At 29.9% G+C, this 972,580-nt stretch overlaps 19 protein-coding genes, 1 long non-coding RNA gene and 2 other non-coding genes across 28 annotated transcripts; 10 read left to right on the forward strand and 12 right to left on the reverse strand.

Moving 5' to 3' along the window:
- Nucleotides 1-6,917: 6,917 nt before the first annotated feature.
- On the reverse strand, nt 6,918-14,051 carry LOC126735486 (zinc transporter 7). The gene is made up of 4 exons (XM_050439489.1): nt 13,608-14,051; nt 10,653-10,870; nt 10,340-10,592; nt 6,918-7,737 (listed from the first exon to the last, which is right to left on the reverse strand). The coding sequence occupies exons 1-4, from the start codon at nt 13,792-13,794 to the stop codon at nt 7,346-7,348; spliced, it is 1,050 nt and encodes a 349-aa protein (XP_050295446.1). The 5' UTR covers nt 13,795-14,051; the 3' UTR covers nt 6,918-7,345.
- A 2,340-nt stretch (nt 14,052-16,391) lies between these two features.
- LOC126735434 (squamous cell carcinoma antigen recognized by T-cells 3) lies at nt 16,392-39,192 on the forward strand. Its single transcript, XM_050439418.1, has 13 exons — nt 16,392-16,517; nt 16,683-17,038; nt 17,090-17,357; nt 20,509-20,708; nt 20,766-20,891; nt 20,945-21,134; nt 21,189-21,362; nt 21,421-21,530; nt 22,151-22,289; nt 26,253-26,449; nt 26,510-26,839; nt 26,894-27,136; nt 38,816-39,192. Exons 2-13 carry the CDS (start codon nt 16,940-16,942, stop codon nt 39,134-39,136), a joined length of 2,397 nt encoding a protein of 798 aa, XP_050295375.1. The 5' UTR covers nt 16,392-16,517; nt 16,683-16,939; the 3' UTR covers nt 39,137-39,192.
- Nucleotides 39,193-39,390: 198 nt separating this feature from the next.
- LOC126735525 (RNA-binding protein 8A) lies at nt 39,391-54,499 on the reverse strand. Its single transcript, XM_050439565.1, has 3 exons — nt 54,158-54,499; nt 42,894-43,043; nt 39,391-39,653 (listed from the first exon to the last, which is right to left on the reverse strand). Exons 1-3 carry the CDS (start codon nt 54,354-54,356, stop codon nt 39,502-39,504), a joined length of 501 nt encoding a protein of 166 aa, XP_050295522.1. The 5' UTR covers nt 54,357-54,499; the 3' UTR covers nt 39,391-39,501.
- An 8,696-nt stretch (nt 54,500-63,195) lies between these two features.
- LOC126735248 (ras-related protein Rab-1A) lies at nt 63,196-76,719 on the reverse strand. Its single transcript, XM_050439198.1, has 6 exons — nt 76,529-76,719; nt 69,989-70,109; nt 69,886-69,933; nt 69,604-69,831; nt 69,271-69,549; nt 63,196-63,707 (listed from the first exon to the last, which is right to left on the reverse strand). The coding sequence occupies exons 1-5, from the start codon at nt 76,540-76,542 to the stop codon at nt 69,352-69,354; spliced, it is 609 nt and encodes a 202-aa protein (XP_050295155.1). The 5' UTR covers nt 76,543-76,719; the 3' UTR covers nt 63,196-63,707; nt 69,271-69,351.
- Nucleotides 76,720-77,811: 1,092 nt separating this feature from the next.
- Trnai-aau (transfer RNA isoleucine (anticodon AAU)) lies at nt 77,812-77,885 on the reverse strand. Its single transcript has one exon. It is a non-coding gene; the product is annotated as a tRNA-Ile (tRNA).
- Nucleotides 77,886-81,876: 3,991 nt separating this feature from the next.
- LOC126735217 (DNA repair protein XRCC4-like) lies at nt 81,877-83,493 on the reverse strand. Of its 2 annotated transcripts, none has more exons than XM_050439169.1 (4): nt 83,247-83,492; nt 83,001-83,195; nt 82,831-82,942; nt 81,877-82,544 (listed from the first exon to the last, which is right to left on the reverse strand). In XM_050439169.1, exons 1-4 carry the CDS (start codon nt 83,367-83,369, stop codon nt 81,982-81,984), a joined length of 993 nt encoding a protein of 330 aa, XP_050295126.1. In that variant the 5' UTR covers nt 83,370-83,492; the 3' UTR covers nt 81,877-81,981. The 2 variants fall into 2 exon arrangements, with proteins under 2 accessions (XP_050295126.1, XP_050295127.1); XM_050439170.1 differs by having other exon boundaries at nt 82,427-82,577; nt 83,247-83,493.
- Nucleotides 83,494-88,321: 4,828 nt separating this feature from the next.
- On the reverse strand, nt 88,322-89,787 carry LOC126735223 (metallophosphoesterase 1-like). Its single transcript, XM_050439175.1, has 2 exons — nt 88,469-89,787; nt 88,322-88,398 (listed from the first exon to the last, which is right to left on the reverse strand). The coding sequence occupies exons 1-2, from the start codon at nt 89,601-89,603 to the stop codon at nt 88,322-88,324; spliced, it is 1,212 nt and encodes a 403-aa protein (XP_050295132.1). The 5' UTR covers nt 89,604-89,787.
- Nucleotides 89,788-93,061: 3,274 nt separating this feature from the next.
- LOC126735595 (mediator of RNA polymerase II transcription subunit 11) lies at nt 93,062-97,560 on the forward strand. Its single transcript, XM_050439638.1, has 3 exons — nt 93,062-93,268; nt 93,331-93,594; nt 97,225-97,560. Exons 1-3 carry the CDS (start codon nt 93,193-93,195, stop codon nt 97,332-97,334), a joined length of 450 nt encoding a protein of 149 aa, XP_050295595.1. The 5' UTR covers nt 93,062-93,192; the 3' UTR covers nt 97,335-97,560.
- Nucleotides 97,561-104,988: 7,428 nt separating this feature from the next.
- Nucleotides 104,989-118,455, reverse strand: LOC126734806 (uncharacterized). 3 transcript variants are annotated; one of them, XM_050438549.1, is made up of 6 exons: nt 118,260-118,455; nt 109,736-109,956; nt 109,509-109,670; nt 109,194-109,456; nt 108,927-109,141; nt 104,989-107,015 (listed from the first exon to the last, which is right to left on the reverse strand). In XM_050438549.1, exons 2-6 carry the CDS (start codon nt 109,941-109,943, stop codon nt 106,823-106,825), a joined length of 1,041 nt encoding a protein of 346 aa, XP_050294506.1. In that variant the 5' UTR covers nt 109,944-109,956; nt 118,260-118,455; the 3' UTR covers nt 104,989-106,822. The 3 variants fall into 3 exon arrangements, with proteins under 3 accessions (XP_050294506.1, XP_050294505.1, XP_050294507.1); XM_050438548.1 differs by lacking the exon at nt 118,260-118,455 and adding an exon at nt 115,770-115,947; XM_050438550.1 differs by lacking the exon at nt 118,260-118,455 and adding an exon at nt 115,770-115,946 and having other exon boundaries at nt 104,989-106,994.
- A 685-nt stretch (nt 118,456-119,140) lies between these two features.
- Nucleotides 119,141-144,685, forward strand: LOC126734805 (protein bicaudal D). Its single transcript, XM_050438547.1, has 9 exons — nt 119,141-119,470; nt 125,190-125,555; nt 125,628-125,910; nt 125,971-126,199; nt 126,264-126,541; nt 126,601-126,780; nt 133,124-133,348; nt 133,409-133,660; nt 134,557-144,685. Exons 1-9 carry the CDS (start codon nt 119,267-119,269, stop codon nt 134,811-134,813), a joined length of 2,274 nt encoding a protein of 757 aa, XP_050294504.1. The 5' UTR covers nt 119,141-119,266; the 3' UTR covers nt 134,814-144,685.
- A 1,137-nt stretch (nt 144,686-145,822) lies between these two features.
- Nucleotides 145,823-146,468, forward strand: LOC126735422 (uncharacterized). Its single transcript, XR_007660398.1, has 2 exons — nt 145,823-146,162; nt 146,216-146,468. It is a non-coding gene; the product is annotated as an uncharacterized LOC126735422 (long non-coding RNA).
- Nucleotides 146,469-149,898: 3,430 nt separating this feature from the next.
- Nucleotides 149,899-150,420, reverse strand: LOC126735225 (uncharacterized). The gene has a single exon (XM_050439176.1). It carries the CDS (start codon nt 150,418-150,420, stop codon nt 149,899-149,901), a length of 522 nt encoding a protein of 173 aa, XP_050295133.1.
- Nucleotides 150,421-152,764: 2,344 nt separating this feature from the next.
- Nucleotides 152,765-158,318, forward strand: LOC126735411 (stromal cell-derived factor 2). The gene is made up of 4 exons (XM_050439380.1): nt 152,765-152,992; nt 157,259-157,484; nt 157,541-157,677; nt 157,763-158,318. Exons 1-4 carry the CDS (start codon nt 152,920-152,922, stop codon nt 157,981-157,983), a joined length of 657 nt encoding a protein of 218 aa, XP_050295337.1. The 5' UTR covers nt 152,765-152,919; the 3' UTR covers nt 157,984-158,318.
- Nucleotides 158,319-165,847: 7,529 nt separating this feature from the next.
- Nucleotides 165,848-175,287, forward strand: LOC126735454 (uncharacterized). 4 transcript variants are annotated; one of them, XM_050439442.1, is made up of 8 exons: nt 165,848-165,929; nt 165,988-166,072; nt 166,754-166,924; nt 170,027-170,102; nt 171,357-171,500; nt 172,311-172,427; nt 174,478-174,585; nt 174,848-175,287. In XM_050439442.1, the coding sequence occupies exons 3-8, from the start codon at nt 166,799-166,801 to the stop codon at nt 175,000-175,002; spliced, it is 726 nt and encodes a 241-aa protein (XP_050295399.1). In that variant the 5' UTR covers nt 165,848-165,929; nt 165,988-166,072; nt 166,754-166,798; the 3' UTR covers nt 175,003-175,287. The 4 variants fall into 4 exon arrangements, with proteins under 4 accessions (XP_050295399.1, XP_050295402.1, XP_050295400.1 ...); XM_050439443.1 differs by lacking the exons at nt 165,848-165,929; nt 165,988-166,072 and adding an exon at nt 166,525-166,689; XM_050439444.1 differs by lacking the exons at nt 165,848-165,929; nt 165,988-166,072 and adding an exon at nt 166,538-166,693.
- A 6,206-nt stretch (nt 175,288-181,493) lies between these two features.
- On the forward strand, nt 181,494-190,299 carry LOC126735573 (porphobilinogen deaminase). The gene is made up of 9 exons (XM_050439603.1): nt 181,494-181,511; nt 181,589-181,764; nt 185,155-185,227; nt 185,280-185,466; nt 185,520-185,784; nt 185,843-186,064; nt 186,144-186,285; nt 186,341-186,513; nt 189,679-190,299. Exons 2-9 carry the CDS (start codon nt 181,720-181,722, stop codon nt 190,024-190,026), a joined length of 1,455 nt encoding a protein of 484 aa, XP_050295560.1. The 5' UTR covers nt 181,494-181,511; nt 181,589-181,719; the 3' UTR covers nt 190,027-190,299.
- Nucleotides 190,300-198,444: 8,145 nt separating this feature from the next.
- Nucleotides 198,445-206,014, reverse strand: LOC126735227 (U2 small nuclear ribonucleoprotein auxiliary factor 35 kDa subunit-related protein 2; the record flags this gene model as incomplete). Its single annotated transcript, XM_050439178.1, has 9 exons — nt 198,445-198,792; nt 198,849-199,017; nt 199,076-199,251; nt 199,308-199,436; nt 199,488-199,735; nt 199,797-199,959; nt 205,418-205,523; nt 205,738-205,835; nt 205,959-206,014. Coding segments are annotated over 9 exons (1,425 nt in total), but the record flags the coding sequence as incomplete, so codon positions are not given.
- A 425-nt stretch (nt 206,015-206,439) lies between these two features.
- Nucleotides 206,440-212,250, forward strand: LOC126735274 (uncharacterized protein C1orf198 homolog). The gene is made up of 2 exons (XM_050439222.1): nt 206,440-206,949; nt 212,076-212,250. The coding sequence occupies exons 1-2, from the start codon at nt 206,566-206,568 to the stop codon at nt 212,208-212,210; spliced, it is 519 nt and encodes a 172-aa protein (XP_050295179.1). The 5' UTR covers nt 206,440-206,565; the 3' UTR covers nt 212,211-212,250.
- A 16,103-nt stretch (nt 212,251-228,353) lies between these two features.
- LOC126735135 (uncharacterized) lies at nt 228,354-250,004 on the forward strand. The gene is made up of 6 exons (XM_050439067.1): nt 228,354-228,490; nt 236,373-236,694; nt 236,746-238,486; nt 238,752-238,969; nt 239,023-239,313; nt 244,235-250,004. Exons 1-5 carry the CDS (start codon nt 228,414-228,416, stop codon nt 239,311-239,313), a joined length of 2,649 nt encoding a protein of 882 aa, XP_050295024.1. The 5' UTR covers nt 228,354-228,413; the 3' UTR covers nt 244,235-250,004.
- Nucleotides 246,079-255,488, reverse strand: LOC126735228 (piggyBac transposable element-derived protein 4-like). Its single transcript, XM_050439179.1, has 5 exons — nt 255,396-255,488; nt 247,428-247,544; nt 246,772-247,334; nt 246,392-246,681; nt 246,079-246,350 (listed from the first exon to the last, which is right to left on the reverse strand). Exons 1-5 carry the CDS (start codon nt 255,486-255,488, stop codon nt 246,079-246,081), a joined length of 1,335 nt encoding a protein of 444 aa, XP_050295136.1.
- A 133,926-nt stretch (nt 255,489-389,414) lies between these two features.
- On the forward strand, nt 389,415-934,768 carry LOC126735075 (neuroligin-1-like). Its single transcript, XM_050438970.1, has 16 exons — nt 389,415-389,632; nt 450,753-450,792; nt 595,726-595,778; nt 728,350-728,523; nt 738,946-739,258; nt 742,640-742,904; nt 765,932-766,084; nt 822,136-822,336; nt 840,478-840,643; nt 848,924-849,410; nt 857,972-858,248; nt 896,266-896,412; nt 924,256-924,423; nt 932,705-932,850; nt 932,906-933,103; nt 933,157-934,768. The coding sequence occupies exons 5-16, from the start codon at nt 739,031-739,033 to the stop codon at nt 933,331-933,333; spliced, it is 2,613 nt and encodes an 870-aa protein (XP_050294927.1). The 5' UTR covers nt 389,415-389,632; nt 450,753-450,792; nt 595,726-595,778; nt 728,350-728,523; nt 738,946-739,030; the 3' UTR covers nt 933,334-934,768.
- LOC126735232 (uncharacterized) lies at nt 591,022-599,437 on the reverse strand. Its single transcript, XM_050439182.1, has 4 exons — nt 599,433-599,437; nt 591,714-591,922; nt 591,396-591,658; nt 591,022-591,340 (listed from the first exon to the last, which is right to left on the reverse strand). Exons 1-4 carry the CDS (start codon nt 599,435-599,437, stop codon nt 591,158-591,160), a joined length of 660 nt encoding a protein of 219 aa, XP_050295139.1. The 3' UTR covers nt 591,022-591,157.
- On the reverse strand, nt 606,555-606,628 carry Trnat-agu (transfer RNA threonine (anticodon AGU)). Its single transcript has one exon. It is a non-coding gene; the product is annotated as a tRNA-Thr (tRNA).
- Nucleotides 934,769-972,580: the final 37,812 nt, after the last annotated feature.

Genomic DNA, 972,580 nt, shown 5'->3' on the forward strand with positions numbered 1-972,580 from the left:
GACATCAGTTTAATTTCTTCAGAAAATCCAATGTATGTCCATAGTATGATACAAATGTCACAAAAGAAGCGACCGCCATAGGATCCCTAAATAAAATTGTCGACTAGACTCAAGTGAACTAATTATGTTTTGCAAAGCATTTTTTTGGAAGGTCAATGAAATTTCATTGAACAATGTTACTTTAAAGTTCATTGGATTGCCCAAAAATTACTATCCCCAGGCTGTCCATTATAAATACAAGGACATTTCGACTTAGTTTAGACAAATACTGGACATCCGTTGGAGGTTGTCCTAGGCTATCTAGAACAGGCACTTGTTCTGCTAATGGCAATAGACGATTTAGTAATATATTACCAACGATGGAGACAATAATATACCATGATACCTGCCACAATGGGCTTTTTCCATTGCATCGGTACCAGAAGCTTTGTTATTCTTTAATGAAGAATAAAAAATCTTATGGCGAGAATGGCATTTCTTCACTAAGGATGTTTTGGAAGCATATTTCCACTATGTCTAAAGTCAGCTGTGGTAATACCCTTATCTAAGGGTGGTGAGCGTTACAAACCTTTATAGTTATCATCCAATTTCACTCTAGTCAATTTTTTCAAATATAATTGAACGCCCCGTTAAATAATATGGAATTACCTCCATTACATTAAGACAATAACTCCATGTCAATTTGGCAATCAAGAGGGGGAGCCTATGATGATGTTTATACTTTTCTGGAGGAAGAATACTTGACCTGTCAAAAGCCTTTGACTCTGTTGATCACATAATATTGCTTGCGAATCTTGAATATTATTGAACTCGTGGTGTTGCTCTTCATTGGTTGCTATCCTAGCTGTAAAAGCAGACTGAGAAGATTGTGTCTTGTCAATTAAAATGCAGTCAGATCGGATGTTCCTCAGGGACAAATGGCTTGAACATGGAATTCTAAAACTTCTATATCAGCTGCCCTAGTAAACTAATAACTTGTGTGATGTAAATAAATTGGTATTTAATGCAAGAAAGGCACAACTTGTGTTGGATTTGTTGGTAATCTGGACGATATATCTGTTTGGAGGCTAATTTTGTGCAGACCTCTGAGTTGTGTAGGTTTCTGGAAAGCAGCTTAGTGGAGCATTTGCCAGAATAGTATATATCTCTTTGTTTATTTCATATTCTTTTGCAAAAGAAGGTCCTTCGATTCATTGCTAATATTGATAAAAGAATTTCTAATAGGCAGTATCAGAGACTTCAATTTCTCACCATACTTATATTTTAGAAAACCGGATCACATTTTAAGTTTAGGCACATGGATTGCAATAAAACTTGTCGAAACGTCAATATAAATACAAAAACAGACTTCAAGGCTTTTATTTCTTCCTACAAAGACGTAAGAAAACTATAAGTGTTGGATAAAAGATTATATCTGTTCAATTAAAATCATTTATCTTGACAGTCAGATCGGGTTTGCCTCAGCAGCAAGCCAGTAGATGTTTCACACTATTTGCTGATGGTGTTACTCTGTTATGGCAAGAACACGGAATTTCAAGACTTCTATCAGCTGCCCTAGTAAATTAAGAACTGAAGTGATGTAAGTTTGTCAATAATGTTTACTGCACTGCGCAGTTGTGGTGGGCTTTTATTTCTTCCTACAGACATCCATCAGGTGAACACGTAAAACTATAAGTGTCATGAAGAATAATTGGATGGATAGGATAATAGTATTTTCGCAGAAGTATTTTTAACGTTACCTGATTGTGCTTTCGAGATTCTAGTATTCTCCATAAATAAATATTTGAATAGACGCATGTCTGCTCAATTAATATCCAGTCAGATCGGATGCGCCTAAGAGGAAAGTGAGCTGATGTGGAGTTCTACATCAGCTCAGCTGATGTGGGGTACTACTGTGGAGTTCCAACACTTCTATCTCAACTGCTCTAGTAAATTAATAGTTAATATTTAATGATATAAAGAAACTTGCGTTTAATGCAGAAAAGACACGCCTCTCCCTTCGCTCGTCATCCAGCCCAACGAATCAACGAGAGAGAAAACGTCAAGCAACCCCCTGATTTCTTCAAGGGATGAGTGAGATACAAATTCCGCTGCGTATTAACGAGAAAGCAGGGCAACCGTAAAGTATGTGCTCCCTTATCTCGTGTTAGTTGCATGCTCTACATAATGGACTCCTACTTAGTTTAATTTTGAAAAGGTGGCCAGTTACTTGACAGTGACCAGTAAAGAGACAGACAGTTGACGTAGTTTCCCTTTAGTCGGTCAAAGACAATTGGACAATGGATTGCCTCCAGTTTGTCCAGGTAGCTGAGAAGCTCCTTATACCAATTGCAGCCATATCATCCCACCGCTTTTTGAAAAGCGTGTGAGAATGTGAATTTATTAGTTCTTTTATATTCGCCATGGTAAAACCCTCGAAGGGTGTCAGAAGGGATGTTATTTAATTTCTCTTATTAGTGAATATGTAATGGATAGGGCATATTCCGCACACTATTTTTTTATAATTTGGAAAGTCGCTTTCCATTCGTTCACAAAGCGATTGCTCAAATTTATCCGTTTGCACAATGACTGTAACCTGCATAGGCTATTTTGTGGTGGTAACCATTATTCAGGCGGATGATGGGACTATCCAAAACCATATTCCACAGTAGAGGTGATAGAACCTCCCTGCGGACAGTGCTTGGTTACCATTTCCCTAATTTTGTCTCCGAAAGCATGTTAAAAATTTAACCGATCAACGTGTTCCACAAACACGCCAGATTTCTAGTTTTAAGCACCGAACATAAACTAGTTTGTTTTTTATACTGTGTTTTAAGCGACTGGTAAATTTTACGGAAAGTTGTTTTCTCAAACGCACCGGCGATGTCAATAAATACATGTAGGGTGAATTCTTTGTGGCATCTCTTCACCTGCCCTATACCTGAGTATAGGGATGAGTCTGTTGATCTCCTTGGAGTGAATATGCGTATTGGTTAGAATGAAACGGGTTAGACATCAGGATTTCATCGAAAATTTTCCATGGATTTCAAGCGAAAGGATGATAGGATAATAGAGCGATAAGCTTTGAGAGTTGTATAGTCCAGCCTCCCGGGTTTCGAACACGTCACTAAGGATTACTGGCAAATTTATATCATTTGCTGACGATACCACTATTCTTTGGCACTGTACGGATCTTCTGACTCTGAATGGAGCTATTCTCGTTCATCTTCAAATGCTCAGATCTTGCTGTGATTCTAATGCCCTTTTGTTAAACCTATTAAAGACAACTATTTTATCCTTTAGGGGTGACTTGTGGCTTTCTGATATATCTGACACCAATTTTCTTGGAGTAATTGTTAACTCTGAACTGAACTTTAAATCCGACATTTTTGCTGTTTCAAATAAAATTTCATCTGGTTGCTTTGCAGTTCAAATGGTGGCCATTGAACTTAGATGTTCCTTATATCCAGATTAGTTTATTTTGCCCTTATCGAGTCCCGATTAATAAGTATTATCATACCTATTTTCTGATTAATCATACCTTATTGGATTCTATTTTTGTCCTTAAGAACCGTGCTGTATATTAGGCCGCAAAGAATGGGGACCACTGCAGACCATTTTTGAAAAAGGAACAAAATTTAACTCTTTTTAGTTTATTTACCATAGAAACTGTTGCTCTGATTCATAATAATCGCCAAAAAATGAGGTATGGTAATACTAACTACAATAGTTCTTAGTTGCATGCTCTACATTACAATACTCGAAATGTTTCGGACTTAATGCTACCAATTCTTCACACAACATTGGTTAAGAAGAACTCATAGGCTAAGAAGTTATATTTTACGAGAGCATTAAGATTTATAAACATTTTCCGTTTTATTTCAAAGATTTACCTCCCTAAAACTGTTATGAAGAAAGATAAAGCAGTTTTTAGCTGATAAGACTTATATAGCGTAAACGAGTATTACTGTGTTTCTATTTCCCTATTTTATTTCTTTGTGTATTTTTATTAATTTAATTTTTTAGTCCTATCTTCAATTTTTAATCACTTTATTTTGTTTAGCCAGACACTAAGTATAAGATTTATTTGTTAAAACTTTTTGTTTGTGTGATACTTTTTTATGTACAGTGAAGTCTCGATAATCCGGATCAATAAAAACAACGCTGATCCGGATTAGCAAAAAATCCGGATTATCGAAACACTATGTTAAAATTGAGGATATTGCCCTAACCTATTATAATTATTAAATTAAAAACATGGAAATGGTGTTTTATCAAATTTTCTTTATTTAAAACAAAACAAACACATTCTTTATAACGAATAGAAAATTATTGGGTAATATACATATAAATACATATGTATGTATGTACATAATGACTTAAATGCAGCCATAACACATACAGTAGGTCAATTGTTTTATGACAATAACATTAGTTTGGGTTAGTAAAAAAATGTGTAATTTGGGTCTGCCTACAGGTTTTTAAATTTTTTATCACTGCTGTTTCTCTCAGCCTCCTTAAGGTAACAAGTTCTGGCAGTTCCACGTCATTTTCTTCCGCCCATTGCAGACACACATTGAAACTCTTAACTGCATCCTGATGCTTCACAGTATTTTTAAGTTCAGGAACAATTTCCACCTCTTCTTCTGAATTCTCACCACTTGCTAAGTCTGGAACTAGCTCCTCATCTGCATCAATCCACTGATTTACATCCAAATGTGTAAATGAAGTTTCTTTTCCTCCTAGTTGATTAAGCATGCCAGATATATTATCTTGAATGTTATAGGATAAGTTTTGTTGGCCAATTTTTTCCTTCAATACACTTAGTGGCATCAAATCGTCGGAATCATACTCTGTATCAGATGAAACAGCTTGGGTGGTTTTTGATAAAATACTGCGCCAGCATTTTTCTATGGTCTTTGAAGAAATTTTGCTCCACGCATCATTTAAAATAAACATAGCATCTTTAAGAGTCACTGACTTTAAGCTTTTGGTAATGTATTGTTCGTCTGAAGAAATAATGGTAGCCAAAATACTATTGCGGTAATGCATCTTTGTTAAACGGATAACATTTTGATCCATTGGTTGGATTAATGCTGTGCAGTTGCGTAGCAAAAACATTGTCACTATATTTCCATCTTCACTAACTAATTCTTCTTTTGTTGCATGAGACGGCGCATTATCAACAATCAACAAAGCCCTTTCTTCCAGGTTTCGACTTCTTAGAAAAGTTTTCACTTGCTTTACAAACGATTCGTGAAACCATTGTTTAAATAAAGCAGATGTCATCCAAGAGTTCTTAGTTCACTTGTATTCAAGTGGAATCTGAACATTCTTAAATGATCTAGGGTTCTTAGCCTTTCCAATAACTAACAAGTTTAGTTTGTGGCTACCATCTCCATTGGTACATACCAAAAAAGTTATTCTTTCTTTACAAATTTTTCGGCCTGGGGCAGATTTTTCTTTAATATGTGCCAACGTTCGGTCAGGCAACATTTTCCAAAATAGTGCTGATTCATCAGCATTGTAAATTTGCCGGGGCGATAAATTAAGTTCTTTAATCTTATCTTGGAGCTCTACTAAAAATGGCTCAACGGCTTCTGGGTTATTGCTTAGTTTTTCGCCACTCACTTTTAGACAACGCAAGCCATGTCGCTTTTTAAAATTTGTTAAATTTGTTAGCCACCCTCTACTTGCAAGAAATTTGTTATCACCATAATGTTTTTGATAAAGCTGTTTAGCCTTTTCGGATAGTATATCTGAGGTTATAACAGCATGCCTCTGCCTTTGAATTAAAAATAAATTCCGTAAATACACCTCCATTTCGGGATATTCCGCTTTGCGTAAGCTTTTCTTGGTGCCTGGTCCAGTAACACAATGTCCAATAAACCTAGAAACAATAAAAACAACTTGAAAAACCCCCCACATATACACATTCATGCAATTTATCTTTTATCATGAAAACTCGTCCATGCAAGTCAAAACTTTTAAAATAAAATGTCATGCGTCCACATTTTTATCTGTCACACAACTTTATCTCTCAGAAAAAAAACAATAAAAACTTACTCTTCTATCTTATCAGAATGCTTCTTGATGGCTGATATTGTCGATGTTCCAACGTTATATTCCATAGCTAAATTTTTAACCATATATTATAGTTAAAGCCACGTGTTTCCGTTTTGGAGCCATCCCTACACTGTCCTACACACGTAATGGTCAAGCGATTAATAACAAGTAATAAGCTGGAATAAAGCGTTCTTTGCTACAATCATACGAGCAAAATTATCCAATCACAGCCGCTGAAAAAGCATCGTTCGCGATCCTGATAACCAAATCATATAAAATCCGGATTACAAAGTACATAATTGGAAAAATTCTTGATTCGGATAACCGAGGAATCCGGATTATCGCAATTCGGTTTATCGAAACCTCACTGTATTTATGTTGATTCATTGACTTGCTATTTTTATTTTAAAATTTATTTTTATTATTTTTGAAATTCTTAGTCTAGGTTCGTAAGTAGCATAAAAAAAAATATTGACTAGTATACTATGCTTTATCAGAAAGATGTAACAAAGGCAATAAAGCTTATTTTGACTTTGAATAACCTTGCCCTTAACAATACCTAGAACCGTGTAAGATACCTATCCTGTTATCCTGAGTGCCTGTTATTTTATTTTATTGCCTATTGTAAGTTTAATGTTGAACTATACATATAAACAATTTATTTATTTGTACTGGTTTGTTAGATTTTTAATTTGTATGTATTTTATTTTCCTATTTGTCACACTTCTATTCAGAAATAGCTTAATTTTAAGATATACCTGTTTAATTTATACATTGTTAAAAACATACCTAGGTGTAATTTAATTAGCTTACCATGTTTCTTTACAATATTTTTTTTTTACTTTGATAAGTATTTTATAATAAAAAATACCTTTAAAATAAATATACTATATTTCCCCAATTAAATCAGCTTATACAATATTACAAACATCATTTAGACTTATTCATTTAAAAAGTAGAAAAACGTTTTTATACAAGGTGGCAATCGTCCCTAGCAATCAACACAAAAAAAATCAACTGGAAGCCATATATAATAAATGTAATTTCTATTACTAGAAACTTCGTTAAAAAGAATCTTTCCAACAGGAAAAAGTCTACTTATTTTTGTTTCAATACATGCACATGCCAAGGTATTTGCAATTCAAAGAAGTCGGAAAGCAACAAAAAAAAACGACAATACCGAACGGGATATCGCCGTTTACATATCACTCGTGGCGTAAAAACGCAATCTTGAGGCGATGTATACAGTCGCCAATAAAAAAAAATTGTTGATTTAAAATTTGCACTAAAACTACCACCATCACATGGGGGTATAATCGAGCTGCACGTACAGCTGTTTCACGCCTACCGATGCAAAAATCATTTGAGTATGTTGCACTACGTATTTCGGATCGACGTTTTTCGACACTTCCAATTTGATTGCACCGACGTACACTTCACTGCACAGGGTCCAGAAATGGGGCTCCTGCACCGAATAAACCCCCGGTAAACTAATTACTTTTTGGTAACACTGAGGCAGGACGTTGTCCAGGCTGAAGGGTTGACGCTGCATTAAAATGGCGACAGAGTCTTTTATTAATGCCAGAACGCTGAGCGCTATGAGGATCGCTATAAACATCGAGCAGATGGGGTCTGCGATCATCCAGCCGAACATTTGCATGAGGACTGCGGATATTATTACCCCTACACTTCCTAAAATAGATGGGTAAAGTCTTGTGCTACTAGAAATATTTTCAGGGTTTACTTATAATAGGACAGTCAATCTGGCATCAAAATAGGTCTGTAAGTTTGTCAGTCTCTAAATTTTTTAATTTGTTTTCAAGGATAAGCTGTAAGGCGTAAAAACTTGTAGAACAAAAAATTAAGATTCTCCATAATGGAACTTCACCTTATGGAAGGGAAGCTTCTTGGTTGTATATACTTTAAAACGAACCAGCCTTGAGAACCATGTCAGTAAGTGTTCTTTCACAGGAATTTGAATCCGCTGCGTCTATTACATTTTTTAGGTTTTACATTGACCAAAATCTTAACTGAGAAGAACAAGTACAAAATCACAAATAAATAATGCGATATTTTCGCTGAGGGTGTTAAGAGCATTCATTGACCAGAAGGTATTGTTGTCAGTCTATTAAATAAATTTCTACTCAATACTGCGTTATGGAATAATTTTTTGGCAGTCGAGGTAAATTCAACTTCTTCAACCTTTTCAGGTATCCATTTAGGATGTTTTTTTCATATTGCGACAAAATTCAGGAGAAGTTCCTTGGACGAAATCAAGCAAAAAAGTTAGGACGTTTAGATTTTACACTATAGGATGGTAAAGTTGAATGAAAAAACTTACTTTTTTCTATAAATTTTATACCTGTAGACATTTTTGAACACTGAAAGCATCCGGCATTATTTCCCCAAAAGTTAATTCTATATCCCAAATGGGAATCTTAAGCTATTTTTTTTCAGTATGTTCATTAAGTTGTATGTTAACAAACCCGTTTGCAAAGCATCAAAATGCCAGTTTAAAGATAATTGCTTAATGTGTTTATGAAATTTCAATCTATCATCTATTACAATACTGCAACGGACTAATACAATAAGGAGTTCTGAATTTAATGGCAGGTTGTCAAGTGTATATGTAAAGTTTGAAATACTGGTTTTATTTACATAAGACAAATAATTACAGTTCATTAAAAATGCATTGTATCGTCTGCACAAGAAGTACTGTGGCTTTTTACCGATAATGGATTTTCACTTAGTTAAGAAAAAATAGTGAAATTAAGCACTAGCCTGAGCCAAACTCACAAGAAATATCATAGTTTTCATGTCATCGATTTAAATTACACCATAATATTCCGTATCAAAAACTCAAAGGCTTTTGTTAAATCATAAAACATACATCTATTTAACTGAAAATATTTTAAGAAATTCTAACTTTAAAGTATTAAGTACTTCATCAAGAATAAAAATATATCCAGAACCATGTTTTGTTTTGTGTAATTAATTTTGACAATGAAGGAGAATAACTGTCAGTAGAAACTTCTGTTATGTCCTCCTCTTGCTTAAAAATAGGAACTAAAATAGCCCTCTTTAAATAGTAAGGAAAATCGCTGATTTAAGACTGAGATGCTAATGCAATCTGCCAGTAATTACAGAGCCACAAAGGAAAGGTTTAAGAATAGTTTCATTCATATATAAAGGTTCAAAAATACTTTCATACTTATATGAACATGTCACAGAGTTACTGTGCTGCAAAATGTTGTCTACAAAACCCTGTTAATAAAGTTTGTTGTGTAGAAATTGCTCACTTCACAACTTTCAATAAACCATAGTTATTTAACACCCCAAAAGATAAATATGCAATATAGCAGATACCCCTTTATCATCTACAAATTGCACAGGAGAATATGAAATATGTTTATAATTGTGTGTTTAAATATTAGCAATTACTTACAGATTTCTTATTAATAGAAGTAATATTTACAGATAGAAAAGTTATGATATAATTTTTTTTATGTAATGATACATTGGATTGTCATGACTAAGTGTCCTTTAAATTTATGAAATTTGACTATGATGATGCTTTCAGGTTCAGTTTTTTTTATTTTTAGAGAAAATATAATCCCAAAAATTAGTTTTCTGAGACTTCTTCATGCCAATTTCATGCAGTAAACGAGTCTGCATGAAATTGGCGAATTTGAACATGAAATTGAAATTAGTGAAACGAGTCTGTGTTATCGATTTCACAGGATTATCTTATAAGTATACATGTGTGTATATTTTGTAGTGTCCGATATATGTGAAGCAAAGTCTGGATCTATATCCCACATATACCTAAACATTCCTATGAGATATATACCCTTCTTAATCCTTAACTTAATTCCAAACTTTTGCCTTTTAAAACAAGACTGATGATATTCCTTTATTTTCTATACTTTTTATTCCTTAAATGAATATTTTAGTTTCAACAGTAACATTTTCATATTGGCAAATATGATTAATGCCTGTTGTCTGTTAAGAATGTTGTCTGACTAATTGAGTTTTATTAAAATTTTAATTAAAATATTATAATGTAGTATAGGATTTCATATATTTGTAATTTATATAGGAAACTTTCTAGTCTGTTTTTGAAGTATGTGAATGTGTATGATTTTACATGAATTTCATAAAATATATTTATAGGTTTTTTTATGAAAAGAAATGCTGCATGAATTTTCCAAAATTTCAAATGCCAGATTGACCATACTATAAATTCAAATTGAAAGTTTTAAACAATTACAAATGAAAATTAATGTATACTTACCTAAAGTATCTGCCAAAATGTGCAAGTAAACTCCTTTCATGATCTGAGAGTTCCCACCACCTGCATCTATGTCAATATTAAAATCGTGAGAATGGTTATTGTGACTGTGTCCATGTCCATGACCTCCATGGGAGTGCCCATGTGAGGAGCCTCCACCATGAGAATGACCATGCCCATGTTGAAAGGCATAGATTCCTACCAAGTTCACTATGAGCCCCAGTACTGAGACAACGAACAGCCTTTCATGTTTTACCTAAAATTTAATGAAAACTTGTTAATTTGTGAAGAAAAATGAAGGTGTTTGGAAATTTACCTCTGGAGGTTCAATGAGCCTCTCCACAGCTTCAGACATAAGGAAAAATGAAATAAAAAGTAAAAAAAGACCATTTACAAAGCCGGCCAAGATCTCTGCCCTTACATAACCATAAGAATACTTGTCATTGGCTTTCCATTTTGTAATTACTGATGCTACAAGTCCAGCTATTAGGCCTGTGCAGTCAAAGAACATATGGAAGGAGTCAGATATTAAACCTAAAAAAAAAATAATAATTTGAAGCTTTTATACAGGTTAATTATTAGTAGTTGAGTAATATAGTAAAATGAATCATCTTGATCAGCTTTACCACTAAACAAAACTTTATTTTAGTAATTCTATAAAAAAGGCACTTATTGCAAAGGTATGTGACTTCACAAGTAACTTGGAATAAAGAGGTGCTGGAAATAAATAAAGAGTTGTATTTTAACTTATTTAATAAGGAACAATATTTAATTTGGGTTATGAACAAACCAAATTAAATTTTTTTAAAGAAACATGAACTACAATCTGCTCTTGACCTGAGCATTAGGTTAAATAGGAGAGTCATCTATCACAATTTAATATACCAATCTCATCAATTTATGATTGTTCAAACTATTCAACCTTAATCTTACAAGAACACAGGCACTTCAGGACCACATGCCTTTCCAGTAATCTTTCAGTCAAAATTTCGCTTTTTTTGCTTCTAAGACCCTCTTTACATATTTTTACTTCAATTAGATTACTGGAAAACAAGCTCTTTGCATCTATTTGCAAATCAGAAGAGAATTTGAAGCTCAGCAATTATTGGTCATTTGAGACCATTGATTAAGACTGTTGGTCTTTAAATTTAAAGGGCTGTTTTATTTACTAACAATGTGAATCCTCCCAGTCTTCCACAGAACCTAATTTTCCTTATTATAATATTTACAGATATTAAAATGTTTTAGTATCATTGGGGAAAAATCATCAAGTTCATATACATAGATCCTATAGTTTATATACATTTCAGTAAGGTGTTTGATAAACAAATTGCAGTATCTGGCAAAACATGCAGTGCTTGATATCCTCATCCCTTTGGATCAAACTGCCATGATTTTCCCCAAGGTTTGAACTTGGTCTATTGCTATTTATTATGCCAATCATATTTTATTTATTTATTTAAATATGCAGCAGAACCAATTTACAAAAATAATGTTAGATAATACAAAATACTAGATAATATAACAATACAAATATAATACTCACATTTCCCAAAAAAATTAAGATAAATCCTCAGGCCTAAATCAGATCAAAATAATTGTTAACAAAGCTAAAAACTTCACACAAAAGTAACTTAAAACTATGCAAGGAACATAGGTGAAAGCTTAAGATTGACTGATTTTTGATTTGAATGACCATAAAGTACTGCAAAATGGATCCAATCTGAATGAAAAGGTAAATAAAACATAGGGAAGTTAACCCTTTTTTAATAGGTGTTAAAAGGAATTGCTTCCAAGAAATTAGGAGAATGATATAATACATTTAAGATCTTATAAAATGTTAAGGCCTAAGTTATTAAAATAATGCTGGTTTTTGAATGATGCGGATTTCAAGATTAGGGATATCAAACTTGATACTAATAGCAACAGCCTATGTAATAATTATAAAAAAATACTAACTTCAGCTTTATAAGCAAGGGATCTTAAGAATCTTCTTTGTACAGTCTCAATGCATTTAATATGACAGATTCATCAGAAAACCGAATTACAGCCACATACTTAAGGAAGGAACAAACCAAAGAGACCAATTTTTATTGTCCTTTATTTTTAGTCTTTTCCTAATGTTTGCTGACAACCTCAAGATATATTTCAATCTCAATGTTTGAAATTACAAGTCAGTGGTGTGATCTCAATGGAATAGAACTGAATAATAAAAGTGAATTCAAATGGTCATAATAGAAATCTAAAGATTTATATCAAACAGCCATGCAAAGATTTTAAAAATGTATTTGCTTTAAAACAATTGTATAATTGCATATGTGAGGTCTTTACTGGAATTTTCTAACATTATTTGGTGTCCCTATTTTCAAATTCATATTGACAGAATTGATGCAATTCAAAATAAATTTCTAAGATATGCTAGCTATACACTCTTTAACTCTGGGATAATATTAAACAGTGAACTTACTATATCATACCTAAACCTAAGTCTATTTTCTACTAGAAGGGAGTATTATGATGTTTGTTTCGCATACAAAGTGTTAAATAACTATATAACTAGCCCAGAGTGTTTAGCCACCTTTAAAATTCATGTACCATCAAACCAAACACCTAATAGATCCCTCTTGCATGTGCCATATTGCAGAACATTTTACTTGCTTCTCAGCCCAGTAAACCGAATCTCAAATAAGGTTAACAAATATTGCAATGTGTTACATTAGTTTAGTTGTACTTCCCCAAATAAATTTAAGTGTGAAGCAAAGAAAGCTATTCTGCACAATTAAGCAATAAAATAATTGGATGTTTCTTTTTTTTTCTCTTTATAGGTGTTTTATGTAGTTCTTTTGATATTCTATTGTAAACTGTAACATTCATCAAATGTAATTTATGTTAATAAATAAATAAATATAGGTATATACTGGAAATACCAGAATTAACACAAAAATAATTGTGAACTGAAATCATGAATTTATTATTACTAATATTATTGTTATGCTTTATGATTTCGATTTGATTGTGTATTTTCTGTGATGTTTCTCTTATTTTATTACAGCCATACTTATTAAATAGAGGTGTACTTTAGGCACAAACCACATTAATATGTATATTTTCAACAATATTCTTCTTTAACTATTGATATACCCTGTATTACCCTTTAACCATAATTGGAAATTCTGTCATATTATAAAATTTAATTGGGCACTATTTGCCCATTGATAAGTAGATAAATAAAATAAATTGCAATATCAAAAGGTTGTTCTAAAAGACTTACCTAAACTATTACTCCATACCCCATAAAGCAGCTCCACAAAGGCAAATGAGAAGTTCAACAGAAGGAACAGAAACAGATTTCTAGAGTTTCGGTCTGAGAATATGATCCTTATGTAGCCATTTAATTTTTCTTTTATTCTAGAACCGAACCCTCGGGGATAGGTATCCTTGTGGGACAGGGGCAACATATTGCTGAGCCCAAATTTGACTATAAATTACTTATAAAACATATTTCTTACACCCTGTTTTAGAGTAGGATCGCCTTAAGTCGCAGTTTTACGAGGTTATTTATAGTTAAACTTGGAAACTTTATAACGGCATGCGAGAAGAGACCAAGGGGAAAAATTACCGAAAAGATATCGACCCAGAAAAGAGATTTTAATTTATAAAAATTTAAATTTTCTTTTACACCAGCCGGGACCGGCTGACAAATAAATTTGCCATGTTGTCATTATGTCAAAAAAACAGTGATAAGTGACATTTGACATCTGACTTTGACATTTAACACGTCATGATAATGTTAAGGCTCTAGACTTACGGGTATTCTCATCCGCCATATTAGTCCATGCGAGATGGGGAGCGTGTAACAACACCGTCTGCAGTGGGGAAAATCGCTCTGCGAATTTCGCAATTTTTTTAGGAAATTATTTACTCTGAATTGAAATTATTTATGAGGGATTTATGCCTTCGTCCGTTGATCACAGATACGACGTAAATGCGTTTCGTGGTGCCTGCGGTAACACACATTGTTGTCGACGATTTCCAATATCCAGCATTGACTGTAAACATTGAGGCTGGCAAGTTTCAAAGGCTGTTTATTGCACGTTTACTGCATAGTACTGAGTACTGTTAGTGTTTATAAATCCTAGGGTATCAACGAGTAACCAATGTGACCAGTGGCGAAGCGTGAACTTTTTTTTTTTGGATAAACAATAAAAATCGTTAATTAGAAAAAAATGTGTATTAAATATTATTCACTTTAATGAAATAGAAAATTAAAGCGCATGAAATATTAACTCAAAGAGAAAATGTGATATAAAAAAGAAAAAAATAATTACTACTAGCATAAAAAGATAGATAGATAAAAATAAATACTACTTACAAAAAAACACAACATAGGTATAACCATAACTTATAAATCCATAATATCCATTATTTTAAAATTAATTAAAGACAAATAAAAACACAACTAAAATAGAATTGCCAATATCGAACAGTCGTTCATAAATAACCACTTAAAAAACCTTTTCTATACACCCAAAAATAAAAATACTAATTATTAAATTACTATAGCACGCGCCCGTACCAAATGCCAAATGCAGATTCATCAAAATAAAACTGAAGATGTATTGCGGCCGACCAGATCAGGCGTGTCCATAAACAATAACCCTCAACAGCATAATAAAATAGCTGGTCGACTTCGATAGACAAAAGCTCGAATGATAGAAACGTATCATCCATTTTTCTCTAAGAGACCAAACGAAAACAAAAACAAATGGTAAGGACACAAAGTCACGGTCTCATCAAATCCATATAATTTCTTAAAAAAGCTTAAAAGCTTCACGTGTTTCGCTCCTGTCTGAGCATCATCAAGCCTAAAAAATACATTAAGATATTTTTCAAAAAGAACGCTTATAAAACTCATTACCTAGACCTACACAGATCACATTACAACTAACAACAAAAGAAAAGCTAGGTTAAGTTAACAATTCCCTTTTAATTCCCAATTTAACCCATAGGCCACCAAGTAACACGATAAAACATGGGGAACACTCCGAACTATACTATTAAGTGTGAATATAAGTAAGCATCTTAACAATAAAAACTAAAAATATCTAAAATCGAAAAAGAAAAGACTTTTAAAAAAAAAAGACAGGTTGTTATAAATGAGGTGAGGTTCAAACGTGAAAATATCGTTCACATACACAAGGACAGGGCTCTTCTTAGCTTTAGTTATTTCCATTTTTTCTAACAAGTCCAGTTTTTTGCCTTTTGAGCACTCATGCAAAATATCCGCTCCCTGACTTAAAGAAAAACCATGTGAGGAGGTCAATAAATGATTTGCAAACGCCGATTTAGTTTCGATCATGTCGGTATCCCTATACCTGTCCACCAAACTTGTATGTTCCTTTATTCTGGTGGAAAATTTTCTCCCCGATTCTTTTTCTCTCCGCGAATGTCTTTCCCGCGAGTAAATTTTGCATACGCTGATGCGGCCGGACCTCTGTCACCTGCTTGATGCGTATTTGGTTCGATTAGATGCTCCAAATTTCGGAAGACAAATATCAATGTGTCTTCCTGGGCCTCGTATACATTAATTGGGTGTCAGCTCTGCATTTTTATTTTTTTTGTGCGTCAGGCGGGGCGCGCCTTAGATATTATAGATAGATAGATATTATAGCCGTTTTAATAATACTTAGGAGAACGACTACGTTCTGTGGTAATTTTTTTTTAATTTTAATTCAACAATGAAATAATTACGTGATAAATTAATGACAAATAACTGGATAATTTCGGGTAGACAGTGTCTACCTTGTCTACTCTACTGTATGCTTCGCCACTGAATGTGACATGCGTTTCGAATTACAGGGACATAACCTGAGTTAGTTGCACCTGTATCTTGAATACACGTACTGCTCAAATTGACGTAGGCTCATTTGCAAATAATACATTAATCTTCAATAAACTGACCTTAATAAAGATCACACTGAATTTTTTCCGTCAAAATTGAATATGTGAAATCGTCGATAACTAGGTCACTTACGCGCCATGCTTTACCTAGTCAACACGTGGTAGTTCTTTGTCCTTTCCAATTCCTCGTAACCCTTTGAATCCCCTCGAATCACTCGAATGAGCTGGCAAATTGCACCAATTGGAAGCAGAAGCCAATAACCCAAACAAGGAAGGAAAAGTAAGTGATAACGCAGTCACGACCAAACTGATAAAAAAAAATGTTTCTCCGAACTGCTATTAATGGACGTGGTCGCACAAACCCCGCACAACACTATTAGACCTTCGAAAACTTTTACAATAAACAATTTCTTTCCAATTTTCAAAAAAAATTTGAAATTTGCAGAGCAGTTTTTCCCACCGCAGACCGTGTTGCTGTTACACGCTCGCCACCTCGCATGGACCAATAGGGCGGATGAGAATACTCGTATATCTAGAGCCTTAACGAAACGTTCCGTTCAACGGACTATATACTGTAGGATAGTCACTACTGCCTTTAAATGTCAATATTCTAACCTTAAAACAATTTTCTGTTATTCTGTTATAAACAAACAATAACATTTTTTCTTGGTACACATATAGTATACCAAAACTTTTGAAAGTATGTCTGAAAAATCTTTAGAAATGGATACAAAGGCAGACAATAAATCCGACGATAGTGATTCCAGTGAAAGCAGTGATGGAGAAGACGGAGAAGAACAAGTAAGTAGAAATCTTTTATAATCATTTCAGCTAAAAAAACAACTATTTTAGACCCTTCTGGACCGAGCCCGACAACTCGAAAAGGACCTAGCAGACTCAAAGTACCTGTATGATAGTCATGTGGAACTTGTGGGCTTATATAAAAAGCTTGGTGATTTGATCTCTTTGCGAGAAGCTTATCAAAGATTTCATGAGTATTTTCCTTTAACTCCCACATTGTGGATGGACTGGATTAATGTGGAGAAGAGTGTAGCATCCACACATGGTCAGAAAGAGTTTGTTTTTGGTTTATTTGATAAAGCAGTTGAGGATTATTTGTGTAAGTGTTTTCAGAATTCTTTAGGTGATTTGAGAGGGTATCTTTTTAACGGGTGCACTCATGGTGTATAGGAAATTTACTAATAGTTTTTTTTCAAATCTTTTTTATGTGTTCTTTAGTTTATTTCTTTAATTTATCTATTATGGGATATTCATCAACTGTAGCTCTGGGTCAATGACCCAAATATATAAAAATGTTTTGTATAATAATAATAATAATATGCCATTTATTATGCTAGCTACAGTGCACAAAGACTTATAGTTACTTACACTCTGGGTTGGAAGAAATCAAGTCTTTTGAAAAAAATAAATAAATCAGATTTTTTAATTAAAGTTTCTCTTAAAATTATATGATATTATTTTTATTGTTAGTTACAAATAAAGCTACTTTGTGATTAACTTTGATGTTTTCAGGCAAATTATTAAAAGCTTTCATTATGTCCACAATCAGATTAATTAAGCCTATGTTTGTTCTTGTTTGTACTTGATAGCTATTATTTTGGAATCTAGTTTGGTACCCATGTAGATTACAATAAAAGCTTACATTTTTGTTGAATATTTAAGATCTTACAAACCAATTTGCACTGTTCTATGCTAAAAATTTCCCTTAAGTTAGCACTTGTTACTCTGAGTAAATTATATTCATATGAGTAAGACAGTCTAATTTAAATACAATTATTGTAAGAATTTTGTTTTGTAGTATTGTAGCCTTGCCAATCTGAACTTCAGCATATCTAAAATATGTTAGTATAAAAGCATAATATACCTAAAATTTATGTTTTTAGAAAGCTAATCTCAACTTTTAATCAAATATTTCTTAATAATAATTGTTAATTAGATTATTAAGAAGTATTTAATTGCTATTTTAATTTTACTTTATTTTCCATATTTATAACTATTTGCTATTTATGCCTTGAATTCTATTAATTAAATAAGTTCGAGCTAAATTATACACTGCATTCCTAAATCTACACTAACTAAAACAAAAGCCTTTTTTAAGTCAAGAAACGGTGCTACCACTACTTGTTTTTTATTTAGACCCTTTGAGATAATCAATGTACTACTGTTCTTCACGAAACTGTACAGAAATTTTTCGGTTAATATATGTATAACAATATCAATTTACTTCTGACTAGGTACAACAATGGAATAACTTTTGAAGTGTACAGAAAACCATCCGCTACGGATAATATTATCCGATTATCCGATCCCTTTCTCCTGGCCAACACAAGTTTGCTGCTCTTAACTCATTCTTCTATAGATTATTTAATTTACCTCTCTCCAATGTAGCCTTTAAAAAAGAGTACAATATAATATAATCTATTGCAATCACCAATAACTTCCCTCTATCAAGTTTCAAAAAACTATATTTTAAGGTTCTTAATAAGTACAAACTTTTGTACCACATTGTACATCAGGAGGAAAGGGAACATAATAATACAAATTTTAGATGTTTAACTTACTTTGGAGGTATTTCCCAGGGGGTGGCGAAATTCTTTAAACCTTTTAACATCTCAATCGCTTTTAAGACTTCTAATTCCGTAAAGCGAAATCTGGTTAAACCATTGGATAAGCCAGATCCGCATTCGAAATCGGGAGTTTATAGTTTGCATTGTGCCGATTGCCCTACGATTTATGTCGGACAGTCCGGGAGGAAAATTTCAACAAGGGTACAAGAACATCTAGGTCTGGTGAAAAAGTTCAAAGCCACCGATATTGTCGAGACCAAGTCAGCGTTTGCCAATCATTTATTGTCAACAGGTCATAATTTTTCCTACCCCAATAATGTGGCAGTGGTTCATGACTGCCAGAAGGGCAAAAAGCTGGATCTTCTAGAGAAGCTAGAGATTACAAGAGCGAAGAAGAGTCCAGTTTCAACTTGCGTTAACGACGTGTTTAATTTTGAGCCGGGACTCATTTTTAATAACATCTTGTAGTCCCCTCGTTTCTTCTCAAGCTATCGCATGAACGATGTGGCCTAGCGGCCAACGCAGCAAACGGTAGCAGTCTTGTTGCAAGGTTGTAGGTTCAAATCTCGACAGTTCCTTTTTACTTTTTATTATTTTCTTGTATTCAAGTTCTATGTTATTGTTTTTTTATATATTTGTGAGGGCAGTTTTTTTAAACTTATATTTTACCGTTCAGTGTGTGTGTGTATATTTTACCCAGTCGGGCGTGTTTTTAACCTTCTTGAGGTATACTTTTTTGTTTTACTTTAAGGTCTTTTTGTAATTTTATTAGGTTTTGTTTACATTCTTTATTAGGTCTGATGATGCTCTTAGGAGCGAAACACGTGTCACCACTCTAACAAATTAAAGAATTTTTTTGAGACCGAGACTTTGTGTTCTTCTCCTTTGATTTAGGGAATCATTTGTTACATTTTCTCTTTTTTTTTTTAAAGATTTTTAATAAACGCCTATGGTGTTTTAACATTCTTACCAGCTAAATTTCATTTTGTTTGGAAGAAGCGATTTGTTAAAGATTTAATTTTATTATTTATATGATATTTTAAAGTTTTAAACTCAAAGGCTACACAGACATTGTGTCAGCATAGTGAACTAAGCAGAATCAGTTTGTTTTTCTTTTTAAAGCTTGTATCTAACATAAGTATTTTTTGTTACATATTTACTATTTGAGGTAAGAGTTTGTCTTTCTATATTTACATCGTGCATTTTAGTTTCGTTACAAAACCTATCAAGTAAATATAGTGTAGTTTCACACGTGTGTATTTTATTTATTTATTTAATACAATTAAGATGCACCACTTATTAATTCTATAAATATAACCATTCTGCATCTCGTAGCATGTGAGAAATTTGCCTTCTTTCCTTATACGAAATAACAGCCTAAAACAATAATGTTGAATTTGAATAGAAGTACCTTTTTGTGAAAATATATTCTTTAAGGCAAAATATCCATATAAATGAAGCAAGGAGCCAAAATATGTAAAGTTATCAGATCTTGAGTTAATAGCTATGTTTCATGAAATTTAAAATGCAAAAATTAAGATACGATAGTATAATAGTCTGGTATGAAATGAATTATTCATTTTTATGACCTTATTATTATTTTGCAAATGTTAAAGCCTGAAGGGCAAATTAGAACCTTTTGGATATGGAATGGAATAATAATTAATTTTTTTTTTAAATTAGCTGTAGAACTATGGTCAGAATATGCTCAATATGCCATTGGAGCCTCTTCCTTAGAAAGAACAAGAACAATCTTAGAGAGGGCTGTAAACAGTGCAGGTTTGGTGTGCAATAGTGGAGCTCTAATATGGGCCACCTACAGAGAAATTGAAAATTTACATATCTCAATGCATGAAGAGGGTTCAGAACCCTGGAAGATGCAGGTAATTAATAATTCATTCGATATAATTGCTCTTAAATGTACGGATTTTTGTTTGTAGATTTTACGTTTGGCAGACATTTTCAAAAGAGAACTGTCAATTCCATTATTAGAAATGGAAAACACTTATGGGGAGTGGCAGGCGTGGATGAAGTCTTTGCCTGAGGGACTTGTGGATCCCAAACCAGTAAAAAATGTGTGTATAGTGTAAAAAAGGAATATCACAAATCCAATTTTTAGGTTGAATATGGATATGGAAAAGCTATTAAGACTTTAGAGGCCTACAAGCCTTTTGAGGAAGAACTGTTGGGGGCAAAATCAAATGAAGAATTTCTTGTGATTTACAAAAACTACATTAAAACAGTTTCGGATCCGTCTACTATCATTTGCTTGTATGAGAGAGCTGTGGCACAACATTGTCTTGTTCCAGGTAAAAGATATCTTTGAAATTTAAAAAACTTATCCAATTTATAATATTTTTTAGATATTTGGCTTGAATATTGCTCCTATGCTTTTAAACTAACCGATCAAGCGTTGTTAGTATGTAAAAAATCACTGAGGAATTGTCCGTGGAGTGAAGACCTATGGGTTTTCAAAATTCGAGTGTTGGAAAACTTACAGAAAAAAGAAAGCACTGTTATGGAATGTTTTGAAGAAGGTTTAGTTGTCATTTCTAGTTTGAAATTTTAATCGTGATTTTTTTTTTAATTTTTTAGGGATATCTAGTATCGCACCATCTCCAGGCTTGGAGTTATGGCTCACTTATTTGGAGTATAATCACAGATGTGTGGGTTCCCCGGAAAAGCTCGACAGACTTTTCAATCAGGTAAGAATGTTTAAGTTAAATTTGAACTGGAGTTTAAATTATTCTTATTAATAACAATCAATTTTATCCTCTGCAGTATAATAACTAAAAAACAGAAATTTTAAAATTCTAATCATATCACAGGTAATTTAGGTACTTGAATTTATTTATTTAACTTTCAACGACCAAAGGCCCAATGTAAATACAAATAGGCTTCAATTTGTATTTTTAATTTGATTATATTTTTAAAGACTCTTAAAGTTAAATCAAAAACACAAGTAATTGTACATAATACTAAACCTAAAATGGCTTTAAGAACTGTTTTAAATACAACATAAGTAACCTAAATTATATTATTTTTCTACCTAGAGGTTCATTATGAGTTTTTACTTTAAAAAAGAAGTATTTAAATGTATTTGTTAGGGTTCTAAAAACATCAAAGTCCTAGTTAAACGACGAATAAAGACACTATAAAGATGTTTTTAAGTAGACGTGGAAAGGACATTGAGATATAACATCCTACAACATTATTTTAATCATAAAACTCGTTTTCCGGCTAACTTTTAGACATTACTTTGCTAACTTTTTATTAAATTTGATTGAAACTGAATTGGAATTGAAAATGGTTTTATTGTTTGTAGGCTATTCAACAGTTGGGTTTTGAAAATGACCCTCAAGCTAAAATCGGAAGGCTTTTTAGTAGGATTTTGGCTCATAGAGGAAACATGAAAGAGGCCAGGAAGGTTTGGAATCAAATTATCGTTAAAAGTGCCAATAAAGGTAAACAAGCGCCAATATGTAATACTTCAATAGCACTAACCAATGTTAATCAGTATTTTGATGCTCCTAGATGTTTCTAAAGCATTTGATACTATAATATCATGCTCTTTTAATTTCAAGTTGACATTTTACAGCTTTTCATCAACGTCTTGTCAACTTATTCAGTCTTACCTAAAGACAATAGACTTCAAATTATTCGTTTAAATAATACTCAGTCCAAACTAGCGGACATATTATTGGAAGTGTCGCAGGGTTCCGTTTTGGGTTCTTTTTTATTTTTAATTGATATGATTTTTATGATTATGATTTTTGGAAATATTAATAAAGTAAAAAATATATAAAAAATAATATTAATGTCCACATAAATAATACAAGACTTGAATTTGTTGATACTGCAAACAATTTGGGAATTTTATTTTATCAGCTAAGTACATATTAAACATTAATTCAAAAGTTATTTGTGGCTTTACGATTGTTATATAGTAATAGGTCACATATATTATAGGTTATATAGTAATAGTATATAGATCAATCACCTAAACGTAATCTATATGATAGTTTTGTATTAAGTAATTATTGTGATTTTTGGTATGGATTTTGTTTTCGCAATAAATGTAAACAAACAATTTAAAGATTGGAAAATGCTTGTGTCACGTTTCACCTTTTTATACGAAAATAAAGTGGCTTAAAATGGATAAGTGTGGAATACTTCATTTAAGCACTTTTCTTGGAAAAACTATTAGTAATCTATGAAAATTAGGAAAAGATTACTGTTTGGCAACTCTGTACATAATGTTGATATTTGACACTAAAAAAGTTAATGATGTCTCACCATTATTTCAACGTGGTTTTTCGTACAGCGCTGTATATTTTTATTGCCCTTATAACTTGGTTTAGTGGAGTACCTATTGCAAGCTAGATTGCGCCAACTTTAAGGGTCTATTGTATTTTTTTATATATATAAGGTGCCTCAAAAGAAATTTTATATTCTTTATTAATATTCTTGATTCTGTGACTATTGCGCGAAGAAATTTCTGCAATGTTCGAGGTTTACGTTACTTAAATCATTCCTCTCTTTCGGAATTGGGACCACTAAGATTATCGAGAACGTGGAACGGATTAGTGATGTGCAGTAGATACTTTCATTAGTATCGAAAGCTATTTATGAAATATTTTGCAAGTATCTGAACTTGATACTTTTTTCTAATGACTAGACTTTTCTAGTATATCACTGCATAATATTAATAGAGGCTATAAATTACTATCAGTATTATGAGGTTCGAGATTTATCGTATACAATAAGCTTTATATATTTTTTTTACATTTATTCTAAATGTATATAATATTTTTATAAAATATGCATTTTAGTATATTAAAAAAAATACACCAAGCCAAATTCTTTTTTTTTATGTAATGTTTTAATAAATATTTAAGCTGAAAGTGTTCGACGCATTTTTGGAAATATTATCTGACTAGATACTGAGATACTTGCTAGACTTAGATATTTATTTGCTAGTTTTACTAGACTTGGACAAATTATTTCCATTGACTTTCACCATTCTATACAATCTTCGGGGCACACTATATTTGGTTCTTCACGGTGCTATCGTATGTCTATTATAAATGTAGGTAAATTTGTGGTCGTTGATTTAATACTACTTTTTTTTCAAATTTTCGTCACAGTAAATTATTTTCTTTCGAATCCTTTTTTTTTCTTGTCGTTTATCAGATGCTTTAGACGGGTTAATTTCTTTACTTTGATTTTTGTTTAATATTTATTTTATTTATTTATCAATTCCTTCGGTTTGGCTACAGCATGGCTGTCTGTGAAACCATGTCTCTTATATCTTGGGTCTAGAAATGTAGCTTTTGACAACGCAGGATTATATTGTATATTGTGAAGTCTTGTTTTGAGCCCTCTTAACAATTAAGGTTGTAAGTTTTTGCAGTATGCCTTTCCGAAAAATTTAAAAACAATGTAGTAAAACGGAATTAATTTTGCAATCACAAATAAAATGAGCGTGCAGTAAAATGCCATGTAACTTTATGTAGCCGTTGAAGTTCAGGTATCTGTAATATCTCTTGACTCACGAATTTTTATTTTTGTGAAAACCTCTGCCGATTTCTGTAAAAGTAAAAAATTTCTACTATAAACGTAGTTCAACTGGGCAAATAATAGGAAGGATCACCACAGAAAACGGCTAAAGATCTAGGGCAATTATACTAAACACTTTGTCATTAAGTTGCTTAGTACAGATACGGGTCGAACTTGGGTTGTGAACATTCATCAATGGTCTGAGTCGTAAGTCTTTTGCCTGTATCTAATTCCTGATTGTGGTTCATCATTTACTGACACTTCAAAAGCTTGACGAGCCTTAAAGCTTTTTGAGTCACTTATTACTGGAATTATTTGAATTTTTAATGTTATTTTTTTAGTTAGATATTTTTACATATATTACATTTGACTTTTTTTATCATTAATTTCAACAAAATACTGTCAAACACCACTTTTTTTTCTGCCATATTTACTACTCTCACACTAATAATATAAAATCCAAGAATCTAAACATGCACCTCGCTTACAGTTAGCGATATACTAAAAAGTACGAGATATTAAACATCATCTAAAGAACACAGATCTAAAATTCTTTACCAGTGCCCCAGAAATGTAACGACCCGTCAATCATCAGCTGCTTCCCTATATGCAAAAGGTCTCCCGGTATTTGGTATATTTTTCGATCGATATCCGTTACTCGCGTTAACTTACTCGTTTGTAAGTATTAGATAGAAAGTATCAAATAAATAGTATCGTGCACATCTCTAGAACGGATTAATCAATCTGTTCGTGATTCTCCCGACCTCTATTCGAAAGCATGAAAGTGCTCTGAACGTGCATAGATCATCGCTACACCGAATTTTGAACAAAGTTGTAAAGCTTTATCCCTGTAAAATTTAATGAGTGCAAGATGAAAAGAGACGTGCTCTTACAGTGAGTAAATTCAGAGTGTTATGTGAGGATGTTAGATGAGTTTTCGTTGTCAGAATTTACCTGACTATAACCAAAGAACATGGTTCCAGCAGGATGAAACAACGTCCAATGCGTCTCTGCTTATCATCTCTGCTACGAGTTCGTGAAATCTTTCCACACAGATTAATCTTGAGATGTGAGATATATTGGCTCCCACGCAGTCCTATGGAGTTTTTGCTGAGGTTTCCTCAAATCTAAAGTCTGCTTTAATAAACAAACTTGGCGCAGTTAAAACATTAATTTAAACGAAATAGAAGCCATTACGGATTGGCAGGTATCCGTCATCAGAAAATGTATTGTTTTGAAATTTTTTTTTTAAATAAATTTCCAAAAAGTGTACTTTAATAATAAATACATATTTTTTCGGTACTTTTATTTTTTATGAATTTTTGAGATATAACATTTTTTTTGAGACACCTTGTATTTATTATTAATAATAAATACTTACGAAGTCTTGCACCGTAACTCAATTGAACGTCATTTAATTATGGTTAAAATGTGTATTTCATTCAACTGCAGTAGTTTATGCTGGAATTCTTTACATAAAGACATATAGTAAGTTGCCAATATAAAACAATCTCGGTCCCGCAGTACACGTAAATTTATATAAAAAAAGATCAGGCGGAGGACTGAACGGTCAATTTTCTTATGGTGGGCAGGGCCAAAAACCTGGTCTCGTGTTAGACCTATCAGTCAACTCTTTCCCTTCTCTGATATTCTTTTAGAGTTAAAACAAGTACAAGGAAACACATTTACTACTGTTACAGAGTGGAAATACAATAAATATATCACTTTTTCTGTGTTATTTCTAATTTTAAATTTCGGATATTTATTTATATGTATAAAGATTTTTAAATTAAGGAGCCAGACGCTATTAGGTAAATAATAAAAAGCTTTCAAAAATATTCATTAAGTATTATGCCCTTTATTTATAGGTTCATACTGCCTATGGTTGGAGTACATCAATATAGAAAAACAGTATGGAGAGGCAAACACCTTAAGATCTCTCTTCCAGAAAGCTTTAAACTCTGTCGAAGACTGGCCGCAAGGAATCATAGACGAGTGGCTCATGTACGAGAGACATTTTGGCACCTTAGAAGATGTTATGAAGTGTGTGACAAAATGTCGAGAAGTAAGTCTGATAATTTTGCATAAAAATGCTACCTTTATTAACAAACATTGTTTCTAATAGCTTAACATCCCTTTGAACTATCAAGAAACGTCTCAGGAACAATCAAATTCAAATGCCTCACCTTTGGGCAAAGGCAAGAAGCGGAAAATGGAGCCCCAGGTTAATAGAAGAGGGGATGCAGTCAAAACGGCGGAGCCCCCGGTGAAGAAAACCAAAGCCCCCGTGGAAAAAAACCCTGAAACCACCGTTTTTATTAGCAATTTGCATCCGAACGTTGACGAGGAGCGTCTAAAGGAAATGTTCCCCAATGCGGCCAACTTAGAAGTAGTGATGGACAAAAAAGGGAAGAGCAGATGCTTTGGTTATGCCCAGTTTAAAACCCCTGAAGAAGTAAACAAATATTTTAATAATAAAATTGAAAACAACAGTTAATTCATTTTTTAGGCCATGGTAGCACTGTCGAGAGACCGTGAACCTTTGGACGGCAGGCCGGTGTTTATATCGGAAATTAAAACCGAAAAAACAGAGAAGAAACCGACGTTTAAGTACGCCACTCGGGAAGAGAAGAATAAACTGTTCGTTCGAGGTTTACCAATTAAGAAAACGAAACAGGAAATCGAAGAAATATTTAAGAAGTACGGAGCTAAAGATGTCAGGCTCGTGCTGCATAAAAGTGGACAACCAAAGGTACTTTTTAGTTATTTATTTCTTTATTATATTCTATTACTAATAAGGCCGGTCCCAGGAATTGCTGAATTAACCGCAAAGTATATATTATTATACGGGGTGTTCGAAAAATAAACGGAGATATTTCAATGGGTGATTTCTTGTAAAAAAATATGAGAAAAAGTTCTATAAACATGGGTCCGGAAATGCAGTTTTCAACATACAGGGTAACGAACATCCTGTATAAGTATAAATTTTTTACAGTCGACTTCATCAGTCCGCGAATTCCCTTTAACGTCCTCAATCGACTGAAAACAGGTGCCTCGAAGTGGTTTTAATTTTTGAAAAAAGAATTAAGTCAGCCGGAGGCATTGCGGTAAGTGCGATGGCTGTTCGGTAATATTTGTCGACCTTACCGAGAAACTCGTTCATAATTCGCCACCATCGCCTTGTGAGATGGTGCGTTATTATGTTACAAATTCATGCCTTTTCTTTCCACATATCTGGTCTTCTCCGACTATAATGCTTAGATAATATTATTCTTTATTTATAGTAATAATATCCATTTATTGCCAATCAAATCATATGCAATGACAAATCAACGTCACAAAGACGAAAGAAAGACTGTCTCGAAAGATTTAAAAACTGTCTCGCCTTCTGGCAAGGAAAAAAAACTTAGTCACCTTCGGTTTAGATCGACCTTAACGACCTTTTTTCTCATGGAACAACGAACTTTAATTGATTTTTGACAGAAAATTTAGGTCTTCTGGCAATAGCAGTAGAGTGGTAACACGTTTCATATTAAATTAATTGTTGAAAATGCCACGAACAGATTCTCGCTCAGACGTCTTAAGCCATAAGTCTTATGCAACATGTTCAGCGTTTGCACGCATACATAATCCCATTTGCCAAATTTAAGATAACTTGATCCATTATAAAAATTGCAGAACACGTTTAGGGCTAATTAAGTACTGTAATCGAATTAAATGAGTTATGACGTTCATACTCCGCATGAGTATAGCGGACAGTTCTGCCAACTTAATTAAAAAAGTAATTTCGAATATTCCTTTACGCCTATTCAATGTTCGATTCCAGGTATTTTTTTGATAGATTGTATAATGTCTCAGGCGTATGAAATCAAATCAAACTTCTTTATTTGCCCAATATATGCATATACAAATTATACACAATCAATTTTACAACTATATACTATATAACCCGAGAACTACAGCGCGACCATAGTGGCCGATAACACAAAATACACAAATCATGTGAATTTGTGCGCGGTAACCCTGTATCACCTAAACTATACATAAATAAGTAAATAAATCAATAAGATTTTCAATGGAACAGCAAATGACAGAAAAAAAAGGGCGAAAGGCGTGCGCGAGACAAAACAAGGGCAGCTAACAGTAAATATATTAATTTTACAGGATATCCTATTTTATTTTTGCGGGAAAATCTGACAACAGCACAGCACGCATGGTTTGGAAGAAATGTAGGTTATTTTTGCTCATTAATAAGAAATTGCTTAGCATATTTTAGGAATCTTTTATAAGTAAATTCCTTTACTTCATCTGGTAAATCATTCCACAATATAATCCCTATAAATGTAAAAGATTTCTGAAAAGCTGCAGTGCAATGTTGAGGTACCCTGTATTTATTAACAAATCTTGTATGATGCTGATGTAAAAATGGATTAAATAACGCTGCAAGGTATGAGGGTTGTCCAGTTTTTAAGATTCTATGTAAAAAAGTATAAAAATGAAGTTTTCTGCGATAACTCATATTAAGGATATTTTTATTATTTAAATGAGGTTTAATATGTTCTCTAAATGGAATATTGTAAGAAAAACGCATACAGCTGTTTTGTATTTTTTGTATTTGGTGTGCTAATTGTTTTTAAAATAATTAAGTTTAGTTTTTAATTGGTTTTAAAATAATTAAGTTTTTTCAATCTTATATAAGCAATTTTTAATTTATTATGAATATGTGCTTGAAATGTTAGCGAATCATCAAAAAGTATACCCAAATTTTTCACCTCTGAAACTGAGGCCAAAGGCATATTATCTATTTGTGGAACAAATAATTGCCTAATTCTCTCAATCTGATATTTAGCATTAAAAAATAGCGTACAGGATTTAGAGGAGTTTAGTTTTAAATTATGATCATCGGAGATATTTTTTTTAATTATTCAAGTCCGTATTAAATTTGTCAATATTTTCGTTTACATAACCTAAAGAAAATGAAGTGTATATTTGAGAATCGTCAGCATATTGTTGAATTTTCGAGTTTTCAATAGAATTGCTCATATCTGCAACATATATGGAAAACAACAGAGGGCCCAAAATTGAGCCTTGAGGCACACTTGTGGCAATTGGTACAAATTCAGATCGAACGCTTTGAAAATCTCTCACAATTTCCACACAAAAGGATCTATCTATTAAATATTGTTCGAAAAATTTTACAGAATTATCAGAAAGTCCATAGTAATGAAGCTTGGCTAAAAGCATATTGTGGCTAATCGTATCGAATGCTTTGATGAAATCGAGAAATGCCAGGCAAGTTATTAGTTTCTTATCTTCACTGAGACGAACATCATTTATTTACAAGATTAACTAAACAAGTAGAGGTACTGTAACCAGATCGGAATCCTGACTGGCACGATGGGATAAAATTTGACATGTTGACGTGTTTAGGTCTACCATCTTCCATTTTTATGCCGAATATGCGTATATTTTGATTGCGCAGCAACTGTTCTTGATTAGCGATGAGACCCTTTAGATGCTTGTTTTCATTCTCCAAACTTATAACCTTAGTATTTATGGAGTCGATTATTTTTCGCTGATTTTCCAGTTGCTGTTCAAACTGTTTTTTTATTACGTATGATACCTTTTCTACTATTTCATTTAGAAATTTGTCATTGAAAGTGCTAACGATGGTTGATTTAATTTCACGCATATAGAGACCAATCGAGAACTCTACAATGTCCTACTTAACTATTCCTGGAATGATCCCATTAGAGTATTTTGGGATTTTAATAAAATTTGTATACACAATAAGAATTGAATTTGTTCTTTTATCATCCAAGCTAATTTAGACAGCAATCGGTATAATGTTGGGGTTTGGGATCGATAAAATAAAAAGCCTACTGTAGTTTTAAATGGGCAACGTTTTTCGGGGCACTGAAACGTACTAACTAAACACAATGACTTAATATTACTAGAAACCTCTATTTACACTGTATTTATTTCCTACTCTGTATTGCGATTTTTTTTGAAATTTTTTTTTCTGGATCTTCGGTCCTTAAATTAACCCCTTCAGACCTGACTTTTTTTTAATGGCAAAAAAAAATATTTTTCGAAGATTTAGCTAATATGACACTATCTGAATTCATTTATATAATTTTTTTGATTTTTTTTTTATTTTTTTGTATATTTGTTTGATTGTACATACCCATGTACATAAGGTACGGAATTAAAAAAAAAGTTAAGTAAATACATATTTTTTATTTAGGCATAAAAGAAAGAAAATGATATAATCCTATTTGGAAGAACGGTGGAAAGTTAAAAAGCAGTTTCGATTTTTAATAAGACACAAATGCACACGACACTTGTCACAAAATACATGTGACCTTCCTTTACATCCAGCCACCTTGCATCTAGTAGCTTCTTTTTTATCAACAAATTGGGGCATATGATCTACCCTATCCAACTGAACTTCAACGAGTGGGCGAGTTTCCACTTTTCTTCTTACTGGATGAGGAGACGCGGGTGGGGTAGCACTAAAGGATGATGATGGTCGACCCCGTTTATTTGAACCTTCTGACCCATTTTTATTAGACTTTCAGCAATCGTCATCCTGAAATCGAGTAAGTCCAAAATTTTTATTTTGGAACATTACAAGGTCATCTAGGGGGGGGGTTTTAAGGGGTTCAATCTTATAACGTTAAATAAAATTGAAACGACTGGTAACTATAACTCTTTTTTTTTAATTTACTTTTTAAAGTTTTAAAGGTGTCCAGGCTATAATTAGAGAAAAATATCCAGCAGCAATATATGTGCACTGTAGTGCTCATTCTTTAAATTTAGCTCTTGCCCATTCCTGTAAGGTTCAGAGTATCAGAAATTGTATTGGAACAATAAAATCTATTGCAAATTTTATAAAAATATCAGCTATGCGTACTGAGATATTAAAAAATAAAATTAAAGAACATGTTCCAAATGGAGTAAGTTAACATCCATGTGTGAAACTCGGTGGGTGGAAAATCATGATGGACTAATTAGGTTTACTGAAGTTTTTAAACCCATTTTTGAAACATTAGAAGAACTAAAACAAGTAAGAGACATCGAAACTTCTTCAAAAGCTTTGCAGTTCCTTCGAGCTATTATGACCAGTGAGTTTATTCAATAACACCTCTACAAAAGGACAAAGCGCTCCAAAAAATTTTGCTCGTGACGTCACGCATTTGGGCCATGCACTTCGGGTTGATTTTCGGGTGAATTCAGCTGTTGACGCTGCCGTTGTTCGTCCACGGAAGGCTGCCTGCAACGCTGCCAGACTTTGCAGATTGCCGTGAACGTTAGGATGACCTATTACTATCTTAAAATAATCAAATCTATATCTTTAACGGCTCTTACTTTACAATTTAGTTAAAAAAAAGAGTGCATCCTTATTTCTCTTTTTATAATTTAAACTTCCATTTTTTCAAATTTTATCATTTATCTAATACCTTGCTACTTGCCAATAGGAGTTCTTTCTATATAAATCTGACAACGGCGCATCTACTAGTTGTGCCACCTGATGAAACGAGAGGTTAGGTTGTTTATATTTATGTTCTGTGGTTGCCGGTGTTTCTGACGAGATCCGCAGTAAACATAAGCTAATTTTTGTGTTTTTTTCTAAAATCGGAACTGTTTATTTCCGCGAAACGTGTATGTTATATTTATGTAAACTCTTCGCGTACTTTGAAATCGCAAAATCATATTTTCGGACTAGAAAAATCCTCGGAGAAACCGGTTCTCCGGCGCACCGGCCGGGCGACGCTGCGGTTTTATTTGTTTATATCAGATTTTAATACTTTAGTTCGTGTTTAATTTAATGTTTTTCTCCTATCTCTCCCTCGGCTTGTAGTTAATACCAGAGTTTAAATATGCCTCAAAAGTGCTGTGTTATGGGTTGTAACGGAAACTATAAAAACGGACCTAAAGTGCATGTCTTCGGTTTTCTTAAGGATATAAATCTAAGGCAAAAATGGGTAAAAGCCATACACAGAGATGACTTTGAGCCCACAATCAACACCAAAGTATGTGAAGCTCATTTTCCTGAAGGTAGTATAATAAAGAGTACTTAAGTTCAAGATTCCAACACAGGTGAAATTTGTACAAAATAATTACTAAAACCACGGCTAAAAGAAGACTGTACACCATCTATTTTTTTAAATTGCCCTAGTTATTTTTCAAAAACTATAAAAATACTGCCAAGTAAAGATGAAAGGTTTAAAAATATTGACGAGTTGAATTTAGCAAAAGCCCTTGAATTAAGCAAAATTGACTTTGGCGAGCATGAGAAACAAAATAATTTTGACAGTTTTGAAGAGTTTATTGAAAAATGTTCTGCTTTTAAACTACCGAAAGATACTGCTCACAGTGAGTCTCAAGACAGCAAAAAGCTAACAATTTTTAAAATTGAATACACACCTGGTCTATGCATTAATTGGGCAATTGTTTTTAATTTAAATGTTATTAGGATATGAATATTATATGAAACTTTTTTATATAGCGAGCCAGTTTGTGGTTTAACATCAAAATTTAAAACTCCATATACTTCCCATAGTTTAGATGATTTGTATGCAATACTTGAAGCAATAGACCTTACTATTATTACCCTGCCTTTGGAGGAAAATGTTACCAATAATGACAACCCCGACTGTAACTTAAATCCAAATACTGCTACCGAGACTGCTACCAATACCCTTGGCAATACTATTCTCAATCATGTCAAACCATCAAATGACATAAATAAAATGAAATGTGTGTTCGATTTTGTGTCAAACATACTAAAAAGTTTTAAAAACATTGGAGACAACAAAATAGTGCATGCTTTAGATTTTATTTGTGAACAATTAGCTTTGCTTATAACTGCAAAGGAAAGGTACAGATATTCAAGTAGTACAATAATTTTGACTTCTATAATCTATACTATTAGTCTTCATGCATACAAGTATTTAAGAGGTTATGGATACCTAATTTTACCACATCGTCAAACTATAATGGGTATTTGTAACAAACACATGACCGATCCCCACATAGATGAAAAAAAATGTTTTTAACTTATGCCCCAAATGTGTTTAGTTTACTAAAGGATCATGAGAGATTTGTGACACTACTTTTTGATGAAATTCATATTGACCCTTACATATGTAAGGGTCAATATGAATTGGACTATAAAGGCGGTAATATCACTGGAACATCAGTCAATAATAAGTCTCTAGCTTCCTCAGCATTTACTTTTATGATTACCAGTGTGTGTTCCAGCTTTTTAGGAAGTAGTTCACATAGCTCCCATCTCCAAAATTACATCAGACATACTTCATAATTTTATTAAGACAATTATTGAAAATTTAGAGGAGATTGGGTACATAGTTTTTTGTGTTACAAGTGATAATAATGCCATTAACGGGAAAGCCATGAGTCATTTTTCAACTTCAGACCAACTTAGCATTGTTTATTCTCATCCCATAGATAATCAGAGACCATTATTTTACCTATTTGACACAGTTCACTTACTTAAATGTGTATTTAATAATTGGCTTAACTCTAAACCAGACCAAAAATTTTATTTTCCTGATTTTGACACTTTGAAAAAAAAATGTGCTTCTTTTTCTGCAATTAAAGAATTACATGAACTGGAGTATGATAAGCTTTTTAAGCTTTTAAAGTCAATATATGTATTTATGTGTATATAATAACATTTTTTATTACTTGATGGTATAAAAAAAGTATTATAAATACCTAAATACATATGTTGAATTTTGGTGCAGATGTAGGGGAGTTGGGAGTCTGCATTTAATATTACACCATAATATTTAATCTGACATTCAACCAGAACTAAAACATACCTTTGAATGTTTCCTGAACTCTATTCTATTCCTAGCATTTTTTAAAATAAGCCAAATATTGAGATATTAGCATATGAAATCTCTTGGTTTTTAAAAATCGGTGGCCCACATCGATGACGTCACGCGCCAAGCACTAAGGCCTTGTCTTTGAGTGGGTGTTGGTTTATTATCAGTATGTTAACAGCGTCCACTTTATTTGCTTTTACTCTACCGTTATGCAGAATTCTCCAGACTGTGGATTTTGATCTATTTAGCGCTGTTGAGCATGTGAATACTCTTATTAGCGAGGTCAGGAATATGAGACTGAATATAGATCAAGAATTCAAAAATATTTGTAAAAAATCTGAAGCTATTATAAAGTCTATAGATGATCAAGAATGCATAAAAATACCTAGAATAGTTTCACGACAGCAGAATCGTTCTAATGCCATGGTAGCTACTGCAGAAGAATAATTTTCGAAACACAGTTGCAATTCCTTTTTTTGATCAATTTATAGAAGAACTGATAAAAATCTGCAAGATTTGCAAATCCCGAAAAATCACTTTCATTGTTATATTGTCTAGTACCAAATATGTGCGAAGCACACATAGTAAAAATGGAAGACTTGTTACCATATGAGGAATTTTTGGACCTAGATACGTTATCTACAGAACTACAGTTGTGGAAACAAAAATGGATTAAGCTGCCTCAAGCAGAAAGGCCAAAAAATGCTCTTGATGCATTATCAGCATGTAATCCATCTTTGTTTCCCAATATTCATACTCTGTTGCAAATTCTGGCTACGTTACCTGTTTCTACAGCCTCATCAGAACGATAATTTTCATCGCTAAGGCGTTTAAAAGACTATTTGCGCAATTCAACTGGTCGAGGAGCGGCTAACAGGACTTGCCCTTTTAAGCGTGCATAGAAATATTATAATTGATACCGCAGAGGTCTTAAATCGTTTTGCGAGGGAAAAGCAAAGAAATATTCAGTTGTTATTATAATTACTATTTTTAAAATTTTAACGTTGTTAAATGTGTTTTTTAGTTTAAACTGGTATCTTATTTTAGTAAAACCTATTTATAAATTAAAGTTTTTTTTATCCCTAATTATCTCAAATGTCACTGGCCTAACCCCCCCTCCAAAATTTTGGTTCAGATACGGCCCTGACAAGGTTGGCAGTCTTTTTTATACTCCAGCCAGCTGTTAACTAAAGCAAAGTCAATCATATGCATCGTAACTCGCAGTGTCTACTTTTTTGATCTGATGAATATTCTGTGTAAACTTACTAGTTGATATAAAAGATCGACTCCTCCCATGCTGTGATTATATTTTTTTAACACTTCTGGCCTGCTAATTTGTACATATTGTGAGTTTGTTTTATCCCACCGCTTTGCTTGATCTTCTAAACCTTTACCTACGCAATTCGATGTGAGGCCAACAGTTCTATTATCTAACCATTTTACGACAACTACGCCATCCTCGCTTACAACTTCTTCGGAAAATCCTCTTGCTTCTTTTTTCATATCTCTATCGCTCATAACGGGAGGTTGAAAAAATCTGTTTATTCTTATAGTCCCAGCAGCAAGTATCTCTTTCTTTTTTAACTCAACAAGAAGCAAATAGGAATTGAAGAAGTTATCAAAAAACAATTGATGGCCTGGTTGAGAAATCCTGTTTGCAAAGTGAAGAATTACACTAGCTTCCTGTCCAAATTTTTGAAGATTGTTTTCATTTAAACCAGTTGTCTTTCCTTGATAAAACACAAAGTCATAAGCTTGTCCACTTTTTCCACATAACACGAAGACCTTTATTCCCCATGGACATGGTTTGCCTTTTATATACTGTTTTATGTTTATAGATCCAGTGAAAGGAATCATTTGCTCATCAGCACAAAGTTGACGTTCGAGGTTTAATTGCAAACATCTTTTTCTGACAGATTCTATAACTGGCCTAACTTTAAAGAGTCTATCTTTTGATTCAGTTGGCTTTTCCAAATTATTTACGAAATGAAGACAGCTGCGTAACTGAAAAAACCTATCCCTTGACATGTTTTCCAAAAAAGCATAAATTCTTAGGGTACGATCCCAATACATTCTAATTCGAGGAAATTTATTCAGGCATCCAATCATGATATGGAGAGCTATTAAAACTTTTATTTCAGATTCGGTTGTTGGTCTAAAGTTTTTGACGTTATTTTGCAATGCATAAATATTTGTATACATTGACATTTCCTCAAATAGTTTTTCCGGAATAAACGAAAAATAAGAATGAAACTTTGTCAGAGTGTCAGGTCCTACTCTTGGCTCACCGGGGACGGTCACGCTTTCTAAAATATCGTCTTCGTCTTCATTTTCTTCAATTTCTTAATTTGTTCAATATCCGACAAATCGCCATTTTCAACTAAGTCGATAAGTTCTTGTATATCTTCTGGGTTTTCAAGACTATACTTCTTTTTATATGCACTCATTTTTAAAATCAGCTTACTAATATCTAAAAGGAAATACAATTTACAACTTACAACACTTCATACCATGTGTACATCTACATGGACAAGTCTTTATACCAATAAAGACCGTTTGTACATACAGGTGTACATGAACTTTTAGACAATAATAATCATAGAAAAAGTTGTCAAGTATTTTATATAAAATAGTAATATGAACTTTATAAACCTCTATAAACTTTTCACACTCATTTTTTTTCAAAAAAAATACAAAAATCAACATAAACCACAGAGCTTACCTTGAATCGATAATGCGCAATAAAACTAGGTCATGTTTTTGTTTACTACTTCACATTTTGTCTCATAAATGGCACTAGAAAATGGTTTTTGTGGTAAATATGTACATAAAGAAGTACAATTGGTATAAACTATGAATGTTTGCAGGTTGATTAAAAAAATAATCAATTAAGTCAGTGTACATACCCATGTACAGCGTGTCTGAAGGGGTTAAGGATTTTCACCAAGTCACCAAAGGGTTCGTTTTAAATTGATCTCCAAACATACAAGAACGGTTTTGATTCTGTACCTAATGTGATAAATTATATTTATGGTTTCCAAATACTCGAATGCGAAGTGTTTGTTTTTATTTGTCAAATTGTGACCCGTAAAGCGAAGATTTGTCAAATAATAGCTAGCCGTTAAGGCCATTTCATCAAAAAGCATCAAATCACCACTGCGTTACATCGCTTTTTCGACTGATTACGGCTTTGATACGTTTTGACATAGTATCAACTAATGTTTGGCAGTTATCTGGTGTAAAACTGTTCCAAATTTCTTGGATACGGGTTCGCTAATCTAGAACGATTCCTTCGGGATTCGATCTGAGCTTTTTCTTCATGATATGTCACAAGGATTCAATTGGCGATAGATCTGGACTACTCGATGTCCATTTTAAAGCTGGAATATTGGTTTCGAACATCAATCTTTTACTTTTCTGGCCGTATGGCAAGCAACACCATCTTGTTGGAAGATACATTCGATATTGTTTAAACGCATTTAATCAATTTGGGGCATTAAGTTATTTTGAAGCACATTAATGTACTTCTCAGCATTTATAATACTTTCCACAAGTGTAAGTTTCCCACTCCACTTGCTGACATGTATCCCCAAATCATAACAAAAGCCGGAAACTTAACTTTTTTTTACGACAATTATTCTGAAACACTTCTTCTTTAGTTCTTATAACGCGACTCTTCATCCACGTATACTTCAAATCTGGATTAAATCACTCCAAATAATGGAGTTCCATTGGTTCGAAGACCATAATTTGTGTTCTTTGGCCCATGCCCACGTTTTTCTTCTGAATTCTTCATCGGTAAGAATTTCTCTTTTGCCTAGAAATACTTAAAAAATTAAAATTAATTAAAAACGAATAATAAAAAAAATTGTTTACGCTACCTTTAAGTTATAAATTCCAGTTTTTGGCCAGCTCAGTGACAAGTTGCTTTCGATAACTCTTTTGTGGTTGCCGGATTCCACAATATTGTCAATTCATTACAATTAGCACAGCAATTTCCCTTGATAATCCATTTTAAGGCTCTTAAGTTGATATTGGAATAATGCGGTCGGCTTCTAACTCTGGGTTTTTGAGCAGTAGATCCCGTTGTTTTGTACAATTTAATAATATTTCAAACTGTATATCTCGATTTGTTTTTACTGTCAGCGATTTGAGAAGCATTTCGATCTTTTAAATGCTTTTCTTATTTCGTCAGAAACACGCTTTACGACGAGCTATTTTATTTTAAATTATTATTAACAACACCAATGCATTAAAAGCTGATTGATTTAAAAGTCAAACTCGGCTTCTTAGTAACGTAAAATGTTATCATTTGTTTTACAAAGCCTCCCTCTTTTTTATTGAACCGCATAAACATGGTCCGTTTCAACTTAAGTTGTCTCCACCACGTATTTTGCAATACACAAATCATTTTGCAAAGAAGACTGTTTCAAAATAAAAAAAGCTTTAAACGAGACAAGGCGCGTATATTAATTGAATTACTTTTCAAAATGAAACCCTTTTATTTATAGGGGTTTAAATATCAGATATATACCATAGACCTATATAATTATAATAACCATTGACATTTTCAGGGCCTGGCCTACATAGAATTCGAATCGGAATCCCACGCCCAAAACGCACTAAAACAAACCGATCAAATGACCATAGACGATCATGTAATTACGGTGGCCATAAGTGCGCCTCCCCCGAAAAAAGACAAAACTCATAAGAGTTTCGAGAAAAACGATGAGGACCCGATCAGACATGCGCGCAGCCGCCTACAAACGTCACTGTTGCCTAGGTCCCTGCAAGTGACGTCCTTGGTACCCAGCCAGGTGAAAAAGAATGGGTCTGAGCAAGGGGGAAAGATGAAAAGTAACAGCGATTTTAGGGCGATGCTTTTGAAAAAGTAGTGATTAGTCTTTATTATTTTTGTATGTGTGTCAATATACATGTTTTTAACCTTAAAGCATTAGTTACTTATTTTTAACTGTACCTTTATGCCCTTAGATGATTGTGAGAAGAAAAGTTGGTACGAACATATTCTCCTATACCTCTTAATTTTCAATTTTAATTTCAAATTTTAATTACTTATCCAAAATATAGGCAGTCTCCATAAAGATCTCATTCAGGAAGCCTTTGGAAAATTTAAATACATACACCCGAGTCAGATTAAATCAATATTGTTTATTTTTCCTATAAAATATAATTAGAAACTTGCATTCTCATATTTGCCTTTCAAACCCGGATGAACTTAAAAAGCTAATTAAATATTATCCTAGTGTCTCCTACTCTTCCTCTTTGATTTCTTTGGCCCCTTGACAAAACACCAGTCCACCCCTATTGTTTGGCCCAAAAGGGATGAACCATTGAGTGCTTCTCTGGCTGCTGCTGCTTCATCATATGACCCGTACTCAATTAAGGCATAACCTAAAATATTGCAAAAGTTAGTTTATATAGATGTATTACAAATGTTTGTAAAATTCGTCAAAAAAAAACAAAAGTTCACCATTCCTTTTTAAAAAACGATCAACATTTCAATCCGATTGGTCACAGTTTATGGAATAAAAGCAATTTACAGCTTAAAAAATCAAAAGTTCTGCTTCTTTATAGAAGCAGAACTTCAGAATGCAGCAGCGGTACTCTCTAACTAGAATAAACATAGAAATAGACAAGAAAAAACATAGAAAGAAAATATCTTTCTATGAGCGATTAGCACTAGCTAACCTTTTCTCTATGTCACTCGGCATCGTTGGGCTTTGGACATTCTTATACTACCCAATCTACAATTTTTATAGCTAATGGGATTTTTCACAGCCCACAATGTCAATTACTGAAATGTCATTCGACATTATCGATCTTTTAAGCAATAAGTATGCTTTGTTATAAGTATGCTAGGTAGAAAAGTTTATAAAGAACCGGCTGCTCAATATGCGCACAATCCCATTTTTCAACACAAAATCGATAGAAAATCTGGTGGCAGAGAGAAAAGACGACCGCAATATATTTTCTCTCGCTTGTTATTAAAGAAACCGCAATAACAAAGCAGCCGCCGTACTTTGTTTCTTTGTACCTGCCGGGGATTTAAAGCCTATGACGTAGCCTGAAGGCCTACTCAGTGTCGTCTCGTACGGGAAGTGAGTTAATCGTGTTATAAGGCATTTAAAATCTGTTGTGTGTTTTTTTTTTAAAGTATAATAGTGAAATAGACTATAGTTTTTTTAGTTAGACTATCCGATTTTTATTGTAAAAGGTAAGTAAAATTGGTTTAAATTATTCAATTGTCTAATAATTTAAAAAAATAAATGAAAATTAATTACTGTTAAAAATTATATTATTTAAAATATACTTTGATTTTAAGTGACAAAATAATAGTAAATACCTATTACTTGTAGGTATATATGTACAGCCTAGAGTGTGCATGTGTATATTAATTTTTTTACTTTCTATTTTTTTTTAGATGTCACCTAAGAAAGTAGGCAAACAAGGACAAATAATTCACTGCCAAGGGAGAGAGATTATTTCTAACGTGGCAGCTTTTCTGAAAAAAGAAGCAGAGCAAGGAATTACTATTCCTTTGAAAAATGTTACGTAAGTGAACAATATAAATTCATATATTATATTAGAATGTTTTTAAATTTTAATTTTTATTTTATTGATAACTTACAATAATAGTATATAATTATTTTAGACAACGTACGTTAGCTGCCACTCGAGTATCCCAGTCAACTTACAGAAGAGTGGTCCAAGAGTCAGAAGATATAGAAAATATACCTTACTGTTCCAGCAGGCATACAGGCTCATCTGATGAAGAGATCGAATGGTCTTCATCGGATGAATCTGATTTAGGTTGTAATACACTATCTGATAGTGAATAAAAATATTATAATATGTAAAATAATGAAATAAAACTTTAAGCTTATACCAATTTGTTTCTTTACACAAGTCGTTTAAAATACCTAATCGTTAAAAAAAAATGCGAATAAAGAATAATTTTCAGCTACCTATTAATAAGTTGTTGTAATGTTTTAAAAATAATTAGCGAACTGCATCCTCCTGTAAGTAAAACTATTTTTTATGGGCATATCACAATGCTAAAAAATATAATTTTAATTTATCTACATTTTTTTAAACGAATCTCGGAGTAATTAAATTCAAATATATGCATTCTTTGTTGGCATTTCAACTAAATCAAACGCACTTATAATATCGCTAGCTATACCTACTAAAAATCTAGGGCTATTTAAACTCTAGTACAAATAAATATTAATAATTTGAACAAGTGTGCCGCCTCCACTGTCTTCAGACCTCGACATAGTCATCTGACCCGATCGATAGAATAACGAGATGCGCGGATTTTGCCGCCTGTTGATGTCACTGGTTCTTTATAAACTTTTCTAACTAATTGTTTCTGTTTTCATCCTATATCCATAAGGGAAAAGTTTTCTTATATATTTTTGAAGTAATTTTAGGTATCAATAAGACGGCAAATTTTATGATGGATCCTCTTAATTTTGTCTTATCTCTTTCCTAGTGTGTATTTATAATAGCTTAATATATTTTCTTTTTTTTATTTAAATATATTTACTATTAAATTTATATTTTAATATTTGTCTTAAAATATAGATTTAAGATAATAATATTATTAATTTTGCCTGAAAGAGAAAGAACAAACGATTGAATTAAGGATAAAAGGATTATATATATATCTAGTATTTTTAAAATTTGTGAAGAGTAATAAAACCCATTTTATTTCCTTCTGTGGAATCACTGGGAATTTCCCAATTTCGGGGCATAAATAAGCGTGGATAAACTATATAACCTTATAAACCTAATGATCGTTTTAAACCTGGAAAAAGTAGTTAACAAATTATAGTCCACTCAAAGATATACCCGTGATCTTTTGACCGCAATAAAACCCTAATTATCTGTTGTAACCAAGTGATTTAAGTAAGTTATTTTTTTGTGGACTTTTATGGTTTAACATTTTCTAATAAAATACTATTCTTTATTTAAATAGTAAGTTTCATTGAGAATCACTTTCAAGCCGACCCTATTTCCTTTATCACTTCTTAAAAACGTTGGTCCTTGCACAATGGGGCTTAATGGTCTAATATAAGAATATGAGAATTCATTGATTTTCAAATCTGCTACAAAAACATCCCCACAACAAAGATAAATACATCTTTTTTTCAATGTACTAAAAAGAGACGAAAGTAATAGCAAGACCATACAACCTCTTTCTATATTTCTATTCTGAACCCAATCGAAGCCAGTTGAGATTGAAAGTAGAGTTTAGACTTTTTTTCTATAATAGAAAAAATTTTTCGTTCTATCTAGTTCGAGAGTTCGCTCGCAGACTTCCTGGCAGTTTTTTGAAAAGGCATGCTAAAGTTTTAATAGGTTACTTTAGTTATACAGTTAATTGTTTTTAGAATATAGAGCCAAATAAAACTTTACAAGCCTTTTAAATTTGTCTTAATGTCAACGTTTTTGCCTATATTAGTCCTTCTTCAGGGCTCTACAACAATTATAAAATTCAAATATCTATAGTATTAGTCCTACTATGCAGAAGTTTTTCTGACACATTTTACAAGCCCCCAATTTAAAAGGATAACTACTAATTTATAAAGATGTATTCTCTTGTGTGTGAAATAATAAAAGACATACCTTTAAGGAAGCCTGTTCTTCTGTCCAAGTTTATGTTGATGTTTTTGATCGGGCCAAATTCGGAGAACTTTTCAACAAGATCGTCTTCAGATGCCTCTTCATGAACTGATGTTATAAAGAGAATCCAGCCTTCAACTGATTTTTGAGGACCTAGAAGAAATTTTAGTGATATGACCTGTTGTGAATACATAAAAAATAAATAAAAAAGTTGTCAAAGAAAATTGTAGACAGATTGTTTTACGATAAAAACAAAACTAAGCAGTCTTTTGCCCAGAAAATTGTCTAGGTTCTATTAAAGTTTTTGCATGAAAGGGACATGTATCATGCATTATATTCAGTGGCAATACTTGGAATAAAAACCCAAAAACTAAAAAGAAATAATTGAGGGTTTCAAGGTAAAAAACTGCCTGAATATGTATAATTATAATTATTTATCCTTTGTAACCATAAGGACAGATAATAACTTATATTTTCTTTCGGCCTCAGTGAACAAGGGTAATCAAAAGCAGTCAAAATTAATTTAAGATACTTAATCTTTCTTATCCTTTATCAATTAACTACAATAAAAAAACACACAAATAGAATAAACAGGGTGTGTTATTATTCCCTATATTTATATTTGTGCCCTATAATAAATATAGGGCACAATGTTATTGTATTCCAAAAATTACCTGATTCACAGAAAAAAAAATTGAAAATGGCTAGAAATATATATATAAAAAATTAAATTTTTATCTATTATAATCTAAACAAAATGTTAAGAAAACAAACTTTCATACAAAATTAGCAGATAAATATAGTAACAAATAAGTAATAAGTAACAAAGTAAGTTTCAAAATCTAAAAATGTATATTTGGTTTGAGAAGTAATTTGGATAAAAATGATCCATAGAATAAAATGATTCTCTGATTAAGAATTCCTTAATTTAATCTGCAAACAACTTAGGTGGCAGCTGTCTCACAAAACTGGGTATGGCTTTTGATTAGTGCATGTCAGCTTTTGCAACCCCTAAAAACTTAACCGAGGAAGGATCTGTAGCTAGCTGAGTTGATTTTGGTGCTTAAAGAAAATACAATGATTGCAGTTTTAGATTTGTTTAAGCTAAAGCTGTTTTCAGAGAACCAATGAATGGCCCTTGACCATGTTTCACCAATGGCATTAGTCAATGGCAATGTTTTCTTCAGATTCCATTAAAGAATGATTGTCAGGTGTTGCAAGATGAATTTTGTAATGTTGCAAGCTGGTGTGACTTAAATACCTTCAAATTAAATATGTCATTAGTTATGCTTATATATTATTCAGCTTGAATGGGAATCAAATAATTTTTAATTACATGTTAAATGGTGAACAACTTTAACAGAAGGATTTAAGAGTAATTTTTTACATCACTCTTTCATTTTTTAAACACATTTTAACTTTCATTTCATTTCTTCCTTTATCTTCCAAACAATCTCTCTTTTATTACCAAAACCACCAAGGAGCTAAAGAGTGTTGAAGTAAGGCTTCATCTTTTTTAATTAGCAGGTTTTGACAATCTTGGAATATGGGTCTATTATTTGGTCCAGCAGTGCGGTGCTTGGATAGCAATGATTGAAGGGATTCAAAAGAGAGCATGACTTGAAAATTTGTATATTTCCCTACAGAGGCTGTGATGATGATCTTTGTTGGGAATTTTTGATAGAACACTTTTGAGTAAAAGAAGAATTAAAATACTTTTGCCAACTCTTTTTAAAATACTCCAAAATAAAACAGATTGTTCTGAGATTCTTAGTCAGTTACCTTTTGTTTTAAAATAGAATAAACACTCACCATCTAAAACTATTTTATCAAGTTTATCTATTTAAAAGTTCTCCCATCTATAAACTTTGTATTAATATTTTAACCTATCTGCTTCTGATATTGACATTGATTCAGCTAGTCTGAAGACAATAATAGTAAATAAACCAAAACAGAACTGAACAGTAATCTTGGGTACTATTGTATTTTTTGATACAGCTAATTTCTGCATTATCTATATTCAGTGTTTTTATGTTTCTTTTGTTATTTATTTCATAAGTAGATTTTATGGTACCTTTATTTTCATTATTATATATCTTATATATATTTATTTATCAAGTTAGTATCTCTAAGCAGCTTGGTGGCTGTTGATACTTGTAACAACTAAGAAAATAAATAAATAAAAATTATTACTAATATTGTTTTAAAATTTTATATAAATTGTCAATCCAAAAGTGATCCAAACACAACAATAAATTCAGATTATTAGATCTATTCTAAAAAAAACATTTATTTACAGATGTTTTTTTTATACATTTCTTACATTTATTGCAATAGAATTATTATATTCAAATTCAAAATATGATTTATTGTTCTAAACATTTGTTGTTGTGAACAAAGCTGCATAAAACAAAAAAAAAGTAGGTGAGAACAAACAACAAAAAATATATAAAATATACACACAAATAAAAATAAAATAAAATGAAATAAAATAGTGGTGATAAAACCTAAAGCTAAAAAAAAACACAATCAAACTTATACCAGTAGGAACTAAATACATATAATATTCTTCAATATCATAATAGGGTCTTACAACAAGCAATTTCCTGACTTCCTTTTTAAATCTATGAGAAATCTGTCCTTTTCTAATAAGCAAATGGTTAAAAAGTTGACGGCTATTATAAGCAACAGAGTGATGTACCAGGGCTGATCTGGGAATGGGCAAAGGCACTCTATGTGTCTGCCTTAAGGAGTGATAAGACAAATCCTGACTCAAACTGCCACCATATTTCTTGTATATTAAATATGCTGTTTTAAGTATAAAGAGACAGGGCAATGTTAAAATTTTGTCTGCAACAAAGAGAGTCTTACATGAATCTGTACCTTTGGCTTTATTTATGTATTTAATGGCCCTTTTTTGCAACACAAATATATGCATGAAATGTTTAGAGCAAGAAGTCCAAAAACATATGCCATACCATAAATGGGATCTAATTAATGCAAAATATGCCTGTTAACTCATTGGAGATTATCCTAATTGCAAAGCAGTTTGATGCAACTTTTCTACCCAGTTGTTCAATATGTTGTCAAAATTTCAGTTTATTATTTATTTGAATGCCTAAGAATTTAGTGATTAACAATTGGTTTTCTAAGTAAACTGGTCCCAAGTCACATTTAAGTTGCCAGCATTGGAGTATGGTAGCATTATATGGTCACCACAATATGAGGTGTGGACTAAAACTATAGAATGTGTACAATGTAAATTTCTGAAATACATGTTTCTTAAAAAGTATGGATATTATTCAAGTCAGGGTTATAACCATTTATTGTTATTGCAGGAATTTAATAGGCTCTCTCTGGAAAATAGACACCAAAAAATTTGCCTTATGTGTATATGTATAAAATCTTAACAAATAAAATTAACTCTCCAGAAATACTTTCAATGCTTCCATTTTTTGCCAATGCTGGGAACACTAGTCAAAGAAAGACTTTCAATTTAGATTTTCCAAGGACAAATATATTTAAAACTACCTATCTGCTTCTGATATTGACATTGATTCAGCTAGTCTGAAGACAATAATAGTAAATAAACCAAAACAGAACTGAACAGTAATCTTAGGTACTATTGTATTTTTTGATACAGCTAATTTCTGCATTATCTATATTCAGTGTTTTTGTGTTTCTTTTGTTATTTATTTCATAAGTAGATTTTATGGTACCTTTATTTTCATTATTATATATCTTATATATATTTATTTATCAAGTTAGTATCTCTAAGCAGCTTGGTGGCTGTTGATACTTGTAACAACTAAGAAAATAAATAAATAAAAATTATTACTAATATTGTTTTAAAATTTTATATAAATTGTCAATCCAAAAGTGATCCAAACACAACAATAAATTCAGATTATTAGATCTATTCTAAAAAAAACATTTATTTACAGATGTTTTTTTTATACATTTCTTACATTTATTGCAATAGAATTATTATATTCAAATTCAAAATATGATTTATTGTTCTAAACATTTGTTGTTGTGAACAAAGCTGCATAAAACAAAAAAAAAGTAGGTGAGAACAAACAACAAAAAATATATAAAATATACACACAAATAAAAATAAAATAAAATGAAATAAAATAGTGGTGATAAAACCTAAAGCTAAAAAAAAACACAATCAAACTTATACCAGTAGGAACTAAATACATATAATATTCTTCAATATCATAATAGGGTCTTACAACAAGCAATTTCCTGACTTCCTTTTTAAATCTATGAGAAATCTGTCCTTTTCTAATAAGCAAATGGTTAAAAAGTTGACGGCTATTATAAGCAACAGAGTGATGTACCAGGGCTGATCTGGGAATGGGCAAAGGCACTCTATGTGTCTGCCTTAAGGAGTGATAAGACAAATCCTGACTCAAACTGCCACCATATTTCTTGTATATTAAATATGCTGTTTTAAGTATAAAGAGACAGGGCAATGTTAAAATTTTGTCTGCAACAAAGAGAGTCTTACATGAATCTGTACCTTTGGCTTTATTTATGTATTTAATGGCCCTTTTTTGCAACACAAATATATGCATGAAATGTTTAGAGCAAGAAGTCCAAAAACATATGCCATACCATAAATGGGATCTAATTAATGCAAAATATGCCTGTTAACTCATTGGAGATTATCCTAATTGCAAAGCAGTTTGATGCAACTTTTCTACCCAGTTGTTCAATATGTTGTCAAAATTTCAGTTTATTATTTATTTGAATGCCTAAGAATTTAGTGATTAACAATTGGTTTTCTAAGTAAACTGGTCCCAAGTCACATTTAAGTTGCCAGCATTGGAGTATGGTAGCATTATATGGTCACCACAATATGAGGTGTGGACTAAAACTATAGAATGTGTACAATGTAAATTTCTGAAATACATGTTTCTTAAAAAGTATGGATATTATTCAAGTCAGGGTTATAACCATTTATTGTTATTGCAGGAATTTAATAGGCTCTCTCTGGAAAATAGACACCAAAAAATTTGCCTTATGTGTATATGTATAAAATCTTAACAAATAAAATTAACTCTCCAGAAATACTTTCAATGCTTCCATTTTTTGCCAATGCTGGGAACACTAGTCAAAGAAAGACTTTCAATTTAGATTTTCCAAGGACAAATATATTTAAAACTACCTATCTGCTTCTGATATTGACATTGATTCAGCTAGTCTGAAGACAATAATAGTAAATAAACCAAAACAGAACTGAACAGTAATCTTAGGTACTATTGTATTTTTTGATACAGCTAATTTCTGCATTATCTATATTCAGTGTTTTTGTGTTTCTTTTGTTATTTATTTCATAAGTAGATTTTATGGTACCTTTATTTTCATTATTATATATCTTATATATATTTATTTATCAAGTTAGTATCTCTAAGCAGCTTGGTGGCTGGTGATACTTGTAACAACTAAGAAAATAAATAAATAAAAATTATTACTAATATTGTTTTAAAATTTTATATAAATTGTCAATCCAAAAGTGATCCAAACACAACAATAAATTCAGATTATTAGATCTATTCTAAAAAAAACATTTATTTACAGATGTTTTTTTTATACATTTCTTACATTTATTGCAATAGAATTATTATATTCAAATTCAAAATATGATTTATTGTTCTAAACATTTGTTGTTGTGAACAAAGCTGCATAAAACAAAAAAAAAGTAGGTGAGAACAAACAACAAAAAATATATAAAATATACACACAAATAAAAATAAAATAAAATGAAATAAAATAGTGGTGATAAAACCTACAGCTAAAAAAAAACACAATCAAACTTATACCAGTAGGAACTAAATACATATAATATTCTTCAATATCATAATAGGGTCTTACAACAAGCAATTTCCTGACTTCCTTTTTAAATCTATGAGAAATCTGTCCTTTTCTAATAAGCAAATGGTTAAAAAGTTGACGGCTATTATAAGTAACAGAGTGATGTACCAGGGCTGATCTGGGAATGGGCAAAGGCACTCTATGTGTCTGCCTTAAGGAGTGATAAGACAAATCCTGACTCAAACTGCCACCATATTTCTTGTATATTAAATATGCTGTTTTAAGTATAAAGAGACAGGGGAATGTTAAAATTTTGTCTGCAACAAAGAGAGTCTTACATGAATCTGTACTTTTGGCTTTATTCATGTACTTAATGGCCCTTTTTTGCAACACAAATATATGCATGAAATGTTTAGAGCAAGAAGTCCAAAAAACATATGCCATACCATAAATGGGATCTAATTAATGCAAAATATGCCTGTTAACTCGTTGGAGATTATCCTAATTGCAAAGCAGTTTGATGCAACTTTTCTACCCAGTTGTTCAATATGTTGTCAAAATTTCAGTTTATTATTTATTTGAATGCCTAAGAATTTAGTGATTAACAATTGGTTTTGTAAGTAAACTGGTCCCAAGTCACATTTAAGTTGCCAGTATTGGAGTATGGTAGCATTATAAGGTCACCAAAATATGAGGTGTGGACTAAAACTATAGAATGTGTACAATGTAAATTTCTGAAATACATGTTTTTTAAAAAGTATGGATATTATTCAAGTCAGGGTTATAACCATTTATTGTTATTGCAGGAATTTAATAGGCTCTCTCTGGAAAATAGACACCAAAAAATTTGCCTTATGTGTATATGTATAAAATCTTAACAAATAAAATTAACTCTCCAGAAATACTTTCAATGCTTCCATTTTTTGCCAATGCTGGGAACACTAGTCAAAGAAAGACTTTCAATTTAGATTTTTCAAGAACAAATATTTTTAAAAGCTCACCAATATATAAAATGCACAATTCTTTTAATATTCATGCTAGTGACTTGGACATAGATTTGATAAGCTTGGAAAGTTTTACTAGAATTATAAATGATAGGTTGTATGCTTCTCAGATACAGGATTTAAATAGTTTATAATGTTAAACTAGGAGATGGAAATAATAGTCAGTAACGTATTTTCAGCTTTGAGGTGCGCCGAGTGAAGCAAGGGAAGAGGGAAATAAATTCAGTGGCGGCAACAATTTCTCTTTAGTTATTATTTATAATGTATATTATAATGGGATAGTAATAAATAGGTAAATATGTACTTCCTATCTTCAGCTTATTTCATAGAAAGAATTTCTAGTTTTAAAAGATAAAATGATTTGAATTTCACATATGGACTTAGTACCTATTATTCTGTTTTTGAAGGTGGTAGACATTGGTAGAGTAGTAATAAATAGATTTAGTTTACATAAATTAATAGATACAGTTTACACTTGATAACGGTTGGGGATACTACCAACCGAAACGTTGTGTTAAATGTTAAAATAAAGGCATTGCAAGTTTGAGAACCTATTTATTACTTTCCTATTATTCTAATTACGGATAGAATTTTTAGTAAATAATCAGCGTCGCAAACCCTAAAACTCTTTCAGGTAGGTCAGGTACCTATAGTCTGCAGTACTAGCTCGATCCTTGAAGCTGACTGGTCTACTGTGTATTTATCCTCTAACGTTAATGACGCATGTGGAGCCTTATATGATATATTGAATGGCATATTTGCCGTACACATTCCTCTTAAGCAGCAACGTAAAAGAAGATTTCCAAATTATTATTCTCGAGAATTGATTAGGAACATTTATAGGAAAGAAAAGGCTTTCAAGGACTTTAAAATGTACAATTCTCCATTCTTTCAAAATAAATTCCATTCTCTTAGACGCCTTATCAAACTACAAATACGCAATGAATATAAGTTGTATATATCAAACACCGAAAGGAATATTTCTTTGGACCCATCTAGCTTTTGGAATTTTATTGGTTCTAAGAAGGCTGGCACCAGGATTCCTGGTATGATCAGGCTACCCGATGACGTGGTAATTAAAGACCCACAAGACATAGTTGATGCTTTTGCACTGTTCTTTGGTGAGGCATTTATACAATCAAATTTCATTAACCATTCGTCGACGTCTGATAATGTGCCCCACTTTGACATTGCCAACGTTGATGCCTCCCAGATTATTTTGGCCAGTAAAAAACTCAAAAATAAGTTAACATCTGGTGTAGACGGTGTGCCTAGCTTCTTGGTTAAAGATTGCATTGGTGTCCTGGCAGATCCGCTGACCTACATTTTCAACTTAATACTGTCAACAGAACAAATCCCTGAAATTTGGAAGACTGCCAAAATAATACCTATTTTAAAAGCTGGGGACTCTGATTTAATCGTGAACTACAGGCCAATCTCATTACTCTGTAACTTCTCAAAACTTTTCGAAATTATCCTGAATCGGTCGCTATTTAGTCACGCAAAAGAACTCATCTCTGTAGACCAGCATGGATTTTTTAGTGGGCGATCTTGTGTTACTAACTTATCCTGTCTGTCTAGTCACATCTGTGAATCACTTGATGTTAATACTCAAGTCGATGTTATTTATACCGACTTCCAAAAAGCCTTTGATCGGATAGATCACTATATTCTGCTGCATAAATTAACTCAGTATGGTTTTTCAGGGAGATTATTTAATTTATTTCATTCCTACTTGATTGGTAGATCTCAATATGTCGAATATGAGGGCTTTAAATCGAAACTTTTTAACGTAACGTCGGGTGTGCCACAGGGCTCGAACCTGGGTCCGCTCCTGTTTAGTTTTTTTATAAATGACTTGATTGAGTCACTCACTTGTCATAGGCTGGCTTTTGCCGATGATTTGAAGCTATATTTAAATGTATATGGTTTGGAGGATTGTGTTTTTCTTCAGAACTGTCTAAATACATTGGAGGTATGGTGCGCTGTTAACAGGTTAGGCTTGAATGCGGCTAAGTGTAGTGTCGTCAGTTACTCTAGATCAAAAACACCCTTAAATTTTAATTACTTTATTAATGATACTATTTTGAGTAGATTAGAGCAAATTACTGATCTTGGTATAACCTTTGACTCTGAATTTATATTCGTTCCACACTTCAATAACATAGTCAAGTCAGCCCTGAGAAGGCTTGGGTTCATAATTAGAAGTTCTCAGAGTTTTACTTTGGAGTCTACATTAAAACTGCTTTTCTGCTGCTTTGTGAGATCAAAACTGGAGTTTGGCTGCATTATATGGAACCCGCTCTATCAGAATCATGTTGGTCTCCTTGAATCTGTTCAGCGTAGATTTGCTAAGTTTTTGGCCTTCAGGCAGGATGGCATATATCCGGTAAGAGGGTTTGATCATCGGCAACTATTGGAACGCTTCAATCTACATCCATTACAACTCAGAAGAATGATCTTCTCTGTAAAATTCCTGCATGGGTTACTGAATGGATTCATTGATAGTCCTGTACTTCTTTCCGGTGTACGTTTCATGGTGCCTAGGCTTAATGCTAGACATCCCCTAACATTCTTTGTGCCAAGGCCTCATACTAACATCCTGTTGAAATCGCCATTATATACAATATGCGCTATATTTAATCGGATCTGTCACATGTGCAATATAAATTTCTCTCCGGTTCATGTGATTGTCGATATCTTGGTGGATCATTACTCTTGGGATTAAGACCCATGTGTTTAAGTTATAGTTAGTAGGTATATTGCAGTTAATTTAATTTAATTTAATTTTGTTGAATATGTGATTATCTTGTTAAACTTTTATAATTGGGTTTTTATATCATATTAATAGTTATTTGTTCTAATTCTTTGGATAACTTTTGAGAATGTGACTTTACTTTACTCTTTTTCTTTTCTTTTCATTCTTTTAGGTTTGTTTGTGTGTTTTTTTTTTTTTTTAACTATATTTTTCATTGTTTTGCAACTGTTTCCTGTTATTGGGCAAGTTGCCTGTTGGAAATAAAGGCTTATTATTATTATTATTATTATTATTATAAAGGGTTGTATCCCTAAAATATCCGTTACGCAGGTATACACACTTTAATTCTCAGGTAGGTTATAAGTTGCAGGATAGAGAACTATAATAAAAGGTTTGTTATTATATTTCTCTAAAATAAAGGCCTTTTATTATATTTCTCTATGAGTTGCAGTGCTAGGTTACCTATAGTTGGCAGTACTAGGTACAAGGGTTGCATCCCTAAGATATCCCTTATGAAGGTATACCCACTTTAATATTCAGGTAGGTTATAGGTTATTAAAACACTTACTTAAACATTAATTTGGATTAATTCAAAAACTGCGCAAGCACGCCTATGTACCAGGTCTCGGCACGACGACGATAATGAAGGAAATGAATCGATCGTTCAGTGTTGTGCCTCTGCTCCTTCGTCGATCAATATCAGTACAAAAAATTGCGCCGTCTAGGTACTTTCTTTAAACTAGGGGCTGCTTCAAATATTCGTAAGCTGCAAGACACGGCCCGAAATAAATTTGGCACCAGTGCGCGTTTTCTTACAAAATTCTCTGGCTTTATTTAACCGAGCGGCAATTTGTATGTGTATATGCAATTAAAAATTTAAAAACATAAATTTAAGCCGCTCCTGTTTTCTCGTTTCTGAACTGACTGACGTCACTGACTATTATTTCTGACTTCTAGTATAGTTCCTGTGTTAGTAGGTATTAAGATAATTTTCTAAGAGCTATGTAGGATTTTGTGTTGTTTACTTAGTGCATTATTTTAGCGCATTATTAGCAATTAGCGATTATTTTGAATTTATTAGTTATAGGTAATTTTGGTATCTGTAATTGGCTATTTGGCTGTTGATGCTGTAATAATGAGATGAGATAAAGGCTAAATGAGATAATTTTGCTTTTTGAGAGATTAAAACAAAGTTTATTTGAGTTGCGCCAAGTTTTAATTAGAGGCAGGTCATTATTAGGAATTTTTTGCCTGGATGTGCTCATCCATATCACTCCACAGAACAGTAGCATCATCCAAGAACAAAGTAAACATCCCCGAAATCTTTAGGCTCAAACCATTAACATAAAGCAAAAATAAAATTGGGCCAAGAACTGAACCCTGAGGTACACCATTATTAAAGATTTGCTGAGCAGACGAAACACCATCAAAACACACAGACTGAGTTCTATCACTCAAATATGAATGGAACCACTAACTCCTATTGGTTTGAGGACACCAATATTGATGAATATTCATTTTATTTATTTTTATATAGGTTGCCAGATGACAAACCTCAGAAAACTGATAATTTATATTTTAATTAGGGATAAGAGGAAAAGAAAAAAGTAGAACTAATTCTACAAAACCAACAATTGCACACTTTTTTGACCTGTATTAGGTTAAAGAAAAACACAAATTACCTGGCTCATCGCCATCACCGTGATCGACACTTTCATATCCCCGAACCTTTTCGTGTTCCCGAGACTCCCCGGCCCCAAATCCGCGACCTTTCCTCTTCACCACTTTGTCTTTTAACCTGATCACGCTCTGGTCCCCTTCGTCTTCCACATCGATATCGCCCGTATCTCCGACATCGTTTATGTCCAGTACGTCGGCCATTGTCAATTGGTGCCGCGGAGGCTTCGAAATAAAGGCACTCGAGTGATAAAATTATAAAATTAATGAAATAACTGGACTTTTGGGGCCCCTCACCTCGTCAACAAAACAAACGCCGCTAAGAAAAAAAAGTTACTAAATGTCACCGTTTGGGGGAAAGGAAAAATGAAAGTCAGTAAAGCTGGATTCTCACGAGTGGTGTATTTGACAATTATACCAATACTGGTGTCACAGACTTTACTCAAGCCGCAAAATAACAGTTGGCAACGTCGCACACGTGGGAGATTCGGATCCGTTTAGGCTTTGAATTTTGAAAGCGCAGATCTGCCGAGATGGACGTTAAATTTTGATTTTGCTTTATTTAAAAATGAGAATATTTTATTATGTGATTGATTTATTGTTTCAAATATGTCGATGGCGTTACGACAAAAAGGCATAAGCGCCAAAATCACGAATTTTATTTTTTTGCATCAAAATAATATACTTCTTAAGCCCTATTTACCTATTAAAAGGACGTAAGGCATAAAAAATTCTAAGCGAACAAAACCGAGCGTCAAACTTTCTAACAGCCAATTTAATTTCTTGGGAGTTTCGACACGGAAATCAGTAAGCGACAGTCATCCGTACGTGAAGGTGTATACGCCCAGGGCCTGGAAAAACTGTTTTTTGTTGCAAAGTAAGTAATTTTTAAATAAGTAAATAATAAATATATTATTATTGTTTTGTTGTTAGTTGAACGTGTGTATAGTTTAATTAACATAATAAATTATAAAACATTAAAAAAATCACTTTTAATTACGTTGACGGTTACGCCTTTTTAATTTTTTTTTATTTGATTGGTCTAACCACCATTTGGCCATATAAATTACATTGCAATTTAAGTTCTAAGGTAAAAATGAAGCTATTAAATAAAGGATGTTTGGTATAATATTATTTAAAGTATTTCCCTATACTTAGATATTGTTTTCTATGCGTAATTGTTGTTTAAAAATTAAATTATTGTATGTCGCTTACGATTTTTTTATAATTATTTTCAGAATAATTTCTCGTTGGCAAAAGATAAGAAATTTGACCCTACAAAACATGAGGGAAGATCAGACGAGTAATCAAAATTATAATAATATTTCTGAAACAGACCTACATGAAGCACTACAACATGACATTCTTTTACAATCTGAAAGTCTAAACGAAGAACAAGAACTGCATAACTCTGTTATTGATAATTTGGATTTTAGTCTTAATGTCAGCTCAATTTTTAATATTGATAGTAGTTTATTTTCAAACATTTTCGATGAAACAATTGAGACCGCCGCTATTGCCAGCGAAGAGACTGATAATCTGCAATCAATCTGTGATACCAAACTCGTGCCTTATTCAGATAGTGACAGTAGTGATAATCTTATAGTATTTAATAAAACAGATAGGGAAGAAGATCATAATAATGTTGAACTTCACAATGAATCTTTGTATTCCGAATCCGAATCGAACTCTATAGAATTCCATGAGAGTGAAACCGAAAGTGTTAGTTCTAGTCTTAGCTCACAAAAGGGTTCAGTTTCTAGTAAAACGTCTGTTACCTCAACTCAGAGCACTGAATCCTCGACTGAAACATTTGGTAGAGGACAAAAGAGAAAAAAAAAGAAAGAAAGATATTGCGTCAACGAAAATTGCGTAACTTGGGGCAAAGTTATCTAAATTACAAAAACAAACGCGTACCTGAAAAAAAAATTCTTCCTAATCCATGTTTTGGTAAAAATTGTGTAAGTCAATGTAATAAATTAACCCCTGAAGACAGATAAACTATTTTTAGGAATTTCTGGAGTCTCGGTAATAGCTTAGACAAAAAAAACTTTATAAATGGTTGTATTAACGTTATACCCGTAAAGCGAAAAAGAATAGTTGAAGACTCGCGCCGTAATCTAACTTACCAGTACTTTCTCATAAATAATAGTGTACAAAAACTCTTCCAGCTGTTTCCTCGCACTACTGTAGAGGGTCAAGTACTAAGTTATATTTACCAGCAGACGCTAAAAGCATTTCAAATCTTTATAACATTTGCACTTTTAAAAAAAAACTTTAAAAAACTTAATATTGGTATACATGTACCAAGAAAAGATAAATGTTCTACATGCGTTAGATATGAAAATATTCCAGAAGCTGAAAGAACAGATGATGAAACAAATAAATATATTGAACATCAAAAAAATAAAAATACCGCCAAAGAATTATTTTTGACGGAACAGGGTAATTCTAATAAGGATGAGTTTATTGTTGTTTCTTTTGATTTGCAAAAGGTTCTTGCAACACCTCATGGACCTAGCATGATGTTTGGATTTAGCAGAAAATATGCTCTATACAATTTCACGATATACGAAAGTAAGTCAAAAAATACTTTTTGCTATATCTGGGGGAAAAAGGATGGGAAAAGAGGGGTCAACGAAATATGTTCAAATTTATTTTCATATTTTACAAAACTGGATAACGATGGCCAGTATAAAAAAAAGATCTCTTTTTTGTGACAATTGTCCTGGACAAAACAAAAATAAATTTGTTTTTTCAATGTTACAGTATTTTGTGTCGAATTCTAAGTCAATAAAAGAAATAACAATAACTTATCTGGTTGCAGGCCATACTTATATGCCCGTTGATAGCGTACATGCGGTCATTGAACGCTATGCATCAAAAATGAATATTGAGGCACCTTCAGAATGGACGACTGTCATTCGAAATGCTAGACGTCGCCCAAAGCCTAACGAAGTAGTTTCAATGCACTACGGGGACTTTTTAGATTGGAAATCTGTATCTACCCCTAAAAAACTTAAGACACTCAGTGGCATGGAGATTAAGGTTTCTAATATAACCAGTGCTAAATTTGTAAGTAAGAACAATAAAAACAAATTTTTTGATAGACATAATTCTCAGAATTATGGCCTCTTTTGTGCGGCAGGTCATATAAACAAAACTTATTAGACTGAGACCTCTCATAAGCCTAAACTAAGCATTAGAGCACCGATTGTGGCGTTATTTTAGGTTTTAATGTTAAATAAAACACAATTTTGTTTAAACTATTTATTGTTCATGTTTAAAATGCAATCCATTATTTCTAATACGGGCACGAGCCATTTTTGTTACTTCGGTGGTGGTTACTCTTATGGTCATATCTTCTTTCATCCTGTCAAATGCTTTATTTATTTTGCGAATCAACTCTTCTCTTGTTCTTATTTCGGTGGTGTATTTTGCTTTTCAAGTTTAAAGTATAGAAATATAGTTTTATATCCCCAACAATTCTTACATTCCACAGGTCAGATATTACAATTTTTTGGGAATAATTATTCATAAGATTTTGAAAATTTGAATGAAATCAAGTTGCTCAGAGGCTTCATTGGCAAGTTCATTAGCAATGTTTTTGTTTTTTGTTTTTCACTATTTCTTTCGTCTGAACTTTTTCTAGGAAGAGGCACTGTTTTTGTTAAACATGCAGGTAAATTTGGAAAAATTTGAGGCAATGCTGAGCAAACTAATCTCGCTGTAACTCTAATCTTAGTGAGTGTGCCATCAGGTAAAATATAATCATCTTCACGGATAATATTATTTGGGTCAAAATGCTTGGCAAAAAGCACAAAATATTGAGTAGGAGCCCAATTATCTCTAGGTATGGCTTTTAGCATTTTAGGTTGTTCATCTTTGGGGAAGACAAAAATAGAAATACTTGCCTCCCTTGCTCTTAAGCTACTTTTGTAATTAGATTTATATTATCCGGGAACACAGCAGGGCGTGTTTCAAAAGGCAAAAAATTCTTCAATTAATTCCTATATTTAAATAAAGCTAAAAGATTTACCTATACTTACTAATACTATCGGTATTCCTTACCAGATTTTCTAAAAATATGTTTATAAATAAAACAAAATTTAAATTTGTTGATGTGAATAAAGCATTAACATTGGCTCTTAGGCATAAGTTTCTAGTTTTAGTGAAACACAAGATATTCACAAAAAATCCGAAATCACACATATAAGAGCACAATACAAAAATCGTCTCCACCTGTTTCTGTTTACAAGCAAGTTGTTTATCTTTAACCATTTATCACTGTTTTTATAGTATATAACACACCGACACTTGCTGGCAGATGTTACTAAGGCTTAGTAAGTTCTTAATAATAACTACATTCACTTTCCTTTTCAAAATTTCACTAGGACACTGGTTTATTGAACATTCCAGTGTAACCACGATGGATAGCGGCCGTAATATCGTCGCGGCTTCTGCAGCTTTTGTTGTAATGAGTGCCTGTTATTTAAAATTAAGGAGAAAAAAATATATGAGAAAAGAAGATGATGGGTGGTTTCTTTAAATAGAAGTCGACAGGGGTAAATATGTATTCCTATATATTTACCTAGATAATTCCCTATTTTAATTTTATTTTATTCTGGCAAACTCTACCTATATTCGTTTTTTTGTCAAAAATATTCTAACACGTACCTATTCTATCGGCTTCTAAATACGGAATGAATAGTAGTTACGAACTAAATGAATAATGTTTGGACGTATCGTATGAATGCGCCAGAAATATAGACCAGTAAAGACTTGTGAAGTGTACGCCCCACTGGCGATTTCTTTTACTTGCCGCGATTTTACCGTCAAACAACGGGAAAATGGCCAGCACTCGCCAGTGACAAATAATTGCACAAGTAAAGCATTCACACGATATCACAAGTGTATGCAATCGACAAATATTGGCCAAGTACACCACTCGTGAGAATCCGGCTTAAGACAAGATTTTGGTAAAACTGATTGACAGATCCGGCGCTTTCACCAATATCTGAGTGTAGTGTCCGATTAAGTCTGGAGGGAGGAGAGATATCTACTGGAGTTCGGTTTTAATGTAGCTATATTTAACCGATTGCAAGCGGTTATAGTTATAACCGTGTTGAGATACGTGACGTTACCAATTAACGCTTTATACGTCATCAATTTGGAACAGTAATTACCCACGTCCGGAGCTGTTTCCTAAACGTCAAATATGAAAGATATTGAAATAAGTGCAGGAAAAAATAAAAACAAACAACAAATTATTTACTTTTTAAAGATGACACAAAATTTATTATGGCTAATAAGTCTTCCTTTTTGATATTTATATGAAGTAATTACATATAACGTTACTGGCGTCTGGGGTATTATTTACAAACAAAGAAAATGATGACAGGGACAGCTGACAAGTTACGAAGTTACTTCAACCAAACACGTCCAAGCGGACACGATTGGTTATGTTATAAAGGGACTGTTCAAGGTCAACCATGGGCTTGAACGCGGTTAAAACCGACAGATCGCTTGGAATCAGTTTTTGTGTTCTGTGGTTTTAACATCGTGGCTTGGTTAGCTCCTTCTTGGTGGGAATAGGCGTGGAAACTCTGACTGTAGAAAACGAATTCCACTAGCCAGTCGGAAAAGTCGTTGCTGCAACCGGAACTAGGCGCTTTGAGCGAAGATTCCTATTAGTCCAGACTTTCTTAGGTGACGAAAGACACGAGGGGAATGGTATGTGGCTGCCATATTTAATTAGTGAAGTAAAGACCTCAGCAGGAAATAATTCATATTTGGATACCCAAAACAGAACAGAGATATCTTACTAGATACCCGCACTGGAGCCGATCTACGAGAACCAGCTCGTTTCCTCCACACTCGCGCACGTTTTATTTTTTGTCTTTTATTCTCTCTTGTTTCTCTGTCACTTTCAACACTCTGGTATCCAAACTATACTGTTCACGTTGTTAGACTTGAATCTGTTCAACGTAAATTTCTGAAACATATGGCTTTTAAAACTAATGGGATTTATCCCCAACAGGGATACGATCAGCACTTGTTACTCAGCAGATTCAATATGTTTTCCTTTCATCAGGAAACCATTTGTGCAGGTTTGCTTTTTCTTTTTAAATTATGTAATGGTCATATTAACTGCCCGGAATTGCTAGCAGCTCTACACTTTGTTGTGCCTTACATTAATGCTAGAAAAAAAAACAATTTTTATTTACAAACATATAGCACAAATTTAGAAAAGAAAGAGCCTTTATACAGAGCAAGCGCTTGGTTTAACTTGGTCCATTTGAGTCTGGATGTCGATCTCTTTAATATGTCTTGTCGTCATTTTAAAAAATTATTGTCAAATAATATTGTACACCTATTTAGTTAATATGCCTCTTACATTTTTTTTTCTTGAACATATTTTATGATTACCTATTAGATATGTTTTTCTATATGATTATTATTATTTTTCATGATATATGCATTGTTATTACTTATATTTTCATATATTGTCTTAGTAATTAGGATTAGATTCCTGTTAGACAATAAATATATTTGAATTTGAACTTTCGTTAGTGTTATTATTTGTCCGTGCGTTGCGCACTACGCTACTGCGCAAACGACAGTCCAAGAATAGCATGTGGGGAAAGCGATCTTACGGTACAGGATTTGGCCCACCAAGCATAGGCGAAATATCTCTCCTTCCTCCAGTCTTCTTGCTCCGATCGGTTGTCAGCAACCAAAATCGAGATAGCATAATTACATGTGGTTTATCAGCAACCTATGTGTAATCCGTTCCCGCTGTTATTTAATTGTTACAATGTCCGTATCTTTTGAAATTCCCAAGGAATTTTAATAACATTTTTTGTCCAGATTAAATCCATTTATGAAGTTTATAAACTAAGGATTATTAATCTATTTCCAAGAAAAGTTTGCTGAAATTAATAGCTCTTTATTTAGTTAATTATTCTTTGTTTTTTATTATTATTTGTTTTTCAAAAGCGTCTTGCCACACAGCTTGGCACCTGTCCTAACGGTTTCGTAACCGACGCATGGCCCTAATTATAATGGCTTATTTATTGTAAATTATTTATTATGTTTTTTATGTTAATGATAAATAGATTTATTTTGAATTGCAGTAGTTCTTCTACAAATATTATAATCTTAGGTCATTTCAAAAACAATTTGGAATTTATCCTAAACAACAGATTCAGGGAAATGGTTACCAGATAGAGTTCTACATATTCTATATTATATTGCAAGGATTGTAGAACTAGAAAATCTTGATAGATCTGTTTGTTTTGAGGCTTTTGGACGAACGTTTGCCGAACATTAAAATTTGAATTAAAAAAAAATCAACATTTCTACTCTCAAGTTCAGATTTAAAACAAGGCAAAAAGAATTTCAAAAAGTAGAAAAAACCGATTCCTGTCCATCAGTTTGATCGCAATAAGCAGTACCTAGACTAGAATAGGTAACCTTAATGGACCTCCGCGGCGTTCCGCCAATGTAAATTTGGTTTTCGTAGTGTTGGTATACCGTATTATTGATAATTCTCATCAAGTTGGAGAAAAATCAGTCCACTTTGAAGAAAACCACCTATTTTTAAATTATAGGCGTAGTATTTTTTATTCGTTTGGATTTGGGATTCAGCATGTCGCGTCGTCTGAAAAATCTTTTTAATTTTTTTATTGCATAACGACAGCCCTATTCATGCGCCGAGGATTGTTTGTGTTAGATTTCTGGGCGTTGCTTTCCGGAGATGTTTCGGTCGCGTGGTGAGGGAACGGCAGAAGGTAAAACCCAGCCATCGAGGGTACTACTTTAAAAAATTTATTGATTTAATTTGTGTTGAAGTGTTTTTCTGAAGATTTTCTACAGGTTATAAATTAATATTTTACGTAAATAGGAGGAAAAAACTTATGCCTTATGCATGTATTTATCTAAAATTGTTTCATACTGAAGAGAAAATTAATATTTAAAGTGATCGACTGAGATAATTTATTTACTGAATTTTTAGGTATATTTTCGAAATTAGTTTTTTTCTTTTTAAATTGTTTGTGTGTTTCAAAAGTAAGCTAGAGCCTTGTTGAATCTAACTAACATTTCGACCCTGACTGGGTGAATATTCAGACGTAAATCATACCACAGATAAATAAATATATGTTTCGCGAATTTGCCGTCTATCTGTGATAATACCTAGAATATTGACTCAACTATTCAACTCATAGCTAGGTGGCCTCCCGTATGGGACCTCAGTACCTTCTAGTGATGGCTGGAAACTAACCCAACTCTCTTCAGTTTTAAATGAATAGTATGTATGAGGAATTAGAAAGGAACAGTAAATAAATTATCTATTTTTTTTTGTAACCGAAGGCAGAACTTATTACTCAGCATGATTCGATTTTTAGGGAATTGAGATCGAGGGTTTCTCTGCCGTGCTCTTTCCCCTCGTGAATTCCAGGCTGAGTACGGCATTGTTTTTTTTTACTTAAATAAACTAAGTAGGTGTATTATCAAGACTGCATTTTCTTTAATACCATCCTAATAATTCAAATTTCCCTAATTTTGTCTTATCAAGCGCATCCGAGGTAAGTAAAAGAGAGAGTGATTCTGTTACAAAACACAACGTAGGGAGGGTATTAGTTTCTTATTTATTTATTTTTTCTCGTTCGATCTCTTCTTATTTATGAAAAAAAACTTATCTCATCCATTCTTTATGGACGAACCTGGGTTTGTTATACTACAACTTTCAATCTTGAACTCGTGTTTCCAATTTTAAAGATCAGTTTTTTATTCCTAGCGCTAAGCATGTCCGATCGGGATAGAGACCGTTATAAAATATATTTGAAACTGACTCTATCCCGATCGATTGCTTAAAAAGAAACCTTCGAATAGATAGCGCCACTGTTTTGTAATCAAAATTGTTTAGTTTCGGAGAATCTCGTTGGCGCCACTAGGGCGGACGTAGCGGGTACAAAATTTAATATCGAATGGCCTTATTACTTCTCAACTCTCAATAAATGTACGAAATAAAACCCAAAAATGTACTAATACATAAGGTGAAATATATTTTTAATTAACATAAAAACTACAAATTAACAAAAAAAAAAATGAGTTCGCATTTTTAAAAACAAAGACCGATCAGCGAAAACAACATATTGGAATTAATACGATCACAAAGAAAATAATAAAAATACATTATGCTAACCTCGCTACTAATAATTATTGAAGTCCCTTTGTTCCTAAAAATCCGCTACGATATTATTATACACAGTAGTTTTACCTTTTAAGAGTTAATTAATAAATAAGTGTAATAATTATTATTATAAAAAAATTATCAATTAGGCTATAATCAGATTTTTAATGTATTTTTTTTATATTACAAATCTTACGAAATTTAGATGAGAACTTGAAAAACAAATTCTATACATACATATAATAATTACTTTAGACGGATAATTCACTAAAATAGAAGAAGAATTGTGTTGTGGTGGAACGTTTCCCTGCTGTAGTACAAAAAATGTTCGATAATTCTGATAGTTTAATCACCAAAACCTGAAATAAAATAACGTATAAGGAAGGTACATTTATGATATCAAACAGGTAATATATAATTCAAAGTAAACAAATAGCTTTATTTGTAGCTGTAAAAAAAATATTGTGTACAAAGCATTAATTCTTAATCTAAAGAAAGAAATAAATAATAAATAGGCTATGTTCATCTCTTCACGTACGGGTACATTACAGAATTAAAAAACTTAACATTCAACCTTAAATTTAGAATAACTAAAATCAATCAATCAAAAATCTTGGTATGTCCTAAAATTATAGATATACTCAGTTGACATAATAATAATAGATCATACAACTAAATATATCTAAAAAAACCGAATATAGGTTGTAGGACATGTTATAGGTTGTAATAACAGTCTAACATCAATTTGAAATCTATATCAACGTTGAAATCTATATACTTTGGTAATAACTTTGTGTGACCTTAGCAAGGTCTTCAACTGCATCTGCCATGAGTTACTTTTATGATTAAATAACATGAGCAGTTATGGTATAAGAAACTGTCCTTGGATTATGTTATCATCTTATATGTAGTCGAGAGATTTTGTTGGAATGTGACTGCAATAGCTTTACAAGCGGCATGCCTCAAGGCTCAATATTGTGGTTGTTATTGTGCATCATATACAGATATGATTATTCTAACTTCGCCTATAGGAATTATATATCGCGGTAGGTCTGGCAACGTTGTGACAACATACTCAAAGCAGCGGATCCCGCCGAAGCCCGAAACGGCCGAAACCGAAACCTTTCAGTATTCTTAAGGCGTTCAAGTGGGGGTGCACTGCTCTGTGGCAAATTAAAAAAAAAATTTGTTTCGTTTGAGTCTTTGCTGCTGCCTGTCCTAACAGCAAAAAATAAACTAAAAACCGACTGCAATAATGTTGTAAACATAAATTAACTAAATAATGGACAGGAAATAAAAAAAATAATTCAAAATAAAGCAAAAAATTAAGTTAATTTGATAATATTAAATTAAAATTATCTTATGTCAGGTTCAAAAAGGTCACTCTGTTTAGCAGTGCAGTACGTCAATCGATCATAAAACGACCTTCTCGTGTTCGACAACATTTCAATGGAGATACTATTAAATGCTTGCCTAATTTTAAGACAAAGCTCTTCTAAATAAGTAGCCCGTGTTCTAAATTGATATTGAGCCCTCGAATAGCAGGAAGAACTTCATCCTCAAAAGATTAAGGTTTCCATCGATAAAACAAGAGCCTATAAGTGAATCACCTAAAATGCCAGCCCATACATTAACCTTTTGAGGGTATTGTGTACGTGTTGGTATGCTTATGTGCTTATTTTCCCTCGAATAACCCACTGTAATGGACGGATTATGTTTACCACAAATAGAGAAAGAGGACTCATCTGAAAATAAAATGTTACTAATAAACATTTCGTCCCGATTTGCCCTTTCCAATACTTCATGGCAAAATTCCATCCGTCTCTCATGGTCCTGTGGGAAAATTTTGCAAGCACCCAAAGGTCTCAAACCTATGGATAATTGGAAAAGTTGCGCTGCGGACGGGAATGGGCCGATTTTCGAACGTGAATGCAATTCTGCCTGATATTTCATCGACAGAACTGCCGGCATAATACTACTTAATAATTTGCTTTTTTCCTCAAGAGAACACATTTTAACAAGAAAATAGCAAGCGGTTTTAAATTTAATCTTTGCTGATTAAGCAGGAAGCTAGGAATAAAAATGACGTTAAACTTTTAAAATGCAATCTCATATTGGCGGTGCAGTGTGGTGGGGATAAGAATTGTCTCGTTTTTCGATAAACGAGCGGAGAGCCGGGCGGCAGAAATATCAGTGTTGCCAAACGTATTAATTTGTAGCGTATTGGAAACGGCATGTATTGTGCCCTCTGTCTGTCTCATGCGGACTCCTTATGTCCTCTCTCGCTTACGCTCATAGACTATTTCCTATAGGCGAGGTTTGAATGATTATATTTGTATGTAAATGAGTTGTATAATTTCATTTATTCAGATAAATGCATGCAATTTGCAGATAATACAATACTTAAAAAGAAAAACAAGGACCTGAATACTTTAAAACCTGATAGTGAAAAAATACTACAGACCACTGAATCGTGGTTTACAAACAATATTTTAAAATTTAACCTTGGTAAAACTCAACAACTTATATTGCCAAGTGACATCTGAAAAATCTTCCAAGCTTCTTGGGATAACTTTGGATGACTGATTGAGTTAGCACATATACAACTATTTTGAAGAGAAAACTCTCTAAGGGTATGTTATTTTTGACTCTCACATGTAGTTGAACTGGAATTCTCATCAGATATCTTAATATTGCAAAAAAAGGTGGTTGCAGAATAGTGTGCAGGTAGGCTACAGAGATTACATTGTGATAAAATGTGATATCTTAGTAAGTGTAAGTGTAAATTGCAGCTCTATGTTAATCATTTACCGATAAGCACAATGATTTGCACACTTTTGACCTGCTAAAATTGTAACAATTTGGAATGTAAAAAAACTACTTGCAGTGGTCAAGCACACAACAGAAGAACACAGCAAAACTACCCAATCAGATACAAAAAAAAAAGGTGTTAAAAGGGTATTAAAGTATAGTAAGCTTTTGTTCATAACAGCATCAAAACTCTGTAGAGAGTTGTTCCCGTAAAGATAACGGAGGATAATTAAAATATTTTTATTCTTTCTGGAAAGGATAACATAAAAAATTTAACAAGTGTTGTATGCCAATGCCAATGCATGAAATATAATTCTCTCTATTCTCTAAAGTTTGTGTGATCAACAATTAAACGACAGTCGACGCGAGTCAGGTGAAAGTTTTGAATGTTTTGAAATATACTTTCAATGCCTCTAATAGGAATGATCGGGTCGACAATCTACACCCTTCTAGGTGAAAACACTCAGCAATTGCCTAAAAAAAGTCCTGGTAAAACAATAAAGAATATAATCAGAAGGGCGTAATTATTTTACAACAATCGGAGAGAATAAAAATGTACCAATAATGAGAAGGAACAAAATTTAGAAAATAGATTAGATTTTATGTCGCAAATTCAAAATAGAAAATTGAACAAAATCGTCTGATAAAGAAGACTAGGGAGTGCATGAGCGAATATAGAAACTTTTATTAGTTGGACCAATTGTAGATCAATAAGGGGCACACTTTGACCAAATTTTGACAAGATAATAATTTTCAAAGCGGTCAGCCGGCTTTTCCAGAAGGATTTAACGTTCCTTCTGGCAAGGGTTGCAGATTATAAGAAACGTATCTGGAGCATGATTTTTAAATGTCAGTTTAGTTGATTTTGAATCAAAATCCACCCAAGATTTTAACTGGCATTTATTTCTATGAAAATAATAAAGGAAAACAAGCTTTTGAAAATTGGAAAAATAAAAGACGCTTTATGAATAAAATAGCTAGGTAACGTCAAATAATAGTAATTTGATTACCGCACCATCATTGTAAATTGAATCCAATTGAACTAATACACCAATAATACCAGAATCCTTTTATGAGGGATGATGCTGGCAAACGAATTATCTTAAAGCATCATTTGTCCCTATTGAGTTGAATTTTATGACCCTACTTTATTTGATATGGTACTGGGTTGGGTTGGGTTTACGAAATAAGTCTGGTTTGGCCAAATAACAATACATACCCATTCTCATAAGAAAGCATGTTGAACAACATATAAAATGGAGAGAAATTGTAACAGGTTTGAGACCTTTAGGATAAAACTGGTTTGGATCCAGAAGAACTGCCGAGGTTTCATTTATTTACAGTTTACAATTGCACAAAAAAATTGACAATTAAGCGTACATAATTACAGTTAATTTTTTTTTAAAACAGAAATAGGTATGTACACTTTAGACTTTGTCTAGCTAAGGAAAGGTACAGCACGTGTTGTTCGGCTCGGTTGCGCAGTAAATTTGTTTACGCCGCTGCCAAAGCAACGGTATCGATCGCCCCGATTTGCATATAAACAGTGCCGTTGCGTTAATTCTTATATTTGTGTTCTGTGCATTTTACTTTTCTAAAATTAAAATTAAAAAAAGGCGCGCTACTGTCGCTAATCGCGCGTTATTAGGGGACAAAACTTGGCGCAGCTTTGAAACAGATGGTGTACCTTTCCTTAGCTAGACAAACTCTAACACTATCCTTTTGCTGTAAATATTCGGGATAACGTTATAAGAAATAATGCTGCCTGTTTCTTAATAGTGTTTTTTTACTTACCAATTTAATTTAAATAAATATATTAATGAACTTAGGTTAAATTTTCTTAGTCCGAAAGTCAAAGACAACCAAGATACAGGCTGATAAACTTAATGTAATAGTTTTGAATGTTGGCCTTAAAGTTAGCATTAAGGTTTCGATTTTAACAAAATTTGGAATTGTTTTCAATGCACTCAAAAAAAATTACATTCATAAACTATTTAAATTGCGTTATTACACTTCAAATGTTTGATAAAATACAAAAGATAAATAAAAAATAAAAATTATGAATATTTGCCAGTACATTATCAACCTTTGACCTTTATTTGTCTCGATACATTTTAAAATTCTTTTACTGAAAGATCGCCGATCTTAAAAAATAATTGCTCATTTTCAAGTGACTCAGCAGCAGTTAATAATTATCTTTAATTAAAAATAAATATTAATTTAAAATTGAGGGATACATGATGAGAGCATATATGCAAAAATCTAATGGGTTAAAGTCTGGACTTCCTGCAAGGTCTTCGACTTTTACATCATATGCAATAAGTAACAATAAATAACAATTACTAACAGAACTAACAATAAGAACCCAATAAAAGGTAATAGATAATGTTACTAAATGTGTGAGTTTTGATTTTTACAACCACTCATCAAAGTAACTGACAGGGTTAATCATATGGAGACCTTTGAAGTATACTTTTTTTAACCAAAACTGTTTGCACATGCCCATTTTAAAATAAACAATTTAATTATCCGAAGCCTACAAAGGTTGTAGAGTTTAGAAAAAAATCGAAATGTTGTTGTCGCGCTCTACGACATAATTCGAAAAAAGAGTTAAATTTAAGATTTGCAATATTAAAAAAACCCATTTTTTAATTAAATTTTGCTTAAAAACAAATAATAAATGGTAAATTTATGGCCAAAATCCAAAGAAATTACATTAAGTTTATCATCCTATCTATGACTGTCAGACTACAAAAATTTAACTGAACCTCATTTTTTTTTAAAAGGAATCTGCTGAAAAATTCATTGTCATTATTTATGGGATACCCTGTATAAGCTTAATTGTTCCTAAAGTAAATCTCAGAATCTTAAATTTTGATATTTATAAGCAGTGTAGATCCAGGCAGTATATCACCAATAAACAGGATGTTAACAAGTTGCAGTTAAATGTTTACAAAAATTTACATAATTGAATACAACCAACACTATTACTAGAAATATGTACGAATTTGTAGTATAGCTCAGATTAGGTTTGGTTTCAGTATTTTTTTAAGCTTTATTTGGTGTTTAACATTAAAAAATAAAAATTGTTTAAAACAAACTTGAACTTACCATACATGAAACGAACCACTGAATAGAAAAGAAAACCTGGTTAAAGGGGATTGAATGAGAGAGGAGCTGGGCGGGGGCGTTTCAGCAACAACCCGACTTGGTATTCTCGACAGGGCGGCCAGTATCGAACTTGACCTTGCCGCCCTGCTCACCCGCCGAAGAGGGCGGTCCCACCCTGTTTTTAATCTCCGCCGCCATCGTCAGGAAAGCCTGTTCTACGTTCGTCGCGTTTTTCGCCGACGTTTCCAGGAACGGAATCCCTAATTGGTCTGCGTATTCCTGAGCCAAATAGAAGAATTACAGTTAAACCAAAGAAAAGACACAAAATCTTACCTTTGCAGTTTGAAAATCAACAACTTTCTTAGTGGTAAGATCGCTCTTGTTTCCTACAAGTAGCTTATTCACGTTGTCACACGCGTATCTTTCAATTTCTTCGAGCCACTGCTTAACGTTATTGAAAGAATCCTGATCTGTGCAATCATAAACTACAATTATACCGTGTGCTCCTCTGTAATAACTTGATGTGATCGTTCTAAATCTCTCTTGACCTGCAGTGTCCCACTAAAGCAGACAATTGTAGAAAAACAAGGATTTTACTGAAAAAATAATACTTACAATTTGTAGCTTAATAGTTTTACCATCTAAGTCAATAGTCCTGATTTTCTGTGAATCAAACAATTATTTAATAATGTAACGTAAGGATCGCAAGTGTACTTACAAAATCTACTCCTATGGTGCTGATGTAACTTTCTGTGTAAGTATCATCAGCGAATCTGAGTAAAAGACATGATTTTCCTACACCAGAATCACCAATCAGTAGGAGTTTGAATAAGTAGTCACTGAAAAAAATTAAATATGATATAGTTATCCAAAGTCTAGATTTTGCACTATTAAGGGCCAAATTACAGACCTGCTGGTAAAGTTCTTGTGTGTTATCATGCAGATAAATTTTATCCTATCGGTAAACCTACCGGTAGCTCTAGGAGGGATTATGAACCAAATTTTAACCTGTTGATGAGTAACAGAAGGTTTACAGTTTGGCAACAACATAATTGTTGTGGCCGGTACAATAATCTTTCTTTCTGTTAGTACTACTATTAATAGGTATTTGCATTTTTGCTAATTGTTTGTAAGTATCCCACCAGACATTTGCCAGTGAATCACAGTACACAGCTTTTTAGAAACTGGATACTGTGCAATTTGGTAGAATTTTAATAAATTTTTTATTATATTATTTTTTTAGAGGATGTCTCAACAACCTGATAAGAAAAAGAGGTTAGTAAACTTTTCTGAAAAAAAAGTTATTTTGCTCAAACAAGACTGATGCAACATCTTGGAAAGAAAAAGATCAGGACTGGGAAAATTGACAGCAGAGTTTAATGTAAAAAACCCTGGGTCAGGGGTGGTTCATGAGGAAATAATTTATAATTTAATAACACTGCGTGTTATTAATTTAATAACACTGAGTGTGGAGGAACTGCCTTAAAGAATATGATAATGATAGTAAGTGACAGAATATGGTGGCTCAAATTTGATGTTCACCTATATCGGATTTCTTAGATGTATGTTTTCCTTTCATTTATCAGTCACATAACAAAGGCATAGCCAGCAAAGAGGGGCAGGTGAGGGAAGGGTCAAACCTTAAGTTGGGCATAATCATATTAAATTATCATTATGAAAAATCACAAAATACTCATACAGATTAAGCACAAAATTTAGAATATTATATAGAAACTTCTTGGAAAACTATGCAAGCTCCAACTCTTTGAAAAATTTGAAGTTATAAATTTCCTGGTAAATCTTTTATACACTGCTTTTTGCTGTTGTTAACTTATTCTACTGGTAAGCAAGAATTATCCCGCTGGTAAGATAAACAAGAAGTTCATAATTACATTTTTAATGTTACCAGCCGGATAACTTTTCCAGACACTTTACCAGCCAGTCCATAATTTGGCCCTTAACCAATTTTGATTTCATAAACATTATGGAAATCTAGAAAACAATTAACATACAACTAACAAATAATGTATGGATAATAAAATATTTCAATATTAATATAAGTGTCTACCTTTATTTTGCAATGCAGATGCATTTGCAATCAACTCCAAATTCAATTACCAACAGTCAATTCAACACCAAGAGGTAAAGAACTAGTTTTCAACCAAATAATTATCTTTTATCATAACATTCGCTTTCACTCATTATCAGTTAATCCATAAAAAAGCATATTAGGAGGAGCTTTACAGATTATTAAGAAGCTTTAAAGTAAAACATAAAATTACAAACTAATGGTGTGATCATCAATGATTTCCACTTGAACTATCATAATGAATAGTTTGATAAAATTGTATCATGGGAGTTAGGGATGGAACTAATGTATGTAAAAAGTATAAGAAAGAAAATTAAAATTAATAGTCTAAGCATATTGTATTTGTATATAAGAGATAGTACTTGTAAAACTACTTAAAATATTCCTTTCTATACTATACAATATTCCTAACACAATTGGTAAGATTTAAATGGTATATTTATGTGCTATTGATATTCTGGCTTATTTTATAGGACAGGTTTTTTTTTAAATAACTCATTGAGTCATTCACATTCAATCAGAAAATGATTTTCAGGCATTGCAAGATGAATTTTGTATTTTTTGCAAGCTATTGCAAATTAAATTTGCATTCACTCTAAATGGTAATCCTTTAATTTTTAATTACATCTTAAATGGTGAACAACTTCAAAGAGTACCCCAGTAGAAGGATCTAAACTAAAAACTTTGTGCATATTTTAACTGGTCCAGTCTGTCTAGTTTAAAACAACAATACTAAATAAACTGAAACAGAACTTAACTGACCACATTATATGGTATCCTACAATTATAGCTGTTGATATACAGTATTGTGCATAAATATAGCAACAAGAGATGTTTTCAAAAATATTATTTGCTCCTTTACTTATTCCATATTATTTCTTAACTTTTAAGTACATGCCCCTGTATTATTTATAAATATACCGAGATATCATAAGAATGCCAATGCAGAGTAAGGAACTTCATGTTTGTTTATTTAGACAATGTGCATAGATATAGCAACATTCATGTTTCCCATTTATTTTATCAGTTAAATATCGATTTACCTGCTGTAAAGTTGTTATTTTTTAATCTCAGAATTAACTTAAAATGGGTCACTCAAAAACCGTCTCTGGTGATGAAAGATAAATTATTGTGGAGCATTACGAAAATGGTGTTAGGCAGAGTGACATTGCAAGAAGCTTACAGCTTCACAGGTCAATCGTATCCAGAGTTTGCAATAAATTTGGCTTTACTGGAACAGCTGCACCGGCGCCCATTCCTGGTAGACCCAGAAAAACAAATTTGAGGATGGATAGGCAGCTGCTACGGATTTCCAAAGAAAATCCTTTTTTGTCTTCTTCCCAAATTTTCGCAAAATTAAAAGAGGGTGGAGGAATTAACCTCAGTTCCAGTACCGTAAGGAGAAGATTACTTGATGCCAACTCACCTGCTCGTCGCCCCGCCAAAAAACCGTTACTCTCAAAGACGAACGTCAAGGCTCGTTTTCACTTTGCCCAATCTCATGTCCACCGGTCTGTAGCTAATTGGAAGAAAGTCGTATTTAGTGATGAACCTAAATATAATTTATTTAGGACTGATGGAGTAATGTACGTCAGACGCCCCAGTGAAGAAAGATTAAACAAAAAGTACATTTGCCCCACAGTTAAACATGGAGGGGGAAATATTCTTGTATGGGGATGTTTCTCGGCTCGTGGCATGGGACCCATAGTAAAAATAGTGGGCAAAATGGATCGTTTTATGTACAAAGACATTCTGCAAACACATTTAGTGCCATATATGGATGAAGTCATGCCAGTAACAGCCATATTTCAGCATGACAACAATCCAAAACATGCTTCTCAATTTGTTAAGAGGTGGCTATCCGATGAAAAAATAAATGTAATGGTCTGGCCATCTCAATCGCCTGACCTAAACCCTATAGAGAATTTATGGCATTACATTGACACCAAAATCAGGCACCTAACATGCTCTAATACAAATATTCTCTTTGAAATAGTGGAAAAGGCTTGGAAAGAAGTGAACAATGACTATATTATGAAATTAATTGAGTTCATGCCAAGATGATGTGCAGATGTTATAAAGGAGAAGGGGTACTACACTAATATTGTATTGATTTTAATTTAGTTGGGTTATATATTTTTTAGAATCAAAACTATTTTTTGTTGCTATATTTTTGAATAATAAATTTTCATAAAACAATTTGGTGTTTTATTTATTATGATACAAAAAATATAATAATATGAAAATATAAACAGGCTCTAACTATTCTTGTAAATAATATATAAACCTTACTTTGTTGCTATCTTTTTGCACAATACTGTATGTACAAAATAAATTAATGGCTCTAACTTCCTAAAGAAATCCTGAGATATGCCAACACATAATAAAAGGGGATAAATGTTTTTTTTAGCCTTAGGGGAACTATGGGTCCAGTAAAAGACATGATTTTTCTATATCTAATAATAATTATCATTTATCAAAATACACATTATCTTTTTCAATATTGTGAAGAGCCTTTACATTTTTATCCTTATCTAAGACAAGACATACTTGACACTAATGTTGTTTAAAAATGAGCCCCAGTCATTCAGTGTGATCATAAATGACTTCCACTTGAATTACTTTGCTGAATAGTTCGACAATATTGTATTGTTGGAACTTATGTAACAAAATGTAGGCATTAAAGACCATGAAATTAAGAAAACTGGAAAGAACATAGAATATCAAAGAATATGAGAGATTGTTCCTATAATTCTGGTTAAAATATACCAACCTAACCCATTCCAGGTATAAAGTTAAAACCTATGTAAATGCTTCAACATTATGCCTAATATAGTATAATGGATTGTTAATTATTTTATAATTATTGTATAGATAATATGTTGTACTTATTAATTTGAAATTTTCATGGAAAAATGATAGGATTTTTTTGGAAATTTCAATACATTTTCTGGTTTTTTCAAGAACTTATATAAAGATTTACCTAATAATTAAATCATGAATAAAATTCCATTTGCTTTCTTTTAATGTGTTTGAGTATGGATACTAAGAAAGTATGAAGACACATTTTAACCGATTATGTTATGAGGTTTGCCTAGAGAAATTGCAGTAACTTTTCAATTGATGTATTTGAAAACTGTATTTTTTTCTTTTGTTAAGTCCCAACTCGAATATGCTACAATTGTAGGCAAGTAATATTTGATCCATTAAACTTGATATAACTTCAAGTTAGTTAGGCAAATCAACTCTGATCTAGTTTTTGTTTTTAAACTGTTGCACTGTCAAATTAATTATTCTACAATGGTCAGTGTGATCAGTTCTTATGTAAGTTTTTGTAGTATGTTAGTTTATTTCTTTGATTGTGCATTTAAATTTCTGTACAATCATACTGATATTTATATTAAGGATGGTATAAATGTGAATTATTCTAATACCATAGTTTTGATTTATTATGGTGATTATTACTATTATATTTTAATATTAATATCTTTAAAGCATTTAATGTTTTTTTTTTCTATTTCTGCATAAAGGATGTAAAAAAAAGACTGTTTATATTATGCTTTTCTAAATTAATCAATAATCATTATTACAATTTAAGTAAGCATTAATGCAGTGACTCTAAATAAAATGTGTAATTTTAAACAGGAAGGGTGCCAAATAGTCATTGTTGGTGAAGAAGCTGGAGATACTGAACAGTTCTAAACAGAAATATTTTTTATTTTAATAACCACCTGTCAAACAAATTTATTATAACTTCATAAATTGAACAAACATAAACAAAGAGAACAGAGCAAATATACCATACAGATTTACACCCATACAACATTACTATCACTCATAATATTCCTTACATTATTTTTAAAAGCAAATATCCCTAGTTCCTTAACATTTGCAGGTATGCTATTATATACACTTGCTTAGCTGTATTTACAAATGAACCCTTGAGAAATTCTGTTCTATATTGGCAGTGTATTTTTAACATGTAAATTCACACTATGTGTATCACCTCTTAGAATAAGAAATTCAGAAAGGTAGATTGGTTCATAAAAATGTTGTAATTTATGTAAAATACAATTTATACCCATAAACCTTGCTTGAGACATATTGAAACCATAGACTTTTACATGGTAACTAACATGTTCTCTCCATGACAGGTCTTCAGGCAAATACTCTTTGGGAAATATTATTTACATGTGAATCAAATGACACCTCTTTATTCATGTTAATACCCAAGTTTTTAACTTGCTATACTGACTCTAACTTTACATTATTAAAATTTATCTTATTTTTTATTATATTATTCAATTGGATATCACTTTTGTGAATAGAATTGTCTGAGTTTTACTAGGATTTATAGAAAGTGAATTCGTATCAACTCTACCCTTAAATACTCCTTTAATACCCCAATCTCTACCCTTAAATATATTTTATTGCACAATTTTAGTCAATACCTTCTGGAGCAATATAAATGGTTGCCGCGACAATTAACCAATGATCTGAATTTGATCGAGGTTGGTTTATTAGGTACCCAATTATACATTTTGCTGTTAACTTTATTATTAATTTAAAGTAATATTTAGACTTGTAGAACATGAGTTAGGAACCATATAGTAACTTTTCACTCTTTTTCACAGTTGATTGTTGAACAAGGAAATTCTGCTTAAAATAAAATAAAACAAATAATAAATATTTAGGTCACAAAAAACATAAAATCAAGGTCCAATGCCTATGACACATTTAATCATCCAAAAAAAGTGATAGTATAAAATCTAAATATGGAGACAAAGGGACAAGTGCAGGAAAACAAAGAATAAAGATCTGTGGGGTCAAGGGTTTAGTATCATTAGTAATATCTCTTGATAAATATTGCTTTAATAAGCAGGTGAATATGAATCAACATACAATCATTTTAACATGGAAATTAACGTGAAAACAATGCATGACGTGCCTAGTCCCTTTCATATTTTAATGGTGGGTGGATCCTATATTAGTAATACTAATTTCCTCCCCCAATAATGCCTTGGGGGGTTTTTATGAAATTTAAGAAATCGCAATCATCTGTTATCAATTTGCAACGAAAACAGGCAGAACTGCGCATTTTATAGATGAAAAAAATAAAATGTCAGACATTGAACACAAAGCAGAACGGACACAGAAATCGATACTTACTATTCGGGATTCATATTTCTAAAAGTTTAGTTAAGCACTGGATAGATTGACGATTGCCGCGGGTTTGATATTGCACACACTCTGGATGGTCTTATGGTAAAATTTGGGGAAAAACAATGGGAAATTTTACACAAATTTGGGACGACTGCCCTTCCAGAAACGTACGACTTTCGACAAATGATGACTGACGTGTGTGACGTAACGCACTGCGATGTGGCACGCGCATGTCAATTTCGGCAGCTGATCGAGTGACAATGACAAGTGGTTTCCGATAGCGACAACTTTCAAGTAGGAAAAAAAATTATCAGTAGTTGTTTTTGGGACTTTATGGGGATTTTCGTAATTTTGTTTTAACTCAATCGAGATAAACGTGAAAAATAAAAGGAGCCCTACTAAATTTCTCCAAGGAAAATATTTAAAAGGCCCCTTTTTATCAAAGAGATATTGGCCAATCAGATCGCACTAGTTTGTAGAAGGCGTGGTTACATCACGCGCCAAATTTGAATTTCATTAATCACGGGATACTATACTATATACTACGGAATAAAATCTATTCTTCTTTATAAACCTATTATTATAGTATATCGTATATCACACAATTTACTAAGCAAATCATCCTTACTTAAAGAAACAGTGAAAAGAGGTTTATTTGTTATAAATTAGAGAAAACTTGGTTTAGATTTAGCAAAAAATTTTAATAAAAAAAAACTGAGCCACTTTTTTATACTTAGAACATTGAAAGGCCTTTTAATGTTCTAAGTTTTTATAGCAAAGAGGGTTTCACAGAACTATATTTATAGTGTAAGCAATGTATCCGGCAGAGATGGGAAGATTTTATATAAATGTTATTTTGTTTAATAGACTAAAATTGATAAATTTGGTGATAAAAAAAAGTGCAGGCACGTAGTTAAAAAAAATAAAGTTAATGGATATGTTTTTTGAAAAACGAAACATCGTATTTTAAATTTAAAAGCATCATATATTATATTGTAAAGGGCGAAAAGTGATATCGTTGATTGAATAATAGGTATTATTATTCAATCAACGGTGATATCGATTAAAATGCTGTTTATGTTGATGTCTTTGCAAATAACTTCAAAAGGAAAAGCAAAAATGTTATCTATCAAGGTTTTTGCAATTTTAAAAATTACCGTCATTTATATGCCACAAGTATTATAAAAATAATTTTCAAAAATTTATTCTTCTATTATTAATACACCCCTAAGATCTAGATAGAAACAATTATAATAAAAATATGCTAATAAAATTTTAAAAAAAGTTACTGGCCCATGAGGGGATCGAACCCGCGACCTTCGCGTTATTAGCACGACGCTCTAACCAACTGAGCTAATGGGCCGTGATATTCTAAATTTTAATAGAATTATCTATACAACAGGTGTTATTGTATAAACAATACCTCTAGAATTCAAAATGTATAAGTATTTACATATAATAATTATGATATACCCGATATATGTTATTAGTCTCTTTTTTTCCCTTAAATATCTCTATAGTTTTAGCGGCCAAATTTTGGAAAACTAAAATCGGTTTTGTATAGTAGGTATTGAGAAATCCATTCCATTCAGCTATTATTATTAAACTTTTTATATATCTGGTATTTTATAGTAAATTGATTCCATTTTAAATGAAATTTTAAACTAGGGTGACTTTGCTAGTAGTCGGCCGTTTTTGATCACAATCAATTTGATTTATACATTACTCAGGTGATTTCCAACTTAGGGTGATAATTTAAAAAAAAAAACAAGTAGAATTCTTATATAAAAATAGAAAGGTTCTTATGTGAAAAAAAAATTAATCATAAGAATTACTTTTGACTAATCGGGTAAAAAATTAATAACAAAATTATTAGGAACTATTCATCACGAAAATCACAAAAAAAATCCATCAGTCACCAAATCGTATTTATCCCCAGACATTTTGGTACAATTAAGATGAAACCACCTAGGGCAATTATCACATCCTACATTCTTCTCCCCTTCTTCTTCCGCATCGCTTTCCAGTTTATCCAAACAGAGTGCACATTTTACTTTTCTTTTAATTAAATTTTTCTGTTTCCCATTTTCATCTTTTGACTTTATCTTCTTTGTATTTTTTGTCACTTTTTCCAATTTTCGTTTTTCTATTTCTCCTCTTTTTCTTTTTCTTATGTTTTCTTTCTCTATCTTTTCGTTATCTTTGGCAATATAATAATCTCTCCAAGCTTTTGATGATATTGCGCTTGATGAAGATCCAGCTTTTGCACTTATGGTCTTTTCTATTGGCTTTGGAATATTTATTAATTGTACTTGTAGATAACGTTTTTGTTTTCTCGCTGACGGCGTCAATACTTTTTAAAACTTTATCAGTTTCCTCCTTTACATCTTTAGTATAATTATTTTGATCAACAGATACATCCTGAATTGTTTCAATATTGGATTTTTGGTTAAAGCTAATTGTCTCGTTATCTTTTTCTATTGCACTAATTTCAGTTAATATTGTTGTATTTGCTTCGATAGTATCTTCCACTTCAATAATTATAGGTTTTATATCATTTATGCTGTCATAATTTGGTCTATTATCTTCACCGGAATCTTCAAATATTATTTGAGCTTGTTCGACTTCTGGTTGCGGAATAATATCAACGCTTATAATATTAATTTTATTTGTTCTAACTAATGACAGAGTTCCATCAGCATTAACTTCATAATCATCAATTTCATTTTCGTTCAAATTATTGTCTACATCAAACTTTTTCTTCTCATACATTTTTAAATCCTGTACTAATAAATCTATATCATTAACCTTGTGGACCATTTCATTTTTAAGACTGCTTAAAACTTTGTAAGTAGTCTGGAAGTCTTCTGAAGATAAAATTTGTGTTGTATTAATCTCTGGATCAGTCGGCTGGATATTTTCTAAAGCGTTCTGAACACATTTGGTATAATCTACGGCATTACAGTCAAAGGGAAATAGTCTACAGCGCCGAAATCCTTTTCTTATATGTTCAGGTAGATTTGGGTTTTCCACAGCAATTTTAAAAATTGGTGCAAAATCAAACTTTAGTTAAACATTTGTTTACATTTTCATTTTGCCAATGTCTTACAGCTTGCCGCCAGTATTCTTTTAAGGGTTTAAATACTGCGACATCGGCTGACTGCATTAAATGGGTTGCATTTGGGGGTAATGAATATAATATAATATCGTTATCGTCACAAAATTTGCTCAGTTCGATTGACATGTGAGATCGATGTCCATCTACGAGAAATAAAATAGGTTTTTGAATTTTTTCATTTGACAACCATTCATTAGTCCATTTTTTACGAAATCACTGAATACCTCGGATCTCATCCACCCAGATTCCGATTTGCCGAGAATCCAGTCATCCGGCAAACTTTCCACAATAGCTCTTGGAGGCTTTTTATAGGGATAAACTACGCACACAGGACAAATACGGCCATCCGTAGAGATAGTCACAAGGACAGTAAGGTTTTCTTTCTCATTCCCCCTTTTTACTTCGTACAAATTTTTAAACCCTTTTGGTCCAAGCACCCTACCAGTTTTTGGACATATACTAAACCCGCTCTCATCCGCATTAAAAATTCTAACTTACGAAACCAGGATTTTATATATTCTTCAGTTAATTTTGCCCGTGATTTATCGATTGACTCAGCAGCTCGGGCCGAAATTTGATGATACCTTTGAAGAAATGGTGAGTACCATCTTTGCCCTGGCCTGCCATCTTTAAATGCAGTCTTGATGTTTTCTTCGAGAACTATTTTTTGCACAGTATCAGGAAGTTCCTGCTTTTTAAGAGGTAAGCCACACTTAGCCAACTGAATTAACCAGTCAACTATTTGTTTCTCATTTTCTACAGATAAATAGGGGTCGGGTCCCATCTTCATAGTTTTCTCAGCAACGCGTCCCTTAATCTGGTCCCGCGGTACTGTTGCCCGCGGAACTCCATATTCACGGCATGCTTGCCTTATTTTAGCGCCATTTTTTTACTGCATCCACTGCCTTTTTCAGGCTTTCCTTTGAGTAAGCGTGTATCTTTCTCTTTGGTTGATAAGGCATGGTCTGGAATAGAAAAAAAAGGCAATTTTTAGTCTAAAATGGGAAGAAAAACTGAAAAAAATGTTGGTGGCCGACTACTAGCAAAACCTTTATTTAGATACTCTTCTAGTAGTCGACCAACAAATTAAAGTGTTAATACCTTTTTTGTACCTTAATTTAACCCCGGCCGACTACTAGTAGAATATATCACTTGAGATTATTCTAAACATAGCCAACAAAGAAAAATGTATACTAATTTCCATAAAAACAAAAAAGAGAAAAATAAAAAAAGTGATGAATAAAATACAATTTTTAAACTCTGACCTTGCAACTTTCACTAGTTTCAATAACCGTTAAGGGAGCTGAACTCGTAAACATGGGGATTTTTGGAGGGAATTATAATTCTCAAACTTGATACAAGAGGGAGCGTTTTGACTTTTTAAGGTCAAATAAGGATAGAAATTGTTTGGTAAAGAAGAGTTCTTTTTATTTATCGGCAAACTTAAGTTATTATTAAAAAACCACTTAAGTGGCCGACTATTAGTGGGGGCCGGCTTACTAGCTAAACCACCCTATTAGCAATTGAAAAATTAGTTATTTAGGAGTTATGTCTGTTCATCATTTATTGAGACGGATGACGAATGTGTTATTGTACAACATACTGCCAAATGTCTTAAAATTTGGATTTTTGATTTAAAATTCATTAATAACTATGTATCAACACCACGACTCTCAGACTGCGAACTAGTAAGTCCTTCATCGTTAAATAAAAAAGTCTTTTAAATACTTTGGGCTGAACCGAGAAGTCCGAAATTTAACATTTATTAATATATGTATGTCGACACATTATATGAAAACGATCTTTTGAATATTTCTTTAGTATCTGTTCTATAAACAATTTTTTATTAGTTAATTAGGGTGCAGTTTCGTATTTTAAATAAGTCACAATCATGAATTCTTTGATTATCCGAAAACTCCAAACAGAATTCATACATATTATCACAGAAATTCATAGGAGAAAGCACTAAGCTTTCGCATAAAATTTTTGTTTGTATCTTGATTTGGATAGTTACTATGTGGATATAACAGTCTTAATGCTAAATAACTGATTCTAAGTTTAGACGTTACATGCTCTTTATACCTCATTTTACTGTCCATAATTAGGCCTACCTTTTCAGCAGTTTTTTATTGACCTGCAATCACATTAAGATGATTCCTGTTGATTGTAAACACTCTTAATATTACACTAATAGCTGACATGATGTATGCTAATTTACCAAAACCAAAACTACATATTTCAAAAATATTAAATAGTAAATTTATTATCAAATAATATAAAGCATTATAACTTAACAATTTTCCATATAATTAAACGAAAAATTAAAATATAAAATACTTTTTTAAAGTTCCTTAAGATCATCAAGTAAATCTTGCGTATCATAATCCATCATAGAAGGTTTTTTTTCTATCTTAGGCTTTTTCATTTTCAACTCCCCATTTTGCTCATCCTGATTCTCCCTTTTAGGTGACAGTCTCTCAATTTTAAAATTAGTCTCACTATTAGTCCTTCTTGGAAATGTAAATGGTTTTACAGGGTTTGAACTGTCTTTAGATGTTCCTGGTACTGGACTTTTACAATGTTTTTCTTCATCAGTAGAATAATTACTGTCATCTGTTTCATTATTTTCAATCTCATCGTCAGACGCATTTGAACTGCTAGGAGGCTCAGTTTTAACATCTTTATTAGGCCCCTTAGTTTTCTGTTTGGAATTTTTTTGCTTCACCTCTACAGTGGGATTTAGAGTGGGCCTCCCATTTTTAAATGCCTGTAAGAGGTGATTTAAATGCTGAATATGTCGCTTTTTTTCATTTAAAATGCTAACAAACTTGTTGTAAAGGCTTAGCTCTTCAGTTTTTCTACGTTCTGCAAGCTCTGTTAGTTTTCTATTAAGGGTGTCATAGTCTACAGAAAAAATTTGTAGTACAGGCTATTTTGCTGTAAAATATACAAGTTGAGTCAATGACAACAATAGTCTAGAAGCACATTATTAACAACTATTATGTTCAGGCTAATAATTGAATTGCATCTATTGACTCACCCTGTATATAGAAAACTATATAAAATGTATTTTTAATTCTAATACAAAATAAAATTTAACACAGAACATTCCCAGAACCACTTTTTTGATAATTTTTGTGTTTTTAATTAGTATGAAATACATTTGAAATTTGTCAAATATTGTACTAACCTGCTGTCACTTTAATATTCTTATTTTGTTCCTCTGTAAGACTTTCAAAATAAGTTATTCTCGCCTTATTCAGGTTATCAAGCATGTTTAACACTGTATCTTCATAACTCACCTAAAAAGAAGTCATTGAAAGGCTTATTTGTGTTATAAAGAAGCAAATTTTAATTTACCAAATTTAAACTAGCCTGAAAATAGATCTTTTTCATTTTATTGTCCAATAGAACATTAACACTAAACCTTGCATCTTTAAAAAGAATCTCTATTTTATCTGGACGGGTTTCAAAGTAGTTTTTTAACCTGGGGAAGTATTCAGCAAAGTTCATGCCTTGATTTTTACCAAGGGTTATTAAAAGCTCTTGTGGTACCTACATATATATGTTTTATATACATTGCAAACGAAAATCTTATTCACATACCTCTAAATAATAGGCAGCACCATCTTTCAAAACTGTTAATTCCAAGCAATCTGCTTTAAAAATTGCATTTATCCTGAAAGGGGAACTATGGTCAGTCTCCACTTTATAGTAAATATGATTCATAGTTCCATGCAGCTTTAAAAAAATTAATAATAGAGCTAAGTTTGATAGAAACAACAACAACGGTGTCTTCAGGGCTTCTGTTATTTTTTTCCGGTTTTGTTATGGTTTGATACCTTTGATATGACAGAAAATGTTAGGTTAGGTTAGTAATGGGCTCCGAAATCGACGTAACACAGAAACACAAAAAACAATTTTGGTCTAGATTAGACCAGCTTCAGAGTTAAAAGGGTTCTATTTATTCCATTGCTTATTCAGAAAAGAGCGTTCTGTGATTAATGATGACCCACTTGTCAGCTAAAATATATAGCACATTATATATAAAGTTGCCTTAACAATATATTGGAGTGAGACCTTGGTATGAAGAAGGTTTGTGAGCAATATATCTAGTATTAAGCCTAAGGACCTAGAAAAAATACAAGAAAGCGAAGAAACAACTGTCTATAAAGCCATTAATTAACCTATATAAAAACTTAACAAAAAAAAAGAAGCTTCTCAGACGCAATGGATGAAGAGTAAAGAAGTGGCCTTATAGTTGACGGTGGTCAAAATATTATACCATCAAGTCTATAGGCTAAGTACTTAGCAAACCTGCGCTGATCAGACTTAATGAAATAAAACGAAATCAATTTGGCACTGCTAAATTGGATTCCATACTATGAATCTATATTGCAATTTTGATCTGACAAAGCAGCTTAGACGTAGACTTCGCAGTAAAACTATGACAGTTTCTAATTATGAGAAAATTAGCCATGAGAAACTCAAGTTTCTTCATGGCTGACGAACACTATTAAAATGTGATATAAACGTAAATTCGGAATTGAAGCGATAATACCGATGGTATATATTGCTGATAGAGTAGCTGTAAGTAATATGGATCTTTGATCTTGAATAACGGACTACACTACACCTCGTACCATTAAGCCCCAGCCTGTTATCATCAGTACACCAAGTCTCCAAGAAATCCAAAAAAATCTCAAGAAATAAGCAGTCATTAATTATGTTTATGTTAAAGAATAAATTATCGGTAACAGCCAGTCAATGGCAATTAAGTGAGCTAACTAAATCGAGAATAAACAAAATAAATAACAACGGATCCAAGTTTGAACCTTGAGGTACACCCAAGGTAGCATTAAAGATTTGGGACCTAAAGCCCTCATACTCCACAAACTGCAATCTACTAAGTAGGTAAGAATGAAACAAATTAATTAGCCTTGATATTTAAAATGTAAAAACTGATGCAAACAACACAATCTTCAAAACATCAAAATTAGTGACGTCGTGGTTTATGTCGTAACTAGGAACCATTTAACTGAGCTCTAAAATAGTTTTTGCTTTCATTTAATCTCAACCAGAAGCGTATTATAGATCTCCAGGCCAAACGCAGCTGCTGATTCTTTTGCTACATTTAGTCTACGAAAAGGTACTCTAAAATTCTTACAACTTCGAATCTCATAGTCATGAATATCCGAGTTTCTGAGCTGCTTCTTGCTTTCAATCAAGCAGGAATATTCCTGGTGGTGTAAACAATATTAAGATTTTTGAAAATATCTTTGCACGATGTTCGTTGAGAGGCTCTCACAATATACCTTACTCACTTTTTTGCTAACATATGAATACATCTGAAGCCAGATTACTGAGTTACCCGAGAACATGAACCCCATATTTAAGGCAAGAGTGAACCTCCGCATATAGTACATCGAGAGCATTTGCAGTGTAATAAAACTTTGATTGAGTTTTATTATTATCATTATTTTATTATTATTATTATCATGTTGACAATAGCAGGCGGTAAGACCGATGAAGCTATTGTTTCTTCCGTATGTTTCAGGCTTGAGTAGGTGGACCTGCTCACATGCAGTAGTGGATCATTCTCTCTGAATTTTGTTACAGCTCAACATCAACGCGATTCTTGAAGATATTCGTATTTGGGGCCGTCACCGTTTTCTGATTTAACGAGTTCCACAAGTGCACTGCATGATTTGTTACAAAGTTTTTTCTGGGAAGTTTTGCCGTTCTTTCTTTTTCAAGCTTCCTTGTATGTCCTCGGAGATGATGGTTTTGGCTATAGTGTAAAAGGTTCGCCAAATTGCACTGGTAATAACCACTGGTAATCTTGTAGGTTTCGATGAGATCGCCTCTATGTCTTCGCTCTCTGAGAGAACTGGTCAAACCAAACTCGCTTAATTCGTAAGGAATTTTTGTTACTTTGCGCTGTAATTTCTCCAATTGGTCTCTGTCTTTAACATAATATGGGTTCCATACAACAAAGGCATATTCTATTTTTGGTCTTATGTAACTTTTGTTTAGAGTGGATATCATTTCAATAGAATGGTCCCTAAAAGCTTGTTTTATCAGATAGACTAGCGAGTTTGCTTTTTTACAAATTCTGGTTATATGACGTTCCCATTTTAGGTCTGATGTTATTAGGACTCCTAGATCATTTTGTTCGTTCACTGGTTTTAAGGCACATCCATCCAGAAAATATTCATTATCAGGATTATCTGGACCGATCCTCAACACTGTGCATTTGGATGTGTTTAGTTTCATACCCCATTGCCTTGACCACATCTCAACATTTTGCAGCGCTGCGCTGGTTAGAGGATTAGCATATATTTTGCCGTCATCTGCAAACAGACTTGTGTCCATCTTTATAAGTCCAACTAGATCAAACAAATATGATGTAAAAAGCACTGGGCCAACTACCGATCCCTGGATAACGTCGCTGCTCACTCGATGTGGACTGGACAGCTCCCCATTGACTATAACCTGGTAGAATTTCTCATTCAGTAATGCCTTGATCAGATCAAGCAGCTTTCCTCTGACTCCAAAATGCTCCAGCTTTGCCATTAAGAGCTTGTGTGGGACTTTATCAAATGCCTTTTCATAGTCAAGATATATTATGTCTGTTGGCTGGCCATTGTCGTGATTTTTTATCCAGTCATTCAAACACTCTAAAAGGTTCGTTGTTGTTGAACGTTTAGGCAAAAATCCATGCTGAGAGGCAGGTATCAAACTATTCTCCAGAAAGAATGCTATGAGCTCCTTAACTATTACTTTCTCCATACATTTCAGTGCAGTTGAATGTGAGGCTGATTTGAGTTTAAGTTGCGATTTACATATTTAAATAGTTTCTTTGGCGAGGCCGAGTTTGCAAGACCATTTTCATATTTCTTTCTGGCGTCGACCAACTTATGTTTGGTAATTTTATTTTGGCACATCTATTATTGATATTTGTCCTGAGTTTTGTTTGTTATATACTTTTCCCATAGTTTCCGTTTTTTGTTAATTTCTTTAAAAATTTTCATTTATCCATGGTTTTTGAAGGTTTCTTTTCACACGTCTTGTAGGAATGTATTGCTCGATAGCACCATTCACAACATTTTGAAAGTTTTCGAAGATCGATTTGTTCGCATGCGTTGGTTGTAGTTGAATGAAGGTAGATTTCTTCACAGTTTGCAGTGTAAAAGTTCCTTCTTACAATTGTTTGTGTTTGTTTGGGTGGAATTTTTAGTTGTGTTTTTGCTTTTATTACGACATAGTCGCTGCGGCCAATGGGCGGTTCTGAGCAAAGATCAAAGATGCTTTTAGGATCGTTGGTTATGAAGAGGTCCAAAAGGGAAACTTTGGTCTTTTCTGTATCTTGTTGGGAAATCAATCAACTGCTGGGCTCCTATTTCCTGATACATGTGCTCTACATATAGCTCTCTTTGGTGCTGTGCAAGTATGAAATTGAATAAAATATTGGTTCCCAATCTTGCTATCGGCCTGTACATTTACAGTACAGATATCTAAATCGGTTAGTAGAACCTTAACCTGGGTAGCTCCCTTAGGATGTCCACATCATTCAATGCAGAGGGAGCTGATGTAAGGGAAGTAGCACCTGCAGCGCCGGTAGTCAAACCACTTAGGGTTTGTTTAAGTACAATAATGCGTTGCTCCAATCAAACACCTCTCTTAAAAGGCTCTGAAGTCTCCACATCAGCTTAGGAATATTGAATAAGTCCTCCCTATGAGGCTGGCAAGCAAAGAGCATCAATCTGGAAACAATGACAAATAGTCTGATCTTACTAGCTAAAATATTAACACAGTCCAAACGTATCCGGTATCCAAATAGCTTTTCTTTCCTTGAACGAGGAGTCTTTGCTGTACATATGATAAACCCTACAACTAAATATTTTATTAGCAAAAATGTTCCTGATGCAGCTCTACTCATATGGTTAAATGCACATCTTCAACATGGCGACCAACTGATGCTGTAGAATCTAGATCTATCAGTAACAAAGCAGTGATGCCATTTTTAGAGTTAGAAGTTCTTCCTAGTTCTAGGGAGAATTTACAGTATTTTCTAGCTCTATAGATTTTTACGGAAATAGGGAAATTCTATTATTTTATTAAAAAAATAGTACCTTTGTTAAGCCTTGTTTTGTGAATATGGTTACACATAAAAGTTGTGTAATATTATGTTAGGTAACTAATAACTAATTTACATTTTCTTTAAACGCGGTGATCAACCCTCTACGTCGCGGGATACGACTCCTATAGAAAAAGTAAGATTAGACATGAAATAAAACAAAAATCTCATGAAAGTTTAAGATCCTAAATTTGCAAATTGGTGAAAGAGACATGCTGACAATGACACAATCTTTATAAATTATATATGCGAAACAAATTTAAAATGTGGAAAATCCGAGTTAGAGAAACATGTCTAGGGAAAAAATAGATTGTTAGGGATTTTTAAGGGGAACACTGTAATAATATTGACAGTACTTGGCGGGAAGGCCAACCGAAAATCTATTAAAAAATATATAATGAATAAATGAGACTGGGGCTTTTAAAACATTGTTTTTTTTTTTATAATTAAAAATCTGACCTTTCACTTGGCCATCCTCAATTTTATATTTTTAAACGAAGCCGTCTTTTTATTTTAATTTAATGTTTTATCATTTCAAACCTTAAAATTTCTCTAGAAAATGAGGTGAAAACGTTTTCAAATATTGCTTTCTTTGTTGGATTCCTCTCTTTATATACCCTAAATTGAAAAAAAAGTTTAAATAACATTGTCACATTTTGATATAAAATTAAATAAAAAACAATAATACAAAAAGGCAATTTTTTATTTAAAAGTTTATTATATGAAATTTTCCTTCTGTTTTTTAACCAATTAATGAAAACTACCCATAAGACAATCCCAAATATGTAAATAGCAATAATGGTACTTTCTTTAGGCATTTCACACTTGGTCAGCTCATAATTATTTGCTGCAAAGACACCCAATAAGTAATTTGGGTTATTTTTGTTTCTCAAGTTGAAACTTGGTATTGTAATTTCTACACCATCTTTAACTGGATGGGGGAGTTTCCTCGTACATCCATGATGGGTATGACCACTAAGAGCCAAACGGGGATTTATTTGTTCCATTAACTGGGTTGTAGCTTCTTTACTAAGGCACTCACGTTTTTCTTTAAAAGGCTCCATGATTTCAGGATATGGGGCTGCATCAAAGTCTGTACATTCCTCATCTGATTTACGATACAATGGGTAATGTTGCATAAGAATTGGTCTACTGTAATTTGACTTTTGACAGGTAATGTTTTGTAAGCATTTTAATTCTTTTTCAACTCTCACTAGTTCTGCTTCGGCAGGTTTACATAAGAAACAGTCATCACCTTCTAGTGCAATACTGTTCACCAGTACAAAATTGTTGCCTCTGATATTTATCAGTTGTACTGCAGTAGCATTAAAAGCCTTATTAAACCTTTCATTTAAGTGTGTAGTCACCCTATAATGAAACCCAATGTCATGATTTCCCACTATAATATACATATCAATATCCTCAGGTAATTTAAACAAATCATAAAATCTCTTTGTATTGTAATCAAACTCTTCTTCACTACAATACTGACCTTCATCCAGGAGATCCCCCAAAACAAATACCACTTCTGGTTTATGTAGTTTTATAGCGGTTTGAAATGCCATGTACATTTGCCATTCTCTTCTTACTTTATCTACCCAATAGCCATCAATTGAGCCCAACAAGTGAGTATCAGTAATTACCATTATGCGGAGTGGTTCCTCAATGGGTTTGGCAATGGTTTTATCTTCATTTAAAGGGTTCAAAGTGGGCCACGCACAGTTCATTTGAGTAACATAATACACAAGAACTTCACAATAAGTCATCAACAGGGCGACTCCCACTAATATTTTTATGCAAGAGAATATGAAAGTCCTTTTCATTATTACCAGTGAATGAAATGCGTTATATAGTAGAGTATATTGTAATTATGTGTTCATTAGATTTGTTTCAGAAATAAGATACAATGGGATTTGTTTGTTGATTATTTAAATATTTATTTAACCCGTTTCGGGGAGGAGGGAGTCCTCAGGAATTCCCAAGAATGTAAACACATAACCTCAAATTGACTCATTCTTATGGTGTGTTTACAAGAGCAACTTTTACGAGGATATGCGATTAGCTCATTCCGCAACGGACGCGATTGTCATAGTGAACCGAATAATAAACAAACGATATTCTAAAAGGTTACAAATTACAATTGCATATAAGTCAAATTAAAATATGCCTTATTATTTTTCAATATTGATATTACATATAATAATCTAGATTGCCAGGTAAGAAGGAAATGTCACGGATACCGTTAAAAAGAAACAAATGTGGTTCGTTTTGAAATGAAAGCACTGTATAAAATATTGTGTAAGGGTTTCAAGTTAATGTGAGTATTACGACCCTAACAAAAAGCATACAAAGGCATAAATAGGACCATAACATAACTTGTTTGATAAATAACATTGATAAAGTCTTTTTAGAAAGATCAACATTGTTGATTCCTGTCAAAATCACTTAAAAATCTGACATAGTCAATTTTGCATCAACATCATCAATACCGGAGACTACCTCATTTAATTTCATAGCATTCGGATTAGAAATTACTTTATGGTGTAAGTGCGTTTAAAACAAAAACTTAAAAAGGGATAGTTTAGAAATCATTAGAAAAAGATGTCAAACATTAACCAACTCCACCTGTTTCACATGGCACAGAGCTGCTGAAGGGCTGTTGTATTTTGAGCTTAACATTCCTTAGGCAAGCTATCAGTAGTGTATAGGAATGATTATCCGCTTCCAGAGATTTGAAGAAACCATACACACGTTTGGCGACTTGGCGAGTTGAATCTTTGATTCCTGAACGGATTGAGTCTTAATGTATTAGACTTAATAGATAGAGAGTAGACAGAGAAAGACTGCATCGGTAACCTCCCACCGATAGCGACGCCGATTCTCCGTACCGCTCGCAACAATGTGAATTTAATTTCAGCTTGCTCGCAGTGATGTTTAGCAAGCGCTTGGAGGTGGGTAGGTTAGCCTCGAATCAAGTATTGGAATTTTACGCGCATACGAAAGATAAAAATTTATGTTAAAATAATATCAAGTTCTTCAGAAATTTGGGAGCTAGAACAAGGTTGACTTACTTCCATAAAAGCACACACCTTGACCTCCTTTTCAATCCTAGCGTCATGTGTTCGACGAGGTTCGTGATCGCCATTAGAATATTTTCCACACCGATTTACACATCCCGACTGCTCAAACTTATGCCAGATATTATAAATTGTTTTAGCAGTAGGGACTTGCTCATCAGGATATGCAAATATAAAACAGCCGACAACTTCTTCTGCACTATCCGCATGACAATACCATTTAATGATATTAATCTTTTGATCAACAGTGAAAACCGTTTTTATTTTATTACTGTATCTGTCTTCGTACCAAAGATTGAAATAAATTGTAAACATGATCGGCTAACACGTACATAGGTATGCGACGAATTGCAACCGAACTTTAACCGGACTGATAAGCGCAACGACGACGCGATAGCCGCCCAGGGTGGAGCCAAGTTTGTTCTCGCTCTACTTCGTCTCCTTCTTACACATTACGCAAAAATCATATTCGAAATTTTTCCAACCGCCGAACGTGTATAGGCTTATAGAGCTAATAGTATAGAAGTCCATACTTAGCAGGTGGAGTGGAACTATAAAGGTTACAAAAGGTTGTCGTTATCCCCCAATAAAATGCAAAATATTTCTATGTATTATGCTTTTCGGCTATTGTAATAACCATCATCTAATAAAAAACTTAGAAATCTACCAGATCTACTAGAACTATATAAAATATATCACAAAAGTCTAAAAATTCAGATAAACACTGATTTTATGGTACTGAAAAAAATTATAAAATATTACAAAAAATACATCTAGAGGCATCGATGCAAAAAGTTAACGCTTCAGTGCCAGTCAGATTTACTAGTTTAGAAAATAAATAATTAATTCACTGAATAGCCTAGTCCATGACGAATCAAAGCTACATATCAAAAACTAGAAAATACGCTAATTGTAATAGTGATAATACACTGTCCTTCATACTTATTAGAACTTTCAAGAAGATTTGAGTATCATATTGGTTTATCATACATTCTTCATAATTTATCTAAGGGGGAAACCTATAAATAATAAAAAAGCAAATAAGTGTTTTCCATTTTCATGTATAATAGACGCGATTGTCGTTCGCACGTTTCTGAAAATGCAACTTATCGCCGAGATTTGTTGTGTCGAGATTTTGTAAGCTCAAGAAGTTTCAACTAAATTAGAGCTTTTTATAAGTAGTACCAAGTAAAAACTGCAAAAGTTAAAAAGAATCACTTAAAAAAAGCTATAGAAATGCCTAAGGTTCAGAATTAATCAAATCTTATGTTTTGCATTATCAGTCTCTTTTTATTTTTCGATCATTAATTTAATAACTAGAAAGACCCTAAAAGTAACTAAGACGATTTCACTTTATTACATGAAACCTGAACATTAGCGCTAGATTAGTAAATTAATTGCATTGTGCGAATGTGAAAACACGTTAAGGTTGCATTTTCAATCATAACATTTAGCAAATTAAACACTTAAATATTAATCTCAAATTGGAACAATTTACACCATAATTGCTTCTAATTATCCCCCTGAACAGACCGTGGTGGCAAATAGATTAAGTTCGGCGAGAGTCGCAAGTAACACAATACAAAAGCTCGTCTTTAGACTAAATATGTGGTATAAGTTCATGCCATGCTAGGCGATTCACATCAAGCAGTTGCGCTACTCCAGAGTAGAGCGATTCATTCATTCTCGCGAGCGATTTATTTGGAAAACCATTAAAGTCGCGCATTTTTATTTTATTGGATGCCCAGTTTTTGATTTTTAAAATTTGACTATAGTTGGCAACAGTCGCAGTCGACTCTAGTGGCGAATAATCGCTTAATGAGGGGTCTCAAATTATAGATTTCTATGATAAATCTTCCTGTATAAAACGCAATTTTTCCAAAATGCGTTTTATACAGAATGAATTGACAAAACGTTAAAATATAATTTACAATACTTGGCTGTCGGCAACTAATCGCCGCATGTGACAAGGTCCATTTAAAAGCATTCATTCATTATGACCCGTGGCAACCAGATTTGAGGGCAGCCAGGTGTAACAGGTTCCATATAGCTGCAAGTCCAGAACTAGTCGCGCAACTAATCGATCGATCGAAATCGCCCATTGTGCAAATGGCCTTAAGTTGAGCAGCCCATTTGCAATTCTCATTTCAGTGTACATACATCCTAATCATATGCTAGACATATGCTAATGTCAAATTTTAATCAGCAATCGGCGTTTTGTCAGTCTTGTTTTGTTTGAGATCTGTTTGCACTAACGTTTGTAGTACTTTGGAGTTGTACGGTTGATTTTAGTGTATTGGAGCCCATTTGGAGTCTTTTTTAACAATACTGAACGATGACTGCTCCAATGGAACGTATTCACGTCTTAGATTCAATTGAAAAAGACATCATAACATGCTTAAACAGCGCCGGTAAGTAATACTCTCAATTTAATTTTACCTACAACCTTTAAACTCCTGTTTCTCCACTTCAGGCCAAGTCTTTCTGGAGCTAAGCAAAGAAAAGTCTAGTTTAAAGCAAGCAGAAAACCATACACAGACATTCCTTAAAACACTTTCTTCAGTTGAGAACAGGCTAACTGACCAAATCAACTATTTAACTCAAGTTTCCACTGGTCAGCCTCACGAAGGATCTGGATATGCCTCACAGAAAGTGTTACAAATGGCTTGGCACAGATTAGAACATGCCAGGTCCAGAGTCAATGAATTGGAGAAGATTAAATTGAAACATATACAAGGTACATATTATGATTATGAATTCGAGTAGAAATGTTATAGGATCAAGAATTTAGTCTTGTTTATTTATAAGAGCAGAGTTATGATAATTAATTTATAGTTATGTACTGAATTATTCATTTAAATAAAGTTACAAATTGCTATAAGGTTCTATGTTAAATAATACATTAAAAAAAATAATTTTTTGAGACTACTTTTTATATATATATTTCTTTTTAATAGCAGGCAATTTGATTAGTGATGCAATTACCTATTGACAATCTTTCATTTTCTTTGCCCAACAGTATTGTTATAAAACCATATAGCTTATACCATATAGTATAGTTTTATTTATAGTATTTAGGAATTAATAAATACCTATCAACAGTTTTGCTTGAGCTACAATATATATATGTATTATTCATATTGATGGTTCACATTCCTAAATAGAAGAAGTATACAGTACACCCTGCATTCCTATCACAATTATATCATATAATTTGTTTTGTAAATGTTATGCTACAAAAATAACAACAAATCTCTTTATAGCACCTGAAAGTACAGGTGCCTGTACTCTCAGGTGTTATTCTATAATGTAAAATTACTTTCACATAGTAAAGTCAGATTTTATCCATATGCAATATTACATTTAATATTGGTCTAATTTTTCTATAGTCTAATTTAGCATAATTTCAAATTTCTCTACATAGTCCTGATACATATATCTTAACTATACATATATTTTACATTTTGGATTTCTTAAACACATATTATGTTTATTTAAATATAAAAATATTTGAATTTACCCTGGTGTGTAATTTTTGTTATTATAAATTCTGTGGCAATTGATTGATTTACTTAACACTAGTGTAATAGTCCTATGGTTGAAACTTTACCTTTTGAAGTTATTGAGTGTTTATTTAACAGGTAAAATACTTAGATAAATATAATAACTTTTTTAATAAAAATGTATAAAATTATGAAACTGTATAATCAGCTGTTGTATAATAATTCTTTTTCATAAATTGAGGATCTGGTCCATAATTGAAGTTTTTATATGCCTTTAGTGAGACTATTATTTGATTTAAACCGGTTACTGGTTGGTTTATTTTTCATCACTACCACCTAATGTTAAATTCTGAGTCAAATACTATTTCCCCAAGTACATAAAGTGACCTTAAAACTAATGATTCAGTACAGGCCACTAATGTTTTTTATCTGTTGCAGTATTTTAGAGAGTATTTTTAGTCAATTAAAACATGTAAAAACCTAAAAAAGTAACATTATATTAAATAATAATAAACATAACAAAGCAGTATTTAAAGTATATAGAAATTGTCATGAAAGTAATTCCAAAATGCAAGCATAATTAATATTAAGTGGAAATCACATTCTTTAAAAAATATATCAAAGTATATTTAAAGCTACTTACTGGTAGTATGAGTAGTACTTACAGTGACTTCTTCTTCCCGAGATTACTGAAAACCTGTAGACAGCTCTGATGCCAGATGTTGCTGGTTCTTTGGATTACGCTACCAGTGTTTAAAGACTCCCAGAGCTTTTTTTCGATGTTGAAGCTGCTTTTGGGGCACAACCGAGTGCGCCAATTATAAACGTTATGCGACACTATGACTTTTTAACAAGTAATTTACTTATAAAGTTTAGCTGACAGAGTAACAAGTATATTTAAAGCTACTTACTGGTAGTATGAGTAGTACAAATTGTACATTTTACATCTAAGTTACTAATAAAGAAGATACGCATTTTATTGAGACTAAAGACTTGGCGAATTTTTGCACTTAATTTTTTATTAATGTGGGATACAAAATATATAAAAAAATTGCATTCCCAGAGAGTCACACAAATTAGGGTTCATATCTCTAATGTTTCACTATAAATGTTTCTGTGGCTCATGAATAACCAGGAAATCATCAGACAAATTAATTAGCAGACAAATTTTAGAAAAAAGAGAACTGAAGAAGAACCTGCTAGAGGAGTTAAAGAAATACCTGCTTGCTTGGTATAGATTATGATTTTTTAACACAAAGTTTTTATTGGTACATATACCCCTAAATTTCTTAGCTCATCTTTCTATTCTTCATTATGCTCACAAGCTTTTCTCTTTAACTCATTTTTGTAAAAAAACTCTTGTTTGTATATGTTGATTAATTTTTCAAGACTTCCTGACAAAGGTATGGAATACCGCATCGATCTCTGGCATCTCACATATTTTTGTGAGCATTTCCTGTAAGTAGGTGACTGTTGGAAATAAAGTGCTATTTATTTATATGCAGCATTTTTTCAGTTAAGTGATGTTATCCATGATATGGTTAAACCTTCTTTTAGGGATTTTTTGCCATTTTTAAGGGAAACTAAAATACTTAGGACAAATAAACATTGTTACTTAACTGTTGGTAAAAAAAAAGTTATTTTCACCCAATTAGGGTGAAAATAACTTTTTGGTGGTTGCATCTGGATTTTCGTCAGGGATAACACATCTTAAATGTTAATGACTTAAGCTCTCTATCACTGCATGGACTAGTGGTTCAGTTTGCCGATGATACTACAATTCTGTGGCATAACAAAGTTTAAAAAGTAGTCAAATCTCTCATAGTAGAGGACCTTCACAAAATTAAAGAGTGGTGCATCTGCAATCAGCTTGTATTCAATATCGATAAGACTTTTATTTTGGGCTTTAAGTGTAATGTAGAGGGTTTTTTGTTTGATGAGCAGAGCCCACTACATGGTAGGGATTATTGTCGATTTCTCGGCCTCTTCATTGATGAGAGTTTAAGGTTTGACAACCACGTTTTGGGCCTCGCTGCTAAACTTTCTTCTGGTTGTTTTGCAGTCAGGGTTGGCAGGCATGAGTTGGTGGTGGATGTTTGCTGGTTCAGTTTATTTCGCCTTAATAGACTCTCATATCCGTTATGGGTTGCCATTTTGGGGTTTGTGCTCCAAGGGACTCCTTAACATAATTTTTACTATTCAGAAAAAAGCATTAAGGTATCTGTGTGGTGTTGGTCTGAGAGTCTCTTGTAAACCTCTTTTTGTAGCTGAAAGAATTTTAACAGTTTTCTCACTCTTTATATTGGAAACTGCAACACTCATGTCCGTAAGTCCACCATCCTGCACCAGTCATAATAATCGTCAAGTGGGCAACTTATCTCTTCCAATACCCACCTCCTCACTTACGAGAAACTCTATTATATTTATTAGTGGTAAAATATTTAATCATGTTCCTTTTTTGATTAGGACTGTTACAGACCTTAAAAAGTTTAGGAGAGAACTAAAGAAATTAATCTTACCAAAAGCTTACTACAGCATTGAAGAGTATTTTAACGACTCATTTTAATATTTAAAATTAATTATATATCTGTTGATCAGATTTATTTTATTATTATTTTTTTTTTATTATTCTTGTTTTATGTTGGTTCTCGCCTTTTCTTTTCTTCTTTTTTGGTTTTTTCTTTGATTATATAAAATATGCCTTTATGTACAATCAAAATCGATTCTGTATTCTGTTTTTGTCCTGTATCCTGTATAACTAAATAAATACTTGTATTATAAATTCTAGGATTAGAAAGCTTTTAGCACAAGTTTGTAAACTTAGCAAATAAAGTATATTTTGACTTTGACTTGGTTTCTCACAGGAAGGACAGCAGCCCAACCACAACGACAAATCCAACCACAGATTCAAGCAGGACAAAACTTGCCTACCTCAGCTATGAGTGTCCCCCAGCTACAATCCCAATCCACTTGACAGTTGACAGAAATGTACAGAGAACTGATATTTCGGATGCTAGAGTACCAGATGTACAGTGACGAACCTGTCAGGGGTCAAAATCTTGGGTCTAATCAGTAATTATTTTAGTATATATATAATATTTTAATAATTTGTAGCATATATATAATTCAATACTTATTAGCTTTATTAATGTATTATAGATAAAAGGGGACAATATAGGCATTAGATCACGTTTTTAAAATGGTTTAAATACCTGTATGAGACTCTTCTTTTTTCAATTCAATATCATTATCACAAGGTGTTATGAAATAGTAGGTGATTTGTTAATTCGTATTTTTGAATCAAGATATGACAAGAAGATATGTTTTTTATTATGTCACTGATTTAATATTGACTTTCTTTTTTCAATATATTGGTCATCAAAGTTAACTGTCAAAATTTGCTATATCTGCAAAACTTGTTGAAATCTGTAATTGTCATTTCACTCTCATCTAATCACACTTTGAGTGAATGCTGAGGTCAGGAGAATAAGGAGGCACGTAAAAAACCCTATTTAAATAAAAAGTTACATACTTAAAGTTAACTTTCACACTGTATATGTTACGGCTAAAACACGAATATTGGATAATACTAGAATTAATTGGATAAAATCCGAACTATCTAAGCAAAGTGGATAAAGTCCGAAATATCGTTGTATTCTAGGTTAATACTAGTATTTCTCAATGTTTCTTGGATAAAACTGCACGATGCAATATTTACGCAGTTCAGTTCCAGAAAGCGCAAGAAAATGAGTGACTTAGAAGTATCTTCGCATTTTAAGACGCGATTTAATGAAATGCTATTTAAATTGACGTCACATAAATACATCTTGTATGAATTCTATGCAGTCTAGTGAGTTTTTGGAGTCTGTAAAAGTGGCGAAGGAAGCGAAATGTAAATCGGCTTCACAGAATCTTCGATTGAAAAAATTTGACGTTTGTGTAATTGGTGAAGTTGAAAGACTTATTGCTCTGGTTGCGGAGGGTGAAATAAATATAAAGTATTTTGTCAAATCCGAAGATATTTTTGATATTCTAAATGTGACTCACGTGGCTATCGGACATATACGAAAAGCACCGTATGTAAAATAAAAAGTAGAAAAATATAACGCAGGAAATAATCAAGATGTTCAAACTGTGTGTGGCATGTCAAAAAAAAACTTAAATCTATTAAAAAAGGTTTTGTTGTCAAGTCAGTTTCATGTTGACATGCAGTCAAATCGAGACAAAGAGTGAAAGTTTAGTATGGTCTACCAAGACCACTTGACAAAATTCCTCCACATTACAGTCAAAGATGGCTCAAGAAGGTGCAAAAAATGTACTAGATATTTTTTGTATATGTATTTGAAGCACCGTCCATTTTACAGTCAGATAACGGTAAGTAGAGTCATTTTTATACGGGTAGTTTGATAATAATATAATAATAATAATAATAATACATATTTATTATTTTATGCAAATAAAAGGCCGACAAATTCAGAATTCTGCCAAAGCAGATTCTGGTCTTTAGCATTGTGTCCAAAACTTAAAAAAACTTTAGAAACTAGAAAAAAAAAATTTAGAAACGCTTGTAATAGACTAAGTTTAATTATACACACCTACCCAAAAAATTTAGAACATTAACATTAACATAGTACCTCTCACAAAAAAAAAAGAATAACACGCACATTAGTACATACCCACACTAAACACAAATTTTCAGTCTCCACCCATACCCAAACTAACAATATTGACCCTTCAATATTTTACGCAGACAGCTGCTGACTCATCAGACGCACCATCATTCCCCTGCAAAAAGTCTGAACAGACACCAAACCCAACTCAAAATTTATGCCCAAAGAGTTCATCTGATATGCAAAATTATAGGAAAAGGACCTTTTAAATAATTGAGTCTTATGTCTTGGAATATGAATTGTGTTTCTTCTTAAGCCCAAATGGTGAACATCATTTATAAAAGTAATCTTAAGGTATAGGTAAGGTGGACTACGGTATTTAAGAATTTTATAAAAAAAAGTAAGTGAATGAGCAACCCTACGATTTTGCATATTTAACCACCCCAGCTCGGTAAGTCTATGGGAAACGCGATTATGTCTGCGTATTCCAAAAATTAGGCGAATACATGAGTTCTGAAGCTTTTGCAATCGGCACCTGTCATTATAGTCTAGGCACCAACCGTAAACAACATCGCAATAATTGCATTGTGACAGCACTAAAGAGTCACATAACATTTCTTTAATATCTTCACTTAGATCATGCCTATGCAAGTAAATTAATTTTAAAGCAAAATACCCTTTTTTTAGAACATTAGAAACGTGTTGATGAAATCGCAAATCACTATCCACTATTAAGCCCAAACTTTTGCAATTATCTACAACAGGAATATTAGCATCACCCATCTTAATATTAATAGTGTTGCTGTTTAAAATATGGTTAATTTTTTGCTTATTACCAATAAACATTACAGACGACTTAGAAGGATTTAATTTTAGAAAATTTTTTGAAGGAATATCACATATGGCTTGTAAGTCTTGATTAATTTTGGCTTCCGCATTTTTAGCATCTTCTGGCAGAAAAGAGTAATACAACTGAGCATCGTCGGCATAAAAATGGTAAAGGCAGTTTTTTAAATAAAAATAAAATCTAAAAGTATAAATAATAAAAAATAATATAAAAATAATTCTTCTATTTATCTTATATACTTTAAACATTGCGATGTTGCCACTTATACAAAAGAGTATTAGTCATTTTGATTTTAGTCACTTTGCTTTTTTACTATAAGATGTATAAGGGTGAGGTCTTTTACCATAGTAAGCAAATTTGAAAAAAAACCTTCATGTACCGTTCTGGATAAATCCATCACTGATCATCAGTCACCCTAAATGTTATTTTGTTTAATTAGGTCAGGAATTTGCTAATCGTATTATTGAAGTTCTGCTTAATGTGGGACGGGCTGAAAATTGTTCATGGTAAGCCTAGACACAGCCAATCTCAAGAAAGTGTGGAGTAAGCGAACCAGGACGTCCAAAATATGCTTATGACTTGGATGAGTGACCAAAAAACTACTAACTGGTCAGAAGGACTAAAATTCGTTCAAATAATGAAAAATCGGGCATGTGATAAAGGAATTAAACTTTCACCGTATGAGGCATTGTTCGGAACTGAAATTAAAGTTGGACTTAAGTCTTCCTCGCTACCTCACGAGGTAAAACGTTAATATTGAAATATATAATAATAAATATATTTGTATAATTGAGGAGCGATCAAGCAAAACCAGATAAATCCACTTTATAACATTCGGAGATATTTGCAAAAAACGTGCCAATAGCGTGTCCGTGAACTTATCAAAATAAATTATGGTGTACGTGAAAGGTTTAATATTATAGATCTCGTAGACCATATTTTGGACCTTATTAATTAATTAACAAAAGAATAATTGCTAATTAAAAAATGGATTTATCTGTTTTTGCTTGAGTTAAATATATATTGGATATTTTATAATGTAAAAGTGCTTGTTTTATTGTGGGTATGTAGTTATTCACATTTATTAGGCTAAATATAATGTATTTATTAATTTATTTATTTAAAAAAAATTAAAAGAATAATAAAATATAGGGTTTTTAAATTTACTTGTCTTCGTAATGATATAAAAGTTAGCATCAGCGACTGGTTCAAGCAATATATTTTTGTACCACACTAGACTTCCAAACTGTTCTGTCCAAACTGTTCTGTCATCAGGTGAGCTAGGGATTTTTTCTTTTTTTCAGGTAAAGATCGCGATAAACGAATTTCTTCCAATACACTTGGAACTTCATGTTTTGCCTTCAGAATCTGATGGGGCGTTTCATCTAAAAATGCCATTTTAAAATTCTTATGACATTGTACCTTTACAGTATTTTTTCCTTGTTTGTTTTGAGACTTCAGGATTAAAATTCGCTTGTAGTCGGAAATACCTGTGATCTTCTTTAGAGAATGTTGCAAATCTTTAATGTCGTACAGAAACCATTCAACGCCAAGTTGTTTCACTGTTCCAAATTGAGAATAAATTTCTAAATATTCGTCTTTGCTTATTATTGTTGTGTTTCTTCGTAAACGTTTTTCAACACGACCGAAAACCCTATCCGCAGGGAGAAAACTATGACCTCGAACAAAACATTATTTTGTGGATTTATCTGGTTTTGCTTGATTGATCTGACTTTGGGCTCCAATTTAAAGGGAATTTAACCGGTTTTGCTCGAATCTGAGTTTACCATTGGATTTATCTGGCGAAATGAAATAGGAATTCATGATAAAATAATTTGTTAAAAAATGGATTTATCTGGTTTTGCTTGATCGCTCCTCAATTATCAGAATTTATTTGGGAAAATTAAATATATTTTCAAATCGGGTTGAGTCAAATATTTTAGCCTAAAATAATTTTATCTTCCCAGCCTACCAGTGAAAAAGTGTATTAAAATTGTAAAAAAAAATTTATAAGATAACGCCGACAATGTGTTGTTTTTTTTAACGTATTTTGACGTTAAACGAAATGTTATTGATGGTGTCTCTATTTTTGTATATATGTCTGTGCTACGATTGCGCCGAAAATGCTTGACCGATTTTATTGGAATCTTTAGGATAATTAGTTTCTTACCTAAAAAGAAGCTGAAAAGGGTCTCATGATCATCAATCATGTCCAAACGTTGTTTTCTAGAGGTTCAAATTTAAAAAAAAAATTATAATTTCTAAACCGTTTACACTAAAAATTTTCTGAATTCATATTTTGATAGCCTAATTCTTCTCGAACTTTTCTTGATATATCCAATTTCAAAGCTTTTATTTTTGATTTATTTAAAAAAAGAAACTGAAGTTATAATATTATTTTAATATGTACCTAGAGCCAAACCTACTGCGTTGGCTGGAAATGTGTACGTTTCGGTATGGAACTATTCATTTACTTTTTGTACGATTCCTTATAAAATGAATAAAAAAACTACTTGAAATTAACATTTTTGGATATTAATGGCAAGATTATGTTTCATACTGTAATGGTATATTTAAACAGGTTATAGAGAGTCTCGAAACAAAAGAAGAAATTATTAATGCAATTCGTCATGAAAAAGAAACCAGTATGGAAAATTAAACTGCCCAAATTTCAACAAATCATGATACTGAAGATAATACTTGCTCGGCTTGTAGTGAAAAGAGTTCCTAGGTAAACGGAATTTGTGAATTTTGTGAAAGAAAACAACAGATTTTTTTAATTAGAGATGAAGCTTATAGCAACTTAGAAAACCAAGCTAAGAAAATGAAGCAGATATCGAGTGTTACATTCCCTCCATGTAATATAGGAGACAGTGTCCGATTAAAAATTTCTGATGTTGATAGAGGAAGAGGTGAATTTAGAAATGTTTTAATGTCAGTAGTGCAAGTAAATGGAGATGACATGTATTGTTTGAGTTAGCTGTAACTTATTAATTAATCACATATCTTTTTACCTAAATCCTCAAATGCAAATTTGACAGATTTTTAGTACAAAATCTGTCATCGAGAGACTCTAAACTATTAAAATTTTTCCTAAATCTGTCTTTTTAAAATTTTCTTTTTTAAATCCCTTTAAGTATGTTAATAAGAAAGATATGACTCACTTGTCACCATGCTTAATAAATATCAATATCCTATCAATATTTTAAATATGCACCTCTAGTAAACCCTAAATACTACATTTTAGTAGTATTTGGGGTTCATTTTCAATACTACATCAACGCATTTTTAATAGCTTACATATATATAGATATTCTGACTTTTTCAAATAAGACTGTTTTTAGGTAACGATAGTGGAACAATCGAAGAAATCTTCTCTAGAAACCAGTTCACATATGTGAGAACAATCTCCTGGACATTGATAAAGTGTTATCACTTAAAAAAACATTTACGCCATATTGCTACCAGCCAGTCTATGTCCGGTAGGAATGGATATAAAAGATGCCATTGTAAAGCAAAATTCATAACACTAAAATGTCTGTGTAAATCCTCAGGAGTACCATATAACTTAAAATGTCATTCGAGCTTATCTTACTCAAATAAGTAATATTTTATTATTATTTTGATTAAACATTCATATTTCTAACCTTTTTTTTATCGAAAATTCCAATTTTTTATATCAAAATTAAGCACAGGTAATAGTTATAGTGTTTTTGTACCTACATTAAATTGTACCGTTGTATGCAATGGTCACTGGATAGATCTAGAATTATCCGTATAAGACACAAAGTCATTAAACTTATTCGCGTTTTACCCAGCTAAATTGGACAATACGCAATCTAAACGGATAAAACTAGGTTTATCCAATTTCGAGTTCTAACCGTAACATATATATTAATGATAAAAAAAAAATGATATTGAAAGTGTCTAATTTTGATACAAAAACTTAGGGTTAACAAATTGGCTTATTAATATGTAACATTCTTTATTATTACTAAAATCATTCAATAATTAGTTTTCATATCTCCTGGCATGGAACTATTTTTTTCGTCATTATTAAACGCATTAGAAAGGCCATATGTTTCATATGAACTTTTAGAAAAATTCTTGGCTTAAGTGCTCATTGAAATTGAACGAACATAAGATGAGATACAATAAGTTGCATTAATGACAATTTACATACCTGAGGAAAGCTGTTTTTCTTTGAAATAAAGAGCTTTTCCGCCATATTGTTTGAGTTAAGCTGTTAGATCCTGTACTTTTAATATAAGACACAAAAAAGGCAACAGAAAAAACAGTTTTTGGTAAGTTTAAACAGAAAGTTTGCATCTGCTTGGTATATCCTATTTATGATACTGTTTGTAAGAGATTTATAATAAATAACCTTAACTTATTTAATATATTAGTAACAACAGTTGATAAAGGTAATAAAACTGGTTTGATTGATAAACCGATTACTTATCAAAGGCATATACCATTTCCAAAAATGTATTGTCTATCTAAAATACATAAACCCCATTAGACCTGTAGTGGGTTTTATTGGTTCTCCTATTTATAATATCTCTAAATGGGTTTCTGAGATTTTAAACAATGCCTTTCAAAGAGAACCACTATTTTGCGCGCAACTCTTTTGGATTCTCTAACTTTATTCAGTTTATAATACTCCCTAAAAATGATATATTGCTATCTCTGGACGTAATGTCTCTATTGATCTAACTAGAGATATTATTATTAAACGATGGTCAATGATTTCACCTAATATCACATTATGCTAGAGTGGTTTTAAGAATGTTTGATTTTTGTATTGAGAGCAGTTATTTCGAATTCAACGGAAACTACTATTAACTTTTGGACTTGTATATCATTGATTTACTAATTTTACGAGTAAACTGTCTTTTTCTGTGACATTTTTTAAATGTCCTGACTTTTGTGCCTAAGGGGGTGATACTGAGATTCTTCAAGTTTTTAGTTTGTCTCATCCATTAATAGAATTTAATTTAATTTTTGGATACTAGAGTCATACACCTCATAGATTGGTATCATAAACCCAAATTTTCAGAGAGATTCATAAACTAATTGTCAAACCATTAACTCCAACAAAAAATTAACAGTCAAGAAATATTCCATACTTGACAGTGGAGTCGTAGATTAAGGTAAAATGAAAAACACTGTCTTTTTCCACTCATTTATTCTACATATAGCTTAGAATTCCCAAGATGTTTCGGACACAGCAGTGTCCATCATTAAGTGGATTCTAAAAGGCATTGGTCGAGAACAAAGAAACAACAGACAAAAAAAGACAGAATAGATTTTAAAATTATATAAGTCGCACTTACAACTGTTTAAAATTAGCACAAATCACATACTTCAGGGTTTGAGTTTATATCAATAATTATTTTGTTTTTAATTTTATTATTGAGAAAGATGAATTGAGAAATCAAAGTGGTGACATTTGACAAAACTGATTTTCATGTATAGTGGGAAAATTATTTTGTTGTAATAAGGGAAGTTTCGGAGAAGTTTTATTCAGGAGTTTATCAGATAGGATGCTTGAGTGAGAACATAAACAGCAAATGTTTGATATATAAGCATCGTGAAACTTTTTCAGGCATGTTTTTTTTTTAACAATTACAGTTTTAACTCAGCTACTGACCCAAAGTTTTTATATTTCTGCCATAACGGCAATATATTTATTTAAAAATAATGTTGGCAATTAGTGTGAAAATATTTTGAACTAAAATGCATTTATTACATTAAATAATAAACTATGTTTTATTCTGTTCAAATCTATATACCAGTTTAATATAGAGTGCCAAATAAATTTAAGTCAAGCTTGAACTGAGAAGAAGTCCAAACATTAAGGTATAAATATTAAAAATAAATTACAAGGCAAGCAGGTTATTATCTACATCAATTTTTTTAATGCTTGTAGTTTTTAAACAAAATTGACAGTTTATTAAACGTGATTAAAATTAAACGTCCTGTCATCCGTCAGAGTTCATTTTAGAACGTATAAAACAACCTGTATTTCAATTGATACATATTTCTTTCACATTAATACATAGACACATTTCTTACTTACTAATAGGATATTATTTATCCTTACTTATAAAAAAGGGGGACACACTAGCAGTTAAAATGATAATATTTTGATATATGGGTAAAGAACTACAGAGTGTTTATTAATTGAGTGCCGATAATACAGAAACTCTTGAGTGATTTTAAAAAGAAATATTAATAAATACATATTTCTTATTATTAATTCTTCAGCTACAGAGTGTTAAGTTTCAAGAAATAAATCACTTTTTATCAGAATGCATTTTTTTTTAATCATTAAAAAAGATTTAAAAAAAATTACTGTATTGGGTTTGAACTGAATGGCTTTGAGGAAAAATCAACAATATTTTTCAAATCCTCCTATTTGAAGTAATTTGGGTCAAAAAGTGTATATTGGGTGTGTACGCATAATTATAATATTTTATAATATATACCTAGCCACAAATTAAATTTACAACCTAAAGAAGGAACCATAATTTATAGAGTAAGCAGATAGAACATTACAGTGATTTTTGTTGACAAAATTCGTTAATTTAATATCACATTTTTTGCAATACACTATTTAATTTTACTTCTCTATGACTAATATTTCACAAATATTTGACGCACTATAACGTGGTCCGATACATCAGATATTATTAAAATGAGCTAGAAATGTCCGAATTATCCGATCTTAATTAGACTACTGATCGTACCCCAAGAAAGTTTTTTTTTCAATAAACTCTTAAAATATATATGCTAGATAAGTCACGCACATCTAATAGATTCTGTATGGATACAACACTAAGCTCCTCATATAGTGTGTAAAAATTTGTACAAAATATCTAAAAGGTCGAAGACATTTGTTAATATTAACTTTTCATTAACACCCTACACTATAGGCACTCAATTAATAACACCCTGTAGTTGTTTAGGTCAGAGGAGTCTTCAAACATAAAAAACACAATTTTATTCCATCTCACTCGTCGTCTGGGCCCGTTTCCATTTCTCCACCTCCCTTCGTATGCGGCCCACATCCACCGCGTACGTCCTGCAACATCCGCCCACCCAGGTCACCCCCAAGTCCAGCCATTTGGGTACGTAGGACTCCACTGGTTCGCATTTGTTCCGGTTTATCCAACTGTAGGTTTTCCAATCGGGACTTTTTAGTTCATCCATTAAAAGAGCGCATGCAAAAACCGAAAAATTATTATTTGTTAATGTTGTGCAGATGAACTGACATTTGATTGTTATCTATGAGGAATTTTATTTATTTTTGTTTTATATTGGGTGGTTACAGCTCTTTAAGGAAAAAGTGCTTTAAAATGGTTTAATCGATTGGTGCTAATGTGATGATATAAAAACCCAAAAACCTTGAAATTAAAAAAAATTGAATTGTGCTAAGCGGTTTTGGTCTAGCATTTTTTGCTTTTTTTTGCATTTACCGATACAACGGCCTCAACCTTTACATTTTACTGTTTTTTCTCTATCTGACAATTTCCGAGATTTTTTATATATCTTTATAGTCTTATCACTTATATCAAATGGTATCCTCAATAGTGTGACCACCAAACACATTGTTACCCACCCGTACCAAAAAACTTGAAATTAGTTTACTTATATTGCGCGTTCCGTAATACTTCTGCATTTTAGTGAACTTCCATCTTTAAGTTCTTGCATTAGTGGAGTTTTATAAATTTTAAATAATGCCAGAGGATTTTGATATGGTGCATTTGATTGCACCTCACCCGCCAATACATTTGTCCAGTGGAAACGGTTCATTGAGCCACTCCCGAACTGTTAAACTGTAGTTAGCAAGATCTCCGTCTTTCTGGAAATTCAAATTATCTGCATTGAATTCATTTTCATCCACTTGATTTTCCAAGTTCGAAGAGGATATCTCATTTTTCTCATTTGGTAATTCAAGGTTCTCATTTGCCAAGTTACTTTCTCTTCCAGAAAGAATTAAGCCCAAACGTTGATCTTCTCTAGAAATTGAATATGAACTTCCATGAAATAGGTGCGGAACGCAGTCAAGAAGGAAGTTGGGTTGTTGAAATCTTTCTTCTACTTTCATCAATAAATTTTACATTTTATCAAGAAATCCATTGAAATTATGGTTTTTACAAAAGTTGATGAACGATAGGATTATCACTCTCTATCTCTAACTCTATAAACCTTGTTTTAACATTATTTCAATTACACTTAACAAATAGCAAATTGAATGCCTTTTGCAACAATGGGTCACACTATCGGGGGTTACCATTCAACATATTACAGTTATCTGGAGGTGAATGAGTGAAAACTTAAATATAAAATTTATGATTCAACGATTTTGTAGACCGAATGCGCTTAATTACAATTAAATTAAAAAATATAGAAAAATAAAATAAAATGTACGCTTAGAAACCCCTGGTTATATTTTTGAGGTGATGATATGTTTGCCTCGATTGACATTTTTTTTTTATTATTAACTTACAGGCTTTTAAAGTAAAATGTTTAAACCGGTACCCTGCAATTGAATTTATCTTATTTTGCATGCCTACCGTGAAATTATTAATATTAATAAAAATATGGTTCATATCCTGGTTATTAGTAAAGTTTAAGGAGATTTAAAAAAAAATATTGACAGAGAAAACTCTGTGACCAAAGAGTGTTCACCCCCTTGCCTTCCAGGAGCTTCTCTAAATTTTGTGGTTGAGGAGTGGAAACAGCAGACTTAAAATGACCAAAAAAATAAAGTCCAATGGGTTCAAATCAGGCGATCCAGTTGGCCACTTTATAGGTCGTCTTAGCCCTAAGCGTGAGAATCTACTTGGGCAGAACATAAGAAAGAGAAGCTCCATCTTGTTACAAATTTACTCTCATCCTTATCCAGTTTATTTTCAACAACAAACCTTTTCCAACATATCCAAATTAATAACCAATGAGAAGTAGTTAAATGAACAACCTCTTTAAGCATATGAACCATACAGTCTTTAAGCACACCCTATTCAATTCATGCCCATGCCAATTGTCCATGTTTCAATAAGTTAATTTTTGATTTTAATAATAGTTTATAAATTGTGCTCACCCAAGTTCCACGCTATAACTCTCACCACTATTGGGATAAACAATAAGCGGAATAGGTACAGATCTTTTATTATTAATGCCCGCAATAAGCGGTTCTATCAATCTGGGAGCGGTACAGTTAACCCCAACTGCGACAAGTTGTTCTGGATTCAAATCGTAACAGGCTCTGGCCGTCTCTTGGAAAGGTTCGCCAAAAGCGGTCGTTTTGCCGTCTCCCTGAATATCGTTTTTTAAATATATTATCTATATAGCAGCTATCCACACTTACCCCAACGCTAAAAGAAAGCCAGGCTTTCATCTGTGGATATTTTTCTTTTAGCAGTTTCACCAGCATTTCCGCTTCCACTCTACAAGGAATAGTCTCTATGGCTAACATATCCACACCAGCTTCAACCAGAGCATCAATTCTGGGTATATGCCACTCCCTCATTGTTTCTGCTGATACTTTATTGGCGTATGAGCCGTTGTATTCGGAGCCGTCGTGAAGAGATGCTCCGTAAGGACCGACAGAACCCACGACAAGCGGTTTTTCTATAAGAAATATATTACATGATGGTTTTTATCATAAAAAAGGCTTACTTACTGTCATCCGGAAAGTCTTCCAAATACCTTCTGACAGCCTCCTTAGCCAGTTCAACCGCCTTCTTGATTAGATTATATGATTCTTCTTTTGATAGTTTCAAGTGTTCCGAAAACAAATCTACACTCGCTTGGTATGTGTTGGTGATTATAAGGTCGGCTCCGGCTGAAATATTCGTAAATTTGTATTATGTTAAATGTAGAATAGGGTAAACCAATAAAATATCCAACCTCTCAAGAAATCCATATGGGCATAGATCACAGCTTCGGGGTTCGAAGCCAAGTATCTGGCACTCCATAGGACATCCCCGTCGATGGGCTGAGATACGTGGCAACTTAACTGAGTGGCAAATCCGCCATCCAGGATGACAATTTCTTGATTTTTTTTTGTTGGAGGCCTGGATTGTTGCGAAGAAGTGCCTATTCCTGGTGGAGCCATTTTTTTTTAAATCCTGGAAGAAGCAAATTTGGGATGTTACAGTTGTGGTGAGGATGATACAAAGCTACTAATACTACTAGTACTTTGGGCCTGGATTTATCTCGTGACTTTTAAAATGATACTATATGATCATAAACATAAACTATACCGGGACTTTCAGAATTCTGCATGTAAATACTCATCAAAGCTATAAAAAAGCCAGCTGTTTTTTTACAGAGGAAGCCCAAAATTTCTTCGTTCAAAAGTTCATTTGAAATTTTATAGAAAAAGCTTGGGGCATAGTATGTAGTTGAGATACGGGATTTATTGAGTTTCAGACATTAAATCTCTAGAAGATTTACTTGTCGTGTGTTATAGTTATGAACTTCTGATCTTTAGTTATATTTTTTTAGAATATTTTTTTGCATATATTAGACATTCAAAGATAACATGATGGCAGTTTAAGGAGGTTAAGGCTTTTAAGAAAATCTCTGACATCATTCCTGAAACCCAGATCTTCCACAACCCTCAGAGCCCTTCTTTGCAATCTCCTAGCCTGAGATGCATGACCCCAAAACAAAAGACTGTAGTTGCAGGTAGACTGTATTAAAACATGGTAGCAAGTTTTCAAAGAGATACCTATGTTTTAGCAGTCCTCCCGCAACACAATCCAATCCAAAGATCCCTACGGACCTCACCACATCTGAAGCCTCAATATTGCGCCATGAAAAAAGCATTTCTTCTGTTCTGTTTATTTGCATTGAACCATCTGCTTAAATTGAACTTCACTTCAAATAGTTTCAGCTCTATCTCCTGCAAACTTTTATTTCTGTAAAGAGATGGTAGTGTCCCCTGCAAACAGCCGCACTCTACAGTCAACTGACCGTCTATATCGTTGACATAATGCATAGGTGTGGTCCTATCATTATTTATATCAATGAGATATTTGGTACTCTTCAGATGAAGTTCCGACCAAATAAGTTTTTTTTTATGTCTTGTCTTGGGTATTATCTTCTGTCTTGCTTTGTGTTTTCTCTTGTGACGATACCTTATTTTTTATTGAAGGTCTTTCGTGACAATTGCTCCCAAAACCTGTGACCATCTCTTTTTTCGACTCCTGTGAAAGCAAATTAAGGACTTTTGTTAAAATGCACAATAAAGCATTTAAAGTAGTTCCATTTTATTTTTAAATTGACCGCCTGGACTGTTTTGATAAGTTTTCAATCTACACAGGTATAAGTAAGTTTGTTGTTTTGTCTTGCTTTTGTGTGCATTCTGAATTTCCCCAAGTGATCCTTTATGTATAAGAAATTCTTACGTAAATATTGCCAACAAGTAAAAAACGCCCCTATACCAGGATACCATTAGTGCTGAGTGGAACATATATAGCACATAGTTACTACATTTTCTGAGACACATTTGGTAAGATTCAGTAGAAGAAACAAGGCTTCAATCCTCTTAAGACCTAATGTATGTGAGCAACCTATTTGAGTATTATCAGTGTTCACATACCACATTCTCTAAGAGAAAAATCACTTCTTTTATTTATTTGGGTTTATCAAGAAATAGATCCCGCCGACAGGGAGTCCGATGGCATCCGTAAAATTGGTGTAGTTTTCCTTATTGGAGTCAAAAGAGTTAAGAGAGATCATTATTATAGATGAAGAACTGTATTCTGCAAAAGACACATCCTGACCACTTGGGTTCTCTCCCTCAAATAAGTAATGACAAGCGTTGTTGGTAAAGTGAGTAATATATTAATTTCCTCAGCAAATCATCGTCAGTGACACAGTCGAATGCAGTGGGCAAAAAGGAGCAGAATAATGATGGAGATTTACAAATGAGTTACGGATATTATCACCTAGACTCAATATATCCAATGTGGTGCTCAAAACTAAGACACCAACAATATTCGAAGAAATTATAATAAGCTTCAGTGCTAAGCAGTTTTCAACAATTTTGAAATTGCAGGGATCAATGCAATGGACCTGCCATTTGAGGTTTTCATTATCCTGTTTAAAGATAGGTACAATAAGAGCCTTTTTTAGTATATCAGGTAAAGGATTCTTTTTAGAGTAGCTGTGTTGTGCATGGTCATATAATTTTTAGTTCCTTTAATTAAGACCAAAAATATAATTACCTGATTGTTATGGAATTTTTGATATCTTACACATCATCCAATGATGATTGTGAAAAATTTAAGCTAATAGGTGGTGGTCCGAGGCAAGATAGGAGAGTCACCAAGATTTTTAGGGACTATATTTCTTGATTATAATCCTCCACATTGCTTTGATTTGATTTTTAGCTGATCTAATTATGTTATCTTTATTTCATATTTTTAAATTTTTTAAAGAGTTTTTGTATATAATTTTTTTTTAACAATTTTACTCAGGATTATCCACCAGAACATTGGTATTGCCTGCTAACTTCCCCAAGCAGTCTCAAATACTCAGGCATTAATTCAAACCGGGCACTATTCCCGGGCTTATTATAAATTGAACATTAATTAATAAGTATCAAGTAGAAAACATTCGTCATATGATCGATCTCTCCCCATAAGCTTTTCCATTTTATGTGTTACATCCGAGGAATCATCGTCAATAAAATTAATAGAGACATTTTAATAAGAGCTAAGATTTGTAGTCTGAAAATTGAAAATCAACTGAGTGAGCAGTCAAGGAATTTGATACAAAACTGTTAAATGAATACATAAATTAATTCTTGTCGATCCCTTAAACACAAAACCAGAGAGAGTATAAAAAGATATCAGGATTAGAATTAGATATTCGTATTTTTCGAAAACACAATACATTAGAAAATTTGAAACATCACTTAAGATACCTCAAATGAATTAAAAAATTTTAATTGAAATCAATTCGGAATAATAGCTAAAGTCTTTAGTTATCGTATTTTCTTAACACTCATTGTTGTCCTATATAAGCTCTTAGCAATAAACTTAAATTACATTCGAATAATAGGAAACCCTAATAAAATGAGATATTCGTATTTTTTTAAAACACACTACATCAAAAAATTTGAAAAATCATTTAAGATATATGAAATGAACTCTAAAAATTGAAATGAAATTAAGTGGGAACAATGGCTAAACAGTTTATTTGTAGTATTTTCTTATCACTAGTTATGTCCAAACCACAAAACGAATCATATAAGTTGTCCTATATAAGTTCTTAATACTAAGTTTAAATTACATTCGAATCGTAGGTATCAGTAATAGAGTTAGATGTTCGTATTTTTTGAAAACACAATACATTAAATCACGTTACGAGTTCACGTTAAAGTCGTCAGGGTTTAATAATTAGTTTGGTTTAATGTGAAACATTAATAAAGCCTAAAACCTTAATATTGCTGACGTCTCTGCTTATATTAAGGCATTCTCAGGGCGCTACAATATTATTAAATTGCATATTCAGTTCTAATACTAGCAACCTCTTCTATGGGTATATATTTTGATCTCATGTTTTTGTCTGTCAACTGGTTATGTGGAAATATTGTAAACGAGTTGAATTGAGAACATTTTGTATAGCAATAATTCTTACAAATGCAAGCTAGTTGAGTTTGTGGCCAAGCTTTATGATGAATAGGGATCAAGAATCATCTGAATCATGTTAAAGAGTAATACTTTATATGTTTGATCAAAGAATAGAACCATACTCGACCCCGAAACATTTTATTTTTGAAATATCAATTTGTAGGTATGGAGCCCAGTACTAACTGAAATAAATGCTCAAGTAGAAAAAGTGTAAACTTACCTAACTATGATATATACTTTACATCTTTAGATCATAATTCCATTTAATTTTAAATGCGTTATATAAAATTTTTATATACAACACACTATATACACCCATATCTCAATAGAAACTTTTGTATGATTTCCTAGACTAGCCTTTCCTAGACCAAACATGATCAAAAATGATTATTTATTGATTTATTTATCAGGAAGTAATCCCAGAAATGAAACAAAAATACACTGCAGGTAGAAATATAAAATTAGGTAAATATATAACATAAAAATAGTTCTACAAGCAGTCACATTTGTAGGTAACATCTTCACTTGTATGCACTAAAAAGTTAATACAAAGCTAAAAATGAGAATCCCTGCAAATGTTAAATGATGGAAGATAAAATTGGCTTAGAGGAGTCAACCTGGTTGCTTAAAAGCTTATGCAGAAAAATCAGAATTACTTGGATAGTGTAATCCTAAAGTAAAAGGAGGTTAAATCTGAGGTGTACCTCTTTGGGGATAAAACCCATCCAGTTTGACGTGGGACGCTAGATACTCTCAAAGATGGATCTATCATGAAGCTGGATCTGTCAATGTGCACCTGATAAATAGGAAATCACACTGTTGAGCATTATTGAAGCTTATAAGTTTCACTAAATGGTTGTAAAGTGTAAGTAAACTCTCTGGGTTTGTAAATGCTTCCTTATAAAAACCAAGGGTTTCGAGTGCAGAGTTTGTAATAGAATCAATTGATACAAGAAAAAATTGATTAAATGTAAGTTTTTTTAGTGAATCAACAACATTAAGATCCTTGACATACTGGAAGTTTGATAACTGAGAGCAGCATCAAATATAGTTGGATATATTTTTCATAAATTTGGACATATTGAGGTCCGAATTATTGCATATGACCAATTTGAAATAGTCTACAAATCATCCTGCAACCGTCATTTTGACAATGAACGGACTATATATTTTCATGTCATCTGCGAAGAGAAGGCATTCACTATGTCATTAATAGATAAGGGAAATATTAGAGGTACTTCACTACAGGCTGGCTACTCTTGATTGAAATACATTATCTTCAACAAAATGCACTCTGCCACTTAAATAGCAGATAAAAAAGTTTACCAGATTAACATGAAAGGCAACAGATTACATGCAACAATAGCATTATCGAACCTGTCAAAGGCCCTCGACAAATCTGTGTATATCACATCTATCTTATGGCAAACTTCAGGATCCTTGTAAGATGAAAGACAGTTGTTATCACTCTTTCAACTGTACTGTGATTATGCAATTTTTGCCTGGGCATATGTCTCTCAAGCGAAAATAATATTTGCTCCTCGTAGAACCATCCTTGGACTGTGTTACAGGCACCATATAAGTAGGTTCTTTAATGACCTTAAACTTTTAATATTACCTTCTCTATATATGCTAGGATGTTTAGTTTACAGTTTACACCATTAAAAATTAGATAAATATGCTGTACAGTGTATATCACATAATACTAGGTTCAAACATAGGTAGATTTTCTGAGATTAAATAAATCTTGGATAAGTTCAAATGATTTCAGATCAAAATTTGATAGTAAACTACTTAGGCAATTTAGGAATGTGAATGTGACATAATATTCGAATTCTGTAAAAAAATACCGTGTAAATAATGAGCTTGAAGGTTTTCTTGTAAATATGTGAGAATATCTGCATAAATATCATAAGTTATAGCAAATTAATTTCATTGCGTACTAACACTCATTATTTCATTGTATACCTAGTCGTGTGTAGAATAATTTTTTGTACTTTGACACATGAATAAATGAGTTTAGGGAAATAACTTTATTTACTTTAGTTAGAGTGTTGTGGAATAATATTTGTTTTTTTTTGTATGTAATTGTGAAGAAAAACCATAAAATCCCAGTTTCTAGATGATGCAGGGAGGTAAATCAGTATACTTATTTCTATATCTGAAATTGTACCGGAAAAACACAATTGCACCCAACAGATGATCCAGACAACAAAATTCAAATGATTATATAAACATATATTTTTAATTACAATCAGCAGATAAGACAAAATTCTTTTTTTACCCTTAAAACTTACCTAACACTACACAACAAAACACAATTTATATATTCCGCAGTTGTAGCTAAACTGACTAAATACCATAAAACTTTCAAGATATTTAACCTTTTATGACTTTTAAAGAATTACTATCGAGTAGTCGTTTTTTTTTATCTTATCGCTATTGTACAAATAAATAAATTAACTTGTAAAGAATAGACACAATAACACATAATAATGGTCGAATATGTAGGCGAATTTATAATTTATATATAAGTTCACGCCATTATCAACAATAATAACATAAACAGATAGCAAAACTAATAATACAGAGTGAACTTCAAGGCATTAGATGAGAGAAAGAAAACAATCAATTTATTTAGCAAATTATTTTTATAAATAATCAATGAATGGTTTTTTTCCTGTCTTTTTAGTGTGGGTCATTGTCTTTGAAAATAAACACTATCTTTATATTTGTTAAATATAGCTATACTTAAAAGTTTAAATGTTTGTTTTATACAGGATGTCTGAGTTTTGATAAATCCTTTGCAAATAAAGGTATGAAAGAAGTCAACAAACCTTAAGATAATAAGAGATAACGATGATGAATATTAGAGGAAAAGATGACCAAAAATTCCTGCAGCAGTATTGGATTTTTAGGAAAGTTTCCTGGTGAATAAAGTTGGTGTCTTAAAATATAAGTTGGTAATAAGGTTGGTATATTTGTGTATTTTCGACTGCGAAATCTCAACGAGAATATCAAAAGAATTTGTTTGTGACCCAATAAGTTTCTCATTTAAGCTTCCCTGTATTGATGAAGAATCAATCATGTATGAATTTGGTCGTCAAAAAATGTTTTCATTTTGAGTAAAAACCTCCTAAACTGGACTGGATAATCTTTAAATCATCATGGAAGAAGCTAAATTATCCCAAACAGACCTAATTTGTCAGGAATTCCAGTTTTAGCCTCGCTTAAATGGACAACACGAGAATCTTAAGCAAAACAAGAATAGAAGAATTATGGACGAAATTCTAAAGAAAACAATAAATTTAGTTGCAAGTTATTTTTATATATGGCTGATTACCTTATATGCGAGTTTAAAAAAAAAGATAATTTACAGTCATAACAACTTAATTACTGTTTATCGTTTGCTTTGCACGTGCAGGTCATCAGCAAATGAATACTTACATGTTTTAGAGTCGTTGTCTCTTTTATTTTGAACATTACCGTCGTATCTATAAACTTTAATTATATTATATTTGTTTTGTATATAGGATATGACTACTTGTGAAATTCCCTTTAATATTATTCAGGCGTTTAAAATACCTTACCGATATTCGCGTAGCGTATATTTATCTGTGATAATACCTAAAAAATTTGTATAATTAAATATGTAAAAAATTAATAATTTTTTAGTTGTTAAAAATGTTGTTTTTTCTAATCATTGTTTTTTTTTTCACCCAAAATACATTTCTACTCAATAATATTTTTTTTGAGTAAATGTTCCTTTTACAAGGGTTTCGTCCGTAAGTTTCCATATGCATTACAAAGGCGGTCTATATCTGTCCTTTTGTTTATAGAATTAGGTTCTTCTTTTTTACATAACATATTATTTCTGTATTTTAATTTTTGTGGCAAACGACAGGTCAAGTAAAAAAAAAATTAGAGGCGATTTGTTGTTGTAAACTTAGTAAGGATTTTAGAAATAATTTTTGTTGCAGACAAACCAGTGGCGCAACATTAGTTTCGTTAAAATTGTGCGAAGTGTATCTGTACTGCTGCGTCCGCTACTGGTTGAAGTCAAATAATATTTTTTCATAAAAAGATGTATCTTTGCGGTACCCAAACGTACCAAATTTCAATAAAATATCTAAAGTATGACACCGTTTATCTTTGCAACGAAGCAATTTATTTTTTTCGAATATAGTTTACTTTTTCTTGCTGCCATTTAAATTTCCGCATTCGAAATTGTACCACCCTGTATATTTATATAAAATTGTTTAAATTTTTAATTAGTATAATTATGAAAAGTACATTTTCAGCTTTTCTGGTGTGCACTTTTAAATTTACATTTTTGCCTTGGCTTTTATTCTTTTTAAATAAAAAAAAAAAATTTTTTTTTCAAAAGAAAACATAAAATAAAAATTTAACAAAAAGTTTAATTTTTATTAAGATATATTTTTATAATAAACATTACTTTTTTCAAGTCTTTGAGAAATAAATGCTGGCTTTTCCACTTTTAGATTTCCAAAATCAGGGTCTTTTTTATTTAAAAAGCACAAAGAAATTTTTGTTTTCTTTGAACATCGCTGAGATGTCGAATTCCAGTCAGAATAAATGGTACATAAAAAGGACATTTTTGGCATAGTAGATCTGTCGAAAGTTAATCTATTATCACTCTTAATACATGTTCAAAAACAATTATTCTCAGCCTAATTTGAAATTCCTAAAATAATCTATGCTACTAAATATCCAGAAATAGACACTCTGGACGTTGTATTTATTATTAACGTAACGGTCTTTCTTACCTTTGTGTTGTCTGGAATCACTTAAAAATAAAAGTAAATTTTTGTTATAACATCAATAATAAAGGTCTTAATATAAAATTAATTTTATGGTATAACATTAAATGTTACTATACGCAATAGAGGTTTAAAATAACTATTTTTCTTTAGATGCTTTTATATGCTAAATGGGAACACGTGGCACGACGAGCGTAAACAAATCTACAAGTGGAATTGTAAGGACTGGACGATCTGTGTATTTTATGAGACTATACATACATTTAATACATTAATGATCTGTTGGTATTTTTTATATTTACATAGTAGACATAATAAAATTACGTTTTATATTCAGGTCAAATTCAGTATAATTATGATGCCTGGTAGTAAAGAATAAATTAAAAATCATACGGATAAACTATAAGCGTGACTTGCCAAGAATATTGTGTATTTATTCTATTTACAAAATAAGCTAAAAAGAATTTTCTGCTTATTATAGTTTTAATACTAAAATCACAAAAATGTTGTCCTGAAAATTTGAAACTAGCGCGCTTTGTTCTTACTGTGTGACGTCATCACATAAAAGCCATGGAAGACAAATCACAATCACGAACCAGGGGGAGTCGTGCAGACAGCATTACGTACTGTATGGTCTTGCCACTGGTACATACTTACTGGAATTTATTTTACAGCCACCCCAACCTACACTTTCCTTAAACTAACAAAAAAAATAATAAAAATTCTTACTATTGCCGAGAACGGAATTCACGATACATCATGAACAAAAAAAATCTCGTAACACCGTAAATTATTAAGAACTTGACAATGTCGCGGTATGTGATGCTGCCTGCACTCCTTTCAACGTCAGCAGTTCGACAGTGACAGTTCTACGTCTGTTGACAGTGACAGGCTTAGTGGCTGTCAGATCGAAGAGTAGAGGGTGCGAGACGAAAATAAATGGTGGTAAAAATGTTTTGATTTTAATTTGAATACCCTCTTCGCCCTTTTAAATTGATAAAAAGACCACCGCGATGGCATCACAGGACGAGAAGGAGCTACTGAAAATTGAAATTCAAAGACTGACCAGGGAGCTCGATCAGGCGAGCAGCGAAAAAGTCCAGTCTGCCCAGTATGGACTTGAGCTGTTGGAGCAAAAAAAGGAATTACAGCAAAAGTGTGAGGAATTGGAAGTTTTATACGAGAATTCTAAGCACGACTTGCAAATAACTCAAGAGGTGAGCTTTAAATTTCGTATTTCTAGCCAATTTCACTTAATATGTTTGTTTGTGTCCCTGAATGAAATTTCACTGTTTTGCTCTATATACTACTGGTTTTTTTGAGTAGAATTATATCATTCACATATTAAATAATCTATTAGAAAGCTATTTATTCATGCTTATCAGAATACCCAGTAAGTAATTGAAATTTTCAACAAACTCATTAAACCAAATTAGTATTATTTAAATAGAATTTACTTGTGTTGAAATAAAAGCTACTTAACCCCCTTGCTAATAAGTTTTATATTTTATTTAAGACTTACAAAGTTTAAAACTCTGAAAGTCTTAATAAATTAATGGAAACTTTCGAAGCTATCTAGCCCTAACAAAGTCACCATCTTTAACAATGTTTCTAATGCTTCAAATATATTGATAGAAGTTAGAGTCTTAGATCTCACTATTATTATGTCTCAGGTGAATTAAAGTTACCAGTAAAATTCATCATAAAAGTTAGTTTTTCTATGATTAAGTATTGTGCCTGGGAAATGAAAATCCCTTATAAATGAGGAAATAAAATAAAAGTCACTTGAATATGATTTTGAGATATAAAATGTTTTACTGGATAATTAAATCTCAATATAAATAACAAAATGCATTTTGGATATTTTGGTGTACTAAGAATCTGTGTACCTATTCTAATCTTTCTAAATTAAAAATTAAATTTTAGTAAAAAAATACTATTATGGTTGTTTTTTGCCTTTAATTTACTTTTGCCACCATATATTAGCCTGTAGCAGGAGTTATGACATATACTACTTCTTTGTCTTATGAATTTGAATATGTGGATTTTACAGACTTAACTTTAATACCATTTTTATTATAGTGACTTACACCACTTTTTCTTTCAATGCCCATATACAGGGTGTTTCTTAACCTATACGCATAAACTTGGGAAATTATTGCTGACGGCAAATAATGACTAATAGTGAAAAAAAAAATTCAGTAAAATAGTTTTAGTTGCGGAGATAAGCGATTTATTAATTAAAATTTAAAAAAAACGTAAATTCAAAAAATAAATGTTTATTTAACTATTATAGTAACTGTTCGAAGTTATTTCCATGATGTGATGTAAAAACAATTCCATGATGATGTAAAAAAATGACAATTTCCATTCTTCATGAAGAGATTTTATACCCATATATATTGAGTGGTTCTCACTTGCTAGACTGTTCTTCAGTGAAGGATTTGGGCATTGAAGTAGATAAGAGGCTCACATTCAACCAGCATGTAGGACAGGTCACTGGTTCAGCCTTAAAATCCCTCGGGTTTATAGTAAGGTCCACTTCTCAATTTAAGAATATATCCAGCTTGACTGTATTGTACAATTCATTAGTAGTCTAAATTAATGTATGGCTCTATGTTGTGGTTCCCCATCTATGATGTTCATGTTAACAGACTGGAGTATGTAGAGCACAGATTCTTAAAGTTACTTTCTGTTAAGTTGGATGGAGTATATCCAGTAAGAGGTGTGGAACAGGAGTACCTGCTGAATAGATTCCACTATTTGTCACTAAAGCAAAATACTATTCTCTCTAGTCAGATATTTTTATATAAACTTTGCAATAATAAAATTGATTGTTCTGAGCTCTTAGAGAGGCTACCTCTATTTGTTCCTCCTGCCAATACAAGGAGGCACCATATATTTTATCCCTCTCTTGACTTAACAAATCTGTCCAGCAAAGCTCCACTGTGCCGTGCTTGTACATGGTATAATCAGATGAATGCTATAGATGTCGACATCTTTAGCAGCACTGAATGTGTTTTTAAAAAAAGGATGTGTTCCTCTCTTAATTTGAATGATACCTGATTATTTTTCTGTGATTGTTATCATTTGGTTAGTGTGTCTTATATTCCTACAATTATGCTATTGTTTTAAATTTTAAATTTTGTTATCACTCTATATTGGATCTTATATTATTTTTTTTGTACTACTTATTTAAGGTGCTTATAACTTGTACTGTTTGAATTTTAATTATTTCGATTGTCTTGTAATTGGGAATTTTCCTGTTGGACAATAAACTTTTTGAATTTGAAATTTGAATTTTAGTACCTAATTGAGCACGCCTAATCCAAGAGTTGCAGACAGCAGCTAATCCAGGTTGTAGTCGAATTTCCTCGGCGGCAGCAAATATCCGATTTCTTAATTCCTGTTCATTGTCAACTTCGGTTACATACACCAGAGATTTTAGGTGGCCCCAAAAATAAAAGTCAAGCGGATTAAGGTCGGGTGATCGAGGAGGCCCTCCAATTGGACCACCTCGGCCTATCTATCGTTCGGGGCACATTCGATCCAAATGCCGTCGCACTGGTCGCGCAAAATGTGGTGGAGCACCATTGTGAAGAAACCACAAATTCTGCCTAATGTGAAGAGGGACTTCTTCAAGGAGTACCGGCAAATTTTGTTGCAAGAATTGTAAATAAAGAGCACCAGTTAGACGATTATCCAAAATGAAAGGGCCAATAAGTATTCCGTTTACAATTCCAGCCCACACATTTACTGAAAATCGTTGTTGAAAGTTTGTTCGCCGAATGGCATGCGGATTTTCAACTGCCCAAAAATGTGTGTTGCGAAAATTGTGAATGCCATTGCGTGTGAAAATTGCTTCATCCGTAGCTAAAATGTTCCTGGTAAAGTTTGGGTTTAACTGCTGCTGATGTAACAACCACTCGCAAAACTTTACTTGAGGCGCATGATCCCTTGGAAGTAAAGCTTGTACCCTTTGGACATGAAATGGATACAGTAATTCATGCCTTAAAATTCGCCAAACTGTGACTGGTGATAATCCAAATTGCGTTGCAATTGTTCTAGTGCTTATGTCAGGATGCTCTTCGATGATATCTAAAATCAAATTCTCCAAATTTAAAATTCGCCTAGGTCTAATGGCTCCACCATGTTGCCCTCATCCTGACTTGTTTACTTCTTAATTTGAAAACAAAATTTCACCTGATAAAGTTATTACATTTTTGTGAAAAAAAAAAGAATTATCTCAGAAACTAAAAATATTTTACTTAAATTTTTTTTCACTATTAGTCGTTATTTATCATTAGCAATAATTTCCCAAGTTTATGTGTATAGGCTAAGAAACACCCTGTATTGATACCAGTACTGGTTGATATAGGCTCAAGGCATTTGTAAAAGCTTGTTCATTTGAAAAAAAAATTGTAATAACTAATGTTTTGCTGCTTATAAGTAATAAGAAAAGATTCATGATTATTTGTATAATATAGAAATCTTATAAGTTGTTTTTCATATATATTATATTTATAGTTAAAAATTTCTTGAACTGAGGCAATTTTCTTGTTAATCTTAAAAGCTCATACAATAACATATATAATTAATAAATATAGAAAGAGTTTTATTTACTAACACCAACCATTATCAATTGTAAACCAGTGTTACTTACAGTTTACATTTAATAGCTGTTGAAGAATTGTACCAACCTAAATAAATGTTGCATTTTTTTTTAAATGAATAGAGACTTTGTAAGTCATTGGTAGGAGAATTTCACTAATTTACCAGAACTAGCAATACAGGTTAGTGACAGAAAAATTTAAATATAATTTTTCATCAAAACTATACATTTGCATATCATAATTGACCTTCCTTGATATATAGCACATGTAATCCGAAAGTGTCACTACAAAATTTTTGACGATTGCACTATTTATAATAAAATGCTCGCAGAAGTAATATGTAAAATAAGTAAAACCTTCTATTTTGTGCTAAGTGAAATTTTTTGTTAGTTATATATGTAATATCTGTATATGTTACTTGTTTTTATTAAGAAATTATTTTGCTACAAATTCAATTAATTGCAATATGTCTGGAATTGTTGACTTTTTTTTATCTTAATGAAGTTGGAACAAAACAAGATAATTCCACGAAATAGTCCATCTTTTCTCACTTAAATAGTAATGAAACAAACTCCAAGTCACAGGTCTCAAATTTATTAAAATAAAGTCAGAGGATTACACTTGTTTCGCCCATACTAAGCATCATCAGATCCACTTGTGTACTAATAAAAAGAACAAAAAAGAAGCAGAGAACAGCACTACATGATACAAATCAAGGGTAGAAATTAAGTTCAAATTGGTAAAATCGGACGAAGACTAGTTACTACATATTAAAATTATATAAAAAAAATTATTTAGTATATAATATATAGTATATAATTTATTATATAGTATATAATATAGTATAGTATCCTCTGACTTTAATTTAATAAATTTAAGACCTGTGACTTGGAGTTGTATGACTTGTTTCATTACTATTTAAAACAAGGGAAGCTGTCATAAATAAATATAAATTATATTAGGATAAATTCCTGTTTTTCACAAAATATTTTTTTCCAATATTTGACTGTGTGTCTTATGATTTTCTGCTAAGTTAACTGGCATCCTACAACTTTAGTCATGATACTATTGCATTTATTGATTCCCTCTTAAGAGACAGATGTGAGATGTGCTCAGCTGAAAGTATTGTAAACATATAGGAGTGCCTCAAGGATCTGTTCTGTGTCGAATCTTATTTTTAATCTTTATTAATGATCTTCCTTTAAACAGAGAGGAAGAAAATTATACCCTTTTGGCAGATAACACCACAGTCTCATTGTCAGTGCTATCAGTTCACTAGGTGACTACAGGGCTTGGGGACATTCAGGCAAAGTTGAAGGTCTGATTTGATGTGCCAGTGAGCTACTCATGAATGAGGGAAAAACAGGGAAAGTTTTTTTTATGAGAGACTCTGAAAATGTAAATAATGAGAGTGTAGTGTCTTGAAGTGTACATTGATCAGGCAGATGATGGACAGATTTTCACTAATCTTAGAGGTTTGCCTTCACAACATTTCACAGTGTGTTTCAGAAAAGGTCTTAATAACATCTTACTACTCTGTTTGTTATTTGTTCTTACCTATGGGATTTAGGTTTGGGGTCTCTGCATTGGAATCCAGTATTTTTGAGCTTCAGAGAAGTGCTAACAGAGTCATGTAGGAATAGTTACAAAAGTTATAACATACTCTTCCCTGTCTCTATATTCTTGAGAATTTAATGGTGAAATACAAAACAATGAAATCTTATTTGAGAAGCACAGTGGGGTTCATAGCTATGATACTAGACATAAAAGCTTGTTCATTCCTGCATATCACAAGTTAAAAAGGTGTGAAGATGGCACAGGCTATCTAGCTGCTATATTTTACAATGTTCTTTGAAATCAGATTAGGAGTCTGGGGAGAGAGCAGTTAAAAAAAACTCAAACCAATCTTGTGTCCAAACTGTTTTTCTATGTTTGTTGAGATTTTTAAGTACACATTTATGAGTATTGTATGTGTTTAATTCCAGCTGGTATTTTTCTAATAGAGGTAGTTTTAAATTTTAATAATACATATGTACATATATGTATAACTTTCTTTTTTTTATATAAGCCTAGGCTTTTAAAATGTAATACATGTTCTTATATGCAAAAATTCAGTTCTATTTTATTGTTCTCCTATTGGCAAGGGTGAATATGTTAAGTATATTGAAATAAATTGAATAGTTCAGTAACAACTAAAGTTTTAATTCAACCTTCTGAACATTTTTTATTGAAATATAATTTTTTTACTGTTTGGTACTCCTCCAAAATAATGATAAAAAGCAATTTAATTAATGAGTCTTCAATCTTCAATTATTTTTTTTAGGCCCTAGCCAAATTCCAATCAACTCACAAAGTAACTACAAAAACAGGCATAGAAACTGAAGAGTCCCTCCTAAACGAATCGGCAGCTCGTGAAACGTCCCTATATTCCCAAATTGTAGAGTTAGAAAATGACAACAAGCAATTACGCCATGAACTTGACAGAGTCACTGCTGAGAGAGATAGAATGCTGCAAGAGAATAATGATATGGGCAAGGATAAGGAGGACAGAAGCATGGAGTGCAAAAAACTTAGAACCGAACTGAGAGAAATTAAATTTAGGGAAAATAGGTTGATTAGTGACTATTCTGAGCTGGAGGAGGAGAATATTGCTCTGCAGAAGCAGGTTTCTGTTTTGAAGAGTTCACAGGTAAGTGTGATGCTTTATATGAACATATTTTTTGTTATGTGTTTTTTTTACTAAAATATTTTATAACCCCAGGTTGAGTTTGAAAGTCTTAAACATGAAATCCGACGTCTGCACGAGGAAATGGATCTCCTTAATCTCCAAGTGGAGGAGCTTACAAATCTTAAAAAAATCGCAGAGAATCATATGGAAGAAGCGCTCGAATCACTTCAAAACGAACGTGAGGCCAAATATGCCCTCAAAAAAGAACTAGATCAGCAGATTAACCGAGAATCTTTCTACAATATTAATAATTTGGCTTACAGCATTAGGGGTATCACTGAGGAAACGGTTTTGGGCAGTGACGGCGAAGAAGAAGGTAATTTTTGGCAATTTTTAACTATGAAACTAGGATAAAATGTGTGAATTTGAATTCCAGGTCTCAAACATATAGAAGCGAGTCTGTCCAGTGGAACAGGTTCAGAATTAACATCTCCAGACGACAAACATGTTGATCTATTTTCTGAGGTACATCTGAATGAGCTGAAGAAGCTTGAAAAGCAGCTCGAGCTCATTGAAAAGGAGAAACTCAGCCTTAACCAGACCTTAAGAGAAAACCAAAGTTTGGTGGAAAAAAGCCAAGGAGAGCTGCAAGTTTTCTTAGCAAGGTTAGCATTAATAAAATGATGCGTTTTTAAATGATATATATATATGTGGTTATATTCCTCACAGGTTAACTCAGCTGGCCGCTCACGTGGACTCTTTGCAACATCTCTCTCAGAATTATGACAAGATAATGCAAAAACCCTCAGAAGAGGCCAGCAAAATGCTCGGACAGTATCAGAACTGGTTTAGATTGTCTTCCAAGGAAGTGGATCAGCTCAGGGAGGACATCAAGCAACTGGAGAAGCTTAGCAACATTTCAGATGCCACCCTAATGCTTAGAACTGAAATTACCAATTTAAAGAACCGGTTGCTGGACACTGAACAGAAACAAATGGAGGTGGAAGGTGAGACATTAAAAAAAAAAAGCTATTTCAGATTTTAAGAACAACTGTATGATTTCCAGCCGATTTTAAGCTTCTGAAAGATTTCGCTACAGAAGCAGGAGCCTCTTTGGATGAAACTCAAAATAATTTACAAACAGTGACAGAAGAACTGGCGCAGCTTTACCATCATGTTTGCACTGTTAATGGCCAGACGCCCACTAGGGTGGTGCTGGACCATGAAAAAGAAGGAATGACGCCTAGTAAGTGTTATAAATTACCAAATAATTTTACTTTAATTAGATCTTTAAAGGATGTCTTGAAACTTATGTTACCTTTAAGACTGTTTTAGGTATAGTCTGGATTTAAAAGCATAAAAACAACTTATTGAAAAAAACATCTTAATATGCAAAAAACATAAGTTTTGATTTTAGAGAGTTTATTTTTTTAGTTTTAATTCTTACAACTATGTCAAAAAAATGAGCTCCTAAATATAGTTTTTTTTAGTTCAATATGGTTTTTTATAAGTTGGATAAAAAAACACAAATAAATTAAGTGACACAGATAAAGTTATCGAAGAATACTGCAATAATTGTAAGTCACTGTCTCCATCAAAAATTAATGATTTTTGTGATTGATTAATTTGGAACCTTAAGAGGCCGTTGCTTGCATTCGATGCAGGCAGCCTTTTTTGGGGGGGTCGGGCGGTATACAAATTCAATCTATTAGTGGGCGGTGGCCATAACTAGTGTCACGTGTTTTCAATGCCAATCGGAAGATGATTTCGTTTCGTTGACGCTTGACCTTGATGTTACCGGACTCAGGAATATTTTGTGGCGCTGTGATTATTTAAATAGGTTTAAGCAATATTCAGTTTATGCATTTGGGGTAATTTAGATTTTAGTCAATGTTTGTAGGATTGCCGCGTGTCGGTTATACCTAGTTCTCATATTTTTTTTTCGGCTTTAGCATAATATTTTTAATTTTAATAATAAATTGGTAATTGGCGTACCAAGGTTTTAAGGTTTAGGGTTAGGTATTACGTATTCAATATTACATGGGTTGTTAAAATATCCAAGACTTGCTATGAGTTGTGGTAGATGTTAATTTGGAACATTTTTTTTTAAGGTTTTAGGGTGCCGTAAAGTGCAATGTACATTGCAATATTTTAAGATTCTTTTTCTAGATTTGCTAGATTTTTTTACGGAATAATATTTAGATTATAGCAAGCTAGAGTTTCCGTATAAAGGCCGCGGTTCTTACGTCTTAAATTAATTAACAAGAAAATCAATAAAGATTAAACTGAAAAAGGTGAGCAGCATTAAATATTAATTATTACTCGTATATAGTACTTTTTTAAAACTTATTACTTTTTGACTGAGATAATAAAAATATTGAAATCAAATATGCCTTAATTAAAGGTAAAATAAACAATATACAGTATGAGCATTGAAAAAATGGTACTCAATAATTATATATCAATAATTATACTCAATAATTTCGTTAATCTAAGTTTTAAAAAAATATGAAAAAAGGTATATACCGTTTTGTTTTCATCAATTTGTTTTTTATATTATAAATCCTTTATATAAAAAAAAAAACAAAATCCTATATGTTGTTAATATTATAGTGATGAAAATGATATCTAAGCGTAAAAAACCTAAAGAGTTACAGATATAAGGTACTTTTTCAGAGATGTATTCCTTGAATGAAATAAAAGAAATTAGGCAAAAAAGTTTTCACTAATATGTGTCTTAAACGTCTTAGATTTTGAACTACAAGGTGGTAAAGCTGTAGGAAAAAGACTTTTTTTAGTAAGTTTGATATTTATTTACTCCTGAGAATCTTAAATTAAAAAGAATTATTTTTCACTAAAATAAAAAATAGAATAACTATATTAATACATTACATTGTAGAAATAGGGCAATGCAGACAAAATAATTTAGTTTACCGCGTACCGTTTTCTTTTCCAAAAATAGTTGGTTAAAAGCTCAGAAGGAAAAACTTGCAGTAAAGAAATACAAGGAATATGTTACGGAATTCTGTCGCAATATTAAAAAACCACGCAGTATTAAAAATGATAAAAACCAATTTATTTTACCTATAGAATATATATTTTATTAACAAATATATTAAAAAAGATATACAGTATCGGACAAAATTGGAGAGACTCGACTACTTACGTCTTTTATGTAAGATAAAAATGATTAAATTCCTCTTTTTGTGCTGAAGGATGTTATGTTTTGAAGTAGTTTAAAAAGGCACTAAAATAAATTTAAAAAAAAAAAACATTTCTCAAGATTTATTAGGAAAAATAAAAAAATTCTGTGCGACAAAATTAGAGAGACTTATCCTTAAAGTACATTTGTACCCTATACTAATGAAACTAACCTAATACTTTGTCCAGTACCCTTTATTCTGGATAACTTTTTCACATCTATTCGGCATCGATCCAATGAGATTCGAAATTACAGCCGGATCCATTGATTTCCAGGCATTCTCGATTTCTTCAAATAATTGAGCACGATTCCCGATGTTTTTAGTGCGAATCTTTTTCTCTATAATCTCCCAAAGATTTTCAATTGGGTTCAAGTCCGGCGATTGCGGAGGCCATTTTAAAACTTGAATTTTGTTAGCCAAAAACCATTCCTTCACAAGTTTGGCCGTATGTTTGGGGTCGTTATCGTGTTGGAACGTGAATCTTAGCGGCATTTCCCATTCGGCGTAAGGCAACATTACATCTTCCAGTATAGTCCGATACATAAATCTATCCATAGTGCCCTCAATTTTGTGGATAGGACCCATTCCATAACCCGAAAAACAACCCCAAACCATTAAATTGCCACCTCCGTGCTTCACAGTACCAAAAACATATTTTGGATCAAGCCTTTTGTTTGCTGGGCGATGTACGAACTGCGCTCCATCACTTCCAAAAATATTATATTTAGACTCGTCACTAAACAAAACCTTATTCCAGTCCTTAGCTGTCCAGTAACGGTGTTGCAAATAACATTCTAGCAGCTACATTTTTTCTGATAGATGGGGTTTTTTTGCTGGTCTCCTTCCAGGAAGCCCCGCCTCCACTAATCGCCGCTGCACAGTCCTGGATGAAACCCCAGGCGCCTCCAATTCAGCCAAAATCTGTGTTGAAGATAGACGCGGATTATTCTGACTTAGTCGTTTAATTCTCCTGTCCAGCAGTACTGAGGTTTTTACACTGCTTAACAAATATTAATATTATTTCAAGTACAAAAAATTGGAGTTGCCAAATAGAGAAGTCTCTCTAATTTTGTCCGATACTGTAAATATATATAGTTTTTTTTCTACTTTTAACACAGCTTTGCGTTTTTTTCTATATCTTATTCTTATATCTTAAATTAGATAAAAATTATATCCTAATTAATAAAATATTATCCTACATTAATAAAATTAATATCAATATTTAAAACCATTTTCTACCAGTAGGGCGTTATATCCAATAAGTTTTAAAATAATGAAAAAGTTCAGGATAATAACTAATTTTTTTAGAAACAGTAAGTTTTTTTTAGAAAGAATTATAGTTTGGTCTCACGACGACAATACCTTTTTGACCTAATGTCTGGCGTTTGACCTGACGAGTTGCGTAAATAATTTTTAAATTTCTTCAGTTGGAACTGGAATGATGAAAAATGAAAGTAAACAAATTGTTGTATCTTCTAAAAAGTTACTTTCTATATATTATTTTTGAATGATATTAATAAATTCTGTAATGGATATAGATTCAGGATCATTTTTCCATATAGTGTTTACAGCATTTACAAATTGTAATAAATAATGCTTGTCCTTTCATTGGAACTTGCTTCAATATCATTGTGATATAAAAAACTTTTAGGTTGTAAATAATAAAATAATTTTGGGGGCTCTTGTCATGTCAAAAGTCAATAATTTAAGTATAAGATCGATTTTTTGAAATTTTTAAATTAACTTTTGAATTCTTTAATTCAGTCAAAATCCGAAATGTAAGTGGGTCATGGTGGGCCCCTAGCGTGAGCCCCTAGCGAAAAGTATTGGCCGTATGGTATGCAAAAAAATATTACCAAAGGAGACATGAGAAATTTCTGGAAATTATTTTCAAGTTGCTAGAACCATTTTTTACAAGCTTTTGCCTAAATAAGAGGTATCATAAATAATGGCACCATAATTGGAAAATGTTGATTATTATTATTTCTTAAACTGTTACTTAAAAATCACTTTTTTCCAAATCCTATTATAACTGACGCACATTTTTTGTTCACTGTCCTAACATCTTAATTACTACTTATTATTCAATCTGGAATTATGGTATCAAATTTAATTATTCGTTTATTTCTCATATTTTATTAAAATGGCTATAATTAAAATTTGTCTTCTTCTGCTTTATTTATAAGCTCGCGTCATTTTAGACGGCCGCCCAAATTTAATCTAATGGACCTATAGTTTAACGTAGGTTCGGATCCACGAACTAATTTTTTGTAAAGACAAACACCAACAATCATGTCTATGCCAGGATTTAAACTTGAGACCACACGATCGCATCGTGAACTTTTGCCCACTGCGCCACCGAGGTCGGTTAAGATTTTGTAAAAATACCATTTTCTTATTCGCCATAGTTTGAGATAGAGATCGTTCTAAAAACTGGAAAATAATTTCCAGTAATTTCTTATAGACTTTTTGCCAGAGGTAATTTGCAATATTTTTTTTCCTGAGGACAAGGCTAATTCTTCTCGATAATCCGAAGCACTTCTTAGCGGGACACCCGGTACCCCGGTACATGTAAGTCGATGATAGGTTAGACGTTCATGGAATACGAATATTGATCCTCATAAAACTCCAAACAACTTTGGTTTTTAAGTGTATATCATTATAATATTATAATTTTGCTTATATGACTTAGAATTTATTTTTATCATAATTTTTATTTTAAGATTTTATAAAAATAATGCGTAATAACATTTCATAAATTTATATTATAATTTATTAAATTATTAAAGACATATCATTCAATTATTTTTTGTTTTTAAATGTAAGCCTAAAGTAATTAACTTTAATTTTTTTTTAATAACTTTTGATATAGGAATTTTACTTCACTATTTTATATTTATTTTTGTAGAAGTTGCATAATTACAAGTCCATAGAGTAAAGGCCCATAGGTTTAAGGTGAAACAGTTTATGTTGCTAAATTTTCAGCAAAGGTTAACCTTTCATTTACCACAAATTTCCAACCTACCATCAACCTGTACCTGAAACCGGTATTACAAATGTGCAAAATGAATATATGAATTTCAAAATTGAATTTCGCAATGTTATTAAGCCTTTTCCTGGGAGCAGAAGGGGGAGCAACCTGCCTTTAGCTCCATTTCTCTGGGTGGGCTTCATGATAATAAAGTTCAATACACAATATAAGTAGTCGAAAAAAATATTATTCAAAATAACAAATTTCAAAAAGCTAAGCTTTTAAACACTAACGTCAACTAAAAACAAACAAACGAGTAAAAGACGTAAAGACTTCACCGTAACCTCAAGATCGAGCTAAAGTTGTCGTACGACTGACATTTGCAGTTCGCGACCTAATAGCATATTAGGTCATATCAGGCAAATGGGGATATAGCTATTTTTTCCAGCTCAGCGCCGCATGCTTTGAGGCTTACAAAAAATATAAATTCATTGATATTAAAATTAGATATACGTCCGACAGTATACAAAATACTTCCACAAAAAACACTTACCAAATAAATACTAATAACTAAATGAAAATAGTATACCAAATTATATAAAATACGTAATATAAAGAAGAAAATACAGCTAGATCGAAAGCCGGCTCTGGTCGCCCCACCATAAGGCAAGGAGGCGGGCGCCGAGAAAATGCACGTGGATCGGCGACACTAAATTCGTAAATTCCAAATATATTCGAATTAAATAATTTCAGGAAGGGCTCAGTAGTTCCGTAATTTCATTGTCTAAATTTCATAAAAATAGGTAGTGTTTGGTACCAATGTAAAGATAAAACATAAAGCTATGTCACTATTGAAGACGTTTTTGGATTTAGGCCTTCAACATTACAGAATTAATTTTTGAAAATAGGGTTCAAATTAAATTATTTTACCAGCCGATTTCTCAAATTCAAAAACAAAAATCAAAATTCTGATTCATCAGAGATATGACAAATATGTCTTTGTGTTGAATAGTTTTTAAATTATACTTTTAGCTTAAACCGTTCAGAAAATATACCGGATATTCAAAGCATTATAAAGCCCATATATATTTTGGCGAGTGGTGGCCTCTTAATAAGACTATTAACTCTTATCATTCCGTTAATACAATAGAATGAATTATAAATGTTAACCAAGAGTTCCTTATCTCTAAATCGTTTTTTAAGTAAATTTACATTACACAGGTGTACAAAAATTGCACTTAAATGGCTTATAATATTTAGTCGACCTTTGGACCTTTCTGATATGACTTTATAAATTATGAGTCTGTTATAAGCTGTTTATTTATAGTCCTGAGAATGATCTAACCATTTAAGTGCGACTATTAACCTCAGATCACAAAAACTATTGATGTACAATATAAATTGTGTAATTTTAGTGACCGAGACAGCTCCAATGATGATAGGAGAAATGAGCAAACTAGAATTATTACGCAGCAGATTAAAGAGTGACGTACCATTGCACGATTTAGAAAGTTTAAATGACACAGCCACTTTAGCAAGAAACGTTTGCACGATAGTGGACCAGATAAAACATTTAAGGGCGGCCATTGAGAGCACCATAGAAAAATCTAAGAGGGAAAAGACCAACGGAACGTACGAATGTAAGCTTAAACACAATTATAACGATAAAAGGTTTTCCAATTTTTTACGTGATCTTACAGCCAAAGAAGAATCTAATGAAGAAATCCAAGAGTTACAAGAGCAAGTAATCAGACTGAAGAGTTTATTGTCGACCAAGAGAGAACAAATCGCCACTTTGCGTACCGTCCTCAAGTCCAATAAAAACACGGCGGAAGTCGCGCTGACCAATTTGAAGAGCAAATACGAAAACGAAAAGACGATCGTGTCCGAGACTATGATGAAGTTGAGGAACGAGTTGAGGCTGTTGAAGGAGGACGCCGCTACTTTCTCTAGTAAGTTTTTTATTCATTTTTAAGAATCATTAAGTAGTGAAAGCCGCATTATATTTAATTATTATTATTTGGTATTTTTTATTTAAAAAAAAATGTCCTTAGTTTCAATATTAAATGAAATGGAACAGCCTCCAAATCCTCTTGAAAGTTGTTTAGGTTTATATCTTTTAAGGATCTATAAGATACAATGTGGGGTTATACAATAGACTCCGTCACATAAAATTCACAAAAAACGCCAAAATGGTCAGAAAATGTAGAGCTTATTATGCCAGATTTCAAAATGCCAACATGATTTGTAAAAATAAGATCTATAATTGAACTAGTGTTGTTGGTCATACGAGTAGGCTCGGTTATAAGCTGCTTCAAATCGAAAGTTTCACACAAAGAAATAAGCTGAGTTGCATGACTGTAATTTAATTTAGATATATCAATGTTAAAATCACCTAGACACATTGTATTATTAAAATTTGAAAAAATGTCAATTAGTGTTTCCTCTAAAGTTAAAAAAAAACTCTGAATATTTGAACTTGGAGGCCTATAGACTATGCCGAAAATGTATTGCTCCTTACTAATAAAAATTTTTACCCATAAACTTTCCAAAAAAATCATGACTTTCAGGTAAAATAATTTCATATGATAAACCATTCCGGACATGGCAACAGTACCACCACCCCTAAGATTTTTACGATCATTTCTTATCAATTGATAATTACTGATCTGTATTGCACTACTATCAATATTAAGACTAAGCCAACTTTCGGTGACTGCAATCAGGCTAAAGTCATTTTTACAATAATCATTTTTAAAATCCTCAAAATGAGCCAGCAGGGATCTACAGTTAATATAGCTTAATTTTTCTCTTCGCAAGCCTTACATCCGTTATTTTCTTCCCAAAGGTCTTCGGGCGATGTTCGCAGCTCGTTGTGAAGAATACGTCACCCAAGTGGACGAGCTTCAGCAGCAACTGAACGCGGCCGAAGACGAAAAGAAAACGTTAAATCAACTGTTACGATTGGCGGTCCAACAAAAACTATCGCTCACCCAACGGCTGGAAGAGCTCGAGGTCGACCGGGAGATGCGTAACGTGCGCAGACAAACGAACCGTAACTTCAACCAGCGACCGGGCCGGTCGAATAGGGATAACCAGTTTTAGCCGAGACGGCCCAGACCCAGGCCCGTTTTTTACGCCATGGCGTTTTTAACGTCTTTCTTTAAAGTGTGAGTATATGAATCTATGGAGGTTTCGTTTTGTTGTTCATGTGGAAGGGGCTTAATGATGCGAATTTTAAGCAATATTGTGCCTAAACCTAGTAAAAAATTACTATTTGTTCGCAAAAACAAAAATCCATGATAACAAAGTCAGGTGATCTTGCTGGCCTTTTTCAAAATGCTTTCTAAATAAATACTGTGTTAAAAAAAACAGACAAAAATTATGACAAGGAAGAAATGATTGCTCGATTTCTTTGATTTCTAAACATGGTAAAAAACGTTATTTATCCAACGTTTCTCAAAATAAAAATTGATTAAAACAAAATCAGGTTATATTTAGAGCAAAATAAATACTATATTAACATTTCAAATGAATATTTTTGACTTATATTTAAAAAATAGACAAACGCAGGACATCATAAGCACCCTCTACAATTAGCTAATCAATATTAATTTGTATTATATTTATGTTTTTAGCCGGGTAGGTCTGAGGTGTTATCTAGATAAATTTTAGGAATAAATTCGGTGGTTGGGTAAATACGTACGTAAATTTATAGCGCCATTTTATCGTCTTATAATTGGCCGAATTTGTGTAAAAAAAAGACATACATATTTGGCCTATAATTTTTTTTTTGTCCATAAATTTCAAAATTATTGTGATATACGGAAAATGTTTCAACTATGCTGCGCGATGTCATTAACTGGAGTGTTGCAATATTATTAGTCCTTTTATTAATTTATATTTTTTTATATTTATTGATTGTTATATGTATTATCTTTATTTTGTGTTTTTCTTTTTAAGACTTATATTGGGGCGTGCCGAACGTTTAGTTCCACTGTCCAAGGTCACAGGGTAGACGTTTTTTCTTGCATTTCTCGATGTTCGGCGCGCCCTATAAATTACTAATTTTAAGATGTGTATTTATAATGTTTTATTATGAAAAAGAAAATCAAACAAAAAAAAAACAACTTATTGTGTCACATTCATGATGATATTATTATTATTATCATTTATTAGCGCATTATGATTATGAGTAGAGAAGTATAAGTAGCGTTACTAGTTAAAAGTAATAATTACTTTTTTTATATATATATTTATTAACCGATTAACTCAATTTAAAGTAGATTTTTTTCTCAATTAAGTTTGAAGTAAGAAATCATTGATAGCTCATAATCATTTATTATATTTAATAAGCTCACGTTTTAAATGATTTATTTTAAAACTTTAATATGGCTAACACGCTTTAGTTAACGAGTCAAAGGGGCTCTTGAATCTGCGTTAATCAGAAGGCTATTGAATATGTACGTAAGAAAACGACTAAAACGTTAAACCGGCCCCAGTATAATGGAAAAATTACAATATCTTTGGTATGGTGAGATTATATTTATTATATTTTTTATATATTTTTATTTAAAGAAACAGACCACTCAATAGACAGGCGCAGCTGTCTAATTACCGAATGGTAGAAAGTATACGAAAAAAAATTAATAGTCAAACGAGTATTACATTTCTAATAAGACACGCCTAAAGTAATACGCAACGAATAAGCGGTGAATGCAGAAAATAGTTTTATTGTGATCTTGATTGCCTCTCTCTCTAAAAGTTACCCTTGTAAGTAGGATGTAAGGGTTGACGTTTATGTGAATATGATGTAGCCAGAAATCATAATCAAGTAAATTGTTTACAGTTTTGTAGATAATTATTACATCAAGGTATCTAAATTTCAAATTATCATTGTAGGGGAGAAGGGCGCACGTTGTTACAAAATTCATTCCCGTAACTTATTTTTTCAATAGTGTATCTTTCAGACAAAGCTAATTACTTAGTTGAGTTAGTATACATATTTGCTCGTATGATATCAATAATAATATATTAAAAACATATCAAATGGGTTTGTAATTATGATTTTAATTTATTTTGCAAATTGTAAGAACTTGCCCCTCCACAGGGTAAATTGTTACAGTCAATGGGGTAAGATGTTACAGGACAAACTAAGGGAAAGGAATAACTAAATGACGTGGAATTAACATTTATTCTCAAGGAACATTTCAAAAAACAGTTACACAAAAGAAATAAAAGTGTTGCTCAAAATATAATAAAATCAAACAGCTTAAACTAGTCCGTATCGGAGCAACAGTAAATACAAACATAAAAATTATTATCGTCGCCACAAGCAATATGTGCCCATCTTTTACAAGCAGTGCATTGGATCCACTGTTCGTTTCTCGATTCGGAAAATGGAGTTAAACAAATTGAACACGTCGACGCCTCTTCCGAGCCCTCAGAGTCTGATTTTTCTTTCGTTAAAATATTTTTTTCCTTAGATTGTCCTTTTTTCTTTTTTCCACTTGTTGACTCACCTCCTATTGTTCTTTTAGTTGCTCCCACATTTTTTTTCTTTGTCTTGCTTTTTCTTCCTCCTCTAAAGCCGATTTAATCGGCGTGTCTGTCAAAATTGCAGAAACTCTTTTCTTCCGACCTCCTTTCAATTTTCTTGCCATTGCTTCTGGGTAAGGTTTGAGTTCTTCGGGCGTTAAATGAGCTATTTCTGCGTCAAAAGGTCTATGTATCACTGGGTTACAGGCGGAGCTTGTAGAAGGCTGTGGAGATGGCGTCCTGTGTTTTTCGATTTGAGTTTCTGCAGTTGTTGTAGGTTCCAATTCCACTGTTGTGTTATTAATTTCCGGCAATGGCCTGTTTGTTACTTCTGCTGGCAAGAATTCATCATCTTGAAATATGTCTCTGTTGTAGGGCCAAATTCCAGTTACATTAAACCCCTTCTGTATGTTGTGAGGTGAAACACCAAGGGAAAACGAGTCTTTTAAAACGGTAGGTATATCATAGATGCTCATGACTTTACCTGGGTTAGATCTTAACCATCCATCTGCAGCACTATTAAAGTATCTTTTAAGTGGGCCAAACACAGTCCTATCAAGGGGCTGAAGCTTATGGGATGTATGTGGCGGGAAACTGACAAGGATGACCCCATTTGCTTTGCAAAAATTCAATACGGGGATCGACAAATGGGAGTCATGATTATCTAAGACCATCAATACAGGTTTCTCTTTGCTGCATCGGACAAACTGGACGAAATGTTTCATAAACAATAAAAAAATTTCGCAAGTCATCCATCCGGAGGAATGTGATGCGCCAACGCAACCTGGGGGCCCATTTGCTACCATAAAATCCTTGAATTTCTTCCGTGGGAATATTAAAAACGGAGGAGCAAAGTTGCCATTTGCGTTGACTGCTAATGCCATGGTTACAAGTTGACCTCTTTCCCCAGAAGTGATGGCCCCTACTTGCTTAGTTCCTTTTTTTGCTATGATTTTTGTAGGCCTTTGGACAGTAGTAAGTCCAGTCTCGTCCATATTATAGACATCTTGAAGCAGGAATTTATATTTATCGTAAACTTGGTCGAGGTTATTGAAAAATTGTAACACATTATGGCGATTAAAGGCAGTAGCACGGCCTATGCTAGTAGCCTCAGGTGTCCTGACTGACAAGGTCTGGTGCCTTTTTAAAAACCCAAATAGCCAGTCCTTTGACGCTATATTCTTTTCCTTCCAGTTATCGGGAATAGATATATTATTTGCCGTTGCAAACTGGAAAGCAAGCTTCCGTAAATCAGATGTAGTGAGCCCATAATAAATTTTAGCAGAATGCTCGGTGTATTTCGCAAGTTCTTTTTCCTCTGCATCGTTGAATATTTTTCTGTGTTTAGCGTAACCGACTAAGCGTTTATTAGTGTCGGTATTAATGGTAGTTTTTAGTAGACTTTCTTTTAATATAACGATGTAAAGTCATAAAATTTACTGCATATCGAGCGGCGGCGTCCCTAATTGACACTTTTTCCTGTAACACCAATTGTGCCGCCCTCTCAAATTGTTCGGTTGGAATATCCCCTCTCGTGGGTTTCTTGATATACGTGCGCACCATATTTACATATCTGAAAACAACAAAAAACCATTTATAGAGAAGTGTAAATATTTAATTCCCCTTTAAAAATAAATGGGGCAAGTTGTTACAGTAACAACCTGCCCCTCGGTAATTGTAACAACTATCCCCACGAGAACAAAATGACGTTAGATCCACAATTTTTGGTAAATATCGGGAATAAGTTAAAATTGGGAGAAATATATAGGCTTTGAATCTGTATAATAATCATATTTATACTACTTACCAATTTTGCACAATTAAGCACAAAAGTAGGCACACACCGGTACAATTTTGCATCGAAAACACATTAAACACAATATCAACGTAAAGCATGTGACGCCCTAGTATCCACGTTGGCACATAGATGACGGGTCGGTAGGGCCAAGATCCAGCAAAATATAGGCTAGCTGTGTTAGTTGCCTACCTTGTAAAATTTTACCGTAACAACTTGTCCCCTTAACAACGTGCCTCCTTCTCCCCTATGTATAAATATGTCTGGGTCTATTAAAGCGTTAACTAATAATAAAGAAAATGTATGAATTTTGTATAGTCTCTATACGTGTAATTTATACTTGATAAAAAGGAGTCCAAATAGCAGTGGCATACTCTAATCCATACTAAAATTATTAACGAAGATGCTTTGGTAAATCCCTTAGTAGCTCACATAATAAATCATAAGTTTTTATAGCACTTAGACAAATTATTTTTACGTGGTGTTTAAACGTTAATTTGCTATAAAGGGTTACACCTAGATCTTTGATAGTATGAGCACCTTTTAGGGATGAGAACCCAAGTTTAGGAGTTCGAGATTACATAGAGGTGTCTTTTCACAGTTTTTCTTGAAAAAATGTTTACTTTTAAATTTATCTAGGTTAATAAAGAGCTGCAATATTCAGGAAATGTATTTAAGTCGTTGTCTTTGTTTTTGCAACTTGACAAAATCCGAAGTATTACGAATAGTTATCTAAACTTTTAAATTATTTATGTATAAAGGAGTGTTGCCAGGTCTTAAGCTCGGAATATTAGTACTCCCTTGGTTTTAGAAAGGGTTTTTATCCGCATGAAGAAATTTCCTATTTTATAACATAAGGTCAAATTGCAAAAATGTATAGGTCTGCCGCTAGATTTTTTTATTAGAAGATTAAATGTTGATGTCCCGAGACATAGCGCGCGCGATTTGAAAATACAATTAACCTGAAAATTCGCTTCTTCAATTTGGATATAATAATATGCATATAATTTAATAAAACACTTTCACACCAAAAAAACCTACATTTTGAAAATAAGTCAAACATTAATTTTTTTAAATATATATGTACAAAAAAGCAGTCGCACAGCTGAAGTTTCATATCATCCAAGAAGACTTAATGATATCAAAATTCTTTCGTTATGAATCTCCTGATTCAGATATGGAGAAAGAGGTGTGATATCTATCTTAGATAACGGTTTAGCTCTCTCAAAATCTTTGCCGTGTAAGATCAAACTGTACCGTAAACAAGTCATTGTCTGTCCTGCTTCGTAAACGAAAAAATTCGACCCATATTTCAGATGCATTTTTTGTCCAAAATGTAAGTACGTCCGTATCACACTTTAACAGAATGTGTCTTTCAATTTTCTGAATTCAGCATGGACAGCAACTTTGGCATGTCAGCAACAAAATGAAGTTTTTTTTTGTATCTTCTGGCAAAAACATCCTGTATCTCTGGATGGCAAAAGCATCGATAAATCCGAGTTGACGTGTTAATTTCACGCTCTGAATGTAAAATTGTTCCAAAAAAAACAACCCTAACATTACGGCAATTTTTTTTCCGAAATTTATCTATTTTCAAAACCGAAGCTGTCGATAATTTCATATGTTCTGTGGTAGCAATTGGGTCCAAGTCCAAATTTCAGAGTGGTTCAATATTCGCTTTATTTTCCTTGCCCAGAGAAAAGTCTATGTCTTCTATATCAACTCGATCAACGTATTCTTCTTTCAACATGCAAGCTATAGCGTTGAATAAGCTTTCCATCTTGCCGTGGAGTTGGTGAATTCTTGGTTGTTCCAATTGAAACAAAAGATATTGCTGATTTATGATTGGCAAAAAGAAATCGAGGTTTTTTTATATAATTTAGTCCACAATATTTTTATTCAGTAGAAAATGGATTTTGCATTTGCACTTCTCTTTTTTTCGTCAGCTTTGGCGTTTTTCAGGAATGACTCTTGCACAAAACATTTGTATATAACGTCATATTCTAAGCAGCGGAAGGCAGGGAAAGCCATCTAACTTTTTTATATTGAAGTAACATATGCTGGGAAAGGACATGTTCAATTTGAATGTAATACAGAGCTTGTCACTTGCTACAGTTTTTTTGGTGGCCACAAACGTTGGTTATAGATTCCTCGATTTCTTAGGGTATTTCTTTTACGGCATGTGCTACTCTCAGGGCCAAAGAATGGTCAATGCATTTTAACATAAACAAATTCTTGACGGTTTGACACAGAGTTGTCTTTTCCAACAGTCTTTATATTTTTAATTCCATAAAATTTATTTTTCTTTGAATAAATTATGTTCTTGTAAACTAAGTTTGATTAATCGAATATTTTGTTTTTATTTTTTGAATTTTGTGATTGAATTATATAATATACCTCTAAACAAGTCAAAAATTGGTCGCGAATCTTTCCTTCTGTTGGTCTGAAACGCACACATAAAACAAGCGGTTTCTTCACAGCAACATCTGTTGATTCATCTATGGTAAGCGAAAAGTAGGATTCTTGTAGGACTTTGATAAGTTGTTCTAAAGTATAACACCGATTACATTTTTCACTATATTAATACATTTTGTGCGGGAATATGCAAGTTATTTTTGTACGGTTTTGTCAATCTCTACTGTCTTTATTCACTCAATCAAATCATTAACGTCGGCCATTGGGAGATTTTTTTTACTCAAAAACAACGGTAACTTACTTAGTTGATTTAATTAAAAAATTAAGAAATAATAAAAGTCAATGGTTAACTAAAGATACTTCGATCACCTTCCACTAAATTTATTATTAAAAAAAATTGTAAACCATTTACAAAACAATAGCTGTATTATTATTAACCTATTGTCGTAATGTTGTAATTTTAAAGTTTTTGTAAATCCATGTTTGTCCCATTCTCATGTATTACTTAATTCGTCGTAAAAATTTCAAGTAAAATGTATATAGTTTTGATGATTTTGTTTCGTAATCAATAACGTTCAAACAGAAAGTCATATACTTAGTCACTGATTGTGTACAATTTTGTCAGATTTTGTGGTTTGGTTTAACATAACCATAACCACAATATGTTATATACCGTTACGAGAATAGAATGAAATTCTAGTAAGTAGCGAAATAGTTACAGTGTTCTAACATAGTTTGTCTTCTTCATTTTCAGTAAATAAATTTCAGTAAACTATTACCATATAAATGCTTTTATTACCGATTTTTAAACATGAAATTCATATTTTTTTAAAAGTATCAAAACGCTGATATAAAGTATCTTAAATATATGAAAAGCTTTGGCCTACGTCGTTTAAAGAAATAATTTACAGTAAGGGACCCAAGTGTCAGCCTTGAAGTAGTCCTTCAAGGTTCTGTCCTTAAAATAGCTTCTCAAAAGCCGGAGTGCTCCATGCACACTAAAATTCTCGAGCTTAGTTATCAGAATCAGATGATAAACCATATCAAAGGCTTTGAAAAAGTTAGTGTACACATAGCCCCGTTAACCTGTTAAATATACGGCACCATATTGGTAAGAACAGAACGGCCTCTGAAAAAGCTATGTTGATTATGATCTATTGTAAGTTTAACATCAAAGAAAATTTGTTCAAAAATTAGCAGTTTTACCAAAGCTTAGCAGTGATATGGGTCTGTACTGTTCAGCAGATTTATGTACTGGAACGATTTGAGCAATTTTCAATAGTTTTTTATATATGCCTGTCAAAATACATTTATTATATTTGAAAAAAAAGGACGACTATAGCGTGGACATTTTGAAAAAGGGGCAGTTACCGTCAGGACCAGGATCTTTACATGAGTCTAGTTGAAATTAAGTCTTTCTTATGCTGATTTCTGTACAATTTTATATGGTGAAACTATATTTATAAAATTACTTGAATTAGCATATTGTTTATATTATTAAAACAAATCCAATGAAAGGGCATTTATTATTACAAAACATATCTGTCAAGCATCTTGTTTCCGAGGTTAGCTTTTTTTGAGAGCATTAGGTTACTGAACTCACTCTTGGTCATGTAAAACCTTATAACATTAAAAGGTCTTTCTAAGTGTAAAACAATTGATTTCTATCCTACTAGATTAAATATCGTGCAAAACAGTGTTGAGAGCCAGGGCGAGTTCAAAAAACCAAGAGGCACGTTTCTTATTTACTTATTTGAAAATTAAAATTGAAACTCTAACAATGGCATCTTCAGTAATTCATACTATTGTCAATTTGAGTTTATTATGTAATTGGCATTTATAAAACCTTGGTAATATTACTAGAACTATTGGGAAATAATTTCCCATTTTCTTTTTAGAGCCTCCCTTGTGTAGTTCCAATATAATTAAGTATTTCCACTGGTAGAATACGGGTTTAATTAAACGTTTTTGTGTACTTTTTAGGAATTAAAAAGATATACTGTTATCGTCTTGATTAGAATTTTTATCAATAATATTTCTTGTTTAAGGAAAAAAGTAAATAATGAAATTTCTTTCTGAAATGTCACCTTGGCAATCCAAAAAAAATGTTTTCTATTTTTTGCCCATAAAGTGAATTTAGGCCTATGAATTTCTATATTTTAGAAAAAAAACTGAAATATAATTATTTTTGTCATTAAATGCCCCAAGCAGTTAATAAATGTTCAATTTGTTCATTGTATACAGAATATGAGGGCAAAAAGTTGTAAAAATTGTAAAAAGTGGCTAATCTACATCTTGTTGGTGTCGTTTTAACGGGAAAACCCCAAGCTGTTTTTTTTTTGCAAGGTCTACCTGAATTTACTTGAAAAAGAGAAAAAGAAGAATTAACTTTTGTAACTTTCTGGTGACATGCATACACACTTACTGAGTAAAACTGAAAACTGGACAAATTGCATTTTAAAATACACCTCTGAATTTTAAAGCACTTTACAATTTTATAATTTTTTAGGCATTTATTGAACATATAAAACAAAGAAATCACTTAAACATAATTTCTTACATCCCTGTTTTCTTACATACATATATTCAATAGCCTATTTAAGGTATTTCGTGTTGTGTTAGCCGACAAACGTTGTCTTCTTGGAAAGCCATTAAAAAAACAAAATTTTTTCCGTCGGTTCTCAGTCCAACTACTTGTTTTACCCCGAGTCTCTGTCCAGCGGACCACGGAAAAAGTCCCGTCCCTCTAACGAGAATAATTCGAACAATATACCGGGGAAGTGAAAATTGTCTTTCGATCATTATCGCTTTGCTTTTTGTATGATTTTTTCGTGTCACATTTTTTACATATCGTTCTAAAACATGTACCAATAAGAAGAAACTTCGACCAAACTTATTATTAAAAAGACAATGTGATTAGGCGACTTTCACTTCCTCCACTTCAAAAATATAACTCATACGTTTTTAAATATGAAATGTAAATTCATCCATCCATTTATTTATTAAGTGTGAAGCATTTTTTACTAATAAAATAATTAAGGGACAGTTGACGAGTGAAGGTCTCTGCTGTCCGGTCTGTGTTTCTCATTTTATAGTTTTTATTGATATTTAATATTGTTACGACTATTATCTTCCACAGGCTGCTTAAATGTGGTTAATGTTACTTAATTGTACCTAATATTTTTAATAAATTCAATATTATCCAAATAAAAATTATTATGTCTATGGATTTTGTTGTTTTATTTGTATTTTTGCGCTTTGAAAGACGTTTTCTGTTTTGTATAAGCTAATACGTTCATGTTTTCTAACTTCATATTTATCACGAAGTATAAGACATGGACAATATATAAAATCATCGTAATTAAAATGTGATACCACCAAAGTATAGACTTTTGATTACCATTTTGTTAGGTGATAATCCTGCCAGTCGGAAATATATTCAGAGCAAAATAATTGCAGCAATGGAAATAGGTAAGTCAGAAAAATTTCTTGAATCTATATTATTTTTTATGTTTATTTGTCAATAAGATGATAAGGGAAAAAGTTCCATATGAAAGCATGTGCATAGATTTCAGACTTCTATTTTAGACTTAAGATCTCTCTATTCTTATTTAATAGACTTTTATCCCTTTCTTAACTTAGGAAAATTTAATTTTTTAAAATTAAAATAAAAGAATAATACATTTTGAGCACTCCATTTTCATTGACACTCAGAGGTGCCTTTCTATGAATAGATTCACAAGATTTACTTGACCAAGTAATTATAACATTAAAACAATGTGTCACACTCATGGGGTACCCTTATCAAAATGCGCTTTTAGTCAAATAATATGTGTTTTTAAGAAAGAGCATTTTGAAAGTCAAGGAGAACATCCTCAGATTTTTTAAAAATTTTCCAAAGAAAGATTCAATAAATCATATTCAAATCTAAACAATAAGGCATTAATTTAAGCAGATTTCTGACACGTTTGAGTAATAAATAATAAAAGTGAAACGTCTATAGTCATGCTCAATCAACGAAGGTCTTGGGTGCCGAAATGAACAGGTTAATTTGCAATAATAGGTCACAAGTTAAATAACAAACAAATAGCGTTTATCCTACTCCTTCTCTACTACCTACAGTCACACGTCTAACTTCCTTCCCTTTTCTCGCGATGTCACCAAATTTAAATTGTATTTAACTTATCAACATTTTTATTTCAGAATATTTACAAATAAGTAATATACAAATTGTCTGGAAAATAAAGTAAAACACGTATTCAGCAGAAGAAAGAATGTACTAACATCTGCCTTTCGACCGGACGTTGACGTTGTCAAATATACATTAGGTAAGTATATTAGTTTTACAGAAAAAACAGATACTAGATTATTACTTCAATTGTGTGCACTATCCATTACCTACTGAGTATTGTAAGAAAGTAATTACCATAGTAATAAATATACTTATAAATGATGATTGTCGTGTGGGAAATCTAAGGGTCCTCCCTAATGCTGTAAAAATCATATTTTACTAAATCCTCACTCTGTATACCTGAATATCTTCTGCAGGTATTCAACTTGTTTTTAGATACCTACTAAAGGTAGTATTTCCCTATCATGTCTATTTGAAGTCTATCAAATCATTTGTGTCATCCATAAAAATTTCAAATTTTCAGTAAAGAATTACCATTTTTCACAACTCCGCTACCATATTAACAAAACAATGTGTAAGTATTACTAAATATTTCCCAATTGAAGCTATAATTTAACCCTTATGTAGATGTCACTGGAATAAAATAACCAAAGCATGCCCCTATCAGCTTTTGAGTCCATGGTCGTCACATTTGCTATAGTGGGTGGTGTCCATTTGCTCGTTACCCTCCTCACAGCATTGGAAAATGACGAGATGGACCATCGAATATTTATGAAGGACCTGGCGAAATATAAGTTTTTACATGAGAATAAGATTATTTTAAACCCGAATGTGCCATTTTTTCATTAATGGATGTTACGACAATAAAGTGTTAAATGTACCAGTGTGTCTCCAGTTATTTAAATTGAGTTAAGAAAGAACGAGCATTTAATTCTTAATAAGATTTTGAAATTCAAATTCAAAAGACTTATATTACCACTTAAACATTGTACATAGAAAATTACATTTTTTTTATTACAAGAATTTACACAATGCTACTAAGAGTAATGCGGACTGAACTGCGATTATAAAAACAACACATACACGAGCTAGCGCGCATGTGCTGCTCAGACCGTTAAAACATACTAACCTAATTACAACTAAAAGAAGAATAAAGACTGCATCAAGGATGTATTGGGCATAAGTTGATGATGGTCACACAAAGCTGATCTATCTAAAACTATCTTGCTTAAAAGAAAACTCGTTACACCCTGTATCGTTTTATTGTTTGATCTATCTTTATTAGTCTTAAGAGATGGAGACGGACCACGAGGATTTCATTTTCTACTAAACTTTTATATCAATATGTATTTATTTAATTTTTGATTCTTCAGTCTAATAGCCATGAAATTTCGTAAAGTTTAAGAGAAAAACACAAAAGTGTTATTTGGAAGAAGATATGCTGACACACCTTGTATAGAGGCTTAATCCTTCCTAGCCCAGCCCTATAATGGATGAGGACTTGACTTCTATATTTATTGCGGCTATATAACCCAACTTTTTTTTACATTTTCATCTGTTTAAATAGAATCATTTGTTATAGCGTTCTACATTAATAAAGGCATGATTTTTATAAGATAAAGAGTAAAAGAAAGACAGACTTATGTGAGTACTACAAACTGCTGGCCAAAGACGACCACGGAACTTATGTCAAAATATTTTTGTTTCTCGTAATATAAAAAAAATTAACTAAAAAGTACTACCATATTTAAAAAACTAAAAATGGATGATTGCCACTTAAAGTCGAAAGGTCGGATTATAAGTATTTCAAAAAGTCATCTTAGATTAGAAAAAATACCCTAAGAGATTCTGTAGCAAACAAAAAGCTAAGAAAGTTTATACCGTCTTATATAGCTTCATCTTTTATCTCGGATCTTCGCAGTTTCAATTGAACGCACTGTCTATAAAACTTAAAGAGAAATGGTCATATTATTCGCTTAAAACGCATTCAATTGATTTTGAATATACAGGGTGATTCAAAATTGAGTGCAAATATTTCAAAGGCGTATTTACCAGCCAAAAATAAGAACTTTTTTTCATATAAACGTCTGTCCTAATTTGCTTCGTTTTCTAGATACAGAGTGTAAAAGTTTTTTGATAAAATCGGTTTTTTTATCAATCATTCAAAATGCTTTCAGTCGATTTAAATAGAATTTAATAGGCTTATTTGTCGTCATAAAGGCCCTCCTTTGATGGGAATAAAATAAATTTATTAATTAGAGTAGCGTTACAGGGGGATACCTACTTGATACTTATAGGTAAAATTATGGTATGCCACCGCTTTTTTGACAATTTGAAATTTTTTTTGATTAAGCGGTCAATAATGTAACTTTCTTGCCTCCTGAGCCTTACTCGTATCAAGCTTTGTTGCCGAGAAAAAAATCAAAATCTGGCCCTATTAAAACAAATAATAAATTCGCATCGATTATTGAGATTCATTTAATTTCTTTTCAAAATTTAACAGCTACATATAAAAGCAGATTTTCATAACAAAAAAAAAACTTACACTCTGTATCTAGAAAACGAAACAAATTAGGACATACGTTTTTATGAAAAAACTTCTTATTTTTGGCTGGTAAATACGCCCTTGAAATCTTTGCACTCAATTTTGAATCACCCTGTATAGCAAACGATATAGGCACCGATCAAAAAATTACACTTAAACTAACTAATAAGAAACTTTATAAACCTTTATTGATATCCTATCTAAAGGAATTGTATCAATTATCGCTTCTCTTGCAAAAAATTTTACAAAGAGCGATATTGTTATTATCTCTTGTGGATCAGCACCTTTCATGAAGGGTAAATCGGCGGAGGGTCAAAATATTTGACAAGCTCTTCTGGATTGCTGTAAAAACACGTAATAATGAATCTACAGATACGATAAACCTGTACTAAATAGTTTTCGGCAAAAGCAAAATAGCAAAATCAAATGATAAACTCATCCATAACGAGGAATCCTTCAAGACATTAATTTGTCCTATAACATATCGATGAGGAATGGAATTTAGAATATCACGGATAAACAAAATGTTCGTATGTTAAGCATACAATCTGCCAATCAAGAAACCTTCTGGAGGTGCTAAGTAGTGACGGCGTTTTTTCCGTGGCAAAAGGGCTCGACAACTTTTTCAGCGGACTTCAAATCATCAAATAAAAGGATAACATCGCTTATTTGTGAATCAGATAATACCGTCGCAAGAAATCGTTGGCATTTTGCTACTCAAATGTTCGAGGCCTTCGCACCAAAATTCTAGAATGTTTAGCTGCAAGCAACTAATTTCGACTATATATAGCTTTTACTGAGACTTAGGGCTTAATGACAGTATTTCGAGCAGTGAACTATTTGATACGCAGAAGTACTTGGTGTTTAGAAGGTATATAAACTGCCAAGCCCTTAATTGTGGCTGTCAATTCTGATATCCAGAGGACACTTCTACAAATTCGTTCGAGGATCTGTGGATACATTGTTCATGTCGCGGAAGTAACTTGATAATCGGTGTTGTCTCCATCCGACCCCAATCTTGTCTTAATGCTTAGAAGACTTTTTGTGGGACTCTATAAAAGGGATACGGTGAAATAACCAGTAAGTGTGGTACCAAAAAATTTTAATTCTGCAGAGGATGAGCTACTTTTGAACACCACTCTATACTTAGAAAAGGTACAGGTTAACACCATAAAAATCATGTGAATAGGCTTTGGATGTAATCTTTACAATCATCCCTGACAATATTAAGATGTCTCTTTGCTGAAGTTTTTATTCAAGCTCGATTTGTATCACCCTGCTGTAGAGGTAGAATTTATAACAATAGAAGTTCCTGTTTGTAAAAATAGCACTACAAGTTAACTACTTGAACGTGAAAATTATAGACAGCTTCTTAAATATCTTGCATTCATTGATTGGGACCAAGTTTATCTGTGCAGATTTTATGATCATATTTCCCTTGTGATTAGTAAGTTTATAGAGTACGAATCAACCTAGTTTGGTACACCTACGTCACAGCCTACGTCAGCGCTGCAGCGAGACGTATTTCGCATATCAAGCGGTAAAAGAGAGGGAACGGGTTTTATTCGGGGTGTTCCAGTGGTATAGTTGATTTTATAAATATGGATTTTATAAAATCGTGAGATTTAATTGTTATATTTTTATAATATTCAGGCGGATTCTAATAATTTCTGAAATTTTGCATTTGCATTTGTATTTACAATTTACAAAGTAGGTACATAAGTACAAAAAAGTTTAGTGAAATATTTACTAAAATATTACATATTTACACCACATCGTCATTCTGTTCAGAGCTGTCCGATTCAAGGATTGAACACCCTAGTTCATCCTCTGATGCCGTCTCATCGTCATCCCAACCCTCTTCACTCTCCTCAGATGAGCCTGTATTAACAGTGAACACTAAATTTTCCACTGCTTCATCTAAAAGGTGTTCTTTTTCTATTAGTTCATTCTCATACTTTCTTACATGTTGGCAAATATTGAACCACTCTTGTTCTGTCACCTCCTCAAATTTTTGTCTTGCTAGCGCCTCAGTATCAGGCAATCTAAACGTGGTATTCCGCGCTGCAACCCAATTCTTTACCAAAGCCCATATTTTTTCAATGGGGTTTAGTTCGGGATGGTACGGAGGTAAACGGAGCACACAATAACCATCTTTTTCTAAAAGCTCATCTAACTTATATTTTATGGGAAAACGAAATTTATTTTCAGAAATTATTTTGTATAACTCTGGTTTGGTTAATTTTGGGTCTGCTGGAATACCGTTTGTTTCCAACCAATTAATCATTTCCGCTTTCCTAGTAGCCGTCGTAATATTTTTTTTATAGGCACGTTATGGTACGATGCATTATCTACAACTAAAACAGACCTCTCGGGTAAGTTTGGTAATAGTTGTCTCTCGACCCATGTCATAAAATTTTTTGAATTCATTTCGTTGTGATAGTCGCCAGTTTTCGTTCCTAAAATAAAAATATATGTATTTTAAAAATATATTCTTAAACAGATTAAGTAAACTATATTACCAGATTTAAAAATAAGTAATCCATTTTGAACAAAACCTTTTTCGCCTCCAGCGTGCACTATTATCAGGCGTTGTCCTTTGGAAATTGGTTTTTTCAGATTTTTATCGCTATCATCATACCACCCTTTGTCCTTTACATGGCTGCTATGTATATAGGTTTCGTCAGTGTAGACGATGTTGCGGCCCTCTTTACGATACTCAATAATTTTTTTTAAGAATTTTATACGCTTAGCGCGTATGTCATAGGATTCGCATAAAACTTTTCGTTTATCTTGCATTTTTTGCCATTTAAATCCAATTTTTTTCAAAAGTCGGCCTAGGGTGCTTATGCTTAATTCAGCGACGTCTTCTGATAATAAACCTCGATCGAGGATTTTTTGTCTAATACCTAAAATAAAATTAAAGCTTATTTCAGAAGATATTTTAATAGACAAAAATTCTATGCAATCTACAGGGTGAATATATATTAGAAAATATAGTTCAGAAACTCTGACATGGAGAAAAAGGGTGGCTAAGGTACCAGACACAATCTTTCAATTTTAATGCTTACCCTTTAATGTCGGTAATTTTTTTCCATCATGTAAAAATTGTAGATTATTTCTCTAATAGTTTTAATCTGGTGAGGTGTGAAAGAATCCAATTTCCATTTCTTCATATTTTTTCTTTTTTCTGGGCTTTGAAAAGAGGTACCTAGTCCTTGCAAATCATTTTTCTTAGATTCCTTGCAAATTCTCTGGTAGGTATTCTTTGATACCCCGGTAGCAGCCAATACTCTATCCCTAAAATTAATTTCCTTCTAAATATTATATTAAAATATAATATGATTATTTCGTAGATAAATTATTTTAAATTTAATTCTCGACACGGAATTTTACTTAATTATTATTTACAAAAAAAAAAGAATACAATTTTAACCTTCTAAAAACTATCTATAAGTAAAGGTAGAAACTATCTACCTTTACTTTCGGTAGAAAAGTTAATAATAATAATTACATAGATTTGAGACACCCTGTATGTATCATGTAAATAAACGAATTCTACATCGTATAATTCTTCTAAAAAATTGTTTTCTAAATAATTCGTACCTATAAAGATAATTTAATAGATACAATAATTTTGTTTTATTTAAAGTGGGTTCCTGCTCTAAATAACATACCTATACCTAATATTAAATAAAATAAGAAATATAATATGAAAGTTCAGTGTGTTTTTTCCTTATGGTATAATTCATGCACCAAATTAAAATAGGAAATAAAACAAAAGTTGGTTGAAAAGACTTTTAACTTTTTGACTTATTTTATGTGAAAATCGATTTGAGAATCAATTTAATCAATTTCAGCCTATAACCCTTCTTTTTTTAAACAGGTTTTTGTTTTCTTCTTTTTCTTGAAAATTTTCAAAATACTGGAATTGTGTGTTCTTATTGATTTACCGTACATACCTGTAATTTGTTAAAGGAATTCTACTAAATAAGAAGATCCAGCATGGTACAGTTTGGAATATAATTATTATTCTGCGGTTGGGCTAGAGACGAAATACCAACTAACTAACATAAATATATATTTATGTGAATAATGTTTGTCACAAATACAGAGCAAATAATACCAATAAATATAAAGTATTTTTGTTTAGTTTTAAAAATAAGATTTTAAAGGGAAGATAAGTATCCAATAATGATTATGTAGGAGTGTAGACTACTCTGCTCTGTTTCTTTATTTTTTATGTTTGGTATGTGTGTCTCTCTGTCTGCTGCACGATAAAGGAACATCTGAAAATATTCTGTCAGAAAGTTGTAGCACCTTGTATAAGAAGAGGTTCACCCTTTACCGACGGGGACAGCTTGCATGATTTTACTTTTGACTTGTACTCTTGTTTATTACGTTTATTTTGTCTTTTTTTATCTTTATTTCGTTTACTCTATCTTTATTATCGGATTTCTATCAAGATCAACTTAGGCATGGGGACGGAAAATTAAATCGTGCGTAATTTTCTACTAGACTCTTGTATCAATATTTATTTATTGAATTATAATATAGTTTAAGAAATCCGGTCCTGGCGGTTATACGTCATAGATTATCCACGTGGTTGTCAGATGTCACCTGGGTCTGACAGCACGGCATGCGCAAAGCACGTCAACATAAAAATAAACACGTCAACTTTAGAAAATTATAAATTTTTCATTGTAGTTTCAGAATTAGTTGAACATTTTTGTTAAAAACCGGATTAAGATAATCACAATTCCTCCAGTAAGTCTACGTTATCAACATGAAGGCGTGTTACTCTTTAAAAAACCTTTTTTCGGTGAATTTTCTGTTACCATTCTTGATAAGTATAGTAGGTAAGTTTGAACATTGATTTTCCAGTTTTATACCCAGAAAGGGACGGTTAAAATGATTACTCTGCACATACACTTGTAGCTTTAGTCTCTGCTATACACTTTATCCTCTGCTAGACCATTTACACTTATAATGTACATAAATATACATTTATAACAGGTGAAGTTTACTAACCCAAGCCTGCAAGCTTATGGTGGTTTGATATGTGCCACAACCACAAGTAATTGCTTCCAGAGGAATATTTTATGATTCAAAGCAAATTACTTTTTCAGAAAATCCAATGACAATTACATTTTACATTCTTATAAGAGCTGGTAGAAAATTATAGCACAGAATGGATTTGTTGATATCTGAAATATTTTCTGCTTTACCTCTTGTTGCTTTGCAGGCCTTGGCCGAGTCTATTAACTTTTCATTTATGTCTGGAGTTTTCCCAGAGTGCTTAAAAAGAGCAATGATTGTTCCTCTTTACAAGGGTGGCGATCGCGACTGTCCTTCTAACTTTAGACCTATAGATTTATTGCTTACTTTAGCCAAGATAAAGGAACGGTTCATTAAGGTGAGGATGGTTTCATTTTTAAATAGGTTTGGCCTATTGAGTCTTCAGCAGTTCGGCTTTCGTGAGTCTGTGAGCACAAATGATGCTATCTTTAGCTTTCAAGAGCACCTGTACAACCGACTAAATGTTGGTGAAGATGCAGCAGTGGTATTCTGTGACTTGTCCAAGGCATTTGACTGTGTGAGTTACAGAGTGCTGTTGATAAAACTGGAGCTCTATGGTTTCAGAGGAACTGCCCTTGAGTGGTTTCGTTCCATTATCAAATTGTGTCCAGGCTGTCAAATTTAATGGTGGTATCTCTAAGGAACTTAATATAAATGTGGGTGTTCCGCAAGGATCAGTACTTGGTCTTTTACTTTTTCTCATTTATGTGAATGATCTGCCACAACTGCAGGTAACTGGCAAATTTACATTGTTTGCCAATGATACCACCATCCTCTGGCATGACTCTGATGTTTCTCAAATGGAGGCCAATAGACGTGCAGATTTGTTAAAAATAAAAGACTGGTGTGATGCAAATTTTTTGACATTTAATATTTCCAAAACAAATATCCTTAATTTTAAATGTAATACAAATGATATATGTTTAAATAATGAAGCCATCACCATGCCACCGTTCAGTAAGTTTTTGGGTCTTTCCATAGACAAGTTCCTTAAATTTGAAGACCATATTGTGAATGTATGTAGAAAAGTCTCATCAGGCTGCTACGCCCTAAGGGTTATTGCCACCAGTCTTAATTTCTCCATTGCCAGATCTGCATACTTCGCGATTATCAAGTCGCACCTTCGATATGGAATTTGCTTTTGGGGTTCATGTTCAAATTCACTTTTTAGTTCAGTGTTTGTACTCCAGGAAAGGGCCATTAGATATCTATGTGGGGCCAAGCCTCGTGACTCATGTCGCCCACTTTTTGTAAGTCATAATATTTTAACCCTGTGTTGTATTTTTAGTTTGGAAACAGTTTGCTTAGTTTTTAGAAAATATAAATAAGAACTCCACTTAAAAAGCCACTATAATATGTGACAAAATTATTTGTTGAGGCTACCCATTCCTCATTTTGAGCTTGTCCGTAGCTCTATCATATATGGAGGTAGAAAGCTGTTTAATAAACTTCCACTAGAAATAAAACAACTTAAGACTGAAAAAAGCCTACGTACAAGGACGAAAATATTTCTTGCTAGTAAAGCATACTATAGTTTAGGTGAATTTTTTAATGATTAGCATTTAAGTATTTTTTAAAGTCTTATATAATTTTATTTAATTTTATTTTAAATTAATTTCTCGTTTTTATTCCTTTAATGTACAGTCTATTGGCTTTGTCTACAACTTCTATGTTTATATTGACAATAAAGCGTTTTTGAGTTTGAGTTTTGTGTTAAGGCAGGGTAGGTCATATTTTTCAGGAGAAATTGACATTGTGCAAAGAGTGTTCCAGGGCTCAATTCTGGAACTATTGCTCTTCTTTTTGCATGCTTATGATTGGGAACTGAAACACAAAAATAGTTTAGTGTGGTAATATGCCAATGATACTTCTGTGATACATCACTTTCGGTGAAGCTAAACCTTAAATCTCTTCCTACAACTGACCTTTTATAGTTCTTGAGAATAAACCTAGATTTATGTAAACTTGAGAAATTAATTTAAAATCAGCTACATGCAAAACTAAGTGCATATGCTGTTACAAGGGGATTGCAACATTGATTATCCATGGATTGCCTCCAAATTTATTGCTTTGGTTTGCTTTAATCTAACTTATTATAAATGGTATTGCCTTTTGGGGATCTTCAAAGGATGCAATGCTGATAGACTAAAATAATGTTGCACATATTCCTAGAACATGCAGAGAGGAAATGAACACCCACCACCGGCATTTGATATAGAGGGGTCCTAGGAGAGGAACATTAAAGTATGAAGTTTCTTGCAAGACTGTCAGTCTCGTCCAAACATATGCTTATAGATTATTATATATCAGAAATAAACAGATTTCAAATTCAATATTTTATGGCAATTTATTTAGTTGATTTTTTATCATAAAAGATACATACTTATGTAATTTTTTGCAGGTTAGATTGTGTTAAATTAGGGATTGCTTTGTCTAGGAATGTAAATTATCAATTTGTAGCCTAATGCACTCTTAGTCAACTCAATGATATATAATAAAATTATTTCAATACCAGGAATTTATAGCTACATCATATTTCAAGCACATGAATAGAACTTGCTTTTAATTATACTACCATAGCTACAAAAGCTATAATACTTATAATATTTCAGATAATTTACAATATTAGCTGTTAAATACAATAATCAAACTATAACGCATTACAATTTGAGCCTTTTAAACAAATTCTTGCACCTAGATTACATGCAGTCTGTATCTATACTATTGAGATATTCTGAAAATATTTACTGAAAAACACACAAAGTTTAAATACACTTTGAACCTGAACAGAAAATATTTATTTAATTCTAATAGCTTCATCATCATATAATATATTCCTGTACTATAATCAAACTATTTATCTACCACACAAAAATGTATATTTGTCTAAAAAGACTCTTGAAATAACATTTTTGGTAATGATCCTCAATTTAGTTGTGCAGGAGACAAAGAACTTTTTTAAGGGCCTCTCTCCTTTTATTAACCAGTATTTAAAACACAATCAACAAAGATTGACTTAAATGAGTTACATATTCTTTCAAATATTCAAATTCTTGTGCTGTGCTAATGAATCAAAAGCGCATCGTACGTACGATGTCTAGACTTTCCTTCAGAGAAATTTGCCGTTACTTTTAAAAAAGAAAAAAAATCTGACTATAATTAACATCTATATCTTGGAGTGTGCATGTCACGTACATAAAAATCTTTCCAACCACATGAGATCTGGAGAATTTTTATAAAACTCGAAATGCAGATAAATTATGGTCTGGAAATTACATCTCTCAAAATTTTTAATCATCTCCTATGTAGAATAAAGAGAGCTAAGACTTTTCCAACTTTTAAGAAAGCTCTTAGGACCATGTTAGCTGACTGTCCTTTTTACTTGTTGACAGAGTTCTTTATCTGTAGATTTATTGATTAAATTTAGTTAAGTTTGTTACCTTTCATATCTTGTAATTTTATACTATTTTTATTAGCATTGTAGTTTTTTATTGACAATTCCTATACATTGTTATGATGTCGATGGAAATTATTGATTGGAATGAAAAAAAAATGATTTTCTCATAATATGTAGATATTTGGAAGAGTTCAAATTCTATACTATTTTAATTAAAATTAAGTTTTTATTCTCAAATGTAGTACACATTTAAGCAAAATAATGGACTGAACACAAAATTAATATGGGGTAATAATTCCTTTTCAGACTCGGACCCCAACTATTTCTCATTAAATTTGGCTATAAAACTTATTTTTCCCATTTCTACATTTTACTTTAATAATTTTCCATAAAGTCTAAAAAAATATTAACAACCAAGGTTGGAAAAGTGTTTTTCCTACAAAAAAAAAGTTTATTGTGCAGTACTTAAGCCACATTTGCAATAAGACCTAAAAAAAATAAAAAAAGGTTTAATCGTCTTCATAAGTACCTTCTTCAGTCAATCATCAAGTTTCCTACAATTTCACACAAATGTCATGCAATTTCATTACCATTCTAAAAATCATTAATTATAATCCGCATAACCTGATTAAAAATTATAATGGTTTAGATGCTAGACAGCAATTTGTAACATGCGGCTCCGTAATAAAACTCATGAACACTGACTACAAAGTAAGACTACATTCCCATGATGTCAAATATGGTACGGGCAGCGGACAACAGTCGGTTACAGGAACAGAGCTACAGGAGGATATCAACAGTCATTGGCAGGTGAGAGGGCAAACTGGAAAAATGTGTTTGAGAGGAGATCCAATACCATGTGGCTCTGTAATAAGGTAATAATTAACATGTTTTGGCAGGGTATTATAATTTTAACACAAATACACACTAGGTTATTCCATGTTGAGACTAAGAAGAACTTACACTCCCACTTGTTCTCTAGTCCACTTAGTGGAAACCAAGAGATCAGTGCTTATGGTAATGATGGTGAGGGTGATTCAGGAGATCACTGGACTGTTGTTTGTTCAGGTATAGTTAAATAAATTTGTCCTAAAAACTTACTTCTTAACTCACTCCAATAACTAAACTTGGATTGTGAATTGTTTTTTTTCAGGTGATTCCTGGCATAGGGACGAAAGCGTGATGTTGCGTCACGTGGACACTCAAATGTACCTTGCAGTATCTGGACATTCATTCGGAAGGCCCATCAATGGACAGATGGAAGTGGTGGGACTCCGGAGTTCCTCTGGAGCCGTCCACTGGCAAAGCATGGAAGGGGTTTATCTTCATGCACCCGATGTAAAGCACACAGCGCATGTTCATACTGAACTTTAAGTTTATTTTTTTGTTTCAACAAAAACTTTTATGTGATCCTAGTGACTGGAGATAAAAAAGAAATATTCGGTCAAATGCACAACTGCTCTAAAAGTGTGTATAGTGTTGTGTCATATAAGTGTATGTATGTGTGAAAAATGGCTTATCTTATTTATTGGTTCTCTTATGCAAAGTTTTAGTTAATGGTTACAAAAACATTTATTTATTTATTATATTTTTTTCTTCATGTAGATAACTTTAACGGGAAATACCTCAGCAACTGAGTTCATGGAAATTTATAATATTAATTTATCTGTTTGAAGTTTTTAAGGCTGTAATAAATTGGTGGAACACTATATGTGGTATTGTTGATTTGTTTATTTATATAAATGAAGTTTGTATTTAAAAATGCTTATAAGGTTTTATCACATGATATCAATGACTACTCTAAAAACACTTGGGGGTAAAGAAATTGAAGAAATTTTCATCCATACAGTGGATAAACTAGCGAGGTGATATATTTCATAGAAAAGAACTTAAACAAAGTTCCGCACTAGAGATTTCTGAACGAAACTGCCTTAACTAACAATATTTTTAAATTAGAATCACGTTTTTAAGAAGATCCTTAGTTTTGCCCAAAAATTTCTGATAAAAAACAGTAAAAAGATTGCAAAAGATAGAGGGCGCCAAAGACACTAAAAGTTCATTACAAATTTTTATAGTAGCACAATGATTTTTGGAACTTACTTGACATATGTTTAATGTCTATATTTGATAAAGTGCAGATTAGTTACTTTTACTTTTTGTTAATAATCTATGACATTACATACTTACCTGTAAACGAATTTAAAGGTTTAGAAGGATGAATTTAAAAAGCCAATGATTAATAATGCATTAGAGATTTTTTATTTTCTTGCACATACAAATGATATATAGTGATTACTTCTTGTTTAGATATTTGAAAATCCTACGATTAAGGTGCCGGATTGCATAACGTCCTGAGTAATGTAAATGACGCTTAGAACGTTATGGAATCCGGCTTTTTAGTTCTTGGAGCAGTGGATTATTGAAAAATTTATAGAATAAATTCATCAATTGTGAATAATCATCGAATTTTCATTATTATTTAATAGTTTCTGAAAGGAAAGTGCGATACGTTTGTCAAAAAGTAATGAAACCAGATCAAAAGTCACTCATTATTCTTATATATTTATAAAATGATTGTAAATGTGTATATTAGTTTGACGTCGTAGACAAAATGTGAGTTCCAAAAAGTCTCTTATATGACGGCGAATTGAACGGTATTGGGTGGTTTTTGATGAAAAAAATAATTTGGTTCAGCGAAAAAAGGTCGTGTCATGACTTTTGATTTTCTTGGTCTTCTTCTCGTTTTGCTTTTTTTAATCGGTGGTTCTTCACATGTTTCTTTTTCCGTCCTAGAGACTGATGCACTTTCAGTTACTTCGACATCTTGGTCATTACTCCCATTAGTAATTGTAGGGGAGAGGGGGCACATTCGGCATAGGGGCAGCTTCGGCCATTGCTAATAACTTTCAAAATATTTCGAATTTCACGTTGGTTTTTACTAAATAAGTGGCAACATAGCTCATAGCTTTATTACATCATTGTTGTTGTTTGGCGGCACCACACAGCGTGCATAAAATTTTGGTGAAAAAAAGTGTATTTTTCTGACAAAAAGGTTTTAAGATTTTGTAAAAAAATATTTTTAGTTATTGTTCTTGCAATACAGTTTTGTAAAAATGTGTACATTTAAGCTTGATAGTCTTTAATTTTAGTATTCAAAGTAATATAACCTCAAAATACAACCACGTGTTGGCCGCACATTTTTATTGTCTTTGATACCCAAAGGGGCACATTCAACCACATGATTCTGTTTGGATTTCTTAAATAGCTAGTTTATAATATAAAAAAATTACATTGATTATTATTATATTAGCTTATTATTATATTAGCTAATTATTATTTTGTTATCCTTTAGATGGTAAGAAATTACATTAAGAAGACAGACAGAGCTGGTTTAAGCGAAGATAGGATACGGAAGGCTTTAAAAAATATTTTTTCGAAAAATATGTCACAAAGAGAGGCTGCAAGAGTCTTTAACCTAAAAAGGCAGACATTACAATCTCGTATGAAAAAGATTGCCGCAACCATGACACCGGAAGAATATTTGCAAAAGTTTGGAGATGATGGATATGAGAGTGAAAATAAAGAGAAAGGAATAGATATTTTGGTAGAGTTTTTTTCATATTTTACACTTTGGATGTGCTGGAGAAAATAATTTACAATTAGTTTTATTTAATTGTAGGTAAATATGCTACGAGAATGGTGTTCTCTAAAGCTCAAGAGGACATGTTGCAGGACTATATCAAGCAATGTTCGAATATGAACTATGGATTAACATATAGTCAACTAAGACTTTTAGTTTATGATTATGCAAAGGTATTACCAAATTGCAAATATCCATCTACTTGGGATGTAAACAAAAAAGCAGGAATTGGCTGGTTAAAAGGTTTTATGAAAAGACATCCTGCATTATCCCTACGTAAACCTGAAAGTACAAGTTTGGCAAGAGGTCTTGGGTTTAATAAAACTAATGTGCAAGAATTTTTTAACAATTATAAATATGTTTTGGAAAAATATAACTTTGGTCCTGATAAAATTTATAACTTAGACAAAACTGGAGTGACAACCGTTTTAAATCCTCCAAAAATTATTGCGCAAAAAGGGAAAAAGCAAATAGGCTGTGTCGCTTAGAGAGGGGAGAGCTGGTTACGTTTGTTGGCATAATAAGCGCTACAGGTAATAGTCTACCTCCTGTATATGTGTTTCCCAGGATAAGAAATATTGAAGAATATTTATCTGATGCACCACCCTTAAGCCTAGCACTTGGAAATAAGTCTGGATGGATGACTAAAGACTTATTTGTAAAAGCACTAGAACATATGGTTACACACACTAAGTGCAATAAAGAAAATAAAGTGCTATTACTGCTTGATAATCATGAGTCACATACAACCTTAGCTGCCATAATGTATGCACGAGAGCACGGTATAGTTATGCTTTCGTTCCCACCCCACACTTCCCATAGGCTACAACCGCTAGATGTCGCAGTTTACAGTCCATTTAAAACTAAATGTGCTGTGTCCATGAACAAATGGATGATAAGTAACCCTGGCAAAACTGTCACCGTCAAACATATCCCAAGGATTACCAAGCAACCATTTTTGCATGCTTTTTCTCCTCAAAACATAACCAGCGGATTTTCGAAACCAGGAATATGGCCTGTTAACTCCCAGTCTTTTACCGATGGGGATTTTGACGGTTCTAGACTTTATGAGAATGAAGGAAAAGCTCAAGAAAAAAATATTTTAGATTCAGAGATGGATAAAAATTTACCTTCAACATCAAAAGGGATATCAAACGCTAGTAATCGTTCTCCTCTCAAAGAAATTGCAGAATATGAAGCTACATCAGATGTGGTAAAGGTCCAAAAAATACAGCCAGAATTTGTTAGACCCCTTCCCAAAGTTATAAAGAGTCAAGAGAAAAAAGAAAAGTAAAAGCCAATCAAGGAAAATCAAGAATATATACCGAAACACCTGAAAAAGAAAGAGTAGAGGATATAGAAAATGAAAAAATGATAAAAGTACAAATAAAATCGGAGAAGCAACAAAATAAATTAAAAAGGATTAATCAGAATTCAAGTAGCACTGAACAGATCAAAAAAAGAAAAATTAATAATGTTAAAAAAAGGATTTTTTGAAGATACTTCTAGTGAGGAAGATGACGCCGAAAGTTTTGAATCTTTACAAGAAAACGATGAAATTAAAACTGATAATTTTATATTAGTAAAGTTTGCACTAAAAACCTCAATCATTTATTATGTTGGTTGTGTAATAAATAAGGCAGCTGATGAAGAATACAACGTCAAATTTTTAAGGCGAAGAGGAAATAGCAAAATATTTTATTATCCTCAAATCGACGATATCGCGTCTTGTAAACAGGGAAACATTTATGCAAAACTTTCAAAAATTTCAAAATCTCGTAGGGATCTAAGTGTAACTTTTTTTTATAACTTTGAAGGAATAACAGTTAAGTAAAAGAAATTTTTTTATATTAAAATGTTTAAATAAACCATATTAAAAAAATAGGGACCGTTTTTTTGGGTAAATTTATGTAAGGCTGAATGTACCCCTTTGCCTGGCCGATTGTACCCCGCAATGGGGCAGATTCAGCCCTTATAGAGATTTGTTTTGGATTTATAACAAAAAAAATATAAGTTAAATTAAACAATACTTCGATGCTAACATTAAGAAAAAGTGTAAATATTGTGACTACACTGAAAAATGGTAAAAAATGTGGACTTTTCAGAATTTTGTAAATCAAAAGGCCGAATGTGCCCTCCTCTCCCCTAGACAATTATATTCTAAACTTTTTTTGTCTTAGAAATTTTTCTTTAAATTGAGTAGTTTTCTTCAGCAATAGAAGTCGCAAAATCTTTGAGTAAACCAAAAATCATCCCCTCTTCTTGGATGACACACAATTTTTTGGTACATGCTCCGGGAACGTTAACTGAAATAGAACAGCGCCAGTAAATTATTACGTGCCATTCACATTGATATAATACGATTTTTGAAAAAAAAAATAAACGCGCTGTATCCCGATAACGACATATTGAAAAAAAAGTATACATCATTTTTGTAGGTTTTACAGAAAAGATCCTGAAATTAAAATTGTAGGCAATTAAAGGCTAAAACCCACGGTTTTCGCAAAAAATCAATTACACAAAATTTTTTAGTTTTCCAAAAAAGTATGGGGGAAGGGAACGCAACTTTTTGTTTTAGGGCTTTTTATCAGGAACACTAACTGTTGTCAAAGTATCAAGATTTCGCCGATTTTTGCCGAAATTGACACTTTTCAGATGACAGATTGACTGTACTATAAATTCTTTTGGGAAAAATCTTATTATTTATTAAAAATGTTCTCAAGAATAGTGGAAATTTGCTCAGAAAACCACAAAAAAAACTCACAAACAAAACTGCCTTGACTATCCAAATACTTAATAAAAAGAATCACTTTTTCTCCTTGACGCTATTGTCAAAAAATTATGAAAATATTTTAAATGGTTTCTTATAGTTATCGCAGGTCAATTTGAATACTTTCAATGCGAGTCTCTGTGAAAGCAAAAAGTTAGGAAAACTAATTTGGTACAAATGATATAATATAGGTAGGCGAAGAATTTTTGAGTGGTATTCATTTGGACACATTTTTTTCGATTTCATACAGGGTCAAAAAAAAGTACAAATTAAATATAGGCTTTAATGAATAAAGGAAACATTTCTATTATTAAGTACTGTTCCAAGATATTTGGTGCTCAAATTGCATTCCTTTTTGGGTACAAAACATATTTTTGCTTCAAATATTTTAAGTATAGTGGGTCAGGTTTTGGTTCTATTAGATAAACATTACCTATTTCAGTTTCTTGAATTGTATTTCAAATATATTACAAACGGTTAATTCAACATAATTTCAAACGAGAAGTTTAAAATTCCTTTTTATTAGTTTGATATCAGAGATGGTACAGTTTAGCTGGGAAATTTCAATGAGTTTTTATTTATGGGTCTGAAAAACGTTGTCCATTTAGCACTGCGCTGCTGTATTTAATGAGCGAAATCCGGAAAAAAATGTAATTGGAAAAGGGCTTAGCCTAGAGTACTTGATGGAGCGGCACAAGCAGAAGTATTAGGACATTTTGCTATAGATCTTACAATTTCTTGAAAAAATAAATTTATGGGCGAAAACATCCGATGATAGTATTGTTGGGCCTTTATTCATTAAAATGGTAACCTTAATAATGGCGAAGCATATATCCTCTTATAGTTGAAGAAATAGAAAATCAGTTTAATCCTAATGGAAATAGGTACCTAAACGAAGATCTAATAAATTTTCAATAAGATGGAGCACGTCCTCACTATGTTCTTCCTGTGAGAATATTTAAAAGATTCATTTTTAGATCAGTGGAATGAATGATCGCCGCAAGATCACCATATCTAATATCCCTTTATTTTTTTCTCTGCAGTCACTGAAAACTGTTGTGTTTCAAACACAGCTGGATTCCCTTGATGATCTTCGGCAACGAATTAAAGAATATGGATCTATTCCAAGTGCAGTATTTCAAAATGTAAGAAATTTGTTATAATATAGATTATATTTTTGTTTAACTCAAAATAGAATGCATTTTGAGCATCTTATTTACCTAATAAAATAGCATTTTACAAAAATTATTATTTTTTTATGAATATAAAAAAAAATGCAAATGAATACTACTGAAAAACACCTTAAATTTGAGGTATCACAAATGGGGTAGTGCCGTTTAAGATTTAGGGGTTGGAGAGTATGGACCCCAAGGGGTTGGTCATCTCATGACTTAAATATGGTAGTTCTTCTCCCTATCTATAAAACATTTGATCCAAATTTGGTTTTTCTGAAATGTTTTAAATTGGGAGATAATCATATTGAAAATTTCAATATGACTCCTTGTAGATATTCAATGCTTGAAATTTAAAGGCTCTCTGACCTTGATTGACAAAATTCTCTCTGACAGAACGTTTTTAAGGTACAAAAATGTACTTATATCAAACCTATTGGATAACATTTTTATTCTTGTACTAAAATCCTTTTAAGAATATTCTTTTTATTTGCCGAAAATGTTCTCAAGAATATTGAGAAGTTGTTAAAAAATCTCCAAAAATAGGCCACAAGCAGAACTGACCTAATGTTGAAAAACTGGTGTGGAAAATTATGGAAATATTATAAGAAGATCCTAAGTAAGGCCCAAAAATGGCTGCTAATAAACAAAAATCTAGATGTTACAGATTGCTTTTGAGTTTAACGGCTCTTACTGAACCTTGATTGATAGACAACTGTCTGTAACTCTCTAAATGTTTGAAGTAAAAAAAACGTTCTTATGAAACTATTGGTTAAAAAATGCTCCTTTTTTTAACTTGAATCCTTTCAAATCTCAAGAATTAAGCAAATTTTCTCAAAAATATTGAAATTAGTTAAGAAAATGTTTGAACTAAAACTGACCCAACTATCCAAAATTTTAACTTAGAATCACATTTTTAACCTCAAAAAAATCCTCAGGAACCCCTTTATATTTCTGTAAAAAAGTAAAGAAATCTTTGAAGATCTTAAGTGACCTAAGTAATTCTCAAGAAATTCTCTTAACTATCCAAATTTTAAAATAACGATTTTACCGTCAAATCAATTTTCAGAGTGTCCCTATATAAACCTATTTTAAGTATAAACATATTCTATTATATGTAAGTACAAACATTATGTATATTCTCAAAAATAATTTATTTTTTCATTAACTTTTCAATTCTAAATCGAATTTATTTATTTATAATTACCAGAGGCGATATAAACCGGCAGATAACGACATTATATAATTTTAAACTTCTAAATTTGTAATCTAATGAATTAGTCTAAGTTTTCAAGGATGTAAAAATCAGCGGAACATATGGGAGTGGTATATCTATCAATTTTAAATAATATTGTTTTTTTAAATAAACAAAATGTGCCATTTTATTAGCAGAAAACGAAATAGAATAATTATAATTTTAGTTGTTGAAAAGGTCTTATACATGTTAAAATGTTACACAAAATATATTTTTTAATGCAGGTCTGAAGTTCAAAAATACATTTTTTTATGCGATTTGTTGTTTCGGGCATTTGAGATAACGGAATTTTTTCCTTAGAATTAAGTCATGAAAACAAAAACAGAGACTGCAGAAGACCGCCGGCGTTTATTTTCGATTTCTAAAAATAGAGGAAGGTCTGCTGAATATTTTTTAGCGGTGGTAACAGATTAAATATTGCATGTAGTATATATCAAGTTGTGCGGTATACTTTTATATACATATTAGCCTTCAGTAAATAAAGTACTTTTTATTTGATATTATTCGTTTTTGAATATTTAGTAGATTACATTTTTTTTAGTTGTGAAAAGTTAATGCTGTTTGCTATTATCTATAACGGATTATTCGCGGCGTCCACAGAGGAATAAAATAGAGACTCATTAGAGGTAATAAATCTTAATATTGGTTTATAACCGTACGATCTAAAGTTAGGAAACAGCAAAGTTAGGTTTTTTTATTACTTTATTTCTTTTAACTTAACCGCTAAGACGTTTAAGGTCACTTTAAAGGTGATAAGGAAAAAACAATATTTTACTGGTTTTAGGTCGATGAATCTCAAAAATCACTTGAACCTAATTAAAAATCACTGTAAAACATGTCCATTACTCTTTTCATATATTAAGAAAATTACATAAAATGTTTTCATCATATTCATAGAACCATGTATGTATTTACATACTTCATCGTTGCGCTGCTACATCTCACATACTAAGCATATACTTATAGGTTCTTGCCCTTTCTTGCAGATATTTGCATATATACTGATTAGTAAATATACTCAGTCGCAACATCGATGCGGTTATCTGAGATCAAGTTTTCGAGGTCACAATAATCGATTCGCTTTTTAGCCGGACTTTTACATCTGTTAAAATTTTTTTCAATAAATTCTCCTTACTATAAATAAAATTCTTCACATTTTTGATGAACAATAAATGTCGAAGTTTCGATCTTATATTTAGTTCATCTTCATAGCTGGAAAAATAAGTTACAATAAACTTTGCGCGTGTGTAATATATCCTAATTAATTTATACAACAATGATAAGTTATTATATAAATTTTATTGCAGATTTAATAGATCTAGTCGACCAGTGATGCCGTACACAAACAAAAAATGGATGTAGGATTTGCGACATTTTTAATATGTCTTCTTTATGGAGTAATTTTATTGTTAATGTTTCTGTGTTTTAAGTGTGTGAAGAAGTTACATGAGAAGGATGATTATAAATATAACAGACCTGTAAGTATGTTTATGGCATAAAACCTCATATCTATATATAGAGGTATTCCTTGATATCAAACAAAGAGTCCCGGGAACATATATCATCAAACAAACTTTTACCAATTTTTAAATGTTTCTAACTGTAAGGAAATTATTCTTAAAATTTGTGGTAAAAACGTGAATTTGGGTAGTTAGGGCAGTTTGGTATAGACATTTTTCTAATTTCTCTTTGATATATTTACGATATAATTGGAATAACCTTAGAAAGATTTTAGTGAAAGAAAAAGCAGTTTTTTTATCCAAATATTTTGAACGTTTCCTGTACCTCAAAAAGTATTGAGTTTATTTAGTTAGCATAATTTTATTGGTTGAATAATGGGCTCTAATCAGTTACTTTTACACAAGAATACTGAAAACTGTGTAGGCCCCAACCTAAATAGAAATATTGTCTACTTGACAAAATCTTGCTTTTAACTGCTTGTCCTTATTCCACTAGAAAACCATATATACACATATTATGCACTAATTTATATTTATACACAAGTAAAGAGCAAATGTTTTCAAAACCATGAGCAGGCATATAGCACATTTGTATGTTCTATTTAATCGACACTATAAACCTTAACATTAAAAAATTGAGAGAAATGAAAAACGAAAATATTGATGCCGTGGGGCTAGAGGAGGAAAAACAAGTTAGTAGATAACTCTCTAAAGACCTCTTTGACAATACATTTTATTGAAAACCAAAGACATATAAATGTAGTTATTAGCTGAAGTTTTAAATAATTTGGCCAAATTATAGCAGACTGGTCTTTTAAAGAGTTCTTTGCGATGTTTGGGTACTGTCAGAGAAACTCTTTGTCCTATATTTAAGCTACCCTTCTAAATCGCAATTTGCATAAAGGTAACGCGGCATTTTTTCTATAATGATAAAACCTTAACAATACAAATAAAAGTTTGTACCAATTATTTATATTTTGCCAATTAGATCTTCGAAGATATGGCGTAATTCTAGTTTTTCTATTTAGATGATAAATAAATTTGATACATGAATTTTGCACTTTTTATATTGTGTAAATCAAAACTATTAAGGCATGAGTGGTAAACACTAAACACACGTTGAAATGAGTACTAAAGATTTTACCAGTACAGATGTGATAGAAAGTTTCTGTAACCGTAAATAAGTTTTAGATTCGAGTAGGCTAATCCAAGTTTTGATGTCATATCTTCTTATAATTCTTAGTTTAGAATCCATGAATAGGCTTAAACACTTACCGGAGTCAGAGGCCGGTAAAGCGAGATTATTTAGCACAATGTGTAAATTTTCCTGAGGAAAACTTGGTTATCGTTGCCATATTTAAAACAGATGATTTATCGGGATTAAGTTCAAGTACACGATGATTAAAGGTAATTAAAAAAATTGACAAATCAGAATTTAGACAGTTTACAGCTACTTCAGCATCTTTTACAGGAAAAGGAAAATATTACTGCGTATCGTCCGCGTAACACTGAGATTTAAAATTTTTAATAGATGAAAAACATAGTGCAAAAAACAGTACAAAGAAAAGGGCCAATTTTATTAAGCTACCTTACGGTACACCATTAGTAATCATACTGGATTCAAAAGAACGATTTAATGAACAACAAGCATTTACCTCAAACGGTATATATATATATAATATAAAATTGAGATTAAAAGTCTATGATTTAGCATATTATACGCCTACTAAAATGGAAAAAAACTGGAGCAGTTATAGATAGAAGATAATTTTTTCAAGTACCTTTGAAAGTGTATGCTGTGTGTGTATGCTAATAGAGGGATAGCATAGGCCTGTTTCCACTGAAAAATAGGATTTAATATGGATTCGTTTATATTATATGTAATAAAAGATATAAATGGACAGCAAACTTGGATTGTATATACATATATTAAGGGAGTCTGCACCAGTAGCTTTGAATTTTATTATTTTGAAAGTTTCATTTGTTTAATGTTTTTTTAGTGCTTTATTCATTAGTTTTTACATAAGATGAATATTCTCCGTAATCCACGGATATTGATTGTATTTTTGCATTTTTTTATTGGAGCGTGCAAATTAAAAAGTTCAATGATAGTAAAGTTAAAGCACTCTATTTTCTCATCAATATTGTGTTTATAAAATATTTGTTCCAAACCACAGCTACGTAAAATATTTAGTTTGAATTGCTCCAAATTGATAGTTTTAATAGATCTATCTGAAAATTATTTCTCCAAATTATTTTAGACTTTTTCGAATTTAAATTCTAAATAAATAAAAAAGTGATTTGCTATTCTTGCATCGACTACCCCTACGTTTATTATGCTTTCTATACTTGTAAATACTAAGTTAATAAGAGACATACTAAATCTAGATACACGCGAGTGGGTTATGAATTGAGACATGTTAAAATAGCAGAAAATGCACTCTTCACTTATTTAATTGTCAGAACTTGATTCAGTCATTTTGACGTGTCCTATATATATAATATTGTTATATATTCTAAATATATACATATTTGACAATATATCCAAGAGAGTTTAAAAAATGAGAAAAAATTGAATTTAGAGGTCGATCTATAACACTTAATTCTGCTATATTTTTATATCATTCTACCTCCAAAGGTCCAAAACGCTCAAATTAGTTTTTTTTTATTTAAATTTTATTTTTTTAAACCATATTAGGACTATGGAGAGGGTTAAAGAAAAATATGTACGGTTTAAGTTAATTTACTTTTTTACTCTTTATAACAAGCGCAAAAATTAAACTATGTCTTAAAAAAAAATAAGCACATCCAGATTGCGCCACTATTAATAAAAAAAGCTAACCAAAAAATTAAAAAAAAAATCAACTTTATCAACAATCAATCACAAATTTAAAGAAATATCATAACACTTCGTCATCACACATAATGATACTATAAGTCTATGGCTCACATCAGACATTTCAGAACTTTCATAGAATGTTTATTAAGTTCCAGATGAATATTGATTTAATTTATTCTGCTATTAATATTATATTTTATTTTTAAGCAAGACTTTTCGCACAGTTTGTTATATTTCAATATTCTTTCTAACTAACTTTTAGAAATTTTATTTAATTAAAGACCATTGCCACTAACCAGCAACAACCGCAGAGCAACCAAAGCAGTCAAGGGTACTACCCGAGGACTACCTATTATAGTAAGTATGCTATATATAAGAATATTAAGTCAGTAGAGTATGTGTGTATTAAAATATTTTAGTGTAAATAAGTCAAAAATCATAAAAGCAGTATGAAGAGAATTAATTTGTCCGTAAATTGAAAAAACTCTAGATATACATAACACAATAGTTTGATATTTTCCTACAGAATTTTTGGTCATTTCACGTCTCTTTTTATGAAGACTTCTTACTATTACCTTTAGTTTAGTATTATTATTGTTATGCAGCTATACGCCACCGCACTAAAAATGTTTCGCTGCAATATCTGATTCTTCCTCGTCACATTTATTCTAATTTATGTTAAACAAAAGCCAGCATCTTATACATTACTCATAACTGACGCTGTCGAAAGCTTTTGTAAAGTCTAAAATCTGCAGATTCCTTCAGTCTTATTGCCTTCTTTTAACTAAAAATCATGGTATTATTTGTATATAGGTTCAGAGTTTCATTCGCAGGTGCCGTCATTTTGATATCAGGTATTATTCAAGAAGCCGAACTAAAGCTAGAAAGGCTAAGCAAGATTAGGATGAAAATAAATCAAACACACGAGAGACACGAAGTCCAAGCTGCCAATACTCGTATATCTTAAGAGAAAAGTTCTCAACCAGTGTGTCTTTCCTGTATTAACCTATGATGGCGCGATAAAGCCAACGTTAATGAATAAGAATGATCACGAACGAAAAATGCTAGGAAACCTTCTGACAAAATCCCTAATCGAACCATACGAAATAAAACAGGAGTATGAAACGCCGTTGAGACTATATATTCTACATCTGAAAGGATAGATGGACGAAAACGAAAAAAATTATAGAATGGCGATCAAGATATGAAGCTTTTAAATTAGAGGCAGACTACCCTCTTGCTGGACAGATAACATAAAACGGATTGCAGGAAACGATCCAATCTGTATAATATCGAAATAAGTGGTAAAATTTGAGAGGCTTTTGTTCAACAGTGGACAGTATAAGCTCGATATGATGATGAATTTGAACAGGTTAATAGATAGATCAAACACAACTAATTTCATGATTTATTCATCCATTTGAGGAGAAGCAATAATAGTTTTGAAGCCAGGACAAAGACAATTTGATGAATATAAACATGTTTTTTTTTCTTATTACTGTGACATGCTTAGCCCTATAAAAACATCATCAGATTGAAATTTGTCTGAATTTTTTTCTCATATACCATTCGAATTATTTTATTCAATTTATCTTTATTGTTTTTTTTCAGATTATGGACCAAGTCATCATCGAGGGGGATACCACCATCCGGAAGTAACATACCATTCATCAACTACTAACGTCAATATTAACTCTCCAGATCCCAATTTTCCTGCTTTATACACACCGCCACCGGAACTCTTATCTTCCTTAGGTAAGAAATGTTCAAGCAGGATTGGATAATTTTTTAAAATACCTATACATTTTAGTATATAAATGAAAAAAATCCCCTTGACAGTTTAATTTTAATGTAAGTTAAAAGTTTTTTTCAAATCCGTTCCCAGAGAAACATACTGGGATTATACTAGGGATGTTACAACTGGGAGAACATCCATAGGATATCTGGAGAATTATCACATGTTACTACTTAGCAAGTCCCTAAACCGTACGTAATAAATCTCTCGGGCCAAGTTTTTTTATCGAAACTAAATCAGACAGTCATACAAGATGTTTCTTTTAATATTTTAATGTCTCCAATTTTTTGTTAAAATGTTATTTAATATAATGAATGTATCTCTATGGCCTTAAACACATTCCAAAACATCCAAAAAATGAAATCAACTAGAAGAATGTACACTAGAGTTGCATTAAAGCGATGACACGAGGACAATACGAATATCTCCTAGATGTTCCAATAAAATGTCTTTCTAAGGTAATTGCGTTATTGTCATAGAGACTACACTGAAGGTTTTTTTTTCATTAGCATTATTTTATATCCGATCGGCCTTATCCATCATATTTTTATGTATACTTACAAGTACATCTGATACCGATTAATCTTACGAACCCCACTATTACGTGTTCAAAAGTACCTATGTAGTTGCTCTGTATTTAATATAGGGTTCATGTTTAAGCTTAGCCACTCTAAAGTTTTCCTCTTAACTCCTGAGGTAATCTTCAAATAACTTATGGCATAAATTATGAAGTGAAACAAAAATCAGTAAAATAGTTTGTTAATTTGTAGATAATGCATCAAGAAATAACGATGTTAACCGGCCAGAGCCCTCACTATATCCTTGGCCACCCGGTTTTATCAGTTCATACGTTCCGGGGCAGGTTGTTCCGCCTTTTCCTCCTCCAGGTAGATGATGAATAATAACTAACATTTGCATATACCTAGACTCGCTCAGAGCAATAATATATACTGCACATACATAATCAGCAAGCTATATTTACAGTTGATAAACACTTAATAAAAGTTGAAGCAGAATCCCTAAAACACTAAAAGTACACAAAAAGTAAAATTATATTTAAGAGAAAAATTATTTGTCTTTTTCTTTTATCACTTAAAAATTTCAATTTCCCATAAAGTTACTCATAAGAGATCGTGTCAAAAGCTTTACTAAAATCTAATAAAGCTAGAAGTGTACTGTGATTTTTATCTTGAGCAGATCTTATTTCATTTGTGAGATTTTCTAATGTGGTTATTGTTCTACGAAAACCTGATTGGGAGCTACGAATTATTCCAAATCAATCTATGTGTTTCGAGATTTGACAATATATGTATTTTTTTATCTTAGAGAGAACTGATGAAATACTTATAGGACGAAGATCTTGTATTTCTTTAAGATTATATTTTTCCACTCATTCGGAAATGAGCTTTCTAACAGACAAGAGTTTAGAATATTTGTTAAATGGTTACTATTTGTTTAATGGTTATTACTTTTATCTATTACTATGCAGGCTGTCCCGAATTCGAGAATGACTATCGGGTCGGTGATTGATAATATGATGTTTTGTCTTTTAAAGATCATTCTCTTTTCTTCAACGAATTATCTTTTTAGCTCTTCAACGAATGATCACATACTTCCAAATCCGATAATTATTTCGGATACTTTATTATAAACTCCATGAGAAAGGAATAGATGGGTTGATAACTTTTCCATTAATTAAAGTTAATTATCACACTCGGAATCTTTTTAATATGCATTTTCGAATTTTTTTGACATGAATATTAGAAGAAAAGTCAAATGGAACACCGTAAGAAATATATTACTATCAGCCTAGTGCTTTGCGCCATAGGGCTAAGGATGTTAAAGGATAACTCTACTAGAACAAACGTAGACGAAAACCGAAGATCATCGTTCTACAAATGTCTTCTTATTTTAAAAAATTACACACTAACCAGAAGGTAGTTCGTCCACTAAGTAATAAGATGCGAATGCATTCCTATGCAATGTTCTGGTTAGTAAGTTTTTTAAAATAAGAAGACATTTATAGAACTATGGTCTTTGGTTTTCGTCTATGTTCGTTCTAGTAAGTCATGCTTTAACGAAGTCATAGCCCTGGGCTGATATTAATATATCTCTTACGCTGAATATGTGTGGCTGTCCTATTTGACTTTCCTGATGGTGAATTGCAGCATTCAACAGACAAAAAAATAAATGAATTTAGAAGAATTGAACGAACTTTAGATTCTTAAAGCGATTTTTTCACTGTCTTTTACATACTTGAAATAAATTAAGCCTAAATTTTCAAACGTTTAGAGTAACTTTTTATGTTTTCCAGGTATTGGAAATAAATTGTCATATAATTTTAAGTTCTTGACATCATTTTATGTATTTTCCAAGAACTTAGAAATAATTGTTCACATAGCTTTTTAATGTTTTGAAGAACTAAAAAAAATATAACTTTTCAAGGCTTTGAACTATATTTAATATTTGCTAGCAAATCGTAGCAATCGTAGTTCCGAAATTTTACGGCATTTCTTGTGTATGGCAGTCTGTGTGCTTTCCAGTAATTCGATGACATTTTTGGTGTATTCCAACAGTTCGTAAATTATTTTTCATCAACATAGTTTCTTACGTATTCGAGGAATTTAAAAATTGTTGGTATTCAAGATTTTCAAGTCATTTTGTATGTTTTTTAGGAATTAAAAAAACCGTTTACCACATCATTTTTCCTTATTTTCACGTTTGCCACTTTTTAAGGAAAAAATCATTTTAATAATTTAATAAACTCTCGAATTTAAAACACACGACTATGTGGGTACAGACTCTTTTTAATAACTTGGCGTTTCCTAAGCACTGCCGCAATTTAAAAGCATTAACTTGTGTGTTATTCTGCCTGTGTGTATTTTAGAATAATTTTGAAAATTACTGAAATAAATATTGTTTTTTAATTTTTATTAGCTTACGGTGAAGACGCAAGCAATAACCGCGAGTGCCCTCCATCAGGAATAGACTCATCAACAGCGGTAGTGGAATGCTACGAGTTTTCGACATCGTGTTCATATCGAGGTACAACATCTAAAAAAATCATTTGAGACCACTCAGATTTTACTTCTCTGTAGATTAAATCAATAATTTCACATCACCATCAAATCTAGACTAAAAAATCATTAATCATCCAATTTTCTGTTGTTTCAAATTCTTTACTTCCTTATTGGCATACAGACATAAGAATTATCATGAAAAATTTAGTTTTTTGTTGGTATTAAAACCATCCCTATAAGTTTTATTAATTTTCTTCTATTTAATCCTAATGAATCTATATTTTTAGATAATGATAGATATGATAGTGGTACCCGTAACAATGACGATAATTGCTATACTACTACGGATTCTTGCATTCCTTCGTCAACAGTTGACTATTCGGATAACCAGGATAGTTGTCAGGCGGATAATTCTTGTGATTACTCGTGTTGTGATGATTAATTTATGTTTTAGCTTAAATAAGAAAATATTTTGCAATATGCTGGTTTATGTGCGGAATTGCTGAAAATAATTAAAGAAAATCCATATTTTCACGGCTTTTAAAATATGATAGACGTAATTTTAAAAAATTGCTTATATTTCTTTGTTTTTCTGAATATATCTTTGCTATTTCAGCCTCTAAATATTCAATAAAATATTTTATTTATTTGTTTTTATGTAATATGTAGATAAAGTTTTTTACACTTAAAATGTATTTTTCTGTAATAAAAGGTTTTTTTATTGTCAGTATATTTATGTATTTGCAGGGAAAAACTTGAATGAAATATTTGTCTTTTTTTCACTTACATTTATATTTCAATGTGCTAAAAATTATTAACGAACCAACTCTTTTTACCTTTCATGAAACTAGTCTTATCAACTATATTGTTTTTTCCAAACAGACTAAAATTTTAGTGTGGTACTATGTCGGTTTTCTTTTCAGATCATGAATTATAGTTTTTGTAGCTACTTCAATAGCTTAAGCTATAAATTAGCAGTATTTTGGACCTTTGATTCATCATTGATCATTTGCAATCCATTCCTGGGAATAATATATTTTTTGTAGAGAAAATCAATGATAATGGTTTCAATTCTTTAACCGTTTGGGACCCAATTTTATTTTTAATGATTTTAAGGATATTTTTGCGAGTTATGGTATTTTAAGAGATCATTTTACAATATATACTAGTTAAAATTAAAAAAATATATATAGGGAGAGCAAAAAAATTGTGGGACAAATATATCCCAGCGGGATTTTTGTATTCAAAATTTTGTGTGGCGGGAGCCAATTTTTGTATTTCAAAATTTTTTATTTTTTTTTATTCACAAAAACACAACCCGCAAAGGTAAGTATTTTAGGACGAATGATAAAGCGCAAAACAATGCTTACACAACCCTACATCGCACATTGCACAAATGGTAGTGGTTCTACGTTCTTTTTTCTGAAGAGCGCAACGAGCACATCTTTGCCGTTTCGATGTTTCTATTGGAAGCTGATCACCCACATTTTTCATTACTTTTGATCTCTTTGATGGCCTTCCACAACTGTTTCTTCGAAGTTTGACAGAAGTTTGCTGTTGTCCTTCTGCGGTTAGGTTCTCTGATAAGGTAAATAAAAATTCCAGTAAGGTTATCTTTTTTTGGGTACGACGTAAGTCATTATATATTACCCTGCTGTTAACAGCAATCATCAAAAGCCGATAAAATACTTTTTTCCACCATTTGCATGATTTTCTGCCAAAGTCCACCACTCATCTGATCAGCCAGATCCACACCACCCATGATTTCATTGTAGTATGCAATAGCAGTGGGACATGGTACGTCAACTCTCTGCCCAGTCTTGTCTTTTCTCTTCACACAGGTCATATCAGGAGTATGGCAGTTACTCAAAAGAATAACCTGCTTTGTATCTTGCCATTTGATCGCAATATATCAAATCAAACTTGCCGTTTGATTTGATAAAAACTCGCATTCAGCTCTAGACATTTTTCGTTTTTCGATGAATTTTTTTGGCATGTCTTTTCTTGTAATAATGGCTGTTCCCACAGCTGGGTATTGGAGGGAATCCATCAAACGGACTGATGTAAAAAATCGATCAAAGGCCAGAACTACGTTTGGATTTAGTATAGTTTCACATAATTTTTTTACAACAGTTTCGCCCAAAGTTCCGCTCCTTTCAACGTCGTCCTTGCCGCAATATACATTTGCATCGTATGTATATTCTGTTTTGGCATCATATCTAGACCATAATTTTATGCCTCTTTTCACAGGTTTTTGTGGCCTATATTGTTTTAGTGAAGATCTTCCTTTGAAGCCCACCATGCTCTCGTCAATACTTGACTTACAGACTTGTACTGTCGGATCGATATTTCTGAAACGTATATTAGAAGCAAGATAGAAGCTCTTGTACATAGTAAATCTTACTGGCTTCTTCTGGCTTGACTGGATTATTGAAATAAAGCTTGGATAGTAAAAACAAACACCTGTTTTTGGATATGGCCGATTTGATGGCCTTGTTTCCCAAAGATGGATGCGATGACCAGTAATGGCGAAGTTTTGGCACCTTATTGAAACACATAACTAATGTGCAGCTAATAGTACTCATAATCTCCCCTGCATCAGTGAAAGTCGCCTGCTTTTTTTATTTTCTTTGTAAATTTTGATTCGCTGGTTTGTAGACTCAGCAATAAAAGTAAATAAACTTCGAGGACAAATTTTAGTGAATATGTCCAGCGGGGAGGCATTTGCAGTAATTGAAGGATGTATGATACATTGACTTTCATTTGGAATGCTCAGTCTTGGGACATAGGTATTTGTAGGTAATGACCAAATTATATTACCAGTTGTAACAGGAGTTTCAGCCTCTTGATCTGAATTTTCAGCAGAAATAACGCCGTCGTTGGGTTGGGTTAGGTTCTCGTTTGCATCACTTTCAATGTCTCCACTATCTTCGCCCGAAGTATCCGAGGGCTGATACAACTCGTTGGACTCTTCACTATTATGGAATGGGTCTTCTTCTGAGGAAAAGTCTTTATATGGGAATTGCACCTCTTCTCCGGATGACAACTCTTCTAAATTGTCAGCAAGATCTTGAAGCTCTGCCCTAATCAACTTCTTTCTTGACATACTGTAAAATCCCATTGGGATATAAATCACCCTATCAGAAAACCCACTGGGACACATATATCCCATGGCCAAATATTACACCCAAAATGCAAAAACCAAAACAAAAAAACCATCAAAATAAACGTCTCAATTTTATCGGTTTACATCATTGGGTGACACAGCTTGGAAAATCACTTCTTAAGTTTGAATCATTTGATAAAGGAGCATTTTGGGGATAATGGGCAAAACTGGGCAGATTCTTTGTGGTACAAAAACCTGTTAGATAGTAACAATACCGGAGCCAATGTGGATACTTCAGTAAATTTTGAAACCCAAGAAGAAAATGAGCTATGCGATTGCCTGCACGAAGAAAATGCAATACATATTTAATTTTATTACTTTTTTTCCTTTTATTACTTCTGTCAAATACTACTTGATCCAGTTTGTTTAAAGAGAAATAAATATATATTTGATTACTATGTCTCATTTGTGTGCAAAAACGGATATATACAAACTTCTATTGCTAATAATGGCGAATTGTTAATTTTTTTGTTTCTTTTTATGTTAATAAATTGATCAACCCCGCTTAATTAAAGCTATTTTCTTAAAATATTACTATTTTTAAATATAAACACACAGGGTGTTTTTCGTGTTTCCTGAAAATTTTCTGAAAGTGGATATATCTGGTTATACACGCCAACTCCTCAATGAGCAAAAATTCTATATTGAATATACAATATGCTCTTCTTAGAACATTGAAAGGCTAGAATTAGTAAACAAAAATTTTGTTTGAGTTCAACATGTCCCCTGTACACAAGGGGGTGTTTTGTTTACAAATATATTCATCGATTCTCTGTTGTCAAGTTCACAGTTATTTTCAAAAGAGGGAATTTTAAGCTTTATATCAACACATATAATAATGTTAATTTAACTTATTGATGTTAGATTTTGGATTAAAAATGCAGTATGAGTTGAAAACTGCCATAAACTTCTTTTTGTGGTAATAACTACCCTTAAGTATTTCTTTGTAGCTAATTAAAACTAATTATTGTTGTTAGTGTCAGATAAACCAATTTATTATTATTATTATTAAAGTAGAAATCGGTATATGTTATTCTAAACGCAAAAATAACATCTTCAAAGCAAAAAAAATTACTAACACTCTTATTCCTAAAAACGCTTTTTTCTTTAGTTTTTAGTTGAAAAAGAGAAAAGGTTGAGTCATTTCAGTGTTTTTGTGAACTGTTAGGACAGTAAAAACTTATGCCGCACCATGGGAAAAAAGCGATAAGCCGATCTTTTCACAAGTAAATACCGATATTGTCAAAACATCATATCAAGGAACAACCGTCGTCATAAACGTAGAATAATAAAAACTTATTAAGAAATTATAATAATTATAAAATATTTAATTCCCATAAAAATGCTTTTTATGGATAAGTACCTTTACTCTAATGAAGTACGTTAAAAAAACGCAAAAAGATTTCATACATTGTAATATTGTTTAATTATTTAGTTTTATTTATAATTTAAAGCATAATCTATTAATAATAAATACTTATCATGTAAATATTTTTTGTGACGTCACTGGTAAAGATTACTTGTGTAGGTGCATAGAGTAATTAAAAGTAGGTGGAATCAACAATGCAATCCAGCGATGTTGCGATGTTGTTGCCTTTTTCTCTAATATACGTTATCTACATTCATTTTTACGTTCAGTGTACTTTTCTCTTATTGAGTCCCATCTTCGTTATGGCTTGCTTTTTGGGGTTTAAGCACCAAGGGATTATTAAACATAATTTTTGTGATTCAAAAAAAAGCAGTCAACCTATGTTCCGCTGGGTTAAGAGATTCTTTATAATCTCTTTGAAACCTCTCTTTATATCTCAAAAAATCCTAACTCTTTTTATCTTAGAAACAGCTGCTCTTATTCATAAATGTCCTAAACCTCCCTCTAACATTGGTCATATGACTCGCCAGGTTAACGATTTTCCCTTACCAATCCCTACATCCTCCCTCACCAAGAACTTACTTATATACCTTAGCTAAAAAATTTACAACCATGTTCCTCTATGTATCAGACAAATTTTAGAAGTTAAGAAATTCAAAAAGAAATTAAAATCACTTTTATTATCCAGGACATATTATAGCCTTGACGATTTTTTTAACGATACCTTTTGACCTGTGCTCTGACATCATTTTAGTGTTTTAGTTTTGTTTCCTATTAAATATTTTAATTTACTTCCTCTAAATTCTGTTTTATTGACAGCTTTACTTATTTTTTAATCAAATTTATCAAAAAGATGCTTTTTTTAATTTTTTCAATCTGTTTTGTCATAATTAATTTTGGTAATGTGTGTAAATTTTATGGTAAAATGTTTTAGATGTTATGTTTGTTTGAAATTTGAAATTTAAAGTGAATTTGGAATTTTTAAGTTTCTAGGATGCTTGTACACAAAATTTTGTTTTGTCTTACGTAATATAGCACATTTTCTTTCTTTCTTAACTTTGAATGTTGACTTCTTTACAGGTATCTTATAATATTTTATGGAAAAAAATGCTTCATATTTTATTAATGGTGTGTTTTTTGCAATTTCTACATAAGCATTTGAGATTATTGTATCAGAGATGTTGCAAGCAAACAAACTGCCCATAGTTCCACGGCTAATACTAGCCTTTCAATGTTCTAAGATGCTTTTCTAATAGCACAGATTTACAGAATACAGATGCGAAACTGATCGAAAATACGCGTGCGAGCGCGTGCGAGACACGCCTCCTGGGTGATGGATTTCCATCACCCGCCTAGTACGGTGGCAAGGGGTTTAATTTGCTGCAAGCCTCCGCGCCGCGTGCTTCTAATTTTCTTTACGTAGTACGCGTGTTTATGATTAATAATTAAATTGAAATAATATATTTGTATTTTTTTTAAATATTTTTTTAGTATTATTTTTGTTGAAATGGGGGGGGGGGGGTGTGTATATCTTTATTGTTCCAGCCACAGTGGTGGAGGAACGACGGTATTTAGATTTCCAAAAGATGAGTTAATAAGTTAATATTTCGAGATAATGAAAAGCATTAATTTTACTCACCTATGTGATAACTTTCCTTTCCAGTATTTAATAAAATTATTTATACGACTTAAAATATTTTATACTTTAAAATGCGCCAACAGAGATTTATCATCTGCCAAAAAAATCAGATGAAACTAAAAGAAAATTAAAAATTTAGTTTCATCTTTAATGTTTTATTAAATAAGATCCTTAAATCTGTTAAATGAAATAAAAATGTACTCAAGAACCCTTACATTCTGTTTTATTTAAGCCTATTTCTATTTTGACATTATAAATGCATTATAATATCCCAGCGAAATTATAGTGCAGAACATTTATCCCTACAAAAAAAAACTTAAAAATGCATTGGTGCGGCCAGTCCAAACCATCCTTTTCAAGGGCATCGAATATCTGTGTTAATGTAAATCTGTGCTAATAGTGTAATCACAGATGTAAATAGCTCCGCTAGTGTGTTAATGTAAATCTGTGCTAATAGTGTAATCACAGATGTAAATAGCTCCGCACTAGCGGAGCTATTTACATCTGTGGTGTAATATTTAAATAATTCATGTAATTTTTTTCTCAGTGTAAGTTATACCAGGAGTGCGCACGTCACAACAACCGTCAAAAATCAGCTGCTTTTTGACAACCTGAAAAAGGAAAAGGTCATTAGATTTAGGTTATGTTTGCTTCCGATATTTTCATTCATAATTTATTTTCACTTTCTAAATTAAACTTTACTTAGGAACATTAAAATGATGTAATACATTAACTATTAAATCGGTAGGGAAAGTACAAAATCTAATTTATGTGAACGTATGTACTTGAACTCCTAACCTAGTAGTAAATTGATCTTTATCATCAAAAAAAAAAGCTTTTTAATCATGTTCTAGGCTGATTTACAGCTAAGTGATAATTTATTATATTAAATTATAAGGAAGTTTATATCAGTTCCTGATACCTAAGCGAGGAGTCGTGTTTAATACAAAGAAAATAGGTATTTTTTTATAAAGTAGAAGCCAAAATGAGTGGCGACTCCAAAATACATGTTGGATCTAGAAAAAGTGAAGTAAGTATATATTTAACTTGCATTGTCATTATGTTTAGAGTGTTCCTAGTGTACTTGTGTTTAAAATCTAATAAAAAGTTAGTAATAATTATCTAATATTATCATTTTAACAAAATATATAACTTATTACTTTTTGCCCCTTTACTAAGTAAGTGAATCAACCATTAATGTGTTTATGCAAATGATATTAAGCTGTGCAATTTAAACAAACTAGGATATCTTGCAGCCTATTAAGGTTTAAATATTTATTTTTCATAATAAATTATTTCATATAAGGAGCTGACTGTTCACTGGAAACTAAATTAGACAGTCAAACTATATGCATGTTAGTTTTATACTAAATCACTCCATTTTTCTCTAACCTTCTTATAATTGTTTCCAATAAACTGGAATAGGCAAATCTGTGAACTGTATGAAATCCAAAAATATTGCTAGATAGAAAAAATACATTTGTACCTCTATACCAGAAGGCCTCAAATTCCCAAATGAATAAAATAATACCACTTAACTTGATTTTCAATGTCAATAGGCCAAATTCATAATATAATATATATTAATCCTTTATATTTTTGCATGCCCTTGCCTAAATCTCTCGGAGATGTATTTGTATAATGTCAGTATACTTCTTAATATTATTTTTAAATTTCAAATAAAATAAATCAAGTGATTCAAGAGATATTTGTTTGCCAATGAAATCCATTTACATTGTAGTTAAAAAATTTATTAAGACTTAGGTATGTTTAGTAAAAATAAAAAATAAAACAAAATCTTAGTAAAAAAACTAAATCATTTAACACAGCCACAAACTACTAACAGGGCTACAATTGAAGACAGAATAATTTACAAAATTGGTTTTAGTTTTTGCTTAAAAGTGCAACAATTGATTCAATCATACTGTATTTAGTGGGGTGAAATGGTATTCCAATGGTTTAAGACTGTCTGATATTTCACGAAAATTTAAAGTTTAAAATGTGACAATAACTGAGCACAGTCTAAGTCTATAGCTCAGTGATGTGGCTCTCAAATTATAATTTTAAATCCAGATTTCTAAGTCCAAAACTGCTGTTTTAGAGCTAATTGGAAGGATATTTATTGAGTAAATACAATTTATAGGTTCTCTTTGCTTTGAAAGAGTAATTTAAGGCATTTATTAAGATTAAGTGACATCTTGTTTAAATCACACCAATTTAAGAATAATTGAAGATCCGCTCGTAGAAAAGCAACATTCAGAGACTCAATACTTCTAAAGAGTTTGACACTAAACATTAGAATATTGCACTTTTTAAATTTTTTTACCAAATCAATTAAAGAGAAGCAAAACAAGACAGGGCTACAATGGGAACCTTGTGGTAATTCTGATGGCATAAATATTTCATCAAATAATGAGCCTGCAACATTGACTACTTGAGTTTCACTAAAGAAGAGGATCTGCAATACCTAAAGCCTTTAGTTTGCCCAAGAGTTTAGTTTGCCCAAGAGGACCCCACAATGGGATGTACTTATGCATAACGCGACCAAGCGTATATAACAATTGTGGTAAAACACAATTAAGTTTCGAATGCCCTTAAAAATTGATAAAATCTAATACAGATCTAATTTTTGCAAGCTATATCCAAGACACTATTTCAAATTATACTATGTAAGCTTTTAGCAAAAAATAATACATTTTAGAAGTTAAGATAAAAAATGTCACCTAGTCTGGTTATGCTTTTTTTACTTATTATTAGGTTTTTATTTTACGAAATTGAACCACACGCCAAACTTGTCGCATAGCGCGTTTATGCATTGCCACGTATTTTCTTTTTAGACTGTATATTTCGACTATTTTTCATTAAGGTAGTTTATGAACAGATGAAATTTTGTTAGGAACACCGACTTAAAATGAAAAGTGACTATTTAAAACCCTTACAGATCTTTTAGAAAATCCTGTAAAAGCAATTTTTATTTTAAAGTAAAAAAAAAAACAGTAAAACTAAACCACTTTATTTACTAACATAATAAGCTAAGCAAATTACAATTGCATAGGTATATCATACCTTGAAATACTTCAAATAAAACTAGAGTTTCTTTGTAACAACTAACGATTACCAAAAAAATTTTATTACTGCCCCATTTCATAGTATCACTAGTTTGGTATATACTTACCTCTAAATTTATTTCATATGCGAGATTTAGTATAATAGCAGTCCACTTCAGCATTTTTTTTAAAATTTGAATTAAATCACTCAAAAAACGTCAGTTGATATTTCCTAGCTAAGTTCGGTAAATGCATCTGCGAGAAAAATGATCAAAATTTGACAAATATCACGTGATATATAAACTATTTTTCGGTGCCAGATCACGTGACCGAACTTAACTGCTATTTGCATTACTAAACCAAGCGTCCAGTATCATCGCGTTTAATTGACCTATGCAATTTCGTGGCATTTAGTCGTTTTATGCAAAATGCAACTAGTGTTATAAACCGTTTGGCGCTTAGTTTAATTTAAAATATATCCTTAACTATAGATTTCTAACGCTCGAGACTTTTTTCGTAGATAATTATGGTATTTGGCCGTCAGATGACACAATAATACCAAAAAAAACGAATTTGGCGCTTGGTCGCATTATGCATAACTATGTTCAATTGATCTGATCAAAAACGAGAAGAAATCTGTATACATTGAGTCATACTGGGACTCCCCTCCAAACTTGTATATTTGATGAATATACATAGCCAAATTGACATCAGTAGACAATAATAATAATAAACATTATTTTCACCATTTAACAAGTTAGATTTACAAATTATTGTATCCTACACAAGATCTATAGATCTTCCCTTTATAAATCCAATTTTTTTGAAAAATTGAAAACAGTTCTAAGACTCCATCCATAGCTTATACTCTTACTAACAAGACAATCTAGTAATTTTGATAACTCTAATTGGTTACATACAGTACAAGAGTTATTTATAACACTTCCCAGTTTAAAAATAACAATTAAAAATAATCCATATTGGTCTTGTAATTGTACACTTGTTTAAAAAAAATAGTAAAGTAAATTCAACAAAGTATAGATTTTCTTGAGTTTCTTAAGTATATTTCGTTATTAAAAAAATCTTAATATTCAAAAGGGGAATCTATATTGTATTAATTTTGTTTGGTTTTATTAGGCAAACAAATGTCATGCTTCAAAGAAATTTTAAATTATAAGTGCCTTGCATAAATAATATGTAGTTTATTAATTGATTGCCAAAAATGGATAAATTAATTGGACAAGTACTATTTTAATATCTCTACGGCCAAAAATATCTTTTCTTAGCTAGCTATAACATGATTCACAATCTTCTGATCTTATTATATTGAACTGTAAATTGAAGAATATATTAAAAGTATAATTTCTTTCCAGCTTGCTCTCATACAAACAAAACATGTAATTTCTTTATTAAAGCAGTTTCATCCTGACAAGGAGTTCGAGATTGGTAACTATAACCTATTTTGTCCTAAACCTCTAATAACCAATTTTCTTTAAAGTTACCATGACAACTTTGGGGGACCAAATCTTGGACATCCCATTGCCAAAAATAGGGGAAAAATCTTTATTTACTAAGGAACTTGAAACGGCCCTTGCCACTGGTCATGTTGATTTTATTGTGCATTCATTAAAAGATTTACCTACAAGCTTACCTAAAGGAATGGCTATTGGTGCGGTTTTAAGCAGGTAGGTTTATTAGGGTAAATACAATTTTTGTTTCTATTTAATTAAATTTTAAGAGAAAATCCAAGGGATGCATTAGTTTTGCAAAAAGACATTAAAAGACATACACTCTCTACCCTTCCTGAGGGCTCAGTTATTGGAACGTCAAGTCTAAGGAGAACCGCTCAGTTATCTAAAAAGTTTCCTCACCTAAAAGTTGAAAATATTCGTGGAAACCTGAATACCAGACTTAAGAAACTTGATGATTTAGGAAAATATCAAGCTATCATTTTAGCTTCTGCTGGATTAATCAGGATTGGTTGGAGAAATCGGATCTCTAGGGTATTTAGCTTTTTTTTAGTATACCTATTGAAATATCTCAATATGTTTATATTTTTAGCTCTTAGATGCAGATGAATTTTTATATGCAGTGGGCCAGGGTGCGATAGCAGTAGAATGTAGATCAAATGACAAAAAAATTATTGACCTACTAGAGCCCCTTTATGACCTACAAACAGCCTTAAGGGTTGTTGCCGAAAGGAGTTTTCTAAAGACACTAGGAGGTGGCTGTAGTGCTCCCGTTGCAGTCACTTCAGATTTAAAATTATTGAAGGAAAAAGAGGTAAATTTCTTGACAAATGATTCCTAATTATGCCATCAAGATTTAAAAATACATATTTTTTTCAATAATAATCTTTTAGGTAGAAGTAAAGTTAAAAGGTGCTGTATGGTCTTTAGACGGCGCCGATGAAATAATAGACCAGGAGCATGCAATCTTTGATGTTCTGAGTAGTGTCAGATGTACCGAATGTCCTTATACAAATGGGGAAATGGAAGATATTGGTAGGGCTTAAGTATGATTACCTTACTTTTTATTTTTCAATTTGAATTTGTGCAGAATGTTGCGGTGTGTGCCCTATGAACAGCTCAATTGAGCCAATTCCAAAAAGGAAAAAGCTTGATGTTCCCACAGATCTGTTGGCGAATGACCCTCACGAGAAATGCCCCGTTCCTATGCCCATTGGGTCAGATTTTATGGGTCAGTGTCCCTTTTTAGAAGGAGATGTTCAGGTAAACATGTTTTTTCTTTTAAGACTGAATTTTTAATTTTAATTTACCCTATTATAATAATAGCAAGAGGTTAAATTAGGCTACAAGTACAGAACAGGGTTGATGAGGGATCCTTGTGTAAATTAAAATGTTGTTATCTTTTAAATGTTGTTAAAATCTTTTGTTGGAGTGGATCAGTTCGAAAAATAATTTATGAATCTCTATGGAAATGTAGGTTTATTACGCAATTGAGGAGTCTTATTTATCATGTTTGACATTGGTGTCCGAAAATGAGATTCAGTTTTACAGTGAACCGCAGTCTTAACTAAAACCAATTTAAGAATAAGAAGATAATAATATAAGATTCTCACTCTCACTTGTATCGTTTCCTATATGTAACCAGAGCTATACTGTATAATATCTATGATATCTTTGCTTTTTGTATTGTTTCGATTCCATTCTATCCTTTGTGCGATTGTGCACATACAGACTTAAGTCAATCGTGCTCCAGAATTAAGGATAAGATATTATGTAAAAAGAGGGAAATTATGTAAAAAAAGAGACAGATCTCAAATAGTCGATATCAATAGCCTTCAATCTAAATTTTGTAAACTACAATTTGGGGTGCCTCAGGAGTCGTTGCGCGAAACACTGCTATTCCTGATCTATATCAATGATCTGGAGTGCAGTGATGCTAGAATTGCAAAATAATATAAACTTGATGTAATCTACACAAATTTTGCTAAGGCCTTCAATAGGTTGGACCATTTCCAAAAAACTTATAAAATTCATTAAACACTTAGAACATTGAAAGGTTCCAGGAACATTGAAATTGCCTTTCAATGTTCTAAGATTAAACATCTAGTAGAGTTTTTTAGTTACTACTTATTAGATAGACCGCAATTTGTGGAGTTCAATGGGTTCAGATTATCTCCCTACAGGGGAGCAATCTTTCCCAATTTTTATTTTTGATTTTTATCAATAACATTTCCGCTTACTCTTCATGACTGCAGCATGCAGCTGCAAGCAGATCTTGGTTGGGTTTATAAATGATATGGAGTTAACACACTATCGCTTAACCTTGATTTTGGTTATTTATTTATTTTATTTATTACACTCTCACAAACACATTGGAAATGTAATTACATGTTAAGAGTGCTTACTAAGCCAGTAAAGGCGAGAAAAAGAAAGACTACAACTAAAATATACTAACTAAACAAATTAACAATATAAAAAAAATATAAAAAACATAAAAATACATATAGCAGGTTCTAAAACAAATATGTGTACTACTTATACTTTGAACTACCTAAAATCGCAGATCTAATTTGTCCTACAGAACTATTAAAGAAATCTATATCACATTTTTGTATATATTCATTACTTTGGTACATCATTCGATTTATAGGTGAACTACTTGGAGTTAAACATTGGAACAGCTTTTTATTTCTTATTCTTAAGTTTACTTTAGGAACCACAAAAGTTATGTTGTTAATTAAGGAACATTTCTTATACTTTAAATTGTTGACAATATTATATATAAATAGTACATCATTTAAACTTCGTCTAATACTTAATCTAACCATACTAAATTCAGTCAGCATACTTTCATGAGAAATCATATAGGGACAGGTATTATGAGTTCTTAAATATAGATACCTTAAAAACCTGTTTTGCACTTTTTCAATCATATCAATATGCACCAATGACTGTGGTGACCAAATAACAGAGGCATATTCTAAATGGGGTCTAACCAATGTATTGTATAACATTATGATTGATTTTATTTGTTTAAAGTTTTTAGTGTTTCTAATTATAAATCCAAGAACTTTATATGCTTTATTGACAATAGCTTCATAGTGCTGGTTAAATTAAAGTTTGACTGCATGTACTGCATGAATGTAGGGTAAGGTCCCTACATTCACTTTTCCTGCTTAGTGACAAATTATCAATCATGTAATTAAACTTGGTACATTCCACTTTTCGTGTAAAAGTTAAAATATGACATTTACCAACATTCTATTGACCTTAAACCACTCAGACACTGAGTCTAAATCACTCTGCAACTCATCACAATCTTTAATAGATGATATATGTTTAAATAACTTAAAGTCATCTGCAAACGTGACACACTCAGAACATTCTACGGAATCTGGCAAGTCATTAATAAAAATCACAAACAGTAATGGACCAAGGTTACTGCCCTGTGGCACTCCAGACACTGCCATGTACTGCACAGATAATTCTCTACCCATCTTAACCCGTTGAATTCTTTTCTTTAGATAGGAAGCTATAAATTTACATGCGGACAGTTATGTAATAAATGCTACCACACTTCCAAATTATAAATCTGTTCTTGACCTGGTAGTCTGTGTTGATAAAAAGTTTATCTTAAATGCTCATATTGATATCATCATAAGATCTTCTTTAAAGACCCTAAAGGCTTCATTATAAGGTCAACAGAACAATTTTCTATTACTTCAAGAAGAAAAATTTTGTTTGATTTAGTAGGCAGTTATTGCTTTTCAAGGTTTAACGCACTTCTTTATCAATTTGCTGTTTGTAGGAGTTTAGTGATTTTATTTAAAATGTGCTACTATCAAGTTGATGCTTCAGATCTTTTACCAGATTTTAATTTTGCTGTTCTCTGCAGACGGTACAAAAAGACACAATAGGAACTGGTTCAATGATGTTCACTTACAGTTTAATGTTTATCTGTTTGGCATGACTTAATAACTTCAAATCTGTTATTTCAGTATTTAAGGATTTATTGTACTACCTACTATTAGTTTTATTTTGTTCCAATTAGTGAATTTAAACTTGTTATTTGGATTACGGAATTTATTGTTTTATCTGTCGATATTCCAATAATTGTCTTATTATTAGGATTTGCTTCCTGTTGTATAATAAAACTTTGAATTTCGCTGCGCAATTTCTCATCCACAAGCGCGATTCGGCTACAATTTTGAGAACTTGCCAAATTTAGTCAGGAAATTAAAACTAAAAAAAAAACTGCTACAAATTAAAGAGAGTTTATGAAGAATATTTGTTTTTATCCAATATTAGTTATATATCCCTTGTATTTTAATTAACGAGAAAACTTCCAATAGGTCTGTGATATTTTACAGTAACTATTTACTTTTTTAACTTTCCATCTTTAAGCCTAAAATATATCCTTCATTTCAGGCCATTCATAATCATGTTGAACTAACCGGTCCAATCGAGGGTAGCAAAGACGCACTAAACGTTTGTCCATTCTTAAAGGCAACTAAATCAGGCATTCAAGCCGGCTCGAAAGAGCCAAAACAAGTAACCAAAGCAACCGAAGAGACTGAACAGGAGACTGAAGCAGATGATAATTTATTTGTCGGTTTAGTTCCTCATAACGGCATTTCTATTGAAAATATGGCCAAGGCGAAACAACTGGGGGAGAACTTGGCTAAAAAATTGGCGGATAAAGGTGCTTTAACGGTGATGGCGAAGGCTCAAGCAGTGATACACGGACAAATTAATGAGGTAGCCGTTAGCAATTAAAGTTTTTAAAAGGCAATATAGGTTTTTTTTTTAATAGGAAGTAAATAGTTTTGTAAAACTTTCTCTCAAATTCAGCTATTGGGTGTCTTTAGAGTGGCATTAAGAGTTTTTGATTTCCAATAGTTGGGATTGACAAGTAGAAGGTTCTTTATTATTGTATTGGTGATTGTTATTATGTATAACTTTTTGTTTTACATATAATTACAATTTTTATGTCTTATGAAATGTTATAATTTTTTAATATAAAATCTGTTTAAGATATTTAAAAAAATATATTTTCTCCTAAGATCCCTTGTTGTAGAAATCAGCTTTATTAAAATAAGGACAGCCTGGAGGTTTTCCTAAATTAAATGTAACAAATATTAATAATTTTTGGCAAAATATGCCTCGCACTTTAACAGCAAATGGCTCCGGAATTCCCATCACTTGGAATTTCAAATTTACTTTTCTGTTATTTACCTCAACCAAACCTTGTTAACTCACTTCATAGATTTGAGTACACTGAATAAGTAAGGTCGACGAACTCATTAAGCCAAAAAAGTATTCGGGAATTAAATGTTCCTCTGCTTTAAATGGTAAATTTTGATCATTTAAACATGATTTAAGGGGTTATTTATTTATATGGTTTAAAGGATACCCAGGATTGGTAGAAAATTAATTGAAAGATAAAGAGTTAGATACTTTAGAGAGATAAATACTTTAAATATACATTCATAAAATATCCCTTAGCAGTTATAGTAGGGCTTCCAAACGTGACTTTCTAAGATATTTGACATCTTTTTTAAAATTTCCAGTGGGTTATGGCAATTTTAATAAATATCTACAAAAGCGTAAACCACGTTTTGTTTCAGTGTTAACATAATTTTGATGCAATGATTTTTTGCATAATGAAAGGGCTTGGCTTACTTCCTATGTGTCATACTTCACTTATGGCGTGCTTAATTGCAAATGATGAGATGGAGTCTATTTTTTTGAAATTGTCCCAAAATATAACTAGAAAGTCTGTTAACTGTTCAACTTTTGTTCTTTTATTATTGTTTACCTATCCGAGCTCTCCTGTGCTTTGTCATAAAAAAATATTCAAGAAAAGCGTGTGACCCTGTGTAAGATCCCTTGTATTAATTCAACAGTGACTAACATACAACCCTGGAAAGTGAAAATAGCCTTGTTAATAGAAAAAGTTCAAAACCGATAAGACATCAAAGAACAAGATACATTTATGTACAGCTTACGGCTTAACCAGCAAATCAATTCAAAGTCCGATAAAAAACGTAAAGATAGAGAAAGACACATTTTCATTATATTCGAGCCACAACAATATTGCTTTACTAACTTTAATGTAACGTGAATAGTAATCGTCCATCACTGAATAAGAGAGATCTACCTTTCTAATATCAACATTAGCTATACATGAGTCTAGATTTATCTGATATTTATCCATGATTCGATAGCATACCATAGACCCATTGGGAAAGGGGTCACTTTCGATGGTCACCTCGAAAGGTCGACTAACTCATTAAGCCAAAAAAGTAAAATTTGCTCTTTCCATATGAGCTGACGAATGTGTAAAATAAATACTGAGATTTGTACAATTAACTTATTAATGGTACAAAGCCCTAAAGCGTACGTAATATACTTTGGAATGACAAAGTTCTTCGTCCAAAAAGTAAGAAAACTTCAAAAATTAACGTCTTCTGAAAAATAATAAACAACGGTCGAGACAAAACTGCATATCAAAATTCAAATTCAAAATATGCTTTAATGTCAAAACAAAATATGCATTCTTGTTAACAAAGCAGTAAGTAAAAAAAACAGGTAAAACCATTACCAGAGTGAAGGGTCATAAACTATACTAAAGATATTAAAATTGAAAGATGTGAATTGCAAACCTATTTAATAATTTGTATTAAAATACTTCAGAAAAATATTCTGTAAGGCTATAGTAGCCCGCTTTTAACAAAAAATCTTTGGTAGAGAGCCTAAATTCCAAGCTGTTGTTACTTTGGCGTATGGATAAGGGTAGATGATTGAACATTCTTTCTATTATACATTCTTTCCATTATACACCACTGATTTTTTTACTTGTTCAGACCGGGGGATTGGCAATCTGATATATGGGGCATGCCGGGTATAGGAAAACCCATGTAAATTTAAGGGGGTCAATTATTGGCTTTCCTGTACATTTTGTAGAAAAAATGTAAGATAACTTTTTGAAGAGACCAATCTGGCAAACCCTTGTGCAAAGTTTCAAAAAATTTTAATTAGCGAATCTTGAATTATTCAATTAAATGTAATTTCAAAATCAGCAAATTTTCAGTTCAGGTGAAACCAAACGGGCACCAGTAAAATGAATATTGTCACTGCCGTGAGGAAAAGTGTCAATGAATCAGTGACAGTCGATATTTGAAAACAAGTACGAATTATTCAATCGACAGAAATAAATGAATGAATTATTCAATCGAAAAAAATAGCCATAATTAAGTGGCATTATGCGGGAAAAAAGAAATGTTAACGTGTCTTACTTTGAATGTATGGTTGTCAGATTGATAAAACGAAAAAAAAAATATTTCTTGTACGTTAGATTTGACAAAGCCTTATACCAAATTGTTTGCTGGTGGCTGGTGTCTGGTTTTACCTCAACCGAAAATTTGGTAATTTTGCAATTACATTTAATTGAATAATTCAAGATTCGCTTATTACAATTTTTTGAAACTTTGCACGAGGGTTTGACAGATTGTTCTCTTCAAAAAGTTATCTTACATTTTTTCTGTAAAATGTACAGGGAAGCCAATAATTGACCCCCTTAAAATTTACATGGGATTTCCTATGTTCCGCTCGGCGACGCACCACCCGGTATATTCTCCACATTTAGTTTACCCATGGGATTCAATTAAAGAAAAATATGAAGCTCTAGCCACTGAGCTGTTTAAATTATTCCACAATGACACGAAGAGCATAACAGCCAGAGGAAATTTTATTACATAATGTGCTTATATGATTTTCAAATTTTAACCCAGAATCAATATACAGCCCAAGAAATTTGTTTACATTAGCAGACAATACTATATTATTACTTAAAAAGACATCATTAACTCATAAGCGTCACACCATCTTTTTACCTTACGTAAGTCCGTCCGAATATTTGCCTTAAGCTGCTCACAATTCTTATTTTGCCACAGAATGGTGGTATAGTCTGCAAAGATGGTAAAATCGCCATTTATTGAAATATGAAGCAAATCATTAACATAGATTAAGAATAAGAGAGGTTCCAAAAGTGACCCTTGAGGGACACCTATGCTAGTCTTCATTTCATTGGAGCTTTGACCCTGAAAGTTAACAGTCTGCACTCTTCCCGTCAAATATGAGTGGAACCACTCCAAGATCATTCTCCTGTATCCATAAGCCTCCAATTTACTCAACAGTATATCGTGGATGACGCAGTCAAAGGCTTTAGACAAGTCACAGAAAACTGCGGCAGCACAATTACCATTGTTTAGTCCAAGATATAATTAATCCAAAAAATTGAAAATAGCATCAGTCGTGCTTAGGGATGCCTGGAAGCCAAACTGCTGTACACTTATAAGGTTGTGCATATTTAAAAATGAAAAGACCCTATTTTTTAATAAGTTTTTCCACAATTTTTGACAAAGTTGGTAGAAGAGGTATTTATCGACAGTTTGAAGGATTAATTGCATCTCCACCTTTGTATAAAGGGATAACACAAGATTTTTTTAAACAATAAGGAAAAGTACCTGTTAAATATGAAGAATTAATAGCTTCGGCCAACACTTCCAAAGCTGTGTCTGGGAGAGGTAACAGCACTCTCAATGAGATAGCATCATACCCAAAGAATTTTTATTTTTAATTTGTCCAAATAATTCCTGAATTTCTAATGATGAAACTGGAGCAAAAAAGAAAGCATCCGAAACAGACAAATGATCCAAGTATTCCCGAAATTCCACATGATCAGTGCAAGCATCATAATTCATGTTATGTCCAATATTGCAGTAGAACTCATTTATCTGGCTAGCATCAAGGATTGAAGTCCGAGATGATGAGAAAAAATAAATAAAAACTCTACGTCTCAGTCTCAAAATATCTTTTTATGTATTAATCAGGTTTTAATATGTTTCGCTAATAAAGCATCATCAGACCTACAATAAACAGAAAAACACACGTAACTACAATAAAATAAAATCAACTATTAAAATTAGTTAAAATTACCTTTGAGCTAGATGACCTGCTAAGTACTCACAAATAAAATTTAAATCTGAGAATACCCACATATTTTATAATAAAAAAACAATAACATGGCACAAAAATTCAACAAAAAATATTAAAAAAATTAGAATGAAAAAAAGTGACAAACGCTCTAAAGTTTATGTTGACAATAAAGCATTTTTTGAGTTTGAGTTTGAAAGTTGATTTCGGTGAAACACCAGACCGTTAACCACTCGGCCAGCCCTGCTTATGAATATTAGAGTCAAAGGCATATATGCGTATCGTGAGCAGAAACAAGGAGTTAGATAAAATTATTAAAGATAAGTCCTGGCTCAAAGGTGAAAGCATCATTAATGCATGCCAAAATTGGACTCTTTTTGGCTTTGGTGATTTCCATTTTCTCCAAGAGATCCATCTTTCTACCCTTAAGGCACTCGTGAACGATGAGATGATGAGTTGGTTTTGCCTCTTAATTTGTTGACTATTCTCCAGGGCTCCTTTAATCTATTTTTTGAATTTAAAATACTCTGTTGATAGTAATTATATTTGGCAGATTTTATGACTTTCCTATAAATTTTCCGATATTTATTATAAAATGATAAACTGTAAGATGTAAGATGAATAAACTGTACATTTTGAAAGAAATATTTTCTTATATAATGTAATGCCTTCTGGATGTTTTTATTCCTCTTGTAATCCAAGGTTTCTTTCCTTTATTTCTCATAACTGTTATGGGCAGATCTCGGACTTCAAATGTAAACTCGGGGAGGTGTTGACTCAAAACGAAACCCTTACCATTAAAAATTCCGAACTCAAAGAGAAACTGACGGCACAGAGGGGTCTGGCTAGAGATGAAAATCAAAAGCAGCGTAAAAATAAAAGAACCAGGGAAGACGCGGGCCTGTCTCCGCCCTCACAAGACGGAGATGAGCCGGCCTCGAAACTGGTTCACCCTGAAATAACAATATACAGGGAGCCAGTCCCCTCAACAACGTCAGCCTTAGATCCCATCCAAAACTCCACCGAAAATCCTACACCAAAATTAAAAAAAAATCCACTGTACATGACCTTAAACGACCTTTCCCTAGCGGGCAAAGGGAGAAGTACCGATCCCATCACAAATATTAACAAAGTCCCAAAAGTAGTGTTAAGAGACACAAAAAACTGGGACGCAAAATACAAGTTATTTTGTGAAAAAAAAAACATTGTAAAAGTGCAGAAAGACAGATTGGGATTAGCACTCTTCCCCAAAACTCGAAACAACCACTGGGCACTAACAGGTCTTCTCAAGGCGGAGGGAATGGAATTCCATTCCTTCTTCCTTGAGGAGGACAGGAAACTGAACGTGATATTGAGAGGACTTGACGAAAACTTCAAGCTAGAAGAGGTCGAGGAGGAGCTGAGAGCGAAGAGGTTTGAGCCGGAGGAACTGGGCTGGTTTAAAACCGGCCCAGGCCGACGAAGATCCACATACCTCATCAGATTCCTCGTCCCCAAAGAACAGGAGAATGTGTTTCAAATTGACAACATTTTAAAGATTAGGTTCCGCGTTGAGCGCTTAAGGACTCAGACTATTGAAAACAGGAAGCAAATTAGGCAGTGTCATCGCTGCCAGGAATATGGTCATGTCCTGAGTAATTGCAACGCAAAGCCGCGTTGCCACAAGTGCAAGGGCGAACATTTCTATTCAGAATGTCAAAAAAACAGAGCAACCCCGGCTGAGTGTTGCAATTGCGGCGGTGACCATCCGGCGAGCTATTGGCGCTGCCCAAAAAACCCAAATATAAAAAACACAAACAATAAAAAAAAAAGCTTCGCTGAGACCTTGAGAACGACCAACTCGGGCTCTAATAACAGGAGGGCGGAGCCAAAGGATGGCAATACATCATCGTACATGAAACGGCCCGATTTGTCAATTAAAAAACACAAATCTCCTAAATCTCTTAAGTTTGCCCGACGGGATCCTGGAAAAAGAATCGATAACTTAATGGCAAAACTGGAGAAATTAAACTCTAACCCGGCGATCAAACTATTGCTGGGAGTCGAGGTCTAGGTTCAGTGTCCGTTCGTTTCCTTCCTAACATGTCCAAATCCCAATTCCTATCCTTAATACCCACACAAAAATAAACCTCATACAAAACCCAATCCAACCGCCAAAAACCTAATCTATCACCAAAAAACACCGTAAAGGACCGGTTACGTTCACACCTCCGTCCGACCTTTTCTCGCTAGCCAAAAGTTCCGCAATCTCAGGGGGCGTGGTCTGTTCCACAGGCTCGCGTCCAATACCATCACACCCAGACCTTATAAATACATGCAACCAAACGTATCCCGACCAGTCGGTTCCTATCCTCCGAGCAAGTCGAATGTCCAAGCACGAGCTTTGTTTATATAGTTTATAAAAACGTTACATTTTCATTGTAAAATTAGATTTAATCTTATAAATATCTAAAGATAAAAGTATCTCCCTGGCAGCTTCAAAGCCAAGCTCTATATAAGCTATTTAGATAGAAAAATAGGGTTACTAAGGCTAAAGTACCTAAACAAATAAATAAAAGAATTTTCAAATGATTTTTTGAAAATAATTGGGAAATTTTAGTTAAAGATTTTAATCTAGAAAATAAAAAAATAAATGCTTTCTACCGTAATACTCTAATCAACCTGAATCAAAAGTTTTAAAATATAATTTTCCTATACTTAGAAAATAGGGATTTACTGAAAAAGTAGATAAAATGGGTAAATTTCATATATTAGCTCAAAAATGAGACACTAAGGTATATTTTATAGATTTAGAACTATAAAAATATTTTATCCGGGATACTTCTGGGATACCATGCGACCCAGAATCATAAAAAGATGGCGCCTAATCTCGACGAAAGGATCAATCAAAAGACCGGCAAGAGCCATTCGTTGCTAGACCGGAAGTACCAGTGCAAAGATGCATGCATGTAACTGTTATGGGAAAAGGATCATTAAATAATACACATAGAGTATTGTGGAATTCCTGAAGTGGATCATCAAAGCTTAGGGCATTTTACCAATGGGTCTATGGTATGGTATCGAATCATGGATGAATATCAGATAAATCTAGACTCATTGTGATAGCTAATATTGATATTAGAAAAGTAGATCTCTCTTATTCAGTGATGGACGATTACTATTCACGTTACATTAAACTTACTAAAGCAATTTTGTTGTGGCTCGAATATAATGAAATGAGTGTGAAAATTTCTCTATCTTTACGTTTTTTTCAATTGATTTGCTGGTTAAACCGTAAGTTGTACATAAATGGATCTTGTTCTTTGATGCCTTGTCCGTTTCGGAGTTTTTCTATTAACAAGGCTATTTTCACTTCACAGGGTTGTATGTTGGTGACTGTTGAATTAATACAAGGGATCTTACACAGGGTCACATGCTTTTCTTGAATATATATATTTTTTAAGACAAAGCACAGGAGAGCTCGGATAGGTAAACAATAAGAAAAGAACAAAAGGATCACGAGGTGACTAAAATTATTAACAGCTAATATACTTTCAAGTTATATATTGCTTTGGGACAATTTCAAAAAAATAGACTCCATCTCATTATTTGCAATTACGCACGCCATAAGTGAAGTATGACACAAATGAAGTGAGCCAAACTCTTTTAATTCATTATGCAAAAACATCATTTCATCAAAATTATGTTAACGCTGAAACAAAACGTGGTTTATGTAGATATTTATTAAAATTGCCATAACCCACTAGAAATTTTAAAAAAGATGTCAAATATCTTAGAAAGTCACGTTTGGAAGCCCTAAGCCCATAACTTCTAAGGGATATTTTATGAGTGTATATTTAAAGTATTGGGTTTATATTCTTGATATTTTCTTTCCCAAATTCCTCGGCCTCTTTATCTTACAATTAATTTCCTACCATATAAATAAATAACCCCTTAAATCATGTTTAAATGATCAAAATTTACCATTTAAAGCAGAGGAACATTTAATTCTCGAATAAATTGGCCATAAATTTTGGTGCTACATTTCAGAACCCCTAATAAACTTTTAAGAAGAAATTAACTAATTCATAAAAGAAAATCGGTGCAAATAACTGTGATTATAAGATTCCCATCTATATTAAAAAAAAAATTAACTTTTATTTACCTGTTGCCGAGAACACTGGGAGGTGGAAACTGAGTTTAAATGACAAAAACATATTGCAAATAAATAAAATTATATATACTGTGATAATATTGAAATTTAATTTACATTAACTACTTAAGTTTCAACTAGACTTGGAACTTTTACTGCTAGCGCTCCGTGATCTTTTGCTAGATCTTCTACCATTACTTCTCGATCTTCTTCTACTTCTCCTTACTCGGCTTCTGGACCTTGATCTCTTGTACTTGTCTGACTTTCTTGACCTCGAATATCGCTCTTTATGTACATGCCGTCTTTTTGTTGTCGATTCACGAACTCCATTTTTACGTTCTTCTCTTTGATATGGTTCTGGAGACTCTGACCACCTCCAGTTTCTTCTACTGTTAGGGCTATCGCGATCCCAGCTAAATTTTAGAAAGATATATCTTCATACAGATATTTGGCATTAAAATAATTTTACCTTTTTTCCAAATCTTGTGGATTCCGCCTGCGGCTGCTACCTTCTCTTTTACTTTTTTGTCTGTACGTCCGATTCCTAAATGTATTCGTATAAAGCCCTTCAGGATTATGGAAAACGTGTAAAAAATTACAACCGTCACCCTTTGGACATTTTTTCTTAAAAAATACGCCTAAAATATGAATCCATCACTGTAAAATCTCTCTGTACTGAGAATATGTTAGACTTACCACAAATAGCATTTTTCCAGCAGGTAATATTACAAAACTCCACATTTAACTGCCTTCCTGCATACCATCTTCCATTAAATTTATGGTAACAAACTAGGGCTTCTCTAGTAGTATCAAATTCCACATACACATTACCTCTTAGGTGAAGGGAGTGATTGCAACATGTAACCAATTTACTGTAAATTGTAAAATGATTTCACAAATAAGTACCTACTTAATAGAAAACACATACATAATTTTCCCATATTTCTCCAACTCCAATACAATATCATAAAAAAACTCTTTATATCTTTCATACACTTCCTCTTTTTCGAATTCCAAGTTGGAGTCACTGCCGTGCTCTGTTTCTCTTACCTCTAAGCTAAAATTGTATTATGTCATATGAAATACTTAACTTTTAAATCTATATTACCTGAGATCGCTAAAAAAATTCCTGATTAATATCATATTGCTAACCCCAGGCCTAATGTGGTTTCTGCTGCAATGATCGAAAAAACGACAAGCAAACACTTTGGCAAAGAAGGGACATGTCATTTTTCCTGGGTTAGACTCCATGTTGGTTCTAAGGTGTTCTGGTGTATCTCCACCTAGTTCTAGAAAATCTAAGAGTTCCTTTTCATGTTTTAGTTGTTGAATGCGTTTCTCCTCTAGTTCTTTTTCCTGTTATTTAATATTGTTTTATATATAAGCTGGTTTTGAAATAAGATATATTAGAAATTACCTTGGCTAATTTAATCTCCTTTAACTTTTCTTGCTCCTTTTCCCATTCTAGCTTTATTTTCATATTTTGTTTGATTTTTTCTTCTCTCGCAAGGGCGATTTTTTTTTGGATTTCTTGCCATTGTTCTTGAGCTTCTTTTTCTACCCTTTTCCATTGTTCTTCCCTGAATTGAAGACGTAAATTGAATCAAGCTTTTGTCTCTTAAGTTGACATGTTATATTATGAAATTTTAGTCTTAAAAATTATATTTTCACATGGTGAGCCACAATGACCTGGCCCACTGCGGCTGAAATGCTGTTACTAGTCTTATTAGATGGCGGGGAGCCTTTCACCAGGATATTTGGGTTAAACGGGAGAGTACAGTATTTTTTTGAATAGGTAGTCATTGTTTTGCACTTATTGTCGGAGGTTTAAATACATATGGCTTCTGAATATTCGAAAACCATGTATAAACAAGCTTTGATATTTCCTTGCATAGTTGATTCTTATATTACACTATTTTATTATAGGAATAGTGCAAAGCCTTGTGGGTTCAAATTGTTATACAAAGAATAAAAAGTTCTAAAAGAACTATAGAATGATATGATGAACCAAGTGATGAACTATAAAATAATGAGTCATTGTTGAAAGATCCAATTGATCTGGTTCAGAAATGACAAAAAAGAAATATTAATGGTTCACATATTAAGAGGATACATAAAAAAACAAGCTTATGCTGACTGCTTACAACAAAATGAAAAAACACAGTGTCTTGAATTTATTTAAATTAAATAACAAGCATTTTAAAACATTTTTTTGTTTTGCTGTAAATTACATCAAAGTATCTTTGAGCATAATGGACGAATTCTTTCAACTAATGCTGATTATTATAACTATAACATAGATAAGTTTGCTAAAAAATGTGAAAAATCAAACTCCAAAGATGGTTTTTTGAATTGCATCAAGCAAATTTTTAAAGTAACATTCTCAGTATAATGTAATATAATAAAATAATAAGCAATACTCAAATTATTTGATTGTCTGGTAAGTAAACAACTCTCATATTGAAAATAATAAACAAATAGATGTCATATATTCAGATTTCTTGAAGGCATTCAACCTAGTACACCATCAAATACTACTCGAAGAACTATTAGAATTTGGTTTTTATCCATAGTTTTATAACAGAATTAATAAATTATTTCTAAAATAAATCCACTGACAGGCCAAACACTTCAAAGTTGCAACTAATTATGAGTTTATAATAACAACTTATGAGTGAATTTTGACTATAATTAGTACTGGGAAATGGAATATGAAAAGATTGAAAAGCCCCTCTTCTAATCCTAGTTGGTAAATCTATGTTAACCCATTAGCGCCCAGCGATCTATTTATAGATCACAACATGAAACAGGTGTTCAAAATGTGTCTGGTGAATTTTAAGCCGCGCCTACCACCAATATCGTTACTTTGATTATAAATCGGTCCTATTTAGTGCCTTATTTCATTGTACGACCGAAAGTGTTTATTTTATTAGACCTTCGTTGGAGACATTTTTTTTATCAAGTGCATCGGCTATTATATTTTGAGATAGCTTTAAAAATTGTTAAGGTAAGTTAAATTATGTATTATATTTCTATTAGGAGGGGTTCAATAAATGTAGCTAAATGGTTATTGTTGCATGTTTCTATTTTTTTCACTTTTTATAACACTGATTTTTATGGTGATCTATAAATAGATCGCTGGGATAAACAGAGATTTTTTTAAATTTAATTTCTAAAAAATACTTATAACTTATACTATATATAAAAAAATGTTTTTCTGTAAGATTTTTTTTTTATTTCAGATATAAAAATGAGCAAACCTAATATATTTAAAAATCTAGATGATGCAGTGCAGTACCTGTACTCAGAGCAAATAGATGCGGACATACTAGCGTTGCCACCCGATGTTGATGAGCTAACCGATGAGGAAGTATTTAACGATGAAGAAACTGGAATCCCTATCTTAGAAGATATTGCTGGTTATGTAGAAATACAGACAAATGAAGATGACGAAAGCGAGGAAGAAGATAACTTACCATTGGCACGTCTACTCCCTGAGAAAAAAAAGCAAAAATTGAAAAACCACAAAAACTTGAAACTAAATGGATCAAAACTGACCCTAAATATAATCTTCAAACAGCCGAACAGGATTTTTTACAAGCTGAGAATGATATGAAAGCTACATTGAAAGACTCCTCTGCGGTAAACATATTTGAACACTTTTTCGATGATGATATTTACAGCATGATAAGGGAACAAACTACTAACTATGCAGTTATCCAAAAGAATCGACATGGATTTACAATATCAAAAGATGATAAAAGGATTTTTATTGGTTTTTTGATATTTAGTGGCTATCATACTTTACCATCTGAAAGAGATTACTGGTCCGATGAAGACGATTTGGGCCAATCAATCGTGAAAAATGCTATGAGTAGAAATACCTACTTGGAAATAAAATCATGTATTCATTTTGTCGACAATACTAAAGCTACACAAGACAACACAAATGATAAATATTTTAAAATACAACCATATTTGAGAAAGTTAATAATAATTTTAAAAAATTCGGAATTTTTCAAGGAAATCTGTCCATTAATGAAATGATTGTTAGGTATTATAGTCGGCACTCGTTAAAACAATTCATTAAAGCCAAGCCAATCCGTTTTGGCTATAAACTATGGACAATGTGTGGCGAAGACGGATATTGCTTTTCTTTTTCACTTTATGCTGGAAAAGAAGAAAATCAACAAAAAGAGCCTTTGGGTACCAGGCTAGTTGTAGAAATGCTATCAATTGTGGAAAATCCGAAAAGCTACTCTGTCTACTTTGATAATTTTTTTAGTAGTCATAGGCTATTTCACAAGCTAAAAGAATTTAAATTTAGAGCTACTGGCACGATAAGGGAAAATCGGACTGCCCAGTGCCCATTACAATCAACCAAGGAACTGGAAAAAATGCCTCGTGGATATGACTTTAGATTCGACATCAAAAATGAAATACTAATTGTTAAATGAAATGGCAATAAGTGTGTTTCAATGGCCAGTAATTTTGATCACGTAGAGCCAGTAACCTCAGTTCCACGCTGGAATAGGAAGGAAAAAGCTTGCATGCCAGTTTCCCAACCTAGAATGATATACAACTACAATAAATACATGGGAGGAGTGGATCACCATGACTGGCTTTTGGAGAAGCATAGCATCACCATCCGAGGCAAAAAGTGGTACTGGTGTTTATTCACAAGGATGATAGATATGGCAGTAATAAATTCGTTGCAGCTTTACCGAAGAATCAATGGGAAGAAATCAATAAATTCCAAAGATTTTAGGCGTGAGATTGCAGTAACCTACCTCAAGCTTGGTCATTTTTTATTTATTTATTTATTTATTTATTTATTCATCAACGTATATAACATTTCAAGTACTTATTAATAATTAACAGTAGTCTTAAGTAAAAACTATAATACTAATAAACAATACTGTGCTAAACATAATCCAAAGAGTGGGAGTAGGGCACTATCCCAAGATAGTTGCCCTAGCTGACGACTTAAATTTATTTAAAGATGTACTGAAAAAATCAAGATCTTTTGCAAATCTATTCACTGTAGAAGCTATTCTATTTATAGGACTGTTTAGTAGATAGGATGTTTTGCAAAAGGGAATGTGGAGAAGCGCCTGACCTCGTGTTGTGTAAGAAGATACATGCAAAGAGAAAAGGCACAGACATTCCGGACTTCTAACAATACCATTCAGAACCTTAAACGCAAAGCAAACATCAAAGAACTGCCTTCTACTTGATAAGGAGTTTATGCTCAGGTAGGACATGGTCTCTGAACAGGTAAGATCCAGGCCTGACTTCATAAGAGTATATCTGGCAAACCTGATAAACTTGTGCTGGATATTTTCAAGCCTCTCAATGTGAATCAGAAAATGAGGTGACCAAACAATATTGGAGAATTCGAGAAGAGATCTCACCAGGCAAATATATAGTGTCTTCAATGCTGACACATTAGTAAAGTCTTTGCAAGATCTTTTGATAAAACCAAGCAGTTTATTAGCTCTATTTACAGTATTTTCGAAGTGGTGGGAGAAAGTAAGACTCGGGTCCAGAAAGACACCCAAATCCTTGACTGAGTCAAGCTCCTTTAAGGGGATACCATCAATAACATATTGACAAGGAGGGGAGACCCTTAAACGAGTAAACCTCATAAACCCACATTTCCCAACATTCAATGACATTTCATTCGACTTACACCAGCAAAACACTCTGTTTATATCTCTCTGAAGCACCAACTGATCCTGAGAGGAGGAAATCCGCCGAAAAATTTTCAAATCATCAGCGAAGAGCAAAAACTCAGACTCCAGTAGGGAGCCGACGTGATTGATAAAGAGACTGAATAACAATGGTCCCAAATGGGAGCCCTGAGGGACCCCTGAAGTTGTCAAAAATGGGTTGGACAAAAAACGACGAATGGACGAAGTATTATGAAAGGTAGACCCCTGAGCTTACCATCAACCTCCAAATCACGCGTACCTGATGAAGTTAGACTTGATGAAAAGAGGCATCTTTTGGAAAAGAGAACCAATCAAAGAAGATGCCAATACATTTCTTGTAAAAGTCGCCCACTTACTTACTGCAAAAAATGTAACATTACGCTTTGCACCACTTGTTTTGTAAAATATCACCGCAAAAATTAGATATTGTACAATTTTACAGTAATAAAAAACATATTTTTTTATAAAAAAAAAATCAATTATTTGCCCAGCGATCTATTTATAGATCATCTTTTTTTGAAAAAACTAAAAAACAAAAAAATTTCTTTAATTTTTTTTTGGCTAAGAATTATCCAAAATAACATAGCAAGACTATTTTTTCAACGATTTTCAAAAAAAAAATAATTTGGGCGTTAATGGGTTAATGCACTTCAAAAAACTGCTATAATCTATATAGCCATTCATTAGCTTATGTACAAACATTATACCCGCCATATTCTTTCAATTTCAACTACTCTCAATTAATACATAATCATGATCGGCAATAAACAAACAATTTATTTATAAACTTAAAAATATAAACTAGTGGATTAAAAATAAAAAACATATGGTCTTTAGTACTAGATTTAGAAAAGAACAAAGGAAATTAATTGAAGTATAATGTAGTTATAGGCAGGTTCAGAAAATAAAACTCTACTGTGATTATTAGGTTCAAGAGAGAGTGATACAAAAGTAAATGATAAGGAGTTCTGTTGTGTTTTTGAAGGTGGTAGACAATGGTACAGTGAAAACATCTTGTCGGACTTGCATTGTCTTATTTATTTATTGTAACACGACGTTTCGGTTGGTAAGTATCTCCAACCGTTATCAAGTGTAAACTGACAGTGTCTGACAGTAAACTGACGTCAGTTTACACTTGATAACGGTTGGAGATACTTACCAACCGAAACGTCGTGTTACAATAAATAAATAAGACAATGCAAGTCCGACAAGATGTTTTCAAGGAGTTCTGTTGTTTTACTTTAGGTTTTATCAATTTTTTTTTTGTGTAAAACTCCTTTAAACTTTAACATAAAATGGTAACATTTAAAGTCTTTGAATTTACCTTATAGTTGATTGTATTTGCTCCTCTTTCTCCCTCTCGAGTTCCAATATCTCCTGCTCTTGGAGCCATTTTTGATATTCAGGTAAAGCCTCAAGACATTTTTGCTCTACAAAAATTTATTTATTTATTTATTCATAAAGATATCAACAGCTAATGTCAATTTCAGAGCAATACTGGTCAAAGATACAACTCATTTTATATATGGAAGTCTTGTAAAGATTTGTTCCAGGTAATTTTGGATAAAATATTTTCAAAAACAAACAAAAATTTAAACCAAAGGCTAAAATTTTTGCCTGATATTCAGTTACTTATTCTGTTACCTTCTAAAAGTTTATTATCCCTCTCCTTGGCTTTGGTTTGTCTAATGCGCTTTCTTCTTTCTTTTTTGACATGTTTTCTCCATTCTCTATGGGTAAGTCTAGATGCTTTATTAAGAAAAATTGTATTTTCAGGTAAATTCATGATAACAATAAGGGAGTTTTCATGAATTTTTCAAAAATTATAATACAAATTCCTTAGCAATTTTAAGAAAAAAGGATACCCTAATCCGGTAGTCAGTTGATAATTCGCCCAAGATTTTAAGTTATCGTTACGTTTTTAGTCATATTTCTTCACTGCTATATACTTTCTGATTTTAATCAATTTTAACCCTGAATTTTACTAAAATTATAAAAAAATATTGAAAAATAAACAAAACAAATCCTTATATGACAGTATTGACAGATGACAATAATAAACGTCACACATTTGATTTGACATTGACAGTTGAAAATTAAAGCTTAAAGGTGTGTCCTCACGTAACGCAAGTTAAAGCTTTTTCAATGACTTTTATTCTTAATGCACAAAATAATCTTCAACTTAAGCCAACTTTGAAATATTAAACTTAGTGAAAACAGAAAGTTTTTTAGACTCAAGTTTTAAATTTAGCCATCAACCAACTTGAGCTTATTGCAGTACGTTCCAATTTTTCTCTCGAAACTTGTCGCTATTTTTGAAACGATATTTGTCATTTAATGTCTCTCATATGTCAATGTCATATGGCTGGGCGAGGTTTGTTTACAAAACAATGTAAAATAAAATAAACAACCGTTATAAAACTGTAAAAATTTAATTAGTAAATTAGCACAGTAGTCACAACACCAAAAAATATGGATCTGAAAAGTACCGCGGCGGAATATTTCAGCAAACTCAACCCAATCGCTTCAAGGATCTACGCCGACTTACAAGAAACCAAAGGGGCATACGAAGACTTATGGAATCACCTATCTCAAGACGAACAAGATCAGATATTAACCGAAAGTATTATTAAACCCGAAGTATCCGTTAAGTATAGCTCACCAGATGTCACAATAAGCAAGGAGTATGCCGTTAAGGTAGTTGTAGATGACCATTGCTCATATCGGGATGAACACTCGGGGCCATTCAGTTTTCGTACCAGAAGCCAAAGAAATTTGACAGTTTTTCAAGGAGAGCCACTCAAGACTAAAGTTAGAGAAAATAAGGTTAAACCTAAACCCAAAACAATACCAAAGGTTAGTCAAAGTCAAAATATGCTTTATTGTATATCATAAAATGCTGTTTACAAAGCAATATTACTTTTATTAAACTAAAACTAAAACTAGAAATACAAAACTCATAATATCAAAAACTACCCCAATCAGCTTATAAAACATTTAAGTAATGTTGCCTTTCTAATATAAAGATACTTGCTATTCAGATATTTGTGCATTAAAGGAACAGCAAAACTTATCTAAATTTGTTAATATAAATTCTCCAACACAGTTACCATGTAGGCCAATAGTTTGTTCCAATTCACCCGTTGATAATCAACCTAAGCTTCTTTTTGTGGGTGGAAATTGTAGTAGAGTGTTCCTGAAGAAATTGCTTCTGAAGTTTGAAGCTAACTACAAAGTCCAATGTTTCCTGAAGCCAGGAAGTACAAACAATGAACTGATTTATACTGCATCATCTATGGTTAAGGAATTTACAGAAAATGATAGGTTAATTTTAATGTAAATAATATTTGCTCATCATTCAATATTTAAAAAATTTTTATACATTTAGATAGCAATAGTTTAGTGATGACAAGCCCTTACATGTATCCAAACCATAATGTAATTTATAATAGCAATAAGGCTCTCTATAGAATATTTCATGCAAATAATATTAATCTAAGTAGAATTTTAGAGTCTAATCATGCCAGCAACTTTGGATCAGATTTGGCATCATGACTGTATACCCATATTTTAAAACATTTCAAAAGTAGCATTTCATCAAAAAATGTGTCCACAATAAAACCAAGTAATCGACCTGGACTTCTAGATACTGACTGTGATAGGGATTCTTTTTTATAGATAAATACACAGAAGATGAAGCTCACTTACACTCTATAAATAACATTGCAAATAAGCATGCGAAAAGTTTCAGTAGTTATATTTTAAATATACAGTCTCTAAGAAATAAAATGGACGAGCTTCATCTTTTACTTGATTTATGTGATTTTCCTGATATTGTATTACTAACTGAGCACTGGTTAAAGCCTAACAAATGTTTCTTAATATCTGATTATATTCCTATATCAATTTTTTGTCGGCAACAGTCCATACATGAAGGAACAGCTATTTTAGTTAAACAAACAATTGAAGCTTTTTTCTGTAAAATTAATAGCTCTGTTGGAGAAGGTTTTTGAATTCTCCCTTTGTTTTTGTAAGCGATTTAATTTATATGTTCTTTGTGTTTATGGACCACCCACAGGAGATATTGGTATGTTCCTGGAGAAACTTGATTCTCTATTATCCCAATTGTCTCTACACTCCATAGTTATATTGGCTGGTGACTTTAATATTAACTTCACTGATGTAAGCTTGCCATGATAGTATACATCCCTTTTAAGTATATTGGAATCTTATGACTTAAAGATGCATGTTCTTTCACCCACATGTATAACATCCTCATCTGCAACTACTATTGAATATTTGTGTACAAATTTAAATGATGTGTCATGTAGAGTACTCTCATCTGGTATTTCGGACCATGAAGCCATTCTCGCTAGGATTCCATGCAACACTGTATTTCCTTCATCTCATTATATAGGAAGAATTTTCAGCAGAGCAAATTTCAATGCTTTTTCTTCAACTACAGCTTTGGTTAATTGGAATGCAGTTGAAATGGCTCCTGACCCGTTTACTTTGTTATTTCATGTGCTATGTGGCAAGATCAATCAGTGTTTTCCTAAAAAGAGGCTTAAAATGAAAAATAGAAAACCATGGGTCACAGCAGGCCTCAGAACTTCAGCTAAAAACCTCCGTTTTTTTGCTAAGTTGTGCAAGTATACAACTAATGCAAACATTATTCTTTATCATCAGAAATATCATAGTCTATACAGAAAGACTATAAAAGCAGCAAAGGTTAAATATTATAGTGACCTCTTGAATGTGTCCTCAAATAGGCAGAGAGAATGGTCAATTATAAATGAGTTCAGGCATTCTCACAAGAAAGTTTCAGAACCAGAAGTAAGACCAAATAGTTTAAATGATTATTACTGTAATATTCCTCATTTATTTCTCAAGGATGTGAATACTAATATTGATCCTTTGCATTATATTCAACAAGTGTCAGTTTAAAATTATTTTATCTTTTATGCTGTTAGCCTTACTGAAGTTAAAGATGCGATTAAAAGCTTAAAAAACCATAAATCAGCTGGAGCTGATAGAATATCATCAAAATTACTACTCCTTTTGCCTGACTCAGCATTGAAGCCTTAGCTTCTGCCATAAACAATTCCTTTCATAATGACATCTTTCCAGCATGTTTGAAAGAGGCAGTGGTTATCCCTCTTTATAAGGGTGGAGATTTGAGTGAGCCTTGTAATTTCCGTCCAATTTCTATATTGTCTACCCTCTCCAAGATAATTGAAAAACTTGCAAAAATCAGAATTTTGTCTTTTTTGCAAGATAATTGCATTTTATCTGCACATCAGTTTGGATTTCAAACAGGAAAAGGGCTAAGACGCTGTTTTCGGCTTTTTGGAGAGGGTCTATGTGTCCTTAAATTCTGGAGAGTCCGCGGCGGCTGTGTTTTGCGATTTATCCAAGGCATTTGATTGTGTAGATCATGGAATACTGATGCCTAAGCTCAATAATTATGGCTTTAGAGGTGTGGCATTGCAATGTCTGGAATCGTATCTGTCTAATCGTACCCAAAGAGTTACAGTATCTGGATGTTTATCCGATTCCAGATCTCTTAAAACTGGAGTACCTCAGGGTTCAGTGTTAGGACCACTATTATTTTTGTTCTATGTAAATGATTTGGGTTCATTAAAACTGCAGGGCAAAGTGGTTCAGTTTATGGAATCATAGAGATTCTGATAATGTTAGAGCCCAGGTTTTGAAGGATCTTAAGATTTTATCGGAGTCGTTTGCTACAAACAGGCTTGTATTTAATGTGGGCAAAACCTTTATTATGGGATTTAAGTGTGACGTTCAGGGCCTTATGTTTAGTGAAAACTCCCCCTTGTAAAACAGAGCAAGCTGTAAGTTCCTTGGTATTACCATTGATGGTCGCCTTTGCTTCGAAGATCATATCCTAAATCTTGCATCAAAATTATCCTCTGGATGCTTTGCAGTAAGAATGACGGGGCATGAGCTGATTGAGGGAGGGGTAGTTGCATGTTCAGTGTACTTTTCTCTTATTGAGTCCCATCTTCGTTATGGCTTGCCTTTTTGGGGTTTGAGCAACAAGGGATTATTAAACATAATTTTTGTGATTCAAAAAAAAAGCAGTTAGATACCTATGTTCCGCTGGGTTAAGAGATTCTTGTAAACCTCTCTTTATATCTCAAAAAATCCTAACTCTTTTTTCTCTTTTTATCTTAGAAACAGCTACTCTTATTCATAAATGTCCTAAACCTCCCTCTAACACTGGTCATATGACTCGCCAGGTTAACGATTTTCCCTGACCAATCCCTACATCCTCCCTCACCAAGAACTCACTTATATACCTTAGCAAAAAAATTTACAACCATGTTCCTCTATGTATCAGACAAGTTTTAGAAGTTAAGAAATTCAAATCACTTTTATTATCCAGGGCATATTATAGCCTTGATTTTTTTAATGATACCTTTTGACCTGTGCTCTGACATCATTTTAGTATTTTAGTTTTGTTTCCTATTAAATATTTTAATTTACTTCCTCTAAATTCTGTTTTATTGACAGCTTTACTTATTTTTTAATCAAATTTATCAAAAAGATGTTTTTTTTTTAAATTTTTCAATCTGTTTTGTTATAATTAATTTTGGTAATGTGTGTAAATTTTATGATAAAATGTTTTAGATGTTATGTTTGTTTCAAATTTGAAATTTCAAGCGAATTTGGAATTTTTTAGTTTTTAGGATGCTTGTACACAAGATTTTGTTTTGTTTTACGTAATATAGCACATTTTCTTTCTTTCTTTCTTTCTAATATTGTTCAGAAGGTGGTTAAATGTTTTGGTTTTGACTTACATCATTTACCTGTTCAATCAAATATTTATTGTTTTCAATATCAAATCTTTATTATATCAAAAATATGTAAAATTATTAATAAAATTTCCATGTGCTTGCTTACATAGGCACATTAAATCAGTCAGCTATTAAAAAACTTAACTTTTTTTTCATTCTTTTTGGTTTTTTTATTTTTGACCAAGAAAAATATATTAGTTTGTATTAAAATACTAATTTAGTTGGGATTTTATTAGGGTTGGTAGAAAAGAACTTTTAGGCCTAACAAGCCTGGACACTGTCTCCCACCATTAATGCTACTACTACCACAAATTTAGTTAAAATTTAATTCTTTTGACAATGGATTACAATATTAATGCTGTCATAAATTGTAATATTGCTAGGAGTTCATAGTTTTTTTTGTGAAACTTTAAGAATATTTTAATTATGCTTAATCAATATGTAATGCCACTATATCCAATGTCTTTTCACATTTTGATGAAGTAGATCTGAAGATTGGCGATTAAATATATTACAGATTATAATTGAAATCCTTAAAATTAAATATTACATCAATATAATCTTAGTCTTTTAGCTTTATTCATTCTTTTTCATTATTATTGAATTAGGTTCATGAATCAAATGATTTTTTTTGTTTATTGTATCTCCTTTACACTAGATCAGAGTACGGCTCCGCCAGCAGTCATAAATAAATGAATGCATGTATTAAAGTGGACCTGTATCTCTCTTTTTTTGTATGATTATTAATAAACAATTCACATATAACTGCTTTTGCTTTTACTTTAGAGTTTAGGCTTCCATTAAAAATTTAGTTTTTTAAAAGGGTTTCGTCATGAAAAAAGTTTAAAAAAGAACAGAGTAACGCTGAACTAGATGATTCATTAGTGTAGTCACAATTACAAGAATTTCTTTTGTGTGTGTTATCAATCTTAATGCAAATTATAGCTATGGCAAACAGTCATTGTACGACCATATATTATATAGAGGTATGCAGGAAAAAATGTGTACATATATAAAATGATATGTATTTTGATTTAGCCTGATTCAACCACAAAGGTATTTAGACTTTTACTTAATCTGAAAAAAGGAGCATATGAGACTAAATTTATGTTAATTCTTTAATTTTCATTTAAAATCTAAACACATTACTGTTTATTTCAGAATACTGAAGTACCTACATCTCGATCTCTATATGCTCAAGAAATAGTTCTGGAAGATATTGATGTAGAAGATGGTGTGAAGTCAAACACAAGTACTCTGCCAAAGACTGGACTAGACTTTTTAGATAATTGGTAGTACATATATATGTTGTAATATAAATGTTTGTCATATCTTTTTTCATATCTTAATTTCTCATTAGAAATTTTATTTTAAAGGACTTTCAAAGCCTTTTCATGAGAGTTAAATTTTAATTTAAAATGTGCGAATTTAATTTTAATTCTAGCATTTAATCAGTTGAGTAATTTTTATATATTTAAAAAGTATTTATCAAGTATGTCAGCTAATTAAAAAGTTATCATTATGAAATAATGATAATGACAGTATCTGTTTATTTTTGAATGTATGCCCTTAAGCACTGATGCTCAAATGAATAATTAATTTATTCAATGGATATTATACAACAATTTGTTTAAAAATTATATATTAAAATTACTTTGTGCATTAGGACAGTGTAGGGCTTAGAATTAATGATTGGAACATTTGTGAGTATTGTACTGTTTATTTCCTGCTAATAATTTCATATAAAGGCAGTATATCACCTAACCAAGTGTTTTTTTGTATTTAAACTGACCAATGAAGCCTCTAATATTTCTAAAACATTCGAATAATGTTAGTATTTCCCTTGTGCTAGTGGTTTATTATGTAAAATTCAGTTAGTAGTATAACTGGCCCCAATGAAATTTAAATTGCCAAGTTTCCCCTGGACCCTAACTTTAAGGTTGAGTGCTAAATTCTATATTATACAATGTATCAAAACGGGTCTAATAAATATATGTTCCATATTACATTTATAATTATGTGTGATGCCCCTAAGGATATATATGAACATATACGGTACAAAATGAAGATTGATCACGGTTTCTGTTAATTAAACTTTAGTATAATGTAAAGCGCTCTGCGTTTTACGATTTGGGGCACGGAATTCTCGCATGAAGACTTTTAATGGAACAAACTTTATGGTTTTGGTTGATGTGAGACTTAAGTGAAAAGTCTTAAAGTATCCTATAAACATGTTTATATTTATTTTAGTTGCTATTATGGGAGTTTAGGGTAATTACTTTATGATGCGATTTTAGGATGAATTGCCTCCTTTAACATTACACTTTATATTTTTTATTATAACAAAAACAACATTTAAAATTTTCCTGAATAGGTACTAAGTTTATGGAAATAATTAATAATCTGACTGATTAGTTTAATTGTAAAACGGGGTTTTGTTTATAATATTTTTTATTTGTCATAAAATGCAATATAAGTAGAAGCCAAATAGTTTTTCTTATGTTGTCTGAACTCAGCACGTAAAGAATATCGCTCTTCTTTAATTAAGCATCTTCTGTAAGAGTTCATTAAAGTTAACTCAACTGCACGGAGAAGAGCTCCCTAGTTTTGTGGATCCAGGAACAAGGAAAAACTCAAATGCCTGGAAGAGGATACAAATATGTCAACTGTGTGGAAGAAGAACAACATAGGTCTGAGGAACTTGGAACAAAATAAAACAACATTTACCTATAAAAAGATAAAAGTTACTCCAACTTCATAGAATAATAATTGCATTTGGAATCCAGGAACAAGAACAAAATTATCTGCAGGAAGATTACACATTATTTATACTCCTTAGAACATGAAATATTAGGCCTTGAAGAGCCTGGAACAAGGAAACACTGTCTTAAATTACTCGAAAAAATAAGAACAGTTCATTCATCCTGTCCTATTATTAATTTATATGCAAAAAAACGATCTTTCAATTATCAGTTTAATCCGGTTTATTATTATCTGGTTATAATTATCAGTGAATTAAAGTTTTGGAGCTTTTGCCTAAAGCAATATTTATTAAATCCACGATTTAAATAGAAAGCACGTCTCAAACCCTATGAATATGTCAGCTTACCCAACAATTTCATTTTGAATGGAAAGTGTTTTATGTGGAATACAAATCTCTTTGCAATGACACTTTGGATCTAGTGACAGTTTTATTGCTGAATAAGGGTAACCTAGAGTGTTATAAATATTCTGAAAATCTATAAATTTATTAAAGGCCTAATAGAAAGAAAGAAAATGTGCTATATTACGTAAGACAACAAAATCTTGTGTACAAGCATCCTAAAAACTAAAAAATTCCAAATTTATTTTAAATTTCAAATTTCAAACAAACATAACATCTAAAACACTTTACCATAACATTTACACACATTACCAAAATTAATCATAACAAAACAGATTGAGAAAAAAAAAAGCATCTTTTTGATAAATTTCATTAAAAAATAAGAAAAGCTGTCAATAAAACAGAATTTAGAAGAAGTAAATTAAATTATTTAACAGGAAACAAAACTAAAACACTAAAATGATTGAGCACAGGTTAAAAGGTATCATTGAAAAAATCGTCAAGGCTATAATATGCCCTGGATAATAAAAGTGATTTTAATTCCTTTTTGAATCTCTTAACTTCTAAAATTTGTCTGATACATAGAGGAACATGGTTGTAAATTTTTTTGCTAAGGTATATAAGTGAGTTCTTGGTGAGGGAGGATGTAGGGATTGGTAAGGGAAAATCGTTAACCTGGCGAGTCATATGACCAGTGTTAGAGGGAGGTTTAGGACATTTATGAATAAGAGTAGCTGTTTCTAAGATAAAAAGATAAAAAGAGAAAAAAGAGTTAGGATTTTTTGAGATATAAAGAGAGGTTTACAAGAATCTCTTAACCCAGCGGAACATAGGTATCTAACTGCCTTTTTTTGAATCACAAAAATTATGTTTAATAATCCCTTGTTGCTTAAACCCCAAAAAGGCAAGCCATAACGAAGGTGGGACTCAATAAGAGAAAAGTACACTGAACGTGCAACTACCCCTCCCAGCTCATGCCCCGCCATTCTTACTGCAAAGCATCCAGAGGATAATTTTGATGCAAGATTTAGGATATGATCTTCGAAGCGAAAGCGACCATCAATGGTAATACCAAGGAACTTACAGCTTTCTTTGTTTTGCAAGGGGGAGTTTTCACTAAACATAAGGCCCTGAACGTCACACTTAAATCCCATAATAAAGGTTTTGCCCACATTAAATACAAGCCTGTTTGCAGCACACGACTCCGATAAAATCTTAAGATCCTTAAAAACCTGGGCTCTAACATTATCAGAATCTCTATGATTCCATAAAATGGTGGTATCATCAGCAAACTGAACCACTTTGCCCTGCAGTTTTAATTAATATACATCGCATGCATGGATATCTTCCACTCGACTGAAGAAGATTTTTATGTTCATTTGGAATGAAGAATACAAGAACATTCTCTCTTCTTTTGGAGTACTATCTCACATTAATGAAATTACAAGACCTATATCAGGAACATGTATCGATCATTATTTTTTGTTAAATTGCGCAAAAACCTTTTTTTTTTAAATGTCAAATTTTACATACTTAATTATGATATCACTGATCTCTACCCAATAGTATTGATATTGGAGTACAATAAATAAGTAAAAACTCAAATACCAGATCATAGAATTAAAAAAATTATAAATTATGGCCAGTTGAAAATGGATTTAGAGCAAGAATTATTATAATAATTAATTTTACATAGAAAAAAATACGCATACAATAAAACGAACAAGGAAAAATTGTGGCAAGCAAGTTTGGGTTGATAAGAAGTTACTTAAGGCGATAAATAATAAAAACGATCTTTTTAAAAAATGTATACAACAGCTCAATAATAAGCAGCTAAAAGCAAAATATAAAAGGTGTAATAATTTGGTTAATCGCGACATAAAAAAGCAAAAAAAGAATATATATCTTCACGAATATATAAAAGTAAAAATAATAGTAAGATCCTATGGAAAAATGTCGATCGTTTCTATCAAATTTAAAAAGCGAGAATGGCGAAATTATTTCTGAAAATAAGGCACTGTCAAAATATTTTAATGAAATCTTTAGTAACATAGGACCAACATTAGCCTCAAAGTTTAATTGTCAAGAGAGTTTAGTTGAGGGTACGTTTGTGGAAGAGTATGTTTCTGTTTTTGACCGATCAGCAAGAAGTTGAAAAAACTATAAACCAACTAAAAAAATAATAAAGCACCAGGGCATGACAATCTTCAATCAGAGACTTTCCAAATATATTTCACAGCCTTTATGTCTAATAACAAATTTATGCTATAGTACAGGTGTTTTTCCGGATGTTCCAAAAATGGGAACTGTTATACCACATCATAAATCGGGGTCTTTGGATGATGTAAATAATTTTAGACCAGTTTCCCTTATTTCGAATGTATCTAAGATAATTTAAATGATTTTGAAACAAAGTAAAGGTAAATAACTTTTTAAAAAACGCATTGGATGCAAATAAACCAATCTTAGGTATATTTGTAGACCTAACAAAAGCATTTGACACGGTTAACCACTCAATACTTTTAAAAAAATTAAGAAGCTGCGGCATTTGGGGATTAGCCAATAAAATTATCGAAAGTTATTTGACAGGTAGGAAGCAAGTGGTAAAAGTTAACAACACTTATAGTGAAATGAGAGATATCAAATGTGGAGTACCCCAAGGCACTGTAATGGGACCACTTTTATTTATTATATATTTATTTATTTATTTATTTAGCAGTTTATTTCCAACAGGCAAAGCCCAGTTACAGGAAAATCTACAATTAATGTTTTGAAAGTGTAAACAAGTATTAAATTACTATAAATTAAATAACAAAAAGAAAGAAAAATAAGGAAAACTGAAATGACTATAGTAACATCATGTATATTTCAAAATTAAAGGAGATGTAAATTAACAGTAGAATGAACAAAGAAAGCGATTCATGGGACAAGGGAAAAAAGGAAGAGAAAAGGAATTATGGTAACTGTTGGTTTGTCAGAGACAAAACTAGATCCTTTATGGAGCATACAAATATGTCACAGGTTGATGATACTGAATTAAAAATTCTGCATATTTGATATACAGGATCCTGAAACCTAATGTTAGTTCTGGCGCGATCTAAAGCAAAAGTGATATTTGATCTAGAAGCAAATCGTGGTACATGAAATAGAATATCGTTTAAGAGAGGAGGAGAATTTATTTGATTATTGACCAACTTCCATAAGAATGTTACAAAATGAATTGTTCTCCTCATGGCCAGAGATTGCAGATTAAATCTACCTAACCACAGATCATGATCATGTCCCCTAACAGGATATATTCCATCCTCACGAAACATAAGAAACTTTAAAACCCTTCTCGGAACACTCTCGATGTAGCCAACATGGCATTCATAGAAAGGACACCACACCAAGGAACCGTATTCCAGTCTTGATCTAACAAAAGAAAAGTACTAAAGTTTTATTGAGTTTGAGTTGTTAAAGAGTCGGCTATTTCGAATGACAAAACCCAGAAGTTTCAACGAGGAGGCCACTGTCTGTTCAATATGTGGCACAAATGTGAGCCTATCGTCGAATACAACCCCTAGATCTTTAATAGAAGTAGTTCTACAGAGGATTTGATTGTCTATATTGTAATTAAACAAAACAGGATCCTTGGTTCGGTGAAAGGAGATCATACAGCATTTCGAGATGTTAAGACATAACTGATTTCGACTGCACCACCCCCTAATTAGATCCAAGTTACTCTGTAAGAAGCAGTCCAAGATACTATTGATACACCATCATAAGCTAGTCTAAGGCAGGAAATCAATTCTATAAGATCATTAATATAAAAGATAAAAAGAAGTGGGCCGAGATTGGATCCCTGTGGGACTCCAGAAGTTGAAACAAAGGTATTAGATCTGCAACTTTCCACCTCAACAAACTGTAGACGGTCAATAAGGTATGACGAAAGCAACGAAATTAGCCTTTCTGTATAATATATATAAATAGTATTTTTTCTATAAGAACTGTGGGAAGGATTATAAGTTTCGCCGACGACACAGTTGTTGTCTACACAGGACTGACTGGCAAGCCCTAAAACAAACAGCCGAAAATGATTTTCAATTAATTGCAGATTGGTTTAAGAAAAGCAAACTAACATTAAATGGGCAAAAAACAAAATATATTAGTTTTACTTCTTACACCAGAAATCTTCCCCAAATAGGTGCTTTAGAAATTAGTCAATCGTTGTCAATTCCTGCATCACCGACCATAAAATATTTGGGTATTATTGTAGACCAACATCTTAAATGGGATTTACAATTAAAGCAGTTGACCAATAAAATTAGAGGTTTAGTTTTAACTTTTAAATATTTAAAACAATACCTAAGTATCAAGAACCTTACCATAATATACTATTCGTTGGTTCAATCTCATTTGACATATGGATTGATCGGGTGGGGTGGTGTCTGGGATTGCCACTTACAGCAATTAACCATAATTCAAAAATGGATACTAAAAATTATATTTGAAAAAAAATCGACTATTTCCAACAAATTTACTTTATAAGGAAACAAAAATAATAAACATGAGGAAACTTTACTGTTTTAATTTAAGTATGAATATATATAGGAAAAAAATTATTCTTGAAACTTTATTACACACATACCCCACAAGAAATAGGCTTAATCAAAATGCGCGTGTTGGTAGGAACAAAAAAAGTATTGGTCAGCGTCATTTCGAATATTTAGCACCGAAACTTTATAATATTATACTAAGACCCATACAGGAAAAAATGTCTACAGCAACGTTTAAAGTTTATGTAAGGCAATGGATTGAACAGATAGATGCGGCTATATTTCATCATTATTGTTTTAATAACAGAGCGATAACTTTTATTAAACGTTTGATAATCCCCATGTTCTTTTGTTGATTCCTATGTGCTACTGCGAGTATTTGAATTTAAATAATCTTGTCTGTTCTTATGTATGTGTTGTGCAAGATGTCGTTGTCCTTATTTTTAATGTTGTTTTAAAACCGGCATTAAGAATAATTAAACGTGGACACATAAATTATGAGTGATGTATTGAAATACCATTGATGGAATATTTTCTCGGACTTGACAAGAAAAACCCGATATTGACCTTTAAACCCGAATTGGAGTATATATATCCCTAAAGAAAAAGTACCAACAAGCTTCTAAATAGAACAGCTTTGGTACTAATCGTTTATTTCTTCCTTGTACTTGTACGTAAAGTAGAATAAGTATTTTGTATTTAAATTTTGTAATTTTGGAAATAAACGTATTATTATTATTGTTATTTTTGTTATTATTATTGTTGTTCTTTAAGTGATATGTTCCCTGAATTTGTGGCTCATGTGAAACTTTACTGCTGGTACATAGACAAGAAAATCTGTTTCGTTCAAAGTTCTGAATATAATTTTATTGTACAATAATATTTCGATTGGATATTGTTTAACAAACTAATTTACAATTTGACTATATGATCATAACTTTTCTAATTTTTCTGGAAATTCAACATGAGTTACTTTGAGTAGGAAAAAAACACGATTATTTATGAAATGTTTTGAATTAAAATACTTCATAACTTAATTTAACTTGCCTCTCTGCGTATATGAATACTTGATTGCATATGTCAGATTTGCACAAAAATTGATAATAAAAATTGTTGTGTGCTATAAAACGAGCTTTAATGTAGTAAAATGAAAGTAATTTTTGAATTCAGTTGGCTCAAAATAATTAAAAAACACTTAAGGGTTTGCACCAAAACTCTGAACCCATTTAAACGACATTCTGTATAGTAAATATTCTGTCTAGTAAAGCTTTATATAAAGTGTAACCATGTGAAAATGATTTCCTCCTTTTGAAAAGATCCATTATCCTAAATGATTAAGGCTTAATCAAACAAAAGTCCCGTATATTCCGTTAAACTTGAAGAAAACTAATCAAACAAAAGAAAATGATAAAAATAAATCAAAGGGAGCCATATTTTCCAATAACATCAGGGGCTGGAGTTGCCTGTTATTTGCTCGGGCAAAACTCGAAATCGTACAAAAGCTGCACGAAATACTGCAGAGCGATTATTCATTTACAACTGGCGCAAGCAGGAATAGTTAATTTCTAAGAGCGGCCGGCAGGGCCGCCTCTATTTACTTCACCATATTTCATTTAGCCTTAATACGTGAAAGCTTAATGAAAAGTGTACTCAAGTCTGCAGGGCAGGCCGAAATTCAAAAGCCGCCGAATTGCGGAAATGCGGTTTGGGTGGCTCATTGCACTCCCTTTACTCATATTATTCCATAATTCAAATTAGTATCTTTCGTATCAATTGTTATGATTTCTTGTAGATATTTAATGGGCCTGGATCACCCCTCTCGTGAAGATATTCCACATGATATTGAAACTATTGAAAATACCAATAATTACTTATTGGTAATTTTGGGGGTGAATTTTGAAGACCCATCTCTTTAGTAGTCTTCATCAATTTCCAATTTATGAGTATGAAGCTTATTATAGTGAAAGAAAATCAACACGTATTATGGCACACTTATTAAGTATGTAAAAAAAGTAAATATCACAAATTTTTTACGAGTTGTGCTAGAAACACTGTAAAGTTTGGTGTACTTGCTACAGATTACTATTTATTTCGCAAGAAAATTATATACCGGCCTTATACCCAGACGGCATGAATATTCTAATGTTTTTTTAGAAATAGTAATACTCTTGAAAGCCAGCTCTAAGAAAAATAAAACAAATAGATACCAAAAAAATATGACTAAAGGTTCTTTATTCTTAGATTTAAATATTTATTGCTTTTAGTTTTTACCTGTATTTGTTTTGTTATTCTCTTTAATCTAATAACCTTTTAAAACCTTTTAGGAAGAAATAATAAAGCATAATATTTGTTACATAGTAGTTTGTTTCTAAATCCCTTTATGTATACCAATGTTCTCAACTTAAAGTAAGTAACTTTTATTTTTTTTTATTGTAAAAGAATCTTTACCCGAACTCATCTTTAGGAAAAGAATAAGAGTCTCAATAACTTTAAAAAAATTAAAAGAAAGTCAATGGCTTATAATAGCCATACAGGGTGTCACAGGGTGTCAATTTAACAACTTTTAATTCAGAAAATATTTGAGTTCAAAAAATTCTGTTTGGAATAAGTCTTAGAGAGATTAGCCTATACTAACTAACTTGAATATAAAACCACCATATATTTATTGCAACTCCTTTTCAAACCTTCAATTGAAGGTCTCATTGAGAAGTAAATGGGAAAATTTTCTTGTGTAGATGAATACTACTCAAAAAGACCCTTAATTTAATTTACCACTGAAGGGGGTGGTTCCATTTGAATGTTGGAGAAATGAGAAAATGTAATCAAAAACATAATGTTTTAAACCTTCGATTTCTATTGGACTTGTTACATCTTTTAGAAAAAGGGATAAGCAAGAAATAAGTAACATTAAATCCAAATAATAACACACTATTAAATAAGTTCAGAGAATATAAAAATATGTTATCAAATATAATAAACAATGCTGTGTAAATTATGTGTAAAAAAGGTCTTTTACATAACGTTATAAGAGTCTAAGAAAGATTTGACATTCAATAAATGAGCTATAATTAAAGAAAGTGGAATCGCAATTTCTGATCCAAAGCTGATGGCAGATGAATTTAATAAATATTTTAGTATTCATTAAGGTTAGAAAATTAAGGTATCAACAGAAAAAATGGAGAATGTACAGAGCAGAGATTACATGTTCTTACTCCAATCAGGGCAAATGATTTGATAGTCACATAAAATCAAATAATCCTTAAAAATGGTTTCACGGAGAGGAGGATGGAATTCTGTTCAAATTGTTAAAAGCAATCATATTTTCCTATTAAAACCACTGAAACACTTGTTAAATTCTATATTTGGAAGTGGTATATATACCAACATTTTAAAAATATCTACTGTGATTTGTCAAGGGCTTTTGATCCTTGAAACATGTCACTCTATTTAAAAAACTTAAAATTGTTATTACATACAGTGTATTAAGTATTTTTAATTAATTGCTTACCAACCGTAGGCAAACTGTAAGAACTAATAACTCCAACTTTAATAGTGGAGTGTGGTATTCCACAGGGCACAGTGTTGGGTCTAATTCTTTTTCTTGTATATGTCTTCATATATTCGCCTTTCATCAAAAGTGGAAAAACAGTGTGCTTTGCAGATGACACTGCTATTTTAGTGCGAGATTAGACATGGGCTGGTGCTCCTGATAGGGGTGAAGTGGCCTTAGCAAAAGTTAAATACTGTATTGATTCCATTTTTCTCTTAATACTGAACAATCTAAATTTATCTTTGATAGGGCAGAATGTTCCACAATCAGACAAAGCATGTAATTTTGAAATTCCCGCCGCAAGTTTGACGTTTTTCGTTTGGATAGTGCGGTTATCGGCGTGTATCCGATGTGGTAAATAAAGTTTGAACGCTGTTCTCATCGTTTTGTGCATTTTTTAATAAAAAATCGTTTTTCAAGGTATAAGTTTTTTCTATCGTTGATATGATATTATATGCTCTAATTTTTCTCTTGAAACTAGTATTACAAAAACAAACTTTACATCAGATTTTGGGCTATTTTGTCGACATTTTATAAGTACGTTTACTTTTGTAGGTTATGTATGAAGGTCACAGTTAAATTTAATTTTGTATTGTAGGTTGTGTTCCACCTTGCGCATGTTTGTTCCACAATCAGACAGTGTCTGATTGTGGAACAAACATGCTAACAATTTAATGCAAACAATTTAAAATTTCAAACGGTTTGTGAATATGTAAAAAGGCAAAAACAGAATCCTACCAAAGAGATTAAAATGGCTCCAAATTATGCTTGTAGAAAAGTTTTTTCTGAAAATCAAGAAAAAGCACTAGCCGATTACGTATTAACTTGCTCAAAAATGTGTTACGGATAAACGGTCATTAATATCAGAAAACTGGCTTATGAAATGCCAACTATTAATAATTGTAAAATTCCGGAAAATTGGCAAACAAACAAGCTGGACGCGACTGGTTCCTTGGATTTATGTCCAGACATGCAGAATTAAGTCTTCGCCAGCCCGAAGGATGTAGCCTCTCCAGAGTGACATCATTCAACAAACACAATGTTGGACTTTTTTTCAAAAATTTGGAAAAAGTGTTTTAGAACCATGGAAATTTTTACAGCGGTATTAGAATTTATAGTTTAGATGAAACTGCCACCACAACCGTCCAAAAACCGAAAAAGATTGTTGCTCAGAGAGGGATCAAGCAGGTCTCTTCCTGCACGAGCGCCGAACGAGGTTTACTGGTCACCACTTGTTGTATTATATCAGCATCCGGGAATACAATACCATGACTCATGATTTTTCCACGAAAAAAGTTTAATCCTCGAATGACTTATGGAGCACCGCATGGTATTTTGGGATTGATTTCCGATTCTGGATGGATGACTGATGAATTGTTTCCAAGCGTTGTAAGGCACTTCATTAAACATACGTCCAGCACAAAAGAAAACCCTTCTCTCCTAATTTTTGACAATCACGAGAGTCATCTAACGATAGAAGGAATAAATCTAGCCAAGGAAAATGGAGTGATCATTTTGACCTTACCGCCACATATTTCCAATAAGCTGCAACCATTAGATGTCTCGGTGTTTTTTTCGTTTAAATCATTCTACAATACTGCCTTACAAACATGGCTTTTAGAGCACCCTGGCATACCTGTTTCTATTTTTGATATCGCTGGCTGTGTTGCTTATGCATTTGAAAAATCGATGACTCCCGCTAATATCAAATCCCGATTTCGAAAAACTGGGATTTATCCCTTCGATAAATTCATATTTACAGATGACGACTTTGCAATTAGCAGCGTAACTGATAGGAATGTAGATCAAAACAATGAAGAAGCTCAACGACTTATGGATCCAAATCAACCATCAACATCAAAATGCATTGAAGAAAATATAATGTCAGACTGCTTAGTTTCAGTATCAGTTAGTTTAAACACAACACCTACACGAAATCACAAAGAAACTGTCGTAAGTCCACAACAATTTAAAGGATACTCAAAAGCTGAAGAACGAAAAAATCAGAGAAAGAAGAGAGAAAAAGCTAAAAGTATTATCGTTACGGACACTCCAGAAAAGATCGCCCTACAAGCTAAATAAATGGAGCGAGAAAGAAAAAAAAGTGTTAAGAAGAATAAGGTCGTGAAAAGAAAAGTAATGACTCAAAGGACGAAGAAAATGAAGACGCGGCGACGCTTGTAACCGAAAGTTCCGATGATGATATTGATTTTGTAGGAGAAATCGATCCACCACCACTTCTAGATAAGCTTAATAAAGAGTCAGAGGTTGGCGATTTTATTTTGATAGAATTTATGGACAAATAGAAAAAAAAACTATTACATAGCTGAAGTGTTCTGTAAAAAGGATAAGGAATGCGAGGTCAAATTTTTGAGAAAGTCCGTTAAGTATAATAACAGCTTCATTTATCCCGAAATAGAAGACGTCTCATTGGTATGTTTGGAAAACATTAAGATGGTGTTATTAAAACCAGCACATGTGGGAACAACAAAGCGACAACAATCTTATTTGAAGTTTGAAGTAAATTTTTCAGGTTTAGAAGTTCGTTAAAACATTATTACCTTTTGTCTTATTGTGGAACATGCAGTGTCTGGATGTGGAACATGTGTGTTCCACTAACAGGCAACTGTCCTTCCTTTGTTAAACAAACTTTTTTAAAATTAGTTTTTGGTTTATGATGTTTGTTCTACCATAAAAACTTATGTTTAGCCTTAATTTATTTTAGTGATAATCATATTTTGGTTGGTTCAATAAACAAGGTCAATACTTAGAAAAAATCTATCTTGTGTCTGATTGTGGAACACTCTCCCCTATGTCAAATAGAGACCTACCAGATGGGAAAAGTTTTGCTATGCGTATTGCACTGAAAAAAATCAATACAATTGATAATATTAAATATATGATAATATTTTTCCTGCATAACTTATTTTACATTAAGGGACTTATTTGGAAACATTTTTCGAATTGAGACACATGGTTGAAAATATTTACGCGTTGTTAATGATGTTATATCAGGCTCTTTTAGAATCAATATTATTATGGAATTGTTGCTTGGGGCGCTGTAAATATAAATTATTTATCTTCTCCACTTGTTACACGATAATATGCCATCAAAATAATTTTGTTTAAGAGTAGAATGTATCCTAATGATTGAGAGGCCAATCCCGCATTATTCTATTGGTACAAGAGCAAATATAAACAATACGCTTATAATTCCTAGACCTAAAATATTTAATTTACTATGGAATGATCTAAAGAATGCATCTAGTTTAAAAAAAATTAAAAACCTCATTGTTACATTATGGCTGATAAGCAGTTTCAGGAACATATATGCCAGGATCTGTGTATTTTAAGAATTTATCTGCCTAGTGCTATTGTGACATTTTTCTAATTTTTACACTCTGTCGGTATAATTTCAGAACTTATTTTCTGTATATATCTTAGGAAATAATTGATTTAATTTCATTTGATTTGGTAAACCTGGCTTCTCTAAGATATTTAAAAAAAAAATACAAGGGGTTCGTAAGTCATGGTACGTTATTCCAAGGAGTTAAAGAAATTGTTATATTTTCCCAGGCAGTTAAACACAGTTTTTTTCTTTATTCAGTTCAAGATAATTTTTTATTGTTACTACTATTTTTTCTCGTTCCAAATAGTTAAACTAACTTTTAGCTTCTTCCAGGCACTTAAAGTCAATTATAAGTGAATTCTCAAAACTCTATGTTAATCTTATCCCATCTAGTGTGATTTTTTCCTTTTTCTAAGCAATATTAAACTTGTTTAATTACTTAGTAGTAATTAAATAGTAATAATAAAAGTAGTAAGTAATTAAACAAGACAGTTTATTCCATGTTCCATGATTCAGATTCTCCAGAAACAAATTGTTATCATTTTTCAAGCAGTTCAAATAATTGTTTCCTTGTTACAACTATATTCTTCTCGTTTCAAACAGTTTAAGTCATTTTTAGCTTCTTCCATGCACTTTAAGTAAGTTATTTCTGGATTCTTAAAACTGACGCAGTTAAAGTAATTTGTATCTTTCTTAGAGGTAATTAAAGGCAGATTTTCCTTGTTCCAGGCCCCTTGAAGTAATTTTTACATGTCCGAAGTAATTAAAATATTCTTTAAGTTCTTCCAGATACAGTTTTTCCTTGATTCACGATTCTCCAGAAACACATTTTTATCGTTTTCCAAGCAGTTTAAGTCATTTTCAGTTTCTTTCAGGTTTTTGAAGTCAGTTATTTCTGGATTACTAAAACTATACGTTTCTCTTATTCCACGCAGTTAAAGTAATTTTACTTTTTTCCAAGTGATAGAGTTTATTCCTGGTTCCTCGATCCCCAAAGTAACACAAATAGTTAATGTAATTTTTAGCTTCTTTTAGGGACTTGAAGTTAGTTTTTCCATGCTTGTGGATTTTTTATTCTTCTCCAAGGAAGAAAAAACAGTGGTGTTTCCATTTTCCAGGCTTATTAAAGTCCTTTTTTCAAGTGACAAGCATTTGAAATAACCTTTAACTTCTTCGAGACAAATTTAGAGGGCAATATTTTTTATTGCTGTTGATAATTAGGGTTTATAAATTTATTATTATAAGATACGAGCCCCTACATTTTTTTCTTCAACATAGCAGTTTCTGTGATGTTGGAAAGTTATACCTGCGTTTAATTCCATTTTTTCAAACAAAGTTAAAGAAATTTTTTTTTAAATAGCCATTTTGTTTTTTTTTTTTAAATGAATCTTTATTTTATTGCAACCCCCGATAATAACATTAAAAAATCTATTACAATTTTAATTCTATGTTGTAATATTTGTTTTTAAGTTATCGGCTCTTTAAAATACAATACATAAATTTATGATATACTACTGGAAAATGTACATCATATAAAAAATTCTATTTAAAAAATTTATATCAGCTGGAATTTAAAAATCACTACACCTATTATAATAAAATTAACCCATTAGGAATGCAGACTTTTTGGCTCCAATCGGGCATCCATTTCCGGGAACTCTTATCAATTACGGCCATAGATGGCTGATTCGCAATACAGAAGCAATAAAATTTAAAACTGCAACGATAAGAAAAATCATTATCTTTGGACATTTAAAAATTCAGTGCCGTAGAATAAGGTGGATTTGCTAAATGTAGAATAATACTAAACATTAGTAAAAGACTGAATAATTAATTAAATTGTAATTAGAAGTTTATAAAAATACTGGTTTAAGGTTATTTATATATCAAATAAAATATTTTTTTTTCTTGTAAATATTCCTGATTGGTCAATTTATATCAAAATTTCAATACTTTAACCATAGTTAAAGATACCTAGAAAAATCTGCTTTTTTAAATATCGCATCCATGATAGTTTAATTGTTAGTATATTCTGAGTAAGTTTTAGTTAAACATTCCTGGGATATCTGACTCAAATGTTATACGAAACTCGGTTTATAAAAAATTAATTTTCTGGTGGTTATTGGCTTATCATTTCAATTTACGATATTAGAATTTTTATATAAATAATTGAATAAAATAGTGGAAAACTTTTAAAGGGTCTTTGAATTAAAAATTCAAAATTATTTTTAGAGGAGATTGACAAGAAACCCCAGTCATAAAAAAATATTTTTGGAAAAACAGTGTACCTAATTAGAAAAGAAGGCTTTTTGAAGCAACATTTTTTTGAAACGTGATGACGCACTTATTTTACACACGAGATATTTTAATGCTAATTATAAATATCAATATTACGATTTCTCTTTAAATTAGGTGAATTGAAAAAAGGTTAAGAGAAAATCAATTTTGAATGAAAGTCTGTAGGAGAAAGAAAAACTATTTTTGAAAAAATAAAATGACTAAAAAAACAATGGCAAGCCTAAAGCATTTTTGTGTTAATAAATTATATACAAAAATACAATATTTTTTAGAACAATACAATTCTATAAAATGATTTATTTTTTATTTTACTTTTTAAATTCTTGAGAATAGTCTTGAAATATCGGGATGACCCAGAGAATATATACTATATCCTACATAATGCATTAAAATTAATTAATAAAATATTTAGTACGACAATGGCACTGCTAAAATGGTACCATACAGCCAGCAAATTCCATGGATGGACTTTTACCCCAAGTTTCGCACGTAGCAACCGATTTCAAGTGAACATGTTCACTTGTTTAAAGCCCGAAGAAAATTGCCGTGATTTTAACAAGGATAGCCACAGTATTCCTAGTAAAGATAAAAAGAGAGACAATAATAATCTAGGTGTAAATGAAAAATTTTATAGAATTTTTCTATATAAGAGCGACTGCCGATGGTAGCACCGTCAAAGTTCAAAATGAAGTTGGTACTTTGTGCATTGGTGTTTGTGATACTGTGGCATTGGACAACGTGAGTAGAAAATTTATTAAATAAGAATAATATTTTAAAAAAAAAAATTAATTGATTAAATTGAAATTTAATAATATTGTTAAAAGTAGATAATTTTTTTTAAAAGGAAGTTGAATATAAATACTATAAATTTATTTTAAAAATATTCTATTATATAACATTAAGCGATTGATTTAAATTTATTTAGCAGAATATCTAAAAAAAACAAAACATAAAAACCAAACCCTTTAAATATACCTTTGAAATCTTTAAAAATTAATTTATAATTTTTTAATTGCTTATATGATAGTATTTAAATATTTTTTGTAGTTATCATTTACTATATGAATGAAAAGTTATTGGTCTTATATTTATTTATTTTGTACAGATTCCATTCATAAAACTAATATTTTTAATAAATGTATTAATCAATTTAAATGATTCTTTAGTACTTAAATTAATATTTAAATTGATTAATTAATTTAATTTTTAAACCCAAAGAAAATTTTTACTCTTTTTAGTAAAGTAATGAGAAGTGAATCATATCCATTTAGGTTATGCCTAATTATAAATGTACTATCTACAACCTTTGAACTTACTATATAATTTGTATATTTGAAGGTAAATTAATATAAATAGAACTTGAATAAAATATAACAATGTAAGTGAAAATGAACTAAGATAATATAAACAAATAACTTTATGTAAAAATCAAATAAAAATGTATTGGTTTATTGCCTATTATAAATATTTTCTTAATATATGATAATTTAAGAAAACTAAATAAAAAAACTGACAGGAAAAAACACTATTTTTGAAAAGATAAATTGATTAAAAAAAACAACAAATTTAAATTCATTTGGCAGGATATATATTATAAAAAAAATTAAAAAATCCTTTTAATTGTTTAAATATTTAAAAAAAAATATTTTTTTAATGACATTATGATGTTCTTTAAATATTTTTTTTTAGTAATCATTAATTATGTGATTGAAAAATAATTTTTTCTACATTTATTTTTTTCGTGTAAATTACATTCACAAATCTACTATTTTTGATAAATGTATTTATTTTTTATAGTTTTATTTAAATGATTCTTTATATTTTAGATTAATATTTAAGTTTTTAATTAATTTTAACCCCATAAAAAGCTTTTTATTTTATTTAGTAAATTTGGAAAAAAGTGAATTATGTTCATTTAACTTATGCCTAGTTGTCAATGTACTATCTATAACTTTTGAATTTATTATAAAATTTGTATATTTGAAAGTAAATTTAATTAAAAATATGTTTAGATTTTAATAAAATAACTAAGTTAATAATATTAATAATAAATACAAATACATACATATAATATATGCATACAAAAAATAATATTGATTTCATGAATTATTAAGTTAATAAAAGTTATTACAAAACAAATATTTAAAAAAAACAATGTTTAAGATTATAATGATAATTATAAATATTGTGATAATAAATATAGCAAGTAAAAATAATTAAGAAAATACAATAACAAACTATGAGCAAATGAACATTTTTCTTAAAAAAGTTTGATTTTAAGTTATTAAATCTTTATGAAAATTTAAATATTTTATTGTTTATATAATTAAGTTTAAACATTTTTATTAGTAATTCTTTACTACTATAGTTGTCATTTATTGCTAATTAATAATTAAAATTCTTTTTATAAAATTATTTTATTGATTCGTTAACATATCAGTATATTTCAAATTAGGTTAGAAAAATTATGTTAAAAGGCTTTTTATTACGAATATTATTTAAAAATTTTTTTTTTGTAGTTTTAATTTACAATAATTTCTTATTAATATTATTAATATATTGTCTTTCTCAATTAATATTTAAATTTGCATCTCGAAAAAACTTTGACTTAGTTTACATTTCCTTTCAATATACCTACTTGCTTCCCTTATTAAATAAGTCTATAGATGTTGTAAAAAAATTGTGGAGAATTTTTTCTTTTGTCTTGTTATATTTTACTGAAAACTGATTTTTTTGAGGCTACTCTGGGTCCACCCTGTATAGAGAGTTTTACTATGACTTACTCGCAAAATATAAAAATAATTTCTAATGTTACGTTATATGCTTTATATCGTTAAAAAAGTTTACGTTATATCAATTTAAGTTTTACATAAATATGTTTTATTTATATTTTATTTTAAATACAATACATTGTAGACTGCAAGATAGTTTTGGTTATCATTTATAATACTTTATTTCACTACCAACGAAGATTGTCGAATTTTTGTGTCGTAACATCATACAGGGGAGATTTGCTAGAACAAGTGAGATATCTGCAGAAGTATTAGATTTAGAACTTCAATATTTGGTTAATCTTTTGAAATAAATAATTTTTAATCAGGTAGAGATAATATTATATTTATAGCTTCAGTACAAGGTGGAATAAGTAAAGTTTCCGAAAATAAATAAATTTAATTTATTATACGGGTTTAATAGGCTAGATCCACAAAGTTAAAAACTTGTCTATACCTCTCAGCTTTATTTAATAAAAACATATTAAGTGCTAAATTATACCAATATATTATATCATCCTAAATAAAAAAAGTATCATTTGTTTGTCAAAAAAAAATTAAAATTTCAAAAAATATATATTTTTTAAAGAATTTTTTTTTATTTACTTTTTTTTAATTAAGATTATTTATATTCTTTGTAAAGTTTTTCTCTTATCTGGTATGCTTTAATTCCAATAATAGTTTACTAAATATTTTTTGTCCTATATATGTAAATGAACACTGACTTTTTGTTTTAGACATCGTTCGGGGAACAGTTTGATTTTGTGCAACAAATCTTGTTTGGTAGTTTTATGTGTAGGTTCGGTTGTTTATTTTTCGTAACATAAATCAGTACTTTTTTATAGTATAGTTATCTTATTGGTAACACCTTAATATAGTCAAAAAGTTCGTTGGAAGGAATTTACAGATGATTTTGAGGATGTTTTTGTGTACTGTTTTAAAAGTTTAAGGCAAGTTTTTTTATGACAAAAATGGATCATAATAGCCCATACTACACCGTTTTTGTTATATGAAAGTTTATTATTCTTGCGCTTTGCTTAAACAAGTATAATAATGATCTCAGCTTTAATCTCATTTCAGATGAGAGTCTTTCTAGGTAATTAGTTGGACTAACACCTTTGATTACATTAAATTCGAGAGTAATAGTCATTTGGATATTAGCAGAGAATGGAATATACACTGTTTTTTCTGTATTAATCGATAATAGATTTGTGTATAATTTTTATAATGTTTTGTTTAACCCCTATCCATGTCTCACCCTTTGTGTGGTAAACAGTGTCCTCTGTAAATGACTCAATTTTGCTATTTACTACTTTATACTGTACTTTATTTTGTCGTAACCTGAGATCGCATCAATTTTTAAGATAAGAATTTCTTTATTATCTAATACTATTTCGATGCTCATTTTTTATTTCTGTTGGTTTTCGATTACTAGATTTTTGATATTTGTTGTTGTAGTATTCATTTATTATTTGCCACATCTTTTTGTAAATATTTTATTTTTTTTATTGGATATTGGTCAAAAATACTTTAGACGATCGATATATATAGCTTGATCGTTGTTTCGATTTCAATGAGATCATCCTCAGGACTATTTTTGTGGTTTACAGTTTGTTAATTTTTTAACCATCTACCTTGGAAGATGAATTGGGACAATAGAAAGAGATGAATAGAAACATCAACCAAAATATATATAAATCAATCGTCTGATTTTGTTTTGATCTATAAGTATCTAACAAAAATAAATTAACCGAGCTTACAAACTGAGGACACGAGAAGGTTATTTATAATATTTTAATAATAAAAATAATAATCTTTATTTAGCAAATTGCTACATATAAAATACATACAGGTTAAAACGACAAAAATTTAAAATAAAAAACAAAACATGGGTCTAATAATACAATTTAAAAATATGTACTCTTAATAATCGTTTAAAACTATTTATATTATTACAGATTTTTAAGTCATTAGGCAATTTATTAAATTCGAGCAAACCTTTATAGAGCACGGAATTAAGCATTTGAACGGTATTACACTTATGAGCTAAAATAAAATCATTACAATTTCTAGTATTATAATTATGGACATCACGAAATAGCACTAACTTATCACATATATATAATTAGGTAAAAGGCCTTTCTTCAACTTAAATATAAATACATTAACATTAAACATAATTCGTTGATGGACGGTCAACATATTTAAGACATTTAACATTATTTTAATAGAAGTATAGCGGTTACATCTCAATATTATTCTCATTGCCCTATTTTGAATTTTTTCCAATTGAGAGATTTTATATTGCGGTAAATTATATAAAAGAGTTGAACAAAATTGTAAATGCGAAAGAGCTATAGCATTAAATAACGTTATTTTTGTGTCTATTGATAAGTTTTGTCCCACTCTATTATTGAATCCTACCTTTTTAGCAAACTTTTTCATGATATAATCGGCATGAGCCTGAAAAGTTAGGTTTGAGTCTAAAATTACTCCGAGATATTTAATTTGATCCTCGTAAACTAATTTCTGTCCATCCACACAAACATTTACACTTTCAATGTCAATAGAAGATGTCTTCGACCGTCTACCAAATATACAAAATTTTGATTTTGTGGTATTTAAGCTTAACTTATTGTTACAAAGCCAGTCAAACATATTGCCAAGTTCTATGTTCATGTCGCAAACCATTTGCTGTAGATTTTGACCAACTATATAGAGCATAGTATCATCAGCAAATAAAATAATATTTGATCTTTGAGCCGCCCTAACTTATCATTAATGTAAAATAAAAATAATAATGGACCCAGAACAGTACCTTCGGACACACCAACATCGATATTTACAGTTTCAGACATAGCATTATTAAACTTCACACTTTGTAACCTATTACACAAATAAGACTTTAACCACTTTAAAACGTTCAGCTTAATTCCTATGTGCTCTAACTTACCCAACAATATATCTCTATCAACAAACGCCCTTTTAAAATCCAAAAACACAGCCAACACACAATTACCTAAGTCAATTGCCTTTAAAAAATTATCACAGATATTCAGAAGTACAGATTCACATGAATGACGCTCACGAAAGCCAGACTGGTTAGGAATTATAATTTGGTTGCTATCACAGAACTGCAGTAATTGCTCTTTTACACATACTTCTAAGACCTTTTCATATATAGGAACAGTATTGATAGGACGAAACTCATTAGACAACTTGGTATTTGGCACCTTTGGGACAGGAATAACTGTTGATATCTTCCAGGACTCCGGGAAGACGCCATTTGAAAGTGAGGTGTTTACGACGTCCAACAGTCTATTTGCAGCAACATGAAAGACATCACAAAGAATCTGTTTGGAGATGCCATCTTCACCCCAGCCTACATTTTTTAGATTATTAACGATTTGTCTCAATTTAGCCATTGATATTGGTTCAAAATTGTGGAGAATATTAGTTGAGGTGAGACTTCTTGGGGCATCGCTACCTATATTTTGTTGCGGTATATTTTGAATAATCTCAGTGATACTATCTATAAAAAATGATTAAATTGATGTGCTATTGCGATTTTCATCTATGGTTGCAGCAAAATAATTGTCTTTCTCATTCCTAATTTTACTCACGATAGCATTTCGTCTTGATTTATACTCTGCCCGTATGTCTTCACTTTTATGTAAAATGGCTCTTTTATACAGACTATCCCTCTCACGTATTAGATTTTTAATTTCCGAGTTAATCCACTTCTGATCTTGATATTTATGTTCCGTGACAGCTGGGATCATGGGACACATTTCGTTGAGGCTTGATGTAATAGAGAAGATGAAGGCTTCTGCTTATAAATTAACATCTGAAATGCTGGTGTTCTAAGGTGTACTAATAATATCATGTTGCAATTGATCTGAGTTATAATGTTTAGTAGATCTTTTTAAAGTAGTTATATTCGGAGTCACTATATTTTGATAATCAACATTAATCGAGATAATGGAATGGTCACTGATTTTCGGTGTTAAATGAACTTCAAGAGGTAAATTTTTATCGTTAGTTACTACATAATCAATAAGCGTCTGGCTCGTAGGTACTATTCTTGTAGGCGATTTTACAATTTGTGTAAGTCCACTGGAAAATATTACATCCTTTATTTTGTCAGCATAAAATGAGTTTTTAAGTAAATCCAGATTAAAATCTCCCAAAATAATAATAGTGCCATTAAAATCGCTTACCTCGTCTAGGTAGTTTTCAAAAAACTCAATAAAGGCAGCATCCTGTCTTTGTGGAGCATGGTACAATACAGAACACAAATACTTTACACCAGACGAGGACAGTTTTATAGTATTGAGCTTATATTTTAAGTTGATTTCTATGTTGTTTATATTGTTCGTAATATTGTAGATAATTATTTTTTAGTTAAATTAATATATGTAGTTAAATTTGTCTTTATTATGCATTGTATATGCAGTTCCAGCTGATATCTACGGTTTCTTCTTAATATTTTTTTTTTGTGATCATCTTATTTCATGAAAATCCCAAAAACTGTTTATAACTCAAAAACTACTTACTTAACTTATTCGTATACTGATTCTTCACTTAAACTTATTGGACTACTACTTCAAAAAAAAAAAAAATTAAATTGGAAATTTTGAAAAACAATTTTTTTTGGGGTGATTTTATTTTATCATAATTCCAGAAAGAGTCCATAAGTCAAAAACTACTGCAATTAATGGAACACTTACCTTAACGTTTTTCAAAAAAGAAATAAAAATTCCTGGGATTTTATTTTTTTCAAAATTTCAAAAACAATCCATAATACAGATATACAGCTTCTCCATTTAAATTGATTGGGATGCCTGTTCAAGGGTTTTCAAAAAAAATCAAAATTTTGAAAAAAGTTATTTTCTTTAGGATGATTTTATCTCTTGAAAATTCCGAAAACTGTCCATAACTCAAAAAGTACTCAACTTACACATTTCAAAATTCGTACACATATTCTCCATTTAAATTAATTGGACACTTGCTCCGGGGTTTTAAAAAAAAAGAAATAAAAATTTTGACAAAAAATCGTCTTTCCTTTAGGATTATTTTATTTTTTGTATATATGAAAAACTGGCCATAACTCAAAAACTACTCAATTAATATATTTTAATTTTTTATACAGATGCTCCATTTAAATTGATTGGACTTTTGCTTCAAGGGTTTTCAAAAAAATTCAAAATTTAAAAAAAAGTAATTTTCTTCAGGACAAATCGTCTTTTCTTTAGGAAATTTTTGTAAATTCGAAAAACTGTCCATAACTCAAAAACTACTTAATTTGTTTTATATTTTTTATGAGCAATTTTTGAGTTACCCAAAAAAAATTATTTTTTTCAAAATTTAATTTTTTTTTGCTTTTTATCCAGTTTAACAGTGTTTCAGTGGAATGATCTATATTTTGTGATATCAGTATTATATTATAATTATTTTCTACTATTTTGGTTTTAAATATGTCGTAGTTAATATATGTTTTGCTAAAAGTTTTTTATTCTCTTAGTTTATATTTTCTATTGATATTTTCAGTATTTTGGAGTACTAGAAAAACTATTGAAATAATTTCTTTGGTTGTGATACTCATGACCTAAATCAGCTACAAGAGAAAATACTAATAGTTTTATTTTCTAGTTTTTCTGGATATTTCTACCAAAAACTCCCAGCTCCCAAGTAATATTGATTTGGACCTATCAATGTTTGCATTTAATAATTTTTTGATTTAGACCTGATTAGTTGGATTTTGAATTTTAGAAAACATCTATCAACAGAACATTAATGTCTAAAAGATAACACTTGCAACCTTCTTAAAAATATTTCATATTTCTCAGGTCCTTTTGTCCCAGCTATATCCGTGGTAAAGGCCCGTTAAAACTTACTGCCAGAGTAGCACCTGTTACTGCAGCAGCTACGATAGAAGACGAATATAAATATGCTGAACCGGTTAAAAACCTCTCGAAAAGAAATGTATTGCACGACTTTGCAAATGCTATGAAAAATGCTACCAACTACGTCGCAAGAAAACTCCATATTATCCATAAACGAGACAATAGTAATAAGACACTGGAATGCTCAAAATGTAAAGTGGACAAAGCTGATGTTAATGAAAATACATTGAACATCCCGGAGGGATCTATAGGAGATGTTAATAATGTAAGTAACTTTTTTATTTTTTAGTCCTTATACAGTGTCATTGTTCTGTAGGTCGCAAGTAACTTAAATTTGGGAGAAACTTACTCGGTCAGAGCAAAAAGAGATGTCAACAAGCAAAAAAGTTTAACAACTGGAACCCAAAAAGGAGCAAAAGTCAAACCAAATCAAATCAAAGATGCGATTGATTTATCTAATAATAAATTAGATCCTGAAACTTCTTCTAACGAATCTACATTACCAGAACCAGAAGCTGTAAAAACAAGATCTGCTATAAAGAGACATACTACAAAAAATGAAGTTACAGAACGAAGCAAGGTCCATAATCCACAAAGTTCTACTAAAGAAAAAAAAGTAAATAAAGCTACAGGCAGTACAGAAAAAAGTGTACATAACAATAAAACAAGATCCAGAACATCTACTCCCAAAGACACCAAAGCAAGGGTACATAAAGCAAACAAGGACGCTAAGCCTAATATTCCTCATAAATCCCCTCTCAAATCAAATGAACATAAGCATGTCCACAATATTCATAAACCTCATCCTCAAAGGACTCTAAGAAGAAACGACAATCAAGCCAGGCATAAATACAGATCTTCAGGACCTAGGCATAAAAGACAGATAATAGATACTAAATATCTTAAAGCAGTACAAAATCTAACAAGGGACCTGATATCTGCAGTTACTAATGCCATCAAAATAGAAGTTCAGGCCACAGTTAATGAAACCAGCATTATACCTATCGTTGAAGTTCCAAGAAGTACTCCCACAGATATTTTAAACGAAACCATATCTGAAGTAACAGCAACTATTAAAGCAGCCAATCATGCTAACACACCTTCAACTATAGTAGATGCAACCATTACTACAGTAAAAGAACCTCAGGATGCTAAAAAAAATGAGGCTTTGGCAACGCAGATGGTCAAAGATACTCTAAAGGCTTCTAAAGTAAATTCTAAAGTAAAAGATCCAAGTTTGGCTAGAGAAGTTCAAGACAGTTCTAAAAATTCTGCTACAGAACTTATAAAAAATGAAACAGCGGCTACTGCAGTAGCTGATATAGTAACTGCAAATCCATCAAAATCGGTAACTACAGATATTTTAAACGAAACCATATCTGAAGTAACAGCAACTATTGAAGCAGCCAAGCATGTTAACACATCTTCAACAACAGTAGATACATCCATTAATACAGTAAAAGAACCTCAGGATGCTAAAAAAAATGAGGCTTCGGCAACACAGATGGTCAAAGATACTGTAAAGGCTTCTAAAGTAAATTCTAAAATAAAAGATCAAAGTTTAGCTAGAGAAGTTCTAGACAGTTCTAAAAATTCTGCTACAGAACTTATAAAAATTAAAACAGCTGCTACAGTAGTAACTGATACAGCACCTGCAAATCCAGCAAAATCGGTAACTGAAGATAGTACCCTTATTAAAGTATATCAAGATGGTAACGAAAGGACCAAAAGAGATACCAACAGACGTAGAAGAGCAAGGAAACCCACAAGAAATTCTCATAAAACTAGACCTACTATGCACCATCATCACAAGAGAGATACTAGAGATCTGCTTGATGAATTTATTGAAGAATCCCAAAATGGTTTACGAACGGCAACTGGAAGAAAACTTTTAACGATGCTAACACCTTCAAATGATAAGGGCGAACAAAACGTTGGTGATCCGAAAATTAATGTTGAAACAAGAGAACCATGTATGCCAAAGATTAACATTAATGGTGCTCCACATCATATCAAATTTGAGGATTTGCCTAGTAATAAATCGACTGATAATGATCGTAAGTATATTCATGTTGGTTATTTTGTACGTTTTATGAAGATTTCACGAATTCGCTTTTTTGGTACCAAAGATTCTAAAATTATTATTGAATATTTTTTCATAGAATTTCCAAGCTATTAAAAATATTTTTGCAATTATATCAAACAATCAAATGTAAGTCAAAAGTTGAATGGCCAGCATGAGTCATCGTAAAACGTACGAGTACGAGTACCCATATATTTTTTTTTATATAAATTATTAATAAATTATATTTTTTTATTTAGACATTAGATGTGCTTGTGCCCTATTCTTTGAAGATACCGCAGAACATAAGAGTCCCATGATCTCAGAATTTATGCTAGAACCAATTAACTTAAGAGATGCTGTTAATTATAAAGAAATGTTATGTTCCAAAGTGTGTTCTAGAGTTTCTGACGTGTATTTCAGAGAAAATAAGGTGGTTTTGTGTAGTCAGATAAAGAACTTTCACCATAAGCTTCAGGTGAGTTATTTTAAGATAATCTTAAAGAACTTTTAAATTTTTTAAAATTTTAGGCCATCATGCCTATAAAACACCACTGCAAAGAGGATGATGGTAAGGAAACGATTCTTTGTCAAGTTCTCCCGAAGGAGTCGTCCTCAGAACATCCACCATGGGAGTATATTATATCTTATATGCATATCATTTTCATCGACGTGTTGGTATGCATGACTTCCATAGGTGTAGTTTGTCTGTACCTGATTTGCTTTGTTGGGAATAAAAAGCCGAAATGTGAAAATAGGTTAACTATTCCTTTTTATACAAGGACGTCTACTACTTCTCCTACTTACTCACTTCAGAAATAGGTAAGTATTTTTTTTTTACTTCTTGAGGCTGTAGAACTTGAAAAATCTGCAGAAAAATAAGGCAGTTTTCTGTAAAACTCTTACTGGTAGATAAATGTTTATTGATCAAATTTGGTGAAAAAAGCGGTTTATATAGAAGTGATTTGGTCAGTTCTAATATCAGTTCTAAAGACGTTTCGTTCGTTGTGTACTTTTGTCAGAAGGTGCATAATATGGTATCAAAATTATTTCTTTTTAATTTTTATCAGTTTTCTGAAAATTATGTTTTTTTTCCCAATACAATGGAAGGTAAAAATAACTACGAATTTTGATTTTTCTAATAAATTTGCTTAACTGCCTGGAATAAGGACAAAATTATTCTTTAAATATCTGAGAGAAACCCAAAATAAGTCTTCAACTGCCAGTAAAAGAAGAAAAGTGAAAAAACATCTAAAAAATGAAGTATCTAATTAGGAAAGAGAGAGATAAGAAGAGCCTGGAGGAAAAAGAGACAGAGAGAAAAAATTGCCTTCCAAGTGTGGAAGGTGAACAGAAAAAAACCTTAACTTCAGAAGCAACATCGTCAGAACACTTGAAGAGAAAAAGAGGGAGAGGCAAATAGTGCCTGGGAGAGAAAAAAAGAGTGACTTTAGTATCCTCAGCTCCAACATCCTCAAAAGAATTGAATTGAGAGTACGAGAGAGAGAGCGAGAGATAAAGAGTTCATGGGAGAGAGACTAAATATGCAAATGCCTGGAAGAAGGACAAAATGATTCTTGAAGCATCTGAGAGAAAGACAAAATAAACCATTAATTGCCAGGAGAAAAAAGAGAAATCCTAAAAGAATAATCAAGGATTAAATAGGGAGAGAGACAAAGAAAGCTTAGAAGAGAGAGAGAGAGAGAAAAAATTACTCTTCAACTGCCTGAAAGAAGGAAAGAGTGACACTAATATCTTCAGTTGTAATATCTTCGGAAGAGTTATAGACAAAATGAGTCTTCAACTACTAGGAAAAAAGAAAGGTGACCCTAATATCCTGAAAAAAATAAAAGAGGATTGCATAAGGAGAGAAACAAAGAAAGCCTAGTAGAAAGAGAGAAAATGGCTCTTTAACTATCTAGAAAACGGATAGAAAGAAACTCTAACTTCCTGGCGGAAGGAAAAAATGAATCTAATATATACAGTTGCAACTTCCATAGAAGAAAAATGAGAGAGGGGAAGAGCATGAGAGACAAATAGAACATAAAGAAACAATTTCTTTTAGTACCTCTAGAATTTTCAAAAGTAATGAAAAATTGAACACTAAAAAGGGAAAGAAATATTTTTTTTATAAATAAATATCCTTAATGATACACTAAGCCCATAGGTCTCTAAAATACTTAAAATTTAGAAAAACAACTTATGCTATTATTGAAGTAATTTAAATTTTCAATTTTAATCAAAAAAATCTCTAATGACATAGTAGATCTCTTTGATGTGCTGTTAACGTTGTTTAATGTCTCGTGTTTTTTACTTTTATGGAACGTTGCTGAGATATTTCTATTTGTCCTTGGCAAAATTTTCAAAAATTATTAAAATTTGGGCATATATAGTTTATTCATGTTTTTGAAAAAAAAATCGATTTCAATGTAAAAAAACTTACAAAATCGATGTTTTAACTTACAATAAGTCATCTTTAGGATACTACAAAGGCATTTTTTGCTTGGTCAGAGTTTAAAAATTTTTTCCTTATTTATTAATATTTATTTAAATTTTATACATAGTTATTCATTTATTTATTCTACCAGGCAGTTAAATACTTTTTTCAGGCAATTTCTTGATATTTTTGAGAAGTTCTAGTAATTTTTTAATTTCTACGAGATAAAGTGTTTTTTTTCCTGGCATCCTGGAGTTTTCGTTCATTTATTACAGACCTTTAACGTATATTCTTTTCTATATTTTAAAGATAATTAAAATTTTCTGTATTGTTAATTTGTTTTTTACATCTTTCATTTTAGAGTTATATTTAAAAACCTGCAGTAATTTAGTAAATTTTTTAAAGTTAGGATTTTTTTTTACAAGTAAAAGTATGCCTATATGTTCAAAATATTCGTAATATAATTGAAAAAATTGATGAAATTTAATTATATTTAACAAAATTATATAAATGTTCATCCTGTCGATTTAAGTTATGCTCATGTTTACAAAATAAAACTCATAATTTATATATTTTGTATTCAAGGCAGTTGGGTTGGGTTGGGTTGGGTTGGTCTCCTCCCACAAACTCCACCTATTTTTTAACCAATTTCTTGCAATTGGCAATGACTGAAAATTTATTTACTACAAGAAAATAAAAACGAATCGCAGCAATTTAAGTTGGCAATATAAATGGAAAATTTATTAAAATTTTATTATCATGAAATAAATTATAACATAAAAATTAATGTAGTTTTTAGCAGTTTTTCAGGTAACGAAGGAACTCTTGGCTATACATTTCCAGTTAGTGTCTTCAAAAGATAGTTGCAAAAGTTCAAATTTTCGATTTTGATCTGATAAAAAAATTCAAAATTATATTTCTTTACTTCTATCAAGCACTATTTTGTAAAACAATTAAGAATTTGCTTAATAAAAACCTTAAATTGAATCCATTGTGTTGGGAAATCTTTATGGAAAATCAAAAAAAAACTTTAGCACCAATGTTAGGGAATATTTGAATAATACTTACCCTAATCGGTGGAGTGGTCGTCGAGGGCCTACCGAGTGGCCAGCTAGATCGCCCGATCTTACACCTCTGGACTTTTTTTTTATGGGGCTACTTAAAAGTCAACGTCACCAAGCCAGAATCTATTTTCGATCTACGTCATAGAATAATTGATGCATGTCGCAATATTGATGTCGCCACTTTCCAAAATGTTCGTGAAGAGTTCTCCAATAGATTATTTTACTGTCTTGAAGTTAATGGTGCATATTTTCAACATCTTTTTTAGTGAAATAGTTTCATTTCTGTGTGACTTAAAGTTTTTTTTTTAAATGGTATGAAAAATGCGAAAAATTAGATTTTGCAACCCTGCCATTTTGCTATGGGTAGAAGTAATGACTTAATATTCTAGGACTATAAAGCGTTCAGTAAAAGCTTTCAAACGATGTATCGTATGGCGTCCGCCGCCATTTTGAAGTTTTGCGAAATGAGCTTGGGATCAAAAAGTAGTATTACAGTAGGTTGCTAATCATGTGTGCCAAATTTCAAATGTTTATGTAAACGCATTTAAAAGATAAGAGAAGGGGGTGGGGAAAATTAGGAGCCGCACTGTGTATAGTTTTGTTATAAGACGAAGTATACTGTAGATAAGAAAAATTATTAAGATTATCCAATGTCGGAAAATGAGTTCTTACCACTATGAAAGTGTATGGTGCCTGGACAAAAATACTATATGCTCAAGAAGAGTTTATTTATTTTTATGTAATAGTTTATTTTTATATTTATATATCAATTTTTGTTTTCTTTTTAAAGGTCTGTAGCTTACTTTATTATGAAGAAATACATTAGAAGAAAAAAATAATTGCCAAGGTTTCATTAGCCCCAAATGTTGGGCACCCATATTACTTCATTTACGTTTATCTGTCAATATTTTTTTAATAATAACCTCTCATTATTTTGTTAATGAAAATAAAAATGTGGATTTTTTGGTCTCCAAATGTAATGAGTTAACGTCCAAAAATTTAAATTTAAAACAATCGAAAACGTCAAAGAATTTCATCACAAGAAACTAAAATTATTAGTTATTCGATATTTAAATTTTATATGAACATTCACCATTTTTACTTACTTTTTTTAACTTTGATACTAAGGTATGTTAAGGTATAAATAATGTATAAAAATTCACATATTTTGGTTTGTAGTATTTCCAGTTTCGGGATTTCCCAACCTCTCGCGCACTAAAAGATATTCTATATTAAAAAAAATGTTTTATTTTTTAAATATTTTATAATAATAATAATAATAATAAAGTTTATTTGTCATCCGTTTCAGTGAAAACATCACAATTGTCGAATAATTAAAGCAGAAGTTTACAATATATCATATAATACTATTACAACTACCCATCTCCATCAATTAATCAAATAAATAGACAAGAAACACAATACATACAAAGAATCATAACAATAGTTGACTCCAAACAGGCATGAGTTTAGTGTCTGCGATATGTGGTTATAAAATTCATCAAGTGAATAAAAGGGATATTCACACAATAATTGTTTAAGTCTAGATTTAAATACTTTATCAGTTTTTTGACAAATTTTTAAAACTCAATCTAATCTCTCAACTAATCAGGTAAAGCATTATACACCCTAATGCAATTATAGTAGAGACATTTTTTAAACGTTGCCATTCGGTGTGAGGGAGTTTTAAGACTATTGCATTGCCTTGTCGTCATTACATTATAGACATCTGAATTTTTTTGAAAGGGCGTAAAATGATTTCCTGCTATCATGGAAATATTCAAAATGTACAAGCATGGCACTGTCAATATTTTAAGAAAGTGATGTATTTAAGAAATAGTCAATATTTAAGAAAGTCAATATTTTTTGAAAGTGTGATCTACAAGATTCGGTATTTTTCAGTCCTATCATGCATCTTATTACCCTTTTTTGGGCTAATATGACTTTGTCTGACCTACTTTGGAAAAAAATATAATTCTACTAAATTAACTACCTTAGTAGCTAAAACGGCAAAAAAGTTTAAAAGCATTAATGTTAAAAATTTACTTTTCCAGTTTTTTTGTGAAAATTAAGAAAAAACATCCAGACTACTTTATTTGGATTAAAACTGACTAAAGTAATAATATCCACCCTCATTAAGAAAAATTAATAAAAAGTCCACCCCGCAAAAAAAGCATTATTTGCCAGGCGAGAGTAAAACTTTTTCCGCTTAATTATTTTGGATTTTTTTTTTACTTTACAGGCCCGCACCTGTACGAGCAAGGCAAGAGCTAATTTAGTACTTACATGCTCTGTGGCAGTCAGCTAAATGGATTATACGGTTAATTGCAGCTTGCCGGGAATTTTAACCATAAATTCTTCCGTAAATAAAATGAAAACAGAAATTAAATTTTTAGCGCATTTCTAAAGGGAAACAAAACCACTCTTGCCCGAGTGAGTTTTGGTCGTGGGAATTGTTATTCTGGACGCGCAATTTTCTTTCTATTTTCTATTTTCATAAACGTTCTCGGTTAGGTTTAGGATTATTATAGTGTGTTATAAACAGTTGCAGTGCATTTATACATTAAACGTCCAAATGTTCGTCAAAAAAAATTATAAATATCTTGGAATGGTCAAGATAAAATGTTTTTTTTTTGCTTCTATTTTTTATAATAAAATGTTTTCTTTCAAAAGTGTTTTAAAATTACAAAAAAAAATTATCATTTAACTAGATTTTAGACGCGACACTATCCATATCAATATTTCTCTAAATCAAGTATTTTTTTATCATGCAATTGGTATTTTGCTATGTTTTTTAGAAGTATTATTTTACGTAAATATACTTTATAGTCATTTAAAGTTATTTTACAAGTAATTTTTTTAGTCCATAAAATTTGTTTGTTTCTTCCAGGCAGTTTAGTTTTTTTTTCGATATTTTCAAAAATAATGAAGATTCAAATACTAAATCAAAGTAAATTATAAATAGTCTAGAGAAAACTTTCCTAAAATGGGTACTGCTTTTATACTTTCTTCCAGGGATTAAGGTACTTTTTGAAAACTCTTCAAGGAGCTCAGAAAATTAGTTTATTCCTTCCATGTAGTTGAGTTTTCTTCACCATCCTTTAGTCATTTCGAATTTTTCCAATTATTTAGGTTTTCTGTTATATCTTTTAATAGTAAGTTTTAAGTTAAGTTTTAATTTCTCAGATAGATCACGCTTTACCAAAAACCTAATAAGGCTTTTATGTAAACCAAAACATTTTTCAGATATTTACAGTCAAAGCACTTCTCAGTCAATAGCAAGTTTCACGCCTGAACAGTTCTCATACTTCTTCATATTTACCTCTTAAAATATATGAAAGTCATCTATTATATGTAGAATGCTTCGTTTTCAAGTTCACATAATATGTGATCAACAACTAATAAAATCCAAAGAAGTGACAAGATCCATCATTGATTTTATCTTAAACATTTATTTGATATACACTCGTCTGGTACTTAATATCTCAAAGGCTTGGTATGTCTTCTTCCAGATTGCTGGATGTTCCAAGGAAATGTAACTCCAAAGTTCTATAACTCACTTTATTTTTTCCAGGTAGTTAAATTGCTTCTTCTAAGGTTAAGGTCAATTTTTACCAGGAAGTTAAATTGTCTTTTCTATAGTTTTTTTTATTCCAGGCATTTAGGTTTTCTTTTCTTATAGTTTTTTTATACCTATTTTTAATTTTTCCAAGTAGCTGAGTTGTTTTTCCTAATTTCTAAAAGAGGCTAAGGCAATTTTTTAAATTTTCCAAGCAGTTTAGTCCTCTTTTCCATTTTTTAACCCTTTCACTGCGCGGTGCTAAATTGAAGTGGTCGCCCAAAATTATCATTAACATCGTTTTGTAGTGGACTTCTTTTGGGCAGTGGATGGAATGAAATTTGCAAAGTGTCTTTTAGTTAAACGTAATTCCGAGTTTTCATCTAAAACTCCTACCGTACGAGTGGAAACTGGTGTGTGAAATTTCGCGATAATTTGTTTAATCAGCATTAGATGAAAATCTTCAATTGACACATAATGCACGGTATTGCATTTATATAATTGGTAGGCATTTAAAACCGTGCAATCTAATTTTTGTACCATTTCATTGATTTTCGAACGCACTCTACAGAAGAAAGGAGCATATCTGATTTATCGACGGGACCCATGTGTTGATTATAATTAACAATGCAGCTGGGTTTCATGATCCTTCTTCCTGTTTGATGGTCTGTCTTTCCTGTCTCCTCGACGTCAGGTTTATGGCAACTTGACAACATGTTAACTTCCCTTTTATCTTGCCATCTTACTGCAAGCAGGTTTTCAGTAGATCTATAAGTAAACTCACCCTTTTGTAACTTCTCTGTGAATTTGGCATGTTTTTCCTATTATTCGTCACAGTACCACAAGCGGTTGTCTTGCTTTTATACAACGACTCAAACAAATTGGGGCTAGTGTACCAATTATCCACGAATAAGGTGTGACCCTTTTCTAGGTAAGACTCAAGTAAAGTCATTACTATGCTGCCAGATTTTCCAATATCAGCTCCATCAAATTCCTTTACATTTGTCGAGGCACCAGTGTAGACAATAAAATCAAGTATATCACCCGTGTCAGTATCGCATAATAAAAAAAAATTTACTCCAAACCGGTGTCTTTTCGATGGCATATATTGTCGAAAAAAAACTCTAGCTCTAAAAAGTAACAAACTTTCGTCAATACAAATATTCTTGAATGGACAAAATGCTTCTTTGAATTTATTTTTTAGATGGTCGACAACTAACCTTACTTTCTGCAAGGAATCTTTTTCTTCAGGTAAGGGACCATTATTATCAGTGAAGTGAAGTAATTTCGTTATTAGTAATAATCTGTCTCTTTTCATAAGTCTGCTAAAAATTGGGGTTTTGATAAATTCATCATTTGACCAATAATAGTTTAATTTGTTTTTCTTTACATGTGGCATTAGTAATGCTACAGCAAAGTAAGAGTACATCTCCTTATATTCCACTGGCCGCCACCTCTTGATACGTGAATGTTCAGATTGGTCTTGCAATAATAAATAGTCGTAATATTTATTAGTTTCGGCCGCTATTTGTTCCACTAACTCTTGGGTAAAAAAAAATTCAAAATATTTTAGAGCTGGATGTACCTTTGGGTCAAAAGCCTTAGTTGTCCATAAAAAGCTTCTCTCACTTTGAAACGCTGCAGCGTGCACTGGTTGATCACTACTGCTGTCTGAATCTTCACTTGACTCCACTAAGTTTGTTCTATTCGAAAAAAACTCCTCAATATTATTTTCTTCAGCGGGCGTTATAATGATGTCATCGTCTGGCCAATTGTCTTCATTCTAGAAGATAAAAAACCAATGTAGAAACAAGTAGATCGCGTACATCTCATAATTACAAAATATAAATTAATAAACCTTTTTTTCTGTACTTACGTCAAGCTCCATCGGCTCATCAATCTCGTCATATTCACTATCACTCCGAGCTAATATCTCTTCCAACTCCCTATCTGTTAAATCGTTTTTAGACATAATTATCTCACTAACTAAAAGCTAGAAAAACCGATGAAAATGCCAAATAAACAAACAAACGTACTGGTAAATAGCGGAACACTACACTAGATTATTACGCCACAAGACCTGTTACATCATATCCCTATCCTTCGGATACTTTGCGCAAGTCCCGCGTCCCGCGGCGGCAGCATGCGGTCGAGAGAGGCACGAAAACAACGCTTGCAAATATATTCGTCAGGAGCAGTCCAATCCTACTTTTATTAGCGATGCGAGTTTACTCGTCTAGAGCAGTTTTACGGCATAGCGAATAAATTCGTCCAGAGCAGTTAAAGGGTTAAAAGTGGTTAAAATCATTCTTTTCCAGCCAGTTGCATTGTTAAAGCGATTTTAAACTTTTTGCTAAGTAGTCACATTTATTTCTGACTTTCTTTTATACAAACCAAAAATAATGACGATTTAAATACAAAATTATAAATATTCTGACAAAAATGTATCTAAAGCGGAAAAAATATATACTTCATATACAAATAAAAACCAATAAAAGTTAAGTACTTTAATTACTTTTTTTAAATAAAATACAAACTTAATTAAACTATGGTCGATGTAAACTGTCTATGGTACTAAATTATTATTTTTAGTGACACATTTTTTATTTTAATTTAATCATAAAAAATTAATTTCGTCTATAGGGTTGCTTTTTATATTAATTAAAAGTCATTCACGAAAGCAATTTAATTTCATCCTTATTCACACAGTTTTAAAATTAAATTAACAAATGTCATTTAATTAATTTATTATTTATTGATTAATTCTTTACTTTGAATTAATAAGGCTGTAAAAAAATGATCAAAATTAAAGACTAAAATAAGTTAGGAAAGTTAATATTCAAATATGATAAAACGGTTTAAACGGTATTAATTTTAATTATTTATAGCGTAATCATTTGTAAATATCTATAGAGCTATTTTATTCATTAATAATAATAAAATGTGTGACAAAAGAGAAATTAATAATGAAATATAATCAAAATCAAGGACAGGAAAAGCAAATTGTGATATATATGATGTACAGTTCTATGCAAATGAAGCTTAATACCATTATTTATTAAAAAAAAACAATAAAAAAAAATAAAAATATTTATTTTTCCATAAGATTAGTGATAAATTATGAAAGTGCCTCAAACATATTTGAAAATTACTGCCAATTTAATTTATTTTATTGTCAATCAAGTTGCTTTATAAATGGTCAAACATGACAAATTATATTTAAAATAACAGAAAAGTTCCTTAAATTAAATTAATTAGTTAATAGAAGTAACTATTAAAACCAAAGAGAGAATCAGGGGAAGGAAATTGTGATATATCTGATAAGAAAAATTGGGGTTTCGAATTAAATTATGTTTAGGATGAGAGAGAAAACAAATGATTCATTATTTTATTAAAATTTTATTCCTTCTTTTTTACTATAATTTAAATCATTTTTAACATTTATTATACCTCACATTCATCGAACAAAAGTTATTTTAGTAATAATTATAGGATAATTTAGACCAAAGCTAGTTAGATTAAAATTGTATAATATTATAGGACAAAATGTATATAATTAAATATTAATGTATATAATACTAATACAGTAGTTTTAGACTGATAGAATTAAGGTACATAGGCAAACTGTATATAGCTTTAGTAATAAGTATATCAATAAGAAATTAATAACGACATAATTATATAATTAACTCTTAAGCATTTGTACATATCTTTTGTTCATTCTTAATAAGACTTTTGTCAGTAATAAAAAGTAGCCCCTTATATCTAAATAATATATAATATTTTCTGTATATAAATCTTGCTTTGCACAGATAGTTTACTGAGACCTGGTAATATCCAAAAGTCTTTTAAGTAAATATTGATACATAGGTACATGTTTGCATTAGTCTGACTCTAGTCAAATGTTTAAATAATTATTGGAATTTTAAATTTAGAAATTACTTATTTAATAGTTATTAAATTAAATGGGCGTTAAAATAGTATAAATGCAATGCAACTTTTAAACATAAATGGATTTAATGGTATGACCTAGGCTTTGTTTAATGGGATACGATTTTTTTATATGTTTTATTTACTAATCTATGAGCAAATGAAAAAAACATAAGTTATATAACTTATACAAAAATATACTAACACATAAGCACGTAAAATAGGCAAAAAATAAATGCAATGCAATTTTTAAACATAAATGGATTTAATGGTATGACCTGGGCTTTTTTTAATGGGATACGATTTTTTTATATTTTATTTACTAATTTATGAGCAAATAGAAAAATATAAGTTATATAACTTATACAAAAAAAATACTAACACATAAGCACGTAAAAAAATCACATACAGTTGTACTTACTTATATGCTTATATTTAAAATTTAGCTTTAAGTAAGTATTTTAGTATTTGATGCAAAAAAAATGAGCACAAAAATAAATTTAATAAATTATTTTCAAATTTATTTTCTTGGTGTTTTAATTAAGATTTAAAAAGGGAAGGAAAAGTTCATACATTATACAGGGTGGTTTAATAAAAATGTCAAATAATTTGATATAGTTTTTGAATACACCGAGTGGTAGTCTACAAGAATCTTCTTCTTCTGATAGGATGAGCGTTCAACGGTTGTTGTCCATCATGTTCACAGCTATTGCTTTATTGACAGCTGCTCGGGAATGTTAGTTGGACTCCAGATTTCCCATGCAATAGCTTCAATTTTTTTAATCACGATGTTCTTCTTATTCCTGGACTACGCTTGCTTAGGATTTTCCCTCTTTAATAAGACGCAACATCTCATATTTGCCTGGGTGTCTTATAAAATGACCAAAATATTTCAATTTGCGTCGTTTGATAGTTTCATGAGATTGGGAACTATGTTGTTACTAATTTTATCTACCCAACTGATTTTTAGTAAACGCCGGTACACCCACATCTCAAATGATTCTAGACGTTTGAGCATTATCTCGGTGAGCGTCCATGTTTATGTGACGCACATGAGAACTGGAAAGATATAGCAGCGTACCATTTTCATTCGTAATTTCAGCGTCAATTCGTGACTACTTAACGCTTTTCATCTTCACAAAGATGTCTCGAGCTTTTTCATTCTCATTTTGATTTCCACAGTTGTGTCGCACTGATCATTGATGTTGCTACCCAGATACACTATGAGCTTTCTCCAGCTTTGTGCCATTGACGTCATATAATCATCCCCAATACCAGGTTTATTGCCAATATATTTTGTTTTGCTGGTATTGAGTCTTAAGCCAAACTGTGTACAAGTGTCGGTTGTTTTATTCATTAGGTTTTGTAGCTGTTATCTTCTTCGTTATGAGTGACAATAAGTGTATCATCGGCACCAGTAAGAGCCTTATTGCATATTTCCTCTGAATAGAGGTTGACTTTCACAATGCATCCCTGCGACATTCCTCGCTTGACGCTAATTTCACTTTGAACAAAGGGACACATTATGGTTAACATCACGACATCTTTGGATTAGTACATGAACAGCAAACATCATCTTTCTGGTTTTTTATACGCGGGTTAAACTTCTCTGTAAAATTTGTTTCATATTCTTCACCTGCTAACTGGTTAAAAAAGTATTGAGTGATAAGTATTAAACGTATTGAATCATTCAATACTTTCTTAACCTTAGCCGTATCTTCCTGACCGCTGCATCTTATAACTACTGCCCCATCTCGACCCCTTTTTAGTCCTTGAATGTTCATTTCCATTGATGTTACGTCAATTTTCTGTCGTGTAATTATTTCTGTATCCCTCAAGGGCTAAACCGCAACCAAACTCTCAGATACACCAGAGGCATAACTTTTATTTAGAAGCTAAGTATTGCGTGGATTCGGTGAATTTATACAAGTGGTCACTCTCCAGCTTTGTGATTTTCTCCTGAAGTAGTTAAATCTCTTGCTTCTGTACCTTAAGAAGTTGTATTTTGTCAATAGTAATGGCATCTTACATATTATAAGGCCTTTAGCGTTTGTTTCTAGAGAATCAGATTCTCCACCATTGAAAAGGGATCCCGCATAAGAATGTGCTATCATAGCATGCAACTTGCTCATCACAACCAGATGTACAGAAATATCTATATAGTCTATTTCGACTTCTTTTTTAAAAACGCCGCTCTCCAATCAGTTTCAACAAGCGTTGCACATGTTCTGAAAAAAAATATCGAGTCATTGTATCGATAATATATGCTCAGCCCTAATGGCATGGATAAATTCACTCAATCACATCAACCTGGCAAGGGTTGGTTGTAGTCATGAAGCTTAGAATCTCAGGCTGTTCAACACCTATGCTAAGCTGTGTATACAATATAAAGCGAGGCGAAAACCATGCAACTGACAATCATGTAACTCAGTGTCAAACGTCAACCTGATTTCTCGAGGTTATGTTATATTAACGTTATTATATTACTTTTATTATCCAGTATCGCCTTAAGCTACTCTCTGCAGCACACGTTTAAAGAAGTTAAATCCGTCCCTGGTCTGGTCTGTTGCTACGTACCACAGGCCATATGCCCATGTGTATTTGAGCGACTTCTGACCAAAACCATATAAAGTTTTGTGTTTTCGAAGTTTTTCGATTAAGGCGTCAATTACGTAAAGGTCGATTCACATTATAGTTCAGATCACGCTCCGCTCACACCACTTAAACCGCGGTGAAATATTGTTACTTGCTTTTAAACGAGAATATTCATAGTACTATGGTTGGAACCTTTGGTGTGACGCTCAACTACGAGACAGTTTTACCACTAACCAAAACTCTTTATTTTTACTCTCGACACGTGTTTCGCTAACGATGTTAGCATCTTCGGGAGAAGCTTAAAACTTAACGATAAGATTAAAAACTGTCTCGTAATTTGAGAATATTCATATTTGGCGCTTCGCTCACGATACGCTCATGCTCTCATATATCACGTATTCTCTTGAGTTTGTTTCAAAAATCAAATTAGATGAACAATTAATAGAATTCATTAGGAATACTGAAAAGTTATACAATATGGGTGACAAATTATATTTTGACACAGCACATAAAAATAGAAGATAGAGGGAAATTGTAGAGAAATTAAATAAATCAGGTAAATATATTGGAATTTCTTTTAATGCACAAATTATTATGACATAGGTATACATCCATACATGTATAATAGGATCTATTTATATTTTATTCATTTGCCATGGAACTTTTCCTGCTTCCGAGTTAAAAAACTGTTAAAATATTTCCCTACATATTAAAAGGTATCTTCGCCAGCATTGCATCCTTGATTTGGCAAAGGAAGGAATTGAGACTGTTCTTCTCTACTTCCATCTGACGTATCAGCTGAACCAAAGTTAAATGATATTCAATCCCGTAATAATTATGTAAAATACATGTAGTTAAAATAATTTCCTCTACATTTCCGGGCTTATCCTGAATTCAATTTTCTAAAATAAATACAAAACTTCTGACCTAAAACTCCAAAACTGTTTTCCACGTGCTCGAGAGATGGTAATTAAAAACTTGTTTTTCCATATTGACAATGGTTTCAGATGAGGTTCAGGGTATAGTTTCATAATATTCCTTCTCAAAGGAAATTCCAAATTTCCGATTATTACATATGGTGCCAGAATGTCAGTTCCAGTAAATTCCTTGTCTTCTGGAATGTCTAGTATTCCATTTTTTAGGGCTTTCCCTAAGTTTCAAGTAGCAAATATTCCCCCATCGCTATTTTTTCCCGTATTACTGCAATGAATTTGTATTGCGCGTCGAATAGTACCAACAACACTACCGAGGTGCGCTTGTAATTAAAGAAATTCGACTCACTATATTTATCTAAACAATTAGGAAAATTCCACACGTTCCAAAAATCATTGGCAATCCTTTTCCATTTTTCTTTGGTCGGTGTCAGTATGCATTCTTGCACTAAATTTGATATTATTACATTGCAAACATCCTGGATGGTGCAATGACCGAGGCGATAACTAAAGGCAATAGTCCGTAGTGAGTCTCCCATTGCTAAATATCTAAAATGAAATAAGAATAATTGATTCATCGGTTGTTCAGGATAAAAAATTTAAAAATGGTTAAATGATTTTTAATTTATTTAAATTTACTTTTATTACTCCAACAAATTCTCCTCTAACACTAATAATAAAATTTTATTATTAGATAACATTTTTTGCAGCTGATGAATGCAAGCAAAGTTGTGAGCCACTGCAATCTCCATTTAGAAAAATATGTAAGGCTAATGAAACGACAACTGGTCAAGCCGCCAAGAGAAAGAAAAAGTGGAAATACGAGGATGAAATGGCTTTTTTGTTGCCAAGGCTCTTAGGCTTTTAAGGCTCGGGTATCCTCAATACAGATGGACAATGAAACATATTATGAAGAGAACATTGAAGGCAACGATGAAGAGCAGGCTGAGGCTGAGACAAATGCTGTTCCTGCAACGCCCAGAGGAGTTGTTCAAAAGAATATTAAAAAAACAAGAATATTACCCAGGAAAAATCCTCCAAGCAGCCTCTCGCAGATTCTGTCTGCGAGTTCAACACTCATGAATTATTTTATAAGTCAAGAAGGTCTTAAAGAAATAAAAGAAAAAGGCTTTGTAAACTTATTTTTTGACAGTATTAAAGCCACTGCACGCTCTTCTTCACCTGTAGATTTTCATATGGTAAAAACTAGTATTTTTAATATACTGACAGAAATTGAATGGAAATATTTGTTTGCCGCAAATGCTAATAATCAGCCAGCCCTCTGGAAGTCAATATCATTAACTATTTTAAAAACAATTCAGTATCAAAGAATAATAATTCTCCAAATTTTGTACTGTGTAGAGCGGGTTTCAATACGAGTAAATATTCTGCTTACACATTTAAACCCGTAGCTGTGTCGATGGCTTTTAGGCAGGGAGTAGACCTAGGTATCATTGAAAATACTGCAGATATGCGATAAGTTTTATAATAAAGCCATATTAAGCCGTCAAGAAGAAATTCATTTTGCTAATGCCATTCTAGACAGTGCTGACTAAGTGATGCATCAGTTTTTATTAAATATTTGCGCATTTTTGCCTTTTATTAATATTTAATTTGCTAATAAGATGCATTAAATGTTTAGGAATATAATAAGATTTTATTCCTGTATGAATCTTTATTTTTCTTAGAATGTATTGTTTATTTTTTATATATTCATTGAATATCTGGAAATTTTTTTAGAAGGAAAATTTATCCAATGTTTGTGCCGCTGAATAAATTTTTCTGTGGACCTATTATGTGGTTTTTCTATCTAGCTTTGTACTTTTGTGATAATACACAACCCATATATGAATAATAAATAAATAATGGTATAAAAGAAAAGCCATTTTTAGATTTACTTTAAACATCTACACATACCTAGTAAAAGTAATCTAGAGAACGAAACACGAAAGCAGTATAATCAACCGAACATACCTGTATGAAGTTTGATCGTAATTATATGCTGAGAGCTTCGTTCCAAGAGGTTCCTCCCACCTCCCAAAAGTCTCTGTTTTTGGATCATGCTTTGCCTTATTTTCCCGCTCCAACTTTAAACTATTATGAGGTTGTGGTCAGCAGTCGCTGAAGTACTTATAACCGTATGCTGGTAAATGCCCTGCAGCAAAGCCATCAAAAGAACAAGATATGACCGTATGGCCTGTGCTACGTAGCAACAAACGAGACCAGGGGTGGATTTAAGTTACTAGAAGTAACCTCTTCGAACGAAGCTCTCGGTATATAATTACTATTGAACTTCACACAGGTTGGTTCGTTTGCTCGTTAATTTTGTTTTTGTGAGCGAACTTTAAATGATGCATATTTCATATGCGCGGCGCAGCTTCGCTCACCTGTGGACAGGTTTTAGCTTCCCCCACCAGTACGTCCGTTGAACGTCCTTGAATCATGAACCATGAACCATAGAACATCATTCTATGGTTCATGGTTCCAGTACCTATTTCATGACTTGTCTTGTCTGTCAGCTGTCAAAAATCAATAGATAGAGATAGAAAGAAATTCGACGTGAAGAGATTTCAAAACAAACATCTAAGAATATTAGGTTAGGATGAGTTTGAAAAAACAAAAAAATACATCCATATGAAACACAAAACTTACGTTTAAAAATAGCGGAAAAAATAGGCTCTAGTAGGATACAAAAACTAAAAACCTGCGAACTGGAACCGCACCACTCCAAAAATCAGCCAATATCAGTACAAAACGAGCCAAACACCACTAGACAAGTAAACACAGCTCATTTTGATATACGGGGTGTTACAGAATAAGATGCCGATCCTTAAGCGTGTTAATCATAATTAGGTGATTTTAAGAAGAAAAGTTTAAATAAAGGTATAGTCCTAAACCCCTTAACTTTTGAGCTACAGGGTCTTAAAATCTTAAGAAAAAAATCGTTTCTTCATCATAACTTTATTAACTTCCTAAATATGTTTATGAAATTTAGCACACACCCTCTGAGTATCAACAGCCATTTTTTGATGTAGGATATTATTTTAAAGTTTAACCAGTGGTGTCTGTACAAGAACGCAGACCAAACATTTAAAAAAATATTATGTACGGCACTGATTTTTCGTAAAATAAAAACAATTTTTATAATCTCCATTCATTTTAGGGCACATTTGATTTCTTGACTTTTACGTCCGACATGCGATTAAGGCGAAAAAAAAATTATGCGTGGTCAATTTAATAGTAAAAAAAAATATCTTGTTTTATTTTATAAACATTTGTACGTACATTATTTTACCATTAAATTAAAATAACAATATGCGAACAAAAATGAAAATAGTTTAGATTTAGTTTAAAGTGACCACCACAATACTTAAAGTAACACAAACGTTTTTTTAACACTGTGTAACTCAAAAGTTAAGGATTTTAGGCATAGCTTTAATCGAACTTTTCTTCTTAAAATCACCTAAGGATTAATACCCTTAAGGATCAGCATCTTATTCTGTAACATCCTGTATATTCGTGTCCGATTCCTGTGTATGGTCTGGTCGATATTTTTATATGGAGTGGAATCTTGGATTATAGAGGCAAACATGATCAACAAAATAGAGGTCTTCGAGATGTGGACTAACCGACACTTCTTGAGAGTACCTTAGTTCGATAGTGTAACAAATGACGGAAATTTATGAAAAGCGTTAATAGGAACAGAGAAATGTGTACAAGCTATAAACAAAGCGAAACGGCTTAACTTGGTCACATCTTCAGACACGACAGATACCAGTTGCTACAACTCATTTTGGAGGAAAAAATAGAAGGAAAAAGGGGAATTGGAAGAAAACAGTTGTCATGGGCAAGGACAGTGAACTAGACTAGGGATAATAAAAGAACTTATCAGCATGGCAAGAGATCAATTCGAACATGGATTGATTGACTGATTAATTCTATACTCTATTTTTGACAATTTTAAATCTAGTTAAATCTATTTCATGTTAATAAAACTTGTTGCAAATGGGTGACTCTTGGTGTAAATATATTTTTGTATATGTTTCTTTGAGCATAAGAGAATTTTAACTAAGAATCCATTTTTTATCTTTAACAAACATATATACTTTTTGTTTCCTTTTAGAGCTGAAAAATTTAACAAATTTTGTGAATTAATAATTTGAGTATATTTCCTTCCACTTATAAAAATTATTAAATGGCTTAATTATTATATTTATTTTATTATTTAGTTATACCAACATTTCTTATTTTCCTTATATGGCTTGAAAACTAACAAAAAAATAATTTAGTAAAAAAAATACTTTTTAATAATTTTATTGCTACAATATTACAACCATAATATCTTTAAAAAAAATATGAATATCCTAGCTTTTCATATTATTAAATAACCTTTTATTTTACAATAAAAATTTTATACTTATTTCTTTACTATAAATAAGCACATTTTTCTGCACATATTGTATCAAAAATAAAGAGGTTACCTACGATTTTTTTCTGCTAGATTGATATTCCACTAAAGCAAAGTTAAATTGGCAAAAGAATCTTTGGTTAAGCCTTGATAAAGCCAATAGAATATTATTCAACTCTCGTCGATTTACTCTGTCAAAAAATAAAAGAAAAACCAACCTGAAACCCCCAATCAAAGCTTTGAGCAACCTTAAAATATGCAATGGCCGATGCCAATGAAATACCGGTCTAGAACCCGATTTGGAAGTATAATTTTACCAACTTTAAAGGGAAACACTTATCAAAAGAAAATCGCCTTTATTGTTTCGGTTTTCTTTTGTCCTCGAATTTTTGTTAGGCTACTTGAAATTCAGAATAACCAATTAATTGAGGTGTTTGTGCCAAGGTGGGCTACTACTGCTACTATTGCAAGAAAATAAACTTTAGGAAGCGGAACAGCAGCAATTGGTTTTCTTATTTATATTTGAAATTTGAGTTATTTAATTTTTAGGGAGTTTTAAGGTTTATTGGGAGCCAGAAGCCAGTAGAGTAACAAAACAAAATAAAAAATCACGAATTTAAAACCACAGTATTTTTTATAATTTCTTTATGCGTATTGCAGCTTTGTATTTCATTACAGATAAAATCATAAAAAAAAATTAAATTAAGCCGCAAAAACCTACGCAACTTAAAACGCAATATTTTCATGCATAACCAAATTGGATACGAATTAAAATCCCCTATATATAATGAATAATATACCTATACAATATTGGATTTCGGTATTTATTGGTAACGGTTATATAGGTGTACAAATTCGTATAAAATCAAATCTTCAATCTAATTAAGTTTCGGTTAAATTGTTTAGTTTAATTTTTATTATCATTTTAGTTATTCAAACTTTAAATTACTTAATCAAATTCAATAAAAAATTTCAAGTTTATTAATACTGTACAAACTTACACAATCCAAAAACCAATATTTTCATGACCTAAATTGAATACGAATTACGATCCGCTATACTATAATGAATTTCTATATCTATTTGAAACGGTTAAGTATACAATCCGTAATCGAATCAAATCCAATTAATGCGAATTCTAAAGCGCATGTTAAAGTCAAAATTTCAAATGAGCTTTGAAAAGAGAACAGCAACAGCTTTGATATACGGACTGGCGGATTTATCTGCCGCAGCGGCATCAGTCATAATTTGGCAGCACAGAACCGTTACTAATCAGATGGGGCAATTAATGCGTAATGACGTTTATAAAATACATGGGAAAAGATCATTTTTTATAAATCGATGCAAATGTACGGGTCAAATTGGATTTTTAGTCAGCCTATGTTTGATTTTAGCTTAAGTACTTTCATATAAAATATATACATATACCGAATGACACAAGAAAAAAGGAACACTAACAAGATGAACAAATGAAATTTGATATATTGCTATAACGGTTATAAGATATCTGTTCAGATATTAACCCATAGTGATACTAACTCTCTTATTTTAAATGGGGCACTTATTATATTATTACGTATTTCCTAATAATATGCCTGCGATACCTTACACGTCTTAATTTTTAATCAAGTAATTAGAGAAAACTAGTTCCCATTATATTTTATTACTTTAATCTTTTACACGCCTAGTCAAACTGCCCAAACCAGTGTACGACATTAACTTTTTTTTTAAATAGCACTGTATTGAGAATAACCACTTTTAAAATGTAGTTTTTTTTCCAATAATTTAATACGATTATTAATTAAGTTAACTAATACATAGGCCTAAAAGAAGAATAAAACTAGTTGCTTTTTCCTATGTCACCTGGTATAGACATAGGCAGTAATAATAATGCAAATTAGGAATAATTATATGTAACTCTAGAGCTGAACCAAAACTTTCATTAAATAGTAAACTAATGCTATACAAATCCCCATTGTTGCCCTTCCCCATTTACAGTTTTGTTCGACATTATTGTTCAATTTATCGCAATATGAAATAAAACAGTTTGAAACCACTCAAAATAGAGCAATGGGAGTGATTTTGAAATGTATTAGTTATATCCCTAGTTTGGGATATTATTAATTGCAACTACTGATGATAAACAATTCGGTAGCCAATTCTCATTAATAATATATAGTTACAACTTTGAATAAAGGCCAATTTAAAATTAAAGTGTTAGATTTGTTGAATCAGAAACGAGCCCAATTTACTATGGGTTGAGTTTTGAAAAATTTAAAGCCTAAACAACCGCTTCAGACAAAAAAGCGCTCCTTGGTTAATCTTGTCTCGAATAAAGATCGTCGCTAAAAACATGAACTATTTCCAAGCACCTAGTCTCTGTATGAGCAAATTAAGTTTAAAAACAAATCCGTGGAAAGAGCCGAAAAAAAAACAATATACAGGTTGGAGAATTAAAGATTACGCATTGTTTAAAATCATGGCAACATCGCTTCTTCTCATCGGTAAGCACCCGCATCCGGTTGATTGTAATAATAATGAGATATGTTCCAAAGACCAAATGCAAAGCACGAACCATTACAAGTTAAAATCAATTAAGAAATAATGAGCGATAATATCCGTACGAAAGAGGAGTATGTCAGGGAGATATGATTTCCCCTAAATCGTTGACTTTAGCGTTGGAAGACCTATTTAAGAAGCTGGCCTGGCAAAATAAAGGAATTAATATTGATGGCGTGCAGCCAATTACGATTTGCAGTCGACATAGTCATTATCAGCAACTCCGCCGAAGAACTTAACATCATGCTTCAAGAGCTACATCCTGCATCATGTGCTCTCAAAACATTGAAGTACGGGTCGACAGAATATTGGAGGACATAAAATTAAGTTAAAGAATGAGAACCAAGCTCTTGAAATCTCCAGAAGAGTAAGCCTCGGTTGGGCAGCATTTGGTAAATATACTAGAATCTCAGGACCTCCCTATAAATCTTAAAAGGAAATTTTTTGATGCATGCATATTGCCAGTCCTTCCGTATGGTTTAGAAACAATGGCATTAACTAGTAAATCGACAAATAAACTCTAAGTAACACAGAGGGCAATGGAGAGAGCTATGCTTGGTATACACTTAAGAAGTAGAGTCCGAAATTAGAAAATCCGGAGAAGAACAAAAGTGTCAGACGTATTAACAACAGTTGCGCGCTTAAAACGGCGATGGGCTGATTACATTGCAAGGCAAGATCCAGATAGACGGAGTAACAGAATACTGGTTTGGTAACCAAGAGAGACTAGGAGAAGTGTAGGGAGACCGCAAAGGCGGTAACGAGACGACTGCTACGAACAGAGAGACGTTGAGAAATTTGGAATCGGCCTATACCCAGGAGTAAATTAGTACACGCTAAGAAAGAAGAAGAGAAGAAGTGGCAAAGAATGGAATAAAACTTTGTGAAACCCTGATAAAAAAAGGAAATGGAAATGACTTTTTTTACGAAATATGCCTATTTTAAGACAAATCTTTTTCTTTCGTTGTTCGATATTGGTCTCCAAAAAATGAGTAGAGAAACTTTTGATTTCGTACTCAGTGCCCTCAAAAAATTTAATGTTTGCGCTTATTGTGTGTATTTTAAGCCAAAAATACTTTGAATTGCTGCAAAACCAAGTTCTTCCCACCATTCAAATCCTTCGTAATTTAGACTGATCATGGTAAAAGAATTTTTAACAAATACTGATCAATAACTGACCTAGTGTGACTGGCGATATTAACTGGCCTGCTAGCTCTTCAGATTGATCCCCAGATCATTTTTATTTTTGCGGTTATCTTAAGCAGACTATTTACAAATACGACTTTAGTAAACCAACAAATTTAAAGGAGTTGCGAGAGAAAAGTTTGAATGTGCCAACTTCATTTCTCTAGCAAATCTTTAAAAAGTAGGAAATTAATTTATTGCTTAGCCAAAAAAGGAGGTTTGTTTGAGCCTTTTATGTAAAGAATTAATTTTTGTTAGGTTTATTTTTGTATAGTGTTTACATTTTGCTACTTTTGTCAGAGTTTTTATTTTTATTTTATTAGAATAGTTAATTTTTATTAAAATAATTAAACATAAATTTTTATTATGCAAACATATTAAACATTTTGAGATAACGATTCTTTGTGGGTTGTACACTGATGTACTTAAAGCGTGCATCAGAAAAATATTCTTCGATTCCCCAACCTGTATATAAGGGATACGGAAAAGGTAACAGCAGTAAACGGTAATGGTAAAAAGCATTAGTTAACACTAAATCATCTCATACAATATACCAATACATAGGCTTCAATATCGAAATGTTATATTTATTCACTCATAACATATCGATGATATACAATTCTTAGTACTTAACAAAAGTGAGATAATTTAACATAAGGACTCTTGATCAAGAAAAATAGATCCTTCACTATTCAAATATCTAAATTAAAAAGAAGGATATTTGAATAGCAACTGGTGACTTTTCCTTCCTACTAGTGTTCTCTCACTTTTTCCTACATCTCCTTTAGTAACTATACTTGGATCCAAATTGGTAGCATACAAACTTCATTTGGCTAGATGCAATGTTAGTTAGTTAACACTCTACTTTTCAAGGAACTTATAGAGTTTAATACTTTTTATTTCTACATTTTATCAAGTCTAACCTTATTTTAAGTTATACCTTAGATTGATGTTTATTTTATGTATAATATTGTTGTTGTGAGCATTATTATATTTTATTCTATTGTACTGCATATACCACCTACTCTAGCATGCACTAAATTTTAAATCTGAATTTGCAATCAAATTGCCAAATGATTTAATTTTATTATTTAGATTAAATTTAATAATTATTTTACATTAGGAATTATTTTTTTAAATACCGTTGAAGCACAGTTTGATAAATAAAGATAATTAATAGTATCTTAACACTATATTCACATAATACATGGTATTAGAAATATACAAAAACAGAAATCCTAAAACTGATTCCAAATGTTTAACCAATCAAAGGATTTCTCTGCTTAATCTACTGTAATCTGAATCCTGGTTAAATCATATAAGGTAATTAATACTGATAGTTATAAATCTGTTACAAGTGATCGTAGATTAGGAAAAGGTGATGGCATTCTTTGGTAGTATATTAAATTGTCACCGTCCTTTAAGATGAGATCAGATGAAAGAAGTGAATTTTCTGAACAGATTTGGATGGAATTAAGGATTCAAACTATAAAAATACTCTTAGGTATTTTTTTACAGACTTACTTCTTAATTTTTATTCATTTTTGGATGAATTTAAGAATAACATTTCAAGATACTTACTGAGATTTAGTGAATTATCAACCATTTTTCTCAAGTAATTGCAGAGCCAGTTGACAAAAGCTAGCAAAACCAACTAGAGTAGGGATATCTAATGCATGGATTATTGATTTGATTTTGTGTTTAAATAGTGATTTTATTTTAAATATTGGGGTAGATTCAACATTAACGATAAAAATTTTATATTAAACCATGTAGTGATTAAGTTGAATTTTTTTCTGTAAATGATAGAGACTTTCGTTTTACTAGGGATTTTCCATAGGGATTTTTTAACATTTCTTTTTAATGGTGTTTTTTACGCTTCTAATATATAAAACATAACATAGGAAAAACTTAAATTACATAATAAATTTTTGCTTAATTTATACAATGGCCGTACTACAATAAAATAAGCATTTATATCCAAAAAGAACGCACCATAGTTCACACATGAATTAAGAAATATAATAAAGTAAGAGACAAAGCTTTAACTGAATACAAGATGGCGTTTGATAGTCTGTCTTTCGTAATAACCATAACTGTATAAACGCTCTTCTAAAATTAACTGATGACGTCCTGCAAGCGCCTGATAAAGGTGATCTTATGACCCTAATACTGCTCGACTATTCAAAAGCATTAGACAAGTTCAATCCTCAATTATTGTTGGCTATCTTAAGTTATTTGTGCTTTGGTAATCAGGCGTGTTGTTTAATAAAAAGTTACTTGTCGGATCACACTCAATGCATACAATTAAATGGGCAGCAGTCAACTCGTCGAGTAGTGTGTGTAGTGTTTTTCAAGGATCTACCCACTTTACACTCTATACTTCTCAATTTCAGACCCACATGAGCTTTCTTTAAGTTTGAATCCTCGAAATCGCTAGATGCTGCTATTTGATCCAATGCAAGTTAGAGAGTAATACAAACACAATATTAATATTTCGATTGAATAACAATTATTGCTCAGTAAATGTTGAGAATCTTGGACTAATTGAATGTAAATTTAACATTTTCTGAAACTGCATTAAACGAGCATTTATTAACCCCAAACTTATATATAATTAAAGACATCTTTTCGTTGTTGGCCTTAAAAAATTGTTATGCCATATCTTGGTACTATGACAATTTACATATTGTGATCTTTTGTAAGGCGAACATGATTCGGATACAACTAATACTTGTATGTGCGGTTGAATATCCTATGGCTAAATATGAAGGAAAGAAGGACATTGTTTGCTGTTGTATCAAAAAAATATAGTTACCAATTTGGCGAGCTATCGATACCAAAAAATTAAGTCTGGGAACGATACACATCTCTTATCACCTCTCTCCTAAATAAAACTGCTGTTTTTGAAATCATTCAGTTACCAGATTTCGCCTTTATATAATAGAATCCCTAATCACTTAAAAATGTCTTAAATTTAATGAATATACGAATAATAGGGAATTAATGAATATTAATTTGGATTTAGGTTAGTAGGATTGTCTATTTATTGTTACATTATTTATAATAATTATTAATATAAGTATAGAACCGATAACGAATAAATGAATTACCTTCGTTTGTTTTTGAGATATAGGGCGAAACGAAAAAAAAAAATTAGGATGATATAAATTGATATAAATATAATAAGTCTATAAAAAAGTAAAAACTTCTATATTTAGATATTTTTACCTTGGGTTTGGTGGCGCAGTCGGAAAAACATTAAGGTAATTTTATCGGAGATAAAATTACTTTTAGACTTTTTAAAATGAATCACCCTATATTTTTATATTACAAAAAATGGACTAAATGCTTTAAATGCTTGCTGTATTAAATGCTTTAGCTGAATCTATGGAAATATCCACGAACTTTTTCTCTTTGTCCATTGCAGAAGTAACATAATATAGTTAAGAATTTTAATAAAGAGTGCTTTAACTTAATTTAATGCTGCTAAAATCTATTTTTTTTACAAAGACTTTGAAATTATAGCGAAAAGTAAAAATTTGAGTTTGTCATAATAAAACAAAGTCGCTTTCCATTACGTTAGAAAATAAAGTTGTCGGGTGACGCAGTGGAAAGCAAGGTGCACATTACTCTTTTAACTCGATTTGCCAGTTAACAAGCTCTATAACATGCTCAAGAGCACTTTGTTGCCATCAAGTAAGGCACTTTTAAAATTTAACACTCACACTACATTGTGCCGCCGGCCATGCCAATGAAAAATTCTCCTGAGTCCATATTACCGCCTCCGAATGAAAGAAATATTATTTTTGAACTTGTTGGAATTTTTCTCATAGCTGATAAACTTATGAAGTTCATAATAATGTAATTTTTAAATTATTTATAGTACATTATTTTCGTCTAGATCATGTTCTTAAGGTCCCAACATGTAAAAAATATAATTTTAAAACACAATCAACTTAAGACATAAGACAAAGCCAATAAATTTAAAAAAAATCACAATTTTAACGGATTCTTACTTTTTTTACTGTACAAAGAATATATTTCAAATAAGTAGTATATCATGCTGCTAAAATTTTTTGTTTGACTGTAGAGGTGCTCCACGAAGCGCAATATAAAAAATATCTTTTTTATCAATAAAATTAATTTCAACAGCTTTGATTTTTATTTACGTTCTGTTGTTCTTTAATATAAAAACCTCTGGTTCTATTAATTATCTAATTTCTAATTTTTTCTATTTTATATACAACAAGATTATATTTCAAGGTACTTTGAATCGTTATAGAAAAATGAATTGCAGTAAAAAGCCTAAAAATTATTTATTGTTTTATACTGTAGTATTTTTCTCGTTCGTTAGGTGTGAATTAAGACAATCGAAGATAGTCAGCTAAATTATTTACATACTTCAATATGAAAACACAATCACTCACCACTACTAGAGATATGTGCATTTACTGTATTTACAACTATTTAAATCTGCCGCCAATATTCCGAACTTTAAGTTACTGAACAACTGACTATCGGCTATGCGGCTATATATACTCGGCAGAACGCTGTTCCGGAAGATTCCCGTTAACCTTCAAGACGTCGTGCGGAGTACCACTTGTGCCATTCCGGAATGACGGAAAATCAGCTAATTTCTCGGTATTTATAATATTGTTGTAATGTAAAAAATTGATATTAGTTTAGCATCGAAACATTACAAAAATTAGAATTCTTTTCCTCTTTGACAATTAAAAAAAATGCAAAAGGAAGATAATTAGGACTAAAATTAGACAGATGCCATTTTATATTTTTTTTATAGATTCTCAGAGTCAATCGACACAGGGTATCAGAATAAAATAATACTCATAATAACAAAGGAAAAACAAGTTTCAAGAAAAAATCAGACGGTAAAAGTAAAAAATAATGCTGTAACACCTAAAAAAATGGATATTTGCGAAGTGAATATACATTTTAGACAAGAAACCATAGAGGGGCATAACAAACTGATACTCTTTCTTTTTAGCAAGGGTAGAAAAATCACATCTTAGGAATACATTTAGATCATAATTGAAAATCAAGGCTTAGTGGAATATAAAAAAAAATTCTAAAAATTATCATTTTAGCTATTTTTGAAGCGACATTTTTCAAAAAACACAAAAAATCAAGAAACGCAAAAAAAATCGGAGTTCCAACTACGGATATTCTTGGTCTTAATAAAATTCCCCATGCATTTCAGAACCAAAAGCCAAAATCTATACCGAAATCATACTTTGACTTTTCATCTTAAGAGGTCATTAATAGGCGAGAAAAAAAAATAATGGAAAATTTAGAACATAAAAAAGAGTATTTTTGAAGAAAACCAAACAATTGCAAAAAATTGATAAAAGAAGTACCTCTGAATCACCCGCATAGGGGATACTAAATTAATATTTTTTGCCTTAAAACAAAAAAATATCTAATAACGGAAAAAAACATTTCATAAAGGCTGCAAAATTGAATAAATCAGGTACCTATTTTTGACCTGATTATCCAGTCCCCAAGAGTCATACATTCATCACAGAATTTTCGCAAACAGATGATTTAGTACCAGAATGTTAAAAGTGTAGGGACCAAAACTTTGGACTTTTGAAAATGCTACTTTCTGCTCTCATTTTGATTTCGTCTGTTTGACAGAGTCATGGCTGAACACAGACTTTTCTAGTTGCGAACTCTTTCCAGAATCCTATACAGTTTTTTGGGTTCTATGACACTCTGAAGTTCGAACGAGGAGGCGGCGCATTGATGGCTGTAGGTAAGAGAATTGATGCATCAGTTATACAAGATTCCTCTTCCTTGTCATATGAGAATATTTGAGTTAAAATTATGCTTCCAACGAAATCCAAAGACAAAACTATGATTCTTGATTGTGTGTACTTTACGTTCTATTTTGCAGTGGACTTTTATCAGGTAGTTATGGACAAAATAGAAGTTCTTAAAAACAACAATCTCGAAGCATACTTAATTTTTCTGATTAATTTCAATCTGCCTCATGTTACGGAGAGTAAGGAAAACGAGCTGCTTATAACAAGTGAAGTGAACATTCCAGCTTCCCAAGCTCTTCTTGATACATCTTTCTACTTTAAATTTCACCAGACTAACTCCATCTTCAATTCCTTGCAGAGAATACTGAACTATAAATTTGGGAACTCTTACTGTATCCCTTACCAAATCCAATCTGCATCATTCTTCACGTATGAACTTTTGTTCAACAAGCTATTCCAGCCATCAGAAATTGTAATCACTTGTCTACAAATATTACGAGGCCAACTATCAGGGTTTCAATGCTTATTTTTTAATCACTGATTGGTTATTTCTGAACAACAGTGAGCAGCTCTAGGACTTACAATTACAAAACTTCTATGACATATTGTCTAAAGGAATAGCAATATGTACCCAAAAAGCTCATAAAATATTAGTAATATCCAAAATGGTATAGTTCTTGGGCATGAAAGCTTCCGACACAGAAAAATGTAGCCTATAGCAAATTCAAAAAATCTGGTTTAGCTGATGATTATCTGATTTACTCAAATCTGCGCAGAGAAGCCAAATATCATATTGACCTGACTGAATTCATCTCAAACATAAAATACACAATTACACTAATATCGAGCAATTTGGGACATATACAGGGTGTTCATTTGAAAACTTTTCACCACGGATTTATCGAAAACCACTGTTTAAAAAAAAAACACCAAAATACGTCAAAAGGTTTGTCAAGGGGGACAACTTTCTAACATATAATTACTTCACCCCCTTTCAACCTCTGCCCCCCAGGGTCATCACTTTAAAAATTTTAAATGGCAAGGGGTATCGAGTAATAGCTTGTTTAAAAGGTCTTTCGAAGTCTTTTATTTTGACGTTTGATTTTTTTAAATCGGTCGATTTGTTTTCGAGAAAATTAGAAAAATCTTTGTTTGTCTTAATTTGTTCAGATAGAAAACAAAAACCTGAAAATAAGTGTTCAAAATGTTGCCCGTTTTTGGCCAAACAATGATATAGGCGATGTTCAAATTCCTGACGGACATTTTCAAAAACATGTTGTGGGATATCATGGCAGCTGTCGATGATGCGTTGACGAAGTTCATCCAAACTTTCAGGTTGGGGAGTAAACACAATAGATTTCAAATGACCCCATAGAAAAAAGTCTAACGGCGTTATATCAGGAGATCTAGCAGGCCATTCTATAGGCCCCCTTGGCCCTATCCATTTATCTGGAAACTCGTCGTCTAGCCATTGCCGAACGGGAAGAACATAGTGAGGAGGAGCGCCGTCTTGCTGGAAATATATTTCGTCGTTTTTTTTTAAACAGTGGTTTTAGATAAATCCGTGATGGGAAGTTTTCAAATGAACACCCTGTTATACACCCTGTGAGCACCCTGTATAAATTCTCTCAAGAAGGACGCTGTTATTCCTGCCTTAATATATCACAATGACATTCGATTGTTTGATTCTCAGTCCATTTTTTATGCTTCTGCAAAACTTTCAATCATGCTATTCGGACTATTCTGCAAGTGCTATCGATAAGACAATCAACATACCCTATGCCAGCACCTTCTTCACTCATATTTTTTCAGAAAAAAAGATTGAAATTTGAATCAAAGTATTCCACCTGCATTTTTAAAAATCTGCCTAACTTTGCTTTTTCTCCCACTCTGTAGGGTATTCCAAAAAACATTTAATGACAGCTTCTTACCTTCTTTTTGGGAATAATTTTTTTACAACACACTCTTTTTACAGGAATTATGTAGCGAATTACCGGGGAATTTCTCTTCTTTCCATTATAATAAAAGCAATGGAATTAATACTTCCAGAAGCATTCTTTAATACATACAAATATCAGATCGCCCTAAATCAGCATAGAGATAGAGAGGATGTTCAACTATTTTTAACCTGGCTGTATATCAAAACTTCCTTATTAATTCATTGGGGATTTTATGTACTGTACAACTACTGTGCATTGAGTTCATAGGTACTGATTTTTGTAACTCTTGATTGATTGTTTTTGCAGATTTTTTCCTTCTTTTTTCTGTATCATTCGGTTAACCTGTAGTATACATTTCAAATAAATAAATAACTAATCTTTATCAGAATTAATACACAAAATCCAACTTCATTATAAATTCAGACTCTAGTGAAAAAATAAAATGCAGTAGAAACCAAAAGAAAAACGAAAAAATCATATTTTACCTATTTTCTATTTGATTATTCATCTCAGAGCAAATATTTAATTATCTCAGACAAGTCATCCAATAAAATGATTCTCCTCAACTTTAAAGACCATGTTTAGGATCGATAAATCTAATTTAATGTGGTAGAAAAAAATACCAAAAAAATGTATTTTGTCAACTTTAGAAATGATCCGACCATTTCAGACTCAACAATTACAGACGCTTGTAATAAAATAATACTAAATCTTTAAAAATCATACTAGGGACACAAATAGGTGGACTGTCATGAATTAACAAAATGAGGTTGAAATGCAAAAAATTACCAAAATTAAAATATATCAAATACTTATATATTCCAGAGTGATATATTGTGGAAAAGTCAAATAAATTTACAAAGACTAGTGGGCGAAATAATTTATTCCCATCAACAGTGTTTTTTTTTAAAGCACCTCTAGCTCGGGTTGATTGATCACGCATGGTATAAATTCTAAACTTAAAATAATTAAAATACCGTGGCGCTTCAAAAGCCATTTTTTGATTAATATATTGCTTGTTTAATTAAATTTCAGTTTCCATTTGACGTGATGCTTATTATATTAATTTAAAATAAATGTCCGAATAATTACGCATTTATTTTTATTCTGCAAATATTTCGTTAATTATATTCCTGTCGATAAATATTGGAAAATATATGTAATTTCACATGAAAGATTAAATCCCTCCCATGAAAATATTACAATTTTTTTCTTCTCAAACCCTATTATCTCTCGCTCTCTCTGTTAAGATTAATATGAGTTCAATGTTCTATTTTTAGATCCATTCGTTACTTTAACACTGTAATTGTTTATCGGCCCAACACACTATTCTTTTCAGAGAAATTCAATTCTCTTTCTGTCATTTCCAATAGATAATATTTTCCTCTTGCTTTGGCGTTTTATCCATGCTAGAGTCCGGCGCTTGTCCCGCCCAGCTATCCGTTACACATATTGGATAAAAAAAAGCAAACGATGAGATTTATGTCTTTTAATTTTATTTTATTTTTAATTAAAAATGTTTTTTTATCTGGATATCATACATTTTAATCTATGAACCCGGATATCTCCCTAAATACTTAATCTGCAAAAGAAGTGTCTAAATTGCCATTGAATTTGATCTTAAGGTTAATTTTGTAGTTCATTTAAAGGTTAATTAACATTATAATATAGCACATTAACTTTGGTGCTAACGTCTTCCCTTTATTAAATATTGTAGGTCCCTATAGTAGTGCATTATATCTAATCTTAAATGTTTTTAAAGCCATTTTAATTTGTGACAATATTTTTTGTTTAATTAACGAATGGAACGAGCTAAAAGTTTTATTTCCACAAGGATTTAAAAAAATGTGGCAACCTTGACAAGGTCAAATCGGAATGAAATTACAAATAATTCAAGGTCATTTAAAGTTCAAATACGTTTTTTACCCAGAACTGTTTTTTCCATTGATATCAGAGAGAACAGAAGTGATATTTTCATTTTTTTTATAATAATCTTAATAACGTCAAATCCAGGTTAAATATTTCAAAAGCTTTTAAACATTCTGAATCAATCCTTAGTTTTTGGAAAAAGCGAACGTTATATACTTCTATTAATTTAATATAATAGCAAAATCCTGGTGAACTAGCGCGATTGATTTTGAGCTTAATTTTCAAAACACGTAATCTTTGGTAGAGTAACAGTAGATTAAAATAGGCAAATAAATTTTGAGAGGTTAAAGAGAGAGAAAGCGAAAGAGGGATTAAAAATTAAGTACATTCAAGATCTACTAATAAATTTTAAAAAAATCAAAATATTTCACACATTTTAAGGTTAATATGGAATTTAATTTGGTGGTTAAAACTCTAGACTCTAATGGATTTTCTATTCTTTAGTACTTTCTAGGGTTAGCCTCAGTGATATTAGAATACCATAAGTTGAAAAAAGAGAGGAATAATGAGCAAAATATTTAAATGTATACCTAAAAGTACATGATGGTGGATTAATTTATGAAGGTTAGCGAGTCTTCTGGAACAATGGTCTAATTAGTATATGAGGTCAGTTTAATTTGGCAAACAAATACAGTGTAATTATCAACAATAATGAAAACATTATATCAACCTTTCCGGTTTATAAAGATTCTATTTAACTCATTTTAGGTAGTAAAATAGGTATGTGTGTGCCATAGATAGCCCCTACAATATTTGGAATACCTTATATTTTTCCATATCCACTCATGGCTTCCTCTGCTTCAGTATAATGTGGCATCTTTAAATATTCTTCTTAAAAATGATAACTGCCTCATAAAATGTATGAAGACATTTATGTACTATGCAGTTATTGGTCCCAAATTGGTTCGTAATAACCCTGTATTCAGCACATTTTGATAATGTATACAGGGTAATAGCACATTTTTTTCAACAGTTAATGGTTCTCTAATAAATATTTTCCCAATCGAAAAGAGACAAACCGGGATAACCGAGTTGAGAAAATACGCAAAATATTTTGGTTAGTTTTTGTATATAGGGTAGCACAGAAAAGTGATGATAAGTTATTTACCCAAATACTGTTGTAAGTAGCGCCCTCTAGAAGTTTGCCCATAAAAGTAACAGGGTTTTATTTCTCATACTATAAAATCTTTCTATACCTAGTTTTATACCAAAGTCTGATGCTTCTTAAGCAATAAGGAACAATATAAATTAAAATTGTAACTTTGACACCATGTATGTCGCAAACTATCAATTTTTGGACAAATGTTTGTTTGGGGCTTCCTCTTTTTATGCCGTCTTATTGAAGGTTAGCGACTACGTTACTAAATACGTCTCTGTCTTTTGTAACATGGAACCATTGTTCGACGCTGAGGTTTGTCCATTCCCTTACCTTGTGGAGCCATGATTTTTTTTTCTGTCGATCAGTGACGGCTCTTCAGGGACGGCAGGGTCGGCGGATCAAATTCAAATTCAACAAATAATGATAGTCAATTTTAATAAATTAAATAACTAATAACTGAGTAAATACAACTATCATAAATTGAGTAATTGCATTTTTAAATTAAAAACTAAATGTGTTCACAAATTTTATGACATAATAATTAATTTTCTATAAATTCCTATGAAAAATCTTCTATTTAAAAATCCGGAATTGCGGAATGGCAAGGTCTAAGGCCCCTATCATTTTCGCTGTGATCCGAGTTTACTTAAAATGTCTATAAGACCCGTTTCGGCAAGTTACATGTTAAATTGCCTGCATTTATATGGCAGATACGGCAAAATAATGCTGATTTGCCAGGAAAGTTGTAGATTAATATTTCTTTCTGACAGTGACATTTGATATTATGACATTTAAATTACGACATCTGCAATTTTTCTTTTGTTTTTTGAATTTAATTATAGTTCAAAACGCGCCAGGTTTATCGATTTTGATCCGTACATTTTCGTATTGATTTGTTTCGATTTGTTTTATCAAGACAATTATTTGAATTAAAGAACTATAATTTAATAATAGTGTATTTTAGTGGTTAGTGGTAGCTTTTTCTGTAATTTTCGCAAATAGATTGGTAAATGGTAAATCCGAGGTAAAAAATCAAAACTTTCATCAGGGCACGACAAACGACGACGCGGTTAGTTTAAGAATAAAAAATCAAAAACATGAGTGAAAATGCCGAAGGAAATGCCCATAACGGAACTGATGCGGAAAAAGGAACTGTAAGTACAGATAGTAAATCCGATATAATATCGGAAAATGCAATTAACAATATCGGCGATAGTTTGAAAATTAACCGGTGAAATCAGCTGGTTGCGACCGACGAGGCATCGGATTAACCGCGATTTTAAGGTGGAATCTCGGTCAAATATATTCTTTCTAAGATTTCTAACCTAATTTTGTAGTTTTTTGCGGTTTAATTTTTGTAAATTTGTTGTTGCTCATTTTTCATTTAGATTTTTTGTGGATATTTTAATTTGGTAAGTTTATTTTGACGCTCGAGTGAGGATAGTAGAAGAATAACATTAAACTTTAATACAATTTTTTTAAATTTTGTTTGTTTATAGATTCCGACTATAAAAGCCACAAACTGATTGCAACAAAAACTGAGACCCTTACCGGAACCGGGTCGTTTTTATTTAGCTTTTAGTTTCTTAAACATCAAAACAGCGGCAACCTTTCTAGCATTTTCCATAGTTTGTTTGGTTTGCTTTGAAAAATTTAAAAATATAAACATAAACAGAAATCGATATTATTAATGCTGCCAAGTGTCTAAGAAAATCAACTGAAGCGTTTCAGAATTTTTAAGTAACCGAGCGGCAACCTGCGATTTACCGAAAAATTGTTAATTAACTGGTTAATTCAACTGATGAATTAATGCTGAATTTTGAAAAGTGCCTAATATTAATTTAGGGAGTAAGGGAAGTAACAGATCGTTCTCGGAAAATTGGTGCAGTAAGTACAGTTGGCTAACTGGTAGCGAAGTCAAAAATAAGCTTTTTGGTTGGCCTTGCATTTTATTTTCAACTAATAAAGGCGTAAAGCAAAACCAAAATCCTTGGTGTAAATCTGGGTACGATAATTTAAAAGAGTTATTCAGGGCGCTACAAAAACATGATGTTGTCTAAGGACCATACATTGTTAATAAAATTTGATTTATTCGGAAAACAAAACATTTATATGTCATTAGACAATGCTTAGCGGGAAAATGCTTTAGACACAAGGAAATCATAAAAAATAATCATGCAGTTTTACGTCGCTTAACTGATATCGTAATTTTTTTAAGTTGTCAAGAATTGTCGTTTAGGGGGCAAGATGAATCGGAAAAGTTGACAGGGAGCTAATTAAATTATTTTTAATACGATTCAAATGGGCCACACACGGTACGATTTATCGTACAACATGTTGTACAACTCAAATCGATTAGACCGTTAGACGAGGGTTATAGTTCGAGGTGCAGTTCGACTAGTTCGTGTCGTATAGTAACAGTATTGTTGTAACAGTAAGTATAGCTTGGCTAAAACGGGCCACACACGATACTACACGTAGGACGACAAGTCGTACGATAAGTTGTACTACGAAATTGAACAATAGGTTGATGCTATTTTCGATCACATATACGGATACGATCTGTCGTACAACCAGTTTAAAGACAAGTTGAAGATAGTTATTTTTGCTAGATCTTTTTCATATTTTACTGTACAAAGCCACCGATTTTATAGAAGAAAAAAGCGGCCACAGTTATTGTGGCTGCTTTGTTATCCGTAGAAAATGAAACCCTGCGAAAAAGAAGAACATTGTCCAAAAATTGGTGGCAGCAAAGACATCAGTATTCTCACATGAATTTATTGCGTGAACTACGTGAAAGTGAATCAAACGATTTTAAAAATTACTCAAGAATGGATGAAGACTCTTTTAACTTTCTGCTAGAAATTATTCGGCCGAAAATCACGAAACAAGATACAAACATAAGGAACTCAATTAGCGTTGAAGAAAGACTGACTGTTACCTTGAGATTTCTAGCAAGTGGAAATTCATATGAGGACCTTAAATTTCGAACAGCTATATCAACTCAGGCTAGTGGTCAAATAATTCCAGAAACTTGCCGGGCAATTTACGATGGATTGAAAGAAGAATATTTAAAGGTACGAGAAAACATTTTTTATTTTTATAGTTTTTTTATAGTAGTATGTATAGTTTATAATAATAAGTGATGCTAATTATTATTAGATGTCTTGAGGCTGGTATGATATGAAGGCATTACTACATGCCTTATAGTTGAATTAGCATCTTCATTGCTATTCAATAGAAAATGTTCTTCTGAACCACTTTGCGATGATTGGTAACTACTGTATTGTGGTCCTGGAATGGGTAAAGTTTACGATTGTACAGTGTTGATGGATTGTGACTGATGCTGACTATTCCGTGGATTAGTACTAGTTGACTGAAACAAATTATGTAAATCTGGAAGCTGACGCTCAGTAAAATTATTTACATTTGAAGACTTGAATTGAACAAAGGCATCTTCTGTGAGCTTTCCCATTCTTGCGTAGTACATAACATCTGATATTAGCTTTTCCTCTATTATTCTCTGTTGCTCATCCCCATTACCTTTTAACTGATAACCTATTCTTTTTCCGGCAATTAAATATTCATCTTTCTCGGTGCTTAAAGTATTATGAGCTAATTCTATCAGTTCTAAATTTTTTATCTCGCTGGTGTATTTTCTTGGAGCAGCTCGTTTTTTAGATCTATTGCTGACTTCTGATGAAGAATTTAATTCGACTGTGTGTGTTCCTGATTCACTTCTGGGAGATAAAATAGATATTTGTGATTCATCTGTCTACTCATCAATTTCAGTTTCGATGTTATCGTCCTGGAAGGGAAAAATAGGAAATCATTAATATTAGTATGAATGTTTAAATATAAATGTAAATAAAACTATAATAAAAAGAAGCAGTATAACAAATGAAATACATACTACAATGTGTTTCAGAAATAGCCGAAAAAAATTGTATTTTCTACCTGTTTTTAACAATTCCATAACTTATGCAAAAAGGTTTGAAAGTAAACTCATATAGAACCTTTGTCAAAATATGTCAAGAATCTTCAAAAATTGCAAAAAGCATACAGGAACAACTTGTATATGAACTTCTTACTTCAAAAAATGCGCAACTAAAAATACTCATTGACTTGTTTTAATTTAAATCAACATAGCTTTCATATATCTTACAATAGTATAATTTTTTAGGTCCGATCAAATAAAGAGCAATGGCAACAAGTCGCAAATGATTTTAAAAATATGTGGAATTTTGAAAATTGTTTGGGCTCCATGGACGGAAAGCACATTATCATTAAGAAACCACTAAATTGTGGATCATACAATTATAATTATAAAGTTTTTTACTTTTCACTTTTAGCGTTGTGCTGTTTGCAATAGTATGCAATAGCAAATGCTCGCAATTATCAATTTTTATATGTTCACACTGGCACCAATGGACGAGTGTCAGATGGAGGAATATGCAGTAAAACGGGAATTTAGACACGTCTGAAAGCAAATAAACTAAATATACCAGATCCAAAAAAAATTACTGATACAGTTGACGTTTTTCCTTATGTATTCATTTGTAACGAAGCTTTTCCATTGATGGAAAAGTTGATGAAAACATATTCGCAAAAAGGCATAACCTACAATGAAAAAATTTTCAATTATCGACTTTGTAGAGCTCGCCGTGTTGTGGAAAACGTATTTGGCATATTAGCGTTACGAATTTATATACATAGAATATTTCTGCAACCTATAGCTGTTGATGTAGAAAGGGTTGATGATATAGTTCTTGCGTGTTGTGTCCTTCATAATTTCTTAAGAAGGAAGCTAAAAAAGAGTTATATCACAGAAAAGTGCATAGATCGTGAAAATATGACAACAGGTACTAGTATACCAGGTGAATGGAAACTAGAAGGATCCAAATCAAAGAATGCAAATAACTGTGCTAAGAAAGTAAGAGACTTGTATAAAGAATATTATAACAACGCTGGACAAATTGCCTTTCAAGAAAAAATGATATCTTAATGTAAATCTTAAATATAATTTGTTACACAAATGTTTACTTACTGTGTTATTTACAACCTCATCTTTCTTCCCTCTCATCAGTAGAGAGACCCTTCCTTCCAGATTCGGATTGTGCTGTATTAACTCGTAATACCAAAGGGACGGCTCATATACATCATCTCTGCCAGATCCTGTGTGCTTTGAATCTTGCACCTTAAAATAAAGTTAACGATTGTGATACATCATACCTATATTTATGAAAAAAACATATATTTTTTTATTTTATTAACGCATGCATGTTTAAGTACCTTTTTTAACTCCCTCCTGAAAGCCGTTCGCATATTATTAATTTTCTTTTTAACAAATTCGAAATTTGCATCCGATTTTATTTGTTAATTTTATTTGAAAGCACGTCGTAACTGGCATTTCGTTTATGTTTGTTCAAATACTCGTTGGATTTCACATCCCATAAACATGGATGTAGCCGATATATTTCAATAAATTCCGTCCAAAATCTTTCATTATCCATATTTATCTACTAATTTAACTAGGCAATGCGTGAAAAGTACCCAAACAATTAAAAAAAAATGAAATCCTTCCAATTGTTGAAAACGAGCACACAGTCAGATTTGTCACATGTACTACCGCGTTGTACGACAGATTTTTAGTCAAGCACTTCCATACGACACGATCTAGTCAAACTGCACGTCGAACTACAACCCCACTAACGATCCACCGGTCGTTCCAACGGTCTAAATCGACTTGAGTTGTACAACATGTTGAACGATAAATCGTACTGTGTGGCCCGTTTAAAAATCTATCGTACAACGCAGTAGTACATGCGGCAAATCTTACCGTTTGTGTGCTCGCTTCCAACAATCGGAAGGATTTAATTTATTTTCAGTTTGGGCACTTTTTACGCATTGCCTAGTTAAATTAGTAGATAAATATGGATAATGAAAGATTTTGGGAGGAATTTATTGAAATTGAATTAAGCATTGTTCTGCAGTATAGGAAACATCGTGGATTCAATTTTAATTTCAAAAAAATCATTAAGTCAAGTAAGTAATAAGTTCCTGTTTTTTCAGTTTTTTGGTCATCGCATCTAAGTCTGAGTTGAATTTCTCTATTGATTCCTCGCTGCTGTCAGCTGTATTAAGTTGGTACTTATAGGCTTTGTGTGTAGCTGAATCATCATCATACACTCATTGTAGGGCTCGAAATTAGCGACATCTTGTTGCAGTTCTTTTTTGATCATAATGCGCACGCCACGTTCTTGTTCACCATTTTGACATCCCGAGTAGTAAAGCACCACATCATTATTAGTGCATACTTGGCCAACTAACTTCGTTGAGATGAAGAACTTCTATTTCTACTCTACACATTTCTAGAGCAACGGTTGTTTCTATTTTCTGTTTGGGTCAATTCACATATTTTGATCTGTAGTTAATGTTCAGTTTCAAGATTTCTTAACCTTTCGCAAATACCCTATATATCAAGCACTATAAATCTTAAAACTAATAAACTGTCAGCAGCGCGCAAACATTTTAATATTTACCCAGCACCTGATCCCCATGGTTTTTTTGAGATATTAAAACATTTTCAGTGTGACTGACGAAATTAATTTTTGGAAAGGAAAACGGGAGCCCGAAAGGAAATCTTTTCCCGATTTGCCCCGAAGTGCAGTAGAATTGGAATCGAATTACACCTCGCAACCCGCTTTATTATTTAAGAAGAAGCGGATTGGAGTTTTCCACTTATTTTTGCCCCTGCCTGCACAATAATCGTAAAAGGAAAAGAGGGTCGCCTTTTTTAAGTACCTAATAACAGTACAACATTACAACCCTCGCTTTTGCCATACTAGTGGCGGTAGTATTATTGATATTTTTTATTAAGGTAGGTACGATTGTTATGTGTGGAAACCTGATTCTTTTTATGAGGTAGATAGTCTTTACATATAAATTAATTTTGTTACCCTTAAAACATTGAACTCTCAAAAAGTAAAAAGTAAAATAATATTTAATTAAAAAAATAAAATATTGGACAGTGAGTATAACATTGAAAATATAATTATATCAAGTACTTAATAATTTGTGGTTAATATTTTTATGCGTCAAAACGTGATTTTATAAAAGTTAATTCTGAGTTAGTTTTATCAGTTTATTGTTTCAGTTTGTTTAAACAAAATATGTAACTTTATGAACGGACAAATGACAATTAGTCAACGAATGTAAACAAACAAATTAAATTTGTAATTTTTTTTTGCTTTAAAGTTTCAGTGTTATAAAAAGTGTTTTATTCAGTAATAATACATATATCAAAATGGTCTAGAGGACAAGGAAAAAAATCCCTTTTTATTTTTAGATGAGAAAATTTGCTTCCATGATGAATTTTATTATGTTGATTATTTGTTGGACATATCTTTAAGTATACATTATCACATACATTATTTTAAGTTAATCATGTTAATATTAAATAAATAGTATAAATTATTTACATTAAATGCACAAACACGCCAGAAATTGTCTACTGTATAAAGTTAATTCAAGAGAATATTGACATTCCTGTAGGGCGGGATCAGATGAGCAGTGGCAAAAAATGTATGGTTCTTCGGGCTTTCAGGACAAGTTTGCCACTTTTGATAATACTGTAATATTTTATGGTAACACCGGTTTTTCAATAAAAAAAAACAATTAAAACAATGATAAAAAGTGGTATACATCACACTTCTGTGACAAGAAAATTACTGTGAAATGAAACCAATAGAACCCACATTATAGTTTACAGTATGGCCGAAATAATTGCAATACTTTATATTCATGGTTCCTAAAATCGTTGTGCTTTAAGGACTGCTGCACTATTTAACGAAAGAAATCCTGCAAAAATATAAATCATACTTACGTAACGCAACTAATTCTTAAATTTGAAGAAACAGGATCGGTGGAAAACAAAAAAAAAAGAGTTCAGGGTTCAAGTACTCTATACTTAATGAAGCGGCACCATTAGGAGTATTGCTGTGAATCCTACATTGTCTCTACGCCAAGCTTTAGCGATAACAGGAATTTGTCATGAATCTATACCTGACGTATAAATTCCATCCATTCATTCAATTCAGTCATTTCCATCCATACAAAATGCCAATTCTTCCGGAATTGCGTGAAGACGACTTTGATCAAAGAATAGAATTTTCCAAGGAACTGACAATGAAAAATTACGTATTACTCTTGAGTTGCTAAAAAAATAATTGGTTTAGCGACGAATGCACGTTTTTTTTTAATGATTCTATGAATGTTCTGGAGATTCTATGAATGCTCTGGAGTCTTGGACGGGACACACACAGTGTCCAGAAAAAGTCAATGTGTAGAGTGATGCTATTGTCGGGCCTCCATTGTTTAATGGCGAAACTTATTTGGAAATGTTGAAAACCACCATTCAACCTAAAATTATTAAAGAAATAGCAAATCAATTGGATATTCATGGGGGTAGAAACCTTAACATTTATTACATTTTCAACAAGATTAGGCGCCACCCTAGTATGTTCTTCCTGTGAGGCAATTTTTACATGATGCGTTTCCATATCAGCGGATTGGGAGACAAGGTCCAATGGCCGGCGAGATCACCAGATCTAACACCCCTCGATTTTTTTCTCTGGGGTCACTTAAAAACTGTTGTGTTTAAAACCCAACCAGCTTCACTCGGTGATCTTCGGCAACGGATTATTACAGAATGTACATCTATTCCAAAAGATTTATTTCAAAATGTGAGAAATGAGTTTGAAAATAGATTATTCTTTTGTTTAGCCTAAAATGGAAAGCAGTTTGCGCATCTAATTAAATAAAATAGCACTTTATAAAACATAATTTATTTTATTTAACTTATACTTTTCTTTGACCCTGTATAAAAATTTAAAAAAATCTTGTGCAAGTGAATACTATTACTATTCGGTGCCATTTAATATTTTGGGGTTGAGGTGCAAAGAGTGACTCACCCTATAACCAAAATGTGGAAAACATTTGTATCAAATTGCGCTTTTCTAACTTTATTAGTTTCAGAGATATTTGCATTAAAAAAATTTGAATTAATATCCTTTATATTGTAACAAATAAATCAACAATCCTACATTATAAGTAGATACTAATTCTAAAATAATTATAATATAATTAACCAACTATTAATTAAATATAATTATATTAACAATTGAAATAAAAAGTTAACAGCGAAGTATTCTATATAAAATTCAAGTCATCTATTTAACTACCTATAAATGTTGTACGGTAAAATCAGCCCATAAAATTAAATGACACCAAATTTTCGGCGGTCGTGGATTTTGACCGCATATTTCGATTTTGAGTGATTTTTCAGGTCTTGGTACCATAAAATCATATCAGCAAAGTACCGCTATATCGCCGGATTTCTATCTTTGCTAAGATTACATGGCCGATCATCGCTTGTTTCTTTTCACCAGCCATTTTGAGTTGGAGTTAGGCATTGGTCAGCTTCTGTGGGTACGCGTGGTAATCTAAGCAAAAATAGGGTATTTTAAGGAGGTATTTTATGTAGGCTTTAAATCTTAATTTTGTTAATTGGGTATTGACGTGACTTTTATTGGTGTTGAGCATTTATGATATTTTAGCTGTAACTCGTTCCGCTTGGCGGGACTTCATTGATTCCCTACGTGAGTCAAATTTTCTCATTTGTTAACAACATTATCTCTTGAAAGCATTATTATTAACATATCTTTCATTTTTATATCGCCTAAAAAAATACCAACGTAAAATATTATTCCTGTTTGACAACAGGTCTTAATCTTCGTAACTAAACCATAAGCTTGAAACCCTCGTCCATCTAAGCTAGAAATAAGTTTTCACTCCAGAGTTCTCATAAAAGGACTTACTTTTTATTGTTTTTCTTAAGGGTTCTCCTAGGTTTTTTTCTATTTTGCCCATTGTCTTCTGCGGTATCCAACTCGAAAACCCTACTCCAGGGGTTTGAAACCATCTCCAGGAATTTGTCTAAGTAAATGGGATTTTCCCCGAGCCTCATAATATATTGGCAAACATAAAAAAATAATATATTTTTTTGCAACATATTATAATTATACATTAAATTCACTCTTATACACCCATTGTTATCACATGCGGTAGAAGTCATACGTAATCGGTGCGTTTAGGTATTTAATTGTCCTTCCTTGCACCTTTTTTTAATTTACTTAAATAGTAAATTACGGTTAAGAAAAAGGTATGCGTGTTGGTTTCAAAGGTAGTATTAGATTCTTGCAAATTGGTGTTAATTAATATTAAAGCTGATTAAAGTTGAGATATTGAGTTCTTTTTGTTTGACCTTATGGACAACTTAAGTTTCTGGTTTTTACCGCCCTTATAAACCAGTGGCGCAAACACACGAGTCGGCATTTTCATATAGAGGACATTTGTTTAAATTCTTAATTAATCCTTGGCTAATAAATAAATTATTTATTTCTATTTTCTGGGTTGACAATTTGTAACTAATAGTTAATCAGATACCAAATATATGGTAAGGTAATAGAAGTCTTAAAATATAAAACTTGTTATCCTTTAGTTTATCTGACAATTGAATCATTCAAGTCGGGAGAATGTGTTACCTGATCTCATGTAAATTTCTAATGGCGTAATAGTTTTTAACAAATTTTAGTTAATTACAAAACAATTTTTGTGCAAGGCTAAACAACAAAAATTAGCAAAACTGTGTTATTCTAAACTACTATTATATTTCTTACAAACCAACTTAATAAATAACCTGTTAGATAGTACTCAACATGATTTTTTATTAAAAAAGTCTACTATAGCTGTCGCTCATTGCCTGGAGTTTATCTATGATGATAAGGAGTTAATTCGATACCATAAACTTTAACCTGCTGTTGCAGAAGCTATATAATATTGGTGCATCGGTAATAACTGGGTGGCTTCTTAGTTAGGTAATCATCAACAGGCAATTATTATTGATGATGATTATATTGACTTTTAAAAATACTTTGGTGGTCAGGCTATTCTATATCGGGACGATACAAATATTTTGCTAAGTAATCCACATGTAGATTTACGTTCTAAAGACTGCAGTAGTGTGTGTATATTATGACATATTACTGCCAGGACAATGGTTTAGTGTAAAATCGTGACAAGACAAATTTTATGCAAATTCATCGAAAAAACATTACTGTAGATAATAGCTTGTTTATTAGACTTAATTGAAGATCTGTTATTGAGGAACTTATCGCCAAATTTTTGCATCGATCTTGATCAAAAACTAACCTGGGAGTAACACGTTGAGCAAGCTTAGCGCAGCTTTGATTAGACAGATTAAAAACTCGGTAAATTATGAAATACTATAGCACTGTTTACTATAGTTTGGGACAATCTTGCTGCAGTATGGTCTGCTTTTTTGGGGTGCATCGGCACATTTTTATAGGGCTTTTATATGACAGAAAAAAGTGCTGAGATGCATAAAGGAATTGCCTGATGTCTCATGTCAAAATGTTGTCAAAAAACATAAATTGCTTCAAAGTACTATCGTTGGAACCTTTGGTGTGATACTCAAATCATAATACATTTTTATCATCGATATCTTGTTTATTTAAAAATAGTATTTGTTGCTCCGCAGGTTGTGCGTCAAGCGGGCAGTGATTTATCGCGTTTTTGCTGCTATAACTGGCGAAATTAATGTTTTATCCAAATAAAAATTGTTGATAATTAGAATTCCATAATACAATTTTCATATAAACAATGTTTTGTACGACATGTGTGCTTGGAAATGCGTTGAACATAGAGTGAAACGTCATGACCAAATAATAAGCACAAAACAAATGAATATGTTCTTTGGCTCAGCATTTATTCCAATTGTTGAATTTATTTGTTTGAAATAGTTTTTCTAATTGTTACAATAAGTTTTATGTTTTTTATATTTACTAAGTTTTCATAAGACAAAATCAATACGGTTTGAATACGTTCTGATTTTATATTTACCCTGTGGCATAGTACTACTAGTACGAAATAAACAAAAAAAATGACATTGTATAAAAACTAGTTAAACATACTTTTTAAAAATACTTCAATTAATAAATATCAGTATTTTTCTGACTAATTACATATTTTTTAATTCAAAAATAAATTAACTGAAGCTTTTCCAAATATGAATGTATATTACGACCGTGCTAAGTTTAATATGATAAAACTATTATGTAGGTAAATAATTGCTATTAAACTTCGATCCGGATGCGAAATTGACAAAATAAAATTTGAATATCGTCTTCGCACAAGCAGAAAGCCATTTCGATGAAGAATCAAACTCCATATACGATTTCCAAGCGGATTATTGGAAATCGTAGCATACTATTTTATTGAGTTTGGGAAAATATTTGCCGTACGAAGAACCTATTTGTTTAACGAAACAAATAAACCCTTTTAATAGGACTATGAATTAAAATGGATTTTAATTAAATTTTCATTTAAAGTAAATACATTTTATTAACATAGTGCTTTTAATATAAGCTTAAAAACAAAAGAATATAGTGTAAATATTATAAATTTTTTTATGGGTTAGGATAAAATAAAATAATCTTATGAGCTCTGTCTAAAACTACCTAAAAAAAACAATTAATATATTATCAAATTATGGCTTAGTTATTTGTTAAAAAGCCTATATACAGGGTGTTTTATTAATATTGACTGGATTGATTTTTTTTATTACTTGTAGGAGGCGCTATCTACACGATTTCTTAAACTTTTAAAACAGTTTCTATCAAATTTAAAGTTAAAATTTTGAACATAAAGTAGGTGTTTTTTGATTCATATTACTTGAATTACTTGATCAATATGGTTTTACTAATGCAAAAAGCAACAAAATTTCACAAAATTATGACTTAAACAAAAAATTTTGGTGTATAGTATTTGGCCTTACTGACTAAAAAGACAAATAAGACGAATCATATAAGAATAATAACAAAGAATATCTGACCAAACTTAAAAGGTAATACTTTAAATACTTTAAAAGGTAAAATTAGCGATTTTGGCTAGAAAAAAATAAGTTTTCACTCAAATTATTTGTTTAAAATATGGCATAATAATCACAAATTAGATTTCAGCATTTTTCTAATTTACTAACAGTCCCATATTTTAACATAACGTATTTAACTGTCCAGTATTGGCTAAATAAATCTCTATAAAATCAATTGAACATTTATTTATTATTCAAATAATTTTTTTAGGTAATTTAACATTTCAATTCGAACTTGGATTTTACTATAATATTTTAGGAATAATTTAAGGTGATTAAATTTTATAGCTATAAATAAAAGCTCTATTTTCACCCATAACTAGGAGGGTATTTACTCAAATAATCGCAATATGGAAGAAACATTTTGTTTGTTTGTTTGTTTACATTGGTTTGTTTACTTTACAAGCTCAGAATTTTGCTCAAAGTTTCACCTGTATAAATAAGATAAATATTGTCATAAACGCATCTAGCAATCATTAACTCAGAACATATAGATTAACATATCTAGATTCCTTTGTGATTATTGCATCAAAGGTCATTTCAATACTCAAATATTCATTTTCATAGACTGAGGCACTAGATTTGTAAGATATATTAACGGAACCCTTTAATTTATTATCTCTGATGATGGACATGTTATATGTCCGAAACATGTAGGATTAATATTTTAAATAAATTTAGTGAAGGATGACCGAAGTATCTTTAGTTACCAATTGATCTATTAACTCCACTGCAAGAATGGACTACTTCTTCAACTTTAAAAACTAAGAATATAAGAAAACTACAGCTTTTAATAAACAAACTGTCATTTTCCAATATAGTGGTGCCATAGTGTTATCCAAGAGAGCCTTTCCCTTCTTTTGTTACGATTGTTTAAATAAAGTAAAGCTTATCTTAGGCCTTATGGACTAGATCAGCGGAGTGGAAAATGCTTCACGTGATCTAATCGCGAGCATTCTTTTTCTAATTCGAGAATCAGTGGATGCTGTTGTTTTCAGCATGAAAGATAAGATCTCTAGCTTACAACAAGGTGAGTCTAATCTATCTAGTAAAAATAAGATTCTCTGCTCTTCAGATGTTAAATTGCTAATTACTACTGAACTGCATGATTGACAGAACGGAGCCTTAATGTTTCTGAATCTGACAGTGATGATATGCGAAGTCCGCTCTCTTCTTCAGAATGTTATGGGTACTGCGCCAACAATAACTAGGCTATCGCGCTTTGGAAAGCTTAATAGTAGGAATGGTCGCCCTGTAAGAAGGGTTTTGAGTTCTCCATATGAAATCCAGAATGCAATAAGAAATCGCCACAGACTTAAAGGTAAATATTATTATTTGATATTTGTTTTAAGCCCAAAAAAAGGAGAACTAGAAAAATCTGTGCTGAATGATCTGTAATTGTAATTGATTTGAATTGATGATGTAATTGCTTTATCCGAGACTGGCCTTAATGGGTAGGTTCCATGATGAGCTGGTTTCAAGTCTTTTAATGTATATCGCTGTGACAAATCAATTGCAAGTTGCCCTATTCCATTTTAGGGCAACATTGAACAGGTCTTTGTTAAAACAGGAACAGGAAAGCATAAAATTATCCTAGGATATGCTTATCTACCACCCAATTCTTTATTAAAGAACAATGAGAGTTTCAGTCATAACCTAGGCGAGATTACTCAGCTATTTCCCAATCTAGAGGTTTGCATTTTGAGTGACTTCAATCTTTCTAAAACCACATGCATTATGGATAGTCTTTGCTCTACTACTTATCCAACAGTCAACAACTATGTACCACTAGCTGAAACTAATAACATTATTCATAAGTTTGAAAGTTGCTTGTTGGACAAGTTGTTTCACCTCAATAACATTCCACATTTAAACAATGTTATCCTTGACCTTGTTCTCAACCCAGATGTTGGCGAGTATTTGGTTCCCATGGATAAGAACCATCCTTCACTGGAGTTTAAAATATTATTGCGCATTTGCCATAATAATAATCCACCTGGAACTGGTTATTATTATGACTTTAAAGAACACTTCATTATCATCATAAATGAGCATCTTGAATTGCTACCATGGGACAACCTCTTACTCAATAAAATCATTGAGAAAATGCTAAATATTTTGGATATGTTTGTACCTTTCAAAAACATTGCTAGTAGAAAGTTCCTCAGATGAATTTCAGATGATTTTAATTCCCAAATTATTCAAAAAAAACCTGCGCACAAAGAACTAGACTTGCTCTTGATTTACCATTACATTTTTGCAAAATTTCAACAGGATTTGTTATAAAGACTATATTAGAGACACTGAGGCAGCATTGTATCAAAATTGTCGAAAATTCTATCTTCCTTTTTTTATTTGATCTTAGACTAATTCTTTATACAGTTTTGGGAAGCCTACCTAGTTTTTTTTTCAATGTCAGAAAGGCTGTAATGGGATTGCAATTTGCTCAGCTTTTTGCTAATTATTTTGGCTCTGTGTACACTAGTCAAGACATGATTCTAAATCTACAAATAATTTTAGTTCTTACTACTTTAGCAGTTTTTCTATTTTAGTCTCAGATATTTACACATATTTAGGCAGATCTTAGCATGACTCGCGAAGGACCTGGTTCGGACAACATAGATTCCATCTTACTTACAAATTGTTGCTTTATTCTTTCTAGACCTTTATATTTCATATACACTTAGTCACTTAAGACAGATCACTTTCCAAATTTTTGGAAAATGATTTATGTCGCTCTTATCCGTAAGTCTGGTGATACCTCAGATGTGAAAAATTTCAGCCAATATATGTTTTAAACACCATGCCTAAAGTTTTTGAAAATTTACTTATAAAGTTAATTACTTCCTCTTTGGGCTCTGAAATTATTCAGGAATAATCAGGTTTTAAACAGAATTCATCGGCAGAACTGAACTTGCTCATGTATGTTGACATACTGGCAGGTACCTTAAAGGGTGGTAAGGAGATTCATTCTATTTACACCGACTTCTCTAAGGCATTTGACAGGGTGAGTTATGAGACTTTACACAGTAAATTTATTGGTCTTAGCATATCGGGTTCTCTTTTGGATTGGTTGAGGAATCACCTTATTGGTAGGATTCAAATTGTGCGGGTTAACAACTTCACATCTTCCCCATTAGCAGTCTCCTGAGGTGTACCACAGGATCTCACCTGGATTCTCTGCTATTCAATTTTTTAATCTATGGTATCAAGTTCTGTTTATGCACAATCATGTAACTACAATAAATTATCATATAAACAATACCCCTTTAGAGCGTGTGCAACAGATGGGAGAGTTAAGACTGTTATTTGATCCCAATCTAGACTTCACTGCACATGAGTCACATTATTAATAAATTTCTAAGTTGCTAAGATTCATTAAACATAGTACCAGAAATTTTAATCTTAGTTCTCCATTAAAACACGGTACTTTGCCTTTATCAGAATTCACTTGGAGTCTCTTCTCTTTGAAGACCAAACTAAACATTTCATATCCACATATTCTAAAGAGTTTAGCGGAAATTTTGCACGTACATGCACTACAGTTTTGATAATGATCAAGAATTCTTTTAAAAGACTCTCTGCTCAATACTTGATATTGAAACCTTATCAGTTAGAAAAAAAACACAAAAACTTAAAAATTCTCTATAGGTTAGTCCATTTCACCATAGATTGTCTTCACCAATTATTTTACATATACCATCTCACATTACACGTTCCATCCAAACTTTCCATTCATGAAAAACTATGCCAAAAATTCATTCATTTCTCGAATACTAAAACAAAGCAATGAGCTACAGGGCCTTGATTTCTTTCAACCTTTAAAGCATTTCCTGGAAGCTTTATCTAGCCTTTATTTATAACCAAAGTTGATGAAAGAGAAGCCAATGATTCTTACTTTTAAAAAAAATAGAGTTTATATTAATTAAAAAAAATCATAATTCTGGCAATTCAAATTGCAAAATTAAACCCTGTATATCCCTTTTCACGAGAAATAATTATTCATTAGCCAATTAAGTAGTAAGTCGTCGCGTCATTAGCACTCTGCCTGTCACTTTCGTCATTGGCGCTTTTCACGTCACGGCGTTAATATATCTTTTGTCTTCTATAGCAGGGAAATATTCAATTGACTAATTACCTCGTCTATGGTTTTCATGCTGATAGAGAAATGTATTTAATTAGAGGAAGTTAAGATTGTATCGTTGGCCTTCCATAGCTCATCTTTGTATTTTTTGTAAATTTTATTTCTGTTTTAGGTTGACAACGTCATGTTTATATCATAAAAAGTACAAATTGAAATGATTAAATAAATGAACTACTATAATTAATTATATTACATATTATGCACGTCGTGCTGTTCAAATTGTTGCAACAACAATTTAGTTCTTAAACCCTAATAGAAGGACTCACACGTTGGATGCCTTAGAGAAGGGTCTTCATATGGACACAATATACACTGACTTCCCCAAGGCATTTGATAGAGTCCCACATAACATATTGATTCATAAGCTTAGTCTATTTAGGATTGATGAAATTTTATTGGTGTCTACTTATCCAATGGAAGGCATTTGAGTTTCAATTGGCAGTTTTCTGTCTAGGGTAATTTGGGTTCCCTTTGGTATTATTGACACCTTGGTTCACTTCTTTCCAATGTCTTTATAAATTAAATTAATAAATGTTTGACATGCTGTAATTATCTGCATTTTGCAGATGATCTGAAACTAAGCTGGGTTGTCAAGACATTCCACGACTGTGAAAAAATACAATATAATATGGATATCCTGTAATGGTGAAATGGTGTGTTACTAAACCCTCTAAATCTAAAATTATAAGCTTTTTTCACACTAGACGTTATATACAATTCAATTGCAAGATTAACCAATACGGTTTTAAAAGAGTCTCTGTTATCAGGCACGTTGTTGTTCATTTGGATAATGCTCTTTGCTAGGGCCTTTAATATGCTTGGATTTATCGGAACTAACGGATATAAAGTACTTAAAAATTATTGACTGTACCCTTATGCGTCACCTAGAGTACGGGCCTTGTATCTGGTCTCCATATAACGGAATTCATATTAACAGCCGCAAATTGATTGAGTACAAGTTCTTAAAACTTGTAGCCCATAAGCTAAATATTTTAAAGATAAAGATGTCCAAATACTTGAATTGCTAAATATGGCTTCTATTACAGCGTATCATCAAAAAAGACATCTCTTAAGCCTTTACAAAATTCTGCATAAAGTATCACCTCCTGAATTACTTGAAAAAATTGATTTGCATATTCCATCAAGACCCACAAGAGGCAATATTAGTTTTCACTATCCAATGTACCGTACTACTTGAATTAGTTTATCTCTAGACCACCAGACTGGGTAATCAACTTTCTGAAATTGACTTCTTTGGTTCGTTACTTACTTTCACGAGACAGTTTAATATTATTTCGCTAATAATTTAATATTTAAGTAATTAACTTTACACTATTATATTGTATTTATGGTTAGGACATTTGATTGTAAATTGTTGATGTTTTGTAATTGGCATTGGCCGTTGATAAATAAAATAATAATAATAAAAATAAATACTACGAACAGGAAAAAAAGCGATAGTACAAATCTATACTTTATTCTCAAAACATTCACTTCAGTTTATCCGATAACGGTGGCAAGAAGTAGTTTATTTGGATATTTATGCTGGATTTATCTAAATAAAAATTAAAAACCTAGAAGAAATGTTTTATTATTATATGAAATAAGTTAATCGTATAGAAAATATTAGAGGAGAAAATATCTATATATTGTATATATGATGAGCTTGAAGACTCAAGAAACTAAATGTATTCTCTCTGAAGATATTCAGTCAGATGCACTTTCCTATGTAGATATAATTTCTCTCTTAGGCGAATGAACTACATTAACCTTTTCATTGTACTACTCTACAATATGAATTATTCCTTTCTTAAAAGGTTAGAAAACCTAAAAGATAGTGATTTATTAAAATAAAATTCATTAGTCTATCAAATAGTTGCTGAAGCCTACCGAAGAATTAAAGATATTATTTATCACTCCTTGGTAGATCTGAAAACTGAAAAATCTATACATGGAGTTAAAAGAAGAATCTATAAAGCTACCTATCGACTAAAGATAATCAGTTAGCAGATTCTATTAGCTATAATCAGACAGTCGAACTTTATAGAAACTCATATAGAAACAATTTCAGTTCAAGGTAATTGAAGGTCTGCTGTAAGCCATACTAGGATAGGTACTAATTATGTCCTTCTAGACCTTTGTATATCCCGCTTCAGGGATCAAACTTTTTTATGGCCTCCATTAAAAACATACCAACGTCTTTGAATGACTTGTAAAACATACTTCAATCTTTAATCACAAATTGTGACTATACTATAAATACAGGTGGGTGATTTTAATATCGATTTTTGAAAAGTAAATTTGTTTAGGGTGTTTCAGAACTATGGGATCAAACTTGTAGGGATTATTCAGTATAACGGTAGAAAACCTTTGAGTATAGGGAATTAATCCGGAACGCCACTAAGACGCTTTAAAATTTCAAAAGACGATAAATTACCTAAATAGGATTTAATAAATTTAATTTTTGCCTTTTGTAAATGTATTATGATAATAAAAGTTCAAAATGTCTTCCTCCAACCTGAATACATCGATTTAAATGTCGCACATGATTTCGGTGGACTTCGGATATTTGTTTTGAATGATTCCAAATGCTGCTATAATTCGTCCAAATAAATCTTGTTCTGTTTCTACTGGAGTTTCGTAGACCAAAAATTTTACATTTCCCCACAGGAAAAAATCTAGCGACGTTAAATCGGGTGACCTAGGAGGCCAAGAAACTGCTCCTCTATTATTGTTTTTAAAGATAATAACACACAAGCGCCGATAAATTGTTTAAAATCATCAGTTATGAAATATTTAAACATTGACAATGACGTTGACATTTTGAACAATTATGATCATGCACAAAAGGCCGAAATTAAATGGATTAAATCCTGTTTAAGCAATTTATAGTTTTTCTAAACTTTAAAGCGTTTTAGGGCCGTAGTGCCGTAGTGACACTTTTCCGGATATGGGTCTCTATACTCAAATGCTTTCTAATGTTGCACTGAATAACCCCTTGAAGTTTGATCCCATAGTTCTGAAACACCCTGTATATTAATAGATTAAAATTTATTTTGCAAAGGTTTAATTTAACTCAATATATTGTTGAACCTACCAGAATAGATGTAAATGCAGATAATGGTAGTCAATAATGACTTTATATTATTTAGTTAATAATTGGTATCTAAGAAATTACAATCAACTTTAATTCTAATAAGAGACAATATCTGACTATAATTTAATGTTTTCTATGTTTAAATATGAAAATGTTAGAAACCAAGAATCACAGATAACATTTCGAGATTACAATAATTTAAACTACGATAATTTTGTATAGCCATTCCATGGGAACGTAATTATTAATTGAAACATATCATCCATTCTTTTTCCAAGAGACCACACAAAAAAACAAAACAAAAGTAAAAAACTCCAAGTCTCATTAAACATCGGCATGTATATATAATTTCTTAATAAGTTACACGTGTTTTGCTCTTATCGGAGCATTATCAGGCCTAAAATTTAATAAAAATTGTACAAAAAGAATGCTTATAAAATATGCTAAACAAATATGAAAAAATTTTTTATTGCATATTTTATTAAGCGTTCTTTTTGTACTATTTTTATTTGCTTTTTTTGATGATGCTCCGATAGGAGCGAAACACGTGTAGCCTTTTAAGAAATTATATATACATTTGTTTAATGTATAAATCCTGATCTGGATATATCTTGACTGGAGATCTGGAGATCCTGACTTTTGACTGAGTTTTTTACTTTTGTTTTATTTATTTAACGTATTTATTATTTAACAAGTACAAAACAATAAAATCCATTTTTTAATAAAAACATAAGCTAGCCGTGGATCATCGACAATTTTAAACTATTAATAATAATATCGTTTATTTAGCATAATAGCTACATACAAAAAACTGGTATATACAATATATAAACTACAAAATATATAAGGCTGCAAGGAGAGAAAATACAAAAATCTTGAGAACCACGAAAAACTAAACATTAAAAAGTGACAAAAACTTACATTATATTAAAAATGGTAAAGATAAAAAAGTTTAAAATTATGAGCTTAAAAAGAAAGTTAAAATTTTACATAAGACAACAATAAAATAAATTTCATAATATTTCAACATTTATTTAAAACAAATCCTCTCAGGTGCCGCTTGGACTGGTTCTAATTATCACAACTTTTGATGTCATTGGGTAGCTTATTAAACTCAATTAAGCCCTTGAATAAAAGAGTATTGAGCATTTGACTGGTTCGACATCTATCTACCAGAATAAAATCTGCACGATTTCTTGTAATGTATACATCTGTGAATACTCTTAATTTTTGACAAATATATTGGGGTAGTAGACGTTTCTTTATTTTAAAGATAACCAAGTACACATTAAATATAATTCTTTGTTTTACAGATAACATATTTAGGACATTTAACATAGACGCAATAGGAGTATAACGATAACGTTTCGATACTAATCTCATAGCACTGTTTTGTATTATTTCCAGTTAGTCCACTTTATACTGAGGCAAACCAAACAGCAGCGTAGAACAGAATTGTAAATGGGGAAGTGCAAGGGCGTTGTATAGCTGTAATTTTGTATGTATAGACAAATTTTTACAGATTCGTGTGAAATTAAAAGATCGTGCCCATAAACAATTTCAAAACGTGGCTGAAAAACTTAAGTTAACGAAAATTATTCTCCTAATATTTCAATCGATGTATGTAATCCCAATGACATTCAAAGCTATTTCCAAGATGTTAGCAATTTACCAGATACAACTAACAAAGACATTATCGAATAATATAAAAATAAAAATTTTAATAACGAACAGCTAGTGTTTTAATTAAAAGATAAATATTATTTATTGAAGATTATTTCAACAATATAAACCAGCGCAAAAATAATAGACCGGTTGTTGATTAAATATATCAAATATTATAAACAAATGAATTTTATCAATGTGCAAAAAACAGTCATGAAACCAAATCTTTTAATATAATTCCCGTTTGCCAATCTGGATTTGGAAAAAATTTAGCACCTTGACGGCTTTAGTAAACTTAATAAACGAGGAACACAATCATCCTACTTATATGTTACAATACTGGATTGCAGTAAAGCGATACACGAATTTTCATAGAAAAATTACAATTTTTTGACGTATCACGTGAGGGAATCAACTTTCTAAATTATCTACATAATCGACAGAGTCTTATTCTAGTTAAAAAGATCTCTCAAGATAATGTGTTCACATTTATGTCATGTAATCTAGGAGTATTCCAGGGGTGGATACTTTCACCATAGCTTTTTTCAATATGACATTCACGCAGACATGCAGGAAACAATAAAATACTCCAGATTATAATAATATGCTGATGTCTTCCAACTGTAAGCTGCGAAAATTTAAATACAGTACAAGAAAAACTTAATTTAGCCTTACTCAGCTTAAATGCTTGAGTCGAAAATCGGAACCTTAAGTTGAATGCCACTAAATCAAAAATTCTAATAACGTCATTAAATTATACTTTAAGGGAAAAAATAAAAAATACCTTTCCTATTAAAATAAATCCCAATAGTATCAGAAGCAAAAAACTTGGGTATATTTTTTGACAAATCTATGGGTATCGAGTCTTATGTCAAACGCCAAATTAAAATTGTATATCTTACATTAAGGCAACTTTAAGACCATTCAAAAAGTTTAAAATTTCTGTATGAGATTAGCATATACCAGACAGACATATAACATCATATCTTAATGCTAATTAGACTCTTAACATGAATAATAGAAAACTCAGATCAGCAGCTTTTGGGCGCTCTTTTAAGTTTGTTGCTGTTCAGATATAAAACAATCTCTCCTGAGAACTAAAGAAATTCCTCTGCGAATAAATTTTTTTAACAAGTAAATTTAAAAATAATTTTAGATCAAAATATTTATTTTTCTTTTGTTTTATATGTATTAGCAATTTCTCACATCAGCGCTGCCTATCTAAGCTGGTATCCCTATTGAGGGTTTATAACGTCTTCGTGTGTGTGTTTTTCTTGTTTTTTTAATATTTTCATATTCCTGTTCTATCAATTTTGGTATTGGTATTGGTATTGGTATTGGTATTGGTATATCAAATTTGGTACTATATTTTTTTGATGGTGCAGGCAAACGGTTGTTTTTACCGAGTGATATTTTTATTTGTCATCATAAAATAAGTGAACACAAAATTATAAGTCGCTTATAAAATTAACAAATAAAATCTTTTTGTATTTGTATTGGTGTGCAGATTTTCATATGCTAAGATCTATTCTAGCTATTCAGCAAATGTTATTCTTTGACCGCTTCTGAAAACTGAACCTAGAATAAAAAATTGTGCTAGTGATCCCCCAAACTAATAATATATATTTTTAACGCAAAATATAATTTGTCTTCTGATAATAAACGATGTGCGTAATCCTACCTTAAGCTACAACAGTCCATTGCTGGACAAATCCATACTCCACGAGCCAGAAGCCATTTATCAGCCGGGAGAGACAAGTTTGTTGCATCCAGCATCTCCGCTTGGCTGACGCCTGAGTGCACCTGGATTAAGTAAACAGATTGAGCCCAACTTTGACGGATTGCTACTTTATATTTTCATTGTTAAACTTGGTGTCCTAGTTATTAGCGAAATAGGAGAGTAACTCAATATTTCCTCTATATTTGGAATATTTTGTATGCATTTTTTGCTTCTTAGTATTGATTTATTAGTCTTTAGGGTATTATTTATTAACAATCTCACTATAGTTGATTGATCATCGAATGTTCACGTAACATACATTTTATGAAAGTATGGAAATATTTGCAAATATACTGAGAGCACTTAGGAAATTATGTGTCAGCAATTTGAATATTACTGAAATATTTTATTGAAGTGAATTGCCATTACCAGGTGGATACCATTTTGTAACTTTGCCCAATAACTGTTTTAAGGATACTGGATATAAAAATTTGATTATTTCATAATAGTAATAATAAACATAATACAAAGCATTAATAAATTCTTAGAACATTTTAGTGAATTTTATCTAAAAAATAAAATTTCGGTAGTTTGATTGAATAATTTTTTTAATACTTTTGAAAATTTTAGGTGAAGTAAGATTAAAGGTTACAAGAATTACTAACAGTGCAGATAAACTGCATCAGTTATGTGTGTAAAAACATTTTAAATGTTTCTTTTAAGGTCAATAAAACATTTAAAATAACTTTAGATTCCTGGTATCAAAAGTCCTAATTTTGAAGAAAAAATTAATTTTTTTACTGAATATTTTATCTTTATCTTTCTCTATCATAATGAAACAGTAAGAAAAGTACTGCCCAAAAATTTCTAAAGGATATAAAAAGTGTTTGGAATAAGAGAATGAGATATATTTGCCAGACATAATTTATTTTGATCATCTGTCAAAGAACCTGCTTGAATCTGGCAAAGAAACTAATAAGAAATGTATATAGTAAAGCAATAGTAACCAGTATGTCTTTTCTCTGAAACGTTAATTTAACATGTAGCTTATGTGCAATTTCTCTAAAAATGTGACTTAGCCTATAGCCTGTAGCCCGTTAATGAATAATTGGTACAGTGAACAGGTTTTTAATGTGTCCAAGCGGAAAAAACCCCATACTCTACCGAGCCGGCATATGGTTTAAGTTTGCAAATTTTTTTAACATATCTATAAAAAAAATATAAGGATGGTAAGTATTGTGACGTTTTTATGGTTCATTATTTGTGAATTAAAACACTCGATGCACAAAAATAGTCAACTGATTTATTTTACACGGAAACACTAAACATGATCACTTAAGAATACTAAAAATATTTGTTTACACTGTATTTATTTATGAGTGTTTATTTCACTTAAAAGTCGCGCCAATATTGTAACATAAATTAAAATTTTAACTAACCTGTCAGCGGCTACACAGCTCTTGCCATTCATGGCTTTGTCAATATCATTACAGTGCCCTCTTTTTAAGCTAATTTTATCCCAAAATGATTCCAAAGACTATGGATGTCGATATCGGAAGAAGGTTCCTCTCCTGCAACTTGTGGTTCTTGTAGTAATAACAATAAACGATTTTCTCCAGAGAACGACGTTGAGGAGTATAAGCATACCAGACCTTGCTTGTACTATCCTGCCTTCACTTTACAGGTCACGTAGCACCGACTGTTTAGGCCATTAAAATGATGGACCATTATGGAATGTCAAATCAGACTCAGATTGGATTTGCCGCAGATCAGCGTCTTCCTGATTTCCATAATGTTGCAACTCGAGATTTACCATTTGGCGGCTTTTGCATTCTGTAAAAAACAACTTTGTGTTCCAGAACTATCTATGGCCCATCCCAGGATATTTAAATTTTGTTTCTGTGATAAACCTTTCCGCCTTTTAGGGTCATAAAGCTAAACCAAGTCACCGTCATTGTAGCTCTGTCCTTAGGCGTTGACATCATATGCGGCCTTTATCCGATCGCTGAAATCTTGAATACATTTTGAATGGAAATGCGACTGTGAATGACATCCATTTTTCTACGCAGCTTACTAACGTAGTCTTCCTCGGCAACATCGGTTCCTGGCAGGCAACTTCAGACTGCAAGGAAGACGGAGTCCTCTTCCCATCACTAATCAATCCGGAGACTCTTCTGTGCTTTTATGGATGGCCGATCGATAAGCCAGCAGGAACAAATAACAAAACCTATCCCAGTCTTTTCGGTGGCTAGAGACTACTTTGGTCAAATACCGATCATTGCTTCTCTTCATTCGTTCGACCATGTCTTCTGGCATCAAGTGTAATGCAGTGGTCCTTGTTTTTTTATTCCAAGCATTTTAGAGACGTTCTGGAACAAGCTGGATTCAAAATTAAGTTCTTGTTCTGAATGTCGCTCCAAGACAAACCAAATTTTTTTATTAAGCCGTCGGCGATAAGTAGATGAGAGAATAGTAGCATTTGCTGCAGTAGTCCATCACGACCACGATATACTAATTCTCTGCTTCTAATTCAGGAAACAGTCTAGCAACGTCCTCTTCTCACTGTACTGATGCATCAGTCATCATGTATCATCATCTTCTGCCTTCTCTGCGGCCCATTACTTGCCGCATGTAAAGCGAATTACCAGTCCCTTACGTCTAGCAAGGCAGACGTTGACCCAGTAAAAAAAAACACTTACTTTTCCCAGGGTATTTGTTACTCCAAGATGTCATTTGTCACACTCCAAGTCTCATACATCAAGACATTGGGAGAATACTTCTTCCCTTTCTCTATGCAGGATATTTGGGTCCTAATAGGACTAAAGGATATAGGACTATAGGTTCTAAAGGACATAGGTCGAGACATTCTTCTTGGTCTCATATAAGATCCCCATTTTGCCAAGTATCATCGACGATGGAGGTTCTTCGCAACTGAACTTCCTTGTTCTTGCCCGATAACAATGCCTGCAGTCCTCTGTCTCTCTTCGACAGAGTCTTCTTGATACGGCTTGCTGAATACAGGTCGTAGATCTGTCGTCTCCTGGAATCACCTACCGGAGTCTGAACATTGTTCATGTTCTTCGCAGCTTGGAGTTCAAGGAGCCGTGTAAGTGCATATACTAGGTCACTTCTTAAATTCGTGAGTGCGGCAAAGTTTTCTTTCAGTTTTGCACAATTTCCCATCAATTTAGTTTCCAGGTTGGTAGAATTTTCTTGCAACTTCTCTTCCAGTTTGGCGAAATTTTCTTCTAGTTTTTCACAGCTCTTCACCAATTCAATTTTTAGGTTTTAAAAATTTTCCAACAAGCTCCCAGTCTATTTATTTACTACTAAATGTGTCGATTTTAAAAGTCGCGCCAATATTCAGACTTAAACTGAACTATCACCTGCCCTCTCAGCGGCGACGTGGCTTCTTATATACTCGACTGACCATGATTCAGTCAGATGCGCTAATTCTTCCAACTTTCGTAAGATTTTTATGCGTTTGAATGATGAAAAATAGCTGGTATTCGCGGCGTTACTAATATCGTTACAGTATATTAAGACCATCCCAAAAAATTGCTGCTTAACTGGGAACTAATTTTAAACAAGAATATTAAATTACTTTTTTCGACTGGTTGGTAAATTTAATTAGATACTGTAGAGGAACGACCTCTACCTTTGCTATAGTTTGTTCTATTGGAATATCGGGCGTCTTAAATATTTTCTTTATTTGTGTTCTTTATTCTTATGATTATAACTTCGTTTATCACCATTTAATAAAGACCTTTGACTCCGTGATTCCGTTAAAAGGTTTTAATCCGGGTCAGTGCTTTTATTAATAAAAGGTAAGGTTACAACTGTCCTATTTCTTGGATAGCAATTTATATTATCGATTTTATTATTAAAAAGGTGTTAAAACTGAAGCCCGTAACTGAAGTGAATAAAGTGAGATTTCCCAACATTAGTGGTTTCTTTGACCTACGAACCCCCGGGACTAAAACTCTTCTTTTCCTTAAATATTGCATTATCCAATAACAACCTGTCATTTATAAATTGGCACACCAAAATATAACTTTCCTGAAAAAGATTAAAAAAAACAGTATTTATTCCCATTTAGATCTCTTATAAAATACTTTTTATATTGAATTTGGTATATAATTCGAATATTCTACTGTTTAAAATTATATTGAAAGGAAAATAAGCTTCTTCCAATAAAATATCCGGAATAAAACAAATATTAGGTCTAAAAACCTGGAGCACGCCATATTCAATATGAATCTTGTGATGTTTTAAAAGGCCTTGGAATATTATTCCAGACATCCCAGGATCTTCTAGGACAGAGTTTCAAGAAATAAACAATCTTAAGAAGGTTCAAAATCATTCTTATCAAACCATCAATAAATTTCTCCATTTAATGGCAATTTTAGCATAACTTTTATAGACTGAGGAAAATAATTATCCTGCTTCTTTTCCATGAATTACTTTACTATTACATTTACCTTTGTTAGATGTGGTGAGCTTTGCACCGTTGGTGAACCCACACTTTTTAATAATGATTATTTTGTACTTTGTTACTTCGCTTACAAGAACTAGATAGAAATCTTAAAACCATGTAACCAAAAAATAAAAAATACCTTAAAAAACCTCAAAGATATTAAAAAAGTACGTCAAATATCTGGTATCAAATGATCATATACAAGGTGTTTTTTTAATATTGCAATAAAATTCAGGGGTGTGCTCCTTGGACAAAATCAAGCAAAAAAGATGCTTTTTTTGGTAAATTTAATATTCCTGTAGATATTTTTTTGAAAACTGAAGCAGCTTCTAAGCATTTATAGCTTTTTTCCTATACAAAATTTAAATTTTTATATTCGCTGTTGGCGTTCATCCAAGTTTTGAACTGATTATTTTCTTAAAAGAAAAGAGTCAGGACACTGGTTTTTCTCAAAATAAAAAATATTTTTCAATTATTTATTTCTTTTAGAGCATACATACCAGATATGCAATTCTTTTCTTGTTCATTTTTCAACCGATGCACGGTTTTCGCATAACAAATAAAAAACATTTGGTGGATAGCCATAATTCCTAAATCTGATAATCTTAATCAGGAATTTACTTTTTATAGGTACTCTATTTTCAGCATTTTTTTTAAGTTTTTACGGTAAACCATTTGAATACGTAAATACATGGATAAATACAACTTTTTTGGTTGATTTCGTCCAAGGATCTGAACGCCCCTGAATTTTGTCGCAATATTAAAAAAAATTGATGTAGAAACAATATACCAACAAGTAACTATTTATTATACAACTTCTAACAATATACAAGTTATACGGTATTAACTAGAAAAAACTTAACAGTGCAAAGACGGCTTACCTTTGCATCTCTATTTTTTCTTGTTGATGCTTCAGCAGGATCCCTCTTTGTGTTTTTTTAATTAGAGATGCCACTGACAATTTTTCTGTCTCAATCAATTGCCTGCAATAAAAAAATTCCAAAATAAAACGAAGATCATTGCACAATGAGGACGGATCATCGTTCAAGCTTACATTCTTCAAGAACTACTGTACTATGTTAATTTTTAAAAATAAATAATTACTAATTTTAGTTTTTAGATAAATAAAGTAGCGGATAAATTCAATAAAAATTAAATGACGCTGAAAAAAATACCCGAACCCGTCGATTTTAATATTTGGAATAGTGGTTACATAAGTAATTTTAAACGAAATATTATGATGAAATGTAATATTAAAGAAATACCAATCTAAATTAAATGTTCGAATTGAGCACCGTTAATAACCTGACAATAACCAAGGCGATTTAAAAAAAAATATCAATGACATCTGGAGTAATATTTTTCATTTCCTGGTGTATTTGTTCTTTTAAATCTTCTAAACTCGCTGGTTTAGTGACATATACTTTACTTTTTAAATATATTCATAAAAAGTAATCCGGGTGGCCATTGAATAAACCCTCGTCCAACGATTTGGAAAAATTTCAACTAGATAATTGCGAACGGGTAGCGTATTTACATACTATACTACAGCACAGAACACCATAGAACTAGGCGACTCTGCACCGCAGTATAATGTGTAGTTGAGAAATGCGCTTATTTATCACTACATACTATACTACGCTACAGATCATTAGAAAGAAAAATGTTTTTATGTGATTTGTTTGGTGCTGTAAAATTAGTAGTAACAGAGTGAATAAATGTGTAATTATTTATTTTATTCTTATTATTATTATTATATATATTAAAAAAAATGTAAATTTTAAAATTTAAGATTTAAAATTGTGATAATATTTCTACATTTTTGCAACTAAACAAAAGTAAAACAGTGCAAGTAATTACTTTAGATGAACAGAACAAGCTAATAAAATTTTAGTAGGATTGCAAAATGTTAATAAAAAATTAAAATAAATATTAAATTTGAAAAAAAACTTATTTATTGTGTTGTTATTTTATTATTAAATTTGATACTATTGCTGTAAACACACTGATTTGAATTGTTAATCCCACTCTTGATAAGTGAACTGTTACTCTTCGACTATTAACTAGATCGTTTGATGTTCCAGCTTGGCCTGTTGTATGTTTGTGTATAAAGCTCTTAAACATATATACCTGGAATTTGCATCGGAATAATATTGATTTACGCTTTGTACATGCTACCTATGATATTAATCTTACCACCATGTGAAACCGTATGAGTTTACTTGATATATAACTAACTAATATTATTATGTATTACGATATTATATTTGCCAAAACAAACACTATTTTATTGATTTTTTAATATGAAGCATATATAGTTGTATGCTTTTCTGTGCCGATGTTGCTCGGGTACAAATTGCTTTTCCATTTACGTCGGTTGGTATTTTATTTCATTCGTCAGTTTTGAATCGCTGTAATGGGTTTATGTTTTTCGTATTTTATTATCTTCATGTTTATGTCTGTTATTTTCAGAATAGGACGTTGGGATCTGTTATGGATATGCCATATTAAAACATATGAAGATTTGTAAATTCTTCATTAAATTTCTTTCTTACTTTAATGTATAGTTTTGATTGTAGGGTTTCTTAAAAATATGTCAGATGTCTGGAATCAGATAGGGAATAACTTCAAGATTCTGAGTGTACTGTAGTAGAAATAAAAAGTGAAAAAAATTAAAGTTCCTTTATTATTTTACCTTTATAATAATTATGTTTCTCTGAAAAAAGTTAATTTAGAATAAAATTTAAAAACATTTTTTATTATGGAAAATAAATAATCTTTTTAAAAACCCTGATGAAATTAAAACTTAAAATGCCTGAATTATAAAAACAAATATAAGAAATAAATTTAAAATGGTATCAAATATCTGAAGGAGATTTATAATTGCCTCAAATATATCGAATCCAATAAAAAAGTTTTTTAAAAATCTGGAAAAACGATCTTAGTTTCCTGGACTAAAGTAAAAGGCGACTCCAAGTATCTCAAAAACACCTGGAATAAATTTATTTATTTATTCATTAACGGGTCAATCCCAACACAAAATTATGCAAGTAACTAAATACAAGCTCAAGTAACAAAAATCAAAATTAAGCAACGACAAAAAAAGGACATAAAGATCCATTGATAATCAACTTAGTTTTTAAATGTATGCCAGATAAAGCTCCTAGAAAAGGCTTTAAAGGTTGAATGACAGCAAGGCTATATAGCTCATTACTTAGTTTTAATGTTCGAAGAATGAAGGAATTTTTTAAATAGCTTTTCCTGTTAAAAGCTACATAAAAAGTTTGGATGGAGCGTGTATTGCGAGATAGTACATGTAAAGTGATTTGTGAAGTGAGATATAAATAATGAGTATTGAGCAGAAAGTGTTATTATTTCTAACGGTTTCGTGTCCTGCATTCACATCATCAGACCTAAAAATAAATGAATAGATGTAAAAAATGCGTTAAAAGCCTAAAACATATAAGGAATTACTAAAAAATAATAAAATAAATTTAAATAATAAAATAAACTTAAATATATAAATAAGTAGGTAGGTAAAAGATGCCCTAAGTTAATAGATTTCTGGTCAATAGCCAAATTTATTCGAATGTTTTAAGAAATGTTGATATACGGCTTGTATTAAAATTAAATTTAATTGAATAGTAGGGCACTAAATTAATTGCCAATCGTGAATCTTTCATTTGCAGAACAAAAAAAAATTAAATATTGTACTAAGCACAATGAAAAAAAAAACAATTTTTTTATTAAATATATTTATTGGTTCATATTTAATTTTGTGACTGCCTAGGCTTAAGACGAAGTAGCTTATTAAGACTTTTTAACGTATTTTTTCTTTTAAACTTTAAATTATTAAAAAAGAATATATCAGTAATTTGTCTATTTAAGATAGCACTAACAACACAACTGACTGAAGTTGTTGCACGCCAATGTCGTTAGGGCGCGCCATAGCGATGCTTCAATAGCGTATAATTAGGAGAAATTCTTTAAATTTATAATGACTTTGAGTTCTATATTCACATCATTAGACATAAAAACTAGCAAAAGTATAAATGACACAACAAATTTCTTATAAATCAATTACGTGTTTTTCCCTGTTATATTTTTATTTTCGGATGTAAGAAATTAATTAATTCGTTTTCTGACCATAAAATAGAAATATCATTTACTTATCCATAATAATAAACTATATTTTTTCGGTATTATTTTTTACTCTATGTATATTCCAGCATAACTTTTATGGATTATCGAACCCTTGGTAGTAATTGCGAATAATTCTTTTAGCCCTCCAGGTCCATTAATGAAAAAACACTAGAATAACTAGATTTTAAAAAGACGAAATATGGAATTTACGTGTATAAGAAATTTCTTTTATAAATAAAAATTAAAATGAGAAATAAATTAATAAAAAAAACACATTAAGCAAACAATTAAAAGATATATGTATATTTAAGGGAAACTCAAGAGAAGTGAACTATTAATACAAAAGTCATTAAAAATGAATGTTTTGCTTTATAATTCATTAATTTTAACTTCTATCGTCCGGACGTTTGTAAATGGATTTTACAGTAAAAAGCATCTGAACATTTTTATATATTTTAAAGTCTTTTATGTAAGACCTCCGTTTTCAAAGGGAGGTTTAAAATAAACTCCATTTAAATTTAATGAACTTTTTGACTCATTCTGGTATAGATGTTTCAAATTAATATTGGTGCAAAGAATTGGAAAAAGGTAGTTTTGGGTTTCTATTTTTTAATTAATATTTTTGTAAAAAAAAGAGAAATTGCGTAATAAAAGCCCAGTCAAAATGAAATGGCTTTCAACGAGTTGCAATTTTTTTGTCACTTTCACTTTTTAGAACGCTTGTCCAGGCTAAATTTTGATTTAAAAATTCTATTTCCTAATCACTGTAAAAATATTTGATAAATATTTTAAAGACGCAGTAAATTTGATTTAAAAAATTATTTTGAATGTGGCGGATGTTTTGATACAAGATGAGTGTCATTTTCAAGAAAAAATCGAATTGACAAGTGATATATGCGAGTAAGGAAAATGTCTTGAATATCCTAAAAACTACAAAGATTCTTGGAAGAAAAGAGAAAGCTATTGGACTACAAAGGGCCTTAGAGCGCATTCAACACGAATGATTGATTAATACATATTTTGCAGGTCTTAAGACTAGACAGTAACGGCATAATGATAGTCCGCAACATATACTGGAAGCAGCTACGATGCATTCTAACCACTAATAGTAATACATCTTATAATTAAACCCAAAAGAAAGATCACCAAGGTTGCCTTCTATCCCCCTTACTATTTAATGTATATGCGGAGTATATAGTTAAACAACAATTATTAGTAGACCGACCAAATGGAGTAAAGATAAACGGCATCGAGATTAAAAATATAAGGTACGCAGACGATACAGTAGTCATGCGAGAATCCAAAGAATAACTGCAGGCAGCATTTTAATGGATGAAAGTCTGAAAATGAGATTAGAGGCAAATGCCTGCAAAGACTGAGACCATGGTTCTTAATCGAAACTCACGAACAACATGTAAAAATTGCAATCAACGACGTGACCCTCTAGAATGTTCACAGCTACAAATATTTGAGTACGGAAATGAACCAGAAAAATCACCTGAACCACGCTTAAGAAATTAAAAGAAGGATAGAAATAGCCAGACAGGTTTTTGCGAAATATACTGTGTAATCCAGGTTTATCCCTCGAGACGAGATTAATAACAGTAAAGTGCTGTATGTTTTCCCTTCTCTTATATGGCTGTGAGACATAGACGGTGAAGCAGCATAATCTTCGGAAATTGGGCGCCTTTGAAATGAAGATATACAGGCAAATGCTTCGTAAAACTTGGACCACCAAAACAACAGATGCAGAAGTTTTAAAACAATAAGTATCATGAAGATAAGAAAAAACAGTCTACCGTTTATTTTTTCAAATATATTAATAACATTCTTTTGCTGGACTATAAATTTACCCAAATATATGAACTTCACACTTAAGTACTCTATTCGAATACTAATTAATAATATCACAATGTAACTAAACTCACGTCGATCTCAAACAATTTGTCCCTTAGAGTTCGGCTTAATTGAATAAAATCGCCTATTAAAATAGAATAGGGAAATTCCCTTACGGAATACAACTTGTATAATTGCTGTACATTTAGCGACAAAGTCTAGGCATATCTATAAGTCTCGATTAAGCCAAAATTGAGAACTTGGATCCAATTAGATTATAACTATCTTGTCTGCGTCATCCCTTATAATATCCAGTATAGTTATAATGACTTGCGGAGTTATTATTATAAGGACCGCAATATTGGCTTGTACATTTGGGACAATAAACTAGTAAAGTTATAGTTACAAAGTGGGTGGAGGAGAAATATAGGAGAGCTCAGTTTTGTTTTATTGATAAAAAATTAACTATTTAATTAAAAAAGAAATGCTAAAATTTGAATGTTTTTTAATATAGAGCCGGTCAACTATTTTTAAATTTTCTTATTTTGACGCTATATAGCTTTGTTTAATAATATTAAAGAGGCAGTGGAATAATTTTTCGGAAAATTGTAAAAATTAAAATAAATGGTTCAATGTTTTAATACGAGATCAGTATCATTCTTAAAGATAGATAATTATAAAACTTTACTAGTAATATTACTACTTGTCTTAAGCTTGAAGATATCGTCCAAAGGCGATCCACAATTAATTTAAAAATTCCCTTTTTTAATCATTTTGAAAGATATTGCTTAATTAATTATTAAAGTGGCGCTATATCCTCTTTTTGGTAAATTCATTTTCAAAAATTCAAATAAATGAGACGATGTTTTGAAACTAGATTAATCTAACCAAAAAGAATTCATAATTATAATAAAATTATTCATTTGTTAACTATTAAATCACTACTTCAGTAAATATCAATTTAGAAAATTCTCACGCTGATTGAAAAGAATAAGAAATCTGGTGAATAGTTCTTCTTTTTGTCAACTGTTATTTAAAACAGTAAGTTTGTAGATCCCTATCCTCAACCGTCTTTAAAGACTTTTGAATGATATTCTCTTCAGATAAATTACTAACTATGGCACAATTGGAAAGTTCGCTCTTTGGTAAAAAAGGGAATCTCAGTGCGTGTGCCAAGTCTAGACAGCATTAACATCTTCTTAACGTATCCAAGCCTAGTAACATATTCATTAGTTGCTTTTCCAAAACTAAAAAACTGGTGGTTAGACAAAAAATTTTTATGTGGATTGGCACTATATGAATTCTTCCAATAGCATTTTGAATTTCCACATCTTTTATTATACCAGCCTATCATCTTCTATCAACCAGGTTTTATCATTTAACATGCACATCTACTTGACATAATTGTTATTTGTATGGGCACCAGAGTCAATAAAGGCTTTGACAGGAAACCCGTTTACTCTACAGTTCGTATTAACCACAAAACTGTTCCAAAAGACTGAATATTATATCCCATTATTATAAAATTAGGAGCTGAAGATAGGAATTTATAAGCAATAGATAAATAACAAAATTTATTTGTAATATTAGTACTTATCTTAGTTTTGAAGATATTTTTACAGGTTTAATTTAAAAATTCTCGTTTATAATCATTCTGAACAAAATTTTCTAATTATTAAATAGGCAGTGTGTCCGCTTCATAGACAATATGTGTCAAAAAACTTAAATAAACCATCCGATGTTTCGATATTAGATCACTGGCGATATATATTAGATATAAAATTCGAGATATCAACACTTGGTATTGATGTTAGTACTTATTTTAGTTTGAATACCAAGAGATCTTCTACAGAGTATAGTTGCATTTTCACTTTTAATATTTTTTATACATGATACGAGAGTTTTTCCGTAAGAGAATCCATTTTATGTGGGTTTATTCTCAATATTTTCCATGAATAAACCACAGTGACATCTCAGAAAAAAAATGTATTTTCTTTTGTACCTATTTATTTCTGGCCTTAGTGAACAACATAAAAGTAAAACGAAAGTTTGTAACGCTCTTAGTCTTTAATTAGTGTTCATCTACTAGGAAATTTAAAACAAAAAAGTGGCAATTCTTATCGACACCAGCAGCACAATACGTCAGTTTTCATTTACAAACATAATAAAATATGGAAAGCATATCCATTATGCGACGGGATAAAATCTGAATATAGCATCCGCATAAGCGGAAAGCCAATTCCGTAAAAGCACCGAATCTATATGTGACTCTCAGGCGCATTATTGCCAAGTCACAACATCCTCTTTATGGCGTTTGTGGAATATTTTCCATATCAAAAATCGACGTTTGGCTCGAATTACGTGTGGTAAATGGCGAATGCCTCAATCGGATAGAATTAAAGATTGGAAATGACCGAACGATTGTACGTTGGAAATGTTCAAGGGGAGGTAAGAAAAACATATAAAGCATAATGGCGGTTTATTTGATTGAAAGCATTAATAATGAATGCTTTTGGGATATTTAAGATATTTTTTTCACTTGCGTATATGAGTCGTAATATGGATCTGAGGAAAAGACTTAATTAGTGTCGAAACGGTGGCCCGCTAGCTTAATTCTTGGAAAATACATTAACCAAGAATCGAATACGCTAATTCTATATTATGCCTAAAGCTATTGTTTAGAACGACCAGAAAGCAGAATTTTTAAATATAATGTTGGAGGTGTGTTGAAACTAGGATTGGGCTGATATAACCACTAAATTTCGTTGGATCTAGTTCTGAGGATAACACTAATGGCGTGGGTCATATATTTTATTTTTTGGAAGTATATTAAGATATTAACAAAATGGTGAATGTACGATCTCGTTAATATGACAAAAAAATATTTTTCATAATTATATGAAAAACCATATTTATACCGACTATTTGTGGCCTATATATTTCGTAATTTCTAGTCCTGAGGTTGACTCTAGTTACAAAATGTTGGGTGATTTATTTAATTTCTAGAAATATAATAAGCATAAAGCGGATAAAATACCTAAGTAATAAACACACTAAATTTTCAAATATAATATTAAAATCCGAAATTTTCCATTTTTGAAATTAATATGAAATTAGATTCTTGCATTGTTTTTTGCTACGGAAATTGTGTTTTAGGCATGAAGTAGTACGTTTGTGACCATAGGTCTTCTCTGGATATTTTTCTACTAATTGCTCGGTCATAAAGTAAATCAATAAATGAGAACTGCTCTTGTTTTTACATAAAAACTTATAAGAGGTAGTATGTATAAAAGAGCATTTAAAGAGCACACATCCTTCATATCACATAATTTAAAAAACTGCATGATTCCCTTGTTGTCCTGAAAATGGCACTGTTCTAATATTGAAACGATTACTACGAGACACTAGTTTTTTAATATAATTGCTAATATTCTTCAGATTGACTGGGAAACAGAATTTAAAAATTAAATACAAAAAAAGATTTACTGGCTTAGCGAGCCCATCTATTAAATATTTTTTGCGGTATTTGACTTTTATATATATTTATGAGTAATAAAATCCTCCCAAAAACTATAAAATGCAGTGCAAATAGTACAGGAAAGCAGCCAAATTCAAGGAATCTTACTAAAACGTTTCCGCTGCACTCAGCTCTAGTATTTTGCCTTTAAGTAGCTTGTATACGGAACGGATACAGCCCGAAATACTCCAACAGTGGATTTGCTTACTTATAGTTACTATCTTATTCTTTTACTTTGTTCTTTATTCGCGTCTGCAACACAGGGCTGTGGAAATTTTATTGTTTCCTGTTGCATTCCTCTTTTAAATGTAAAACTAACAATCCATAGCCGAGGCACTTAAAACGCTTTTTGTTTAGGAAGTTTTTATTTTAGGATAAAGGAAGACCGAATGGTAAGTGGCTAAAAGCCAGAAATTGAAATTTACCCGAGCGTTTTTTAGTCTGGCTTTCAAGGGAATCATAAATATTTTTTAATTTATGATTTAAATTAAAATGAATTAAACCAGAATCAGAATTAAATAAATATTGCTTTAATGGTTAGTTCCATATATTACTGCCTCATCTTGTAATTAAATTATCATAACATCATTTGCCTCACTATGGTAAATAAGGCTTATTTTTTTCACTCTCTAGATATTTAAATCTAATATTGGTTGTCATGTTTTAAAAAAATTAGCATGGACTTTTATTGGAGTCATATATTTCATTTATTTATAAATAAACATTTATTATCTACGTAATTTTAACAAGAATACATTCATCTTATCATATAGATCAAACAAATATATGTGAATTTAAGGCTTGAAGATGCTCTAAATTAAGCGAAACACATGTAGTCATGCTATAATTGAATTTGCAAAACTATGGCTTTGTGCTTTTATTAAAAAGCGTACGTAGATAATTATCAGTTTATTGTTTTTTTTATTAAGCTTGATTAAGCTTAATAATAGTTCAACATTTATAACTCATCTAAATAGCTAATTTATTATTTAAACTGTTTAGCTTTGAAGTACTTAAAATAAATGATGTAATTTGAAATTGATAAAATAATTTACTGTATAATATTTCACAGTTGATCATGTATACAGGGTGTCCCAGCGCAAACGAAACAGAGGTATTTTTGGTATGAAAAAAAAATTTTTTTACAAAAATCTCGAACAACTTTTCCTTACCAAGGCACCCTTATACCAGTAACCCTCTTCGAGGGGGTGGAATCACCCCTAAAATCTTAAATAGAAAGAGGGGTCGTGTGATACCTTATTTTAAAGGTCTTTTAATTCTGAATATAACTGCCAGATTTGAAGTGGCTAAAATTTTTTATCCGGATATGACAGCTAGTCAAAATTGTAGAAACAGCGAAAATGAAAAAGGTATTTTGAACTCTGTTTTGGATAATATTTTTAAAAGAATAAGGAAGTCCTAATTTCAAAGTGGTCACTTATTAATTAAGAGGCCACCCTAATACCTGGAACCCTTTACGAGGGGTTGAAAGCACCCCTTAAATCTTAAATAGAAAAAGGGGTCGTGTCATTCCTTATTTTGAAGGCCTTTTTACTCTGAATTTAAATGGTGACTTCTGAGTGACTGATGGATATCTTGTGGATATAAAAATAGCAAGAAATACAATCTTTACTGCCAGTAAAAGTGGAGAGATAAGAAATACCTACCCTTTTCCTTTTGTGTCTTTTAAATAAAATAAGTTTATTTAAATTACGTCAATTTATTAAATGTTCAAATTGTGCCCCGCCTACTTCCATGCAGGAATACAGGTTTTGCTCAAAACGATGCCTGACGTTTTGTAGAACTTCAGGTGTTATCATCTGACACTCATTTATAATTCTCTGGCGTAAGTCTTCTAGGGTGTCTGGTTGGGTAGCGTAAACTTTTGTTTTTAAATGCCCCCATAAAAAAAATCTAATGGGGTTAAATCCGGTGACCTAACTGGCCATTCCATAAAAGGTCCTCTCCTTCCAATCCAACGATCAGGAAATATCTCATCAAGATATTGCCTCACACCAGCAGCATAATGTGGAGGCGCTCCGTCTTGTTGAAAAACGACTTGATCATCATCAGAATGATTTCGGCCTTCCATTATTTCTACTATTCTTGGATATACGGCATTTTCCAAGAGATCTCGGTACATTTCTCCATTCAAATTTCCGGGCAGAAAAAACGGACCAACAATGGAGTCGCCCAAGATTCCCGCCCAAACATTTAACTTCTCAGGGAACTGGGTATGAACTTCACGAAACTGGCCTGGATTTGCATTTGACCAGTACCGGCAGTTATGACGATTTATGTTGCCATTAAGAAAAAAAGTACGTTCATCTGAAAAGCAAATATTGTAAATAAGACGCGGATTAACAGTTATCATATCACTAAGCGATTCACAAAATTGCACTCATCTGTCAAAATCGTCCTCATTCAGTTCTTGCACCAGATGAATTTTGTAAGCATGGAATTTATTATGCTTAAGTATCCTATGAACACTACTTTTGCTTACTCCTGTACTCGTCGCCAATTTTCTGACACTTATTCCTGGCTCGGCATGAAGTTGACCTAGGACAGTTATTTGCATTGCTTCATTGACAACAACAGCATTTTGAACCTCACGCTTTTTATTTAAGACACTGCCAGATTCCCTAAATTTAGCAACTATTTCTAGAACGTATTTTCTGTTGACTGGTTTTTCTGGATGAAGGTCATTAAATTCTTGTACCGTTCTATTGGCACAATTGTTATGCCGAAAGAAAAACTCTATCATCGCAACCCTCTCTGCAGTAGAATAAACCATTGCTAACAGTGTTTCAACACGTAAAAGACTGGGTAATAATTTAAAACTATTTAAATAAATGCTGCTTTATGAAAAAAGTACCAATGATATTTAGCAAGCTAAATAAATTCTTCAGATACTTGTGTTTGCATTTTATTTGGTATTTTGTTTTTATTTATGATATGCTGATAAGGTGTAATAACAATAATATTAACAATACTAATAAATTTTTAATCATGTTTTAATGATCCAATAAAAAAAATTGTAAGAAAGGGTTTCAGGCATAAAGGTTTATTTAAAGCATTTTTTCCAGAATTTTATTTGGCTTTCATATCCAGAAGAAATCCATCAGTCACTCAGAAGTCACCATTTAAATTTAAAGTGAAAACGCTTTCAACATAAGGTATAACACGATCCCTCTTTCTGTTTAAGATTTAAGGGGTGCTTTCAACCCCTCGTAAAGGATTCCAGGTATTAGGTGGCCTCTTAATTAATAAGTGACCCCTTCGAAAATCGGATTTCCTTGTTCTTTTAAAAATATTATCCAAAAAAGAGTCCATAATACCTTTGTCATTTTCGCTGTTTCCGCAAATTTGACAAGCTGTTTTATCCAGAGAAATAATTTTAGCCACTTCAAATTTGGCAGTTATATTCAGAATTAAAAGACCTTTAAAATAAGGTGTTATACGACCCCTCTTTCCATTTAGGATTTTAGGGGTGATTCCACCCCCTCGAAGGGGGTTGCTGGTATGAGGGTGCCTTGGTAAGGAAAAGTTGTCCCCCTCAAAAATAAAATCGACGTGTCCGAGATTTTTGAAAACATTTTTTTTTTCATACCGAAAATAGCTCTGTTTCGTTTTCGCTGGGACACCCTGTATAATTAAATATTATATAAAATTATTATATTAAATAGTAATATTTAATATATGTATTTTTATATATATATTTATTTTTTCATGTTGTAATTAATTAATGCTTAAAACTCGATGTTTTACATGCATGAGTAGTTTATATTTCATCATTATATACTTCATAGAATAATTCATTACAGTAACCAGTTTAGTAAATTTTAATTAAAATTAAACCTTTATCTCGTTTTTTGCTTTGCAGTAGTTGAACCCATTGCCAAGATTTATAGTTCATATTTAATTAATTAAAGTTCATTTTACCTTTTGAAGTTTATCATCTTTTTACTTCATAAAGTTTATTTCTCTTTGAAGTTCTCGAATTAATTATTGTCACTATTTTGCAGTTTATTATTTGATTTATTTGATTTAGTTCGTTGCATTATTTCCTAGGATCTGAGATAAAAGATGAGTAAAGAAATGTATTAGACCTAAAATCTATGTAAGAATGACCAAAAAGAAAAATAAAAAGAAAAAGAAATGAAAAGAAAAAGTCAAAAAAGTGGCACACATATTCCTATATTTCTGTTATTTGTCTCTAAATACAATCCTACATTGCTAAATCATTACTATGAATAACTTGTCTGAACTACTACAGCCACCTAATTATAATACCGGCTTTACCTTTCGGCATGTAATTATATTTAAAATAAACTATTGAAAACTCACTTTTTATACTTATCCTTTCAGGCCCTCAATTTAATTTAATTAGTTTAAGTAGAATCTTTAGGTTAGTTTTTTTTTGCTTTGAAGTAGCTGGATCTATCGCCATGATTTATAGTTCAAGTTTTTTATAATTTTGCAGCTCATTAATTTATAACTAATGTATATTTCCATTTCTTTATTTTGAACTAGTTAAAAAAATTATTGTCATTACTAGTTTATCCTTAGTGATTAATATTTTTTTGTTTATTATTGGCAATCAATTTTATAGTGATTTATTATTAAAATTTAATTTTTTCCTGTGAAGTTCATCATCTAGAAATTAAAATAAAAAACAAGAATGATACCATAAGATCACAAATGGAGCAGGTCGCATATTTCTAGAAATATTATAAGACAAAATAAATGAAAACGATATTGCAGACTCAATGAAGATGTTTATAAAATAAGTTAGCGTTTACTTAAAAAAATAAACTTTTGTTTTAATTTTTTTTTACTAATTAGTATAAGCTAGCCAAGTGCTAAATAACCATTTATTTATACTTATATTTATCTAAAAAGAATTAATTATTGTCACTATTTTGCAGTACATCATTTGATTTATTTTATTCATTGCAGAATTTCTAGGTTTTTCTTAGGCTTTTCTTTTCTCTAATCTGAGATTATACCTAACAATCTTTTTGACTCGCATTGTTGTTGTCTAAATCATTATTCTGAACAACTTGTGCAACCTGCTATACTCACATTACTCAGCCAGAGACCTTATATCGGCATTCACCTTTCGGCAAGTAATTATATGTAAAATATACCATTGAAAACTCACCTTTTACACTCATCCTTTTATGGGACAAAATGAAACTTTTTCCTATAATAAATCTGTAAAAGCTTATTAAACCTTTAAACGTGAAAAGGCACGAGGTAATGAGTCATAGTTCCAAAAGCGGCGAGATGTCTGCCACAGGGCTTCGTAGGATAATTAATTTCTTCGACGGGATTTTGGGGCAACGGTGTAAATTTTGAGGACCAACCTAGTTTTAGGGCGGCGGGTCTATTGTATTGGGGCGGTAATAAAAGAGTTCCTGAAGGCTACGACACTATCTGCTTATCTGCCAAGTCTATTATTAAGAGAAAATATCGTGAGCGTGGAAAGCAAACATTGTGCAAGTTTTATAGTAAAAAATGACTAAATTTTATTTAATAAGCATAGTCACGGTCCCCCAGGACGGAATATTTGGTGATTAAAATAAGATCAAAAGATTCAAAATTTCAGAAAGTTGATAACGTCAGAGATTGCTGTTAGAAATAACCTTAAGAAAACTTAAGAGAAATGCAGCAATTTTGTAAAGTAAGAAAGAATTAATGTATTATTCTCTATTACAACTAATGTATCAAAGACCTTTCTTGGATCACGCCAACTAGAATTGCGATTTTCCTTGAGTTCAATATGGCATAAAATATAATGCAGCGTTGTCAATTTAGCTACGATTTCCAGAGAGTTTTAATTACGTTTTAGTTATTACAAATTACGGAAATATTTTCTGGATCATAAGAGTTTGTGACAAGCAAAATGTACTAAACCTTAACATATAGGTATATTATATGATGAAATACAAAATAATCTACATGTGTTTTTTTGGAGCAAATCGGAGTCAGCAATTCTATGAATTGGAAATTTAGGATTTCTTTTCCATGGGAACCGCTGACCCAGCTCTATATTATGCATAAATATTATATAACTTATAATTTTAAGTTAGTTCTGAATGTTTTGTTTAAAGTTGAATAATTAATTTAAAGCCATTTAAATTTTTATTCTTAAATTAAAACAGAACTATATAATAGATTTAGAGATATAACAATTGGCGCAGTTGGTAGGATCCGTGTAAAACGTCGCCAGAACAGTAACATTCCCACTGTTAACAGCGGATTCTAATCCCTTAATGGAGAACGGACTATCTTCAAAACTTCGAGACAGCAAACAAGACGACCTCACTCATTGGCACAGGCAGTGAAACATCATTTGATAACCTCTGATTGTTCTGATCGATAAAGAATAAGCCACTCTATACATCTGGCTTTAATATAGGTAATACAATCATCCCGTTTTTTTATAAACGCGATTTGTTGATAGCAATTTTTGGACAATTTAACTGACCCATTTTATTAATTACCTATTTGATTATTTTATATACATTTACGTTTAAATATTTTAATTTTTAAATATAATAAAAACCTAATTTTAAGAGGTATTTTCGACTACACTTGTGTATTAATAGGATCAAATATTGTTAAATACCTATATAAAAGCTTTACTTACACTATTTATAAAAAAGAATCCTAAAGACTGCCCAACTAATAAATTTAAGAAATTGTATGCAGAAACAAAAGCAACATCTTAATCTTCACGTTGGAGATTCTAGAGACTCGTTATCTTTACAAGAATCTACAACAGCTTAGGCAATTTTCAATTGAGTCCCCTCTTACATTTTTTAAACACTGGAAATTTTAAACTCAAAAATACATGCTTCCATACAAACACCTTCACTAAATAATACTATGACTTTAAATACCATTCTTACTGGTTTGGAACCTCGATTAGGCAAAATCATTTGTGCTGGAAATCCGAGAGATCTCTTAGATGGTCAATCGAGAATTTGTAGGAAACTGCAACTCTCTTATTTTGCAACCCAGAAACCCTCTAGAACACTCGCAAAAAATGGCTGTATATAATGGCTTGTTCTGACAACAGTAAGAAACAAGTTTTTGATGGATAAACATGCAAAATAGAGTAAAATGCGTGCGCACAGAATCTTCTGATCGGTTTCAAATCAAAAGTTTCATGTTCTTACACAAATTTCTGATCGGCATATGATAGTCACACTTATTTTCTGGTTTATTTCAAGCAAAGTGTCAGAGAATTCGTGTAGCCAGTTGATCTTCTGAATATGAACATAACTTATAAATTGTGGTTTGTGTTTTGTCATTTTTTATAATCCCTGATGATTCGTTTTGAAATTGTTTTTTAAATTATTGGTATAGTCTAAAAAAACACATTAAGGAAATAAGAGAATCGTCGGAAGAATTGAATAGTCTGAATTATCATGATTTTCTGATCCCGACACACACTTAGAAGATTTATTTGATGAACAGATAAGGTCCAAAATTCAAAACTATTTAGATGAAACTCTGTGTCACAATTAAGAAAAAAAGAATTTCTCGACCGATTAGTAGACCGATAATTATTTTAGAGTAAACTCTGAAGTAACTCACTTAATTAATAATATACACCTATTTCAATATTGTATTATAAAATTGTTTTTGTTTATATTTTATATATTTTCTGATTTCTCACTAGTATAAAAAAGTAAAGTTATTTTTCTTGCTCTTCTTCTTGTAAATCGGACTCCACTCAACCCGTATTTGATGTTCGTACAGACGCTTTCAAATCAACCAGCAAATGTAATGTTTTATGCATGCGCATCAATAATGGTTTAAAAACAGTTTCAAACTTGAAATCTGCAGTAAAAACAAACCTCTAGTTATTCCCGTAACAATAATAATCATCATAAAAATCAAATATATATCAGCTACAAGCTGAAAGATTTCCCCAGATTCATTACAATGTACCCCCTCAACTCAACCCTTTCCATTCTTCCGTTATTCAAGAAGATACAAACTATGTAAACAGCAATCAACATCGTGCCCATCATATGAATTTTGAAATTTCCGATACACCAGACTCCAACCAATATGATCATAATCAAGAATTCTACTTAGAAAAGAATCAGAATTACTATTATTATAATAACCTGAAAACCCTGAATATAACTGAGTACCCTGAAAACGACTACCAAAATTTTTTGACATTACTAGCTCAAAACTACTCTGCAGAATACATCCAGAATACTATTCACACGTTGAACCTAGATGATTTGAACCCGCACCTAAACTTCCTTGAACAAATCTTTTTCTAAATCCACTTCTTACTACCAATTTAAAAAAATTATATTTAATTAGAAGATGCTTTTAACAGCTTCAAACTTTTGGTCGACACAAAAGTAGGAATATAGGCGCTTTTTGAAAAATATAAAAATACCAATGTCAGTGATACCAAATCAGCCTTTGCTAACCATTTCTGCTGGTCTCAACTCATAATTTTTCTCCAGGGGTGGGAGCTGAAATGCTTCATGAATGCCCTAAAGGTAAGAAGCTTGACCTTCTGGAGAAAATGGAAATTACAAAAGATAAAAAGAGTCCTGTTCTCGTGTGTGTGAATGACATATTTACTTTTGAACCTAATTTAATTTTTAGCAATTTAATTCAGCTAAGTATTTTTTTAACATTTTCCTTTTAGTAACTTTCTTCAGCTTACATTGTTTTACACCTATACTTCTAACCTTGTGGTACCGGGTTCAATTCTCGGTGAGTCTATGTTGTTGCGTACTACTTTTTAATTTTTGCTTTGTACAATTATAACCTAAAAGTATTCTTTATTTATGTACTGTGAAGTGTGTGGATGGCTTTTAAAGGTTTTTTTAATGTTTTATGTAAGTTTTTAGTTTTGTTTAAGTAATATTTTTAATTTTAAGCCTGATGATGCTCTAACATTAAGCAAAGATAAAGTAAAATAACATAAGATAAAGCAAAACACGTGTAGCCTGTGATTACACGTTGTGAAACCGTGACTTTGTGTTTTTCTTTGTTTTCGTCAATTTTGTATGTTGCTCTCTTAGAGAATAATGGATGAGATTTTTATATTTTTCGCTCAAAATTAAAACCCTTTTGAATACCCTTTGAATTAACGCATGTACCGAACCATTTTTTAAATTATTGTTGTCTTTTAAATGCCGATGCTATTTTGTTACGAAAAAAAAGGAAAAAGTTAGGCTTCTTCATGCTCAAAACGGTTCATTTTTTATGTTAATTAATATGTTATTAACAGATTTCTACTATCTAATCGTAGAAACTTTTGAGTCGTCAAACCCAATCATGAGCCTTAATGCACAAAACCCAGTTATACCCAACCAATAGACAGAAGGCATATTATAAAAGGTTAGTTTAGAACTGAACATCATAACTGAACATCATAAGGAACTGAACATCATAAGGAAGAAAAGCCATAATAGAAATTCGTTTAGAATTTAAAGATATTTTCTATCTCCAAGAAGAAACCTTACCTTTTACTAACGATGTTAAAGACGTAATCGAAACCAATAACACCAAATTGATTTTATCAAATCTTATAGGTACCCACAAATACACAAAGAAGAAGTGAAAATATGGGTAGGAAAAATTTTAGACCAATGCATCATACGACCTTCTTCATCACCCTGGTCTTCACCTTTTTGGATTGTACCTAAGAAATTGGAATTGAATATGAAATTGGCGTCATCATCGATTACAGGAAATTAAATGAGTTAACTGTAGATGACAAATACCCTCTACCGAACATATCTGACCTATTGGATCAACCAGGAAAATGCCAATTTTCTCTACTCTTGATGTTGCTTGTGGTTTCCATCAGATCGAGATAGATGCAAAGGATATTTTCAAAACCGTTTTTCTTAGTAGACAATGGCAATCGCGAATTTATTCGTATGCCATTCGGCCTAAAAAATGCTCAGTCCACAATCCAACGTGTCATGGATAACATCCTTTTGAAAATGCAAAATGAACGTTACTTAGTCTACATAGACGACAGTATTCTCCCACCATTCACAAACATCTTGAACGTCTTAAGGAAGTAATTAAATGTCTTCGACGAGCAAACCTAAAAGTTCAACTGAACAGATGCGAACTACTCCGCAAAAAGCGCATATTTAGGACACTTAGTTACTAAAGATGGTGTTAAACCTGACCCTTCTAAAGTCGACTGTATTCAAAACTTCCCAGAACCTAAAGCACTATAAGATATAAAATCTTTCTTAGGTCTCGCAGGTTATTATCGTCGCTTTATATCCAACTTTGCCAAGATTTCGAAACCACTCACCATGTTACTTAAGAAAGATACAGATTTTCTAATTCAGAACGCAAAACCTCTTTTAATGAATAAAAACAAAGCCTTAACTTCGGACCTCATTTTAAAAAATGCCATAGAGTTATAACCAAATATATAAGTCTATGGTTATAGATCATTGATATATCCTAATTTCAAAACCATTCTTACTTACTACCGATGCAAGAGCATTTGCAATAGATGCTGTCCTTTACCAACGTCTATTGAGGAAAACCTTCTGCAAGACAAACCTGAAACGTAAAAGCCGTACACTGAAATATACTCAACGATCGAGAGAGAATGAATCGCTATCTTATGAACTGTTAGACTTCCGCTCTTATCTCTTTGACCGAAAATTCACTTTAGTAACCGATCATCGATCTCTAACTTTAGCTATTTTCTGTCAAAGATCCAGGTAGCAGATTAGCTAAATGGCATCTAAAACTTGAGGAACACCTTTTGGAAACAAACGCGGAAAAATAAATAAGAATGCCGATGCACTCTCCAGAGTAAGAATAAACTATTTTGAAGAACAGAAACCCTGTCCTCAAATCAATCTCATATCAAATAACCAACTTTTTTAAAGAGATAATAGGTATATAGGGTAATAACTTTAAATGCAAGGTTGCCAACTTGGCAATAATTTCCAAAAAGTTCATATAACTTTTTACTATTTTGTTTTTAATTTTAAATTTAACGTCATTGATCTTCTAAGATGCCCAAAAGAACAATGTTGTTTCATAAACAGTGTGGCAATCATTTAAATTTTCACCCATTAACTTTTCTTAAAATATTAAACAAGATCGTTAATCACCGCTCACACATAATACATCAGCCCTTACTAAAGTCCTAACTTTTAATAGGTTTTCCTCGCTTACAAACTAACGCTCATCTCTCGCAGGATTATTCATCATCTCGTCTAATAATAAAATTAACTCCAACTGATATTAAAAAACTTTTGAATTGGCTTAAGAGATTTATGCGGAAGTTACTAGACTTACGGATCTCTTGCTCCCAATTTGCGTTAAAACGCTACTAAATTGACCAACTTTCTTTTCCGTTTAACTTTTCCTAGTTTAGTTTTTTTTAAGGCGGAATTTTAAGTAGACTAAATTATTAAGTTTTGCTTCCGTATATCGTCAGAAAATTGGCCTGAAGGCACATTTTCTTTACCGGGTTTATGCCTTATCTATTATTTAAGTCTCTGGGATTGAGGTTTCCATTCTCTTTCCGTTTTATTGGGAATATAGCGTTACGAATGCTATGAATTGTTTAGTAAGTGGAGATATATGTATATCTCTGTTTGACAGATTAATAAGATTTATTTTCAGAAGTTAGAGAACAGTTAATGTTTTTTTAGATTAAATATAGACCTTTATTTTTTAGTCGTATAATTGGAAACTATGGCGTGAAACTCAAATTGTAACACCGTTTTAACACTAACTACTACTCTTTACTTTATTCTCGATACGTGTTCTGCTAACGAAGGATAGTACTAAAACTCTTTTAAAATGTATTTTTTAATTTTAATTTTCACAGTAGCGCTCAGAAAAATAGTTAGAATTTTATACTTAGGTTTTCGTGAGGTCTTATATCAATTCAAAATAGTTTTTCACGTTCTCCTAGTTATTTCTAACTTTCGTCATTTAAAATAATTTCTGTTTTTAATATTTTGGAATTTTTTAATATATCTTATTTTTTTCTCCTTATCTTGTCTTAACTTTTTTCTCATATTTGGCTATATTATAACAGATGGAACATTTTAATTTTTGAAAGCATCTTTTCATGAATTTCTAGATGAAATCCTTGGCAAAAACATTTTTAAACTATTTAACATAAAAATTACAATTTTCCTTAGGCAGTTGACTTATTTATTACATTTTTCTAGGTGGCTTTTGATTATAGCAAATATATTTTATAAATATTTCTAATATAGTCTCAAATGCCCAGAAGCAATAACCGTGCAATTAATAATAGTTATATTTAAATCCTATAAAGCAAATATCGCTATTTCTATTTAATTTAAGTAGTTGCTCTACTTGTTTTTTTCCAACTTTTAGTTCTAAAAGCAATATTTTCTATACACTTATGAAAGAAATAACAACAAAAATCAGATTAAGGTAATTTATCACCTTTCAAAGCAAATATAGTTATATACTTTTGTTTTATTCTTAAACTTCACAAATAAACTAATTATACATTCTTTCCAGACCCTTGAATGATTTTTCAAGACAGTTAAAGGAAACACTTATCTCTCTTTAAATTTTATTTTTGATTTTTACTTTTGAAGAGCATATTTTTTGCTAATAAAACTAAATATTAATTTTTTTCCAGACATACAATTTCTCCATGAACAAAGGCGCCATTGAATTGTCGAAACAGTGGGCTGCCAAGGCAGTTATGCATATAGGTCTCCTAATGGACCCGTCATGCCCCACCGGGGGTTACCAGAGCCCAACGGCCTTAGAGAAACCGATAAGGCTCTCTGGTCTGAAGGACTTGGTACACTGAAAGTCACTCGGTACACTGAAAGTGTTACCCAAGTATTTGAACCTGACGCGCGTGAGTGCTGGACACTCCCCGACTACATGGTCAACGGTTTCATCCTCCTCACAGCACCATCGGCATTTCGGGTTGTCCGCAATACCAATAGTATGGAGATGGCTTCTTAAGTGCCAGTGACCGGTAAAAAGACCTGTCACTAGCCAAATTTTGCGTCTTTTTAGGCGTAGTAGATGGGTTCCGGCCCCATCGGCACATTCGCGGGTCCTAGTCTGGCAAGAGAGTCCGCTTCCTCATTACCTGCATGGCCTGCGTGGCCAGGTATCCAGAGGAGCTGGACCCTGCAGCCAACCTGCACCAGTTTTTTCAGGACTTTTATGCACTCTAGTACAAGCTTGGAGCTTACCTTTGCGGCCGTGATAGCGTTAATGGCAGCTCTGCTGTCCGAGCATATTGATGCGACTGTATTGCGGTGGCCGCAGCTTAGGATTTTCTGTCCGCATTTTAATACAGCGAATACTTCGGCCTGGAAGACAGTGGCGTGCTCCCCCAGCGAGTATGCCCTACTGGTATGTGGGATCCCACCACAAAGCCCTGATCCAGCTCTGTTATTCATTCTGGAGCCATCTGTGTACCAGGTGCCACTCCTCTCTACCTGCAATGTGCGTCACGAATCCCTCGCAGTTCAGAGTCACTGGAGCCATACAGTCGCTGCCCATCAGAAGGAGAGGACATTCCTGTATGGCTCGTGACCAAATTTTTGCGTGACCGGTCTTGGCAGCACGCGTATGCAGTCCTCATTGGCTCGAATTGCACAACGAGGTCCAGAGGCGGAAGGCTTAGCAGAGCCTCGAGCGCTGGCGCCGTCCGCATGGAACCAAGTCGCCATTTAAAGCTTCCCTATTTCAACATTGAACAACTCCGCCATTTCTTAGCCGATTTTGACAGATAAACATTATTCTGACACGCCATTTAATGTCACTTTAGTGATGAGTCGATCCACACCAAAACAACGCGTTGAAATTGTTTTGGTGTACATTGAAAACAATCGTTTAACTATGGAAATTGTGCCTGCGTATCGTATAAAATATGGGAGATAATCGGCGCCTTCTGAAAAAACAATCATATATCAGGTGAAAAGTATTAAAGAACTAAAAGTTAATATAAAAGCAGAAAATGCTGCTATTACGCCTTCATTTGTCACTTTTTTATTTTATTTTTTAGACTACCAAACACATTTTTTATTCTTTTCAAATACTTGGACAGTCGAAGGAGTTGCTTATCTTTCCTTAAGTTTTATTTTTAATGTTTTACCTCTGAAAAGCATATTTTTTGGGTGATTAAAGCAATTCATTCTTTTTAGGCACATCACCAATTTTAATTATTTATTTTTTCATCAGTTAGTCGAAGAAAATACTTATCTTTCTTTAGACTTTATTTGTAATTTTTTTATTTTAACTATCATATTTTTCAGGCAATCTAACAAACTGTTCATTCTTGCCAGACACTTAAACAATTTTTGCAGACGGTCGAAGAAAATGATTAATTTTCTTTAGACATTATTCCTGACTTTTTACTTTTGAAGAGCATATTTTTTAGGTAATCAATAATTATTTATTGTTTCCACTTGAATGATTTTTACAGATAAAAAGATAAAGAGAATGTTGCTTGACTTAATAGTGTCAAGAAAAACAATTACAAACAAAACTTATTCTAAAATAACAACAACTTATTACACAATTATTATATCAAATTTTGTGCATACGTAGGTAGGACTACCTTCTGTGAGAGATAGCTTTTGTTTAAGGTCTCTTATAATGCTTGGTCTCGTATTATATCCATGATTTGGAAAAAAGCAAAGAAAACTATCAAACTGTTTGTGTACAAATATAAGGCATTCAAAGATAAATATTGCCGGCAACGTCAGAATTTGAAGGTTCCTAAAGTTACCTTTATATGCTTCGGTTGCATCCAGCTTTAAAATTTGTTTAATACCAGTCTTTTGTAAAACAAAATGACTCGCTTCACTCCCTGCCCATCCCCAAAAAATTACTCCATACCTTGAAGCAGAGTAAAGAGTTGCCTAGTATACGAAGAGTACTGCCTTTTGGTCAAGATATTGCCTTAGGACTCTGAAAGTGTAGCATATGCTACTTAACCTTCCCGAGAGCACCTCAACATATTTCGCCCATTTCAGATGTTCATCATTGTGCAAGCCAAGAAATTTAACACTTTCTGAGAATTGTATATTTTCTGTAGCAATAATCATACTGTTTGGTTGATTTTTTGTTGATTATAATGTGTGAAAGTTTACAAATATTGATTATGCTTGATTTAGTAGTCGAAAATTGTCATTGAACTAGCCCTCAGTGCTCTTCACGCAAATGGTTGCTTATTTCTTAAGCTCCAAAAATGCTTTTGCAATAATTTGAAGATTTATATCATCGGCATAGTTAACGGTTTTGCAGTAAATTTATGTAATAAGAAAACTCATTTACGTAGAAAACAAAAAGCTCTAGTCCAATCACACCTGTAGAATCCCCCTGGTTATCTCCTTCTCACCAGACACAGCCTTCATCCCATCCTTTCGAATACAGGCATGCTTTTTCACGCCTACAGCCACCATCCATGCTATGGGCCTTGAAAGTCTAAAATGGAATTAGCGTTGACTTCTGGAGCGAAACCCGATAAAAAGTGTAACTCTTTTCTTTTGCAAGCTTCAACCCTTGCAGGTTATTTGATGACAGATTTATTTGTGCTGACCAGTGGCTTAGGCCGGTTGATTTTTACAGGCAATCGAAGAAAATTTAATTTGAAAATTGCTTTTTACTTCGAAGAGCATATTTTTGAGTAAGTTAAACTCATTAATCATTTGCTCTAGGCAGGTATTTTTTGTAAGTATATAAATGGAATTGATGTCTTTGACACATTGGATATTATTTTTTATTATGGGATTAATTACATGGAAGAAACATCAAAACTAAAATTTAGACATTTTTATGCAAGTTGAGTTAAATATTTCGACAATTAATAATTCTTCGACAGTTTAAGAAATGCGTTAAGAAGTAATAAATAAAAAATGTATACAAAAAAAATTAATATATATAAAACATTATCTGCTTCGTGAAAAGCGGCTTAACAAACAAATAAAATTAAATCAATATCAATTTTATAAAATCTCTATTTTTAATACAAACATACTAAAAAGCAGTAGATTGAATAAAATCTAAAACTTTTTTTTCTATGGCAAAAGGTCGATGAGGTCAACAGGGAAAACCGAAAAACAACAAATGGAAACGCAAATCGCCCCCGCCACCGAGGTGGAAAACTGCATTACATCTATATTTTCCAAATTATTCACAATTATACCTAGTTCGCCGTCTGCCAGATTCGTTATCCGTTTTGTTAACTAAGCGATATGAAATTTCCTGCTGGAGGTTTTGTTAATATTTCCATTTCGGGTTTGACTCGGAAATCTTAATTGTGTTTTAAATGCTTTATAGCGGCTAATCGTTTACTTTTATATTCCTGAATAATACATTTTTAGCACAAGATTTATTTAGCGGTCGGTTTTCGAGATAATCTACAAAATTTTACATAATAACAGAGATCTGAATTATGTATTTATTTAATTATTATGGGATATTTGAATTTAGGCCAGTTGGTTTATATGTAAAATGATCGTACATTTAGTTTTAACCACGTTTTAATATTAGTAATGCTATTTGCAGTGGGTAATGTATAAATGCCTTAAAAAAAATAGGCAAAGACAAACTTACAATTTCTCTTAAATTGTAATTTTTATCAATATGCAGATGACACTCTTTAAAAATATTTAATTTTCTATTAAAGAATTAGACAGACAGCTTTTCAGGTCACAACATCGATTTTATTCCAATATCCCATTGTTTTTCTGACACCATTTATGAAATTATTTATGTTACACAGACAATTTAACTTAAAAACATAACCATTTCATAAATTTTAGAGAGAGTAAATTTAAAACCCGAATCAAGACAAAGCGATGAAATCCATCCGGTCCAGAATCCGAATTTACCCCAAATCGACGTAAGTGCTACTTTTAAGTGGGTGCAATCGTCATATCTTGGACAAGATGGCGCCCTTCGTTCCCTCGACGGACCCAATTAAGGCTTGCACGACCCCCAATTAGGGGCTAATGGCTGCCGGGGCAGCGTTTCGATGAAATATGGTCTCCGCCGCTGCGTTACGACGACCCACTCTCGCCCTGATTACAACCCAAGATTGCGTCTTGAGATTGCCAGGTTATGAATGAGTAAAAGATGCCGGCTTTTGGATGCAGATTGGGGAATATGAACGTCCAATTTGTTGTAGATGGAATACAAAGTGTCTAATATGTGGCTAGTGTTTATCCGTAATAGGAATGAAAACGAAACACGTGATTTATCTGGATGAATAGAGTAAAACTAGCGAAAAGTTTATCCGTTACAATCTAGGAATAATGAATAAATTACAAATTATTAAAAAACCTTTTTGCCATTCTTGATATTAATGCTCAAATCAATGGTAAATCAAATCAAATACTCATACAATGTAAGAATAAAGCAGGGCCTGGTGGTTATCCCAACCAAGTGTTCAGGGGCATATGGTTTGCTCTATTTCTAAATATAGAAACTGAAATAATTGATCGAACTATATTCTTAAATATTTTTACCTTTGGTCTAAATGCGTCTCTTTTTTCTTGGAAGAGATCTACTTGATTAATTGAGGATCAGATAGAGAATTAAAATTGGTCGCTTTTTATCTTAGAACATTAGATGTTCCCTAAGGCTCTATTCAGTAATTTTATTAATTATCATAATTAGTATCGGACCTTTTATTCCTTGTCCATGATTTAAAGATCTACAGGCAAATCTCTTTTAGTTTAGATCCCCAGTATTAAGCTTGTATGATGGGGATCGGCATCGTATGTCCGCCATCTTGCTTGGCAAAATTGACAGGAAGCTGACAGAAATGATGTTGTTGACGTTTACATTTGTCATTGTCATATCATTTGAGTTTGTTTTTCAATGTATGCTGTAAGCATGGGCTGGGTTTATCTTAAGGAAGCTATTTTACATTAATTACTTTTTTTTTATAAAAAGTGTCTCTTTCAATATCAGTTAATGTTTTAATTGATTTGCAGAAATTCCAGGTTTCCGGTAAGAAAATGTGATTTTATTTATTACTGTTATCTTTATTTTTATATCTATATTACTGTTATTGTATTGTCTATTTTTTTGTCTTTAATAAATAATAATTTTTAACTTGTATTATTATAAATACATATTACAAAATATCTGGCTTTTCATTATCTTTTCCACAATCATCATGTATGTACATACTATTGTACTATCATGTACGTACTGTAAAAATCCATCAGGTATCCAAGAGTATGTACATTTTAAATAGTTCTAAATAAATATAATAATAAAAAAATCAATTTTTTTATACCCTGTTAGAAGAAAAACATGAACTGAGATGCAATGTAAATTTCATTAAGACTTGAACCTATAGAATTTAGTTTGATCACTTCTCTCCAACACATTTTAATAACGCTGATGTTACTGATACTGCTGCTTTTACACTTAAATAAATATTTATTTAAATATTTGTTTTGTGATTATTTTTCACATGAATCATTTTGCGAATTTATTCATATTGCTTGACTGCCTATTTTTTAATTTTATTTCATGCTCGTATCATACCACCTGTGTTGACTGAGAGGAGACAGAGGTATAGAGACTAAAAGAGCTGAGTACCCAGAACGGATCAGAATATTATAATTCCAAGTTATGTTGTTAGTATTATAAGGGATCAAACATATACTATGTAAATGATATATATTATACTATAATAAGTTAAAATCTGTTTAATTTTACTTTCTAACACTAGCATTCGTCCTCTATTGAAGAGAAAGAAAAATGCACAAACATTTTCACAATCTTTTCTAATCTGTTTGTGTTGAGGTAGTTCACCATTTCGTAGGTTCGTTTCACCATTGTTATACATGAGCTGATGTTGACAGGTCGACGCAAACGAACATAAACAAACTTCTAAATTGGAGTGCCCACAGAAGTTATCAGTTTATTTTGGTGTTAAGTGGAGCTGGGCATTTGATACTTTCTGTTTTGGAGCATGATAGAGCTGCAATAATAAATATTGAAATTCCTAACAAGGATTTGTAAAGATGAGTGCGGATGCTTTGAATTGCTATGAATGCTATCAACACTGTGAAACAAAGCCAAAGGATAAGAAAATCAATTTATTTGGTTGTCCCTATGATACATGCAAAAAAATAGTATATAGAGAATATACTGGTTTATTAGCAAGGCAGGTACGATATGCTCCAAGCCGATCCATAGAATTTTCCTGCCCTGACTGTGCGTCAGCTAGCAAGGAGCTACCGAGCCTGAACTATTAGACCTTAAGAGGTTTGGTTAATACAAAAATGAATTTAAAACTCTTAGGATACAAATTAATCGTTTTAAAGAATCTATGCAGTTGCCTCAGACAACGTCAGGAAGTGAAGGGGGCATAGAAGTGGAGCGAACAGCCATACCTATGCTAGCTGCTGTTGCAGTATCTGAAGCTAGCAACAATGTGAGTTATCTTATTTCAAACACGGCAGCTTTTCTAACAACATAGATAATGGAAATGATACTAGTAAGTCCTTAAATAATGACTGCCGTATCTCGCCTGCCATAAACAACGTGACTTGCAGTGAAGATGTGAACATTCTGGCACAGTCTTTGCAGGATTTCATTAAAAAACTGAATTAACACTAGAACTATCTATTTACACTAATGAAATTAATCAGCATATTCGCGAGAGATTCGCGTACTGAGTCTCCAAGAGAGCACTTACCTTCAAAGGTAGCGTCATTTAAACAGCTCTCACTGAAGAAGTCGCAATCAAGTGGGAGCAACCATGGAACTTTCAATCACCTGGAGTTTTCTATTTGGATTGACCGAGAACAACTCAGTAAAAGATAGTTTGATGTAGCTTGCCATTTGGAGCTTTTCAAATTTTGAATGTGAGGAGCTTAAAATATCTAATAACGAAAATAAATCATTTAAAATTGCAGTGAGCCCTAACATTACGCTACAAGTAATGAATCCAAACATTTGGCCCATTTTTTAACAAACAGAAGTAACAGCAACCAACAAGTTTATTAATGTTATATTACACCTTAATATTCAATCTCTACGTTCAAAGGTACTCGTACATGAATTAGAAGTAGTACTTAAAACCAATCCTGGGAGTAGAATCCTCTGTCTCAATGAGCACTGGCTACTCAAAACAGAGATAACGCAGATATGATAATGCCCATGAATCAGCAAGGAGTGAGCTTATTGGTGTCGCACCTTTAGGAGTTATAGTGAGTTTGACTTTGAAGATATTGGATTTAGGGTCACATATTGATCTTCATTCGATAACTTTCAAAATTTCCTTCTTAGGTTGGAAGACTTTCTAAGCAACTTAACTATTACTGATAAATATATTATCACTGATTATTTTAGGTTTAACCTTCACCAAGTGCAATCTCGTTGAGTTGTTGACCTTTTTTGCAGTTTTGAGATTAATTTGTCAATAAAGGCAGCCACCAAGGGTAAAAATTCGCCGGATAATGTCTTTACAAATATTCCCAAATCCACCTGAGAGTTTTCCTTCCATTCAAGGAAGGTGCCTTTGAAATGGATAGTGCTGCACGTATTAGCTTTCGCCCTGTAACAGATATGGGTTTAGTTTATTTTTTCAGATCAGTGAAGTCAATAAATTAGATCAAATGTATAACTCTGATGATGTTTATGTATATCCTTATATCCTTTATATTCTTAATGTATTTCCTGATGGATGTCAACCTGGGTTAATTTGAATTAAGATTTATATCAGCTTCAGATCAAGGTTATCAAAGTGGTTTGATGATTCTTTGAGATAAATCAGGGAAAAAATTTTGCTTTCTCAGGCATTCTAACCGGAAAAATCCCTTCCTAATATCTGCTGAAACTGCGCCGAACTACCGTAGTGAGTACTGAAGGAAAATTTAATTTAAAAAAATAGAGGCAGACGATACTAGTAATCCATTTCAAGCTATGTGAAAAGTCAATAAAGGTTTTAATAGAAATTTAGAAGAGACACCATTAAGTCAAAATAATGCTTGTCATTTTAATGAGACATTTGCTAATACTCTAACCATCTTAAAACGAATGCTGCCTCCGCCTTTCAGAAACTCTTATTTCACTTATATAGCTCGTAATTGTGATCCTGCTGATCTCTGTAACTTTGATTCTTCTGCAATGACTTATACTCAGGTCCATCAAGTTATTGATTCTATAAACAATAGATTACGTAGGGATCCATTTGATTTAAATACGTCTCATTAAAACCGTTAAAAACTTGATTATTGTTGCCTTAACGAAATTGATTAAATTATCTATCATGAAGGGCATTTGCTCGGATTGTCTTAAAGTAGCAAAAGTCATACTGAAGAATTAGCTATTGCCTAATATAGCTATAGAGATTATTTTGAGAAAAATTCATTATTTTATGTTAGGCAATATGGTTTTAGACACCAACACTCAACGTATACATTGGTCAGAAATCTGTGTGATAAGTTTTTTCAAAGGGTTTTAAGTGCAGTTTCCACTCTCATGCAACATTATAGGATTTGTCAAGAGTTTTCGATTATGTAGAGCATAGTATACTTTTTCAAAAGATCGTCTATTATAGATTTGACAATTCAACTATTAACTAGCTCCAGTCCTACTTTACCGACAGGAGTCAATGAAGTTAGTAATCAGTGAGAGTATTAGATCCGACCTGGGGGAGTAGACGAATGAAAATCGATTAAGGTTAAATCAAAACACATCAAAAACATACTTTTTTTCGTTAGAGATTGTAGTCATAGTCAACAGTGTTTAGATGAAGTTGTAACTTTCCTTGAACTCTCTGGATTGGCAACTCTCTGCAATTGGGGAACTCTCATTACCAAGTTATCAGAATATATATTTTTAATACGAAATTTGTTCACCTCAGTTTCGGCTTTCAGGCTCCGGGCTGCATATTATAGACATTTTTACTCTATAATGTCGCACTGTTTGTTTATTTAGGGTCACTCTGCTCATATGTTCAAAATATTTGGCTTCCAACGCAGATGTATAATAGTGATTGCTAATCTGAAACTGAATTCCTACTCTGCCTTGTGCCTATATTCTCCTATGCCTCATATTTGTTAGAGAGAATCCTGAAGAATGTGTGATATATGCTGATATTCACTCACACTATACCAGAAACAATGGCTCCTTGGTACCGCGCTATTCGTACTATAGACGACAGTTTTTCAATATAAAGCTTGTTTGTGAAGAATCTACCCATTTTCGATTTTAAAGCCAATTTTAATGAGCACCTAATTAAAACTGTTTTTTACTCTTTGTCCAACTTTGCTGACCTTCTGTAACTTAATTCTTTTATGCCTTTTGTGTGTTACTTATTGTGGCCTTTGCGTTCTTTTCTTAGTTAAAGACATCTCTAATAAAAAGAAACATTGAACTAAGTAATAGACTAATAAATCTCTAAAACGTTTGACCACGGTCACCATACCCTCATTGCTACAATAATAATTTATTTTTATCCTCTTACCGGAAGGATTTCGAGCACTCAGATGCGGTTAGACGATTCTCCCTAATTAAGTAATCCGGCCGGTTCTACAGGGAACCTTTTATGCATCGCCCAAACTTAGCCAAAAGCAACGTCGATAATTTGAATAGCAAAAGCCCAAAGTAACATAAATGTGTGAGAACCCTCACGCGAATTAGGAATTAGCAAACGAAATGAATATGGCAGATTTCACTTGCAAATAGGCCGATTTACTTTTTGACCCTCAGCTAACCAAACCGAAAGAGAGTATCAATTAAATTTGAATACGATGATCTGTTACAATCCTATTGATGATTATTTAATTAATATAGGTAATACGACTAAAGAATCTCAATTAATAAAATATTTATTTCTTTGATTATGATCCTGATAATTGAATTAATTTAAGAACCATAAGGGATTGCCTGAATATAGCAAATGTTCCATTAATAAAATCTTCGTGATCTATATTTTATTAAGAGTCAATTATTGTATATAATCACCTTAATGAATGTTTTAATAATTTCAGGGTAATAAACTATTATAATAACTCTGGTGAGTATTTAATCAATTTTCGACATATAAGGGATTATCCACACTTAACAGTTTATTCATTGATTATGGGATTAATAAAATATTCGATAAATTGTACATATTCACTTATACATCAACGATTCAGAATCAATAAATCGTTGTAATAATTTTGATAAGAATTTCATCAATTTTAAATCCCTAAGGAATTTCGTTTAGTATACATATTTTTTCGTTGGTTCTTAATTATTCGTAGACACTGTGATAAATAATTTATTTCTATAAAAGGTTCATTAAACTTGAATCAATAAACCATTATGAGCAATTTGATAAATTTTTAGACAATTTAAGGATTTTAAGCTAATTACACTCTTTATTATAAATTTGTAATTAATTTACTTTTCTAGAGTTGATTTAGTCATTAATTTGCTAAAGGAATATTAGAATAATAATAATTATTTTGTCGTTTTAAAGTCTTATTTACTTTTTGGCATTTATGATTAACAAAAATAATATTTGCTATTATATTTGTTATTATAAGGGAGATCTTCTAAAAAAACTTTCGCTTTTTGTAATTCATTATTTATCAATGTATCTTATTTATTGTCTGAAATAAATAAAAACAGAACTAAAAAAGGCACAATACATATTTGCTTACTTACAAGAAGTAAAAAATACCTCTAACGTAATATTAAAAAAAATATTCCAATTGCCTGGAAAAGAGAGGGAGTTACTTTAAATGTTTAGAAGTGTAAAAGCTGAGTTTAATATTCAAAGAAAAGAACGAGAAATTCATTCCTCCTGCAAAGCAATATAAAACCACTTCGATTCTTTCCTACCGACTGCACCTATTTGAAAACTCTCAATACATTTCCGTTTATAGATAAAACCTTAAGAAAATGACTCCAACAGAAATTTAGTGAAACGAGAAACCATTTTTTTCGTATATGAAAAAACACGATAAGCCACCTGTCTAGGATAAGTTAAAAATGAATAAATAAATAGCAAGAAATAAATCATTGAGTTCAATTTACTGCGAAAAATAAAAAAATACCCTAAACGCTTATCTACCGACTGTATCAAATTGTAAATCGTCAAAACACATAAACTTGAAAAGTACTTATTTAAATAAAATTTGTTTTGTCATAGCATATGTGCTGAAAGAATTGATATCCACTATATTCATTTTCTTTCAACACAAAAAAACTATTATAATGTTTGTATCTGCATAACAAGATTTTTTTAAAAATAATGAACAACGAATTGTTTATTAATGAGCAATATAATAAGCAAATTCTTTAATAAAATGTACAATTACAAATATTTCCTATATTTCCTTGGATCTCATCTTTATGACCTTTTACATTGGCGAATTTCTGCAATAAAACACCTTTGTTGTGTCTACTCGTAATCCCGCATTTCAGGTTCCGATGGTCAGTAAATAAAACGTTATACCTTTGGCCATAACCATAAAAATCCAGATCGTAAAGCAGACCGTATACGATATTTATTAAATTCCGTCACCAATCAGTAGCATGAGCCACCGTTCTATCCATATGGCACAATTTGTTACTAACGTGAAATAAAAATATAGAACAATTGATATCGGAGGGTTTTCTTTTTCGTATTTACTGAGTTTCCATAGCCGCTTTCTCAAGATCGTCATAAATTTCTGTAATACGAATAAGTTAGGGTTACTTTAAGACCCCAAAGATGGAGGTTATTTTAGTTATAAAAGCCTGCCATAGCACTTAAATATTCCAGTTTCCTATATTGCTAATAAAATCGTGATGTTAAATTTTAAGTATTTATACATATCTTTTAGTAATAAAATTTTTAATGTTCTGTTATTAAGAAATTGAATTTTCTTGGATTATTAATAAATCTTACTTTAGTTTTAAAGTCATTGGAGCTTTCTTTAAGACTTTTGGCAAGGTCATATTACATTTCAATAAAAATTTTATTGTTAGTATGATGTTGGCAACGCAAGACTAATATTTTTTTTAATTTTGACTTTAATTGTAAAAAATTATTTTTATATGAAAAAAATCGTTGCATGTGTCTATGTAGTTGGCAAAACAAATGCTACATCATTAGATTCTTTATAAAAAAATTAAGAATTGCAAAATTACACAATACATGCCGAAAATTAGTAAAATTTTAAAGTAGTTTTAAATATCGAGAAAGAATATAGGACTGTCAACATTTTACTATAACTTTATGTTACTTGTGAATCGAGTGATTCAACATTATTTATAATGTTTTATTCTCGTAGATATTCCGGATTCTTTTATGTACCGTCAAATCTAGTTGACACCTATTATACCTGATGACAGATACACTGACTTAGCAACTTTAGATCGAAATGCATCTTCCACAATTCTAATAAGATAATACTCACTAGTAAATGCTGTCTCAAGCCTAAAATGAGGTCATAAAATTTCAGCCTATAAAAATTTCAAGACATTTATTACAGTTGTTTATTTCCCATTATTTATTCTTAGTTCTTAACTAATTAGCGCAACCAAACTTAAATGCCAATAATAGAGTTTTATTTTTGTTTAAATTCTTTGAAATTTAATATTTTATTAAATAAAAATATGACACTTAAAATGTCCCTGTATGTATAAGATTCTTCTTAAGAGCATATTGGGTGCTTCCTCGAATCTCATGAAATCATTAGGGGTTCAAAAGTAAACCATGAAAAAATTCCGCGTATCCAGCCAAGATTTATATTCGATTTATAAACCGAAGCCCCGTCACTTAAAAAAACATGCCCATTAAAATTCTTCAGGAAACTTTCTATATTTTTCAGATATTTCTGACGAAATTATTTTTAATTCAATCGAAAATGCTTTAATGTAAAACGTCGCCTGTTCAAATTTATCAAATCAACATCATTAATTCGGTGCACGCCTTTTCGTTTTTACTTGAAAACACATCGAATGATGCCAGCGGCTACGGGGGACAAAAAGCGACATCTTTCATTTGGATTGAATAACCCGGGACGTCGCGACGTCGACGTAACTGGATATTTTCGTTTAGGCTTTTAACGGCGAATAATCGTTCAGCCGCCGGCAAACCGAAATAATTTTTCCTGGTTGCCGCTGATAGATTTTCCAGACCGAGGGAAACACGATTAGGACGAACGTCGAGGCGATGACAACGAGATAACCCTCGATTTCGAAATAAGGTGGATGACAACGTATTTCCGTCATGTTATTTTAAAAAAAAGTCTAAAATCGTGATGAAAGAAACATACATACATTTATTTATTTGTTTTTTAATAAATGTGTCGTAGCCAGATTATAAAACCCGTCATTTTATAAAAAGCAGTCAGATTCTCAAATTTTTATTCAACTCTTTCTGTTATATATTTTATATTCAGTTTTGTTGCCGTTTTTATAGGTCATACGAGTTATAGTTCCAGTTTCTGTTATTTAGTTTTGCTATTGTCTTGAATAATGCCGCAACTTTTTACTCTAGATGAATATCTCGATATGCTTTTCATTTCCGGAGAGTGTAAAAGAAATTGTCGTGAAGCAAAAATTACTTATCGAGAACGTTTTCCCAATCATCCTACACCTTCATATAAGTCGTTTTCAAGAGTGGAGGAAAAAATGCTCACCGGATCATTGCCAAATTTAAAACATTCCCCTCATTAAATGGCAGCAAGACATACGGAAAATATTATATCTGTGTTGGCTTACTTTGCAGTAAATCCACATGTTTCCATTCGAACTATCGCAAGAGAATGTAATATTGCAAGAAGTACGGTAAACTGGGGCTACTGGCATACGTTTTCAGCACATTTCCCAATGTACCCCCGTACATTGTAACTTTACAACTTTGCAAAAATTACATTGTACTGCCTTATTTAAGGGCTACCCATGCCTGGTATAAAAATTGGAAGAATGCAGCCATTGGTCCCAAAAAAAATTTGTTTGTGGGGTGTGCAAGTTACCCCGTGGTTGGGGCAACTTGCACATCCATGAAAAAATGTTTATAAATTGCATTCTAAAGCATATTCTGTGCATGTTACCCCTTAATCATATGAAAAAAAACCTATAACAAGGGCCACCGTTACAACCAATTAAAAATATTATTAAAGAAAAAATAATATATTGTCAAAATATATGAAACTTAAAAACAAATTCTGTACCTATAAATGCTTAGAGATATTAATAAGAAGTTATTAAAAAATAAACAAACTTTATCTAGCAAAACTTTGGTAAAATAAAGCACATTCTTTGAAAAAATCACAAGTGTAACAAAAACAAAACATTGGCTAATTATTATTGTCAACTGGGAAGTCCTTGTCGGCATCACTGTCATCGACTTCCGAATTCATTGTCTTCCGAATCCTCATACCATTGGCATTCAAATTAAGGGTCTTTGCTGTCTTTATTACAGGGTCCACAAATCCAAGCTCGGCACTTCGTGCATTGTATCCAATCAATTGCGCCTCTGTAGTCTTTCCAATTAATCTTGCAGATACCACACTGGGAGTTATTATTCTTTCTTTCTCTCTTGCTTTTCCTGGTAGGGAGTTGCTGAGTGCATGGCAAAACGCTAGATGAAGAGGGTCTTGGTTCTTCGGCTGTAGTTCGAAATTCCTCAGGAACGGTTAGAGGATTTTTAGAAATATTAGGGTCTGTAACAGTGCGATACGCATCACTTCCAGGTTCGACTTTTTTTCCCCTTTGCGTTTTTCTCAACCCCTGTTCCACGGTGCTCTTTTAACAAATCACCCAACCTGTTGTCTAAGACTTTTTCGATGTCTGCATCTTCTAGTCCACCAGGAATGCGCTTCAAAACTTCGTCGGGACTTAGAGGATGCAAACCAGTTGCTCTAAATCCTGATTTGAGATTCTCTGCTACATTTTCACTTACCCCTTTCCACAATCTGCCCAGTAGGTTCGCAAATTGTTCTTTCGGGATACAGCCTTGGAACCGCGACTCCTTTCTCCACTGATCGAGAATCTCTCGCCATTTTCTTTTCATAGGCGCCAATACGGCCACATCAAGGGGCTGCATTAAATGCGTGGCATTGGCTGGGAAGGGAGTTGTAGATGTTATTTGTACCACATGCCTCTATCACCTGTGGTAAAAAGTGGCTTGCCAGGTTGTCACCAACGAGAATTATCTGGTCGCTATTTTCTCTGGTGGATTCGACGTGAGGCAGGAAAAGCTGGAAGAACCACCACATTTCGAATAAGTTCATATCGAACCATCCGCTCGCACTGCTCGCATATTTTGTTCCTCGTGGTCCACCTTTCGTTCAGTTGTCATAAAGATTCAAAGCTTTATATACAACCATTGGTGATAAAAGGTCTCCAATGGCATTTCCACGAACCATTAAGCTGATCGTAGCCCAGCAATGCTCCTGAACTCTCTCCACTGTCTTCGTGTTCCTTGGCACTACCACCTTTCTGGGCCCAGGATCATCTGTAACGTTGGTTTCATCATAGTTATACAAATTTGAGCTTTTCACTTCTCTAATTGCTAAGTCAATATTATTAAAGAATTTAATAATTTAAGAAGAATTTAAAACTTCATTACGATCCACTGATGCTCTGGATCTCTTTATGTTTGAAGCCATTCTAACGCTTAAATGGTTCCTTTTTATAAACAATTGTAAGAAGTCAGGTCCAGGGAAGTTATTTTTGAATATTCGAACATTTTTTCTTTGTTTGTACAAGAATTTTTTTATTACGTGACGAATATCAACTTTTGTGAGAGGAAATCCCCAATTTGCTACAACACCCAATGTCTTTGAAATGAGAGCCTCTTCTTGATCACTTAAAACCTTTGGACGACCAACTGATTTCAAGTGTGCACCAAGAAGTCTTCGACCTAACGTAGTCCGTTCTACTTTCAAAGTTTCGGCTGCTAATTTCCTCGACATACCCGCATTTACTGAATCTATCGCTCGGCACAAGGCGTTCTCTGAGTAATTCCGGTAATTTCTTGCTCCTGGAGTTTTTTTGTACGTACGAACCATTTTTATACTTATTTACCTGTATCAACAGAAAGCCGGCGATAAAACACAAAATAACATAACCTAAAAAAAAAGTAAACAAAAATACACGTGGTGTGCAAGTTACCCCGGGGTGGGCAATTAGCCACACATTACGGTACCATTCAGCGAACTCTTCGACAAAACCAACATAGCTCCTTTAAAATCCACCTAGTACTGCGCCCTATTGATTACCAATGAAGGTTAGAGTTTTTTGCATCCCTTCAAGTTTTAATTCATGATAATCCCGAAGTTTTGTCACAAATCTGTTAGACTTATGAAAGTAGATTTCATAATAAAGGGATAGTTAATAGACATAATGCATATTATTGGTCTGAAAACAATCCCCGATGGATAATGGAAACTCGTTTTCAAACTATAATTGGCATGAACGTGTGGGCCGGTGTATTTAATGAACATTTTATTGAACCGTACTTTTATGAAGGTTCATTAACTTCAGAGCGGTATATAAATTTTCTTCAAAATTCACTGTGTGAACTATTAGAAGACGCATTTTAGATTTGGCAACAAGATGGCGCTCCACACTATAATGCCCAAATTATTACAGATTATTTAGACAATCGATTTCCTCATAGGTGGATTGGAAATAAGGGTCGTATTAAGTGGCTAGCCCGCTCTCCAGATATGAATCCAATGGATTTTTTTGCATGGGGCTTTATTTAAAAAATATTGTTTATCAACGACCGTCCAATAATCTTGAAGAGATTAAAAACCGAATTCGTGAAGCCTGTCGAACAATTACTGACCCCATGATTACTGCAGGTCGCACAAGAGAAATCTTTCGACAATATTAATAATGCATGGAAGCTGTTGGAGCTCAATTTGCCCAATTTAAATTTTGTAAAACAGATTAATTTGATGTTAAAATATTGTATAATAAGTCAACTGAATTTAAAGAATAACTTGCTAATTTAAATTTTGCAATTGAAAGATTTCCATTTTAACACTTTTAAATTTAAAAATTCCTTACGTTAATGTTAACACATGATTTTTTTATGAAATTGAATTAATAATTTTACATTAAAAAGAAACATTAGAAGAAATAAAGGTGGTGCTATTTGAAAAAAAAGTTGGGGTTTAGGGGATGAATATGTCAGGGGTAGTTTTTAAAAAGTAATTTTGGGTTGTGGTCGTATAACTATTAGGAATTTTTTTTTATTTTTATATTTAAAAATAAAAAAGTTACAAGACAGCCTGTGACGTTGATTGTGGGATACCCTACATAAATATTTGGCAGCAATAAGCACGTAAAAATTTTCCTTGTACCTATAAGACAGTTTAAGGAATGTTTTAATACGCTTTATTTTATGAATAAAACAAATGAATAAAAATGAATTATTTATTATGAAAAAATACAAAAGTAAAGAAATATTTAACATTCTTGTAAATGTAAATTTACATAAAAATACTTAAAGTAAAAAAAATCAAAATAAGTTTTAATTAAAAAAAATATCAGCCATAAGTCCGTTGATGTTTTTTTTCTCACTTTCCCTTTATCTGTTTCTTTTACATTTTAAATTCTCTCTTCCCTTTTTTCTGCTTTTCTCTTTATTCGACAATTCCTATTATACCATTCTCCTATAATATAAAACCATTTTACAACAACTCTTATAAAATTTTATACAAATTAGTAATATTCGTAGTTACCATAATAATTTTTCCTGGATAGATTTTGCTTATATTAATAACTTGATATTTGAAGACTTCCCCTAACAAATATTACTACTGCTACCCCCGCATATCTTCACAATGCTGTATTGTAAGAAAACTCTATCATCATCATTCAGGCTTTTTTTTACATCACCTATTGTAGGAACTAACGCTGTAGGATTTTTTGAAGATTTTTAAGGCTTCCTGAACATCATCCTGAATTATTTAAGATTTTTTATGTTATTCAATTAAAAACAGGTCTTCTCCTATCTTATATCTCTCTAAAATGCCAAATATTTCCTTGCCCTGATTTCATTGTTTGAGTGAAACATTGTTTGAAATAGAGAACCATAAGAATGCTTCAAAAGTTGAATCAATCAAGTCCTGGTAAGAATTATTATATGTCGATATTCTTTAATAAGTGTAAGAAGCTATTAACCCTATAAAAAGCCCAGATTTAGCTCAGTCATTAGTTCCTGTAATCTATGTTTATTAGCATTAGGTGGTGTACTCTAAGGATAATTATAAATCATAGAGCCTCTAAAATTTTCCAATTAAGTAGAAAATGTTTTATTTAAAAACTTTAAATAAAAAATTATAAGTTTCTTTATGCATTGGAAGTAAAAATCCTGACCTTAATTTAACTTAAAAAATAAAAGACTATAAATGAATTTTCAGATATCTGTCGAACTTTATCTAGCCTAGGATGGTGAGGATGCAGGGAAGAAAATCAGAAAAAGGAAATTGCATGAATATGATATTGACTGAACCTGAGTTAGTGATAAGCAATCTGAAAAACTGAAATATATTTTCTCAGAAGTAGTGTAACAGTATCCAGAATTTCAACTGTGAGATCGATGCCATCAATTAAACTAAAATCTCCGAAAAAAAAATGGATTAATAAAAATATATATAATTTATGTAAGAATCTTTAACGCTAAAATTGAAAAAAACAATAGCAGCAATTTAAAAAAATTATCCCTAAAAAAGGTTATTATTGTAACAAAAATGTCTATAAGCCTAGACAAAAAATATATAATCGGGAATAATAATATAAAGACAATATATCAGTGCAAACCTTTTTAAAGACTAATTAATACAAGGATATATACTAGGTAAAAGAGTCACAAGAATCATCCAGTTTTAGCTTTTAATGCAGTTTTAATGTTAAAACTGTATGAATTTCACAAAACATCAATTATTATGTCAAATAAAAAAACCGAAGCTTCGAATAATGCTTGTTTAAACATGTATTAGTAACAATGTTGATCCTTGTGATCTACAGCCATAATTTTCATAGCGCTTTAAGCGTAGCCTTTAGCCACAATATTGTATTAGACTTAATGAACCGTGAAGCATTAATTTAATAGGATTTGCATTACAAACCAATATAGTCGTATATGGATATATGACTCTGGATCTATAGATAACTTTAGATATATGGTTTTGCAATATAAAATGGAGGTAGTATGGCTGGGATATAAGAAAACTTACCACGATTTTTCTAGATCTAAGAACTCATTTTATTTTTATTCCTTAATATATCTTAGTAACTCTTGAAGCCGCATAAACATTAACATTTATTTGTGAAGAAATAGTCTGTACTTGCAATTGAGTCGTTTCGGATATGTTTCGGATATAGTGGTGTCCATCATCAGGGGATATTGAAAGGAAATGGGCTTGAACAGAGAAACAACAAAAAAATGGCAAATAGACACAGAAAAGACTTAAAATTTTTATAAGGCACCCTTACAAAAATTTAAAATTGGTACAAGTTACACCTACCAGGGTTAAAGTTAATGTCTAAAAACCTTTTATTTATTTACTTTCTATTTATATTCTATTGTTGACAAAGACGAAAAGAGATATTAATAATTAGACTGAATACTATGTTAAAGAAAATGCTGAACTCAAACTGAGGTGACATCTATGTTGAGCACCTAGTACTCTCAAATTCTCGACGTAGATGTCACCTAAGTTTAAGTTTAGTTTTCTTTAACATACTAATAATGTAAAATTTAAAAATAATAATCTAATTATTAATGTCTCTTTTCGTCTTTGCTGACAAGAGAATATTAATAAAAAATTAAAAAATAAAAGGTTTTTTGACATAAACTCAAACACTGGTGGGTGTAACTTGTATCAATTTTAAACTTTTGTAAGTGTGTCTTATTAATTTTAACTCTTTTCTGTATCTATTTATCTCTTGTTTCTCTATACTAACTATACTTTACTACTCTACCAATATCTACAATTTTCAAATACACGCATGTTAATCCTATAAAAAGACGTCATAGAGCACTTTGATTTAAGTTAAGACCCTTTGAATAATCGATTTTATTCTAGTTCAAGTTCATGAAAATACATAATAGATGTAATTGTTCTAAAAATTTAAGATTATTGTAATATAGGTTCCCAATAAAATAACCTACAATTGGTAGATCTTTTGTTTTTAAAACATGGATTCTGGAACAACCGTTTTCTTAAAGCTTTATGAGCTTTTCATTTAAATAAGTTTTTTTTACTTTATTTCTGTACCATAAAGGAAAGTTTCACTAGTGTGTGAAACAATAAAATTAAGAGCATCATAAATGAAATTATAGACCACCTCACAAACGACGTTTAACGTTAAATATTTACGTTAAAATTTCCGTTCTAGTTGTAAACTGCAAGCTAGTCACTGTCACCTAAAAAGAGCATACATTGCAAAAATTATGAAGTTTATATTGAAGTGGATCGTCGGGCTTCAGGTATTTATCAAAATAAGTCGTAGTCTACGGAAATTCTTTATCTTCACAAAATTAAAAAAATTATACAAAAAGTCCAAAATTCCTGTATGAGATTCTCTTATGGTATCCCCTACAGAAACCACATATCGCCTTATCTCAATAACAATAAAATATTAAATATGAACAATAGAAGAAAGCTACATATGTATAATTTTGTATATCGCATAGTAAATAATAATCAACCATTTAATTTAAGAAGTCAGTTTCAAGAATTCGAACATGCGCATGCAACACGAAATAACAACGTTTTTATCGTACTATTGCATAGAAGGGCAGCATTTCAACGTTCCTTTAAGTATGTAGCTGTTCAAATGTGGAATGGCTTAAACAATGACATAAAGCAAATACCCTTGGGAGCTTTCCCTGGTCAAATAAAATACTAAACTACTAATGGAGCAAAGAATTGGCAATTAATTCAAGTAGGGTGATATATAAAATATAATAATGCATAATAATAACATAATACAAGAAATAGTAACATGTAACATGAGATATGCATGTGTATATAATATGCTAATTTTCAGTGGAATGTTCGGAGATTATATTTTAAAATTCCGTCTTTAGTTTTATTCTATTTTCTTCCGTAACATACATTCGTATATTTTTTCATAGCCTAGCCTAGACCACGCATCTTGGGGTTACTTTTTGGAGTCTTTTTTTGCCTCGTCTGTCCTCTCTCCTTGCGCTCGTCCGTTGTCGCACTGCCGCTGCCTGTCTTAAAATCTTAGGCTAATTAATTGTATATCATAATTAATATATAATTGAATATTATAATTAATTGTATATTAATTAATTGTTATTAATTGTATAATTGTATATAAGAGATATGATGATGGTGACCATTATTCAACAACTTATCAATAGCTTCAGCTACATTACGTTTGTGAAAAGCATATAAATGTGACATACAGCAATGATAAATTCATAACATTGGTTATTTTTATGACAAATTCCATACATTAATAAAAACTATATTACGGAACTCGAAAATTTTTAGCAGTTCCCATTTTTCGCCGCAAAAATCGTATTTGCGTTATCAGGAAATCCATCGGGGGAAATTATTTTCAAGACTCCTACCTTGGTGGGGTTGTTTCGAAGTTAAAAGCCTAAACGGTAAATCGAGTTACATTTTACTGACATCCAGAAAATGAATGTTGTCACTTTTTACGTTTCCTTGCCAAGCGATGCGTGATGTGTTTTTAAGAATGATTTCATGAGCGAATCAGCCATTAAAGACCTGTCATGGGGTGGAAGTTTGCTTTGACAAACTTATCGATACGAAAGAGGGCATTTTTGAGTATACCAAAGTCGTTCTAAATATTTTTTTAAGGTTATGTGCATATACCGTGTAAAATGTTTATTTTTCTATTAAATTTTTTTCTAGGTAAAACTTTAATGTATAATAATAACAATATGTTTTTTTCATTGCAGCTTAAACAGCTATGTCCGGACAGTACTATAAAAATAAAGTCGTGATGTAGAAAAGTTCAATTATGATTTTTTTACCTGTGAAACAAGTAAGTTCTAAATTATTTTTTAAATTTCTAACGGTTGTCCTTAAAAACCAAATAATAACAAAATTTTTAACAAGCAAACGATTTAGATTATTCGTCTTGGTTTCAACATTAATCTCACCCTAAAGATATCATAAGTGATATTAGCGAAAGAATGGCGCGTAATCGGCCCATCAGTCTGGCCTGACGTTTCGTAAATCTCTGAAACGACCGACAACCCTTATTTAATTTTGATTTATTTCTTTCCTTCGACTGGAAAACACTTCATGTCAATCAAAATATATTAATAAAAGATTTTTGTCTTAGAAAAATATCTAAGTGATCCTCGTATCGATTACGTTACAAATAGTGTAACCAAGACCTAAATAATGTACTGTACAATTTTTAAGTAAATCTCTGGCAAGAATTAGAAAATGAGTTAAGCCCTATCATAAATTTATCTAGTTTGTCAATTTTTTAAAAATTCAAATATAGTTATCATCAAAAACTTCTTAGTGTCTGCTATAGAACTTTTTTTCCTACCTCATAAATTTAAAGTGCTATTTTATCTCTTTACTAGCACAATCTATAACTAAAAACTATATTCTATCATATAGTTTTTAAAATAAAGTTTAACAGAAGAAAAAATAAATACACTCACATATATCTTAAATATACCACCACCCAATATCTATAAAGTTTCGAGTAACCGGTCTTAAGTTAAACTCCTTCCGCATCGAAAACCAGATAACATGCAACCCTGCCATGCGATAATCCAACAGCCTGTCACATCCCTTGGGTCTGCATTATCTAGTTTCATAACATGTGTACGTATTAGTCGGGTTATCCCACTTCTGATATCTAGTTACTCTTCTGCTATTAACTGCCTCGTTGGTAAAGTTACGGCTCAGTTTGTATGCAGGGAAAACTCTTATGATGTGCCGTTTGCCATTGTCAATGCAGTGTACATTAGCTGACTTTATGCTTTATGGACAATCGTTAAAGATTTTATACGAAAAGCAACAAGACATTTTTATAATGTATTTGATTGTTTTTTTTGAACAGCTTCTTTACTGTCTTTTTATATAAAAAAGGTATGTTTATAAGGTAGACTTACTTTTATCCACTGTTATGAAATTAGTTAATTATTCGCATAGTTTTTGTACTGTCTCGGTCTTATTTTTTTAATTTAAATTAATTATTTAGGTGGAGTTCTACTTAAGTTAGTACATCTTGTCTGAGGACCCCATTTGGGTACCAAATTAGGATATTTAGGTTATTTTATTGTAAATCCTGGTAGCTGAAATTTTGTATACTTGCTTGATTTGACTGCCAGTATTGTGTACTTAGTTTTATTATACTATTGGTTTTTATCAGCGAAAACAATGTAGAAACTTCAAAGCACTTCCAAATCGTTCCATGAGTCCTAAAAAGGAACTGCGTTTTGTGACATTTTAGTCAGATAAGTTGTTTGCCTGAGAAACAATTAAACGACAGACAATGCGAGTCAGGTAAAAGTCAATAAAAAGAGTGTGTTTGAAATATAAAAGTATATTCCAGAAGTAAGTGTTTTCCAGAAGAAGTGAGTTTCTGAATTCAGCTACAATTGGTGCAGAAGTAAAGGATATCTAGAAGCTCAATTGCGTAGAAGCCTTTAAGCAGAAGTTAGACTAAGATGGAGATCGAGAATTTATTGGAGCTGATGTTTAAGAAGCAGGATAAGAAATAAGGAGATGAAGACCATAAGCAGAGAGAAGAACAAGAAGAACGAGATAAGAAATAGAATTTATTAAAGACAATTACATCCGAACTGAAAAAAGAAAGTGAAGAACTAATTAAGACTATGGAGGACGACCCAAAGAAAGAAAATGAATTTCTGATTAGGATCATAAAAGATGATTTGGAGAAACAAAATGAAAATCAATTCAGAAAAAAGATCCTGAAAGAAGATCTGGTAAATTAAGAACATGATCTTAAAAAGGAGCAGTACGAATGGGACAGAAAATAAGAAGAACATGATTAACAACTTAGAGAAGATCTGAAGATAAAACAGAAACAACTGAGGATGAGTCATCAACATTCGAGATGACGAAGAAAAGACAATCTATTTTAAGCTAGGCCTAACAGGGGAAGCTACAGAAATTCTAAGAATGGCACCATCCTAAGAATGGCAATACCTTAATTTTGACGTTACTGGTGCATGATTTAAAGATGAAAAACGGTGAAGTCCATCTACAACAACTGTACCAGACCGAAATCTAGACAAAAAGACAACAATTTGATGAAGGTCTGCAAAAAATTGAGGCCGATATTGGTCAATTTTTTAATCTGGCTTATTCTTCCATAACAACGAAGTTCAAGAACAAATCTCTATAAATTATTTTATTGATGAAAATCAAGATCCAGATATTAACCACACACTAAGGATGGCTTAATATAAAATTACTTTAGAAGCATGGACTGGCGTATAGGGTAGCTTTTCAAGCAACTAGAAGGCAGATCCGGATAGACCTGGACAAATCAGAACCTCGGAGAGTGACCTCGAAGACCGCTTGAAGAAGCTTAAGTAATTTTGCGGTAGAAAACCCAGGAGATCATATCGCTGTTAAAATTGTAATGAGGAGAAGTATTAATGCCCCAAATCTTTGACAGACTCAAGGAACCAGAGGTAAATGTGAGATGGTGGTAGATAAAGGATTAAGTTATAATCGTGAATCCGAACATCGGAACTCACTACAGAATTTCACTTCAGTCAGCGAATGGAAAAGGATCCCCATTATTAAACTACATAAAGCTAAAGTTATTATTAGCATAACAACATTCCAGTAGCAAGTATTAGTGGCAGAAAATACGGATGACGTTATATTATGATTAGATGTTATGAATACTAAGATGTTATGCATTTTAAAATGAATGTATATAATATTGATGAGGAAAACTGGGGTTCTTATGCACCATCTGTATGAAGATAATGGGAATACCGGAGAAGTTAAGTTATCTCAGGGAATTACCATACTAGCTAATTCAGAGAGTATGGTTCATGCCATAACTCAAATGGTGGAAAAACTGTTTTGATTCAGCTTATAGAAATCTGTAAAATATATGGTCAATATCTTTCAGGAATCTACTATCTCTATCTACTGTTTTTGCTCGAATAGTAAACTTGAAAAGATATAATCAGCACTTGAATTAAGGAGAGAATATTTGCCTATACTTTGAAGTAGTGACAGTCATGAAAAATGCTGATAAAATTCATCATTAAAGCAAACCTATTTCAGTACGTTTACCAAACAAAACCTTTTTGAAAAATACTCTGCAAATTTGATAATAGATTAGAGTACTAAATTTCGACGTCTTATAAAAAAAATCAAGATGCGTTTTCCTTGCACCATATTGACCTGGGAAGTACTGATTGGGTGCAGCAACGAATTAACACTGGACCGGAAAGATTCCGATACCTAATAAGGTGAAGTTTTTTCAATGCTTCAAGAAATATGGATACAAGGAGTTATAGAACTATCTCAGGGTTCTTAGACATCTTCAGTTGTACTATTAAAAAGTAGTAGTAATTGGCGAGTAAACAATATTTCGAAAAAAGGCAGTCGCCTACCAAAAATTGATGGCATCCTGGACACGCTACAGGTTCACAATGGTTTCCAATGCTGAATGTGTATGTAAGGATATGTACTGGTATGGAATGAAGGATAAATACTTGTACGTAAGAATGATTATTTAAATATTATCTAAGAGTCATTTGTTAGGCTTCGAGAGGCCAACCTGAAATTAAGGCTTACGAAATTTTGTTTATTTCAACAAGAAGTTTGATACCTCGACCATGTAATATCAGAAAATGGTATCAAGACTGATCCAGATATAGTAGAAGCATTTGAAAATTGGCCACGATTTACTGACAAATACTATAACTTAAGAAAATGTCTGGGTCTTTGCACATGTTAGAGAAGATTTGTAAGAAATGTCGCTAACCTTGCGAAACCTCTACATAGGCTTCCGGAGCACCAAATTGTATTTAGTTGATGAGCAGACTCAATTCCTGGACAAATTTTTATTTTTAATATAGATGCAAACAATGTTGGAATTGAAGCCGTCATTTCACAAAAATATGAAGATGGCGAAAATGTAATATCCTTTTTTAGTAAAACGCTATCAAAGATAGAAGGAAACTTAATTGAGCAGAGGAGAGCTATTGGCAGCATTAAAAGCTGTTTCTCTGACATGGCGATTTCGGTTTAAACACCCTGAAGGACAAATAACAAGGTAGTTTCAACGGCTATAAAAGTATCACTTTATAACAGAATAAAGGAAAGGCTCATCATCATCAAAAGGCTTTATCTAGATGACCATGTATTGAAACCTGTCAACATTATTTTAAAAAGAAATTGAAACAACAACTAGAGTTATTTGAAGAGTGGAGTGCAGCTGGTTTAATTAAGGGTCAGTATGGTGACCCAGTACAGTATTTGGCCTTATTTATGAACTTTCGAGAAATTTCAAATTCACAATGGAAAGATAATTTGATAAAAATTGGAAGGATAATGGAAATATTTTGACAAATCTCTAGATCAAAAAGCTTACTGGGCTCCATGGGATTCGTTGATTATTCAAGATGGATTATTAAAACAAGCCTGAGAGAGCGTAAATGAAAAAGAAATAATACAGTTTTTTATTAAAAACGGATTTCAGAAGACCTTGAAGATATCCATGGCATTCTCACCGAGGTCATTTTCAAATTAGAAGACATTGGCAAAAAAGAAAGGAGGATATTACTGGCTGAACAGTCAGGAAGATGTGGAACGCTGGTGCCGACTTTGTGAGCAATGATCATGAAGCAAGGGTCCAAAACTCAGAGTAGAAGAAAAATAATGCAGCATCTTATTGGCGCACCCTTTGAACAAATCTAGCAGGACCTTTTTCTACTAGCAGCTCCGGAAATCGATATGCTCTTATTGCTATGGATTACTTTAGTAATTGGCCCGAGGTTTATGCTGTTCCTAATTAAGAAGCAAACACAGTAGCTGAAGTGCTGTTCCAAAACTAGATCTGCTAATTTGATGTCTCCAGAGAGATACATTTAAAGAAGCTTCAGGTATTCCAACAGGTATTCCAGTTGCTAGGAGTCAATAAAACCCGCATGACTAGTTAGGTTGAAAGATTGTATTGCATTTTTAAAACATAATTGAGATTTGTGGTAAAACCTAAGAAAATCAATTGGAACGATTCCTATTGGCATATCGTTCTTCTACCTACAAGTGTACTAGAGAAACCCTGGGAAAAGTTGTCTTGGGTGATGCACTTTTTTTACCTTTAGACATTATTACTGCGACACCTGATAAGGCTGAAACCCTTGAGGAGTTCGTCGACCATCTACAAGAATGTTTGCAAATATTTTATCAACAGCCACAAGATATACTTTATCTAGAATGTAATATAATGAAATCACATTATGACATAACGGCAAATGAAATGATATGAAAATGTAAGTACGTTTATTATTATTCTCATCATCTCTTTCATGTAGAAAATGAGTCTTTAAAAGAGAGTGTGCTTCGTGACATTTTATTCAGTTTTATTATGTACCATACATTACTAACCATGCTAGTAACTGCACACACTAATAATAGACAAGTAGTTTAAAAGTAGGTATATTGTGGACTGCACGAATTTTCCACTTGTATTAATTATTACAAATATGTTATTATTATTACTGAAACAAGTTTAATAATGTTAAAATTACAATTTATATGGTTAAAATGTGGTGGAAGTTAAAAGTGAACTTTTTGCACAGTAATCGACCAAAATATTTATACATTTACACGATTTTAATTAATTTTATATCAAATATTCAAAATAATTTGCATAATTTAAATGTATTCCATTAGTTTTTTTATATTGCGCCTATATATTACTTTATATAACCATAAAATAAATCAGTATTGCAAAATATTAATTACAAATATACTCATTCTTCAGCATTACATTTATAAAATTAAAATTTTTTTAACCCTGTAAATTTAGTGTATTTTAGAGATTTTGCATAACTATGTTTAAATGGATGGAAATTACTTCTTAAAAATTAAACTTCCTTACTAATTTTTTTTCTTAAAATTACATGTTCAAACGAAAATCGACATGCAAGTCAGAGGGCGACCGGCCACGGAATTAAAGGATATTAAAAAGCCATGACAGCTCCGAGACTGCCTTAACAAGAGCTCCACTGGGAGAATTTAATACTGCAAATCCTGTATTCTCGGATAAGCATTTTTTATCCTGTCTAGAAGCTGGAATAACGCGCCAGGTCCGGAATAGTAAAGTGGAGGAGGGCGTGACGCAAAAACAGTTGAAGAGCGACCGTTACTGTCCGGCTTAGCCGAGGAGAAAATCAGGAAAGCAAAAACAAATTTCGTGTTTCGGCTAGAATAATAATAAGCGGACAACAACTTGAGAATATACGAGAATCTGCTTAAAACGATGAGAATAAAGAGAATGAATTTATATTGAGTCTTTTATGTGCTAATGCTGCGTCAGGGTGGGTCGTAATTATCATTCGTCTAACCTTGAGTGTTTCAGCTTTTTATCAAGTTTAGTTGCTCCAACTGGAAACTATACTAGCTAGATTTAGGTTCAGGAGTATGACATGAAGTTTCGTGTTTTAATGACCAGTAATCTGCTTGTTGAGAATTCTAAGCATTTCAAAACTTTCGAAGAAATTCAAAATTAATTTTTTTTTTGCGTTATTTGAGTTCATGTAAATTAGAATAACAAAGTACAATTTTTTAAACCGCTTCTTAATTTTTATAAGAATTCATTTTCATTAGCTTAAATTTTGACCTTTTTATTACCAGAAACCATCATTAACTTTATTTTTTTAAATAAGTGGAACTAGACTGAACATGATTCAATCTGCATTTTTATTTACGAACCAAATGTTGGTTTATGACTAAATTAGATAGTTATAGAGACAGTTTTAGGTGAGAATTATTTGTCGTTGATTTTTGACTAAATTTCATTAAAAAAAACTCATTCTTCAGTACTATAATATACACGAAAACCGTGAACGAACATACAAAATTACATATTAAATTTAAATTTATTTTTATTTAATTAAATAAATATAATTTAAGTCATGTTCGAGAAAAATAATTATATGAATTACTAATTACTATCTAATTAAAATATTCTATCAAATTAAAGTCTTTACAATTGGCAAAAGGACTCACTTATTGAGAGACAAATATATTATTTATTTATTAAGTAAGTCAACGGACTAACGCTCAACTTAATAATAAAGTAGCACTAAAGTATTGAATAATAAGTCAAGTTAAAATATTAAAAGAGACATGTAACAAAATGTACCGAAAAATTCTTAATATTACCTCAGAAATAATTTAAATCTAATTTAACTTGTATAATTTATAAAAAATCAATAGATACGTTTTTAAGCATATATTTTGATATTCGAATTCAAGATGTCAAGTTTTGTTTGATATGTATGTCATCATCCTATTAAAAGGAGATTGATGACCATACAAAGTGCGTTGAAAGTATGAACAAAATATATTATTTTCACGTGTGGTTAGATAAATCTTCATCTTTTTAAGTTTGAAGCTTCAATAGCCTTGAGAAAGTGCCATAGAATGTGAAGCTTAAAACTAATGTATTGCAATAATTTAGTTTGAATACGCTTAATTTAACCAATATGTATCACATGATAGAGAGACCAAACACTGGTTTTAGTTTAGTTCTCTGCAGTTTTCTAATTGTGATTTAATTAAAAAGTCGCATAATTATTTTATAGTAAAAAATTTATTAAAATCTTGAGTACGTCTCTTCAAAAAGTCAAGCATTTTATATGCCTTGTTACAGCAATGCTTAATGTGATAACTAAATAATAATTTTGAATCAAAATATACTCCTCTCTAAATGTCTGTGACTAAATGAATATTTTCATACAAAAGATCTTCAATTTAAAAGAGATATTTAATATTGGATTGTTGCAAATAAAATTTGCCGCTTAAAGGAATACGTGATGCTATTTTTAAATTTTTATTTCAACTATTTGAAATCTTTCAGTAAGGTAAAACTTCGTCCACTGCAACAAAGTTCTACGCACACCGTATTCTTGTAACTTGAGGATGAGACGGTTGTGGAATGCTTTGGAGAAATGAATGTATATTGAATCAACAGCACACTCACTCTTCAAAGCAATGGTAAAATAAAAGGTTGTTTGTAATTTCTTTGCCTTTTAAAAACCCATGCTGCTTGATAGTGTAGAACATTCATAAAGCCTGAGATTAGGTAATCTGTAACTGATTCAAATATTTTGGAATATTCTGGAATACTACATAAGACGGGAAACAGGAGAAGTGGTACTTGCCAGTACGCATTTCTGTTGGCAGGGTAACCTGAAAAGCAAAAGAAAAAGAGAGGAAATGTTATAAGCTGTAGTGCTTTTGATTTTGGAGAAAAAATAAACTGTATTTATTATATATAAATAAATATTCAAACTAATATTTATCAAACTTCTTTTTGAGTATTATACAAATAAAATATGAATATTATTATTTTCATTATTTAGGAGTGATATTGATATGATATATATAAGTGATATTTTACATAATTGTGATTTTAAATTTACTATTAATTAATATTACGTTAATTGACACTTTGCCAAGGATTATGTGCAGATTCTAATCAAAAGAGATCATTTTAGAGATTCTCGCTCACTGAATTTTTTAATTTATTGTCTTTAAAAAAATATTAATATTCAAATTAACAATTAACTCCAATTTTTAGTTACACTTAAAAGTTAACTAATAAATTTAAAAAAAGTTACATAATTTTATGTGACACAATAAATATTATACAAAAGTATTTATAATTATTGTTTCATTGTACAAAACCTAAGTACAGATAGCTACTTAGTTAATTGTATTAACATTTATAATCAAGCTATAAATGACAATTTTAGATTTTAGTTTTTTATTTATTCTCCTTTGTAATTTTTTTAAATTAATTTCTCTCCAGTACACTAAATTTAATGAACATTAAAAATTAAAATATTTGTAATTTTTCTTAGTTGCATTTTAAAACGAATTATAATTTTAAATTTAAATTTATTTATTTAAAGATTTTATAAAATTAAAACCAAAAGCACAACTACCTGGAAAAATTCATTTATTTTGTCAAAAACTCTCTATAGATAAAATCATCTCTATGCAGATTAAAGTAAATACATTTTCCAGGTTTACTGGTTTCGTTTAGTCAGTTGAGATTACTTTAGTCATTACTCATATATGACTAGGCAGTTGAAATATTAAAAGTCTCAACTTCCTGAAAAGTTTTTTTTTGTTTTTAACCAGGCAGTTGAAGTTTCATCCAAATAATTATTATTTATATTTTTCAGGCAGTTAGTTATTTTCAATGTCTAGCAGACGAATTTTAAGAAAATTCATTTTAAAAACAACATTCTTATTAAAACTAAGGGTAGAACTGCCTGGAAAACTTAACTCATTAAAAAAAAAATCGGAGCACGTCATGTCTGGGCGCTAATAAATCCAGTTGCTCATTATTTCCAGGCAGTTAAAATAATTTACTTCTATCATAACACAAACCTCAAAAAATAAAGTTAATGGAATCGCTTGTTTTATCACACTGCAATTATGGTGACACAGTTTATTGGCCTTTTCTTAATAGAAATTCAAAATACCGGCTTCAAAAAATACAAAATGCTTGAGTACGGTTCATTTTTGGAATAAGTGTAAGAGAACATATTACACCAAAATATTGGGAACTTGGTTGATTGAAAATATGCGATCATCAGAGGTTTCACCTGAGTTGCCTAGGAAAACTATTAATTGATATTTCCCGACCAGGCTATCTGTTTGATAAAAGAAATACTCTTTAGAACAGAGACACGCGTTTTAATGATTTATTTGATGTTCTTAGGCACAGAACAGAACTTTTCTAACGTTCGTTTTCCTATTTGTTACCTAAGTTAGCCAACACTGATATTTTTCGCAAACTGTATGACCTACCATTTTTGACATTTAAGAAAAAATATAAGCAAAAGCAATATACTTACGACATAGAATGTCAGAATTTTTTAGTGATTTTATAAAATGTCATTTCTACGCTTGTGTTACCTTCTGTATACCTTTATAATTACAAAAGTATCATTGCTTAGTTAGTACCTTAAGTTGCCAATATGTAAATTTAATCTTATGTATTTTGTATGTATGCTCGGTTAATAACAGCTATGCTGAACTTCGCCAAGTTAAAAATAAAGGCCTATTATGGACAGCAAAATAAGGTTTCAACTGCTACCTTTACTACCCTATAAAATATCAATGATGGTCTCGACTGCCTAGACAAATAAAAATATTTTTATTCCTCTGAGGAGTTAAGGCAAATTTTATCAGCTTCAGTTACTTCCAGGTAGTTAAACCACTATTCACAGTTTCTAGGCAGCCTAATAGATCACTTATTTCCTAGAATTACTTTTTATCCAGAAATTGTTTTGTTTTTAATTTCGAATAGGACCTCAGCTTTCCTGATTAGATAGTGTCTTTAGCTGCTCTAGAGACGTCACAGTGGAAGCATTATCGATTGATCTTCTGATAATTGCATCAATTAGAGCTTAGTTTTCTTGGTTGATCTCACATATTGGCCTTGATATCTTTCTTTGCTCATAAAATGGCAAGGGTTTGGCGGACTTTCCAGTAATTCCAAGTTATGTTCTTTGATGTCTTATTGATTTACGTTTATGGCAAGTAAACTGCTTAATAGCTTATCATCGTTCACTGTTTCAATAAATTCTTCAGAAAGTAGTAAGGATTGATTAATAGCTTTTGATATTTGGATTTCATTATTTTTATTGATTCAACATTATGCGAAACCAGAGAAACATATTCAGTAGATCCTTTATTAGCTTCATCAGTAAAAGCTAAATCTTATCCATTGATTTCTGTTAAAGGGCTTAAAGGCATTGGTTTTATTTTTTCTTCACGATATGCAAAATATCATCAATCATCTTTAGCTGAGCTAGTAATATCACCAGAAATAAGTGAAAGTTGATTTACTTATTTTTTTTTAATTTTGTAAAATTTCTGGTGAGAGTTGATTTAATCTCTTTTATTGATTATGTTATTATTTTGATTTCCGTAGACCGCAGAAATTAAAAAGAGAGGGCATTATTATATACAAGTTTTTATATTTGAGGGATTCTTGTAAGACGTAAGAGCTGTATTATTTTATAGTATATATATAAAAATAATTTTGTGCACATCCTATTTTTATTATCATTCATATTCTGACATCTAAAGGAGAGTAATTTTGTACAGATTTATCTTTTATGCGATTGAGGATCTATGAAAACTTTAACTAATTGAGCTATTTTATCAACGTAACGCTAATCTTGTTCACTAATTTCACACAACTGCCTTGGATTAATTTCATTTTCATTATTTTTTTTTCATGGGAAGCATTTTTAATTGATCTTCTACTATCATCAAAAAAAGTAAGGCTTGTTATTGATTATTTGCTACTAATAATGACCTTGATTCAATTTTTTCGATTGATTTATCTTCCAAATGAGAAATCAATTCATCTTCAGTTGACAACCTAATAATTTCAATAACAAAGTCTTTTTCGCTGGTTTCAAATGACTTAATGACTTTCTGAACTAATAAGTTCAGAAAGTTCCGAAAACATATTTACTTATTAAAAGGATGTGTCGGGATACTTTATGGTTTATGAAGCAGCAAAATAAAGGTAATACTTGCCGACACGTGTCTCTGCTTATTGGCTTCTTCAGGGCAAGGCATCCAGAAAACCAAAGAAAGAGGGAAAAAACTTAAGGAATCACGATCCGCTTCCTGACTTATGGAATATCCTGACAAACTCCTTTTTTTGAAATATTTACTGATTTTATTAACTTTTCTTAAGAAGTTAATATTAGTCAAAAATCATAATTTTATATAAATCTTGAATAGATTTTAATAAATTAATTTTTATGCCTGATCTAAATTAAATTAAATTTATCACGTAAAAGCCACTATTTATAATTATATGAATTTCCTCTAAAACCTTGTATTCATAAACTCCGAAATGCAAATATAGGCGTATTAGACAGTAAATATCCAAAACTTTTTAACAAAGCATATTAACCAATAACTCATATATATAATGCTCTATGAAAAGGCTTCCACCGGATTTCAAATCTGAAAATCAATTTGCAGACCTGCGGTATTGCAAACAAACTTTTGCTTCTGCATATTTTCATGTCAAACTCCAATGCAGACTAAAGGTAATTTTGAAATTATTGTTTATTCGTAATTCAGTCCATATTTTCAGGTATACATTAAGCTTGTTTCACGCAGTCTTGCTATTGTTCTATTCCAATTACGCTTTCAAAATTTGGCATATAGTTTACTATTGAGAATAAAACGTGAATATTAACTGTTTGCCCGCAAAAAACTCAAAAAAAAAATTGATAAACCGTAGAAAGCCCAATTTAATTTAGAAAGATCTGATGTATGTCGTTCCATGGGGATTCTGTGCAAAGAATAATTCGAATTCGATCAGCTGCGAATAAATCGGTTTCCTACCGGCCGGAATAGGGAGAAAAATCATGTCTATTCTTTGTACGTAATGATATATTCTGGGTCTCGATTCGAACTCCGTCAAGTGTGAGAAATAACGTAGCCCAAGAACGTTTTTGTAATTCATATGTTACGATTAGGTCTGCCTTTCAAAGTTCTTGTTTTAAGAAGAGAAATGGGGTTAGATTTGATTTATTCATTGACAATTGGCTGGTTATATTAAATTACTATTAACTAGGTTAGTGTATAAGTAATTATTATATATGTAAAGAGAAAAGAAAAGAAATCCACGTACCAGGAGCAAAACGATTTTTTTTCACATTTCATTTAAAAAAAAATTGAGCAATATTAAAAAAAAAATACAAAAAACCCAACAAAAACCCTATTTAAGTGCCTTAAAGTAAATTATAGTATAGGAATATATAGTTTCTATAGTAAAGGAATTCATATAAATCGTAAATGGCTTAGAAGTTAAAAAATAGAAAAATGTTCAATTAATGTTCATATGGTCAAAACGTTGATAGTTTTAATGAAACAATTAAACGTTGCAAGCAAGTGATTGGCAAAGTTTTGCTTAAGGAAAAGGATATACGTGTCCATTAAAGTTATGCATATAATTATTAATAATATTTGAAATATTATTAGGAATTTTTTTAAAGAAACATAATCACACCTTACTTTATGAATCATGCGACTAACCAAGGTTTTAATAAGACATAAGCGGAGAAAAAATTACTTTAGTCTAAAAATGTTCAAATTTGCCTATTTTTCTTTCCCACAATGGGCCTTGAAAAATTTCATATTTTAAAAACTATAAAGGTAGAATATTGTGGAGCCCCATTAGATTAGGAAAAACGAGAATAAGTAAAAAGAGTTAAATTTAATAAAAAAGAACTTTTAGAACATCTTTAAAAACTTAAAGAATAATTAGAAACAACCTTTCCACAAATCTGAAATCTTTACATCTTGTCTTAAGGAGCAAAACTGTCTCTAGACCAAAATGTATTGAAGTTTAAGAAAATAGTCCATACACAAAATTACATTTCAGAAAATGCATAGTTTAAAAATTGCTTTTACATATTTTAAATATTTTTCCTAAATTATTACAAGCAAAACCTATTCTAGCTCCTGTAGTATTATATTAAAAAAATTGGTTTGTATGTAATGCTATTATTCCCAAAAGTAAAAATTATAATATGACGTATATTTCTGCGTGGAATATTGAGGTACATTCCAAAATATACTATGGAGTGTATCCTATAAACTTTGTTATTTTTTTGTCCATACTAACTATCATGCTTGTTTTCTAAGTAGAATTAATGTAGTAATTTTTATCATATCAGTATTTCTTGTTGAAGACTTGCAAAGGACGGTAAAAGAAAGCCACTAAATAAAAAAATAATTAAACTTCACTAGAAGATAACATATTTAAATTCCACAAATAAAATGAAAAATTACCTTAAATGATTCAAAGGCTTACAAAATAACATTAATTAAGGTAAAATTTTAATAAAATAAAAAGTACTAAATGAAAAATATACGTGATAAAAATAACTATTTTAAGTGCCTGAAAGATAAGAAATTACCTAAAATAAAAAAAACAACTTTAAATACAAAGGAAAGAATGTTGGAATGTCTTATAATAAAGTTAAGAGATGTAAGTAGTAATTCCTATACTTAAATAGTGAAGTTTCTAATATTAATATAAATTTGTATTGTATATTGATTGTATAATAATATAAAATATAAATATTTGCTCTTATAATTTACATATAACAAGAAAACTGCATCTAATAATTCCTTTAAATCCCCACTGATAATTATGATCATATAAACCGTCGTAATTTACGATCCTACACTTTTTTCCCTTTATTTCACTTTATTAGACATCCACGTAGGAATTTTAAAAGCATTTTATTCCAATAAAAACATCCATAACAAAAACTCTATTTAAGTGTATAGTGTAAAGTAAAGGAATCCATCGTATTTAAAGTAAACGAATATACAAATATCGCAAATAGGTGAGAGGTTAAAAAATAATGAAATGTCTAGGCAACGTCCATCTAGTCAAAACGTCAAGCATTTTAGTTAAACAATAAAACAAATAACGTATTTAAAAGTATACCAAGTGATTGGCACAGTGTCCATTAAAGTTATGCATATTACTGAAAAATAAAATAATTATTAATAGTATTCGATTTTTATAATACCAGCGGCTAGATCTCATTTTGATTTTTATTTTTCCAAATTTAGGACATTTTCTCAGATTTCCCATTTTTTTGCTCTCTAAATTAGCCAAAAGTGCCATATTTTTAAAACTATAATAAATCTTGCGCAAACTTATTGAAATAAGACTAACTAGAATATATAAAAATCATTGAAGTAATAAAGACATAACTTGTAGTTTATCGGTAACCATCATCCAAATTTGAAAAAATAATTAGAAAGAACCTTTCCTAAAAATCCAAAATCTCTGGATCTTGTCTTGACAAGTAACGCTTTCTTTAGATTAAGAAGTATTGGAGTCTTAAAAAATTATTCACATATGAACTGACTTTTCAGAAAATACTTATTTTCGTAATAAAATATGCTCTTACGTACATTAAAAAATTTCCCTAAATATTTGTAAGCAAAATCAAAAGTACTCGTTTCCATTGTTCCTGTTTAGTACCCATTGAAACCTTGGTAAAACTTGGAACCTAAGTAGAACCTAAATATTAGCCTACAGTATTTTGAAAATTTTTTGGTACCATGCCTCAAAAACTATAATAGCCATAATCTTGTGGGTAATTTTATTGGATAAAAAATGATGATAAAAAATGAATATCTAAAAACCGTTAGAATTGTAGAGAAAAATTCCATAGTTTTACCGCAAACATCTTCCAAAATTTAAAGAGTCTTGGCGAGCAAAACTAATTCTAAAACAAAAATTATTGGACTCCCCAAAAACTATCTATATATTAAATTACATTTCAGAAAACCAATTCTAGCTGTGATAGCTTTTTAAATCAGGATCAAATACCTTTTTAAATCAAGGAAGGCAGAAATCATCCAGTTCAGAAACCAATATTTATTATCTTTCTTTATAAAAGGCAGTTTGTGAAATCGCATTAGCTGGTTTAAACATTTAGGTTTCAAAAGCCATTAATGGATGAGAATTTATATTTTCTCTTTTCGTCAGATGTATTGTAATACTTTATACTCGCCCATGCATTCATATAGTAATCATTAGATTTGTTTGGTTTTGTACGGGCGTAATTAGGCCTCACTGCAACCTATTTGTGCGAGAAGTAAGATTTCTTGTAAAACCGGAATTTACACGGCTAGGATAAATTACAAGCAGTAATCAAGTTATGTCTATACGACTGATTTTAAAATAAGATTCAAACTATTACCCAGTTTCTAATAATACACTTCCAGTCCTGCCTACACTGGAAACTATTCCACATTTGACAAATTATCCATCTGCATCAGTAACAAATTCTCATTTGTAAAAATGGGATATTAGAATTTTTGCGAAGCCGGTTTCGTTTGACGAATGGCGCTTTCCACCCCAGTCCCTGCCCATAAAAGGAATTACGTTCGCCTAGACCGAATGCACAAAGACCAACAAATGACGTCATAAATCGTAATGAACAAAAAGAGCCACAATAATATTTTGCATTTCGAGGACTCAACCCTGCAGCAGCTAATGAAAACAAACATTTGGGTGGAGATGCGACTACCGTTTTCTATGACCGGATTAAGTAAGTTATATTTAGGGCAATAAAGGAAATGAACATTTTAATAACTCGGTTAACTGGAATGAATATTAAATAGGGTGCAACTTATAGATAGAAACTTCATTTCAAATATTTATATTTAAGATTCTTCTTTTGTTCAGACAAAAGGATTGCTTAATTTAACCTTTTTACTTTTACAAATTTAAGCCATTTAAGATTGGAAACCTAGAAAAGCTACTATTACAGCTTGTAATGGCTTACTAAAACTTGACTTAACTAAAGAAGTTTAATATAATTAAAGGCACACATATCTAATTTAAAACGAAAAAAATGTATCATGCTCATATAAGTTATGCATACCTTGGCACTAAGACATATTTCAATAAAGACTGATTGAAGTCATTATTTACATTTAAAAAAAACATATAATTGTTAATGAAAAGAAAATTCACTAAGTCTCTTAGAATATTGTAGAAAATTTGCTGACCTATATTTTTATTTTATTTTTATAATTAAGTACTACAGATATAGTTCTTTCGTCCACAAAGATTTAAACTTAGAAAATCAAAAAGGGTTTACTCAGAAGGGTAGCTTAGCAGTAAAACGTCTTGATAAACCAAAAAGAATAGAAAAAGCGGTAGTCGGATCTAGAAAATAATGCACATATAATATTACTTTTTAATGGAAATTAAAAGCTGTATAAATATATTTAATGTAAGCCATTAATCAGTAAACGTACATCATTTACATACAAGTTATACAGAACTAGAATTTTTTAATTTTAATGAAATGAAAGTTTAATTAAATGCACATTACTTAATGGAATAAATACATTATTTTTACTGTATTCTTAAAAGATAAATATACTTTTTAAGGAGACTAAAAAAACATATAATATTTAAAATTAGATTCAAAATATTGAATGCATGTATATATTATAAAATAAAATTTTAGGAAATTAAGCTTTAATTTGATTTAATTTAAGAAATTAGAAATACCTAGAAAATTTTAAAATTTTTTGAAGATAATAAAAAACTGCACCAAGAGATTTTAAAAATAATTTCTAGTATAATATAAAGTCTCATACAATATGACTCGAATAGATAAAAAGTTTACTTTAAAATCCTCAAAAACATAAAGACAAAAAGTTAAGTATAATCATTGATACAATATATCTAATACCGATTATTGAGGACGAGTATAATAGAACTCTAATTAAATTTTCAATAATCATGATACTCCCAGTACGAGTTTTTAAAAAGACTGAAAAAAAAATATTGAAACGCAAAACAAAAAAGTGCAAATTTATTTTTTAATTCTTTTTACACATTTAAAATTTAAATATGGTTGTTTTAATGTACAGATTACAAATTATACTATATTTTTCATAATTTATTTTAAATAATTAAAAATTTAGGAAAAATTTGAAATATATGTCAGAACCGTTTGAGATTTTTACGAGACCAACACAATATTATTTAAAAATCTTAAATAAAAAAGTGTATTCTAATACAATATTGGAAAACCAGAAATTTTAAAAATTTGTTGAAGACAATAAATAATACTAGGTCAAAAGATTTAAAAAATTGTTTTTAAAGTCTTATAAATCACACCTTAAATATATAAGATATTATTTTAAAATCTTAAAAAATATGATGAAATGTAAATTTTAAGAAAATTGTCAGTAAATTTAAAAACTAACTTTAAAAAATGTACGAAATTCTGCATTTTTGAATGCTTAAAAGAAAAAAATACTTAAAAAGTCTAAGAACTAAGAAAATATTTAAAATTTTTACAAAATGTAACAAATTACATCGACTGTTGAAGGAACATGGAAAACATTAATTGAAAAGCCATAAAAACATGATATTTTTGAAAATTTATGAAAAATAAAAAATTAAATAAGTCAAATGTTGTTTTAAATATTTGAATGGCTTTAGAAATGAAAGTCTGAAAATTCTTTTCCTCTAAATTTTTGTAAGAGATAATTGTGAAATAAAAAAAAATTTGAGGGGAAATATGTACTTAAATGGAAAACATAAATTTTCATCTCTGTTTCTGTCAAACATAATTATTGAATTTGCTATCGAAATTGAGTTGGTATCGAAGTATCGTTAAAAGTAAATAAATTATGGCACCTATAAAGAAAAAGTAAAAAGTGGTCGCCAAAAATTGAAACGTAGGACAATTATTTAAAATAATCAAGGAAAAATCGCCAAGGGAAGAAAAGATATGTGATACCTATTTAAGTTATGCATACATTGAGTAATTGATATTTATTATTGAGTATAGGATTAAAAGAAATTTAACCAATTTTATGTCAATCAATAATCATGATACTTCTAGTTTGCCTTCTAGTTGTTCTAGTTTTTAGTCATGCTAATTTTTTCCAAAAATAAAAAGAAGTTGTTGAAATGCAAAAAAAACATTGGAAATTTATGCAAGTTTGCTAGTTTAATTCCTTTTACACCTGTAAGACGTAACTTTAGTTTTTTTAATAATGAAAATTATACAATATTTTTGATAATTTAATTTAAATATATGTCACATCATATTTATGATTTTCACAACTAGAATTTACAGCCATCGTTAGCATAAAATTAATGTAATGGAACAGTATCTTAAAGGATGAAAAAGTGTCTTGTAAAAAAATACTGAAAAACCTGAATTTCATAAAAAAAATTGAAGACCTTAAAAAACTGACTCAAGAGACTTATAAAATGGTTTTTTACATTTTATAAAATATATCTGGATACAAATTGCAAATTTAACGAAATGCCGAGAAAAGGTGGAAAACATTAATCCAAAAGCCTGAAAAATAGTCCTATGATTGGAGTTTTTGGTGTGACACTCAAATTACGAGATAGTTTTACCATTAACTAAAACTCTTTATTTTACTCTCGACACGTATTTCGCTAACAATGTTAGCATCTTCGAGAGAAGATTAAAACTACTCAGTTTAATCAACCATGTAAAAAAATGCTTTTTTGCATTTTTTATAAATGAGATGAATCTATAGATACTCCTAGGCAGTATACGACACGGGCTTATTAAAACAGTTAATCACCAATACATATAGCTAAGTCCAAATCAGAAGGTAACAGACAACTTCGATTGCAATCGAAAGTTGTTAGTTATAAGAAATAAGGTAGCTTAAGTTTATCCTTTACTCTAAGATAATAACAGTAAGCTCTTTTTTCAAAAAGTAGATTAGATGAGCAAACTTTCCAAAGTATTAATCAGGTTATCATAAATTTTTTTTATCTAGTATGATGGGTATAAATTAAGGCATTAAAAATAAAAAATAAGATACACTTCACTTTAAAATTAATTTTTTAATAAATATTTTGACCGCTTAGAATTACCTTGGGCTTTAAAATGACTTTTCAGTATTGCACAACGGAAATCAAAATTTAAAAGATATAAATTTGCGTGATGTTATGGTCCAAACTCTGATCTAATAATAGGATTTTGACGAATTTCATTACCGTTATTCCGTTTTTTACTTAGATCATTTCATGTTTTCCTGAATGCTTATAAGTTCCTCCGCATTAGCCCTTTCAATATTATGGTTAATTTTCCAGACACCCTGTATATTAAAAAGCAATACCCTACTAATAGAGTATCCCATCATTAATATAAAAGGGTGCATTAAGCGCCCCGCAAAAACAAACAAACAAAAAAAAGATGAATATTCCAGCAACCATAAGCAATACATGCATAATCCAGACTCAATTTGCATGTTTTCGTCGCCCGGCAATCAGTCATTGTCTGTCTATCGTAAGCTCGGTGAAACACGCCATTGTGTATTCAAGACCTGATACACAAATGAAATATTTAAAAAAAACATCCACAAAAATTAATCGACTCGGGGGCTCGATCATAAATTTTCAACGTCGCCAACAGGATTTGGGCGTTAACTTAAAAAGCATGGAAAAATTTTAGAGTGATAGCAGACGCGATAGGGTTCAAGTTTTGATAAAAGATTTGTTTGTTTTATTTGTAAAGTAAATAAAATATTTAAAAAAATTGCCTAAGAAAGTAAATATTATAGCTTTTCATATAGATTTAGAATAATAGACATATTTTATATAGATTTGAGTACATCCATTCTCATCCCTATCACACAAGTTTAATTTAAAATCAAAATGTTTTTATATTATCTTTTCTACTCCCTATAATTTAAGTGCCTAAACTGCTTGAATTTCCAAAATATAATGACTAAAACATTCTTTCAAGAATATTTTCTTCCTTTATTTGATCTTATTTGTCATTTGAATATTATCAGCCGATACACATTACATTTTCCATAAAACTTGCAAGTTTTCATCTCTAATGGTATTTTTTATATTTATTCCAAAATCATTATGGCTAAACAGTTTCGTTATATTAAATATTTATTATATAATAATAGTGATTTACAGGATATCTTATAGCACCATCTCTCAATACTTCCTTCATCTATAATAATAATTAATGTGTTTCTTAATTAATCTTCTGGTTTTCCATGTCTACGTACATAGCCATTAACAAGCCAAAATAGAACCGCAAACCATCCAGAATCAAAGGGGCGAAAATTGCAAAAGGGTGTAAATAATTTTATAGGGGTGGGGGTACGCATCTACATAAGGCTCCATTAATACTCAATTAGAAGGGTTTAGAGCCAACGCTACTTTCCAGTTTATATAAAATTAAACGGGCATCTCGACGGATTGTGGCCCAATAAATTTACAATTGGATTGGATTACTTACTTTAAGGTTTCTTGTAGGCTTGGGGCGCTAATATTTGGGACGTTCGGGACTGTACTTAAATCAACATTTATTTATTAATAATTACCCAATAAATTAACGGTTAACGGTCGTGATTTTTACTGAATAAAATGCTACTCTCGTGATTTATGGATGCGGTTTCCCGATTAAATTTGGTTGCAATTTATCGTAAATAGAAGTAAACAGTTTAATGGAGAGTTTGGTTATAATGGTTTAATTTAAAACAATTTGTAAATACAATAGTCGTAAAAAATGCTGACTCTTTCTACTTGATTAACTTGCTTGCATTTTACAATTTTTTGACGTGGTACTAAAACGTAATTTATAGAAGTTCTAAACTTAATTTAAATTAGTATAAATTAAATGCTAAAAATTTCCCAGTTCTCTTCAAATTCCTCTATCATTACTTGTGAAAAGTTGTTCTGTAAAAGCAAGAAAAGGTAATTTTTGTAAGTAATTCTTTGAGTACAAATAACCTTAATACTTTAATATATGGATGACGCTTGATACAAAAATTGTATAATATGCAACTCAAAATGCTATTAGAGATTAATAGTTAAAGATTTTTAAAGATCTGTTAAATTTTCATTGGAGCTTTTAATGTAATTTAAGAAACTGGACAATCTGCACTCTAGACTCTGGAGTAATCGCGTGCTATATACTTCTACTAAGGTTAAATATGAGCAACCAAAGACAATTTCATAAACAAGTATTCAGCCTTGTCCGACAATTAATAAGGCATACGAAAAAAATATCAACTGAAGATGCTATTTTAAAATAATTCAAGATCTTCGCCCTGCATCCTTGTTGATCTTTCGAACGAATTTGATACGGTTAACCGAACTAACTTGCTGGAAAAACTAAAACATTATGACATTCTAGGACCTGCTCATAGATTAGTTATGAGGTACTTAAGTAATAGTAGGATCAGATTAACAATGTACTAATAGCTATATTAACGACACTGCTTTCTTCTACTGGAACGACTAATGGACAACATTAAGACAATAAGTTGAGAGACATTTTCAGCAGTCAACATAATAGCTTCTCTTCCTATACAGCAGGATTACCAAATACGGAAACTCTTAATATTAATATTAATATTAATATTAATATTAATATGGCTATTTCAGAGTTTAATTTAATAAAATGTTTGAGCTTTGTCACTAACAGACTTTTAAAATGGTCATCTTCATGCAGCAGAAATAATTCAAAAACTAAGAACTTTGATTTCAAAACTTAAGACATGTGAAAATCCACTATTTTTCCTTAGCACAGTCTCAGTTATTCAATGTATTAATTGGCTAGGGAGGAATACAAAATTGTCATCTGAAACAGTTGGAAGTACTTCAGAAATTACTTCCAATAATTTTTTGTGAGAAAACGGAACTTCTTTAAAAAAATTAAAAAAATTGATATTCGACAAACGTATTTTTATAACTTGCTTCTTATGTATGTGTGTGAGTGTCCTTAAAGATAAAATTAAGTTAGACCAATTTATCCACAATTAACATAATGAAGGTTTTGTGGCAATTCCAGGAAGTCAGAAATTAAGTGGTTAAAGAACTTTTTAATTCTATGCACCTAGAGCCTTTAATATACCTTCTTAGATAAAAGATAATATTAAGAAATAATTTTTAAAGATACGAGATACAAAGCAATAAATATACCGAACAAACAGAAAAATAATTCATAATAGAATAAATATTGTTATTTAGACTAAAATATTACTTAATTTAGTACTACAATATAAAATATACATAGTGATACAATATAAACATTGAAAAACAATCAATCACAAAAGGTCATGCATCAAGTAACTTCATATAAGATCAGCCGTACCACAATAAAAATACGTAAGCGAGACATTTTTTACTTTGCTTACTGGCAATCTAAAATCTACTTATGATATTTGTCTTTTAGAAATTAAACATTGTTTTCCAGTAAAGACTATTTTTTCCTTGATCAGCTTAAATGCGATACCATAATTATCTCACCTGTGATTATAAATGATCACCAATTTAACATATTTATCTTGCCAGTGATAATTGCTAGCTAGTTTATAATCACAAGCTAAGATGATAAGCTCTCTGATGTAACCGGTTCCGGTCAATCCGTAAGCAATGACAAAAAGGAGTAAATTACTAATGCACGAGACTTTAGAATAATTTAAAATTAAAGTTATAGGATTCATTCAAAAACAATTATTATATCAATGATTTCAAATATTTTCAATCTGCAACCATTAAAACAAAATTATTTTCTGCATGTAAGCAATAACATGTTTATCTCGAAGGTTATTTTTAATGGATCATTAATTTGTTGTTAATTAAGGTTGCTCCTGCTTGCATGCTTTTTACTCATTCAAGTCAACGCAAAAAACAATGTTGTACATTTTATCGGATAACCAATATTAAACCTGAATATGTACCTAAAAACTTATCATTTTTATTGTTTTGTGGATATACCAAAGATTAAAAATACCGAGGGAAAAAGCTAAAGATTTAAAAGTTAGCAGTAGCAAAATTGTATTTCGTTCTCACTAGCATGGATTCGTTAAAAGATTTATTTTAATAGTAATTACTTAAAGATCAATTAACATGCACTAGTTTAGTAATTTTAATGGTTAAAATAAACAGGCAAACAGATTCATCTTAACGTGAACTTATTTCAAGATTAATCAAGCTATATTTGACAAAAACATTTTTTTCCTTGTGATCTATCTTGTATTCCTTTCAAGGATGTAATAAAATAATTATTTTAGCAGTGATTTTATATAATCTTCGATTTCTGACCATACAAACAATATAACGTTTATCTCGTCAGGGATATTTAAGTGTTCGTCGATTTTACTTATTCTAGTCAACCTGCAAGTATTAACAGAATTGTCCTTTTTTCTTAGCGGCTTGAATGCGTAGATATACTAATCCTAATAGTGATATAAAATATAAATTTAACCTATAAAAAATGTTTTTTTTTCTGATTAGCTTACATATGACAACATAATTATTTTAGCAGTTATTTTAAATGTTCTTCATTAAAAACATTACTTTTTGTCTATATGTATTTATAAGTTTATCTCGGTAAGGATTTTTAATATATTATTCATTCGTCCTTATAACTGCTTTGACGTGAGTAAAATCTCTGTTTAGATAATTTGTACACATTATTGATAACTTTCTTATGAGGTTTGATTCGTAAGATTTAGTTTAACAGTAAGATTTATTTTAAGAGTAATTTTAAAGATTAGTTAACCTAGTTTTCCTGGTTCCACTGCTATTTAATAAAATTCGTAATATTATGCGAAATCACTGCTCAGTTAATTTTTTCAATGGTGATTTTACTGGCTAAACTTAACAATTAAGCAGATTCGTAAGTATTTGTCTTAACATTAATTTACTTTAAGATTAATTAACCCATAACTAACAAAAACATTTTCTCTTTGTTATCTCGCTTGTCCTTCTAACAAATATTTAATAAAATAAATATCTTAGCAGTAATTTTAAATAATTATAAACTGTTGTTCATCGATTCCTAATTAATATTGCATTGACTTCTAAACTAAAACCTTTACTTAATTTGTACGCATTCGAGTCAACTTTCTAATAGGTTTGAATTTGTTAAAATATTTATTTTAACAGCGATTTTTTAAAGAATAGCTTACCTATGTATAACGATTAAAAAACCATCAATATCTAGCTTGTATTCTTTTTAACATGAATGCAATAACATAATTATCTTAGTAGGGGTCTTGACTAACACAAAACCATTTAAACAAAAAGTTTGTTTTATTTCCGCATATACTATGCTTTAAAGGTTCATCGATTATTTATCACATACGTCTACGACAATCACTGCTGAGATGATTTATTCAATAATGATTTTACTGATCAGAATCAACATGCAAGCAGATTCGTTAAGGTATGTTTAAACATTCCTTTATTTTAATATTAATTTACCTATAAACCATTAAAAGTGTTTTTTCCTAATTTACTTAAATACAACAACATAATTCTTTTAGCAGTGATTTTAAAAATTTGTAAATTTGTAATCACTTGCATAATCCCTACTGGTAAACGAATTATCTCAGCTGTATAAAAAAATATATACAAACATATATATTATATATTACGACGATTATATATTTATAGGTCTTATATATTTATAGTTTTAAGATCTAGTCAAGCCACATGCCGAAACAAAATTTTATTTATCTTTGGTTGGCTTTGTTATTATATGTATCTTTACAGTGATTTTAAATGTCTACCAATTAACGTTTACAAACATAAGATTGTTGATTTTTTCGCATAGATGAAACAAACCTGTAATTTGCAATGGTTAGGTTATACGTAATCACTGCTGAGGTGATTATCTTAACACTGATTTTACCGATTCTAGTGAACACCGTAAGCAGTAAAAATCTGATTTTATTTTTTTATGGGTTCAGATTCATAATAAATCAAACTTAATAATTGATAGTAGGAAATGTTAGTGATTAACTAAACTATACCCATTAAAATATCATTAGATTTGGGTGGTATTAATTTTAGTTTAAGTTAATTTTAAATAATAATTTTAAATGAGACATTTGCATTAGAACTATTAACCAAAAATCGCACATACATGCAATACCACATTCATCTCGTTAATAAGTTCATATTAGCAAGCGTAACTATTGCTAAAATAATTGTTTCAGCAGTGATTTTACTGGTAAAATATTTATTTTGTGGCTTAGAAGAATCATTTACTTGCAACTAGTAAAAACATTCTATATATGCTATTCGAATTTTTTATAGCCTACGAGTAGTTTATTAGGCTGTTGCTTAGTTTTTGACAAAATTACTTTTCTTACTTGAATGGTAGTTGGATAGAATGATCTTTATAAAATAAAAAAAATATTTTTTTTTATGATATTGCTATTTATAGAAGATAAAATTAAAATATTTTTAATAAATAAATGTAAGAAAAGGTAACAGAATAAAAAAAGATAAAATGGAAAAAAACTAACTTAAATGAAATTTAGGGAAAAATTAAATTAATAAGTAATTTATTACTAGCCTGAACCTGCGGCTTTGATCGAGTGGAAGAAGAATAAATTTTCGACTTTGTGTAAGTAGTACCAAATGACGCCGCAAAGCAAAGGGCGCCACGCGAGAACGATCTTATGACTTGAATGATCAACATTTGCGTAATGTTACTGGAAAATAGAGGACGATTAAAACCATACCTATAGCCTGAGTATTATTTCGTAGCGCAGTTTAGGCATGATACTGATATTCTGAACGGATATTCACATTTATATAATAATATGTATAATAACACATATATATATATATAATAACACATATATATATATATATATATATATATATATAGATAAAATCCAATATCTATAGGTTAAGTAACTATCTATAAGCTAGGATTACCTTTAGCAAGTTTATTGGCCCCTCTTAATTACATCCTAATAAACTTTATTACAAGCTAACAAATACATCATAATAAACTTTTCTTTAACAACAATTTAATTATAATCGCTTTTTGATTGCGCTCGCAAACAAATCACGCGAAACCGTAGTTTAATCATTAGTTTTCAAAATAATGGGCTTAACAAACAGAAGGAAATATCCAAATCCGATCGAGAGATTTATTTTATTTTCAACCCCTATTTATTATTGAGTACATGTATGAATAATTATTGTTTGTCAAATGGTTGGAGCGTTCGAAATCGGGGATTGTTGGCAATGGCCATTGATTTCTATTGAATGCAAATTACAGTAAATTTATTTTATTTCCCTACGCTGCGGTGGACAATAATAAAAGTTAATAAATAAATAGAAGTTCAATTATTAGATTTGGTTAATTGGTCTAAATATTTCATACATGCTGATATTATTTGTACCAGGTTAAACGTTACATTGTGTTTCATTTATATTAAGTAATATGGCATTTAAAATCTACTAAATTAAGTATGGCAACGCATATGAATACATTTTAACGTGCATGGTAGGGAGATGGATTTATACGGCTGAGATATTATTAGGTAATAATATCTGACGGTGTCAGGCATTCACTAATTAACGCCAACATCAAAGCGATTTGAATTATGCCTAGGAATGATTAGAATTCCCTCATTTGCTAATAATATGGTATATCCGTCCTTGAATAATTTTTGTCCCATTTGTGTCTTAAGTATCATTCTTTCTAAATATATGTTAAATGAAGGATTTTTATTATTTTATATTGTTTATTAAATTTTAACATTTGAATAAAAAATGCATAACTTAAATAGATATAATTTCTTATGCAGTAAAAAAGTTATTTAGTGCATAACTATATACCTAAAAGTATGTTTTTTTAACAAGAATTTTTAAGAATGTATTAAAAAAATATTTAAAAACGTTTTAATTTTTGCTGATTCGTAACATCATTAATATTTTTCATTAATCTCTGGATATTAGATAAACACCTAGGATAATAAGAAGCTTATTGGAAAAGAAATTTCGTTTTTTGGGGCTGACAATGACATAAATTGGACAATACCTTATCCCTATTCTACCAAAGAATATACTAACAATATTTAATTGAAAATATAAAAATAATGTAAATATCTCATACGTTAAGAATTCACTAAAAATACTGCATATAAAAGTCATTTATCGTATTCATTTAAGTTATGCTTTAAATAATTCTTTTATTTAATAGCAAGTTTATAACAAATAATAATATTATTTAAACTAATAAACTATATACGTTTCCCTAATAGTTAATAAACTAATCAGATAAAAATAGTTAAAGTAGCCTTTATATTTTTTATTGTACTTTTTTGTTCTTCTAATTGTTAATATAATTAAAATTAAAAATATAAAATGAAGTTTATTTAATTTTTTATGCTTAATGATAATGTTAAGAAAAAAAAGGAAATTTATAACTTAAATACTTTGGAAAATAAAGCAGTTGATTTTTCTTATATAAATTTCGATTTCTTATTTGTTATTTAAATGGTTATCTAATGCATAACCCTCATGTATATATTTTTTATATCATTTCAAATAATTAAATAAACAGACTTTTAATTTTTTATTAATTTATCATAATAATTAAAATATACTAAGTAATTTTTTTGCAATAGTCAGATTAAAAAAAATGAAGAAATTTTTTATTTTATTTTAGTTTTAAAAACAACGTTTATTTCAGGATACATTATATATCTTAATTAATTTGTAGTAAATGTATATCATTGGATTTTAATTTTTTTTAGTTTCAATTTAAAAACAAAACAAAGAAATTGAAAGAAATACAAAAAGAAAACTATTAATTATTTTTAGAAAATAACATTGGTTTAAATTTCTTTGTACATTTTTATTAAAAACCGTTCTGTATTTTTTATAAAACCCTAAAAATTAAATAAATCGTATAATTTAAAATTTGCCCTTTATATAACGTTGTTTTTCATACCCATTTAAGTTATGCATAAAATAATTGTTCTTATGGTAATTAGCCTTTACGTATACAAACCTAAAGTTCTTAATGCAGTTCCTTGAGTTTCTAAAATTGTTTAATAATAATTAAGATTGAAAGAAGTATTACTTTCTTAATGTATTTTTGTTGTTATATAGTGCTAAAGAGTAGTATCGCTAATTTAAACTAAATAATAAAATAATAAGTTACATTTTCCAATTTCTCCTAAGTTAGTTAGTTTTTAATTTTTATCACATGCAGTTCAAGAGCCTTTCATTAAATTTTCGAAAAAAAAGTAAAACTCCCGGACTGTATAACTAATCTAATTCACACGGCTCGATACGCGTTAAATTCGATAAAAAAAGAGAACATCGATATTTTTTAATAAATCGAGTTTGGACCGGATGGATATTACTATGCCGATACGATTTCGAACCCAAGCGTATCATATTATGTACGCTGATAGGGGCACGAATCATTCGCTTGCCATTAAAAAAAATATTTCATGTTCAGTCAATGATAATTTGAACTGTTCAATTAGTGCTTGCGCTTAATAATCTGATTTTAATATTAAACTCTGCTCGTTGTCGTATTTTCATTTAAATGTCAGATTTTTTGTACTTTTTTATACTATTTATATAGTCTAAAATTATATAGTCTAGGGCTTCAAGTAGTGCATTAGCCTCGGCAGTTAAAATAAACCTGCGTTGATTAATTCCAGAGGAGCTGGACGCATCTGTGTAAATTCTAAATACAAGCTCCTTGGTGCTTGTTAAGGATTTTTTAACTTTATTATTATTATACTTTAAATTTTCTAAATAAGTAGGCATTAAAATTTGAATATTTACAAGATTATTTTCAGAGCCACCCTCAAAAAAGGTTAGTTTTGATACTTGATAATGTCAGAGTTCAAATGCAAAGTTTCCGTAAATACTTTAATCAGCGGTGGGGAATTTTTATAGCTTCATTATTTATTTGTTAAATATTCGATTTATAACCTATAAACTTTAATCATAAAAAAATCGTTGCATACATAAACATTTTGAAAAATAAACTTTTTTACCAGATATAGTCTTCTTAGGTACAAGAGTTGTTCTCCAGTTTCTTCCAAAAGTGCCCGCGTCAGTAACATAGAAAAAGCTCTGGTTATATTTTTCATTGCCTTATATTCCAGACGATCCATTTTTATATTTATCTTTATTCCTGACACATATAAAATAGATCCAAAATCATATGCTCTATATAACATTAAAAATACTTTGTGATCCGCTTCAGAATGGCGCCTTTTAGATACCTTTAAGAGATTAAGACTTCGTCTCAGCTTTAGCTATAATAGAATTGATATGTTGTTCCCCTTTAAATTTTTAATTCAATACAATACAAAGATATTTAGAGGCATTTCTCCAAGAAATCCTAAAATTGCGGAAATGAGAGAAATCGTAACGTTAATATTTTTTATACGTTCCTTTTTCTTCCTTAACTAGACAATGATATACTTTTTAAATTGTTCTAAAAACTGCACTGACCATTGTGATAATGGAAAATATTTTTTATAATTTAATATTTAGGGCTGATATCAAGTTTAAGTTATAAAAAATAAAAACTACTAATTGTACATTTTCAGGTAAACCGGCACAGTTTAAAAAAAATGCAGGTCATTTTCCCAAAACATATTTTCTATTAAAAAAAATCCTGGTATATTAGAAAAAGGATAATAGATAAAACTTTAATTTAAAATTGGATAAAAAATCAAATATTTGATGCATAACTTAAATGGGGATGACTTATTAATGTTAAAATACAATATAAATTTTGCTTCAAAATTAAGTGTTTTAATTAACAAATTTTTGTAGTAAATATATAAACCAATATTTAAACCTGTTTAAAGGAAGAATAGTGTTAAAGGGTATAAAAAAAAAGGCAATGAAAACTATATATGAAAGGGTACTTTCTAAAGAGCTACTTGCTCCTTTCAATTTTATGGGCAGTATTCTGTATGAATCGCCATTGTATGAGATTTTTAAATGATTTTTGGCTACATTTTTTTGGTATTATAAAATTTATAACAAAAAATGGAATAGAAGGAAAATATAGAAATCTATTCCAAATATATAATTTTTTTATCAGTTTCTAATTAAACAATTTTCTATTAAAGTTACTTGGCAGAAACTTTAAGAATGTAGTTGGGTTGGATTGCTCAATTTACAATAATGTTAAGCTCAAAAAAATTATATTTTTCCCTGTACAAAAAGAGGCATTTTTTCTAAACTTTCTACCAAACAATTTAAATTTTGCAAAAAAATTAGGTTTTCATGGAAATGTCCATTATCAAGATAAATGGAAAAAAACTCATAACTAAATAATACAACACAAACAAATAATAATTAGGTAACTCATATTTACCAAAATCTAATTGAATTTTTTTTTTTAATCAACTAACTAGTAAATTTACTTTCAAGTAAAAAAATAATATATCCAGAAATTATGCTATTAATTATTATTATGGAAATATTTCAAGGGGTGACAGTACTGTATAGGGTGGCAAAGATATCAATTATTACTTAGAATCCTCTCAATAACTCAATGAAAATAGTGAAATAATGAAAATAGTTAGTTGCAGTTTAAACCATATTATATGTTGTTAAATTGGCGATTTATTTGCAAAAAGATACACTGTAGGTAGGTATAAGTTATTATGTAAAAAATTACCCTGTATATAATTTTAGTAAATATCTATCATTAGTCTAATAGAACGTGGTACAAAAGGTTGAAAATTTGGTACAGTTTTTTCATTCGTGTCTTGCAGCATCAATAAAAATAGAAGTGTCCTAAAAAAACTCGCTGAAAAATACTAATCTTTAAAGGATTTTATACTTAAAAGATTACATATTCTTCTAAATTAAATAAAATATTGCCAATCAATTACCCGATAATTTATTTAATTCAGTATGTACCAGTTTTTACCGGTTTGTTCTGTCTGCTCCCAAAAATTATTGCTTTTTAGATAATGGAGATTTATAGAGAGCCTCTTGCTTGATGTATTACCGTGTCATGTATTGTATAGCCCACGGTATAAATTTGACCGAATTTATCGAATTTACTGCCTCGTCGAGTTTGACATTTTAAGATTTTCACTTTATTCTCTCACCAATTCCCATATAACAGAGTCGATTTAATTTAAAACTATTCGACTCCATATTTTTATTAAATTAAAGTTAAAATTGAATGGACCAGCGTTAGATGGAAGCGTGCCTTTATAATATCCTCTCCTGCTGCGGGAAGTATTTTATAAGTTCCAAATCCCCGCGCTTCGACAAAAAGAAATCGCGAAAATATTCCTTTCAAGTGCGGAGTTTAAAAACGCTTTATGTCAAGCTTATTTCTTGGTACAGTGACTTCGTATGGAAATACTTCCGAATGTATGTGAACGAATTTCACGGTGGCTGGCTCGCTTTTATTTTTTGAGTCGGATCCAATAAACCAAATTTAAAATTTTTAAATTTTTATTCATAACATCTAAGTATATTTTGTTGATTTTAGGATAGAGTTTTAGCATAGAATAATAAATCGAGAAAAAAAAGCTCAATATAACCCACATACAATTTTGAAATGGCTACTAATTATTTAAACAGTTTATTTAATAAAACAGTAACAAACAGTTAGTCAGCAGCTAATATTGGATATTAAAAACTAGTCCATGTTGCTGCCAATGTTTATATCCAATTTCGCTATATTTAAAAAAAAAAACGTAATTTATGCAGATTTTTAATGTCCCTTGCCTCGGAAAAGCGATAATTATAGTTATTTTATCGCATCTGGTATTCGTTTTAAACATAAGAACAATATTAACTTTTATTCCTATTTTCATTTTAAAACGTATACATCAAATCACTTTATTTAAAAACGAACGTAATTATGTTTATTTTAATGTAAGTATTCATTATTTCATGCATAACTTAAATAGGAATGATTCTTTCAAATTAATGATTTAATTTTTGTTCAAGTAATTTTCTATAAGTTGAATTTTAAAAAATCTCCACAAATAAACCTTGGAAAACTAACGATGAGTTAGAGTTTTTTATTATTTGGTCGATAGCTTGCATATTGACTTTTTTAATTACCAAGATAACATAAAATAAAGAACATAAAAAGACGATAACAAAACAGATTTGTAACAAAAAAAAATTAGTAAATATTACAATTATCATAACTTAAAAGCTCAAAAATTCATATTTAACTTAAAATAACAAACTCAAATCCAAAATAGAAGACATCTAAAATTATAGAAACTGCCTAATAATATTGAATGTAATTATAAAAATGGTAAACTTAATTTTACCACTACAAATAAAATAAAAAAAAATATATTTAAATAAAAAAATAGAATGGAGAGGGATGCAAGAATTACTTAAAAAGAAAAACAAACTAATTTTTTTTTCTTTCAGTCGATGAATAAATAAAAAAAGTATGAAATAAATAGGGAATTTTATTTGCATTTTAAAACGTGGACATCAAGAACAAAAAATTAATTTTAAATAAAACGAACTTAAGTATATTTATTTTAATTTTATTATTCGTTATGTAAATTATTATATGATATGAAGTATTTGTTTTTTAAATAGGAACAATATTAATTTTTATTTCTATTTTCATTTTAAAACGTGGACATCAATTAATTTTAATTAAAACGACCCTAGTTATATTTATTTTAATTTTAGTATTCGTTGTTTAATGTATACTTTAAATAAATATGATTTTTTTAAATGAAATATTTAATTTTTGATGAATTGCTTTTAAAGTAATGTTTTGAATATTAAAAATCTTCATAAATAAATCTTGTAAAAGTAATATTGCGTTAGAGTTTTGTATTCTTTGGTAGATAAAACTTGCGTATTGATTTTCGAAATTAAGATGACTTATATATATTTTACTGAAGATATTTGAAAGTAGGATAATAAAAAATTTAAAAAAAAACTCACAAATTTTAAAGCAAAACAAAAAAAAGATAAAAAAATTTGTGGTAAAGGATAAAATAAGTAAATAAATATAAGATTTATCATAATGTAAAACCTCAAAAATTAGAAATAACAAAGTTAATATAAAAATAGAAGACGTCTTAAATTATAGATATTGTCTACCAAAATTAAATGTAACTATAAAAAGAATAAATTTAAATTTACTACTATAAATTTAAAATAAAAAAAAACATATTTATTAATAAAAAAAAATAGAATCTAGAAAAGTTTTGTTTCTTTTCTTTCGTCGATGATAAAATAAAAAAAAGTATAAACTATAATTTTTATTTTTATTAAACGAGAAATTTTATTTTTATTTTAAAACATGGACATCAAGTATTTCAAATTAAAAATATTTAAAACCAACTCAAGTATATTTATTTTAATTTTAGTAACTGTTATTTAATGCTAAACTTAAGTAGATATGATTCTTAAAAAATAAATATTTAAATATTTTTAATGAATCTCTTTTGAAGTAACTTCTTATATTTTGAATTTTGTAAAATGTTTAAATAAAATACTATAAATTGTAAAAGAATGAAAAACATGATAACAAAAATATATATAGTAAAAGATAAAATAAATAAATATAAGAGTACTCATAAATCAAAAGTTCAAAAATTTTAATTTAATTAATTAACTTTAAGATTTACTTAAATTACTAGACTTTAACTTAAATTAAAAATAGAGGACGTCTAAAGTTATAAAATTTGTCAAATATAATTTAATGTAATTATAAAAAGTAAAAACTTTACTAATAAAATTATAATAAAAATTAATTTTAATAAAAAATTTAAAATAATACCACGAGAATTTTGCTTTTATTTTATAAAAAAAAAACCAACATGATTTTTTTGTTTGAATTTTTTAATTTTTTTTTTCGTACATGATGAAATAAAAAAAAGTATAAACGCTCCTTAAAAATAAAATATTTTTATCTATCCTAGGGCTATAATCCAGGATATCCAGGATACAAAATTAAATTTAAATAAAATTTGCTTAAGTCTATTTTTATTTCAAAATTTATTATTTAATGCATAACTTAGATAGATATGATCTTTTAAAATTAAATATTTAATTTTTGTTGAATCTGTTTTAAAATAATTGCCTATATTTTAAATTTTAAAAAATCTGCATAAATTAATATTGGAAAACTAACACTGAAATTTCCACTCTTTCGTGAATTAAATTTAAGCATTGATTTTTTTAATTAAAAACCTAAGGCTTATGAACATTTAGCTTGAATTGTTATTTGCTTGACATGACAAATTAGGGTTTAACAAATTTGAATTAAAAATAGCAGACTTATTAAAGCTGGCAAACCAAATTGAATGAAGTTTTAAAATTTTCCAACCCAATTTTACTATTACCAATAAAAGTAAAAAAAATCTATTTAAATAAAAAATGTAGAAAAATACTACAAAAAGGAGGTAAGAATTAGGTGAAAAAACGTACTGATTAAGCTATGTATTATCACTATATTTTTTGTTTTTTTTTTAGTCAATGAAACAATAGAGAAAAGTTTAAACTAAAATTACAAAAAAAAATTTTACCTAAAAATTAAATATTGTTATCTACCCCGAAGCATTTTTTAGTAAAAAGCCTTAAAAGCAACAACTATAAAATACTACAAAGTAAGTAAATATTATTGGTAAATAATAAATAGTACAATTCATCTAAATACAGTAAGGACATAGGCGAGTTGAAAATCAAGAGAAAAAAATTATATAAAAATTTTTTATTAGAAAAATGTAAAAAAAAAAGAAAAACAGAGTTCTACTGAGCGTTTCAAACATGCCCATCCAAGCCAAGGGTGTCGACAGCCCCTCAGCCAAAAATGAATTAACATAGGTAAGATAAAGATAAAGAAATAAAACGTAAATATAATAAAACATAATAAAAGATAGAACTATACTGAATATTCCAAAAGTGCATATCAAAGCTACGAGTGACGTCAGCCAGTGGGATAGGGAAAGAAAATGTAAGAATTAAGAAATTGATAACTACCAGTGATTTTGGTTTTTTTGATAAAGGTAAAAAAAGTTCGATTATAACACGTATCTTGTTTTTAATTTTTAACTCATAAGATATTTTATAATATTTCTAAAGATGTCGACATAAAAATGCGATATACTATTTATCTGGCTCTTCGTTGGTCTAGACATTGTTATATTTTCGTGGCATTTTTAGGTATTTTTTTTTCATCTCTTATAGACTTAAAGTAATTTACTGTTTTTCTTAAGTCATTTTTGACTAATTTTAAATTTTTGTTTTTTTTTGGAAATACTTCTTACCATTTTGTTTAAAGTATTCCAGTATTTTGATTTGCCATTCAGGAATTTTCTCAAATGTTAGTTTTCAAAGGTCAATTTTTCCGAACGAACACTTTCCCGAAATCCAATTGTCTCAAACTTTTTTTTTGGACTGTCGTATTCCCTAACAACATTTTTTCAAATTATTATTATCTTGAACAACATTTTTCCTGGAACACCAATTTCCAGAAAAGAATGTTACTTAAACTATTAAATTACTCGGGAGGTCAACAAAGGCGGTTTTCTTTAAATAAATATCGTCGGTTGGAAGTATTGAATAACTTAATTCAAGCCAACCCTAGGCAATCGTGAATAAATATTATTACTGAATAAAATACTACTACTCGGGAAAAATAGTAGTTCGGGAAGAGTAATATTTGGAAAAGTGGTTTAGAGAAAAAAGTATTCCGGACAATAATTATTCGGGAAATAAGTAATTTGATTTAATTTATTATTTTATTTTAGACACTTGAAATATTTCATATATTTAAAAGCAATTTTTGTTTTAGGCTTTAAGAGTGAGTTTTCTTTTGTTAAAGGCGTTTAAACACTTTATTAATAATTTTCGGGCATATGAACGAATTTTCCGTGACCTTCAGAGATTTTGTAGTATTTTTTTCTTTTGTTCCATGCATTTGACGTAATTTTTTAATCCTACGTATATTGAACATATTTTTTAATTCTAGGAATTTGAATATATTTGTAATTTTCTTGAGGAAATAAAATAACATCCTGGCATTTTTACGCATTGTAGGAATGATACTTCGTTCGAAAATTTGTTTGACGCATTTTTTGTATTTTTAAAGATTTTAAGTTTAACTTAAATTTGTAGTATTCTTTTATTTCTTCTATACTCGATAATAGTCTTTTAACTCAATAAAGGCATTTTTTTGGGGAAAGTGAGTAGATGCAAGAAAAGGAGGATTTTGCCCCTTGTCGACGCCTATGATGCAAGCTTTAGCATTTAATGCTTCACCATTAAACTTAGCCACGGGAAATAATTTCGTAGCAGTAACATTACATATATATTTACTTTTAGAGAAGCCGGGCTGCCGCATCTTGAAAAGTCACAACTGACCCCAAACACGGTTATTTCGTTTTCATTTAAAAGTTAAATTAGTTTGTGTATGTGTGTGTTCCGTTTCGTCTGGTTTAAATCCGAGATCACAAAGGGCACACGAGGTGTCCGTTACCGGGACAGACTTTCGCAAATGCTCTTAAGCCCTCGTCGTCGATGTAATTGGATGTTTAAAATTTGCCTTAAGGGAGGTTAGTTTACAGATTGCCGTTTTAAAGCGGTCGGGAAATGATGGAAAAGGGAGTTATGTAACAGATACACAGCCGTATATTAAAAAAATCTCTTTTTTTTTATATAAATTTTCTTGGCTTAGATATGCAGTTTTGGAACATTCAGTATAGTTCTATCTTTTATTATATTTACGTTTTCTTTCTTTTTCTCTCTCTTACCCATGTTTATTCATTTTTGGTTGAGGGGCTGTCGACACCCTTGGCTTAAATTGGCATGTTTGGAATGCTTAGTAGGGTTCTGTCTTTCTTTTTTTCTAATTATTCCTCTATTTCTCTATCTCACCTATTTCCTTATTACTGCATTTAAATGAATTGTACTATTTATTATTCACCAATATTTATTTACTTCGTAGTATTTTATAGTTGTTGCTTTTAAGTCTTTTTGTCCTATTTTTTAATGCATCTATTTTACTGATCTTCGTTTCTGAAATGGAGATATTTACTAAGATGTTGTATACAGATTATCACAAACCTTCCTAATGACTAGTTTCTACTTTTATAGATCTCATCAGGGCAGGTAATGCTTACTTGGAATAAAATATTGAAACTGCACTTCAAAGTTTTTACTTCGCATATGTTTAATTAAAAAATACTTCAGAGTAGATAACAATATTTAATTTTTAGGTAACGTTTTTATTTTTTTTCTTGTAATTTTAGTTTAAACTTTTCTTGATTTTTTCATCGACTAAAAAAAAAACAAAAATTATAGTAATAATACATAGTGTAATCAGTACGTTTTTTCACGTAATTCTTATATCCTATTTTAAAACTTTATTCAATTTGGTAAGATTTAATAAATCTTCTATTTTTAATTTAAGTTTGTTAAACCTTAAACTGTCATGTCGAGGTCTACAGCTTACTACAATAAAGATGTATTTTTGTATAATTTCTGAAATTTGAATCTACAAAGTTGTTTGAAAATTCGTGACTTTTATGTGTCTGTATAAAAATTAGGATGGTTTAACGTACGGAAGCTGCATCGAGGAATTCGGGAAAAACTATATATAGGAAATTATTTTAAACTTCGGAACATGCTACGGTTTTTAAAATACATAATTAATAGAAAAAAGTACAAAAATTCTATGAAAAAATTTGCAAAAAGTTTTTTTTTTAGGTGCAGTACTCCGATTAGCTTCTTTCTATGTTTTCTAAGGCACAGGGTAAGAATAAAGACATTTGCCTTTAAGTTGATACCAATTAGCGTTCATTTGAAAGTACCCACTGACTTTAAAGTTCGATTAGTGCAATTTTTTGAAGACTCTAAAGATCTTTACATCAAACTATACAGAAACAGAGCCAAGCAAAAATATTGGAAAATATACCCCACATACTAAACTAAGGAATAGCAAAAATGCCAACGATAATTCAAGAAGTGGTCCTAAAGTCGTTGTTAGAAATAAAGGAAAAAAAAGCTCGTGGCGAATGATGGTGTTGTTGTAGAAGTCACTTAACTAGAAAGGAGTGAATTTTACGAAGCAATAACCAACCTCATCAATAAGTACCCAGATGAAGGATCAACTTTACAAATATAAAAAAATACTATTATTATTATGCATAAAAAAGGCAGCGTCAGAGACCTACAGAACTACAGATTGATAAGTTTGTTGACGTACTAATACAAATTATTTACCAAAATCATTACCACAATAAATTTGACCTGTAGCCACGTACAGGTCAGAGAAGTACATCCAAGAGAACAAATAAAAGGTTTCCAATGGATACAAATGACCATTTCACAATGTCACTATGGATAGGTCTATGTTGGAAGTAATATTGCGAGATAAAACCCGAAATGAAGAACTACATAGTAGAACAAAAGTTTCGGATATAATTGAAAAAATCAGACCTAGATCCGAAATTCCCAAAACCGAGCAATATGCTTATTGTTAAAAAAAGCAGTGGTCCAGCAGTAGACGAGAAAGCTATATGATCATAGTGTAAAATGTTAAAAGAACTTTGTGCAGTTTAAGGGTATGTACTAAAAATGACTCGAATATAGCCAGCGGCTTTGCACCACTACTGCATTCCTCGAACAATTTTTCATTTATTTTAAAATATTTTAGGAATTTCTTAGTGTTGGTAAGGCTTTTGATAAGTAGTTTTTTGCACGACTTAAAGTTTAAGGTGCAACATATAAACATAACATCTTATATTGTAGAGATATATTATTTCATAGAGATATTCCTTTTAAAGATCGTGCTATTTCAAGGAAAATTTTAGACAAGATTTTCTTTTTAAAAATTACTATTCAAAATGCTTAAATGTATTCCTGCTAGGTTATGAAATTTCCGACTTTATTGAGCCTATCAAATTTCAGACACTAACATGATTTCCAAGTACCCAAACCCTGAAAATGCCAAAAAACACTAATAAACCTTATATCCAGTTTAACGATTAAGTTTTTCCATTTTAACTTATAAAGCAAAAATCATAATCGATTATAAGGTCAAAGTATTAATACCCAGTACCTACTATTGGAATGCCATTCACTGTTAACCAAAAATTGCCTATTCTTCATTTGCACCAAATAATACATAAGTAGTTTAAAAATTCACTTTACTTCTATGTCTGCATAATATTGCACTAAATGTTTTCCAAGTATACTGACTTACCGAAAAGTGAATAAACACTTAATATTTACTTTCCCATATGCTTTGCATAATCTAATAAGCTTCACACAATTTAAATTATTTAATTTGAGGGTGTACAATTCCATTTCCGTTAAATTGTCAGAAATTCCACTTCGTGCAGGCAACATTTTACAACTGAAACGGAGTCTATTTGGGGCAAACGTCGTCCATAAAAAAACAATGCAAATGAACGTTCTTGCATTTTACAGTACATTCGGTATTACGAGCCAGATATGATGCTTTCAGGGCATTATTAACATGTGTGTCACGTCCGTGGGTATTTTTGGTTCCTAAAGAAACAACTGCGGAAGGAAATTGAATTAGATAATACGGAAAATGTTCGTATTTATATAAATATTTCGATACGTACGTCTTAGCATGCGAACTACTGTATTGTTATATTGATTTTGTACAGTTACCTTTAAGAATTATCAGAATAAATCGTGCTGAATAATGCATAATGGCGAAACATTGTAATAGGATAAAGGCGACCGAGCTGTTTAAGGAACAATAGAATCAGAGATCAAGCAACATGTATGCAAATTAAGCACAATAAAGTGAGATGAAAATGTATATTTATTTATATAGTACTTGTGAACGAGTTTTGACTAAATAGGAATTAGAGTTGTGTATTGTGTTATTTATATAAGAAGGTTAAATAAAGCAAAGTAGGGTGAAATGCAAATGTGTATTTTTATATTAGTTTTTTGTTCATTTTTAATGTGGATCACAATTAATTTAATAAATTTAGACATACGAAATTATTTAAAAATTTACTATCTTTGTGTGTTTTTAATATACTTAATGACACTATTTTAAATGATATTTTAAGAGTTTTGGGCCTTAGATTCGTTATTTAGTTAGGTTTTTTCACAAGATTTTTTTACATATTACTTCCTCTTTTATTGCGAAGAATAATGGTTATTGACATGTATCATAAAGCTTTTAATATTTTATAATTACTAATTATTGCCTCAATTTACACAAACAATATTACGAGCGTTCCCAGGCAGAGATGTTTTTATTATCTCTTCTAGTTATTACAATCTTTATAATGGCAAAGGAAACTTGAAATAGCTAATAAAAAAAAATGTAAATTTGCAAGAGATAATACTTGAAAAACACTTTTTTTATACAGTTTCCTGCTAACCTAAAGTATTTTCCAGAACTTGCATTTAAGCTGTAGTATCGCTTAGTTATTTTATTAGAGCCTGTGGATTAATTTAAATTTTACTACTGTTGTGCGTCAGTATATTAATGTATAGACAATTCAGACCAATACTTGAAAATCAAGGTTTTCCCAAAAGTTTTCCACTTATTTGGATTAAAATATTGATGAACTAATAAAAATAATAATAATTTTGAAAACTTTTTATTACACATTTCCCTGTTTATAAAATTATTTTTATCTTCAATTTACACAAGGGTATATCTGATTTCTGCTATTAAATACTTCGACCAACCCATTAAAATTTGATTAACTTTTGTGATATAATATTATTTTATAAGAAATTCTATATTTTTCTTTTAAAGCAGCATTTTTTTGAATATTGAATAAAAGTATAATGAAGATTTTAGCTTTCATATGGTGAAATTCAAATTTTTAAAATAGGCGACGATTGGAAAATAGTTATTTATTTATTCAGTGAAATAGATGATGAATAGTGATCCAACAAAGTAATTAAAATACTTAAAAATTGAAGCTATTTTACAAGGAGAACTTGTGACATTATTTTATTTTATTAATTTTAAGCTAAAGATAATTAAAAATTGTCTAAGCTGCCTGGAAAAGATAGATAACTATGCTAATAAGAAAATCTAAATAAATTCAGTTCAACTAACTTGTAGGAATTTTAAATTCTGAAGAGTTTTAAACAGTGAGCCAGTCTTTTAAAGTGTATTGTTGGATTTTTGTCAAAACGTATTTAATTGGTGGGTATAAATAACATAGTTTCTGAAAAAATTTATGTCTGTTTTGGTGTCGTTCAGGACTCCTACACACGATCTATTTTACTCGTTCTTAAAGTCCTTCAAAAAGCATTTTTGCGTTTCATAGCTTTCAAGGCTGAAACTGAAATTAACTAGAATTTTTGTATTAATTATAAGATATAGGATATATTTAATATATAGTCTTAAAGAGAAAAAGTTCTTTCGAAAACATTAAAAAATAACATGTAAAAATATTGTGAAAAAATAGTTGGTTGGAAAATGATTTCAATTACCTAAAATAAAAAAAAATGCCTGACAAAATTTTTTTTAAATCCTTTATTACCTGATTCTAATTCTACTACCCAAGCAATTCAAAAATGTAAAAAAAAAATAAAATTATACGTACAAGAGAGTAAAGAAATCCCGAAGTCTAATACCAAAAAAAAAAAACAGAAAAATATGCTATAATAAATAGTTTTTTAAAAGAAAAAGAAAATAAAAATTAAAGTTTTTTTACCTTTTCACTAAACTTGATGTTTTTTAAATAAAATTATTAATTATTTTTTTCATTATAAATTTCTTATAGTTTTTTATATTATATTAACAATTCTTTATACTTTTGTTTTTAAAAAACCTATTTGATTATCTATTATACTAAAATTTAGACAATTATTCAGAAGTTTTTTTCTGTACTTGTCTTTAGAAAAAAAGAAGTCACCCTTAGCAGGAACTCACGGAACAACGAAAACGTCTTAAGGATTTTCTACTTCCTTATTCCAGAAACAGTGATTCTGATGGTTTTGAATACTTCTTATTAATTCTCAAATAAGTTTGTCTTTTTTCTATTAATAGAAACGTTGTCTTTAGTATAACCATTCAAGGAGCATAATATAACAATTTTCTTTTAGAATCACTAATTACATTTTTAAGTTTCTCCCGATAGGGTTATTTGTCATACTTTTGCGGCATACTACCAAAATCGGTGTTTTAAAAATCTTCTAATTTATATGTGTTTTTATACAAATATGTCAACAAATTTTAGTGTTCAAATATTTTTTTTTTAACTATCGCACCAGACTACTCACATGTGTCTTATGGACTTATAAGTTTTTCCTTTTTGGAAATATAAAAGCCAAATGGACATCCATTTATTTGTCCAGAAAATCCAATGGACGTCCATAGGATGATAAAAATATTATAAAAGTAGATCGTCATAGGACCATTAAATAAAATTATCAAGTAGACAAATAGTTTGTAAATGCCAAGGGATATATAAAATGGCCAAAAGGCTTTTCCAACTCACACTGCTTTATTGAAATTTATTGTATTGTTTAAGTAGTCATTAAATAATTCCTTGTTATCTCTCAATATGAGAATTGTCACTTATGTAAATAATTTCGGTAAACTAAAATATAATGTTTTACCAGTCCTTGCCTCAATTCTTTAGCTTGTTAAAAAATGATGCTTATTAAAAATATAAACTATATTTTTAATATATTATTGTATGAGCGTTTTTGTCTACGAAAATAGAAAGCAAATAACCTTATGTTTCGAAGCATTTACGATATGGACTGTGAATAATATAGGTACATATACAGTGCGGCTCTTAATTGTCCCCATCTCTTATCCTTTGAATGCGTTTATATAAAAATTTGGCATACATTATTAGTAACCCAAAATAATACTTTTTGATCTTTACCTCATTTTGAAAAACTTAAAAATGGCGACGGGACGCCATTTTGAAAAAAAGAACTAAATAGAAAGGGCGATCATGCGATACATCACTTGAAAGATCCCACAGAATGATTTATGGTCCTAGAATATCAATTCATTACTTCTATAGTATAGCAAATATGGTAGAATAGCAAAATGGCAACCTTTCTAAGTCTTATTTTTCGCATTTTTAATCCTATTTAAAATAACTTAACTTTAGGTAACACGGAAATGTTACTTTTCACAATTTACTTCAAGATAGTAAAATAATCTATTGGACGACTATTCACGAACATTTTGGAAAGTGGCAACATCAATATTGCGACATGCATCAATTATTCTTTGACAAAGGTAGATTCTGGCTAAGTGACGTAGACCTTTTGAGAGGTGTAAGATCGGGCAACCTGGCTGGCCACTCGGTAGGCCCTTGATGAACAATCCACCGATTAGGGTAAGTATCAGTCAAATATCGTCTAACATTTGTGCTAAAGTGAGGCGGTACGCCATCTTGTTGAAAAACTGTTTGCAACTCAATTTCATGAGGATTGTCTTCAATAATATTAAGGATCAGGCGTTCTACTGCATTTTCTAACATATTTAAACGGTTTAAAGGGTATTAAAAGGTCCTTTGTTTATGCATATGTTAAATATCTATGAATGCTTTCCTGTATAAATATAAATATTTATTGAGTATATTATTAGTATAAGTATTTTTCTTCCTAAATCTATCTTCCATTTATCTGCGGTGTAGCGACGTCTATATCTCAACACAGTAATTTGGAAGTCTAATGGATTGCCCAAAATTATTATCCATGAAATGGCCATTATTAATCCATGGATATTTTGAGTCTGGACTCATACTGAATATCCATTGGAGGATGTGTGCTTTCTGGCATCACAAGGAACAACAAAAACCTCTCAAATACTTTATACTCATTTCAGCTAAAAATGCACGTTTTTTTTAAAAACTTTATTATATATGACTGATAATTTTGAATGTTTTTTTTCTATAACCTAAAATAAAACTTTTAATACCCTTCAAGTAATACTTCACAATTTTTCTCAACATCACTGGCCGTTTTACCCAGTTTACTAAATAGTTAGATGTTCTTACCTAGTTATTCTTCATAGTTTTGTCACTACATTTTAGTTACTGTCAAGCCAGGTCCCTTTCAAAAATCTACCATTTTACAGTCTGTAACATCAACATCTTATAGTAAAAATTGTCGATAACCATTACTCAAAAGTTTTTCCTTCACTTGCCTCCAGAGAAAAAGGAGGCACCATCACCAGGAGCCCACGGAGCAACGGAAGCGGCATGGCAGGTCCTGCAGATTTTCTGCGCTTGCCGCGAGATCAATGCGATGGCGCTCCAGACGCCCCTCCGACGGCAGTGGCGCGACGTACGCCGTAGCAGACACTGTTGTGAGCGTCGCGACGTCTCGAATTAAAATAATTTCACGAAAGCGCGGATATTTTGAAAGTACGCAAAAATCATACAGCTTGAACTTTTTTTCTTCTTCGGTGGTTAGTGGTTGAGAATTTTTTCTGGTGTGGTGTTATATTTGATTGATTGGAGGGTAGTGGTTTCACGTGCGTTTTTAGGTTGTTTTGGGGAAACGTTGGGAAGTTATTAAGGTAGGCTCATATTTTTTAATTTATTAAAAAATATTCCACTGTATATTAATGGATTTACAACCAGAAACCCATTTGCCTTTTCTAGACCGACTCATAGTAAATAAGTCGACAGATATTTTTATCCTTTAACTTTTTTCCCTGATAAGATTTTTTAAATTTTAATAGTTTTTTAAATTTTAAATCTGTTAAAAGTAATTTGAGATTTATAGAATAGGAACAAAATTATTTAATAAACTGTAATTAAAGAACACTTATTAAGTATAGTTTGCTTAGTTTTTTGGTCAGATGTAGGTAAAAAAACTACTTTAAGAAATCGATTTATATATTTTCATAGACGTTTTGATCTAATAATACATTTATTTGCCTTTTATTATAAATAAGTATATACTTACAAATAAACGAAAAAAAAAACAGCTTAGTGATGTGTTTTTTTCATATTGTATTATACTACACTAAGCTAACTAATTATAAATGACATTTAAACACTAAGCATAATATCTCTATGGTCAGGTCTAATCTTCCAATAACAAAATGTAAATTACGTCTAAACTCGGGATGTAGTTTCACAATAGTTGGGAAAAATTTACAATTAGGTTGATAAAAGTCGAGTTTAGTGTATTTTAATCTAACTTTGATTTTATTAATAAGACTAAGTTCTTTTTAATAATATTCAGTATATTTTATTTCTATTTACTAAGTCGTCTAAAATTTGGCGATTTATTATTTCCTAAATCCATTTTTGTAGTCTTGATTTAAAGTATTTTTCTCCACTTCTTTCTTAACTTCTTAATGTTCTTAAAAGATATGGATGTCGGGGTACTGCTTTGGAGTTTTTTTTTCAAATTATTTATTAAGGCGACTACAAATGGTTAAGCTCAATAATATCCTAAGTGACAAACAGGAATTTAAGATTGGCATTCCACAAGGAACAGTTTTGGGCCCAGTACTCTTTGTGATATATATTAACTCACTATTAAGGGTACAGGTGGATGGTCTACTGATATCTTATGCAGATGATACAGCCATTGTGATTTCAGGAGAGTCTTGGGACATTGTGAAAGTAATATCTATAATAAAAATTTGGTTTAAACATTTAAATTATCATTAAGCTTCGCTAAAACAACATACATAGCCTTTTCACTTACTTATGTGAACAGACCGCATTATAGTTTTATTTTAGTGTATAATCACTGTATTAAAGAAACTTCATGTACAAAATACCGTGGAGTTGTATTTGATAGGTTTGTGAAATAGCAACCACACATTGAGTGTGTATGGGACCACTGTTATTTTTACTGTATCTGGATGACTTGAGTTCATTGAAACTGCAGGGCAAGGTGGTTCAGTTTGCTGATGATACCACCATACTATGGAGCCATAAAAATTCTGATTATATTAAGACTTGTATCCTTGAAGACCTTCAGATTTTATCAGGGTGGTGTGCTTTCAACAGGCTCGTGTTTAATGTAAACTATTAAAGAAAGACGTCTATTATGGGGTTTAAGTGCGATGTTCAGGGTCTGATGTTTGACGAAAGTTCCCTCTTGCAGAATAAAGAGTGCTGCAAGTTCCTAGGAATTACCATTGATGGTCGACTTCGGTTTGAAGATCATATTTTACATTTAGCTGGAAAATTATCTTCTAGATGTTTTATAGTAAGAATGGCAAAACAAGAGCTGGGAGGGGTGGTTGCACGTTCAGTGTACTTTTCACTTATTGAATCTCATATTCGGTATGGCTTGCCTTTTTGGGGTTTAACCAATAAGGGGCTACTTAACATTGTCTTTGTTATTCAAAAAAAAGCAGTTAGATACCTGTGTTCTGCTAAGTTAAGAGATTCTTGCAAACCCCTCTTCATTTCTAAAAAAATCCTAACTCTTTTATCTTAGAAACAGCTGCTCTTATTCACAATTATTCCTGTGTTTTTTGAAAATTTATTTATTTTTTTTTGTATTTTTTTTCCTTTCATAATTGTACTTGTTTTCATTCTTTATAAAATAATATGTAAAAAATTTACTGGATGTGATATTTGGCGTTTTAAAATTCATATTTTAGTCAATAACGATACACGCGATGGTGTAAACTTATTTTATTTTATTTTTATTTATGTTAGTGTGAGTCAGTGTGCAGTTTTTTTGTATTTAGATAGGTATGTCTTTTCTGTTAATTAGCGTTCTGCTCCGTATTATTTAATTTTTGTTAATTTTACTTAGGTCTGATGATGCCCTAATGCGGCGAAACGCGTAACCTTTAAATAGACGCTTGATTTATGAGACTTGGACTTTGAGTTTATTTTCTCCCCCCATTTGTTCAAATTAAACTACCACTAAGTACTAATAATCCTAATCTAAGCTACATAAATTACTTTGGACCTAAACTGTATAACTTGTTGCCGGGTGCTTGTAGAGGTTGCACTTCCATAAAAAAAAAAATAAGTTGTTGTGTAAGATTCTAATCTCTGAAAGCGCTCACCAATTTGAAAGTCTTTCGTCTGAGCATTTGATCACAGATAGTGTCATGGTTGGTTGTATTTGAAATTTTTTAATATTTATGTATGTATGGATAATTTTTTAATTATGTTTCTTTCTAATTTGCTTAGTCTCTTAATCTTTCTTATTTTTGTGATAATATTAATAATAGAAAATATTATTAGTTCATATGTGAAAGTAAGTAACATCATTTGATACCGCACATACAAATGTTTCATATTTAGGTGCTTGATTGTATCAATATTAAAACGGTACGATATTATTGTACCGTTGAAATCTATCTTAGACAAAATCTGGCTCAGCGAAAAAAACCCCGCAAGACTTTAAAAACGCCAATATCATAAACATTTACAAAAATAAAGGCTCCGCGTATGACTGTAACAACTATCGCGGCATTTCATTACTGTCGATAGCGGGAAAGATTCTATCAACGATCTTAGCGGATAGACTACAACCAGTAGTGGAAAAACTTATTCCAGAAACCCAGAGCGGCTTTCGGCCAAACAGAGGAACCAACGATCTGATCTTTGCACTTCGCCAACTTCAAGAAAAGGCGAGAGAACATCAGACTCAATTACATGTCGCATTCATAGATCTGGCGAAGGCCTTTGATTCGGTTAACAGAAAGGTCCTCTGGTGCATTTTAAAACGTTTCGGAATCCCAAATAAATTCGTCTCAGTGGTCAAAAATTTACATACAAGTAATCAGGCACAAGTGCTAGTAAACGGTGAGGTTTCCGAACCGTTCTCCACTGAGACGGGAGTTAGGCAGGGCTGTGTCCTGGCTCCTATTTTGTTCAATGTTTTTCTTGCGGCGCTATCGATCATTGCTGACAGAAATCTAACTGCTAGAGGGATTGGAATCAGATATAGATATGATGGAGGGCTTTTCAATTAAAAACGTCTTAGAGCTGGAACAAGAGTGCGATTTATCACGGATCTTCAATATGCGGATGACTGTGCGCTGGTTGCGTACACAGCAGAAACTCTTCAGGAAATTCTTGCTTCTTATGCCTGGGCATACCAAGCCTTAGGTCTAAAACTAAACACGTCAAAAACCAAGCTTCTTATAACTCCTGCATCAGATAATCCTCAGCTCATACAGGTCAATGGCGAGACTTTGGAGCAAGTTGAACGCTTTAACTACCTAGGTAGCGTATTAAGTACAAAACTAAACATAGACGACGAAATAGCAAACAGAATTAGCTTTGCATCAAAAGCGTATTGGAGTCTTAAGGATCGAGTGTCTTACAATCATAATCTGAGTCTTAAAACGAAAACGGCAGTATATAGAGCAATAATTGTACCAACGCTATTATATAGCTGCGAATCATGGATCCCATACAGACGACATATAAAGGCTCTTGAACAATTTCAGCATCGGCAACTGCAACAAATGACGAGAATCAGATGGTCTCATAAAGTTTCTAATAATGAGGTTCTGCAAAGATCAAACTGTATATATATTGACACTATGGTACGAAGGGCAAGAATGAGATGGCTGGGTCATGTATACAGAATGGACGAACGGCGCTTACCAAAATCTCCTTGGTATGGAGAACTAACAGAAGGTGCAAGGAGGCCGGGAGGCCAATACAAACGCTTCAAAGATGTCGTCCACGATGATTTAAAGCTATTGGGAATTGAAAACAACTGGGAAGAGATAGTCAACAATCATGCCCAATGGAGAAGAGCGACGTCCGTTGCTCCTCAACCGACTAGAAAAACCCAAAGACCGGCTCTGCAGGAATTTCCGTGTGATGTTTGTGGCCGGATTTGCAAATCTCGCATAGGATTGTTTAGCCATAGTAAAACTCACCAAAGATTGTAGCTTTATCTTTAGTTTAGATTTATCTTTTATAATGTAATTATTTTTTATTTTTTACTCGGTAATCGAGCTCGGCAATAAATATATATATATATATATATATATATATATATATATATATATTAAAACGAATCATAATTCGATAAAAACTATGATATATGTTAACTATAATAGAGTCTAGTCTATATTATAGTCTACAGTAACTTTATATGTAGTGATTGTTATATGATGTTTGTAAAGTTATATTTTGAAGATCATATGGAATTATTTCAATGCCTTAGAACCAAGAAATGTAGAATATAATTCAGAGATTAGAGGGACATAAAGTCAATGGTCTCAGATTATTTGTGTCCCTCCAATCTCTGAATTTTATTTTCTTCTCTTTGAGAAAAATGGACTACTTTTTTAAATGTAGAATATATTTGTCCAATATTTTTTTGCTTTTATTCTTGTATATTGCGCATATTTAATTATCTGACGTTGAATAATTCGGTTGCCTTGAGTAATAAATTAGTTGAAAACAATTTATTTTTTTCAAATATTAGGTTGAGTAGCCATTTTTGAATGATGTTTAGTGGTTTATTATAAGAACCTCTATTTCATTCTCTATAAGATGATCTCAAAAAGTTACAGGAACTTTAAAAGATATACAAAGATGCAAATAAAAATTATACGTTTTGGTATAGTTACAAAGGTTAAATTTTCGCACAGTGGAAAAGTATTAATTAATACTCAATTAAAAATAAGTTTTTTTCTATCTATTTTAAGTATTTTCATAAAACTAATTATTTTGAGAAATGAAATATTAACGTGAAAATCACAACTAATCTAAGATGTAAAACCATAATAAGTACAAAGATAAGGATTTTCGTGGTCTAAAGTGTTTCTTAACGATCTACCTTGGGAGATGTATTTGGACAATAGCTGTGAGACAATAGTCTTTCAAGCAGATAATCTTTTTATCAGTTCTTTATAGAGCAACAAAAGCAAAACATTGAAAAAGCTGTATTTTGTTATAAATTTTTCGGATAAATATACCTGGGGACTCACATAGTGTAGGATCGTATGCTATGTATAAGTTGTTAGTTTTTTTGTTTTGTTTTTATGTTGCTTATTAAGTTAAAATAAGCATTACCTGTATTAGCGACATCATGTCTTTTTTAATTTTAATGATTTCATTTAAGTTTGTTTTTATAATTTTGCTGTTTAAACAGAATTTCCGTTTTTTCAAAAATAATATATTTTGATTGTTTTTAATGCACTATAATTTTTTTTTAATATGAAAAATCATTTAAAGAATTTTAAATACTTTAAAAATGTCTACTATATACAATTAACTAAAGAGAAAAAAGTTTAATTTTTTTTTAACTGATTAACAAATCCTTCTTAGTATATATTTTTATTTTATCCAACCTATTTTAACCTTATCTTAAGTATTTTGTATTTACACTTTTAGTTTTTTTTAAATAAACCTAATCTTGCCAGAAAAATACTTTTAAATTCCCAAAAAAAATATAAAACCAAAAATCGGTTAACTCAACTATAGGATTGCCCTTTTTGTAAAAAGAATTGATGTACAAGAATTTTTGAAATTCTAGGCGACAATTATGTTTGTCAAGTGTGAGTTGAAATATTAGACTTAAAATATTTCTTTTACTAGTTTATTATTTCTAATATGTTTATAGCTATTTAGCTATAAACATATTAGACTTGATTTATTTTTGTTATCAAAATTTAGTAAAAAATTAGGGTAGTAAAATGTGAGTTTGATCTTAATATAATTTAGACTGGAAAAATTAACTAAGTGTTGGTTCATTACAAAGGGGGTAATGCCATATTAATGTAAGAAACCTGGTAACAAAAGATTTTAGATAAATCAATTTGTCTCAGCCTGAAAGTGTACATATTATGTACCCTTCCGAGCTAAAACCGATTAAGCTTAGGTTTTTATTATGTTCCAAAATATTTATTAAAAATATTTTTTCATATTGGCACAAAAAGTATCTTCTTCAAATTAAAAACTGTATTTTAAATAATGACTATTTAAATAACTTAATAAATAAAATATTCAAACAGCTCAAAGACAAATTAAAACAGTCAAAAAAATTTCTTTAAAATACCCTATAACAGTAAGCTCTCTGAAAAGATTGCAAGAGAATTTAATGACGATAATATTAACATTAATTTTAAGAATAAAATAGTGTTTTTTTTAAACGATATTTTAAATTAAGTACAAAGACAGCAAATGACTTAAAAAGTAATACAATCTATGAAATTCCATGTTGTAAATGCGATGGTGTCAACATCGGTCAAGCGTCAAGATATTTAAAACCTAAAATTTCTGAACACAAAAGAAGTAAAAATTCTCATGTACTTATTAACAGTAATTTAAAAACCGCTTTTGCTAAGCACTTTGAATTGTAAAAGGAGACTCTTAAGTGAAATTAAGAAATTTCACTTAAGAGTGAAATTAATGAAACTAAGTAATGTTTATTTCGACTTAATTAGCAACATAAAAAACAAAACTAAGAACACATTGTACATAGCTACACTATGTGAGCCCCCAGGTATATTTATCCTAACAATTTCTAACATTAACATCAGCATTTAACATTAATGTTTTGGCTCTTTTTCCTCTATAAAGCATTTATTAGAAATTGTGTGAAATGAATTTTCTTTTTAGGTTTTAGTTTTAAATTTTAACTTAATGATCAATTTAAAAGAATTAAATTTTTATGAAAAATATTTAAAATATATTGATAAAAACTAACTTTTTATTGAGCATTACTTTTACTGTGTGCGAAAATGTAACCTTTGTAAGTATCCCAGAATCTATTATTTTATTTGTGTTTTTGTACATATATCCTTTAGAATTATGGAAATAATATCATGATCAAAGATATGTGATTCAATTGCTTGAAGTTATTTTTTTTAACCTGTATCCAACAAAAAAAAAATTCAGCAAGATTACAAACTGAGGTCATGAGAAATTATTCATATTAAGTATAGTATTTTCTTTAACCGATGCAATAATTTTTTAAAAGTGGCTCATTTATCGAGCTTAGGGATGGATAAATGGAAGTGTGAATTTATTCTGTTTAACGAGAAAAGAAAAAAATAGAGATAATAAACGTATGTATTACAGCTTAGGATTAGTTACATAGTGCCAGCAATACAAAACGATATAATAAAATAAAATAAAATATAATGTAGACAAACTAATAAACTAGAGAACATAGTACTAACTGTAAAAACTACAGAAGGAATATATGTAAATAACTAATATTATATATGGTATAAGATTTTATTGTTGTTACTTGATTGTGGTATTTAAGTCGTTAAATTACATATTAAATTGGAGCTAGCAGAACTTAGGTTTCTAGTGATACGTCTAAAGTTGACCGTATTATCGTTTTATTCAAATAGCATTTGATATATGTTGTGTTTCATTAAACATTTTTGTTGATCAAGAATTTGTATGTTATTAAATTCAAGAACTGATTAAGTTCTCTAATATATTCAACTAGTGCTGTAGGGTGAACCTCTTTTGTATTCTTTAATACATTTTTCCAAAGATTTACCAGTTTGTCCTACATAACTTTTAACACGATTTTTACAAGAAATCTTTAAAATGTTTATGATACCAAGTCGATAGTCATGTTATCATTTATGACTCGAGTATTTTAAATTAAGATAATATGATGTATTTAAGTTCTATAGTTAACTAAACTTAAAGAATCACATACCGTAGGCACATACTACACAGGATACAGTAGACATATCTCTTAAAAAAAAGGGGGGAAAAGAGTTAGTTTACTCAGAAAGAAAGAAAGAAAGAAAGAAAGAAAATGTGCTATATTACGTAAGAATAATCTTGTGTACAAGCATCCTACAAGCTAAAAAAACAACAAACAACAAACAAAAATACAATTTCAAAAATTGTATTTTTGAAATTGTATTTTTGTTTAAAACAATCAATTACTAAATAAGGGTAAACTTGTTGAGAAAACTAGAGAAGAAAAAAGGAAAAAAAAGAAAACTTTTCAACATGTCCAAGGTTAAAACCTATCATTAAAAAAGTCATCCAGGTTATAATATGCCTTAGCCAATAAAAGCGACTTTAATTCTCTTTTAAATTTCTTAACATCCGATATATGTCTAACACACAGAGGAACATGATTGTAAATTTTTTTACTTATGTAAATTAATGAGTTTTTGGTAAGGGAAGACGTAGGAATAGGTAGGGGAACATCATTTACACGACGAGTCAAATGGCCAGTGTCAGAGGGTAGTTTGGGAATTTTGTGAATAAGAGCACAACACATTTTGTAATTCTCACACTATATCCGAGACATCACTATATCTGAGCAAATTGGTGACACACAATTAACTATTCTAAGCCCAAAAGCTTGTTAATAAAAGTTTTCGTGGAATTCGAAATAACTACTCCAAATATATAATTTTCAGGAAATATTATAGACTGGATGAAATTAGAAAACTCAAACAATTTGCGTACAAAATATTGGTGTGTCTAAAATGCATTGATTTCAATCTTAAGAGCTCATTTAGAAATATTATAAATGACTCACTATACTTGTAAGTCTAAAGAGGTTTCCATTTTGTATCTTGTTTGTAGGATTGTTTGATAATTTTTGTAAATACTTATGTCACTTGAGATAGTATGTAATAAGTAACCAACCAAGCTTTACCTATCAAAACAGTTGTATTACTTTTTTATCAGCTTTTTTACCTATCAGCTATTGGTATTAATGAGTTTAGGGGCATTTGTGTAAATATGGTAATGATTATAGAATTTCGTATACAAATTCGTATTCCTTAATCCGATATTCTGGACAAAATGTATTTCACTATTTACTATAACAGTTCAAAATAATCACCCTATTTTATTTCTGGATAGTAGAGTCATAAATAATAACAATAAACCTATCCTAATAAACTTCAATTAACCTACACTTTCAGACAGAAATATCTTAAATCGATAATTTCATAAAAAAATTTAAGAGGCCTATTAAAAAAAGAGTGGCGAATAGGGGGCAATAAACCAAACCCTGCAGTTAAATTGCCGACGTTTCAACCTTTATTATACGTCGTCTCAGGCAAATAACATTACCAGTATTTCTTTCTTAATTAAAATAATTCTCATTCATTTTATGGCATATAATTTACACAGGGAATTAACTATAAATTGTTGTATATATATGGCAATAATATCTGCGATGATATCTTTTTGTGATCTCTCCAAGGTCGGATTGTGTTTCACGTGATATCTTAGTGAAAATGTCATGTTTTATATCAGATAGGCGTATCAAAAAATCTATACCTCTGTCTGGTGGCCATATATGCTAGTGACGCTAGTTTGATTTTAAAGTCTAGTAATACACAAATTTTTAATAACAATAATTCTGATGAGTATGCTGAATTGTAAAGATACTTTATTAAAATTATTACAATAATTAAAATTTGAAAAAAAAATAAAAACATGACTTTATAATAAGAAGATAAAATTCAGTTATTAGGATTAAAGTAGTTAATAAAAAAAAATACTCCAGGAACAATTTCTATATTGAGATTGATTGTTTTTATTGATGTTGTATTATAATGATTTTCGTTTGTATAACAAATTAATTTTTAGTTTAATTTAAATGTTGCACTCCTGCATTATAAAGTAACTTTCTCAATTTTATCCTACTCTGTAAATTTAAACCAACGATTTTCCACTTTTAAAGCTAGAAGCTCTTGAAAATAATAAATGGTCTTATTGGCCAATCTCAGAATCCTAGTTTGAGGAACCCTTTTAAAATAAACTACATAAATTGCAATACTGAATTGTTTTTTTCACGTATTTCAAAACAAAACCAGAAAATGCACAAATTAGGAGATATTTTTCATATTAATAAGACTTATCTATTACGAAAAGAGTTAAATATCGACCGTAAGACTTCTGAAAATAGCTTATAAATATCCTATTGTTTGAAAAATCTAGGCCCACATCTATCTGTATAACAACTAATGTGTAATTTCTCTCCTCTATTCACTTTATCCTAGAAAGACAGTACTTACCCATAATTTAATTTAATTTAATTTACCTAGCTATCCTCATGCCACTTCTTCATCCAGTTTTAGTAAATCATTTGTTTTCTCATTTTCTGGAACTCCGCTAGGAAACCACACAGGCTTTCCAGAATTACGTCTCCCAGATTTTTTAGTTCTATTGGGCTGCTTTGATATGCCCTTAGGACCACAATGTTGTCCAAAATAATTAGTATCTGCTTGTTTTGTTTTTTTGCTGTTATTTTACTTTGCAAAATTCTAAAGATTTTTATGTAAAGCACATTTTTCTTAATGAGTAAAAAATCTGTCTGTCTTTTTTTAGCCTTTTGACTTTGGCGGTCTTTGATCCCTCTGTAAACTAGATTAAGTCTTTAAAAGTTGTCATCCTTTAATATATCAGGCAGATGATAATATACGAGTAGTATCTCTAAAGCCTAGGGTAGAAATCGATTAAAACCTTGAGCTTTTAGTAAGAGCGTCTTTTCGTTATATTAGACATTTTAGATTGATATAGGAATAGTATCATTAGCTTTACAATTCATAACTTAAATGGGAACAGTTATTTTGTCACTATAAGTTTTTATAAACTATTATTTTTATTAACAAATTAATGAATCTACATTTGAAAAAAAACTTTTCATTTATTATATGTATATAGTTTATATTCAGATCAACACGTGACCATAACCACAAATGGCAAAATATCCATGAAAATTTCTCTTTTTAAATGATTATACATTGAAGTGGGCCATACCGATAATGACCAAAGCTATTACAATGCGTAATTTGTAATTTGGGTAACGACACAGTACAATCGAATATCGATTATGCATATTATTCCTGATATTCAATCCATCATATTATTAGGGGGCCTCCGATATGAAATTATGTCCGGCATTTTTTTTTTTTTAATTTTATTCTAATTTCAGATAATAGTTTTGATGTTAGAAATATTGTTTTATAAATACGCTTAGTTAATAAAAAGTTTATAATTAAAAAAATATACTCAACTTGAAACATATCGATATCAAGCCTTTTTGTAGATACAATACAACCTGACCCAATATCCGGCAACAATAGGGAAGTAAATCAAAACGTGAGCAAATAACGCAGGTGCTATGGAAAATGCGACAAAGAAATTCCGAGGGAACCCGGCTTGCGTCTTAAATAGCTTGTTCCCTTACTTTGACAATATAACAATGATGGGAGAAGATTAAAGAGCTTGCACAAATATTTTACTTCTGTTGAATAAAATACTTTTGCCGGATGCTTGAGTATTTTATTTTCAATCTTATTTTAAATGTTAGTCATTTCTGGTATACATTAATCCATAATAATAAGAGTAGAATGTTATTAAAATAAGAATTTACTAAAATTACTTTACGTTATTTTCATATATATTATTATATTAATTATGTTTTACTAATTATAATTTTTTAATATATATATAACTGTAAAAATACATATTTTTATATGCAGTTAATACCCTTAAAATATAAACTCCTAATAATTTTCGCAAGGTACATACCTTTGAACCTATAGACTAGATATGATGATTCTATATGCACAAAGGTTTATTTCCTTCAGCATTATAATTCTGTAGTCTCTTTAACATAATCTGGCTTGTAATTATTCAAAAATACTTTATCAAAGCTGATGAATAGATCATGTGGAGGAATTATGTTTGCAGGTGCATTATTGATGTGCAGTATTCCTGTATATATTCCAAGCTTAAAGATTGTATCATAATGTTCCAGTAATGCATTTATATAACATAAGAAATAAAAAATGTTTGCATAAATTTTAATTTAAAAAAAAAAATTAAACTACTTTAAAATGTTTCCCCATTTGAGTTATGCAATATTATGCATAACTTAAATAGGAATAACACTAAAGACAGTTAAATTCACAAAATTAAGAAATGTGAATTTTTTATGAAAAATCTATTAAAGCAAGTATTTATCTATAACAAAAAAGAAGGCATTGTTTTTGAATTATTGTAGTAAAACTTAAAGAAAAATATAAAATCGGAAAAAAATATATATTTGCTAAGAAATTTCTATAATTATAAATCAGAGAAAGATAATTATTCAATTGGTTAATAAGAGTATCAATTTTAAAACGAAAAAATTCATCTTTTGCTTTATAATTTAATTCATAATATTTTAATTCGAGCATATTTATAAATGGGGTAGTTAATGCTAAAAAATAAAACACTAATGTAATAAAATTTGTAAAAAAACCGAAAAAAAACATCACAACCACAATATTATAATAATTTAAATGGGGATGGCACTTGGAGAGAATATAATTTAGTCGTTATGTAATCCACTATTTATATTTCTACATTTCTTATTTAAGACTAAGAAGTAACATAAAAATATATTTTTTAAATTATTTGAGAAAAAATAATATGAAAAAATTTATTTATAACTGCTGATATCACCTGATCTAACTAGCATAGTTTCATGCCTACCCGTATATCTTAAAACTTTAGTTTAGATATGAAATTAATTTAGAAAATTAAACAACACATAATAAAAATATGAATACAATAATTGAAAACCATTTAAAATATTAAGTTTAAATTTAAATAGTCACTATAAAGTTTAACTTATTATAATTCAAATTGTAATCCTACTTTTTTTTAAGCTGCTTGTTGTCAATATTTAATTTTAAGAACAAATAATGTATTTTAAAATTCAATGCTATGTACAGCTTATATTGAGATGGTGCTAAAGTCAAATATTAAAAGTAGGAATATAGAATTATAATTATGATGGAATTGTGAATTTTTTATGGAGTATTCGTCAAAATAAAAATTAAATTAAATCAATGTAGACGCTGTATATATATTTGGTATATATTTGGCACGTTATAATAGAGTTGTCTAAATAAGAAAAATTGACCAAAGTTAAAAATAAATCAAAAATTCTTGTTACTTTAAAAAATAATTAAAGTGATAATTTTTTTAGGCCCTATTAATATAATTTTTGTAATAAATTTGAACAAAATTCTTTTTTTAGAATATAAAAATATTCTCAAATAACTCATTTACCAAAGAAATCAAAAATGAAAATCGAGATAATTCATAATTATGCATTCATAATTATGCAACGTCAACGAGAATTGCACTAAAGTCAATATAATAATTTTTTCATATTTATGTCATTTCTATTCTTACTTTTTATAGGAAAGATTTAAGACTAAGAAATATGAATTTTTCATAAAATCATCATTTATCATATTAATAATGTTTGTGGTAAATACGAAAAAAGTAGTTTTTGGAGAAATTTTTAAATTTTAATTTAAATTACTATTGGTGAAGTTATTTTTGAAATTAAATTAATGTAATATTTATATTGTATGTAATACAAATATTTAAGAATAAAAAAATTCTATAAAAAAAAATGAAATGCAAAGAGATTCATTAAACATTCTTTACGACGCAACTGGGACTTATAATGGGAATTATAATTTAGTTTCTATACTCGTTATTATTAAAATTTTTCATAACATACATATGTTTAAGGCTAAAAATTATTAATTTATTTAAACATTAATAAAACAAAAAAAAATGTATTACTAGAAATATAGTCTTTGTAGATTAATTCATTAATATTATAACAAATACTCGTAATAGGATTTAATAAAAAACAATAAACATGTACATAAATGTTTACAATTACATGGTCTAATTTTAAAATAAACTATTTTTCCTAAAGTTATTTTTTAGAATAATTTTGACGCGTTATTATGCAAAAATTATTGGGTGCAATTCAAAACAAATCTAATGCTTACGAGTAACAATACAAATAAATCTGGAAAACTCTGCATAATTTTACTGGGGACGACAATATATAAACATTCAAAATATGTATCTTTTTTATAAAAACAGGATTTAAAATATGACTACTTTATAGAGTAAATAAATCTCTAGGTTTCTTCTTAATTTATTTGTAACAACACTGGATCACGTTAACAAATTAATTATTTTATAGGTGAATTTAACTACTTTAAAATGTTTCCCCATTTGAGTTATGCAATATTATGCATAACTTAAATAGGGATAACACTAAAGACAGTTAAATTCGCAAAATTAAGAGATGTGAATTTTTTATGAAAAATCTATTAAAGCAAGTATTTATCTATAACAAAAAAGAAGGCATTGTTTTTGAATTATTGTAGTAAAACTTAAAGAAAAATATAAAATCGGAAAAAAAATATATATTTGCTAAGAAATTTCTATAATTATAAATCAAAGTAAGATAATTATTCAATTGGTTAATAAGAGTATCAATTTTAAAACGAAAAAAATCATCTTTTGCTTTATAATTTAATTCATAATATTTTAATTCGAGCATATTTATAAATGTGGTAGTTAATGCTAAAAAATAAAACACTAATGTAATAAAATTTGTAAAAAAACCGAAAAAAAAAACATCACAACCACAATATTATAATAATTTAAATGGGGATGGCACTTGGAGAGAATATAATTTAGTCGTTATGTAATCCACTATTTATATTTCTACATTTCTTATTTAAGACTAAGAAGTAACATAAAAATATATTTTTTAAATTATTTGAGAAAAAATAATATGAAAAAGTTTATTTATAACTGCTGATATCACCTGATCTAACTAGCATAGTTTCATGCCTACCCGTATATCTTAAAACTTTAGTTTAGATATGAAATTAATTTAGAAAATTAAACAACACATAATAAAAATATGAATACAATAATTGAAAACCATTTAAAATATTAAGTTTAAATTGAAATAGTCACTATAAAGTTTAACTTATTATAATTCAAATTGTAATCCTACTTTTTTTTAAGCTGCTGGTTGTCAATATTTAATTTTAAGAACAAATAATGTATTTTAAAATTCAATGCTATGTACAGCTTATATTGAGATGGTGCTAAAGTCAAATATTAAAAGTAGGAATATAGAATTATAATTATGATGGAATTGTGAATTTTTTATGGAGTATTCGTCAAAATAAAAATTTAATTATATCAATGTAGACGCTGTATATATATTTGGTATATATTTGGCACGTTATAATAGAGTTGTCTAAATAAGAAAAATTGACCAAAGTTAAGAATAAATCAAAAATTCTTGTTACTTTAAAAAATAATTAAAGTGATAATTTTTTTAGACCCTATTAATATAATTTTTGTAATAAATTTGAACAAAATTCTTTTTTTTTAAATATAAAAATATTCTCAAATAACTCATTTACCAAAGAAATCAAAAATGAAAATCGAGATAATTCATAATTATGCAACGTCAACGAGAATTGCACTAGCCAATATAATTATTTTTTCATATTTATGTCATTTCTATTCTTACTTTTTATAGGAAAGATTTAAGACTAAGAAATATGAATTTTTCATAAAATCATCATTTATCACATTAATAATGTTTGTGGTAAATACGAAAAAAGTAGTTTTTGGAGAAATTTTTAAATTTTAATTTAAATTACTATTGGTGTAGTTATTTTTGAAATTAAATTATTGTAATATTTATATTGTATATAATACAAATATTTAAGAATAAAAAAATTCTATAAAAAAAAATGAAATGCAAAGAGATTCATTAAACATTCTTTACGACGCAACTGGGACTTATAATGGGAATTATAATTTAGTTTCTATACTCGTTATTATTAAAATTTTTTATAACATACATATGTTTAAGGCTAAAAATTATTAATTTATTTAAACATTAATAAAACAAAAAAAATGTATTACTAGAAATATAGTCTTTGTAGATTAATTCATTAATATTATAACAAATACTCGTAATAGGATTTAATAAAAAACAATAAACATGTACATAAATATTTACAATTACATGGTCTAATTTTAAAATAAACTATTTTTCCTAAAGTTATTTTTTAGAATAATTTTGACGCGTTATTATGCAAAAATTATTGGGTGCAATTCAAAACAAATCTAATGCTTAAGAGTAACAATACAAATAAATTTGGAAAACTCTGCATAATTTTACTAGGGGCCACAATATATAAACATTCAAAATATGTATCTTTTTTATAAAAACAGGATTTAAAATATGACTACTTTATAGAGTAAATAAATCTCTAGGTTTCTTTTTAATTTATTTGTAACAACAACTGGATCACGTTAACAAATTAATTATTTTATAGGTGAATTTAGCCAAAATATTAAGCCGAGGGCTATATAATATGTTACATAATAAAAGACGTCAATTAGGGTAATCCCTAAGGGTGTCGTTTTTGTGTCGAAAAAGGGCCATATTTAGTTTACAAAGACAAATAGGTACAATTACCGCGAAGTCCGGACCTAAATTAATGGCTTATTTCCCGACCTGTCCTCTCTGGTTGTGTTGGCCGACGGTATCTTGTTTTACTTTTTTTCACTGACCGTATTGGATGCTTATTTATTGGAAATAAGATATCGGCAGTTAAATAAATAACAGATAAAGTTTAATTAAAGTCATTAATTTAATAGTTTTTTTTTAGAAAAAAATGTTCTTAAATTAAGGTCAGTATACGTTAATCAATATACAAATTAATATTTTCATAATATTTTTAGCAATTTATGACAACAAAAAAAAGTTTTTTATAAAAAGAATATACTTCTTGATAAATGAGCAATATAGATTTCAGTTACAACATTATTTAAGTTATGCAGTTTTTTTTAACTTTTCCTTTGGGTTTGATTTTGATTGTTTTATTAAATATTTTCTAAAAATATTTTTTCCTATTGAAGGTGCTTTTTCAATATTGCTACAAAATTTAGAGATGTATTCGTTAAATGATATGAAGCATACAAATTCCTATATGCTAAAGGTAAAGGAATTTTCAATTATGGGGTGGAAAATTTGTGGGAAGGAAACAAGACATCGATGAATTTGGTAGCCTTTTTCTGATACAAAATTATTTTTTAAATTTATTATTGACGTTCCTACGAACTTTGAATGTGATTTTTCTTAAAGATGTGTGGTACATAATTTTCTTAAGATCATCTCACTATATTTTACAAAAAAGAAATATTAATAATTATTGCATTTTTTATTCAAATTTGACGCAATGTGATTTTTAATATTTTTTTTCTCACAACTTTTTTGTACTGTTGTGGTTGTCGCAGATGAGTTGGATCTAAAGCTCCTTAGTCAGCGTATTATTCCATTACCACTTGTGCTATGGAATTGCTGCAGCCAATATTTTTTCAATTATGTTTTATTTGTACAAAAAAGATCACTTATGTGGTATGTTTGTCGTAACATACCTAGAGACCTTTAGTATTTAGGATTTTTAGGAATCTCTCAATTAGTATAAAGTCTGCTCAAACTTTTTATTTTGATTATGACTGTATACTTTTATTTTAAATTTTATTCTGGTAATTTACAAGAACTAACATATTTTATTATTTATTTACCACACAATTAATATTTTGATAGATAGATTATAAAAAAAAATATAACTTTTAGCCCCAAACCTATTTTTAAAAAAATATTAATATCAAGCATAAAAAGTCAATTATATGGGCTTGTTAGTCACTTAAGTTATGCATGATATATGGTTTATAATGAGAAAGATAATATTGGGATTTATTTGATTTTTTATGAAAATTGTAAAGTTCCAGGTGTGTTTTATTAAATATTAATTTTTACTATACTAGGTTACATCAAAATGTGCTTCGACGAAAACATCCTGCTGTTTATGCAGTTATTACCTACAATATCGAAAACAGTGAGCGCAATTGTTTTGAAGAGCGTGAATTTTTAAAGACGCACATAATACTTTTACGGCGATGTATGATTTGTGCCAATTGAAGTTGTAGTTTTCGTAAAACACATGTTGAAAGTTTAAAAAAATAAAATTTTTGACGTTTTTTCCCAAATTGACCAAGCTTGTTGACTTTTGGGTATAACAAAGTTTTTTTTATACCAACATAAATTATGTGAGCTCAAAAAAAATTTTCCACCTGCATTTTAAGCCTAAAGTAGTCCAAATGAAATAAATAGTGTAGAAGTTATTACGCGTAATGTTATGTCAACACATGTGGCTTTGCAGTTTGTGACACACTTTTATATAAGGCCGAAAATAGGCTTTAACTCTGAAACGTTCTCTGTTATGTTGCATGGAATTTTCACGAAGTTGCATTCAGCAATAGTCGCAATGGCCTTGATCCCAAAAGCTCTAATAATGCTTTTCCATCATAGATGATCAATCAAAGTCATTGCGAGCATAAGACACATGAATAAAGTTAAATGTTAATTTCCTAATAATTTTCCAGTAAATGTATATGATGAATATAGATATTTTGTAGAATGTACATTTTTTAATACTGTTTAAAAGTTTTTCATCATTGCATAAATCAATTAATAATGGTTTTTGCACCTGTTATTTTCTATATAAGCTGCTCAAGATTTAGGAGTATTCAAGCATTGTTGAAATTCTATGTCCGTAAATAATTTCTTAATCTATGGACCGATGAATATATCAGCTTTCATTTCCTCTGTTGCCAATCTAGCGAACGCTGTTTTTAAGTATTTAGGAGCAGTATTTTTTCCGATTTTTCGCCAAAGCTTTTACAAAAATGTTTACTGGCTCAAGTTTCATATACAAAGAAGGGAAAATTACTTTTTTTTGTCATCAAGTGCTTTTCTGATAACGTTGCCTTTTCCCACGATATGGTCCACACGCTTCGACCAATCACGTTCAGTAAAATATTTTTTATTTGCTCTGATATCCTGGAGACACAAAAAACAACTGACTATATATATTTAGAACTACCGGTATCGCGACAACTTTTTAGTCATAAGAGAATATCTTTTAGTTATACGAACTGTAGTTTTGACTCCCTGTGCTTGGAAAATATTGCTGACATTTGAAATCGGAGATGTAATTTTGCGAGAACTGAGTGATTGATTTTTTTCTCGTAAACCAACATACTACTCGTAACCTAGTAAAATGTATGTTGTCAGCTTTTTTTGGGCACTTTGTTTGAATATATACTCACGACAAATAAAACATAACGTATCTAGGACGTACTTACACATTTCGGTGTATTTCCCTATGACACAAATATCTTAGTTTTATTGTCTTTAGGCTCACATGATTTATGCATTAAATTTTTTTTGTCCCAGAAAAAATTACTAAGCTTTAATGATTTGAAAAAAGAAACGTCAGAAACGCCTTTCATTTTACTTTCAACACCTGTTTTGCAGAAACTATGACTTTAATTGACATAAATCATTTCTGTAAAGGTATAATATCTAATTTTGAAAATGAATGCACTCTATAAAAATTACGCGCAATGTTTTCGAGATTGCAGTTAATAACCTGCACTATAGTACAAAAAACCATTTTTTTCAAAAATTTCTAAAAAGTTTCTTTGATTAAAAAAATAGTCATTTTTAATTTCAGAGCCCTTAAAATAGTATTAAAACCCCTTTTTGTAGAATTACATTTTTTAAAGTAAACATTTCATAAACTAGTATTATTTAATTCTGTTTAAAAAAAAATAAATGGACCAATTCTAGTTTTAATATAAAACTCTAAAAAATATATATTTTTTCCTTTTTTTTTTTAATTTAATTCATAATTAAGATGAATATTTAATGAAAAATATATACACAAAAATTGAATTATATTAACTTCGGTGCCATATCCATTTAGGTTATGCATAGTTCTTAAGGGGTTTTGAAGCCAATATATGTTGTGATACTATAAATATTTATTTTATCAAACTTAACTTGTATCTTTAATTTAATCTATCTTTGACTTAATCTAGGATAAAATAGGGTACGTTTTCTATTTGAATATCTTTTCATTTAAAACTTTTTGAAATTATTTGGCTCATCCCCATCCATTAGGATATAGTAACAAGACGTCGCGTATATATACTGCACTTTCTTTAAGAGGTCTATGTTTGCCAAGAACTTGCCTTGTCGGAACGTCGAGTCGCTCGTTCTGGGAATGCATTGAAATTCGGAAACGTGGAATATTGTAGTTTTTCTAGTACGGCGCCGCTTGTCAGACGTTTTAACGACATCAGGTATACACATAGTGTTAGCGACTACATTTGGAAAACAACGGGCAAAAATCAACGATGGCAAATAAGAGGCGCAAACGTTTGAATTATTGATATGCTCTCATTTTATTCTGTTTTGAGTGTCTTTTATGTTTTCTTTTGCTTGTTTTTGTCTGAACTTATAAAAGAAGTTTTTATGCGGTTTGTAATTGTCGCCTTAAGTATAGTTTTTTTCCTAAAAATTACAAAATTAAATAAAAATAACTTAGCAAATAAGTAACAGATTACTTTCAACAAGAAGTATTATTATGCTGTCAGTGGCTTACTTAGTAGATTTTTTAAGTTTAAGTATAATGTTTTATTATTATAATATTTACTTGCATTAGTTTCTTTATGGGTTTATTATATTTTAAATTACTAAATAAAATTTTCTCTCTAAAAATACTAATTTTCTTTCTTCAATCAGCAACAATCAATTCCTTCTCCACTATTTAGTTGCAAAATCTAAAGTCTCTAAAATATACTTTTCACAGACAAATGTTAGCTGTATATTTTGGTCCATTATATCTATTTACTTGACTTCAAGAATATTTCTAGACATTAAATCATGAAGGGAATGTTTTAGTAGACAAAATTAGATAGGAAAAATAGAACTTAAGCTGATTTAGGTGAAAAATAAACTACGGTAGAGTCATAAAAAAGTTAATATGTTTTCCTACTTTCATTTATAGTTTCCAATTTTTGTAGATAATAAATTATTCTTTGTCATATATACACAGAAGAATAGCTGAGTTGGCCAAATAAATTTAAAATATACTTATTTTTCCACAAAATATATCCTATAAAATATATATTTATTTAGATACGTTCATTTTTTAAATTAATTAATTAATTAAGCAACAATTTCTTACATTATTAATAAAAATTAAATTATATCATGGTTTTTATCTTTTTTTAAATTTAAAGTAAAAAAGGATATTTTTAGATTTTCTCAGGCAGTTTATCAAAAAAACATTTCTTTTTAGAGTTGTAGTATTAGTTTAAGCGTTGAAAGAGTGAGAATTCTAGATATTCCTAGACTAGATCAGATTGGTTTTTTAGCCCAGAAAGACTTGAAACTTTGAGTACTTTTGGGCTAGGTAAGATTGGCTTAAGCCTGGAAAAATTCGGAATTGTAGGTATTCCTAAGTAAGGCTAAGTGAATTTAGCCTGGAAAGACTGGAAAGACACTAATTCTAAATATTCCTAGGCTTGACCAGATCAATTTTTGTACAGAAAAAAATCAGAATTCTAGGTGCTTTCAGTCTAGACCAGCTGGGTGTTAACCCAGGAAAGCTCAGAATTCTAGGTATTCCTAGTCTAGGTAACATTAGTTTTTGCTCAGAAAGATTTGGAATTTTGGGTATTCCTAGGCTTACCAGATCGGTTTTAGCTCAGAGAAACTAAGATTTCTAGGTAATTAAGTTTAGAAAAACTAGGAATTTAAAATATTTTCTTATTTTCTAAAAAAAATAAGTGTCATAATTTTTTCTTGGGCACTTAAGATAATTATTTGATCTTATAAAAATAATCTAATATACTTAAAGAAAATAGAAAATTTTTAAATTTCTTGAGATGAGAAAATTAAAATTTCATTTATTAAAATTTTTTTGTTTTAACTTTTTTTAAGTTCTTAGAATTGTTTTTATTATTTAAAATACTTTCAAGTATCTTTAACAGTAAAAGCACATCAATATGTATCTAAGAGAAATTACGATTTGTTTTTTTTTACTTCATTTTAATATGCAATTTGGAAAAATAGGCTATATCCGAATAAAATATAAATAATGTTTTTACTGTTAATTTTTTAAAATTTACTATAATTTATTTATATTTTAACAAAAAAAAAATAACTATAGGATTTTTTCAAGCAGTTTAAAATTTTTATTTTTAAGAGAATCTTACAGTTCATAAAGTTAAAATGTCTTTTGCATAACTCATTTTTTTACATTTTTAATAATTTAAAATATACTAAGTAGATTAATTCATTTTGACATTATTTATTGATAATATAATATTTTATATATACAGACCTTGTTTATTTTTATGTATTTAGAAGTTTGAAATTTTATTACATACTTCTTTTTCAGACTTATTACAGACTTATTACAGAGTTCATTTTCCGATATACTTCAGGCATCTAAAGCCATTCTTAATTTATACCTAAATTCGAACGAGTTTAAGTTATGGTTTATTTTTTCCAAATATTTATTTGTATTTTTTTCATTTTTATTGGTTCTCTTTCTAAGTCTCTGAATTAAGACTTTTTTACATATTTCAGGATTTTTTAGACGTTTTTCTCTTACTCCAAATATTTAACGTCATATAAATTTTTTTCTGAATACTTGATTGAGTCTCTGATTAAAGACATTAATACAATCATAAAAAAAATATTAATAAATCTAATGCAATTGCGATATTTTTCTGTGTTTATAACTAGCTTAAGAGAGCAAAATTCATATAATATTAACACTTTGTATATTTTTTCCTTTTAATATACAAAAATGCTCTGCTTATTTTTTTGATTATTTTATAAAATTGAATCATAGCATTTAGTAGATTTATCAAAGACCTTTTACTTTGTTAACAAAGACATATAAATATGGCTTTTATGATTTATGGAAGCTTACTTTAAATTGAGTTGTATTACATGTACCTGACAGGTGCTAGTTTGTCCAAGTAATATCTAACTTGGAGGAATCTGATGATAAATTGAGATGAAAGATCCAAAAACTTAGTTATAAAGTTACGCAAAGTAAAATATTGTCATTTTTACTTTTTGTAATTATTTTGCAATGACTTTAGACTAATCTGCCTTCCATAAATTTTATCGACTTACGGATGATACCTCACAAACAATTTTTTAGTCATCTGAAAATAAACTTACATATATTGCAAATGTCGACTCTTCTTTATTCTCAGAATGATATTTTAAGTGGCTGATAATACTCAACATATAAAAGTCAGTTTATATTTAATTGCAATTCTAAATTTTATCTGACTGTCTAATGCTATTGTAACAATATTAACAGAGACGAATCAACATTCAGTTATCATCTCTTCCATCGCCTATATCCGAAAGGTGCAATAAGGATGGAGCGAGCAGCGAATGCATCTCGCGACATCCCGGAACAGATGTAGAAAGTTGACGAATATTCTGGAACAGTGGCCGCTAGGAGCGAGCTTAAGTCTGAATATTGATACGACTGTTAAATCAAAATAAATGAAAAATAAATACAGTCTTAATCAATATATCTCGTAATCATAAGTCTTGGTGTTTGATGTATAAGTTTATAAGTCAGTTGAATATTTTTGCGTATCGAGTTAATGAATTTAAGTGAACAGAAAAATGCTACAGTATTATTTTAATATCTTCTGAGATTATTTGACTTCTCTGTTTAATATCTTGTCGCTATTCTCCCTTTACTTCTATAAATTACTTATATTCATTAAGAAACATAAAAATCATTTTAAAAACAATGCTTATTAGAATAAAGGAATTTAGACTCGTTTTATCAAATGTATCAAATGCCAGTACTCTGTTTGAGATGTCACTTATGTTTCTCCAGTATTAAAAGCATTAAAAACTGTATTTAATCCAAAAGGACAGCTGAATTAATATTAGCAAATATGCTTTACTTACACAATGATAATAATTAATGTTTATTATTTGTTAACACTTTTATTAATTTAATTTTTATCAATAATTATGTACCTTATGTTTGTTTTATTGATAATTTTTTTAATAACTTGGTTGCAATTTTGGACTTTAACTTTTGAACTTGATTATTAATTAAATTGATATTGGAAAAAGAGTCCAGAAATTAAATCTAAAAAAACTGCAGATAGTTATAAATTTAATAATTTTTACAGGTCATTGACCGAGAAGAAGAATTGACCGAGACAAAAATATCATAATTTTTAAACTAATATTCGTTAATTGATTTGAGTACGTACTAAAATTGTAGCAAAATAAACTAACATTAATGCATACATTTTATTAGATTTCTATAAAAGCCTAATAAAAATCTATAACGTGACCAGCCTTTTACAGAGCTAATTGGCTTTTCCCTCCATAGATCGTGGCCGTTAATGCACCAATCGATCAAAAATGAGACGAAAAATTTCCGATTAAATCGTAAATTTGAAGGTTTAATTACAGCTAAATTGCCACGTAAAAAAATCATCCATAGAATTTTTTTAGCAATAAACTTTTTTCGCTTTTTAGCTTACGAAAAAAAATTTGCATTGTTCAATGCAAGAGAAAAATGCATCCACTTTAGTTAATTTCATGTTTTTTATTTACTTATCCAATAAAACATCTAGTTTACGAAAAAACAAGGTTGGGGGTAAAAGTCCTCAAGGGAGACAGATAGCTTCTGTGTGATTTCTTTTGTTACCAAAACAGACTTGCGGAGATACGCAGGAACAGAAAAAAAAACTGACACTCGTGCGTATCTCAAAGGACCCATAAGTCGAGCGGCGTGTATCCTGCATTTTAAGATAAAAACCTCCCGGTTTTTCTCCGTAGATAAAAGCTTTATTTTATCGTGAGGGTTTACATATAAAAAGGTCGGGATAGTCAATTAGATAAATAAAAACATTGCCTCGGAACCTACTTAACCTCTGAAGGGTTTTAATGAAAAACAAGATAAGATGTTTTGTTTACAACTGGCTTAATAGTACAATAGAATATAAATTCGACCCTCATCATGGGGATATATAAATATGTTATAAGAAATATAAAGATAACTAAATCAGTGCAAAGTTGAGAATTTAATTTTTTTCTGAGCTAATTTCTTATCCGATTTAAAAATTTGCACATTTGCATTCCCATTTTTTTGTGCTACATAATGGTGTTTTTAGATTTTCAATAGGAGGTTTTGTTTTTTCCCAACTATCATCAACTTTATTTTTTTTTGTAAATACTATTTTGGTTTGGTCTAAATTATTCAATTTATTCAAAAAAAAAAACAAGTAAATTTTATTTCATATAAGGCTAGACTTTCTTAATTTAATTTTATAAATTTTTCGAAATCATTATTCATAATTTAGAGGTATGTGATGGAATTTTTTAAAAGTTTTTCCAGGCAATCAAAGTTTTTTTTAAATAATTTATTTACCTTCTAGAAACTTCAAAGGATTTTAATTTTTTCTGTGCATTTGGAGTAATAATTTATGTTTAAAGTCATTTTCCATTTTATTTCACTAAATTATTAAAATCCCTTGAAGCTGTAAGCATTTTTATCAAATAAAATAGAAAATTAATCCAGTTTTCTATAAAATCTACCGAATTACGTTAAATGTCTGAAAGTCATAAAAAATCACTTCAAGTGTGAAACTTTAAAAGTCTGGAATTAAATAATTTTTTTTTTAAATGCCTGAAATAATTAAAAAGTTATTTCATTAACCTAGAAAATTGAAAAAAAAAAGTAAAAACCCACCAATTTCCCAAATTAAAAAAAAATCTTATCTAGAAAGGCGTTAGCTTACCCTAATATTCTAAAATTAAAATAAAACATGATATTATATATTACAAACATCTAAAAGACGTGGACAAATTACCTCAAAATACTGGAATCAAACAAAATTTTATTACAAGTGCCTGGAATAATATTAAAATACTCAAAAAGTCTGGAAAATATTAGAAATTATTTAAAAATTTTCAAAAATTCTGAAATTAAAAATTGAAATACCTGGAAGACGTGGAAAATGATTACAAGGTCCTGAAATAACTAGATTTTATTCCAAATGCCTCGAATGTTATAAAAAAACGCAAAAAATTTGGAAAATTTTAAAAATTAAGAAATTAAGAATTGAAAACAAAAACTTTTAGGATAAGTTAAAAAGAAACATTAAAATTAAACGAAAACTTGAAATACTTGGAAGACGTGCTAACTGACCCAAAAACCTCGAATACCACGAGATTTTATTAAAACTCCTGGAATATCATAAAAATAATCTCTCAAGAAAATGTTAAAAATTTCAAAAACTCCCGAATTGAAAATTGAAAATAAAAAGTTATCTTAAAATATTAAAGCTAAAAGACCATTTTTTTTTAAATATTAATAATTTCCCGAAATTGTCCGCTCCAAATGGGTTTATTATTTCTGTTAAAAATGCGATAGTTTGTAAATGTACTTTCATCGATCCATATCACATTCATAATAGATTTTAATCATATCTTGCTTTTTTTTCATTTGCAAAAACCATAATTGCTTAAATTATTAGTAAAATAACTGTCAGTTGGTATTGGAATACTAACAAAACATACAAATATTTAAAACATAATATTTATGTCAGTATATTTAGTGTCCTGCAAGTTTAACATAGATAGCTCTTTCCGAAAATTCGGGTATTCGCAAAAAATTAATATTACTTGTGATGTATCAGGTAGAATGAAAGAAGTGGCAATGCAAAAGTGCATATCATTTTAAAATCGGATAAGAAATAAGCTTAGAAAAAAATTAAATCGATTTTTCAAAAGTTCATATTTTTTCGAACATCTTCAGAACCTTCCAGAATATTAAATTTCTTTAAACGGTATATTTTTGAGCTTAAAAATTCTCAACTTTGCTTCAATTTAACCATCTTCATATCTCTTATAGATTCTGAGATCCCTATGTTGAGGGTCGAATTTGAAACACTGTAGAATTTAAGTTAAGGTTTTAGTATAGTCTTACAATATGAAATAGGTATTTTTATGCTGTTTTTATGTTTTCAAGTATATCAAAAAATTAAAATACTACATATTTAATTCTAGATCCAAGCCACCTGCAAGTTTATAGATAATTATTCATTAAACCATTTTATTCATTCAATATTTAGGAACATATTTGTTAACGAACTTTGGCTTGCAAGGACCTTGAGTATCCATAAATTATTATCTGATCGACCTTTGTATAGCGATACACGAATTTTTTTGGTTACGAACTTTTTACACAAAGAAAACTGATTTAAAATCCGCAGGTGTTAAGCTCCTCAGTCTATCTTTCAGAATTTAATAAAGCAAAATAAAGCTTTTTTAAAAGGAAACAGCACCTTAAGAAAAAAACCTTACTCAAATCCTCAAAAATATATTTTGCGGCTTCCCGAAAAGGTTTTCAAGCGAAAAAACGGGTTTTTTGTTATTTTTTTTATAAATAAATCATGGCGAAGTGACAGTGCCAAACGTGACGATTTTTAATCTTCTTTCTGAATGAGCAGATTTTAGGCTGCTGGGAATATTTTACATAAAGGGGAGATTTTTTTCATCTTTTATTGAGGCTATTATATTCTTCCACGCTACACATCCCAATGTATATGTAATATGTGAAGTACAAAAGTTTTTCATAATTTGTCAAAATGAATGAATGAAGTTGAGAATCTTTGAATATTTTGAATGTTAATAAAATTAATATTAAGAATAATAATAATGAATTAGAACATTATTTTAATTGGAGATCGCCAGGTCTAGACCAATTACATACTGTTTGGCTCAAGAATCTTTCCAATTTGCTTCTCAAATTTGGTTTATTATTTTACAAAAGCGCTAGATGATCCTACAAAGATTCCTGATGGTCAGCTGGGTATATGCACCAACTTTCTATTGATTCAGTGTTTATAAAACAAGTCTGGATCAAAAAGCTATCGCAACTCCTTTAATTCGATCTCTTATGACTAACTAATGAATGTACTGGAAATTTACAAGGTATGTCCCAAATTAAGAGAGGTGCAACATCAAAATAAATAATAGGCACAAATTATCCCACTTGTTGTACGTTGATGATTTGCAGAGTGATTTTTTTTAATTAACACCGTTAGAATATCCAGCAGTTATTTATAAGTGTGACACACCAAATGCTAACCAAATTTCGGTGTCTACACCCGAATGCATCAAGAAAAAAACTTTTTCTGCTACCGTGCGTAAAATAGTCACTTTACATACTTTTCAGGGCTTAAAAAGTCTGACTTTTTCCGCACTAGTGTGTAAAACAAGTCTTTTTAGGCACTAGTGCGTAAAGAGTAATTTGATGTTTATTTAACATTTATTTTATAATTTGTCAAAAATGTTTTTGATGTTTTTCACGCACTAATGTCTAAAGTAATTAGGTATTTTTAATATTTTTTTTGGTAGTAAAAAAATTTTTGTATAATATCCGTGTGTAAAATCTCCTTTTTTCATTTATGGAAATTGTTGGAATTCATGGAATTTTTTATTCATAAAAAAAGGATTATTTTACACACTTGTTATATAAATAACGATTATATATCTCGTAAAAAAGGTGGGTGAACATCTACTAAGTTGCAGAACCGAAGAGCAAAGTCTGAGCAAAGTGTATACCCTCGACCGAAGGTATACACTTCCAAATCTGCAATAGAGAGATGTCGAATGAAGATTCTTTCCATAAAATTGGTTCAAAAAAAAGGAGCTGCATAGATGGAGAAAGTTCTACACGGCAAGTTCCCAGAGTTATTTGTGTTAAATAATGTTGCCAAATCGGGTTCGCTAGCATGGCTTAGAGCTGGTAATTTTTACTCAAAGACCAAGGGTTTCTTTATGGTTAAACAAGATACAGTAATAAAAACATGTAATTAGTAACTAGTAATTAGAACATTGAAAGACAAGAATCATTAAACAACAACTTTGCCTGAGTTCAACATGTTAAATCCAAATAATTTAAGTATCATCGGCAAACAAAGTAATAAATATTCGATTATTATTGAAGCAGGAGTAAAAGGCTCTTCAAATAGTTGATACTAGTGACTTGAAAACAATTTTTTTTAGGGTTAAGATATGCAGTGGTGGAAGACTTTTCTCAATTGATTTTTATTTACCGTAGTTATAATTACCTAAATTGTTTTTGTAAAGTAGAGGTCTTCATTTGCGCTTTATTGCCATTTAGTTTCAAGGTCAAACGCTTTAAAAAGTCATAGAACATTGCCACTTGTCTAAAAAATTAAACACGGCACCATTGTTAACACTTTGGAGTCCAAATGCAAAAATTTATTAAATAGTTATGAATTAAACTCAGTCACAGGTCTCAAATTTATTAAATTAAGGTCAGAGAATTACACGTATTTTGCCCATTACTCAGGGGTAAGGGGGTGTTTTGTAACAAAAATATTTACCAATGATCTGTTGTCATGTTAACATGCATTTTCAAAAGAAGATATTTTCAACTATGTACTAACATATATAATAATGGTAATTTAACTTATTTGTATTCGATTTTGAATTGAAAATAAAAAGTAGGAATTTGATTCCTTAAACTTTGGGGCAACATCGCAAGCAAAATCTCAGTGGTGCATGAAATAACATATTGACAAATAGTATGCGCTTTGTGTTTGCACCCGGTATTTGTGAATTTTTTTGTTTTTCTTTGGCTTTGGTTGAAAAAGGTCTCATGTGCGTATTTTTGTGAACTGTAACAATGCTACAAACATTCGCCCGATCATAAAAAAACGCGATTCAAGTCAATCTTTGCATAAGTAAATACCGATACTGTCACATTAAAGAAGAACCATCATCATAAACCTAGAATAGGGGACCAACAAAATAAAAACTTAGTAGTACGTTAAAAAAAGCATAGAGTTCATAAACGGTAATATAGTTTATATTTAATGCATAATTTATTATTAGTAAATATTTACACGATAAATATGTATCTTGTAAATATTTTTTTGAGACGTCACTGGTACAGATTCCTTATGTCGGTTGTATCGGCAATGCTATTGAGCGGCGTTGCGATGTTGTTGTCCTTTTCTCAACTATACGTTACTTACATTCATTAAACTGTAAATATTGATTTCTCTATGGATTATCTTATCATATTTTATTTAAAATTTTTATAATATTTTATTAAAGAGGAACAGTAGTATTGTTTTGTGACTGTCAAAATAAGTGGCAAATTTTTATGATATTATAAAGTGTTTTTTTTTGCCTTTTGTTACATATGTATTTGGATCATCGCATTAGAGATTTTTCAAGCAAATAAATTGCCTATAGTTCCACGGCAATGCTAATTCTAGCCTTTCAATGTTATAAGCAAAATTAAAAAGAAACACTGCATTCAACTTAAATCAAATATAAATGCAGAAAATGTAATACAGAAGGTAAGCCGATAGAACATATCATTTTAGGTTGTCGACAACTCGCAGCAACGCCTATCTATATCGCCAAGCTGATAAAATTAATCACCAGCAACTGGCTCTCAAAAATGGTCTTCTTAAAACCGGTCCACCATATTATAAATAAGAGCCACAAGTAACATGAGAAAAAACCCATAATGGTGCTATATTGGGATCGACCCATAACGACGGATAGGATGACAGTTGAGTACAATAGACCAGACATCATCATATTGTTAAAAACAAAAAAAAAATATTTAATTCTTCGACGTAGTATCACCATTAACTTACTTACAACTTTAGCAAAACTAAAATAGAAAATAATCACAGAATATGGAAACATGGCTTTAGATCTAAAGCAAATCTGGCAGCTGAACAAAGTCTCAGCAATTCCACTATTAATTTCGGCAGAGGAGATAAGATCGGCAAAACTCTCCAAAAACATTTAGAACATCAGATTATCACCGACCATCAGAACACATATGCAGAAGGCAGTAATACTTAAAATCTGTTGTATAGTCTAAAAATTCCTGAATGGTTTTTAAGTATGAGGAGCTAAAAGGTTTTTTCAACAATATATCAAAAAATCACCAATCGGAAGCTGGGAAGACGCAACAAGAAAAAATAATAATACGCATGAGTTTCATACCGTATACATTACTCAAAGTCAGCATTTCAAAGGCTATACTTATCTAGAGAAGAAGGCAAAAGGGAATTGCCAAACTTAAACAACTCGAACGTAATAAATCCTACATAAATATTTTATTAATAAAAAATTTCCATTCTATCGCCATCTTGTAGCCATCGATACAAACCTTTCCACATTGAATGTAGCAGAGGCGCGACCTGACATAGAAAACATAATTATTAATATGAAAGAATCCTGGAACCAAAAAGTTACGCATGGCAAATATTACAATAGCTTACCCCAAGATGATGCAGACTTTGAAATATCCTTTACTTACCTGACCGAGGAGTACTTTTTTCCAGAGACCGTAGGTGTCATTATCCTCGATAAAAAGAATCTTCGACGACAACGAAAACTGCCAAAAGTATCTTCCGCAGTCGTATGAACTAAACGAAATATGTAATTTAAATACAGCAGAAATGGAATCTATAGTGATATATTGTAATAGTATTGTGAACAGTACAGTTAAACGATAACAGGCAGAACTTCAAATAAATAATTCTATACTTGCCTGCATGCAGAAAGTGGTAATTCTGGACACTGCTATTATCACTTTTAACTTGAAAAAAACATATTTATCCTATTTAAAGTTGCATCCTAAATGCTTGGCTTAAGTATTTTCTACAATCGCATATAGCGCGATTGACAAAAAATTAATATACTTAATGGCTTTTCATGCTAAAGCAAACTTGATATATTAACAAAAATTAAAAAAGTAGATGAATTATAAATAAGTGAAATAAAGCTACATAAGTTTATTTTTAAGAAAGACAGATGTCAAAACTCACAAAAGGGTTAGATTTTTTAATAAGAAAATTTAAACTAATTTTTTATATGTACTGTCGATTATATTATATCGTAGGGTATAGATTTTGATAAAAAGTACTATTTACTGATTTTCTGTTCTTAATTAGTAAATATCATGTAATTCTGTCAGGATATCATAAGTCAACATAACATTAAGACAAGAGCATAAAACATCAAATTAACAAATCCAAGTACTTACACAAAATATCATACTACTATTTTCTTATTATAACAAATATTTTCTTATTTATACCCTATTTGTGTAATTTGAAGAGCATCACAAAAGAATCCTCTTAACAAAAGTTTTTTTTTCTTTATTTAAAATCTGACTTCTAAAAGAAAAATCTAATAAATTTTAAATAATGTTATGGTCATTTGAATATAAAAAACAAGAAAAAACTACGTAATAAATTTGGTCATAATTCTGTTACTGAGTTACTTATTTGATTGGGTATTACGTCACATAGTAAAAATCAATTTAGAAAATACTATCTCACATGCTCAAATATTGAAAAGAAGATTTTTTTTTAAATATTTTCTTTTGTTAAAAAAATATTATTGTTGATATAACTCTATTTTCAACAAAAATGAAATTTATCTTTAGCTATCTAAGAATAACTTGAAATGCCTATTTCAACTACCTAAAAATAAGCTCAACTGATAAGCAAAAGACTTGATTTTTTTTTATTTTCTACTTTTCAGATATTCAAACTTCTATTTAAAGAAAAATAAAACAAATTCTTTGGAGAAAATAACTGTTTCTAAAGAATTTCGATTACCTGAAAAAATAGTCCAATCGCTAGAAAAAAAAGTTGAACTATATAAGTAGGTGACTTCAATTCCCCTGGAGATTTTTTTTTTATTCCAGGCATTTGACGTTGAAAAAAAAATAAAAAATACTTATTTGTCCTACATTTTCTTTTACTGTTACAGTTTAAAAAGTAAGGCTTATAATATATTAAGTGAATTTCTGTGCGCAACTTTTCTAATCCATCCATCCTATTTAATTAAAAGTTGAAAAAAGTTTTTCGTATTTTCGAAACACATAATTGATGTAAAATCCAACAAATTTAGACACGAATTTAGTTGCACCTACATTATAATAAATTGAATAATGAAAAATTTGAATCGATTTAGAGCTCCACGTAGATCCATTCTGCTCTCACTCTAACATATGAGGCATTTTCTATTTATGTACAACATGGAAACCTGCCGCTTTATTTAAATCCACGCTCGATCTATCTCTATCTAGGCACTATGCAAAGGTAACGAAGTTTTACGAGCGAGGAAATTTATTTTACGATAGGTAGGACGTTATTCAGTTGACACGGTAATATTGAATGAAAGCATTAATAATTACATCAGCAGTTATTTTATGTTTATTTCCGGATTTGTGATGTTGAAATTAATTTAAAGAGTAAGTGCTTTTTTATTGGAATTTTATGCTGGCTTAATTTGTTTTTTAAAGAATCCGATTTTCTTAATATGTCCCAAAGTAATTTTACTATACTATTTTAGGTAAAAATGTGTCTTAGGTTAGGTATGGTAAATTATCAAAGTAGATGACTTTGGAAATTGACTGGAAATTTTTTTTTCAATCTTTCCTATTCAAAGTAAAGAAAAAGTTAAAAATATTATAGATTCGTGAAGAAAAGATGTTTTTAAGGAATGACCTGGAAAAAATGCCGGAAAAATCGGGATCAGGTCAAAAGTCATGTGCCCAAAAGTAAGTTTAACTAGTTAAAGTACATAACTTCAATTGCTTGAAAAAAAAATATTATCCGATATTTTCTTATTCTTTTGAAGTTCTATATAATAATTTTTTGAATATATAATTCCAATAAAAGATTTTCTTATAAATAAACTGTTTAAAAAGCTCATTTTGGAATTTTATTTTCAGCGCTTAGAATTCCAATTAAATGGCTTACTCTTAAATATAATTTAGACAAACCATGATACAAATTCCGAAATAAGTATAAAATAATAGCTAATGCAATTATTAATTCCTATATTCATCGTAATCATGCCGGCTGAGTAGTGCCCTACCTATCGCAAAATAAATTTCCCCGATCGTAAAACTTCATTACCTTTTCATAGTGCCTGGATAGAGACAGATCGAGTCTGGATTTAAATAAAGCGGCACGTTTGCATGTTGTATATAAATAGCAAAGGCTCATATGTTAGAGGGAGAGCAGAATGGATCTATATCGTGCTCTAAATCGATTCAAATTTTCCATTACTCAAATTAAGTACATAGGGTATTTATTAGTTTTAAGTATATAGGATGTAATAGAAAAGGTAAAAAGGAAAATTTTTTTTTTAATGTCAAATACCTAAAATAATAAAAGAATGATTTCTTCCAGGCAATTGAAAGTTGAACCTATTTTTAGAGAGCTAATGTCGTAATAATTAATTGTTTTTTCTTTCAGTTACCTAATATTATAAAAAAAGCAATTTTCTTTAAGTCAGTTCAAATATGTTTTATTAATTTTAGGCATTAAAAGTTTCTTTTTAATTTTTGAAATATATACTTATAGTTAATTAACGCTATATCACAAATTATTTTCGAAAAAAACATGAAATTATTATTAAATTTCTTCTGTACCATAAAAACAATCAAGAAAATGTAAAAGAACTCTTTTTTATTGAAGGCACCTGCTATATCAGAAAATATTCTATGAGCAACTGATATAGTAATTTATAAATCTTCAGATTGGAGATATTTCTTTTAAAATGGTCAAAATAACGACTTTTATGACTACTTTGTATACTATACCTAAAAAAATTATACATAAACTTAATATCAAAACAATAATTTAAAAAGAATTAAATAATGAAATGACTTTCTATTAAATTATCATTTAAATATAATAAAATAAGATGCATAACTTAATTCGATCTGGAGCAGATTATTTGAGTAATATGTAAGTAATCTCGATAATCCTACATTTATTCTTGCTTGAATTAAATAACTATCTGGGTTATTTAAAAAAAAACCTTCAGTTGTGCAAAAATAGTAGGTACAAAATTTAAGAATATATTAAAAGTAATTCTAAAAATTGTAAAACCGGATAATTCTTTTCAAATTTTAAAAACAAAATTGCTGTTCTATTTCTGTAAACGATTCTAATTTTTGTCCTCTTTTTACTGATTATATATAATTTTTGTAATATTTTGAGACGTCTCTTAGACTTTTTTTTATATTTATTTGATTACTTATTTATGTAGGCACCAATTTTTTCTTTATTCACTTAAGGATGTATACTTGGTTTTTTATCTTTGCATTAAAGAGATTAAACTTAAATTTTAAATAATAAATAGTAAAATAAAGATAATGCAATAATTTCGTGCTGCAAATAACGATTTTCCAATAAGCCATAATTTCTTAAGTGATGGAAATTTTCAATGAATAAAATATCTACCTTAATGAATCCTGTCTTAGAAACTATATAGCATCAAATATTTAATATTTAACTGATTTGAGCGAAGATTTTAATAGGACTTAGTCTGAAATAAATTTTCCTTATATAAGGAAGATTTTCCAATAAATAACTCTTAACAACTTTTATACACAATATAGCTTGTAATTTAAATGTCAACCTTTAGTAAGATATTTACGAGATTAACTAAAAAATGCCGAATAGGATAACATATCTAAATAATAGTGATATAAATATAATATAATATAATATTTCTAAACTTATAAATACATGCACTAGTACACTAATCAGTAAAAACAAATAAAATAAATTATCATAACTGCTAAATAAATAAGACAAATCCAGAAAACCTAATAAGCTTTATCAAAACAACCAGAAATTGATCTATTAACAATTTTCCCTTAGAAATATATGATCTTAGTATGGAATTTATTTCAATCACAAATACCTTAAGCAATATTTCTCCTTAAATAATCAATCACAGGATTATAGAATCTTGGATAGTTAATTTTTAAGCAGTTTAACATTGTACTAATCTTATAACCTAACATTGTTTAACTCTGATTTAAATCTGGTAGCGTTTATATCTAAACATGGACGCTTGTCGTTCACGGTTGTATTTTACATTGTAGGTTACGACCTGCACGAGTTTCCGGTAAGAGTACACGATACGGTTTAATTACCAAATCGGACTACAAATGGCCTTATTGTTGCCTAGTCTACATTTTGTGTATTACACGATTTCAGAACGGATATTTTCTTGTATATACAAAAGATGTACTATGTCAATGGGGTTGCTTACACAATTAACTACGTTAAATTTATTTTGAGTACCTATTTGGCCTTATATATAGTGTATAAATATGTAGAGGCTATATTATAATAAAATGGAAAAAGTTTTGGTTTTGTTCAAATTCTTAAAAAACTGAGGCACAAAAATGTTTAAAATGTCACGTTTTTTCGAATTTTAATTAAAACTTAAAACAAAATTATTGATCTGAAAAATATTTAGTTTAAAAAAAAAAAACAAAAGTAAGTCTTATCAGCCTAAAACAAATAAAACAAAGTTACTTATCAACTTTAATGATAAATAAAAACTCAATATCAACTGTTTGATATAGGTAATTATGATTAAATAATAATATTTTTGCGTATAGAGGCTGTGATTTTTCAATGGACTATAAATTAGCGCACATCCTGTATACGGCATTTATTAAAAGAGGATATTTTAAAGAACAATCTCTAATGTTATTTAAATGTAGAATATAAATAAAAATTTTGAAATTATATTTTGTCATTCAAGTCTTAAAGATGCATAACTTAATTGGATATGATGCTTATCCTTTTAAACTTATTATCAAAACACAGTTTTAATTTATAAGTGTGGTATATAATGCCAAATATTAATTGTCGATAGTTTAGGATTATGTTCTAAAAATATTCCAGGAATGAATGTTACATTTTGATATATTCATTTGCCAATATTACTGTAAATTGAGTGGTTATTGATCATATTAATGTAGCATACTTCAGGCTCAAAAATGTAGTTAGTCTATATTACTTGCTAAATCTAGACATATGTTTGTGATGGCTCTAAAAAACAAAAAAAGAGCCATTTACATTACCACCAAAGATCCTAAATACAAATAGACCTTTTAAATTTAATAAAAAAATATGAAAAGGCTTTAAAAGTAATCAAATTACTTTAAAATTGGAATCTGAATTAATGTATGAATTTATCCTAGAAAATTTAACAAACTTAGATATTTTGCATATCACAAATAGCAAAAAACCAATATATGTAATTAAGTTATGCATCTGTTTTATGTGTTTTTGAAGGACACAATTATATGCCATACATTTAAAAACCCTTATTATTATATTTTGACCTACCATCTAAATAACTTCTGTTAATATAGTATACATAATATTTTTACAAATTATCTTGTCTAATTAACATTTATATCTTTCTAAAATATTACCAAATAAATTAAAATTATGCATTGTTAACCTGGACCTAACTGATTAAGACCCTGTATTATTTATTATATCAACAAGACTTGCAACCATCCAAAAACAAATAATATCTTATTAAAAAGTAAAAGAACTGAAACCTTATATATTAAATAAACATACCTTTAACAATTTGATCCAAAATCGAAACTGGAAATCTGTACTGGAAACTTCTGGTATAATTAAAGCAACAGACGAGTTTTACAAAAAAATTAATAATTTAATGAAAAAAGCCACTTAGGTATAAAATTCTAGATGTTCCTGAGAGGAATGCGGTTAAGGGTACTGTGTTGAATATCTTTGAAAGCTATTTGTATGAATAAGTACAATGTGTAAAAATATTACAATAGGTGATTGACGAAAGATTAATCGGAATTCTACAGGGTACAATTTTGGGCCCAATATGATTTTTGATTTATATAAATAGCTAAGTTTAAAACTAGGAAATGGTACAGCTATTTCTTACGCAGATGACAATGCCAATTTTTTCAGCAAGGTCGTAGGATGAGTGGAGGAAACACGTTATTATCAGTTTAGATCTTGTCCAAAATTGGCTAAGAGGCATTTAACTTTAAATCTTAATAGAACGAGTTATGTTGTGTATTTAATCACTCTGTAAATCGTCCAACTTTTAATGCTCTAAAAGTTAATAATTCAAAGAGAATGATCAAAGAAGCTTAATAATTTTGATATTTGGGTATTTTCGATTAAAATAGGATCAACAAAAATTGTGAGATTAAATATAATAATCTGTAAATAAGTGCATAAAATATATGTATTATGACACATTTTAAGCGAAAAGGTTGGTCATAATATCATATTAAAAATATAAGAAAAAAGACAAGCTCGATCCAACCAACATGTTATATATTAAGGAAATTTTCCATGTGAGGCCATTTGAAGGTCACTAACTCTATTTGTAAGAATGCGGCACTTACGTTGACCATAGTCATAAAACTAAAAACAGATCCGACTATTACATTAAATTTCCCAAGAGTTTAACGTAATCTTAAATATTAAATCGAGTTGTTAAATTGCATTTTTTTACTTTTCTACAAATATACACAGTCGTTACATTTTCTTAAAATTAAAAGCCTGCATAGCTTCGTAAATTATCAATATTTACGAAGTATTCTAAATTTGACTCACATAATACCAGTACAACTAAAGTTTTCGATGTGTATAGAGAAACTTGATTCCATGGTCGAATTAAAATATTCTAAAGTTGGTTGCTCTCATAAAAATCACATCCTGAAAATTTAATTTTAGTGCTTTTAATTGAAATGTTAATTTAAAATCTAAATTCACATATCTAAAATTTTAAATTAGTATTCATATTTTACTTCTTGTACCATTTTCATCAATATTTTTTTTCATGCAAGAAATATTAAATTTGATTGAAAACCTTAATAGTGTATTCAGGTTAATAGTACTTAATAGTGAACTTAATAGTGTTTATAGGTTTTCTTGTCCATCTGAATATTTTTTAAGGTTTATTAATGCAAACCTATTTTAGTCTTTTTATTCAATGTCGAGCTAGCCATTACCAGGCAGCTAAATCTAAAATTTTCTTTTGCAAGAAAACCTGCAATTTTACAATTCTATTCCTCTAGGATGTAATTTTTCAATTCAAACAAGAGTTCTTATCAGATTTAGATAAAAAAAAACAATCCGTTCTCACTTCTAGCCATTAAGAATAAGAAAATTCCTTATAGCTTTTCCCGGATCGTGTCATTTAATCTCATGGTTTTTACCCTCGAAAGGAATTACGTTATCGTAATATTCTGATTTGAATACGCCAGAAAAGACGAAGGTACGATGAGCCCACTCAAACTTTTCGTAATGGAAGCCTGATAAGAAAAACGTTCTGACTTTGAATGATTGTCAGGTGAAAATTTGTTACCGATTTTTTATTCGGAAGGGTGCTTTTTTAAAAATTTACTCCTAAAAAAGAGGAAGAAGACCTTTTATTAAGGTTTTAATCGGTTTTAGAATGATAAATGATCCAAGTTAAGCCATATCTAAAAAGTTATCTTAATATCACAAGCTTATTGCTTAAGTAAACTTCCAATTTAGTAAGCCTGAGAGTTAAGCCAAATAAACAGTAATTTAATACTACAATGGTGAGATTTTCGTTTTAATACAAATTAACATTGTAATTTACGAGTTACCGTCTGGGGTACGGTTTACCCCATACGCTGGCAAATATGTTTAATTAGAGAACGAAAATAGGGCCGTAACTCCTTCAGGAATCTCGGTTTTATGACGTGAGCTCTTCAGTTTATAACTCCTCACATCTTAAAGCATAATGGTATTTTTACTTGTTTTGTATTTTTACTTGTTTTTAAAATATTGCTTAGTTTTATTATAGTTGTAGATGTAAAGTTTGATTATAGCTCTTTCTAGCATTGACTTGATGGCAATTATATTCTTTTAAAGGGATTTGGCAAAGACCGACATAAAGAGTAAAATATTATTCATGATTAAAAAACAGCAATCATGCTTTAGTACATTCATTTTATTAGTAATTATTTATAGAGAATCCGTTATTAAAACCATTTAATGAAATTAAACGCTGTTTCTATAAAATTCTCTTCATTCAGATTTTTTAAAAAATTAAAATTATTTTGTTAGTTATACTATTTTAAATAAACATGGCCCATATTTAATTAACTTATGCATCTTAATATCACGTTGGATTCTAAATTAACTGGCTAGACTGCACCATAATTCAACTCATTAAGTTTTATAGCGAAAAAGGTTAAATTTAGGATTTCAATCAATTTCGAACTTATTGCAACAAATAAGTTCTATAAGTAATTTTATAGGTTAAGGCGTTTATGGCACCTTATTCTGAAAATATAGAAGAGTCAAAATTTGCAATCTTTGTAAGTTTAGATAAATTAGATAAGTAGAAAGTTGTTAGTGAGGTTTTATCTGCAAAATTGATAAAATTTATAGTAATTTCATTGGTTTAAGTAATCGCTTCAATCATTGCAAATTATCAAAGAAAAGCAAAAGTGGGAGTCTAGAGGAATTGAGGAATTGTTCCTGAGTTCTCCGTGACAAATTAGGGATAGGATATAATCCAATTCAAAGAAAATATCTATATACCATAAGAGTCAAGTTTACAAAAGGCACAGAAGGTTATTAATAAAGGTTAACGTGACGAAGGTTATGGAAAACCTTTAATAAATCTGATAATTACTATGATTTAAGCTTTAAGAAAGTAAGTGGTTTACTAATTCTTTAATGTCATTTTATAGGCCAAGTAATAGGCTCAGGTATAAAAAATTGAAAAAATATGAAATAATTTACGGTTAAGTAAGAATTATTTCTAAGTATGTTCGCGGTTGTTAAGATCGTTACATTATATATAAAATACATTGTATTGTGTCATATTAGATTTTTTTTTAATCACTCTGTATGATATATATGAAGGCACTGCGAATTAAAATTATAGGCAAATACGGTTTAATAATATTAACAATGATTTTATATTTCTGGCAACAAATTTTGGAGGCACCCTAAAATATTTTTTTTTTACATATATCAAAAAGCTTATTATATTTTTGTATTTTTTATTTAAAGCGAAAAAAAGCATCAAGCAGCAAGCACGGATTTTAAATTATAGGAAAATAACAAGACTACCTTGTCTATTTGCAATCAAGTCAAAGAGACCCAGTATCAGTCTAACAAACTTCTAAAATATTAACTTCTAAAATACAAACCTATCATCCTTATAGCTACATAGTGCTTTCAGTACTAAACGAACCATCTTTAAAAACTTTTTAAAAAAAATGGTGAAGAGACACTTTGGAAACACAATACAATAGTTGAGGAAGCAGAAAAAAGATAAATCGCTAAAAATAGTTTAATTTTATATAATAGAACATGTAAAAGCTAAATACTTTTTACCAACCCTTTCATCCTCATGCTACTTCAACTTTACAATCTAACCCTCTGTTTGTGAGACCTTATCTAAAACCTTTTAGAATATTAAAAAAAAATACTAATAATAATAGCGAATATACTCGTAGTTATATAGTCTTTTGTTCTTGAAAATCAAATAAGAAAAGATGCATAACTTTAATGGATAGAGTGCAGCGTTGATTAGCAATATGAAATATGTAACGTAATTTCGAAAAAATTTATTATTTATTATTTTTGATTAAAATAGTGCTAAATCTCAAGAAGTAGTTGCTATAAGTTAGTTTCCACATTTCAGGAATATTCACGTTAAAGACATTATTTGCATATATTCTCAGTAAATCTGTACTATAATGAAATGTTATTGAATTTCATCCTAAAGATATAACTGTTATTGTCTTCATAAATTATAAACTAATTGCCCCAAGAAATAAAAAGATTATTGAAAAATTATTTTGGTTTATAAAAAAATTCTAGTATTTTTTGAAATGATAGATATAACATTTATTAAAAAAGTGTTTTTTTTATATATTCTATATATGACAATAAAAGAAAAAATAATTTTTCAAAATCGTTGTTAAATGCAAATCCTAATAATAATGATAAAACATTTAAACTTTCATCATTAATATAACTTTTCTGCATTGCATTATATTAAGTGTAGAATTTATTATAAAATTAATTTTAATTAAAACCGAATAATACCTACCAAATACGTTCTTATAACTAAAAAAAAAAATAAATTAGTTTTTTTAATGTTTTTTTTAACCTTCTTAATATAATATTATTAACATATATATTTTTTTCTAAATTAGCTCTTACATTTTCATTCTTTATACAATGTTATTAATTGGTTTAATTCTTATGCATTAATTTTTATATTTTATTAATTTATTTTAACTTAAGGTAATTTATTACAGGAAATAGAAGTAAAAAAATTAACACAAAGAAAGTAATTTACACTTTTAACATATAATTTATGAAATGTAGGTATTTTTTATTATTTTCTAAATTTTTAGGAATATCATTCCATAAAACTTTTAAATAATATTATAGATTCCTAAATTTTGTAGACGTTTTTTCTCTTTATTTAAATTCATATAAATACATAGCTGTTTGAATATGCAATATATTTGAGACTTAAAAATGTGTTTTCATCACATGCATTCATTGAGACCTAATAACTTTTGAAAAATAAATAAAGTATGTTTCACTAAATAAATTTGATGAAATTTATATTATCTTTGTAAAAGTATTATAGCAGTTTCTCATCGCATTTTCTCGAAAGTAGGTAATTTTATAAAATTTATTATAAAAGATTAAAATAATATCTGCTAGTACAAAGAATACAGAGAGTATTCCTAACAAAAAAAATATTGTTTGATTTAAAGAATGTAAAACCTTTCCTAAAGTTATTTAACAAAAATTAAAATAATCACATTAAAAATGATAATTTCTCTAAGTTACAGAGAAAATAGATGCATAACTTAATTAGACCTCGAATAAATGAACAAAAATTTGTTAAGAAAATTTGAAAAGCGTTAATATATCCTAGTAGAACAGCAGAATTATATTATACGAGTATCATATTTCATTAGCATTTTATAATATGTTATTAAAGCTTAACCTTAATATGAAAATTTTAATGACGAAAATAAAAAATGTTTCCTACCTACGTATAAATGAGATAAATTAAGTCGTACTATAGGCAATCATTATTTCGAATTATATCAAGTAAGAAAACGTAGTTTCTTTGATTAACAATACGTGAACATTTATTAAATTTTTTCATAAAACTAGATTTATATTTAATAGATTATGATAATTTAATTATTTATATTTAGTATTTTGTTAATTATATTCATGCTATGTTATAGTATATATACTGTATATTGACGAGAAACTTCTGAATATTTGGTTAAGATAAGAAAGCATATATTTTATTATTTAGGTAACTTTATTTTTTGAATTTAGTGTTATTGGGAAGAGGTTTTTTAAAGCCAGAGGGGGATATAATAGTATAAGAGTTACAGGCCGGGAATTTTTCCTACCGGCAAATAAAAGGAACAGCAGGAACGAAAGAAAAAGATAAATTTACCCTAAGCCCGTTTTTCTTTTCCTCTATTTTATTTGCGGAAGTGCTGAATCAAGTAGGTACAATATAAAGTTTATTTTACGCTGCTGAGGCGACGCTTTTTTTCAACTTAAAGTGGAAGGGCCATTATTTTTGCAGCCGCTGAATAGAGAAATAAAGATACCGAAATCGATTAGGTTGTTCGATGAAAGAAAGCAATTTAAAATAAGCACTGAATGGTCTTTTAACTGAACCGTTTGCGGTTGGTTTTGCTGATTTTTTTTCTAACTTAAAAAAAATCCTTTTTTTGTAAGTTAGATAAGCCATCGTTAGAAAAAAAGTAAGAAAGTTCGATTGGATGTGATTTTAGACCTAAAATTCTGAAGGTTAAATTTAAGAATTCTTAACAAAATTTAAATAGTAACTTAGGAGAACGTCTTAACTGTCAGCTCAAGACTAATTGAATATTAATTGAAATTTAATTTTTTTTAATTAACCAGTTAGGCAGAAAATTCCAAATAAGAACCAACCAAACCTTAATTTTGTTTTTTAAATGGAACTCAATTAAATTTAATAAGCTTTCAGCTTGTTAAATTATAATATTTTTAGAATAAAATATTAATTTGAAGGTGTACAAATATGGTTACTTTAAAATTTTGTATGCATTTAGGAAAATATTTAAACTTATTTAAAATACGAATAGGTTGGTTTTTGTCACAAGCTTTTCTTGTTCATCTAGTAAATTTAATTAAAAAATAAAAGTGTAAAATAATGTTTATAGTTTAGAAGTTCAAATAAACTTTATTTACGATTAGATATAAAATTACTAGTTAAATCTAATTGTTATATAATGATAATAAACAGGATTTCTCTGCGATCACAATGACTACTTAAAACCAATGTGAAACACTTTTAAATATTTTATTTATAATTACTCTAAAATAATTTGGAACAGATATATTTATTTATGTATAAATACATAAATAAATATATTTATTTAGCAACAAGTGCAAAAGAGCGTTAGAATGAAGTCGTACCAAAAAGTTTTCCATGCATCTTGTCTGATAATAAGATACCGAGACCAAAAATGTTTAATTAATTAATGGTGGAAATAGTTATACATTTGCTATTCATGGCGATTTTTCATGTTTAAAATATTTTGTCTGTTTAAATGCGGCCTAATATGGTCCCTAAGCTAAGTGATATATCAAATGAAAACCTCAGCTGTCTTGTATTTTTAAAATATTTTTTCTAGTGCTAGATAGTACTGAATCTCCATACACCAAGTCGCCGTAGTCAAATAGCAAAAGAATCAAAGTATTGCAAGAAAAAATTTTGCTTATAAATTAGATATTTTTTAGGCTTATAAAGTTTATTAAGGCATAAATAAGTAGATTTTAGTTTAAGTTTGGTTTTTATGCGATATGTGGCTCAAAACTACCTAATAGAATAACAAGATTTTTTGCTTGAATAACAAGAGAAGTAGAGTTATATAAAATGCTAATTTTTAAACTGTGATCAATTTCTTTTCTTAAACTAGTGCTACCCTTAATAGTGATCTGAGTTTTAAATAAATTAAGTTACTAAGGATCACTTATGAAAAATTCAATATTGTTTTTGTTAATTGGAATATACAGTTAAGAGTTATCTGCATATTGGTAAAAGGTAGGATATTCAACCGATTTATACATATCCTCAACGTAAATTGACAATAAAAGAAGTTACCATTATTTAGCTCTATAATACCGCGCATTTAATTACCTGAAGTTCTAAACATATTTTACTTTTTTTGCGTGAAATAACAACTTATTATTTATATATTATTTACTGTATCAAAAGCGTTTCTAAAGTCGAGAAAGGCGTCACAACCTCCCTGTTCCTCCTGATGAATATGAATGAATATTTAAGGGCTAAATCCTAACCAAAACTTGTGACATTCTAAAATAATATTGTGAGATTCTGCATAATTACTAAAATATAATATAGTTATTTTTTTCAATAACTTTTCAAACAGAAGACAATGCTGATAGGTCGTATATTTTTTAATTCTGAGAGATTGATATTATTTTCATTAAGGGCTTTTTTCTAACCTGTAGAATCATATCAAGTTTATCAAATATGCAAAAAAACGTTTACCAAAGGATTTGTACAAAAAAGTAAACAAAGTTTTATATCTCCTATTGAAATACCATCTATACCAACTGTGTTGGGTTTTCAAAGAAAAACTATTTTATGTAGCGCTGTCTAGTCTAAAAGCTTAAAAATATTTTGTGTGAAATTATTACTGTTATAACAATCTATTAGCTGTTAGGAAGTAGTATCATGTAGATTTGAGTGACTTTAAATAAAGCTATGAACTGAACATGTTTTGAGTAAATTATCACGTAGATCAAAATTAGATTTAACTTTTCAGCAGTTGTCCAAAATTCTGTGACTGTCTGTATCTCTAATGATTTCAAAAATTTACTTTTTTTAAATTATTGCGTGTTATATTTACTTATTTGCGTGTAATACTTTAAGTATCCTTCCATTTCTGTTTTTATACCGAAATGCTTTATATCTTAGTTACATTAATGCTTTTTGTTAATTATTGTAAGATTTTGGAAATCCATTGAATAAAATGCTTAGTAATAAAAGTCTATATAGCTATCTTTAGATTTATGAGAGGCTTTTGATACCATTAACCTTGATACCAACATCAGCAGGACAGCTCTAAAGCAGGACAAGATGATTTTTAGACTTGTTAGTAAAATGTTTGTCTACTTAAAAAAAAATCTTGTTTAAAAAAAACAGTATTTCTCATGGGCAGAGACAATGTTAAAATATCAGTTTTTTTTCTGTAACATATTTTTAAATCTCAGATAAAGTTTTGAAGGTTATTTAATTTAATACTACTTTTTTAATAAGAATAGTCAATAATTCACATGGATGTATGTCTTATACCTAGGTGTTAATAAACTTTTTATTTCCTATCAGTAAAATATTTACTTAAACTAGAACCAATAAACCTGGTAGTATTAACATGTGGTAACATTGATAGTAGTCAAAGCTAAAAGTTTAAAAGTTCAATTAATAATGGTCATCAAGAAAGTAAGGTAGGCATAAAACATAAAATTTGTCCTACGTCAAGTTTTTCGAAAAAAAAAATCAAATATTCAATTAAACATTAAGCCTATTTAATGGAAAGTTTTTAATATCGACTCTTAAATTAATTAACATTAAAGGGACATTTTTAATTTTATTTACGGTTGCTAAATTGGTTTTAGTCTTGGTTATATCTCTAATAAAATTTTGTCTGGTTACTATCTTTTGAGAAAGGGTATATTTAGTTCTTTTTACTATTCTTATGAGAGCTGTTAATTTAAATAATAAGTAAATAGATCTGTATTGCTATGTGTTGCTGTCCTTAACTGGTTCTTTGTGCAATTTTTAGATGTTTTTTGTCATCGTCCATGTTTTACATGTATATATTATTAATGGTCTTTTCACTCCTTGGTAAATTCTTAATTTCATACGGCAGGATCCATTTTTTAATTTTAAAGAAATTATGCGATCTTATGATGAAATTTATAAATAGCTGGTGTTATGTTTACCTTATTCCCTCTGTTGTAACACTTCTAAGTGAAAATCTGATCCACTGTCGATCGGTTTTTTCTAAAACCACACTAGTACTCTCAATTGGTACTCTACATTGGCGCTTAGTGGGTCTAATAACATTACGAACATATTGTATCCTATGTGAATAAAGGATATTTTTTTATAATTTGCGCAGTACTTTTTTGTTGCCCTTTTGATATATGGGTATTATAACACTTTCTTTCCAAGGGGTTCATATTTTCTTTTTCCAAATTTGGCAGGCAATTTTTCCTCTATTTTTCAGATAATCTTCAGTTGAGTATCGTTTTCTAGATTTTTCTTCCTCTTTTTCTTTTTCTATTGTTTATATTTTAGATTGAAAAGTATAGCTCTGAAAATTAAGGCATAGCTTTTTTGTTCATTTAATTTTAATAACTAATAAACAATGTATAATCTTATTGGATATTGTGCCTTTTATCGTAGAAATATATAAAATATATATAGCTTCTTTTATAATATTTTCTAAGACAACCAATATTCCAAACAGGAATTTTATTATTAATTAACGTTTCAATTACTTTTGAGGAATAATCGAATTTAAGGAACCTTTCTCTAATTATTCTTAGCAAAGCTGTATTATTATTACGTTTATGTTAGAGGTATTATATAAATTAATATTTATGCTTATTGGAAAGTTACTTACTGATGTTGACTGAAACACTCTTTTTGAAAATCCTCTGTATATTATATTTGAAAACATGAAATATAAAAGCCAAAATTTGAATATGCCATCATTTGTCAAGCTCTCAATTATACTCGTCTGTATGTAATAAAGAAATTTGTTTAAAAAAATTAATAATTTTTTATCTTATTGGGCCCTCTTTTAAAATTAAATAAAATTTTATTCTAAAGCTTACCTCTGTAAGCGTTAAGTGCTTATTGCTCCAGGATACCTCGGGCATTCACTTAGTTAATGGATGCACATAGATCTTTTAGGTGAAATTGGAAAATTGTAATAAAATTGAGTTAGAGTATTAGACATACGGTTTTCTAATTGGATGTTTTAAAATAAAAAATGTATATTTTAATGCAAAAATTATAGTACATGTAATATTAATATTAATAACGTTTATTAAGCCATATAAACTGTACAACGCTAAAAAATGATTTTGGAGAATTTTACTTCTTATTTAATTATAACTAGATACTTAATAAATTAATTTAAGATATTGTTATTAAAAGCATAACTTAAATGGGTACTATAACTAAATTTTTTATAAATTCAGTTTTACTAAATATAATATATTTATATTTGATTTCTGATGAAATATTTCTATCAATAGTAAATTTACTCTTATAACAAATAATAAAATCCTCACCACTGAATATAACATTATACAACCAATGTAACAATTAGATTAGCAATAAAATATTATGTAATTTAAAGCAAAAATATTTTAAGTATTTTTAATTTCTTAAATCTCTTATTTATTAACAAAAAAAAATATTTAAAAATTCTATTCATCAAAAAATTATTTTATTTATTCAAAAATATTTAAATTGCAAACTTTAACTATAATTGTTTTTAAACAGTATTTATTAAAATTTTTAACCCTCATATCTAAATTATTATTAAGCTTATCCTAGCGTAAATATTATATTTTTTCATTTTACGTATATAAATATTTCAAGTGTAATTTATTTTTCTTTATTTGGGTAAAATATGCAAAGCTTTTTAATTTGTATATGTTAACTTTTTTAAACTTTTCTACTTTAATAAAAAATGCCAAAAATTGAAGAAAAAAAATTAATACGCTATATAAATAAAATAAATATTGTTACCAGGATTTGCTTAAAAAATTCAATCTTAATTATTCCTCTGCACCTAATTTATTTAACTTTAATTTGGTAATAAAATTGCATGTGGTAGAAGCTTATCTATACTAGCTTTATGCTTAATACTTTGAGCATTTAAATATTTAATTGATGTTTATTGGACTTTTTAAAAATAGTTAGAAAACCGACCAGTAAATTAATATTCCCAAGTTCATGTATTTAATTACCTAATGCATCTATATAAATCTTCAAAATAAAATAGTAAAATAGAAAAAATCGCAGCATATACTTAAAAACTAAGCTACTGAAAATAATAAAATAATTACATTTTTTCCCAAAAGAGATACTCCGCTTTACAAATATTAATATTTTTTTAAAATTAAGCTTCACTCGCCAGACCCTTTTAAACGGAAAAAAACAAAATACAACCATCTCAAAAAGGGATAAAATAAATTTGGTGCGTACATACTTAAAATCCATTTATTATTTATACATGTTGCCCTACATAATGAAAATGTATTAGTGACCTTAAACCTGAATAATTCTCTTTTGGTACGGGATTAGTAGGAATAAGCCTGGAGCTTACTTCGACAGAGGGATATGTTTGGGGCGATCTTTATGCTTACCAAAATATAATGGAATTTTAGGGATTGTGAGTATCTTGCTCAAATATTTAAAAAAAACGTTGTATTTTAATTAGTAAAGAATCGATTATAATTATTTATAGGAAATAATTGAGATTGACTACTAATTGCTTGAAACTAAGATTTTTTTTAAAGAAGTTAACCACAACCAAAATAAAATTTATCAAGGTTTGAAAACAATAAAACAAAAATTAAACAGTGGCGTGAAAAGTAAACACCTTATATAAATTTTGAATATGTAGAGTTAGATAATAAAAATAAAACTAAATAAAAGATGATAAAGTAAAGAAGAGTTATTTAGTTCTAAATATATATCACTTACTCGTTTGTTCAAAGCCAATTCATTTTTAATTCAATTTATTCCATTTAGCTGATACACACTACATAATATGAAATTAAGTGTTCAAAATCTAGGGATTTTAAACAAATCCCCATAAATAAATATAAGAGTATTAATCCTGTCAGTTTATTTAAAAGCACGAGTTGTTCTTTTTTTTTGTGCAGTCCAATAAGGGTTCGACGAAGTTTATCTATTCCAGGGATGAAATAAATCCGGGGTCGCCGCCGCATTTTTCCGGTCTAAGCGGGAAAGAGTTTTCGGGTTTTAAAAGACGTTAAGGGGCGACATTTATATGGCCGGGTGTCACTCCGAGATACATTATAGCGCTGACCTAGCGCCATTTTCTAGCTAAAACAGTTTTCAAGTAAGCGAGTTCAGTGGTGGGGATTTTATTGTATTTTATCGGTTAAATTAACTACCGATATCATTAAAGTATGGTTTTATTAAAGATAAAGTGCCTTAAAAATAATATTTTCAATAAAACTAAATTTTTATAAGAAAGTCGTTAGGGTACCCATTTAAGTTATGCCTTAAATTAGTTTTAAAGCTTTATCTTACGTTGCTTTAATTAGTGTTAACCTAGAAACAAAAACCCATCCTCATATATTTTTTTTTAACATTTTGCTATTTTACATTTCATTTTAATTTATTATCTCTTTCTCCCTTAAAAATAAATTTACGGTACGTGAGTTTCAACAGGTGTATTTTACCCTTTTGGAGAAGCTTTTTCGCTGCCATTGGCCAAACTCTAAAATTAGATTTTTTGATATCGTCCCAATAAAGTTAAAGCTCGGAAAGAGTTTTAAATGTTCGTACTGGCAGAAACACATTTTAAATAATATATTTTTGATTTATTTGGGCGTGAAAATATTTTTTATATACTTGAAATATAGGAACAGCATGTTTTTGATAAAGTTTCTTTATTTAATTGAATTTTGACTTTGTAAGTTAATATTCAATTAAAAACTTAATATACCTAATAATATAAAAAGGAATATAACAGAAATCTTGTATGGTCTGTGACATTTATGCTTTGAGAAACTTTGCTGCGTATTTTAATCTGATCTAGCAATTAGTTCTATAAGTGCGTAGCAAGAGAATAAGCGTTGAAATAAGACCGCATGATGCTGAGGGATTCAAAAATTGTGATTAACCCTAGTCTTGTGAAAGTGACTAGTAGGTCTTAAAATGTTTCTTAAATATCTTTTTTAATTATATAATTTTCATTGAGATGTGATGTAATATGTTCTCTATAATTTATATTAAAAGAAAGTCTAGACAGCTATTTTCTACTTTTTGTATCATTCTTTTTACGTATGACAGCAAATAATTATCGTATACGGTGTCAACATAATCAAAAAGAGAAGAAACAAAAGTGTTATATAACAAATATTTTATAGAAATACTTTTACCTAAAGGGAATATATATTTTTAGCTTGTATAGATTTTTTATATGCAAATAAGCAGTTGTTAATTTGATTTTAATATGAGGTTTGAAAGAAAGACCTTTATCGATAATAATGCCGAATTTTTCTTTAGTTATTGCTGGTAGTCTTAATTACTGTTACGCTAATCAGTAGATTCATATTGAGTTTTGTCACAAATATTAAACTATTGAACTTTTTTAAAATTTGATTCAATTAATTACAGTTAAGGCACATATAGAAAAATAGCTGGTTACTAATGGATTCTGATATCTAAAGATGTGGACTAAATTTATAACGCAATAGGAAAATTATCTGTTATATCTGACATTATCATGTAAGGTCTAAAACAAAATTTATTTATAGTTTTTTTGAATAATTATGTTCTATATAAAATAACAAAATTAATAGTGGCTATTGTTACAAGACTTATCCTGTATGATTTATTTTATATTGAAAAAAATGCTCAAATAATACGCCTTCATTTATTTCTTAGGGAAATTATTATTTGTTCATCTTTTTACCAAAGTTTTATACACTCAAAATTATATATTCAACAACCTGTGATATATGCCCCCACGAAGTGAGATACACATACATGTACACACACACACAGGCCACTAGAGTATATTTTATTCAAATATCCTTGGAAATGTATGAATAATTTAAATTCAAATTCCTGATTTATCCAGAATTTAGGACACGACACACTTTAGTATGCAATGTGATCCATAAAAGCAGATGCTTTTTAAAATTGCGACCCCCTGCGTTGCATAAAATCTAAAATTTTTAAATTTAAATGCGCATTCGTCAGGGGACGAGCAATCAGATTTTGTAAAAATCTCCCTTTACTTGGGTATTTATGAGGAGGTTTAATTTTATGTTTAAAACAAACTTGAATAAGCAAGATAAATGATAAGGGTTAATAATAATATCCATTAGTGTAATTAGCCCCGTTGCCAGTTCAAAAGAGAATTTAATAATGAAAGCTTAGAGACATAACAAAGTTCTAAATTTACCCTTGACTGAATTTTTAGGATTATTGTGAAACTTCGTTGAAAAGGGTCTTGTCAAATTGCGACAGCGTTGTGGTCTCACAAGATTTTCAAAAAGAGAGTAATATTGAAAAATCTGTGACAAATAAAGTTCGGATTGAACGTTGGAAAATTTTATTTATACCTAATTAATAATCTTATTAGAGTATTGTGTATTTGACAATATGAAAATATATGATGATGAATAAAAAATATGATGTTTGAAATGTTTTCAAAAAAATACCTATTTTTTATTTACTATATGTTGACTTTTTGAAGGTTTTAAAACTGAGTTATCGCATCTGAGTAGACTTTTTGAATTATGTGTTGTCCCTACCAGGAACGCCGGAGTGCAAAAAAATATGAATAATAAATATGAGGTTTAAATTCCACATATATTTTTAATATCATGATACACACCTGTTCAGAATGACCCAAACAACACCCTTTTCTGTTATCAAAATGTATTTTTTCTTATTAGGTTTGTATCTACAGTTTTAAAAATATTATCGATTCTTAAAGATTTCCAGAGGTCATGAAAAAATCTGTTTCAATTAGACGCTAATCACATATGTAAGTATAACACATAAATTTACAATCCAAGTTTAGTGTACACACTCGATTTTAGTTGCTGTCACAGTCAAGTTGGATCACTGTTACTGTAAAGGATCATTAAACTCCAACATATTTATTAGCAATTATTCTATTTTATTCCAGTAAGGATATATTGCAAGGTTAGGTTCAGGTTACCATAATTACATTCACCTTATAATAGTTTAGTAAGCATTAGTAGTAACATAGAGTAAAAACATTCCCCGGATATTGAGTACGATGACACCAGTTTACTGCTGAACTGTTAAAAAGTATATTCAAATCAAACCGAATGTAAGAATAGAATGAGTATTAATAAAAAGTCATTAAACCAAGTAACATGGGACTTTTATTTTACGAGATGTAGTATGTGAGTCAAGTTGCCAGTCATCGTAAGAAGTTGCTCACAAGCTATTTTTATTTCCTGGTGTGCAGTTACTCTTGGTCAACAGTTACAGGAGAGTTGCAGCACACAGTCTAGTTGAGTTGTTGATGAAGAGAGTGTGAAAGTAGTTGCAGTCACAGTTACAAGTTGCTAACGAAGTTTTCTCTATTTCCCTTATAGGTTTCTAAGGCTAAGTCCTTTTTTCCTCTCCTTACACCTTTTATGACCAACCTTAAAACTTGATCACAAAACTGTGGAAGAGTAATCATATAAAGAATAAAAATAAACAATACAACAACAAAACTATTCAGGCGTATTTTCTAGGACAACAACTTAAAACACAAATTAAGAATGCTAAAGAATAACAGGGTTTCACAAATGGAGAATTAATAACAGATGCAGTATTAATAATATAACAAATAAAAAAGAAACATAGAGTCATAGTATGCCAGCGTATATCTGCTTTATTGACACAACAATGGCGTTTAACAGGGTTTGTTTGGGAGACATTTTATATACAGATCGTGTTATCGTGAGCTACGTATTACCCAAAATAATGGCAACACCGCTTGGTTGCGGTTTGCAGGCGGCAGAATTTTTCGTTTTTATTTTTTGAACCGGGAGTCAGCAGACCTCACTTTGCTGTGTTACTGCACGTTGCATTAATAATTTTTGAGCTTTATTTTCGTATTGTTTTCACTATGGCTGTTTATACCCCTTCCGAAAAAGTTCAACTAATTAACTGGTTTTATGGAGGCAATTTGGCAGTACAATGTAGAGATTTGTTTTCAGTGACATTTGAGAATAGACCGATTCCTTGTGCAAAAACGGTTTTAAATGTGATTACAAATTTTGAGACATCTTTTTGTCTTCAAGATTGTAAAAAATGCTATACAAAATGTCAAGAACCACCTGTTGAAGTGGTCCAGGATATAGAACGGCGAGAAGAAATGGTTTGCAGAACCCTAGAACTTGATTCGACACTGTCCACTAGAAGTGTTGGAGAGGAACTGGGAATAAGCAATAAAACTGTTGCTCGTATCAAAAAAAATATAGGTACAAATGTTTCAAGTATTTAAAAACTCAGGAAATATTTCCTGAAGACCAGTGGCAAAGAATCGAATTTTGTGAAACCATGATGAAAAAGGCAAATAAAAACGAATATTTTTAAAAAAAATATTTTGTTTTCTGATGAATCTTCTTTTCCATTACATGGCAAACACATTCCTTCCATTGTTCGTTATTGGTCTTAGGAAAACGAGCACAGAAGTTTTCAGTTTCGTACCTAGTATCCTCAGAAATTGAATGTTTGGGCAGGTATTTTGGGCGACAATGCTATAGGGCCAGTTTTTATTGATGGCACTTTAAACGCCCAAAAGTACCTTGAGTTGCTGCAAAACCAAGTTCTTTCTGCCACTCAAATTCTACCTGATGTAGACCTGGGATCGGTTTATTTCCAGCAAGATGGCTGTCCTGCTCATAACGCGGCTAGGGTAAAAGAATTTTTAACAAATAGTTTTCCTAACTGCCTTATTAGTGGGACTGGCGATATTAAATGGTCTCCTAGATCTCCAGATTTGTCTCCTTCGACGTTGCAAAATTTCGCCTCTATCCGGTTTCCTATAAGTAACGAACGATAACACGATCTGTATATTAATAGAAAATAAGGCACCGGTGAACGTAACAAAGATAACCCATTACCTAAATAATAATACTGTAGCAAAGGTTAAAGTTATAGATCAATTTACTAAAAATATCTCAACTCGAAGAAGAATTAGACAAGCCTAAAACCCTTTTTGTATAATATTTTCATGGACAAAGTTATAAATAAAGTATCAGATCTTTACTTCAGACAGACTGATAACAAATGAATTGATATGATATATTATGCTGAGCAATTATTGTTAGTCAGAAAATGATCTACAGAGACATCTCATGCAGTTCTTCCACGTAATTGGCCCACTAAATATGAACACCTCACTCAATGTTTGATAATCGCAAAAAATCCGCTTAGATGTAAGCTAGTGGTAAAGGACAATTCCATAGAACAAAGGATGCAATTCAGATATCTCAGCATAGATATATAAAGCACTCACGACCCAGTTAATGATCTAAGTCAGATAGATTAATAAAGCATACGCACTATCAGAATGCCTACGAGATATGGTTTACTCAAACTGGTATGTATATGCGCAAAGATAGCAAAATTACAATCCATAAGATTTGTATCAGACTAATCATGACGTACGATACTAAGTCCGTGGGGATATCAATAAGCCAAAACACATACTAAGGATAGACGAAATTAAGACACTGAACACAATAGTGAGGAAAACGGAGAAAAAAAATACAGAGTAGGAATATGAAGGTTAGGTGAGGACCATAAAATAAAATCGAATAAATTTAAAAACAGATGTTAAAAGAGCAAAAAAAAACGAGACTAGACTTACATTTTGTGCAGATTCTAAAAATAGACAAGAAGAACTTATGAGCAACTTAGAAAGGACAACAGTTAAAGACCCCAAGTTACCAAAATTCGACCACAAGGAGTACCTACTAAGAGAGGTTGTTGCCAATATTGTTAAAGAAAATTAAAAAGGTTGAATAGATTGCCGAAATGACAATCAAAAAATGAAGAAAGGGCAATCAATCTTAAACTATGGCAATAAATTTTATACCTAAACTACGCCTGAGAGGAGAAGCTATCGACATACTCAGAATGGTATTATCAGCAAGGCCTATTTAGAACAAGCAACCCATGCCTGATATATTGGAGGAATCTTAAGAAAGACTTTGGTAGCTTCGGGCTGCCTATGACAGTTGTTCTGTACTATTTATTTATTTTTTTGTAATTTATTTTGGATAAATATTCTGTAAATTGTCTCAGAATTAACAGATCGATAGATCTTCAAGAAATAGAAGAAGAAGATAAGCTGTGCTCCTTCCATAAAGATAATAACATATAAATTAATACAGTTCACTAGCACTCTCCAGTCATATATTTTAACGATTGGGAGTCAGAGTGTATTTAACAATTGTAAACAGAGTATCCCCCTCTACTTCGAAAAATAGTAGCCAAAACACATACTAAGGATAGACGAAATTAAGACACTGAACACAATAGTGAGGAAAACGGAGAAAAAAAATACAGAGTAGGAATATGAAGGTTAGGTGAAGACCATAAAATAAAATCGAATAAATTTAAAAACAGATGTTAAAAGAGCAAAAAAAAACGTGACTAGACTTACATTTTGTGCAGATTCTAAAAATAGACAAGAAGAACTTATGAGCAACTTAGAAAGGACAACAGTTAAAGACCCCAAGTTACCAAAATTCGACCACAAGGAGTACCTACTAAGAGAGGTTGTTGCCAATATTGTTAAAGAAAATTAAAAAGGTTGAATAGATTGCCGAAATGACAATCAAAAAATGAAGAAAGGGCAATCAATCTTAAACTATGGCAATAAATTTTATACCTAAACTACGCCTGAGAGGAGAAGCTATCGACATACTCAGAATGGTATTATCAGCAAGGCCTATTTAGAACAAGCAACCCATGCCTGATATATTGGAGGAATCTTAAGAAAGACTTTGGTAGCTTCGGGCTGCCTATGACAGTTGTTCTGTACTATTTATTTATTTTTTTGTAATTTATTTTGGATAAATATTCTGTAAATTGTCTCAGAATTAACAGATCGATAGATCTTCAAGAAATAGAAGAAGAAGATAAGCTGTGCTCCTTACATAAAGATAATAACATATAAATTAATACAGTTCACTAGCACTCTCCAGTCATATATTTTAACGATTGGGAGTCAGAGTGTATTTAACAATTGTAAACAGAGTATCCCCCTCTACTTCGAAAAATAGTGCTACTAGGGAAGAACCCAAGTAGCAATATTTCTCCGAATAACGAACATTATTTAGGTAGTGCTAAACAACCTACATTTAAATCATATAAATGAACTTTTATTCCTTCATAAGGTGAAGGAATACTAAATATTAACAAAACTTTCAAATTTGAATAACGTTAAAACTCTTAAGTAAAATGAAAATCCTAGAGTCATCCTCCACTTGTTTATTAAATCTAATTCTGTTTTATAATTCTCGACATGTTTCGCACCCAGTGATATCCATTATTAGGGAATACTGAAAAGAACTGCACTTGAACAAAGAAACATGAAACAAAAAGACACAGAAAAGATTTACAGTTAATATAAGTCACACTTACAAAAGTTTAAAATCAGTACAAGTTACACCCGCCAGGGTTTGAGTTTATGTGAAAAAAAATGATTTATTTATTTTTATATATATTCTATTGTTGACAAAGCTGAAAAGATTAACGTCAATAATTAGACTGAATAGTATGCTAAGGAAAATACTAAACTTAAACTTAGGTGACATCTATGTTGAGAAGTCCTAAAAGCACCAGGCTGCCTGATGATGTATTAAAAAATGTTTGGTAAAAGCAAGAGGAAAGTAGAAGGTTTACGAAGAACATAATAAATGAGGCGGTTAGCCTAATGATTAGTACGTTGTGAAGGAAAGCAATATTTTAGAACCATATAAAAAAAGAAATTGTAAAAGGCAAGAGGGATGTATTAAAAAACTACGTAGAGTTAAAACAATGTAATTACATTAATGGTGTTCTTAATATTATGATAATACAATAACGGTGGTTGCTTTGTTAGCTTTCTTTACTTCTAATATTTCCAACAGACCAAGTGGCGCACTTAAAAAATTATATGTATGGTCTGTTTGGAAAAAATCAATATTAGTCAGCCTATATAGCTTATAAAAATTTCGGATATGTGGCATTTCAAAAAGAAATATAAAATTTTTTCTTGGAATCAGGCACCATTTACGAAGTACGAATTTAGAGTACGAATGTTTAAAAGTACAAAAAACTAAAACTTCTAAAACTCGTAATTTTTTTTTAAAGAGCTATAAACATATTGTTTGTCCTCTCAAAATAGCATACCCTGTAGGTCGATCTTCTTCGAAAGTTGTACAAAGCTTATTGACCCCCTTTTGGATTAAATTCCTAAAAATTTTAAGTCAATTGAAAGTTTTAAGATCACGCCTGACAGGAATTTAAGATATTTTTCCAAATTATCAACTTTACTGCTATGATGAACTGAAAAGATTTTATATGTTTGTCATGATTGATCTATATATTTACAATGTAGGCAATATTTTATTGTTTTATTATTTCTACAGCTTATATTTAAGTTTAAATTTGGATTCTCGTGATAACCTCGTTAACATTTAAACGATCTGTCCGAGCTTGTCTTAGTTAACTGACTATAGTTAAAGCACGTCATTATAAAATAATGGATTTGTTGAAACAATGAACTAAAAACTTACTTCTTAGTTGGTTAGTAGGTAGTAAAAAGTTTTCCAAGCATTCCAGCAAAAGTTAAATAATCTCGACCATCCTCGTGCCGACTAGGTTGTTCTTGCCAACTTTCTGTTTAGTTTTAATTAGCCTTGTCGAATATTTAGGGCGCGGCTTTCATGTTGCTGGTTAACAGCGTCTTAGCTATATTATAGTTTTAATAAAAGTTTAAGGAACTGTAAAATCAGCTGTTAGTTTTAGGAAATAACTTGCAACTTAATTTTTATTTCGAGAACTTATTAAAAAAATATTAAAAAGTTGTAAAAAATCAAGAATACATTACATGATGATATGAGTTGTATGAAGGTTACGTAAAAGGTATTACGTCTATGAAAAAATTATATATCTTAGTTCTGCATTAAAATTAGGCTTTCTTCTTTACCTATAACATTTATTATATAAATTATACGTTTAGATATTCTTGCTTCTTGGCAAGTGTTCCTAAAAGGAACTTAAGTAGTTTTACTTAGAAAATTTTATTTTACCTTTTACCACTACTTTGTTTTTAGATTTATTTAACTTTTGTCTATCATGTATTATATTTATTACCCTAATTTTTCATGTTTGCTAGTTAAATACTAATATCATTGTTATTCTAATTTTTGGTTCGCGTTATTAGCATTGTCAACAAATCGTATACGCCCGAGGAAATAATGCATGTATGGAGTTTGAATATGGGCTTGAAATAAAAAATAACATATTATGTTCAATTTTTTAATACAATAACTATCATTTATAACTTTTTTATTATTTAAAGGCTTTCTTAGATCATCCAATGATATTTGCTTTAAACAATTGCTTTTTATATTATTTCACCCAAGTGATTTCTTTATTTTTAATTGCTGAAAAGATTTGTCAAATTCTGATATTGACAAATGATTAAGCAAAATCATTAACTTTTCTAAGTACGGAATAGCCTGAAATTTGTTAAATTTTATTTGCAAGGTTTTCTTTCAGGTCACTATAGAAATTATTAAACGCGTTTAAGATGTCATTATTCTCCGTGGTGACACTACCACTACGACTTTGTATTTGACTGGTTTGAGTTTTAGGTTTAGTTTTATTTACATACTTAATTTAAGTAATCCCACAGATTTAATTTTGACGTAGAATTTGTGCTTGAACGTGCTTTTTTTTGCTTTTTTTAATTTGTGTCCTCAGCTAATTTTGCATTGATTATACTTATTTTTAGAATTATGTCTTATTAACTAGCTCTGTATATAATTTATTTTTTCTTGTACAGTTTTTTGTTAATCTAAGTATTTTCAAAGTATTCGTATTCCTTTTAATATAAAACTATAGTATCTTTATAAGCAATTTTATTTATATCATGCAATCTGTATAGTTCATTCCAATTTTTCATTTGTCTCAGGTCAAGTCATAGGTTAGGGCAATTTAAAAAAACGCTTAGTTTCAGATTGTTTTGTACATTTCAAAATCCGACATTTAAAAAAAGATCTATGCGAGTCCTAAAAATAAGATATTGTAAATCTGACTGTAAATCACAATGCATTTTCACCTTTAAAAAAGATATGGTCGAAGCAATTTCCAAAATATGGTTGTGTAATTTTCTTTACAAAGAATTTGAACTGAAATTGTGGTATTAAGACAATATAATTTTATAGTTCTCAAAACTTTTATCTGGTTTATTTAACAAATTAATATTGATGTCTCCGATAGAAATAAATTTTTTATATATCCTACATTTGTCTACATAAGTATAAACGTTGTTATTAAGAAATTTAAAAAAGATAAAAGGAGAATTTTACATTTTTGCTACTATCAGTAACCCCATAGTCGACTATAGTTCACATTGAAATTAACTCCATATTAAAATTACTCATGGCATGATACATTTATATGGCTAAATCTTCTTGGTGGAAAGCATTAAGTGACAAAATTCAAGAAGAGACTAAAAAGTAGCAAAGTGCTTTGGTGGTAATTATCAGAACTGCTGAATCACTAATTTAAACCAAAATGGAGCGTCGAATCTCCTACAGGTTCTAATTAAAAAAGGATGCGAGTTAAGATAACTGGAGTACTCCAAGTGAAGTTTCATGGCCTTATTGGCATTTAAACAAATTTATAGTAAAGAAAATAAAGCAAGGAGAACTTACCAAGTTTGAAGAACACTAAAACTTCTACGTGAAGTTTAAAGATTACAAAAACAGACTTTAACAGTATACGGAAATTTTAAAAGAGAACGGTTCAAATTTCATGAATGTCTTTACAGATCATAGGACCGTTTAATCCAAACATAAAAAACTGAATGGTTTAATTTATTATTTAAAATTTTTAGCATGAAAAAGTAATAATGCTACAGCATTTTCCTTATTTTTTGTGCCAATTAAAATAATTTTCCTTTTTTCCAGGCAGTTGCAGTATATTTCTAGCCTCTTCTGGTCAGTTAAGGTTAGTAATCGTTCCTTACATTTACTTTTAAATAGAATAAATATCTGGATAAAATTAAAAATATTAATTTCTTCCACGCTTTTAGTTAAAGATTTATTTTATTTCTTTTGGATAGTAAATTTTTATCAGCACTTAACATTAACAAAAACAATTTTCTACCAAGATAAAATAAAAAAAAAATCGGTAATAAAAGTCATTATATGTATAATAAATGAATATTTAGATTTTTTTTTGTAATTATCATCAAGTTTTAATTTAATTTATTTAAAACACAAACAAAGGTCATATTCTTTTATAATAAATCATAGACAACTACAGTTTATTAATTCATTAATATATATTTAATTTTTAATGGATATATGCTGGTTTATTAAGGTAATAAAAAGTAGAATCGTGTCAATTGATTTATTTTTAATTTTTAATTCTTGTTGTTTATAGCACACATATTGCTAAAAACTACTCTGTGGGGGTCCATACCAGTCTACTATTTATGAAAAGTTAAAAAAAATCACTTTAGTATTAAAAGAAAAAATACATTATTATAATTATATCAGCATTAGATTTTTAAGATTTATTGATAGAGTAAAATTATATTGTAACTATAATACATATTCCAAATCTGAATAAAATTAAAATATTTTTTAAGATAATTAATATTCTCTAATGCAAATGTATTTTTTAACATCCCTGTGATCACTTAAAGTTAGTTATTGCAGTCTATTTTAAATAATTTTCAATTTTTGAGATGTTTTATTTAAAAAAATATATTTTTTTATATCAAAAAGTGTTTTTTCGAAAATTTAAAAAAAATGCATTTTAGTTAATCTTTTTTATGCAGTTAAAGTTAATTTTAAAATTTTCAAACATTAGATAAAACATTGTAATTTTAAAAAGCGCCTAAAATAACTTTTAAAAAAACCTGTTTATGCATTTAATCATTAAAACTTCTTATTATGTATATAAAAAAAATACGTTTAAGGGTTTTTTTCTTATAATTTTTATCAGATTTTCTACTCTATTTAAATACCTGCGATAAATGTAAAAATTACTTAGTATTTCTTTATTAGCAAAAATATCTCTTTCTAATATTTTTTTCCTCTATATTAGTAATTTTATTTCCTTCTCCAGTTGTCTTCCTACTTACACTAAAATGCGTATTATTCTGATCAAATACAAGTATTTATCATCTCATTCAGTATATTTAAGTTTAATTTATATTAAAATTATTACAAAAATAAAACTATGGCATTGATTTATCCTTGATTTTTAAATTTTTTTTCGTCATCAATCTGTATTTTTTAATTATATTAATTTTCTCAAAATACATAATTTATTTAGTTTTTAAGACATACGTGATGTCCCAAATTTAATAGGTTTATTTCTATTTATAAAATTCTAAAAAATATATATTTATTAATTGTTTTTTACCGTAAAACGTCAGTGCTAGAATAGAAATTTTTAGAAAAAAAAATCTACCAAGTCTTTTCACTTTAAAAAGCCTCTGTTCATACATGTCATATATTAATTGATTATTTTTATAACATAAAAGATATAATAAATGATGGCAAAAATTATTATCTGAACTAAAATCAAAGGATTCCACGTTCAAACTCCATTAATTCATCTTGTAAAATAAGTAAAGCGTAAACTGTGAAAGTACTTGAAAATTCTATTTACGCTAAAAGTTTTAGAGTATACGAAAAGTTACTAAGTTAATTACTGAAGAATTAAAACGACAAGCACAAAATTCACTTATCTTATTAGTTAGTCGACGGGAGGGCCTTTAAAGTAACCTCAAACCTTAAGGGAGTTTAAAAACATTTTAATAATATTTATTAACTTATTAATCTACTTGGCGTGACAGTTAATCAATTTTGTGGTTGTATTGTTCATGACTTATTTCTGAGTAGCAGCTTGAGAGAGCACAATAAAAAATATTATTAAAAAATTTTCATATCCATTAAAGTTATGCACTAAATTATAAAATACTTACATAGAATTTATTATTAGGTTTCAATAATCAAAGTATTTTCTGGTAATAAGGTAAATACTAGACTATAGGGCACAAATTTGCATTGCTATAAATAAAAACATTGCAAAGCAACTTTCCCAATTTTAAGGGCCATTAGACGATACCCAACAAAAAATAACAGCGTTGAAACACATGCTCCAATTCCTAAGAAAACTCCCTTTGGGGTAACTTCTGGCATCACGTCCCTAAGGGTGCATGTGTTAGGGCAAAAACCGCATAAACTCTCCGATTTGTGACCACAGCTCTGTCCCACTTCCTTCCTGGGTTCAAACTGCAATTTTCTTACGGCCTCTTCTACGACCTATGCTTATTAAATATGCATGTTTGAATGTATTGAAACTAATTTTTTATATATATCTAGTATACCACTCATTTGTAAGTGAGAGTATCATCGAGCACATTAAAATATATCAAGGAAAAAGTCTTCTAAATAATTTTAATAGAGAATAAAAATAATTTTATGTAACCTTAAGTAAGATAATTCTGCAGCCTGCTTCACAACTTATATCCAAGAAAAGAATATTCATTTAAGTTATATATTATAATCTTAAGGAATTCCATATAATTTAATGTTAAGGTTAAATAATTCTATTAACAGAGCCCTATAGCCACATTAACCCTCCGAGTTGCTACCAACATCTTATCCCACTTCCTTTCCGGATGCAGGCCACAATTATCTTGCGGTCTGTATTAGTACCATATATATACATATATGGTATTGTATAATATACAATATATTTATATATATTACTATTACGAGGTTTTAAAGGCATGGTTGAAAATTTACAATTATTTAAAAACAGTTTAATAATACTTATTTGTCTTAATAATACATTTTTTGAAATATGTAGTATAACACTTATGTATTTGTAAGTAACTACAAGCTCAGTAAATTAAAAGTAATAAGAAAAAAGATTTTGTATCCATTTAAATCATGCATTTTATTATGAAGAAATGTTGTACTGACTGTGACATCTGTTTATGCCTATCTGATATCCAGTACATATTAAATATGTTTGGTTAAAAGTGAATACCCTATTAAAACGCAACATAGGTTCAATCATTATTAGTCAAATTATTAATATTGCTTCACATAAAAGCTCAATAAAAATATTTTTTCTTATTTTAATTTTATGAAAAGCTAGAATATTTTATTTTAAATATTTAATTTTGTCGAAGTAAAGCTACGAAAACGCTCAAAGCGAGATAGAGTTTATAACAGCAAGACCGGTCTCTAGTTCTCTTTTGATCTTGAACCTTCTTTGTCTTTCTATTGCTCACGCTTGGTATAATGAGAATGCATTTAAATTTTTATATTTTTATCTTAAGGACTTTACTTTACTTGCTTTTAGTGAGACTAACGAGCAACATACTACACAACAAAAAAGCGGGTAAGATTATGTTTTTGTTATCGTATACATTACTGTTTATATTAAAGTCCTCTCGACAAATGGTAATAAGTTCCCACGTCGACATTTTTCGGAATACTGTTTTTTTTACCTTTATGAAAATTACATATTTTTATCATTTCATTTTTCTACAACTGTCTAGATTATTTAAAAATTATGTTTTTCTTGCATACTTTCTTAATTACAGTAAAACATTATCATTTCATTAGCATTTTATTATTACTGTTTAAAATACTTTGGACTTTTAAAATTCCTTTAAGGGTAGTTCATTTAAAAAAAAAAATCAGCTTGAAGTTATATTAAAACTATACTTCCTAAAATTAATTATTCTTGATGGGGATTATTTAAAAGTATGCTTTAATACCCTTAAAGAAAATACACTACAACTTTTCGCTAACATCCAAGCTAAGAAATTTACAAAATATTAAAATATTTACACAACCTCTTGGTGCACACAATTAATTCCTGAAAATTTTACAGCAGAGTTGAGCTTGTTTCGAAGTAGAGATTATAAATTTGAAATTCTAAAGTCTGAAATATAGTTTCAAATGCTTTTAGCAATATATTTTAAACATGGCATATTTGAGAGTTATTTTCATATTGAAAATTACGTAAAAGGGTTGCCGCGTTATAGTTATATACAAATTTAATTTTAGAGTGATTACATAATATTTTAATTCCAATAAAGGCTTGCCTGCATATTGTACGGTAAAATATTGAAATTGGTATTTTAAATGAAATATTATTATTTTTTCAAGCGATAAAATATTAATTACCACAAAATTCTGTTTTCTATTTTAGGCATGGGCTGTAATACTCTATGTACATTGCGCTACAAATATTAAATAAATAAGCCAATAAAGTAAAAAGCGGCTGAAATTCATTGTTCATATTTTTTAATATTCCATTTTTGTTTATTTCGATTTGTAAACCCCATTGTTCGAATAATTGCTTAATAAGCTATTAAAAAATTAAAATTTATTTATTGAATAATTCTTTTATTGCTGTATTGTTTTTTTTGCGCTTAATTTATTATTAATGTATGTGTTATCGAAAGAACGATGAGTCAATCAAAGTTAATATTAAAGGTTTAACCTGAGAACATTGAAAGGCCTTTCAATGTTCTAAGGGTTTAACGTGAAAAAATACACATAATTTAAATGTAGATGAATCACACGGTTTTGTAATGCTTCTGAAATTAAATTTTCTTTAACAGTTAATGTATTTTTGAGAATTATTTAAAATAAATAAAAATATTAAAAATTATGTTGCGAAAAGTGAAAAAATTATTAAAAGAGAAAAAACAAAAATTTTGCTTTTACAAAAGAAAGTTAAAAAGTTTGACGTCAAATATTATTCAAAATTCCAGCTGATAATAGCTTACAGTGCCTTAAATTAATAAATAAACGATCGAAATAAAAAAGAATGTAATAAAGCGCCCAAAAGGAAAAAAAAGTTCATGAAGGTACTCAAAAAAAGAAAGGTTTTATTGTATTAAAAAGTGGCAAATATTGAGATCTTGATCATTTTTATATTTACAACGCTTGGTGAGACTTAGTTGACTGTACGATCATTCTCCACTTTGTCTATCTATTGATGCAATCAATTCAGAATTATATTCTAGTCCCATCGCATTCCGATCTGTGATAATGTTGTCTCTCTATTTCTGTCTGCCTATAGTTCCATACATAAATTTAAAAATATTATGCTAAATAAACTGCAGATTTTTAATTTTTCGGGTATACCCTTACATTATTTTTTTAAATTTAAAACAATTTTTTTTTTTTAAATCGATATAAAAATTTTATTTTAATACTTGAGAAACTCTGCTGGTATAACAGCCTGTTCTTGATATTTTGTTACTTTTGGGTTTTTAATAATTTCTTCGAATGTATTAGTGTTCCTCTTGTTCTGCAGTATGGTACTTGGTTATAGTTTGTTCACTTTGCTCAAAATACTGCTTTCAATAATGCACTTTTTATTTGTATTGGTCGTTATGCAACCATATTCGGTCTTAAGTATGGTTTTCGTTCTAGGTTTATTTACTGTTTGAAATTTCTTTATAAAACTTTTTATACCGGTTATGTTTACTATCTCATTCCATTTCTTCTTGTTTTCCATGATCATGTTATTTCTTCTTTGTTCCCAATGTTTTTTAGCTCTTTTACTTAGTTTGATATATAATCATATAGGACTATTTGTCGTGCATGAGTTATTTCCTTTAAGATCTTTATACATTCTTATTTTTCTTCTTTTTAAAAAATTTTTTTTCCACTTTTTTTCAGTATCATTCAACTGCTTACAGATGCAAGCAATATCCCATTTTATTTTTTTGTTGTATTTTTTGCAGTTTTCAAGAAGTGAGTAGATTTAAAATAATTTTAAACTACAATGGTAACTTTATAATAAATTAATTAAAATATTTGAAAATAATGAAGCCCATAATAAAATGTCAATAATCATTATTTGTAGTGATTTAACATAATTTTCATTAAAATCATAAGACACTTATTAACGCCGTTATAAAAATTCAAAGCAAAAAACATGCACAACTAAAATGGATACGATTATCTTTTCTCTTTTTCTTAAAAGTATTTTGTTCGGTATAATGTAGTGAATTTTATAAGGTTTACTTATATAAATTATATTTATGTGACCGGTTTAAATATCTTTACACTAAAAATATACGACTATTATTTTTTAATATTTTAGTCCTTAAAAGTAATTCTTTATGTCTTTCAGGTTACTAAAATCATATTTTAGATAATCAAAGCCATTCTTGCTAGTTTCGTTCTGGATGTTAAGGGATTTTTCTATATCCCTCTGCCGTTAAAATCATTTTGCCTATATCACGTTTTTAATACTATTAGAAAATTAACGAGTTGAGTTATTATTAATTATTTCAAACATGCATAACTTAAATGTATAAGAATTGTTATATTTTTTTTAGTGCGTAACTTATAAGATATAAGAAAATTGTAAGCTGAAGTACGATGTAAGTATAAATAATATGTAATGATAACAATTTAATACTGACATGCGTACACTCTTACATTTTGTACAATTATAAATTATGGGAATAAATAAGAAAAATTAAAATATGCATAGCCTAAAGATATGACTCTGTCTCTCTTTTTTATACTTTTCTACAATTTTTAATCCCTTCTCTACAATTTATTTTCTTAAAAACATTTTATATAACTGTTTAATCCAACGGCATTTTAAGAATGCTTTTAGCTTATGATGAAGTTAAGCATTTTACGTTAAAATGATTCTTAAAAATTTCCATTATGTTCATTATGAAGTGTATCAACTTATTTTCCCGAAATGTTTTCAAGTATAAAGGCTATTTTGCTATAAATAGTAAAACGTTAAAAGCCTTAATGGAGAGAACTTTTCCAGTTTTGTAATTGCATCAACTCCGTTCACTTTATTTTATACTGAATACATGCATCAATAAATAATATTATAAGCAATTTCCTAAGATAATATTTTAAGTACCATATATTCACTTTTTTATATAATTTTACAACGTATATTAAGCAAAGACTTAATTTGCCTTTATTGCCCTTTTTTGCCAACGGCTTGCTCTTTTTCGCCTTGCTTCCATAATGTTTTTATCCCGCTTTAAAAGTCGACAGCGCCGCTCAAGATTTACACATTTACCTAATGGCTTGTAAGTTATTACGGTATAAACATGTAAGATTGGCAGATACCCGTATATACGTTGTCAATGGTACGGAAGCATTTTTTTAATATAAAATGATCTTCTTAAAAGGCTTTATTTTTTTTAAAACGAACAGATAAGGGTTTAAGGATTTTCATTAGTTATTTAGAATATTTTTTAAGTAGTTTTCTACAAAAGCGTAAAATAAATTGATAATTTTCACTATTAAATATTGAAATTTTAAATTAATTTTTTTAGAAATTCTTGAAACACTATACCTACTATCGTGATGATAGTAAATAGAGTATAGACTAGTTAAACTGTCTGATTCCTAGCTTTATTTGACTTTTTTTTTAAATTAAAGGCATATTTAGTGGCTTTTGATAATAATCATACCAGTAAGCACTTTAAGTTAAATTCAGTTAAAAACTTCGTGTTGCATTAGTGAAAATTCTAAAAGTTATGTACACTGTTTTGTTTTTTTTTTAAATACTTTGTCAAGTAAATGAAATTTTACAGTGTTAGGATACAAGAAGTCAATGCTTATATACCAAACCAGACCATTATCATTATGTGAAGTTTAATTATGTATATTTTTTGATAAAAACTTTTTGTGAATTCATATCTTGTTTGTATTTTCGTGCTTTTCGACTTCATACGTATATATTGTTACAGGCTACCCAGCTAAAAAGTGCTGATTAAATTTCTAACGATGATAAAACTGTGACATAATAAATTGTTGCAAACATTATTTTCCACAGCAAAAAGCAAAATCTCATTGCTCCATATGAACTTGGTTTAAAAATGGATTTTTCGTGTCAATGTGTGGTTCAACAGAATAAAACAGCAGTATTTTGTGGTAAATTGATGGCAACAAACTGTTGAAAATAAAAATGTATGAAGGGTTAAATGGATTTTGTTGTTTCTATATAGAGTCAAAGTTTTTATAGCAAATGAAACTCAGAGCACTGGGTCTATTTAGGCGTTGCATGGTTTTTATTTAGTGTAAAGAATGGTTTGTAATAGTAAGAGATGGTTAAATATAGGAATATATATACTTTATTGTTTTATAGAGTCAAAGCTTGCAAGCTAAATAACCCTGTTTACTTAGGTTATCTTTTTTTTATAAATTATATCTCTTATATTCTTATTTATTTGAACCTTATCATATACTATTAGCATACTATAAGAACTTACATCAAAATCGTGAATTTTTGCGAGTTACAAGTTAAAAAATAACGAAATTACAAATTTATTGATTGTTATGTCAACATGTTATTCAACACAATAAAATATTGTTGCTTTATGATAAAAGCATGGCAAAATAAACTATTCAAAATAAAAGAGAGAGTTAAATTTATTTTGTTATTTCCCTACAGACTCAATGTTTACAAACTAAATAAAGCTTTAAGCATCATGTCCATTTAATTTATGCTTTATATTTACTATAAAAAATAAGCTCTTCTTAGTCCTGACTAAATTAAATCGTATATTAAGTTGGTCTGGATTAATGACTACTGCAAATATGCAAAATTATAATCAAGCCATAGTTTTTTAAACTATTAAGAGTTAAAAAGCTCCTTAATTTTTGACAAATTCTCTAAAAAAATTCATCGAAATGACTAGTATTTAAAAAAAAAAACATTAAATTTCGTTTAAGATATATTTTAAATTTAGTAGATTTTAATTATTATTTTTTTTAAATAGTTTAAGACTTAAGTAGAAACAAATTAGATCAGTTTTGCTGCTTGTTATAATTATTTCACAAAACTATTTAAAAGAAAAATCTAATAAAGTTTCAAGCTTGAGCCATTTCCATTCTGGTTATGCATAACTTTTTGTTTTTAGTATTTGCTAGGTAATTGAAACTGGATAAAAACAAATACTTTAAAACTAATCTTTAATATAATTTTTAATTATAAAAATTTTAAAAAGAAAACTCAAATTTCCTTAATAATTCCTTGAAGTCACACTAATATTTAAAAAAGGAATAAGTAAATTTAATTGTTGAAAAAAAGTTAAATTTTTGCTTTAAAACTCTATGAATTATGGTAATTAAGAATGGAAGACAGAAAGGAAAGGAATTTATAATTTCCAATTTTAATTATTATATTTTAAGTCAGCTAAACTATTTATACTACTTGTCACAGTAACAATCTCTTATAATGTAATATTAAACAGAAGCAAAAAATCTCTTATAAATCATAGCTAGTAAGGTTATGCATTTTCTATAATTTTGGGTTTTTTATTTGGTTGAGAAAGAAACAATCTTAATAAAATAAATTTTTTACTCAGTACAGTGGGCAAACTAATTATAAAAATAGGCTCTTCTTTGTCTAATCCTATCACATAATACGTTTATTTGGAATATATGAGTATATGTAAACAATACGCACCTTTAAGATTAGTATAGACTTTTATATACACGCAGCAGCTATAAAACTTGAAATTAGATCAAATTTAAAACTTAATTGACAATTAAATTAAAAAACATCTGTCTAATCTTTTTCTGCCCTTCTTTGGATTTTGCTTAAAAGAGACAGATGCGTCTGGAAATTAAAAATATAGGCTGGTGGTTTCCGACTGAATAATATCACTATCAAAGAGAAATATCTCCTTCTCGGATAGAAAAGAATCTTAGATAATCTTGTAAAATACACAGATTTCACCTAATAATCTAACAAAAAACCAGCCTTTGGTCAACTTTTAAAAGCAATCAATTTACAGTTTGACTTTGACTATATAATTATGTCGAAGGCACTATCATTTTGTTCTAATTTCTCTTGGAATATATTGATTACATTTGAATTATTTTTTAAAAAGCTTAAAAAAGTAAGCTTTAAAATTTAACTTGAGCTAGAAAATATAATTTCTAGGCTATCCTATATATACTATATGGCGGCCTATAAAATGGGACACCATTTAATGTTTTCGATTCATACGAAATTTTTCAAAAATGATATATGTGTTAGTGATTTAAAAAAAAGTACATTTAATTTATGTATATTATTTTTTTGTAAAAAATATCACTGCGAAGTATGTTAAATTTAGCAGCTTTTGTAAAAAAAATAACTAAGAGTAAGTCATTTTTATTTTCAAATTTATAATTTTTTTAAAGTTTCATTAAACAAAACTTCAAAAGTCAGAACGTATTAAAATAAATTAAAATAAACAAAAAGGGATATTATTACAGGCAAATTTGTTAATCATAATTAATACAAAATTAAATAAAGTCATCATCCTATGAAATAGAGGTAAAGAATCTGGGCAGAGTTTGTTAGGTGATAGAGCCTCTATTAATAAATGCCGTCTCATTTGTATACCCAGTAAGATTTGCAGTCTGCGACTTTTTATCCCTAGCATTGGATTTATTATTGTTGAAACAAAAATTTGGATTTAAACCTTGTAGATCTATAGAATTAAACCTCCTTACTTACACGGACTTCACGTTGGATGTATTGGAGTAGGATTTTTAGATGGTTACAAAATACATCGATTTCTCCAAGGCATTTAATAGAGTCCCACACAACATATTGCTTGAAAGCTCTATCAATCTCATACAGCTTAAGCTGTTTAATATTGATAGAGCTTTGTTTTATTAGTTTGGATGCCACTTATCCAATAGAAGGCTTATGGTTTGAATAAGTGCTTTTTTGTCTAGGGTAATTTGAGTCCTATCTAGTGTTCCTCAGAGCTCGAACCTTGAATCACTCTTTTTTAATGTTTTCATAAATGATAAAAATAAATGTTTTACTCGCTGCAATTGTCTGCTTTTCGTAGATGATTTGAAACTAAGCTGTTTTGTCAAATCATAGATTATATTGCAAACAATCATAATATAAACTCTAGAAAACTTACTCGATTGGCGTGAAAATGAAAAAATGTATGTCTCGCTAAATTTAAATCTATGAGCTCGTATCGCACTAGACGTTATATAGAAATCAATTATAAGAATAAGTAATACAGTCTTAAAAGAGCCTCTTTTATCAGAGATCTTGGTGTTGCACTGCATAAAAGCTTCCACTTTATTGTTTATTTGGGTAATGCTGTTATTAGTGCCTTTCAGATGCTTGGACTTATTAGAAGAAGCACCCAGGAATTTATCAATATATGTATATCTTCACCTAGAGTATGGATCTTGTATCTGGTCTCTATACTACAGAATATTAATAGCCTCAGATTGGTTGAACACAAGTTATTAAAACCTGTAGCAAATTAGATAAATATTTTAGATTATTATAAAAATTCTTAAATACTTTAATTGCTACAAAAAAGATATCTCTTAAGTTTTTATTAAAGCTTCTCATTTACTTGAAAAAAATGCTTTGAATATTCCATCAAGACCTACAGGAGGCAATATTAGTTTTTACTATCCAATTGATCAGAGTAGTTAATCAACATTTTTAAATTGACCTCTTTGGTTCGTTACATATATTCCTGAGGTAGATACATATCAGAATCTATTGATATTGTCATTGTTTTGTTATGTTTGGTTTATTTCGTTATTAATTTAATATTTTATAATTAACGCTGGCGATTGATAAATAAAATTATTCCTGTGTATAACCCAACCTAATTCTTATTCTGTTATTGTTCAACTAAAGAAATTTGTTATGTGGAGGGTTCGTTATAAACATATATACCCGGAAAATAAGAGACATTTTTATATAAACTGATTTAGTTGCCAAGGTAAACCAAAGAAACTCGATAATATACATAGTTGCCTAATACCTTAAATACATACTTATGGATACATACTTTATGGAACACGGAATATGAAAATGTACAAAATCTCCTTTCATAGCCAATTTTTTCTTTAATTATTGATCCCTATTAATTATTTTTATTGTTGGTTACTCGCATTCGCTCTATTTTTTATTAAGCTTACTGATTACATTGAAACTTGTTAAACTGTTCAATTATCAATCACTCGCCTTTTATCGCCCTCCCTCTGGCAGTTTTACCGGCATGCTGTTTTAGATTGCCTTTAAGAGAAACATCCACTTTCTCTTTTCTTTGATGCACACCTTTACATCAATTAAATAAGTAACAAGGCGGTAGTTTCTCTATTTCTGTTATTTTTAGGTAAATATATTTATTCGTTATAATGTTAGGTATACTTGTCCAGTCTTGTCTAGAATTTTTAATTATTAGTTTTCAAAAATGGGCTAAAATGTATTTATTTAATTTAAATATTCATTAAATCCATTATGTCTATTTAGGTTATGCATATTTTTAAAAATTTCTAGTATTTGCGATAAAGTGATACTAAGCGAGAAATTTATGATGAAAATTAAAGTTTGTTTTGCCCATTACAAATTTCTAGATTAATAGCTACATAACAATTTATAAAGCTTAATTGATCTAATTAGACAAGAAAAATATCACTTCAGTCCCATTCTCTTCTAACTATCGGACTCAGATAGGGATAAATAAATGAGAATTCAACTTTTCCCTCAATTTTCTATATCATGGTTTTATTTTATTAATAGTATATGGATCGTCTGGAAGTAGTGCTTTTTAGGTTTAGTTGCTCCAATTATACAAGAAAAATATCACTTTATTCTTATTCTCTTCTAATTATCCGACTGAGATAGCGATATATAAATGAGAATTCAACTTTTCCCCTATTTTCTATATCAGTTCCCCAAGTTTCTTCAAAAATTCCTTAATACAACACTCGTTATTTCAAAAAAAAATTCCAAAGGCGGAAATTTGAGAGCGACTTTCGTCGAATTTTACGCTGTGCCAGCCCATAATTTTATATTTGGATTTAATGATTGTCGAGGAAACAGTAAAGGGGATATTTAATGCTCTTTCTCGGGTCAATCAATAATGACGTAAAAGTAAAATAAGGACATCGCTTTTATTTATTGTCCGTATAAAGATCATTCGTAAATTATTATTATTAAATTAATACGCATAAAGAGATTTAATCCTTAATGCTGCAATCCAATAAAAATTAAACAAAGTCTTAAACATCATTTCCATTCAAGTTATGCTTTACTTTTCATTTTTAAAATTTGTTAATTGCATTTAGGTATACATAACTTTTCGTCTATAGTATTTGCCAATAGGTAGACACTTTGTCTGTCCTTCGTTCGCATTAAAGTCACTGAGTAAGTGACTTGGGTATTGAGTTGTAAGATTATTGTTTGGAGTGCTACTAAGTTCTTCATAAAAAGTTTTAATTCCTTGATCACTCTTATCTACAATTTGCGCGTATATTTTTATAAGACTAACTGTTATTGTGAATGCGAAATCGATTACAGATTTATCTGTCAACAATTATCGCTATGCCACATCTGCCATTTGGTTTGTTATTTACAGAGATATATATTGTGCCGTTTTTAGTTAGGCATTTGCCTGAGCCAGTCGACTGGATATTACTAACTCCAAGCATGTTGATTTTTAGCCTTTTTATATCTAAAAGTAGATTATTGAGTTTTCCTGATACAAATATGCTTTTTACGTTCTACGTAGCTACTTTTATGGCTCACCAAGTGATTTTTGCACCCTCTAACCATCCAAGGTCTGTCGGAGTTTTGCTTAATCATGATGGATTATAATTAAGCCCTAATTTCTATTGCGTGTCATTCTAAATACAATTATAAAAATTAGGTATAGAAATAAGTAGCAGCCAACTAGAGTTCAAAAATGGTATGGGCACAAGGAAAACAGTGTTTAAAAAGTACTATTTTTATGCAATGATGTTTGAAGTTAATATAGATCCATTTCTATTAAAATTTTAAATTAAAAAAAAATGTATTTTGTCTTTTTTCCTTTTTTAACATTTAGAGTGAATCGATCTTTGAGGAAGCCTTTGCAGAAGGAGATAGAAGAATTAAAATAAACGGTCAACAATTTAACAATTTCAGATATGCCAACGATGCAGTAGTAACAACAGACATCATTGAAGTTCTGCAGAATCTGCTGCAAAAAGTAAATGACGCCTTTAAATAATATGGACTCAACAAGATTTTTAACAAAACAAAGTATATGGTTATTACAAAATAATAAATGTAGACGTAAACTTAAAAATTGATAGCATTTTAATTATGAAAAGAATTCTACATTACAAATATTAAGGCACAATAATAAACGAAACTGAACTGAACAGTTACAAGAAATAGAATCCAGAATAAGGATTACTATAAAATCTCTTATCCAGGTAAATAAATGTCCCTGCTGCTAAAACATAAACTTAAAATTAAGGACAAAAATACATCCTTTACATTCGATGCCTCATATTTTTAACCTTGTTATAATATATGGTGCACGGACACTTAAAACAGCTGAAATAAACAAACTGGTAGCGTTTGAAAGATGGTGCAATTGTCGCAGGTTCAGGCTAACATCAGTTTAGAGTTAGAAACATCGAAGGTTTACGTCGTATGGACACATTAAAAAAAATGAAACGCTAAAGAAAAAGAAACTTAAATATTTTACAGGCATTATTGGAGGCTCAAAATACCAATTGAAGCAAAATATTATAAGAGGAAAAATTCAGGCAAGGCATTGTCAGGGTAGAAGAAGAACTTTATGGCTGAGAAAACTTAACGAGTGGTTCTCAATAAATAAAGTGCGCGTAGCTATTTTGATAGCCAACCTCCGAAGAAGTACACCAAGGAGAAAAAGATAATACTGGGTAAAAGAATAACTTCTAGGGTGCTTTATTATTAAAAAAAAACCTAATGAGGAGTTCTCGTTGGCCTATGTACATATATTTGATGGCAAATAAAATATTACTCAATTTCAATTTAATATAAAATGTAAAATTAAATAGACTGTCTCTTACTTTAACCATTAAATCCAATTAAGTTATGCCTATTTTTTTAATTTTCAGTATTTGCTACTGCTGCTAATTTTCGGTAACGCGTATTGAGTGAGATATTTTTCTAAAAAATTAAGTTTTTTTTCCTATTATCTTATCCTAAATTAACGAATAAATAGATTTCAGTAAAACCCCATTTTTCAAAATAAATTTTATTTGCAAATGTAACAAAAAGTTTTTCCAAAAATTCCTCGATGCCACACTCGTTATTTAAAAAAGAACTTTCCTAAGGGCGTTTTGCGCGGCGGAAATTTGAGAGCGACCTTTGTCGAATTTTACGCTGTGCCAGCTCATAATTTTATATTTGGATTTAATGATTGTCGAGAAAACAATAAAAGAGATTCTTGGAGCTTTTTCTCAGGTAGTCCAAAATAGTCGTAAAATAAAAACATTATTTTTATTTATTGTCTGTATAATAATCTTTCATCATTATTATTAGTATATTGACGTACTCAAAAATTTAAAGAAAAACATTAACATTTGCAGTTTTTTAAAAGAAATAACACTAAAAGTATTTATCAGAAAATTTGGATATTTTGCATACTAACCACAGTAAGTGCTTTCTCTAATTGCAGGGCTTTAGCTTAATTGGTTTAAAAGGCCATAAATACATTTTATGTAGCGCTTATTGAGTTTGTAAGCTAGCGACCCTATCTCTAACAAAATTTTACCATTTTAAATAAATTTTTGAAGTATTTATATAATACCACTTCAAGATCCCTAAAAAAACTAATTTATTTAAGAAGAAGTTCCGAAAAACTATGGAGATCATCATAATTTACCTACTAGGTCATTCTTTAACATACCTCATATAAGCCCTTCACTTTTTTAAAAAACAAAATGGACTTATAGCGTGGGAGTTCTGCTTGTCGGGAACAACCCGGATTTTATATAGAGTTTTTATTTCGATGTGCCATTTTTCAGATTCTTGTCGCGGTGATATATCACATTTTGAGAATAGTTTACTGTTCTGACGTATCTTATGGGGTTGTGCACGCTGACGTTTACACATTGTTCTGAAAAATGAGCCCATTTTATTTATGTTTTCGATACGCGTCACGAAACAGTTTTATATGGAAGTGTTTATTTCAATTTTTTAAATTTTTAATGGTAAAATTTTTATAGGTGCAGTTTTACAGTTGAAAATCAAGATTGAATTGAAGCTTCTACAATAATATCTAGATTTAAACTTCAAGAATTACGTCAACATTTAATGAGCCCGCAAACCCGTAGAAATCGCTGCAGTGATAAATATACTATGGCATAAAAATCGACCCAACGATTAAAAATACAAAATTTTTTACCAGTAACAGATCGATGAATTAAAATAAATACTATTGGTTTAAGACGATAACGACGAAGAAAAAAAATTATTATTTTTCTGTTAATTAGGAAAAAATTATATTTAATAATACATCTAAACTTGTTTTTAATATTTTTATTATGAATATTTTAAATTATTCTAAGTTTTAAACTAATGATGACAAAAAACAATTTTTTTTGATTCTAAAGTATATGAAAAATTTCTCAAATTGAAAAGATGTTCATAGATCTTTAAAATCTCTGTTAAAATATTTTTTTATTTCAGTCAATTAGCCTTTTAACTGCCAAGATAAATTTTTTATTGCGTTTAAATAAATAATAAAAAAATATTTCTTTTCTGGTCGTTGAGTTTAAAAGACGACAAAAATATGTTTTTTTTTTTTAATTTACCCTTGAGAAAAAAATGTTATTCCATCCCAGCTGCATAATAAAAATAAATACTTTTTTTAAGTACTCGTAATATCAGATAAGTTTTTGATAAGAGAAAAAAACACTAAATACTGATTAAATCACTGTTGAAATAAATTTATAATACAAGTTAACTAACTTTCAAAAACAATTGACTTGTCTTTAAAAAATCTTAAGCCAATAAAAAAAAAATGGAATTTATCCAAGTGTTCCTCCTTAATTGCGTAAAATAGCGACTGAGAAAAAAATATTATCGCATCTATACATCAATAAAGCAAAAATGGGTGTCGTAAAAATCACTGTTATATTAAATTTATTTACAGATTTTTTTTTCTTTCGTGATTACGGGTTGACCTTCTAAAATCCTAGCTAATTAAAGTATTTTTATTGGCAGGTCAATGATTACTTGAAATCCTTTAATATTACCTTAAGGTTCCCGTTGAAAAGAAAAAAAACCATATTTATGACTAAATAAACCTTTATTATTTAAATAAATGTCTTCTCGCATACTCGATGATAGCTTAGCTTACCCAAATTTTGAAAAACCATTTGAACTCATAACAGATACCTCAAATTTTGCTATTGGAGCTATTTTGTCACAAGAAAGATATCCTGTATGTTATGCATCACGAACTTTAAGCCCCGCAGAAATTAACTATTCAACAATTGAAAAAGAATTGCTTGCAGTAGTTTGGGGACGTAAATACTTTAGACCCTATTTGTTTGGTAATAAATTCACAGTAATACCTGATCATAAACCTCATCAAGGAGCTAAAAGAGGTCTTTTTACTATTGTAGGACGAGCACAAAAATGGCTTTTTGGAACTTTAGATTCAGAAGATGGTAAAAGATTTGATAAAGCTATAATTAATTTACAACAAAATCAGAAAAATATTATTCAAAATTTAAGTATACAAATTTCACTATCAAAACATATTATTGAACATTTTAATAAAAGTATTTCTATAACTGAATCTAATCAAAAAAGATTTGAATCTGTTTGGGAATTTATTAACACTTCAATAAGTGATACATAATATTTAATACTTAAAGAGATGCTTTCACAAATTAATTTAGATTGTCAAAATTGAATCACATTCCTTGACAACTTAGAAGAAGCTATATTATTTGCCAAATTAAATTCACTTCATAATTCTATTAATTCAGTATCTGATCTAAATGAAACTTTAAATTATTTAAAAACAATTTACGATGATAGTGCTATACCAAAATTTAAGAATATTCCTTCTTATTATCAGTTTATTGGAACTCAAGTTTTATTTTCCAAGAATCGGATAATATTTTCAATACAAATGCCTTTATTGAAACCTGAAGAATATACTTTTTATCATATTTACCCTATTCCTTAAAACCATAGCCTTGTTATTCCAAAATACCCTTGTGGCACAAACCAATATGAAAAGGATAGCTGCCCTGAAGTTGAAGGAACATACTATTTTTAAGAAACTTTCTATAGGGAAAATGATTGCACCACGCAATTATTGGAAAATTTACTTGCAACATCTTGTCAAATAACTAGCCTGCATCTTAGAGAACCTATAATAGAACAAGTTACTCAAGATGAACTCCTGGTCATTCCAGAACAAGCAGCCCAAATCTTTATAAAATATGGCTTAGAGAAACATTTATACACCAACTTTAATAACAATTCCACACCAGTGAGAAGTTTCCATCGGATCAAGAAAATTGACCAATGATATAAGAATAAAACATGGAAAACCGTTGATTCTTCCAGAACTTAAAGTAAATTCTAACATTCTACCACAACATCAACCAAAAAACATAAGTTCTATCGACTTTAATGAAGTATACCGATTAAAGGATCTTGCTAGCCAATTTAATCGAATAAATGAAGTTTACCCAGACAATTCAACAAATTTCATAATAATGTTCATAATAACTATTATAATTTGCATCATTATCATGATTCTACTACTATTATACAAATTCAAGATGCCATACTTATTAAAACTCCGAAGCAATAAGAAGATGACATCCATTGAAACTAACCCTTTCTGGAGAAGAACTTCAAGACCTAAAGCAAACCAGCCACTCCGTTATGTTTGCTTCTTAAGGAGGGAGGAGTTATATAGTCAAAAACGCCCAGTATATACACTTATTCATCAGTCACCTCTATTTTGCTAGATCAGCTTTTATATATTATAAATACATGTAATCGTAGTTTTAAGCTCATTCTTTATACCTGTAGTCTAAGTACATCATATCACTATGTATTTTTTATTATATTAAATATTTTAAAAAATAAGAATTCCACCACAAAATATATAATTCCTGTCATATATATCTTAAGCCAATTGGAAAAAAATTTCGATCGCTTATAAATACTGGTAATAAACTCTACTGATAAAAATACTACTTAAATTCGTTGCTAAAATAAATATGTTAATCTATTTAAAACTAAGGACAGAAATTTCTTCACAAATAACTGATTAATATCAACTAAATCACTATCGAGATCAATATTTTATCGCGTTCCAAAAAAAATATTTTAAAACACGGTAATAGGTAAATCTGACTTATTATTTAATCTTTAAAATTATAACAGAATAAAATATTTCTTTATAGGATGTTATGACTGCTTACAATCAAAGCTGAGTTATATATATCATTTTTTCTTAATAGGTTAATATCGGACAATATTGACTAAATCACTGTTGTTATAAATTTTATTTCGCATTTTATTACAAGTATAGTAATCGTACTGCATAAAAAACATATTTTTTTACTGGTTATAAGATAAAAAAGTTATTGCTTGGATTAATTTATTATCGTATAGAAAAAAAAATTGATAAATAATCAAAAATCTATAATCACTAACAAAAAAATCATTATCGCAATTAGGGATAAAATAAAAAAACAATTTCTTTGCGTTTCATGTATTTCGTTTTTAAAAAGTTGATTTTTAAACCAGTCTCAGCGCATCCTTCCTATAGTTCTTCTAGCTTCTTAGTCTCTTTCAGGTTGTATAACAGTGGTGTTATATCCTCCGTCAAACGCAGATTAGTTAGGAGTTGACCATTTATGCTTAGTCACTCCTCTTTTCAGTGAAATACTTTTAAGGCATACTCCAGGAAGATGATAAATATATAAATAAACAAATAGAACCTTATATCCAACAGTCACCCACTTACAGAAAATACAAAAATGTAGTTATATTAAGAAAAATAAGAAAGTTAAACAATAGTTATTATAAATATGTAGATATTGGGCACCTATTATAATAATAAGTCTAAATAAGAATCCAAGTTATTTTAGGCCACGAAAAAGCAGATAAACCAAAAAAAAACAATACACGCCAACAAATATTAAAAAAACAATTGAAACTGTTTTACAATAGTATTTTTTTCTTAATGGATTTTAGCGAATCTGAAAACAAATCAGTTTCATTTCCAAAGACGTTAGATATTTGGCATAAATAATATATTAAAAATTTAACAAGATTATTGCTTTTTTGATGCTTGTAGTAGAATGTCAATGAGTTCCTTGACTTTGGAACACAAAAAGCTATTTTATTTAGCAGACTTACACAGCCTTTTCTGTTCAAACAAACTCTAATCAACACACACCAAACCTTTCTAATAAGATAGCTTACAGAGTTTTCTGTTCTGAATATATACCATTGTATTTAAATGCTAAATATTTAACCAATCTCCTCTACAGTATAGATTCTAAATTATTAGTATAAACTTAATAGATAAAATGTCAAAAAAATGTTTGAATTAAGTTTTTGATTTTGAATTGCTTTGCTGTTTTTTTATCATAAAACTCAATGATTTTTGATACAGAAAGTATTGTTTTTAAAATATGATCAATGAAATTAAATGATACATAAAAGTTAACTCCCAAACCTTGATATGAAATCAAATGACTGTTCTTAGACTACCAAGTTTCTCTGATTTTATTTCATAGTGAAAATTTGTAATATTTTTTTTACAGAATATGAAACGACAAAGCATTTTTAAACATTTAAGTTAAATCTATTATTAACACACCTGTCATCTAGAATGTCAATGTCGTTTTATAAATAAAGGCAGTCTAATTCTGTACATATTTGCCGGTATGACTAAAAATCATCAGCAAAAAATAGCTTGAAGATTTTTGAACTTTCTGAGAGATACTAGAGAGATTCTAGAGATAAACTTTCTAGAAGATATTCTGATGATCTTAAACCTTCAACTTCAACAAATTGGCGTCTCTCTAACAAATACGATTTCATAAGTCTAAGCAACCCCTCAAAGAACCCTCACTGTTTTAATTTATATAAAAGTATATACAAGTCGATTTGATCAAATACATTCTGAAAATCCGTATAGATGACCCCGATCATCTAGAACTGAATAAATAAACTGAGATAAGCAGATTAAGTTAGTAACGCACGATCTTCTTTCCATAAATCCGTATTGGTCAAAACATATAAGCGATTTAACTTGTGTGTAAATTTGATCACAAACGCAAATTTTAAAAGTCTTCAAATAATTACACATAATTGAAATAGGCCTATAATTATTGCCCTTCTTAAATATTGGCGCAATACAGGCAGCTTTCCTATGGTTCGAAGATACCGGAGGCAATGGTTAGGTTAACTATATAGCAAAGAGATGTAGAAAAGACTCCTGCGCAATCCTTAACAACAAAAATTCGATCTTATTAATATCATGTATTAGGTAAGTATATCGGTAGTCTACTCAGCACGTGTGATGAATTCACCACAACATCCCTTTTTTTTGAAAATCCACAAAGGCAAGAACAAGTAGTCTGTTACCTTCGACAGTTTTTTTTAATTTTGATATTCTGCAAATGATCATTTGTCCCGAAACCATTACAAAATCTGCGCTGTTGTATGCGTTGGCCAACATCCAGTTTATTTTCAACCCTTAAAAATATAATTCTTGTGAAACATTTATAAAGATGCCCTTAGCAAGCTGGCTGTCTTATAATTCTCTAGTTCAGCCATATATTCTTTTTTATGGAGCAATCTTACATTGTCTTTACACCACTTGTTTGGTATGAAGAGAGTTTTGTTCTTCTGTAGTAGGGCTTTGCCAATAATCTTATTTGTGTCAACTACCAAACTAGCCTCACCACCTTATTATTTCTGCATTTTCTTAGTGCTAGATTTGTGCACGTTGTCTCTATATTTGAAATATTATTTGCTTCCTATCGATCATTTACTTCTATAATTTCTTTTTTTTTCTGTTGCTTGCTCTAATGCTCTTCTTGTTTTCTATTATTAGTTAGATTTGTCTCTGATTATATAACCTGATATCTATTCTAATGGTTTTTAATATTAGTCTAATTATTTAAATATAACTATTCAGTAGTGATTGTCTCATCGCTTTCTTCTTCTCCCAACTCTTCTTCTTTCCATTAGTTATTTGGTAGCTTGTCCTAGCTTTTTCTCTTTCTGTTGCTTGGAAGACTATTTTCTTTGGCTTTCCAATAAGGCATCGGAACTTTAATCATTCAAGCTATTATGGTTTTTTCTAGTCAGCATACATTTAGTACATCTGTACATCTGTTGGATTACTCCATACTTTGTTGTTGTATATTTTCCTTATCATTCTTTAACGTTCCTTCGTAAGTTTTATTACTATTTTGGCTCATACCATTCTGTGATCACTTTCAGTGGTGATCCTGTTTAGGACTATTACGTCTTTAACTATATGTCTTTTGTTGGTAATTATACATTCTATTCGGTTTTTTGTCCGACCATTCGGAATTTCCCACCTTCATCTTCTTTAAGGTTTCCTCTGAAAGGTTGTTTTGTAGGAAGCATCTTAGTAGTGTCTTTTCTCGGCTGTTTTTTCCTTCCGACCCGAACTTTCCAATTTTCTTAGTGCGGTCTATATCATTTTCTTGACTGTGTATGATGATCTCTTAGGGCATTATCGATCTTATCGTAGAACATTTTCACCTCTTCATCTGAGTGTTGTATTGTTGCCGCGTCGATATGAATGATATTTAATTCATATCTGCTGTTCAGTCTAACAATTAGGTAGATTGTTCTGTTAGATTTATTTTTGAAAGATATGATGTTTTAACCATACCATTTGTGTATTAGGAATCTGGTTCCCTCTGTGGATTTGTCGTCTTCTACTATGTAGAAGAGCTATGGCTAGATTTGAGTACATATGCATCCAAGTTAATAAAAAAAAAAGAAAATTTTTTGTTTACTGAATAAAGGAAAACGACTTTCTGAAAAACAATTTTTCTTTACTGTTCAGCTTCATACAAATCATTTTAATTAACATAGATCAATAAACCATTAAAATCAATCTTGGAAAAACAATTTCTTTACTAGCCAACTCCTTAAATTACCACTGAAATCAATCTTTTCTCTGAGTCTTAGAGAATGACTTACTTACACCCTGCCGATATAAGTTAAAATTTGTAAGTTATTAGCCACTTTTATATTCCCGAAAAAAAAACCTGTTACCAAAACTTTCCTGGAAACTTGATATTTAGCGCCAATCGCCCTCTCTTTTAATAACGATTACAACACGGTTTCGATGTTCAGTTTTTATCTATAGCCTAGGGGGAGAAAACACATTTTCCCTTCTAAAAGCGGCCAATATTTCTTTCGGAACTTCCCTTGTTCTCATATCCCATTTCCGTGACAGTCTCTAGACATCTTCGCTTAAATTTATATTTACCTACTGAAAACTCTTTTTTCCATCAGTTTATACGGTTGTTATTTAAAAACCCCTTGTGGATTACGTGCTTGCAAATACCTCCATAAAAACTTGAAAATATTCAGTAATGTTCAAGTGTCGAACAGCGAATCTGGTAAGCTCTAAAAAGCTACAATATGGGAAACACAAAATGCCTAAAAATTCGAGTTAAGGTTCTCAACTGGCTCAGGATAAAGGGTATTGAAAAAAGCGTTTACAGTTGGAACAGTAACGAGATACATAAAGCAGTGGCGTTGAGGGAAAAAGGAATATTTCGCTGTTTATAAAGAGTCTTCGTTTTTGATTATAATAGAAAGGGTTAGTTTTTCGTGATTACAATAATTAATAGTAAAATAACTCATTTCTATTAAAATTTAAACGTTTAAAGTTCATTCAAAATAATAAAAATATATTTTAAGGAAATCTGTATTTTTTACAAGAATAAATTGTTTTGGGTTTTGTCCACTTTCAGCTATAACAAAGAAATGATGAATCACAAGCTTTTTTTGACATAATCTTTGAATAATTTTTATTTAGATTTGCAATAAAATTCAAGAATTTAATAGAAAAACCGAGAAAATAGAGAAAACCCGAAACGACCAAATGTGATTTTAATTATTTTTATATATATGGATTTTTACAAAAGTTTTTTGTATCACAAAAAAAAGCAATACATTTCTTTTTCTTTTTTTTGTTGTCCTGAAGAATGCGGAAACGTCGGCACTATCGAAACGTCTACCTATTTTTATAATTAATTTCTTTTTTTCGTATTAATTACAGCCTATTTGGAATTTGAATAAATATTTTTTTATAATACGAAACTAATAATTTTACTAACTTTAAATTTCAATTTTCGTAAATATGTAATAGATTTTTTTTTAAACTTCACTATGTAACAAATATCAAGTAATCATAATCAAGTGAAATTTATTTATTTGTCCAACAGAAAAATCTACTTACAAAGCAAAAAGAGAACTAAATTTTTAGATAAAGAAAAGTTTAAAATTTAGAATCCTTCTAAATTTTAGTCATTAATAACACTTTTATTAAGCCGATAATCAGTTCTTTTAAAGTAATAAGTTTTATTTATATTGTCAACTAAAAAAAATGCGTGTTGCTCAAAGAAATTGATTATTATATCATAAATAATATGTTATTTAATTGTTTGAACCTTGTTAATGTTAGATATTTGAGGCGGAATATAAATGAGAAATACGTTTTTTTAAATTAGTTTAAAATTAGTAATTTGTCCTTATATAAATTTATATCTAATTTAACATTCGTTTAGCTTTTATGATTACTTAACAATATTTTTCAATGCTAAGATTATTTTGGCATCTAGTCAAAGAAAAGTATCAAAAAAAATATGTATTTTTCTTTAACCTGTATTTCATTGTTAGCTATAATTTCTTTTTTACACTGTGTTTTTTTAAACTTAAGTCATTAATTTTTGCAGTATTTGTGAAACTTATCTAAAGAAAATAATAACATATTTTTTTACATATCTAATAATTTTTCGTTTATCTTCTTTTTAATTTATTTACTTTTTTATCGACAATGTATTATACAGTTTAATAACTAATATTAATTAAATTAAATTAATTAATATTATTAGACTAACATAGTTTTAGCAAGTCAACTCATCAAATGTTTGTGAATAATGTTTTTTTTCTAAAAATGTTAAAACAATATTAGAAATAATAGTTGGGTTTGATTTACATGATTGATTTATTAAATCATTTATTAAATACGCATTTTGTAAATTTTTAATTTTCAAATATACCCAGGTGTTATAAATAATTGTAAATGTTTTTAGATTTATATATTTCGTTTTTTTTAATCCTAAATCACAATTTTTACTTCTTAAAAATATAATGTAATAATAATAAAATACATATTTTAAGAAGGAAAAATGATTTAAAATTAATGTTTAGAACTATAGAATCATTGGCAACAACTATAAGATTATTGACAAGACCATAAGAATTACTGGCAGAAAAATATTTGTTTCTTGTTTTTCTCTCAAATTATATACGCTTTAGTTTAATTAAAATTAGGAAATTAACCAAAAAGGTTGGATATCCAGAAAGTTTTTAAAAACCCCATTTTTGATATTATGTATTTTTAAAAAATTATTTAAGTAATTTATAATATTTCAATAAAAATTTATGGTTTTTATTCTGTTAAAATAAAAAAAGCAAATTTGTTGTCACGAAAAAAATATACTTTTTCTTTAAAATCTTAACTTAAAAGATATTTCATTTAAACGAACGTCCAACGTAGTTTATATTTTATTTAAAGATTAATGGATTTGTAAGTTTTATAAATACTAGAGAGATAAATACTGTATCTCTTTTTGAAACATTTTACAAGAACTTTTAATCAGAATAAGTTTGTTATTAAGAACGTTATTAGGAATATCTACTTATTGACTAAAACAAATGTTTCAGATTATTTTTTAAACATTTTTTTAAAAATCTTTTCTTTAGAGTAATAGTAAATTATTTAAAAACTTAATAAAAAAAATTGTCATTTGAATATAATAAGTCGAGAAATTAATGGCAGTGATAAAAATGAGCTTAACTTATTTCCTACATTTTTATACAACGTTGAACCAGTATTTCAATACAAGATATTAAAAAACTTGATATAATCCAAAATATATAATCTGAATTTAAATTATGCAAAATAGATACATTTGGCTAAAATAATATAAATATCAAGTTAATTAAATTTTATACATATCATGCAATTTATTACGCACATAATTATTGAATGTCTAAAATATTCTTACTGTCCAGATGTATGGAGGCATGCTCTCGTGGGACCTTTACCTAAAATTAATCGTACTGTAGATTATACTCTAGAAATACTAATAGATCGTTATTCTATTAGTATTTTACAAATATTATCCAAAATACTGGAGAAAGCAGTTAAAACTCAGGTTCCTTTTTTTCTTGATAAGTACGGTCTTACCTATCAAACTTGACTTTGACTTGACCTGAGTCCGTTCTTCGAAAAGGGCATAGTCCTGCAATTACTGATGAATAATTACCATAATCCTGAAATAAAAGTAAACTAATTCTCATTTTACTAGCAATGTTGAATGTTTTAAATTTTTTTAGGTACCGTAGACAGCAGCTTGACCTTGAAAATAAATTATCAAATATGAAAAAAGTAAGCACACAAGTATATCTAAAGGAAGTATCGTTGGCTCTCTGTTGTTTACAATATACACATCTCAGTTTCATCAATGTCTTGAATTTTAATGCAGATGTCACACAACTGTACTGCTTATTCTGGTTCCCTGGTTCCCCATTATTTCCGGTTCCCTTATCTTAACGCACAATTCAATCATTGCGATGTAGTTTATGGTAGCTGCTTAAATCAAAATAAATCTAGACGTATAAAAAATATAAAATTCCTGCTAACGTTCATTTTGCGGTATCCGGAGAAGAAATTGAATTTCTCATAAAATTAAGGATGCAAGCTAATGTGGCGAGCAGAAGAAATGCACATTTTTCTTGTATGTAGTATAAGGTTATTAAATTTGAATTTTCTAGTTACCTTTACAAAAAATTTTTATTTAGAAGTATTGTACAACTTCTGCGAAATACAAGCATTCTTACTATTCCTTGCTATCGAAAAGAACTTTAGAAAAGATCCTTTACATAACGCTTCTTACGTATTTAAAAAAAAAAGAAAAACATAAAAAATACTTACTCCAAATTTAATGGACATCATTCAGGCTTTCATCACGCCTACTCCCTGTTTCTGCTTTTAGGGTCTGCCCGCATGAATTATAATTGAAGAAAAAATTGTGTTTGAATACTACATTGTGTATATGTAGATACATTTACATATATCGTGATGTAGGAATTATTAATATATTGTAAACAAAGTTTTATTAGCAATTGTTTTTATAACTAGCTCTTCATCCTTTTAAATCATTTAGTCATTTAGTTGGTTCTTTTTCTGGTTTAGTTTATAGCATGTATTTTTCACGGAGTAGTCTATATTTTGTGGCGTTTTATTTTTTTGACTAGTTTTTCTGCATTTATTTATTATTTACTTTCACATTTAAATCCTTTGCAGCCTTACTATTATGTCTATATCCACATTCTCACCCTAACCCGTACTATGTTCCACTTGATGGAAATAGATACAAGATTCAAGGTTATTTCAAGTTTAGACGTTGTAATACAATTGGTACTGATTTTCGTCATGATTACGGACTCTAGCCATTATCGTTTTTTACAGGAACGGTTTCTTTCTTTTTTACTTTGGGGGTCAGGTGAAAGGTACACCTGTAAAGACTTTTTCGGGTGTTTTCTATAATTTGCTCAATTTTGGAGCTCTTTTTAATTTAATTATGTCTTAAAGAAACATCAACATTTATTAACAGCGCCAAGTGATTATTTCTTAAAATCTTTTAAACGCTGTTATATTAAGATCAAATTCGAAAGTTACGTGTTACTCGTTCTCAAAACTTTCTTTTGTGAAAAACCCTCATGTTTGAGGTAATTCCTTTTATCTATTTTCGTTTAAAACCTCTTTCATTATAGGTGTTATAATACCGGTGATTATAAGAAGGCCTTTGTCTTTCCAGGTTTTTTTTCTGTTTATGCAAGAATTTTAAAACTGGAATGTTGACCTAACCTCAACTAATTTTTCCTTAACGTGTTGTCTGGATATTGTCTTGGTTCAGCTTAAACACCTGATTAAAACTCAAAATTATTTCGAAGTGACCACATGGTTAATCACCTAGTTCCAGTCGGAGGATATTTAAGGCCAGTTATCATTTTCTTATAATATTAACATTTTGTTTAAAATTAATATTCATCCATTATTTATTTAAAACTTACCTTAACACCATTGATTAAAACTTTTCTGCTGTTCCATACATTTTTAATTTAAATATTACTTAAACTTTTTAAATCCAATTATTTTTAGGTCTTAATATTTATTATAAAATGATTTTAATTACTACTTATTCAATATTTTGACATTATTACCTTTTGCCTTGTTTATATAGTCTACATTAAAATACTGTATCTATTTAATCTTTGGCCTAAGACAACTGATATTATGCGGTATAAAAAATAATAAAAATACAAGGCTTGAATTGTTAATGTGGTTCTTATTTCTGAATAAGAAGAGTTATTTCATATATTTTGTGTACATATTTGATTGGGAATTTTTCTATAATAAACCTGATTGAAACCTGATACAAAAGTCTTGTTCTATTCAAAATACCTTTTCAGTATTTAAAAACCGTTAAATAGTGAGTTAATGTTTCTCAATTCAAGTGGCTCCAAACAATTTAAAAAAACATTTAAAATGAGTGCCGCTTAACTTTTTTTTGATTTATGGCAATGCGGTAAGTATTTATCAACCTACCACCAAAGGCCTACCAATATAGAGATGCCTATAACATCTTAGAAAAAAAAACGCTACAATTTTAAGTTGTTTAGCCTAATCTAAACATCTGAAACGTCATGGCGTTTTGTTTTCTTTATAATATATAATTTATATTGAGTATTATATGTTTTTGGAAAGCAATGCATTTCATTTATTAGCAACTAGTTATTAATATCCCTAGAAGATATTATGCTTATCCTATATATGTTAGAATTAAATGGGATTTAAAGCAGAACCTGAAATAAATTTGCAAATCTTAAGTCTTTTGCTTACTTATTTTTATTCATGCTTACTCCCCTGAGAATGTGAGATATTGCATTAAAATGTTCAAAGATCTAAATTATTTAATGGCTTAAATACTAGAACAATATCTGATTATTTTATTTTATGCCTAATCCATGTTTTATTCATCACAGCATGATTCAAATTATATATTTCTGCAAGTACGTCAAAACTTTTTGAATTTCTATGAGACCTACTTCATAACCTCATCGCATTCCAAGATATCAAAATTTACCTCACATTATGAAAAACAATACTTTTCTTGAAACATTTTAAACATATTAAATTCTTGAACTGTCCAAGGCGATTTGTGTTTTTCACCATATAATTTCACCGTCTCGACTGTCTGTCACGCCTCTGTTACACGGTAAGCAGAAAAATGTCGTAAATATCCAGATTTCGTCCGCATAAATAAAATAAAACGGCGGCCGTTTATCTGGGTCCCTGGGGAAAAGGCCATTAACCATTCCGATTGTGGAAAATTGAGCAAAAAATCGCGGCACGATTTGAGTTATGACGGCAACGTCATGCGGAGAACTAATATTATTTTGCCATATTTCATGGTGACGCGTTTTAGCTTTTTATGATTGTTGTTCGAAACGGTCGGGGTTCGACAAACGCTTAAAAAACGATCTGATGCTCTATCGTTGTTTGGTTAGTGCTGATTTTTGCTACAGAATAATGGAAGGGTTTTCCGGTTGGGATTTTAAACTGGGGTAAACATGACGTTCAATACATAAATCATACTTGAACGTTAACTTCTGTAGTAAATGCCTTTTGATACTTTTTTTATTGTAGACATGAATTCTAATACTTCCTATGTAAAGAAAAAAAAAGCATAAAAAATGGATTTTTTAACAGCTTTTCTACAGTCTTAATTAAAAATAGAAATAATTTTTTAAATATTTCTATATATGTATTTTGATCATTTTTATCCTTTCAAATCCATTTACTTGCTTAATTTGTAAAGTAATAGCAATAGTTTTTCGTTCATTTTTCAATCTCGTTTTTCTTGTGGCTGCGATTTAAACAATAGTAGCCCAGATCTAGGATGATTATAAACGAGCTTGTGGGCTTCCGATATTTCCAAAATAACTAGATTTTAAATGAAATCGAGGGATATTGGAAAAAAGCACAAGATTCTTTACAGGAATGATGACTTGTCATGCAATGCTTGTACATTGCCTCGAAGTAAGAGAAAACGCCTTCGACTGCCTGGAAAAAATAAGTAATTACTTTCAGGCACTTGAGTTATGAACTTTCAACTCTTTGGAAACAGTACAACTGACTTTAGTTGCCTAAAAGGAAAAAGGATTAACCTCTCTCATTGATAATTGAGAAATGCCTTCCAATTGCCTGGAAGAAATAAGATACTCCTTACAGGCAGATGAAGGGGCATAGATGCATGGGCTCTACATTGCCTGGAAATAAGAGGAAATGCCTTTGACTGCCTAGAAAAAATAAGTAATTACTTCCAGGCAGTTGAACAATGAAATCTCTGGAAATACTAGAACTGATTTCAGTTGCCTCAAAGTAATGAGGATTAACCTTAACTGACAATTAAGGAATGCCTCCCAAGTGCCTGGAAGAAATAAAAAACTACTTCTAGGTAGATGAAGGGACATAGATGCATGAGCTCTCTCTAAACACTAGAACAGACTGACTTAATTTGCCTAAAAGAAATTAGGATTAACCTCAACTAACAATTAAGAAATGTTTTCCAAGTGCATCGAAGAAATAAGAAACTATTTCCAGGCGCTTGAAGGAACATATATGCATGAGCTTTACATAGTCTGGAAGTAAGACGAAATGCCTTTGACTGCTAAGAAGAAATAACTATAATAGTAACTTCTTCTAGGCAGTTGAACAGTGAACTTAGAAGAAGAAATTAGAAACTACTTCCAGGCAGTTGAAGTGACATATATGCATGGGTTTTACATTGCCTAAAAGTAAGAGGAAATACCTTTGATTGCCTAGAAGTAATGAGTAATTACGTCCAGGCAGTTGAACAATGAATTTTTAACTCTCTGGAAATACTGGAACTGACTTCAGTTGCCTGAAAAAAATTAGGATTAACCTCAACTAACAATTGAGGAATGCCTGAAAGAAATAAAAACTACTTCCAGGCAGATAAAGAAACATCTTTGCATGGGCTTTATATTGCCTGAAAGTAAGAGGTAATGCCTTCGACTGCCTACAAGAAATGAGTAATTACTTCCAGGCAGTTGAACAATACATTTTCAACTCTCTGGAAATACTGGAACTGACTTTAGTTTCCTGAAAAAAATGAGGGTTAACCTCAACTGACAATTGAGAATTGCATTGCTTGGATATAAGAGGACCCTGTTAAGCAGACTTAAGCCAAAATATTTAATTTTCTAGCAAAAATTAGTTCTTTCTAAAATATCAACTGCTTTACTATAGTGTAAAATTATTAACGGTGTTGAACGACCTTCATCGATAACTCGAAAAATATCATTACATATATACAAATCAATCTAGCTAGTAAATTGGAAGAAGAGACCCTATTAAATGGCCACCTAGATCCCCAGACCCAGCACCTCTTGACTTATTTTTATGGGTGTTATGTCACCTAAAATCTGTAGTTTTTAAAACTCAACCTGAGTCAATAGAGCAACTCTAATATAGAATAATTCAGGAATATTTGAAATATTTTGAATATTTTGAAAATAGGCTTTATTATTGCCTTTAAAATAATAGAACTCGGTTATGCCAATAAATACATGAAATAAGGCCATTTCTTACTAACCCTAAAACTAATTTTAGACCTAATATCTTGTCGCTTTAATACCGAATCTACCCGGAATATTTAGCAAACTACTAGCGGCCGGTAATATTTCACGACTGCGTCCAAGAAAAATGGCGAAAAGCGTAAGGTTTTGATTTAGGAGGGCACCAGAGACGGCAGAGATTAATAGCAAATTACAAAGGGGTTTATAAAATGCCTTTCCGATGAGAAACCGATCCTTTTGTTATAGTCGTTAGCCAAATATTGGTCGTTTTTAATTAGTAATCATTTGTCATCATATTTTTTTTAAAGGTTTATTAATTTTTATTTTAAAAAATTTCGGTCATATTGAATAAAAGCAAGAAGGATTTTTCAAGGCAATATCTCAGTGCCGGACCATTGCCTTTAAACAACTTGAAACTGCTACCTGTATGTGAACCAATGAAAATAACATTCCTAATTATATGTTAAGGAATGCGCAATATTCTGGCACAATACTTCTTAAACCCACTTGTCAGAAAATATCAACAGCCTGTACCTCGAAAAAGGACTTGCAGACAATACGATTATATATCAAACCAGCATAGAGAATCACCCTTAAAGTTTGTCGCACTTATTTACTAACACCCTTTATAAATATAAATACATTACAGTTTTCAAATTATAATTTTTTTAATGTTTATTATTATTATTTAGCGTTTATTATTGTCTATTTAGTTTTATTTTAAATTGTAAAAATATAAAATAATTGAAATTATCCATGCAATTTAAAGAAAACACGTGTTGATTTATAACCACAATCTATTATATTTATTTATTCTATTGAATAAATATATTAAATTTACATGAAAATATGTTCCTGTAATTTATCAAATGTTTTAAATATCATTACGAAGTATTTTATTTAACTACATAGTATAAAAATAGTAAGGAAAAACTAAAAAAACTTAATATTAATGAAACTATAGAAATTAAAATAACAAATATTGACTATTATTACTTACCCATAATAAAAAAATATTTAAGATACGCTTAATTTCTGATAGACGCAATTTTTTTAAGAGATTTATATAACTTTTTTAACATTATAATTTGTTCAGCCAATGCTTCAATATTATTATTATTATTTGTATGTTTCCTGGATATTCTTAATCATTTTTTTCCCAGTAGCTAATGCCATTTTACAAGCCTTTAGAGTTATTTTAAATTCTTTTTAGGTACTTCAATTTATTTAGCGACAGTATACATACAAACTAAAGCAACCGAGGAAGGCACTAAGAACACTTTTTATATAAAAGAATAGAACAAATATTGAGTGCAATACCAAATAGAGATATGCTGCTGGTTTTAGGAGATTATAACGCCAAAGAAGGAAAAGAAGAAATATCCTAACTTCAATTTGGAAAGTAAAGCTTCCATTAAGATTACCATAAATTTTTCCAGGGTGAACTACCATTATGCAAAGCAAAATAATAGCCGAAGGGTTCTGGTAAAAAATGTCGAAGGTCTTATATGTGTGCCGTTTTTTAATATCATTAATATCATATAATTTATTAGTTTAATAAAACCCTTTTCTATTTTACTTACATAGTTTTCCCTTGACAATGGTTTAACAACCGAAACTCCTCGGGATTTCTAAAATAAAGATTGTAAAGTAAACAGGACCTTCGTTTATTATTTTGCTTGGTACAGCTTCCATTACCTCGCAGTGTCAAAAAACCTATTAATAAAAACAACAATGTTCCCTCATAAAGATAGAGACAAATATAAATAATAATATATGGATATCAAATGAAGATATAACGACCAATTAGCCGGATCACGCATGGAGAGACACTACACCTGGGTAAAACATAATCGTCTATTATTATAGAAATTGCAGGGAAGCCGATGGACTATATTTTGGTTAAAGCCAAAACTAGACTATGACTACCCGCATGAAAAAATAAAAGCTATAAGAAAGAAATACAGTAAAACGGAAAACTTAAATAATCAATGGCAACAAAAAATTGAACAGGCATAATAAGAAATACATATATAGAACCTAGGAGTAGAGGATACTTGGAAGACAATAAGAGAAGTAATTCAAGAAGCAACAAGAAAATCCTTGGTGAAAAACAAAATACAAAAAAGAAGGTGTGGCTCGATAAAGATTATCACCGAGTTAATGGCAAAAAGTATGAAGCAATAATCAAGATGTTACAAATTTTATCGGATGAAAATATTAATAAGTTCTATAATCTAAAAAACAAAATGCGTTGAGTTTATGCGTTTTTTTTTGCGCTGGTCTCTTTGCCTTTAATTTTGTAAAAAGAATATTGGAAAATGCATAGCCTTGCAAATTCTTTAAGTTGATTGAGTTTCTGGAAATGAGTAACTGTATTTCTGATTCCGAAAGAGCAAAAATACTACTATAACTTTAGTCATACAAGTGTTCAACATCTCAAACTTTACTTAGAAAACCGATGGAAGGCTGTTAGGATGTCAAGGGTGTCATCATTAGAAGGTATGTTGAACATTGAAGGTGTGTTGAACGTTGAACATTGGAAAAAGTATGAAGCAATAGTCAAAATGAAAATATAAACAAGTTCCATAATCTAAAAAAACAAAATACGACAACAACGAAAAAAATTAAAACAGAATGACAAAATGAATAACTACATGAAGTTTAAAGAGATTACATGGGAAAGCAAGTATATTGTACAAGCAAGTGAAAATACATAAAAAAGGATTTTACCCAAGAATCTCTGCAATGCTTAATAATGATGATGAACTTATGACTACTACACAAAAAACCTTCAGTATCTGGAAAAAATACTTAAGAACAACCTACTGAAAATAGAAGACCTGATATATTAAGAAGACGATAAATCACTTATCCGGATATTGACTTTACATCCAGAGAAAAAACCTTGCATACCTGCGCTGAATATCTAAAGGAGGGTGGATAAAAACTAGTAGATACACGTCATCTAATACAAAAATCATTTCAAAATCAAAATATGAGAACAGGAAACGAATAACTAAGTAAATGCGTAAAAACTTAATTTTTTTATCAGAACTGAACAAGCAGTACAAGCAACAGCATATTTATGTTGCATATAATAAGGGCTCTTAAGAATGCAAAAATCAATGGCAATGACAATATGATTAGATATTCCACCAACCCGGTTAAATCCATGTGGAAAATCATAAATACCCAAATAGGCGGAACAAAAAATAACTCAATACCATCCCACATTAATCAAGAGACATTCACAATTTCTTTTACAATTAGTGCTAGATGCACAGAACACATTTAGTAAAAAACATCAAAAAACCAAATCTAAATCCACTAGATGCTCCTACATTTAAGACTCTAGAGAGGCGATTTTCATTTTCAGAAGTCACATTTAATACAGTACGAGGTGTTATAAATAGCTTAAAAAATAAAAATAGTCGAGACATTTTCGGTTTTATTATAAAACTAATAAAAACAATAAAAGACATTATAATACCTCTCAAATTAATAAACCTGTGAATTAGAGAGCAAATGTTTCCTGATGTTCTTAAAAAAATATAGTTGGTCTAATTTTCAAGAAGGGTGGTAGAGAAGTGAGTATAGACCAGTCTCTTTGCTTTTGTCAAAAATAAGTTTGTTGATTATAAATAATAATTGAAAAATAAGTTTATTGTTATATGTTGATTATTGGAAAATATATGGTCTTGCAAATGGTGCAGTTTCTGGAAGACAATTTGGATTCCGAAAGAGTACAAATACTACATTGGGTATATTGGATCTTCTATTAAATATCGTTCCGTAATTATAGTGCATAAAATAAACTACGCCTCTATTTTGATGTGCGATTTAAGTAAGGCATTCGATTGTGTCAACCATGATATCCTCTCAAAAAAAACTCAAAAAATTTAACTTGTTTAAATAACTTTAAATATTGATAAAAATTATATATACGTTTTTTGTTAATGAGACCACTATGTTCTGTGTATCTTATACAGTCAAAGAAGCAGTTGAGAATATCATGGTGGCACAGCCGAGAGCTGAAGAGTGGTTTGCCACAAGTAAATTGGTTTTAAATGCTAACAAAACAAAGCAGATTGTGTTTTTAATGAGAACCCTCGACGGTATAAGTGAGAATATTAGGAAAATAATTTAGAATTCCTGGGTATTTACTTGGACCCAAAGTTGCTTTGGAAGCCACATATAGTGGAAAGCTCAGCAAAATCTCTTTCTTCTGAGAAACATCTTAAACTATGCGTCTGAGACTATACTTTGAAACCAGCATATTTCACTATTATTTGTCTTACGCAACACTAGCTTAAGGACATGCAACAGGCAGTACATATTATGTCTTTGGTCTTCAGCGTAAAGCAGTAAGGGTACTTGCTGGCCTCGATTACAGGGAGCTTTGTCGCCAATTTTACAAAGACATTAGAATACTCACAGTCCCCAGATAGTAAATATTTGAAAATCCTAAATTTCTTAAAGCGAATTTGAATTCATGTAGAACCCAAGAGGATGTTCACAGCTATGGGACTAGATACAGGGAATATAATGCCTAACCTATTGGGGCCTGAAAAGTAGTCAACCAGGAAAGGAATTTCGAGCAATAACATGCTAAAATGCTTTACCAGGTTAATAAATAAAAAAAATACAGATTCTGTATTACAAAAAAAAGGTTAAACAAAACTTAACTCAACATCGCTTACGATAAAAGGTTACGATAGATGAATATAACTTCAAGCACGTACAGCCTTTTTAAAACCCACCGTCATTAATAAGATCAGATAATAACGCCAAAGTAGAAATAAGGCAGAGAATACTACAAGGAAATAAATGTTATTACCCAGTAAATATTATGATCAAGAATTCTGACCAGACAAAAAACAATTAATATGTACGAAACTATTATAAGACCAGTTGTAACTTATTCTAGCGAAACGCTAGCTAGATGTGAACAACGCAAAAATGCTAGCTAGTTTTGCAAGGAAGATCCTTGAAAAATATTTGGAACAATTAGCGATTAACAAATATTGCATTAAAGGATGCGCACGAACAACGAGGTATATGAATTATATAAGAGCCCAAGTATAGTACAAGAAATCAAATCAAACAGAATTGGATAATTGGGATATATGCAGAAGGGTAATGATTCAAGGCTAATTAAAATAGTCTAAGAGAAAAAACCCTAATAATAAAAGACCATTTGATGGACTCAAGCCTTAAAAAAATTATGTATATTTCTCAAAATAAATAAACCCATAATCAAATCTCGTAAAATTAAAGAATTTTTTAAAATTCAGCATCATCGACTTTCTATATAAATTAATAATAACAGTATTAAAAAATTACTCAAGTATTAAAATATGCCTATACTTATGGCCTCTAGAAACAAAATCTTATCGCATAAAAATAAAGGAAGGACATACATAAATCTAATGCAAACCTATAATGAAAAAATATCTGTAATTTTCCAACTAATATTATACTCGACTTTAAGGCCCCAAAATAATAAACTTTTGTTCAAAAATTATAGAGGCACCTAGTTTAGAAGAAGAAGAAGAAGAAGAAAAAAAAAACAAATATTAAATAGACAAACACACCATATTGTCCTTAATCTTCTCAGTAAGCCCCGTAAAATACAGACTAGAAGTTTAAGATATTCCCTTTTTAGACATCGCCGGTAATTTATTAGAGCCAAAACAAACTCCGCAAATCGGGCAACCAATTGAATTTCGATGTAGGCGATCAAGTTCGCGGATGCAAGTGCACTCCGCGACGGCCATTTATAATTAAACAACTTCCAGTTTGCCATTCAGGCGCGGAGAAGAGGGTGAGAGTTGTGCAGAAGTTGCCCCTGAATAATGACTCCACAACTCCGTTCAGGACGTGATATAACAAAAGCGACGAATTTTGGCGAACACCAGCTTGTTTCTACGTTCTCGGTTGATTGTTTGCTTTAGTATGGATAATAAAATATTAATTGGTTGGGATTGGGCAATAAAAAAAATAAATATTGCTTTGTATTCTTTACAATGTAAGTAGAAGTTCATTCTCTACAAATGAAAATGCTGTTAATTTCGATGAGTACAGTCTTTATAAGACTCCTACACTACATAGCTTTGATGTTTTGTTGTTAGATGTAAAAAACATTATAGCTATGTAGTGTAAGAGTCTGATGATAACTATTGAACTGACATAACTATTGACAAAAATATTGGAATTTTCATTTGTAGAGAAAAGTCTTCCTGCCGAATGAAATAAGTTTTATCATTGTAAAATAAAGTTATTAAGAATGCTTTGTTTTACATAATTATTCAGAAGTTAAAATCAGTATTCTATGACTAAAAATAAATCGTCATACAAACTCAATTATCCATATAACTTACACGTAATGAAACTATTTTTTTACAAGGAGTATTGGTTTTTTATTTATTTAAGACCGTCAATTTTCTTTGTTTTTTATACCGCTAAAGTTTACATTTTTATTTACAAGCTGTTTTTTTAATACTTTGTAATTCAGGTATGTATTCCCATGCTTGTTTGTATTTTTAAATCTCTTTTTTTTCGCTTTTTTAGGTAGTGAAAGCTACTTTAGAATCCGTAATAAATATATAATATATAGTAGTTCAAATCATTTATTATTGATTTGAAGGTTTCTACATATTTATTTAATTTATTTTAGTATAAAAAATGTATATTTCTAACTCAAATGTTTGCTTTTTCTTTCAAGTAATAGAGGTCAAATTTTACTTAGCTTTTTCACAGGCATAAGAAAAATTATTAATTAATTTTTATTTCTTTTTGACAACCAAAGTAACATTTTTTTATAGTCAGTAAAAGTTAATTGTTGTTTCTTTTAGATCATTAAAATCATCAGTATTATCTGTATACTACACGTTGTTCATTCTTTCTCCTCGAGGTGGAGATTAAATATGATTAGAGACATCACCTTAATTATCAAGATGTTTTTCATCTTTTTGTATTTTATTCTATTAAACGCCTTCTAGTAGTTTATACAACAGGCAAAAATATCACTGTTCATATTCTCACAGCACTGGAACTACCCATAAGACTAAGTTTTCAGTAGTCATCACTTGCTTTGGGTTCCTGTTTCTTTCGTAACATTAAAAATTCAGGTATAAGCCATTCTTTTGGAATGTTTCTAGTATTGTAGATGTTATTAAAAAAGCTAGTCAGAAATGTAATGGACTTATTGTCAAAAAGACTGAAAAATTCCTGCTCTGGAGCATTTCTTTCTTTTATAGAATTAATGGCAGATTTAATTTTTGCTCTTATGATATCAGGTTCGGACTCAGTCCGAATGAAGGGTGGGTCTCCTCTGTTATCAGAAAAAACAACTGTTGCATATAGTTCTTTCAAGTTTCTTCAATATCTTTTCCATCAAAAATCAGCTCTCCTATATTATTTATGAGTTCCCACATATTCGTTTTTGAACCTTCCTCTAACTTCTCTCACTTTCCATGAAATGTCCATTAAACTCATCGAATCTATTACTAGAAAGCTTTTATTTCTATGCTTTTGTATGTTTCGGACCTGTTTTTTTGCTTTCTCCGTTCCTCCATGAGTATCAGAATTTCTTCTATCATTCCTTTCTTTGACATTAGCTGTTTATTGTATTGTTTCAGCAAGTATCATTATTTGTTTTTCTTTTTTATCAGTCTTCTCCGTAATCAGTCTGCATTTGTTAAACTTGGTTCGTTACTGTATCGTTTTCTAATATTATATTTTGATTGTTTTGTTCTAAGTATAACCTTTAATTGTGTCCTATATTTTTCGACAAATTTATTATAGTCCAACTGTATGTCTACACCTGGGTATGTTTTCACGCTTTTGAAGCAATATACAATATCTTCGATTTATTAAGATATGACCTATCTGCTTTCGGATGATATGGTTTTCTCCGTCAACTCTTGGAGAATTCCTATTATATAGTCGTCTGTCTGGTAACTCATCGAAGGTGTTTACTATTAATAAGTCATGTTCGAATGCAAATACACTAAAAGCTTTTCAATGGTAAGAGCATGACTCTGATTCCCTCATTCATAGGCACAAAACTAGTGATATGTGTAGCAACATCCTTGATTGATAATCAATCCCATTGATCCATATTACTCAATTCCATGATCTCTATATTTAATTTTCTTAATTACCGTCCTCAAGGATAAGATAAAGGAAAGGGATGTTTTGATTTTGGTTAGGATAAAGGGATAGGACATGAAATACCTCCCGGTTTAGGTATTAGGTATGAATGATTTTTTCGCCTATGATAGCCTGATATTATCCTTGAAGCATTCCTAGTTCTTAGTCATTTCTTACTTCTTCTAGGCAAATATTTGTAAAAAGAAAAGAACTGTTTATTACTTAAGCAATTGCCCAAAACGAAAATTATTTACTTCTGGACAAAGCCCTAAATAATGATAAAATTCTGTTTTTAAACTTCTTAAAACATCTGGCGTAATTATTCAAATTTCGTTTCTGATACTCCTTCTTAGTTCTTTAATATTTCTGGATTTGTAGCATAGACTTTACCTTTAAGGTTAAAATCTAATGGAGTCAGGTCAGGTGATCTTGCTGGATATCATCTAACAGACTAGTCAAATTGATTTCTATATATCGTCACCCAAAAAAGGCTAGATCATACTTTTTTTGAGACAGGACATTTGGAGATAAAATGCGATTCAATCCATTCTAAAATTTAAAAAAAATCAAAATTTGTATCTGTATGTGTCTGAAGTTTGGGCACAGCTCATAAGAGACACACGAAGAAATCCAAGGCCCAATAAACTTTATGTTTGAGGATTTTCTTGATTTTAAGTCATATTCCCCTTTAAAAAACAAAGTTAAAAATTCCTTGGCGAAATATTTGCTGACTTCATTATGAGAGAAAAGAGCCTCATAAGATTTTCTATAAATCACCTTCAAAGAGTCCTTTTTCTTAAAGGAAGCTACTAAAAGAAGCAAGGGACGTTATCCAAAAAAAGAACTACTGCTAGAAAAAGCTTACCAAGGTAATTTGCCAATTACAAAATTAAAATATGCGGACTGAAAAAAATTACCATTCCTGCTATTTATCATCCCTTTTATAGTTTTTTTATCATATTTTTGTAAAAGCAAAAATAAAGTATTTTTTCATATCACCAATTAGATTTTTTATTAAATATTTCTGATCTGCCAAAATCATGAATGTGCTTTTTAACATAACAAAAATGTTTTTCATAAAGTTATTTTTTAAGCATTAGAAGTTAAAATTATATATTAATATACTAAGCTTTTAACAAAATTTCCAAATATAAATCAAAATATGAGTTTCCCATTACTATTTAAATGCCTCCCGTGAAAAATTTTAAAAAAATCACAGTCGTGGGTTTGGCAGACAGGTGACGATATCTGTCAATTCTATTTTTTACAATCAGATATAGTAATATCTTCACACAGTTCAAGTTATTTGCCACTTCTTTTTATGCATGTTTCCACATCTCAGGCAGCTAAGATAATATTTTTAAATATTAAGAAACATTTCTTATTCTTTTGATGCTATCTTTTTCATATACCTTTTTTTTATACAAAAATTAAAGTTATTTGCTGTCTTTTTTAAATCAGTTCTAATTTCTCGTACGATCTCTTAATTCCTTAAAGTTCATCTATTTCTAGGTTCCTATTTCTTACAATTAGTGGTAGTAACTTTTAATTTCTTTAAGCAGTTGAAAAATTGAAAGTTAAAGTAATAATTATTTTTTCCTGACATGTCTAATGAAAAAGTATTTTTTAAGCTTATAAATTAGGATTAATTTATTTTACAGTACTTGAATTAATTTATTATAAGTTATATATTTCTAGGTTCGTATTTCTTACAACTAATCATAGTAATTTCTAATCTTTTTCCAGGCAGTTGAATTTTCATGCTATTTTTTTCAAGGGACTAAAGGAATGTTTTCTTTTTTTGACAAATAGTTCAAGTTTTTTTTTAAGTTCTTCTGGACATGGCCCATTTCAAGTGATAAACCTATTTTTTACAAGCAGTTAAAACCATTTTTTACATCTCTTAAACTAGTAAAATTTAAGCTTTTAGTTCATTGCCTGTATGAACTATTGAACTGTATGAAACTACTTCAAATTATCTATAATTCCTTTTAAACAGTTGAAATCTTTTAATATCTCAATATGGCAAATGGATAAAGTCTCTTTTAACCCTGTTCTAATTTCTCTTACAGTTACTTAAAAGAATTTCTTGAAGCTTCTGAAAGCATCTATTCCTAGGTTTTGTACTTCTTACAACTAGTCATAATATTTTCCAATTTCTTTCAGGCAATATAATTAACTTGTTATTTTTTTCAAAAATTAAAGAAATAGTTGCTTTTTTTAATAGTTATTAGTTAAAGTAATTTTTTACTTTTCATCAACATGGCCGATTTTAGGCACTTACCTTTAAAGTGCTTAAAAAACAATTTAACACCTTGTTTTATCTATTTGTTGCAAGTAGTTAATACAACATTCTATCTTTTTTAAACCAGTAGTTGTTAGTTACAACTCCTAGTTCATAAATACAAGTACTTGAAGTAATCTAGGTAGATCATAAGCAGATTGGATTAAATCTTTGGATTCTTCCTATAATTGTTCAAAATAAAGAATTGATAATTAAAATTATAGGTGCAATTTTTTGTCAAGTTAGTATAATAAAATTGGTCTCTTATGATATATGTAGTTCTAGGGATTTCTGGGTATTAAAAGTCTAGTGGGGCAGCACCTATTTTTATAGCAAGAGCTGACTTTAATAAGTTTAATTAATTTAGTTTATTTAAATTATTTTGTATATATCTTGTATTAAAAAATATATTTGGAAGAAGTAAGGAGGCTGAGACTATTGTAAAGCTAAATATTTAATTATCACTTCTGATATGTTTTTATTTTTCTTTTTAAGTAGCATAATTATACAGCTTATCACAAAATTCTTGAGATGCTGGCTATAAAGCAATTATTTGAGTTCAGTAAAATATGATATTATTTATTTATATTATGTAATGTTAAGGCACTTTCAGTACTATTTTTATTAATAAAAAGCAATTAAACCTATTTGCTAACTCTCTCAGACCATTGTAAGGTGTTGTAAGTAGTAGGTCCTATTTCTAAGGAGCATTGAGAGTCATATATTGTTTTCAATTTATTGTCATATTTATTTTTTTTCTAAAATGTATTAAATATTTATTGAACTAAGAAGGCATATTAAATTTTTTATCAATAAAATCATTGATAATTAGCTTCTTAATATCGCCATGCTTCTATTAATTATCTTATTTTAATTCTAACAGTTAATAGTCATAATATAATAAAAGGAATTTTCTTAAGAAAAGTAACATAAAATTTCTGTTTTTTTCTCATACTGCTCAATAACCAGTATTTTATGATTATAGTAAGTATTGAAATTACCATTTTTATATGCTATAAAGCAAAACGAAGTGTGTTATTAAGAAAATAAAACGTAGAATTTTATCGGTAAAGTAAAGTTATTGCACTTATTTTAATGGTTTATATGCGGATATATTTAAATTGGGATGGAAAAAGCAAATATATTATTGATTTTACTATGGACTATTATCATTACATATACCTTTTAAGACATGTTTTTAATTAATTATACAATACTTAAAATATAAAAAAATTATAATAGCATGTTTAAGCAAAATATTTTAATGTACAAAATAAAAACAGAAAAAGTCTATTTATTAATCAAACTATATAAAAATAATCTAAAATACTATAAATTCTTCTATTATTCCTATTTTTGATACACAGTTCCTTTTTAAAACGCATAATAAAATATATGGCTCGTATGCTAAAATTTATTGAAGTGCATCCTGTTTAGCATTCGAGCCCCTTTTATAGCTTTTACCATAATAATAAAACCGATAAAAAAAATAGCAATAAACTAATGCAAGCTATTAACGCTAGTTATATGAAACATTAAACCGTAACATTTTTACTATCTGCAAAAACCCCTCCCATATTAGACCGGTACTAATATTCCACCAGTTTATATCTTTTTATTTTATTATTCGTGCAATAAACTTAAAAGGTTTTAAACTGCGGCAGTGCTCATTTTAAAAAATATAAGCTGTCCATCCATTAGTAAAATGCGGTAATTAAAACTTGTCGAAACATTAAAAATGCATTTTTAATAGCTCCAAAGCCCGTTATTGTCGTGTCGTCATTTAATAAACACGTTAATTAAAAGGGCGTTTAAAAAGTATGCGTTTCGTCAAAGGAAAAATGCTTAAAAGAATTTTCACTTAAAAGGCACCCCGGCCGAAAGCTAATTATGATCTTTAATATCGTCATGAACTTCTTTAGCCTTTACTTTGAAATTCCTTTTATAGCAAGAAACAAAATCGGATACATTTTGAACAATTTATTAATTAGAAAATATATATTGTTTATTATTTTATTTATTAAGCATATAAAATACCTTGGAAGTGCCCGTTAATTCTTTAAAACTTTTTGAAGTTTATTCTGGAAAATTTTCTGCTTAAAAAAATTTAACAACTATCTGCAAACTGGATAAAAGAGACAAAAATAGTTCTTTTAGGCAACTAAGTACACTGCTGTAAAAAATTCTGAAGGGACAAATAAAAGGGATTGTAAAGGTTGATTGGGTAAAATCTAGTGAAAAAAAAAATTAAAGGGCTTATACAAGTTTATTTGGAGCAGTGGTAGGAAAACTGTACATATCTAAAATTAATTAAACTGTCTACAAGGCCCCCATAAGTAACAAATAATTATTTTAGGCAACTACTTAAACTTTGGATTAAAAAAGACTTAAATTCTAAAAGATTTATATAAAATTAATTGGAGCAGTTGGTAGGATGTTTACAAATACTAGGAATAAGCAACAGTAGTCTGCAATACATACAAAATGCCTTGGAAGTACCTGGAAGAGACAAACAGTATTCTTAAAGCCAGTTAAGTAAAACCTGGAGTGCATAAATATAAAATTCTGTATAAATTTGAATATAAATGAAAGGAAAGGAAGTAGAGAGGGATTATTCTAAATCGCTAAAAAAAGCTCTTATTTCCAGTTAACGCCTCTTAATTTTTTTTCTAATCTAATTATAGAACACATAATTTTTTATATTTTGTATATAAAAAAGCAGCATATATCATACCTAAAAAGGATATTTATCTTTGTCGTAAAATGAATTCGTAAAATATAAGACTGGAAAAACGAAAATAAAAACGCCCTAGTCATGTCAGAGGGACTGTGTGTGAAATATTAAGTGCTCGGCATTGTGTCTATATGAAAGTAAATAAAAATGTCGGGAAGGTAAATAAAGGACCTTAAAAGGTTCTTTCGATGGCTATAGGACACTACCATTTATGCTCGTTTTACTAGTAAGCAAACAATGTTAAAGAATAAGAAGTAAATAGTAAGAAATCTTTTTTTTGTTAATCTTAAACGTTAGCCATACTACTATTGTTTGATAAAAGATTGCTTTGAGAAGAATTTGTCTAGAATCCACTTAACATCCCTTGTGTTTTGTAACAAGGAATTACGGTACCGTAACAGGAAAGGGAAAAAGTTTAAGTGAAAAAGTTTTCAAAGCGCATTCGCTAATGCGGACTCCGAAAAGTAATTTTGCTCGTTTTATATGCAAACACTTTTGAAAACTGTTATTTCTTTATTGGATAATTGCCATTTATTTTATGAAACGATGTTTCATAATTAAAAAAATAAATACAATTATATTTCCTAGGATATTAGTGTAAGTTTATTTTATTTTAACGAATATTATTGTATAGTAGATGTGTATAATATAGGCGGTCAACCATGAGTGACAACTTGCCAAAGAATTTTTTTTGATAAATATTTTCTGAAATTTTTCGGATTTGAAAAATTAAAGGAAGAAGATTGTATACGAAATACTTCTGAATATTAGAATCTCCAAAGTTATACTATAAATTTATTAACATATATAATATTTTTTTAATTCCTAATTTTTTTAAATACGTTTTCCTTTTTTCCATGTTTGATAGGATAAAAATTAAATAATTATGAATAATTACGTAATAACACCAAACTGGATTTTGAGTATTGAAGAAAGGCGAACAAAATCAGTCATAAAAAAAGGCTAAAAGTCAGTATGATCAATTTCAAAAAATTATTCTAGTATCAAAAACTGAAAAGAAGAAAAAATAATTATTTCTAAGAAATAATTTTATTTAGGAACTTTTTTTCTTTGAAAGCTATTAACAATTAAGAAAAAAATAGAAAATCTAAATTTCGGATTTTTCTTAATAAAAATGAATACTTTAAAATACTTATATAAACTAATAGCAAAATAAATTATATTATGATAATAGCTGAATCATATTAAAAAAAAAATAAACATTATAGAGAAAAATAATCTATGTTATTTTTCTCTAATTTTTACTTTACTTTACTTTTTTCTCTTTATAATTAAAATCACTCGTTTAAATAGATTAAAATATTTATTGAAAGTATTTCTAAGTTTACTAACGCTTTACTTTTTGCAAGTTTAAAATTTACTGGGTTTTAAGCCTGCCGATTATAAACTTTGAAGTTTAATTAAATTGTCTATAAAAGGTTGTTTTTAATTTTGCTTATTAGGAAAATTTTGGTTTAAATAAATTTAATAAAGGACTTTAAGCATTGGCTTAAGTGGTAAAAAATTATCTATATTTTACAGTATATATTTCACAGTTATAAAATGATATATTGACTTAGAATAGACTATTGAATAGTATTATATTTTTTATTTTTTATTAATTTATTATATATTTTTGATTTAAAAAAAAATTAAAGGAATATGTGTTATGTTTTCTGGCAAACTTTGTAAATTTTTTTTCATTATATACTTAATACCTTTAAAATGCCTTTTACCAAATTCTACTAATATACTTACAAGCTGCGCCGATTTTTTACGACGTTTTAATGTTAGACTTTTTTTAAATTTTAACATATATTATATTTTAACTTATATTGAGCAAAAAAAATCATTAAACTAAGTCATAAAAAAATAAATTATAATTTTCGTAATTTCAAACATTATAAATATTTATTGGAAATACATCAAAACCTATTAAAGGAAATTATAATAAAATCTCAAAAAACATAATTAATTTAACTCCATTTTGAATTAATTGTAAAATATATTTTATTTTACAAAACTAAATAATATATATTTTTGTTCGACTATAAACTTGATAAACAAATCTTTAAAATATTCTTGTAGTCTTATACATAAGAAGCATTAAAAGTAAAAGTTAAGGGAATTTTAATACTTTTAAAGTAAAAGTATGAAGATTCCATTAATAAATTTATTAACTATAAGAAGGTATAATTATTTTCCTTAAAATTTCATAATAAATTGTAATGTTGAAAACAAGCATAAACACTAAAATCCTTGTCTTATTTACTAGAAGTTTTATTATTTTAATTTTTTATAAGAGTTCTTACGATAAAATTAATTTAATAAATATAAGTATAATTATTGCTTAGGTTACCCATTGATCAACAGATCCTCAAAATATTTATAAAACGTTTTGATGGTCTTACGTATTACAAGCTTAATAATATAAATTTGTATTTAAATATTATAAGCATAAACAGTATAATTTTGCAAAAAAGTTTCTGAAATTCGACAAATTTTTTAATTTTATAAAACTGCAGTCCTATGTGTGAAATACTTCTCTAATATACAGTTTCAAAAAATATGATATTCACAAAAATTTTCATTACGCTTACTAAGATGTTTATTATATACAGGGTGTTTTTATATATTGCGACAAAATTCAGGAACGTGTTCTTTGAATAAACATATAATAAACATGTCCTATAAACATAGGTCCTAAACCTTTTAGATTTTGAGCTACAGGGTGGTAAAGTTTTAACAAAAAAAGTATTTTTTTTCGATAAGTTAAATACCCCTATAGATATTTGTCCAAAGATTGGTATGCAGGGTCTGTGTATCCAGAGCCATTTACCAACATACTTTTAATATTTTTATATTCTCTAGTGGCATGTGTACGGGTTTTCCGCTGAATACTTTTATAAAGAAAAATTGTACGCCACTGGTTTTTCTTGTATTAAAAAATATTTTTAAATTCCCCGTTTTATTTGCAACATTTTTGATTCCTTGGACTTTGTCAGTTAGATGCACGGTTTTCGCCCAAAAAATTAAAAACCATGGACATGTTGCTCAGGTTTGATTAGACTTAATAATAAAATTGAAGTAATAATAAAATTTTTATTAATTAATTTAGTACAAAAGCCAGCTCAATTTAATAAAATTGTAATTGAGGATTTAAAACTTTTGCTTCTACAATAAAATACAAGTTTTTAAGGGATAAAAAAATATTTCATTTTTTATTATTTATTTAAGTAATATATTATTATTTTTATAAAAGCTGTTCAAAGTGTGCTCCTCCAACATCAATACAGGCATCTAATCGACATCGCATTGATTGGCGGACACGTTCAAAAATTCCTGGTGCCTGCCGAATTATGTCACTAGACGTTATAATGCGATAACGCAATTCCTTCACATTATCAATTGGATTTCTATAAACCAGTGATTTAAGGTGGCCCTACAAAAAAAATCCAGCGGATTTAAGTCAGGAGACCTTGGGGCCAAGGGTGAATACTTCCCCGACCTATCCAACGATTTGGATACGTAATATCCAAATACTGCCGAGCCACTAAACTAAAATGGGCTGGAGCACCGTCATGTAAAAAAAACATTTGCTGTCTCATCTGAATGGGGACATCTTCTAGCATCGCTGGTAATTCATTTTTTAAAAATTCTTGATACACAAGGTTGACTGGACAATTAACCTTGCTGTTAAAAATATGGACCGATGAGAAAGTTTTCAATAATGCCGACCCATACATTAAGTGAAAACTGGTGCTGATGACGGTTTTCTGCCACAGCATGTGGGTTCTCATAATGCCATATGTGGTTATTGTGAAAGTTCATAATTGCGTCCCTGGAGAAATTAGCCTCATCGGTGAAAAGTATTTTTCTTATAAACGGTGCATCTTGCCTTATGCGTTCTTGCATCCAAAGACACAAAGCCGTTCTTTTCGGAAAATCGCCTGGCAAAAGTGCCTGCACCCGCTGGATATGATACGGGTATAAAAGGTTTCTTTTAAGAATATTCCAAACTGTAAAGTTACTAATGTGTACCGTCTGAGCAATTTTCCTAGTGCTTGTGGTGGGATCTTCCTCGAATTCATTGAGCACCTGTTCTTCAATTTCAGGAGTAACTGTTCGGGGATGTCCGTTTTCAGCGGTGAGTTTTTTAAAGCTGCCGGTTTCACTTAGACGTTGGTGTAAACGCGTAAACATGGAGTGATGAGGAATAACACGATTCGGGTAACGTTCAGCATAAATACGCAAGGCTTCTCGTGCGTTTCCGTTAGCCAGTCCATAAATGAAATGCATATCGCACATTTCATTATTTGTGTAATTGTTAGCCATTTTTTTAACAAATTAATCTTGTCAACTGGCGGACAGTGTCTATGATTTTAAATTTAAAATATCACAAAATCTTACAAATAACAACTTTATCGTGGACAGAGGAAGAATGTGGTAAAAAGAATAAACTCCTTAACAAGAAGAACAAGTTCTGAAAATCCAAATGGTTTAGGACCTATGTTTATAGGAACTTTTTTGCGAATTTTTGTCCAAAGAACACGTTCCTGAATTTTGTCGCAATATATAAAAAACACCCTATATAATAGTTTTTTTATAAGTTTCATTAAAGTTTGAATATAACTTTTTATATTAATCTTGGTATTCTTTGTATTGAATTAAAATGAATAATAATATAATTTTAATAATATTAGGATCCGATATTCGACCTTTTTTTTAAATCTATGAATAAAATATATTTTTAGTCCTATTAAAATACTTGTATAACATATATATATTTTCAGTTATATAATAATATATTTTTTAATCAAAATCCCAAATATTAAGCAAATTCAAAAAAATTTACAAGCATTCAAAAACGTTTACAATTGTATGAAAATCGAAATTTCATTTACAAGCCTAAATAGTTATACTAAATATAATTTCTTTATTTAAATCTCAAATACTCAACTACAAATTCAAAGAATTTCAATATAAAACCTTAATTTTTCATAAACTTAAACAATACAATTTAAATAAAAGCGTCTGAAATTCTACTTTTATTTTATTATATAATGACTCTGTAACCTTAAAAAATATATTTTAAATATATAGTTTTTATGATATTTTTAACAATAAATTGAATTTATTAGTTATAAGCAAATACAATTTATTGATAAATGTCCCTAAAATTATACAATATTTTTTTAAAATCGGTAACAACTTTATGAAGTCTTTTAAAATATTTTAGTTAATACATTTTTTTTTTATTTATAAAACAATGTCTATGCCTTTGTAAAAATTAAAAAAATATCAGCAAGTTTATGTAATAACTTCTGATTTTCTAATTAGAACCTTAAACATCTCAAAAATGCAATAAATTCATATAATAATTTATAGTTTCTTAATAATAAGTGTAATCAATATAATTTTATATTAGAATCTCTAAAATTTTACTACAAATTCCCATAAAAAGTTCCAATTACAGAAAGCTAAATAATTTATTTACATTTTTAAAGCGTTTGTTTGATTCTTAAACAATATATTAATTATAACCAGAACAACCTTATTTTGGGTTTTAACTTTCTTCGCGTTTATATTTTTTGTACTCATCTTATCCCTTAGATAGCCCCATTTATTTTATAAAATAACAAAACCTTCATTTTTTACTTTCAAGTACATTTTATATTTTTAATTTAAATATAACGGCCTGAACCTCTTTATGTAATTTAAACCCATTACAGAAACCCGCTTGTTTTTCCTGCTAAAGAAATAAATTATTAACCCTTAGGATGTCTTAATTGCGAAATAAATTAGATGCTCTAAATAACTTTTTGGCTGGTAAAAAAAAGATAACTAAATTCAAGCAGACGTTAAAATAACTTTTTTTTATTATTACGCTCGGCAGACGGCGGCAAGTCGAGCCAGAGCCTTTAATAAAAGATAATTTTTATTATTTTTGTTGTACCTAAATAAAAGGGCCAAAAAGTTGAAAAAAAAAATTAAAAGCTGTTCCAAATTTAAAAAAATAAGCCTTTTATAGAACTTTTTTCATATAAAGCTGAAAAAGTAACTAACATACACACAAAATATTTACAGTTTTTCAATATCCCATAAAAGTTTTAATATTTATTGATGTTTTTAAAATGAATCCTCCGGATATGAGTTTTTTTGTACTCATTGGATGTTTAAATAAAATAGCGCTTTTACAATAGAGCAATATTCGAATAATTTTCTGGATATTTTTATATAAACACACAACTTTAATTGATTATATATTTAAATATAAATTGTTATTTTGTTTAATTTTTAAGTAAATAAACATTAAATATTAATTGATTAACAATAAAACATTAACAATTAAGTTATATGATTAACAATTAAGTTATAGATGATACTTGATCCTTCTATCATCAATTTTCATTATTTGGAATTTGGAATGTCAAATTTTATTAAAAAATTGTCATATTTTACCAGTTACTTGATAGAATTGAGTTTTTATATCCATTTAAGTAATCTGTTATCATAATTTGAGGAAGTTTTGATTTTTAACTACAATATACTTATTATACCAGCTTAGTGCTCCACTGCATCAAACTTTTTTTAATTAAAAATTCGAAATTTGCATTAAAAGATTAATACATTTTTGAAAAAAGCCATAATAATAATTTTAACTCGGATACCAATTTATTTCATTCCACTTAATCTAGACTCTTACATTTAAAGCCCATAAAAGATGTTTATTTCGTGGTCTCATTACTCATTAAAAGTTTTTAATGAATTTAATTTTTACTGCGATTTTATTTCTAACATTTACGTGACCAGAAAATATTATTTTTGTTTTTTTTTGTCTTTAAAGAGTAAACTATATTAACATTTACGTAAATTATAATTTTATAAGTGATTATGAATTGTTAATTTTTTTAAGAGAATATATCTCAATTTAATAACGCAAGAAATAAAAATAACCAATATTTGAGAAAATAAATAATATTGCATGATAATATAAAACAAAAATTCTCTCCCCTATTTTTTAGGTATGCAAATAAAAGTTTTGGTATAAACGTTATTTATTACGTAAAAAGTTTTGGATATTTTTATTTATAGTTAATAAAATTTTAGGTTTTGCTGAGTCGTTATAGTATTGAACGATTTTTTTTGTAATTTTTTTTTATATTATGTATTATGAAACGATAAAATATTATTAAATTTTATGTTTTCTATTTAAAACTGAAAAATAATTTTATTTGTTAAATAACCACTTTATTTTTAAGATAATATTTTTACAGTGGTAAATGCTTAGAATTACAAGTGATTGTATAATATGAAATTTTATTTTTATGCATTATACAGAATGGATACAAGCTATGCAAAAACTTATTTTTGTTCTGCTCTGTGCAATTATCAGAGTAGAAAATGATATTTTTATTCTATTATGACTCACTATTTAAAAATTGTACACATATCTGCCAATTTTATTTGCTCTTCTTTTAGCGATTTCTTTACGCAAAAAAAAGCGTGTTCCATATGTGTTTAATATCAAAAATTGTAAAATTTTATCGTAATCTTCATTTATAATAAAAACTGCTAATTTTACTGCAAGGTATATTAAGTATCACCTGAAGTTCGAAACACAAAATTTTAATGTTTTTGATATCTGACTTACCATATACCATTTTCTTTTCACGACTTAATTCATTTTAATAATTAAATTAATAATTCTTTATTAAACGATTTTTGTATTTACTTTTAATTTAAATTTTTTGTTGCCTATTTTCATTCATGTAAGTAACACAGAGACAACACTAATTTTTTTTAGGGACATGCAAGACACTATTTGCTTTTATATTACAGTTTTAAGAATATATATATATATATATATATATATTTTGGCAGCTTCTTGAGAAATTGATATAGTGTAGTAATATTTTTCATCTAGATATTCCATGTTTGTGCGTTTCCCGTAATAATAAAAAAAAATTTAGGAAACGATTTAATATGAACTCCTATTTGTTAAATTACATTTTTTTTGTTTTTTTTTTTTTGAAGAACATGCTTTTTTTGCTGATCTAATAATAAAAGTCCTTGGTCATCTATTTTTTTTGTGATTGTAAAAATAGCTTGGTTATTAATGGCTAATCTATTTTAATAATAATCTTTATAAGCAAAAAGCTACAAAATTCAATTATATAAATGCAAAATATTTAATATATTTTACAGACAAATTGGTAATCGTACTTCCGTTTTTGAAGAATGTTTTGCATACTTAGTAAACTTCACTTTCAACCTGTAATATGTGCTTTACATTTTTAGATCTTTTACTGTGCGGTTTTTTGTTTTCTATGTTGGAATAATTTCCGAAATATGAGAATTTATAAAAGTTCTTTTGATTCTTTTCTAATTCTATGACTTTCATTTATTCCCTTTTTTTTTCAATGTATGTACAGTGCATTTTTTTTTATCTCTCTATTATTCTTCTCCTAAATTTCAGTTTATTTTTTTAATATTTTGCTTCTAACATTCAGGATTTCTTAGTGACCAAAGTAGGTTATTTTTTTGCGGCAACTATAACATATTTATCAACTATATTACTTAAACTAACTATATATAAAACTATGATTATGTAGCCAATAAAAATTACTCACCACTAAATTTTTGCTGGTCTGGAAATTGGTTAGTGCTAAACGTAATTACAATTCAGTACGAGACTCAAAAGGCTTCTTATTTATTTTTTTTATTATTTGTTCGTTTATTAAGGTATTTTATTCTGATAATCATAGGTGTATTAACTAAAATTTGGAATTTTTGGTTTGTTACGTTACTAAACTGGTGTATGTTGCTATAATTATTGCTATCGTTTTTATTGTGTATAATTGTTTCAGGTAAGAGACTACTTCTTGTATGTTTATAAAAGATTTACTGCAAACCCGGAGAAGAATCTAAAATACATCATTTTATAAAAAAGCTATAGTAAGTAAGACTTTTTTTATAATTAATATCATTTGTCACTAAAAAATATAAGATGTAAATATATTTAAAACCATTCCCGCCTATTTTCTTAAATGCCGATTCTCGAATCGTCATTTTCCCGAATAAATAATATGATACCACAGCCATTAACCCGAATGTTATTTTTCTCGAACAATCATTTTATCGAACTATTATTTTTTAAGCAATTAATTAATCAAAAGATCATTTTTTTTGAATACGCTTTTCTCAAAACTATTTTACCGAATGCTACTTCTCTCGAACAACCATTTTTTTCAAGTAGTAGTATTTTATTCAGTAGTAAATTTTATGTTTAATTTAGTTAGATTTGGTTGAGTTGAGTTAAGTTATTTAGTAATTTCATTCAATGATTTAAAGTTTGCTTAAAGAAAAACGCCTATTTCTATGGACCTGCTAAGTAATTCAAAAGTAATTTAAATGAAAATAGTGCTACAGAAAAAAATCTGTTCTGGATAACAGTGATTCAAGAAAAATGTTGTTCGAGAATACAATAGTTTCGGAAAAAATACATTCGGACAATTGTACTTCAGGAAAGTGAATATTTGGGGAAATTAAAGTTTTAGAATTAATATTTAGAGAAATGACTGAGAATCATTTAACATATATGTCTTAACTTATTGCTAAAACAATCACTAAGCATAATTTAAATAGACCTAATCCAACTCTTATTTCAGTCAGTGTGTCAGTTGTACGCTGTGCTTAATTCATAAATAAAACACACCACTTTTTGTATTTAGCGTATAATCAAAAACAAGGGCGGCAATTCTTATTTTTGATTATACGCTGAATACAAAAAGTGATGTGGTTTATTTTTCTTTAAGTTTTTTTGAAGATGAATTGTTTATTTATCGATAGAAGTTTTTAAGTATGTCAGTCTTTTCCAAGACTGTTTATTTATGTGATTTTATATTTATATTCATGTTTAATAAAGAAGTAGTAACATACGTTAATGAAAAAAAAAGTACATGATATATAAGATAAGTCTTACAATTGAATATATAAAAAATATTACATTTTATTAAAATATCTTCAATAAAATATTAAAAACGTACATATATATAGTTCTCTTCTGATTGTAATAAGAATTCATGTAAATGTATAATTGAAAATAGTATATGCAAAAAGCCCACACACTTATTCAAAACAGACCATATTATTTTCCGATAAATTAAATAGAATTTTACATTTTTTTTCCTTTGACAAAATACAAGCTAAACATAACTTAAATGGCTACGATTCACATATCATTAAAAAAGTATTCATAAAGTTGCAAATTCTATGTATATATTTAAAAAACTTTCATTTATAATAAAAATAAACATTTAAATTCTAAAACTTTGTTATATTTCCTTAAAATCATAAAGCTCATAAAATATTTTAACAAAAAAAAAATCGTTTTCCTAAACACCCTTAAGCCTCTTACAAATTTGCAAAATTCTACTGATTATAATAAGATTTCGCATATACGCATACCAGAAATATGTGAAAAACCAACAGAAATGCCTAAAAGGGACCGTAATAATTCCTATTTAATTTTGGAATGCCGGATGTTGTACTTCAAGCGATAAACAAAAAGTAAAGCCTCCCTCTGTTATAATTAATTAAAATTTACCGTCGACCGCGTTTTATAAAATATTTCGCTTATTCAACAACCGTCCTTGACTTAAAAGATCTGCTATCAATTCATTTGGGAAGTTGACATTAAAACTCGTATCTCATTATGTTTTCCATTACAACCAAAATAATTCTAAAATTAATGAAACGCAAATTTGTCACAGGGTCTTTGTTTTGCCCTTTTAAAATAATTAATCTGCCTCTCTTTAATTATGGTGATTAAATATAAGATTTAAGCCAATCGGCTTTTTGAGCCCTTAAAATTCCATAGTCTCCTTACTAAATGTAAAATTAGAAAATTAAATGTTTTCTTTGAACATTAATTAATAAATCAAACTGCTTAAAACCAAATAAATTCGTTTTTAAAATATTTGTATATATAAGTTATTTTTCATTAAATATTTCTTAAAATCAGCTTTAATTTTTACACTGTTTAAAGGCCATAAAAAGTAATTTAAGAAATCCTATTATTTTGACATGCAAAATACACAAAAACAACTAATTCTCTTGACAATATTTTTGAGACTACAAATCGACTTTATTACAAAAGAAACACAATATAAAAAAATTTGAAAAACTTTCTTTTAAATTTTTGTTTTTATGGTTTTCATTAAGTATAGAAAATTGGGAAGTCAATTTTATTAATTCTATTTTGTTTCGGAAGAATTTTGGAATTAATTAATTCCCATAAGAAAGCTAAGACATTTTTTTTTGTATTATTAATAAACGTTATTTTATAAATCAGAAGAGTGAGCTCTAATTAGAGGCAGAATAAAGTACGTTTAATGAATGTTCTTTGCAAAATAAAATTTATATTTGCCCTTTTTTGTCAAAAATGAATATTCCTTAAATTTTTTGTTACAAATTTTTGACACTAAAATATAATCCAGTAACTCGTTTTTTTTGAAGGCCATATTTGAGGTATATTTTATGTAAATAAGGTTATTTTAATATAAATCCTGATAGTTTGAATTTTTTAGAATTTGTCTACTTGCTTGTTTTGACTGTCTTTTCTCTTAAAATGTTTGGTCTCCATCGGCAAAAATAATGTAGAATCTCAGAGGAGCCCAAAGAAGAATAGAAAGGTCACTACTAGAACTGATTCTCAGAGGTAGAGTCAGAAATGGGGAAATAAGAAGAAGCACAAACGTCACTTTATTATCGAGCGCATAAATGGCTTAATTGGAACTCGATCAGATTGATTGACGGTCGGAGGACCCGAAAAATGATAGAATGGAGACCAGAAAAAGAGAAGAGGTAGGCCACCTACACGATCAATAGACGATGTCAAAAAAATCGTTGGCAAATAGCTACAATAAACCCACAACCCACACAACTAGAATAATTTAGGGAATACCTATATGTTTAACTTTGGACCCAGAAGGCTGGATATTGATGACAAAGTTTGAGTGGTTGAATGTTTAAAATTTGCCCTATTAATATATTTACTTACTTTATTCATATGACTATGTAATTCAGTTTAACTCTGCATGATTTGGCGACACGACAGGTTAGACAGGAGATCTTTACCACCGTAACTACTTATAATTCTAGTAAGACAAACTATTAACTTCTATGAAGAATATCAAGGAATAATTATAAAATGATAAATAAAAGTTTATTGATAGCGAGATCATATTAATCAATATATAAATTCTTAGGCCATTTAACTTTCTCTGACCCCTGACTGATTTGTTCTTTAAGCTTGTTTATAGAAAACTGAATTTCTTATGCTGTTGCAATATTCTTTTTAAATCTATCTAGTGATGAGTTTTTTTTTAAACAGATACCATTATCAAAATGTTTATATTAATATTGTTAGACAACATTATTGGCTAATAATATTTTAAATTTTTAAGCAGTTCATCTACATATAAACTAAATCAGTAGTATCCAGAACCATTTACCAATTTTATTAAAAGAGGTACAAAGGAAGAAGTTTCAAAAAGTGACAGAAAAAGAAAAACTTACAGTGCGGTGGATAGATATATCAAGAAATCGGTTATTTAAGATTCATTTATTGATGGTTTTTGAGTTAAACAACAGTTGGAACATGTTTTAATGTCGGAGAGCACTATAAAATGACGACTTAATGAAGCTGTTTTATACAGTAGAAAGTCATTGAAAAAACCCTTCATCTCAATGAAGAACGGAGAAATCATCCTTATCAAAGAGCATCTTAACTGGTATTACAAAAAAAAATAGAAAACAGTAATATTTTTAGATAAAAGTCATTTTGAAATATATAGATGAAAGATTAAACTCGAAATATACGCAACCCAGAATAAATCACAGTAATGGTGGTATCATAGTTTGGGGTTGCTTTGGAGGCTTTGGTATGAGTTCATTGGTCAAAATCAAAGATATTATTGATCGATTCCAAAACAAATTGGAAAATATGATGCTTCAGGGGTAGGGGTACAAGACAACATGTGCTTAAAATGGGTTTTTCAGCATGACAAAAACCAGGACATACATCAAAATATCAATGGTCATAGGCGGCTAATAAATTTAACCTTTTGCTTTTTCGAAATCGAGAATCGTACGATAAAGTTGATAAGAGAATCCATCAAAAAAGTCTCTTTAATGTGAATGACTTGTATGAAGACTCAAAACGTATGAAAATTAATTCCTTAAGATTTTAAAATCAAACTTATAAAATTAATTAAATAGAAAGTGGTAGACATTCAAAGTAAAGGATGTGCTACCATATAATAAATAAAATTTATATTTATTTTAGAAAATCATGTTAAGTTTAAGTTACTTTACTTTAAAGCCATGCATTTTTTAAAATGTTTTACTTATACTATCAAATTGATTTCTCAATATTTTTTTTAGTTATATATTAAATTAGCAGACTTGAAAAAAACAGAGAAAAAAAAAGATTTTTGAAAATTGCTTTATATATGGGCAATAGTGTACTTAACGTAATGAAAAACAAAAAGTATAAAAATAAATTTTTCTATAGCAACCATATACAAAAAGGACAAACATTCTAAAAGTCACCTAAATTATAGGTTTTGTCGTCAAAATAGTACTAAACATCGTTAACAGATATTACGGGCAAAATATCATAAACATGGCAATAACATTAGCTTTTATTTACAACTCTAATAAGGATTTGTAAATACACATTTTTTTGTTTGTTGTTTTGCCCTACTATGTGGTTCTGCTTATGGCGTTAAATATGTAAAAATTATTGCTGCTCAACAAAAGAACAAAATACACTAATACATACAGAAAATATATTTTGGTAACATGCTTATCTAATTAAAATAGCTGGTATTGAGATCATTGATGTATGTGTAAAAATGCATAGATCTAACGCTTCTCTGGTGTTCTGTCAATAATGTTTTTAACTATAGTCAAAATCGCTCTTATAGTGCGGGTGTATCGGATTATCAACGACAAACTTTTGTAGTTACAACGCGTCAGATAAACGAAACAGATATATGCAGCGTTAATATATCAAAACAAGATAAAATGATAAATGTTAGTGGTTCTAAAACAATTACTTTCATAACAAACATGCCTGTCTCGTTTCGATTGACGGATGACATTATTTGTCACAAGATAATTTAAATTTCAAATTATGAAAAAGAAAAAACGGTTTTGTGGATTTCTAAATCCTCAAGCCAAAAAAATGGTACTTAATATTATTAGTTACTTCAAAAACCAAAAACAAAATAAAGGGTTGCCTAAGAATGTACAAGAAGAAGTAGCTAAAGCGCTTGGAATTAGTTTAAGAATGATGCAAAAGGTTGTATATGAAAACAAGGACAATCTTATTCCCAAGAAGGAAAAAAAGTGTAAAAGAAAGAAGCCGAAGACTGAAGAATTAAGTGAATGTGTAAAAATAGAAGTAAGGGATAGGATTTATGAACTAAATAGGCTAAAAACAAATATAACGCTGCTATTTCTGAGGGATGTTTTAAAGCAACGCGGCACTTTGGAAATTGGACTTTCTGCTTTATCAAAATTAATTAAAAGCATAGGTTATCGCTATAAAAAAGACTGCAATAGAAGATATTTTTGTGAACTACCAAATATTGTGAGCCAACGAATAGAATTGTTAAGACAATATACACAAAATAAAAAATCAAAGTTAAGGAAAGTGATATTCTTAGATGAAACTTTGGGATGGATATTTTTAAACGGGAGTGGAAAAAAAATCTTGGCATGATGAATCTGTTAAAAGCGTGAAAAGAAAAAAAAGGATGTGGTCAGGGAAAACGATTTATTATTTTACATGCCGGGTCTTCAATGGGATTCATTCCAGGTGCAAGTTTAATTTTTTCTTCTAAGTCTAAAAGTATGGATTATCATGAATTGCGAAATGTTTGAAAAATGGTCAAAGGAACAGTTAATACCGAACTTGCAAGAACCTTTCTTAATTGTATTAGACAATGCGTCGTATCATTTAAGAATTTTAAATAAACAACCAAATGGAAGTTGGAGAAAAAGCGAAATTTATGAATGGTTTGTAAAAGAAAATCAGAATCCCTTGCCATATATGCTAAAATCCGAACTTCTTTCAATTGCAAAATCACTGAAAAGACCAAAAATATATGCTGTTGACGAAATAGTACGTGAATATGGCCATGAAGTTTTAAGATTACCACCATACCATTGTCAGTTTAATGCCATTGAGCTTATATGGGTAGGGTCAAAATCTTATTATGAGAAGCATGTGGGTGCTGGGCTTAGATCTGACCAGGTTGAGGCTGTTTGGAATGAGGCATTGAATCACATCACAAAGGAGTATTGGCGAAAATCAGTGGATCACACAGAAAACATTAATAGAACCTGGTGGAAGAGAGAAAAATTACTCGATATCCAAGTTGAACCATTGATCATTGCTCCATTTGAAGAAGATTCGGAAAATGACGAAGAGTTTTTCGACTCTGTTAGTGATAATGATAGTTATAATTAGTTTCTTTTTTTAGTCAAATTTCTTACTTCATTTTTACACATTCACTTAAATCTTCAGCCTTTGGCTTCTTTCTTCTACACTTTGTTTCCTGCTTGGAAATAAGATTGTTCTTGTTTTCATATACAACCTTTTGTACCATTCTTAAACTAATTCCAAGCGCTTTAGCTACTTCTTCTTGAACATTCTAAGCAATCCCTTATTTTCTTTTTCGTTATTAAAATAATTAGTTTTCTTTTTGCATTTCCTTTATTATTTAGGTGAGATTAAAAAGTACAAAAATTTTTTTAAACAAAGCTAAGTTAATAAATTGGTAAATGCGCTGGGAGATAGATAAGTCCGGCGCGTTCCCCATTTTTTTAATAGTTAGTTTCAATAAATTTTTGCCTTGTAATGTGTAAATAAATAAATATTCATAAGAAAACGACATTTTAAAGAACTGTCGTAGCTCCTCTCGTGTTTATCTTTTTAAAAAAAGCTAAGTAAATAAACTGGTGACTGCCCTGGGAGATAGAAATGCCCGCCGCATTCACCAGTTTTTTTTTAGTTATTTTTTATTTTTTTTTTGACTTTTAACTGATATAAAAGAAAAGATAACACAACTTTTTTAATTTTCTGTGCATCAACGTATAGATTGGGTCGAACGACAAATAATAAATCATAAAATTAAAATGTCATTTTAAAAGTAAGATTGTAACATGAACTTGCCTTTAAACAAAGAAAGTAGTTTTCTGGTCTCTCACTGCACTGCATCACACACAATACAAGTTAATTGTTTGTCATTATACCAAAATGTATAGTTTCCCAATAATTATTACAAAAAAACACAATCACATATAAACAAAGAAGAAGACAAGATCAAATAATCGTTAAAAAACGCTGTGCCCTGAAATCGACAAATTAGTATGTTATGCACATACATAGGGTCATGCTAAATCGTATACTAATTTCTCAAAAATTTAGGTAACAACCATTTTTAAATGAAATATGTATAATTTTAATGAAAGGCTAGGGAGGCATTTTTGCTCTCATAAAAAAATATAAAATGCTTAGATTTAGATATTATTGCGTAAAGAAAAATTGTTATTGAGAATTCCGTCTATTTCGAACAATTTTTCAAAAAAGTAAATATTATGTCTGGCAACTTAGCAGAATATCGGGGATTCTAGGCATATACCGATGATGCGTATACCCAATGGGCTTTATACTTATGGGCTTTTTCACGTCATGAAAGGAAATAACCAACGTGTTTTACATGTCGAATCTCGAATACGTAGTATTCTGCAGACATTTTTACGGCGTTAAAGGCATCACGTCAATTAATAATTATGATCTAAGGTGTATACGCGGCTTTAATATGTCACATGACGGCGTTGAATGTATTGTCAAACTCTCAAGGAAATAACATTTTGGCAGCCACTGATTTTTCAATTTGATTCATATTACGTAGTGACCTTTGAACCCACACGATAAGAGCGAAGGCGACTATATCTGCCAATCTGTCCTATACACACAATTTAAACTTATCGAAACTTTTTTTATTTTTATTCCCGTAATTTCAAGTGTTTAATTGAAAATCTGATTATAAGTAGCTGAATATTTTTTTTACAGTAGTATTGTAATTCTTTTCTTATTCTAATGAAATTATTTACATTGCATATTTAAGATAACGCAATATGTGAAATTTAACAAAATTAAATTAATAAAAAATTAACATTTTAATGTGAAAGACATTACCGTAAAAACAGATTTTTTTTTTAATAGAAATTCTGAGAATTTTATTTCGATCTTTTCATACGTACTAAATGGAAAAACATGTTTTTATGGTAAAAGTAAATAAAAAAGGAAATTGAATTTTTTGCCTGTTTACTGTAAAACTTTCAAAGTAAAATTTAAATAAATTCTTAAAAAATATAAAAAGAAGTCTGATGCGAAAAAAGTTCATATTTGCCTGGATTGTTTTTAAGTCGATCAAACCTGGTCATTTTTTAGTAAATTTTGTTGAATTGATTTATTTTCTTTCATGTTGATTTTAAAAAGCTTAGACCATGATCATAATGACAATATAGCTCATTTATTCTATAAACATTGCGCCTAGAATTTTAAATCTATTGGCTTTAAGAAAGAGTCGTTTATATACGTATTTGAAATTTTTATACTTTTTCCATTAATGTATTGATGTTTCAAAGAGATCAAAATTTTTGTATTTTAACAAATGACTGAAAAGCGAAATATTTAGCTTTGGATTTTAACTATCTGTTCGATTAAAAATGTATTAAAAACGTATGTTTCAAAAAATAAGAGATTTTGATATATTTGTTTTTATCGGCCTCGCCTGACTTTCCCATATTTCCAACTGAATACTAAAAAAAGCCTGTTTATATTAATCAAATATAATTTTTTTAAAACATTTTATGAAGTATAAAAGAATTCATTAGGGGCCATTTTTATCAAAAAAATATAGGGATAGATTGGCAACTCTGAGCTGTCTAGTGTTAGTATTATTTCAGTATAATATGCAGGTTTGTGATTTAATGACGGGTAAATTAAATAAAAGAAGAAGTATTTTTAATCCTCGGATACATGGATTTTAATTTTGAATCGCGCGCATTTTTCCAATAAACGAAAATATACAGAATATCGCAAAAAATTGCGCAATTTCAAATTGTCAGGAAAATTTGTGTTATATCTTTTTTTGAACTGTTCACGACATAGTTACATTTATATAATAATTATATCACTTTATTACAACATAAATCAATAAACTATTTTCCACATTCCTAAAATGGATTCCATCAAATGCTGGAAGTGGCCGCTATTGACAACATTTAAAACCAGATATAACCAGTCATTTCAATTATTTAAAAGTTTCAATTTTATTGCTAATTGAAGATATTTATAATGCGTTTAACTGAGAGTCAGAGAATCAAAATATTAATCATATTTCGCTGTCGTAGAAAACTAGTAAACACAACGAAGTTCTAATAATCTTCAACAATAAATCTCCAAAGAGAGAATCTGTGAGTCATTCTTCAATCTACTGATTGAAGAATTAAGAGACTGGAAAGATAAAAAACTAGATATCCTGGTTTAATTAGACGAAAACTTCTCAAGTACGCTCGCTTTGGATATTATGCTTTATAGAGCGATTGTAACAAAGTTATTAAAGAAGAAAACGTGCCTTTCTTCTAATAAAATTTTATTATTTCATGAGCAACTAGAAGATAATGCAAATTGCACAAACGAGTTTTGCCAGAACATGACGAAAACAACTGATAATAACTCTAGAACTAATGAAACAGATATGCTTTTCAGATGAGGAAACTTTTTATTTTATTGGAAGTTAATAGGCCTAATTTAAGGTACTAGGATTCTAAAAATGAACACTGGCTTACAGAAAGTCATTTTCAGAATTATAAAAATGTTAATGTATGAGCAAGGGTTATTAATACCAGAGTAATTAAACCATACTTCTTTAAAAGAACCTTGAGGAGAGCGTTATCCTGATTTTAATAGATGACTTGATTCTAGCAATGGCCACACTATATTCTAATAAAAATAACTCAAATATGCCGAACCTACAGTTTCAACAGGATGGGGCACCTTTGAATTATGCTCCAATGGTTAGAAGATTCCTAGATAATATTTTTCCAAATTAGTGGATAGACAGAAGTAGATCAATAGAATGACACCTAAATCACAGGTATTTAAATGAAATACGTAAACTTTTATCGAATTTATCAACAAGTTAAAAGATAATATATAAGGTACAAACTGCCTGTGTTACATTACAGTTGGTCATAAAGTTATCAACTCTACAACCTAAAGTGCTTATAATAATAAAAAAACGCGTAATTTTTAAAATTAAAAAATGAAGGGCACTTAATTAATCCGCCCTAATTTAGTCGAAAAAGTGCTGTTATTACTCCCATTCCATTATCGCTAAATTGCGGCCGTAAATGGCCCTCACATTAAATAAAAATTGTAGGGCGAAAAAATGTTAAAACACAGCACTCGTGGGGGCGAAAAAAAAGTAGCTGCCAGATAAAAATTTCGGGTCAATTTGCGCGACCACTGATGCCTGTCATTTATCATTCGATATGCCCGAGAGAGAAAAAAATGAAGACCTATTCAGAACGGATAGCAATTCTAAGTAGGGGCTGTTTCGAGGGTCCGTCCATCGGAATTGTTTAGACCCTTAATGAAACAAAGGTGCTTAATAGATTGGGTTTTTTTTGCCTATAGCGAAATATTGGCGTTTCTTTTAATGTTCGATTTGCTAAAGTGCCTTTCGGCTGCTAAAAAGAAAAATATAGGTAAGGACCCATTAAATTTTTAGTAATTTCAAACTTTAGAAAAACATAAATTAAACATATTATTTTTACAAAAAACATTAATATTAATAAAATTATTTTTTATTTGGGTCAAAAATATTCTTTGATGGGGGTTTTAAAAATGTAGTGCCAGACTTAAGGGGGTTATTTCAGATACTAAAATGAATATACGTAGGAAGCCCTAGTGAAAAATAAGCCGTTTTGGCTCCTAACATGACAATATTATAAAAATTATAATAATCTTTCAAAACGTTGACATCCAACCCCATTAGATAGCTGAATTCTTCGCCTCATTGAACGCTCACGCGTACGTGTTGAAAAAGGAGCAGCTTTTTCTATATGTGATTCCTCTTGGGCTTTTACATGTGTTTCATACACCAAAGACTTTATGTAATTCTAGAGAAAAAACAACCACCTGATAGCTTCTCCTCTTCCGATACATTGCTCAGGAAATTGTTGATTAAGGTGATCCTGTGCAATTCTAAATTCGAAAATTGCACCGCCATGTTGGAACCATATTCTAGCTCGTAGATCTAGAGAAACGTGGATATTGTCTAATACCTGAGAATACCTAAGAATATTTCAGGAACTTTAAAGAATCAGAATTAAGAAGTCGGCAACAATACCGACCCACATGTAAATCGCAAGTATTGAGAAATAAAATTGTTTTTCTTAATTCCTTTTTTTGAATATTACTGCAATTTATAATAAATTATTTACAGACAAAAGACTTATGAGAAAAAATTACTCAAATGTATTTTTATAAATTACTTAATTTTTAAACTTTTTATTAATTAACTTATTGGCCACTATTTTTTTTGGGATTATCAATAATCTGATTACATTAGCCTCAGCTAGGATTTTAATTGGAAAAATTGCTTAATCCTGAAAATATCTGAGATTAGTTTTACTGAATTTTGCTTTGTTTTTAGACTTTTTCATACCATTTGCAAAGACGTCATATGGAAATTCTTTGTATGTGACCTTTTCAACGAAAAAGGGGCTTCTGTGCGAAAACAATTATTTTTGTCAGTTTCTCGTTAATTGTCTCCTTTTCTCCATTTTCTTTAGTGTATAACTAACTACATTCAAGAACGTCACGTGTTGTTTCTACTTAAAGTATTACCATAGTTAATTGCGTTCAGATTACTAAACGAGAAAAACTGAAGAAGTATTTTTTTCGTTATTAAATTAATTAAATCTTTACTGTTGGCCTTTTACATTCACAAAATAACCAACAATGAGTGTAGATGAAGAGTGTAGTGCCGTGAAGACAATGACGGATCCTATGAAGATGTTCAAATAACGATGAAGATGATATGGAATAAAGTTTCATTAAAATTGATTTATCTGCTCTGTAAAAAGAGAAGCAGTAGCTGGTAACCAAATTTGATTGATTAAAAGATTGATATAACACCAAATGCCAAACAATTATGATCGAAAATGATCGAGAATAGGAGAAACAATCGTTTACAGTTGTTAAAAAATAAACTTGATTCAGTAATACTAAGCCATATCGAAGGATTAGAAAGTCTTTATTTAAAGCTTGCCCAACGGAAGAAATATGGACAAGTATAGAATAGACAAGCTACGAGGTATAAAATTTAGTTTGCCTTCTACAACGTACCTGTTTGCCTTTAGTTTTTCCTGTTTATACATAGAGCCAAAACGTCTTATTTTTAACTAGGGTTTCCTAAGCAAATTCACTATAATGTCCCAACAATACCTTTAAGTTTGGCACTAACTAATCAAATTATATATTCTTTCTCTTAGAAGGTCTGTACATTAATTCAATAGAAATTAATCTTTGTTATCGATTAAAAGTGGTTATTGTCACATTATACAGATCGATCCAGGGAGCGAAACTTTAAGTAAGATCAGATGTAATTTTCTTTTTGTATAACTTCGCTATAGTATAGATAGAGTTTACTTTTTTACTTTTTAATCTTACAGGTTTTTTTAATTTCTTGCTCTCCGAAAATATATAAAAAAAATATTAATTACGACATGAAATAAGGTAAATTTCCGGCTTAATAATTCAAAAGGCATATATAGTGGGTCCAAGATAAGGATGATTTACTTTATGTAAATTGAAAAATACTACGGATATAAATAATATTTTTTACTCTTATCAATTCTATTAAAGCTAAATAGCAAATTCATTTTCATAGAATATGAAGGTTAATTGATTATTAGAAAACTGATAACTACTATTTTTTCTACAATAGCAACTAACAAGTCTGGGAACCAATAGCCTCAATATTACTTGAAATATTTTCTAACAAACTAGCAAAAAATGTATAAGCTTAAAGGATTTAGAATAATTCCAAAATTCTTTATAAAGACATGCAAATATTATTAGAGCTTGTTAATATATTAGCCAATTATTATAATATTTCCATTGAGCAGTCTGCATTTCATTTTAAAACTAAATTAAATAGAAATTAACAGACAAAATTATTATTAACAATATTCATTATTTATTTACAAATTATATCTCAAGCATTATTAAAGATATTAATTGGGAGACAAGTTATAATTTAATTTAAATCAATACTTCATTTTTCAATACTTCATCATTTTGAATTTTGCTTATTTATTTTAACGGTAAGTGTTTCTAAATATTAAAATTCAATTCACAATCTTTTTTTTTTAATATGTAAGCATTTTTTCTGATATAAATATTTATAGTTTAAACTAGAATAATCCTAAAAAGATGAAAATTCTAAATCTCTTAAAGGCGTTCATTAGAAAAAAATAAAGATCCAAAAGTTTCCATGCATATTTACTTACTTTTTTACATAAATGTAAAATGTCTTCTAAATTCTAAGTATAATGACAAACTATAAAATATTTTATGATATTTCTAATTTATTACCAAAAATCGTAAAAAACCTTGTAAAAATGATGATCAAATCCTTGCAAAACTTGCTCGCAAACAGCTTGTTCTGTGCCTTGCCGATTACTATTTTTAATTTACATAAATGATAATTCTTTATTGCATGAAGAAATTTAATACAATTTTTTTGCTGATGACAATAATCGTTGCCGTTAAGATATCTAACGGATGGTTTTTCTTTAAAAAAACTATTGAAAATTAAATTTTTATTAGGCAGTCTAAATTTTCAATAATTTTAGACTTATTCTTAAACATACATGCAAATATTAGTTAAATTATTTAATAAAATCTTATAATTTAATCAAATTTCATATTTATTTTGTCAGAAGGTCTGCACTTTGATTTAATAGAAATTGACGGAGAAAAATTAGGTTTTTCACATCCTTTACTTAGTAATCAGCATTAATAATTAAAACTGGATGTTCTTGCAATAATATACAGATCGATCGGGAAAGAAAATTCTTAAGTTAGATTCTTACAAAGTTTTAAAATTAGTTTTTATTTCTTTTAGCCGGCAACATAACCAAAATAGAAAAAATATTTTATGAAAGTCCTATTTAACTTGAAAAATTCCTATTATAGATTTTAACAATGTATTTTAATTTTGTTACTTCTGATGAAGCTTAATAGCAAAATTCAATTCTGTAGAGTATAAATGTTACGTTAAAAACTGATAGTCCTTACTTCCCAGAACAAAAAGTAGCATTTCCTTACCTAAAGTTCTAAAAATGCCTTTCTAATAAAAATATAAGAGCTTAATAAATTTGGCATGATTTCAATATTCTTTACAAACGCGTGAAAATATATCAACTAAATACTATCATGTTTTTTATATTAACTCTTCAGGTTTAACTCTAGGTCAGTTTTATGCTTATTTGAATTTTTTTCAAAAAATAACAATGCCTAATGATAGATTGGTTTATTTGGATCTGATCTTCACTAATAAAAATAATTTTGTGGTAACAGAAGCAATCGACTACCTTTTTGATAAATCTTAAAACCACAAAGCGTACAACTTTCAATTAGATTTGTGTGGTGAATTCAAGCCAAATGTAGAGTATGTAGAATTTTATTATGATTTTAAGCTTGCAGATTATGATGACATTAATAACTACTTGTCTGGAATTGACTGGACTACAATACTGAACACGACTGATAATAACATAGCTGTCTCTCAATTCTATCACATTTTAAACGTGGCAATAGCCCTTTTTGTTCCTCTCAAAAGATATAAGACATCTGATTTTCCCAAGTGATTCTCGAGTGAACTTAAATATCTAGTTATACAGAAGAAGATTGCTCACAAGAATTACATCAGTACTCGTGATCAATCTGATTATGTTACTTTTTCTAATCTCAGGGCGAGGTGCAAAACTTTAACGAATATTTGCTACCGTGATTATATTTCAAATTTAGACCAATTACTGTGAATTGACCCTAAAAGCTTTTGGTATCACCTCAACAGTAGGAAGGCAGTAAATAAAATTCCAAATTCAATGTATTATGGTGATAATTAATTTTCTGGTTGCGAACAGATAGCGGAGGGTTTTGCCCAGTTTTTTTCAACTGTCTACAATACTAATATAAATAAAAATAACAATTATTATATGGGTCAACAGATGGGAGAAAATATGACAATTCCTAATCCCCAACTATCTGTTGGTTTGATTTTTGATAAAATTTTAAAATTAAAGGCCAAAATTAGTTCAGGTCCTGATGGGATACCAAACTATTTTTTACAAAAATGTGTCTGTACTGTTTCTCGCCCTCTATTCTTCCTTTTTCACAAATCCCTTAGCTCAGCACTCTTTCCGTCATTATCGAAGCATAGTTTTGTAGTACCAATATTTAAATCAGATGATAATGAACAAATAGGCAACTATAGGGGCGTTTGCATCCAGTCGGCCATTCCAAAACTGTTGGACAGTCTTATCTACGACCAAATTTATTTCTATTGCAAGGAGCTGTTGCTCAATCAGCAGCATGGGTTTAGTTCGGGCAGATCTACGATCACTAACTTGTTGATCTATCAGCAGCATCTGTTGGATGCCTTGGAGAGGGGATGTCAGATGGATGTGATTTATACAGACTTCTCCAAAGCTTTTGATAGAGGCGATCACAGAATCTTGCAGGAGAAACTTAGAGTGTTTGGTTTCTCCAATCATATAGTTGCCTGGTTCACAAGCTTCTTGTCAGGCCGGACTCAGCAGGTTAGATTGGGTAGTGCGAGATCCCGCAATATCAATGTATGTTCTGGTGTACCTCAGGGTGGACACTACTCACCATTGCTCTTTAACATTTTCATTAATGATATAGCTACATGTTTTGAAAATAGTGCCTTTTTATTGTTTGCAGATCACCTAAAATTTTATAGAGTAATCCAGGCTCCCAAAGACCAAATTTTGTTACAGAATGACCTGAATAGGCTAAATGATTGGTGTGTCAACAATATCTTATTCTTAAACATAAAGAAATGTAATTATATTAGTTTTCACAAAAGAAGTAAAAAAGTTGTAACATCATACAATATAGAGGGAAGCCCTGTTCGGTATTCTGATACAATCAAGGATCTAGGCATTTATTTTGACGATCATTTAAATTTTAATATACACATAAATAATATAGTGGTTAGGTCCTCCAGGGTTCTGGGTTTTGTTCTGCGTAACTGTAGAGAGCTATCAGTCGAGACCTGTAAGAGAGTGTACATGTCTTTGGTGGTTTCTTTATTGGAGTATGGCTCAATGATATGGTCCCCCTATTACATGAACAGATGTCTGGCCCTTGAAAGGATTCAGAATAAGTTTTTAAAAATTTGTCTATTTAAATTGAATTTGGAAATACCGAATGATCATGTTTATGATGATACACGGGAAGTGCTGGCTATGACCACATTGAGAGAAAGACGTATTTGTGGTGATTTAACGTTTGTATTTAAGCTTCTTAATGGTCTGATTGTATGCCCCGACCTTCTCGGTAGAATTAGCTTCAATGTCCCCTCAAGATTCTTAAGATGAAACCGACTATTTGCTTTACCTTTTCACAGTACCAACTATGCCACTCACTCCCCTATCGAAAGAACCTTAAATATTATCAACCATGAGGATATTGAGGTTGTGGGCAATAGCTTGTCTAGTTTTAGGAATCAAATTAGAGAGATTGTGTAAACTCTGCTGTTGATTTTATGTTGGTTTGCCTGTAAAAACATATTTGTATTTTAGCTATTTTAAGTTATGGTTAGGTGTAACTATTGAATTTTGTAATATTAATTATGATAATTATGATATTTTGTAATGGGGTTGATCCCGTCTATTAAATAAATAAATAAATAAATAAATTATGAGGTCTAGATTTTTGGAGATAAAAATATTAATAACTACCTTTACATTTTAGGCATAATTTAGAGTAAATATTTGCAAAAAATTAATAATTTCACCCTGAGTTAACTTCAAATACTAAATTTCACTTAAATCGGGCAAATAACAAAAAAGTTAAAAAAAATCCCACACAAAATAATAAACACATTAAATCCCTATTAGATTTTTTTTAATCATTCGGACCCACTTAATTGTAATTTTTATCTAGCAAAATACATTGTATAAACCACTGTGTCGCATAAATATTATAATAATAAACGGTAAATTTCTAAAACGTTAAAGCCTTTCCGAGATATCACGGCTAAAAGAACCCGATTTGGTAAAAGATGTGCGTATATTCGGATGGTCCAGAGTCTTTTGTATATTTCTATACCAATTTCTTAAAGTTTTGAGCTATTTTAAGCATTTTCTCAATGAATTTAGGAAGCAAGTCCAAGCCGAATCATCCATGTTGACGCCATGTTGTCGAAACCGCCATAAAAGTTGGCATTAAAATCGCGAGTGGACGTGTCAAAATCGACCATTTTCATACAATGTTTTAGGGTATAAAAAAAGTTTTTACCTTGTGATTTTTATATAGAAATATAGTAGAAAACTTAAGGAACCTACTAACATCAATTTTGGATCGATTTCAATAGATTTTAGCAGTTAATTTTTGATGATAAAAAGGGTAATTTTTCGGCGAGAATCGCCGTTTTTTTTGCGATTTAAACGATATGCCATGATAACGATTTTTCGCGTTTGGTACTTTTTCGAAAAAAATACCTTTAATAGCACTTCTAAAAATAATAAATTTTAGTAGATTATAGTAAAGTAAAAGGTGCATTTGCTCGATTTATTCTGATGCATCTATCACATACAAGATGTACACAATTAATTTCCAAATTCAAAAAATTAAAAAAAAATCATAATTTAAAAACAGTTTTAGTAAGTACGGTTGATATTGCAAAATATTTTTCTTATTGCAGGCTACAAACCATCACAAAGCCAGTGAGCTCTAAGTGGCTCCACTAAAAAGTTATTAAAACTGAATAAAAACGTGTGAAAAAGACTATTATTTTTGACTGAACACGTTCCCTGTATAAATGATGGAATTGAACTAATTACCCCGTTTTATTTGCAAAGAATGGATGTTTAATTAATCCAAATGAATTTTTTTAAGGTTTTTTGATTTTTCTTAAAAAAAAAAATATTTTTTTTCAAAAACCCGTTTTAAAGTTGTTGTTTTTAATGAGGCGCATATATCTTCTGGGAGTCATTATTTCCAGAAAGATACCGTTAAACCGTCAGAGGGGCTAGAATATCACTCATGTCTGAAATTGCTGAGACTAACCAAAAACTATATGGATAAGATCCACGTGAACTCTGATCGATCCGTCGATCGAATAAATATTATAAAATTCAAAGAATCGCTGCGACTTATTAAAAAAATTATACAAAAAAAATATTTGGCTTTGAAAGCATCCCAGTCCTAAGCAAAAATTATAAATGAAAATTTGTAACTAATAGGTAGCCCTATATATCTACATTACAAAAAAGTAAACATCATTTCTCTACTTTAAATAGAATCAAAGTTATAAACACTTTCGTCCGACGAGTCCGGATATTTTGCGAAAACTCCCCAAAGGAAAAGGCTCCTCCATTAGAGCTTTGCTCGAATAATTATAATATTATTTCATATTTTCTTTACTAAATAAATAAATAAAATTATTTTAATTAAAATTAATTGAAGAACTAAATTATCTAGGGTAAATAAAACCGGTGGTAACAAAGTAACGTTGCCCCGCTACGACAACCTTACGTATGTTAAGTTTAAATTGCTTCGCTCTCCTTATCTTCGTTTTCCAGCGGAAATCCGAAACTTATTTTTAAAAGTTTGTCTTTTAATAAAGTTCTTCGCCAAATTTACTCTGGCATGGCTGGTTGAGAGTGCAATTGAGAATAGATAAGGGATCTCTTTTAATGCAAAGCGATTTCTGGAAAAAAGTTTGGCTTTTTCCAGGGGTTAAATTTGTATAGTAAAGTGTTGTTTCGATTTGGATAGTTTCCGTTTAATTTGTATTCACTTGGTCTTAATCAACTGTTTGTTTATTCTGTATTAGAGTTTTTAAAGTGCTTTTTAGGTGAAATTTTTCTTAAGATTTATGTTTTTCATTACTTTTCTAGCAATCTTTCTTAAGATTTTATAGTTTCTTTTTTATTTAACGCAATTATTAATCATAAAATTCAAAATTGTTCTTTCCTGCGAGTCCTGTAATAAAAAAGTAAGAATAAGTTTGAAAGAAGTAAGACCGTGACTTTCCTTTATTTGAAATTTCATAGCAATACTCCGATTCGAGCTCGCTACGTGACTGAGCCGGGGCCCAGTAAAAGTTTTCACTATTTCAGATCATAAATTTTGAGTTTCGCGCGACTTTACTTCGTCAAAAGTCGTAGTAGAAGACGGGTAGAAACTTCTACTAGAATCCAGAATTATCAGTTTTTTAGTTTAACTAAGGATAAAAGCGATTTGGTTCATGATATATATGATTCAGATATTATTATTATTGCTTAAGGAGAATTTTGAATAAATGATGTACTTTAAAAAAAATTCTCTTTTACCATCAATTTGTACTAAGGGAAAACAGCTAAATCCACGTTGTTCATAATTGGACTTTTCTAACACTTTTTGATCTCTTTAGAAACAAATATACATATATTTTTATTAAGTACTGAATAATAGGGTTTTTTCGCAGGCAGGAAACTTGCCACTGTTGTTCCTGTTCCAAAAGTCCAAAACACTTAATTGTGTAATGAATTTCGGTCAATTAAAACCGTACCTATTTATAAGAAGCTCCTTGAAGTATGTGTTAAGGAACAGCTACTTGAACACTATAATATAAATAAAATAGTTGTACCTAACCAATCAGGGTTCCGTGAGAATCGTTCATGTGAGTATAGACTCACTAGTAGTCAGACTAATATAGTTGATAATTTTCGCAGGGCCCTTGACACTGATAATCTAGTACTTGCTGTGTTTTTGGACTTTAAAAGAGCGTTTAAAGCCGTAAGTAGAGTAATTTTAATTAGGAAATTAGAACAGTTAGGCCTTAAACATAATGTATTGAAGTGGTTTCAGTCTTATTTAAGTGGTAGAAATCAGCGAGTTGTACACAAAAATAGTTCCACTGAGTGGGTTAATGTAAATGGGTTAATGTAATGGTGTGCCACAGGGAACGGTCTTGAGTCCCTTGCTATTTTTATTGTTTATCAATGATATGGTGGAGGTAGTAAGAAGGGTGTAATGTGGTGTTGTTTGTGGATGATACAATGTTCTAACTCAACTGCAACAGGTCATGAACGTTGAACTATATACAAGTTTTGTATATTTGGCAAGAGATCTAGATTAAGTTCAATAGACATAGGCAATATACAGATGTTTGTAAATGAGGAAAGTATTTTGTATGACTAGGAAATTAAATATTTGGGAACATTTTTCAATGCCAATCTAAATTTCCATGCTCATGCAGATTATGTAATGAAAAAATTTTCAAAAAAAGTTGAATTTATTTTAAGAATTGAAAAAAAATTCTCAATGCACACCAAATTGAAACTTTACAACGCCATTGCTCTTCCTCATTTACAGTTCTATTCAATATTATTGTATAACTTACCACATTATAGAATTGACCAACTGGAAAGAATTCAAAATAGAGCTATGAGACTGATTCTAAATTGTAATCGTTACACGCCTATTGCCTCTATGTTGGGTGTCCTAGATATGTTGTCTGCACATCAGAGAACTATGTATAACGTCTATTTATCTATTTTTAACCCTTCATTGGTAAGCTGGGGTATAGCATACCCCAATAAAAAAACAAACATGTTTCGAATATAAACTAAACATTTTTGAAATATTATCAATAAATAATGTTTTTGTATTGGTCTGAAAGTAAATAAAAATAAAAATCATGACAAATAACCAACCAAAAAAAATTAAACGTTTATTTTCAAAAGGCCTACATTTTTATAAAAACTTCGAACAAGACGGAACCAGGTATAAAAAATATATTATTATTTTGAAAATATTTACTTAAAAATTAATTTTTGATTAAGTATAAACTACAAATAACTTAAGAAAAATATAAACTAATACATTGCTCTATGTTTTATGTACTAAATATAAAACTACAGTTGTCGCAGGTTTGCGCTGCATAACTCAGGCAAACAAATTTATTACAGGCCCTACAAGTGTAAAAAGATTTGCAATCTTTGTTTCTTAGACAGATATAACACCTTCTGAAAAATCTTTGCCTTTTTGTGTCTTCCCCAACTGTTGTTGGGACAATTTCCTTCTGTATATCGGAAATCTTACGTCGCACTGCTAGACTTATTCGCGGATTTTGCAGTCTATTCATTTGGAACGGTTTTACTAAACTCAAAGATAAATCTTTTAGAAAAAAGCGCCGTTTTAGATTTTCATCCGTATTGCAATTAAAAATTACAAAAGCGTTTATAGCAGCTGAGTTTAGTAAGGAAAAGAATCGGATTAGTGGCCACCTGCGGCTATTCCTTAATACACTATAAGTGGCAGACAATTGATCTACCGTATCTACTCCTCCTTTTGTCATGTTGTAAAACATTATTATTTCTGGTTTATTTTGGTCCCTAGAATCGGGATCAATTGTATTGTCATGATGGAGAGTTGATAAAAGTAAAACATTTTTATTTTTTTTTTGGAATATAAGAGACCAATGTTACGTCTGATTAAAATGCAAATTTGGCACTTCTTTCTTCTCGCTTTGTTGTGAGTAATTCACCTCCAACACAGAAATTTCTCTTTTTTTTTTTCTCAGCGTCCCTACTGAAGTAAGTTTATATTCTTTTAGTAACTTTATTACCAAGTCATAACTTGTAAACCAATTATCAAACGTTATGTTTCGCCTTGTTCCTCTAATTGGTTCTACCAATCGCAGAACTATGTCAGCCGGTTTGTTGCTAAGGGCGTACGGACCTTCGGGCTGCTGGCCTACATATGCTTCTAAGTTTAGTACATAAAATGTTTTTGAGTCTACAAGTGCAAATACCTTGAGGCCATATTTAGCTGGCTTGTTTGGTATGTACTGCCGAAATCCGCACCTACCGCGGAAAGACTTAAGTTTTTCGTCTATTGTTAAATATTCCGAAGGTACATAAGCTGCTTGAGGGTTTTCTTTAAATCGATCAAATATTGCCCGAATTGAAGCTAGTTTATCAATTTTAAGTCTTTCGTCACGAGAATCTTTATTGTCGAACCTTAGGCAGCTTAGTAGGAACCTAAAACGCTTTAGGGGCATCGTTGCTCTAAACATGTCTATACCGGATCCATCGCTAGCCCAAAGCTCATCTAAATTTATCCTACTAGCCCTAAAACGACCACACATATATAGTAGTCCAATAAGGGCTTTAATTTCTAAAGCTATTGTTTGTTGTACGATCGATTTGTCATTATAGTTTTCAGATTTCGTTTGAATTAACCGATTAGTACATTCAACTATAGAGTCAATAATAAGTTAATAGTCTATAAAAATATTCCAACGATCAAAAGGGGTCTTGGCCTCTTTAGCAACACCTTTTGGTCCCGGAAGATGGATAATAATATTTTCCTGACGTGTACGCACAGCCTTATTTCCTGGATTAGCTACCCATTTAGTTTTTTTGTCAACTCCCCATAAATACCTTGACTTTACTTCAGGCAAAAACTCCTCGACAATGTCATCTTCTAGTATTTCTTGCTCAGGCTCCTCAGAACGTTGGCTAACGTGGTCGTCAAACTCACCCTCAGAGCCGGATTCAATGGGCTCCTCATCAAGTATTTCGGATATGAATTATCCGAAATTTCCCAAAGCCTCAACAACTTTTCTTGCTCTTTTTCATATGACCATCGAGCAGACATAATATCTACAAGTGAAATTCAAGGTAAATAAAAAATATTAATAGAGTAATAATAATAATTATTATTATAGGTTTATAACATATTAATATTATACGTAGTTATTATTATATTATCATATAATAATAATAATAATAATAACAATTTATATATAATATGTCGTACTTACCTCTAAAAGAATCAAAGAACTAAAGAAAAAAAATTACGAGAATGGTAAGCTAGGGTCTGATATACCCCAAATCACTTTACTTGCGTCGATCAAAGCTCACACGCGACTGACGCGCTCCAAAAAACGTGCTTTCTATCACTTGACATTATATTTAAAGGTACTTACGAGATGGCGCTACGTATTTGGCAACGGACAAAATTATAGAGATATTAAGTACTCCACCTTACCAACGGAGGGTTAAATTAAAATGTCAGATGCTCCCTGCTTATATATGCAATACTAGAAATCGTATAGACTTCATACTGGTGGTTAAATGTAACACAACACTAATAATGCATAATTTAGTTCTATACAAAAGGTTAATTCTATTTAACAACTTGCCTGCTAACATCAAAAATTGTATCATTTTGAATCAATTCAGAGGGCTTTTGAGAGGATTTATCGTAAATAAGTAATAGTGTGCCTGTTATGTGTATGTCATGTTATTTTAAGTATGTAGTTTATTAAGTTTTATTATAGTGTGCATTGTTTCCACTCCAGTTATCACCTTGGTTGTGGATTTATCTGTTAACTGGGTATTTCTGGGCCAGCCGGGAAACTGATTACAACTTCTTGAAACTATCAAAGCGTTTCTAAGTATTTTAATTTTAATTTTACAATAAAATTATAACGTGTTTTATGAACTATATAGAAAAACGATTCCTAACGATCAATTCTAGGAACCTTATTTGTTCATCTGATGTATAAATAAGTTATTTGAGAGTGTTTAATTATATACGGAGATAACATAGCACTCATATTTATGTAAAAAAAAGGAAACACAGAGGAGGTCTGAAAGAGATTGTAGAAAAGACCTAAACCATTCTTTTTGGAAACAAAAAGTTAAAGAACTTGATACTAAAGAATATGAAAGAATAATGGAATGGAATATTAAGAATATGAAAATAGCTATTTTGCTTGAGTGGAGCATGTTATATGTCTTGGCAGTTAAATAGATATGGGATTGGATTGAAAAATTCAAGTTCAGTAATTAGCAAATAATGTTTGTAAATTATGTTAAGCTTTAAAAGTCATTTCAATGCATGTATTGAAAAAAGCACCATTATCAGCCTACTATCCCTATGTTACTCTTAAGTAAAGTCTGGAGAAAATGCTCTTAAAAGAAAGTAAAAAAGTAACTTGGACCTGCTTCTACTTTGTAAAAGGTTACATAGTCATGATATTAGAAGCAAACAAGACTTACTGCTGAAAAGATGTTAATTATCATACATAAAAAAAGTCAAGTTTGAGCTTAAAAAATATTTAATAATTTTTTTTAACATATTTGAGTTAACTTTAATTTGATCTATTTGAAACACTGTTCTAAATTTGCTCAGTCCCATTGATACGTACGACAAAATTCTTGTTGTTACGAATTGGGTCTAATTGTTTAAATTCCTAAAGCTAATTCCTTAAATGGGTTTATTGGTCATTTGTTATTATGTGATATAAAACACATGCATGTGGAACAGTCTTCTACTTTTCATGTTTTATATATTACTCGTGTTAAGGTAAGGTGTAAAGTGATTAAGATACGAAATTTTATGAACAAACAAATTGCATGCATGAACCTCCTGATTCGAGTTCTTAGTGCAAACGAGACTGCATAAATGATCTATATAATAAAACAAAGGCAAAAAAGTAACTTTTGTTTTTGTGATACTTTATTAATTAATTACAAAAAGGTTGCCTTTACTGTAAATCTGATGCTTTAAGTTTAATTTTAACATGTGAATTAAAGAATATAGTTTTCTCAAAAATTATCTCTGGGCTTAATTGCTACCGCTTCTATTGAAATGAGTTTATTATTTAAAGGTATACAGAGCATATTTTTAATACTTGGCAAGAGATTCACCTAAGATGATAAAATCAAAATTTTAGATTTAGGTTTAACAACATTTATTTTAAGATTATGATTTTTTGCCCATATGTTTTAGTTATCTAAATCAGTATTAAACCCCTTCTGAGCTATTTGTAAATTTTAACAAGGCATTGGAATATATACCTGGGAATAATCTACTTAATGTTTCAAAGTCGAATCTTTTATTAAAATATGCATATCTGCAACACAATTTAAAAAAAGTAGGGATGAAAGTATGGATTTCTCGGGTAATTCATTGTTAATCGACGTAAAAGTCATCCGAAAAACCAAAGTATTGCATTTTTGCTACTAATAAAATGATGTATGGTATTAAAGGCTTTTCTTAATTGATGTATTTACTTACATTCTTCCTTTATTTAGACGCTTATTATATTATATTTAAAAATGAAATATACGTATTTAAAGATGAAAATTCCGTATGAAAAAAATATAATCTTTTTTTAAATCACTAAATATTAATATCTAAAAAACAAATGTACCTACTTTTTATAATTATAATAAGCACTATGTTTAGAATTTTAAACTTTAATAATAATTATACATAAAATCTACTAATCTACGGAATTTACTTACTTTAAAATTTTAAATATTTATTAACTTACATTGATATACATAGTGTGTCTACGTTGTAAATCCACCGCGAAAATAAAGAAGTTCCGAAGAGACCATATGCATATTTTCTATTTTCTATCTCGCATAAATCAGCCCTTAATACAAAGCCCATCGAGGCATAAATATAAAATATATGTGCACGAGAACACAATGTTAGGCGTGTTCGTAGTTCGTTCACGTACTACACACGGGCTGAATAAGAAGAAGGGTTGTAGGTATATTAAAATTGAAAATCGACGAGGAAAAAAATATTGACGGTAATAATAAATTTCCTTAAAAATGGCGAGGTTATTAAATCAAGTAATAAATTACAAAAATTTTACAAAAGCAGCTATTTTACGGGCAATAATAGGATAACAATCTAATTTTTATTAAACTAACGACTAACGAACATCCGGTTTAGCTGACATGGCCATTTTTATCGCTGTACGTTCGCCGTAGCGATTGTTAAATTGAAACCAAAATTGCATCGACACGGAAACGCCGGCAAAAAATTGCTTCATTTAGTTTTTTTTTTATCCCGTCGCACGGTTACGCTTTGCTTTGGTTTGATTAGCTCGGAATAATTAGTAGCGTCATTTCATTTTATGGACAATTTATAAATGCTCCTACAGTTTTATCAGCGGATTTACATCGTAAACGTTAAATGATCCTTCAGTCAATAGGGTTTTGTAAAAGAAAATATAAAAATAAAAAAAAATTAGAGATAAGATTGTTGGAATGGAGTTGAAATTAAAAAAAATAGAGCATGTTTGTTAAAATGTTAACGTAATTTATAAAATTATAGAAATTTCATATTGTTTGTTTTAATATGGAAACAAAATTCAAAAAGGTGTTCGTTGATTGAAATTCAATAAAAAGTTCCTATGAATATATGGACTAAACGTCCTAGATATTGAACTACAAAGTAATAAAGTTGTAAAAAAAAACTAATTTTTTTTTTATTTATTTGATACCCCTTTCAATAGCTCACCTCAAACTCAAAGATCTTAAGGTAAAATGAAAATCCTGTAGTCTCCCTCCGCTTATTTATTACACAATTCAGTTTTTTAAAATTCGCGACATGTTTCAGACACAATGGTGTCCATCATCATGGGTTACTAAAAGGAAATAGTTTTGAAAGAAATAAAAATATTTATAAATTTTATAATATCTTGGAAATATATTTTACTATAAAACAAAATATTTTAAATATTATAATTATTTTAAAAAATCAGAAAAACCTGAAGAGTGGGAAATGCATATTTTTTTAAAGCAAAAATCGTATGGCGTGTAAACTTACCAAAGTTACCATAAAAGGAATAAATATTTTAGAAATAATGTTTATTTAAGACACAGCATATCCTACTGCCTACTTATATAGTAAAAATCCCGCTGATTAAAACTTAAATGGCAACTGGTAATTAAGAAGCTCGTTAAGTTTCAGAAAAAATATTTAGAAAATTATTAGTTATATTAAAGACAGTTCATTCAAGCTTATATTCCCAAAACCAGTTAATAAATACCTCTATAAGGATAAGCAACTATTTCTGAAACACTCATTGTACATTTTCCTACTCTTGAGATAAACTACATATAACTAAACAATTCCGATATCTGTTTACCTCGTGTAGACAGACACCAATCACACATAAAACAAAACTAAAACTAACTTTCTAAACTTTCGACGGTTCAAAAAGTTCAATCGTTATTATCATGTATTATTCTTTCGTTCCGACGATCCATCATTTCAAAAACCAGAAATTGTTTTTCTTCCACTCCAGTTTGATGTAGTCGCATTCGTATTCATCCAGAACAGACTACGTGTTTAGCATATTGAAATTCTTCTGTAGGTTTATAAAAATGTCGATCCTTTTTTTTATTTTTTTACGACCTCATTTAGTAGAACTTTTTAGCAGGTAAAAAATAGTGATTTAATATTTACATACGCTTTAAAAAAATTCTATTTTATTATTCTATTGATACTAGACTAGACGTAACATTTTTTTTATTTTAAAATTATTTATGTCATCTTATGTCCTCGTACGAGACAGAGAAACCAAACTTTTGCAAAGTAGTATCTTTTATCTATATTGAACATAAACTACAGGTATAGTTTAAGAGCAAAGTTTTCAATATATGTTTCAAAGCCAATTTTATCCGACGTATTCAGTTATCAGAAGTTTTGGCATGATAAAAATATCAAGAAAGCAACATACGACTTTGTTTTTGATAACATAGATTATATTGAATTTCATGAAATTACGTCCATAGTTTTTCTGAAAATATAAATTTGCTTGTTTAAAACTTTAAAAGTAGTTAACTCTATTAATTCTATATTAATAATATATAAAAAAACGTTATAATCTATTAAAATAGTAAAAAAAAAACAAAAATAAATTTTTAATTACTTTTCGTGTTTAAGAAAACAAGATTACGATTCAATTATTGAAATTATGGCTGCATGCGAACCTTAAATCATAAAATAAGAGCCAATATTATCCTAAATATGTTATAATTAATTGTTATAAACTAATTCAAATAAGTTTCAAATAAGTTTTTAATGGCATCAAATATTAAGGTATATATAGATTTTAGGTATGTAGGAATTACAAAACTGAGATACTTTATCTAATTAATACTTTTTTGATAGGTTTTACCACATCTTTTTTCCTCTTTAAGACAAGCTATAGTAATTCTTCTTCATCGCCAACCGTCTAACTTACGCTTTATAACTATTTGTCTCTCTTCTCTATCCAAGATTGTTAAAAGACTCGTAAAACAATTTTATCAATGAATTATTATAGACTTCAGGCAACTTAAGATTCTCAGGATTTAAATATAGTGAAACAAATAAATTCCTTTACAAAATCAAAATGATGATAGTGACAGAGAAAATCTTGAATCGGGAACCTTAATATTGAAGGAAGCATTATCAACCAAGGATCCGAAGAGCTTTCTGATATTACCATAGAAAAAATAGAATTAGCATTTAAAAATACAAGAGTCAGATCATGACAACATATTTAAAGATGCAACAATAATAGAAGATCAACTACTAAAAATAAAAAAAAAACTGTAATTTCTGTGTATTTAATAATAAGGTCTCCAAAAATTGACATAATTCTATAGCAATTTCATATTTTTTAGTCGCAAAATTTATATTCATATGCCCTTTTAATGTGGAGTATTAAAAAAGTCTAGGAACGAATTGAAAAAAAATATTTTACCAAGATCATATTACAGCATTATAAATAAATTTTTCTTAGTTTAATTATTATCTGCGTGTAAAGTTTCTTTCCTAAAGTTCTTCTTTTCTTCTATTGTTTAGTTATTTTCGATTATTTTACAGTCTTCCGTTAATTTTATTGTGTTATTATTCATATACCTGTATACCTAAAACTATCCTTTTATAGGTTTTGTTACCGAATGTAAACTGCTATTTGTATATACTACGTTGATTAAACAGAAGTTTGTAAACTAAAAAAAAAAGTAATAAAATATATTTGGATTTTGACTATTTATATTACTTATGTATATTTTTTTCTGCCTTGAGTATATTTGTTTATAATTGCAAAAAAGTTAACAATAAACAAAACTAATCTAAGTGGCAGTCGATAAAACGACTTGAGTCCATGAAAAAAAAACATTTTTCTTATTATCTATTGGGAATGGACTTTCCAAATATTTGTAAAAAAATATGTAAAATTTTCATATTTTTGACCTTACAAACTTCATTTTTAAAAATAGCAAATCTCAAAAAAGTTTCTGGATAATCTTTGTGTGTGTATCGTGTAATTTTACAAGAATATAATCTACTAAAATTATAAACAATGAAGATGAGATTAATATATTTTTTCAAAATTTTTGGTTATTATTTTTAAGTAGTTTTAAATAGATTTTTTACTTATAAAAAATTTATTTAAATTTAAAAAAAACAGTAAAAAATTTCAAAAAAATTTCTTCTCAAGAATTCGAAAGTTTTTTTCAAAATCTTAGGAGCCAGATTTTTGATTGCACTTTTAAAGGCGATAGTATAAAAAAGAAATATGGTTTTTGAAAAAATTTAAAATATTTGATTTCTTTTATTTTCCAGATAGAGATAACTTTAATCTATATTTTTTTAATTTTTTATTTCAAATTTTATTAGAAACAATAAGTTTTTATCCTATAGAAAGTTTTCTTTAAGAATTGTAATTAATACAAAAATTCAATTTTTTTTTACCTTAGCAATCATTCAATCTAAATAATTATACGTATTTTAACTAACAATAACCATATTAACCATGGTCAGTAATAAGATTTATAAAAAACGTAAAAATAATAGTTTGAAAATTTTGGAAATAAAATTATATTAAAATTGTCTATAGGATAAAGCTTTTTTTTTCAATATAATAAAAATATTAAATAAAAGTTTTATTTGGTGGCGGGGTGCTTAGGTCGCCGACATAGCAATGTTTAGACGGACCGGAATATTGCGGTATTCCTTGGATTAACCGGGATGCTGCTGTTCCTGGTAAAACCGGAGCGTTGCAAGTGTCGGGGATCGGGATACCCAGCATTTGTCATTTATTGCTTATTTATATATGTACTCTTGCTGACTAAATATGTTGTTGAATTAGCTTTATGAACATTATTATTGATATATGTATCTTTATTTTTATTAATTTTTTGGGAAATTTGTGGTTTATGTATGTAGCTATTTATGCTAAGTAAAGATTATTATTATTATTATTTCGAATTTTGAAAAATAGAGAATGTTTGACCTTTTGCATATTCGAATACTTTATAGTAATAGAGACAATAGATTAATGGAATTATGAAAAGTAAACCTCTAGTTTTAATATAATGTAGTTTTAGAACTTCATTTTCATTTTCAAGCTTCAAATGCGATAGTTAGAAATTCAGCAAGGTTTACGGCTCTGAATGTGAACATTTTCATAAATCCCTTAACAATAGAGAGTAATAGAGTGTCGCTCCGTCTAACTTTTCTTTTCATTGAAATCAGATTGGTTTTCGGATTTAAGTAGTATGTCGCTGTTGCTTTATTGATAGTATCTTGTATTAGTTGTTCATAGTCTATAAAGGCCAGATTTAAAGAAAAGTGTTATTCATTGCACTTCTCAATCACGAGTTTCTTGGTAAGCAAGTGATGCACAGTTAAGTAACCATTTCCCCTGCCTTCAATCACGAAGTTGGTTGTAATATCATTTTCTCCCGGTGTTTTGTTGGGTTTCATGCTCTTTAGGGCTATTTACTTCTTCCTTAGTTACTTTCAGTAATTCTTCAGATCCGACATTTCTCACTTTCGCCTACTTCTGTTGATCATCGCTTTTTCGAAGGTCCCTTTCCTGATTAGGAAAGGGAAATTTCTTGATATTGCACTTAATATAACTAGGAGAATAAAAGAATATTTTAATTGCCTTTAAGAAAGTAAGCAATTATTTCTTCTGCACATAAGTTTAAAAATCCTATCAAATCAACATATTTCAAAAATTCTTAATACACATCAGTTTGGAGATTAATTATTTTTTTCTTTCTCTACACCAACATAAAATTGTATTTTTTTTTAAAGTTTATTTTTAAATTCAAAAGTTTTGTATTATTCCCTGATCATCGTTTTGGTCATTTTCGAACCAAGATTTAATTCCACTTTGTGGGAACATTTCCTTTACTGTCAGTTTTTTTCCAGATTTGGCCTTAATCATTTCATGCCATTGTTTTGATCTAAGGTCTCCTCATTTATAATCCCTTAGTTATTGTTTTAATAAGCTAGTTTAGTTTCATATACCTTCTTTTTCTATTTAACTGCCTTCGTTTTTCCAGAAGTCGCTTGATATTTTTAATTAATATTCTCCTTTGGAATTAGTCTGTTCTTATTTACTTCCTGAATGCTGCCCTTAAGGATTCATTATATTTTGTCATTTAAACTTATTATTATCGAGTAAGTGATTCACTTAATTGGCCTAGTTCCACTCTTTTCTATCCTGCTGTTTTAAACTGTTGTCAATTTTCTTGAAGTTGGTTATGGGATATTCGCGTATTTTATGTTAATGAACGATTTTTCTTTGTTGCTTATTGTCGGTAACAACTTTTGTTCGAACCAATCGGTGGGCGCTTCCTACCTCAAATGAATTCATTACCGTAATATCCTATAATCAATTTCTTTAGTTATTTCGAAATGTTACTTAATTAATACTTAGTTAATGATACTTCAGTTGTATTCAGCCATAAAGTTTAAGAGTATTTCTTCTCTTTCATTTCGATTCATAAAACTATAGTTTCCTACAAGATTCTCAGACTCCTCTTATTTCTTACCAATTTTGGCGTCGAAGTTACTCATTATGATTACGAAGTTGCATATATAACCTTAAATAGGTGTTACTACGTCATTATAAAGAAATTCAATTTCATCATCTATGTGTATGATATGGACTTGAATAACTTTGAGTGTGGTTCTCTTGATTATTCTGATTGTAAGGGTATGCCACTCGATCCAAGATTTCTCTAAAATTTTCTAGTTATCTTCAGACTCTTGGTTTGCCTACAAAATCAATTCCTACATTGCGATTTATACATAAAATGGTCGCCTAATTTTAGTATTAGATTATGGTTCATCCTGTCGCTTGATTTGGCAACACCCCACTATATCACAATTGATTTTTGTGAATTGAGTCATATTCATCCCAGTTTATCGTTACGTTGATGTTGTGCATATTTTATGTTCCTAGCAAGATTGTTATTTTGTGACAGTCCGGTCCTATACTGGAGATAAGCTCAAATTGTTGGCTGATAAATAAATATGATCAGATTCCGTTTAATACGGATCTGAGGATATTTAGCAATTTTTATTTATAAAGCCATAAACCTTGCTGAACTGTCTTTGATGAACCATCCTAGAGTTACATACCACAGCAATTTTAAAATCTATCGCAAATATTAATAATAATTACCAAGCATTATATAATAAAACCTGTTTTATAAAAAAAAACTTTTAAAATAATCCTAATAAATGTTTCTAAATTAAATCTTCGAAATTACCCGAATGCAGCCAGTAACTTCCTTCGCTAGATTCTCTTTAATTAAACCGTTTCACGGCTGCTAAATGAAAATAAAACAATTTTAAGAAAATTACAGGTAGTCGAACGAGAAATGAAGAACAACCCTTTAAGATTTATTAGAAAATTTATTATCAAAATTTACAAGATAAATTATAAAGCAATTATTTTTTCTTGAAGCAGTAAAATGCAAATTTTCGTGATTTATTTTTAAAGTATTAAAATATATGCAGTTTTAAAAATTAAGCATTCTCTATCTAAGAGTTACGCCTGTTAAATCCACCGGTATGGATCGCATAAGGGTTTTCGATTTTATGGTGTCGACACCTGACGCATCCCTTTATCCCTATAAATAAGACCCTAAACTCCTAAATCTTTTCCTTTTTATCTTGCGGGTGATATCCTGCTTTTGAGGGGTCGTTTTCAGTTAGATAACTGCAGGCAACAGGGCCTTCTTTTACCCCAATTTCCCGGTTAAAATCTTTATGTAGCGGAATAAATGGGCTGTAAATGAACAACATAAAAAAACCTATTATATATTATAAAGGTTATTTAAAATTATTATAGAAGCAAGAATAAATACGTGCTTGCTTTAGCTACAAAGTTCAAATTTTGTACGGTTGAGGTAAGTTTTAATTGTGTAGGGTGGCCATTTTAATTGCTTTGCACCCGACCACGTAGCTTTCTTCCTATTTAATTTTATGTTTCCAGCGTCCTTTTACATCTCTCGCGTGTTTTTTTTTTAATTCTCCGTGCCTTTTCCACGTTTTCCAGATCCAAGGCGTAGCTCTGAAAATAAATTTGGTGACGCTTTTGTGCTCGTCGATGCTGAAAGGGAATATTAACACCGAATATTTTTGTAGCTAAAGAAAGACACTTAAATGAGATTTTGATAAAACTTGGTATTATCCAGAATGTTATTAGAAGACTGCCAGTTTTTCTTTTTTGAGTATATTTCGACTATATCTATGTAGATGTTATAAGACTTTGTTTTTAGGGCTTTATAACCTTTGACCTTGGAAAAAAGGCTTTTCTAGCTGGTATTTCTTTTAAAATGCTTAGAGAAAACTATTACCAAGCGCAAAAGTAGCTTGTGATCTTTTATCTTTGTAAGCTACAAGTCCATACATATGCTAAGCAATATTAGTCAATTGGAATATGACCGATACAATTACCTTAAGTATCCAAGACATAGTCGAAATTATACTTAAGTGGTTTAAACAGAAGCAAAAGTCTGTTAGTCGGTGAAAAGTAGAAGTATGTCATTCGCTAGACGTAAAAAACTAGGTGGCTAAGACCATCCCTGGTCAAGGTCCCTTTCCTGATCGGGAAAGCGAAGTTTCTTGAGATTGCACTAAATAGAACTAGGAAAATAAAAGAATATTTTAATTGTCTTTAAGAAAGTACGCAATTATTTCTTCTGCACAATAAGTTTAAAAAATCTCATTAAGTGCAAACATTTGGAAACTCTTACTACACATCAGTTTGAAGAATGATTATTTTTTCCCTTCTCTACACCAACGTAACATTGTATTTTTTCCAGTTTATTTTTAAATTCAATAATGCCAATAAAATGACACAAAAAAAACAAAAAAAAAGTTCTGTATTATTTCCTGATCCTGCTCAAAAACAAATTATAATTAACGATCACGTAACCACTCCAAATAATTGCAAATGACTAAAGGGTCGCAAGTTCGATTCGGTGTTTTCCGTTTTGCAACCTTTTTAATTGGATCGTTATACAAATCTCCTTTTTTTTTAAAACGCTTGTTAACCATGGATTTTTGAGGGATTGTTGTAAAACTTTAATCGTATAAACCCTCGGTAGTTTTAAGCCTGAGTTGGTTATAAAAAGGTTTTTTTGTTTAATAAACATTTTATTTCTATTTACTTTTTTGTTTGTGCAAATGTTTTCTTTGCCTTTTTCCTATTCCCGGCTCGGAGTTTTTTAATTAATTTTGCTGACGCTTTTATATTTGACCAAGAGAAATGAAAACAGAATTTTCATAAACACAGCATAAAATAAGATTTTGATTAAGTTTGTTTCAGATTTTGCTGCTCTTTTAGGAATAAAAAAGCATATTTGATTATCTAAAAAAGGTAGTCCTACTGCTTAAAAAAAATTTAATCAGCTACATAAAAAAAGTGTTTGTTGTAAAAGATATGCGAAATGACTGAAAGTAATAAAATTACTTTTAAAACAAAAGAAAATTATAAAACATTAAAATAATAAATATCTCATTACATGGTGGAACCTAAAGTTTGAATAAAGTAACTTTAAGTGAAGTAAAGAAATATCAAAAAACACTCTTTCTGCGAATTATTGGCAAGAACTATACTGATGACTATACTGATGAAAATCCTTTATACAGATTAGTTTGAAAAATATCCTATAAAATATCATTTATCCTATCCAAGAGATTAAATAAATATTTTTGATAAAAAAAGACATAGTTTAAATTAATTCAATACCATGCCTGCACATGTATTGCTCAATTAAGAGCATTATCAGGCATTAAAAGCAAATACACTTTTTGCTCTATATTTATATAAAGCATGAAAAGTGTATAAGGGATTTAAAGGTTTGCTAATGCTCTAAATTGACCCAAACATGTATTGTTATGCTGTTAAATTGGATCTCTATACTTTGACGGCCTATTTTTTATATATGTGACTTTGGCAGAAATCCAGAAAAATACAATACGAAAAAGTCATTTTCACTTCATTTGTCTGCAAAAACATCAGCAATTAAGTCAAATGCCTAAAAGTAGCTAAGAAAATAGAAAAATACTTCTGCTATTATCATTAAAACACAATATTTTTCCTACCAACTGAGCACATTTTAAGACTCTTAATTCTCATGAACTTGCATATTAAATTATTAGTGTAGAATCCTCCTAATTAAATAAACTTCTAACATCTTATATATATTAAACATCTGCGGCCATATGACACACGGATGTGACGCAGAGAATTTTTTAATAACCTTTATATGTAATACATCAAAATTCTATTTTTAAACTGTGTACCATTCCTGCCTCATGATATTTAATAATCTCTTGGAAGAATAAAAGGCACAACCTGGTAAACTAGAAACCATATGTTTTATGTACTTACTAAAAATATATTTTTAATACTTATGATTATTTAGTTTAATGTAAAAAAATACTTTAGAGCACAAATTATAGTTAGCGATATGAACATAGATTGACTTTTTAATACAGACCTTAACAAACAATCAAAAAATAATTTAACCCTTTTTTTAACTTACATCTTAGCTTAACTAAATAACAAAATTAGCCTCAAAAATATGTCTTGATCATTATTTTATAAAATAAAGTAATAGTTCATTATTTATTAATATTTTCTTTATTACGATTTAACTGACTATTTTCTGACTAAATATACTTTCTTTATATTATCAAAATAAAATTATAACACTTATCGAATATAAAACTAAAAAGTTAATAAATTATAACCAAATAACATCCGCAATATAAAAATATAGCAAACAGTTACGATGTAAAAAAAGTTACAATGCAGTTAATAAACTGATCTTCCCAAAGTTAAAATCGGTCTTTTCATTTCTCTTTAAGTAGCTTTTAGTAGCTTTTGCTTGTTCGCTGTTTTCTTCGTTAATGTTATAGTCTCTACACCATATGTCAGAACAGGCAGTACGCACTAATTAAACACAGTTCTTTTCAAACATATCGGAATTGAAATTTTTGAGTATTTTTAAGTCGTCTATAGTCGACTTATTTCATGACTCAATTGCAGTTAATTGTTTCCTCAAATTGTTTTTCGTTGACATATATTCTTTTTATATATTATTTTAGTCCTATCTATTTATACACAGCGTTCAGTCTTTGTAACATTTCTTGGGCTTTATTTATGCATTCGTAAATTTCAGGTAGGATAGGTTTTCGTCATTTATGTTTATACACAGTTCCTCAAAATTGCTCTGTTTATACCGAACCGAGATGGTGTCACCTTGGCGAACTTCTTTTTTGATATGGAATTTATTTATATCTTCATAAAGTCAGACATGGATTGTAGCTTTTATGTGATTTTGTCACAAAAATTAAAGATACTGAAAGTAATTTCCAAACTTACAGTTTATTAAATGTAACTCAAAGTGATTCTTAAAAAAAAATAATTCAGTTGTCTGGTAAAATCAAAAAATATGCAAATTGCCTTAAAAAATTGGAGGGCTTCGATCACCTAAAAGATATAAAAAATTACTTTTGCAAAGCACCATTTAAATACCGACTGCGCCAATTTTAAAAGTCCTAATACAAATCAGCTCGCATATTAAATAATTTCTTTAGAGCACTATTAATTGCTTAGACTTCTAAAATTCCTTGTAAATTAACACATATACAATAACACCTATACACCTGATACCTATGAAGTTCGAGAGGAAATAGGAAAAATTCATAAAGCTTTAAAGTAGGACAACCTACAATCCGGAACACTAAGGCGTTCGATACAGTAAATCTATTCTTTGAACAAAATTAGAACAATGCGGTATAATATTGTAGAGAAAGTAAACTTTTTAAAAGTTATCTTACAGATAGGAACCAATTAGTTAATAGATATAATTAGATAATTAGATTGTCTATTTCTGTCTCTTATCTTTTAAATATTTGAGTGTTACTATTCATCAACACATTAAATGCAATTTTCTGTTAAAGAATTAACAAATAAAATAAGGTCTTTACATTTAAAATGTAAATATTTAAGAAATTATCCTAACCTTAAGGATCTAAGAACATCATACTTTTCATTAGTTCAATCTTATTTAAATTACGGATTAGTGGGTTGGAGAGTACTTTGCGTTTGCCATCTGAGATATATGAATGTTGTACAAAAATGGATAATTAATATAATTTTTGAGAAAAGTCGTCATTTACTTTATGAAGGATCCAGAATTCTATTCTATCTCATGCCTGTAAGTTTGCCTAAAGTTTAGTTATATTATTTTTTCTCCAACCGTTGTCTTATTCATGTATATGCTACAAAAAAATATAGAAGAAATCAAAATGCACAAGTTAGTCTAAAACATTTTAAATATTTTAACCGTTATATTAAACAGTGAATTTAGCAGATAGATGCGACGGTGTTTCATGATTTGGTGAATAACATTTGACGCAGAAGCAACGGAAATAATAATTTTAAATTTATATTTTATTTTTCGATGTTTTACTCGTTCCGTATAATTTTTATTACTATCTAATTTTTAAACCTTAAAGCATATTTATTGACCAGTATCTTTTATTTGGTTTTTGTATTGTAGAGTGTTTTGTTACAACAAATATTATTTCAACGAATGTTAATATTACTGTACTTAATTATGTTAGTTGAGAAAATATTTCTTAAACTATAATTATGGAATCTATCACGGACTGAACAAAAAAAATAGGATGTAATTTTCACGGCTAGAAATAAACTCATCATTATTATTTGATGTTATATTTTTTGTGGCTTTAAGGTCCGGAAATTTAAATGAAAGTCACTTCATCAGTTAGTCAAGGTTTCGCAATTTTATTTTTGATTACTTATTTATCATCGGGATTACTACAAAAAAATAAGCATTATGAAATACAAAATGTATGCGTTAGTAACATTTAAAAAATATAAATAATTTTTTTTCTGAACAACACAAAAAAAACTATTTCGAAATTTCTCATTAGGGATATTTTTTGTAGGGCCCTTGATAACGCAAAAAAAAAACATTGCAAAACGTTGTGATTATTATTATAATATTCTTATTCTTAATAACTTTTAAATCTATTTAAATATTAACATTATTATTATTATAGGGAGAGGGGATAGAAAACTACTGTACCAGAAATGGTCTGGTACTCAACAAGGAGAAAACTGAGCTGCTCAGAGATTATCTTTCTTAAAGGATCTCAATAAGAGCATTTTAGTCAGATTTAGTGAAAAAATCTATTAATCAGACACATATCACAAAACTTTAAAGATTTTTTCTTGTTTCTGGACTTATTTGGTCCCACCAAATAGATTGTGTTCTTAAGAGGATCTCCCATCACTGCTTTGTAGTATGACAGCTTCTAAATAGGGTTAAAATTAATGTTTTAATATTATATTAGTACTTCATTCATGTCATCAATTACGATATTTTTTCTTGGTATAACTGTGCTAGAGCTAATGAAATAATGAAAATCTGATTCAACAAAAGAAGCTTATTCACTCAATGTTCTTTAAACCTTAAATCATATTGCAAAATATTATTTACTCAGCTGAACATATTGATATTTCATTTAATATTTACATTCAGTAGCATAAAATTTATTAAGGCTGATTCTCACCTTCTAGGCTTTATTTATAATAACGGTGGTAATTACATATATCATTATAATTTAGGAAATAATTTATGATAATATTGCACCCCATAGAATAAGCCATGTGGCAAATAGTTCTCTAGTATGCCTCATTCAACTCTACAATAAATCACCGATAAGAATCAAACAAATTTGAAGTTTAAATTAAATTGAATTAAAATAGATGCTTTGTAATAATGTTTTTCACTTAATTCAAAATTACCGATTTGATATAAGATATGGCCTTGGTAGCAGGCTGATAAAGTTAAATGTAGTATTTCATTAACATTGTCAGTTTTGTTTGTTATATTTAAAATTTTGGGTCTTTTTTTGCAATTTTAGATATATATACTTAAGAATATTCCATATTTATTTATTCTAAATCATTTGGATATTAAATATACCTATTTATTTATTTAATTTCTTATATTTAGTGAGCTAGTTTTAATTTCAAAAAATAAGAGAATTAAACGTTGAAAATAAAAATTTTAGTGGGTCTTATAAATTGAAAAATGTTGCATTACAAACCTCTATAAATTACTACAGTCACACACGGTTTTTACACTTTAACCTTAAAAACTTCGTTTTCTATTTATGTATTTATCCAATCTTAAAAGAGGTATTTATATGCCATACTATAATTCATGTGACTAATATATTTGTAGACCCGTAAAAACACACATAACCGAGCACTTACGTAAACTCTTTTCAGTTGTTGGTGAACATAAAAGATTTAATAACCATAATTTCAGTCCAAAGTCTAATTTTTAAATCCTTTAACAAGTTACTTCTAAAAATTACAATGGACTGAATTTTCTTTGAAGATCTTCACATCAATAATGAGCTTAACAATAATCCGTCTTGTTTAAATATACAAGTAAATTTTAATAAACCGTACGTTCCGTTACATAAGAGACCGCACAATTAACAATTTTATAATTTACACCTTATTGATGTTATTGTATATATGCCTTTTTATCGTTAAATAAATTACAACCTATTTTCAAACTCTTTACTCAAACACAAATTCACTGTTGAAGTCTTTATTCCAGCATTTTGTTTTAACGTCTACTATTTGTAATAATCTGATGGTCAATGTTTCTAGTCTGTCGTCACTATCTTTTTAATAGGTTTGCATTACACTGTATCTGAAGTGAAGTTAACTGTAACACGACTATTTTAATATTATATTTTTCCTTTTTTAACACAAACATGGAAAGGTACTAACGCCTCTCCTCTTTTTAAATATTGTATATCCTTTTACATTAAGTGGTGTTTTATGTGTAGTCTTAAATGTTCTAAAATATATTTTTAAATGTTGTCTTAATTTGTGAAAATATTTTTCAAATATATATTTAACAAATATTTTGCCCTGAATATATCTGGCTTAAATAATTCGTAATTTAATCTTGATAAAAAAATAATTACTCTCAATCCCACTTTACCTAAATTTCATTAGTATAATGGCAGTTACGGGTTCTGTAATCCATTATCATAAATAACTAAAAAATGCTTTTTAATAAAGAATTTTCGCCACAAAATATTTTATTTGTATTTACTTTTAAATGACTCCTTTATTTGTTCAAATGTTTACGCTTTCTTTGCCTTTTTCATATTGCTGACTCGGTAGCTTTTAATGAATTCTACTAACGCTTTAATATTCGGCCAGGAGAAATGAAAAGCGAGAAATTAACGCTGAATATTTTTGTATTGCCACGCTCAGCACCGAAAAGCGACGCTCTTTAAATAGGGGTATGCATTTAATGTTTGACGCTTGTGTCGCTTAGCTTTATGTTTTATTTATTTCTTCTCTTCGCTTGTTCTTGACATTGACTCCATACAGTTTAACCTGTTCGCAGACCTCTTAGAAGAAAAATCATAAATAAATTGAATATTTCACGGCGATTATAGCAAAACAGGAAGACTTTCAATATAATAAAAATAAATAAGATGATCGTTAAGCGTATAAATTTAACAAGTTTTTATTGCGTTTTGGTCTCGGAAGCCGGATGCAGTTTCGGGACAGTCCGGCAGTCGAATAAAAGCAAGATTTATTTCTAAGAGTCTTTGTTCTGTCTGGGAGAAAAATTAAATATTTTTCGCGGTTAATGGTCCGTGAGGCGAGAAGTATTTTTAAAAAAGGGTAAAATTATTACGTGAAGAACACAGGTGTAAGGGCTTTAGAAATATATTACTCTTTCTATCACATTTTTGGGTTTGTTTAATTTACCGAAATAATTTACCTTGGTAAATATTCGGTTATGTGTAGTACATAGATATTTTATTATGACTTAAAATGTAGAACTTATCTTAATCACAATTTATTTTGTAAAACAATTTCTTAGGGAAGCATAGAACCATTAAATTTTGCATAAATTACAGCACTTTAAATGTCTCTAAATAATATTTTTGTGGTGTTATCTTATTATAGAATTAGTCTTGGAAAAACTGTGATAAATATTTTTTTAAATTTATTTATTAACAAAAATTGAATTACAAAATTTCTATTAGGCAAAACATATTGTGCAAAATATTAGAGAAGCTATATATAATATATACTGTTTGTGCATTTGAAAATAAATAAAAACTACAATTCATACTCACTAAAACCTAAACTTCAAGCGAATTACCAAATACCACAAGAAACCGATAACATAATGTTTGACCCAATTATGGATGCATAAAACCTTTTTAAAGGCTAACAACAAAATAACTAATCTAGACCACTCTTACTTATTCCGAGGAAAATTTTATTTATCTATATTACAAAAAATAAATTGTCCGCATCTTCAGCTAAAAGTTTCAATGTTTTTTCGCAATATACCTTTGTCATTTGGAAGAAAATTGTAAGATGTTAAAGCCAAATATGTTATTAATCTAAGCCTTAATTTTTTTTTAAGTAGAGTAATTTTAAGTGCTTGTTTACATTATTCATAATTTAAATTGCGTGACATTTATATATCTTTTAAAACACTTCAATCTAGATTTACAGGGGGACGTTTAATTTTATAATTGAAAAAGTTTTGTGAATCATCTCCAGCTAACCTCACTTTAATATATTTATTGAGAACCCCCTATCGTATGACATTAATGTAAGCAGCATTAAAATATCTATTGAACAGTGCTAAAAAAACTAGATCGGTTGACATATTAGCGAATAGTAAGCAAAAATATGTAGTAATAAAATACTTTTATGAACTAAAACTTTGGTTAAGTCCAAATATTTTTGTGTGGATTAAAATGATATTGGGATACTAAAAAATAATTTGTATTTCCAACAAGATGGAGCTTCCCTCGCACTACGCTTGAACAGCTCGAGATAGGCTTAATGAACAATTTGCAGAGATGTGGATTGGCAGACGTGATCCAATTGAATAGCTCGCGCGATCGCCAGACCTAACGCCACTAGATTTTTTCCTTTGGGGGTATTTCAAAATCAAAGTTTATAAAACCCCACCTGATTTAAAGGATCGAATTACTCAAGAATATTAAGATATTAGCAAAGAAAAACTTGTCAATGTTTATGTGGAATTTCAAAACAGATTTTATTATTGTCTCGCGAGTAAAGGAGCACAATTTGAGCATTTGTTAAAATAAATTTATTTAAATTTTTAAAACAATTTTTACCACCTTAACAGCTACGTTTACAATGCGCTAATCTATTAGTTTCATGGATTAAATAATGGACTATTTTCATGTAGTACAGCCCTATTTACAAGGATTGATTTTGAGGATTAAATTAGTGCAGGATTATCTCTAGGATCAAAATGTCAGTTGAAGGGAGTTTATGAGTTTAGATGAAGATATAGGACATAACCTCTAAATTTTTAAAAATGTAAAGAAACTAATAATTTTTTTTTCAAGGCTTAAGCTTGTCCTTCTTTTCCTATTCTTTTTTTGGTGTACAAAAATAAAAACCTCCCAACCTTACATCTAATAAAATGTAAAACTTGTCATTTTGGTACTTCAAAAAAGCATTTAATTCGCGTAACAAATTTTAGTACCCTGCCGTTTACACCGAAAAAATAGTCCTCATGACGTCACTTGATCCAAGTATAAAATGTTTGATACACGCATTGTAAACGTAGCTACTGTTTACAAGTCTAGAAAGTTACATTTTTTATACAACGTTAGGTGGTAGATTGTATGCCCTTTAAAATGAGGTATCACACTGTAGGATAATCATTTGACATACCAAAGTATGACGGTGATAAATATTCAGTACTACCAGACATTTTAGGTCACTATTTGCTGGTACGTCAACCGATTAATTTTCTTCGGCACTGTTGAAGAGACATTTGAATGGTGCTTATAATAATGTGATCAAAGTGAGGTTAGCTGGAGTTAAGGAGGTGATTGACAGAGCTTTGTCAAATATAAAAAAATTATACATCCCTCTGTATATCTACGTGTTTTTTTTTTTTTTAGAAGTTATTAAAGGTGGTTTATTTTAAAATAAAAACATCGTAGGCAAGTTAAATTTTACTTATCAGTACCGTATTAAGTACAGTATCAAGAGTAAGCTATGTTGAGCATCATCATGTTAATGAACTACCACGAGTGGACGTAGGAGGGCCACAATGGCAAATCAAGATCGCTATTTATTACAGTATGCCTGTAGGAATCCATTCCAAACAGTCAGTGGGTATGGAGTGGGCGAGGGTGTATATACAATGGGACCAACATCAGTGGCACAATTCAATGTTTTCTGATCTAATTCATTCCGGCCTAATATGTGATGACTACCGGATTTATGTTTTGAGGCCGACAGGACGTCAGCATATATTACATTAATCAAGATAGCGTCAGCATAAATTACATTGAGTCAAAGTGTCATAGTATGGGAAGGAATTCTGTATGGTACTCTGACCGGTCAATTTTATTTATATTATATAATTATATCTCTATTGTTATAGCCTATGCATCCGCATTTTGTAACTGAATTTGTCCCTTATGCATCTTAAGATAATTTAATTTCAAACACAAGGGACCTTACCCACCCCCTTAAATCACCTTTTCTCAACAAATAAACAAAATAAAATAGGTTGACCCACTCAGCTCTGCAAACAACGAGTAAATCACTCCTTTTTCATCATATAGTTAGATTCCAAACTAAACCATGAGCGGGCTTATCCACCTTATTTCGACTCCTATCGAAACTCTACTCACCTTACCTTTTCCAAAAGTACTAATGGATACAATGTGTAGAAAATTCCAAAAAAAAATTAAACAACCTATAAGTAACCACAAATAGTTAAAATTGCAATATTTTAGTACATACCAAATAATATTTTTGAATATTGACGTTGTGAGCAAACTTGCACCGCAAATTTGATTCTATATAAGAAATTACATCGGAATGAACGCCAGCTTTTGAAAAAAATTATGATCCTTTATTTTTTGCTTTTTAGCCTGTATTAATAATACAAAATGCATAGAATTAATCCTCTTACAAAAAAACGAGATATTCTCCAAAATATTTAAAATCAACTACGCTTAATGACTACAAGGCTAATAAAATAACTGTTAATACCAAAAAAATACATTAAAAATCACCCTACTGATTGCACCAATTGGTAAACTCTTAATAAACTCCTAATACAAGTCAGCTTGATAATTAAATAACTCCTTTAAGATGGTCGCTCCAAGCCTATACTAGGTTGTATAAAGGTCCTAGAGGAACTTGTAAAAGAAGGCTGCAGGGTTTAGCGTGTCTAGTCAGTAAGGTTATGCTGAAAACGAAGAAGCAAACTCTTGTATTACGCTGGGATCCATGAAACTGATGGCAGGCACCGAACCTATAATCGGCATACTGTGTAGCTGTTTCATTATCAAAGAGTTTGCTTAATAGCAAGATTCCCCGAAGGTAGACCGAAGCAGTTAGTAAGAGACAGACTAATATAGTTTCACCCACTAATACTGATAACTACTGAGACACGCGAAATCCAGCTAGTCACAGGTCTTTTAACTGTATATTGTCACTTAATATGCTATTTCCACGTATCACGTATTGCGGACAACTCGAAGTATCGCTGATAAAGAAACAGTAGACGGAGGAATGTTCAAGAGTCACTCACGCCATGTTCAAATATCTGTAAAATACTTACAGTAATATAAATATAATAAAAGAAAACCCTCAGCTACAACAGCCTTTATTGCTGCCCATTGTCCCCTAAATGCAAATTTAAACTTTAGACAAAAAAGTTGTGAATCGTGTCTAAATCAGTTAAAAATGCCATATAACATAAAGATATGATCTGAAATTTAAAAATACATAATAGGTAAAAATTTAGGGATTTAAACTTTTACCACATCGCGCACTTCACTCACTATGGTTCCCTCCGACTGCGCCCCTTTAAAGATTCGTATACACATCAGCTTGGAGATAAGATAGTTTTTAATATTTTTGTTTTAACTTTTTAAATCCATGAATCTTCTGCAGGCCTTGCTTAGATTCCCAAAAGTTTTAATACATAACTGAATAAAACTAAAATCTCTATTTCTATATATTTACTAAAAAGAATATATCTCTTTTATAATTGTAAATGAATATTCAACACATGGATGGTGGAATATATCATGAGCAAATATTTTATAAATTAATTAAAGTTCTCGGTTATTCTTAAAACGATTGAAAAATATTCATATAGTGCGTAAAAAACTCCCATTAAACAATGTATTTTTAATCTTTATCTGTCCGAAACAGAACCGTTTTAAAAACTGTTATTTTTACGTCCGCATAGGAATATCGGGCGCAAAATAAATGTCGATTCAATTTTTATTTTTAATAGAACTCGTGTATTCAATATTTGGGAATTTCATACCCAATTGTTGTGTCCTATAAATAATAAAAACTATATAAATAAAAACAATAAAAATATTTATAAAAAAAAAAGAATTATTTATTATATTAACTGCTTTTATGGATATCTCGGTTATTTGAAAAATAATTTTTTATTAATAATTGAAAAGGAAATGAGACAAGTTTTTTTATTTTATGATAAATCATTTGTTTAATTATATAACGTATAGTTCTTTAGCTCTATAAATACTTAAATAAAACATAAAAACCAACCTAATAATAATTTAAACTTTTTCAACAATAAATCACTAGTTTTACCGGGAAACTGGGAGGGTCTTGCGTTCCAGAACGGTGATCCTTTTCTAACCTGAGACACGGCCAGCATTCCAACTACTACCGTAAATTGCAGGTGTTGTTCCTTTAGTCTTGTTGCAAGATTTTGCGGCTAAACTATCGCTTGTGTAAATTCCCCGTTAAATTTATAAAAACTTGCCAAGGATTTGGTTTCAGTGGAGATCGTTTAGTTAGAATCTACTTGAGAAAAGTTTTTCAAGATGGGTAAAGTTAATTTTAAATGGGTCAGAGTAATAATTTAAGTTATTTGTTACGTTCGAGTTTGTAAATAATTAACATATAGATAAATAATATATGATTGGCCTAAGATAGCCAATAATCTGATTGTTCTTAGTAGTATAAATGTAAAAAGATAAAGGCTATAGTTTTCCCGTAATTATTTTTCAATTTTTAGATTTTTTAAGTACTTACATTTATAATTTAACCAAATTAGAAATATTACCCGTTTTACAATTTTCCATAGGAAGTAGGTCTTAAAAAATCCTCCTTTTTAATAAAAGATTTTCCTATAATTTTTTCCCCTGTATAAAAGGAAAAATAAAAATTATTTGGCCAAAAACGAAAATTTAATCCTAAATAATAGTTTTATTTTTAACCCTTTTCAAAACACATAATTTCAAAAGTCATCACTATTAATTTACATAAGTTTTTTTCTTAATAAAAATTAATTACAAACCTATTAATTGATTAGTTTTAACTAGAAAAACAATTAAAATGCTTGTAAAAAAAAACTTGAGATTTTTGTTTATATCTAAGGTTATTTTTTAACACAAATTAAAATTGATAAACTGATAGTTTATTTAATAAAGATACTTGTACTATCTATGAGATTGGATATATGCTGTGTGCTATTTCTCTCGAGCAACATAAACACGCTCTTTTGAGCGTAAATTTTGAGGTGAGATTTTGCGTACTACTACTGCCATGGAAATACAACCTAAGCATGTTCTATGTCATTCATATCCGCTGATAGTGCAGGCCAGTCCAAACGATTGATGCCTTTCGATTTTAGACGCTTAATTACAGCTCTGGTATGGTGAGGTCGTGCGTTATTATCTATGAAAACAAAAAACGTCTAACGTAAGTATCTAGAATCTCTTTGATGTATCTCTTACCATTCTTTGTGCCTCGAATATAAGTTAATTCTATGCAATCATTAGACATAATATTAGCCTGGAACATTCCTTTGAAAAGCATGTTGTGTGCAGTCTAGACAGCTCTTGTTGGCTCCTTCGATACAGATATCCGTTGATTCAATCAATCAATCCATCAATGCTTTATTATCATAAAATTAAAAATTTTGTCAACAAAGCTATTATTTAAATAAATCATACAAACAAAATATATACAAAGAAAAACAAAAAATGAAAAATACAACAAAACATACAAAAAACTTAACAATTTTATAAATTGTTTGAGGTCATATTTCCTTAAAATATATATACATTCACTTGTATACAAAGTTGGCAAAAAAACAGGCACGTGTTTACAAAAACATTATTAGCAAACTACTAATTTGTTTACATAATATACGAATATTATTTATGTACATAATCATAACAACTTAAACAAATTAACCAGTGTTTAGGAAGCGCGTGCTTAAAATTACATAACACTAATTATTAAAAAAAGTCGTTTACTGTGTATAAGGCTGTCTCCAGCAAGTACCTATGATTTCAGAGGTTTCCGAAATTTGGTAAAAGTTGTTATTGATTTGATTTCAAATGGGAGATGATTGTCCATTTTGTTTGCATTGTAAAGAATGGATCGTTTAACTAGTTCTGATCGTGGGGTTGGTAGATAAAGATCGTACTCTCCGTTTCTAAGAGGATAATTATGAGACGGCCTTTCTGACATATCTGATAAGTGCTTGCGGATTAGGCACACGGATTCAGATATAAATAAGGAAGGAAGAGTTAGTATTTTAAATTTTTTTAAATATTCCTGGCAGTGAGTTCTGTAGTTTAGTCTTAATGAATAGCGTTTAGCTCTCTTTTGTAGCTTAAATATGCGTTCAAATTGAGTCGCACCACACGTACCCCAAAACGGAAGGACATATCGGAGGTGCGACTCAAGGGCATAATAAACTGTTATAGCCGTTGCGAAACTTAGCTCCCTGGATACTAATCTTAGAGCAAAACATGCAGAACTAATTTTTTTGAATAAGGAATCGATGTGGATATCCCATTTTAAAGAGTTGCCTACCATAAGTCCCAAGAACTCTACGGAATTAACGACCTCCATTCTGTTGTTATTAATTACAAAAGGTTCCAACGCCCCGCTAAATGATAATACTTTAGTTTTTGAGACGTTAAGGCACAAGAGATTTGAATTGCACCACAATTTAATGGTGACTAGGTCACGAGATATGGTTCTACGAAGAGCCACCATATTTAAGTTGCTCGTATCGTCCGCAAAGAGACAAATTTTACCATTTATGTCCAGATTAGCAATATCATTTATAAATAGAAGAAACAAAATAGGGCCTAGAACTGAGCCCTGAGGTACCCCGCATTCCATTGGCTTGCACGAAGACGTGATCGAATCAACCCTAACAAACTGTTTCCTGTTGTTCAGATATGACTTGAACCACTCGAGAGGTGTTCTTCTAATTCCATAGTGCTGCAATTTATTAATAAGGATATTATGGTTTACACAGTCGAAAGCTTTAGAGAAATCACAGAAAATTGTTGCTGTAGGGAGATGGCTGTTTAGGCTGGAGTATATATTATTAAAGAGGGACAACATAGCGTCATTGGTGCACTTGATACTCAAGAATCCGAACTGATGCGGGGTTATAATTTTATATTTAAGTAAAAAGGATAAAAGTCGTTTCTTTACCAGTCTTTCAATAATCTTCGATAATGTTGGGAGAAGTGCAATTGGGCGGTAGCTCGAACATTGAACCTTCTCGCCCCCTTTATGTAAAAGAATAATAATTGCCGCCTTAAGGCAGCTTGGAAAAATTCCAATTTGAAGAGACATATTAATCAAGTTGGTAAGATGGTTTAAAGTGATATCCGGGAGATTTGAAAACATTTTGAGCGTTAGACCATCAGCCCCAGATGAAGATTTGCTTTTGATGTCTTTTATTGTGCTGCGTAGTTCTTCTAATGCTATGGGTGTAAGAAAGAAATTATGTAAATTCTCATTAGCGAGATATGAGAGAGGATCGTGGCTTACGGTATTCATGAGATTTTTGGCTACATTCATAAAGTAGTTGTTTAAGTTATCCGGTGAAGTGGGGATTGTGATAGATGGAGAAGCCTTATCCCTTAATTCATTAACAATAGACCAAGTCTCCTTACCAATATTTTCAGAATTAGAAATCCTTTATTGTAATAGAGGTCCTTGGCTGCCTTAATTATTTTATGGTAAATTTTTGTGTACAACCTTACGTAATCGTGGAAGAACACACTGTCTGAGAATTTTTTTAAGTGTCATAAGGAGCATATATTTTTAGAAGACAAGCGTAAGCCTTTAGTAGACCATGGTTTTTCTTGTTTAATTTTGATGGGTCTAAGAGGAAATGAGTTGGATGCCAAATCAGACAGTGACTTTATAAATCGAGAAAACTTAGTATTAACATCATCAGATAGGAAGTCCCAGTCTGTTCTTAGACATAGATTTTTAAAATGTAGGACATTTTTTTCCCCAAAGATACGGCACATTTTGCGCGGGACTCTTTTATTTTTGTGATATAGAGAAAATTTAGTTAACACTGCTTCATGATCGGAGAAACCTGAGTTAAAGACAGTTGAATCAACGAGTTCCGGATCAAAGGTTGATACGACGTAGTCAATGATACTAAAGCTAGTTTTGGTTATTCTGGTTGGGGCATATATGCATAACCATCCTAAATGAATCAAATATGGACTGAAGGGATTCCTTAGCAGCACACACACTGGAGAAGTCAATATTAAGATCGCCACACATTCTGCAATTGTTATTATTCTGCACCAAACAAGTTGTCTTGTTTCGTCAGAAAAAAGACACCTCCAAAGAGATTCCTCCGGAGTTTCAAATTCTGCAGTTGTAGTCACGGTACTCTTAATGGCCGTTGATACTTCAAACCTATTGACAGTATTCGGCGAAAGCATCACGCATATCTCTTTGTAGTGCTGGTACTGCCATAGTTCGGTTTCTCCACGTTTTTAAGTAAATATAAGGGTTCTGTTGGTAATAGTTAAAGGCCTTCTACTGCTTCTTAGTATATCATGAAGAGAACTATTCTGTAGATAACTATTCCCAGTGCGAAACATATTACTTAAGAAACATCAACTCTATGGGCCACGAACCTTTAAGAGTGGCCTAAGTAAAGCCACAATTCTTGCACGGTCAACTCGTAATTTGTAACTGTCTTGACCTATAATCTACCGAATATGGAACCTTTGAAAACTTTTGAAAAAAATTAATAAAATTTTTGTTTTTTTTTTAAAAAGGGAACCAACATGAGAGATAAGTATATTAGAGGGCTATGTCATAAAACAAAAATCTATCTTGCAATGGAATTAGGTGATCTGCGCATGCCTAAAACACTGTCATCCTTAATTGGTTAAAGCTTGAACAATATACCAGCCAATAGGGTATCGTAAAATCACTTATGGGTATTACCGATTTTTTCTTCTGAGAGATAGACCCATGCCACATTTACATTACGTTTCGTATTGCTTTTTCTTTATCTTGGCTTCAAAACATGATAAACTTAGGTCTTTTATTCATATTATTGAACATTCAAGCTGATGTGCATTAAGAGTTTTCAAATTGACGCAGTTGGTAGAAGAAGAAATAATGTAGTTTTCTTTGCAGAGAGAGTAATTTCTTGTTTACTTTATGTGTATATTATTTTTAAATATTTTTTCTTAATTTTGCTATGAGATTGAGATTTTTGATCCCAAGATTTTATTTAATTAACATATATACCAAAAAAAACATTGACTTGATGACGCCTTGCAAAAATTTCGAAAATCAAAACAAAAAAAAATCACGGAATATATATTTTAATTTTAATCTACCAAATGACGATAATATTGTGTAACGAGAAAGTTGAAGTGACAACAAAGAAGTTAAAAAACTGAAAAACTTCGATAATATAAATAATGAATTCATCAAATACGGGGGAATGAAACTACAGATAGGACTAATCAAAGTGTTTAAAAAGATAATTACATCCGGAACCGTACCAGGTGAGTGAGAAGTAAGTCTCTATATAAATATACATAAAAAGATGTATATTTATGAGAAAAGTAATCTCAATAACTTTAGAAACATAAGCCACTGAACTTGGTCCTTAATTTCTTTATTAAAATCATCGCTAATAGACTCATGAAAAAGGTGCCAAATCCAACACAAAGGATTAAGGTCCAATAGATCAACGGTAGACACAATATTCATAATACGCCAAATGATTAAGAAAAATTAATAGAATCTAACAAGCCTCCCGTTTATTTGTTTTGTAGATTTACCCAAGGCATTCGATAGGGTTTGACTATACGACGTAATTAAGATTTTAGACCAAAACAACATCAATTACCGGTACCAAAGAATTATACAAAAAATAAACATTAGAAATAGAACAAAAATAAAAATAAATGATGAACTGTCTGAGAAAGTGCAAATTAATACATACGAGAAGGTGACAGCCTTAGGCAGTCTGTTCAATATCATTATGGTCCAAATCATTAAAAATATTTAAAAAACGAACGCTAGATTTAGAATTAGAAATCGCAGCATTAAAATATTATGATAACGATGGAATTCTCTTAGCAGAAAATAAAGACAACCTACGATACCTGTTATACAAGACGAAAGTAACACACACATTTAAAATGAACATCTACTATTAACTACTTAAGAGTGGAAATATCAAGCAAAATAAACTTTATTAAAGAAGCACGAACTTAAGCCAAAAAGCAACTCTCAGGTATCCTGAAGCTGAGAGATATTGTATAGCGGAATAAGATCATAAGTATAAAGAGCAAGCTGAAGATTTACAAAACATGCGTTAGACCTATTTTACCGTACACTACAGAAATCAGAGCTGAAACGTTAGCAATAAAAAAAATAATGAGAGCGACCAAAATAAAAATACTAAGAACCATCAAGAAAATTAGCCTTAGGAATAGAGTAAGAAGCCAGAATATCAGAGAAGAACTAGAGATACCAGTTTCAGACGAAAATGCCAATAATTTCCTGTTTATTAGTTTTTAGTAAAAATTTGTGAAACACTTTCTACAATATGCTAAGAACACATTAGTTTAAGCAATAAAAATTAAAAAAATTCCATAAGTTTCGAGAAAATTTCATATATTATTATTTTAAAAATTGTCCCATTGGGAAATAAAATCAAAATGTGCATTTTTGCGATTACTCCTTATTATTCTAGACAACTTTTAAATAAATAATTTTTCTTAATTAAGTGCTTGAATGTTTTTAAAAGTGTTTGTGAGTTTTTAACTCTTTTAATAACTTCTTAAAAATTCATAGAACTATATTAGAATAAAGTTTCTAAAAATGTAATGTGTCACTTCCCTAAGCAAGTTTTAAGAATATAAGTGGAAAAGGTATATTTTATCGTTTTGTTATTTACTCAAACCTATATCCCCATCTCAGTCTAAGGCTCTTATAAAGAATCATTAAGAATCTCACTAAAATAATTGCTTTCTTGCATAATCTGATGAAAAATTAAAAAAAATATTTTAGAAGTACTAAAAGTAAGAGAAAGTCCGCAAGCTTTTATCCACATCTAGTTTAAGGTATTTCTAATTATTTTATTGAAATTATTGTTTTCGTACGTATTGGATAATGTCTAAAAGAAACACATAAAATCAAAAAACCGAAATTACAAAAAAAATTATAAAGTGTAAAAATAACATTTTTTCGGGTGTTCATTCTTCTTTAAATTATAATTAAATATCTAAATTATTTAGAAAATTCTTATCAATTCTTATTTTTTTTTTCAATTATATATTTTATTATAGTCTCCAATCAAATGACCTCGTACAATTTCGAAACAAATTACTTTTTATTGGAGTCGACAATTGACTGAGGCCCCACAAAAATATTGTAAATACAAATTCTATTAAAAATTGGCGGTATTTATTTTAGGCCCAATATCTGTATAAAACAGTCGCATAAAAAATATACGTTTTTGAAACGTTTCTGTTTCGCACGGATAAAGTTAAAAAAATACATTTTCTGTTGGGCTTTTTCGGCGAATTTTTATAGGTTTCGGGCTCGTTTTTTGGGAAAAGCGCAAATGTTGGTTTAATGAACAATGCGAGCCGAAATAATGCGGGTTTTTTTTTGCGAGAACTCGACCAGTGTTCGATGATCATTATGAATGGGAATTCTTTTAGCTGTTTAAGTTACATTAGCGGATACAAAGGTAGAAATGTAAAAAAAATAAATGGAAATTTACCGCATTCAATTAGAAATTTAAAAAAGTGTTGATATGCCGCATAAATAAATATAGATTTTTTAAAAATTTTATATAATTAAAAAAATATTTAGATTTATATAATCTTACCTTATTTTAAACAACTATTTTACAGTACATAATTTCATTGATAAAAAGAATATTCTATCCCTTTAATGTTTTTACATTATCAAAATCAAATTTCAAAGGGACCATTAAAAAATAGTTCAACTTTTCTAAAAGAAGTTTTTATCATTAGATTTTCAGAAAATTTTACACTTAATAAGATTAATATAAACGGATGGTATGTAAGGTAAAACAATTGATATTACGCAAAAAAAAATCAACCATCTTTCTAGGTAGGTTTTTGAGTCAATGGCATATCTGTCTTGAATAGGGTGCCAAACAGGGTATTCCGGTTTTTACAATAGATTATGCAGTAGCATTCAGGTTGTTTCCAGGAAAACCAAAAAACCGGCCTGACCACCGTCGGTCACGAGTCGCCTCTCTCGTACAACGCACAAGTACGCGGTGTGACGAAGAGAAAATATAATCCTATACTGTCTATAAGCGTTGATTGAATATATGGGAATATTTTTTTTCCCAAATATTCAATCAACGCTATAAGACTGTTTAAAAGCAGTAGCGTAACATGAATTACATAATTAGAAATTAGTATAAAACTTGAGTGGGATTATGTATTAGAAGTCATGTTTTGTATATTGGTCAATTGTTTAAGAAACATACTTGTTTTAGGTCATAGGTTTGCCTTTATAGCTATGTTACTACTACTAGAGGGTATTCCGATTTTAATAAGCCACTCACTTTTTCACAATATTTATGTCATTTATTAGAATAATCAATGAGTTCTTAAATACAATCATTTGTTTTAATTATTATTAATGACTATAAACTGTTATAAACTACGAATTTTTTTCTATAAGTATGTATATATTTAGGCATATTATATAGGTATATTTAAATAATTATTCTTTTTACTGATGATGAAGTGATTTTGTTCTCACATTATGTGTCAAAAATTAAAAAATAGGATGTAGATTTGCAGAAGTATGCCGTTATATTTAGAATACTACTTTCTTTTAAAATGTGTAAAAATATATCAAGTATTCGATTTAAAATTTTAAAAAATTAAGGAAATTTTCCAGTTATTTCAAGTTAAATCAGAAATAAGAAATAACAAATACATGCATACAAAATTTAAAACAATTATATAATACATTTTCATAGCAAAGTTAATTTGTTAAACTTATCAACAATTTTTCTGAAACGTCCATAATTGTGAAAACACTAAAAATCTTATACTATCTAGTATAAACAAAATTTCTTGTAGATGTTTAAAAAATATCTCAGCAATATTTTGAAACTTTGACAGGTTTATTATTAAGAGTTATATACATTACTTTAAAATACTCTACTTGGAACATCCTAATATATTATAATATCTTCATGACTAAAGGAATATTTCTTAAACCAAAAAATTGCGCTTTTAACGATAAAAAATATTCTGCATGAAGAGTCACCTGCATTAAAAAATATGTAATTCTTGGTTGATCATTATATCTTACAAGTTTTTTATCAATACCTGTGAAAATACAAAATTGTTAAATTTTTTATCTGCGCTACTATTAATAAACTGACTGTAAAAACCCAATTTAAAACTGAAAAAATTTTAAAATGTCATTTAAGAAACGAACAACTCTCTTTTAAAAACATTATCATGCATCGCATGATTCCATCCACATTTGGTCGGAACAACCCAAATATTGTGAAAGCGATATTGGTAATTAAAAACTACATAAAGCTTTCGATAGTAATGAATCCTGTGTGCGAAACGAAAACTCTAATTAAAAATGGCCAGTTGCGCTCTTTTTCACAGAAGGATTAGTTCGTGACGCATTTTTGGGATTTTATCAGTGTAAACCGACACTATTATACCGAAAGGAAAAATTATAAAAAAATTTACCATGAATGGTTATATACTATTTTTTACTAAAAGAAACTTGAATCATAATGTTAATAATATTAATAGAAATAAAAATATAAATCACATGAAAAAAAAATTAAAATTTCTATAATAACCCGTATTAATATAGCTATTTCTAATAATAGCAATCCAAGAGCGAACCATAATGAAAAGATTGTTAAGTACAGGGATCTAGAACACCAGATATGAAGACAATGGGAAATGCGGACAATCCCAATTACTGTGTTAACAAGAGTATTATGAAAGAGCCTGATCGAAAATATAAAACTCCTCAACTTTAAGGAAAGCATCTATATGCTAATGCAGAAGTCGACGCTATTATTTACATCTAAAATAGTCAGAAAGTTCATTGGAAACGCAGACTAGTAATAATAAACTTAAACGTCAACTAGTTTGAGTTTATTACTTGTAAATAAAGGTAAAAAGAGTTAGATAATATAAACAGGACTTCATCAAAACTTCATCCTTCTAATATCTGAGCAATCTGGGATAAATAAATGGTCCTTCCTTCTAAATCTATAATAATAATAAAAATAAGTAATTGGAAATCGCCGAGTCTAGATCGACTACATATTTTTTGGCTCAAAAATCTTTTAGCATGCTTTCCAAGTTTGACTCATTAGTTTACACAAGCGTTAGATGATCTTACTATTCCTGATTTTATTTTTGAGGGAAACACATATTTGCTGTTTAAGATTGGCTATTCTTATATAGCAAGCATTTACAGATCAATAGCATGCCTATTAACTCTATAGAAACTATTTACGTCATTTCTCGACAAAAAGATTGTATCCCAGGATCAGCTGGGTGTAAGAATTAACTTTGATATAGTGGTTATAAAAGAAGCTCAGATCAAAAGAGGAAATCTCAATGTATGCTACATTAATTATCGCAAGTCGTTTGATTCTGTCTGATAACTGGCTAGTGAAAGTATTGAAAATCTACAAGATATGTCTTAAAGCCAGAGTAGTGCTACATTACCTTATGGGCATATGAAAAAACTAATATTCTTCTCAGTAAAAATAACGCAGGCAAAAAAAAATTTAGAGGAATTTTTCAATTCTTTGTCGCCGATGAATCTTTCATCTACACTCCTTGATAATACAAATATTGGGTATAGAGTCAATAAAAAATAAACAATTATATGTTTCGACAATAAATTACATTGTTAATCTTAGATAATATTCTCAAAATAGTACAAGTAGCAATCATGCAAGTTATCCCACCTATTGTGTGTTGATAATTTAAAACTTTGCGGAAAAATTATCTCAAATATTTAACCATTTCAATTTCCGTAACTTATAACATGATCCCTTGCTCTTATAAATGAAATGAATATAAGAGTTCTGAATATGTAGAAGTCTCTTTACAACCATATGAAGTCATTGATTTTACACAAAATTGCCATAAATTAAAAAAAAGACCTGGGACACAAGCAACTTGTTTGGCCCACTTAAATATCACAGAAATAATATGCAAACTTAAATGAAATGGCTCACACAAGCAACTGTTTAGTTGCAGGAACTAAAAAATTAGGTTCTAATCTAATTTACTGGCATATGAATTGCTACCAAAGAATATTCAACCTGCAGATTTGAGCCTGGTTCTTTGCACTAGTAACTAATTAGTTGTTTAATGTTCATCATCGTCGCACCAAACTCAGTGGAGAAACACTGTTTTCAGACTGTTATATTGATTTATTGGTATCATACTTAACTTGCTTCTTTCAAAGTATTTTATTTCAGGTCAAACATATTATTTATTTTCTATATTATGCTTACTTTATTAAGAAATAGATCATTTACTGTTCTGTTTTATATATTTTTTACCTTAGCGTTGTAGCCAATCATTCTAATAGTAGCATTGACAGACACAATTGCAGCGACTAGATAGACTCCAAATCGTACCGACCAATCAGCCCTACCAGCTTTCTACTGAAGATAATGGAGAGATTGAAGCTGATTGAACTATATCTAAAAGAAAGCATCTTGGTTTAAGACCACTGCATGTGCAACAATACGTTGAGTTGTCTACCAGGCAGGCAAAACACCGGACTTGGCCCTACACCACCTTCTGAAAAAGGTGAAAGGTGCTATAAGCAATGGTAAGGCCTATTCGGCTGCTTTCCTAGATATTGAAAGGGCGTTTGATAACCCTCCTTTCACATTAATCTTTTAGGCACTCGAGTTCTATGGCTCAAAACCCTGTTTGGTTGATCAAATATTTATGTTTAAACAGGACTGGCCTATATACACAGGCGTACGCTGATGACTTGGTAATCATTTGTCTGGGAAAGGACACTGCCACAATATAGGGTAATAAGGGTTCTGCGTATAGTGAACAAATGGTGCCTCTCGGGAATCCAGAAGATCAACCCCAAAAAAGCAGAGCTTTTATTATTCACGAGGAGGACTGTCACTATGGCACTCCTCCTTATTGTGTTTCTGGGTGAAGTGCAGTTGCTCAGTGCAAGACTCCAGGGCAGTTCGATTTCTGGAAATCACATTAGATGCCAAACTCTCCTGGTACCATCATGCAGACATCATAATTAAGAAGGATACCTGCACGCTACAACTTTTAGAAACACACCTGAGGTCTGTCTTCTAATATCCTTTACTGGATGTATTTTCATGGGCATTGACCGTAGGGCACCTGAATCTATAGTCTGAGTTTTGAGACCCACATCACAGGCAGAGAGGAGTGTCAGCACTCCAATGGGCCTACATTGCTAAATAAGGGGACTATCTGGTATACATAGGATTCCAGAATGAACTTTAGAGCTGGTGCATGGTAGTAGCCTACTACTTGCTGGGGAAACACGCTACTATTTTCCAGGCTGAAGTTTTTGTTGTCTTGAAATGCTTACAAAAGGTGAGCTCCAAGCTCGTATTGAAGTTCATAAAGGTCCTGGAGGAATTGGTAAAAGTGAGCTGCAGGATTCACCTAGCCTAGGTGCATGGGCAGTCAGACCAAGCTGAATTGCAATTGCATCAATGAAGTACTGCAATTTAATTTCTTGGGGTGACACCTACTAACAGAGAGTATCATTGATTTTTCAAAGGTTATTGGCCTCTGGTACCCCAGAGCATGACGGATCTATTAGGAAACATATGTGCGTAACAGCCTCCGGCTACCTACTCCACTACAAGATGTGGAAACTCGCAATAATCATTGGAAAGTAACCAATAAATTTCTTAGGATGTTTCTTTAAAATGTCGAATAATGTGTAAGATTGTCCATTAAATAACCGTTGACTAAGAAGCGGGTGAACACAAAAAGTTTGTTTTTCTTGCTTTTTTTAATAATTGGTGCAAAAACGCATACTATCTTAGTATAATATATTGAAACAATGCGGTTCATTAACTATTTAATAGAAAAGTTGCAGGCAATTTTTTAAATGAGCAACCTTTAAATCAGCCAACAAAAAATTGACCAGAAGTGCGTCCCTGGCCTAAGTTAGGAGAGTACAAGGGTCTTACATAAAACCCTTTGAAATTTAATTCCAATTACGTCTTTACTATTATAATATTTTAATATTATGATATTTTAATTATGTTAGACAACTGATAAATGAAATCTGAGATCCAAATTCATCAACATCCAAATTCCCAAGATTTTTGCACTCCCTGAAAAATCTATAGAACCATATTCTTTATGGCTTTACGGGTCATTTTTTTCTACAGATTCTGTTATTTATATTTTAAAGATTGTGTTATTCGTCGTCGTTTGCTTTGGGTTTTGTTTATTAAAACTATTATAGAGTTTAGTAATAACGGCATATCTCTCTTCTAAAAAGTAGAGGCCCAAGGATATAATAGCCTTGGGACACTCCCTTGAACTTTAAATCCTATAAACTTTAATATCCGATTGATAGCCTTCTAATTGTACGAAATAAGATCTATCTAGCAACCAATTATTTAAAAAATTGTTGGCCCTAATATAGAATATTGATATAGGTATGCTAAAATTTGAAAATAAATAATTATTTTGAGGATTTTTCGGGGATATTTGAAAACACACACAGCAGACTAATAGGTGGCAGATTTTCTAAACTGTCGACTTTAATATCTTTAGGCAAATGATACAAATAATTACAATTGATATTTCCCTTTGAATAAGAAATATACTACGCATAGCCCATTCACAAAAAAGGTGATTTAAAAAGGGAATAGTAGCAGGACAACATAGTTTAATCATATGAATTGATATTATGTTCATTCACCTTATTCCGTCAACAGTCGAGACATGAATAACTAATCAGACTTTTTTAAATTACTTTTAATTTCTCGATATAAATTATTATTATATTTACTATATATATAAAGCTCACTTAAGGCTTTCCACTTTTTCCTAGGGCTGTTTGCGAGTAACAAATTCAAAGTATAATTTTTTCTCCTAATGCAGATGCAAATAAATCGATTAATGATTAGATGTAAATAATCGATTAAGAAGTTTATTAAAATAAATTCTCTCCTAAAGATAAAATTGACTTAAAAAGTTAAGGTACGAAAAATTATCCTCGTGAAAATGTTGTTATAGTTTCAGCCCTAATGGCGGGCTATCAATCTTGGGCCAATGAAGTTTTATTTTAGTTAGTGCTATAGAGCATGTTTTAGTATCGGGTAAACACATTCTTTATTGTCAAGTAAAAGCTTTCTTATGCCAACAAATTTATAATGTTCCCATCAGGTATTGATCTAATAGGATCGTTAAATTTAATATTAAGTCGTTCTTATCGAAGAGAGAAGATCCATAGATAAAACTCTATTGAAATTATGCTTTCCGGTATAGTTAACACAATTACTCATGAAAAATATCGTTTTATTACTATTCTTTGAGTTACTTTACACTGAGATGAGTGAAAAATGATTTTAATAAATAAGAGATTGGGATATATAAAACTTAATACTCGTAATCATTTTAGGATCAGAAGAAGTTGTAAAAAAAATATAAGAGATTGATAAGTTACTTTTTTGAACAAACACAAAAAATATAATATCTAAGCTCGTTGATACTATTCACTTAGCCATATATATAAATATGTGTATTTATGGACTTGACTGTGGCATTCGACACCGTTGATCACGTTAATTTAAAGGAAATCATTACAAATAGTAGTATTATTGGAGTCTTACTTAAGCTGCTTACAGCTACATGTCAAAAAGAACACAGTGAGAAAATAAGTGATAACAAAAAACCACAAAGATAAGTGTTTTTGAAGGGACTGTCTTGGGGCCTATATAAATCGTGTATTTAATACCAATTTCACTAAAGACATTTTTTTGTCTTGCAGATGATTCAGAACTAGGTTGTAAAAAAGCATCATAGAAATGTCTAAAGGCAGCAGTGGAAACTGATTTAAGTAAAGTCTTTCAGTGAAAATAATCGAATGCTAACAATAAATTGAAAAAAAAAAACGTTCTTCATGCCCTTTGATGGCATAAACTTTCTGCCTAATTTCCAAAAAATAAAAGTTAACAATAGTATAAAAAAAAATTATTTTTTTAATGCAATAAAGTATCTGGGAAGCGAAATTCTTAATCTTAATTGGAAAAATCATAGTAGAACTGAAAAAAATATTTTGATGTCAATTATCTTAAAATCTTATATACTTATAACGATATATTAGTGTAGGATTGTGCACTAAAAACAAAATTTTGCAAAAATGACTATTTGACTGCTAAAAATTATTCTTGACGAAAATTGAAAATATCCTATTAATTACCTTTATCAAGAAAACAGCCAAAAAAGATACTCTTATGTCTATTGAACACTTATTTAATAAAGGAGCAAAAAAAACTCGTAGCCAGCCTAAAGTATGCACAACTTTGGAATAGCATTCACTTAAGTACTGAAGTCAAAAAATTCCCGCAAATCAACTAGATTAACTAATTAACTAAATAAAATATCAACGCTAAGAACTTAAAGATTGTCTACATAAATAAATTGAGCTCAAAATTATAGAGACAGAAAATTGAAGCTATAAAACTATAACCAAAAATTAGTGGTATAACCTTAGTCTAAAAAAACAAAGAAAAATAAGTGAAATTACACTCATTATATATACATATACTATCAAACGTCAAAAATATTGCTAGGTTTGATTTATTGCTGTTTTGTTAGCTGTAGATAGTGCACAGTTACTTTCAGTTTATTATGATATTATTATTCTAACTAAATTGAATAAATATATGATGCATCTCAAGAAATTAACGTTGCCAGGAATGCAACATGGATGAAAATAACATTTATAAAAATATGCCGCGGCTGCATTCGCGTTACGATGGCACTTTTCTTACAAAACATTTTCCAGGTAAAATAGAAAATTTTTTTTAACATGATTTAATTTATTTTATTTATAGAATGATCTGCCAAGGTAGATCGGGCTTATCTATTCTACGAACACCGCGTATAGATGCCAAGAAATCGACTGTCAAAGTTTAGGATTAACACTTTTCAAGTGCTTCCGGGAATGTATTTTTTCAACTTTAGAAATGCGAGATCTCGGATAAATAGGAGAGCTGTGATCTTGTGGATGGTTTTATTTGAAGGACAAAACAAAAAAATAACATTAGAATTATAATGATACGACCCATAGGATCGGTAGCGACTAACAATACCAGCGTCTTTTTTTCATCCGACAGATTTTAAAAACAACGGGTTATAAGAGGATATCGTAGATCTAAGGGAATGGAAGCACTTTAAAAATTCTCAAAAGACAATTCCCAAAAAAAGTCTAAAACATCCGAGATCTGGGCTACTAAAAATGGAACTACCATGCAGATGGTCTCGCTAGAACTATAAGTAAGGAAAAACGTTGAAACTATGGAGAGCCAATGAAACATGAGGTATCGTACTTCAAAATTTGGGATTTTTCATTTTTCATGTATCCAGGCATGTTTTTTTTTTTCATTGAAAATTTGTATATACCAGCGCAGCGACTTGTTTTCATACATTATAAAAACAGCGGGTTATAGCAAAATATGGGCAGATCTAAGTAAATAAGAGCACTTTGAAAATTTGCAAAAAGATAATTCTTGAGCCCAAAATTGGCCTCTAAAAATGCTAGATCCAGCTAGTAAGACAGTTTCAACCTTGCGGATGGTTGGATAGTTTGTGATAGTTGCTCGTTGGAATCTGAAGGATGATGTAAAAAAAAACCGTTAGAACTATGACCATAGCGCCAATAAATGCCGATAAATTGACCTTTAAAGTTTGGGATTTTTTATTTTTTGGATACCTCTAGGCATTTTTTTTTTGAAAATTTGTTTTCTTGGATTTTAAATTAATTACTCCAGCGTCTTGTTGTTATCCTATACATCACGAAAACACTGAGTTATGATGGGATATAAGCTGCACTGGGTAGTAAAAAGTACTTGGTGTTTTCCTCATTTTAAGAGAAACAGTATCTGGTGAAATTATGTAGTCAATTTAGTTATTATACCATTTGGCTATTATTATTATTCTATATAATTTGATGTTCCACACATAGTGACATTACTGTATCACTCTATTTCTTAATGCCGCGCCGGACTGGATAATTGATACAATTTAGAAGCCGTATAGTATTCTTAAGACAGAAAAATATTAGCGTATAGATAGTTCAGTAACTATACATTTTCGGTATAGGTATCATTACACAAAAATATCTTTATCTTTAACACTTAAAGATACAATTGAATTATAAAAATAGTGGGTTTTCATTTGAAATTATTTTTTCTCTCTCTCTTGATCACCCTGTATTAAAATGTATCGAAATACAAATTACCCGACCAAAATATAATGACACTGGTTAGGTTCACTCCCAAAACCTCAAATGAATTTCTACCTAGACTGCATCCCTTAACTTTTATACTGCAACTGTCTTCCTAGATATAGTTTTAGTTTTCAAGTGGGTCCGCAAAAAAAAAACAAAAACACAACTTCACTTACAATCTTTAGTGGTTTATAAAATACCGTATGATAAATTATATACTGAGACTGAATATAAGCAGGATGTTTAAAAGAGAAACATATTTAATTATTCTACTGCTCTACTAAATACATAATGGAAGCTGATCGCATAGTCTTAACTTTAACAATCCGCAGGAAGCTAAACAATCATACTTATTACAAGAGAGAAACTTAAGTGAAATAGTTCATATAAAAATAATAGGATAGAAAATTTTGGAAGAGATAGCAAAGGCTTAAGCTCTTTATACAAGTTGGAAAATCGATCATTACGCATAGAGAAAGCGAAATATGGAAACGCACGAAATGCATTACGCATACATTTCGTGCGTTACCATATTTTGCCTTCTTTATGCGCAATGATTTGCTCTGCTACACGCATACTACGTCGTTCTTTTTCAGTACGACGTTGGAAATGTGACGTTAATATGACGTTAGCAGTACAACGTTAAGCCCTACAATATTATTCTATCGACGTTAGTAAGCGTCTGACTTTGATGGATGTAACTTTAATAATTGCAATTAAATTTAACAAAATATGACTCGAAAGTTCATGCATTTCTAAAATATTTTTCTGATGCACATAGAATTGTAATATCAAAATGTTTATTATGCTATGTATTACACAACAAAAATCAAAAAAAAAATTCTATACAAAAAATAGAAAAAATTTAAACATTATACAAAAATAAAATTAAAACACTTAAAAATTAACAAAAATTAATTCTTTAAAAAAAAGTTTGAAATAGACGCCTTTGTTTAGATAAACAATAAGTGAACCAATCATAAAAACTATTTCGTACTTTCGGAAAAGTTTCTGGTGAAATGGAATTGGGACATCAACAATTTTCTTTCAAAACTTCTCTTAATTTGTTGGAATACTAAATTAGTATTTGTGAATGCTCTCCTTAAGATAACCTCAACAATAAAAGTCACTTGGGCCAAATCGGGATATCCAGGAGGCCATTCACTATGGTCAGTCCCATTTATAAGATGGTTAGGAAATTTGTAATAATTCCTAACATAATCGCATTATGAGCAGGAAATATAGATCTGTTATTTGGTCGAGTCAAAGTCCCAGCACGAACATTCAACTTGTGAGGATACGGAAAATATATTCGGAAAAAATGTCCGGGAAGTATCTCCTAAGTTTTGGAATATTTAAAACATTTATATCCTTGTTTTTTCCAAATATTGGTAAGAGTTTTATGGTACACTCCTAGTTTAACTCCAACAATTCTAATTAGTGGTGTTGAATCCACTTCTAGGATACTAGAAACCATTTCTTCTAGTGGTTCTTGCTCATAAACCCTTTCGATAGAGGGCTGTTGCACTTTAGTGTGGCATTTGTGATTATCTTAAAGACGTGAGTCTTTTAAGTTCAAAACCACACTTAAAATTATTTTTGGCAAGGAATCAATTTAATTTCAAATGTAATTAAAGATAAATTCTAACATTTTACTGCCGAATTTTCTCTATAAAGCCATTTAATAATTTGAACTCTTAGGGAAGAAGTATGAACAGTGCAGCGTGAAATGTTACATCACACTGAAGCATTCGGGAAAGCCAAACAAAATAAAAAACCAATATACTAATATCTGTTTAGCGCTTTCGCCTGTAGGCCATCATCAAGGCCTTGGCTCTACATAAAACATGAACAGGCTAAAACCATTAAAATTAAAGTTCTACATTATTTCTTTAAAACAATACACAGGATATATTAGCTTGTAACGTCAAATGAAACTAAAAGACAATTTGGCAATTATCATAGGTTTTTGGCTAATCAATCAGCTCTTTCGAATTCATTTTCAAGATTAGGCGAAAATTAATGGATCAAACGACTTACCTTAAGGAAGTTCGATCCAAATTATGTGAGCATCTCTGTTCTACAAAATAATTGATCACCAAATTATATCCATTTGTGGCACGCTGGACACTCAATAGAATACTACCTGGTGATCAATTATTTTGTAGAACAGGGATGTGAAACATAATTTCAATAGTACAATATTTATGCGCTTAGAAATTTGAGAAACCGCAGTATTGATGAAACTAACGACTGGCTTAATAGGGCAATTGGCTTTATGTATTTTCTTTAGGCCGTAATAAGTATAAAAAATTTATAATTTTGTTATTGGAATCTTTCTGATGTAAAATTACGATGTAATTACCCTTGTCTGCTTTTGACCTCACTAGATTACTACTTATTTCTTTATTTTTTTCTTCATTAAGTAAGACCCTATTTAGTTTAAAGTTAGGTTTGTTTTTTTTCACCTTTTAAAAACCTCTTACAGATGCTTGAAACACATTCATTCTGTATACGAATCTTTTACCGAGTTCTAATTGGCATCCTTGGGCCTTGGCTAAAGGGTGCTGCAGAGTCTTAAGGGACATTGTCCCTCGCATTGTCATCTTTTATTTGTTTACCTGAGTTAAGCAGTAGAAACTATTAGTTTTATTACTGAATTCACTTATTTATCCTGATTTTATGTGTCTATTCATTTATTCATGTGTTTAATGAATGACATATTTTTATTGCGTTTTAGTTTACTATTTTATTATTTACACTTATATCTACTTATAAAAAATATCGTAATTGATAAGGTTTGATTTTCTGTTTGTATCATTTCTTCATTTGTTTTTTGTTTTTACCTTTTTTATGTACGAGTTACGTCGGTCCAAATAAGAAAAAATCATTGGCCGTAATAACTAACAATAAACTAGGTTTTGATCCATTACAGAGGCTTTGAAGATGGATTAATTAGAGCCCGAAACATCGTCAAAGGACACACAGTTTCATTTCCGGCTTTTTTTTATCATACCATATTATACATCACAAAATTCTTTTCCGAATGTGTTTTCCATTGTCCATGAATTAATAACAAAAAAAAAACAAATCAGGCACCCACTGTTTCCAAAAAAGCATCGGCGGTAATAACTTTATGAACTATTTTTAAAACATCCATCGGGGACCTCGCATGACATATGCCACACACGTCCCAACTCACCCAGTTTTTAATTTTGCGCTCAATTTTCGGTTATTTTGTTTTGCGTTTGTTTTTGCGGCATTTTTTTTTTAGTTTACAATTTAGAGCTTAATTGAGCGAAAAGTGGGGTTTGATAAGCTCGGTCCATATTAAATTCACACGGTTGTCAAAACTCTCTCTATTATGGAGAATTGGGAGTTTTCAGTTTTTTTTTTGAGTATTTGGTTAAGTGACTAATGTTTGGCTAAATTTAGTGGCATATTATATCAATAATCAAGTTAAATTAAACAGTTAGAGCTTTATTTTGTGTTGACGATGCAAACAGTCTAAAAACAGGCCATTGGCAATGTCTAATTTAATTTATTATTTTATACCTAATTATAAGATATTCTTCATTTCACTAAAATTAAACATGATTATTAAAATTATTTTATATCCTTTATTCCATGCTAAATATATATATATATCCATTAGTACTCCACGTTCTTACAGAAAAATAATATGAAAAATCCTTACTTTCAAAGCAGACTTTTCAAAGAACAGGTAATACGACTTAAACTTGCTAAAGTCCGTCCACTCTATATAAGGATATATGAGTACTATTAAAACTTTATACTTTTTCATGAAAAGAGATTTACCTCAACGTCATTTCGGTAATGCGAACAATATTAAGGGCCCATATGCTCTGAATTTGAGATGTATTAAAAGGAAAGAGGTTCCTTTAAAGAAGAAATATTACATGAAAACAGTGGTTCCAATGTATTTTTCTTTGTGAATCTAAAAACGAGTTATATGTTTAGTAAAAGAAGTGTAGCGTTTTTACTTTTATGGGTTGCTTATAAAAAAATAAGGTTTTAGTTTAAAATAAATAACAAAACGAATTAAAGCCTAACAAAACAAATCTAGCCTAGATTTGTTTTGTTGTTGCCTAGAAATCCTTCTTTAGGCCTACTGTATTGCTGGTTGCCAGCATATAGCCCAACAAAGCCGAAGCGGTTTTTTTCCGTGACTTATGGCTTTTGAAAATAGATTACAACTCTAATCACGAAATGGCTCTAGATCCAGTTGACCATTGAGTAAGTCATAATCTCAGACAGTAAACGATCATGCTATTTACTTTTCTACTGGCTTAACGTATGTTTTTTCTCAATTTATAGTGACCCAGCTTTGTTGCCGTCATTTTTCCTTATTCTTCCTTTTTTACTAGTCTCCAGTTGTAGTAAGGATACATGTCATTTATTTAACTTCATTACTTCTTATATAAATTCTTTAACTTTTTAACAAAAAATAAATCTATAAACAACCTCTCTGAAAGAAATACAGCCCAAAACATTTTGTATTTAATCATTTTTAAAAGATTCGTAAACATTAAAAGATACATAAAAAAAGTAAAAAAAAGTAAAAGATACATAAACATAGATTTTTTTTGAGAGTTGTAGTATTATATATTTAAATTTATTTTATATAGATAGGTAAAAGCGGAATGGTAAAATTATTTGTTTTTCCTTTGAGAGAGTTTATTGTTCGTTGTTTATTTTCATAACAGTTATGTGTAAATTTAAAAAGTAAATGACTGTTTATTAAGCCTAATTAAACTAATTAAGCCTTATTGCGTATTAGAGTGTTATATTTTTTTCAACCCTTTATTCACAGCAAACTATTACCAATTTTAAATTTTATACACTCCGACATCTCATTTAAACAATTCATGCGAAACTCATGACTCACTATATTGATCAAAAGCTAAAAGCTGCCATAAGCATATGTACCTCTTTATTTTTTAAATTATTTCTTACTCATTTTTAATAATTGTCATAAAATCTAAAACTAAAGTAGCTTACAGAAAACTTAATTCCAAGCATACGAAGTTAAGCTATTTCTAAATAATTAAATAATTACGAGGTTATTTTTATTGATAAAGATCACAAATCGAGAGTCTGATAAATCCAATGATATAGATTTTTAAGTTGCTGCAACTATGAAATCTAATAGAAAGAAGGCGTCCATTTTCTCAAAGAGACCTGGATTCTAAAATCTAAACTACACAAGGTCTGGGTCTCAAAAAATATATTTATATTTTTTTGATTATTCAAAAAATTGATTACGCGTGTTTCGCTTCTGATAATGCTCTTCATCATCAGACCTTAAAAATTTTAGGGCTGCAAACGATTCAATATAGGTTTTAGGTCACACTAAACACACACACACATACACACACACAAAAAATATATTTTTTGAGACCGAGACTCTGCGTAGTTTAGATTTTTAGTTTTTACTTAAATTAGAAACTGATACTAGATAATAGTAAATGATTTCCTAAATAAAATTCTAATTCTTGATATAAATGTGTCAATAAAGTTGTCACTGATGAAGATGAAAATGATTACGAGGTGGATAAGAATAACTCAAATAATAATAATAATAATAATAGCGTACCTACTTTGTATAAAATTATCACTTCATGTTTCGCAGCGCATTTATCAACACTGTGAGGAAAACAACATCACAGCCGCTCAACAAAAAGGATGCGCTAAAGGTTCTATGAGTTGTAAAGAACAACTTATTATCGACTCTGTCATCAACAACCGGGCATATCACAACAAGAGAAATATTTTTACTGCCTACGTCGACTATAAGAAAGCCTTCGACTCAGTACCACACGAATGGCTTATAAACATTTTAAAAGTGTATAAAGTTGATGGTAATACTTTGTCTTTTCTAGAGAGCGCTATGACAAGTTGGAGAACAACGATCCAGCTCGAAGTACAGGGTAAAAGCGCAGTAAGTACAAACAACATTCCAATTCGAACAGGAATCTTCCAAGGGGACTCACTGAGCCCATTATGGTTTTGCCTTGCTATGAACCCTCTTTCGAACCGTCTTAACTCTACTAACTATTGGTTTAGCACCCGAGATAATAACACCGAGATTGCAAAGTTAAATCACTTACTGTATATGGATGATTTAAAAATAATGGTTGCAACTAGGAACCAGCTAAGCCAAATGCTGCATATAGTAGAAGAGTTCTCCAACGACATCGGCATGCAATTTGGACTAGATAAATGCCGTACTCTCAATATAATTCGCGGAAAAATTCAGCCAGGAGAATATCAGATGCAGAATTTCCAGACCATCGAGGCCATGGGCGAACACGAAATTTACAAATACTTGGGGATGAAACAATCACAAACGATTGAACAACAAACAATGAAATGCGAACTGACTAACGAGTTTGTGAAAAGGGTAAGACAAGTTTTAAGAACCAATCTCAACAGCAAAAATATGTTTAAGGCACTTAACTCCTACGCATGTTCAGTTCTTAGTTATTCTTTTGGGGTAATTAATTGGAATAGGACAGACATAGAAAGGCTACAAAGAAAAGTGAGGACTCTACTTACTAAAACGCACAACCACCACCCTTGAAGTGCCACTGAAAGAACAATGCTTCCCCGTCACCTTGGAGGAAGAGGATTAATAGATCTGGGTAAACAACTTGAAAAACAAATTACTAACTTAAGATCCTATTTTTATAGGCAAGGAGAAAATTCCATGCTGCATCGCGCAATAAATCAAATAGACGATTCCACTCCTCTACAACTTAAGAGCGAGGAAGCGCGCAGCTACCATCATACGGACCAGGAAAAACTCCGCATCTGGATGGAGAAGCCCCTTCATGGGCGGCATCCTAATGAGATCAGCCAAAATCATGTCGACACTGCTTCGTCGAACTATTGTTTGGTATCAGGCAAGATGTTTCCAGAAACCGAGGGCTTTCTACTTGCTATCCAAGATCAGGTTATACCAACAAGAAATTATCTCAAGCACATCGTCAGAGATCCGTCCGTACAAAGCGACAAATGCCGGTATGGATGCCAAACACCAGAGACAATCCAGCATATAACAGGCCTTTGCAGCGACAGAATACAAAGAACGGCACGACTCAGCTGGGAAAATCTTACATCAAGAGCTGGCAATAAAGTTGGAACTTATTACAACAGAGAAGGTTCCGTATTATAAAAATACTCCTGAACCCGTAGTGGAAAATGACCGATATAAGTTATATTGGGACCGCAGTGTACTTACCGATTAACATGTAAGGCATAATAGACCAGATCTTATTTTAATAGATAAAATTTCCAGGAAAACAACTCTAATTGACCTAGCCATACCGAACAACAATAATCTGCAAGAGAAACATACTGAGATCACACAAAGAAAACAATATAAATCTTAGTATAACAGCATTCATGAACATCAAAACTATTTAGTTATGACATAAAATGGAATAGGTAGTTATACACAATATAATTAAATAGTTAAATCGTTCAGCTCCACTTTCTTTACGATATATCAACATTTGATGGTAGTGCTAATGTTGCATCTCATGTTACTAATGATAATTCAAATTCATAACCTTATGACTTAGCTGAGCTTTATGCATTTTACAAGGTAGAATTATATGATTTTCCTTTATAAACTCCTTTGGTGACTCTTTGAATCATTAGACGAGAATTTTTAACTTTTGGAAGCAAGCCTACAAGGATGGCAACAAATTCAATCAGTAGATAAAAAAATTGTATATTCTTTTGGAAATGTTAAAGACAAAGAGTAATTTACTGGGCAGATGAAACTAATTATTAAACTTCTATTAATTTAAGTTTTAAAGCTAACGACTTAAAGCTGCTGGGAGGATCTCAGGAACCTCGCCGAAGCGCAAAATAGGCCAGAGATAATCCTAGCAGAGAATATGGGCAACAATAAGGATGCAAGAAGGGCTATCCAACTTGCAACCCAGGGAGCCAGCAACAGCCTGGTAGGCCCTGAACCAACATGTTGTGTCAGCGATAAGACCTGGAAGAGGGAAATCGGCAACTGGCTAACAAACCAGAACAAACTCTACTGGGAGCAGCTGCCAAAGATGGAACAATCCAAACAACTTATAGGCAGCCCACCCTTCAAGAAGGGTGAGAACATACTGGGCCTCTCCAGACAACAACTGCGAAGGGTCGCAGGGCTATTTACAGGCCATGCACCCAGCAGGAAACACCTGCATACGCTAGGAAAATCAGTTACCTCGCTATGTAGGGGATGCAATGAGGAGGACGAAACAACTCTTCACATACTGTGCTTCTGTGAAGCATTTAATCAAACCAGGGCAACATTACTGGGGGAAGAGAAACCCTCACCAGAGGGTATAAGAAATCTACCACTGGGCACAATCCTGGACTTCCTTGAAGCTACAGAATTGAACCTGTGGGTCTAAACATATGGGACACAATAGGACTGCTTCTTAGCAGACCGCAGTGTAGGGAGCCACAAGGCACCACCCAGCGGTGGAGTTTTAGTGGGTATAGGACGAAACAGACTCGACACTGAGTCCCACACTACTGGGGGCGGCGCCGCGTAACCAGTGTTTATAAAGAATTTCTCCATCGACCCCAAAAAAAAAAGAAAAAAAAAAAAAAAAGCTAACGACTTATCTTACTGCACAGGCTTTTTAAGGAAAAATCAAATGCAGTCAAACAATAACAAAATAGGGAAAAACCTTCTGAGAATAAAACTGTAGCAACGACTTTTGAACTTGCAAGTACAGCGTATTAAATTCATTTAGAAAGTTTTTGAATATTCTGGAAAATTAAAAATGATTCATGGAGATCCAAACAAAAATCTAAGAATAGCAAACTGAAATTAAGAGTAGTTGTAGATAGCCTGTGCATAAAAATTTAATGATATTTAAAATATAAGAATATTATGAAGCAAATAAAAACGAGTAAGGTATTTATGATAATTTAAATTTTGGAGCAGATAACACTATAGATGTTTAGAGAATTGACTTAAGTTATTAGAGACTGTTCAAAAAAAATATAGATTTTCTAGTATAATCACCAAAAAATTATCGTCTGTGATAAAATCATCACAAAGCAGATATAAATAAATCTGGTAAATCACTAATGAAGAACTATAAAGTTTTCACTTCAGATACTGAAAAGTGAATTAGTTATATAATTTTTACAGACTCCGCAAAGAGACTTCTGTGATGACAAACTTAAATAACGAAGACCTTTGGTATTAAAACTAGAACAATAGCATCTAAGTCAATCAGAAGACCATAAATATAGGATTTTTTCTGGATTTATGTATATTCAAGGAATACTTATTTTTATCTTGATTAGGAAGTTAAACTATTTTTGAAAGCATACTACGAAGATTTAACCGCTAAAAACACTTGCCTTTATGAAGCAGATAAGACTAAAACTTTAACATTGTAAAGATGATGAATTGGATGAGATTCAAAGACCTAACCAGGATAACCTAAGAAACGTTATACAAAATCTCGAGCTTAGTCATGTGATATGTGATGACTTCAAGACGTCTCACATTATTCGCACCAATAAAATACCAGGATAGAAGTCAGTTAGGAGAAGTTGTAAGGAATGTTAATAGACTCTGAAGAAAGTTTGATATGTTAGTGAAAGATGCTCTTAGCATATGATAGATTGACTCAGATGGAGACAGTCGAAAAAATAGTTAAAAACTTGCCATTTGTTGAAAAATTTAATAAAGTGAGTTGACTTTAAGAAAAAAATTAACTGTAAACGATGCTAATTATTCAGTTATCTGAGTTCCATAATCTCAACACCTAAAACAGTATACTACAATACTTTCCAAAATGATAGCACCAAAAATTAGGAATCTTGCCCTGTTATGGTTTCATTTTGTTCCTGTATCATCTTCATTTTTTGACTCGTCATTAACAACAATAAGTTCCCAAATTTCTTCTGTTTCTCCCAAATAATTAACCGATTTGAATTAATCAACTTGGCAGGCAAAAATCTTTACGATAACACATTCTTACTGACCAATCATATGAGTTACAAGAAATTCTCGGGTTATTTAAAATGTTCGTGAACCATTAGCCTTATTCGACTTTTTATTATTTCAAGTTTTACTATTGAGATCACTAGTATTAACTTCTTTAGACACTGTTTGATTAAATAAAAGCAAAAAAACCTAGTTATTGGAAAAAATGTGAATGTCTTTAAGTTGAATTTTTTTTTTCTTTAACGTTTATGATTCCTTGCAAACAATTAACGTTTTTGATTTAGTTTCACTTAATTTACAGTTTCATTAAGGTTCTTTTTCTGATTTGGACTTTTCAAAATTTTTTTTATTACTATTTTACTTCGCTTAATCATCATCTTCCAAACCTGTATCATCAACTATATCATCTTTATTTTGTGATACGTCACTGGCAGCAAAAAGGTTGCAAATTTCTCATATTTCTCTGGCCGATTTGAATTAATTAATTAATTGCAACCTAAAACTTCTCCTAATTTTTTGTTATTTTTTTCAACTCGTTATCAGTTTCTATAAGTTTAATACGTTTAATGAATAAATTTTAAAGTTCTTCAACTTTAAAATGACTGTCGCAAATTTAACAGGGATAAAGTGAGCGATATTTTATGAGACATTGATTTACTACAAGAGAATGTGGATTGTCTTGAACTTACTAAGTTTACCTAAATTAGAAAGTATTTAATGCGAAATACAGACCTTCATTATTGTTCAACTGTTGCTGAATCACTAAAAAGCTACAACGATTTTACTGAATAAAGTTGAAGATCGTAATGACCCAAACATGTGATTTAAAATATGACGTTGACTTGTAAAAGAAAAGCCTAGATCTTCCAGAATCAGGTCTATAGCATTTCATCTAATTCAATCGTAAACAAAAAAATTGCAGATATTTTTAAGAAACTGAAATTAAGTGTAATTGAATATTATCTAAAGGAAGACAGTATTTAATTTAAAATAGTCCATGACCACTAAATCATTGAAAGACTACGAGGTTACCACTGATAAAAATACTTCTTGTAAATCATATTTTAAATGTGGGAATCTTCACAGACCTTAGAAAGAGGAGTTTTAATATCTATTAAGAATTTTTAACTTATCAAAAAAGGGTTTTCATCAATATAAATATACCAACGACCTCAGTAAATCAGTAAAAAAACAAGAGAAATGCAGTTTATTTTGTAAAAGGTTTGGTCACTCATATTTTGTTATCCTATTCAGTTGTAATTCAGAAGGTATGCATGGAAGAGACTAATAAAAGAATATCTATCTACGAAAGTAAATAAGGTTTAACGGAATAGCATAGTAATAATATAAAAATCTCTTAAGTCTCTTAAATATTAATGTCAAATCCATCGTTTATCAACGAGTAATACGATACGATAATAAATCCTAAAAATCTGAGTTTAGATACATTTTTCTCTAATTTTTTTAAATTTCCTTCCCACGTAAAAGCTTCCCAGTGCCGCATATCATACTTCTTAAAAAGGCAGCAGAATGATCTACAGAATGTCAGGAATTGTGAATAGCAATAAGATACTTTATAATAATTTACCTACGTTCTAATAAAAAAGAGTCTGAATGAGAGTAACCCATTATTTATTAAATAATCTAAACATTAAAAAACAAGCCACATTCAAAATTGTTCTGTTTTTTATGCCGATAATAACAGATTCAAAATTAAAAAACAAAACTTGATTCAAAAATAATTGGTGCATGTATCCCGTATTTATATAAAATCAATCAGATTGTCCGTGTCCGGGGAACATTGCGCCATAATTAATGTCCAGTCTGCGGACAATGGACTGCCATGTTAATTGAAAGCCACTAAATGCGACCAATTGTGCAACTGTTGCATGTTTGTTGCAGATATATAAATGCTTCGTGATAATTTATATACCCCAAAATGTCGATAGGATTTTTTTCGCATAATTTTTTTGATAATTTATCTAACATGTGTGATCATTGATTTATTTCGCCTTAAAAGGTTAATGATTTTTTAGGATAGGATAAAATGATATAACGCAATAATCTTCCATAAATATATTTTTAAGTTTTGCTTAAAGATCCTAGAAAGAGCCCTTACTTTAAGTTGATTAAAAAAAGTAATATCCTAAAGACAGAAAAAAATAAAAAAACTTTAAATAAGGTAAATGATAAACAATAAAACTTATAAAGCAACAACTCTTGCAGATAACATCAATAAAACTTAAAACAAAGTACGTAATGCCATAATAAAGGACATTTTCTCATGAATGTTATACGCGTTTAATATCTAGGTAAGCATCTTAAGGGGAACATTAAAACTCGAAATATAGAATATTTTGGTCTATTTTTAAAGATGCTGGTACGATTTAAAAAAAAATAAAAAGTTTATTAATATGTTTTGTTGAAATGTTTTTATCTTTTGATTAGACTAAATATGTGAGATTTATAAGATTATTAATCTAATTTGTGTAAAAATCTATTGAGGTGAAAAAAGGAATTACTCTAACAATTGTTCTCTTTAAAAAAAAATTAAACAAGAAACATTATTTTGGTGTCCAAGTAAGCATCTTCAGAAATAAATTTAAGTACTTCATACCCTTTTGAATATATCATTATGGCTTAAGAAAATTTGTTATTTATTATTTTTTAAAGAAAATATTTTACTCAAAGAATCAACTTTGAGCGTTTAATTTCCACCTGTTGCTAAATATTTAGATAATACGTACACTTTTCACATAATAGTTTCTATCATGTTTTATTGCATATAAATCAAGGTAAATCACCAGATCGACGAATCACTCATATTTGAAATATAGCGGAACTGTCAGCTGAAATTGCTCTGCTGCTGGCATGCCGCACTCATCAAATCTATGCGTATAACTTTGGTTCGTTTGCGGATGCAATTTGGCAAATCGTTTTAACGATCTCGCTTAATGTTGATAAAATAAAGCTTAGTAAACTTTTTTTCTCTTTATATTTTATGTTGTAGCGTAATAAAAATCTGTATTATATTTACTTTAATCTATATACTATAATTGATATGCTAAATGAAAAGAAATATGTTTTAATGGACACTATAAGCCTCAAAGTCAAGCTGAAGGTGAGCTAGGCACACTGTAAGTTTTTTTAATTTTTTAATAATAAATTAGTGATTATATCAGAAACGTTAATAACCGCACTTAAGTACTCCTTAAATTGATAAAGTGTCTCTGTAATTGGAAATGGAGCTACTGGAAATTTTTAGCTGTGAACGATTGTCTTAAGTTTTACACTAAATTAAATCGCGGTTTTGAACGAATTAAAAAATTTTAACTTTGAATTTTGATTATTCTCTTTTTCATATAAAAAAATTGAGACCATCCAGAAGGTCAAATTGCTTTTAGTTTTGGTACTATTTTTGCGTTCACAAAAATCAATAAAAAAATAAAACTTTGCATTCTCTTTCTCAATCTCAAGGTTCATGCTACATTTTCGTATCCAGTAAAGTACTATCTCGGTAAATCGCTTCCCTTGCCTGAAAAGTATTGTATCTAAGGACATTTAAATAATAGTCCCTTAGATTAACTTATGTATAAGCGACATTTTGAATTTCAACGCCAGAAAAATAAAAATTATTTAAATAAAAAAAAAAGAACAATAATAAAATTAAACAAGAAAACTCCTGCAGAAATCTTGATAAATCTGAAAACAAAGTACGTAATGTCAAAATAAACAAGATTCGTTTACAAATTAATCTGTAGGTTGTTCTGATGGTATTTTTTTACTGGCAGATAAAAGTAAAGTGATTGTATCTGAAAAGAGTTCATAATAAGAAAGTCAAAATCTGTACTCTTGAAGAAAAGGACAACTTAATATAGGATAAAAAAATTTAACTCTTGACAAAATAAACTAGATTGTGAGGAATAATTTCGTTGTAGTAGTAACAATCATTGTCTCTTAGTGGCGTTAAGATGATCACCTCCAAAGAAATTGTTACAATTCCGTTTAACATATTTTACAAGCTTAATCTTTGTTTTTGTCACTGATCACAATCTTCGCTGCTTGCACTCAAGAGAAGAGATCTTTGAAAGTGCTATTCTTGTTTAAAAATTACAGAATTTTGGACTAAATGGAACTTTTATGCCCTATGATCAATATATTTATCGTCTTTTTTAAAAGTGAACAGTCGCTTTAAATCGAGTCTCATGAAGAGTTAAGTTGGTGAAATACTAGATCTCTTAGTTGATCATAAATGTTAATATTGGCAACGTTTTAACCTTTTAGAACTTATCGTCATCAAAACTCTTTAAGCGCCAAAAAAAAATTTTAATTTGAAAAAAAATTAAACGTATATTAACAAAATTAAACAAGAAAATTGAGACAACTAAAAATTTTTGCAGAGATCTTAATAAAGCTAAAAATAAAGTACGTAATGTGAAAATATATGAAGTTTGTTTTACAAATTAACCTATAGGTTCTTGTAGTGGCATACTTTTTAGTGGTAGATAATAGTAAACATATTATATTAAGAAAAAATTCCCAAAATATAGTATATATATTCCTAGATTATAGAATATAATTTATAATTTAAAAAAGTTGTGGCTCTCATCAGAATAAATTATGTTTTAAGGACTAATTTCAAAGAGTGATAGTCTCTTACTGGCGTTATGATTACTTCCAAATGAATTGTAACTATTCTTATTGTAATTGTAACACTTTTGACTTACTGAATTTCTGGATAGCGTCATGATTTTTCTTTGATCCGAATCACAGCTGATTGCACTCGAGATCTCTGGAAGTGCTATTCTTCTTTTCGTTCAAACATTTGAAGATTTTAAGATAAATGGTATTTTTCAGTTCTACTATGAAAATTTATCTCGTTTTATTTAAAATTTATTTAAAAACTCTTATGAGAATAACATTTTTAATAAAAAAAGTTGTTGTTCTAAAAAATTATTACATAATAATATTTAGACTATTATAGTCCTGTGTTATCTTTCTTAGTCTTAAGTTATTGTGACACTTTTTTACTTATCCAGGCAAAATGCTTCATTTCAATGTATATATTTGCCACGTTCTGACCTTTATGAGTTTATCCTCAGAACTCTTAATGCCGCAAAAAATAAAAAATATTTAAATCAGGAAAAAAAAGTACATTAACATAAAAATTGAGAAAACAAAAAACTTCTACAGAAACCTTAATACAGCTGATAACAAAGTACATTGTATGAGAATAAATTAGGTTAAAAAAAATTATCTGTAGATTGCTCTGATATATGGCATACTTTTTACTGGCAAATAATATTGTATTTAAACAGATTTCATAATGTGAAAGTCAAAATCGATATTTTGGAAAGAAGTATAACTAAACATAGATTAAATAAATGTTGGCACATCAAATATTTCTAGAAGTGCTATTCTACTTTTACTTTGTAGATTTTACAATTTTAAAAAGAATGGTATTTTTAAAATAGTTGTAAAGATATTTATTGTCTTTACGACTATTTTAGGTGAAGTGAACACTCACTTTGAGGACGCCTATGAAGGAATATTTTCATTAAGAAAAAAAGAATATTCTAGCGCAAAGTTCTAGTATAGTATAGTAGTAGTATAGTATAGCGCAAAGTTCTATTAATGTTTTAATTCTGCCTGTTCAGATTTATAATTAATGGCAAAAGAATAGGTTAATCGGGATACTCCAGGTCGCGAACAAGTAAAGATGGCACCTACCGACACGTGTTTCTGTTTTTTGGCTTCTTCAGGGCAGGACAACCAGAAAACCATAGAACCAAGGAAAAAGTAAAAAAAAACAGAGATCACGAACAGAAGCAAACAACCAATTTGTGTTATCAGCTCTATTAACTCCGGTTTTGGAGGAAAAATGTAGCATTCACACTAAGGAAGCATAATCGTTTATTCCTGGAATAATAAATATGTTTCTTTCCTGGCAAAAAATTCAATTTGACAAAAGTTTTGAGTGGAACGTTGGCGCCCAACGTGTGAGTATCTCGAATGGATAATATTTCTCAAATATCCCAAACAGTGTGTGAAAAGAAAAATCATTATTCAGTATTGAAATTATAGGTGATAAACCCCTCTTCCCATCCCCATTTAACATCCTCTACTCCATGAAAAATTTTTTTTTACATAGTTACCCTTACTATAAATCTGAACAAATTTTTGGACTTTACTTTTTAGCCCAAATCCTAGAATAATAAATATGTGATAAGTATATTTCTTTTTTGGAAAAAAAAAACAATTTTACAAAAGTAGGTTGAACTTTGGTGCCCAACATGTATGTATTTCCATTGTACCATACCACAGAGTATCCTAGATAATATGAAAAACAAATATTCAATATTCGATATTGCGACTGTAACTGATAAGCCCTCTTTCCCGGGGTGTTGGATAGTACCACTACTATGCAGAAGAGAAGACATACATGCATCAAAACATACTTTAATTATTTAACAAACCTCGTATGTTACTACAATTCAACAGCCAACAGTGTTTTTAGGTTTAAAGATCAACATTTATTAAGTGAAGATTTTTAAAATAGACTTGCATATACGTAAGCAACACTAATTTAACCCTTGAGTTATATCAACAATAAAAATACACTACAATAATACTCCAATTAAAATATTAAATTTCAATTAGAACAATGAAGCTCAACATTCAAAAATTATTATTTACAATTTCATTTGTTTATCTTTATAGAAACTTGATTGAAACGCCGATGATTTGCCAATCTATCTTAATTTACCTTATATAGTTAAAATTAGATTAGGATAATGATGTTTAAATTAAACTATCTTTTTATTATAATAACTTCAGAATATTTAGAAACTTGGTATTTTTACATAATTTTGATTAGTACGATGGCTAGATAAATTGCAAAAAGAGGTGCCAAACAAACAAAGGAACCGAATAATTTTTAATGCCAAATGACGTACTAAGCGCCAGAAATTCTTTTTTCGGTATTTACTCGAAAAATAAAAAAACATAGCCGACAGCGCTTTTCAGGTTTTTCTAGTCAATTTGATCTAATTTTCGATTCTGATGTCAAAATTATGCCGTGCCATTGAAATTTTTATGGGAAATTCAAAGTAACAGTTTTTTATTTAAATGTCGTCTTCTACCAGTTTTGCTAAACCCTTTCGCGTCCTATTGGATAGATTAATTAAAAGTACAAAGAAATATAAGTACATATGTATGCTTGTTTGAAAGGTAGAGGTAGAGGTCCAGAGGAAATACCTTTTAAACAAGCGCAAAAAAAATAAATCGGATAAGTTTTTTAAAAATTATAACCACTTAAACAATTACACTCTCACTAAATTCTCCTACCTTATGAAGATCGGTGTGCCAATGAGTCTTTGATCAAAATGCTGAAGAATATTCCAAAGTTTCTAATTCCGCTAAGTTTGTATCGTTTTATTCACCTGTTTTAATATAATACATGTATAAATTTCGAATGTTTATCATAGGTTTTATTAAATGTGGTTCAATCTCAATGAAAACTTATTATTTAAATATTATTCTTAGTATATGTTTAAAACTTTTATTTAATAGCGATTTAATTTTATGATCCTTACATGGCCTCTATAAGGTGATGTCATCTTTAAATATATGATACTTTTTATCTTCACTATGGGCCCCAAAAGTAAACGAAGATGAGCTTCGTTTTTATTTACTGCAAATATATAATGAAAAAGTGACATAGTGTAGCATTTTTATTTTCTTTGGTTACTTTCATAGTGCAATAATTTAATATTGTATTAAGTAGTACTGATCGCGACATCTAGTGTACAGTCGGCTAATGACCTTGTAAAAAAAATAATAGCTCCTAGATGGCGCTAGCTGTTCTTATCGCTTCGAATTTTAAGCAATTTACTGGAATCAGGTTATTTTTCTCTCTCCCTCTCTTTGACTTGTCTCTTTGACGTGTGATTTGACACGTGATCTTTGTGTCTGTTTGTCTTTGTCATTGATTAAGTACGCCGTGCTCAACTTTTTACGTTTGGGCATTTTCGATACCGGGCTGTTGTTGCCATTAAAGCCTGTAATTTGCATAGTTTGCCTTTTGGGATTAGATCGATTTCCATACTCGCTACAACTTAAAGTCAATTATTGTAAAACTGGGCCTACCTGAGATTATTCATCGAAAAGGTACCCAGAAATTGCGTTTTGGCTTTCTTTTTAAATTGTGTCGTCTTCAGGTTAACAAACTCAATTGCTCGAGGTTGAGGTTCGACTTCATGGCGATACTAGCCATGTAATGTGAAAATTGCTTTAATATATTTTATTAAAAAAAACCTCCAACATCTTGAGGTAAACTTGAATCCTATTTTTTGTAAAACTTTTTCTCAAACGTTTTTAACGCCGCCATTTTTGAAGTTTCACTTGTTATTTTCACGTGTCTTGAGTGAGATCTTAGGTAAGGTCTTATGTTGGGTCCTAAACCGGATTTTATGTAGGATCTTAAGTAAGGACGTACGCCAGATCTTAAGTCAGGACTTTAGCGAAGTATTAAGTCTTAAGTGCCATCCCAAGACCATCCCAAGCCACCTCTGATGTGATCTTTTCATTTTCCATCATAAATTAGAGCTTCATTAGGATTCCTTGCCTCTTCATGACGTTATTGATTGATGTTGCCCTTGAATCTGCACAATGGGCTTCCAGGTCAAGCTAGATACGAGGAACGTGTAAGCAATGCTACCATTTTTGATTTGTTATTTTGATTTTGGAACTGGTCATATTGTATAATTTATACTATTTGGTGGCTCTTTAAATTATTAATTATTGTCTAGTGCCTAAAGTTCTTTTTTAGCAATTTGCACGTAATGTAAATTGTATATTTAATAAAATAATATTTTATTTAATTTATTTAATATTAACTTCTGACGAGTACTTGATAACCCTAGAATCATATCTTTACCTACTACAAAATAGTGGTACATTTAATAAGTACCTGAATATATTAACATTTAACTTGATATATCGAATAAATACATTGATTAAGGAAAAAGTTCATTCTGAAGTGGAGTCTACTGCTTGCCATCATCAGACTTGAGTATTGGATAATACTTAAAGTATTGTTTGTTGTTGGTTAGAATGTGTGTGTGTTAAGTAATTCAAGTCTGATGATGGCAAGAACACTTACCGAAATGCATCACTCCTGAAATTAGAGGATTAGCATTTTATTTGTGGAGAAAAGACCTACTATCTTTTAAAATACATTGAGTTCAATTGAGAAGATGCTGGAAATGGTTGCCTTGAACTTCTTCATACAAGAACAGTCGGTTCGAAATTTTACACCAAATATTTTCAAATACACTAACATCGATATTTCTACAAATATTCGTAAATCCAGTACTGAAGCAGGTTCCGTTTAGTACACCTTTTGCTTCAAATAGCCCTATAAAAAAAAGTCTAGAGGTCTCAAATCTGGCGAGCGAGCTGGTCATTCCACAGGTCCTCGATGGCCAATCTAACGACCGGAGAAATTGTTATTTAAATAGTTTCGAGCATGTCCGGAGTAGTGTGATGGAGCTCCATCATGCTGGAATATAATATCTATATCGAATTCATTAGGATTCGTTTCGACAATTTCGGTGAATAGAGGGTCAATAATATTTTGCAGCATATATAAATACAGCTCCCCTGTTAAATTTTGTTGGATTATGAATAGAGACCCCACAACATGGTTTCCCAATATCCCTGCCCAAACGTTTATTTTTGCTGGATATTGAGTATGATTTTCCCGGAAGACGTGAGGATTAGTGTCACTCCAATAACGACAATTTGGTCGATGAACTTTACCGTTGGAAAAAAAAAATTTATATTCATCACTAAAACAAATATTATGGAGATAGGTAGGATGCCGTGCAATGGTTTTCATCATAGTTTCGCAGAATTCTGTTCTTCGATCAGGGTCATCTTCAGTTAATTGGTGTACCATTTTGATTTTGAGGGATGATACTTATTCCTTTTCATAAGTCTCCATACAGTAGAAGGGCAAACTTTATGTTCAATCGCGACGGAGAAAGTTAATTGTGTGGGATTAACTATCCTCTCAGCAATTATTTGAACTTGCTTTTCTTCCGAAATGGACGGACGTCCTGGGGACTTTTTGTTGTTTAGACTACCAGTAGTTGTAAATTTAGATACGAGTTACCGTAAATATTTTTTACAAATAGGACGATTCGGGATACGATCGATCGAAAATCCTTTCGGTTTCGTGAAAGTTACGCGTCGCACCGTAAATAAACATCGCTTCGATTTTTTCTTCCACTGGACGAGAATTGACCATTTTAAACTACTACTACTAAAACCGAAAAATAAATGAGAATATTTTAACTGCACAATGATATTTGTTTTCGTACTGATATTTTTGTCACTGTCAACAAAAAAAAAACAAAACAAACTTTTATCATATGCCTGTCGCTGTAGATACGGCAGAGAATAACAATTATTTATAGAGATGTGCATGATAGTGTTTTTGTATTCAGGTAATTTTTAAATGTACCAACATTTTGTAGTAGGTAAAGATATTACATTTATATTCTAGGGTAATAAAGTACTCGTTACGAACTTATGATGTGCCACAAGACCACTATTTCCATTTAATTTTGTTTTCAAGGTGGCTGCTGGGGGCCATCTTGAAGTTTTCATCTGTCAATTTTGCTTTAAAACATAGTATTCATTTATCAATTGCATTATCTCAGATTTCAATATTTTGAATTGATCCGTTCAAAAAATAAAGAGGGGAGGGGACATATTTTTTGAGTGTTTTAGCAATTTGGTGCATAAAGTTTTGATTTCAGAGGTAGTACTTTTAACAATAAACTGTCTTATAATTTTAAAAACAATGATTTATTTAAGTGAAAGGTTAAACAATAAACATTGAGCATTATTTGCATATTTTTTATAATATAGTATTGTTAATAATTGAAGTTTATATTGTGTTTTACTATGTATTATATTTATTTTCATTCTTTTGTTTATATGAGAACCAATTTGCCAGTTAAAAGTTCTTACAAATGCACTTTAAATTAACATACCAAACTAGATGGTGCCCACAATTTCAAAGGTAAGCATCTCTAGAATAATTTATGCCAACCCACTGCCAATTAATGTTCTTTAGACTTATGATCTGCCATTAGAATATGTGCCACTCTATTAAAGACTTTCAACATCAGTCAATTTTTAATAAGAAAAAAATCTAATAAAAAGTTGTTACTATAGTTTAGTAAAAACTGCATCAAGTTTTCTATTTTAAATAGTAAGGGAGAAATGCTGCAATTACAACTTAAATAGAACACAGTGTACACAAATACTAGAATCCAGCTTTTTTTAATATTTAAAGAAATTTTGTCTAACTAACGGTTTAAAAGGGAATACATTTTTCCCCAGGCAATCTTAATATTAAAAATGGTTTTTAATAATAAAAATATTTTTATTAAAACATAAAATTTTAATGAAATTAAAAATGAACTTTAATCATAAAATTAAAATAGATTTTTAGAATGCGCTGGTAGAATCAAGCTAACAAATCAACCGTGGGATAGCATTTGCAACCGGCAAAATTGATGAGTGCGGCGTGCCAGCAACAAAGCAATTTACGCTGACAGACTGGCCATATTTCAAAGATGGCCGATTTTCGAAACGAAATATGCGATCGCTATAAGCTATTCGAACTAGATGCGGAGCTGTATACACCAGTATAGAAATGTATATGTGTTTGCTCGTTTAACCGGTGATAAATTTACAAATGCTCAGTTACGGAAAAGATACTGTACACCAGCGAGGCTCTCTCGAATGGTTTGTTAAATTTTATTTATTATTTGGGATTCTGTCAATACAGAAATGGAAATATATGATATAAAATATATATATTTTTTACCAGTTTTACTGTTTTTTTTTAAAGGTTTTCTGCACCAAGGCATTTTTATATAGTCATATTACAGTGTATCCAGAATTGGTGAGGCATGTATTGCGATCTCGAAAACTGTTAAAGGGGTTATGGTTAAATGGGAAAAGTTTTAGTTATTTGTATTTGCACATAAATTCTTTTCAGTTTACAATTTTATAGCTTGTAGATTTTAGGATATTTTAAAAACCGTACATGATACATCTTCGAAAATATCCTAGTTTCTTTATCTATAAAAAGTATTATTTCTTATTATTAAAATCAAGAATATAGTTCTGTGGGGAGAACTGAAATTTTTTTGTTACCCTTTCGCTTTTTTGTTTAAATCGACGTCGCACATATTGTAGCATATCAGGAAATATTTGTTGGCATTCAAATGTAATCCTTTCGCGCAATTCGTTTATTGAAGATGGTTGGGTAGCATAGACTTTACTCTTTAGGTGACCCTACAGAAAAAAAATCCAGAAGTGAAAGATCAGGTGATACTTGGCTCTGAGATAGTGATAGTGCTAAAAAGAAACTTCTCAATTATTATTGTGGTTTAGATTGCATGTTATGCGCAATCTAAAATCAAATCTAAACCACTATCCTTGATTTTCGGAAAAACAATATTGGGAATTCTTCAATAAACATCAAGCAGATAGAACACTAAGGTATTACTGGATATCAAATATATTACAAATATTACACTTTTATATTATTCAATGAATTGAATTGAATTGAAATTGAAATTGAATGAAGCTATTAGGAAAAAAAATTATATAACCTCATACAGATATTTTTATAAACTTACTTCTATTTTGTTACACGTATACATCTAAAAAAACATCATACAACTTTAAGGAACTTTCCAGGATAGTCAATACCAAATCGTACAGAGCAAAAATCTTTTTTATATAACTGACCATGATTGGTACAAATTTCGCTAAAATGACTAACTTATGGATGGCGGTTTCTTGAAGTTTTTTTTTAGATCAGAATCGACGAATTCATTGTAGGCTCGCGAGGTCAGTTCCAAAATGGGCGCAATATAGTCCAATGGTGATCGCTTTTCAATTTTCTTCGAAACATCATCGTTGATATTGGAAGACGGAGCGTTTACACTCATAACGTTAGACTAGAACATAAATAATAATCATTATATATAGAAATCTTCTACAAAGGACACTTACGTAAGGTTCTTCATTTTCTTTTTTACTGCTATAAGTATCCATGGCCATTTTTAATAAATGCAATGCAAAATCCATATTATCATTGTTCTGTTCTATTTCTCTGCGTTTTATCCTTCTGGTGCGTCCTTGCACCCCTATAAACCTATCGACGTATTGGTCCAGGGTGTTTTGGCAACCACCAAGGGCATAACATATTTTATACGCATAAATTGGGAAGAAAATTGTTATTACCATAGCAAGCCCTGCTATTATAATAACAGTTCCTAAAAACAAGAGATTTTATTAATAACTATAATCGAGAATTATTATGAATCTTACCTGTTGTAACTGCAGCTATATTATAATTGATCCATTTAAAATCTGGGGAAAATGGGTTGAATGTTAGGTTACGTAAAATCTCACTTATGCTTGTATCTTTAACATTGTTATTTGCTTCGGCTATTTGGGTTTTCTGGTCCTCAACCGGTTTGGAATCAATGGAAAATATTAATAGCACAAGGAAGCTGAGTAAAATCAAGTATTTTGACCTGAAAATGGAACTAGTTAGTTAATAAAAGGCAATTTTAAATTATGAGTTTTAATTTTTTTAAACAAAAGCTAATTTTCAATAAGAGAGTAGTGGATATACAAATAAAACTTTAAAAAGTGATAACTAAATACTAAAATAAGAAAACCGTAAGTGACACAACCAAATTTGAAATAAATTTATTACAAAATAATACTCTTTGAATGTATTTAAAACTACTAAAGAAGAAAGCAGTGCAATAAAGAAAAAACTAAAATCAATGAAGATCTTAAAGGAACTGAATGACCCTAAAAAAAACAAATATTAAGAAATCTTGACAAAAAAAATATAAAGGCTTTAATATAAGTTTAAACTGAAGAATGAGGATGTGCAGAACACACACTGTACTCTTGAAAACGTGTAAGATACTGATGAATCTTAATTAAAATGCTAAGTAACGAACAACAAGTTTTAGTAGAATATTATGAAAAAACTGCTGCTTATGAAAATTGCTTAAATAAAGGTACTTAAAGAAACATTCCTGGGGTTGAAATATAAGAAGAAGCAGCTGACGTCGAAAAATCCACAGTAGATTCTGAAGATATGTGGAAACATATTGAAGTATACTTTTGAAAATGCTTCTACAAATTTTATTTAATTGAAAAAGCAAGTAATAAAAAGCTTTCAGTAGAATTTGCAAAAAACTCCAGCTGGTAAAAATGGTTTAAGTAAAGACAGCTTTAGCAGCAAGCTGAAGAGGCTTTTAATAGAATTTTCAACTAACTCTGGTTAATTAAAATAGTGAAGTTTAGGTTAAGTTACTAAAAGAAGCATCCGAATTAGAAAAAAGCTACAGAATATCGAACAGATATCGGGATATTTTGAACAAAATATAAAAATGAAATTTTTTTTGTAAAATACAGAATTTTGAACAAGAAAAGAATCATTTCCTTACTCCATAAATGTAGATTTTTTCAAATATTTTACTTTGAGGATATTTAAGCTAGAAAATTGTTCTAATAAAATTTTAAAAAGAAAAATCTTAAAAAAATATTTAAAGACAGTAGAAATTCTTATGACAAATAATCGAATTTTATTTGGTTGATATTGATAAAACATTTCCTTGTTTTATGCAGGTGACTTACAAATAATCAGTGATTCAAACTGTTCTATACATCCAGAAAGTCACATTAGGCAGCACATGTTAACGAAAAGTCAAATATAAGTAAATTCTCCTATAGTTTGAAACTTTACCTAATGTAATTGTAGTGTATTTTTATATTTAAGCTGTGAAATACCTATTTACATCTAGTAAATAAATAGGGATAATTAATCTACTGCTATTCTTTGCCATTTTATTAAATTTTTGGTTGCAACGACTATACGAGTAATTTAACGTCTCTGTTAATCAGGGTTAAGAGGAGAGCTCTCTAATATCTAATGACGTCAGAAGGTTATACCACATCTTACAAAAAATATCATTATAAATTATTAAACATGAATATTTAATTATGAAGACTAAAAACACAAAATCAATGAATGCAGTGTATATTGATTAATCAAATTTTGCCACCAAGAGGATCAGATCTTAAGAAAAGAATAATTTAGTACTGACTAAGTAACTTATAAAGTGACTCAGGAAATTCTTTAAAAAGTTAATTTAAAAAAAGTAAAAAAGTTTTTGTTCTGCTTTTGGCTATATACATCTCATCATTAGTTATTTATTATATTATGAAATATGTCGCTATTTAGGTAAAACTATGAATTCAGAATTCAATTAAATATATCAAGGACTTGCGGAGATTTATTATTTTTCTCATATATATATAATTATATAACTCAACCATATCCAAGAGACCGATGACGTTTGGATACGCAGTGGACAAACCTTTTGACCAAGACCGTAGTTCATCTAAAGAGCTGCAGTCGTTGGGGCCTGTTTACATCGCAGTATTATAGGTAAGTGTTATAAGCGAGATCATTTAAGTGATAGTGACTTTTTTTAAAAAGTAAAATAAAAATGTAATTGGTGAAAGTCGTGCAATAATTAGCAGATTATTAAATTTCATAGAAACTGAAGCAGTGGCTGGAGAAGTCAGTATTCCTTTTAAAAAGAAGCTTTTAAAAGTACACATAAATTATTATTTTCTAATGAATGTTTCCTTAATTGCAAATAATAATTCACCGATAATTTACTTTACAGCGATCGTAAGTTTTAAGAAGAAAAATATTATTTATGCCTTAAATGTGAAGACATTTAGTGTTTATTATAATTTAGTTGTTTTGATATATACATAGATAGATGCTTTTAAAAATTAATAATTTTTCGGCTGTACTTTAGATTAGTTAACTTATAAAATTTATAACAATTATTTATTCCCTATTAATACTTAACATATTAAGATAATATCCTATAATCATAAGCAATTACCTACTTATATATGTAGCATTAGCATATTTATGTAGTTTAAAACTAAATAGGTTTTAATTTTACATTATTATCAATAATATAAATACCCGAGAAAAGCATATTGGGTACGTCTCATTAGGGCAAGATCTTTAGAAATGCCTAAAATAATTCCGTTATTTAGGTAATAAGCCCGGTGGTCGACATATTGGTAGGTAGGTTATTATAGGGACAAAATCAAAAAAAGTGATATAGGGCCGCTGAAAGCTGAAAAGGGCCTTAAGACTATTTTATGAGAATACGCGAAATTTGAGTTTTTTCTTAAAAGAATATAATAATAAAGAACACCTATATTTATTAGTAAAATAGATAGGTAAAGTTTAAATTTTAAAATATTAGTATTATTAATATAGGTAAAAATAGCGCAAAAATCTAATAAATATTATTCAGGTTTCTGCAATAAAGCACACAACGAAACTTTTCCCAACTTCAAAACTTGCTTTAAATTTAATACTGTGATATAGCTAGAATTTTGTGATAAGTTTGAAAACTTTTCAATTTGACAATTTTGACACAAAAAAAGTAAAATTCTAAGAATTTTAATGTAATGGATGTTACACTTTAGGCAAGTTGTTTTTGAATTAGAGACAGTTAAAAATTACTTCTTTCGACTTTAAGAGGCTATAAAGCCGTAACTATTTATCCTAGGATTATAAGACTTTTACTTTCCCATTTTTTTTTTAATATTAATTTTTGAGTATCATGCACGCACTGACTAATTGTTACATTTTTATGATGTAGAATAGCAATATTTTGTATTGCTAAATTTTTATAAAATTTTTTATGACTTTTTAAACATTTTATTAATGTTTTTGACTGTTTTCGTTACTTTTTTGACTTTTTTTATTTTTCTTTCTTGTTACTATTTTTATTTACTTTCCTATTTTCTTACTTTTTTACATTTAGTATAAGAAATTTGACCAGGTACATTTATGTCTTTTGTACCCAGTTTTGTATATATTTATTTAGCACTTGTATTTTGATTTATATATTTGTGTGTTTTGCTTTTTATGTATAGGTTTGTCTACAAAATTTTTAAAATTTTTTGACAATAAAGCTTGATTGATTGATTGATTAATTTTTTAAGGTGTATTAAATTAAAAAACTGCCATGACAAATAGTTATGTCCCTAGAATCTGCTAAAGTCAGAAAACGTCGATTTTCAATACTGTATCTAATACCCTAAATACCCTAAATTAAAAACTACTTGATTAAAGTATATCATGCATTATATTAAATTTCGTGGGTAAAATATTCCATTAAAAAAACTTTTTTTTCTATGTTTCGTAAATTTAAAACACCCTGTACACCTTGTTATTTAAGTAGGCCTCACCTTATTTAATTTAACCTTATTTCAGATTTTTGGACTTTAAATTGGCTCCAGAACGTTTGAACTCTTAGCTCCTAACAGGTAAGATTTTTATTTCTTTTTTTTAATTATATTTTTATTTATGTTTAAAAAATAAAGAATTGATAATAAACGGGTTGCATTATGAATATTATTAACAAATAAAAAAAATATCGGTATAATCTGATCAGTAATTTAATATAGTATGGTAAGAGTTATTTACCATTCTATATTTTACAGCATCTAATTTTTAGTTCTCTTTTCCTTTTTTTCTTAATTCTTTTAATTTATTTTCAAATTTAAAAGCTACAAGTAGAAAAGTTTATTGTTTCTTTACGGGTTCTCTGAGATAGGTCCAAAAACATTTATTACATGCTAATAATATATAAACATTATTTTCTAAAAGTTAAACGTTTAAGTATGGTATATTTTACACTATTTAAAGACATTTATAAAATGCGTTTAATAAAAAATTTTTTTTTTTAAATAACATTACTTTCAATGTAGATATTTTTTTTAATTTAAGATGCATTAAACAGCATAAGGGGGTAACTTTGGATGTACACAGAGAAAAATGTATTTTAGCCAGTAGTGTTCATAAGAAATTTATCGTAAATATTATTTAATTAAAAAAAATACTCCACTGCGTTTATCTTAAATAAATTTTATTTCTTAAATCCTTGTTTAATTTTGAGCAAATTTATATTTTTGAGTTTTTTTTATTTGTATCTCCTATTTGGTATAATTATTGTTTCAAACATGTTAATACATTTGCTATTTTTGTTCTGGATTTCTTTGTGTACGATATTCCATTATTATACTAAAAGATATAAACGTCTACTAAAAGTATATCGTATCCTACACAGTGACATATATATGATATCGAAGTCATTTTATAACATATTTAAGGTATAGTAATCGAGTGTAAAGACTAGCTATGTAAATCCATTCTCAATTTTCTTAAATGCCAACATTTTCTTCCTTGTGTAAACAGAATTGTATATGATATACGTATATTCTATAGGTTAATAAATTTACCTTAACCATATAAGGTTGATAAATATATCAAAACTTTTAATTTAACATTTTCGAACCTAGATAATGAAAAGTTGTAGAACCAAAAAAAACTGATGTTTTTTTCAAAACTTAATGGCTTATCTTAAAAAAACTTAATTTTCACTTATTTTCGATAAAAAATAGTACAACAAAATAAAATTTTATTTTGAAATAAATAAAATGGAGCTATTCTCCGTTTTACTTGAAAAGATTAAGAGAGAAAAGTATAGATACCAAAAAAACTATAGAATTTAGTATCACCTATTATTTTCTTAAAAAGCATTTTTTCTCAGGCAATTATTTTTCGCAAAAAAAATGTTTTTCATTAACACTACCTTACCTTAAAAAATTATTTTCAAAAATCATTGTTTTCCAAAATAATATGCATGACAACAGCTGGTTTCGTGGTTTCGTCCTTAATATCTAATCAATAACACAGTTTGTTTATTTAAATTTGATATAATTATATATATGCATATTAATAAATATTTAATACAAAAACAGTGCTATTGGATTGGATATTATAGACGAAAAAGGGTGATTTTTTAAAAGAATTTCTTACTGGGCAAATGTTTGGGGTGGGTGAAAGGGCAAGGGCTGTGTTGATAAAAATCAATGTTTTGGCAGAAAATATATATTCAATATTTAATTAAAGAACACTGTTTATTTAAATTTGATATTATTTTATATATAAATATTAAGTATAAAGACAGCGTTATTAGATTGGATAATATGGACAAAAAGCGGTAATTTTTCACAAGAAGTTCATTCAATATTTGAAATGAAGTAAATGAGCTTAAAGATATGTAAGTCTTGCATCAATTTTTTTAAATGCTAAAGTTTTCTTTCTTTTGCAGACAGAATCGTATATTATATACGTATATTCTACAGTTTAATAAATATACCTTGACCATATACGGTTGACAAAAAAATCGTCGAATAAATATATATTTAATGATAATAATAAATAATGTGTTGCTTGGGATTAGTCTTCTGATAAATCTGTTTCAAAGTTTTAGATTTCTTATAATTTCTCAAAATTATGTGGCCGGAAATTTTTTTAAAAGTATTTGTTTTGATGCTTATAGTTAATTCTTACCTTACAGATTACAAGAATATTGGATTATAATGACATATAAGTAGATCTTCAATCAACGGTTCGAATTATATTTAATAATTTTCAGGGCTTTACAATAGATTGAAAGAAATAGTGTTTAACTTTTTTTCCTCCATTTTCTATAAATATTTAATTTAAAGATTAATTTAATAATTATAATACCCACTCTACTTAACCGCACTTTAACTATGTTATCTACGTTTTTAAACCTGTAATATATCCTTTCTTAATTTGATGAGAGAAAACTACGGCTTCGGTAAGGTTTTTGAACATTTTCTTTTTTTTTCACGTTTTTAAGCTCTATTATATGCATACTCTCATTTCATGTTAAATTATATATTTTATAATTTTTTAACAAATATTTATAGAAATTGAAAAAAAAACATTTCTTTTTATCTATTGTAGAGCTCTAAAGATCAGATTAAAAACAAATAGTTTTCTTTAACAAATAATCAATACACCCAGAAAGTACCTCTTTTAATACACAATATCTGGTCACAAATTCACAAGAATTTCATGTAATAATAGTTTTTTTATACTGTTTAACAGGTATCTTAACTTAAATCAATTAAATATTACCTCTCAGCTTATAACAAATTAAAAAAAGGGCAATTTTATTTAAGAAATATGCTTCTTTCAAATATAAACCATATTTTTAGACTGAAAATAAAGTGCATTTTTCATTCGAGGCGTTCGAAAGCAGCGCGGCGAAAAACCTGAAAAACCTAACGATACATCATCCCGTCCGTGTATTTCACCTTCCGCATTACGGTTTATATTTTCCACGCTTTCATGTTTACATATTCCCAAGAAAATTACGTTGGCAAACAAAAGAAAATCAGCATTTTCAAAAAGAACTTTGTTTTTTATTTGGGCAAAAGTTGGCGATACATGAGAAGCCCATTAGTTTAATACTGTGTAGAGGAAAACTTTTTTTGGATTTTCAATTTTTAGGAAAATTAAGTAAGATATATTTGTTATGGAATTTTCTTTTTTGAAAATGGTTTAGGCCAATCAGTCCGAAAAAGATTGCCTATAAACTTGTATAGCATTTACCTCTCCGAAGTGTCATCCGTTTCCCATTTGTGTAAATATAAAGTTAAAAGGGAGGGATAAAAAGATCCTTCGGACAATAAAAACTGTAAAAGTTATTCCTTATATTTCCATAACAAAGGCAATCGAGCACGGATATTGGCCGACAAAGGAAATTGTCTTGTTAGTTCTGGATAGAGTTGTGGGCTCTTGGGTAGAATATAAACGCTGGAAAATGGAGATTAGGACAAAATATTGAGTTTCTGTTTCCCTTTTTTTATTGGGTTTTTAAAAGGATATAGTTTATGTTCCTTAAATGCATTTTGAAGTATTTTATGATCAACCGGATTATATTACAACTCAATAATAAAATTTTTAAAGAGAAGGTTTACATTTTTGTCTTAAGGGGCTATTCAGGTGCATTTTTGTTTACCTGTCTCTTTATTTTTATTAATATCTGACATGTTGATTTTGATTAAAATAAAATATTGAAACAATCGTCATCTACTCACGGCATTAACGCGCATTATCTTCAGTCAGTTGTGTTAGTAACAGTATTTTTGATATATAATATAATTTATTAATGATTATTCTTAGCAGACGATGCGGTGCGTGAATTGGAAGTGCGGAGTGAATTGCAAAATTTGACTTACATAAATACAATGAATAGGATTCCCTTAAAAAATTAAAGATAAAATTAAATACTTATAATTAATTTTAGACTTGTTCGTTTGATTGAAAATTGAACAGACGATTTGGACTATATAAAATTTTGATAATAATTAATAATTCAGAAATAAAATATAAATTTTAAAAATATGGAAAACATATATATCTTCAAAATTCCACCAGTATTAATTACAAAATAAACCGTATAAAAAATAAATTTAAATTACATTAGAAATTACAACTTAATATTAAATGTTGAGGATAACTTACATGTTGATGGAGATCCGACTCAAAAGACACCAGAAACTAAACTAACCCAGGCAAAAAATATTTTGAATTTTTGACTTAGGGTTGCAATAAAACAATTACGCATTTTACCTAAGAATTCTCCCTCTCTGAAGAGATAAGCGGAAGGTATAGCATAAACCGATACGAAATATCCGAAATAATTGAAGGGATCTTATAGGGGTTGATATTTTCGGAATCCTAGGTAAATTCATTGGAAATATACCCTTATAGAGACTAATTAACTATATGTCTTGATATTTTGCTAGCATACCTTGGAACTTTTACTATTAAGAAACTATTACTGTTATTGTTGATTAAAAGAGAATATGATAAATAATATTTTTTTGTGGGCAAATTATATAAATTATATTAAAAAAATTAGGCATAAATAGAAATGTGTATTTTCTGAAGTTATTGACATTAAATGTTGATACGGAACACAAGAATAAAAAAGCGAAAATAAATTGAAAAAAAAAATATTTTAAAAATCACATAAATATTCTTTTAAGTCAAGTTTTAGTATTTTTTTTTAAACCTAAAATACAGTCTTAGGGCAAGTAATTTAAAATTTTCAAATACTATCCAAAAGGATCCTATATATCTAATAAGGGATTTATTTAATGATGATTTGTTAAAGGAAAGTTCATTTGGAAGTTCATAAATCATCATTAATGCCTTTAACTGCTGAAATCTTAAATACCATTAGGAGAATTAAAATAAAATATCACTGACGTAAAGAAATGAATACATTCGTTAAATGAATTAGTATTATTTACTAAAAACTAAAGAATTCAAAAGGATAACTTACATATTAAGGTAAATGTCACTCAAAGACACCAGAAATCAAACTGACTTAGGCAAAAATTATTTCAAGATTTTGGGTCTAGGTTGAATTATTAAGCACTTTATTTTAAAATCTAATCTCTCTTAAGATAAAAGTAGAAGGAAGCAGTAAATTATTGTCTTGTGGTTTATTAGGGGTCAAAATTTTGGAGAATCTACGTATATTATTGAAAGTAAATATTTTTGGATTATTCCATCAAATGATGGTAAAAAATGGAATTTTTAATCACTTTACGTGTCATTTGGCACTTTTTATGCTGCTTTTTGACATGTTCAAATATCATATATATATTTATGTCATTTACTAGAGGGTTCGATGAATGTATGATGAATAATTGCATGGCCATGGTAAATTATTAAAGAAAATTTTAATCAACTAAATAAAGTACCAGGACCCCTTTACTGTAAAAATAACTTTATTTATGTTCAAATTTAATCAAGGATTAGGGGTCCAAGGATAACACTTAAAAAACATTTAAAATGTCAAAGTCCTGAATTATAAGTAATTTAAAACTAATTATTAACTGTAATAAAAATACTGAAAATAAGACAAATATACAAATAGGTCTATAGAGTTTACAAGTTTTCTAAAGAGAACTATATAATTTCCTTAAATAGAGTATTTTCCAGCTAAATAAATCCAAAAAAATGTAAGCTGATCAAGCAAGGTCCAACAAATATGAAATTAGCTTAAAATAACGAAAAAGTATTTAATATGATAATTGGTGAGATAGAGGAAAAAGAAATGACCTTCCATTAAGCAGATGTAAGAATACCATTATCAACACTTTAAGAAGCTAATAATGCGATATTATATGTAAAAAAACATTAAGCGCGAAGCAACGATGATATAAATGGAGAACTGCTTAAAAACGGACCAAGCAATCTGCACCAAAAATTGTATGAAATGATTCTACAAATATAAAAACAAAAGAAGATACCTAAGGAGTGGAATGGAAGTGTCATTATGTATACATAAGAAAGAAAGCAAGAAACAATTTCGAAATTATAGAGATATATTGCTTATCAATACAGCAATATTGAGGAGACTGACTCCTTGAGAGAGTGATTTCGTGCTAATCAACGATGGATCAAATATTTTTGATCAGACAAATATTGGATTAAAACCGGGAATTCAACCGGAATATCCACCAAATTTTCATTCATTTGTGGCAAGCATATGACTCCATAAAAAGAAGCAGGTTATGGAAGACAATGTTAAAAATGGGCATACTAGTAGAGACGAAACTAAGACAAGACCGTTGGAATTTTCCCGATAGTGGGCATAGAATCCGAGATATTGACCTCCAAAGTTTGGGATTTTCCATTTTTCGAGTATCCCCCCCCCCATATCGAATTTTTTCACCAAATATTGCATTTTTTCGTAATCGAACTCACTATACCATCGTCTTGCTTTTATCACCTACATCACAAACACACCGGGTTATAATGGGATTCGAGCAGAACTAACTGAATGAGAGCACTTGAAAATTTAAAAAGTCATTTTTTTAGGTCAAAAATAGACTCCAAAAATGCGATATCTCAGCTAATATAAAAGCTTTGACCTCGCGGATGATCTCGTTAAATTCAGAATGATGAAGACAAACCCGTTGGAATTTTTCCGATAGTGGCCATAAAAGCCGAGATATCGACTTCCAAAATTTGGGATTTTTCATTTTTCACAAGTAAGGGTAGAAAACAGAACATCAACGCCATATGTAACATCAGCTCTTAGACAAGGAGACGGCTTATCACCGTTGCGATTTATTTTTGGTTTGGCATGGCAACATGCAGTTAGAAATCTAGCGTCAGAGCTAACAGGTTTTGCGCCTCAAGATTTAAAATTGCACTTTTGCTGATGACTTTAGTCTAGTCTTCAGTAGTAACTGAAGTCATTTATTCAGTAAGAGACATTAGAAAAGTTTGTTCACAGCTGAAGGAAGAAGCAGGTAATCTGGGCTTACGAGTAAATGCAGAAAAAATAAAATTTATGTTTGTTACAAACAATCCAAGGCCCTAAATCAGGCAGAGTATAACCCTAAATGAGTTCAACTTTAAAGTGGTTAAGTAATCTACATACCTAGGACCGGTAACTATAGATGACAATCGAGTAGAAAATCCTATTGAGATCTAAACTGCTAAAGAGCAATCCAAACTAACTGTGCATAGGGCAATATTTATTTAGTTACTTATTAGTTAGCCTACTAGTTACCTATGATAGTAAAACTTGAACCCACAATCAACGGGAAATAGTTGTGCTTCTTGTGTTTTAAAGAAAACTTCTCAGAATGAGGTTTGGACCCAATAGATAAGTGTAGAAAAAACGCCGCAATGCTGAATTGACGGCAGTGTATAGTAGTAAAAACATAGTCAGACATAACAAAGCTAACCTAATAAGATAATCAGGTTATTTGTAAGATCAGAAAATCACAGATTAATAAAAAGAGTATTCAGAATTCTGAAGCCAAAAAAAAAAAGAAAAAGAAAGAGCAAAAAATACTACATTGGACAAATAATGTTCATCGTCGCTGGACCCTGGCCAAGAACAAGAAAGGTAGTAGTTGAATTAAATATTCATTATTTATAGTAATAATAAAATATCTTTTATAATACAAGAATACAGATTTATAATTATATTCTAATAATATTTGTCTTATTGTATTAATTGAATTATTTCATATGAGTTAACTTTTCATCTAAGAGCTCTGATGAAACTGATCACATGTAGCTAATAAGATGATTATGATAATAGATTACGTAATATGTTTACATTCAGGTTTAATCTAACATTTCTTTTATCATTTTTATTGCATAACTCTCCCTATGATCGCTACTTAATAAGACCGTTCAAGATGAACACTTAATATGATCATATTTAAGCCTTCTAAATTTTTATTAACTGGGATGAAAAAATATCATCACAGTTAAAAAAATAAAAGAGCTATTAACGATGAGCAGAACTGTACAGATTTATTTTTTTGTCTGAATTAGAAATTAGAATTCTTGAATTTTTTAGATTTATGATATGAAAATCATTAATTCCTCTCAGTGGATATTTGGAAAAGTTGACCAAAGTAATGTCTTCATCATCAGTCAACAACATTGTTTCAAATCAAAAAATACGCTTCTAAAAGAAATACGCCAATTAACCATCTTAAACAAAAGTCTTCTGTAAACGAGAGTTCACGATTGTAATTTCAACTTTTATTACTTTTTCAAACTAAACTACTCACTTAAAATCAGGCCAATTTTAAAGTCAATTAAACTCGAAGTACACAAAAAGTATAGCTTCCGGAAAATCATGTTTTCCAGGGATTCGGTAAAAATAATTACTAAAGCAACAGCAGGAGACTAATTACGATACTTAACTCAATTCATTTATACTTGTACATTGTGTGTACGAAGGGGAACGTTAATTTTCTTAAGTTCGCTCTACCGCCGAAAGCGCAATTGCATTTCGGGAACACTTACCGGGATATTAGGGAAGTAAGACGCCTCCATCATTCTCTCATTCTGGCTAAACAATGAACACGCCAGGTTATCTTTGGTAACTGTAAATGGTACACCGAGGGAATGGTTTTAATTGTGGGAATGTAAGAGTAGTAGAAGTCTGGATGTAGTGGCTGTATTTAGATTGTCTGAAGAATGATGGTTTTGCATTTGAAAAATGCCCTGAATAGTTAAGATTGAAGCTTAGAAGTCGTTTAGGATAATGTTCTGAAAGATCTGAATTACGGTATTAAAATTCTCAAATCCTGCAATTTATATAACTTAAGTAGGTCCTGATATCATTTAATCAAATTGTTTTGTAATGTTTATTAATGCACAGTATTTAATATTTCTAAATTTAATTTTACTGTTTAATTTAAGATATTTTTATTAAAAAAAATTAGGGAATTAAAAAATACCAAAGAATGTTTTTAAAGCTACTAAAGACAATAAAAATAGTAAATACTTTTTTATGCCTTTCTGGCTTCACAACTCTCGATATTTCTTAGCCGCATCCAGTAAAGCTCTCCATCTCCTATGATCCTACGTGTTCGCAATCGTTTCATATTCCTTTTTTTAAGTGTAGGTATCGTTCCACTTTTTGGGTATTGTTGCATATTTTTATAATTATTTTATACTGGTTGGAAAAGAGAAAATGTCTCATTTAAGTATTTTGTGAGCTGTTCTTACAGTAAGAACTTATTCCATTTGTACCGCAGCATCATAAAAATGCAATTACATAAAGCCGATCTTTTCACAAGTGAATATCGATACTTTTATAACATCACATGATGAGAGAATTCATAAACGTAGAATAGGGCATCTTAGAAAAATGCTTAAATAAAAACCTGAATGTAAATGTGTATGTAAAATACGAGTATATTTTTCAATCTAAATATTTTTTTGAAAATACTAAATTATTAATAGGCTATTAAAAAAACTGGAGTTTTGTTCATGGTTTTATTAACATGGCTTTACATGTTTTGTTGTATGTACACCTTTCTTAATGTATTATGTATCAATAAAAACAATACATATATTAGTTTCCGATATAACAGTACTGTTCCTTTGAAGAAGTCAGCATCCTATAAATATACAGGGTGTTTGGAAGGTGAGTAGCCAAACGGAAATGGTGAATAGGTGAGGTTACTGGCTATTTAAAACGCATAGTATTTTGTTGTTTTTCGTCAAATTTAAGGAGTAATATATTTTTTCCATTTTTTATTAGATTTTCCCCGTTTTTTTACTTTAACCTTCAATTTTTTTTTGAATTTTTGGCCAAAATGGCGCACAATTAATTTTATTTTAAAGACTAATATTGTCTCATTCAGATTTAGGTAATAACTGAGAAAAATATAATCTAAGCAATTGTCTGTTCTTAGCTCTTGTCCTGTGAAATTCTTCTTTGTTAGGGTTTGCTAGCATTATCAGTCGTTTTGAAGTTTTTATCTCTAGAGTAAATAGTAAACAAAATATTATTTAATATTATACGTGTTTATTCTTTTTTTCTCTTTGAGATTTTACTACAAGAAATTTCAATACTTAAGACTTTAAAAAAATGCTAAAAACAAATTAAAAAAAAGTCATACGTAAGACCAATAAGCATTTAAAATTATTTAAACTTTCTTAAAGTGTTTGTCATGAAACTTTTCATGTTGTCTCTTCAATTGTGTTCAAGGTGAATATACGATTTTATTGTTTTTTAAATAATCCAGTTTTTAAAAAAATCTAAGGTTTTTAAGCCATTTTTGTTGTCATTTTTCGCTTATATTTATACAAAGATATAATAATAGTAAACATAATAAAGTAATAATTTTAAAACACAGAATAAATTAAAAATATAAATTAAGAAACGTTATCTAAAAGCTAAACATAAAATAACAAAAATTTTCAATTAATTTGTGTGGAAATTTAAGTGTTAACATAATTAAAAAAAAATAATAATAAAAATTTTAAGATGCTAGCAAAAAAAAAAGGTTGTTTATTCCTATAAGAAATTATATTAAAGGGTCACAACGAGAGACTCAGGAATTTTAATTTAAACATTAATTAAAAATTACTCATTTTAAAATTAAAATACTCTATATGCCGCATAGAGGACGTGCCTACCTAAAAAGCGTACATTTTAAAACATATTTATTCAAGTTTAAAATTATTTTATAAAATGTCACAGTGCTAAAATTTATTAAAGGAATTAGCATTGATAACATAAAACATTTAATTTTGAGAATTACTTATAATATTTATTCAGGGTGTAATCTGATAATATTTTATTTAAATTTGTAAATAAATTAATTTAAAATTAAAAAAATAAATAATTAATAAAACTAGGTAAAAAAAAAACTAGGCCCCGGCGAGATTCGAACTCACGATCTCCTGTTTACTAGACAGGCGCTTTAACCAACTAAGCCACGGCGCCGTTGTCACCAAATTTTATGTATTTGGTCTCAAGTCAATTGTACACTGACTGATGAAAATTGATTTAATTACCATAAATTTTACCATCAGAAATAAAGATGATTTCCATAAAATTATCAGAAAACTCTAAAAAAGTGTCACTCTGACCCGTCGATAACTCCGGTTTTAAAATATTAAAATGAAAGAAAAAAACATTAACCAAAACTTTTATTTGATATCAAAAATATTACTTATATAACATAGAACTTGGGTAGTACAAAAAAAACTTTTCATTTACAATTGGGGCACACTTTCAAAGCACATTGCAAACAGATAGGTAATTTGCACACAATGCAACATGTATTTGTTTTCCTATCTTTTTTTCCAGGACAAATTGAGCACCTCTTTCTTTTTGATAAATTTTGGGTTGGCGGTTGTGTAGTCAAAATTATATATAGTTTGTCAATTTAACGTTTTAACGAATATAAGTTGTATGGATCAATTGGTCATTGATCTACCTAAATAATTCTATTTCGTATAGTTACTTTAATTGGACCTTACATTGATATTCCTGAGACCTTTGTAATGACTAAAAACAGATGTTGCCAGTTCCTATGTAATAACTATCACTTAAATTAACTGAACCTGTAGAGATGGGAAAAGTAGGACTCATATTGGCTATTATTTACTCGGTTAAAGTTAACAATCATAATGATCTGCCTAATATTGCATGTTTATACCAATAGTGCTAGCCTATATCTGGAAATGCATTGGTAAAATGTAGGGAATGCTGGCTAAATAACGACTGAAATAAGTGAGTCTACCCGGATATTAGGCCAATCTAAGAAAATTTCTTTTTCCACCGTAATATTCTTAAATCTATCTGAAGTTTTAATGATGTCTTCAAAATTTATGTGTACGAACAAAGTTGTAGACATTTTACAATATACAAAACCAGGGCCTTTTTTTTAAGCCTTTATAGTCGAAAAGTTTTCTTTTCACTTCATTGCAGAATACTTTTCATTATCAATAATTTCACTTATTTTGCCATTTCAATCAATGTTATCAAACTAGTAATTGGAGCTTCTTCGGTTTTTATTCTTTAAGAAAGTTTCAACTTTTTTCATCACTACTTGGAATATTCTGTTAAAAATTTTGTCGTTTGTTTCTAACTAAAATCAAATGTCCAACTTTTTTTCCTTACTTTGCTTACCACTACTTAAGGTTTCAAATAAAAGTACTCCTCTGGATGAATGTACTGAAAATTTTTTATCCTTGGAAGGTAAATATGCTATCTTTTTCCTTATCTTTAGCTTCTCTAAATTCCAAATTTATGAATTAAAATGTCCTTATTTTACGTATTCGTACTTTATACCCAAATGAAAAAACATTGACTCTAAAGAACAGTGACGATACCAACTTTCGAAAGTTAAATGAAATAGCCTTTGTTATTTTAAACTTTCCTAAAGTCTTTATTTATTAGTTTCTACTTTTACTTCTTTATCGATATCAGTACTTTATACTCACACAACACGAAACTTGTATTCAAAATAATAGGGGCCAAATTGGGGAGCCTTGGCTATCAATTAATCCATATTTATAAGTTGAAAAGCTCTACTTGCACTTTTTCGTAAAATTCAGAGCTTTTCACCTAAGTCAAATGCACCGGGGTCAGATCAAATTATATTAAAAATGCTTAAGCTTTTTTCTCCAATTATCATTTCTATTATAAATAATATATTCAGTACAATGTAAAATTCCTGCCATGAAAATGCGATATGACTTTTTCATTAGCAGAAGTAAGTGATCCGAAAAATTACTAGACTTTTTACAAAAAAAAAAATAGTTTTTTACCCACGTTAATCTGGTTTTAGGAAAGGACTTTTAGTAAGAGGTACAAATACAGCATTACTAGTATATATTATACTATTATGGGTCCTAAAATAATGAATAATAGCTTAATCATTATCTAACACAAAGATCTTAAAGTGTTTTTATCGATCAAAAGTTTTCCAAAATTCTGCCCACTGTAAGGCGAGTTCTTCAAGGATCAATATTGAAACTCTTGCTGTTTATCATTTGTATAATGGATATGCACAATTATATCTTACAGAGTGTAAGTTACAGCAATTTGCTGATGTTAGTCAACTATTATATCGTTTAAAAAAAACAATTTTTTTAAATGGATAATAAATGAAGGCCTTGATGTTATTTATACCTACTCAAACAAAAATAGACTAAAACTGAATTCAACAAACACTGCAGGAGTCTTTTTTGGTAGCAGCAAGGATCATCTTATACAGTGCATCCCAAAAGTTATGTCCAAATTCATTTAAAATTCAGGGGTGTGTTCGAAAAAAAAACGCTTGGACCGATCGATTTTTATTTCAAGTTGCGCATTTTTGTACGTGAAGTTTGTATATACAGGGTTGCTCAGAAATAAATTACGACCATTAACTTCATTTTTTCAAATGAAAGCACCTTTTTTATTTCATCTTTGAATTTTGCGTGGAATTCTACGTATGTTTCATGCATCATGCCCTATATCTAAAGTCAACATTCATCGAAAAAAAGACGATTCATGTAAAAAATCAAAAAAGAACAAAAATTAAGGTAAATGTTCAAAATGGTTGCCATTCACGGCTTGACAATATCCAAGGCGATCAATAAAGTCTCGTTGCACATTTTCAATCATTTCCGGAGTTATGGCGCGCACTTCTGTGCGAATTCTCTCTTTCAAGTGGTCTAGATTATTTGGCCTATTAACAAATATATTCGACTTGAAGTATCCCCACAAAAAAAAGTCCATTGGTGTTAGGTCAGACCTAGCAAGCCATTCGATGGGTCCTCTCCTTCCTACCCACCGATTGGGGAAGGTTTCATCCAAAAATGTACGTACAGTGACAGCATAGTGAGGAGGAACGCCATCTCGCTGGAAAATTAATTCTTCGTCAGGATAGTCTGGGTCCAATAGATTTGGAAATAAAGCTAGTACCATTCAAACAGAACGTGGCTTCATCGGAAAAAATTATATTTGTTACTAAATTATTATTTAGATTGCACATGTTTTGTAAGCGTTCACAAAACTCATTTCGCCTATTGAAATCGTCATCAAATAACTCTTGCCCAGGAATAACTTTGTAGGGGTGATATTTGTGCTTTTTAACTATTCGGTGAACTATAGATTGCGCCATGTGTAAATTTGTCCCAATCTGCGACAGAGGAGTGCATGGATTTTCTTCCAAAGAAAACAAAACGCCAAGTTGTTCATTTTCATGTGGAGCAGGACGACCAGATTTTGGCAGATCTTTTTCTCGGTCCGAGCGTTTTTTTTTTTGAACACACCCCTGAATTTTAAATGAATTTAGACATAACTTTTGGGATGCAGTGTATATAATATAAACATTAAAATGTTAAATGAAAAAGTGGCGGGGGTAAATTAATTTAAAATTCGGGTATCATGCTTGACAGCTATTTAAGATTTAGGTCACATGTTGCTAAAGTATGTCATTAAGCTTAAAAAAGCTTATAGCTTTTGATTTAGGAATAATAAGTAAAAAAATTGAAGAATTACACTGGCTTGATGTTGAAAAGAGACAAAAGTTGCTATTTGCTTGGTTCTTGAATATACTTTTAAAAACAAATACCACTCAGTATTTATTAGACATGATTACATAGAGGACATTAGTGTATAATCTCCATGTAAGGCATAAGAATCAACTGCAAATAACAAAACCCAGGCTTTTTAAACGTTTTTTAACCTACCAGGCCAGCAAACTTCTTAATGATGTAATTAATGCCTAATAATTTATTGGGTCTATCAAAGGAAACTTTCTGGTCAGTTGGTTTAACCAGTTCAAAAAAAAGGAAACTTTTAAGAGGGAATATAAAGAGTACTTATTTTCTGTTTAAAATAATTTTTTTTTGTAATGTTTTAGTAAGGTGAGAAAACTTATTTAGTAAATAATTTTTATTGCTTTTCGTCTTATGCTGTTTTTTTTGTTTTATCTTTTTTCCATTTTATTATTTAACTTGTCAATTAGTTCAAGATAAACAATAAAAATTAATTTATATTTCGTTTTAAAAATAGTTTTTCTTTCAGTTCTGGTTTGTAAAAAGAAAGTCCTATTAATTTATTTATTAAAAAGCAAAACTTTCAGTTCAATAGAAATTAAATAAGTTATTAGGGTGTCTTCGGTATTGAAAAACTCTGATACATTTTTAGAAAAAAACTACTTTAGGTTTTATCATTAGCTTTAATCAATTGAAACTCTACTCTTAGCTACTAACAGAATCCGAGGCATTACTCACTATTAAGAAAATGGAAGGAATTAAAATGCTTGGAATTTCAATGCCTAGAAAAACAAATTGCCATTATAGATATAGAAGAGATATTATTATTTTTAATATTCACTTATATCTTAAATTTCATATGTGAATAACGAACTAGATGTTCCAGGTATTAAGTTGACTTTTTTATTTATTTCGTTCATATTCCGTGACAAATATCTTTTTTATAACAAATAAAAGATACATTTCTGCTCATTGATATAATTTACATTTCCTTGTTTGGGTGTCTTCTTGTTTCCCATTCCTCGGTTCAGTTGTTATCCTAAGTAAAAGCCGCTTAGTCATTAGTGAAGGTTGTTTGCTTTGTTCTCTAAGGATTTCTTCAGATAACGGTTAGGGTTACATACTACTTCGTCCTTTATCCCTTATTGCTTCAAGGTATTTACGCTAATCACCAGTTTACGCATAAAATCTCTTTGATCTGGCTCCGAGATTAAACAAAATTGGGGAAACGAAAGGAGCATCATATCAATAACAAGAAAATTTGAAATATCTTAGAATTTACTGATATCCTTGTGCTCTATATATGTTATGTAATATGACTTGTAAGACGAATGTTATCATTATTATATACTTTATAGCAATGTGAATAAAGTATATATAGCCAAGCTTTTTGTAATCAAGTCCATTTATTTTTCTGAAACTGATTAATCAAATTGAACGAGCGAAACCCTAATCCCGGATAACATCGTGATCCCGTAAAAATCAGTGTGTACTGAATTTTAAAATTTTTATTAAGTTTGGTAATGAGAGTTGAAGGTTTCATGGCTCGTTCGGAGTTACTACCTGGGCACGATTTGATTGCCGAGTAAATTAGAAATTAAAATTTTATTTTTTTTTTTAGATTGAGTTGTTACGTGGAAAATTTTTGAATTGATCAGGTAGTAAAGCAATGAATACTTGAAGTAAACAATGAATTTATTGAACTTTCTTTTATAAATTTACTAATATTAATATTATTATTATTATTATTAAATTTTTTTGTCAAAATCTTACCAAATATTGATATTTCAAAAACCAAATTATAAGATTTAAACGGTAAAATTATATATTTATTATAACGGTTATCTTATATATCGGCGCTAAAAAAATATTTTTTTTTAAATGTTCAAAATCCAATAGAATTAAAAATCTATTATCTTAACATAAAGCAAATATTCACAAAAATACTTTTCATGTAGAGGTGTCCAGTGTTGAAAATAACATAACAAGGCTAAGAAAAATATTTAGCAAATCAAGCAACAAATACTATAATTCAATACATTCCATATACCTAACAATTACTCTTTAATATGTGACAACACCGTTTTTTAATAACTTATTCTCAACGTAAGCATACTAAAAATCTGCGTCAGGAACTTCAGTGGCTATTCATGATTTTTAGCTGATCAGACTTGAGCTGTTGCCATATGACACAAAAAGTAGTGGATGAGTTTCTTAAAATTTTAAACAGTTAGAAAAAAACAGTGTAAAATATAATAAATATATTACCATTTATGGTTCTTTAATCAATTGATGTAAAACACTATAAATTATTCAAAAAGATGCATGTTTTCGACTAAATATATACATACATTTGTGCATAATGATTATTTTCTAATTAGGTATAAATACCAACATCGAAGAATTAACGGTAGTAATCAGTAAGTGCATTCTAAGATGTGTCATACACATACTAAATAGGTTCTTTTTTAAATGTGACAATATTGTTTTTGGTGCAGGTGTATTCTTAATTGAGCAGACTCGTTATGATTCGTAGCTCACCGTACTTGTGCTATTGCCACATGATACAAAAAATAGTGGGTTTATTTAATTTTAAGTTTGAAAATATACATATAGTTTGGATATTAGAATTTCATGAACTGGTAAAAAATGGCAAACGACTAAAACACATAACAGTTTATGGTTCTTTATTGAATTAGTGCAAAACTCTATAAAGTATTTAGAAAAAACGCATTTTTGTGGCCTAACTAAAACGGGTGTTAAATAAAAAAAAATAAATAAAGAATCAATAATTAAAGAATTAATCAATATAATTAATCAATAAAAATTTATTACTTTAATATTGCTTTAATTATACTTGGATTAAATGAAATTTGAATGGAGGGATGGAGAATAACAGGAAGGAAAAAGGAGAGTAAAGATATGGGGAGTGAGGGTTAGGAAGTGGGTACCAGGGAACCAATGGAAGGAGGGAGACTTACTATAGGCTATAGAGACAGCTCAGGGGATCCTCTCAAAGGGAAGCCGACTAGCACTAACCACTTTGGTAGAGTGGCGTGGATTCAACAAGACATGAATAAAATATAAGCGCCACCTGTTTTATCCCAGATGGATAAGAAAATCCCGATGACCAAGAAAACAGGAAATTACTAAAAGCACTATACCTACCTATAAACCTGAAATAAAATCTCACAAGGAAGAATAGACAGTTTTAAGTGAATCTATATTAAAAGAAAAATTAATAATCAAACTTATTATTCTAAGAACAAGTTATGTTGCCCTTCCTATATATAGTGTTTATATCAAAACTAAAATTTTGTATTATGTTGTTTGGGGCTAAAAGTTTGCATGGGTACTTTCGAAATAGGCCTATTTATCCAGTTTACAAGATCTATACGGTCTATTTCAATAAAATAACTAATATGTACCTAGTTATTATGAAACTATTCAAAACAATGGTGTGGTAGTAAAATCTAATGATCAGAGTGGTAACAATGTAATTTTGAGGTTAGTATTTAATCTAATATACTACAGTAAAGCTAATCAATGTTGACAGGACTTTGGTTTACTGGTTAGGTTGTTTTACTGACTGCATGGTTCACTAAACGTCACAAACATTAATCAAACCTGGCTCCAAAAGGGCTGCATGATTGCAGTGGGGGACCTGGGTGGATCGGTTTAACAGTGAATGTCAATGTAGATGTTATGGACGTTATTGGAGTAGATGAGTGGAGATTTCTACCTCTTATAATCGTGGATAAAGACCATACGGGGGGGGATAAAAGAAAAAGCCTGAAAGTGGAAGAATACCCAGATTGAGGAATCGCCAATAGAGTAAGTAGATATAAGCATTGACAGTTAAACTTAACGGTATGCGTGAGTCTACTTATATAAAATTACATGTGTAATATGTAGATTATCAGAAACCAAGATGCCAAATCAAAATATTAAGACTTACCAATGGAATTGGCCTTTTCTCGGGAACACAAAACTGGACACTTAAACAAAGAACCTTGAAAAAGTTGGGATTTAACTACACCACTTATAATCCTGCACTATTGCAGTATGGCATTTAGTATCCACAAACTAAAATACCCAAAAGGTGAGTTTTCAACTTTTCATTGGAGTAAAATCGGCAAAAATACCAAGAAACAACCTTCTTCAAAGGCTTGTTCTTCAAGACTCCTAGAGGTCAAAGATTTTCGCGCCAGAAATGGTTTTAGTAGGGATATGGGAGAATGAGCTGGGATCTTATTGGCTAGGATATGACTTCTGACATTAGTTAAATCAAAACAATTAAAAAAAAATTAAAGTTTTGATTAATAATTTGAGTTTCATCATAAGGGTTGAAAATTATTGATATCAAAAATAGAATTAATACTGAAATGATAACTGTTTATTTTATTAATTTTAGCACCAAAATAACTTAGAAATTGCCTCTTAAAGTTTTATAATCGAGCTATGCTTTCGCTAACATTTTAGATTCATTTTATTTTCTTATTCTTTATGTATCTGACGAAAATAAACTGTAACACGGGTAATTAAGGATATTAATCAAAACCTGCAATATACGTTTCATTTTCAGATATTGCAAAACTGACTTCTGGTAATATTTAACGTAAATTTACTGAGCATAAGGATTCGGAAGTAGTCAGACTCGTAACGATTCGTGATTTAGAAATTGCATTGTTGTATTATGATGCAAAAAGTAATAAAGTTTTTGAAATTAAGTAACACAAGGTCTGTTGCTAAGTCATCTAAATGTCACATTCCGCCATTGATGCCAGTTGGAATATTAAGTGGGGACTTTGAAATTGCCTCAAAGGTGTTAGAGATTTCAGCCGTATCAAACTATACAGGGTGATTTTTAAGTTAATACTTTTTTTTTAACTGTGTATAGAACTCGGTAAAATATAAATTTTTTTCAAATAACTTTTTTCGATACACTCAAAAACAAGAGACATACAGAATAAAGAAAGTGAATATGCGTTTGTTTCTCATCGTCTGTTTATGTTTATTCTAAGTTTAGAATTTTTTTTATTATCGATCACGCATTGTACCGATCAGTTAGTCTTAGACACTTTTAGTTTATTGCTGTTAATTTAAATTTGCAAATCCTAAAAATGGCACATCGTTATGAAAACAATGAATTTGTGGATATGTTGCTTATTTATGGAGAGTGTCTTCAAAGTGCTTGGGTAATATACGCCGACCGCTTTCCTTTGCGGAATCATCCTACACCCAGAAGTTTCATAAATTTTATTCAACGGGCTAGGGATACTGGCGATTTACGGGAACATCGTGGAGGGCATGCAGGAAGAGAAAGGAGACCTGAAAATGTTCATAGGGAAGAACAAATTTGAAATCTCATCGAAGAAGATCCAACAACAAGTACTCGAGTTGTTGCAGGGCAGGTCGGATTAAGTCAAACAAAAGTATGGACAACATTGCGCGAGAATCAATTTAATCCCTTTCACGTTCAACGTGTCCAAGCGCTACTGCCTGAAGACTTCCCCCGCAGAGTTCAGTTTTGTGAATGGTTCCTACAGCAACATGAAAATGATCAACATTTGTCGAACAAAATTTTAGCCATGGACGAGGCAACATTCACCCGAAACGGAATTAATAATTTTCGAAATACGCATGTTTGGTCTGTTGATAATCCCTATGCAATTCGCAGAACCAATTTTCAGCACCGCTTTTCTGCTAATGTGTGGGCAGGAATTGTGAATGGGATACTTGTTGGACCATTTATCTTACCAGACCGTTTGACGGGCAATGTTTATTTGGACTTTTTGCCTGTTCTGTTAGAAGACGTGCCACTGAATATCAGGCAAGCTATGTGGCTCCTGCAGGATGGAGCACCTGCCCATTTTCGACGAGAAGTGAGCGAATTTTTGGATATAAGTTACCCAAATCGGTGGATTGGCCGAAATGGACCAGTTGCATGGCCATGACTTTTTTTTGTGGGGGTATATGAAAAGTTTAGTTTTCAAGACGCCTATCGACACACAAGAAGAACTAATAGCACGTATTGAGCAGGCTGCGGCAACAGTTAGACAAAAACCGATTTCTCTATTGCGTGCCGTTACGGAACAGTGGTTACGTCGAGCAAATCGTTGTGCTGAAGTTAATGGTGACAACTTTGAACTAGAGTTTAACTTTGAACTAGAATTTAAATTAGAGAGGACCGTATTGGACTCGTTTTATAACATTTTGGCAATGTAATTTTTTTCGGTTTTTTGAATAAAGTTATTTGAAAAAAATGTTTATTTTACCAAGTTCTATACACAGTTAAAAAAAAAAGTATCAACTTAAACATCACCTTATATATCTTAATCCACAAACAATTTACAGACACTTTTACAATAGATAACAGTAGAAAGATACTCTCAGACCAAATTTCATTCGTAAATTGCTTTAAATATGATGAAAATATATTAGAAACATGGATATTAAGAAAAATATGAGTGGAGGAGTATTTATTTACTCCTTGGCAACGTTGTAGAACTGTCCGACGATAGCAATGAAATAAAATTTTGCTGGTTATAGTCTAGTGGCACAGTGAAAAAATAATGCTATTCCATCTTTAGTGATACATTCTATGCTTTAAATATACTTCACTGAAGTTAATAAAACTAACTTTTTTGATGTGCTCCCTTGAGTCCACTTAAAATTTGCGTAAGAATGTAGTGCAATGTTATCAAAGTTCCTATAATGTTTCAAAAGTTCGTAAGTTTTCTTTGATAGTGTCAATGTTGTAAAAGAAGTATATGGTATGCCATATTAGAAAAAAAATTGAAATTTTTATTTATGTAAACTGCATTTGTATTAAAAAATATACAAATTTAAATAAATAATAAAATAACCTCTTTCAAGATCTACCATTTAATCTAGACCTTATTATCAATTTTGTTAAATTTATTACAGATTTCAGATTTTCAAGTGTTGGCCATAATTAGATCTGTAAAACCTATTGTGTATTATGATCTCTTGTGGTTCATTACGGAACTACTATATTAAAGAAATGCAATAAAGCGTGACAATCAATCGTCTTATATAAAATTTTAGAAGAACTACTAACTAACTAAAAGACCTATTATCGACTTCTGTTGTGCAGAGGAGAAAGATTTAAGAAACATTGCAAAACATCAGAATTATTTAGTGATTCAGAGAAATTCAAAGAAAAAGAGTGTTTTGTTTCTAAAATATGGGGCATAGATACCATAAACTTGCGTGTCCGTTTTTTTTTAATTTTTCAAGCAGTTGAAATGCTTCAACAGGAGATGAAATAATCCAAATACAGGGTTCTTATAGAAACTTCCAAAAAACTCCTTCAACTACCTGGAAATATTTATTTTTTATTTTTTCAGGCCATTGAAACTATTTAAAAACATAAACAATAAATTGGAGGTTACTGTTTTTAATTTCCAGGCAATTTTAAAAGGGAATCCAGTGTAATCCAACAAAAAATAAGAAAACGTTTATTTTTATATTTCCAAATTCGACTGAGATAAAATTAACTGTATCAAAATATTTGATTTTAGTTTTCATGCAATTCAAGCTCCAGATGAAATAATCTTAACAAGATTTATATAAATACTGGCTTTAAAAAAAGTACTTTAACTGCCTGAAAATAATATTTTAATTTTTTTTTTAGCCATTAAAATACTATCATTTAAAATTATAAGTTTCAGTGAAATCCATAAAAAAAATTAAGAAAAAAATCCAGTTTTCTATTTTCAATTTAAATTTAACTACTGGAAAAAATAAAGTTTACTGTCTGAAATTTTTTTTTCTCCAGATGTTGTGAGTTGGAGCATCCAGTTGACATAAAATATTTAAAATTGAAAAATTTAGAAAAATCCAAAAAATATAGTTTTCCTTTTTCAAAGTGGTTCCAACTATCTGAAAATAGGATTGCGATAAATTCTTTAGTAATTCATAAGAAAAAAACTAAAAAAATAAAAAAAATATGAAACCAAATTTTTTTAGTTCTAAATAGATTCAATTTCCTAGAAAAATAAAATGCAAAAAATTTCGGAGAGTTGGAGCATTAGATGACATAATCCAAATCCAGATCTCTATAAATACTGCTTTCAAAAAATTGCTTTAACTGTCTGGAAATAATATATTTTTTTAATTTTCAGGCCGTTTAAACACCACCATTAAAAATTAAAAAATTTGATGAAGTTAAAAATAAAATCAGTTTTTTATATTTAAAGTAGGTTCAACTGCTTGAAAAAATAATGCTTACTGCTTACAAATATTTTTATAAATATCCAGGCAATTGAAGCACCAGTTGAAACAACCCAAATCTACATTTTTTTACTACTACTTCTAGAAACTATATTAGAAACTATGTTTTTTTATTTTTCAGACCGTTAAAACACCAACATTGAATTAAAAATTCGAGTGAAATTCAAAAGCAAAATACAGTTTTCCATTTTTAAAATAGCTTGAACTGCCTAAAAATATGCTTGACCCTATTTTTTTATTTTTTATTAATTTTTAAGGGAAATTTTAAAAAAAGTATATTAAGTTTTAGTTTTTTATTTCTGAAATAGATGCAACTAACTAGAAAAAATGAATCGATTTGCTTGACTTTTTTTCTATTTCTATAACCCAAATCTAGATTTTAATAAAAAGTACTTCTAAAAAATTACTTCGAGTTCCTGAAAATTATATTTTTTATTTTCCAGACCTTAAAACACCAATACTTAAAATTGAAAAATCCAGTGCAATCTAAAAAAATACAGTTTTTTCATTTCCAAAATAGCTCGATCTGTCAAAATATGCTTTAAGTATTTTTTTTCAAACTTGATTCTTAAATATGTCTTATTAATTCTAGCAATACATTTATCACATGTTATTTAAACAATATAGTTTTACTTAATTATCAATTAAACCATTGAGCAATTAAGCGTTATTATAAAAAAAAACTATTGGTACAAAATGCCCTTGATTAATCCCTGCTTTTTTTTAGTTAACGATTAATAACGTTAAACCATCCAGGGCAATCTAGAGTAGCAAAACCCTGAGCTTTCCACTTATAGAAAAACCCTTCGGAAACCTGGGATGATTCTGATTCGACCGGCAAAAAGTGCGGGGACCACCGGAAATCCGCTGACAGTACTGACAATAGTGTAAAACTTTGGTCATTAAACTGCTATAAATCAAAGGCGATTCGGGTCGAACTGACAGCGACTTGTCGTTATTTTGAACAGACGGTGCACCGGCCCTTTCGACCCGGCTTTTAGACACTCCGATAAATGAGGCCATTTTGCACTTTACTTGACCGATGTGCGGTTTATAGGAAGAAATTGTTTTTGTCTGTTAGGAAAGTCGTAAAGGCTGCACCATATTTCTTGGACAACGGAAAGAAACAACTACTTTTTAGTAGAAAATTCTATTTTAAAATAATGCCTGGTTGAAAGGTAGTTTTTTAGGTGCTTTTTAGATTTAGTAGTGGCCTTTTTAGGAAAGTCTATATATTTCAACATATTATCAACATTTCTATATTTTTGAAATATATAGATTTTTCTTTTAGCAAAGATATGACTCTATAAATTTGGCAGCATCAAGAACGCCCTTTTTTCGCTTTAGCCTCTATCTTTCAATAGTCTTCGTATTATTCTTATATTATTTTCTAATATTTTCGTAAGTAGCTACAATAGTAGTTTTTTTAATGAACCATTTTTTTATCTAAAGCGATTACAAGGTCTTCAAAAACAGCTAATTTTTTCAGAATTAGGCCATTATTTTTGTAAATAAACTTTATGGGAATGTAAAAATTGTAAAACATCATAGTATTGCAACTAAAAAGGGTTACTGTCATGCTATTCCTTGTGAACCAGTCTCTGAACGTATTTACTTTTTTTGCAAGACACAGATCAAGCTACTTTAGGTTTGAGCCTTGTGGCACTTTAGATTGAACCTAAAGAGCAAGAGTTATCGATTTCCATAGACCGTAACTTATGTACCTGTAAGGCAATTTGTCCAACATCTTGGTAAAATCAGTGTAGACTTTTATTTACCTTAAGACCTTTCTTCAAGGCATCTATAAGAAGCCTACGTGAGTAAGGAGGTTTAGCTATGCTCTCCTTTATCCGTTATATGTAGGTTGGGTTAATTAATTTTTCGTAACGTAAATCGGACCACTTTTATCATATATATAGTTGTCTTATTTATACCACATTGTAGTCAAAAAGTACAATAATGTATCGGAAATTTACAGGTGGTTTTAAAGATTTTTTCTTGTACTACTTCTATAGGTTTTATTATGTCATCATATGCCCCGCCCTAAGCAATAATGCAATATGATAAAATTAACTGCATGAGCTGCACCATTTTTTGTTGAATAAATGTTTACTATTTTTGTGATTTGCTTAAACAAGTACAAAAAAAATGCTCTAGATGAGAATCTATTTCTATTGCTAGGTTATAAGTTAAATTAATACTTTTGACTATAATTGGTTTATTTCTAAATTTAGCGTTAATAGTAATTTGGGTATTTGTTGGGAGGCGGGTAACGTATTAATTATATTATATTATTAATAGATATTAGATAAGTGGCTAACCATTGAATAATTTTTATGAAGTCATTCTTTATTTTTTGTTCCACCTCTTCCCATGTATCACCCTTTGTGTGATAAATAGTGTAAATAGTAGTCTTCTAAGAATGACCCAATTTTGTCATTTATATCAAGTTTTAGTAGGTAACTTATGTAGATTATGAATTATTTTCAATATTATACTACCGTTGATTAAAAAGGGAAGCCTCTTCAATCAACGATACTACCTTGTGTGACGGCGAAGCTTAAAATTTTGTTTTCGCTAAACTCATTTTCTATTCGTACAACTTGCGTTCTTTGGTTCAAGAAGCAGTTTAATTCATTTAAGTGCAGTTCCCCGGATTCCAATACTTTTTAGTTTTTGCAAAAGCTTTCAATGACATATAGTGTAAAAAGCCTCTGCCATACTATAAGTCTATACATACTGCAGCACTCTTTTTAGGGGTGTCAATTGATTTATATATTATTTTCCTTATCAGACAAGTAACTGCGTCGTTTGTATGCCTCTTTACTAAATCCAAATTGTTTAGGTGACAAGATATTGTCCTTTACATTAAAAAAATTATAAAGTGTAGACATTAAATTAGCTATTTCTATTGCTGATTCTTTCACGGTTATTTTGTCGTAACCTCTTAAGTTATATTATTACTTTAATTATTTTAGTATTTGTTGTTGCTTTAAGCTAGATCGAATTCGCCAGATAGGTGTCAGTCGAATTTTTTATTGTTAAACTTTTTTCTAATACAATAGCAATTTTTTCTCTAACAGTCATGTAATAATTGGTAAATATATTTGCAATTTCTTTAGGATTTTATTTCATTATTAGATTTTTGATATTTTGTCTTATACTCGTCCATTATTTTTCACATCTTTTGGTTTTATTCTTTGTGTTAATAATAATATTCGTACAGTGTTAAGCTTTTATTTTATTGAGAAGGTTACTAAGTTGATTTCTACGTTTTCATATGTTTTTTCTATTTTGCGTTTTTATTGTTTTTGTATAGCAATTTGTCAGTGTTCCAGTGCAATAATCTACATTTTGTAAATTTAATAATATATGTGTAATAATTATTTTCTAATATTTTTGTTGTGATTAATGTTTTGCAAAAAGTTTTTTTATTTTCTTGGTTTATATTTTCTATGAGTTTTCTCAGTATGATTGGGTAATGATTAGATATTTTGAAGTCAAGAACTAGCAAAATAATTTTTTGCAATCAACTTTGTCTACGAAAATATGGCCAATGCATATTTTGGAATAGCTAACTTCATGAGTGCATATATTTATTATGATATTAAAAATAGTCCTATGTTTTTTAACGAAAAGACGATTTTTGTTGTACAAAAGATACGTTGGCTTGCGGTCCATAAAAATCATTGGTACATAATAAAACTACCACACATAAAAATTTGTAAACCTCCAGATTATGCTACTCAGATCAAAGAAATCATCTCCATTAGAAGCATGACCAGAATATACAGTGCAAGTCTCTTGAAATAAATTTACCTAATTAAAACTGTTCTTTTTTTTGCAAATATGCTCGAATGCATCAATTAGTATTTCAAATTGCCTTTATTTTGATATAAAAAAATACACATAGTGTCTTAAATGTGAGATATGACGTTATCGATTATTTTTTTAAATATTTTTTTATTAACTAGTATTAAAGAATTTAACACAGTACACATGCGTGCCAAATTCCAATGTTTTTACTCCCTGTTTTTAAAAACATATTTAACAAGTATTACCAAATTTGAAAAATGTCTTTCTTTAATTGTGTTCGAAATGTAGTCCATTTACTAACTGAGAGTACTAAGTGGAACTAAAACTCGACTTGAACATTTTGAATTACTTGCTCAAAAATTAGCCTATACTGCTATCTTATTTGTTCTTTCAAATCTCAGTATTTGCCGGCTTGGTCTAAAAAAATTTTCCCTTCAAGTAACCCCATAAGAAAAAGTTCAACGGAGTTAAATCCCGAGACCTGGGAGGGGGTTCAAAGAGTCCTGTTCTGACAATCCATCTACCTAGAAATACAGCATCCTAGGACTCACGGGCAGGTCTTGCAAAATGAGGAAGCGCCCCGTCCTGTTAAAACCAGATATTTCCATTTGGGACGTCAGCTTTTATAGAGCACGTGAACAAAATAGCCAAGCCGGAACTGGATCCTCCTGCAACAATTCTAAATATATTGATCCATTTAGATTTTTTTGGAGGAAAATTGGCCCTATAACTCGATCACCAACAATCCCTGCCCAAACATTGACTTTTTCTATAGTCTATTTCAAATACGTAGAGAGTAATAAAACCTAATTAACTATCCAAAAGAGGTATAAGGTGACCCTCTGATGATAATGTATGCCAGTTCCATAGTTTGCATTTACGGAGTAGAGGTAGTACCACTCATGTTTGCCCGTTTTTTATAATTTTATGAGCTTTTTCTATTGTTATGCATCGGATAAACACTGAAAATGGCACGACAAAGGCGTGCAAGCAGGGTTCTATAATATAAAATAAACAAAAAATTATAACTTTACTAAAAGTTCTTGACAGATATAAATAATAATACACTTTATGTTTATTGTCATAAAAAACTGTATTTTTTATTTACATTAATAAAAAAACATAATTAATTTTAAAAATAATACATTATTACATTTAAAAAAAACTATACTCTTCGTCATCTGCTGAAGAGCTGTCATCACCCCGTGAAATAATAAATAAAGAGTCAACCGCCTGCTCAATCAGGTTGTCCGGTCCCCAGAAGAAAATCCCCACATTTTCTTCTCTTTTTTAATGACATGCTCGACTGCTTTTCGCCAGTTTTCTGGAGTCAGTTCCTATCATTCTAAAAATGGTATTCTGGCTTGTAACAAATTTTTTAACTTGTACCCAAATTAATTCAATAGGATTTAATTCGCAATGATCTGGCGGTAAGCGCAGCACAGTAATTTTATGTTTTGATGCTATATCTTGCACTTTATGCGGCTTATTTTTGATAGCGAAATGTACTACTTGACTATTTGATCGATTTAGTCCATTATTTCTTGTTTTCTCCAGAATGTAATGGAGGTCTTCTAAATGTGCCGTAAATGGTGTCTAGCGTTTTCCAAGGCCATTACCAAATCAGCTTAAAGAAATTTTATCATATCTCTAAAATATACTTATTCCAGCAGAAGTAATTTGCGATTATGCTTTTCTATAACTTTTGAAGAAACTCATAAGCGTTTTTTACTCATTAAAGCAATGCTATCGTCTTGGCCAGGCTGCAATAAAATTTTGTTTAAAGTTGGTATTTCTTTTGTAAAATAAAGAGAATAAACTTTTCTCCTTACTGCACGTTTAGTATCTTCCTTAAGGACTCTGACTGGTCTTCCTTTAATATGCTTTGGAGGTTCTACTTGTCTTGCCTTTGTTTCCCGCAATAGTTTAGAAATGGTAGATTTACCTACTCCAGGTATTCGGGAATATTTCTGTACAACTTCATCTGCAGCTAGTCTTATTTTAAACAATCATGCGTATTTAAAACCATAATTTTTTCATTGTAGAGTAGTAGATCTATTATAAGAACTTTTTTTTGTTGGCACAAACGTCCGATACATTTTAATTTTTTTTTATTTTACAGATCATATAAAAATATATATATCTGTATATTATATATAACACTACGGCGCTACAGACAATACTATCATGTTAAATACCTTTGAAGTAATATTTATACTCTATGTTTTTATTACCAACCCTATTAATTTATCTACATCAGTGATAATCTGAATGAAGTTTCACACATTATCACAATGAAGTTTACAATACCTGCCAAGTTAGTATAATAAATATTTTTCTACTTTGTGTTACATTTAAAAATATGGTCTTGTATTGGTTAATTCGGACTAGCGGCAGTGGCTATTGGCGGTCTTGTGATGTGCTGTTTGCTTGAGTATAGGTGCCAATCTTTTTTATTTTCGGCTCGCATCGAGGTGCTTTGGCTTTTGATGGCTCGGAACATGAAGGAATTGAGACATCTAGAAATTGCAACAGCTTGTAATCTTCTTATAGAAGCGTTTGAACCCTACCTTTTTTTGCTCGCTTTATTCATTGACTAGGTACTAAATTTACCTATACCCATGGATGACCACAAAACTCTCGGAAATTTACATTTTATTACTCTTTATATAATTGAAATGCAGTATAGATGTTGAATATGGCGTTCGCTCATCCAGTGTATATTTTTGTCTGCCGACTTAAATAAAACTTTTAATTTTATTTAACTAAATAATCGATTATATAATATTTCACTTTTGAGACGCTCTGTATATTTTTTTTACATTAAAATAAATGCAATTTAAAACACTAATAGACCTATTTGAGCGTATTTCCGAAAAAAAACCCACCTTTGTTCCCCCGCATCGTATAAGCGTTTAAACGAAGATTAATATATTATTTAATTTGACTAAGAAAGAATGCAAATTCACCAATTAAAATGTATTCGTTTATTAATATTATTATACATTTATATAGCGGAGCTTTCTAAACATATTTTCCATGATCTTGGCATTAATTGTAATAAACAAGCTCCCTGTTTCCGTCTCTATAATAAATCGAGACGCCGACTAAAAAGTTGACAGTGCGTCGCGACGTATATCGTAGATTTTAGAGAATATTAATGAACGTCAACAGAGTAGAGGCAGGTGGTGGAACGAGCCCTTAGCGCGCCCTGTCAATGCGACGTCAACGGCTAAGTCGGATTAGGGATGGCTTGGAAAGCGGGCTGCAGTTTTAATAAATTAATCGAACTTAAGGGTTATTTATTATTTAGCTACACAAATTTTCAGTTTTTAAATTAATTTTAAATTAAATGGAAGTAACGAACATTTAAGATAAATAAACCTTTGGATAACCATAATAATGTTGTTTAAATCTAAGAGGATAACGTAAGAAACGTCACTTCGTTGATTACGTTACGTACATTTTCAAATGCATAACTTGAATGACTACAATTGTGATTTATTTGTATTTTTTTTTAAAGGATTCATCTAGACTTAAACAAATTTGTAAATATTTATGGATTCGTCTTTAATTTTTTACCTTTTCCAAAGATTTTATTTGATTAACCTTTTTTTACCTACCTCGTACCTACATTTAAGAATAAGGGTTCAACTGATAATGTCAGCAATTGCCCATTTATTTCTTGTCATTTCTCTAAGATATTTAAGTCGATTTTAAAAGATAAGATAAATTTTTATTTTGAACAGAATAATTTATTTCATGTAGGTCATGTAGTTTCCATCATATGGTTTTCACAATTAGATGTCCTCAACGTTGACTAGATAGATTTTTCTATCAAAGGGCTTGGACATATATGCCTCTTATTCTATGATCTTTCAAAAACATTTGAATGAAAACTTTGGCAATTAATAATGAATGACAGATTCAATATTAAGTAAAAAACTAAAATTTCCATCTTTCAGATACTACGCAGTTTGTTTAGTTCAACAATAACAAATTACAAAGAAAAATTATTAAACATGGAGTGCTGCAAGGCTCATTGTTTGTCCGGTTATTTTTTATTGTAGTAATGATCTTTCAAACTCTCAAATTGACTTTAGACTTATACTTTTTTCTGATAATAGGTCCAACATTACAAACTATCACCCTGCAAATCTATTGATGACTGATCTGACTTAGGTCCATTAGACTGATTTGTATCACCTTTCGTTAAAGTGATCATAATCTGTCCTATGATGACAATATTATTTTTCTTATAGTTACTCTGGATTTCTCCTCAAATTGAGAATAGCGTGTTCTGCAACTAAGTAATAAACTTTCCAAGATTATTTTTCTGGTTAAAGCATTTTCAGGGTATGCATTTCTTCCCACTCTTTAACTAACAGCCTACCATGGGTATCTTTCTTGTTATATGTCATATAGAATATTGGATTGGAGGTATAGTCTTTATGCTTAGAAGATTTTTAGATTGCAAAGAAGGTGTGTGAGAATTTTGGCAAGACTGAGTTATCGTAAGTATTGTCAGCAATATTTTATAACGTTTAAAGTTATTTTTCATCTCTATTATATCTATACATAACTAGTCTATATTAAGGAAAACTTAATAGCAAACGCTTTTTTTCCATTGAGGACTACCTCCAAAATAATTTTTGAGACTTAGTGGGAGTGTTTAACTTTATATTTAACTGTATTTTTATGTTTTACAATACAATCACAAATGTCTTTATTTTATATTTTCTTTATTTATGTTTGTTCCGTGTGAAAAAATATATTACAATAAATTTTAAATAGACGTTGTGTGTTCATTCCAATATACAATAGTTTGGAGATTGTATTTTAATAAAATTTTATGTACTTAATGCCTCTAACATTCAATTTTATGATTATTTAACGTGTACAAACATTTTTACGTATTGATACTAATAAATATTTTATTTGATTTGATTCGATTCTATTTTTAAAATTGTAATTGTTTTTGTATATTTACTCGTTATTTTTGTCAATAATTCAATAATTTTGTTTTTAAAGTTTTGAAAAATAGTTTCTTATTGGCAATTTAAGACTTACAAGAAAATGTTATTACAACTCTTTCTTACATTTAATATAATTTTTTAACAAAAATTTCATAAAATTTAATTTTTTTTATCAATTTTCATAAAATTTTAATAAAATAATATTTAAAAAAATTAAAAAGACGATTATCGATTTACTAGGTTTCTATCGCAATATTCATACTTCTCTCTTACGTGCAATTAAAAAAATATAAACAGGGTATTTTAAAATAAGATGCTAATCCTTAAGAGGCTTAATCCTGAAGGTATTTTAATAATTCACTCATGTAATATTTTAACTGTTGAGGTATAGTTTATTAAAGTTTTAAGAACAAACAAGTTATTTTAATAAAACTTTAATAATGCGGGTATTTTTTTAAAATTTAACACAAGGCCTCTAGGCATTAGTAGCATTTTTTTGGCGTAATCTTTTAACTGTTCTATTAAAGTACGTTAAAGTCGTGAGAACACAAAAGTTATTTCAATATAACTTTAATAACGTTATGCATATTTCTTTGAAAGTTGGTACTTGCCCTTTGGGTAGAAAAAGCAATTTTTTAGCGATGAAAATATTGTATTTGCTACCACTTTTTTTTAAAATAATAATTATTTTTAGAATCCCCATTTTCTTTAAAACATTTCTTATTTTGTTGTTTTTTACGACGTTCTTACGAGACGTCTTTTTCACATAAAGAGTTAAAATGTTATTGTAAATATAATTTTAAAGTAGACAGTTTTTAAATTACAGGGTGGCAAGCATAAAAAAATTTTTTTTGGTAATTTTCTTGATAAATTTTTGTAATATCTCAAAGTAGAGAAAATCTTCAAAATTTTAAGTCAAATCTAGTTTTATTGCTTTTCCATTGCCATTCCATTTTGCTGTTACTATTCCGTATTATATTCATAAGTAAAAAAATTTAATCAAATATTTAAGAATTTTATTTTTCATTCATTGTCGACATAATGTACAGATTGTGTTTGATGAAATGTTGAAAACGTGTCAAAAAACATACTCTGTATATTATTATAATTTTGCTTTTAAAGAAAATTGTTCAATAATGCTCGCCATATTATAGCCAAATTAAAAATTAAAGCTTGTATTTTATTTCTCTATTCTCTCTATAATATAAAAATAGGAAAAAATATTTAGTTATCATTAGAAATAATTTTTTCATTTTCTTAACTTTCCTATCAAAAAAAAATTAAATAATTTTATGGTCTAATAGAATGTTTATACCACTAAAAAAAATTTAAATTTTCCAGCCAACTAAAGTCAAAATGTTATAATTTAAAAATCATTTTTAAAGAAAACATATAAAATACTTTTTTATTAGCTTTCCAAAAAGCACACTAAAATTACCCAATAAAATGTGCTTTCAGGTTCACGTTGAGAATATATTTACTAATATTGTGAAAACATGCTTTTAATTAATAAAACTCATTAATTAACCAAATAAATTTAGTGCACTTGCACACATTTATTAAAATTAACTTAATATCGATCCTATAATACCATATTTTTATTTTAGCCTAAATCTCATTTCGCCCAATTAATTTAGATACACACAGGATATTGACCAAAGCTTTTTATGTGGTCATTACTATTTTATTATGTTCATTTTCATAATGCTTTACAAATGATTAAATAACTTCACTAATTTTAATCAAATAACCAAATTATGTTAATATATATTAAATTTATTAATTATTTAATCTATTTCCCGGATTTAATCTGATTTTGTTCAGAGATTACTATTGTTAACAATATAATTTTATTATGAGTTATTTGAAATAAATTAATCACGGTTTGTGTATATAAAATTTACATTAAATAGTTTTATAACATCGTAACGTTCATTACTTTCTCTTTGAGCTTTGAAATTATTCAGGTACAATTTGATTTCGTTAGCAGAACTGAACTTATATAATATATAAGTATGTCAACATAATATGTTGACATACTGGAAGACGCGTTTACTTACACCGAATTCTTAAGATCTTACTTAGTAAACTTCTTGGTTTTGGCATATTCTGTCCAATTTTGGACTGATTGAGGATACTTACTAGTGGAACTCAAAGTATGCATCTTAAAAACTTCGTATCTTCCCCATTAGCAATTTCCTTAGGGGTACCAGATGAGTCTCACTTGTCATCAAAACCTAAAAATTTCTCTATGGGTTAGTCCATTCAACTATTGATTGTCCATATCTCACTAAACAAATCACTTTACATGTACCATATCTTTGTATGCTTTTTTTGATTTTTATTACTTGGGCTTGTATTTAGTTATTTGCATGATTTTCTGTTGAGCTTAACCCGTAAAGGCTAAAGATTTGTATTAAATAAATATAAATCTTTAACTAGCGTTTCTTTTTATTAAGTATCAAAAGGTATTTGATATTAAGTGTTTTTTTACACATCAAGAACGATTTTTTTGGTTTATTAAGAAAAGTAATCAAAAGCTAAGTTTCTCTTGATTGACTTAAGAAACCATGATGTTGAATGTTTTTTCAGTTTTTGTTACTGTAACTCATACAGATTACTTTAAAAAGAGTCTGATGGAGCTTATAGTTAAAAATTCTTAAATGTTACTTTTCTATGAATTTTGTGATTAACTAAGTTTGCTTAATCAAGTTGCAGTTTCTTAAAACCCAAAAAAAAAATTTTTTTCTAAAAGCCACAAAAGGTGGTATTTTTTTATATCCAAAGTATTCGAAAGTTATTTTTTATCTTTTTATAATTAACGCTACTGAAATTTGTATTTACTTTTCCTAATTTACTTTAATTTTTTACTATATTCTTTAAATAAGAAAAAACTACTTTAAAAATCTTAAGAATTTTTTTTTACTATTCAATTTTTACGCAAAAAAATTTACTTATTAAATAATTACATTGCATCGGTATATACGATATGTATTAATTTTTCTAGAGCTTTTGACTAGGTTAATCATATAATACTGTATTGTAAGCTTGATACTTAAATTATCATATTTTTTTTTCTCTTATGGATATATGGTTCTGTTACTGGAAAATTACAAGTGAAAATGGGTGATTTTATATCTAAAGTTACTGAGGTCTTGACTGAAGTGCCCTAAAGCTCTCACAATGGTCTTAGATTATTTTGTTTAAGCTCTTTTTATTAGATTTAATAATTAAGATATAGCTTAACCCCTTCAGACCTGACTTTTTTTTAATGGCAAAAAAATATTTTTTTCGAAGATTTAGCTAATATGACATTATCTGAGTTCATTTATATAATTTTTTATATATTTTTTTTAAATTTTTTGTATATTTGTTTGATTGTACATAGCCATGTACATTAAGTACGGAATTAAAAAAAAAAGTTAAGCAAATACATATTTTTTATTTTGGCATAAAAGAAGGAAAATGATATAATCCTATTTGGAAAAACGGTGGAAAGTTAAAACGCAGTTTCGATTTTTAATAAGACACAAATGCACACCACACTTGTTACAAAATACATGTGACGTTGCTTTACATCCAGCCACCTTGCATCTAGTAGCTTCTTTTTTATCATCAAATTGGGGCATATGATCTACCCTAACCAACTGAACTTCAACGAGTGGGCGAGTTTCCACTTTTCTTCTTACTGGATGAGGAGCGGATGGGGTAGCACTAAAGAATAATGATGGTCGACCCCGTTTATTTGAGGGAACCTTCTGACCCATTTTTATTAGACTTTCAGCAATCGTCATCCTGAAATCGAGTAAGTCCATAATTTTTTTTTTTTTGGAACGTTACAACGTTGGCAGTCTTTTTTATATTCCAGCCAGCTGTTAACCAAAGCAAAGTCAATCATATGCATCGTAACTCGCAGTGTCCACTTTTTTGATCTGATGAATATTCTGTATAAACTTATTAGTTGATCTAAAAGATCGACTCCTCCCATGCTGTGATTATATTTTTTTGCCACTTCTGGCCTGCTAATTTGTACATATTGTGAGTTTATTTTATCCCACCGCTTTGTTTGATCTTCTAAACCTTTACCTACGCAATTCGATGCCAGACAAACAGTTCTATTATCTAACCATTTTACGACTACTGCGCTAACAACTTCTTCGGAAAATCCTCTTGCTTCTTTTTTCATATCTCTATCGCTCATAACGGGAGGCTGAAAAAATCTGTTTATTCTTATAGTCCCAGCAGCAAGTATCTCTTTCTTTTTTAACTCAACAAGAAGCAAATAGGAATTGAAGAAGTTATCAAAAAACAATTGATGGCCTGGTTGAGAAATCCTGTTTGCAAAGTGAAGAATTACACTAGCTCCCTGTCCAAATTTTTGAAGATTGTCTTCATTTAAACCAGTTGTCTTTCCTTGATAAAACACAAAGTCATAAGCTTGTCCACTTTTTCCACATAACACGAAGACCTTTATTCCCCATGGACATGGTTTGCCTTTTATATACTGTTTTATGTTTATAGATCCAGTGAAAGGAATCATTTGCTCATTAACACAAAGTTGACGTTCGAGGTTTAATTGCAAACATCTTTTTCTGACAGATTCTATAATTGGCCTCACTTTAAAGAGTCTATCTTTTGATTCAGTTAGCTTTTCCAAATTATTTACGAAATGAAGACAGCTGCGTAACTGAAAAAACCTATACCTTGACATGTTTTCCAAAAAAGCATAAATTATTAGGGTACGATCCCAATACATTCTAATTCGAGGAAATTTATTCAGGCATCCAATCAAGATATGAAAAGCTATTAAAACTTTTATTTCAGATTCGGTTGTTGGTCTAAAGTTTTTGACGTTATTTTGCAATGCATAAATATTTATATACATTGACATTTCTTCAAATAGTTTTTCCGGAATATACCTCAAGAAATATTCAATAGGGTATGCAGGCTCAATCAGGGTCTATATTACTAATATCTTGGTCTTGATTCCATTCTTGTCTTATTGTTTCAAATTTCATTTTTTTCCAAGTAACCCCACTTTTATTTTTCTTTATTTTAGCTGCTACTACTGATAAAGATTCGTCATCACTGCTGGAGTCATCGGCACCGTGTTGGTTTCCGTTTCTTTCCTGAAGTTGCTCATCCATCTTTGTCACAGTGTCAGGTCCTACTCTTGGTTCACCGGGGACGGTCATGCTTTTTAAAATATCGTCTTCGTCTTCATTTTCTTTAATTTCTTCAATATCCGACAAATCGCTATAAGTTCTTGTATATCTTCTGGGTTTTCAAGACTATACTTCTTTTTATATGCACTCATTTTTAAAATCAGCTTACTAATATCTAAAAGAAAATACAATTTACAACTTACAACACTTCATACCATGTGTACATCTACATGGACAAGTCTTTATACCAATAAAGACCGTTTGTACATACAGGTGTACATGAACTTTTAGAAAATAATAATCTTAGAAAAATAGTCAAGTATTTTATATAAAATAGTAATATGAACTTTATAAACCTCTACAAACTTTTCACACTCATTTAAAAAAAAAAATACAAAATCCATACAAAAATCAACATAAACAAACCACAGAGCTTACCTTGAATCGATAATGCGCAATAAAACTAGGTCATGTTTTTGTTTACTACTTCACATTTTGTCTCATAGATGGCACTAGAAAATGGTTTTTGCGTGGTAAATATGTACATAAAGAAGTACAATTGGTATAAACTATGAATGCTTGCGGGTTGATTAAAAAAATAATCAATAAAGTCAGTGTACATACCCATGTACACCGGGTCTGATGGGGTTAATACCTTACATAAAGTAAATATCACATATATGTTATTCAAAATATAATAATTTCTAATAAAATGTAATACTTTATTAGTCAAACGATGGTTCTTGCAGTGGAGAAGATACTCTGATAAGAGCAGCACATTTTTCATAAATTAGGTCGGTTTAGTTTACAAAAAGCATAATATTGGTGGGCACTAAAACAGCACTTTACAATTTTAAAATTAAAAGGCTTTATACAGGGTTTTCCAAATCATGCGATAATTGTTTAAAGTAGTTTAATTACAGATGGTATTAAGATTTTTACGGAGGTTGGGACTCCAATCATCTTCAGAAAAACATGAATTCTTTTTTTTTAATAGATAATAAAATAACTCACAAACTCAACAAAGAGTCCTAGTAACTTCGTATAGACAATTAACAACACACATTTCAATGTAAAATATGATTAATTATGAAACAATAACAAGTCGACCTCGTAATTACTTTGAGAGTATATTACTTAAGACAAACGTATTAATTTCATTGATTCTAAATTTAATAAATATTTGTTTCGCTTAATAATGTCGATTTGGTTTGGAAATGGCGTTGCAGATATAGGAGCAGCTGAACACAAGGGGCATCTTAATTCAGAGTTTGTTTTAAAACCTTGTATTAGTCCATATGTCAATATTATTGTTCTTTTTTGTGTAAAAAATGTCGCATTTTATACCAAGAGAAGACGTTTTGTGAAAAAGCCCTATTATATTTGATCGAATGTTGATTGAAGTTTATGGTAAGCATACTCTCAAAAAACGATGATTAGGAACGATGGTTTCAACGATTAAAAAGTAATGATTTTGATGTGAAATTCAAGGATGTGAAAATGCATATTTGCTAGCATTATTAGATAAATACGCAAGTCAAATATTTAAACAGTTAGCAAAGTATTACATGTTGCCCAATTGACCATTTCCAAATTGTCATCAAAACATGGGTTTCTTATGAAATCCAGGAAAATAATTTGAAAGGCGAAAAACCATTTGTGAAATTTTGTTCGCCAGATAAAAAAAAAGTTTTTTTGCACCGTATTTTATTAGGAGATAAAAAGTAGATTAATTTTTACAATACAAAGTGCAGCCCGTCATGGGTGGATCCAGGTCAGCTGTCCATAACAGCCTGTACGCAATATATACGAAAAAAAAATTATGCTATGTATTTGTTGGGATAGTAAAGGTGCTGTTTATTATGAATTGCTAAAACCTGGTAAAATAATTACTGGTGAACAATACCATTAACAGTTGATTAAATTGAATCGAGCATTAAATTAGAAACGTCCCAAAGACTAGATACAAGCTTGTAATTTTTTATTAATTTTTATTAGACGCCTATTTTAATGCTTTTTTACAAGTTTTAGAATGTTTTCAAAAAAAAATGTTTTGTAAAAATTGTACAAAGTGTCCGTAAATTCGAAATTTCATAACATTTGAATTAGACATTTTGTACACATAATTTCTGAATAATTTAACTGATGCCTGTCACAGCGTTTTTCAAAATTCTTACAAAATTTTGGAAATATTTTTTTTTTAGAAAAATGCAATTTTGTTATTATATTGTACAAAATATTGATAACTCAAAAATTTGAAAGTTTGTGCATATATTCTGTGGACCACATTTAAGAAAAATATTCTTTTTTTCTAAAAATTTTACCAAATGTCCCTAATTTAGGAATTTGACAAGATAAAAATTTGTATTAATATCTGGGCAACTTAATTGGATACGTACTTCAGCGATTTTCAAAGTTTCGGATTTTTTTTTTGTTTTTTGTGAAAAATGCATTAATTATTTTAAAAAAGTTGTACAAAATATCCATAATTCAAAAAATTTGACAAGATGGAAATTTGAGATTTTGTACAAATATTCTCTAGATAATTTAATTGAATACCTATTGCAGCGTTTTTATTTGGAAAAATATTTTTTTTTTGAATTGTAGAAAATTTCCATAACCTAAAACTTGACTACATACAAGTTTAAAACTTTGTTCAAATATTTTCTGCACAATTTGACTAGAGACGTTTTTCAGCGTTTTTTTTTTAACAAAATCATGCCAATACTCGTCCACATATTGCAAACTGTGTTAAAAATATTTGTTATATATCAAATGGGACATCCTTCCCCACCCTCCGAATTCACCAGATTTGGCTCCTTCTGACTTCGATCACTTATGTCGATTAATGCAGCATGGACTTCCAGAAACTTTTCAATTTTTCGAACATGATAGATGGCTTCCAAAAACAAACACTTTTTTTCGCAAGAAATCCATTCCTTGACAAAAACATGAAAAAAGATTCTCAAACTATGGTCAATACTTTGATTATTAAAATATTCTATTTTTATATGATAATAAATATCTAGACAAAAAAATTGATATTATTAACTGAAACACTTAAACAAAAAAATAATTGCTAGTTACGTTTTAATTTTTGAATTTCTGCATCTGTTTGTAAATGGTTTTTAATAAATAAAAAAATCTGACCAATAAAATCAAACTTTTTTATTCTTCTCTTTCAAGCGACATTTAAATAATCTCAGTAATAAAATTTTATTTTACAAATATCCCATATATATCATACCCTAAAAATTTTAAATGCGATTAAAACAAAATCCAAAAATAAATGTACAATTAGGGAATTACAAGTTAGCCATCGAAGCGCAGTGCGCAACAAATTTAAATAATATTCCATTTTATCAACATTTTGTCCGATATTAATATTCCGGATGGGGTATTATTATTGTACCTAAATTCGATGTTGGTGACGGAAACAGGTTTTCTGCATTATCCTCTAAATCTGATTAATAAAATATGGAAATCGGCCCCTCATTTGGGAATCGAGCGCGTATATTATAAACAAAAATCCGTATTAGATATTAATCGGTTTGCTTAATAAAAATTTGAGTGATATTTAATGAAATTTAGGGATTACACAATAAAAATAAAATTAATAGAAATTTAACCACGTATAAAAAAATATTTTGGAAAGCATTTAAAAAGTTATTTGGATCAAATAAAAAATATTTTGTGATTAAAAAAAATATTACCTCCATTGGGACATAAAAGATGTAAGACAAAGGTGTTTTTTTAATGATTTAAAATCATATCAATTATATATAGGAAATGAAGCAAATAAGAAAAGGATTTTGATTTACTCGATAATTCATTAATTGTATTGTTATCAATACTATAAAAATATTGCTCGCATTGATAATTTAATAGACAGGTTAGGGAATTGAAGATTGTCCAAAATAATGGCATGTCTATAGGTATGTTTTAGAATAACAGCTGTAATAACAGCATGTCTCATTTTGCTATAACTCCACGCTGCACTGTTGAATTTTAATTTTTATTCCTTGCGACAAAAAACTGTTTTAAATGTAGTTTCGAATTTTGAGACATCCTTATGTCTTCATGTTTGTCTTACATGTCACATAGTACAATTACTTTTTATCGAAATGATTCAGGAGTAAGAACAACTGAACGAAATGATTTATAGTGCGCTAGCAGTGGTAGAAGTGAAAGTGTTAAAGCGGACCTGGGTATGGACCATAAAACTGTAGTACGTAGGTAAAACATACTTAGTAACTATATATTTCGTAGCCTTCAATTTACATAAATAAACAAAAAATATTTTTTTCTCTAAAAACCTCTCTTAAAACCTGAGAGTTCTTATACATCTGATCACTCGAATAAGAAGCATTCTTACCATATGTTCTTTTTAAAAACATTTTTTTAATTGTTTCTAGTAGTTTTATTCCCCAATTTATTCCGTATTGAATATGCGAAACAGCAAGCATAATAAATACAGGGTGTTTCAGAACTATGGGATCAAACTTCTGGGGGTTATTCAGTGCAACAGAAGAATCCATTTGAGTATAGGAACCTTTGTCTGGAAATGCGTCACCTACGCCACTACGGCCCGAAGACGCGTTAAAATTTATAAAATACATTAATTACCTCAATAGGATCTGCTGCATTTATTTTTACCTTTTGTACATGATACCATAACAACAATTGTTTAAAATCAACGCTTATCAATGCCAATTCTCAATATCATGTTTAAAAATGTTATAGCTTACAATTTTTAAAAATTTATTGCTAGTGGAAAACTTTACCAATCAAGAATTGGCGGATATGCATTTGGCATACGGAGCAACAAACTGCAATGCACGAGCAGCATCGCGGTTTTATCATACAAAAAGTTTATTGCGGTTCATCGGCGGCTCGCTGAGACAGGCATGTTTAAGACCAAGATGCATGATACTGGTGTTGCTCGAACCGTAAGAACGGTCGAATTTAAAGAAGAGGTGCTTCAGCGAGTTGCCGATGAACCATCAAATAGCACACGTGACGTCGCTAAGAATATGAATACGAGTAACGCTTCTGTCTGGCGGGTACTACACGAGCAACAACTCCATCCTTACCACTTCCAGAAAGTTCAAGGTATGACGGCAGCCGATTATCATCCTAGAGTTCAATTTTGTCGATGGCTTCTGGATCACATCATTGCACAACCATATTTTTTACGATATGTTTTGTGGACCGATTAAGCCTCACATTTCACAAGAGACGGTATTTTTAATAGTAGGAATAGCCATGTTTGGGACGAAGAAAATCCTTATGCAATTTTTCCAAAAAAACATCAGAATCGTTGGTCTGTCAACGTATGGGTAGGCATTGTTGATGATTATTTAATTGGGCCATACCTTCTACCGGAACGGTTAACAGGACCTATTTATCTGCGTTTCTTGGAGGAAGTTCTCCTAGAACTCCTTGAAAATGTTCCACTAAACGTTAGACAGCAAATGTGGTTTCAGCATGATGGAGCGCCGGCTCACTTTGCTGTACAAGTACGCGAGTATTTGGCTCAGCGGTTTGGGCACCGTTGGATTGCCAGAGGTGGAGCAGTTTCTCGGCCTCCTAGGTCACCCGATTTAACGTCGCTCGATTTTTTCTTGTGGGGACATGTAAAGTCTTTAGTCTACGAAACTCCAGTAGAATTAGAGCTAGACTTAATTGGACGAATAAGAGCAGCATTTGAAATCATTCAAAACGAGGATCAAATTTTTAGTGTAGTCCGCCGAAATCATGTGCCGCGTTTAAATCGGTGTATTGAGGTTGGAGGAAGACATTTTGAACAATTGTTGTGATGGTATCATATACAAAAGGTAAAAATTAATGCATCAGATCCTATTTAGGTAATTAATATTTTTTCTAAATTTAAACGCGTCTTAGGGCCGTAGTGGCGTAGTGACATATTTCTGGACATGGATTTCTATATTCAAATAGATTCTGTTGCACTGAACAACCCCTAGAAGTTTGATCCCATAGTTCTGAAACACCCTGTATACTTAAGCTGTGCAGGTTTTAGAATTTTCCAATACTTCTCTAATTATTACTCTGAGATAAGGATAAATAAACGAGAACTCCGCTTTTCTACCTACTTCTATATTATCCTTTCATTTCATTAATAGTGTTTGGATGTTCTGGAAGTTGTGTTTTTCTAGCATAGTTTGTCTAACTAAACCAGAAAAAATTTACTTTGTTCCAATACTTTTCTAATTGTTAAACTGAGATATGGATATATAAATAAGAACCCTGCTTTTCCACCTACTTTCTATATCATCGTTTTATTTCTTTAATAGTGTTTGAATCTTCTGAAAGTAGTGTTTTTCAGCCATGGTTTGTCTAACTGAACCAGAGAAATATCATTTTGTTCCAATACTTTTCTAATTAGTAAACTAAGATAAAGATATATACTATATATAACCCCGGTTTTCCACTTACTTTCTATATCATCGTTTCATTTTTTATTAGTATTTGGATCTTCTGGAAGTAGCGTTTTTCTGGCATGGTTTATTCAACTAAACCAAAAAAAACATCACTTTGTTCCAATACTTTTCTAATTATTAAATTAAGATAAGGATATATACATGACAACCCCGCTTTTCCACCTACTTTCCATATCATCGTTTCATTTCTTAAGTAATGTTTAAATTTTTTGAAAGTAGTGTTTTCCTGGCATGGTTTGTCAAACTGAACCAGCAAAACACCACTTTGTTCAGAGTTTGTTTGAGCCAGGCCTCATTTTTAATAATCTTAATAATATTACTTAGTCTTACGCTTATTTTCTTTAATTCCTAAATAGGATGTCAGGTCTCGATAGCGCAGCGGTATAATGCACTTACCCATAATAAAAGCTTTTAAAGGCGGTAGTTCAAACCCCATGACTAACTGATTTTTTTGAAATTTAATTGCTTATGTTCCTTGTACATAGCATGTTGTTTTTGTCAGGCGCTTTTACTTCCAGTGTTATCATATAGCTGGTTAGTAACAGGTTGTGTTGTTTCGCCTATTTAAAATTTTTCCATATCACTATTTTATTACTGTACTACTGCCTGGATCTTGTGGAAATTGTATTTTTCTTTGATAGTTTATCGTACTGTAATAAAAAAATAATATTTTATTATAATTAATCATGATACTCCTACTAACCAAAATATCGATATAAGTAAGATGGTTTAACTCAAATAAAATATCCTAATATATCGATAGGTTTAAAACAAATTTTTTTCTTATTTGTTTATCGCCCTTATTTTCGATTTTATCCATTTAAGTCCGTCGTACAGTTCCAACATCCGAAACCGACGTTCTGCCGAAAGTGCGATTTCCGCAGCGTTTCCGGCCTCACAGCCCCCGTACAATCCAGATTTCTATCTGTGAACTGGAGCATATGCGGCTAGCGAGGCCCGTTCTGGAATTAATAACTGTCCAGATAGTTCAGTTTGACAATACGACAATGCCTGACAGCGCAAACGGCTGAAAGAAAAACGCATTGCTTTTATTTTTCAATCCTTTGACATTTAATGGGAAAATGGTAGATGAAGAAATCCGGATTTATATAATACTCAAATGGACTTTTTTAATAATAATATCCTGAAATCCACCTTTAATAACTATTCAAAGATGTTTCTTAATTAGAATTTAATCCTTAACAAGAATTAAAATGGTAGATGAAGAAATCCGGATTTATATAGTACTCAAATGGACTTTTGTAATAATAATCTAAAATCCACCTTTAATTATTATTCAAGAATGTTACTTAATTAGAATTTAATCCCAAACAAACATTCGCAATAGATCTTACAAATGCACAAAAATTTCTTACAAAATTTCAAAATTTTAGTCCTGAGCGATTGATGCTAAGTCGCATTGAGTTATTATCATCAATAAAATAAAATGCGCACATTCACTTTATTTAGAAAAGACAAAAATTAAAATAAAGTGTTAAAAAAATACTAGCGACCTCTAATTCTGAAAATTTTCACTTTAAGATTTAGGACGGATTTTCGTCTGGAGGGCTGTAGGAAAAATTTTCTTCTTTTGTACCTTGTTGGTTTAAACTTTCGTAATCTTGGTTATATTCTGTTTCCTCACCGTAAGCAATTTTCATATCCTAATTCTTCGGCAAAATGTTCATATTCTCTTAGATAGTGGGCTCTGTTATCCGAAATGATCTTTGATTTCGGGTTTGTATTGTGCGCATATGAACTCATCAGAGCCATTTTTACTTATTCCAGATAGTATTCTACTAGTTGTAGACATTGGGGTTGGGGGATTTGGTGGTTTGTGGGAATTTTCTCTAGAAAATACATTTCTTGGTTTCCCAAAGACTTGTTCATTAGTGGGAAAATGTTGACGTATTGGTCGAGGTTGAATATTTACAGGTTGGCCCAGAAATGGTTGTTTAGGAATTGCACTTGCATTATTTGGATACTGAGAATGGGGTTGAATACTATTATTTAAAATATGATTTAAAGCTGGTAAAAGATTAACTAAAGGTTGTTGGATTTGTAAAGGCATAAAATACATATGAGTAAGGTTTTGATGGTTATTTATTTGGGAATGTATTCTATTTTGGTAAATATTAAAATTCTCTTGTCGTGGAGTAAACGAACGAGCATTAGTTTGTTGTTCAATTAGGGAATGATTTAAAACATGTGCACCTGCATCATTAATGTTTTAGGATTGTGGAACATTAAAATAGTTCGAAGTTCAGTTAAAGAGTTAGAGATTAAAACTGTAACGGCTGTTAGTTCTGTTTGTATTAATAAGGCGTCTTTAGTGCCTTAAAGAGATATCAGATTTTAAAAGTTTAATTCTTTCGATAAAGTCTAAAATGGGTTCTCTTCTAGATCGAGCAGAAAATTAAGCTGTTGAGCAAGAACTTGTCTGTTTATTCTATCACCAAAGCGTAGCCTTAATGCGTCTTTTATTTTGGGCCAGGTAGTCAAATCTGGTCTACAAAGTAAGAAATCGCTTGCTTCTTCGGTAATTTTAGAGAAAATTGCAGCAAAAACAAATTCTTTAAGAGATTTATCGGCGGTGCCTACACAATATCTATTATAAAACTTATCTACGCTTAAAATAAAAGCTCTAAATGTTCGCTATTGCCTGTAAATGTTTTGAGGGTACGAGCAATCTCTTTTGCAGCTGAGGGAGTATACATATTTCAATTTAAAGGATTTAACGTAATATTTAAAAGAATTTCTATAAGAGTGTAAACGTCAATTTCGGAATGTGACATTAACTTTAATAAGAATTAAGATGAAAAATAATGAAATATAATTTAAAAATTTAATTAGTGTAAACAAATTATTTCACACTTTTAGTATTTTTTTTTAAATACACATAACAATTGTATAAGGTAAAATATAAAAATGATAGGAATGGAAAGGAAAACTCATGGTTACTTACACTTACGATTTTTGTCTTCGCAACTGTGGTCTTTTTGCCTTGGTTACTGTCTCAGCAAACAGTTAATACTGACGATTTTCTGGGCTTCGGCAATGTTTTTTGCAAAATCAGGAACCTCTGAGACACTAACACGAATGACTGCGCCAGTGATGGAATTATATATGAATACTAACTTTTTAACAAATTAAATTTATTCAAATAATTCTGCACAAAAAAGGTTGACTATCTATTTAACTACGATCTTTACTACTTGAAAATTAAAAGAAAATTATGTAAAAGTAAAACTAATTATGGGAACTAATATTAACTTATAAATACTTATTTTGCGATACATTAATAATGAAATAATATTATTTGAATAAGCAGGATTGTCCGGTCATTGGGGTTATTGGCCTGGTTGCATCACATAACTCTCGTTTTAGCCTTTGGTCCAAAATCAATATTTAAATCTCTTCAGCACTGTTAGTATTTAAAAGTAAGTCATTATTGCAGTGTTTAATTTAAGAAAATTTGGGTTGGATTGAATTCCTAAAGTTAAGAAAAAAATAATAAATTTCATATCACTGAATCGTCCACCTAATATTATGGCAATAATAAGTGTTTGGAGGATCTGGAAAATGTACTGATATGCTTTATGCTAAATTGCAATCATATTTAATAGACTACTCCTAAATGAACGGTTCAGTTACAGTTGGTGTTACTTGACCACAAACTGATGCTATGTGGGGAACCGACTAATTTAGGAAAAAACTGATTTTTAAGTGTGAGTATCCATGGAGAAAATATACGAAATACGATACTGTTTTAGTACTAATGTCATTTCTCCTCACATATTTTATGTTCCATCCGTTTTATAGGAATCTTAAAAAAAAAATCAAAAAAATTAAATTAAACCAAGGAGTATTTAGGTTAGGTCTTTTTTTAAACCTCTTCCATGAATCATATAAAAAATAGAAATAACGTTTCGTCACAAGCAAATGATTAGTATTTGATTACTATCATACTTGTTATATCCTTTAAGGCTCTTATATTATTCGCTACAAAGATATCTATTATATTATCTAGAAGGGTCAAAATACAGTCTGTCTGAGAAAAGAAACTGTCATATCTTTTGTGGTAATTATGCTAGAATAATTATTATTAACCAAAGGATACTATATAATTATCTAACAAAAGTTTTAAAAGTCTTTAAAATCGGATAAGCGGTTAATGAGTTACAGCCATTTGAATTTTTCTTGATGTCACTGAAGGCTTCGGAAGTCGACGTGGAACTCCAGACTTGATATCCCTGGATCTATATAAGCTAGAATCATGAAATAAAGTTTGATCACAAGCAAATGATTAGTTCTATCATACCTGTTATAACCTTTAGGGCTTTAGTCTTATTCCCTACAAGGATATTTATCGTAATATCCAGAAGACTCATAAGACACTCGGCCTAAGAGAAGAAACTGTCATATCTTTTTTGGTAACTCTGCTTCAATGATTATTGTAAAATAAAAGTTGGACACTATATAATTATTTAGTGAAAACTTAAAAAATCTATAAAAGCGGATAAGTGGTTGATGAGTTACAGCCATTTGAATTTTTTTTTACGTCACCGGCTTCAGACGTCGACGTGAAACTCCAGACCCGATATCTCTGAATCTGTCTAAGCTAAAGTCATGAAATAAAGTTCGTTCAAAAGAAAATGATTTGTTCAATAATATTTATTATAATCTTTAAGGCTCTATGATTATTTGTTCCAAGCATATCAATAATGATATCTAGAAGGCTTATCAGACACTCGGCTTGAGCCAAGAAGCTCTTATACCTTTTTTTGTTATTATGCTATAATAATTATTATTAAATAAAAGTTTGAATGCCTATAAATATCTGACGATACCTAAAAAAATTCATTAAATCAAATGAGCGGTTGATGAGTTACAGCCATTCGAATTTTCCTTGAGTTCAGTGGCAGCTTGGGACGTCAACGTGAAACTCCAGACCCGATATCTCTGAATCCATCTGAGCTAGAATCATAAAATAAAGTTCGTTCAAAAGAAAATAATTTGTTATGATCTTTAAGGCTCTAGAAATATTTGTTACAAGGATATCAATAATAATATCTAGAAGACTTATCAGACACTCGGCTTGAGCCAAGAAGCTCTTATATCTTATTTTGTTGTTATACTATAATAATTATTATTGAATAAAACTTAGAATGCTTATAAATATCTAACGATAGCTTAAAAAATCTATAAAATCAAAGGAGCGGTTGATGAGTTACAGCCATTTGAATTTTCCTTGAGGTCAGTAGCAACTTGGGACGTTAACGTGAAACTCCAGACTCGATATCTCTGGATCTATATGAGCTAGAATTTTGAAATAATATTTGGTCGTAAGCAAATTATTATTTGCATCATTTTTGTAATTACTATTAAGGTTCTAGTATAATTCGTAACAAAAATATTCATCATATTATGTAGAAGAGTCATAAGACACTCGGCCTGAGACAAGAAACTATCATATCTTTTTTGAGAATTATGCCAAAATAATTAATATCAAACAAAAGTTCGAAACCATATAATTTATCTAACGAAAGCTTTAAATATCTTTTAAATCGAATAAGCCGTTAATAATTTACATTCATTTTAATTTTTCTTGAGGTCAGTGAAGGCTTGGGACTCCAGACTTTATATCTCTCCATCTTTAATCACGTGTATAGTACGTCTTAAAAGCAAATGAAGTAAAATGACTTTAGTAAACTTAAAAATTTTTAAAATTAGTTTAAGTATTACAAAATAAGTGATATAAACTGATTTTACCTTAGCATGATTGCTTCCAATTGCCTGAGAGATAAAATGTATGCTTTTGCTCTGGTCTTCAGAGACTTTAGAAGATAGAAGAAACAGACCAATTTTCCGCGTTCGAGAGATGCCTTAAGGGGAAAAGGGTGACCTGATTTATCTCAAGGAATACATTAAAAATGGAATTACTCAGAAACTGCTTATAGTAGATAAATAAAACAAGACACATTATATAAAGAAAAGAAATGTCTAAAAATTGTCCAAATTACTCAAAACGGTTTAAATGTAAGCTTCTAAGCTACAGGAGCTTTAAGAGTGTCATGTTATAATAAATTGCTAAAGATTTTCGACTGCCTGGACTTGCAGGTAGCTAATTTATTTTCTTCATTGCTTCTGATATCATTGACCATATTTACTAAATTTGTTGTGAAACATTAGAAAATTATTTCTTAGAACTCAAAATTATTGGAACAGAAAAATCTACTAACTATCCCATTGATTATTTAAGAGGTGTTTTTTATATTCGATTGCTTATTATATTAATATATTTACGATTAGCCAGCTTGCTTCTTCTGAACTAACTTTTAGGCTAGAAATGAAACAGCATTTTATAAGCCAAATACAACTCTAATATCGACATAGGTATGTGTTTTTTTTTGCTGAACCAGCCTAAAAAAATATTTTAAGTCTCTTTATAGGGTATACCGAAGTGTAAGAAAGGTCCTTTCTCCTAGAACTGATGATTTTTTTACTTCAGGTGCTTCTTTACGACTGAATTAAAAAGTATTTTTAAATTGAAGTGTAATTTTTTCCTTCATCCGAATTTATTTAGAGCTTGTTAACTTTTAAAATAGCATTTAAATCCGCATCGAGTTTGCGAACGCGACTTTGATGTAATTTAACCGACTCAATCTTGCATTTGGGACACTCTATACATAAGTGGCTGACAGTTATTTTAAACAAATTAATTTTTTTTTATAATAATGCTTTACAGTGATCATTTTCAAAAATTCGCACTGTCGTTATATTATTTCCGACAAAGATCCCAAAGCTTACCAACGTCTCAGGTGCCGCCACTACAACAAAAGCCTCTCGTCTGTCATCCCCGCATGTTTGCTTTCAGCTAATTCTAAATAAACTTGTGCAGGCTGGGCTAACAACCCTTGATTTAGCATGTCATTTGTTTGACATATTAATTCCAGGAATGCATTTATTTTCTCCTATACAACAGACCCCGGCATAGTATTGTGAGTTAAATGTTACGAGTTAAATAAATGAGATATATAAAGGCATTCTTTATGATAAAAAGAAATATTAGGGGTATCGTAAATACAATAGCGTCTTCATAAACTATAACAAAAAACACAATTTCTATAAGATCTAGGTAGCAATTTTTAAATTATTATAGGATAAATTATAGGTGTTTTTGGCTTGTTTTAACATAATAAACGTTGATTTAATATACAAGCCATTTTAAATTAAAGTAGCGACCCTTTTAAAGGCCTTAAATTTAATTCCGTACAGTCTAGTAAATCCCAGTTCAGTTCACAGCGCAGGGAAATGTCCTGATAAGTTCAATATTTTATTTTCCAGTTTCTCGCTACGTTTGTCAATATCGATACACGCGCTTTGGCTCTCGTAAATTTAACTCTCTAACATTTTCATTTCATCGTTTTCAACAAATTTATCGTCTTGACTTGGTTCTATTAGTCAAAACTGAATAAATAAATTTCCCATTTGAAAAATAATTTTCTTCATCCGTTCTGGCTGATGTAAATGAAAGTATAAAGAACAGTGTAATACCGTGCTCCCATTTACCCAGTCATCAAGAGTTATTGTTCAGATATTCAAAGAGCCTTCTCTCACCGTTTGTGACGTAGAAACTGCAGCGTTGTTCAGCTGTCTCGCGTCAGATGACAATACATTTTCATGATTATTATATTACGTATAACCATTCAGAGGTTAACGAGAAATTCCTTCCTTCGTAATACATTTCTCCTTATGACTAAAACTGAAGCTTTTGTGGAAAAGTGACTGAGCTGTAAATGAGTTTATTTTAAAGTTAGCTGGGTGAGAATTGGTGGGTGTAGATAAGATATTGAAATAGCTTGAAGAGAAATTAGAAAGTCGATAATATACAAAATTTGAAAACAAAACAATTAAATTTTTAATTCAATACAAAACTTCAAAAAGATTAGATGTGTCGTAATAAAATATTGACGTACCAACTTTGACAATCAAATGGTTTAAGGCAAGATAGATTATCAAATTAATGTCCGGCAGTACCTCAACCAAATAATTTCCAATCAGTGGAGAGGGAGAGCAAGACCAATGGAATGGCCAGCACGATCTCCTGATCTAACATCACTAAGACTTCTTTTTATCAGGATACATTAAAAATAATATCTACAAAACAAAACCCGTTAACTTAGCTTACTTAAAAAGACGAATAACGGTTGCTTATTGGTAACTAGCTTGATCACGACTGAAATGTTAAGAAACACTAGAAGAAGGATGTTGCTAGGACGTTAAACGCCCTACCTAAGCGTTTTTTTTTTAATATGTTCCTATTTATTTATTAAGGAATTTATATTATTTGGCTGAGACAGTGCATACGGAGCCATTAAGATAGCTTACTTGAATTCTTATTTTAGAAGAGATTTTTAGGAGGTTATATTATGGTAGGAAAATAAAAATATGCATATTTTTTTCGGATCTTCTAGAAATTGTATTTTCCATACATGATTTATGCATTTACATAGAGAAGTCAGATATTTAGTAGCATTCTTTATATACGGCTAACAATAAACTATACCTTGTATTTTTTATTATTACCCAGGATTTTGCCACTAGATACTCAGTTCCATATTATTAAGAAATACTTTTTTTTAGAAAGTGGTAATTCCCAAATTTAAGATTTTTTTTATTTTTCAGTTCAAACCTTTTTAAATTTTTGTTTTCTATTAGCAACATTTATTTTTCCTGCAATAAAGATGAGGATCAAAGAAGGATAATTTAGGTTTTTCCCTTTTTTTATACCACAAGTTAATTTCCAATTACTGTCTGGATTTTCTAAAAATTAATTTTTTTAGATTAACTTATCTAATTAGGAAAATGCACTATTTTATTTATACTTCAGCCTGAATTGAAAATATAAGAATGAAAATTTAACTTTATTCAGTTTTTCAATACTAATTACTGTGTGAATCCTTGTGAAATTCTCTTTATGTATGTATGTACATGTATTTATTCTTACTAAGTTTATGTCTACAATTCAAAGAACCTCATTAACCCCTTAAGGTTTCCAGAGATCATAAAGCAATCAGTTGATAACTCTTAAATGCTAATAGTAAAAATATAACTCATAATATCTCCTAAAACTGTTAGACTTAGGCTTAGCACTTAGCTTTTAAGTCCTCTCTTGCATCCCTTTTTAATGAAATATGCATTTAATAAGCAGTTTCGAACTTATTAAGTAAACAGGTGGTAAAATGTCACACTGGTTAAAGTTTGGTTGTTACAGTCAATCTTAGTTACTACTCAATCAAAGTCGAAATAAGAAGTTGGTCACGAGTTACTCCAATGTCCCATTACTCCTTAGACTCTAATATGGGTCTCTCTCCAAAACGTTGGTGAACAATTAGAGGTCCAAGAGTGGTAGTATACTATCGAGTCGAGTCATTATGAAGTTACTCACAAAGTCTTTTTATTTCCCCTATTATCCTAATACTCAAGATCGATATCTCTCTTTTCTCTCTCTTTAAACCTTAAGTGATCAAGCCTAGGTTAATACGCTTACTGATGAAGTGAAGATCCGTAAATGCCTTTATGATTATAAATTTCTAGTTACTAGTTCAATTGTTGTGTGTTGATGCAATATAACAAACTATTAAACCCTTAAGGGCTTGTACTGTGATTTCAGTATAAGCTCCATTGCTGCTGGTTAGCAGAAGTGAGTGAAAAAACTTGCTAAGAAGCAAAAAGGAGTGTAAATAATATTATGTGTATATAAGGATAGCAAAAATAGGCCATAGTTTATAACTGCTATTCTGAATAACTGTTCCATAAAATATAAATGCACAGGTTCATATGACCTGTGATCTTTCGATGAAGAGAAATAGTATTTAGGGAAGTAATCAGGCAGCAGTTCTTTTCACAAATATTTGGTCCTTTGAGCCGGATATATTTTTCCGTCAGTCCTTAGTGGTAACCAACAACCATCAAGAATCTTCTTACTTTTTTTTTTTTTTTTTTGGGTCGGTGGAGAAATTCTTTATGAACACTGGTTACGCGGCGCCGCCCCCAGTAGTGTGGGACTCAGTGTCGAGTCTGTCTCGTCCTATACCCACTAAAACTCCACCGCTGGGTGGTGCCTTGTGGCTCCCTACACTGCGGTCTGCTAAGAAGCAGTCCTATTGTGTCCCATATGTTTAGTCCCATAGGTTCAATTCTGTAGCTTCAAGGAAGTCCAGGATTGTGCCCAGTGGTAGATTTCTTATACCCTCTGGTGCGGGTTTCTCTTCCCCGAGGAATGTTGCCCTGGTTTGATTAAATGCTTCACAGAAGCACAGTATGTGAAGAGTTGTTTCGTCCTCCTCATTGCATCCCCTACATAGCGAGGTAACTGATTTCCCTAGCGTATGCAGGTGTTTCCTGCTGGGTGCATGGCCTGTAAGTAGCCCTGCGACCTTTCGCAGTTGTTGTCTGGAGAGGCCCAGTATGTTCTCACCCTTCTTGAAGGGTGGGCTGCCTATAAGTTGTTTGGATTGTTCCATCTTTGGCAGCTGCTCCCAGTAGAATTTGTTCTGGTTTGTTAGCCAGTTGCCGATTTCCCTCTTCCAGGTCTTATCGCTGACATAACATGTTGGTTCAGGGCCTACCAGGCTGTTGCTGGCTCCCTGGGTTGCAAGTTGGTTAGCCCTTCTTGCAGCCTTATTGTTGCCCATATTCTCTGCTAGGATTATCTCTGGCCTATTTTGCGCTTCGGCGAGGTTCCTGAGTTCCTCCCAGCAGCTTTGCACAGTCCTTGACTTAGTCTCGAACTGTTGTAGTGCAAGTGTCGCAGCCTGGTCTCCTGTGAAAATTGCGAAGGTTTTGCCTCTTGGCAGCCCTTCTCTCATCAGTTGGACACAGGTTTGAATTCCTATTATGCTTGCCTGTAAATTTGTTGTTTCGAGGCCCAGGTTTAGCATAAGTTGTCTGCCCTGTTGTTCGTCCTCCACCATGCCCACAGCTACCCCGATCTTGGATCGTTTGGTTGCCGTGTGCCATACTGAGTAACCTCTTTGCCTGAGCCTGTTCGCTTCTGCGTCCAGTGGTCCCCTTTTTTCTTTGATGATAAAAGGTTTGTCTAGGTATGTGACCTTGGTTCTGTCTGTTCTTAGGGCCAGGCGCCCAAGGTCCTGTATTTTGTCAAATAGGGCATTGTGCCCATCTTTCGATAGGATTGTTGCGCCATTTGACAGCAGTCTTTTCGCCCCCGTTATAGCTTCAGCCCGTACCACTAAGTGTAGCGGGCTTAGTCCTATCAGGTTCTCTAGGGCAGCAGTCGGCGTTGTTGACATCGCTCCTGTTATGCCCAGACATGCTATTCGTTGTGTTTTGTTGAGTATCTGTATTACAGTCCTCTTTTCTGCCGCATGCCACCATATAGGTGCTGCGTATGTAATGATGGGTCTAACCATTGTCGTGTACATCCAATGTACCATTTTTGGTGACAGTCCCCATGATCTACCGAACATTCTCTTGCAGTACATAAGAGTTTTCGTGGCTTTATTTGTAGCTTGGATTACATGTTTCTTGAAGCTGAGTTTTTTATTCAGGGTTATACCTAGATATTTGACCTCGTCTTCAAGTCGCAGATTTTCTCCATAAAATTTTATGTTTCTAATGGGCTCTAGTTTCCTTCTTTTAGTAAAGGAAACCAGAGTAGTTTTTGTGGGGTTTACCCTTAGTTGTTCTTCCTCACACCAGTGCTCGACAGTAGTCAGGGCTCTTTGCATTTTTTCGAATACATAAGCCTGACTACCCCCTCGTGTAAGGATGACTATATCGTCAGCATATCCTATAGCAAGGATAAGCTGCCTCTCCAGTCGTATCAGCAAGCTGTCCGATACAAGGTTCCACAGCAGCGGTGACAGTACGCCCCCTTGCGGTGTTCCCCTGCACACTTTGGCCTTAACCGTTGTGCTGTTGAGATTTGCTGCTACTTTCCTATGATTTAGCATTTGGGTTATCCAGCCGCCAATCATGGGATGTATTCCTCGTGCTGCTATCGCACGGTTGATTGAGTCATATGACGTATTGTCGAATGCTCCCTCAATATCTAAGAAAGCTCCTAGGGCGATCTCTTTGTTGTTCAGAGATTGTTCGACCCTCTGGGTTATCTCGTGAATCGCTGCTTCACAAGATTTACCTGTTTGGTAGGCATACTGGTGTCGATGTAGAGGGTTGACCCGTAATACATTGTCCCTGATATGCCTTTCTATAAGCTTTTCCTCTGTTTTTAGGAGGAATGATGTAAGGCAGATTGGTCGGAAGGATTTAGGTTTCGCATAGGAGTCGCGTCCCGTCTTTGGTAGAAATACTACTTTTGCTTCCCTCCAACTCTCTGGTATATGCGCCGTGGCTAGACTTGCCCGCATTATTTTACATAGTGCAGGCAGCAGCAGTTCGCTACCCCGCTGTAGCATGACTGGCATTATGCCATCCATTCCGGGAGATTTAAATGGTTTGAAGGAATTTATCGCCCATTTAACCTTCTCGTAGGTTACTACCTTTTTCGCTAGTTCCCAGTGTTCCCTTTTGCCCCTGTTCGGAATGATAGGAGTTGGGTCCTGGGTATGTTCTGGTTGGTGGAGAATTTTCGATCCCGGAAAGTGCGTGTTCAGCATTAAGCCAAGCGTTTCTTCCTCGGTTGTCGTATATTCTCCATCGGGTTTCTCTTCTTACTTACGATCACTGGAATTTGGAGCAGAAGAGTCACTTTTTGAAATACATAACCGGATGAGTCGTTAAATAAAATGAGATTGAAAAATTTTATATGATTTTAAACAATGAAAACGAGTTAACTACATTTTAAACCTCTTAGGTACGATTTATATAATTTTCCCGCTATATAATTTTTATTGTATTTGCTATTGTTCCTTTTCAATCTTTTCAACACAATTAGTGTATTAATTTTATTATCACTTAATATTATTTTAAGTAAGTTTTCAGGCCAACTCTCTTATTACTCTTAACTCTCATTATATTCAAATCAATGTTCAAGCTTGCCTTATATTTATTAACTATATATGTTCATAAATTAATTAGAACTAATTTATTTAAAAGAAATCTAAAGAAAATATTAAAAGATACCACTAATCGAAGACAATACTATTAAAATTAAAAAAAAATAAAAAGGATAATTTTTAGAATAGTTCCGAAATTTCTGACTTATAATCAATATTTTTGAAATGTAGGTATTGAAATAAAATATAAAATCAAGTTGCTTATCAGGCTCAAATTCACAATCTATGTTTTTGACCCCTATGACTTGTAATAAAGTCTTCCAAGGTATATCGAGGTTATATCTGCAAAAATAACAAAAAAATCCCATTAAAAACATCTAGAACCCCTTCTTTATACAATAAACACAAAACTGATGAAACTATAAAAGTACTATCAAACTTCAAATTTGTAATAGTTGTCTCTATTTATAAATCAGGACTCAAAGATGTTATAGCTAATTATCGACTTAGTCGCATGTTTTCCAAAAATCTTTGAAATAGGCCTCCAGGACTACAAGCCTACAAAGAAGAATACTTAACTCTTTTATTTATTTATCTTTAATAAATAATATTGTCAGAGAATTAATGTGGATGTTTATTAAAGAGCAGTATTGTAGATACCTTGTACAAATTTACATCAGAATTAAGCACGTGAGCTTTTTAGAGAGTTGGAACGTCACTGGGTTAAAAAGAATTTCAATAAAGCTAATGAATAATAATTTACAGAATTAAAATTTGAAAAAATCTAATAGGAATGATTTTTCTAATACACAAGTTACCCGTTTTATGGATCAGAATGACCATAAAACGGGTAACTTTGTAGCGCGTAACTCGGTTCAAACCAATTTATTTCCAACCCGTGTGAGTCATACCTACTATCCAACCAAAAAAAAAAAAAAAAAAAAGTCCAGACAAGCAAATTTTGTTTTAAAAGATTTAGAGATTTGGTGGCCGCCAGCTTTTAGACAGTGGAGGTAGTGGGAAAATTTTAATAAGAGCGCCACTTGATTTAAATATTTTACACCAAACCCTGATAAATTATGATGGTAATATAAGCCCCTCTTAATCAAGAAAATGATGACCTATATTTATGCTTGTACCTAGATCCTAAAAGCTGAAAATAATTTGGGAAAAACTCAAATAACAATCCATAGGTCCACCAGATTGATATAATCGTTCAAGAATTTACATAGTCACTTCCATTTATATAAAAAAAATTAAATTCCACTGAGATATTTAAATTTAGATAATTATTCAAAATGTAATACTGTAGTAATTTTAAATAAATAAAAAAATTGATAAAAGAATTAAGAGTTACTTGAGGTATGCTTAAGGCGAGGAATTAGTAAAAGAAAACAAATCCGCACTGAACTACTGTTCAAGGGGAAAGTCCAAAACGTGATCACGTGTTGTTTACAAGAAGTATATGTTTGGAGCCTAATTCACAATACCTCACTGGCCCTAAATACCTTTTACAAACTATAGTCAAGTCACATTAATCTAAATAACTATTAAATAATAAGGTTCGAATTCGAAAGCCTATTAATGGTATGTTGGTAACCAACAACCAACACTATGACTAAATATGTTATTTGTAGCAAATAGCCGATCCCTTACAAGGTGATCCAGACTCAATGTCAAAATCAATTATGTCGATGCTCGACTCAAATGAAAACCCTTAGGTTAATACTAATAGACTTAGCAAGAACCTCTTAACGTTTTTATTTTACATAAAAGAAAATAAACCCATAAAATTCAAATCAATAAATCAACCCCCAACCCTAAATCAAACCGTTCAATAAGAGAATAATAAAATAAAATGTGCAAAAACTTGCGTGTCCTCTAATCTCTTGTGTATTTTGAGGTAGCTTAACTCGACAGCTCTGGAACCAGTCAGCTATAACCAGGGTAACGACTACATGGGCAAGTCGATTTCAGGCAAGTTCCAGTCCAAAATCGCAGAGCCACAGTACAATGCTCAGTCCAGGCTGTGTTGAGGCTCACTTCAGCCGGTTGCCAACAGTGTTGGGATGACCAGAAGAAACCAGAGAATAGGAAGAGACCAGAGAATAGAGGGGAGAATGAGAAAAAGAAGAGGCCTCTAAAACAGAGGATAAAAAAAAATCAGTAAAATAAACACACAATCAATTCTATGGCAATTACCAACATGTTGCTACATACCTAAGGTGGTAAGCGAGGCCTAGAGTCTCGTTTTAAAATCCAAATTCCAAAATCAAAATCCCAAAAATTTTTCAAAATCCCATAAATAGTGTGGGAGCAGCCGACCAAATCCAAAATATCAGGTCAATCCGAAATCCTCTCGGCTACAACTTCCCACTAGACGTTCATCAAATTAAACCCCAAAAGTTGGGAGGAATATTTTTCCATTCAACCGAATTACCGGCAAGATGAACTTACATTTTTCTTAAAAACCACAAAATGTCGACTGTTCTTTCTGATAACGGGATGGCTACAGGCTGGACAAGGTACTGACAACCGACAGACAATGACAGGTGACACTAGCAGTGAACCTGTCACTCTATCTCTTCGACACGATCTGACCCTGCCTCTTGGTGCAAACTACGCGGAGCCTCACTTTGTCAAAATAGAAATTCCGCAATACCACAGCAAAATGATACTGCTCGGATACTAAAACATGGAAAACTAACACAATTTTTTCAACGGGGCTACGAAATTCCAATTTTCCGCTTACGTCGCTCTGCCTGATTTATGACGCTCCGTCATCCGCCAAATGGAAACCAAACTTTAATGGGAAACAGCAACGCTGCCAAACCTCCACAACAACAAGTGTGTCAATAGTCATTACTGTCAATCACAGTCACTGTCAATCGGCTAGTAGGGTTAGAAACCAGATGTCAAAGCACGTTTATTTACTAAAACTTAACTTGAAGAATTGAAGGGAAATATAGCAAGCAAAACTGGGGAGGCCAATTTTAAATCAATTAGGATACCTTGCCCAACATGATTCCGCTATAGAAGAAAGTATTTGTAACTTTTCCTACACTAACGGATCACCCTCCAAAAGGCCTTATTTACTCCAGTCATAGCGCAATCTGTGGCACAACAGCACCCTCTAGAAGTTCCTCCATACCCCAGACATATACCGGCCTCATAGAAACTCTTGACAAATAAACCAAACGTCAGAAAGTTCCCAACACCAGGTACATGAATAGGGACTAAGGAAACATAATACAACTAACTCCACCGAGGTGTGCTGACAGGATAGGGTAGGTAAATACATTCCTAAAAATAATCAAACCCCAAAAGCCTAAAAAAAATAAATTGCATTACTATCAAACTCCAAATTCCATTTATAAAACTGTAAATCACACAACCCTTTCAAGCCGATACCAAAACCCATAAACTTTTGCCCGAATTTATATAAAATCCCATGTTACATGCTTAGGGCAAAATCTGCACAACAACTTGTGTATTAGAAAAAACAATGCCACGTGTAAAATGACAATCTGTGGTATTAAACTCAATTACTTGTAATGAAGTTCGGCAGGATATCGAGAGCTCTTTTGTCAAATTTATTAAACAAACATATGAATAAATTCCAGAACCCCATCTTCATACGATTAAAAAAATATATTAGAATGGTAAAGTACCATTTAAATTTAAATTGACAGTAGTAACACCTATTTATAAATTAAAACTTGAAGATATTATAGGTAGTTATCGACTTATCAGCTTAATCATATGTTTTGTAAAAATCTTCGACAAAAGCCTTTAAGACTTTTCAGATGAATAATTTACTTTTTATTATTAGAGTTTTTTTTGGCAGGGTCCAGTAATGATAATGCTTTGGAAAAACATCAGAATTTAAGAACCTATTAAACAAAGGCATAATATTGTGTCATCGGATTTTTAGACACCTGGTCAAGGAATTTGATACTGTATCAATACCAAGGTACAGTGCTAGCTCCTCCTCAATTTAAAATTTACCATAACCCTGTTACCAATATTATATGAGGGGTTCCATTCCAAAACTCGCCTTATCCATTTTTTGCGAAAAATAAGGTCATGGTGTCTATAGCAACTGTTAATGTCCCTCTATATATTAGACAAACTTAACCATGCCAAAACTCGCCCTTACCTACGGCAAAAGCATAGGAAAAATTTAGTATCATTTCAAAAGTTGTCTTATCCATCGCCTGTATCATTCCAAAAGTCGTCTTATCCAAGCGACCAATCAGAGCGCAGAATTTTGTTTTCATGCTGGTGGTCGCGTGATTCATTATTTTTGCCTCATTTTAATGAGTAAATCCTAAGCGTTTGGTCTACGTTTTTAAACAGCTGTTTAACACAAATTTTAATAATTAAAACAAGATTAGATAGTAATAATGATTTATTTTGTTTACCCGTGGCACAAGGAAAAGGCAGGCGTTGTCCCAGTCATCCGACAAAATGGAAAAAAAGTGTTGCAAAATTAAAAAGGTACCTACATTGTTTTCGTTTATAACGTTTAAACAATATTATTTAGATATTTTTTTTTGTAGGCGTGCTCCGTTGCAACTACCAGTTTTTCCAAAATGCCACCTTACAATGCAAGATATTAAAAAATTTAATGTCCTATTTTATTCTTTAAAAACAAAGAGTGAACAAGACAATTTTATTTTAAAATATATGCTCGTTGAGATCCCATCCAGATCAAGAGCGAGAAAACCTGATTCATCTAGGAAGTCGGTGGCGATCAAGTATTTTATTAAAATACGAGAAATAAAGAATTTCAAAATACAGGTATGTCAAAATACATTTAAAGGTGTTCTGCAAGTTTCTAAGGATCGCATTTAAAGAATTGGACGAGTTTTTCTACAAACTGGCTTACCACCTAAAGAAAATCGTGGTGGCTCAAAACAAAAACCTAAAAAAAAGGCTGTTAAAATATTTATTGAGAAACTACAATGTTGTGATGTACATTATTGTAGAGAACAAAGCAACACACAGTATTTGGCTTCTGATTTAACTATAAAAAAATTGTTAAATATGTATAATAACCAAGTGCCTGAAAGTAAATTAAAAGTCAAAAAAACTCTTTTTAGGAATATATTCTGCCTTGAATATAATATTAATGGATCACTAGCATCCGACATTTGCTTTCGTTGCAGTTCTTTAACAGAAAAAATTAAACAAGAAAAGGATAATGACAAACGTAGTCAGCTTCAAATTGAAAAAAGAGTTCATATCTTAAAAGGCAAATTCTTTTTTTCCAAGTTGAGGGAAACAAAGGAAAACATGCTCGTCTTATCTTTTGACTATCAAAAAAACTTGGTAAACCCAAAAGTCCAAGATCAGATCGCCTATTATAGCCGCCAGCTCTACACTTATAACTTTACCATTGTTAAGGGTTCCTCAAAAACTAAATTACAAAATAATAACGTGTTCTTATACACCTGGATGGAACACGGGTTCCATAAGGGCTCGAACGAAATTGCCTCAGCTGTTTTCCATTGCCTATCAAAAACTAATAAATTTATCGGGTTACAGCAAAATAAGATTGTGTGCAGATGGCTGCGGAGGGCAAAACAGAAACTCCACAATGGTTGCAATGTGCATTTACTTCTTGGGGAATATCGCACCGAGAAATCGAGCTAGTTTTCCCATTAGAGTTCATTCATTCCTACCATCGGACCGTGTATTTGGAATCATCGAAAAAAATTTAAGAAAACTTAGTGAAATCACAAACCCCAACACGTATATCGATATCTTTAAGGAAAGAGGAACCGTCATTAATTTAACAGATTCTGGTGTCAAATCTTGGAAGGAAGTTGCAAAGGAGTATCTGAAAGGTGTGCAGTCTTGGCACTTTAAATTTTCTAAAGCGAAAAGGATTGTTATTGAGAAAAATGGTGATAAAATAATAGTTAGAGGCGAAGAAGACTACAACAGTGATGTTGGACAATCCAAGGCAATTTTTAAACGTGGGAAACGATTGAATCAAATAGAAGTGGGTAACATTGATAAAGGAGTGGCGGTTAATGAAGAAAAAGTTCAAGATGTCAAAAAGTTACTAGTTGCTCATTATGGGGAAGATTGGATGGGGAGAAATGATTTAGAATTTCATAAAAATTTCTTCGAGGAACAGGAGTAAAACATTAGGAGAATAGACGAAGAAACTGAAAATAATGAGTTTTGCGAAGGAAGAGTGGAAGAAGATATTTCGCTAAGAATTTAAGAACTTACGATTTTTTAAATAATGTTATCTTTTTTTAATAAAAAAAATATGATCAGTCAATTGCTGTACTTTTTCGTGCCAAAACTTGTCTTATCCATGCAGTCATGCCAAAACATGTCTTGTCCATATTGTTTTAATAAATTTTATTGAAATTAAATAAACAGGATTTAAATTAATGCTAAAATTAGCACACAAATGATTATAGTAAATCCATACATATTAAATTTGTATAAATTTGTATTTGAAAATCTTCTAAAACGTTTTTTGCCAATTATAAAATTTTCCCCAATATGGAGAAGGCAAGTTTTGGAATGGAACCCCTCATATCGAATAAGGTTGCAAAAATTTTATATGCAGATGATTTTATTCTGATTTTAAATAAAGTATAATAAAAAAAATTTAAATTAGATGTTTTAACGGTTGTTCTAATGTTACTTAGTATTTGGCTAATAGACTTAAAAAATTAATCTAAGAATTTAACATCTTTAAAAACATCTCTATATAAATGAACTTAGAGGTCAACCAATTTAATCTATTCTCTGGAATTTGGATGCGTAGTAGGAAACCCTAGTGAGCTCATTAATTATGCTGGTGCATTCGTACAGTGTAAAATAATAATAATTTATTTATTTTTGAAAAATATTTGTGTCAAAAACTTTGAACCAAAAATTTAATTTTTTATTTTCAGATTTTTTTTTTCTGAATAGTGACCAGCATGATTTTTTTGGTGATAATGATTATTTTTAGCGAATATCGGTATATAATTCGTAATTTAATTTAAAAATATAATACTATATTTCTTAAGAAACTGGCCTATTTTTGTTAAATAATTTTTTATTTTTAACACATACTTCGGCCCGGTCGTGGAAGAACTAATTATTAATTAATATGAAATAAATAATGATCCAGAGGGAGGTCCTAAAGCCGAAAAATAGAGCAAATTATCTAGAAAAGAATAACTGCATGAACATGATCAAGTTTAAAACTGTACTATTATTTAAAAGTCCTTAGATGAATTAAGTTTGAGGATATATCATTTGTTCTGGTGGCCTTTTTAACAATTTATTATAAAAGCTAAATATTTTAAATACTATGTATATAATAAAAACTGTGTGTATACAGAAAACTCATAGTATTCTTTATTGGACAACTAAAGATAGATAAAACAACACACAAAAAGAGGATATATATATATTATAAAAATTTGTTTTTTATAGATTCACTGTCATACCCATATTTAAAATATTATAAATGTCTTTTTCACCCTGGACAATAAAATAAAAAAGCGTAATATATGCTCATTAATGTTCATAACGATTATGACATTTTTCCTACATAATTCTAGAGATTTATTGATGTGTTTTGTTAGATATTGTAGGTTTTATTATTTTTTATTGCCATAATCTACTATATTATAATAGAAAATTAGATTAGGTTATAAGCATTAAAATAGGGTGCAACAAACAGGTCTCCGTGTTTAAAAATGTACACAAGTTTAATGTAGGTTTTACTTCTAGGCCATCACTTCTAAAATATTTTTTTTGCATATGAACAACTTTATACTATTTGTTATTGGTAAATAATTTAAAGTATTAATAAATATTTAATGAATGAATGTACCGTATTAGTGATTCTTTCAAATAATAAAAAGACTTAATATCTTTTTCTCTATCTGTGTCATACAAGCTCAACAAGTAAAATATAACAATTTGCTGTAACTTTTCATCACTGTTCGCCCCTATAACATTTCATATAATATATTGTCCTTTCGCTCTTTCTATATATCGGAACAAAGTGGACACAAGGACAGCAGGACATAAAAAAGCAGCAGGCAATCTTGACATTTGCCACCAGAGTCATTTGTTAACATTTTTCTCTCTATAGGATATTGAAAAATAGGTTAATTTATTCTTAATAAAATCTTATATTTATTAATAAATATTTACTAAAAGTAATAATTTTTTTAATTTTTAATATTTTGTGTAAAACTTTGAGAGAATTGAAAAGAGTTTTGTTATTTGAGAATTTAGGTGGCAAATTTTATTGTTTTTTAAATTATAGTCTTCTGAGTATATTTATTGAGATATGATGATCTTTGTTATGTGTATTTCTAGGTCATATCTCTATTAAATTTTAGATAATATAATAAATATAATAATTGCGGCGTTTACAGTTAAATTAATGTATTAATAGGAAAATCCATCAATCAGCGAACATTAATCAATCCAAAACAATCTACTGCTTCACAAGATTGATTTTACCATTATATTATATATTTGTTTGACTTTTTTAAACCCGGTCCTCGAAACATCAGTAAACGACTTTTATAAAATATACCTTTACAACTAATATTCTATAAATATTTCAAAAATAATAAATGGACATTTTAAAGACCCTTAAATATTTTACTAAATTATGTTGGAAAACCAGAAAAAAAACATTTACAATTAATTAGACTTTTTCTTTTCTAAGTTTAAGGAATAAAAAATAAATAAATATTCAGTGTCATGTATTGGCAATGTAGATAGAAACCATTTGTTATGAATTATACTAAGAACTCTCCATAAAATGTAAACAATTTTTAAGAAAAAGTTAAAAATGTAAGAGGTCATTCATTCCTTAATTATTTTATTAATTTGTTGTATTAAATTTATTTTACAAAAATATATCTGCCATACAAGCTCAACAAGTAAAATTAAATAATTCACTGTATCTTTTCATCAGCATTAACCCCTATTTTATATAATATATTGTCTTTCCGCCCTTACTAAATATCGGACATAAGGACAGCAGGACAAAAAAAACAGCAGGCTATATTAAACTTTAACACCAAAATCATTTGTTAATATTTCTCCTTCTATAAGATATTAAAAAATTAGTTAATTTATTCTTAATAAAATCTCATATTCAATAAATTTTCTTGGTAAAGTTTAATTAGCACAATAAAGAAAGAAAAATTAATTAGCTTAAGCGCCCGAGGATGCAATCAAACTTCGGAAAATCGCCTTAACATTTTCATCTTTGAAAGTTTATGAAGAAATATTCAGGGACTTTTCTACGATTTTAAGTTAATTTAATGGTTTCTGACAAAGTTTTACTTTAATTCGGGCGGAACGTGGAAAATTAATTGAACCAGCTGTTTTCAATAAATGTATAGAATAGATTGTTATTAATTTAGTGAAAATTTAAAATCGTAATTGTATTTAAGCTTTAAATATTTAAGAAGAAAATAAGGGTAAGCACTTCTTTAATTATTAAATATATTGCTCATCAGACTAATTTTTAAACTTGAAGCTCCAAGCTATTTAGATATCAATGGAAAAGATATTTTTAATTAATGTTGTTTCAATAGGAGGGTATAAATTTTCTACTCAGCTGTATCGAACGAGCTGTATCACGGTTTTAATTCATTCACGTATCAACTTTACATCACCTGCGGCACCTTATATCTAATAAATTATTAAGCAAACTTTTGCTTCATAAATTTAATAATGTAATAAATTTAAATAAAAAAAAAATTAAGGAAAGTCAATTATTATAAAGGAGGTCAAAACCAAAATTGCTATTTTCGAAAAGGATCATTTTATAATGCATCATTTTTGTCAGCTAATGAGTTTTTTTTAGTTTATGGAGTCTAATGGCAGAATTTGCTTTCTTGTTAATATGCTCGATAAGTTTGGTGTAAAGATAGTGATTCTGTATTTAGCGAGGTCTTGGAGAATACTGCGATGTCTATCATATCGAAAGCTTTTTCGTAATCCATAAATTGCCTGAATTGTCATGAATTTCAGAATCTAAGTATATTGGCTCTGTTTTTATAACAACATACTGATGTCTAAAGCACCATTACTTATGTGACAAGTTACTTTTACAAAATTGCTTAAAATATTGAAACAGCTAATAGCTTAATTTTGCTTTAAAAAATATATGTATTATTTGCCTAAAATTAGAACATATTAGAATAAATAAAATTACAAAATATTAGTTCTGGCTTCAAACTCCAAACAAATTTAGGAGAAAATAAATGAGTAGTAATTAAAATACTTGACTGTAGTGGTAATATTTGAAATAATTATATAAAAGCTGAACAAAATATATAATACATTATTATTATTGCCTGATTACCTGAAATTTAACATTTAACAATTATTTAACTTAACTGCTTAAAATTAACTTGTACACAGTTTAAGACAAACCACACTACATAAAATTAAAAAAAATAATGGCCTGTGCACTCAAAATTAAAAAAATATATTTTCAGTTAAATACCTACTATCATAAAATCATAGACTACGTAAATATTTAGTTAAGACTTAACTGCCTAAATTAAAAAAAGCTTCTACATAACTCAATTACTTTTAGAGAAATTCAGCAAAAGAATTATATCGATTGCCTGGAATTATTTAAAAATTACTTTAGGATATTTAAAGTAATTCTAGAGGAATCTCATAATAGAATTTTATTACCTCTTCGCAGAGTTTTGTAAATAATTCCAGGCAGTTCATTTTAGGTGATTAATAAAGTTCAAAATTCGACAAAATTTTAAGTTCTTGGAGGGTTTTTTTAAAACGAATTCCAAATAGTTTCTCTTAGGCAATTAAGAAAATTTTATATTAAGAGTTAAATCGACTGCTTAAGGGGACTTAATTCTAATAATTCTAGAAAGCCGATAAAGTTTATTTTGTGACAAAGTGTATAAAAAACGTTGTCAAATAATTTAGTACCCGGCAATTTATTCAGGATGATTATTAAGTTCATAAAAGAATTTCCTTAACAATTCTAGACAGTTAAAATAATTCTAGAAAAAACCTAAAAAATATATAACAAATATGAAATTACTATTGAATTTAAAAAATGTGACTAATTATTTTTAGTCCTTTAAAAAATAACAAAATTTAACAAATGCCAAGAATTAAATAAAAAAATTAATTCAAAGATCTAAAAGGTCTAAAAAAATCTTAACTTTGTATCATTTCTTGCTAGAATATATTATTTCCTATAAAGGTCTTGATAGTAATTTTTTTTAATTCCTGGTTTTGACGCTATTTTAAATTTCTTTTGAGAATTTATAATCTTTGTTATTTATTTTTATTAATTTTTAAAACTTTGTTATGTTTTTTGACTTTTAAATTAACTTTTTTAATATAATATAATAATTAAGACTAATTTTTAATTTTCTTATAGGTTTTTCAAGCCATATCTTCTTGAAGTTTAAACTAATTTTATATATATTTCAGGCCTTTTAATTAATGTTTAATATTATTTCAGGCACTTGGATTCATTCGCCAGGCTCCTATAGTAATTTATTTTCAGAACTTAAATTAATTTTTTGCTTCGTTAATTTCGTGCATGCGTTTATTATTTTTAAGTTTATTTTAGACAATCTTTAAAATAAAGTAATTATAATAGAGAAAAAATAACTTGTTTGCATTATGACAAAATTATTATTTATTAAAACTTAAAAAATACTGAAAAATATATTAAAAAAAATTTTCCTACACATTGGGTGCCAATTTTCCTGCCTATGTTAAAAATTTGAGATACAAGCCAAAACCTTGAGTTTTAAATTTTCTTCTGTTTTTTCTATACGGATTTCTACTGTAAGTAATATTTATATTTAAATTAAAACTTTTTTGAGCTTTTAAAATATATTTTTTATTATAATATAAAAATTCGGGCTCTAGAAATCGGGCGTTTTCCATTTTATTCTAGGTCTTAAAGCATAAAATAAAATAAAATCTCCGAAATACAATTTCTAATTTTTTTCCAGTCATTTCAAGTACTATCTTCTAAATATTAATAAAGTTTTAAATTGAAAATTTGTAGCATTTTATTTTTCTATTCCTTATGTTCACTAACGTTCCATTAATATTTTATTAATTTCAATAATTACATTAATAATTTCAGTCAACTTCTTTTATTCATATTTCTTTAAAATCACACTATCAATAACACATTACTAGTGCAACGCATCACTCTCCTAGTTTAATTATCCATGCTTTCTGTTGACGGTCCGTCACTTTTCTGATTGGTCTTAATTAATGTTTTCTCTAATTGGCTGATATTAACAGCTCAGGCGAGAGGTGGGGTCGTCACTGACTTAGTCGGTACTGCATCCATTTTTCGACGACTTGATCCCGTGTTGCAGGTAGGAGCGCACGTAAAAGGCCAGTTTTTTATTTCCGAAGTTTGTGAAGCAGGAAGTGGCCAATATGTTTTGTAATTTATAGTCCTTAATCTGGTTCCTTTAGGGAACTAGTTAGTTCATAATTCTAGTGCAGGATGCCCAAGATTTTGATGGATAAAGAATGAAACTTAGCAAGGTGAGTGTGTCACATTTTTAACGCCATTGATTTTTTATGAACAGTGATGGTACAATTGCAACCGTTGTTTTAGGGTTTTACTTTTCCGTTTTCCTCTTTATTCTTCTTCAATTGTTGATGGCTGCAGGCGTTTGATTTCCCCGGGAAATTGCTGAAAGCGGTGGAGCTGGAGCCAGAGTTAGAGCTAGTATTAGAGATTCACAGTCCGCATAGCTGAGCTACAAATGGCATACATTTACAGCCTCGATTTTGAAGGCTAGCCGTTAATTTCTTGAAGGAATATAGAGGCCAGTTTATTCCATTTATTTAAATATTACTAACCATAGATTTGACTCACTTATTTAAATTTATATTAATATACCTTTTATTTCAATTCCACATTACTACCTACTCTCATTCTTATTTTTTATTTCATAAATTTTTACTTTTGTGATTGCCATGTTACATTTTTAAGATATGATTTTGTCAAGCTTTTGTTTCTAAAAGGTGACCCAGATCTGCTCTTAGACTGACTATTAAAACACTGTCTTTTCCTAAATGTGTCCATTGTTAAATAAACATATTCACTTAATTATGAGACATTTTGAGTTATTGTGAAATGAAGACTGATAATAAATCATCAAATTGCAATTCAAGATCCAATATTTACCATGGTAGATAGTATAAATTAACTTCTTTCCGATGATTTTGCAAATCTCGGTCTATGTTTTTTAAGAAACAAATAACAAGCACCGTTCATAAATTTTATTTTAAAGACTTCCTTAATTCTTACTCCTAGTTTTGCACTAAAACTGAAAGTTTTATGTGAAAAACACTTTTGAATCTTTATCAAGATAAACAACTTATAACTTTAAACGATTTCAATCGTTCTTAATTCATTTTTCAAAGAGTCGATTAAGCTTAAAAGTAGGTTGCATACAAACAAGTAGTAGTCATTCTTTCGCCATTAGCCGAAACAAAAATCTGATATTTTTCCACAAACTTATACACCGGCGTCTGTTTTCTCCCTTAATGGGCAAACTTAGTGAAAGAAAAATAACCGAGATGAAGTTTTAACGAGCCCTATTTTTCTATTCTTTTTCGCAAAATTTAATGCCTACGTCATATTTTAGGAAGTTTTCTATTTTGGAAGCTTAAGAATGTCTCGGGTAGGCATTAATAAAACCTTAATTTATTAAATATTTCCTGAATATTACGACCAAATGAAAAAATATGAATTTTAATAATATATGGAAATCGCTCGTTTATAAGCGGTCAGAAAAATATCCCAAACTTCATTTTCTGGGTATCTCAGGTATTTCGTAAAATCTATAGTAATCTCGAGGTTTAGCATAAGCGGTCACTCTTATATACGAAGACGCCCTGGGGAGGGTTTATCAACCCTTGTTGGACCCTTCTTGCCGAGAAGATATGAAATTCTCCGACCTCCAATAAACATTGCCTAAAATCTTTCATGTCAGGTATGCCCCTTAAATCTTTCCTATAGCCGATATCTATATTGAAGATAGTATCAGAATTCACAATATTTGTGTGTGTAAACAATATGGTTTTTACATTTAGGTGGAAGTAAAAAGAAGAAATACGTCTGCTTTTTTGATATTCGTTACGTTTTGAATACATTATGGTATAATTTATATCTATAACGGACTCTTCTTTTATAAAAGAAAAATTAAAAAGGCAATCAGAGAAATAAGTCTAGAAAAATAAGAAGAGAATTAAATAAGAAATTAAAAATAAAATCTGTATTGTTGTGACGAACTCATAATGAGTTACGTTACTTATTTTATTGGGTATCACGTCACTTATATTAAAAATCATTTTAGAAAATACTATCTCACACGCTCAAAAATTAAAAAGAAGAAGAAACCAGACTTATTTACATATTTAAAAGAAATATGAACTTAAATCTTTAACGATACCTTTTCTTTTATTTAAATACAATAATTTACTTGAGGTATATTTTTTTTTATATGCTTAGGAGCTAAGGTTTAATTTATTAATATCTGAGCTCGTTTCTTTTTTTCAATATCCTACCTAACTTTGTTATGAATATTAAATTGAAAACGAGAAGACCTACTTATTTATTAAAAATACTTAATTTGAACCACAGTTTCGGTACTACTATCGTTATTAAATTAAATACAGTTAAGTTAAGGCAATACTTAAAATACTTTTTTTTATATTTTCACAGTTGATTAATAGCTTGGCAAACTTTTTTATATTTTTAGAGATTAATAGATTAAACCTTAGCTCCTAGATATATCTAAAAAAAGTATTATACCTAAAAAATTACCATTATATTATATTATTATATTATATTATACCTAGTAAATTTATATATATAAAACTTATTAAACTTAAATTAAATTAAATATAACAAAAAGTATCGTTAAAGATTTAAGTACATATTTCTTTTAAATACGTGAATAATTAATTTAATACTAATTTCTTCTTCTTTTTAATTTTTGAGCATGTGGGATAGTATGCTCTAAATTGATTTTTATTATAAGTGACGTAATACCCAATAAAACAAATAACTCATTACAAATTTTTTAGAATTAAATGTTAAAAAATGCTGAAAAGACAGTAGTGCAATAACATCAAGATTCCTATTAATTAAAAAAAATAAAACTAGGAGTCGTTGGCATAAAAATTAGTAAGATCGATGACCGGAATAAATAAAAAATTACTTTAAAAGTTAAACCACAGGAAATGAGCACTAGAGGTGGCGTTAAGACCAAAGGTACCTGGGACTGTCTTTCCTTTTGGACATGATTTCCAAAAACTTAAATAAAAAAAGTTTTGATGCACGGATTTTTATGATTTTTTCAGTGAAAGCTAAAGAACATTCTAAAAAAACTTTTCAGAAAAAAATCAATCCGATATGAGCTCTAGAAGTGGAGTTGTGGCCTAAGGTACCTGAGACTGTCTTTCCTCTTGAACATGATTTCCAAAAACTTAAATAAAAAAAGTTCTGATAAACGGATTTTTATGATTTGTTTACTGAAAGCTGAAAAGAATTATAAACAATCTTCTAAGGTAAAAATCAATCTGATATGAGCACTAGAAGTTGAATTATAAACTAAGGTAGCTGGGACTGTCTTTCCTCCTGGACATATTTTTTAAAGACTTGGATAAAAAAGGTTCTGATACATTGATTTTCATGATTTATTAAACGAAGGCTTAGAAATATTTCAGAAAATATTTTAAAATAAAAATCAAGTTTATTTGAGTACAAGAAGTGGGACTGTCTTTCCTCTTGGACATGATTTCCAAAAACTGAAATAAAAAAAGTTCTGATGAACGGATTTTTATGATTTCTTTATTGAAAGCTGAAAAGAATTCTAAACAATCTTCTAAGATAAAAATCAAACCGATCTGAGCACCAAAAGTTGAATTATAACCGTACCTTAAGTTATAATTCAACTGGGACTGTCTTTTCTCCTGGACATAATTTCTAATGACTTGGATAAAAAAATTTCTGATACATTGATTTTCATGATTCATTAAACGAAGGCTTAGAAATATTTCACAAAAACTTTTAAAATAAAAATCAAGCCGATTTGAGTACAAGAAGTGGAAGTATGACCCAAGGTACCTAGGATTGCCTTTCTTCTTGGACATAATTTACAAAAACTTGAATGAACAAAATTCTGATACTTTGATTTTCATGATTTTTTAAACGAAAGCTTAGGAATATTTAACAGAATCTTTTAAAATAAAAATAAAGCCGATCTGAGCACTGGAAATAGAGTTATAATTCAAGGTGCCTGGGACTGTCTTTTCTCTTGAACATGATTTTCAAAAACTTTAATAAAAAAAATTCTGATGAACGGATTTTCATGATTTCTTTATTGAAAGCTGAAAAGAAATCTAAACAATGTTCTTAGATAAAAATCAATCCGATCTGATTACCAAAAGTTGAATTATAACCTAAGGTACCTGGGACTGTCTTTTCTCCTGAACATTATTTCTAAAGACTTGGATAAAAAAGGTTCTGATACATTGATTCTCATGATTTATTAAACGAAGGCTTAGAAATATTTCACAAAATCTTTTAAAATAAAAATCAAGCCGATTTGAGTACTTGAAGTAAAGTTATGACCCAAGGTACCTAGGATTGTTTTTTCTCTTGGACCTAATTTACAAAAACTTGATTGAAAAAATTTCTGATGCATTGATTTTCATGATTTTTAAGTGGAAGCTTAGGAATATTTAACAGAATCTTTTAAAATAAAAATCAAGCCGATCCGAGCACCAAAAGTAGAGTTCTGACTCAAGGTACCTGGGACTGTCTTTCCTCTTGGACATGATTACAAAGATTTTATAATTAACATCAGGAGCCATGTAAAAAACACCATATACTGAAGAAACACTATTATATATTATTTTTGGAAATACGTTTTTGAAAGAATTTATTATTTTATATTTAAAATAATTTCTGATATACAATAATATCTGATAACAATAATTTCAAATATCCACTACGTTTACCCTTGCTCCTATCTGTTTCACACCCATTTCTGATAAGAGAATACCCGTCAATATTTAGTTTACTGTTATAAATATTGTCATTAAGCGTTTTAAATATTTCCAGAAAATCAAATTATTTGATATTGTTTATGTAATTTTTCAAACATTAGATCTTGGTTTAAGAGGTTACCTTCATTGCTGGTATCCTTAAGTCCAATTAATCGAATGCTATTTTTCTTGGATAATTGCTGCAGATTTTTAACTCTATATTCAAATTTTTTTGGCACATCAGCTTTCATAATTTCAGTTCGATTTGGATTTTTAGTATTGGATTTTAGCATTTCTATTTCAGCCTTAAGCAAATTTATTTCGGTAATAATAATTGAACTTGTCCGAAAATTACTAGTAGACGTTTTAATAATTACTTAGTAGATTTCATCCGCTACTTTACTTCATTTTAACGAGTCAACCAGAGACTTCTCAAATCAGATTGTTGTTCGTGGAAGCCATTTGTCTAAATAAGTTAAAATAATAAAAAAGAAAGTATTCAAAGGCAGCACTAGATTGTTGGAGAGAATTACTTTTTCTCGCTGTAACTGTAAAGTTTTTGTCTATGTTAGACTAATTTAAAATGAAATAAAAAAAATGCTTAAAAATCGATAATGTCGCTTCATATTTGGTACAGTAAATTAATCAAATGGTACGGTAATCAAATCAAATATAAAACATAAAATTGTATTATAAGTGTGATACCTTAATACGTCTTATAATTATAGTATTGATTTTTATATTTACAAACTCAAATCGCTTTAATTAAACTTTCTGCAAACACGCACAATAAATCAATACTCACAAAATTCTTTTTAAATAAGTGAGTGGTAACTGAGATTGATCAATTAAATTTCTATGAGTAATTATGATTTGGTTCCCGGTTACTACTCTTAATATTTTCAATTATATTGATGTTTTTAAATTATTGGTCACAGAATATTAAAGTAAAATAAATTCAAGTTCGACAACCAATTAACGCCACTTAATAAACACAAAAACCCGTTTTGGGAAACGTTAAAAAAATAATTTGCTCTAAAAGCATGCAGGATAAAAATGATTCAACCCCGTTTAACATCAAACGACCGAGCATCCTGTCCAAACAAATTTTAAATTTGAACGTTTGTCCTCGGGTGCTGATTGGATTTGCTTAATTCAACTGAACATAATTTACTATCTAGACATTTAGTGAACGGTCATTAGCTGACTGGCAACGCTTTTGCTCGATACAACATTTTTCAGTTAATAATTATAACGCAAACAGCTTTTTTAGGCAAAAAATTTAAAATGTTGTTGCTACATAAACCACCAAAAAACACAAGTTCTTTAAAAACAAATATTTCTCAAATACTTCATAAAAGTAAACTCGAATCCATTTGAGTTGAGCATGTTTAGACCTTCCACTATTTAAATTTTATTTTGTTGTGTAATTGATATTTCCATGATGTAATTGATTTTATAAAATATGACCAATTGTAACAATATCAATTTTAAGTTAAGTATTTACACCTATTAGAAGGATAATTCTGGATTTATACAAATTTTTTGCAAATTAAATAATAAAAAAAATCTCTATTAAATCCTATATTTTAAATATTTTTATCTAAAACTTTGTTTTTATAAAAATATATTATGAAATATTTATTTAGTATTCATTCACTTGAATTATTAGCTAATATTTAGCTTTTTCAACCCCATACCTAATTAAAAATAATTTCGAATCTTTACAAGTATTCAGCTCTAATAATAAGGGCGCTGTGTTGCGCAGAATGCCTTTTGACAAAATAATTAATTAAACAAACGTACTTTAATAAAATTAACATAAACATTTATTTCATTGTTTTCATTTTTTTTAATTATTGCTTAATTTTTATTATTGTTTACAAGTTAAAAAAAAACTACTTCAGACTAACAATTTATTTATTTTGGTCGATGTTTAGATCTTTATGAAATATTCCTTACGACTCTTAAAGATACACAAAAACAAACCATCTGGATACAAAACCCGTACATTCTGGCATAGGTAAAAATATAAATAGTTATACATAGTTACAAAGGTTAATTCACAACAAAAAAGCTCTATACCATGAAAATTCTATAAATCGTTTTACTTATTATGGTCTTACAAATAATTTTACTATTTGCGATATATCTAAGTGTATGTAAAGTTTTTTCGATTTGATAAAATGTTTCTCATATTATCTTTTGTAGCCTTTTGGTTTTAAAATTTAAAAAGCTAAAAAATTGTGTTAAGTGTAAGTTTCTTTTTATTTAGTTATTTTATAAATGCGAATAAAGTATAAGTTTTTAAAACATGTAGGCTCAAAAAAGAAATTTGTCAATAATGTTCGATTGAGTTACTTCAAAAAACTCGTAGAAAATAGCATTCTTATTGCTATTTAAAAAATATGAAACTTTTTAAAAAAATAAATTAAAAAACAATAATAATCTAATGATTATAATTGCTATAAAACTATAATTTAATAATTAATAATTATAATTGCTAAGATATATATTATGATATACCTACTCAATAAATATTTTACAAGAGTCATGTGAAATTTATGCCAAAAAAAAACTGAGCATTTCCTTAATATTGATCCTGGTTGGGAACTTAAAAGTGTTACTCAGAAGATAATTGCTTGTGGAAATAAATTTCTGAGTCAAAAATATGCTATTCTAGAGCGATTATGTTATTGAGGTATTTTTTCATTTAAGTATTTCTGCTTTAAGGAGAGTGTAAATATTTTTCGATATAAAAATGAGTTTTATGAATTTAATGACTGTTTTTATTAAAACTCAAAACACTTTTATTTACAATTTTTAATTGCATTTTTTTTACCCATTTAGGTAACTCGAAACGAAAACACCCCTTATAATTTAAAATGTATACTAAAAACTTTGTTTTTAAAATATTCATATCCATTTGAGTTATGCATTAAATTAATACAATGTTGAAAAGAATTAAGCTCATTCAAGCGGTATAATATAATATATAGAAAATAGTTGTATGTAAATTTTGGTGGGTCTAATATTTTTCATATTTTTTATCCACTGATGAAACTTAAGGTCGTTTAAAATGTTTCACCATTGTCAAAAATTTCTCCATTTATTTTTTATCATTAACTTTCTAGTTTTTTTTATTTACGATCACTACTGAGTTCCATCCATGTGGGCTTAAACCTTTAATTGAGGATAATCAACTTTAATGTTTTCAGTAGTAATAACTACCTAAAAAATTATTCTTACTACACTATGTTTTTACAATTTTAAGCAACGTTAACTGCCAAATGATAAGTGGGTGCATGACATATACGTTCATGACATATATATCATCACATCGACACATATGTGTCGCACATTGAAATTCGGTTTTAAAACTATGTGCCGTTTTTGGAACACGGACTCTTTACATTCTTACAAAAAGTAAAATACATAGCTTGGGAAAATAGAGAATGTTAATGTATATTTACTAAAAATATTTTTTTGGCGTTAGAAAGAAGTATTATATCAGTAAGTTGTAAATTAAAAATATCACTTACCCAAAAACTCGTTATGACTTCAGTTATAAAAAAACGAAACACGAACACGTTTTTTTGCTCTCTAAGCTCAAAAATTAATATTTCTCTTTTATATTCTTTATATACTGAATCAACCTAGACGTTATCCAATTTCGCAGTTTTCTCAGCAACGCCAATGCTGCGGTATATTAGGTACTTAAATTAGCTGATTGGGTCGCGTCTACTATATATGCGTCACAAAAATATTTTTTTGTAAAGAGAACATTAGAATTTGCTTTTAGCCAAAGTTTTTTAATAATTAAAAGTAAAGGAAAGCGTAGGAGTAAAAAATAACCCAGATGAACGAAAAAACAGTAGTTAATGTGCTGAAGGAATTATGGTCCTGTAATATTTCTGTCACTTGAAAATTTTTAGAGCAACTTATATAAGATTTTTATCTTAAGCAAGCTAAAGTGCTACAAAGAATAAAATCAATAAACTTCCAGGAATTAAACGAAGATTCTTTTACTGCTTAAATAAATCGTTGGCTCAATTGCTTAAAATTTAAACAAAAAATTAAAACTAGTCGATAGCCAAACTACCTAAAAATTAAAAATTGTTAAATCTACAATCTGAAAATTAGATAAATATGAAATGAATTAACTGATACCTGAAATAGTACAACCAGTAAACTAGCTTAAATTTAAATTAAATTGGTAACTCTAGTGTTTTAAAAAATATCATTGATTAAGTAGACTAAAATGTAAATAAATTAAAAAAAAGTCAACTCTTATAAATAACAAAAACTTTTTAACTTCTCGAATTAAGAACAAAATTCTTTTACTGCTTAAAAAAAGTAAATCGATGACTCAACTGCATTAAATTTGAACTAAATTAATAGCTCTACTATTTAAAAGAATATCGACTTACTAAACAGACTAAAACTTAAAGAAATCAAAGAAAATAACGGCTTAACTGCTACAAATAATAATATTATTTAACTTCCAGGAAGCAAAATAAAATTCTTTTAGTGTTAAGTAAAAGTAAATTGATGACACAACTGGCTTGAATTAAAATTAAACTAATGACTCTAGTATTTAAAAAAAAATATCGATTTACTAAACATATTGAAACTTAAAGAAATCAAACTAATAAATTAATGGCTCAATTGCTATAAATAATAAAATTATCTATCTAAAAGTAAATCGACGACTCAACTGCCTTAAATTAAAATTAAATTAATAACTCTAGTAATTTAAGAAATTACGATACAAAATATACTTAAAAAAATCAAAAAAAGAAATTTACGGTTCAACTCATAATTAAGTAGTAAAATTGGATAACTTTAAGAAAATAAAACAATATTCTTTAATTACTTAAAAAAAGTAAATCCATGATTTAGCTGCACAAAATTTAAACAAAAAATTAAAACGAGTTAAGACTAGTCTTGAATGATGTATACAAATGTATACAAAATGTATACAAATATTTAATGATTCAACTACCTAAAATCAATCAACTCAAAACTCAAAGTTTTAATCTTCTCCCAAATATCCTAAAATCGTCAGTAAAACTACTTGCCGAGAATAAGAAAAGAGTTTATGGTAATTTAAAGATAATGGTAAAACTATTTTGTTATTTGAGTATCACACTATGAGACTAATTTTTTAGTTATTACCACTTTGATCCACCCACCAGACTTGAATTCCATATCTAAATAGATATAATAGTATTTATGAGTCTTACCATACACGCAGCACATATCTCCTGTTCCAAATAACCACACATTTTGTAATATCTCTAATATCACTGGGGCCCTTATTTAAAAATATTATCTCAATTAATTGCATTTAACGGTGGCGGTCCTGATGGTCCTGGAATTCCGGCAATATTCTTTAAAGAGTGCGCAGAATCAATTAGTCGTTCATTATGCTTACTATTTAATAAATCGCTTTCTGAGGTCTATGTTTCCTGCGTGGAAAAAGAGGTCAAATTACCACTGTATTTAAAGCTGGCGACAGAAGGGACATCTGCATTTATAGACCTATTTCTATGCTCTCAATAACTGAAAAGATTTATTTTTAAAAGTATAATAACTTATATGATGTTTTTTGAGATAATACATTAATTAGAATTTTCAGGCTAAGAATTAAGGTTTTACCAACTATAAAATTATTATTTTACTTTATTACACTTTTATGCGTGCATGTAGACATCTAGAGCATGCAAGTATAGTTTGGAATCCTTAATGTGCTAAATACACTTAAAGAATTAGAAGGATTCAGCATAAGTTTACTTATTATTTAAACTTTAGATACAATAGGAACTTTTTGAGTGTTGGATCGTACGAGCTTAGTTTAGAGTTTGATAATATGAGTAAGGTATGTTCAAGGCGAATTATCTCTCAAGTAATATTTTTACACAAATTAGTCAATAAACACATAAATTGTTTAGGAACACTCGGTTACTATGTAACGCCAAAAGCTTCAAAAGTCGCAATAATTAACTTTTTATAATCACAGCTACAGCACTAATTATGGCTGAAATTCTTGAGTTTCGCATATGTTACGAGCATATAATGTACATTTTAAACATATCGATCTATTCGATGTCTCGCAAAGAAGCTCACAAACTCTAGCCTATAGCCTAATTTAGTAATTAGTGTGTAGTCTTTAACAGCATATAATTTGCATTAATTCCATATACTAGAATCAATACTTTTTTTAATAATTATTATTTTTAGATAGTTTTTAATTAGTTTGTAAGCAAAATTTCTTTGGTTATTTTTTCTTAGTAAGTTTTTTTTTTACCTACTAATTATTAGTTGGCAATAGCACGCAATTTTTTAATAATTGCAATTTTAATAAGTGTAGTTATGTAATTAAGGAGTTAGCACTCTCGTTTAGCTACCTATGTTGTGATTTAAATTAAAAAGACCAAATAGTAGTATTTGGTCTTTTTAAATCAACACAACAGCAAAACCTAATTAATAAAAGCAATACAAATATATGTATATAAAAAATAATTTATAGGTAGAAACTATGATGACACAAAAGAAATGTTTTTATTATTACCCTACGTAAATGTTTAAACTCTTTATTTACGATCATTAATTCCGCCCATTTGGGCAACCCAATGGGAAGAAAGCGGCAAAGTTTTGGCAACAGATCACTTTTACAGCACCAGCCCGACACGATCTAATAAAGATAGCTCCGTAAAACGGCGTCGACGCATTGTTGGAAATGCTCGGAAGATTACCAAAACTCTAAACTGTAATAAAGGTATCTTACCTTAAGGATTTACGATTATAACAGCCCGGAGGAGGGCGGCCCAACCCCCTTTGCCGAAGGATATATTACTTTCGCCTCCATCGGATGACAACGACAGGGGCGGCTACGGGAAAATCGTTTCCAAGTGCGTGAAATTTAGGTAGAGTGAGGTCTTATTACCTTATTATCATAAATTGGAGGGTTAACGGTGACGCCAGTGTGCTAAAAGAACGTTTTATTAGTTTGTTCTTATTCTAAAAGGGGAGAAGTAATAAAGGGCTTTGAATTTGAAATTTGTTTAATTTAAAGGTAGGGGGTGTATGCTGTTTATGAACAAACTGTAAGGAGTAAATTTCATTATTCGGTTGTAAAAAAAGTTTACGAAGGGATTTGGTAATTAGGGCAAAATTTAAATGAAGAAATTGGGCCTTTGAGTTTACAATGATGTTTTGTAAGGTTACTCGATTTGGTAGATCTGTTATCGATTCATGAGATAACGAGCTTTTTTTAATTAAAAGTTGCAAACAAAATCTTTAAAAAGCTGCAAAATACGAAAAATCACCTAATATGTAATTTGCTCTAAATATACATTGAAGTGTCAAAATAACAAAGCGTCCAGTTCTTTGGCTTACAGAAAAGTTATGAAGTTTACGATGAGTCTGATGAGAAACATAAAAAATAAAACTGACACCAACTGGAAAGAATATCAATCATTTCGGAATCTCGTTAATATCAGAGTAAGACCAGAAAAAAAAACTTTCTCTAGGAAAACAGGCAACGAAGATCAACCTAATAAGTCTGATATTACTGCAAGTTTTTTTCTCAATTTTTTTTTTAGGTAAGTTCAGAGCATAACACTAGTCTTGTCAATACATATTATAATAAAAAAAACCTTTAAAGACAATGAAACAACTCACGTAGTCTGCTTTTCAAAAGAATCACAATACTACTACAGTTTTACTTTAGTATCTGATGACATTTTTAGGGCTTGGGATGGAAACTTACATACTTGTTAAGGTGCTTCATAGGGTAGTGTGCTAGGTCCGCTTTATTTTTGTATACATATAGTAGACTTTTCTTAATTTTTGCAATATTGTAAGAGCCATCAATTTCCGGATGACACACAAGTCTATAATTATTTTAATCCTAATAATATCTCTTTGGCATGTAGGTACATGAACACTCATAGACAAACCATTTATAATGTTTCCATAGCTCATTGACTTGTTAATGAAAACAAAATTCAATTAATTTCGTTTGTAAAATACTACTTCAAATCTAATAAACTTTTTAAATAGTGTCTTTTATTGACTTTAAATGGCATTTTGGTAAACTCAGTAGACAAAAGCAACCATTTGAAGAAGAAGTTTTATTTAACTTAAAAAAGCCAAATAAAAGCTCTTGATATAATGAGAATGCATAACTTAAATGGAAACGAACATTCATTTATAAATTCCTTATTATATTTGCCAATAACAAAAATATAATAATAAAACAATAATATAAAAAACATCTGAAGAAAATATATAACAATTTTCTTTATAAATCTAAGAAAAAAATTGTTGATTGGTTTAAAAATTTAAAAAGAAAGACTATGTAGTAATTATATTCAGTGTAAATGCGTACGAGTTTACTTTATAAATATGTTTTTATTCAAGGTGGCCATTTGAAAATAAAACAGTTACGAAAAAACAAGTTTTCAGACTGGCCAATTTCTTTTTCGGGGAAACCTTAGTTATTTATATCTTTGATTTTTTCCTATACATAATCTTTATATAGAAAAAATAGTAAGAGAAGGCAAACTACTTCACAAATAAAATGCTATTCCTAATTTCATGCTATCATCAGACTAAAAGGTTACTGAACATTTTATTTTGTCGTTGTTCATATTTTTTAAATGTGTAAGTACGAGTAACTTACACATTCTTCTGATGATAGTAAGAACACTTGTCAAATTGCATCACTCCTAAAATTAGAAATATTATTTTATTTGTGCAGAAAATACTTACTAACCCTAGTAACTTTTTTATGTCACATTTACTGTACTTTAGAATGGACTTTTTCATTAATCTTTATACTGATAAAAGAGGTTTTCTTTAGTTCTTTATATAAGTATTAATTATTTTACGTTGACTATTTTTAATAGTAATTTATTCTGGATAATAAAACAATACTTTAGTTAATATAAATCTATTAAAAACTTAATAGTTTAAGAGTTAATATACAATATATAATATTAATATTGTTTTCATAAAACTACTAATTGATTTCATTAAGTCAATTTTAAAAATTCTCTTTCTATATAAATAATAATTAACACATCTGATAAAGCTTGCATTCAAATTAATTTACATATAATACAAAATAATTGATTTTGTATTTGGGTCATTTATTTTTGGTATAAACTAGTTTTTAAAATTTTTGAATTCATTTAAGTTATGCATTTACATAAAACAAGAAAATAATATTTTTAAGAAAATACAGTTTTTGGATACTTATCAAGTAGTGAAATATAAATTGCACGTCAACAGCTTTTTCCTTTTTAAATTTCAGCATTTTCCAGTATATTCAGTAAAGTTGCTAAGCAGATTAGACGATTTATTATTTACAAGATGTTAAAAAATAAATACCGCCAATCACAATTGTTACAATAGGAGATTTCGATGAAATAAGTTTATTAAAGTAGGTTTCATGTAAAGCAAAATTATGAATATTGTATTAAAAAATTTATATCTTTCACCTACAAACATATGAAGCTACATACCGCAAAAGCGTCCAAATTATTATTCGCAATGAAACCAACTTTTTAGTTTTGCTTTTTATTTTGCAAAACTTTATCGCCGATGCATGCCAACTTCGCTTACATTGTATAAAAGTTTTACGATTATGACATACGAATATTTCTCTGGAATTTCGTCATTTTTGATGTTTCATAAGTGGGTAACAACAAAACAAACCGAACTGACAACAGACATGTCGGATTTTAATGTAGCATACTTTTATATATGCCCGATAATTACGTTTCTGCATACTTCTTTGTTATTAAAAAAAATACAATATAATATTAATAAAATTTTGTTCAATTCAAAATTAATTTCACAAAGCAAGTAATAAGTTACAAGTTATAAATGTAATTGGAAACACGATGAATTTATAAGTTTCCATTCAAAAAATGTGCATATAACTAGTTCGGACAAAATAGAATCTAACTGTTTAAATAGTATTGTACTTATAAGCTATATAATATAATGACAAGATTATTTGTTTCGACAAAAACCATATTAGGATGTAAAATATACGAAACAATTTACGTTATTTTATTTATAAGATAATCAATATGAACATCCCATTTAAGTAGCCTATCAAAATATACTCATAATTATTTTAAACTATTTACACAATCAATTCTAGTACTACATTGATAGTGACTATAATTTAAACAGTTAGAAATATGTAAACATGCTATAGTGTAATGTGACAGGTTAGATCTTCTTATGACATAATACATAAACTTTGTTTTATCAGTATTTAAGGTAAGAAGACTGAAATCAAACTACACTATTACTTGGAATAACCGAAAATAAGCCAGTAATATACATTGCAAATAAAAGAGACTAACAACACCATACTTAATTTTCCCTGCTATTTTCTATATCCTAAAAATGATTTTTATAGCCAATTATATCCAATTATAGCCTTTTCTTCCAGACGTTTCAGCAGAACATCGCAACATATATTATCAAAATCCTTTGCTAAATTAATATAGGTGGTCATACATTTCAAGCTTATGTTCAAATTAGAAGCAAAAGAGTTAGTTATTTTTATAAGAGCGTCCTCTGATCTGCAATTTTCCCTAAGCCCGTATTGTTTATTAGATATATTATACGTATTTATTATATATAAGCACTTTTCAATTAATTTACTAATATAACTAATCAAAGCCATTGGCCCATAGTTAGATGGTTGCTTTTTACTACCAGATTTATATAGAGAGATAATAATTGTCTTTTTTAGGTTTAAGTACCAGGATGAATTACTGAGGATAATATGAATAACATATTAAAAATTAGGATATTAATTTATAGATATTTTCTTGCGAATTATATGGGTGCCAAAACATTATTAACAAAATTAATATAAAAATTTAGAGACTAATTTACAAAAAAGCCAGAATACCTTATATTTTTAAATTATACACTTCTACAAGAGTATTTTTACTTTTTTTTTCAACTTACAATTAAAAGTTTTTTGAACCTTTGTATGGCATATCAGTCGATTATGACAGGGTTTAAATGTATGTTTCTGTTTTTTTTCTTTTGTTAATTTTTTTTTAAATTCACTCCTTATGTTTGTGGTGTGAATTTAATAAAAATAAATAAATATGTATAATTCAAAAAGCTCAGCTTTTGTATTTTAACAGAAGATGTCATATTATAAATATTCATATTTTTTTTTAAATATTTTTATATAAAAATGTTTGATCTATATCATTAAGTAATTTTTAAAGTCGAAAGATTACAAAAATATTATTTAGTTTTTTAAACATAAAAATTAGATCATAATGAGAAATTAAATTTAAAAAAAGGAGAAACTAAAAGTGGACAAATATCAACAAACACACCATAATAGTTAACTTTTTAGCATCATATTGAAACAAATAAAATAATTTAGATTTTCCTAAAAGTTCTAAATTATAAATCAGATAAAAATAAATAAAAAAAATATTCTTAAGATTTCTAAGCAAAAACAAAAAATTTCGAAATTTACTAAACACAAATAAGAAAACCACAAAAATAAGCTACTAAGCAATAAATATTTTAATTAGTAAATAAGCTTTAATAGGAAGAACAATTAAACTACCTTTATTTTATTTAAAAATTTAAGATAAATAAATAAATAAGCCTTAAAAAAGGAAAGGTTTTCAAAAAAATGTAAACATTAAAAATAAGAAAGAAAATGGCACTATACATTTAAGAAAAGTAAAAAAATTGATTGAATATGTGAAGAAAAAAAAACAAAAAATGTAAACATACAAGAAATAAAAAGTGAAATTTAAAGCAAATTCTTTAAAAAAATTAGAATAAAAATCGTAAAATAAAATTAAACAGAAAATTCAAAAATTAATCTAGCAAACACGAAACTAGAAAATCGATATCATAAAATATGAGCCTTTTAGTATTATAATTTTGTGTTTTTAATTTTTTTTTAATTTAAACTAAATTTTTTACTAAAAAAGTACTACTTACTAGAAACTATTTTTTTTATTTTATTTAAAAAATTAATTCCAAGATAATATTGACACAATAAATTTAACACATAAATAAAAATTAAAAAGAAACATTATTAGAAATAATAACTTTTAGAACTGTATGTAAAAGAAAAAATAAACAAAATGGCTGATGGCATATGCAGTTTTTTGCATTAATTTAATATGCAATAATTTAATAGAAAAGGGCAATCCAAGTTTTCCAATAATTGAATAGTTAAACTTATTAAAGCTATAAACTAAAGTCAAAAATTGAAAAGAAAAACATATGAAGAAAAAAGAAATAAAGTTAAAAGAGAAGAGAATTTCAAATGGCAAATAAAAAAAGAAACTCAATTTGTTTCTCTTAATTAAGGCATAAGAGATAAGTCTTTTATAAAATGTACTAATTATACAGGGTGTCCCAAAATTAGTGGATGAAACGCGAACCCTGTATTCTTTGGTCAAAAATAACCTCACTTTTTCCTATAAACATATATCGGCAAACGCCCCCCAAGGGAGCTACGCCCCTTTTAAAGGGGGCACCTGAAGATGGTTTTTTTCCACTTATTTTCGAAACGGGTAAATATAAAAATTTTTAATTTTGGTATTCTCCCAATTTTGATATGATGAATTTAGTTGTCATTTCATAATTTTCATTATTTAGTCAGGCGCGTATCATTTAGGGAGTGAGCCTAAAAAAATACTTAAAAAAAATTGTTTGCAAAGATTTTGTTTTTTTTTTCTTTAAATTTTAAAAATTTAAAGCTTTTTACGTAAAAAAGTACCTCTTGGTCAATAACGCTAGGAATTAGCATTTTCGAGAAAAACGCATTTAAAAATAACGCTGCATAGTATTAATAATAACAATTTTTATTAAAACTCAATAGCACGCTTCAAAAGTACATTGACAAATAAAATTGCAAACAGATAAAAATACTAATTTATTTGAGGCAAATGTTCAAACAATTTTCCGTTTTCCTGAATGCATAACCTGAATCTTTTTTGAATGTTTTGGATCGATCTAAGAATTTCAAATCGGTTTTCTCTTATTTGGCCTGCAGCTGCGAGAATTCGCCTCTAAAGCTCTGGAGTATCAATTTCGGTGGCATAAATAATATTGCACATATTACCCCAAAGATAATAATCCAGAGGATTAAGGTCGGGCGATCGTGCAGGCCAGTTTATTGGACAACCTCGGCCTATCCATCTGCCTGTAAAATTATTGTCCAGCCAGTTTCTCACCTGTCGGCTGTAGTGAGCTGGTGCCCCATCGTGCTGAAAAATCATTTCCAGCCAAGTTTCTATGGAACATCGTCCAGTAAATCTCTGAGATTGTTTTGAAGAAAATTTAAATAATGACGATCAGTTAACCTGTGTGGCAAAATAATTGGGCCTATCAATTTATCTCCTATCAAACCCGCCCATACGTTAAAGGAAAATCTATGCTGAAAGTTAGTTCGTCGAACTACTCTCGGCTTCTTGATGCTCCAAAAATGAGTATGACGGCTGTTAAAGCGCTTACTCCTAGAAAAAGTTGCCTCGTCTGACCACAAAATTTTTTGACGAAGATTTGGGTGATTTAAAATCCAATGACAAAAGTCTACTCGAGCTGGAAAATCTTTTTCTTCTAACTCCTGAACCCTTTTATTATGAAAAGGATGGTATCCTAACATCTTAGTCATTCTTCCAATCTGAAATTATTTTTAAATATTTTAAATTTCATAGGAAATAAGCCTTAACCTTAGTAAGCCACTAAACATTCCAGTTAGTCATCAAAAGGATTTGTTTTGGGGTGTTTGATGTTTGTGATAAGACTTATCCAAGTAAATAAAGTAAATAATAATAATAATGGTAATTAGAGTCTTTTGAAATGAATTTAATGCGATCCGACGATAATAATTAATAACAACACTATTTATACCAATCTCAATTTTCAGTTATAAGTACTACTAAATTTAATTTTTTGGATAACAAATTAGGTACTTAATTATTTATTTATCATATTTAAATTTACTTACATTTGACTTTAGGATATTGGTAATCTCTTCTAAGGTTCTCAATGATATTTGAGGGTTTTCTTCAATTAAATTCAGTACTTCCCCATAACCATCATTTGCAATTAGTCTTCCTTGCCCTCGAGCATGTTCGAAGGATCCATATTCAAGTAAATTTCTATAAAATAAAGCCTTCTTGCAGGAAACCTCCGCCGATACTCTCGTGCAGCAGCATGTGCGTTTCCATTGCAAAACCCATACATAAAATAAATATCTACTTTTTCACGGGTCGAAAAGTCTTCCATAGTTAAAAAGATATTAACAATTTGAATGCAAAATGACAACTAATCAATTACAACAAATGTTAATGTCATTATGCAGTGTGTCAATTTTTTCCAAAGCCTGCTACTAAGTTTTCATAAAAATTGATAGTGAAAATAATACTATGCAGCGTTATTTTTAAATGCGTTTTTCTCGAAAATGGTAACTCGTAGAGTTATTGACCAAGAGGTACTTTTTTACGTAAAAAGCTTCAAATTTTTAAAATTTAAAGAACAACAAACAAAAACTTTGCACACAATTTTTTTTTAGGTATTTTTTTAGGCTCACTCCCTAAATGATACGCACCTGACTAAATAATGAAAATTATGAAATGACTACTAAATTTAGCATATCAAAATTGGGAGAATACCAAAATTTAAAATTTTTATTTTTACCCGTTTCAAAACATCTTCAGGTGCCCCCTTTAAAAGGGGCGTAGCTCTCTTGGGAGGCGTTTGCCGATATATGTTTATAGTAAAAAGTGAGGTTATTTTTGACCAAAGAATACAGGGTTCGCGTTTCGTCCACTAATTTTGGGACACCCTGTATATTTCTGTATTAATTTTTTAATGTAAATACTATATAATTACAACAAATAAATTTAATTTTAATTATACAACAACATAATTAACCAATAATAACAGGAACTGTCCGCGCCTCAAAAATTTCCTATAAACTGCCATAAAAATCCTAACATAAATAATAGAACTAGACCATTTTATTTTATTTACCACACGTTAAATATTACGAACGTTTTCATATAAAATTCTCTTTTATTGAGTCTAAAATTTCCGTAGCTATATTTCAGTGGGATTAGGGATACCGTTAAAATTTCATTTTCTTACTGTTTAGTGTGATACGCTAGCGGCACTTCGCACACAGTTCAAAATAACTGCCACCATTAAACTCTTGGCACGGCAGTTAAAATGCTACTTTTGCCCCTGCTTTCTGCCTGATTTAATATTTCCATTGTTTTCTACATTAAACGAGAATGTTCCTGTAAGTTATTTAAAAAAAATTATAATTTTTAGCAACCTTTTTTTTTAATGTAAAGAACTATTTATAGGAATCTTAAAACTTAGACACAATATACAATAACGAGTTTGTTAGGACTCTCGCAAGTTTCTCGCATCCTAGTTTCCAATCCTTAAGGTCTTTCCAGTCATGTAGTTGTAGAAGATCTTCTTTGTTTACCCCTTTTCCTGCAGTTGGTGTAGACCCACAGTAGCATTCGCTTTGGCCATCGTTGATCATTTATCAAATATTTAGAGAAATGATTGTTTAGTGTCAAATGTTTTTTGTAGTGATGTTAGTAGAATTATATTGGGTGCATTAAACACTTATAGATTTTTAAAGATTTATGCATCATTAGGTTCACAAAATTTTGAGAAAGATTTTTTTAATAGCAATGTGCCAAAACAACCAACCAAAACTAAAAATTGTAAAGGACCGCTTATAATAATGGATGAATTTAATAATTGTGTTATTAGGTCTAAAAATTTACGTAACAAAATAAATTTTTGTAAATCTTTTAATAATATAATTAGTTAACTGAAATGTAAAAATATATGGGAATTACTTCATAAAAATGTTCAGTTTAGTTTTTATAGAAAAAATTGTGAAACTAGAATATGTTAATATGTCAATAAAGTCCATGACATAAAAAATACCGATAACATTTTCTGACCATCGTTAATAATACCTCTAAATCCTGACAAAACTGATATTAAAAAACATGGATGGAGATATTGGAATAATTCAATTTTAGATAATATTAAAAATATAGAATCATTTGTAAATTACTCAAAAGAAAAAAAATAAAATCAATGAAGATAATTTAGTTAAATGGTGGTTTACAGTTTTAAACCTTTGTTAAAAAATTTGTTAGACAATTGGAAATAGATTGAGCTATAGACAGGAAAAATACACTGGAATATTATAACGAGCTTCTATTTGGTTTATGTAAATAAAAAGTGACAGACAAAACATAAGATTTAATTAAACAAATAAAACAAAACATATTAGAAATAAAAGAACATTTCTTAGAAGAAAATTTTATTGACAATTTAGAAAATAACGATAGATTTTAATTATACAAAGCAAAAAAAAAATAAGAAAATGACAATAAATATAGTTTTAAACGAACAAAATATAGAAATAAAGATATTTTAAACCATTTTGAATATACATATAGAAAAAATTCAAGAAAATAGAATTGAAGCAAATGATGTAAAATTTGTTTTAACATACATAAAAAATAGCCTAAATAAAAGTGATCTTAATATAATAGAAAAAGTCATTTTAGAGAAAGAATTACTACAAATGCTAAAAAGTTGCAATAAGAAAAAAACACCTGGATTAGATGAAATCATATATGAAACGTATTTAAGATAGGAAGAAATGGGAACGGATATAATAATAAATATACTTTTAGGCAATTCTAACCTTAACCATAATAGTTTAGGACAAAGAATAATTATAATAATTCCGAAAGACAAAAAAGCTTAACCAATAGAACAATTTTCGCCTATTACACTTTTAAATACAGATTTTAAATTACTCTCTCATCGCAAATAAAACTAGCAACATATAAAATATAACTAGCAATATAAAAAAGCAAAGTCTAAAATTTAGTAAACCGTTACCTTTTGAAATAAATAAGGAAAAACTATCACTGATGCTTTTTGTATTATATATTGACCCATTTTTACGGTAAATTACAGATAAATTAATTTGTCTAAAGATAAATAATATAACGCATGCAACTTCAGCATATGCGGATGATGTATGTGTATATTTAAGTAATAAACAAGATGTTCAACAAATGATGGAAATATGAAAATAAATATATAAAGAAATATAAAATAAAAAATGAAAATAAATATATATGAATGACGGACAGGGGCTATGTCAGAATAAGAACAACGTTAAAATGTTAGGGTTATATTTTTGTAAAAATGTAGAGCAGCCAATACAAGAAAACTGGCAAATAATTACAAGGAATATATGGTATCCAAATATATTTATGTTCAAAAGTAGGGTATACAACATAGGTTTTACCCTTAATAGCAATGTGTAGTCAAAATATTGTTAGAATAATAAAACATTTTTTATGATCTGGCAGATATAATAAAGAATAATAATAATAATGATAATAAAAACTTTCATTTCAATAAATATACATTATAAATACAAGATTTTAAAGTAATGGCGAAGTCTAGCCCTAAACGCTACTCTAACTTAACCACAAAAAGAAAAAATAGCATATGGTTTTTTTTTAATTACATAAACTAACAATAATAAAATTACGATTCTATTCCATAAAACTACAATATAATACTTATAGGTTAAACATAACAATAATGAGGTTTATAGAGTCTTGTTGGGAGAGATCAACAAGGTAATAACTTATTTTAATTTAATATTAAGAATATAAAAAGAATATATAAGGTTATAGATGCAGGAGCCCATTTAAAATCAAATATGATTAAACAATAAATTTTATAAAATAATAAGAATCTTGTTTGTTTATATAAAATCTAAGGCTAAAGGGATACTGTATGTACAATGTACATGATGGCATGCCCTCCTACGCTTATTTTTGAAATAGATATTCCCTAAATTTATATTTAAATTTATTTACATTTAAAAGTTTAAACTCATTAGGTATATTATTATATAATTAAATAGCATTAAACAGAAAAGATTTTTTGTAAAAAGTAGATTTAAATGTAGGCATGGTGAAGAATCCTTTATTTCTTATGTTCAAATTATGTACTTTACCTCTAGGGATAAACTTATTTTTTAGTTTTTTTATTGAAGAAGTTGATACTGGTACTGTAACAATCTTGTGTACAAAATTTGCTAAATGAAGCTTGCACCTATTTGACATGTTAAGCTATTTAGTTTCCTTTATTTTATGTGATATATGTTCATTCCTTTTAATACCATATATTAATCTGCAACAAGAATTTTGCATTTTTTGGATTTTTTCTTTTTCTACTAATCGAAGACATGGCATGTATATAAAATCACATTACGAATAATGGCTCAGGACGAGACTATCGCACAGTATTTTTTTTTTTTAATCTAAAATTAAGCGAATGTCTTTGGCTGTACATTAATTTAAGAGAAAGGAAAGATTTTTTATTTAAATGCTTAACATGCTCGTTGTAACGTAAATTTTGACCAATGATTAATCTAAGATTTTTAGCTGAAGTAACATAGGAGAGTTTTGAGCCATCTAACACAATATCAACGTTTTTCTTAATAATGTTGCTGTTTTTATTATTGACAATACATAAAAGTTTTGACTTGCTTGAATTAAGTTGCAGATTATGCTAATAAGATAATGTTCTAATAGTTTCCAAGTCCAGATTGACCTTCTGCGCCGCATCAACATAGTTAGATGTGTCAAAATTGTATACAAGCTGTGTGTCGCCAGCGAAAGCAGTGACTGTGCAGTAACTAGTTGATTGAAGAATATCAGCAGTATATAATAAAAAAAGTAGCGGAGACAGAATTGATCCTTGGGGCACACCAGATCGAATTTTTATAGTTTCAGAGCAACGTGTATTGTACGATACTTTTTGGGATCGATCACTCAGATAGGATATTACTGGCACTTATATAGGATAGCAGGAACACAACTATATCTACCTATTGAAAAAGGTAGGCACAAATTATTAAATGTTGAATTTAAAGCAACGGTTTTATTTATGGAAAATCATTTTAAATAAAATTGTGATAATAAGTCATTAGTATGAGTCATTATTAAACAAAACATTTGAAAGAAATAATAATAAAAATCTATCTAAAGAATACCATCAATAATATGATATATTACAGAAAACAAATATAACAAAAGATGATAAGGTTAATACAAAACTTATATGTAAAAAAATATTAGAACAAACGTTATTAAAATCACATATAGAAGTTTCTAGGAAATTCTAGGGTTAAATGGGATATGTGATATGGAAAAAATTTGGAATTCAAATAATTTCAACTAAATGGAAATCGGCATCATATAAGGTCATAAATTTTGTGTATGTGACTAGAGAAAAACTGACATAATATAGAGGACAATTAAAAATGCAAAATATGTGATAAACCAGTTGACAATTTATTGCACAGAATAAAAGAATGTGAAAATAGGAAAGTATTTTAGAATTGAATTAAAAGCAAAATTAAAGATTTAATATTATTATTCAAAATTGAAACAAAATATATGATTTGTTAAAGCTTATGGCTTTAAATGTGGCTTATGTTTGGAATGATTTTTTTTTGTTTAGAAAACCAGCAAGATTCGTGGGAGAAGTTTATTATTATATTAAGAAGAAGTAGATTTGCACCCTTGACAGAAGGCAAATACAAATGCTTGTTTTGTTTTTAATAAAATACTTTTTAAAAGAATAGAAATAACTACAATAGATATGTATTTATAATAATAATAATATTTATAATAATAATATCTGATTCTATATTAAATTTTTTACTATATCTTAGATATAATTAAAATTTGAAATAAAAAATTGCTTCTTTAGTAATCTTTAAGGAAGAAAATTGCATACCTGTTAAAACTTATATCAATTTTATTAAATTAAAGTTTTATAAAAAAAATCATCCTTTTGAAATGACCATACTATTTCAGTCTTTTCAGTTTCAAGTTCAGGAATCCTTATTTTGTCTTTTCTGGTTAGTTGTCAACATTTAGGTCACCAGTTTATTTCCATTGCTTTTATGTTAGAGGCGTCTTTTTTATTTATTATTCAAAACTCTGAATATGTAGCAATACTTTCTATGATACTTTTGTATATTACAATTTTTTTGGTCCGAGTGATGTGTGGTTATTCCAGAGTATAGTATTTAGTTAAAGTATTGTGAAATTACCTTGTCCAATACTAATTGTTATTTCCTTTATCTTTTGCCAATCATTTGTAATGGTTACACCAAGATACTAACAGCTGTCAGTATTTTCGATACTCAAACTACATACTCTGTTTTTGATGTGTTAATTGATAATCCGCATTTGACTCATGGGACATTATCGTACGTTTTTTAAAGGTCAATAAATACCAAAAATGTATCCATATTGTATTATAAAAATTTTTCTGTTGTTTGTCTTAGACAATGTTTATACAATAAAGATCAATATGAAAGCTACCTTATTCTTTAGAGTCTTTCCAACAATCATCAATTTGGCTCTTAATTTTTTTTCGTACAACCTACAAAGTTGTTTATTTGCTACTGTTTACATGATACTATTTAACGGATTTATTTAACATCTTTATTTCCATCTATTTACATAAATGGCAAAAAGGAGGTTAAAAAACAATTTTAAAAAGACACAGGTTTAACCCCCTATGTAAAGTAAATTAAAAAAAACTCAAAAAGAAAAAAACAAAATCATAAGTTCAAATTATCTATATTACTCATAACATAATCCTATATTATTCGACACACATGTCATACACATACACATATATTGGCATAATAAATAGCTACTATAACGACACAATAACGCTCAGTGCCGAAATAATTTGTCAAAGTAACTTTTAACTTTAAAATTCTGCACGATCTTTTGTCAGTATTTTTTCATAGTATCTTACCCATTTTTCCGGGCAAATCAGATTTAACATAGAGCGTTCTTTACCCTCTGTCATATTACCTTTAATTATTTTACAAGCTCATTTATTTCTAGAGAAAATATGCTCTATGTTATTTCAATTAAATCAAATTTTGGTTATTGAGTCACTTAAATATTCTTGGTACGTCAGATGAAATACCTCTTTTGCTTCAATGGTTTTATTGTTTTCTACATGAAAAAAGGTCCTTGTGAATTATTTTTGAAATTTTACTAATTTTTTGCAACTTATTTTTTTAAGGTTTAAAGACCTACTTATAGAAACCTTATAGCAAAAATAGAATCGTGCTAAAATCAGATTTTACTTATCGAGGCACTAATCCATAGTCCCTTTTACCCTGATTTCATTAAAAATGACCCTTCTTATGGCTCACTTTGGATGAACAGCTTAATAGGGGTCAATTAGCCACTTTAGTATTGGGGTGTGTCGAAAATTTCATTTAACGGGTGATTAGTTTTTAGTGTAACTTAGGGTTTTAAGGCAATTACGCCATTCCTACTGTAAAAATTTTCATATTTTCTACAAAATTATTTTTTCCGCATTGTTTTAATGATATTAATATATATAATGATAACCTTTATAGTAATGAAAATCACTTTAAGTTTAAATTAGCAACCAGGCAAGAAAGTAACACCAATTTAAACTCTATAACACCTTAAAATCAAATGCCATTTATATGATAATAATAATAGTAGTATATACAGTGCGTTCCAAAATTATGTCTAAATTCATTTAAAATTAAGAGTAGGGTTTTTTGCAATAAGGCTCGGACCCGTCGATGTTCATTTCAAGTCACGCTTATATTGTATATCTTCTTGGCATTATTTATTATTTTATAAAAAATATTTAATAATGCATTCTGTGCTCCAGTTTTCTCTAAATTCATATTGGTTTACCGATAATTATTTATAATTATTTAAATAAACTCACAGCCTACATTTAATAGGCTTTTCTAAAACTTACTAATAATTTATTATTAAATAGTATATATATATCACTTACTAATGCTGTTTGTGAGAGCAATAGGTCGTTAATTAGATAAACCTATATTTGAGACAACTTTTATGAACAGGAATCACAATAGTGCCTTTTAGTGCATTAGGGTTTAAAAACGAGATTTACTATTTGGAATATAGGATGGGACTCAACAGCTAATGATAATAATTTTAATGATAGAAAAATATTTAAAGATTGGTTTCTTTTAAGGTTGGTTTAATATCATCTGGGAGCACTACTATCCTTGATGTTAAATATTTAAAGATCTCCTGACCTCATTTTTAATATAATTTTAACATTTTAAAGTTCTACTAAAAGCGTTACTATAAAGGATATTTCCGACGCTTCCATAAAACATTAAAAAGAGTAAATAACTGAAGCTATAAGTTCATTAGAAATCTAGAAAACAAAATATTAACAAACCAAAAATATTAAAAAATTTTTTTTTTGCTTTATCATTTCCCTTTTTCTTTTTTTTTTCGTAATAAAATTAATACTTTAGCCGTATTATTATGATAATCCGCTCGTACTCTCAAACCCTTTTATCTTGACTTATAAGAACCAATTGACTTCTTTTTGAAGAATATCCTCTTTGTGTAGCTGTCACTGCATTAAAATTAACCAAATTTCACTTTTAAGGGTCCTTTGAGCAAACAAAAAACTCTCTTATCTCATCGAGTTTCCTTTTGTGTCGTTCCGGTTTTTACATTTTCTTAAAAAAAAGGTTTAAGAAGGTCCCTGACAACGTGGTCGTTAAATCCCGTTATTTTTGGTTGGCTTGATAAAGCAGACAATGAGAGGAAAAGATAAATCAAGATTTTCTTTGTTTGTTTAAGCCTGCTAAAAAATAACGCACCAAAATAAAATCAAATTGGGATTTTCCGGTTTTATTTACGTCCCCATGGATGTTACTTACTTTAAGAATCTAATGCTATCTTATAAACGACTACACTAAGTTCCTATTTACGACGTTTGCGCTGTAATTCCAAATCAATTCCCATTACTTTGGCTAGAGTCGAAACTCGCTAAATTGAAGCCAAAAACCCCGTATACATTCGAGGTAAAGTCTTAAATCTACGATTTAGAAGCTTGATTTAGGGGTCGTTGATACCGCGCACCTGTATCCTAATCTTTGAATTATTGTGTCTGCTTGTTGTTGTCGGAAATGTCTAGGGTTTAAATATTTTTTTGTTTAGAGGTTTAAAATTATATAAAAGAGTACGATGGAATGGGTATATAGAGATATTGTCTATATCATAAAATATTAGTATAAATAAAAAAAAGAAATAGGTACCGAAAGGCGCATGTATGACATAAATTAAAAATGAATAACATTAGAATCCATAAAACACAAATTATTTGTTTAAATATAAAAATCGTAAAATACGTATATAAACTTTAAGGGATCTAAATTGAACATTATGTTGTATTAAACTCAAAGTAAAAGACAAACTAAAAAACATACTATAGATCAGGAGATATTGACTCCATTAAAACAATTCAATAATATATAAAATTGGACTTCAAATCATTTTGGACTTTTTTTGACAATAAAAAAGGATATATGTATGTCCCAAATAAAATATATCTAGATGGTATACAATATTAGGGTGGAGAAGAGATTTCTACCCCTTTTGCAAACTGTTTTACCAGTGTCTATTGGAAAAAATTAATTCACAATCCCAACAAAGTATCCAATACAAGTTTGTCGAATGTCTTATTGACTAATATTGAACTAAAAGATATGTATTCGTGTTTATATTATTCGTGTCTTTAACACCGGATGCTAATCCATTAACAAGGTTTTATGAAAGCGTGGTCTACAGTAAGTAATTTAACATAAATAATCTAAAATATTTCAGATGTTCCAAATCAACGTAATCACATGGATGTCATTTATACAAAATTCGAAACAGCGTTTGATAAGGTTTCATTTACAATATTGTCTGAAAGGTTGGATAAAGAGTATGGACCTTATTGCATAGTCCATTTTTTACAATTATACAAGGTGTCCAAATAGGGTATCAGCACTTTATTTGTGCATTTAATCTCAGACGTGGCAACCCCGCCACTTACGGTGGGAGTCAAAATGTAAACGGGTTCAAGGAATTTCAGTTGCAATGGAGCCGTTTCCCGGAGAGCAACGCGCTTTTTGTGTACGTGCATTTTACCAAAACAATAATTCAATCGTGACAGCACGCTGTCTATATCGCGCTCATTACCAATTACATGATATTCAATTATCACCTAGCCCTGATGTTATTAGAAAATGGATCAGAATGTTTGAAGCTACTGGATCCACAGTGAAAATTCATAATCCAGGCCACCCACGAATCATAAAAAGTGCAGAAAACATCGAACGAGTACGTCAATCAGTCAGAGAGAATCCAACCTTATTTGTACGGAAGCGAAGTCAGACGACTACTCTCAAAAGATCATTTTTTACAAAAAGATATTAAATTATTGCTATGTGATTCGTTAGTGCTAAGCCATTTCAATCACTGTGATGTTATTTATGGGCCTTGTCTTGATAGTTTTGAATCTAGAAGGATTCAAAAAGTACAAAATTCATGTTTACATTTAATTTATGGCGTCCGTAGACACGAACACATTTCACCGTTTTTACGTAAATCAAAATGGCTTAACATGTACAATCGTAAAAAACTACACATGAATACATTTTGCTTTAAAATTCTTAAAACAAAAAAGCCAGGATATCTTTTTAAGAAACTTGAATTTAAAGTTGATGCTTGTAATCGACCTTTGCGTTTTAATGATAAAGTGTCCATACCTAGACATCGAAAAGAAATATTTAAAAGATTATTTTCATATTGTGCGGCTAAAACTATAAACCTATTTTCACCATCATTTTCAAACACTTCGCTGTTGAACTCTAAAAAACGACTTAAACAAATTCTGATTGTTGAACAAATAGGCTCTAACTGAATTATAGGGGTAAGCTTGTCTAACTGGATCTCTTAAATAGCTGTGATTTCTTGAAAAATGGTTTTTAAATTACGTGTTGAGTTATTGTATTTTTTTTTTTGATTTCTTGTCTTTTTGTTTGCTGTTTTTGCTTTATGTTTCTATTTATATCTCTGTATTTCTGTTTTATATTTTAAATTTATTCTAAGTATTTTATAGTTCTATAATTTTAAATTATGTGTTTGCTTTGGCCATTATGTATTTTTGTATTTTGCATTTATTTTTAATTATGTTTATTTCAATTTTGTTACTCTACCTTATTTTGTAATGATTACCTTAGATTCTAAATATTTAAAAATGTAAAAGTTTTAATTTATTTGTGTTTGGGCTTAAGCAGTGCCTTACAACACTTCTATTGTAAGGTGTCTGAGGAGCCTTTTAGGACATAGTGCATTGAAATTTCTGTATTTTTGGTTAATATTGTTGGTCCTAATAAACGAATTATTATTATTATTATAATTATTATCTTTACATAACATATTGACCAAAGACTTGCATCTGCATGCATATAAGATACAGCTAGTGCAGGAATTAAAATCGAGGGATTACAATACACGGTTAGAATTTGTCAATGAAATGATGGAACAATTCGTGGATTTCAATAAAATTTTATTCAGTGATGAGGCTAATTTTCATGTAAATGGCCACGTAAATAAGCAAAATTGCAGATACTGGTCTGAGGTAAATCCCCGCAGAAAACACGAACTTCCACTGCATAGCCCCAAAGTGGCCGTATGGGCTGCTATGTCTGCTGATGGCATAATTGGGCCATATTTTTTTAAAGATCAAAATTGACGGGCACTTACCATTAATACCGTGTGGTATTGTGCAATGTTTTGTGCAGATTTTCTTGCACTATCTCTTCGACAGTTTGAGGGTTTTAACTTAGAAACCTGGTTTCAGCAGGATGGTGCGACATGCCATACGTCAAATCGAACAATTAAAGCTGTTCAACAATTATTCCCCAATAAAGTCATTTCAAGAAGAGGCAATATTAATTGGCCTCCTAAGAGCCCGGACCTATCGCCACTTGATTATCTTTAATGGGGTTACCTCAAAATTAAGTTCTACGAGAATAATCCAGCTGATACAAATCAATTAAAGCAAAACATCCAGGAGCAAATAAGATTAATATTAAGGGAAATGTGTGGACGGGTTATCAGTAATCTTCATTCTTGAGGGCATACAGCGTAACGGACACCATTTAGACAGCATTGTTATTGGTTCATGAATTTCCATTGACTGTACATTAATTTGCCATAAATAAATGATCATAGAAATGTGGTGTATTTGGTTTATGCCAACATCACATTGCTGACACCCTTTTTGGACGCCTTGTATCTCTGGAGTCGTCAGCATAGAGTAAATTTGAGGGGTTTTAAATCTTTTACGCTTAAATCTATATCTGGAGTACGTCAAGGATCTAATTTATGGCCACTATTATTTGTACTCTACATAAATAGTATAACAAAAAAATGCTCTCTTCTTGTTCTATGCGGATGACTAAAAAATCATTATATAATAAAAAGCATTGAGGACTGCCTTATTTTACAAAATTCTATAGAAAATATTGGTAAATTGCTTGAAGATAATGAGCTATATTTAAATACTGGTAAATATTTTATTCTTACCTAAACTAAAAAGGAATTTCCAATAACTTATCCTTGCTCTATGCAAGATAGTTAATTGTCACGTGTCTAACAGATTAACCATCTCGGAGTAATATTTGATGAAATTGACTTTTAATCCTGATATAAAAGATTTAGCAAATAGAGTTTTAAAGATGTACGGTTTTATTTTGCAAAATACTAAGGACTCCAAAAACGCTTATTGTATAAAGCAACTTTATGTCAAGAAGCATCTTAAAGTATGCAAATGGTATTTGCTATCCTTATTATGAGTCTCATAAAAATCAGCTTGCCCTGGTTATATATTTAGATATTAGATATATTTAGATATATTAGTTATATATTTAGATATTTATAAAAAAACTATAAATAGTCCTTCACATCACCCTAAATTTTTATCTACCTTACCTTTTAATACCCCTAGTTATAATACCAGAAATTGGTTACTTTTTATATACCTGATGTGGCTGACAACAGTCTTTCGTGATGATTATAAGAAGTTTTTGTCAGATGTGAAGACTTTAATGTACTACTGCTTTCATTTTTTAATTTAGGTTTACGTTTATTTTCAAAGATGTAATAGGATTTATTCTAGATCTGTTAAGTGTATAATAAATTAAATAAATAATTAAAAAATTAACTTGTGGTCTTTGCGACTAGCCCGAATTACTGTCGACTGATTGTTTGATTGCCAATAAATTGTAAAAATAAGAGAATCAATTTGTGATAGAGTGATTTTTGATGTTCCTACTGACTGCGCCTGTACTAATACTACTTTTAAAAATACGAAAACACGAACTTTTTTATTAAAATATAAAATTCGTAAAAAATAGATATAAACTGAAATTCAGAGTAAAATCATACTGTTGTTCGTTTTATATTACTTTCAGTTTTTTTGTATTTTATATTTTATTAAATAAATTGCGCTTTTAAAAAGCCTTTTAGTGCTATCGATTTTAAGTTCACGTGCTTCTGCTTACTGGCTTCTTCAATGCAAGATAAGCTATAGACACAGTTGAAACACAGATAGTCACAGTTGAAATCTATATACTTTGCTATAGAGATACTACGTAAAATCGGTTGTTTACTCCCGTTTTTGGTTTCTTATGGATTTACCAATTTTTGTTCTTTTTTTTAGGCCTTGTCTGGAAGATACCAATAAGCAGAAAAACATTTTTAGTAAATTTTAAAAATGTATTTCATTATAGTATTTTAGATTTTTGTTTAGATAGGTTAAACATTCGATTTCCTACCACCGTCAAATTATCTAAGAATTTAATTAATATCTTTTCATCTGAAAAATTGTTAGTTCTTGATATTTTAAGCGACAAATGTTGAGATAAAGCATGCGGTTGATGAAATCTCTTACAGTTTTATGTAGAATCTAAAAATTGATTAATATTCATTACAGCAATATAGTACACATGAATAAATACATATGCACTGATTAGCACCACTTGAAATTTCAGATCCAACTTTGGTTTAACGCAATTTACCTTCCGAAGTAGATAGACAATCAATAGAATCAAAGCACTCGGAGAAGGCTCCGGTATTAACATATGATGCAATTAGAAGCCCTGTCAGTTAACTTCGTAATTTAGGACGCCCTATTACTAGCTTGTGCAAATTTGTTTATTCCGCATCGGCGTAATTTAACCCAGATTATGCAAATTGGCCTAAGGTACTACAATGGAAACGAAAACACCTATTCGCGTTTAATCGTGCACACTTACAATGATAATACGGGAGATCTTTTAAACGAAATCCAGTCTAGCTGAATAGTGGGAAGGCTTAGTATAAAACCAGAAATATCGAGTATACAATTTTGTTAATTTTTTGCCATTTTACTTGCACAAATATCCTGGAACAAACCTCTTTTGTTATTATCCTATTTTAATTTTGGAAAATGCTTAATTTTGCTCTAAGCATTAAAGTAAAAGTTGAAAATTAGTTAATATTTTTCTCAAGTAATTAACAAATATTAGTTAATATTTTATAAACTTTTACATTTACAAATCGTTTTTACTATACCAAACTAGTAAAATTCGTTCTATCAGTAATATTAATATTCTAATTGCTATAGCATATCAATAATAAAAATATTAAAATTATTTGCTATATCAAGGTATTAACAAAGAATGAGTGCATAAATGAGGATATTTTAAGTTTATAGAAAAACAAAACAAAAGCAAAGAATCTATGTTTATAGCACAATTATTAATAGTACTGAAATTGAAATATTTAGTATATTGCAGGTATGTCTAGGAAATAATAAAATATTCATCACAGTGGTGATTTTAATATCACATGATTTTAATATATTAATGGTATTTTGTTTACACTAGAGACAACCCAGAATCAATTATATATTTTAGACCATCCAGGTTGACCTATAATATAACTTGGATAATTGCAAATATTCTTTCAGGAAACAAAGGGTAATTGGTTGCAGGTACTTATAAATAACAATAAAATCGCTATTGGATATATAATTTGCCAACCAGGTGTAACTTGTGCATTCCACTCATTCCAAGACTTACACACAAGCTCTAAATATATCTTTTTAAATGGGGTTTTTATTACATTAAGATATATTCTTTAAGTAATACACCCACTATTCTTGGATCATTAACTTACCTAATGTAGGACATACTAGGTTACCAAAGAAGAAATTATGTTTTAATATACAAAGGATATAAATAATATAGATATTGTTAAATTTAACAAAATCGCTTAACTTCTTACTGGGAAAGTATTTATTATGCCTCAAATATTAATGCTTAACGAATTTTGCTTCAAGAAAAAATGCTTATCCGACCATTATGCTCCTTAAGTGTGCTTAAAAGATAATGAATTTTAGTTAGCGGCAATCGTTAAAGCATATTAATAGCAAAATTTTCCTATAAAAAATTAAAAACTTTGTTACTGCCTTCTCTATTAGTAGAGTGAAAGCCTTCATTTAGTCGGAATTCAAACGAATTTAAAAAAACTCCAATGCTTTTATTACGGAGCATAATAAAAAATTGTATACAATCATATTAAACATCTCGATAGGATTATTAATTTTTTAAATAAGTCAGTCCCTCATCATATCCCAGACGATCAACTTTTCGTTTACTAACACAAATTCAATATTGTGACTGAAGAGTTTGATTTTGCACTGGTGGCTGAAAACGATGTGCGATATTATTTAGAGTACAAAAATCATTGCTTACGGATAGGACATCATTGGAAATAATAAAAATGTACCTGAATGTACCTAAAAATGACAGAGAAAATTGTAGCATTATTAATTTTATTTCTTTATAAAGTTCTCTAATAGTCCAACAAGTAAGTAATCAGATAACCACTTGTATTCTATCATCAGCGGCACTTTTTCTTTAACGCTTTTTTTTTCTCTTTGATACAATGCTGGTCAAATTAAGATATTTGCATAGTTTACAGTTGATAATCGCAAAATCGTCTAACGGTAGTGAAAAATTCGTTATTTATACAAATATAACACTTTTAAGTTATAAGGATAAAACTGTAATAAATTCGAGTACATGATTGACGAATCTATGATATTAGTAAGGATTAAAAATGGGTTTTTCATATTTATGTCCGCAGTATTAGAAAGACGTTTCTCAAATACTAGAAGCTTAGATTTGGAAGCAATAAAAACCAATATACCAGAATATCATAATAACATCTGCATTAATAGCTTTCACAGATTCTAGGAAATAGCCATGTTTAAATGAATTAAGGTCTGTGTCGTCGGCATATTAATATCAATGAGAACTCTGAAGGTAATTATGGAAGTCACATAAGTACAAAGCACAATACCAAAGGACTGGAATGCCTCTGGTGAGACCGCTTGATACCCATTGATATTTAATCGAAGATAATTATTTAAAACATTGATTCCAGAGTGTAGTCCAAAGTATTTGAGTTTAGTTTATAAAATTGAAAGATCCAACGTGTCAAGTGATTCACTAAAATTTAGCAGCAATACTAATAATGTTGATTTACCCTGATCGAGAGCTTTAAATATATCATAACAGACTTAAAGTAAAGCTGTACTTATTATAACTCTTTGTTTTAATAAAGATATAAATAAATTGCGATTTAAAGACTGTTAATTTTTTGTACACAAATTGGATATTTGAACCCTTTACGAGGCCAAAAAAATATATGTTAAGGTTAGCATGTTGTATGCATAACTTAAATGGGTATTAAACGTCATGTATTTTAACTTAATAAATAGGTAGAAAATTTCTTATATCACTAAAGCAAAAATTATTTCTGATTTTTGTTGAAAGTGTTCTTTCGACACGCGACGCTATAAAAAATTTGTAAATGCTACTTCGATAAACAACTTAATTAATATGTTGATTTTAGCGCGGAAGGCGCTACTATTTGTATTTCCAAAGGAAAAGGTGTCCGTAAAGTACAATTATATAGAATTACTTTCACGTAGCTCGGGACCGATTTTCGCACACAAAAGCCCATTATTTTTCCTTCGCACGAACATCCAAAGCCGGGCGCCGATGCCGTATCCCGTACGAATCGCTCGTTTAACATTTATTTTATTTGGCACGCTAGAAACCAATTTCGGCTTTTTTCCTTGTCAATAGGGATAATAGAAAACTTATTATGGTGTATACCTTTCAGCAAATAAACCATAAATATTAAAGAGTTTTGTACTTTATAAGTCAGGAAAAACAACAAAGGGTTTTCTTTTTGCACTTGTGTAAGCTTTTATCTGATCATTGCCTAGACTCAAGCCAAAGCTCGCCTACTTTGTAAGTGTTTTTCCGAGGGAACTCTTTCATACTTTAGGACTATGAATAAAATCTGTGGAGGAGGAGTGTCACTTTCCTATATACATTTTTACTGCATTGTTTTAAACCTAAAAGGCAATAAAAAATAATAGATAATCGGATTCGAAACTCTTTAATTTAATTTAAAAAATCATTTATTTTTCTCAGAATTAAATATATTTATTAGCTCTAGGAAAGCTAGAAAAAATATGTAACTTTTACAAAACTGTTTTAAAAAAACTTAAATTAAAAATATTTAGACATTAGAAGAAATTGCCTCTAAATACTACCAAGACGCACTTTGTCATGTTAACCAAAGGAAATCTATTCTTTGCATCACTTTCATGTAGCATTACCAATTAATTATCAGTATTTTAATTATACAAATGAGAATATTAAATAATTTTATAATACATACAGCAATTTATGCTAAGACGAAATGAGAAAAAGTATCAAAAACGATAAATAAAATGGGATTAAATACAATAAAAAAATAACCTTAACATAAATCATAAAAGAATATTTTTATTAACCCACTCTTTGAAAATCTTAGTTAATTAAATTAAAAAAAATGCTTATCAGAATTGAGGTTAAAATTCTAAAAATCGATATAGACTTTTATCAAGGAGCCCTAAGAAATAAATTTTTATTAATATTAAACGTAAAAGGCAATATTTTTTTTAAATTCTAAATATATTTATGTAATTTTTTAAAATATAAAAAGCTGGATCAAAGAAATTTTTTGAATTAAAATAAAATCAGCTTTTTACACATTTTCAATTAAATATTAAAAAGATTAAAGCGCCTTTAAAATAAAATTTGTATTTATTAAACGTAAAAGGGCAATACACGTATTTATCTAAAGTGCCCTTACAAGCCAGAAAATAAATAAATAATGATAAATGATATAGAAAGGAAAGTGAAAAAAGTTATATCCTAACCAGCTACAAAAATTTAGCTCAAAATACATCCTAAATGTAAAAAGTAACTAAAACATTTCTATGACAAGTAACTCTTAATAATCAACAAAGAAGAAAAAAAGAACTGTAATTGATTTGGGATCAAACGATACTTATTTAAAACATACGAAGTTTTTTCTTTAAATTGTAATTTAAAATATCTTTAATATTATTGGGTCGAGAGTTATAAAGAAAACTAGTATCTAAATGAGCACTTAAATAAAGAGGCAGAATGAGGTCTAACTATTAGCAAGTTATGTACACATACTGCTTTTTTTAAGAAATTGTTTGAGCAAATAGTTATTTATTAAATAAAGTATAAAAAAATATTATAAAAATGTATAGATTTTTTTAAATAATTTACTTTTAATTTTTCCAAAAATAAAGGAGTAATATGGTCTCTTCTGTTAAGGCATGCTAAATGACGCATACACAATTCCATACTTATTCAAACCAAGCAAACAGAATCCATAAATAAAATCGCAAAAGTATTGCTAGTTCAAAAGTAATAATAGTATCGATTTAGCTGGTTTTAGCTCAGCTTTAGTTGATTTGGCAATCGTTGACATACAGATGATACGAGATTGAAAGATTTTAAGGCAAATTACTTTTGAATAATGTAAATCACAAAGATGCCAAAATTGACGCCTATGGTACCCCACTAGCTATGTGGAGAGTTTTAGACACTAAATGTACTCCATCAACATCTAATTTAACCCTCTGGAACAAGGGAAATATTTAGGTTTTGTCTTTTTCATAAACCTCTGTCCTCGAATTAATATTTCCTATAGTAAAAAGACCTATCTTGGAGTTTATAATTTATAGATTTTTCTATTTTACTTCCTAATTTAATTTTTAGTATATTCTGATTTTAAGTAATTGCAATTTAGCATTATATTAGTTATTACGTTTAGTATGAGCATAAGTATTTTTAAGGTACCTTAAATATTGTTACTGAAAAGCAATCTAATATTTTATTTCAGGTAATATGGGTAGCTAGAGTAGCTCCAGGCTAGATCTAATTATCTTTTAATTTATTGATAAATTTAAAATTAAAAATGTCAAATAACAATACTAAAAATTATTCTACACCTTTAAACCTTTTATTAAAATATAAGATCTGTAGTACCCATTTAAGTTATGCATACAAATTTAATACAAGTCTTAAATAAGTAATAGTTAAATTCATAAAGTGTACTTTTACCAATTATTTTAAAGGGCAGTTAAGAATTTTTATATTCAAATACTACATATATAAATGAGTATAATTACCATATTATTATAAATTTTATATTAATTATAAATATATTATATTATACTGTAGAAGTGATAATGGCCATAGGTATGTTGGTCAAACATAAAAAGCTATTTACTCCAAGCCAATGTTTCAAATTGTATTTAATTCATGATCTAAGCTCTATAAGGAAGAATAACAAAATATATTGGAAGCGTTACAAAAGTATATCAGCAAAAAAAAAAGAAAGTTTTGTACCTAAACGTTTTATTATCTTATATTTATGTAATATTTTTGAACGTAAGACAACTTGAACAAGTGTATACATAATTTATGCATACATGTTGCACGTTCCAAATAAGTAACAATAGAAATTATAAATTGTATTTTTAGGCTTTATTATAAAGAGCAGTTAAAAGTTTTTAGACTCTACATATATAAAATTTTGAAAAAAGCTAAAGAAACTCAGATAATTAACCATGTTTAAATATTTAATATTATTCCTTTTAAACAGTCAGGAGAGCCCGATATAGCTGTTTGACGGTGATATGGTGTGTGATATAGTGGACGATTCTGTCACTTAAGATTCTGGCAATGCAATACTGTTTACTACTATTACTAATACTATTAGTTTATTACAAAATAAACCAATAGTATCAACAAATCATTTTTGTTAGACAGAAAACCTAATAACACCTGTTTTGCTTTAAAGGAAAAAAAATTCTGACTGTTAAATTAGGAGTATCTTGGGGTAGTATATTATAATATCATTTGTCTCGTGCATCATCATCAAGTCCTTCAAATCTGTTAATAATTCATTTCTTAGTTTGCTTCATATTTACTGATGAATTCGATGGCATTTTTTAAACTACTCATTTCATATTTCATAAAAAGCCATCTTTTGGCATATTTTAATACAAAAAAAGCCCTTAATTTGGTTAGACTTAAATAGATTATTTGCAGATGTAACTCTTTATTCTATTAAACCTTTCGTCTAAAATTACGTCAAGTAAAATCGTAACAAAGGCTCTTATATTAATAGTTCTATTAAATTATTTATTTCTAACCATGTATCCGTTTTATGGTACTAGATACAAATTTATTACGACCATAATTCCCTAAAATATTTCAAAATTTCTGATATGAAAATGTTTAAAAACAAAGTTGACCTCTTGAAGTGATGATAACATTTCATTATTTTAGTTTTAAAATTAAACGGTTTAGTTTTTATTTGTATAAAAGATGTTCAATGTTCATTTAAGTTATGCATGCATTTTCCAGGTTTTTATTATTTTTGCAAATTTAAACTCTAAGTACATTACAAGAAATTATAACATATAAATATATAATTTATGACAAACCACCAAATAACCTAGATATAAATTTAAATTAACAGAATAAACATAACAAAGCCTAGCTAAAAGATCTATTATCATTGCGACCATTTTAAGTTTTTATCGACATAAATATGGCAGTAAATAAGGGTCTAAACCAGCACTTTAAGGGACCTGAATTTGCAATATCTTTTATCGTTAGCGAAGATCGTAAAAGTAAAAAAACGGCTATCCCTAAATTTTATTAAACGCTGTTATTGGACGGGATATTACAGTCATAAATAGAAGACTATAGGAAAATCATTTAATAGGGAATATTCAGGTGCTGTTTTAGTGAATGATGCGGTCCAACAACCTAGTAAAATATTTGAATATTGACGTTTCTATTTTATCGTTAATCAAAAAATTTAAAGTTTAATACATGACTTCTATAGAGATTTTTAGACAATATGGTTTTTTTTTGTCTAATAGATAATTATACATTAATATCTATTTCTTATTTAACAGTTTTATTACCATTAGGGTAGGAGACAAACTTGTGATACAGGAACAATTTATATGTTAGAAAAAAATTAGTACCGCTAAAATGAAATATAGCATAAATAATTTAAAAAAATTAAATCCATAATATATTAAGTATCCAAACTAAAATAATGGTGTTAATATAGTGGCATAGAGAGTTTACTTTAAATGTTTACTCTTCACCTACGCACCCCTAATGAATGCATGTTGTATTATGCGTAACAAGCACGCCACTTAACCGAAACGTACTTGAATTGCTTTGCGGGATGTTTTAGTCCGGATATATTCCCTTAAACCACCCTTCCACCAGCGGTCCTAGACAAATAGTTGAGCTTTGTGACCTAAATGTAATAATCCGGCTGTGACAGTGAAATGGCTTTTAAGCAAGGCTTAACACGCTTGTTATCGTTATTATTAAATTTTGACGGTCCTCGAGGACATAAGAGAATTTAAATTTTAAAGTAAAATGGCTTGATAAATCCAGAAAAAGAATGATTTTAAGGTTGATTAAGAAATAATAAAATTGGGATCTTACCAAGGACTCTTAAGGATCCGGAGAATATCATTGATTAAAGTGGAATTTTCAATTCGATGTTGCCAAAAGGTGACCATAAACTAAATAATTAGTAAAAGCGAACAGTGCAACCCCCGCTTGGAATTTAATTAGTCGTAGTACATTGTTTTGGACCTTAAGCTAAAATCAATAACCAATAATATAATTCTAGTTAGATATTGGTTACTTTAGCTTTTACTATTACTCAGCTCTTCTTCTACTTGAGGTAAATCATACTTAGTATATAATTAAATCATTTAAAGGAGTTATTATTTTAGGTAGGTTTTTAATGCAGTTAAAATATTTTTAGTTGGCGCAAAATAAAAAATAGGTAAAATAGTATTTAATAATATGTGCAAAATTTTACCTTTTTTGAAAACTGTCTTTATTATATTTATGTTTTTAAGTATCTGATGATGACGATATCAACGACCGAATGGCATTATATATTTTAATTAATAATTAGACTATGTTGCTATTATGAGACCGAGAATCTTGTGTGTTAGATATATATTTTATTTTAATGAAAATATTTGAAGCTTATTTAAATTATACATGCTAATTAAATATTTTAAAGATCTAAAATTTTTTTTGAGCAGGTATTAAATTCATAAATTTGTTACTAAGGTAAAAAAGTACTTCAAAAAATAAAATTACATTTGGGAAGTGTCCTCGTCTGGCCTCAGATAAATTGTTTATTGTTACAACTATCGATTTACAACATAAATTAATCAACGATCAGCAATCCACTTCTCTTACTAAAAATCATAGTAATTCTTACTATCAAGTGACTGTATCCATTAAATTACTAGCAGTAGGAATGCTGATATATTTGTTATAAAAAGTTAGTTTCAACTTTCTAAATTTCAACGCTTGGTACTTTTGTTACTCATTCATCGAATTTTTACTTGTTGCAAGACTTGTAAGCCAGACCTAAGTAATAGTTTATTAGAATAAATAAATAATAAATTGTGATAATCTTTAAAGTCCATAATTAATTTAAGCAACATAAAAATAATTCTAGCAAGCTCAAAAATAGTCCAATAGACGCAAAAAAAGACACTTGTGTTGAAAATAAATTTTTATCAATAGTATATACAGTATCGGACAAAATTAGAGAGACTCGACTACTTACGTCTTTTATGTAAGATAAAAATGATTAAATTCCTCTTTTTGTGCTGAAGGATGTTATGTTTTGAAGTAGTTTTAAAAGGCACTAAAATAAATTAAAAAAAAAAAAACATTTCTCAAGATTTATTAGGAAAAATAAAAAAATGCAAAAAATTCTGTGCGACAAAATTAGAGAGACTTATCCTTAAAGTACATTTGTACCCTATACTAATGAAACTAACCTAATATTTTGTCCAGTACCCTTTATTCTGGATAACTTTTTCACATCTATTCGGCATCAATCCAATGAGATTCGAAATTACAGCCGGATCCATTGATTTCCAGGTATTCTTGATTTCTTCAAATAATTGAGCACGATTTCCGATGTTTTTAGTGCGAATCTTTTTCTCTATAATCTCCCAAAGATTTTCAATTGGGTTCAAGTCCGGCGATTGCGGTGGCCATTTTAAAACTTGAATTTTGTTAGCCAAAAACCATTCCTTCACAAGTTTGGCCGTATGTTTGGGGTCGTTATCGTGTTGGAACGTGAATCTTAGCGGCATTTCCCATTCGGCGTAAGGCAACATTACATCTTCCAGTATAGTCCGATACATAAATCTATCCATAGTGCCCTCAATTGTGGATAGGACCCATTCCATAACCCGAAAAACAACCCCAAACCATTAAATTGCCACCTCCGTGCTTCACAGTACCAGAAACATATTTTGGATCAAGCCTTTTGTTTGCTGGGCGATGTACGAACTGCGCTCAATCACTTCCAAAAATATTATATTTAGACTCGTCACTAAACAAAACCTTATTCCAGTCCTTAGCTGTCCAGTAACGGTGACGTGTTGCAAATAACATTCTAGCAGCTCCTTTTTTTTTGATAGATGGGGTTTTTTTGCTGGTCTCCTTCCAGGAAGCCCCGCCTCCACTAATCGCCGCTGCACAGTCCTGGATGAAACCCCAGGCGCCTCCAATTCAGCCAAAATCTGTGTTGAAGATAGACGCAGATTATTCTGACTTAGTCGTTTAATTCTCCTGTCCAGCAGTACTGAGGTTTTTCTCTTGCGGCCACCTCTTTTAAGGTTTGTCACTCTTCCACGGAGCTGATAATTTTTTATTGTTCTGGAAACCATTTGTTTACTGACGTTGAATTGCTCTTTTATTAATTTTTGTGAGCGACCTGAGTTATAGGCTTCTATAATTTTTTCTTTTAGGTCTATGGAATAATGTTTACCACGAGGCATTGCTAATGATATTCTCAAACTAATAAACAGAAATTAAACTAATCGCGACTTCAGCGAAACTAAATACAAAATGAGTCTCTTTAATTCTGTCGCAGTAATTTTTTATCAATGTTAAAAACATTCTTTAAATAAATGTAAACATGAGCTACAAAAATGAATTGTTGATAATAGAATTCTTGTCAACTCCGGTATACACTGCTTAACAAATATTAATATTATTTCAAGTACAAAAAATTGGAGTTGGCAAATAGAGAAGTCTCTCTAATTTTGTCCGATACTATATATGTTTACTTTTGAAACTTTGTATTAATTTTTATTTAAATTTCACTTTATGAAAACGGGTGATATACCCATTTCAGTTATGCATATAAGTTTTATGCTTTAAATATCTTGACACCATAAAAAATATTATCTTTTATTAAATATTGTATTACATATTTTGTTTGTTTTTTTAGTCCTGCGGTGTTACCTCTTACATATAAAACTGGAAATATTCTTGTAATTTTAAATAAAATACCCTGTGTATTTTTTTCTTTAATTCTACATAAAAAACTAAAAATATTTTATTTAATTTCGGAAGCAGAAATAACTATTCATTAAAAGTCCTGCAATAAGTGATTTTATTTATGGTATCAAAGACTTTTGCAAGATTTATGTAATAGTCTTTATAAAGTAATAATCTTAAGAGCATTATTATGATTTTAGAGATTGTATCCTCAGAACTTTTCATAAATTTGAATTGTTAATTCGAAAAACCCGTTTTTTTTATAATTAGTTCAAACATTTTAATAAATCAAATTTCTTCAATATTTTTATAAATTATTTTAATAATGGATTACACAGTATCCTTTGAATTTCCCATAATTGTATTTTTTGCAAATATTTTTTTTGTTTTAATAAACATATTCTTATTTAGAACAACTTATAAAAACTTGCAAGTAAGACTGCGGTAGAAAATCTAGAAAAATTGACTTATTTCCTTTAAACGAATTTGTCAAAACTTCTAAGTTTGCAATAATTAAAAAATAATATCGCCAGCATATGAAGTAAGGGCATCATAATGTAAGGCAGAGGTTGTGTTATAAGGATATATATGGACTAGTAGTAAGAAACACCAAGCTGTATTAACCTCTTCCTTGCTGTCAAAAATATCCTGTAAGTGCTGATACTCTAAGTTTCTTATGAAAGATGTTGTAACGTACAGTGGAAAGCCTTCAATATATTACAAAATATTAAACTCATATAATTACTTCAGTCAAAGGCCTCTACAATGCTCTCAAACAACACAAATTACTGAGGCATTACCAATCTAGTTGACTCAACGTAATTGTCTAAGTATTTTGATAGTATTTACTCAAATACGTTTGATAATATAAATATAAAAGAAAATAGCTGGAATACAAAAGTATGCCAATATCTAGAATAACTAGAACAAAATTTAATAATAAAAATTGTTTGGTTATCAGAACACAACTCATAAAATATTAAAAAGTGGACTTTCAGTTATCTTATTTAAAAAAACTACCACGGCCATTTATGTTAAGCCTAGGTATAGAGGAGCATATGGTACAATAAAACATACATTTTATTTTTTACTGTTTTTCGATATAACTATATTAGATACAAATGTGTTTTAAAAAATGTCTTTCGGTAAAGTATGAGAGACCTTATTATTACCTATTTTGTCCAATAAACTACTGGAATTAACAAAAAAGTTTCATGTGTCCTATTACTGGAGCACATTGGAACATATAGAGGCATAATATAACATACCCAACGTACAATAAAACAATGGAATTGCTTAAGAATATAAGTACAGTTGAAGAGTAAAATAATTGAAACATTGAATATTAATTAATTAATAATTATATTAGTAGTCAGTTCCAAAAGAAATTGATTATTTTTGGCGTCAGGTTGATCCCGCAAAAACCGGGTTCTAAAGAATCATCTTAATACTATTTTTAGCCACCACTAATACATCAGGTACTTACTTAACTAATTTTTTATGTTTTTTTTTTTTTAAACTTTAGCTCATAATCTCTATTTGTATCTTTTATTAATTTATATTCCACCAGAATATAATCATTTGGGAGAGGTGACCCATCTATGAAATAGTCTTTATTTACAATGACAAGGTTTTCGTGGTTATCCAAGTCGTCATCTGTCTCAGTATAGACTATGTCTTCTTCTTTAAATGATGACTGCTCCTCTTCAATTTTTTTTCTAGTATCCTTGTCAAGATCCGTCTTTGCCTTTTGACCCTATGATGCTGATACCGCACTTTTATTTCAAAATACGGTAATTTTTAGGGTACTAGTTACTATCATACTTTTTCCTTTTGTTTAAGCCTTATTGTTATTTGACTTCCTGCATTCGGAAATCTCTTAAAATCTTGAGGTTCACATAAAGTTTTTGCAGTATTACTGGTCGTCGTAAAAATACTAAGATTTGGTATAACTTTGGTAATTATTAATAAATTAAAGTGAGTAATTGCATGCTATTTTTAATATGGTCTATGACATATTTTATAATTTCAACAAACAATACTATTGTCGTCCAGTCTGACGAGTATCAGTGGGGGGTACCGGAAGGAAGTAAAGTGGCACTTACTGAGATGAGCCAAGAAGTTGTCAAGTTTGTACCCTTTTCAACACTAGTACACTTACTAAGTTACTTGTATCCTTTTTTGGTAATTATTTTTTGAGGTTTCGGAACTATTTTATCCAGATTGTATAATCGTATTACGTCTGGAAAGTGAGAATTTTCGTAAACCTTATGCAAATTATCAAAAAACACATCTATATTTATTTTTGTGAAACAAGTAGCCGGAAACAAACAAGATTTCTCAGGTGTTCTTTGACTAAGCGATGGATTTCCTTTTAAAAAACCCATAAAATCAATTTTGTCCTGCTAATTTGTTAATGTCATGAACTTGGATATTTTCGTTCATGACAGCCATTTGATAAGCAACCTTCGTTCATTTAACATTCGTAAAACATTTTGTAAAACAGTAGCAAATATTCCTTCGGTTTATTTTCTAGTCCTATATTTAACACTTATGTAACATTGTCGAGCCAACGTCGAGTAATATTTTATTGAACCCCAAATGTCTATATCATCTATTTTATTCGATAACAGAATAAAATATATAAGAATTAAAAAAAAGAAAAAGTAAAAAAGTAGATAAAGAAAAAATACAAGTTACGAAGTAAGCGACTCGGCTAAATAAATAATTTCAATTACTTACCTTCAAATCAAAGGATGCCTGTAGGTAAAAATTTGCACTAAAAAATACAATTTTGGTGTTCAAATAACAACAACTGTGATTATAACGAAACGAACAGTTGCTGATAACGATCGAAGCGCCACTACTATTTGACAGTACCGGATTTCTTTTTACCTGCGAAAATTTAAAATGAGACCAATGTTTTAACATACCCCATCTTTTAGCGCGCCCCATGCTTTTCTACATCTCTGGCATACAAAGTGCTGTAACCAACGAAATACCTTGCAGTAGCCTATTAGATCTAAGTAACAAGTAAAAAAAAAGAACCGTTTTTTCTACCGCATTTTTTACATTAAAAACTTTGTCATTTTCTCTTTAACTTAACGTTTTGCTTATAAATTTCAGCACACAAGGAAAACATTTGCCAGACGTGTATATTTAATTTTATTATCAAATATATGTTATCTTTTATTAAATAGGTTGTGAGACATAAACTCAAAAAGCGACTTTTACATCCACATTTTCTCCGAAACTTTTGAACTGATTTCGTCGCCCATTTTGTACGCTAGTAATTGCAGATGTCGTGAAACTATTCTCAAATCTTCTATCTGTACGTCGGCGGATTTAAAGCAGTTTTGACCGTCGTCGTTGGGGCTGTTAAACCGAATTGCAACGGCCAAGTGGTGTACTTACAACTCTGCGGAATTCAGAAATTTATTTTGTAACCCGAAACTTGTCGCACGATCTGGGAATTCGGTATATGGATGTGGAGGAGTCGACGAAATGTTATTTTTGCCGTTGAAGTGGGTGCTAAGGGCCTGATTATACTTGGGAGTTGGATTTAGGGTTTGCGGTTTCGGCCAGGGAATTATTTGTAATACACTCGATGCAATATATAAGACATTGGTTAAAATACTCACAAATAGGAATAAAATAATTCTTACAAATGTATTATTTGATATTTTATTTTTTAAATTCTCCAAAAAAAAACTCAGAATTAATTCTCTTTAATTTAAGATTATAGATATAAATTATATATAGGGTTATAAGATATATTCTAATTCTTAAGAATTTTACACTCTTATATTGATTGACGAAGGACATGAATTCTCAAAGAGAACGTCTCCGCCTTTGGGAGATTCTTAGAATTTTCCAGATTTCCTAAAAATATTAAAACCTTGTTTATAGATTAAAAAAAAACTAAAAAGCATTAAGATTTTCATTTAAATTAAACATTAATTGACTGCTTTAGAAAATTTTTAGTTCCTTTTAAACAATTTTTTTTGCAAACTTTTAGGTATCAATCTTTTACCTTGCATAAAATCTCCTTTATTTTCTATTTTTTTCTATTTTTTTCATAATCTTTAAATTTTTGAAACAGCTTAGTTTCTGAAATATTTGTTGTTTAATTTTATTCAAAGAGTTTATTATTTATATTAGTAATTATTCAAATTTAAAGCAAAAACAACAATTATTTCCGTTTCCATTTTCCAAAAATCTGTTTCCAAGAAACTGGAAAAATTTGGACTAAGTATAATGATTTGGAAAGACTAGTTCTTCTTATTTTCTCGATTGGTAATATAAATGAAACTATTTTCTTTCACTTTATTAACCATAAAAAATCCTTTGATAAATTTTTTGCTCTTTTTGTCAGTCCTCACCCTACTCATAACATCAATATGTCAATACCATTAAGGTCTTTCTAAAGGCAATGTTTAATCAAACGGTAAACAGTAAGAGGTAAGGTAAAAGGCAATTTATCAAAGTTAATAAGAAATATAAATAAAAATAATTAAGTATTTACTCGAGTACGATATTCGGAAAATAAAGTTATAGGGAAAAAAGAAACTTTGAAGGCTCAATGACAAATGATTTATTTAGATAAAATATATACTTTTTTTTGCTACTCTAGAGTTAATATTTACGGCTTCGGATCCTTATATAATACATATATGCATGAGAAAAAGACAATTTCCTAACCAAGTAATTGCTATAAAAAACTTGTTTTCTCATGAATTTGTTTATATCAAAATTAGATTATTTCTTTTTTTTTTGGAAAACTTTTCATATGAGATAATTCTATTTTTAATTATTTATTTAAAATGTCATTTTCACTATTTATTAATATATACATACATGTTATAATACAAAATGTGTGCGTCCTATATATGCACGTGTAATAAAAAAAGCAGAATTAAAATCCGTATGCTTAATATTAACTTTTCACTGGTATTGCCAGAATCTTTATGATGTTATTTCGAACCTAATTAAATAAGAAATAGGAAATGACATGAATATACTATTATAAAAATTTAAAGGTTAACGGAATAAAATTAAAAGATTTAAGTTTTCCATAAATTTAAATATAAATAAATATCTCAGTTATTTTGTTAATAAATCTGATAGTAAGTTCACCAGTGGTGCCAAAAACTGACTTGTATTTCTAAAATATATTTTTTTATTTTTGTGGAAATAAATTATCTTAACATCCGATAAGATAGGCTTAGTATAAATAACTTTTAATAGTAAAATTAAAAAAATATTTACATACACGAATACATAATTTAAGTGGTAATAATATAAAATTGTATATAAAAATTTTTTTTGTAAAACATATTTCACTATTATACACTATTTTAAATTTATTTGTTAATAATTTTATAGGTATTTTTCTATATTTTACATTTGACAAAAATATTGGTATAAACTGATATAAAGTTATAAAATTACTTGAATGTATTTATCTGGATGCATAACTTAAACGGTCATGGGAATTTTTGTACGAAGTCTTATTAATTTTCTCATTAATATCTTTTAAATTAAATGATTTATATTGCTAAGCCTTAAAATGGAAAATATCTAATTTATTAAATTTGACACAATAAGATTAAAAATGATTTAATTCGTCAATTAATAAACACGTCTATAATATATAGCCTTTAAATATAATTTGTTAAGCAGTCATACATCTTTGCATAAAAAAGAATTATAATTTAATAAAGAGGCGCAAACCACAATTCTCTTTATTATTTTTTTAATAAGATTAATTAAAGAAAATTGGTCAAAATCACTGAAAAGTTTTTAATTCAAAACAAATGAAATATTGAATTTAAACTTAAATGTTTTCAATTCAACTTAACAATATTTTAAACAACTCTTTTTCGAGTGACCTTTTAATTAATCCCTTCTAAAAAAATCTTTTTATAGTGATAATTTTAATAAATTTATAAAATTTATTAAAATATAAATTACTAAAAATTATCAAAAGGTAAATATTTAATAAATTAAATGAAAAACAAATATAAATAATTTTTTAATAGCTAATAAAGAGTTTTAAATTATATCCTAGTTTTCAATTTATCTTAGCTTTCTTTTTAAAAATATTTCCTATATCATAGTCACATTCTCGTATATTAATTTCTCTTAAATTACTCTGAAATGTATAGAACGTAAAGGTGCACGTATAACAAAGGAGCAAAATTCCTTAAGGGTAAACTGCGTAGCATTAATATGCTTGTTTCTCACTCCTTTTTGAAATCTTTATTATATTATGCGAAACTTAATTGACTACAAGGAGTGAATATAATAGCTTCCTAAAATTGCTCGCAAAAAATTTTTTGATTGCTGAAAAAAATTTTGTAGGTTTTTTATCAGCCAATATAGGCTATAGTGATAAAAACTTCAATTTGGATCAATGTTGAAATATTTCTGCAAGACATTTTTTTAATACTTAACATTTATTTTACACTAAGATTTTATTAAATTATATAAGTATTTTACAATATCAAAAGATATAATAATAAATTTAACTGACAAAACCATTGCTAATATTCACTTGTAAATTGCGTATATTTTATGGATTTTATAATATTTTTATGAAAATATTGTGGAATATTCTCCTTATATAAAATCACTATACTCATATATAAAACGTAAAAAGATTAAATGATTACGTGCATTTAAGCATAATTTAAATGGCTCTGGCATCTTCCTAATAGTCTAAATATTTACGAGTTTATATTTCATTTTATTAAATCTTAATTTTTAATTTATCAATGCTTCCTTTTCAGATTTTTCTAGGAAACAATATAATAACAATGTTACAAGCTACCCTTTTAAATGTCACATACTTGTATTTTAATTTATCTTAAATTATTATGAGAAGAACGTAAATATTTTAAAAATTTCTTACATTTATAGCAAATATAATTTTGTTATATTCGAATCTCACATATGTTAACTAATCTCTGTTAATGTTTATGCTTCTTTTAGCCACTTAAATTTTTAAAATTACAAACGTTGCCAAAGATTTTTCGCTTTAGTTCGTAGATAATTGACAAAATATATTACTGTGAGTTTATTTCAAAATTAAAATTGATTAAAACATTAGGCGGCACAATATCCAATTAAATACTTCTATATAAAATATATACAATACAATGAAATATGATCGGACGCATAATATAAATATAGTATAATTTTTATTAATTATATTAATTTGTGCCGTATATTGGCAAAGGTTTTTAATTTTAAATCGGTTTTAAATTAGTAACTACTATTTTTGCATTTTATATTTGTGAAACAAGTAGCAAAAGCTTATGATTTAAAATTTATTTATTACGAAAGTAGATTTGAAGTGCTTTCGGAGCAAAGGTAATAAAATATGTATCACTTTGACACTAGCTTTTTTAGTATTTAAATTTTATAAATTAATTTTTAAATATCCAGGTTTTTAGGAATATTTTTGTGGTAAAAATATAACTTAAAATAAAACTAAATTTCACTAATTTTTCTTTAATTAAATGCTTATACGTGATATAAAATATAGCATATTTATTTTATTTAAATTAGGCATTATGTTGCATTTAAACAAACCGTAATAATTTAAAGCTATTTTTGAACCCCTTCTTTAAGATTCTGCTTGAGCAAGCCTCTATTTAATCTTGAAATTTAGATCGTAATAGCCAAAAGTGAGGTAATAAACTGAATATTTAATTTAAAAAAATATCAATATATATATAGAATGCCTTGTATATTGTAATAATAAAAACAAGTAAACTAAAAACCAAGAAAAGTAGACGCCTTAACCTGTGACCTAAAAGATCACTTATTATCTATAAGAACCTTAAATTAGCAAAGAAATTAAAGTTTATTTTCCGAATTTATTAGACCCAACAATCGTAATATGATTATCATGTCGTTTGTAATGAACATAATGACATAAGAGATATGATTATGTTTATCTATTTAAATAAGAATGTAAAAATGAGTGTCATGATTGCAAAGATATAAGAAAAAACATATAATTTACTATTAATTTTTAGACTTTATTGCATACCTTAGCCTTGACACATATAATAAATCCTTTTATAGTGATTTTAGTCATATGTAGTGAATAAAAGCAAATACCACATATGACATTTCTTATTGCAGTTAATAAGATGTGGTAAAATGACGGAAATTAGTAAAATACTTTATTTATTTAGCTTTATAAGTTGAACATTAATTTTGAAAAAGTCTAATATATTTGCCTTTTATAACCTTAAATATTAACTCTTTCTTATAGAGATTCTTTTTCTTTTTATTATATTGTCCGCATAATAATTACCAGGTACCATTAACAATTATCTTATTACTGAAAAATTATTGTAGATTAGAAAATTAAAATATTAATATTAATATATTTACATTTTTTTAAAGTAAAATATTTAACTATATTTTAAAATAGATAAAATGTAGCAAAAAATTATTAAAAAATTCATAACTTAGCAAGACTAGAATAATCTAGACATGTATACTTTTACCATCATTAATGCATAACTTAAATGGACCTGGTACCTTTTTCGTCAATGTTAATAATTTGCTTCTTATATGTGTAATATCGAAAAAAAATGGTTTTCTATTTCGCCTTTTCTTACACAAAATAGCCAGCAGTCAAGCATTTTCATTAACGCCTTTAAAACAAAAAATGTATTTAATATACATGTTCAAATAAGATTAATTTATTTTAATAATAATTAGCTGTATTGTAAATTATAAGCATTACTAATCTGAGAGAATATCACCTTACACTTTTACAACGCAACACCAATTATGCCCATGTGTACCCTTATTTGTTAAGCCCTGTAATAAAATCTGAAAAGGGGAGAACACGAAAAAATTACAAAGAAACAAAAAGAAGATTTAATCCCGCTTACGGCTCAGAAAAAGACCCTAGCAGCACATTTGAGTCGACCATTCAATCTGTGCGAAGATTGCTTTTATTTTTGTTTCGTCTCTAAAATTCTTAAAAGGTGCCTCTAATATCTTAATTGTCTCGCTTCTCCTTATTTTCCTTTCAATGATTTAATACTAAAATAAATGACTAACGAGGATATATAAACCCATTTTTTTTCATTTGAAACATTTAAGTTAATAAGCTGGAAGGCAATTTTATACAATTACGTGCGTAAGTTGATTACTAGCGCTGCAAACGAATGTAGTTGACCTAATTTTCAGCGGGAACTATATCACACAAAGGGATATGATCATGGTTTAAAGCTGATTGCCCTAAAATTAGCTGATGAGGGAACTACTGCTACTAAAGCCTCAATATTCTATCTACCTTTCGATGGGTAATTAAATAGATAAAACAGTCAAAGTAATAACATACGTGTAGAGAAAATCGTGGCATTATCTATAAAGCCATCTATCATTACTGCCTTTATTAAATATTGAATAGTATTTTATTCAAATGTATGTCATATACTTTTAAAAGCTATTTTTTTTCGTTCTTATGCGTTTTTATATCTTAGAAATTTTTTTCCTTATGGCTTTGGTGTATTTGTTTAAGTCTAATCTTAATTGTGATAAAGCATTTTTTTAAACTTTTGAATAAGTTTGTTTTCTATTTTTAGTTTTATAGTTGAATAGGTAATTAAACTTTAGAAAAAGTCAAAATAAGAAAAACATTATACATATTTAAATTTTTAGTAGCAAATTCTTGCATGAAATAAGGTTCTTCTTATAAAGATAGACTAGTTTTGCTTGACTAGCTTTACGAAATCGAAAGTAATCCTCCATTTTTTCTGGAAAAAACTTACTTGTTACAAAAAACCACAAGTTTTGGTCAAAAGCCTCGAACTTATATTAGGATTGAGAATAGGTTTCACATGTTTCACCCAAAAAGGCATGATTAGACCCGATCAGCAACTTTCAAAATTTACTTTCTTAAAAAATACAGCAAATATACAAGGTGCAATCTAAAGAAAGATAGTAGTAGTTATTGTACATGTTATTGGGTCCTAAACTAATATAGCTCCTCCTCTATAGTAGTGAAATTTAATTATAAATTTAAAATAAAGTAATTCTTATATTTGTACTTTTAGAAAATTTTTACTTAATGTAAATTTAATTATCCAAAAATTTGTAAAAGAAATTGGTGTAATTTTTTAGAATTAATGTATTTCTGTTTCTTTTTAAAATAAATTTTGAATTTTTACGTTACTTTTTTGTAGTTCTGAGTTTAAAATTATATATTTGCAATAAAATAAAAAAATATATATTAATATCCTTATCGTACATGCTTAAACTAATTATAATCTAGAAAATTGTTCACGGAATATTCATAAAAGGATAAAATGGTTATATATTATATTTTAAATTTTTTACGCTTTCTGTAGAACAAACATTCTGTTGTAAACAATAGAAATATATAAAAAAATACAATAAATAAAAAATATTGTTTTTCTAGATATTGATAAATATTTCAATTTTTTAAATTTTAATCTAAATATAATATTTCCTATTTAAAAGAAAATTTGTATTCTGTATACCCTGAAATATTTTTTTAAATATTTCGCATAAAAAAATGCCCCCATCTAGATTTTTCCTCTTTAAACAAACCTGCTCTTGGTATTTTTATAATATTTTTATTAAAATATTTGGTGAATATTTGAAAGGGATCGAAATTAATTTAAAAAAACAGCAAAATACTATAATCCAAATTTAAGTTATTCGGCTTTTTAATTTAAATTCAGGCCAAAACTATAAAAATTTATTAAAAAAGTGGAACGTACCAGAAAAAATCTTAATATCATTTTAAAAGGCATACAAATTTGTTTCTGAATAAGAAATTAAATATCCAGACTCATTTAAAAAAAAATAGAATGTTCTATCTAAAAAAACTAAAAATTAAGCGAAATTATCAACTAGTTTTTCTTATAAAAAAAATTAATAAAAAAACAATTTTGGTATCACCAATTTTAACGCAGTGTGTTACTTTTCCTAATTTAACCAATGTCGTATATCCTAGTATCTTTTAAATTAGGCCACGCAGTAAATAATATACAAGTAATAAAAGAATAGGTGCTATTTAAGATTACCACTATGGCATGTGCTTCACAAGGCAAATTTATATTCCTATTATATACAATAGGTCCAGAGATTACAAGAGGGAAATCAGGGATCTAGAGTTGCTTTTTGCAATGGCTAGAAGGGCATAGAACGACACTTTCTGGAATGTTGTTTACTGATGAGGCTCAATTTACGCAAGATTGAGTTTATAATACATAAAATTCGCATGTCTGTATCATCGAAAATCTACATTTTATTAGGCAAATTTAAAAAAAATTACCCTCAATGTTTGGTGTGGCATTAATAATTCCTTAATCGGACCCTCTGTACTTCAGCCCACATAATGCTGCTTATTTGCATTTTTTTAAGAAATCTTTTGCTGAGTACCATGTAAATTTATGATGAATGTATTTCCAGTATGATTCTTTTTTAACACATAACCACTAAGCCCAGTAGACAATATTTTATGGGGTTATTTAAAACAAAGGTTCATAGCAATTAATTGACTGCGTTAATACCTTTTGCGCTAAAGTATGTCTTAATATATTTGTTAGAAATTTCATTTTTAAGTATTTAAATAATAAAAACTTGATGAATCGTCACTTTATAAGAGTTATTTAAGAATCAATTGACGTTATGTCTTAAAAAGTATAATCGTAAAAAGTCCAAGTTTCTTGTATGTCAACTATTTGACTTATTGCACAAATTACTTGCATACACGTCAAACATACAGGTATAGATAAAAGGTATATGCAGTATAAATTAAAAGCAAAAAAAAAATTTACATCAGACTTAATTTATATTTTTCTGCAGAATTATTTTTATTTGTTTTTTTTTTTGATAATTTTCTGTGCTATCATAAACATTTTAAGCTACATGAAATCTACAAAATGTTTTTTACAAGGAAAACAAATATTAATGATTCTATTTCCATACCGGAAATAAACTTTTGTAGATCCACTTCTAGCCTTAACAGTGGATTACATTAGCAAAATAAAAAAAAAACATAGTTCTTGACAAAGTTATAAGGGCTTTTTATTAACACCGATTATGATTTTCCTAAATCTGTCCACTTAAAAAACCTTTATTTCATTAAATAAGCAAACTGATATTTTTTAAATTACATTTTGTATATTGCTTAGCCAATATTCTCTACAAGATATCTATGATAGATGTCAATAAAATATTAATCCTTTTACTTTTCATATATATTTTTTTTAATAACTCTTAAAATAAAAGTTCCCAATAGCAAATACAACTAAAATCGACAAAACTGCAAAACTGCGTAACTTTTACGTGGATAATAGTACGGATTCATCGTCAGCTAATTTTCAGGCAATCAGTTCGAAACCGAAGCAATATCCCTTTGTGTGCAACCGGCTGCAGCTGGCGAGAATTGAACAAACAGCTCCGTACAGTTTTAATCAATTTTACGTTTTGAGCTGTTTTCCTAACACTTTTACGGCTGTATAAATAGATTACAGAGTAATTTTTCAGGATTCTTATTAACGACGGATCTGCGTATTTTTTTGTTACGAAACGAGTCAAATTGCTTTTGCCATTTGTTAATTTTCTGAATAAATAAGAAAATTATAAATTCATATTTTGTATTTATATGGCCAAATCTTATTTTAATTAATGTACTACAAATTCGTAAAAAATAGTAATAACTGAAGGTGAACAAATAAGAGTCGTACTAAAAAAAAATTAATATACAGTGAAACCTCTCGATACGGATACCTCCAATAGATGGAAAACTCCCTTGAGCGGAAATTTTTTCGGTCCCATTGAAAATAGACTAAATTCCCATATGCTTTAACGGACATTCTCTCGGGCGGACGCGGACACCTAAAAGTGGTCCGAAGAACCGCTAAACCTTCTTTTGAGCGGACACAGAAAAAATTTAAACACACAATCGGGGGTTGCATTAGCGCCAGAGCCTGGGTTTTCCCCAAAACGACGTGACGGTACTCCTCGCATGGCGTCGGTTTGTCGGGATGTTTTTGTGTTTTGACTGTTTTGTTAATGCATTTGGCTTTAGTTTATTGTCGTATCTTTTAGCGTTATTAGCGTAACAACCGATATGTCATCGAAACGTAAAGTGCTAACTCTTAAAGAAAAAGTTGACGTACTTGAGACTTTTAATAAAGACAAACTAAGCGTACGCGACTTAGCAAAACGGTTTGGAATAGGAAAAACATAGGCAGCTGAGATTATTAAAAATAAGGATGTTTTATTAAGTAAGTTCCACTCAAATATAAATGTGAATGAAAAAAGAAGCTTCCTAAGAGAAGAGGGCAGAAATATTAACAGACAGTGCTATAAGTGGTTCATTAGAGCTCGAAGCAAAAATATTCCATTATCAGATAACATACTTCAATTATTACACACATTACTGTATATTTTACATGTGCCTATGATCTTTTTAGGTACAATTGTTAAAACGAAAGCCAAAGAAATCGCTGATGGTTTGGGGTATAGAACTTTCAGTGCATCAGAAGGTTGGCTGCAAAAGTTTCGTACCCGGCACAACATTGCTTTTAGAACTATCAGTGGGGAGGCCGCAAGTGTGAACTCTGCCGATGTCACGACATTTTGGGAGAAATTGCCATCTATAATTAAGAACTATGCTCCCAAAAATATCTATAATGCTGATAAAACTGGGCTATTTTTCCAAGCAGTGCCAAACAGGACTCTGCATTTAAAGCGAGAAAGATGTATTGGAAGTAAATTTTCAAAAGAGAGACTGACTATACTTTTTTGTGTAAATATGAAGAAACAAAAAAAAAACCTCTAGTGATCGGAAAAACGGCCAAACCAAGAGCATTTAAAAATATTAATGTGAAAGAACTGCTATTTACTTATAGGTGGAATAAAAAAGCTTGGATGGCCGGTAATGGCCGAATGGTTAAATCAATTTGATAAAAAAATGAAAACTTTGACTTTTGATAAAAAAATGAAAACTCGTGAAAAACGAGAAACTCTATTATTTCTCGACAATGCATGCTGTCACCCAAAGGATATAAGATTGAAAAATATTAAATTGATTTTTTTGCCTCCAAACTGCACTTCTATTATACAGCCTTTAGATCAGGGCATTATTAAGAGTTTTAAAACATTTTATAGGACAATCATTATTAAAAAACTTTTATTAGCCATAAATACTGCTGAATCAGCCCAAGAATTAGCCAGAAAAATACACGTCCTAGATGCAATTTGCTTTAAGGAATAAGGATAATTTTGGAATGATAAACAATAATAATATCAACGAATTTTTTAATGTAGACAATGATTTAATATTGGAGCAAATTGATGACCTTCCTCTGGAGGTTTCGAATCAAGAGGAAGTAGTGGTATCATCCGATGAGTCAGAAGAGGAACACATTGAGGAAGAAGAGGAATTGACTACCTATCAACAGGCTTTTAATATGACGCAACAGTTAAAACGCTTCACTCAGGCTAGGGGTTGGGTTGGGTTGGGTTGGGGTGAACTATCTGCTCTTGATTTACTATCTAAGCTTAATCTTCATTTCCAAGATACTTTGCTCAACAAAAAAAATTGACAAACGTGTTTATTAGAATATTTTAAACATAAACAATGATCTTAATTTGTACATGTGATCCAAAATATTTACATATTATTTCTTACAAAAATCTTTATATGTATGTATGTACTAGTTTAGTTTATTTTCGGTTTGTTATTTCATAAGTTTTTGTTTTGGTTTGTCTTCTAAGTTATAATTATTTTGTAACCATAATTATATACTTATTGTCATTAAATAATTAATATTAAACTTGTTTAAAAAAATAACATGCTGTTTAATTTTGCTTCTGTGTGGCCTTTTTTCCTTGGACGGACACCTCCGTTGAGCGGACACTTTTTGAAGGTCCCATAAGTATCCGCTCAAGAGAGGTTTCACTGTATATTTGTGCCACAAAACTTTGAAATGATTTTCAATTCAACAATTAATATTATTTTAATAAATAATATATTTAAAATAATTAACAGCTTCACCATTTTCTTAACACTTTCTAGAATAGACTTATAGGCCTATAATTACTAAAATTATTAGAATACCCTATTTTAAGGCACGGATTTATTTGGGAAATTTTCAGATTTTTCAAAACTATTTCACATTTAAAAGAATTGTTAATGATATATCATAAGACATTATTGATTTCAGGAGTTGCTAGTTTAATAATACTTGTACGGATTTTATATCTATTCTCCTATCTATCCTCCTTCGATCTATTTCACTGCTATTTTTATTTTTTAATCTATGCACTATGTCACTATTGATTTTCTCTGACGTAACGAGACTTGAAAACGTTGACCTTAAATTTTCTTTAATTAAAGAATTAAATGGAACTATGGTTAGGGAACTTAATTAATCCGAAATGACAGAAATTAAAAATGTATATATTTGCAGTTTCTTCTAATTCATTTTCTTATTTACCAACACTGCCTACACTTTTATTTATTTTAACTATTAAATCATTAAATTTTTCGTCTTTATACGTTTGTTTAAAAGTATTATTATGGTTTTCTAACATTAATAAAACATCTAGTTTACGCTTACATTATATATAATTTTTTTTTCTTTCGATTACCTACCTGCCTTGAAAAAACTTTGCTTAAATAGGCTCTTAAAATTATTCATTAATATGTTCCATTGAATATTTACATCTTGCACATTACAACAATTTACTGAGGCCCAATCCTGCTTTTTTAAACTACTCAAAAAATCAGCCTTGTTTTCTTGTGAAAAGATGCGTTTATATTCTAAAGGGCTTTAATTTATACAATTCATATCAAAGCTTATTTTCCGAGCTGAATGATCCGACACAACATTTTCAAATATCAATGTCTCAATATAATCTGCATTGGTGAAATTATTTTCTATACAATTTGCACAAGTTTTTTTTATTCTGGTATTTTTGTGTATGACTTTAACAGTGACAATAAATTCCTTTCATTTTTGGTCTCAATTATTAATTCAATATTAAAATCATTGATTAAATATTTTTACCAGCAAACTTTTAAGTTGTCACATAAAAATATTAAAATCGCTAGATAGTGGCCTATATACACAAATGATAATCAATTTGATTTAAAAAAAATACATTTTACTGCTGCACATTCAAATGTTCCATTGAATAATTAATTAATAATATTAATTGTATGCTTACACTTATTATAGTTTTTGCAAAATATTGCTATGCCTCCACGTCTTCCTTCTTCTCTACAGAATATTGACACTAAATGAAAGTTATTTATCGCTATCTTTTTTATCTGTTCTTCGGACTTCCAATGCATAAGGTCATAATATCATAGAAAATGCTCTACATGTTATATACAAAAATGCACAACTGAGCAGATCATTTGAATTTTCATTACAACAGTCTATACACAAAGATATAGTGTAGGATGATGCCTATTTGGTTCCAGTAAGTTTTTTCTTTTACCACCGAAATGGCGATATCAGAGGAGGAGGTAAATACAAAGTTTAGTACTAAACTAGTAGCATTAATACATTATAAAACATGGTTAATCTAGAATAGATTAGACCTAAGGAGCAAAAATCAAAGACTGACTAAATTGATTAGATCTCATTGAGTGGTACCGATAAAAGGGCAAAAGTGGTAGAACCAAGCTATCCATCAATCCACTGGGTGTATGGAAGGTTAAACTCCCCCAAGATTTTAATTTAAATAAATTATTATTAATAAATCAAGTTTTGGTCAGTAATTTTTCTACAGATCCATGCCAGCAATTACGCTTTAAGTGCTAACCTTTTATTTACTACAAAATAAAAATAATTTTACAAAAAATACCGCTGAAAAAAGGGCTGATATTAGCCGTTACATCATTTAAGTTTAATAATTATTTACGATTATTTATTGTAATTTAAAATTATTATTTAGGCTGGAAAGGTAATATTTGTGAACTAAAATTAGGTATTTAATTATAAAGGGTACATTCATAAATAATAAGTTCTGACCAAGTTTTTAATTATTTCAAATAAAAAAATGTAAATATAAATATTTTAGGGAAAGCCCTAAAAAGGTCATAATAAGTAATATTATGGACAAAAGATAAATCAATAATAACTTCTTATTAAACTATTTGCATTATGATTATTATATTGTTCATTATTTATGATTAATTAAGGTCTTTACAGGTAATGTGTGTTAACTTAAATAAGGCCTTTAATTGAATTAAAAGTGTATATTTATAAAAAAAACTAATTTTAACTAGTAATAAAATCTATCAATAGAAACTCTACATTTAATTTTAATTACTTTTTCCAGAGATTTGCAATATACTTAAAAGTGAATTACCTTCTAAGCTTAAAAAAACCATGGAGATAACACAAAATTGTATTCTATGGATTTTGCCCCTTTAAAAACGGAAGTTTTTAGAGGATTCTCCGTTTATAAAGAACACTTGCGACATTGAGAAGGGTCCTCATTGAGGATAAAAGAATTGGCTTTTGTTCTTTCGATATCCTATCGTCCTTCGATGCTTCTTCTATGCCCGGCTATGTTTTAAAGGATACTCGACATAACTCTTACACGTTCCTGAAAGTTAATTAAAAGATTTTTCGCTGATACCACCCTATTTTCACCCATTTTTTGCAGTAATGTTCAATGTTAGACTGAGTGTTTGGCAGATAGTAGCAACTTTCTTTAACAAAATTATAATAATAATTATTCGAATAGTTTTTTGATGTATAGTTTTAGTTACTATGATACTATTCGAAAGAGTATAAACCAAAGAAGCATAAGTGAAAACGTAATGAAAATTTAGATTTTAGTTTCTTTTTAATAATTTTTACTTATCACGCCTCAAACTTGATACTTTAATACACTGCCTACTAAAACACAACCTACAACAGCCCCAAAACAAACCATCAAGCTTTATTTAACTTTATCCGATTTACACCCAACGCCCAACATATGGGCGGCACGTTTTAAAGGTAAGCTTTTAAAAGAAAATCCCCAAACGCTACTTCATCCCGTTTCGGTCGTAGACTTAACCTAACAGGGGCATTTAAAAATTTACAAATACAAAATGGTTCTCCAGAGTTTCCCGATCGCTTAAACTATTTATCTTCCACACGCCCGCTCATGAATAGTTATTCAAGTGTGTAATGCTTTGTAGGTGAACGGGGTTTATTATGTCACCTAAATTTAGATTTTAGTAAAATTTCTTTGGTGTATATAAAACTAATTAAGTACGATTTGGCTAATTGAATAAATTAAGCATACTAGTTAACGGTGTTATTTTAATGCATAATTTATATATACACGATAAACAATTTTTAAGCCAAAGCGAGATATCTATTTAGGGTAGTAATTTAAGTGATTTTTATTACATTGGAAAGTTTTTATAGGCGCACGAAACAATGGTAAACCCTACTCTACTATAGGTTGATATTAGTTTTGCTAATTTTTAATAAAAATTGTCCAAATGGCTAATTGAATATATCGAATATTTAAGTTAACGGTCTAATTTTTATGCATAACCTAAATGTACATTATGAATAACTTTCTAGGCTAAAGGCATTATAACATGTTTAAAGGCCCGAATGCACTTAATATCCTTCAACACTGATCCAGCTTAAGATTTTGTTAATTTTACTTATGGCAGAATTATTTTGAATAAAAAGCGTTAGAATTTTAAGGTTATTTATACGTACACACTTAATTACCTTCAACCTTAACCGAATTTATACCTAAGTTATAAACCTCTTAGTAAAATTATAAATTAATTATGTAAACAAGATTTATAAATTTGCATAACTAATGTTCTAAGCCAATTTCCTGTACCTTAGGACATAAGTATTTAAAACCATTAGAAAATTTAAACTCAGTACATAGTTATAATTTGGTTAAAGCATAAGAGGCTGTTAATAATATGCAAGCAAGGTTGCTGCAAGCTAGAAATATATACTTTGTACACCTAGACGATAATTATGTAAATATGTTTATACAAGATTCGCGATAATTAAAATCTCATTTATAATGTAAATTTGATTCCTACCGTCCATGCTGATGTGGGTCGAGTAAATTCTGTAACAGATAGCACATCATTTGGAATTTAATAGGGTTTGATGGTAATCCAATTTATGGGTGTCGTGGCTTTTATAAGGTAAAGAAATAGTGTAATTAAATGGAAGTCTTATGATAAAGAAATAAGGTTTCTTGTTTAAAAGATAATCCAATAGAGAAAAAATTAAGTCTCAATAAATCTAAGAAAATTGTGTAGGTTATATTAATGAAAAACATTGATGTTTTAAACTTAGTTTTAAAAATAAATACACAAATTGCGCATTGAAAAAATTCAGCATTATATAATTTGTTATTAGGAAGTTTCTAGGCAATCATTATAGTGATAAATGTTATGTTTTTGCTAATCAATTAATTTTTAATCAAGAATTTGTAATTTAGAATATTATTAAATTGAAAAATTCCTAAATAAGCAGCAGCGATACATAATTTTAAACTAAATTTGTGTTAATCATAATTAGGTTGGTATTTAAATTTAACAATTAAAGATGCTTAAAATTAGGATTAAAATTTAAAAACATTAAATATTTTTCATATTTCTAAATAACTCATTTTTATAGGTATGCTCAGTTTAGATATTGAACAATAGATTTTAAAATAATTTAAGAGTTCAATTTTTTAAATAAAAATTTACCTTATTTTTCCCAGCTATTTGCTTATTAACGACACTGTATATTTTTAAATGCAGTAAGTATTTTTTAAGATATCTTTAAATAATTAAAAAAAAATAACACAGAAAAATACTAAATTATTATATATTAATTAAGTATAAAAATTTAGAAACGTTTTTTAAGTCCATATTATAAACCAAAAAGTGCTAAGATATTTTTATTAGTGCAAAATGATCGTGCGCATTTTCAAATCTTATTGATAATATTACTGGACAACTTACAAACAAAAAAGTTATATTAAAAATTAAAAAATAATCAGACTTTTGGACGGTAATCACTTTATATTTAATGAAGCTTATATATAATATCCTAAATAAAAATTAAAAATGTAAGAAATATAATTTTATTTCGATAATTTCAAATTTAAAAGTTCTTAAATTGTAGATGGTGGATTTCCAAAATTTTTGATTTTTCCTCTATTTAAATGTTGTTGAAAAACAAAATTAGGTTTTTCAATTTCTTCAATACGTCTCTACTAATCTCCACTAGTATAAGCTGCTAATTCAGAACATATATTTTTAATTTAAAAAAATGCACTGTGCATATAATAACTAGTTTTTAATACAAAAAAAGTTAAATATTTATTATTTGAATAAACATCCATATTTTATTATTACTATTGCATCAATTTACAGTAAAACTTTATATTCAGGTTTATGTACTTTATATTTCTTTAAAAATAGTAAATGTGAACCAAATCTACCCTCATCTCATTTGATACGAGATATAAGCCATAATAATGAAGTAGCTATTCTCTTTGTTTCAGAATGTCAAATATACGAGAAAAATGGAAGGAAAATAGTGGCACAATGTAAGGATGCATACAAAATGGCAACTTGGATAGTATATTTTTCACGCAAGCAAAGTAATGGATTCTGCGGCATTTTTAAACTATGGATGTGTAAACTATGTTGAAGTCAGTAAAGCCATATTTTGAAACGTAAGTAAAGCTCACTATATTTTTAAAAATTCAATCCTTAAAACCTTAAAAAGGAATTTTATGAAAGGAAAATATGGAGATGAATTATTTGAGGGAATAAAATTGTTTAAGGGTTCGGCAAAGCCTCGAGGAAAAAAGTTAATCTAAGACCGCCCCTAGTGATACCTGAGAATGATGCTAAAAACAATGGGAGAAAACACGCAATTTTTTTTTTCATTTTCCGCTTCTTATTCCTAATCTTCTAATTAATTTTACTAAAGTTTACGATGATAATTAATCTTTTAATGAAATAAATATTTTACGACTTTAGAGACTAAGAGATTTTTAAAAAGGGAAACAAAATCAAAAATCGGGTTACTTTTTGTTGTAATAAAACGCTGTCTAATCTTTGCCAGGTTTCTTATGCTTCAAAAACATTTAAAGCAGCAAAACTTTTCGTTACGTAGTTATTATTCTTCAAGCAGTGTTTTCTGCTATAAAGTATAACTCGAGACGTCTTTAGCTATACAAAGATGCAACCGGAATATTTTGTAGCGCGTTAACGATAACTGAACTTTTCTCTAAAAGTTTTTTGGATCACTTTAAGCCTGCATTATTTGAAATTAAACTCACCTTTTGGTAGTTTAATACAGTTAAATACAAAATACAGCATTGTTATTATGGCACAAAATATATTTTAAAAATTAATATTTCATAATGCTAGTGATGTTAACAGTTAATTTGTACCTGCCTAATTGTTTTAGGACTTAATTAAATTTACAAAACATGGATTTGTTGCTCAATTCTTCATTTAACAGTTTAATAGATGATATAAGAGGCTATGGCAAACTAAAATTTATTAAAAAGAGATCACTTATTTGGATCCTGTGATATAAGGTGAGAAGAAAAAACACTTTATAAGATAATAATAATAATCTTTATTTAGCAAAAGCTACATAGATAAAATAGTACAAAAAAAAATTAATACATTTTATAAAAATTTTGTTATTCGCGCTTTCATTGCATTTCCAAAGAACAAACATAAGTGGTAATAATAATTGTCAGAAAAAATATCTCGACGGTTTTTATAAAACCATAATTTATTTAATATAGTTTTTATTTTTTCTACTTTTGTTTTCCTTTAAATTTATTAAGTAGAATATCTAGTTTGTATTAAAAATATCTAACATTTATTTGGCAATATGTTTTTGATCAACAAAGATATTTAAGATATTTAGACTTTTACGCCATTCACAACGTCCTTTAGTACATTATTTGATTTTTAATTCATTGTTGATCTTCTCTAGCTTCTCGTTTTTTTTTTTTTTGAAACTTACATCATCTTTTTTTTTGTAACTTACTCAATAGTTATTATGTAAAAATTACAAACGAATTAAATAATAAATTTTCATTATCATAGGGACTATGCATTCTTTAATGGTAATTAAATGATATTTTTTGTGTGCAAGCTAAATAGAAATTTTTTTTTTTAATTTATTGTATTAATTTACAAATAACAAAATCATTAAAAATTAAATCACAACAACTAAAATAAGTAAAAATTAGGAAAATTTTTTTGTATTTTAAGCTTTTTTAAACTGATTTTACAATCGAAGAAATTGATTTATTTTTCTACAGTATTTGCCTTACAAATCAAGAAATAGACAGTAAATATTCCCACGCTTAGTCTTATGAAATGGGGTAAAGAAAATGTCAATCTGTGAATTCCTAGACGGGATTGCCAATCTAACCATGGCTAACAGCTGTGAACTGTTAATAGCAGAATTGATAATCTGATGCAAAACCACCTTTATTTCTTGAATTCCCTAAAGAAATATGTATGTAGGGTAGTTCTTTGCATATTTTAATTTATATAAAAGGTTAACTAAATTCAAAAAACAATCATATTACGAAAACAGAATTAGAAACCCAGAAAATAAACAGAAAGAGAGCTGGACATATTAAAAGACTTTTGTAATAAAATAGTACATTTCAGATGTAAGTAGTATAAGTAAAGTAGATATTGATGTCAATGTATTAAATCAATTATATTGTACGAGCGCTAACAACTATGTATTGGAACAAGTAGTCATTTTACGAATAAAATTCCAGTTTACCGTAATTCTTTTAATTTATTTTTTTTTTATAAAAATAATAAATTAATAACATTTTTTATGTTTTAGAGAATTATTTTTAAGGTTTAATAAAATTTTTATGGTAAATAATATTTATTTAATTGTTTGATAATCAAAAAATGTTGACAACTAAATGTTGGAACATGGGTTGCTTTTGCTCAAATTTTTCCAGTTTTATTAGCATGACGCGAAGATGGCTTTGAATAAACAAAAGTAAGTAGTGCGTTGTCAACAATAAAAATTTTGATGCGTCACTTGACCATTAATAATCAATTACTGTCATTTTTATTAAGTAAAATACAATAATGGCTCGTGGAATCTACTGATCTAAAAGTGCGAGAAATTATTATCCAGCAGTACCATAAAGGGAAAACAATGTGAGACTTACTTACATTTCTTTAAGAAACAACTTTTGGATGTCCTGAACTTTTATCGCGAACACCAATACTGGTAGTTTCAGCATATTTTTTAATTATATTAAATATAGTAGTTGTTGCAACATTTAATTCACTGGAGATTTTATCTTTCAACAGGACGGTGCTTCATGTCATAGTGCTAAATCTACCAAAAAATGGATGGGTGAACATAATATGAAAGTTTTGTCACACCCCTTTAGCAGCCCGAATCTCAATCCAATCGAAACACTTTGGCACAAAATGAAGCAACGCCTAAGAAATAGTCCGCAGCGTACTTTGCCACAACTACGTGGTAAACTACAGGAAATATGGGATAGTTTTAGCCCTGAATTTTGTGAAGGTCTAGTTGGTACAATGCCTCATAGAGTTCAGGCTGTTATTCAAGGAACGACGTTACGCCTTACTAATTTGTATTTTCCTTTTCTAAAACTCACTTGTTCCAATATTTAGTTGTCAGCATTTTTCAATTATTTACCAAGTAATTAAATACTAAATAACTTAAAATATATAAATAAATTATAAAAACAATATTAAACATTATAAAAAAGCTTTTTCATTTCATATTTATGATTAAAAAAAAATTAATAAAATATTTTCGCTAAATGGGCATTTTATTTCAAAATAACTGCTTGTTCCAACATACAGTTGTTAGGGCTCGTAGTGGTAGTACTAAAATACAGGATGTTCCTTTTAATGAAAACACACTATGCTACTTGGCAGAAGTTCTTGTTTCCCACTCTTTTCAATTTTATGCTCTTAGAATCAAGGAGCCTTTTTAGAAACAAAGAACAAAAAGACTTGCAGAGAGGATGAGGTATCTGTAGTTTATTCGTTCAAGGTTTCGTTTAAACTTACCATACAAAATAACAATCACAATACAAAATTTTCTAATTATACATATATAAAAAAAGATACATTATGATGTAAAAATAATGATTAAGGAGAATTATATTAAAATACATCAAAGTTTCTTTAATATTGATTATAGTTACTACAACTTTTTTAGAAAAAGTTAATTTGCACAAATATTTGTTTTTGGTGTGGGATTATAGAATGACGGCTATTGGCAAGTTGTCGCCCTATGTATAAGACAAGGCTATATTGTTATGTAGATACTACTGCAGTCTAAGATATCATGCAACACCTTATAAAGGAACCTTGGATAATTTTGTTGCAAATCAATGTTCCAGGGAATAAAATGCATGTTTTTCTAGCAAAATTTAAAAAGGATAATTATAATTTAGATTTATACACCATCAGTTTCTCATAGTAAAGAAATAAGCATAAAAAATATAAATAATAAAGAAGGGTATTTTAGTTTGGATCTGATAAATTCATAGTAAAGTAGCTTAGATGTTGAACAAACATGAAATAATTTAGAATTCTAATAATAAACCGAGATAACCTAACACACTTTGTTAAAGAACATTTATATAGTGTACAGAAAAAAATTTGCTACCAAACACTACTCCAAGATGTCTAAAACTCTCCCCCGATGTAGAGTCACTCTATTTAATTTTTATTCAAACAGCAGAAGATTTCTTTTTAATATTAAGTTTGTTAGCATTTATATCAATTGTTGTCACACCATCCAACCAATTTACCAACCGTTGCCTGAAGTCTATAGCAGTCATCTAGGTCCTTTACATACATACAGATCTTTGCATCATCTGCATATAAAAGTATGCTACGAATATCCACGATACTATTAATAAAAAGATTAAAAGGTACATGGACCACATATAGATCCTTGGGGGACCTCCAAAGTTGCAACTTATGTTATATATGACTGACCACTAAATTCGACCAGCTGATATTTATTGCAGAGATAACCTTGTCTAAGAATTCAAAAAAATTAATCTTTTTAAGTAAAATACTACGATTCAACAATGGAATACTTTAGAAAAATCTATATAAACTGTATCTACTTCAAATTCCTGATCTAAAGTATCCACCACAAACTGTGCAAAACGAAGAAGATTGGTTATTGTCAATTTTCCTTTTTATATAGGAAAATATAATACCAGTCAGTAAACTGCTATTATAATTAAAAAAAAAGTGTTTATGCATCTTAAGGCATTTAGAAAAAATTGTAAAATACACACATAACGCGATAGTCTTTGATCTATTTATCCCTTTTTTTTTAAATACGGACATCATTTTTAAATACAGTTTTGGAGACATTTAAAAAAAATGGTTAGTGGTCTTGTCAATACACAAGTTTTGATGAAACTACCCAACAACGCACTTGTTGCTTGTTATTTCCCTTCACAAAGAATGTAAGATGTTCAATTGTCAAATTTTTGGCCAATATCCCCCTTGTCGACATTATCAAAGCTTATCGAATGGTAAAAAAAGGAATATGGACTATCAAACCTAGTTACAGAGGATATAAGTTGATTACTTTAAAGCAGTTTGCATTTTGGCCAGCAAAAGAAACATAATGATAGTTATAGTATCGTGGTTTGAGTCATAGATCAATTATCTGTGTGGCAGTACGATCTTCTTTGGAAATTAAAGGTCCCTCAGGTCATCAATCTTAGGCCCTCTGTTGTCTCTTATTTATGTTATTGATTTACCACTTTTTTACGCCTATTATCACTATTTTACGTCTAGGGTTAAGGGATCATTAACATTATTTGCAGATGATACTTCTGTTACCTGACATCCTAGAGATAAAAAAAATGTTGCAACATTAGATGTGCTAAAAATAAAGAATTGATGTAATGCAAATGTTTAATGTTCAAACCTTTGTTTTAATGCTAATAAGACTAATATGTGAGGTTCTTAAGTATCACCTACAAAATGTAAATTTTGATAGTGATCCCTTGTTGGTTCAAATGGAAAACAGAGATGTTAAGGAGTTTATATTTATAGTACTCGGAAATTAAGTTTTTTTTTTTAAACCGTAATAGTATCTTACACCGGAGAGAAGGTTCTAAATAATGTTTCAACATAAAGATCTTTATATAAAAAGGTCCAGCATTTTCAAATTGGGTTTGTTTAAAAAGAGCTTAAAAAGGGTACTGATTGAGAGACCCTATTATTTATTAAAATATTACTATAATGATCGTTTGAGAAAGTATCTTTTTATAGTACTTTCTATACGTCATTATAGTTTTTTATATGGATCTAAGCTTTATTGGATCCTAAGATTTACTTGCCATGTATTTGCTTATTTAATTTTTCACGTTTTGTGAATTAAATTTTTTTTTGCCTTATAAATCTAATCTTGATATCTTACATTTAAGTTATTTTATTCGCCACACACCACTTAATAAAAGAATTCAAATTCGTGTGGTAAATTAAATTTAATATACTCCTTGTCACTATAAAAAGCTTAACGTCATTTGCAAATATCTCTGTCTTAACCTTGTAATTAAATTAAACATTCAGTCAATCTAACACTGCAGACAGGACTTTGCATTTTTTCAGATCTCCCAGTAATAGACCTACGAAAGAAAAAGATCCATAATATTCAAAGAATTAAGCTTACAATATATTATCACATGGGTCATTTATGGTCAAAAGCTTTAGAAAAACCCATTATACTAGTTGACCTGAATGCTCTTTCTGAAGGCAAAACTAAATTTGAGCCATTTGATCTGCCCTCAATAATTCAGACTATTCAGGAATAATTACATTGCTAAAAGTTTTTTGCTTATAAATTACGCAAGCAATTTCGGTATTTTTGATTGATTAAACACTGCATGGTCATAAGTAGCCAGATCTCTAGATCCAAACTTTGGTGTCCAGATATTCATTACAAATATGTAAAAAAGGTCAACAGAAATGTATTTCTTTTGAAAAAATATGAGTATCGAGTCTTGCACTCTTTAAAAACCTACTTTGGTAGTATTTTATAGGATTATTATAAACTTCTTTTCAAGAACCGTGATACCTGATTTTGCTGGTCCTCCCTGAGTTTATAAACTAAAAAGAAGGTAGCTCAACCCCCTATTCCTGAGAAAAAAAACAGGTGAAAAATACTCACCCACCAACTAGATTAGTAAGGAGCTTTGGCTCATAATTATACTTTTTGTATTAATATATGAAATAACATATCACGAACTATTTATTCAGTTATTTTCAATTTTCCTAACAAATTGTTCATGGAAAGTTCTTGTAAAGCCTCACATTGTTTTCTTATATTTTAAAAGCTATCCTTATTGTTTTTATGTGATAACTTCTTGGTAATAATACAATTTAACTTTTTAAAGTAAGTCAACTGAGAAAGGTATCTTTATAAATGAGTAAAAGTTTCAACTAGCAGATATAAAATATACTGAACGGCCCTAAATAGTGCTTTTTAATTGACATCGACTAAATTATTATTTCTAGAACCAGGATTATCATTTAGGATAATCATCACTTCTAAAATTGCAAAAAAGTAAAAGTTATAATTATTTGCAATTCAATGGCATAGTGAGTTTTAAAACATTTAACGATCAACCCTATATTGTTTTTACCCTATTTAGTTTAAGTCAGGTTGTAATTTCCGACTAAGATAATAGAACATTTATAGGATATTTTTTAATTAAAAATTATTGACAATGTAATAGATGAAATGAAGTCAAGGCTAATATTTTAACTCATTAACTTAAATTGTATAAAAACTTAGAAAACAAGCCAGTTTACCGCAAGAGTTTTGATTTTTATAATTTTTATCCTATCAGGCTTTTAAATATCCTAAATATAATAAAGGCAAGTATGACTACATAATAAAAGAGTCAAAAAACTGCTTCTTAGAACCTTAGCAATTCCGTTGTCATATCACTTGTACCCAAATAATAAACAATATGTTAGCCATAAGCTGTTTATGGGAAAGGCCTACCTACATGTATTTTGATCCCGGCGGATCCATATAGAATTTTGATTTTGCTAGCCTAGACTTTAACCAAAATTGATAACCACCCTTGATAAATTTCAGGTTTAATGGAATTATCTTTGCAACTTAAGTTTATAGTAATATTAAATTTAAATATGAAGACTGGGCCAATTAAGAGCTTATATGTAGTCCAATATGTAAACTACCTCAAAAAAACATAATTTTTTGGAGATCACGGGAGTACTGAAAAAATGAAAATAAAATAAACAAAAATAGTAAAAGAGCACCAGTAAAGTAAAAAAACAGGTTATATTTGATATTTCATAGACTAAAAGCTTACTGTTTTGGATATAATTATTTTCAATTAACAAACCCTATTTCTTAAAAGATAACACGGCAATCTTAAATAACACAAACAATCAAAATAAAGGAAATCACGATATAGGTAAACGGTATCGAGCCAAAACGTAGCACGATATAAAGGTTCACAGTTCGTTTCTCGCCTCTAAACTGGTTTCCGGAACTTTTCGGAAACTCCCTTATCGGATTTCGTATGCACCGGGCGGTCGTTTGGCAATGGTAAAACTTTAACTTTTGGCACTATTGGGGCACTCTAGAATTCCTTAGTTTCGGGCGAGAAGATGATGAATCAGATAAAGAGTTTATGCCAATTCCTAATGTGCAGGCAATTGAATTTAGATTAGGAACCTTTTTTTCAACACCAAGTAGATAAAAACTAGCGTAAAATTGTTTTTTTAATTCTACTCTTGTATTTCTACCCTTTAATTCTATTCTAATATTCTTGAAATGTAATTAATATTATAATTAAAGGACATTTCGTAAGTCACAAATTAATTTTTTTAAGAAATTTGCCCACTGCATGAGATTATGATTAGTTTTAATTGCTTCTAATAGCATAACTTAAATGGATATTGTACTCCTTTCTTGAGGCAACTACAAAAACAGTACCCAATATAGAGATTTTTAATAATAAACTACGTGAATGATAGATGATAAATTGAAAAATTTAAATATTCCAAATATTTTTGAGAAAGAGAGAGAGAGAGAGAGAGAGAGAAATGAAATGAAAATTACAAAGAATTAAAGTATAATTTTTTGACGGCGTAAAACCAAATTAATAATATTCTTTTAACGTCACTTTCTGCACGTTATAGGATAGTAATTTCAAGTTGCCGGCCAAGTCGCCGATACGGCATTTTGTCTTTCATCAATATTTTTTTTAAATACGGGCACTATATTAACTTATACTAAATTAAAATAAATCAGGTTCCTTAATTACCATTTAAACGATATATCGCACTTTATATTAAAAACATATTGAGGCTAAAAAGGAATGTATATATAAAAAACTTCTCTTATTTCGCTCTTTCTTTTGAGTTGTTAAAGGAAGAAACCCCAAAGTAATCCTTAAATAATTTTTTGCTAAAAAATGGTCTTTAAAGTGAAACTATAAGTAATAAAATTGATTCATAAATTAGTGGTTTGTTTCTTATATTATTTTTTATACACATTTATTTATAATAATTTTACCCTATATCCTTGTAATACAACTATTATTATAATTAAAAACGTTTTTAATTTTAATTCTTTCATTTATTGTTGTTTTTGTTTCAAATAATGGGTTGATTTTTGAGTTTTATTTGTTGAACGTATATGTTTTTTGTGATATTCTGTATTTGATGATGGCTATTTACACACCCGTAATGCATGACACATTTAGCTAAATGACCTACATGCATTTTGGAGATAAAGACATCCCCACAATAATCGTTAAATAATTTTTTAGTAAAGAAATGATTAATGTATTTGTGATTTGTTTATTGTAGTATTTTTTATACACATTTTTTTTAGATGTTTTTACTTCCTTATAATGCAACTATAATTATAGTTAAAGCGCATCATGTAAGTCACAAATTCATTTTTGTTAAGAAAGTTTTTCAGTATATGAGGTATTAATTAAGTTAAATGTTAGTAGTCGTATTTAGTTGTTTTAAAGGGCATAACATAAAAGCATATTGTACACTATTTTTATAATCTTTACTAATGAACCAAATAAATTTCTTGTAGATCAAAGGAGTAAAAGAAACGCGAATAAAAGTGCGAAAAAATTAAGATGTCTCGTATTTGAAGCCATAAAACAAACTAAATAATGTTTTTAAGTTAACTTACTTTAGAAGATAATAATATAAAAGTGCTGATGCGACATTTTGTCTTTTAGAGACCATTATTAACAACGTTTTTTTACTAGTGCTAGATTTAATCAAACCATACTTAAATTATGTTTTTTAATTAACGTTTTAACGATATATCGAAAAATTTATTTATATGTAAAAGTTTTCCTCTTATTTTTTTTTTCATATAGTTGGTATGGAAAAACCTCAAAGTAGTCGTTAAATAATTCTTCAGTACAAATATTTATTACTTTTTATGTGAAACTATATATAAAATTAAAACATGAGATATGGTTGGTTTTTTGTAATACTTTTTATCCATATTCTTCAATAATTTTTTTTTGTGCTATCCTTGTAATGCAATTATTATTATATCTAGAGCACATAACGTAAGTCACAAATTAATTTCTCTAAAGATTTTGTCTACTGTATATGATTATAATTAATTTTAATTGCTTTTAAGGGCATAACTTAAATGGATATTGTAAAAATATTAAAGAGGTGATCTTAGTGAAAAAAAGTTACTAATAATTTAAATTTATTACTTTTGAATAAAGTTAAGTCATTGTTGTCTAAAACTGTCATAGAGTAATGCATTTGTAGCCGTAGATTGCATATTTGAGAAACAATCTTTTTGGAAAGGAGCTCATTAGCTTTTATATAACACTGTAATTAATAAAAACTGTACCATACATTTTGAACATATATAGATTTGTGTAAAGCTTTTGACAGTGTCAAGATTTTTTCAATATATATTTGCCATAAGTTAGTTGTACTTTTGCAATTTCCGAGGTCTTCAGTAGACTAAATATTTAAATCACGTCCAAAATCTTTAATTTGCATTATAAATAAAATAAATTTTTTTTTTTTAGAATTCGAGCGAGACTTCTAAGTACCAAGCAAAGTCTCCCGCTGTTGCTATAGTAATGCCGGGCCCCCCTCTCCTCGTCGCAGATCATGCTTCCCCCATGCACTGCCAATGGCATTCTACGTCGTAACGAGCGCCCTCTACTGTCACCACGTTGCCAAATTGTCCTGGTCATTATTTTCTTATTTGTGGTGGTGACTGGACAAGAGGCCAGAAACGGACCGCCTAGGTATAGTTCCCGCATCGTCGAGATCGAAACTGGCGCCATCCGTGGCGTTATTTTGGAATTAAATTCCAGACATTTGGAGCCCGTTGAGGTAAACATTATTAATTTAATTTTTCTCTTAACTTTTTAATGATAAAGAACACTTTGCACCAGTTTTAAATTGCAAAAACACACTGGAGGAAGCTATAATAAGTGATGAATTAGTAATTCAATACTTGCCAGTCTTCAAAAGGATTTGCTAGGGAGACGATTTGCAACCAAATACTCACAAATCTTACCAAATCGAAAAACACATATTAACACAATAGGTTCTAATAATATTAGATGATTGAGGGGAAAATATTGTTATTATTTGAAAGCTGGCAAAGGAAACAAAATTGTTATTTAAGACAAAGTAGAATTGACTATAATAAAAATGGCCTTTATAAAAGGATTTCTAAAATCCCTTTACCACACGAACACTTTAATTCCTATTTGGTTTTAAAAGAAACTATGAACGATATGGATCTTGAAAGGCAGAACTTTCAATAAGCTGGCGAAACACTTTTAAAAATTTTGAGTGAGATGCCAATAGACGATTACGACGTCAGAGCTAAATATCACGCCAAAGATCTAGGTCACGAAGATCCTCCTATCAAACATCCTGCTTGGTACGATAAGCACATTTGTAAACCGCAGTATTTGTTATAGGTTGTCAAATGTGAAGCCGCTTCCTACCACGAAGTGTATTTATCATGGTTCTTCGTGAAGGATTCCTGCCATCTCCCTGTCCTTTGTTACAACCTTGTCAAGGTTTAAAAATACCAACGTGAACCCAAAAAATCTCCCGCAGATTTGCCCTACTGTTAGTAAGATTGTCGTTTAAAATGTCATCTAATTTTGGAGATTTTGTTCAGATGTCTTATGACTTTTACTGTTCTTCTGTTTAGACTGAATTAAAAAAAAAAGTATACAACAAATTTGCTTTATATCTTTTATCTCAAAAAATACCCAGCAACAAATCCATATAATACACAAACTACCTTCTTCAATTCAGAAAGATTAGGCTCCGATGTGTCACCGTACAACGAGCAATGAAGCGAACTTTGGAGATATTAAAGGGCTTGAAAAAGATGATGTTAATTCAAAACTAGAAGTTGAGAACCATTGTCGCCTTCCTTTTTTAGACCTTCTTTGAATAACACAAAATAAAATACTTAAAATTTATATAAAACCATATTCTACAGATAACTCTAATTTGATTCCAGCAGTCTAACTAACTACAAATTTTCCAGTTTTAGCTCGCTATTCTATAGTCTATTTAATGTCCTTTTATCACGAGAAGCATTTAATAAGAAACCTTTCAACATTAAGTCAATTGTACCCAATAAAGTCCATTATCAAAATCTATTACCGTTTTGTTAATAAGTAGAAATTATCACGCAATATAATTCGGGCAACAGAAAAATCTACGAGTATCCTACTTTGGCAATATCTCGTCTCGGCTAGCAAGGATCTTTCGTCGTTGAATGTCATTTATGCTTTTTCTACCAAGAATACTTTAAAAAAATCATCTAGTTACAATTAAAGACAAATTATACGCTTTGTTGTATTTTGGGGCTTACGAAATTAACTGTCGGGAAGGCCCATTAGTGTACGTAGATAGTCTAGCCAAAAAATTTTGAAAGGCAATTAACATTGATTTTGAAATACCTTTATACAGGCATAACTATTTCACAGACTGATTTTACCAATCATTTATTGGACGCAAAACATTCATTTTCAGCTCTAATGAGCTCTGATCTGGTATAAATAATCAACAGCCATAATATATAGTTCGAATTTATTTTTATTTATTTTTTTTATTTTTAACGATATAGTAGACCAATAATTTTATAGCAATAATGTCTAACCTTAATGAGTAATTAAAAAAGTAAACCTCTGTGATTCTTGTCAGTATTTTATTTATTTATAGATCTCACTATCCATCCAATTTATTTATATTTTAATAACTGGAAATTTTTTGCTGGTCATTAAATGTTAATCGTATAATAGGTGTTAAAAAAATTGTTTTTTATTTAAGGCCCTTAAGGCGAAACATTTTACCTAAGTACTAAAGTACTAAAGTACTAGTTAAGTGATACTGTAGATTTGGAGCTTTTATTATCACCTGGAAGCTGACGTTGAACAAACGACTGTGACTACTCCAGTTTCATCCTCTGTAACTTCGAATCTTCCAATCATAGATGGAATCCATGGACAGAATGCCAGGATAATAAAAAAATATTATTATGACTTTGACATTTTTATTTCTGTATTCTTAAGTACCGTAAGTACCGAGTTCTTGTCAAGTATAATGTTTTCATTTGATCTTAAAGTTTATAAGCTACTTAAAGCAACATTGCTTGCTTATAGCAGGCTTTTTAAGAAATATTTTTGTTTGTTGTTGAAACTGTAAAGCTAAAAAATAATAAATATCATTATTTGTATAGAAATTCTTGTATTCACTAAAACGAAATAATGACTTTCTATTCAAAATATTATTGAAATAAAATTTATTTATTAAAAAAAAAACTGGGGTATTTCAAAATATTTTCAGAGATTTCAAAACATTTAAAATATTTTTTTTCATGCTAAAAGATTAATTTTTACAAACTTATACATACTCAATTTTTGATTAGTTTTTGTTAAATCTATAAAATACTAAGGAATTTTATAAATTTATTTCTCTAAGTTTGTCTTATTATGAAAATATCATTTACTATATGCTAGCACACAACTAATGAAGGATATTTATCAGTAATTGTGAGGAATACTAGACACAAAGTGTAAGAGGTTAATGTTACAATCTTTGAACCCTTAAGTCTTAATTGTTTGTCAAACTTTTGAATCACAGCGAATAAGAATAATTCTAATAACCATTATACATGTAGGTATCAGTTTTTGAACTAGATTGACATTTTCATGAAAAACAAATATTTTCTCAAAAGTGATTTTTTTTAGTAAAATAAGTGATTTCGTTAAACTGTACATCTGTACATGGCTTTCGTAAGGTTTGTGTATATTTTCTGTTATTTGATGAAAATATATGTCAGCATAAAACATTCAGCACTTGGGGTAATATTAACCGAAAATCACTTTACGAAATACTATAAAGCTGGATTAATTAAAAAAAAATAAGTTACGTAACCAACCCGGGGTGGGATATTGGGGTTTATCTGTTATCATGCATTACGAGCAAAGAAGTCAAAAATGCCTAAAAAGTGCGTTACGTAATATTTTTTGTTCCCTTATTAACAAATAAATCAATATAAATTTTGGCCAGAATTGTGAGTTTAATATTCTTTTGTTCAATGTTTCATTTAAAAACTAACTGAAATAAGAAAAAGTCACTAAAGATACATGATTTAAGATAAGTCTTTTAAGAATACCAATAATAATGTAAAGAATAATGGTGTTTAATTGCTCAATGACCAGAAAGTTTTTTTTTAAGGTTTTTCGTGGTGTACCTTACGCTGCACCCCCAGTGGGTCCTCTGAGATTTCAACCCCCGCAGCCCCCACTTGCATGGCCTGGAACACGACTGGCAGATAGTTTTGGGGCGGTTTGTCCACAGAAGTATCCAGATATTGCTAACAAAACAGCGGCTTTACAATTCATGCCCAAAGGGAGATATCACTACTTGAAGAAGCTGATCCCGTTGCTGGTTAACCAGTCGGAGGATTGTTTGTTTTTAAACATATATGTGCCAGGAAGTGGTAAGTAGATATTAGAAATGTGACCTTATTATAATTAGTCTATAGATAAGAGGTAAATAAGTCGCAAAGATACGCAAGAGCTGTAGCTTAATAAAAGGTTACTTAGTATTATATTTTACAAAAGTGCTGTTCAATGTAAGAAAGTGTTTTATGGAAAATTTTATACTAGATTAAACTTTTTGTGCTTGGGAATATTATATTGTTCTTTAACTGCCTGACTGTAGAAAGTTATGACGTAATTAATAAAAGTCAATTTTATTATAGCTTAATGCAAAAATCTTTTTTTTGTAAAGCATTTTTATATGCATGCATTATCATATTATTTCAGTTTTATTTTATGCTTTAATAATTTATTTTAAATTTAGGCCTTAAAACACAATATTGTATAGTTTTCTTTATTGTTTCGCATTAAAATTATGTTTTTTTAATGATAATTATTTATATTTTTTAAAGTTAGAAGTATAGTGAAGCGTAGCTTAACTCTCATAAAAAACTGGTTAAATATTAATTATCTTTATTTCATTTTTAAAGCAAAATTGATGTCGTGTTTCCTCTACGAATTAAATCTGATTTGGACTATATGAACCCTAAAAATCAGTTACTTTTTTAAGTAATATAAAATATTTTAGTATACTAATTTTTACTAACGAAAAGTTAAAATGGAAGGATAATTGCCTCTACGTTCAGACTTTTTTCTCTTTTCAGACAATTATGATTAACTTAGCTTTACTACCTAACTACTTACTAGTCTACATAGCTCTAATCGAATCAACTAAACTATAGTTTAAATACGGTTTAGTGATCTGGTGCAAGGCATATGCTAATATATTATGTCCTGTAAAAATAACTCAGAAATTTTTTATTCGCATCATGTTTCTTTCGAATCATCTTAAGTTGAATCATACCCTAGTAATCAACTTTTTAAATGCGCTAAATTAGCCACTTAAGGAATTCACATATATTTGAAAGTAGTGCTTTCATTTAAAAACGCATTGGTGAGTACAAAATTCTCACTTACAATTGTATTGCGTCACACAAGCCTAGGCTTAGGAACTATTATCAACTTTTGTGTTTCATATTAAGTTGCAAAAAAGTATAAAACTATGTATCATCTAAGTTTGTAATATATAATTTGAGTTTAAATATGTGACGAAAGTCTAATTTCCATGAAGATATTAAACTTAATTAGGACCAATATAATGGATTCTGTTATGTAAGAACCTTCACATGTTTGAAAAATCTAAATTCCCTAGATGAATTTCTTTAGTAAATTTTGCAAAACCTTTCACTTTCAACACAAAATCTTGAAGATTAACATCAAGACCTAACAAGGGAGATTAGGGCTATCCCTATAGCCTCTACTAACCAAATACTAATACTAATATTTAGCGTTCGATTTATAAAAAATGTACAAACTGACACGAAAATTCATCCACGCAGGGGGATTGCAATTTCAATATTTTCTTTAATTATATTATTTATTTACTTTTTTTATGTTACTTTATAAGTTTTCTTTATTAAGGCCTTATTGTAAAAAAAGGTGTTCTTAATCCTATTACAAATATATTTTCTGTCTCTCTGTAACACGTGAATTCTTATAGAAAAAGCCAATAATATATTTTTTGAATAAGTGCGATGCATCGTTGGTTTAGGAACATAAGAGGATCTTAAATTCCGTAATTAAAAATCCAGGTCCATATTTAAAAATAAAGTGATGATGACAGCTGAACTGCGAAATTCTGAAAAACCCTATTATGTTTATAAAAGTAGCAAAAAGAATGTAAAATATTCAAATAAAGTCTTAAAAAATAAAAATTAAATTGGGATAATTCGCTTTTCACCAAAAAACTTTGAAGTATTTGGATTTTTTTAAATTTTAAAAGGGCATTTTATTAATTCTGAGTTTGCGCAACTTCACTATTTAATCGATCTCGTACCTCTTCTAGTTTTTGAGATCCCCAAGTTAAGACTGGAATTTGCATACCCTGTATAATGTACATAAATGCTTTCCGAGTATCCGTACTACAATTTATTGGAGATATTTTTGCTATAAGAGCTTTTATTCATCAAGGTAATTTTGATGATTATGTTAAAAATATGATGCGAAAATAAATACATATGCATTTAAATGCATACAAAAAATTGCTCTCATCCCAGGACTCTATTTCACAATTTTGTCTTGCAATAAAATTCCGGATATGTAAAAAGAATATGCATATAAAAACTAATTAGTACAATAGTTGTACCTTCGTACACTGGGACACTGGCAAAGTAATTCGTATATGATATCGATAATAAAATATAATTGTAAACTCTAAATGGAATGTGAACTGAATAGCTAATTTTCTAATCATCGCCAATCAATACACTTAATAACGCGGTGACTTTATACCCAAGATAGATAACCTACTTTTTACAATATCAGTCCAATTGCTTTTCATGTCTTTTAAGCCACGGTATTAAGAATTTCGTCCATTATACATTCTCTATATTTAAAAAGCAGTGTTCGTTCTTATGTATCTATAAAAATAAGAATCCAATGGCTATTCAAGAAAATCTATCGGCTGAACTCAAGTTAATTAACTATAATTTTTAAAGCATCTTTTGGTATCTTAAGGTATTTTATTGTCAATTGAATTGCTTAAAATTATCCACATGATTCATCATTAATCATAGACACTAGTTTAGACCAATACTAGACATTCATTGAAAGATGTGTGCTGTCTGGGTAATTGCTTTATTTTAAATAATACAGTTTTTGCAATAATCATTTCTTGTAACTGATTACAATATAATTATTTTTCGAATTGTTGCAAAAACAATTTATTGAACGCCACATTTTATTGATATAATATATATAATATACATGATAATATAAATATATAAAATAATATATATAACATAAGCAAAAACCAATTTTAATGAACCACAAGCCGTCCTTTCACCAGCTCTATTTTCATCAATAATTAATAGCCGTAAAGAAGCGGCCAATTAATTATTTGCCCAATAATTTGTGTAGAGATAGTTTTTGTTTAGGCACGCCGCTATTGTACAAATGAACGGTTTTGTATAATTCAGGAGGGGACTTTTTTAATGTTCGATGTAATAATTTAATTATTTGCCGAGTTTAATTGCTCGTTTTGGCAGGTCGAATTGGTTTTGTTTATATTTCAGTTTATAGCTGTCCATTTTATCTGGTTATTATATATAAATTTAAATAATTATCCTTTTTTTTTACAAAAATTCTTTTTAAACTGCTTTAGACAGTTGGGATATAAATTAGGTCTTTTCTACGCTAATTACTTTACAAGTAGTTGGGGCCTTGTGTAGTAATTAAGATTTTTAAAATGGTAATTGGCTTAGAAAGTTAAGATGTAAGTATATAGCAGGTGTAGGTTATTGCGATACTAAAATTTATTTTTAAGTAGCTTAAATCTGAATATTCAAGAGTACTTTATACATTGGTAAGCGCTGAAAACTATAGTTAAGCTAATACTAACAAAATGACAAAACAAAGATGAATCCAAATAATTTAGCTTAAAAAACTAAAAACTTGATATTATTTATATTGAACAAGAACACGCATTTTCAAATTAAATTGAAGCCGTTTTGATTTAAATTTTCTTAAAGTGATTTAAAATTAGAAATAAATTAAATAATTTATATTAAATTTTACTTGATTTGTCGGAAAATGGATATAGAATTTGATGGCGTACAGTTGTTGTTCAAAATTCTCAACATAGCTAGTGTCAATTTTCGGATATTTGCCATTTAAAGTATTTATGGCAAATATCCGAAAGTACCTAGAGTTTTGCAATTTCTTATTATCTGTACAACTTTCCACTCTTACTTATTATTTTCCCCTCTTCTTAAGTCATTATTTTTTAAATATTAATGAAATAAAAAAAAGTAGCCGACTAGAGTTACTACTACTAATGAGTTATTTGTGTCCTATTTCTTTTAAGGCAGAGAATAAAAATCTTGGACTTAATCTGGGAATTGATCAAGGTTTGACATTTGCAACTCATATAACTGATGTCTACTTATGGTATTGTATATGTAACTTAGATGTTGCCTTTATTATTGATATTGTGTAAAGGTTTGTATATTGTATCACGTTTATTTTTATTATTAGTTTTCAGGTTTGGCGTAAGCAGCCTACTGTGGTTAAGCTCTGCTCAAATAAATATTTTCAATTTGAATTAAATTTAAATACATAACTTAGAAAAACGGTATTTCCTCATAATACAGGCATAGTGTAACTAAGTTAAAATATTCGACTAAAAATTGGGTTGTTACTTTTCTTTTAAACTTGGTTTTTAATAAGGAACTTAATATGCCTTTTTAATTTTAAAAATGCTTAAGGTTTTTTCCTGTAATTTTATAAATTTATTTCTGAAGATACTAATTTTCATTTTACACCAAAAAATAAAAAAAAACCGGTTAATAACACTAGTTTAAAATGTATGCTTTATTAGATAATAAATGTGTTATTATAAAATTAGGGCAGCCTTAAAAAATAATATTATAGTTAGAATCATATCTGTAGACATATTTTTTTTTTAATTTCTATTAGTTAAGTAATGTGTAGTTTCCATTGCAATCTGAATTTAATAATTCTTAAGTTTATAAATATTTTTTTTATTATATTTATTTTACTCCAGTATATCCCTATGATCTGCTATTTTCCGCAACCTGTAGTATACAAATATGTAGATTGTTTCCTATTGAGTTATGCCAGATTAAAAACATTTTTCTAGTACTTTTTTTCTGTAATTTTTAGTTCTGTAAATCTGAATTCCTAAATAATTTTTAATTTGTTCAGACGTATTGTAAAAATTCCTAATTTGAGATTGGATCATTTCCTATAACAAATAAATAAATAACCCTTCTTTTTTCTTCTTTTTATAGCTCCTAGCCATTTCGGATCTACGTGCTATTTTAACTTTGTTCACTGCAGCCCGAAACAACTCAGTTGTTCTAGGTGTTTACTCATAATAAGCCAGGTTCTACAACGTGTTAACTAGGTGATTGATCTTTTACCCACACTTCGTTTTGCTGGTACTTTTCCTTGCTAAATAGTTTGCAATAAGCGAAGTTCTCATTTATACTATTTTCATTTCTCATTACGTGTCCCAAATATTCGAGCTTCCGTTCCTTCAGAGACAACCTGTTCTCACAGATTCCAATAACTCGAATATCTCCAATTTCTTCGTTGTGGCTTTAGTCAGTAACTATGCTTTTACCCCGTAAAACAGAACAAAGAACACGTAACAGCGCAGGAATCTTATTTTAATGTGCAATATTATATGATGGCTTGTAAACAGATGTTTCATCTAAGTGAATGCAGTCCAGAGCTTTTTACTTCTGCTTCGTATTTTCTGCGAATGATCACAGTGCTTGTTTGTTTCACGTCTTTCTACTGCATCTCTGAAACAAAACTGTTTATAGGGGCTCCTGATTTTTAAGGTATTATGATGAACTCCGATGTGAGCCACTCAGTTCGGAATCTTTTCAGAATTGTATATGAGTAATATAATGATATAATGTATAAAAATATATCTGGACCTGTGTCATTATCTACGAGTACTTTGGCAGATTCAGGTCTTGTGTTATAGAAAAATTGTTGGTTATAGATTTTCTTTCACTGTTGGTTAGGGTGGTCCTAAATTTAAGCTTAAAACAATAAATTTTGAAAATATTATGCAGGGCACCTGCAGTATTTCTATTTCAGTACACTTTTTTTAAGTCTTCTTCCTTTAATTACCAACGAGACTGAAGTTTAATCTGATTGATTAAAGCTGAGTTTTAATTTTCTCCCGAAAATGCTAAACATTTATCGTTAGCGAAACACGTGTCAAGAGTAAAATAAAGAGTTTTGGTTAGTGGTAAAACTGTCTCGTAATTTGAGTGTCACACCAAAGGTTCCTCCCATAGGAGTTTCCTTCCTTTGTCTTTTTGTCCTTCGATGTGCCATCAATTGCAGAATCTCGTCGGTCATTCAGAGTTTCTTTTTCAATCTATCAGATTATTAAAATTTGTCCTTTGTGTTCTTAACTTATGCTGAATTTACTTAATTGGTACTGAAACTGGATATCTAAGTAGTTTTTTTACTATTGTTGTGTATTTTTTATCTTTAGTTTGCGGATTTATTGATGGTTTCGTATCATTATGTTACTTAAAAGAATCATTAAATACGTTACGCTTCTTTAGGCTGTTCATCTTTATCTTGGATATATCAACAAGGGGATTATGATCTGAGTGTATGTCAGCTCCTGGATAGGCTTTTACTGACTTACAGCTATTTCGGTATCTTTTATTCACAAATATGAACTCGATGAAACTAGATCGACATAATTTATATATAATAACAAAAGTCCATCCTCTCGCGAAGTAATTTCAAGGTATATAACGTTCGAGCTGAGAGTTTCAACTACGTCTTCATGATATCATAAATAGGTAAAGCAAATCGCCTTTGTCAATCCCTCCCCGAGCCCATATGGTCCTATGATATCCTATGGTTCCTGAGAGATCCAGCAATTGACTTATTTATTAAAATGCACCCTCCATGTTCCTAGATTAAGGATATTTCCTTAGAGATTTCCATTTATAATCTTTTTATTTATTTAATAGCATTATGAACTATTCCGGCTTGAGTCAAAGTCTAAACATTCCAAGTGCTCAAGCAGTTGTTTTCTTTGTATCAACAATATCCAACACTGTTCCCCCTGGAACTTCTAACTCCGAATTCTGATTTTGCTCTGAACATGGTCATGTTGATACTACTAGAGACACCCTATGCAAGGATTTATTGCCTTCTGCAGTTGCCATGCAGTTAGTTAATGTCGTATCAATTCATCCACCTTTACAACCGATTTTTCGATACAAGGAGAGGAGAGCGCTTTTTTCTCTTATAAGCTCCTCCATTTAAGGCTGTTGGCCAACAGGAGAGGAGCTGCTTGTTTCAGCACTCACCAAAAGTGTAAAGTTAGCTTAAAGCACCCTAAACGTAATATATCATAAGGTAGAAGTGTAAGTAACTATTACTAGCTTTTTAATAATTTGAGATTATTTAGACGAATTAAGAAAAAGAGTTATTCAGAAATCAGTATCACTTTTATTACATTTAGACAAAGTAAGAAAGTGACCTCTTAAATTAAAATTAATTTTTTTATTTCCAAAATAGAGAAAGTGTCTTGAATAAAATTTAGAATATGGTAAACACATAAGGCTTAAAAGATAATAAATGATAACAAAGTGGAATATCTTAAATTGTATTACATAGAAATTGTGTAAATCAATGCATATATCATGGAATATACCAGAATTAAATTATTAATGATCACTGTACAATATACGATGACAAAAGTCGATGATACGATGACTAATTTATTGAAAAGCCCTTGACGTTTAGTATAAGTTTTTTAGTTTAGGTTACGACGATATAGTGTTAATATTTAATCTTAGTTTTGCTGTATTAAATACACCTAATTTTCAAATTGGAAGTCTGACTCACGTGCTCGTTATATTAGAAAAATTTAACACTTATTCATTTATAGTGCAACTACTAGTTCACCTAGGTTTTCAAATTAATATAATAACCTTTAAATAGAGAATAATAATATTAATATATATGAAATTATTAGAAATATTTAACAAAAGATGACTCTCAACACGCATTTCTTAAATTTGCCTTCCTTAAGGTAACCAATGTATGAACATAAGAAATTTATACGTATGGAATAAGGCAAAAAAACTCCTTTATTCAATGTATCATGCCAATGAATTACTTTATTATCTATTTTGACTTTCGCACTTGTCACTTCAAAACAATATGTATTTGTAGTATCTTTTGAAAAATACCATGTATTTGTCACTTTCTCCCCTGCTATTATTTACATCCACTTATTTGTGACAAATAACGTTTTAATTTCAAATATTCAATTATTTGATTCGAAAATTCACAGCGACAAAAGCACTGGAATAACAAAAGGGTCCCGTTTTCTCATGGTAAATCGGTGGCCTCGTAATTAAATAACGTCACAGTTTATTGCGACGGCCGCCATTGTTCCGTACGGATACGTTATTCGAGGCTCGAATTATAGACTGTGGCCGTAACGGTACATCAATTTTTTTATTCTGTATTGTTCGTTATGCATTTTTCATAATTTTTTTTTGTAATTTAGTTTATTAATTGTTGTTTGATATTATCTAGTAAGAAAAATGGCCTTTTATATACATTTATAACAGAATACAATTCTGTAGAATCACTGTAGAAATTTAGTCTAAATTAATTAATGCTGGCCGTTATTTAAATAACATATTATACATTAAAAGCGATACGATTTTTGTATGCCTAAAATTCTAGATTTTAAATATTTTTATCTTATTAAAAAGTTATACACTACTTGAACAAAAAAATTCTAATAATAAAGGACTAGGATCAAAATGTTTATACCTTCAAAGCCAAAAAAGGTAAATATTAAAAATTTACTTATATTATTATAAGTTTTATTCATCAAATGATTTTATTAATACAATGATCAACACTAATGTTATAGTTTTAAAATTTGTATAAAATAGTTTTTAAAACCTACCAATTACTGTATTTTTTCAAGCCGTTAAACTTGCATTGTGTATAATGTAAAGATTTACCGTCACAAGTAACAACCAAAAATTTGTTTATTAAATTTTTGGTCTCAAGTTAATAATTACGGTAATAATACATATTTTTCTTCATTCTAATATATACATACTATAATTAAATTGTTAAACGTTGCGTTCTACTTCATTTGCGAAATATCAACAATCGATTGTGCTGTTGTGGTTGCATAGCATAGCCGGCTCGTGTTAATATTTTGAAATGTTATGACATATGTTGACCCATGCTAGGCAGAGCATCTGAGTTAGTTTTCTAAGAAACATTAGGTATCATCCTGGTCCACACAAAAAATAACAGGCTTCAATTTTTCACAAATACCCGTCAAAGTGCACAGGTCACAACTTAAATGTGAAGTATCACAACTACAGAACAATATGCATAATATAAAGCATTCCAGATAAAAAAATTTTTAAAAAGACCTCAGACCCAGTGTTAAATTGTAAAAAAAAATGAAACTAATAGCTGATATAAAATAATAGCACATCAATCATTAGTTTAAACCAATTAAAATTAATACAGTTTTTTGATATTTGCAGGTAAGTTGTTAAATTCTTTAAGAATTTTGGTCATATTACGTTCATGGGATTATTAAATTATGAAATTTTGGGCAAATGAAATTTATTGAGAAAACCTAAGGTTTTTTTTTTCTTATTTCAGTCTCAACTGACATAAAAAATAAAAAATTTATGTATACCAAATAAACAAACCCTAAAGAAAATTCCATAAAAAATGCATTAAAAAGAGTGTCAATTTTTCCAATGAGTTATTTTCTGTTTTTGATGCTTAGTAAATTAAGAAAAAAGTATATTAATTAAATTTTTATAATGAAGAAACGAACTGATTAATTCCTTAATGATAGAGTTAGATATACTAATTTTATATTATAATACATAATAAATTTTAAGAAAATTTAATTTAAAGTTGAACTTGAGACCGTCAAAAAATTGACTTTCGACCTGTAAAAATTATTAAATTGTTACTATCTAACTAAATATTATAAATTAGGTAAATTACAACAAATTAGATATTCTGAAAATATTTCCTTATGTGATATACATTTTATATAAAATAAAAAGCTGAAATTTTCATTTAAACTTTTTGTATGTGGTCAGTATTAACAATTCACTTGCTTAATCGATTAAATTAACGTAAATTTTAATTAAGTGATAACAAGCGAGCTTTAAATTAAATTTGCGATTTAAAAATCAGATCAAAATCAAAAATAAAGTAAAATATGTCACAAATATTTAAATATAAAAAGTATCTGGTGGATTTTCCTGTAAAAGAATTTATTTATTTAAATTTTTAACAAATACTTTTACGAACAAGAAATTAGTTAACTATAATAGATATAATTTAAGAATTCGCTTTTCCAATTAGTGTATATTACAGTTATTTATCTAACAAGTGTGTAAAATACTTGTAAATAATGCATTCATATAATACGTTAAAATTTGAAAATTGTTTCTATTTGTTAAATTAAAACTTTGCAATACTTGAAAGTACTTGTGAATTAGTAACGCTCTTTCATTTAAAACCTGTATACAGACTTTTATCTTTAATAATATAAGGAATTCTGTCGAGACTGGAGCTTTTTTTAGTTGCCTTTAAAACCTTCTAAACATCAGGATAAAAGATCTTAAGGTATAAATAATTAAAAGACTGCTGAGCTTTTCTTTGTTCTTTTAAAGCCACTGTGCACAGCTTTTGTACAGATTTTCCAGATTAAGGATCAATTCAGAACATTTTATAAGACAGTCAATAGTTTAAAGAGCATAAAATATATTTATAATAGGATAAGTTAATGTTTAATAATAGTATACTTAGTTAATTACAACTTTCCTCAATAGCACCGCCTGTTTATTTAAACTGTGAGTAACCTCAGCGCTATAAACCTACAGTAGCTGTTGGCTGTTCCTTGGGTTACTATCCAAACTGCGGTCCACGGAAAATTATGCTCTCGACCTGCAGCTTGGGGCATCCAGAGCTAATTTGGCTGGCAATTAACAAGGTGCTATATTGGTAATATTTCAACTGATTGCCCTTGGCCAAAGAAAAAGCGTAAGATGTTTTAAATAAAATTTGTAAATTGCCATAAGACTATTGAGATGGTTAAAAATATTCTTATTAAAAGGAAACGTTTTTTAAATTTGAGATTTGGTAAAAATTTGGAAAATAAATGTTCTTATCACATTGCCATAATGATTGTAATAAAAAAAACTTTGCTTACTGCTACATGAGTGTATATATTATATATTATATATATTATATTATATATATAATATACATGGTGGCTTATAAGTAAAAATAAGAAAGACAGTCTAGACAGAAATTTTTTTTCATAATTTAAATAAAAATCTGTAGATTGAAATGATCAATAAAAATTTCAATACATATTATGTTGTAATTCGCTAACTTGTAATTATTTTGAAAAAATACATAAGAAAATCAATTTTTTTTTAAATATTGCTAGTATTGCTTCTTGGAAATGGAATTTAAAATTAATTTTTTCAAATGATATACATCAGTGTATTAAGTGAAAATGATAAAAAAAAAAGGAAAAAGTTATTTCTAATATCTTTGTTTTAAATAATAACTAAAATAAATCTTTAAATTTTCTATTGAATAATGTGGGGAACTAAAATGCTATTAACTTTTTAATTATTCTTACCATTCACATTTAATTCGCTTGCGCTAAAAGACTTGAACTTTTCCAATCAGAAGCACGAAAAGGGTATAAAAATGTGTATAATAATTAACTGAAAATTAATTAGAATAAAATGTGTAGAGTATATATTAAATTTTTTTCTCAAAAAAATAATTAAAACTGCAGAGTCTATAATCTATGTTTTTAAAAGAATGGTTACTTAAATTTTCATATTATTTAAGTTAAAATCTGTTGGAAAACTATGCAAATAGATTTTTGTAACCAAATTCTTAGCAAAAAGAATGTCAATCTATTTTTTTTTTAATAAAAACATATATATTTGTTTAAATTTTATAAAAGATTTATTAATTATGCAGTGCTTCTATTTTAAAACAAACCACATTTATTACAAAAAACCAAAAAAAAAAACAAAAATCTATTTATATATACAGAGAGACGTTTAATTTTATATTTGACAAATCAACACTTACCTTCTCAACTTGAGCTAACCTTACTTTTATATGTCAAATAGAAACCCTCATCATGTAATACATCGTTGTAAGCAGAATTAATATGTTTATTTAACACCGTCAGAAAAAATTAAATCGGTTGCCGTACCAGCGAATGGTCACCAAAAATGTCTGGAAATAATAAATATTTTACAGATCTCAATGTTTTGTATTTCAAATGGCTACCTTAAGTGTGACAAATCATTTTAAAAAGCATACAATCTGCTACTTAATCAAACTGCAAAAACAACATCGGTTAACGTATAAGCGAATAGTAAGAAAAATTAGTGGTAATAAAAGACATTTCTTATCAACTTAAATATTGGTAGGTCAAATGGTTGCCTTATAGTGTTACACATTATTTTAAATGGCCAACAATTACTTACTTTGCACAAACATTGATGCAAATTCAAGTGGCTTACCAGTAAAAATGTATGGTAATAAACAGCTCATTGAGTCTAAATATTTTTTTTTAATATTATGATGTATTATTTGGGAGAAAAGAACTAATGCTATTTTAAAATTCTTCCTAACATTTTTTGCAGAATTATATTTGGCATATTTATTTTACTAATATTTTTTGTAATACCTAATAGGTACAAAAATATAACAGCACTAACTAGCATTTTTAGCACATTTAAAAACCAATTGATTACTATTTTAAAAATTGTTATTCTGACGCTGATTTATAATGGTGTATACGCTAGCCAAAAAAAATAGAAACTATTTTTTTTTTATGGCGCTGAAGATCGGTGTGCTCATAGAACCGCCACAGCGTTTAATAATAGACATCCAGACAAGAACATAAATCATAGATATATACCAGAACTGCAAAGGAAGTTTAAAGAAACGGGATCTGTTTGCTATAAAAAATGTACTGAGGAAAGGGTTGGTAATGAAACATGCCAAATTAAGGTACCGGGATAATTCGCAATGGAGCCAACATTATCTATCCCCAACGTCGCAGAGCTAACTAATATACTCAACAGGTTCTGTACACAAAATGTTAAAAAAAGTAATTATTTTCCCTATAAAATTCAAATCCTTCATTAACTAGTAAGAAGACGATTTTGATAAAAGAATTAAATTTTGCAAACAAATGTGCCAGTGAATTGACGAGGACCCCTATTTAGAAAATAACATCTGCTTCAGTGATGAGTCAACTTCGTTTCTAAATGGAGTGGCATAACTGTAGATCCTGAGATAATAAAAATTCGCACCATTTTCGGAAGGATCATACTCTAGTGGAGTTTCCTAAAAAAATAATTAATATATGGACAGGAACTTATGGTAACGTAATCATTGGGACTTATTTTTGCGAGAAAATTTAATTGGACAAATTTATTTAGACCTCCTTGAAAATACAACATATTCTTTAATCGTTTAATCTTTGGAAAACCAAGTGGATGAAAATGGTGTTGGGATACTAGACAAAAATAACTTCTTTCCAACAAGATGGTACTCTCCGCACTATGCTTTGACAGTGCAAGAGTGTCTTAATAAATAGTTTTCAGGAGTGTGGATTGGCAGGCGTGGTACAACTGATTGGCCTGCATGATCGCCAGATTTAACACTACTAGATTTATTGTTTTAGGGGTATTTAAAAAGCGAAGTTTATAAAACCCCATCCGAAAATATTAATAATTTAGAGGATCGAATTACTCGCAAATGTAGACATATTAGCCGATAAACACCTGGCAATGGTCGTGAGGAATTTTAAAAGAAACTTTGATGTTATCTTGCGAATAACGGAACATATTTTGAGCACTTAATAAAATAAATTCTGTACACAGTTACACTATTACTGTTTAAAAGCTTTATAGTTTATACCATCTTCTATATGCCGTTGGATAGTAGATTGTATGTCCTTTAAAATGATGTATCACACTATATGATAGTCATTTGACATTTCAAAGTGGGATTAGCTAGAAGTGAGGAGGTGATTGACAGAACTTTGTCAAATATAAAATAAGACCTGTATATCCAGAATCACCTGTTTTTTTTGTTTAGAAGTTATTAAGGGTGGTTTATTTTGAAATGAAAGCAATTGTATAAGAGTGTCAATTTGGAATTTAAAAAAATCCTTATTCATTTTAATTCCATAGAAAAACAAGGTGCCAAACGTTGTAGTGGGTACTGGGTATAGACTAATAAGCACTATGAGCCACACCTTGAAGGTCTATTCCAAATTATCCAAATGATAGGCAGATTTGTACGCAACCCAATTTGGACTTTTGACTAATTTGGCATTACAAATCGAGTAAATAGAGGTATTTAAAACAGTTCCTTTCTTCGTTTTCTTGAAATGATGTCTGTTTCAGGATCAATGATCCTTTAGCATGTACAAGCGAAATTTTAGAGGTGATTCTGGCAGTAGTAGATTATTATTCCCAACACCTTGAACACCTCTTTAGACAGCAAACCACGATTCGATAAAAGTTGTACCAAGGCAGTCAAAAATAAAAATGCTGCTAATTGCAAATGGCCTGAAGATTCCAGCCCTGCAAATCGTGAAACTTCGTCGTCTTAAGAAATGCGTGCAAGCAGACAATACTAAAGAAAAATATAATGAGATAGTAAAGAACTAACTAGAAAATATGCAACTAAACTACGTAAATGTAGAAAAACACGAAATGAGGCTCAACATAAATATCAACAAGACAAAATTAAAAAGATATAGTCTTCATCTGACAAACTTATTGTGATGTTACATCACAGATTGATATAAAAATGTTGACAGAGCATCCCAGTTTAGGTATCTTGGATATTATATCATCAAACATCTAAATTATTCAGATAGAGAATTAAAGTGTAGAATAGAGACAGCTCGAACAACATTCTGAAAAATTAAACCATTATCCTGCAATGATTGAATCACTATATATTATGGTCAGTGTTGCTATATGGGATAGAAATCTGGACAGTTAGAGCCGCTAGAGTTAATCTGTTAAAAGCGGTGGAGATGTGGTTACAACTGGACAGCTATGCAGATGAAAACAAAGTACTAAATAAGGTGGACGCAACACATATGCTACTAACAACAAGTACAGGAAAATCTCATATCTTGGATATATCTTCAGAGGAGTGCGATACAGAATCCTACAACTGATTATGATAGGAAAAGTGAAAGGACGTACAGAAGTAGGAAAAAAGTAGGCTTTCTGACTGAGGAACATCCGTGAGTGAACCGGGATACGCAGCACAGTGGAACAATATTCTAGTATACTACTAATTAGATTTAGTATACTAAGGCGCAGAATAGAGAAAGACTTGCCAAATAATTGCAAATGTCAGAAAGACCTGATATAGCACTAGAAAAAGAAGAAGGCAAAATGCAAAAATTTTATCAAAATAATTAATTATTATTAGTATTAAAAAAATAATTACAAAATACTCTATAAGGCTTGACATCAATTAACTAAGTATTAGGAATAATTTAAGATTCGCTCTCCTAATACGTCTACATAATACGAGATTTAATTAGGTGGCACTTTTTTTCTTTATTTTTTGTCTTAAACTAATACAGACTTGAATTTATCCTTAAAACACAGCGTGTTTAGTGTGTCACAAATAAAATTGACTGTATTGTGTGTAATTTATCTATTTTCTTGCCTTTAAAAATATACTGTTCTTATGTGTCTAAGTAATATACATTTTAATGTGGTAAACAAAATATACAGAAAAAAATACATGCAGTTTTTAATTTATATAAAAAACTAAGTTTTTACGATTGCTTTTTTAAATTTGTTGAATGAAAATAAAATTTATTATATATATAAATTTTAATTTATTAAGCAACGTTTTTTACTTGCACTGATGAAAACCACTAACAAATCGAAAAAGCTTTAAAAATTATTTAATAACTAATGAAAAGTTCAGACCACAGACCTCAATAGCGTAGATAATATCAAAAAATTGACTTGAAACTCAAAAGTCAAAAGTTCACTGTAGTATTCCCAAACTGTCCAGCTAATTGGCCCGGTTCCAAGAAATGAAATTTTCTTTATTTCCCTGGATATTCCTTTTAAACATTTTTATAATTGCGGTGCGGCCAAAGCGAGTTTCTTTATAAAACCCTGCTTGGGGCGGTGTATCATTTTTATGTGGTCGGACGAACCTTTTGCTTAACATTTACTTCTTGAGGCTATTTAGGAAAATCTGACACATAAAAACAGCTCAACATTAAAGTTTTAAAGTGTTAAATTTTTTTCATATCACTAAATGTTCCTATATATGACTTTAAATACAATTTTAAACGACAAAGGCAGACCTAAACTTCACACAGCGGTATAGTTTCGTTCTTAAAAAGAAACAACAAAATAGATTATAAAATAGCGTATCCGATAAATCCAACTTTCGAACTTGGACCGAACTTTCTGGCTGAAGTTTTATTTTCCCAACCCGGCGCGGCTTAAAGTTTCCTGTTTTGCAAAAATGATTGCCAACTCTCAAAGCGGCTTTTATTTCTGAAGACACTGGGGACCGCAGCACCGTTTTCTATTAGCTTTTGGAAAATTGGATTATTAGAGCTGCTTATGGAGATTCGGATTTGCAAGCATTAAAATTTTGTTGCAGCTTTTTTATTTCATTATTTATTCTCTAAATTAATATTTAAATAAAAAGCGTGTTAAGTCGAGAAAGATAACAAAAAATTGATTTACACCAACCGATTAAATTTAAATTTAATTTTGGGCAGACCTTTGAAATGTTGCATATAAAATAAGTGACTTAAGAGAGAAAATACAGGATGTCAATTTAAAAACTTTCCGCTCTGAATATCTCTCTTGCAGTTTAAAGAATCAAAAAAAGCACGTCAAGTTTATTTGTAAGAGGGATACTTAAAATGGATGAAATCTTCCTTAAAATAATAAATAGGAATAGGGTTAAGTGGTAGATCTTTTGAAAAGAGCATTCAATTCTCTTCTGAGTGGTGTCCTATTTTGTTGTTTTTTAACCAGAGATTTTCAAATAATCACGCTAGCTTAAATTTTACTCTAACAAAAGCAACTTTATATTTGCGGAAAAGAAAATTCTTCAATAAAACACGAGAGATCTACTTTTTGACTTTTTTATGAGTTATTAAACTGACTAGCTACATTCTATAAAGACTAGAAACATTCTGCTGAAACTTGCCCTTTAAGACTAGTGATATGATAATAATAAGCTACTTTTATTAGAATACCGCAAAAAATAAGGAAGATAATGTGTTGATGCATTAATGTAGATATTAACTAAATTATGTTCTTTTCAAAAACTATTCAGGTTTTCGTTACTCCAATATCGACAATTTTAACAAACAAATTAATATTTTCATTTAAATAAAGTGAACATTAAGCGCTGAAATAGATATTCGGCAGTTTATTAGAGATGGCGTTGACTCGACTCATTAACTCACAAAAGTAAATTCTTTTATTAACATGATCGTCATAGAGTTCTTGAAGTATTGACATTTTGTATGGAATTTATGCATTTAAGTACCTTCCCTACTATGTCGTGTGATATTCCTGTCTTTTCTGCTACTGTCTTTTCTATCATAAAAATATTATAAGGTTCCTAAACTGTATTAGTTGGTATGACGGTGATTAAAAAACAATCAAGTGATACATGAATGTAGCTAATTTTTATTTGCAAACTAACAATGATAAATCATGACAATATGATTTAATGACAATATTAAATTACACGGTAAAATAATGGTATATAAATAATGGTAAAATAACTCAAAAACCTTGTCAGCATAAAAAAAGGATATTAACTAAAATTTTATCAAAATAAATTCATTTTTCACTTCATGACAAAGAAAAATTATCTTAGGACTATCTTGAGAGATTTTTAACACAAAATAAATAAAGTAATTTTAAATACAAAAGTGAGTTTTTCAAGAGTTTTTTTTTGTTTCTTATTAGAATCTAATTAAGATGACATATTTATCTGAGTCTTTTTCCCGAATATTAGTTCCTGAATGATATTACTTTTTTTATTGTAATTGTATCACACTTTTTTTTGTCAAAGTACTATATTCCTGAATAACATTTTTTTAGGATCACTGTTATCCCGAACAGAATTTTTCCTGAATCACCATTTCCTAAAAAAAAATGTCACCGAACTCTCTAAATTAATCGGAGAGTATTATTTTCAATAAAAATAGGTGTTTTTCTTTAAATATAAATAGTTTAATTCGGTAATTTAATTAAGTACTAACTAATATAACGTAATAAAGCACTATTACTTCAGAAAAATAGTTGTTCATGAGAAATAACGCTTGGTAAAATGGCTCGAGAAAAAGGTATTCAGGAAACTGATCGTTCGAGAAATTGATTGTTCCGGAAAAGAGTATTTTGTTAAAACGATTGCTTGGACAAATTAGTCTTTTAGAAAAAATAGCATTAGAAAAAAATAATTATTCAAGAAAATGATAACTCGTAAATCGGTATTTGAAAAAAAACGAGTGTGAACGAATTATTTCAACGTGATTTTTAAGGTTTACCTAAAAAAAATCTAAAAACAAGATCAAATATTAATCGCAACTTTCAGTTAAGGGCTCATAGAACCAATACTAAGGTGTTATTTAAAATTAATTAGGGAATTCAACGATTCATGGATGTTAAAAAACTGTTATTCATTTTTGACTGAGAAAAGAACTAAAATAACACGATATGGCATAAAATTTGTCTCATAAGAGATTTTAAAGGTTCACAACTAAGAATAAATATAATTTTTTACATATGAAAATGAAGAAAATAATTTATTTATATTGAATTAAGTAACAAAATTCTCAATGATATAAACACTGTTATTCTTTATTAAAATAAAAAAGATAAACTAGATAATTTTTCACCAAATTTAAATTATGTAATAGAATATTTACCTCACGAGTAAGTTCTAAAGAGTTATCGATGGAGAATAGGTTAACATATACACATCGGAAAAGTCTAGAGAAATTTTTATAAATTGACCTTATTTTTTTTTGAATTGTTGTGGATAAATAATAGCCAAATTATAGTAATTAAGACTCTTTTACTATACTAAAAAAATAACCAAAATTTCAAAAATAAAGACCTGCCTATAACTAAAATTTAAAAAAAAAGTCTACAATTTCTTTAAAAATTTATTGTTTTGTATAATGAAAAAAAAATGTTTTTTAAATTAGATACAAAAAAAAAATCATTATAAAAAACGCAAATTACTACAAAGTATGACCTCGACGCTGGTTTATGATGGCTCGACATCTATTGTTCATCAATGTTTTGTTGGGGTAAGTTTGCCCATTCCGCTATCAGTCGCTCCCGGAAACGAAAGGCAGTGTAAATGTCACCCATCTGTGGAGTCATTCTTCGTTGGAGCATATCCCATACATGCTCAATTGGATTAAGGTCAGGAGATTGTGCTGGCCATGGCAATACATCAAACCCCTCGTTCTCCAACCAGTCTCTCACTACGCGTGCGACATGTGGACGCGCATTATCATGCATTAGGTGGAAGTTTCGGCCAACAATGCCAGCAAATGGACGAACAACAGGTTGAGGAATGGTATCGATGTACTGCTGAGCTGTAAGGAAGCGATCTGGAAAACGAGGTCGGTTCTACCGCCCATCATGGTTCCAGCCCATACCATAATTGTATCCCCTCTGTATGTATACACTTCCTGGACATGTCTTAACCGTTCTGCATTTCCAGATCGTCTCCATACTCTCACTCGACGTGAATCTGGATGAAATCCAAATCTGGATTCGTCGGTGAATAAAACTGTAGCCCAATCATGTTCATTCCAGTTTTGATATTCTTGGCACCATTCTAATCTCACAGCGCGATTGCCTCTGGAAAGAGGTGAACATCTAAGTGGCCTTCAATTGTAGAGGTTGGCTTCATGGAGACGATTTCTTATAGTATCACGGCCTACGGTAATATTGTGTGCTCTCTGCAAGTTGATAAGCAATTCAGGAGCTGTAATGTTAGGTTGCCTTCTAGCAGTTTAAACTAAAAATCTATCTTGAGCAGCTGTCGTAGCGCGGTCACGTCCTGGATGTTGTTTAGCTGGATTTCCAGTTTCACGAAAATGCCGCCACAATCGACTTATAACGCTCTGAGAGACTTCTAGACGCTCAGCTACATCAATTTGTCGCATGCCTTCTTGAAGAAGTCCTACAGCTCTATTCATCTTGTTCAAAGTTAAATGACGTCGTTCCATGATAAAACACAATTTTTTATTCACTCTGCAAGGCAGTAACTCTGTACCATAAACGAAATCGAGACTACCAGAATATTTATTGCAATATAAAAACCATAGTTTTTTCTGTTTTGTGAAAAAATTCCTAAAATATTTGTTATCAGTGTTAAGATTCTGTTTGTCTCACAGAAACCTACAGGATGAGCTAATCTTCAAATTTAATTTAAATTGATCACCAAAAAATTTTTTTTTTATAATTTTATTATTTTATAAAAATATCCTTAGACTTTTTCGATGTATGTATATTTAATTCATCTTAATATTGTTTTATCAGTGTATCGATTCATAATAAGAAAAAAATAATCCTTTAAATGGTTTAATTTTGTTGCTCTTTTATAAAAATAGTAAAAAATAGAGGTAATCTCTTAATACTGAAGTAAATAATGTTTGACCTTTGGGTCAAAACAAATAAACACAATTTTCCTGCTTTATCGACCAGAAATATATAAAAAAGTTGTCTTGTTATATAAAAATATAAAATATTAAATATTTGTCAATTATCGATCCTAAACATCTTAAAACATAACTATTGTCTATATTATTGGTAGTGATTTTAATAATTTAAAAAATATCTTTTCTCTGTAGTAACTTAAAGGCTTTGTTATTCTGAATTAATTTTTTCCTACTAATTCATATTAAAATTAAAAAATTAAAAATAACCTCAAATGATTTTTAAGGTTAACCAATAAAGTCAATAAAATATATAAAAACCCTTAAAATTAAAAAAAAATTCCTTAAAATTTGCTTCTGCTTTATCGCGGTTTATATTCATATTTATCTCCGTACAGATTTCAAAAGTCTGTCAATAAGGAAGAAAAAAAATATTGTTTAGGCCATATCGATATAAAAAAAATTATATTTATAATATTTACCCTTAAATTAAGGTGTTGCTCTCAAAGGGTACCCACCTATTTCGAATCTTAAAAAAAATATATGCTTAGATAAGAAATCACTTAATTAATATAGCATGTTTATCTCCGTCATGAATTAACATATGTTTCAACTAAAAAACGGTCTTTTATACAGTTATCTTAGACATTATTAATTTGTACATGTTTCAGTCTCTATTAAATCATCCTCAGATGCTTCGGATGGAATTGCTTTTTAGGGAATTAAAAATGTTTTTTTTTTTAATTTCTATCTCTGTAGCAGGCTTAAAAAATATTAACACTAAGTTTACATTTATATCAGGTGTTTTATTAATTATAGAAGATAATACTCTTTTATGTCAAATATTTGTAAAATAATTATTGAAAATATTTTCAACATTACGCTGATTTTGTTTGAAGAACAATTTCAGCGAAGTTTGTTTGTCTAAAGCTTAATATTTGCGTCCTTATAAGTTAAGTATCCCATAGTTTCTTTAGATTATTATAAATCGCGTAAATAGTATTTCTTTACTTGTAATTTTTCAATTATAAAGTTAATTTATTGATTTTTTTCGGTACATTTAATAGCCTTTAAAATTGCTCTCAGTTTTTGTTTTTTTTTAAATTTTTAGAATCAATTGTTTCCAATTTTAATTGATTTGATTGGTTGGGTTTTGTTTCCTTATAATTCTATAATATATTCAGTAAAGGTTTTAATAACGTTTATAAGTTTTTCAAAAATAAATTGCATACTAGGTCAACGACATCATAATTATATAGTTTCTTCAAAATTTGCTCTACTTATAATAATTGTGTATAATTTGCGTTATATATTTTTTATTTTCTTCACTGTCTTTGTCATTTAGTTCATAGAGTTTTCTATTTATGTTAATAGCAGAATATTTTTAAATTTCTATTTCTATGAACTTCAGGAAAAAATAAAAAACTCAGCGGTATTTTATATATATTCCATTGTTATTGAAATATGCCTTCCTAGACTCGTATACACTGGGTAAAAAGTGATCGATTTTAATCTCTAGATCCCGACTAACGGCAAAAGTTACCTTGTGGTGCCATTGAATTTGGCTTTTAGATTAATTTTAAATTTTTTTTGAAGATGGTTTTTTAAATTGAGAGTTGCCTAGGAGTAGTACTAATGCTAATTAAAAGTTCCTAAACTATAATGCGGTAAAAATACATAACCTCATACCTTATACAATAAAAAATTGTCCAAAAATCGACAAATATAAGAAAGAATGTAGATCGAATATTTTCTAAACTTACCTCGAAAATACCTTTATTTTTAAAAACCTCTTTTAATGACTGTTTTTAGTATTGCTGTCACCCAGATGCATCGCTGCTTATGGATGGAGTGTTCTTGCAAATATTTGTCAAAGTTAGATTGCTTTTTATCTCAATGAAATCAATAACTTATTCTGTGTATTTTTTTACTGCTTTTGTAGTCTTGCTTTATTTAATTTCAAGTTTTTGATTTTTAACTGCAGCAATCTTTGCACATACAGGGTTTTTTTTTTCATTTTTATAAATGAAGAAATGTGTACAGTACAAATATTATAGATAAATAGGCAAGGATGCAGGGCCACTGCATATAATATAAATAATTAAAATTTTAGAGATTAACACACATATAAACTAAACATATATGGGTGCAATCATACTCTATATGATCTGTGATGTAACACTCATTTAGTTATTCATGTTCTCTTCTCTTAAATAGCTCAAAAATCTTTTATCTCCCTCCGGCCTTAAATAAACGCCTGCTGTATCAATTTAGCCCTCGACTCGCAAAATTACGATACACGATCCTCAAATTAGCATCAAAATAAACAGTGGGAACATAATAGAGCGGGACTTCCAAAGTAGTGAGGGACCATTTGAATGCAAATCCTGTCATTATGCATTTCATTCGGGATGAACTGGAAATGAACCGGCAAGCCAGTCCTTATTTTCACTGAGGGGGCTTAAGGAAGTTGTCTTTGCTTGCCGCTTATGTTGGGATCAGCTTAAAAAAACAATTTTAAATATTCTAGGCAAAAATAATAAAACAGTATATTTCAGGAGATTTAATAAATTTTTTTCTTTTTTTTTTCAGGTAATAGAGGAATAGAAGCTCCTTACGCTGTCCTGGTCTTTGTGCACGGAGAGAGTTTTGAGTGGGGGGCAGGTCACCCTTATGACGGCAGCGTATTGGCTTCTTATGGTCACGTGATTGTTGTGACTTTGAATTATCGCTTAGGTGTATTAGGTAAGTATTTAATTTTTTTTTAATTCATTGCAAAAACTTTTTGCAATGTACGAGTATTCCAATTTTTCAAAAAATGATTTATAACATTTCCTTTTTAAAATCTAATGATTATTGTATATATTTTATTTAATATTAAACTCGAGAAATCACATAGTTCTAAACTTAACTTGTTCGACCAAAATTCAAACTTTCATTAACAGGATATGCAAGTTGTTGTTTGTCTTGGGCAGTGTTTGTGAAGTTCGTTATTTTCAACCAAACTTACGCTGTCTAACTGAAATTTAGATAGATCGTTAAGTTTAACTAATAAACTATATTAATTTGAATGTTAAATGGAATATTAGTTACAAAATATAATTTTCAAGCAAATCAATTTGAATTTCAAACTTAATAAATTGAAATAACTGAATTCCAAATAAAATATTTTGTGGTTGTGACCCAAAAATTACCAATATTTTTATCGTCTGTCATTTTCTTGTCCTCCATTCGGAAAATAATAATAGATACACAGATATAAATACAAATTAGTTATATATGCTACCTTACACTAATAAAATTTACTTCTATAATCATTTTATTCGAAAATAAATAACTATAATCATATCCAACAAAATTTTAATATTATCATGATAAAAAAGGTTTTTGGTCATTCTGTATATAGTATTTGTATTTTTAGTTTATGAACCTAATTAACATAAAAAATATTGCAATTTCGTACAAAAAAAAAACTATTTAATAATATTTTTTGAAATAAATATGCATAACCAAAATGGGTATGAAGCCTTTTTTAACATATAAAAAATATATAAATAAATTTTTGGCGGTATGAGCTTCATGTACTTAAATATTATTTATGTTCTGTTTGCAATTTTTTTTTTCAAATTTAGCATTTTTAATCCGCAAAAACAGCTAAACGTTGAATAAATTCTAATAATGATCAACTGCTTATAATAAGAGAATATTAAATAAAAAAGTCATATTGGAAGAACCTTCAAATCTAGTTATCGTCAAAAAATTACAGTAATTTGAATAATAAAGATCTAACAAGTCAACTATAGGTGTAGATATCCAGGTAATAAGGCTAAAATAAAAACTTGTTTAGACTAAAAATTACTTCGCCTAACCAACATTTATATAAAAGCCTCAATATTTATAAAAGTCTTTCCTTAATCTTGAAATAATTATAATCGCTGTGCCTACCGTAAATGGATGTGACGTGCTTATTTATATACTTTGTTATTAATTTCGCTATTATCAGTTTTCAATAGATCAACGTAAAAATTAAAAATCTTTTAATCCAGATACCCCTGAAACTCTTAACGTTTGTTTTTTGTTATATACTTTTGTAAATCTACTTATTAGGTTAAAATAAACATATTTTTCTAGTAAAATTTTTTAGTTCCGCTTTTAGGTTTTTCTGTAAAAGCCGTCGGTTTAAACATACGGTAGCAATATAAGGTACTAAAACTCAATTATTCTTATAAACTTATAAAACTTTATTTAGAAACGAGATTTTTTTTAACCAATAATAATAGATTAGTTTTTAGTATGGTAACTTAAAAAACACATTTTTGGATGAAGTGCAACATCACACTTCTGGCATCTGAATGCTGCTTGTTTGTGACAAAATGCGCAGCGGGTTTGCTTTTCCTAATAATTCACAAGATGATCCATCCGATCATATCTGTACTCATAATGCAGGTATTTGCCTGATTTAGATGGCCCTCGTTTAGTTTTTTCTTATATGTTTCTAAAAATCCCGCAGCAATACACCTCCTAAACTGCAAATGGTCCATTTTCCCGCCAGAATGTTTATGAAGTTGTCATGCGTTTTGTTCTGCCATATCCAAAGCATGTAAAAACAAGCAAAAATACCACTTCTTTCCTCTGATTCCTACGCGGTAAAGGCTTATATTTTGGTCAGCCCTATCAACACCGCCGATGTTTTCGTTGTATTTTTTGATCAAACATGGCTGCTTAACATGTATCATTTTCTTTCCTTTCTGAGAGAAGCGTTTGACTTGCTGTGTCGGAAAAGGAGATGTTACATTTGAGGCGATTGTAACAACACTATTGTCATTCCATTTGCATACAATATTATTTTGATTCTCCTCTAAAAGATAATTAAAACTACCACGGGATTTTTTCTTGAACATACTGGATTTTTCAAGGGGCAATCTGATTGCGTCTGTTTTCTCGCAGAGTTCCTATACATTTGAGTCCCCTGGAGGTCAGCTCAGCCAACAGACGTAATGACGTAAAAAATTGTCACAAAAAATATAGAAAGGAGCTTTTTCACATTGAGACTGAATAATATCAGCAAACTGAAGTACAACACTAGCCCCTAAGCCAAGAGGACGATATTTTTCAGAAATAATAGTTGTGGACTCTTGATACGGCTCAAACCATTCAATGTACCCCTTTTTAGTTGTTCCCACCTATACCTTATAACCCCAACGAATGGACTTTCCTCGGATGAACTGTTTTGATCTATGACCGCCGTAATAGGGTACCATCGACTCGTTCACGCTATGGCACTCTTCAAGGGGTGCAAATGACTGAAATTTCTCATTCAGAGTAGAAAACAAAGACCTCAGTTTCAAAAACTTCGGATTTTCAAGATTGTTGTTATCATTCAGGTGCAAATTCTGCATTATAAAACTAAAGCGATCTCGAGAAATTGCCGAATAGACTAACTTATTTTCTGCGTCACTGTTATTTTCCCAATACATTGACCGTCGAGGAAATGAGTTGTATCCAGAGAGCAGTAAAACACCAACGAAACATTTTATTTCACTAGAACGTATATCACCTTGGCGATTATGCTGAATAGCATACAAATTGGAATATTTTACAACCAAGTCAATAATTTTGTCATCTATAAACTAAAAAAAGAGTTCTAAAGGAGATAAAGAATTTTTTGGACTACTTGCGTTTACCCATTCTGCAAAATCTTGGTTGATGTCATCTTTTTTCCAAGAGTAATTTGGTTTTAAGGTCGATAATTTTGGTCGTTTTTTCATAAGAAAGGTAGACAAAGGTAGGTCATCGTCGCTATCAAAATCACTCTCAACTGTAGTTTGGTTAGATCCCTAGTTTTCAAATATTACCTCAACTTCAGTCATCAGCTGACTTCCAGGGAGATTGTTTATATCCACTTCATTTTCGTCGTCGGAATCTTCATCAGTGTTATATTCATTTGCGTTAACTGGCGGTAGAACGGCAATAGCATCAGACATCAACTCATCGTCATCAAGGTTTTCAATTTCTGCCATGAGTTCATGAAGTTTCAAGGGCCGCTTCCAATAACTGCAAATATAAGGAAAAAAATCATAGGTGACGTGGCACTAAATATTCTTCAATTGCTGTTGGTCAAAAGTAAATTTTCAAAAAAAATTAAGTGCTTTATACCAGAAGTCCTGAAATAAAAAAATAATAGTTTTTTTGGAATTTGTCAATTAATTAATAGTTTTTTATTTGCTTTTTTATGTTATTACATTTTAGATTTTGGTTGATCAATGAAATTTAAAAAAAAATTGTGATAACCAAGTTTTAAACCACTTAAATAAGTTATAGCTAGTTTAAGTATCAACATATAATAGACAGAATATTTTAAATGCTTAGAAATAAAGGAAGAAGAATATTTAGTGACAAAAATTATACGACAAAGTTAATTTTATTAAATTTTAAAATTAAAGCAAAAATTATTACATTTTTAGAACAGTCATGTTTGAAAAAGAGTTACGTAACTAGCACTTATAAGGCTAAGTAATATTTGAAAATAAGAGAAAAAAAGGATTACAATATGACAAAAAAATTAATTTTAGGGTGTAAGAAACCTTCATTTTGATATGCTCCTAAGCAACGCTACTTCAAAGAATATCGAATTCATCCTTTGACTAATACATTTTTCCTCTATATTTGTCTGTTTTGAAATTCCGTATATTATATAAGTATTTACGTTTTTCATGTTTAAACCTACGTATGCATGAAAATACATAAGAACTATTTAATATTAAATTTTTTTAAAATGGTGCATCACCAAAATGGATCTGATACCCATTTTATATTTCAGAGTGTAAAGGTAAATAGGTGTAAAAATTTCAGGGTGCTTGAGATTGAAATTTAACCCATAACCGAACACTATGGTAATCCAAGGTTATATTACCAGCATTAGTCGCTATTAAAGAATTGTACTATACACATTAAGACCTATTTTCTTTAACGTTTTTTTTAATAAAAATACTATGAGATCAAATGCCTTGCTGAAGTTACCAAACGTGACTAGCAAATCCGTCATACTCAAACCCTGTTAAGATTATGGATTAAATGAAGAACAAGTGTTTCAGGGCTTTTCTTTGCTCGAAAATTCTATTAAGAGAGGTTAAGTATTTTTAAATTTATTATGATAAAATGACTTAAAAAATCTTAGTCGCAACAGGAATTCTGCCTATTAATCCAAGGTTCTCTTATGAAAGGGTATACCCTTGAAATGCTTAAATGAGTAAGATATATTTTTTTAATAATAGAGTGGAACCTGTAAGTAAAATAGTTCGTTTGCTTTTTAATTTCAGTTATCTAATATACTTATTTGCAATCATGCTAATATTTTAAATAATTGGAATGAAGACATTTATATGAAAAAAACGAAAAAAATTTTTACTTTTGTAAAAAACATATTAAAAATAGCACCTAAAATTACAAAAGAAAATAATAAGATTACAGTTATAACTGAGATTAACATGTTTTAGTTACTTTTTTTTCAACATGATGAATTTGTTAATATAAAATGCGTTAATTAATGCTGTAGTTCCCAATAAATACTTAGTATACTATTAAATCATGCTTTATCAATTCTAAATTTTTTCATTCCATTTAAAAGTTATCATCAACACCGCTAGAAAAAGTCTCATGTAGAAAAAGAAAGACGTAGTCAATAAAAAACAACTGAAAATTAAAATAAATAAATATTAATAATTCAAAAAAAATATTCCAAAATACGGGAAATCTGAATTTTAATATATTTCTACTTCAAGGAAAATTGAATTCACCTTTCCTCTCTGACTAAAACGTTTTCCCTATAAATGATAAGATGTTTGGCTGATTTCTTTTCACGGAAAATTGATTTACCTCAATGTCGTAACCTTCCCGCTTCGGTTTTTTTTTTATAAATGTTTCGTCCCCGCGGCACAATAAATCAATCATCTCGCCTGTCATTTTGACTTGACGAGAACGTTTGTCGGAGCCTAAGATCCGTTTTTTCCATTTAAATAAAACGCTCAGAACAACGTATACCGATTATTTGGAAGTGCTATAGTTAAAAGCTGCCCAAAAGTAAATAAAAGTGAAAATGGCTAACACTCTCGCATGGTATTTCCTGTTGCATAATCAAAGTGACGCCGGCGGACACTAATTGCGTTCGCCTCTAAAAACTCTCATTAAATGGGAAATGGATGACCCGCAATATTTCAAAGAAGGCCAATACCGATCGGTTTAATAAAAGAGTCAATAGCAACCACCGTTGGTATTGATGAAAATATTTAATTTTAGATCGTAAAAGCTAAAAAACAATTTATTTTTTTTCTGAAAATTGATTTAAAAATAAATTTTTCGTCCACATTCTATGCAATTAAAGGTGCCTCGCCGCTCGAATAAGCAATTTATATCCTAATCAGCTAAGATTTATTGATCTTAAAGTGTTTACTTAAATACGAGGCAACAATAATCCTGGAATATTCCCCAAGGATATCGCAATTAGCAAATAAGGATTACCCCGTTTGTTACGTTTATTAACATTTAAGTTGAGAGTTAACTACAGAAGTCTGCGGTCGCTGTTTGTCTTAGATTAGTTCGTAGGGCGTAAATTCTAGCTCCATAACCGGATACATCCAGGAATTAAGGAGGAAGATACGGTTGACTCGGAAGTTTGCTTCTATTGTATGCATTACATCTTAGCTCCCTTGAGAATAAATATGTTTTCATTTGTGTCACTGCAACGATAATTCATATAGTGTTTTTATATAGCTTCTAAATTGCATTCTATTTAATTGAGAATAAGAAAATTAAGTAATGGGTCGGTTTTATATAAGTTTTTACAGAAACTAAACTATAAGGATCTTTGAGGAATATTAGGAGAAAATGACTTCGCCATCAAAAACCCTTGATTTAAGTATAAAATGTTCACGGTTATCTTAGTTAAAAATCAGAAGAAACAAATTAAAAAAAGTGAATAACTGATTGAAATAAATTGTAAAGTATGAAAATCAAATAAGATGATAGATGAAGTAAAGAAACGAAAGAAAATATATAGTATAAATAAAATACTTAGAAGGAAGTAGAGAAAATTGACATAGTTACATTTATTCACACATAAAAGTGAGGTTACAAAAAAAAGTATATATTAATTAAAAAGAAATGATGAAAAGGACTGAAATGATTAAGAAGAAAGAATAATTAAAATAATAGGTAACGTAAGAGGAAGAAAATAAATAATTTAACCAAAAACAAAAAGACTGTTTTGCAGAAATTAAATTGTTAAGATTTTCCAGGCGTACCTAGAATAACCAGCATATGGATATACTTAAAAAATTCTTCTTCATTTCAGTACAACCATTAACGCAAAAGGTATAATTACCTTATTAATTAAAAGCAAATGACCTATTAAGATAATAATGGAAGGTCAAAGGCTAGAAAAACAGACTAATAAGAAAGCAAATAGAAAGAGAGTTCAACAAAGAAGAATACGAGAGGCAAGTTAGTAAAGAAAGAAAAATTTATAAGACAGTAATTAAAAGCAAAAAATATCTTGATCCACCTAGAGAAATCATCTCCATTGAACTACAGAGCTCTGTGCGTACAGACATCTCTACAGCACACACTTAGTTCTAGTACTGTCCTCCTTGAATACTTATTTTGACTGCTTAGCCTCGTAACAAATTTCACAATTTGTTGTCTTAGTTTTAACCAACAAGAAGAACGAGACAAGAAACATTAAGACCTGATTAAAACTACCTATAAGAGGAGACCTAATCAAAGCAAACGAAGAGCAAGGCCGAAAAGACAAAAACTTAATAAACGCCATGAGAGACTCAAAGTTAAACAGAGAAACAAAACCATATGAAGTGAAATAAAGATGTAAAGAAATTCATATAATACAAAAAGCTTGTCACATAATTCAAAAATTGTAGTGTGTAACTCCTAAAAAGTTTTTGAAAGAACTTCGCTTTTGCTTTAAATAAGGGTAGTCAATAAAAATTAAAAAAAGTCTTTGCACCAGCTGAATTAAAGTTTTTCCAGAAAGACCTGGACGAAAATGCCTATTGCTTAGATACTTAGGATGTAATCAGAGTAGTAAATCTGGCTATAAAATAAAGCTATTTTGTTGAATTAGGAAAAAAGAAATTATCACTGGAAATTAAAGTCTAACGTTGGTTTATGGAAAAAGTAGTAATTTTAATCAAAAGCAACTAGTCTATTGACGAATATAATAACCATAGACTTCAATAAAATTGACAAGATAAACAAAAAGGAAAGACGTTTATAGAAAAGAATATAATATAGATATAAAATATAGAAAGAAAAGTTTATAGAAAGATGAAAAGAAAATGGAATATGTTAAATACTTTGGACACAACTTAACTGCAATAGTCGGTCCTTCAGGAATACCACAAGGCTTCATATTGGGACCTCTACTTTTCAACTCATTTATTTATACCTTTTCTAAGAACCTAGAAATAAACAGCTTATTATAGTGTAATGATAAAAAATTATACTGTAGAATAATACTTGATTGAGGACTGCATTAAACTCCAAGCAGCCATTGTGAATGAATAGTGCAAGAATAAAAACTTGCCTCTCAATTCTGTGTGGTTTCCTACTCCTTAAAAAAGAACTGCGTTACTTACCAATACAAAATTGGTAATGTGACAATACCAAGATAAACTCACTTTAAAGACTTGAAAGTCATTTTTGATAGTTCACTTTCATTTAGTTTTCATATTGAAGATATCATAAAAAGAAGTTATAAAATGCGAGGTTTTGTTGTCAGGATATCTCCATTCTTTGAGAATATCTCTAGCATTAAACTCCTGTACTTTACTTATATTCATTTAATATTGGAATATTCCAAGTCTGGTTGCGATATTATCAGAACCGTATTTAAGAGCTTGACAAAATACAGCGAAAATTTCTTAAATTCCTTTGGTTTAAAGGCGAAAGAGTGTACTTGGAAAACCGCTTCTCACATGATTATTTGCTTGAAAGATTTCAGGTAAAATCCTTACAGGAAAAAGGGATACGGCAGATTTACAGTTCTTACATAAATTAATTAATGGCATAATTGACTCGCCAGAGATCTTGCAACTTCTAAATTTACATATTCCTCGGCTTTCAATACATACAACTCTATACAGAATCAATGTGATATATTTAACTGTAGCATAGCCGAAATTAAAAGAATTTGCTTAGTTGAGATAACCTTGTTTTCTACTTTTTATATATTAATTAATAATTTATCATATCCATATTATTAATTTTATTTTTATAAAATGATTTCATGTTTATACACATCGTTTCCACTCTATTATTGAGGTTTCTCTATTGAGTGATGTAAATAAATAAATAAATAAAATGGAAAAAAACAGCCACAGCAAACAGCCTGGTTAACAAAAAGATAAAAATTTTATTTAATATATAATTTAAATAATAAAATCAGATTAGTACAGAAAAGTTGTTTGTTGTAGTTCATCAATTACCCTTAAAGATAAAAAGTTTATTAATTTAACAGTTTAATATAAATATAAGAAGATGATATAGCCGAATTTCATAGTGTTGCTCGAGGTCTCTAAGATTTTCCTCTGTATCAAATAGAAATGAATTTTTAGCATCTTTTCCCATACTTTAAGTAGCTACACAAAAAGGCTTAGGAGTTTTGCAAAAAGTCAAACTACAGATATTGCTGGATTAAGAAATCAAAGATATTCATTAAAAAAGAAAATATTAGCAGAGCTTTGCATGTCTCCAATGAAGAAATTTTGTCGCGTTTGAGTACCTAATTCCCTTTTATTCTGATGTTTAAATACCTTAGTCTATATCCTATGTTTATTTTCTATTTTAATGTGTGTAAGCGCTGAATTTTTAATTTGTTACCAAAATACCAGAGGACAAAAACTGCTGATTTTTACTTCTAATCTATGTATGCTGCTCAATTTGACTGTATCAATAACTGAATGTCCTGAACTCAAAGTTACTTCCTCCTGCTACAATGTTTTTAGACTGGATCGTAGTGCTGTAGTGAGTGGAAAAAGTAATGGTGTCGAAGTAATGCTGGCCGTGCGCGATATTTACTGTGTTGAACTTATACCAATATTATGAAAAACCAAGAACACATTTAAACATATATGGGTCAGTGTCGTCTTAAATGGAGGTAATTAATTGCTAACTTGTACTATTTATGTCCCCTGTCATACATCTTCGAATGACTATATGCATTTCTTGTCAAAAATAAAGTCTGTCCTAAGTAATAAAAGTAATGGAAAAGTTTTATTGATAGGTGATTTTAATTTGCCCAATTTATCTTGGTCGCGTAACAACAAACTAAATTTTGATAACGCCACTGACCCATGATTGATAATCATTTTTACTTCCTTAAAGGCTTAAAACAATTTAATTATCTTTTAAGTTCAAGAAATAGAATATTAAATTTAGTTGTAGGTACTAATTTCTTTAATAATCGAGGTGCTTCAATGTAATTACCCCTTAGTACCTGAGGACAGTCACCATAATGTCGTTGGAGGTAAATATTAAGTTAAATTATGAAAAACAAGTTATTTGTAACTCTTATCAGAAGGCAAATTTCATAAAGTCAAATTATACAGTTGTTAATGAAAAGGTTCGTTCTCTTCGGTGAAATGATTAATTTTTATCTCAGGATTTAGAAGCAATGTCGAATATTTTTCGGCTGAATTGAATATTAAAAAATTAATTAAAATAAATATTGTGAACATATAGATTTTAAAAATAAAAATTAAAAAGCGCCAGTATCCTTTATGATTTTCTAAGCAGAATATTAATTTAATAAAGAATAAAGTGCAGGCGCACAGATACTGGAGAAAATATGAGCTACGGTCAGACTATGATAATTTCTCCAAATTAGGTAAAACTGCAAAACTAAATATTAATATAGACTATAAAGCTTACATTCCTAAAACAGAGAAAAATCTTAAGCATCGCACAAAATACTTCTAGTTGTTTATTAATAATAAAGCCAATACTAAAAATTTGCCGTAAAAAATTACCTTTAACAATCAATATGCTACGAATGACTCTGACATTTGTGAACTTTTCTCCAAGTTTTTAGCAGTGTCTTTAAGCCATCTAATACTTCATCATTAATTGATGTTATCTAATCAAGATAATGTTACGGTTGATAATATTCCAAGAGGTAATATTAGAAAAGCATTATGCTCTATGAATCTCAAAAAGGGTCCTGGGCCAGACGGGGTTCCCTCAATATTTTTGAAATCATGTCCTAGAGGGCAACTGGAAAATACTCTAAGTTTTGGATAGTGGCCCAAGTTGTCTTTATTTTTAAATCAGGAGATAAGAGCGCTATCAATGGACCGATTTCTCTTTTGAGCCATTTTGGGAAATTCTTTGAGTCTTTTATTTTCAATGAATTATTTTTTATTGTTAAGGAATCCATCGACGAACAAGGCTTTTAAAAAAAAAGATTGGCATTGTTATAATATTAATAAAGTATTATATATATAAGTATTAACATTTATAAAGCAATGGTTTTCACATAATAATAATAATATTAATAATTAAATAATAATATTAAAGACGTTACTTTTACAATTTAAGTTAGATTTACAGATAATTATATCCTAAACATAATTTGTACTATTGTGAAAAGAGGCGAAGTCCAGATGTAGAAAACCTATACAAATAGGTTTATCTACCCTGCTCTACTTAACCTTAGATATCCATAAGTATTTTAATTCAAGATAAAAATCTTACAAAACATAACTAAATATCTAATATCAATTATCAATTATCATTAGGGCATACATTTTAAAATAGCAAATAAAAAGGAGACAAATAGAAAAGGAGACCTACGCTTTATATGCAGATAATCTTAAAATCTCAAAAACTAATAATTCGCCTGCTGATTATTTTACTTTACAGTACGATTTTTTATTCTTTTTCTTTTTAGGTAACCATATCCTTATTATAGGTTCTTACCACTTTGTACTTTCATTTTGATAAATTTTGTACCCACTTCCATATTGATTGTTATATGAGGATTTTAAATAAAGTCAAATATTAATAATTTCTGTTTACTTGTTTACTGGTCTGTACTAATTTGTGCTATTCGTTTTTTAGATAGTTGACTTAATCTATTGGAAACCCTTTAGATAATTATAAATAGATAAATAAAAACTTAAACTACCAAAATATAATTCACAGACAACCACTACAGAAAAGAAGTATCTTAAAAGGAATTTCGTCATTGTGGTAAAGAAATTAATTGATTTTCTAAAAAAGAATCCTTAAGGATTTTAGTTTTTTTTAACCAACTTAAGATTCGTGATACCAAAGTTATTTTAGAGAAGACTTAAACAATTTGAGATTGATTAAAATTAAATGATGTTCTTAAATCCGAGAAGGACTAAAGAGAACTAACTAAAGAGATTAATTATCTGGATAAGGAGATCAGTAGGAAAGTAAAATCAAGAAAATTTAAAAAAGTAATACAGTAAAAAATTGGATTAAATCAGTCTCTTAGTAATAAAAAAATAACTTATTTTTGGTACACAAATTTAGTTCCTAAAAAAAGAAGACCAAGTCCTAGAAATTAGTCAAACTTTTGACTTTTTTTGAGTGATCCTGAGACCTTTTATGTATTGTGTGCCTATTTGGTTAACAAATTTTTTATAAGAGCCCTGAAATTTTCTAAGAATGTATATTTCTGTAATATTTTTCGTAAATCTGAGAATAAATACAAGCCTAGATAGAAACACTTTTTTTTTCTTCATCTGTACCTTCATCGACTTTCTCATCCTTATTCTTCTTCTTCCTTTTCAGATAAAAAAAATATATCCACCTAGTCACTATGTTGCACATCAATCCATTACACATTATTACTTCCTTAACATTAATAATCATGCATTATTTTCTTTTTATCCCTTATAAAAATCTTAGCATCAGCTAGTGCATATCTGCTTAATTTTAAAAATAACCTACATTTATTATATATTTAAAATAATATTTCTTCTACATACCTGCTTTTATAAAGAAAACAACACCATATAAATTCGTGATTGCACCTATTAGATTTACCTATTAAGAATGTTTTGTACTAGACGGGTTTATCAGAAGTTTCCTAATGCAGAAAGCTTTAGCGTGTTAGCAAACATTAACCTTAACCGCTCTAAATTTGCTGCTTGTTTTACAAAGTGTTGGAAACAAGGGAAACTTCTTAATTAACAATCTTTTAGCGGTGATAAGCTTAATGCTTATTTATATCAAGAAAAATCACCTAATTTAACATACTACTAAGTAAAAGTTTTTACTCGTAAATTAATATTTTAATTTAAACTAAAATATTTAAAAAATATAATCGAAAATTCTACTTATGAACTTTCGGGCGTAAACGAAACATGCAAAGCAACTTTTATATTAGACAAGACTCGTTTTAGCGTGCTAATATACGAGTAAGACTTAACTGCTAAAAGTTGTTTCTAATTTGCAAAGCCTTTTGCAGCACCTGAAACTTTTGAAACTTTGCAATTTTGGTATTTGCTGTTCATTGCTACTAACGTCTTCATTCGTGCCAGGGTCTAACTTTAAACTGCAACGGATAAGAGTTATGTTCCTTATATGAAGAAAGTTTTTCCTTATACTAATTTTATAGTTTATAAGCTGGCAAGAACCTAGGTTTTAAGTGTCGAAACTAAACTTATTAAAATTAAGGTCTCATATGAGCTTTATATAATTTTGTAAATTTTCTTTCAGTTGTTTTTTTTGCTCTTTAATAGAATGAGACATCATAAATGGTTTGTTTGGGAAAAATTACTTTGATTTTATAGCCAGTAGACAATTGGGGTACATTCCAAAATTCCTTAAGATTAGAAAGAACAATAGCACCTAACTAACTCAAAACTCTAACCATAAATCAACAGGCAACAACCAACAAAAAAAAAGAAGAAAATATAAAATTCAAAATTAAGTTATGGAAAGTAAGGTACCTTTTTTAATGTCATTTATCTACTTCATAATCTTGTGAATTTTTGGTGATTTTTGGACCACTAATGAATGCACACAAGTTATCGTCGTTTAATGGCAACAATTGAATTGAATTGAATTGTCGAAACAGTGGGCTGCCATGGCAATTGTGCATATAGATCTCCTGATGGACCCGTCTTACCCCACCAGGGGTTACCAGAGCCCAACGGCCTTAGAGAAATCGATAAGGTTCTCTGGTCTGAAGGACTTGAAGTCGCTCGGTACACTGAAAGTGTTACCCAAGTATTTGAACCTGGCGCGCGTGAGTGCTGGGCACTCCCCGACTACATGGTCATGGTCAACGGTTTCATCCTCCTCACAGCACCATCGGCATTCCGGGTTGTCTGCAATACCGATAGTATGGAGATGGCTTCTTAAGTGCCAGTGACCGCTCAAAAGGTTTAAAAAAAAGGTTAAATGGCAACAATGTGACAAGTTTTAGTTAGGTTTTAGTTGATGTTCAAAAAAAAACAATTATACTAATCATACATGCATATATCTATGCATTTTAAATTTTTCAGCTTTATGTGACTTATTAAAAGCATTCGATTAAGGTAATCATGAAATTCTGCTGCGTTGACTTCATCATTATAGCTTCAGCGGCACTTTCATAAATTAAATCTTACTTATCTAGTCGACAATTAAAAATTTAGATTAGTCTATCCCATTAAAATATGTTAGATAATAATTCGAGTTCTTCAGGGGCCTTGACCCACTTATATTCCTAATCTTTATAAATGACATTGCATTTTTAAATACTTCTGGGCTAGTTACTTTATTTGCTGGTGACATGACTATTCTATAGAATTCTTCTAATCAACAGGGTCTACGACAAGCTATTCTTTTCGTTCTTTAAAAGCAAAAATTTTGGTGTGACTCGATTTTTTTTTCTGAACTTGACCAAATCTATTATCCTGTTTTTTTGGGTGTAATCTGGTAAAATCCTCCAAAATATTTCCATTGAGTGTAGCTCTAAAGCAACATTTATGGCTTTTTTGTTATTGATAAGGAATTTAGTTTCAAGCTTTATATTAAATTCACTTAAATAGAATTGCATCTGCCTATTATGTGGTAAGAACAAGGTTAAAATCCTAACTTTACACAGTTTCTCTGATCCATTAAAGTCGTCCAAGATATACATTCCTGAATTCATCTTACCTGACACGAAATGTATCAAATCTTTTGTTGACAATTTCTTGTTCCGCCTTGGTAAAAAGATCAACTAATTATAACATCATAAAGACATATAATCATTTGCCTAGAGTCTTAGAAGCCTGTGTCTCTCTTGAATAATAGAAACTTTGTTTTTATGTATATCCCATGTCTTTGTGCTTTTATTGTATTTATATTTATTCTTTTATTGTAGCTTTAATTTTTAAGTTAGATTTTAACACCTTAATTTTACTGGACTATCTTATTGTTGTCTTTTCGAGGAGGCTTTGTTCTTTGTTAATAAATCTTATTTTTACTTTGACTTTGTGTTAAGGTAGCATTAACCTTTTAATAAAATTTTCCTATCTAGTCTTTGTTGAGTCGCTTCATTAATATAAATATCGTAATGGTATCCACTAAAGTTATGCATATATTATATTGCTTTCGGGTTTTTGAACATGTCTAATAATTAGAAGCTAAACATTAATTTATATGAAATACTATAATTTAAATAGTGAAAAAAATTAAGCAATATATTTCCTAAATAAAATAAAATAAAATTATTAAAACAAGCTTCTTAGCCAAACATAGCCTTAGAATTAGGGTAAAAGAGTCTTAGTTTTTAATCTTAAATAATGATTAATTCATAGAATTATATGAGTTATACACACATGTGTATAATTATGTAGTCTGTCTTAAGGTGAACCAAAAAAGGCCAATAAAAATTACTATATTTCAACGTTTAACGTTGTAGCTAGGTTAGGCTCGTTAGGCTACAAATATCTCATCCATTTGCCAAATATATTTTTTTTAATAAGGAGAAAAAGCGGCAGAATCCTGCGTCAACTGGATCGGAAAAATCGGAATGTTTTATTGCTTGGTCCAATATAATTAAATGCAAAAAATATAATTAACTTTCTATATGAATAGATACTAGTACCATCTTAGCAGAAAATTTGAATTGTAATTTCTTAGCCTTTAAATTATTTGTTTTTCAGAAGAACTATTGCTGAATATAAGACGAGGTAATTTTCTTATTAGGATCTGGTAGTATTTACAAATTGTATAAACTTAAAGTCTACTCGTATATCGAAAGAAGGTATAAAAGTAACACTACAGATCGAGTACACTACAGATATTTAAAATAAATATATAATATATGAAGTGCGTTGAGAAAATAATTCTGAACTTATGTTTTTAAAAAAAATTCTGGTTTTTTGAAAAACATATTTATTTATTCTGCATCATAATTGACTTCATTAAGCAACTTCCTTTCGCCGTTATTTTTGTTCAAAATTTAACAATTTTGCTGGCACATCTTCAACATCTTTACGTACATCTTGGAAACGCTTACACCACTTGCGTACTCTTGTTTTACTTATCGCACTAAAGCCCTTTGTTAATATTTTACGCACTTTTTTATACTTTATTTTATTTTTTACGCAAAATTTTACACACATTTTTTAGTTCGTTTTTTTTTAACAAATGACTATTGACGAGTTCATAAAAATACATCTTATCTTAGCAGCTGCTACTGATAAAGTAAATGATCAATCTAGCTAAAAATTTTATCATACTTTAATGCTAAAAATTCCCGTATTATTTAATGAACACACATCGTATATAAAATATTATTCAATTTTTCACCCAGTAGATAAAAATTGGATTAAATGACAAAAATAAAAAAGACATAGAAAATAAAATCACAAGTAACACTGACGTGTAGGATCAAACATCTAGCGTTTAAAAATATGATGTAAGATAAAAAAAACAAAAAATATGGAAGTGATATGGTAACGTTATTGATAGTGGTGTATCATATTTTAATGATGCTGGGGGAACTTTTTCGTGTGTATTTTTAGAGCCGTACAAAAAGACTAACAATAAATACATGAAAAAAACATCAAGGCTGTTATAAGCTTTTAATATATTTAATGATATTAAAATATGAGTAGCTTAGATTGACATTACTCTGTTTTTAATAATAAGTTATTACCTTTGTAAAGTCTTGGCGATAAGTTCATAGAAATCATTTAGGAGCATTTTAACTGACCAAATTCTAACAATGCAGAAAAATAGGTATTGAGGTTCCAAATTCACTTAATAGTGTCCATTGAAGTTATGCATATATTTTGTAACATTTGATTTATCGAATTTATTTTTAGGTATTTGAAATGTTTATTTCGAGTTACTTACGTATATTTATTATATATATTTTTAGCATAAGAGAATTGCTACATCTTAGGCAAAATGATTTTAAAATACTAGCTTTTACATAATTTGGGAATTTTGTTTTACGTATGCCTTTAATAAAAAAATCCTAAGTGTTAATTAACTTCCTAGTATATTTCCAATATTTTAAGTGTTTTTAAACAGCTTAAATTTTACAATTATGATTGATATAATAATTAGAATGTTCACGTCTAGGAAAGCAGTTTGCCTATATTTTATTATTTAAAGGCAAAACTTGGAAAGTTCAATTATGACTGAATGTTCCTATTTTATTTTAGGTCTTGATGTTTTTTATATTTTTATATCAACAAGTGCCTCATCTTAGCGAGAAATTTCAAATCTAATTCTTTTATTTATTGCAATAATGTCTTAAATGAATTGAAATGTCTCTAATGAATTATATTAAAATCTATTTCCAATCTTTCTTCTTTATTGTATCAATAAAATATGAAAGTATGGATAGTGCAATTTAAGTTCTGTACATATTTAATTATTTTTTTTAATCTACTTAAGAGTCTCAAATTTTATATTCTAAATTCCTTAAATTTATTCGGTAAATTCTGAAAAAATTGGAAACTGTTTAAATTATAGTTTAAAGTAATAAAATTAAATAGTTAAATTTTTTATTTATACCTAAAAATTTATTCTTACTATCGCCTTGGAAAAATTTATTTTAATGTAAGAATCGTATACATTTAGATTATGCCCTAATTAAAAAAAAAATAATTAATTTTGCATCGAAAATATTATGTTTTGAGCTACTAAAGAAACTGTTTATAAATCAGCATATTTAGCATAATAAGTGTAGGCATATTTCAGTTATAAGCATCACTGCAGCTTAAAAGTATGTATACTTTTCGAATATACCTGCTTCCATATCCATTTAGGATATGTATACATCGCTCTGATCAAATTTGGAATATTAGTGCAGACGAAATTGTCATAATTGCCTTTCCACATTATTTGGAATAATTTATTGAGTTATAATATTTGTTACATGTATACTATGAATATTACTGAACTTAATTGCTTTTAGTATATTTTCACTTTAATAGTCGATGAACAAAATAAAATAAGTTCTTTAATTATAAATATTCGCTTTTACTTTGATGAATTGCCCTAGTGTCTTGCCTCACTTGCAAAAAAAAATCAAAATATAAAATTGTCCTTTTTATTAAATATAATATTACCTCTGAGAAAACTCAAAAACCTTTTAAAATAAGCTTTACTTATCAAATAAATATTTAACAAAGAGAACGTAAGTTCTAGTAAGGTATTCTACAACAAAGAAAGATATAAGGATTTACAGTGAGCATTTCCCTTTTAAATCGATATATTTTTCGTCATTGCCAAAAGAATTGAGAAAATCTATTTATATTCATATTGCGTGAGCAATCTTTTCCCAGTAATGTGTTTTATAAAACAGCTTGAGCTGTAGGCAATTTTCTTGTTTAAAAATAGCTGCTAAAAATAAAGTATGTTCGTTTGACACACAAAATACATCATTAAAATAATAATATATGACTGCAGTGGATTAATGTTTCATAAAACTACAATATATCATAAAATAACAATAGTTTCCATTAGGATCATGCATATTATATCTGATCAAATTTGTTGTTAAATATGATTACAACAAGTTAAATAAATTATTTATCATTGCTGCTTAAATAAAGTGGAAAATTAATGTAGATAATACAAGTTGCCATTATTGCCTTTACAGGTTATTTGTTTTAATTTCTATTAATTTAATTCTTTTTTAGATTTTACTTGCTAAAAAAATTCGAAACATTTTTAAAGGGTTTTTTTAAAACTCAATTGAATAAATTCTCAGTAAAAATTTTTGATGCCTTAACAAAAAATTCAGTTTTAATAATGATGTTTCAAACCTTTAAAAGAAAATTAAAATAATAAATAGTTTTTATTATAATATAATTTGACTGACTTTTTTTACATATGTTAGTTATACAAGTTCAATTGCGGAAATGCTTAAAATTCATTCGGTCACTTACTATTATTTTCAAAATTTCAGGCAAGTTTCTTGTTGCAAACAAATGTTAAATGATAATTATTTCCATTTCAACACTCATAATATATCATTAACGTAATAACATATAACCGAATATCATCCTTTACGTTTAGTGGTAAATTTATGTTGTGAGCTGTTGACCGGTAATGCGGCATGCCACTCGCTACATTAGCTTCCAGTTTATGAAGATTATGTAACGTATTATGTTTATAAATCAAAAGGGTCATTGTGTAAATGGCCGCTCAATCTATGGCCACACAAATCACGTTTTGAAATAATTGATCTTCCCAAAATTTAGGGCTTTGTTGTTAAGCGAACTAATAACGCATTAAATATTTATAGCCTTAAAGTAACCATCAACCCTGAACTAATTAGAGTAAAAGATAAATTTCATAAGACCGGATCTGTACATCCCCATTGAGAAAAAGTGTATTCGTTCAACTTTTACCTTTCCAATTTCCAATTGATTTCTTTTCTCCGGTTGCCTAAAGGAATCTTGCAAAGCTATTGGTATTCAAATCGTGTTGACGATTTACACTATAAAAGATGTATATTGCATGAAGGGAGACACTTTGGTCAATTTGCTTTATCTATACTCGCCTTTAGAGTTTTTCGTTAAATATAAATTATTTATATAGCTGGAGGCGGTGGTTTAAATTGCGTGTTTCATCAATAATTTATTTATAATTTAATTTAAAATGGTTGCTCTTTTGTAGAGAGTGCCTTAAAAGACTTAAGGTAATATGTTTAAGTTATAAAATCATTATTATTTTTAAAAGAAAATGGAAAATACAAATGAGAAATTTTAAATAATCCTTCAAAGGTTGAGTGGTTCAACCGAATTCGACTATAAACTATATAACTATTTTTTATTAACAACATCAATCGTACCAATAAAAAGGCATAACTTAAATGCATACGATTGTCAACTGTATTTTGACTTAGATGTAATGTTGATACTCTTGACATAAGTACATCTATGAGTGTCCGCGATATACCAGAATTGTCAATGAATTATTAAGTTTAGTTAAAACTATGCAAGAAGCTCATTAAAAACTTCTTACACCTTTCTAAGAGCGTCGAAGGTTTTTCGTCTAATATTCTTTAAATCTTCTGTCTTTAGAGAGACATAGTGTTGACTTTTATTATAAGAATGCTAAACCACTTTAAGCTGTCTTGGTTTTGAAACAGGCGTTAAATATCACGTTTATATTTTGTGTTGTCCACAGCTTATCGTCTTCTCTTACTTGGAACTCTTGGTCTTCTGTTACAAAGAACATCAATTTATGTATTTTCTTAATGTCTTAGCATATACGTGATTTAATTGCTTGTTATGGGTAAAAGAAATGATGAAATAGCTACTTTATTAAATATACCTTGTCCTTTGATTCTGCTGGTAACCAGAAAAAGTATACTTTAAGTCTTGAAAATATTAATTTGAATAAAGCACTCTCTAATACAATATACCGAGATATGACAATAGACCCATAAGAATAACAGCAAAAGGAAATACTGTACATGGAAGCACAAGCAATAACGGTACCATTATTATAGATAGTTAGAGTATTCTCCAGGTCTATTTGCAATATCGTGGGTAAGCAAATTCGTGAGTCCAGTCTCTTCTAGAAAGTCTTAGAACTTTGGCTATCTGAACAATTGATGCTTTTGGAGTTTAAGGAGCTAATACAGCTTGCACCATCTCAAGTGCAATCAATCCCAAAATGGAATCAGTTTTGCGTTTATTTTATATGAAGTCGGTATCCTTATGTAGCCCTGGATATTATCAGAAGTATCATGTTTTTTTTTTAACATATAAGTATATAACAGTTAAGCCCAGAAGTGAGATATTCAGTGTCCAGCTAAATTACTAAGCTTGCTTTTTACAAAACGAAATAAGAATCTATTTGAAGACTTAAAAAATTTAGTTGTTTAATAATAATAATAATAATAATAAAAATCTTTATTTAGCATAAATAGCTACATACAAAAAATTAAAAATGGAATATATAACTATAATTTTACTCAAGACTTATATATTTAATAATAATTAATATATAATTAATAAAATATGTATTTCTTGGCAGAATAACTTAGCTAGCTGATACTCGTACTCATGACAGCTATTATTCTTAAGCCAAGAATTGATTTATATATTTAAAAATTTGTCTTTGCCATAGTCCGGTTCTAATTTTAAGAACCCTTTCTTTCAATATAACCCTAAGTTGATTGTTCTGCCTTCCATAATTTCAAAATAATGAAATGATTGAAAACTAGGAAAGAAATTTATGATATAACTCATAAAACTGGAAAAGTCATACATTATATGATTGTGTAGGAAATGAGTATCATCTGAGGTAAAAAGATAATAAGGAATCAGTCGTATTACTAATTTTTCTGTAGTATCCTTACGCATGTTATAAATGTATTGTCACTATTTTTAAATAATATTTTCAGTAGTATAGTATTTCAGTATTTCAAGTAGTTCAACGGCAAATGAATAAAGAGTTTTAAAAACCTTGATGTAGTGAACAGGTCATAAAAGCATTATTTATAAGATAAGAGTTTAAACCGTCCCAATCCAAAATTAAGAAAATTAATTAAGTATAGTTTCAGTTGATTTAAGTCAATGAAGATGGTGGAGTGCCTTGAATAATACGTAGTTATACTGATTCTTAAAGCAACTGATCACTGTTAAAGTTCTCTTTAAAAGTATGTTTTAGACTTTTTTGATTTTTTATAGTACTTGAGGTCTCCAGTGATTTCCTTAATTTTCTACCCTTTTATGGATATCACATTATACAGAAATAATGTGCATCGTTATGTCATCAATCGTATATTATTTTTTTTGCTATGAATGTTACTTTCTGAGGTTTTTGTGAATTTTTCTGTTATATGTTATGTTAACAATTAAAAACCTGCGTTACTGAAAAACAATATTTTTTATTTATTTATTAATAAACAAAAAAATTATTAGAAACAGTCTAAGGTATAAATTAGAGATTTTTGTTATTCTTAAGATGTATTTTTAAAGAAAATATCATCACTGCATTACTTGTATATCATCGACACTTATTTCTTGTTACTCTTTTCTTGTTAGGATGAGTTTATCATATAAGCCTAAATAGATCAAGAAAAATAGAATACACAAAAGTAATGCAGTGGAAAAATAAGACAAATCAAAATATAATAATAATTCCTAGACTAGTAATACAAAAAAATAAAATGAAAGCAAGTTTCTGTAACAAAACATTAACTGCAAAAAAAACACTGCGTTGTTGCAATTAAAAATATTTATTAAGACTTCAAAGTAATATGGAAATTATTATGGAATGATTTAAAAAAAAACTTAATTAAATGGTTTTTAATACGATTATTTAAAAATTTATATTTAACGAGTGGATATAGTTACCAAAAAGTAGAATAGCCCAAATGAAGTTGAAATGGTAAACTATTCAAACTACTGATCAACTTCGAAGTTTTCTTCACTTCACAAGTGTTTAAATTAATAGTAGGAATCTAAACCTTTTATAGCTACATTTATTTACAATCTGTATGTCCATCTTAACGTAAGAAATTCGAAGAAAAAAATACCAAAGAGACAAATGTGGACCCTGTCTTAATAAATTTTCATTTCTCCGTCGTTAAAAGTTTAATTAAAACAAAGCGTGTTTTGAAAATAAAGAGTTTTCCATTAGAAAAGTTCCAAGCAGCATTAATTTTTACAGGCGCCTTGGTAGAAATTAGTTTTTAATTTAGAAGTTGCTCGCGCGATGAAGGGGAGTAGTGAGGAGGGAGGGAACACCAAAGTGTGCACCAAAACATGGGGAGAAAATGGAAAAATTGTGGTAAATATTACCGAAGGGTAGAGCACGCCACGAATTTTTATTTGGCTCATTAAGCCCGGATCCCTGGTGGCGATTCTGCCTAATTGTCCTTAAATTGTTTGTCTTCGGTCTATTTGTGTTCGGCTTCAGTTGGGAACTTTCCTAATTTGCAAACTATACTCTGGATAGATTATTGCCCCGCTGGAGTTCCTAAGAGTGGAAAGCAAATAACTTTTAAAGTGCCCTGACGAATAGTTGAAACTTGAAAATTGCTTTCATGTAATAGGTATATTGACATCTTATTATATCTCGTTGCTGTGCATTCAAAATAAGAATAATTTTTAGGTTAAAAGTTTTATTTAAATATATAATAAAAAGTATAGTTTTCGAGTTATTTGAGATCAAAAGTAAGAATGAAAAAACAGGAAATACAACTCAGACCATTCAAATCCTACAAAAAAAAAGTTTGGTAGAAAAGGAAGCTTATTCAAAAATCAAAAAAAAAAGATTTATCTTACTACATCATTATATTAACAGTTAAAACTAGCCTTATTTTAAATCATTACCGAGTTTTTTGATCAAAAGAAAATAAGTAGACAAAAAGCCTTAAAAGTAAAGAATTTATAGTTTAAATATATGTTATTTTCTTTTATTCGGTAAAGTAAAGAAATAATATTGATGCTGAGAAAAAAATGTCGTAAGCCGTTGAAAAAACTAGTTTTATGAGTATAGTAATGTATCTAATATAATGTATGTAATGTAATATATATAGAAGAAGACGATAAATTAATAACTTCAAACGAAAAATGAAGGAAAGTTATTTTAACAGCGTTGAAAAAAATGCCTGAAAAATAAAAAAATACCATAAATCATTTTTCTGTGAACCCATAGTCATTGACGACATAACAAGAACAATTTTTTTCGTAAAAAGTGGAAAAGCATCTTCTTTTGATGTCATCAAAAGTGAGATTCTCAAAGAAATGCGAATATTTATAGCACACCCACTCTCGTATATGATAAATAGATATTTTCAAATTGAACAGTTTCTATTTATACTAAAAAAACTCATCAAAATATAAGTCAGGAGAGCATAAAATTTGAACTTATGTTCTCGGGTCCTGATTCGATTTGCTTAATACAACTGACCATACTTTACTATCTTGACATTTAGTGAACGGTACGTAGCTGACTAGCAACGCTTCCTTTGATACAACATTTTTCAGTTAATGATTATAAATCAACAAGGTTTTTGAGGCAATAAATTTTAAATGTTTACCTAAATTATCCAAAAATCAAATTTTTTTGTCATTTTTATAAAATCTCTGCCTTGCCCTTTAACTATAGTAATATACTGTATTGACATTGGGGCCAAAAATATTGGAATTCAGTGAAAATATTTCATATAAGCAATTTCGTATCCTTTTAAGTTATGCATTTACAATTAATACTATTTATATTTTATTGTGTAATTCATATTTCCATGATATATTTAATTTCACATAATATGACCAATTACGACAAAATAGATCAACTTTAAGTTAAGTATAAAAAGCTACTAGAAGATAATTCTGGATATATACATATTTTTGCAAATTAAAAAATTAAGGGATCTAAAAATAGCCTTTTTTTTGTTTATACAGGGCACTCAATACTTTTATAATTAAAAACCAATACTTAAAATATCGTTTTTATTATTTAAAGCTTAAAAATGTTCATATGTATTTAAGTTTTGCAATAAATTGATACAAAGTTGAAAAAAGTTAAGCTTATGCAATGTAATATATTCTATAGAAAATAATTGTATGTAAAAAATAAGCACTGAGGTTAGAATTTAAAGCAATTATAGTATTGGGGTCTTCTCTTCTCTCAAATTTTATTTATTTAAGTTTCTAAGTTAAACAGTTGTAGAATTATTTTAATAGGACTTTTGTATAAAAGATTTTCTAATAAATAATTTAGGATATTAACCGTTCTGGTAACTCTTCTTTTGAAGACTGCTATTTATCATTTATATAAATAATCTGTTTGATATTAAGCTACCTAGGGAAATAGAAAACTTAGTTAGAACTACAAAAAATAGTTGAGACTGACCTCCCTAAAATTCTTAAATGGTTTAGTTAATATCTTTTTACCGTTAATTATAAAAAAACAAATTTGATATCTTTTGCTAGCTACTCAGACTCTTCCACAATATCAGAAAACAAACGTTGAACTAGATTCAGATACAATAGTAACAATAAAAAATTTAATAAATGAAAGAAAATATTTTGATACTCATAAAAAATTATACCTCTCACTTATACAACCTCATCTTTCTTCTTTGTTATCGCATTTTAGTCTAGGGTGCATCAGAAGACAACTATCTTTAACCCATAGAAAACGTATATACACAATGGATATAAAAAATAATATATGATAATTCTAGGATGTACCCGACCAATCTAATTTTTAGAGAAAGTAGAATCCAGGATATGAGACAATGTGTGCAATGTATTTCGATTCGACAACATAAACAAACCTGATACGTTAATACCTATTAAAATTCATGATTATAAAACAGGACAAAAAGTTAAAATCGCTCATTATTCATATTCATATCAGTTTTTTATTTCTATTTAAATCACAAGGTACCAGGGTAGAAAAAATACTTAGAAATTTATAAACAAAGTAAACACCAGATAGATAAAGTATATATTTTAAGATTATAAAAATAACTTATTGCACATATTTTTCTGCAAATCCGATTTAAAATATTCCTACAAACCCTACTGTAACATTTTTCAATTTCGGCCCTTACAACCGATTAGTGAAATTTTTTTGTCAATTTCGAAATAAATTCTTGATTAGGAAATCGATATGCGAAAACTTAAAACAAGGCTTAAATTCGGTCATTTCTAACAACAGAAAGAATATAATTCTTAAATAACATCATTACGTTAAGTTAGGTAAGACTAGATTAAAATTTTATTACAATACACATTTTTTTTACTTTTATAACTTTTGTCTTTAAATGATATTTTTAGTTAGTGCTCGGCAAGATAAATTTCTTTGGGATCAATACTGGATTTATTTATATATTGGCATTTTTTTATCATAATAGCCTGTATCTTAAATACAAATAAATATTTTAGTTATTTTTTTTATTTTTTTTAAATATAATAGTCTATATTAATTGTTTTATAACTTAGCAATAGTGAATTTAATTTAATATTTAAATGTTTTTTTAATAATATTAAGCTATATTTAATTTATTTCCCTTTAATAATAACCAGTTTCACAAATTATATATATGTATAAAATTTCAATTAAAAAAAAATTATTTACACCCTTGTTGCTATCTTATCACTAGGGTGTAAGCGACGTAAAATAAAAGGTATATTACTTTTTAGCAAATACTAAGAACAAATGTATCAGACACCTTTGATATGTAGGGTAAAATAAACACTGAAAGATCTATTTAGTATCACCGAAATTTCAGAATATTTGATCTAGCTTACAGGCATAAAAATGCGTCAAAGATATAAAGCAATAGACCTATACATCGTTTCTTTTTCATTCATTTTAGAAAATAGAAAACATTTTAAAACATGGACAAAATAAATGAGTTTTTAGGGATTTAGGTCTGATAAAGAAATACAAAAAAAACACACATTTTACGTTGGATTCGGTACCGCGAATGGTATATTAAATTGAATCGAGGCAGCAAATAAATTGAATTACAGGATACTTTTTACGTACAGCCGACGACGTTCTTCGCTTCTGCCAATTCGTCTATTTTTACTGGCAAATTCCTTCTTTTAATGAAAATAGAGTATTAAGAAGCCTGCCAATGCAGCGCTTCTCCCTATTTTAAATCGACGAGGGTTAATTTGGTTTTCTGAGAATATTATACTTTTTGTTCTTACTAAGTTTTTGATGATAACCGTAAAATCGTCTACTTAAGTTTAAGGGGAATTTTGCTTTTAGCGGCCAAGTAAAAATTTAATTTATTTTTAAAGAAGAAATAAGCTATAAAATAGGGTTAATGGTAAATTTAATTTATAAAAGCAGAAAACTTTATGAGCGTACTTTACTAAATTGCCAATAAAAAGTTAGGTTTTTTATCTTGTAACAGGTGATTTAAGAATATGGGGCTTAGTACAGGATTTGTTCCTAATATCATAATTTATACTAAAACCAATAATCGATTATCTGAATATGGAAAGTCCAAGGTATCCTGAGAAACCTTAAAAGATGGTTGGTTATGTTTTTTTTAGAGTTGCATAATTTGATTCTTATTAAAATGTTTTTTAAAAATTTAAAACAATTCTGATTTTTTCAGAGAAATTCAGACAAAAAACAAACTTGAGAAGTTTTTTATTTTTTTTTTCATACACTATGTCATGGCTATTTTATGGAAATAATGAAATTCATAACAATATGCTATACAACAATACAAAATAAAATGTAATAGCCTGATATAATGGAAAAAATGTCGAATTTACTTTTTTTATAACATATGCCCGAAATAAAATAAAAATTACTTTGAATGCCTATACGGATGAAAATTTTACAATTCCTCTCATCCGTCCTAGACATTTTCCATGTGAAAAGATTTTGAGAAAGAGAATTTCTATAGTAAAACATTAATTGCCTGAAATTAAATAAAAGATGCATTTTAAAGATGAGAGTAAAGTAAATCATATTACGTATGAAACTACGGAAGCACAAAAAAACAATAAATGAACGTTCCAAATGGTATATGAGAGTCAATAATACATACGCAAGAGCCGTGGTATTGCAGTTACATAGATTGAACTGGGCCGCAGAATCAAAAGAATTGCCTGGTTTAACTGTTGATGGCAACATTACCTGGACAAAAACAAAATCCGTATTAAATAATGCTGCTAAAGGCATTACAAATGAGACGAAAGGAACGAGAAAACGATGGATAACCGATGTTACTTGTGATACAATACAAGTAGGGAAACAAGCTTTAAAAGAATAGAACATGAGAATAAAGAAGAGGCCGGGATGCACTGAATATTAAGTTAAAAAGCGAATCTGTTAAAAATACAAAAACAGTCACCTGAACCTAAACACAAAAACATAATTAAAACTAAAAACATGTTTAGGAAAATGACGCAGATAACTTGTCCTTTACAGTTTACACCAAACCATACTGCCATCAAAGATGACAATGGGGTCCTATTCGCAGCCAGACAAGACATATTGAATATATGGAGGAAATACTGTGAATATTTGATGATGGAAGAAGATCTAGAAGAATCATTAACACAAACAAAAGACAGCTTAAAAAAAACTAACTTGTTTAAATAGCAATAAGAAGACAAAAGGGTCATAAAGCCATTGCCATAGATAATAGTCCCATCGAAGGAATTTAAGCCCTAGATGACATCAGAGTGGTTATAATGCACCAAATTTTCCAAAAATATGGAAATTAGGTCATTTCTGAGAGAAGAGGCTTTAAATACCTTGGTATTGTATTGGATCAAAAATTAACATACTTAATATAGCTAATGCTAAAAAAGGTATCTTTAATGTTTTATAGAGCATACGTGAGAGCTTTAATATATTTTGGATCTATTTCATAAGGGTCAGCAATAAAGAGAAGACTTTTAAAAGTGGATTGTCTGCAATATTAAGAATTATAACGGGAGATTTTTCTACGTAGACACTTTTGGCAGAAACTGGAAAATAACCCCTGTACCTAAAAAGACAGAAATTTTCATTTAAAAAAATGTTTTTTAAAATCAAAAATTTTTAAAAGTATATATTTTATAGTTTATCAAACAAACCCTTAAAAAATAAATATTGGCGCTAATAAAATTCACCACCGCTGGCTGAAGCATTTATGAAAATTTCGCATTATCACTCTGACATTGTAAAACACGAAAATAACCTTTTTTTGAGAGAGACTATGAAAATTTTCTTTTGGATATACAAAATTATAATATTTACTAACTCAAAAAATTTAGAATAAAATAATGATGTGGTTAAAGACATCCTGTACCTGCACCAAGAATTTGTCAGTGTTTACACAGATGCATTCAAAATATTAAAGAAGGTGTAAGTGGCGCATGTTACATACATGACCAAAAGATCAAAAAATCCTTGGAATTAATCAACGTAGCTCTATGTTTACTATCCAGGTAACCAGGTACTTATTCAATTATTAATACCCTAGACTACATAACTCAGCTAGCACTATCCAGATGATATTTTATAAAAAAGTTTTAACTCTAATAAATCATCAAGCATCGTCATGCTGCTAAATTAAAGGACATTCCAGAATTCAAGAAAATAAAATTGCTGACCAACTAGCTAAAGAAGCTATGGATACAGACGTATCCGTTTATGAACTACAATTCTATTACATATTTCCTTGCCTTAAGGAAACCAATAAATAAAAATAGAGACAACAATTTGATGAATATAAAGCCAATTACTGTAATTTTTTATACAAAGGCCATTAAGCAACTTACCTTGGAGCCATCAATTGAAAATACAAACTTTAGTAGGTGGCTATACTAGGCTTATTGGACTTACCTTATTAGATACCTCTTGCACAAGATAAAGGTAATCGAAAATCCATATTCTATAATATGCAACTACTGTTGATGACCTTAACCATTGGATCTATGGATATTAATTAATATATAATATAAATCTTTAATAATTATAAATATTAATATATAATTATTAAAGATATACCAAATGAACTTTAAAAATTAGATTGCAATGAAGTCAAATAAATAGCTAAACGGTTATTTATCGTCTTTTTTTAGCACGTGTCCAAAAGCTTAAAAGAATTTGTAGGTTATATTGTATAAGCTTTTATTACTTAATATAAATGAAATTGTAATAATTAAAAAAAATACGATTTTTTTACTATTGAATATGACCAAAACATAAAAAGAATTTTTTAGGTTTTCTTATACAAGCTCTTATTCCACAATTTGAATTAAATTGGTAACAGTTTATTAATGTATCATAATTTATTAATGATATACCAACTAAACTCTATAAATAAATAGAAATCAAATCATAACCATAGCTAAGCGGGTTAGTTATGGTATTTTTTTAACATTAAATATATCCGAAGCGTAAACAGAATCATTTAAGTTATCGCATATTAGATTTTATTATTTAATTGAAGTTAAATAATGAAACATAATTTTAATTTAAATTATTAAAAATTATAAGGTTAGACACTTTAAATAAATTTTAAAAATCATTTTAAATATCGTAAGTAAACTTAAAAAATGGTTGAGTTATCTTTTTTTGTTAATACTGAGTATGACTACAAGGTAAAAAGAAAAAAGTTTCATTTTTTTTTATCGTACTTGACAAATATTACCTAATATTGGATATTATCAACAAATATACAGGGTCCTGCAACTGTGCGTCGGTCTTCCATAAAGCCTAAAAAAATTAGGGTAAAAAATTTTCTAACCTCTTAAAAAAATTTTGGGACCTGATATATATCTGGAAAATATTTTGAAGTATACAGGGTGCTTCAAAAAAGTAGGGCGATATAAGCAGCATTTTTTTTAAATGGAATGTAATTTTTTTATTTTATTTTTAAGACCGCCTTAGGCTACCTAGTCTACGCGCTAAATATGGCTGCTTTGTCATGCGCAGTATGACTGCAATAAATTTTTTTTATAAGAAAAAATCTAAAAATCATTACATCATTTAATTTCATCTTGATACTAGAAATGTTAATTCAATGTCAATATTGGGATTCTAGAAGAATGGAGAATTACTTTGATTTAAATTGTTTCCTTCTGTCATATACAGGGTGTTCGTAGTTAGCAATCATATTTCAATTATAAATCAATTAAGAATTTTAATTATAAATCTCCGTCCGCTTATTTATTTCTGGAAAAAAAGGCATCATCTTACCAGCTATTTCAACAAGTCAAAAGTGGATCGCAAAAAATGATTTTAAAACAGGCATTGATAAAGATATTCAAGTTTTTTTACAGCAAAAGGCCCAGGCAATGACAAAAAAAGAAAAAAACATGTCTTGTAGCATTTGATGGAATAAGTTTGAAAGAAAATTTGGAATTTAATAAAAAATTAGATTTAATAGAGGAGTTTGAGGACTTGGGCCCTTTTGGTAGGACTCAAAATAAAGTCAACCACGCTCTCGTTTTTTCCATGAGAGGAATATATTCTTCCTGGAAATTTCCACTAGGATATTTTTTTTCAAAAAATGCAGTCTGTAAAGAAAACTTAAAAAATATTATTTTGTACGTTCTAACTATTCTAGGCAAAATGAGCTTTTTACCACTGGCCACGGTTTGTGATCAGGGTACCAATAAAAGAGGCGCAATGAAATTGTTGGGTGTTACGGCAGAAAAGCCTTACTTTTATTTAAAAGAAAAAAAGATTATTTCTTTATATGATGTCCCTCATCTTTTCAAAAGCGTCAGGTATAACTGGCAGTCTTCAATAAGGTTTGAATTTTAAATAAAAGTATCTACTTTGATGTTATTAAAAAAATATATGAAATTGACAAAGCATCTCAATCAGCCAGAATGCTTCCAAAAATAACAGATAATCATATAAATCCTGACGCCTTTGAAAGGATGTCCTGCAAATTGGCACTACAATTATTCTCAATTACTATGGCTGCAGCTGTAAAGACATCCGTTTAAAAATCTATAGTTGATGAAAAAATTGGTACTAGTACCTCAAATTTTGTAACCATCATGAACAATTTATTTGATGCTCTTAAAAGCAAACGATTTTATACTAAAAATTATTATAACTGTGGAGTGAGTTTTCAAAAATTCATTAGTTATAGATGTTTTGCAAATGGTAAACAGGTTTTTGAATCCATAATAAAAGTTAGCGAGGTTTTAAATAAAAAAACACAATTAAAAGAAATATCCAAAAGTAAGCCACCATGTTTTAAAGGGTTAGTTCAAATTATAAATGCCATAGAAATCCTTTATGCAGACCAAAAAAAAGAAAATAACAATTTTTTATTAACTAACAGATTAAACCAAGATTTTTTGGAAAATTTCTTTTCCTTAGCTCGACAAAGCGCTGGCTGGAATCCAACGGCCAGATCTTTTCGATTATTTTTTAGAATTAAAAGTGTAACAGATTTACTAACTCCTTCAAAATTATCCATTTGTGAGAATGATGTCGACAAAGAATTAATTTTAAATAATATCCCTAAAAAAGAGGCACACCAAACGACATCGAAAAATAATATTGAAATTTTAGATTCCGAAAAAATTAATGACATTCCAACAGTTAAAAGCAAAGAGCCCATTATCAAACACCATGCTTTGGAAGAGTGTGCAAATTCATATGCCGGATACTTAGTTAAGAAAGTTTTGGAAAAATTTAATTGCAAAAATTGTGCCTCTATTTTAAAATCTGATTCTTATTTAACCGATCCATCCAAAATATTTATACTAAATAAGAATTACAATGGCCACGAAAACAACTATCTGATAAGTCCTTCTACAGATGTTACCAATCTTATAGAAAAATGTATGTACATTTTTGCAAACGAGTTTGAAAAAATTAAACATCAGGAATTTGTGGGTACCAAAATAAAAAACAAAATTATAACTAAAAATATGAAGTGGTTGGGACCATGTGATCATAGTTGTTACGAGCATAAGGTATTTTTGTTAACAAAACTTGTATATATTAATTTATATAAATTTTGTAAATAAAACCGAAAAAATTTGCACAATAAAACCCAAAAAATAAAAAATTTAAAACATAAATAATAAATAAAAAACAATAAATTATACAGCGCATTTCAGGTTAAAGGCACAAACTTTAACGGCAACTATTAGGTCTTACAAAAAGAAAAGAAATTTACATTAACCTAGGCTCAGAGATGGTTCGATTTAAAAGTACAGGCATGTTAAAAGGAAAAATAATTTTAATTGGACAAAAAAAACGATACACTGATTTTTTTTTTTAATTAAAAATTATTTCCGTAATCTCCAGTTATTTTCTAACAAAAATTACATTCTGGCTTTATTCTGCCAGCCAAACTGTTTTTGACTAAAAATAATAATTTATAATTTGCATTTTCCGAGCATAAAAATGTAAATGTATATCCGTTCGGCGGTCATTTTTATACAAAACAAACTCATTAAGATTACGAAATAATGTTTATGTTTTAAGGGCATTTGTGAATTATAATTTTTATATCGTTTTTTGTAAGTTCAATTAAAATATACACTTTTTCGCTACGCTGCGTATTTCTAAAAGAAACAATTTTCAGATCTACGTAGCTATTCACCTTACTACCTTATACTATCTTATACTACCTTAAATCACCCTATACAATTACATTTAATAATTTAATATAGTTCGGTGCCAATTACTGTTTCTATGACATATTATTAACCTATTGTATACTTTCTTTAGTAAAATATTACACAAAACTTGTTTATTTTTTAAGTTTTTATTCGATTTTTAGTTTTAAGTGTAGTTCTTAGCTTTAAAAATATTTTCGTAACGCATGCCAAAGTAATAGTAAATAAAATGTTAGGTAGGTTGTTAATAAATATAAAACAAAATTCGCTTTCTTTGATTCAGCATATCGCCCTTACGTCTTTACTTAATATAAAATGATCACTTACTTAAATTTTGAACACTTACTAAACCACCATGCTAAAAGATTTATTGTGCCTCTTCTGTTTTTTTGCCCATAAGTTTGTATTAAATAGGTAGTAATTTATAGTTTTGTATGTATTATAATGTGCTTTTATATACCTCCTATTCTAAGAAACTATACACGATATATAATTTTGTTTTTATTTTGTAAATACTCCATGTACTTTATTGAAATATATACAAATGTTTTTCTTACACAAGCTTTTTGTATTAAATGCGGATTTATTATAATTGCGTTAGCTAGTTATATCTGTACTGTAGTACTGTTATATCTGTACGGTAGTACTGTATATAATAATATGCATATAGATTAAGTTATAGGTTAAGTTAGTGCCTGAATGTAATATGTGCAAAGCCATAAAAAAAACAAAGTTACTGTCATAATGGTTCGTTAAGTGAACAATCTCTTGCAGGATATTTTTAGTTTAAAGACCATTGTACAAATAACCTTCTTCTGCTGAATTGCCATTTCATTGGCTCTAGCACAGTTACCTCAAGCCAAAATAACGAAGTTAAGGTACAGATGTGGATGTTTTAATATAGCAGTAGAAAATGAATATCAATTCTATTTTAAAGCAATACAAAGTAATGATACGAAATACTTTTAAGGGCATAAACTATTTGATATGACCGTGTAAGTCCAGAATAAAAAAAAAACATCCATAATTTTGTGATATATGTCGGCGCAATGGATTTTCACCAAATCTCACCAGGATACTTTTATTTAGATCATTTAAGAAATATAAAATTAACTCAGTTTGGTCTTGATCGAGTATAAGAACATTTTTAGTACAGTAGTTTTTTACGTTATTAACGGCCACACTTACAGTTTTACTAAGACTGGCACTACAGAGCGACAGATAACAGAGGATATAATTTACAAAAACTACGAACAATATTAGTCCTAGCAAGCTGCCCTGAGGAACCCTACTAGACAAGACTATATTGCAAATCTTGTTGAAGTTTAGAAGGAAAGTTAAATTACAATTGGTGAGATGATCAGCGGTATACATGGTTGAGCAACTGACTTTACATAATCTTTCATAGGAAATAAAACAGATTAATTTACGCAGATTTAGTTAACTCTTTCAAAATAAACATTCGTCATTTGAGTTTTTAAAAGCACACTTATTATATTAAAAAAACCGTACAAGTTTATATCCAAAATAGAAACCAAATTGAAACTTGCTAGTATTTTATCAGAATGTCAGCTATATAAATCCGATTTGCCGTTTACCAGAAATATTTCTTATGAAATGTTTCCTTCCTTCGATGGTTTTATAGTTCTCAACAAAATTGCAGTAAGCCAGGAAAATAGAATTTCTCCTCTTTGGTAGGAGCCTTTGTCATATTGTCAATACAGCATATACATTTATTTGTTTGACATTTAAATTGCAGAGACTCGTAAAATTGGATATAGCAAAGAACTCTGGCGTAATAAAGTAACAATGAAAAAATACAAAAAAAAATTAAAAAAATGATTTCACGGCATTGCTATTAAAAAATTTCCAGAATCTCTTCGAGAACATTTATGAGTTTCCTGCTGAAGGTGGAAATTCTTTTTTGGGGAAATTAAGCCGGGAGCAGGGAAATAAGGGAGACATAAATATTTTGCTTTCCATAGAAGCCTGGCTAAAGAGGTAGACAAGGTTAATCACATAATCGATTTAACAGCGAACGGTGAAAGCGTGGATAAGGGTATTGTACTTAAGTTGAGACTTGGGGTCGTAAGTAAAATCCTTATTGGCTTGAGGCTTAAATTAATGCCGTTTTTTGTCGTAATTATCGTTGTTTTTATAATAATTTGTTTCTTAGGAACCATAATAAAATGTACTTTTTTTAAGCTGACAAACGGAGCCTGTTGTGATCAAATATTTAAAAAAATTTGAAAACAAAAACAGCATAATTTAAAGATTTAATTAATAAGCTTATAAACAGCTGAAAACTAGAAAAGAAATTAAATAAGTTATTAAGGTTCGTATTGCTTTAGAAACCTTTCATATTTTTTTTAATTTTTCAATTAGCCTTAATATGGTTTTAATTTTGAACCTATTGCTTATAAGAAAACCATAATTTTTCGTTTAAGCTTTATTTTTATTTCAGTTGCTATGATAAGGGATAAAAGAGTAGCCATTTTAATACAAGAAACATAATGCTGAAGAATCAATAGTTTTTCTCAGATTGTTTTGGTTTTTTATGTTATTTATCATCTTTTTGTAGTTCTTCTCGTTCACTTTTTGCATTTATTTGTTAATTTGTTAGTAATATTTTAAAGTTTAAATAACCTACCTACTGCTTTTGAATATCGTCACTTTGCCAGGTTTAAAGCTCATGTTTATTTATACTTTGTTTTCTATGTTGAGCATGTATAAAAAAAACTAAATTTTATGAAAGCCAATTTTAATTTTAATCAGTATCAAAATTATCTTTTTTTTTAATGTGAGAAATTGATCTTTTTTTTTTGTTATATGGTTTATATTTTATAAAAAAAATATTAATGTTAATCTTATCTGTCCTGTTTTTTAAGTAATTTATTTGTTTAGTAATATATATCCTGTTTTTATTTAAAAAGGGTATTTTTAAATTAAAAAGTGATATAAACTTTATTTTCATGTATAATTACTATTTTCTTTTACACTTTTTTCTTTACTTTTTAGATTTTATATTGGTTTACAAAAAGGTTTATTTAGAATTTTTATTTAATTGTCTTTTTATTTCCTCCTAACCTTCTTTAGCGAAATATGTAAAAAAAATATACCCTGGAGCGTATATCTGATACCAAGTTTAAACCTTTTATCCCTAATGATGGATACCACTGTGTCCGAAACATGTCGGGAATTTTAAAAAGCTGAATGCTTATTAAATAAGTGGAGGAAGACTAAAGGATTTTCATTTTACCTTAAAAAAATGTTTGTTTTGAAGTAAATCGTTACGGTACTTCAATATAATGAATAGTGAAAAAAATTAATTAACACATTTACTAAATAAATTTTTAAACTTATTTCATGATTCTTATATATAATTCTTTAATTAACTTTTTTTATTTTTTTATTTAAATTTTTATTGGATCTTAAAGATAATTTTAATTAATTTTTATAAAATTTAAATAGTTTTTAGTTTTTTTAAAGAGCTATAAAGATGTTTTTTTTTTGGTGGAAATTACTTCAACGAATAAATAAATAATAGAATAAAATACATCTTTACCTGTATTTTATACTATTATTTATTTATTCGTTTAGGATAATATTCTCATGTTATAATTAAAGAAAAGAACACTTTAATATTTATTTAAAAGTAACTTATATATAATAACTAAGCCTACTCAGATCAACAAGATATACAATGAAAAACTATACAAACAAAAAAAATACATTTTTGGAAAATGTATGTCATTTTACCATTTACTTTCAAATCAAAAACCATTTGTTAAATACATTTTTGAGATTAATTTTACGACGTTTTAGCTTTAGCTACCACCATCAATCTCTGACAAACTCCAACTGAAAATCAGCTAGAAACAAGGAAAAAAAAACAAAAATTTAAATAAGCTAATATTTATTATATAATTTTATGATAAGATTTAGGTGGTTGATTATTATTATTATTTTTTTTTTTAATTTTTGATTGCATTAAACCAACTTTAGGTCTCCATTTTTGCAATATTTTATATTAAGATTTTAATTTTGTTTTAGTTATTTTGATCGGTGCTTAATATTGAAAATTCTATAGCCTGTCTCGGCTTAATTTTGTGTTTCATCTTATTTAACATTTTTTTAAAAACTTTTTGTCTTATTCATTTTTTATATTTTGCCATTATTCGTTAGTTTTTTAGTATCTTCCAAGATTTAAATAACATAAATGTTGTCATTAATTGAGTTTTATAGCTCAATTTTAATTATGTTTTTTTGTCAATTTTAAAAGTTTACTTATACCTTGTTTTTATGCTTTTCTAGTTTTTTTTTGTTAGTTTTTTTAAGCTTTTAGAATTCTTATTAGGGTGAAGTGGGGTAAATGTAATCATGGCGCAAATGTAATCAAGCCCTATGATTTTTTTATAACGTTTTGGAACATATTTTCTTCGAAATTCGAAAATATGACCCTTTTTATACCCATTTTACTTTTTATTAACCTTTTAGTTCCAGTTTCAAAGATTTCCCTTTTTTTTGTACTTTGACATTTATAATAATTTTTTTAATGCCTTTTAGGAATTTTAATTCCCTATTACTACTGGTAATATTAGTATTTAGTTGTAATATATTGCTCCCTTAGGTAATTTTCGACAAGGATGTTGATGCTGCGATTTGATTTTCGATACTTCGATACGAACAAAAAATGTATGCCAGCGATTATATTTACCCCATAGAAATACGCATATGGGGTAAGTGTAATCACTAAGACTGGGGTAAATGTAATCACTGACGACATTTGCCCCAGCCTTCTCCTTTTTGAGTTTTTAGGTTATAACCTATCATTTTCTCTATTGTTACAGGCTAAGACTAATATCGAAGAAATAGTGTAAATACTTACCAAAGACTTTAATAATTGTAAACAGAGTATGGAAATCTTTAAAATAGGACCGATCTAAGACTAGTTTATACAGTTCCTAGTGAGTTCCTTCAAAATGGTGAGAGTGTATAAAAGAAAAGAAACAAGACCCTTCTTACAGTGCTGAACTTTTAAAAGATGCGATCAGAAACATTCAAGAAAATCGTATCAGTATTCGTGGTACTGCCCAGAGGTATCAAATCCCATTTTCCACTCTTCAAAAACACCTACGAGGAACCCGAGGATCAAAAAGTACGTCCAAAGGAAGACCCACCGCAATACCTGCAGCTGATGAAGAAAAATTAGTGAATGCCATAAAGATCATGGAGAAGTGGGGTTGGCGGCTCAGCAGAAAGGAAATCTTAGAATTGGTGGGAAAGTATGTCACGAAAAATAATATAAAAACCCCATTTAAAGATGGAATACCTGGCGAGGATTGGTTCTTATCCTTTAAAAAAAGGCACAGGCTATCTTTAAAAAAACCACAAGGACTGGAGTATGCCAGAAAAAAAGCCAATGATTCATTTGTGATTGAACAATATTTTGACATGTTAAAAGCAACCTTAGAAAATAACGACCTGCAAAATAAGCCTTCTCAGATTTATAACATCGACGAAACTAGCTTTACGCTCGATCCAAGTAAAACTAAAATTGTGGGTCACAAAAATACCCCTGCTTCAAGTATAACCACCGGGCCTGGAAGAGAGAGTACAAAAGTTCTCATGGGTGGCAACGCCAATGGGATAAACTGCTTCCATTAATTGTTTTTAAGGGAAAAAATCTATGGAGTACCTGGCCGGCTCCCAAGGAATCTACCTTTCCAGGTATTTCTTATGCTGCATCACCAAATGGTTGGATGGAAACCGAAATCTTTGTAAACTATTTTACAAAAACTTTTACTCGCAACGTTGTACCTAAAAGACCAATCCTGCTTTTGTATGATTGACATTCAACGCACTTAGACCCAAAACTTATGGAGGCGGCTGTCGAAAATGATATAATTGTACTTAAATTACCTCCACACTCTAGCCACCTATTGCAACCCATGGACCTAGCGGTCTTTAAGAGCCTTAAGTCACGGTGGGATTCCAAATTAGCGGAGTACCAAAGAAAACATGTGGGTGGTAAAATACCAAAGAAAGATTTTTCGGTACTTGTGAGCATAATTTGGAAAGAGACAGATCCAGCTTTACTGACATCGAGCTTTCGTAGAGGAGGAATATGCCAATTTAATAGATCTGTCATCGACCGCTCTAAATATGATCCAGAAGCTCTACGAAGATATGAAGAACGTTTGAGAAATCCCCAACCTGCCACAGAACAACCTCTTAATGAACCCAGCACAAGCAGCCATGAAGAGCCATCGAGAGAGAAACCAACCACGCAGCAGCTAGCATCAGAACCGCGACCAGAACCAATAGGAGAGCCAAGTAGACCAGTACTAATAGCAGCACCAAGTAGCGGTTCTGTATCATTTAAAGAATTGTTGCTGGAAACAGTGAGGCAATCGCCCCGCCCTAACGAAAAAGAAAGAAGAAAAACGGTAGCTCCGAGAGCTGAAATTATAACAGCAAAAGAAAACAGAGAACAAAAGAAAAAGGCTGAGCAAGAAAAAGAAGATGAAAGAATAGCGAAAGATAAAGCAAAGAAAGCGAAAGAATTAGCAAAGAAAATAAAGAAGGAATCAAAAAAAAAACAGCAAAACATATTAATGAGAGCTCTTCAGATGAAGACGAACCGCAAATTTTAAGTGATAGTGATTTCGACAACGTCACCTTTGAGACTTATGCAAAAAGGTTAGAGGAAGATGAAGAAGCATTAAAACAAGACGAATTGTTTCTCAAAGGGGTAGAAAACCTTAACATTGGAAACTGGGTTTTAGTCTCATTTAAAGGAAAGAAAAGTATACTTTTCTATGCTGGTCAAATAGCAACGCTTGATGAAGAATCGCAACCTACCATTAAGTTTAAAAAAAAAATCAAACCGAAACGCGCATAGTTCAGTGTTTCACCGGCCTGAACAAGAGGACCATCACTTAGTGGCTGCATCAGATATAGAGCGAGTTCTACCAGAACCCACTTTAGGGCAAAGAGAAGAACTAACTTTTCCAGTATCTTTTACCTCATATAACGTTAAATAAATAAAAAAAAACATGTCACAGCCTGTTTTGCTCAACTTACCTACGTAATATACTTTTCAGAAAATCTTTGAGTTTTGTTCCCTATCATTGTTCCACGAAAAAAGATCATAACTTCCTTATACATTAAGATATGTATCAAGCTATTTTTTTTAACCCAGAATTTTTCATACTATAGTACACTTGCCCTAGAGCCATATGGCAGTTAGGAGCCCTGAGTACACTTGCCCCAGAAAATGTGTAATCAGTCGACATATTTTTTTTATTTTGGTTTATAAAAAAAAAGCAGACAAAAAAAATAAATATGACATTGATTTAACAAAGAAATAAGCTCTGTGCCTACTAAAAATTAACTCGATTTTTTTTTTGTTTTTTTTGTTATGAAATTTTAAATTGCCACTATCATTTTTTTGATTATACTTACCCCACTTCACCCTAATTAAAAATCAAATCTTTAGAATATTTATATTATTGCCTTCCTTATTTTGTATTAGCTTATTTGGCAAAAATGAGTTATTGCCAAGGTTTTGTTTACTTAGGTACACATTAAATGGGCAAAGGTAGAGAAGGAGCTTTTCTTGAATAAAAAAAATCCTCAGTGTCAATATTGACGTTGTATTTTAATTGCAGTTTTTTTGAGCATAACAGTATTAGTTACTTCACCTCTATATCGTTACCTTATTACTTTTCTTTCAGAATGCAGGACAGGACAGCTCGACTCTCTAAAGTACCAAAATTATTAATAGTCATTTATCTTAAAATGAAACCATGAACACCGTAAAACTTAAATACATAAAAAAATATGAGTCTCGATATCTAAAAACCCAGAATACTAAAAATATTAAATTAAATGATTAACAGTCTATAAACCCCAAATAACCAATAATTAAAAGTTATCTAAGGACGAAACTTAAAAAAGGTGGTTAATTGACTGGAAGACGCTACCAATGACGAACCGATCCGACCAAATAGGTTTTTAAAGAACTTTAATTAAAAGAAAGAATGAGTAATTAAAGAGATTGGAATCTGGACGCCTAATGCGGTTACCGAATTTGCCATTATATTTTTATCCATTGTCTCGAGATTATGATTAAGTCTGCTGAATAACGAAAGAATAAGTCTTATAATGAGTTTGGTGTTTTTTTGCTGTTTTTTTCAATTTTTTAACTTTAAAGTTAAAGCTGTTATAAAAGATTGTATCCTTTGAATTTAAAATGATTTTTGAATTAAATGTTAGGGAACTTATATAGGGTAAAATTGTACGAGAAGAATATTTATTCCAATTTTTAGGTATGTTCTTTTTGTTCTTGAGGTACAGATTTGGCACCAAATGTAAAAAAAAATATTTTTTCTAATTTGAATTTAATTTCCATAATTAAAAATTTTATTTTGATAGAGGCTGATAAAAGTGTCAAACTATTTTAATAAGAAAATTCATATGTTTTTAATGTTCAATGTTTGAGACCTGTGACTTGGAGTTTAATTTATTACTATTTAATTCAAGGAGGTCGCATTGAGAAAAAATAGACTATTTCTTCAAATTTCAAAATAATTTTTAAACTTATTTTCTGATAGTATAAATTTTAATAGATCTACTTAGCAGCTTTTTAATAGTCGCTTTCAATGGAATTAATTTAAGCAATTTAATGAAAACCTCTTTGGTATATGTTAAAATTTGGTAATAATTATCAAAGATAAAATCCATAATAGACATTTCCAATATAAAGTATCTATAATTTTTATCATGAGAATTTTCCAAAATGTTAATTTTAGGTTCTAATAAATAAATTTCTTCTTCAGAACCTGATTTTTTTTTACTGCTGTCTTGTTGCTGCTTTGAATTTTTTTAATACATGAAATTTTCTCTATATTTTCGGGCTAAAAGAATAAATTGAGCAAGAATAATATCTTTTGTAATACCGATGATGAGTACTTGTCATGGACTATTCATCGGTGAAATGAAAGGACTTTAGGGTCATTTAATAACAAAAAAAACATTATTTTTGGCTTGAGAAATAAACTGGCATGGACTTCTTTAGAAGGTAATTTGCTCATCTATATTTCTGCATTGTTTTTAATACATTAGCCACGTTTTTGACATCATGATCAAATGGATCCATAATTTTCCCTTTAAGTATTTTTTCCAAGTGCTGACTTTGATAGCCCAACAAGTAGGATTTTTCTTTTAATTTGCACAGAATAAACCTAACCTAACTAGTTTTCGTTCCATCAAGAAAAAAAAAAGATTTTGTTAGTATCTCTAATATCATTTCTAACATTCTGGATACATCTGGTCTTTCAGATTATAAATGCCAAGCTATACACTTTGACATAGTATATCGCTCGGTAGTAATGAAGTAAACTCTAGATCAAAAAGTTTTTAGATCAGGTTCAAAAAATAGGTTACAAAGGTTCTCTCACATTCTCTCTTTATGGATATGACTTTTTCGACGGCATAGATTTATCAACAGACAGAAAGTTCTTGTAAAAGCATGTCTGAACTGTTTTCCAGGGCAAAATAGATTTATTCAAATTAAGTAGAATGGTTTACTGACGATTTTTGACAGATGAGGAAGAAGTTGCACTTCTTAGAGTTTTGTAATACTCCTAACACTCCACAAAAACGATCCAAATAAGGTTTGTAATATTGTTGAGTTTAGAGATCAATATAATAGTATTAACCATATCATATGCAACAGATACAAAGGTAAGAGTAATAAGAGTTGCAATGTTTGCTGTGGCCGTATTAATAATTCCTTAATAGGTCCCTTTATATTTCAGCAACACTTAAATAGAAAGAGTGCTGTTTATGTGTACTCACGAAATCGTTTTCCGGGTTTTCTGCTAAAGCACTATGTAAGTTCCAATGTTTTACAAGCAGTAATTAATTGATCTCGTCAATATCTATATTGCGCTGAACCTACCTTAAACAACTTTATTGCAAGTTCCATTTTAAATTCTTCTTCTTTCAGCAACCCTTTACAGTCCACTCCTGGACATAGGTCTCCCCTATATTCTTCCATGTTTCGTTGTTCTGTGCCAGTTGGTGCCATCTGTTGCCCGTCCAGTGTCAGTGTAAACAGCTTTGGGGAGATGGTGTCCCCTTGTCTTACTCCTCTTTTTATTTGAATTTTATTTGTTTCTATCTCTTCCGAGATTTTAACGGTGATTTTCGCATTTTCGTATATGTGTTTGAGAAGCTGCTTGTATCGAGAGTCAATTCTTGCATTGTTAATGGCCTTAATAATAGCCAACAACTCTACGGAGTCAAAAGCTTTGTCATAGTCAACAAATGCGAGGTGTAGTGGTTCATTGTGCTCGTTGCATTTTTTTATTATAGTGCGAACGGATTGTATGTGTTCTATTGTGCTATGACCTTTTCGAAAGCCAGCTTGTTCCGGGGGCTGATAGGCATCTAGTTTAGCTGTAAGCCTATATGTTACTATCTTTGTCGGAAGTTTGTACGGTGGGGGAGTAAGCTAATAGGTCGATAGTTGTCGATTCTCAACCTATCTACTTTTTTGTACTGTAAAATCACCTGGCCCTTTTGCCATGCTTGGGGTATCACGCCTTCTGTCATATATTTATCAAGAAAAATTATTATTGCTTCTACAGTAGTTCTTCCCCCAAGTTTTATCATTTCAGCTGTAGTTTCATCTTCTCCTGGTGCTTTACCGTTTTTCATTTAAAACAATGCTAGTTCTACTTCTTCTCTGGTGATGTCAGGTAGATCTTCGGAGCCTACATTGAGAATCGTTTCATCAACTCCGATTGCTTGTTTTTGGTTGTCTTCTGTGTACAGTGTGCTGTAGAAATTTTCCACGATATCCATTAAATTTTTACTGTCCTCTTTGACGTTTCCGTTTGCGTCCCTTAGTTGATGTATTTGGAGGCGTCCATTATTATTACGTCAAAGTCAAAGTCAAAAAAGTTTATTACCAAAAAAATAGTTATAAATATAATTAGCTACATGAGAAAATAAAATTGACAATTTTTGGTAAAAGGAACTGCTTCGTGATTATATAAAACCGATAGCGCAATTTGCGTGAAACAGGCCTTGAAAACATTATAAATAAACACAAAAAAAAATCCTAATTAACCTAAAAAAGAACAAAACTAAAACTAAAAAGGGTAGAAACAAAAAATGGCAAAGCAATTTGGCTGGCATACGATGGAAGGTAACAAGAATAGACAAAAAAGAACCACAAAAGAAAGGTTGGACAGGCCAGCTTATCTTTGGTCTTAGTTGATTTTGCAGTTTATACTACTATGTATCTACTACTAGTCATACTACTAGGCATCTCGTTCGGAGTCGAGAAGAATTTGCTTAACCTTGGTGTAAAAATTATTAAATGACAAATCTTTAATATTATTTGGCAAGTTATTCCACATTGTAACTCCGACAACCGAAAATGACTTGTGGAAGTTACTTATTCTATGTTGAGGTATCCTAAAATTTCCAACTATACGAGTATTGTGTAAATGCGAGAGAGTAGTAAATAACTTATTTAAATAAGGGGGTTGACCCGAATTTAATATTTTATATATAAAGGCATATATGTGTAATTTTCTTTTCCTTTCCATATTTAAAATAGAATTTATGTTTAAATAAGGTGTGATATGCTCCCGATAGGCAGCGCTATAAGAAAATCTTATACAGCTATTTTGCAATTTTTGTATAGATCTAGAAAGCTCAGATGTTTTAGAATTAGAATATACGATATCACCGTAGTCGAGTAAGGAGAGAATGAGGCTATTGCAGAGATAATATTTGGTTTTACTCTTTAAGACATTTTTAAATCTGTACAGATTTCGAAGACGCATATAGCCTATATTTAATTTGTTCTTAATGTGTGTCTCAAAACAAAAGTTAGAATCTAAAGTCAATCCTAATATTTTCACTTCATTGACAACTGGAATTTTTTCTCCATTAATCTCAATATTTATACTTTCATATAAGTGTCTCAGAATTCCTGACTTACAGCAATATAAAATGATGTTAGATTTAGCAGAGTTAATTTTTAAGTTATGCTCATTGGAAAAATTAACTATGTTTAGTATATCCGATTTAATTTTTTGCTTAGAAATATTAAAATTTAAAAAATTTAATGGCATGTATATTTGAGAATCATCAGCATATTGTTGTAATTTACAATGTTCAATACAGTTAGGCATATCCGCAACATAAATCGAAAATAACAGAGGTCCCAATATGGAGCCCTGAGGAACACCAACTTTCAAGTCAAGATACCTTGAGTGCTCCAAACTTCCATTGTTGGTTTTTAATAACACCGAATTTGATCTATTTTTAAGATAGGAATCAAAAAAAGAAATTGTAGATTCGGAACAACCAAAATATCTTAACTTTGCAAGGACGTGTTTTACGTGTTTTAAGTACTTTCATGTTTTTGTTGTTTTCGATGGTCGTTGTTATCATTTCTGTGTTGTATTGCCTTAAATCTACCCTTGTTTTCATTTTTATCAATTTGTTAATTTCGTTGTATTTATGAGTCCGTTTCTCCAAGTTTCTTCTCTTGGCCATGAGTTCTCTAGTTTCCTTTTTTATTTTTGAATTATTTTTCTTGGTAGTGGCACATATCTTTTTGGCTGTCGTTCTAATGTCAGTACTTATTCTGTTTTCTAGGTCGTTTATATTCAAGCTGTTCAGTGCTTCTTTATTAGACAATTTCTTGCTGAATTCAGCTTGGAATTTTTGGCGGTTTTTCTGGATTGTTTTTAATGTGGGAAATGGTTGTATTTTGATTAGCTTATTTTGTTCACTCTTCACGGTTATTTATATTTTAGCTCTTACCAACCTGTGATCGCTACCAGTATCAAAGCGATTTAGGGCCGAAACGTCTTTTATAGTGAGCTTTTTATTAGTTAGTACATAGTCGATCTCGTTTTTCGTATTTGAGTTCGGGCTTCTCCATGTCCAACGTCTCTTTTCTGATTTTTTGAAGAAGGAGTTCATACAGTACATACTTTCTTTTTGGAGATAATTGATCACTCTTTCTCCTCGTCTCCTCGTTCGTTGGTACGACCCAGTCCGAATTTACCCACATATTGATTTTCGTTTCCCGCTGGTACTCCTAGTTTAGCATTAAAATCGCCAATAATGTATTTGTAGTGTGCTGTTTCTATTGTCAGCGCTTGTAAAATGTCATCGTAGATATCATTTAAAATTAGCATAAACTAATGGGCTGATAAGTGCATAAATACTGGTGGAATTCATTTTAAAAATTAGCTATAACAACTTTTTGGTGTTTTTTTTACTCATATTGTGTTCGTATTGTTTATTTTATTTATAAAAACCTAAAAAATAAAAAAGACGGAAAAATATTTTCTATTTTATTTAAGGCCTTTAACGTAAATTTTTTAATATTTTTCAGGTTTCTGCGGCTAACTACAATACCTAAAAGGTATGACTAAAAGAAAATTTAAAATATTATTGAAAATGTATTTAAAAACCTGGAGAAAACTTATTCAATTGGCTGAAATAAAATTTAAAATTTCTCTAAAGATCTGGAATTTAAAAAACATGAAAACTTACTAAGAATACTTGAAAATCATGAAAAATTGTTTGCAATACCTAGAGATATAGGTAAATATATAAAACGCCTTGAACAAAATAAATAAAAAATAATTTTTCCTTCATTCCAGACATATTAGGTCAATTTTTATGCCTTCGAGGCATTATAAATTATATTTCATGTCATATATTTCATACTTCTGGCTTATTTGCATTTAAAGTGAAAAACTACCTAAAAAAACAATCTAAATGCCTAAAACGAAACAAATTTTTAAATACCTAAAGTCTAAAAAAAATATCTGGAATGATACAAAAAATATAATTACACTCTCTGGAAGATACAAAAAATTACATCAACCGCCTGGAATAATAACTTTAGGTATCTGGAAGGAGCTTAAGATAAATTTAATTGATTTGATGTTGTTTTAGTAACCCAGTTAAATTGTTTTGAGTTTTAAGGGTTAAATTGGATGTGAGATCAATTAAAATCCAAGCTGTTCAAATCTTTTTTCTTTCTTTGCCGACAAAACATTGTAGTATAGTAGAAAATAGTCAAAAGTCTTAATTTTACTTTTGAAGACAATTACTTTCAATATCACGCTACTCTCTACACGCAAACTTCTGGACTTGGAATGGGAAATTGTTTATCATCAGTATGTGCAGATATTGTTTTGCAAACTTGACAAGATTCTCTAATTATTAAATTGCCATTTAAAAATCCGTTTGATAAAAGATATGTTAAGGATATATAACAGTTATTTCGAAAAATCAATATTTAACCATTCTAACCGAATTTAACAATAATAATCACAAGAGGACAAACGACAGAGGAAGAAACAAGAGGACGAAGCCTACATTTTTAGAGCGATACATTAGTTATTTTTCTTTGCACCCTCTAAAGGAAAAAAATTAATATATTTAAGGAATTAAAATATAAATCTTTTGTACTAGCATCTAAATATTGTCACAATTCACATTTAGAATACATTAGAAAAAATACTTTTACATAATAATTACCTGATTTCACTATAAAAAAATACTCTGTGAACCTAACAGCGTAAACAGTACACGGTAATCATCGACAAACAATAAGAAAATATTTAACAAATTACCATACGTACAAATACTAAAAACTAAAAAAGGCTATAGACAAATAATCAACTTTGAATAACAAACAAATAAAAGTCTCTCAAAATGTTGCAACATCAAGTTAAAAGCAAAAACAGAGAACTCATTAAAATCAAAGATAATTTATTACATTTCGTGTGACGAATGTACTAAAAGATAATAAGAATGCTATATAGGATAAACCTCACGATACTTAAAAGAATAAAATTAGAGGTATATCAGAATAATTTTGATCAAAAATAAACTCGACTGCTTTAGTAAAACACAGACAAGAAAGAGGACATAGTTTCGACTTTAAAAGTGTATCGATTCTCGACTAACAAACTAACTACAAAAAAAGAATTATCTCAGAAATGATTTATATAAAAAAAAAAACAATTTTGTTCAATCGAAAATTTAAGAGGTCTAAATATCTCCAAAACCTTTACACTCTGTTTTAATGAAGGTACTGAAATCGATGATCATTAACAGCTTAAAAATAAAAATAGCAAGGATACCTATGTTTTTAATGTCAAAAGCATGTAAATCTGTGTTTTTGCGGAATATCTTATCAACATATTTCAGAAAAGCAGTGGTTATATCGGTCTACCGCCCTATATTTGTATTTTCTATTCTGTCCAAAGTGATAGCAGTCAGATTTCCTCGTACTTTAAGAAAAACAACTTGTCCTTAGGTAGAAATGAAGTACTGTCCAGGCTATTCTGGACCTGCTGAAATAGATTACAGATGATTTTGAGTGCAAATAAAACCTATTTCAAGTTTTTTGTTTCAAGCAACGCCTTTGAATATGTCTCCCATGATATCCTATTAAAAAAATTACTTTCTAAATTTCTAAACCTGACAGTATTGAAATAATTAAATTCTATCTCAAAGAAAGAATACAATATATCAGACTAGGAGAATCAGTTTTGGCAGATACATTGGTGAATCTTGAGGACTTACAGGAGTCAGGTTTCGGCTCTATCTTTCTCCTAATATTCATTGACGATCTCCCCTTAAGTGATCTAGAGTCTGAATATACTCAGTTTGCTAATGATTTCATTATGAGCACTCAGAATATTTTTTTTGTAGTAGCAGAGCAAAAGGCATTGGGAGCACAGAAGATAGCATGGATTGATGCAAACAAACTATCACTAATTCAAGACAAAATTTAGAAAGTTGTGTTTGCTTTCAGAGAAGTTCCTAGTAATCATATACAGGATTACTCCGTAAGATTGTCAGGCTTTCACCTGGACTCATAATTAAAGTGGAATGTACACATTAGTAAAATATATGGAAGACTGAGCAGTACAGTTTTTTTTTTGAAAAGTTTGCTGGCTCAATTTAACTGGATATTCTTAGAAGTACATAACATGTGCTTCTCCACTCCTTTATGCATTACGGCATTATAGCATGGAGACAATATAATATGGACAATATTACCCACAGAGTTTTTGCTATACAAGGAAAGGTAGAATATTTTGGTAAATCTTCAACAATTTTAGAATTTTGACTCTATTTGTGACTTATCTTTTTGCTTGTCTTATCCATTTGAAGAAAAGCGAGAAAAGCTTTCCTTGGTTCTTTTATTTTCGTTCCTTCTATTCAAGTTTATGTGTAAACCTTAACCTTAATATAATATAATAATAATCTAAAAACATGTCAATTTTCCTCCTTTTTTTAGGTCCCTGCTGATATATAATCTTGCACCGACATCTAAGTCGAAAATTTAATAATTTAGATCCTTACTCAATTTAAAGAAAACCTTAGTAGCTTTTATTAGGTCCAAAATAATAAAGCAATTGATGCTTTCCCTGTCAAAGGCTTTTTTAAAGTCAAAATAGATTACGTCAGTTGCCTTATTATCATCAACGGCTTATGTCCATTTTTCCAAGTTTCTAAGAAGCTTGTTAAAGTGGATATTTTTAGAGAAAATCCTTATGGCAACTTCGTTATGTTCGTTGCAAATGATTATTGATATGTGATCAATGATTGTAAAAATGTACTAACAAGAAATAGGTGAATTAATTGTTATAGTGCAATGATTTTGATGACCTAGAGAAGCCTTTATTGACTGCAAATTGGCTTACTAAAGTAAGCCACCATAAGAAGATCTTTATTTATTTTAAGTAATTTTATCCCATTCGAGTCCAATTGATGACATTCTGGAGTTAAAAAATAAGGTAAAAAAATGTATATCATCACTATGCTAATATTCAACAGTTTTCACAGTTAATTAAGTTATTGTTAATATAAGTAAATGACATATAATGTTTTATAAAGGATTAAAATCTTTTATATCCCTATATAACTGCTTAATTATCTGCTTGCACAAGTGCTTTTAAAAAAAAATATTGCGATGCACAAAATCAACGTACAAACGTACTGTTTAAATATAGATAACGTTTACGAGGTACGAAATGGCGTAAAATCCTAATTCGCACTCTATATTTAATAACGGTTACCACCGGCAGGAAGAAAGAAAATTTCATATTAAATTCCATCAGGCTGACAAGAACTAACCTCAAGATAAAAGTGGGAGATAAAGCGAGTTCATTTAGCGGCTTAGAAACAACGGATGGAAACAAAAGAAAACGGCGGTGGTGGGGAAACCGCGACGTTTTCTAGCGTACCTGGAAAATGAGGAAAACCATTCGGGAAATGCGCTCAACTGCAAATGAAATCTTTAAAACGCGGCTCTTAATGCGATTGTACGGCGCTCGTGGGAACGTTTTACTTAAAAACTAAAATTTTCGCTTTTTTTAGCTATTGCAGCTACTATATATTCTTGTGAAGATTAAAAATTATAGCGAGCTTTCCGTGAATTGTTCAGACCTTTTTATCTTTTTTTAGGTCAATATTAGCCCGCATTAGTTAATAGGATTAACGGGATAAATAGTTTGGGAAGGAAAGATAAGTCACATGGATAATGCGACGATGAAGTCAAAGGAACAGACTAAAAAAGGAAAACAACTATAGATGAAAGTAAAGTTAGGGACTCAAAAAGAATACAATAAATGCGTCAACGTTGAAAAAGCACTGTCAAGAGAGTAAAGTAACTTTAACCCAGTAAGCACTTATTTTCCTGGGGACGTACTATATAGGTCGCAAATGTCCTGCGTTGGATGGCTCAAATAAAGATACCGTGAGACATATCTTGGTATGATTGTCAAATTTAGAATATTCGTGGGATCTCTCCTGGATATTTATATTTATATCCCTAATTAAATAAAAATTATTAGATATTCTAAATATATTTATATTTTCTTTTTTTTTAATCTTGAATGTTAGTCAATTAGTAATCGCCAATAAACATTTAGCTTTTTAGATATTTTATGTTTTTTCTTAAATTATTAATAAAAAAGTGAAATTGAAAGACTAGTATATTTATAAATGGTACAACAAACATGCAAGAAATAGGCTCCATAAAGCATTTTCTTCTACTGTAATTTCCCTAAGAACAGTACAATTTCAACTAATTTTAAGCTCCTGCTATTACTTTTAACTAAAATTCAAATTTGGCGCCTTATTGAGTCGTTTCCATTTAGTTCTATTCTGCGACAATGAGAGATCGCTACTACTACGGGACGTTCAGTTCATTGCGCTGTTGTGACCGATGTGGTCCATTCTTCATTTTCTTTTTGGATTTGGGAAGTTTGATCCCTAGCGGCAACTACATGCTATTTTGTATCAATTGACTTTTGGCTATGAGTTTTGCTTTTCTCGCTATATCGGTGTTTTGAGGTCGCGACGGTAAATAAGGCTAATATTAGAAAGATGCGAGATCTTTCTGTCAAAGAACTTCTTTTAACCGTGAAGTTAACGCTAGAACTCAAAAACTTATTGAATTTATTGAACCTTGCCACTCCTTACTAGGTTCATATGAAGTTAATTCTCAAAAACTACCTTTTACCCATTTTTTATATCCTACTTTATTACTTATTATTATTTTTATTTATATATTTTAATAATTTATTATTTATTACTTTATTATTATTTCTTATATGTATTTCAGATTTACCAGGTCTTGTTGAAGATGCTGAAATACATGCGTATGCTGATGACACTCAATACATACTTTATTTTGACTCTGGTTAAGTTTGATAACGTGGCTGATACTATTAACGCTGATTTAAACCTAATAAATCAATTTTCAAAACAGCATAACCTTGTCATTAATCTTAGTAAAACAAAAATGGTTTTGTTTTCAAACCGAGAATTACATAAAAATATAATAGAAACTGTTCACATTCAACTGGATAACGAAACTATCCAGTTTTCTGATACTATGAAGGTTTTGGGACTGAAAATGCACAATTCTTTAAGGTTTAAGGAACATATTAATACTCTTCTGCAGAGGTGTTATTTACGCATGCGTATGCTTTATGGCAATAAACACATTTTAAATTTTAAAACTAGGAAAAAACTCGTAGGGGCTCTTGTTTTATTTATTTTAAATGACTGCCTTTTAGTTTATTATTCAGGCTTAGACCAAGTAAATCATTACCGCCTGCAACACGTTACTTGCTGTAGATTTATTTTTAACCTGGGAAAGTTTGTCATTACGTATCAGACTCTATATTTCAGTTGAAGTGGTAAACCTAAATATCTTTTTGAAAAGTTAATACCAAGAAACCAGGTTTACACTTGAAATATTAAATATAATATCTTGACCATGTCGCACCATTCTACGGCTCTGTTCCAGCAATCTTTTGCTTGTAATACCGTTAAGTTTTTTAATACTTATAAACCAATATTTAATATTTCGTTAAATGTGTATAGAAAATAAAATGTGTATAGACTTTTGTTTTTAAATCAATCCAAAATATAGTCTAGTTTTCTCGAAATTATTATTATTAATATTATTGTTATTATTATTATTTATCCTAGTACTGCCTGAAAAAAATACAGAACTATTATGCTTAATTTTATCATCAATTTAGTCACTTTTTATTAGTCACTCTATAAAAGATCCCGAGGAAGATCCTAATGTATTGTAAAACACAAGACGTACTCGAGTAAAGTTCTAACGGTTATTTAGGTAAACTCACTAATAGCCAGGATTCCCAGTTTGTTATGGTTTATATTTAGCTATAGTTTAGGTTTAATGAAAATAATAATGAAATGTAGTTTACTTAGTAGATGCCAGTTCAAATTTGTACGAAAGCACATGTAACAATAATTAGTGCACAGCATAAGGAAGATGCAGTTAGTAGATCTATGTCCAAAACATTTACAAACAATGTTGCTTCCAGTTATAGCTGGAAGAGCAAGAAAGGGAAGAAATGCCTTAAATGTTTACAAATTTGTGAGGTAGTAATTGGTAACTTTAAAATGTAGACATTTTTGCCAGGTTTCAAAAAATAAAGGTGATACTGAAACGGGAAAAATAACAATTATGACTATGTATTATATTTATTTAAAAGTAATTTTTCTTAAAATGTATCCATCTGTTTCTTTTCTCTCCTCGTTCTACTTTAAATTCTTCTGCCATCCCATGGTATCGTATAAATATCCCTAAAAAGGTAAATATTGTTGTCTTATATGCATCCACTCTATAGCCAATAAGTCCCCTAGACTGTTATAATACTAAATAGATTCTCTATCTGATCAAGTTGGAATAATGCCATTTCTGGCTCGTACTATTCCAAAAGCACGTCCCTGAGACGTCCCATAGACTTCATGGTCCACATGATTGGGACGTCCAAGGGACCGAATTAGTGGGAAGTAAGCGCATAGTGAAGTACGTTAGAGATTAGAATAAAAATAAAGTTCAATACAATAAAGGTGTCAATGTTAAAAAAGGATTGTCAAGAGGAATTTAAGTAATTGGACAGTGAAGTATAATAAAGATCAATTTTAGAACCTGTGGTTTTTATGGAATATATGCGTAAGCTGCACTAATGATTGAAAATATGTTGCATATCTTTTGCAGATGGTGACTATCATTAAAGAATGAATACTGAACTGACAGAGCCATGACATTTTCTTTTTCGCAATTTTTCTCCTAGAAACGTATCATCAATTTTTCACTAAGAGACCAAACGAAAACAAAACAAAGGTAAAAAACATAAAGTCACGGTCTCATCAAATCCATATAATTTTTTAAAGCTACACGTGTTTCGCTCCTATCGGAGCATCATCAGGCCTAGACCTACACAGATCACATTACAACTCTGGACCTGATGATGCTCCGATAGGAGCGAAACACGTGTAGCTTTAAAAAATTATATGGATTTTATGAGACCGTGACTTTGTGTTTGTTACCTTTGTTTTATTTTCCTCCTGCCTTCGATAATTAATAGTAAGAAGTTGTATTTTTTATTGTGCATAATATGTTGACGTTTGAGTTGACGTTCTCTATTTATTATCTTTAAAACTTTTTCGTTTTTTACTTTAGCCGTCCTTGGGATCTTGATAATTCTGCGATACACCCATATTTCAAATGCTTCTTATATGTTAATTTATTAATCAAATTTGTCTTAAGTTTTGCCTTTAAATTGCCCCACTTCCTATTCTGCAATCAGATGTTGATGCAGAGACCTGTATTACATTGAGATCGACTGGTTTAGCTAATAGGAGAGGAAGTTCACAATAGAAGGCATAACTTTTGTCGGATAGTAGTAGGGTAACACCCTTTTCATGTTTTATATCTTGATTGCCTGAGTAATAGAAGATGCCATTTACCACAGGACATATCCCGAATTAAACAAGTCAGAATATCAATCTTTAATCTTTCTCTTTTCTGTTGAAGATTGGTAAATTTATCGGCTTCAAACAAGCTTCGAGTGTTCCGTGCTGATCTTTAAAGTAAAACGTACGTCTCCGACGTGTAATATTCAAACCTGTTATCCTCCGGAGATTTGAGTAGGGAACTATTTATACCTCCAAAAAATTTTAAGCTAGACATGTTTTATATATGGCTGGAATATGTTAGCTCAATCTAGAGTAGGTTTTATTTTAAAGACATTGAACTGACCAAAACAGGACAGAGGTGCATAAGCAGAATACCTAAAAAATCTACTCATGATAGACATGATAGATCCGATAAATATTATATACCTACATTTAAACCTTATATATTTTATAAAACCAGCATTATGAATCCATATAGTAGATTACAACGATACTGTTTTACATTTTTGGACAAAATTATTAGAGACAGAAGAACAAAAGTTTGCCCGCATTGTAACGCGACCCATGGGAGAAATTTCAACCGCCTCCGTCGCCGAGCCTCGACCAATTTCCGGGCCAGAAGCGCAAATTATGTAAAACGACCTGCCAGACTGGCGAAACTGTTATATTTTAAGCGTTTTTGATGTCTTGAGGTTTCCGTCTGCTACGGAAATAATATCACATTTTTACGCTTTAAGCTGGCGTCATTTTTTAAACATACAGGACACGTGATTTTATTTAAAAGCATAACTTAAATGTCTACGGTTGATTATTATCTATAAGATATTAATTCTAAACCCATATATGCATAATTATATCTGAAACATTAGGGTCCATGTCCAAGAAAGCAGACAAAAATAAAACAAGCTTTTGAGATGTGTGTATTCCGCTGCATGTTAAGAGTATTCTGGGTTGAACATCGAACAAATGTATCAGTACTATAACAACTTAAAGTAAAAGATAGACTGCCTAATTAAATACAGCAGAGATATTTGCAGTATTTTGGACACATTGCCAGAAGAATTACAGGTACGGTAGAAAAACTGATCATCGAGGGCAGAGTTGAAGGAAAAAGACCTAGGAGAAGATTTTCAAGCCGTTTGGTGAATCAAACGAAAATACTGAATAAACAACGGTTACATGAAGCCAAATAACTAGCCCCAGACAGAAGTATAGAAGGAAATAATATAACAATTATAAAAAATTTATATCACCTAAAAGAGATTAGGACTGAAGAGGATTGATTCTTAGCAAAAATTAAAAAATTTATATACTGAAAATATGCCCATGAGAAAAGTTTTAGGCTGTTGGATTTGCTAATAAATGCTGCTTATATCACAAAAAAAACTGTAATTTCCTCCTAGAATGAAAAAGAAAATGAAAAGAATAAAAAAGAGACTTTATATTTTAAGCATTCTTCATATCTGGAGGTTTGCGTTAGCCGCGAAAATATTATTACTTGTTTTAAACTCGAGTAAGAATCATTTTTAAACCACACAGAATACATGATATTCAATAAATGCATAACCTAAATGGACATGACTTATCAATATTTTTAATACTTCTGAAGATAAATTTAATGAGTTTGTATAAGGCAAAATATTTACGGTTATAAGGAAACTTTTAGGCAATTGTATTTACGTAGTTTTAGAAATAAGTACGTACATTTTATACCAATTGACCTAATAAATACATACATAATACGTATGATGCTGTTTAGGTATATAGAGATTTTTGGCTCTTTTCAAATTATATTCCCCCAATTTATTCCCATCCTAATAAATCAAATGACCCGTTAAACCTTATTTGTGACGTTGGCTTTTCCAATCAAACAATTTTGTCAGATCAAACAATTTTTTTTTCTTGAAGGTTTTCTGCGAACAAAATCGAGCAGCGATCCTCGTGCTCCAGACAGCGGAAATTTCGGAATTAAAGACGTCTCTGCCGCCCTGCGTTGGGTCAAGGTCAATATTGGAGCGTTCGGAGGTGATCCTACTAGAGTCACTCTTATTGGACACGACACGGGAGCGGCCATTGCGAATTTACTATTTTTGTCTCCCACCTCGAAGGGTAAGCACAATAATTGGCTCTAGTTAATTTTAAACTTAAAATGTTTTTCAAGGAAGTTTTTTCAAGATAACTTATTTGAAAAATTTAGCTTGATTCTGTTATCTATATAGTTATTATTAGATATATTATTAGATACAGTAAGTAAAAAAGCAATTGATTACTATAAAATAATCTAGCTTGTAATGAAGTGTTAGCATTTCAGCTTCTTGAATATTTTTATTTAACTAAAATAATCTCTTCAATAAAATCCAGTGCAGTGGAATTGATGGTATTTCAATTAGGGACATTAAACTTTGTTCTCGATTCTGCTTAAATCCGTTATTACATATGATTAATAAGTGCGTACTTAAGCAAAAATATCCAAATTTATGGAAAAAAGCAATGATCAAATCTATTGCAAAAAATTGAGTACCTAAAGAATACAAGGATTTAGGACCAATCAGTATATTACCTGCAGTGTTCAAAGTTTTTGGCACACATATTTATAACCAGATTTCTAATTTTGTTGAGGCTTATAATTGAATTCCCGATTGCCAGTCAGGATTTAGAAAGAATTTAAGCATGGCAACATGCTTAGTTAAAATATTAAAAGACGTAAGAGTGAATGAAGAGCAAAATCAAGCGACAGGTGTGCTCGACTTTAGTAAAGTTTTCACACACTTAACAACGAAATGTTGTTGGCTAAACTAAAGTATTTTGGCATCTCTGAATATGGTATAAACTTCTTTAAAGAATATCTATATAATCGTGAAAGTTGTGTTATGACAGTCCAACAGTTAGAAAAACAATGTTCAGAGTTTAGGCAATCAAATCGAGACATGTATAAAGCTGTAAAAACATTCCATATTACAGCAGTATGCTGATGACTCACAACTGTATATTCCTGTTTCAGTTTGATTTAGTGAATCTAGACTAGGCAAAAAATCACAACCTCAAATTAAATGCTGAAAAATCTAAAATTCTTTTGATGTGTTCGATTAATAATTTAAATCGAAATTTTAAAAATCGGATAAATATTCATATAAATAACACTCCAGTTCCAATTGTCCCAGAGGCAGAAAATTTGGGTATCATATTCGACAATTCTCTCTCTTTTGAATCCCACGTAAAAACAAAATTGAAGCAACCTATTTACGCCTGAAAAACCTATTTAAGTTAAAACGGATCCTGTCCACAAAACAAAAATATTTAGGACAAATATATTTAAAAAATCATTCTTATTTGCCATTAGTTGAAAACTGTCTTTACCCCTTGTGGACATCGACATTTTGCATTTTTGCTTTTTTAGGGTCTAAAATATTGGGCGTTACCCTCATTGGTTCTTTTATCCGCTGCCGCATCTGTCGCTCTCCCGTTCTGGATTAATTTTTTTATTTTTATTATTATTTGTTTTCTTTTGATTTATTTGATATAAATTAATAATTTTTAAGGGTTATTTCGTCTGTACCAACAGATTAATGGTTTTTATAATCGAGAATTAATTATTTTTGTCAAAATTTTAATTAGATTTATAACTGTATTTTATATAAGGGCTAATAAAGCATTTGAATTTGAATTTATTCTTTTAAGTTTTTTTATTTTGAAATAAATAGGATACAAGTTATCTTTGAAATGAAGAAATTAGCAGAACAAAAATTTATCATATTAACTGTTGCATCTCCAAGTGTGCAAAAAAAACTTTTAGTAAAATATTTACATTAACATACAGTAGAATACAAATTTTCGTGGAGAAAAAGGTATGAGTAACATACCAATCAACAAAGTAAAAGGAGACGCAAAAGAAAATATTTAAAAAAATTTGTGATCGTATTAAGCAACACATAATTAGTTTTCCTATTGAACAGCTTAAGTCTTTGAAGGAGTTTTTAAGCCTTGATATTGACATTCATTGAAATCATCGTTCATACATGAAAAAAACTCCATATTTTTATGTCACCAATAGATTTTATTCTGAGGTATTTGATTTGGAGTTCCTAATTTACATTTTGGAAGGATCAATAACTTATAACATGTGCACATGGTGACATACATAAATAATAAAATAGAAGTATGCAGCTCAGATGATTAAGAAGCGAGACGACTTAAACGTAAGCTCCAATTACATCATCGGAAAACTAAATGAGCAAAACAAACAATCAGGGCCATCCAGAGGAAAACCGGGCCCAGGTATAAAATTTTATTTTATATTATTATCATTAAAGATGTTTATTGAATATACGTATATTTTATAATATACTCTTCTGGAATAATTTCGGCATTAAAAAAAATGGCACGGGATTTACATATCTAGTTTTTAAACTCCATTATTACATCTCAAATATTTGATTAAATTCTTCTAAAAAATTATTGTTTTTCGTCCATATTAGTTAATCTAATAACACTATTTTTGAATTAAATATTAAATAAATATTTTCTGTAAAGACATTAAATAATCAAATTTTAATAAACAAACTGTGTTGTTAGATTAGATATTAACGACGAAAGTAGCTGGTATTAATGCGTATTATTTTGGATGACAAGAATTTTTGAAAACAATGTCTTACTGGTAAGTTGTAAGGATAGGGTCAATGAAAAATGGGTTTTTTGGAGAAAATAATTACCTTAGAGGAAAAACTTTGTAATTTACTAAGGAAATTCGAAAAAATACTATTCAAAAATATTGATTTGATAAAAACTATACAAAGCTTTCCATGCTGTGTATAAGTAATTAGACATAAAGAAAATATAAATAATAGTTAATTTTTTGTTACCTGAAAGAGTAAATTATTTAATAAATTAAGTTTTTAAGTCAAAGATTTTATGTAATAAAAATGTTTTTCATCAACACTTCCCTTCCACATCCACGCACCCTAAACACCTTACCAGTAAAAAATTCTTCTGCAAAATACCTGTTTTTCCACATTCCACGCATGGGCCAGAGAAGTTCTTATTTTATGTTATAAAGTATATTTGTTTCATACTATAAATTTTAATGTAATTTTGACTGAATGTTTTAAATTTTAATTGGTAGATAACTTTTTTAAAATAAGCCTATAGAAATATTTTGACATTAAAAATTAAAAAAAAAACTATACTAGTCCAAAGTCTTTCTTAAAAAAATTACTAAAATCCAATTACAAAGAGTCAAGATAATAGGATTCTTAGTCCAGGAGTGTCTAATTAACAAAATAAATTTTCTTTTACTTCCAAGCAGCAAATCATATATTATCATCGTCAAATGTATTTAATAATTTTTTAGTAAATTTTTGTTAATGGTATATTTATTAAACTGTACAATTTTTGTATATCAAATAACAAATAATAAATAAAAAACAAGTAAATAAACAGTGTTATTTAATTAAATATTGAATATATATTTTTTGCAAAAACATTGTTTTTCAGCAATACAACCTTTACCCCCCACCCACTCCAAATATTTGCCCACTAAGAAATTCTTTTAAAAAAATCACCGTTTTTCGTCTATAAAATCCAATCCAATAGCGCTGTTTTTGTATTAAATATTTATTTATTTACATATATATAATTTTATTAATTTTAAATAAAAAACTAGGATATAAGAATAGACATTAATGATAAAGCTAGCTGTCATTCATGTGTATTATTTTGGAAAACAATAATTTTTGAAAATTATTTCTTACTGGTAAGTTGTATCTGGTGGTTAGAGAGGTAAGGGTAGGATTAATGAAAAACGATTTATTTGAAAAAAATTATTGTCTGAGAAAATAAACTTTTAAAAAATATTAAAAGTTGTGAAAAATCTATAGTTTTTATATTTATACTTTTCTCACATAACCTTAAGGTTTTCGAGTAAAACATGAAAAAACTCTATTTTTTTATCGATAGCAAGGTATATCGCTATAAAAATTCCAGTATTGATGCCATTTTTTCTCGTAAATATCTGGAAATTCAGTTTTTTTAACATAAGCCATTAGGTTTTAAAAATTTAAGTTTTTTTTGGTTCTAGACAACTTTTTATTATCTTAGTTTAAAAATACAGTTTTTAAATTTAAACTGTTGGCATCATTATCAACCGTATATGGTTAAGCGATATTTCTTAAGCTGTAGAATATACGTATATCATACATGATTCTGTTTACACAAGGAAGAAAATGTTGGCATTTAAAACAACTGACGAGCAACGACTAAAATATCATACACAAACAATTTCAGAAAAAAATAGGAAATGCATAAACATGTATAAAACAATAATTATATCAAGTAAGATATACAAATTAAATAAAAATATCTACATTGCTAGTAAGTTATTTAAAAAAAAATCTTATTCCATTAAACGTATTTTATAAACATCTTTAGATATTATATACTATACCATATTTAAACGTTAATATTATTAATTATATGTAATAAACCTTTTGTTAAACGTGAATAAAACTTAAACATAATATTAAATTGCTCAACGTATATCACGCGGACATTTTATTCGATATTTATAGTTGAATTAAGCCTAGAGTAAACGTTTATTTAACCATTGTGTATTGCCTCAGAATTCTGGGTCATCTTAAAAATTCTTTCTGGGGGACAATTACCCCCATTGTCCCCTCCCTCTCGGTAGGCCTGCAAAAAATGAATATAGATAGAGTGAATTCATAAAAAATTAACAGTATGTCTTATTAATTCCCACACTAAGTCATTTAGTAATGTTTTGTACCCGTTATTCTAACTTGGGTGTCCATTTTTCTGATTCAGACTATGCCTACATGTGCTTATAGAAAGAGTCGTTATGTTATTATTTTTTTTTACTTATCACTTATTAATTAAATATTTTTCACCAAAACATACTTGTTTTTTGTATTTATTCTAAAAAAAAACCTAATAACTCAACAATCGCTTTTTGACACTTAGACGCTTTTGAATTTTCACGCTTTAGTTATTTTTATCGTATTAGGAAAATTGTGTTTTTTGTCCAATGCTTAAAACATATTTTTTTAGTAGTTTTTCGCAATATTTTATGCCCTTCGTCAGCTATTCTTCTATAAATTAATATAAAGCGTTAGATATAAAAACACGCTACCCCTTTATTCATAAATTCTAAATATTGCCGATATGTTTAATACTGCTTGTAATATTGAAATCAATACTGTTATATAAATAAAATATCAGCATATTCAACATAAGCAAAAAAAGCTGGATTTTATGACGTACAAGATAACTCATATATACATTTTAATTTTGGATTATATATGATTTTCGTAGAGCTTTATATGGATTTTTGAGTGAAAACAAATATTTGAGCCTGCATGCTGCTCATATATTCCCCAGAGCATATGAACATATATTGTGTGTTGTTTTTTGTTAGATTTATTGAGCTCGTATTCATTTAAATCTATATATTTTTTCATTATTTAGTCTTATTTATTTAAGTTTTAATTTGATTTTTAAGTGAATTTTAATAAATAGTCCAATAATTTAAATATTTTCCAAATCATCTCTTATTAAGTCAATATAATGAGAAATCTCGTTTTAATTTTCAACGAAATTTAAATATGAATACACTTAAAATAATTGCGTACCAACAATGAATAAATCTTTAGCGAGATCCGTTTTAATTCTGAAGATAAATTTGCCGGGATAAATCAGAGAATTTAATGAAATGACATCAGAGAAACGATTTATTCTCGATATCGTATTGAATATTTATTTGCTTCTCGTACAATTTGTTTCAGCTTTTTTTTAAATTAATTTTATAGTTGATTTCCAACTGTAGCGAACAGATGTCAATGACAAAACAACGAATAAATAAAATAACGAAACAAAGGCAAAAAAAGAATATGGCCGCGAGAAATTAATAGACGACAATATGGCGACCTGAATCTGCAAAAATAGCGAAAAGACATAAGATATAAATCCTTGTCGTTCTGCTTCGTAAACAACCTTTGACAGGTGAAATTTATTGGAAGGGGATTATCGGAGTTAAATTGCGTTTTTTTTGTCGTTACCTCTGATTGCTGCGGTTTCTGTCCTACATTTATATATATAATTTTAATGAGAGCTTTTAGGTTTCATAGGTACCTTAAATTATCACGAGGATTATTTTAAAAAATATATTGATTATAGTCCACAAAAATCGTTGAAATCTTTAGAACTTAAGCTTCATATTTGGCTAATTTCCCCACATAGTTCATATAATTGCATTTTAAATCAGGTTAAAATATTATTAGCACAGCAAAACTTTCTGCTTTATTCAGACGTTCAGAAATATCATTTAAGAAAAGAAGACTATTTAATTTTTAATTAAGTTTTCGTTCTTTGGAATGTCTTGTTTGACTTATGGATCCCCATAATGGAGTATAATTTATAGAATAATTATATATACATTTTCTTAATTAATAAAAAAATCATTAATTTCTTGGACTATTCCAAGCATTGTTTATCAATTTTTACCTAATAGAAGAATTTTAATAGGTTTCAACTTAAGTATTTCTTTGTTTAAAAAAAATTGGCTCATTTGAATCACCTTTTCCAGACTAGATTCAAAATCTGTGTGTGAGTATCTAACCTTCTTAGGGCTTTTCAGATCTCTAAATATAATACTCTGTTTTGATCTCAGAGGAGCTTTTTACCATATTGCTCATAGAAATGTTCTTTGAACCTAAAAGCATATAAGCCTGACTCATTAAACCTTCAGTGGATGAAGGCGTATCTGAAGGGTAAGTGATGTCAGTCAGCATTTTTCTATAAAGGATAATATCACAATAAATGCTCAGAGAGCAATCCTATGCATATTGTTCTTAATATACTATTATTAAACTAACATTGATTCAATTTGACTATAAAGTCAAACTCTTTGCCGATGACACCATAGTTTTTTTTCTTGCAGATGCTTCCTGCAGTGATTATTATAGTAATGGTTCTGAAATGTCCATCTGGTTTCTGGAGAATAATGACAATTTAACTAAGATGATGTTTTATTTATTTACTTAATTAAAGTCTTTCAAAAACACTAATACAAAGATAATTACACTAGACTATTCTTAAAGAGTAAAGAACGTACAATAAAAAAAACAAAATTGGGTATATAGTAGAATTCATCAATTTACCTATCACAGAGATAATTGCAGAATCATAATTTTAAGTAGACACAGATATTAAATTAATTAAAAAAATAGGTTAAAAGATGTAAGTTGTGGCAAATTAAAAAGTTACATTAAGATATTATTAAATTTTTAAGTTCATTTATAGATGAATTAAAAAACTTAATATTAATACAATTACACAAACCATGTCAATATTTTAACATTTGGTGTAAAGAACTGTTAAATGACGACCTAATATTTAACTTACACTGACCTTAGGAACATGAGAATTTAATGAGTTAATAAGAGTGCATCTTGGGTAATTTATGATGTTTAATATATAATATAATAAAATCTCAGAAAGTTTTCTGTACACATTTGATATACTCGATATGGTAATGAGCTTTAAGTGACTATATTATTGGCACATATTCTACAAGAGGCCTAACAATTGTAAAATTACAACAGCGTTTAAATATTTAAAATCTTTAGAAATGCGAATAATAAAATCTAATTTTTTTATATGCCTTATTGACAGCAAATTCATAATGAGATTTAATTTATAAATTACTTTACATGAAGAGTTCTAAATCGTTTTTTCTAAAACTGAGTTCCTGATGGAATAAATTAGATCTTCTATTAGTATAAAACAATCTGATAAAGATTAAATTTCTTTAAACAACTCAAAATTATCAGCAAAAACTAAACAAGAAGAATGTTTAATGCATTGCAGTTTAGTTTTATTGTATTGAAAATTTTGGTTTTAATATAGTTTTATTGAGTTTTATAGGTTAGGGCAGAATACATTTAGAACTTTGATGTTCCTGAAGCACAAATCAAACAAATAATTACTCTATGAGATTTATAACGCAAATTTGTTCATTGTAATATTAGGAGAATAAATATGAATTTTAATGAAATTCAAATTATTTTAGACTCGTTTGACTATTGCTTTGATGTATTGGTGGTTGACGAGACCTGGCAAGTACAAAATTTAAATTTCGTACAAATTAAAGGTTATGATGTTGTTTATAATAATGGGTATATACACAAGAACAATTGTATAGTGATCTTTGTGATATGTTACATTTGAAATTTTAAACATTGGATTGATTAAAGCAATAAATGTGCTTATTTAGGTTTCAGGACAAAAATTCCTTGTGCAATCTCTATACAGGCCCTCATGAATTTAATTACAACTTATATTTAGGCAAGTTTTTTAAAAGATTCTGAAAAAATGCATTACAAATTTTTTATACGAGATATAAATACAGAAATGAACTCTAATAAAGATATAAGTTTTGATTGTTATTTAAACATATTGGCAAAAGGAGGATATGTGTCATTCATAAATGAGTTCATCCGAATGCGAGGAGAATTAAATTCATGCATAGATAATGTATTTTTTAAAGGTTTAACATTTTAAGTCATTTGTTTTAAAAAGTAATATAATAAACCATTTTCCTGTAATATCATGTTATGTTTTATCACAAACAATAATAAAAATAATTATTACAAAAAAGTGAATGACTCTAAATTTATAGAAATGTTAAGCAAACTAAAATAGGACTCTTGTTATAATAAAAACGAGAGCAGCGGCCTTTTAAATCAGTTAATTGAAAATAAAACACATTGTCAAGAATTAACCACGTAGAAAGTTAAAATTCAAATTAAAGATAAAAATCGAACGCCGTGGATAACAGAGGGATTAATAAAATTCGGAAATACTTAGGAGAAATTATACCACGGATCAAAAGAATTTTCCAGTAACGTCGACAAATTTAATAGATACAAACATACGAAAGATATTTGGGAAAACCTAATTTAAAAAATCAAAATAGAGCATTATAAGTCTCAAATTGAAAATTCGAATAATGTCACTAGGAAGTTATCGAAACTATTAAATATTTATACATGAAAACCAGAAATAAAAAAGAGATCGGTGATATTTATGCTGAATTTAAATAAATTATAAATAAAGTTGAAATTTCAAATAAAATTAATACCGACGTAAATTAAGTCAGAATCTAGCAACCAAAACCCTTAAATTCTCCTCTAAAAATCATTAATGACAATATATTTTTAAAATCAACAAACGATACTAATATAGAAAATGCAATGAAGTAGCTTAAACATCATAAAGCTCCTGGTAAAAAGATGTTATAAAAACACACCACATACAACTTATTACTTCTTATAAAAAAAGTCATAAATACAGCTTTTTTATCAAATAATTTTAATAGTAAAGTATCTCCAAGCTCTCAAATTAGGACTTAGTAAGACACTTAATATAAAGGGAGACAAAACACTTATGTTCAATCATGTACTTATAAGAAGAACAAATATTTGCTTTTTTAGAAAAATACAATGTTCTATAACCAAAGCAATATGAGTTTAAAGCAAAATTTCAACGGTACAAGCTATTGTATACCTTGCCCATAAAATTCATTTCAGTATAGACAAAAACAAAAAAATTATATGCATACTTTTCGACCTAACGCGTGCCTTTAACATTGTCGGATACAAAATAATTTTGCAAGATTATTTGCAAAATACGGGGGGGAGCGGATCCAGAGTTAAAACCTCGAAACTCTCTTAACTCTAAACTCCCTATTTTAATCATACCTCTTTAATAGTAAAAATGGATGATTACCTAAGTGAAGAAACCAAACTTGAATTTGGCTTACTTAAAGGAAGAGTTCTTGGGCCATTACTGGTTTCTATTTATATAAACAAACTATAGTAAGGTCAATATAAAGGAGAAATCTCTTCATTTGACGATAAAACCGTTATACCGTGACAAGGCTACTATTAATATTTTTTTTATCAAATGTGTCAATCAAGATGAAGCAATACAAAAATAAAACAAGAAAAACAAAACTGATAGTGACATACACAAATTGGACAGAGATTGATAGAGTTTTTAGGACCTTATGCATACCGCTTTGTATCAAAGAACTTATAGAACATGTTATATATTGCATTATTTAAAATAAATTGCTATTAAAAATACCTAAATTTATTAATTGAGACTCATTTGCTAAAAAAAAAAAACATAAAGGTAAAAAGGAAATTGCAAATTTAAGTTTCGTTTATTTCACTAAAAATGTTTATAGTGGGTTTCTTAGCACTAGAGCACTGCACATTTTCTACATAGATAATATATGGATGCACTGGATAAAAAAGCTTAAAGAGAAGTTAATCGAAATCGTACCATGGAACGTACATTTAAATGAGAATCAATATATAATTGTATAAACGCATTTACCCCACGTACAAATCTATGATTTCAGTAAGTTTCACTATTTTATTTATTTCTGCATATTTATTATTAGGAAATATTATGCATGGTTTAGATAAGTCTTATTCTGGAAATAAATAAATTTTGAATTAGAATTTGCATTTTACTATTACATTAGTAAAGAGTAAGAGACCAACTAAAATTGAGAAGCCCTAAGAAACTCCAGAGCAAATGCTTTGGCATAGTCTGTATATATTGTGTCAAGCTGTGTTTAATTATTTACAGCATTAAAAGTTTGTGTGGTGAATTTGCACAAATTTGCAACTCTAGCCTTTTCAGCAAAAAAACCATGCTAACCATCAGAAATTTTATCATTGACAATTTTTAAAAGATGTTTATAAATAATACTTTAAAATATTTTGGCAAAAGAATTAAGTATGCTTATTGGCCTATAATTTTCAACATCTTTTTAAGAGCAATTTTTAAAAACAGGGACAATAACTGCCATTTTAAGTTTTTCTGGAAATGTGGCATGTGGCAATGGCAATCTTGCTAAAATGCGTTTTTTTTTTGTTTTTAATGCCTTTTTTGACTATATCATCATTAATCCAGGGATGTATCAGTTATATCTAGCATAAGTCTATTACACCCAAAACCAGGCCAATAGCCAGATTGACAGATATTCATAAATTCATTATTTTTCTAAAACTTTTACCAATTTGTAAGAACACTTATCAGTCTTACAGTCATTACAGTATCAGTAAAGTCATAAATGATAGTTTCACTAGAAATTTTAATTCTTGATTATATACATGCCTAGCAACTAAAGGTTTTAGTTGTGAAAATAATATATTAGTTTAAATTATCAAATCGACGAAACAAACGACATCGTTTTTCTTAGTACGCTTCTAGTAACCCAAATTAAACAAAGAGATATCCGACACATACGGCATATTGCATTTATTCTCTCGAAGTGTCGTTCTTCTTTTAACTTAAGGCTTTGCCTATGAATTTTTAGTGCATGTGTATGAAAATGTTTGCACCCAAGAAAGACATTTACCGAGCGTGTATACTTATAGATATTTATGTTTTTATATTTCAAAAGTATTATTTTTTTACAAAAGTTAATTTAATTAATACAATAGGTTTAAAATAAAATGGATGTGCATAAAAATGTATGCTGCATAAATAAGAATTTAATAACGCGAATTTTTAATAGGTTAAACATGTTTGCTTCACAAAGCTCAAGAAAACTTTTGCTACCTTTTAACGTTGCTAATAAAGTAAATTTCTTGATGAAAATAATACAAAATGTAAAATTTAATATCAAGTTAGTTTTCTTTGCTTGAGAGAGAGTTAAAGTTAAATAACTTTCCAGTCGCCTGATGCAATTACATTTAAAACTACTTTTTTTCGAATAAATTTATTAAAGAAAATAATGTTCGGATAAAATTTAAAATTAAATTAATTTTATCCAGCGCTCGTACGAAATAAAGTCACGTATTACAAAATAATTTTAACCGAAATTTTCAAAGTAAATAGCACATATCAGTGCTTCTCCACGAAATTTCAGTTTTCGTGTCGACTGTGTTTTCCTTTAATTAGGAATATTAAATGAATATTGCGATAACAAAGTGCTTTTCCATTTCGCATAATTTCCACTAGTGCTTTTCTAACGTCTGATAAATTTCCATTAGTTTTTAGGACATTTTGGATTTTAAAATGAGCATATTATATTCAGCTCTAATTTAAATGTATGTGAAATTATTGAAAATGATGTAAGAATAGAAAGCATTTAAGAAAAAAAAAATCATCGAAATCTACGATTATTTTTATCGTGTATATAGAATTTAGGATTTTTTTGAGATGTTTTAGTAAATCACTATAGTTTTACCTACAGACATTTAACTTAGTCTTAAGAAATCAAGAGTGGCTTTTTTATTAAACAGACGCAAAAGGTTGCCGTTCTACTCTCTACGCCAAAGTTCTCGTCTCATTAGTACAACATAGATTGCTTTAAATAATGAATGATGTATTGGAAATAAATTAACTTATATTTTCAGCATACCATGCATGCCATGCTTTGATGCTGAAAAGATAGGAAAAGATTACTGAAAACCAAACTAACCAAAAATCCGTTGATTTTGTTTTATCACTTTAATTAAAATAAATTGATCCATAAATAGAAATAACTTTTACAAATTCTAACCTTCGTATCTTGGAAAAGCAGAGATCAGTCTGAGGTGACTGCACAGAGAAGATATAATGCTGCTCCTTTTATTAGGAGTCATTTTAGTCTGTCAAGATTGATTTAAATTAGAGAAAATTGTATGAAATATTAAATATAATTGTGGGTTAATTACTAAATAATAATGCTTTAAAATAGCATAAGAAATATAACTAGTGTCCTATATTATATCCTTTGATTATTCCTATGATTTATATCGGCACCCTTAACTGCACATTAAAGATCCATACTACTGATCAGATCTTAAAGATCATCAATGGCATAACTGATCTTTAAGATAGACTTTCCAATGATACAAACTAGTAAGGTATTAATACAAGCAACTGAAATAATTTAAGTTAAAATAATTCACTCAAATACCTAAAAAAAATTAATCGCGAAAACACTTTAATTTAGCAAATCTTATTTAGAAGTAGTATAAATATCGTTTTTTTTTGGCCTACAGATAGTAATAAAATTTATTTACCAAATAAACTTTTATTAAATTTGCTAAAAAAAAGACGGTGAAGATGATGAAGATTATTACAACACATTAGTAACCAATAATAATAGAATAGTGGAAAAAATAAAAAAAATTTTATCCTGGAATGCTGCTGAATCACACCACGGAAGTTTTTCAAATATTTAGGGAGTGAAACCCCAAGATTTATTCTGAAATGCAATTTATAGCTATTATATATTAAAACTAAGATCTCTGGCAGTTAGAGACCGAAAAAACTGGATAAGTTTGATTAAAAGTTTGACAGGAATTAAGAAACTTCTTCTATTTCCCAGAATTTTGTTAATTGTTCATCTTCTTCAATATATATTGTCAAGCTGAGAACTTGTACTTTTCGTTTTTGTTGTTTATGTATGTTTCCCGACATGATCCATCCCAGTTCTGTGTTTTGACCAAGGAGTCCATCATCTGTTTTTCTTATGCCATCTAAGATGATTTCACTATATTCTTTTGCTCCCAATATGATGTCTATTGGCCCTGGCCGGTAGAAATCGGGATCAGCCAACATTATATTTTGCATTTCCTTAATATCGATTTGAAAGATTTCATTTGGGAGTGTGCAAGTTAGTTTGGGTAAAACAAGGCATGGAGCCGTAATAGAAAATATGCTTGACCACCGTGGTTTAATTGTTATTTCTATCATCCATTTTGATGTTTGTATAGTTTCTCCTCCTACTTTAGATACTTCTGCCGATATTCTTTATCGTGGGAGATTTAATAGGGCTGATGCCTCTTTAGTTATGAATGTTCATTGAGAGCCTGAATCAATTAATACTTGCAATAGTTCATCGCTGCCATGTGCATTTTGAGCTCTTATAATTTGCTTGATAATTGTCTCTTCTGCTGATCTGACGAATTGTTGATTGTTGCTGTCTATTACTTGATTGGTTTTGATATGTTTCTTGATGGAATGCTTGATGTCTATTATTTGTTTGGGTTTGATATGCATCAATATGTAACAGTGTATGATGAAATTTTGTACATTTCAGGCATCTATATGCTGAAGTGCATCTGATTTTAGCTGTTTGGTTAAGGCAATTTGCACATATTTTTTCTTCTTTTATAAATTTGGATCTGGCTTGTGGTTGTAGTGCTTGAAATTTTGGGCATACTTGTAGTGAATATTGTTCTTTGCAGTATTTACACCCTGATTTAGTTGATATCCACCTCTTATTGGCTGGGTATTCTATTTTATTTTTGTTTTGTCCTAGAGCTTTAAGGGACTGAAATCTTGTTTGTAGGAATTTCATCAGTTTATCTGTATTTTGGATTTTGTTTGGATTTTCCAGAAATTGTTCGTATAGTCTGTTTGTCTCGGCATCCCATTTTTTACTTATGATGACGTTTGCTATTGGATCCCATGAGGAAGTTTCAATGTTCAAATTGTCTAATGCCTTTAGGCATTTAGTTACTGTATCATGTAACTTTTTTAATTGGTATGCAGATTCTTGTTGGAACACCGGAAATTCCAGTATTTTATTAATTAGATTAGTTGCTGTAAGTCGGTTATTGTTATATCTGTCATTTAAAAGGTTCCAGCTAGTATTGTAATTATTTTAATTTATTTGGAGATGCTGAATGCGGCGGCTGGCTTCTCCTCTAAGGTGAGATTTGAGATATTGCATTTTCTCTGTGTTTGATAAGTCGCTTTCATGTATCACTTTAGTAAATATATTCTTAAATGTTGTCCACTCATCATATCGCCCGTCAAAAAATGGTAATTTTACTTTTGGTAGCATAATGTTGCTTGTTTTCTATACAGTTGACGATAATTCAAGCTCAAGTATCACCTTTTCATGGTGTTCTTCTAATTCTGTATACGTATCTTTCACTGAAGACTGAAGATCTTGAACTTCTAGTTCCAAGAATATTTCGGATATTAATTCCCATTTTTTGGTGATTTTTGAGATTAGTTGTTGGCGCCTGTTAATTGACAATGTGTTTGAAGCTATTTCGATGCTGCTTTTATTCAATAGTTCTGTCATTTGTCTTAAGAGAATTTATTCTTCTTTCAGACGGTTTGGTACTGGTTTGATTTGTGCTTGACATAATGCTGATTGTTGTTGCTGGTTTGTAGATAGGCTAGGTTGATTAATTTTTTGTTGCATGTCCTTAAGAGTTTTTATCGCAGCATTGTAAACTTTTGACAGCTGTTCAAAGTAATTTGTTTTATGATAGTTGTGTTCTTTACAGTCTGTCTCTTCGATTTCTTGATGTGTTTTTAGAATTTCTCTCCATATTTCGTTGACCTGTGTCTTTTTGGAACTAAAGTATTTTTCAGTTTTTCTATCTAGTGGGTCCTTTTTTGCATTGTTTATGATTCGTAAGATTCCTTGCCCTCGATTCTGCTACTCGGTTGCTAATTTGTTTAAGTCTTCTATGTTGATTGCTGATGATTTTTCGATTGAAGATTAATTGACTGCTGGATTATTTGATTGGTTGTTTGCTTGCTTGACTGATAGGTTGATTGCTTGCTTTTTGATCGATTGAATAATCGATTGATTGCTCGCTTGATTGTTTCCTTTTGGATTTAGCTTTACCTATTTTTTTTTGTTTGTTTGTTTTTTGTTTTTTTTTTCAGTTTATATATATATAAATATATATATATATATAAATATATATAAATATATAAATATATATATATAAATATATATATATATATATATATATATATATATATATATATATATATATATTTTTTTTTTTAATTATTATTATATCCTTCAGGAAATCGAAATTAAGGAAAACGTAATTTATTTTTCAAAGGTGTAATCGTGGGAGTTACGGGTAACCCTGAAGGTTGTAATTGAATCTCTATGTCTTCTACTATTTGGCTATCGATGTGTAGCTCTAACTCAATATCTTCTCCAAATTGTGACGGTTGTTGTTGTTTGTTTTTACTGGGTTTTTCTTTTATGGCTGGTGTTACAGGGAGTACTAATGTTTCTTCTATGGATTCAGGGAGTCCTGATGAATGTACCTTTATTTTTATCTCTGTGTCAATAAAGTTCAGTTTGGCTAATTTTATAAGTCTTCTTTGTTGTCTTTATTTTCTATTCAGCTGTTTTCGGGCCATAAAAAAATTACCAAAATTTATTAATTTTGGACATTTTACTACCTTGCGTTAGCGCCTGTTAGGGTACTGGTCGCGAGAGTAGGTAATTATTTTATAAATGTGAGTAATAGATATTGCCTACGTTAGCCGTGAGACTGGTCGTAGAAAATAACTATTTCCCGCTTAACTTATTCCCTGTTAGCCGTGAGACTGTTCAGAAAATAAATTAGTGAAATAAGAAAGTTTTTTGGTACAATTATTTTGTGGTTACTCGTAAGACTGCTCGCATAATATAAATATTTTACGCTTAACTTATCTCCTGTTAGCAGTGAGACTGGTCAGAAAATAAGTTAAGTGAAATAAGAAAGTTTTTTGGTACAATTATTTTGTGGTTACCCGTAAGACTGGTCGCACAAAATAATTATTTTACGCTTAACTTATCCCCTATTAGCCGTGAGACTGCTCAGAAAATAAGCTTACGCCAAACCAAGTATTTTTTTTTATGGTACTTAAATTGCGTTGGAGTTGCTGAAGTTGCTTCAAATTGCTTGGAGTTTTCGGTCCCTGGTTGTTTTTTTTTAGGCCCGGAAGGACCATGAAGAGAAAAATTGCCAGATTATTTCTTGACAAACCCTTTAACTGTTGTGAAGCCCTTGTATGTGACTTCTAGTCGATTAACTCATAGGGGGTTTTAGCCCTTAAGGATATTTAGATGAATACCACTGCGGTCAGTTTAGTACTGTCTTTAATAACGTAATTTTCTCCTATTTATACAAACGTAACTATATACAATATATGACATAATTAGTAACAATGATTATAATGCAATAGATAAAAACTGCTGACTGCTGCGGACTGCGTACCTGGCCTCATTCGGTTTGCTATGTTATAGGTGGTTCTATTTTTCAAATAATAATTATGGTAAAAAATATGATTGAACTATTTTGTATAGTTATCCCGATTTTATGTCTAATATGAGATTAGACAGACTCCTGTAGTAAGAGAAGTTGTTAAAGATTTTTATGAATATAAGATATCATATCCAAGAACTGTTCAAATACGGAATTATAAACTCATTTTCAAAGTTTTACTATAAGTTATTTGCCATATCCACTTAAGTTATGCTTAAGTTATGGTTTCATTAAAAACAGAGGAATCAGTATGAGTACTTATGGTTTAAAAATACACTCTTTAACATCCATTACAAAGAAACAAACTGCAATACTGTATTACGGTATACGATTTTAAACTGAAGTGAGGTTTCTCTATTTCACTTACTGTTTAATTTTTAAGTTGTGCAGTAAGTAAACTTTTTCTTTTGCTTTTATTATTAATTTTAGTTTTCTACACTTTTTATAATAAATACTCTATATATTATTCTTTAGAAAATGGCAATCTAATCAACTATTTTGGTTCTAACATTTATTTTCCTAAACAAAGTTATTTTGAAAATTAATTTTAATAAAATAATTCTCAATAAGTCCAAAATTTAATTAATCTCTTTTCTAAATTTAAATTTTTAAACTGTAGGCGATATGCAGAAAGTAATAAAGTATTTATCTTACGTTAAAGTAATAAACATTTCAATAAAATTGACAGCTTACAATAAAGATTATGAAAAAGGTAAAGACGGTGACCATTCAAGTATATTACTATAATAAACAAAAAGTAATAAAATTATTCCTAGAATGAAATATTAATTACTATTTGAAGGTTTTTTTACGAATTGCTTTGAAAATTCTTAACAAAGGATTATGTTATGCAGTTAATCTGATTAATTAGTGGCTAAAAGTTGTCTAAGAAGAAAAATAACGAATAAATTTCGATTTTTACATTGACATAATAGCATTTTACCTTTATGAGATACAATCAGAATTACTGAAGGAGCTTAACGCCATAGCGTGAGATGTAACAGTTTTAAAATTCGCTTAAACAGATATAGCCTTTACTATAATGAAGATTCAATAAAGACTTTTTCAGAAAAATATAATAAATTGCTTATTAAATATTATGTAGTCATAAAGTATGACAAGACTACCTGTAGACTATCATGTATTGTTTCAGGGCTTTTTCGCAGAATTATGCTTCTAAGTGGAACAGCCTTAAGTCCATGGTCTACAATTCACAATGCTGATAACCTGAGGGTAAATATTGGAAAGCAGATGGGTTGTCTGCCTCAAGATGCCAGAGGGGATGACAATGAAGATATTGCTGCTTGTATGAGATCCAGGTAAGGGCTTAATAAAATATTTCATAGTCCACTAAAATGAATGTGAAAACTGCTATTATCATGATACTATTTGCCAGTATTTAAGGATCTATTTGGGAATTGGCGGTAAAATGTCGATCTTGTCAAGAGCAATTTCATATTTATTAGTAAATCCTTGTTAATAGTAGGGTTCCATACTTGCATATTATATGAGCGAACAGCACATGTGTTACAGGGCACTAATGCCGCGTGTAGCGTATAAACAATCTCATTATATCACCTATTTAGCACGCCGCATATTCATGTAGACCTGCTCTATCCATAACCAACTTCAATGGATCGTGCTTTATTGACATCTATCGGATTTAAATTAGGTTCCTGTTTTGTGATAAAGAATCTATATTGGGAAGTAGAAAAATAACGACTTATTACTCATCAATAAAAAATCAAGAAGTAGAAGTCATTTTTTGTGAGATGAAACTAAAGGAAATAGATCAAAAGTGTGAATTAAATTTTTTTTCGAACGATTTAGGAAAACATATAAATCCACATTTATTTTACATAGCGCATTCTTATTTTAATTAATTTCTTGTTTTAATTATTTTTTTTTTGGATTAAATTAATATTATTCTTCGCACATAAAATATACAAAATTAAAATCCTGATCCTGACTTCAGAAAAAATTTATCCTAAATAAAGCTAATTTTCCTAGTCCTAATAGAAAGTTTATTACTATATCCGTTAAAGTTATGCCTAAGATATAGTTTAGCAAAGTATAGGCGTAACAGTATGGGCACTTATGGTTTAAAAATACACTCCTTAACATCTGTAACAAAAAAAAAACTATACAACAAAATTGTAATTATGAAGAAAACTAAAATAATATTTTTATTATATACGATTTTATAACTATTATCCTTTAAAGAAAATTTTATTTAAAATTAATTTTATTAAAAGACCTCCTAATAACTCCAAAATATTTTTTTTTCTTTTTTAAAGTTTAATTTTAATACTGTAGGTGATTTCAAGGGGGTTGCAAAATATTTATACTCAATTGGCCAAATATTTGGTAATGTAATAATTATAAGTATTAAAGCTGAAAAAGATTGACTTTTCTTTAAAAGTAATAACAAACAGGGTATAATATACCATAATATTTAGTGTGTAATAGAAATAAAATATTAAAATTTACTTATTTGAAAAATGTTGAGTATCATCTTAAGTCGTTAAACGTGATATTGGTATACCTTGTTTCTTATAGTTAAAAGCGCTAATTTTTCTAATATGTTTAAAGAGTTTCCACTTAATTCTATCCTGTACTATTAGTTGTCTGCTATTTTTCTGAGATTTCGTTAATTTACCTTAAAGTAAAATTATTAGCTAACTTAAGGTAATACTAAATTGTTTAGATTAGTAAATAAAATATATAGAAATAAATCAATATGTAAAAGGATTAAGCAAAAGTAAGAAAATATTATAAATGTGTAAATTTACATTTATATTGTTAAATTGCAAATGTATAATTTCAAATGCTCCCAAAGTATATATAATATTTTTAATTACTGTTTTCCGACTAAATAATTCAATTAAAATACTCTTAATATTTGCCAAAAGAGATTTATTATATATAAGAGTAATAACAATAAATGCAATCAGTAAATATTTTTTATGTTAACATTATAATATTACATTTTTAAATTTCCATGTATAAATAAATGTTTTTATTATATGGATATCATGTACAAATGCAACATAATTCTGCCAAAAAATTGATGTTATTACTGATCATTCAATGGAAATTCACGGGGAAAATGTAAAATGGTATTGCGGAAAAATGATTAATAATATTTACTTGCATGAAATTCATAATGCGCAAAACAAAAATCAAGATCATCTGCATATTAGACATAATCTGTTAATTAAAAAGTATGATGATGGCAAGCTGATAAACAAAATTTATCGGGGTTAAAAAATTCTTAATTAGATCTAATTAAAGTACTGATAGATTTGATCTACAATTATCTATTGGATAATTTTATAAACGACTATGCAAAGAAAGGGAAATCTGATTTCAAAAGAAATGAAAGAAAGTGAAAAAACTTAAATTTTATAGTTATTATTATCAAATGCTTTACTAAAAATAATAAATTTAAATAAAATAAGTTCCATGTTTCTTTTTTAATAAAAAGCTATAAATAAAAATGATAACAGAAAATTCTTTAATAACCGAGCAGCTACCATAAAATTGGTGACCACAAAAAACTAATACTAACTAGGTCAATACTGATACGAGTTATCAAATACTTAATACTTTTACTTATTTTTTTTTCTTTAAGTAATAAAAAAGTTGATAAATAGCAAAAAGTTATTATTAGCTAAGCAGTTGCTAACAGTATTTTTGCTGACCCTCAATGATCTTTTGAAAAATTCTTTTTTACTGAAATCAATAAAGATTAAATTTAAAATAAAAATTGGGAACAGAAAAAATTAGTGCTAACTTAGCGGCTACTGACAACATCTTGGTTGATCCACAATTTCCTCCTAAAAAATTTGTAATCTATCGAATGCATGAATTTCTTTGTTTCTTTTTTCTTAAGAAAAAGAAAGTTGACTAACTTTGTCAAATGCTTTGCTGAAATCAGTATGAATGACATGAATCTTTTTTTTTTTTAAGGTTGATGAATAAAATACAATTTATTGATATGATATTAACTAAGCAATTACTGAGAACCGTCTTCATGGTTTACGATATTTTCCTGAAAAATTGGATAAGCATGTCAAATAGGTTGCTAAAATCGATATTAATAGCAAATTTAAAAACAAAATTACAATGGATACCAAAATAAAAAAAAAATAGGCAAACAAGAACCACAATAATCCTAATAAAATTTTAAATAAAAGAATAAAATGTTGCTGCTTTTTTACATGATGTTTGAACTGTCTTTCTTGGAATAGAAAATAGGGCACTAATAGGTTGGGAATTTAAAAACTGCGAAATAGCAAATATTTTGTCTTTTCTCACATTAATAGTAGTAAGATTATTGTTAGACAGTAATATATTTACTTATAATAATAAACTGAATAAACATTCTTAGTTCGCACTAATACAAGTGCTGATTTCAAGCAATTTTTGTAAATATTTATACAGGTTGGCGAATAGAAGACTACATATAAGCATTATAAACAACAACACCGCTGCTCACTTACATTCTGATGGTTAAGCGAAGCGGCGGATTCTGATCGTCTTATATGCGATTTTCGACATGGCACAATGCAGGCTGCTTATACCGCTACCAAAAAAGTTCAATTGATTAAATGGTTTTATGGACGCAATTCGGTAGTACAATGCAGGGATTTATTCTCAGTAAATTTTGAAAACAGACCGATTCTTGTACTAAAACTATTTTAAATATCGTGTCAAATTTTGATAAATCTTTTTGCTTTCAACAATGTAGAAATTGTCACATTAAAGCTTAAGAGCCACCTATTAAAAGTGTCTAGGATATAGAATTGCGGAAAGAAATGGTTTGTTGTGCTGAAGAGGACCTGGATATGCACCATAAAACTGCAACGAGTGTGTGGAAAAAAACATGGATAAAAATGTTTTAAATATTCCAAAACTCAAGAGGTGTTTCCTGAAAACTAGTGGCAAAGAATGGCATTTTGTGAAACCATGATGGAAAAAGCAAATGAAAATTCAAATTTCTTAGAAAACATTCTGTTTTCAGATGAGTCCTCTTTTCCATTGCATAGTAAATAAAATTCTTTCATTGTTTATTATTGGTCTCAGGAAAACGAGCACAGAAGTTTTCAGTTCCGTACTCACTACCCTCAAAACTTGAATGTTTGGGCTGGTATTTTTGGGCGACCATATTATTGGGTTACTTTTCATTGATGGTACTTTGAACGCCGAAAAATACCTTGAGATTCTACAAAACCAAATTCCGTCCTGATATAGACCTATGATCAGTCTATTTTCAAATACAAAATGGCTCTCCTGCACATAATGCAGTTAGAGTAAAAAAAATTATAATAATACTTTTCCAAACCGCCTTATTAGTAGGACTATCAATATTAAATGGCCTCCAAGATTTCCAAATTTATCTTTAAATGACTTTGATTTTGTGGAGTTATCTTAAGGAGACTAAAATATAACTATAAATATTAAAATATTAGTCCAACAACGTTTTAATTCTCAATATGCAATGCACAGCATAAAAAATATATGTAAATGTTCCTGTATTAGAAAAATATTATAACAATGCCGCAAAATATTTTTCTAAATTTTGCCGCAAGAGATACGGCCCCCACCGACGTCAGACGCTTACTAAAGTTAAATTTAAAATAATCAAATTTGAACCTCGAGCACCAGCGTAATGTCACGGCGGCGGCGTTGCAACATCTCTCCTATTAGAAACTTTATATGTATAGTGATCCATTCGCCAATCTGTATACTACGAACTTCTCTGACAAATAATTATCGATTTTTACTTTTAACTACACTCCATCGTACATTTTCTTGAGAGCTTTTATAATACAGTGACTAAGATTGGTTTCCTATAAAACTTTTCACAACTCGTTAACATGGGCTATATCATAGGCTTTCTCATATCTATATGAACATAGAATGACTTTTTTAGTTAACGGTTGACCTTTCTTCTGTAACTTGTTTTAAGCACAAGATGTTATCCGTATACTTTCCCCTGGGTCAAAATCCTTATTGTTCTTCTTCTTCTTCTTCTTTGTTCATCTATTCCTGATCAATGAGATCTCGAATAATTCTTGCATACAGATGACTCATGGTGCTGGTTGCAGACTTTGTAGTTTGAACATTCCAGCTTACTCTCTTTCTTATAGAAGAATATTATATATACCTCTTTTAAATATTGGTTAATGCACCAAGTGAGTTGTGTTGACCCACTTTTGATAAGTTCAGTGGGAATTCCTCCTGAACCTGCAACCCGACCGTTCTTGCATTTTTGATTTGGTCAATATTGACTATAATTGTCATCAATACAAACTTATTTCTAATAAAATTATATGTTCTTATTACTTTGACATTTTTAGTGTTAACTGTCAAAAATTAGCACTACAAATGTCTTGGATCCGAATACCATGCGGACGTTATTTGCCTCTACGACATCATTTCATAAGCCACTCAAGGCTCTGTTTATTCACTGGAGCATGTCGTGAATGTGAACATCGTCTTGAAACTCGACTGGAATAAATTCCATAAACCTCGGGATCCCTGGAAATTACTTGCCGCTGACGGATTATGCGATTTCTATGGCGCTTACGGGGTTAAATAAGACCGCGTATTCGTGTCTTATGAATGCATTCGCTGGGATATTAGTTCTTGTAAGGACAGCGACGTTATTAAATTTGTTATTTAAATGAATATAAAAATTACTCGAGACCTTAATGTTTTTTAAAAATATCATGTGAATAAAACAAAGAGAACAGAAAAAATAAAACAAAACCTACTATCCGCGCATCTATATTCTGATCTTAGGTTAACATAATCTGAAATAACTAATTTGTATCTATATAATATTATAAACTTTAGCAATTTTCAAATGATCCTTAATGGCCAAATTAAATTTATAATTTAAATTAAAAATTGTAAATAATACCATTTATAATTTTTTTTCTACACATGGCATTTTGGGATAAATTTACATAATTTCAGGAGGAACTTTTTTTTCTTTGAAAGCTTAGCCTATTTATTATGTTATTTTTTTAAGTAATTGCTGCATATATATACGAGATTAAATTAATGCCTACGTATACTTGTAAATAAATTCCTAAAAAAGAATACAGGATTTTAAGCTTAAAACTGTTACATATCTTTAATTAAAAAGTCAAATGCTGCACTACGGACGCATCAACGATAGTGACGATAAATAAAAGAAACACGTACATGTCGGTAAATACAAAGTTAAAGTAAAAAAACGGGACCGAACCTTTTTAATAAAGGAGATGTTAGTTTTAATTAAAACGTTCATTTGCAAAGGAAATCGTTTTGAAAGAGACTTCAAGTGGAAATAGCTCGCGAAAGAAATTACTTTGCATATAAATTTACATGAATATTTAAATGTTTTACTGTAAGAATTAAAAGAGGGTTTAAAGTGGTGAGTTGTTTATTTCTTTAATTTAAAAGTTTCAATGTGGTCCTTTATTATTTTTAATTAACAACTTATAGCTATTAGTAAGATTTTAAATAATAAAATACTATCAATAAAAAAATTGGTTCTAATTAAAATTCTAACAAAAATGGGCTTTGGGTAAAAGTAATAATTCTTTTATTATTTAATTAAAAGTCGTTTGTTATTTAATTTTTCCTATTTGTATTCAGTAATTAACTTGGGATTTATATGCTCCCTAAAACTTTTCTCTTTGCTCTTAAAGAAACGAAACACCACCCGACTTTCGGAGTGAGGTTAAAGCTTAAAAGCTTCTTAACTTAAATACCTAAATAAAATGTTTTATATAAATATTATTAGTAAAAGCACTAAGAATAATTTATTTATGAAGATTTATTTAATACTTAAGTACTTATTAATAAATGAAATTGCGGTTATAAAATATATTTTAGGAATTAGGAAGGTTTAAATAAGTCATGATAAAATAATAATAATTCCCAAATTAATAAAATGAGTAGAAAAATTTAAGCTGAGTAGAATATTTGGACAACAGCTGTATAATTGATCCAAAAGAATTGGGAAAAATGTTATATTTTATTAAGTGTCTATAAAAATTATAATTAAATTATATACATTTTTCGACAAATTTAAGAGCACAACTGATTTTTTTTAAATGACTTTATGCAAACTTGATATTTTGATTTTTTCATATCTTGCTATAGTAATTATCCTATCAATTTCGTAGGAACATCTTCTTCTACATAACAATAAAAATACATAAATTTATTACATAGGTAAGACAAATAACAAAAATAAAAGTTCTTAAATTTACAACCATCAATAAGACTTTAGTAATATTTAAACTTTATTACTTTATAATAAATTAGTATCTTTTTGACATCCATTTTAAAAGACTTAATAGTTATAATTTTTTTAACGTTCGAAGATAATTTATGGAATAACTTTATGCACAATAAATGAAGTTGGTTTTTTGTTGAGGTAATAAGAAGCCGATATATTCAATCATGCTTAATGCATATATTGTCATTATTTTTAGTTTCCTAAAGATAGGACCACAGGATTTTATATATTTAATTCTTTTAATCACTCGAATTATACGCTTTTACAATTCAAATACATTTTTAGTCATGCTGTTACTGTCCCAAAATGTAATACCGTACTTGAAAGCAGCTTAAAAATTTGCAAAATACATCCTTTTTACTGTGTGTTCATTCTTATACTTACTAGTTACCCTAATGTTATAACTTATAAAATTAAATTTTCTTAATAATTGTGTTATATGAAGAAACAAGTTTGAAAATTCATAGGGATATAACCCTAAAAACTCAGAATTCTCTGCAAATGGTATGTCCGTCCCAGTTTTGAAATTTTCAGACATCTATCCTACTGACTGCAATTACATCTATTATTCTGAAGATCAAAACATTGTTTTTTTCTGAGTTTAGCACATGATTTTTCCTATAAACCATTATGTCACACTTTGCGAATAATTTTTACTTTCTTCCTTTAGATCATCAATATTATTGGTGTCCATAATTAAATTTGTGTCATCAGCAAAATTAAATGCTCTATGGCTTATCCTATTTACTATAGAACAATTTATAAGAATTATAAAAAGTAGTGGCCTCAGAATACAACCATGTAGTATGCTCATTGTATTTGATGATAAAGATGTCTGACCTTATAATCTATTTTTATTATACTTAGCAACTGTATGCTGTTGCTCAGATTTGAAGACCACTATTTAGGTGCATTTTCCCTGACATCGTATTTATTAATTTTTTTTATTAGCAACTCTCCGTTTAGACAATTATATCACAAATATAACTAGCTAACGCAAAGCTTGCGTTAGCTAGTTATATCTGTGATTATATGTTCTATCTAGATAAGTCTATAAAAATTTAAAATACTATTTAACCCCTTTAAAAGTATTAAAGTTTACTGTTTCAATAAAATCATACAAAGCCGTAAGTGTAGATTTATCTTTTAAATAACCATGTTAATTTTTATATTGAATGAGTTAGTTTGGTTCACAAAACTAGTCAGCCGTGTAAGTGTTTTTATTAGTACGTAAAAACATGCTTATAAAATGACTTCTTTAAAAATGTATTTTGAGACAAAATTAATTTCATTATAGACCTCTGCAAGCACTCCTGGACGTAGCCTTAGAAAATGTCAGATTCATGCCTCGAATCGCACCATCTCTACCTCTGGACTCAGAATCAACCGATCCCAGTTTTGCCATGGAACATGCTAGTGACACTTTCATCACTTGTGAGGTAATGCTGGGCATTACCACCACTGAAAGTTACGCCGACTTTAACGCCAACGATATCCAGTATGGATTCGAAGAGGATCAACGTAACCGGATATTGCGGACTTACATTAGAAACACTTACGTGTATCATTTAAATGAAATCTTTAGTGCGGTAAGGAACGAGTATACGGACTGGGATAAGCCGATTCCACATCCGATAAACATAAGGGACTCTACCATGGAGGCTTTAAGTGATGGACATACGGTTGCGCCGAGTGTTAGGGTCGCTTATTTGCATGCCCGACGTGGTGCCAAGACTTATTTTTTTCATTTTGGGTATCAGACGAAGGATAGTGATTATCCACAGGTGAGTTAGTTGTTTTTTAATTTAATTATAATACAGGAATATTATGAGAATATAGTATTGTAGCATTTTAGTGTTCGTTTAGGTGTGAGTTATGAACGCACAAAAACAGTTAACTGATTTATTACTGCGTACACACTAAACACCATGACTACTAAAAATACCTATTAATACAGTATTTAATTTGTACTCTTTATTTCAATTTAAAAGTCGAGCCATATACTGGCCTCCTAACGGCGCGGGCTCATTATTTATTAGATACATAATACATTGTGCATTCATTCAGATGTCGTGAGTTTCGGGATTCTGTTGGACTTGAGACGTGCAGATGAGATATATTGATTAAGGTTTATACATTTGCTTATATGACCACACCGCAGGAATTGATTTTAGTTCTTAAAAATGCAACATGAACATTGAAATATATCAGTTGTCAATTTAAAAACTTCCCACTCTTAATACTATTCTTGCAAATAAAAATATGAAAGATTGGAAAAAAACGTCAATTTTATTTGTGCACTATAAATAAGTATATTTATACTTTTTTTGTCAACCCTCTAAAAGAGGTAGATGTCACCCTTAGAATCTTAAATGAGAATATGCGTCAAATGGAACATGATTAAAAAAAAAGATTTAATTCTCTTTTCACTGATCACTATATTGCTTCTTGTTAGCTTAGAAGTTTGTAAATAATCGTATTTCAAGTTGCAGAAACATTTAAATTTGCTGCAAAAAATAATATTTTAGTTTTCAGGTTAGTGTTTACATAAAACCTATTGTATTGGGACTCTTTGTAGTACAAATGATTAGGAGAGTAGGTTAGACTATTAAAACACTCTCTTACAATTTTTCATAAATATAAAGTCTGCTTTTGAACTCCTCCCTAACATTTCATAAAACTTTTCGAGAATTTACTGGCATTCTGGTAAAATTCGTTGTTTAAGACCAGCAATATCAGTAGGTTGTATTTTATAAATAATGGATTTAAGATGTCTTTAAAAAGAAGTCTAAGAGTGTTAAATCCGGTGATCTTGGAGGCCATTCAACTGATCCCCTCACAAATAAAATGTCATTCCAATTTTCCGTATTTTGAACTGCAAGTATGGTGAACAGGAAGTTTTTAATTTCACACACTGCATACATGTTTATTACTATTAGAATAACTTTAATCCAAAATATTAAATGGTAGTTTATAGGATGAAGACAGGATTTTTTTTGAATAATTTAGAAGTCTTGTAATGTGAGTTTAACTACCCATGCAAGCAAACCAAAGGATAGCCTAGAGTATATTAATAGAAGTATATTTTTAGGAAGTTTACATCAATGCAATCTTTGAGTCGCAAGGCATCATAATTTTTAGATCACAGACTGGTCATCTGTGAGTAAAAGCAAAGTGCAAGAAAAGTAACTACTTCCTTTTCTTTAATGGGATATTTGTTTTGATCTTTTGTCCCGGTTTACTCTTATAGGTGTCTATCTAATAAAGTATATAAATTATACACTGTTGTGCACTTTTACTCAACTCCTTCAAATATTCAGCATTTACTATATTTGAGGTTTCATCAGTGAAAAGACTTAAATAATTTGATTTGGTGTGAAGAGGAAGGTCATTTATAAAACTAGATATAAATTTTTTAGTACAGTGCCTTGGAACACTTCGGTTTTTACACCTAATCACTAGAAACACACATATTTACATACTGTCCATCTCTAATGTAGAACTTTAACCAGTTAGCTGCTGCTCCCCTTATGCCTAATCGTTCAAGATTGTCAAGCAACAACGTCAAATTAATAATGTAAAATGCCTTTTCAAAGCTAATAAATAAAAAGTTTTGACCACCTTCAACTCACCATCAAGACTTTCAAGAACTTTTGGACGAAATGAGATTATGGCCTCAATGGTGGAGTGATCAACTCCATGTTAGAGAGATATATTATATGCAGCTACAGAGTTTAAATGTGTCAAGAATATTCAGCAATCTTTTATAAAACGCCTTTTAAAATATTTTAGAGAAAAGTATAAATAAAACTATTGGTCTATATTTCTCAATTTTGAAGATATCATCCTATTAATCGATTGGAATTATTTTGACAGTTTAAATTTCTTTAGGAAAATAGCTTTTCTCAAAAAAGAGACTATAAAAAAATGATCTTACAAGCTTTTAACAACTTTTTTAAATAGGGCTATAGACTGCCTCGTCTGGATCACTTTGGAGATATTCGCTTTTCTTAAATTTATCTTCGATAAAAGGCTTTAAAAAAATAATATGTGCAATTTTAGTTTCCGATACTCCATCTTCTCTTCCATGTATCTGCATTCATGTATCTCGCTCCATGTATTAAAATTGTCTTATAAGAGTATCTGCGAATTTAATAAAGTAACTCTAGTATGACTATTCTATCTGAAACCAACGGTTTGTTGTCTTGGGCTTTTATCCACTAAGAATTTTTTTTTATGAAATAGAACTAATTATACCAGTGTCAAGTTCTGACTTCGTTGATCACAACAAAACAGATGCTGATCGGATCTGAGTGAAATATTAAAAATTCTCAGCTTTTTCCAACTAGTTAGTTTTGAAATTTTTTTACCTAAAATTTGGTTCAAGAATGCTCTCTTATCAGCAACCATTTTAGCCAATAGTATAATAGGACTTACCAAAGATCTCATTTGATGTAGAACGATCAGAGTATTGTTGCAATGTTATAGATAAATACCATAGTGTTTGTAATCTTCAAAATCTGTTATTAATTTTTTGGTTCAAAGACTAGAAAACAGATAAAAGACCAAGAAACTCATGGGGCATGATTTGTTTTTATATATTTTGTTAAATAAAACTGACTACACTAGATCTTACTGAGTTATGATGGAATCTGAGTAAAATACCAGAAATACCAGCAATTTAATTTTGGATGACTTTAATTTAAAATACATGCCATCGGAATTGGCTCTCAAAATGTGTCATATCCGGGTAATTATGAATGTACCAATGAAATTTTTAGGCAACATGTCAGAGTTTTTTCGTAATCAACTGTCCAAGTTAAAGATTTTATATTTTCATTAAACATAATTTTCCGTGGAACTTTATTACATTGTTCTATCTCGTTTTGATCGTTCTGGCAACTTCCAATAATTCAGCTCTCTAGTAACTCCATTAATACTAGTGCAATTTGTCTGATTCTGCCCTTATTACAAATGATGAATGCTGAAATATATTAGATAAGAATTTATTAATCAATTTAATTTAAGCTTTAGGAATTAAGAGACTTTATTTACTTGCTAACGTAAAAATTGCTACGAAAAAAGAATTTAGCTTAGGCACAGAATTTGAACTCTTTTGAATCTACTTCGATTCTTTAAAATATTTATTATAAAAGAATAAATCAGTCTTACATTATTTCATTTTCGTAAATTTAAGTCCATTTTTGTATATTAAACATATCCATAAATTCAACAGAAAAACTTGTATTCATTTTAAAAATTATTTTAGTGATATAAAGTCGGCTCCGAATGGACGGAAGTTCATTGTGATGCTAAATGAAAAATACCTGCTGAAATAAACAAACTTTATTGTTAATATTTTATTTTTCATTATTTAAACATTTCTGCTTGAAAAACTTAAAGACCCAAAACATAGTTTTTTCCCTTCGTAGTGATGATATTCAACTATAGTTCTTGGATGTGTCCGTCAGCTTGTTCGTTACACTTAATAAAGGTTGACTTAGCGATGTCATGTAAAATGACTAATTTCGAAACTTTTTAAATGTATTTTCCGTACAGGGTTTCTTACACTTGTCTATTTCCATATCACTTACGTACAGGGTGCCTCAATTTAGAAACTTTTGCGGGGTATCTCTGTTATTTTTAACGTTAACGGGATGCGGTATTTACGATAGAAGACTGTTTTTTCGTAAAACGAAAGATGCCGTCAATAAAATTTTTATACCTCTCTTGGTTTTTAAGATTCAGGGCATTTTTAAAATGTTGCATTTTGGGGTCTTCCTCATATCTTCGGTATCCTTTAATTTATCGAAAATTTAAAATTATATTCTTATAGGTTTTTCCAGTAAAATACACGAATGCAGATATTTTTTGCTAAATACTACTTTTATGTTATAAACCAAACTTATATTTTTTTATGAATGAAAGACCCTGTAGATTTCTAGAATAAAAAAATTGAATTTTTTTACCGTTTTAAATATCAGTCAAAAAGTGATATTTTAAAATTAAATGAATAATTTTATAATAGGCCAGGAATAGCAATATACAGGGTGTCATTGAAATGGTGTAAAAAAATTCGGGGGGTGATAGTACTCCTAAAAATTTTTAAAAAAGTTCCTATAACTATAGGGTGGAAAATGCATATTAAGGGAGTTAGGGGCACTGAAAGGGTAAATTTAAAAAACGGTTTTTTGAAATTGTAGGCTTAAAAAATGAGATAAAATTTCGAAAAAAAATCCTCTGCCATAAATTTTGACCCAAAATCAAATGGTGATACTGAAAAATAATTTGGAAAATCGGAAAGGGTAGTTTTTGCAAGGGTAGGGAGTTAATTCGTGAATAACTTTTTTTAGGTTATTTTCTTCGCAACGTGGGTTCATTTTTTAAAAACTACATACTTTTTCCTACAAAAAAGGTACTCTTGTTGCACATCGCCCAGAACGATGGTTTTCGAGAAAATTGAAGGCAAAAAGTTTGCTCTGATGGGCTGCTAACTGGTTAAACAACATAAACTTATGAAAGTTATGGGGTTTCAAAAGTAAACAAGTAGTTATTAAATAATTAATTGAAAAATCAAAATTTCACGATTTTTAAAACATCGTATTGCTTTAAAAAAACGAAATAAACCAATTACCAAAATTCCTTATTAAATGCATACTTATTTGATTCATTAGCCTAGTTTACACCGCGAGTACCAAATATTCAATACGCGGACCCAATCCCCTATTCTCCGTATCCATCCAAAGGGTACAAGCTCTTGCTTCGGCAGACTATCCCGCTCGAGTCATCTTCTGTCGTTGGTTATTAAGAAAACAGGTACAAGAACCCCTTTTTTTGGCAAATATTTTATGCACGGATGAAGCTGGGTTTACGAGAAATGGAATTTTCAATTACCATAATACACATCACTGGTCCGATGAGAACCCTCAGGCTGTTGTGGAAAGTCGACACCAAATTCGATTCTCAGTTAATGTTTGGGCGGGAATTCTTGGCGATAGACTTATTGGACCATTTTTTCTACCCCCGAGGTTAATTTGACACCTTTTGAAAAGTCGCTTGTTATTTATAATAATAAACATTTTAGGCTAAATGGTCAAAGTTACCTTAATTTTCTAATACATGATCTACCAGCACTTTTGGAGGAAGTTCCCATAGCACAGAGGCAGATCACGTATTTTATGCATGATGGTGCACCAGCTCATTTTCCGCTAGCGGTGAGGAATCATTTAAACCAAGTTTTTGAGAGGCGTTGGATAGGACGTGGTGGTCCACAAGCTTGGCCAGCAAGATCACCAGATCTTAATCCATTAGATTTCTACTTCTGGGGCCACTTGAAAACTTTGGTTTACTCAGTGCCGATTAATACTGAAGAGCAACTACGTCAACGCATTATCGACAGTTCCAATCAAATTCGTACAACCCCAGGGATATTCCACAGGGTACGCAGATCATGGAGAAGAAGAGCAGATGTCTGCATTGAAATGAATGGTGGTCACTTTGAACATTTACTATGAATGAATTAAGAAATGCATTATTTTAATAAGGAATTTTGGTAATTGGTTTATTTCATTTTTTAAAGCAATAAGATGTTTTAAAAATCATAAAATTTAGATTTTTCAATTAATTATTAATTAACTACGTGTTTACTTTTGAAACCCCATAACTTTCATAGGTTTATGTTGTTTAACCAGTTAGCAACCCATCAGAGCAAACTTTTTGCCTTCAATTTTCTCGAAAACCATCGTTCTGGGCGATGTGCAACAAGAGTACCTTTTTTGTAGGAAAAAGTATGTAGTTTTTAAAAAATGAACCCACGTTGCGAAAAAAATAACCTAAAAAAAGTTATTCACGAATAAACACCCTACCCTTGCAAAAACTACCCTTTCCGATTTTCCAAATTATTTTTCAGTATCACCATTTGATTTTGGGTCAAAATTTATAGCAGAGGATTTTTTTTCGAAATTTTATCTCGTTTTTTAAGCCTACAATTTTAAAAAACCGTTTTTTAAATTTACCCTTTCAGTGCCCCTAACTCCCTTAATATGCATTTTCCGCCCTATAGTTATAGGAACTTTTTTTTAAATTTTTAGGAGTACTATCACCCCCCGAATTTTTTTACACCATTTCAATGACACCCTGTATACCTAGCAAATAGGTATCTTTCATAAAAGCACTTTTTAATTATTTAGGAGTTTTATTTTATAACAGTAAGTTTCTAACAAGAGTTTTCTAGCATAAAGTAACAATATAACAAATACAAAAAATAACTTTATAAAAAAAATAAAAAACAACAGCAACAACAAATCTTTGTAATTCTTTAAATAGCAATAAAAATAATCATTGGTGTTTTACGCAGATTTTGCAAAGCTAAATAAATTGCCTCTCGAAGTTCTGCCATCGTAATATTGTTTTAAATACTAGATTTTTTATATAGGCATATAAAAATATTCTAGAATTGAGTGATCTGCAGGTCGTAAAGGCCATCTAACTGGTCCGATTGTATCTATCCATCCTTTACAAAAGTTATTATAAAGAAACGCCCTTAAGAGCCTAGAGTTGACATGGTGCACCATTTTGCTAAAGGTTAACAGCAAGACCTCTAGTTTAGGATCTACATGCCGTAAGACCTCTATTTGTCTGCCAGACTAAATCATGACACTTCAACTCCAAAGGTACCCATTTTTTCTGTTTATCTAACAAGCACAAACTTATAATAATATTATAGATTTTCGTAGTCATAATAGCTCACTTAGCTTCGGGAATATAATTCTTCAAAATTTTCAATACTCTGTATAAAATATACTAGTGTATCATAATTTACATATGCTGCCATTATTCGAAGAATTTAATTAGTATGAATTAATTAAAAATACCAAAAGAAGGAAAATTAACTGATTCTGGAGAAAAAACCAAAAAACCGATAAGATACACCTTTATTTGATATTAAATTTATTTTTGTTTTTCCTCATAAAAAATAGCTATGGTCTACTATCAAATTATGCATTTATTTTTAGAACATTGTCATTTATTTTCGATTTTATGACAAAAGTGTATACTATTATATATTTTTGAAATGGTAAAAAAAAGACATACTTTATAGTCTATAAATATACAGAGTGTTCTATTTAAAAAAAACATAAATTTGGCTTATAAATTATAAATAATACATATTTAATAAAAATTATTTATACCACTATATTGTACGAAAAAAAATCTATAAGAATATTATTATACTTTTCTAATAAGTTAAAGGATAATAGAGATATGAGGCGTGTACCAAAATGCTAAATAAATGCTATGAAAATTTTGTTAGTTGCATCTAATTTTTACGAAAAAGCATTCTGTCGGAAAACCGCATCCCATTAATGTTAAAAATAACGGAGATACCCCGCAAAAGTACCCAAAATGGGACATTCTGTGCACTTAGGACTGTCTATTTCAAATATTTTTAACATACTTATAAGTACGACTCTGCCAACTAAATAAAATAAATAATTGAAATAATTTCTTTCATAACCTCGTTTCAATAATTAATTTTCTACTTGAATTCGGGCAATGAGAAAGAGGTTTCACTTGACAGAAATGCGACAGTTGAGTGACAAATGCGAAAACCAAAAAGCGAAAAAATCGCCAGAGATGCCCTAACGTTCATAAGGGACAAATTGAGGAAAATTGTAGGGCATTGAATGGAGCACATGGTAATTAAGGGGCATCTTAATGGAATTCGTTTATTGTGGGTTAAACTGATGAATAAGTCTATTACGGGCTGATGTACACTTGAGAGTAAAAGCTGGAGAAGCTTTAGAAAAACTTTTTTTTTTCTGCTAACTCTTTTCCCTTGCCAATTAGTAAATCCTCAATTTAACTAGATAAAAATTTAACATACACATCTCCATGCGTACTTTTAAAATATTTTTAGCTAAATCTCTAGTAGTTCATCTCTTTTTCCTCCTTATGATGTTTTATATCTTTTCTCGATTTTCCTCCAGTAATTTTTCTCATTATTAGTTTAGTTACTATTATTTAATTTTACTTTACTGTCCAGATTGGCATCGTCCTCTTCAAATAAGACTATTATCACATACCTGATTACAGGAGTCTATATAGCGCAGTAATTCCACTTATATTAAAATTAAAATTCTTATAGTTCTGGACCTCTTTAAATTACTTAGTGGTAATGCTTATTTTTATTAGCTGTTGGTAGATTTCAAGGAGTTCTTCTCTTCTTCTTTTCTAATAATTCAATTCAGCTTTCAATGTTTTTCCTTTCATATAAATCTGTTTCTTTTTAAGACATATTTGCCTTATTTCAAATTAAAATTATTTAATAATCTCTTTTTTTTAGCGCCTTGGTAGTATTAGAGGCGAGGACCTCACCTATATTCTCGGCCAACCTCTAGTGGGAGGATTTCCTTACTTTCCCCAAAACTACTCCAGACAAGACATGGGAGTATCAGAAGCCTTATTAAATTTCGTCAGTAATTTTGTCAAAACTGGAGATCCGAACATACCGGGACTTCATAAGGAAGTACCTGATTATGGTACGCCAAAGGAAAAAACCAGATATAGAGGACTCACTTGGGACCCTTATGAGATTGGTACGCAGTTCTACCTTAGCATAAGTAAGTACCTACATAATTCCTTATTATGTTTAAACCTGATTTATATTTATTTACTTAAATTTATTATTAAACCCAGTAAAGGGATTAAAAGCAACTTTTTTTATGTTTAATACGGTTTTAATCCACTTGGGTGCATAAATCGCATGTTGTGAACTTCCGCAAGCTTTCAAAACCGGTAAAACCGAAAGTTTTAAGCTGCCCTGTCAGATCAAATTTTCTTTTTAGACTTTATTCGTATGGAAACGGTGCAAATTAATTTGTAACCGCTTTGGAGTGGTTAAACTTGTTTGCGATTTACTTGTTGACGACATGAAAGGTATATTGGGATGTACGTTAATAGAATTATGTTTTTCACATACATATACAGGTGAGTATTTATTTGGTTTAGTTGTCAAAATATTTAAGCTTTTTTTATAATTAATACAAGTAAATTTAATTCAACCTCCAGATGCAAGTAATTTATGATATTTTTATTTTTAAATCAATCGAATAATTTTAAATTTTGTTAATTTATCATAAAAATAATTCATTTGTTAGGCCTTGGTAGAAATTTTTGATTATCGGTAAGTATTTTATAATTGAAAAAAATATATTGGTCCATTTTTAATTAGTAATAAGAATATAAAAACATCGTCAAATTAATTCAAGAAATATATATTTTTTTCTAAAATTGTTTACAAATGATATAAAAATTGTATTTAAAATACGCGAAGAAAATAAAAAAATATTAAGTTAAATATTAACGTATTCTTATTAATAAATTAATTTGTTGTTTATAAAGCAACAAAAAAAATTCAGATATTGGTTAAAGTCAAAAAAAAAATTAAATTATCCCCAATAAGGGATCACAGAACTTAAATTTTAATTTTTTCTGTAATCCTATATATAAGAAATTAAATCAGATTTTTTTGCGGTTTTAATAAGCAATAAACGAACGCAAAAATGACAAATAATTTAGGATGTATTCAAAATATTTGAATCATAAAGCGAAAGTTAAAATTAAACAATATAAGTTGTTACTTTTTTTAAAATTAGTAAAATATAATATTTTTTATATAATTATTAAGTATGGTAATATTCATTATTTTAAAATATAAAACAATAAAAATACTATCGAAATTTTAAACAATTTTCATAAAGAAATTACATTTTTAAATTTTAATCCTATCTGAAATGCCAAAATGTAGGTATGTTTTATGTAAAAAATTGCAAAAAATAAATAAATTGAAATTTTTTGTATTAAGAGAGAAAATTGAGAAAAAAAGAAAATAAGAAATTGTATGAGCCTATTTTATGTAACTGGAGAAATTAAAATTACATTTTTTTGAACAGAATTAAAACACGACTTTTTCATAAATAGAATCCTAAATAAACGAAATTAATCAACTTAAACTACAAATTACGAGCAATATAGTATAAAAACTATGAAAAAACTTAACGTATTTATATTTGCAAAATAATATCCCCATACAGGTCTTAAGTTGCCTAGGTGTATTATATTAGTTTCTCAATATGTTTATATTCAAATGTTATCAATATTTTGTATGAAAATTTGTAACCTATATGTAATATATTAATGTTAAATAAATTTCTTTTTAGTAAATTATTCATTCATTTAATTAATAAATTTTGTTAAAGGACCAAATTTTTTCATGTTTGTTTTTCCTTTCTATAAAAATATTATATTATTATTATACCTATATTTTATTATAGGTATAATAATAAAATATATTATGATGTAAATTTGAAAATCACCAAATTTGTTATTAATTAATTTCTCACTAATTTTTGATATAACTACAGTTGCAACATCCGAAATAAAATAATTATCATCCCCAACATACATTGTTTAAATGACAAATTATTATAAGCACGTCGTAATTTCATCCAATTAACTTCGTTTATAAACAACAACTATGTACATAGTTCGTTGTACCGGCAACGGTTCAAATATGGTCTATTAATATTCCACGTCTGCATTTAAATGTTTATTGATGCCGGCAATAAAATTATTTTCTGGTTAATCCGGAATAATCTGCATTATTAATTAAAATCCTCCTCGCGTAAACATTGATTTAATTTACGATGATCGGAACATTGCGTTAGTTTAAAACTCCATTTTAAGCATTTTTTTTTTTTAATTTTAACTACAAATATTTACATTCGTCGCTATGTTCTCCCTCTGGAGCCTATCTTAGCATTAATATGGCAATAAAAAAATAATTAAAATTAATGACAAAGCGAAACGGGTGGCTTAAAATACATAATAACGCCATAATATTTGGAATTTAAGCCGTTAGTCACGAACGCATTTTTTATTACCTCGAATGTAAAAATTACGGGGGTCGTTTTGCCCTTAAAATCCCTTTTAATAAATACAGAGTAATCAAGCGGGGCTAAGCGGCCGAATTATCCCCGAAACAGACAAATGAGGGACACATTTTGAAAAAGCCGATTTTAAATGTTGCGTGCGAAAGCATAATTCCCGGCTGAAATTTTTCATTTATTTCCGCCGGCCGAGATTTACTGCTTGTTCTCGTTTTGTAATTACTTTTAATTTCCGCGGAAAAGGGCCTCGACGCTGATGGTATTTATACGGAAAAGGGGTTTTAATATGGGGTAAATATGTGCCACTGTATTTTTATATCATGCTATAAAAGTTTATTTTTGTAACCGGTTTATTTATTTAGTTTTTTTTACAACTCTAAATAGTACAGTCAATTTGGTTCACAGAAATCATCTTTGAAATAATAATTCTCACAACTCGGACATTGTGTGCAATATTTGATTCGGATATTCCTTCTTTTGCACATCATACGTGTCATTAAGTTCTGTCTTAATTATCTTATATGGTCCCATAAATATTGGTTTTATCTTGGTGCCTAGCCCTACTTGATTCTTCTGGATAGCAAGTAGGTCAGTAATCTAATATTTTGTTGCTTTCTGTCTTATTAAATTATACGTATTTTTATTTTCTTTTTGTACTTTTTTATTGTTTAGGTTCGCTTCCCTTCTAAATTAACTTGTTCTTCGAACTGGGTTTTTACTTCTTGTTCTAGTAGCTCTATAATTTTGTGTTCTGTTTTATTCCTTATTTTAAGACCTATCAGTAACTCATAAGGATATAAATGATGCTCCTTTAGTAGGTCGAATGTATAGCTCTTTGTACCTCATCTAAATGTTGATACCATTTTCCAGCATCATCTATTGAAACTCTTGATAGAACTGAAATTGTAATTGAATTAATCCTTTCAATTTGAGTGTTGGCTGTTGATAAGCCAATGTACTGATGATAAATGTCGTTTTGTTCGCAGTCATTGGAACTATGGGCAGTTTGTTTGATCTGAAGCAATGATGCCAAATGCTTATGTAGAAATGGCAAAAAACCTTTGCCCTTCTTTAAAATCATAAAAATTTGTTACTTATTTTGACAAGCAGAAAACAATACTATTGTTCCTCTTTAATAAAAAATGATAAGATACTCTATAAAGAGGTCAATAAGCCAAGTTAAATAAATGCAGATAACGTATATTAAAGAAAAAGGCAACAACGTCGCAACGCCGCGCCGCTTGATCGCATTGCTGATTCTACCGACACACGGAATCTTTACCAGTGACGGAGTCAAAAAATATTTACATGGTAAATATTTATTAATAATAGATTAGGTTTTAAATTATTAATAATATTATTGTTTATGAAATCTTTATACGTTTTTTTAATGTACTTCGTTAGAGTAAAGGTATCTATCTAACAAAAATAATTTTTATGGATAATAAATATTTAATAATTATTATAGATGTCCTCATAGGTTTTTATTTTTTTACGTTTATGACGACAGTATCATGATGTTATACCAGTATCGGTATATATTTGTGAAAAGATTGGCTTAAATCGTCTTATTTCTATGCTGCAGCATAAACGGCACACGTTTCTACCATCATAGCAGTTCACAAAAACACTCAAATGCGTCCTTTTTTCTTTTTCAAACAAAAACTAAAGAAAAAACACAGAATTTGACAAATGCCAAAAGTAAACACAAGGCCGTTTGACAAAATGACATTTCACAAGATGACATCAGTTTTTGCTTGCGCTGTTGCCCTTCCAAATTTTTTAGGAGCGGTTTTAAAAATAAGAATGTTATTTTTTTTTTGCTTTATTGATGTTATTTTTGCGCTTAAAATACAATTTTTTCTTTAAAATTCTCACTTTGCAATAACTTCTTTAGTCGATATTAATTTAGTAGGATATAACCATACTTACTTCCTCAATGAGTCAATAATAGCAAGAATGTGATGGTAATTTTTATGGGTACTCTCTAACGGTTCCAAATGGTATATATGCAGGGTTTGTAATAGCTAACTCTGTTTACGCAGAGGCTATAAGAACCTTTCCTGTTTTCCCCTTTTTTTATTTGACAAAATACGCGGCACGCATAAACTCATTATCCTCTTTATCTTATGTTTTAAAGCAAAAATGTAATACTCTTTTGTGATTGCATCTTTTATTTTCTTAACTAAGAAATGGCCTTCTTCATGCGCTTTCCTTAACTTATCCAAAGATATAACTAAAAAATCCTCGACATTAATCATCTTATATACAACGTCGTCTCTTAATACATAATTTTAAAAAACCTTGTTATCTTTAATTAACTCTTAGCTTTTATTTAAGTGTATTCTTTTAATTTTATTACTCTTTTAGTCTTATTATTTAGGCTATCCCTAGCAATCGTCATGATTGGGTCTACTAAATGCATCTACATGACGCATGGCAGATCCAGGTCTATGGAATCAGTGGTGACACATTGTGCATGCTATCCATCCTTCCGTTGACGAAGAGTAAAAATCTCCACAGCAGAGGCACTCCGCATCACTAACTTCACTGTCACTTGAGTCATTATTTTTCTGAATAGTGGAGGCTTTAGTAATTTTTTCTTTTTTGGTGATGATGCAAAGTTTTCCCTTTAGAATTTTTATTCTTTTTTTGCTCAGCTTCCTCTAGCTCGTTTTTGTGAGGCAAAGACGATAAAATAGCAGTCTTTCCTCTTTTACGAGAAACTCTTTTCTCAGTTTGTTTTATTTTAGGGATTGGAATTAATTATATCCTCAGGACTAACAATCTTAAAGCTTACCTCTGAATCTTTTGATGTACCTGGTTTGGAAATATCAATTGGTTCAGGAGTTTTTTCTTTAACTAAATTAATTTCCAATAGTTGTTCATTCATAGTTTGACTATTATTATTTTTAGATGGTAAGTTTTTATTTTGTTCAATATTTGTTGTTTCGGAAGGCAAAAAGTCTGCATCAGTGCAAACATCCTTATTAACTGGCCAAACTCCAGTTTTTAAAAATTCATTCATGACAGTAAGCGGTGTAGCTGCTCTGAGGTAAGTTAACAAAATAATTTAGTTATTTGTTGTAAGGTAACTACACGACCAGGATTAGCTCTAAGCCATTTGCGTACTTCTTCGGCGTAATAGGTTTCATTATAGCTACATCTAGGGCTTGTAGCTGATGGGTGCAATGGGGAGGGTAGCAGATCAAAATAACTCCATGTTCCCTGGCGTAATTAATAACTTCCAGGTTTTTTATGTGGGATGAATGTCCATCCAAAAGAAGCAGAATTTGTCAGTCTTTTGAGGGCTTGGCAAATTCAACGAATTTTTTGAACCAAATAAAGAATAAATTTTTATCCATCCACCCACTATCATTTAGCTCTACCCAACCGCCAGCTACTTTATTAAACCCCATTGCTGGAGCTCCAGATGCTGCTTCTGGTGTTCTGATTGAAAGTTCTGGATGTCGACGCAAAAAACTCTGCATCCAATCCTTCCCAGCTATGGCAAGTTCTTTATTAAACGGATGATCAAGTTCATTCGGCTCAGTTAATTGAAATGCTAAACGCCTGCATTCAGCCATCGTTAATCCAAACAATATTTTTTCCATGTGCATTAAATAACTTGCAAGGTCTTGTTCCTGTTCAGGAGTGAATATTGCCTTAAATCTATTACCTTAAAGTAACAACATACCCGGGATTTTCCCTAGCTTTTTTAACGTGGCGCTCTAATGTAGATTGAGGCACATTAACACTGGTAGATGCTCTGTAGTACCCCATTTTGCCATTTAATACTGCTATTACAGCATTCTGCATACTGTCCGTGGACCATTCGTGTCGGTCAGAATGGCGGTTGTACTTAAACATTATCTAAAACTAATAATTATTATTATTGTTTTATATTGGGTGGCTACCCCGTTTTGCCCAAATGCACATTTTGAGGTTAGGTATATTTTTTTTCCCTGTTCGATTAAAAAATTACTAAACATTTTTACACAGAAATGTGCCTAAATATGTATACTTTTCCATAAATAATAACAATTAAATATAAATCACAATTTATGGTTCACGTACCTTTTATTAAATTATTGACGAAAATATACCTGCACCTCTAAAACAAACACCACTCATGGCCATGGTCTTAAACTAAGCTGTACGAACCTTTGGATAGATGGAGCTGGCTGTACTCAAAATAATCACGGCACCCCGTTTTGCCCGCCTACCCCATCTTGCCCGCCTTTCCCCTATCCATCTATGGAAGCATCGGTATAAAACTCCATTTCTGCTCCTTGTGTATCAATTTGTAGAACCGGATTTTCAGATAGAGTCAATTTTACTTGTCTAAATAAGTTTTCTTGCACTTCTTCAGATTTAAGTGAGTTCATCTTTTATAAAAGATCGCTTAAGAGTCTTGAAATTTTCGAGTAAAATGGATTAAAGTTTCAGAAATAACTCGTAAGTTCTAAAAAACTTTGAAGTTGTTTTAAATTTTTAGCTCAGAAATTTTGTACAGCTTTCGTTTTATATTAAGATGGAAAAAATTGTCCGTTTTCAATTCGATGTCAGACAAACTCAACACTTTGCTTAAGAAAGTGAAATTTTTTCCAATTTATCTCCAAGTTATTAGCTATATGCAAAACTAATTTTAATCTAGTTAAACCTTCATCTTGGTTAGCTACTGGTAGAATAAGATCATCCATATATCGTAACATGACTCTTTATTTGACAAGTCTTTAAAAATCATATTAATAAAACGTTGAAAAACACCTGGCGAGTTACATGAACCTAATAGTACCTTTAGAAATTGAAACTGACATTGATGGGTCACATGTGACGTATATTTGTGACTGTCTTCTTCAACTAATATGCGGAAAAATCAGTTTTTTAGGTCTAACGTACTAAATATTTTAGCATTTTGAGGTTTATCTAAATGATCATCATAAAATTTTTGATAATCTATGCATACTCTAGAAGAAACATCTTTTTTTCTAACTACTACAACTGAACTTGCATAGTTAGAACTGCAGGCTTCCCCTCTGCCTTCTTCTATTCATTGTTGCACTTGTTTATCAACAATTTGCCTTTCAAAAAATGAATAATAATATATCTTTAAACATAATATCTGTAACTTCCTTTTTAATATTTTTATCTATTAATCTAATATCTAACTCATCTTCATCAATATGTATGACGAATTTCTTGTTCTTCTCTCATAATTTTCATAGTTGCTTTTGTTATTTGCATGCCATCTTAAGTAATGTCCATGTCAACGTTCTCAAAAAATACTAGTCCAAGTATGCAATTATTCTCTTTCATATTTTTATCAGAAAAAACATAAAATCGATAAGTAAATAGTTACATTTAAAGCACTATAAAACTAATAATAAATAAGAACACAATTAAAACATCTCAAATATTGCCTATTTTTTTAATGTCCTTGCCCGATTTCAATGCAGTTTTATTTGATATAAATGATCTCGATGGTTTTTGATCTCTATTAATTTCTATATGCCTTGAAACAGTTTTTGCTTTTATCAGATTGTAGACACTCAACTTTTCTATGAGTGATCTATAGTTTTTGATCCATAGAGTATTGATTTATTACTTAATTAATTAAATATTCCATCAATAATGAATTTGGTTTTTTATATTTTCTCGACTACCAAGCTCTTAGGTAAAGAAAATATTCTTGCACACTCTCATTCTTTTCCTCTTTTCTTTCAGCCATAATCATATGCAACTGAGTACTTTTTAAGTTGTTTTTATGTTTTAATACCTTTTTCACCTTGCATAAATAATTTGGCCAAACAGAAACTTTTTGCAAAAGTAACTGTTTGCAGATCACCTAACCAAATATATCAGCCATATCCTCTAAGTCTACAGTCCATGTTTCTACTGGGTAGATTCATAACCATGATGGTTATGACCATCAAATTTACGAATGGAATCTTTAGCATCTCTAAAATGCATCGCAAACATAACGTTTAATGTTTTTGTTGCTGGGGACACTTTTGCTTAAGATTTTTCATTATCATTACTTAACTCTACGTTATCATCTTTTCCTGAGTTGTCCGTTTTGAGTCTTTTTTCCCCTGTATTAAAGGTTAATCAATTAAACAGTAAGAAATATCTTTTACTGAATTATTTTTTTCACCCTTATAGTCTAAATACAAAAAAAATAACAATACAATTAATGTTATTTTGCGTACAACTGTCACTTTTAAATTTTATCTTTATTTTATCTGTCTTGTCATTGTTATTACTTAACTCTACGTTATCATCTTTTTCTGAGTTGTCCGTTTTGAGTCTTTTTTCCTCTGTATTAAAGTTAAATCAATTAAACAGTAATAAACATCTTTTATTGAATTATCTTTTTCACCCTTATAGTCTAAATACAAAAAAATAACACTACAATTATTGTTATTTTGCGTACAACTGTCATTAATAAATTTTATCTTTATTTAATCTGTCTCTGTGTTCTTCTAAATTATGCTCAAAAATAAATCCGGTTAATTCTTAGAGCCTCTCACATCGAAATCGATCACTTTCAACACCAAAAATGAATTAATGAAGTTTTTGAATTAGCAAATTTAATATTTTCATTAATACCAGATACACGGTGACCATGGTAACTTTGGCAAAAATTGTAGGGTAGGTAGAGGCTCTATAGGCAAGTATTTTGAGCATAGGAACCCACGTCCAGAAAAGCCCCCATTCGGAGATGGGGCTGTTTTAAAATTGGGCCCTTCGCGGCAGGTGGGTAGACAACCCAACGTACACGAAAAGTTTTTTTTACATTTTTTTTGTCAATGACAACGATAAATTTTTTACGGAATCTTCAACCTGACTGACAGGAAAAAAAATCTGTTTCTTGCACGTTTGTATGAGAAAAAGTAGACGATGAACCGACTAACTTTCCGCGAGCTTGCTGATGTGCATCTAGTTTATGGCGCTACAGGCAGCAATGCATTGGCGGCTCAGCGCTTGTACGGTCAGCGATTTCCACAGCGTGACCAGGTACACAGCAGCGTATTTGTAAATGTCGACCGCACACTACGGCAAACGGGATCATTTCAAGTAAGTCTTGTTCTTTAAAAGTATTTTTTTATTGCCAAAGTATAAATTTATTGTAAGTCGTTTATACGGGACTGTTAACTAGGTACAGCAGGAGCGAGGACGACTGCGTCTAGCACGTGATGGACTTGAAGATGCTGTAATGGCACGTATTGCCGACAATCCTCAAAAGAGCATTCGTCAGGTCGCTTCCGAAGTGGGTTGCAGCCACGGGACGGTATGGAATATCTTTCACGACAACAATTTACACCCATTTAAATTGAAGGAAGTTCAACATCTCTTTCCTGACGATCCCCCTCGGCGCCTTCACTACTGCCAGTGGTTAAACCAACGCATTGGGAAAAATCCTGATTTCCTGCGGTATGTTTGTTCCACCGAGGAAAAGGGCTTTTCTACAGAAGGTATGTTCAACGCCCACAACAACCACTTCTGGTCGGAAGAGAACCCGCATGCCATGCATATCCGAGGATATTAATAGAAGTTTTTTGTTAATGTTTGGGCTGGCATTGTCGGCGACCACTTGCTTAGTCCATACGTTCTACCCGCCCGCTTGAATGCAGAAAATTATTTGATATTTCTCCAAGGCCAGTTACAGGAATATTTTGAAGATTTGTCCCTACAGATTATTAATAACATGTGGTGGTAGCAAGATGGTTGTCCTGCGCACTGGCCAAGGCCGATCCGGGACTATTTAGATGAAATTTTCCCCAATCGTTGGATAGGACGTGGGGGTACCATAGCATGGCCACCGAGGTCTCCTGATCTTACGCCACCAGATTTCTTTCTGTGGGGCACCATGGAACAAATGGTGTATCAAACACCACTGGATTCGGAAGAGGACTTAATTGCGCGAATCGTAATGGCCGCAGAGTTCATTTAAGAGCAGCAGAGTGTTTTCGCTCGAATGCGAACTTCATGGCACCAACGGATCGATAAATGCATCCAGGAGAACGGGCCGCACTTCGAGCATCTGTTGTAGTGCCCCTGTCCATCACTTTGTTTTTGTTTTATTTTCTTCATTTTATTTTAATCCTGTTAATTTACGACTACTTTTACTTTAATAATTTTAGTTTTATGAGTTATTTCCGGTATTTTTTGTGGAGAGCTTTAATGCAATTATTACATCTTTTTGTTTTTAAACTAAAGCGTTTATTTTGTGGCTCGTGTACGATATGTTGCCAGGATTGCCTTATTGCTTACCCATCTGGCGCAAAAATTCACAACATTTGATCCGACTAGTGCGGTCTGTGCGGATATAAATCGTGATTACTTCCTTAACCGCCAAATAGGCGAAAAAAGTCAACCTGACATTTGACAAACGATACATGATATTCAGAAAAAGTAAAAAAAAACTTTTCGTCTACGTTGGGTTGCCTATCCACCTGCCGCAAAGGGTCCAATTTTAAAACAGCCCCATCTCCGAATGGAAACTTTTCCGGACATGGGTTCCTATGCTCAAAATACCTGCCTATGGCGTCCCTACCTACCCTACAATTTTTGCCAAAGTTACCGTGGTCACCCTGTATATAGACAAAATCACTCAAGTTGGTTGCGCTTTGGTTATAAGGAAGGAAGTAATTTATGTATTTTTTATGAGTTAAAACAGAAATCGAAAAAAAATTTTTTTTTCATAATTCAAATATGTAATAATAAAAGCACCGTAATTATCAACCAGTTATGCTTGATGCCATATGTTAGTTATAGCAAAAATATCATTATAACTAACATGTTATGACGTTACGCTTCGTATAGAATTTTACGAAGTAAAACTTTAACGTAATATAACTTAACGTTTACTAAACAATTTATGAAAACAATATTTTTCACTTGTTTTTTTAGCGTTACATAAAGTCTTGAAATTTTTTTCACGTGTACAATACTCACTTAGAATTTGGTGCACTCCTTTTGCCTCACTTTGTATATTTGACTAGTATTCTTGTGAGATTTGGCCATAAGATACTTTATAATTTCTAAGAAGGTGAATTTAAAAAAAAATTAATTAGCTCTAATGAAATGCATTTTATTACAATCATAATGATATTGTATTTTTTAACCTAATTTGCCTTGTCGTAATGCTAATTCTTGACTTATTGCTTAATTATATTCAAATTACATTATAAAACTTACCTTAAACTCATGTAATGTATTAGATTCAAATAGTCTCGTTTTATTTCTATTGCATTTAATTTATTTTAATTAATTAACTAAATACCAAAAAAATTTTTTTTTACAGTATGAGCATTATTGCCTACAAAAAACATTTAATTACTTTCATTACTATGATTTATAACAACTATGTGAAAGATATATTATTTTACCTAAAAAATTGGAAAATATTAATTTTTTCCTATATTTTTTTAAAACTCTATAGTATTTCATTCCTCTGCTAGTACGTAAATTATCTCGTTCTTACAATATTTGCATTATTACAAAAAAAATATTAGTGTGTTATTTATAAATTTAATTATTATACTTGAAAATCAGGGAAGTATCTTATTTTAATTTTTCATCAATTTTACCATATCTCATATGTTAATAAACATATAAGAGTTAATTGTAGCAAATCTGCTCTTTATATTTATCCAATATTTAACATTTATTCAATAATTTGATATTTATGATTCTTTTACATTTCGGTAGTTTTTCTTAGTATTTGAATTATTAACTTATTAAATAGATATTTTTTTATTTTGTCATAGATTGCAACCTAGTTGCTATAAACTTACTTTCGTTGGTTGTAAAATTTAGGAGATATAATTAAAATTATGCTACTTTTGTATATGAGTTATTTTACGCAAAATAAGAAATATTTGTAAAAAACGCTATTTTTTACCTGTATGTTAACAATAACTATATAGCAACAATATAACAATAACTTATAGGCATCTAAAATTTGACCGATTTATTTCAGCATTATTTAGAAGCAAATTTTGGTCAAAAGTATTATTTAGTCAGTCGTATTGAGTCTGAAAATAAGAAAAATTGCTTTATATTAAATTAGAAAAAAATTAAATGGTTTAATTTGTTTAAAAACCTACAATCCTATATAAAATGTTTATAAAACTCGTAAAACTTTCTTACTAATATGTAATTAAAATAAGTTGTTTAAAGATGTAACTTTCACCGATTTTTTCATATTTGTATATTTCGGTTTTGCTTATCCAAACAACTTTTTTCTCTTATAATAGCTTAATAAGTAACCCATTACAGTTTGGCAATGTACTGAAACAACACCCTGTTAAGCTAGTTAAATTAACAGACATTCTAGTTTTTAAGTGAGGAAACAAAACTCAAGAACTAGAAGTGTAGTTAGAAACAGTAAATATGAAAGCTCTTTTCAAAATAGCAAAATATTAGTTACAAATAGCCTATATTAAAATTTATTTTATAAACATTAGATGTATAGCGTTTTTATATTATATAGCTTTGAGGCAATTTAATAGTTGACAGGTGCATTCATAGAAAGCAACTATCTCTGTCTCGCACTAATTACTCGAAAAGTTCTGGGAAATTTGTTGTTGGCGAGCAAGACAGGCATGAAAATTGGCCTAAGGGCTTAAAGACGCCGATTGCAATTTCCTTTCAAAAGCCTCCCAAGTTCGCCTAAAGTTCTGAATTATTAACTACGACGCTAACTTTTACAAATACCTTAATAGTTCTGATCGAGAGTTCCCACCTGCCTCGCGCCCAATTAACGCTCCCGCCAAGACTTTAAATTATTGTTTTTCTTCCCTTGTATTTAAGCCAATAACTTTTCGCCAACTTAAGCTTTTTATCATTATAGTTTTTCCGTTAGGGTTTGAAAGTCAGCTTAATCGCTTACCGAAACGACGGAGAATTAGATGTTTTATATTTAAACGATGAACTATTTCCTAATAAGCTGTAAATTTCAGGAAAGTTCTAATTTTCAAGTTTAGTTTGGAAACTAATTGTGATGTCATTAATTAAAGTTACACTCCGCACCTTACGTCAAGTAGTTCAATAATTTCATAAAATTTAAATGTATTAAATAACTTTTTGTTTTCTTTTAACGAATTATTCTTGTATGAGTTAATTAAACATGCTTATACATTTTTTTTTTAAATATATATATAATTAGCTTTTAACAATTCAAATTCCGACTCTGTTTCCCTTACTAGATGACGTTCATTAAATTAATAGACTTGCTTACATTAAGCAAGAACAACAAACTTTAAAGGATCATAAATATGTCAAGGAAAAGGCCAACTGAAATTGGAAAACTTTTAATTAGGTTTCAGTATTTGTCTTGGCCCTGGCTTTTTAACTTTCTTTTTGTTAACCCTAGCAAAAATTATGTTCTAGGTGTTTGTGCCGAGCTTAATAACACTCTTTGTCAGGTAAATAGAATTTTAAAATAGCAAACATTCAGGGCATATTGATCTGTTTTTTAACTTAAAATAATATTGGAAAAGAATTTAACTGTTGCTGAGTTTGTTACTTTATTTGGATCTGGATGAATTTTTAGGGTCTTTTTAAATGTAAATTCTTATCCTAAATTGTGAAAAAGTTGGCTTTACTCTATAAAGTAATGCATTATAAATTTATTTTAAGGCGCTTTTAAATATTTAAATAGTTTCAGTCTCTAATGAAATTTCTTTACTATAGATAGTATATGGAAGAGTCTTAGTATTTAATAGTAGCAAATATTCAAATACAAATGAATTTTTAAGTAATATATAAAATAGTTTATAAAAAGAAACTGTTTTTAAATATTTTAAGAATTAAATCTTTTTATATATTCAATTAATATATATATTTTTTTAAACTATTAAATAAATAACTTTCGTGAAATTTAAAGTTCCCTATAATAAACAAGATTTTTATGTCAGATATTTTTAACATGAATGTATTATTTAATTTCAAGTTTAATATAAAGTGTTTAAAGCCCATTAAAGTTATGCTTTAAAACTGTATATTCGAAAGTTCCTTTTGTTCCTTGGCTTTAATTGTTAAATAATTCTTATCTTAACTCGATCTGGATACATTTTAAGGATAGATTTAAGTGTGAGGAAAAGCTGATAGTATTTTATACAATTACGCATAGTAATTTATTAATTTCGGTGAATTTCTATGAAGTAATATGCTTTTGATTTTCGATAATAATTCTTACCTAGTAGTTACAAGATAAGGTAATAGAATCAGACCAATAATCAGCATTTTTATTGCGTTTGAAAATAGAAAATTAATATTTTTATTAATTAGTTAATATGCAAAATAATAAAATATGATTTTTTATATTGTTATTATAGATGTATTTAGGACAGTTTTAATGGCTAAATAATTTTCATCCTAGCTAGATCTAGATACATGTTTAGGATGAATTTAAATGTAAATTCTTGATTAATATAAGGAGCAGATCATAGTTTATACAGTTTATTTATTTCAGAGAGTTTTTAGCGATGGAGAATGTAATTAACATAAGTCTGTTTTACTTGGTTTGTTTCAAATATTTCGAACTAACTTCGAGAGTACTTAATAAATATAAATATATTTAGGATGGGTTGCCCAGGTTTGAAGAACATTGACTTTCAAATAACTAAGAACATATTTTTTTATATATTTAGTATATTTGTTATACAGTGCATCCCAAAAGTTATGTCTAAATTCATTTAAAATTCAGGAGTGTGTTCGGAAAAAAAACGCTCCGATCCGTCGATTTTTATTTGTGCATTTTTGTACGTGAAGTTTGTATATGCAGGGTTGCTCAAAAATAAATTACAACCATTAACTTAATTCTTTCAAATGAAAGCACCTTTTTTTATTTCATTTTTGAATTTCGCGTGATATTCTACGTCTCCCTCAATCTGGATTTAATTATGAAAAATAACTGGTTAAAAAAAAAAGAGTTAAAATAAATTTAATATTTTTTTATTTATTTTATTTAAAAAAACTTTTAAATATCCTAATAAAATCGTAATTAAATTCAAAATATAATTTCTTGTTGTCTATTCTATAACATATCTTTTGCTTTCCAACTCTTCAAATATCCAATAATAAAAACTAAAAAGAAATATTCAGAACAAGTTCAATTAAAAGGTAAGATTCATTGTTAATAAAATCGGTAAATTTTTAAGAAGGTTCCTTGATGAATAGCTGTTTTATAACTCATTTATATTTAGTTTAAGCTGCTAGGACATTTTTTTCAAAATAATAAAAGTTTTATTCAATTAAATCCAAATGCAGTAAATCCCCAATCCTAAATAAGGAAAAAATTGGTCATACCTTACGTTATAAATTTATTTCAGAGAGTTCTAAAATTTTGTTAGGTGCAATTTTCAAATTTTATTGAGTAAGTTCTATCTATCGGTAAATATTATGCAAAACGGTTTATAAAAAGGTGTTTTTTTAAAAGTGTGTATGAAAAACATATATACACTTAAAATATTTTAAGAACATACAACTAACTTATTATCTTAATTTATTAACCAACCATTTAACTTTAACTAAATTTAGCTTTTGGGTTAAAGGTTGAAATTTAAATACATTTATTTTTTATTAGACATTTTATCCTTGACACTTTTTTTCTATTTTATTTAAAATTTAACGCTTTATGTTAAATTGCCAGTAAAGTTATGCTTTTTATGCAATTTATAAAAAGATCAGAAAATCTAATTTGAAATTTTTATTAGAGAGCGAAATTAAAAATGTTATTTTCTTTGTCAAAGTCACGACACATCAAGTTTTTGTCTTAATGCCTATCACCAACTTTGTTTTCTACGTTTAAACTGTTGCTTAAATTTGTTAATCTAAAAAATAAAAAATAACAATGTTTGGGATACCCTTTCTTTGATTTATATATTGCTATTAGCACAAGTCTGTCTTGCCCAATTTACTTAAAATCAGAGTGTTTTATTATATATATAAAAATAAAAATATAATTAATATAAAAAAAAAACATTTGAATATATTTGTTATATTCGTTACGTACATAAGCTAAACTAAATATTTTCAATTTATTTTATATAAAAGACACTTTTAGATATCTTATCAGAATCGTAATACAATTTAAAATATTATTTTTCCATTGTCTATTCTATACCCTTTTCTTTTGCCAGTGCTTTCTAACTTTTAAAATACCCATCAATGTAAGCCGAAAACAAATATTTATGCAAGAAATTCAATTTACCAAGAAAAAATATGGTAAATTTGTTCTTCCATCAATTGCGTTCTTTGTGTTTTAATTTTATTGACTTAAATGGAAATTTTGTTTTGTTCCATTTGTGAAAATATGTTTTCAATGTAATTTGTTTTTAAACAGAGATACTTTTTTGCATGAATAAAAGAAAGGTAAGACCAATGAAGATTATCAGGTATTGACCGATGTATTTCATGAAAGAACTTTTACATTTTCGCTTTGGATGTTTAGAAAGGAAGAAGGCTTTAAAAATAATTCAGCAACACCATATTACTGTCCATTGTATTTACTGCCTGTATTTTCTAGCTTCTTAAGTTGCTAAACATCAAACATTTTGCTTAAAGACTCTCTATCGTCATCGCTGTATAGAACTTTGGTTTAACATAAATATTCAGTCTCCTGAGGATATTTTTACCTAATTAACTATTGTATTGTAGTGTAATAGTATTGAGTGAAATTAACTATTGTATTGATTTAAAGGCTATTGGTACTAATATTTGTTAGTAAATTCGTACGGTACTACTAACTTATAATTATCAAAATCAAACAAAATCATTTTAATTTATTTCTTACTATAGATACTTAAATCATGGTAAAAATCCCATTTATTTTTTTATTTCTTTTCCAAATATCGTATTGTATATTTACCAAAAAAAAACAGAAAATTACTTTTCTAAGCAATATTAAGCACATCGTATCGAAGTTATAGTTCATGGTCATAGGTAGTTTGTGAAATTACCTAAATTTCTGGTTGTTGTAAGATCTTTTCTGTAGGAACAGCTTATTTTCGCCTCCGCGAACATTAGTTAATGCTGACCAAAGGCAAATAGCACTCATTTGTTAAGATATCAATTCTCCTTCACATTCCGCTTAGACCGCTGTAAACATAAATTGCTTAAACTTTAGCCCTTTCCACAAATTGTTATGAAGTCGTATACAATTCTTAAGAAATATATAGAAAACATTCCGTGGAACTAAACTATATTATGAGACGGTAGTTTTTGTTCTTAAATAACTTCAATTATCCCCTAATAATCGCTTATTATGGTTATTGCTTGGAAAAAACTGATGAACCTTAAAATATTAACTACTGGGCAAAAATATTAAATAAAAAAAATAGTATATTCTACCCCATCGAAACGTATTCCAATTTTTGCCTTTGTGGAAAAAATAATAAGAATTCTGGACTTAACTACTTAAAAATTAAATATATATATACAGAGTGGTTAATGAGAAAATGTCAATACTATAGATACGTATTTAGGGCCCTAAAAGTCTATACAATTATGGGTCCGCAAGGCCTTCGTTACCGAAATACAGGGTGTTGCTTATTTAATTTTTAATTACATTTAAAATTTAATTTAAAATTACATAATTTTAAATTACGACGCACCTGATTTTTTTTTTATGAATTACATTCAAAGTGCCTTTTCATGTATTATGGAAAAATAGATGTGTGCCTTGCCTGTCAAAACAACTACTGATTGGCGTTGTCATCTTTCATCCTATTACTTAGCAATAGCAACATGAGTCATTATAATTAATATCAAATTTTGTTACTATCAGCTTCTTTTCATAACTTTAATTATCTTATCGTTTAAGAAATATTAGATCTAAGTACGTTATTATGCGTGCAAAAGCCTCACATTGGGAACATGATATTGGTCTATGGCTTCTACAATGAAGTTTCAATTCAAGCAATCAGTTTTTCAACAAGTTTTCGCTACTGCTGGAGAATCTGGCATGTTATCAAATGTGAAAATGGTATCTAAAGGAGAAGCAGGATCTGACGTTCAATTGGAAGACGCTATTCTCAGTGGCGTGGAAAATTGATCAAAGCATAAGCACTAGAAAAATTGTAGATACTTATAAAGTTATGCAACTGTCTGTTTGGATAAATTTTCACATCAATTGTTTATGCCCATTTTAATTACAATGCGTTTATGATTTGCAGAAGAGTCATTTTAAGTTAACAATGCAATTCTGTAATTGGATTAATAAAAATCGAAGATTATATCTGGATGGTATAAATAATATTCACAATAACCACCGTAGGTCTTATGAAAACCCTCATGCTACGGTAAAACACAATTTCCAATAGTTATGAATATTGTTAAATGGTTATTTAATTGATCCATTTTAAATCAAGCAGCATAGTCAAAGCCTTATTGGAGAAAAATATTTATCTTAAAAATCATTTGGGCAATCTATTAGACAAAATGTCCCTTGATGTTAGATAAAATATTTAGTTTAAGAGATTTTTTAAATAAAACTTTTCAAATCGATGGATTGGTTAGGATGGCTCGTACAATTGGCCACCTAGATCACCAGACCTTAATCCTTGTGATTTTTGCCTTTGGCATGATTTAAATCACTGTATTGTATAGCCTTTTAAGGTAATTTTAACTTTTTAAGAATTTTTTTTAAAAAATTAAAAAAAAATTAATTGCCTTTAGAATATATATAAGGTTTTGGGATGAAATTACGTGGAAACGTCGTAAAATTATTTGTTAAAGCCTTAAACAAGAAACAAAACGCTAAGTGCATTTTTTGCAATAGAAAATAATTTCTTTTAACTCACTAAGGTACGTGAAAATTGGATCAAATTATAAATTTAACTACCTCAAAAACTTCCTTAAAGTAATGCTATAAAAACAAAAAAAATATGGTATTAAAGTAGATAAAATAAAAAACGGGTTTATATTGCTTTGTTGTGCTACTTAAAAACTACCTTTATTTGAACTTTTAACAAAAGAATAATAGAATATAAAAAGCAAATATTTGGATTTTCTTTTTAACTTAATATTAAAATAATTATTCGCTTGAGAAAAAAAAAGTCGTAAAAGTGTAAATTTTCTGGAGGAAAAAAAGTTTAGATTAACCTATTTAAAAAAAAATAATACTCTGGTAAAAAGTTTTTATATTCTTGCGAAAAAAAAATGGGATTTTAACTACTTTAGAAAAATGATTACAAAAATATTTAATAAATCTTAAATTAACTTCTCAATTAATTAATTGCCTATTAAAATAAAAAAAAGTAACGTAGCTAGACAAAATGACAAACAGTGAATGAAAAGGAAAGAGTAATAAAAACTGAATTTACCTACCTGTATATTAAGAAAATTTACTCCTAAAAAATATCTTAGTTTTTTGGGTCAAATTGTAATTAAAATTGCTTTCAAAAAAACATTTTCTTTGACCTTTTAATCCAAAAATAATAAGAATTTTAAATTAAAGGTTTTTTACCTTTAAAAATATATGTTATAGCTTAAAACAATTATGCGCATAAAATATCAAAAAATCATGTAAGTTATTTTCTTAGGAATAGAAAACTGGTAACTACTAAGGTACGCCTCAAGCGAATTAATTTAAGAAAAATGGAAATCAACTACTGGGAAAAAGGTTGGTGAGTTTAAAATAAAATAGGTTATATAAATTTCACCTTTATTAAAAAAATATATAAAAAGTAACTATTTAGAAAATCAAAACAAAAATGCATTTGCATTACCTGGATTATATAAAAAATTTAAAAATTAATCTCTGTGTAATTTACTGAAGCACGTTAAAACTGCCTTGTCCATCAATTGCCTGTAATTTTGATTGGATTTTTTTTCCAACTACTTGAAAGAACTTTAAAAATAAAAATCATATAAATCTTCTGGAGTAGAAAATAAATTTATATTAGTTTATTCAGATACATAAAAATTACATCAATATTCGGAAATAGAAAAAAAAAATTTTGAAAATTGCGTTTACCGGATCCCATGTGAGTGCGGTGACTCATACATAGGTGAAACGAAGCGCCCCCTAGAAATCAGAGCGAAGAAACATCGCAACTGGACCCAAAGAGGAGAGGTTTCCAAATCCGGAATAGCAGAGCACGCGTGGCATAATGGACACAATATCCACTGGTCAGAGGCCAAGATTCTGCATAAGGAACAGCACTGGCGGAAGAGGAAGTTCATAGAGGCAGCTTTTATTTCACAGAATCAGGGGATCTTCAGCCAGCCAAGCGTCGATATACCCAACATCTGGAAGCCTCTACTCTCAGGACAGTGTAGGATCTAGAGAGAGACGTGTCCCCCCCCCCCCCCCAACTCTTCTCACGGATGACTTTCCTTTCCACATCGCTGCACACATCTAGTATATAAGCCTATAGAATAGTAGTTTGCTGTCAGTTTACACTAAGTCCGACAAGATGTTTTTACTGTACCATTGTCTACCACCTTCAAAAACACATTCGGAAATAGAGGCCTTCAATCAATTGAAAATTATAAAACAAATGTGTTGCCTGGAATTTTCTTCAAAAATAAACAGAACTATATTTTGAGTTTGAATGAAGTTTGGTTGCAATTCATCTCCTACATGAATGTTTCCTATTTATACTCTTTATTTTTTCACTATCTAAAATAATTATGAGAACCTAACTTTTTGCTCATTTACCTTGAAAATGTTTTATTTATTTTTTACTTTTTACTAAATTAACAGCTTATAACTCTTGTTACCTATTAATAAGACCATTTTTGTATATTTTGCTCTTATTGGCCTAGACAAAACATGCCTTCTTGGGTAAAGAAGCTAAATAGGGTCAAATCCGATAATTTTATATTACGATTTTTTCAACATTATCCTATACTATTTTGCATAAAAACTGACCATACAAAATTTCACGCGTTTATCTTTAATAGTTTTCGAAATATTAAACCCCAAAGTTGCCGCGGACGGAAAATTAACTCGTGCTCGCCGCTAACCAAATTTAACTCTTACGTCACTAGGTTTAAACGGACGGTTCGGGCTGTTTTCCGCCGCCCGCCGTCATGCGTCAGTAGGTAGAATCTATAACAGCGTTTGCTTATATTAGTTCTCGAAAGTACGTAGCGTAAATAGAAGTGCTATTGGATATTATTTTTTTAACTGTGGACATTTAAAAATCGGAAAATGTTTAGAAAAGGCTTTGTAAAAGCAGATTCTTCTAATCTTCCGGAGGTAGACTTGTTAATGGTTATGCAGTATTTTAATTCCAATCATGAATATTTAAGTGCAGAGATGAGAGGATCTAAAATGCAAAGGTAAATATGATTAATTTTATTGGTATAAAAATTACTTTATTGGTAATGAGTATTTGTAAAAATAAGAGCAAATAAATAAGTGTACGTCTTTAAAGTCGCTGTAAACTCTATACATATTATCACACGTTTTCACAGTAGTAGAATTTAAAAAAAAAATTAATATGGATTATTATAACTGCAAGGAAAAGATATTTCATTACAGAACAAAGAATAAAAATATCCTAACAGTTGTTATCATCCGTTGTCTAGCTTGTCAACGACCAATAAGTGTACGGAAATATAGACTCTTTCTTTCAAAAATGCTATCATAAGGCTCAATATTTATTTTATTGATTTGATGAAAGTTAATAGTTAAGTGATATTATTTAATGAGAGTTCGCAGGGTTCGCGTGTTTTGAAAATAAAGTGCTGAGGAGTCTCCCTTTTTGATATTGTAGGCATGTAGGCTGTATCACACGAGCTGCACTCGATTAAGAATTAATATATTGATTAGGTATTATTATCGATTAATACACGAGGCATTTTTTTTTGTTCTTGCCGCCTAATAAATAACTTACATGCTTGCTCTGATTAAATGATATAGTTTTGTTTCCTTTTTGTTTTCAGATCAGCTCGACAAAGTTATGGGGATAATGCGATTGGTTATGTACAACTAAGCCGAGAAGGAGATATTTGTAACGTATTTTCCAAAGTAACTCCAGAGCATAAAATAAATGCTAAAAATTAAGTGGTTTCATGTAAAATAAATGAAAAAGAACATAATATTTTAGTGGTAATGTGCCAAGATTGTGCAGCTTCTGAGGGTGGTTGTAAACATGCGGTGGCTTTTGTAATGTGGTTATATCGTCGAAGCGAAGCTGTATTACACGATATTACATCGACGATCCTTTAAAAAAGAGTGCTGCCCTTCACTACCTAAAACATCAATTTATGGATACTAGATAAGGTAGCGCAAGAATTTATAAATTTTTGTGAAGTAAATATGGCGCCGGAACTTCTTAAAACTATAGAAATGGAAACCCGAAATCAAAGTGAGTCCAAACTTTGGATGGAAATAAGGTATGGGTGAATAACTAAGTAGCCCACTGTCATAAAAAGGATGGTGTATTGGTTGAAAAAATACTGGGAGCTAAGGTATTTCAGACCAAAGCAATGAAATAAAGTTTATAATTGGAAGATTTGGTAATAGAAGAATTAAAAAAGAAAACAAAAAAATCTTATAAAAAAAGCAGGTCTGTTTTTTATCCTAAGAATTTCCAATAATAGGAGCATCTCCAGATTTTATAACAGACGATTCTGTTATTGAAATCAAATGTCTATCAAATGAAAACACGTTTTTAAATTATATAGATAATAAAGAGAAAATTAAAGAAAAACCATTACATCAAATTCAGCTACAAATGCATCTTGCTGAAAAAAAGACTGCTGTTTTCGTTGTTGCTAATCATGACTTTGAAACAACTAAGAAAATTACCATTAAAGTTGTTGTTTATGATAAAAATCTTGTAGAAAAGATAATGTACGACGTCATGCACTTTTGGAGTGATGCTGTGTTCGCTAAGTTATAATGATGTACGTACTAAAAAAAATAAACTTATGCAATAAAATTAAATAAATTTTTTATTTATTAAACCCAAATTCTACTAAGCAAAAATGGTCACAACATAATTTTTTATAGTACATGTAAAGAGTATTTAATTAAAAAATTTTGAATATTGATTAGTCCACAAACAATAATAGAAATATTTAAGTCTAATGACGTCACAGCGGCTCGGTCGGATTTAGCGTCGCTTTGATATTTTTTTAAAATATGATCGGATTGACAGAATTTGTTAATTTTTGGTAGATTATCTTTTGAAAGGCCATTCTTCAAGAAAATTGTGTTTTTAGTATACATGGATACGATCCTATTGCATCAAGTTGCCATATAATATCAAGAAAAAAATAGGAGAATTTGTAAATTATTTTCTTATTGATTCTTTTGTGAAACTGTATTTTCTTTTTATTAAAGGCATTTATTGTTATTATAATAATATTATAATATTGTATGTGAAAAGGAAAATTGACCATCGAAAAAAAAACTCGATTTATTTGACATTCATCCATATAATACCGATGGTAATAAGTAAATAAAAAATTTAAAAGATTTTGCTGTAATATGTAGAAATGAAGAAAAGGTTTTTGAGGTAAAACAATATTTTCAACTTCTTCGTAAGAAACTTGCTTGCCGAAGTTTATTAAATTAATTATTAAAAAATACAAAAATAATGTAAATATCTGAATAAAAGGAAAAATTAGTTTATTCTGTTTAGTAGCAGCACTCGAAAACCCTTTTAATATTTGATTTATTTTTTTTTCAAAAAAGAAATAATTAAAATTTCAAATTATGATTTTTCAAAAAAAATTTAGTTTTTGCAGTAAAAATATATTTTTTATTGGTTTTACCTTAATTTTTTTTTTTAATTTTTTAGATATTTTTAATTTACCTCCTTATAATTTTACACTCTGCAACTCAAACACATTTTCTACAAATTTTTCTACTAACGGTCTTAATGAAAAAAATTAGGATTTATTTGATAAGCCAATCGTCCATATAATACCGACGACGTAAATCAAATTATTCACACACGACGATAGTAAATTTAATTCCTGGATCCTCCTTAAGCCGCCTGTTCAGTCGGAACATTGATAAACCGTGGTCCAAGTAATAGAGAAAGGATTAGTCTCTGCCCGATTTCATCCTCTAATAACGGTTTTCCTCCAAGTGACCACCGCACCGTATCCCATTCTTGGAACTAAACCAATAATTAATTTTCGAAGTTGAGTGAAAAATGGCACCCTCGCCCGCAAGTTTTGTCGCCGCCGACACTCGGATTAGGAATTAATTACTCGACAAATCGTCGGATAAAGCCTCCGAGCAAACGAAGTACATTTTAATATTAAAATGTAATTCGAGAATTACTACTACGAAAACCGTTTTGATTGTGTGATCATTTTTCAAGCTCGCCAGACTAATTAATCACGTTTAAACTAAAATAGGATCGAGTCCACTTCTTTTTAAATCCCGATGTCACCGGCACACAACTTCTAGAAAGCGGGTATTTTTCTTTTTAGGTTCCCAGATTAATTGCCGTTGTTGGTTTAGTTCCAAAATGGAGACAAATTCATTCTTTTTGGCTGGCACAATAATTGGAGTTTGGTTTAAATTTATTATTAGTATTAACTAAAAACCCTATTATGATTTTGGATTCTTTTTCGCAATAAAAGGCTTAAGCGACCCTTGATAATTCTCTTAATTTAATTAAGAAACAACCCTTATCATCACTTTTCCGGACGAACAAGCCTGGTTACCTAAATGGATTAATGTGTCGTTGGATGATTCCTCTTTAATAATAATTTGATTTAGTTGATACGTATTTTACACTAGACCGATTTTACTAATTAAAATTTATGAATATATATACAGGGTTTTTTCACGTTTCAAAAATATTAACAAAAAACCATTTTCAATAGGAATATAAAACACCCTGTAACATGAAAACGATTCACTTTTCAAGATTCCTGTATATGAAGTTTTTGTCTTATTTTTAGACAAAGATGCGGCTGGTAAAATATTGCGATGTAATTTTGGGACACCCTGTATGGTGCAAATCAGGTTTACGTAATACTTTAGAGAACTCCCCAATTACAAAACCTTATGATTCGCAAAATAGTTTTATTTAGGCCGACTTTGAAATTAAATTAAAGAACCATCGAGCCTGGATCTTCCCATCTGGTTCGACTTACTTGCACCACAGTAAGTCGTTTAAGGTTGAGGTGAACTCAGATATTACATGACTAAGGCTCTGAATCTGCAACTTTTGCTGTCTTGTGGGGTTGTTAACAAAAATAAGTAATACATACTGATGGCACTAATTTAAATCTAAATACTATACTGCACCTTAATATGCAGTCTTTACATTCTATTCGGGATAGAACTGCTGCCCGGCTTCTTCCCCAAATAGAGGGAGGCACAATTGTTTAATTATGTCACTGAAGAGTATTAGTGGATTATACTTGTTTATTCTGTATATTTATCGAAGGACCACGGCTTATATGGCGCTGAACCAATTAACTTAATAAATGAAACAAACTTTTACAATACAAAATATGCTCATTTATTAAATCCGACAGGAAAATGGAACAGTTATTCATTAAAGCAGTGGTAAACCATTAATTGTCTTTGCTGTCTTTTTGATTACTTAATTTTACCTTATTTACACTCACTTTGCTTCTTAGCAGGTAACTTCACTCACTTCTTACTAACTAAAAAACGCGTCGTGGGTATCAGGGGTAATAGGGAAAACTTCTGTGAGCAACTTCTCACTCCGATCGCGACTACGACTCGCGACTCGACTCACACACTACTTCTTGACAACAATACCTCAACTTAACTGTGACAGTAACTCAACTCGACTGTTTACTGCAACTCTTGGACCAGTATTTGGCCATCAAGTGTCTGGAGAGAGAGAGATCCAATGTTAGGGTTTAAAGAGTAAAGGGAATAGGGGTAACTCGTTTTGACCATGCAACCTTTTTACCAGTTTGTTTTACTTAGTGGGTGTAAAGATGTTCAATAAGTGCCTCTTTCATCAACAAGGGATGTGAAAACGGGCTTAAGACCTAAGAGGCTGACAGTTTTATAGCAATTTATGGGTAATATTTGTTTTCCTTAAAAATTTGAAATGTTTAAAGGTAACCACTTTAAGCTGATTATTTTCTGACCTGTGGGAACCTTCTAGGAATCTATGATGTCCTTAAAATTGTGAACATAAAGCAATTAAAAGATAAATACATCTCGATGACAGAAAAGGGTATTGTTGGGTTATTTGGGTTATTAACACATTCTATAGTACTTAGCTTAAACCATTCTTCAAACCTACCCTCGTTATTATTATACTGTGCTTCAATAAACACTGGCTGTCTGAGATGGAGTTAGCTGTAACTCAACTACTTTAAGTGTAGTCTTAATAGATTGACAATTTAATACAAAATACATCATTACTGATGATTATAACGTTAAGTTTAACTTGATATCTTTATTAGCTTTGTTAGCTATTTTAAATCTTGTTAGCTATTTTTTTATTAGTTATTTTAAATTATACTGCTAATACTTGTGACTTTATTTTCTGATCATATGGAATTAAGCGCATTCCTGGCCAAAGTGATGCTATGCGTATTTGCGATTATCCTACAACGGACTAAGGCCTATTAAATTTTTATAATATGGCGAATAATCCTAATTGGGATTATTAAGACAATTCTAATAAGATCTTCAATACCTTTGTTGATCCTTTTATATGAAATCCAAATATGCGAGTACCACTAGGCGCGCAGAAATGCGGCAATGACTTGATCTTGAAAACTAGCTATAAAAGTTATTCAACAATGCCTCAACTTAGTATCGGTAAATACTGTCCGCATGTATTGTTATAAATACCGAGCTCACTTTAAATACCCAGGTCAAGAAACTAGATGCCAATGATAACTTTATTAATAAGGCTTCTCAAGTTATGTGGAAAATAATCAAAGCTTTTAATAATAATAGTAGAAAAACCCAATATAGTGTAATTAATGCATTTTAATGAAAACTTTGTTAATATGCCTACTAATCTAAAGCAGTCTCTTCCTCCATCCCTCAGGAACCCTTTGGATTATCTGGCTGGCAATTGCGGTCCTGGCTTTAATTTTAGTGATATAATTTTCAATTAGGTGCATCAGGTAATCGATGTTATGAGGAATAATATTAGACAAGACTTTTATGATTTGGATATGAGATTTATAAAGGCTATGAAAAACCTGATTATTGGGCCCCTAACCAAATTGATTGATCTGGCTATTTCTGAGGGTAAATTTCCTACTTGTCTTAAAATTGTCTGTTCACAAAAAAGAGTCTTAGGAAAATGTTAAAAACTACCACCCTATTTCCCTTGCTTCAATTATTGGCAAGATTTTTTAGAATTATTTTGATCATAATTCTATCATTTGAACATTCTTCCATTACGGCAGTCGGTGACTTATGCGAAAAAGTTCTAGAGGCATTTAAAGGGGGTTTGGATGCCCATGCTACTTTCTACGATTTAACCGGAGCAGTTGATTGTGTAAAGCATAATATTCTACTGCCTTAGTAGAATATTATGCTAGAGCTTAAAAAATATGACATTGATCCTAAAAATATTATACTACTGCAATCTTATTTGAGTCATAAAAGTCCGTTTGTTTACTTTGAGGGGTGTAGGTCTAACATTTTGGTGCTTCAGCATGGGATTCCTTAGAAATCTATCCTTGGCTCTATTTTATTTTTGGTCTATACTAATGACTATGTTTTTTCATTTTTCGATTTTTTGAGCCTTAAAATGGGCTCTTAAAATGCGATATCTCGACTAATTTAGGAGCGATGACCTTGCAAATGATTTCGCTGTAGTCAGAAGATCGAAACTAAGAAAAAACCGTAGGAATTTTTATGATAGTGCCCATAGATATCGAGATATTGACCTTCAAAGTTTAGGATTTTTCTTTTTTTGGTTACCTCCAGGCACGGATTTTTTTCACCAAAAAAATTTTTTTTCGATACTGAACTTACCAAACTAGCGTCTTGTTCTCATCCCATACATTACAAAAATACTGGGTTATAACACGATATGAGCAGATCTAAGGGAATGAGAGCACTTTGAAAACTCGCAAAAATGCCATTTTTGATGATTTTTTTGAGCCTTAAAATGGGGTCTAAAAATACGAGATCTCTAATAATACAAGAGCAACAACTGTGCGAATGATCTTGTTGTAGTCAAAAGAGCGAAACTAAAAAAAAACGTTAAAATTTTGATGATAGTGCCTATAGAAGTCGAGATATCGTATCCAAAGTTTGCGACTTCTCATTTTGCGGGTACCAAGGCATGGATTTATTTCACCAAAAAAAGTTTTCTTTTTGATATTGAACTAACTATACCAGAGTCTTGTTCTTATCCCACACATTACAAAAATACCCTTTGACTACTGAACTTACCAAACTAGCGTCTTGTTCTCATCCCATACATTACAAAAATACTGGGTTATAACGGGATATGAGCAGATCTTAGGGACTGAGAGCACTTTGAAAAGTCGTAAAAATGCCATTTTTTACGATCTTTTTGAACCTTAAAATTGGCTCTAAAATTGCAACATCTCGATTAATGCAAGAGCTACGACCTTGCGAATACTCGCGCTGCAATCAGATATGCGAAAGTAAGAAAAAAACCGTTGGAATTTTCACGATAGTGCCCACAGAAGCCTTCAAATTTTGGGATTTTTCATTTTTCGGATACCTTCTGTACCTAATTACGATTAACATTCATTACGATGTAGTAACTATCTCACGTGTAACTGTAGTATGTTATCATAAGTATTATTTAATGTGTGTTATTATACTTAAAATAAAGCGTGATTATGCTGTAAGGGAAATGCGTAACGTTACTGACGATGTTATATTCGTGATACTTTGACTTTGAGTTTATTTTTCCTCTTGTTAGTCATTTTAAATATTTAAAACTATTATTATGCATTATATAAATGTATTCCCTTAAAAATCTTTTGAACTGGTTTAATCGTTTTTAATATTTTTTAAATTCTAGCAAACGATTTTTTAGAATGGTGTTTAACATTTGTGTGCTGTAACATCTATTTTGTGAAATGAAATCTATATAATTTCGAGTATTATAATTATGTACATCTTTGAAATATTTTAATTTATAATAAAATTATCACAGAGTATTAAGTTTTTTTTAGCATTAAGTTTAAAAAAATAGGCGTAAAACATGATTTTTCGTCTGGCAGACAACACATTTAAAACATTTACCGTGATCTTAATTGGTTTGTTTAATTGCAATTATATTTTAAAATAACTCTTATGGCTCTATTTTGGAAAAAAAACAAAGTTGAGTACAACTTTAACTGAGATAGAAAAATAGCACTATGCAATAATAATTCTACACGCATTAAAGTTTTTTTCTAATTATTAATATAAAGCTGACCTTTTAAGATGTTCTCATGACATAATCTGCATATACAAGGAAGTTTACATTTGAAAATAATTCTTTGCATTTGTAACTTTCTCCGCATTTCTTATCTCTGTGGTTATTAAACCACTAAGTTTTGAATATAATAGATTATTCTGTTATTGTCTTAAAATTATACCTTTAGAAATAAAGACATTATTAATAATAATATTATTACTATTTACTATAAATTGTATAACATTAATTTGTTGAGTACTTGATTTTTGTAAGTATTTGATTTTTGGTCAATACGCAAAATGGGAACTAATTAATATTTATAGATATAAATTATTTCAAAACAAGTCGTCTGTTTAAAGAAGAAAAGACGCAAAGTATCGGTCTTAAATACTATATAATTAAGCAAGTTTGAGGTTACAGGTTTCGTTAAAAAATATTAAAAATACCAGAATGACACCGACATACGTTCTATTAATTACTCGATAATACTAGAAGTAAAATCGCTTAACCACAACATACCTCATATAACAAAAATATGGACATTCATATAAAAGTAACTCTCTTAAGTGCTACTTATGTGACTCCTCTGTTAAATTATCTTGATATACAGAAGACTAAATGACTATTTATTATAATAGGAAACACAAACAAATTAAATTAGTGTAAGCAAATAGATGATGCTGTGGACAAACGTCCGGCCTGTATTTATGAAAATATCCGACAAAACATTAAATACGTTATCAGGTCGAGAGTTGTTGGAAACCGCCCCGGGATCCTCTTTATTTGCATAATGTCAAATTGTTGCGGTAAACTACAAGTTTAGCAAACTCTGTCCCATATGCCCGCATCTGCCTTACAGAGCTTGGAATATGTATATGCAACGATATGAGTGAGAGCAAGTAGACAAGCTCACTTGGGATTAAGGTACGTGCCGTTGACCCAACATACTGACATAACTCAGTCATGTCTTGTGGCTTTAAAAATATTTTATGTATATGTGCTTAGATATACGGGGTATGGTATAAAACCATAACAAGTTTAAAAAATTGAGTTTAAACAAAAAAATGGTGAATAAAAAAACTTATAGAGCTTGTAAATTCATTCTAAATATAGTAAGTTTAAAGATATTTTAGTAAACAATCAAAAACAAAAATTAATAAATGCAAAAAAATTATAAAAAACTAAGCTCAAAAATACACTAGGAAAAGAGTAGTATTAATATCTTATAACTATAATTAACCAACTATTATTTTGAGATATATTAATATACAAAAACAAAGATATACTGAAATAACAAAAAATTAAATTAATTTGATTTATTATTTAAGAAAACATTATTATTAAAACTTATATTCTTAAACTGCTACCTTTTTAATAAGTAATCCTGAAACTTTCTTTAATATTTTATTAAACTAGGGATTAGGAGTTCACAGGGATTTTGTTATAAAAACAAACCGCGTTATAGGTAAATCTGAGTTGAAACATAATTTTTTCGTACTGATAATCGTAATTTTCCTTAAAAAAAGTACATAAATGAAATATCCTACTGTCCTTCCTCTTCAGCCGACTTATTTGTTGGTATAAGAGCGATACGTAGTCAAATTTTCCCTTACCAAATATAAACTGAAATTTTGTAATCTGCATTCTTGTTTTACTGTCCAAAGAAGAACCATATAAAAAATCGTAATAGTTAAAATTACTTAAGACTAAGCTCTCACATAGATCTTGTATAGGAGCTTGTTTCTTTATAACACTATTACTATACAAAAGCTTGAAAGCCATAAATATGAATTATTTTTTTTATATAATCCCCTAATTTATGCTGAGTATTGTGTAAAATCCCCAAATTCTTTGTAGTCCCAACAAATTCAAGTTTTGTATTATTTATAGTAATATTAATGATATATTTAATATAGGTTACCCTGTTTATATCTCCAAAATCATAACACCAGTCTTCAAAAAGTTAATAATTAAATTACGCGTTTTGAATAGGTCTCTAGTAATTTTTAAATCATCACTAATGAACGATTCAACTTCGTTATAACTCTCAAAAATAAAACAAGAATATAGCTGTGTTTTATCTACAAATGCTAGTATTTTACAAAATCTAATGGCATTTAAAATATTAGATGTATAGGCCACCATAGCGGAGAACTCAAAACAGAACCCTCCGGCATCTTGGAAATAATTCCTGCTTGATTAGGATCTATGCTATTTACACAAATTATTTGAAATCTGTTGCTTAAACAAAACAAGATTGAACAATTTGACATGGAAATAGTGAAAATCCATAATACAGGGTCCGGCAAAATGATCTCCCACATTTTGATTTTTATTAAAAACACCAATGTAAATGCTATTTATATTTTATTTTTATTAACTAAAAATATATGGTATGGCATTTTGTTTTTATTAGGTTATGTCCGGCCAAGTGGCGACCTTTTCTTTCGACATACATTCGAAACTGATTTCTGAAAGTTTCCATTACTCGAGCAGTAATTTAAGGCGATATTCCTGTAATTTGCGTACTGCTGCTTTCAATTCGTCAATGGTTTGGGGATGATGTTGAAAAACCTTCTCTTTCAGGTAGCCCCAAAGGGAAAAGTCGCATGTGACAAGATCGGGTAAACGCGCAGGCCACTCAACGTCTCCACGTAACGACATTACGCGTCCTGGAAACATCCCTTTAACAGGTCCATTGTCCTTCTTGTCGTATGAGCTGTAGCCCCTACCTGTTGAAACCACACATCCGGATATTCAAGTTTCCTAAGTTTTTGTTCCAAAAAATTACGTATCATGTCGACATATCGATGAGCAGTTACGGTAACCGTTACCCCTCCTTCTTTAAAAAAATAGGGACTCCAAACACCAAAAGAACCAACAGCACACCAAACGGTAACACGTTAGCTGTGAAGTGGCCTTTCATGGAGCTGCCGCGGATTTTCTGGTGCCCAGTAGCGAAAATTCTGCTTGTTCACACAGCCAGACAAATGGAAATGAGCCTCGTCACTCGTTATTAAAAGCGCATTTTGTGGGACGTTTTGAAGAATATCATTGGAACATTCTCGGCGATTTTCCCAGTCCCGTTCACTAAGTTCTTGCACGATCATCATTTTGTCTGGGTGCAACTTCAGATTGGTGTGCAAAATTCTTCTCACAGAACGATCTGACAAAGGCAAAGCAGAGGCATGTTTAACAGCTGAACGTCTAGGAGATCGTTCAACTGCTTCTCTTACAGCTGCAATGTTTTCAGGTGTCCGAACACTTCTGGGTCTACCAGTTGATTTTCTTTTTAAGGCTGAACCTCTAGCTCTAAAATTTGAAACCCACAACAGTATAGTTTTGTGATCTGGAACTGGATCATGTCTACCAAGCGCGAAGTGTGTACGAAAATTTCTTTGTGTCGTAATCACAGATTCGTTACTTTGGAAAAATGTTTCGATAACGAAGGCACGATGCTCGCCCGTCCAGTTCATGGCGACAACAGAAATGGCAAGGCGCGCGTAGCCAACCGACTACGCTAAGCTGGCTCCCTCTTTAGTGATTCGGGCTCAGTGGCGGCACAAAATGTGGGAGATCATTTTGCCGGACCCTGTACTTTAACTTTGCCCCTAATAATCTATAATAGTATCAAAGGCCTTAGAAAAGTCTTGAAGAAGTAAAATACCGATTAATAATTGTTACACTGCACACATTATATCATCTAGAGTATTAGTTCAAACTACAGAAGTACCAACATTTTCTCAAAAGCCGCATTGCGTGCAAGGTAATGTATAATTTTTTACAGCAAATTCATACGTGTGGCCATACAAGAGTTTTTCTGAAATTTTAGGTAATGCAGGCAACATAATTACTATTGCGGAAGGTTGTTGGGTGGGGTCAGAAATAAAACAGAAACCTGTTTACTTTAGTTATAATTAAAACACATTTATAATAGGACATAACTAAAGAAACCTAGACTTAGTGTCCTGAGGATGACTTAATATAAGTCGAAACGTCGACATTTAAGTAAACAGGTTTCTGTTTTATTTCTGACCCCACGCAACAACCCTCCGCAATATTGAAGATATTGGGTCACAAACACGAAACTGAACATAATTACTATTATTGTTTAGAGAAATAATTGGTTTCAATAGAGCACTTTAAAAAGTGACATGTAAACTGCAATATTTAAGCATTATATTTGTAAGCTGAAGAAGTTCAAATTTTTTTTAAATATATTTCGTTTATTGTAATTTACCCAAATAGAACATGTTTTATTTTTAAAAAAATTAGGTGAAAAAAAATTAATATATAATAGATTTTCTAAGAGAATCATTCCGTTGTTTATTTATAATGTTTATAAAAAATAGCTAAAATTAGTTCATTAAATCGCTTAATTTCATTATTGATCATACTTAAATATAAAATATCATTCCACGGAGTTAAATGTAATTTTTGTGAAAACACGTTAAAATTAATTTTTTTAAAACATCTACCGTTAATGATTTTAGGAATACCCGGTTATTCAGCTAAATTAATATTAGCCAATATCACTCTGCTTTTTTAACTTTAATTTGATTGGAGATAAATATAGCGTCAAATAACGTGCTAACATTACCAGGCATTCGAGTTGGCTCATTTATGACTTATACATATTTTAATAATCAAAAAAGTAAGTAAGCGGATCATCAACATTAAAAAGAACCATATCAAAATTCCCCAAGCAAAAGATTTCATCTGCACAGGGACACAATGTAGTCATAATATTATCAAAAGTTGGCATTAAGTTGTTAATTAACAGAAGGTTGACTATAAACTCCCCCGAACATATGTGTTTTATTCTGAAGGAGCTATTACACAGGTATCATTATTTTTTTTTTTAATTAAAATTAAATAATGATTAGAAACTGTTTACTAAAGTGTACTGTACTAACATGTGAAATGGTGTATTTAATGGACATTTTATTGGACCTTACTTTTATGAAGATACATTAACTTCAGAGCGCTATTTAAAGTTTCATTCACTGTTTGAACTATTAGAAGGTGTTCCTATTTTAGAGCTCAACTTAATGATTTGGCACAAGATGGCGCATTACTCAATGCCCAAATTATTACAGTATTTAGACAGTAGATTTCCTGATATGTCGATTGGGAATAGGGGTCCTATTAGGTGGCCAGCTCGATCTTCAGATATGAGCCCAATGGATTTTTTTGTCTAGGGTTATTTAGAGGATATTTTGTATTAACGACAATCCAATAATCTATTTAATTTTATTTAATTATTTTGTTTAAAAAATTTTTAGCAGATCTTAATTAAAATTTATTTTTTATTTAAGTAAAACTAAATCTATAATAAAAATTAGACAATAATTGTTTTAGTAGTGTAATTTAGAAACAATTAACGAAAATTTTTATAGACAGTACCTATTTTTTATAAACTAACAAAAAATAATATATAAAAATACAGTATTAACAATAAAACAAAAGAAATAAACAGAAAAAAGCCAATATTTGCATAATGGGCTGCCTAAGTTATTTCAAATATAAAAAGTTTGGTCTTTGAAAAATGACCTAAATAAAAAAGTTGAGTGATTTTTGCTAAGTTAATTGGTGGTCCACATGCAAATTTACTACTGACTATCAAGTTTTCACCTAGTTTCTCGATAACCTTTTTTAACACGCTTTTATTAGCTGAGGTTCTATCTATGTATGTATGTAACGGAATCAGCCAAATTTTCACCGGTTGCTAAAAGTCTGATCAAATTGAAACTTTGCACACGTATTAAGGACCAATAACAATGCAATAATTTAATAACAATTTTTCTTTGTCCTTATTAGAACTATCAGGATTATTAAAATCTTAAAAAAAAAAAAATAAGTTTGAAAAAATTAGAGAGAAAATTATAATAAATAATAACTTAAAAAAACTAAAAGAACACGCTTTTATTGCTAATCGAACTAAAAAGTAGAAAATAATTTTTAATTACAAAGAGTTTTTATTACAGTAGTAGAAAATCGAACAATCAATCATAATTAATTACCTTGAATAAAAAACATAATAAAATTTATGTTATTAACAGAGTAATTTAAATCAAAGTAAAAAGTGTGGTAAGCAATAAAAGCGCGTTCTTAGTTTAGTTTTTTTAAACTATTACTTATTAGTTAACAGTAAAGTTTCATCAAATAGAATAATATTATCTTCTAGCGAATTTTAATATCGTTGGGAATTTATCGGAAATGGAAAAAAAAATTATCCAATAAAGTACGAAGAAGTTTAAGACAAAAGGTTTCTCCAAGCCTGTCTTGAAAAATATCAATATTTTATTAGATTTTCTTTAAAGCAATATTTTAAATTATCTCTGTTATACATATTAACGTTTTATGAGATGCTACTGATCATAAAATAAAAGTGACTTTTTAAAAGTTGGCATCGTCCCTTGTACCTCATTTGCAAAAAACAATTCATAAATTGTTAAAATGTTGATGGATGTGTGTTTTTTTTAACTATAGAAATATTAGAGGTAAAAACATAAATGTGTTTTTGGCTTGCGTTCATAATCCCTTTTTGGTATTCTTCATTCTGATTTTTTGATGTACTCTGGAGAAGTCCCAAGGAAGAAACATGGGTCAACAAGTAATATTCTTTAGTTTTTCTGAATCTCTCACGTATTGATTATCTTAAAAATTATCTCCTATATTCATTTAACTATTTGCTACAATAGGTAAAATTTGCACCCTATAATTCCAAAAGCTATTACAAAAAATTTTTTTTTTTTTAAATCTAATTTATTTATTATTTTAAAATAGAAGCAAAGTGAAAACGGAAATTGCTTTTTAAAGAATAAAATAAGTTTCTAGACTTTAGATAAAAATTGTAGCTGAATTAGTTTTAAAAATTAATGGAATGGGTTTATATCACCAATAAAAATGTGTAATAAATATTTGTTTAATTATTTTTTCTGTTATTTTTTAAATAATAAGAGCTACGTGTGTATCAAGAATAGCATTAACAATTCAACTGACTGACGACGTTATGTGCTAATGCCATGAAGGTGCGCCACTAGCGAGGCTTCAAAGCGTATAGTGCAATATGCCCTGTCTGCATGGTCATTATTATTCGTTAAATAAATTATCAAAATACAAGAAGAAAGGAAAAATTTTAGAGAAATCTTATATAGTCCTAACCAAACTACAAAAGAAAATAATATATTACCTACTTTGAAATACGCAACACAAATAAGATAAATTGTTTACATATTTGGTGCATGCCACGAAGCTCGTATTCCCATATGATTTGCTAGCCCGTGCTCTCATAGAGTAACACATATTTTAGCATCTAGGTTAGATTGTAGCATAATTTGACATTATGCAAATAATAGCCTCCCTTAGGCTGTTTGTGGCAAATTGTGGCTCGGTAATGCATTTATGGATGGACAACTGGCATACATAGCGTATTGGTGTATTTAGTCTTTAGTGCACTACTGCTGTTTATAAATATTTATTTTATAAGTTAATAAAATGTTTCAATTTATTAATAAACGAAGTTTGTTCATATTGTTTAGTTTGTATTTAGTCCAATATGCAATTAGTTCAAATGCTTTGTGAGATATAGGAAAAAACTCTTTTATTGGAGCTAAAGTATTAAATAAAACGGTAAACTATTCTTTTTTTTTACTTCAACAGCTCTATTCAGAGTGATAGTAAATAAAGTAATTTGGACTAAAGTACCTATTACATTGGTCCAGATTACTTTATTTACTGTCTCTCTGAATAGAGCTGTTGTAGTCATTCTATTCCATGTTCGTATTATTCGCAGCCATGATATTCGGCCTACGTCCCGCTGACTTTCGATACCATGAATCACGAGTTAGGTACTCCCTAATCCCTATCTTTTTCTATGTTCGTATTGAAAAATCCACAGTAATTCTTTTAAAAAGCTTTAATAATTACTATCTAGTTCAATACTATTTATTTTTAACGTACTCCAAGGATTCATTATTAACCCTTTATTATATGATCTTATATGCCCACCTTGTTAAGAAACAAATAGTAATAAAGGATTTTAAACACTTACTAGAAATGTGGGAAAAACCTCATATACTCAAGAATACTTAACGAACTAAAAAATAAAGAAACTTTCGTAGAAGAGAACTACAAGATTTTAATAAAGTGATAATCCTGCTAGCTATATATCCATAATAATATAGTAATACCAAAAAATGCGTACTGGTAGGATATAAAATCCTCAAGAAGTAGGACAGATGTGAAGACTTTCGCTGAGGAAAATCTTAGATATTATAAAGATTCTTGTTAAATAATTTAATTTTATTGAAATTGTCATATATTCAAGGGCTAACTATATTTTTTATTTTCAGCTCAAAAACCAAAAATGAAAAGTCACTACCGTGGTCATAAGATGGCGGTATGGTTAAACCTAATCCCACAACTCCACCAACCTGGGGACGACGATGTTAACATGAGGCATCATCATTTTTATGAAAGAGAGCCTCATTATTATGCAGGTAATTGAATTTGAAAATGATATTATTATTTTTTAAGAATAGGCAGATTTTCTAAAGAAGTAAAAATAGCATTATTAGCCTTTCTTGCTAAAAAAAAAGTATGATTACCTTTATAGGAATAACTACTAGTAAGGACATTTCTAATAATAAAATGAAAACAGAAATATATAAATTTTAATAATGACATAAATGATATAAAAGAAAAAAATATAAACTGCTCCTGTAAAGCTGGATAATATCCTATTAAGTTATGCACGAGTTCAGTTTTGGAGCAAATAAATATGCAATCATATTAAAATTTTATATTTTCGTAAAAAAAATATAAAAAAGCCCTATGCGGCTCAAGCTGAACATTCGAAAAGCTATAAATTTTAAAATGTGTTCTTGTAATCAACGAGTTCAATTTTATTTTAAAGTTAAAAATGTTGCTCCAATTTTGTTAAAATTTAAAAATTCAAGTTAGGCTTTATTTAAATTTGTAGCAGCCAGCTTCGAATGTAGAAAAGCAGTTTTAACATTTTTCCTGCCGGCGCTCAAAAAATGCGGGACTTAATCAAGTTATATTTTTAGCAAAGTTGTCATGCGTCCTTTTTTTTATTCATAGCCTTAAAATGCATGAAGTATAAAAAGTGTGATATTTGTATTAAAGTCTGAAAGCAAAAAAGACATTTGCATTGGCATTTTTGACTTCTGTAATCTAAAATTGCAAAGAATTAGATAATTAAAAATATATGTAATAAAATAAATTGTTCTAGAATTCCTGCTACATTTATACCTTTTGTGATGGCATAGAGCAAAATTTTGAGAAAGAAATGTAATACTTAGGTATATAATAGCTTTTGTACTCTTTTGCACTTATTTAGTTTATTTCTCATGGTCTTGATCAGGTCTTTATATTCTCGTTGTTACTTTTCTAGTTTCTCTTGCTGTTCTCTGTTCTATTTCTTATAATATGTTTCTTGCTTTTAATCTAGTTTCTTTAATTTTTATCTCTATTTCACATATTTCTTATCACGTTCTTTAAAATTAGCTTCTTCAACATTAACTTCTCGGTCTCCATCTCGGCCCGGTTAAAGGCATCCACTAAATTGGGTTTCTAGATATCTTACTTCTGACACGAATTGTAACTCAGAAATACACTGCTGCCTGGAATACACCCGCCAGGAATAAGTTAGAACTGCTTGAAACATTCTATATTGTAAGACTCGAATTGAAGTTTCTAGATTCCTGATAAGGGTATTTCCAATAATAAATTTAGAGAAAATCTAAATAAATATAAAAGTTTTAATAAGTCCTATTAAATTATGCACAATTTAAGTATAGAATATAAAATTACTTGTATAGGTATTATTACAATTGAAGTAAAATAGTATTTCTAATATGTCGTGTTAATTTTAAGTCAAGAATAGAATGTTAAGCCGAGTTCATTTCTATTACAATTTAGGTTAGGATTTATTCAATTTTACTGCTGCATAAAGTATGAAAAGAACCATTTAGTAATATTATTGGCATCTTAATGAAAGTAATAAAGGAAACTTTAAAAATGAAAACTTGATTAAAGCTTTCGAATGTGAAAAGTTTATTTAACGAGCAAACATATGAAAGTTTCGAGCGCAACTACTTTAATTAAAACTAAAGTGTTAATTATCATCCAATTTCTTGATTTATTCCTTGAAGGCAGAAAAGTCGGAAATAGAGAAATCTTAACTAGTGCGCGGCAATTTAGCTGCGCGTCACAGAAATTTCCAGCAGCAAATGGCAAGTTTCTGGCAATTAGCCTAAGTGCGCACTTAGATCCTTCGGTATTTGATGATGTACGACGCTCTTTTCTACACCCCAGATATTCTGCGGAAATCTGACGCGATAATTTAGAGCCATTTTTATGGTCGCGATTTTATGGTAATGGTTCGCAGACAGTTAAATGTTTTCTTAATAGTTTTTTACATATAATGCGTCCATAAATTTGAATATATAAGGTCTTCAAAGAAGAGTGAGAAAGTACGAGAAGTTCCTTTAATCCAGGAGCTATAAAGATACAATCGGTTAAGTGGATAAAATAAATTGATGAAAATAGGTGTTTTTAAAAAACCTATTAAGAAAAGTAATTGTTTTCAAATCAGATAAACAAGTTATATGACACTCTTAAGCATAAATTACAAGGATAGGATACAGGCTTTTAACTAAGTAGGTAATTTTAAGCAACTCTTATGCAAAAAGTTAAAATAAACATGTGTCCGCAACGTCTTTGTTTACGAGATAGAGGTTGTTAAACATTAATAAAATAAATTTCTTTTTTGTGAATATCTTATTGTAATTTGGCATTGTAATTTATACTAGTAAAGTATTAATTTAGTCCTAGTTTAATTAAATTTTGTTCAGTGGCTCCCGCGGTATCTACAGAATTATTTCTGACTTCTGAATAATTCACGCCACTGACTGATATGGGTTTTTTAAATTTTTTTTTAGATAAACAAATTAAAAATGTAGCTATTTGATTTATTTACTTATTTATCAACAAACGGGAAAACCCTACAGAAGATTTTATATAAACAATTTACATACCATTTTGGGGTATAAACAATGTCATAGAACGCCAACGACGCCTCTTCAACAGTTAAGTAAGTCAGTATTTCTTGACGATTAAAGCTCCTAATTGTTTCTTGATTTGTTTCTTATCTTGAAAATATAAAAAAATAAATGCATTTAATTACATATCTCTAGACGACACAAGACAAGATTATAAAAGATTAATTGTGAAAATTGTATCTTTTATATTTCTTTTATTATTAATCATTTAACAGCAATAACAGATTTTAATAAACACTAAATTATTTTGCATTACGTTAGCAACTAACAACAGTAGATAATAATCACGAGTTGCCTTGGAAAACCGTTGCAACATTTAGTGAAAAATATGACAGTTGTTGTCAACCTACTCTTGTTGGCAGTTATTTTTATTGTTAATTGTTGCTTACCTTGTTAATCTAATACTAGTTTTTGGTGGTTATTTTTTATCTAAAAAAGTTCAATTTACTTGTAACGAAATAGGAGATATGCATTTTTGTAATGCAATGACTCATTGAAAAACCAATGCTGCAAGATGCATTATTGGCAAAAGATTTCTTTAGCGTGTAATATGTAATAAAAGAACTTATTGTCTTCAACTATCTGTCTAAAAAATGTATGTCTTCATACTAGACTTTTTGAATCAGGCAGCTTCAAGAAAAAACGATTGTCATCAGGAGGCCTGTACATGTACGTACGGTTTAAATTCGAGAAGATGTTTGAAAAAATTAAAGCAATTCCTAATACGGGGACTCGGAAAATATCTGAAAAATTGAGCCATATATCCCCATTATATGCAACTTGGACAAGCTCCATTGCCTAGAGATTTGTCATTATTACTAGCTTTTTTTAATTTAATACAAACTAAAATAAAAAGAAGTACAGATTTCTGAAGTCAAATATTATTAAATATAGAAGAAGCTTGTTTTGCTTAAAATGCAATTATAGCAATCACATGTACGCTGGAAATGACCTAGACATCTTAATAAAAAATAATTTTCAAGAACATTATTAATGAGCATCTTATTATACTACATTTCTTTCTCATAGACCTAGAAGACCAAAATATTTAGAATTTGTTATACTTGCATTTTAAGAAAAACTTATTAAGAAAAGTAATTGGTCATAAGCCTGAACGTCGCATATAGAAAACTTTTAACCTTCTGTGTAAACGCTAAATAGCCTGGCATTACATTAGTACGTAGTAACACTGAGTTTAATAACACTTTAAGGCATAACCTAAATGGATACGATATTTCATGGTTATTTTTACATCGATACTAATTAGTTAAATGGTATTTAATAGAAAAATTAATATTACATAAATTAAAATGAGATCTTATCAAATTAAAAATAGTAAAACGTAAACCTCACATATTCCTAAAAATATTACAATGTTAATAAAAATTAACAAAAACTGAACAAGGAGGTGTCAACATATTTTTTTAGTGAAAGATCGAATCGAGAAAAATAGAAAATCATTTACCATTTCACTGCCGATTGTTACGAAAAATATATACAGAGAAATTCAGTGTATGTATTCCATCAATTTAAAAATTAAAAACAAATAAATTTTATCTATTTTTGTATAATAAACTAATATATATTATAGTTAAAATTGTATATAACAGAAAAAAGAAGCAAACTTATTTAAAAATCTGGATTTTATTAAAACATCGAATTTATTGAACAAAAATAAATTTAATAATTTTTTTAACCACAAAATCCGCCAGTATAAACGGCTCTAATAGAAGTGGAGCTACCTTACATTTTCAATAAAGAAATACAAAATCCTAATAACAAACACGTAATTTCATAATTCATCATTTTAAAATTAAGCGTATGCATAACTTAAAAAGGATTTGATCCTACCTGTATATGTCTAATACATTCTTTTTGTTTCATATAGATTTAATATTTTTGCCTTTTTTTATTATTATAAATATCATTATTTAGTAGTTATTTCTAAAGGTGTCTTCGATATTTTTATAATTTTCAAATAAATTACATTTAAGCTTATATCCTAGAGTATTACTAGGTAACAATTTTTGAAATAGGTAAACTAATAAGAATCTTGATGTAGTATTAGAAAGACCTTCACTAAAGGCATTCTGACTTTATTTTCGATATTTTTTATCTTTTGAAATTGAATAAATTCATAAATCTAATCATTATAAACATGCGAAGTTGTATTGTGTTATAATAATAGAGTTTAATATCCTCTTGGATGTTAAGAACGTAAACGCCAAGTGTGATACACTTGTTAAAATTCAAGAACATATATCGCTATAAATTAAAAAAAAATTATCTAGGATTTTTAATTTATTGTTTGCAAATTAAAAGTTTTTTACGATTACAGATATAAAGCAAGAACCGACTACTTTTTAGAAGAAACAACTTATCTGAACTTTTTAAAAACTTAATTTTATTATTAGAAACGTTTTAAGTAGCGAAGTTTTTAAATTAAAATATCACTATTGGTGTCAAAGAAAATATAAAACTTTAAGGATAAAAATATTACGAGACATCAATTTTAGGAGTTTTTTTCGGTTTTATATTGTTCGTTGTAAAAAGATGTAAAACTTTACATTTTATAAGCCCTTCAATTTTTCGGCAAAAAATTTGGATTTTATTATTTTGCTTTGTTGAAAGCAAGAAAAATTTTTGAAATTTTTAATCTATTTTATTTAAAAAGATAAAATTATGTAATACCTAATTTTTTTATATTTTAATAAGCTTTAGTTAAGTTTTATAGAATTAAAAAGAAACATTTAAAAAAAAAGCTATTCGAAAATATCCCAAAAAAACCAATATTTGACTACAAATTTGAAGATGATTGCTTTTTTAAAAAGCTTCATTTTAATTATAACAGGTTAGTTAGTATTAGTAAACTTTTAAATATTTTCAATAATTTCTGAAATTTAACAGAATATTTTTAATTTCTTACTTAAAAAAGGCACTAAGTTCCAAAAAAATATCTTTGTTTTATACATTTTTTAAAATAAATAGAATTTTTTTAAATAAATTATATTAATATGTTACAATGAGCCTTTAGTTTTTGACCAAGAAATTAATTTATTTAATTTTCAGATTTTCAATAGAATTATTTTGTTTGACTTTCTATTGCTTTATTTGTCTCTTTAAATTTTTAATTTTTTTAATATACCTTGGTTAAGAAAAGCAGTCATTTTGCTAAAATATCAATTTTGATAAACTCTTGATCATTTTTTACTTCAAAAAATTTTGCTCTCCTAGGAGGAATAAAGACTTACTACACCAACACTTTTTTTGTTCAACAAACTTACAAATATATTACAAGAAACATCTTATTCAATTTTTTTTATTAGTTTTATGCAATTAAAAATATAATATGTACATCTTTTATGAACCCTTTAATTTTTGGCAAAAAATTTGGAAGTTTTGTTCTTTTTTTTATCACAGTTAGCATTTTGTGCATAAGATAAGCAATTTAAACAGTTTTCTGAAAAGTTAGTTAATTAGGGTAAATCATATAGGGTAAACATATTATAATAAAAAAATAATTTTTAAAAGTACTCTACTTCTTTATACATATACTTATAAATCCATATAATAAAGCTAATATAAGTAGTGCATAAACTAAGTGATAAAAAACCCATTAAACTCAAGTTTTTTTCCAAATATATCTGTAAAAATCCATAATAGATTTTCTCTAAAATATCAAATATTTCCATTAAATTCTAATGGGGTACGGAAGAAAGGAGCTTTGCACCGGCTCGTGACAGGATCGGGCACTCCATCACACTTTGCGATCCGAGTGAGATTGATCGGGCAATCGTCGTATCCTGTTCGGACAGCTGGGTTCACATGTAGACCACTTTAGTTTTTATTGTAAATGTTTTATATCGTATTTGCCATGCCACTTTATCTACATATATTTTAGTTTAATTACACTTTGTTATATCACTAAATAAGTGAGTACTAAATTCAAAACCGGTGATTATTTTTAAAAGCAATTTTACATAAAAACCTTAAAACATTAACGTAAGAAGAATATTTTTTAGTTAAAATAAAAGTTAGGCTGACAATAAACATTATTAAAGGAATTTATTTTAAATTTGCACATCTATTACTATATTGTTAATTACCAAAAAATAAGAATTTATAAAGTAACGGATAAATGTCTAATCATGGGATATAAATTACAGAGGTGCAGATGGTATTTAGATTTATTTAAGATTTTTTTTTCTCATTTAGACAGTCTCTTATATAATAAGGGTTTTTCATTATCTATTTTGGTATGACCAGTTTGAAAATATATCTTTCTTTAAAGATAATTATTAAATTTAAACTAAATAGTCATACTTTTTCGAGTTACTTATGCTGTACTAATTGGAAATAATTTGTAGAACATATCTATTTAAAAAGAAATCTTTTTCTAATAGAATCCTTTTACTTGTTAAAAATGCATAATGCATAAATCAAAAAACGTGTATGAAGAAATGCATACTTAAATTCTCTTAATAACAGCATTACTTCATTATTTACTAATATATATAAATAAAAAACCTATCTTTAGATTGTATTTAAGCATATATATATTTTTTTAATAAGTGTTTCGTGTCTGTCAAAATTATGTTTGCTTGATAGCACCAGATGTAATTTTTGATATGTTTATTAAAATTTCTATTTGTTTATACTACCATCTGTTCTAGTCGCTAAATTTAAACTTATATGTTTCACGTAATTTCTACTTATTTTAATACAACGTGAACGGGTATAAGGGTTATGATATAAAGGATCTCATATGCGAATTCGCATACCTTATATCAGTAGGGACATAATTTTAAAGCGGATGTTAAAATTTTAAAAATTGCTCATGTCTAAAAAAGATTGTTAGCTTAAGTGGATACGATTTTCATATATTTAATGACGAAAATTGTTTTAGCTAGAGGTATTAATGAGCTAATTATATGTAAATTTATTTTTTTTATTTTATTTTATGGTAAACCAGATGATGGTAAACCATTCTGTTCTAGCAAGAACAGAATATTTGGGAAAGGATAATTTAATTTGCCGTCTTCTATTTGGAAATTATTGTAAAAGATATTCTAATGAAATAGCTTTCACTAATTCGTTAAATATTTTGGCTTTTATTTGAGAAGAATTAATGTTTGATTTTGCATAATTAAGCACTACTTCACTATAAATGTTTCAGTTTCATTTTTCATAAATACAAATAATTAAATTATTAAAACTGTTAGACTCATTTATCTATATAATAAAAAATGTTTAAATATATATTAAAAGTAAATCTTTTTTTCTAGTTTCTAATATGTATTAAACTTAAAACAATATTTAAAGAAAAAGGTAATAATTAAAATTGTCACTACTAAACACAGAGCAATAATTAAAAGAAAAACACTAAGAAAAAGTTTAAAAAAAATTGCCATAACTTAAATGGAGACGATTTTCGTATCTTTGCTTTTTACAATATTTACTTTTACTTGAGTAAATATTGTATTTTGTAAGTTATTTATTTAATGGCTTAAACCCTGTTTTTGTTTTGAGGCACAATAGTTTATACTAAAATTATGCCTTAAGGGGTTAAAAGAGAATTATTTTAATTAGTGTTCCCACTATATTAGTTGGAAATAGTTGTGTATTTTCTTATTTAAAAAAAAAAAGTAAGGTTTCTTGTCTAATGAGTAAAATTAAATTTCGTAGTAGTTAAGAAATATAAAAACAGTCGCATTTTATTTACGTAATTAACGATTAATTTATTAATTATTTAAAAAAAAATAAATCAAGTTTTTATAGATTACTTAAGAATATTTTATTTAAATTTTATATTAAGACATTTATATATTTTACTATATTTTCCTATTTCATAAACCTTTCTTAATCAATATAAAATTTAGTTAATTAAAATTAGTCCTTAATACAGAGTTTATATTAAAATTTGGCAAATTTATGTTTTTGATGCAGCTTTTTTCTGACAATTTGTCGTATGTTTTAGGCTTATCTCTTAACCTAATTTAATAAAAATAAATATTATTTTCAATAATTGGTTCGTATGTGCTAAAATTATTTCCTAATAATTTTATTTAAAGTTTCTACTCGTTAAACAAAGCTACTATCTGTTCTATTATTTAAATGTATGTATCAAGTATTTTCCACTTATTTTAATACAATGAGAACGAGTCTAATAGTTACGATAATAAGGCGTGTTATTCGCTTTTAATAATTTTAAAAGCTTAATTATATTAAACTTAATATACGAAAGATCTCATAAGTGGGTTAGCATACCTTATACTAGTAAGGACTTAATTTTCAAGCGGTTGTTAGAACTATAAAGGAAAAAGTACCATTTCCAATTCAAAAAAAAATATCATAACTTAAATGGATTTTCACACTTTTAATGTTAAGTTATATTACATAACATTAAACTATGAATTGTGGTAAACCAAGGGTTTAAATAAAAAATATTTCAAAAGAGACAATTTGAATTGTTTGGCTTTTACTTGATGATAATTGATGGAATTTTTATACATTGGCACTCTAATTTTGCCTAAAAATGTTTAATACGTATTTTTTCTTGAAAAAAAAATAATTAGATTACTAGGCTCTTTCATTTATACTATGCAAAAGATACATTTAAATTAATATTATAAATATACTTTTATTTACTTAAATATGTATAAAAAGGAACGAGATTTTAAAAAAAAGTTGTATTATTAAAAACAACCAATACTAGAAATTTTAGACATTAGTTAAATATAAAGCATAATTTAATTGGATATGATATTTATAAAGATATATATGATATTTGCTTATGGATAATACTCAATTAAATTTTTTGATTTCGTAAATTATTTATTGAGGAGCTAAAACTCTATTTTTGTTTTAACGCAAAACAATTTGTGCTATAATTGGTTAAAATTTTGCCCCATGTGAATTAAACGGGATAATTTAAATTTGTAGTACTCTTGCTGTATTAATTAGAAATAGTTGTGTAGTATCTCATTTTAAAGAGAGAGTAATGTGTGCCCCATATTTTATTAAATCCCTTTCTATTATTTTATCGATTTTCTTGGTATTTACTTAATGGAATTTAATTTAATTAGTTAAAAAGAAAGAAACACTCACATTTAATTCGCATAATTTACAAATAATTGTCTTATTATTAAATAATTAAATAAAATATTCATAAATTACTTAAGAATTTTAAATTTGTATTTCCTTATAAGGGTATAAATCAAATCCTAATTTGTTTTCATATTTTATATAACTTTCAAAATAATAAAATAAATTAGGTTTTCCTTAATACAGAGTTTATATTAAAATTTGACCAATTTGCGTTTTTGATGCAGCTTTTTTTAAAATCTTTTATTTAGTTTTTTTTTAATTTTATACTTGCTTTACTGCACTGCCTGTCTTAATTAGAGTAATTAGAGCAAAACTAAAAAAAAAATAAAATGAACCAAAATTTCAAAACATAAAGCAGAAGAGAAAAAATTATCAACTAATTTTTAGACAATGTAACAGCATGCCTAAAAATAATACAAATACGAAAACGCATCATTAAGAGTAGATATAAAAAATATGATAATAATAAAAAAAGATAATAAACAAGTGACGTTTTTTAACATATTTAAATAATTGTTTGTTAATAAAACAACTTTGTTTAAAACACGATAGTTTTATTTTTATTGACCTATTGTTAATTATGTAGTTTAAAGATTTTGTAAATCCAAGTTATGTCTCTTTCTCATGTATTTAAATGTATTTTAACCTTTTAACCTTGTCTGAGACACTAAGTTAAGATGGATTGACAGAACCTCTAAATTTGTTATTCCTGATGATGGACATGATATATGTCCGAAACATGTAGGAGTTATAGTTTTTTAAATCAATTTAGTAAAGAATGACCGAAATACTTTTAATTACCCACTGATATTTAGGTGAGTTAAAAAAGAAGAAATAAACTTATTCTTACCAAATGAATGTAAAGCAAAAAATGAAAGGAAAAATCTCAATTATTAAAAATGTAATTTATAAATAATATATTTTTGCTTATATTAATAATAATGTTTATTTATTTAGCAAATTGCTACATACAAATACAATAATATAAATTACAATTCTATAAAAACATGCTTACAATATCTTAATAAAACGAATAAATATAAAAAAATAAAATAATACTTAAATACTTAAGCTGGATACACTGGTGGCCAAAAGTAGATTGCCAAATTCCATTCTTATGGATATATTTTATCTGAAGCAAAGAAAAAACCGGTTGAGCTTATTAGTGTTCAGGAATGTGAACAACATAGTTTGAAGAAACAAATTCCATAGATTTTTATTGCTTGCACTTTTTCTCAATATTTTTTTTATCAAATTCCAATAATTTTGTTTGACTGCTAGGTGGCCAAAATTGGATTGACAAACAACATATTTATTCAGTCTCTGAGTTTTATTCTGTTGATTTGACTTTCCTTACTATTAGTTTTGAAAAATATTCACAATGCCACGTGGTATAACTTTATCGATCGATATTAAGATGCGAATAATCGACGATTACCGGAAAGGGGTTAAACAGGCGGATATTGCTCGAAAATTTTCTCTTTTGAGGGCAACAGTAAGTCAAATAATAAAAAATTTTACTCTCCGTGGAAGTGATGATCCTCTAAAAAAAACTGGCCGACCAAAGAAGACTACTAGTCATGTTGACAAATTAATTTTTGAAAAAAGCAAAACTTGACCCATTCGCAACTTCAAAAGAAATCAAGCTGCATTTGGAAGAAGAAGGTGTAGGTTCAGTTAGTTGTCGTACCATGAGAAGGAGACTTCAATATAGTGATTTAAAAACAAGACGCCCTGCAAAGAAACCACTGCTAAGTTTAAAAAACGTACGGGCGCGATTAAGTTTTGCTCGAGAACATAGTCACTGGACAGTCTCCGAATGGAAAAAAGTTATTTTTAGTGATGAATTTTAAAGTTCAATTTGTCTAATTCGGATGGCAAAAGATATGTTAGGCGTCCTGTGAACCAAAGGTATGATCCCAAATATACGGTGTCCACAGTCAAGCATGGAGGTGGTTCCGTGATGGTGTGGGGGTGTTTTTCGGACTATGGGATGGGTCCACTACATATTTAATTTCTTTGTCGTACAAAATACTTTCCCCATTCACAGAAATCTGTACATTGCCCATGTCTATAGAACTTAATCTAGATCTCTTGCCAAATATACAAAACTTGGATTTACTTGCATTTAAACTTAGTTTATTTCTACAGAGCCAGATGAATAAGTTATTGAGTTCAACGTTCATGACCTGTTGTAGTTGATGAATATCTTTACCCACCACATATAACATTGTATCGTCCGCAAACAACACCACATTACACCCCCGCACTACCTCCACCATATCGTTGACATACAATAAAAATAGTAAGGGGCCCAAGACCGTTCCCTGCGGCACACCATGCTTCACATTAACACTTTTAGATGAACTATTTTTGTACATGGCTCGCTGAATTCTACCACTTAGATAAGATTGAAACCACTTCAATACATTATGTTTAAGGCCTAACCGTTCTAATTTCCTAATTAACATTTCTCATCTCACGGTTTCAAACGCTCTCTTAAAATCCAAAAACACAGCAAGTACTAGATTATCAGAGTCAAGGGCCCTGAGAAAATTATCAGCTATATTAATAATAACAGACTCTAATTACATAACATTAAACTATGAATTGTGGTAAACCAAGGATAAACAGAAAATATTTCAAAAGAAACAATTTGCACTGTTTGGCCTTTATTTGATGAGAATTGATTGACATTTTACATTTTGGCACCCCTTAATTAATTTATTTATGCTAAGTACATACAAATATTTAATTCGTATTTTTTCTAGATACAAATAATTAGATTACTAGACTCTTTTATTTATACTATGTAAAATTTTAAAATTAATATTATAAATAAACTCTGATTTACTTTAATATGTACTAAAACAAACAAGATAAAAAAAATTGTATTAATAAAAATAACTAATACTAGAAATCTTAGATCATTAGCTAAAAATAAAGCATAACTTAAGTGGATACGATATTTCTAAATTAGTTTATGGATAATACGCAATAAAATTGTACATTTTAATTTTATATTAATTATTTTATTATGTGAATGATTTATTTAAGAGCTAAAACCCTATTTTTGTTTTAACGCAAAATAATTTGTGCTATAATTGGTTAAAATTTTGCCCCAAGTGGATTAAAGGCAATAATTTCAATTTGTAGTACTCTTGCTGTATTAATTAGAAATAGTTGTGAAGTATCTCATTTTAAAGAGAATAAGGCCCCTATTTTATTAAATCCTCTTTCTATTATTTTATCGATTTTCTTGGTATTTACTTGATGGAATTTTTTTAGTTAGAAAATTCATATTTTATATACCTTTCAAAATCGTTATACATTTGGTTTTCTTTAATACAGAGTTTATATTAAAATTTGACCAATTAATACAGCCTTTTTAAAATCTTTTATTAAATTTTTTTGATATTTTTTATTTGCTTGACTTAAACCCTGCCTGTCTTAAATGTTAAATTTAAAATAAAATTTTTATTAGACTTTTTTTATAAAAGTGTAATTAGAGAAAAATTTAAAAAAATAAAAATGAACCAAAATTTTAAAGCATTATATAATATAAGAAAAAATAAAGCAGAAGAGAAGAAAATATCATTTAGTTTTTAGAAAATGTAACAGCATGCCTAAAAACATTAAGAGTAAATATAAAAAATATGATAATAATAAAAACTATATTTATGAAAAAAGATAAGAAACACACACAAAAGTGACGTTTTTGAACATATTGAAATGATAAAACAACTTTGTTTACAACATAATAGTTTTATTTTTATTGACCTATTGTTAATTATGTAGTTTTAAGATTCTGTAAATCCAAGTTATGTCTCTTTCTCGTGTATGTAAATGTATTTTAACCTTGTCTGAGGCACTAAAACTTTAATGAATTGACAAAAAAGATGAATTGACAGAGCCCCTAAATTTGTTATTCCTGATGATGGATATATTATATGCGCGAAACATGTAGGTATTATAGTTTTTTAAATAAATTTAGTGAAGGATGACCGAAACACTTTTAGTTACCAATTGATATTTAAATAGGCTAAAAAAGAAGAAAAAAACTTATTCTTACCAAATGTAGGGCAAAAGTTAAAGGCTAATTATAGCAAATAAAATGCTATGATTAAAAAAGTAATTTATAAATAGTACATTCTTGTCCACAGTGCATTTTGTCGTCTACTGTTCATTACACATTTAATAATTTAAAGACAAAAGCCGAATGAATCACTTGCAAAATATAAAACCCCTTTTGTTCGCTGACCCTCTTAAAGTACAATAAGCACTCACTTTGACAAGTAAAGCCCCGTCACATGTACAAAGCACCCGAATTAAAGAAATTACTTAAAGTAAAAAAATTACGATGAAAACTTTGGGTGAATTGTATTACCTCTCAAGAACTCTCGTCGGCAAAGTATTGCAAAAATTAGAAAACTTTGTTTGGACGAAATCGAATTATAAAGCAATTTGATTTTATCGGCGCCTTCCCGCTGTTTTTACAAACTTGTTTTTGTGATTAAAAAGTTTTTCGAATCATCGGCGAAATAATTTATTTATTTATTTAAAATGAAAAAAAAAATATTAGTAATTGAAATCAGTCTACGGATAATTATTAATTTTTTCCAATTATGTTTAATTTATACAATACTGGCCTTAACGTTAGGAATAATAAATATGTGATATTGACCCAGGATTATTGGACGTAATTGTTTTGACGTAATATTACTAATATGATGATATAGGCAGACTAAATTGAATGTTAGGGTAGGAAATAGGTCAAACGTGGAAATTTGCATGACAGTGTATTTGTGTGACTATTTGATTATACAATGAGTGCCTAAAACCTAAATTAACAAATAATTAAAACTGTTATATTTTACTATTTTAAAGGAAAAAAATTGGAATTAACTCAAATTTAGAAGCAATAAAAAAGAGTAAAATTTTAATCTTATAATAAAATGTAAAAGTTTTAAATTGTAAAATGATTTTACGAACAGGCGTTTAATAAATTGTCAAAAAAGAAGCGATCCAAAAGGGAGAACGCGTTAACAAAATCAAATTGCTTTTTAATTCGATTCCGTGCAAAAATTTTAAAGATGTTCTAATACTTTATTGGAAAATTTTTCAAGGTTTAACAAAGTTGTTCTCGGCTTTTTAACCCTTGGCTTTTATAACTTTAACTTTTCAAATTAATTTTTATTATTACAAGGATTTAGAAGAAATTGAGGGATTTACGAATATTTGATTACACTGTAAGTAAAATAGCGTAGTAAAAGTTACACTATCGGACAAAAGTAGAGCAACATTTCCAGAAATATTTGCAAATACCGATTTTAAAATTATAAATGCATGATAATGTATATAAATCCACTAAGTTTTAAAATTACAAAATAGGTTATGATTATCAATGTCAAGAAAAATTTTCGCAATTAAAACAAATGGTTTTATTTTGACGTTTAAGTTTAAATGCTTTATAGTAACGCGTCAAAAGTAAAGAAAAAGATCCTTGAAAGACCGCACCTCGAATTATTGCCGAAGTATACGAACAGTACAAAGAAGGTTAGAAGACGCAAAGTTATTTAGTAGACGTCCAGCTAAAAAGCCATTAGTTTCAATAAGAAATAGAGCACCAGGGTTGGCATTTGCACGCCGGCATTTAAACTTGACTGTCAATGACTGGAAAAAAGTTCTATCCAGTGATGAAACGCGCTACAAAATATTCAATTCTGATGGAATGAGGCGTGTGAGATGACCAATCAATACAAGGTTTAATCCTAAATACGTAACACCTACAATTAAGCATGGTAAAGGTAGTGTATTTTTATAGGGTTGTTTTTCATGGAATGGGGTAGGGCCTATGCACTTAATTAATGATACGATAAACCGATTTGTTTATAGGCATATCATGCAAAATGTTATGCTTCCTTATACAGAATGGGAAATGCCATTGCGTTTTATTTTTCAACAAGACAACGATCCAAAACATTCTTCACAAGTTGTTCAACAGTGGTTTCGGGAAAATAATGTTCGTGTTTTACAGTGGCCAGCACAATCCCCAGATCTTAACCCCATTGAGAATCTCTGGGAAGAAGTAGAACGTCGTATTCGTATCCAAATATCTCCAAATAAACAATCCTTAATAAATAAAATTAGTGAAGTTTGGACAAGTCTTCCCGGAAATGTCATTCAGAAGTTAATTGCTTCAATGCCGCGCCGTTGTCAGCAAGCAATTTATAATAGTGGATATTCTATCAATTACTAATGTATTACTTTCAATTGTTTTTGTTGTTAAATGTGTTAAATATATTTTGTTGAACTAAAGTAAAATTAAATACTGTTGTCGCCCCCATTTTTATCAATTTTTATAATCATTAATATTTACCGTTCTTAAAATGATTAAAAGTACACCAAAATGTACTGAAATATTACTTTCAGTGTAAGGACAGTGTGACATTAAGCTTAGCGAAAAATCACAACCCAATATTTTTTTTTATTCAAACATGAATAAAATTTAACTTTGTTGCTTTACTTTTGTCGGATAGTGTATATCTAATCATTTATTACTTTCTAAGATTTAAAATTATCTTATATATAAAAAAATTGTAGCCCTTAAAGTTATGCTTCATAATAAATAATATTACTATAGTTTTTTAATTTCATAAAACTGGTTGAATTTGCCATTTTCTGGCCTTATTTTTTTATAGTCAATCTACATATGTAAACATCAGTTATCAGTATATTTTTTTTGTCAAACATGAAACTCAACTAATATGATTGTTTTTTTTTTAATTTTAATATTTTAAGATAAAAATTAGTTTACAACTTTTTATTAATCAAAAAAAAGACTTTGGTTATTAAATGTTTTAATTTATCGCGTTTTTCTCTTTTAAATTTCTGAATGTCTTAAGTCCTGTAGGTTCCAGTAATTAAGAAACATTATTTTAACTTAAAATATTAAATTCTTAAAGAATCCAGAAAAATTAAAATATTTAATTGAAATTAATTTCTTTTTTTTTGCAGGTCTTAAATTAAAAATTTTTTCTTTTATAAAAAAAAATTAATGTTTAATTTACATCCAGAGTTAATTTGGTGCTTTAATTTAAATCTTACTAAAGTGATTACAGACTCTTGTCTATATTCATATTGTATATTATGTATTATATGTATATAAATTTTTTTTCGGAGTTATTAACAGACTTGAACATGCATTTTATATGTCACATATACAAGTGCAGTGAGATAAACTTTTGTCAAAATATGACAGTTCTTTATGTCACTTTTTATTTTGATGCACGGAGGGTATCAAAATTATTTATTTTTATTTACTGAAAAAATTAGAGATATAATAGCTGTTAAGATTTTATTATAAATGCCTATGAACTTGACATAATTTTCTGTAGGTGAGCATATAGTTCATCTAATTTATATAAAAATTTAGTATCAGCGATATTAAAAATTTTAGTTGTTGGAAACTTGTTACGAAATTCATCAATAATGAATAAAAATCAGCTAAATAATTTAATTGTTAAATAACAGAAAAACGAAAAAGGCTTCAAATATAACTAAACAATTTCAATAATGTTTGCTTATCCATATTAAAAAATATAAATAAACTATAGTCGCGATTACGGCGGATTCAGAAATATTAATTTAAATTTTTTTAAAGATTATTTAAAAAGTTTCATTTAATTTAAGGCTTGAGTTCAGGAATAATTTAAATAATTTGAGCCTGTAATTTAAATTATTAAATGATCATTGGCAATGAAATATAAAATCTAAAAATCAAATTTTAGTTTCATATTTTAAAAAGATTTTACTTTCGATAATATTTCATCGACTATGAATTGGCGTTTAAAAAATCGCACCAAGTGGGCAAAAAAGCATTGATAAAATCCAACTGCTCTATTAATTCTGCTATTAATTCGATTCCGTGCAAAAAGTTGAAAAATGTTTCAGTACTTTATTGAAGGAGCCTCCAAGACGTAACAATTCGTTTTAAATTTTTGACCTTTACAGGTGGTTTTAACTGATTTTATTGAGAACTGCTGTGTATGTAAATATTTATTTACATTTAATTTGTTTTAAATCTTACTAGAAAAAGAGAAAAAAACTAGGGCGATTTTAGGCTTTTTAAACTTTTAGAGGCTAAAACTTTTTAATTCTTTAATAACTTTTTAATTATTAAAAAATTATAATTTTTTATAATTTTGACAGATTTTATTACACCAAAGGTTCTTCAGAAAAAATACATAAGTAACAGTATCTAATCATTCATGATTTTCGGTGAATTATACAAAATAATTTTTTCCATAAACAGTTTCATGAAATTAAATTATAATTAAAAATATAAATAGTTATTTAAGTTATGCTTAATACAAAATCTATCTAATAACTGTTGATTTTTTCACTTTTTGTTCTGTCTCATAAATGTAAAAACCTGATTTTGAAATATAAAATAATAAATTCTTAATGTCTCCAAGGGAATTCTGAGATCATATAATTAAAACTAGTTTGACTTTCTAAGCAGCTTATACAAATAGAAACAAATTTACAATTTCTTTTGCTCCTTTCTTGCTAATTATTCTTTTCATTTTTAGAAATCTAATGGTTTAAAAGTATATTTAGATCTAAAGGGTTAATTTGATTAAGGCTTTTATTTAGGATATCTGGTTTTTTTGGTTTATTAAATTCACAAATTAATCGTTCGACCCGTTATATAACCCTTTTCTCAAAATGTAACTTTCCGGTATTTTTGTTTTTAATGCCACTACTCATTTTGTCGCTTTTCTATTTATCGGGTGACAATATTAATTTTAAAAAATTATCGAATTACTGCCTGAAATTTGAAATAGATATTACTCTTATCCAAATGTATATTCGATATAAACTTAAAAAAATAAAATGATAAAAAACTTGATAATTCATTATGATTATTTTCTAATAGCTACTTATAAACTAACCTGATGATTTTTTTAAAAGTTTTTTGTCATATAATATATAATTTAAATTTTAGGTTGTGCTTTCGAAAATATTTTAATCATGAGCATCATGACTTTCTAGTCCTCTAGACTCTCCCTTAAAATTTTTAATTTTTATTATATGCTGGCCACCCTATTTTCTGCATTTGCGGTGACGGTGGATATCGAACATTTAATTTTAGTTTGATGTTAAAATTTAGAGATATCCCTTGTCTTATAGAATTAATTTTTTTAACATTTTTGTGGTGAAAAGTTTTTGAAATAACTGAAAAAACAAAGAAGTTTTAAATAAATCTGAATAATTTTGAAGATATTCACTTTTTCATAATTAAAATAAAAATATTTTTATAAAAGTATTTGCGTCTTGAAATTTCTTAAAAAATTACCTAAAGAGTTTAGGGCTTGGATTCCATGATATTTTAAATAATTTAATCCTTTGTCTTAAATTGATAAATGAGCATCGTAAAAATTAAATTAGGAATATTAAATTTTTTTTAAAACATTCTGTTTTAAAAACAGATTTTTCTTTTCGAAAATATTTTACCGACTATGAACAGGCGTTAAAAAAAATATATATATAATAAGAGAAAAAGCGTTGAAAAATTAAATAAACTTAATTTTTAATTTATAAAGGATTTAGAAAAAATTAGGATATTCACGAATATTTTATTACACTTCAAGTAAAATACCATAGTAAGGGAATTATTTAATCATTTAACATTGTCTAAATTTTAAATCAAAATATCTAACCCATAAAAAGTTGCAGTCTAAAATATAAATAGATGTAAGAAAATGTATATCATAGCCACTTAAGTTATGCTTAAAAATATTCATTATAGTACAATTCTTTATATATTATCACTTTTTATAAAACTATCTACATATATAAATATTAAAAATTAATATTAATTTCTTGTCAAATATACATCTCAACTAATTTGATTGATTTTTTACATTTTAGTATGATTTTTAAATAATATATACTTTTCATATTACATTATATTATTATTGAATAATCAGGTGCCTGAAAACTATATGTGTCAATTTATCACATCTTTCGCTATTATATATTTTAAAGTCCTGTAGGTTTAAGTAATATGGAAAAAAATCATCGGTAAAGAAATATTAAATCTTAAAATTGAAATATGAAGTTTTCAATTAATTTTTTTTTGAATTTCAAATTGATTTTATTTTCAATAATATTTCACCGACTATGAGTTTAAAAAATCGCCTGAAAAAAGCGAGAAATCGTTAATAAAACCAAATTGCTATTTAATTTGATTCCAAGTAAGAAATTTTAAAATGTTTCAGTGTTGTATTGGAAAATCTTCTAAGATGTAACAAAATAGTATTGAATTTTTAACCTTTTATAGACAAGCTAAAATTTTTGACTTTGATTTTTATTGTTAAAAGAATTAAGAAAAATTACTGGATATGTAAATACTACATTACTTTTTAATTTTTACTTAACAAAAAAAATGTTTTGGATAATCACAAATAAAAAAGCGACCTATCAATAAAGAACTGTGAAACAAAGCGGTTCATAATTTGACCAATAGCGAATATTTCATATTTTTTTCATTTCTTTATTAGGAAATTTTTTAAGATATGATAAAAATTAAAAGCTTTTTAATCTTGTATAGGCTTAAACTTCAAATAAATGTTTAATATATTAAGGATTTTAAAAAAAAAATTAGGGGTTTACGAATGTTTGATTACACTATTATTAGAATAGTATAGTAAAATTATTATGTAATTATTTATTATTTTCTAAGAATCAAACAATATATTCTTACACATAAGAAGTTGCATTGACTTATCTGCTATAGAAATGATTTTAAAAAAAGTTGAAGCTCTTTAAGTTATGCTTTATAATAAAAGGCGTCTTGATAAAAACGTACAATATTATTGTAAAATAAAAGTCATAATTTATTTTAAACTGTAATTAAACGTGAACACTATATTCTGATAAATGTTAAATATTAGTTATAGTTGAATTATTAGCGTAGATATATGAGAGATTTTAAAAAACTCATAAAGAAAGAAATCACAAGGCATTAAGTCACAGGTATATGCAGGTGATTAATTGAAACTGTATGTTTCAATTTATTACACTTTCCTTTTTTAAATATCTAAAAGTTTTGTAAGTGTTATAGGTTCTTGTAATTAAAAAACATGATTTTTAGGTAAGATAATGAATTCTGGAAGAAACCAGGATAATTGAAATATTTAATTAAAATTATTTTTTTTAAGCTCCTTTATCCAATTAAAAGGATTTATACGTTTTTTTCTTTTATTAAAAAAAACAATGTTTTCAATTTAAATTTACGTCCATAGGTAATATGATGCTTTAATTTACATCTTATTAAAGTGATTCAAGCCTCTTGTTTATATTCATGTTATTTATTTTGTATTATTTATAGGATTAATTTTTAGAGTTATTAGCATTCTTTGACATGTATATCATAATATGTCATATATACGAGTACAGTGTGACACATTTATGTCAAAGTATGATAGTTTTTTGCGTCACTATTTTTTTGATGCTTTTTAAAAAAAAAAGGATTATTATAATTGCTTTAGAATTTGACACATTTTTTTTAAGTGAGCATATAGTGTATCTAATTTCTATGTAAACAATTTTTTAGCATCTTCTATCCTAAAAATTTCAGTTGTTGGGAACTTATTAATAATTTCATCGATAATAAATTACATCAGCTAAATAACAGAAATAGCAGGGCGGCTTGAAAAACAATTTCGAAAATATTTAATTTTCCATAATTAAAAGAAAAATTAATAAACTTTATTCGCGATTACGGCGGATACAGACATTTCAGAGTTTGAGTTTAAGGCTTGAGTTCCGAGATATTTTAAATAATTTAACCCTGTAATTTAAATTGTTAAAAAATCATCCGCGAAAAAATATTATATCTAAAAATAAAGATAAGAAATTTTATATTTTAAAAAGATTTTATCCTCGATAATATTTTATCGATTATGAACAGTTTTAAAAAACGCACTATAGAAGCGAGAAAACGTTAATAAAATCAAATTGCTTTTTTAATTTGATTTTGTGCAAGAAATTTTAAAGTGTTTTAGTACTTTATTGGAGAAGTTCCTTAGATATGAGATAAAGATGTCTTAAATTCTTAGCTCCTTATAAGTGGTGGTCTTATTTAAAACTTTTCATATTAATTTTTATTTTAAAAAGGATTTAAAAACTACTGTATCTGGGTATATAAATATATGATTACATTTTATTTCTTTTAATATTTACCAGAAATAAAAAAATTGGGTAATCTTGGGCTTTTTAATCTTTTATATGCTAAAAATTTTAGTTTTATGTTTTATTATAAAAATGATTTAGAAAAGATGATGGATAAGATTACATTTAAGCTTTTTAGTCAAAATATCTTTAACAGAACTATTTAATTATCCAATATTTTCGGTAAATTATACAATGTTATTTATTTTACACACAAAAAGTTTTATGTCTATGTCTGTACACTAATACCACTGTTTTTATATTTTAAACAACTAGTTTAAATTTTCTATTTTGTGCCCTTGTTTTTATAGTCAATTCCTAATTTTGCAAACATTAAATTATAATTAAACATATTTTAACATCAACATTACTTCAAAGCCTTGTTTGTATTATTTCAAAACCGTCAAAGATAAAAGATATTATATTAAAAAAAAATATTGGATTGACACATGTGTGCAAACTCTGTATTTTAATTTGTCACACCTTCTGCTTCTAAATATCTTAAAATTTATTTTGGTTATAAGCTTGTAAATTTAAATGATATAAAAACATGATTTTCAGATACAATATTAAAGTAAAATAATGAATTCTCAACGAATCCTGGAGAATTCCGATATCATGTAATTTCCTTTTTAAGCAGCTTATACCAATAAAAACAAACTTATTACTTCTTCCTCTCTTTTTGCTTAATTTTCTCTTCTTTATAAGGAAATACTGGTATAAATATATATTTACACCTAAAGGGGCAAATGAACCCCGTTAAAGCTTGAATGTACAGTATAATACTAAAGTAGTTGAAAATTCTTTTCCACAATCAATTTGAATAATTTCCAATTTATTATCTTTTTGACTTAGTAAAATCATCTCATTTAGAAATTAATATTATATATACAGAGCGTAATAATATAGAATAACTAAAGGAAATCAGTGTGAAGGGTGACAAAAAAAACTAACTAAACTCTAAATTAAGAGTTCCTAATATTTTGTATAAATTTACTGAAACAAAAAACCCAAACTGTAAAAAACTTATAGGAAAATTATTGATGTCTCTGCTGTCGATTTAATTTGCTGTCTGAACTACCCTTAGATTTATCTGAGATATTTATCGTGTCTAAAATATAGTTGTAAATTATAACTATGACAAGCTATTTTAAGAATTTGACTTTTTCTTTAAAACAATTTAATTTTTATTATTTGCTAGTCACCCAATTTCTTGCAATAATGGTGGATACCGAAAATTGTATTCAAAATATTTTTTAAATTAGTTTAATTTTTTAAGGAGTTTTGTTCAGTTTAAGGTTTGGCTTTTGAGATATTTTAAATAAATTGACTCGTTAATTAGATTTGTAAAATAATTAGATTTTCATTGTAAAAATAGAAAAATTAAGTTTAACCGCAATACAAAAAATAAGCCTGGACTTAATTAAAGAACAATTATAGAAAAAAAATACATTATTACTTAAAATAATATATATTTTTTAATAATTACGGATGGATTGGTCAGGAAAAAATTAAGATGCCCCTATATTTACTGATCACCCTGTTTTTATTATTTTAATTTTTTGGATTTTGGTTTTTAGTAATTTATGTTATATATAACGTCGAAACGTTGCCCAATCAATGACTTTTATTAAATTGCTATTATTTTGCTTACTTCCCACCTTATGCTTAAAATATTAAAAAATATATTTATTGTAAATAAAATTCAAAATGTACTTCCTTTTTTATATGCACAAATATCTAAGTAACGAAAAACCACCAGAAATGTATACCTCCCTGAAGATGTATTCCAAATTTTAAAAAGGTTTTTAAGAAGATACCCAATATATCTTTATTGTTTACATTTAAAGTTTAATACTCTGAAAAATTGACACATAATAATAATTCACGACCCGGACGAAACAACGAAACTCACATAAACTCCTTATAACAGGAATATGATATATTATGCCAAAAAATTAAAACACGTGAAAATCAACCAATTGCAGTCCAGTAATCAATTTACTCATATTTTAGAATATCATTTTATCAACAATTAAAAACAATATCATCCAACACATTGAACAAATGGTTGGTCACAGAAAAACAAAAAAAGTGCAAAAAGGGAGATAGGGATACAAATAATAACTCATAATAGACTCAACTATCTTAAAACAAGCTGAAAAAATTCAATGAAACATCGACATTTGCTACTTCGACTAGCAAGAAGCTTTTAGTCCGTACTACATACGTGCTTTATCCATGTTCTTAAAATATATGAAATAAGTGACACCCTGATTCCTTTTATAGCAAACTTCATGTAAAACTAGAACACCAATTTAGATAGCACTTACTACCCCACACGTAAAACCTATAAAAACTGAATAAATCATCATTAACAAAGGAATATTCCACAGCGATTCCCTCAGTGCACTGTGGTTTTGTCCATTCCTAAATCTATTGTCAAACCCTCTAAAGGATACTAAATGTGGATTTACCATTAAGGTGCATCCGGAAAGTCACAACATTTTAAAGAGCTTATATTATAGAAATTGTCAACAAATATATCCAAATGACATTTATAACATAAAAATGCAAATATCCCCTTAATAATTTAAATACAAAAACCAACCATCAAACCGCAAAAGATAAGCTTCAAACAAAATTTTAAAAAAGTCTGGAGGGAATATGTACAATACCTGTCTTTAAATACTCGTTTAAAATAGAAAACTGGACACAGACAAATCTACAAGTTCTTAACAAAATCACCCGAACACAATTCACACAATACATAAAACTGCAAACTCAAGCACAGAAAGAATCACAAATAGAAAAAGAGTAAAACAGGGTCTCATTGATATGCAATCACTTCACTTAAAAATAATACAAAAACTCACGGAATATTTTCACGAGAAAGATGGCCAACTACATTAAGCCATATGTACTGTAGAAAAGCAATTTACTATACTAAATTAAGCGACACTAAATATAAAAAAGAAGATTGATAGTGCAGAAAGGAACTACACGGCAGGCACTACAACATGGTTCAACAGATGACATAGACCTCAGCTATAGATGGCTCCGACAGGAGAGCCTTAACTCAGAGACAGAATGATTTCTATTCGCTATATAGGATCAAGTAATTAATTAGAAACGTATCATCCATTTTTCTCGAGACCAAACGAAAACAAAACAAAGGTAAGAACACAAAGTCACGATCTCATCAAAATTTGATGAGATTTGATTTTATTTGATTTGATTGTTTTGTTCAAGTAATTAATACTCTTAATTACAAGAGATACATTATAAAAGACCATATAATAATAATAGAGAGGAAAAGTGCCACTTATTCGCAGAGACAATAGACCACATTACATTTGGGCGTAAGCTGCTTGTTGCCACCGAATATACACAAGAACACAATAATGTCGCGACGATCATCTATATCAAAATCCTAAACAAACTGAAGCCAGATACAATTGATAAACCATATTACACACATTCTCCCAGATATAAACCACTTGCAGAACAAGTAAAAAGAATATGGAACCAGGAAATAATATAGATTGTACCGATAGCACCGATCATAATTTCAGTACAGGAATCGTACCAAAAACCACTATATAAAGCATACACACACACTCTTATTACACGAACACATAATCACAAATATACAAAAATCAAATTTATTCTAAATACTTGTAACATCGTCAAAAGATTCCTTATTCAAGATGAATTCCATATGCTCCAGTAAGTGAATAAGGCTTTTGACTTGGATTAGTCCTATAATAAAGCTGTTAATATTAGTTCATCAGATCTGTGGTGCATAATAATATTAATAATAAAACAGAGTCCGATAACATGGCAAGGACTTCAACAGAGCTTCATCCTTCTGATATCTGAGAAACCTGGGATAAGTGAATGATTTCCCTTTCTCCAGAGGGGAGTGCGATTGAAGTGCGATCAGTATAATAATAATAATTAAAATAATAATAAGACTTGTTTAAAAGTAATACATAAATAAAATAAACCAAAATGATAATTTAAAAACTCATTATGCTAGTCAACAATAAGTATCTTATTTACTTATATGTATATTTTATTTTAGATAATCTAAAAATGCTATTCGCAAATTACAATAAATATTTAACCTTAAAATTAATTTATAAATATTTATAAAAAAAAAGAAAATTGTTCAAGTACCAAAGACTAAAAATAAAATAGAAATATAATAACTGAAAATAACATATAAAAATGTTCGTAACATGTTTACTTCTGCCGTGAGAAATGAAAAGAAGGCCTATATTAATTTTTTGCACAGACATAGGAATAAGAAAGTGCTCTGGAATGGTTTGGACAATCTTAATATTTATAGTAAAGCAAAGAGCAATTCTACTTCAAACCTACCGGACAGCTTAAAAAATCCGGAAGCAATTAACCAGTTTTTTGTTGAATCGGTGCATCAGGTGTCTACACCAGTTACAGCGGAGACCATTCGGGAATATCTGGGTGGAAAAATCACGGAGCAAAGGTTCGATCTAGAACTGGTGGATACTGGTGGCGTATCTGAAGCTATTTCGAAAATAAAATCGAATTGATAGTTTGTCATTAGAGATGGTTAAGATATGCTGTCCCAGTGTCATACCGGTGTTAACTCACATTTTTAATACTTGCATCGAGAAAGGTGAATTTCCCTCTTTATGGGAAAAGGCAATAGTGTTGCCACTGCCTAAAATCTCTAAACCTTTGATTGTTCTGATTTACGACCAATCAGCTTACTGTCTGTATTGTCCAAGATTTTTGAGAAAATTATAATATACAAGCAGGTGATTGAATACAATGATAAAAATAATTTGCTCTCGGAATCGCAGTCAGGATTTCGTCGTAGTTTTAGTACTGCTTCAGCTCTTCTTGGAGTCTTGGACGATATGATTGACGCTTACGATAAGAGCGAGACAACAGCCTTAGTTTTGTTAAATTTCAGCAAGGCCTTCAACACTCTTCACCATAATTTGCTTTTGGCGAAGCTCTTTTCTTATGGTTTGTTACCGAAAGCTGTGCATTTTTTCAGTAATTACCTGGCGAAAAGATCACAGAGGACAAGGGTAGGTAACTCATTCTCTGCGCCAGCCGATTTAATAATAGGTATTCCCGAAGGATTCATGCTACGCCCTTTACTTTTTATACTTTATATAAATTACCTAAAAAATAAAATTCGAAACTGTCGTATGGCTCAATACTGTGACGATACACAAATTAATATACAGTTTACCAAGGATAATATTTTTGAATTCATGGAATCATTGGGTCGGTGCTTGGATGCAGTACATAATTATTCAGAACAAAATGGTTTAAAATGAAATCCTAAAAAATCTGCTGTTATCTATATTGGCCCCTTGGCATCATGGTGTCGTATGAACTATGTCTATCTCATGATAGATGGTAAAAACATTTCGAATTTAAAGGAACATAAAAACTTAGGTATTGTTTTTGACACAAATTTAAGATTTAAAACGCAGGTATCTAAAGTAGTTTAAAGAGCATATATAATTCTGAGAAACTTGTACAAAAGTAAGGCTCTCATATATTTTGACAATTTAAATAAAAAAAAGAAGTAAGGGTAATTTAAAAGGTAAATATATAATACTGAAATATAACTATGTAGCTTTTATAGCTGTTCGATAAACCATATAATAATTCAATAATTTTTCAACCATTATTAATTCAGCAAAGTTCAAAAGATAATATAAATTTAATTCATATAGTATAATATGACCAGTTTAATTGGCCCGTGGCAAGTTAATACAATATAATACCAACGTCAAATGCTCAACTAATATATCCAGTTAAATCATACAATATATTACATGTATTCCATTAAATTTGACCTTTTAATCCGGCCGAATATTAAATCACCTGTCATTAAATCAGGCGCTGTCAGAGCCGAATCCTACACCCGTCTCCCGCCGTTGATGCATCCCGCATCGATGACAGATTCGCAGATGATCGGTGGTAATTCCGGTCCGGTTAACACCGAATGCGTGCCACAAACCACTGCCACTGATGAGGGGAGAGATGTTGCCGATGACATTGAACCAGGTAAGTTAAATTCAAATTTGGATTTTAAGAAATTTATGAGAGGTTATGGGATCTCCTGGAAGATTCTGGTTCTGGATGATGTAAATCTTAATATTTAAGAGGATATTCTAAGTAACAAAGAATTCATTTATATTTCTCAAAAATACTTACGTACAGTGTGTCTACTTAAGTTGGCAACATATGAAAAACTTTTTTATTATTGATGTAGGTAGTAGTTTACTGAAAACAGTTTGTGAAATTTTTTTTTTCTAGGCCAATGTTTCGAATTATATTCAATTCATCTTTGAGATTTAATGTCCGGTTTACGAATATTACTGGTTTACTCATTTTATTGATGTATTCGATTTTTGCGTTGAGAGTGGCTATTTTCAATATTTTATTTCATTACCGACAGACCTTTGGCGTTTTTTTTCAGGTCAACAGTCTGTTGGTAATGAAATATTTCATTTCATTGATAATAAAGTATTTGAAAATTTTATCGGAATCGGCGTTATAGTGCGTTACGTAATTATATGAATCTTCGTAAAGAAATATCTGTTGCAAAACAATATTATCGAATAAGAACTCATCTAATATTTTTCATTCAATAATTATATTCCGATTAGAAAACTAACCAAAAATCAATTTAATCAAAAATTACTGTCATTTTAATTTTGTTTTAATGTACGTCTCCAATATGCTCAGATATTGCGATGTCAAAAGTAATTTTTAAATGAACTCTCCTTTTCTGTTCCATTTTTTAATATGTTGACAAAATGCTAACATCAGTAACCCAAAGATAAACAGGATGAGATTCTTAAAGTTTCCAACTGTTTCCACACCAAATTTGAATTTACTCTTAAAGTTAAACAAGACCATTGGATACATAGTAGACCTCAGATAGTAAATACTATATCATTTTTGCTCCTCGATTAAGGTAATTTTTCTAAGTGCTCAAAGCCTAAAGAAACCTAATAAATTAAAAGTTTAGTGCTTTTGCAATGTCTTGCATGCAAGTAAGTTATCAATTTTTGGTGCATGATTTTTTTTATAAACTGTTCACAAAGTAATATTTACTTTGTGTGATAATAGTACCCCAAGAATTCCGGTGATAAGCAACACCAAAGTAGGCGTACTATATTGGCGGCTCGACCAGAATCAAATGGCTAACATAAATAATGTAATAAACGAACAAATTTTTGCACTATTTCAACATACCAAGCAGAAAAATTCGTCCATTATCCCAAAGATGCTGGTCATACACTTTTATACAAAAATTACACGAAATAAGCACCACAAATATTTGTGATGCTGTAGATTTCGTGTTTTTACTTTTTATAAAAGTACCAGTCAGGATATTCAGGATATTAAGAAAGAGTAGGGGAAAAAGTATTAAGAAAGATATAGGGAAAGAATAGTGAGATTGGCAATGGTCACATAAGATCTACAGACTGAAAACATTAAACTTAAACAAAAGATTGCAGCACAGGGAGATCAACTAAGAAGAAAAAATATTCTAGTATTTGGGTTGATGGAAACGAATGAAACGTCACTGAAAGATATTGTGTTAGAATTTTTAAATGGAATGTTAAAAATTCAATTAACGGTTAGTGATTTGGATAACTTTTATAAGGTCGGCAAAAAATCAATTAGTAAAACGAGGCCAATCTTGATTAAGTTTGTTAGAGAAATAACGACTCAGCAAAACTTTTAGGAGCTATAGAAAATTAAAAAGTAGTACAATTAGCATTGTTCAAGATTCGTCAGCGGAGAAGAGAACTAAAAGAAAAATCCTTTATGATTTTCTAAAGATGACCAAACAAAAGAAAATTAAGCTAGAATCCAAAAAAATTAATTGATCATCAAATAACGAAGAGTATACCGTGGAAGCTTTAAAAAATCAGAACAAGCAAACATTTTGAGAACCAATAGTGAATAAAGCTACACTTTTCCCAAATAACAGCGCTCCTTTTACTCCCACAGTTGAAGGAAAAAATCAGGAAAGTCTGGAAGAAGAACCAGAAGATGCGTTTGAACTGGAGGAGATACAGAGAGAAGAAGAGAAGAATTACATAGGGAAACAAGAAGCACCTCGAACTCGAAATCCAATATCGCAACAGTAACCTCACTTTTTTAAACTCCTATGACGACTAAATCAAGAGGGCCTTTGGGTAATAATAAAATTATAAAATAGAGGGGGTTTCACTTCATGGCAGACATAAGACAGTTACTGCTTTGGAAATATTTATAACAATGATTTTATTGCTTTGGAAATTGAAGGTTATACATTCGTTAGAAGGGATAGAGTTTCCATTGAAAATAATAAATATCTGGGTCGAGGCAGGGGAATGCATATTCGAAACTGAATACATACATTGGAGTCGTTGTCAAATGGTCAAATAGTAAAAAAGTATTTAACAATTATGGATTCAGTTGAAAAAATAAATAAATGTACTTATTGCTTAGGGTCGATCTATAAATTACAACGGGGCGATTTTTCTTTATTTTTGGAAGCATTTGAGGACATTAACATAATTTTTTTAGATATTGATAAAAAATTATTTACTAATTTGGACACCTTTAATCTAAGGCATATAATACATAGCCTAACTAGAATAACCGAAACGTTCAGCATTTACTGTTAATTAAAAGACTGGATTGCTATTCCTAAAAATCTAAACAACTATACTAAAACAGTAAAAATTATTGAAAATAATGTATCTGATCATCATCTAATACAATTTTCATTAGATTTAAATATAAAAGAATTTTTTTTAAATCACATTCCGAAATTTGAAAAGAATTGATCAAGCACTCTTTAATATCTAGTTTGATAACATGCAATTTGAGCCAATTATTTACTTAAAACATGCGAATGAAAAAAATAGGTTTTTAAATCAATCAAGTTTGACAATATTTGATTTAATAGCACTAATAAAAACCGTACTGATAAACAAGCAATAACTTCCGGTGCTGATAGACAATATGGAGGAGATGATAAAGCTAAAAGAGAGAGCCTATACGAGGTTTAAGTCATCTTAAAGCCTAGCTCATTGCTAACTAATATCGTAATAAGTCAAGAAAAAAAGCGTTATTTAGAATTTCGCACTCGGTCTAACTAAAACGCAATTTGGAAGAGTCCTAAGAACCTAGATATAATAAATAATTCTAAATTAGTCCCAGACAAACTAAATAATCCGACAGATAATAACAGCTTTTTTATGCAATATTCAGGTTTTGCAATAATAACACATGAAGATCTTTTATCCTTCTACCAACAAAATATAAAAACTTATTTTTCAAACTTTTTTTCCTTTCGGACCGTTGTTGCTGATGAGGTTAAAAATCAATTGTGTTTATTAAGATCTTTGGCATTTGGCACAGACTTAATTAATTATTAAATGCTAAGAATGTGTTGCTCAAAAATACTACCATACATCACGAACATTATAAATACATGTTTGCTAGAAGGCGTTGTCCCTACAGACTGGAAGATAGCAATAGTACAACCTTTGCCAGAAATAAACTCGCCAAATGAATATAACGACTTAAGACTAGTAAGTATTTTACCATGCCCCTCCAAAGTTCTTAAAAAAATAATGAAAATAATGGATACGCAAATAAGGTAACGCTTAAAAGTTTAAGTGTTCCCTTATTTGCCAAAGGGGATGATTTCCCAATCAGGATTCAGACCGGGGTATAACTGCATCTCTGCCCTTAACAACATCACGGAGAACGATGCTGAAAAAACTACTGCTTTAGTCCTTCTAGATTACTCTAAGGCTTTCGATACCATTAACCATAGCATAAGCTTTTACTTTTCATTCTTTCATACAAAGGGTTCCCCAAACAATCAGTACGTATGATGGAAAATTATTTACATAAAAGATTTCAGTTTATTTCAATATCATCGGGACATTCCGAATATTCTATAATTAAAAATGGAGTTCCACAGTGTTACATTTTATCTCCCATTCTGTTTTCGATTTATACGTGTAACATCACTAAAGCCCTACAGGTGTAAATCAGATCAATACGTCGATGACACTCACAACTAGATATTCATTTTTTCCTCAAGATTAGATACATGCAAAACAAACCATTGAAGATGATCTGGAGCGTTTAGTAGATTTCTTTAAAAAAAATTATTTAAGTGTAAATCTGGAAAAATCAGCAGTGCTCTATTTTGGTAAAAATAAGTCGAAGCTTAACAAGAGGATGAATGTAACTATTATTCATGGTAAAGTTGTGCCTGTTTTGGTTTGTTCTAAGAATTTGGCTCTTATACTAACAGTGAAACAAAAAACTGAGTGAACAGACATTTTGGTTCTTAGCTTCTTCAATTACTGTGATGTAGTATATGGTCTGTGTCTGATCCAAAACGATGAGGCTAGGATTCAAAAAGTTCAAAAGTCATGCCTAAGATTTATTAACTGTTAAATACAAAATGATTGGATATGAAAGAACGTAGAGAGTTGCAGTTTTTAAGTTTAATCGTAAAATTATAAAGACTAAAACTGCTACAACGGTGTTCCTGCCTATCTAAGGGCATTGACAAAAAATTCAGATTTTAAAAGAAAAATGAATCTCTATCTTCTGAATCATAACCTTTAATTATCAGATAGGCTGTCGAGTATTATGTACTGTTAATTTGAACTTTTTGTTATCTCTAGAATTTTTCCGTTTGAAATCCCTTAAAACGCTGTTAGTATTAGTTTCTCTAGATAACACTTGATTAATCCTTTTGCGGCAACCATATGCAATATTTTGAGATAATTTATATATTAGGTAATTTTAAGTATTTTATTAGATGCTGGACTCGAACAATTTTTAATATTTTCCAGCTCCTTTTTTACATTCATTAGGTAAAGTACTTGTTAAGAAAAACTATACGTATTGATACTCTGATGTAAAATTCTTTACCAATGCAAGTAAAAGTTATTATTATTAATATTACTTACTTGCTTTTTTGGACTAAAATTATCAATAATATTGGTACACTTTTAGTTGACTGGTACCACAAACCAACTTTTTCTAAAATTTTTTTTTATTTTTTTTCAAGATATAATGCAATAAAAAATAAATTTTATTATAAATCTTAAGAGAGTGGAACCCTTGCTTTATCTAGCCCACAATTTAATCATAAAAATATTAATTTAATAACTTTAAAATTTAAAAACAATTATCCATCGAATCTCACCAATAATATTTTAAATAACAATAATTTTTTAATCAATCAATCTTCAACCAGAATCAACAACAGCAAATTCTACAAAATTCCTTACATCAAAAATCGATCTGAAAAACTGGATAAAACATTTCATACTAAAAACATGAGAGTAGCCTTTAGCAATCCTGATATACTGGGCAAATCATTTTTTTACCAAAAAAAAAAGAGTAAAACCTCTACCAACAGGAGTTATGTACCAAATTGCAAATTTTTTTTACCAAATTAACATTACCAAATTACCATTGCAACAATTGCAATAAGTGTTATGTTGAGCAAACAGGCAGATATATGAGACAACGTTTAAAGGAACACGAAAGGGATGTTAAAAAAAGGAAATATTGTTAATCCCACTGCTTTAGTGGAACATATCAGAGAACTGAATCACAATGCTTCACATAAAAAAACATGATACTGTAACCTTTAGTCGTGATACAGAGAACCTGGGTGCAGCATATTTAAATCTCATCCAAAATTTCCCAATACGTTATATTACAATAGACCTCTATATATCGTCTTACGTATACTATACATATTTCTTTTTATAGTCCCAATAGCTTATAATAAGAAACCAATGTGATATATTTATTTATTTTAAAGAATTGCAGGTTTAAGTGTTTATTTGGTTTGTAAAAGTAAATATTTTTTGTGTGTGTCCTTTCTGTTGTGACTCAAAAGTCCCTATATTGTTACGATCTCTATGTTTAAACCTGTGATGTCTTTTTGTTTAATAACGCAAGAAAACTCAAACTTTGGTAAATCTCTTTTCTTTGTTTTAACTATTGTATATTTTGTGATCTATAGCTCCATGACATATTTATAACTTGTTATTTTTTTTATATTTGTTTATCATGGATTGTCTTGGTACAGACGATTTTTACGTATGAAAATGCTGAAATGTGGAATTATCGTTTTTTCTATAATTTAACTGATACTAAATGTAATTTATATTTTTGTTTTAAATATTGTATCCATACTATATTTTAATGTATTTTTTTTCATATTTAAATTTAATTTTCCATATTAACGTATTATTTAGTCAATGTCTCTTTTTTTATTTATTTTATTTTTGTTTCTTTATCCTCAAAAAACTACCATCTTCTTTTATCCTATTGGAGAGCCTTGACGATACCTTGAATATAACTCGAAACGCTGACCTAGAAAAAAATTGCTTACTTTTGTCTTTGACCAATAAGCCCACAACCATGTAATTTTTTTTTATTATTTTTTATAAAAACTTCTGCATAAAACTAAAATGCAACAAGCAAATATTAAATTTTATTAGTCGTATACAAAGTCTCTTAAAAAATGTAGATTTTACTTAGAGAGTAAAATATAAATAGCTTTATTTTTTATAATAACGAAACTTGTTATAAGAAAAGGTTGTTTATAACTAAAAACTACAATAAAATATGCAATTATATCCTGCTACTCAAATTTTTTCCTATTTATTACAATAAAAATGCAAATGTTAGTGTAATTTCATAAAATCTAGGATGCAGTGACAAGCAAATAATTTGTTTATAGCACAGTGAGGTTAAAAATATCAATTGTATTTAGCATTTGACAGGAAGTATTTATAAAGTTTATAAAGAAATGCCAGCAATGTAGAACATAAAATTAAAATTGTGTTAATTGTGGGTGACGATTATAAAATGTATCGAGAATACGCAAAAGTTTTTAATAGTCGAAACCCAGAGAAGAATCTTCACTGTGGGGCAGCAAGAGAAACATTAACTGTTAATAAACATTAAAAACATTAAATAAACATTTTGGAGTTAGTAGAGAGATGTTAGTAATAAATTTGTCAAGAAACCCTAACAAACAGTTATCAATAATGACATGGAATTTGAAATAATGCTTTGAAGAATCGATCATCCTAAAAAATTCTTGCGAATAAGGGCACCTTCCAGGTGATATCCTCTTAAAAAAATAGGGATTTTCATAATTAAAAAAAAACAAACAGGTTTTACCCATATGAGCCCCAATTTATTCGTTAAGACCAGGAGATCGTGATAGACGCTTTGAATTTTGCTCTATGATATCCAAGGAATGTTAGAAGATAACCTATTTATGTGAAGATATATTCTTTTTTTGGATAGAAATAGATTAATCTCTTCCCAAAATTGGTGAAGTGATCCTAATCCAAATTTTAATATTAAAACTCGCTTCCAATATGCATTCAAAAAAAATGTGTAGTGTGGCATTTTCAGAAATAAAATAATTGGTCTTTTTTCATGAATCTCGAATGCGCACCGTTATTTACTCTTTTTAGAGAATGAATTAGAAGATTTTCTTAGCAACATTTCCCTGCTTTAACGTCAACAAATATAGTTCCAATAGAATTGTGCTCTATGCCACTGTAGGTTAGATGTAAGGGAATACCTTGAAAATTCTTTTAATGGAAGAGTTATGCATCGGTTTTCAAAAATGCTCCTGATTTGACGCCACTCGATTTTTACTTATAGGGTTATTTAAAAAGTACATACATCTTTAAAAGCCATTTACAGATATTGCTAATTTGGAAATAATCATTACAGAATCGGTTAAGAGTATTACTCCGTTTATGATTAGAGCAGTATTGAATCACTTATTTGATAAAACATTTACCTGTATTGAAAGAAAAGGATATATTGAGGCGTTATTAGGACATACATTGCCACACCTTCACCTCTTCCAGTTCTGTCTTTCATATACAAATTATAGTTTTCCACAGTATACAAATTACCGGGCATGTCAGCATTCCTCTAGGTTTTGGAGATAGCAATGGGGTTAAACTTCGACTGAGAAATATAGTCTTTAATGACTGACCAAAGGTTTAGATGAATAGTTCTTAGAGTACCCAGATTATAACCGACGTTCTCAATACCACATGTTGACTAACCTTCTTTAATAAACCATTGAACTACATTAAAGGAAATCCTCAGTTTGGAATAAGCAAAAATAATTAGGATGTCCAACAATAATCATAAGCTTTACCAACAACTCTTACATTTTTTTCTACGGGAAAGTGAGACAGTAACCCTTTTATCACTTATTATAAATAATTTAAAAATCCTTAAATATTTTTCTCAGATGATGAGGAAGCAAGTGAGGAACTACTCGAACGCCTCGCCTCAAGACACTACTATAGCTACACAGCTGCTTTGGGAGTGACAGTTGGAGTTGGCTGCCTACTTTTAGTACTCAACATGTTAATTTTTGCTGGAATTTATTATCAGGTAAACAACTAATATTTGAACCTTAACAGATAATGAATTAATTTAAACTATACAGCGAGAAAGAGATCGAAGAAGACAAAACAACGGTCGCTCAAAAGTATCCAGAGATGACAGAAGTAACTCAACTCCTTCCACTGAAGAGACGATTCCTATGTCGCAAAGGCCAAGCACCCCAGGAAGTAGTGCGAGGCAATCTCCCCTTATTTGTAGGAGAGACCAGGAACTTATGGAAATGTCCATTAGTTATAACACAGTAAGTTTTTGGAAATTTGATGCAACTGTCATGGTTATACTCTGTCTTTTTAGATCCCTAGAAGCCAAAACTTTCATCATGCAACATCAGGCCTAGCATCAGCCAGCAGCACCCTAAAAAAAGAAAAACCGCCACCCCCGGTACGTACGTCAAGCAACCCCGCACCGCCCCCTCACTCTAATACTGGAACCATCAAAAAACGAGTCCAGATCCAAGAGATCACCGTATAGCATTCGGACGAGTCGGACCGTCAAAGTGCCAGACCAGAACGTCACATTAAGTTTGACAAGTCCTGTCACTTTGACAGTCCGACCAAAGGGCGTGTCACGTCCAAGCCGGACGTCACGCCTGAAGATAAAGTGGAACAAGTTGAAACGGTGTCGTTGGACCAGTGCGATTTGGTCAGTGTGAGGTTATAACAGCAAAGTGGTTTAATATTGGTGGTTGTTAATGAATAATTCGGTTGTGACACAATTAGTGATTGAAGACTAACATTTTTTCAGGTTTTGAAAATGGTTCTAGGAAATGTCTAAAGGCGATAGGGGAAGTTATTTAGGTGGTATTTAGGTGTGAACATGAAAAGCATAGTTCAACAAATCAATTTTTAATTTGAAAATTTAAGATGAATTTTTAGAAATGTTTTATTTTTATCCCAACTATCAAATACAAATATTGAATGCATTTTATCAACTATGTTTCAAGGTCAGTTGGGCAACCAGAATTTGTAAGGACACATGCTTGAAATTTCTTTGAAATTTATTGTCAGCATATTAGTAATGATCATATTAAATGCTTTAAAAGTCACTTGATGATGAATCAGGAGAATTAGATGACTATTAGTCAGTTCCACAGAGAATCCCAAGATTGGTTGGCCAATCAGAATATATTAAAACATGTGCTTGCTTCCTTGGTCAAGAAGATTTCTGCCATGTTTTACTCTAATTCTTAACTATAATAATTCTAAACTAATATTTCACTCTTAAACAGTCTATTAAAATAATTAATATTATACGTTGAGATCAAACTCCTAAAAGACTGATATTAAAAGATTATGTATTAGAGATCAGATAATTCCAGGTAAAGTTCCTCTAGAAATTTTCACTGGGATTTCTTCCTTGGTCACTTTATTTCCAGACTTTTTGAAGAAGACCTTGTCAAAAACTCATTTTGAATCTTATAATATATATATTCTCACGTCTAGGTATTGACATTTGCAGGGTTCTTTGAGGTGAAAAGTTTTAAAACTAGCTATTTTAGGACCCCTGGAACTAATAAATTAAAAAGAGTATCTAAAAATTTTTATTTGAAAATAGATATAACCTCTTTCACGGTCACGAAACTTGGAACTCAAAAAAAGAAGGAAAGCGAGAGACTTTGGTCCTCGATCACCTACTGTGTGATTAGTTGGGCTACTAAAAAGAAAAATCTTTTTTTTAAGAGAAGTAACTATGAGACATATAAGAATAAGCATTATTGAATTTTTATTTAATAATTTTAAGACTATAATAACTTCTTCTATTGAACCTTCCTAATTATCTGAATGTATAACCGACTAAACTACAGCATGTAAAAGTGAGTTTCAATTGTATATGTAGAAAAATCTTGTTGATGTATAACTGTAATTTTTCAGAAAATATGTTAATTACTTAAAGGGGTTAATTTACTAAAGAAATTATTTTTAAAACATTCTAATAACTCGACAGGATTTATTTTTACTTACTTTCTCATTACATAATATGAGGTGCAAACACCTCCAACTAATATGACGACTTATTATTAATAAATAATATAAAATGTAGCAGGAATTTATAGCTTAATAAGTCCAAATTGTAAATAAAACCACAAAATGTTTTAAGGAAACTTCACTATCATAAATCAAATTATTTATTAAAATCACGTCTGATCATATTGAAAATATTTATATACATTTTATTTTAAAAAAAAGTTTATTTATTAAGTTTCCGTCAATAAGTGAATAAATATATTTTAGTTTATATTGTAAGTAACGGAATTTAATATTGTTCAGTATGTCCCTAAATAATTTGTCTTAAATATATAAACAAATAAGAAATATTCAATAATATAAATCAAAAATTAGTATTTTATTTGAAAAATGCAATTTTAATTGTAGAACTTATATGCACTCTTGAAATGAGTAGTCATTGTATTTTTTGTTTGCAAAGATTTCATTTCGGTTAAGATTTGATCTAAAAAAAATATTATTTACTTTTTAATATATTACTGTTTATATACTATGTATTTCTTACTAAAATTGTAATAAATTACTTTGCATTAAAGTCATCTGGTGCTTACACTGAATCTAAGTCATGTATGTAGATAGGTACAGGGTGATATTTTTTTAATGGTAAGCATGGTAATAAATACGTTAGTTAGACCATTGTGGAAAAACAAAAACGTTAAAATAATAATCAAAATCAAGTTTTTATATACCAAAATCTCTATTAATAAATTTTCCCACTAATCAATCAGAGCAGAAATTTTTTTCGTTATATGTATGCGGAATTTTGTTTAAGAAATATACATACTTTTAAGGTACACAATTAGTACGTTTTACCCAGAATTTGCTTTTTAAAAACGTTTCAAAAACTGATAAAGAAAATTCCGTAAGTAAAAAGATAGAAAAAAATTCTGTTTTTCTTTTGTTTTTTTTTTTGTTTTTTTTTTTTTGTTAAAAATCTTGAGTAATTCCTTCAACAAAACTAAATAAAATAATTCCTATATGCAAACTGAAAATTTAAAAAGTAATCTATAATTGTTATAAGATTTGAATTGTTTTTGCAAAAGTCTATTAATTTAGAACAAAAATTAAAATATATAATTTGCATATAAGGATTTATGCGTTGGATAATTTGCAAACACTTTTAAATTGCCGAAATAGATGAAATTTTGTTTATATACTTCTAGAAAATATGTAAACCTAAATTCTATTTAACATAGATAGATAACCCAATAAATAATTAAAAAAAAATTAATATCCCGATAAGATCCACAATTTGTTCCTTAAAAATATTTTTTCTAGTGAGAGCTAGATAAAAAAAAAGTACACGCTTATCTTATTTTCCATATATTATAAGTTTTTTAGTTTTAAAGCTGTAAAAATATCACAAAAAACAACAAGAACGTTATTTTAAGCTAGTCAGTGTCAGAATGTATTGCGTAATAGAGTGTATAATGGTAAATCATCCTCATCATTATTTTAAACGTTGTGATCTGGTTCTTGCTTTTTTTTATTAATTGAATCAATTCCATAATTTCAAAACCGACATCATTTCTTCCTTAGTAGCTTCTACTTTTCTTGAATAATCTTCTATATTTAGTAAATTATAATTAATAGGGTAATTTAAGTTAATTTTCCGGCCCTTTACACCCTTAGTCTGTTTCTTCTTTGCCGCTGAATAAATTTATAAAAACTAAAACTTCTTTTGGTTGCGGCTACTAATGATGGTAAGTTTAAAATATTTAGAGCCAATCTATTTATTTTAGAACTGGAGTAAATTCCTGCCTACCAAACAGGCGCAGACAGATTTTTTATTGGAATTGACGAATTTCTTAGTAAAAATAAGATCTATTTGTGAAGAATATTTTAGATGATGTCTTGGAGTTTCATAGTTAATGAACCCCGTTGTAATTAAATTTTCAGCTTCAGTTAAATTCTCTCAAGTAGATTTAGTTCTAAGAGGTAAGAAGCAAGATGAGCGGGTTTTAAACAGTTATGTTCTCGTTTTTCAATTTAACATATTCTCTGGTCTTCATCTGGTATAATAATAGATAAATTTAATACTTTGTATCGGAATATAAAACTTATATTAAGAAAGCATGTAAATTCTTTTAAGATTGTTCACCCAAAAGCCTTTTCTGCTTCAATTCATGGTTAGCTTGAACAAATGTTATCTACGTAGAGATTGCTTGAAACAACTCCTAAGTAGCTTTTCATTGTAACCAAAATTCATTATTTCATTTTGAAACAAAAGTCATACTGTATTTGTTGAAAGAATATCAGAGATATCATCGACTGCTAAATGTTTCAATGAATATTTAGTGGCCAAAAAGCTTTTTAGATAAAAAACAAAGGAATCCCATCTTGTTTTTACCGGAAATTTTAACGAGATGTATCGCCCCGTTTTGTTCAACTTATGCTGAAATGTGTTTTTCATTAAAACATATTGTCGGATGACTATGACAATTTTGACAAAAGGTGTTAGCCCTTTTAATTTTTTTTCTAGCTTCCGAGCTACTCCTAGCTCTGTCTAAAATACAGTAAATACTCATAACAAGACAGGATTCTTTTTCTAGTATTCTTCTTTTCAGACTCAATATTTTCAATTTCACCTTAACGCTCTTACAACCCTTCTGCAACCTGTTCTGAATTTTTAATAAATCTATTTTAAGTATATACCTAAATTCTTCCTGACCATTTTTTCTGATTACTACCAAATTCGTTGTAAACTACCCAAGAATTTACCATACACGTACCTAATAAGATTAAATAAGATTTTTTGTATCACTTGATGGTTTTTCGAAGGCACTTGTGATATGAGAATATTTGATTAGAAACATTCACTCCTTTTTTACTATATTAAAGCCGGTAACAGTCTTAAAGCCGGTAACAGCAGGAGATTTAAGAATATTTTCGCCTTTTCAATTTTTTTTCTAATTGCTCTCAGCTCAGAAATATGAGCGAATACAGTAGATAACATCAACACTGATTGGTTATTATGCCACTGAAGCGTAAGCTTTTTCCCACAAATTGTTTAAGGGTTTCCCTTTCTGTTTAATCGAAGGGTTCCACATATATACGTTTTTAAATCTAGAAGTAGTTTGCATAATTGAACACTAGTATAGAAATGATCTTTATATAGTATTCTATCTTCATTAACTAATCCTTCTAGTAGCTCCAGGCAAACGTGAAATGTATGTCCATGCTGATTTTGACGATCATTTAAAGAGTTTTTTCCCGAATAAATTTGAAAGTTTTAGCTATATCCTTCAGGGGTACAAATTTTATATATTTTGACTCTATACTTCTGTCTTTTATTAGGCAAAACTGCCAAAAAACCAAGCGACCTCTCGAAGAAACCGTAGATTAATTAATGACAATCTTCTCTCCTGGCGTAAATGTCATCTTGAATTGACGAGGGATCAGAACTAACACATTTTTTAACTTTCATACGTAAAAAATTTCATTAAATAATTAAATATATCACGCGTCCTAATTTGTTGGACAAGCCTGTTTCTAAACATAATATTATTTGACTTTTAACATTGTGATCAGAATGGAAAAAACTGTCTTATCTCATCCCTATTGTGTCTTTCCATTTTCGCACATCGGCCTTGGATGAAGGTCATGAGATTGCAAAAACTAAGAGGCATATCGGTTGGTCATTAGACCAATAATATCCAGTACGTCATCAGTGACCAATTATCGATGAATTTAATATCAATTTGAGAAATCAAGCATATTGACTTGTATCCCATACTGCCCAATACAATGACATTTTAAAGGAATATCCTTGCACACTCAAGCAATAGCTGCTTGAGTATCTAATACGTTGCCACCATTTTCTCTATCGGATGCGAGTAGTTTTACTATTTACTAACTACGTCATATTCATCATCATTTTCTGATAAAACGTCGGATAGAACATATTATGAATCCTCTGAATCTATAAACGGATGAGATTCCTCTAAAGAGGACATCGAATAAGTTGTGGCGTTGGTGAATATGACAAAGCTGAAATATCCTTTGAGGAGGATGCTTGAAAAATAAAAATAGGGCCATCAATGCACATACTGTAGTTTAATGGACCAGGTAATTTATTGGATAAATTTCGAGGTAAACGAACATCATTTTCGGTAAGATCTTGCTCATAAGATCTTATTCTCCTCATGATTTATATTGTCGTGCTCCTTATACTATGGTTCAAATGTCGATTTACTGTATTCGCCCTTTTTAGGACGGACCATAGCCATAATTTTTTTACTTGTGTAACTCATTTCCGACACTTCATAAACAAATATCTTGGATTATGTTTACGCTGAGTACATTCCTAAGATGCAAGGCAGGTACGCAAAAACAAATGTTGTGAGCGATGTGCTTGCATAACTATGAGCATGTGATCGTAGAGGTCTAGCCTAAATCCATATTGGTACGTAATTACGGATACGTGAGGCTGTCAAGCCTATCCGTGACTTATTCCATTCACTAAAGACAAGCGTATCCGTAAAATGACGTTATATTTTTACTCGAGTTTTTGGTGTTTATAGTTTTGACTTCCCACAATTGCTTCAACCTATTTTTATATCTTGATTGTAAAGGGATTCTCGGATCCCATAGAGACCACCAAATTCAAAATATTGTCCTTATAGGCGCAAAGCTCGAAGGTAAAACCCTGGTTCTCCTCCATTTATATTAGGAAACCTTGGGAATCCAAATAATTTTGGCGCTTTGGACTATTACTTAAAAAGCCGCAATAGTCACATTTAAAAAATGTGAAACCCGGGGTCTAATCCAAACTCGACATTCTAAAAAAAATGGTACAAAATGTTAAAAAAAAAATTGGTAAAAATTCAAAAATAACAATAAAAAAAAATAGTACAGCGGACCAGAAATACGGAATGAAATTCGAATTAACCAACTCCTATCCGTCTTTTCCTTCACGGTCAAGTTTTTAAGGTTTCACAGGTATGTGAAATGGTATGAAAAGGTATGGGTCTCTTATTGGCTAATAGCAATCACGTGGTTCCAACGGATCCGTAATTACGTATCAATGTGGATTCAGGCTTAGTTTTACTTGCGTATGTTTGTTTTTATCTGCCGATACCTCCCATCTTACAAATAAATGGCGATTAATTAAAATTAATATAAACATTTCTATTGTATATGGTACACAGCGGCTGTGGCATATCTAAAAATCCGTAAAAAAAAAGATTTGTTCATAGTTTTCTATAGAGCTTACATCATAAACTTACTGCATTAAAAGAATATTTCTATATAAAAAATATTCGGCTCCGTATTAGACACTGTCGGATCACTTATTGTCGCAAACGTATTAAATACATCTATAACCATGCTTTTTTTCGTTGTCATATCTGAGAGGGCTTCTGAGACATAAATAGCCCTTGCGAGTGATCTTGTTGCTTTTTTGATGAGACATCAAAATACGAAAAAAATGTATCCTGTGATGCTTTCGAAGTACGTGAAAATGAAGAACTAGCTGATGAAGGGACAGGCCTGACTAGTGAAGCAATTTCTGAGTATATAAATTCTTCCTGACCATGATAAGAGATAATTTCAGTATCAGTAGTATGACATTCTTCTAATACCTCGGTTAAATTTGGCGTGGTGTTATTGTTGCTATTGGAAACATTTCCTACAGAAATTCTCTTTGTCACTTACACTTTTAAAGGAGATTTTACAAGGATTAACTATTGTTGCAACTACAAAATAAACATCATGCATTTCATGAAGAGGCCAACTTAAAAATCTTTACACCTATCAGTTGAAATATAACGTAACAAGGCAAAACAATTACAGTTATTTAATAAAAATCACACTGATAGTTAGAATAGTTATTAACAAGACCCTTTATGATAATAATATCACTAATTGTGCTAAAAACAGAAAAATATTTACGATTTTGCTTGCCACATTAAATGTTACCAATCTTTCAGTAATATTACCTAATATTATTAAAATTATTGGTAACATGACCGCAGTAATATTACCCTTTACATCACTAATTACTATTCTCTTTTTGGGCATAACCCGAAATCATTCTACATAGTTTTTGTATAAATAAATAATAATTTCTACAAAAATATTTAAATAAAAAATTTTGATGAAATTTGAATAAAAAGTGAAATTTTTAGTTTTAACTGATTAAAGTTATAGGCAAAGTATAGATTTCGCATATTACAATGAATTTTTATTCTTCATTTAAGGAGAGTTTAAGCCTTACAAGAATAATATCAAATTAGTGTCACTACATCTTTAATAAGTTCGATTAGTTCCGCTACACCTTTAATGTTAAAAAAAAACAGATACCACTTAGAAACATTGAAAGAATATTAACATTGTTTGATTTATAAAAAAATTTTACTTAAGTACTAGAAAAATGTGACAGCTTGTTAGGAAAATATAGAAGTATATTTATGTTGTTTAGCAATATTTCGCATATACATATAAAGGCTATTAGCAAATTTATTATTGTATAATAATATAAATGTTATTAACTTCTTATAAATTTTTCATTATGATTTCTTTTAAAGTGAAAAAAATTTTAAATATAAATTCTCCATAAAAAACTTAAAACAAAAAATACACGAAAATATAGTAGGTATATTTAAAAATCGAATATATGAAACAGTATTTTCCAAAAAAATACTTAGTCCTATGAGACAAATTATAAGTTTTTAGACAAATGGGAAAATAAAATAATATTAGATTATTCGGCATTCTTATTTATTATTTAATCACAGAATATTTTGATTTTTTTATTTACGATATGCCTAGAATGTTATTAAATTTTATCTTTGTAATACCACAAGATATGGATATATAATTAGCAAAAAATCATAACTTTTATTATTATACTTTTATTTAATTTTTTGGCATAAAAATATAAACAGAAATTGAATCGAAAGAAAAACTAAAAATAATTTTCTACCATAAAAAAATATTTAAAAAAAACTGAACACAAACTGTTAAAAAAATCTTCATTTAAATTTATTTTAAAATAAAAAATAATAAAGCAAATTTTATTAGTTTTAACTGTATTTTTTCCAAAAATTCAGCATTCTTTACATTAACATTTAAAAATCCCACTTTCTATAAACACTTTACTATGTATGACACATTGAAAAAAACTCACCCTGTATACTTGCAAGTGTTTCTCGAACTAACAAAAATCTAAAATCCTACAACCACTCATACATTTTTTAAAATAGGAAATCATAAGAATATTTAGTTTAAACATTGGTAGGAAAATTACGATATATTAGAATACTATAAGCCCGCATTACAACATCTGTAAAAATTTTAAGGAAAAAAACATGTTTTATATTGTAAATTAATTTTGTTTGTTAATTGTAAATAAATATTTAATATTAAGAAAGCTGCATTTTTATTTTTACACATCCATCATAGTATTAAAATATTGATATTTACTTCGTAAAATTAAAACCCCAGGCGCAATTTAAATAATAAACAATTACATTTATTTTTAAATTATTTTAAGGTATTTGTTTTATTTATTAAACCTGGATGCGCGTTAATTGAAAAATCCAATTAAACGGACAAAAACGAAATGGGATTAAATATTAATAGATATTTGGACTGACCGCGGAAATGGTTCCGATTTTATCTTGTTTCCGCTTGTAACAGAATAATAATAAATATATAGAATAATCGGTTACGTGCTTTCATAGTACGTAAGTTTGCACTATTTTAACTCAATACGTATGTATGTACATACATACATAGAAATATAAAAAACGGTTAAATTATGATTACTGCGGTAAACAATGTTGATATTTTTTATGAGAATTGATCAAGTTTACGTTAAAAATTTTGTGAACGTCTTTTGTTGTTTCTTAGAAAGGGTCTTGATCAAGTCCAATCTCTCCTTAAACTATGAACCAAATATTACATCACCCATATGCTTCCTTTTTCATTTATTAATAAATACTGTAATATATTCAGCATGTTGGAAAACAGCCCATAGTATTTAAAAAAGTAGATAAATGTGACATAATTAAAGATCGATATCAATCTTATGTAATTTTTTTTTAAACTTTTTAAAATATGTCTCTATAGTCAAATATATTCTCAGGTAAAATCGTTTATCTATATCGAACAACATGTTTTTATGGAAAAAAGGTGCTGTGTTTTTAACCTTGATTGCTTGACTCAATTTATATGTTTAGTACTAGATAAGCCGACATCCTTGCAAAATGTTTATAAAGGGAAAGCCAGTGCGTTTTGGGTTCAAATTATGGTGCCTTTGTTCATCTAATGGATGCCTTTTTTATTCCCTTCCGTATGCTGGAGCTCAAGATAAAAAACACTCAGAGCTAGGTTTAAGTGGTGATGTTGTTACAAGCTTATTGTCTGTAGTAGAAAAACCACAAAATCATCAAATCTTTTTTGACAACTTTTTTTCGTCTTTCAAACTTGTTGGTCACTTAAAACAAAATGTTTTTTTTTGCAACAGGCACCATCCGTGACCATCGAACAAGTCGTTGTCCTTTATTGAATAATAAAAAAATGGAAAAAACTGAGCGGGGCGAATCTGATGCCGCTTACTAATTCAAAAATTTCTTTTATTCGTTGAAACGACAATTCAGTTGTTACAGTTGGAAGTAATATTTATAATATAGAACCGCTCACCAGAGTAAAGCGTTATAATAAAAAACAACGAATAGAAACATTCATTCAACAGCCTTATGCAATATCTCAATATAATAAGTTTATGGGTGGGGTAGATCTACACGACAATGGCATTGCAAACTACCGATCCCAAATTTTGGGAAAGAAATGGCTGTGGCCGATATTTTGCAATGCATTGAATAGTTTGGTAGTAAATGCATGGAAGATATGCAACTTGGTAAATGAAAATGAAATATCACAAGTAGATTTCAAGTCATATATTGCCCTAAGACTTCTAAAACGGACGCTAATAGAGTTGTAAGGATCATTGGTGCTAATATCGATGAATTGCGCTTCGATAACCAAGGCCACCTTATGGTCTCTCATGCTCAGAAGCTGCGTCGTAGATGTAGAATATGTCATAGTCATACAATATATATATGTACAAAGTGTAATGTTTATTTGCATACAGGTTGTTTTGTGAAATATCATCAAAAATAACTTAATTGTACCTACCAGTGGTACACAAATTTTGAAAACTATAAGTATTTTGCAGCTCTCTATAAATATTTGTATTTAAATATAACTTTATTATTTAAAATATTTAGAGTTAGGCCAAATGTTAAAAAAAAATTGTTATTCGTTCCCAGTGGTTCGTTCACGCACCACCTTTTTCTTCCTAAAATTAACAAAAAAAACAATTTTTTTTTATAAAAATATGTTCTTTTATTCACATCAATAAATACTTTTTGCAAAAAGTTGTCTTTTTTTTCTTATTTCCGTCCTTGGTATTAAATGAGTTAAGGCTATGTTGATGTGGTCTATAGCGATTTTCAAAAAGCATTCGATCAGATTAAATTGTATGTCATTTGGCAAAAACTTACTTTCTGGATAGGGACTAGTATGTCGAGATTGAAGGTTTTAAGTCTCTGGAATATGTGGTTGGGTCTGGAGTTCCCCAGGTTTTTAATTTGGGAACCGTTCTGTTCTTATTTTTTATAAATGACCTGGTGGACTGTCTGATATGCCTAAAACTAGTTTTTGCTGAGGACATAAATTTTATTTCAAAATTGCATCAATTCTCGATTGCTAGTGCCTTCAGAATAAAAAAAAATGAAATAACAACAAACTCAATCGTAATATATCCATATGCTTTGTAGTTTTATATTTAAGAAGTAATTTAATTATTAATTAAATTAAAATTAATTAATTGAAATAAACTCTTATGTTTTAACCAGATGTACATCAATAAAAGATCGTGATGTGACATTCGACGAATTACTTAACTTTAATATCCATTTGCAAAATAATCTTATCAGCATTAAGGTCATTATCATATGAAGCTGCAGGGCATTTGAAAACTAAAAATCATTAGAAATGCTGTTTTCACCATTTCTTAGATGAAAATTAAAATATGGAGTAGTTATTTAGCATCCTACTTACCAAGTTAACATCAACGACTTAGAGTCTATTAAAAGAAGATTTGTAAAATATTTAGCCTTTAAACATGATCGCATATATCCAGAAAAAGATACATCATAAAATTTATGTCTTGATCAAATGATTGCAGAAAAATTACTGCAGTGTTTTTTTATTTATAAATTACTACACAATAAAATCGACTGCAACAATTTTCTAAATCAGATATTGTTACCGTATTCCCAGGCCTAATTCAAGGAACTATTGTACGTTTTATTGACAAAAATTATTATTTTAATAATTAACTAGATAAAAGAGCCTCTCTAAACTTCAGAATGTTGTATTTGGTGTTCTCTATGAAACAGTTTTGGGTCCAATTTTATTAATAAAGAACTGGGGAACACCAAACACAGCATTATGAACTTTAGAGAGACTATTTAAATATTATACAGGGTGTTTGCAAGGTGAGTAACCAAACGGAAATGGTGAATAGGTAAGATTACTGGCTATTTAAAACGCATAGTATTTTTTTGTTTCAAATTTAAAGAGTAATATAGTTTTTCCTTGTTTTATTAGATTTTCCCCGTTTTTTTAATTTAACCTTCAATTTTTTTTTTAATTTTTGGCCAAAATGGAGCACAATTAATTTTATTTTAAAGATTAATGTTGTCTTAATAGTGGAGTAACAAACTTTCTCAAATCAATAGAAAAAAAATGTTACGTCAACTTTACAATGGAAAAAATAATAACAAAAAGAGTTGTGTGGTTTAAAATGTGTTAGAAAACTTCTCTAGTTAATAGTCTTTCTAACGATGTGCCACATGTAACATTAATGATTAGGTAACTTATGAAAAACAAATAAGTTTGTCTTCAAGGACGCGTGTACCAATTTCTTGAAAGCAACCTAATTGAGCAGGTATAAATTTATGTCTCTTTCAAACACTGTTAAATCTGTTGCGCTATCTCTTTCAGCGTTCTAAAACAGCTAAACCTATTGTGCCCTTTTGTTTCCATGACCCTTTCCTCTACAGGTTGATTAAAAAAAAACATATTTTTTACTTCAAATCGTTTATTTATAAGTATTGATGGTTATTATTTCTAACACACGCGTAACATTATTACAAAAGCGTCATTAATTTTTCCTATCAATTGTTCCTTTGTATTTATAGGTTCGAAATACACAAGTTCTTTTGCACGGCCCCAGACGTAAAAATCAAGCGGCGTCAAGTCTGGTGATCTTGCAGGCCATAGGATAGGGCCATCTCTGCCAATCCAAGTATTGGGAAATGCATTGTCTAGGTGCTCCCGGATCGCTAATCTCCTGTGCGCTGGGCACTCATCGTGTTGAAATGTCATTTGTTCTTCATTGAGAAAATTTGGAACACCCTTCAAGAGTTCGGGCAGATCATTTAATAGAAAATCTAGATAATTACCCCCATTCAAATTATCCGGTAATTAATGTGGACCAATAAGGGTATTACCAATTAGGCCTGCCCAAACGTTTACTGAGAATTTCCTTTGAAAGGACACGACTTTCTTCATTTTTGGGTTGTCTTCTTTTGGGGCCCAATAATGCAAATTATGAAAGTTGGTAATTCCCTTCCTTGAAAACTTGGATTCATCTGTCCACAGCATAAGGTTATACCTGCTCAATTAGGTTGCTTTCAAGAAATTGGTTCACGCGTCTTTGAAGACAAACTTATTTGTTTTTCGTAAGTTACCTAATTATTTTTGTTACATGTGGCATATCGTTAGAAAGACTATTAACTAGAGAAGTTTTTTAACACATTTTAAAGCCCCACAACTTTTTTTTATTATTATTTGTTCCATTGTAAAGTTGACGTAACATTTTTTTTCTATTAATTTGAGAAGGTTTGTTACTCTACTATTAGTTTCTCTTTAAATATTTTTCTCAGTTATTACCTAAATCTGAATGAGACAATATTAGTCTTTAAAATAAAATTATTGTGCGCCATTTTGGCCAAAAATTAAAAAAAATTGAAGGTTAAAGTAAAAAAACGGGGAAAATCTAATAAAACAAGGAAAAAATATATTACTCCTTAAATTTGAGGAAAAACAAAAAAATACTATGCGTTCTAAATAGCCAGTAACTTCACCTATTCACCATTTCCGTTTGACTACTCACCTTCCAAACACCCTGTATATATGATATCGTAAGAGTTATAGAAAAATGTGAACACAATTATCTATATAATTGAAAATTATATAGATAATTAGTTAATAGATATTGTTGATTTGATTTTTGAAACAAATGGTAAGACTGACTTTATGAATATTGACTTAACCAACATATTTGGCGGGCTTTGTATTAACAAATTCTCTTTAAATACAAATTATTCAAAATTTTTGCGTTTTTACTAAAAAATTAAGACATATTCAGAAAAATATTAGTACTGTGATTATCAATGTGAACAGAAAAAGAATTTTTTCGTAAAGAAAAAAAGTAGAATTTGGATGTAAATTTAAATTTTCTCGCACATGCAGATTACGCTGGGATTTTTTTTCCAAAAAAGTTTCGTTTATTAATGGAGATGAGAAAAACTTTTTAATGCATATAAGAATAATACTAGACAATACCATTAAATTTCCCCATTTGCATTTCTTCCACATTATTGTTCAATCTACATCAATACCAAGTGAAACAGTTGAAATTAATTTAAAATAGAGCAATGAGACTGATCCTTAAATGTAATAAATCCACTCTTGTTAAGTGTTCTAGGGATATTGTCTGTGAAACAAAGTATAATGTTTAGTGTGAATATATTTATTTAAATTAAAACAACATCTACTAGCCACCTATATCTGTGATAAGAGTTATTGTTGAAGACGTTCACAATAATAACACTAGAAATAATACAGACTTTATCTTTAATAGATGTAGCACTAGTCAGATGATAAATTATGTACGCTACAAGGGGCTCATTAAATTAAAAAGTTGCCAGGTAAAATCAACATCTGTTATAATTTAAACCACTTTAAGAGGATATTGGGAAAATTTATCAGTCTATGTCTTAATGTCTTATTTTATTTTTAATATTTTAATTTTTTCTTAATTTTAATTGTTTAATTTTAATATTTTCACTTTCTATTCTTCATTCTATTCATTTATTTATTTTATGTATCCACATACATAAATATAATGCATATTCTAGACATACGAAATTTTCGAACTTTGCACCTAGATAACCGAATATCTGCATTTACTCTCAATTGTTTTTACAAAAAAAAAATTATAAAATATATGTTAATCATTACAGAAAAAAAGAACCACAGTAACAAAATATACAAATGAATACCCATCATTCTACCCCTAGCTATAATTCACTTACACAAAAATCCAGCCTAGATGAAGAGTTCTTTAAGTTTAGTGTTATTATCAAAAATAAAGTTTTTACTAATTTTTTTTAATGTTTTGAAACTATAAACACTCTTAATATTGGTTAGAATTATATTAAACATTTTTAGTGCAAGATAGTTAAAAAATCTCTTGTGTATTCATTTATTTTTAATTATAGTAGTATGTATGTCCCTTTTTTAGTCTAGAAATGTCAAATCTACTTCCATGTCTTCTTTTGTATCGCAGAAATTCCGTCTTTAAATTAATTTAAATCTTTGTTTCAAAAAGTTTAAAAAACGTATTTTATGATTTGTATTTATGTATTACCTTTGGACTTGATACTACATAAATACATTATATTCATCATTATTTCATATATTAAGTAGTCTGGATAAAATAGTTACTAAATATATTTTGTATTATTTAGGGGCCTTATGTAAGCATTCGTTTTTTGTAATGATATTAAAAACAATATTATAAACTGGATTTAATATAAATAAGTTATTTAAATATATTCAAATTTATAGGAAATCAGATAACTTAAAATTAATTACTTGAATTCAAAACGTAACAATAATTGTTCTTTACCTGGAAATCAAAGTTCGATTGAAAAAAAATAATGAGAAATATTTCTTTTGTACTACGGGAATTACAATACATTAATTATTTTGTTGTTCTTTATACATGTGATTGTGGGAAATTGTTATACTTGCGTGTAATACATTAAAAATTACTTTAAGTTTACTTTTAAACCAAGATCTTAGAATATTATCATTTGGTCGTCTCCTTTGAATTCTTTAGTAATTTTAAATATATAATAAATCAAAATAAATTAATTTGTAATCACACCTAAAATATTAATACAAAATTAAATTTATATGTTAATGAAAATTACTAAAATTACATAAATGAATTGAAATGTTAAACTAATAAATCACCCGAAAAAACTTCTTTTATTAAACTTGTTTTAACCAACAGTATTATTTAGTAATAATTCTTTAATAGCGTGGTAGATCTAGCCTTAAATATCAAACCAAATTACCACTACGATATTTTAGTATTAGTAGTGGCCTCTGCCATCAATTCTATACACCACCATCAATGAAAGCTTAAAAGTACTTTCTCAATTTTCATCAATTTCGTATCGTATTTTAACAGTTCTTCAACAGATGCCGCGCTAGATTTAACCGGCAACATTCAGATCTCTCCAGATCCAGGATTCGGAAAGCAAATAAACAAAATCGATAACATGGTGGAAAGTAAAGTGCAGCTGGAAAGCTGGTTAGTGTTTTTTCAAAATACGGTAAGTTTTGACACGTTAAAATTTATATTTTTCTAATTGAATAATTTGTTATGTTTCGTCGGTTTTCGGGTACATCGATGTTCTTTAAATTTATATAAAAATAATGCGGAAAATGACCAGCATACTGACCAGTTTTTGACATGTGGGCGTTAATGACTTCCCGGCTTTAACATTAAATCATTTGTTGTTATTATAGTAAACTTTAAAGCATTTTTATATTATATGATAAAAATTTATAAATTAGTATAATATAATAATTTATAATTACAATTTATAAGGTACTCATGTAAATATATAATTTTATTAAAATTTTTCTTAGGACGTAAAAAAAAACAAGAAATAATATGTAAAACCCTGTTATTGCCTATTCCTAATCAAGCGAAAAAAACTCAAGGGTATATTATATATTTAGATCATCTTATAAATATCCAGTCCGGCGAATTTCTTGATACATTGAAGGGCAAATATTTGTTATCAAAATTGACTTGAAATGCTTCTAAGGCAATATCCAATGATAGATAAATCTATTATAAGGAATAAATATTATAGGTATCCCTATATTGATATTCGTCTAAATAAAAATCTGACCTTGTTAATGAAAACAAATGTTAATGATTATATGACTGCTATTTATTGCATTTTTATTGCATAATTTTTAAACTTCTTCTCTTTTAGTGTTTTATTTTAAACTAAAATTGTTTATTAATCCTTTATCAAAAATAGACTATTAAAAAAAAAGAAATATTATTTTCGACAGTTATAAATTATCCTTACAATTTATTTTACATTAAAACAAAAATGAATTTATTATTTATTATTATTTAAAACAATGTTAATACTATCATTTAATTTTTTTAAATATTTTGTTATTTATTTATAAATCCTGCTTTAATATATAGTTGAGAATTAATTTCTCTGCTCTTTGAAATGTAATTCTCAAATTAAAGAAAATTAAATATTTTAATCTTTTTTTTTTTTTTAATAATTTTTTAGATCTTTAACATTCTACTTTTAGTAGATACTTTTAGTAAATAAAAATTCATATTTAAAAATGAGAATTTTCTTCAAAATAATCACCCTCTAAATATTTTAAATTAAAATCTCCCAGGAATATTTACCTGTTTTATTCCTTAGGAATTCAAGCATAATACTGGATATTTTTGCTTTTTTGGTATATCAATTGTAGAATATCTGAAGAACTCAAGGTATTCCTATTTAATACAATTTTACATATAAAAAAAAAAATGTTCATAGCTAAATGTAAAATATCACTTCCTAATTTAAAAGCATTAAGAAATTATTATTATATTTTTTTATTTAATTTTTCAGTAAACCTCAACATCTTTTATCTAAATATCCAGTTTTTTTTAATTAAATAATTTTTTTTAAATTTTAATTTTTTTCGTGCCAAAGCGCTTCAAAGTAAAGGAAAAAAAATATTTTTTTTTCAAAATATATATGCTTTTATTTAGAATATTTTTTTTTTAATTTTCAATATTAAAGATTTTTAAAAAAGTTATATAATAATTTTTTTTTATATTATAAAAAGTAATATACCTAATATTTCTACCTTTTTGCGATAATTTTAACCATATTTTACATAATAAAAATATCCTAATTCATTAACTTAATAATACTTAATCATAAAAATCTCGAAAATTTAAGAAAATCCACCGTGTCTTCATTGCGCTTATTGCAGATTCAAAGTTGACCATCTTAAGATTTATTGACAATTTAATATAGAACGCAACCCAATCTCCCCTGCCCTTGCGATCATTACGTAGTAACAATTAACCAGAAATCTTAATAGTAGCATCAGAAATACCGACTTATTGAACATTCATAAAATAATTTTAAAATTGCATATAATATAATTTACACTTTACAAGACTTTATAAAATTTTACACAATTTTAGGCAATTGTTTTGGGAAAATTATTTCTTTGAAAAAATTAAATGTGGCCCTAACCTACAGAAATTAAATCAAACTTTTTTAAAAACAAAATAAATTATACTGTATGAAATTCGCTTGATCCAAAACGCCAATTAAATTTAATCGAATAATTTAATATTTAATAATAATATTAAATTCTTTTCATGCTTTCATATAAAGGAAGTTCAGTAATAAAGAAAACGGAGAATCTAGATTACAAGACCCGGAAAACCCCATTAAACGAACGTTGATCGTTCGATCGTACATAACAATTTATTAAACCAAAAATAACAGAAAAACAACATGGATTCGACTTTCGTTTAATGTGTTACACGAGGTGCGGCAACAATAGCTTCTAAGAAGGTATAAAATTCCGCAAAAATTTAATTTTCTTACACAAACAGAACTGTAATAGGTTTTCGGAAATAAATATGATTGGAATCTATACAAATAACAAAAAAATCTTTGAAATCTTTTAATTATATTGTTTTGTTTAACTTAATATTAAGCACGTAACACAAGTAAATACAGTACCTGTTATTTCTTTTTAATTATCGTCTTCTTTTGTTCAATTTTAAGCTTCAGAATAATAAATATTTTAGATCTTTAGATCTACCTATACGAGATTATTGAAAAAATATTGTGCGAAACCCTCCTCATAAACAAAGACGGAAACCCAACAACAGTTAAGGAGAAGATAAGCATATAAAAGATGTACATCGAAGAGCTTTTCATGACAGGCAATACTAGAAAACGACTAAAGAAGGCTTCAGAGCAGTCTAAGAATGGGAAGCTACAGGTTTGGATAAAATACCAGCTGAAATTATAAAGGAACTGGGTAAAGAGAGCACAAAAGACCTGAGCCGTTTAATGTTATCTAAGATTCGGATCACATTCCACTGGCTGCTATCAACGTTTGTAGCGCAACCGAAAAAACCATCTGCGAGGACGTGCGAGGAGTTCCGTACTTAAATTAGCCTTATGAGTCCCATAGTCAAGATCTTTCTGAAAATTATAAATGCTAGAATCTACGAAAAATGCGAATAAAAAATGAAAGAAACGAGGTTTGGATTTCGCGATTCCCTGTAGATTCCACTTTGCAGATCAAACATCGATTCTACATCAAAGCGTTTGACTGATGTCAACATCGAAAGGTGCCGCCCTGAAAAAAATAGGTGTAGACGATAATGACATGCAAATATTCATCAATTTCTACTGGGAGCAGCGTACGAAATTCAAAGTGGAAGATTAATTGATCGACCAGGTGAAGATTATGCAAGTAGTGAGACAAGGCTGTGTATTTATGCCGACTCTCTTCAACATATACTCTAAAAAAATTTTCGCTGAACTTAGAACTGGCAATATAAGTAAACGGAAAATATTTCAACAACAACCGCTACGCCGATGACACTGTGCTGCTAGCAACCAGCCTAGGAGACTTATTGGTATAACTGGATCTAGTAAGAAATGAGAGCAAGAAATCTGGCCTAGATCTGAACATCGGAGAAACCAAATTCATGACGATCAGCGGCATCAATTCGGACCCAGGACACTACTGGCAGAGAGTAAAGAAATTGAAATAGTCAACAGATTTGTGTACTTCGAAACCATCCTTGGGACCACGCTGAGGAGATCTGGTCCCGAATTGAAATTTCATCATTCACGTTTACCAGTGTTCCTTATTGTGCTGCTGTCACCTAGGTACCAAAATGTTTTACATGTTACAAGAATAGTGAGATGCATCGAGGTATGGACCCTGACGGAGACTACTGAAAAACAGATCGAATACTTCGAGATGTGGATTTATAGAAGAATATTGAAGATATCTTTGGCGAAACATGTCACCAACTTCAAAGTCCTGGGACTCATGAGAAAAGAGACAGAACTGCTTAAAAATATCAAATTCCTCAACTCAAGACATATGCCCATGTAAGACAAAATATTTGACAGTAGGGGTTGCATCTCGTAGCTCAAGATTTGTATCTCGTAGCTCAAGAACCTCCGACAATGGTTTGGAGTAACATCCGCAGAGCCGTTTAAAAAACTTTGATCATCGCCAATATCCGGACCGGATAAAGCACCATAGAAGATGTATATTTTTCATGTAAGATGGAAGTGCATTATAAGCTTTAGTTGCCCTATTTATCAGTAAGTCTTTGAACATAGTACTAACATAATATTGTATCTCAGAATTAATGGAGCAGCATGAATTCTGTACTCAGCACTGTCCACTTTGTGTAACATACGCTTCTGCAGCATAAATATTCTGCCAGTCTGAGAAGATGAGCTCTGTACAAAAATCCCATAAAAAAGGCGACTCTTCACGTGTGAACTAGAATGGGCTTTCCCTCTTAGCTTAGTTAACACAAAACATAAAATAAATAATCGATTTGATAACACTAACTTAAGTTTGAATCCATATTAATTCTCAAGAATTGAAAGTATCGGAGTATTCCATCTTGCGAGACACCATACCTTGCAACTTAAGTGATCGATTAATTTGTTAATGGTTACAAACTGGATAAAACTTAAACAAATTATTGCCTCTCTGTTAAATAAGAGATAATACAATCTAATACTGGCCCGCTTAAGTTTAAAACTTAAAGCGTCCCTGTTAAAAAGATCATAGGCTTTAGACAAATATTAATAAACCTCAACAACAAAACGCTTTATTCAAAATAATCATCCATTATTCTCAAAGAGACTTAAATATATAAACAAAGGGAAGAGAAAGTAAACTCAAAGTCAAAGTCTCAAAATTTAGAGTATAATTTCACAAATCTCACAAATTATACTTTAAATTTGTGAGACTTTGACTTTGAGTTTACATTCTCCCTCCTTTGGTCAAAATGCTTTATATTAAGATGTTAAAATACAGGGTGTTTTAAAATTTACTACATATATTTTATATGTAGTAGTTTTTTTACATATATTAACGGGGGTATTCCAAATTTTGTTAAATTTGATGCAAAACTGTAGACACAGTTTTAAAAAATCGGTTTTTTACACTTCTTGCGATGGCTGTAGCTTGAAGGGGGTGCATTTTAGGAACCATGTTTGTAGGAAAAAAAAGTCTTATTTTGACCTCAGAAATACGCCCTTAAAATATATTGAGTGAATTTTAAAACACCCTGTATGTAGTTCATGCTTTCATTTAATACGGTCTTTTGCGGATTTGTCGAAATATTGTTGAAAATAAATTATATTTTAAAAACTTATTTTGTTAAACGAGAAAAGATAAGAAATAAAGGCGTTTAACAAAACCGAAATATCTGAAACAGGACGATAGTTGTTTGGATTATTTATATTTTCTCATTTGTAAATGGGAAATTTGCCACATTTTAAGAGATAAGGAAATTTTTCTTGTTTATAATATTTTCCGATAAGATTTTTTTTAGAAACCTATAAAAGAACTTCGTAAACTTCATCAAATGAAATCAAAATATAAGCATACAAATTATCTCCCTTTGCATTAACCGCTCTTATAAAGTGGTTCTTTAACATGTTGCAAATTATTTAAAAATTTTATATCATATCACCGTCAACGTATAAAGGATGTAAATTTTTCTTAGTGCTCGTTATAAAGATCTAACTAATACTAAATTAAGAATTAAAGAAGTAAATAACTATTTTCAATCATATTATCTAAATGCCTCATATTTGCCTCTAGTTTAATCTCATATAACATAGGGCTTAATAGTATCGCATAGAGCACTACATGTTCCTCTTCAAATTTTAAAAAACATTCAAAAATGGATAATAAAAATATTTTGTAAAAAGCCAAAACTATATCTCACTGACCATTTACTTAAAAAAAGACATAAGGCAGCTTTTTATACAAAAAAATAGGTATAAGGCAATATATTAAAAAATATAACAGAGTCATAATACCGGACAAAAATTAAAAAGTTGACTTGCAAAATAGTTGTTGGACTCAGAAAAAGAACGAACCCACATGCTAATATAAGAGAGATATAAATAAATAAACCTAAATTATGCATCACTGAAATTCCGAAAATGTTTTCAATCTTTTCTTTGAAATGCAGCGTTTTAACAGGTCCCAGTTTAGAGAAATTTTTATTTACGATCCATAATTTTATACTACCTTACTAATTTTATATTACTTACCTAAAGTTGACCTGGTTTTGGTATTGAAATAGTTAAAATTAATAACCCTAAATAAGAGTAAATTATTTTGTCACTCCACATTTATTTTAATTTTTTATTATTGTAAGTTTGTATTGTTGCTGTTAAATTTTTGATCTTTATTTTGTATATTTCTATGTCTATCTATTATTCCTATTATTATTATTTTACTAGTTTTAATGAACCTTAATGTACTATAAGTAAATAATAAAATAAAATAAATAAAATTCTAAGATTTCGATTTTTTTTTAGTTTTTCTTAAATAACAATTAAAATGCTTAAGAAAATAAAAAATGGTAAATTAAAAAATTGACTGAGTTAATTTCAAGACATATTTATTCTTAATTAATATTATATAGTTCTTTTAAATTTATATTTTAGAAATTGTATAAAATGTAAAAAAAAATTGTTTAAAAAGAAAACCATATTAAAAATAATATAAATATTTGATTTTGACATTTTAAACAAGTTAAAGGGTCACTAGTTGGATATTAGGGGAATATCTCTGTTAATTGAAAAATTTCTCGTTTTTGTGTGCCTAGTGCCCTCGGATAGTTAGTTGGGTTATTAATTATTCATAAAAGTTGAACTATTATGGTATGTGGAACATTTTTTGGGATATTTTTTGTAAATAATATTAACTATAATATGCAAAGGAAATTACAGAAAAACACTTACAGGAAAATCTGAAAATTTTGAAGGATTTTCTAAAATAGGAAACGATTCCTATACTTTTCAAAAACAAAGTTTAAATATGCAGAAAACAATGTCGACTGATCAACCATTATTAATTTTTAAATATCCATATCTAATTGAAAAAAAATAAATTAGTGCCTTAATGAATGTAAAAGCACAATATGTTGGTTAGTTACCGAGTATATTAAGGTATTGTTGTGTATATGTTACTAATTTTAAAATAATTTTTTTTATTTAATTATCGATTAAATTAAGAATCCAAAAACTTACTTAAAAAAATTTTTACGTAGTAAATGATATCGTGTGGAGGACACTTATTATTTATTTATAAAAAAGTAAACCTGAGAATGTAACAAAACCCAATGACCTATAAAAATCTGTAAACTTTACAAAATAAGAATTTCGTACAAGTTTCCTGATAAGTTCAAAGTTTTTATTTTTTTTTGTTTGGAAATAAAAATTTAGTTTAAATAATTTTTTTAACGAAAATATTTAGTGGATAAAATATCAGTGGTCTAGAGTTTAACAGCATTATATAACACATATTTTATTTAATGTTAAATACAAATTCGTCATAATTTGTGGGTTGTGTAGAATGAGTTTAACATACGGATACATTAAGGTATATTCTATATAAATCAAGTTATTTAATAATTACAAGCGGGCACATCATTAAGTGAAAATCATTTTATTAAATTCTAATGTTAAAGTAAGGGTTCAAGTATAATTTTTTTAAAATATATTGAATTTTTGCGAAGCATCATATTGGCTGGTAATTATAAAAATTATAATTTTTAGAAACACACAAACGTATTTCTGAAGCATCCTATTGATTAATTTATTTATTTATTACTAAACAGAGCTCTCTAATAAAGAGACATAGCTGCCCAATTACAAGAAAGCACAATATGTCTCAAAAGAAAAAAATAACTATATTTAGAAACAAGTTTAAAAACTTTTCTACAAATAATGCTTGTTGTTATCAAAGAAGTAAATAAAATACAAATTCAAAAGTAGCATAATTTGTAATTCGTCTTAAGTATCTTTTAAAACTTATAAATGACTGAATATTTGGATATAAGCTTGAAAACGGTATTATATGTATGTGTGCTATTATATGTTATAATAAGATGTGATTACAATAAAAATAGGTCTATTTAATAAATAAAAACATATTTTTAAAAATAAAGAAGGAATATCAGAGAGGCAATGATCTTAATTTTGTCATAAACGCTATGTCTTTCTGTAATGTTATGTTATCATGTTCCTGTCACCCTAAGATGTTAATATAGCAACTATAGTTTTTATTATAGAATATATAAGAACGCTTATTTATATTCCTAATAATGTAACTAAAAATAAGTTAGATATTATAATTTTCCTAAGCTTCTCTCTCATTTTAAACGTAATTAAACGCATTCCAGACATATTTTCAGGTCTCTTATTCTAGAAATAAACAAGTCGCATGTAAACCTGTCCTCCGCAAATTTACAGAGTTCCTCGATTCCGGTCAATAGCACGGTCGTACTGGCACCATTCCGTGTCATCTCGATGGGTACTGTCGCCGCTCCCATGTTTGCAAACGTTTTGCGGTTTTCTTCTCTTTTTAAATTTATTTTTTATTAACTTATTTTTATTTTGCAAGGTTTATTGGCCTTCACCTTACCCAACCTGTTTCCCTTATATAAAATGTTTCCTTTATTTTCGACCAAGTGCCAAGGTCGAAACGTTAGTTTTAGCTGGAATTTTCTCTTATATGAGGCCCACGTTGATTTCATATTAATGCTTTCCTAGGATTAGTATTGGGAAATTTCATTATTTCAAGACGATAATATTATCATATTGGATTATAATTTAAAAAATTAACCATATATTTGTATGTACGACGCTTTATAATCATCTATATAATTGACCCTTTCTATCGATTAGTTTCCGTAAGGCTGAACAAAAAAAGTATTTTTTGTTAAACTGTATTTACTAGAAAACTAGAATGATTAATGCCAAAATTCCTTCAAATGCACGGAAAACTTTAAATAGACTTCTGACAAAGCTTGAAACTGAGGACAATAAAATAACATCAAAAACATACAAATTTACTGACAAACGTCGATCACGGTTTATAGTAAATTGTTGCTTTTTCCAAGTTAAAACACTAAGCTGATAGAAACACGTTAATCAAATCCAAACACTAATAGGTAAGCATTTGCTTTAATTCTATTTTAGACACTTTTCTTAACAAAAATTGCTTGCGTATAAACATTAGCCAATGTCGTTTATTGGGCTTGCCTTTGACGTCCATTTTTCTATATTTAGCAAACTTAAGCAACTACCGAAGACCATTTCTTAATAAATGGGAAAAATGTCGTTTATTAAGAACTTAACATTATTAATAAAAAATAACAATTATAGCATCCATCATTAACCATAATATTTATTCTGCCTTTTAATAAATTTAATAAAATTAACTTATAAAAATGTCCCAATCAGTGAAAAAAATAAAACAGAAACGCTCTTGAAATACATTTGATGGGTAAATAAAAAATCTTCTACAGTAGCAAATATAAATTAAGTTTAACTTTGTAATCAAAACACATTAACGTTGTTGTTCGTTCGTAAATTGGCACACGTTGCCTAGTCACAAATGATACTTGAATACAACTTGTGATATTAGCAGACGTAGGCCATGATATTTAATAAAGTGTAGCTTTTTTTATAATTACTCAGGTAATCAAAAAAATATATATCAAATCAGAGTAAAGAATTGCATAAATTCCCATTAAGACACTTTTCTGAACAAAATTTGAAAATACCGGGTTATAAGGGAATCCGAGCAGAAGAAAGAAATCGAGTATTTTTTCTCGTTTTTGAGGTGAAAAATGGGCATCAAAAATGCCATATCTCGGCTATTATACAAGCTATGCCTTGCAGAAGGTCTCATTGAATTCAAAATGACAAAAACAAGATAAATCCGTTGAAATTTCTCCGATAGCTCTTATAGAAGCCGAGATATAAGCCTTCAAAGTTTGGGTTTTTTCGTTTTTCGGGTATACACCCCGTTTCGATTTTTTTTCAGAAAAATATTTTTTTTTCAAATTCGAACTAACTATACCAGCGGATTGTTCTCATCAAGTAAATGACGAAAATACCGTAGACGTTATAAGGGTATTTGAGCAGAACTAAAAAATCGAGTATTTTTTCGACCTCGTTTTTGAGGCCAAAGATGGGCATCAAAAATGCCATATCTCGGCTATTAAGCCGACAATGTATAATTACAAGCTATGACCTTGCGGAAGGTCTCGTTGAATTCAAAATGACAAAACAAAGACAAAACCGTTAGAATTTTCCCGATAGCTCTTATAGAAGCCATGATATCGACCTTCAAAATTTGGGTTTTTTCATTTTTCGGGTATACCCCCCCGTATCGAATTTTTTAACCAAAAATTGATTTTTTCGAAATCAAACTAAGTATACCAGCATCTTATTCTGATCACCTAGATTACGAAAACACCGGGTTACAACAGGATCCGAGCAGAACTAAGGGAATGAGAGCACTTTGAAAATCCTGAAAAAGTCGTTTTCGACGTCCGTTTTTGATGCCAAAAATGGGCATCAAAAATGCCATATCTCGGCTATCGTAAAAGCTACGACCTTGCGAATGGTTTCGTTGGATTCAGAATGACAAAACTAAGACAAAACCGTTGGAATTTTTTCGATAACTCCCATAGAAGCCGAGATATCGACCTTCAAACTTTGGGTTTTTTCATTTTTCGGGTATACCCCCCCGTATCGAATTTTTTCACCAAAAATTGATTTTTTCGAAATCAAACTAAGTATACCAGCGTCTTATTCTGATCACCTAGATTACGAAAACACCGGGTTATAACAGGATCCAAGCAGAACTAAGGGAATGAGAGAACTTTGAATATCCTGAAAAAGTCGTTTTCGACGTCCGTTTTTGATGCCAAAAATGGGCATCAAAAATGCCATATCTCGGCTATTAAGCCGACAATGTATAATTACAAGCTATGACCTTGCGGAAGGTCTCGTTGAATTCAAAATGACAAAACAAAGACAAAACCGTTAGAATTTTCCCGATAGCTCTTATAGAAGCCATGATATCGACCTTCAAAATTTGGGTTTTTTCATTTTTCGGGTATACCCCCCCGTATCGAATTTTTTAACCAAAAATTGATTTTTTCGAAATCAAACTAAGTATACCAGCATCTTATTCTGATCACCTAGATTACGAAAACACCGGGTTACAACAGGATCCGAGCAGAACTAAGGGAATGAGAGCACTTTGAAAATCCTGAAAAAGTCGTTTTCGACGTCCGTTTTTGATGCCAAAAATGGGCATCAAAAATGCCATATCTCGGCTATCGTAAAAGCTACGACCTTGCGAATGACTTTTTTCGATAACTCCCATAGAAGCCGAGATATCGACCTTCAAACTTTGGGTTTTTTCATTTTTCGGGTATACCCCCCCGTATCGAATTTTTTCACCAAAAATTGATTTTTTCGAAATCAAACTAAGTATACCAGCGTCTTATTCTGATCACCTAGATTACGAAAACACCGGGTTATAACAGGATCCAAGCAGAACTAAGGGAATGAGAGAACTTTGAATATCCTGAAAAAGTCGTTTTCGACGTCCGTTTTTGATGCCAAAAATGGGCATCAAAAATGCCATATCTCGGCTATTAAGCCGACAATGTATAATTACAAGCTATGACCTTGCGGAAGGTCTCGTTGAATTCAAAATGACAAAACAAAGACAAAACCGTTAGAATTTTCCCGATAGCTCTTATAGAAGCCATGATATCGACCTTCAAAATTTGGGTTTTTTCATTTTTCGGGTATACCCCCCCGTATCGAATTTTTTAACCAAAAATTGATTTTTTCGAAATCAAACTAAGTATACCAGCATCTTATTCTGATCACCTAGATTACGAAAACACCGGGTTACAACAGGATCCGAGCAGAACTAAGGGAATGAGAGCACTTCGAAAATCCTGAAAAAGTCGTTTTCGACGTCCGTTTTTGATGCCAAAAATGGGCATCAAAAATGCCATATCTCGGCTATCGTAAAAGCTACGACCTTGCGAATGGTTTAGTTGGATTCAGAATGACAAAACTAAGACAAAACCGTTGGAATTTTTTCGATAGCTCCCATAGAAGCCGAGATATCGACCTTCAAACTTTGGGTTTTTTCATTTTTCGGGTATACCCCCCCGTATCGAATTTTTTCACCAAAAATTGATTTTTTTGAAATCAAACTAAGTATACCAGCGTCTTATTCTGATCACCTAGATTACGAAAACACCGGGTTATAACAGGATCCAAGCAGAACTAAGGGAATGAGAGAACTTTGAATATCCTGAAAAAGTCGTTTTCGACGTCCGTTTTTGAGGCCAAAAATGGGCATCAAAAATGTAATATCTCGGCTATCGTAAAAGCTACGACCTTGCGAATGGTTTCGTTGGATTCAGAATGACAAAACTAAGACAAAACCGTTGGAATTTTTTCGATAGCTCCCATAGAAGCCGAGATATCGACCTTCAAACTTTGGGTTTTTTTATTTTTCGGGTATACCCCCCCGTATCGAATTTTTTCACCAAAAATTGATTTTTTTCGAAATCAAACTAAGTATACCAGCGTCTTATTTTGATCACCTGGATTACGAAAACACCGGGTTATAACAGGATCCAAGAAGAACTAAGGGAATGAGAGCACTTTGAAAATCCTGAAAAAGTCGTTTTCGACGTCCGTTTTTGAGGCCAAAAATGGGCATCAAAAATGTAATATCTCGGCTATCGTAAAAGCTACGACCTTGCGAATGGTTTCGTTAGATTCAGAATGACAAAACTAAGACAAAACCGTTGGAATTTTTTCGATAGCTCCCATAGAAGCCGAGATATCGACCTTCAAACTTTGGGTTTTTTCATTTTTCGGGTATACCCCCCCGTATCGAATTTTTTCACCAAAAATTGATTTTTTCGAAATTAAACTAAGTATACTAGCGTATTTTTCTGATCACCTAGATTACGAAAACACCGGGTTATAACAGGATCCGAGAAGAACTAAGGGAATGAGAGCACTTTGAAAATCCTGAAAAAGTCGTTTTCGACGTCCGTTTTTGATGCCAAAAATGGGCATCAAAAATGTAATATCTCGGCTATCGTAAAAGCTACGACCTTGCGAATGGTTTCGTTGGATTCAGAATGACAAAACTAAGACAAAACCGTTGGAATTTTTTCGATAACTCCCATAGAAGCCGAGATATCGACCTTCAAACTTTGGGTTTTTTCATTTTTCGGGTATACCCCCCCGTATCGAATTTTTTCACCAAAAATTGATTTTTTCGAAATCAAACTAAGTATACCAGCGTCTTATTCTGATCACCTAGATTACGAAAACACCGGGTTATAACAGGATCCAAGCAGAACTAAGGGAATGAGAGAACTTTGAATATCCTGAAAAAGTCGTTTTCGACGTCCGTTTTTGATGCCAAAAATGGGCATCAAAAATGTAATATCTCGGCTATCGTAAAAGCTACGACCTTGCAAATGGTTTCGTTAGATTCAGAATGACAAAACTAAGACAAAACCGTTGGAATTTTTTCGATAGCTCCCATAGAAGCCGAGATATCGACCTTCAAACTTTGGGTTTTTTCATTTTTCGGGTATACCCCCCCGTATCGAATTTTTTCACCAAAAATTGATTTTTTCGAAATTAAACTAAGTATACTAGCGTATTTTTCTGATCACCTAGATTACGAAAACACCGGGTTATAACAGGATCCGAGAAGAACTAAGGGAATGAGAGCACTTTGAAAATCCTGAAAAAGTCGTTTTCGACGTCCGTTTTTGATGCCAAAAATGGGCATCAAAAATGTAATATCTCGGCTATCGTAAAAGCTACGACCTTGCGGATGATTTCGTTGGATTCAGAATGACAAAACTAAGACAAAACCGTTGGAATTTTTTCGATAGCTCCCATAGAAACCGAGATATCGACCTTCAAACTTTGGGTTTTTTCATTTTTCGGGTATACCCCCCCGTATCGAATTTTTTAACCAAAAATTGATTTTTTCGAAATCAAACTAAGTATACCAGCATCTTATTCTGATCACCTAGATTACGAAAACACCGGGTTATAACAGGATCCAAGAAGAACTAAGGGAATGAGAGCACTTTGAAAATCCTGAAAAAGTCGTTTTCGACGTCCGTTTTTGAGGCCAAAAATGGGCATCAAAAATGTAATATCTCGGCTATCGTAAAAGCTACGACCTTGCGAATGGTTTCGTTGGATTCAGAATGACAAAACTAAGACAAAACCGTTGGAATTTTTTCGATAGCTCCCATAGAAGCCGAGATATCGACCTTCAAACTTTGGGTTTTTTCATTTTTCGGGTATACCCCCCCGTATCGAATTTTTTCACCAAAAATTGATTTTTTCGAAATCAAACTAAGTATACCAGCGTCTTATTCTGATCACCTAGATTACGAAAACACCGGGTTATAACAGGATCCAAGCAGAACTAAGGGAATGAGAGAACTTTGAATATCCTGAAAAAGTCGTTTTCGACGTCCGTTTTTGATGCCAAAAATGGGCATCAAAAATGTAATATCTCGGCTATCGTAAAAGCTACGACCTTGCAAATGGTTTCGTTAGATTCAGAATGACAAAACTAAGACAAAACCGTTGGATTTTTTTCGATAGCTCCCATAGAAGCCGAGATATCGACCTTCAAACTTTGGGTTTTTTCATTTTTCGGGTATACCCCCCCGTATCGAATTTTTTCACCAAAAATTGATTTTTTCGAAATCAAACTAAGTATACCAGCGTCTTATTCTGATCACCTAGATTACGAAAACACCGGGTTATAACAGGATCCAAGCAGAACTAAGGGAATGAGAGAACTTTGAATATCCTGAAAAAGTCGTTTTCGACGTCCGTTTTTGATGCCAAAAATGGGCATCAAAAATGTAATATCTCGGCTATCGTAAAAGCTACGACCTTGCGGATGATTTCGTTGGATTCAGAATGACAAAACTAAGACAAAACCGTTGGAATTTTTTCGATAGCTCCCATAGAAACCGAGATATCGACCTTCAAACTTTGGGTTTTTTCATTTTTCGGGTATACCCCCCCGTATCGAATTTTTTAACCAAAAATTGATTTTTTCGAAATCAAACTAAGTATACCAGCATCTTATTCTGATCACCTAGATTACGAAAACACCGGGTTATAACAGGATCCAAGAAGAACTAAGGGAATGAGAGCACTTTGAAAATCCTGAAAAAGTCGTTTTCGACGTCCGTTTTTGAGGCCAAAAATGGGCATCAAAAATGTAATATCTCGGCTATCGTAAAAGCTACGACCTTGCGAATGGTTTCGTTGGATTCAGAATGACAAAACTAAGACAAAACCGTTGGAATTTTTTCGATAGCTCCCATAGAAGCCGAGATATCGACCTTCAAACTTTGGGTTTTTTCATTTTTCGGGTATACCCCCCCGTATCGAATTTTTTCACCAAAAATTGATTTTTTCGAAATCAAACTAAGTATACCAGCGTCTTATTCTGATCACCTAGATTACGAAAACACCGGGTTATAACAGGATCCGAGCAGAACTAAGGGAATGAGAGCACTTTGAAAATCCTGAAAAAGTCGTTTTTAACGTCCGTTTTTGAGGCCAAAAATGGGCATCAAAAATGAAATATCTCGGCTATCGTAAAAGCTACGACCTTGCGGATGATTTCGTTGGATTCAGAATGACAAAACTAAGACAAAACCGTTGGAATTTTTTCGATAGCTCCCATAGAAACCGAGATATCGACCTTCAAACTTTGGGTTTTTTCATTTTTCGGGTATACCCCCCCGTATCGAATTTTTTAACCAAAAATTGATTTTTTCGAAATCAAACTAAGTATACCAGCATCTTATTCTGATCACCTAGATTACGAAAACACCGGGTTATAACAGGATCCGAGCAGAACTAAGGGAATGAGAGCACTTTGAAAATCCTGAAAAAGTCGTTTTTAACGTCCGTTTTTGAGGCCAAAAATGGGCATCAAAAATGTCATATCTCGGCTATCGTAGAAGCAACGATCTTGCGGATGGTCTCGTTGGATTCAGAATGACGAAACTAAGACAAAACCGTTGGAATTTTCCCGATGGCTCTCATAGAAGCCGAGATATCGAACTTCAAAGTTTGGGTTTTTTGAATTTTCGGGTATACCCCCCCGTATGGAATTTTTTCACCAAAAATTGATTTTTTTCGAAATCAAACTAAGTATACCAGCGTCTTATTCTGATCACCTAGATTACGAAAACACCGGGTTATAACAGGATCCAAGAAGAACTAAGGGAATGAGAGCACTTTGAAAATCCTGAAAAAGTCGTTTTTAACGTCCGTTTTTGAGGCCAAAAATGGGCATCAAAAATGTCATATCTCGGCTATCGTAGAAGCAACGATCTTGCGGATGGTCTCGTTGGATTCAGAATGACAAAACTAAGACAAAACCGTTGGAATTTTTTCGATAGCTCCCATAGAAGCCGAGATATCGACCTTCAAACTTTGGGTTTTTTCATTTTTCGGGTATACCCCCCCGTATCGAATTTTTTCACCAAAAATTGATTTTTTCGAAATCAAACTAAGTATACCAGCGTCTTATTCTGATCACCTAGATTACGAAAACACTGGGTTATAACAGGATCCAAGCAGAACTAAGGGAATGAGAGAACTTTGAATATCCTGAAAAAGTCGTTTTCGACGTCCGTTTTTGATGCCAAAAATGGGCATCAAAAATGCCATATCTCGGCTATCGTAAAAGCTACGACCTTGCGAATGGTTTCGTTGGATTCAGAATGACAAAACTAAGACAAAACCGTTGGAATTTTTTCGATAGCTTCCATAGAAGCCGAGATATCGACCTTCAAACTTTGGGTTTTTTTATTTTTCGGGTATACCCCCCCGTATCGAATTTTTTCACCAAAAATTGATTTTTTTCGAAATCAAACTAAGTATACCAGCGTCTTATTCTGATCACCTGGATTACGAAAACACCGGGTTATAACAGGATCCAAGAAGAACTAAGGGAATGAGAGCACTTTGAAAATCCTGAAAAAGTCGTTTTCGACGTCCGTTTTTGAGGCCAAAAATGGGCATCAAAAATGTCATATCTCGGCTATCGTAGAAGCAACGATCTTGCGGATGGTCTCGTTGGATTCAGAATGACGAAACTAAGACAAACCCGTTGGAATTTTTTCGATAGCTCCCATAGAAGCCGAGATATCGACCTTCAAACTTTGGGTTTTTTCATTTTTCGGGTATACCCCCCCGTATCGAATTTTTTCACCAAAAATTGATTTCTTCGAAATCAAACTAAGTATACTAGCGTATTTTTCTGATCACCTAGATTACGAAAACACCGGGTTATAACAGGATCCGAGCAGAACTAAGGGAATGAGAGCACTTTGAAAATCCTGAAAAAGTCGTTTTTAACGTCCGTTTTTGAGGCCAAAAATGGGCATCAAAAATGTCATATCTCGGCTATCGTAAAAGCTACGACCTTGCGAATGACTTTTTTCGATAACTCCCATAGAAGCCGAGATATCGACCTTCAAACTTTGGGTTTTTTCATTTTTCGGGTATACCCCCCCGTATCGAATTTTTTCACCAAAAATTGATTTTTTCGAAATCAAACTAAGTATACCAGCGTCTTATTCTGATCACCTAGATTACGAAAACACCGGGTTATAACAGGATCCAAGCAGAACTAAGGGAATGAGAGAACTTTGAATATCCTGAAAAAGTCGTTTTCGACGTCCGTTTTTGATGCCAAAAATGGGCATCAAAAATGCCATATCTCGGCTATTAAGCCGACAATGTATAATTACAAGCTATGACCTTGCGGAAGGTCTCGTTGAATTCAAAATGACAAAACAAAGACAAAACCGTTAGAATTTTCCCGATAGCTCTTATAGAAGCCATGATATCGACCTTCAAAATTTGGGTTTTTTCATTTTTCGGGTATACCCCCCCGTATCGAATTTTTTAACCAAAAATTGATTTTTTCGAAATCAAACTAAGTATACCAGCATCTTATTCTGATCACCTAGATTACGAAAACACCGGGTTACAACAGGATCCGAGCAGAACTAAGGGAATGAGAGCACTTCGAAAATCCTGAAAAAGTCGTTTTCGACGTCCGTTTTTGATGCCAAAAATGGGCATCAAAAATGCCATATCTCGGCTATCGTAAAAGCTACGACCTTGCGAATGGTTTAGTTGGATTCAGAATGACAAAACTAAGACAAAACCGTTGGAATTTTTTCGATAGCTCCCATAGAAGCCGAGATATCGACCTTCAAACTTTGGGTTTTTTCATTTTTCGGGTATACCCCCCCGTATCGAATTTTTTCACCAAAAATTGATTTTTTTGAAATCAAACTAAGTATACCAGCGTCTTATTCTGATCACCTAGATTACGAAAACACCGGGTTATAACAGGATCCAAGCAGAACTAAGGGAATGAGAGAACTTTGAATATCCTGAAAAAGTCGTTTTCGACGTCCGTTTTTGAGGCCAAAAATGGGCATCAAAAATGTAATATCTCGGCTATCGTAAAAGCTACGACCTTGCGAATGGTTTCGTTGGATTCAGAATGACAAAACTAAGACAAAACCGTTGGAATTTTTTCGATAGCTCCCATAGAAGCCGAGATATCGACCTTCAAACTTTGGGTTTTTTTATTTTTCGGGTATACCCCCCCGTATCGAATTTTTTCACCAAAAATTGATTTTTTTCGAAATCAAACTAAGTATACCAGCGTCTTATTTTGATCACCTGGATTACGAAAACACCGGGTTATAACAGGATCCAAGAAGAACTAAGGGAATGAGAGCACTTTGAAAATCCTGAAAAAGTCGTTTTCGACGTCCGTTTTTGAGGCCAAAAATGGGCATCAAAAATGTAATATCTCGGCTATCGTAAAAGCTACGACCTTGCGAATGGTTTCGTTAGATTCAGAATGACAAAACTAAGACAAAACCGTTGGAATTTTTTCGATAGCTCCCATAGAAGCCGAGATATCGACCTTCAAACTTTGGGTTTTTTCATTTTTCGGGTATACCCCCCCGTATCGAATTTTTTCACCAAAAATTGATTTTTTCGAAATTAAACTAAGTATACTAGCGTATTTTTCTGATCACCTAGATTACGAAAACACCGGGTTATAACAGGATCCGAGAAGAACTAAGGGAATGAGAGCACTTTGAAAATCCTGAAAAAGTCGTTTTCGACGTCCGTTTTTGATGCCAAAAATGGGCATCAAAAATGTAATATCTCGGCTATCGTAAAAGCTACGACCTTGCGAATGGTTTCGTTGGATTCAGAATGACAAAACTAAGACAAAACCGTTGGAATTTTTTCGATAACTCCCATAGAAGCCGAGATATCGACCTTCAAACTTTGGGTTTTTTCATTTTTCGGGTATACCCCCCCGTATCGAATTTTTTCACCAAAAATTGATTTTTTCGAAATCAAACTAAGTATACCAGCGTCTTATTCTGATCACCTAGATTACGAAAACACCGGGTTATAACAGGATCCAAGCAGAACTAAGGGAATGAGAGAACTTTGAATATCCTGAAAAAGTCGTTTTCGACGTCCGTTTTTGATGCCAAAAATGGGCATCAAAAATGTAATATCTCGGCTATCGTAAAAGCTACGACCTTGCAAATGGTTTCGTTAGATTCAGAATGACAAAACTAAGACAAAACCGTTGGAATTTTTTCGATAGCTCCCATAGAAGCCGAGATATCGACCTTCAAACTTTGGGTTTTTTCATTTTTCGGGTATACCCCCCCGTATCGAATTTTTTCACCAAAAATTGATTTTTTCGAAATTAAACTAAGTATACTAGCGTATTTTTCTGATCACCTAGATTACGAAAACACCGGGTTATAACAGGATCCGAGAAGAACTAAGGGAATGAGAGCACTTTGAAAATCCTGAAAAAGTCGTTTTCGACGTCCGTTTTTGATGCCAAAAATGGGCATCAAAAATGTAATATCTCGGCTATCGTAAAAGCTACGACCTTGCGGATGATTTCGTTGGATTCAGAATGACAAAACTAAGACAAAACCGTTGGAATTTTTTCGATAGCTCCCATAGAAACCGAGATATCGACCTTCAAACTTTGGGTTTTTTCATTTTTCGGGTATACCCCCCCGTATCGAATTTTTTAACCAAAAATTGATTTTTTCGAAATCAAACTAAGTATACCAGCATCTTATTCTGATCACCTAGATTACGAAAACACCGGGTTATAACAGGATCCAAGAAGAACTAAGGGAATGAGAGCACTTTGAAAATCCTGAAAAAGTCGTTTTCGACGTCCGTTTTTGAGGCCAAAAATGGGCATCAAAAATGTAATATCTCGGCTATCGTAAAAGCTACGACCTTGCGAATGGTTTCGTTGGATTCAGAATGACAAAACTAAGACAAAACCGTTGGAATTTTTTCGATAGCTCCCATAGAAGCCGAGATATCGACCTTCAAACTTTGGGTTTTTTCATTTTTCGGGTATACCCCCCCGTATCGAATTTTTTCACCAAAAATTGATTTTTTCGAAATCAAACTAAGTATACCAGCGTCTTATTCTGATCACCTAGATTACGAAAACACCGGGTTATAACAGGATCCAAGCAGAACTAAGGGAATGAGAGAACTTTGAATATCCTGAAAAAGTCACTCTCACGAGATGTGTTTGATGCCAAAAATGGGCATCAAAAATGTAATATCTCGGCTATCGTAAAAGCTACGACCTTGCAAATGGTTTCGTTAGATTCAGAATGACAAAACTAAGACAAAACCGTTGGATTTTTTTCGATAGCTCCCATAGAAGCCGAGATATCGACCTTCAAACTTTGGGTTTTTTCATTTTTCGGGTATACCCCCCCGTATCGAATTTTTTCACCAAAAATTGATTTTTTCGAAATCAAACTAAGTATACCAGCGTCTTATTCTGATCACCTAGATTACGAAAACACCGGGTTATAACAGGATCCAAGCAGAACTAAGGGAATGAGAGAACTTTGAATATCCTGAAAAAGTCGTTTTCGACGTCCGTTTTTGATGCCAAAAATGGGCATCAAAAATGTAATATCTCGGCTATCGTAAAAGCTACGACCTTGCGGATGATTTCGTTGGATTCAGAATGACAAAACTAAGACAAAACCGTTGGAATTTTTTCGATAGCTCCCATAGAAACCGAGATATCGACCTTCAAACTTTGGGTTTTTTCATTTTTCGGGTATACCCCCCCGTATCGAATTTTTTAACCAAAAATTGATTTTTTCGAAATCAAACTAAGTATACCAGCATCTTATTCTGATCACCTAGATTACGAAAACACCGGGTTATAACAGGATCCAAGAAGAACTAAGGGAATGAGAGCACTTTGAAAATCCTGAAAAAGTCGTTTTCGACGTCCGTTTTTGAGGCCAAAAATGGGCATCAAAAATGTAATATCTCGGCTATCGTAAAAGCTACGACCTTGCGAATGGTTTACTCTCACGAGATGTGTCAAAACTAAGACAAAACCGTTGGAATTTTTTCGATAGCTCCCATAGAAGCCGAGATATCGACCTTCAAACTTTGGGTTTTTTCATTTTTCGGGTATACCCCCCCGTATCGAATTTTTTCACCAAAAATTGATTTTTTCGAAATCAAACTAAGTATACCAGCGTCTTATTCTGATCACCTAGATTACGAAAACACCGGGTTATAACAGGATCCGAGCAGAACTAAGGGAATGAGAGCACTTTGAAAATCCTGAAAAAGTCGTTTTTAACGTCCGTTTTTGAGGCCAAAAATGGGCATCAAAAATGAAATATCTCGGCTATCGTAAAAGCTACGACCTTGCGGATGATTTCGTTGGATTCAGAATGACAAAACTAAGACAAAACCGTTGGAATTTTTTCGATAGCTCCCATAGAAACCGAGATATCGACCTTCAAACTTTGGGTTTTTTCATTTTTCGGGTATACCCCCCCGTATCGAATTTTTTAACCAAAAATTGATTTTTTCGAAATCAAACTAAGTATACCAGCATCTTATTCTGATCACCTAGATTACGAAAACACCGGGTTATAACAGGATCCGAGCAGAACTAAGGGAATGAGAGCACTTTGAAAATCCTGAAAAAGTCGTTTTTAACGTCCGTTTTTGAGGCCAAAAATGGGCATCAAAAATGTCATATCTCGGCTATCGTAGAAGCAACGATCTTGCGGATGGTCTCGTTGGATTCAGAATGACGAAACTAAGACAAAACCGTTGGAATTTTCCCGATGGCTCTCATAGAAGCCGAGATATCGAACTTCAAAGTTTGGGTTTTTTGAATTTTCGGGTATACCCCCCCGTATGGAATTTTTTCACCAAAAATTGATTTTTTTCGAAATCAAACTAAGTATACCAGCGTCTTATTCTGATCACCTAGATTACGAAAACACCGGGTTATAACAGGATCCAAGAAGAACTAAGGGAATGAGAGCACTTTGAAAATCCTGAAAAAGTCGTTTTTAACGTCCGTTTTTGAGGCCAAAAATGGGCATCAAAAATGTCATATCTCGGCTATCGTAGAAGCAACGATCTTGCGGATGGTCTCGTTGGATTCAGAATGACAAAACTAAGACAAAACCGTTGGAATTTTTTCGATAGCTCCCATAGAAGCCGAGATATCGACCTTCAAACTTTGGGTTTTTTCATTTTTCGGGTATACCCCCCCGTATCGAATTTTTTCACCAAAAATTGATTTTTTCGAAATCAAACTAAGTATACCAGCGTCTTATTCTGATCACCTAGATTACGAAAACACTGGGTTATAACAGGATCCAAGCAGAACTAAGGGAATGAGAGAACTTTGAATATCCTGAAAAAGTCGTTTTCGACGTCCGTTTTTGATGCCAAAAATGGGCATCAAAAATGCCATATCTCGGCTATCGTAAAAGCTACGACCTTGCGAATGGTTTCGTTGGATTCAGAATGACAAAACTAAGACAAAACCGTTGGAATTTTTTCGATAGCTTCCATAGAAGCCGAGATATCGACCTTCAAACTTTGGGTTTTTTTATTTTTCGGGTATACCCCCCCGTATCGAATTTTTTCACCAAAAATTGATTTTTTTCGAAATCAAACTAAGTATACCAGCGTCTTATTCTGATCACC

The sequence above is a fragment of the Anthonomus grandis genome, chromosome 4, assembly GCF_022605725.1.
Source record: "Anthonomus grandis grandis chromosome 4, icAntGran1.3, whole genome shotgun sequence".
Taxonomy (NCBI): domain Eukaryota; kingdom Metazoa; phylum Arthropoda; class Insecta; order Coleoptera; family Curculionidae; genus Anthonomus; species Anthonomus grandis.

What these genes read in the sequence shown, in the direction of transcription:
- LOC126735486 (XM_050439489.1), bottom strand. Translation starts at nt 13,794, where the DNA reads ATGTTGCCCCTGTCCCACAAGGATACCTATCCCCGAGGGTTCGGTTCT. An exon ending in GGCTCATTGAACCTCCAGAG is followed by an intron (nt 10,593 to 10,652) that starts GTAAATTTCCAA and finishes ATTAAATTTTAG; the next exon opens with GTAAAACATGAAAGGCTGTT. An exon ending in CATTTTGGCAGATACTTTAG is followed by an intron (nt 7,738 to 10,339) that starts GTAAGTATACAT and finishes CATCTATTTTAG; the next exon opens with GAAGTGTAGGGGTAATAATA.
- LOC126735434 (XM_050439418.1), top strand. Translation starts at nt 16,940, where the DNA reads ATGTCTGAAAAATCTTTAGAAATGGATACAAAGGCAGACAATAAATCC. An exon ending in TCGACAGACTTTTCAATCAG is followed by an intron (nt 21,531 to 22,150) that starts GTAAGAATGTTT and finishes TATTGTTTGTAG; the next exon opens with GCTATTCAACAGTTGGGTTT. An exon ending in GTGTGACAAAATGTCGAGAA is followed by an intron (nt 26,450 to 26,509) that starts GTAAGTCTGATA and finishes TGTTTCTAATAG; the next exon opens with CTTAACATCCCTTTGAACTA.
- LOC126735525 (XM_050439565.1), bottom strand. Translation starts at nt 54,356, where the DNA reads ATGGCCGACGTACTGGACATAAACGATGTCGGAGATACGGGCGATATC. An exon ending in CGGTGATGGCGATGAGCCAG is followed by an intron (nt 43,044 to 54,157) that starts GTAATTTGTGTT and finishes AATTTCTTCTAG; the next exon opens with GTCCTCAAAAATCAGTTGAA. An exon ending in AAGAACAGGCTTCCTTAAAG is followed by an intron (nt 39,654 to 42,893) that starts GTATGTCTTTTA and finishes GCAATATTTTAG; the next exon opens with GTTATGCCTTAATTGAGTAC.
- LOC126735248 (XM_050439198.1), bottom strand. An exon ending in GCACCATAGGAGTAGATTTT is followed by an intron (nt 69,934 to 69,988) that starts GTAAGTACACTT and finishes TTTGATTCACAG; the next exon opens with AAAATCAGGACTATTGACTT. An exon ending in AAACTATTAAGCTACAAATT is followed by an intron (nt 69,832 to 69,885) that starts GTAAGTATTATT and finishes TGTCTGCTTTAG; the next exon opens with TGGGACACTGCAGGTCAAGA.
- LOC126735217 (XM_050439169.1), bottom strand. Translation starts at nt 83,369, where the DNA reads ATGAATCATATTTACTATAAAGTGGAGACTGACCATAGTTCCCCTTTC. An exon ending in GTGCTGCCTATTATTTAGAG is followed by an intron (nt 83,196 to 83,246) that starts GTATGTGAATAA and finishes ATATATATGTAG; the next exon opens with GTACCACAAGAGCTTTTAAT. An exon ending in TTCAGGCTAGTTTAAATTTG is followed by an intron (nt 82,943 to 83,000) that starts GTAAATTAAAAT and finishes ACTTCTTTTTAG; the next exon opens with GTGAGTTATGAAGATACAGT.
- LOC126735223 (XM_050439175.1), bottom strand. Translation starts at nt 89,603, where the DNA reads ATGAAAAGGACTTTCATATTCTCTTGCATAAAAATATTAGTGGGAGTC. An exon ending in AAATAAAAAATTGCCTTTTT is followed by an intron (nt 88,399 to 88,468) that starts GTATTATTGTTT and finishes TTTTCAATTTAG; the next exon opens with GGTATATAAAGAGAGGAATC.
- LOC126735595 (XM_050439638.1), top strand. Translation starts at nt 93,193, where the DNA reads ATGACTGCTCCAATGGAACGTATTCACGTCTTAGATTCAATTGAAAAA. An exon ending in AACATGCTTAAACAGCGCCG is followed by an intron (nt 93,269 to 93,330) that starts GTAAGTAATACT and finishes TCTCCACTTCAG; the next exon opens with GCCAAGTCTTTCTGGAGCTA. An exon ending in TAAATTGAAACATATACAAG is followed by an intron (nt 93,595 to 97,224) that starts GTACATATTATG and finishes GGTTTCTCACAG; the next exon opens with GAAGGACAGCAGCCCAACCA.
- LOC126734806 (XM_050438549.1), bottom strand. Translation starts at nt 109,943, where the DNA reads ATGGCTCCACCAGGAATAGGCACTTCTTCGCAACAATCCAGGCCTCCA. An exon ending in CCATATGGATTTCTTGAGAG is followed by an intron (nt 109,671 to 109,735) that starts GTTGGATATTTT and finishes CGAATATTTCAG; the next exon opens with CCGGAGCCGACCTTATAATC. An exon ending in GGCTTTCTTTTAGCGTTGGG is followed by an intron (nt 109,142 to 109,193) that starts GTAAGTGTGGAT and finishes AACGATATTCAG; the next exon opens with GGAGACGGCAAAACGACCGC.
- LOC126734805 (XM_050438547.1), top strand. Translation starts at nt 119,267, where the DNA reads ATGGCATCACAGGACGAGAAGGAGCTACTGAAAATTGAAATTCAAAGA. An exon ending in GACCAACGGAACGTACGAAT is followed by an intron (nt 133,349 to 133,408) that starts GTAAGCTTAAAC and finishes GTGATCTTACAG; the next exon opens with CCAAAGAAGAATCTAATGAA. An exon ending in GGACGCCGCTACTTTCTCTA is followed by an intron (nt 133,661 to 134,556) that starts GTAAGTTTTTTA and finishes TTCTTCCCAAAG; the next exon opens with GTCTTCGGGCGATGTTCGCA.
- LOC126735225 (XM_050439176.1), bottom strand. Translation starts at nt 150,420, where the DNA reads ATGATTAATTGGTTGGAAACAAACGGTATTCCAGCAGACCCAAAATTA.
- LOC126735411 (XM_050439380.1), top strand. Translation starts at nt 152,920, where the DNA reads ATGAAGGCGTGTTACTCTTTAAAAAACCTTTTTTCGGTGAATTTTCTG. An exon ending in ATTCTTGATAAGTATAGTAG is followed by an intron (nt 152,993 to 157,258) that starts GTAAGTTTGAAC and finishes ATAATGGTTTAG; the next exon opens with ATGCTAGACAGCAATTTGTA. An exon ending in CCATGTGGCTCTGTAATAAG is followed by an intron (nt 157,485 to 157,540) that starts GTAATAATTAAC and finishes AATACACACTAG; the next exon opens with GTTATTCCATGTTGAGACTA.
- LOC126735454 (XM_050439442.1), top strand. Translation starts at nt 166,799, where the DNA reads ATGGATGTAGGATTTGCGACATTTTTAATATGTCTTCTTTATGGAGTA. An exon ending in ATTATAAATATAACAGACCT is followed by an intron (nt 166,925 to 170,026) that starts GTAAGTATGTTT and finishes ATTTAATTAAAG; the next exon opens with ACCATTGCCACTAACCAGCA. An exon ending in GACATCGTGTTCATATCGAG is followed by an intron (nt 174,586 to 174,847) that starts GTACAACATCTA and finishes CTATATTTTTAG; the next exon opens with ATAATGATAGATATGATAGT.
- LOC126735573 (XM_050439603.1), top strand. Translation starts at nt 181,720, where the DNA reads ATGAGTGGCGACTCCAAAATACATGTTGGATCTAGAAAAAGTGAA. An exon ending in AATTATTGAAGGAAAAAGAG is followed by an intron (nt 186,065 to 186,143) that starts GTAAATTTCTTG and finishes ATAATCTTTTAG; the next exon opens with GTAGAAGTAAAGTTAAAAGG. An exon ending in TTTTAGAAGGAGATGTTCAG is followed by an intron (nt 186,514 to 189,678) that starts GTAAACATGTTT and finishes CCTTCATTTCAG; the next exon opens with GCCATTCATAATCATGTTGA.
- LOC126735274 (XM_050439222.1), top strand. Translation starts at nt 206,566, where the DNA reads ATGGATCTGAAAAGTACCGCGGCGGAATATTTCAGCAAACTCAACCCA. An exon ending in AACCCAAAACAATACCAAAG is followed by an intron (nt 206,950 to 212,075) that starts GTTAGTCAAAGT and finishes TGTTTATTTCAG; the next exon opens with AATACTGAAGTACCTACATC.
- LOC126735135 (XM_050439067.1), top strand. Translation starts at nt 228,414, where the DNA reads ATGGTAGCACCGTCAAAGTTCAAAATGAAGTTGGTACTTTGTGCATTG. An exon ending in TAAATCGACTGATAATGATC is followed by an intron (nt 238,487 to 238,751) that starts GTAAGTATATTC and finishes TTTTTTATTTAG; the next exon opens with ACATTAGATGTGCTTGTGCC. An exon ending in ACTTTCACCATAAGCTTCAG is followed by an intron (nt 238,970 to 239,022) that starts GTGAGTTATTTT and finishes TTAAAATTTTAG; the next exon opens with GCCATCATGCCTATAAAACA.
- LOC126735228 (XM_050439179.1), bottom strand. Translation starts at nt 255,488, where the DNA reads ATGAACCATAGAATGATGTTCTATGGTTCATGGTTCATGATTCAAGGA. An exon ending in AAGCTAAAACCTGTCCACAG is followed by an intron (nt 247,545 to 255,395) that starts GTGAGCGAAGCT and finishes CGGTTTTTCTAG; the next exon opens with CTTTTAGTTAGTGAGATAAT. An exon ending in AAGCAAGACAACCGCTTGTG is followed by an intron (nt 246,351 to 246,391) that starts GTACTGTGACGA and finishes CCAAATTCACAG; the next exon opens with AGAAGTTACAAAAGGGTGAG.
- LOC126735232 (XM_050439182.1), bottom strand. An exon ending in TATAGCTGCAGTTACAACAG is followed by an intron (nt 591,659 to 591,713) that starts GTAAGATTCATA and finishes TCTTGTTTTTAG; the next exon opens with GAACTGTTATTATAATAGCA. An exon ending in AAGAAAATGAAGAACCTTAC is followed by an intron (nt 591,341 to 591,395) that starts GTAAGTGTCCTT and finishes TTTATGTTCTAG; the next exon opens with TCTAACGTTATGAGTGTAAA.
- LOC126735075 (XM_050438970.1), top strand. Translation starts at nt 739,031, where the DNA reads ATGCTTCCCCCATGCACTGCCAATGGCATTCTACGTCGTAACGAGCGC. An exon ending in TTATCGCTTAGGTGTATTAG is followed by an intron (nt 766,085 to 822,135) that starts GTAAGTATTTAA and finishes TTTTTCTTGAAG; the next exon opens with GTTTTCTGCGAACAAAATCG. An exon ending in AGAGCCTCATTATTATGCAG is followed by an intron (nt 896,413 to 924,255) that starts GTAATTGAATTT and finishes TCATTAAATCAG; the next exon opens with GCGCTGTCAGAGCCGAATCC.